The following is a 1,083,745-nucleotide window of genomic DNA, read 5'->3' on the forward strand; positions in this document are numbered from 1 at the left end:
AGGTCAGGAGTTCAAGACCAGCCTGGCCAATATGGTGAAACTCCGACACTACTAAAAATACACTAATTAGCCGGGCATGGTGCAGGTGCCTGTAATCCCAGCTACTCAGGAGGTTGAGGCAGGAGAATTACTTGAATCCGGGAGGCGGAGATCGCAGTGAGCCGAGATCACACCACTGCACTCCAGCCTGGGCAAAACAGAACTAGACTCTGTCAAAAAAAAAAAAAAAAAAAAGCAGCTCAGGTCCTAGGATGGGGCTCTTAGTGTTTGCAAAATGGAAGGAAAAGCCAGTGAGGCTGGTGCAAGGAGAGGGAGCAGGAGAGACAGAAAAGGACACCAGGAAGGGAGGCAGGGACCATGATTACAATCAGGTTTGAATTCTTTCATCACCCCAAGAAGCAACTATACCCATTCAAAATTACTCCCCATTTTCCTCCACACCCCCAAGCTTTAGGCAACCAGAGTTATTTTATTCTATATGCTAAGGACTGGGGGTTTTAAGCCAGGGAGTAAAATGACCCAGCCTATATTTTTAAAAGATTGCCTCAGGCCAGGTGCGGTGGCTCACGCCCGTAATCTTAGCACTTTGAGAGGCCAAGGCGGGCAGATCACGAGGTCAGGAGTTCGAGACCAGCCTGGCCAACATGGTGAAACCCCATCTCTACCAAAAAAAAATACAAAAACCAGCCGGGTGTGGTGGCGGGCGCCTGTAGTTCCAGCTACTCAGGAGGCTGAGGCAGGAGAATCGCTTGAACCTGGGAGGTGGAGGTTGCAGTGAGCCGAGATCGCGCCACTGCACTCCAGCTTGGGTGACAGAGTGAGACTCCAGCTCAAAAATAAATAAGTAAAAATAAAAAAGGTTACCCCAGCTGCTATGGGAGAATAGATCAGAGAGAGGCAAGGTGAAAGACTGGAGCAGAGACTCAGGGAAGAGGTGATGTGACCTGGCTTGGGGGGAAACACTGAGGAAGAAGAGAAGAGCCTGGATTTGAGATGCACTTTGGAGCAAGATGCAGTGATTCTTAGTGAGAGTCTATGTGGAGCGTGAGGGACAAGGTGAGCTTAAAGGTGACTCGGGTTTCTGTCTTGAACTGGGTGCTGCCATTTATTGAAGTGGGGAAGCCAAGAGGAGAAGCATATGGAAAGACATGTGGATAAAGAATTCAGATTTGGCCAGCCTAGGCAACATAGTGAGACCTCATCTCAAAAAAAAAAAAAAATTTGCCAGGCATGGTGGCCCACGCCTGTGGTCCCAGCTACTTGGGAGTCTGAGGTGGGAGGGTCACTTGAGCCCAGGAGGTTGAGGCTGCAGTGAGCTGTTATAGCACCACTGTACCCCAGCTTGGGTGACAGAGTGAGACCCTGTCTCAAAAACAACAACAACAACAACAAAGAAAATCCAAATGCCCATCAGTGATAGACTGGATAAAGAAAATGTGGTACATATACACCATGGAATACTAGGCAGCCATAAAAAGAATGAGATCATGTGTTTTGCAGGGACATGGGTGAAGCTAGAAGCCATTATTCTCCACAAACTAATGCAGGAACAGAAAACCAAACACTGCATGCTCTCACTTGTAAGTGGGAGCTGAATGCTGGGATCACATGGACACGGGGAGGGGAACAACACACACTAAGGCCTGTCAGAGGGTGGGGTGGGGGAGGGAGAGTATTAGGAAGGATGACTAATGCATTCTGGGCTTAATATCTAGGTGATGGGTTGATAGGTGCAGTAAACCACTATGGCACACGTTTACCTATGTAACAAACCTGCACATCCTGCACAGGTACCCCAGAACTAAAAACAATAAAGGGTTCATGTGAGGCTTCCCTGGCCCTGAGGGATGGAGGCCTGGATGCCCACACCAAGGGAGTCTCCTCTCACCACCACACTCTATTGCTTCCTGGCTTGTCCTTTAGCGTTTTTTTGTTGTTGTTGTTTTGTTGTTGTTTTGTTTTTAATTTGAGACAGGGTCTCGCTCTATCGCCCAGGCTGGAGTGCAGTGATGCGATCTCGGCACACTGCAGTCTCCACCTCCCAGGTTCAAGTGATTCTCATGTCTCAGCCTCCCAGGTAGATGGGATTATAGGCGTGCACCACCACGCCCAGCTAATTTTTGTATTTTTAGTGGAGACAGGGTTTCACCACGTTGGCCAGGTTGGTCTCGAACTCCTGACCTCAGATGATCCGCCTGCCTCGGCCTCCCAAAGTGCTGACATTATAGGCTCGAGCCACCATGCCCGGCCTGTCCTTTAGCTTTTTTACATGTCTAACTTCCATTCTTCCTGCTATTCTTGGAAATGCATCTCTCTAGTTTGGAGAGGGAATTTTGGAGAGAGAATTCTGTCATTCTCAGTTCCCTTTAACTGTCTAAGTTCCTGAAATTCTACCACAAAATTCATACTATACTCGTATTCATTGAGTACCCACTATGGGTCAGATACTATGCTAGAAGCGTTGGCTACATTATTTCGTTAAATCTTGCTGACCACTCTTTCCACAGTATTAATAATACAATAATAATAACAGTAGTAATAAAACAATAATAGTGACCACTTAATGAAAACTCACTTGAACTAAGTGCTTTACATTAATTGTCATTTTAAAATCTCATTGGGAAATAACCTACCCAGGGTCAAATAGCCAGTTAGGAATGGGATGAGAAACCTGGACTTCTCTCCAGTACACCAGACTCTCTTGGGGGATGAGGACTTTGGCTGCATGGGTGGAGGAAGGGCAGAGGCATTGTGATGCCTTTCTCTTCCTTCTCATTTATTCTTTCAAATGGAGCACAGAGGCAGCAATATCTTTCCAGACTTCCTTGGGTGCAGAGGGCAGGCACCCCTGATGACAACTCCAGGGCCTGCCCTTTGCTGGGGAAATGTGACCATTTCTTGGGGAGGGCACAGCTCTCACAAGACTTACCAGACCCTTAGAGCAGTTGCCTGGTGTCATAGGAGGTAGGTTCCCATCTGTGTAGTGCAGGATCCTGCTCTGTGATACAAAAGGCTGATTCTTGTATTCATCCTCTGAGGATGGCTTTGGTGTTTGTGCAGGTGCATTTACCCTTCTGTATATGTGTGTGTGCATTTGTGTAATAATTGGTGTGCAAAGGACCAGGTGATTTGCACACATGCATGCAAGTCAGAACAGCCTGGATTCTGTGCATTTCTCTCAGGATATGTGTGTGTGAAGGGATGATTATCTGGTTGTCTGGGGCCTCAGAAAGGCAGGTAACTTGTAAATTTCCTCAAGCATGTGCTGGTGGGTGGAGTTCCCACAGGATGGAAAAAGGGGCTGGCCCCAGAGTTGAGTTCTGAGCTCAGCTCTCCACCTCTTCCTGCCCGTCTCCAGCTCGCTGCCTCCCCCTACTTTTCCCCAAGCTGGGCAGAATGCCCTCAGCCTGTGCCGGCTGGCACACATGCCACATGGTGCCTGGCGCGCGTCTGGGCAAGGATGACGCCCCCAGGACCGGCTGGGATACCAAGCCACCCGCTGCCTCCCCCACCTCCAGAACGGAGCGTCCCCATCCCATCCCCTTTCCCAGCCAGGGACTCGGGGAGCAGGCAGGGACACAGCACAGACAGATACAAACACACAGATGCACCCAGAGACGCCCACAGGCGTGTGCCCCAGAGGGACACAGACACAGGCGTTCACACAGGCTCGGGTACACACACGCACGCTCACACCCCCCCAGAGAAATTTATGAGTGGTCACCACTTGCACGGATCCAGACAGAACCTGACCCGCCTAGGACATTTAGGCAAATCCACCTGGTGTCTCTGTCCGTGGTGCTGAAACAAGAATGTTTGAACGTCCTCCCTATGGAAGCACTAACAGGAAGTAGAAGGGAGAAAAAGACCTGGGAATGGGTGGTGGACAAAAAAGAAGCAATGGAGGAGAAAGAAGAGAGGGGAGAGAGAAATCTGGTGGTAAGGGAGATAGAATGTAAAGGATTCCAGGAGGACCAAGGACTGTCTGAACCCTGGGACTAGGAGAGGAAGAAGAGGATGGAAGATGATCTCAGCCCCATCCCTGTCCCCTGAATGTGTGGCTCCTGTGGCCTCCAGTTACTCCTTCCATATGCCACCTTGCCCTAGATGACCTGAAAATAGTAGGGAAAGGAGATGGACCTGGGAAAGCCCTATAGTGGACCTGCAGATAGCTCCCTACCTGATTACTTATCTCAATTTGTGTTGGGCAAGTGGACAACACTGTTGATCTGGATTTGTTCTGGGGATTGCAGGGATTTAGTGACTGCTTAATGCTTATCCATCAGATTGGATTATGGGTTCCTTTTGCTGTCTCCTGAGGAAAAAACAACAACAACAACAACAACAAAAAAAAAAAAAAAAAAAAAAAAAAAAACTTCCCTTCAGAGAGATTGCATCCCTAATAGGGATGGCTCTCCCATCAGCAGCCCCTTAGTTGTGGAATTTATGTAACATGAGGAATGCCCACTCTTCTGGTGGGGAGACATCTTCAAGGACTGAAGGGGTTATCATATAACTAGGTGGAAGGGGATAAGGGAAGACGGGAGAGAGAAAAAAGAGAAAAGAGAAGGAGAAAGAATGTGTGTGATGGATGAGAGGATGAAAGAAGGAAGGAAAGAGGGAGGAAGAGGGTGGAGATGCAGATGGCAAGAGTAAGGCAGGGCTTGAGTGAACCAGACAGACTCCTGTGTCCAGGGAAGGGGCAGGGAAAGTGTGCCAGTTGGAGCAAATTGCTCCCCTCAAGTGTCCCAGGGGCCCAGATAAGACTGGAATTCCAGCCTAGTCCTGCAGCTGTTCACAGTGGCATTCTTCACCCAGAGCTTTGGGCAAAAAGACCCTGTGGGCCAGGACTACCGATGTGAGGAGCAGCTGCTCTGGCGAGGAAGGTGAGGTCAGATGCAGTCAAGTGCATGTGTGGTTTCCTCATGGGTGGGGTGAGGACAGTGGGTGTCTCCTGGGGTGTTTCCACCTATTCATATGTAAGCAGTGGCAGGAGGCAGATGCCACATGCTTGGGTAGGCCCTGGAGAGTGGGTACTGGGTTAATTGAGGATGAGGAGCAGGCAGAGGAAAAGGAAGAAGAGAGCAGAGGGAGAGGAGTAAGTAGGAAGAAAAGGATATTGGATCGTCTTCTAGAAAGTTCTGGACCTTCTGTTATTCTCTTTTCTTCCTACAATTTGAGAAAAAGGCCTAGGCTCAGCTGGGTATGGTGGCTCATGCCTGTAATCCTAGCACTTTGGGAGGCTGAGGCGGGTGGATCACTTGACTCTAGGAGTTTGAGACCAGCCTGGGCAACATGGCGAGACTCCATTTCTACAAAAATATAAAAAACTATCTGGGTGTGGTGGTGCATGCCTATAGTCCCAGCTACTCGCGAGGCTGAGGTGGGATGATTGCTTGAGCCTGGGAGGTGGAGGTTGCAGTGAGCCAAGATCTCACCACTGCACTCCAGCCTGGGTGACAGAACAAGATCCTGTCTCAAAGAAAAAGAAAGAAAAAGAGGAAGAAGGCCTAGGCTGCCAGCTGGGCACATCTACCTCAGTGTCTTTGTCTGTGGTATAAGTATAATGACAGTCCCAAGCTCATAGGGTTGTTGAGAGGATTATCAACTCATGTATAACGCTGAGTCAATTACTAACATATCACAAGCTCCAAGTGTATGTTACCTTCCATATTGTTGTTGTTGTTACATCTTGGTTTTGCACTGGATCATTGGGGATTTCTTTTTTTTTTTTTTTCTTTTTTTGAAACAGAGTTTTGCTCTTGTTGCCCAGGCTGGAGTGCAATGGCATGATGTTGGCTCACCACAACTTCTGCCTCCCAGGTTCAAGCAATTCTCCTGCCTCAGCCTCCCAAGTAGCTGGGATTACAGGCATGCACCACCACACTCGGCTAATTTTGTATTTTTAGTAGAGATGGGGTTTCTCCATGTTGGTCAGGCTGGTCTCGAACCCCTGACCTCAGTTGATCTGCTCACCTCGGCCTCCCAAAGTGCTGGGATTACAGGCATGAGCCACCGCACCCGGCCCAGTTCAGGAATTCTTCACGCATAACTAGACCTTCTTGCTATGCCCTTAGGTTCAACACTTTTAGGTCTTCCTTTGCACACATGGAGGACTGTGATTTCTTAGATCTTCAAATTTACTCCTGAAGAGAGGCAGCCAAGAGGTTTTCTGGAATGCAAAGCGAATACCCCATGATAAGAAAAGTCTAGGGTACAGGTCACTGAGTTTTCCCACCAGAGGCTGTCACGGAGGTTTTCCTGGATTCCTGAAGAAATTGGACCCTGGACCTACATCAGTGCCTCCCTATCCAGCCTGGAGCCTCAGCCATCTGCCCCATGCAGTGCTCCTGTCCGGGCCCCACCCAAGCCTGTGTGGGTTTGGGTCATTTCTTCCAGACTCCTCTTCCAATCCCAATTCCTTCTCTTCATTCACTTTCTTCAACTCACCCTCTGCTCCTTTCTTGTCCCTTTTCTTATTCTCAGGAATCTAGTTGGAAGGAAAGGAATTCCCTCACTACTTAGAGTGGGATTCCCCCACCCTGCATGGGCAGAATGGATGGTCTCCTGCTGGAGGTCAAAGAAGCATGTGGAGACTGGCCTAGGAGGGGCGAGGGGTGGCAGGGCAGTCCCCATGTCCCCCTATTCTCCCCAGCTCCTGTCTCATCACTGTCACCATTCAATCATAGCAGATGGGCTGCAGCTGTGAGCGCCAGCCCGGCACACAGGCTGGTCCGTGCCACTTGGGAGAGAAGGAAGAGAAAGGGAGGGAGGGAAGGAGGAGGGATGAAGGGAGGAGGGAGAGAGGAAAGGGAAGAAGAGGAGGAGGAGGAAAGGAAAGAGAGTGGAGGAGGAGAGAGATGGCTTGGAAAGAAAGGAGACTTAGTGCCTTTTATGCCTCTCTCTTCCCAGCAGAAGAGCAGAGGCCAGGGCTGGGCTCACAAGCTGGGCAGTGCCAGGCAAGATGGGCATATGCCCTTGATTACTACCAGGACCGCAGGCCAAGCCTCCACAGCCTCCACGGCCTCATAAATCAGTTTTTAAGTAGCAACCACATGGACATTTCCCAGCCGAGAGGCCTGGCCTCTGTTGGTGCAGCTAGGGCAGCCCTGGTGGAGGGGCAGGTGCCAGGCCAGGGCACCAAAGAGAGAGGGGTGGTCATTGAGGTTTGGCGGGAAGTGAGGCTGGAGCTTCTTCAAGTAAAACCTGGGGCAGGGGCTCCTGCCAATAGAGACTAGGTAAGAAAGTGGCAAGTGGCTGGCAGTGGGTCCAGGACTCCCTGCTGGGTCCCCCAGACCCTGTGCTGGATTTCCCCGGTGAAGCTGCTTACAGAGGAGGGGGAGCGTGTTGCTACTGGAACTCCTTCCCTCCAGCTCCCACCCCTCTATAAGAACAAAGAGTCAGGGTGAGTGTGAGGGCAATGTGTGCGCCTATGCACTTGGGTATCCGAATGTGCGCACCAGGCCTTGAGGGGCAGGAAGGTGTTTCCTGATACCCAGCCCAGGCCTGGCACAGACAGGGCACCCAATAAAGTTGCTTGAATGAATAAGTGATGGAGTGGGAAAGGGGCCAGTTATGCAGACTTGCGTGCGTTCACAGGAATTGGAGATTTCTATCCGAGTGTGTCCTGACTGGAGTCTGTGTGTATGTGTGTATGTGGGGGTGTCTGTGGGTGCTCTGGTATGTGGGAGGGGGTGGGGAAGCAGGAGGTGAGGGAGCTGGCGAAGGGGATCTATTTCAGCCAACGTCCCTCCACATCCTCCCTTTCAGGACGTCTTCCCTACACAGCCCTCCCCAGAGCCACGATTCTCCCCTTCTAAGAATCCATCAGTGGGGCGGCAGCTCCCGCGCCCCCACCCCCTGCCCCTGCTGGATCCCGCGGTTGACGCCCTCCTCTCCTCCTCCCCGCACTGGCCGCGTAGGTGGCCTCGGGTGCGGAGGTCCCGGCCTGGCGCAATCAGTTGCAGAGCGGATGGGGCGGGGGCGCCCAGCCTTCTTGCGCGCGGTGTCTCCTCCCTGGGTGAACAGATGTCTCGGAATTTTAGATGTGCTCTCCGCCCCTCCTCGCAATAACTCCCCCCACCACCCCCGCAGCTGGCACCGGCTGTGGCGTGGCGCCCTCCTCCTCCCCCAACTCCCAATAGCAAAACCGGGTGATGGATCCGGGAGCACGGCTGGAGGCTTGGGCCAGGAGGCCCGGGAGGCCCGCGGCGTGGCAGTGGCGGCTCCCAGCGCGGAGGGAACCATTGGGCGCTGTTCGGACCTCTTCCCTTGTGTCCTTCCTTCCCTTCTCCCGCATCCACTCACTCCCATCTCTCCACTGTCTATGTCCTTCTCGACCTCTGCCCCACCCTACAGCCCATCCCAGCCACCGCGTCTACGAAGATCCTCTACACGGACCCTCACACTTCACGACAGAAACTCCTCCTGGCAACTTTGGAGGAATTCTTTCCTCTAGAGACCCCTTTTCCTGCATTCCTGAGCCGCCCCCCATCACCATCAACTGGCTGCCTGCCCTCAGTAGAAACCCCGAGTTAATCCGGAAAACGTGGGGGGAGGACGGGAGGGGAGTAGGGATTGAGATTAGGGAGGTGGAGAAGACCGGGTTGGCCCTGGCTGAGAGACACCCAAATTTTCTAATCACTGCTAATTAATGAATAATCCAATTCCACGGACCCCCAACTCAGGGAAGGGGGCGGGACCCACAGCGGGCAGGAGGGGGCCTTGGCAGGGCTTCGCAGTCGGGGTGGTGCCAGGAGCCCTCCCCCCCACCCGCCAGCATTCCGAGGTAACAGGCATTTGTTACCCAGCTCGTGCCAGGAGCGATTGGCAGGTTCGAGCAGCACAGTCATTCCGCACACAGATGTCCCTGCGTTCACTCTTCTGATATGAATTCTGTCAGCTCCGAATCCGAGAGAGACAAGCAGACAGCTACACAGACAGAGTCACAGACAGACACAGACACAGATAGAGCAATTGTCTGGAAGACGCAGAACTCTACAGATATTTTTCTTCCCTGAAAACATATTTTAAAAAAGAAAGAAAAATAAGAAAAGCTCCCATTAATTTGGGGGGACAGTCCCCGTGCCCCCGATGAATGCCCCCCTTCCTCTCCTCCTTGTGTTACCTGCCCAGACATTTCAGCGGCCCCAAGGGCCCCACAACATCATCACGGAGCTTCAAAGTTAAGTGGTGGCAGAGAGAAACTCTAAAGTCCGCGAGATCTGTCCCCTCACGCAGGACCCTTTTGTAGTTCTAGAAATCCAGTATCCCTGAGAGTTCTAGAACACCACCAAGGTGCAAGTTCCAGCATTCTAGAACCTCTGAAATTCAAAATTCCAGAACTCCCATGAATTGCAAATCGTGCTGAGTGCCCAGTTCTTATATTGCCCTCTTCGTGGGTGCGCGGGAAGTGGATGCTGTCCGGTGCCCCGAGCGGTTCGCACTGCATGCCTGGTCCTCACCGGCTGCCTCCAGAACCTTGGCCACCAGCCAAAAGTGCAGCCTGCCCTTTGATTTAGGAACACAGAAAGGTCAAGTCTCCCTGGCTACTGTCCCTTTCTGACGTTGCCTTCCAGAGCGGACCCCATTCCTGCTCCTGTCCCACCCTGGCCCTCCACGCCTGACCTGGCTGTCCTGCCTCTGCCCCTGCCAGCGGCTGTGGGAGTGAGCTGGTTGGTCACTGGGCATCTGTGAGCTGGCTGGGCATGAACAGCCCTGGGGTTTGGTTCTCCCTGGTCATCCCTACTTAGTGGACGAAGAAAAAGGGGGCAAAGAAACTGGTCACGACAGAGGAGGGGGCACAGAGGGGTTTGGGCTGTGGTTTGTGGGGTTGTGTTTTTTAATCTTTCCTACTTTCTTTTTTTAAAAGAAAAAGCCCCCATCCTGTGTCATCATTTTTATGGGATCTGCAATTCTGGCAAAAATCTGTCTTTAATTTAGCTGTCCATATAAAAATCCTCACTGTATAATAATGAACAGATGCCATGGAATTTAAGCTGGAGCCTCGGCTCCTCCCCGCCTTCCCCCCGCGCCTGGCACCGGGCACCGGGCACCGGCTGAGTGGCACAGACTGGCACCAACGCGCGAGGGTGGGCAGGGGGCGACCTGGGCTCAGCGCCAGGGCTCTGGGGTGGTGAAGGGGCGTCCGGGCGCTGGGGTTGGCCAGGAGGGAGCTTTTCCGTGGTGGTACCAGGGAGAAGTGTCTGCGGGATTTTTCTGTCTTTTTCTACAAGATTATCAGTAGTTAAGGATTTTGGTTTGGTTTTGCTTTGGCTCTTTGTGGTTCTTCCGATATATTTTTTAAAGCACCGCCCTCCATTCCATATAAACCCAAATGTTTTTGATATTTTAATTGAGTTGTTTTTAACCCTCCCCCTGCGCCGCGCCCCAGCCTCGGCCTGGGAGCCCGGCCGAGCGCGAGTTCGCTGCAAGCGGGATCCGCTCTGAGCCCGGCCGGCCGGCAGCCTCCGCGGTATTCCCGGCGCGGGCCCCTCCAGGGGCTCCCCTGCGGCTCCTGGGGGCAGGGGTACCCTGCTGCCCTCCAAGACTGAGGCTGGATGTGGCATCTGATTGGGAAGTGGGAGAGATGAAGGGAAGAGAGAAAGCCCCAGTGCCCTCACTCCCATTCTCGGGCTGTTCCCAAGGGAGAAGGAAAAAACTATGTGAGTCCGTTGTGCCCTCCTGCCTCCGCCTGCGGTCAAGAAAGGGGGCACCGGCTCAGGCTTGAGGGGTTGGTTCTGAGCCCCCCACCCCCACCCCTCGCTTTTAATGCGACTCTGGCGAGAACAGATGTCCCAAACCGGGCGAACTGCCCAGACCCCGCCCAGCTGTGCCCTTGGTGAAGACTTGGCTAAGAGTAGGAACTGGCATGCAGGTCCCCAAAGGGGTTCGGGGGTTCCCGCGACCCCTGTGGGACCTGACCTAGCAGCCTTGGCCTCCTGGCCAGCTCAGCCTCAGGCGGGAGGCGGAAGAGACCCGGAAAGACCCGTTCCTAATTCAATTAATTCCGAAAAGAGGAATGAGACGCAGACAGATACTGACAGAAGCTGGGAGAGAGGTTTAAATACCCGAACACCAGACACACACTCTGGTATGGAACTCCGCAGCCCCTGTCAGCGCGGGGAGACCTCGCTGCGCTCCCGCGCTGGAGAGGGCAGGAGAGTTGGCTGCGCTAGAGCCATACCCTGGCTCACATCTGGGCAGCGTCTCCACCCAACGCTGTGCCCCAGCTCCCTGGGCATGGCCGGCGCCTAGAGGTTCCCTCTTCTCCTCCCCTCGGAGCGCCCCAGCTTCCCTTCCCTGCCCTAGGGAACTAAGGTGACTCCGCTCCTCGCATCTCCCTCCTGAAATCCGTTGCCCTCCTTCCTGTGAACCCAGCCCCGGTCTTGGCCTTCTTCTCACGTCCACACTCCCAGGGCTGGCGCCCCTGTCCCAGTGCTTTAGGTTGGAGAAAGTTTCCAGAGCAGAACAGCCCTCCCAAGGCAGCTGCGCCCTTTCTTACCACTTCTCACCCAGGGAAACTTTGTCGAGAATTTTTAAAGCTGCAGGACAGAAAGGCAGAAGCTGCTTCAGGATTCAGAACCGGGGCAGGGTTTTAAGGTTTCTCACAGTTCAGGTGTCATTTCTGCTCTGGCCCCGTGGCCAGCGCCTGGGTATCCCAGCCCTGAAGGATGGAAAAATGACAGTGTCTTGGGCTGTGAGTTGGGGAGCCTGTTCTGACAGCAGAGGCCCATCTGCCCCTCCCACTTTTCGCAAAAAGCAGCATCCTCCTTTGAGCACACTGGAGCAGGTCAGATGCAGTCCCTCCGCGCTGCCCCTCTGTTGTCATGGAGGGGTTGGGAGGGTAGGTCAGGCTAAAGCTGCTCAGTCCTGGCGTCTGCCTTCTCTTTCTCCTCAGGTGCCTTAAGGACTAAACTGCAGAATCTAGAACCATACCTTAGTCTCAATCCCCCCTCAAATCAATGGCTCTCCTCAGAGCAGATGAATTCCTGTCAATGATTCTGGGGAAGAGGAGGAAGCAAAGGTTGCCAAGAGAGAACGAAATCTCTGACCTCTGCCCAGAAATTCTTGTATCCACCAGCTTGTGGACTTTCCCATGAAAGGGAAAAAGAGAAGCAGGCACAGCCCCGTGGAGCTTCCAGAGTATCAGGGTTTTCCTGCCACTGATCCTCCTGGGGGTCGGTGTCCCGCAGTGATTTATCGGGCTGTCTCCCCGAGTCACAAAATCAGGGCTGGGGGTTCACTGGGGGTCCATAGCTCACTGTCCGAGTCATGGCTGGAACGCAGCTCAACAATGAAGGGACAGGAATGGAGCTCAACAGTGAAGGGACAGGGAGTAACTGCTTTCCTTCCCTTTCCCGCCAGATGGGCAAATGGCCTGGACTCGGAGATACCTCTTTTTCTCTGTCATCTTCCAAATGCTGGACTTGGAATGGGGTCTGGAAAATCAAGAGGAAGATGTCCTCCTGATTGAACTTGGATCCAGCCGTCGGGTTCAGCGGCCCAGGGGTTGAGCTGAGCCGGCTGGTGGACGCTTGGAGAGCCTGCCGCTGAGGCTAGGGCAAGAAGGGCGTCCTCTCTGTGCCTTCTCCCCAGGCCAGGCACAGCGCTGGCCCCTTTCCTCCTCCCTCCCCTGCTTCTGTTCTTGGAGCATCTCTGGGTGTGTGTGCGCAGGCGGGAGAGCAAGCAAGAGAAAGAGACCTGCGAGGGGACGTTTGGGGCCGCTTGTCCGCGCACATCTTCTTCTCCTGCTCATCACACCATCTCGCCAGGGAAGTTGAGCACTGGGGAGGAGGGTGATGAGAGGCTAGAGCCAGCCAGAGTGCAGGGAATGTGGGGGGAAGGGTCAGAAATCGGGAAAGGGGCGACTGGTGTGGATGCCGGGATTCACCAGAAGCTGAGTCACTCGGGGGGATTTCTGTCCCAAAAGGGACCTGTGCACCCCCACCCAATGTGATCACAGCTCACAGAGGCCCAAAAGTCATCAGCATCTTTCTAAAAGGGCTGGAATCTGGCTTCAAAAACAGAATTGAGCCACGTAGGGTAGCTGAAGAACAATGCATAGAAAGAAGTCTGTGGTCTGGCCAGGAGAGCCACATGGAGGGGTCCTTTGCTTCAGGCCCCAAGCCACCTGGATCCCGCCCAGCTCTGGACTTCTGAGCGGGTTCTAGGAAACTGACTGAGTAGGGGAGAAGCCCAATTAACCTTGTTCTCAGGGCAGGATAAGAATCAGGCCTCGGGATAAGTGCCAAGTTCCTTTTCTCTGCAATTGCCCCTGCCAGGCCTTGCTCCACGCCATGAGTGCAGATCAGACTTTTGCAGGTTAGGATCTGGGGTATGTGCCTTGCTCTACACTCCCTGCAATAAGTGAGGGGGAAGGAAGATGGGCCAACTCCTTTCTTCCATGAATAGGAGTGATTCAGAGGTTTCTAAGATGCTGAAGACAGGGACACATCCGGGGGATGAAGGCCCTAGTCTGTGATCTCACTCTAGAGAGGCGATGCCGGGAGAATTCCAGAGAAGGCAGTGAAATTTTGAAAGAATGCTGGTAAATGTTCTGAAAACTGCTGGAGAATTCCAGTGCAGCATTGGAAAGGGCCTCCTGCTCCATGTTCCCCTGGGTCAGGCAAATGGACCTCCCTCTGCAGCCAGAAGAAAAGACACTAGACGAGGGTCAGCATGCCACAGTGGACAGCTCCTGGCCTTGGCGCCTCTGCCGACAGCTGTCCTGACCACCGGGAGGGTATTCTTTCTACTGGGGGACAGAAGAGGTTTGAGGACAGACATTTAGGGGATGCAATGAGCTCAAGTTCAGAGTATAATTTGATCCACCCTTCAATATATAGGACTTCCTTCTTCAACAATCTTTCCCTTTCCTGCTTGTCAGGGAGATATTATTTTGGGTTCTTGGACCCAATCTTTAAAAGCCTTTGCATGCCTGACCTTAATCCTCAACCCCAACACTACAAACCCCACTTCAGCCCTAAAATGAGTCACAGTGTTTGGAGAAATCATTTAAATGAGCAGCATCAGAAACAGCCTCTTTGGGGGACTCCTAAATGTGTTCAGGCTTTAGGATGGGAGTCTTTGGGGCTCAGAACCCTCTTCAAATATTCTAGGGCTACAGCATGCACTGAGGGCTGAGCAGGGGGAGTAGGAGGGACTCTATCAGGGAAGTCAGTTAAGAGCTGCCCCTGCCTCTCAGGTTCAGAGAAAAAAGAATTGTGAGGCCACATTGTCTGAGCAGGAGATGCTCACCCAGTGCCCTTCCTCCCTTCTAAGCCCTTAGGGTTCCCTCTGTTCAGAACTGTACCAGACAGGAAGAAATCAGCCCAGATTTGGACTGGGTGGGCGCCTGCTGCCCTGTCCCAGGGAGTACATGGTTAGGCTCCTCTCTACTGGGTGGGCGCCCAGACTCAGCCACCTCACAGACCTCTAGGGGTGTTCCTCCAACCTTGTCCACACCCCTAAACATGTCAACATTCCTGAGACCAAAATGGCCGATTCCCCTGAGTCCACCGAAATACAATTTTAAGATGAAAAAGGGGCCTCCCTCATTAATATTTCATCTTCATGACCTTATAATGTTTTGTTTTGTTTTGTTTTGTTTTGTTTAAAAATACCCCTGTCTGATTCAAATGGTTGTCTCTTTGTCTCTGCCCACTTGCTTTTTGCAACAGTGGGCAGAGAGTTGTAAAATGACTGGCTGTTCCCAACTTGATCATTTTTCAGTGATGAAAAGGTATTTTGTTTTCAAGGGAGGTGCCTGTGCATGTTCAGGAATGAAGAAGTGTAAGGATATCAGTGCTTTAGTGCTGGGAAGGTGCGAGCCTGGGTTGGGTCTGGGAGGGGTAGCTAGTATAGCCCAGTGGGTGTATGGGGGGTGGTTAGGGAGAGAATACTACCCAAGAATGTCCAGGGTCCCTCTGTTTGGCCTCTGCACAGTCACTTGACACTCTGCCTTCATCACCCCAGCCCCAGCTCAAACCTTCTCTCCCCCCTCAATGAAATGAGGCCACCGTGAGAAACCGGTCCGGCTTTGCATCTCATTTACATAAATATTTATTAATCGTCATTAAACTGAACAGAAACACGCAATGCACTTCGGGTGTCCGACGGGAGTTTCATCTTCGCTACAAGAGGAAGGTAAAATTGCGTGTGTGTGGGTGAGTGTGTGGGTGTGTCGCCTGTGGGATTGCATTTTTGCATCGTGTATTTGGATGCCTGATCCCCTGCCTCCGGTGGGCAGAGGGTCTCCTTTTGCCCCTTTTTGGGGGAACCTCCAGTAGGAGCCCTCAGACCTCTCCCCGCCCACCCACCAGCTAAAGCCAAGAGGACTCCTTGGACCAAAAAATACTCTCTCCAGACACCGGAAATCGCCAGGTGGCACCCACCGAGGCACAGTCCGGGCAGGGGTGGGGCTGCCCCCAGGTCTCCATCCCCACCCCTCACCCCAGGAGGGGACAGAATGGCCGCGGGGAGGAGGAGCCGGCGAGCTCACCTCCTTCTGCCCCCCGGACGCCGGCGCCGGGCCTGCTTGTGCGTGCGGTGTGGTGTGCGTGTGTCTTTCATGCAAACCCTCCCTCCCCAAACCGACCCCCCAACAGTTTGCCATTCCATACAAATTTGGAAACAGGTTTTTAAAAAACAGCATGACGCACAACGGGGACGGGGCGGGGGAGGGCAGTGGCACTGGGGCCCCAAATCTCCGAGTCACTGATTGTAAGAACCTGGGGAGGGGGAGGGGGCGGCGCGGGCCCCCACTTCACCAAAGTGCACAGATCCGCGCTCGGGCGGGGCGGCCCGCAGGCCGGGCGGGGCATCCCGGGGCCGGGCCGGGCCGCGAGGCTCAGTGGAGCCTCCTTGCATAGATATTTGTGTCTTTGATTATTGGTAGTAGTGGTTTTTTTTTGTTTGTTTTTTTGTTTTTTGTTTTTTTTGCCTTTTATTGCTTCTAAAAGTCCTTACTGCGTTTTCTCTCCGATCCGGACTCTGCGTTCGGCTTCCGTCGCCTCTTAGCTTTTTTTTTTTTTTTTTTTTTTTTTTTTTTTTTTTTTTTTGTATGTTTGTTTGTTTAAAAAAAGGAAAAGGGAAAAACGGATTCTAGTTACAAATTGTCTTGGCCTCTCTCTTTCCTCTCAATCCACTTCCCCTCCCGCCAAAATTAAAATCGCAAAACGCGGAGACTGGAGGTTGGGGGTGAGGGCGTTCCAGGCCCGGGCTCCGGCGCCCTAACTTCTACCCTCTTCAAGAAAGAGGGAGCGCCTGGCTCCTTTTTGCCTCGGCAGCTGGGTGTCTGTTTTTAAAATAATAATGAGAGGGGGAAACGCGTTCCATTGCTCAGCTGCCCCCTTACCAACGCCTTGGGCCTGCAGGGAGGAGGGGGAGGAGGAAACCTCAGCGAAGATATTGGGAATGGGGGAGGGGTGCCTCCAGGGAGCCCCCGGAGAGAGGTCCCTGGAGAAGCACTCCTTGGGAGAGAGGAGGAGGGAACCCCTTGGGGAGAGAGAAGGCGAGTCCCCTGGGGGAAGCGAGGCCCCTGGGACAGGCCACCCACAGGTAACAGGACTGCGCTGCCCCAGGAGAGCGGCAGGACCGGTGGCCCGCTCCCCGCGCCCGGCGCCGGGGTAGGATGGGGGTGTCCCTGCGCTCTGGGGGCTGGGGACAGGGGGGCGGGCAAAGGCAAAAGAAAAAGAAGGGAGCCGGCGCGAAGTCTCAGTTATGAAAAAACGCATTGAGCTCCTCGTACATGGGGCCCCGGTCGTGGTGAAGGTGCATATCGTAAGACAAGAGATTCTCCGAGTGGACGCCCCCGCGCACAGCCGACGAGCCGAAGACTAGCCCGTGGCCCGTGGGCCGCGAACCGGGCAGCGCCGAGTAGTGCATAGAGTAGTGGTAGCTTTTCTCGTGGTCGGGCGAGGAGTCCTGCTTGAGTGAGAAGTTGCCATTGAGACAGAGCGGGGGGCTGAGCGGGCCCTCGTACTCGGAGCTGTTGTAGTCCGGGCTCGCGCCGCCACCGCCTGCCGCCGCATACAGCGTCTCGTAGGCGGCGCAGTAGCCGTGGGTCCGCAGGGCGTGCGCCGCGCCGCCGCCCAGGCCGCCGGCCGCCTGGCACTGTGCGCCCGCCAGGCGCGAGCACGGGTACGGGTAGGGGTGCATGGCGAACGGGCCGCCCGAGCCGTGGAAGCGGCCGGCACCGTCGGCGCCTTGCTCCGTGAGGAAGTTGCGAGAGTTGAGCTGCAGACAGCCGGCCACCAGATTGGTGGTGGGCTGCGACAGACCCTTGCACAGAGTCTGCACGTAGGACACTAGGTCTGGCCGCTTGCCGGAGCGCAGGATCTCCGAGAGCGCCCAGATATAGTTCTTGGCTAGGCGCAGCGTCTCGATCTTGGACAGCTTCTGCGTCTTGGAGTAGCAGGGCACCACCTTGCGCAGGTTGTCCAGGGCTGCGTTCAGGTCGTGCATGCGGTTGCGCTCCCGCGCGTTCGCCTTCTGCCGCCGAAGCTTGGAGCGCTCCAAGCGCGCCTTGGTCATCTTGCGCTTCTTGGGCCCGCGCTTCTTGGGCCGCTCGCCCTCCGCCTCGTCCAGTCCTTCTTCCTCCTCCTCTTCCTCCTCCTCCTCTCCCCCCAGCTCGCCTTCCTCCTTGACCTCGGCCAACGTGGCCTCCGTCCCCTCTTCTCCACGGAGAGGGACTGGCTTGGCCGCCCGGGCTGGCCCCGGAGCCCCTGGCCCGGGCGCAGGCGGTGGCGGTGGCGGCGCGTCGCCCTTGTCGCTCCTCGGCTCGTCGTCTTCGCCGTCGCCCCAGCTGGCGAACTTGGGCACGTCCGAGAGAAGGCCGGGCTCGCTGAACAGGCGGGTCAGCATGGTGCCTGAGGGCGCCCCGCGGGCGGGAAGGGGAGACAGACAGCACAAAGTGAGGGGCGCGCTGGGGTACCGACGCCCCCCCACAACCCTCCTCCACCCCCGAGTCTCGTGCGGGCTCCTGCCTAGGCTACCCTGGATGCCCACCTCCGCCGCCTGCCCCGCCCAGAGCCGGCCCAGCCCTACCCGGCTGCCGGCCTGGGATCTCGGCCCAGGCCCTCTCCCCGGCGCTGGGCCCCGGCTCCGCCCCTCGCTTGAATGGGGGGCTGCTCCCCGCGCCTGCTTCTTCTCAGGGTCAGGGCAGGGACCGGGTGGGGGTTTTAGGGACCAGATATCTTTGCCAGGGGAGGCGGCGCGCTCGCCCTGAAAGCCCGTTCTCTCCTGGCGGTGGAGAGAGGCTGGTCGGCCGCCGGTGGGGACAGCTGCCCCGCTCCGCGCTCTCGCGGCCCGGGCCCCCCGGCCCAGCTCCCTCACCCCTCCCGTGGCTCTCACCCCCACGCTCCCTAATCCAATTTGCAACTTGGCTGCGCGCCGCCCCTTGCTCGGCCCCCACCCCCGCACCCCCAATTCCAGAGGCGGGAGGATCGTCTCCTCTAGCCGATGCGTCCCCAGCTCCCGGAGCCGGCTCTGGGCGGCGAGGACTGAAGCAGCGGGGCGTGGGGAGGAGACTGAGAGAAGCGAGCCCAGTCCGTCCCCTCTGCGGTCAGGGACCCCCTTCCCCCTTCAAGCTGACTCCCTCCCACAAGGCTCTTCAGATCTCGTTGTATTTTGGGATTGATGGGGGAAAAATCCAAATTTGTTTGTTTGCTTCCCTTTTTTCGGTGGTGGGGAAAGGTGGCAGGCTTTTTGGGACAACCATGGAGGGGTCCTCCGTCTCGGCCTCTTCGCATATCCCCCTCCGTGATCCTGCCTTCCCCCCCCACCGAGCCCATCGCAGGCAGAGACACCTCCTCTGCAGCCCCCTGGGCTGCAGCCCCTAAGGGAGAGAGAACCTGGGGCCCCTCCGATGCCCACCCAATGAGGGGGGCATCATCCCAGGAAGGAGGTATTTGAGGACCCTCCTGTCGGCCGAAGCTGCCGCCCCTCCTCCCAACCGGCGGGTCAGATCTCGCTCCCTTTCGGACAACTTACCTCGGAGAGGAGTCAAGGGGAGAGGGGAGGGGAGGGGGGGAGGGGGCAAGAGAGAGAGGGGGGAGAAGAGGGATCTTCTCGCTTATTTCATTGTTCCCCCATCTTCAGGGAGCGGGGGCAGCGGCTCCTCAAGGCGGCGGGCGCCGGCGTCTTCAGAGCGCCATGCGAACCGCGGAGCGAGTGTGGCATCTCTACCAGGCGGGGTACCAGCCTCTATGCCAGGCCATATGGGCTTGGCACGTCACGGGCAGCAGCTATCACATGAGAGACGGTGATTGGCATGCGTCTGCACTGGGGGAGAGCCGGCTCCCCCGGGACCCGCCGCCATCTGTCACTCTCTACTCCAAAAAAAAAAAAAAAAATTAAATAAATAAAGGAAATAAATAAATATTTCTGCCGCCCTCCCCTCCCCGCCCAACGCAGGGAAAGCAGGGATTGAGAGGAAGGTGGGAGGAGTTGCCCCCTGTATATAGAGACCCCCTCACGGGAACAATGGGGTGGCAAGGCTGGACACTGGGGGCTCGTGGTGGCCAATTCTATGCTCCCTCAGGGTCCCGCTCTGTCCATTTCCTCCCCTGCAGGCCCCCAAGGTGGGTCAGGGACCAGACCCCGGGTTGGGGAGAAAGGACCTCTGTGCTTGCCCCCACTCCCCAGGAGGGTCCCCTTGGCCACAAAGGGACAGCTGAGACCCCCTCCCAGGATGGCTGTAAGGGGCGTCCCTGGCCCGAGCCCCATAGGTAGATGTTGGCACCATGCCATCCCTCATCCCTGTCTGCCCCTCCCCCACCCACCCTCACGCACACACAACATATGTGGCTAAACGAAATTCAAACCAAGGGAAAGACAGAGAAAGGGAAAGATGTGCCTGGATGTCTGTGCCTCTGCATGGGCGTGTGTGTGTCTGTGGGGACATGTGTGTATCTGTGGAGTCAGCCGATGGGAGATCTTTCCTTGGTTGTTGGGGGCGTATCCATGTTAGGGTGGAGTGGGGAGGGGCCGCGAGATGAGCCTGTGCACCACCCATCTGGGGGTGGAGGGGAGGGTCTAAGTCTGGATTCCTAACCTAGAAACCTCTCACTCTCCTCCTCCCACTGCCAGACAGGTGACCAGTCCACCAGCGGCTTTCTCTCCTGGTCTTCAGACTTGGTTATTTGAGGGAGGAGGAGCAGGCAGTGCTGAGAACTGCCTAAGTTCCTGGATGAGACTCAAGCATTCTCCTCCCCTTCTGAAAAATCTGAAAATACTGAAGCCAACCCCAGTAATCCCAAGAGTGGCCAAGGGGAGGTAGGTCAGACAGCTGTCTTGATAAGGGAGGTAGGAAGTTGCTGTTTTATCTTGTGGCTCACCTTTCAACACTCTCATTGGGCCAGACACAGATACAAATGGCACAGGTTGAAGAGGTGGCTTTGGACACACACACACACACTCATGCACACACACATACACACACACACGGATGCATACACATGCACACATATACCTGTTCCTCACCCTGTGGTGTAGAAAAATAGATAACATACCCCTACTCAGATAGACACATGTATGTGAGCAGGTAATCACAGCCTGGTGTAGACAGACCCTTGCCCACACCCCATTTGGAGCATTTGTATGTTTTAGACCCACATTTCTGCCCCTCCAGACACTCTAGCTGACATATATACACAACTTCAATTATACTTTCAGCACACACATTTTGATGTCTACCATGTGCCAAGCACTGTGGTGGTACAAAAATGAGCACGGGGAGGCCTTTACCCTCAATCTGGGTGGGCAGGGCTCTCTCCCTCTAGGAGGCTCCCCAGGGACCTTGGGCTGGTAAGACACTGATCTGATGTTGGGTAGGTTGGATTAAGTTCTAAATAGAGACACACATCAGGAGGCCTTGGAGATAGGGGTGCTGGTGCTGCCTGGGACTCTTGAGTCACTTGGCTGGGAGTTGAAAGTAGCCTGAGAATGTACCTCTCCAACTCCTCATCTTACAGAGGCCCATGGAGGGAAACTGACCTGCCTAGGAACACACAGGGGAAACACAGAACTGGGCCTAGAATTCAGGCACTTGACCCACAGACCAGTACTCCACTTATAAGCCCACAATCTGCCTCAGTGGTCTCTAAAAATAAGCCTACCATGCTTCCCTTCATTCACGAATCCTGGGTCTGCAAGGCGAATCCCATCTCTGGCAGATAGTCGTGGTGGGGAGATTCTGGGCATGGCAGAGAAAGAGGCCAAAGGATGGGCTTCAGGTAGGGCAGAGACTCAGGAGTGCTGGCCAGCCTCCACCAAGTTTGGGCACAGCCTCCAAGGCTTTGCAATCCTTTTACTGAAGCAGGGTCCTCAATCCTGACTAGTAGCCTTTTTCCTGGAGTCTCCTGGCTCTGTGATATTTCAATTACATGCCCATGCTCTGGGCTTCTGATTCCTGGCCAACCCCATTACCAACTTAAAAAAATGTTGGTCCCAGCCAGGCATGGTGGCTCACGCCTGTAATCCCAGCACTTTGGGAGGCCGAGGCGGGTGGATCACGAGGTCAGGAGATTGAGATCATCTTGGCTAACACGGTGAAAACCCATCTCTACTAAAAATACAAAAAATTAGCAGGGCATGGTGGCGGGCGCCTGTAGTCCCAGCTACTCGGGAGGCTGAGGCAGGAGAATGGCGTGAACACGGGAGGCGGAGCTTGCAGTGAGCCGAGATCGCACCACTGCACTCCAGCCTGGGCGACAGAGTGAGACTCCGTCTCAAAAAAAAAAAAAAATGAGAGGCCCAGCATGGTAGCTCACACCTGTAATACCAGCAGTTTGGGAGGCTGAGGCCAGCAGATCCCTTCAGCTCACAAGTTCGAGACCAGCCTGGGCAGCATTGTGAAACCCTGCCTCTGCCTAAAAAACAAAAATTAGCCAGGCATGGCGGCGCATGCCTGTAGTTCCAGCTACTCGGGAGGCTGAGGTGAGAGGATCGCTTGAGACCGGGAGGCAGAGGTTGCAGAGAGCTGTGATCACGCCACTGCACTCCAGCCTGGGTGATAGAGCCAGACCTTGTCTCAAAAAAAAAAAAAAAGTGCTGAATGCTTTGAGCAAGTTATATAACATCTCTTGGTCTTGATTTCCTCATCTGTAAGATGGGATAAATTATGCTACACCTTCATAGGGTTGTTGTTAATACTAAATGGGATAATCCATTCCATGAATGAGCCTCCAATAAATGCCAACTCTTAATTAAAACACCTTGGGAACTGTAAAATGCTTTACAATATTAATTTTTTTTGCTCATACCCCTCCCCACACACATTCAGAATGCTTGGTCTATATAGAAATTGAATTTTTGTTGAATTGATGGGCGAGTGAATGGATGAATAAGTGAATAAATGCTTCCTTAGGGGAGAAAGTTTTCTCTCCCTGCCTTCTCCCTTGGACCCTGAGGGCTGGGTTAAACGCTTCAGGGGTCTCACAGGCAGGAGGCAAAAACTTGTTCAAGATAGGGGAGCCCTTGGTTGGGGGGTTCCTGCCACCCTTCCGGCCACCTGTCAGGAATGACCTCAACTCTCTGGGTCTGAGAAGCTCCCCTCAGTCACCCAGAGAAGGAGGTCTGAGGTTGGGGGTGTGCACCTGGGGACTTCATCCCTTTCGCTCTGTCTCCTGCCCCTGTCTTTTCTTCCTTCAGAAAAATGGAACAAGTTTTTCTCACTCGACACATTTCAACTTTTTTTTAGAAGATACAATAAAAACCAGGGGAAAATTGGAACAGAGGGAGGTGTGGGATGGGCCTGCTTCAGACATGGGCTTGAAAGAGGCACAACACGTGTGTTCACATACACACAAGCAAGCATGAACACGCAGGGACATACGCGCGCCTCTCTGTGCACCAGAGATGCAGAGATGCAGTGACGGAGAGACAGAAAGAGCCAGAAATGGAAGGAAGGAGACGGAAGGAGAAGGACACCCAGAGATGCCATCTGTTCCTCCCCCTGGCATTGGGGGAAGGGAGTTGGTGAGGGGCCTGGTCCCCTCCAGGTCTCTGAGAGAAAAAAGGGAGTGATGGGCACCTCAGCCAGGCCTGGAAGGCCCCCATTGCTGCTGCCCACTCCTCTTGGAAGGAGCTAGGAGCTGGGGGGCCTGAGGTTCCCATGGAGACATAGCCCCATCCCAAGGGAGGCCACAGTCTGGGCACCTAAAATGGCTGCCTCAGAGGGGTGGCAGCCATTTTGTACAGGCTCAGGTCCTGGGGGCAGGGGTGAGGGGGGCAGAGTGTGTGTGGAGGGGAGGTGGGAGGTCATACCTGAGCAGTCTGGGGGACTCTTGCTCAGGGGACAGGAAGAGTGTTCTAGAAACTGCTCTTGTTATACCCCCGCTCCACCAAAATACATACATAAATCTTTAACTGCTCCACTCCATTCTGACACCCAGAAAGACAGCTAGCCAGTCACCACCCCCTCAATAAGATTGGTGGGGGCAAATGTGCTGAAGGAGACTTCATTTCCCACCAAAGCTCCAGGCAGGGAGAGGGGCGGCAGGTGGATCAAACCCAGGTGTCCAGCCCCTGGCCTCAGCCACACATCTATCCACCTCCTGGGGCCTCTCTGGGCTGAGTGGGGCCAGCAGGTGAGAACCCAGCGAGCTTGGGAGCACGGGGAGGGAAGGGGCCACCTGTCTTCTCACCCCCCTCCTCAGATTTGAGGGGAAGGGCAGGAATTTGGAGATCCTTGAGGGACCTGTGTTCCTGCCATTAGCCGTGCTATGGGGGGAGGAGGAAAGGGAGGGGGCAGGCTGGCACTGCCCAGCAGTGTTCCAGCAGTTCAGGATGCTCGAAGATTCCTCCTAAAGCATCGGAGCACCTGCCACCTCCCTCCCCAGCCCCTGCCTCACATCAAGTCCAAAGGATGCTGGGGGAGGGGGACCTGCAGCTTCTTCCTGGCTCTGGGGTGGGCACCTGCCCCACTGCCCCCTCCTCCCCGCCCGCCGCAGTATGCCGGGGAGCGGCGGGCACGCCAGATGGCGTGGCTGAGAATGCGGCGACGTTGCCGGGAGGTGAGGGCTGGCACGGGTGATATGCGGCTGCGTGCCTTGTGGTGCCATGGGGGAGGGGAGGGCAGGGCCAGTGAGGTGTAGCCCCCTCCTCCGTGCTGACCTCCTGTCCTGACCTCCACTCACCGCCAGGATTCTCTTCAACTTCCTCCGCCTGCTCCCTGGGCTCCCACTGTGGGCCTAGACCCCACCCAAAGATGGGTGGGACCAGCCTGATGCTGAGAGACCGAGGTCAGACCTCTGTTGCATCCTTGTCCCCCTGTCCCACCCCCAATCAGGGACAAAGGATGGATAGAGGAGACCCACCAGTCCTGCACCAAAGCCAGCCCCCTCCGAATTGTTTCCTTGCTCTAAAGGTGGCGTGACCTTTGCTCCCGTAACCTTTGACTTCTGGCCTCTGAACCCTGTTTTTCTGAGAAGAGCTCTTTCCCTGATGGGCACTGGTCTCTGAGTTTCCCTTTGGTCAAATGCATTCTCATTCCTCACTAAGATGCTTCCTGGACACCTCCTCCTGGGAGCCTTCCCTGACCTCCCCAGGCAGGGGAGCTTACCACCCTTTGTTAGAAGGACCCATTTACCCATCTGTCTCCTTGCCTGGACCCTGGTGACGACTTGTTCTGTATCTCTTTAGTCTCAAGCTTCGTGCTGGGCAACATAGTGAGACTCCTGTCTCTTAAAAAAAAAAAAAAGCCCAAGAAAGAGTCCGCACCCTTTATGCCAGGCAGTCCTTCCCAGGTCCATGCCTGGGGCTGATTCAACCTGCCTGGTGCCACGCACATAGCTCTCACTGAGTTGGTGCTTAATAAATGCTTGTTGCATTAATGCCCAGCTGGGCCAGAAACTTTGGGTCCTGGAACCTTTCTCCTGAGACTCTCCTAAAGCAGAAAGGCTGAGGGTCCCGGTCAAGCCCAGAGTCCTCAGCCCCTTCCCTTGCCTTTTGCACAAATTGCAGTCTGAGGAGGTGGACTTGGGATGGGGGTCACAGATTCCCCCCAAAGTAGGGCGAGGAGGCTGAGCCTGGGACTGCCAGACTCTTGCTCCCTGGTACCAGGCCATGATCCTGAGGCCACAGGGCCTGCCCTGCTGTGGACCCCCTGCTTGGTCACCACACCTTCACCTTTCAGCAGGCTCAGAACCCCCTCCTTCTTACCCCACGACATTCTTGCCCTGCATGGGGCACTCTGAGGAGAGATGAGGTCCAGGGACACAGCTGCGTCCTGCTCCCGCTGCTGCATCTCTGCTGATGCTGCTCCCCAGTATCTCAGAACCCTTCAGCCTTATGGGCCTGGCCCAGGCCCTCCTCCTCCGGGAAGTTGGCCCTGACTTCTGTTTTTTTTTTTGAGACGGAGTTTCACTCTTGTTGCCCAGGCTGGAGTGCAATGGCGCGATCTTGGCTCACCGCAACCTCCGCCTCCTGGGTTCAAGCGATTCTCCTGCCTCAGCCTCCCGAGTAGCTGGAATTACAGGCCTGCACCACCAAGCCCGGCTAATTTTGTGTATTTTTAGTGGAGATGGTGTTTCTCCATGTTGGTCAGGCTGATCTCGAACTCCCACCCTCAGGAGATCCGCCCGCCTCGGCCTCCCAAAGTGCTGGGATTACAGGCGTGAGCCACTGCGCCCAGCTGGCCCTGACTTCTTAAGGGCCCTTGCTCCTCTGGCTTACCTCACGGGACCAAGGCTACCCACCCTGCACATCCTATCCAAAATGCAAATACCATGCAAACATGGTATTTGCCTACTCTGGTGCCTTCCATGGCTCCCAGTGTCCCTAAGATGAGGCCATGCTCTTTAGGGACACCCCTGATTTGGCTGCTGCTTTTATCTGTGCCCTCAGCAGCTCCAACTATTTCTGGATTTACAAGCCTCATGCCTAGTAATCTTTGTTCAGGCTGTTCTGTCTTCCTGAGGTGTCCAGTCCAGCTTCCTCACCCCTTAAGCCTAAGCATCACCTCCTCCAGGAAGCCGCTCTGGGCAGCACATTTCACGAAGGCAGGAACTGGACCCAGAGCCTGGCACACAGAATATCCTCAATATATAGCTGTGGCACCAAGATCTGTCCTGCTCCTGTTGGGAGGGTGGTGGTGTCAGTTCTTCTGCCCCCAAAATGGAAGGCTGCAAGCCAGCACAGGACCTCTACCCACAGGAAGTCCCTCCTCAAAATCTTCCCTCTTTTCTCTTCAGCTTCCCCACCAATATCAGCACTGACATGGAATGTCAGTTTTCCCCTCTGTAAAATGGGCGTGCTAATAAGCTTCAAATGAGCTAACAGCTCTCTCCAGAGGTGGCTGATTTTGCCTCAGGCAAAATCAGTGTTATTTTTTTCCTTTTTTCTTATTGATTTATTTGTTTGTTTGTTTATTTTTGAGACAGGGTCTCACTCTGTCACCCAGGCTGGAATGCAGTGGCACAGTCTCAGCTCACTGCAGCCTCCACCTCCTGGGCTCAAGCAATCCTCCCACCTCAGCCTCCTGAGTAGCTGGGACTGTAGGCGCACACCACCACGCCTGGCTGCCTTTTGTATTTTTGGTAGAGATGGGGTTTCCCCATGTTGGCCAGGCTGGTCTCGAACTCCTGACCTCAAGAGATCTGCCCACCTCGGCCTCCCAAAGTGTTGGGATTACAGGCGTGAGCCCTGCACCTGGCCCAATGTTATTTTTTTAATTTTGTTCCTGCAGCTCTCTTCATCACCATATCTTTGTTCTGCTTCTCTTGTGAGTTTTCCATGGAGAAGTTGATATGTCTTGTTCCAGCCCCTCCCAAACCCACTCCCAGAGTCCATACAGGAAGGCAGAGGAACAGGGAGCTCAAGGTGGCAACTGTACCAGAGTTAGCAGCGTTGTGACCTTGGTCAGATCATGTAACCCCCTGCTTCCTCATCTGTAAAATGGGACTAGCACCACGGTTCACCTGGTCACCTGCAGTTCAGCACTGATGGGAGGAACAAAAGGACGGCAGGTTATGAAGTGCGCACTTGGGTGGCCAAGTGCTGGCGGATGGGGGTTGGGGAACTCCTCCCTGATGCTGCAGCGCAGGGCAGTGGGGACAGCACAGGACCAGGCTGCATCCTGGGCCCTCTTTCCTTAGGGCGGGCTCTGTTGTGACCTTCCCTGTGACCTGGGCATTTCCCAGTTTCTGCCCCTGGAAATCAGAGCCAGGGATCTGGGCTGGGGAATTTTAGGGGCTTGGTGCTGGACTATTCCCTGAAACGTCCCTTGAGCGCATGGGTGCAGGGGACATATGGGCCTGACAGTAGGCACGGATGACCCACACCATAGTGGTGATGCTAGTGCTCAGGAGGACAGCCCCAAAAGGTCACTGGGGCAGAATGTATGGTGTGTGCAGGACACTGTGGTCAGGGCAGGAGGTCACAATTTAACCAGAGATCTCTTGAGTCAGCCCCAGGAGTGGACCTGGGAAGGACTGCCTGGCATGAAGGGTGGAGATTCTTTCTTTCTTTCTTTCTTTCTTTTTTTTGAGACGGAGTCTTGCTCTGTCGCCCAGGCTGGAGTGCAGTGGCGCCATCCCAGCTCACTGCAACCTCTGCCTCCCGGCTCAAGCAATTCTCCAGCCTCAGCCTCCAGAGTAGCTAGAACTACAGGCGCACGCCACCACGCCCAGCTAATTTTTGTATTTTAGTAGAGATGGGGTTTCACCATTTGGCTAGGCAGGTCTCAAACTCCTGACCTCAAGCGATCCACCCACTTTGGCCTCCCAAAGTGCTGGGATTACAGGTGTGAGCCACCATGCCCAGCCGTTTTTTGTTTTTTTTAGAGACAAGAGTCTTGCTATGTTGCCCAGACTGGACTCAAATACCTGGCTTCAAGCAATCCTCCCACCTGAGCCTCCCAAGTAGCTGGGACTACAGGCCCACACCACTGTGCCCTGCCTGACTTTTTAATTGGGGTCCACAGGGAGGGAAGGGAATAGTCTAGAGAGGTAGGGTCTCATGGGCTCACTCCCCATTTTACAGATGAAGAAGCCACAGAGAGGGGAAGCAACCTGCCTTGTGTCACACAATAAGTGAGTGGCAGAGCTGGGACTGGAAACCAGGACTCTGTTGCCACTTTGGGGTCCTCTCATTCCCAGAGCCTCAGCACTCTGTGTGATAACATACTTATTAATGTAATAATGACAATGGTGAGTGCTATCTGTGCCAGGCACTGGCCTTCACAGGAATCATTTTATTCTTGACAAGACATCTGTGGGAGGGATTCCTAGTACCACCACTTAAAGACCAGGATGCTGAAGCACAGAGAGGTTGCCGTCAAGGCTGATGTGTCAAGGTCACATAGCTAGAAAGTGGCAGAGCTGGGATTTGAACCAAGTTTGACTTGACTCCAGGGCTCATGCTCTTACTATTATAAAGTGTGTCCCTTTCTCTGAAACCGCTGTGGTCTCCACACCGTAGGACCAGCAGACCCCGCAATGGAGAGGGAAAGGAGGGTGCCCTGGGAAGGACTTGTGCCCAGGGTTTGCCCTCTGGCAACTGGCCTCTGGCCAGGTCCCCAAGTCACAGGAGCCATGATGCCCTGGCCTGGATCTATCAAGTTCTGCTCATGGGTGGGTAGGTGGGTGGAGGCTGCTTCTAAACACAGAGAGGGAGCAGTCACATTAACCATGGAGTTTTTCCACCCTGTATATACCACTTTCCTCAGCTTCTTCAGAAGACTCCCTCCTAGCCCTTGCAGACTCAGTGAGGTGCTGCCTCCACCAGGAAGTCCTCCCTGATGTCCCCTGATGGCGCTCCAGCCTCTGGCCCTTGGCACCGCGTTGAACATTTGGGGATGGACAGACCAGCTTCAGGAGCCCCAGCTTCACCACTTGCTCACCAGCTACCTGCAGCCCCCGCCCCCGTCTGCCCTCCTGTCTGTAAAATGGGAATAAGAAGCCCTGCCTCACAAAATCTTTGCAAGGAGGAGCAGCGGCGTCCTAGGAGCAAGCACCTGGCGCCCGGTGAGCCCCCGCCACTCGCTCCTTCTCCTCCTTGTCCTTCTCCTGGCTTGCTCCCGGTTCTCTCCTCGCCACCCCCGCCCCGCGCCTGGCACGGCGCCCGGCGCGCCCCAGCCGCCCAATCCCGGCTCGCAGCCCTGACTTCCTGCCCGCCGGGCTCCCTCGGCACGTGCCCCGCGCCCCATGGGACCGCGCGCCCTCCCGGGGCGGCCTCCCCGCGGCCTCCCGCTTGGGGGAGCCGGGCTTGGGGGAGCGGGTCGCCCCGGCTCGGAGGTGGGGTCGGCGGGGGCCGGGCGGGCCGGCCGCGGCGGCGGGAAGGGGACGCTGCCCCTTTAAGGTGCCACCGCCGCGTGGCAGGGAAACAGCTTGTGCCAGCCCCATTCCGCCCGGCTCCGTTCGCTACAAGAAACACAATGCATAACAATCAGGCGCGCGCTTGGAGCCATGCCACGCGGCGGGGGCGGGGCGGGGCCGCGCGCCGGGCGGGGCGGGGGCTCCGGGGTCTCGGCCCCCGACCTGCGTCCTGGGCCCGCAGGGGAGTCCTGCCCCATGCTCCCGGGCGGGGCCGCCCTGTGCCCCAGCGAGGTGCCCCGGTGCCCCCCGCCTCGCCCGCGCTTGCCCCTCCCTCCCCGCCATCTCGCTCCCTACAAAGTTCATTCCCACTAACTCTTTTCCAGGCCACTTCCCCCTCACATCTGACAATCGGGGCCCCTCATTCTCCCAGTAATCACTCCACTGCACTAATTGCACATGCAAATATGCAAATGCGTATTAATTAATTACTATACTAATTAGTTCTGTGGTATTTGCGAGTAATAAATCATTGGATGGGAGCGAGGAAGCTGGAGACCTGGCCCATTTTCATTCTGCATAAAATTTTAATGGTCTCTCTGGCTGATCCGGGACGGCAGCGCGCGGAGAGGCTCTTAAAGGGCCAGTGGCGGCGGGAAGGGGCAGCGGTGGGGATCGCCGTTGACCCCGGCGGGGACTGGCACCCTAGAAGGAGTTGGAGATGCGGCCTCACATTCTGCAGGGGCCGTCTCCGGCGTGCGGTGGCTTCTGCCTCCCCCTCTGGGGCTCAGTGTCCTCCTTAGTGGCTTCTAAGGAGAGAACCTGGGCGGGGACCAGGAGCTGAACTAGGATTCTTTAAGAAAGGAAAGAGGTCTAGGAGATGTGAGAGGCCAATGCCAAGGCTTTGGGGCCCCAGGTAGCCTGGGAGACAGGAATGAAGACTCCATCTCCTGGATGGCTGAGTAAACTGAGGCACAGGACAGGCAAATCTTAGCTCCCACCCCTCTTCTCCCAAGGGGAAGGAAGCTAGAAGGATGTTCTGGTTGGCCCCAGCCTTTTCTTATATCTGGTGGGCGCCACAAGGTTGGGGGTGCCTCCAGCTTTCCCCTTCCACACGATCAAACCGCTGCCCCGCCCCCATGGGCACCAGCTGGCACCCTGGCAGAGTAGTCCTGGGCTTGAGTGGGCCCTGGGGACCCTGCTTTATTTCCAGGAGGTAGTCAGGACCCGGGCACAGGGAGGGGGCTGGCTGCTTTGCAGGGCCATTGACTGGGGGAGGCAGACAGAACCAGTTGTGCTCATGCCAGGGCGTAGGAGGATGCCAGAGGTGGGCACCTTAAGGAGGTGGGGACTGTGGGCCTGTCCTGAGCCGGTATTCCCCGTGCCAGGGTCTCTAGTCTGGTTCTGCTCAGCCTCCAACCTTCTGCCATCAACAAGCCCCTGGATAAGGCACAGCCTAAGGAGGGTCAGTGCTCTAGTGGGGGCCGATGATAATGACAGCAACTAACAAGACTATTAACTCGGCAAACATTTATTTAGCTGGAGAACTGTTCAGCAAGCTCTAGGTGCCTCACGACCCCCCAGTGACACAAGTTCTGTTACAGTCTCCGTTTTAAGGATGGAGAAACAGGGGCACACGAAGGTTAAGCAACCTGCTCAAGGTCACCCAGCTGTGAGTAGTGGAGTGGAGTTTGAACCCAGACAGTCCAGCTGTGTGTGGGTTCTTTCCAGCACACCACCTCTCCCCACCACCATTTCTGCAGCTCCTGCTCTGAACCACATCCTTTGCTAAGAACTTCATGGGCAGTATCCCATCCAAACCTTGCAACAACCCAGAAGGTAGGTTCTGGAATTATCTCCATGTGGAACACAAGGCTCAGAGAGGTTGACTAAGCTGCTCTGGAACACACAGGGAAGATGTAGCAAGGCCAGGCTCACACCTGGCTTGTGTGAGGGCAGAGTCCAACAGAGTCCTCCAGGCCCTCTGATCCCTCCCCATCTCTGCCCCTGCTGGGATCTCTGCCTCCTGGAAGAGCAAGAGGGCGTTGTGGTAGCCCCTGATGACTAGAGAAATGGAAGGGCTTTCAGTTAGATGGTAGAGAGAACTTGCTTCTTGAAAGGTGGGAGCTCCAGGGGCTGGGGTGGGATGGAGCCTTTTCTTCCTTTCCCAGACAGGCCAAGGAAGGGCCTTGGCTGTGTAGTGGGAGATGGGTGGGGATGGGGGTGGAGGGGTGGGGGAGAACAGAAGGGCCCAGAATGATAAAGCCTTGTGAGGACCACAGAACTCAGGAATCCTGGCTGGGTTTTAAAAATTTTGTCCCTGATAGGCCGGACGCGGTGGCTCCCACCTGTAATCCCAGCATTTTGGGAGGCCAAGGCGGGCAGATCACTTGAGGTCAGGAGTTCGAGACCAGCCTGGCCAACATGGTGAAACCCTGTGTCTACTAAAAATACAAAAATTAGCCGGGTGTGGTGGCGGGCATCTGTAATCTCAGCTACTTGGAAGGCTGAGTCAGGAGAATTGCTTGAACCTGGGAGGCGGAGGTTGCGGTGAGCCAAGATCACTGCCACTGCACTCCAGCTTGGGCGACAAGAGCAAGACTCCATCTCAAAAAAAAAGAAAAAAAAATTTGTCCCTGCATTCCTACCTGCCCCCCACCCATTGCCCCTGGAAATGTCTTGGGCACCCCCACCTCAAGAATTGCTATTTGGGTTTCCTATTTGGGTTTTCCAGGAGCTTCGGTCTCCAGCAGGGGGATGAGAAGATAATACTAAGCAACACTTTGTAATAAATCACTTGTTTTTTTAAACTGTGTGCTTATGAGCATCAACTTGCTTAGTTTTCATAATTCTATTGTTATCCCCGTTTTATAAATGGAGACACCGAGGAAGGAAAGACAGGTTAAATGATGTGGCCAAGGTCACACAGCTACTAAGTGGTAGAACTGGGACTTGAGCTTCTGAGCTGGGGTGCTTCACCACCCTGCACACGCTGAGCCAGATTGACCCCCTTGCCCAGCAGTCAGGGATCATGGTGGCAGGTGGCCTTTCACCCTGGGTCCCTTTGGAACTTGCAGATGCAAGGAGAAAGAACAGGCCTCAAGCCCGCAGTTCACATGGCCCCTCCCCATGTGAATTTTCATGGTGCTGTTTATATGCTAGCAGAAGCTGGGCAAAGTGAGTATTCAGGTGGCCCTGATCCCTCCACACTGGAGCCTCAGGACGGGTGGGCACTGGGAGCTCCAGAACAGGATGCTATCCCAGCATCTCTTGCCCCCTGCCAGCCCACCCTTGAGAGCACAGCAGGGTCAGGGAGTCAGTCTATTAGCATCTGTCAGGGGGACCACCCTGAGACAGAACACTGGGATTCCCATGATCTCAGGGTCCCCTTACCTCCTGGTGGCTCAGGGGGACTTCCCCAGGGAATCTGGACACCCTCATTTCCCCAAAACTAGAGAAACCTTTGACACCCACCTTCTGGACCTGAAAGTCGGGTGGGATATGGGGGTTGTGGGACTTAGGGAGGGATGGCCCTTGGGCTGCAGCCCATTAGGAAAGAAAACCCATCCCTGTCTCAGCACTCCACTGAAGACCAGAGAATCGGGGTTCATCAGGGTCCACACCCCTGCCCCCACCCACCTGCCCTGCAAGATGCCCAGTTTCTGGGTGAATGGGAGCAAGTTGGAGAGGTTGGGGGAAGAAGGCAGGAAGGGCAGGCTGGCGGCTCTGAGCTTCTCCATGCAGCCCCCGGGGCCGGGTGCCTGGGCAGGAGGACGGGGCAGAGCAGCTGCTGGCGATTTATTAAGCAGTCACGGAAAAATTGGTTTATAAATTAACAGCTGTTTTAACTTTAGGGCCTCTTCTTCAGGGAATGGAAGCAGCCGACTGGACCGGGATTGGAGTGTGTGTAAGGCTGGTGGAGGGAGTGGGAGGCGGGGGGCTCCGGCAGCTGGCATTCTTCGGGGGCAGCCTCAGCTGGCACCTCGGGGGGCACCAGGCAGTGGCCAGAGCAGGGGGTCTCCAGGTGCCGGGGACTGAGGCTACCCCTGCTGTGGGCTGCAGCTTGCTCTCTTCTCAACTTCCCAGCTCCCACCTGGGGGCGCCAGAGGGCACATATACTGCTGTACTCGTTTGTGCCACCAGAGGGCAGCCTCCGCACATCGATCTCTACTGCTTCCGAGAACTGTCCAAACCGGCGGGACTGAGAGAGAGAAACCTGGTCCAGGGCAGAGAAAGAGAGGAGCCCACTGCAGTGCGTGCAAGCGATCTTCCACGCGTCCATCCTGAATGTGTTAAAAGCAGCAGTTAAAGAGGGAGGGCTCTGGAGTTGGACTGTTTGCGTTTGAACCCAGACTCTGGGCAAAAGCTGCTGAACCTCTCTGAATCTAATAGCCTCATCTGTGAATTGGAAGGATACTAGCGAGGATTAAATGAGAGTGCATAGGAAGGGCCTAGCCCCGGTGCCCAGCACAGAGGCTCCATATGTGTCACCGTTGTCAATTTCTGACTCATGTATTCATCTATTCATTCACTTCTCAAACCATCCTCTCGGCGTCATGCAGTGCCTGCTGTATTCTGGGTACTGTGGCAGGTCGGTGATGATGTAAACAGAGATGGCGGCCAGGGACGGTGGCTCAAGCCTGTAATCCCAGGCCTTTGGGAGGCTGAGGCGGAAGGATCACTTGAGCCCAGGAGTTCGAGACCAGCCTGGGCAACAAAGTGAGACCCTGTCTCTACAAAAAACAATAATAAAAAAAACATTAGTCAGGTGTGGTGGTGCACATCTGTAGTTCCAGCTACACAGAAGGCTGAGGCAGGAGGATCGTTTGAGCCTAGGAGGTCGAGGCTGCAGTGAGCCGTGATGGCGCCACTGCACTCCAGCCTGGGCAACAGAGCAAGATCCTGTCTCCAAAAAAAAAAAAAAAAAAAAAAAAAGGTGAGAAAGACACGTATCAAAATAGTGTGCTAAGAGTTACGATACACCCAATGAGGGGAGAAGGGAGATTGACTTGGATGGGGCAAAAACGAACGTTCTGGGGTGACAGAAACATTATATATCTGTATTGTGGTGGTCAAATGCTATATAAATTTCCAAAAACTCATTGAAATGTATATTTAACACTTTATTGTAGGCAAACTGTAACTCAACAAAGCTGATTTGAAAAAAAGCACCTAAGCACCCAATGTGAATTTACTGAATGGGCAAAGGGATGGACGATGGGTGAATGAATGAATGAGTGCATGTGTAAATGAGTGTCTCAGATGGTTGTCCACCTGTCTTGGTGCCACCACTGCTCCTACTGAGGGTGTCCTTGCCCTCTCCTCTCGGGTACACGGGTTTCCCCAGAGAGGTGGGTCTTGGAATTCCTCTTCCTCCCGCGTCCCCCCTTCTCCCTTCCCCCAAGGGCAGGGAAAGACACCCCAGTGCTCCCAGCCAGCACTCCCCGGCTCCTCTAAGGGTGTTTCCTGGGACTTCCGGGGCCTCCCTTCCAGCTGCCACATGCCAACCCAGCCGGCTCCGGCTCAGCTCTGTGGTGCCAAGGTCACGGGTGTGATGCCCAACTCCAGACCCACAGTGCCTGCAGCAGCCACCCAAACCCTGGCCGACTCCGCCACCTGCCGGCTCTTTCTGGAAGCGCATCCCGAGAGCTCTAAGCGGGAACCTCGGTCAAGGGCTATCAGGAACCCTGCCCTGGCGGGGGCTTTATTTTTCTTCCTATTGAATAGTCACAGCCACCATGTGAGGTGGGCTCTGAAGCATAAGGAAACTGAGGCACAGAGAGTAGCTAAGAAATGTGTCCAATTTCACACAGTAAATTACAGATCTGAAATTCTACCCAGGGCTGGGACTTCCCAGTTGATGTTCTGTCCAGGTAAACACATCTTGCTTGGGAGGAGGGAGGGACAGATCCCAGTGTCCCTTCTCCCCCCATCCGGGGAAGAGGGCAAAGGCCTCACACCACCCTCCCAGATTTTCCCTCCAAAGGTGAATGCAGGGCCTCCTGCACGCCAGGCCCCGCGGCAGGCATCCAGCAATGGCGTGAAGATACATGATGGGAAAGAAACGCCTCAAAATAGTGTGCTCAGACCTATGGTACATTAATAGACACCCTACCGTCAACTTTTTCTGTCAGTCCAAGCAGAGAGACCCACAGTTCAATCAGAGTTACGTCAAATGAGGTCTTGAATTTGTTCCTTGGACCCAACCGCCTGTGCTTCTAACCCAAGAATAATAACCAAGGAGTGGCATATTATTTTTACATCTTATTTGCATATGATTAATTCTAAGTCAAAGTGAATGCAGGGCACCCTGGCCCCTTGCTTCTCAGTGCCCTCCCACCCCCACCCTGTGCCTGGTCCTAGCCATCTCCCCCAGCCCCTGCCGGACTCCACTGTCCCCAGCAGCCCCTCCCCACTCCTTGCCCCTGCCCACCCCTCCTCCAGCTCTCAGGAGTCCCATTCCCTTCCTCCTCTGTCGCCCACACAGCCCCCACCACCTGGCCGCCCACCTGAAAAACTTTTCCCCAAGTTCTTGAGAAGTCGCGTAGGATCCAGGAGAGAAAAATCAAAGTAATAAAACCTCATTTAATTCCTAACGGAGGGCAGAGCTGCGAGCTGCAATTATCTTAATGCTGAGCTATTTTTACTCTCTCTCCATCTCTGTCTTCTGCCTTTCTCTGTTGTGAGGTTCGCTGTCTCTCTCTCTGCCTCCCTTTGTCTCTCCATCTCTCAACCATGTTTTCTGTCTCTCTTTGCTTTCTCCTCTCTCCCCCCAATCTCTCTCTCACGTCCTGTCTCTGTGCAGTCTCTTCCTCCTCCTTCATGTCTGTCCCTCTGTCAGCCAGTCTTCCCCACCCTTCTTGGCCCCAGGATTTAGATGCCAGCCTGGCCACAGGCTGGGGGAGATGGGCAAAAACCCTCCCTCCGCTCCCAAAGACCTCATCTTCCAGGCCTAGCTGAGAGGGAGGCTTCTCTGCCCTCATCTCCCTTCTCAGCTGCCCCAGCCTGGGATCCGGGGAATGTTTCCTGATCTGGGGTCTCCCAGAGCTCCAATAAGTTCAGCAGAGCCTCCGTAAATAAGCCCTCCTGCTCAAATGGGGCTCAGCTGCCATGTTCCCTGAGGCCTTTTCAGCTCCTATGGGCTCTGAGGTGCAACTGGTGCTGATGCCTCCCTGTCTCCACCCTCTCATCACCCTCCCAGCTATCCTCTGTCCCCTTCATCCCCACGATCCTTCCCCACACTGCCAGCACTGGAAGCCACAAGCCCCTTCCCCACCTCTGCCCACCCAGTGGCTGTCCGGGCCACTGCCTGGGCCATGCCCTTCCCATACCCCTTCTTCCTTTCAGGACCTCCTTATTTACCCTCCGAAGGCACTGCCAAACAGGTCTTTGCCACTCCCCACCACACCCCATCTTCGACAGAGGTTCTGGGCCAAGCCTAGGGGCTGCCAGAGATGCCTACACCCCTGGGCCAACAACTTATCATCCAGCTGTTTCCCAACAAGTATATAAGTCAACAAACATACAGGGACTTGAGCCAGGCCTGGGGTGGGCTGATGTGGAGCTGGATGGCCAGGACATCCCACTCCTATGAGCAACACTCTGGACCTCCTGCCACCCTTTCCCTCACCCCCAGAGTGGGCCCTGACCCCAATTCCAGAAGATTCCTCTGGCCTTTCACTCCACCCAGGACCCAGATGCTGGGGCTGGGAGTGGAAAAGCTGCAGGAGGATTGGGGGTTTCAGGCCTGAGAGTGACCAGGAGAGAGGACGCCAACACAAACAGAGCCCCAGGAAAACATGCATGTACACGTCTACACACACCCTCTCAGTGCTAGACAGAAGCATTCAGACCCTCTGCACAGCTCCAAGGAGGGAAACAGCAGCTCCTGCAAAGGCACCCAAGGCCCGGACAAATAGACCAAATAGACAGGGACATTCCACCCACAGGGCCAGCTCCTCCCGCTCCCGCTCCAGAGACACACACAAATACCTCTGGAGAGAGAGAGGCTCACACCTGTCTCCCCCAACCCTGCTTCTGAATGCACCAAATTCATGCACGTGATGGCACGTGTACAGGCAGCCCCCAAACCCACCCCAACTCTGGGCCGGCCCTGTCCTCCCCACCCCATTAGATCCGGAGAGGAAAGACAGGAGCCACGTGAATCTACAGTACATCATGGCAGGGCACATTCCCCTTCTCCCTCACAGGAGCGCTCACACATCCACAACCTCATACCCCAGCAACTGCACAGCGGAGCTGTGGATACAGTCCCCCACCCCCTGCAAGCTGGCACACGCCTGCCCATCACCTTGACAGCCTCTGACATCCTCCCCCACACCCACACCCTCCCCCGCACACACGCAGTCCTCCCACACCCTGCCACTCACACCTGCATCTTTGACACTCTGACACACTTACACAGACACACTCACACCACACCGGACCCCCCAAAACACACTCCCTGGCTATGGGCACCACAGGGCCCCGGCACACCCCTGCACACTCTCCCTGCCACGATGACTGACACGTGTCCTCCCACACACAACTCGGTCACACTCGCTCCCTTTCCAGGACACCCCCATTCACAGCGTGACAGGCTGGTACTCTCCCCACGACCTCGCAGGCCTCTCTGAAACTCCCAGTACCAGGACCACGAAGGGGTTAAAGCCAGAGTCCTGCCTCCCCGCTGCCCCTCTCCCCCTCCCTCCCCCTTTATCCTCTCTGCTGGACTCCATCAATAATGCAGCTTCAAGTTCTGGGGAGACCGCAGGGGGCCCCCCAGCTGGCTCCCCAGGCCTTGGCTCTAACTCCCACCCTCCTCCCAGCCCCAGGAGAACACGATTCTCCATGCTCATTGGCCAGTTTCCCCTAAACCCTCCCTCCGAGCACCCGGGCGCCAGTCCCAGGCGGAGGGGACGGGCTGGGGACCCCAAAGCTGGGACCGGAGGGTGAGCCCGGCAGAGGCAGAGACACACGCGGAGAGGAGGAGAGGCTGAGGGAGGGAGGTGGAGAAGGACGGGAGAGGCAGAGAGAGGAGACACGCAGAGACACTCAGGAGGGGAGAGACACCGAGACGCAGAGACACTCAGGAGGGGAGAGACACCGAGACGCAGAGACACCCAGGCCGGGGAGCGCGAGGGAGCGAGGCACAGACCTGGCTCAGCGAGCGCGGGGGGCGAGCCCCGAGTCCCGAGAGCCTGGGGGCGCGCCCAGCCCGGGCGCCGACCCTCCTCCCGCTCCCGCGCCCTCCCCTCGGCGGGCACGGTATTTTTATCCGTGCGCGAACAGCCCTCCTCCTCCTCTCGCCGCACAGCCCGCCGCCTGCGCGGGGGAGCCCAGCACAGACCGCCGCCGGGACCCCGAGTCGCGCACCCCAGCCCCACCGCCCACCCCGCGCGCCATGGACCCCAAGGACCGCAAGAAGATCCAGTTCTCGGTGCCCGCGCCCCCTAGCCAGCTCGACCCCCGCCAGGTGGAGATGGTAAGGGGCCCGTGCCCCACCCCGGCAGCGTACCCGACACACCCCGCGGGGCTTCTTCGCCCTCCCAAGGCGCTGCCCCGGCCGGACTGGCCTGGGGGTGGGGGCGCAAGGAGAGCCGGGCTCTGCCTCGGTCAGGACGGGGCGCGGGGCCGCGTGTGAAGTTAGCTGGAGACTCGTGCAACTTTTCCCCGCGGCTTTGGTCCTGATCCCGGGGCAAGAGAGTTCCTGGCAGTGAGGCTGGGGGTGCGGGGGTGGGGGGACAGGCCGATTCCAGACCGCCCAGGAGTGGGGTGGGGGCGTCCTTTGGTCCCAGCACAGTCCCCAAAGGGTAGTCAGTCTCCTAGGCTACCACCGGGACCGCTCCGCCTGGCTCTGTCCCAGAGCTGGTCAGATGTGAGCAGCGGTGGACACTGACCTTGTCACCCAGGGCAGGAGTATGAGGCTGCCACCGGGTGAATCCACTACCCTGCCCCTCTCTAATCCCGCGTGTGTGCCTGGGCTGGGGTCTCCAGAACCTGGCTCTGGCCTCCTGCTGTCAGGCCCCAGAGCCCCAACCCCAAGGAGGGAGAGGTGGGGAGTCATCACAAAGCCAGACCTCTTCCCACAGACTACTGAGTCCTCCTGAGGGCCTTCTTGGGGGTTGAGGGGCTTCCAAAGGCTGGCGGGTGCTGTGACAGAGAGCTCCACTTCCCATCCCTAGTGGAGCAGGGGTCACTTGTTGCTGAGCTGAGATGCAGCTGGCTCCCCACTGAGCAGTGATGAGGGGGCCAAGTCATTATGGGGGGAGATAGAGGGCAGGGGGTACAGTCCTGGGCCTAAGCAGCTTTGGGTCATGAGGGTGTCATGGGGAGCTTGGCTGGGGAGGTGGCAGTTTCAGCTTAACTCACCTGGTTCTCTTTGTGCATTTCCCTGGAGCTCAACAGGGACCTAATTAACTGACAGTTGGTCTGATTGCCAAGCTGAGGGGCGGGGCGGGGAGGGGGGCGGTCAGTTGCTGCTTGGCTCACGTAGCAAGGAGGGCAACTTTTCATTTCTCACAAGGACTGGGTGAAGAGTTCTGCAGCCTTACAGAGACTGGAAAAGAAGCCCAAACCAAGGCCCCCAGAGAGGTCCCCCAGGCCCCTTTGGGTCCCTGAGCCTCAGCTGGAGGTGGGGGGTGCCTGCAGTGCGCTGGCTCAGTCTCCTTCTGAAAAGCTGGATCCAGCTTGTTTGAAGCCCTTGAGCTGATCTTAGGTGGGCAGGGCCACATGGGTGCCATGGCCCGTGGGGCATCTTCCCCAGAGGGCCCAGCCGTGGCAGCTGGAGCTGTAGCCAGCTTTGGCTTCCGAGGTCTGATGTTTTCAGAAACTGGAGAGAGGAAGGGCCTTGGTGGGAGAAGATAGGAAGGGAGATGTCTGTTCTGGAGTAGCCATGGAGTGGGACAGGCATGGGCTGGGAGTCAGTGACTGGGGTTTTTCTCGTCCTTTGGACTTGTTGTGCTGTGTGGCCTTAAGCACATTGCCAAATCTCTCTGAGCCCTGCTTTTTCACCTCTGTAAAATGAGGGGGTTAGGTGAGCTACAGAGTTCCTTTTGGCTCTGACAGACTTTGATTCAAAGGTTCCCTGGGGACTCCAAAGCACTGTTTGTTCCCTGCTGCCTGGGGGTGGGGGAGGGCTGCAGGTGTCCATCCAGTCACCCCTCCCTCCATCTCCTTAGATCCGGCGCAGGAGACCAACGCCTGCCATGCTGTTCCGGCTCTCAGAGCACTCCTCACCAGGTAGGCCCCTCCCTGCCCACTTAGCCCTGGCCCCACCCTAGCTCTGATGCCTTCCTAGGGGCCCTGCCAAAGTCCCATGAACAGGAGTCAAAGCTGGAGACTGGGGAGTGGATAAGGTCTGGGAACCCAACTCTATTGGCTTTATTTATTGACATGACACCTCCCAGCCGCAGGAGGGAGAGGGCACACTTTCCCTGTCCCCAGAGATTGAGACCCTGGGGAAAATAACTCGGATTCTTTCTCTCTCTCCCTCTTCTCTTTTCCTCCTCGCTTGGTTCTGGTTCGGTTGGCTTTGGTGGCCTTCCTCAGAGGAGGAAGCCTCCCCCCACCAGGTGAGTTTCCTGGGGCAGCTGGAAGGAGGGATGCCTGGGCCCCTTGGGGTGGGGTGGACGGGTGCCTGCAGTGACAACCAACCAGTATGGGGTGCCACCCAAGAGGACACATTAGCATATCAATGGGCAGTCCTCTGAGAGTGCCTCATGCCAGGGTGCCACCAGCAGATCCTCCTCTGCTCAGACTCAGGGTGGAACCTCCTGGACCTAGAGTCCTGCCCTGAACCAGGCCATGGCTTATGGGGGGCCCCCCCTAAAGCCACAGGGTGGGGAGGCTCAGCCTAGGTGCAGGACCCATTAGCAGTGGCTAAATCAGTCTGCTTGGGTGGCCATGGGTGGGATGGAATGGAGGGATGGTGAAGGCAAGGGCCTCTGCTGAGCCCCTTTAACCTGGCACTTCCCCTGGCAGAGAGCCTCAGGAGAGGGGCACCATCTCAAGTCGAAGAGACCCAACCCCTGTGCCTACACACCACCTTCGCTGAAAGGTACTATACCCCCACCGACCTTCCTGGCTGTCCGCCTGATCCCTGGAACTGGGCAGACGCTAGGGGAGCTTTTGTCAGTGGGGAGGGATTGTTTCGCCACACATAGCCCGCTGTCAGCGTGGCGCAACAACCCAACGTAAAGACCAATTTTTTCTCAGTCTGGCCTTGCAAAACACAGGAGTCCCGAGGCTGCAATGGGCAGCTATGGGCCTTAACATCGGGTTGTGGGCTTGAAAGAAAAGAGATGGCTGGCCTAAGACAACCAGCAGGCATCCGCGTGGAAGGGACTCCACCTGCAGCTCCTCTTCACCAGCCTGTGGTGGACCACCTCCCACCCCTGCTCATCCAGGGCGCCTTCTCCTGTGGGCTTCACCCCTGGCCTCCCCTCCCATTTGCATCCCATTTGCACAGATCTGCACACTGGTCTCCTCTTTCCTGCTTCCCTTTCTCCATGGAAAAGCAAGCCATTCCTTTTGCACACTTACTCAACACCTAGTATATGCCAGGCCAAGTTGGTGGGCATTGGGCAGAATAAGATGAGTCAGATTTGGTCCCTGCCCCCTTGGGGCTCTTTGCCTCAAAGGGTCAGGGAGGGGCCAAGTAAGGTGGCTCACACCTGAAATCCCAGCACTTTGGGAGGCCAAGGCGGGAGGACTGCTTGAGCCTAGGAGTTCGAGACCAGCTTGGGCAATACAGTGAGACCCCCATCTCTATGAAAAATTTACAAAGTGAGCTAAGCGGGCCGGGCGCAGTGACTCACGCCTGTAATCCCAGCACTTTGGGAGGCCGAGGCGGGCAGATCACCTGAGGTCAGGAGTTTGAGACCAGCCTGACCAACATGGAGAAATCCTGTCTCTATTAAAAATACAAAATTAGCCAGGCGTGGTAGCGCATGCCTGTCATCTCAGCTACTCAGGAGGCTGAGGCAGGAGAATCACTTGAACCCGGGAGGCAGAGGTTGTGGTGAGCTGAGATCGCACCATTGCACTCCAGTCTGGGCAAAAAGAGCAAAACTCTGTCTCAAGAAAAAAAAAAAAGTGAGCTAAGCATAGAGGTGCACACCTATAGTCCCAGATACTTGGGAGGCTAAGGCACAAGGATTGCTTGAGCCCAGAAGTTTGAGGCTGCAGTGAGCTATGATCGCACCACTGTGCTCCAGTCTGGGCTACAGAGTGAGAGCCTGTCTCGGGAAAAAATAAAAAAAGAAAAGGGTCAAGGAAGGTACACAAAGATGTTTAAGCTTGGATTTGAAGGATCATAGGAATTTAACAGGCAGGCAAGGGCATCCCAGGTCCAAGAAGAGGGAAGAAGGTGTGCAAAGAGAAAGAGATGCGAGTCAGAGGGGGACTTCTGGGCCAACCTGGAGGAGGCTTCGTTTCTAGTCAGGGAGCTGGGGAGATATACCTGAAGGACATAGGAGGGCCTCTTCCTGACTAAGCCCTGTTGCCTACCAACCCCCCACCTCAACTCCTGCCTGGGGCTCTTCCTGCCCGGCCAGCCCCCTCCGCTCCTGCGGAGGTTGGGAGGGAGAGCTACCGGAAGAGTATGCTGGGAAGTGGTTCGGGGGAGGGTTTAATAAGTTCCCAGCACCAGCCAAGGTCAACAGGTATACCTGTCAGCCCACTTGCCAGGGTTGGGAACAGAGAGGAGAGGCTGGGAAGGGAGGAGAGAAGGGAAGGGGTTATTTTGCTTTCCCCAGGACAGGAAAATGAAGGGTCAGAGCTGCAGCAAGTGGGCAGTGTGGCTCAGCACCTGGAAGGACCTCCCCACCTAGAGGGGTGTGTGGAAGGGCCCCAAAGCAGGCATGAGGGACAGAGTGTCATCTTCTCAGGAGAGAATTTAAGAAATCCCTCTCCCTCCCACCTTGGGCTGGGTAGGGAGAGGCTGGGTGGATGTGAGGGGAAGACCTGGCTCTTGACTGCAAGCATGGGCGAACAGGCCAGGATGAAGATGTTAGGGCCAGGGTGCTACCATGCACCGTGCAGTGGTCAAAATTGTGCACCCCCTCAACTGCCCCTTTAGGCCACATCTTAGGAGAGTCCAGGTGAGTAGAGGCAGGGAAGAGGAAAGGGATCAGGAGAGGGGTGGCCAGTCTGGGGCAAGGCTGGGGACCTTCCAACTGAAGAAGGAAGACTTGTGGTGGGGGGAGTTTGGGGCCCCACAGAGTGGGGCAGAGAAGGAGACAGCCTGGAAGGAGTGATGGGGAGACCCCAGAGAGCCCAGGAGGCATGAGGGAGGTGGGGGAAGCGAGGGAGGCTCACGGGGCACCAGCGCAAGCACCGCACACACCTTCTGTTGTCACTGTGGCTCACGAAGTGAACTCTCCTCCCCCGCTGGGGGAGAAGGAAGCTGCCTGGGCTGCCACCTGCTCTCCTGCCTTACCTCCCCCCACAGCCCTCATGGATCCTTCTCTACCAGGAGGGCACTGTTTTGTAGGCTTCAGTCCTTTTGTGGGCAAGGGAAGGTGCCCGGCAGGGTTGGGGCTTGTCAGGGAAGAATCGAGGGCCCTAGAGAGAGGGGCACAGCACTAAGTCTTAGCTTGAGGGGTTGTGCTCCAAGGCTGGAGCTCTCACACTTGGCTCAAGATGAAGCTCTGCCGCGTCCCCAAGGTCAGGGTAGGGTGATTTATTGTGCTTTTATTGCCTGGATAGCTTGCCCAGAGCCAGCAGGAGGTACTGGGCTGGGAGCTGGGGGCTGGGTGGGGCAGCGGGCACATACAAAGCACCCTCTGTGCCTGTCCCCGAGTTGGCAGGAGCATAGCACCCTGCTCACTGTGCCGGAGGTTTCCAGCCTGGCCCTACCCCTCTGGGCCTTCTGAGGGGAGGGGCCACTGGCAGACCAAGAAGGAACTGCAGCAACTCCCCATTCCCCACCCCCAGCCCCTCCTCAGCATCTTGTCTGTGGCCTGTGAACTTTGTGTCGCATATGTTCTAAGATCCTGCCAGCTCCTGCAGCCTCTCCTCAGTGGCCCCTCAACCTCTGCCATCCCCCAGAACCCCTGGCCTTGGCCCCTTTCTCTAACCCCTTGCTCCTTTCCATCTTTTGGAAACTTGTCTCCAGCTGCCCACACTGTTCCCTTCCCAGCCCTATCTGAGCAGGTCTTTGGAGGCTGGGGGGGTTGCTTTCTAGGTCACCGCAGAGGGAGCTGGGAACCTGGGGATGTGGGTCAAGATTGTGGGGGCCGCATCTGAGCATGCCGCATCCCCCGGCACAGACTGCACTGGCTGCAGACTATTATGTCCTCAGCCTCGGAATTGTTCTGTCCCTTGGAGCCCGGGGCAGGAGTATGTGGATTGGCATCTATGACTGGGCAGTGCCAGGGAGTGGGGACTATGCATCGCATGGGAGGTAGGATCAGGGTAAGCAGTGAGCCCTCAGCAGGCTGGGCACCCCCAAGAAATGGAAAGTGGCAAATCCCCAGGCCCTGGTTCCTACGCCCTGTGCCTTCTGCCTGGGCTTGAAGCTGGGAGACACTGTCTCCCGTACTGGGTACTTGGAAAATCAAGCTCTCCAGCCAGGGAATGTTAAGCTGCTGCTGTGCCCGCCTGGTCTTGCCCAGCCTAGTGCCCTATGGTGTGGGGGAGCTGCCTGGGGGCTAGCATCTTAGGACAGCTTAAGAGCCAAACATGATCAAATCTACCCCTGGCTGCCTCTGCCCTGGTCTGACACCCATCAGGCTGACCTGTCAACTTTGGCCTTTGAACTTGGGCCCCTGAGGGGGTATTCTCTGCCCCAGGCCTACGGGAAGGAGGCTGGGGGCTAGGCCACAGGCTATCTCCAGATCCATGGGCTGTGTCTAGCTGACCCTTGCTTTCCTCGGTCTCCTCTGTGCCAGCTGTGCAGCGCATTGCTGAGTCTCACCTGCAGTCTATCAGCAATTTGAATGAGAACCAGGCCTCAGAGGAGGAGGATGAGCTGGGGGAGCTTCGGGAGCTGGGTTATCCAAGAGAGGAAGATGAGGAGGAAGAGGAGGATGATGAAGAAGAGGAAGAAGAAGAGGACAGCCAGGCTGAAGTCCTGAAGGTCATCAGGCAGTCTGGTAAGCTGAGGGGCCTGTGACATGTGGATTAGCTGTGGGTCCTCCTTGAGTATACGAGGACGTCCCCTTCTAGTTCAGTGTCTCATACACGCAAACTGTAGTGACACCACAGGGGCCTCCCTGTCTTCTCGCTCCATGGGGTGCCCCGAACTCAGCCCTACCTGAGACATGGGTTTCCTCCATCCTTGGCTCAGTCCCTCTCCCAATCAGGTTTTCCCTAATAATTCCTCTCTTCCCTGAGAATTAAGGCCAAGGCCGTTTGGGGTTTGAGGCTAGAGCCAAAAGAGGACTTCCCACCTATGGCAGTAAGGGGGCGTGAGGACATTCAGGGATGGAGGACCAGGAGAGTCCAACACCCCTGTCACCTGCATTTCACCTACATTTTTGAACCTAGGATGTGGTCTCTGCTGGGGTGCAGAGGGCTGCCTCATTTACTTGCCCTCTCCAGGACTGTTGTCTGTTTCTCCTCTTTTTCCTTCCTAGGATGGAGTGGGAGGGTGCCCTCTAGTGTTTAGATGTAGAATTTAAAATTCAAGAACCAGCCCGGCCCATTAACCTTTTTAGTCTCATTATTTATGGGAATACTGAAGAGTCAACCACCCCTACTAGAAGCTGTCAGCTCTTCCACACAAACAAAAGGCCTTGGGCCTCCTGCCTGCATATCTGGCAGTGAAGAGATTGGCCATGGGGGCAAAAGCTGTTGCTGGGCTTCAGTCCCTTTGTGGGCAAGAGACAGCTGGAAGACCTGAATCAGTCCTCACTGAGACCCCTCCAAAACAGTGGAAGAGGGGTGAGAGGAGACTGTTCCCTCAGGAAAAGCAGCAGGTGGCTGGGTGCGGTGGCTCATGCCTGTAATTCCAGCACTTTGGGATGCCAAGGCTAGCGGATCACTTGAGGTCTGGAGTTCAAGACCAGTCCAGCCAACATGGTGAAACCCCATCTGTAATAAAAATACAAAAATTAGCCAGGCACAGTGGCACACACCTGTAATCCCAGCTGCTTGGGAGGCTGAGGCAGAAGAATCCCCTGAACCTGGGAGGTGGAAGTTGCAGTGAGCTGAGATCGCACCACTGCACTCCAGCCTGGGCAACAGAGTGAGACTCCATCTCAAAAACAAAAACAAAAAACCAAAACAAAACAACAAAAAAAAACAAACAAACAAAAAATGCAGAAGGGCACCGGGTCAAATGATAGTCCTATGATGGAGCAATATAAACCACCACGACTCCTAGTGGCTCCTGGGTGCTGGCGCTGGGCTGGGCAGGGTATTCACTATTACATCTTGTTTAAGGTAATCTACACAATTTCCCCCTTTCTATTTCCTTCAGAAAGGTACTAACTGACTTACGTAAGCCATATGGCTAGTTGCTGGGAGAGCTGTTCTAGCCCAGTTCTCTCTCCATGCTTCCATGATGCCCCTGGAAAGCTTAACCTCAGCCATCAGACACTTAGCTCACACTCCAGGACAGCCGGATGGATACGCAGAGCCTGTGTTCTTATCTCTTCTTTCCCATCCCCAGCTGGGCAAAAGACAACCTGTGGCCAGGGTCTGGAAGGGCCCTGGGAGCGCCCACCCCCTCTGGATGAGTCCGAGAGAGATGGAGGCTCTGAGGACCAAGTGGAAGACCCAGCACTAAGTGGTAAGGCTTGGGAGTGTGAAATGGGGAGGAGGGGCTGGGATCTTGGTGGGTGGGGCCAGGCCCTGAGTCCCTCTCTGCTTGCCTTTCAGAGCCTGGGGAGGAACCTCAGCGCCCTTCCCCCTCTGAGCCTGGCACATAGGCACCCAGCCTGCATCTCCCAGGAGGAAGTGGAGGGGACATCGCTGTTCCCCAGAAACCCACTCTATCCTCACCCTGTTTTGTGCTCTTCCCCTCGCCTGCTAGGGCTGCGGCTTCTGACTTCTAGAAGACTAAGGCTGGTCTGTGTTTGCTTGTTTGCCCACCTTTGGCTGATACCCAGAGAACCTGGGCACTTGCTGCCTGATGCCCACCCCTGCCAGTCATTCCTCCATTCACCCAGCGGGAGGTGGGATGTGAGACAGCCCACATTGGAAAATCCAGAAAACCGGGAACAGGGATTTGCCCTTCACAATTCTACTCCCCAGATCCTCTCCCCTGGACACAGGAGACCCACAGGGCAGGACCCTAAGATCTGGGGAAAGGAGGTCCTGAGAACCTTGAGGTACCCTTAGATCCTTTTCTACCCACTTTCCTATGGAGGATTCCAAGTCACCACTTCTCTCACCGGCTTCTACCAGGGTCCAGGACTAAGGCGTTTTTCTCCATAGCCTCAACATTTTGGGAATCTTCCCTTAATCACCCTTGCTCCTCCTGGGTGCCTGGAAGATGGACTGGCAGAGACCTCTTTGTTGCGTTTTGTGCTTTGATGCCAGGAATGCCGCCTAGTTTATGTCCCCGGTGGGGCACACAGCGGGGGGCGCCAGGTTTTCCTTGTCCCCCAGCTGCTCTGCCCCTTTCCCCTTCTTCCCTGACTCCAGGCCTGAACCCCTCCCGTGCTGTAATAAATCTTTGTAAATAACTGCTGAGACTCCTCTTTCAGGGGAAGCAGGAGGAAAAGGGAGGTAATGGGGCGTCCTGATAGGGAAGGCCGGTGGTCAACCAAGGGTTAGGGTTTTGACCCTACTGTCCAATCCTCTAGTCTAGGAGTCTTTCTGGCAGACAGCAGGCTCGGGGCACTCAGAGGAAGAACTACAGAAGTTCTAGCTGCTGCTTGGGATGGCTGAAGGAGGCAGGTGGGGTGGGGAAGTCCTTCTCGAATAACTGGATTCCTCCAAAGATTTCCCCATCCCCACAGGACTCCCCTCGGGAAATTCCCCTTTTTCCCTCAGTGCCAGGCCTGTGTGGCCTAATAACGACGGCCCTGGTCTTCTTCCCACTCCCCTACCCTTAGGTAGGCCCTTAGACTCCGGCCTTTGAGTCCGCTTCTGCGCAGGGCCGGGGCTGGAGGCGGGGCGAAGGGGCGGGGCCGCAGGCGAACGCAAGTCCCGCTTCGCTCTCGGGGGCGGACTCAGCGGCGGAAGTGGCGCTGCCGGAAGATCTTCTTCCGCTCTGAGGCGCTACTGAGGCCGCGGAGCCGGACTGCGGTTGGGGCGGGAAGAGCCGGGGCCGTGGCTGACATGGAGCAGGTGGGTCCCGGAGCGGTCGCTGGGAGCGGGTGGCGTGCGAGGGCCGTCTTCCGCCGGTCGAACCCGCTTCGCCGCCCGCTGTCCGTGCTGGGTTCCGTCCGACCCTTCCCACACCCGCTGCGTCTCAGGTTCCGCCCCCTTCCTCTGTCTGGCCTCGCGCCGCCCCGCGCGGGTTGGGGTCTCCAGCAATGACTCTTGGCGACCCCGCCTATCCTGGGGAGCCCGGGGAGGACGTTCGGGATCTCCTTCCAAAGCCTCCGTCTTAACTGAGGGGAGAGGAGAGGGTGAGGTGTCTGGGTGTTATGAGCAGGGGCAGGTATGGGGAGGGGTCGGAATCTGGGGTGAGAGGAAAACATCTACGCATTCCGGTAGCTCTGCGTCTCAGTGTCATCCCGTGTCTCCCCAACTTCCTTTCGAAACGGCCGTGAATAACTTCCTAATTGGTATTAAAAGGGCCCTTTGAAGTCTTGAGTTCTTAGAGGTGCATAGTACCATTGACACTCATTTCTAATGACACGTTCCCTCACCCCGCATTTTTGGGTTAGTCAATGTCTCCTGGTTTTCTTCGTACCGCTCTGACAGTCGGTCAAAGTCCCGCTTCACGTTTTCCTCTGTCGCCCAACCCCTCGCTCTGTACACTGAATCTCAGTGGTCTTATTTTCCCCCACGGCTTCAGCTTTACACCAACTAAATACCCAGATCCACATCTTCAGCGCAGCCCTTCCCTGGAGCTCCACGCTTGCCCATCCAGCGGCCATTGGGACAGCTCTGCTTCACATGGAGCTCACTGGGTCCAAACTTGAACTGGTCTTTTCCTTGCAGATTAATTCTTCCTCTACCCCAACCCAGCCGGAAGTCTGGTAATTTCCTTACACTTTCTCCTCTCTTTCAAGTCCCACATCTTAAAAGTGACCTAGTACTGCCAACTTCCTGAACATCCTTCAAACCTGGGCCAGCTCCATCTCTTCTGTTACCACGCTGTTGATGTATTGTCAATTCCCAACAGTCCAGCCCTGGCAGCTTGCAACCCAGTCTCCAAACTGTAACTCTTGTGATCCTTTTAGAACACAAGTCTTACGGTGCCAGTTCCTTGCTGATAACCTTTTTCTGGCTTTCTATTGCCTATGTGCTGAACCCCTAGCACAATTTACACAGCTCTCTGTGATCTGACCTAGCAGTCTCCTGTGTGCACCCTAAGGTCCAATAATACGGCACTGCAGCATGCGCCATGCCTACCCTTGCTGTTCGTATCTTCATGACTTTGCACACACCAGCCCCCGCTGCTTGGAAACCTCCTCCTTCTCTTGTCTGCTGGGCTACCTTCTACATGTTTTTCAGCGCAGGCAGCGCTGCCTCCGCCTAACCCCCAAGGTTAATTGCCCTTCTGTGTCCTGTAGCACCCTGTCCATAATAGCATAGTAGCTGAGAATACAGACTCCTGGATCAGACTGCCTGGGTTCTGACCTGTTTGGTAACCTTGATGAAGTCAGTGCCTCAATTTCCTCACTTGTAAAATGGAGGTAGGAATGTCTCTACTTCATAGAGTTGTGAGGATTGAATGGAATATTGTATGTTTAGGTCTTAAACCAGTGCTAGGCACAAGAATGCTCAATAAATTAAAGTGAGTTGCCTGGGTGCAGTGGCTCATGCATTAATCCTAGTACTTTGGGAGGCAAGGCAGGATGATCGCTTGAGGCCAGGGGTTTGCAACTAGCTTGGGCAACATAGTGAGACCCCATCGCTACAAAAATTTAAAAAACTAGCTGAGCATGGTGGTACGTGTGGGAGGATCCTTTGAGCCCAGGAATTTGAAGTTACAACGAGATATGGTTGTGCCACTGCACTCTAGTGTGAGGGACAGAGTGAGATCCTGTTTCTAAAATAAATAAATAAAAAGTTATTACTATTATGTAAGGACAACATAGTTCACCAGTTATGATTTTTAATTTCATAAGTTGCCTGAGGATGGTTGAAGTGGCTTACTAGTCATTGGATAGAGCCTGGCTCTTTGCCAATAAATAAAATGCTGGAGTGGAGGACACTGGGGGCAGGGTCTGGATTTATTGAGTGAAGATTCAAGAGTGAAAAAGGCTCAGACCTGGTCTGCTCAGGAAAACCAGTCTGGAAGTGTGTGTGTGTTACATGGCAAGCATTAAATCTAGAGAAATGTATAGATCTGGGAACTAGAGGGAGAAAAAGACCAGGGGCGGCTTCTGAGGAGCTGACAGTTAATGGGGCCTATAAAGCGATGGGAGGATTTTATCAGAGGGAGGCAGAGGCTGGAGTGGGCTCAGAGATCAGAAAGCTGGGTCCTCTGAACAGAGCTCCAGTAGATGGTGGCTGGGTGGGGGAACAGGGGAGACGGAGCTGAGGAAGACAGAGGCAGCGTCCTTTGCTGACGCTGGCAATTCCTTTCCTGTATTGGCCATGAGGAAGCATCCCTTGACTTGGGAGCCAGCAGGGACCATGCCTGGGGGCAACTATGCTCCGGAGGCCTAGTACCTGGTGTTTGGGACCAGGCCCCCTGGGTAGGGCCATTGTGCATGCCTTTGGGCTGGGCCTTCTTTGGAGCTCTTTTGCCTCCCTGTAATGCCCACCCTCCTTGCCTCCAGCTGATAGATGCTGACTCTTCAAGGCCAGGGTCAGATGGCCCCTCCTCCCTGTGGCTTTTCTGACTTCACTCATTCCAGCCTGGGTCAGATGATCCCTTCTCTGGGAGCCCACGGTCCTTTGTTCATTCCTCCCTGAAAGCGCTGATCACAGCATGGTATTATTTATCTGCCAGTCTTCCTCACCAGACCCAGAGTCCCTGATGGACCAGAACAGGGTCCTGTGGCCCCAGGACTTGCACTGTGTCCAGCATACTGTAGGCCCTTGGAACCCGCATGTTGCATTAAGTTGAGCTCTCACACAGCTAGACTTGTTAAGGGAGAGCGGTGCGGGGGAGATAAAAAATCCGGCACATCTGGCAGCTTGTGCCTGTTCCACTGAATGCGAGAGCCTGTTGGCTCCACTTTACAGATGAGGAAGCTGAGGTTCAGGGGAGGTAAGGTCAAGATCACTCAGCAGGGATTTAAAGAGCTGTCTCCTGACTCCAGGTCTGCATGTCTCCCAGAAACTGCCTTGGGGTCCCAGCCTCCAAGGGGGCAGGTGCCACATCAGTGGGACAAAAGAAAAGTGTCCCTTTTTCTGGCTGAGGAGAGGCTAATCCTGGCTTTGTCCAGGCAGGGTTGGTGCCTGGAGGATCCTGTGCTGAAACCGGCTCCCTTCCATCCCCCCAACCCCCCCACCCCTTGTCCCTTGCCCTATGGGGGCCTTTTCTTGAGAGGGCTGAGATCTCTCCTGGAAGATGACTAGCCGTTTCCAGACTAACCTTGGGAACTTGACCTCACTGGTTTACATAGCAGCACGAAGAGGGCAGGTGGGGCCTGATTCACTGGCCCTGAGTGGGTCAGGGGTCATGGAATCACAGAACTGGGGGCATCCCTGATGATTCACAGGGCCTGGCACAAGGGGGAAGGGAGGGCAAGTAGATCTCAGTGTGTTAGGGTCTTCCTGTACACTGCACCCGCAGAGCCTCCCCGGCTGGGGGGAGAAGTGTGTGGTGGTGAGTCTTGTTTCTATTTGGCTTAACTCTTCCCCTTCCGCTTCCTCAGAAGGAAAGGAGAAACAGAGCCAGGCTTTGGCTTTGGGTCTTATTTGTCACTGTAGCTGTGTCCTCCTCTCCCTACACTCCCACTTCTCCAGGGGATTTCCCAAACCCTCTGTGGAGGGCTATAGTAGGGCCAGTCAGCCAACCATCCCGAGGCTGATGGCATGGGCCAGTAACCCTGAATGTGCCATCCTAGCCAGGCGCAGTGGTGCACACCTGTAGGCTCAACTACTTGGGAACCTACTCCCAAGTTTTTGACTCCAGGATTGATGTCCAACCCCAAACCCACACCCTTTCTCCTGTTCCAGGGTGGACATTACGGATCCACAGACTAGCTAACTTACTAGACATGTACCGTGGCCAGGCACTGTGGCTGTGACTTGGACCTCAAGGGCTTAGGACAGATGGCCTTGAAACATCTAGCTGTGATAAGGGAAATGCTGACCCAGAGTTACTTGGGAGGCTGAGGCAGGATTGCTTGAGCCCAGGAGTTTGAGACCACAGTGTCCTATGATCGCGCCTGTGAACAGCCACTGCACTCCAGTCTGGCAACATAGTGAGACCTGTCTCTTAAAAAAAAAAAAAGTGTCATTCTGGGTCAGCCCCCTGAAGCCAGGGTCTACCCTTCCATTCTGCAGTACTGCTGGGACTCTCAGTTTGGGCAAAGTGCTATGCTGGACCTGCCTGGCCAGGGTCCTGCCTCTAACACTGTCCCCATGGGTAATAGTAGTAATAGCTGCTATTAATTAAGCACAGACACTGTGCATGTGTTGTTTCTAATCCCTTCAAGCTCTGTGAAGTAGGTACTATATTCTCCCCATTTTACAGAAAAGGAGACTGAAGTTCAGAGAAACCCAGTGATTTGGTCAAGGGCACACAATCTAATAAGGAATGGCCTTAGGTTTTTGCCTCCAGGACTGGTGTCCAACCCCAAACCCACACCCTTTTCCCTGTTCCAGGGTGGACATTATGGATCCACAGGCTAACTTACTAGACATGTATCATGGCCAGGCACTGTGACTGTGACTTGGACCTCAAGGGCTTGGGACAGATGGCCTCGAGACATCTAGCTGTGATAAGGGAAGTGCTGACCCAGAGTTCTGAAAGGTCAGGGGAGTCTGGAGGGTGAGGAGAAGCTCTGCCCCGGAGGTGACATTTGAACTAGTCTCTGAAGCGCCAGAGTTCTCCCCAAAGGAAGGAGGTCATTCAAGAATGAGGAAACAGGGCGCCCAGGCGATGGGCTGTGGTGTGTCCTGGGAGCAGCCAATGATCAGCAGAGTAGAGGCAGCGAGTGTTGACCCCCATAGCAAAAAATGAGTGCTGGGGTCTGGAGTCCTCCCTCCTCCTTAACCCTCCTCTGTTATCAAAGACTCAAGGTTAACTCACCTTACGTCTTCTCCCTACAAGTCAGGCTCAGGGAGGGGAGCAGATACCCTGCTTGAGGACCCCCAGGAAACCAGTTCCTCTTTCCTTCTTGTGGAGGGAGTGCCTGGGCTCTGGGCAGGGAAGACCCCCACAGAGGGTGGAGTCCAGCTCCAGGAGAGGCAGCCTGGGCAGGGAGGGGCTGCTCTCCCGGCTGGGCGTGAGTGTCCATGTGCACTTGTGCATGTGCTGCTGTAGGGAAGGGTGTAAATGGCCGTTCAGTGCATTTCCTGGAAACCCACTCTGAGCCTGGTACAGTTCTGGCACTGGGCATGCAGCAGGGAGCAAAGCACAGGAAGTCCTTACTTTCATGGAGTTCGCATGCCAGTGGGAGACGATGGGCAGTAAACACAGACCAGTGAATGTATCATATGTCAGGGGTGACAAGTGCTGTGAAGAAAAATACAGCAGGGTAAGGGATGGAGGGTGGGGGCTAAATAGAGGTTCAGGAATGGTCTCTACAAAGGGACATTTGCATAGGGACCTCATTGGAATGAGAGAGCAAGTCATGCAAAGACCTGGGGAGGAGCTCCCGACAGAGCAGCAGGTGCAAGGGCCCTGGGGTAGGAGCATGCTTGATGTGTCCGTGGACAGCGAGGGACCAGTGTGGCTGGAGTAGAGGGCTCAAGGGGAAGAGGAAAGGGGAAGAGGAGGACTTGTAGGCTAGGGTGGGGACTTACGCCTTTATTCTGGGGAAGCCATTGGAGGTTGGGGCACTGGGGAGATGTGATCTGGCTTTTAACAGGATCCCTGTGGCTGCTGTGTTGAGAACAGGCTGAAGGGGTGAAGACAAGAAAGAGTGGCAGGTAGAGGTGATAGCCTGGACAGGGTGACATAGTGGTAGGTGAGCAGTGGGCAGATACTGGCCAGATTTTGCAGGAAGAGACAACAGGATTTGCTCATGGTTTGGATGTGGAAGGGAGGTGTGACCAGATGAATGCTAAGCCCAAAGAGGGCCTCTTGACACACTGTCCCCCAGCTAGCAAGGACTCTTGCAGGCAGCAGCATTTGTACTTAGAAGGTCCCAGCCTGTCATGGGGGAAGGTCATGTTCCTCTGGGGTCGGCTCCGCTCTGCCTCTTCCTGGCTAGGGGACTGTGGGCAGCTCTCCTTCCCATGAGTCATCACTACAGCTTCTGGGAAGGGGTGTGATGCATTAAGGAGATGGTGTCTGCATGGTGCCACCGCAGGCCATGGCCAGCTGGATCTGTGTCTTCTGCACCAGCCCATCTGGATGCAGTGCAACCTGTCTGGTCTGCTATCCTGCGTTCCCCTAACTGGCACCCTCCTGGGCCAGCCAGCAGCAGGACATAGACCAAGGCCAACCTCCTCCACACCCAGGGCCTCTGCCTTCTACCCTCTGTGGAGTCTCCATTAACTTGGCATTGACAGGGCTGCTTGACTCAAAACAACCCCAGCCCTGCCCTGAAGCCATCTCGCCAGTCAGTCAGAGCTCAAGACTCTCTCTTTCTCTGGAGAAGAGCAGGAAAGTAATCCCAGCTAACCCTCATGCAGCCACCACTCTGTGTCAGAATCTCTTCTAGGCCATTGCATTGAATAAGTCATTTAATCCATATAAACCTGCAAGGAGTAGGTGATATTGTTAACCCCATTTTATAGGCGAGGAAACTGAGGCATGGTGAGGTTAAGTGACCAGCAAGGTGGAAATCTGAGGTTTGACCCATCTCCTGGTGTGGAGTCCAGTTCTCTCAGCTTCACTGATCCTTCCTGATTTGTGCTGAGTTAGGGACCCCTTGGGAAGCCCCCATGGGCAGGGGGTGCTGGTGCTAGCATTTCCTGTGGATTATGGGAGGGGGATGTGTGGAGGACCTGTGTCTACTGTTCCTCTAGCCTCTGGGGGATTTGGAGAACCCACTCTGCCCAGAGATGTAAGTCATCTTTGGATATAGATGAGACTTGTTCCCCCTCCCCCTGAATCCCAGGGCACAGCTCTATGGAATAAGCTCTAGCTGGAACTTGTAAAGTTTGGCCCAGCCCTCCCTGGGAGGCTAGGAGGTGGGGAAGAGCCAGGAGACTCGAAGTGGTGGTGGTAGTTAATGTCTATGTGGTTAGACGTTAACCAGTTACTCTGTGGTGCCAGGCACTGTCCTAGGCACGCTATAGTTATCATTGTCTCCTTTGGTGCCCCCAGACAGCCCAGGGTCAAGACAGGTAGCCTCAGTTTACAGATGCAGCAGTGGAGGCTTGCACAATGAGTAGGTGGCTTTGTTCAAATCACAGACCTAGGCCAGGTATAAAAGCCTAAGTGTGGTGTAATTCCAGCACTTTGGGAGGCCAAGGCGGGGAGATTGCTTGAGTCCAGGAGTTTGACACCAGCCTGGGCAACATAGTGAGACCCTGTCTCTACAAAAAAAAAAAAAAAAGAAGAAGAAAAGAAAAGAAAAATTAGCCTGGCATGGTGGCATCTGCCTGTAGTCCCAGCTACTCAGGAGGCTGAGGCAGGAAGATCACTTGAGCCAGGGAATGTTTGAGGCTGCAATGAGCTGTAATCACACCACTGCACTCCAGCATGGGCGACAGAGTCTCAAAAAAAAAAAAAAAAATCGCAGACTTGCCTTGGCTAGGAAACGCCTACTGAGAGCTGCCGTCGGTCAGCTGGGCTTTGGAGCCGCCTCCCTGAAGAAAGGTGTCTGGAGCTTCTGGCCTGGGGTATGACGAAGGGCTAGCAAGGAACCCTGTCTGTGGCTCTGCAGCCTGAGATTTGTGGAAATTGAAAATTGGAGGTGGGTGAGTGGGAGGCGGCTTAGCCATCCTGCTGTCCTCCTCTTCTGTCTGCGGGAAGGGGCAGCCGATGCTGTTCCCTGGGTGGGAGCTTGCAATTGCAGAGGGGCCGGTCTCAAGAGGAAGGAGTAGAGATCAGCCCCTGCACTCCCCTAAGAGCCTCTGCCAGGAGCCAGGACAGTCCTCTACTTCCTGCCCCTCCCCCAACCTGGAATTCACCTCTGCCTGCAGCTGGATAACCTGGCCTTTCTATAGATGAAGGAACCAGGCTAGAGGGTTAGGGAGCTTGCTCTGAGCCACACAGCAGGTGAATTGTAGAGTTCAGATTTGAACCCACGCCTTTTGGGGTGATTTTTATTACATGTCACTATAGTGTATTTAACCTCCCTCGCTCACAATTTCCCTCTTACTTGAAAGGTTTTTGTTTTGTTTTGTTTTTTTGAGACAGAGTCTCACTGTGTCACCCGGGCGGGGGTGCAATGGTGTGATCTCGGCTCACTGCAACCTCCGCTTCCCGGGTTCAAATGATTCTCCTGCCTCATACTCCCAAGTAGCTGCGATTACAGGCACACGCCACCATGCCTGGCTAATTTTTTTGTATGTTTAGTAGAGACGAGGTTTCAGCATGTTGGCCAGGCTGGCCTCAAACTCCTGACCTCAAGGGATCCTCCCACCTCAGCCTCCCAAAGGGCTGAGCCACTGCTCCTAGCCCCATCTTACCCGAAAAGTCTTGCCAGCTACTTAATCTATCTCAACCACCACTGACCAAGCGGTTACCATACTCCCTCCTGACACCTACCTCAACACCCATCCCTGTGACATAGGGATTCTTGCCTTTTTTTTTTTTTTTTTTTTTTTTTTTTGAGATGGAGTCTCACTCTGTCACCCAGACTGGAATGCAGTGGCGGGATCTTGGCTCACTGCAACCTTCGCCCCTCAGGTTCAATCAATCCTCCCACCTCAGCCTCCCAAGTAGTTGGGACTACAGGTGCACACCACCACACCCGGCTATTTTTTGTAATTTTAGTAGAGACAGGGTTTTGCCATGTTGGCCAGGCTGGTCTCAAACTCCTGACCTCAGGTGATCACCTGCCTCAGCCTCCCAAAGTGCTGAGATTATAGGTGTGAGCCACCGTGTCTGGCTTCTTGCCTTTTCTTGTCATGGTAAAATATACATAACATAAAACTTACCATTTTAACCTTTTGTTTGTTGTTTTTTGTTTTGAGACAGGGTTTCTCTCTGTCACCCAGGCTTGAGTGCAGTGGCACAGTCTCAGCCCACTGCAACCTCCACCTCCCCGGCTCAAGTGATCCTTCCTCCTCAGGCTCCTGAGTAGCTGGGACTGCAGGTGTGTGTTACCACGCCTGGCAAATTTTTGTATTTTTTGTAGAGACGGGGCTTTGTTGTGTTGCCCAGACTGTTCTTGAACTCCTGAGCTCAAGCAGTCCTTCCTCCTTGGCCTCCCAAAGTGCTGGGATTACAGGCCTGAGCTACCACACCCAGCCTATTGTTGCCTGTTTTAATGCAGCTGAGGAAACTGAGTCTCAGAAGGGTTATGCTTTGCCCCAGAGCACACAGCTAGGAAGGGGACAGTCTGAGATTTGAACCATGACCTTAGAGTCCATTCCTTTTTCCATGATACCAGCCACCTCCTGTTTGTCCTGAGTCCAGGACACCACCCAAAACCCTATTACAAGTGGGGCTGGTACTATTGTATCCTAGGGTGAGGAAGAGAAGGCCTGGAAAGCGGTGTGGGGGCGTGTGCCCACCCCTTCCCTTTGCCTCATGAATAATCCGCTGTTCCCTGGCACCTGACTTCCCCCCTCCCCACCCGCTTCCCCCTCTAACCCAGGATGGTAAAACCTCCACTTTTGCCCGGCGTGGTGGCTCACGCCTATAATCCCAGCACTTTGGGAGGCCGAGGTGGGCGGATCACAAGGTCAAGAGATCGAGACCATCCTGGCCAACATGGTGAAACCCCATCTCTACTAAAAATACATAAATAGGCAGGCGTGGTGGCGGGCACCTGTAGTCCCCTCTACTTGGGAGGCTGAGGCAGGAGAATCGCTTGCACCTGGGAGGCGGAGGTTGCAGTGAGCCGAGATCGTGCCACTGCACTCCAGCCTGGTGACAGAGCGAGACTCTGTCTCAAAAAAGTTAAAAAAAAAAAAACCCTCCACTTTCCCCCCTACCTCCCACTCTCACTCCCTCCCCAAGCAGTTCAGCTTCTGCAGACACTCGACTGTCAAGTCTGCAGCCATCCCAGGCAGACTCTTTCACACCACACGTGCTGTTCCCCTCCTGACACTTCTGAAGGTGCTTGGGAGAGGCCAGTCACAGCAACCAGTGGGCTCTTTTGGCAGTGGGTGGGGTGCTGCTCCCAGGGGGCTGGGCTGTCTCTGAATTGTCCATTCCTGCCTCCCCCTCATCAGGAGGGTGGGTGTGGTGGGTGGAGGCCTGCGCTAGCTGTGATGCCTCCAGGGCTAGGCAGCCTACAGTCAGCCAGAGAATGAGCACTTTGGGGACTGCACAGGGCAGTTCCACGCCACGGTGGGTTTTCATCACTTAGACTGGCAGGTGGTCTGATGGAGCTCAAAGGCCTTTCAAAGTCATCTGAGTGAGCCCCATTTTCAAACCCTAGCCAACGAGGCCTCACTCAGGGTGATGCTGGAGTTTGAGGAAAGGCTGACAGGTGGGATTCAGTAGCTGCTTTTACCCATAGCAGTCTGGTTTTTATCTGTTTTATATATTGAGGTTCCAAGTAAGGTATTACTCTTTTAAATGTTTCTCTTGCTTTGCAAAGGAGGTGGTTTGTAGCTGGGTGTGGTGGCTCATGCCTGTAATCCCAGTACTTTGGGAGGCTGAAGTGGGAGGATCGCTTAAGCCCAGGAGTTCAAGACCAGCCTGGGCAACATAGACCTTGTCTCTACAAAAAATTTAAAAATTAGCTGAGCATGGCCGGCCGCGGTGGCTCACACCTGTAATCCCAGCACTTTGGGAGGCTGAGGCGGGCGGATCACGAGATCAGGAGATTGAGACCATCCTAGCTAATACGGTGAAACCCCATCTCCACTAAAAATACAAAAAATTAGCCAGGCGTGGTGGTGGGCGCCTGTAGTCCCAGCTACTCGGGAGGCTGAGGCAGGAGAGAATCGCTTGAACCCAGGAGGCGGAGCTTGCAGTGAGCCTAGATCGCGCCACTGCACTCCAGCCTGGGCGACAGAGTGAGACTCCGTCTCAAAAAATTAATAAAAAATAAAAAAATAAAAATTAGCTGAGCATAATGGCATGTGCCTGTGGTCCCAGTTACTCGGGAGGCTGAGGCAGGAGGATCACTTGAGCCCAGGAGGTCAAAGCTACAGTGAGCCATGTTCACGCCTCTGGACTCCAGCCTGGATGACAGAGTGAGATCCTCTCTTTAAAAAAAGGCAGAGGGAGATGATTGAAAAAAACCACTGACTTTCCCCCAGATAAACAGAGGCTTGGTGAGAAGGACTTGCCCAGAGTTAGGCGGAATTACTGGTTGCCCGGAGACTGGGGTACAGGTTCCTTAACTCTGGGCCAGTGCTCTGCCTACTGTACAGGCTGTCATTTGGACTTTGAGCTGCTTTCGGTGGGAGGGTGATATCAAACCCCCTTTCTTTGACTCTTGGCCAACTGTCCCCGCCCCTGCCTTCGAGCCCCCATGCTTGGCTCCCACACTCCCTGGCATATTTCAACTCTCCCGGGCTCCCGCAACACCTCTGCTCTAGCCCCATCTGCGTCTCTCGCTTCGACAGGGACGTCTGGGCATGTGAGTGTCAGTGTGGTTGCCACTCCAAGTGCGTCTCACACCCAAGCTGCTGCCATCCAAGTCCTGTCCCCAAGGAGAGAGAAAGTCAGAGGGAAAGACAGACAGACACAGAAGTAGACTGGAGTAGGCGAGCGACAGCACCTGGAAGTGAGGCAAGGACCAAGGAGGGAGGGAGGGAGGAGAGAGGCAGATAGAGAAGAGAGAGAGAAATGTGGAGAAAGTGGGAGAGACTGATGGGAGTGGAGAGAAAGACTCATAAATGGGAGATAGATTGAGAGGAAGACCCAGATGGGGAAAAATAAAGACAGACATGGATGACGATATGTTCTGTGGGCTGTGGGGAAACAGGCATTCTTGTACATTGCTAGTGGGAGTGCAAACTGCAAAGGGAACTTGGCAATACCTCACAAAACCACATATGCAATTTGACCCAGCAATACCACTTCTAGGAATCTGTCTTGAAGATGTATTTCCAACAACGGGAATATATATATGCGCTCAAGGTTATTCACTGCAGCATTTCTGGAATTACAAATCTAAGTGCTCATTCATGGGAGACTGAATAAACTATGGTTTGTCTATAAAATGGAGTACCAAGCATCTCTATCAAAGAACGAGAAAGACAATGTAAAACTGACATGGAGTGCTCACCAGGATATACTATTTAGTGAAAAAATAACAAGCAAGAGCCCATCTGTAGTAAGCTACTGTCCATGTAAGAAAGAAAGGATATAAGAAATATAAGGCTGAGCGTGGTAGCTCACGCCTGTAATCCCAGCACTTTGGGAGGCCAAGGCAGGCAGATCACCTGAGGTTGGGAATTCAAGACCAGCCTGGCCAATATGGTGAAACCTCATCTCTACTAAAAATACAAAGTTAGCTGGACATGGTGGCACGTGCCTGTAATCCAGGCTACTTGGGAGGCTGAGGCAGGAGAATCGCTTGAACCTGGGAGGTGGAGGTTGCAGTGAGCTGGGATCGCGCCACTGCACTCCAGCCTGGGCCACAGAGTGAGACTCCGTCTCAAAAAAAAAAAAAAAAAAAAGATATACAAAGAAAGCATATTCCTTTATACAAAAGAAATATAAAAAGGATAAAGCAGACACTAAAGCTGTAAGTTACTGCTCACACGTGTAATCCCAGCACTTTGGGAGACCAAGAAGGGAGGATTGCTTGAGCCCAGGACTTCAAGAACACCCCATCTCTTAAAAAAAAAGATAGGTTACTGTTAGGGGTTGAATCGTGTCCCCCGCAAAAAGGATACGTTGAAGTCCTAACCACCTTTACCTCAGAATGTGATCTTATTTGGAACTGGGGTCATTGCAGATGTGATCAGTCAAGGTGAGGTCATCTTGGAGGAGGGTGGGCCCATTATGACTGGTGTCCGTATCAGGAGATGGCAGTGTGAAGACGGACACATGGGAAGAGCACCATGTGACAGCGAAGACCGGTCGGCGTTTGTGGCTACAAGCTGAGTCACGCCAGATTGCTCGCACACCGTCAGGAGCCAGGAAGAGGCAAGGAAGGGGTCAGAGGGAGCACGGCCCTCCCAATACCTTTCTCAGACTTCCAGCCTCCTGAACTGTGAGATGATAAATGTCCATGATTTCAAACAAACAAACCCAAAATGGCAGACATGGGAGAGGGAGAGGGAGACAGCTAAAAAGATAATTACAAAGGAAATAGGCCAGGTGCAGTGACTCACGCCTGTAATCCCAACACTGGGGGAAGCCAAAACAGGAGGATCCTTGAGCCAGGGAGTTTGAGACCAGCTTGGGTAACATAGTGAGACCCTCGTCTCTAAAAAAAATAAAATAAAATGAATTAGCCTGGTGTGGTGGCGGGCGCCTGTGGTCTCAGCTACTTGGGAGGCTGAGGCAGGAGGATCGCTTGAGCTTAGAAGTTGAAGGCTGCAGTGAGCCATGATCGTGCCACTGCACTCCAGCCTGGTTGACAGAGCAAGACCCTGCCTCTAAAAAAACAAACAAAACCCCACACAGATGGAAAGTTACTTTGTGAAACAGATACAAAAGATGAGGAGAGATGGAGAGAGTGAGGAAGGGAGACAGGTCTGGCTGCAAACAAAAGGGCTGTCAGAGGCAGGGAAATGTCACCTGCCCTGGAGCTGCGGCCTGTCACCATGAGGGATGCACTGAGCATGCAGTCTGGCACAGATCTGGCTGATAGATGTTGGGGATCCCATTGCCAGCGGCCTGTCACATCCCCTCCCCATCGCCTGTTTCCAGAGCTGAGCCCAGCTTTTCCGTAGCACTGTGGAGATGAACCTGTCATGGGGCTCAGAGTGTGGTGTTGGGAGTAGCCTTGGCCTGGTGCCTCTGCCTCACCTGCCCTCCGACTCTGCTGCAAACAGTCAGTTCCTGTTTGTGGGGGCTTGCACAGGGGCAGAGGGATGGACGAGCTGGCTTGCTCAGAACCTCCTGCCAGCCACAAACTGAGCTGCGCTTGTTTTGGACGTGGTAGACTGAGGGGCCCAGGAAGGTAGTCCACATAGTGAAAGTGTGGCAGGACACCTCAGGAGGGGAGAGTGGTTAGATCTTGCCTCCCAAGATCAGGGACAAACATCTAGAGCTTCCCTTCCTCTAGACCCCAAACTACTCCCTGGTGCTGGGATGTGGGGAGACTCAGGGAGCCTCTTGGTCAAGTCCCAGAAGCTCAGGCCCCCACCAAGCTGGTGAGTTTTTGCCTCCCCGCTTCAGCTCCTCTGACTTTCTTTTTTTTTTGAGACGGAGTCTCGCTCTGTCACCCAGGCTGGAGTGCAGTGGTGTGATCTCGGCTCACTGCAAGCTTCACCTCCTGGGTTCACGCCATTCTTCTGCCTCAGCCTCTCGAATAGCTGGGACTACAGGCACCGGTCACCACGCCTGGCTAATTTTTTATTTTGTATTTTTAGTAGAGACGGGTTTCACTGTGTTAGCCAGAATGGTCTCGATCTCCTGACCTTGTGATCCACCCACCTCCCGCCTCCCAGAGTGCTGGGATTACAGGTGTGAGCCACCGCGCCCGGCTTCCTCTCTGACTTTCAGTGGGACCTTTCCTTCTCACCCAAGGGACGGGGCCTCTTAGAGCCCAGCACATGGGTGGGGCAGAGACTGTAGGCCTGGGGGCTACATGGCAGGGAGGGAGTGCCAGAGTTCCTTTTGTCTTTAGGGTTCCTGAGAGCCCGATGCTGGCACAGGATGGTAAGGGATTGGGTAAATCCATTCACCTCTCTGGGCCTTGGTTGTCGTATCTGTAAAAGAAGAGGAACCGTCCCTGCCCTGAGTGGACGTGAACGTGGGTGTGGATCTGTGGGCATGGGGTGGGGGGCGGTAGAGCACTGGGCTGGCCTCCAGAGTGGCTGCTTCCTACTCTCTTTAGGGTTTGCCCTGTTCCTGTCTGTTATGTAGCATGGAGCTGAGGGCCAGGAGACCTACTGAGCATTCATTTATTCAACAATCAATTACAAAGCACCTATTGCATGCCAGGCATTGTGCTGGGCACCAGGGAGACAGCAGTGACCATGTCAGATAAAGCCCGTGAGGCCATGGAGTTTACAGTCTAGTGAGAGAAGGGTAAACAGTGAAATAAAACAATAAAGATCGTTTCAGATAGTGACCCACTTCACTGAAGAAAGGAAGGCAGCTTACTATCATGTTATGCTGTGATTTGGAGCAGGAGGGTGGGAGGCTTTCTGAGGAGAGGACTTTTGAGCTGCCTGTTGAAGGGTCTGTGGGAGAACATTCCAGGCATGGGGAGAGCCAGATCGAAGGTCCCAAGGCAGGACAGGGCAGCTGTATTGAGGGATGTAAAAAAGGCCAGAGTGGCGGTGGCAGCAAGACAGAGAGAAGGGCTGGGCAGAGGCCACCTGCAGGCCTGGACTGAGAGGGCCTGGTGAGGAGACTGTTAGCCTGAGAAGGGTGGGAAACCGTGGGAGGGCATTGCAACGCATTCTCTAGGCCGGCTATGTGAAGAGCAGGAGGGTGAGAGAGGCAGCCTGGAGGCCCACCCGTGAGAAGCAGATTGCCATGGTCCAGGCAGAGATGGTGGTGGTTGGACCTAGGCAGGGCAAGGGGTGGTGGAGCTGAGAGGGACCAAGATGCCTGCTCTCCATAGCTCCAAGCACACAGACACTGCTCTAGGAAGGCCCTCCCAGTTGCCATGGATTAGGGGGTGGGAGGGGAAGACTGGCTGCTGGGAGGGAATGTGGCTTTGTGCTTGGAAAACAAAGAACAGAGCTTGGGGCCCTCTTCTCCTGGGGGTGGTGGCAGGCCCAGAGGCTGTTGACAGGACCAGAGGCTGGAGCTCAGGGCTAGGCCTGGTAGGAGCAGGCTACAGCCCCAGGGATCCAGGAGGGGGTAGGTGCCCATGCAGAGGGACCCCAGAGCCCTCCAGGGGTGAACCCTGTGGCTGCTGGGCTTGGGGCAGGGAGCACCAGGAAGGAGGACAGATAATTAGCGGAATGCTCAACCCTGCAGCCTGGGAGCCAGGCTGGTGGAGGACATTTGGGCAACAGTGCCCTGGGCCCTGGGCTTGGGACCCAGTGTAGAGACAAATGCGTTTGGGAGCCAGTGGTGGCCCTGGTGGCTGTGTGGGAGGGACAGGAGGAGTTTGACAGGACTCTGCCTCTGCCTCGCCCCCAGCCCTGCTGCTGAGGCCGCGCCCTCCCCGCCCTGAGGTGGGGGCCCACCAGGATGAGCAAGCTGCCCAGGGAGCTGACCCGAGACTTGGAGCGCAGCCTGCCTGCCGTGGCCTCCCTGGGCTCCTCACTGTCCCACAGCCAGAGCCTCTCCTCGCACCTCCTTCCGCCGCCTGAGAAGCGAAGGGCCATCTCTGATGTCCGCCGCACCTTCTGTCTCTTCGTCACCTTCGACCTGCTCTTCATCTCCCTGCTCTGGATCATCGAACTGAATGTGAGTGGGGGCGAGGTGGGGGCACAGGCCATGTTGCAGGCCACCCGGGCCTCAGTTTGTCCATCTGCCACATGGGAGGGCTGCCTCTCCCCTGGGGTTGGTTAGCTGGGTAAAATGAAGACTGGGAGGAACAACAGGGGTTCTCATATTCTGAATGAAGGAATGTGGAGGGGTTCGGAGGGGTTGTGTCATTTGGCCAAGGTCCCTCTGCACCCAAGTGTGTGAAGGCAACGGCCTTGAACCTACCCTCCAGCTGAGTTCATGCTCTTGGCCTCTGCCCCATACTGCCCCCTAGTGGAGGCTCCCGAGAGAGGAGGAGGGGGAGACCCAGCTCTGGCAGAGCTGTTGAAACCTTTGTCTTCTTTCTGCCTGCCACTGCCCTCTGGCTCCAGTTGGTTCATTCATTCGTTTGTTCGATCATTCATTCATTCATTCATTCATTCATTCAGCAAACATTTTTTGAGTCTCTGCTGTGTCCCAACCACTGTGCTAAAACCAGACGCTAGCCAGGTGTGGTGGTGCACACCTGTTGTCCCAGCCGTTTGGGAGTCTGAGGTGGGAGGATTGCTTGAGTCTAGAAGTCTGAGGCTGCAGTGACCCATGATTGCACCACTGCATTCCAGCCTGAGTGACAGAGTGAGACCCTGACTCAAATAAATAAGTAAATAAAAGCAGAGGGCACAGTGGGAAGCAAAACAGGAAAAACTCCCAGTTCCCAGTGGCTCTAATGAGATGCTGCCGGGCAGCCTGGAGACCAGAGCTGCCCCACCCCCACCCCACGCAGTGCTTGGCCCACCCTCAGGAACACAGTCTAGTTGGCAGTGGCCTGATCTGGTCTCCAGGCAGGGCCAAGCCCACATAAGCAGGAGCCCTGGAAGCAGGGCACCCCAGGCTCAGTTCTGTCCCAGCTCCTCCTCGGCTTTGGCCCGATGACCTCAGCAAGGGACTCAGCCCCTTGAGTCCTCCCCTCGTTTTCCTTCTGCAGCATGGGCTCCCCATCAGACTTCCGGATGGCAAGGGCCCTTCCTCCAGGTCTCATGCTTATGTGACAAGAAAACAATGTCTTGTTAATAGAGGTGATGAGCTCAGAGAAGGGGCCAGCTCCGGGCAAAGAGATTAAGTTTGATTCTGGGCATGTTGAGCTGGAGGGAGAGACAGGGCTCTGAGGGTGACTGTCGATTGTGCACCAGAGATGAGCTGGCACCTTCAGTGAGCTGGAGCCATGGCCATGGATGGCCCTAGGGGCCATCTTACCCATGAAAAAGCTGTGGCCCAGCAGGCTCAGGACCTTCTGCAGAGCTTCTAAGGTCTTAGGCAGACTTCCTTTTCAAGGTCCCATCCAACATCAAAGCAAACACTAAAACTTACCTGCATCCTTCATTGAATACTTGTTTCCTTACCCAAAAAGAGCTGAAAAGATTTTGATAATTTTACTTTCGTTTTGTTTTGTTTTGAGACAGGGTCTTGCTCTATTGGCCAGGCTAGAGTGCAGTGATGTGATCATAGCTCACTGTAGCCTCCAACTCCTAGATTCAAGGGTTCCTCCCACCTCAGCCTCCCCAGTAGCTGGGACCACAGGTGCATGACCACATTTGGCTATTTTTTTTTTTTTTGGTAGAGATGGAGTCTCACTATGTTGCCCAGGCTGGTCTCAAACTCCTGGGCTCAAGTGATCCTCCCATCTCGGCCTCTCACAGTGCTGGGATTAGAGGCATGAGCCACTGTGCCTGGCCTCTGTAATTGTGCTTTTGAAGTTATTTGGCTGTGTTGGCTGCGATTGCTCTGCAGTCCTCATGCGTACCTGGGAATTCTTGCAAAGTGAGAAGATCTAACTTACTAATTGTTTTCAGATGTCATGAAACATTTCAGAATCCTGCACTGAACAATTAGTAGAGTCCACATGATGTTTCCCTTGGCAGACATTTAATTAAAATTGTATTGATTTTCAGTCTTGTAGTTTTACTTTTGTATTTGGGAGCATATATTTTTAGTTCGCTGACAGACTGTGTCTGTGTTGCCCAGTGGTTACAAGGACTCAGTAGGGTCGTGCTGAGCAGGGGGTTTGGAGCCAGAGAGTGGCAAAGCAGGGGCTGAGACTTGGCTCTCCCGAGTCCTGATCGGTCAGCACCGGTGGGTGCCCAGGCTGGAAAGAGGAAGGAGGACAGAGCTCTGAGGCCTAGTGACTGAGGGTGGAAGGGGCTGCAGAGCCCAGGGCAGAGTCTGAGGAGCAAGAGGAGTGCTGGGTGGTGTGGGTTGGGTGGGATGGGGTGGGTGGGTGGCAGGCCTGGGGGCCTCACCGGCAGCCAGAGGAGAGGTGGCATCAGATTTCATGGAGCTGGGGTGGGCTTGAGGAAGAGGCACATGGTGGGGCTGTGTGCTCAGTGGGGGAGCATCTGTATCTTTAACAAGCCCCCCCAGATTTGGCTGCCCTGCTGGAGAGCGGAAGCCCCAGTCTAGGCGGTTGTGAGGGGTCTTCCTCTCCAGGGCTCCTGGGCTCCATCGCCCAGAGTCCCTGTGTCCTCCCTTCTCCAGGGTGGCTGGTGCCCCACCTGAAGGAGCCTAGGCCCGTCACCCCCGTCATTCCAAGGAGTCAGGTCGCAGTCTGGCCTGGTGTCCATCCAGTTCCCTCAAACCTCTGGACATTGGAGTCAGGGCCAAGGCCTCAGGGGTCCTGGTGAAAATGTCTGGTGGGCTGGGGTAGGGACAGGGGCAAGGACACATCCACTCCGTCTCCACTTCACCCTCTCAAGCAGCGTGATGGATTTTGCCCATTAAGCATAAACCTAATCAATTGATTTGCCACCTGAGGCTCCGTCTGACACCACTGCCCACCCCCACCCCCCATCAGCCCAGATGGATTATGGCTGGGAAGATGGAGCACCGCAGTGCTGGGAGGGAGATGGGATTCTGTCAGAGGTGGGCTTTCGGCGCCCTTCTGCTGGCCCTGTATAGGGCGCATTGCCTCCCCTGCACAGCCCCGAAGCCTCCAAGCCTGCCCCTTCCTGGGCAGGGTGCTGGAAGCTAGCCCTGCCCATCGGGGCGGCCTGGATCCTTAGAGGACTGGTATTGGTGCCTGAGGTCTCTGGCCGTGGGCTGAGATCCCTTGGTGCTTCCAGGGCCCCCTGGGTGGTGGCTTAGCATCAACAGCCTCCCCTCCAGGTTCCTCCATCCCCTACCTCTTGCCCCTTCCGGGAGGTGAGGGGCAGCCCCAGGCCCTTGCTTCTACCTGCAGAGCTCTTCCTGTCTCCCTCTCACAGACCAACACAGGCATCCGTAAGAACTTGGAGCAGGAGATCATCCAGTACAACTTTAAAACTTCCTTCTTCGACATCTTTGTGAGTGGCCTTGGCTGATCCTGGGGACCCCGGAGGCAGAGAGGGAGCAGGGAAATGACTTCTGCTGGGTTCTCTTTTGGCAGCATATATCCAGTCTGATCAGAGACTCGGCTCCCATCCTTCGGGAGCCATCAGTCATTAAAACCTTTGCTCCACAAGGCTGGGCGCAGTGGCTCACGCCTGTAATCCTAGCACCTTGGGAGGCTGAGGTGGGTGGATCACTTGAGGTTAGGAGTTCGAAACCAGCTTGGCCATCATGGTGAAACCCCGCCTCTACTAAAAATACAAAAAATTAGCTGAGCATGGTGGTTCGCACCCATAATCCCAGCTACTTGGGAGGCTGAGGCAGGAGAATCACTTGAACCTGGGAGGCGGAGGTTGCAGTGAGCTGAGACCGTGCCACCGCACTCCAGCCTGGGCGACAGAGCGAGACTCTGTCTCAAAAAAAAAAAAAAACCTTTCCTCCACAAAGCCCCCTTCAGAGAGCCCCAGGTGGGAGAGGGAAGATAAGACCCCTGTGCAAGGTTACATCCAAATTGTCCCAGAGACATGCTGACTCAGTCGTTGTCCCCTGAGGTGTGCATGCCCATAGGAAGGGAACGTGGGGGCAGGACCAGAGGGGAGGTCAGCCTGCAGCAGGGTGGGGGGCAGTAGCTTCCTGTGACTGCCTTGCTCCCGTCCCCCACCAGGTCCTGGCCTTCTTCCGCTTCTCTGGACTGCTCCTAGGCTATGCCGTGCTGCGGCTCCGGCACTGGTGGGTGATTGCGGTAAGATGCCACTTTCCTGGCAGCTTCTGGGCCCTGGCAGGGCTGGTGGAAGGGATGGGATGGAGGAGGACTCACTTCCCAGCCTCTGCCTTCCCCTTCCTCCCTCCCTCCCCTGGGCAGGTCACGACGCTGGTGTCCAGTGCATTCCTCATTGTCAAGGTCATCCTCTCTGAGGTCAGTGGCTCAGGGTCTGGCCAGTCTGGTGGGCATCAGACCTGAGTGGTATGCTTCTAGAGAGGAGCATTTCTCTAATTTGGGGTGTCTGTCCCTGTTGTCCGGGTTAGGGGGAGAGGGAATCCTGTCCTTTGGTATCTATAAGGAATCATCCTTCACCCGCTTCCCTGACTTAGCCCCTTGCAGCTCTAGGAATCAGAAGGTTCTTTCTCCAGCCTAACCCCAGTTTATCCTGCTGCAGACTTGAGAGGGTTCCCAAGCAGCTGCTACCAGGAATGGGGTGTATGCCAGTTTGGCTGGCTAGAGTTGGTAGCCACAGAAGGGGGCTCTGGGTTTGGGGTGACCCCTGCCATGGAGCTCAGCCCCCTCCCTTCACAGCTGCTCAGCAAAGGGGCATTTGGCTACCTGCTCCCCATCGTCTCTTTTGTCCTCGCCTGGTTGGAGACCTGGTTCCTTGACTTCAAAGTCCTACCCCAGGAAGCTGAAGAGGAGCGATGTGAGTGCTTGCGGGTAGGGGGGTGCAGCGAGGGTTACCCACAGCCCCAAGAGAGGGGAGTTGCGGGCATGAGAGTCAGTCTGAAGCATCTCGCCACCTCTGAGCAGCCTCCAGTAGCCTGAGGGGGAGCTTGGGTGGGGGTACCCCAGGCTGCTAGGGTGTAACTGTCCTCGGTCCGGGACCGAGTCTGCTCCTCCAGGGTATCTTGCCGCCCAGGTTGCTGTTGCCCGTGGACCCCTGCTGTTCTCCGGTGCTCTGTCCGAGGGACAGTTCTATTCACCCCCAGAATCCTTTGCAGGTGAGGGCTGGTGTGTGGGGGAACTGCTTTCAGGGAGGGGCCTTGTGAGGAATGGGGTAGGCTGGGTCTGTTCTTTCTATTCCTTCTATCAGGCTCCCTGGGGAAAGCCAGCAACCCTCTCCCACACACTTTTATCCCCCACATCCTTGCACTCACATACCCGAACCCCACTACCTCCCCACACTCTCTCCCCACCCCTTGCCATTGTCATCTGTGCCTGTTTTCTGCAGGGTCTGACAATGAATCAGATGAAGAAGTTGCTGGGAAGAAAAGTTTCTCTGCTCAGGTATTTGCCTGCCTACCCCTAACCCCTGCCCTTGGAATGGGTGCCTGGAGGAGGGCGGGTGCAGGGGTCAGCCGGGGTGGGCAGGGGTTTCCCAGTAGAGGCTGAACCTCGGGCAATGCCCATCCGAGTGTCTCCCCCACCACCAGTCCGGCCCCCCTGGTCTGCCTCATGCCTGGGCACACAGGTGGAGCAGCCACAAGCCTGCAGGGCCCAGGGAGACCAGCCCAGATCCCACATGTGGCTGGGCCAGGCCCCTCTGGGAAGCATGTGGTATGTCTAGAGAGAGAACAGGCCACGAACATGGTGGACTGCAGGCCCCAGGCTGACCCCTCCCTGCCTCCTGCTTCCGTCCAGGAGCGGGAGTACATCCGCCAGGGGAAGGAGGCCACGGCAGTGGTGGACCAGATCTTGGCCCAGGAAGAGAACTGGAAGTTTGAGAAGAATAATGTAAGAAGCCCTCTCCCACCTGACCTTCCCATGCGTGTTAGGAGTTTCTGTTCTCTTTTCTGAGGCCTGAGGAAGAAACCCAAAGATTACATGGGTTGGAGCCATATTCCTGCCCCAAGAGAGGGAGCTGGGCCCTCGGGTCGGCAGGAGGCTGGGCTGGATTGGACGTTTCCCCCGTGCCCCTTGGCCCCCCTTCCCCGCACCCCCCATGTTTACTTCCCTGCTGTTCTGCCCCCTTGGCTCCAGGCTTTGAAGGGGAAGCCAGGCTTCTGCTCTGCATCCGTTGTTTCGTTTCATGATCAAAACAACATTATCTACAAAGATCGTAGAGAGCTTGGAAAACAGAGAGCAACATGCCCCAGTCCCTCTCTCTGGCCAGTTCTTGTGGCAGCCCCATTGGCCTGGAGACATGGTTTTTTGTGGTTGCAGCTGCAGCTGTCCCCCCGTCTTTTAACTCGACATCAAAAGCCTCTCTCCTGCCAGTGCCATAGGTTTGTTAGAGCTACTGTTTTGTAACAGCTGCTCAGGTGTCCCCAAACTCCTGGAGTTTTCCACCCTGAGCTGTTAAAAACCTGCCCTGCCTGTCACCCATTTCTGTGCCACCAGCCCACCCCCTGCCTCCACTCTCCTCCCTGCCACCTTCTGTCCCTGCCATAGGAATATGGGGACACCGTGTACACCATTGAAGTTCCCTTTCACGGCAAGACGTTTATCCTGAAGGTGAGTGAGGGGAGCGGGTGTCCTGGAGCCCCAGACAGCACAGGAGGCTCCAGGAAGGTGCCGAGGGGCCCTCTGGTGGGTGCCCCCCACCAAGAGGGAAGGGTTGGTCTGCCCGAGCCCATCTGGCACCACCCAGCCCTCTGCCGCCCTGTCCCAGACCTTCCTGCCCTGTCCTGCGGAGCTCGTGTACCAGGAGGTGATCCTGCAGCCCGAGAGGATGGTGCTGTGGAACAAGACAGTGACTGCCTGCCAGGTGAGCCCAGTCTGGCTGCCTCTTAAGGCACAGATGGGGGCACAGCCACGCCTCAGTGGGATCACTGAAGCACTCAGCGCCTCAGCTGCCCCATCTGTACAGTGGGTGTGATGGTAACAGTGCCTGCTCGGGAGGGTCGGGAGGAGGGCAGGAGGAGTGCTCATCAGGCGCTGCCCAGGGCCTGCCTGTGGCAATAGCAGTTAGTAAAGGGGCCTGGGGTGTTCCCATCCCTGGGGTTTTCCTGGGGCGACCTGTTCCAAAAGTCTCCGTTGACGGCCCTCAGATCCTGCAGCGAGTGGAAGACAACACCCTCATCTCCTATGACGTGTCTGCAGGGGCTGCGGGCGGCGTGGTCTCCCCAAGGTGAGTCCATGCCGGGCCCCCTCCTTTCAGCCAGGTCTTCTGCACTTTGGCCTTGGGTCATTGTCCCCTGAACTAACCCTCCCTCCCGCAGGGACTTCGTGAATGTCCGGCGCATTGAGCGGCGCAGGGACCGATACTTGTCATCAGGGATCGCCACCTCACACAGTGCCAAGCCCCCGACGCACAAATATGTCCGGTGAGCCTCACTTTGCCTGGGGTCACCCCTGCCAGCCCCTCCCCTGGGAGCATTGAGCAGTGCAGGGTACAGCATGTACAGCTGGGCACTTCCCCTGCTGAGGCTGCGTTCCTGTTCCCTGTCCCGCTGGGCTCTGCTCCTCCTGGCTACTAATCCTGCTAATCTTGCTGCTCTGTCTGTGGAGATGGGGGGTGGTGGACAGCTGGAACCAAGCCACCAAGGCTGGACGGGATGTGCGGCGGTGGCTGGCTGGGGTAGACCATGGATGGGGACCCGTGCAGGGAAGGGGCCTGAGAGCCATGTGCTCACTCTGGGCTGATTGACCTGAGCAGGAGGCTCTATGCTCTGGGTTTCATCTTCCTGCCTAAGGAGACTCGGGTCCCCTTTCGTCCTCCTCACCCTGTCCTCACTCCGTCATCTTTCTCTGGAGTGGCTCAGGAGTTCCCCCAAAGATAAAGGGATTATGGCCTTCCCGCATCTGTGCCTGGGCTTCTGGAGTCTTCCCTTTTGTCCAGTCAGGCTGTGGTGCTGCGGGTGGCCCCCTCCCATAGACCCCACTCTTCCCCATCCCCTCCTGGGTTCCAGCAGGAGCACTGTTCTTTGAATAGGATGCCAGGCTCTGCTTTGGGCACTGGACAGACTTGCTGGGTGCAGGGAAGCTCACTTCCTCTCTGGATGCCAACTTCCTTATCTGCAGAATGGGCTTAGGTGTGCTCAGTGGAGCTGAGGGAGAATGAAATGGTGATGGGATGTGAACCGTGCCTCCCAGGCTTAGCCTTCTCCTGAGCAGGTGTCCCCTCCTGAAGGGGAAGGGGTAAGAAGCGCCAGCCCAGCCTACTCTGCCATAGCAGGGCTGACCTAGAATCTCTGGACAGAGTGTATGAGGGCTGGGAAGGTGGTGAGCTCTCTGTCCCTGGGGGTGTGCAAGCACCAACAGGCCGTTGTAGGAGGATTCAAGCATCACAGAGTGGGTGGGGGTGGAGGGCCGATTCTGCAGCCCATGGGACACCTGTGCTAAGCCTTGTTCAGATAGGGTAGCTCTGCCTTTCTGCTTCCAGCCCAGTCCCAGCTGGGCCAAGAATGGAGTGTGAGTGGTAGGGGCTGCGGGGGGGTGTCAGGGCCTCACTCTGTTCCAAAGTCCCCCCAATGATGCCTCTTTCCATAGGGGAGAGAATGGCCCTGGGGGCTTCATCGTGCTCAAGTCGGCCAGTAACCCCCGTGTTTGCACCTTTGTCTGGATTCTTAATACAGATCTCAAGGTGGGGTGCTGGGGGGCTGCCAGGTGGGTTCTGTGGAGTGGAGGGGACCCTGCTGCTGACTTGGTTGCTGCATGACTTTGGGGGCTCTCTGCCATGCCTGGGCCTCCCCTTTGTCAGCCACCTTTCTTACTTGAAAATTTGGGTCAGGGTCCAGATGGTCTCTTAGCCCTGGGTTGCTGTAGGGCATGTGCCCCCCCTTCTTACCTCTGAGTCCTGAGGCCCTGAGGAAGGGTGGCTGGTGGCCAGCCCGGCCCCACCCTGGTCTGTTTGTGTTGCTGGTGCCAAGAGCCAGGCCCAGCATGTTCTTCCTGCCAGGGGTGAGTGGGAGAGGGCGACCCAGGCTGGATTCCAGAGCTGCACCTGCATTCTGGCCCAGAGCCCCCCTGCTGGTGCCAGCTGCAAGGGGAGACCCTGCTGAGGGCAGGCCATCAAGTGTGACTTCTGCCTGCCTTCCCCCAGGGCCGCCTGCCCCGGTACCTCATCCACCAGAGCCTCGCGGCCACCATGTTTGAATTTGCCTTTCACCTGCGACAGCGCATCAGCGAGCTGGGGGCCCGGGCGTGACTGTGCCCCCTCCCACCCTGCGGGCCAGGGTCCTGTCGCCACCACTTCCAGAGCCAGAAAGGGTGCCAGTTGGGCTCGCACTGCCCACATGGGACCTGGCCCCAGGCTGTCACCCTCCACCGAGCCACGCAGTGCCTGGAGTTGACTGACTGAGCAGGCTGTGGGGTGGAGCACTGGACTCCGGGGCCCCACTGGCTGGAGGAAGTGGGGTCTGGCCTGTTGATGTTTACATGGCGCCCTGCCTCCTGGAGGACCAGATTGCTCTGCCCCACCTTGCCAGGGCAGGGTCTGGGCTGGGCACCTGACTTGGCTGGGGAGGACCAGGGCCCTGGGCAGGGCAGGGCAGCCTGTCACCCGTGTGAAGATGAAGGGGCTCTTCATCTGCCTGCGCTCTCGTCGGTTTTTTTAGGATTATTGAAAGAGTCTGGGACCCTTGTTGGGGAGTGGGTGGCAGGTGGGGGTGGGCTGCTGGCCATGAATCTCTGCCTCTCCCAGGCTGTCCCCCTCCTCCCAGGGCCTCCTGGGGGACCTTTGTATTAAGCCAATTAAAAACATGAATTTAAAAAAAAAAAAAAATTCCAGCCCCTCCCACTGCCTTGCCTCTTGAGGGAAGAGAAAGGCAGGCAGCAGCTTGGATGAAGAGGGAAGACCCCTCACACAGCCTCTCCTGGGCTCACAGGAGGGCGGAGCCCGGGGAGCCAGTTCCTGAAACATGCCCCCCATTCCCCCCCCGCCCACCCCCCACTCCCCGCTTTCCTGACCAGTTCAACTGAGCAGATGACTGGTCAGAAAAAAATGCCCCGCCCCCTGCCAGGCTTCAGCGGGGCAAGTTTAAAGTCTCTAGTCCAGGAATGGAGGTGGGGGTATGGGCACCTGGCAGTGCCCACAGCAAGCCTTGACTGTGTGGCCTGGAGATGGGGCCTGAGCTTCAGGGTCACTGAGGCACCTCTGGGATCCAGGCCACCTGGAGCCCCGGACCTCCCAGACTCCACTCACCCATTCCCTCTCCCCGCACGGCACTCACACCAGGGGCGGCCTGGAGCCCGGATCGCAGGGCGGGGCCAGGCCACTGCCTGCCTTCCTCCTCCCTCCCGGCTGGCCTGCCCCCTTGCCTGCCTGCATGCAGGCTTCCAGCAGAGCCAGCTTCTTCAGAGCCAGGTGGATCCTGTTTCGGTCCTGCCTAGGTGTGTGACCCTGGGCGAATCTACCTCTCTCAGCTTCTGCTTCCCACTTTATGAAAATGGGACTGATGTCACAGGGTTGTTATGAGATTAAAAGATATGAAGAACCGGGGACAGTGCTCAGTAATCAATAGTCTGCAGTTCTGCACCCACGTGCTCCTGGGTACTCTGCCGTCCCCACAGGGTCCTCAGCTCAGCCCCTGTCACTGCCTCTCCTGCCACCCTTTGTCCACTCGGCAGTGTTCTCACTCCTCATCCCCCCACACCCACCACCTGTCTGCCAGCCTCTTGCACCATGAGTTGCTACTCCTGGGGTGCTGGACTGTCCCCACAGCCATCTGTCTCCCCTGCTCCCCATGAAGAAGAGCCAGTCCCCTCCCAGGTAGCACATCAGAGCGGGCAGGCTCCAGAGCTCTTCTGGTCCTCTTGCAGTGGCCAGAAAGTGGGGAAAGGGGCCCAGAGAGGGGCAGGGACTGACCCATGGTCACACAGCCTATTTATGGCTGATCTGGAGCCAGGCCTTCTGACTATCACCCATCAGAGCCCCTGGATTCCCATTTCACCCAACACAGGTGTTGGGGTAGAACTGGGGGCCCTCCACCCCTACTAGCCTGACTGTCTCCTGAGACCTGTCTCCTAAGACCACTTACCTGACCACTGGCCATGGGGAAGGAAAACACCTGGCCAAGGCTCATGCCCCAGGTTCCCAGGCATGAAGTTGACTGTCTCCGCCCCTGCTGGTGTGGTGAGGGTGACTGGGGACTAGGCACTAGGCCTTTGGTGCAGGCGCCTGAGGACGTGGTTGCACTCTCCCTTCTGGGGATATGCCCTTGAGCCCAGGCAGAGGAGAGCACAGCCAGGGCAGGACCTGGCAGCCCTGGTACAGAGCCCAGAGGGGGCATCAGTTCCTGCTGGTCCTGCTCTGTTTACAGACAAGCTGCTGTCCTCCCTGCAAAGGGGAGTGGGTGGGGCAGAGGGCAAGTGCCAGGGGGGCACAAGGCTGGGCATGTGGCTGGCATGAGACGGTGTCTGAGTAATGTCAGGCACCTGGAGGCATTGACCCCAGGACCTTGGACCCCAGACCTCTGACCGGGGGGCAGCCAGCGTCCAGGTACCCCAACCCCTGCCCTGGGTCCGGCGTCCCCCCATTAGTGAGTCTTGGCTCTACTTATAGCATCTGACACCAGAGGGGCCGAAAATAGCCCCTGGAGAAGGGGGAGGAGGGGGCTATTTAAAGGGCCTGGGAGGGGAGAGAGAATGAGGAGTGATCATGGCTACCTCAGAGCTGAGCTGCGAGGTGTCGGAGGAGAACTGTGAGCGCCGGGAGGCCTTCTGGGCAGAATGGAAGGATCTGACACTGTCCACACGGCCCGAGGAGGGGTGAGTGTGGGTCTGCTAGAGCCCTGCCTCTGCTCCCCCAGAGCACCCTCACTGAGCCATGAGGCCAGAGCATGAAGCCCTGGAGAAATTTCTGGGGGTGGGGGCAGGAAGAATGCCCCATGGGGAGAGCAAAGGGGAACCACCCTTCCTGCCCCCAGGTCCCAGCAGCCCAGGGGAGCCCCCCACCCAGCCTGTGCCCAGAGAGCAACAGCTCCCAGGAGCTCACTGCCCCTCCCCTCTCCCCAGCTGCTCCCTGCATGAGGAGGACACCCAGAGACATGAGACCTACCACCAGCAGGGGCAGTGCCAGGTGCTGGTGCAGCGCTCGCCCTGGCTGATGATGCGGATGGGCATCCTCGGCCGTGGGCTGCAGGAGTACCAGCTGCCCTACCAGCGGGTACTGCCGCTGCCCATCTTCACCCCTGCCAAGATGGGCGCCACCAAGGAGGAGCGTGAGGACACCCCCATCCAGCTTCAGGAGCTGCTGGCGCTGGAGACAGCCCTGGGTGGCCAGTGTGTGGACCGCCAGGAGGTGGCTGAGATCACAAAGCAGCTGCCCCCTGTGGTGCCTGTCAGCAAGCCCGGTGCACTTCGTCGCTCCCTGTCCCGCTCCATGTCCCAGGAAGCACAGAGAGGCTGAGAGGGACTGTGACTTGGGCTCCGCTGTGCCCGCCCTGGGCTGGGCCCTTCCTGGCTAGGACTGTGGAGGGGAGCTGCTGGCCATGGCTGCTTTGTAGTTTGCCCAGAGTTGGGGGCTAGGGGAGGGGGGAGCCAGAGGCCAGGATGCCTGAGCCCCCTGAGTTCCCAAAGGGAGGGTGGCAGAGACAGTGGGCACTAAGGGTGGAGAGTTGGGGGCCAGCACAGCTGAGGACCCTCAGCCCCAGGAGAAGGGACAAAAGGTACTGGTGAGGGCAAGAGGTGCCTGGGAGGAGTGGCCCTGATCCAGGAAAATGTGAGGGGAATCTGGAACGCTCTAGGCAGAAGAAGCTGGGAGGGAGGGGGAGGTGAAAAGGGCAGAGGCAAGGATGGTGGGGCCCCCAGCACCCTCTGTTAGTGCCGCAATAAATGCTCAATCATGTGCCAGAGTTGCATCTCTTTCCTTGTGGTTGGGGGGGCTGGCCCATGGGTGTCCCCTCAATGCCCACTTCTGGGACCAGGCTCCGCATCTGAGCTAAATATGGCAGAGCTAATGGGTACACCCCATACTTGGGGTGGGGGTGGGGGCAGGACAGAGCTGTAAACAGGGTGCTGTCTCCAGTCTCCTTCCCGTACCCTGACCGCTGCCCAGTCCTGGCTTCTGTGTCCAGCCCCCTGGCACTGGGTGGTAACCAGCAAGCCAGCTGGCATCCGCATCCAGGGTTTGTTTCAATGATGTCTCGTGGAGAATATGGAGGGGCTGGTGCCAGGACTGTCCTTGGCTTTGCCTCGGGGTGTGAACGGGGTCAGTGACCTCTAAAACTAACCTGCCTCTCAGTTCTGAATCCAGACAGAATCAATCCTCAGCTGTGTCTCGCTCCACACCCCCTGCCCTGGAAGCCAGGGAAGGTTGGAGGTGCTAGGGGGTCAGGCTCCCCTCTGTGACCCCTGCAGCTGTTGTGGTGACTCATGTCCCAACCTAGCTGCCTCTCCCAAGGAGACTTTCCCCTGGGGACAAGGGGGAGGGAATGGCATGGAGGAGGCCCACATCAAGCGGGGCCAGGAACCCACGGTGGCAGGAGCTGGGCTGGTGACCTACCCAGGGCAGAAGGGCCCGGGACTCATCCAGAGGGGAAGGAAGGGGTCTTCAGGAAGACCACGGAGATGCCACAGGCAGAATTGGCTTCCCATCTGGGAGATAGGTGGGGAGACCCTGGCATTTTGACAGCCAGAACCTGGGGTGCTGAGCAGAATCTTCATGCCTGGCCTGGCCGCTCCTTCGGAGGGAAGCTGGAGGGTGGGCTGCGAGAGGAGTGGGGTCAGAGCCCCTACATCCGCAGGACCCCAAATCGGCTGGGCCCCAAGGCCCGGACTGCGCTCCCCGGTGGCCCCGGCGGCCCTCCGCGAATGCGTCCTGCCCCTCCCCTGCCCAAGCCCTCTGCCCTCACCCGGGTCCGGCGCCGCCCCCGAAGTGGCGGGAACAACCCGAACCCGAACCTTCTGTCCTCGGGAGCCCCCAGATAAGCGGCTGGGAACCCGCGGGGCCCGCAGGGGAGGCCCGGCTGTTCCGCCCGCTAAGTGCATTAGCACAGCTCACCTCCCCTATCGCGCCTGCCATCGGACGGGCAGTGCCGCGCCCTGCTCTGGGGCCCCCGGAGCGACCACAGCGGAGGCCGGAACGGACTGTCCTTTCTGGGGCGGGGTGGGGAGGGGGTGTCGCTGGAGGGCCCGGTGGCATAGCAACGGACGAGAGAGGCCTGGAGGAGGGGCGGGGAGGGGGAGTTGTGTGGCAGTTCTAAGGGAAGGGTGGGTGCTGGGACGGGTGTCCGGGAGGGAGGGGAGCCTGGCGGGGTCTGGGGCCTCGTCGCGGAGGGCGCTGCGAGGGGGAAACTGGGGAAAGGGCCTAATTCCCCAGTCTCCACCTCGAATCAGGAAAGAGAAGGGGCGGGCTGCTGGGCAAAAGAGGTGAATGGCTGCGGGGGGCTGGAGAAGAGAGATGGGAGGGGCCGGCCGGCGGGGGTGAGGGGGTCTAAAGATTGTGGGGGTGAGGAACTGAGGGTGGGGGGCGCCCAGAGGCGGGACTCGGGGCGGGGCAGGCGAGGCGGAGGGCGAGGGCTGCGGGAGCAAGTACGGAGCCGGGGGTGTGGGGGACGATTGCCGCTGCAGCCGCCGCCCCACTCACCTCCGGTGTGTCTGCAGCCCGGACACTAAGGGAGATGGATGAATGGGTGGGGAGGATGCGGCGCACATGGCCCCGGGCGGCTCGGCGGTCAGCTGCCGCCCCCACAGCGGACCGGTCGGGGCGGGGGTCGGGCGGTAGAAAAAAGGGCCGCGAGGCGAGCGGGGCACTGGGCGGACCGCGGCGGCAGCATGAGCGGCGCAGACCGTAGCCCCAATGCGGGCGCAGCCCCTGACTCGGCCCCGGGCCAGGCGGCGGTGGCTTCGGCCTACCAGCGCTTCGAGCCGCGCGCCTACCTCCGCAACAACTACGCGCCCCCTCGCGGGGACCTGTGCAACCCGAACGGCGTCGGGCCGTGGAAGCTGCGCTGCTTGGCGCAGACCTTCGCCACCGGTGAGCGGGGGAAACTGAGGCACGAGGGACAAGAGGTCGTCGGGGAGTGAAAGCAGGCGCAGGGAAATAAAAAGAAGGAAAGGGAGACAGACCAGGCGCCTAACAGATGGGGACCAAGAAACAAGAGATAGCTGAGAGGTGCAAACAGAAGAGAAAAAAGAGCAACATCCCTTAGGAGAGGGGCAGAGGAGAGAGAGGTGGAGAGAGGGGGCGGAGAGTGCTCAGAATTGAGAGCTAAGGTGGGGGATGCAGGACAGACTGAGGTGGAGATGCATAGGAGGAAATGGAGGCAGATGTGGGACAGGGGTGAGAAACTGCCAGGATTTCCTCGCTGAGCCTGGCTGGTAGGTATAGTTGTTTTCTTTCTTTTTCTTTATTTTATTTTCATTTATTTACTTATTTTTATTTTTTATTTGTTTTGAGACGGAGTTTCGCTCTTGTTGCCCAGGCTGGAGTACAATGGCGCCATCTCGGCTCACTGCAACCTCCGCCTCCCCGGTTCAAGCGATTCTCTTGCCTCAGCTTCCCTAGTAGCTGGGATTACAGGCATGCGCCCCCATGCCTGGCTAATTTATTTGTATTTTTAGTAGAGACGGGACTTCTCCATGTTGGTCAGGCTGGTCTCGAACTCCCAACCTTAGGATCCACCCACCCCGGCCTCCCAAAGTGCTGGGATTACAGGTGTGAGCCACTGCGCCCGGCCAGTAGGTATAGTCTTCTAGATGTGAAACCTGAGTCTCAGAGCGGTGAAGTTCCCTTCCGAAGGGCAGCCCATGTTGGAGCTGGGTTCAGTCTAACTCTGGGGCCAATGCTTTTTCCAGATGGAGACACATTTGCAGAGGAGAAGGAAGAACTAGAGAGAGGCAGGGAGATGCAGGGGAGGGAAGGGTAAGGAGGCAGGGGCTGCCTGGGCTGGCTGGCACCAGGACCCTCTTCCTCTGCCCTGCCCAGGTGAAGTGTCCGGACGCACCCTCATCGACATTGGTTCAGGCCCCACCGTGTACCAGCTGCTCAGTGCCTGCAGCCACTTTGAGGACATCACCATGACAGATTTCCTGGAGGTCAACCGCCAGGAGCTGGGGCGCTGGCTGCAGGAGGAGCCGGGGGCCTTCAACTGGAGCATGTACAGCCAACATGCCTGCCTCATTGAGGGCAAGGGGTAAGGACTGGGGGGTGAGGGTTGGGGAGGAGGCTTCCCATAGAGTGGCTGGTTGGGGCAACAGAGGCCTGAGCGTAGAACAGCCTTGAGCCCTGCCTTGTGCCTCCTGCACAGGGAATGCTGGCAGGATAAGGAGCGCCAGCTGCGAGCCAGGGTGAAACGGGTCCTGCCCATCGACGTGCACCAGCCCCAGCCCCTGGGTGCTGGGAGCCCAGCTCCCCTGCCTGCTGACGCCCTGGTCTCTGCCTTCTGCTTGGAGGCTGTGAGCCCAGATCTTGCCAGCTTTCAGCGGGCCCTGGACCACATCACCACGCTGCTGAGGCCTGGGGGGCACCTCCTCCTCATCGGGGCCCTGGAGGAGTCGTGGTACCTGGCTGGGGAGGCCAGGCTGACGGTGGTGCCAGTGTCTGAGGAGGAGGTGAGGGAGGCCCTGGTGCGTAGTGGCTACAAGGTCCGGGACCTCCGCACCTATATCATGCCTGCCCACCTTCAGACAGGCGTAGATGATGTCAAGGGCGTCTTCTTCGCCTGGGCTCAGAAGGTTGGGCTGTGAGGGCTGTACCTGGTGCCCTGTGGCCCCCACCCACCTGGATTCCCTGTTCTTTGAAGTGGCACCTAATAAAGAAATAATACCCTGCCGCTGCGGTCAGTGCTGTGTGTGGCTCTCCTGGGAAGCAGCAAGGGCCCAGAGATCTGAGTGTCCGGGTAGGGGAGACATTCACCCTAGGCTTTTTTTCCAGAAGCTTCCTTGAGGCTAGCATTCTGTACCACTCATTCTTCCCAAACTAAGGAAGGCCAAGGTCAGGGGAGCTCACCGGGCACCTGCAGTGCACCAGGCACTTGTGATATGCCATTGTGTCCATCGCATCATTCATTCCTGCATTCAGCAGCAGGTCCTGCTAGTCTGTTTCCAGGTGAAGCTCAGAGAGGTGAAGTCACAAACAGTGCAGACTGCTTCAGACCAGAACGAGGGAGAGTGGGGATCATGAGGAGATGGAAGTAGAATCTGCAAGGTGGTGGGGAGGTGGGGGTGTTATGATTGAAGCACAATGGCCGAGGGAAGTGAAAGGGAAAGAACTGGCTCCAGCTCCCTCTCACAACTGGACTTGAGTTCTGCCCAGCTCTGCCTCTGGGGCCTGCCATTCCCCATGCCACGTGCCCAGGCAGAGACCTCACCTCTGTTTACTGCCTCCAGCCAGCTCTGGGACCTGCCCCTGCCGCCACAACTGTCTTCTCCTGCCCTCCAGCCCACCCTATTCACACAAATGAGCTGAACAAGGGCAGGTGAGGCTTGGAATTGATTTATTAAGCACATCCCTTGCCACCCTCCCACCTTAAAAGTTTTCAGTATCAAAAGAAGCTAGCGCAGGCCACCCGAGTCCCTGAGGTTGGAGTCCTAGCATAGCTCCCCTCCCTCAAAGAGGGACAAGGGGTCAGGGGCAGAGCAAAAATCCAGTCTGCTTCAACCACGGAGACTGCCTTTGGGATGGAAAGTTTCTGGAGCTCCCTCCATTCTATTCCTGTGGGGCAGGAACATGCCAGGGCTGCTGGTAAATGGCAGGGGTCACCTTTACCAGGGCGCAGGCATAGTGTGGCCCCTGCCTGCCCTGGGGCCACCCTGGAACAGTAAGACCCTCTGGGAAGGGAAGAAACCAGACCCAGCCATAAGCTTTCTCCCCTTCTCCCTCAAATCGCCCCTTCCTCCTCCCCAAAATCAGGCTATGGCAAAGGGGCTGGCAGCAGGGGAATGGAGGTTTTGGAGGGGAAGGCCAGCCATGCGAAGGCAAGGAGAAAAGGAGGATGGAGAGAGCCCCAGCCATCCCCATTTTCCTTCCTCTGCCTCCGAGGGGCTGCTTCTGGAGGGCACTGTTGTGTGGGGACCCTGTGAGGTTTGCAGGAGGCGGGCAAAGGGGCACCAGACAGGGAACATGCACACAGGCAGCCTGGCCATGGAGAGCTCCTGGCTGTCCGCCCAGGTGGCGCCTTGGGCAGAGCTGGCGCTCCACAAGTGATTATTGATGGTGACAGGATTCCCTCATCCTGCTCCAACCTCTCAACTGTGGACACATTCACCGGCAGTCACTCATCTCACATGCCCACCAGCACGCGCACACACGTTCCCCTAACCCACGCTAACACACCCACCCCCTGCACACACACACTTTGAAGCCACACCTCTTCCCCGACAACACCCGTCTCCACACTGCGCACCTAGGCCTGAGCTCACACACACCCAGGCCCATGCTCACGGCCCTGTCACCTATGCACTCAGCCTGGCCCACACTCCCGACACACGGTGGCAGGCTCTCAACCAGACAGCAGCACAGGATCCTTGCCCTGGGCTTGCTGGAGCCCTGGCCCTGAAAGGGAGTATGGTGAGGCCTCCTGGGAACCTGGCTAGGGCAATGGTCAGGGTGAAACTCCTTCCCAATCCCAGCAGCTTGGTCCCTCAAGATCCCATGGGGAGAATCGCCGTGAACCTTGGCTGGCCAAAGAACAAGCATCCAGCACCACCTAGTGGTGTCCTGGAGGAGGGTGGGGGGTGGTAACAGAAGGGGACCCCCTGTATCCCTAAGGCCTGTGGTCCCTGGTCTCCCAGGTAGACAGAGGGCTTCAGGACCCAGCCAGGCAGCTGGGGATGTGGGGAGGAGGCTGATGGGGAGGAAACAGGCAGCTGTCCTCCCGGTAGAGCTAAGAGCACACTCAGTTCCACCCCAGTTCAGCTCCAGGAGGTAGAGGGGCTGCCCACTCTCGAGTCCCAGATGCTGGGAGGCCTTCCCTAGAACAGACTCCAAGGCTGGTGAGGGCCAACAGGGGGTGGGCTGGCCACATGATTCTGGGCCCACATCCTTCATGTCCAAGTTCAAGAAGTTGAAAAGAGAAAATCATCTCAAGGGTTGAGGGGAGAAGGGAGGCCAGCAGGGCGGGGGCAGGATCCCCACTGGGGCAGACTCGCTCCAAGGTCTTCAGTCCAGCTTGAACTTGTCCTCTGATTCCTTCAGCAGGTACAGGCTGTCATCTTCCAGAAAGCTGTGGGCCAAAGGAGTAGCCCATTGAGGCACACAGCTCTGACAGCTCGCATGGAGACAAGGGTGGGGTGCATGCAGGCAAGGTGGGAGGGGGCGGATGGGCACACAGAGCCCCCAATCTCCCCTAAGGAGTGGGCAAGGAAGGGTCCAAAGAAGGTGAGCACCAGGCAGGGGGCAGCACCCACCTGAAAAAGAGGACGTGGACAGGGATGGTGCTGATGTGCCAGATGGCATGGGCATCCAGGACCCAGAAGAGCGGTGGGAAGTCAAGCAGCTCGAGCAGGGACAGCCCCTGCAGCAGCAAGACCACCACCACGCACTTGCGCACGTGAGGCAGCCGCCGCTGGTTCCACAGGCACCAGGCCAGCCACCACACCACGTTGACCAGGCCTGGGTGCCAGTGGGGGCAGGAGAGACTCATTCCTTCGGCTCCTTCTCCCCAAGGCCACCCCCAACTCCATGCTCTCTGACCCCAGGATCATCCTCGGACTCTCCTCCCAGCCTCCTCTCTCTCCCACCTCAAATTCTTCTCCATTCCTCTACCCCAAGAGTCTCTCTAGAACCTCCTTCTCCAGGAATGGCACCAACCTCCCACTCGCACCCCAAGCTAGCACTTCTGCAGATGGCCCAAGCCCCCCAGGGCCTCACCAATAGCCACGTTGGCCACCAGGTTGTAGCCATAGTCGAAGCGGATGAGGCTCAGGTAGGAGACGTGCACGGTCAGCATGAGCAGCAGGAGAGCCCGGAAGGCACTGACCACAGCTGGGTGCTGCAGCCCCACGGTCCTGCCCCACCGTCCAGGGTTGCTCAGAGGGCAGGTGGCCCATCCCCAGAGCAGCATTCCCTGAAGCATCTCCTCCCCCCAACATTGGTGCATGGCCCCTGAAGTCACTACCCCTCTCCCCACCAAACAGGCCACAGCTGGGCAGCAAGTGCTACAGCTCCTTGTCAGGAGCCAGGGCCCCCAGTCCTACCCCAGAGTCCTCACCCAGGACAGCTGATGTGTTGGGGGTTGGGGGGCGTAGGTGTTGGGAGACTAGTGAAGAAGGCCCCCAGGGGAAGGCTGGGTGACCCCTTTCTGCCCCCAGGGTTCGATTTTGCCCCTGCAGCCACCCAGGCAGGCTCACCTGACGCAGCACAGGTAGATTGAGTGTAGGATGACAGTGGAGGCACAGAAGTAGTCCATTTTCTGAGGACAGGGAAGGGTGGTGAGGGACCAGCATGAGGCTTCACGGAGAGGACCCGCGGGGATGGGGGCATGGAGGAGTGGCAGAGAGGGGCCGGGGTCCTGGGCCTGCCTATCACTGTTTCACTCTGACTGAGTCTTGTGTTCACATCACCATACAAGTTTTTAAAAATGTGCCCAGGAACAAGGCTTTAGGGACGCTGGTGGAGGGTTCCTGCTGAGGCTCCAGGACATGACCACGCTGCACAGAATTCAGAGCACAGTGTGGAGTCTGACAGCCATGGGGTCACGTCCTGTGGCAACCCTTCACTGGCTGGGTGCCCCTAAGCATGTGGTCCCCCTGTCGAAGGCTCAGCTGCCTCATCAGGCAAGAAGAGCGAATACTCATCCCCACCTGATGAGGCTCACTGAGGATCAAGGGCACCAACAGGTTTAGGATGCCCACCCCATACTCCTCCCAGTGCTCCTCAGAGGGAGTTGGCATGACCCTCTAGAGCCCCTCTGCCCACTTCTGGGCTCCTCTGGGACCACCCTGTGCAGGAGGGGGAGCTGGAGGAATGCTCACCTCTGTGAGGTCAGTGTCCCTGGTGTGGAAAACTGTGGACCAGAACCATGCATTGAGGGACACCTAAGGAGGGAGGGGCTGGTGAGCATGCTGCCCCCCACCCTGACCTCAAGGCAGGGACCCCCATTTGCTCACATCCATTTCACCTTTGGGAAGGGGCTCTGCAGGACAAGAAATGTGCTTTTCCTGCCCCTGGAGCCCTCTGAACAAACCTATGTCCCTCTACCCCCACCCAGCCAGGGTCCCTGGGGTGGACTTCCTGCCACCCCAAACCCCCAAGGCCACGGGGGGCTGCAGCCTCCACAGGTTCCGGCCTGGCCTGGGAACCAGTTCCGGTATAGCCAAGCTCCCTAGTTACTCAATTGCTAAGACAACAGCCCCCAGGGGCCTTGCCTCCTCCTCCAACCGGCAGGTGTTGACAGCACCACCCCACCCGGGCCCAGGGGAGCCAGTGACCTCAGCCTCTGGGGGCGGGAATGAGGTGGGTGGGGTGGAGGGGCTCGAGCCAGCTTGGGGTGTGTTCCAAGCAGCAGGGGAGGGAGATCAAGCAGATCCCACTGGGGCACAGGCTCCCAGGAGGAGGGTGAACCAAGCCCAGCTTCCTCCTGGCTGGGCCTGCCCAACCCGCCAGACCAGTGGCTGCTCCCGAGCCTGGGAGGAGTAGAGGGCAGGACTGGAGGGGCTGTGGTGGGCCAGGGCCCAGGGGAATGTTTGAGGCCTTCTTCCTGGAAATTAGCTGCGTGGAGAGAGCACAAAAGTTATCTAGCGAATGAGCCTAAGAGCTTGTGGGCGTTGGTGCTGGCACTTTCTTCAGGGACTGCTGTGTCCACAGCAAAGGCCCAAACTGCTGAAAGCAGGGTGGGCTGAAGGGAAGGGCTGGGAAATCGTGACAACCAAAGGAACAGCAGGCCAGGCCGGGAATGGCCTGGAGGTGGGGAGGGATGCGCTAGGGTGGGACAGGCCTGGCGGAGATGAGGAAAGGCCAGGAACTGCTCAGTTGGCTCCAATGTACCAGGAAAACTGGCCAGGCAGGGGACAGAGGGAGGGGGCAAGAAGCTACACTCTGTCTGGCACTGTAGCAGGCAGGTCAGACAGTAAGATGCATTCCAAATGCAGGTCTGGGGAGCTCAGGAGAGAATGGGAGGAGAAGGGGTACAGGCGGGGCAGAACTGCTGCACAGCCAGTCAGGTTCTCGGGGTGCCAAGCTCTGGAAGGCGCAAGGCTGCCTAGTGCCCCTGTCTGGCCTGGGCTCTGGGCTGAGCCTTGCTGCTTCTGCTCCTCTTGACCTGGTCAAAGGGCCCTGCCCTTCTCAGCCCAAGCTTCCCCCGGGACAAATCATGGCTCAAGTGAAACTTCAGTTCCTTTCCAGCCTGGCGTTAGGTGGTGTGGTCTAGGGCAGGCTGCTTCCTCCTTTGAGGATGGCCACTCTGTCCCTTCCACCAGACTCAAGGCTCTGCCCTGCTGCAGCCCCCTCCCCAGAGACAGGCATGGAGGCTGCACAACAGGACTGAACCTGGTGGCTTCTCAGACACTGCTCCCACAGTCTGAAAAGCTTAGAGTCAGCATGGGGAGAGGAGCAGGCTTGGGCTGGAGACGGGACCCAGGCAATCACATGGACCAGTTCTCCCTGGCAGGCCAGGAACAGGGACATCCTTAGGGAGGAGAGTGGCCCTGGAGCCAATGTGGGAAGGAGAAGAGGAAGGCGGCAGGGACTGGCAGCCAGCCAGGCCTCCTTGTCACCCACAGCAGGAAGGGGGAGGTGAGAAGAGGACTGCAGGACTGAGCTAAGTGGCTCAGAACACCGAAAGCAGGGGGTGTGTGTGCGGGCAAACATATGCGTAGGGCCACAGGATGGGTGGGGCTGCTGGGTCCCCTCTCCAACCGCCTCCCTGGGTGCCTTCCACTCACAGAGACCCACCTGAAGCCTGGCCTCTGCACCCCTGAAAAGCCCCTCCCCCCTGGGGAGCATCCCACTCTGGGGGTGCTCCTCTTCTCACCCTTTCCTCAGATTTGGGAGGTAGTGGTATCATTAAGAATGCAAGCCCTACAGCCAGACTGCCAGGGTTCAGTTCCTGGCTCTGCATTTCCTGTGTGTCCTTGGGCAAGTTATTTAGCCTTGCTGTGCCTCAGTTTTCTCATCTGCAAAATGGGAATAATCATAGTTGATAAGGGTTTAATGAGCAATACAAATACAGCGTACAGCACAGAGCCCAGGACAGGCTGAAACATGAGTGTTCTCTCCACTTGCCTGACCAGCACAGAACCCCGTCAGCTTCCCATAGAACTGAGGCCTAAGAGGATGTCTGCCTCCCACTCTCCCTGCAGGCCAAGGATGTTTAGGCAGATAAGGGGTGGTCTCCTAGCTGCCTAGGCCCACCTCCACAGCTCCAGGCTGGGGGAAGAGTGTCCAGTCTTCACAATGAGACAGAGTCTGCATTCAAGTCCTGCCTCAGCCCCTACGCAGCTGTGTGACCTTGGACACATAACCCAGTATGTGTGAGCCTCCACTGCCTCACCTACAAAACAGGTTCATAATGATGCTCACTGCACAGGAGGCCATGAGGACGAGGTCTGCGGAATGCCTGGCACCAAGGAACTCCTCTGAATGGCTGCTGGTTTTGCTGCCTGGTCCATAGTAGGTGCCCATCAATGTCAGTTTCCTTCATCAGGTCCAGTAGACTGACTCTCACCACGCCCGTTCACCTGCCCCTCAACTTCCCTTTCCGCAAGGGTCACAAAGTTTGAGGTCAAACTATGGGGCCTCAGGGTCTCTCCATTCCAGAACGGAGACACCTCAGCTATAGGAAGAGCCCCTCCTCCTTCCTCTGGAGCCATGTTCCCATCAATGTGAACCGAACAGATCCATTTCTCCTCACTCAGAGTTTGTCATCAAGAGCAAGCAAAGGGGAAAGATGGGCTCTGGAAGGAAGGAGAGTTCCAAGATGCCAAGGCACGGCTACTCTCGGACTCCTTGCCACGCTCAAGTGAAGGGGGGCAGGGAGGGGAACTGGCCAGGAGGGCGACAGGCTGCCCAGCAGGCACCCAGAGCTTTGCGTAAACACTGAGGAGAGGGGGTGGCCAGGGGCAGGGTGCCAGTGGGGGTGGAATAGGAGACTGGGTGGAGGGAGAGCAAGAGGCTGTTTCAGTCTGTTGGAAATAAGAAAATCGAGACAAAAATATCACAGCCGTGAAACTGGTTGGATGCCAAGTGAGCCAGATCTGTCAGGAATTCGACCCGGCGCTAAGCCCCAGTGCTCGGGGCTGTCATTGACACCATGGCGGTGGGGACAAGTGGGGCTTAAAATAGCTCAGTGTCTCAGAAGTGGGGGAGGCAGAATGTTAAATATGATGCCTGCTGCCATCCTGGGCTCCTCTGGAGGCCACAGTGTCTCACCCCCTGCCTCAGGCAGGGCAGGCCAGCCCCAGCTCACTCCTGAGAGAAGGGAGACAGAGGTGGATGCGGATGGGAGAAGGAGGGCTTTTTCCAAGATCCCAGAGGATCCCTTGATTTCCTGCCATTGCCTGTTCCACTAGCTCTTGTCTGACCATGGGAAGTCCTTCCTGAAGTCTAACCATCATTCTACTACAGCTGCAACCTACCTCTTCTTGTAGTTTGCTTAACAGAGGAAGAGAAGAATCAGTCCCCACCTACACAAACCACTCTACAGAGATGGTTTGGGCTTCCCACCACTTCACCCTCCTCTCTACACCTGAGGACCTTTCCTGACTGGATGAAGGCCTGGGGAATTGGTTTGGCCTTCTGGCTTTGGCACACAGCAGGGGCCCCTACTCCGTGAAGTCAAAGAGACATGGTATGCGGAGCTTTGGTAGGCTCCCCACCCGCCGCCTGGCTGCTCCCCAGCCCAAGCCCAGGCCTAAATGGCAAGGCAAGGGCTGCCTTCTTGTGCCAGCGTTATCATGAGTCCTGCTGGAGGGCGGGGTCTCCTCATTTCCCAGAGGCAAAGCTGAGGTACCCTTCCCCCAAGACTTAGCCCGGAGCGGGTGAGGGACCTTGCCTTCCTATCCTCACCCCAACAGAAATCAGGAGCCTCAGTGCCCCAGAAGGCCCAGGTCAAAGTCCACTGCCGCACCCTCCATACAGCTCAGGATCCCTCCCTCCTGCAGAAACTCACAGGGCAACTGGGAAGCCCAAGAGCAACTGGGAAAGCCAAACTAGGCCATCCACAGGAGTGTGGGTTCTGAGGCTTTGTTTCTTGAAGGCCTAGTGAGAGCATGAGGGGGTCCCATGTCCCAGAACCCCACATCCCATAAGACACACAGGGCCCAACTATCTGCCTTCTACCACCCCAACATCTAACATCTCCTGCTTTTTCTGTTTTTGTTTTTGTTTTTTTTGAGATGGAGTCTCGCCCAGTCACCCAGGCTGGAGTGCAGTGGCGCCACCTTGGCTCACTGCAACCTCTGCCTCCCAGGTTCAAGCAATTCAGCCTCCCGAGTAGCTGGGATTACAGGCACCCATCACCACGCCTGACTAATTTTTGTATTCTTAGTAGAGACGGGGTTTCACCATGTTGGCCAGCCTGGTCTTAACTCCTGACCTCAGATGATCCACCTGCCTCAGCCTCCCAAAGTGCTGGGATTACAGACGTGAGCCACCATGCCCGGCCATCTGCTGCTTTTTCTCTAGGGTCCTTAGTCACACTGGACTGCAGGCTACCCTGGGGAAGTGTGACCCCCCTCTCCAAGAAGGAAGCTGAGTTGCAGATACCATTGAGGTGAAAAATCCAAGAATCAGGGATGACAAGACCAGATCTGTGAAGTGACCCCTGGCCTCTGGCACATGTTATAAAGACAAGGGGTGGGACCCTCCGATCTAAGAAGGCTCTAAGCTTCTTCAGAGTTCAGGCAGGGCTGTCCCATGCTCTCTAGTAGAGGTGGGGACAAGTGGGTGGTACACGCTGTGGGCCCAGACAAGCAGTGTCCGTGGAAGAACCCCAAAGGAAAGCAGACAGGTGTAACGTCCTCAGCTTCCCTGCCCTTCCTGCTTTCTTAGCCAGGACTAAATTTGCTTCGCTCCAAGAGGCCTACACAGGAAGTGGTGGCTTTATCTCACCCAGCCTGTGACAGTGTGTGCCGATGCCAGGCCCTGCCTACATCAGAGCCCCTAGCCCTCAGCCTGGCACTCAGGGGCCTCTCTGCTCCATCTACTCTTCTACTCCTATTCACACAGCTACAATGGGGCCAAGGTTTCCTGGAATGCTGGAATTCAATCCCCTGTCCCCACACATGTATGTGTCTAAGCCTTGCCCCACACATGTATGTGTCTAAGTCCCAGATTAAACCTCTCCTCCTCCCCGGGCTTCCCTGGCCTGGCAGACTTCCCCAGTTAGAGGACGCGGTCTCCCCACCTCACGACTCCCAGGGCTCTCTACCGGAGCACCCCTTGACTCTGCCTGCCGTCTGCTGCCCAGGCTGCCCAGAACTGCACCTCCCACTATGCTTAGCTCCCTGGGGCAGGGGATTCAGCCTCCACAAGTGCTAAACCCTGTCTCCACCCCCAGCAAATGCTCAATGGACACTCATCACAGGACACGGAGTGGCCTAGAAGAAGAGCTAAGTTCTCAGGCCCTGGAGCCAGACAGCCCTGGACACCAACCCTGTCTTTATTCCTTGCTAACTTGTTAGCTGTGCATTTTGGGCAAGTTTTTTTCCCCTCTGAATCTAACTCAGAGCTCATAAGGGTACTATGAGGATGAAATAAGGAAATGTATGTAAAGTGCTTCAGACAAGCCTGTCACATGGCTCCTGTTCCTTAATTTATCACAACTGTTATTAATAGTTGTTGAATAGGAAGTATTAAGGAGGGTCCATATTTCCCAGAGGTTTAACAGCCTCCTTCCCTGACCTCCTTCCCACGCCCACCTCCCAAGTCTAAGGCTCGGCCTGGACTTCGCAGCACGCCCCATCTATCAGCTTTTCTAAGGCCCTAGAGACCTCTGTGTCTCCAGATTCCGGGGTCTCCTTCAGTTCTCACGTGTACAATTCAGGACAGCAGAAGCCTCTCTCCTTCCTGTGCTCATCCCGGGAAGCACAATCCAAGCACACTATCTCCCAGTTCTCCACCTGCCCCTCCGGCTACTCCTTCTGTCTCTGTGTCTGGCTCATCTTCCTTTAGCCAGCCATTACATTTTGGGGTTCCCCAGGGCTTTGCCCTAGATCCCTTCTCTTTTCACTAGGCTCTCCTGGGGTGATCTCATCCACACCCACAGCTTCTATCACTGTCTTTTTTTTTTTTAAAGACAGGTCACCCTTTGTCACCCGGGCTAGAGCAACAAGAGTACAGTGACAGGATCACAGCTCACTGCAGCCTCGACCTCCTGGGCTCAAGTGATCCTCCCACCTCAGCCTCCTACTAGCTGGGACTACGGGCATGTGCCACCAGGCCTGGCTTATTTTTTTTGTATTTTTGGTAGAGACGGGGTTTCACCATGTTGCCCAGGGTGGTCTGGAACTTGTGAGCTCAAGCAATCCGCCCACTTCAGCCTTCCAAAGTGCTGGAACCGCAGGTGTGAGCCACTGCGCCCGGCCTCCATCACTGTCTTATAAGCAGAAACACAAGGGGTCATCCCTTACTGCTCTTTCCTCATCTAATCCACTCTTGAAGTTTATCAGCATAGCCAAGATGTTGAAAGTGTGGACTCTGGAGCCAGATGCCTGAATTCAAACCCTGGCTCGGTGATCTGTGGCTGGACTTAACCTTTTCAGTCCTTGGTTTCCTCATCTATAAACTGGGGATGAGAATAATAATACCTATAAGCTGCGTTAAACAAAAATTACGGGAGGCCATTGTTCTGGATTGAGCCCCCGCACTAGACCCAAGAGACCAGACAAAAATGAAGTCACTCATGCTAAATGCCACATAATCAAACTGAAACTTTTTTTTTTTCTGAGACGGAGTTTCACTGTTGTTGCCCAGGCGGGAGTGCAATGGCGTGATCTCAGCTCACCGCAACCTCCGCCTTCCGGGTTCAAGTGATTTTCCTGCCTCAGCCTCCCAAGTATCTGGTACTAAAGGCATGCAACACTATGCCCAGCTAATTTTGTATTTTTAGTAGAGACAGGGTTTCTTCATGTTGGTCAGGCTGGTCTTGAACTCCTGACCTCAGGTGATCCACCCGCCTTGGCCTCCCAAAGTGCTGGGATTACACGCCTGAGCCACCGCACTTGATCTTCAAACTGAAACTTTAAGGTAACTGATAGGTCCCAAAACAGACCACTTTTTCCTGAAAACAGGAGAGTCCAGTCTACCCAAGTAAGGAAGTCTCCTCTGCTTTAACCCTTATAAAAAAAAACCTGATGTGGGCCGGGCGCAGTGGCTCATGCCTGTAATCTCAGCACTTTGGGAGGCCGAGGCAGGCGGATCACGAGATCAGGAGATCGAGACTATCCTGGCTAACATGGTGAAACCCCATCTCTACTAAAAATACACACACAAAAAATTAGCCAGGTGTGGTGGTGGGCGCCTGTAGTCCCAGCTACTTGGGAGGCTGAGGCAGGAGAATGGCGTGAACCCGGAAGGCAGAGCTTGCAGTGGGCCAAGATGGCGCCACTGCACTCCAGCCTGGGTGACAGAGTGAGACTCTGTCTCAAAAAAAAAAAAAAAAAAAAAAAAAAAAAAAAAAAATCTGATGTTAACCAATCAGGTTTCTTTCTATTGTTCTGTTTCCTGGTTCCCACCTTACAAAACCCACTGTTCTGCTATTGCCCAATGGAAACTTGCATTCTATTTTGTAGAACGGAGGCTGCACCAATTCATGAATCACAAATTAAAGCCAATTGGCTCTATAAGTAAGTTTGCTGTAATTTGTCTTTTGCCACTTGTTATGGATGAACAAGCTTAATACTTATAAAATGCTTAGAGTGATGCCTGGCATACAGTATGAGCTATGTATGTATTTGTTAAGGAAATAAATTTTTAAAAAGCTTTAATGTTACCTCCAAAACACAGCTCAAGTGTACTTCTCTTCAATGCCCAAGACCCATGCCACCTCTCTAGTCTAGCTACTGGGCCCTGTGCTAAAACTACCAACTGGTCTACTGCATCCACTCCCGCCCCCTTCAATCTGTTCTCTACACAGTAGCCAGAATGAGCTTTCCAAAGGGCAAATCTATTCATGAAACAACTTTTCTCCTCAACCCTCATTTAAAATCCCTCCGTAGGCCGAGCACGGTGGCTGATGCCTGTAATCCCAGCACTTTGGGAGGGTGAGGTGGGCGGATCACGAGGTCAGGAGTTCAAGACCAGCCTGGCCAACATAGTGAAACCCCATCTCTACTAAAAATACAAAAATTAGCCAGGCATGGTGGCACATGCCTGTAGTCCCAGCTGCTCAGGAGGCTGAGGCAGGAGAATCGCTTGAACTGGGAGGCAGAGGTTGCAGCGAGCCAAGATAGCGCCACTGCACTCCAGCTGGGGCAACAGAGTGAGACTTTGTCTCAAATAAAATAAAATAAAATAAAATAAAATCCCTCCGTACTTCCTGATGCTTTGAGAGTCAAGATCTCCAATGTGAGGCTCTCCATGGCTGGCCCCATCCACCACCCATCAGTCCGCCCAGCTCACACCCACTCTCTGATTTCCTGCATGTCAGGCTGCCTGGAATGACCCTCCCTCTCTCCCACCTGGGCACTTTCTGAGACTTCTCTTTAGAAGCCTTCCCTTACTCTTCTCAAATTTACCTAGTTAACATTCATGCATCCTTCCCACCTTACCTTTAATGCCCCTTCCCCAGGGAAGCCTTCCCTGATGGCCCCATGCTGGTCTTGGTCTGCCTTTACACACACCCCTGAAGCACCTCTCCCCGACTGCACTTTTTCATAGTTGTACTCTTACATTCAATTGTATGATTAGCACCAGAGGGCAGACTTCTGGATCTCCAGCAAAGTGCCTGGCATATAGTAGGTGCTCAACACCTGAGTGAATGGCTTCTGTGAGAGCAGGAAGGTGAGTGAATGGAAATTTTTTCCTTAAGGCTTACAGGGGCAGCTCCGACCTAGAGACATCCGTTGCAACCTTTCATTCTCACACCCTTCCCAAGGCCGTCACGGTCCATATCTGCACCCCAGTCTGTGCTTATCACACAATACCAGGCCCTGAATACAGCTCTTTAGACCAGCCGTACTGTGAAGCTGACAGCCCTTTCTGCACCTGCAGATGTAACCATACCTGGGCTTCTCCAGGGATGGTCTAAGCCTAGGCTGAGCTCGCCAGGTGCAGTGACTCACAACTGTAATCCCTGCACTTTGGGAGGCCGAGGTGGGTGGATCACCTGAGGTTGGGAGTTCGAGACCAGCCTGACCAACATGGAGAAACCCCGTCTCTACTAAAAATACAAAATTAGCCAGGTGTGGTGGCACGCGCCTATCATCCCAGCTACTTGGGAGGCTGAGGCAGGAGAATTGCTTGAACCCAGGAGGTGGAGGTTGCAGTGAGCCAAGATTGCGCCATTTGCACTCCAGCCTGGGTGACACAGTGAGACTCTGTCTCAAAAAAAAAAAAAAAAAAAAAAAAAAAAAGACTAGGCTGAGCTCTACACAGAGACTATGGCTGTGACTCCCCACCAGGCCTGGGCTGGAATTGAGATTGCTCCAAGTCCTCCAGAAGGGCCCTTGGAAAGACCTGTGGTCCCAGCATCCTCTTTAGCCCCCCATCTCCCCTCTGTGTTTGTAAACTGTCCTACTGGGTCTTTTAGTGGCTTCCTTCTTCAGGACAAGAAAAATGCCCTTCTTTCCTCTCTCCTTCCCAAACAGCCTGACCTAGGGCTCTGCTGGAAAGGTAAGGCCCGATTCAGCACCCTCCCTGTTTTCTCCCCAGGCTTTACCACCCTGCAGCTGCAACTTTAGCCCTGGGAAACAGAGGGGAAGCTGGTAAGTAGAAGCCCTGTTGGGTGTTAATAGGGATGTAGAGCTCCACCTTCCTAGATAAGAGGAGACAGCAGGAGTCCTGCTAGGTTACCTACCCAGGCGAAGGCCACACAGGTGTGGTACATGGGGGAGGAGGCTGGCACGAAGGTGCGGTAGCGGCAGAGCATCACCAGGCTGGCCAGGCCATTGAGAAACGAGGCCACGGCCGATGCCGGCTCTTGAAAGAACAGGAACCGGGAGAAGGGCCACTGAAAAAGGAGCAGATGAAGGAGGTTTGAAGGGCAGGCAACCCTCAACTGGCCCAGTCCACCTATTCTTGACATGCTGAAGCAACAGGTCCTCAGCTGAGTCCTCAGCTCTGGAGTTTGGCCAAAGCCTCAGGTTCAGTACCTCTTCAGACTAATGAGCCACCCTCCAGTGCCTAGTTAAGAGTTATACCCCCATCCTGGCCAGCAGGCACAGCACTGTAAGCCCTGATCTCTGGGAAGACCAGATGGGTCAGGGTAGATGACTCAGTATGGCCTGGTGGAAACAGCACAGAGTTGCCATCCAGAAGACACAGGTCCCAACCCCTCCTCTACCACTGACCACGGTCCTTTGAGCCTCAGCTTACTCTGTGAAAAACTGGGGTGAATACTTCCTGCCAACCTCAACAGGCCAGAATGAGATAATACTGGATTGAAACGTACCAGCAGGCCAGGCGCGGTGGCTCACGCCTGTAATCCCAGCACTTTGGGAAGCTGAGGCGAGAGGGTCACAAGGTCAGGAGATTGAGACCATCCTGGCTAACATGGTGAAACCCCATCTCTACTTAAAAAAAAAAAAAAAAAAATACAAAAAATTAGCTGGGTGTGGTGGCACACACCTGTAGTCCCAGCTACTTGGGAGGCTCAGGCATGAGAATTGCTTGAACCTGGGAGGTAGAGGTTGCAGTGAGCCAAGATCATGCCACTGCACTCCAGCCTGGGCGACAGAGGGAGACTCCATCTCAAAAAAAAAAACAAAAAACAAAAAACAAAAGAAAGAAAGGTACCAGCAAACTGTGCCTCGCTAGACAAGCTGAAGCATATTACTGTGAATCCAGACCCCTACTGGAGAAGCAACAGGAAACAAGCCACAGTAGGTAAGGGAATTTGTCCCTGCAGTAAGGTGGGCATCTCAACCACTCTAAGAGGCCCAGCACCACTCTCTGGGGAGACTCCAAAGCCTTCCAGATATTGCTACTCCAAATCCAGAGGCAGGACACATGGGTCCTATCCAATTCTATGGAAACCAGCAGATTTTGGGGAGAACAGGTAGCTGCCCCAAACACACACGCATTACCCCATGCCTCAGACTGCTTGGACAGTGTGGTCCAACCAGGGGGTATATTACTCCTACCACGCTACTACCATATGCCTACCCTGACCCTCCAACTCACCTTGCCATGGAACTGAGGCACTTTGTGACCTTCCTGGAGGTAGAGCCCAACGGTGACCCACATACACTCATACTTACAGTCGTCCCGACAGGTCCAGCCTGAAACAGACAAATGTGGCCTGGTGAACTCCCCAGCACAGAGAGGAAAGAGAGAGCATGAATGGGGTCCAAGCGCAAATGTAGGCCAAGAGGGCCTGTAAGTTGGAGAGAACCAGGAGAAATCTCAAAATTCTAGCTTCCCCTTTGAATGAATGAGAGATGATGAGATGTACACATAGGGGAAGGTGTATGTACGTATGTATGCATATTTTAGTGAGCAATTAGAGATATTCGTCTTTTTTTTGTTTGTTTTTTTGAGACAGTTTTGTTTTTGTTGCCCAGGCTGGAGTGCAATGGTGCGATCTCGGTTCACTGCAACCTCCGCCTCCTGGGTTCAAGCGATTCTCCTGCCTCAGGCTCCCGAGTAGCTGGGATTACAGGCATGCACCACCACACCCAACTAATTTTGTATTTTTAGTAGAGATGGGGTTTCTCCATGTTGGTCAGGGTGGTCTTGAACTCCCAACCTCAGGTTATCTGCCTGCCTCTGCCACCTAAAGTGCGGGGATTGCAGGCACGAGCCACCGCACCCGGCATTTTTTTTTTTTTTTTTTTTTTGAGACAGGGTCTCGCTCTTTCATCCAGGCTGGAGTGCAGTGGGGAGAGCATGGCTCACCACAGCCTTGACCTCCTGGGCTCAAACGATCCTCCCACCTCAGCCTCCCAAGTAGCGAGACCACAATGTCTGGCTAATTCTTTTATTTTTTGTAGAGAAGGCATCTTGTCATGTTGCCTAGGCTAGTCTTGAACTCCAGGGCTCAGATGATCTTTCTACCTTGGCAGACATTTCCTCTCCTTTTGCTCAAGTCCATCAAGATGTTGGCATCTGATGAACTCATCTATGGAAACCTGGGTTTATATTTGTCCTTCCTGAATATAGGATTTGCTCTTACTCTCCTGGAAGGAGTTCTTGCTATCTTACTCCCTTCCTATGAAAATGAAGCCCAAATTCTTCAACCTGACTTTTGAGGCTCCAAATTGCCTTTCCAACCGTATTGGTCACTACTCCTGTTCATGTACCCTGCTCCCTGAGTAAATAAAGCTCCTGGATGTGCCCACATCTGCCCAGGGCATCCATTCTCTCTGTTCCCTCTGTCTGGAATGCAAAGTGGTATAATAGTAAAGAGGACAAGCTTGTGGTCAAACAGGCCAGAACTGGAAACTCCACTTTACTACATACTGGCTGTGTGACCTTGGGCAGGGCATTTAATCTCTCTAATCCCCATCTGTAAAACTGGGATTAGAGAAACTATCTCAAAGGGTGTGATAAAAATTACTTGACATATTGTGACACCTGTCACACAGTGAGTGCTCAATACGTTGGTTCTTTGCCCACTATGGTCCAAATCGAATGTACCAGTCCAAAGTCCCTCCTTCAAACAAAACGTTCCAAGATGATCCCTGCCCCCACGTCTTCAAAGCCGGAACTGACACCTTCCTATCCCAAATGCTTCCTAATCAAAGAGTCTTTCAGGGGCTCAAATCATTCTCTGCCTTGCACTTGAAAAGGCTCATGTCCCCGTGGGGACTGTGAGTCCCAATGGGCGGGACCCTGGTCTGATTTCTGTGCCATTCCTAGACATTGTGGCCCGAATGTATTTAATAAATACCCTTTTGACTGAACAAATAAGTAAATGAAAGCTTCTGGGAAAGTAAGAGAGGCTGGTAAGGCTCTCATCACCTTAGGGGCTTCACTCACATTCATAAGAGACCTCGTGGGGAAACTAAGGTTCAGGGATTGCAGAGGCGTATTGGGGGCGCAGGGGGCGGGAGCAAGACAAATGGGCGGGGCTTACCGTGGGGGTGGGGCTTACCTGCTAGACTCATGTAGATTGGCTGGCGGGAGCGGAAGTGATTCAGAGCGCCCCCAGAGCAGTTCTGCTCTTCGCACTGCAGTACGCAGTCGCGGTACACCGGCTCACGGTCGCCCTGGGAGCCGCTCGCCAGCGCCGCTGCCCCAGCTAGCAGGACCAACCGCGCCGCCAGGCCGGCCATCCTTTCTCCCTGGCTCGCCGCCGGGGGAGGAGCTTAGGAGTATGAAGCTTCCACTTCCGGAGTAACCGGAAGTTCCTGTGTTCTTTATTCTACTCTCCGCTGAAGTCCACACAGTTTAAATTAAAGTTCCCGGATTTTTGTGGGCGCCTGCCCCGCCCCTCGTCCCCCTGCTGTGTCCATATATCGAGGCGATAGGGTTAAGGGAAGGCGGACGCCTGATGGGTTAATGAGCAAACTGAAGTGTTTTCCATGATCTTTTTTGAGGTAGGGCTGTTTACTGTCACCACCCCTGTCGGATTTTACTTCCTAAACGTACCTGTAACTATCCACTTCTCTCCATCTCTTCTGGCACCACCCTGGTTAAAGACACCATCATGTGTCGCCAAGACAGCCGCAGTAGCTTCTTAATGGCTCTCCCTGCCTCTACTTTTGCCTCTTCCAACCTGCGCTCCATTTTGAAAAATTAAAATTTGCCCATATCACTTTTTTTTTCTTAAAATTATTTACTGGCTCCCAATTACCTTGGGTAAAATACAGTCTCCACAAACCCTGCCTGATTTGGCCCCTGTCCACTGGTCTCCCTCACTCCCTTGCTCCAGACCCGCTTCAGAGGGCTATGTCCCTCAAGCTTCCTGACTGCCTGGCCTGGTCTGAATCACTCACTCTTCTTTTTTCTTCTAGTCGCAATTGAAGTACCACCTCCCGAGGGTGATTGCTTCCCCATGCGGGGTAGAACCTTTGCTGTCCTGTTCACCACTCTACCTCCAGCACAGAATTTGGCTTATGGTAGGCGCTAACTGCGTTTGTTTGTTCTTCTGTTTAATGAATGAACAGCATACATCAACATAAGAACTTGACAAATCCAGGGCTGTAAAATCATCAGTATGGTTCTGCACTGAGATCGGAGAGAAGTAATATTTCTAGGAAAATTAGGAACCCTGGGAACAGGACGCTTGCTTTAGTATCCTCTCCCTGCTCACCTCCCCTGCACTCCCATCAGCACCGACCCACACCCAATCTCATAGAAGCCTTGTAGCTAAGGATCACCCTTTCTCCTCCCCCACTCTCCTCACCCCTTGTCAACTTTTCTTTTTCGTCCTGGGGGTTGGAATGAGTAAGAAGTAGCCTGGGATTCCATTCACTCACTTAACAAACATTTCTGAGTCCTTAGCTCTAGCACCTTGCTAAGCAAGGCAAAATCTCCAGGAGGCACCATTCACATTGCATTTTCTGTGAATGGTGCTCTGGGGAGCAGCATTCACATTGCCTTTTCTGTGAATGGCAAATTCTTCCAGTTAAATATAACATGAATAGTGTCCCCTGGAGTTGACCACCCAACTGATACTGACTGAGAAGCTGAAATGAACAAAACAACCCCTTAGCCCTCCAGGAGCTGACCGGAAATCCAGTGCTAATACTACTTTGCATCTTACAGATTAGTTCTTTTACAATACTGTTTTTTTTTCTTTTTTCATTTCATTTTGTCCTTTCTGTGACTCTGGGATGAGTCTTTTTATGAGGATCCTCATATAAAGATGGACATTTAGGATTAAAGAGGATGAAATCCTGACAAAATAGGGAGTCTCCCCTTTAGAAAATTCCTAAGTAAGGCTGGGGGTGGTGGCTCACGCCTGTAATCCCAGCACTTTGGGAGGCCGAGGCGGACGGATCACCTGAGGTTAGGAGTTTGAGACCAGCCTGACCAACATGGAGAAACCCCATCTCTACTAAAAATACAAAATTAGTTGGGTGTGGTGGTGCATGCCTGTAATCCCAGCTACTCAGGAGGCTGAGGCAGGAGAATCGCTTGAACCCAGGGAGGCAGAGGTTGTGGTGAGCCAAGATTGCGCCATCGCACTCCAGCCTGGGCAACAAGAGCGAAACTCAAAAAAAAAAAAAAAAAGAAAAAGAAAATTCCAATTTTGAAGGCCTCATCCTATATTATGTCAAACATACTGAAATGCAGTAACGCCCCACATTAAATAAGATTTATAAATAACTATACATATATATAATTCAATCTAATTGCTGTTAATAGTTGACATATTGCTACATTTATATACATTTAGTTAAAAAAAATTTTTTTTCCCAGACAGCCTCTCACTCTTTCACCTAGACTGAAGTGCAGTGGCATGATCACGACTCACTGCAACCTCAACCTCCCAGACTCAAGTGATCCTTCCATCTCAGCCTCCTGAGTAGCTGGGACTGCAGCATGCGCCACTATGCCCTGCTAATTTTTTTAATTTTTTGTAGAGACACGGTCTTGCTATGTTGCCTAGACTGGTCTCCAATTCCTGGGCTCGAGTGATCCTCCCGCCTCAACCTCCCAAAGTGCTGGGATTACGGGCGTGAGCCATGCCACACGGCCATAAAATATTAATTTTCGCAGCTTTCTTATATTTTAGAACTAACAATGGAAATTTGTTCGGGTCTAAAGTATTTCAGAGGTCCTTGAAAACCCATGCCTACATACCTGATGGAAAAAGCAATCCTAGGTTAATGGTGGAAGTGGGAGTAGAGACTTCTGTTCTGTTGACTTCTTGGAAGATGGGGTACTGTCTCTCTGGGACAGCTCTTGAGAATTTCCCTGCCAGCACAGCCCCAGATAACAATCTCTAGATGGCGATTACCTGGCCTCTCTTCCCAACTTTCTAGCCTGGAGCCCCTAGTTCTCCCCTGAGCCTCCTTAGCTTGTCCTTCTTCCTAACTTGTATTTGGCTTCAGATGTGATCCACAGTCTGAAAAGTCACTAATTCATTCCTTCAACTCAGGCTTATTGAGTCCTCCTGTGTATCAGCCATTGTACTCATGGGGGAAAAAAAAGACAAAGCATATGTTAATAGTAGAGTGTGCTGGACAGGCACAGTGGCTCATGCCTGTAATCCCAGCACTTTGGGAGGGCGAGGCAGGTGGATCATCTGAGGTCAGGAGTTCGAGACCAGCCTGACCTAACATGGAGAAACTCCTGAGATCGTGCCATTGCACTCCAGCCTGGGCAACAAGAGCAAAACTCCGTTTCAAAAAAAAAAAAAAAAGTATAGTGTGCTAAAGGCTCAACGGCAAGCTGACCATGTTCTTAGATCAAAATTGGTAGAGAGTCTACAATGTGGGTTCCTTATTCATCAAATGTTTATTAAGTTTACCATGTGCAAGTCTCTGGGAACAGAGTGATGAACAAGGCACTGTACTTTTCATGGTCAGAGGAGGGAAACAGGCCATAAACAAGTGTCAAACAAAAGACTGAAGCCAGGTGCGGTGGCTCACATCTGTAATCCCAGCACTGTGGGAGGCCAAGGCAGGCGGATCATGAGATCAGGAGATCGAGACCATCCTAGCCAACATGGTGAAACCCCATCTCTACTAAAAATACAAAAAAATTAGCTGGGCATGGTGGCACGTGCCTGTAATCCCAGCTACTCCGGAAGCTGAGGCAGGAGAATTGCTTGAACCAGGGAGTTGGAGGTTGCAGTGAGCCTGGATTATGCCACTGCACTCCAGCCTGGTGACAGAGCGAGACTCCATCTACATTAAAAAAAAAAATATATATATATATATATACACACACACACACACACACACACACATACCCTCTAACCCAGGAATTTCACTCCTAGGTATACCTACATAAGCTCCAGTATACCTAAACAAGTGCAAATTTGTTTAAGTACAGTTATTTGTGGTAGCATTAGTCATTGTTTTCAATAGCAAGAAGAAAAAGGAAACAACTAAATGTCCATCAATAGGGAATGAATTATATTAATGGAGGGAGAGCCATACAATGGAAGGCTGAACAGAAATTAATAGGAATGGGGCAGATTTGTAATGTACTAGCATGGTAAAACCTTCATGATAGATATAGATATAGATATAGATATAGATATAGATATATATACATATACATATACATATACATATACATATATATATATATATATATATATCTCTTGTGTCTCAGCCTCCCGAGTAGCTGGGATTACAGGTGTGTGCCACCACATCCGGCTAATTTTTGTATTTTTTAGTAGAGACAGGGCTTCACCATGTTGGTAAGGCTGTCTTGAACTCCCGACCTCAGGTGATCCACCTGTCTCAGCCTCCCAAAGTGCTGGGATTATAGGCATGAGCCATCACACCTGGCCAAATATTTTTGATAAGTATCAAGTGCACAGTGCAGAACAAAATATGTGTGTGTGTATGCATGTGTATGTACACCTATACACTTATATACAGTACCCCATGTGAAGAAAAATAAGGGTACGTGTTATGCGCGTAGTATTATGGTTGTTATTTTTGAGAATATATCTAGAAAGATAAAAAAGAAAGTGGAAATAGTTCTTGCCTCTGGTGGGAAGTGGGACTATGTGCCTGATCAATAGGGAAGTAAGGAACACTTTTTTTTTTTTTTTTTAAACGGAGTTTTTGCTCTTGTTACCCAGGTTGGAGTGCAATGGCGCGATCTTAGCTCACTGCAACCTCTGCCTCCCAGGTTCAAGCGATTCTGCTGCCTCAGCCTCCTGAGTAGCTGGGATTATAGGCATGCGCCTCCACGCCTGGCTAATTTTGTATTTTTAGTAAAGATGGGGTTTCTCCATGTTGGTCAGGCTGGTCTTGAACTCCCCACCTCAGGTGATCCGTCCGCCTCAGCCTCCCAAAGTGCTAGGATTACAGGCGTGAGCCACCGTGCCTGGCCAGGAACGCTTTTTATTTTTGTACCTTTAAAAGTGTGTACCGTCTGTGTATATAATCAGTTAAAAACAAAGAAAAGCTGAGTGTGGTGGCTCATGCCTGTAATCCCAGCCCTTAAGGAGGCCGAGGCCGGCGGCAGATCACCTGAGGTCAGGAGTTCAAGACCGGCCTGACCAAAACGGTGAAAACTCATCTCTACAAAAACATAAAAATTAGCCAGGCATGATGGCAAGTGCCTGTAATCCCAGCTGGTTGGGAGGCTGAGGTGGGAGACTTGCTTGAACCTAGGAGGCAGAGATTGCAGTGAGCCAAGACTGTACCACTGCACTCCAGCCTGGGCAACAGAGCAAGTCTCTGTCTCAAAACAAAAACAAAAACACAAAGAAAAAATGTAAAACAATTTCATGCAGTAGCAAGCATCGAGTTAAATACAGTTGACCCTTGAACAACACAGGTTTGAATTGCACGGGTCCATTTATACTCACATTTCTTCCACCTCTGCCACCCCCAAAATAGCAAGACCAACCCCATCTCTTTTCCTTTCTCTTCCCCCTCCTCAGCCTACTCAATGTGAAGATGATGAGGATGAAAACCTTTGTGATGATCCACTTCCACTTAATGAATGGTAAATATGTTTTTTCTTACTTATGATTTTCTTAGTAGCATTTTCTTTTCTCTAGCTTCCTTTATTGTAAAAATACAGTATATAACACATATCACATACAAAATGTGTGTAAATGGACTGTTTGCTATTGATAAGTATTCTGGTAAACAGTAGACTATTAGTTTTTTTTGTTTTGTGACAAGGTCTCCCTCTGTCGCCCAGCCTGGAATGCCGTGGTGTGATCATGGCTCACTGCAGCCAAAAACTTCTGGGCTAAAGCAATCCTCTACTAAAAATACAAAAATTAGCCAGGCATGGTGGTGCGCTTCTGTAATCCCAGCTACTCAGGAGGCTGAGGCAGGAGAATTGCTTGAACCCGGGAGGCAGAGGTTGCAGTGAGCTGAGATTGCACCGTTGCATTCCAGCCTGGACAACAGAGCGAGACTCCATCTCGAAAATAAAATAATAATAATAATAATAATAATAATAATAATAATAATAGGGCTGGGTGTGGTGGCTCATGCCTGTAATCCCAGCACTTTGGGAGGCCAAGGTGGACAGATCACCTGAGGTCAGGAGTCTCAATTAAAAAATAAATAGGCCGGGCACAGTGGCTCATGCCCATAATCCCAGCACTTTGGGAGGCCGAGGTGGGCAGATCACCTGAGGTCAGGAGTTTGAGACCAGCCTGGCCAACACGGAGAAACGCTGCCTCTATCAAAAATACAAAAATTAGCTGGATGTGGTGGTGCATGCTATAATCCCAGTAATACCAGCTACTCGGAAGGCTGAGGCAGGAGAATCACTCGAATCCGGGACACGGAGGTTGCAGTGAGCCGACATCATGCCACTGCGCTCCAGCCTGGGTGACAGTGAGACTCTGTCTCAGAAAAAAAAAAAAAAAAAAAAAAAAAAAAAAAAAATATATATATATATATATATATATATATATATATATATATATGTGTGTATATATATATATATACACATATATATGTGTATATATATATACACACACACATATATATGTGTATATATAAAATAAAATAAATAATAATAAAACATTTACTTTGGCTGCTGTTGCTGCGGGGAGAATTGCAGGGTGTCAAAAGTAGCACTGGTGGAGGGGTAGTGATCAAAGTCTGGTGCTTTAGCCCAAAGGAGAAATGATAGAGACTCAGACTAGCTGGTGATGGAGGTAGAATAAGCATAAATGTATCAAAAAGAGGAGTTGATAGATCTTAAAGAATGATTGGATTTGAAGGGCAAAGGAAGAGAAGAATCAACCAGGTGGGTTCAGTGAATGAAACCATCAGAAACGAATTGTCCCCTGAAATCAAGACTTTGTGATTGCCATAGTTGTATGCTTCTCAAAGGTTCCTCGTCTCCTCTTCCTTGGACCAAAAGTCAGAGGCAAGAATGCCCTCATTCATACCCCAGTGGTCTATACCTCCAGCAGCAAGTCGAGTGAGCAAGTGATGTCCTGAAAGGCCCAGTGGATCAGTGGAATGAAGCGGGCAGGAAGACTTAGTGCTCCTGAAACAAGGAATCCAGAATCCAGGAGAAGGATGGCTCAGTGGGGCTTTCAAGGGACAAGTATGGGGGTTGAAGGGGTCACTGTCCCTATACCAAATCCGAAAATATTGTGACCAGGAACCATTCTGTCCAACTCTTCTATTTCAGGTGGCAAAGCAAAGCTATATTCAAGACCACATGCAAAGCTACTCCCTGAGCAAAGAGTCACAGATAAAACGGGGGCACCAGTAGAATGGCCAGGACAAACGCAGTGCAGCACAGAGACTCAGACCCTGGCAGCCATGCCTGCGCAGGCAGTGATGAGAGTGACATGTACTGTTGTGGACATGCACAAAAGTGAGGTGAGTCGCAGGACAGAAGAGTGCTTTTTGTTTCAGCAGAGCAGCCTGGGGAGAGATAAAAGCTACTCCTGGGGCCTGGGCCTGCATTCCTGAGATGTGGGTAAGAGGGGCCCAGGGTCAGAGTGTCTGGCAAGCTTGGCTCTGCCCCTTTGCTGTCCTGGAGACTAGGGCTAATCCTGGGCTCAGGGAGTGGCCTCCCCATGGTTAGGATACAAGTGCTCATCAAGGGCCACCCCTAGGAAGGACCAATTTTCCTATCAGAAGCTTCTAAGTTATCCTCCTTTGGCCCAAAGGGACACCTCAAGCCTACTCTGAGGAACTCTTTCCAATGAACTAATTCCTACAGTCACTTCCCCAGCAACCTGTGCCTCAGCCTCAAGGCACTGTGGGGTAGGCCTCAGTTTGTGGCCTGGACATCGGACTGTGGACCAGACGACTCCTCCCGATTTCTGTTTGTTTTCAGTCCTCTGACCCCAAGCTGGCTGGTGAAGTAGGTAGAGGGAGGAGACTTTGGTGCATGCATACACACACACACACACACACACACACACACACACACACACACACACACACACACGTCTCCTGTGCCCCCCAGTCTCCATGGCTGGTCAATGATTGACTGGCATTTCACAGGCCGCTGGTTGCAGCCCCAGCCTGTTGACTTAGAGGTCACCCTCGGAAGCTAGAGCCCTGTCCTGCCTCTTCAGTGTCAGTGGTCACTCCACTGCCCACAGGCTGGGGTCTTGGGCAAAACACACGCATCTGCCCTGATCTGAGTTTGCTGCCCTCTGTCCCGCAGTCAGCCCCACTCTGTTCCCACTCCCTCTCCCCAGCCCCCTAGCTAGACCCCTCTCACCAGCACCCCTTTCCCTTCCCTGAGGGTCCCCCTCGCTGTCTTTGTCCCTCAGACATCCTCTTTCCTGGGCTCTCCTGCCAGGCCCTGCTGGAGGGACAGTTAAGGAGGAAATCGAATCAGCAGCGCCCACCCCTGCCCCCCTTCCTCTCCTCTTGTCAGACACCAGACGAGGTTTTTTCCTCTGGCTTCCCAGCTCTGAATGGGCTCATTCTTTTTCAGAGGCTCGGCCCCTCTCGAGCCTCCTCCCCAGGGCGTGAGTTCTGACCCCAGCTCCTCCCCCCATCCCCACTCCAGCCCCCTCTCCAGCTTGCTCCACCCTCTCTACCGCCCACCGGGACTGGGCATTGTCTGCCAGTCCGGGTTTCTTCCTGGGATTTGGGATGCAGAGAGGATGGGTTTGCTTGGGCGGGGGGGTGGAGAGTGAAGGGGGGAAGCAGGATCTTTGTAGAGGGAGGGACCTACAGTTACCTGGACTTCTTTCCTCTGTCTCCCCTCTTGGTACCCTTGACTGGGGCTCTTGAGGGTAATGGGTGAAGCCAAATCTGCCATGGCTCAGTTCCCAGCTCAGCTCTGTGACCTTGGGAAAGTTCCTTTAGCTCGTGGAATCTCAAGGCTCAAGGTTCCTCTTCTGCAAAATGGGGAATGATAACACCTGCCTCCTCTGGAGTCTTGGGGACTCAGTGTTCTGAGGAACGTGGCTGTAGGTCAGAGTGGCACAGAGTAGGGTCCAATGAAGCATGGCGTCCACAGTAGCTTTCCTGACTGGACTAACCTTTCCGGACACAACAGCAGGGCAGGGGTGGGGCCTGGGGAGAAAGGACACCTCTAACCCTGATCCTAACATCCCGATGGCCTCTAAGGCTGCCTGCACACTCATCCAGGTGCAAGCCCTCCAAGGTGTGGTGTGATGAACCAGTGACTCCTGGAGCCAGGTCAGCGCATCCTCTTCCCGCAGGGCTGTAAGCTGCAGGACTGAGAGGCAGGTTGACCAGGTCCTGGGCTGGATGATGGGGTGAGAGTAAGGGGTCAGTTTTGATACATGCCCAACTTTTCTCTCTAGCCCTAAGACATCCTGGGCAAATTGCTTACCTCAGTTCCCCTGATCCTCACCCTAACCCTAACACCAGCTCAAGAGAAAATAGGGATATTGATGGCCATCCAGAAGGGCTGCTGTGTTCCATACACAGCAATATTTCTCGAATGTTTGTGACAGCGGTCCAAGGAATAAGTTAATTTTACATTATCACTCTGGATACCTGTACAAAACTCCACCTTATCCTTACTATATGAATGTGCTAGGGTTGTTTTTTTGTTTTGTTTTTTTTTTTTTTTTTTGAGACAGAGTTTCGCTCTTGTTGCCCAGGCTGGAGTACAATGGCGCGATCTTGGCTCACCGCAACCTCCGCTTCCCAGGTTCAAGCGATTCACCTGCCTCAGCCTTCCCGAGTAGCTGGGATTACAGGCATGCGCCACCATGCCCGGCTAATTTTGTGTTTTTAGTAGAGACAGGGTTTCTCCATGTTGGTCAGGCTGGTACCAAACTCCCGACCTCAGGTGATCCACCTGCCTTGGCCTCCCAAAGTGCTGCAATTACAGGCATGAGCCACCGCACCCAGCCGTGCTAGGGTCTTTTTCTGTTCAATTCCTTTCTCTCTCTTGCTCTCTTTCTTTCTTTCAATGGAGTCTTACTCTGTCACCCAGGCTGGAGTGCAGTGGCAAGATCTCAGCTCACTGCAACCTCTGCCCTCTGAGTTCAAGCAATTCTCCTGCCTCAGCCTCCCGAGTAGCTGGGATTACAGGTGCCTGCCACCACACCTAGTTAATTTTTGTACTTTTAGTAGAGATGGGGTTTTGTCATGTTGGCCAGGCTGGTCTCGAACTCCTGACCTCGTGATCTGCCTGTCTTGGCCTCCCAAAGTGCTGGGATTACAGGCATGAGCCGCCATACTCGGCCAACTTTGTATTACTTTCTTAAAGAGAGTTTCCCAAATTATATAAGCTTCAGGCCCCACAAAACCTAGATCTGCCCCAGTATAACTAAATCTGGGACCATTTATTGAGCAATTATTATGTGCCAAGTATTGCGCTGAGTGCTTCCAGAGCATTATCTCCTTTAACCCCAGCATAGTATGTCAGATGCTGTTTTACAGATGAGCCAACTGAGACCAGAGATGCTCAGTCACTTGCCCAAGGTGACATGACTGATATGGAATAGAGTCAAGATTTTTTTTTTTTTTTTTGACACGGAGTCTCACTCTGTCTCCCAGGCTGGAGTGCAGAGGCGCAATCTCAGCTCACTGCAAGCTCTGCCTCCCAGGTTCACGCCATTCTCCTGCCTCAGCCTCCTGAGTAGCTGGGACTACAGGCACCCGCCACCACACCTGGCTAATTTTTTGTATTTTTAGCAGAGACAGGGTTTCACCGTGTTAGCCAGGATGGTCTCGATCTCCTGACCTCGTGATCTGCCTGCCTCGGCCTCCCAAAGTGCTGGAATTACAGGTGTGAGCCACCGCGACTGGCCAGATTCAAGATTTGAACCCAGGTCCTCTTGGTCCCAGAGGCCCCTGTTTCTCAACTCCCTAGGATGGCATAGCAACCTGTCCCACAAGAGGTGCCTGCTTTAAGTGTGCTCAGCACATGGAAGCAAGTTTAGAAATGCAAGTGTATACCTGTAAAGAGGTGTGGGAGATGGGGGGGAGGGAAGAGAGAAAGAGATGCTGGTGTCCTTCATTCTCCAGTCCCTGATAGGTGCCTTTGATCCCTTCTTGACCAGTATAGCTGCATTCTTGGCTGGGGCATTCCAACTAGAACTGCCAAATTTAGCACATAAAAATAAGGAGGCCCAGTTAAATTTGAATTTCAGATAAACAATGAATAATTTGTTAGTATAAATATGTCCCATGCAATATCTTGTTGAAATTAAAAAAAAAAAAAAAAGTCTTCCTTCCATCCCCACCCCTACCACTAGGCCTAAGGAATAGGGTCAGGGGCTCCAAATAGAATGTGGTTGAGAAGTGGAATTAAGCAGGCTAATAGAAGGCAAGGGGCAAAGAAGAAACCTTGAATGCATTGGGTGCTGGGTGCCTCCTTAAATAAGCAAGAAGGGTGCATTTTGAAGAATTGAGATAGAAGTCTTTTTGGGCTGGGTGCAGTTGCTCGTGGTTGTAATTCCAGCACTTTGGGAGGCTGAGGCGGGAGGATCACCTGAGGTTGGGAGTTCAAGACCAGCCTCACCAACGTGGAGAAACCCTGTCTTTACTAAAAATACAAAAAATTAGCTGGTCATGGTGGCACATGCCTGTAATCCCAGCTGCTCGGGAGGCTGAGGCAGGAGAATCACTTGAACCAGGGAGGCAGAGGTTGTGGTGAGCAGAGATCGCGCCATTGCTCTCCAGCCTGGGCAACAAGAGCAAAAGTTCGTTTAAAAAAAAAAAAAAGTCCTTTCGATGTGACTGTCTCCTCCCAAATTTGTAGACCCTCTTAAGATCATGCTTTTCAGATACTTCAAAGATTCCAGAAGATATGCCCCGGGGGTCCTGGAAGCCACAAGGTAAACACAACACATCCCCCTCCTTGACTATCAATTTTACTAGAGGATGTGGTGGGAAAACCATTATTTGATATTAAAACAAATAGGCTTGGGATGGAGTAGGATGCAAGCTCCCCAGGAAAGTTTAAGATAAAACCTGAGACTTAAAAGGGTGTTAAGAGTGGCAGCCTAGGGAATTTATCCCGGACTCCGGGGGAGGGGGCAGAGTCACCAGCCTCTGCATTTAGGGATTCTCCGAGGAAAAGTGTGAGAACGGCTGCAGGCAACCCAGGCGTCCCGGCGCTAGGAGGGACGCACCCAGGCCTGCGCGAAGAGAGGGAGAAAGTGAAGCTGGGAGTTGCCACTCCCAGACTTGTTGGAATGCAGTTGGAGGGGGCGAGCTGGGAGCGCGCTTGCTCCCAATCACAGGAGAAGGAGGAGGTGGAGGAGGAGGGCTGCTTGAGGAAGTATAAGAATGAAGTTGTGAAGCTGAGATTCCCCTCCATTGGGACCGGAGAAACCAGGGGAGCCCCCCGGGCAGCCGCGCGCCCCTTCCCACGGGGCCCTTTACTGCGCCGCGCGCCCGGCCCCCACCCCTCGCAGCACCCCGCGCCCCGCGCCCTCCCAGCCGGGTCCAGCCGGAGCCATGGGGCCGGAGCCGCAGTGAGCACCATGGAGCTGGCGGCCTTGTGCCGCTGGGGGCTCCTCCTCGCCCTCTTGCCCCCCGGAGCCGCGAGCACCCAAGGTGGGTCTGGTGTGGGGAGGGGACGGAGCAGCGGCGGGACCCTGCCCTGTGGATGCCCCGCCGAGGTCCCGCGGCCGGCGGGGCCAGAGGGGCCCGGACGAGCTCTCCTATCCCGAAGTTGTGGACAGTCGAGACGCTCAGGGCAGCCGGGCCCTGGGGCCCTCGGGCGGGAGGGGGCAGTTACACGGCAGCGGCTCGAGATGGCCCATCCAAGAGACTGGCGCTTTCCAGGCTCCGAGGGGCTCCGGGAACTTGTCAAAGAAGTTCTCTGAAATTGTTCAGAAAGTTTTCCCGCAAAGGGTGTATTGCGTAGAGCGCGCGCGCGCGTTTCCCCCCTTCTTGAGCCCCCTCAAGCTTTCTCAAAGCCTTTCCAGTTGGCAGCCTCCGCCTCCGGACTGGCCTGGGCTGGATTCCTTGGGGGGGTCCTCTGCCCTGCCCCTCCTCCAGCCCCTCCCCGCTCCCCTTCAGACGATTTTGGTTTGGTTGCTCCTGCTTCTGGCGGGGTCGGGTGTGTGTGTGTGTGGTGGAGTGGAGGGTGGCATAGCAACCTGTCCCAACCAGAGCCGGGGAGGAAAGGGTGGCCCGGAGGGTGGCCTCTTGCTGGGGTCTGGGTTGGGGGCGGGGGAGACGTTTGCTTTGAACAGATTCTTGGGGCCAGCTTAGGGACTGTGCTCTGTGACTTTTGGAGCGCGTGGACCATGGAGGGGTGGGGGTGGGTTTCTTGGGGTGTAAAGTGGGAGAGTTCCCAGAGAAGGAAGCTAAGAAATAAGGCCAGATGGGAGCCTAGGGAGGGCTGCGTTGTTCTGCTGCCTTTTCCTTGGTGCTGTGCGTGGGGAAGGGTGAGTGGGGGCAGTGTGTATCCTGACCCATCTGTCCACCTGTGTGCATTAATCATAAAAGCTAACATATAGCCTGGGCCAGGTATACTCTGCCAGGAACTGTTTGTGGTGTTTTGCATGCATTCTCCTTTAATCCTAGAACACCCCTATAGTGGAAGTTCTGCCAGCATTCTGGACTGAGTAGCAGTCCAGAGGTTGAGTAGCAGCTAGTAAGTGGTGGGGTCAAGATGGGACCCCAGGCAGTGCGACCCCCAACCATGCATTCGAAATCGCTATATGGATGAGTGCACCTGGAGCAATGAGGGACACTGCTCCCTGAGTCACTGGGCTGCAGGGGAGACAAAATGAAAGTGTTCTGGGAGTCGTGGGTGGTCTCCATAGGTCAGAGGGTCTGGGGAGGGAGTGGGTGTCATCGTGGCTGTGTGTTGCCCGAGGGGCCCTCTGTGAGTGAGTGCATGGCCGTGTTATCTCTGCAGGTCTACGCCAGGGTGTTCCTCAGTTGTGTGGTCTTTGTATTTGTGTGTCTGGGCTTTGTGTTGCCAAACAGCAGTCTCTCTGCTGACTTGGGGACACAGGCTGAACTCTGTCCTCTGCAGGAACTCCCTTAAGGTGCTGGGCCAGATCTGCCATAAACAGAGGGAGGTAGCCTTCTATGGCCACGCCTTCTTGCTGAGGAAGAAGGTTCCTCTCTTCCAGGGAGTACATCCTTGCCCTCCCTGTTTCCCAGACAAGCATCTTCACCTCTCATCTTCTGATGAGAAGGGTGAGGCCATACTGAGCTGTCAGGCTGAGCTGCTGCCCTTCCTCACCTTGGGCTGGGAGTTGATCAGGGAATGGCAGTTGCTGCAGAGCTGGATTTGAGGGCTGGGTTCTCTGGATGGGGCCTCCTCATGTCCTCACCCCTCAACCTGCACTATTGATTGTGTTGTGCAGGAGTTAGTTAAAAAGTCATTGCACAGCCTGGGCAACAAGGCAAAACTCTGTACAAAAAATACAAAAATTAGTTGGATGTGATTACACGTGCCTGTAGTCCCAGCTACTCCGGAGGCTGAGGCAGGAGGATCACCTGAGCCCAGGAAGTTGAGGCTTGCAGTGAGCTGTGATTGCAAATGCTCTCCAGCCTGGGTGACAGTGTGAGACTCCGTTTCAGAAAAAAAGTATACCACCCAGCTGCCTCCAGCACCCAGATTTTACCCAAGGGGTGAGGTCTGGGGCAGGAATGTGGGGGAAGGGGAGGCCTAGGGGGAGCCCCAGAGGGGTCAGGATTTTTCTGAAATCCTTTCTTAGAGGTATGGGTTTTACAAATTGCAGCAAATACATCCTTTTAATCTTGCAGAACTCCTTCATATTTTAATTCCAGTATGATTCTTCCAACAGCCTCCTCTCTTTACTATACTTGGGGAAAGTACTCATTTTATTTGTCAAGAAAAAAACAATTGAAAAGATAGGGATCAAATGTAAAAAGAAAAAATACGTGGCATTCCAAAGTCAAACACAAAGCATGTTTAATTTTCTCGTGGTTTGGGATTACCCATATTCCTGCTGTATGAACCTGTCTTGTCTTAACTTTTAAGAAATGTACGGTGTACTTCCTATATGCTAGGTTTTTATCCATGCTTTCATTTAATCTCTGTGACAGTCCTGTGAAGTAGGTGCACAGATGAGAAAATGGAAGTTCAGAGAAATGAAGCAACTTATCCAAGGCTCCCAGCTACCCAGTAATGTCCAGGGAATTTTTGGACTCTGAAGAGGAGGCATTAAGAGGTGGTTAGAGTCTTATTCCAGCCAACAATAATGGGTTGAACAAAGCCTTAGGGGCAGGCAGGTGGCCAGATGGGAGGAGAAGCGCTCCTCTTGTTCAGGCGAATGACCTTTCCATCCACTTCTCTAGGCTGTAGAAAGTGGAGCTGAGCTGGGGGCCCTGAGGTTCCCTCTTGACTTCAGAGTCCTCTCCCTTCCTGTCCAGCCAATGCCTGTCTTCCTTTTGGGCCCTACCAGCATGACAGGGGGCTGCGGGCAGGAGGGGACAGAGGCCACGTTGACACACAGGGCTGTGGGTGAGAGAGACAGCTGAAGTGTCAGCGTGAGGGGCCAGTGTGGGGCTGCGGCTGGGAGGGCTGGGGTGGGGCCCAGGGTAGTTGTGCCTGTCCTTGGGTGATGGAATGATCTGGAAAGAGATTCCTTCCCTGCCCTCCACCTGTGAGAAGCCCCTCTAGAGTGACATCTCCATCTTATGTTTGGCCACCCATCCTCCCCCTGGGAAGAGAGCCGAGGTGGGGTAAGGGATGTGTACTCTTTCAAGGAGTGGGAGAATTATTCTAGCGAATGTTTGTGTTGTCCCAGTTCTGTTTACAAAGCCTCGTCATGTTTACAGATGGCTGCGCAATTCATTACCTCATTTAACTCTCATGTACCTCCTCTGAGGGAGTAAGAGCTGTTACAGCCAAGTTTAGGTCAGTAAATATTCACCAAGTTGCAGGTACTGCAGGGCATAGAGATGAATCCGATTTAGCTTCTGCCCTGGAGGTCTGGGAACTTGCTCAAGATCACTCAGTGAGCAGCTGAGCTAGGGTTCTCAACTAAAGACCCTGGGCCCAGGCCCTGGTCTGATGTCAGGCCTGATACACCAGGTGTTTGTGGTCGGGGAATCCCAGTGTCACTTGAATGGGCTGTGACATTATGGGTCTGGGAGAGCTGAGCTTTGGGGACACAGGTCATTTTACTGTAGTATTCATGGAAACCAAGGGAAGTATTGGCTTTTCTGCTGTGAGCAAGAGGAGCAGCTGGGGCTGCAAGCTGGTGGGGAGGAGAGAACCCACCTGAGAGAAACCTCAGGACTGGGGTCAAGTCCTGACCACCAGAGTCCAGAGAGACATGAAGGACTGTGACCAGCTCTGAGCAGAGAGATGGATTCCATGACCTCAACTGGTCCCTTTTGTTCGGAGACTCGTGACTGGACTTCATTCATCCACTCATTCATTCATTCACTCAGCAGACACTTATCTAGCGCTCCCTGTGGCTGGTCCTGCCTCATACTGTCTTTGCTCTGGAGAATTGGAGGTTGGGGTTCCTGAGGGGCAGGGTCCTGGAGACAAGGACACTCCTGGGTAGAATTAGGACCTACCCCCCAGGAAATCAACGGGGACCAGGTGCCGTGGCTCACACCTGTAATCCCAGCACTTTGGGAGGCCGAGACGGGCGGATCACAAGGTCAGCAGTTCAGGACCAGCCTGGCCAACATGGTGAAACCCGCCTCAACTAAAAATACAAAAATTAGCCAGGTGTGGTGTCAGGCACCCGTAATCCCAGCTACTGAGGAGGCTGAGGCAGGAGAATTGCTTGAACCCGGGAGGCAGAGGTTGCAGTGAGCCGAGATTGCGCCACTGCACTCCAGCCTGGCGACAGGGCGAGACTCCATCTCAAAAAAAGAAAACCAATGGGACAGGGCAGATATGGGGACAATGGTAAGGAGATGGGAGAGTGGGAGGGAGGTGTCAGGAAGACCTTCTTGACTTCATGTAGGCTGGTGGGGGTGTTAGCCAGCAAGCCTCCAGTTCCCTGGGAACCGTTCTCAGGGTACCAATTTTACCACCTGTCTGCAAACACTTTAAGATTCTTAATCAGACTCAAATTGGCCACAAATCAGGTAAACAAACTCACTAGTGGGGTGGGGCTACCACCCGTTCTGACCCTCCAGCCCAACCCAGCCCAGCCACCCTGCCCTCCGTAGAGCCTGTGGTGTTTATCGGTGGCATTGGGAGAATTAGTGTGTATTTATGTTGGCGTGGGGTGTGGGGTGGATTTGTGTGTGTGCAGTTAGGCCTAGTGGAAGGAATGTGGGATCTGAAGGCAGGCCAGCCTGAGTTCCAGTCCTGCCTGTTGCTCACAAGCTTTATGAGGCGAGAGCTAACCCCTGCCAGCCTCAGTTGTCTTCTTTGCAAGATGGAGGTTGCAGCCCCAGTCTCTGGAGCATGTTATGCAGATCCACCGAGAGTGCCTGCCAGGCACACAGTAGGTGCTCAGCTCAGTTACTGTGGCGGCCCCCACTCCCCATTGTTGTTGTTTTCCTATTGCCTGGCGGCCACAGCTGGTATCCCTTGAAAAGGGCTACAGGGGGTGGAGTCGGACCCTGCCCCAGCCCTGTGGAGACCCTGGGCTTGGGCCAGGGCCTGGGGTCTGGGCCTGCAGACAGCTGTGTCTATAAAGCAGCTGAAGGGCTGAGGCCGGGGGAGGTCCTGGCAGCAGGGCGTTATTTTGGGCCTGGCCTGCCACCCCCAGCTCCTGTTTCTCTTGGGAGTCTGTTGGGGGAGGAAGTGTGGGGAAGAGGAGGGGGTGCAAGTGGGTGAGGCATGGAGTGGGGAGGCCTCCCTCAGGGACATGGACCCTTGAGTTCTATTTCTGTTCCTCCCTCCTGTTCCTCCCTCTTTGTCCTTATCTGCCTAGAGAGGTGGGAATAGAGGCCATTCTGAGTATCACTAGGAGACCACCAGTTTGTGGCCACTGGCCACTGGCCCAGGCAGGGAACCTGGGGGCTTGCCCTACCAGCCTCTCCCAGCAATCTGAAGGCAGGGGGTACCTCGTATTACCCCCTAGGATTTGACCTTAGGCTCCAACTTGCTGGGAGAGCAGTGCCTCTGGTGTCAGACCCCAAGCCAGCCCTTGTGCTGTCCCTGAATCTGCATGTAGCCTGTGGGAGGCGGAGCAGTGACCGGCAGGAATTCTGGGCAGCTCAGGCACCTGTGGGCCTGAGGGTGCCCTCTGCCCCCACCCTTCCGATCTCCTGGGCAAGACACGCCAGGTGATTCATCTCACCAGAGCAGAAAAACAAGTTCAACTGGGCACTTTAATCTCCCCTCACTGGCAGGCCTGGTGTGAGCTGCTACCCCGGCGCCCCTCACCAGGGGTGCTTTACCTCCTCTAGTATTCCTGACCTTAGTGGGCATTTCTGGTCTCAGGGATACCAGGCTGGGGTCCAAGTGGGCCAGGTGTGGCAGTTCAGCCCTATGCCCCATGGCTGATGGCTCGCGCTGGGCAGGTATGCAGGGCTGACGTAGTGCCTTTGTGGCAGCAGTTTCGTGGCACACATTCTGCCAGCTGGTTCTGGAGTCTTGCCCTGAGGAGGTGGCCAGGGTGAGGGTGCCAGCGCAGGAACCTTTGGCGCATGCTTCACCCTGGCCTGGGATCTGCAGCCTGGGTCCAGATGCCCACAACTGGAATCTGACGCTCCTTTTCTCTTCATGGGGGACTCCCAGAGGTCTCTGCAATGACCAGAGCCCCGGTTGTCCCATGCCTCAGCTGCAACTCCAGCTGACCCTCCTTCCCCACTCTCTGGGTGGCATTACGGGGGTGTGGATCCCTTGCCAAGAGGTTGGCATGTGGGTGTGCTGGAATGGCATAGGGAGAATGCACCGAGTTTGTTTGCTTGGGAGAGGGGCAGGGGGTATCCAGAAGATTCATGATTCGTCATCGCCTCTCTTGGGGGATTTTTACCCCTTTGCCCTGAGTTGTGCCTTTGGGACAAAGGAAGCCTTTCTTTGCCAGCCAACACCCTGTACTGGCGGGCGAGCTCCCCAGGGCTGGCACGCTGGGGCAGCCTCTGAATGCACAGGGTGGGCCTAGTCAGAAGAAGCCTTTCCCCTGAAATCCCTCTACTTCCCAAGCACGCAAGCTTTCTCCTGCTGTTAAACCTGCAGTGTGCAAGGGACATGGGCGGAGGGGTCCTTCAGTCAGGCTTCTCCCTGTCTGAGGTGGCATGACTTGGAGTGAGTTTGGATGGGGTGGCCAGGTCTGAGAAGGTCCCCCGCCAGTGTCCTCTGACCCATCTGCTCTCTCCTGCCAGTGTGCACCGGCACAGACATGAAGCTGCGGCTCCCTGCCAGTCCCGAGACCCACCTGGACATGCTCCGCCACCTCTACCAGGGCTGCCAGGTGGTGCAGGGAAACCTGGAACTCACCTACCTGCCCACCAATGCCAGCCTGTCCTTCCTGCAGGTGAGGCCCGTGGGCAACCCAGCCAGGCCCTGCCTCCAGCTGGGCTGAGCCCTCTGTTTACAGGTGGGTGGCAGAAGAAGGTGCCCTGCCCTTCTGTTTCCTCTCTTGTTGTGGTTTCTCAACCAGGAAGTCCTTTCTAACATCTAACCCCCATTCATTTTACTGCAGAATCAGTTGACTCTCTCTATAACGTGGCTGGCCGAGGTCATGTCTGGATGGGATGCGTCTGTGTTTCCGCTAAATCTTGTGCTCTCTTGCCAGCATGATCATGTCCCCTGTCCACCTGCTCCAGCCACTATCCCTCTCCCACTTACAGCAGAAGAAAGGGCTGGTGAGAAAGGTGGATTACAGGCCCACTTCTGCCACTGACGAGCCCTATGAATGTGGCCTACACCCCCTTAGCTTCACTGGGTCTCAGTTTCCCTATCTGTATATTGGGAGCAGTTGTGAAGCTCAGAAGAGAAATGTCTGTGAAAAGGTTATGAACAGGAGGGAGAGTGGAAACCAACCTGCTGGATCGTGTCCACAGACCCTGGAATGGGGCCACATGCTTGGTTTGTCAAATTGCAGACGCCGGCCGGGTGCGATGGCTCATGCCTGTAATCCCAGCACTTTGGGAGGCCGAGGCGGACAGATCACTTGAGGTCGGGAGTTCGAGACCAGCCTGACCAACATGGAGAAACCCCGTCTCTACTGAAAATACAAAATTAGCCAGGCATGGTGGCACATGCCTATAATCCCAGCTACTTGGGAAGGCTGAGGCAGGAGAATCACTTGAACCTGGGAGACGGAGGTTGTGGTGAGCCTAGATCGTGCCATTGTACTCCAGCCTGGGCAACAAGAGTGAAACTCCGTCTCAAAAAAAAAAAATTTGCAGACGCCATCCCATCCAGGCCTTTGCTTTCACTGATGAAGAAACTGAGATACAGAGAGGGCAGGGCACCTGTTCGGAGTTTATGAAATGCCCCCCCACCATTATCTTTCTTGATCATATAAGAATCTGGTGAGGCAAGGTAGGGCGTGATCTTTATCTCTATTTTATCGTTTTATTTAAGCGGGAACAGGACTGCTCAGTGGCTGGGGGCCTTGCCCAAGATCTCCAAGTACTGGGGAACCCCAGGGAGGCCCTGGGGGGTGGCAGTGTTCCTATTTCAGCCCCACTCTGCTTCCCCCTCCCAGGATATCCAGGAGGTGCAGGGCTACGTGCTCATCGCTCACAACCAAGTGAGGCAGGTCCCACTGCAGAGGCTGCGGATTGTGCGAGGCACCCAGCTCTTTGAGGACAACTATGCCCTGGCCGTGCTAGACAATGGAGACCCGCTGAACAATACCACCCCTGTCACAGGGGCCTCCCCAGGAGGCCTGCGGGAGCTGCAGCTTCGAAGCCTCACAGGTGGCCTTCACCGTCATTGAAACCTTCTCTTGGTTATTCAGAGCTGACCAGGGCCACTGCTAACCAGGGGGAGGCTTTGTGTGCATTAGAAATGGTGTCCCTTCTGGGCAGACGCAGGCAGAGCCCGGGAAGACGCCCTCAGAAGATTGGAAAAAGATTCCCCTTCTTCCTGGGAAGTTGTAGCTTGCGTCAGCACATATAATTCAATCGTGAGAATGCAGGCTGGGTTTTTGCCCCCACTTGGCTGAGTGAAGTGTACAGTGAACAACCTATGTAACTATTTGCTGGCCCTGGAGCCGACTCTGCCCCAGAGTCTGGGTGCCAGGTGCTTTGCCCGCATGGCCCATTTCAGTCACGCTGCAGTCCTGTCAGGAAAAAATCAGTGTTATTCTCATTCTACATATGAGAAAACTGAGGCTTGCAGATATAAGGGCCAAAAGTTACACAGCTAGTGAGTGATGGGGCTGAGTTTCAGACTCCACAGTCTCTTAACCACCAAGCAGCATGCCCAGAGTAGAGGTGAGAAGGAAGGAGAGAGCTGCGGTCCACATGAGCATCTGGACCTAGCATGGACAACTCACTCCTCCCTGGCTCTCGCTTTGTTCTTGTTGCGGGTGTGGTGGTGGTGGGACTCAAAGACGGTAAAGATAGCTTTCTCTCCTCCCTGGGGAATCTGGGGGTTGTTTAAAAGGCCTGCTCCTCTTTTAGAAGGCAGGAGGGCCCCAAGGGAAGCAGAAGGTGACAGAAGGGGAAAGGGTCCTCTGATCATTGCTCACCCCACAGAGATCTTGAAAGGAGGGGTCTTGATCCAGCGGAACCCCCAGCTCTGCTACCAGGACACGATTTTGTGGAAGGACATCTTCCACAAGAACAACCAGCTGGCTCTCACACTGATAGACACCAACCGCTCTCGGGCCTGTAAGCCATGCCCCTCCCTGCTGCCTCTTCTCTCAGACAGCCTGACCCCAGCCGCAAACTCCCAACTTACAACCCAGTGCCTGCCCGCCACTGCCCCAGCCGCCTACACCACCCATTTCCTCCCTCTCTGTCCCTCCTGCCATCTCCCTGTGCCTCTTCATCTCTGGGGTTCTCTGTCTTGTCTCCCTCTGCTTATAGGTTGTGCCTCTGGTTTGGGGGCCTCTCAGCCTGTCTGGGTCCCTCCCTTGCTGTGCAGTTGGCCTCGTGGCCTCTGCTGCTGTTTGTGCCTCTCTCTGTTACTAACCCGTCCTCTCGCTGTTAGACATCTCTCTCACTGCCTGTCTCTGGTTCTGTCCTCAGGCCACCCCTGTTCTCCGATGTGTAAGGGCTCCCGCTGCTGGGGAGAGAGTTCTGAGGATTGTCAGAGCCGTGAGTCTCAGGGAGGCCTGGAGTCAGGGAAGGGGAGGGCTGGGGCCGGGTGGAATGCAGGTGTCATACAGGTGACATGGGAGGGGTGGGATAACAGGCTTGGGATGTCTCCCCTGGGCCAGGTAGTCTCCCTAGAAGGTGATGCTGATGAGGGTCTGGTGCCCAGGGCGCCACTCAGCCCTCATCCTGCCCTTTGCCCAACAGTGACGCGCACTGTCTGTGCCGGTGGCTGTGCCCGCTGCAAGGGGCCACTGCCCACTGACTGCTGCCATGAGCAGTGTGCTGCCGGCTGCACGGGCCCCAAGCACTCTGACTGCCTGGTATGTGCCTCTGCTTTGTGCCCAATGTGCTCTACCCCCCAGGATGCAAGGGGTGGGCACCCTGCCTGGTACTGCCCTATTGCCCCTGGCACACCAGGGCAAAACAGCACAGTGAAAGCCAGCCACCTGTCCCCCCAGGCCTGCCTCCACTTCAACCACAGTGGCATCTGTGAGCTGCACTGCCCAGCCCTGGTCACCTACAACACAGACACGTTTGAGTCCATGCCCAATCCCGAGGGCCGGTATACATTCGGCGCCAGCTGTGTGACTGCCTGTCCCTGTGAGTGCCAGGGAGAAACACAGTTTTCTCATTTTGGTGGGGAGGTTTGTTTCTGTAAATGGGAGCATATGGGGAGCACTGTCTGCATCTTGCTTTGAGAGCTGGTCATGACAGTTCCTGCCGAGCTGCCTTGTTCTTTCAACAGCTGTGGAGCAGGTGGCAGTAAGGAGAGGCAGCTAAGAGCCCAGACTTGGGAGCCAGACTGCCTGGGTTTGAAACCCAGCTCTATCAATTAGTAGGCACGTGACCCTCTTGCTGTGCCTCAGTTTCCTCATCAGTAAAATGGGGGCAAGAATAGTCCCAACTGCATAAGATGGTTATAACATTTGAAAGAGTTAATATTTGTAAAGCTCTTAGAACGGTGCCTGGTATGTACTAAGTGCTCCTAAATGTTAGCTTTTATTCTATAGCCTGGTGAGGTCAGTTTTACCTTTCGTTTTGTTTTTGAGACCGAATTTAGTTAGCTCTATCGCAGTGGCGCGATCTCGGCTCACTGCAACCTCCGCCTCCCAGGTTCGTGCTATTCTCGTGTCTCAGCCTCCTGAGTAGCTGGGATTACAGGCGCCCACCACCATGCCTCGCTAAATTTTGTATTTTTAGTAGAGACAGGGTTTCACCACGTTGGCCAGACTGGTCTCGAACTCCTGACTTCAGGCGATCCACCTGCCTCGGCCTCTGAAAGTGCTGGGATTACAGGCGTGAGCCACTGCACCCGGACTTTTTTTTTTTTGGCAGAGTCTCGCTCCATTGCCCAGGCTGGAGTGCAGTGGTGCAATTTTGGCTCACTGCAACCTCTGCCTTCCGCATTCAAGCAATTCTTGTGCCTCAGACTCTTGAGTAGGTGGAACTACAGGCATGCACCACCATGGCTGGGTAATTTTTGTATTTTTAGTAGAGACGGAGTTTCACTATGTTGGCCAAGCTGGTCTCGAACTCCTGACCTCAAGTGATCCACCCGCCTTGGTCTCCCAAAGTGCTGGGATTACAGGCATGAGCCATCGTGCCTGGCCTAGCTCAGTTTTATTTAACAGATCACCTATTTACTGATGGGCGTTTATGGACTGGGCTCAGACCTGGGGAACCTCTTTCCTCCTCTCACAGGAACAGGAGTGGGCCTTCAGATCCTGGCTGACTGTGTTAGGGAGAGGACAAAATGTAGAGCCAGACCATTTGGGTTCAAATCCTCGCTCCTCCACTCACTAGCACAATGACCTTGAATAATTTACAGAACTCTCTGCTTTGGTCTCCCTTTTTGCAAAATGGGAATCTCACAGTGCTGATCCCGTCTGGTTGTTGTGAGGGGTAAATGGATGTCAGGTGCTGATGCGTGGTAGGGCATTTAAGTATTGGTTGATATTATTCTTCTTGTGCCTGGGCACGGTAATGCTGCTCATGGTGGTGCACGAAGGGCCAGGGTATGTGGCTACATGTTCCTGATCTCCTTAGACAACTACCTTTCTACGGACGTGGGATCCTGCACCCTCGTCTGCCCCCTGCACAACCAAGAGGTGACAGCAGAGGATGGAACACAGCGGTGTGAGAAGTGCAGCAAGCCCTGTGCCCGAGGTACCCACTCACTGCCCCCGAGGCCAGCTGCAGTTCCTGTCCCTCTGCGCATGCAGCCTGGCCCAGCCCACCCTGTCCTATCCTTCCTCAGACCCTCTTGGGACCTAGTCTCTGCCTTCTACTCTCTACCCCTGGCCCCCCTCAGCCCTACAAGTGTCCCTATATCCCCTGTCAGTGTGGGGAGGGGCCCGGACCCTGATGCTCATGTGGCTGTTGACCTGTCCCGGTATGAAGGCTGAGACGGCCCCTTCCCCACCCACCCCCACCTCCTCAGTGTGCTATGGTCTGGGCATGGAGCACTTGCGAGAGGTGAGGGCAGTTACCAGTGCCAATATCCAGGAGTTTGCTGGCTGCAAGAAGATCTTTGGGAGCCTGGCATTTCTGCCGGAGAGCTTTGATGGGTAAGAGTGGGCACGATGACCTGAGACAGTGTCAGGGCAGACAGAGTCCTGAGGATCCAGATGTGGCAGCATCTCTTGGGGATGGCAGGAGACAGAAGTGGGGGGATCAAGAATGCAAAGAAAGCAGATGGGAGACCAGAGGAGCAGGGCCTTTGGTGGGTGGGGGTGATTATTTTTGTAAATGACATGCTATCCGTGAACAAGGACTTGTATGGAGGTCAGACCATCTAGATAAAGTAAAATTCCCTTTGAGTTCATAGCAGCTTTATTCAAAATATCCCCAAATTGGAAATAACTCAAATGTGCATCACTAGGTGAAGGAATAAACAAGTGGCAGTGTATCCATTTGGTGAAGTTCTACTTAGCAACCAAAGGAAATGAACTACCGATACAACATAAATGAATCTCAGAAACATTACATTGAGCAAAAGAAGCCAGAGACAAGATTCCATACTGTCTGATCCCCTTTATGTGAGGCTCTGAACCGAAAAAACCACTCTGTGGTGGGAGAGATCAGAACGGTGGTTGCCCCAGGGTGGGGGGCTTCAAAAGGGAGGCACACAAGGACATTTCTGGGGTAATAGAAATGCTCTGTATAGTGATTGGGGTAGTGGATACATGAGCGAATCCATTTGTCAAAACTCATCAAACTGTGTGATAAGAGTCTGTGCATTTTATTTATTTCATTTTATTTTTTGAGATAGAGTCTCACTCTGTCAGCAGGCTGGAGTGCAGTGGTACGATCTTGGCTCACTGCAACCTCTGCCTCCTGGATTCAAGCAATTCTCCTGCCTCAGTCTCCTGAGTAGCTGGGACTACAGGTGTGTGCCACCATGCCCAGCTAATTTTTGTATTTTTAATAGAGATGGGGTTTCACCATGTTGGCAAGGATGGTCTCGATCTCTTGACGTCGTGATCCGCCCACCTCAGCCTCCCAAAGTGCTGGGATTACAGGCATGAGCCACCACACCCGGTGCATTTTATTGTATATAAGTTATACTTCAATAAGAAATGAATTGGGGCCAGGCACGGTGGCTCACGCCTGTAATCCCAGCACTTTGGGAGGCCGAGGCAGGCAGATCACTTGAGGTCAGGAGTTCAAGACCAGCCTGGCCAACATGGTGAAACCCCATCTCTACTAAAAAATATAAAAAATTAGCCAGGCTTCCTGGCATGCGCCTATCATCCCAGCTACTTGGGAGGCTGAGGCAGGAGAATTGCATGAACTCGGGAGGTGGAGGTTGTAGTGAGCTGAGATTTCGCTATTGCACTCCAGCCTGGGCGACAGAGTGAGACCCTGTCTCAAAAAGAAAAAAAAAAAAAAGGGTCAGGCGCCGTGGTGCACACCTGTAATCCCAGCACTTTGGGAGGCTGAAGCAGGAAGATTGCTTGAGCCCAGGAATTCAAGAACAGCGTGGGCAACATAGTGAGATCCCATCTCTACAAAAAAACACAAAAAATTAGCCGGGCATGGTGGTACGCACCTGTAGTCTCAGCTACTAGGGAGACTGAGGTGGGAGAATCACCTGAGCCTGGGAGGTGGAGGTTGCAGTGGGTTGAAATCATGTCACTGTACTCCAGCCTGGGTGACAGAATGAGACCCTGTCTCAAAAAAAAAAAAAAAAAAAAAATTCCCTTTCACACTTCCTTTACCTCCACTCCCCTTTCCAGAGGGGGCCATGGTTAACAGTGTGTGTGTTCACCTAGACCGTTTATGCATCTGTAGACACACACACAGTGAAGTGTGGTTTTCGTCGTTTTGGTGGGGAGGTTGGTTTCTGTAAATGGGAACATATAGGGAGCACTGTCTGCACCTTGCTTTGAGAGCCGGTCATGACAGTTCCCATTGAACTGCCTTGTTCTTTCAATAGCTGCAGAGCAGGTGGCGGCAAGGAGAGGCAGCTAAGAGCCCAGACTTGGGAGCCAGACTGCCTGGGTTTGAAACCCGGCTCTACCACTTACTAGGCATGTGACCCTTGTGCTGTGCCTCAGTTTCTTCATCTGTAAAGTGGGGGCAAGAACAGTCCCAACTTCATAAGATGGTTATACCACCATGCCTGGCCAGATGATTATAAAGTTTGAATGAGTTAATATTTGTAAAGCTCTTAGAACAGTGCCTGGCAGATACTAGGTGCTCCTAAATGTTGGTTTTTATTATGTGGCTGGGTGGCTCGGGGTTTTATTTAACAGCTCCCCTATTTACTAATAGACATTTAGATCATGTTCCATTTTCACTCTTACAAACAGTTCCACTTTGTGTGTGGCTCTGGGAACATGGGCCAGTGTCTCCCTAGGCCACATTCCTAGAAATAAGATTTCTTTTCTTTTTTTTTTTTTTTTGAGACAGAGTCTCGCTTTATCGCCAGGCTGGTGTGCAGTAGTGTGATCTCGGCTCACTGCAACCTCTGCCTCCCGGGTTCAAGTGATTCTCCTGCCTCAGCCTCTCGAGTAACTGGGACTATAGGCGCGCGGCACCACACCCAGCTAATTTTTGTATTTGTAGTAGAGATGGGGTTTCACCATGTTGGCCAGGATGGTCTCCATCTCTTGACTTCGTGATCCGCCCGCCTCGGCCTCCCAAAGTGCTGGGATTACAGGCGTGAGCCACTGAGCCCAGGCAGAAATAAGATTTCTAGATCAAAGGATATAAATACTGTTTTGATAGATGTTGCCGAACTAAGGCCTGGGCTTTGAAGCCCAGGATGGGAACAGCTGGGCTCGATGGGCAAAGGGTTTGAGTGAAGGCATTCATGGTGGGGAGTGGCTGGCATGGCCAGTGCTGGGAGTGATGTCCACCCTGTTCCTGGCCCTGCTGACTCCTCTCCTGACCCCTCCAGGGACCCAGCCTCCAACACTGCCCCGCTCCAGCCAGAGCAGCTCCAAGTGTTTGAGACTCTGGAAGAGATCACAGGTGGGCTCTGTCTCTGCATCCTGTTCTGCAGGGGCTGGGAGTCCTTGTCCTGTCCCCACTCCTTTAATCTCACCCTCTGCCTGCAGGTTACCTATACATCTCAGCATGGCCGGACAGCCTGCCTGACCTCAGCGTCTTCCAGAACCTGCAAGTAATCCGGGGACGAATTCTGCACAAGTGAGCACTGAGAAAGAGGGGGCCTGATGGGGAGGAGTCCCAGGGAGGAGTCCCTGTGGGAAGCTTTGGGCCTGAGGGAGTACTCCTGTAGCAGTAACCTTTCCATGAAAGTCTGCAGAGTGTGCTGGGGATGGAGGAAGATGAGAATAGCCTTTGCTGACCGGGAAGGGGTCCGTGGTAAGGTGCCCACCTTTCTCCCATAGTGGCGCCTACTCGCTGACCCTGCAAGGGCTGGGCATCAGCTGGCTGGGGCTGCGCTCACTGAGGGAACTGGGCAGTGGACTGGCCCTCATCCACCATAACACCCACCTCTGCTTCGTGCACACGGTGCCCTGGGACCAGCTCTTTCGGAACCCGCACCAAGCTCTGCTCCACACTGCCAACCGGCCAGAGGACGAGTGTGGTAAGACAGGGAGCCCAGTGTGCGCACTCCCCATCTGCCAGCACACAGCAGTGCCCAGGGGGCCCTGGCAGCAGCGTTCTTGGACTTGTGCAGACTGCCCGTCTCTGTGCACCCTTCTTGACTCAGCACAGCTCTGGCTGGCTTGGCCTCTTGGCATGGCTTCTCTAGCTGGGTCCTACCTGCCTTGGCATCCTTCCCTCCCCCTCTGTTTCTGAAATCTCAGAACTCTTCCTCTCCCTACATCGGCCCCACCTGTCCCCACCCCTCCAGCCCACAGCCATGCCCACAGCCAGTTCCCTGGTTCACTTGGACCTGGGGCCTCCCCTAAAAGTCCCCTGCGGTCCCTTCCTCCTCACTGCAGTGGGCGAGGGCCTGGCCTGCCACCAGCTGTGCGCCCGAGGGCACTGCTGGGGTCCAGGGCCCACCCAGTGTGTCAACTGCAGCCAGTTCCTTCGGGGCCAGGAGTGCGTGGAGGAATGCCGAGTACTGCAGGGGTATGAGGGGCGGAGGAGAGGGTGGCTGGAGGGGTGCATGGGGCTCCTCTCAGACCCCCTCACCACTGTCCCTTCTCTCAGGCTCCCCAGGGAGTATGTGAATGCCAGGCACTGTTTGCCGTGCCACCCTGAGTGTCAGCCCCAGAATGGCTCAGTGACCTGTTTTGGACCGGTGAGCTGCTGGCGGGCTCAGAGCTGGGTGGAGGGGGGCAGCGAGGGGGATTGCCAGGGACTTGGCAGGATGGCGAGATGCAGTAGGGTGTGCTATCTGGTAAAATATCCCTGGAGAGGGCTCAGCGCTCAGACCTGAACAGCAACAGAGTGGCAGAAAAGGGGCCTGGGGGACACTGGGGCCCTTCAGACTATGAAAAGGTTCTAAGGAGGTCTGTGTTGGTGGCTGTGACTGTGGCTGTGCTAGGGTGGTGAGCCCTGTGGGCTCAGGCGTCAGACTACCTGGATTCAGACCCAGCTCCTGCTTCCAACCTTGGTTTTTTATTCCTAAAATGGGTATTGTAATAATACCTACCTTGCTGGGGTGTGGCAAGAATGAAATTAAACAGGGCTTGGCACAGTGAAGCACGGGAAAGGCTTTCTACAGAGCAGTGACTGTTGTTACTCGCTGTTACACCTTAGGTAATGCGTTTTCCTCTCTGGGTGCCTCCCATTTTCTGGCTCAAGTCCCTGCCCAGGATCAAGCTTGGAGGAGGGCCCCGAGGGAGGGGCCACAGAGACTGGGTGAAGAGCAAGGGTGTTTGTCCCAGGAGCATGGCGAAAATTGCTGCTGGGTGGCCTTGGGAAGCACAAAGGGGACCCAACTAAGGGCCTGATCCTACTGCCCTGGGGGTGTCAGTGCCAGCCCCCCACAAATCTTTTCTGCCCCCCCCAGGAGGCTGACCAGTGTGTGGCCTGTGCCCACTATAAGGACCCTCCCTTCTGCGTGGCCCGCTGCCCCAGCGGTGTGAAACCTGACCTCTCCTACATGCCCATCTGGAAGTTTCCAGATGAGGAGGGCGCATGCCAGCCTTGCCCCATCAACTGCACCCACTCGTGAGTCCAACGGTCTTTTCTGCAGAAAGGAGGACTTTCCTTTCAGGGGTCTTTCTGGGGCTCTTACTATAAAAGGGGACCAACTCTCCCTTTGTCATATCTTGTTTCTGATGACAAAAATAACACATTGTTAAAATTGTAAAATTAAAACATGAAATATAAATTAATGCCCTAGCAGTTCTATCCCCACTGTTAATAATTTGAAATATTTTTCCTCTAGTTATTTTTGTCTGTGCACATTCTAATATGTATATATAAGTTAACATATATTAATATTATTCTCCAGTTATTTTTATCTGTGCACATTTTAACACACACACACACACACACACACACACACATATGTATTTTTAGACGGAGTTTCACTCTGTCGCCCAGGCTGGAGTGCAGTAGTACAATCTTGGCTCACTGCAGCCTCCACCTCCTGGGTTTAAGCAATTCTCCTGCTTCCGCCTCCTGAGTAGCTGGGATTACGGGAACGTGCTACCTTGCCTGGCTAATTTTTGTATTTTTAGTACATAGGATTTCACCATGTTGGCCAGGCTGGTCTCGAACCCCTGACCTCAGGTGATCTGCCAGCCTCGGTCCCCCAAAGTGTTGGGATTACAGCGGTGAGCCACCATGCCCAGTCATATATTTCTTTTTAACAAATAGAATCATAGATCATACATATTGTTTGCAAATTGCTTTTTCTCACTTTCCAGAACCTTGAAATGTTTTTCCATGTTCTAACATGGTGATCTACCTTATTCTTTTAATTTTTCTTATTTAGTTGTCTTTACACATGAAACACATGAATACATCCTTGTGATAAACATTTTCAGTAACATAAAAGTATAAATGTTACAAAGCCAACGTGCCCTTTCACTCAACTCCCTGTCCACCCAGTCTCTCCTGTCTGCTGGGAGAACCACCGCATTGACTTGTGTGTTCACCCTTCCAGGCTCTTTTCTGCACACTTATATAGACATACTACATTTATATTAGGTCGAGTCAAATAAGATTGCTGTTTGTGTAAACCAAAAAGTGTCAAGAGCCTGGGCGCAGTGACTCACACCTGTAATCCCAGCACTTTGGGAGGCTGAGGCAGGCAGATCACTTGAGATCAGGAGTTCGAGACCAATCTGGCCAACATAGCGAGACCCCGTCTCTACTAAAAATACAAAAACTAGCCAGGTGTGGTGATGCTGTTCTGCACTTTGCTTTCCCCCCGACTTGAGGTATCCTTTCTTGTGAGTACAGACGGATCTACCACCTTTATTTTTTTTTTAATTACTCAACCTGTAACATGGATGTAATTTCACTTTGTTTTTGAGGGATATTGAGCTTGTTTCCCTGTTTTTGCAGTTTATTGCAATTGAGCTCCACACACAAGTGAGCCCTCTTTTGTATGCCCCCTAGTGGGAATACAGTGCTGGCAATGTTTATCACAAGGATATATTCATGCATTTCAATTTAAAGACAACTAAATGAGAAAAATTAAAAGAATATGGATCCAGGCTGGGCATGGTGGCTCACGCCTGTAATCCCAGCACTTTGGGAGGCCGAGGCAGGCAGATCACCTGAGGTCAGGAGTTCAAGACCAGCCTGGCCAACATGGCAAAACCCCGTCTCTACTAAAAATACAAAAATTAGCCAGGCGTGGTGGTGGGCGCCTGTAATCCCAGCTATTTGAGAGGTTGAGACAGGAGAATTGCTTGAACCTGGGCAGCGGAGGTTGCAGTGAGACGAGATTGCACCAGTGCACTCCAACCTGGGCAACACAGTGCAACTCCTTCTCAAGAAAAAAAAGAAAAAAAAAAAGAATATGGGTCCAGATCCATATGGATCCTAGATCCAGATCACGGTGTTAGAACATGGAAAAACATTGCAAGATTCTGCTAAGTGAAAAAAGCATTTGCAAACAGTATGTACAGTCTATATTCAGAGGAGGAACTGCTGGGTCATAGATGATATTTCATAGGTATTGCCAAACCGTTCTCTGGAGAAGTGGTATGGGTTTACCCTGGGATTCTTCTATGGAGGGAATAGTTGAGCTCCCGGGCTTGCTCTTCTGGGTGCCCCTCCCCGCTTCCTATCCACCACAAGGAGCTGCAGGGGAGCGGGGCATGCCGGTTCCTTGGCTGGAGAAGGAGTCTCCTTGTGAGGTGGTAGAAGGAGCACTGACGGCCTTGAGCCCAGTTTCTGCCTTTGTCAAATGGGGATAATGACCCAGCCACACCCCTCCCAGGGTTGTTGTGAGGCTGGAAAGGTGGTTCCCAAGAGGGTGGTTCCCAGAATTGTTGATGAGACTGTTTCTCCTGCAGCTGTGTGGACCTGGATGACAAGGGCTGCCCCGCCGAGCAGAGAGCCAGGTTGGCCTGGACCCCAGGATGTACCCTTCATTGCCCTTCACTCCCCCACTGGATGCTGGGTGGTCACTGCTGTAGGGAGGGGACCCCCTGACATATGTCCCTTCCCACCCACTCTTCCACTGTGGAACCTCCTGTCATTTTCCACTTCACCAAGTGACAGAGGACCTGCTCAGATGCTGAGGGGAGGGGACTGCAAGGAAAGATGGCTAGGAAACCCAGTCCCTCCACACCCTAGAGTAACTTGATGCCTTGTGAGGGACACAGGCAAAGTTCAATTCCTTGGAAGTCAAGGGAGACTGAGAAGAGTACAGCTGCAGCACTGAGGGAGTGATGAATTCTTAACTGGGGATGGTGGGAGGCTTCGAGTGGGAGGTGGCATTTGAGCTAGGCTTTGAGAGAGGAGCAGGTATTGCACTTGCATTTAGGTAGAAAGCATTGGGGTGCAAGGTGACACTGGAGGGGGAGGCATCAGGAAATCCAGGATGTCTTCAAAGTTCTGGTGTCGGGGGCTGTTGAGTAAGCACAGGAATAAGGGGGTCAAGTTAGAGTCAGGGTGGGGTCTGACCTGGATGCCATAGGACCTGATCCCCAAGCCACAGGGTGGGACTTGACTGGGCAGTGGGGACCTTTGGAAAGGACTTTGGGGAGAAAAACAGACTGGAGTCTGTCTTAGGCGATCATCGGTCCGTGAAATGAGCATGTGTTACAGGCTTGGTATGTACCAGACCCTGTGCTAAGCAAGGGGGTATGGAGAGGAGAGGGTGACAAGAATATTGGATCAACACCCGGGAGCTCCATCTATCCCAGGATGCACTATCTTTTTTTTATTTTTTTGAGACGGAGTCTCACTCTGCCTGCAGGCTGGAGTGCAGTGGCTCCATCTCGGTTCACTGCAACCTCTGCCTCCTGGGTTCAAGCGCTTCTTGTGCCTCAGCCTCCCAAGTAGCTGGGATTACAGGCACATGCCACCACACCCAGCTAATTTTTGTATTTTTAGTAGAGACGGGGTTTCACCATGTTGGCCAGGATGGTCTCGATCTCTTGACCTCAAGATCCGCCCACCTTGGCCTCCCAAAGTGCTGGGATTACAGACATGAGCCACCGTGCCCAGCCAGATACGCTATCTTTTTATTGAGTGATTGAGACAGGGTCTTGCTCTCTTGTCCAGTCTTGAATGTGGTGGTGTAATCACAGGCTCACTGCAGCCTTGACCTCCTGGGCTCAAGTTACCCTTCTGCAGTAGCTGGGACTATAGGAGCGTGCCACCACGCCTGGGTAATTTAAAAAATTTTTTTTGTATAGACAGGGTCTCACTATGTTGCCCGAGCTGGTCTCAAACTCGTGGGCTCAAGTGATCCTCCAGTTTTGGCCTCCCAAAATGTTGGGATCACAGGAGTGAGCCACCACTCCTGGCGATGAGCCAAGTCTTTTTTTTTTTTTTTTTTTTTTGATATGGAGTCTTGCTCTGTTGCCCAGGCTGGAGTGCAATGACACGATCTTGGCTCACTGCAACCTCTGCCTCCCAGGTTCAAGCAGTTCAAGCAATCCTCCTGTCTCAGCCCCCCAGTAGCTGGGATTACAGGCATGCGCTACCACGTCCGGCTAATTTTTGTATTTTTAGTAGAGATGAGGTTTTGCCATGTTGGCCAGGCTGGTCTTGAACTGCTGACCTCAGGTGATCCACCTGCCTCGGCCTCCCAAAGTGCTGGGATTACAGGTGTGAGCCATCGTGCCTGGCGGAGCCGAGTCTTAAAAGATGACCCTGTGGAGAAATGGTGGTCCAGGCTGAAGGGACAGCCTATGCAAACACTGGGAGGTGTGGAAAATCATGACCTGTGGGTGGAAATTTTGGCTAGAACATCAAAATCATCAGGTGTACATTCCTGTACCCATGCAGCAGTCAGAATCTCTGGGGGTGGGGCCCCAAAATTGTATGCATACAGACTGTGTGCTGATTTGTGATATTACTTAGGATTTTTTGACTTTACAATGGTGGAAAAGCAATAATATACATTCAGTATAAACCGTACTTTGAATACCCATACAGCCATTCTGTTTTTCACTTTTATTTTTATTTATTTATTTATTTATTATTTATTTTGAGATGTCATTTTGCTGTTGTTACCCAGGCTGGAGTGCAATGGCGCAGTCTTGGCTCACCGCAACCTCCACCTCTCAGGTTCAAACGATTCTCCTGCTTCAGCCTCCAGAGTGGCTGGGATTACAGGCAGGCACCACCACACCCGGCTAATTTTGTATTTTTAGTAGAGACGGGGTTTCTCCATGTTAGTCAGGCTGGTCTCGAACTCGAGAGCTCAGGTGATCTGCCCATCTCAGCCTCAAGCCACCATGCCCAGCCCTACTTTCAGTATTCAATAAATTACATAGCCAGGCACCGTGGCTCACACCTGTAATCCCAGCACTTTAGGAGGCCAAGGTGGGAGGATCCTTTGAGGCCAGAAGCTCGAGACCAGCCTGGGCAACATAGTGAGACCCCATTTCTACAAAAAATAAAAAAACTAGCTGAGTGTGGTGGCGTGTGTCTGTAGTCCCAGCTACTTGGGCAGCTGAGGTGGAAAGACTGCTTGAGCCCAGAGGTCAGGGCTGCAGTGGGCCATGATCTCACCACTGCACTCAGCCTGGGCAACACAGCAAGGCCCTGTCTCAAAAATAAATAAATAAATAACACAAACTTATTTAACAGTTTACTATAAAATAGGCTTTGTGTCAGATGATTCTGCCCAACTGTAAGCTGCTGGCAGTGTAAATGTTCTGAGCACGTGTAAGCCAGGCTAGGTGTCTTAAATGCATTTTCAGTTTCAACTTAGAATTGGTTTATCAGGACGTAGCCCCTTGGTGTTGAGGGGCATGTGTATTAACAGTCTCCTTAGTGACTTTTTTTTTTTTGAGATGGAGTCTTGCACTGGCCGTAGTGCAGTGGCACAATCTCAGCTCACTGCAACCTCTTGTCTCCCGGGTTCAAGCGATTCTCCTGCCTCAGTCTCCCAAGTAGCTGGGATTACAGGCACCCACACCACGCCCAGCTAATTTTTGTGTGTGTGTATTTTTAGTAGAGACGGGGGTTTCACTATGTTGGCCAGGCTGGTCTCGAACTCCTGACCTTGTGATCTGCCCACCTCAGACTCTCAAAGTGCTAGGATTCCAGGCATGAGCCACCGCGCCCAGAGTCCTTAGTGATTTTTACACCATGAATTGTTGAAGCCCTAAGCCAGAGCCAAGGGCAAGAGTATAGAGAATCTGGAGATGCGGAGAGGGTTCTGATTGCCTACAAGGAGTTTGGACTTTATTGTGGAGGCAGCGGGGAGCCAAGGCAGGTTTTAGAGTAGGAGAGGGTCCAAGCCTGTGGGTCACCCTTCCGACTTCCCTTTCCGAATGCCAAACACCTTCATGTCCCCCGTGGGCCCCCTTTGTCCCTCCCACCCCAAACTAGCCCTCAATCCCTGACCCTGGCTTCCGCCCCCAGCCCTCTGACGTCCATCATCTCTGCGGTGGTTGGCATTCTGCTGGTCGTGGTCTTGGGGGTGGTCTTTGGGATCCTCATCAAGCGACGGCAGCAGAAGATCCGGAAGTACACGATGCGGAGACTGCTGCAGGAAACGGAGGTGAGGCGGGGTGAAGTCCTCCCAGCCCGCGTGGGGTCTGCACCGGCCCCCGGCACTGACCCACCACCCCCTCACCCCAGCTGGTGGAGCCGCTGACACCTAGCGGAGCGATGCCCAACCAGGCGCAGATGCGGATCCTGAAAGAGACGGAGCTGAGGAAGGTGAAGGTGCTTGGATCTGGCGCTTTTGGCACAGTCTACAAGGTCAGGGCCAGGTCCTGGGGTGGGCGGCCCCAGAGGATGGGGGCGGTGCCTGGAGGGGTGTGGTCGGCAGTTCTGATGGGAGGGGCAAGAGCTGGAGGCAGTGTTTGGGGGAGGGCAGTTACAGCGGAGAAGGGAGCGGGGCCAAGCCCTAGGGTGGTGAAGGATGTTTGGAGGACAAGTAATGATCTCCTGGAAGGCAGGTAGGATCCAGCCCACGCTCTTCTCACTCATATCCTCCTCTTTCTGCCCAGGGCATCTGGATCCCTGATGGGGAGAATGTGAAAATTCCAGTGGCCATCAAAGTGTTGAGGGAAAACACATCCCCCAAAGCCAACAAAGAAATCTTAGACGTAAGCCCCTCCACCCTCTCCTGCTAGGAGGACAGGAAGGACCCCATGGCTGCAGGTCTGGGCTCTGGTCTCTCTTCATTGGGGTTTGGGGAGATATGACTCCCGCAAACCTAGACTATTTTTTTGGAGACGGAGTCTTGCTCTGTCACCCAGGCTGGAGTGCAGTGGCGTTATCTCGGCTCACTGCAACCTCCACCTCCTGGACTCAAGCGATTTTCATGCCTCAGGCTCCTGAGTAGCTGGGATTACAAGCGCCCGCTAATTTTTTTTTTTTTTTTGAGACAGAGTCTCGCTCTGTCACCCAGGCTAGAGTGAAATGGTGCGGTCTCAGCTCAGCCTCCCAGGTTAAAGCGATTCTTCTCCCTCAGTCTCCTGAGTAGCTGGGATTACAGGCGCGAGCCACCACGCCCGGCTAATTTTTGTATTTTTAGTAGAGATGGGATTTCACCATGTTGGCCAGGTTGGTGTCAAACTCCTGACCTCATGATCCGCCCGCCTCGGCCTCCCAAAGTGCTGGGATTACAGGTGTGAGCCACCGTGCCCGGCCTAATCTTTGTATTTTTAGTAGAGACAGGGTTTCACCATGTTGTCCAGGCTGGTACTTTGAGCCTTCACAGGCTGTGGGCCATGGCTGTGGTTTGTGATGGTTGGGAGGCTGTGTGGTGTTTGGGGGTGTGTGGTCTCCCATACCCTCTCAGCGTACCCTTGTCCCCAGGAAGCATACGTGATGGCTGGTGTGGGCTCCCCATATGTCTCCCGCCTTCTGGGCATCTGCCTGACATCCACGGTGCAGCTGGTGACACAGCTTATGCCCTATGGCTGCCTCTTAGACCATGTCCGGGAAAACCGCGGACGCCTGGGCTCCCAGGACCTGCTGAACTGGTGTATGCAGATTGCCAAGGTATGCACCTGGGCTCTTTGCAGGTCTCTCCGGAGCAAACCCCTATGTCCACAAGGGGCTAGGATGGGGACTCTTGCTGGGCATGTGGCCAGGCCCAGGCCCTCCCAGAAGGTCTACATGGGTGCTTCCCATTCCAGGGGATGAGCTACCTGGAGGATGTGCGGCTCGTACACAGGGACTTGGCCGCTCGGAACGTGCTGGTCAAGAGTCCCAACCATGTCAAAATTACAGACTTCGGGCTGGCTCGGCTGCTGGACATTGACGAGACAGAGTACCATGCAGATGGGGGCAAGGTTAGGTGAAGGACCAAGGAGCAGAGGAGGCTGGGTGGAGTGGTGTCTAGCCCATGGGAGAACTCTGAGTGGCCACCTCCCCACAACACACAGTTGGAGGACTTCCTCTTCTGCCCTCCCAGGTGCCCATCAAGTGGATGGCGCTGGAGTCCATTCTCCGCCGGCGGTTCACCCACCAGAGTGATGTGTGGAGTTATGGTGTGTGATGGGGGGTGTTGGGAGGGGTGGGTGAGGAGCCATGGCTGGAGGGAGGATGAGAGCTGGGATGGGGAGAATTACGGGGCCACCTCAGCATGTGAAGGGAGGGAAGGGGCTGCCTGTGCCCCACCTTGCAGGGTCTGTGCACTTCCCAGGATTAGGGAAAGACCGGGTAGGGTCTGTCTCCTGGCATCACATCTCCCCCTGCTACCTGCCATGATGCTAGACTCCTGAGCAGAACCTCTGGCTCAGTACACTAAAGCTCCCTCTGGCCCTCCCACTCCTGACCCTGTCTCTGCCTTAGGTGTGACTGTGTGGGAGCTGATGACTTTTGGGGCCAAACCTTACGATGGGATCCCAGCCCGGGAGATCCCTGACCTGCTGGAAAAGGGGGAGCGGCTGCCCCAGCCCCCCATCTGCACCATTGATGTCTACATGATCATGGTCAAATGTGCGTGGCTGAGCTGTGCTGGCTGCCTGGAGGAGGGTGGGAGGTCCTGGGTGGAGGAGCCCACAAGGGGCATGAAAGGGGACCAGGATGTATGTAGACCCAGGAGCCCTAGTATGTTAGGAGCCTCAAAACCTTCTTGTATCCCTTTTACAGTCAAAGTCCAAAGCCACTCTTGAGGAACACTCTTGTACAAAATTAAGCTGGGCACAGTGGCTCATGCCTGTAATCCCAGTACTTTTGGAGGCTGAGGTGGGAGGATCCCTTGAAGCCAGGAGTTCAAGACCAGCCTGGGCAACATAGTGAGATCCTATCTCTACAAAAAATAAAAAAATTATCTGGGTGTGGTGGTGTGTGCCAGTAGTCCCAGCTACTCAGGAGAGGCTGAGGCAGGAAGATCACTTGAGCCTAGTTTAAGGTTGCAGTAAGCTATGATTGCACCACTGAAATCCAGCCTGGGTGACAGAGCGAAACCTCATCTCAAAAAAATAAAAAAGCAAACAAAAAGAAAAAAAAAATTAAAAGGGAAACTAGAAGAGATGCCAAAGGTTCTGGCTGAAGACCCCAGAGTCTGGTGCTACTTCTCTACCACCTGAGGGCTTTGGGCTGTCCCTTGGGACTGTCTAGACCAGACTGGAGGGGGAGTGGGAGGGGAGAGGCAGCAAGCACACAGGGCCTGGGACTAGCATGCTGACCTCCCTCCTGCCCCAGGTTGGATGATTGACTCTGAATGTCGGCCAAGATTCCGGGAGTTGGTGTCTGAATTCTCCCGCATGGCCAGGGACCCCCAGCGCTTTGTGGTCATCCAGGTACTGGGCCTCTGTGCCCCATCCCTGCCTGTGGCTAAGAGCACCCTCCTGCAGAGGGTGGGAAGGAGAGATGAGTCCAGTATGCCAGGCCCCTCACGGAAGGCTGCATGCTGGGCTGGGGAGGGGCCACCATCCTGCCTCTCCTTCCTCCACAGAATGAGGACTTGGGCCCAGCCAGTCCCTTGGACAGCACCTTCTACCGCTCACTGCTGGAGGACGATGACATGGGGGACCTGGTGGATGCTGAGGAGTATCTGGTACCCCAGCAGGGCTTCTTCTGTCCAGACCCTGCCCCGGGCGCTGGGGGCATGGTCCACCACAGGCACCGCAGCTCATCTACCAGGGTCAGTGCCCTCGGTCACACTGTGTGGCTGTCTGCTTACCTCCCCCAACCCCGGTGGACTAGGGTCCCTTTCTCTGATGTTCCCTCAACTGTCACCTCTCAAGGAAACCCCATTATCCCTACAAAAAATTCTTACTGCCTTCCAACCCCTGTGACCCCATTCTCTCCACGGTGACTGTGTCATACCCCAAAGGTGACCTCTGTTTTTCTCCTGTGACCCTGTCACCTTCCATGGAGTCCCCATCCCAGATCCGTGAGTGACCCCCATCATGACTTTCTTTCTTGTCCCCAGAGTGGCGGTGGGGACCTGACACTAGGGCTGGAGCCCTCTGAAGAGGAGGCCCCCAGGTCTCCACTGGCACCCTCCGAAGGGGCTGGCTCCGATGTATTTGATGGTGACCTGGGAATGGGGGCAGCCAAGGGGCTGCAAAGCCTCCCCACACATGACCCCAGCCCTCTACAGCGGTACAGTGAGGACCCCACAGTACCCCTGCCCTCTGAGACTGATGGCTACGTTGCCCCCCTGACCTGCAGCCCCCAGCCTGGTATGGAGTCCAGTCTAAGCAGAGAGACTGATGGGCAGGGGAGGTGGGACCTTCAGCCCAGGGTCCACTGTGGGGGCAGAGGGAGTGGCAGAGACACCGGGGTTCCTTCCCCTAATGGGTCACCTTCTCTTGACCTTTCAGAATATGTGAACCAGCCAGATGTTCGGCCCCAGCCCCCTTCGCCCCGAGAGGGCCCTCTGCCTGCTGCCCGACCTGCTGGTGCCACTCTGGAAAGGCCCAAGACTCTCTCCCCAGGGAAGAATGGGGTCGTCAAAGACGTTTTTGCCTTTGGGGGTGCCGTGGAGAACCCCGAGTACTTGACACCCCAGGGAGGAGCTGCCCCTCAGCCCCACCCTCCTCCTGCCTTCAGCCCAGCCTTCGACAACCTCTATTACTGGGACCAGGACCCACCAGAGCGGGGGGCTCCACCCAGCACCTTCAAAGGGACACCTACGGCAGAGAACCCAGAGTACCTGGGTCTGGACGTGCCAGTGTGAACCAGAAGGCCAAGTCCGCAGAAGCCCTGATGTGTCCTCAGGGAGCAGGGAAGGCCTGACTTCTGCTGGCATCAAGAGGTGGGAGGGCCCTCCGACCACTTCCAGGGGAACCTGCCATGCCAGGAACCTGTCCTAAGGAACCTTCCTTCCTGCTTGAGTTCCCAGATGGCTGGAAGGGGTCCAGCCTCGTTGGAAGAGGAACAGCACTGGGGAGTCTTTGTGGATTCTGAGGCCCTGCCCAATGAGACTCTAGGGTCCAGTGGATGCCACAGCCCAGCTTGGCCCTTTCCTTCCAGATCCTGGGTACTGAAAGCCTTAGGGAAGCTGGCCTGAGAGGGGAAGCGGCCCTAAGGGAGTGTCTAAGAACAAAAGCGACCCATTCAGAGACTGTCCCTGAAACCTAGTACTGCCCCCCATGAGGAAGGAACAGCAATGGTGTCAGTATCCAGGCTTTGTACAGAGTGCTTTTCTGTTTAGTTTTTACTTTTTTTGTTTTGTTTTTTTAAAGATGAAATAAAGACCCAGGGGGAGAATGGGTGTTGTATGGGGAGGCAAGTGTGGGGGGTCCTTCTCCACACCCACTTTGTCCATTTGCAAATATATTTTGGAAAACAGCTAGGCACCGGCCTATGTCTGGGGGTGGCTCTGTGCCATCCCTTCCTGCTCACCTTACACTCAATTCCTCTTTTCCTGGAGGGAGTGGCTGGGAATCTTCAGAAAGCTTGGATGAGGAGCCAGACATCCAGTTCTCCAGCTTCAGGGTTGGGGGAGATCGGGAAGCTGGATTCAGATCTGAGAGCCCTTTGACGACCAGATCATTCTTATTTAGAACGAACTAATTCCTAAGGCCACTCACCAGAATGGGGTTATTTCCTCCTTGTGAGTGAGGAGAGTGGTGGGTAGGGTGGGGGAAAGACGAGGCAGGGTCTACTGTGGGACTCATTTTCCTTGCCTTGGCTATGCCAGAGGAGCTCACTGACCTAAGGAGTAGCTGTCCAGAAAGCCCACCCAGCCAGCACAGCCACCCTGGCGGTGCAAAGGCTGGGCTGACCGGACTTCTGTGCCCCCCACATTCCCAGACTGGACGTATAAAAACACACACTAGTTAGCATTAGTGTTTGTAGCGCCACTTTACTGCCAATAGCTGACATTGCCCTGGGTTAGGGGAGAATAAATAAAATCTGTGGCATCAGACAGGTATTACCGAGGCGAAGAGTGGACTGGGCTTTCGTGGGCACTTACCCTGGGAAGGGGGTATGAGGTGGCTGGAGAAGTGTTCATGGAGAGTGTCTCTCTCCTGCCCCCAAGGCCACGGAATCTTCTATTCCTTCTTTGTACCCAAAGGGCAAAGTGGAGGCCAGGGTCTCTTTGCTAAGGAGCTAAGTAGGGGAAAGAGGCAGGGGGAGCTCCCAGCAGGACCAAAGGGAGACCAAGGTTTGGACCCCAGAACAGAGCAGGAACCCAGAGTCCTGTGCAGTCACAGGATGACGCAGGGAGGACGGCTGTTGGTGATCTTTTCTAGGGTTTCTCCATTACTGGCTCTTCGGATGGCCTCAATGAGCTAGAGGAGTGGAATGACAGGATGATGCACTGTTGGGGTAGGGTGACCAAGAGGTCCTCCCAACGCTGTAAATACTCACATCTTTCTCATAGGGAAAGCCCCCATTCTCCAGCTTGGAGAACACCAGCTGTCCATTTATCTCTATCTCAAAGGCACCTGGTAAGAAATCAACAGATAAATGGTACACTGAGAACATAGGCAGAAGTCAGGAGTTCCTCCAAAGGGGTCCCCCGCCTTCAAGTCCCCCATCAATCCCACTGGAGACCCATTTGTAGCTCCTTAAGCAATTCCCCAACCCTGGGTCAACTCCAGGGAACCTGAGGGAGGCCTCGCCTGTGTGCCCCTCGCAACACTCAATAAAGGACTCCCTCCCCTCCAACCCTACACGATTGCAGTCTAATAGGTTTTTCCCCACAGGCCTCTGTGACACCCCCTGACCTATGGAAGGGAACTCATGTTGGCCGGACATTTTACCATGTGCCAGGCACTGCGGGCACTTTACATAAAGCAGCCAATGTCAGAACTAGAAAGCGGGAGAGCTGGGATTCAGAGCACAGACTGACCCAGCAGGTGTTCTGCGAGCCTCACCTGTGCCCCCGAGGCGCGACTCGATCTCGATGCCCGGATACTGCTCCTTCACAGCACTGGCCAGCTCCAGGTAGGTCGCCTCGAAGCCGCAGGGTTCACTGGGGAGTCAAGAGATGGGGCTGGGCTGGGGATTCGGGGGTGGGGCCTCCCGTGGACCCACCTCCGTCCGGCCCGCGGGACCAGGGTGCGGGTCCTCCAGCCGGGGCCGCTCACCAGTACTCCACCACGATGCGGACCCCACTGCCCGGCTCGACCTCCTCGGGAGGGGGCGCTACGGACGTCTGCCCCGGCTCCCCGCTCATCGCGGCCGGCTCCGCTCGGGCCCCTGCTTCCGGGTGTGACGCGAACCGCGGGCACGTGACGGGGCGGGGCCTCTGGAGCGGGGAGGGGCCGAGGGTGGCGTTCGGGCGCCCCCTGCGGGTCTCCGCCACTGCTACGTTTTGACCTCGTAGGGCAGCTCCGGAGCTCGCTCCCCGGGCAGGGGCTGGGTCCGGTCCAGACCCTCCTTCCCTGGCCCGGTCTCCCGGAGTGCCGGGCTTCCCCACTCCCCACTCCCGGTGTCCGCTGGACTTCATGGCTTCATTTACTCTAATGGACTATCTTAGACTGCAAAGCGCTTTTCAGTTTACAAAAGAAAGAGAAAGTGGTGGGGCAAGCATCCTGGGGATGGGGGTGGGTGTGGCTGATGCATGAAATAGTTGACATTTTCTCGCTAACATGCCGATGGCATTTTTTTTTTTTTTTTTTTTGAGACGGAGTTTCGCTCTTGTTGCCCAGGCTGGAGTGCAATGGCGCGATCTCGGTTCACTGCAACCTCTGCCTCCCGGGTTCAAGCGATTCTTCTGCCTCAGCTTCCCGAGTAGCTGGGACTACAGGCGCGTGCCACCGCACCCGGTTAATTTTGTATTCTTAGTAGAGACAGGGTTTCATCATGTTGGTCAGGCTGGTCTCGAACTCTTGACCTCAGGTGATCCACCAGCCTCGGCCTCCTAAAGTGCTGGAATTACAGACATGAGCCACCGCGCCTGGCCCAGTTTTTTGTTTGTTTGTTTGTTTGTTTTAGTAGAGACAGGGTTTCACCATGTTCGCCAGACTGGTCTCGAACTCCTGACCTCAAATGATCTGCCTGCCTTGGCCTCCCAAAGTGCTGGGATTACAGGCGTGAGCCACCACGCCCGGTGCTGATGGCATTTGGAACCACCCTGTAGTTACATACACAAGTGTTTCTGATCCCAAAGCTCTAAACTGCTTTTTCCAGTCTTTTGCAGCTGCTTCTTGCCTGCACTGGAAAACAGTAGATGCTCTTCAGGCTCTGTGCCCCCAACAGTTTCTGCGCATCCCTTCTCATCCAGCCTCTCACTGGGGGGCTGGCGTCATTATTCCCATTTTGCAGCTCTGGAAATGGAGTCTGCACAAGTCCTCGCTGCCTTTTCCCTGCCTACAGTACCACTATGGTATCCTAACACGCCACCCACTCTAGTGTCCCTTTAGGCTATTTATTTATTTATTTATTTATTTTGAGATGGAGTCTCACTCTGTCACCCAAGCTTGAGTGCAGTGGCGCGATCTTGGCTCACTGCAACCTCCACCTCCTGGGTTCAGGCGATTCTCCTGCCTCAGTCTCCCTAGTAGCTGAGATCATAGGTGCCAGCCACCACGCCCAGCTAACTTTTGTATTACTATTATTATTATTTTTTTGAGACAGAGTCTTGCTCTGTTGGCCAGGCTGGAGTGCAATGGTGCGATCTCGGCTTACTGCAACCTCTGCCTTCCGGCCTCAAGTGAGTCTCCTGTCTCAGCCTCCTGAGCAGCTGGGATTACAGGTGCCCACCACCAAGCCAGCTAATTTTTCTATTTTTAGTACAGATGGGGTTTCACCATGTTGGCCAGGCTGGTCTCGAACTCCTGAAGTTGTGATCTGCCCATCTTGGCCTCCCAAAGTGCTGGGATTACAGGTGTGAACCACTGCACCCGGGCTCATTTTTTTTTTTTTTAAACCAGGCAGGTCGTAGTGGCTCACACCTGTAATCCCAGCGTTTTGGGAGGCCAAGGTGGGCGGATCACTTGACGCCAGGAGTTCAAGACCAGCCTGGCCAACTCGACAAAACCCTGTCTCTACTAAAAATACAAAAATTAGCTGGGTGTGGTGGCGCACCAGCTACTCCAGAGGCTGAGGCAGGAGAATCGCTTGAACCTGGGAGGTGGAGGTTGCAGTGAGCTGAGATCTCACCACTGCACTCCAGCCTGGGTGACAGAGTGAGACTGTGTTCCAAAAAAAAAAGAAAAGAAAAGAAAAGAAAGAAAATGCAGTGATTTGTACTGTTGCCTAACCATCACTACAATCCAGTTACAGAATGTTTCCGTCAACCTGATAAGTCCTTCCCACCTGTTTCTGGTCAATCCAGCTCCCAATTCCAGTCCTGTGCAACCACTGATCTGCTTTCTGTCTCTAACTTTGCCTTTTCTGGATGTTTCATATAAACAGAATAATACACTATGTGGCCTTTTGCTTCTGGTTCTTTCATTCAATATGTTTTTTGAAATGCGTTCATCCTGTAGCGTCTAGAGTAGTTTGTTCCTTTTCATTGCTGAGTCGTATTCCACTGTGTGGTTATGCCACATTTTTTTCTTAATTCACCAGCTGATGGATATTTAGGGTTCCAGTTTTTTTTGTCTTTTTTGAATAATGCTGCTACAAATGTTTAGGTGTCTTTGTATAGGTGTGTGTTTTCATTTCTCTTGGGTAGATTCCTAAGGGTAGAACTGCTGGGTCCTGTGTTTAATTTATGATTATCTTTTTTTTTTTTGAGACAGGGTCTCGCTCTGTTGCCCACGCTGGAATGCAGCAGTGCAAACATGGCTCACTGCAGCCTCGACCTGCTAAACTCAAGCTATCCTCTTGCCTCAGCCTCCTGAATAGCTGGGACGACAGACACGCACCACCATGCCCAGCTAATTTTTTTTTGTATTTTTTGTAGAGACAAGGTTTTGCCATTTTGCCCAGGCTAGCATTTAACATTTTAAGAAATGGCCAGACTGTTTTTCAAAGTTTTCCCACCAGCAATATATGAGGATTTGTCTCTCCATATCCTCACCAATACTTGTTTTCTGTCTCTTTGATTATAACCATCCTAGTGGACATGACATGGTATGTAACTGTGGTTTTAATTCTCATTTATCTAATGACTATGTCGTGTATCTTTTCATGTAGTTATTAGCCATTCATATACATATTATTTGAAGAAACATCTATTCAAGTCTTTTGCCCATTTTTATTTGTCTCTTTATTATTGATTTGTAAAAGTTCTTTATATATTTTGGATACCAACCAAAATATATACAACCATATATACAACCATATATAGTTGTATATGATTTGCAACTATTTTCTCCCAGTCTTCGGCTAGTTTTTTTTCTTTTTTCTTTCTTTCTTTCTTTTTTTGAGACAGGGGTCTCACTGTGTCACCCAGGCTGGAGTGCAGTGGCACAATCTTGGCTCACTTCAACCTCCACTTCCTGGGTTCAAGAGATTCTTGTGCCTCAGCCTCCCAAGCAGCTGAAATTACAGGCGTGCACCACCATAGCCCAGATAATTTTTTGTGTTTTTAGTAGCAATGGCCAGGCTGTTTTCGCTATGTTGGCAAGGCTGGTCTGGAACTCTGGCCTCAAGTGATCTGGCTACCTCAGCCTCCCAAAGTGCTGGGATCACAGGCATGAGCCACTTCATCTGGCTTCATTTTTTCTTTCTTTTCTTTGAGACAGTGTCTTTCTCTGTCACCCAGACTGGAGCGCAGTAGCACAATCACAGCTCACTGCAGCCCCAACTTCTCAGGCTCAAGTGATTGTCACACCTCAGCCCCACCAAGTAGCTAGGACTATAGGCCCGCACCACCATGCCTGGATAGATTTTATATCTTTTGTAGAGATGAGGTCTTGCCAGGTTGCCTAGGCTGGTCTCAAACTCCTGGGCTCAAGCGATTCACCTGCCTCAGCCTCCCAAAATGCTGGGATTACAGGTATGAGCCACCATGCCTGACCCCTTCTTTTTTTTTTTTTTTTTTTTTTTTTTTTTCGTATGGAGTTTTGCTCTTCTTGCCCAGGCTGGAGTGCAATGGCACCATCTTGGCTCACTGCAACTTCCGCCTCCTGGGTTTAAGCGATTCTCCTGCCTCAGACTCCCGAGTAGCTGGGATTACAGGCATGCACCACCATGTCTGGCTAATTTTGTATTTTTTTTTTTTTTTTTTTTTTTTTTTTAGTAGAGATGGGGTTTCTCCATGTTGGCCAGGCTGGTCTTGAACTCCCGACCTCAGGTGACCCATCCGCCTCGGCCTCCCAAAGTGCTGGGATTACAGGTGTGAGCCACTGCGCGCGGCCTCCTGGCCTCTTATTAATGGTGGCTTTTGAAGTGCAAAAATTTTAAATTTTGACAAAGTCTAACATCAATTTTTTTCTCTTGTCAGTTGTCTTTTTGCTGTTATATTCAAGTTCTCTGCCTAACCCAAGGTCATGAAGACTATCTCCCATGGTTTCTTCTAGAAGTTTTATGGTTTTAGCTCTTACATTCAGGTATCTGATCTATTTCAAGTTTTTTTTTTCTTATGCATCCTGTGAGCAAAAGATCTAAATTCACCTTTTGGCATGTGGCTATCCAATTGATCACAGCAGCATTTATTGAATGCCTATCCTTTCCTCCATGAAATTGTCTTGGCACCTTGTAAAATCAATTGACCAGAAATGTAAGGGTTTCTACTTGGACTCTGGATTCTGTTCCATTGACCTATAAACGCATTCTTATTTATTATTATTATTATTTTCCCCCGAGACGGAGTCTTGCTCTGTCACCCTGGCTGGAGTGCAGTGGCACGATCTCAGCTCACTGCAACCCCCGCCTCCTGGGTTCAAGCAATTCTCCTGCCTCAGCCTCCTGTGTAGCTGGAATTATAGGTGCACACCACCATGCCCAGCTAATTTTTGCATTTTTAGCAGAGGCGGGGTTTCACCATGTTGGCCAGGCTGGTCTCGAACTCCTGACCTCATGATCCACCTGCCTCGGCCTCTCAAAGTGTTGGGATTACAGGTGTTAGCCACCGTACCTGGCCTTATAGTTGTTGTTGTTTTTAAATTCAGATACAACTTATACACAGTAAAATTCATCCTCTTGAGTGTACCTTTCTTTTTTTTTTCTTTTCTTGAGATGGAGTCTCGCTCTTGTCTCCCAGGCTGGAGTGCAATGGCTCGAACTCAGCACACTGAAACCTCCGTCTCGTGGGTTCAAGAGATTCTCCTGCTTCAGCCTCCTGAGTAGCTGAGATTACAGGCGTACGCCACCACGCCCGGCTAATTTTTGTATTTTTAGTAGAGACGGGGTTTTGCCATGTTGGTCAGGCTGGTCTTGAACTCCTGACCTCGTGATCCACCTGCCTCAGCCTCCCAAAGTCCTGGAATTACAGGGGTGAACCACGCACCCAGCCTTGAGTGTGCCTTTCTATGAGTCCTAAGAAACACACACATTTGTGCATCCAACCCCAAAACCAAGATACAGTATGGTCCCATCACCTCTCACAAGTCCCTGTGCCCCCTACTGTGGACCCCTCTCCCTCCTCCCCAACCCCAGACCTGGTTTTTGTTCACACAGTTCCACCCGCTCCAGAAAGCCATATAAGTTGATTCCTACAGCACTCCGCCCTCTGACTGTGGCTTTGTTTCCATCCCATCCTTCAATATCCAGGATGATCTTTCCAAAATGTAAATGTGCCCTCTCCTCTGTGCTTCTACTTAAGTCTAAATACAACTTGCAGGGTCTGGTCTTTGACCGCTACTCCTGCCCATCTGGACAAACAGGATGGATGGCTCTCAAACCTGGTTTGCAGAACAGCCACCTGAGGGCTTGTCAATACCACACCTTCCTGGGTCTTAGCCCTAGAGACTGAGATTCAGTTGCTGGAGAGGAGCCCAAGAATCTATTTTCCACACAAGGTTAGGGAGGTCTAGAGGCCACATTTGCAGAAGCACAGCTTCCTCTCTCCACACCTTCCACACCTGTCCAGGTTCACCCACGTGGCCTCTGCTTCCTCCCTTCTCCTCCAACCCCACTCTCTGTCTCCGCATGCTGCATCTCCTCCTGCCCAGAGCTCTGGCATTGATTTCCTCACTGGGGAAAGTGGCCTCCTTCCCCAATTCCCATCCACCGATTCCAACCCCCTTCCCATGTCAGCCAGCTTCTCCTCTGCTCAGCTGTCACCTCCACTGAGAAGTCTTTCCTGACTCCCTATGTGAGTCATTTTCCCAGCATAGTTGTCTCCTGTCATTTCTTATTTGTGTGATTCTTTGGTTAACATCAATCTTCCTGATTGGCTGTGTGAGGATGGGCGGGGTCTGTTTTTGTTGTTTACGCCTGTATCCCCAGCACAAAACATGGGGCTGGCATATGGTAGGTACTAAACAGATAGTTGAATAAATGAATGAGTGAATTGTCTACTCTGCCTTTGCACAAGCTGCTCCATCACCAAAGAGACCTTGCCTCCTCCCCCACTTCTTTGCTGGGCCCACTCATACCGGTTTTCCTAGGAAAACTCTGGAGAAAATTGAGGCAGGAGCCACTCATTCGTGCCCCTTCCAGGGTGGACCTCTTATCACCCTAAGGATTGTTTGTTTTCCTGTCACCCACATCAAGCTGGGTGGTGGCCGCAGCCTTTGATCTCCACCTCCTAACCCCTCTCCCAAGTACCCTGTGTTTGCCCAGCACTGAATGAGACAGCTAAAGTGATCCCTGAGAGAACTAAAGTGTTCCCTCAGGCCGGGCGTGGTGGCTTATGCCTGTAATCCTAACACTTTGGGAGGCCGAGGTGGGCAGATCACCTGAGGTCAGGAGTTCAAGACCAACTTGGTTAACATGGAGAAACCCCATCTTTACTAAAAATACAAAAATTAGCTGGGTGTGGTGGCAGGCGCCTGTAATCCCAGCTACTCCGGAGGCTGAGGTAGGAGAATTGCTTGAACCTGGGAGGCAGAGTTTGCAGTGCGCCAAGATGGCACCACTACACTCCAGCCTGGGTGACAGAGCGGGACTCTGGCTCAAAAAAAAATAAAATAAAGTGATCCCTCTAAGAGGAATCCCCAGGGGCCCAGGCCAGAGCTTTCTCCAGGTCACCATGGCTCCTCCCACTGTGCCACCCTGCCTAACCCCCTCGATTTTAAAGGAGAAGCCAAGACTCTGGACTTTGCTCAGAAGGTGGGGGGCGGGGGAGGGAGGGCTTACCCTGGGTACCTCTGAGGGGCCAGGGCGCAGCCACCACGGTAAGGGTGACTGCAGATCGAGGGGCAGGCCATGTTGCTGGACACCACCCTGGCTGGCGTCCCTCTCGGCAGGGTGCTCTTTGCCCCATGGGGTGGGATCCAGAGCTGCAGACAGGCCCCCAGGCTTGGCCAATGAACAGACCAGGTTCGGGGAGGGTGTTGGAAAAGAGTGGATGGGGTGGTTCCCCTTACCTTGCAGCCCCCAGGCCCTCCCCCCTCCCTCCCAGGTGGTCGGGACTCTTGATCTTCGCTCGTGGTACTGTCTGTTCGGCTGTCTTCCCCGCCTCTCCCCAGGCACCTGCATCCTCCCTTGGCACCTGCTGCCAGGCTAGGAAGGGCAAAAACAATCCCAGTTGGCGTAGTCAGGGAGTCTCCGCCCTCCTCCCAGGTTTCCTCCTCCCAGGCGCCTCCCCTGGACCCGCCCCCATCTGCCCAAGATAATTTTAGTTTCCTTGGGCCTGGAATCTGGACACACAGGGCTCCCCCCCGCCTCTGACTTCTCTGTCCGAAGTCGGGACACCCTCCTACCACCTGTAGAGAAGCGGGAGTGGATCTGAAATAAAATCCAGGAATCTGGGGGTTCCTAGACGGAGCCAGACTTCGGAACGGGTGTCCTGCTACTCCTGCTGGGGCTCCTCCAGGTAAGGGGACCGAGATCGGTCTCAGACGACAGCCTGCCAGGCAACCCCCAGCCGCACCAGGGCCCCAGGCTGTGCCAGTCTCCGGCTGAACTGGCCGGCGGCCCAGGTGGGAGGATTGGAGCCACCTGGCTCTCCCCCTCCCCCGCTCGGTGATGTCAGGCCAGGGGCGGGGGCTGGAGGGGGACAGGTAGTTAAGGGCCTGGCGTCTCCCTCCCTGAAGACGTGGTCCCAGCCGGGTGTCCTGACGCTCGGGGTTCAGGTAAGAACCCAAGCGGGCATTTATCCTTTGGGGGCAGGCACGGCCGGTCTGGAGGCCGGTAGGGAAAGGCTGGGTCTCCTGATGGGTTGCTTGGCCTCCCACTTTTCTCTTTTCTGTCCATTTCCCACCCTGCCCCCTCCTCCCCACCCGCCCTCTTTTCGTCCCCATCCTGGTTTCCAGCGCTCCTTGTTCCCTCCCTGTACACCTCCCTGCAGGCAGCAGCTGAGAATGGGAAGGAAGACCTGATTCTCTCCTCCGACTTGGCTTTCCCGCTGAAACTAGCCCCTCCCCGCACACCCGGGGAGAGCCGCCCTCACTCTCTGGCTCGCCCAGTTTACCCCAGTTTGGGTTTCCCCAAGTCTCTAAGACAGACGTCTCTGCGGGCTGCGGGGAGATGTGGGGAGGGCCCCCTCCACTTTGGAGGGCAGTGAAGGAGAGGGATCCTCTAAATTGTCGAGGCTTCATCTCTCCAGATTGTATGCCCTTCTCAGCAACACCGCCTCCGGCCCTCCGATGGGAAAGTGGAGGCCGGGTGAGACGGGGTCCCTCCTGGCTTCAGCATGAAATGGGCAGGAAGGCTGGAGGGGTGTATGAGGGGCTCTGCAGTGCGGTGGGGCCTGGGGAGAGTGGGGTGGGGGATAGCAGATGGTTTCTTCTGCTTGATGAGGCTAGGGAGAGACCCAGGTTCCCGGTCTGGGTCTCCCTGGCAGATTGAGGACAGAGAATGAATGCATCTGCCGGCAAGGTGGAACGCCCCCCACCCCGCCCCCCAACTAGCCGCACCGCCCCCCAGGAATGCCCTCTTTTGGTCCGCCGGTCTTGGACTCTGCTCTCCCCTCTCCTGATATCCTACTGTATGCTTGGTGGGGGGACCTCATGGAGGCGGGCAGCCTGTAATGATTAACTGCAGAGACACTCCAGCATTCTTCCCGAATTAAACTTTAAAAGAGCTGCCCCGCCTTCTCCCATTGGGTATTTTTCCTGAGTGAGAGTGGGCGGGGCCTCAGAGTCCTGGGTCCTCCCTTATACTAGGAGTCATCCAGGGGTTTCTCACCTTCTCACCTGGGCCCTGCACCCTAAAAAATTATAAGCCTCTCCCGTGGGGGCGGGGCGTGGAGTACTGGGCGGACGGGGGCTCTCCCGCCACATCCAGGCCCCTGGCCCAGGCCTCAGTCCCGCAAGCCCTTCCCCCTGCTCTGGGAAGCAGAGTTGTTTTCTGTTGGCCCTGAACACCGGGCCCCGCCACCTGCCCTTAGGGCCAGCCAGGTGGGGCGTGATTCAGGAAGTAAACAAGGAGGTTGGGAGGACGGGAACGCGGGTGGGGCTGGAACCACTGGGGGAGGAGGCAGCTGGGAAGCCACGGACGGAGTTACCTCGTTGAGGGGACAAACTGATTTTGGGGGTCGGTGTTTCCAACCGAAGCTTTACCGGGGCCTCAGTTTGAAAACTCCAGATCTCTAAGCTGCCAGGCCCACAGCCAGGACCCCTTCCTCCTCCCTGCTCACCCCATTGGTCTTGACGATTCCACCCGCCTCCAGCCTTAGAAGCTTAAGGGCACGGCTGGGGGGCTCTGAAGGCAAACCCCAGCCTTGGACTGGCCCTCTCTGATCTCTGAGGCCAGGCTCTAATGTGATTTGAATCTACTTCTAACCCCTTCCAAGCACTGCCCTCCCGAATTCTCTGCTCCTCTCCCCACCCCACTGTTGGTCTGTGATTTCGAGGCAGGCGTGGCCCCCTGCAGCCTGGAATGAAGTCACTGGGGCTGTTTGGAGACCGGGGCTGTTTGGAGGTTAGACTGGGGTGGGAGTGGGGGATTGTGTTCTGGTATTGAGGTGCTGGTGTCTCTTGCTAGCGGGTGATGGGTGTGTCGTGCCCCTCCTGGCAGGACCCTGAGCCCCCTCCCTGGCCTTTCATCCTGTCTGTCTTCTTGAGTGTTTTCCCTTTCCACTCCTGCTCCTGTGGTACCCCTCTGGCCGGGACACCCAGGAGAATGTGTCAGGAGGAACTTCATCCACACAGGGCAGGGGCTCTGAGCGATGCTTTGGGTGGGGAGGGGCACCGCCGGGATGCTGGCTTCTCTCCAAATGGGCCTCTGAATCCAGGCCGGGCATTGCCTCTCTCCTTCCCAGGCGAGGGACTCCCTGGCGAGGAGGTGGTTTGGGACTGGGGGTGAGAGCAGATCGTAGGTCCCACCTGGCCTGGAGCTAGGCCGAGGGTGGGGAGGAGGAGGTGATGTCAGGAGCCTCAGGCCCACATCCTCCTCCCCCATCCTGTTCCCAGCCCCGTGCCTCCCCCATTCCGCTCTGGCTAGCAGTGGGTTGGGGAGTTGGGGGAAGGGTGGAGGCAGGGCTGTTTTTGTTTCTCCTAAGCCAGGAAGTTGTGTGGATGAGTCAAGGTTGAATGGAGAGCCCTAGGCAGTGTTGTCCCGCCCGCCCTGACTCACCTGTCCCCCAAATCCCCTGATGCCCTCACTGAAGGGTCAGGTGCCTGCTCCCTCCTGAGGGGTCAATCCCAGGTGCCCCAGGTGGCCTCATAGTACTGGCCCAGTGTTTGGAGAACAGGCTGGGGGCTGGGATTGCAGGTTCTCCCAGGTCTCAGCCCGGCCAAAGGGGTCTGCTGGGTTCCTGCGGAGAAGGTGCCAGCCCCACCTCCACCTCTAGTGCTCGTCTTTGCCTGCTGTCCTGTCTTTACTTGTCTTGAGTGTCTGTGCAGCCCCTATAAGTGATAAGACATGGGTGAGATTGGCCTTGCCTGGGGGTACCAGGTGCCCTCAGACAAATGGGTGGATAGGACAGGTGCACAGTAATGGATGATGCGGCCCCCGCACAGTGCTGAGAGAGAGTCATTCAGTCTGAATGTGGAAGGCCAGGAAGGCTTCTCAGAGGAGGTGGCTCTAGCACTGGGGCTTCAGGAAAGAGTTGGGCAGGAGGATGGCCTGGGGAGGGTACGCAAGGTTTGGGGGCTGCTGGGGCCAGGACCCCTACCCCAGGCCCTGCTCTCCCCCTTGCACTGCAGCGGAGCCCGCTCTCCTGCCTTTCTGACTCCCATCCTTCCCCACCTCCTTCTCCCCTCTGCATCACTCATCACTTGGGCAGGCCAAACCTCGCCAAGTATGAACAGGCTCTGGCAACTGGGTCTGGCAACAAAGTGCTGGAAAAACCCGGGGCACAGCCCAGCGCAGTGAGTGCCCCACACGTGGAGGCAAAGGAGTGGGCCTTTGCCCTGACCCTGAGGGCTGAGCCTGAGAGTCTGTGGGTTGTGAAATCTGTTGTGACCACCAGGCTTGTGGTGGGTGGACCCTCAGCTCTTCCTGTGAGCAACTTTGTGCTAAAGAAAGAGCACTGGAGCCGGGCGTGGTGGCTTACGCCTGTAATCCCAGCACTTTGGGAGGCCAAGGCGGGCGGATCAGGAGTTCAAGACCAGCCTGGCCAACATGGTGAAACCCTGTCTCTACTAAAAATACAAAAATTAGACGGGCGTGGTGGTGGGCACCTGTAATCCCAGTTACTCGGGAGGTTAAGGCACGAGAATTACTTGAACCCAGGAGGTGGAGGTTGCAGTGAGTGGAGATGACGCCGCTGCAAAAAAAAAAAAAAAAAAGGAGAAAAAAAACAGAAAGAGCACTGGACTTGGAGTCTAAACACAGGTTCTACTCCCGACTCACCTGTGACTGAGGGCAAGAATGCTTTCTTCTCAGAGACTCGGTGTCCCCTTTTGTAAAATGAGGCTCATTCTGTCCTTCCCCAAGGGCTTCAGGGAAACTCCAGTTAGAGCAGTGAGGTGCTAGGTAAACTCTGAGGGGCACCCTAACCGCCGTGTGAGGTCAGGAGGTCTGAATTCTCTCATCCCCTCTCCCCAGGACAAGGGCACACAACTGGTTCCGTTAAGCCCCTCTCTTGCTCAGACGCCATGGAGCTGGATCTGTCTCCACCTCATCTTAGCAGCTCTCCGGAAGACCTTTGCCCAGCCCCTGGGACCCCTCCTGGGACTCCCCGGCCCCCTGATACCCCTCTGCCTGAGGAGGTAAAGAGGTCCCAGCCTCTCCTCATCCCAACCACCGGCAGGTACGATGGGGCGTGGGGCTTGGGGGAGGTCAGTGCTGGATAATACACAGAGGCTTGCAGGCCACTGCTCCCTTCCCCACACCTCTCTCCCTTTTTCTTCTTGCCACAGGAAACTTCGAGAGGAGGAGAGGCGTGCCACCTCCCTCCCCTCTATCCCCAACCCCTTCCCTGAGCTCTGCAGTCCTCCCTCACAGAGCCCAATTCTCGGGGGCCCCTCCAGTGCAAGGGGGCTGCTCCCCCGCGATGCCAGCCGCCCCCATGTGAGTTGTCCCTCAGAAGGGAAGGGAGGGATGCACGGGTTCTGGGTCTGTGGGAGATACACAGCCGCTTCCATGGAGGCAGGGGATCTTGGTTAGGAGTCCCTGAGGGTCTAGCAGGTGCGGAAAGGGAATGAATCACCCTTTGCCTCCCCTCAAGTCGTGTGCAATTCCTGGGGCGCAGGTAGTAAAGGTGTACAGTGAGGATGGGGCCTGCAGGTCTGTGGAGGTGGCAGCAGGTGCCACAGCTCGCCACGTGTGTGAAATGCTGGTGCAGCGAGCTCACGCCTTGAGCGACGAGACCTGGGGGCTGGTGGAGTGCCACCCCCACCTAGCACTGGGTAAGTCAGGTGCATGGAACTATCCGGGCTGGGAGATGATGCCTTGCATCTTGGGCTAGGCATGTGGCTCATCCAGGAGATCTGGTTGATCTCCAATAACCCCTGCTTTTTGCCCTTGTCCCCAGAGCGGGGTTTGGAGGACCACGAGTCCGTGGTGGAAGTGCAGGCTGCCTGGCCCGTGGGCGGAGATAGCCGCTTCGTCTTCCGGAAAAACTTCGCCAAGTACGAACTGTTCAAGAGCTCCCCAGTGAGTGCATGAGGGCTGTCTGGGCGCTGGGATGCCCTGATCCTCAACCTGGATGCTGGAGCCCTGATCCCTGACACTTGTCTACCCACAGCACTCCCTGTTCCCAGAAAAAATGGTCTCCAGCTGTCTCGATGCACACACTGGTATATCCCATGAAGACCTCATCCAGGTGGGGGGACCCCCCATTTCACTGCAGATTCACGACTCCCCAGCATTGGCCAGTGCTTCTCCACCCTTAAGTCCTGTGCCTCCCCTCTATGTTGTAGAAAGAGCCAAATCACAGTCCTGTGTGACTGGGGACAGTCACTTTCCCTGCCTGAGCATCAGTTTCTTCTATTAAATGGGGGCGAGAAATGCATGTGGAGCATTTCCTTGTAAAAACCTGAGGGTGGGCTGGGCACGGTGGCTCATGCCTATAATCCCAGCACTTTGGGAGGCTGAGGCGGGAGGATTACTTAAGCCTAGAAGTTTGAGAGTTTGAGACCAGCCTGGGCAACATAATGAGACCTCGTCTCTCCAAAAAAAAAAAAAAAAAAAAAAAAAAGGCCAGGAATGGTGGCATGAGCCTGTAGTCCCAGGTGCTTGGGAGGCTGAGGTGGGAGGATCACTTGAGCTCGGGAGGTCGAGGTTGCAGTGAGCTGTGATCGTGCCACCGCACTAGCATGAGACCCTGTCTCAAAAAGAAAAAGAAAAAGAGAAACATCCTGGTGGTAGAGGGGAAGGGAGGAGGTCAGACCTGTCACTCTCCTCTGCTCTCCTCTGGCTCAGAACTTCCTGAATGCTGGCAGCTTTCCTGAGATCCAGGGCTTTCTGCAGCTGCGGGGTTCAGGACGGAAGCTTTGGAAACGCTTTTTCTGCTTCTTGCGCCGATCTGGCCTCTATTACTCCACCAAGGGCACCTCTAAGGTAAGGTCTTGAGGGTACCAGCCCCAGCCCCTCCAGTCCCTGGTCCTTTTAGAAGTTGCCCCTTCTCTGCTGGAACCTCTGAGCCCTTCTCCCCCTGGGCCCCCCAGGCCAGCCACCTCCAGTTTACCATCTCTCCCTACATCCTTGCCTAGCTCACCTGCCCAGGGAGGTAGCAGGAGAAAAGATGATCTTAGTTTAAGTCCTGGCTCTACTTCTATTTGCTGTGTGACCCTGGGTATTCCCCTGCCCCTCTCTGGTCCTGAAATCTCCCCACCTGGCTTGTGGGGGGAGGTAATAGTGGGCGGGATCTACCTGTACCAAGTCCTGCTCACTCATGCTGCTTAGGATCCGAGGCACCTGCAGTACGTGGCAGATGTGAACGAGTCCAACGTGTACGTGGTGACGCAGGGCCGCAAGCTCTACGGGATGCCCACTGACTTCGGTTTCTGTGTCAAGGTGAAGACCTGGCCAGGCCTGGCCCCTGGCCTGGGGAAGCAGGAACTGCTCAGGCCCCTGGATCCTGCCCGGGGCTTCTGAGCCCCAATTCAGACACCTAGACTCCTCTCCCTGCACCCTGGCCTGCTGGAAACTCCTGGATTCAGCTCTGCTATGTGGAGCAGGGGCAGACATGTGGTCCTAAAGGCAGATATGGGACCAGTCAATTTCCTCTCTCTGCAGCCCAACAAGCTTCGAAATGGCCACAAGGGGCTTCGGATCTTCTGCAGTGAAGATGAGCAGAGCCGCACCTGCTGGCTGGCTGCCTTCCGCCTCTTCAAGGTGAGACCCTGGGAGTGGCATGGGGGGCTGGCCTGGCCAGAGGGATCCCCAGCTCTGCCCTCAGGAAGTCTCAGGAATGAGGAGGGCATCACAGCCTTGCTCTCTGATAACCCCCAGTCCAAGCCTGAAGTTATAGGAAGTGCCCATCGAAGGCAGAAACACAGCCCTGGTCTGGGCAAGTCCTGGTCTGAGGGGGGCGTCACAGCCACGCCCCCAGGACCTCTCGACCTCAAGCTCTCTTTCTCTCCCCACCCCCAGTACGGGGTGCAGCTGTACAAGAATTACCAGCAGGCACAGTCTCGCCATCTGCATCCATCTTGTTTGGGCTCCCCACCCTTGGTGAGTGTGCCCAAGGGGATGGGAGGGTGGGTATGCAGGCCCTGTCTTACGGGTACCTGGGCCCTGTTCTGACCTCTCTCCTCTCCTTCCATCTCCAGAGAAGTGCCTCAGATAATACCCTGGTGGCCATGGACTTCTCTGGCCATGCTGGGCGTGTCATTGAGAACCCCCGGGAGGCTCTGAGTGTGGCCCTGGAGGAGGCCCAGGCCTGGAGGGTGAGGCCTGCTGTGTGTGTGTGTGTTTGTGCTGGGGACCCACTCTCTGGGTGGGATCCCTGAAATAGGAGGGAGGAAGAGAGGGCGGGGGGAGGCCCCTGGCTGGGAAGAAGTGCTCTACCTTCCTGAGGTGCTGGGTAATGCCCCCAAGCACGCCCCGACTCTCCCGTATCTCCCACTGCTCCACAGAAGAAGACAAACCACCGCCTCAGCCTGCCCATGCCAGCCTCCGGCACGAGCCTCAGTGCAGGTGGGTGACGGCCCCGAGTCCTGGGGCGGGGGCTGCCTCAACTTCTCTTTGTATTCCCAGTGGGGAGTAGATGGTATAGGGGTCCCCTCCCCAAAGTGACCGCCCATGTCCTTCCCCACCACAGCCATCCACCGCACCCAACTCTGGTTCCACGGGCGCATTTCCCGTGAGGAGAGCCAGCGGCTTATTGGACAGCAGGGCTTGGTAGACGGGTAAGGGGCAGGGCCGGGCAACAGACCCAGGGATAAGAGAGACTGGGGTCCAGGTGGCAGCCATGGTCCTTGGGTAGTAATGCTGCCCCATCTCCTGTCTTCTGGCAGCCTGTTCCTGGTCCGGGAGAGTCAGCGGAACCCCCAGGGCTTTGTCCTCTCTTTGTGCCACCTGCAGAAAGTGAAGCATTATCTCATCCTGCCGGTGAGCTTCCCTGCGTCCCCGGAGTCCTGCAATGAGACACAGGACTCCCAGCAACCTGTCCTCCTCACCAGGCCCCTCCAGAGGCTCCCTGGCCCCCAGTGCGTCTCCCTTTTCCCTGCACAAGAAGTGGGAGGCTGAGTGCGGTGGCTCACACCTGTAATCCCAGCACTTAGGACGGCCAAGGTGGGAGAATGGCTTGAGCCCAGGAGTTCGAGACCAGCCTGGGCAACACAGGGAGACCCCATCTCTACAAATAATTTAAAAATGAGCCAGGCATGGTGGTGCACACCTGTAGTCCAGCTACTCAGGAGGCTGAGGTGGGAGCATTGCTTGAGCCCAGAGGGTCAAGGCTGCAGTGAGCCATGGTGGCACCACCACACTCCAGCCTGGATGACACAGTGAGAAAACTGTCTCAAAAAAAAAAAAAGAAAGAAAAAGAAAAAGAAAAAAGAAAAGAATAAAAGGAAATGGTGGGGCCCTGGCCCAGGAGGGAGCTTCCCAAGCCTCGGGCCCCTCCCTGAACTTCCACCCCCTTTACTGTACCCCAGAGCGAGGAGGAGGGCCGCCTGTACTTCAGCATGGATGATGGCCAGACCCGCTTCACTGACCTGCTGCAGCTCGTGGAGTTCCACCAGCTGAACCGCGGCATCCTGCCGTGCTTGCTGCGCCATTGCTGCACGCGGGTGGCCCTCTGACCAGGCCGTGGACTGGCTCATGCCTCAGCCCGCCTTCAGGCTGCCCGCCGCCCCTCCACCCATCCAGTGGACTCTGGGGCGCGGCCACAGGGGACGGGATGAGGAGCGGGAGGGTTCCGCCACTCCAGTTTTCTCCTCTGCTTCTTTGCCTCCCTCAGATAGAAAACAGCCCCCACTCCAGTCCACTCCTGACCCCTCTCCTCAAGGGAAGGCCTTGGGTGGCCCCCTCTCCTTCTCCTAGCTCTGGAGGTGCTGCTCTAGGGCAGGGAATTATGGGAGAAGTGGGGGCAGCCCAGGCGGTTTCACGCCCCACACTTTGTACAGACCGAGAGGCCAGTTGATCTGCTCTGTTTTATACTAGTGACAATAAAGATTATTTTTTGATACACCTATGAGTTCTGTCTGGCAAGGCCTGGCTGGCTGAATCAAGAAGGGAACCAGAGCTGGACGTGGTGGCTCATGCCTGTAATCCCAGCACTTTGGGAGGCCAAGGTAGGAGAATTGCTTGAGTCCAGGAGTTTGAGACCAGCCTGGGCAACATGGCAAGACCCTGTCCCTACAAAAAATAAAAAAATGAGCCGGGCATGGTGGTGTGCACCTGTAGTCCCAGCTTCTCAGGAGGCTGAGGTGGGAGGATCCCTTGTTCCTTGAGCCTGGGATGTCAAGGTTGCAGTGAACTGAGATTGTGCCGCTGCACTCAGCCTGAGTGACAGAGTGAGACCCTGTCTGGAAAAAAAAAGAGGGGAGACCTGGAGAGGTGGGCACCTGTGGAGGCCTTGGTGGAAGTGTCAAATGGATCGAGGCCATGTCTCAGCCTGCCTGGATGTTCCTCAAGGGCAGGAGTGGTTATCTGAGAGTCTCCAGTGCCCACCATGCAGCTTGACACATAGTAGGCGCCCAGTCATTGCTAATTAAGTAAGTGAATAGACAAGAGACCATCATCCCAGAGAGATTTTCTGACAGTCTAAGTCTAGAGAGGTAATTAACAGGGCCTGGGAGTTGGAGATGAGTCCGACAGCATGCTTGTCCTCCGCTAGTCCTGGACTAGCTGACGGATAGTTGGCCCCAGCATGCACACAGTTATGCATCCAGCCCCACCACCAAGACACAGAATGGCCTCATCACCCCCAACAAGTCCCTGTGCCCCCTACTATCAGCCATGCTCCCTCCTACCCAAACTGAAACCTCCTTTCTGTCCTAGTTCTGCCCCTTCCAGAAAGCCATATAAATGGAGCCTGCTAGCATTCAGCCCTCTGCATCTGGCTTCCATCTCCAACACATCCTTCAGCACCCAGAGTGATCTTTTCTCAAATATAAATTCACCACTCCCGGCAGGGCACTGTGGCTCACACCTGTAATCCCAGCACTTTGGGAGGCCGAGGCGGGCGGATCACGAGGTCAGGAGTTTGAGACCAGCCTGGCCAACATGGCAAAACCCCATCTCTACTAAAAATACAAAAATTAGCTGGGCATGGTGGCGGGCACCTGTAATCCCAGCTACTAGGGAGGCTGAGGCAGGAGAATAGCTTGAACCGGGGAGGCAGAGGTTGCAGTGAGCCAAGATCATGCCATTGCACTCCAGCCTGGGCAACAAGAGCAAGACTCAGTCTTAAAAAAAAAGACAGATGTCTGGCCTCTGCCCACTGCTCATGCCAGTCTATGTTTTTGTCTTAGAGGTTTTTTTGTTTTGTTTTTTGAGATGGAGTCTCACTCTGTTGCGCAAGCTGGAATGCAGTGGCACGATCTCAGCTCACTACAACCTCCTTCTCCTGGGTTCAAGCGATTCTCTTGCCTCATCCTCCCAAGTAACTGGGATTACAGGCGCTTGCCACCACGCCTGGCTAATTTTTTGTATTTGTGGTAGAGACGGGGTTTCACCATGTTGGCCAGCCTGGCCTTGAACTCCTGACCTCAAGTGATCCACTCACCTTGGCCTCCCAAAGTGCTGGGATTACACACCCAAGCCACTGCGCCTGGCCTTGTCTAAGAGTTTTTTAGTTTGAGCTCTTACCTGATGGGAGCTCTTTAATAAATATGTCAGATCGACTGCATCTGAACTTGCTGCTTAACTCAGGAGACAGACCCTCCTGCAGACCTGTGAACCCCAACTAGTCATTGTTTTTGTCAAAACACCAAACCTGAATCTGATTCCTTGGATTCAACAACTAGTTTACGGGAAATACAAGGGAAACAATGACAAAAATCCAGATTGGGAAATTCTACAGAACAGATAACCCAGTTTCTTCTTCAACAGCAACAAAATTACCAGAAAAGATGGGCAATCTCTAGATTTCAAGAAATTTAGACATATATCAACCAAATGATGTGTTGACCTTTGATTCAAATGCAAACTAACTGTAAAAAGCATTTATGAGCAATTGGGGGAAATTTGAATTCTGATCAGATATTCGATGATATTAAGGGATTATGGCTAACTTTCTAAGGTGTAATAATGGTATTGCAGTTACGGTTTTTTCTAAATCTTTATCTTTAAGAAATTCATTATGAAGTATTTAAAGGTGAAATCACATGATGTCTCAGCTTTGTTTTTATTCCTTTTCTTTTTTTTTTTTCCAACTTTTATTTTAGATTCAGGGAGTACATGTGCAGGTTTATTACCTGGGTATATTGAGTAATGCTGAAGCTTTGTTTTTAAAATAACCCAGAGGTGGCCAGGCACAGTGGGTCATGCCTGTAATCCCAGTACTTTGGGAGCTGAGGTGGGAGGAGTTTGAGACCAGCCTGGGCAACATAGTGAGGCCCTCTCTACAAAAATAAAAAATAAAAAATTAGCCAGGTGTGGTGACATGCATCTGTGGTCCCAGCTACCTGGGAGGCTGGGGTGAAAGGATCGTTTGAGCCCAGGAAGTCAAGGCTGGTGTGAGCCATGATTGCATCTCTGCACTCCAGCCTGGGCCACAGAACATGACCTTGTCTCAAAAAATAAAAAGAAAAAAATGAAATCCAGAGGTTAAAGGAGAGGGTGTGGGCATAGTCATGGTGTGGCCATGAGTTGACACTGGCTGTTGATATTGGTTGAAGCTTGGTGACAGGTACTGGCTATGTGGGGATTTGTTAAATTATCCTCTCCACCTTTGTATATGCTTGGATATTCTATTATATATTGATATATTTTAATGGAGAGCCCCTTCTCAAATCTTTGGGACTGACTGGGCAGGAGGTGGTGAGACGCTGTTTTGTAGGTGAGGAAACTGACGGCCCAGTGGGCAGCCTGGCCCCAGATCACAGTGGGAGAGCCAAGATTCCAACCCAGGTCTGAGGACCAGGTCTGGGCATGTTCTGCTTCCCCTGTCTGGCTGACGTCCAGGTGGCATTCCTCAGCCACAGTGACAGCAATAGTGGCCTACTGGGGTCCTCCCTTAGAGAGCCCCTCCCTTCCCTGCAGCCTTGGTCTCTGGCCTGGAGGGTTGTCCTGAGGTGACCTTGAGACTGTGCAGCCTCTGCAATCAGCCCCTGGGCTGGGTCTGGCAGCCCTGGCAGCCACTCCCGACCAAGGCACCCCCATCCTTGGCTAACTCCAGGCTGGGAAGCTGGGACCAGGTCCAGCAGACAGAGGTGGGCAGAGAGGTCTCATGCACACCCCAGCCTGGGACCTCCTGGGAATCTGCTGGAAGAACTTACTGCAGCCCAAGGGCAGGAAGGGTGGCAGATTTTGCTTCTTTTTAGCAGGACTGGAGGCAGGACCCAGTGCAACCTGCTGCCTGCCACCTGCCACGGTTCCCAGAGCCATCCCCACCACAGGCTGTGGCTCGAGCACCGAACAGGGCAGTGTCAGCTGTGTGGCTGGCCATGGGTGCCCAGGGCCACCTCCGAGGTGTGGGTGCCAGAGTTCCAGGCTGGAGTGAGAGTAAAGGGGTCAAGATGAGTCACCTCTTCAGCATGTCCAGGGGTTCAGACTGTAAAAAAAGAGGACCCAGTGTCCCTTCACAGCCTGAGGCACTGGGCAGAGACAAAGCCTCTCTGTCAATCAGCTAATTGGAGACTGTGAGACAGATGTCCTTCCCACTTTACAAATGGGAAACTGAGGCTCAGGGAAAGACAGGGACTCACCTGCGACAGGGGTCGCAGAGGGAGTTCGGGACAGAGGCCAGACTCAGCCCACTGGACAGGTGGTGAAATGCAGCCCTGCCCTGCTCTAGCCTTTGTTCTCTGCCCCCTCCCTTCTCAGTGCTGGCCACAGTGAGGGACCTAGGCTGCCGAGAGCCCTTAGAGGGGGCAGCATTTGGCCCTGATCTGGCCACCTGAGACCAGCAGCAGCCCATTCTTGGTGAGTGTCTGAGATTTCTGGCTTTTTGGAGACGTAGCTGCTAAGAGTTTGGGGGCACAGGGACCCTCTCAGGGCCAGCTCACAGTGGAACCCCTGGGTAAGATCCCCCAGCTCTGAGGATGTGGGAAGGATGCTGCTCTACCTCAGAGACTGCAGCATGACCTACAGTGGTCAGACAGCAGAAAGGACTGCCAAGGACGGCTGCAGTGCTAGATCGGGGAGGCTTGTGGTTCTGAGAAAATCTGGGCTGGTGGGAGGGGAAGCAGGGGCTTCTCTGGGGGAGAGGGTGGGGGCTGGGACCTCAGATACTGTCTTTTCAAAATTGATTTATTGGGTTTCATTCTAAAATTATACGTACTTATTAAAAACATTTCAGAAAAAAACTTGAGGGCAAAGGGGAAATTCCTCATCATCTTTCCATGCAGAGGAGGACCCAGTACTGAGAGAGGGTGACAGGGCCCACATCTGGGGAGCTGACGCGAAGTGCTGCCTGCCATGCATCACACGTTCCAGCTTCCCGGGACCAGCGTGGCCGGTGGGAGCCGGGTGCCAGGGCACATTGCTATCCTTGGCAGCACCATGGGCCTTTAGGGTAGGGGTTCTGTGGAGGGTGTGGCTACAATGTTGGCCTCCCTGCCTGCTCAAGTGTGGAGGGGAGGGAGGACTGCTGCCAACGCTCTGGACTCTGGGATGGGGGTGGGCATGATTCCAGGGGAGCCCACCTCCCTGGGCGGGGCATCCAGACAAAGCCCTGGCCAGTTCTGCAACATCCAAGTTCACGGGTGGTGGACAGGCCCAAGGGTTCAACATCAGGTCAGGGACCCTGCCTGGCTCCTTCCTTGGGCCCCAGTGCCAGGCACCCTGATGAGGGATGAAGAGAGGAAGGACAGGACACAGACAGGGGAGCCCAAAGCCACTTGGAAGGATTCTTTCTTCCAAACTATCCACATAAGCAGTTTTCTAACTCCTTCCCAGAGCCCAAGGGTTCTGGCAGGGGCTTGAGGGGCAGGTTGGGGTGGTGATGGGGGATGCATTGCCTTTCTATCTGGAACTTGAGCCTTATGGTATATTCAGGAAAAAGGCTTGAACCAGTGAAGTACTGATCTGGTCCAACAGATAGAAAGAGGGCCCAGAGAGGTCAGGGCTTGGTCCAACTCGCACAGTGGTGGGGCGTCTGCAGACTGCTTTCCTGTCCTGTGCTGTTGGCAGAACCTCAGCTTTGGGACTTGAGGGGGAGTATGCAGTGGCAATTAGGACAAACGACTCTGAGCTCTCAGTTGAGTTGGGGGAGGAGAGAAAAGAAGGAGTTAGATCCTGGGGGAGTTGGATGTTGCAGACTGGACTCCAGAGCCTGGGGGTGTGGGCGATCCTGGGGTGTGGGGAGGGCGGGCTGAGGCTGCTCCACAAGCGTTCTCGAAGTTCACCATACAAGAAGGGGCGGTGTGGGGAAATGGGGATGAGGCCTGAAATTCAATCCCATGTGGGTTGAGTTATGATGTCATCTGACACCCTCTCACACGGCTGCATCTACCCCAAGGAAGGGGCAAGTTTTTCTTTGATGGGCACCTGGGGGGGCTGTTTAGCTGGAGTTTTTTTTGTTTCGCTTTTTTTGTTTTTGTGTTTTTTTTGAGACAAGTTTCGCTCTGTGGCCCAGGCTGGAGTGCAATGGTGTGATCTCGGTTTACCGCAACCTCCACCTCCTGGGTTCAAGCAATTCTCCTGCCTCAGCCTCCCAAGTAGCTGGGATTACAGACATGCACCACCACGCCCAGCAATTTTGTATTTTTAGTAGAGATGGGGTTTATCCACGTTGGTGAAGCTCGTCTCGAACTCCCGACTTCATGTGATCCGCCCGCCTCAGCCTCCCAAAGTGCTGGGATTACAGGTGTGAGCCACCGCGCCGGGCCTGGAGCTGCATTTTTGTTGTAAGCACTTTGTTCTTACTTGGATTAGGTTTATTTTAGGGTGGTTTGGGGCAGACTGAGGGAGATTGGAAGGCAGAAACCACCCCCTCAGGACAACCACGTGGATCTCCTTAGGGTCTGGGTAGTGGAACTGGGCCCTGTGACCTTGGAGTTGGAGGGGAAGCTGTAAGCAGGGATGGAACGGGCCACCCGCACCCTCACACAGCTGTGACCAACAGGCACGGTCATCCGCATTCACCTGCCCAACTCCCATGCCCTGAGTCCTGTCCTCCAGGGCATTCCTACTGGCACTACCCCAATTTCCCAAAAGATTCCAGGGATCTCTCTCTCGCTCTCTCTTTTTTTTTTTTTACAGTCTCACTCTGTTGCCCAGGCTGGAGTGCAGTGGCTGATCTCAGCTCACTGCAACCTCCACCCCCTGGGTTCAAGCGATTTTCCTGCCTCAGCCTCTTGAGTAGTTTGGGATTACAGGCGTGCGCCACCACGCCCAGCTAATTTTTGTATTTTTAGTAGACGGGGTTTTGCCATGTTGGCCAGACTGATCTCAAACTCCTGACCTCAAGTGATCCTCCCGCTTTGGCCTCCCAAGGGAGGGTTCCTTCCTCCCAGGCTGAGGCACCCTGCCCCACACATCTACTGGAGGAACTTAGTGTTGGGGCCAGGGGGTGGCTGGGTAAGGCTGGATCCCACACTTGTCAGGCCAGGTTGGGGTAGGGGAGGATACACGGGGGACCCGTCTCTCAGCCGTTCTGGGCCGGTGCCTGAGGCGATCTGCCCCGCCGCCCGCCCTTCCGCCACCACCCAAGTCGCATGCGCGCGCCGGGGCCGACGGGCGCCAGGCTCCACCGAGCCACCCTCCGTCGTGGCGGCCCCTCGTGCCTCTGCGGAGGGAAGGCCGCCGGCTTCGCCAGGGGGCGCGCGTCGGGGTCGCGGCTCTTTGAACTCGGCCCCACGAGGGGACGCGCCATCGGTTTCGTGGCTTGCGTGGCGCCGCAGCAACGAGCCGGTCGCCCCGGGGCGTTGCTTAGTCCGGGCCTCGCTGCGAGTCTGTGGGCGAGGCGGGAGGTGCTTCCTTGGCCAGGCGGGTGGAGGAAGGTGTGGGCGCCGCATCCCAGCGTCGCGGAGCCTCCAGGCGCGGGCAGGCGAGACTGGCGTGCAGCGCGACGGCCTAGTCCCGGCGTCCCACCGTCCCCCACTCCCGCAGGCGCCGAGCCGATTCAGCCGCGCGGCTGCAGTGACACCCAGCGGCCGTCGCGGGAAGTGCGGTCGCCGCGGCCAGGCCTCCGGGGCTCCTGTCTCTCGAGGTTCCCACCCCGGTTACGCGCGGGCACCCCGGAGGAGAGCGGCCGCGCGCTGCAGATGCCCGCGGGGGCACTTCCCCTGCCCCTCCCCCGTTTCCTCCCCGCAGGCGCCCGAGCGCCGGGAGATCCTGCGCAGCGGCAGTGCCCGGAAGGGCGGGGCGGGGTGCAGCAGCGGCGCTGGGCTGTGACCCGGGCAGTTTCACTTCTGGATCCTGCTCGGGCTGTGATAGGACAGCGCGGGGGCAGCGGGGGAACACGCGGGCACGCCGAGATCCGGCGCTCGGGACCCCGATGAGGGGAGGCCTTTCACTCCTGGGGTGTCACGCGACCCACGCTTTCCTCCATGTCCACTCCCACCCCCCATGGGTTCCACTTTGCTGTCCCCCGAGCTGCCGCTCCTCCCCAGCAGACACCGTCTCCGCCGGGGCTGCCGACCCCCGGAGAGGCCCCGAGCGGCGTGGGCGGCGGGAGGAGGGAGCTGTGAAGCCGCAGGCAGGGGGTTAGGCTGCGGGCTGCTGAGACGCCGAGCTGTTTCTCAGAAGTGCAGCTGCCCCTCCCCTCACACCCCCCTCACTCCCACCGCGCGCCGCACCCCTGCCCCCTCTCCGCCGGCCTCCCTTTCCTCTCCCAGGCACCCTAGCCGGGAATCTGGGGTCTGGGTCCACGCAGAATTAAGAGGAGAACCTGAGAAAGGGCGGGGGCCGGGGGTTCAGACCCAGCCTCAGCGCGCGTTATTCCGAGCCTCCTATAATTCCACAGGTGAGGGGATCCTGTCCCCTACCCCTGGGGTCCAGGATTGGAATTTGATAGAACAGTTAGGAAAATGACATCTTGAGAGAGTCAGGGCCCGGCCACTATTACTCTAGCTCCAGCGTCCAGTGAGGAGAGGAGAGAGAGGGAAGACCTGGAGCCCGGCTGGTGCAGTGAGGTTGAGGCCTGTCTTAGGAGTACCAGCTGGAAGGCCCTTCAGAGATCCCTGACTCTGGGGAAAATCAACGCCCAGAAGGGGAAGTCAAGTGTCTGGGCTCATCCCGAGAGGGAGAGGGCTGGGATTGGAACCAGGACTCCAAATAGTTGCGGGAGTCTGCGACTGTCTTTTGCTTGGGACTTCAGAGCTTTGCTGGATTCACTGACTCAGCCTGCTTTCCCTCAACACACACAAACACACACACACGAGACACGTGCACGCGCGCACACACACAGATACACAGACACACACAGACAGACATGCAAGGAGAGAGACAGGCACACATGGAGACAGACACGCACACGCAAAGAGACACACAGCTCCCCAGGAGTCTAGCGGGGCAGCTGAGGTCTGTGAGTGAGACATTCTCAGTGAGACACTGAGAATGCAATTCCAGTGGGGGTGGGATGGGGATTGGGCGGTGGAAGGACAAGCCCGGGGGAGGAGGTGGCATCGCCCCCCTAGTTCCCATCCACCACCACCCCCAGTGCTGTGGTTTATTTGCCTAGGCAGCTCTTCTGGGCCAGGGGGCCAGGGTACTGGGGTGGAGAGGCGAGGTGATGGGAAAGGCTGTTCTGGGGCTTCCTGCCCCCTCACTCCTGGGGAAGGGGGGTAGCTGCCATCACCCGCAGGCCTTTCCACTGCAGCCCTTTCCTTGGGTATGTGTGTTATTCTGGGGGAAGATCTGTTATTTGCGGAGAAGGGAGGCAGCTGCCTACTTCACAGGTCAAGACAGAGTTAAAAACAAAACCACAGCAAATTCAACACCCCGTGTCCTTCAGGGACTTTCCATGACACCTTCCTTCCCCCCTCTCCCCTAAGCCAGGGAGCACCTCCCCAGAGGGCCTCCCCACCCCAGGTGCAGTGGCTTTTGGCTTTTATGCAAACAACTGTCTGATCCCGGAATGCTCCACAGCCCGAACTGTGGCCTGGGCCGAATGTGCCCCTCCACCATCCCTTGGGCCAGTGTTTCTGGTCTTCCTGGAGTTGTGACCTCCACTCTTCCTCAGACCCTGGATTCTGAGGGACAGGAGATGAGGGCAGGAAGCTAGGTCCTTTCCCCCTGCCTGCCCTCGGGTGGCAGTTGCCTGCAGGTGGAGGGTTTGGGCACAGCAACCTAAGTGAATGGTCCGGGGTTTTGAGTGATGGGGGAGGGGAAGAAGGAGGGTGCAGGTGTGGGGTGGCCTCCACTGCCAGGCCCACCACCCTCTAGGGCATTGAATTAGCTCCCAAGATCAGGAAGGAAAACTCTTCTCAGGCTGGGAGTCCATTCAACCCCAACGCCAGTGTGGACCTCCGGTCCTGCTCACTGGCAAAGGGGGTCAGGATCTCCCTGTCTCCCTCTCTTCTGCCTGAGCTGCTTCTGCTTTGGGGAGGGATTTGGGGATGGGGAAGGCCATATAATCTTCTCTCCAGGGCTGAAAACCAGCTACTGAGGGGCCGTTTTTGAATGTATTCAGTGCTAAAATGCAAAGGCAGGGTGCCATGCCATTCCTTTCTCCTCCTCAGCTTGAGCAAGACTGGGAAACCTGTAGGAGACCCTCAGCCAGTTTGAACATTTTGGAGTGCTGATGGGAGGGAGATGATGCTGATCATGGAGCCAGAGGACGCTGGTGCCAGCCTAGCCCCACATTTGTTAGTCTTAAAACTTCAGACAATCTTTCTCATGCCTCTTCCACAGAAGACGGAAAATGGAGGGTGCTTTAGATGAGGCTGAGCAGAAGGCCAGACTCTCTCTCTACTTTCTCTAACGTTTTCTAAGAGAGAACACAATGATGATGGAAAGAAAGCAGCCTCATCCCTATGCCATTCTCCTAGGACTTTTCCCCCTAACACCTTCGGTTTGGGTCTCCAGGTATCTAAAAACTGTATTTAAATATGGTCGAGTTTAAGGACTGCAACTCAAGTTTCCCAATGTGGATGTCTGTGAGCCCCCACACATGAAAAAGTCAGAACTTGACTGTATTTTAAGAAGAATCTCTGTTGAGGGAGGAAGGCAGAGCAGTGACTTGGAATAGGGGTGCACCATGCTGAATGTGCTGATCATGCTAAGTCCAGGTCCTCAACCTCCTCCAGTTTCCTTAGTGAACTAAGGACCAGTGGAACCAGGAACCCTATCTTGTGGGTTACAGGGGCCAGCAGCAGGATCACAGTGGTAGGCTCAGCAAGGCGTCAGGTGAGAACCTTTATTTCAGTGATAATTCATTTTTCTTGATAACTGGACTTTAAGAAATAGAGGGGCAAAATTAAGAAAGTATTCCTTGGGGCGGGATGAAACCCTTCTACATCCTGACACCAGCAGACACAAATCATAAGTGATAAGGATGCACAAGGACTAATTTCAAACATACCAGGATTTTTTTATTTTTCAGTGTAAAAATCAAACATGATAAACCTAGAAAACTATCAGCAGGGCTATTTCTTACAGGGTTCCAGCAAGGGTTAGCATTGTTACATTTCAGAAGCTGACTTTCTTTAAACCATCTTTACAGAGGAGTAAACTTCACAGTTCCACACATGGCTGGGCTCCAGGTAGAACTCCATAGGAGTGACGAGGGAAAGTCACCACTGGGCAGGGAGGGCATTTCTGAGAAATGCAGATGAGAGGAGAGGCTGTGAGCACAGGCTGTGTCAAAACCCAGGGCAAGGGCTCCCTCCCGCCTTCCCTCCCAGTGGGAAGGCCACCCTGAGCCCCAAACCACATTCTGTTCCTTCCTCGTCATTCTGCAGACAATGGTCATCCACAGACCACACGTGTGGTGGCTTTGGCAACCAGAAATTTAAAATAAGCTATGGTTTTTCCAGTAGCCAAAATGATCCTGCACCAAAGCTCATAGACTGAGAACCTGAGCATGCAAAACCACAGTCTGGGTGAAGGGATGTCTGCTTTGTAAATGACCTGCTAATTCTTTGCAACCCACAGTAATTTGGTTTCTGTGAACCCACAGAAGCAGGCCCACCAAAAAGGGCCTTGTCTGCTAGCCTGGAGTATACATGAGTCACTGGCGGTGGGATCAGTCATTTTTTAGGCTGCCCCATTTTCCTAACATGTTAAAATGTGTGTTCTCAGTCTTTTCAAGAGAGGAAGAAGCAAAGCGGCACTTACAGAGTGTGAGATAGACACAGATCTGTGGCGAGGGATTGGGGAAGGTGGGTGGCATCTTGGGACTCTCTCCAGGCTTTCTGGAGTGGGGTCAGTGGAGAGATGAACAGTGAGAAACATTTGAAATAACTCAAGTTTTGGAGCAGCGGGGGGTGGGGTACTAATGGCTGAGGACTCACAGACAGTGAGGGAGCAAAGCGCTTTGACTTCCCTGGGTGCGACACCATGAAGTGTCTATAGCACGTGGTTAGCTCACGCTGGTTCCAAGGGTCAGCAGATCCTCTGCCCTTGTGCATTAAAACAACATGAAGGAAACTGTTAGAGATCAGTTACCTCCATAATTCATTTGTAAAGGAATTGCTATTATGATCTAGTATGATCTTGGGATATTTTTCATGTCTTTAAATTTAGGACACGGTACATTTTCCACTGAAAATTTACAATCATCCAACATAATGCACACCACCCCTCAAAGGTAACATTAGCTCATATACAAAATCATGGAAAACCTCACAACATCCTTGGAAGGTAGATATTGTTATATCCTTACAAAAATTTAATACACCCATTAACATTCCTATTTCAAATAGCTCAATCGATATCAACACATAAGACAGCCCACAATTGTGATACAGTATTAAGAAGAAACTCAGGCCAGCCGCGGTGCCTCACGCCTGTAACCCCAACACTTTGGGAGGCTGAGGTGGGCAGATTACTTGAGCCCAGGAGTTCAGGACCAGCCTGGGCAACATGGTGAGACCCTGTCTCTACAAAAAGTACAAAAATTAGCTGGGTGTGGTGACCCACGCCTGTAGTCTCAGCTAGTTGGGAGGCTAAGACGGGAGGATGGCTCGTTGCTTGAGCCCAGGAGGTTGAGGCGGCAAGTAAGCCTTGATTGTGCCACTGCACTCAGCCTGGGGAAACAGAGCGAGACTTTGTCTCAAAAAGAAAAAAAAAAAGAGGAAACTTGTATCCAATTTATTCAAACTGCAAAACCCTGTGTATCTTCATAACAATGGTGGGGCAAAGACTATCTACAGCTGGGGCAAGGGAGAGGCACAGTCTTGTGTTACTTTACAAGCTCTCAGAAGTTTAAAGCCCACAATTGTCCTTCAGGCTCTTCTGAGTCCATGGTCCTAAAGGGTCAGGAGTCCTGAACCCTGGCTTATTCTCAGAACCATTCAGTCGTGCTGCCTTGGAGAACAGAGTCCTTTTCCTGAGGTGGCCCAGGTCCAGCTGCTGGTTTCAGATCAAAATTGACCTCCTTCATCGGCACTTATATCTCAAATCATTCTCCTTGTCTGAACTCTGGATATAGAGGTTTTTTGAACTATACTTTCTGTGTGAACACAAAAATAGCTTCCCATTCTCTAAAAGATGAGGTATCACTATATATCGGGTTTTTTTCTTCTGTTCCTGGTGCTAACTTTTAGGACAAAGTTTCACCACTCCCTTTTCTCTTCTTGAGCTCACAAGTCCCGATGCTGACTCTTTGAGTCCTCAGATAGCCAGGCTCTTTCACATCTTGAGTGTCCCAGAGTTTCCAAATCTCTGCTAGAGTCCAACATACCTCTTCTCAGTGGGGTACTCTTTAAAGTGAGGACTTAAACATTTCCATTGTGGTCTTATCACCTGGGATTATATGTAACAGTACTATTTTTTTCCTTAAAACATTCTTTTTTTTTTTTTTTTTGAGATGGAGTCTCACTCTGTTGTCCAGGCTGGATTGCAATGGCGCGATCTCGGCTCACTGCAACCTCCACCTCCCAGGTTCAAGCAATTCTCCTGCGTCAGCCTCCCGAGTAGCTGGGATTACAGGTGTGCACCACCACACCCAGCTAATTTTTGTATTTTTTTTTTCGAGATGGAGTCTCACTCTGTCACCCAGGCTGGAGTGCAATGGCACGATCTCGGCTCACCACAACCTCCTCCTCCTGGGTTCAAGCGATTCTCCTGCCTCAGCCTCCTAAGTAGCTGGGATTACAGGCATGTGCCACCACGCCTGGCTAATTTTGTATTTTTAGTAGAGACAGGGTTTCTCCATGTTGGTCAGGCTGGTCTCGAACTCCCAAACTCAGGTGATCCGCCCGCCTTGGCCTCCCAAAGTGCTGGGATTACAGGCGTGAGCCACCGCACCTGACCCTCCTTAAAACATTCTAAACCTCACATTCAGTAGGGCTTGGGGAGGTGGGGGTGGTACAGGAAATAGGAGAATAATAGTGATACAGATGCTACCTGGAAAAACTTTGTTCTGTCTGTTCCTCACGAAACAAAGCCGAAAAGAAAAACTTTATGTGGATGTGAGATTTGATAGTAACACAGTGTTTCACCTGAGCAAAATTTTGTGTTTTTAAACATTTCTGTTTGCCAAAGAAATCTGAGGTTGTGGCTGGGCGCAGTGGCTCTTGCCTGTAGTTCCAGCACTTTGGGAGGCTGAGGTGGGCAGATTGCTTGAGCCCAGGATTTTGAGACTAGCCTGGGCAGTATGGCGAAACGCCATCTCTGCAGAAAAATACAAAAAAAATTAGCTGTGCATGGTGGTGTGCCTATAGTCCCAGCTACTTGGGAGGCTGAGGTAGGAGGATTGTTTGAGCCTAGGAGATCAAAATCTGAGGTCATTTTATATCTGGCCGATTTTGAGTATGGGCCTAACAAAATGTTAAGCACTGCATTTAAAAGGTGAGAAATTTTGTCACTGACAAAGTCAGAAGCTGTGTCAGGAACAGCTCACAGTGGGTCATAAAGCATAAGATTAGCTGGCTTATCTGTGCCAAGGCGAATGTCTTTTTGGGAGAATAACTTGAGGAAACTAAAGACTGATGAGTTCATTTTCTCTCTTTTTTTTTTCTGGTGGTAGTGGTGGGGGCTCACGGGAGAGACACTTCTATTTAGTTTTCTTTCCGTAGGAAGTACCGATGCAACACTTCAGGTAGTGACAGAAAACATTTGGAGAGCTGGGCATTGTTTGTGCATGCCTGTAATCCCAGCTACTTGGGAGGCTGAGGCAGGATTGCTTGAGCACAGGAGTTTGAGTCTGGCCTAGGCAACATAGTGAGACCCTGGTCCTCTAAAATATACATACATATATATACATATACAAAAAAAATAAAAATAAATTAAAAAATTAAAAAACACCTGGAGCACTGGTTCTGTTTCTTTTCCACCCTCAGCCCAGTTCTGTCACCTTGGCTGCAAGGAAACTTTGCCTGGGTTTTTTTGTTTGTTTGTTTGTTTTTGTTTTAGACAGAGTTTCGCTCTTGTTGCCGAGGCTGGAGTGCAGTGGTGCCATCTCGGCTCACCGCAACCTCCGCCTCCCGGGTTCAAGCGATTCTCCTGCCTCAGCCTCCTGAGTAGCTGGGATTACAGGCATGTGCCATCACGCCCGGCTAATTTTGTATTTTTAGTAGAGATGGGGGTTTCTCCATGTTGGTCAGGCAGGTCTCGAACTCCCAACCTCAGGTGATCTGCCTGCCCCAGCCTCCCAAAGTGCTGGCATTACAGGCGTGAGCTATCGCGCCCGGCCCTTTGCATGGGTTTGGTTGTTCCTCAGACCGTGGCCTCCTGGGTGTATGGTGGAAAGCCCGCCTGATAAGAGGCTGGTGGGAAATGAAGGAGAGGGGCCTACAAGGCTCTTGTTCAGAGGGAGTCTGCATGAGAAAGTACAGGTACTATCTGAAGCTGCTCCAGGGCTTCAGTGCCCAGCAGTGGCAGATGCAAGTCCTGACTCTGCCCTTCTGCTAAGATTCTCCTTCACCCTCACCTCCCCAGCCCTGGCAAGGGGTTTGTTAATTAGTACAGCATAAGGGGTATGTACAGAAGGCAGCGTTTATCTGTGTGATGGTAACCACTGCATATCTGGTTCAACTTCAAGACTTAAGGATGCAGAGTTTCCACACATAAATTTTTTCTGGAATTGATGGGCCCCAATCTAGGCTCAGAATGCCACAAAGAAAGTGCCTTTGTGAGTGGTCACCTTACTCAGAAAACTAACCTCAGAAGAATAGAAATCATGCAGCAAATTCATTAGTCACAGGAAAAAGGAGGATCATATCTATAAAAAGAGTCCCCAGGCTGGTGGAATGGGCCTTGGTTTCACAATCTTGAGATGCAAAAGGTGGTCTCAGGCTGGGTGCGGTAGCTCATGCCTGTAATCCCAGCACTGTGGGAGGCCAAGGCGGGCAGATCACCTGAGGTCAGGAGTTTGAGACTGGCCTGGCCAACATGGTGAAACCTTGTCTCTACTAAAAATACAAAAATTAGCCGGGCTTGGTGGTGAGCACCTGTAATCCCAGCTACTTGGGAGGCTGAGGCAGGAGAATTGCTTGAACCCGGGAGGCGGAGGTTGCCGTGAGCCGAGATCGCGCCACTGCACTCCAGCCTGGGCAACAGAGCGAGAGACTGTCTCAAAACAAAAGAAAACAAAAAAAGTTGGTCTCCTCTGCAAAGACTTGAACACTAATCTGGTGGAAAGGCTTCCTTTCCCTCGTTTTCTCTTCTACTAATCCCTGCTTCCAAATTCTCTTTCTCTTGTCCCTTGAAGAACCAACAGGATGTGCGATATTTCAAGAACGTAATGAGCAACTCCTCTTTCACAAAGGGAATAAGCAATCTGGCATAGCTTGGAGTCTAGTATTACGGAAATACAGTGATATACTGAAGACTACACACCAAAATACATCCATTCCTTTAGCTGAAGTCTCAAACATGTTGGGACTGTTGCCATGGAATTTCATAAAACCTTTTTTCCTGAGACAGACGCCATGCCACAAAGAAGGATAAGCCATTTGTGCAGTCTGAGGTGGAACATTTTAATTACTGGCAGCACATAGACGAGTTGAGTTGGAGCCGAATGCATAAGCCCCTTAGAAATAAAACACTAATCTACCAGGAATTTGGGATTCTTGGCTCTGGTAGAAATGTTACAAATTAAGCTGACTCTTAATTTGTAAATAGGCTCCATGAAGTTGTCCCTGGAAGCAGAATTTATTTTCCCTAACATAATTTCTTAAAAAGTAAAAAAAAAAAGAAGGCTTTGGCAAACAGCTGCATGTGCCAATTTGTGTGTATGCTTTGTGGCAAGATCAAAATACCTTTCTGTTTTTTGTTCCTCTCCACCACCTTCTTCACATTCACAACTCAGTGGTTAAAGGAAAAACTTAACACACCATTTTCATACCAAAGGAATGTGAAACATGTATTCATATAAATACTCTTCTGCTTAATATCCATACATTAGGAGGTTTAAAAAATACCTTGTGGTTACTGCATAATCACATATGAATTAAAGCTAGAAGGGACCTAAGAGAACATTGAAATCTAATTCCTATTTTATGGATGAGGAAACTGAGTTTTTTTTGTTTTTGTTTGTTTGTTTTTGTTTTGTTTTGTTTGAGACAGGGTCTCACTCTGTCGCCCAGACTGGAGTGCAGTAGTGTGATCTCCACTCACCGCAACCTCAACCTCCCAGGCTTAAGCGATTTTTCTGCCTCAGCCTCCGGAGTAGCTGGGATTACAGGCATGTGCCACTACTGCCCAGCTAATTTTTGTATTTTTAGTAGAGACAGGGTTTCACCATGTGGGTCAGGCTGGTCTCGAACTCCTGACCTCAAATGATGCGCCTGCCTCGGCTTCCCAAAGTGTTGGGATTACAGGTGTGAGCCACCGAGCCTGGCCGGAAACTGAGTTTTAAGAGTTAAATAAGGCTGGGTGTGGTGGCTCACACCTGTAATCCCAGCACTTTAGGAGGCTGAGGCGGGCTGATTGCTTGAGCCCAGGAGTTCAAGACCAGCATGGGCAACATAGTGAGACCCCTATCTCTACAAAAAGAACAAAATGTAGCCAGACATGGTGGTGTGCACTTGTTGTCCCAGTACTCAAGAGGCTGAGGTGGGAGGATCACCTGAGCCTGGGGAGGTCGAGGCTGCACTGAGCCATGATTGCACCACTGCACTCCAGCCTGGGCAACAGAGTGAGATCCTGTCTCAAAAAAAAAAAAAAAAAAAAAGTTAAACGATTTCTCAAAGTCACATAGCTAATTAGCCAGCATTTTGTGACCTCCTATTCCAGTGCTAATTTTACCATGATAACAGCACTCCTCCTGATAGTATGTACATATTATGAGTGACAAGGATGACTTATACATCTGCAGAACCGTGATCAGACTTTCAGGAATTTTCATGGAATACAGCAGTTCCATTTAAATGGGAAAAAAAGGGCCGAAGCCTGCCTGATCAAGGAGAACCTCTCAATAGAGGTGTCCCTCCTCACCCCATTCCGGAGCTCAACTCCGATCTAAACACACATGCCATCTATCTCCAATTCCTCTCCTGTGGGGAGGGGGAGGCTGAGCCATACTTTTTGGACTTTTTTTGTGGAAAATATCATTGGCAAATTTGCTTTGGGTCTGTATCACCAATTCTCCATGAACTCTTTCAAGAAGTTTTAGGTAGCTGTTTTTTGTTTGTTTGTTTTCTGTTGGTGCTGCCAAACAATTTCCCCCTTTATACCCTTGCTCTGCCAACCTTGACCAAAGGAAAGCGATGTCATCATCCACAGTGGATAAATTTCTGGAGTTTCGATGATGGTCTATATTTAAAACCATGAGTTCTTCTGGCATAGATTTTCTTCTATAGACAACTGGTTTAGCCCAAAGCAGCTCAGCTTTTCACTGGAGATGGGAAGGTAAAGGACAGAAGCAGAAGTGCCATCAGATGACATTTTTTAAAAATGTTGTGATAGGAAATGGATCTGATGCTTGGAGAATGGGGTCTTCAGTTACTCGTAACAGATACTTATTTTATGGCTGTTCTTTTACTTACTCTTAGACTGTCATTTAGATTAGGGAGATTAGATCTTAACCCTTCAGCCTGTGAAGGGCAGAAGGGTGAGGCTTCCCAGCAAGGTCAGCTGGTCAGCTCTTCCTCTTTGTGGATTTGCATGTATGACTGAAAGGCTTTTCCACGTGTGGTTGATATATCTCAGAAAGAATGTTTCATATAGCACATCTCCGGGACCACTCATTCCACTGCTGTAGAAGATAATGACCAAATACCTTTTTGGCTTTTAAATTCCATAAAATTCAAGTCCCTGATGGGAAAACAAAGGTTTCACAAAAGTAATAATATGCTAGACCTGCGAATAATTTCTGAAGGAAGACAGTGTTTCCCTGGCTACCCCTGTGAACACAGCTAAAAATGGTATGAAAAGAAGTTTGGAACTGAGTATGTTTTGAGAGCAATCTGTTAGGCGAGGTCATTGGTTTTTAGAAACGATGCTGAATACATAGGAGCAATCCCTGAGACCAGATATTCACTTCAGCAGGGCTCTGTGTTCTCCTCTGGCTATGTGAGACGAGAACTCATACCGATCATGGCTTCGATATCCACACATGTTACACTCGAAAGGGTCACGGAAGCCGTGGCAGCCCATGTGAATCGTGAACATCACATAGTCCAGGAAGAGGACGCGGCAGTGGTCACACCGATACACATCCATCACCTCCCCTTCCTTGTTGATCACTTTGACGGAGTCTCTTGGGCAGATGGGCGGGGGCTTGAGGAGTTCGTAAGAGCGGGGAACCTCCTTCAGAAGTGGCATCCCATTGCGGGCCCGAGACAGGACCATGTGATTTTGCTGATAGATGTGATTCTGGCGTTCTTCATGGTTGCTGTCAGTGTCCGTGGAGTCGTGGCCACTATTGTTGGGAGAGAGGCCTCTCTCAGAAGGCACGCTCTTCTCTGGAAGGTGGATGCTTTTCTTTTCCAGCTCTTGAGGGGCACCGTTTGACATCTCAGCCCGGGTGAGGGCTATGGGATACATGCTGCTGATAACTGGAACCATCTCCGAGGTGGGAGCAGGCGGTGTCTGGACCAAGGGGCGCAGGGCTTCGGCGCCAAGATAGCTGATGGCGTTATTGATGGCTTGGTCCATCATGCGGGTCTGTATGAGCTCACTCTCTTTCTCATACATGTAACTTGAATTATAGTTGACATCAAAGCAGTGGCGCTTCTCACCTGGAACAAGTGACAGAAAGGGTTACAAAGGGAACACTGCCAAGGCAGAGAGTTTGTAAATATTTTCTAGAGACCTCAAAAAGGGAGGAGAGTTAAGTTGCCTGCTGCTCAAGAAGACCAAGCCTGGCAGAATGGTTTCCCATGGTGCTGTCTCAGGGGACACTGGTCGGCAGCAACGTGTTTGGATGGTTAAAATAAAGCCAGCAGGCAGAAGAGAGGGGCAGAGATGTGGTTCAGTTGAGGCCACATGGTAAGGTATGCCCACTGTGCATGTTAGAGGAGAGCCCTCAAGAAAGGAGGGAAAGAAGCAGGACACTAGGATGGGGCTAGAGGGACAAGGGAGCCACCAGCCCACAGGAGCCTGGGACTTCTGCTATAGTTCATGATCTCTTAAGACACAGTCGGCTCCCAACTCTTATTTTGCTTTTGCTTGTTATTTTCTGCTTGCAATATTAGGTAGCCAGGGGGACAGAAGTGCTGCAAAGAGTGGGGACACTCGGTGCCTCACCTCGGCAGCTTTTTAAATAGCTACAGAGATAGAGAAAATAGCCCCCCAGACTCCAACTGGCTACTCCCCAAACTCACCCGTCCTGGCTGACTGAGACTGAAGTGAAAGAGCTTCAAATGTAGAAAGTTTGAGAAAAGTTTTCTTGAGAAGAGATCATGGTCTTTGTCCCTTTCCTAACGTGTGTTTCTCTTCCTTTGCTTGGCAAGTGTATCTCTGATACACATGTGATCATTAGGGCCTATCTCACACTTAACTGAAAAAATATACTTGTGGTCACCCTCTCCTACTTCTCATGTCAAACTGCTGAGAAGTTTTGAAAACAGAGTTTAGCCACCTTCAGAGTGTGTGGGTGTTGTGTGTTAGAAAACAGAGGCTCTCTGGTCACAGGGAAGGCAGGGATGGGGACTGCAGTGAGGGCAGATGTGCTCAGTGGTGAGTGGTGGGGAGAGGGGAGAGAAAGCGAGGAAGTGGAGCCGAGTGCTGGAGGTGAGGCTGAGGTCACTGTTGAGCCTCTCCATTCTGTCAGCTTGGATCCTGGAGGGATTTGCTAAACCATATCCTTCTATAATGTTTCCTAGTCATGTTGAGATTCCAAAATTTGTCACTGCCCTACAGTAAAGGGTTCAGCAATGAAAATAAAGAAGAAGAAGAAAAAATGCCATGAGAAAACAAAAGGATTGGAAGAACCAGTTCCTGTTCTTGAGGTGTCTCCAACCTAGTGGATGAGAAATAAGACCTATATATATATAGAACTCGAGAAAAAGTATAAGTTAAAAGTTGGCCGGGCGCGGTGGCTCAGGCCTGTAATCCTAGCACTTTGGGAGGCTGAGGAGGGAGGATCACTTGAGCCCAGGAGTTCGAGACCAGCCCGGGCAACATGGAGGAACCTTGTCTCTACAAAAAAATACAAAAATTAGCCAGGCATCTGTAGTCCCAGCTACTCAGGAGGCTGAGGTGGGAGGATCACCTGAGCCTGGGAGGCAGAGATTGTAGTGAGCTGAGATGGCACCACTGCACTCCAGCCTGGGTGGCAGAGTAAGACCTTGTCTCAAAAAAAAAAGTTGTAAAAGGACTGCTTTGCTCTATGGAGGTCTTTGCTTTTATTCTAAATGCCCACATTTGAGGCATTTAGGCAGGGAAGTAACGTGTTCTTTAAAAAGAATAATAAGGTAACATACAGGCATCGGTGAGACAATTTGGTATAAATTGTATATTTAGGCATTAAGGGAATGCAGAAACTTCAGAAGTACTTGGGGAAGGGAAAGCATTCTTGGAAAATCTAAATTTTGAGAAGGGTCTTGAACTGGAAGAATTTAGATTTTCAGAGAAGCGGGAGAGGACATCCTAGTTGAGGGGGAGTGCAGGAATGAAGGCAGAGAGGTGGGACTACACGGGACGTGTGCAGAAAGCGAGTCTGGCTGAAACGCGATCAAGAAGTATGAAATACAGTATTTCTCAGGCTTCACTCTTCCTTCACATTCTGCAATATCCACACACCAGGGCAGTGTGGTGGTTGAGAGAATAAACTCTGGTGTCAGATGGGCTGGGTTTGATGCTGGCTCCATTGGTCACCAGTTTTGTGACCTTGGGCAAGTCACTTAACCTATGTTCCGTGTCCTCATGTAAAGTGAAGATAATTGTATGTACCTCACAGGGTCACTGGAAAGCACTTAGAACAGGGCCTGCCACATGGAAAACACTTGGTAAATGCTTGGGTTTTTTTCCTCTGTTTGATTTGGTTCACATTTTCTTTCTTTTTTTCTTTTTCTAAAATAAATGTGGTTTTTAAGGAAACTTTATATCACTAACATAAACGGAAAACCAGAATCACTTTCCACAAGTAGAAGGTAACTATGAAAAATAAAGACAATGAAACAGAGCATTTCATTAAATTTTGATCGGATACTACTGTGAGTACTTGGAGACTAAGATCCCTTCCCCCTTTGTTAAAAACAGAGATTACCAAGTGTGAGATTAGTGTTAAAGACAACTGGCATCAAATTAAGTCTAAATTTTTCTCCTTAGTATGATCCAGGAGACTGAAAGAGAACTGGAAAGAAAATAATTATCCTGCTGTGTGGACCCAGGTTTTTAAATGCTCCATGTGCTTGCTGGCAATTTGCATCCTACATTTGGGGAAACACTGAAAAAAGATAATGCATGGTAGGACCGAATGGTGGGCATTCCGAATGGCCCACTGTAGGGTGTGAATCCGAACCAAGAGCCAAGGCTACCTGCCCTTGAGAAAGACAGGTTTGTGGTTAACGTAACAGCAATGTGTAAGGCAGACCAGAACAGTGAGAAATTGGAGCCAGAAGAACCAGCTAAAAGATCTATTCCCATGAGATGAATTTGTCTTTGCATCCCCACAAGCAGCTGACCTTAAGGCCAACCTGATAGTTTCCAGAGAAATACCTGAGAGAGAAAAAAAATATGCAAACGAAAATACCCTGTCTTGGAAACTCAATGAGAAGCAACAGCAGAGTAGACCTTGGCCAAAGTAATCAATGTTTTTTATTTTCAGTTTCCAGATTGGATATATCTTTGGTCAAGGCCATCTGGAAGACTGAGAACATGAGAGCCAGCTAAGGTCACAGACATTCATTCCCTAGAATGTGACACAGAAATGATGAACTTCGGTTTCTTGGCCTTTTTAAGGTTATTGGTTATTTTCCACTGTGGCCACCTCTATTCATCTCCCTAAATACCAGGGGTCCTTGAGAAACTTTTTCTCTTTTCACCCAACAGAGAGGCTCCAGAAGGTTTCTGGGTGGGGTAGGCACATCACAAACTCTGATTTTATCCTTTCTCCTAAGAGTTTGCTTTACTTAACAAGGCCTACAATTTCACAATCTATACCACCTGCAGCATATGTCAGAAAACAGCTGAGTGCTAAAATTGTAAAAGGCAAAACATTAAGAGGAAGATAAACCCCTGGATGAGTGGAAATATGTGACTGAATTCTGTAGTTAACACAGACCATTGTTCATTGTTAAGGAGATGGGGCAGCCTCAGATGTTCACGTGCATGCAACTTGCAATCATCAGATCCCCTCGTCTCTGAGTTACGGTAACTTGAGCAGTGCAGATGATTATCAGTCACCTGTAGACACGATGACTCAATGTGTATGAAACCCAGAAAGGGTAAACTACAGTAATTGAAAAGCCAACAGCTCACGTTTCTTTAGTAACACACTCATAAAAAAGGTTAGTCAAACCACAAAAGTGTAACTGCTTCCAAACCTGCACGGAGCATCTGGTCCAGCTTCTAGTCAAAATCACACCACGCCTTTGAATGATTCATGATACCAGCTTCAGGCTGAATTAGAGGTCTTCTTCCAACAAAAATACACACGGCAACAGCAAGTCCTAAGTTTAGAAACTAAGGCTGCCTGGTTGGGCCATTCCCTACCTGTGGTTCTTTTTAAAGGTGTCAATGTCTTATATCTTGGCTTTGTTAACTCTAAACTAAGAAACCACCTGACCTGAACTGATGCAATGTGGTGAGGACATATGGTTGTTGGCTTCTAAGTGCCAACTTGGAAGTACAGAATCACAGGCTAGAGCTAAAAGGGCCCTTAACTGAGCAAGTGGATTCAGAACTCTGTCTGCAGGGTTGAGGGGGAAGACCCACCACCCTAATATGTTTACTTCTGGTCTTTATATTTCACAGTACCTTGCACTGTGCCTTATATACAATAATCCCAATAATGATAAGTACTATTTATTGAGCCCCTGCTGTATCCACCGTGCCATCCTAGATACTTTGCATACTGTCTCATTTTACCAGCCCATTAGGGGTTGATACTTTTTTTTTTTTTTTGAGACAGAGTCTTGCTCTGTCACCCAGGATGGAGTGCAATGGTACGATCTCGACTCACTGCAACCTCCGTCTCCTGGGTTCAAGTGATTCTCTTGCCTCAGCCTCCCAAGTGTCTGGGACTACAGGCACGTGCCACTATGCCTGGCTAATTTTTGTATGATACCTTTTAAGGTATGAATTATCATCTCTTAGATGAAGAACCTAAAGCACAAACAGTTTGATTCACTTTCCAAGATTGCCCAGTTGGTGAACAGAGAACCAGGATGTAATCCAAGAGCCCACATATCCCAGTATATGTTTGAGTGTTAACTGATGTTTCCTGGCTGCTACCTTGCCCATGGCTGCACAGCCCCACCACCAGCAGTGACTTCAGGTTTTCTGCTGTGATGGTTCCCATAGCAGAGGGAAAGGGGGCTTAGTGGCAGCAACTGCTTTTTCCACATGGACCAGCACATGCACTCAAGAAGTATATGCTGTGCAGAGTTGTTATGATATCTATAAAGTGCTTAGCAGTGCCAGGCATGTGTAAGCACTCTATTCCCATTATTTGCTTAGCACCATGGTTAGGTGATTTGAGGAATACAACAAAATTGCAATCCACTAGAGGAGATGCAGCATGTACATCATTTCATGACAAATCAGTATCCTTAATGCTACATGGTAGAACAAAACATAGAGTAGCCAAGAGAGTGGAAAGAGAAAACTGAATTACTTCTCAAATATGCCACACTTAATATGGGGCAAAGATTCATCTATTCTTTAAAGTCTCCTTGAAATCAGAGGTGGTGGTAGTGACGGTGGTGGAGACAGTCATATCTATAATAAGAAGCAGACTAGTAAACTCGCCTGGAGTGCAGAGGGAGGATGGAGCAGAGAGAGAACACAGGGGTGTGGGAATGTGGACAATGTGTGCTTCTTTTTATTTTTTATTTTTGAGACAAGGTCTCACTCTGTTGCTCAGGTGGGATTGCAGTGGCGTGATCACAGCTCACTGCAGCCTCAACCTCCTGGGCTCAAGTGATACTCCCACCTCAGCCCCCTAAGTAGCTGGGACCACAGGCCCATGCCACCACACCTGGCTAGGTTTTTGATTTTTTTTTTTTTTTCAGAGACAGAGTTTCACTATGTTGCTTGGGCCGGTCTCAAATTCCTGAGCTCAAGTGATCCTCCCACCTTGGTCTCCTAAAGTGCTGGGATTACAGGCATGAGGCACTGTGCCTGGCCTACAATGTGTATTTTAAGGGCAGATGTGAGGGAGGCCATTCAGACAAGAGTGAGATATTACACAGAAGAGGGAGGAGGAGTTCATTGTGGCTGAAGTAAAGGACTGGTTGGCTGAAATGATAAAATTAGAAGAGGTAAGTTGAAGACAGATTGTGGAGGGCTCAGAAGGCCTGACTGAATGGTTTAGATTTGATTCCACTGGGAGCCATTGAAAGGTTTTTTTGAAGAGGGGGGCAAAATGATCGAACCTTTAGAAAAATAACAGAAATCCAATATTTAGAGTCACCATGATGGGGTAAGGTGAAATATTCAGGTCTTAAGTCTTAAAGTTCTTCAAGTCACTTAAATGTGTTTGCTGCTGCGTCATATAATTTCCCACAAGTGTTATCCCTCACTCTTACTATCAGCACACATCCAAAAGCAAATGAACAAAAAAGGCAGGAAAATAGAATATCCAACCATCATCATGGCTCTGATCTCAACCTAAGTGAAACTAACACTTCTTGCAGGAGGTGGAAAACAGAGGGGAGCCAGAGAACAAGAAGAAACAGGAAGGAGGAAAGAACAGAGAGAGCTGTGGGGGTGGCACTGGGGAAAGCTGAGCTGGAGACCACATTTGGTTGCTGCAGAAGTCTTTGTCCTCTGTGAGACACTGGGAAGTGCTGTGTGGATGTCATCTGTTCTCATGGAGTCACCAGGGAAGACTGTTCTTTTCTAAAGAGAATCACCCTTGAGGGAGAACAATTGCCCTTCTTCAAGGGTTTTTTTCCTCCTATCAATTTTCTTTTTTGTTTTTGAAACAGAGTCTTGCTCTGTTGCCCAAGCTGGTGCGATCTCGGCTTACTGCAACTTCTGCTTCCTGGGTTCAAGTGATTCTTGTGCCTCAGCCTCCCAAATAGTTGGGATTACAGGCACCCACCACCACACCTGGCTAATTTTTGTATTTTTAGTAGAGATAGGGTTTCACCATATTGGCCCGGCTGGTCTTGAACTCCTGACCTCAAGTGATCCACCTGCTTAGGACTCCCAAAGTGGGGAATTACAGGTGTGAGCCACTGCACCTGGCCTCTCCCACCAACTTTCAATGACCAGACTCCTTGCTGTCCAAAGCCCCGCGCATGACATGCACTGCTCTTGGTCACCTCCTGGGGAAGGAAGGGCCTGGACTGCAGTGCCTTATAGGCCGAGGTCTGGCGCTGCTCTGTCACCTGCCAGCTGTGTCACTCCACCTCTCTGATCCTCCTTCCTTCCATGGTAAAAGAGCCTCACTGGTGGTTCCTAATAGCCCAAAAATACTATGACATTGTAATGCTTACAGGATTATGGACATCAGGCCTTTGGGAAGGGGTTGGAAAAATACTTTTTTTTCTCTTAGAAACAGGTATTAAAACTGCTTCCTGTTGCTGTTAACCAAAGCAGGCAATTTCTCATTAGTTACTTCACAGGGAGATCCGATGGTTTGTTGAAGTGTCAAAACCTCATTAACATGTTTACCACAGGTGAGTGAGATCTTTTTTTCATGTTCTTTTCGTTATGAAAACTTCCTTTAATAAAGTAATACATAAAACTTTTAAAATAAGGAGATGCTATGGTAACCACTTTGGTCTGAATAACATCTGTTTTTTTGGGAAAGAATAAAAATCAGGAGAAATATGCAGAAATGTAGTCATTTTTCTTCTGCATCCAAGAGAGAAATCCATTTTGAGCCAAGTATTTGAGGATGGCCTAGTTTGAAGTGTAGTCAAACAAGTTTATAACAGGAGAACAAGATTCAGAGAAAGGAAATCCCCTAAAGGACAGTATGTGCAAAGGAAGGTCTTCTTGTCCTTTGAAAAGAACAACTTAAACAGAATTATTCTGACAATGTAAAGATGGTGATTCCTGATGGACGTGTGTCCATTTTTTTTTTTCCCATTTGAAACAAAGACATACAAAATTTCTTGGAGAATTAGAAAAAAAAATATTTTTCTCCAACTTGAGAGCATGTTTGTGTCTCAAAATACATTTAGACTTGATCCAATCTGTCCCTCTTCCCCAGTTCATCTCTAATGGATGCAAAATGCTCCCTACTGGTAATTATCGCCAGCCCGCCTGAGATAGCAGCGGGCTGACCTGATGGTCTATTTTCACCTTTACCCTCACAGTTCAAGAGGTCAGGGAAGTCAAGGCTGGTCTGAGTGCTGTGCAACTGTCAGCAAGGATTAAAGGGAATGACTCACTCTTCCTTCACACCTTACCCATTGCCATTACCCTGGCAGCTGAATCTTCAAAAAACAGTGCCTTGGAGAGGAAATATAGGAGAAAGGAGAGAAGAGGAGAAGAGAAGGGAGGAGAGGAGGGAAGAGGAGGGGAGGGAACAAGAGGACAAGAGAGGAGAGGTGAGGTGAGGCGAGGCAAGGCGAGGGGAGATGGAGAGAAAACAGTAGCCCCATGTTTTACATCACTTCATCTCATACACTGCACAGTGTCACAAATAATGTTCCTTTCTCCCTCCGTTGACATTACTATTTTCTATCACAAAGGTTGATTCAATTAAATAATTTAAGGGGTTTCTTTTATTTTTAATTTTTAAAAACCTTTCAAACAAAAGTTTAGGATATAAGTTAATGCAAGAAGATTAGAACAGTGCCCAAAACAAGAATACCATATATATGACAGGAACTCTTAACCTTCTGTATGATGAATGAATGGACAAAAAAGTGAGTGAACAAGTAGTACTGCCCTAAGTAAAACACATGAATGTCGGGCTAATGCGACTGTGTTTTAGATTCTCAGATTTATACCATCTTCCTAAAACAAAAAAGACTCTAAAAACCTAGGATATGGTTTATAGCATAAACACCACATCTGTATAGCCTTGAGAAAAAGGCTATCTGAAGTTACGCACATGGGCTTTCTAAACACACAGTGGTATCAATAATTGCTGCCTTTTATTTCTTTTCTAATTAATCTCACAGACTTGTACATGGGAGGAGACTTCCTGGTCACTTCATCACCTATTCAGTCTCCTCATTTCACAGATGAGTAAAGAGAGGCCCAGAAAGGTTCTGTGATTGGTCTAAACACACAGTTAAGAAATGACAGAGCTAGGATCAGAACCTGGGTCTTTTAGCTTCTAATCCAGTACTCTTCTTATTGCACTACAACACAACTTACGAAAAAAAAAAAAAATTCCCCCAGTTATTCTGGGCCCTGAAGCCCTGAAGTTGCTACCTCAATCAAGAGCTAACTCTACTAGGTTTCTGATTCCAGCACAGAGAGAATGTGATGGTTCAGAAGATGAGAGAAATCAACACCTACAAGATCAGCATCTCTCACAAGTCTGGAAGTAGTGAAGTGAAAATCCTCTGGTTGCAATTGTAGCAAACAAACGAAATAGATCCCCGAGGCAACAGGCAAAATGGCATGAATTTGCACATATGAAACATGCTATATTTTTGAACCCATGAAATACCAAAGCAACTTTTATTATATTAAGTAGGGCTTTAGTTCAACTATAGGTTTAGGGCAACCGAAAATACTAGGGACTGTCTCTCAAATTTTAGTTGTCTTACACCAAAATGCATTGACCACAACTGGATTGAAATTAAGTCACAGCTGGGCGCAGTGGCTCACGCCTGTAATCCCAGCACTTTGGGAGGCCAAGGCGGGTGGATCACCTGAGGTCGGGAGTTCAAGACCAGCCTGACCAACATGGAGAAACCCTGTCTCTACTAAAAATACAAAATTAGCCAGGCATGGTGGTGCATGCCTGTAATCCCAGCTACTCAGGAGGCTGAGGCAGGAAAATCGCTTGAACCCAGGAGGCAGAGGTTGCGGTGAGCCGAGATCGCGCCATTGCACCCCAGCCTGGGCGACAAGAGTGAAACTCTGTCTCAAAAAAAAAAAAAAAAGAAAGAAAGAAAGAAATGAAGTCGCTTTACATTTTTTTCTTGCCCAGCTCTCCCTATGATGTCCCTCCTCTTGTCGGCTTCAGCCATTTCTAGAGTCAAAGCTTTCTCCAGACCAGCCTGGGCAACATGAGGAGACTCTATCTCTACAAAAAGTTTAAAAATTAGCTGAGCCTGGTGGTGCGTGCCCATAGTTCCAGCTACTTGGGAGGCTGGGGTAGGAGGATTTCTTGAGCCCAGGTGTTTGAGGCTGTGATTGCACCACAGCACGCCAGCCTAGGCAGTACAGTGAGACCCCGTCTCAAAACAAACCAACAAACAAAACCCATAACTTTCTCCAAACTAAAATACACTCAGAATAATAAGGCAAGCTTTCTTTTGTACTCCAGTCAGAACCTCTTCACATAAGTAAAGCCCAAAAGATATATGGGAATATTTGTAGACAATGTCTTAAACTCACCATTTGTTTACTGTGCCTAAACTCTAAATGGAAGTCACTACATGCTCCCCTGACATGTCTCACCAAGGGGAGGGAGGACAGCAAGGAGGAGGGGATCTCCCTAAACTGAAATATACCAACTTTTCTCTGACACAATTTGTTCTTAAAGTGACTAAAAGTGCACAAAAACCTTTCAGCTAGTCAAAATAAAATAAGTAGGCAGAAATACCAAATTAGGTAATTTTGAAATATATGGGTTCTTTCAATATACCTCTATAATTCACATAGACTGTTTGCTTGTCAAAACATTATCTATACCAGAATCAAATTTAGTCAGATTTAAAAACCAGGCAGGCAACTTATTATCTGTAAGAGCTATTGAGAAGAATAAATACAAAAGGACTGAAATAAAAAATCAACAGCGGCAAGCAGCTTTGGAAAAAGAGGCTGAGACAGGTTTCTAAAATATTACTGATGTTGAGGGAGGTCTATTTTCATGTGATAACTATTTTTGTTCAATATCACCAACTTTCAATTTATAGCAAAACTGATACATTCAATTTCAGCTGTCTACTTCACAAATACAAATCTATTTCAAATATCATGGTCACATTTATGTAAACATCTGGGAGAGTTCAGCAAAATGTCTCTGCCATTTGGAAGTCCTAACACTTCAATGAACATAATTATTTCATACCCATCTCATTCTGCTGTATTTTTTGACAATGTGAAAACCAATGGCATAAAAATGAACTCCAGTAAGACAAATGATTAAATCAAACCTTGTTATTTAAATCTATGTTTGCCCAACCACTTTCCCTTAAAGCCAATTCTCAAATTCAAGAAAATATGGCAATATGTTTTAGAGCATGAAAAAAGTTTGAGCATGCTAACGAACCAACTTGTAAAATATAATTACAAAAGATTACAAAAATGCTATCTTGAACATCTTACTGGTATAAATTGCATAAACTCTCTCATGCAACATATGTCATTCAGAGTAAAGAGGAAGGAACAGGATTTTAAACATCACATCCATTTAGGAAATTGGATATCAACTACTCCCATCTCCTGTCATGATGATGCTTTAGTTAATATCTTTTATTCTATTTTCCAGAGCTATCAGAATGAACCATGAAGAATAAAAGTACACAATGAAAAACTAATTATTTTAACAGAGGTTAAGCTAGGAAAGGCCTTGTGTAGCAAGCATCCTATGTTATTTCATTCAAACTATCTGCTAACAACAGCAGGAAAAAGGTTTGTATTCTTACCAATGAATTTCTGAGGCATTGAGCTTTTTCGTTTTGCCACATTGCTTGCTAATCTGTCCAGTACGAGAGCTCTTTCACTTCCCATCTCTGCTTTGATGTGTCTTGCCTCCGCACTTGCTAGTTTGGAAAAATGTAAAAAGAAGAGAGAAAAGAACACATTGGTACATGGGGAGAAAAGGAAATAAACTGGAAGGAGAAGTGTCCGAAGTTGGATGCACACTCTATTGTTGTTACCTGTTATAACTGCTCAGATTCTTGCCTGGGGTACCTGCTGTGGTCAGTGAAGCCGACACCAGGGCACATTCAAATCTTGCAGTCTTATGCCGAGATGGGAAAGCTCGACCCATCCCCAACCAGTACCTTCATTAGCAAGAGGAAGTATTAAATAAACAGCCTGGACGTGGTTGGTTGCAAAAAGATAGATAGATGGAGATCTAACCCCCGATCAGCCTTCTTTCTGATTCTGAGTAACTGCGTGTGACACCTGCAGACTGATATAATTCTTAACAACTTTGAAAAAAAAGCATGGTGCCCCAGATTTACTGCTCTGTTTATGTTAACAGCACTTTTGAAAATAGGTACACTCACACAGATAGCAAGACATCTACTCAGTGATTTGTGTATTGAAATTCTGAGTGGTTTCTTTCTTTTTCTTTTTCTTTTTTTTTTTCAGCACGCTCCTCTCAGTTCCTATCTTTCATATTCTGTTTCTCTGTGCTCTGTATTATCTGTTTCATATGCTCTTCACATTTCAAAATAGTCTCAATTAAAATTTCCCTAAGCAACACTTCTGCCTTGAAATTAAAGAACAATTTGTATAATGCATCTGTATTGAATTTCTAATAAAAATGTGAATAAAAACTGCCTATGGGCTGGGTGCGGTGGCTCATGCCTGTAATCCCAGCACTTTGGGAGGTGGAGGTGGGCAGATCACCTGAGGTCGGAGTTCGAGACCAGCCTGACCAACTTGGAGAAACCCTGTCTCTACTAAAAATACAAAATTAGCCTGGTGTGATGGTGCATGCCTGTAATCCCAGCTACTCGGGAGGCTGAGGCAGGAGAATCACTTGAACCTGGGAGGCAGAGGTTGCAGTGAGCCGAGATGGCGCCATTGCACTCCTGCCTGGGCAACAAGGGCAAAATTCCGTCTCAAAAAACAAAGAAACAAACAAAACACAAAAAAACCTGCCTATGAATGTGGGCCCATCCACAAATAGACCTGTGAGTGGTGTAGGCCTGTGGTTCTCAGACCTGGCTGCACATTAGACTCACCTGAATAGCAGGTAAGAAATACCTATGCCCAGGCCCCCCTTCAGATCAATTAAATCAGGATTTCTGGTATAGGGGCCTAGGCAAGAATATTTTCAAAGCTCCCCAGATGATTTTAAAATGCAGCCAGAATTGAGAACTACTAGAAGAGTATATAAATAGTGGCAATATCTAATCAACTAAAATAGTAAACTGTAATGAATATAATTTACCTCAATTCAGCAGGCAGTGCCCAAATTTATGTCTAAAGTTCAAAGAAGGCCAGGCACGGTGGCTCACGTCTATAATCCCAGCACTTTGCAAGGCCGAGGCGGGCAGATCACCTGAGGTCGGGAGTTCAAGACCAGCCTGACCAACATGGAGAAACCCCATCTCTACTAAAAATATAAATAATTAGCTGGGTGTGGTGGCGAATGCCTGTAATCTTAGCTCTCGGGAGGCTGAGGCCGGAGAATCGCTTGAACCCAGGAGGCAGAGGTTGTGGTGAGCCGAGATTGAGCCATTGCACTCCAGCCTGGGCAATAAGAGCAAAACTCCATCTCCAAAAAATAAATAAATTAATTAAATAAATTTCAAAGAGATACCAGCTTCTCTAAATACAAGGCTTGACATTTTAACACATGATGCTAGCCTGAACCAGGGATCAGCAAACTTTTGTCTGTAAAGGGCCAGACAGTAAATTTTAAAAATTTGCCAGACACATATAGTCTCTATGTTATATTCTTTGTTTTTTGTTTTTTTTTTTTCTGTTCCACGGCCTTTTAAAAACGTAAAAATCCCTGTACACAAACAGGCCACTGGCTGCACTTGCCTAGAGCGCCACAGTTTGCCCTCACCTGCCCTGGGCAAACATATTGTGATGCTGTAAACATTTTTCTCTGTTTTCTCATAAACACTTCGGGAGATCCAAACTAAAATGAACTATCCATACATTTCTATTATGTCTAAGGAAGAATAAATTGAAATTAGTTTAAGGGATTAGAGTAAAAAGCAAGTAGTGGCTGGCACAGTGGCTCACCCCTGTAATCCCAGTGCTTTGGGAGACTGAGGCAGGAAGATTGCTTGAGGCCAGGAGTTGAGACCAACCTGGGCAATATAGCAAGATCCTGTTCCTACAAAAAGTAATTTTAAAAAATTAGCTGGGCATGTTGGCATGCGCCTGTAGTCCTAGCTACTTGGGAGACTGAGGTGGGAGGGTTCCTTGAGCCCAGGGGTTTGAGGTTACGGTGAACTATTAAGGTAACTGCAAAGACCACAATTACTTTTGCACCAACCTATTAGTGCCAGTGCACTCCAGCCTGCGTGACAGAGTGAGACTCTGTCTAAAAAAAAAAAAAAAAGCCCCAAAGTATTAAATATTTCTAATTTTATTAGTGGCCTTAAAAAACTGTATGTTAGTCATTACACAATACATTATAAAGCTCAGTTTTCATTATTTAGTTAATTTATTTACTTATTTTTGAAACAGGGTCTCAACTCTGTTACCCAGGGTGGAGTGCAGTGGCATGATCACAGCTCACTGCAGGCTCAACCTCCTGGGCTCAAGTAATCCTTCTACCTCAGGTTCCAAAGTTGCTGGGACTACAGTCTAAAGCCACCATGCCTGGCTAATTAAAAAAAAAAATTATTAGTCTCAATATATTGCTCAGTCTGGTCTCCAACTCTTGGCCTCAGGCAGTCCTCCCACTTCAGCCTCCCAAAGTGTTGGGATTACAGGCATGAGCCACTGCACTCAGCCAAAGCTCAGCTTTTTTTTTTTTCCTGGAATAACATAAAATCTGGCTCTGCCAGGTGTGGTGGCACTAGCCCATAGTCCCAGCTACTCAGGAGGCTGAGGTGAGAGGATGGCTTGAGCCTAGGAGTTCAAGTTCAGCTTGGGCAACACAGTGAGATCCCATCTCTTAAAAAGAAAAAGAAATCCAGCTCCAAAAATGAAAAAGAAGAGGATGATAATAATGTGATAATAATGACAATATTTACTAGACAGTGAGTTTCTTGTCAAAAATAATTCTAGGCTCTAAAGGAATAAATCATAGCCTTCAGTGAAGCTATTAACAACTATTTGTGTAAATGAAAACAGTAAGGGTCAGAATAGGGGGCCTGAGTGGCTTTTGGGCTAGTGCAAAAGTACTCGACTGACTCTGGCTGACCAGCAGTTGTAAATAACGGGCACTTCAGCCACAAGACACTGCTATTGAGTGAAGAGGGTCAAATTCTGTCCAGCACAGGGATAGGTTTAAATGACCAAACAGGAAATTATTTATATATATTATTTCCTTTCACACAAAACCACCACCAGATGTGGCACTACCCAAAGCCCCAAGAGCAGAGAGATGAAAGACAAAGCTTGGAATTTGCAGTAAGTTCCTGGGGCTGTTAGGAGACTTTTTTCTTAGAATCAGGGGAGAGGTAGCTAAGTTTGCACTTTGACTAGGAACATTCATCCTGGTTCCAGCAATTTTGAGAAGATTAAATCCAAGTAAGCCTCCCCTCAACCCTGTAGTTATCAACAAAAAGATTTATAGGGAAAAAAAGAATGAAAAACAGTATTCTGGGAATGTTTACCTTTTATGCCCATTTTACCATTGTTCTTATTAGTCTATTGTGGTCCCTCCTCTCACTGCCAAATCATTACCCAGGAATTACCCCAAGCACGGTGCTACCCATCTAGTTTTCCCATTTGTTTCTCAGCAGTCGCTGTCTACATTTTACTGAAGTCAATGTCAATTAAAACAAGCAGCTTTCTGAGGACACGTAATCAACATCCTCTACATTTGGGAGGATGCTGAAGTGTGGACACATTGACCTAAATAACTGTAATTAGGGCAGGTCACTAAATGGCAAACTTTTGAGATAACATCACCTTTTATTCCTCGTTACCCACCAAACTGGTCTTTAGAGTCATTTCCAGATAAACATTATTCTGTAAATCAGTGACCAAATGCCTGACATTTAAAAACATAAAATTCTGCAGTGTTCATGGATGGACATATTTTGAGGCATGGGTGGAGACTTTCCCATTTCCACAACTCCGATTAGATTGAAAGAAATCCTCTGAAACGAATCTAGAGGACTCCTGTTCACCCACACCCTCTTTCTGGGTCATTCACTCAAAATATTAACTACAAGAGCTCCACTCTCATTGTACATGTGAACACACTCCTACTGATTCAGTTGATCTTCACTGAATTAACCTTGTTTTCTAGTTGATAAGTTAGGCAAAGGCTAGTTTTCAATTGAAGATGGCACTCATTTTCTTTCCTAAACTGCTAGTCTTTTGCCTCACACTTGTTGGATAGCTGATGCACAATACCATGAAATGAGTGCCCTTTGAAACACAAAGAGCCAGGTTCCATGGTTTGCGCCTGTAATCCAGCACTTTGGGAGGCTGAGGTGGGAGGATTGCTTGAGCCCAGGGAGCTATGATCTTGCCACTGTACTCCAGTGTGAGGAACACAGTGAGCCCTGTCTCTAAACAACAACAACAACAACAACACACACACACACACACATATCACACATACACAAAGAAATGCTTTGTAACTGGACAAGCTCTTTGGGATTACTGAGTGGTTTAGGCAGTGCACTGAAAAGAAAAAAAAGAGGACTATTGGCTTTTGGTCCTTTTCTCCAACTTTAGGACCCAACTGTCTATTTATACGAACAGTCTAGACTTGTTATCTTGCCACTTCATATCTCAGAAATGTAAGTGGAGGGAAACCAGTTTGGCAAGATAGTAAGGGAACAAGATAATGGGTTTAAATGACGAAATAGGAAATCCGTTCCTGGGTGGTGTTTGGCGGTGTAATGCTGCAAGTGGTGGGTGTGGGGAATATGGGATGGTGGCAAGGAACAATTTGCACATTCAGCTCATGAGTGAGAACAGAATGAGTAGAACTGTCATTGTGGATCAATTTCCCTTCACATTGCTTGCCTACTAAATAGTAGACATACTAATTTTCATTAGAAAAGTTATTTTAAAGACGTGCTGAAAAAATAATAAAATGTAGTACAAAGTCACATTTACAGATTAGGTTACTACTACCTTTATTCCCTGTATAAGTCTTAATATTTGGTTTTAGTTAACTATTTCCATGATACAATTTCTACCTCAAAGTCATTGGAGGTTTAACTATGTAATTGTGTTGTGCTTTTGTTTTTGTTCAAAATCCTTCATTAGATCTTGAAGTGTTAAGTGGAGCTTAAATAAGAGGTATTGCTTCCTGTCTCTTCTATGGTGTAGTCAGTCAGTAACTAATGGAGAGTGGAACAAAGTGGTGTTATTATGCAATAGAAATTGTCTAACAAGAGATTGGTATCAAAGACAGAGGCAGGTTCTAACAAAAAAGTTTCATAAAACTGTTGCCTTTTTGAACAAGTAAAATGAATACTACCTGTGAGATAGCATTTTTTATTTTTTGAGATGGAGTCTCGCTCTGTTGCCTAGGCTGGAGTGCAGTGGCATGATCTTGGCTCACCACAACCTCTGCCTCCCGGGTTCAAGCAATTCTCCTGCCTCAGCCTCCTGAGTAGCTGGGACTATCAGTGCATGCTATCGTGCCTGGCTAATTTTTGTATTTTTAGTAGAGATGGGGTTTCACTATGTTGGCCAGGCTGTTCTGGAACTCCTGACCTCGCGATCCGCCCACCTCAGCATCCTAAAGTGCTGGGATTACAGGCGTGAGCCACCGCGCCCGGCCAGTATTGATTTTTAAAAAGAATAGGTTGGGGCCAAGTGTGGTGGCTTACGCCCATAATCACAATAATTTGGGAGGCCAAGGTGGGCAGATTACCTGAGATCAGGAGTTTGAGATGCCTGGCCAACATGGTGAAACCCCGTCTCTACTAAAAACACAAAAATTAGCTGGGCATGGTGGCAGGCACCTGTAATCCCAGCTACTCAGTAGGCTGAGGCAGGAGAATTGCTTGAACCCAGAAGGCGGAGGTTGCGGTGAGCTGAGATCGTGCCACTGCACTCCAGCCTGGGTGACAGAGTGAGACTCTGTCTCAAAACAAAAAACAAAAAACAAAACAAAAAAAAATAGGTTGGGAAAACAAACTTAAAAATTTTTAAACATTTTCTTTGGTCTGCTAAGTTGGTAAAAATGTAAGTTTATTCTGAAGCCCTCATGCTTGTATTAGCTTGAAGAACTATTGAAGATGAAAAGTTTGGAGTCTTAGATTCATAAATAGATGTGATTATTCAATTATTTAAAAATATTATTATTGCTAGAACTCATTGTTACATAAAATATTTCCTGCTCCAAGTATTCATAATCTGTGTGAATGAGGCTAAATGAATCTCTATACCGGCTGTTAGTCTCTTTCTGAAATAAGAATCAAGCTAATGGGAAAATGCAGTCCATGTTCTTCTGTATTTTTCCTTCTTTTCATATATACTCCATTAAGACAGAATTGGAATATTCTGATGGTGTCACTTGTGATGCCTGATGTAGAAACTTGGACTAAAGTAGCAATATCACTAGTGTCTTTTTTTTTTTTTGAGATGGAGTCTTGCTCTGTTGCCAGGCTAGAGTACAGCGGCATGATCTCAGCTCACTGCAACCTCCACCTCCTGGATTCAAGCAATTCTCCTGCCTCAGCCTCCTGAGTAGCTGGGACTACAGGTGAGCACCACCACACCTAGCTAATTTTTGTATTTTTAGTAGAGACGGGGTTTCAACATGTTGGCCAAGATGGTCTCCATCTCTTGACCTTGTGATCCGCCCGCCTCGGCCTCCCAAAGTGTCAGGATTACAGGCGCGACCCACCGCGCCCGGCCAGGATTGTAAATCCTTAAAGTGTAGGGGCTTAACCTTAACTCATCTTTACAAACAGCTTTGATACAGAGCCTGGCACATAGAGAACTCAACAAATGCTATCTGGATAAAAGAAATGATTAGCAAGGCCAGAAGTCCTGTTGCCCAATACCTGCATTTTTTTGCAGGCTGGTCTTCACTCCAAGGCCTTTTTATCCATCTGCTTGCTTCTAGAAAGTCCTGCTTCCCCTTGCAGGCAGGTTTGTCCACAGGCTTGGCTCTCACACTACGCTGCACTTCAACTTACAATAAGCACTTGAAGAATGAGTGCTGCAGGCACAACAGCAATGGAGCATCATCTCTTTACAAGTGACGGATGAGGCATAAGATGTACTATACTGCTCAGGCTCAGAATAGAACCCCATGTCCACAATGGACTCCCAATTCTAAGAAGGAAACAGAAATGGAAACCACACATGGAAGGGTGCAAAATAGTTAAAGGATTGGCTTATGTTGGGTTAAATATTCTGTAAATTTTGGCCTCAGGAAAAATTATAGGAACTATTTGAAATATAAAAGAGTAATGTGTGAACTGAGATGCAGTAACTTGATTAAGCTGTGAATTTACACATTTATAACCTGAAACCACCATTACAACATATTTGTTTGAAAAAAAAATCAAAACTTGCTGACTTAGTTAACCCTTTATCTTTTTTTGCTGAGACTTAAAGTATGGTGCACGCATCCACCAAACCACCCTATGAAATGCAAATTAACTCAACCTCTGTATTTCAGCATTTCCTGAATCACCTAATATCACTGAGAATAGCTAAAATATTACTTTTGATACTTTTCCTTATTTGAAATTCCTAAAAAAGGTTGTGAGAATGGGAAGTAAGGTGGTGACCTTACTTCAAAATCAATAATTTTGAACTTACTGTTTATAGAGTGTAGTTTTCTGATTTTTCCCCCTCCTTCCAGGAGAATCAGGACACACATATATGTATATACATGTGTGTCTATTAGTATGTGTGTTACTATATTTCTTTTGCAAACCAGATAATATATAACCTTTAAGAAATATAGCTAATCAAGCCAAAAAGTGGAAAAGGTGTAAAAGACTCAAATGTCCATTAGCTGATGAATGGATAAATGGAAAGTGCCATATCCAAACAATGGAATATTATTCAGCCACAAAAAGGAATGAAGTCCTGATAAATGCTTCAGCATACATAAATGCCTCAGAAACATTATGCTAAGTAAAAGGAGCCGACACAAAAGGCCACATATTGTATGATTCCATTTATGTGAAATGTCCAGAACAGGCAAATCCATAGAGACAGAAAGTAGATTGGTGGCTGCCAGGAGCTAGAGGAAGGGGGAATAGGGAGTGACTGCTAATGAGCACAGCACTGCTTTTGCGGATGGTGATAATGTTCTGAAATAAGATAGTGGTGATGGTTGTACAACTTTGTGAATATACTAAAATTATTGAAATGTGCACTTTAAAAAGGTAAATTTTATAGCATGTGAGTTATATCTCAAGTTTTTGAAAATTAAAAAATATGACTAATCACAAAAACAACTAAAGTTCTGGTGAATTTTAAGTAGGTCACTGAATTTTGGGCGAGTCTCAGTCTTGTCACCTCTAAAATGAAGAAGTAGGGTCAGATGCTCTCTTTCATTCTAGCTTTAAATATTAGTGATTCTACTTGGAATATGATAGATTTCATAGCTTGGGAATCTCTTACAGTGAGAGCTTTGCCTATTGTCTGAAATACAGAACTGCAAGTAGAGATGCCTACATTCCGTCCTTGAGCGAGTACTGCCTGACTGCCATGAAGCATGCCACTTAAGATGTCAAAATCTTTCCTAGCAAGCAGACTCAGATAAAAGCAAAACAAAGAGAAGATGTCAAAACCCAAATATTAGGTTTTTCTTTTTATTTTATTATTATTGTTTTAGAGATGGTGTCTTGCTTTGTTGCCCAGGTTGGGCTTGAGCTCCTGGGCTCAAGCAATCCTCTTGCCTCAGCCTCCTCAGCAGCTAGGACTACAGGTGTGTACCACTGTGTATGACCTGTTTGTTTTTTATAAGGGGGTAAACATTTCTTTTTATTTGGATAAGCTTTATCCAAATAAGTTGGATTTCCTTTATCAAATTAGAAATCCAACTCCTTGATAAAACCAAAGATGCCATTAGGATAAAAAGCAGAAGCACTGCAAGCCATCAGAATTCAGTTGGCCAGCTCCTAACATCATGCAATAGGTTTTATCTAAAATAAAAGTTTCCTCTCACTCAAAATGAGGGCAGTTTAGGTAGTCATTTCTACTCCATTTTTCCTGAGTTTCACATTATTTCTGTCATCTTTTTGTAACTTTTCTGTTTTAGCCTATTCAAACTACTCAACTGCAACAATTGCTGTCAAACACTAAATCCCATGAGGGTTTGTACCTATTCTAAATAAGCAATTGGTTCAAGTTACCAAATAAAAATGTCAGACAACCCAAGCTGCAGAACCAGGCTGACAGCCAACTCAATGGGACAAAGGACAGCTGAAGAGATGTGACACAAAAAAGTTTCAGGCTGTTCCAACAAAGAATTAAAAGGAAATAAAACCACAATTGAGATATAGAAGAACATCTAGTGTTTCAACCAATTGCCAGTAGGCATCTAATTCAAATCACTGAATAAAACAAGGAATCCCCAAAGCCAAATAGAAGCATCACAATAAATCATATGAGTAGACAAGGATATAAATTGGGCCCTGTGCAAAGAAAATCCTTGTAGTTTTAATTGCCTCTTCCCTAGCCACTCCCCAACCTCCTCTACCCTCAATTTTTGCCATTTTTTGTAAACGACAACTCCACTCTTCATCAATCTGTTAGGAAATCTTGTTGACTCTACCTTTAAATATACAGAGAATTAGAATACTTCTCACCACCTCTACCACTAACAAGACATAATTTTCTCTTGCTTGAATTATTGCAATGGCCTCCTAACTGGACCCCCAATTTCCAACCTTGCCCCAAATACAATCTCTTCTCAAAAGCAAGTAGAGTGATTCTTTCAAATGAGAAGACCAATGATGTCACCTCTTTGTACAAAACCCTCTAAAGATTTTTAATTTCACTCAGAGTAAAAGCCAAAGCCTTTACAATGGCCTGCAAGGCCTGAGAAGATCTGGTTTCCCATTTCCTCTCTGGCTTCAGGTCCCATTACTCACTGTGTTCCAGACACACAGAACTACGTACACTTCTTCAAATTTGTGCCCCAGGGCCTTTGCTCTTGCTGTTCCCTAGTTATCTGCAGGGCTTACTCACCCTGTTAAGAAGTCTGTTAAAATGTTACCTCGTTGAAGCCTTCCCTGATTCTCACCCTCACTCCTCAGCAACTGCTTCATTTTTCTCAATAGCACTTACCACCCGCTAACCTTCCAACTTACAGTTTGCTCATTTACTTTCTTTATAATCTGTCTGCCCCCAGTAAAATATAAACTCCACGAGTCTTTTTACTTACTATTGTATCTCACCACCTAGGACAGCAGATGCTCACTAAACGTGTGTTGCGTGAACTCACCAGTGTCCCCTGGGTCAGTGCTCTGAAGAAATGTACGGCAGCGCTCCTTGTGCTCCTCAAGGGAACTTCTCTGCTTGTAACTCCTTCCACAAAACTCACATTTGTAGGGTTTCTCCACTAGAAGGAGAACATAAGGGGCACTCAGTGACCCTCAGGGGTTCCACACAGGTCAGGTATTGGGGCTCTGTGACAACTGTTCACTAGAAATGAGACTGCTGAGTGAAGCCAGAGTATTTGGATACTTTTGAATCTATATTTTAAATTTGGTAAGCTTAAATAAGGTTATGGTCTATGATTAATTATTACGTCAGAGTATTCTTCAAAAGGATCGCCTCCTATCACAAATGGAAGAATTTGGATTTAGTGATTACCATTTCGCATACTGTTTTGGCTCCAGGTCAAATTTTGTTTTCTTTGGGAAAAAGAAAATAGGGCCCTTTTATTCTTCAAGGAGGTTAATGTGGTATAAGCAATGAAATAGGAAAGGATTCTTTATTTTGGACATCCATCTGGCTGTAAGTAAAGATTGCTGTAGTTTGTGGGAGTTAGCCATTCGGCTAGAAACTGATGGCCTTTTCAGAACATTGACATATTTGGGTAAATTTAGCTCATCCTTGCCACGTGGCTATAGCAAAGTCTAGGCTAAAACAATAAAAACTGAGCTAATTAACTACGGATTTTTTTGTTTTTTTGTTTTTGAGACAGGGTCTCACTCTATCACCCAGGCTTGGGTGCAGTGGTGAAATCACAGCTCGCTACAGCCCCAATTTCATAGGCTCAGGTGAAGTCTGGGCCTCCCAAAGGCCACCTTGGCCTCCCAAAGTGAGAGGCTTACAGGTGTGAGCCATTGCACCCGGCCAGGATATTTTTGAATAATAGAAATAAAAATAGGCCGGGCGCAGTGGCTGACACCTGTAATCCCAGCACTTTGGGAGGCCGAAGTGGGAGGATCACCTGAGGTCAGGAGTTCGAGACCAGCCTGCCTAACATGGCAAAACCCCATCTCTACTAAAAATACAAAAATTAGCCAGGCACAGTGGCTCACGCCTGTAATCTCAGCACTTTCGGAGGCCGAGGCAGGCGGATCACGAGGTGAGGAGTTCGAGACCAGCCTGGCCAATGTGGTGAAACCCCATCTCTACTAAAAATACAAAAATTAGCCAGGCGTGATGGCGTGACCCTTTAGTCCCAGCTACTCAGGAGGCTGAGGCAGAAGAATCGCTTGAACCTGGGAGGTGGAGGTTGCAGTGGGCTGAGATTGCACCACTGCATCCCAGCCTGGGCGGCAGAGTGAGACTCCATCTCAAACAAACAAACAAAATTAGCCGGGCGTCGTGGTAGGCATCTATAATCCCAGCTACTAGGGAGGCTGAGGCAGGAGAATCGCTTGAACCTGGGAGGTAGAGGTTGCAGTGAGCTGAGATGGCGCCGCTGTACTCCAGCCTGGGTGACAGAGTGAGACACCATCTCAAACAAACAAACAAACAAACAAAATTAGCTGGGCGTTGTGGTAGGCATCTATAATCCCAGCTACTAGGGAGGCTGAGGCAGGAGAATCGCTTGAACCTGGGAGGCGGAGGTTGCAGTGAGCCAAGATCACGCCACTGCAACAGCCTAGGCAACAGAGCAAGACTCCGTCTCAAAAAAAAAAAAAAAAAGAGAGAAATAAAAATGAATTGTAAAAATGACTTCGTCTAAATGTCTAAGATGAAGGAAAGGTTTCACCCATACAATTCATGCAAACTTTATTCTGCCAACTCCCCAAATGCTTTATTGCTTGAAATATGTAAGTAATAACTTCAACTATCTGTGCAAGGCTGGTCTTTCTGATTGTTGATAGAATATACTCAATGAATTTGTCAGTTTTAGGGGCTAAAATTTTTATTTTCTAACTCTTGCTCTGTTTAAAACAGAGGCTTTGGGATTTAAAGCACTAAAAGATCCTTATGGAATCCTAAATTAAAACAAATGCAGGTTTGCTAGGGCTAAAAATGTTACGTTTCTGCATAAATTGGGTTCTCTGGAATCTGTCTTTAAAAAGCCTACTATTGTTTCTTACTTGAAAAAGGCAACAGTAGAGAACTATTCTAATTTTTTTCGAACCAAACTCATCCTTAATTCACTACTTTGAAAAATGAGCTGTAAAAGAGAGAAACCCTTCAATTGCCAATTATGATCTCTCATGGTGGGTTTTGTTGGGGCTGACTTGTTTAATCCTAGTGGCTGAATTATAACAAGTTTTGAGTTTGGGGCTAGGTTTTAATCAAAGCAGTAGATGTGAACTGACATAAAAACAAGCCTTTTTTTCCAATTAAAATTTTGCCAGATAACATCAAGAACATGAGGTCCCAAATTTGAAAATAAACTCAGTCTTATTTTTCTAGGACGGAAATTCTAAATCTTGAAAAAAAAGTATTATCTTGGTCAAAATAAGGAGTAAAAACATCACGACAGCACATAACTTTTACAAATCTTTACCGTTGTTCAATCTTTTAGAGATTTAAAATAAGTAGGCTGGCTGGGCATGGTGGCTCCTGCCTGTAATCCCAGCACTTTGGGAGGTCAAAGTGGGAGGAATGCCTGAGCTCAGAAGTTTGAGACCAGCCTGAGCAACATAGTGAGACCTCATGTTTATTTAAAAAAAAAAAAAAAAGTGGGCCAATCAAGAGGAAAGTTGGATTTAATAAATTTATCCCAAATGGCCAAAAAGTAGCCCCCAAACAATGATTTATATCCAGATCACAGTTTTTCATAATTTACAAACTGTACATCATTTGCTTGTCTCGTCTTTTGAATGGAAAGAGTGTGTGTGTTGGGAAAATAATCTTCTAATAAAGTTTACCAGAAGAAAATACTGATGGCTATAATTTTCTCACAAAAATTAAAAGGACATTTTTTATAGGGTGGGCTCTTCCTATCTGACTGTGTTGTTCTCCATGGGTGCAAGGATGGTGAGGAGATGATCATCTCCACTGAGGCAGACGGAGAGCAATTAGTGCCTTAATGGTCGTGTAATTAGCCCTAGAGGTCTCTGCTGTTGTAACCCTTCAGAACAAGAATGACAGATTGAAACCTTCCTACTTAACTCTTTCTAGTTTCCACACTGGGCTCTGAGGAATGCACTTCCTAGACAAGGAATGCTCATTTCTCTCACTTACCAGAATGTGTCCTAAGATGCCCCGTGAGCGCATCTCTTCTTTGGCATGCATAGTTGCAGAGGTGACACTTAAAAGGTTTTTCCCCTGTGTGCAGTTTAATGTGGCGGAGGAGGTTACCTTTCTGAGTAAAAGATGCCCCACACTGATTACACTGGAATGGGCGTTCACCTTTAAAAAGGACAAAAAAGGAGATTTCTGGTCACAGGCAAGTGGAGAAACATATGCACAGATTAGATGCCTAGGGGAAAAGCTCATCTTTTAGACAATTACTGTTCACATTGGGATCAGTTGGGAGCTGCATTTCAAGGCAAGCCTAAGACTTACTTATGAAATCTCCTCTGTAGAAGAGAAAAAGCACCCACTAGCAAGGCTATTTTAGGTATCATATTGAATCAGAGCAAAGAAACAAGAGCAGCTCTAGAAGTGCTTTCTAGATCTAAGTTTTTATATTACTATATTACTTGGTACTCCCTTTTTTTTTTTTTTTTTTTTTTAGACAGGGTCTTCTTGCTCTGTTGCTCAGGCTGGAGTGCAATGGTCCCATCATGGCTCACTGAAACCTTGACCTCCTGGGTTCAAGTGAGCCTGTCACCTCAGCCTTCAGAATAGCTGGGACTACCAGTGTTTGCCATTATGCCTGGCTAATTTTTTAGTATTCCTTTTGAATATAATCTCCTTTGAAAAAAGAGCCAGAAACTAAAGTCCTTACAAGGTGTTGAGGGCTAGAAATTCTCCTTTTTAAAGTCTTCATATGAGATATGGGATGGAATCGACTGGCTCAAGTGCGATGGTTGTGTTTGTATGCATTTCTATAGACTACCTGTTTATTGTCTGAAGATACATTATTTTAAGCTGGAAATAAAAACTATGTCCTTTCATTTACCAAATTTGAACCCAATACAATAAGAAGATCTGCTCTTATTAAAAATGTTATGCAAAAATATACAAAAGATGGCTAAGAAGCAAATCACACAATTCAACTCCTACTTAGAAACTGAAGAAAAAGTATTTGGCTGACCTAGAACACTGTGCTCTCTACAGTCTTTTTTTATTCATAGCATTTGCAATATGTTTGCCAAATGCATGGTGAGGCAGGAATAAAAAGCACTGAGTGAACAGCAATGCAGAGAGAGAGATACATCAGCATTATAGCAAAAATCAATGAAAGTAACCAAAAGTTCCAAATTCCACCACTTCATTTCTCACGTGGCTGCATTAGGAGAGTTTTCAGAAGAATGAAAAAAGCAGACTATTTACCAGTATGGCTTCGCTTATGAACCATTAAGACATTGAAGCTGATGCAGGATAATCCACACACATCGCAGTTCATCTTTCCACTGGTTGGCCTGCTACTATCGAATGAGACAACATGTCTCTCCAACTTAATGTTTTCATATTCATTATATTCTCTTGAATAGCTGTAAGGGATTTCAGGCTCTTCTGCATTTCCCATGGGTTCTGACTTTAAAACATTCTCATCTCTTTCACTGTATTCATCTTTCACTTTCATTGAATCATCTGCAGGGAAGAAAATGCAAGAAATGAACAACGACTATACTTGAAGCTATCAAAGCAGCTCAAACAGCAGAGACCCACAACTGACAATTAAATACCAATCGAAGCTAACAAAACACTGTACATCTACAAAACAAGAAAGCACCATTAGCGTGACCGCACGTTATTTAAATTCAGAACCACAGTCAGAGGAAAACACACATACTTACACACATAAAAATAGACGATAGTGTTTTAGGCTATCCAGAAAATTACAGATAATAGATTTTAGCTAAGTTTGCTCAAAGTGGCCATGAAACAAACATTGAGCAACTCTTCTCCAGTACTAGGGGAGAGGAAGGGTTCTCAGATCTAGTACTGTTTTTGGTGGCTGCAGTTAAAAAGGCAAGGTGATGTACTCTTAGGTTTCAAGGAGAAAATATTGTTTGAATCCTTCAGATGCATCCAGTGTAAGCCATTAAGATTAAGAGTTGACTAGTTAACATAGTTTTTCTAATTTTAAGCCATGCATTGCCTCTTCCCCTTCCACGTATATGAATTGCTAAAACACATCTTATCTCTGTCTCTCTTGGAGCTGATAAAGGCACAACATTGACTGTAGAGGAAGTTGTCAGTACTAATGAAAAAGTGTTGAGAAAGACAAAAGGAAAAGTAATTCTTTCATATAACCTAAGGAGTCACTTTCATCGACACAGGTAAGTGGGGCTCAATCTAAATAAGGGGAAGGACCATTAGGTCCCAAGTTAGGGAGAACTAAACTCAAGGACTCAAGGATTGTGTAATAGGACTGGATAGGAGAGGAGGGACTGGCTCAAGTGAGTTGGCTGACCAAGTACTATCTTAAGAACTGCAATGTAAATGAATGAAATTTAAAAGAAGAGCTGTAATACTCTTCATGAAGAGCATAAGAACATATGAAGAACGTGGGAAAAATATGAAGAACATAAGAAACAAAGAAGGCAAATTTATGTACTTGCACTGACACTAGTAAAACCTAAAAATTTGCCTGATGTAAGAATAATAAACATTTGTAAGGGATTTTGCATATATAAAATATGCTATATAAATGCTTACTTTTTCAACCATTGGTCCTTAGAAATCAAAAGTTGTACCTCCCCATGAGGAATCACAAATCAATGGAGTGTAGGGCTGGAAGGGAATTTAAAGGTCATCTAATCCAACCCTCTTGTTTCTCAGATGAGGAAATCTGGGAGCAGAGATGTTTTTGGTCATTTGTCGAAGGTTACACATCCAGTTACTGGCAGAGGTGTGATTAGAATGCAAAACTTAAGCTTGAACTATCAATTACTTGGATTTGACCTCATGCACTAGACATATAAGGCCTAAGTGGGTTCTTACCAACTGTATTACACACCCTCCCATCAATGGTGTAAATGTTAAAACCCAAAACAGTCTGAAAAAAGATATTTTAAAAAACTACATCCCTTCCAAAAAACATCAGTAAGTGTTGCTCCTCTTGCTGCATAGGAGGAAGTACAACTGCAGCTGTGCCTGGCTTGCTACCTTCAACCCAAGTTTCAATTTTCACTTCTATCAAGGTTACCTTTCATCTATATTAACTGTGTTTGCTTAATAGAGCAAGACAGGGCCTAACCACCATCAGAGGAGCCAGGGCTGCCACACAGTTCCACTGCTTCCTACCACAGTTCATGGTTCACAACTTTTCACTCTTTGACTAGCAAAGATGTAGGGCTGTAGGATAAGTCCAACATGTTTCAAATTTGCCCACCCTATGGATCTGGATTATATAAGAAATGATATCTGTTTCCTACTTGGAAAGAGGTTTACTTCTTTCTCTGGATAGGTCTTCCCTGCTTTCAAGTGGAATTTGTTTGCTTAAGTGTTTATTTTTTATTTTTTTAAGAGAAGGATGCACCTGAGGCTTGTACTTGCCTCCCTTCCTCCATCACTCCAGCTGTGGGTAATATCCCACCAAAGCTTGAGTGCTCTTCAGTTTGCATGTAGGCGTTTAAAAGAACCTCAACGGAAAATTTCAGCTACTTAAAACCAAAAACAGCAGATAGAAAAGGCCAGCAGAAAAGGATCCTTTCCATTTTGGTTAGAAAATGTGAACATGACCAGACTCAGGCCACTCCATGGTCACTGAACTTTAAAATGTAGTAAGATCAATGTGTTGAGTCTTTCTGAAAACAGAGGACATAAGAGAGCTGCTCCTTTCCCTCAGGATTTTGGCTTTAGTTGGCCTGACCTGGAATTCAATACGACACCATCCTGGCTCAAGAGCAGATCTTAGCTTTAGTCCTTTAGGAGTCAGCTATAGAGCAAGGAAGACAGTATTTGAGACCCAGGGACATAAGGACACAGGGACAGGGCATTAGAGAAGTCCTTTGGGCTTACATAGTTGCTGGTTTGCCTTTGGAGTCTTACCAGTTTTAGATGAATGACCTGGATGACCTCTCTGCATGGTTACTGGGGATTAGCAACTTATTTTTATTTTATTCTATTTTATTTTTTGAGACATAGTCTTGCTCTGTTGCCCAGCCTGGAGTGTAGTGGCACGATCAGCTCACTGCCACCTCTGCTTCCCAGGTTCAAGTGATTCTCCTGCCTCAGCCTCCCGAGTAGCTGGGATTACAGGCATGCACCACAATGCCTGGCTGATTTTTGTGTTTTTAGTAAAGACGGGGTTTCGCCATGTTGGCCAGGCTGGTCTCGAACTCCTGACCTCAAGTGATCCACCCTCCTTGGCCTCCCAAAGTGCTGGGATTACAGGCCTGAGCCACCGTGTCCAACCAGATTCTAATTTATTCTAATATTCAACTCTGTTACCTTCTCAAGGTAAGCCATAATAAATTGCTGGCTGGGCATAGTGGCTCATGCCTGTAATCTCAGCACTTTGGGAGGCCAAGGCAGGTGGATCACTTGAGGTCAGGAGTTTGAGACCAGCCTGGTCAACATAGCAAAACCCCGTCTCCACTAAAAATATAGAAAATTAGCTGGGCATGGTGGCTCCCAGCTACTGGGGAGGCTGAGGCAGGATAATCGCTTCAACCTGGGAGGTGGAGGTTGCAGTGACCCGAGATCGTACCACTGCACTCCAGCCTGGGCGACAGAGCGAGACGCCATCTCAAAAAAGATAAAATAAAATAAAATAAATTAGAATTTAAGGTATGAATGAGATTCCTGAGAGATATTAGGCTTAGTACTCAGCCTCCAAACACAGTCCACCAAAACCAGGAAAGGCATTAGCCTGCTCTAATGAAGAGATTCATCCCATTCCCTGGAAGACTTATTGAAGCAGAGAAAAGGGGTGTTCTACTTAGAAAAATTCTATTAGAAAATACTAATGAACATGTCTAAAATCAAACTTGTCATCTTTGAACCCAAACTTGCTTCTAATTTATGACTTATTTATGTTGACAAATGGCATCACCCTTCTTCCAGTCTCCAAGCCATCAAACTGTGGAACCTTTTCTCTTTCAATTTCTACATCAAGTCAGTCTCCAAGATCTATCAACTCTATGTCTTCAGGCTCTCTAGGTGCCAACTCCTCTTTTCCTTTCCTTTTGCAATTTGGTTTCACCTTTCATCACATCATACCTAAATTCATCCTCTCTCAACATTCCTTTCTTTTTTTTTTTTTTTTGAGTCAGAGTCTCACTCTGTTGCCCAGGCTGGAGAGCAGTGGTGTGATCTCGGCTCACTGCAACCTCTGCCTCCCTGGTTCAAGCGATTCTCCTGCCTCAGCCTCCTGAGTAGCTGGGATTACAGGTGCCCACCACCACACCTGGCTATTTTTTTAATTTTTTTTTTTTAGTAGAGACGGGGTTTCACCATCTTGGCCAGGCTGGTCTTGAACTCCTGACCTCGTGATCCACCCACCTCGGCCTCCCAAACTGCTGGGATTACAGGAGTGAGCCACTGCGCTCGGCCTCAACATTCCTTTCTAGACAGATTTAAGACACAGGTGGTCCAGGAGCGGTGGCTCACACCTGTAATTCCAGCACTTTGGGAGGCCGAGGCGGGTGGATCATGAGGTCAGGAGATCGAGACCATCCTGACTAACATGGTGAAACCCCATCTCTACTAAAAATACAAAAAAATTAGCCAGGCGTGGTGGTGTGCGCCTATAGTCCCAGCTACTCAAGAGGCTGAGGCAGGAGAATCGCTTGAACCTGGGAAGTGGAGGTTGCAGTGAGCTGAGATCCCACCACTGCACTCCAGCTTGGGTGACAAAGTGAGACTCCGTCTCAAGAAAAAAAAAAAAAGACATAGGTAAGCTATGCTTACTGCCTCTACAGCCTCAAAAAGGACTCAGAATTCTCTGTAATATGGCTTCCGCCTCCACAATTCACTTAATCTGCTCCCTTGAATATCACCAACCATAATCTCCTGATTCCTAGATTCAGAGCCTTTTTGTATGCCACTCTCTCCAACTTCTTTGTAATCCTCAACACTACTGACCACTCACCATTCCTTGTTCTTCTGCACTCCTATGTCTTTTCTTTCTTTCTTTTTTTTTTTTTTTGAGACAGAGTCTCACTCTGTTGCCCAGGCTAGAGTACAGTGGTGCGATCTCGGCTCACTGCAACCTCTGCTTCCCAGGTCCAAGCGATTCTCCTGCCTCAGCCTCCCGAGTAGCTGGGACTATAGGCACGTGCCACCACACCTGGCTAATTTCTGTATTTTTAGTAGAGACAGGGTTTTACCATGTTGGCCAGGCTGGTCTCGAACTCCTGACTTCAGGTGATCCACCTGTCTTGGCCTCCCAAAGTGTTGGGATTACAGGCATGAGCCACCGTGCCCGGCCCCTGCACTCCTATTTCTTCAATGAAAATGTACCTTCTTTCCTTGCCTTTCTGATTGCTTCCTTCTTGCCCCTTTTCTTCCCTCTGCATCCTAAATACTGTCCTTAACCTTCTTTTTTCTTCCCTCTACACCCCTCTTGTATGGCAATTTCATTCATTCTTAAGGCTTCGACTAACATCTTATATGATTAATTTCCATATATATAACTCCAGGTGTAACCTCTCTCCCTTTCTTTAGTCCTCTATTTCTGAAGGCTTCCTAGGTATCTTCCCAGTTACTCAGGCTAGAATCCTTAGAGTCATCTTTCCTTTCTCCTGATTGGGCCCCACATTCAATCATTCAGTGGTTCTATCTGTGTATCCAATCTCTAATCTGTTTCTCCACTCCTGTATTTTGCATGCCCATTACCTAATTCTCAGACCCTATGACTTTCCCACGATCTACTTATTGCTGTAGCCCCCGCACTGTTCTCTTTGGCTCCCTTCTTTCTCCTTTCCAGCCCGTCTTGTTTGTTGCTACAAGATTGCTCTTCCTAAATTCTACCTCTGGTCATGTCATAGCCCTGTCAAAATTCTTCAATATTTTCCACTGCCAACAAAATAAAGTCCAAACTCAGAAACAAATAATTTAAAAGGCCTTTCGGGATCTGGCCCCAACCTATCTTTGGCATATTAATTTTGACTAGTTAGATCTTTAACTAAAGAGCTTCTAAGTAGTCTTATTTCTACTGCCTAAAAGATCTTTCCCCAATATGGCCACAGGTCCAAGTCCTACACATCCTACGTATTTTTTTTTTTTTTTTGAGACGGAGTCTTTCTCTGTCTCTCAGGCTGGAGTGCAGTGGTGCGATCTCTGCTCACTGCAACTTCTGCCTCCCGGGTTCATGCCATTCTCTTGGCTCAGCCTCCTGAGTAGCTGGGACTACAGGCGCCCACCACCATACCCAGCTAATTTTTTGTATTTTTAGTAGAGACAGGGTTTCACTGTGTTAGCCAGGATGGTCTCAATCTCCTGACCTCGTGATCCGCCGGCCTCGGCCTCCCAAAGTGCTGGGATTACAGGCATGAGCCACTGCGCCTGGCCACTGTCCTACACATTTTTAAAGGTCAAACTAATATGCTGTCTCCTGGCTACTATGCCTTCTCTGATCAACCCAGCTGGAAAATAGCCTGCTCCTTCTTCCTGGGTTACTTATGAACTCACCTCCCCTAGTCTCCCCAATAAATATGTAAACTAGCTGAGGGCAGAAGCTATACAGATTGTGTGTGTGTGTGCGTGTGTGTGTGTGTGTGTGTGTGTTTAACTCAGTATTCCCTATGACACTGCTTAACCTGTATCTGTAAGACCAGAGGTTATGTGGTTTTAAAATAGAAAATTTGGGGCTCCTACCATAGATCTACTAATCTGGGGGTGGAGACTGGAAATGTTCATTTAAAACCATGCTCTCCAGATAAACCTTATGCACAATGGAGTTTGAGAGCCACTGCCTCGAGTTAGATGCAGTGCCCTACATAAAGTAGACATCCCATAAATTCCTGGTGTATGAATATATCATTGCATTAGCCTCCTAACTGGCCCACGGTACATGTGACCTCTGTTATACTGCATCCTATTGCCAGAATAATCATGCTGTAGCAAAGAAACTCTTATTTAAAACTTTCAATGATTTCATTTGCTTATAGAATAAAGTCCAAACTCCTTAATGAGGTATTCAAGCACCTGTCCAGAACTTGCCCCAGGACTACTTAATCATCTCATTTCTCAGTCTTCTTGAATCACCTTTCTCTCTATACTAGAACTTTACTATGCAAAGTGAGGTCCTTGGATAAGCAGTTCTGCAACCGCCTGGGAGCTTGTTAGAAATACAGGTGCTCAGGCCTCAACCTAGACCTACTGGACCAGAATTTGCATTTTAACAAGATCCTCAAGGATTCTTATGCACATTAAAGTCTGAGAAGCACAGCAGCAACATGACTAATCACAGTTCTTCAAGCCTCTTCTCCAGCCTTTCCCACACCTAAAATATCCTTCTACCATTTCAATAGTGTATTCAAACTTCCACATGCAGTTTAAATGCCACTTCTTCCATGAAGTCTTCCTTGATACCCTTAACTAGAAAAAAAATTATGTTTCTTTGTTCTCATACATCCGTCTTATTCTGCTTTATATTTAGTATGATATAATTACATTGCTACAGATCCGCTTTTATGTAGTTGATGTGTTCATAAAATGTTTCATGCAAAACCAATAACACTGTCCCGCTGATTAACATTCTACATTCAGAAATGTTTATTTTGCCCTGATTTCAGTTGTCAGTGACTGGCAACACCCGTTCATTTAATAAAGGCAGAAAATCTTAAAGACCTGGCAACAAATACTTGAATATATTTGGGGAACTGCCTGATAGTATCCTGAAGTCTTTTGTAAAGTGAATAAACCTTTTATAGTATGAATAATCTCATGTTTTGGTTTTGTAAATTCTAATCTTCTTATAATATATATCAGGTTTCTTAGACATACATCTTAAGTTGACACTTAGAAGACTATCAAGAAGCCTCATAGACACTGGTGAAAGTTTATTTCTTAAGTCAGGTGGTGGGTGTATGGATGTTTTCTTATTATTCTTTAATCTATACATGTAATTATACTTGCCTTTTTGTACATATGATCTATTTTATAATAAAAAAAGTTAAAGGCTTCCTGAATACCTTTTTTATAACTGAACTTGTGGAGAAAAGAATATACCAAACCACAAATTGCTGATAAAGGTAATTGCTATACATTCCCAGAGGCAGGGAAAAGATGTCTAAATTGAATCTAACCCATAGGAAATTAGATTAAACTAAACTTTCTAAAGGAGCTACTCTAGGGTACAATTGCTCCCATCTTTGTCTATGTTTTCAGGCCTCTTAGGAAGATGACACACACGAACACACACACACACCCCAGAGAGAATTTTGTAGGCTGAAGAGAACAAAGGTTTGGCTCACTGGGGCTGATGCACATGGTTTCATTTCCTGGGGTGATGGTTATCACATGAAAGGCTTGTACTCCAGAGCAGACATTTTTGGTTTCACCTGAGACACTGCAAAAACAATGGGTCCTGGAAAGGATCCAACATCTAAATCCTTCAGGGGCAATAGCAGTCTCAGCCAACTGTGCCTCAGTTTGTTTTTACAGGCACATAAAATGCTCAGTTGGAGAGAAGAACCTATCAAAGATGGCAAACAGAATAGACAACTTGGGTATCTTGGAGAGCATGTTGATACTAGGAATTTCCCAGTGGAAAAAAGAGATTCTGAATTTCCACCTTAAACTATGAGATCTCAGAATCCAACTCTACGAAGGACAAAGTTGGAAGTAATATCCTCAGGTCTGCCGGAGATATTGTGAGAAGGGACAAAACAAGATAGAGGCTGTTAGGGAAGGCACAAAAGGGTGATGTTATTTAAGTGTTTTACAAGGATCGGGGGTCATAACCATGAAATCTTCAGCAAATGCAAAAGTCAACTGGATAACAAAGAAGCTTAATCATCTTAATGTGGCATTTTAATGATGCCACTGATTTGCTATGCCAATTCAGAGATAATGAGGCCCTAATGCTACAGATGTTCAGCCAGGCTAAAAGAAAGGGGGTGGGGGGGGGCTTTTCTAGCACGCCATTTTCTAACTATCCAATTAAACAAATTGTGAAAGCATCTAAATAGTTTACCAGGTTTTGACAGCTGTTAATAGGATTTAGAAGCTTGAAGCACTAAAGAGCAAAATGGGAAATATATGTATTGTAGGTATTCAGTCTACAAAGTTTGTTACTGTCGCCCAATCTAGCACAAACAGATGAACTAGAACAGTTTTCCTTATAAAATTAATGTCTATACTTCTCTCCCACAATGACCTCTTTGTATTAGGAAGAAGAACACTGAAACGATGGGTCATTTTCATTTTCTAATTTACATTTTTGCATGTAAAGTAATGAGAGAGAGAAACCGATGATATTTTTAGAACTAAAGAGTAAGGAAAGTTTTAATATTTGCTAACCAGTAAAATTATAAAGCTTCAATGCAAACTAAACTTTTGGTCATTGATTTATAAAATCTATTATGTTTTCTTTTTTTCTCTTTTAAAATTTAAAATAATGGACGTCTGTTAATTTTGAAAATGCCTATTTTTAAATTAGGAAAAAACTGGAAAAGGTAAATCAGGCTAACAAGAGATGAAATACTGGCAGGGCGCAGTGGTTCACGCCTGTAATCCCAGCACTTTGGGAGGCTGAGGCAGGCGGATCACGAGATCAGGAGATCAAGACCATCAAGACATGGTGAAACCCTGTCTCTACTAAAAATATAAAAAATTAGCCGGGCATGGTGACGGGCACCTGTAGTCCCAGCTACTCGGGAGGCTGAGGCAGGAGAATGCTGTGAACCCGGGAGGCGGAGCTTGCAGTGAGCCAAGATCGCACCACTGCACTCCAGCCTGGGTGACAGAGTGAGACTCCATCTCAAAAAAAAAAAAAAAAAAAAAAAAAGAGAGATGAAATACTGATATCTCAATACAGGTTTGGATAAAATTCTATAGATTTAAGTTCTCATTGAAATACATTTTTGGCCAGGTGCAATAGCTTACATCTGTAACTCCAGCACTTCAGGAGGCAGAGGTGGGAGGATCGCTTGGGCCCAGAAGTTTGAGACCAGCCTAGGCAACAAAGTAAGACCCTGTCTCTACAAAAAATCAAAAAATTAGCCGGATGTGGTAGTGTGTGCCTGTTGTCCCAGCTACATAGGAGGCTAAGGCAGGAGATTCCCTTGAACTCAGGAGGTCAAGGCTGCAGTGAGCTGTGTTCATGCCATTGCACTCTAGCCTGGGAGACAGAGCGAGACCCTGTCTCAAAAAAAAAAAAAAGAAAAAAAATTAAAGTCATGAGAAAATAGCCAGGTATGGTAGAATACCTGGGAATAGCTGGGAATACAGCATGCCTGTAGTCCCAACTACTCAAGAGGCTGAGAAGGGAGGATCACCTGAGCCTGGAGAGGTCCAGGCTGCAGTGAGCTGTGATCATGCCACTGTACTCCAGCCAGCCTGGGCAACAGAATGAGACCTGTCTCAAAAAAAAAAAAAAAAAAGAATCTAAACTGGCCATCAGTAAATCACATCACTTCAAACACAAGAGCATTAGCATGTAAAAAGTTTCATTTGCAAAGGAACTACCCTCAATTTTACTAATAACATTAATTTTTGCCTTATCTGACTATCAAATAGCTCATTCATGGGCATAATAATAAAAATAATTTTGCTTAATAATTTCAGTGCAATTCTTTGCTTCCCCATTAGAAGAAGAGGAGATTTACTACTTTTACAACAGAAATACACTATACATCAGCAGTAGGTAAGGTTCCAGCTGCTCAGCTGGGCTAAGCTCTTCAAATGTCATGGGGCCAGGTATAATTCTTTATCTAGAATTGTGAGGACTGAAGGCCATGATGTATGAAAGGTCTTTCTAAACTATAAAGAGTCTACAAGTATATTGTTTCATTTCTGCCCATTATAACAATTACTTTTTCTATTGATTATTTTCATCTATGTATTAAACTCTTTTGTATTTATATTTTTGAGAAATAACTGCTACCCATCAAAAAACAATGGATGAAATACATTTAAAGAGGCTGAAGTTTTAGATGTTGCCTAAACAAGCATAGACTAAAGTAGTTACCTGGTAGAAACTTCATTTGTAAATCCGAAAGAAAAAAAACTTCCTTTTTCATTCAAAATTCCCTTGCATAGAATATTCACTCTATCTTTTTTTTTTTTTTTTGAGACAGAGTTTCGCTCTTGTTGCCCAGGCTGGAGTGCAATGGCGCGATCTCGGCTCACAGCAACCTCCACCTCCCGGGTTCAAGCCATTCTCCTGCCTCAGCCTCCGGAGTAGCTGGGATTACAGGCATGTACCACCATGCCCTGCTAATTTTGCATTTTTAGTAGAGGCAGGGTTTCTCCATGTTGGTCAGGCTGGTCTCGAACTCTGGACCTCAGATGATCCGCCCACCTCGGCCTCCCAAAGTGCTAGGATTACAGGCGTGAGCCACCGCGCCCAGCCACTCTATCTTTTTTAAAAACAGGAATGAAAAAGTTTAAAGCATGTTAAAATACAATTCTTAGTAAAATTCAAAAACTGTCATCCAAATACAATTGGCTAAAAAACATTCTGACTGTCACAATACCAAACTCAGGGTCACAGGTAAAGGAAGGAATGAAAAAGTCTTCTATATCCAGAGCATAAGTAGTTCTTGGTGTATATAGCATGTTTTGTGTTATATCACAATTAGTGTATTTATCTCCCATATAGACTAGGAGTATTTTCAAGGTGGGGACCAGGTTTAAATAATATTTGTGTCCCCAGAACCTAACAAGGGCCTCGTTACTTTAGAAATTGAATGAATGGGCCGGGTGTGGTGGCTCATGCCTGTAATCCCAACACTCCAGCACTTTGGGAGGCCAAGGCGGGCAGATTATTTGAGGCCAGCAGTTCGAGACCAGCCTGGCTGACATGGTGAATCCCTGTCTCTACTAAAAATACAAAACATTAGCTGGGCATAGTGGCACGCGCCTGTAATCCCAGCTACTCAGGAGGCTGAGGCAAGAGAATCGCTTGAACCCAGGAGGCAGAGGTTGCAGTGAGCCAAGATAGCTCCACTGCACTCCAGCCTGGGTGAGAGCGAGACTCTGTCTCAAAAAAAAAAAAAAAAGAAATTGAATGAATGAATGAATGAACTTCTTGGGCAGCCTGAACCAATTTAGTGATGATAACTAGGCCAGGCAGAGAAGAAGTAGTAGATCACAATAGACCCCTAACTTGTCTACAAGATTCTGATGCTGTCATGCAGTATGTAGTTTCTCTTAATGCATCAGAATAAGGTCCATGGCCCACAGTGATAGCCAGTCATCTAGTTGACTTCTTTGCCCATTGTGGTCTGGCTTCTGCCCTTCCTGCTCCACCATTTTGCAATAGGATGCCACTGGCCAGTCCCTGCTTTTTAAATCTCTTTCCTTGGCTTATTCTTTGCTGGTCCTACTCCTACCTCACTTATTTACTTATATCCTCTGTTTATTCCTCTTTCTCTATCTCCTAGATGTGAATTATTTCCTAGGGCCTATTTCTTGAAACTTTTGCCTTTTCACTTTACATACTCTGTCTCCTGATCCAAGTTTTTATTGCTGTTGACTCTCAAATTTTTATTTCCGGTAGACCTGGAAAGCCATAGACATATACTTCCTGACATGTACAATCACTTCCTGAATTTCCAACACTTATCTCACACTCAACAAGTTGCAAACAAGCTCCTTATCTCTCCCATTTCTTCTCCGCTTTTCCTATAATATTCCCCGTTGTCCTCTCTACATAGTGGCTGTTTGATGTCAACGTCTGTATATTATGCTGCTTCTATCAACATTTAGCACTGATACAGAGCTCAGTGACTACTTACCAAACAAACAAGGAAGTAAGGAAGGAAAGAAGATAAGAAGGAGGAAAGGAAAGCGTGAACAACTATACTATTATTTGCTTCAAGTACAAAATTAGGGTTGACAGTGTTTTTAAAAATTGTACAGATTGCAATTTTGCCTAAAGCTAGCATATTAGCCGAAGACAGAGGGAAAAAATAAATTGTTATTTCTAACTCAAGGTATAACAATCAGACCCAAAGCGTATAAAGGATTCTTGGATGAGAAGGAAATGAGTATAAGGATTAAGAATTAGAAGACTCTTGTTCTTTTTAGCATTACATTAAAATACAAAATAAAAATTAACATTTACCATCTGTAACATATTATTTAGACTTTTACCCATCTCTGGTTCTTCCCTTCCTTCTTCCCTGGTTCTCAAATAATGGAATTAGAGCACTGAGAAATAATAGAAGAAACTCAGCACTGACTTCTCCTGGGTGAATGTACAACATTAAAAGCACACAAGGGAATGAGCTATCTTGTCACTGGAACATGTTCATCCCTGGGGATAAAGTGTAACAACTGCTTAACAGCTGCCCAGTAACATACTTCAAGGCTGCAAGCAAAGATGCATCCTAGCTCTACTGGAAACTGCAGAGGGAATATTGTCTGGCAGAATAAAACTAGAATAGAATCTGGCCAACAAACTGCAATCTATGTCCTTTCTATTTCAAACAGCAGCTTCTAATGATCACAGAGAGGTTTCTACTAACAATATTCAAGTAATATTGGATGGGTATTGGTAATTACAGGGAAGGAACAATATGGTATTTAACTTATTTTTTTCCACTGAAAATAGAGTTGAATGACTTCTTTTTTTTTAAGTTTCTGATAAAAGAGCATGGGCTTTGGAGTAAGACAGAACCCAGGTTCAAGTTGTACTAACTAGCTGTGTGACCTCAGCAAGTAATTTGACTTCCGTGAATTTTCTCATTTGTGTTGCAGTAATGATAATATCTATACCTAATAGGGCTGTTACAGTAATGAAATTAAGCAAAATAATGTATATATAGGCGTAGCATAGTAGCTGGCACATAATATGTTCATGACCTTGAGACAGGCAAAGATTTCTTAGATACAGCACTGAAAACATGATTCATAAATGAAAATATCCTGCAACTCAGTAAGACAAATAATCCAATTTTAAAATGCACGAAAGTAGTCTTTAGCTTTTCTAAGGTAATAAATAAAATTTTTAAAACGCACAAAAGATGTGAATTAACATTTCACCAGGAAATTATATGAATGGACAACAGACCAATGAAAAGATGCTCATCATCCTCAGTCATTAGAGAAGTGTGAATTAAAACCATAATGAGATTCCACTTCACACCTGCTAGAATGGCTACTATAAAAAAGACACAATAAAGAGCGCTGGCAAGGATGTGAAGAAAATGGAACCCTCATCCGTTGCTGGTGGGAGTGTAAAATGATACAGTCATTTTGGAAAACAGTTTGGCAGTATGGTGGGCAGCCTTCTAAAACGGCTCCTAGCATTCACACCCTTGTGTAATATTCCCCTCCAGTGTGGGCTGGACCTAGGTGATTGCTTCTAATGAAAAAAACATGGAAAAGTGATGGAAGGTGTCTCTTCTGTGTTTAGGTTATAAAAGACTGTGACTTCCATCTCTCTCTCTCTTTCTCTCTGTGGTGTTTCTTGCAAGCTTCTCAGATGAAGTAAGCTGGAGAGCAAGGAGCTGAAGGCAGTGTCTGGCCAACCTCCAGTGAAGAAACGAGGCCTTCAGTCTAACAGCCTTCAGGAACTGAATCCTGACAACAACCACATGAGTGAGCTTGGAAACTGATCCTTCCCTAGTCAAGTCTTTAGATGAGACCACAGTTCAGGTCAGTATCTTGTTAGCAGCCTTGGGAGAGACTGAAGCAGAGGACCCAGATATGCTGTGCCTGTATTCCTGAGATAATATGTTTTAAGTTGCTAGGGTTTGGGGTCATTTGTCACACAGCAATCAATAACTAATATAGGGGTAGTTTCTTATAAAATTAAACATAAATTTACCATACAAGCCAACAATTCTAGGTATCTGCTCAAAAGCAGTGATAACCTATGTCCACATAAAGACTTGTACATAAATGTTCATAGAAGCTAAAAAATGCAAACAATTGAATGTCCACCAAACAGTGAATTGATAATCAAAATGTACTATATAAATACAATGATATTCTTTTTTTTTTTTTTTTTGACAGAGTCTCACTGTCACCCAGGCTGGAGTGCAGCGGCATGATCATGGCTCACTAGGCAGCCTCGACCTCCTAGGCTCAAGCAATCCTCCCACCTCAGTCTCCTGAGTAGCTGGGACTATTTAAATTTTTTTTTTTTTTTTTTTTTTTTTGTAGAGACGGGGCCTCTATATGTTTCCAGCTACTCGGGCGGCTGAGGTGGGAGGATCACTTGAGCCCAGGAGTTTGAGACCAGCCTAGGCAACACAGTGAGATCCCATCTCAAAAATTTTAAGAAAAAAGAAATAAAAGAAACAAACTACTGATACATGCAGCAACATAGATGAACTTCAAAAACATTATGCTAAGTAAAAGAAGCCAGAAACAAAATATTACATATGGTATTATTCCATTTATATGAAATACCCAGAAACAGTAAATCTTTAGAGACAGAAATAATTAGTGGTTGCCTGAGGCTGCAGGCAAGAATGGGGATCAACTACAAACAAGTACAAAGGGTTTTTTAGGGTGATGGAAATGTTCTAAAACATGGTGGTAGTTGTACAGCTCTGTAAATTTACTAGAAAAGTCATTGAATTGAACATTTAAAGTATGTAAATTATAACCACATTAAAGCTGTTTTAAAAAGAAATCTATACAGATAAACAAAACAAAATAAAATTGATAGCTCTGATACTGACTCTGATACTGACTCTGTCTCAAAATGGGAATGTTTAGCTACCCATTCACCAATGATTACAAGAAGCATCATGGTAAGTATAGTTTCTGAGCTATGATTACTTCCATATGACAAATGCTCAGAAGACTATTTTTAACTCCTTTTGTTCCTGTACAACTGATTTCATTCCCTTTCAACAAAATTAACAAGAATTAGCTTGTTGAAAAACACAAGGGCACCCGCTACTTGACAGTAGGAAAGGAAGGTTAAAAAATCAAGTATAAAAGAGTTGGCCTGATTGGACATTTCCCATACTTAGTTATTTTATTATCGATTTCAGACAAATACCTAACTACTGATTTTTGCTCTTTCTAAATTGGGCTAAAATTCATAAGGATCCAGATACATAAGGATATATTACTTCTTTGTTATATTTTGTGCTTTTATGGACCATACTGTCTCACTTTCTGTTCTGTTAATAATTTAGTGTGTTTTACTAGGCTGTGGTTATTAATTAGTTAATGAGCACTATCTCTGGACTGCAAAGCAGCAGTGATATAAATGCACCTGGGGAAGTTCACTGAGGGTTCATTCAGGAATGTGAGTTCTCTCGTAAGACAAAATAAGAAAATAAAGAATTATCTTTTCTTTACAGTCTGAGAGAGAGAGAGAACTAGTACAACCTGAAGGACTAGAACCGGAAAATCAAGCTGATGGTAAGTAAGGAATAGGTCATATAAAAATGCAAGAGAGAGTTCTGGGCTCCAAGTAATGAAAAGAGTAATAATGGACCATTAAGTAGTGTTTGTTCAAATGTCGGTGGATGGGAGGTATGACCACAGCCTAGGCTGACTTAACAGAAGTTAACAAAGAGCCTTTCCTATTTTCTCAAGGGCTGCTATGAAATTACTTAAGGAGTAAGAAAGGATAACAAAGGCCCTGGCTGAGATTTTTGCTTCTGTAGACGCAGGTGCAGAAAAGGCTGGTTCTAACACATCTTGTCAATGTCTTTAATGCCACCAGACTGATGAATATAGTGAAATATCTATCGTGATCCCATTTTTACTTATTCAGTTGACATAATTAGCAAATCTATTAAGGGTAAGGTCACAAATTATTTTTAGTTATTAAACCATAGGTCTCCATATGTTACTGTTTAGACAGTATCACCCAGTGCAGAATGTAGTTTTCAAGACTGTCATTCCTGCAACCTCAAATCTAGATCCAAATGCAGTCAGTTAAAGCAGATTTCAACCAGGCAGCTAAACGAGAAAACATCTGGACCTACCAGTCAAAATGAGAAAGGTCACATGTTAAACCCAGATAATCTTGTTTATTGGTGTTTGAAGGTTATACACCAAGGGCTGGATTACCAGGGTGCTCCTTTAGGCCTGGCTCTGACATCTTCATTCACCTGCTGTGTGTGTGACGCTTTAAAATCCAAAGCTTTGAAAGTACTGTGTTATTAGTCACTTCCAAATGTAATTTTCCTAATTCTAAGCCTGAATACTATGTCAACCTATTGCTAGACTGCTGATTAGATCCTGGAAGAAACCGCAAGACACAACTGTCAGGGGCAGATGATGTCTATTCTTTTAAAAACTGTTTTCCACATTTCCATTCAGCATTTTTCTATGGATGAAGCACCTGTAATTTTCTCCATCAAAATTAAGAAAAGAAAAGGCCTCTGAATAAGCAAGGAATAAAATTAAAAGATTGACATAGATTTCAGGATGATGATGAAGAAAGGGAGATTGAATCTTTCATTATTTTTCATAATTAGTATTATTTTATATACAAACAACTGAACCAAAATTGTTTATGTTGGAAGCAATTCCACATGCCAGTGCATATGAAACTATTATGAAAACAGCAAAGTCAAGTTTCTTAAGACTTTACATGCTTTGGTCAGATCTTTTTAATCTTTTTTAGGTTGTGAACATCTTTGAGAACTGTACTCTTTGCCCAGAAAAAGGTACACATGCCCATAAACACGAAATTTCACATACTATTGATTGATTTCTCAAACCCTGAGATCTCAGGTTGAGAATCTCTGCCTCAGGCCTTTAAATAGGCTCAGGCTTAAAGACACCTCTGTGTTATATTTTGTAAACTTCATATAATAGTGGTTGGCATTTTTCAAATTTTTTGCTCAAGCATCCTCAAAAGAATTTTGAAAAATTATATATCTCTCTTATACATAGTGGACATTAAGTACATACTAAGTTGACATCTATAATTTTTCATCATGAGTTTAACTATTTTTAAACAAAAGAATACAGTTTGTGTATTGTAAATAATGATAGTTTAAACCATTACCACACCCTTTCAAATGTATCTACTTAGGAATATATACATATTTGTGATTTAATTTACTCCATCATGAATTTAAAAATACATAAGTAAGCTTTTCAAGAAAGTCAGGAAATTTCTCTTTGAACTTCTATTTCCATTTCACTACCCCCATGGAATTTTCTCCTAATGTAGTACTCTTGTATGCTTGAGTCATCTATTGTTCATCCCATTATATGTATCTGCAGCAAAAAAAAAAAAAAAAACCCAATAAAATATAGTTACTTTTGTTAACATGAAGTGCTATGTGTCAAAATGTGTTTTCTTCTGGATTGAATTAGCATTACAATTATTAACATACAATTGAGTAAAACAATATAGGTATATTATAATTTGATCAATAATTACCAAATACAAAAAGTAAAATTTATTGGGACTGTATCTCCTAATGAGAAGGATAGAGAGGAAATAAGTTATGAAAATTTGATAAAAGAAATTATCTAATTGATCCTTTGTTTGGCATCTTGGAAGTACTTACACCTTAGAGGTGGGTGAGAAATGTTCTTTTCTTTTATAAAGTGGAGAAGGAAGGCTGGGCATGGTGGCTTATGCCTGTAATCTCAGCAATTTGGGAGACCAAGGCGAGAAGATCACTTGAGTCTAGGAGTTCAAGACCAGCCTGGGCAACACAGTGAGACCCCTCTACAAAAAGTTAAAAAATTAGCAGGGCATGGTGGTGGGTGCCTGTAGACCTAGTTACTCAGGAGGTTGAGGTGGAAGTATTGCTTGAGCCCACGAGGTCAAGGCTACAGTGAACTGTGATTACACCACTGCACTCCAGCCTGGACAGCAGAGCAAGACCCTGTCTGAAAGAAAGAAAGAAAGAGAGGGAGAGAAAGAAAAAGAGGGAGAAAGGGAGGAAATAAAAAAAGAGAAAGAGAAAGAGAGAAGGAAAGAAAGAAAGAAAGAAAGAAAGGGAAAGAAAGACAGAAAGGGAAAGAAAGAAGGAAGGAAGGAAGGAAGAAAGGACGGAAGGAAGAAAGGAAGGAAGAAAAGGAAGGAAGGAAAGGAAGGAAGGAAGAAAGAAAGAAAGGAAGAAAGAAAAGAAAAAGCAAGCAAGCTCAATGGCAGCAGTCTTCTAGGCAGATCAGTTTTAGGAAGAAGGGCAGAGAATATACTGAAGTTGCGGACCTGGAAATTGATTCTCTTAAAATTATCCCATGCAATCCTTGGAAAGTTTTCCCAGCATTTCAAGAACACTACTAAAATAAAAGACCCCAATGCCAAAATGTACTCACATGCTGTTCTTCACTTTAGTTAATGAACCAATAATTATTTAGTGAGCACTTGTGAACACTGCAGGGGATAAATGGATGAATGGATGGTTGGATGGAAAGGCAGAAAGAAAAATGGATAAACACTGAGCATTTACTATATTCCCAGAACTTTGGCACAAAAGAACACAACTATAAAAGACTGTTCTTGCCATGTCTTTGGGACACAATCAAGTACAATAACACCCTGCCACAATACAATGTGTACAAATTTGGATGTAAAAGGATTGCTGATTGCCTCCAGTTGTCTACCCTTGCCCACTTCTCAGACAAGAGCAAGCTAAAGTTCTTATGGGAATGGATAGGAAGTAATTGCTTCAAGATCATTTGGGTCTTTTAAGGTTTACAATTGTGTCCAGTTTAAACTTCACTGTCATTGCTTTGTGCTTTTTGTAACAGTATATTAAAAACAAAACAAAACACAAAACCACCTACTATATTTCATTTACTTGCAATAATATGACCCCCATATTTTACAAGATAAAATTTCGGGATCCCATCTACTATGTTGTGGAGAGAGCTCATGTACTCTTCTTGTCTCCGACACTATTCTCTTTCATGCAAACTACAACACAAAAACAAAAACAAAACAGAACACCCAAAACCCAAAATCCCTTTGGGCTGACAAATTACAAAAAATTTGATAGTTCTGATGAGCCAGGACAGGATTTTGTTCAGTCTTCAGTCCAGTGGTGTTCTGGTAATTGCTTAACAACCAGCTCAGGATCGGGGAAGGGCTTATTTGTGGCATTTGCTGATTTCAGTGGTATAAATACTCCACCATGGCCAATTTCAAGCTACCATCATGGAGTCAGCCAGCATACAAAATTGTTGAAAATTTAACAAGCAGCTATGAGCTGATTCTGGCACACCACTGGGACTCCTCATTTATCCCTCAGCAGGGTACCTTCCTCTAGCTATCAAATGGCACCAAGGTACACAATGGCTCGGGTCACCGTGCCTGGTGCCAAAGTTTATTTGAGAAGCAGAACTCACTTGGCAAGAAAAGCTGCTATGAAAGTTAGCAGGCACATAAGGGTGTTTCATGCGTTCTCTTAATCCAGCTGGAAGGAGGCACCAACACTACTGCTTAACAGACAAAGAATGCAAAAAGAGGCAGGGCGAAGTGGCTCACGCCTGTAATCCCAGAACTTTGGGAGGCCGAGGTGGGCAAATCACGAGGTCAGGAGATCAAGACCATCTTGGCTAACACGGTGAAACCCCGTGTCTACTAAAAATACAAAAATAAAATTAGCCGGGTGTGGTGGCGGGCGCCTGTAGTCCCAGCTACTTTAGAGGCTGAGGTGGAAGAATGGCGTGAACCCGGGAGGTGGAGCTTGCAGGGAGCCCAGTTCGCACCACTGCACTCCAGCCTGGGCGACAGGGCAAGACTCCATCTCAAAAAATAAATAAATAAATAAATAAATAAATAAATAAAAAGAATGCAAAAAGAAGGGAGAAAACTCTCCAGAGGATCCACTAAGGACAGTGGGCAGCCCCATTTTTCTGTTAACCATTGCAACTGTCTGTGGCTCTTTGGCAGATGTCAAATATCTTCCTACACATTCCTTTTAGTTTGCTGTGCTACGCAGCTTAGTTATGAAAAAAAAAAAAAAGAAGAAAAGAAAATCCAGAGATGTTTTCTGTTAAAAAGTTTCAAGGGCCAGGCACAGTGGCTCACACCTGTAATCCCAGCACTTTGGGAAGCCAAGGCAGGAGGATTGATTGAGTCCAAAAGTTTGAGACTAGCCTGGGCAACATAGCGAGACCCCGTATCTACAGAAAAAAAAAAATTAGCCATGCATGGTGGCATGCAACTGTAGTCACAGCTACTCTGGAGTCTCGGGTGGGAGGATCACTTGAGCCTGGGAGGTTGGGGCTGCAGTGAGCCGAGATCGTGCCACTGCACTCCAGCCTGGGTGACAGCGTGATTAAAAAAAAAAAAAGATTCAGGGAGAGATGTCTTGGTTTTATCATCAACAGAACTTACCCGTTTGACACAGTACAAGCTGTAAAGCTCTGCCCATGGTAAGCACTTACAGAAATCCCCTGTGAGTGAACTTCTGCAGCACAGCACTGCTGATTTTGTAAGATAACCCCTGCATCCCATGAGTGACAGGTCTTGATCTGGGCTTGAGAGATGTAATATTTTGATAAAAAACGGCACTTCCTTTTGAAGCATATATTTGCGTGTACTAAGCAGTACCGCGGGAGCCTCAGCGAGTGCCTAAGCGAGGCTGACGCGGTCTCTCCCAGCTCGCTCCAGCCACCCTTCTTCACACATCTAAATGTGGCGGTAATTAGCATCCATAAACCACACATGTGGCTTAATTTTTTTTCCCCTTTCAGAAGCATCAAAGTAGTTTGTACTTCTTCTAAGCACCAAAGAGTTGTACACCTCAAAAGGGACCGAGACTATGCCATGGGAAGCTACTGAAGATGGGAGTTATTTCTCCTAAGGGGAAGAAGAATTATTTTTTTCAGCAAGCTTTCTAATTAAAGTTCTTATCTTTGATCTAAGCATCTACACTGCACAAGATGTCACAATGGAGAAAATATAAGGCCTTTCAAAAGTGATCAAATTCAACTTTTCTCTTGGAATCAGGCAAGACCCATAGCTTGTACAGAATGGAAGTAATTAAATACATACACCGATTGATCACCACTGCACAATTAATTAAAAAAGAAATCTATTTCATGATGGGTATTGGGTCTATTTGATATTTAGTTACAGAGCCAGGAGATGAAGGGTGTACTGTGTTGAATAGTGTCCCTCCTAAATTCATGTCCTCCTGGAACCTCAGAATGTGACTTTATTTGGAAATATCGTCATAGTAGATGTAATTAGTTAAGATGAGGTCACACTGGATTAGGGTAGGCCCTAAATCCAATGACTAGTCTCCCTAGAGGAGGACAGAAACAGGAGATGCCCACAGAGATGAAGCCCACGTGACAATGGAGGCAGAGATTAGAGTTATGCTGCCATGACCAAGGAACACCAGGCATTGCTGGAAGTCACCAGAAGCCAGAAAGAGGCAAAAAAGAACTCTTCCCTAGGCCCTTCCCATGGTCCTGCTGACATCTTAATTTTGAACTTCTACCCTCCAGAATAGTAAAAAATTTCTGTTGCTTTGTGACAAACTGGTGTTTTGTCACCCAGTTTGTGGTAATTTATTATGGAAGCCCTGGAAAACTAAGACAGAGGGTAAATGTGCAACTCAGGCAGGGTAAACAGCTAGTGTTGATGGGTATCGAGGTATCGTGTGTACTTTTTACCCCTACAGCAGCTCCAGAACAAATGGCTTGTGTAAATAGAGATAGTGGATGATGGGGGCTGCTGAAAAATAGGGGGCCAGTAGAGTGTTAAATACAGGGGGTCAGTAGCCCAACTTTTATTCCTCAGCTATTCAAAGAGGAAAAAATACTATCGGCAAATGCATCATACCCTCATAACATATACATGCTCATGACAGAACCTTTCCTTCTATTTTCTAAGTGGGAAATGGCAAAGACGGGAATCCAATTTCAGAGGAAGAAGGACTGAAACAAAAAGTCGCAAGAGTTCTATTTCAGTCGTTCAGGCCTTAAGGCCATGTCTTTTCCACTAATTTAAGCACCTAATTACATTCTCTCTGAAATTGTTTGTGCATGACAATTGCCTTGCTGGGATGACATTCCACCATCTCGAGTCTTATCTCTACCTAGTTAATATCCCTCAGTACACTAGCATGAAACACATCTTCCCTCTAGCCTTGATACTCAGAGGTTTTTATTTTTTAGTTGCTCTGTGATCATAGGCCAAGATATAAGCAACAATAATATTCTTTCTCATGATATTTTATAAAATTGTTTTAACTCTTGCTTTTGACATCACAGTATCTTGCTGACATTTTAGATCCAAGTAGAAGGTCCCAAATCTTTTGTATTCAGTAAAGTGGCTGTGATATTCCCAGCACTCATTGGATGCTAAACAAAAATAAAGACTTGGGGATCTCTGGGTTATTTCCTATGGCTCAAGATCAGTCTGAAGATAGTTACAGTTGGTCACTAAGAGGAAGAGAAATAATAATTGTTCATAAGAGTGAATGAGCAGGCTAGAAAAAGAACTCTGAATTTCTTCATTTCTTCTGCTTTCCAAACTGGTTGGATTATATCACTTCATAGGTAAGTATTCTTAGAAAGATGTAAATATAGGTTAGGGCTTCTTTTTTCAAAAAGTTTATGATATAATGGGGTGAAACCTTGTCATGCACAAACAATTTCGAACAGAATATAATTACGTGTTTAAATAAGTACTAACTAAACATACTCTTAAAAATTCAGCTCTGAGACCACACTGTGGAAGGTGGGATAGTATAAAAAGGCCTCCTGGAGGAAATAAACTTGAGTTGATGTAAATATTTGCCAGTGCTTGTTAGATTTAAATTTTCAGGAATAAAGGAGAAAACCAACTAAATGGTAACACAACATTTAGTCTACATATGGTTTTATTTATGTCTAATTAATTTATGTAAATAGAGCTATATCAACTATACATGCATGTGATAAAAAGCTGTTAGTGATATATATTTTTCTGATTTTTAAAATAATAGTATTAGAATCCTCACTGATGCCCTTTTGAAATGGTTACACAAACACTGTTCCTTTCAAGTGCCAAATCTTTTCTTAACTCATCATACAATAAATGTATACACTAGGTTAGGAGTAAGGGAATTATGGCCTGCAGGTCAAATCCAACCCACTGCCTATTTTTGTAAATAAAGTTTTATTGGTACAAAGCCACTCACATTCATTTATGTATCTTCTACAGTTGTCTTACCTTGCAATGGCAGAGTTGAGAAGATGCAACAGAGATTGTATAGCCCACAAAGCCTAAGATATTTACTATCTGGTCCTTTACAGAAAAAGTTTGCCAATACCTGCACTAGGCTCCTGGGAATATACTGTAAAAAATTACCACAATGTCTGTGGGATCACAAGCAAGCGTATTTATGTTCAAAGTTAATACTTTTGTTTGTTTTGTTTTTGTTTTTTTGAGACAGAGTCTCACTCCGTCGCCCAGGCTTGAGCACGATCTCAGCTCATTGCTGGAACCTCTGCCTCCCAGGCTCAGAAGATTCTCCCACCTCAGCCTCCCGAGTAGCTGGGATTACAGGCATGCGCCACCACGCCCAGCTAATTTTTGTATTTTTAGTAGAGACGGGGTTTCACCATGTTGGCCAGGCTGGCCTTGAACTCCTAACCTCAGGCGATCTGCCTGCCTGGGCCTCCCAAAGTGCTGGGATTACAGGCCTGAGCCACCATGCCTGGCCAATATTAATAGTTTTTTAAAGTTTTTTCCAAGTATTTTTGTTTTGTTTTCCAAACTTACTCTAGTTGGGTAAAGCCTTTTCCCCTAGAAATTAGTCTGTCTTTCCGCAAGAGAAAAAATAAAGTGAGTGTTTCCATCAGGGTGTGAAATTTTCTACAAAACAATTTTCTAAGAACTGGAAGCTTATAAAGATGCACACGATATTTCATTTTTTAACATATACATTAAACATGATTGCAATTATTCTGAATTTTAAACACTCCAGACAAGTCTTTGGTTCCTAAAATCTTTCAAATGACATTAAAAAATAAATGCTGCCATTAAACTTAAACAGAATAGAATTCTCTAACATTTTAAAATAATTATTACATTGTAGCTAAATTCCCCTAATTACCTTTAAAAGTATAATTCTAATTCTAGTCTTCTTTTTTTATAGATGGAGTCTTGCTATATTGCCCAGGCTGGAGTGCACTGGCTATTCATAGGTGTAATCATGATGCACAACAGCTTCAAACGCCTGGGCTCAAGTGATCCTCCTGCCTCAGCCTCTTGAGTAGCTGGGACTACAGTCTTGTGTCACAGTACCGGGCCTAACTCTAGTCTTAAATGTTTTCCTGTGCTGCATATGGCAGTGGTACCTTATTATGCAGTAGGTATAACTTCTATCGGGCAATGCTGTTTTTACATTCTATTACTTTTATAATTTAGCATGTATAATTTATACATACTGATCATATTATATATTTTATAAAAGCAGGGTCCTGGTAACCACCTTTTCCAAACATATATGACCCAGATTAAGTGCCAGTGTTAATAGTACAGTAGAGTAGTCCCCCCTTATTCACAGAGGATACTTTCCAAGACCTCCAGCGGATGTCTGAAATTGCAGATGGTACCAAACCCTATATACAGTCACATGCTCCTTAATGATGGGATGCATTCTAAGCAGTGGATCATCAGGTGATTTCATCATTATGCAAACATTATAGAGCACACTGTATTTATACAAACCTAGACAGTATGGCCTACTACAAACCTCGGGTATATGGTACAGCCTATTGCTCTTAGACTGTACAGCATGTTATGGGTACAGCATGTTACTGTACTGAATACTGTAGGCAACTGTAACACAATGGTAAGTATTTGTATATCTAAACTTAGAAAAGATACAGTAAAAATAGGTCTTAACTTATGAGACCACCACTGTTTTTGCAGTTCATCATTGACCCAAACATTATGTGGTATATGACTGAATACTACGTTTTTTCCTATACATACATACCTATGATAAAGTTTTAATTTATAAATCTGGCATAGTAAGAAATTAGTAACAATAACAATAAAATAGAACAATTACAACACTATACTATAATAAAAGGTACATAATTGTTGACTCTCTCTCAAAATATTTTATTGTACTGAACTCACCTATTTTGGGATCATGGTTGACCATGGAACTGAAACTGCAGAAAGTGAAACCGCAGAGAAGGGGGACTACTATAATCTGTTTGCAGATTAATCACAAAATAATGGAATGATCTTTCAACGTTAAAATTAGCCTACTCAGGCCAGGAGTGGTGTAATCCTAGCACTTCGGGAGGCTGAGGTGGGCAGATCACTTGAGGTCAGGAGTTTGAGACCAGTCTGGCCATCTAGTAGAGATGGTAAAACCCCGTCTCTCCTAAAAATATAAAAATTAGCCAGGCATGATGGCACATGCCTGTAGTCCCAGCTACTCAGGAGGCTGAGGCACGAGAATCACTTGAAATTAGGAGGCGGAGTTTGCAGTGAGCTGAGCTCGCACCACCGCACTCCAGCCTGGGCAACAGAGCAACAACAAAAACAAAACAACAACAAAATTAGCGTATTCATTTCTTTCTGAATGAAGCTTAAAGTAAATAACTGTTTCTTTTCTCTTTCCCAAATTATTTAGAGTGATTGATCATATCTTCTCTATCAAGAACTGCATGACACTCCTAGACCCCTAGCAACTGAGAAAAATAATTTATTTACACAAACATCCTATTAACCCATTGACATGTAGTTGGAGGTAAGGCGATACTATTGTATGGGTTCCTAACAAGGTGCTTCACCACTTGGGTTTTTACAATATTTATTTTAAATTCCTATTGTTGAATGGAAATTATTGGTTTCTTGTTTATGTTTGAGTATTTAATCTGTTTTTTTTACCACAAACTATCTGAAAATATAAAACTCATAGGCTACCCCTGAACCCAAAGTAAATTTATAACATAAATTATAAATTCCCAAACCAACAGTGGCATAGGGATCACTATTTCAACTACAAATTTAATGGTATTACCTACCAGAACTCAGAAACTGTAACTCAGAAAAAAAACAAGCCACAGGCACAGCTATCATTTGCCTCATTCTGAGTGAGACTCCATGGATGTCACCTTCAAGAAGTTGCACGAAGCTGATACAACATCATATGCCTTTCCTCAGCACAAATGACCACATCCTGTGCCAGGCAGCATTTTTCTGTCTCTGTGGTTAAAAACTGGTACAAATTAATGTATAGCTCAGTACAGCTGGAATGTTAGTTGAAGCTGTGATTTGAATCTCAGAAGTTTTAGACAAATAACTCAATTTCTTGGTCTCTTAAGAAATTTAAGACAAAAGAAAAAGACTCTGAGAAATGATTTTCTTTTCTTGAAAAGGAGTCTCACTCTATTGTCCAGGCTGGAGTGCAGTGGTGCAATCTTGGCTCACTGCAACCTCTGCCTCCTGGGCTCAAGTGATCCTCCCACCTCAGCCTCCCAAGTAGCTGGGACTACAGGCACACACAAAGCTAATTAAAAAAAAATTTTTTTTTTGTAGAGATGGGGTTTTACCATGTTGCCCAGGCTGGTCTCGAACTCCTGACCTCCAGAAAAATCCGCCCACCTTGGCCTCTCAAAGTATTGGGATTACAGGCGTGAGCCAAGCCACTGCACCCAGCCTATTTTCTTTTCTTCCTTTAAGAAACTCATGTATACACACATATAACTGACCTAGGGCTTTCATTTAGTCACTTACTCAACAAATATTTATTGCACACCTACCACAGTAGGGCCAGGTACTGTTCTAGGTACTGTAAATATCTAGCAAGGAAAAAAATAGCCCAAGAAGGCTGGAAGGAGAGTAGACACTAAACAAAACTCCAAAGTTATCTGTGTTCAGTGTCATGCGATGAATTAAAACAGGGCTGTGTTAAAATAGTGACTGAATTGTCAGGAAAAGCTTTTCTGAAGAAATGACATTTAAGATGAGATCTGAGTAACAGAGTAACATTCATAAAGCAAAAGTGATTAGATTTATCAACATAAATATCACTATAAAATGTGAGCAATATTAATGTGAATATAATGCTCAAAACTCACAAAAAAGCCTGGAAGTAAGTACTCTGTAATGCTATTAGAGACTATCTTTGGGTGGTAGGATAGAGGTGGGGTTTTCTTTTTTCTTTCTATTTCAATGAACTTTCCAAACTGTGGTATAATACAAAAACATATTTGGTCTTTGTTCCTGCTCCCAGGATCAAGCACAGAACTTCTAAGCCCTTGGAATTTCCTAAGTGATAGGAGTATTGTTTTGCTTTGTTTTGTTTTGTTTTGTTTTTCTCACTAGATCCTCCTGCCTCAGCTTCTAAGTAGCAGGGGCAGGAGTGTCTTTTGTATTCATAACGAGCCCCTTTCAATAGCACCTTAGATTATGCTAACGAGGTAGCTGAGGCTGGGGCCACTAGACAGCCTCAGGATGGAGCTGTTCACCAGAAGGACCTGGTAATTAGAGCGTTGGACCTTTCAGCCCCACCCAGTGACCTCAGGGAAGAAGAGAGAGGAAAGGGAGCTGGAGATTGAGTCCTATAAACGTTCTTGAACAACAAGATTCAGAGAGCTTCAGGAGCTGGGGGTGTGGCATGCCCAGAGAAAGTATGGAAGCTCCACGTCACCCCTTCCTTGCTCTATGCCTCCCTTCCATTTGGCTGTTCCTGAGTTGTATCTTTTATAATAAACTGGTAATGATAAGTAAAGAAACTTTTTGAGCTCTGTGGGTCATTCCAGAAAATTACTAAACCTGAGGAAGGATGTGGGAACACTCAAATTTGCCCAAGTTGGAAGAAGTGTGGGTCACCTGAGGGCCTGGTACTTGAGACTGGTGTCTGAAGTAGGGGCGGTCTGTGGGACTGAGCCCTTAACCTGTGTGGTCTGTACTAATTCTCAGAGTTAGTATCAGAATTGAATTGAATTGTTGGACACCCAACAACGGAATGGCCTAGAGATTTGGTTGTGGATGGAAAACACCCCAGAATTGGAGTGGGATTTGCTAGATCAGCCCAGGCTCACAGAAACATATGGTTTGGAAGGATAAAATAAAAGGGTAGGGGATGAGGAAATTTTGATTCCTGAGTGGCCATATAGTCACCTAAGGAGCAGCAAAGGGGCTGTGATCAGTTACTAAAGGTAAAAGTTACCAGTGAAATTTAAAGATGAACCCAACTCCTGGGGAGCTGGTTCACTGAATGCTTAAGGAAATGCAAACTAATAAGAAAAAAGTGAAATACACAATCCAATGGTTATTGTTATCTGCAACAGCTAAAATGAAAGTTAAAAAGAGTGTTGGGTTGGACCTTGATGCTGAACCACGCTCAGATTCTGGTGGGCCTGAACTTCGGATGCTAGACCCAAAGCTGCCTCTAATGGAAAAAATATGTGGGAAAAACAGAAAATACCTCTAAGATCTCTGGTCACCAAAAAGAGAGTCCAGGTAGGGGAGGGCAAAACCAAGAAACTACTGAAACCAGGGGGTATAGTGTGAAAGAGTTACTTTATTTTGTAGATCAGTACCATCAGCTTCCTAAAGAATTTTGACTAAAATGAATTGTAAGAATAAATAATTTAGGGGCAGTATCTTGGCTTTTAAATGCTTCAGAGTGGAAGAGCATGTTTGGGTTTATATAGGATCCACAGCTCACTATGGAACAATCACAGATGGCTACACATGATCCAGACACAGAGCAGGTCATTCCTAAGGGAACAGCTGACCTGGTGGACCAGATAAGAGCCATTATAAGGTCTATTTACCCTGAGAAAGGGAACTATCTGACTTCCCCTTTCAATGCCAACTGGAATACCCCAGATGAAGCAGCTGATATGCTTCATATGCAAGCCATGTGGAACTGGCTTTGTGATAATCAAGATTCACACATTGAATATGCCCATTACCCAGGTGATATGGTTTGGCTGTGTCCCCACCCAAATCTCATCTTGAATTGTAAGCCCCATAATCCCATGTCATAGGAGGGACCCAGTGGGAGGTAAATGAATCATGGAGGTGGTTTCCCCCATGCTGTTCTCGTGACAGTGAGTGAGTTCTCACAAGATCTGATGGTTTAATGAGTATCCGATATTTCCCCTCTGGCACTCACTCTCTCTTCTGCCACCCTGTGAAGAGGTACTTTCTGCCATGATTGTAAGTTTCCTGAGGCCTCCCCAGCCATGCAGAACTGTGAGTCAATTAAACTTCTTTTCTTCTTTATAAATTACCCAGTCTTGGGTATTTCTTTCTTTTTTTTTTTTTTTTTTGAGATGGAGTCTTGCTCTGTTGCCCAGCCTGGAGTGCAGTGGCGCGATCTTGGCTCACTGCAAGCTCCGCCTCCTGGATTCACACCATTCTCCTGCCTCAGCCTCCTGAGTAGCTGGAACTACAGGTGCCCACCACCACGCCCAGCTAATTTTTTGTATTTTTAGTAGAGACAGGGTTTCACCATGTTAGCCAAGATGGTCTCGATCTCCTGACCTCATGATCTGCCTGCCTCAGCCTCCCAAAGTGCTGGGATTATAGGCATGAGCCACCGTGCCCAGCTGGGTATTTCTTCATAGCAGTGTGAGAGTGGACTAATTCAGTATATTGGCACCACAGAGAGTGGGGTGCTGCTATAAAGATACCCAAAAATGTGGAAGCAACTTTGGAACTGGGTAAAAGACAGAGGTTGGAACAGTTTGGAGGGCTCAGAAGAAGACAGAAAAATGTGGGAAAGTTTGGAACTTCCTAGAGACTTGGAGGGTTCAGAAGACAGGAAGATGTGGGAAAGCTTGGAACTTCCTAGAGACTTGTTGAATGGTTTCGACCAAAATGCTGACAGTGATATGGACAATGAAGTCCAGGCTGAGGTGGTCTCAGATGGAGATGAGGAACTGCTTGGGAACTGGAGCAAAGGTAACTTTTGCTATGCTTCAGCAAAGAGACTGGCAGTATTTTGCCCCTGCCCTAGAGATCTATGGAACTTTGAACTTGAGAGAGATGATTTAAGGTATCTGGTGGAAGAAATTTCTAAGCAGCAAAGCGTTCAAGAGGAAGCAGGGCATAAAAGTTTGGAAAATTTGCAGCCTGACAATGTGATAGAAAAGAAAAACCCATTTTGAGGAGAAATTCAAACCAGCTGCATAAATTTGCATAAGTAATGAGGTGCCTAATGTTAATTACAAAGACAATGGGGAAAATGGCTCCAAGGCATATCAGAGACCTTCACAGCGGCCCCTCCCATCACAGGCCCAAAGGTCTAGGAGGCAAAAATGGTTTCCTGGGCTGGGTCCAGGGTCACCCTGTTCTGTGCAGGCTCAGGACATGGTGCTCTGTGTCCCAGCTGCTCCAGCTGCATCTAAAAGGGGCAAAGGTACAGCTCAGGCTGTTGCTTCAGAGAGTACAAGCCCCAAGCCTTGGCAGCTTCCATGTGATGTTGAGCCTATGGGTGCATAGAAGTCAAGAATTGAGGTTTGGGAACCTCTGCTTAGATTTCAGAGGATGTATGAAAACATCGGATGTCCAGACAGAAGTTCGCTACAGGGGTGGAGCCCTCATGGAGAACCTCTGCTAGGGCAGTGCAGAAGGGATATGTAGGGTAAAACCCCCCATGCAGAGTCCCCACTGGAACACCGTGTAGTGGAGCTGTTAGAAGAGGGCCACCATCCTCCAGACCCCAGAAGGGTAGATCCATTGACAGCTTGTGTCGTGCACCTGGAAAAGCTGCAAGACACTCAACGCCAGCCCGTGAAAGCAGCTGGGAAGGGGACTGTACCCTGCAAAGCCACAGGGGCGGAGCTGCCCAAAGCCATGGGAGCCCACCTCTTGCATCAGCGTGACGTGGATGTGAGACATGGAGTCAAAGGAGATCATTTTGGAACTTTAAGGTTTAATGACTGCCCTATTGGATTCCGGACTTGCATGGGGCTTGTAGTCCCTTTGTTTTGGCCAATATCTCCCATTTGGAATGGGTATATTTACCCAGTGCCTGTACCTCCATTGTATCTGGGAAGTAACTAACTTGCTTTTGATTTTACAGACTTATAGGCAGAAGGGGCTTGCCTTGTCTCAGATGAGACTTTGGACTTGGACTTTTGGGTTGATGTTGGAATGAGTTAAGACTTTGGGGGACTGTTAGGGAGGCATGATTGTGTTTTGAAATATGAGGACATGCGATTTGAATGGGGGCCAGGGCAGAATGATATGGTTTAGCTGCGTCCCTACCCAAATCTCATCTTGAATTGTAACCCCCATTATCCCCACGTGTTGTGAGAAGGACCCGGTGGGATTGAATAATGGGGTAATTGAATTATGGAGGTGGTTTCCCCCATGTTGGTCTTGTGATAGTGAGTGAGTTCTCATAAGATCTGATGGCTTTTTTTTTTTTTTCCTTTTGAGACGGAGTCTCGCTTTGTCACCCAGGCTGGAGTGCAGTGGCGTGATCTTGGCTCACTGCAAGCTCTGCCTCCCAGGTTCACGCAATTCTCCTGCCTCAGCCTCCCAAGTAGCTGGGACTACAGGTGCCCACCACCACACCTGGCTAATTTTTTGTATTTTCAGTAGAGACAGGTTTTCACCATGTTAGCCAGGATGATCTCGATCTCCTGACCTCGTGATCCTCCCGCCTCGGCCTCCCAAAGAGCTGGGATTACGGGTGTGAGCCACCGCACCTGGCCAAGATCTGATGGTTTCATAAGTGTCTGGCATTTCCCTGCTGGCACTCGTTCTCTCCTGCCACCCTGTGAAAAGCTGCCTTCTGCCATGATTGTAAGTTTTCTGAGGCTTCCCCATCCATTTGGAAGTGTGAGTCAATTAAACCTCTTTTCTTTATAAATTGCCCAATCTTGGGTATTTCTTCATAGCAGCATGAGAACAGACTAATACACCAGGTCATGGTAAATGCCACGGTTAAGTGGTGTCTTAAGAATGTACATGTCAGATATGATATGGTAAAGTCAGTGTGGACACAAAGAAAATTAGAACAAGGCCCAGAAAGAAGTTTATCACATTCACAGGTCCCAGAGAGGTGGTTATTATGTGCTATGCAAGATCACAGGAGAAAGCACCAGTGTTGGTCAGGAGGCAGAAAAGAGGAATGAGGAAAAACCTTAGGTCAGAGCCTTAATTGGGGTTTCTGTGGAAAAGGCAAGGCAGGGCTGGGTAAACAGTTTAGGATTGGCTAGTTTTAATAATTCTGGTGGGCTCTAAAGCATAGAGATGGTCTCTGGTTGACTGGTATCTGGCCCTGGGATGACTTAGGGTAGGTGAAATATAGGCTTGGTGTGTGAGAATTGGGTAATGGCTTATGGCAAAAACCTGTGAGTACTTTCCAGCAATGACAACAATTGGATTTTGGACCAGAGAATTTCCATTTGAGGGGAAATTATTAGCCTGCTATTGAATATTAATTGAAATTGCTCTTATGATTGAAGGACAAAAAAATAATTTTAAAACCTAAAATATCAACGAAGTCTTGGGTGATGTCAGAGAAGTGTTCTAATGGGGAGAGCATTGCCCAGAAGAGTTCTATAATAACATAGAAATAGTTTATAGAGAATCATGGTACCTTAGGAATGAAAGGATGATATACTCAGGGGCAGGGATCCTCTTTTCCCCTACAATTGACTTTGGAACTATGTGAGGAGCTGCTGGATTCTATCATCACTTAGACAGTGCCCTATAAAGTAGTCTTTGACCAACAAAGAGATGCTTGATTTGTGGACGGTAGTTTTTTTGTTTGTTGAGACAGGGTCTCATTCTATCATCCAGCCTAGAGAGCAGTGACACGATCAGGGTTCACTACAGCCTCAACCTCCCAGGCTCAAACGATCCTACCACCTCAGTCCCCCAAGTAGCTGGGACCACAGGCATATGCCACCATGCCTAGCTAATTTTTAAATGTTTTGTAGAGACGAGGTCTCACTATATTGCCCAGGTTGGTCTTGAACTCCTGAGCTCAAGCAATCCTCCTGCCTTGGCCTCCCAAAGTGTTAGGATTACAGGCATAAGCCACCATGCCTGGCTGTGGATGGTAGTTTTAAGGTAAATGGACAACATCCTGTTTGGAACACCACAACTGTAATTAAAGAAGGTAAAAACAAATCAGCTTGGTGAGCTGAATAATCTGCTGTTTTCCTAGAAGTGATGGAAGAACTGAACAGTGATACATGCCCATATGTTTCAGTTTCTGATTCATGGGCAATGGCCAACAGCCTGGCCATGTGGTAAGGCAAGAGTGCAATGGAAACTTGGCATATTAAAGGGACTCTCATATGGGACAAAGCCCTGTGGAAATCACTATGGGAATTTGAGGGGTGCATTAAAGTAGGACATGTCAATGCTCGGTAAAAGACCCCCCTTCCAGATTTGGAAGCTGATCAGAACCAATTAGTAGGTATCACAGTGTGCGTGTTTGAGGTGAGCACGTGGGTCCATAAAATGAGTAGACAGGATGGGGGATGCTACAGCCACTGCAGAAGATGGGCTGAATTTGGACATATTTCCCTTGGACCTCCTGAGGCACAAAATAGCAACAAACTATTATGTCTGCCAATAAGAGAGACAGTTACTATAGGTGACTATGGGGAAGATTCCCCAGGGGGAAGACCCCACACATAGTTGGCAAGTGGATTGCATTGAAGAGCCAATGCTGGTAGTCCCAAGGGCTACAAATCATTTTTGTTTTTGTTCTTTTTTTGAGATGGAGTCTTACTGTGTCACCCAGGCTGGAGTGCAGTGGTGCAATCTTGGCTCACTGCAACTTCTGCCTCCCGAGTCCAAGCAATTCTCCTGCCTCAGCCTCCCCAGTAGCTGGGATTACACGTGAGTACCGCCACACCTGGCTAATTTTTGTATTTTTAGTAGAGATGGGGTTTAACCAGTTGGTCAGGCTGGTCTCGAACTCCCAACCTCAAATGATCTACCTGCCTCAGCCTCTCAAAGTGCTGGGATTACAGGTGTGAGTCACCACGGCCGGCCTGTTGTTGTTCTTTTGAGACAGGATCTCACTGTGTTGCCCAGGCTGGAGTGCAGTAGCAGGATCACAGCTCACTGCAGCCTCAACCTCCCAGGCTCAAGTGATCCTCCAGCCTTAGCCTCCTGAGTAGCTGGGACTACAGGCACACACCACCACACCTGGCTAATTTATTTGTATTATTATAATTTTTTTTTATAGAGATGAGGCCTCACCATGTTGCCCAGGCTGGGCCCAAATTCCTGGGCTCAAGAGATCCTCCTGCTTCAGCCTCTCAAAGTGCTGGGATTACAGGTGTGAGCCACTGCACCCAACCTATAAATTGTTTTTGACGGGGATAAACACAGACTCTGGAAGGGGCTTTGCTTACCTGGTTGTATACACAAATGGTCAGTACCACGAAAGAACCAGAACAGAAGATATTGCACCAATTTGAATGGCTGAGCCACATTTCTTTAGACTAAGGAGCACTCTACTTACAGCCCATAATGTCAAACAATGGGCAAAGAGCTATCCTCCTCAGAGTAGTAGTTTGATAGATATCTAAAATAGGGTAAGGTATAGGTGTGAAGGGTTGGTTTATGCATTTGCACAAGTGTGAGGTCACATTGAAATGAGCTAAGGGAGTGTTCCCACTAGGTAGATTCCTCTGTTTTTCTGGTGGATTAGGGAAGAGGAGGTGGGGGAGGATGCTGATATGACTATACAATTCTTGCCAAAGAGGAGGATATTGGTGTGATGACTATTCTTTTTTTCCTTCCCTACATTGTCACATCAGCTTTCTCTTTCCTACCAGATGCAGTGGTTGCAATACCAGCACTGTAATTACAAGTGCCAGAAACAGAGATGATTTCTAAAGCAAGAAAGTGTAACCGTAGCTTTAAACCTTTATGTCAGAACTCCTAAGGGCCTGATGAGGCAGGCTGTGCCTTTACCCCATCTGGCAAAATTGGGGTTAACATTGAATGCAGATGTATTGCCTAGTGGTAGAAATAGCCCACTAGTTCCGTACCTGTGTAACCCTATCCTGTATGTATGGGAGTTGACTGAGGGAGAGGTGCTTGCTAGACTAGTATTGCTGCCTACGATCTAGACCAGTGCAGTGGTCAAACCTAATATTCCTCCCAAAGGTGGGAAAGTTTGGGCATAAACAGTAAGAAGGAGGAAGAGTAGCTGAGAGTAAAGGAATGAATAAATGAGTTATGTAACAAGTCCTGTGAGTCATCCTAGCAAATTATTAAACATGTGGAGGGGAGTCCCCGATTTTGTAGCTAAGTCAGACAAAAGTGCAGGTAACCTGGGGACCTGGTACTTGAGACTGTTGTCTAAAGTAGGGAGAGTACTGTGCAGTACTGTGAGACTGAGCCTGTAACCTGTGCGGTCTACGCAAACATCAGGAATTACAATCAGAATTGAATTGAAGTGGGCTGGGTATGGTGGTTCATGCCTGTAATCCCAGGACTTTGGAAGGCTGAGTTTGGCAATCACTTGAGGTCAGGAGTTCCTGGCCAGCCTGGCCAACATGGTAAAACTCCGTCTCTATTAAAAAAAATACAAAAATTAGCCGGGCATGGTGGTGGGCGCCTGTAATCTCGGCTATTTGGGAGACTGAGGCAGGAGAATCACTAAAACATGGGAGGCGGAGGTTGCAGTGAGCCGAGATTGCGCCACTGCACTCTGGCCTGGGCGACAAAGTGAAACTCCGTCTCAAAAAAAAATAATAATAATAATTGAATTGAATTGTTGGACACCAAGTCATTGTCGGAAAACCAGAAAATTGGTTTGTTGGTGTCAGAAAACACCCCAGACAAACTTTCTACAATAAACATGTATTACTTTTATAATGGAAAATAGTCAAACATCATGTTTTAAGTGAAGTTAATATAATTGGAACACTGGATAAGCACCTTAAATTCTCAAAATTTGCTGATAACCTACAACTATGAAATGCAAATATTTGTGAAATTAACAAAACAGAATCACTCCTAACTAAACCTACAATTGCAAGTTTTCCTTGGAGAGCTGATTTCTTCTCTACACTAAGCCTAAGCAATATCTACAGGCATCAGTGTTTAGTCTGCACACTACGGCTCACCTCCTATGTCTTCATCTTCATTGGCTGGGCCTTCTCCACTGTCCACATTTTCCATTTCATGAGATTTGGTTAAACTGTAGTCATTCAAAACCGCTGCACTTTCTAAAAGATAAAAGGAATTTTAAGTATGTGGTTCAACGTTAAAGGATTTTTATAAATATATATTAAGTAGACCCCCATTTAACTTTCAGCTTCACACAATCCTTTAGTGACAGATAGTACCCCTTCACACATACCCAAAAGGGATGTATACATGAAAACTCTTGAGGTTTAGAAATAAGCCCAGGGTTCGCAGTGGCTCACGCCTGTAATCCCAGCACTTTGGGAGGCCGAGATGGGCAGATCACCTGAGGTCAGGAGTTCGAGACCAGCCTGGCCAACATGGTGAAACCCCATCTCTACTAAAAATACAAAAATTAGTTGGGCATGGCGGTGCATGCCTGTAATCCCAGCTACTCGGGAGGCTGAGGCAGGAGAATCACTTGAACTCGGGAGGTGGAGGTTGCAGTGAGCCAAGATAGCACCACTGCACTCCAGCCTGGGTGACAGAGTGAGACTTCGTCTCAAACAAAAAAAAAAGAGAAAAGAAATATGCCCAGGGTTCATGTACCCTCTGAATACACACAACTTTCTTGAATATTTCTTTCATCTGAGTTAAAGGGCACTCATGTTCCTTCTGGAGAAAAACTATCTCTCCATTGGTATATCTCACGATATTCAGTAGGATGCCATTGCTATTTATGACAAAGTAGTGACCAGAAATACTAAGCGTGCAAACACTGGCATAACCTAATTTGGGAAAGATGCTTTCCTAGGAGGAAGATCTGTAAGCTTTCTGTATGCCAAATTCTGTTTTTCCCTTCTGTTCACATTATAAATGTGATTCTGTGGAAAACATATTGGACCCCAAGTTTCTTTATTTGTTTGAACATTTACTGAATGTTGACAAGGCTACAGATATGAATAAGTCATTATGTCTTCAAGGAGCTCATACTTTGAGATATAGATAAGAGAAGCCCACAACTCTAACACATGGTAGGCTCAGACAAAGGATTAAATAAAGGAAATACAAAGTGTTATTAAAGTTCATAAGTGAAAGGGAGCAGACATAATAAAGACATGCTTAAACAAACAGCAAACTTGTTACAAAATAAGTTTAAGAGAAATGTATAATAAATATTGATAATACTAGAAGAAAAAGGAACAATGCAACTGGAATTATTTTCACATATAGGCATAGTAGCTTAACAAAAAGATGATAGCAGAAGAAATGAACTGAAAAGTTACCCTCTTTTTATCTAACTCCTTCCCAATCTTCAATAAAATATTTGCTGAGTTCCCATTAATATAAAAAATAGTCAAAGACACTGAATCCTGTGGCACTGAGGCTGGGCTGAAGTAGGGAGGTAACTAGAAGCTCTGCAGTGGCACTCCTTTCAGCTGAGCCATGACCAAACACACGCGGGAGCGAAAGAGAAACACGTTTCACAAAACCCATCACTAAGAGCCCCTGAAAATGTGGTCACCATGGACTCAGTGTTTGATTTATGAATATCTGAAGTTTCTAATTTCTGCATATTATGATGTATACTCTGTGAACTCTAAGATACCATTCTAAACAATGGTTCACTTTTCTCAAGCCTGAAATGACTAAAATATAGTGGACACCTAAACAATTAATATGAGATTTAGGTTCAGTTAAAAGATGTGATTGGCCGGGTGCGGTGGCTCATGCCTGTAATCCCAGCACTTTGGGAGGCCGAGGCGGGCGGATCACCTGAGGTTGGGAGTTCGAGACCAGCCTGACCAACGTGGTGAAACCCCGCCTCTACTAAAAATACACCAGGCATGGTGGTGCATGCCTGTAATCTCAGCTACTCAGGAGGCTGAGGCAGGAGAATGGCTTGAACCCGGGAGGCTAAGGTTGTGGTGAGCCGAGATCACACCATCGTACTTCAGCCTGGGCAACAAGAGCGAAATTCCGTCTCAAAAAAAAAAGAAAGAAAGAAAGATGTGATTACAAGTTACAGTAACACAAAAAGGCATTTCAGTGATAAATTAAATTTTGTAATATAATGTAAGCTTTGATTCACACAGTGAGTTAATCAATGGAGGACACAGAAGTTATTTTCAGGAAATAAATTATTGTAAATGTTTATAATTTATTCTAGAGCAGGGATCAGTAAACTATGGCCTGAGGTACAAGTCTGACCATAGCCTGCTTCTGTGTGGGCCCAAGAGGTAGGAATGGTTTTTACATTTTTTAAGGGTTGTAAGAAATACAAAAAATAATACGTGACAGAGACCATATGTGGCCTGCAAAGTCTAAATATTTACTATCTGGCCCTTTACAAAAAAGTTTGCAGACCACTGTTCTACAGTAAAAATCGCAAGTCATTCAAATACAAGCTACTATATTATTCAACAAAAACTGTCTTCAGAGCAATGAGCTGAAAAATCAAAAACAAACAAACAAACAAACAAACAGTGATCAACATTAGGTAGTGTATGTTTGGCCCTAAGATGCTAAAGAACTTACATGATCTAAATGGATGAGTTATTTTTTCATCAGCAACAGACAACCATATTTAAAAAAAAACACACACACATTTCCATAGCATTTTTACTGCAACCAGAATAAGCACATTCCTCTCTCTTTGGTATTTTTTTTAGTAAAGGTATATTTCCAGAGAGGAAAGACCTGATGTTACCTGCGGGCACAGACTGCTCCTGAGTGCTTTTCAGTTCCGCATTTGTTTGTATATCTGAAAAGAAAGAGGTTATAAATATTAGCTACTTAGGGTACATTTCTACAGGTTTGAGCATTCCAAATTTAATAAGGGATACCATTTCGGAAAACTTAACAGCAGAATTCCTCTTTCAGAGCAAGATTACTCTTTCTCTATATTCTCCCTAAAAGCCTTTCAAGGAGCATGAAAAAAAAATATTGATGCAGCAATGTTACTCTAAGAACTTTCTGCCAGAGATCTACTTACACCAAGAACAATATGCAAAAAGTGGGTTCCATTAGAAATAATTTCATATATTCTTTATTCTTCCCCAATATTTTATTATGAACACATAGAAAAAAAGAGTTCAAAGTGGTATATATATATATATGTACATATATATGTACATATATATAATGAAATACTATTCAGCAATTAAAAAGAATAAAATCATGTCATTTGCAGCAATATGGATGGAGCTGGAAGTCACTATGTTAAGTGAAATAAGTCAGGCACAGAAAGACAAATATCACATGTTCTCATTCATATATGACAGTAAACACGTTGATCTCATGGAGGTGGAAAGTAGAATGATAGACAGGGTGTGTGGGTGGGAATGGGGGATGAAGAGAGATTAGTTAATGGGTAAAACATATAGTTACATAGAAGGCATAAGCTCTAATGTTTGACAGCAGAGTAGGGTGACTATAGTTAACAACGACGTATTATATATTTCAAAATAGCTAGAAGAGAGGACTTGAATTGTTTCCAACACATAGAAATGATAAATACTCAAGGTGATAAACATTCCAAATTCCCTGACTTGATTATTATATATTCTATGCATGTAACAAAATATCACATGTGCCCCATAAATATGTAAAATATTATGTATCAATAAAAAATTTTAAAAAAAGAACTGCACAGTTGAACATCCATTACTCACCCTCTGGATTCTACAATTAACATTTTGCTATTTTTGCTTTCTCACATATGTTTCCACCCATTCATCTCTCAATCCATTCATCGATCCAGCTTTTTCAACGCATTGCAAAATAAGTTGCAGATATCAGTATACCTCAGTCCTAACATTTCAGCATGATTATTATTAACTAAAATTCAATATCTGTTTACAAGATTTTAAAAAGTAAATTTTACATACAGTGATATGCATGGATCTTAAGTGTACCATTCAATGAGTTTTTAAAAATGCATATCCTCATGTAATGCAAACCCCTATCAAGATACAGAACATTACCATCATCCCAGAAAAGCTCCCTCACATCTCTTCCTAGTCAATTCCCACCCACATACTCCAGAGACAACTACTGTTTTGACTTTTTCCACCATAGATTAGTTTAGCCTATTTTAGAACTTCATAAAAACAGAATCACACAGACATATGGTATAAATTATTTTGCCCGAGGCTTCTTTCACTCAACATAATGTTTTGAGATACATCCATTCTGTGGTGTTTATCAGTAGTTCATTCTTTTTTATTGCTAAGTAGTATTCCATATGAATATCCCAGTTTGTTTATCCATTCTCCTATTGATGGACACCTAGACTGTTTCCAGTTTGGGCTATTTATAAGTCAAACTACTATGATATTCCTTTTTAAAATAATAAACTTTTAAATTTTAGAGTAGTTTTAAATTTATGGAAAAATTGCAAAGATAGCACAGAGAGTTCCCATATACCCCACACCCAATTTCCCCTATTATTAACATCTTATATTAGTATGGTACATCAGTTATAATTAATGAATATATATTCATACATTATTACTATCTAAGTATTCAGATTTCCTTAGTTTTCATCTAATGTCCTTTTTCTGTTGCAGGATCCCTTCCAGGATCCCACATTACATTTAGTCATCTTGTCTCCTTAGGCTCCTCTTGGTTGGGACAGTTTCTCAGACTTTCCTTGTTTTGATGATCTTGACAGTTTTGAGTACTGGTCAGGTATTTTGTAGAATGTCCCTCAACTGGGATGTGTTTGTTTTTCTCATGATTAGACTGGAGCATGATCATCCTTGCACAAGTATTTCTGTGGTCATATGCTTTCATGTCTCTTGAGTCAATACCTAGGTGTGGAATTACTGGGTTATAGGGTAGGAGGCATATATCTAGTTTCAACACAGTGAAACTAGAACTTGTTCAAAAGTGCTTCTTCCCTCTACTTTGGGCTTAACTTACTCTGCTTCTGCCCTCTTAAGGTGAAATTTTAGTGACTGACTTTATTCCTTTCTTCTTTTCTAATTGTAAACATTTAAAGCTATAAGTTTTCCTGTAAGCATTGCTTTAGCTGCATCTCATAAATGCTGATGTTTTGATTATAATTCAGTTCTAATTTCCCTCGAGTCTTCTGTGATCCACTGGTTATTTATAAGTGTTTAATTTCCAGATATTTGGGGGAATTCGGGAATTCTTTAGCTAACTTGTTATTGAAGTCAAATTCCATTGCACTACAGTCAGAGAACACAGTCTGTGTGACTGTAGTCCTTTTAAAAGTATTAAGACTGGTGTTCTTGGTGAATGTGCCATGTGTAGTTGAGACATATGTATGTTCTGGTTTTTGTTGGTTTTCTTTGTTTGTTTTGTTTTGCTTTGCAGATCTGGCTGAGGCTTTATTTTGGAGGAAAAAAAAATGATGTAATTGTTTTGTAGCTGGAGGCATGGGCAAGGGGGGTATCCCAGGCAGTAAACTCCCCATGGGTGGGCTGAGGGTTAGGGCTGAGCCTCAGGTGGGTCTCCTGTTCCCTATACTCCCCTGCACAGTGGCCTCCTCCACAGGCTCTGGAGAAGCCATGGGAGGGGGTAGGCTGGGAGGGGCTGCTATGGCCTTTCACCTGGGCAGGACATCAGAGGACTGGGACACCAGCTTCCCATCGTGGTCTTGATCTTCTTCACAACCACAGCCCTAGAGAAGCAGGCACAGCCAAAGGAGCTGGAGCCCCCGCCAGAGCCAAAGCTGGATCCCAAGCCATAGCTGAGGCCAGGGCTTGTAAGGCCCCTGTAGGCTGAGCTCAGCCCACCTGAGTAGCCCCTGGTGGTCTTCATATGGATACTCATGCTCTGCATCCCAGACTTCAGCTGGCTCTCCTTGCCCTCCAGCAACTTCCTGTAGGTGGCGATCTCAATGTCCAGGGCCAGCTTGATGGTCATCAGCTCCTGGTACTTGAGCAGCTGACGCGCCACGTCCTGCTTGGCCCACTGTAGGGCGGCCTCCAGCTTGGACCCCCTGGCATTGGCATCCTTAATGGACCGCTCCCCACACATACACAATGGCGGCCTCCAGGGAAGCCCTCTGGCCTTTGAGGCCCTCTGTCTCAGACTGGAGCCGGCTGATGTTCCAGTTTATCTTGGAGATCTCCGTCTTTGTACAACGCAGGTCATCCTGTGCTTCCCAGGCAGGGTCTGCAGCTCCTCATACTTGATCTGGTGCATGCTGTCAGCCTTGGCCTGGCTGCGGTTGGCGATCTTCTCATACTGGGCCTCGACCTCAGCAATGATGCCGTCCGTGTCCAGGGAGCAGCTGTTATGCGTGGACAGCCCCACAGATGTGTCCAAGATCTGGGACTGGAGCTCCCAGATCTCCTCTTCATACAGCTGCCTGAGGAAGCTGATCTTGTAAGCTTGCCATCCAGGTAAGACTCCATCCAGCTCCACCCTATTCATGTATGCCTCATCCACATCCTTCTTGATGAGGACAATTTTATTCTCCATCTCTGTATGCTTACTGATCTCATCCTCGTACTTGTTCTTGAAGTCCTCCACCAGCCCCTGCATGTTGCCAAGATCTGCCTCCAGTTTCAGCTTCTCCTGGCCTAGAGTGTCCAGCTGCCACGGAGGTTTGTTGATGTAGCTCTTGGACATGTTGTCCATGCTGCTCCAAGCTGTCTTCTGCTGCCGCAGGAGGCTCTACTTGGTCTCCAGCATCTTGTTCTGCTGCTTCAGGAACCGCGATGAAGGGGGCAAACTTGTTGAGGGTCTTAATCTGCTCCTTCTCCTGAGTGCACACGGCCTGGATGTTGGGGTCCACCTCCAGCTTAAGGGGGCTCAGCAGGCTCTGGTTGACCATGATGGCTGTGATGCCTCCTATAACCACCAGCTCGGCCATAGCCTCCACCCAGACCCATGCTGGCACCCAGGACACCCTGGACACTGCTGCTGCTGCCCACTTGGGAGAAGCTCGAGGAACTGACGCAGGCACCAGGCCTACTCATGTTGGAGTGGCTGCTGAAGGTCCGGGGCCAGAGGTGGACACCCTGTAGAACTTCTGGGTCACCCTGATGGACATGGTGGAGGCGGGAGTGGAGGCAGGTGGGCAGAAACAGGGGGAGATTCAATAAGTAGTGGAGAAACTGCTTCTAGGTATTCTGCAGTTCTCAAGTGTACTGTTTAATAAATGTTAATTAAATCAAGGTAGTTGACAATGTCATTCAGATCTATGGATATACTAATTTTTGACTAGTTGTTTAGTTGCTGAAAAAGGAGTATTAAAATCTCCAAATATGACTGTTGATTTGTCTATTTCTCTCTGTTCTAGGGACTATAAAATATATCTTTAATTTTCCAGGCTTCTTAGAGTTAAAATTATACACTTCACATAAAATGTAAAAAGCTTGCAACCATTTAGGCCCATTTCCTACCCTCCAACCTTTATACTATAGTTGTCATATGTATCACATCTGCATATACTTTAAACCTTACCATACAATGCTAATTCTTGCTTTGAATAGTCATATTGTATTTTAAAGATTAAAATGAAAAAATAGTACTTTCTAATTACCCACATATTTAACATTTCTGGTGCCTTTTTTTTCTTTTTTTGAGATAGGGTCTCACTGTGTTGCCAGGCTGGAGTGCAGTGGCACAATCATGGTTCACTGCAGCCTCGACCTCCTGGGCTCAAGCAATCCTCCCACCTCAGCCTCCCAAGTAACTAGGACTACAGAAGCACCACCATGCCTGGCTAATTTAAAAAAAATTCTTTTGTAGGGACGGGGGTCTCACTGTGTTGCCCAGGTTGGTCTCAAACTCCTGGGCTCAAATGATCCTCCCACCTCAGCCTCCCAAAGTGTTAGGATTACAGGTGTGAGCCACTGTGCCTGGCCTGGTGCTTTTCATTTTTTCATAAAGATTTGAGTTCTGATCTGGTATCACGTCCCTACAGTCTAAAGAACTTTAGCATTTTTAATAGTGCAATTATCTGAGGGACTTTTCTTGTTTTCAATTATTTGCAAATGTCTTTACTTTGTCTTCAATCTTATAGGATATTTTTACTAGATATAGAATTCTGAGTTTACAGGGTTTTTTTCTTAAAACTTTTTTTTTTTTTTTAGAGACAGGGTCTTGCTTTGTTGCCAAGGCTGATCTCAAACTCCTGGCCTCAAGCCATCCTCTCACCTCAGCCTCCCAAAATGGGATTAGAGGATAAACCACCACACCTGGCCCAGTTTTTTTTTCCTTCCAGCTCTTTTAAGATGGCATTCCACTGTCTTCTGTCTTCTATTGTTTCTTTTTCTTTTTTTTTTTTGAGACGGAGTCTCACTGTGTTGCCCAGGCTGAAGTGCAGTGGTGCAATCTTGGCTCACTGCAAGCTCTGCCTCCCAGGTTCATGCCATTCTCCTGCCTCAGCCTCCCGAGTAGCTGGGACTACAGGCGCCCACCACCATGCCTGGCTAATTTTTGTATTTTTTTTTTAGTAGAGACGGGGTTTCACCTTGTTAGCCAGGATGGTCTCGGTCTTCTGACCTCATAAACTGCCTGCCTCAGCCTCCCAAAGTGCTGGGATTACAGGCGTGAGCCACCACGCCTGGCCTGTCTTCTATTGTTTCTGATGAGAAGTCAGTGATATCTTGTGTTGTTGTTTTCCTATAGGTAATGTGTTCCTTTTCTCTAAGTGCTTTCAAGATTTTTCTCTTTACTTTTGGCTTTCAGCAGTTTGACCATAATATTCCTAGCTGTAATTTTATTTGCATATATCCCACTTGGGTTCATGGAACTTCTTAAATCTGTACAGTTACGTTTTTCACCAAACTTAAGAAATTTTCAGCCATTATTTCTTCAAATATTTTTTCTGTTCCATTCTCCTCCCCTTTTCCTTCTATAAGTTCAATTATATGTGTGTTAGATCTTTTCATATTTTCCCACAGTTCCCTGAGACATTGTTGTTTTATCTCCCCACAATGCTTTTTTCTCTGATATTCAGAAGGAATAATTTCTATTTTCATATCTTCAAGTTCATTTACTCTTTCTTCTGTCATCTTAATTTGCTGTTAAGCCTATCTAATGAGTTTTCTTTTTCAGATATTGTAATTTTTAGTTCTAGAATTTCCATTTAGTTCATTTTAATTTCTCTGCTGAGGTTTTCTATTTGTTTATTAAAAGCATATTTTCCTTTATATCCTTTTCATTTTTCTCTAAATGCTTTCAAATATTTTTTCTGTTCCATTCTCCCACGCTTTTCCTTCTATAACTTCAATTACAGAAGTGTAATTACTATAGTTTATACAAGTTCTTGTCTGCCAGTTCCATTATGTATGCCATCTTGAGGTCAGTTACCATTGATTTCCTTTTCTCTTGAGTATGGGTCATATTTTCCTGCTTCTTCATATGACCACATAATTTTGGATTGTATGCTGGACCTTGTGAATGATATATTACATAAATTGTGAATTCTATATGTTCCTCTGAAGCATGTAGGAATCTTTGTTTTACTTTTTTTTTAAGAGATAGGATTTTGCTCTGTGGCCCAGGCTTGAGTGCAGTGGCATGATCATAGCTCACTGTAACCTTAAACTCCTGGGCTCAAGCAGTCCTCCTGCCTGAGTCTACTGAGTACCTAGGACTACAGGTGTGTGCCACCACATCTGGCTCTTAAAGTTTTTTGTAGTGACAGAGTCTCACTATGTTGCCCAGGCTTGTCTTGAACTCCTGGCCTCAAGGAATCCTCTTGCCTTAGCTTCCCAAAGAGCTGGGATTATAGGCATGAGCCACCATGCCCAGTCCTTTTTGTTTTAATTTTTCTTCTTTTTTTTTTTCGTATTTTTTGAAATGAAAGGTCTCATATATTTATTACTGAATGCAGTCAACCAACACGTTCATAAGAGATTCAGAGAGAAAAAATATATTCCCAATAAAACATGTTCAACTCTCCAGACAGTGGTGACATTTTCAGCTTGATATGGTAACATGATTGTGACCTTGAGACAGCATAAATATGTGTGCCATCTCATGTGCAATTCCTTACAGACTCAGCTTGGTTCTTTTCCAATGTCTCCTTTTGGAGTTGTACCTGATTTTATTACCAGTTTTCATCTAAATCCACTGCGGAATGGGAAGATTTTCCTTTTGTTTCTTGGCCAGGAATCACTTAATCCTGAAAGTCTTGTGAGAAGACATGGTGAGAAGTGGAGGCAAGCACACACCACGATGGCGGAGAAAGGAAGAGAGGACTGTTTCTTTATTTTTATTTTTTTTAGACAGGGTCTGACTCTGTTGCCCAGGCTGGAGTGCAGTGGTATGATTTGAGCCCTCTTCATCCCAGGCTCAAGCAATCCTCCCACTTCTGCCTCCTGAGTAGCCGGGACTATAGGTGCAATCACAGCTCACTGCAACCTTGACCTCCCTGGGCTCAGGTGATCCTCCCACCTTAGCCTCTCGAGTAGCTGGGACTACAGGTAGGTGTCACCATGTCCAGCTAATTTTTCTATTTTCTGTAGAGTGGGGGTCTCGCCATGTTGCCCAGGCTGGTCTCAAACTCCTGGCCTTAAGGTAATCTTCCCGCCTTGGCCTCCCAAAGTGCTAGGGTTACAGACTTGAGCCACAATGCCTGACCAGACTTTTTACTTTTTAAACCTTGCAACTAACTTGCCTTGGCTTAAACTCAAACTCCGTCTCACCTGTTGTGGGCAGCAGCTGGGGTGACCAAATGTCCCAATATGCCTGGATTGAGGGGTTTCCTAGAACACAGAACTTTCAGAGTCCCAAAGAAACTGGGATGAGTTAGTCACCTTTGCAGAAGTATAAATCTGTTTAGTTATTTTAGCCTCAGTTGGGCTATTTAGAGTGTAACTCTACACATTAGTGGATCAGCCAGAGAATTTATATCCAAAAAAGCCCTCTCTGGCTTTCTCCACTGCAGAATGTCTCCCTTCACTTCCCAGTTGCTGTGGTTGTTATGGTTTGTCAAAACTGTGGATTTTCTATCCACTCTGAGGCTGAAATGGGGCCTGCCCTTGTATAAAAGGCCATAAAACAGGCTGCTTTTGGTCATTTTTCCAGTGCTTTCAGGTGATAATTTTTTTAATATTTTGTCCAGAATCTATCATTCTTATCCGTGGAAAGGTTGGTTCAATAGGAGGTACTATTCCATTACAGAAATTAAAACTCTCCTTTGTTCTTTATTTTGACTGTGATCATTTACTCAAAACTATTTAGAAAAGTACTGATTTAAAATGGTCTATAATCAGGTCATATTCCAATTTTTAGTTTAAAAAATACAGTCACTATAGTCATATTGTATTCTAATTTAAAACTTTTAATATGTTAGCCATTAGAGGTTAGCAACAAAGCATAAAGGCAGGGGAAATACACATAGTTTAAAAATACGCAAAGGAGCAGCTTGGCATGGGATGTCAAAATCCAAGCTGGATGAGAAAAATGTCCATGCAATGAATAGGGGTAGCCCAGGGTGGGCTGCTGGAGACCAGCCAGCATGAAGAGTGTGTCCATGCAGGGTAGGCAGTGTGAATGAGGTAAGGAGGGTTTCAGGCCAGGTGTGGTGGCTCATGCCTGTAGTCCCAACATTTTGGGAGGCCAAGGTGGGCAGGTTGCTTGAGCCCAGGAGTTCAAGACCAGCCTGGGCAACATGGCGAAACCCCATCTCTACGAAAAATACAAAAATTAGCCAGGCATGTTGGCATGAGCCTGTAGTCCCAGTCACTCGGGAGGCTGAGGTGGGAGGATCACTTGAGCCCTGGAAGTCGAGGCTGCAGTGAGATGAGACAGTGCCACTGCAGTCCAGCCTGGGCAACAGAGAGATTCTGTCTGGAACAAAAAAAAAAAGGCAAGTTTCCACATGGAGGGACAGACAGCATGAAAAGTCAGAGCTCAAACAGTATAAGAGGACATGCAGGGAGGAGGACTGCCTGGCCTGGACTGCTGGAGCCTGAGAGGGAATGAAGAGGGGAATGAAGAGGGAATGAAGTGGCTGGCAGCCCCCACTAGAGGCTAAATGGAATGAGGAGAACTTCAATGCCAGGAGTAGTCCAGTGCAAAGTACCAAAACTCGAGTGGGGTGAAGAGGGCATCTACATTTTAGGGGCAGTCCTGCATGGGGCTGTCAGAGCTCAAGCAGTTGAGAAGAATGTCCACACAGAGTGGAGGCCACAGTACGGGATTATCAAAACCAAATGAGTCAAGCAGAGCAACTGTGCTGAGTAGGAGATGCCAAGTGCCAATGGGAGACTGGTTGTATTACATAGTGGAGGAATGGTCAAATAAGTAAATATAATAAGGATAATGAGAGCCAGGTTTTTCTGTGAGAGAAGGGAGTTACAAATATGGAAGCCTGTGGTCCTGTATTGGAAGTGGATGTACTGGCATGAACTCATGGCTTCTACTATATATAAAAAGATAGGCCAGGCGAGGTGACTCATGCCTGTAATCCCAGCACTTTGGGAGGCCAAGGCAGGAGGATTGCTTGATACCAGGAGTTCAAGACTAGCCTGGGCAACATAGTGAGACCCTGTCTCTACAAAAAAATATTAAAATTAGAAGGGTGTGGTGAAGTGTGCCTGTAGTCCTAGCTACTCAGGAGGCTGAAGCAGGAGAATCACTTGAACTCACAAGTTCAAGGCTACAGTGAGCTATGAAGGTGCCACTGCACTCCAGCCTGGATGACAACAAAGCAAAAAAAAAAAAAAAAAAAAAAAACCAGATAAAATATAGATGTAAATGTGTGTATATGGGTATACATAAATACAGTCCCTTTCCCCGTTCACTGAGAGCACCTAGGAACAGTGAAACTACAATAGCGTCTAGATATTAACTTCTAAATATTATTCTCCATTTAAAGGAATGAGGCTCCCTGAAGAAATGGTTTACTCCAAGATGGGCATAGTGGCTCACTCCTATAATCCCAACACTTTGGGAGGCTGAGGCAGGTGGATCATTTGAGGCCCGCCTCAGCCTCAAGTGTTTGAGACAAGACTGGCCAACATGGCGAAACCCCATCTCTACCAGAAATACAAAAATTAGCCAGGCATGGTGGCGCATGCCTGTAGTACTAGCTACTGGGGTGGCTAAGGCATGAGAATTGAAAGTATAAGTCGGGAACATTTTGCTGTGCCAGAAAGCAAGGAAGTGCTCACAGAATGAAGTGGATATCTTAAAAGTATAGAGCAGTCATCCTGAAGGGGTTTCCATTGGCCAAATCTGGGACAAGGGAGCATAAAATAATAATAGTATTAGACTATAACTCATTGGGAAAAAAACAGAAATTCATGAGTACATTCTGAGTACATTATTCATGAGTACATTATTCATGTACAAATTCATGAGTATATTATTAACATTCTGATGTTAATAAATGAATAAATTAAAAGTGTGGTGACAGATGGGATATTTATATAGTTTCAAAGTGCTTCTCTCCAAAAATACTTATTAATTACAAGGTTGAAAGAAAAGAGCACCTATATAATGGAAAAGCCTGTTCGATATCACTGTAACTGAGCAAAGTTACATGTGGTCATCATCAGTAATGGGACAAACAAAAATTATGTGCCTTCTGATAGTGAGTAGAACACAGCATCACTTCTGTGATATTCCTGCCAAATATGCAAAACACAAATCAAACCATAAAGAAACAACCAAACTCGAATTTGCAGGGATAGTTTACAAAGCAGCTGGCTTATAATCCTCAAAAGTTTCAAGGTCATGAAAGACTGAAGAACTGTTCCAGACTGAAGGAGAGGAAAGAGACATGACAACGAAAAGCAATGTGTGATCCTGAACCGAAATATCTTGTGGTAAAGAACATCACAGAAGCAACTGGAGAAACTTGAATGGGGTCTGAGGATTGAATGGTAGTAATGTTGATTTCCTGGTTTTGATGATTTTATTGTGAAGGCAGGGCACATACTCTAAAGCATAGGACAGGGATAGAGCACCGTGTCAGCAACTTACTTTAAAAACTTGCAGAAAAAAAGTTTTTTTGTGCTGTATTGCAACTTTTCTGTAAGTTCGATAGTGTTTTTTAAAAACGCTAACTATGAAACTTTCAACTGCATGCTGAAAAGATTCTTAACGGAGGGAAAAAAAAAAAGAAAGAACGAAAACTAGCTCAAAGCTTTCACATGAGCAACCTTCATGTGGGAACATCTTTTAGTCACTACACAGAAAGATGGCTTTTGATTTGGTGAACTAAAGGCAAAAGGTCTTGGTCCCCTGAATATTTTAAACCCTCTGACATTTAAATAGCTCTCAATATTTTTAAAGTGTCCTTTGTGTACTGTAAATAGCACCAGAAGTAACTGAGTGTAGTTTCGAAGAGAAAAATGAGATTCTGACTACCTTAGCATTCATAACAGGAAAATCGCTTGAACACGGGGGGCAGAGGTTACAGTGAGCCGAGATGGCACCACTGCACTCCAGCCTGGGCGACAGAGTGAGACTCCGTCTTTTAAAAAAAAAAAAAAAAAGAGATAGGAAAACCATCTGTGATCAGGTCACATGAATGTTCTTATTAGCTACTAAATTAAAACACAACAACAAGATAGATTGAAGTGTATTTCCCCCCTAAACTTCAAGGTATTTATAAGAACATGAAGCCCATTCAAAGACAGGAGTGGACAGATGGTGAAGGAACTCCCAAATGAAGACCAGAAACTTGTTAAATATTTCTAAATGCAGCAAAAACATCTTAGTTTTTAATTAATCATTTTGTAACTTCTTTACACTTCAGTCCCCCCTAACAAATCCACAAAAAGTTTCCATTTGATGGGGTCTACTGTGGTCTTTTTAATGTGTAGGCAGTCAACATAGCTTTGAAATATTTTCCAAAAGAATGCTCTACAAAGTTAAGTAGGAAGAGTCCCTATATTGCTTTTGATAGAAATATAGTTTCCTGTACTGATGTTTATACATATCTGGGGCAAATGATGGAAGAATCTTGGAGTGGGTTAATTTTGTTGAAATATAAATCTCATCAATTGTCTACATTTCTCCTGTTATTTGAACAGGGAAAGCATGCTCCTGCCTCAAGGCCTTTGCATTTACCCTTCCCCCTGACTATAATGCTTTCCTCTTAGAAGCCACTTGGCTCAATTTCTCTTTTCATTCAAGTATCTGCTTAAAAGTCACCTATTCAAACAAGGTTTACCTAATTACCCTACATAAAATGTCATCTTCCATTGTCATTTTCTTTCCTCTTACCTGCTTTATTTTTCTTTATAAAATTTTTTCATTATCACCATCATTCATTTTTTTGGGGGGGACAGAGTCTTGTTTTTTTATTTTTTATTTTTTTGCTCTTGTTGCCCAGGCTGGAGTGCAATGGTGCGATCTCGGTTCACGGCAACCTCCGCCTGCCCAGTTCAAGCGATTCTCCTGCCTTAGCCTCCCAAGTAGCTGGGATTACAGGCATGCGACACCATGCTCAACTAATTTTGTATTTTTAGTAGAGATGGGGTTTCTCCATGTTGGTCAGGCTGGTCTCGAACTCCTGACCTCAGGTAATCCGCCTGCCTCAGGCTCCCAGATCACCATCACTCATTTTTTTAAATCTGTCTTTTCCCACAAGAATGTAAGCTCCATGAGAACAGTGATGTTGTCTGTTTTGTATTGCTGTATCTTCAGCCCCTACACTAGTGTCTGCTCATGATGGACACTGAATAAATACTTGTTGAATGAACAAGTGAAGTTTTATATCTCTATTGTTGATCCCTATGAACGCACTAGATGGTTTTGCAAACTATGGCTCACTGCCTGTTATTGTACTGCCTGTGAACTAAGAATGGTTTTTACATCTTTAAATGGTTTTTAAAAATCAGAAGAATACACTTGAACATTTTACAAAATTCAAATTGCAGTGTTCATCAATAAAGTTTTATTGGAGGCCAGGCACGGTGGCTCATGCCTGTAATCCCAGCACTTCGGAAGGCTGAGGCAGGTGGATCACTTAGTCAGGAGGTCGAGACCAGCCTGGTCAACATGGCAAAACCCCGTCTTTATAAAAAAATACAAAAAAAAATTAGCCAGGCTTGGTAGCAGGTGCCTATAATCCAGCTACTCAGGAGGGGGAGGCAGGAGAATCACTTGAACCTGGGAGGCAGAGGTTTCAATGAGCTGAGATTGCCCCGTTGCACTCCAGCCTGGGCAACAGGCCAAGGCTCTGTCTCCAAAAAAGAAAAAAAAAAAAAAAGGTTTTATTGGAACACAGCTAAACCCATTCATTTGTATATTGTCTATGGCTGCTTTTGTACTCCATCAGCCAACTAAGTAGTTGTGACAGAGACCATATGACCTGCAAAGCCTAAAACATTCACTATCTGGTCCTTTACAGAAAAAGCTTATGGAGCCCTGTTCTAGGTCTATTACTAATACTTCTATGTTTACTTTCAAAACCCTGCAATTGGAATTTCAAGAGAAAGTTGCGGTTTTCACTGACGCAGTAATCAAAGAAATAAAACATTTAGACAGCACCTTTCATACAAAGCACTTTACAAATGTCACTGATTGAAAAATTAATGCGACTTTTCAGAGGGTAAAAATATCGACCACAGGATATCCAAATATCCAGATAAAATATTTTTAAATGAACATACATGTATGTATACAAATATATACTTAGCATCATGTTTTCATCAGGATTTTTGGGTATCATTAGATAAAACCATTTTCTTATTTCATTTAAAAGCCAGAGTTGTAATCTAGCAGAAAACTCTAGTTAATACCTATTTCATTTGTCTTTTTGCTCTTTCCACAACTAAATAACCAATCTCCTGATATGTTTTAAGGTTTAATTAAAACATAAGTGTTTTCCATTAACACCTTATCTCTTAAATAACACATCTTCTAAAGGACACAACTAGTCTACTACTGAGATACTGACATATATATTAGACTGTAAAAGTTAAAGCTTATTTCTTTTGCAGTGTTCCACAGCACTCTCCCATTCATAGCTACTCATAGCCATTCTAGCAATCTCAAATTGTTTTCTACCAGTATAGAAAACAAGACTTCATCACATGCTTACTAAGAGATGATAATTTCAAATTCGTTTTTGGCTTTTTAGATTCTCTTTTCATTGACGATGACACTATATAAATTTTCTCACCGGTTAGTTTTTTTAAGATACCAAGGTTTTTTTTTTTTTTTTTTTCAGAGTTTCTAACATTTCATGTGCTGTAAAACGAAAGGGGGCAGATTATAAATAAAATTTAAACTTGGAAATGGCAGGAGTCTAGTTAATTGAGATTTCATGGAAGTTCACATATGAATGCTTTACCTATTAGTTCAAGTATAAATTAGCTATGAAGAAAATCAAATATTTACATTAGCAACAAAAATGTACAATCATGTTTTTAATTCTAATGGTTATAAACTTGCCTTTATTTCTAATACTGTACTATTAAATAATTACCATTGAATTAAGAATATTAGCTAACAAAATTTTCCTCTTAATTTCAGAGATCATATTTCTACTCCATGGTCTGTTTTCCCAGTAGGAAGTATAAGCACTAAAGGAAAGCAAAATGTCAAATCTCAGAAAGAATCCTGTATTGAGTTTGCCAGCTGTCAGGCACCAGAGGTGCCTGGCAGCTGCCAGAAAGCTATCTCTGAATGTTGATATTCCATTCCTTCTTTATAATAGTAAATGGAGTCCTTTATACCCATACCTCTTTTTTAAAAAGAAAAAGTTTATCTTATCTAAAATGTTCACTTTTACTTTATAATTAAAAGTTTTAGAAATTGAGGCACTGATTATAAGAATGTTTTCAGAATTGCAACATTAACACCTGGGACTGTAAATGTGGCAGAGAAGCGTTCGCTGTCATTTCTGCAAAATCCTTTACCAGTTCTCCGTATCACCATCATATATAATCATTCCTCAAATTCCATCAGTACAAGAACAGTTCTGTAGGATGAAAAATGATCCCTATAACCGATGAAATTAGCATATTAGAATCGAAATTATTATCATAACTAGCTTACCTCTCCTTCCTCTGCCATCTGATGTTTGAATGTCCTCTAATATCCCCCTACTTGGGTTATACAGCCTCTGCTTGAACACTTCGAATAATACAGAAGTTATTCCTTTCCATTTCAGAAAAACTCTAGTAGTTAAAAGCATTCTTTCTTAAATGTAGCTGAACTCAAATTTACTGAAATGTCTATTTCAGGTCCTAGTTCAGCTTTCTGGGAACATACAGGATAAGTTATAGCTCAGATGTTACCACCCAGTTTCCTGACCATGGTGAGAGCTGTCTTCTGAACCCGTTTTTGTTTGCCTGTGGCTCTCCAAAAACGTGGCATCAAGCACTCAGCCTAATAGTGCAATGAGATTTCTTTTTTTCTCATAACAATTCTGGAAGATAAATAGGGGCAATGGCATTTATTATTTTCCCCATTTTACAGACAAAATCCAAGATACAAATAATGACAAAAAACATAAAGGCCAGTAATCGCCCAAGGGCACAAAGTCAGTGACACATTAAGAAGAGAAGCAGGATTTGTCTCTTGAGTTTTACTGTTGCTTCAGAGAATTTAAATCGTGTTTTAAATGCCTTCCTATACAGATTACAGATTTTAGAAGGCCAGAACTAGAAGAAATTTTAGATCCAATTAATTTCAAACACCCTAACTGACTGTGCATTATTGCTGATTGAGGGGAAAGGAAGATAACAAAAACAAAGACATGCATTAAAGTGAGAGTAATCCCTCCAATCATGAAATACTTCCTTCCCTATTTCCTTGGGCTAAGGTAAATGTTAAGAAACATCAAGACTGCTTGCTTAAAAACACCAGATCAAATACAACCAAGTTACTGTTCCAGTTCTTCCTACCCTCCCCCTTTAAAAAAAAATAAAGCATTCCATTTTTTCTCCTAGATTAAGTGTTTAATGAGGAAACTGTAGACCGTGGGGCACAGGTGAACTGCTGACAACTGTTGTTAAAACAACAAAGTCAGTGTCTAGTGTTATTTTCCTTCAAAGGTCAGTTACCCTTAAGTTGTAGACAAAAACATACATTCCAATTTTACCTTGTATATCACATGCTACCAAATGAACATGCAGAGAGAAAAGGAAAAATGGGCATTTCATGTCATTGCTACTTTAAAAAGATGTTTCTGGTAAAATGATTGAATCTAACATATTGAAATGAAGACTTGTTTTATAACTGTAAAATGCCTAGTTTTATAACTGTAAAATAGCTGGAGCCAAAAATAGAATCATTAATTTGAAGTGGGTAACAGAGCTAAATATGAAAGTTGAAACAATCAAACTTCTAGAGGAAAACAGAATATTCTCATGACCCTGGAGTAGGTAAAGATTTATTTTTCTTTTTTTCTTAGAGACAGGGTCTCACTCTGTTGCACAGGCTGGAATGCAGTGACATGACGTAGCTCACTGCAGCCCGGAACTCCTGGGCTTAAGCAATCTGCCCACCTCAGCTTCCTGAGTAGCTGAGACTACAGGTGTGCATCACTACACTCAGCTAATTTTTAAAAAAATGTTTGGAGAGATGGGGTCTCATTATGTTGCCCAGGCTGGTTTTAAACTCTTGGCCTTGAATGATCCTCCCGCTTTACCCTCCCAAAGTGGTAGGATTACAGGTGGGAGCCAACGTGCCTGGCAAAGAATTCTTTAGCAAGATATAAGCAGCACTTAGTCACAAAAAAGAAGCTGATAAATTAATCTTCATTAAAATTAAGAATTCTATTCATCAAATAGATTAAGAAAAATAAACAAGTTACAGACTGGGATAAAGTATTTGTATTACACATCTGACAAAGTACACATTACTGGCTGGGTGCAGTGGCTCAAGCCTGTAATCCCAGCACTTTGGGAGGCCAAGGCAGACAAACCACCTGAGGTCAGGAGTTTGAGACCAGCCTGGCCAACATGCTAAAACCCTGTCTCTACTAAAACAATACAAAAATTAGCCAGGTGTGATAGCACCTGGAAAAAAAAAAAAAAAGCCCACAAAATCAGTATGAAAAAAGACAACCCAATTAAAAAAAAAAAATCCAGCCAGGCGTGGTGGCTCATGCCTGTAATCCCAGCACTTTGGGAGGCCAAGGCAGGCGGATCACCTGAGGTCAGGAGTTTGAGACCAGCCTGGCCAACATGGTGAAACTCCACCTCTACTAAAAACACAAAAATTAGCCAGGTGGGGCGGTAGTCACCTGTAATCCCAGCTACTCAGGAGGCTGAGGCAGGAGAATCGCTGGGAGGTGGAGGTTGCAGTAAGCCGAGATTGCACCACTGAACTTCAACCTGGGCAACAGAGCGAGACTCCGTCTCAGGAAAAAAAACAAAACAAACAAACAAAAAAACGTGAATGACCAGAAAACCTTAGACGCTTCAGGAAAGAGGATCCAAAATGGCCGATAAACATAAGAAAAGACACTCAATGTAATTACTCATCAGGAAAATGCAAATTAAATTAAAACCACAATGAAATACCACTCACTACACACCCAAAAGAATGGTAAAAATTAAAAAGACTGATAATAGCAAGTGTTAACAAAAAGATGTGGAACAAGTATAACTCTCAGACATTGCTAGTGGGAGGGTAAACTGATCCAACCACTTTGGAAACTCTTTGGCAATATGTATCAAACCTAAACATACACCTATATTAGAACCCAGAAATGGTATTCCTGGGGGTGTGTGTGTGTGTGTGTATATATATAATATATAGTATATTATATATGTATATATACTATATGCATATATACTATATAGCATATTATATATGTATATATACTATATGTATATATACTATATAGCATATTATATATGTATATATACTATATGTATATATACTATATAGCATATTATGTATGTATATATACTATATAACATATTATGTATGTATATATAATATATAGTATATACAATATATAGCATATTATGTATGTATATATAATATATAGTATATACAATATATAGCATATTATACATGTACATATAATATATAGCATATTATACATGTACATATAATATATAGCATATTATATATGTATATATAATATATAGCATATTGTATGTATATATAATATATAGCATATTGTATGTATATATAATATATAGTATAAATATATAGCATATTATACATGTACATATAATATATAGCATATTATACATGTACATATAATATATAGCATATTATACATATTATACATGTACATATTATAGCATATTATACATGTACATATAGTATATAGCATATTATACATGTACATATAATATATAGCCTATTATATATGTATATATAATATATAGCATAAATAACATATAGTATATATACTATATATGTATATGTATATATACACATATTATATATACATTATATATAATACATTATATATATACATATATAATAGGCTATATAGTATATATACTATATATTATATATAATATATAGTATATATACATATCTAATATGCTATATAGTATATATACATATATAATATGCTATATAGTATATATAATATATAATATGCTCTATAGTATATATACATATATAATATACTCTATAGTATATATTATATACGTATATTATATATACATATATTATATATACGTGTATATATTATATACACGTATATTATATACGTGTATATATTATATATGTGTATATTATATACATGTATATATTATATACACGTATGTTATATACACGTATATATTATATATACTATGTGTATATATATATATAGAGAGAGAGGGAGGGTCTTGCTCTGCAACTCAGGCTGGAGTGCAGTAGTGTGATCATGGCTCATTGCAGACTTGACCTCCCAGTATTGGGACTACAGGAGCACATGACTAGGCCTGGCTGATTTTTGTACTTTTTCTTGTAGAGATGGGGTTTCACCATGTTGCTCAGGGTGGTCTTGAACTCCTGGGCTCAAGTGATCTGCCCGCCTCGGTCTCCCAAAGTGCTGGAATTACAGGCGTGAGCCAGCGTGCCTGGCCACCTAGGTATATATTCAAGAGACATGAATACATATAGGCCCACCAAAAGACATGCAAAAGAATGTCTGTAATACAGCCAAACACTGGAAACAATCAATTGTCCATCAACATCAGAAGGTATAAATTGTGGTATATCCATACTATTCGATCATAAAACAGAGTGAACTACTAATAAATATAACAACTTGGATGGATCTCAAAAATCTATTGAGGAAAAGAAGCTAGACCCCAGAAAAGCATATATTGTAAAATTAATTTATATGAAATTCAACAACAGGGAAACTATCTATGAGGATACAAGTCTGAATAGTGATTAATTTGGGGCAAAGGGGGAAATTAACAATAAATGGACAGAAGGAAACCTTCTAAGGTGATGCAAGTGTTCCATATATTGATCTGGAAGGTTGTATAAAGGTGAAAAATAATCAAGCTATATACAAAAGATATGTGCACTTTAATTATATGTTATTCCTTAATTTAAAGAAAATCCATTGAATACTCACACATCTCCAAATATCTAAATCCTAAACCTAAGAAATGCAATTATAACAGTATCTTCTTGCTTTTGAAAAAAACTTTGAATCTCAAGAGTTTCTCATGATTTTGCTACAGAATTTTTATAAGTTGCATCTACACCAACCACTCACTGAATGGGCTCCATATATAGCTTAAAACTCACGTGGTACAGAAATTTATTTACATGTCATGCATAAACTAAATATGAAGATATTTTCAGTGATCACTAATTTCCCAAACTTCCCTGCAAATTGGGATTTCAAAATGTTTCAATATTGGCATTTTTCTCTCAATAAACTTACACTACAGATAGTGTAAATGTCACTCATCTTTGAAAAACAAAACAAACACAAAACCTCTCTTAATCCACATTTCCCTCCAGCAACATCCCACTGATTTCTCTTCTTCACCCTCATAGCTAAACTTCTGGAAAAACTGGTCTGTAATCAACGTTTCTACTTCTTCTACTCCCATTCCCACTCTACCCACTTCGATTTGGTTTCCATCCCCACCACTCCACAGAAACCACTTTTGTCAAGGTCACTAGCAAGTGTTATGTTGCCAAAACCAACCACACTCTTTGTCCTTATCTTGCTTGATTTCTCAGCCACATTCAACATAGCTGACCACCCACTCCTTCATGAAATACTCCCCTTTCTTGAATTCCGTTACACCACACTCTGCTGGTTTTCTTCCTGTCTCACTGACTGCTCTTTCTCTTTTGCTGGCTTCTCCTCTACCTGACCAAATGAGGTATGTCTCCAGGCACTATCCTGAGAGCCCTTCTCTCAATATATTCTCTGTTTAGGTGATCCCATTCATTCCCTTGGCTTTAAATATCACTGGCTGGGCGCAGTGGCTCACACCCATAGTCTCCAGCACTTTGGGAGGCCGGGGCGGACAGATCAAGAGGTCAGGAGTTCGAGACCAGCCTGACCAACAAGGTGAAACCCTGTTCTCTACGAAAAATACAAAAACTAGCCAGGCATGGTGGTGCGTGCCTATAATCTCAGCTACTCAGGAGGCTGAGGGAGGAGAATCGCTTGAACCCCAGAGGCAGAGGTTGCAGTGAGCCAAGATCACACCACTGCACTCCAGCCTGGGTGACAGAGTGAGACTACATCTCAAAAAAAACAAAATATCATCCATGTGCTGAAGAAAACAGCCAAAGCCACATTCCTATCACTAGCCAGACCTCTTCTTTAGAGGAGAGGTCCCTGACCCTGCCTCCTTCCATTACTCTCCAAATTAGCATTCTTTTTATTTCCTTCATAGCACTTAGCATAAATTTAATTATTTCAATTGTTATTACTTGTTCTTTGGTCTGTCTTCCTTACCTTACCAAATTCCATAAGGGCCAAAGCTTTGTCTGCCTTTTTTACCACTGTATTGCCAGTATTTTGCATATGTGACACAAAAAAGGTATTCAATAAATAGTTTTAGAACGAAGAATGAAGATTTCTGACTTTTGAATTATATTGTATAATAAATGTATTACAAGATTCATCAAAATTAAACTTTATAAAACTGTCGTTCTTCAACTATCTTTTAAAATCTTTTAAACAATAAAAAACATACGTTAAGTACATATGTGAAGATGACCCACCACTGATGCAATGTATGCTATCAGAGTGATGATAGGTTTTGCTGATACTGTTTAAACTGTAGGCAATGCTTGTCAAAATTTTTTTTATTTTAAAAAAATAACAGGCCAGGAGCGGTGGTTCACACCTGTAATTCCAGCACTTTGGGAGGCCAAGGCAGGTGGATCACCTGAGGTCAGGAGTTCAAGACTAGCCTGACCATCATGGAGAAACTCTGTCTCTACTAAAAATACAAAATTAGCCAGGCGTGGTGGCACATGCCTGTAACCCCAGCTACTCGGGAGGCTGAGGTAGGAGAATCGCTTGGACCTGAGAGGTGAAGGTTGTAGTGAGCCAAGATCGCACCATTCCACTCCAGCCTGGCAACAAGAGCGAAACTCCGTCTAAAAAAAAAAAAAAGGAAGAACACGGTGGCTCACGCCTGTAATCCCAGCACTTTGGGAGGCCGAGGAAGGTGGATCACGAGGTCTGGAGTTGGAGACCAGCCTGACCAATATGGTGAAACCTGTCTCTACTAAAAATACAAAATTAGCTGGGCGTGGTGGCACATGCCTGTAATCCCAGCTACTCAGGAGGCTGAGGCAGGAGAATCACTTGAACCTGGGAGGCGGAGGTTGCAGTGAGCCGAGATCACGCCACTGCATTCCGGCCTGGGTGACAGAGCAAGACTCCGTCTCAAACAAAAAAACAAAGTCCCAATTGTAATATAAAGGTGAAATAAATGACAGTAAATAATATTCTATATTTCAAAATGTAAATGCACCAGCACAATTATTCCAGAAGACAGAATAAGGTAGATAGACGTATTTGTAGAATCACCATGAATGCAACAGCTAAATGCAGAAGGATGCATGCTGCATCAATTTAAAAAAAAAAACAAGCAAGGAAATAAAATTTAAAAAACAAGGAAATAAAGCCATGGATCAAATGAAAAACAGTAATAATAATGGTAAAAGTGGCTAAGCTCTAAACTAAACAAAAAAAATCATCCTCTCTCAATGTAGGTGGTAATTCCAATCCTAGATAAATTTGAGTGTACTAAAACCATGCAAAAATGCTTCATGTTTGAACATAAAATGGAGTTACAGTCTAGAAGTCATTAGACAGCAAAAAATGTCACTACGTTTCAGAAAAGGAAGGTATTCCTCTTAGAATGAGGGATGGCTTCCTAAAGGAGATGGCATTTAGGATAGACCATAATGGATGAGTGAGGATTTCAGTTGGCATGATTGTGGTGCTATTAACAGTGTTGGGAAGTCAGGAGAAGTTGGTTTGGATTGGAGAGAAAATTAGTTCATTTTTGGACTTGTTGAGTTGGAAGAACAGCATTAGAAAAATGGGGAGTGAGGGAAAGCAATGCCTGAACAGGGAACACTAAGCAGCAGTCCAGAGTCACATTACAGGACAGAAGATACCACTGGAAAGGTACTGAAGCTGTGTTGTGGAGTATCTTAAATGTCCAACCAAAAAATATTTAAAATGGTGTCTGAGTAGGAGAATAACTTTATGTTTTAGGAAGATCATTCTGGCAGCAATCCTCAAAACAGATTAAAAGAGGCAAGTCTAGATACAGGGTTACTAGTAGGAAAAACATGTAACGGTCTAAATCAGTCATTTTCAAAATGTGTTTTATGGAATCCAGGGTTGCAGAGGGCTGCCACAGGGCTGATCTATGGCAAGAGGAAGATAGGCTTAGCAGTGGTCTCTTGCTCCTTCTCCAATCTCTCATTTGGAACATTACACTTGCATCTGATCCCACATAAGATTTTGGTATAAACGGTGTCCTGTTGCAAAAAAAACAAGTTTTTGTCTTGTTTTTGTGTCTAATCCTAACTCTTGTTGAAATGTGAGACTAACAGTGAAATACCTCAAGGTCATCGTGTAATCATCAAGTCTCATTGTGTAGAGTAGTAGTTATAAAATCTATAAGCACTACATGAATTCCTAATATCAACTTGTTCAGTCATTATTTGTCCTATTATATAGATTGGATCTCCCTCCCCAAATTGGATTACGTGTAAAAATGTTCTAGTTGTTTAGGTCTGGGGCAACTAAGTCCATACTAGGTCATTGATGTTTGCAATGGATATCTATAGAGTCCTTTGAGAATCTCCAAATTCCTTTTATTGAGATGTGCATACTATGCTATTGGCTTGGCACACTTAGAAGCTGTTACTTGTTTGTGCATTCTGGTCTCCTAGCCCTACTAATTCAAATCTGAAAAATTAGTCGGGCAGTATTGGCACATGCCTGTAATCCCAGCTACTCAGGAGGCTGAGGCAGGAGTGCTTCACCTTATTATTTCAGAACAGTTTTTAATTAAACTACTCCCAGAAACTTGAGAAAGGATGATAAGTAATCTTTGCTTCAAAGTTGAATCACAAAAATATTTAACATTCATTTTATTTCATTCTGAACATAAAAATCAAACAAGAAATGCCCCAACTTTATTATAAGTATTTAAGATTTATAATATACGATGATGATGTAACATGTATTATAATATACAATGTATATTGTATATGTACAATATAACATGTATATTGTATATGTACAATATAACATGTATATTGTATATGTACAATATAACATGTATATTGTATATGTACAATATAACATGTATATTGTATATGTACAATATAACATGTATATTGTATATGTACAATATAACATGTATATAATAACTCTTTTAAATGCTTGTAAGGTTACATGTTACATGTCTTTGTTAGTGAGTAGTTGATTACTATACTGTGACAGAAGCATGTCCCAAGCAGCTGAGCCTTAGCCTTTACAGGCACTTAATAAAGTACAGGGAATAAGACAGTTAGTAATATTCTTTTTTATTTATTTATTTTTTTGAGACGGAGTCTGGCTCTGTCACCCAGGTTGGAGTGCAGTGGTGCAATCTCCACTCACTGCAACCTCGGCCTCGCAGGTTCAAGCAATTCTCCTGCCTTGCTGGTGGTGGCACGTGCCACCACACCCAGCTAATTTTCATATTTTTAGTAGAGATAAGGTTTCACCATGTTGGCCAGCTGGTCACAAACTGTTAATAATATTCTTACTTAAATAACTTTTACAGCGTGGTGGCTCATGCCTGTAATCCCAACACTTTGGGATGCCAAGGCGGGCGGATCATCTGAGATCAGGAGTTCGAGATCAGCCTGGCCAACATGGTGAAATACTGTCTCTACTAAAAATACAAAAATTAGCCGGGCGTGGTAGCGGGAGCCTGTAATCCCAGCTGCTCGGGAGGCTGAGGCAGGAGAATTGCTTGAACCTGGGAGGCAGAGGTTGCAATGAGCCAAGATTGCACCACTGCACTCCAGCCTGGGCAACAAGAGCGAGACTCCATCTCAAAATAATAATAATAATAATAATAATTTTACATGAGAAAATATGCACAGGAGAAAAAAGACCAGCAGCACCATGATTTTACTCATCATGTTTATAAAATTTTAATATTTGGAAAAAAAAGCCTCATTTTGAGGTCAGAGGATAAATTTATACACTGATCATCTTCAATACTTTAAAGTCTGGAATTTTATGTGAAATTCAAATGAAATTTAAATCAAGTTAGCCCGTGAAGCACCTTTGTGGAACTGCCTACACTGTATGTAAGCATATAAATCAACTATTAGTGATTTTTAGCAGTCTAGGTCAAGGGATTTCTTAACTAAGAGATAGAGGTAGATGACAGCAAAAATGACTAGTTGTTATATATTATAAAAATTAGTTACTTCCAGTTTTCATACTGGACAATATTTTCCATCAGTTATGATGTAATTCCATATCCATAAAAATGTTATAGGTTTGTGAGAGTGATCTTTTTCTCATATCCACAAACTCCTAGAGGAAATTGTTCTGATGTGCCAAATATTCTGGTAAATTAATAGTCTCTCTAATATACATTACTTCTTAAATGAACTGATGTTGCTGTGATAGAGTATTCAAATTAAGTGATGTTCAACAATTTTAAGAATCAAAACATCTATTGTGAAGAAAAGGTTTATAGTGGAAACTGCAGTGCTTCACTGAAATAAAAAATGTACCAAAATTATTAAATAAAGCCAAAAGTTAGAAGGCATTGTATTTTGTGGGGGGCATGGATTAGAAAAATGGCCGTATTCACGCATTGGATTTAGCCAATACTTCAATCTCTTCTACCAAACCTTTAACAGTACCTTTAACAAATTAGCCAGCAAAATTTACCAATTTCAATGTCTCTATTTTCCTTCCCCCCTTTACTATAAAAGCTGGGCAAGAAAAGAGTCAAATGATCAAACACACAGGCAACTCATTCATTAATTTATTAAACAAATATGACTACAGGCCTACTATGTGCTGGGGACTGGGTTGGGTACTAGTTACCACCGATTATAAAAAGATCCCCAGCTACGCATGGTGGCACATGCCTCTAGTCCCAGCTACTCAAGAGGATGAGGTGGGAGGATCGCTTGAGCCCAGGAGTTTGAGACCAGCCTGCAATGTAGAGAGACCTCATCTCAAAAATTAAAAAAAAAAAAAAAGAGAGAGAGAGAGATCCCTAAACTTTGGAAAATAACAGTCTAGAAGGGGCTATAGGTGTATTAATCAACAAAATAAACAAGAAACTTAGTTGCATAATCCTTAGATAATTCAGAGTAGAAAAATAATAGTTTTGTTCTGTTTCATGAGTGACAGTATTGAAATGTTTTCCATTTCTTATTTTAAAAGTTTCCTTCATTGGCTGGGCATTGGTGGCTCACATCTGTAATCCTAGCACTTTGGGAGGCCAAGGCAGGAGAATCTTTTGTGCTCACGAGTTCAAGACCAGCCTGGGTAACATAGCAAGACTATGTCTCTATTAAAAAAAAGGAAAGAAAGAAAAGTTTCCTTTGTAAACCCACAATAACCTAATCTGCCAAAAATTTCATCTCTAAGAACACTACTAAGTACAATTTGTGACATATTGCCAATTCCACTGTTATAAAAAATCACTCAGTAAGCTGATTTTAAGTACTGACAATAAGTAAAGAGTAATGCACTTTGTTTCATATCCATTACCAAGTACCTAGTTTTTTGTTTGTTTGTTTGTTTTGAGATGGGGTCTCACACTGTCACCCAGGCTGGAGTGCAGTGGCGCGATCTTGGCTCACTGCAACCTCCACCTCCCAGGTTCAACCAGTTCTCCTGTCTCAGCCTCCCGAGTAGCTGGGACTACAGGCGCCTGTAACCATCAAGTACCCAGTTTTTAAATATCTCCTGGATTGGACACATATCTAACATAATATTTTCATATGGTATTGGTATTTAATATAATACGGTAATTCCATATTATTTTCATTTACTGTATACCACTTTGGACTTACATTTTTTGTTGTTGTTGTTGAGATGGGTTCTCACTCTGTTGCCCAAGCTGGAGTGCAGTGGCGTCATTACAGCCCACTGAAGCCTCAAACTCCCAGGTCAAGCCATCCTCCCACCTCAGCCTCCCAAGTAGCTGGGACAAGTGCACACCACCACACCAGGCCAATTTACTTTTATTTTATTATTATTTTTTATGAAACAGGGCCTCACCATGTTGCCCAGGCTGGTCTCAAATTCCTGGCCTCAAGAAATCCTCCCACCTTGGCCTCCCAAAGTGCTGGGATTACAGGTGTGAGCCACTGTGCCCAGCCCTTAAATTTTTTAAGTAACTTTTTAATTAAAAAAAAAACTTTTAATTTTGGATGCAAAAACCAGATTTCAATTAGACTGAAAAAATAACCTCATTCAGAATCACTAGGGATAAAAGTATTTTGATGAGTTATATAGTAATATTAATTAATAAAGTTATACACAGATTACTTTTCAAACAATCTATATATATTATAAATAAATTATAATTATTGTTTCATTATTGCATCTTTTTTTTAGTGATCCAAAAGGCCTTGGTGTCATCCTTATGATTTTTTTTTTTTTTGAGACAGGGTCTTGCTCTGTTGCCCAGGCTGTGGCATGCTCATGTCAGTGCAGTGGCATGCTCATGGCTCACGGTAGCCTCGACCTCCCAGGCTCAAGCCATCTTCCTACCTCAGCCTTCCAAGTAGCTGTTACTACAGGCATGTGCTACCACACCTGGCTAATTTTTGTAGTTTTTGTAGAGTCAGGGTTTTACCATGTTGCCCAGGCTGGTCTTGAAGTCCCAGGCTCAAGCAATCTGCCCGCCTCAGCCTCCCAAAGTGCTAGGATTACAGGCGTGAGCCACCACTCCTGGCCTCATCCTTATAATTTCTAATTATCATAAATATACCAGTTAATATGGAGCTAAATTTAATAAAGGCTAAATAGCAGAGTACATTCTATGGCCTTGTGATGTGTAGGGTCTCTTTTCAAAATAATTAATGAATCCTTAGGACAAAAGACATTTATTGAGCACCTACTATAGGCAAGTTTCTGTGTTAATCACTCAGTTCTTCTCATACATGGTCTGGAACTATAGCTTGACATATGAGCCAATTATCATTGGACATCTATCTAGGCCAGGTGCAGTGGCTCACTCCTGTAATCCCAGCACTTGGGAAGGTTGAGGCGGAAGGATCACTTGTGGCCAAGAATTCAAGACCAACCTGACCAACATAGTGAGACCCCCATTTCTACAAAAAATGAAAGATAATAAATCAGCAGGTCATGGCGGTTTGTACAATAAATTACCAGGTTATGGTGGTGGATGCCTGTAGTCCTAGCTACTCAGAAGGTTGAGGCAGGAGGATCGTCTGAGCCTAGGAGTTTGTGGTAGCCTGGGCAACAGAGCAAGGACTATCTCTTTAAAAATAATAATAAAAAAAAAAAACTGGATGTCTGATAAAAGATCTACCAATAATCAATAATCTTTTAGTCCTAAATAAGTGTAAGTATATACATTTATATATGAATGAAAAGTTTATAACAATGTATTTTTAAAGTATCACTTGAAAGCGTATGCTATTTTTATGGCATCATCTATATCTTACTGACTGAGAAAACAAATTTCTGCTCATATTCAATGGATATTTTAATGGACTAATTGCGATCCTGAAATCTGCTTATGTAAATTTAACAGTTAAAATTTGGCTTTACACAAAAAAGAATGAAATCATATCCTTTGCAACAACATGGATGCAGCTGGAGGCCATTATTCTTAGTGAATTAACACAGAAACAGAAAACCAAATACCGCATGTTCTCACTTATGACGGGGAGCTAAACACTGGGTACACATGGACTGTTATGAATTAATGTGACCCCCAAATTAGACACTGATGACCCCAAAATGGGGAAGGGTGGGAGGAGGGCAAGGGTTGAAAAACTACCTATAGGACACTATGCTCATTATTTGGGTGACAGGATCAATAGAAGCCCAATCCTCAGCATCACATAATATACTTATGTAAGAAACCTGCACATGTACCCCCTAAATCTAATTTTGTTAAAATTGGCTTTAAGTGACAGTCTAGCAAAAAATATCCAATAACATTTTTGTTTTCCAAGCTTTCTTTTTCAATTATACAGTTTAAGTGCTTAAAAAATTACTGAGCTTTATCAAAGAATTACTAGCCCCAATCTCCTACTTTAAAAATTTATTTAAATAAAATGCATCACAATAAACATAATAAAAAGTACTTTTTCAGCACTATTTTAATTGAATGCAACAAATTCTGAGGGCCTTCTATGAACCAGAAACTGTCCTTCGCATTCAGTGTACAAAAACAAGACACAGTCTCTGTTCTCCAGAAGCTTAAAGACCAGAGGGGGAATAAACACCTACATCAATAAATAATTTCAACACAATGTGGTAGAAGTATACACAGAAAGGAGAGGCCCTTAGCTGAGGTGAAGGAACATGAGAGACTGGGTAGGGGTGATCACCAGAAGGCACTAGGAGGAGGTCATCAGAAGAAGGTCATCAGAGAGCCTTCATGGCGATGATGCCTGAGCAGAGTCTTGAAAGATGAGTAGGCATAAGCAAGTAGAGAATGGGTGAACATAATAGCAAAGACATGGAAGCATGAAATAGCATACTGGATTAAAGGAAGTACAAACAGGAATTTTGAAAAATTATGTTCTACCAGGACGCCACGGCCTTTCTGTGGCTTTTGTTTCTTAAAACCTTCGCATTTCATCCTCCATACGCTCACAATGGAGGGCAAACAGATTCCATCATCTACAGGCTTTATCTCTGTTAATCTCAGCCATCCAGAACATGGAAAGGGACCTGAAACAAAACCCTACTACCACAAAATCTATGTGGTAAGAAATATAAGCTGACATCAAGAAGGAGACAAAAATTGTACAATATCCTAGGTATGTTTGGTGTAGGGGCATTCAGCTCAAAACCCCTGTGAGAATATATTATGGAATAATATATGATCTGATGGTGAGAACAGTAACTCAGAGTTGCCGAGATAAACTTATCTCTTATGTACCTTGCTTATAAAGCAGGGAGCTGTGTAATAAATATACTTAGAAAAATCTTTACTCAATATTGTTAAAAATAAAAATGTTTTACATTAAATAAGAAGTCTGCCATTACCTGTGAAATTCATGTTTGTGAACCACCTCATTTCCCGACCATAACAGACAGAAGAGATGTTATAGTACAAATAATAAAATTTAGTGATTCATAAACAGTCTTTGGGTAGAAAATATTTAAGGTCACAGATTGTGAGAAAATTAAAAAGTTATAGCTTCTGATTTTAGTATATTCATTAAATCTTCATTTCTACAAGATTTCTATTTCAAAAGCTTATTCATCTGACATCTTCATACATAGAAAGTCTCAATAAATTAATTAAAAGATAAATGAATTTGTTAAATGACTTTATATGCTGAAGGAATGATATACAGTATTGCATTGTACAATAAACTGTTATGAATCAATGTGACCCCCAAATTGGGCAGAAAATAAAGGTATTCCATGAAGTATTCTACTTTCTTACATTGCCAAGAGAGGTATACACTATAGACCAAATCTCTAATCTAGACTGAGATCAAAACCACAAGATGATATAAAAATTTTTTAAATATCAAAAACATGGGCCAGATTAGTCTATTTTGGGTAGCTATAATGAACCAGATATTTTACCACATCAAATACTCTATACGCAAGGACCTGACATTAAAATAGCCAAATTCATATAATTAACCTCTTTTTAAAATTTAAATGTTAAAGTTTTTTCATTAAGCATAATCTATACTATCTATCTCCATGGACCTATAGATTTAATCTAATCATGTAAACACAACTTTAAAAAGTTATTGATCTACATTCTCTTTCCATTTATAGTCTACACACTCTAAATTAAATTCTACACAAGTTTTCATTCTTTTCTTCTTAAGGGAGTCTTCAGGCTTATTAAACATCTGTGTTAGTACACCAATAACCTAAGATATGCTATTTAGTTTCTTTATTGCACATTAAATAAATGAATTTGGAAGTATTAACATTTATAGAGAAATACTCCAGTTTCTATGGATTTACATGATTCTGTACATTATCCTTGATACGTGGTATGGTTACGGCTAGGAAAAATAGTGTTGGAGTACTGATTTATAATTTCATAAAAACAAATTAATCATTTGTAATAATTAAAGCATATGAGCTTTTCAAAAATTATTTTTCCCATAGTATACAACAGCCCAACTTTTTTTCCTTGTTATTGGCCAATAAAACCTTTGTTAAAAATTACACTTCAATAAACCATTATTTAAATGTTAAAAATGCAAAATTTTTAAAGTTTTCAAGCCCTAATTAAAAAAATTAAAAGCATAAAGTTTTTGATATTTTAACAACTTTATATACTCTAGAAATAAAGCTGCCAAAGATCAGTTCATTGTTAATTAGAGATTCTTCCATTATTATGAAGAAAATACCCACGATCTTCATATTTATCAAAGTAACATTTTAGTTAGGTGTCAATATCTCATTTTTAATAGAATGAAATTCTGAATTTCTTAATCCCACCATCCCCCCCCGAGTTGAGATGCATTTGCCATTTTCAAGGTTTTAGAAACACTTGTTGAAAAGACCATTGAAGAGTTTACAGTAGCAGTGTGAAATTTTAGGTATCCCAAGGAAGTACAGAATGAAAAATGTTTGAGAAGCAAGGATAGTGTTACGACTTTCAAAATTAATTCATATGAAACTCCTAATGTGAACCTGATTTTTTGCGCTGGGTAAAGAAGACTCATTAGAAGATCGAGTTCCAAGGGAACTGCAAATGCCAACCGCTTTAAAATGTACCTTTCCCATATGACACCATTTACCCTTGGAAGAAAACAAGTTACTCAGATTAGTCTAATTCCAATAAACACTGAGGCCATGAAGGAAAAAATATCCAAAAGGGTTGATTATTCCACCCCAGATTTGCAGCCATTTCAGGGACACCCCTTAAGTGCTCTTCCTCTGCAGATGTAGGGTAGACCCCCCATGTCTGACAACTCTTTAGAAATAAAATTGCGAAGAAGTTATCACTTTCCAAAGGGCGGGGGAAGGACAAGTGAGAGACGTTAAGAGAACCGACGCGCTTTGTCCTCTGAAATACCTCATATTTACTTTTGACAAAAGAAGTAAATAGAAGCAAAACTGAGATTCAGAAGAAACTCTTTCTACTGCTTGCACAGGTTAAGTTTCTCAAAGACCCCGGAGAAAAGAAGCGGGCTGGAGGCTCACCTTCCATGTCGCTGCCGGGCCGGGCTGGAGCTGCCGCTGTGGCTACTCGGCCTCTCCACGTGCTCCTGCCGTCGCCTGGACTCAGCGCGCAGCTGGCGGGAGATTCCCGGCGCGGGGAGTCCCCGGGATCCGGCAGCCGCGTCGGCGCAGACTGAAAAGGGCAGGAGCCGGCGACCTGCCGGTGCGCGGGGTTACAGCGGCGCTGGCTGGCGGCGGCTTTAAAGGACGCTGGCCGCGGAGTGCCGCGGGTTCCGCGCCTCCAGCCCCCTTTCGAATGTCAAACCCAAGGAACCCCGACAGGATGGAAATGTCGCATCACTAAATTGTCTCAAAATGTCTATTTTAGAAGGATAATGGATGAGAAAAGTGACATCACACGGAGGGTCGGGGGTCAGCCTTGCTTTCTTGGCAAGCTGAAGTTCAAAGACGTTTATCTTAAATTGAGGAAGATCTGGAACTTTTTGTCTAGATTCAGTGATAACAGCCGTGGAAAGTATCAATGAGAACCCCCTTCTTTCAAAGTATTTTTTTTTCCTTCCTCACTTTTTCATTTCACATGGTAAAAGTTTTTGGTCCAAGTTTTCAGACAGTTGGAAAGGATTTTGGCACTTCTATCAATTCAACTTTTTAATTTTTGGAAGCATTTATCTCACTTTTGTTTTCCCTCTGGGAACTGCTTGATTTATTTGCCACCACTCACGCAATACTACCCACTCTATATAAATAGAGGGAGTGTTTTATAGAGTGTGTTTATTTTCTCCCAGCCTGCCTTCTTCTAAATACACACCTTACAAAAATACATATATGATGTACCAGAAAATTAAGCAAAGAAAGTAGAGCTAAGGGTGGAAGGTGGGGGCAGTAAGATTGTAAAATTAACTTAAAGATGTTAGTATACAGATATGTATCAGTCAACATCTTCTCCCAACACCCTCCCTACTGTCCAGAGGTAAAGCACACATTTGACTGCAGAGAGAGGAAAGGGGAAGTGACCACAAAACTGTTTTTCAAAGCAGAACTTTTCTTCACATTGAGGTCTAAGGGACATTGTTCAGGTGAGCCCTTCTAAAGATATCCAGCGTGTGGGACAATATACGAATGAGTCTCAAAAGGCCACTGTCACCGCTATTAGAAAATTATATTAGTGCATACAAATATATTTGAGACTTAAGGCTGAGGGTTTGTGCATCAGCTGTCCATATCAGAAGAAACCCACACTTACAAGTTAAAGTATACATGCTGTAATTTTATGAATTGTAGCTTTAAACAATAGTATGTCGTTGGTATAGGCAGTCTATGTGATGTGTGTATATATATTCAAGTGGGTGAAAAACTACACTGGCTTTAAGCACCACAGTAGCATCTCTATAACTGTATGAGTTGGGAGTTCTGCAGGATGTCAATTTTGGAGAAATACTCTAAACACTAGGTCTAATTTTAGTACTGAAAGGGGAAATTTGTTGTTTGTTAGTTTCTAAAAGCAAAAATAGCACATCAAAAGTAGCAGAAGAGGAACTGTAAAATTTCACAGGGATGGTATGAGGATGAAAAGTTATTTGGTTATGAAAAAGTTGTAGGCCAGGCGCAGTGGCTCACGCCTGTAATCCCAGCACTTTGGGAGGCCAAGGCAGGTGGATCACGAGGTCAGGAGTTCGAGACCAGCCTGGCCAACATGGCAAAATACTGTCTCTACTAAAAATACAAAAATTAGCTGGGCGTGGTGGCGCATGCCTCTAATCCTAGCTACTCAGGAGGCTGAGGCAGGAGAATCGCTTGAACCCAGCAGGCAGAGGTTGCAGTGAGCCGAGATCTTGCCACTGAACTCCAGCCTGGGCAACAGAGTGAGACTTCGTCTCAAAAAAAAAAAAAAAAAGTTGTAAGGAAACTTTATGATTTTCCATTACAATGTTCTTCTGTATATTTGACAGTGGAACGTGTTAGTACTCTGTAAATAGTTCAATACTGAGTATTTCGGACTCCCGAGAGTGATACCTAAGGGGATTAAAAGTGAATTGGTAAAATAACTTATGTAGCTACTCCACCTTCAAGGAGATGCAGCATAAATCCCCACTCTTTAAGTGTGGGTGCACAAAGTGACTTCCTTCCGAAGAGTATAGTATGAAAGCAGGGGAATAAGTTGACAGTGGAGAAACCTGACAAACAGTACCTCAGCCAGCAGACCAAGGTTAACATCAAGTGATAAGGCATGTTGATAGTATGTCCCCTTGATATGATGTGATGAGAATGTCATTTTATCTCTGTAATCTTCCTCCTAAGAATCCATAATTCTAGTCTAATATGGAGAAAGACACCAAATTCCAGTAGAGAGGCATTCTACAAAATACCTCACCAATTAAAGCCAGGTCAAGACCTTCAAACACAAGAAAAGTCTGACACAGCCAAGGGGAATCTAAGGAGATACGATGACTATAGGTAATGTGGGATCCCGCATGAGATCCTGGAGCAAAAAAACAAACGAGGTAGGGAGGACATTGAGTAAAAAACTAAGGAAATCTGAATAAAGTTTGGACTTCAGTTAATAGTAATATATCAATATCCGTTCATTAATTGTAAGAAATGTACCATACCAATGTAAGATGTCAATAATAGGGAAAATCGGGAGGGAGTATGTAAAAACTCTCTGTACTGTTTTTGCAAATTTTCTGCAAATCTAAAACTCTTCTAAAATAAAAAGTTTATATAAAAAGAGTGGATGGGTACTTTTGACAACTATTACTCATTTGGTTAAGTCTCCTCTCATAGGATTTAGTTTATCACACAGGATTTACAACTATCAATTACTTACAGTAACCAAAAAGTCAATAAAACACACTGTGGATATATAATGTACTTTGACTAAAACTGGAATGAAGAACTTGTAGGGAATCAAAGATAATGCCTAAATCTGTCTTCATTATCATCACCTTAAGAAGAGAACAGTTGAGACCAGACCATGTATCCAGACATGGTAACTGAAAATGGGTGGATCTGACTCACTGAGTCACATTTCATGGCTTATGCTATATAGGTAAAATTAACAGTGACTAAAAATGAAATTACTGACAAAGTTTGCTCCTGGACCATATGAGAGAGTCCAAGTACTGACTCGGCTCAAAGGAAATAAAACCGAAAACTCTTGATCTCACCCAAAATAACCATTCTGCACCCTGTCTGAACCTTGGGCTCTCTCTACTAACCAGCCTACTCAAAACCACTACTGAGAGTGGTGTCCCGCTGCTAAGAAACAGACAACACACAGGGCCTTTCGGGCCACCAAACTAGTAGCCAAGAAGGAACCATCAAAGACGCGGGCATGATCCCCTTTGGAGCTCCCCGATCTTGACTAGTCATCCATCCCTACAGAAAAGGCCAATCGGGCTCCATCCCTACAGAAAAGGCCAATGGGCCTTACAATTGGGCCCATTTTTAAAGCAAGGTCACTTCATCAACCTAGATACGTTTGCACTGGGGGAGGTCTCTCACATCGCCTCATACTTGAAGTGAAAATGAAGATTCAACGTTCCTCTAGAGTGGGAAGGCCCGGAAGCGCCTTCTTGGCTCAGTAGTGGCTCTTCTGGGTCTTGGTCTTGCTGGTAAAGAATGCAATTAGGTAAAAATCGCGTGTCAGTTTGAAAGAGATTCGACACCCAGTTTCAGCGTTCATGAGAAGAGAGGCGTAGGAAATCCCCACGCGGGCCTTTCTGCTTCACGTGAGGAGGAAATTGTCACAAGTCTCTGCCTTCCTCAGGTCCCCTTCCTAGGGGATTCCTCATCGCATCCCCTAGCCGCCCTACCCCACCACGGTCCTTGGGACCTCGCGGTGTTCTCTCCTTGATCCCTTCGGCCCCTAGACTGGGGAATCCCCGGAACGCGACACCGTGGCTTCTTTTCCTTTATTCTCTTCCTGCCTTCCGCTCCGCTCAGAGAGCAAGGGGCCAGGAGCGCGGGAAAATGGCGCCGGACGCGAGGCGCGAAAAGTTCGCATGCCTGCTGCCGCGTGGGCGCCAGAGGATCTGGCGATCGCCTGCAGCGCCGTCGCCCCGCCCCCGCGCGCGAGAATCGAAGCACGCACGCGTTCTCCTGCGCGTCCGCTCCCGCCGTTGCGACGGACGGGTAGGGGAGGCGACCCCGGCGTTCTGCTCCGCACTGTGGAGGAGGTGGGGAGGTGTTGGGCCAGGGCTGAGGTAGGAGGGAGTCTGTCCCTCGACGCCTCCTGCGACGCCAGCCCCTGAGCGATGATGCGAACGTGCGTCCTACTCTCCGCGGTGCTCTGGTGCCTCACAGGAGGTGGGGCTCCCTCCACCCGGTCCCCAGGCCTCTCCCTCTGCCCGAGCTTCCCGGTCCTGCCTCCTTCGCCTCGCCCTGCCCTGCCCGACTCTGAACCCTGCTCCTCTTCTAACTAAAAGTCAGTGTTTTATTTCCTCCGCAGTCCAATGCCCGCGTTTTACCTTATTCAATAAGAAGGGCTTCATTTATGGCAAGACAGGACAGCCAGGTAATAAGGGCCTCTGCACACGCGGGCCCATTGGAGGGGCCGGAACTGCGAAGCTCTTCCCGGAAGAGCTTCCTGGAGAGAAGGGGAACGAGCCAGCGTTTATTGAGCATCTATTATACTAAGCATCTGCTTGGCAGTTCACGACGGTCGCATTTTTTCATCCTTACAGCGATCCCTATTGTGTCGCCTTGCTTTAAAGCCTTACAGCTCACAAAGGGCTGGGATTTATTCCAGATCTCTCTCTCAGATGCCATCTCACTTCCAGGTGTCTCTGCTGCTTTGCAACGCGGGAAACCCACGCAAAGGAGTGATTTCCAAGGCCTTCTGTTTGGAATATCTTTAATCCTCCCCTTATTAACTGGAAAAACTCCCACGCATCCTTCAGGGCTCAGCTCAAATGTCCTTTATCTCTGCAGTGAAACTTTCCCAAGGAAAATTAGTTACACAGCTAATTTTAGATAAATTGAGCCAGTTGATAGAATTTGTCATGTTTAGACTCCTTCTGTGTTTGAGTTCTCTCCCCGACCCCCAACCAAATTGTAGGACGTTGTCTTTATGAGCCTGGCATTCAGTAGGCTTTAAAATTAATATCTTTCTGGGTTGCAGTGATTCCAAGCATACCATCGTTCTGTCCACCAAACCAGAAACAAGAAGTAATCACACATCTTCCTAATATGCCCAGATAGGCTTAATTATTGTTCCCAATGGAGAAAATTTACAGTTAAACATCAGGTTTCCCTTAGGGTGATCATGATCATCTATCTTTCTTTCTTTCTTTCCTTCCTTCCTTCTTTTTTTTTTTTTTTTTTTTTGACAGTCTCACTCTGTCACCCAGGCTGGAGTGCAATGGCACAATCTTGGCTCACTGGAACCTCCGCCTCCTGGGTTCAAGAGATTCTCCTGCCTCAGCCTCCCTAGTGGCTGGGATTACAGGCGTGCGCCACCACGCCTGGCTAATTTCTGTATTTTTAGTAGAGACAGGGTTTCACCATGTTGGCCAGGCTGGTCTCGAACTTCTGACCTCAGGTGATCCGCACGTCTTAGCCTCCCAAAGTGCTGGGATTACAGGCATGAGCCACAGCACCAGCCAATCTTTTTTTTTTTTTTTTTTTTTTAAAGACAGCATCTCGCTCCATTGCCCAGGCTGGAGTGCAGTGGTGTGATCTCGGGTCGCTGCAACCTCCGCCTCCTGGATTCAAGCAATTCTTCTGCCTCAGCCTCCCAAGTGGCTGGGATTACAGGGGCCCACCACCATGCCTGGCAAATTTTTTTGTATTTTTAGTAGAGATGGGGTTTCACCACGTTGGTCAGGCTGGTATTGAACTCCTGAGCTAGGTGACCCACCCACCTTGGCCTCCCAAAGTGCTGGGATTACAGGCATGAGCCACCGCTCCCAGCTGATCATCTTTAGAATAGTTATGCTGAAGTCTTTTTCTGAACTTTCTTTGAGAGGGAGTCTTGCTCTGTTGCCCAGGTGGGAGTGCAGTGGTGCACTCTCGGCTCACTGCAGCCTCTGCCTCCCGGGTTCAAGCAAGTCTCCTCCCTCAGCCTCCCGGGTAGCTGGGATTATAGGCCCACATTACCACGCCAAGCTAAGTTTTGTATTTTTAGTAGAGAGGGGGTTTTGCCGTTTTCTTCAGGCTGGTCTCAAACTCCTGGACTCAAGCGATCCGCTCCCTCGGCCTTCCAAAATGCTGGGATTACAGGCGTGAGCCACCGTGCCCAGGCCTTTTCTGAACTTTTAATTGCTTCCACCAACCCTCCAAAAAATTATGATTTGAGTGAGTTCTGAATCTGTACATTAAAATGAACTTTAAATATATCATGTGTATTTTTATAAACAAAAGTGTAATATGGAAAAATATCATGACTCGTGACTAACAGTGTAGAGTTTTAAAAAACTTACTATGAGAAGCAAAAAGGACTTCAGACGAGCGTTCTAAATGTTATATATTGATTTTTAAAATAGTGAAATCCAACAAGAACTAATTCGTGTCTTCAGCACAAAATGGTAGGAGTATATTTCTTAATTTAATTTTGCTATATAATGTAGTTATACATTATTTTATTTCATCACAGACAAAATATATGTAGAGTTACATCAAAATAGTCCAGTCCTTATCTGTATGGATTTTAAGCTTTCTAAAAAAGAAATAGTGGACCCCACCTACTTATGGATTGGGCCTAATGAAAAGACGTTAACAGGTAAATTTGATTTTAATATGTACTTTTTTAATGATGTGAACATATTTTTAGAAAATCACTGTTACTTATTGGAAAGAACAAATTGAAATTTAATTTTAATGGCAGTTTCTCTTGCTCCCTACTTAGAAAAATCATGTTATATTTTGGCCACTTCCTTATTTTCTCCTTATGCAAAAACTGAAGCAGTAATTTTTGTGCCCTGCTTCTCAGAGCTGTATTAATTCAAAGGTCTTTATAAAACCTAAAATTTATCATTGTAGTACCAGTAATAGGAGATGAAATAACTAATATATAATTTTTCATCATGTTAGAGTGCCTTGGAACATAAGTATTATTAATTAGTTTCTTGTCTGAAGAAATTGTATAGTAGTACAGAGCAGTGCAATCTCTTTTTCTGAATTACTGGGATGAACCAATTGAAACTAGATGCCAAGAAACAAAGAAAACCAAAATATATTTCAAAAGTGTACTTATCTCATGTAGTCTTCCACAGAGTAATATGACAGAATTAAGATTTTGTGGGATCCTTAAAGTTGAGATAGTTCATTAATTTTTAAAATTTTTGTATCTATTTGTAACTCCAAGTGTACTAAATAATGCTTGATATGTTATATGTTAAATAAGTAATTTACTATTCTGTTTAGGAAATAATAGAATAAATATAACTGAAACTGGACAGCTGATGGTGAAAGATTTTTTGGAGCCTTTGTCTGGACTTTACACATGTACTCTTTCTTATAAGACTGTTAAAGCAGAAACTCAAGAAGAAAAAACAGTCAAAAAGAGATATGACTTTATGGTCTTTGGTAAGAATTTAGGCACATTTTAACTTATACATTTAGTTTGGATCGTAATTAAGTGTATGGTTTCTTCATTTAATGAAAATGAGTCTGTAATAGGTGACTGTCACCAATTATGACTTACAAAATATTTTGGGATGTATTTGACTAAGCAAACTCTTAAGTTGACATCAAGATAGTTTATCCTAAATAATCTTCTTTCAGCTCCCTACTTGCCTCTATCTAGATATGTAAGCGCATCTACTTTATCACAATTTAGCAGGTAATTTAAAAACTGATCTTTAATTCTATAAAAGCAAGTTAATGATCCTTTCACTGGGTTGTGCTGACAGCAATGACAATTTCTGTGAATTAAGGCCCTCCCCAAAAAGTCTTTCTTTTTCTTGATACTGTTATCTGTATAGCCAACCCACAGAAGCCATTTCTCTTGTTGTACCAAGTAGATAATGTATCAGATGAAAATAACATTTTTCATTAAAGTTAATAGTTTTATGTATTTTTGTGAGGACTAACTGATAAAACGTTATGTTTCTATGCTGACTGCAAGATTGATGGGATTTAGTATTACATAGTATTTGAAAATTGTTTGGTAGAGGAAATTAATGCTAGGTACGATTGTTTTCACTCTCATCTTTCTTTTTTTTTTAAAGCCTATCGGGAACCTGATTATTCATATCAGATGGCTGTACGTTTTACCACAAGGTCTTGTATAGGGAGATACAATGATGTATTCTTTAGAGTGCTGAAGAAAATCTTGGATAGTCTAATTTCTGATTTGTCATGCCATGTCATAGAGCCATCATATAAATGCCATTCTGTTGAAATTCCAGAACATGGCCTCATACATGAGCTATTTATAGCATTTCAAGGTAAAATTTTTAAAATTTCTTTAATTTTGAATTTAGTCCTGAACCATAATAGATTACAAAATTACCATATTAATATAAGATATTTTAAAAGTAATAGGTCTTACATGTTTGTTAAGCACTAAAGTATGTAGTTGACCTTAGCCTGTTTATGGTTTTAAAACTTAACACACTAATTAATTACTTTCAAATATGACATATTGTTGCTTCTTAAAAATCAATATTTTATTAATACAGCCTTTATGCAGCTAATATTTCACTTATAACTTCTTACAGAATTTTAAATTGTATTTTTGAAAACTTAGTAAAAGTGAATAATCAAACCAAATTTATTTCTATTCATTTTAAAGCCTTGTAGTTACTTACATTAGCCCCCAGATGCAGTGAAACCATCAAGTATAAATTATTCAAATTGTGCACCTTGTTTTATTACTAGGATTAGATAGCTGGACTAAACATGTGCCTGCATGCACATGGAATTCAGCACTTGGACCTTTATTGAAATGTTTGGAACTTTTCAGAATCCCTTTGTGAGTCTATCATTTTTTTTCTCTTCAGTTAATCCTTTTGCGCCGGGGTGGAAAGGTGCTTGCAATGGATCTGTTGACTGTGAAGATACCACTAATCATAATATCCTCCAGGTGAGAATTTCATGGTAAGGAAGAAGTATTTGTCTTTTTCTTTTTTTAGAGACAGGGTGTCACCCAGGCTGGAGTGCAGTGGTGCGACCATAGCTCACTGCAGCCTCAAACTCCTGGGCTCAAGTGATCTTCCTCCCTCAGCCAAGGAGGAAGTATTTGAAAATCAATAAAGCTATTTAAAACATTTTTGTAAATACTTCGTTATATTGAAACGTTTCTTTAAAAACCTATTTCTCCATCTTGTGAATATTTATCAATAATAAAATCATTTCTAAGGAGGAAAAATTATTTTTTAAAAAACGAATATAAAGTATTAATAATATTGATTTTTTAAGTATTATTGATTTTTGGTTTCAGTTTTTTAAACTGAGATTATGAGATTCTTAGTTATTTCAAGATGTGATTTTTTTTTCTTTCTCAAAAGAGAGCTGGAGTATCAAGATGTGTTATTTTGGAGTAGCACATCTGTAATATTAGATAGTTCCCAAGGTTAGTATTATGTATTTTATCTATGACAGAAGGATAGATCCCTGGTCTTTGTTCCCCAAATGATGATTAAATAGTGGCTTAAAGAACAACTTCACAAACATGTCACCCTACGTTAAGCCAATGGTGCTTCCAAAATTATATCTATATTGGTCATACTAGTTGCTCTCCCCTCTACCATCCTCAGAGGCAAAGGACATAGTCTTAAAAATCCCTTCACTCTCTGGTCTAGTTCCTGAGCTCATGTCCTTAATTGTTATTGTGCATGGCTTATGAGAAGCACTTAGTTAAAATTAGTTATTATTAAATTCTGTGCTCAAAAACCCAAAATTTACATCATCGGTTTATAATGCTGATTAAAGAAAAGTCTTTTTTTTTTTTTTTTTTTTTGAGACGGAGTCTTGCTCTGTTGCCCAGGCTGGAGTGCAGTGGTGGCCATCTCAGCTCACTGCAACCTCCACCTCCCAGGTTCAAGCAATTCTCCTGCCTCAGCCTCCCAAGTAACTGGGACTAAAGGTGCACACCACCACACCCACACCCGGCTAATTTTTTGTGTTTTTATCAGAGACGGGGTTTCACCATGTTGGCTAGGTTGGTCTCAAACTCCTGACCTCAAGTCATCTGCACATATCTGCCTCCCAAAGTGCTGGGATCACAGGTGTGAGCCACCACGCCCAGCCAAGAAAAGTCTTGCTTTCCATTTTGCTTGGCTCTTTTTCTTTGATGATCATGGAAATTAGATATAATGAACGCCCAATTATCTACATATGGGATAGACATTGCAAATAATTCAAAACAAGTTTTTTAATCTTATTTTTTCTTTTCATTTTATTTTGTTTTGTTTTTGAGATGGAGTCTCATTCTGTCACCCAGGCTGCTGTGCAATCTCAGCTCACTGCAACCTCTGCCTCTGGATTCAAGTGATTCTTGTGCCTCAGCTTCCCGAGTAGCTGGGATTACAGGTGCCTGCCACTACCCCTGGCTAAGTTTTGTATTTTTTATTAGAGACGAGGTTTCACCATGTTGGCCAGGCTAGTCTCGAACTCGTGGCCTCAAGTGATCCGCCCACCTCTGCCTCCCAAAGTGCTGGGATCACAGGCGTGAGCCACCACGCCCAGCCTAATCTTAATTTTAATTTTTATTTATTTATTTTTTCTGAGACGGGGTCTCGCTCTGTCGCCAGGCTGGAGTGCAGTGGCACGATCTCGGCTCACTGCAACCTCCGCCTCCGAGGTTCAAGCAATTCTCCTGCCTCAGCCTCCTGAGTAGCTGAGACTACAGGCACATGCCACCACACCTAGCTAATTTTTGTATTTTTAATAGAGATGGAGTTTTACCATGTTGGCCAGGATGGTCTCGAACTCTTGACCTCGCGATCTGCCCGCCTTGGCCTCCCAAAGTGCTGGGTTTACAGGCATGAGCCACCGCTCCCAGCCAATTTTTCTTAACCATTGCACATATTAATTGACAACAGTTGATAAGGTCAAAGCTAACTAATTTTGGTGTTAACACACACCTTTTCAGGAATTTATCTACGTTAAGTATGGCATGCTTACAGTACATTATTGCCTGTGATACTGGAGGATAAATTTGGTTCATGGTTTAGTAATTGTACCTTTCTCTGGTATTTTTCAACCTTAGGCAAGAGATCGAATAGAAGACTTTTTTCGGAGCCAAGCATATATTTTCTACCATAACTTTAATAAAACTCTACCAGCAATGCATTTTGTGGACCACAGTTTGCAAGTAGTACGTCTGGATAGCTGTCGACCAGGCTTTGGAAAAAATGAACGTCTACACAGTAATTGCGCTAGCTGTTGTGGTAACTATAAAATATAAATATCTAAACATTTAGGTTATAGAGTCAGAAGAATATATAAGTAATTCACTTGGCATAACTGAATAGAATCTTTACAGTGATTCTCTTACCAAAAAATATATATATATTTAGCTAAAAGGAAGTAAAAATTCAAAGCCCCAATTTTTTTTTTTTTTGTTTTTTTTGAGATAGAGTCTCACTCTTTCACCCATGCTGGAGTGCAGTGGCGTCATCTGAGCTCACCACAACCTTCGTCTCCAGGGTTCAAGTGATTCTTCTGCCTCAGCCTCCCCAGTAGCTACCACAGCTGGCTAATTTTTGTAAAAAGTAGAGACAGAGTTTCACCATGTTGGCCAGGCTGGTCTCGACTGAACTCCTGACCTCAAAGGATCCGTCTGCCTTGGCTTCCGAAAGTGCTGGGATTATAGGTGTGGGCTACCATGCTTGGCCCCTTTTTTTTTTTTTTTTTTTTTTTTTTTTTTTGAGATGGAGTCTGGCTCTGTTACCCAGGCTGCAGTGCAGTGTGCAGTGTGGCGCAGTCTCAGCTTATGGCAACTCTGCCTCCCAAGCTCAAACCATCCTTCAACCTCAGCCTCCTGAGTAGCCAGGATTACAGGTGTGCAATCTGTAATTTTTGTATTTTTACTGACTAATTTTTGTATTTTTAGTAGAGACAGAGTTTCGCCCTGTTGCCCAGACTGGTCTTGGAATTCCTGGGCTCAAGCAATCTGCCCGCCTTGGCCTCCCAAAGTGCTGGGATTACAGGCATGAGCCACTGCGCCCAGCCAAAGCCCAAATTTCTAAATATAGTTATTTTAATGTATATTAACTCTTCCTGATGTACTCTCTTGTATTATAAACATTTCTATAATGTTCTGTCTTAAGCTACTGTACAATGAAGGAAAACAGAATGGTCCTACCTGGAAAGCAGAGAACTAGGAAATAGGAACTAGAAAACTAGAAATAGGAACTCATAAATGGGGCACTGCAGAAGATACTGTAAAATGCTGATAGTAAAAGAAAAAATAGGATTCTCACTTTCTCCTATCTTTAAGATCATCAAATTATAAAGTTTGAAACTCACATAATCTTCCACAACTTAAATGGGCTGAACATTACCTGGTATAATATAGGTACTGAAATGGTATGATATTAAAGGCAGATTTATATTGTTGGTATAGAATACCTCCAAGTAGTAGAGGCATAAAATATCTCTAAATTATAATTACTCCCTGTGTTTTCCTCTGCAGTGGTTTGTAGTCCTGCGACTTTTAGTCCTGATGTTAATGTAACTTGTCAGACCTGCGTTTCCGTCCTTACCTATGGAGCTAAATCTTGCCCACAAACTTCAAACAAAAATCAGCAATATGAAGATTAGAGGTGAAAGCATTGTTACTTACTTGTGGAAGTCGGGGACATAAGATGATTTTCACATCCCAGAGCATCATAGATAGTTCCATTAAGTAAAATCAGTAAGACCAAACCACTGGAAAACATGCATTTTGGAAACTTTAAAATAAATGGTTAACATGGCATTTCTAAGAAGGCATTTAATCCAGTATCTCTAGTGTACAAAGGAAACTTGAAGTTTTAATGGATTATTTTTAATGAAATGTTTTATTGTTTACAAACGGTATGTTGCTGTGTACCTAAGAGTATAGTAAGGTCAAGAAGAGTATCAAAGTATAATAAAATAAAAATTGTATACTCTCCATATATTTATTTGTTTGGAATCACTCTTGTGTGATATAAAGGCGTGTATATTATCTTTGTATTAGAACCAAAAAAGTTATTTATTTTGGTCCCTATGATTTTATTTTTTAAGATAAATTAATATACTGTATTTTTTAAAGTATAGGTTTAGGTTTACAGAATAATAGAGCAGATAATATATAGAGTTCCATACACCCACTGCACCCCATACCCTCATTCCTCCTTACACAATTTCTCCTATTATTAAGATGGTGCATTAGTGTGGCACATTTGTTACAAATGATGAACCAATATTAATTTATTATTAATTATAGCCCATAGTTCACATTAAGATTCATTGTGTTGTAAGGTTATGTGGGTTTTGACAAATTCATAATGGCATGTGTGCACCATTGCAGTCTCATACAGAATAGTTTCACCACCCTCAAAATCCTGTGCTTCACTTATTTATCCCTCCCGCCGTGCCCTGGCAACCACTGATCTTTTTACTGTCTCTACAGTTTTGCCTTTTCCAAAATGTCATGTAGTTGGTTGGAGTTATGCAGTATGTAGACTTTTTAGACTGGCTTCTTTCACTTAGCAATATGCATTTAAGGTTCCTCCATGTCTTTTTGTGACTTGATAGCTCATTTTTTATTGCTGAATAATGTTCATTGTATGGATATAGCATAGTATGTTTATCCATTCGCCCATTAAAGGAAATCTTGATTGCTTCCAGTTTTCAGTGATTAAAAATAAAGCCGCTATAAACATTTGTGTGCAGGTTTTTGTATGAACATAAGTTTTCAACCCAATTGTGTAAATAACCTAGGAATATGACTGCCGGAGTGTGACTATGTGTAGTTTTATGAGAAACTGCCATACTGTCTCCCAAAGTGGCTTACCGTTTTGCATTCACCAGAAATGAAAAAGTATTCCTGTTATCCTTATCTTTCCCAGCATTTGGTATTGTTAGTTTTTTTTTATTTTGACCATTCTAATAGGTGTATGGTGGTATTTTATTGTTTTAATTTGCAATTCCCTAATGGCATCTGATGTTGAACATCTTTTCATATGGTTATTTGCCATCTGTGTATCTTTTTGGTGAGGTGTCTGTTCATATCCTTTGCCCATTATTTAATTGGGTTCTTAATTCTCTTATTGTTGAATTCTAAGAGTTCTTTGCATATATATATATATAGTTGTTGTTGTTGTTGTTCTTGTTGTTGTTGTTGTTGTTTTTGAAACAGAGTCTTGCTCCATCGCCCAGGCTGGACTTCGTATATTTTGGATACAAATTTTTTTTTAGTTAATCTTCCGATTTATTTTCTTAGTAATTTTAAAAGACATTAAGTTCATTAACACAATAAATTAAAGACTATATTAATAGATTGCAACATATATGCGTGTAATATATATGATAATAAAATTACAAAAGACAAGAAAGAAAGTGAAGCAATGTTGAAGGCAAGGTTCTGTATTTTCCTAGAACTAAGTTTTACGTATTATTCTGAAGTAGACTGTGATAGGATAATACGCATATTGCAATCACTGGCACTACCACTTAGAAAACAACTGAAATAATACAACTCAAAAACAGAAAAACTGAAAATCTACACTGGAAAACATTATTTAACAAAAAAGCCAGTTAAAGATAAAATAAAGAACAACAACAACAACAAAAAGACAGAAGAAATACAGAAAACAATTAGCAAAATGGTAAATTTAAGTACAACCATGTCAACAATTGTATTAAATGTTATAGTTCTAATGCAATCAAAAGGCAGAAATTGTCAGACAGACTGAGTAAAAAGAAAAATTCAACCATCACTACCTGCAAAAGAAATGCATCAGATTCAAAGACACTAATAGTCCCAAAGTAAAAATAAAAAATATAGACACTATATAAGCAGTAACCATAATATAGGTCAAATGAATATATCTATATCAGGCAAAATAGATGTTAAAGCAAGTACTACTCAGCATGAAAGGGGTATTTCATAATGAACACAGGTTAAATACATCAAGAAGAAATAATGTATCTGCACCTAACAGAGCTTCAAAATATTCAAGTCAAAATGTAAAGAATTAAAAAAAGGAAAATAGATAACTTGATAACAATAATTGAATATTTCAATAATGTACTCTCAATAATTGATAGAACAGCTGGTACAAAAACCAAAAGGATGTAGAAGACATAGACAACATTATCAACCAGCTTGAGCTGACTGACATCTGACAAGGTGACATCTTTTTTTTTCTTTTTTTCCAAATTTTTAATTAAATACAAGTTTGCAAAGATTTTTTCACATTCTTTGTGAAAATTTGCGAAAAAAATTCTTTCGCTTTATTCCTTCAGCTTTTCATTCCTTCAACAATGCCTTTCACAGAGAAGAAGTTTTTAATTTTAATAAAATCCAACTTGATAATTTTTCTTTCATGGCATGCCTTTGTTGTCATATCTGAAAACTCATTGCCAAACCTAAGGTAACTAGATATTCCTGTTATCTTCTAGAAGTTATATAGTTTTATGTTTTATATGTAAGTCTAAGATCCATTTGGAGTTAATTTTTATGAAAAGTATAAATTGTATGTCTAGATTCATTTTTTTGCATATTGATATCCAATTGTTCCAGCACCATTTGTTGAACAGACTGTTCTTTCTCCATTGAATAACATTTGCTCCTTTGCTCCTTTGTCAAAGATTAGTTGACTACATTTGTAAGGGTCTATGTGTGGGCTCTTTATTCTGCTCCATTATCATTTTGTCTATTATTTTGTCAATACCACACTGTCTTGATTACTGTATAGTAAGTCTCACATTTGAGTAGCGTCAGTCCTCTGACTTTGCTCTTTAGTTTGGTGTTATTCTGAGTCTTTTGCTGCTCCATGTAAACCTTAGAATCATTTTGTTGATAACCACAAAATAACTTGCTTGGAGCTTGTTTAGGATTACAGTGAATCTATACGTCAAGTTGGGGAGAATTAACATGATAACAATACTAGGTCTTCCCATCTATGAATGGAATATCTCTCCATTTGTTTAGATATTCTTTGATTTATTGGAGTTTTGTGGTTTTCCTCATATACATCCTGTACATTTATTATTATATTTATGCCTTAATATTTAATTTTTTCATGCTAATATAAATGATACTGTGCTTTTAATTTCAAAGTCCAAATGTTCATTGCTGTTATATAGAAAGGCAATAGACTTTTGTATATTAACCTTATATCCTGTGACTTTACTATAATTACTTAGTTCCAGGAATTTTTTGCCTATTCTTTGGGATTTTCTACATTGACAATCATATCATCTGTGAACAAAGACAGTTTTATTTCTTCTTTTCCAATCTGTATACCTTTTATTTTCCTTCTTATCTTATCGCATCAGCTAGGACTTTGAGTATAATGTCGAATAAGAGTGGTGAGAGGGGATATCCTTGCCTCATGCCCAGTCTAAAAGAAAGGGAAAACATCTAGTTTCTCACCATTAAGTGTGATGTTAGTTATAGACTTTTTGTAGACTTTCTTTGTTAAGTTAAAAAATCCCCTCTATTCCTAGTTTGCTGAGAATTTTTATCACAAATGGGTAGTAGATTTTGTCAAATGCATTTTCTGCATTTATTGATATGGTCATATGATTTTTCTTTAGCCTGTTAATGTTATGGATTACATTAATTAATTTTTAAATGTTGGACCAGCATTGCATATTTGGAATAAATCCTTCTCGGCTATGTGAATAAATATTTTTATACATTGTTGGATTTAATTTGCTAATATTCTGTTAGGGATTTTTGCATTTATGTTCATGAGATATATTAGTCTGGAGTTTTACTTTTTGTAATATCTTTATCTGGTTTTAGTATTAGAGTAATGCTGGCCTCATAGGATATGAGTTAGGAAGTATTCCCTTTGCTTCAGTTTTTATGGAAGAGATTATAGAGAATACGTATCATTTATTTCTTAAATGTTTGGTGGAATTCACCAGTAAAGCTGTCTGGGCCTCTAACAAATACTAGAATGTACTTAAAAATCATAGTGAAGGGGCTGGAATAGTGTAGCAGGCAGAATAAGGGCCTCTCAAGGATGTCCACATCTTCATCCACAAAACCTGTGAATATGTTAAATTACATGTAAAGGTGAATTAAATAAAGTTACGCAGAATTAAGGTGGCTAAACATTAAAATAGGGAGATTATATTTGATTATCTTGGTGGGTACAATGTAAACACAAGGGTCTTTATGAAACAGGAAGAAGGAAACAAATGAGAAAGAGAAAGAGGTGGGGATGGCAGAAGCAGAGTCAGAGAGATGTTATGTTGTTGGCTTTGAACACAGAGGAAGACAGCCATGAGCCAAGGAGTGCAGGTGGCCTCTAGAAGCTGGAAAAGGCAAGGAAATGGTTTCTGTAGAACCTCCAAACAGGAACAAAGTCCTGCAAACACCTTGTGTTTAGCCCAGTGCGACTCATATTGTATTTCTGGCCTACACAATTGTAAGATGGCAAATTTTTGTGATTTTGTTTTGTTTTGTTTTTTAGAGACAGGGTCTCACTATATTGCCCAGGCTGATCTTGAACTCCTGGGGAATTTGTGTTGTTTTAAGCCACTAAAAACCAAAACAACAACAACAACAACAACAAAACTATCTGGGCCTGATGCTTTCTGTCTTGGAAGGTTATTAATTATTGATTCAATTTCTGGCTGGACATGGTGGTGCACACCTGTAATCCCAGTACTTTGGGAGGCCGAGGCTGGCAGATCACTTGAGCTCAGTTGTTGGAGACCAGCCTGGCCAACACGGTGAAACCCCGTCTCTACTAAAAATACAAAAATTAGCCATGCGTGGTGGAGGGCACCTGTAATCCCAGCCACTCAGGAGGCTGAGGCACGAGAATTGCTTGAACCCAGGAGGCAGAGGTTGCAGTGAGCCGAGATCACGCCACTGCACTCCAGCCTGGGCAACAGAGCAAGACTCTGTCTCAAAAAAAATAAATAAAAATAAAAAATTAAAAAAAAAATTCAATTTCTTTAATAGATCTAGACCTATTCAGAGTATCTGTTTCTTCTTGTATACATTTTGGTAGGTTTTGTCCTTTAAGTAATTTGTTCATTTCATCTCAATTATCAAATTATAGAATTATTTATAATATTCCTTTATTATCTTTTTAATGTCATTAATGACATTAATGTTTAGTAGTGATAATCCCTCTTTTATTTCTGATATTAGTAATTTGTGTCTTCCCCTTTTTTTTCTTGGTTAGCCTGGCCAGAGTTTTATCAATTTTACTGATGTTTTCTAAGAACCAGCTTTTGGTTTCCTTGATTTTCTCTGTTGATTCCCTGCTTTCAATTTAATTGATTGTTGCTCTAATTCTTATTAGTTCTTTTTTTCTGCCTGCTTTAGGTTTATGTTGCTCTTCTTCCTGTAGTTTCCAGAAACTTGTACCTCTAATCTAAGGCACATGCTTAGATTATTGATTTTATATTTTTCCTATTTTCTGATATGTGCATTCAATGCTATCAATTTCCCTCTAAACATTTGCTGAATCCTACAAGTTTTTATAAGTTGTATTTTCATTTTTGTTTAGTTTAAAATATTTTAAAATTTCTTTTGAGATTTCTTTGACCCATGTGTTATTTAGATGCCTATTGTTTAATCTCCAAATATCTTTTAATTTTCCAGCTATCTTTCCATTATTGATTTTTAGTCTAATTCCATTGTGGTCTTCAGGCTTACTGTGTATGGATTTTTTTTTTTTTTTTTTTTTGAGACGGAGTCTCACTCTGTCGCCCACAGGGAGTGCAGTGGTGCAATCTCAGCTCACTGCAACCTCTGCCTCCCGGGTTCAAGCGAGTCTCCTGCCTCAGCCTCCCAAGTAGCTAGGACTACAGGCGCCCGCCATCATGCCTGGCTAATATTTTTATGTATTTTTAGTAGAGACAGGGTTTCACCATACTGGCCAGGCTGGTCTTGAACTCCTGACCTTGCAATCCGCCCGCCTCGGCCTCCCAAAATGCTGGGATTACAGGCATGAGCCACCAGGCCCGGCTTGCTTTTATTGTTTTAAATGTGATCAGTACTCGGGAGGCTGAGGTAGGAGGATCGCTTAAGGCCAGGAGTTTGAGACCAGCCTGGGCAACATAAGCATCTCTTAAAAATTTTTTGCTCAGGTACTCTGTTAACAATGTCCAGAATGTTGTTTATCTTGGTGAATGTTTCATGTGAGCTTTAGGAGAATATGTATTCTGCTATTGGTGGATGGAGATTCTGTAAATGTCAATTAGATCCAGTTGATTGATGATGCCATAATTCAACTATATCTTTACCGATTTTCTGCCTGCTGCATTTGTCCGTCACTGATAGAAGAGTGTTGATGTTTCCAAGGATAATAATGGGTTTGTCTATTTCTCTTTGCAGTTCTGTTAGTTTTTAACCCACCTATTTTGATGCTCTGTTGTTAGGCACCTATAAACGACTGTTATGTCTTCCTGGAGAATTGACCCCTTTATCATTATGTAATACCATTCTTCATCCCTGATAATTTTCCTTGTTCAGAAATCTACTTTGTCCAAAATTAATATAGCTACTCGAGCTTTCCTTTGATCAGTGTTAGCATGGTATACTTTTTTTTCTTCCTTTAACCTAATGATAACCAGTTGCTGATAGGTAGCTATTCTGAAATGAGGACTTTCTGTCAAGATAGTGATGTTTTATTTTCACTGTGAGCTGGCTTTGTTTCCTGCATAACTATAACAGATTGCTAATTAACATTGATAAATATATCTCATTACTTTTTCCAATCACCATACAGGTTGAGTATCCCTTATTCAAAATACTTGGGGCCAAGCATGGTGGCTAACATCTGTAGTCCCAGCACTTCAGGAGGCTGAAGCAGGAGGATCACTTGAGGCCAGGAGTTTGAGACCTGCCTGAGCAACATAGTGAGACCCCGTCTCTACAAAAAAAAAAAAATTAAATAGCTAGGTATGGTGGCATGTACCTGTAGTCTCAGCTACTCACAGGCTGAGCTATGATTATGCCACTTCACTTCATCCTCAGTGACAGAGCAAGACCCTCTTTAAAAAAAAAAGACAAAAAACCTTGGGGCCAGCAGTGTTTCAGATTTCAGATTTTGGAATATTTGCATTATATCTACTGGTTGAGCATCCCTAATGCAAAAATCAAAAATGCATCCCTAATCCGAAATCAAAAGTGCTCCAATGAGTATTTCCTTTGAACATCATGTTGACACTTAGAAAAGTTTCAAATCTTAGATTTTCAAATTAGGGATACTCAAACTGTATCTTTCCAAAATAAAGCAGTTCTAATTCCACCGCATATTGGGGGCTAAATTTTACCAGTACTGCTTATGTATCCTGCCGTGGTTTTCTAAGTGTGTTATATATTTACAGTTTTGTCTCTTGAAATAGACAATTTTACTCTGGCATAGAGCTATTTATTACTTCTAATGACATGTTGATGCTACTTTTAGGCATTTTATTTTAATTTTATTGCAATAGGTTTAGGGGTACAAGTGGTTTTGGTTTCATGGTTGAATTGTATAGTGGTGAAGTCTGAAATTTTAGGGCACCCCTCACCCAAGTAGTGTACATTGTACCCAATATGTAGTTTTTTATCCCTCATCCCCCTTCCACTTTCCCCTCTTCTGAGTCTCCAATACTCATACGCATTATACCACTCTGTATGCCTTTGCATACTCATTATTTAGCTCATACTTATGAGAACATATGGTATTTTGTTTTGTTTTGTTTTGTTTTTTTTGTTTCGAGACAGGGTCTTGCTCTGTTACCCAGGCCAGAGTGCAGTGGTACGATCTCGGCTCACTGCAGCCTTCACCTCCTGGGCTCAAGCAATCGTCTTACCTCAGCCTCCTGAGTAGCTGAGACCACAGGCATGCACCATCACACCCAGCTAATTTTTTTTTTCTTTGGTAGAGCCAGGTTTTGCCATGTTGCCCAGGCTGGTCTCGAACTTCTGAGCTCTAGTGATCCACCTACATTGGGCTCCCAGATTTCTGGGATTACAGGTGTGAGCCACCACACTCAGCCAGTATTTGGGTTTTTTTTTTTTTTTTTGGTTTTGGTTTTTTAAGACAGAGTCTCACTTGCCCAGGCTGGAGTGCAGTAGTGCAATATCGGCTCACTGCAACCTCTGCCTCTCTGGTTCAAGTGATTCTCGTGCCTCAGCCTCCCAAGTAGCTGGGATTACAGGCATGCGCCACCATGCCCAGTTAATTTTTGTAGTTTTAGTAGAGACAGTGTTCTGCCATGTTGGCCAGGCTGGTCTCAAACTCCTGACCTCAAGTGATCTGCCTGCCTTCGCCTCCCAAAGTGCTGGGATTACAACCATGATCCACTGTGTCCAGCCTGGTTTTTTACTTCTGAGTTACTTCACTTAGAATAGTGACCTCCAATTCCATCCAAGTTACTGCAAAATACATTATTTTGTTCTTTCCTATAGCTGAGTAGTATTCTATGGTGTATACATGCCACATTTTATTTATCTACTTGTCAGTTGAGGGGCACTTAGGTTGGTTCCATATCTTTGCAACTGTGAATTGTGCTGCAATAAACATATGCATGCTGGCTGGATGCAGTGGCTCACCCTGTAATCCCAGCACTTTGGGAGACCAAGGCTGGTGGATTGCTTGAGCTCAGGAGTTCAAGACCAGCCTGGGCAATGTGGCAAACCCCCGTCTCTACCAAAAATACAAAAAATTATCCAGGCTTGGTGGCTTACACCTGTAGTCCCAGCTCCTTCTAGGGGGCTGAGGTGGGAGGATCACTTGAGTCTGGGAGGCAGAGGCTGAAGTGAGCCATGATCATGCCACTGCACTCCAGTCTGGATGACAGAGTGAGACCCCATCTCCAAACAAACAAACAAACAACATATGCGTGCAGGTGTCTTTTTCATATAATGACTTCTTTTCCTTTGGGTAGATACCCAGTAGTGGGATTGCTGGATTGAATGGTTGGTCTACTTTTAGTTCTTTGAGAAATCTGCTATTGTTTTCCATAGAGGTTGTACTAATTTACATTCCCACCAGCGGTGTATAAGTGTTCCCTTTTCAACACATCCACACTGACATCTATTGTCTTTTGACTTTCTAATAATGACCATTCTGGCTGGGGTAAGGTGTTATCTCATTGTGGTTTTAATTTGCATTTCCCTGATGATTAGTGACGTTGAGCATTTTTTCATATGTTTGTGGCTCTTCAAAGGGTCACACGAGTCTGGACACAATGGCTCATGCCTGTAATCAGAGCACTTTGGGAGGCCAAGGCGGGCAGATCACCTGAGATCAGGAGTTTGAGACTAGCCTGGCCAACGTGGTGAAACCCTGTCTCTACTAAAAATACAAAAACTAGCTGGGCTTGGTGGCGCACACCTGTAATCCCAGCTACTTGGGAGGCTGAGGCAAGAGAGTCACTTGAACTCGGCAGGTGGAGGTTGCAGTGAGCCAAGATTGTGCCACTGCACTCCAGCCTGGTCAACAGGGAGACTCTGTCACACACACAAAAAAAGGATCACACGTTACACAAGCAGATACACAGTTTATCTGTGGTATTAAAATTTCATGGGAAGGCAATTGTGGGGGGAAGTCTTAAAAAAAAAGCTTCCTAAAGGAGGGGAAAAGAGGCTGGCAACCCCTGGCATAAAAGATTAAACCCAAAATTGGCATCCAAAGCCTTCTACGGTCTGGTTTCCATTGACCTTTCCACCTTGATTCCTATCATTCTACACTGGGGGACAGATTGGACTAAATCTCTTAAGTTCTCTTCCAGCTCTAAGAATGTAAAGGTCTTTTCAGTTTGAACCCTTTTCTGTAACAAGACTCATCTTGCTTTCTCCTAGACAGACTACACTTATTCCTCATATGTAGAATGCCCTTCCATCTTTGTTTCCACGTTATTCACAACACTTCTACCCACACTGATCAGTTTCTTCCATAAATGTATTGTCTGCTACTGCTAATTTTAGCATGGAACCACATTTTTGTTACAATTTACTTTTTTTCTTTTTTCTTTTTCTTTTTCTTTTTTTTTTTTTTTTTGAGACAGGATCTTGCTGCCTTGCCCAGGCTGGAGTGCAGTGGTGTGATCACAGCCCACTGCAGCCTTGACCTCCTGGGCTCAAGCAATCCACCTGCCTCAGCTTCTGGAGTAGCTGGGACTATAGGCATGTGCCACTACACCTGGCTGATTAAAAAAATTTTTTTTGTAGAGATGAGGCCTCACTATGTTGCCCAGACTGGTCATTTAACATTTTTAAGCCTCTTTCATTATTTGTAAAATGAAAGGATTATATTAAATCCATAATATCTCTTCCAGCACTGAATCTAGGTTTAATGTCTTTTCTATCTTCTGTATCCTTTCCCCACCATCCCCTACTAGAATAAACTCCTGTGAGCAGGAACTTCCTCATACTAACCTTTGAATGCCCCCCACATTTCTATGCATTATAGCTGTAATAAGTAATTGAACTGATTAAATTGAATCTGCATTCAGAGGTAAACTTGTGGTTATATCCTACTTGCTACTTATTTTGAATCTTGAGAATATTTGCAGCCAGGCATGGTGGCTCATGCTTGTACTCCCAGCACTTTTGGAGGCTGAGGCAGGCAGATTGTTTGAACCCAGGAGTTCAGAACCAGCCTGGGCAACATGATGAAACCCTGTCTCTACAAAAAAATTCAAAAATTAGCTGGGTGTGATAGCACACACCTGTAGTCCCAGCTACTTGGGAGGCTAAGGTAGGAGGATCGCTTGAGCCCAGGAGGCAGAGGTTGCGATGAGCCAAGCCAAGATCACACCACTGCACTCCAGCCTGGGCGACAGAGTGAGACCCTGTCTCAAAAAAAAAAAAAAAAAAGCCAGACATGGTGCCTCACGCTTGTAATCTTAGCACTTTGGGAGGCCAAGGTGGGCGGATCACATGAGGCCAGGAGTTTGAGACTAGCCTGGCCAACATGGCGAAGCCCCATCTCTACTAAAAAAAAAAAAAAAAAAAAAAAAAAATTAGCTAGATGTGGTGGCACACACCTGTAATCCCAGCTACTTGGGAGGCTAAGTCATGAGAATTGCTTGAACCTGGGAGGCTGAGGTTGCAGTGAACTGACATCCTCGCACCGCTGCACTCCAGCCTGGGTGACAAAATGAAACTCTGTCTCAAAAAAGAGAGAGAGAGAGAGATAATATTTGCCCCTTGATACATTGATTCACACTTTTTCCATCCCCTAACCCCGATCCATAGTAAACTATTTAAATATTATAACACAGTAGAATTAAAAGCTTGTGTTGAATTAATATTTTGCAAATGTTAACCCATTAACAACAAAATTAAATGAATGTAATATTCTTTATCTCATTAGCAGAGACACAAAGCCCTAAAATGGCAACAAAGTTATTATATCTTCTGACTTATTCAATGGAAACAGAAGTTGTAACAGCATTCCTACAATTTGCTGCTGAAAAAAATCCCACCCTTTCCCTTTTTTTTTTTTTTTTTTGAGATGGAGTCTCCCTCTGTTGCCCAGGCTGAAGTGCAGTGGCACAATCTCGGCTCACTGCAACCTCCACCTCCCGGGTTCAAGCGATTCTCCTGTCTCAGCCTCCCGAGTAGCTGGGATTACAGGCGCACGCCGCCATGCCTGGCTAATTTTTTGTATTTTAGTAGAGTTGGGGTTTCACCGTGTTGCCCAGGCTGGTCTCAAACTCCTGAGCTCAGGCAATCCACCCACGTTGGCCTCCCAAATTGCTGGGATTACAGGCATGAGCCACCGCACCTGGCCTCCCTCTTTTTCATCTTGATTCTGTATGTGTACATTTGTAGTACTTAGAAGTCACATTTCACAGGATTGTACCTACCAAAAGAGTCAGTATTGAGAATTTTGTATTTTGTACTTCTGCAAGAGTATTTTCCAACACTAGTGTATTATTAATAAACTAATGAACATTTGGTTTTCATTTGCTTGTTTCAACAACCATTTTGGCATGTATGTGGTGTTAATAGCTTAATGCTTTGAACTGCAGGTGCCATATCTTCATGTATTGTAAATGTTTCTGTCTGAAGCAGTTAGAAAAACTAATGGATCTACTTAGTTCAGATTTAGTAAAATTTTCTGGTCGTATGTGAAAGCATTAGTTTATTGAAGTATAAGAAAATCACTGATTACAAACTTTCAAGAGCACAAACATTTAGCCTCTATGGACATATTAGCTAGCCTATCAGAGGTATTATTGGGGAATAAAAGGCTAACAGTTTATGTACCTTTCTAATCAATGATTAATAAAATCTCTTGTAAGAGCCTGTGTGTTGTCACCGGACATTTTTATCTTACCTTAGGCTTTCTTATCAGCTGCAAAGCAGACTATCCTGAAATTCTTACCAAGATATGTGTTCTTAGGTTACCTGTGTATTAACCTGCTCAGAATATCCAGAAGAGAAGATGTCCAAATGTAATCTAGGCTGACCTTTTTCTGCCAAATTGTTTCAGTTGCAGATTATGGACTCTTGCCTTTCATTTTCATTATATTCTTACAGTTTTTTGTTTACTTCACATCTTTAAAAACAAAACATTACAGGTTCATTTAAAGCCTCTTTATACTTTTCTTCTACCACTATTCTCTTATCCCCCCCAAGAATTAATCACCACTCTGAAATTGGTAGGTATCCCTCCCATGTAAGTTTTTTGTTGTTGTTGGGTGGGGGTTGTCTTTGTTTTTGTTTTTGTTTTTTCTGAGACTGAGTTTTGCTCTTGTTGCCCAGGTTGGAGTGCAGTGGTATGATTTCAGTTCACTGCAGCCTCCGCCTCCCAAGTTCAAGCGATTCTCCTGCCTCAGCCTCCTGAGTAGCTGGGATTACAGGGGGCGCACCACCATGCCCAGCCAATTTTTGTATTGCCCAGGCTGGTCTCGAACTCCTGACCTCAGGTGATCTGCCACCTCGGCCTCTCAAAGTGCTGGGGATTATAGACATGAGCCACCACGCCCGGCCTTAAGTTTTGTAATCATTTAATTTTTACATCAAAGGTGTAATGCGTATGCTTTGCAACTTTCTTTACCCATATTTTAAAAAATTCTGTTAACACATGAAGATTTGATTCCATTCCTCCTCTATTCCACTACATTAATATGGCAATATGTATTATTTTCCATCTATTAACTGTATGTGCATCAGTCAGGGTCCAATCTCGAGACAGAAAATACACAGTAATTTGATTAGAGGAAGTTTAATATGAGGAATTATTAAATGTAACAAGGGATTGGAATAATAAGGAATTGCCTAGTAAGATGTAAGGAGAACTCTAAAGAATAGAGGAATAACAGATATACATATATTTTTAAGGCAATACCACTAGGACTGAGAGTGTCTAAGAAAATCCACCATCCCCTAGGGCTGAGGTCCAGCTTGTTAAAATGAGCATAACCATGGGTCACCAGATGGAAGAAAAGTCATTGTCGTGCTAAAAATACACTCTCTAGAACTTGTCAGAGACCCACCCTCTGCGGTGCCAGGAAAAGCTGTACATAGGGAAGTTTCTCACTAGAGACACTCTGCTATAAAACCACAGAAGGAGGCCAGGCGTGGTGGCTCATGCCTGTAATCCTAGCACTTTGGGAGGCCAAAGTGGGCAGATCACTTGAGGTCAGGAGTTCGAGACCAGCCTGGCCAACATAGTGAAACCCTGTCTCTACTAAAAATACAAAAATTAGCTGGGTGTGGTGGTGGGTGCCTGTAATCCCAGCTACTTGGGAGGCTGAGGCAGGAGAATCGCTTGAACCCAGGAGACAGAGATGGCAGTGAGCCAGATTGTGCCTCTGCACTCCAGGGCAACAGTGACACATCATCTCTAAATAAATAAATAAATCCACAGAAGGAGGAGGAGTTGTCAGTGGTGCTGCTAGCCACCAGGCACTGCAGGGTATGGACAATGGAGAAGTTGAACATGCTACCAGAGCCTGCCAAAGCAAGAACTCAGAACCTACAGTGTCTCTCCAGCACCCCTTTCTGACAGTTCATTGTTGTGCCAGCTGGCAAAGGAAAAATATTATCAGAGCCCAGATTCATTTTCATAGAGCAGGCAAAAAGGATGAATTTGGAGCTGAGAGACAATAAGTTGCTAACTGTCACAGTCTAACCTTTTGGCTATTTGACGTCCACATGCACCTTTCTATACACATTTGAACTCTTGTTCATGGACAAAACAATTTTTATTTTTTGAGACAAGGTCTCTGTTGCTCCCGCTAAAGTGCGGTGGCACAATCATAGCTTACTGCAGGCTTTGAACTCCTGGGCTCAAGCGATCCTCCTGCCTCAGCCTCACAAGTATCTGGGACTACAGGCACGTGCCACCACACCCAGTTAATTTTTAAAATTTTTTTGTGGAGACAAGTTCTCTCTCTAGAACTCAGGCTGATCTCAAACTCCTGGGCTCAAGTGATCCTCCCGCCTCAGCCTCTGAAAGTGCTGGGATTACAGGCGTGAGCCACCTCACCTGGCCACAATTTTATATTCTAAGAAGATACATCTATCCATCTTAAAAGTACTTGCTGTTTCCCCAAAATGTAAAGATATGTAGTCCCAACAGTCATTGTTTCTATTGCTATTTTAAATACTTCTCAAATTCAGTCACAGTTCCACTGAATATTCTTACCTAAAGACTAAACTGTAAAATTATCTACCAACAATCTGTATATTAAAAACTGGAAAGGAGAGAGAAGAAGGATAGCATATTAAAATAAAGGTATTGGCTGGGCACAGTGGCTCACACCTGTAATCCCAGCACTTCAGGAGGCTAAGGCGGGTGGATCACCTGAGGTCAGGAGTTAGAGACCAGCCTGGCCAACATGGTGAAATCCCGTCTCTACTAATAATACAAAAATTAGCCAGGTGTGGTGGCACACACCTGTAATCCCAGCTACTCAGGAGGCTGAGGCAGAAGAATCGCTTGAGCCCAGGAGGCAGAGGTTGCAGTGTGCTGAGATTGTGCCACTGTGCTCCAGCCTGGGCGACAGAGCAAGACTTTGTCTCAAAATAAATAAATAAATAAATAAAGGTGTGAATACAAGAAGCAAAGAGAAAATATGCAAAGCTACTTTGTTTCTGTGATTGGTCATTAAGGTTGTAGTTTATACCTATGGCTTCCTTCTGCGGGAAGCCAATTCCGTGTTATTCTTGCCCTCAGTCAGAACTTCAGTTGCTGTGGGTTCTTTATGTGGTGGAATGACTGAAATTTTATTGCCAAAGTGTCTGAATCTTTATTGTTCTTACCCCTTCTCCTCCCCACACCTGTTTTTTGGTTGCTACGTAGTTTTCCATCAACCTTTACTATTGAAGATGGAAGAACTAGAGGTACCTCAGAGAATCTGGGTTCCAGACATAGTCCTCCTTTCTACCCTTGTGTAGCAACTCAGTTTCCCATTGGTCATCAGGATCATTCTCTCCAGCCAGATTAACTCTCCTTTCTCACCTCATCCCCTTTTTTCCCTGCTTAGTTCAACAACATATGGAGCCCAAAATGTCCAGGTGACAGTCTCATCTTCCAAACCAGGGAAGAACCATTGTGGTGTCTCCTTGTGGAAGCATCCCCCTCTTGGGAACAAAGATCTCCAAACCATCAAAGCTCAAAGTTACCAGGATAGAGAGCGAACATTCTTCTAGTGGGTTATTGGGTGGAATAGTGAGAGGAGCCACTCCTACACCCACTCTTTGATTCCTGGACTATCCTGGCTATGAGGGAGACAGCACTAGATAGTGGCCTCTGATTCAAAACCTAAACTGCATCCTGTAAAGCAGAACCCATTTCTTTCAGGGTGTTGTCTCCCAGTTGACACTGTAACAGATTTTAGTGAGCCATTTCACCTTTCCGTTAAGCTAATTGCTTCTAGGTGATGGGGAGTGGAGTAAGACCAGCGAATTCTACGGCCATGAGCCCACTGCTTCACTTCCTTTGCAGTGAAGTGAGTTCCCTGATCAGACACAATGCAGTGTGGAATGCCATGATGGTCGATAAGGCATTCTGTGAGTTCACAGGTGGCAGCGCTGGCTGAAGCATTATGAGCAGGGAAGGCAAACCCACATCCAGAATATGTGTCTATTCCAGTGAGGATGAATCTCTGTTGTTTGGATAGTTTTATTCTGTCGGCATAAAAAAAACTGGGCACACAGGTTAATGACTAGGTTACCCTGAAATAGGCTAATGCATTATTCTTTTCCATAATAGCACATCTCATTTTGAAACAGTAGAACTTCATAAAAGTGAGAAAGAGAGTATGAACATTTTAGTGGTAGGATTCTAAAGTGATTATGTCCCCCTAAGAAGGAAATGTTTCCCTCTTGAAGGTAGAACTACCACCCCAACCATCCTAAAGAGACAGATGCCTGGCCGGACACAGTGGCTCACGCCTGTAATCCCAGCACTTTGGGAGGCTGAGGCAGGTGGATCATCTGAGGTCAGGAGTTTAAGACCAGCCTGGCTAACATGGTGAAACCCTGTTTCTACTAAAAATACAAAAAAAAATTAGCTGGGCCTGGTGGCAGGCACCTGTAATCCCAGCTACTCAGGAGGCTTAGGCAAGAGAATCACTTGAACCCGGGAGGTGGAGATTGCAGTGAGCTGAGATCACTCATTGCACTCAGCTTGGGCAACAAGAGCGAAACTCCGTCTCAAAAAAAAAAAAAAAAAAAAAGAGAGACATGCCTATGGAGTTCAAAAAGAAACGCTGCATGTACTCCCACGTTATAATGAACACGTGTACATATAGAACTACACGCCAGGAACTGCACAGAGTGTTTCCGATGTATTCAGTAGTTCTCATATTCATCATAGGAGGCAGATACTCTTATTATTCACATTTGATACACATCAAAACGGAGGCATAATAGGGAAGTAATTTGCCCAAAAAGTCACATAGCTGGTATGTGGCAGACTTGACATTGAATATTCCAGTATCTACGCTCTCTTCATTACCAACTATTCTGTCTTTCATAGTAAGTTTTATCTTAAACACCAGTAATTATTTCTAACATTTCACATGAGCTCCTCAAACAAAGCAGTTTAATGGGAAGTGGCTGTTAGGCAAATAAGATACAACCAAATACAAAATTTAACCACCCCTTGAGGGAAAACTTACAGTGTAGGTCAAAGGGTAAACTACTGATGGTGTTGCATTCCGAAAGATTGCCACCTGCTCCTGTCTGATGCTATTCTTTTTTCTTTTCTTTTTTTTTTTTTTAGATGGAGTCTCGCTCTGTCATCCAGGCTGGAGTGCAGTGGCACAATCTTGGCTCACTGCAACCTCCGCCTCCCGAGTTCAAGTGATTCTCCTGCCTCAGCCTCCTGAGTAGCTGGGATTACAGGTGCCTGCCACCACATGGCTAATTTTTGTATTTTTAATAGACATGGAGTTTCACCATGTTGGCCAGGCTGGTCTCAAACTCCTGACCTTAGGTGATCTGCCCACCTTGGGCTCCCAAAGTGCTGGGATTACAGGCAGGAGCCGCCGCGCCTGGCCTCTGTCTGATGTTATTCTGCTTTGACTTTTCTTCCCCTCTCCTTAGAAAATCCCACAGAATGTAGGCACTGCTGTTGAGTTTGTGAAATTCTCTTTTTCCTAAGCCAGGAAGCTGTTTTCTCCTTCTATCTTTTGTTTTTCATCCTCCAGTTTCCTTTTACTCTTTAAATTGCTGCTTTATTTGCACCTGAGCTGTGTTCCCCTTTGGCAAGCTTTCCTTACCCCACAACCCATGCATCTGATAAATGTGTCTCAAGGTCCTTCCTGCCTTCTTCCTCCTTTTGTTTCATAAGCTTCTTCAGTCCCTCAGAAAGAAGAGCACAGATAAACTGACAGATTAGTGTGATTACCTTTAGCTCTGTGAGTGGAAAGCTTGACAGTCAAAACAAAAACCTGATCTCAAGAAAAAATATTTGTAACGTTATAAATAGGGAAAAACGTTTATATCACTGCCAGGTTTGTGCAGATGTCAGTGGCCTAGAGTGGAAATTCTGGGTCTCACTGTAGCAAGCTGCTTATTTCACCAGTCATCCGTTACTCAGAATTGAACATTAATTAGTCAAAAAAAGAACTTTTATGTTTCTCCCTAAGTCAGAGAATTGTAGCTGCCAGGAGGTAATATAGCTTTAGACAGCTATGGCACAATAAGGAGTTTTGCAGGTCTGAAGGCCCCTGCAGTTGTAGAAACATGGTTGGTGTAAAAGTAAAGTTCCAGGCTGGGCGTGGTGGCTCATGCCTATAATCCCAGAACTTTGGGAGGCTGAGGTGGATGGACCATTTGTTGTTAGGAGTTCGAGACCAGCCTGGCCAACAAGGTGAAACCCCACCTCTACTAAAAATAAAATAAAATAAATTTTAAAAATAATAATAAATAAATAAAATAGCCAGGCGTGGTGGCAGGAGCTTGTAATTCCAGCTACTCAGAAGGCTGAGGCAGGAGAATCGCTTGCACCCAGGAACCCAGGAGGCGAAGGTTGCGGTGAGCCGAGATTGCGCTACTGCACTCCAGCCTGGGTGACAGAGCAAGACTCCATCTCAAAAAAATAAAATAAAATAATAAAAAAGAAAGTACAGTTCCAGAGTGATCTCATGTTACAAAGACTGCTTGCAATGGGCTCAGCTATGAGGTGGAGTTTGATAAACAGATGCTATGCTATCACTTTGGATCATCCCAGGGTAACAACACATTGATATCTGGTATCAGAATCTAGAATCAAATAAAGAGCAATGAAGCTGTTTAGAAAATAAGGAAACAGGAAGCAAAAATAAAAAAAAATTTTAAAGTAGCTTTTTTTTTTTTTTTTTTTTTTTTTGAGATGGAGTCTCGCTTTGTCACCAGGCTGGATGGAGTGCAGTGATGCGATCTCGGCTCACTGCAACCTCCTGCCTCAGCCTCCCGAGTAGCTGGGATTACAGGCAGTAGCCACCACACCCAGCTATTTTTTTTTGTATTTTTAGTAGAGACGGATTTTCACCATGTTAGCCAGGATGGTCTCAATCTCCTGACCTCCTGATCCGCCCACCTCGGCTTCCCAAACTGCTGGGATTACAGGCGTGAGCCACCGCGGCCAGCCAAAAGTAGCTTTGTAACACCAATCATTCAGGTTTTGCATGCAGTGCAGACAGCAGAGGAAGCACACTTCAGTCCAAATGAGCTTGAAGTCCTTTTTCTGCAGATGTAGTTCGCACAGCTTTGACTGAACAGCTCCAATTTAGATTCCTGGACCCTACCTCATTTCTGAGGTTTCCTGGAGTGTGGCTCACTTAGAAGGAAGTCAACCAAATTTCAAATGGAGAGGAAAGACTAAATTGAATCTGGAGATATGTGCATGTGCCTCCCTTTTCTTTCCTTATGGCCCAGCTTTGTTTGAGCCTACTATCAAATGTTTTTGTTTCGTTTTGTTTTCTTGTTTTGTTTTTGAGATACAGTCTCGCTCTGTCACCAGGCTGGAGTGCTGTGGTGCGATCTCAGATCACTGCAACCTCCAACTCCCTAGTTCAAGCGATTCTCCTGCCTCAGCCTCCCTAACAGCTGGGATTACAGGCGCGCACCACCACACCCAGTTAATTTTTGTATTTGTAGTAGAGACAGGGTTTCACCATGTTGGCCAGGCTGGCCTTGATCTCCTGACCTCAAGATCTGCCTGCCTCGGCCTCCCAAAGTGCTGGGATTACAGGCATGAGCCACCGCGCCCGGCCCCAATGGTTTCTAAAGCATCTCCCAAAGCATGTCTACCCTGAGTGACAGAAAGCAAGTGAGGAAGACATCTGCAACACACAATGGAAGGCGAAGGCCTCTGGCTTTCTGATTCTGGTCCTGGCTCCATCATTTTCTTTTTATTTTTTTTCTTTTTGAGACAAGGTCTCACTCTGTCACTCAGGCAGAGTACAGTGGCATGATCTCGGCTCACTGCAGCCTCTGCCCCCCTGGTTCAAGCTATTCTCCTGCCTTAGCCTCCTGCCTCCAAGAAGCTGGGACTACAGGCGTATGCCACCATGCCTGGCTAAGTCTTGTATTTTTAGTATTTTTAGTAGAGATGGGGTTTCATCATTTTGCCCAGGCTGGTCTTGAACTCCTGGCCTGAAGTAATCCACCTGCCTGAGCTTCCCAAAGTGCTGGGATTACAGACGTGAGCCACCATGCCTGGCCCTGGCTCTTATCATTTTCTAGTACAGTACATCTTTAGCAAAGACCATTTTCTCATCCCTTTTGTCAGTACAGCACAATACTGTACTGTTTCATTAGATGCCACTGTAACCTAGACGGCAGCTTAGGACTCTGTCCCTTGGAGATATGGGTGGTAGACTTGAGAAAAGATTTCAGAAAGCAGAGGGAGGAGGGGTTTACACTGCCACAACACACAAAAAAACTTCAAATAGAACAGTAAGCATTACCATTCTCTTGTTTTTTCACCTTTTATATTGTGAAGTACATCATGGATACAGAAAAGTGTATTTAATATAAAACCGTAGCTTAATGAATAATTACCAAATAAACTCCTGAGCTACCCGCCACCCAGGTGAAGAAATAAAATATTGTTAGCATTCTTGAAACCCACCCCTTTCAGATGCTCAACCCCTTTCAGATATGATTCTCCTAATCATATCACTTTTCCACCAAAAAGGATGATTTCATAATAGTTATTTCCTTACCTTTCTTGGAATTTTACCGCCAAAGTGTAGATCCCTAAACAATATAGTTACTGTTTTTGAATGTTGTGTGGAGATAATAATATTGAATATATTCTTTTGTACTTTCTTTCCAAAGATTAATCTCCTATGGTTTTAATTCATTTATATCAATTGCTGTATAGTATTCCATTGTATGAATATACCTTAGTTTGTTTATCCATATTCAACTGTTGGTGAATATTCAAGTTGTTTCCAGTTTTTGGCTGTTAATGACATTCTACTAAAGAACTTTCTTAAGAGTGTATCCCACTGATCGACATGTGCATATGTTTCTCTAGGGTCTGTACCTCAACGTTGAATTTCTGGAACACAGGGTAGGCAAATCTTTGATTTGTAATGCCAAACTGTTATTCAAAGTGGCTGTACTAGTTTACCTTCCTAGCAGTAGTGTATGAAAGTTCCCATTTGTCCAGGTGCTCACCAACACTTGATATTGTCAGACTTTTAGCTTTTACGGTGAGGGAATAATGTTATTTCATAGTGGTTTTAATTTGTATTTCCCTGATTAGTAATGGAGTCAAGCATCAGTTTATACATTTGTTAGCCATTTGGTTTTTCCTTTATGGAAAGTGCCGTTCAAATATTTTGTCTGTTTTTCTAATGGGTCATCTTTTTGTTATTGATTTGTATTAGTTCCTTATACATTCTGGATACTAGCCCTTTGTAAGTTGCATGTATTTTAAATATCTTCTCCCACTCCGTGGGCTTTTTACCCTCTTTATCATATATCTTGTGAACAGAAGTTTTTAATGTTAATATAATTATCATTTTACCTTTCACATTTAGATCTATAACCCATCTGGAATTTAATTTTTATGTATACTGTGTGATAGGGATCCTTTTTTTTTTTTTTTTCTGAGACGGAGTCTCAACCTGTTGCCCAGGCTGGAGTGCAATGGCGTGATCTCAGCTCACTGCAACCTTCACCTCCCAGGTTCAAGCGATTCTCCTGCCTCAGCCTCCTGAATAGCCGGGATTACATGCGCCTGCCACCACACCCAGCTAATTTTTGTATTTTTAGTAGAGATGGGGTTTCACCACGTTGGCCAGGCTGGTCTCAAACTCCTGACCTCAGGTGATCTGCCCACCTCGGCCTCCCAAAGTGCTGGAATTACATGCATGAGCCACCACACCTGGCTCATTTTTTTTTTTTTTTCTTTTTAGAGACAGGGTTTCACTCTGTCACCCAGAATGGAGTGCAGTAGCAGTCATAGCTCACTGTAACCTCAAACTTCTGGCTCAAATTAACCTCCTACTTCAGCCTCCCAAAATGCTGGAATTACAGGTGTGAGCCACCATGCCCAGCCAAATTTCATTTTTTATCTACATGCTTATCCAGTTGTCTTGGCACCGTTTATTGAAAAGTCTAGCCTTTCTTAACTAATCTTCAGTGACACTTTTCTCATATATCAAATGTCCATTTTTACATGGGGATCCATTTCTGAGATCTCTATTTCATTGTTTTTCTGTCTATCCCTGTTCAGTGCCACACTGAAATAATATAGCTTTCAAAATCAGTCTTGGATCTGGTAGAACAAGTCTTTCCACCTTGTTCTTCTTCAAGAGCCTCATAGCTGTTTTTGCCCTTTGCATTTTAGAATCAGCTTTTTAAATTACACACCTACATAAACACACACACACAAACACACACACTCACTCATTCACTCAACTGTTAGGATTTTTATTGGGATTGTACTGAATCCATAAATCAATCTGAGAAGAATTAACATTTTTACAATATTGTGTCTCCTAATCCTTCAATGTAGTATCTCTTCTTTTGTTTAAGTCTTTTCTAAGGTCTCTCAGTAAGATTTTTTTTTTTTTTGAACAGAGTCTCGATCTGTCACCAGGCTGGAGTGCAATGGCGCGATCTCGGCTCACCACAACCTCTGCCTCTCGGGTTCAAGCGATTCTCCTGCCTCAGCCTCCCAAGTAGCTGAGATTACAGGTGTGCGCCACCACGCCCAGCTAATTCTGTATTTTTAGTAGAGATGGGGTTTCTCCATGTTGGTCAGGCTGGACTTGAACTCCCAGCCTCAGGTGATCCGCCCACCTCAGCCTCCCAAAGTGTTGGGATTGCAGGTGTGAGCCACCACACCTGGCTTCAGTAAGATTTTATAACAATGTATTTCAGCTCTTTCGGACCTTCAGTTCAACATTTTCCTAAATATTTCATATTTTTGGTGCCATTATCATTGTATTTTTCAAATTTCATTTTGTACTTGTTAGTGGTATATATAGGATTACAACTGGTCCATATATTGATTTTACAAAATTGTTAAATTATTAATTTCATAATTTATCTGTAAATCTTCTGGATTTTCAATGTACACATTAGATCATCTGTAAGTAATGCAATATTTTATAATTCTTACATATTTTGTTGCTTTTTCTTGTTTAACTGCATTTGCTAGATCTTCTGTACAATGTCAAATAGACAGTGATAGTGAATATCCTTGTCTTATTACTGATTTCAGAGAGAAAGCTTACAACATTTTACCATAAATATGATATTTACTATAAATATTTTGTATATACTCTTATCAGATTAAAGAAGTTTCCTCCTGTTCCTAGTTTTCTTTTCTTTTTTTTCTTTTTTTTTTTTTGAGACGGAGTCTGGCTCTGTCCCCCAGGCTGGAGTGCAATGGCGTGATCTTGGTTCATTGCAACCTACACCTCCCGGGTTCAAACGACTCTCCCACCTCAGCCTCCCAAGTAGCTGGGGTTACAGGAACCCACTACCAAGCCTGGCTAATTTTTGTATTTTTGTAGAGATGGGGTTTCACCATGTTGGCCAGGCTGGTCTTGAACCCCTGACGTCAAGTGATGCGCCCACCTCGGCCTCCCAAAGTGCTGGGATTACAGGTGTAAGCCACCACACCTGGCCCTGTTCCTAGTTTTCTTGGAATTTTAATCATGAATGGACATTGAATTTTATCAGATGCATTTTTGTCTTTATTGAAATGATCCCATCATTTTTCTTCTTAAATTGCTAGTGTGGTAAATTACATTAATTTTTCAATGTTAAGCCAGCCTTGAAATCCCAGATAAATCCAGTTTATATTATTATTTTTCTACGGTGATTTGGTTTGCTGATTTGTTTTTCTGTTTTTTCATCTAAGCTCACGAATGAGACTGGCCTGCATTTTCCTTTCTCTTATTGTTCTTGTTAAGTTTTGCTAGTGTTGTGGATGAATTGGAAAGTGTCTCTGAAAAAGTTTGTGTGAAATTAGAGTTACTTATTCTTAAATGCTTAATTGTATAACTGAAGAAACCATCTGGGCTTGGAATTTTCTTTGTGGGAATATTTTGTTTGTTTGTTTTTGAGAAAGAGTCTCACTCTGTCACCCAGGCTGGAGTGCAGTGTCGTGATCTCGGCTCACTGCAACCTCTGTCTCCCAGATTCAAGCAATTTTCATGCCTCAGCCTCCTAAGTAGCTGGGATTACAGGCATGCGCCATCATGCCCAGCTAATTTTTGTATTTTTAGTAGACACGGGCTTCACCATGTTGCCCAGATTGGTCTCGAATTCTTGACCTCAAGTGATCCACCCACCTCAGTCTCCCAAAGTGCTAGGATTACAGGTGTGAGCCACCGTGCTTGGCCAATATTTTGTTCTTGATAGAGTATCCTTTGTTCTTAGAGGATTATTCATGTTTTCTGGTTTTTCTTGTTGTTGTTGTTGTTGTTGTTTTTTGAGACAGAGTCTCGCTCTGTCGCTCAGGGTGGAGTGCAGTGGCACAATCTCTGCTCACTGCAAGCTCTGCTTCCCTGGTTCACACCATTCTCCTGCCTCAGCCTCCTGAGTAGCTGGGACTACAGGTGCCTGCCACCATGCCCGGCTAATTTTTTGTATTTTTAGTAGAGATGGGGTTTCACCGTGTCAGCCAGGATGGACTCGATCTCCTGACCTCGTGATCTGCCCACCTTGGCCTCCCGAAGTGCTGGGATTACAGGCGTGAGCCACCGCGCCAGGCCCATGTTTTCTATTTTTTTCTGGGACAACTTTGGGAAATTGTATTTTTTTAGGATAACACCCATTTCACCTAAAATTTCAAATTTATTGGCATAAAGTCGTTTCTAATATCCTCCTGTCTTTTAAATGCCTGTAACATCTTTAGAACTGTTCCCTTTTCACTCTTAAAACTGATGATATTTGCTCCCTCTCTCTTTTTATCACTCTTGTCAAGCTGGGCACGGTGGCTCACACCTATAATCCCAGCACTTTGGGAGGCTGAGGTGGGTGGATTACCTGAAGTCAGGAGTTCAAGATCAGCCTGGCCAACATGGCAAAACTCTTGTCTTTACTAAAAAATACAAAAATTAAACAGGTGTGGTGGTGTGCACCTGTAGTCCCAGCTACTCAAGAGGCTGAGGCAAGAGAATTGTTTGAATCCAGGCAGTGAAGGTTGCAGTGCGCCAAGATTGCACCACTGCACTCCAGCCTGGGAGACAGAGTGAGACTCCATCTCAAAAACAAAAACAAATAAATAAATTAAATTAAATATCACTCTTGTCAGAGATCTGTGAGTCATTTTAAAGGTCCAATGTCTGTCTTTATTGATCCTCTTAATGTTTTTGTTTCTTATTTTGTCAATTTGTGTGCTTTTTCTCCTCTTTTTCCTGGATTTATTTTGCTGGGCTTTTTTGGAGGGGAAGGGAGCGGCTTGTTGTTGGGTTTGTTTTGGAGTTTTCTTTGTTAGCTTTTTGACATGAATACTTAGCTTTTTGATTTTTTTAGCTTTTTTTCTTTTCTAAAACAAACAAGGTGAAACATATATTTTCTCTAAAAACAAAAGACTTTAGCTTAATTCCACAAGTTTGATATGTATATTTTTATTATCACTAAGTAGAAAAAAAAATCTTATAACTTCCATTAGGATTTCTCCCTTGACTTTTGAGTTACTTGACAGTATGTGCCTTAGGCCGGCATAGTGGCTCACTCCTATAATTCCAACACTTCAGGAGGCTGAGGAGGGAGGACCACTTGAGCCTAAGAGTTCAACACCAGCCCTGGCAACATAGTGAGGCCCTGGCAACATAGTGAGACCCCATCTCTACAAAAAATAAAAATAAAAAATTAGATGGGGCATGGTGGTGCGTACCTGTGGTCCCAGCTACTCAGGGGGCTGAAATGGGAGGATCACTTGAGCCCAGGAGGTAGAGGCTGCAGTGAGCCATGATTGCACCACTGCACTCTAGCCTGGGCAACAGAGCAATACCACATCTCTCAAAAGGAAAACATATGTGCCTTAGCCAGCCAAGCACAGTGACTCACACCTGTAATCCCAACACTTTGGGAGGCCAAGGCAGAAGGATCGCTTGAACCCAGAAATTCAAGACCAGCCTGGGCAATACAGGGAGACGCCATCTCTACAAAAAAAATTTTTTAAATTAGCCAGGCATGATGGTGCACACCTGTAGTCCCAGCTACTCAAGAGGCTGAGGTGGGAGGATCGCTTGAGCCTGGGAAGTGGAGGCTGTAGTGAGCTGTGATTGCTCCACTGCACTCCAACCTGGGTGACAGAGCATGACTCTGTCTCAAATATATATATTTGTGGAAGATTACTTCCTCCAGAGATAATTTGTGTTTGGTTCTGACAGGCATCTGGGGGTACATTCAGTCCAAGACCCCCAAAAACCAAGTTCACAATTTCAGATTCTCTGGAATTCTCAAGAGGATACAAATGCAGGCTAAGTTCTGAGAAAAGACTGGGCTGTGGTTTTCTCAGAATTTTTTTTCCTTTCCTTTCGCTAACCTCTTCCTCACTCAGTACCAAGAGAGTCTTCCCTGCAGTCCCCTGGGGGTGGAGTAAGAACAGTAAGTTTACTGCTGATTCACCCTAACACTTACAGTGTAGCCTTTGAGATTAGTCTAATATGGTAGGGCAGGTTTCCTTGTACTAGACTCCCAAACTTGGATAGGCCCTTGGCCTTGGCTTCTGGAGCCATCAGTCCAGGAGGCTAGCCAAACCCAAACTTAGTTTGCCTGGATTTGCAAATATCAATCCCCCTTACCTGAGGCAAAATTACTTTAATGTTCTGATATTTCACTTACCTCTCTGGGTCTCTAGAAAGAAAGGGTAGGTCACAGAGTAACTTCACCTGCTAATTTATATTTGGGAAATGTTTGAATGTTTTATAACAAGCATACATTTCTTTAACTTTTAATTACAGTTTCTTTAAAAATATCAAATAGAACTAAAAAGCTGGCCAGGCGCGGTGGCTCACCGCTGTAATCCCAGTACTTTGGGAGGCCGAGGGGGGTGGATCACTGGAGCTCAGGAGTTCGAGACCAGCCTGGCCAACAAGGGTTAAACCCCATCTCTACTAAAAATACAAAAATTAGCTGGGCATCATTGTGGGCACCTGTAATCCCAGGTATTCTGGAGACTGAGGCAGGAGAATCGCTTGAACCCAGGAGGCAGAGGTTGCAGTGAGCCGAGATCACGCCATTGCACTCCAGCCTAGGCAACAAGCTGTCTCAAAAATAAATAAATAAATAAATAAATAAGTAAATAAATAAATAAATAAATAAAAGCCTGATGATAAAAACAGCAATCTCCTGTCTACCCCTCAGTCCCACACCTGCCAGCCTGCACTCCTTTCATTGCTTTCTAGCTTCCAAAGATGTGTTAAAGTTTCTTATCTGCTGCTGCATTCTTTCTATCCTTGTAGGTTTATACAAAGTTTTTCTATTGCTTTACTGTCATTTAGTGAGGCTTCAAAAGACAAAATTAACATGCACAACCTGCCACTTTTAATCAGAAGTCCATGTATGAAATCCAGGCTGGTTTTGGATGTTAACATGGAGCGAATGGGATACATCAAAGAATGGTTGGCTGCTTGTTTTAAAGAGGTCCCACTGGTGACAGGATGGTAGTGGCGATGGCAGTGAGGACAGACTGGTAAAGGGAAAACCCAGAGGCTTGTGGGGAGAAAGGGCTTTTGTAGTTAGGAAGAGACAGAGGTAGGCCCCTCAGCCAGCTCCAGCAGGATAGAGACAACAACATACAGCGCACAGAGAATTCGTGCCTCAGGGTCATAGTCCATGTCAGGAGGACTGCTGGCCAGCTCATCCCAGTTCTGCTCCATGACAGATTTCACCTGGAAGGAAACCCCCCAGATTGTAACAGCTAGGAACAACGATATACCAGAAATGGCAAATATTTGGCCACACTCCTTGCTGCTGAGCTGATAGGCAGACGTAATAATCCATCATGGCACTCTTTCCTGCAGAGCCCGGAGAGCTTCATACTCTCTCAACATAGTGGCAGGCTCTGCTAGTCAGTCTGCATGGGAACTCAAGATCATACCAGCTGCTGTCCTGGGACTAACCAATTTGCAGCCCTCTCTTGCCCACAGATAAAAAACAGAGCCTAAAGAACCCACCACAAATTGTTCTGGCAACTCTCTGTCCAGGGAATTGTCACAAACCAGCTGCATGGATGTGAGCCGGCAGAAAACTATGGAATAAGAAGGGGCTGTACCCTGGGACTTCTGGGTCCCTTGAGAATATGGGCATTCCCTTCCACTATGACCATGGCCCTCAGCCCAGGCTGTCTCACCTGGTCCTTCAACAGAGGAAGGGTCCCCTTCTCCAGGGCCTCAGCCACAAACTGCTGCTCTTCAGACAGCTCTGGGGGCAAAGAAAGAGTGGTAAAAAGGAGAGATATATGGTGGGACAGGGCCTCAGTGGCTGATCACACCCAGAACATGTATCATCAAAAGGTTCCAGAGAGCCCCTGGGAGTGCTAGATGAGACTTACTCCAAACAGGCCTCTGCTGTGACTCCTGCTTCCCTCTTGGCCTGCAGGAGTCACAGACGAGGAACCAGCCCCTCAATGCCTGGCCTGAGGAAGACATGAAGGAGTGCCCCCCATAAACTGTGAAGAGCAACATGCAGCCCCTCCTCCCAAGATGTGACTCCCCACAGGCCTCTCTGCTCACACTTCCTCCACCCCAGCCTACAGCGAGACCCTTCCTCACCTAGCAGGGCATCCAGGAAGTCCAGAATGGCTTTTGCACGCGCTTCTACCAAGACCCCAGCAGCATTAAAAAGGCTGCTTAGGAGAGGCTTGTCTGGGTCCTCCATGTGTAGCTCCCCGGAAATCAGGACCTCAGATACCTAGGGCCAGGAAGTGTGGGAGATGAGCAGCAGTCTCACCATAGCAGATTATCCTCACTGTGCCAACTGCCATCCCCTCTGGCTCCTATCTCTCTCTGCCCCAAGGCTTTCTTAGGGTCCCTTACTCTTTGCTCTAGATCCTGCCGAATATCCTCCTTGCCGAGGCACTTAGCGAGGGAGTTTAGCACATCTTTTCTCTTCTCCTCTGTCAGGTCCTTGAGGACACTCTCCATGTCCTCCAACTTCTCCTTCATGTTTCTGGAATCCTCCGAACCCAAAGACTTTCCTGTAGAGGCAGCAATTGAGAACCTGGGCCACCCAGCCCAAAAGGTTTTATTTCTAAGGCTCTGTTATTTGTCTGACTGTCTTCTGGAGACCACCTCTTTGTATCTTCCCTTCTTCCAGTCTTTCCGTGTTAAAATTAAGCATCCTTCTTCCAAGATACCTACCATCATTGCCTCCCACTGACCCCACTTCCATCTTCCATCTCCCCAGCTCACCCCCAGTCTAGTCCCAACCCCAAATTCTTCTCCACTTCCTGGAAAAAAACAAAAACTTGGTTATTTGGCCCTTGCCATTCAAAGTGCAGTCCTCAGGCCACACTAGAAGTAATTAGGATTTGGAGAAAGTTAAAGCAGTGGTTCTCAACCTTGACTACATGAGAATCACCTGAGGAGTTATTACAAATCCTGATGTCCAGGCCACACCCCCACAATTAAGTCAGAGTTTCTGGAGACGGGACTCAGTCGTCACTAGTTTTAAAGTTTCCTGGTGTGATTTTGGGGTATAACCAATGAGAACCACTGTGTTTAGAGGAGACAGATGCAGCCTCCAGACTAAAGTTGAAACCTGCTAGGCAGTGCCTCCCGACTTCCTACCCACTCAGCTGACCCCACCTGAGCAGCAGTCTTGAGCCACATGGACTCAGGGTGGGTTGGTGCAGCCACCCTGAACACACTTGGCTATCACCCTTACCTAAACAGGATGAAGCACCATCCTTCTCTGCAGAGAGAGGAAGAGTTATTTCAGAATCTTCAGATCACCTCCAGTCCCCTGCAGACTTCTCTTCCCAGTGATGGAAGTTTTTACTCTTGCAATCTGAGCCCTCACTGCTGGTGCCAGGGAGCCTGCATCCTCACCAGCGTGTGTCAATGGGAAAGCACTGTATTTGCAGACCCTTCCCACATCCTCAAAAACAGGCAGTCATAGGACTGTGCCTAGATGATTGAGGAAGAAGCCAAGGCCCAGAAAGGGGGCAGCATACACTCAGTCGCTCCGCAAATTTGGGTCAGACTTCTCTATCCCTTTCCAAGCTCTCTTAGGCAGTACAACCCTGCTGGGATCAAGGGGAAAACCTAGAAATTCCAGAGGAAGCCACATAATTCAGAATCACAGGGACCTTCTAGTCTCACTCCTTTAGTTTAAAGTCAGGAAAGGCTGGGCATGGTGGCTCACGCCTGTAATCCCAGCACTTTGGGAGGCTGCAGTGGGTGGATCACCTGAGTTCAGGAGTTTGAGAGCAGCCTGCCAACATATAGTGAAACCCTGTCTCTACTAAAAATACAAAAAAAAGAAAAACAAAAAAAACCAAACTTAACTTGGCGTGGTGGAGGGCACCTGTATTCCCAGCTACTTGGGAGGCTGAGGCAGGAGAATCGCTTGAACCCAGGAGGTAGAGGTTGCAGTGAGCTGAGATCACACCACTGCACTCCAGCCTGGGCGACAGAGCAAGACTCTGTCTCAAAAAAATTAAATTAAATTAAATTAAAATAAAGTCAGGAAAACTGTGACTTGGGAGGCTGTAGAGCTAGTGAGTGGCAGGGTGGGACTAGACCCTGAGACTGCCTGACTCCAGTCCAGGACCCTTTTCACAGCCAGTGCTGTCCTGCTGGAACTGGCCAAGTCATTTAATTGTGCTTCCTAGGCCAACAAGACTTCAGGGAGGGCTGTAAGCTCAGGATCCAGCTGACTGCCAGCACGAAGTTGTCCTAGGAGCAGCCTGGAAACCCTAGTCCGATGTGCAATCCAGACTCTTCAACAGGCTAATTTTTCCCCTGCGCTTGCCATGGTTCCCACCTGTGGGTGCGTCTTACCACATCCTCGGACCTAACCACTCTGTAATTCCATTTTTAAAAATAGTGTCTTTGCCCATTCTGAAATGACGAACGGGAAGCCCAGCAGCTCACTCACCTTCTGGAAAGGATTTTGTTTTGCCCCTGAAATGAATATCTAAACCAGCACCAAAAAGGGAGGAAAAAACAAGTTATTGGAGAGACCAGTTATCACTCTGTAAGTTCCCTTTCTCCAGTCCCTCTCAATCCCTATACCAGCCTCCAATCAAAAAAAAAAAAAAAAAAAGACAACTGTTTTTTGTTTTTGTTTTTGTTTTTTGTTTTTTGTTTTTTGTTTTTGAGATGGAGTTTTGCTCTTGTTGCCTAGGCTGGAGTGCAATGGTGAGATCTCGGCTCACTGCAACCTCCACTTCCCAGGTTCAAGCAATTCTCCTGCCTCAGCCTCCCAAGTAGCTGGGATTACAGGCGCATACCACCACACCCAGCTAATATTTATATTTTTAGTAGAGACAGGGTTTCACCATGTTGGCTAGGCTGGTCTCGAACTCCTGATCTCAGGTGATCCGCCCACCTTGGCCTCCCAAAGTGCTGGGATTACAGGCGTGAGCCACCACGTCCAGCCAAAAAAGACAATTATTCTATTTGGAGACTGGGAGAGGAGTTAATGACTCTTATGTCATGTTCAGGCAAATCCTGGGTCAGCGGGTCCAGGTCCCCAGGTCAGAGCATGGAGCCTCAGTCCTTCCTAGTGCTGAACCCACCCTTTTCCCTGGACCCCTCCCCAACCTCCAAGCTCACCAGCCACCCACCCTAGGCTGACAGAGCCTGGTTGAATCCCACCCCCCACCTCACTGGTGTGTTTAGGGCCCCCCATCCTGTTCTCCATCTGCCTTTGCTTACTCATCGTCTCCTTGTTGGGGAAGACAAGCTGCTTTACTCGATAGCTCAGGACCCGATTTGGGGGGATGGTCACTTCCCTTTGGCCCTAGAAAAAGGAGCTCACATTGACGGATCCCCAGGTGTTTCTACATCATTATCTTGCCTGATCTCCCAAACAATCCTGTGAGGCAGTCATTTGTATCCCCATTTTATAGACGAGAAAACTGAGGCTCTCAGAGGTCAGCAGGTGAGACAGTCTCACAGCTAAAAACAGTGGCAGAGCTGAAATTTGAACCCACGTCTGATGCCAAAACTCATCTTGTTGCCACTGTTCATTCAACAAATGTTTACTGAGGAGCTGCTTTGTTCTAGGCACCATGGCTCCTGTCCTCCTACCTCCTAGAAAGGAGACAGACAATAAACAAGCAAAAATACACCTGTGTAATGATGAACCATGGGAAATGTACAAAGAAAATGAAGGCTGGGTGCGTGGCTCACACCTGTAATCCCAGCACTTTGGGAGGCCGAGGTGGGTGGATTGCTTGAGCCCAGGAGTTTGAGACCAGCCTGGACAACATGCAAGACCTCATCTCTATTTAAAAAAGAAAGAAAGAAAATGCAAATGAAAAGAGGGCACCGCTAGAGAGTAACAAGGGAAGGACTGGGCAATGCCACCCACCCTTTCTTGGGGCAAGGTGGCCAAGAGCAGCAGGGCTGCTCGGAGAGGAGTGAAGGAAGAGTCTAAGGCTGGCATCGCCTTGACCTGCGGGGTGTGGGCCAACACTGGCCTCCACAGTCCCTGCCTCCCAGGATCCTAACCTTGTGTTTATAGCTGAGATGGCCCTGAGAGATCTGGCTCCAAAATTTATATTGCCGGTCGCTTTTCAGGGTTTCCTCCTTTACCGTCTCCAGAGTTTCTGTCACCAGATACAGGTTTTCTCTCGTATTAATTGATCGGAATGAAAAGGGTAGTTCCCTCTTCAGCTTCCTGGAGAGAGTGGAGAGAGATGAGAGTTAAGGATCTCAGGGCCTTACCTCCCACTGACTCTTTTCCCTCTCTGTGAGCCAGCTCCTATTGAAGATTAATCGCTTCTGAGACTGGAAAACCAAGGAACACAGCACCCCATCGCAGTTCACTTTACCCACCTCGGGGTGGAGGTAGGGGTGGGGTACAAAGTAGGGTGAGAGGCCAGGTACGGTGGCTATCGCCTGTAATCCCAGCATTTTGGGAGGCTGAGGTGAGTGGATCACCAGGCACACATCTGTAATCCCAGCTACTCAGGAGGCTGAGACAGGAGAATCACTTGAACCCGGGAGGCGGAGGTTGCAGTGAGCCAAGACTGCACCATTGCACTCCAGCCTGGGCAACAGAGCAAGACTCCACCTCAAAACAAATAAATAAAAACAAAGTGGGGCAAGAATTCACCAGCATTTATGGAAGATTACAATGTGCCAGCTGTGAGCCACGCTTTTCCACTTAACCTTCACAATCCTATGATGGTAGGCAGAATTACGTCCACTTTCCATGTAAAGATACTGAGGCTTAGTGACAGGTTGTGAGTGGTCCAAGGTCACACAGCTAGTAAGTGTAGAGCTGGGATTCAAACCCTGGTCAGTGTAAGTCCAAAGAGAGTGCCCTTCCCGTGACACTGAGATAGGCATCTGTGAAGCCCAAGACACCCTCTTCTCTGACAAGGGGCTCCAGCTCCTTGCGCTGGTCCCTGGAGCCAGCTGCATCATCTGCCCTTAGGCTCATGAAGCATCAGATTCCATTCCCGCTGGGGGAAACTCATGTTGAGACCTAAAACAGTCTGATGGAGTTTCTATTTGCAATCAAAAGGCCCTCAAGACATGGGTCCCTGCCTCCGATGACTTTCCCCTACCTATCCAGTGCCCCACCCCACATACAGATACCAATACCCTCACCTGACAAACAAGCATTCTATAATAGAAAACACCGAGCTCTCTTAGAACAATTCTGAAGGCCTCTCCCCAGCAATACTGTGGTAGGGAGGGGTAATTCAAAGGACCAGTAAAATTTTATTGTAAGCCTTTGTTTTTAATTTATTAATAAAAAAGGGTGGCATGGGCATGGTGGCTCACACCTGTAATCCCAGCACTTTGGGAGGCCAAGGCAGGTGGATCACCTGAGGTCAGGAGTTCGAGACCAGATCTCTCTCCAAAAAACCCTGGCCAATAGGGTGAATGAAACCCTGTCTCTACCAAAAATACAAAAATTAGCTAGGCGTGGTGGCGGGCACCTGTAGTCCCAGCTCCTCGGGAGGTTGAGGCAGAAGAATCTCTTGAATCCAGGAGGCAGAGGTTGCAGTGAGCCAAGAATGTACCATTGCACTCCAGCCTGGGCAACAAAAGTGAAACTCCATCTCAAAAAAAAAAAAAGGAAAAGGAAAAGAAAAAAGGTACCCGCTCCACTCAAGGAGAGCAAGGCCAGGAAAACTGTGGGTCACCTTCCCCTGAGCTACTCCTCAATCTCCAACAATCCCAGCTGAAGAAAACAACAACAGAACTATTGCTGAGGGGATGGCTAGTGATGTCCTCTTGAATTGGAAGCACCTGCCCACCAGCTACCAGAACCTCTGTGGCACTGGATCGGTGCCACCCTGCTGGGGTGGGGTGGCTGTACTCCATGCAGGAAACATCCTCCAAGGGGTTCTTTGCTTTCCTCGTGCTTCACTTCAGCTCTCTTTCACTCAGTACCTACTGTGTGCTTGGGGTCAATACAGAGAGGTTAGTAAAGTCAGTCCCTTGTCACAAGTTGCTTCCAGTCCAGTGGGAAAGACGAACATGGAAGCCACTGGCTTGCCCACAAGGCAGAGGGAAACAAGCACAAAATACTGATGTGGGCAGCTCAGTGCAGGAGAGCAGAGGAGAGCAAAGGAGAGTGCCTCTTAAACCACCAGGTTTGGAGGTGGAGGTTGCAGTGAGCCGAGATCATGCCATTGCACTCTAGCCTGGCCGACAGAGCGAGACTCCGTCTCAAAAAAAAACAAAACAAAAACCAAACAAAAAAAAAACAACCAGGTTTGTCCAAGTCAGAGGAATTAACCATCCTGGGGGACAGCAGGGATATGAGTGAATTGGGGGCATCAGAAGGCTTCCTGGAGACTGCTCCTGGGTGAATGAGAAGGCTTCTGGAGGCAGAGAAGAGGAAGGCGTGCTTGCGTAAAGGGGAGGGCTGAGGGAATCCTGGAAGTAGAGAGCGAGAGGCTGCCCTAGAGAGCCAGTCCCCCACAAAGCTCATGAAAAGCAGGGAAAAGAAAAATAAAAATAAATAAATTTTAAAAAGAGCCGGTCTGCCACCCTTGAATCCCTTGGTGCCCAAGATGGGCTTCTTCCCCTCCTTCCCTGCTGCCCAACTCCAACCTCACCTGTTTTCAAGGGTAGCCAGATACTGCTGGGATATCCGGTTCTCCGATATCTTGATTTTCTGATGGTGGAAGCCCTGGAAACTGCCTGAAATTGTTATTTCTTTGGGTAATCTCACTATCAACTCTCCCGTTGAGTCTACATTATCCAGAATTTGAAACTCAGCCTTTTGACCTGGAAAGAGAATGATAAAGGTCACTCTGGAGCAGACCCCCAAAAGATCTCTCTCCAAAACACCCTCCCTGGGGCAGCCCCATCCTGGGTTCCGTGCCACCATCCCCCTCCCTTCTGAGGGAGCGCCACAGCTGTGGCTGTCCAGGAAATGCTGTTCTCACCAGAAGCACAGTTACCTTGGGGTCACAGGATCCCAGATTTGAGCCCACTCCTCCACCTTCTTACCACATGACCTTGGGTAAGTCACTTAACCTCTTTGAATCTGTTTCTTCATCTATAGTAGGAGAATATTACTAATGTCTACTTCCTATATTTAGGGAAATTAGGGCTGGGCACAGTGGCTCACGCCTGTAATCCCAGAACTTTGGGAGGCTGTGGCAGGCAGATCACTTGAGGTCAGGAGTTCGAGACCAGCCTGGCCAATATGGTGAAACCCCGTCTCTACTAAAAAATACAAAAAGTAGCCAGGCCTGGTGGTGTGTGCCTGTAATCACAGCTACTTGAGAGGCTGAGGCATGAGAATCGCTTGAACCCAGGAGGCGGAGGTTGCAGTGAGCTGAGATCACACCACTGCACTCCAGCCTGGAGGAGAGTGACACTCTGCCTCTCTGCCTCAAAACAAAACAAAACAAAACAAGAAAAAGAAAAGGAAAGGAAAAGAAAAGAAATGAAGAAATTAAATATAATGATGTAGTTAAGCACTTAACCAAGTGCCTGGCATACATTCTAACTGCTTAATAATTGTAAGCCAGTCTTGTAGGCTGAAACAAGACAAAGAAAAGTAAAGCTAAAGAAGTAGGAGCCCCAGCCAATTGGGAAATAAAAATTAAGCAGTTCTGGGTGGGCACGGTGGGGTGGCTCACGCCTGTAATCCCAGCACTTTGGGAGGCTGAGGTGGGTAGATCACTTGAGGTCAGGAGTTGGAGACCAACCTGGCCAACATGGTGAAACCCCATCTCTACCAAATTAGTCGGGGGTGGTGGCACATGCCTGTAATTCCAGCTACTTGGGAGGCCGAGGCAGGAGAATCGCTTGAACCTGGGAGGCAGAAGCAAAGACTGCAGTGAGCCAAGATCAAGCCACTGCACTCCAGCCTGGGCGACAGCGAGACTCCATCTCCAATAAAAGCAGTTCTGTCGCTGTTGTTTGTATGAACCACACAAGTATGAAGTGAGGCAACCCTGGAAAGTCACAAACACGCATGGACTCGGCCCTGATTGATCAGGCACTAATAAGGGCCTTGGTTCTGAGTCAGTTGCCACCCCAGGTTCGTGGAGGATGTGTGGGCATGCCGAAGGGGCTGCGTGCCTTTGTCTCCAACCTCCCAGATGGGAACCTACAGGGGAGGGAGAGCTCCCACTGCTAGGTTTTGGAGGCAGGGCTGGATTTCCAAAGACAAATCCATTTTGGAACTGGTGGAAATGTGACAGAATTAGAAACAGTGACTGAAATCACTATTTGTGTGTACATGAGACACTAATGTCTTAGGGACCATTTGCTTCTTGAGCAGTGTAAAAGAAAAGAAAAATATCAGAGAGAAAAAGAAAAATAAAAACTATGTGCACAAAGAGTACTATATGAAGAAGAGGAAAAAGAGTAACTTCTGGTAGAGAAACCTGACAAACATTACCTCAGCCAAGTGATCAAGGTCAACATCAACAGTGATAGGTCATGTTGACAGTACGTACCCCTGATGTGATGTAATAGGAATGGTCCTTTACCTCTGTGGTCTTCCTCCCCGAGACCCAGAACCCAGTCTAACCATGAGAAAAAACATCAGCCAAATTCCAACAGAGGGACGTTCTACAGTATCCCTGACCAGTACTGCTCAAAACTGCTAAGATTATCCCAAACAGGTAAAGTCTGAGAAACTGTCACAGCCAAGAGGAGCCTAAGGAGACATGACAACGAAATGTAATGTAGGATCCTGGATGGGATTCTGGAATAGAAAAAGGACACTAGGTCAAAACTAAGATAACATGGGCTGGGTGCAGCGGCTCACACCTGTAATCCCAGCACTTTGGGAGGCCAAGGCGGGCGGATCACCTGAGGTCAGGAGTTCAAGACCAGCCTGGCCAACATGGTGAAACCTTGTCTCTACTAAAAATACAAAAAATTTGCCAGGTGTGGTGGCAGGCACCTATAATCCCAGCTACTCGGGAGGCTGAGGCAGGAGAACCACTTGAACCTAGAGGTGAAGGTTGCAGTGAGCCGAGATCGCGCCACTGCTCTCCAGCCTGGGCAATAGAGCGACACTCCATCTCAAAAAAAAAAAAAAAAAAGTTAATGTGAATAAAGTATGGACTTTAATAACAAACACAAAATCCTATGCACACTTTTTTTTTTGTTTTTTTTTGAGACGGAGTCTTGCTTTGTCGCCAGGCTGGAGTGCAGTGGTATAATCATGGCTCACTGTGCAACCTCCACCTCCCAGGTTCAAGCAATTCTCCTGCCTCAGCCTCCCGAGTAGCTGGGATTACAGGCATGCGACACCACGCCCAGCTAATTTTTGTATTTTTAGTAAAGACAGGGTTTTGCCATGTTGGCCAGGCTGGTCTCGAACTCCTGGCCTCAAGTGATCCGCCCGCCTCAGCCTCCCAAAGTGCTGGGATTACAGGCATGCGCCATCATGCCCAGCTAATTTTTGTATTTTTAGTAGAGACAGGGTTTCGCCATGTTGGCCAGGCCAGACTTGAACTCCTGACCTCAAGTGATCCACCCGCCTCAGTCTCCCAAAGTGCTGGGATTACAGGCGCGAGCCACTGTGCCCAGCCCTATGCACACTTTAACTGCACCATCAGCATTATACAGTTACAAAATAACCCATTTAAATAGGGAGCAGACCAAGCTAAAAATCAATTCAAATTACCAATTCCCATCATTGTAAGGATTTTCTTTTTAAGTTTGGTTTCACCTCTGCCTCCGAATTTTGTATGCACACAGATGAGCTTTTCCTTAAAGGAAGTTGACTGACTTAGTCAATTTTTTTTTCCCAGACTTAAACTTTGCCCTGTCCCTGGGGAGTAATATTATTGTGGCAAAACATCCTAGTTCTGGGTTAAAGTATTTTTCCATTTTCAGTGAATTGATCATTTGGCAAACTGATTTTTTTTTTTTTTTTTGAGAGCTGACTTTTAGCAAATTGGCTCTTAGCAATTTACTTTTCAGAGAATTGACTCAGTCTTTGAAAGATGCGAATCTGAAATTTCTCCAAAAGCCCCTTGCTTGCTTAACGAAACTCTGCTTGTGGAAAGGTCCACCACCTCCAAGTAATCTGGGTACTGCTCTTGGTCACTTAAAGCAGTTCCTGGCACACTGTAATACTCTAAAGCTGCTCAGGGCTGTTAGAGCTCTTTTCCGTCTCTTGGCATGAGACCTCATAAAAAGAAATGGACTGTATCAGAGAGGTCTGAGCTATGAGCGCCTTGCTATTGTTCATATTATGAAATATTTTTTCACATTATGAAATATAATGAACTCCTCACCATATTCCACTTTGGGCTCCAAGTGAGAGTTCAACACTTAACCCTGGGGCTTCTGAAACCCAAGTACCCCAGGAATAACTGAGATCAGAGGCAGGGGGTTGGAATAATTGACTCTTCCATAAATTCCCTCAATACCTTAGGGATTTCTGCTCATCAGAAACTTCCCCTTCAGTCTTGATAGCCAAGGAACATGAAAGGATAATAAGAATCACCACCGACCTGGGAGATAACTTTTATTGGGTGCTCCTTTTGTGGCAGGCACTGTGATAAATGATTCACGTAATTTGTTCTCATTTGATTTTTTTTTTTTTTTTTTTTGAGACAGAGGCTTGCTTTGTCTCCCAGGCTGGAGTGCAGTGGCGTGATCTCAGCTCACGGCAACCTGCACCTCCCGGGTTCAAGCAATTCTCTTGCCTCAGCCTCCTGAGTAGCCAGGACTACAGGCGCATGCCACCACGCCTGGCTAATTTTTTGTATTTTTTTTTTTTAAGCAGAGACGGGGTTTCACTGTGTTAGCCAGGATGGTCTCGATCTCCTGACCTCGTGATCCGCCCACCTCGGCCTCCCAAAGTGCTGGGATTACAGGAGTGAGCCACCGCACCCATCCCTCACTTGATTCTTACAACAGTCCTCTAGAGTTGACACAGGAGGAAACTGAAACTTAGAGCAATAAAACAACTTGTCCAAAGGTTACGCAGCTGATAAGAGGCAGAGCCAGGCTTTGAAACCAGGTGCTTCCAGCCCTAAAGCCTGCATCCTTTCTTAACCAGTAAGCAAACTGCCCTCATTTACTTATTCATTTAAATGATAAACACATGAGAAGAGCTCGCTAAATTAAAAGCAGATTATTTTACAAGGGAAAAAATGGAAAAGGAAGACCATTTAGGAACGGTTTCCAGTGGAAATAAATCTCCACTTCTCCCACTCTCCTCCCACCATGCAGCTCTTCCGTGCATTTCTTAAATTAAGGTGTGTGGATGTGTACAAATCCCACAGTTTCGTTGTTGATTGGTTGATAACAATGGGGAATTGAGAAGGAGATGGAGTACAAACGGTCAAGGCCTCCTGGCTGGCCACCTGTCATCTACCTTATACTGACCTTGGAGCCCAGAATCCAGTTCATCTAACCACTTGTCCCCATCTGTGTCCAGAATGTCCATCAGGGTGAGGCCTGTTGTGTAGTGCCGGCATCCAAAGAAAGTTCTCTTCTCCCCCACCAGATGGAAGCAGCGGAATCTATCAGCATCAACAAGGCTTCTAACGGCAATCATATCCCCTCCAGCATCCATCTCCTTAACTACAATTCTTGTGATTTCCTCAAATACGCTGAACATTGCGCCTGGACCAACTCAGAAACAGAAGCCAATTTCAGTTTTTGGGAGGAGGGTATTGGTTCAAGTATTTAAATCTTCCACATTTGGCAGCCTGAGGTGTCAGGCCTCTGAACCCAAGCTAAGCCATCATATTCCCTGTGACCTGCATGTATACATCCAGATGGCCTGAAGCAACTGAAGATCCACAAAAGAAATGAAAATAGCCTTAACTGATGACATTCCACCATTGTGATTTGTTCCTGCCCCACCCTGATACAATATAGTCTCCCCGCCGCCGCCCTTAAGAAGGTACTTTGTAATATTCTCCCCTGCCCTTAAGAAGGTACTTTGTAATATTTCTCCACCCTTGAGAATGTACTTTGTAAGCCTATCCCAAACATATAAGAACTAATGATAATGCCACCACCCTTTGCTGACCCCTTTTTTGGACTCAGCTTGCCTGCACCCAGCCTTGTTGCTCATATAAAGCCCGTTTCGTGGACTCTCTTCACATGGACGCACGTGACATGAGGTCAAGGAAGAGCCAAAGGTTCCAGGACAATCAGTACCTGGAATGATTTGCCTGCCTTACTTCTAGAACGTGAGGCAGCCATGACTCAGTAAAGAGGGCTAAACATCACAGATCCCAGATTCTCCTCTGCCCCTCATGGTACCCATCTGGAGGAAAAAAGTAGCAGCTATTGCCCCAAATAGAGAAAGTGAGACCCATTTTCTACATCTCCCACAGCAGAGTTGCCCCCTTGTTCCAAGGGGCCCAAGGGATGGAAAGGCAGGCCCACCATGCCCCAGCCAGACTAGCCCCAACGTTGATGAACAGAGGAACCAGGGAGGAATGACGGGCACGGTTGCCAGACTTCACATTACTAACCTCAACTGGTCGTTTCTTCCCTTGGCTCTGATTCTTGGGCTCCCTGCCTTGCTGTATTCTGCAAGGCAATTGGATGGGTGCCTCCCTACCAACAATTTCCCAATGAGGTGGTGGTAAATTGGCCTCAGAAGAAACAAAAGCTTCCTGGGATCCACTTCCCCATCCTACCTTTGGCCACCTTCCCCTATATCCCTTCTGCCCAGCACAGGCACTTATCCACTCACTGCTTCCTCCTCTGTCTCTGGCCCCATCATGGTGGTTGACTCTCAGTTCACTACCAACCTGGGAATTCTAGGTGTCTGGAAAGACAGTACCCGGGAACCACAGGCCCATCTCAAGTGGTACCCACCTCCTCTCTGACCTCAGCTGTTCACCAGAAATGGAAGTTGTGAGAATCCCCACAGATCTCTGCACAGTTCCTGGCCTCTGAATCTCAGGAAGCTAAAATAATGAAACTGAAAGTTGTCCAGGTGTGGAACTTCCTGGACGGGTGGGTAGGGCTGGGTGCCCCACCTCCCAAGCCTTTAGATAAGCCACCTTATAACTGAGCTGGAGGCAGATTAAGGCCAGAACCCCCCTTTTTTTTTTTTTTTTGAGACGGAGTCTTGCTCTATCGCCGAGGCTGGAGTGCAATGGCGCAATCTCGGCTCACTGCAAGCTCCGCCTCCCAAGTTCACGCCATTCTCCTGCCTCAGCCTCCCGAGTAGCTGGGACTACAGGTGCCTGCCACCACGCCCAGCTAATTTTTTTGTGTGTGTTTTTTAGTAGAGACGGGGTTTCACCGTGTTAGCCAGGATGGTCTCAATCTCCTGACCTTGTGACCCACCCACCTCGGCCTCTCAAAGTGCTGGGATTACAGGTGTGAGCCACCATGCCCGGCCAGAACCCCTTCTTCTTCTTGTACCTAAGGAGTGGGTAGGAGATCCTGGTATGTATTCTAGGTGAGTGTGGGCCAGACAATGGTGCACACCGTGGCGCCCTGGGCCATGCAATCCAGTGTGTTTGGAATAGAGAAATGGAATATGAGTAGGTATCAAGTGCCAGCAGGCAATGGCTGTGTCTGTGCCAGGGACATGAGGACCATAACCCAGCAGAACCAGCTGCCCAAATGCCATGCGACGGTCAACACTGAAGACCCAGGACAACAGCAGCTAACACCTGGAGGCAACAGGGTGGGCCTGTAAGGAGCACTCAGCCTCCCTCCCCATCTCGTGCTCCCGTGTACACTCTCAAGGAGATGCTGGTCTTCCTTATCTGGATGCCATCTGGCTTCTCCACCTACCTCCTTCTCCAGGGAGAGGCCTCTGACCTCACCCATGTCCTCTCTCAGAGATAACCACCCCGGTGAGCCCAGCCTGTCTTCCAGCCTCTGCATGCCTCAGTTCTGAAAGAACATTTGAAGGGATGACAGGCCAGGCGTGGTGGTTCATGCCTGTAATCCCAACACTTTCAGAGGCCGAAGCAGGCAGATCACTTGAGGCCAGGAGTTCAAGACCAGCCTGGCCAACATGGCGAAACCCCGTCTCTACCAAAAAAAAAAAAAAAAAAAAAATTAGCCAGATGTTTTGGCACACACCTGTAATCCCAGCTACTCAGGAGGCTGAGGCATGAGAATTGCTTGAACCTGGGAGGCGGAGGTTGCAGTGAGCCAAGATGGTGCCACTGCACTCCAGCCTGGGCAACAGAGCAAGACTCAGTCTCAAAAAAATAAATAAATAAATAAATAAATAGACGACAGTGGTGGTAGTAACAATTACAATTATAATAATATGGCTACCATATATTGAGTATTTACTATATGCCAGGCACTGTGCTAATGCTCACAACAGCCCTAAGAGGCATTATCTTTACACAACAGTGGAATAAACTGAAGCTCAGAGAAGTTGACACAGCAACATGGCTAATAAGTGGCAAAGCTGGGATTTGAACCCAGATCGTTGTTGATGTTCTCCAGCACCTCACCCTGACTATACTCTTGCAGGCTGGTGAAAGCAACCAGGGCACCCCTACTCCCAGGAGTGAAAGCAGTGGCTATATTTCTCTTTCCAATACTGTGTGGGCTCTACTCGGACAGGGGTGGTGGCTGGACTTGGGCAAATATCCCACACTCCCTGACACTCACTCCAAGGGTGCTGTGATGGTGGACCGGGGCTAGAGACCCCAGGCTGCTGGGGACAGCTCCTCCCTTCTACCTGGGACTTTGTGCCTCTCCTGGGAATAGCAGCTGATACTCCCCAGAACACGCTGGAAGGTCAGTGCCCTCGTGAGATAAGGATTCCTTGCTATAGGACTCCTCTCTCTCCTAGCCATGTTGGCCTCAGAAAGTCCCCAGAACCTCTTCCCCTGCCACTCAGGCTTATGGTGGGAGGAGGAAGTATGAAAAGTCCCCTCCACTGAAAGGCCAGAAGGAAACGCAGCGCTCCCAAGGGAGAGGTGACTGGGGAAAGGCCTTGGGGAGAGAAGTGAGAAACTGGAGAAGGGCTGGGGATTCACTGGGAAGGACTGAGCACCACTTGGGACCCTGGCTCCACGTGTAAACCATTGCTGGAGTGTCCCCCTCCTTGGCCATGGCACAGGTCACCCCAGCCTCTGGGGCCAAGGCGCAAGACCTGTCGGAGAACAGCCAGGCAAAAGCACAGAGAATTTTGCTCTCTGACTACCGCTGCCGCCGCCAGTTCCCTCACAGCCCCCTTGGGGGATTTCCCTGCTGAAGCCAGCAGAAAGCCCAGCAGTCCCAGCGCCCCTCCTGCCACCGTCAGAGCTGCACTGATGCCCCACCAGCACCTCAGCGGGAGCCGCTGCCCACACCCCTGCCCCCTCCCCTCAGCCTTCCAGGAAGCGAAGGCCAGACACAGGGAAACAGAAACATGTTGCCCTTTTATTTGCGTTTCTCAGAATACTGTACAAAGGGAGTAAAAATCCTATTCACACTTTGCTTAGAAAGATTTTAAGGTGAAAGTTCCCTATGATACACGGGGTGGGAGATGCAGGGTCAGGAGGGAGAAAACAGGCCCAGTGACCTCTCCCGTTCCCTTGGACCCCTGGAAGAGGACACAGGGACCCACACCTTTTCAAAATTAACACTGCCCCTAGTCCAACTGGGGAGGGGAGAAGGCTCCAGCCCAGGCTCAGGCTCCCGGCCTCACTTTCTTCTCTGCAGGCTGAGACAGTGCCTACAGGCCACGTCTTGCCCCTTCCTCTGTGCTGCTTGAGCAGGGATCCTACAGGACTCTCACCACAGACCCCACATGGGGTGGCCTCACAACGCCACATGTGGCTGCCACATGAGAGGCCCTGCCCAGTGCCAGTCTGTATGAGGAAGTTAAGGGGTGAGGGCCTGCAGAGGACCACAGCACCCATCGTTTCTGTCACAGCTTCCCCATACCCCCGCAGGAGTCAGGGCCAAGTTGGACCTGTGCTTACAATGACTCACGGGCCTTTTCCCCACCTGTCTACCCAACAGCCAACCCAGGAGTTAAACCCACAGCAGCCTCCCTCCCCTATTACTATCACATTCTGTGGGTAAATTAACCCTCCAAGCCTGCTTCCCTCCCTGCCCACATCCCAAAGGAGATTGGGTCTAGCTTCTGTCCCTACCCCTCCCTCCCTTACACCAGTCCTCTGCTGCTATGTGGCCCCATTCTTCTAAGTCTCGACTCACTAGCTCTCCTACAGCTCCCCAACCTCCACCAGGCCAGGATGGCAGCAGCCCTGGCCCCCTCACCTCTGGAACCAAGCCATCTACACTCTACCCCATCTTTCCCCAACCTGACCCTCCCCACTCCCAACCAGGACCCACGGTGGGTTGCAGAGAAGCTGCCAAAAGCCTGGGACTTGGATTAGACAGCTCCCTACCCAGAAAGGCAAAGACCCATCCCACACTTGCTTCCATACACAAAAGCACACACTGCGTGGCATCGAAAAAACCTAGGAATCACAGTGAAACAATCCAGAAGCCGTACCGCCCTCTGCTCCCTATGCAGGGGTTAAAGTGCTTTGGCTGCCTGAGGGCAAACAAGTGAGCAGGGGTTTTTCCCCTGGCCTCCTGTCGCAACTGCGTGGTCCATGTTCAGCCCAGGAGCCCAGCCCATTCCATGACCAACTCCATGGAGTCTCTATTCAAAAAGCAAAAGGAAAAGATCAAAAAATTCAGAAAAGGTCAGAGCCCAGGGGGCCTACCCCAACCCCACTACAAGCTACTCCAAGTTGGCTACTGGGGGAAGCGAGGGGGGAAATTAGGCCAGAGGCTCAACCCCCATCTCTGGCAGTGTCCAGAGGCTTCTTCTTTCTGTCTTCAGTGTTGCAGCACATGCCTTTTACCCTACCCCTCCCCTGCCACCCTGGGCAGGGGAAGGGGCTGCACTCTCAGTACTTATTGATTCCAAAAATCCGGACTCCGTGGAGCTGGGGCAGCTTGGGGATAAGCACGCTCATCAGGGACACGGTGTTGAGCACAAAATGGATCTGGTCGTACTTAGTGTAGAAGCTGGTGAGGAAGTACCTGGGAGGGGAAGGGTGGGGAGAGATATAAAAGACTGTTGGGAGGACCCCTTCCTCCCTCACTTCCTGGGAGGGGAAAGGCAGAATCCCAACAGCTAAGGAGTTACAGAAGAGGTTCCCAGACCAGCGTAAGAAGCAAGAGCTCTCAGGCTAAAGGGGCCCCTCCTGGCCCAGTACCGCCCCCACCTCCCAGCTTCACCCCAAGCCTGTAGGCCTATCTCACTAGCAGGAAGGAAGCTCCAATGGAGGAAAGATGGGGCCAGGGAGGCCCAAAGCCTGAGTCCAGTGTAAGACCCAGGAATATTCCAACTTCCTCTGTTCATCCCTACACCAGGAGCCACGGCAGGGTTAATAAGCATGGCTGGGCCCTGGGGTCCTCCAGGCCTTGCCCTGCCTGCTGGTGTCTTCCTGTAGCCCAGGCACTCACAGCACGATGGGTGTGATGGTCAAGAACTTCCGAGAGGCCGTGAACTGGACCCCATAATCCATCTGCTCCCAGTGGGTTAGCAGCCTCGCCTTGCCCTGGTCCGGGGTCTCAAAGGGTGTCCCCTTCACCGTGTGCAGGAAGATATACATGCCCTGGAGGAAGAAGTCTTTGTTAGAGGATACAAAAGGGAAAGGCCCCCCTGCCCAGCTCCTCCACCCAGTCACAGACACAAGTAACTCCCAGTGATCTGGAGCCTCCCTCTGCTGGGCAGGGGGATATGGGCTGGAGGTCAGGATGGAGCAGCTGGGAGTATGGCAGGAGAAGAACAAGGGGACTCCCTGGGGGACGGGCTAGGCCTGGCATGAGAATGCACGGTGGAAGTTGGCCACAAGATAGGCACCGAGATGCTGCCCCCCTCCAGGCCACTCATAGCCCCCTGTGCCTGTTGGGAGGAGGCAAGCGATGGGACTAAGCCCTGCTTACCCGACAAAGAGTGCAAGGTAGCAAGTGGTGAGGGAGCAGAGAAGGGCAAAAGTGGAAGACGGTTCGAGAAGCTAACTTGAGAAAGGGGCATTTCTGTATCAGCCTAGGCACCAGGACTCTCGGGTCCTGGGAACTCTCTGGAGCCCTTTGTTCAGCTCTCAGGAGCACATCTTCCAGGCCAACAGCCACCCCACCCTAGAGATGTGGAAAAATCTGCAGATTTGATTCCTGTCATGGTACACAGGGCAGGAACCCAGAAGGGGGAGCAAGGCAGAGAGGTAAGGGCTAGGCCTGGGCTCTGGAGGCAGATGTCGTCAGTACATCACCCTGACACCTGGGCCAGGCCCGACAGGCTCCTCCTATCCCTCAGCCCTGCCAAAGGGCAGCCCACAGGGCAGGGGCAGGGGCAGGGGCAGGCAGCAGACAGGCTCTCACCATGTTGTGAATGAGGTTGGTGAGGGTCCAGACGACAGGGACACTCACAAACGGGATGCTCAGCAGCACGATGTGGAGGAGACCGATGGCCAGCACGTAGGAGAGCCAGATGCCACGGCTGTTCATCACCCGCGTGTTGGGGTTCACCTCGCTGTGCGCTGTGCCCACATTCATCCTGCTGCCCCTCTCTGCTGTTCTGCAAACAAGCAGCACAGGTCAGACAGGTCACACTGCTTTCCCTGCCCCCTCTCACCCTCGGATCCCGCTGGGAGGCAGGCCCTTGTTTCCCTGAGAACTCCAGGCAGTTCCACTCTTTTGATTCTGAAGCATGGAAAGTGGAGAAAGTCCATGTGGACTTAGCTCTACTCATTTCCTGCTGCTGGGCTGGGATAAACAACAGGCTGCCCCATGCATCATCCCATTGGGACAGGGCCCTGGCAGGGCATCGGAGGACAGGTCATCAAGAGGCACGCAGCCCCAGGGCAGAGAAGTCAAGGCCCATCCCCCAGCCTCACCCCCTATGGCACTCCCATGAGGACCCTCTGCCGACAAAGCCCCAGGGAGAGAATTCTCACTCAGCACAACCCCTGCTGGACTGTGTCTCACTGAAGGCCTAATGTGGGACATCTGCTCTTAAGCTCTTCCCATCAGGAGGGAAAGGAAGTGAGGCCTGTGGGTACAGGCAGCAGTGGATGAACTATTTTGAGGTCACTGCATCCACTCACCTCCTCTGATTTTTTCAATTCTGGATCTCCCCAAACCCCAACTTAGGAGGACTGATCAGGTAGAAAGAGGGAAGTGGGGAGGGAGGAAGGGAGGAAGAAAGGAGAAAACAACAGACTAGGGACAACCTTTGCCCAGACCTAGAAGGCACCCCTCCTGGGTGACACAAAACAACCCATCCGGATGTTTTCTCCATTTGGCAGCCACTCAGGCCAACCCTTGTGATGCTACCCACTCCACTGCCAAACCACCAGGGCCCTTTTCCCCACAAGAGAGGCGAGGATAGAGAACGTGGCCAACACCTGTAACTCCCATAGAGAGCTGGAATCCACCTCAACATATGTCTCCTAAGGGCACAGACTCGAACCTGTGGCCTCCCTCCTGCCCCCGTTCTTCTCTGTCCTGCCCATCCTCACCTCAGTCTCCCCTCTCAGCACCTGTTTCCAGGTGTATATTAGCACCATGCCTTCCCCTGCCCAGCACCAACGGTAGGAGTCCTGCAGCAGGAGGAACCAGGAGGTGGCCGCAACCCACAGTGAGCAGAGGGAAGTAGAGAAGGAAGGGGTGGAATGATCTGCCCCTTATCCAGAGTTTGGCTGTCCCCAGATCCCTGAGGGCCCTGTGACCAGGAGAAAGTGGAGACAGATGGCACCTGTGTACTGGCTCACCTCCCTATCTGAGATAGGGTCCTGCTTGCTAAAGACCGTAAGGTCATCACCATGGTAACAGCCCCATCTTTCCTGGGAATGCAGAAAAGAGTCCCAGATGGAGATATTCTAGAAGTACCCAGAAGGCCACCTCCCTCACGCCCCTGCAGCAACCCCGTCAGACCCAGATGCTATCTATCTCTGACTAGGATCCTAGCCAAACCTGCACAGGAGACTGAGTCCTCAGGGGCCAGTTATTTACTTCCAGGATAACAGGAGCAAGTTTCCTCTTCTCAGACAGCTCCAAGCTTAGAGACCTCAGAGAAAATGTGACCCACAACACGCCATCCCAACAAGCAAACACCCGTGCGCCAGCCTGGGGCGCATTCTGATTGAAGAGATGCTCCTGGGACCCATCAGCGCAGCCCACTAGGCTGGATAATTGAGCCTAACAGAAATTCAAGTATCTAGAAAGCCAGAGCTGGCTCAGATTGTTTATCTTCCCAGGGCCTTGGGGCTTCAGTTACTCTAGCAGCCCCTGGGACAGCTGCTACGCAAAAGCCTCCACCTGAGAGGGGAGGGCGGCATGTGGCTGACAAGTGAGGGCTCTGAAGGACTTAACTCTGACTAAGGAGAGGGAAAGAGCTTCCCAAGTCTGACCTGAAACTGCCACCCCATCACCTCTCTGTAACCCGCACCTACAGGGGTGCTGGTATAGAAAGTCCACTAACCCTTCCTAGTATTTGTCCAGGAGTGCCAAAAGCCTTGGGGAATCCCAGATCACAGGACCCCATACGCCTTTCTGGCTTTCACAGGGCAGCCAACAAAACTTGATGAGCCTAGGAAAAGCCTAGACCTAGGTCCTAGCCAACACCCTCAGAAGCTTCTTCCTGAAGCCTAAACACTAGGTGCCCTGAGAGCAGGAAACCACCAGAGACCCCTGAAAAAGAAGAGATCAATAAACTAACAAAAAGACTGGCAATGAGGAAACACTCTTGAGACTTTCGTGTGACTATGGATACATATCACTTCCATTAGTAAAACAACCAACTGGCCCCTACCCTAGATGGGGAGAAACAGAGAGAAGAGGCTGGCAGAGGTCGACTAGGTCTACAGGAGTTGAGCCGAAAACTTCTGCTGCCATAGCTGGCAGGTGGCTGCTTAGTGCTGGGCCCTGATGTGGTTTCATAACCTGCCTCAAACCAGAGCCTGCAGCAACTCTGTTGTGTTAACCACTTTTTTGCTGGTAGCTCTTTCCCCCTCCTTCCCGCCCCACCCTCTTGGCTCCACATACAAATATCCGGGCCCAGCCAGTATGCCAGACACTCAAGCCAAGGCTGAGCACCACCAGGGCAGCCACCAGGTGAGCCCTTCCCATTCCCTCCCCCAGGAAAGAGCAGCCCTCACAACAGCAAACCTCCTGTCTTCTGGAAGAGGAGCACAAAACATCCAGGCCTGGATGGGGACCCCAACGGGGAGTCCGGGGCAGCACGTCACAATGCCATGTCCATTCCGCCCACCCCCCAAGCTGCAGGACCACAGCTGATAACCTCTCAACTTTGGCCCAGCCACCCCGACTGGGGGAGGGCGGTAGGAGCGGAAAGCGAGTGCCCAGGCGAACCCGCACTAAGCACAGGAGAGGAGGAGCGAAGAGGCGGAGTCCTCACTGTTGTTGGGGTTTTCTGAGTGAGACCTCGGGTGCGGGGCCGGGGGGAGGGGTCCCGCTCTGTTCCCCAGCCTGGGTCTTCGCACTCGGAACCCGGTCCGGTCCGGGACCCCACAGCCATCTCCACGCGTTCACCCAGCCCTGGAGGCAGCCAAACGTTTATCCCCGAAGCCGAGCCGCTCCCCGCCTCCCACCCCTAGCCGAGGCGCTCCTCCCGACGTTCCACCCCCGGCCTCCCGCTCGCACTTTATTCCTTGGCCACCTCCCCAGCCGATGCACCCCCTCGGCTGATGCACTCCCTCCACCCCCCACTCCCTCTGCCCCCGTCTCTCCAGCCCGGGGCGCCTCCCCAGCAGCCCCCACCTTCTCTCCCGCCCCTCCCGTAGCCCTGGGGCCTCTTGGTTCCTTCCGGGCTCACCGTGTGGGGCCGAAGATCAACGGCCCGGGAACGGTTCCCGGGAGCGGGGGCCGCTGCTGCTCCAGCAGCTGTAACAACCCGCGGCTGCAGCCTCCCCGCTGGCAGCTCCGGCCGAATCAGCGCTCCGCGCCGGTCCCCGTACGTCACCGCCCCGCGCCGGCACGCCCGACGCCTTCTGGGAGTTGTAGTTTCTTCCGCTGGCTCCGGGCCGGCCCTCCCGACGCCTCCTGGGAGTTGTAGTTTTTCCTGGGCTCCGTTCCCGGCCTCTTCGGGGACGCACGGTTGGAAGTTGTACCGTGACGTGATGGTCAGATCGGATGATAGAATTTTGGTGCGTAACAATTCCAACTTTTGCTTCTGTGCCCTTCAAGTGTATTTTATCCGTGCCCCAGTTTTGCAGATGAGGAGACTCGGACTTGTAAGTAACTTTCTGTAGGTCTTTGCTGGGTCCTAGACTGGATCGAAACCCAAATATTCTGACCCCAACTGCAGGATTTTTCCACTGCACCTGGCTGCCTCCGCCCTGGCCCCAGATTGGCTCCTCCAGAAACAGACTAGCCCGGCCCTTTGCCCTGCTGGGCCCTCCTGGGAGAGCGCTTTTCACAACATTGGCTGGGATGAGGGTCTGGAGGGCCCGGAACGGAGCCTGCCTTCTCCTTCTCAGTCACGCTTGGCCCAGGCTGCCCCGGACCGGGCCACATCCTTGGCCGCCCCGCACCTGACGTGAGAAGAGGCTACGTATCATAGATTCCTCCATCAGTAGTAAGGAGCCTGAGTTTCTGTCTCAGGTCAGCTTGTGTGGCTTTGAATGAGAGGCTCTGGTCTGCAGTTTTCACATCTGCATCGTCTAAAGGCAAGGGCACAGACTTTACTGCCTGGTAGACATGGGGTAGGCCCTCCTTTATTGGCAGTGTGACCCTGGGCAAATTACTTGTCTTAATCTCCAATTCCACACCTGTGAAACCCCACCTCCAAGGTTGTGGGAACCCAAAAGAATGTATGTAAAGCACCTGTTGCATTGTAGGAATCTACTTAATATTACTGTAGGAGGTTGAACTAAATGGCTCTTGAGGTCTCCTCGGTTACTCCCATTCTCCATGTCACCAAGAGGTCTTGTCTGGGTAGTTTCAACTCCTTACCCAGCTTCTTTCTAAGTCCACTCTATGCAGGGCAGGGCTGGAATAGCAAGGTCAGATGATGTCATGGCATGCCAACCTGACTCTGAATGGCAGTTCATGGCACCCTGAACTGAAAGTGAGGGAACAGGAAGGAAAAGGCTAGCCCAGGGAAACTGCGGAGCACTTTACTCGGACTACACCTACCTTTCCTTCCCCAGGGGGCTGCCAGGAAACAGTTGTCACACAGCTGGAGTGGGACCCCCAGAGGCACTTAGTGGTCACCAGGCAGGTGGGTATTTGAACCACCCAGAGCAGAACAGGCAGCTTCTTCAATATTTCCAGGGCCAATGGCCCCAAAAGGGCTCATTCCAAGATCGAAATAATCATCTGAGTCTGAAATAGCTCTGCCTATGTCCTGTGGAAGTTTCTCCTGGTTTGTGGAGGTGCCTTTCCTTATAGTCATCTTTCTGCAGACATAAGCAAACCCAGTGTTGTTCTTTTCACAGAAACCTCCCCAGCATTAAGGCAAGAAAGGTGTCTCTGTTTTTTCCGAAGTGTGCCTGCTTGACTCCTTTGATTTTTCTCTGGGATTCTTCATCCTCCATCAAGTTGATCGATCCCTCTGGATCTTGGTCAGTTTCCTGACATCTCTATGAAGTTCAGTGACCCAGACTGAGTCCACGTCTCAAATAAGGTTCTGACTAATGCAGAGTCTAACAGAAAGATTACTGAACATGTCATGCACTATTAATAACTCCTGTTATCGAGGATTTTTTTTTCACAATAGGAATGAACAGAGTTCTGACTCACTCTAGGTTTGTGGTAAATTGCAGATCACTTTCTGCTTTATTTAGCGGGAGTCCCTGTTGTCATCTTTCTCCTTCTCTCTTGGCCCTCATAATTATCATATCTTCCCCAAACGTTCTTCAGCTGTGAATAGCCCTAAGCACTATTCAGAGTGAGTGACAGCTCTCTTATTTCGTGCTGGGGGACATACAAACCCTTGGACAAACACTTGTCACTGTGTGCCAAGAAGCTGAAAAATTCTTCTTGCCTCAGAGCCATAATTACACTTTTGGTAGCATATTCTAAGGAAGTCATCCCATGTACAGGAAAAGCTGCAATGTGTCAGGATGTTCATTCCAGCAATATTTATAGTAGTGAAAAACTGAAAGCAACCAAATGCCCAAGAAAAAAATTACAGTATATCCACTGGATGGAATAGTATGAAGCCATTTAGGACAGATTGTGAAAACCCTGTGGCAGTATGGGGAATGTTTGCTAAGTTATATGAAAAGATGAGGACACAAAATAGCATAACATACATTCCCCAGGGATATAGTCAGCAAAGTCTAGAATGAAGAAAATTAGGACAAACACCCAATTCCCTTAACAAATAAAACTGGGGCCAGGTATGGTGACTCACGCCTGTAATCCCAGCACTTTGAGAGGCCAAGGCTTGTGTCCAGGAGTTCGAGACCAACCTGGACAACATGGTAAAACCCCGTGGTCTACAAAAAATACAAAAATTAGTTGGGCATGGTGGTGTGTCTATAGTCCCAGCTACTCAGGAGGCTGAGGTGGGAGGATCAATTGAGCCCGGGAGGTCAAGGCTGCAGTGAGCTGTGATCGTGCCAGTGCATTCCAGTCTGGGCAGCAGAGTGAGATCCTGTCTCAAAAAAAAAAAAAAAAAAAAAGGAAAAAAAAGAGGGGGAGAGACTTACAGATTAAAATAAATTAAATGATATATCAACTAAAAGTCTTATTTGGATCCTGATTCAAGCAAACTGACTTTAAAAAAAAAAAAAAAAAAAAAAAAAAAAAGGCCGGGCATGGTCACGCATGCCTGTAACCCCAGTACTTTGGGAGGCCAAGGTAGGCGGATCACCTGAGGTCAGGAGTTTGACACCAGCCTGGCCAACGTGGTGAAACTCCGTCTCTACTAAAACTACAAAAACTAGCTGGGTGTGGTGATGGGCGCCTGTAATCCCAGCTACTCAGGAGGCTGAAGCAAGAGAATTGCTTGAACCCAGGAGGCAGAGGTTGTAGTGAGCCAAGATTGCACCATTGGCACTCCAGCCTGGGTGACTGAGCAAGGCTCTGTCTCAAAAAAAAAAAAAAAAAAAAAAAGATTTTATTAAGTTATCAGGCAAATTTGAATACTGACAAGGTATTCAACGATATTAAGGAATTCTAAATGTTTAGGCGTGATATGGAATTGTGGTAAGGTTGTTTTTTTAATTTAAAAAGTCCTCCATGGCTGGGCGTGGTAGCTCATGCCTGTAATCCCAGCACTTTGGGAGGCTCAGGCAGACAGATCACCTGAGGTCAGGAGTTCGAGACCAGCCTGGCCAACATGGTGAAACCCCGCCTCTACTAAAAATACAAAAATTAGCCAGGCGTGGTGACAGGCGCCTATAATCCCAGCTACTTGAGAGGCTGAGGCAGGAGAATCGCTTGAACCCAGGAGGTGGAGGATGCAGTGAGCCGAGATCGTGCCATTGCACTCCAGCCTGGGAGACAAGAGTGAAACTTCATCTCAAAAAAAAAAAAAGTCTTCCTTGGCTGGGTGCGTTGGATCACACCTGTAATCCCAGCACTTTGGGAGGTGAGGCAGGCAGATCACAAGGTCAGGAGTTTGAGACCAGCCTGGCCAGCATGGTGAAATCCCGTCTCTACTAAAAATAGAAAAAAATTAGCCAGGCATGGTGGCACGTGCCTGTAATCCCAGCTACTCGGGAGGCTGAGGCAGGAGAATTACTTGAAACTGGGAGGCAGAGGTTGCAGTGAGCCGAGATCATACCACTGTACTCCACCCCGGGTGACAGAGAGAGACTTCGTCTCAAAAAAAAAAAAAAAAAAAAAGTCCTCCTTTCAGACATACATACATACTAAAATATCTGTGGATGAAATGATACAGTGATTGCATTTGCTTCGAAATAATCTGGACTGGGAACCATAGGGAAATAATAAGATGAGCCATGAGGTGATAATTATGGAAGCTGTGTGATGAGGACATGAAGTTCCTTATATTATTTTCTATACTTTTTTTTTTTTTTTTTTTTTGAGACAGAGTCTCACTCTGTCACCCAGGCTGGAGCACAGTGGTGCAGTTTCGGCTCACTGCAACCTCCGCCTCCCTAGTTCAAGAGATTTTCCTGCCTCAGCCTCCCGAGTGGGCTGGGATTACAGGTGCACGCCACCACATCCAGGTAATTTTTGTATTTTTAGTTGAGACAGGGTTTCACCATGTTGGCCAGGCTGGTTTTGAACTCCTGACTTCAAGTGATCTGCCCACCTTGGCCTCCCAAAGTGCTGGGATTACAGGCATGAGCCACCACGCCTGGGCTATTTTCTCTACTTTTTTAATGTTTAAAACTGTTCATAATAAAAAGTCTAAACCTGCATATACGTTAATGATTAAGATAAGCCAAAATAGAGCAGCACTGGTAACATCCTCTGGCACCAGACTGCCAGGGTTCAACTCGCAGCTCCTCTAGTTACCAGCTGTGTAACCTTAAGCAAGTTACTGAACCTCTCTGTGCTTCAGTTACCTCGTTGCTAAAAGAATTGGCAAGTGACACTGGTGTTCGGAAAAAATAAAGTAAATGAAGATGGCGATGATCATGATAATACCCTCCTCATGTTGTGGATATTAAATGGGTCAGTAAATGTGAAATGAAACACTCAAAACAATTCCTGGCACATAATTAAGTGCTCAGTATGTGTTGCCTTTTATTAATTCATTCCACATTTGAATGATATTTGAGCATCTACTTTACTAGGTTATGGAAATTCAACAAAATAAAAACAGACCTTGGGCCGGGCACTGTGGCTCAAGCCTGTAATCCCAGCACTTTGGGAAGCTGAGGCGGGAGGATTGCTTGAGGCCAGGAGTTCAAGACCAGCCTGGCAACGTAATGAGACCCCCCCCCCACCCAACCACCATCTCTATAAAAAACAAAAATAAATTAGCCGGGCATGGTGGCATGTTCCCGTAGTCCCAGCTACTCAGGAGGCTAAGGCGGGAGGATCGCTTGAGCCCAAGGAATTCGAGGCTGCAGTGAGTTATGATCTCGCTAGGAATTCGAGGCTGCAGTGAGTTATGATCTCGCTATTTCACTCCAGCCTGGGCAATAAAGCAAGCCCTGTCTCTTAAAACAACAACAACCGGGCATGGTGGCTAGCGCCTGTAATCCCAGCACTTTGGGAGGCCGAGGCAGGTGGATCATCTGAGGTCAGGAGTTCGAGACCAGCCTGGCCAACATGGTGAAACCCCGTCTCTACTAAAAATGCAAAAATTAGCCAGGCATGGTGGCGCGCCCCTGTAATCCCAGTTACTAGGAAGACTGAGGTGGGAGAATTGCTTGAACCCGGGAGGCGGAGGCTGCAGAGAGCAGAGATGGCGCCATTTTACTCCAGCCTGGGCAACAAGAGTGGAACTTTGTCTCAAAAAATAAAGAAAGGAAGGAAGGAAGGAAGAAAGACAACAACAAAAAAACCTTGAATCAGGATGAAGGGATTTAGGGTGATCTTTTTCATTCTCTAGTTTCAAACTTCACGTAATGTGGTATTACTTTTAAATTTTTTATTAAAATTGTTTAAAAACAAAATGAGTCTGCCACAGGCTCTTTCTGCCCTCTGGGAGTTCCTTAGGCTGCTGAGGTAGACACATTCCCCAGCCTCAGTGTGCTTTCATCTGGTGATCTGGGAGTGGTGATCGGGCCTCTGCTTGTGAGACATACACCGTCTTGTGGGCTGAGATAGGTTGATAAACAAGGAACATGTTCCTGGGATGCTGCTGGCCGTGTTCAGAAGCTGGGAGAAGGGATGTCAAGAAACAGTGCCTCGAGCTGGGTGCGATGGCTCACGCCTGTAATCCCAGCACTTTGGGAGGCCGAGGCGGGCAGATCACGAGGTCAGGAGATCGAGACCATCCTGGCTAACACAGTGAAACCCCATCTCCACTAAAAATACAAAAATTAGCCGGGCGTGGTGGCGGGCGCCTGTAATCCCAGCTACTCAGGAGGCTGAGGCAGGAGAATGGCGTGAACCCGGGAGGCGGAGCTTGCAGTGAGCCGAGATGGCGCCACAGCACTCCAGCCTGGGCGACAGAGCAAGACTCCGTCTCAAAAAAAAAGAAAAGAAAAAAGAAACAGAGCCCCTTCCCCTGGGGGAAAGAATACCACCTCTCCACTCCTACTCCTCCCCTCCTCCCCCACCTGCTTCCTGAAGGGAGGGTGGTGAGGTCCTGTCCAGAGCAAGTGCAAGGAAGGAAAGAACTGCTTATTTCATTGACAGTTGTGTTTTTATTTTTGTTTGGGTGGGGGATACCCCAGGCATGTGGTGGGAAGAAGGAGGGGGAGGGGAAGGCAGATGTTAAGCAGACAAAGGAGCAGCGAATGACCCTCCTGAGAACTACTGAGCCAGTCAGAAGCCAGGAGTGGGTGCGGGACTGGCAGCATCGCCAGCGGGCACTCTGTTCTGCCTCCCTCGCCCAGTCCTGTAGTTGGCTATTTTGGGCTGTGGAGAGAAAGGGCTGAACTGGTCAGGGCCACTGGGTCCCCATCCCCCAGCCTGTGCCTGGGAACAAGAACCTCCCTGGGGAACCAAGTGCAGGGAGGTACCTTAGGAACCCTTCAACCTGCATATTCTTTGATATGGACAATTGACACTCTCCCATGAACAAAAGCAGTTAGAAAACTGAAAATATTTCAGATCAAAAGGGCAATGGATATAAAAACAGTAAGTTCAAGACAAGACCCCCTAGCTCCCTACCAACTGAGTTCCTACTCCTAGCCTCACCTGTCTAGAAATCTGGGTGGCCACCGTTCCCAGATCACCTTCTTCTGCCTAAGGCCAGCTCCTCCCTCAGTAACAATCACAGCAAACATTATTGTTTGCTATGTTCCAGGCACTGGGCAAAGGGCTTTATTTGTCTGTTACAGAACCACCTCCCCCTGGGCTGCTAGACTTGCTCCCTGTCTCACATTTGCATTTCCCGAACAGAGTGAATTCTCAATAAATGTTAACTGAACTATGTAACGGAACTGTTACCAGAAAGGGGTCCCGATCCAGACACCAAGAGAGGGTTCTTGGATCTCACGCAAGAAAGAATTCAGGGTGAGTCCACAGTGCAAAGTAAAAGCAAGTTTATTAAGTAAAGGAATAAAATAATGGCTACTCAACAGACAGAGCAGCCCCGAGGGCTGCTGGTTGCCCATTTTTATGGTTATTTCTTGATGATGTGCTAAACACGGGGTGGGTTATTCGTGCTCCCCTTTTTAGACCATTTAAGGTAACTTCCTGACGTTGCCATGATATTTGTAAACTGTCATGGCGCGGCTGAAAGTGTAGCAGTGAGGACCACCAGCGGTCACTCTCATTGCCATTTTGGTTTTGATGGGTTTTGGCCAGCTCCTTTACTGCAACCTGGTTTATCAGCAAGGTCTTTATGACCTGTATTTTATGCCGACCTCCTATCTCATCCTGTGACTTAGAATGCCTTAACTGTAGGGTTCAGCCTCATTTTACCCAGCTTCTATTTAAGACGGAGTTGCTCTGGTTCACACGCCTCTGACAGAACTGCACGTCCCAGACCACAGCCACACAGCTCTCCCTTGTTCTTGCCTCAGCCTCGTACCCTTTTCCATCTGATGGACTCCTATACACCCCTCAAGGCCTACCTCACCTGTCACCTTCTCGGTGCAGCCTTCCCCAGTGTCCAAGCAGAGTCCACTGCTTCATCCTCCAGGCTGCTGTGACCCTGGCGGATCCCTCAACCCAAGCCTTCCCTTAGGTGATCGGAGGGCTATATTTGTGCACACACCAGTCTTCCCTCATTGGCTGGGGGACATTTAGTTCTCAGCCAGGCGCGGTGGCTCTACACAAAAATACAAAAGTTAGCTGGGTGTGGTGGTGTGCGCCTGTAGTCCCAGCTACTTGGGAGGGTGAGGTGGGAAGACGGCTTGAACCCAGGAGGTTGAGGCTGCAAGTGAGCTGTGATCATGCCACTGTGGTCCAGCCTGGATGACAGAACGAGACCTGTCTCAAACAAAAGAAAAAAACAACTCTGAATCCCCAATGCCTAAGAGGCCCTGGTACACAGTACATGCTCAGATATGTGTTAAGTAAATGAGACAGTATCTCCAAGCATGGCAGCATGAAGTGTATGTATACACCCCTTGCTCTTTTCTACAGGGAACAACAATAGCAGAGGCCTTTGTTGCCCTCTCCGCGAAACTGCCCAGTAACCTGGCATTAGACGGGTCCCTGGCTGACCTGATAAAGAAGGTAGCCCTTCCTTATCTATCTTCTCTATCTATCTATCTACCTACCTATCTATCTATCTTTTTCCTTTCAGTTATCCCCCCATCCAGGCTGGACCTGGAGGTCTCCAACATCAGGGAGGGAAGGGGATGGAGGCCTGCTGAACTTCTTTCCCCTGTGGTCACATATTGGGGATATAGAGTTACCACCCTTGGAGGGAGGAGCTGTGACTCAGACTGCCGAGGGTGGGAGGCTAAGAGGCTCACTTTCCTGAGCCCTGAACTTGGGAGCCAGGGCCCTGCCATGCCTCAGTCTCTTCCCTGCCTGCCATTCTAGACACGTGGAGCATCAGGCTAGAAGGGATCTCAGAGACTGTGAGGGTCCAGAAAACAGAAAGGATGTGCCCCGTGGCATAAACATCTGCTGGTCTTGGGCCTAGCCCGAGAATTTTCCCAGGCACTTCACAGGCCAAGACAGAGCGTGAGACTCCCCGGTGATGGCTTTTCCAGACCCATGCCATGTGTCCCTCAGGTCTTTATCATCTCACACCTAGACCTTTGCCATAACTGGTTTTCCTGCCACCAATACATCCCCGACACAACCAACAGAGTGATCCAGACATCAAATCTAATTTTAAAACCTTTCAATCCGACCAGATGCGGTGGCTCACGCTTGTAATCCCAACACTTTGGGAAGTCGAGGAGGGTGGATCACTTGAACCCAGGAGTTTGAAACCAGCCTGCTCAATATGACCAAACCTCATCTCTACACAAAAATACAAAAAAAAAAAAAAAAAATATCTGGGCATGGTGGCATGCACCTCTGGTTGTAATCCCTTGGGAGGCTGAGGTGGAAGGATCTCCTGAGCCTGGGGAGGTTGAAGTTACCGTGAGCTGTGATGCCACCACTGCACTCCAGGCTGGGAGACAGAGTGGGACCCCGTCTCGAAAAAAATAAAAATAAAAATTTGGCCTGGCACAGCGGCTCACACCTGTAATCCCAGCGCTTTGGGAGGCTGAGGTTGGAGGATCACTTGCGGTCAGGAGTTCAAGACTAGCCTGGACAACATGGTAAAACCCCGTCTCTATTAAAAAAATAATAACATTAATAAAAAAAATTGGCTGGGCATGGTGGTGCACGCCTGTAATCCCAGCTACTCAGGAGGCTGAGGTAGGAGAATTGCTTGAACCCAGGAGGCAGAGATTGCAGTGAGCCGAGATCAAGCCACTGCACTCCAGCCTGGGTGACAGAGTGAGACTCTGTCTAAAAAAAATAAATAAATAGGCCGGGCGCAGTGGCTCACGCCTGTAATCCCAGCACCTTGGGAGGCCAAGGCAGGCAGATAACCTGAGGTCAGAAGTTCAAGCCCAGCTTGGTCAACATGGTGAAACCCCGTATCTACTGAAAATACAAAAATTATCCGGGTGTGGTGACGGGTGCCTGTAATCCCAGCTACTCCGGAGGCTGAGGCAGGAGAATCGCCTGAACCTGGGAGGCAGAGGTTTCAGTGAGCTGAGATCATGCCATTGCACTCCAGCCTGGGCAACAAGAGTGAAACTCCGTCTCAAAAAAATAAATAAATAAAATAATAAAAACTAAATAAAACCTTTTTAATCCATAAGCCACGGAATCAAGTCCCAATGCATCCATGGCGTGCAAGCCACAAGGATCTGCTCCCTTTTTACTTCTTTACCCCTGGCCTTTGCCACCACCCCCTCCATCCACGCAGTGATCTGGAAGCCAAGCCATTTCATGCTCCCTTGCTCTTGCACATTCTGCTTCTCCACCTGATTAACCCAGCCTTGAAAGCCCAGATCAAATGTCACTCCTTGGTGAAGCCTTCCTTGATTATACCCTGGAAAAGCTAGTGTACAGTTAAGGATGCTCTCAGCAGAAATCAACAGAAAACCCAAATAATGATTCTTACCCTAGGTTGCCATTAGAATCACCTGAGGAGCTTTTGAAAATTCCCATCACCTGGCCAGGCACGGTGGCTCACTCCTGTGATCCCAGCACTTTGGGAGGCTGAGGCAAGTGGATCACCTGAGGTCAAGAGTTCGAGACTGGCCTGGCCAACATGGAGAAAACCCGTCTCTACTAAAAATACAAAAATTAGCTGGGCATAGTGGCGTGTGCCTGTAATCCCAGCTTCTTGGGAGGCTGAGGCAGGAGAATCTCTTGAACCCAGGAGGCAGAGGCTACTGTGAGCCGAGATGGTGCCACTGCACTCCAGCCTGGGCGACAGAGTGAGACTCTGTCTCAACAAGAAAAAAAAATCTCCATTACCAGACACATGCCACATGGGTGTACCCAGGCATCAGCAGTTTTCAAAACTGCCTATATACCAGTGTGCAGCCAAGTTGAGAAGCACTGAAGTTAGGGGGTTTTCTTTCTCACGTATTGAGTCTAGAGGTGGCAGTTGCTGGTGTTGGTTGAGTAGCTCAGCGATTTCCAGGCCAACATCTCAGTAATACTCAACCCTCCCTTTATGCTTTGTTGTCTCATGGCCACGAGATGGCCTGAGTTGACCCTTTCATGTTCAAAGTAGGGGCCAGGCACGGTGGCTCACGCATGTAATCCCCAGCACTTTTTGCAGGGGGCCAAGGCAGGAGCCTTAGGAGTTTGAGACCAGCCTAGGCAACAAAGTGAGACCCTCATCTCTACAAAAAAAAAAAAAAAAATTGGCTGGTTGTGGTGGCACATGTCTGTGGTCCCAGCTACATAGAAGGCTGAGGCAGGAAGATTGCTTGAGTTTGGTAGGGGGTCAAGGCTGCAGTGAGCTGTGTTTGCATTCCAGCCCGGGCAACACAGTGAGACCCTCTCTCAAAAAAAAAGGCTGGTGCACTGGCTCACACCTGTAATCCCAGCACTTTCAGAGGCCAAGGAAGGTGGATCACCTGAGGTCAGGCGTTCAAGACCAGCCTGGCCAACATGGCGAAACCTCATCTCTGCTAAAAATACAAAAATTACCTGGGTGTGGTGATGCAGGCCTGTAATCCCAGCTACTCAGGAGGCTGAGGCAGGAGAATCACTTGAATCTGGGAAGTGAAGGTTGTAGTGAAGCGAGATCATGCAATTGCACTCCAGCCTGGGTGCACTCAGAGAGAGACTCCAGACTCTGCACTCCAGAGAGAGACTCCATCTCAAAGAAAAAAAAAAAAAAAAAGGTAGGGAGAGGAGCAGAGCCCAGCCCTATCCTCTCTTACCAGCAAATCAAAGACTGTCCCACAAACCTATTCTGCGGACTTCTGCTTAGATGTCATTGACCAGAATTGGGCCACCCTCAGCTGCAAAGGAGATTGAAGAAGTAGGCAACAGGATTTCTGATGGGCTGAGATCAATCAGGTTGAATCATCAAGGACTGAGTGCATTGCCACTCCCAAAGCCATGTGTGTTAATCTGGTAGTAGGAGGGAAGGGATGATTCTGCCATGTTATTAATACTTATTCTCTCTCTGTGCTTCACAGCTCCCTGTACAAACATCAATTAATGCAGGCAGCACATCAAAGCATTGTGGAGACATGTCTGTGCCTCCCTCCAGACCATCAATTCTCAACTCAGGCTGCTCGTTAGACATACCTGAGGAGCTTTCGAAAGAAACCAGTGCCTAGACCCCATGCACAGAGATTTTAATGTAATTGGTCCAGATGAAGCCCCAGCATAACTAATCTGTAAAAGCTCCCCAAGTGATTTGAATGTGCAGGGTGTTTTGAGAACCCTGCCATAGACCCAGCACCTTAAGAACCCTGTCTATGTCCCCTTCAACTAGCACATAAGGCTCACAGGAAATCCTCACTGAATGAATAAACAAATAAATGGATGGCAGAGAATTTCTGCTCCAATTCTGCAGCCCCTAGTGGGCAGTGTGCACTGTCCTAAGTGTGGTTCCTCCTTCCCCCCAGATCTCCCTCCTTCACCGAGTTTGCACTCAGACTCCCTTAATTAACCACATCTGCAGCTCCAGCTGGGCTCCTGCTTCTCCCACAGCTGCTGTGCTGGACACCCTAGTTCCACTCTTTTCCTGGAAGCTGCCCTAGTCTTAGAAGGAAATAACCCTCCATCAACAGCCAGGCTCAATTCTTGTGCCTCAGTTAAAGCCCCTGCCCAGTGTGAGAGAGGAACAGGGGGAAAGGGAGGATTGCTCAGCTTTCTGTCCCACATTCAGCTACAGTCCCGAAATGGACACCAAGTAGCCAGCAGCAGAGTGTCCGGCCCTCAGAGAAAAGGTTTGCTTGTTGCTTCTCCTGCCTAAGTGTAGAAAGTTATCTGATTCCTTAGACAAATGTGAGTCTGCAAAATTCCCCTGTTGACATCACAGGAATAAGTCTGTGGTGAGTACATCCTCAGAGATGATATCATCTGGCATCCTACCATCTGGTCTGGTCCCCATCATGCTTCTGAAACTGCTTGTTCAAAGGTAACCTACAGGGCCAGCCTCACAGGCATGCGGCTGACGAGGTCCCACAAGACCTCATGCCCTGTGCTCACAAGAGCTCTGCACTTGGTTTTACACTCTGCTGCTGTCGTCATCTTAAAATTCTTTTTTATTTTTATTTTTTAGAGACAGAGTCGCACTCTGTCACCCAGGCTAGAGTGCAGTGGTGCAATCACAGCTCACTGCAGCCTCCACTTCCCAGGCTCAAGCCATCCTCCTACCTCAGCCTCCCGAGTAGCTAGGACTAAAGTATGCACCACCATGGTCTGCTAATTTATTTTTCTTTTTGTAGAAAGTGCATTTGGACAATTTTTTTTTTTTTTCTGGAGAGACGAGGTTTCACTATGTTGCACAGGCCAGTCTCAAACTCATGAGGCTCCTTGGTCCTTGGCCTCCGAAAGTGCTGAGATTATAGGCATGAGCCACTGCACCCAGCCTTGAAATTCTTTTTTTTGAGACAGGGTCTTAATGCGTCACCTAGGCTGGAGTCAAGTGGCACGACCCAGGCTCGGTGAAACCTCTGCTTCCTGGGTTCAAGTGATTCTCGTGCCTCAGCCTCCCAAATAGCTGGGATTACAGGTGTGTGCCACCTCAGCCCAGTTAATTTTTTGTATTTTTAGTAGAGATGGTGTTTCGCCACATTGGCCAGGCTGGTCTCAAATTCCTGGCCTCAAGTGATCCACCCACCTCGGCCTCCCGAAGAGCTAGGATTACAGGCGTGAGCCACCATACCTGGCAAGGCCTTGAAATTCTTAAGTTTTCACCTGGGTGTGGTGGCTCACATCTGTAATCCCAGCACTTTGGGAGGCCGAAGTGGGTGGATCACTAGAGGTCGGGAGTTCAAGACCAGCCTGGCCAATATGGTGAAACCCTGTCTCTACTAAAAATACAAAAATTAGCCGGGTTTGGTCGGCAGGCACCTGTAGTCTCAGCTACTCGGGAGACTAAGGCAGGAGAGTCGTTTTAACCTGGGAGGCAGAGGTTGCAGTGAGCCAAGGTTGTGGCACTGCACTCCAGCCTGGGCCACAGAGTGAGACTTTATCTAAAAAAAAAAAAAAAAAAAAAGGAAGAAATTCTTAACAGGTTTTTGAAACAAGGGACCCCCCCACACACACCCCATTTTTATTTTGCACTCAGCTCTACAATTCCGTGTCCAGTCCTGGTCACCCATAGTCTTCCAAAATCCAGCAAGAAAAATCCTTCTCAGAAAGGTCTCCAATGCGTATGACCTCATCTTCCTTCGTGTAAGTATATCCACCCCTAGTCTCTGTGACACCCCACTCTCCTGTTCTCTTCCACCTCTCTGACCTGGCAGGAGGGCTTCCAGGTTCCGTACAATACAATACCGTGGGTACCATCAGGCTCAACGTGCAAGGATGTAGGGTATTGGTATGTGTGGCAGAGAGGCACAGAGGTAAGAGCTGCTAGCAGGCAATGGAAAGTGGTTGGACAAGGAGTTAGAAAACTGGGCTCTGGTCTTTGGCCACTGACTCATTGTGTAACTCTGGTCACATTCTGGGCCTCAGTTTACCGGTCTGCAAACTAAGGAGGGATCAACTGGCTGGTCCCTTCCTTTGAGCTCTATCAATCATTGAGGCTCTGAATCCCAGCACCGAACTGGAGATAGTGTGGGTAGGATGGTGCCATAGGAGGCACCATGTGGTTGGACTTGAGGGTCAAGGGAGTTGCAGGGGATAAGCCACCATGGGCTAAGGAATGAGATGGGTCATCCACATGGATCACATCTATGACCCTTTGTCACCTCTGCCCCTGCACAGCATACGAGAGGAGGTGAAGGGGAAAAGCCTGGCGTGGGTAATGAAATCATGGAGGAAGACCATGATGTGTTCTGGAAGTCAGTAATCCTAACAACTAGCCTTTGCACAGCACTTCACAAAGTACCTTCACATCCACTCAACCCTGGCGGGTCCTCCCAACCCTGCAGCAGTGTCAGGTGACATGCCCAGGTCACACACTAATCTCATCTTCTGCCTTGAAATCCTTCCTTCCCACTACCCAGTGAACATTAGGAGAGGGTGGTATCACGGAGTGGCGTGGCCTGCAAATGATGCCTGGGATAGGGACACCCTGGGGGAACAAGTCATCCAAGCCATCTTTGGTGCCCAGGCCTGAGGGAGAGTTCAAAGTGCCAACCTGAGAGTCCAGGGCTCTAGCAAACTGAGAGAACCTGAGTCAGTTCTCATCCAGATCATAAAATCAGCAGGAAAACTCAGAGATGACCACATCAGGCTTCAGGTGCCTTAAAGAACTCCTTCCAACTCCTAGAGAAGCAATCAATCTACCACGCAGAGAACAAACTGAAATTGAACCACAGCACCCCTGGCAGGCAGGAGGTCTGGGCACTGCGAGGAGCCAGGAAATGAGGAACCCTGGACAGACATGTTTTCCAAGGAAAGACTAGGGGAAGTTTGCTCACCGTGGAAGAAGGGGCCACCGAGCATGGAAGAATGTGCCATGGCGTGAAAGAATGGCAGAAGGGAGTAGGGAGAGGAATGGAGTTGGGGGAATACAGGTTGCTGGAGACACTGGATGTGAGATGGGGCCCACCCAGTTCTGCCCGCCAGGCCTGCCAAGCAGGGATCCTTCTGCCCAGCCAGGTTCTGGGTAAGGAAGAGGAGTTCTGGGAAGCAGTTTCAGCCTTGGGGAGTGAGGGAAGATGGCAGCATCAAGGCCTTGGGAGGGGAGCCTGGTGCAGGGAATGGAATTGGGTCCTGGTCTCCCCACAACAGAGTTCATCAGGGTCCAGGATCTGCCCTCTCTTGGCATTGCCTGGCCACACCATGGCTCAGGTATCCGACACCTGGGCCCAGAGTCACATGCCAGGAAACCCAACACTCTTGGGTCCCAGCCCCCAACTTCCAGCAGCTACGAGCAAACAGGGCTTCTGGAGGAGGAAGCGGGTCTCCAGAGCCCAGCAGCAGGGAGCCTACGTCCAGGGACAGGGCATCTGCACTGGAGAAGGCTCTGCCACCAACAGGGGTGAGAGGAATGGAGGAGGACGGGGAGGAGGAGGGAGGAAGTACAGAGCAGAGAGGACAGAGCTGGGGCAGGCAGAGGGGTGGATGCTCCCGGAAAAGGGGTAGATGGGCATAGAAGGTGGGGCCAGAGGTCTATTTTACCTAGTCACCTGGCCTAGCTGGATGCCCTGACACCCTGTCGCTCATCCGTCCCCTTGTCTCCATCACGCGAGTGCCAACCAGACCCTCTGGTGCCTACCTAGCCCACTTGGCAGCCACCCAGGTAGGTAGGGGAAGAAGACTTTATTCCAATGAGAGAAATCAACACATGGACAGAGGCAGAAACTTAGAAACCCCCAGACCCAGAATGACCAACAAGGCCTCACAGATTAACCTTCTAGAATCAACAGACCCTAAAAGAGTTTCAAGTGCAAGAGACCCTTTACCCAAAAGACCCTATTGAGGAGACTTAAATCAAGAGAGACCCCAATAAGGAAGTGAAAAAGTCACCCAGGCTTGAGAGAAGCCCCCAGAGAAGAGGCCCCAGCCCAAAAAGACTCCCCAGAGGGACCTCGGGAGGAGAAAGCTGGCAGTGGGGCATGCGATTCTCTTGACTCACTCCTCCTTTATGTGGCCTTTCCTTCCCCAGATCCTACTGCACTCCAGGACTATGCCAATTTATGGCCATGCTCCCAACAGCAGGTCACCTCCTGCCCCTCCTGCTGGTGATAGGCACAGGGGGTACTGTGCCCAGCCCCCAGGTGCCTCCCCGGGGCTGTTATGTGGCAAAGGAAGCAGGTGAACGGACGTTCCGCTGCAGCCAGGCAGGCCTCAGTGCTGTGCCCTCCGGCATCCCCAATGACACCCGCAAGCTCTACCTGGATGCCAACCAGCTGGCATCGGTGCCTGCTGGTGCCTTCCAGCACCTGCCTGTCCTGGAGGAGTTGGATCTGTCCCATAATGCCCTTGCCCACCTCTCAGGGGCGGCTTTCCAGGGCCTGGAGGGCACATTGCGCCACCTCGACCTCTCTGCCAACCAGCTGGCCTCAGTGCCCGTGGAGGCCTTTGTGGGGCTACAGATCCAAGTGAACCTATCCGCAAACCCATGGCACTGTGACTGCGCCCTCCAGGAAGTGCTCCGGCAGGTGAGGCTGGTGCCGGGCACTGGGACAGGCATCGTGTGTGGCTCAGGAGCCCGACCGGACCTCGTGGGGCAGGAGTTCCTGCTGCTGGCAGGGGAGGAAGAGCTGTGTGGGTCGGGGTGGGGTGGGGCCCGGAGGAGCACCGATGTGGCCCTGCTGGTCACCATGGGGGGCTGGCTGACACTCATGGTGGCTTATCTGGTGCATTATGTGTGGCAGAACCGAGATGAGACCAGGCGCTCCCTCAAGCGGGCCCCAGTGCTGCCCGTGCGTTCCGAGGACTCCTCCATCCTCAGCACAGTGGTCTGATGACCCAGGATGCTCCTCCAGCCACACCCCACACTCCTGCCCCTATGCCCTCTCCTTTGCTCTGACCCCCTCTGCCTCCTGTGCAGCTTCACCCCTGCCCCCAAGCCCATCCCACCCCTCCCTCCTTTATTCCCCCTAAATACCTGTGCTGGTTCTCTCTCTCTCTCTCTGTGTCGTCTTAACCAACACCATCTTTGGTGCCTGGAGTTTTTTGGTGCCTACTCTGTGCCTGGATTGTGCTAGACTCAGAAAACCCATAACAGAGAATGACAGCAGGTGGGGTGGGAGCAAGGGAGGAGGGGCTGTGGGGGGGCAGGTTGAGGAGGGAGCCTGCACCTGGCCCAGGGCGATTTCAAAGGCTTCGCTGTAGGATGTTTGAACTGATTCTTTTTTTTTTGAGATGGAGTCTCACTGTGTCAGCAGACTGGAGTGCAGTGGCAGGATCTCCGCTCACTGCAACCTCTGCCTCCCAGGTTCAAGTGATTCTCCTGCCTCAGCCTCCTGAGTAGCTGGGACTACAGGCGCGCGCCACCACGCCCAGCTAATTTTTGTATTTTTTAGTAGAGTTGGGGTTTCACCATGTTGGCCAGGATGGTCTTGATCTCTTGACCTCGTGATCTGCCCGCCTTGGCCTCCCAAAGTGCTAGGATTACAGGCGTGAGCGCGCCAGGCCCGAACTGACTCAGGTGGGTGGATCACCCAAGGCAGCACGCAACGTGAACCCCTTGGGCGATTACAGGCCCACACAGCCCGTCCACCACCAGCTTCTTCCTGCCCTACAGAGCTGAGGCCTGGAGTGGCAGAGAAAGCCAAGGGTACCCTGAGGGAGCCCCCAGCTGAGGGGGAGTGAAGCCCCACCCTTTCCTGAATTGGGCTCACAAACAGAGGCTTCGAGAGCGCAACTCTAAGACTGAGGTCTCCTACAGAGTGAGGGGCATCAAAGCGAGAGGCAACCCGGGGAGCTTATTCCAAAGGGAGGGACTGCCTCCCCCATTGGACTAAAGGGAGTTCAAACTGCTAGAAATGATTTTGCCTTAGGTCTCTGAGAATCTGCCATCATCAACCTCTCTTACCTCCAAGGAACCCATCTCTACTAAAAATACAAAAAATCAGCCGGGCGTGGTGGCAGGCACCTGTAATCCCAGCTACTCATGAGGCTGAGGCAGGAGAATCACTTGATCCCAGGAGGTTGAGGTTGCAGTGAGCTGAGATCACACCACTGCACTCCAGCCTGGGCCACAGATCGAGACCTTCTCTAAAAAAAAAAAAAAAAAGAACAGGGAGAGCTTTGGACAGAAAAGCAAGAGCAGAGAAGGCCCCTAGATGAAAGGTGTGGACAAGGCAAGGAAGATGTGCAACAACTCAGAATGTCTGGGCAGCAGCAAGACTCACCCTGGGGCTGGAAGAGAGGGTGCAAAGAGGGGCAAGGGGAAGGTGGGTGGAACCAAGCTGGAGGCGAGGTCAAAAGCCAGGCTGTGGCCAGATTTAAAAGGACACTGTGGGCTCCTCCTGTCTTCTCCCTCCGCCTCTACTGAGAGCCTCCCCTGGCTTCTTGCTTCTCTTGTCCCCAGGCTCCTCTTCCTCCTGTGCCCTCTACTGAGGATCCCCTCCTCCGACTCAAGGTCCCTAACCAGAGACTCCCTATTTCTCTCCGTCCTCTCCTTTATACACTGATTAGTTTCCTGAGCTCCTTCTTCTGGGGGGAAGGTGGTCTCCTCTATGACTGAGCTGGGGATGGGTGACTGCAGAGCTGGGGGAAGTAAGGAGACCCTGGACAACTCAATAAAGTCACTTTTATCAATGCTCCGATCTCGTATTGCTCATTTTCCTGGGCACCTGTGGCCTGTTGGTGAAGAGAACGGGTGCTGAGCTTGTCTTCAGCCCCTCCACCACCCCTTTGGTCGGGGGTGCTCCTGCTGGGCTGGAGGCCAGCTTCCCATCTCCCCTTCTGCTCCCCAGCCCCTGCCACCAGAGTCCATCTGCTGGACTGGCCAGGACTGTGCCGACACACTCAGAGCGGCTCCTGCATGGAACGACTGCCCCAGAATCCCGGACTGCTCCCTCTGCATCCTGACCCCGGGCTTGTGCTTGTCCACTGGGCAGGCAGGAGGGGGTGACGTAACTGGCTTCACTCCCATCCTCACCTCTGCCATGGACCAGGGATCACAGGACCCTGGGTTTTGAGAAACCACGGAAGCCTGGTGAGGCAGCTGGACAGCCTCGGTGATGTTGCCCGCATCTGCCCTTCTGCCTGGGACAGAGGGAGAGAAAAGGCACGCTCTTCTGGGAGACACACTGTGTCAGTCCCAAACTCTCCCACCAGGAAATGCTGGAACCTGGCTCAGGAACCAAGACAGCCCAGCCTACAGCTAACCCAGGCCTGAGGCAAGAGTTCCCGCGGCCTGGGCCCAGGTCCCAACTTGTCACCACATGCAGCATCAGGGAGCCAGTGGGCTGTGATGAGAGGAGAGGGAGAGGCCTAAAACTGCCTTTGCAAAATGATGACTGAGACAGTGAAAGAGATTTAACTTAACTGATTCCATCTTGCTTTTAACCTCCAAGCTGTCCCCGCTCATTCCTAGGCATAGGCTGAACTAACTTTGGGAAAAACTTAGTTTATAGTTTAAACAAAGACAGTAACAGCCCTTTCCCAAAGCAGACCTCCTTCTTGCCTGGGGACTAGATTGCCTTTGTAGAACTAACATTAGCCACAAGATCAGAAATTATGGTTTAGGAGTCGTGCCGCTGGAGGCTCCCTAAACTGCTCCGAAGATCAGGGCTTGAGATATTTTGCAGACCCTGCACTTGATGGATCAGCTGGCCCCACCCAGATCAATAAACTGGCTCCTCTGATCTTGTGGCCCCCACCCAGGAACTGACTGAGCACAAGAAGACAGCTTTGACTCCCTGTGATTTCATCTCTGACCAATCAGCACACCTGGTTCACTGGCTTCCCCGCAACCCACCAAGTTATCCTTAAAAACTCTGCCCCCGACGTGCTCATAGAGACTGATTTGAGTAATAATAAAGCTCTGGTCTCCACACAGCCGGCTCTGCATGAATTACTCTTTCTCTATTGCAATTCCCCCGTCTTGATAAATCGGCTCTGTCTAGGCAGCACGCAACCTGAACCCCTTGGACGATTACAGGCCCACACAGCCCTTCCGCCACCAGCTTCTTCCTGCCCTACAGAGCTGAGGCCTGGAGTGGCAGAGAAAGCCAAGGGTACCCTGAGGGAGCACCCAGCTGAGGGGGAGTGAAGCTCCACCCCTTCCTGAATTGGGCTCACAAACAGAGGCTTCGAGAGCACAACCCTAAGACTGAGGTCTCCTACAGAGTGAGGGGCATCAAAGCCAGAGGAACCCGGGGAGCTTATTCCAAAGGGAGGGACTGCCTCCCCCATTGGACTAAAGGGAGTTCGAACTGCTAGAAATGGTTTCGCCTTAGCTCTCTGAGAATCTGCCATCATCAACCTCTCTTACCTCCAAGGAACAGTCACCCCAAACCAGGAAGGCAAAGGGAAAGCAGAACAAGGCCCCCAAGCTGCCAAATGGATGCCACCACAAGCCCACCCCTTCATTCGACAAGAATCTGTTGGTCGGGCGCGGTGGCTCCAGCCAGTAATCCCAGCACTTTGGGAGACCAAGGTGGGCCCTGAGCTCAGGAGTTCGAGACCAGCCTGGCCAAGATGGTGAAACCCCGTCTCTACTAAAAATACAAAAATTAGCCGGGTGTGGTGGTGCGGGCCTGTAATCCTAGCTACTCAAGAGGCTGAGGCAGGAGGATCGCTTGAACCCAGGAGGCAGAGGTTGCAGTGAGCCAAGACCGTGCCACTACACTCCAGCCTGGGTGACAGAATGAGACTCTGTCTCAAAACAAACAAACAAACACCATCCGTTGAGTTCCTGTGCATGGCAGGCGCTGCAACTACAAAGATCAGGAAGTTGTGCCTGACCCTGGGGACCTGACAGGCTAGTGTATCAGTGATGACAGTCCAGGAAGACAGGGCTGTGCACAGGGGCCCTGTGAACCCATAAGGAGCATCTCAATCAAACACCGACAAAGGGTCATGTACTTTGCTCACAGGAACCCTCGCTCAGAACTCATTTATTCTTAGTTTACAAGAGTTCTAATAATTTCAGAACTGTGGCTTCCTGCTTATATCAAGTTAGAAACAGTATTTCTGAAGTAGCAAAAATTATATTACAGAGGGTCAGAATAACAGCAGTGAGAAAGTACACCCTAACGACGGGGAGGGACATGATTAAAAGTCTAAGAACTCAAAAGGCATTGTCACAGGGCATTTTAGTGTCTCTTAAATGGCCCTGTGTGGAAAACTGACTCCCCCTGCCTCACAGGGGCCTATGGGCATTGGCAAAATGCATGAGATCAGTACATTGACTTCGGGTTACCTGCAGAAAAGTTCAAATCTTGGAGTGTCCATTCTCAGAAGCAGGGAGCTGGTGATGCACTTGAGAAAGAATTTCCATCAAGGACTGAAGTAAATAAGGCAGAATGACTATTGGAAAATGCTACTTCAACCTCAACTACTTCCTTGTTCCTTCTTCCCACTGGTCGAAGATCTGCCCCTGGGGCCATGCAAAACAAACCAGCCTAAAAGCCTAGTCTTTTTTTTTCTTTTTTCTTTTTTTTTTTATTTAGAGACAGGGTCTCACTCTTTCTCCCAGGCTGGAGTGCAGTGGCGTGATCACAGCTTTTATGTCCCACTACCACCACACACGCATATGTGAGCACACACACACGTATCTGCCTCGGGCCCCTGTAATGCAGTTGATCTTCCCCAATCATAATATATATTTCAGCCGGGCACAGTGGCTCACGCCTGTAATCCCAGCACTTCGGGAGGCCGAGGCTGGTGGATCACCTGAGGTTGGGAGTTCAAGACCAGCCTGGCCAACCTGGCAAAAACCCGTCTCCACTAAAAATACAAAAATTAGCTGGGCATGGTGGCGGGCGCCTGTAATCCCAGCTACTCAGGAGGCTGAGGCAGAAGAATCACTTGAACCCGGGAGGCAGAGGTTGCAGTGAGCTGAGATCACGCCGTTGCACTCCAGCCTGAGTGACAGAGTGAGAATCCGTCTCAAAAAAAAAATATATATATATATATGTTTCTACACTTATGACAACTGCCATCTTCCTCTTTTAGAACACCAAACAAAACTTAAGCCCCCACACTAATACTAATGTCTAAGGTCAGCCCTCACTTCTCATTCACTTTTGGGGCCAAGGCAATTTATCAGGGAATGTTTCCAGCAGAGGGTGTATGGGAACGAGCACAGGGCACATCTGTCCTGTAGAACTAAGAAAAGACTCAAGATCACCAAGACTGCAGTCACAGGGGTCCTGGTGAATGCCTCTGTCACTGTCGAAGGCAAATGTCAAAACTCCCTGGACATCCAAAACCTCAGCCATCATCGTGAATGATCTGGAAAACCTGAGGAAGAGGCGAGCTTGCAGGGTGGGGTGAGGAGGCAGGTTGAGGATTCCAGGCCAGATGCTAGAGGCTGGTACAGAGGAATAGCACCCACCCAGAATAGCACGGACTGCTCAAGTTGGCAGGGATCTCTATTTTACAAAAGGGCCCAAAGAGAGGCAGCGAGTTATCCAAGGTCACATAGGGAGGGAAGGAAAGAACCAGGACTAGAATCCACAGGGCCCTGTCCCTCTGGGACATACACATACTCCCCTTCCAGGGGAATGAAATAAGGGAGAGATAGGGAGAGACAACCATGAGCCCAGGGTGCAGCTGAAATGGGCAGAGGGTCTACCCACTCGCAACCTCTGACAGCCTCTGAGTCTAGCCCCACCCCTTCCACAAAGCTGAAGTAGGCAGAGCAGTCCTTCCTCCAGAAGCTTCCGGAGGATGGGGAGAATCTATACGTGGTGACCAAGACCATGGAGATGCTGAAGAAGGGGGGTAAGGCCAGAGGGGCAGTTCCATCCCCGACCTCACTGCTGTGGGGCTCAAGGTTGGGAATCTCTGAGATGCCTTCTCTGCCCCATCCCTTCCATGCACACTTGCCCCTCTCCTTCCCCCACGCAGCCCCTACTCTCCTCTGCATTCTATGCCATTTCCCTTCACACTTTTATCTTTTCTAAGGACTTTTTCATCTATCATCTCACAGGAATCCCCTGAGGAAGGCAAAATTGCTATTGCAATCACCATTTCGTACAGTTTAGGAAACTGGACTTTGGAAAAGTCCAGGGACTGACCCAAGGTCAATCTGTGAGCAAAGCCCAGGTTTTGAGATTCCCAGCTGGCTCTTTCGCCAGGCAGCTCCACTGCAGCCAGGGTTCTCCCACCATCTGCCAGGGTTCCCTTCTTTCATTCTCTCCCATCTCCTCCCCTCCCCTCCCCTCCCTGCCCTGTGGACAGCTGCATTTCCCAGGGCTCTCTGTTTCCACACGGGAGCATCATCATGGCCTTTCTCCCCAAGCAGTGGGTCACTGGGGAGGAGAGCTGGAGTCACAGAGTACAGTGTGAGGGAGGGAAGGGGAGGGGAGGCGGCCTCCCAAGGGACGGTTCCTACTCTGAGCCAAGCCCTCAGAGCTGAGCTGAAGTCTGGAAGTTTGGAGTCTTCCATTTCTGTTTGGGCTCTGCCCCCCAAACCAGCTGGCGACTCCACCCCCTCCTGGGTCCCTCCCAATCCCTATTCCACATCCCCTGCTGTGTGGCTCCCTAATGCCTGCACCTACGTGTCCCCTCCTGGAGGCAACACTATATATATTGGGTGCAGGGGCGGGTGGGGGTGGGAAGGGACAGAGAAGTCAGAGACAGCCAGTGCCCAGTGCCCCATTTCTTCTTTTTTTTGAGACAGAGTCTCGCCCTTGTTGCCCAGACTGGAGTGCAATGGTGCGATCTTGGCTCACTGCAATCTCCGCCTCCTGGGTTCAAGCAATTCTCCTGCCTCAGCCTCCTGAGTAGCTGGGACTACAGGCGCACACCACCACACCTAGCTAATTTTGTGTTTTTAGTAGAGATGGGAGAGAATCCACGGGGCCCTGTCCCTCTGGGACACACACACACTCCCCTTCCAGTGGAATGAAATAGGAGAGATAGGGAGAGACAGTTTCACCATGTTGGCCAGGCTGGTCTCAAACTCCTGTTCTCATGTGATCCACCTGCCTCAGCCTCCCAAAGTGTTGGGATTACAGGCGTGAGCCACCACACCTGGCCACAGTGCCCCATTTCTGACCTTCACAGACATCCCCCATCCAAGAACAAGAAGCTGAAAATGCCCTCAGAAGGTCAGAGAAGCAGAGGGCTCTTCTCCCCATCCCCAACCCAAAGGTGGACAAAACCTTAGAAGGTGAGAGGGACACAGAGACCCCTTTCCTAAGCAAAGGAAAGAAATCTGTCAAGTCAGCAGCTGAAGCCCAGAGCCCCTTCGCAAGGGAAAGACTTTGGGGTGATGGTGGGTGGGATGCAGAGGGGTCCCCTGGACATTGGCGGGACGTAGTGCTGACTGTGATGGCAGCCACGGGTTTCTTGGGCCTTTTCGGTGCATCCTCCCCGCAAGCCTCCACCACGCTGTTCCAGGTAGGCTGAGGTTAGGCCCACTCAGGGCGGCACCTTGGCGCAGGACACCTCTTCCGTTTGGGCTTTCCGTCCTCGTGATTTCGCTCTCCATCTGACAGTCATCCATGGTGACAGGGTGTGTCCCTTTCCCCTAAACAGGATCCTCAATGCCCATCGGAAAACGTTGTAAGGCGTTGAGCCCCCAACGCCCCCTCACCACAAGACCCTGCTGTGACCATCTTTTCCTGGTGAGGAGAGTCTGCACGGGGGAGCAGGGCGCCATACCCCAGAAAGAAACCTCTGTGCCTGGGAGTGAGGGACTCGCTGAGTAAAGTGAGGTCGAAGAGGGTGGAGAGGGGTAGGGTCCCAGTCACCACTGTCCTGAACCCACAGTTCAGTCCGGGCCCAAGATGGCCCCACAGGAGCACAGGGGGTTTCGGGCGCTGCAGGTGGAGGTGAAGGACCAGCTGCGGTGCGGAAAGGCCTGACCCGGGCGGCAGATCGCCTGCGGAGAGAATGACCGGCTGGGGTGGAGGCGGGGCTGGGGTGGTGTGGGCGTGGCTGGGGAGGCGTGGCTGGTGTGGTAGGCTTAAGCAGTGAGGGCGGGACTGGGGCAGAGGCGGGGTTTGGGCGCTGAGGGCGGGGCTGGGGCTTTGAGGAGGTGGCTGGGGCTGGGGCGAGGCTGGTGCGGAGGCGGGGTTGGGGCGGTGAGGGCGGGGCTGGGGCAGAGGCGGGGCTGGCGGAGTGAAGGCGGGGCTGGGGTGGTGAGGGCGGGGCTGGTGCGGAGGCGGTGCGGGGGAGGTGTGGGTGGGGCTGGGGCCGAGACGGAGTTTGGGCAGTAAGGGCGGGGCTGGTGCGGAGGCTGGGCTGGTGCGGTGAGGGCGGGGCTGGGTGGAGGCGGGGCTGGGGTAGAGGCGGGGCTGGGGCGGGGTGGGCGGAATTGCGGGCTGCGGGGCAGAGATGGTGATGGCGTCCGGGGGGCGGGGCTGGGTGGACGGCCGGACTACAAGGGACGAGAGGCTGGGCTTAAGGTAGCAGGGGGCAGAGCGGATTGCCCAGGGGCGGGGCGGGATCGGGGACAAGGCTCAAGTGCTGAGGACCAGACATGCGCCGGAAGCCCAAGCCCGGCTAGCGAGTAGGAGGGTGGATGGTGGGGGATGATAGGCTAGGCTTAAGATGGCTGAGGGCGGGGATACAAGGTGGTAGGGCCAGAGATGGGCTGGATGGGGCGTGATCGGCCTCCTCCTGGGAGATCTCAGCCCACCTGAGTAGGCTTCTTCCGGCCGCAAGAGAGACTGGGGCCTGGCCCTGATGGAATGGCCATTCTGAGCGTGAAGACCTGCGTCCCCCTCCCTTCAGGAAGCTCCCTGTCTCTCAAATTTCAGGGGGATCATCACTTCCCATCTCTCTGCCAGGTTGATCGAGTTCTGGATCTACAGGAGCCAGTTCTGAGAGGGAGGACTGGGGGTAGGAACGGGGTCTTTGAATGGCTGCGGGACTGCAGGAGACTTCCAGCAACCTCAGCTCCATGTTGGAGGAACATTCTGTACCTGCTGGGTGCTCTGTGTGGTGAGGGTCAGGGATGAGGGTGAGGGCCATCCCTGATGTACCAGGCCTACTAGGTTAGGCCCAATGGTACCAAGCAAGACCTACCACAAAAGTTAAGGGTCCCAGTGCAAAATGAAAATGCAGGACTCCTTGCTACAAAAGTTATTAAGAATTATATTTGGCCAGACGTGGTGGCTCACGCCTGTAATCCCAGCACTTTGGGAGGCCAAGGTGGGGGCCAATCACCTGAGGTCAGGGGTTCGAGACCAGCCTGGCCAACATGGTGAAACCCCCGTCTCTACTAAAGATACAAATTTAGCCAGGTGTTGTGGCACATGCCTATAATCCCAGCTACTTGGGAGGCTGAGGCAGGAGAATCGCTCGAACATGGGAGGCGGAGTTTGCAGTGAGCTGAGACCTCGCCATTGCACTCCAGCCTGGGCAACAAGAGCAAAACTCAAAAAAAAAAAAAATTATATTCAAGACAGTAGCAGCAGAGCATTAAACGAAGCATGGGGCTGTGTGCAACTGCACAGGTTGCATGCCCATGAAGCCAGCCCTGATACCAAGCTACAAGCAGAGTGGGCAGGGTGCAGACCCTATTGTCCCTTCCTCCAAGGAAAAGGCAAGAGGGGCAAGCCCACCTACCATCCCTACGCCAGCTCATTTTTCCCAAAAGGGGAAAAGGGAACATACCATTCCAGGAATCTCCTCTCATCCTCTCCTGGAGGAGAAAAAATGAATCTGCCGCCCACTTCCCCTCCACGGACACACATGGGAGCTAACCCCAGTTCCCAGAGCCACTTTTTTTTTTTTTTTTTTTTTTTGGAGACGGAGTCTCTCTCTGTTGCCCAGGCTGGAGTACAGCAGTGGGATCTCAGCTCACTGCAACCTCTGCCTCCCAGGTTCAAGCAATTCTCCTGCCTCAGCCTCCCGAGTAGCTGGGATTACAGGCATGTACCACCACACCCAGCTAATTTGTGTATTTTTAGTAGATGGGATTTCCCCATCACGGCCAGGTTGGTCTCAAACTCCTGACCTCAAGTGATCCGCTCCCCTCAGCTTCCCAAAGTGCTGGGATTACAGGTGTGAACCACCACACCCGGCCCCCAGAGCCACTTTACAATGCCCTGCCCACAGAAGGAGGGAGAGCATGCCGTGTCCCTCATGCCCTTTCCTCTCCTTTACCCTCTGCAGAGCTGAGTGAGGTGCAACAGCAGCTGCTGGCCATGTCCAGGGAGAAGGGGATCCTTTCCCAATAGGTGGAGCTGGAGAGGGACCTGGGGGATGACAACGAGGAGAAAATTGAGTTTGAGCTCATCCAGCTCCACCCCCACACTTGTGGATGGGCAGTCTGAGGCCCAGAGAGCACACAAGACTTTAGGGCCACACAGCAGGCTCTTAGCAGAACTCTCTACAGAACTTAGGTCTCCGGATTCTTAATCCTTGCCCATCTCTGCTTCACTCTAGCATTAACAGACAGAGGGGGGATCAAGGATGGGGACTGTAATAAAATAGCTTGTTGAATAGCAAGAGAGGCTGGGTGCGGTGGCTCACACCTACAATCCCAGAACTTTGGGAGGCCGAGGCAGGAGGATTGCTTGAGGCCAAGAGTTCCACACCAGCTTGGGCAACATAGCCAGACCCCATCTCTATTTAATATAGGAAATAATAAAAAATAAAAAGTAAAAGAATGGCAGTGTGATGCCACCTTGAAGCAAAACTGCCATGGTGACTGGTATTGGATTCCTGATTCTGGCAGCAAAGTCCTTAAACAATGCCTGTAGCATAGATAACCCCTGTATTAGTCCATTCTCACACTGCTGTGAAGAAATACCTGAGACTGGGTAATTTATAAGGGAAAGACATTTAATTGACTCACAGTTCCACATTGCTGGGGAGGCCTCAGGAAACTTAAAATTATGGCGGAAAGGAAAAGAGAAGAAGACACCTTCACAGAGCAGCAGGACAGAGTGAATGCAAGCAGGGGAAATGCCAGATACTTATAAAACCATCAGATCTCATGAGACTCACTCATGATCATGAAAACAGCATAGGGGTAACCACCCCCATCACTCAATTACCTCCACCCGGTCCCACCCCCAACACATGGGGATTATGGTGATTATAATTCAAGATAAGATTTTGGGTGGGGGACACAGCGAAACCATACCAACCCGTCATAAAGCAACAATGCCTGTAACACAGATAATCCCTCATATAGATGTGTATCTAACCTCCCCAGTGGCCATGACTTTTGCAAGACAGTCTGAGCCATGACTGGCTGCACCTGTTTCACTCTAAAGGCTTGTTATAGAAAAGATATTTTCTGGACAGCAGGTGTGGGGAACCACTTTTGTTCATAAGTCCCTATTAAATGTTTCTTTCTAAGAAGCTGGATTTGTCAGCCTCTTTCTTTCTTTCTTTCTTTTCTTTCCTTTCTTTCCTTTCTTTCTTTCTTTCTTTCTTCTTTCTTTTTCTGAGACGAAGTCTCGCTGTTGTCCCCCAGGCTGGAGTACAATGGCGTGATCTCGGCTCACTGCAACTCCGCCTCCTGGGTTCAAGCGATTCTCCTACCTCAGCCTCCCAAATAGCTGGGATTACAGGCGTCTGCCACCACGCCCAGCTAATTTTTGTATTTTTAGTAGAGATGGGAGTTCACTATGCTGGCCAGGCTGGTCTCAAACTCCTGACCTCAAATAATCCGCCCGCCTCGGCCTCCCAAAGTGCTGGAATTACAGGCGTGAGCTACCACGTCTGGCCTGTCAGTCTCCTTCTTTGGCCTTTCGATTCCCTTGGCCTTTGGGGGTAGGTTTGCAGATATCTGCTCACTGCAGAACAGCGACAGGGGCTGAAATTTAAATTTTTACTGAAAATTAAAATTTAAAATTTTACTGCAGGCCAGGCATGGTGGCTCACACCTGTAATCCCAGCACTTAGGGAGGCCAAGGCAGACAGATCACCTGAGGTCAGGAGTTCGAGACCCATCTGGCCAACCTGGTGAAACCCCATCTCTACTAAAAATACAAAAATTAGCTGGGCATGGTGGTATGTTCCTGTACATACAGCTACTTGTGGGGCTGAGTCAGGAGACTTGCTTGAACCTGGGAGGCAGAGGCTGCAGTGAGCCGAGATCGTGCCACTGCACTCCAGCCTGGGCGATAGAGGAAGACTCTGTCTCAAAAATAGACAGACAGACAGACAGACAGACAGACAGATAATAAAATACAATTTTACTGCAGACCACTTCTGAAGTTGGTGGCTCCCTAAATGCAAAGCATCCTGTGATGCTTTTTCTCCACTGTGCAGATGGAAACCATCCTGGACTAGAATTTCTTTCAGGGAGAGATGGAGCCCTTCTGTCTTTACTTTGAGCTGCTCAGGGGGTTCTGAGGTGAGGAGCTGAAAGTGGTCAGGCCCTGATGGGACTCTGTGGCCTTGACATATAAGGAGACCAAGGAGACAGATCCTCCTTACACCTGGGAGCCAAATGCCTTGACACTGCTCTGTGTCCTGTAAGCCAGCCTCTCCATCTTTCGGGTGCTGGCCAACAACACTTGGCTCTCCAGATATTTTATTCATCAGGGATCCCCAGCCCTGCCCGCCCATGGCTAGGGAAGGCAGGATGGGGCTTGAGGACAAGCCTAGGGGAGCTGGTGAAAATACAGAATAGTGGCCGGGCGCGGTGGCTCATGCCTATAATCCCAGCACTTTGGAAGGCCGAGGTGGGTGGATCACCTGAGGTCAGGAGTTCGAGACCAGCCTGGCCAACATGGTGAAACCCCATCTATACTGAAAATGCAACAATTATTCGGGTGTGGTGTCGCGCATCTGCAATCCCAGCTACTCGGGAGGCTGAGGCAGGAGAATCGCTTGAACCCGGGGGGCGGAGTTTGCAGTGAGCCAAGATTGGCACTCCAGCCTGAACAACAAGAGCGAAACTCAATCTCAAAAAAAAAAGAAAGAAAAAGAAAAAAAAATACAGAAAAGCTCCAACACATGCTCCCGTGCATCAGCAGGGGCTCAGGAAGAGGTGGGTTGCTGGGAGGATCACCTGACAGAAGAGAGTTCTCTGGGTTTGGGCTGGAGGCTGGCAGTGGCCTCCTTGCCCAGACAGGGCTGATGGGTAGGGGGATTGGCAGTGGAGGGGTGGGGGCAGTGAGGGCTGACACCTTGAAGCTGGATGCTGAGTTTGACACACTTAGAGCTGAACACTGATGTCTGTTCAGCCAGAGTCTGGGGAGGTCTTGGACTCCAAAGCTGATTTGGGAATTTGGGAAGAAACATTAAAGCTTTTTAGAGAATAAGGAAAGAGTATGGGAGCTTTACTCTGTTCAGAAAGGAGAATTTATGGAAGTATAGCTCACAATCTATGATCTGCACCCCCAAACATCCAACCTCCCATATGAGAGATAAAACACAGCATCCCTAGGAAGCATTATTCCTGCGCCTCCACCAGGCAGTCATGCCCCAGCCCAGCCTGTCTTCATCCCTAACCATTACCATTCCACCTCCTTTTGTTCAGGGCAGGTCTGGGAATATGTTCATGTGAGGGATCACTTCTTGCAAATGCTCCAGTTATCCTGCACCCTTCAAGTAGGCTCCAAATCCTACAACATTCTCCTTGCCCTCCCAACTCGCAGGGTGCCAGCTTCTTCCCATTCTGGCCAGAGTTTGTGACTTCCATGAACGCCCATAATCTACTTTTCTCTGTTTTCTCTGACCCCATGCTGAGGGGGAAATCAACAATAATAAAAAGGAGGCCAGGCACAGTGGATCACACCTGTAATCCCAGCAATTTGGGAGGCCAAGGTGGGTGTATCACTTGAGGCCAGGAGTTCGAGACCAGCCTGGCCAATGTGGTGAAACTTTGCCTCTACTAAAAACACAAAAAATAGCCCGGTGTGGTGGTGCGCACCTGTAGTCCCAGGTACTCGGGAGGCTGAGGCAGGAGAATCACTTGAACCTGGGAGGCGGAGGTTGCAGTGAACCGAGATTGTGCCACTGCACTCCAGCCAGCAATAGTGTGAGGCTCGGTCTCAAAAAACAACAACAAAAACAATAACAAAAGGGAAAATGAGTAAGGAAATAATGCCCTGTCCCAATGACTGTGTCTGTCTGCAGTGCACTCTATGGGTCAGAGAGACAGCAATGGTCCCACGGGGCAGGTGCCTGGGGCTTCCTCTCCTAAATCAATTCTCTCTCCTGATCCCTGTCTCCTAACAACCCTACATAGTCACAAGCTTGGTCTCTAAATCAGAGGTGATCATTGTCCATCACTACCTTAATTGACCACCAGAGGGAGGTAGAGAGCAAAGTTTACCGCCTGCCTGAGCAGCACTCACCGCATGACCAGGTCCTGCTTCCTTATTGTCTCTTTTAATTGACCTGAAGCGTCCTTACAAGGCAGTCTAACTTAAATATCCGCCAGTACAATTTAAATTCTGCCCCAGGCCGGGCGCAGTGGCTCACGCCTGTAACCCCAGCACTTTGGGAGACCGAGGCAGGAGGACTGCTTGAGCCTAGGAGTTCAAGATCAGCCTGAGCAACATAGGGAGACTCCCTTCTCTACAAAAAATTAAAAAGTGAGCCAGGCATGGCCGGGCGCAGTGGCTCAAGCCTGTAATCCTAGCACTTTGGGAGGCCGAGGCGGGCAGATCACGAGGTCAGGAGATCGAGACCATCCTGGCTAACATGGTGAAACCCCGTCTTTACTAAAAATACAAAAAATTAGCCAAGCGTGGTGGTGCGTGCCTGTAATCCCAGCTATTTTGGAGGCTGAGGTAGGAGAATCGCTTGAACCCGGGAGGCGGAGGTTGCAGTGAGCCAATATTGTGCCATTGCACTCCAGCCTGGGCGATAAGAGCAAGACTCCATCTCAAAAAAAAAAAAAAAAAAGCCAGGTGTGGTGACACATGCCTATAGTTCCAGGTACTGGGAGCAGGGAGCGGGCACTGAGATGAGAGAATCCCTTTAGCCCAGGAAGTCAAGGCTGCAGTGAGCCATGACTGCACCACTGCACTCCAGCCTGGGCAACAGAGTGAGAACCTGTCTCAAAAAAAAAAAAAAACAGAAAGAAAGAAAGAAAAGAAAAAGACGCAGCTGGGCACGGTAGCTCACGCTTGTAATCCCAGCACCTTCAGAGGCCGAGGTGGGTGGATCACCTGAGGTCAGGAGTTCGAGACCAGCCTGGCGAACAGGGTTGAAACCCCGTCTTTACTAAAAATACAAAAATTAGTTGGGAGCGGTGGCATGTGCTTGTAACCCAGCTACTCGGGAGGCTGAGGTAGGAGAATTGCTTGAACCCAGGAGGCGGAGGTTGCAGTGAGCCGAGATTACACCACTGCCCTCCAGCCTGGGAGACAGAGTGAGGCTCCATCTCAAAAAAAAAAAAAAGAAAAGAAAGAAAAAGAGGCAGGGCACCCTGGATGGGAGGAAGGAGCACCACCAAGACAAGCCTAAATGTGGATATTTTCATTCCAAAAGCACAAGAACTTCAACCTGGCTGACCCCACAAGCCCATATATCTCCTCCCTGCCTTGAACTCACCAAGCCCCCTGCTTGGAATACCAGTAGGCAGTCTGAGGGAATGGGACAATGTGGTGCAGGCAGGGTCGGGACGACACCAGGAGTGTGAGGACAGGCCCGGCAGAGTGCTCTGAGATCAGACTGAAGGCGGGAGAAATGAGAGAAGCAAGACTTCCCGGTCAGAGGAGAGAAAGCTGACTAGATGGGCTTTGCAGGTCCTTGGGGAGAGCAGAGCCACGTGTGGCTTTTAGATGCCACTGTTCTCCAGATCTTTGCAGAATCCACTAAACTAGGAACCTTGGCCTGCAGCCAGTGGGAGAAGGGTAGTCACTGGGAAGAAACTCCCAAAAGTCTGACCGAGGCAATGCTAGGCTGGTGAGAGGGTGGGAGTGGGACTATCTTCCCTGGAGCTGATTAAGGCATAAGGAGACTGCACAGCCTCAGGACTATATGCTGAAATGCAGGCATCACGTCAGTGTAGTGGCTGAGAGATACAAGGAGGAAGAGGTGGAAATCCAGGAAAACAGACAGAGATGAAAGGACTATAACACACACAGCAGGTTTCTATGTAAATATGTGCTTGTGATAGGGACCAGATGACTAACGACAACCTTTTTTTTCTTTTTCTTTTTTTTTTTTTTGAATCGGAGTCTTGCTCTGTCGCCCAGCCTGGCATGCAGTGGCACGATCTCGGCTCACTGCAACCTCCACCTCCCGGGTTCAAGTGATTCTCCTGCCTCAGCCTCCCAAGTAGCTGGGATTACAGGCACCTGCCACCACGCCCAGCTAATTTTTGCAGTTTTGGTAGAGATGGTGTTTCCCTCATGTTGGCCAGGCTGGTCTCGAACTCCTGACCTCAGGTGATCCACCCACTTCTGCCTCCCAAAGTGCTGGAATTACAGCCGTGAACCACCGCACCCAGCCTAACGACAACCTTCCCACACACTCAAGCCCCCACCTCTGCCTCTCCTAAGGAGAAGGGACATTTGATTGCTGGAATGGCTGGAGCTGTGGAAGGAGGATGAAGTATTGGGTGGCTGCAGTGAGCCATGATCAAGCCACTGCGCTCCAGCCTGGGTGACAGAGCGAGGCCCCGTCTCAAAAAGGTGTAGGGTGGATGGGAAAGTATGTAAAGAAAAAGAGAGTGAGCAGGGACCAGAGAGGCAGAGGCAAGGCTTGGCTTTGTTCTGTTTCAAGACATAGAGAAGAGATATTTGGGAGCATCTGTCATATTGAATGAGACTTTGGGGACACAAGTGGAGTAATGACTATTTTAGGGAGTTTTCCTAAGTGTGGAATGGTCTAGTCTCATTCACCATCAGCCCCTCAAGGAAACGTTCAGTAAAGATGGAATTGGCCGGGCGCAGTGGCTCATCCTGTAATCCCAGCACTTTGGGAGGCCGAGGCGGGCGGATCATGAGGTCAGGAGATCAAGACCCTCCTGGCCAACATGGCGAAACCCCGTCTCTAATAAAAATACAAAACTAGCCAGGCATGGTGGTGCATGCCTGTAATCCCAGCTACTCGGGAGGCTGAGGCAGAGAACTGTTTGAACCCGGGAGGTGGAAGTTGCAGTGAGCTGAGATTGCACCGCTGCACTCCAGCCTGGAGGACAGAGCGAGACTCCTTCTCAAAAAAAAAAAAGATGGAATTTACTCTTCACAGCATTCAGGGTTGCGTTTCTTTTTCCATGAGTGGTACTAAGAAGAGCCTCAAGGTGGGAGCAGGAAGGCTCTGCTGTGTCAGGTTATACCTGCACATATGCATGGCCACATGGCCCAACACTGTAAGGGCCTTGCTTGTAAGTCCCTTATTCTGTCCTCTAGCAATGTGACCATGTAGGCAACATTTGAAATTCCTTTAAAATTCCTTCTAGGCAGAGATTTAAGCTAAGAGGAGGACCTGAGTGACCTCTGGTGCAACATCTGAAAGCCCACGACAAGCCTCCTGGGCTTTTCCATGAATATCGCCGTGCCCCTGCCTACGGATATGCTGATGTGTGTATACAATATTCTGTGAGAAGCAGAGACGCTGAACACTAAACAACACAAACCCATTTGGTCTAACTCCATCTCTGCCTACTCAGACATCTGCTTCTAGCGGTATCAGAGTTATGTCTATGTAGCTAAAACAAATGGAGTAAGGCAGCAATACACACAGGCTGACAAGCCCAGGATGGAGGGCGGCACTGCAGATGCTCTGCTCTCTACTGGAATGTGTGGACATACAGGAATCCCTATCCCAGGACACCCGCAGACCCCCACCATGAATCCGAGATGCTCCCCAATGACGGTGATGATGACAGAACAGAGATGCCATCCCTGGTCACACACACACACACACACACACACACACTCCCACTGCCTCCCTCTGCACCCCTCCCAAAGGCACCTGCCTTCCTCTCCTCTCAATCCACAAGCCAACCTCCAGCTGCCACCTCTCTATCAGCCTTGGCTACCCCCACCCACGCTGGCACCTGCCTGGCAGCTCCCTATCCACCCCCTCAGCCCTCAGGAGGCCAGGGCACACGTGGAACAGGTTGATGTTGTTCTCCAGGAAGTGGAGTGGGAGGGGGGTGGGGTCACTAGGGCAGGCGGGGTCCCCGGAAGCCTCTGTCCCTGCATAAAGCAGCCTGTCCTGGCAAGGGATGGTCATCCTCTCAACCTACAGACCCAGTGAGCCCTAGGCCCTCACCCCAGACCCAGCTGCTGGATAGGACCCAGCCCCGCTCCCAGGTAAGAACTTGATGACAGCAGGGAAGGCAGGGGTGCTCTGAGGACACAGGAAGATGGGTGGACCAAGAAGGGAATGGAACTCCCCTAGAGTCCAGTGGGATAAGTATCCCGATAGGCCTTGGGGAGGGAAGGGAGAGGCAGGCCTGTGGACATCTCTCTGGTGAAGAGGAGGCTGCTGTTGCCCAAGCCCTTCCCAGGTGCACCCAGGTAGCACCAGGAGGTTGTCCTGCCCCATCCTGGCCCTCCCAGGAATGAGGGTGAAAAAAAAAAAGCACCTTGAAGCTGGCAGAACAGCCCCACGCATCTGTGCCGTGCTTCCTGCCCCCCCTGCTGCTGTGAAGTGCCTGTGGTGGATGTGGGATGCTTCCAAGCCAGCTGGTGTGGCCTCTTCCACCCACGGGGATAACTGGGGTGTGCCGATCGGCCACCCAGCCAGAGCACCTGGACTCAAACTTCAAAGACAGAGACTTAAGATGTTGACCCTCAGGTCAGGTGCGGTGGCTCACACCTGTAATCCCAGCACTTTGGGAGGGTGAGATGGGCGGATCACCTGAGGTCAGGAGTTCAAGACCAGCCTGGCCAACATGGTGAAACACCGTCTCTACTAAAAACACAAAAATTAGCTGGGCATGGTGGCAGGCGCCTGTAATCCCAGCTACCTGGGAGACTGAGGCAGGAGAATCACTTGAACCCAGGAGATGGAGGTTGCAGTGAGCCGAGATCATGCCATTGCACTCCAGCCTGGGCAACAAGAATGAAACTCCATCTCAAAAAGAAAAAAAAAATGTTGCCTCTCAGGTTCCCATGGGCCCCACATTCTCCAGGGCCCTCTCATCCTAGCGCACATCTCTCAGGGCCACATTCATTGGTTCTTTCCACACACATTTGCCAAGCTCGAACTCTGTGCCAGGTGTGGTACTTGCTGCTGCAGAGGTGACTAAGACCCATTTCCTGCCCTCTGGGAAGTCACAGACGAGTTGCTGATAGGGTCAGGTGAACAGATCATAACAAAGGAAGGTGCATCAGAAGAGCGCTTTGGAAACACAGATACAGTCACCAGCTGCCTGGAGGACTGAGGGAAGAGGTTCCAGGAGGTGACCTGAATTGAGCATTAGCGGAGGACTAGGGAGTCTTCAGATCCGGAAGCGGGTATTGTAAGCAGAGGGGGCAAAGGTGAAGAGCATCAAAATGCCTGGATCCTGGCTGGGCACAGAGGCTCACACCTGTAATCACAGTACTTTGGGAGGTCAAGGAGGGCGGATCATTTGAGGTCAGGAGTTCGAGACCAGCCTGACCAACATGGTGAAACCCTGTCTCCATTAAAAATACAAAAATTAGCCAGGCGTGGTGGCACACACCTGCAGTCCCAGCTACTCGGGAGGCTGAGGCAGGAGAATCGCTTGAATCTGAGAGGTGGAGACTGCAGGGAGCCGAGATGGCACCACTGCACTCCACCCTGGGCAACAGAGTAAGACTCCATCTCAAAAAGAAAAAAAAAAGTCTGGATCCAGGCATCCCCCAGGGGCTGTGAGAGGGGAGTGGGTGTACTCATACCTGTGGCACGCATGAGGGAAGGACAGGGTGCAGGGAAGTGTAACCCACACATGGAAAGGGCAACTGGGGCAGGTGAACAGCTTGGCCACCCAGGCTCTTGTTGCCAGCAGCATCTCCTTCCCTCCCCTGGTGTCCTCCGACTCTGGCTATTGCTAGTCTCTGGTGTGAGAGAAAGCTTTACTTCCATTGCTAAATAAATGCTCTAGACCAGGCGCAGTGGCTCACACCTGTAATCCCAGCACTTCGGGAGGCTGAGGTGGGAGGATCACTTGAGCCAGGAGTTTGAGACCAGCCTGGGAAACATAGTGAGACTCTGTCTCTACAAAAAAAATTTAAAAATTAGCCAAGTGCATGACTGCAGTCCCAGCTACTCAGGAGGCTGAAGTGGGAGGATCAATTAAGCCTTGGCGGTCAAGGCTGCAGTGAGCTGTGATCACGCCACTGCACTCCAACCTGGGCAACAGAGTAAGACCCTGTCTCGGAAGAAAAGAGAAGAAAGCAAAGCAAGGAAAGGCGAGGTGGAGGGAAGGAAGGAAGGGAAGGAAGGAAGGAAGGGAGAGGGGGAAGAAAGAAAGAGGAAAGAAAGAAAGAAGGAAGGAAGGAAGAAAGGGAGGGAGGGAGAGAAAGAAAGAAGGAAGGAAGGAAGGAAAGAAAGAAAGAAAGAGAAATAAATAAAGAAAGAAAGAAAGAAAGAAAAAGAAAAGAAAGAAAAGAAGTGCTCCAGCTGGGCTCCGTGGCAGTGAAGAAAATGAGCGTGGAGTGAGAAAAATGCCCTTGACAAAGAAAAGGGAGGTGTGGCTTTGCTGGCCATCTGTGGGACTTTGGGGCAACTCTTTCAACTCTCCAGCCCTAGGTTCCTCATCATAAAATGCAGACTCCCTTGATTCTTTCCAGCTGTGACATGAGACAATCCAGGCATCTCTAAGAGCTCCTCCTGCCTCAGAGCCGGGTAAACTCTCTCTGCAGGGGCCCAGCCTATATCCCGGGCTCCTTGGCAGCCTTGGCAGCCACCTTGACACTCTCCTGTCTCCCCACCTCCACAGAGACAATGACCATGTTTGAAAATGTCACCCGGGCCCTGGCCAGACAGCTAAACCCTCGAGGGGACCTGACACCACTTGACAGCCTCATCGACTTCAAGCGCTTCCATCCCTTCTGCCTGGTGCTGAGGAAGAGGAAGAGCACGCTCTTCTGGGGGGCCCGGTACGTCCGCACCGACTACACGCTGCTGGATGTGCTTGAGCCCGGCAGCTCACCTTCAGGTCAGCCTCAAGCGGGGCTGGGAACTGAGGGATACTGAGGGACAGGGGCTGGGCACCTGGCCTGCAAGGAGGACCTCAAAGCTCCCTCTGGCCAGAGGTGATTAGATGTCATCTAGCCCAAAGTCATCATCAGGAGCTGAGGAGGCTGGTGGTCGGGGGGATACCTCTCAGCTCAGCCTCTTTTATTTATTTACTTGTTTGTTTTTGTAGAGATGGGTTCTTGCTTTGTTGCCCAGGCTGGTTTCAAACTCCTGGGCTCAAGCAATCCTTCCACCTTGGCCTCCCAAAATGCTGGGATTACAGGCATGAGTTACTGCACCCAGCCAGCCCAGCCCCTTTTGTCTTTTCCCTCCTGCAGACCCAACAGACACTGGGAATTTTGGCTTTAAGAATATGCTGGACACCCGAGTGGAGGGAGATGTGGATGTACCAAAGACGGTGAAGGTGAAGGGAACGGCAGGGCTCTCGCAGAACAGCACTCTGGAGGTCCAGACACTCAGTGTGGCTCCCAAGGCCCTGGAGACCGTGCAGGAGAGGTGAGAGTGGGCGGGACTGAGGGTCTCCCGGGATGTGGGTGGGGCAGTGCATGGAAATGGTGCTTGGGGCCTTGAGCTGAAAGGTAGGACCCTTGCACTGACCTTTGCCAATGTGGTCATGACAGGGGAGCTCTTGGAGGCAACCCTTCTGGCCCATGGCTGCATCCAGGCCATTTCCTAGTCACACCTCCCGCTGCTGCCACCGTCTCCAGGACCACCTCCCCACTGTCACGCATGCACAGGGAAGATGATGTCCACACTAGCTTGCTGTGTGATCTTGGAAAAGTCACTTCTCTTGGGACCTCAGTTTTCTTTTCTGCAAAATGACAGGATTGAATGATCATCTCTAAGGCTCCTTCTAACTCTAAGACTATGCAATACACTAGAAAAAGGAGGGATGTGTCTTAACTGCCCCCAGCTGAGACCTGAGCACTGTGTTCTGCTCCCATAAATGAAGCCTCCTGCCTGACCCCAATACACACTAAGCACGCCCTCGGGAATGCTGCCCCACAGCACAAAGGGTGTGGCAGGTGCCACATTGATGCTGGGCACCACCGGATGTTTGGCTTGACACGGGAACTGACTTTTAAGTAGTTAAGTAGTGGTTGAAAGAAGGAGGTAAGGACTGTGAAGGCCAGAAGGAAAGGCTGGGGTAGTCATCCAGCAAGCATGTATATAGTAAAGCACTCTACTACGGGCTGGGGTGCGCCTAGAACATCTTTGTCCAAGAACCTTGCAGTCTAGGAAGGTGAAAATTTTAAAAACCTGTGCAACAGTAATTATAATCAAAGCCAAGAAGTGCTAAGTGCTGTAGGGATGGTTTGACTGAGTCTTGTGGCAGGTCAAAGGGACTTCTGGCTGGGGAAATAAGGGAAGATCTCACAGACATGGCAGCCTCTGTTTTGGGCCTTGAAAGATGAGCAGAAATTGGGCATGCAGGGCTGGGAGAAGGGTATTATGAAGGCACACAGGTGAGCAATCTCAAAACCACCAAGGGCCAGGAACAGCCAGCATAGCAGGGGCGGAAGAGGTGCGAGTAGAACGAGCAGGAAATGCAGGTGAACCCAAACCATGGAAGAGGCAAGTGGCAGCTCCAGGAGACTGAATTGTAGGCACCAGGAAGATCCTGAAAATGTTCTGATGTGTCCCATGACTAATCCAGCCAGATGGAGGAAGTGTGTCAGATAGGGGAAGAGGAACAGGGGTTTGAAGCAGTCAGACAAGGCAAGACACTTTTCTTCTTTTTTTGTTTGAAACAGTTTTTCGCTCTTGTTGCCCAGGCTGGAGTGCAGTGGTGCAATCTTGGCTCACCGCAACCTCCGCCTCCCAGGTTCAAGCAATTCTCCTGCCTCAGCCTCACGAGTAGCTGGGTTTACAGGTGCCCGCCACTACGCCCGGATAATTTTTTATTTATTTATTTTATTTATTTATTTATTTTGAGATGGAGTCTCGCTCTGTCGCCCAGGCTGGAGTGCAGTGGCACGATCTCAGCTCACTGCAAACTCCGCCTCCTGGGTTCAAGCAATTATCCAGCCTCAGCCTCTCAAGTAGCTGGGACTACAGGTGTCTGTCACCACACCCAGCTAATTTTTTATATTTTTAGTAGAGACGGAGTTTCACCATATTGGCTAGGCTGATCTCGAACTCCTGACTTTGTGATCTGTCCGCCTCGGCCTCCCAAAGTTCTGGGATTACAGGGAAGTAATCCCAGTTAAGTAGTGGTTGAAAGAAGGAGGTAAGGTGGCTCGTGAGCCACCACACCCGGCTAATTTTTGTATTATTAGTAGAGATGGGGTTTCACCATGTTAGTCAGGCTGGTCTTGTACTCCTGACCTGAGGTGATCCGCCTGCCTCAGCCCCCAAAAGTGCTGGGATTACAGGCGTGAGCCACTGAGCCCGGTCTTTTTTTTTTTTTTTTTTTTTTTTTTGAGACGGAGTCTCTCTCTGTTGCACAGGCTGGAGTGCAGTGACACGATACCAGGTCACTGCAACCTCCGCTTCCCAGGTTCAAGCAGTCCTCCTGCCTCAGCCTCCTGAGTAGCTGGGATTGCAGGCGCACGCCACTACATCCAGCTAATTTTTGTATTTTTGGAAGAGATGGGGTTTTACCATGTTGGCCAGGCTGGTCTCGAACTCCTGACCTCAGGTGATCCGCCTACCTCGGCCTCCCAAAGTGCTGGGATTACAGGCGTGAGCCACCACCCCCAGCCAAGACACTGTTCTTCTATCCCATGAGCAACGAAAACTGAGGACCCGAGCTGGGGAAGGGCAAGAGGAGTGAAGAGGGAGGAATGGATGCAATGCCCATTGCCAACGGTGATAGAATGGCCTGGGCTTGGTAGCTGATTGCAGGATGAGGGAAAGGGTTTTGTCAAAGGTGACTGCGAGATTTTACCCAGGTTGTGACATTATAGGACATTAAAGCTACCATTACAGGTGACAAACAGGAAGACACAGGTTAGAGGTAGATTTGGAGATTGTGAGTTCCTTTTGGATGTTTTGAGTTTCTGGTTCTGCTGAGACATCAGCTGAGCATGTTGAACAGGTGATTGGAAATAAGGGCCTGGAGCTCAGGAAAGAGGTCAAAGTGAAGATACACACAAGGTAATCAGCACTATAAAGATTAAAACTGTAGGAGCCAGGGGAGGAGTCTCACTCCCGTAAGCCCAGCACTTTGGGAAGCCAAGGCAGGATTGCTTGAGCCCAGGAGTTCAAACCAGCCTGGGCAAGAGAGTGAAACCCCCATCTCCACAAAAAACGCAATATTAGCCGGGCATGGTGGTGCGCCTAGAGTCCCAGCTACTCAGGAGGTTGAGGCAAGGGGATCACTTAAGCCCAAGAGCTCAAGTCTGCAGTGAGTTATGATCGAGCCACTGCACTTCAGCCTGGGCAACAGAGTGGGACCTTAAAAAAAAAAAAAAAGAAAAAACTATAGGAGTGAGTTGGGTGTGGGGAGCTTTTAGAGGGAGTTGAGAAAACAGGACTGAGAACAGAATCTTACAGAACATAAAATTTTAGAGAACCAAAGAAACTGGAAAATGAGGTGCAGACAGAATGGATAAGATTTAGGAACTAGAAGTACTGGAGTTGAGCCAGGGTGGTACACTGTGACTGGAAGCCAAGAGAAGCCAGCGTTGCACGGAGGGTTTCCACAGCAGGATCGAGTATTGCACAGAGTTAGGCGAGGTCATTGAGACTGACAGGTAAGAGATCATTGTAATTTCAGCTGAGTAGTGGAAATACAAGGCAAATTATAAAGAATTTAGGTGGACCGGGCATGGTGGCTCACATCTGTAATCCCAGCTATTCAGGAGGCTGAGGGAGAAGAATCGCTTGAACCCGGGAGGCAGAGGTTGTAGTGAGCCAAGATCGTGCCACTGCACTCCAGCCTGGGTGACAGAGTGAGTGAGACTCCGTCTCAAAAAAAAAAAGAATTTTTTTGATATATTTGCCAATGAAATGAAGGAAAAAATAGGGTAGTAATTTGAGGGAGTGGCATGATCAAAGCAAACAAATTTGTTAGGATTAGGGAGTTTATATATGGAAGCAGACAGAAGGAGCAAGTGGAGAGGAGGAACTGGTGTTAACAGCAAGAGAGAGCATAAGATGTGGAGAGAAAGGATCCCAGAGAGATGAATGGGGAGGAAAGAGGGGGGGAGCATCTACCCCCGGGATCCCAGAGAGATGAATGGGGAGGAAAGAGGGGGGGAGCATCTACCCCCGAACTGGAGGAAAAGGGGGTAAGAAGCACCCAAGAGGCCCTGTTCCTGGCCAGGTGCTGGCCCAATTACCGAGTTTATCTCTGAGCAACCCAGGAGGTCAGCATCATTATACTCATTTCATAGATGAGGCAATTAAGACTCAGAGAAGCTGCCCTGCCAGTAAGCATGAGATCTGGGTTTCAACCTCAGCCCTAGTCCAGAGTCCTCACTCCTTCCCTGCCACCACAATGTCTAGTTCCTGGGAATGACAGAAGGAAAGAGGAGGGTGTGGTACAGGCAGGAAGGAGCTCTGAACGGTTCCCTTATGTTTCTCCTGCAACAGGAAGCTGGCAGCAGACCACCCATTCCTGAAGGAGATGCAAGATCAAGGGGAGAACCTGTATGTGGTGATGGAGGTGGTGGAGACGGTGCAGGAGGTCACACTGGAGCGAGCCGGCAAGGCAGAGGCCTGCTTCTCCCTCCCCTTCTTCGCCCCATTGGGGCTACAGGTTTGATTCAAACACACACACACACACACACACACACTCTCACACTCACACTCACACATACACATTTACATTCAGCCCCTCCTTGGAGGCTTCATTAGCTTTGCCTGATCAGCGCCCACCGAGGATGCTGAAAAGGGCCACTCCTTCCCCCGGCTCTTAAAGATCCAAACCCCAGACATATGCCCCCTCCCTGGTCAGTGGCACCCAGTGAGGGCAGATCCCTGCGCCAGATGCCACAGGGAACTACTGGGGAAGGGGAAAGTCACATTCCTGGGTTTTCCCTCGTGGTGCTCCCATTCCAAAGAGGAGACATCTTTACTCTCGGAAAGTCATCAGGTTCATAGAGGAGACACAGAGGCTAAAGCCCAGAGAACACAGGCTTGGAAAAGCCAATGGAAATAAGGAATGGTCTCCATACCTCTATCTATTGCATCTAAATATTCAAGGGATGATTTGGGATTTGGAGCCAGGAGTAGGGGTTAGTCATGGAAGGCGTCCTGAAAGAGGTAAGCATGGGACAGATGGTGAAGAGGAAGAAGGAGCCAGGGCTTGGATGGAAGCTCTAGGGTGATGTACAGGCAGGAGATGGAGCAGGTCTGCCCAGTTCCCTTCATGCATCTGAACCAGGAACTAGAACTGACCTGACTAGACTCTACTGACCTGAACCAGGTCACTAGAGGGAAAATCAGCAGAAATGAGCACAAGGACTTTGAAGTCCTTCCTCAGAGTCCAGACCAGGGACACCACTGAAGGCTTCCAGCTTCTTATCTCCCTGAAGGCTCTCAGCCCTGACCCTGCACCTCCCCCAACTCACGCTCCCAATATCTCATACTTAAGATGTCCAGAGATTCACAAATTCTCATTGTCTAATTCTAGGGATCCATAAATCACAAGGAGGCTGTAACCATCCCCAAGGGCTGCGTCCTGGCCTTTCGAGTGAGACAGCTGATGGTCAAAGGCAAAGATGAGTGGGGTGAGCAGAGACCCGCATGTTCTCCCCACAAGATGAGAATTACCTGCACCAGTACTGAGGCACCCTGGTCCCCTCTTGCGGAAATGTCAGAGAATGAGTAGGGGGGTGTATTGTACTGTGATCCGACTGCAGCCATGGAGCCTGCTCTGGAGAGAAGGGTGAAGAGGCTCCTGGATTCTGAGCATCTTCTGGGTGCTGGGCACTGTGGTTATTGGGGGAGGGGGTACAAATATGAACATGCACTGCCTCTGCTCTCAAGAAGTCTGTGGCCAAAGGAGGAAACAGACAGAGACTGGAATGGATGATAGAAAGTAGTGTTCTCATAGTAGAGAATTTATCAAGGAAGAAAAGATTGCTTCCAGCAATGGAGGTTGAAGCTGGGAATTAAATGAAGCATTTGGGGTGCAAGGTCCTAGCCCTTAGCAGAGCCCTTTGGCTTGAGACTGAAGAAGGGAATGTGGGGCAGCTGCTAAGTGTCCTCCCACCCTCCCTCCCTTGCCCTTCACAGATATTCCACATATCTGCAATGATAACATGCAAACCTTCCCTCCTGGAGGTAAGTGAAATTGCTTACGGGCTTCCCACATCTTCCGCCCTACCCCTGACATTATCTGCCAAAATCCTCCACCCTCTCCTAGCTTATACTATAATCCCCCAAGGAGCCTCTGCTTTTGTTTCCCAAGTCCCTAAGAATACCTAGCCTCAACTTTAGAAAGACAGATAGAGGCATATAAATACTGTCCCAGAGAGATATAGAAACTGACAGACAGAGACCGGAAGGCACAGTCAGAAGCAGAAGTAAGACTTGGAGACTGAGTGTGTTCCCGAATCATGGGGGTGGATGAGCTAGCATAATCTCCCTGTGTTTTTATAATGATCACTGATGAAACTGCCTTGAAGACTGTTTTAGATGAAAAGGCAAAAATGGGTTTTGTGCTGACAGATGTGCATTTTTTCTGTCTTCAGAAAAGTCAGGAGAGGAGAAGGTCATCCGTAAGTGTTTCCTTTCATTCCACTGAAACTTTCTTGACTCCAAATTTTAAAACTCCAGTCTTTTTCTTTCCTTCTGACAGGACTGACAGGGAAATAGCAGAGCGAATCTCAGCAAATAATTGTCCCCGAAACATGGCAGAAATTCCAATAGCTTGGGAAAAAGCAGTGGAAAGGGGGGAGTCTTTGCCCAGGTGGTCTGACGCCTGAGACCTTTGTCCTCAACAGCCTTACTAGCAGCCAGGCACAGTGATTCACACCTATAATCCCAGCACTTTGGGAGGCTGAGGCAGGAGGATCCCTTGAGCTCAGGAGTTCAAGACCAGCCTGGGCAACATAGTGAGACAATGTCTCTATTTAAAAAAAAAAATTTTTTTTTGGATGGAGTTTCACTCTTGTTGCCCAGGCTGGAGTGTAGTGGCGCAATCTCAGTCCACTGCAACCTCCACCTCCCCGGTTCAAGTGATTCTCCTGCCTCAGCCTCCGGAGTAGCTGGGATTACAGGCACCCGCCACCATGCCCTGCTAATTTTTTGTATTTTTAGTAGAGATGGGGTTTCACCATGTTGGTCAGGCAGGTCTTGAACTCCTGACCTCAGGTGATCCACCCACCTCAGCCTCCCAAAGTATTGGGATTACAGGCGTGAGCCACGGCGCCTGGCCTTTTTTTTTTTTCTTGAGACAGAGTCTCATTCTGTTGCCCAGACTGGAGTGCAAAGGTGAGATCTCCACTCACTGCAAACTCTGCCTCCCAGGTTCAAGCAATTCTTGTGCCTCAGCCTCCTGAGTAGCTAGGATAACAGGCGCGGGCCACCACACTCGGCGAATTTTTAGTATAGATGGGGTTTCACCATGTTGGCCAGGCTGGTCTCAAACTCCTGACCTCAGGTGATCCTCCCACCTTGGCCTCCCAAAGTGCTGGGATCACAGGTGTGAGCCACTGAGCCTGGCCTAGAAAAAAAAAAAAAAAATTAAGAGTCTTAGTAGCTATAACCTGCTACACACACATCTGCAACTCGGCCGCCCAGCAACTGGGGCCAGAGCCACTGAGTCACAGTAATGCCAGGAACAAGGTAGCTGGGCTCTCCCAGGAGACAGGCAGGATGTATTTCCTCATCTTCCTTAGTGTCTCAACCCCTGGGTATGGCTGCCATTCTGAAGGATTGCATTCTTATCTTTTTTTTTTCCTTTTTTTCTCAGTTATCCAGGCATCTGATGTTGGTAAGGAACTTTGTGAGTTTCTCCCAAGACTTTGGCATGGAGGTAGCATTAGGGGCAGAGAGAGGAGAAGGCGAAGTCATTCTTTGTCAGCTAACTCATGGGAAGGGAAAACAGACTTTCTTTCTCCACTTTTTGCTGGAGTCTCAAAGAAAAGTCAAGTGTGTACTGATATGGGATAAGGCCTGGGATCTCAGGAAGATTAACTGTTGGGTTAGATGATACATGCATCCTGGCCCACCTTCTCGCCCCAACCCTCAGGTTAGGGTTGGTGGATAGTTCTGTCACCGCATTCCTTGGTAAAGAAAAATGGGGCCAGGCTCAAACTGGGGGGTAGAGCATGGGTACCTAAAGGGGGCTGAGTGTAGGAGCCCTGCAGGGGGAATGCTGACTGGAGAGGAAGGTGCCCGATGGAGGGCTGTGTGTCCCATTATTGTCCCCATAGGGGACGTACACGAAGGCTTCAGGACACTAAAAGAAGAAGTTCAGAGAGAGACCCAACAAGTGGAGAAGCTGAGCCGAGTAGGGCAAAGCTCCCTGCTCAGCTCCCTCAGCAAACTTCTAGGGAAGAAAAAGGAGCTACAAGACCTTGAGCTCGCAGTGAGGACCTAGTGGAAGTGGGGAAGGGTGGGAGAAGGCATGTTTTGGTGAAGATTTGGTGGGGGCGGGTATTGCAGCAGGTAGGGAGATCTGACGGGGGCAGGAGGTGGGTGGCCAGGGGAGTCCACCTTAGATACCTTCCCCAAGGCTGGCCACGTGCCCCAAGGCTGCCAGGCCACTGCTCCTCCCTTTGTCCCCTGGAAAAGGGCAAACAGTGGGTTCCCCCAAGGCACATGCTCCCTCTGATGGCCAGAAGGGACTTCTGCTGGAGGGGCTGGAACCTTCTCTTTCCAGAGTCCAAAACTCAGGAAACAAGGAACCCAGGAGTCCAGTACTCTTCAGGACATGAGGCCTCGAAAAAGAAATCAGGAAATGGAGAGAGTTTCCGCATGTCAAGGGGTTATTATGTGCTGGGCCCTGGGTTGGGCCCTTTCCTATGTTATCTTCAATAGTCGCCCACCTTCCCCCACAGCTTGAAGGGGCTCTAGACAAGGGACATGAAGTGACCCTGGAGGCACTCCCAAAAGATGTCCTGCTATCAAAGGAGGCCGTGGGCGCCATCCTCTATTTCGTTGGAGCCCTAACAGGTAAGTGGGGAATAAGGTCTTCATTTATAGACCTTTTCAGTAATAGGAATGAATCACTTGAATCAATTCCCAAATGGATGAATAAATGAATGAATGACAAATTATACCACAGTTAAGTAGTTTATATCTACATTTTTATAAATTGGTTTCATGGCTGGCTGCAGTGGCTCATGCCTGTAATCCCAGCACTTTGGGAGGCCAAGGTGGATGGATCACCCGTGATCAAGAGTTCGAGATCAGCCTGGCCAACATGGTGAAACCCCGCCTCTTCCAAAAATAGAAAAATTAGCCGGGCGTGGTGGCAGGTGCCTGTAATCCCAGCTACTCTGAAGGCTAAGGCAGGAGAATCGCTTGAACCCAGGAGGGGGAGGGTGCAGTGAGCCGAGATCACTCCATTGCACTCCAGCCTGGGCAACAGAGCGAGACTCCATCAAAAAAAAAAAAAATTGGTTTCATTCCTAAGGATTTGCTTGGTCACATTGGGTAGTCTGAGAAGACAGCCTAGTCTTGCTAATAGAGGTTGAATAACCCTAGTTTTATCAGCAACATATTTAAAATTTCTGCATATAGCTAAGCTCATCACTTCTATCCTGATACCTGTTAGCTTTAACTTCAGGGAGTAACATTTTCTTATCTTGCCCCTAAGAGCTCTTCTTCCCTCCACATTTTCTAGTTTTCCACTTAGAAAAACTCTGTGGTCCTTCAGGTGTAAGCCAAAACGTTTGTTCCCTTAGGAAGCCTGCCCTCCGACTCCAAGACCAAAGTGGACCCCTCAGCTATGGCTCCCTTAACACCTGCGTTGTAATTACATCCAATGAATGAAGGCTGAAATTCTGGAAGTGCGCTATTTGGAGGCTGTAGTCCCCTCTGCACCAGCAACACACATCTTTCTCTGCTTTTTTTCTCCAGAGCTAAGTGAAGCCCAACAGAAGCTGCTGGTGAAATCCATGGAGAAAAAGATCCTACCCGTGCAGCTAAAGCTGGTGAGGGAAAAACAGCAGATGCTGGGGAGAGTCTGGGAGTAGCTGCAGCCAGTGGAGATGCAGATTTCGCCTAAGGATGGAGCCATTCTGGAGGATCCCTGTCTTATCCCAGGGGCTTATGCCCACTCCTCCTTTCTCTCTCTATTTCTCATTTTTTGTTATTTCACAAGAGGTAGAAGACTGAATTTCTGGGCAATAATCTGGGTTTATTAGCCTGATCTTGGGAGAAGAGACAGAAACTGTGGCTTTGCTTATTCCTAGCCAAATATTGTAAGCAAATTTTTTTTTTTTTTTTTTTGAGATAGAGTTTCACTCTTTTTGCCCAGGCTGGAGTGCAATGGTGCGATCTTGGCTCACCACAACCTCCGCCTCCCGGGTTCAAGCGATTCTCCTGCCTCAGCCTCCCGAGTAGCTGGGATTACAGGCGCCCACCACCACACCCTGCTAATTTTGTATTTTTAGTAGAGACAGGGTTTCACCATGTTGGCCAGGCTGGTCTCAAACTCCTGACCTCAGGTGATCTGCCCACCTCAGCCTCCCAAAGTGCTGGGATTACAGGTGTGAGCCACCTCGCCTGGCCTGTGAGCAAATTTTTTACTGTGTCTGAGTCTGTCTCAATTTATTCCTCTGTAAAATGGGGCTAAAAATCAATGTGCTGCCCACTGTATAGGGCTGTTCAAAGACCCAGATGGGGTTGTAATGTAAGGTAAAGTAAGGAATTCTAATAAGGGGAATGTAACCTTCTTGTGATTTTTGTGAGTTAGGAGAGGAGAGAGGTTTCCAGTTCTTTCTTTTCATGCTGTTTTGATTCCCTCCAGGTGGAGAGCACGATGGAACAGAACTTCCTGCTGGATAAAGAGGGTGTTTTCCCCCTGCAACCTGAGCTGCTCTCCTCCCTTGGGGACGAGGAGCTGACCCTCACGGAGGCTCTAGTCGGGCTGAGTGGCCTGGAAGTGCAGAGATCGGGCCCCCAATATATGTGGGACCCAGACACCCTCCCTCGCCTCTGTGCTCTTTATGCAGGCCTCTCTCTCCTTCAGCAGCTTACCAAGGCCTCCTAATTTGCCTTTTACGTCTGCTTCATGACTCCCTAATGCCTTCCCAACCTCGTGGTGCTGTGTCCTTACCACCTAAGGGCATTTCAGAGCCATCAGCTGAAGACATCTGAAATCTCAGCTGGTCACCCATGATAACCAACTTCCACCTGCCCAACCATATATCACCCCCTACCCCTCCAGCTCCGCAACCCACTAAGCCCATCTGCTGATGCTTAAATTTTCTTTACTTTTCTTTTCTTTTTTTTTTTTTTTTTGAGATGGAGGCTCACTCTGTCACCCAGGCTGGAGTGCAGTGGCTTGATCTTGGCTCACTGCAACCTCCGCCTCCCAGGTTCAAGCAATTCTCCTGCCTCAGCCTCTCGAGCAGCTGGAATTACAGGCACGTGCCACGACACCCAGCTAATTTTTGTATTTTTAGTAGAGACGGGGTTTCACCATGTTGCCCAGGTTGGTCTCGAACTCCTGGCCTCAAGTGATCTGCCCGCCTCGGCCTCCCAAAGTGCTGGGATTACAGGCGTGAGCCACCGTGCCCGGCCTGTGCTTAAATATTCTAGGAGTAGAAGCACTCAGACTTTTAAAACTATGAGCCGTTTCAGCAAAACTGAGAAAAAAAGAAGATTAATTAATTTCCTATCCTAATCCCTCCTACTTATACTTCCCCAAAAAACAAGCTTTACTGGAATTAATGGAAAATATTATGTCAATCTTAGGAATGATATGTCTTTTGGTGTTTTTCTTTAAAGAATTTATCATACAGAAATTCTTAATTTGTGCCAGAAAAAGAAATTGTTATCATACTGCATATAAATCATATGTACATGAATATGATGCTGTACTGTCCTCAGGCAAACTGGAAAATGCTCAGAGGGTATAGAATGTGGAATCCAGATTTTTTTTTCTGTTCAATTAGTTTTCTTTAATGGAATCTAGAGTCTCAAGTGAGAAGATATCAAAGCAGTTTGTCTTCAAAGAAGAGCATTTGGGAGTCCCCTAGCTCTGGGTTGAGGGAAAGACCGAGAGATATATAGTAGAAGCCCGAAACAAAAATAAGACAGATTTCAAATTTATTGAACAGAAAATGCAGATGGGCCTTTAAAAAAAAGGGGGACCCAAGAATAAGACTAACCCAAAACTTTAAAAACTAAATTGTGATATTATTTCACCTTTCTCTGTTCTGCCCTGAAATTTAGGGTTCTTGTAGGAGGAAGTAGTGTGGGTAGGCTTGGCATATTACTACTAATATGGATATTACAATCTCATCAAACCGCTGGGTTTATATCATCCTCCTCTGCCTAAAAGCTGGGTTTGAACATCTTTCACCAACCTCTTTTAAAGCAGTATCAGGACCGGACACCGTAGCTCACGCCTGTAATCCCAGCACTTTGGGAGGCTAATGTGGGCAGATCGCTTGAATCCAGGAGTTCAAGACCAGCCTGGGCAACAGGGCGAAACCCTATCTCTACAAAATATACCAAAAATTAGCCAGGCATGGTGGCATGTGTCTGTGGTCCCAGCTACTCGGGAGGCTGAGGTTAGAGGATCACTTGAGCCTGGGAGGCTGAGGCTGCAGTTAGCCAAGATAGCACCACTGCACTCCAGCTTGGGTGATGGAGCGAGATCCTGTCTCAAAAAATAAAAATAATTTTTAAAAAAGTAGTTCTATGAGTGCAGTACATGTCTGTAATCCCAGCACTTTGCAAGGCCGAGGCAGGAGGATCACCTGAGGTCAGGAGTTCAAGACCAGCCTAATCAACATAGTGAAGCCCTGTCTCTACTAAAAATTAAAAAAAAAAAAATTAAAAATTAGCTGGACATGGTGGCTCGCACCTGTAGTCCCAGCTACTCAGGAGAAGGAGGCAGGAGAATCGCTTGAACCCCAGAGGGGGAGGTTGCAGTGAGCCAAGATCACGACACTGTACTCCCTAGCCTGGCCAACAGAACGAGATTCCGTTTAAAAAAAAAAAAAAGTTTTATGAGTGGAAGAATTTCTCTAAGGATTTTGGTCCGTGGAGTCAGACTCTCCCCCAGTGTCTTAGTCACCCCCTGCCCAGCCTGGTTCCCTCATCCACCAAGAATTCATGACCAACTGCCAGAAGCTTTGTGTTATGCCGCCAGCCTCCCTGATCCTGAGCACCTTCCAAAGCCTCACTCTATTGCTCATGGATATACTGGGTTGTTATCTGCTGACTTGGTTGTTTTCTCCTTGTGATGTAAACTTAATAGAGAGATGAGCTAACACCCTAACTATCTAGAAGAGTAACTCCTTTGATTGTTAAGGATGAACATAACTCATCTGTTTTCTTCCTTACCATTCTCGCCCACCTTCAGTTGCAGATATGGTGTTATGAAGAGGTTCTAATGAGTTTATTCCAATGATGATTCAAAAGTCCTGTTATCCACCCCCCAGCCCTGGAGGGTGAGAGGACAGTTGAGGAGGAACTGGTCAAGGCATGTTCCCTAAAACTAGAGCACATATCTTTCCAGTTAGCGAGTGGCTGTTTAACGCAAGGAACATCCTGCAATCCTATGAAAGAGGATGCAAAAGATATGCAGGATACCCTTTATATATGCAAAGGAGGAGGTCAAAACATATTTCCTGCCTTCTAGGTCCTTACAACAGGGCTAGATTGTCTTGTAGGGTCCGTGAAAGGTCTAAAACTCAGGACTTCCACTTATGGGAGAGAGAAAAGTTTCAAGGTAGGGAGAGAGTTTTTGTTGTGTGTTCTAAGAAATTGGGAGCTATATCCTTCACCTTGTTTCACCTTCCCTGCAGAACCAGTGGGGCAGTCCTTTGAAAAATAAGTGGGTAGGGTTTCTTGTCCAATTTGCTTCCCCTTAGGTACACCACTAAGTAAACCATCATTCTCTCCTTAGGCACACCATTATTCTGTTCCCCATTTCACAATGTCTGTCTGGATGTATAAAAGCCCTCTCAATGGGCTCCCTAAAGCGTCTGCCAGTAGGGGCTCCCACCCTCTTTCCTCAACACTCCCAATCCACCGCAGCCCAGAGCACAGTGTCTGCTTATCTAACCATCTGACTCCCCCGTATACTACATTCTTGAGCTGTTTTTCACCCCCCTATTTGCTAACCGTGGGCCGTACATAGGGTGGACCCCTATATTTTGTTAAACTGGAGTGATTCTACGCAAATGCACGCTCCTACCTATCGGCACTCCCAGCCTGCAGAAATTGTATGCCTTATGTTCAGCACTAAACTCAAATCTAACCAAGGAAGTCCGGATCCCATAGGGTTCTTCCTACTCTCCAGTTCGGTTTATTTTAAGGCCAACAGCCCTAGCTTCACGTCCCTCCTTCACAGCCTTCTTTCCTTCCCTCCTGCCGGATGCGCCCGGCAGCCGTTGAGCACAAGCCCAGCGGATCTGGAAGGAGACCCCGCCGCGACCGGGGAAAATTGAGCGAACTTGGGCGCAAAACCCGCCCGGCAACTCGTGACGTCATCTCGTCCCGCGCTCGGATAGGCTGTACCCACTCCACGCTGGTTGAGGCGCTCTTAAAGTCCTTTGTAACCCAGATTGGAGCCTGAGGGGACCTCTCGTGGACGCCCACAGAAATGCACTCGAGAGGAACATAAAAGCATCACACTTAAGCGCTCGAAAGAAAGCCCCACGAACCCATAAAGGCTCCTCCCCGCTCCTTCCTCGAAGCTCCTCCTTCATCCTGCACCTCGGCTGTGGATTTATTTCCCCTTTGTTGACTCGGCCATCGGCCTGCCGGGCCTGGCGTTTCCCAGAAGGCCCAGCGCCGGGAAGGGGTTTGCAGCTGCTCCGTCATCGTGCGGCCCGACGCTATCTCGCGCTCGTGTGCAGGCCCGGCTCGGCTCCTGGTCCCCGGTGCGAGGGTTAACGCGAGGCCCCGGCCTCGGTCCCCGGACTAGGCCGTGACCCCGGGTGCCATGAAGCAGGAGGGCTCGGCGCGGCGCCGCGGCGCGGACAAGGCGAAACCGCCGCCCGGCGGAGGAGAACAAGAACCCCCACCGCCGCCGGCCCCCCAGGATGTGGAGATGAAAGAGGAGGCAGCGACGGGTGGCGGGTCGACGGGGGAGGCAGACGGCAAGACGGCGGCGGCAGCGGCTGAGCACTCCCAGCGAGAGCTGGACACAGTCACCTTGGAGGGTACGGCAGCCCAGGCCGGGAACGTGCCGCGATCGCGGGTGACAGCGACCCCTGTGATTTGGCTTCTTGCTGGGAAGCCACAGCAGCCTCCACCACCCTCAGTTCTTTGGGATCACCCCCAGATACCTGCTCCCACTGCCCCGACACTCCCGACTCCAGGCCCAATGACTGAACCTTCTCTCCAGGCTGGGAACCACTCCCCTCCCATCCCCTCCATCCCCATATCTGGGGTTGCATCTATATCTAGGTCCCAGTGGGCCTGGGGACTCCCTCTTTTAAGTCCTCCCCTCTGACCTATTCCGTTTATATCCCACCCGACTGATTTTAGCGCCTCCAATATATGACTGATTGTTCCCGCTGGAAACCAGTGTTTGTGTCTGTGTGTAAACAGGGCCAGGATGACCTAGAATATTGACTCCTGAGTTTTAAAACTGTACAGCAGATTTTTGTTGTCCTAGCTGCCTTTAGCACACTCCCCCGAATGAACCATTTCGACCTAGTATCTTGTTTCCTACTTCTCTAACTGAAGTGTCCCAACAGTCCCCTTGCTGTCTCCTCCCTTCAGGTCCTTACTGCCCCTCTGTTTCTAAAGGGTTTAAGTACATACACACTTAAAACTTTTCGGGTGTCATCTTTGTTTGGTTTTGTAATACTCAACCTTTGGCCTAAACTCCTATATACCGGTGTCTCCTATTTCTTTTCTCCGAGGTTCCTGTTTCGAGTGTCTGTAGTCCTCTTGTTCCTCCAAGTTCATGTTTTACTTTTCCCACTTACAGCGTCCTGTTTCCATTTGAAGTGGGCAAAGTGAGAGCTTCCCACTGTGATCCTGGTGCCATTTTCCTGGTTCTGGATCAAGTGGGACCAGACTACTTACTAGGTTTTCTTTTCACTAAAATGCGTGAGAAACTAGCTCAAAAACATTGAGATAAGCAAAGTTATCCTCCTAGGTGGTGCTTTTGAGGATGTGATGGTGTTGACTACATCAGCTCTTACTGTAAAGTTGAGCAACAGGATCGATATTTAATAGAGATCCTTTTACCTAAAGTAGTGGCAGCAATGTCAAAGGTGCCACTCAGCATTGCCTACTGGGTGTGTTTATTACAGGCACTTCATTTTCTTCTTGTAAAGTAATTCATATTCATTGCAGAAATTGTGGAATGTATGAGAAGTTAAAAGCAGGGGATAAAAAACATGGTTAACATTTTTTCTTGTGAATTTTTGAGCTGTTCTCCTATAATTGAGAGCAAGTTATGTATACAGTTTGTATCAAGGCATAACTAAATATAAATTTTGAATTTTATGTGTTTTCATTAACATTCGTAAACATAATCAGCATTCAATTTATTCCAGAAACATTTATTGAATACCCAATATAATGGTTAAGAGTACAAGTTCTGGAATTAGTTCCCTCATCTGTATAAATACAAGTAATAGTACAGTACTTTATTGGGTTGTTGTGAACATTAAAATGCTTAAAACTGTGCCTAGCACATAAATATCAGCTGTTATTATTTATATCATTAGTGTGGCCCAGATACCCTGTGCTAATCGGTGAATATACAGAAGTGCCTAAGAAACTACTCATTGATTGCATTCCCTTATTGCTTTGCATTTAAACTGTTTCTAGTTTCTTGCTATCATAAATAGCTTTGAAGCAATCATCTTTGTGCCCAACTTAAAAAATCTACTTTTCTAATTATTTCTTCAGTACAGATTCCCACCAAAACCTATATGCCTGAGTTTAAAAGGCTGAACATTTTAAAGGTTTTTGATAGTTATTGTCCAGAAAAACTGTGCTGATTTACATTATACCAGGAGAAATGTAGTTTTCACTGTACTCTATAATTTTTTTTTTTTTTTGAGACGGAGTCTCGCTCTGTTGCCCAGGCTGGAGTGCAATGGCGCGATCTCGGCTCACTGCAACCTCTGCCTCCCAAGTTCAAGCGATTCTCCTGCCTCAGCTTCCCGAGTAGCTGGGATTACGGTCACCCACCACCACGCCCGGCTAATTTTTTTATTTTTAGTAGAGACTGGGTTTCACCATGTTGGCCAGGCTGGTCTCCAACTGCTACCCTTAATGATCCGCCCTCCTCAGCCTCCCAAAGTACTGGGATTACAGGCGTGAGCCACTGTGCCCCACCTATAATTTTTTTAATGTTACAAATTTGGTAGTTTAAAAATGTTTCCATTTGCAATTACTCAAATACTAATGGAATATAATTTTTGTCTGTTAGCTATTTTTCCTCTTTGTATGTTAGTTCGTCTCCATTTTTGTTTTGAAATTGTGGCAATATAATCATTATACCATTATATCTCTTAACCATTTATACAAGCTCTTTATAGAATAAAAATATGAATCTTTGATCACATTTGTTGAAAATATTTTTCTTTTGTATACACAGTTATCTAAAAGGGTTTTTTTAAATGAAGTCAAGCCCATTAATCTTTTGTGCGTATGTGATTTCTCCCATTGTTCACATTTAGAAAGTCTTTTCCATTAAGATCTGATAAATCTGGACTCCAGGTTTCTGTAGTTAATTGGTTTTTCTTTTCTTCCTCTGTCATCCTCTACCCCATCCTGCACCCCCACTGTATGTTTTTCTTGCCACTTGGTTATGTCTTAAAATCAGTGTGTGGAATCTGTAAATATTATGGACCCCATTAGGGCAGAAAAGGTGAGTGGTCGCATTTTGCCCCTCTGTGAGAGGCTCCTTAGAACTCCTTGCCTGGCCGGCACGGTGGCTCACGCCTATAATCCCAGCACTTTGGGAGGCCAAGGCGGGCAGATCACGAGGTCAGGAGATCGAGACCATCCTGGCTAACACGGTGAAACCCCGTCTCTACTAAAAATACAAAAAATTTAGCCAGGCGTGGTGGCGGGTGCCTGTAGTCCCAGCTACTCGGGAGGCTGAGGCAGGAGAATGGTGTGAACCCAGCAGGCAGAGCTTGCAGTGAGCCGAGATCACACCACTGCACTCCGGCCTGGGCGACAGAGTGAGACTCCGTCTCAAAAAAAAAAAAAAAAAAAAAAAGAACTCCTTGCCTGGAGTGGTGGGGGACTAGGAGTGAAAGTGACATCATTTTCTTCTCTGCTCTTCTTCAGACATCAAGGAGCACGTGAAACAGCTAGAGAAAGCGGTTTCAGGCAAGGAGCCGAGATTCGTGCTGCGGGCCCTGCGGATGCTGCCTTCCACATCACGCCGCCTCAACCACTATGTTCTGTATAAGGCTGTGCAGGGCTTCTTCACTTCAAATAATGCCACTCGAGACTTTTTGCTCCCCTTCCTGGAAGAGGTGAGTGAGTCAGGCCAACTTAAAGGGTGCAGGCCTGGCCTCAGATCCCCAGGAACAGCATTGTTTTCCATCCTAAAGTCCCATCTTATTACCTGTGGTAGCATGAGGAGAGAAGCCAAAGCAGTCCATTTGAATACTCATCTGCACAGTGACAAGGGAACCGTCCACTGCCCTGTAGTGTCATTCTTCAAAGTCAGGGGATCAGGACCCTCCCAGCCAAACTCATTTCCCACTACCCTGCAACCTGTACCCCCTACTCCAGTTGAGGTTGCGTTGGGTGACCTCTCTGTTGTTCTAGGAGAGAGAAGGTGCTGCTGCCTCTTTCTTCTGAAGCTTCACCATGGAGGAGGTAGAGAACAGTGGTTAGGAGGAGCACAGCTGTCAGGGCCAGGCACAGTGGCTCACACCTGTCTTCCCAGCACTTTGGGAGGCTGAGGCGGGCACAGTGGCTAACATCGTCATCCCAGCACTTTGGGAGGCTGAGGCGAGCAGATCGTTTGAGTCCAGCCTGGATTCAAACAATCTGCCCGCCCAGGAGTTTGAGACCAGCCTGGGCGACATGGTGAGACCCTGTCTCTGCAAAAAGTACAAAAATTAGCCAGGCATGGTGGCACCTGCCTGTAGTCCCAGCTACTCGGGAGGCTGAGGCAGGAGGATCACTTGAATGCAGGAGGTGGAGATTGCAGTGAACCAAGATTGCACCACTGCACTCTAGCCTAGGTGACAGGGTGACCCCCCTACCTCAAAACAAAACAAAAAAAACCCCACAGATTTTAGAGGTAGAGTTGAATTTGAATCCAAACCCTGACAGTTAGTACCTGTGGGACTTGGGCGAGTGACTTCATTTTGCTGTGCCTCGTTTTCTTCATTTGTTAAACGTGATGAACGGATTGGGAAGCGGGCAGTATAAAGCTCCTAGAGCAGTGCCTGGTACGTAGTGAATGCAGACGAAGTCAGTTTGGTGGTGGTGGTGGCGCCTCCGTGCCAGGAGAGACCTCTCCTTATCCTCTGTAGCTGTAAACTCTCCCTCATGATTCATGGCATGGGCCAGGTCTCAGCCTTCTCCAATTCCACTGACCTTCCAGCACCTGCATTTCCTTAAAATCCTGTATACTCAGTCAGCTCCGTGGATGGGGAAACTCAGAACATCCCTGGAGGCAGGGCAGTGAAGAGTTTCTTGTCTGGGAAAGGGGAAAAGCGTACTGTTCCCCCAACTCCACCTTGAATATTTTCTGACCTTCACATCGCTAAACTCACGAAACGTGATTATTTTGGGGGTGACTGTAACACATTATTTTTTCCAGTGTCAGTGACAACATAGGAAAATATGTTTTGTTTATATGTTGACTTTCCCTAAATTTTCTTTGTTCCCACAAGAAACCATTTTTTGGTCTCATTATTCTGATTTCATCTCTAGAATTATTTCGTTCAGCCCTGTCCAGTAGTATTTGCAGTGGATCCAGGTGTGGTGGTTTAATGTCTCCACTTAGGTTGTAGCCTCTTTGAAGGTTCCTTACATCGTCCTTTGTCTCCATTATGTTGTGTAAAGAAATTTTTTGTTCTCCTGTAACACTTTATTGTGTTTATTAATATTATATTGCCAGCCTCCTTGACTTGTTTTGTTTTTTTGAGATGGGGTCTTGCTCTGTCACCCAGGCTGAAGCACGGTGGCACACTTATGGCCCAGTGCAGGCTCAGACTCCTGGTATCAAGCAGTCCTCCTGCCTCAGCCTCCTGAGTAGCTGGGAATACAGGTGCATGCCACCATGCCTGGCTAGTTCTTTTTTATTTTTTGAGAGATGGGGTCTCACTGTGTTGCCCAGACTGGTCTCAAATTCCTGGCCTCAAGCATTCTCCTGCCTCAGCCTTCCAGGTAGCTGGCACTACCGGCGTGAGCCACCACACCCAGCTCCTCCTTGATTTCTTTGGGAAAGACTGTAATCTTTATTTTTTTATCCCTAGCACCTAACAAAATCTTGGCACATGGTAGACACTCAATAAATATGTTGAAATACATAGTGGATGCTCAATAAATTCTTGGTTACTTGATCAGACTGAGCTTTTCCATGGTAACTTCTGTCCTCTCCTAGCCCATGGACACAGAGGCTGATTTACAGTTCCGTCCCCGCACGGGAAAAGCTGCGTCGACACCCCTCCTGCCTGAAGTGGAAGCCTATCTCCAACTCCTCGTGGTCATCTTCATGATGAACAGCAAGCGCTACAAAGAGGTATCCAGGATGCAGTGAGAGCGATTCATAAGCCCCAAGTGATGCAAGGGGTTTGGCGGGGAGATGGTCCCTGGTGAAGAAATGGAAATAATCATTGATTCTTAAGAACTGTCCCCCACACTCTTTCCCCATAGAGGTATGCGTTTGATCCCACATCCCAGGAGAACCCACTCTTGCTCTGGGCACTGTGGGACAGGGCTTGCAGTGGTCATGCTGTACCGGTCTGTGGGGGATACCAGCGTAGTACATTCTTGGGGAAAAGTAGGGGCATTTGGAGACAGAAAGACCTGGGTTCCAATCCCAGCCATACCCTAGGCAAATTAATTTCTCCCAGCTATATGTAAGATGGGGATAATAGTGCCTACCTTACAAGATGGTTAGCGTTACATAAAATAATTTGTTTAGAAATACTTAGCGCAATGATCTGCATATAGTAAGCTTTCGTGATATTTTCATAAATGGTAGCTGTTATTATGGACTAATAGCTCCATTTGCAAACTGCACTTCTACCACTCCCCCAGCTAGGGCCAGCTTCTTTGTTCATCATAGCCACTGTCACAGGAGCACACTCAGGAAGTAAGTCGCACTCCTTAATTCCCTGGTTTGTTTCCTTTCCTTACCACACTATTTTTGGTTGTTGTTTGGTTGGGGGTTTTTTTGAGATTGGGTCTTGCTTTGTTGCCCATGCTGGAGGGCAGTGGTGTGATCACAGTTCACTTGACCTCCCCGGCTTAAGTGATCCTTCCACCTCAGCTTCTTGGGTAGCTGGGACTACAGGCATGTGCCACCACGCCCAGCTAATCTTTGCATTTTTTTTGTAGAGACAGGATTTCACCTTCTTGCCAAGCTGGTCTCCAACCCCTGGGCTCAAGTGATTTCCTGGGCTCAGCCTCCCAAAGTGTTAGGGTTACAGGCATGAGCCACTGCGCCTGGCCCACTGTTTTGTTTTTACTGGAGATGGGGTCTTGCTATGTTAACCAAGCTGGTCTTGAACTCCTGGGCTCAGGTAGTCCTCCCGCCTCAGCCTCTCATGTAGCTGGGATTACAGGCACGTGCCACTGTACTTGGCTGTTTGTTTTTGAGATATAATTCACCCCTTTAAAGTGTACTACAGGCCAGGTATGGTGGCTCACGCCTGTAATCCCAGCACCTTGGGAGGCCAAGGCAGGCAGATCATGAGGTCAGACAATCAAGACCATCCTGGCCAACATGGTGAAACCCTGTCTTTACTAAAAATACAAAAAATTAGCCGGGCGTGGTGGTGTGTGCCTGTAGACCCAGCTACTCAGAAGGCTGAGGCAGGGGAATTGCTTGAACCAGGGAGGCGGAGGTTGTGGTGAGCCGGGATTGTGCCACTGCACTCCAGCCTGGTGACAGAGCGAGACTCCGTCAAACAAATAAATAAAGTATACTACAATTGAGTGGGTTTTAGTATATTCCCAAAGTTGTATATCCACCCCTAATTCCAGAACATTTTCATCACCCCACAAAGAAACACCATACGTATTAGTAGTCACTTTTCATTTTCCCCTTACCCAGCCCCTGGCCGCTACTAATCTGCCCTGTCTCTATTGAGGATTTACTTACTCTGGACATTTCATGTAAATGGAATTACACACCGTGTGCCCTTGGTTTCTGGCTTTTTTCACTTAGCATCATGTTTTCAAGGTTGACCCATGTTGTAGTGTGTGTCAGTACTTCCTTCCTTTTTAAGGCTGAGTAATATTCCCTCGTGTGGATGTGCCACATTTTGTTTATCTGTTCATCAGCTGACGGGCACCTGGGTTGTTTCTACTCTTTGGTTATGAATAATGCTTCTGTGAACATTCGTGTACATGCTTTTATGTGAGCCTAAGTTTCCAGTTCTCTTGGCTTGCATACCTAGGATAGGAATTGCTGGCTCAAATGACAACTCCATGTTTATCCTTTTGAGGAACTGCCACTTGATTCTCTTTTGGCTTCCTCCCCAGGCACAGAAGATCTCTGATGATCTGATGCAGAAGATCAGTACTCAGAACCGCCGGGCCCTAGACCTTGTAGCCGCAAAGTGTTACTATTATCACGCCCGGGTCTATGAGTTCCTGGACAAGCTGGATGTGGTGCGCAGGTACAGGCAGCCAAGCATCTCACTTGGGGTCCGTGGGGTCAGAGACTTGGTCAGTCACAAGCACACAGCTGTGGATCTGCAGAGGGCGAAGAACCTGTAGATGTAAGCAGGGAAGAGGGGCAGTGGTTCCCATGCCCTGCGCCACGTGAGGGGTGTGGGAGAGAGACTGGTGCTAGATGAAGAAGTGGGTCACTGCTGGGCTGTAAAGAACTGTCCCCAGGTTCTTCCCTTCACCCCACATCAAGGTAGGACTGAGGGTGGGTTAGGGGTGGAGGGACAGGCTAGAAAACATTTTACTTCTTTGCTCAAAACCTGCAGTGGCTTCCCGTCTCAAGGAAAGACAAAGTCCTTACAATACCTCATAAGGCCTGACGTGATCTGCTCCATTTTGACCTCCCAGACTTCACCTCCTCCTGCTCCTCAGCCCCACTGGCCTGCCTTTCCTCTGGTGTGCCCGGCACACTCTTCTTCAGAGCCTTTGCACTGGCTGCCCCTCTGTCCAGAACACTCTTCTCTCCGCCTCCTTCAAGCCTTCCCTTAACTGATCCCTTCTCAGTGAGTCCTGCCTTGGCCAAGCTATTGAAAAGTTCAACTCATCTTTCTCACGTCCTGCATTCCCCATTGCAGTTCCCCTGGCCTCACAGGCCTCCCATCTTCTGTCACACTGCAGGCTGTGCTTCTTTCTCATGACCATTGCCTCCCCCACTGCACTGCATTCCCTAAGGGCAGGGTTTTGTCCCTTTGTCGCACCCAGAATAGTGCTGTACACCTTAGGCACTCGATAGTTAACAGTATTCAGCAAATAACCAGAAAAGCAATTTGTATAACTTTTTTAAGGAATTGAGAAAGAGCGAAGAGTTAAAGGCAGTTCAGAGAGTTGTGATTTGAAGGCTTTGACATCTTTCTTTCCTTCTTGAAGCTTCTTGCATGCTCGGCTCCGGACAGCTACGCTTCGGCATGACGCAGACGGGCAGGCCACCCTGTTGAACCTCCTGCTGCGGAATTACCTACACTACAGCTTGTACGACCAGGCTGAGAAGCTGGTGTCCAAGTCTGTGTTCCCAGAGCAGGCCAACAACAATGAGTGGGCCAGGTACCTCTACTACACAGGTGAGCAGAGGGGCCCAACCCATAAATCAGAAGGTGTCTCAGGCCTGCCTGGTGCAAATTTTCCAAGGGGTGGTGCATAAGAGGCCCATTTGGCACCCTGGCTTGTCGGTGGGGAGTTGGATGACCCTACTCTGTTGACCAACTCTCCTCTCCTCCACTCCCAGGGCGAATCAAAGCCATCCAGCTGGAGTACTCAGAGGCCCGGAGAACGATGACCAACGCCCTTCGCAAGGCCCCTCAGCACACAGCTGTCGGCTTCAAACAGACGGTGAGCCACAACTACCATCATCCCTTTGCCTCTTTTTTTTTTTTTTTTTTAAATGGTGTCTTGCTATGTTACCTGGGCTGGTCTTGAACTCCTGGGTTCAAGAAGTCCTCCCACCTCAGCTTCCCAAAGTGCTGGGATCACAGGTATGAGCCACCATGCCTGGCCCCTTTGCCTGTTACTCATTCCCTACCACTTCAGTTCTCTTCTCTATGCTAGGGGCTAGGAAAGGCATCCTTAACCTTCCTATCCAGAAGGACTTCAACTTTTATTATTATTTTTTGTGTGTGTGGAGACAGGCATATCACTGTTGCTCAGGTGAGAACTCCTGGGCTCAAGCAATCCTTCGGCCTCTGCCTCCCTAAGTGCTGAGATTGCAGGTGCGAGCTGCCATGTCTGCAAAAGGTTGCTTCACATCTATTTGTGGGTGTCAATGAAGCAGACACTACCTGCACCTCTGGCAGTGGATATTCAGAGTGTTTCTGGCAGATAGGTTTAGAATATTCCTGATTCCCCAGCGCTCCTGACAGTCATTCCAGGCTTGGACCTAGATTGTGTTGATACAAACCCCAGGTTTTTATCTAGTCCTTCATGTTCACATTTGGAAACTGTATTGTCTGTGGCCAAGGAACCCAGAAAATCTCTGCAAGGCTGAGTGGCTCAAGTAAACATAAAACTTGGCCACTTAAGAGCTGTCAGTCAGCAAGTATTTAAGCATCAACCTTGGTATTAGGCACTGTAAGGGATAGGAAGGGAGGATAATAAGTGATCTTTCTTTCTTTTCTTTCGTTTTTTGTTTTCTGAGACAGAGTCTCCCTCTGTCACTCAGGCTGGAGTGCAATGGCACGATCTTTTCTCACTGCAACCTCTGCCTCCCGAGTTCAAGTGATTCTCCTGCCTCAGCTTCCTCAGTAGCTGGGCAGGCGCCTGCCACCACATCCAACTAATTTTTTTGTTTGTTTTTTTGGTTCTTTTTTTTGAAACGGAGTCTTGCTCTGTCTCCCAGGCTGGAGACAGAGGTGCCATCTTGGCTCACTGCAACCCCTGTCTTTGGGGTTCAAGGGATTCTCCTGCCTCAGCCTCCCGAGTAACTGGGATTACAGGCGCCTGCCACCACGCCCAGCTAATTTTTTGTATTTTTAGTAGAGATGGGGTTTCACCATGTTGGCCAGGCTGGTCTCGAACTCCTGACCTCAAGTGATCCACCCACCTCAGCCTCCCAAAGTCCTGGGATTACAGGCGTGAGCCACCGCTCCAGGCCAGGTATTTCTTATTATTAGAGTATTTCAAAGAGATAAAGAATGTTGTGTCAGAAAGCTTGAGGGTGTATGTGAAGTCACAGAGCCCAGTAGCCAGGATGTAGACCCAGTCTTCCCAAATTCAAACCTCTGCTCCTACCTTCACACAACATCCACCTCCATGGTGTCTTGACAGGGAACGGGAGACGTGTGTTGATTAGGTCAATGTAGTAGGAGATTCATTTTATTTCTGTTCAGAAGTTCAGAGAAAGTCAGATTTGTTTTTGATCAAATAATGAAAGAGAAAGGGTCTTAAAGAAAAAGTTGGCTAGGTACAGGGCTCACACCTGTAATCCTAGCACTTTGGGAGGCTGTGGCAAGAGGATTGCTTGAGACCAACCTGAGCAACATATGGAGACACCGCCTCTGCAAAAATTAAAAACCTAGCTGGGCGTGATGGCATGCACCTGTAGTCCCAGCTACTTGGGAGGCTGAGGTGCAAGGATCACTTGGGCCCAGGAAGTCGAGGCTGCAGTGAGCCATGATCGTGCCACTGCACTGCAGCCTGGGCGACAGAGCAAGACTCTGTCTCAAAAAAAAACAAACATTAAAATTGAACTGGTCTTTGAAAGATGGGTAGGATTTTCACAAGGAGTAAAGGCTTTTCAGACACACAGGGTGCGTGAGCAAAATGTTAGATTGCTTACAATATGAGAGACACTAAAGTTTCTTTTGAAAATCACTAAAAATACTAGTAATTAACATATATAAAATGTGTCATGTACCATGAGAGAGGCTTTCAGGCATTTAAATCTCAGTGGCAGGAAGGCGTAGAGAGCTGGAAGAGAGGTCTCGGGCTGTTGGTGAGGGAGCGCAGGGAGAGAGAGGGCGGGAGTGAAGGCATGTTTGGGAGAAGGCCTGCAACCAGCCCTCTGCCCTCTGCCCTCACACACCTTTGCCGTACCCCTGTCACCACCCAGCTTACAGAATCACCTGGGGCTCTGATGAAGCTGTAGATTCCGATTCAGAGAGTCTGTGTTCCTAACAGGCCTTGGGTGATGCCAGTGCTGCTGGTGGCACAGAGCGCTCTGAGGAGGGCGGTGCTGGCTCATCCTGTTCAAAGCGGAGGTCAGCTAGCATTCATTCCTGCAGCCACCTTGTCTCTTGTAAACTTGAATGTCTCTCTCCGCCCATTTTCACCCTCCCTGTCTTTACTTAACACCAGCTTCACTACCTGTGTTTTCCATCACACTCCTTCCTCTCTCTTCTAGCCTTGGCCCATCACCTGTTTGCTTCAGTCTCCGGGAAGAAAACCCCCAGCCCTGCTGCTTCCTCTCTCAGGCGGCCGTTCCTGTCTCCCCTGGCTCCCTCCCCAACAGTGCACTGGCCAGCCCCTTCCCTCCAGTGTTCTCTCTGCTCCTTCTCACCACCTGGGCCTCAGCAGAGCACTCTGAGAGCTTCTCTGTCGATAGTAAAACCCTCATTCTCTCCTTGAGTGACCTTGTTTGCTTTCCCAGCTTCAGCGCTCGCCTGCATGATGCTCTTCAGCCTGTACATTACTAACTCCGTTACTCTGCTGGCACTGCCACCGCAAGGTCCCACAGACTTGGCGGCTTAAACAACCGAAATTGATTTCATCACAATTCTGGAGGCTCTAAGTCCAACAGCAAAGTGTGACACGATTGGTTTCTTCTGAGGGCCTCTCTCGTCTGCTTGTCGATGGCCGTCTCCTGGTGTTTTCACATGGTCTTCCCTCTGTGCGTGTCTGTGTCCTGCTTTTGTCTTAGAAGGACAATAGTCATGTAGGATTAGGGTCCACCCATATGACCTCACTTTACCATAATTACCTCTTTAAAGGCCCTGTGTCCAAATAGAGTCCCATTCTGAGGTACTGGGGTTTAGGTCTCTAACATGAACTTGAGGGGGATGCAGTTTAGCCCATAACACTAACTCTGACCCCTCTCACGAGCATCAGGCCTGCAGATCCAGCTCCCCCTCCCACTCCCCATGTCTCTCTCTACAGCGTGTCCCAAAGAGATCCCTCCTGGCCCCCTTACCATTCCTTCCTCCTGCTTTCCCGATCCAGATCAGGGCCTTGGGATCATCTCTGACTCTCCCCCATCCTCCTTCCCATCACTTGGTCGTCTGTTGAATTGTCTGCACATCTTCTGTGTTTGCCTGTTCCTTCATATTGCCAGTGCCATGGTTTGAGCCACTAACATTCCCAGACACTTCTGCCTGGTCATCTTCCTCTCCAGCAGCCCAGCTTACATTCACTTGCCTTACTAAGCAGAGCTCCAGCTCTGTCCTTCCCTTGCCTGGGAAGCTTCCATTGCTCCCCACTGCTGTAGGGTATCATAACGGTCTTGTGAGGTAGACAGGCTAGGTATTGTTATTGTTATTTGGTAGTTTTAGAGATGAGGAACTAAGGACCCAGTTGCTCAGTGTTTCCTAGCTAGTGAATAGAGACTAGACACCAAGTGTTCTACGTGCAGACTTTATACTGCTCAGCCTGGCACACAAAATGGCAATGGCATAGTCCCCAGACTGCGGTCCCAACTGTCTCTTTCCTAACAGCTCCCCAGGCACCCACACTTTTCTGCCTCTTTTTCAATCTGTACCCTTGACCCTCCTCCTTTTTCTGCTTTGTCAGACTCCTTAAGGCACTTCATAAATTAACCATTTCCAGGGATTTCCCCTCACACATGAGTTATTCCAGTGGACAGGGCAGCCTCATGGGTGCCTGTGGAGGGTGAAGGGTCTGCCTGGCCGTAGGTGTGATCACACACTCCCGTTGTAACCCCTGTCTCCTGTGACACTTGCTGCCCCACGATTTAGCTGCTTTGTGTTCCGTGCCTCCTGTTTGCTGGTGAACTCCTGAGTTGGGGGGCGTCATTCCCTCCACTGTAGTTCTTCCGCGATGCTGACTCCACCCACGGTCAGCACCACTCGGAAATACTTCACAGTCCTGTAGAGGAAGACAGGTCCAGGTTTCCAGTTACCCTTCTATGTCTGGATACTCTGCTCATTCACTGAAGCCAGGCCCCTTCCTGCACTTATGCCTCTACCCAGATAATGAGTTCTACCCACTGATGACCTCCTCTCCTCTAGTAACAGTCCGCCTCCCTAATGAGCATCTCTGGCTGACACACGTTCCGTTCTCCAGGCCTGTGAGCCCTGGTCCCTCGCTGTTGCTGAGCCACAGCACCCGCCCTTCTGGCCTCACTTTAGAGCACTGTCATTTCAGAGCAGACTACGCGCGGGGTGGCCAGGTGAAATGCAGCTGACGGCTCTGCGACCAAATGTGACCAAAGGGCCACATTCCCAGCACCCGGCTCCAAAGGCAGAGCTTGGATTCTATGCCCAGCACAGGTTTTCAGGGCTTCCTCCTCTCTCTGGGCCTAAACAGTGATCCCTTTCCCTGTTTCCCACTACATCTGGCAGAATTTAGGCCACATTTCATTTTCTTCTTCCGCCCATGGGGCTCCCTGCCCACTGTGTTCCCCTGTCACTCTGTCCAGGTGCACAAGCTTCTCATCGTGGTGGAGCTGTTGCTGGGGGAGATCCCTGACCGGCTGCAGTTCCGCCAGCCCTCCCTCAAGCGCTCACTCATGCCCTATTTCCTTCTGACTCAAGGTAAGGCTGGCTTCCCCACCCCAGAGCCCACTAGGCCCCCTTCAGTGGGGCCTCTTACATGCCTGTGCCTATTTGCATCATCCAATCTACTCCTGTTCTGCCTGCAGCTGTCAGGACAGGAAACCTAGCCAAGTTCAACCAGGTCCTGGATCAGTTTGGGGAGAAGTTTCAAGCAGATGGGACCTACACCCTAATTATCCGGCTGCGGCACAACGTGATTAAGACAGGTGTGGATCAGGATCTGAGGGGCTGTTGGAGGAGCAGAAGCCAGGCCAGGGCAAACCTAGTGGGTATCCTTGGGCAAGTGAAGGGTCTGTGTCCACTCTGCCCACCCCATCGCTCCTTCCTCTCCCAGGTGTACGCATGATCAGCCTCTCCTATTCCCGAATCTCCTTGGCTGACATCGCCCAGAAGCTGCAGTTGGATAGCCCCGAAGATGCAGAGTTCATTGTTGCCAAGGTGGGGCTGGTTCAGGAACCACAGTGACCAGGTTGTCACTTTCCTGCCAATCTCAGGAGGCAGGAGTGGGAGGAGTTTGGCCAAGGAGGGGAATAGGTAAAGCAATGGCATAGTCATTTCAGGGCGTGCCCGTCATTTGCAGTGAAGCCAAGAAGTTGCCAGAGAGAGCATGGATGTGCATGTGAGTGTGTGAGTGTAGGTGTGTGCACATGTTGAGTTTATGATAGTGCCTGTGAGTGTGAGAATATAAGGAGGGCAGAGGAATGGGATGGAACAAGATGTTCTCTGACTTAGAAGATGGGCGTGCTGGGCCAGGCGCAGTGGCTCATGCCTGTAATCCCAGCACTTTGGGAGGCTGACATGGGCAGATCACCTGAGGTCAGGAGTTTGAGACAAGCCTGGCCAACTTGGCGAAACCCCATCTCTACTGAAAATACAAAAATTAGCCAGGCCTGGTGGCAGGTTCCTGTAATCCCAGCTACTTGGGAGGCTGAGGCAGGAGAATCGCTTGAACCCGGGAGGTAAAGGTTGCAGTGAGCTGAGATCGCACCACCGCACTCTCCTGCCTGGGTGACAGAGCGAGACTCCATCTCAAAAAAAAAAAAAAAGAAGAAGCTGGGTGTGCTGGTGAACTTTCCTCTTTGGGGGCCTGCAGGCCATCCGGGATGGTGTCATTGAGGCCAGCATCAACCACGAGAAGGGCTATGTCCAATCCAAGGAGATGATTGACATCTATTCCACCCGAGAGCCCCAGCTAGCCTTCCACCAGCGCATCTCCTTCTGCCTAGATATCCACAACATGTCTGTCAAGGTGAGAAGCCCGTGGCTGCAGAGTCACGCCTGGCAGCAGCACACCCCTCCCTCCACACTCATGGATTCCTCAGAGAAGACTGGCTTAATTTGTGGCCCACGTCCCAGCCAATCTCTGTAAAATCACTGAGCTGCAGCACAGGGGGCCCAGAATGGGGAGGGGACTTGGCCATAGTTCCATAGCCAGTTGCCCTCTCCTATTGCGTTTAAGGGATGATGTGGTCACCAGGGAGGACCAGGCAGGGATTCAGAGGGCGGGGTTCTACATTTGGTTCCAAATTTGAGGCATTTAACTTCTCAAAGCTCTGTTTCTCCATCTCTGAAGCTGATAGGGAGGTGTTACCTGTCTTGCTTGCTTCACAGGGTTGGTAAGATTAAAAGAAGTCCCTGTATTGAGGCACTTAGCGAAGTCTAAATTGTAAAAAAGATGGCGCTGGTATCTAGCTCCACAAAAGGGTGAGCCCTTATCCTCAGTTAAGCACTGAGTTTGGCGCTGTTACTATTTGCTTGCCATGTTTTTTTCTGGTCTCCTCCGAGGAAACTAGGATATTGCTGCCTTGCTTAAAATCTGGCTAAGCCCTACTCCACGTGACATGCAAGGCCCTTTGTGACCTGGTCCCTTAGGTCAAGCCTCCCCTCCCACTCCTGCCCCACCACCCAGCAGCCAGCCCACTGGGTGCAGGCCAGGCCCCTCCCACATGGAATCCTCCACCGGGAAGGCCTCTCCCCGTTGCCACATCCACTGTGTTCCTCCTTTTCCTCCTCCCTGCCCAGTCAAGAGAGTTGGTCGTTTATTCCTCTTTTTTCAGCATTTCCCACAGGGCACTGTAATAATTCCTTTGATGCCTAGCCCCCCACTAGACTAACTGGAGAGGGGCCCGCCGCTTCCTGCCTGGTGTCTAGCTCACAGAGGGGACGCAGGGAGTGCAGGTTGCGTGAGTGCCTCACCTGCTTCCTTCCCTCGCTCATCTCCTCTCTTTGCTGTGCCCCAGGCCATGAGGTTTCCTCCCAAATCGTACAACAAGGACTTGGAGTCTGCAGAGGTAAGCTCTCTGCTTTCTGGGTGAGACCGAAAGGTCAAACTTCCACACAGAAGGGGAGTCGGGCGAGTGTCTGGAAGGGCTGAGCTGCTCTGAAGCTTTGGCCTCACTTGCCTCTCTCCCCAGGAACGGCGTGAGCGAGAACAGCAGGACTTGGAGTTTGCCAAGGAGATGGCAGAAGATGATGATGACAGCTTCCCTTGAGCTGGGGGGCTGGGGAGGGGTAGGGGGAATGGGGACAGGCTCTTTCCCCCTTGGGGGTCCCCTGCCCAGGGCACTGTCCCCATTTTCCCACACACAGCTCATATGCTGCATTCGTGCAGGGGGTGGGGGTGCTGGGAGCCAGCCACCCTGACCTCCCCCAGGGCTCCTCCCCAGCCGGTGACTTACTGTACAGCAGGCAGGAGGGTGGGCAGGCAACCTCCCCGGGCAGGGTCCTGGCCAGCAGTGTGGGAGCAGGAGGGGAAGGATAGTTCTGTGTACTCCTTTAGGGAGTGGGGGACTAGAACTGGGATGTCTTGGCTTGTATGTTTTTTGAAGCTTCGATTATGATTTTTAAACAATAAAAAGTTCTCCACAGTGCTTTGTGCATCAGTTACTATACTTCACTGCAGTATTGGCAGGCTCAGATTTTGGGTTTTTTGGCCTTAGAGTACTAGCCCCAGGTGTGTAATCTGAGGGCGATGGGTCTGCAGATGGGGAGGTGCCCAGGGGAGGATGAAGGGACCCTGACCTGGGGTCGGGGGCCTAGGTTTACTCTCTTTTCGTACTTGTGTGGCTTTGGTAAGGTCTTGTTAGGAAAGGTGTACCATGTGTCCATCACCAGCTGCAGACCTTCATCTCCCAATACACCTCATGGTGCTTCACGGTTATTGCAGTTTTTACAAATTGAAGGTTTGGCCAGGCATGGTGGCTCATGCCTGTAATCCCAACACTTTGGGAGGCTAAGGTGGGCGGATCACTAAAGGTCAGGAGTTTGAGACCAGCCTGGCCAACATGGCAAAACCCCGTCTCTACTAAAAATAAAAAAATCAGCTGGGCATGGAGGCAGGCGCCTGTAATCCCAGCTACTTGGGAGGCTGAAGCAGGAGAATTGCTTGAACCCGGGAGGTGGAGCATGCAGTGAGCCAAGATCTCGCCACTGCACTCCAGCCTGGGCAACAGAGTGAGACTGTGTCTCAAAAGAAAAAGAAAAGGACAAATTGAAGGTTTCTGGCAACACTGCATCAAGCAAATCTGTCGGTGCCATTTTCCCAACAGCATGTGCTCACTTAGCGTCTCTGGGTCACATTTTGGTAAATCCTCTCGATATCTCAAACTTTTTCATTATATCTGTTATGGTGATGTGTGATCGGTGATCTTTGATGTTACTATTGTCATTGTTGGGGCACCACAAATTGCACCCATATAGGATGGTGAACTTAGCCGGGCACGGTGGCTCGCGCTTGTAATCCCAGCACTTTGGCAGGCCGAGGCAGGTGGATCACCTGAGGTCAGGAGTTCAGGACCAGCTTGGACAACATGGGGAAACCCCGTCTCTACTAAAAATACAAAAAACAGCCGGGTGTGGTGGCAGGCGCCTGTAATCCCAGCTACTTGGGAGACTGAGGCAGGAGAATTGCTTGAACCCAGGAGGCGGAGGTTCCAGTGAGCCAAGATCGTGCCATTGCACTCCAGCCTGGGTGACACAGTGAGACATTGTCAAAAAAAAAAAAAAGATGGTGAACTTAATAAATGTCGAGTGTGTTCTCACTGCTCACACTGCTCACTCCATTCCCTGTCTCTCTCCCTCTTCTTGAGTCTCTCCATGCCCTGAGACACAAAATAATATTGAAATTAGGCCTGTTAGTAACCCTACAATGGCCTCTTAAGTGTTCCAGTGAGAGAAAGAGTCATTGGCCAGGCCTGGTGACTCACGCCTGTTATCCCAGCACTTTGGGAGGCCAAGGCTGGTGGACCCCTTGAGCTCAGGAGTTGGAGATCAGCCTGGGCAACACAATGAAACCTTATCGCTACAAAAAATATAAAAATTAGCTGGGCATGTGGCACGCACCTGTAGTCCCAGCTACTAGGAAGCCTGAGGTGGAAGGAGCCCTTGAGCCTGGGAGGTGAAGGCAGAGGCTGCAGTGACCTGAGATCCTGCCACTGCACTCCCACCTGGGCGACAGTGAGACCCTGTCTCAAAACAAGAAAACAGAAAAAGGGAGAAAGAATCACACATCTCTCACTTTCAATCAAAAGGTCAAAATGATTATGCTTAGTGAGGAAGGCATGTTGAAAGCTGAGAGAGGCCAAAAGTCAGGTCTCCTGCACCAAACAGGTAGCCAAGTTGTGAAGGGGGAGTTCTTTAAGGAAATTAAAAGTGCTGCTCCAGGTTGGGCACGGTGGCTCACAACTGTAATCCCAGCACTTTGGGAGGCTGAGGCGGGCAGATCACAAGGTCAGGAGTTCGAGACCAGCCTGGCCAGCATGGTGAAACCCCGTCTCTACTACAAATACAAAAACTAGCCAGGCATGGCAGTGGGCGCCTGTAATCCCAGCTACTCGGGAGGCTGAGATAGGAGAATCCTTGAAACCGGAAGGCAGAGGTTGCAGTGAGCCGAGATCACACCACTGCACTTCAGCCTGGGTAACAAAAGCGAAACTCTGTCTCAAAAAAAATGTTTTAAAAAGAGTTCGAGACCAGCCTGGCCAACATGGCAAGACCCCATCTCTACTAAAAATACAAAAAATTAGCTGGGCGTGGTGGTGCATGCCTGTACTCCGAACTACTTAGGACGCTGAGGCAGGAGAATCGCTTGAAGTGGGGAGGCGGAGGTTACCATGAGTCAAGATCGCACCACTGCACTCCAACCTGGGTGACAGAGCGAAATTCTGTCTCAAAACAATAAAAAATAAAAATGATAAATTAAATTAAAAGTGCTGCTCTAGTGGACACACAAATGATATGAAAGCAGAATAGCATTATTGCTGATACGGAGAAAGTTTGAGTCTGGAAAGAAGATCAAATCAGCCACAACATTCCTTTAAGCCAAAGCCTAGTCCGGAGAAAGGCCCTCACTCTCTTCAATCCTTTGAAGGCAGAGAGAGGTGAGAAAGTTGCAGAAGAAAAGTCAGAAGCTAACAGAGGTTGTTTTGTGAGGTTGAAAGAAAGAAGCCGTCTCTGTAACATAAAAGTGCAAAGTGAAGCAGCAAGTGCTGATGGAGAAGCTGCAGTAAGTTATCCATCAGATCTAGCTGATCTCACTGACGAAGGTGGCTACACTCAAAAACAGACTTTCAATGTAGACAAACAGCCTTCTATTGGAAGAAGATGCCACCTGGGACTTTCATAGCTACAGAAGAGAAGTCAATCCCTGGCTTCAAAGCTTCGAAGGACAGGCTGACTCTCGTTAGGGCTAATGCAGCTGGCGACTTTAAGTTGAAGCCAATGCTCATTTACCATTCCGAAAATCCCAGGGCTCTTAAGAATGATGCTAAATCTATTCTGCCTGTGCTCTGTGGATGGAACAACAAAGCCTGGATGACAGCCCATCTGTTCCCAGCATGGTTTACCGAACATTTTAAGCCACTGTTGAGACCAACTCCTTCGTCGGCTCTGTCGGCCAGGCTGGAGTGCCGTGGCATGATCTCAGCTCACTGCAACCTCTGCTTCTAGGTTCAAGCGATTCTCCTGCCTCAGCCTCCTGAGTAGCTGGGATTACAGGCATGAGCCACCGCACTCAGCCAAAAAAAATATTTTTTAAAGTTATTACTGCTGATTGACGATGCACCTGATTACCCAAGGGCTCTGATGGAGGGATACCAGGGAAATAATATTGTTTTCATTCCTGCTAACACATCCATTCTGCAGCCCATGGATGAAGAAGTAATTTCAACTTTCAAGTCTTTTTTAAGAAATACATTTTGTAAGGCTAGAGCTGCCATAGTGATTCCGCTGATGGATCTGGGTAAACTGAAAACTTAGAAAGCATTCATCATTCTAGATGCCATTAAGAATATTCATGATTAGGGCCGGACGTGGTGGCTCATGCCTATAATCCCAGCACTTTGGGAGGCTGAGGCAGGTGGATAAACTGAGGTCAGGAGTTTGAGACCAAGCTGGCCAACATGGTGAAACTCCATCTCCACTAAAAATAAATAAATAAATAAATAAATAAATAAATAAATAAATAAATACAAAACTTAGTCAGGTATGGTGGCACGCACCTGTAGTCCCAGCTACTCGGGAGGCTGAGACATGAGAATCGCTTGAATCCGGGAGGCAGAGGTTGCAGTGAGCCGAGATCGTGCCAATGCACTTCAGCCTGGGTGACAGAGTGAGACTCTCTCAAAAAACAAAAAAAGAATATTCATGATTAGGCCGGGAGTGGTGGCTGACACCTATAATTCCAGCACTTTGGGAGGCTGAGGCAAGAAGATCGCTTGAGCCCAGGAGGCCAAGAGCAGCCTGAATAACAAAGTGAGAACCCATCTGTATTAAAAAAATTTAAAAATTAGGCCGAGTGCAGCGGCTCACACCTGTAACTCCAGCACTTTGGGAGGATGAAGCGGGTGGATCACTTGAGGACAGGAGTTCGAGACCAGCCTGACCAACATGGTGAAACCACATCTCTACTAAAAATACAAAATTAGCCGGGCATGGTGGCGCTTTCCTGTAACCCCAGCTATTTGGGAGGCTGAGGCAGGAGAATCGCTTGAACCCGGGAGGCGGAGGTTGCAGTGAGCCGAGATCATGCCATTGCACTCCAGCCTGGGTGACAAAAGCAAGGCTCCATCTCAAAAAATTAACATTAGCAGGAGTTTGAAAGAAGTTGATTACAACCTTCATGGGTGACTTTGAGGGGCTGAAGACACACTTCAGTGGAGGAAAAAACTGCAGATGTAGAAATAGCAAAAGAACTAGAATTAGAAGTGGACCCTGAGGCCAGGCCCACTGGCTCACACCTGCAATCCCAGCAATTTGGGAGGCCAGGGCAGGAGGATAACTTGAGCTCAGAAGTTCCAAACCAACCTGGGTAACATAGCAAGACCTCGTCTCTACAAAAAAAAAAAAAAAAAAAAAAAAAGTGGAGCCTGAAGATGGGACTGAATTGCTGCCATCTCATGATAACATTTGAACAGATGAGTTGCTTCTATGGATGAGCAAGGAAAGTGGTTTCTTGAGATGGAATCTACTCCCGGTGAAGAGGCTGTGAACATTGCTGAAATGGCAACAAAGATTTAGGATATTACATATACTTAGTTGATAAAGCAGCAGCAGTTTGAGAGGATTGACTCCATTTCTTTCTTTCTTTTTTTTTTTTTTTGAGATGGAGTCTTGCTCTGTCGCCCAGGCTGGAGTGCAGTGCAGTGGCATGATCTTGGCTCACTGCAACCTCCACCTCCTGGGTCCAAGAGGTTCTCCCACCTCAGCCTCCCCAGTAGCTGGGACTACAGGTGCACGCCACCACGCCCAGTTAATTTTTTTCTATTTTTGGAAGAGATGGGGTTTCACCATGTTGGCCAGGCTGGTCTCGAACTCCTGACCTCAGGTGATCCACCCGCCTCAGCCTCCCAAAGTGCTGTGATTACAGGCGTGAGCCACCGCTCCAGGCCAGCATTGACTTCAATTTTGAAAGAAGTTCTACTGTGGGTAGAACGATGTCAAACAGCATCATATGCTATAGAGAAACCTTTCTAGAAATGGAGAGTCGGCCGGGCATGGTGGCTCACACCTGTAATGCCAGCACTTTGGGAGGCCGAGGCGGGCAGATCACCTGAGGTCAGGAGTTCGAGACCAACCTGGCCAACATGGTGAAATCTCGTCCCTACTAAAAATACAAAAATGAGACGGGCATGGTGGTGGGAGCCTGTAATCCCAGCTTCTTGGGAGGCTGAGGCAGGAAAATTGCTTGAATCTGGGAGGCGGAGCTTGCAGTGAGCCGGGATCGTGCCACTGCACTCCAGCCTGGGCAACAGAGGGAGACCCCATCTCAAAACAAAACAAAACAAACAAAAACACAAAAATGAAAAAAGAAAAGTCAATTGATGCAGAAAATTTCATTATTTTCTTATTTTAAGAAATTGTTTTCACCTGAAGGCACTAGGAAAAATAAAAACAAAAATAAGGAAAAAAAAAAGAAATTGCTACAGTCACCCCAAACTTCACCAGCCACCACCCTGATCAGTGAGTGGTCATCAACATGAGGCAAGACCCTTCACTAGCAAAAAGATTAGGACTTGCTGAAGGCACAGATGATTGTTAGCATTTTTAGCAATAAAGGTTTTTTGTTTTGTTTTGTTTTGTTTTTTGAGGCAGAGTCTTGCTCTGTCACCTAGGCTGGAGTGCAATGGTGCATTCTTGGCTCACTGCAACCTCTGCCTCCGGATTCAAGCGATTCTCCTGCCTCAGCCTCCTGAGTAGCTGGGACTATAGGCGCCAGCTACCACACCCGGCTAATTTTTGTACTTTTAGTAGAGACGGGGTTTAACTATGTTGTCCAGGCTGGTCTCGAACTCCTGACCTCAGGTGATCCACCCGTCTCGGCCTCCCAAAGTGCTGGGATTACAGGCACGAGCCACTGCGCCCGGCCAATTATTTTTAAATTAAAGTATGTACATATATATGTTTTTAAATATAATGCTATTGCACACTTAATAGACTACGGTATAGTGTAAACCTAACTTTTTTTTTTTGAGACAGGGTCTCACTCTGTCATCCAGGCTGAAATCAGTGGCACTATCACAGCTCACTGTAGCCTTGACCTCTTCGGGCTCAGGTAGATGATCCTCTCACCTCAGCCTCCCAAGTAACTGGGACTATAGGTGAGTGCCACCACACCCAGCTAATTTTTTATTTTTTTGTAGAGATGGGGTCTTGCAATGTTGCCCAGGCTGGACTTGAACTTCTGGGCTCAAGTGATCCGTCCGCCTCGGCCTCCCTAAGTGCTGGGATTACAGGCATGAGCCACCGTGCCCGGACCATATTGTGTAAACATAACTTTTCTATGCAGTGGGAAACCAGCACCTCTGTGACACCCTTTATCGTGGTGGTCTGGAACCGAACCTGCAATATCTCCGAGGTCTGCCTGTATTCATAATTTCCATTAAATACAGGTTTTGGCCTGGCCTTGCTCTGGCTCCTGATCATACTCCAGCCCTGGTCACAATATTTGGCATCACTACCTTCCTTTAATCTTCAGCTGCCTTTCGGTAAAATGAAACTCCTAAAGTTGACTTTGCAAAACAACACTTCTCCTGTGTTTCCCAAACCCGCCCTTCAATCTCTGTGGCAGATGTTTTGATCCTAGCGTCCGGATTCTTCATCTATTTTTAGGGCTCCAATCCTTGCCCCATTTTAACCTTTGATTTTGCAAACCAATCCCAAAACCTTCTCATAGATCTTTGATTCCCTTCCAGGAAGGGTGTGGTGGGAGGACTACGGTTAAGCACCTCCTCCGTGTCCTTTTAGGATGTGAGGACAGGTTCAGGTGGGTTAAATGAGTCCTGCAGTTGAACCCAGGCTGACCTGATACCAAGTTCAATGCGCCTTCTCTCAGGCTGTGCTGCCTTCTTCCGGCCTCAGCTTGGATGTATTAGTCAGGGTCCTCTAGAGGGACAGAACTAATACAATAGTTGTATATATAAAGGGGAGTTTAAGGAGTATTGACTCACGCAACAGGCCGTCTGCAAGCTGAGGAGCAAGGAAGCCAGTCCGCATCCCAAAACCTCAAAAGTAGGGAAGGTAACAGTGCAGCCTTCAGTCTGTGGTCAAAGGTCCAAACGTCCCAAAGCTGAAGAACTTAGAGTCCAGCGTTCAAGGGCAGGAAGCATCCAGCACGGGAGAAAGATGGAGGCCAGAAGACTCAGCCAGTCTGGTCTTTCCATGCTCTTCTGCCTGCTTTTTATTCTGCCTGCTCTGGCAGCTGATTAGATTGTGCTCACCCCAATTGAGGTCTACCTTTCCCAGTCCTCTGACTCAAATATTAATCTCCTTTGGCAACACCCTCACAGACACACCCAGGATCAATACTTTGTATCCTTCAATCCAATCAAGTTGACACTCAATATTAACCATCACTCTGGGGTTCTGTTATCCAGTCAGTCTTCATTTGTCTTTGGGTCTCCATGTAGCAGTCCTTCTGGCCCTTGACAGCTTTCCATGACTTCAAAAGCCAACTTTTCTTGAGTGTGTGATCCGAAGACATACATATGGCAGGCACAGCTGCCTGAAGCCCTTTCCAGCCTGTTCAATGTTTGTAGCTGTAATGAGCATTCTTCCTGAGGAGCCCAGCCTCACAAGAGGTTATAAATCTTCAGCCTTGGTTGTAAGTGACCGGAGAGAGTTTATCACCCTCTTCCAGAGAGCTGAGGTCATTCGCCATGATTCCCTGGTTCTTGCCCACATAAGGTCTATGGGCCATTTTTCCGTCTGCTCACTGTCTAGAGGCTTCTTCATCCACTGTCTGGATGAACCTTGTTGGCGTGGCTTCTAATTTCCTGAAGAAACTCAGTGTCACTTTTTTTTTTTTTTTTAAAGACAGAGTCTCATTCTGTCGCTCAGGCTGGAGTGCAGTGGCACAATCTTGGCTCACTACAACCTCCGCCTCCCAGGTTCAAGCAATTATCCTGCCTCAGCTTCCCAAGTAGCTGGGATTACAGGCACACGCCACCATGCCTGGCTAATTTTTTTGTATTTTTAGAAGAGATGGCGTTTCGCCATGTTGGCCAGGCTGGTCTTGAACTTCTGACCTCAGGTGATCCACCTGCCTCGGTCTCACAAAGTACTGGGATTACAGGCATGAGCCACCGCGCCCAGCCAAGTGTCACTTTCATGCTTAGAAAGTTCACTGTATTATTTTACCTTCCAGCTTTGTTTGTTTGTTTGTTTGTTTTGGGACGGAATCTCACTCTGTCACCCAGGCTGGAGTGCAGTGTTGCGATTTCGGCTCACCGCAACCTCTGCTGCCAGGGTTCAAGCGATCCTCCTGCCTCAGCCTTTCCAGTAGCTGGGATTACAGGCATACACCACCACACCCAGCTGATTTTTGTATTTTAGTAGAGATGGGGTTTCACCATGTGGGCCAGGTTGGTCTCGAACTCCTGACCTCAAGTGATCCGCCCGCCTTGGCCTCCCAAAGTGCTGGGATTACAAACATGAGCCACCCTGCCCGGCTACCTTCCAGTTTTGTTTTGTTTTTTAATTTGAAAACTACATAGAAGTACAAAGAATAACATAACAAATATGTACCCATATATTCTCCACCCAAGTTTAATCATGTTAACATTTCATTAGTCTGTGAAGTTTTTTAATCAAAAAAGAAATAAATTGGACACCATGGTTCATGCCTATAATCTCAGCCCTTTGAGAGGCCAATGCAGGAGGATCGCTTGAGCCTAGAAGTTTGAGACCAGCCTGGGCAACACAGTAAGATCCCATCTCTACAAAATAAATAAATAAATAAAACATTATGGCTAAGCTGGAAGTCCATCTTGTTCCCCTGGCAAAGCCAGCCACTTTAATGAATTCAGCTGGCAGGCTTCTAGTTTGTTTTTATACTTCTACTACATAATAGTATTGAGCTGCCAGGTGCAATGGCTCACGCCTGTAATCCCAGCACTTTGGAAGGCTGAGGCGGGAAGATTGCTCGAGCCCAGGAGTTTGAGACCAGCCTGGGCAACATGGCAAACCCCCTCTCTATAAAAAACACAAAAAAGGCCAGGAGCAGTGGCTCACGCCTGTAATCCCATCACTTTGGGAGGCCGAGGCGGGTGGATCACAAGGTCAGGAGATCGAGACCATCCTGGCTAACATGGTGAAACCCCATCTCTACTAAAAATATTAAAAATTAGCTGGGCGTGGTGGCAGGCGCCTATAGTCCCAGCTACTCAGGAAGCTGAGGCAGGAGAATGGCGTGAACCTGGAAAGCGGAGCTTGCAGTGAGCCGAGATCACGCCACTGCATTCCAGCCTGGGCAACAGAGTGAGACTCCTACTCAAAAAAAAAGGGCCTGGTGCAGTGGGTCATGCCTGTAATCTCAGCTCTTTGGGAGGCCGAGGTGGGCAGATCACATGGTCAGGAGATCGAGACCATCCTTGACCAACATGGTGAAACCCCGTCTCTACTAAAAATACAAAAATTAGCTGTGCCTGGTGGCGCGTGCCTGCCTGTATACTAGCTACTCGGGAGGCTGAGACAGGAGAATTGCTTGAACCCAAGAGTCAGAGGTTGCAGTGAGCAAAGATCTTGCCATAGCACTCCAGCCTGGCGACAGAGAGAGACTCCATCTCAAAAAAAAAAAAAATTAGGCAGGCACAGTGGTGCGCACCTGCAGTCCCAGCTACTTAGGGAGGCTAAGGTGGAAGGATCCCTTGAGCCCTGGGGGGCAGAGGTTTCAGTGAGCCAAGATTGCTCCACTGCACTCCAGCCTAAGTGACAGAGTGGGACCCTGTCTCAAAAAAAAACAAGAATAATATTGAGCTTTTATTCATTTTATTATTGAATTAGTCTGTTCTCACACTGCTATAAAGATACCTGAGACAGGGTAATTTATAAAGAAAAGAGGCTTCACTGGCTCATGGTTCTGCGGGCTGTACAGGCTTCTTGCTTCTCAGGAGGCCTCAGGAAACTTATAATCATAAGAGGAAGGGGTGGAAGACGAAGGGGAAGTAATCACGTTTCCATGGTGGGAGCAGGAGAAAGACAAAAGGCAAAAGGGAAGGTGCAACACACTTACCTCCCACCAGGCCCCACCTCCAACACTCAGAATCACAATTCAACATGAGATTTGGGTGGGCAGACAGAGCCAAACCATATCAATTTTATTTATTTATTTATTTATTTATTTTTCGAGGACAGGGTCTCACTCTGTCATCCAGGCTGGACTGCAGTGGGGTGATTACAGCTCACTGCAGCCTCAACCTCCCTGGCCCAAGCGATCCTCCCACCTCAGCCTCCCAGGTAGCTAGAACTACAGGCTTGCACAACCATGCCCGGCAAATTTTTTGATTTTTTTTGTAGAGATGGGGCCTCCTTATGTCGCCCAGGCTTATCTTAAACTCCTGGACTCACAAGCAATCCTCCTATCTCAGGCTCCCTACGTGCTGGGATTACAGGCATGAACCACCATGCCCGGCCAGTATTGAGTCTTAAAATTCTTGTAACTGGTATATTACAGGAATGTAATTTGCTCTGTTTTCGCTCAATATTGTTTTTAGACCTAATCACATTGATGCCCATGCCAAGCACTGTTCTGGGCACTGAGAATACAAATTCTCAGAGTCTTCACTCTGGACAGCTTTCCTCTCAGAGTCTTTCCTCTCAGAGTCTTCACTCTGGACAGGTTGGGAGGCATACATAGTATGAAGGGACCAGTATCTATCTAGCTATTCCCATGTTGATGGGCATTGCAAATGCATTTCCATTGGTTTACTATAACAGTGTTCCAAAGAACATCTCTGGCCAGGTGCAGTGGCTCACGGCTGTAATCCTAACACTTTTTAGGAGGCCAAGGCAGGAGGATCACTTGAGGACAGTAGTTCAAGACCAGCCTGGGCAGCATAGGGAGACTGTCTCTACGAAAAATCAAAAAATTATGGCCGGGCATGGTGGCTCACGTCTGTAATCCCTGAACTTTGGGACATCAAGGCAAGTGGATCACTTGAGGTCAGGAGTTCGAGACTAGCCTGGCCAACATGGTGAAACCCTATCTCTACTAAAAATACAAAAATTAGCCAGGCATGGTGGCAGGCACCTGTAATCCCGGCTACTCAGGAGGCTGAGGCAGGAGAATCACTTGAACCCAGGAGGCGGAGGTTGCAGTGAGCTGAGATCACACCACTGCACTCCAGCCTGGGTGACAGAGCAAGACTCTATCTCAAAAAAAAAAAAAAAATCAAAAAATTAGCCAGGCATGGTAGTGCACACCTTTAGTCTCAGCTACTCAGGAGGCTGAGGTGGGAGGATCACTTGAACCTGGGCAGTCAAGGCTGCAGTGAGCCAAGATCATGCCACTGCACTCCAGCCTGGGCAACAGAGAGAGACCCTGTCTCTAAAAAAATAATAATAATAAAGAAAAAAACAGCTCTGTTTATGTCTCCTGGTACATACATACTATGTATATAGTTTGCAAACTCAAAGATCCAGATAGTCAATTTTTTAGGCTTGTGGGCCGTATGGTCTCTGTCACAATCACTCTGCCCTGTCTTTCTAGCACAAAAGCAGCTATAAACAATACATACATGAATTTTTTATAGACATCGAGATTTGAATTTCATATGATTTTTACATTTTATAAAATAATCTTTTTAAAAATTTTCCCCTAACCATTTAAAAGTGTAAAAGCCGGCCAGGCGCCGCCATGGCTCACGCCTGTAATTCCAGCACTTTGGGAGGCTGAGGTGGGCAGATCACTTGAGATCAACAGTTCGAGACCAGCCTGGCCAACATAGCAAAACCCCATTTCTACTAAAAATAAAAAAATTAGCTGGGCATAGTGGTGCACACCTGTGATCCCAGCTACTTGGGAGGCTGAGGCAGGAGAATCGCTTGAACCTGGGAAGCGGAGGTTGCAGTGAGCCAACATCATGCCACTGCACTCCAGCCTGGGTGACAGAGTGAGACTTCGTCTCAACGAAAAAAAAAAAGTGTAAAAGCCATTCCTAATTCAGTGTACATCAGTGTACATACTCAGGTCTGCGTACTCCTGCTCTGAGGCATACCTGAGAAGTAGAGTTGCTTGGTCACAGGACATACACATTTCCACATTAACTAGACACTACCAAGTTGCCATCCAAGGAGGTTTTTTTTTTACAATCTACACTCCCCCCAGCAACAAATGAGAGTTACTCCAGATCCTTTACAAAGATGCTCTAAGCCCAGTACCAGATGAAAACAGGAAGTGGGAGGGGAAGCTGCCAGCCCCTTCTAACCATGAAGAAATACCTGGTAGAGCCTTCTGGATGCTGGAAGGATGAATAACGGGGGTCTCTGGAGCCTGCCCCCTGTCAGATCACTGTGACTTCTGAGCCTCCAGTCCAGCTCAGCCCCATGTGTCATGGCCAGTGATAATGAGCCCTCACTCTCTGTTTGGTCTTTATTCTCCCCCATGTGGGGCTGAAGTCTGGATTGAGCCGTTATTCAAGATGTACAGCTTTCTTGACAGGAAAGTAGTGTCACAGAAACAGCAGGGGCTTGGCAAGATGATCTAACTGCAAATCCTACCTGGCTCAGCCACCAGCTAGTTCTGTGATCTTGAACAAGTTTTTTCACTTCTCTGAGGCCATCCCTTGGCTACAACACACCAGTTGGTTGACAGGATGAAATGACGAAAGTGCCTTACACCTGTAATCCCAGCACTTTGGGAGGCCAAGGCGGGTGGATGGCTTGAGCCTGAGAGGTGACAGCATGCCGGCAGTCCTCACAGCCCTCGTTCGCTCTCGGCGCCTCCTCTGCCTGGGCTCCCACTTCGGTGGCACTTGAGGAGCCCTTCAGCCCACCGCTGCACTGTGGGAGCCCCTTTCTGGGCTGGCCAAGGCCAGAGCCGGCTCCCTCAGCTTGCAGGGAGGTGTGGAGGGAGAGGCTCAAGCAGGAACCGGGGCTGCGCGCGGCGCTTGCGGGCCAGCTGGAGTTCCGGGTGGGCGTGGGCTTGGCGGGCCCCGCACTCGGAGCAGCGGGCCAGCCCTGCCAGGCCCCGGGCAATGAGAGGCTTAGCACCCGGGCCAGCGGCTGCGGAGGGTGTACTGGGTGCCCCAGCAGTGCCAGCCCGCCGGCGCTGTGCTCGCTCGATTTCTCACTGGGCCTTAGCAGCCTTCCCGCGGGGCAGGGCTCGGGACCTGCAGCCCGCCATGCCTGAGCCTCCCCTCCATGGGCTCCTGTGCGGCCCGAGCCTCCCCGACGAGCACCACCCCCTGCTCCACAGCGCCCAGTCCCATCGACCACGCAAGGGCTGAGAAGTGCGGGCGCACGGCACCGGGACTGGCAGGCAGCTACCCCTGCAGCCCTGGTGCGGAATCCACTGGGTGAAGCCAGCTGGGCTCCTGAGTCTGGTGGAGACTTGGAGAACCTTTATGTCTAGCTCAGGGATCGTAAATACACCAATCAGCACCCTGTGTCTAGCTCAGGTTCTGTGAATGCACCAATCCACACTCTGTATCTAGCTACTCTGATGGGGCCTTGGAGAACCTTTATGTCTAGCTCAGGGATTGTAAATACACCAATCGGCACTCTGTATCTAGCTCAAGGTTTGTAAACACACCAATCAGCACCCTGTGTCTAGCTCAGGGTATGTGAATGCACCAATCGACAGTCTGTATCTGGCTACTTTCATGGGCATCCGTGTGAAGAGACCACCAAACAGGCTTTGTGTGAGCAATAAAGCTTTTATCACCTGGGTGCAGGTGGGCTGAGTCCGAAAAGAGAGTCAGCGAAGGGAGATAAGGGTGGGGCCGTTTTATAGGATTTGGGTAGGTAAAGGAAAATTACAGTCAAAGGGGGTTTGTTCTCTGGCGGGCAGGAGTGGGGGGTCGCAAGGTGCTCAGTGGGGGTGCTTTTTGAGCCAGGATGAGCCAGGAAAAGGACTTTCACAAGGTAATGTCATCAATTAAGGCAAGGACCCGCCATTTACACCTCTTTTGTGGTGGAATGTCATCAGTTAAGTTGGGGCAGGGCATATTCACTTCTTTTGTGATTCTTCAGTTACTTCAGGCCATCTGGGCGTATATGTGCAAGTTACAGGGGATGCGATGGCTTGGCTTGGGCTCAGAGGCTTGACAGCTACTCTGGTGGGGCCTTGGAGAATGTTTGTGTCGACACTCTGTATCTAGTTAATCTAGTGGGGACGTGGAGAACCTTTGTGTCTAGCTCAGGGATTGTAAACGCACCAATCAGCGCCCTGTCAAAACAGACCACTCGGCTCTACCAATCAGCAGGATGTGGGTGGGGCCAGATAAGAGAATAAAAGCAGGCTGCCCGAGCCAGCAGTGGCAACGGGCACAGGTCCCCATCCACAATATGGCAGCTTTGTTCTTTTGCTGTTTGCGATAAATCTTGCTACTGCTCGCTTTTTGGGTCCACACTGCTTTTATGAGCTGTAACACTCACCACGAAGGTCTGCAGCTTCACTCCTGAAGCCACTAAGACCACGAGCCCACCGGGAGGAATGAACAACTCCGGCCGCGCTGCCTTAAGAGCTATAACACTCACCGCGAAGGTCTGCAGCTTCACTCCTCAGCCAGCGAGACCACGAACCCACCAGAAGGAAGAAACTGCGAACACATCTGAACATCAGAAGGAACAAACTCCAGATGCACCACCTTAAGAGCTGTAACACTCACTGCGAGGGTCCGCGGCTTCCTTCTTGAAGTCAGTGAGACCAAGCACTCACCAGTTTCGGACACAAGCCCAGGAGTTTGAGATCAGCCTGGGCAACATGATGAAATGCCCTCTCTGCAAAAAAAAAAAAATTACAAAAATTGGCGGAGCATGGTGGTCCGTGCCTGTGGTCCCAGCTACGCGGGAGGCTAAAGTGGGAGGATCGCTTGAGCCTGGGAGGTGAAGACTGCAGTGAGCTGTGATTGTACCACAGCCCTCTAGGCTGGGGGACAGACTGAGACCCTGTTTCCCCTCCGCAAAAAAATTGACAAAAGTGTAATAAGAGGTGCCTGATATGGCTAGGCGCAGTGGCTCATGCCTGTAATCCCAGCACTTTGGGAAGCCGAGGCGGGCGGGTCACCTAAGGTCAGGAGTGTGAGACCAGCCTGGCCAACATGGAGAAAGCCCATCTCTTCTAAAAATACAAAATTAGCCGGCTGTGGGGGCAGTGGTGGAGCATGCCTGTAATCCCAGCTACTCAGGAGGCTGAGGCAGGAGAATCACTTGAACCCAGGAGGCGGCGGTTGCAGTGAGCCGAGATCGTGCCATTGCACTCCACCCACTCCAGCCTGGGCAACAAGAGCCAAACTCTGTCTTAAAAAAAAAAAAAAAAAGTGCCTGACATATAAGAGGTGTGCAATGCAATAGTTGCCAGGCAACATGTTTAAGAATGTGGAGCTCCTGCCTTCCATGGTCCTGTTAAAAACCCACCCTCAAGGCCAGGTGCAGTGGCTCATGCCTATAATCCCAGCACTTTGGGAGGCCGAGGCGGGTGGATCACCTGAGGTCAGGAGTTCGAGACCAGCCTGACCACCAACATGGTGAAATCCCACCTCTACTAAAAATACAAAATTAGATGAGCATGGTGGTGCATGCCTGTAATCCCACCTACTTGGGAGGCTGAGGCAGGAAAATCACTAGAACCAGGGAGGCGGAGGTTGTAGTGAGCCGAGATCGTGCCATTGCACTCCAGCCTGAGCAATGAGCGAAACTCCATCTCAAAAAAACAACAACAAAAACCCACCCTCTACTCCCAGGGAGCTGGGTACAGAGCTGGGCCACATCAGTGCAAGGTGCTGAGCCACAGAGCTAAGGCGGAGCTGCAGGACCGCGGACCAGATAACAGTGTGTGAGATCAGTGTGTGAGATCAGACGTCCCTGCCATTGGTGACCACCAGGGGGCCCCCAAGCACCAGAGATGGCCCCATCCAGTCACCACATCCACTTCTCATCCAGAGATGTCTGTTTCTTGGCACGCTGGGGTAAATTAGGACAGAAGGTGACAGTCTTGGGTGTGGTCAGTCAGACTGCCCCAGGCAGGCCTTGTGGCCTGTAGAAAACGTTCAGGCCTAGGCCGGGCACGGTGGCTCACGCCTGTAATCCCAGCACTTTGGGAGGCCGAGGCGGGTGGATCACGAGGTCAGGAGATCGTGACCATCCTGGCTAACACGGTGAAACCCCGTCTCTACTAAAAATACAAAAAATTGGCCGGGCATGGTGGCGGGCACCTGTAGTTCCAGCTACTCGGGAGGCTGAGGCAGGAGAATGGCGTGAACCCGAGAGGCAGAGTTTGCAGTGAGCCGAGATCGCGCCACTGCACTCCAGCCTGGGCGACAGAGCAAGACTCCATCTGGAAAAGAAAAAGAAAACGTTCAGGTCTGAGCCAGAGGCCCAGGCTGTAATTCTGTCACTTACCATGACCTTGGGCAAGGCACTTCCTTCCCTGGCCCAGTTCACGGGGTTGGAATCGACTCCAAGGTCCCTTCCAGCATTAACGCTGCATGGTTCTAAGATGAGAAGATGGGGCAGTTTCCCCTCTCTCACCCCAGCCCGTGTCCACTTCAAGGTGAATGACCAGGGAAGTCACGTGTCCCAATCCCGCAGTTCCAAAGCCCTTGGGGACCCTACTGTCAGGGTCGTGCACGAGGAGGTGAAGGTCAGGTGAGCCAATCGCCTCGAAGGGTCTTGCCTCATTCGGGACAGACATCCGGTTTCCTCTGGCTCTACCGGGATTCTAGGGGCTTTAGCCGAATGAGTCATGGGGGGCGGGGGGGTTTCTGGGGGAGTTCCCAGCTAATCAACTTGGGACAGGACAGCCTGGAACTTTCGATGGTGCCTATCCAAGTGTGGGGTGGGCACAGCAGCCAAGACCCAATGTCCTTATCTCAGGTAGGGGCTCAGGAGGTCTCCCAGACAGGCAGCCTCCGGAGAGTTTGGGGGTAGGAATGGGAGCAACCAGCTTCTTTTTTTCTCTCTTAGAATTTGGGGGCTTGGGGGACAGGCTTGAGAATCCCAAAGGAGAGGGGCAAAGGACACTGCCCCCGCAAGTCTGCCAGAGCAGAGAGGGAGACCCCGACTCAGCTGCCACTTCCCCACAGGCTGCTGCCGCTTCCAGGCGTCTATCAGCGGCTCAGCCTTTGTTCAGCTGTTCTGTTCAAACACTCTGGGGCCATTCAGGCCTGGGTGGGGCAGCGGGAGGAAGGGAGTTTGAGGGGGGCAAGGCGACGTCAAAGGAGGATCAGAGATTCCACAATTTCACAAAACTTTCGCAAACAGCTTTTTGTTCCAACCCCCCTGCATTGTCTTGGACACCAAATTTGCATAAATCCTGGGAAGTTATTACTAAGCCTTAGTCGTGGCCCCAGGTAATTTCCTCCCAGGCCTCCATGGGGTTATGTATAAAGGCCCCCCTAGAGCTGGGCCCCAAAACAGCCCGGAGCCTGCAGCCCAGCCCCACCCAGACCCATGGCTGGACCTGCCACCCAGAGCCCCATGAAGCTGATGGGTGAGTGTCTTGGCCCAGGATGGGAGAGCCGCCTGCCCTGGCATGGGAGGGAGGCTGGTGTGACAGAGGGGCTGGGGATCCCCGTTCTGGGAATGGGGATTAAAGGCACCCAGTGTCCCCGAGAGGGCCTCAGGTGGTAGGGAACAGCATGTCTCCTGAGCCCGCTCTGTCCCCAGCCCTGCAGCTGCTGCTGTGGCACAGTGCACTCTGGACAGTGCAGGAAGCCACCCCCCTGGGCCCTGCCAGCTCCCTGCCCCAGAGCTTCCTGCTCAAGTGCTTAGAGCAAGTGAGGAAGATCCAGGGCGATGGCGCAGCGCTCCAGGAGAAGCTGGTGAGTGAGGTGGGTGAGAGGGCTGTGGAGGGAAGCCCGGTGGGGAGAGCTAAGGGGGATGGAACTGCAGGGCCAACATCCTCTGGAAGGGACGTGGGAGAATATTAGGAGCAGTGGAGCTGGGGAAGGCTGGGAAGGGACTTGGGGAGGAGGACCTTGGTGGGGACAGTGCTCGGGAGGGCTGGCTGGGATGGGAGTGGAGGCATTACATTCAGGAGAAAGGGCAAGGGCCCCTGTGAGATCAGAGAGTGGGGGTGCAGGGCAGAGAGGAACTGAACAGCCTGGCAGGACATGGAGGGAGGGGAAAGACCAGAGAGTCGGGGAGGACCCGGGAAGGAGCGGCGACCCGGCCATGGCGAGTCTCACTCAGCATCCTTCCATCCCCAGTGTGCCACCTACAAGCTGTGCCACCCCGAGGAGCTGGTGCTGCTCGGACACTCTCTGGGCATCCCCTGGGCTCCCCTGAGCAGCTGCCCCAGCCAGGCCCTGCAGCTGGTGAGTGTCAGGAAAGGATAAGGCTAATGAGGAGGGGGAAGGAGAGGAGGAACACCCATGGGCTCCCCCATGTCTCCAGGTTCCAAGCTGGGGGCCTGACGTATCTCAGGCAGCACCCCCTAACTCTTCCGCTCTGTCTCACAGGCAGGCTGCTTGAGCCAACTCCATAGCGGCCTTTTCCTCTACCAGGGGCTCCTGCAGGCCCTGGAAGGGATCTCCCCCGAGTTGGGTCCCACCTTGGACACACTGCAGCTGGACGTCGCCGACTTTGCCACCACCATCTGGCAGCAGGTGAGCCTTGTTGGGCAGGGTGGCCAAGGTCGTGCTGGCATTCTGGGCACCACAGCCAGGCCTGTGTATGGGCCCTGTCCATGCTGTCACCCCCAGCATTTCCTCATTTGTAATAACGCCCACTCAGAAGGGCCCAACCACTGATCACAGCTTTCCCCCACAGATGGAAGAACTGGGAATGGCCCCTGCCCTGCAGCCCACCCAGGGTGCCATGCCGGCCTTCGCCTCTGCTTTCCAGCGCCGGGCAGGAGGGGTCCTGGTTGCCTCCCATCTGCAGAGCTTCCTGGAGGTGTCGTACCGCGTTCTACGCCACCTTGCCCAGCCCTGAGCCAAGCCCTCCCCATCCCATGTATTTATCTCTATTTAATATTTATGTCTATTTAAGCCTCATATTTAAAGACAGGGAAGAGCAGAACGGAGCCCCAGGCCTCTGTGTCCTTCCCTGCATTTCTGAGTTTCATTCTCCTGCCTGTAGCAGTGAGAAAAAGCTCCTGTCCTCCCATCCCCTGGACTGGGAGGTAGATAGGTAAATACCAAGTATTTATTACTATGACTGCTCCCCAGCCCTGGCTCTGCAATGGGCACTGGGATGAGCCGCTGTGAGCCCCTGGTCCTGAGGGTCCCCACCTGGGACCCTTGAGAGTATCAGGTCTCCCACGTGGGAGACAAGAAATCCCTGTTTAATATTTAAACAGCAGTGTTCCCCATCTGGGTCCTTGCACCCCTCACTCTGGCCTCAGCCGACTGCACAGCGGCCCCTGCATCCCCTTGGCTGTGAGGCCCCTGGACAAGCAGAGGTGGCCAGAGCTGGGAGGCATGGCCCTGGGGTCCCACGAATTTGCTGGGGAATCTCGTTTTTCTTCTTAAGACTTTTGGGACATGGTTTGACTCCCGAACATCACCGACGCGTCTCCTGTTTTTCTGGGTGGCCTCGGGACACCTGCCCTGCCCCCACGAGGGTCAGGACTGTGACTCTTTTTAGGGCCAGGCAGGTGCCTGGACATTTGCCTTGCTGGACGGGGACTGGGGATGTGGGAGGGAGCAGACAGGAGGAATCATGTCAGGCCTGTGTGTGAAAGGAAGCTCCACTGTCACCCTCCACCTCTTCACCCCCCACTCACCAGTGTCCCCTCCACTGTCACATTGTAACTGAACTTCAGGATAATAAAGTGTTTGCCTCCAGTCACGTCCTTCCTCCTTCTTGAGTCCAGCTGGTGCCTGGCCAGGGGCTGGGGAGGTGGCTGAAGGGTGGGAGAGGCCAGAGGGAGGTCGGGGAGGAGGTCTGGGGAGGAGGTCCAGGGAGGAGGAGGAAAGTTCTCAAGTTCGTCTGACATTCATTCCGTTAGCACATATTTATCTGAGCACCTACTCTGTGCAGACGCTGGGCTAAGTGCTGGGGACACAGCAGGGAACAAGGCAGACATGGAATCTGCACTCGAGCAGCCAAAGCCTGGCAGGGAAGACAGAGGCACAGGGACCATGGGAACCCGGAAAGGAGAGGGCATGGGGTCTGGGTGGGCTTAACAGGCCAGACACAGCCAGACAAGATGAAGCCAGGGAGTGCTGAGCATCTGCACCAGGCTTGTCATTTACCATCTTCCATAAACTTGAGCCCATCCATCAAGTTGCCCACAAAGTGGAAGCCAAGTTCAAGGTGACCACTGGGGTCAGAGCTTCTCTCCTCAGACTCGGTCTCTGCACTCGCCCCAGCTGGTCACTTCCTGCTTGTGGCAGCCTTGGGCTGAAGAGCGCTAAGCTCACAGCCCAGGAGGGTGGGGAGCTGTGGCAAGCAGGGGGGGCAGCGACCGCACCACAGGTGTGAGGCCTGCCTGCAGCCAAAGACTCCTGTGTGGCTTTGGGGTACCCCCACCAGTCCCCAGTCCACTATCTGCCCAAACCTTCTCCTCCTCAGCTCCTCAGTCCCTCCCACCTCCCCTGCCCGTGGCTCCTCGGAAAGCAGGGTCAGAAGTTCCCACTGCCAGCTCGGAGTCATCCATCTAGGGGCTCAGAGATGTGTGAGGCAGGCAAGGAAGGGTTAAAGAAAGGTCCGGCCCCTCATCCCCCCGCCTCCCATCCCCCAGTCCTTTTTTGGAGGCAACAGATCAAATCCCAGGCTAGTCAGAGTGTGGGTGGTGTTGGACCAGGTTCGGGAGACAGCAGAGCAGGCCACCCTGCCCCAGCACTGTGGGGCCCTGAGCCAAAGCCTCTCCCCTTTCAGGGTACAGCTGGCTTTGGGGGAGGGGGCAGCAGGCCAGCCAACTTGGCTCCAAGGAAGGGAAGCTGCTTTCCCCTGGCCCTTCCCCAGCTGAGCAAGCCCACATAGGACCCTGAGCCCTGCCGCCTCTGCTCCTCTTCCTCCTCCTCCTCACCACAGGAGTGAGCCGTTCCCTGGCCACAGCACAGGAGTCCAGGGAGAGGACACTATGCCCTGCCCCGGGTGGCACCAATACCAACAGCACACACAGTCACAAAGGGAGCCACGAGGAGCTTTATTTATACATGAACGAAGGTAGATTTCCCTCACATATTACAAAATACACACAAACACACACACACACACACACACACACACATACACACTTTGCATCTAGAAAGTTCCTCAGAGGTAAGACTACTCCTGGGCTGGGGCGGGCGCACACAGGGGTGACCACTGGGCTTGTGGTCCAGGCTGCTCACTCTCCTCAGGTGCCAGCAGATGGAGAGGAAATTTTGAAAGAAGAAACCGGGAGACATCCTGGAGGTCAGGAGTCAGGAGCGGGGAACTGGAAGCCGCTAGAGGCTCTTGCACCATGTGGAGCGGATGTGAGGCACGATGCCTCATCTTTCCTCACTGCTTCCCTTGGAGGCGCCTGGGGCTGCGCCAGTCCCCAGCCCCCACTGCGGCCATGCCAAGCCCCTCAGAGTGCAGCAATGGCTTTAGCAGCCACCTGGCGGCCCAGGGGCAGGCTGAGGTCCGTGATGGCCAGAACCACCTTGGGGCTGGACATGGCTGACACCTTCACCAGTTCCGACACCTGCCACGGACAGACAGATGCTGCTTGCGGGACGGCTGGTGGTGGGTGTGCTGTCCCAGGGGGAAGGAGGCCCCTCCCTGCTCTAAGGGCTGCCCCGAGGCCCCAGCACCAGCAGGAGAGCCGGGAAGGTGGTACTCACGGTGGTGAAGGGCATGAACTGCAGGACGCTGCCACGGCCACCCTGCTCCAGGCAGTCCACACACTCCTCCATGAACCACTGCACGAACTGGGTGTGGGGGCCAGCGGTGCGAGACCCCAGGATGGAGGAGATGAGCAGGAACAGGTTGGCTGTAGAGAGTGGGGGGAGAGTGACAGGAGGGAGTTCCATGAGAGTGGGTGAGGTCACACTCTGGGAGAAGGTGGGACTGAAAAGGGAAAAGAAACACATGCTGAGCATGTCCCCAAAATGGGGTGTCAGAGAGAGAAAATATAAAAGGCAATTGGGGAGGGGAGGAGGGGGAACTAGACAGGAGCCTGGGGGCCAGGACAGCCAACAATGAGGGGCATGGAGAGGGAAGGGAGGGGCACCGCAAGGCCCCTTCCAGCTGACAAGGTCTCCCAGCCTCCATGAGAAGAGAGACTCGTCCAGCTTAGCCCCAGGTTCGGCAGCAGGGGTGGGGAACTCACCCAGGACTCGGTTCAGAGGGTCCCGCATGTTGACCGTGTGGAGCTGAGAGGCTGAGAGGGAGCTGCTCATGGATCGGTCTGCTGTGGGACGGAGCAGATGGAGCGCTGGGAAACAGCCTGCCGAGTGCAAAAGTGGTGCTCCCCGGGGATGCCCCAACCCGACCTTCACCCATCGGAGGTAACTGGTACATGGAGAGCCCAGAGAAGACCCTGAGATCAAGAGCACAAAGGGAGGCCAGGTACAGTGGCTCACACCTGTAATCCCAGCATTTTGGGAGGCCGAGGCAGGAGGATCGCTTGAGTCCAGGAGTTTGAGACCAGCCTTGGCAACTAGCGAGACCTCATCTCTACAAAAAATACAAAAATTAGCTGGGTGTGGTGCCAACGCCTGTAGTCCCAGCTCCTCGGGAGGCTGAGGCAGACTGCTTGAGCCTAGGAGAACAAGGCTGCAGTGAGCCGAGATGGTGCCACTGCACTCCAGCCTGAGCAACAGAGCAAAACCGTGTCTCAGAAAAACAGGCTGGGCGTGGTGGCTCACGCCTGTAATCCCAGCACTTTGGGAGGCCAAGGCGGGTGGATCATCTGAGTTCAGGAGTTCGAGACCAGCCTGACCAATATGGTGAAACCCCGTCTCTACTAAAAATACAAAAATTAGCCAGGCGTTGTGGCAGGCGCCTGTAGTCCCAGAGACTCAGGAGGCTGAGACAGGAAAATTGCTTAAACCCAGGAGGCGGAGGTTGCAGTAAGCTGAGATCGTGCGACTGCACTCCAGCCTGGGCAACAGAGGGAGACTCCAACTCAAACAAACAAACAAACAAACAAACAAAAAACAAAACAAAAAAAGGGCACAGAGGGACCTCAGATACAGAGATCCCAATGGAATGAGAGAGAAAAACTAACATGTGGTGAGCACACAGGGCCAGGGGCCGATCTTGGTACTTCCTAAGCTGCTTACTCCTCACAACACCCCATTTACAGATGAGGAGACCCAGACGGGGGCTGGCTCAGTCGCTAGCTAAAGGTCACAGCACTTGTAGCTGGCAAACCTAGCATCTTTCTTCTGATCAAGTGTATAGTTGGTCCCCTAGTTCCTAAAAGGCTTCAGAGAAAAGTTCAGGCTCAGGAGAAATCTCTGGAAACAGGAAAAATGCCACAGAAGGAACCCTTGGCAGTAAGCCTGGCAGGGAGGAGGGGACAGTGAAAAGGATGACCTCCAGGGAAGTGGTTGGTGGGGGGTGTGCTCTTTAGGCAGGAAGGTGGGGAGTAGCCCCATGCCCCAGCCCGGGCCTCTCCGGGCATGTTTTGGGGGAAGGAAGGAAGGAAGGTCAGAGCTGGTGAGTCAATGGCACAGGCTGTGCCTGAGGCAGTGAACTCACTCACTTGGGTAGCTTGTCATCCCCTCAACCCTGGGGTAAGGGAGGGGCAGGAGGGCTGTGGGGGAACAACTGTGGGCTGGGCTGGACCTGGGCAGAGGAGCTTCAACCCTCAGGGAGTGAGAACAGCAACCTCTTCTCCAGGGGCAGGACACAGAGCACCCCCTTGGGGGCTAGAACAGCAGGTCCCTGCCACACCCTCTCTGACCAGCTGCAAAGATGCCTGCAGCTGGGGCAGCGGCAGAGTGGCAGCATCGGGGAGTGAATTCCCAGGAAAAGGAGCGGCGCGCGGCCAGCCCACACACTCACTGGGGCTCGAAAGGATGTTGGCATCGTCCTCATTAGAGCTCAGCAGTCGCATCAACTTCGAAGGCTGCACATCGTCCAGGGGGAAGAGGCTGATATAATCCTAGAGGGAGTGAAAGTCACTGTTATACACCCCTAAACCCCCCAGTTTCCAGCTGTCAGGGAAAAGAGCTTGAGCTCCGATTTGAGCGAGGTCAGCATGGCTAGCAGGGCCTCAGCCCCTCTCTGCTCAACCCCTCCCACAATCTGACAGGCCCCTTGTGCCCATGGGCAAGCTGGGGCCACACAAATCACCCATGCAGATTCCTGACCAATCATGCCCAGGCACAGCTGCCCCAAGGGCAGGGGCCACAACTGCTTCCCTTTGCCTGGGGAATCCTTAGGAAATGCTGTAACAAACCGGTGAACAAGTGAAGCCGGCGAGGGCAGCTGGGGGGCCTACCTCAATGTCTTCGCGGTGTCTCTTCTTCTGGCGGGTGGACGCCTGTCCCTTGTGGGAGGAGTAGGAACTGAGGGCACACCACACGGCCAGCCTGGCAAAGGGTTCCAGAAAAAGGGGGACAGTGAGAGGTGCCCCAGGAGCTTTCTGTGTCTGACTGGGCTCCCCAAAGCCCAGTCTCCCAGGGTGGCACCAGGCGAGGGGTGCTTGACCCTGGGTGGCCGGAGCAGGGCAAGCTCTGAAGAGAATCTTACTTGGCAAGAGCAGTGCCCGGGGGGTCCATGAGGCTGTGCCACTTGGAGGAGTCAGTGAGCAGGCCAGGTAGGATGTGGCCCAGCAGGACCAGGGTCACTTGCTGCATGTCCAGGCAGAAGATGGAGTAGAGCAGCTCCACTGCCCGCAGCGTGTGCTCCTTCCGCGTCTCCTTCAGCAGCTCCTAGTGCGCAGGAAAGGGGGCAGTTCAGGAGCCAGGGGCCCGGGATCTGGGGCTCCTACACCCTGCCACCCCAGCATGGCTGTCCAGTAAGGCCCGCAGAGGGGGCCCCAGATGTTGCTCCGCCCCTCAGGCTGAATCCCAGTCTCTGGCCAGAGCTCCCCAAGGAGGCAACTCTGAGGCGAGGCATTCCGGGGAGGCCACCTGGCTCACGGCAGCCTCTCAGGGAAGCCTGGCAGACCAGGCCAGGTGTGGGGAGCCAGGGGACAGGACCCATGTCGGCCCACAGCCACTCCAGCCCAAGTACCTTAATCAGGTTGTTGCAGAACCAGTAGACGCCGCCCATGTGCAGCAGGGTGTCAAAGATGTGGATGGAGCGGCTGTCCACCCAGCCCTTCTCCAGCACCTTGGCAAAAATGTCCGTCAGCACCTCTTTGATGGGCCGCTTGGGGGGCAGCAGGTTCCAGTAGGGCATTGTGTCCACCCCGGTGGAGGGAAACTTGATCTGCGTGGCTGTCTGCTGCAGCACGTCGGCACACATGCGCTCCAGGATCGAGTTCATGATCACCACCCTGGGGGAGGGCCGAGAGAACCTGAGGCTCAGGTGCCACTGTAGGGTGGGGAGGGAGAGGAGGGAACACCCATGCCAGACTTTCCCTTGGACTTAGGTTACGGAAATCTCCCTGAGGCATTAACCCAGTTTTGCGCTGGGGGACGGTATACCCCGGGGTGACCTGGCCCCTGCTCTGCTCCTGGCAGGTCTCTCACCTGCAGGACACAAAGCCTATAAATAGGGACTGGGGAGGGACTTTCCTCCCCCTGGCCATTCCAGCCAGATATTCACATTTTCTTTTATTCTCCAACTTCCCCCATCCCCCAGGCCTGGGCCCTGCCAACCTGCCACATAAATAAACACAATCACTTCCCCCTAGGCTGAGTGCTTGGGGGTCCCCGCCCAGCCCTGGCCTCCTCCCAAAGTAAACTGTTCCTTCCAGGAGAGGCCCAAGGGCTGCCCCACAGGACTCTTCCCGGCCCCTGGTAGCTGGGCAGATAGAAGTGTATATCCAGGAATTTTCTCATGGAAAGAGGCTTCGGAAGTGAATACAGACCCGGGCCGAGTGCTGACTGTTCCTGGAATGCAGGGTGGCTCTGGGAAAGTTGCTATGACCTTTAGAGCCACTTTTCCCACCTGCACAATGGAGCCACAGACTTCTCACTACCCCTTACCCAGATAGGATTTAGGGTGCTTAGAATGGGTTACACCAGAGCAAAAGCTCCCTACTTGGTAGGGCGGGGGGGAAGGTGGTGGAGAAATGAGAGAAGAAAGGAAAAAAGGAGGAGGCAAGGGGAAAACGAGATGTGCTTTTCCAGACCGTCCAAACCTCATTCAGCTCAATGCTTCCCCTTCTCCCTATTAAGACATCCTCAGGCCCGGTGCGGTGGCTCATGCCTATAATCCCAGCACTTCAGGAGGCTGAGGCGGGAAGATCACCTGAAATCAGGAGTTCGAGACCAGCCTGGCCAACATGGTGAAACCCCATCTCTACCAAAAATACAAAAATTAGCCGGGTGTGGTGGCACATGCCTGTAATCCCGGCTACTCGGGAGGCTGAGGCAGGAGAATCTCTTGAACCCAGGAGGCGGAGATTGCAGTGAGCCTAGATAGTGCCACAGCACTCCAGCCTGGGTGACAGAGCGAAACGCCGTCTCAAAAATAAGTACATAAATAAATAAATAAAGACATCCTCAACGTTGCCATAAAGACATGGCAACACCCAAAACGTATTAGCTGGTAAACACCCATGTTCACAGCAGCACTATTCACTATAGCCCAAAGGTGGAAGCAACTGAAGTGTCCACTGACAGAGGAGGGATCAAGATGTGGTATAGCCACACAATAGAGGTTTCTTTTGTTTTTGTTTTGTTTTTTGAGACAGAGTCTCACTCTTTCACCCAGGCTGGAGTGCAGTGGCGTGATCTCGGCTCACTGCAACCTCCGCTTCCTGGGTTCAAGCAATTCTCCTGTCTCAGCCTCCCAAGTAGCTGGGATTGCAGGCGCCTGCCACCACTCCCTGCTCATTTTTATATTTTTAGTAAGGCCAAGGTTTCACCATGTTGGTCAGGCTGGCCTTAAACTCCTGACCTCAAGTGAGCCACTCACCTCAGCCTCCCAAAGTGCTAGGATTGCAGGCGTGAGCCACCACGCCCGGCCCACAACAGAGTATTATTCAGCCTTAAAAAGGAAGGAATTCCTGTCACGTGCTACTACATGGATGAGCTTTGAGGACACCATGCTGAGTGAAGTCAGTGAGTCACGAAAAGGCAAGGACTGTATGATTCCAGTTAAATGAGGCATCTAAAAAGTAGTCAAATTCAGCAGGGCACGGTGGGTCACGCCTGTAATCCCAGCACTTTGGGAGACCACGGTGAGAGGATCACTCAAGGCCAGGAGTTCAAGACCTGGCAATATAGTGAGACCCTGTCTCTACAAAGACTAGAAAAATTAGCCGGCTGTGGGCCTGCAGTCCCAGCTACTCGGGAGGCTGAGGCGAGAGGATCACTTGAGCCCAGGAATTTGAGGTTGCAGTGAGACTCACTCTGATCTGGGCAAGGGTAAGACCTTGTCTCAACAACAACAACAACAAAAAGTATAAAGTAGTCAAATTCCTAGACACACAAAGTAAAATGGTAGTTACCAGGAGCTGGAGGGAGGGGAAAATAGGAAGCTGTTGTTCAGTGGGTATGGAGTTTCAGAGATGCAAGAAAGTTCTGGAGACCTGTTACACAACAGTGTGAATATACTTAACACTACTGAACAGTACACTTAAACATGGCTAAGATGGCAAATCTTATGTGTTTTTTACAATTAAAAAAAGCAAACAACTTATTGGTTGGGTGAATGAACTCAACGTAACTGGTCACCAGGGAAGTCCTCCAAGCCCCTGAAGAGCCAGGGCAGGAAACTGTCCTAAGAGGTAACTGAGGGTGGGGCATGGCCTGTAAAATCTACAGACAGGTTCCTAGCTCCTAGACAGTCACACAGCTTTGTTCTTTTGGGAGCTAGTTGTCTAGAACTTGAGTCTCTGCGGGCAGACCCTGTTTAGGGTCTGCATTTCTGACAACACAGCAGGTGCTGGCATATAAACGCTTCTGCCACAGAGACACAGTACATGTTTGCTGAGTCAGATGAGTGAATGCATGAATAGGAAAGTGAGTGAGTGATCAAGTAGCGTGTTTGCGAAGGTCAGAAAAGAGAGGGGTGCTTGTTATTGGATGTGCTGACTTCTCACAACACACTTGAAGGGTCTGAGAAGGGAAGGCAGGTTACCGACCTCTCATTGTAGAACTGCAGGGTGTTCTCACTAAACAGTGGCCCTGCCAGCTGGCGGATCATCTGCAGCGACTTCTCACGCTCATCCAGCCCCAGCATCCGGACGTGGGCCACAAGCCAAGCCACAGCACACACCGCCAGACTGCATACCTTCCCTTTGATGTTATCAGTGATTTTCTAGGGGAGACGGAAAGGTGATGGGCTACCATCTATCTCCCTTTCTTGAGCCAACATCACCTTCTCAGCCTCTGCGGGCAGCTAAGTGCAGCGGGTGGAGTCCCGGGCCACATTCCACACCTCTCTCCACAAGTTTGATCTTCCCAGAGCTACCTGGGCCAGAGGGAGTAGCTAAGACAACGATTACACAAAATATCAATATCAAAACATGAGCTCCTGGATTAAAGGTCTTCTTGCCCTTACGAAATATAACAAGTCATCACTGGCTGGCTCTGTGTCTCAGGGGAGCAAACGCTGCTGGGAAGGCGGGGCTACCTGGATGGACTCGAAGGCCAGGACCCCATTCTCCCAGGCATTGAGGATTTCCAAGATGGCGGCTGAGATGCTGAGACAGGCCTCATGCCACTTCATCTGCCTGCGGGTGTGCAGAGAAGTCAGCACAGGGGAGCAAGGAACGGGCTCAGGGAGCGGGTCTTGACCCTGCCCCCACCGCCACCCTTGGAGTGGGCGCCCGGGCCACTGACACTAGCTTCATCTCCGAGGAGTTGTTGAGCAGGGCCACCAGGGACTCCACTTTGGTGGAGTCGGGGCGGAAGCAGGGGTGGTCAGGGTTCAGGATCTTGCCCTCCTCAGGCATGCAGGTCTGCATCCAGGTCTCGAAGAAGGGCACCTCAGCTCCTGTGCGCGACTCGGACAGAATCACCTGGGAAAGGGGAAGGGGGGCACCAGCCGAGTGGGGAGGGCGCGGCGCCTGCCAGCGCTGGACCTGGGGCTGCACTGTTTCCCGCCAGGCTGCTGCTCCAGCCCAGCCCAAAGACTGGGGACGAACTGGTCTAAGGGAGCCAGACGGGGGCAATGCTGCCACCTAGTGGTCAATGTGAACATAGGGCTGAAGGTGCCTCTACGGACTCCAGCCCGGGTGGGCACCTGGTTTCTGAGGCCCACAGAACTAACTGGCTGAGAGGCTGCGGGGGCGCAGGCAGTGAGGTGGGGAGAGTTCCGGGTTACCTCCTTCCCTTGAGCCCCCGTCCCGGTCGCTCCCCTCTCTCACCTCTGAACCATAGGTCTGGGCCACATGGCACAGCATGAGGAAGGAGATGTCAAACAGCAGGGCCCGGACGGAGGCCGGTTTGGCTGTGGAAGGACGGGAAGGCTGAGCTCCCAGACGAGGGCAGGGGGGAGCCCGTGTCTGGGTTGACAGGGATCGGGATTTGCCTCTAGGAAGGTCAGGGACCAAGTGGCTCCTTCAAAGCTCTGAGGCTCAGAATCCTTTTCTTGAGTCTCAACTGGAACATCATCCCTTCCTTGAGACCAAAGACCCCCAGCACCCTCTCCTGGCATACCTAACCAAGTCGTAAAGGGATGAGGGGGGGAAGGAGACACAGGGATGGTCTGGGAAGAATCCTTTTCCAGCATTATCCACTTTCAAGCTCTGTGGAAGCTTCCATTGGTCATGGCTCTGAGGAGGGAGCACAGCCTCCCCCTGTTGAGCTGGGGAGCCCTCCTCCCTCCCACACTCTCCCGCCACACCCCTCCTCAGGGCCCACTGGGCCTGCGGATGCACAGGGCTGACTTACTGCTTTCTTCGCTGCCATAGGTTGTGAATTCATTCAAACTGAAAGGAATGGAGACAGGCTGCATTGACCAGGGCATGAGCTGAGCAGTAGCTGGGCGCTGGGGCTACACATGTTCAGAGAGCGATAGCTAGAGTCTGAGTTACTGGTTAAACTTAAAATGAGACACATTGCTATAGAAAAAAGGTTTTTGTGGTTTTTGTTTTTTGTTTTTTTTTTGTTTTTTTTGAGAAAGAGTCTCGCTCTGTCACCCAGGCTGGAGTGCAGTGGCACAATCTCAGCTCACTGCAACCTCCGCCTCTGTTCAAGCAATTCTTCTGCCTCAGTCTCCCAAGTAGCTGGGATTACAGGTGCCCGCCACCACACCCGGCTAATTTTTTGTATTTTTAGTAGAGACAGGGTTTCACCAAGTTGGCCAGGCCGGTCTTGAACTCCTGACCTCAGGTGATCCGCCCACCTTGGCCTCCCTAAGTGCTAGGATTACAGGCGTGAGCCACCGCACCCGGCCAGAAGGATTTTTATTGTTAGAAGATTTCCAAGGCCTAGAGAATGGCTCACTGAATGGAACCATGTTCTATATATGTCAAATTCCAGGGCAATCAAAAAAGGCAACAGAATTTGAGAGCCCCTTATTAATAACTGGGCATACTTGGAATTCCTCCATGCCCAATGTTCAACACCTCAACCCTTACCCTCATCTCTTTACCAAACATGTCCACTCCATCCTCAGCTGAAGAGAAAGGAACACTTAGGTCGTGAGAACAGGCCCTTCCTCCAAGATCTCCAGCCAGGATGCTCTGCCTAGGCCCGTGGGTCTCTGGATGAGACCCAGACCCAGGCACCTGACTCCTACCCTGCTACCTCCTCCCAACGCGCAGCCTCCCTGCACGCCCTGGGGTCAGGGGCTTGGCCTTCCTCACTTGATGAATTTCCGGGCGAAGGATTTCAGCTTTCCAGTGGCGGCGGCGGCAGCCAGCAGCAAGTCCAGACTCTTCCCGGACAGCATGTGGCCCAGGACTCCCAGCAGTCCCTCCGGTGACTTAGAGTGGTCTGCATCCATCGTCTGGGGACAGGACAGGAAATCAAGTCCTGAAGAACACTGAAGACCCCCCACCCAAGATACAGCCTAGCCACATTTTCTCTCTTCACAACCTGGAATGTAATCTACATCTTTCTGACTTCAATCTGGAAAATCATTCCTAAAACCCACCCCTGCTCTCCGATCCATCCCTCTCATCTACACTGGCATGCAGGTGGTAAGGTTGGAGTGGGCAAGGTCACGGCTAGGATCTTCTCTGTCCTTTCCTTTTTTAGACAGAGTCTCGCTCTATCGCTGAGGCTGGAGTGCAGTGGTGCGATCTTGGCTCACTGCAACCTCTGCCCCCCAGGGTTCAGCGATTCTCCTGCCTCAGCCTCCCAAGTAACTGGGATTACAGGCATGCACCACCACACCCAGTGAATTTTGTGTTTTTAGTAGAGACTGGGTTTCACCACGCTGGCCAAGCTGGTCTCAAACTCCTGACCTCAAGGGATCTTCCCACCTCAGCCTCCCAAAATGCTGGGATTACAGGCGTGAGCCACCGCACCCACGTCTCTGTTGTTTCCATGTGAGATGGCCTAAGTGAAAGCGCCTACTGCAGTGCCTGGTGTACAAATGAAGCTCCCACGGGTTAGCATTCAGTGGTAGCTGCCCTTGCCTCCCCTTTCACTACCTCCAAAGCAACTATGTATAAAAGCTAAAGGAGACAGAGGTCTGTGGCCTCTGTTTATTTATCTGCAAGCAGATGGAGCACTGGAAAGAAGAAAGAGAAGACTGTGGTGGCCAGGGAAGGGCACACTCACCTTGAGGATGTTTGTGACAGTGGGCTCCGCCCGGAGGATCAGCTGGATGTTGGGCTGGATGTTGGCATTCTCTCCCGATTTCTGCTGGGGTGCGTGCTCTCGGTCCGCTTTGCTGTGGACATCACCAGTTGGCCAAGGAAGGGAAGAGGAATGAAGAGAAATTCTTGACACGTTCCCTCGTTCAAGCCCGGAAGGAAATGCGCAGAGGAGGTGGGAAGCATGTAAGAACCTCCGAGGTTGGGGTGAAGTTTATGGAAGCATAGTCAATGTTGCAATCACTGATTTAGCATTAGTCTTTTTTTTTGAGACAGGTCTCACTCTGTTGCCCAGGCTGGAGTACAGTGGCACGATCTCGGCTCACTGCAGCCTCTGCCTCCAGAGTAGCTGGGCGCTCACCACCACGCCTGGCTACTTTTTTGTATTTTTAGTAGAGACGGGGTTTCACCATGTTCTACTGGTCTCAAACTCCTGACCTCAGGTGATCCACCCACCTTGGCTTCCCAAAGTCCTGGGATTACAGGTGAGCCAGCACACCTGGCAATTTATCATTAGTCTTTTTTTTTTTTGAGACAGAGTCTCGCTCTGTCACCCAGGCTGGAATGCAGTGGCGCGATCTCAGCTCAGTACAACCTCTGCTTTCCGGGTTCAAGTGATTCTCCTGCCTCAGCCTCCTGAGTAGCTGGAATTACAGGTGCATACCATCGCGCCTGATTAATTTTTGTATTTTTAGTAGAGATGGGGTTTCACCACGTTGGCCAGGCTGGTCTCAAACTCCTGACCTCGTGATCCACCCGCCTTGGCCTCCCAAATGCTGGGATTACAGGTGTGAGCCACCGCAGCCGGCCTATCATTAGTCTTAAATGCTCTGAAAGCACATTTAAGATTAAAGGAAGATTCAGGATTTTTATTTATTTATTTATTTTTTTTTTGAGACAAGGTCTCACTCTATCGCCCAGGCTGGGGTGCAGTGGCATGATTTCGCCTCACCACAATCTCCGCCTCCTGGGTTCAAGCAATTCTCGTGCCTCAGCCTCCAGAGTAGCTGAGATTACAGGCACACACCACCACGCCCAGCTGATTTTTGTATTTTTAGTAGACATGGGGTTTTGCCATGTTGGGCAGGCTGGTCTTGAACTCCTGGCCTCCAAGTAATCCACCCGCCTCCAGCCTAGGATTTTTACTTTTATCACAAAGATGGGTATGAGTTAAAGAGCAGTGACTAAGAGTGTAAAACTCTGGTCTGAAGACATCTGTGCTTTCTTTTCCTTCCTGTTCCCTGTACCCCCAGGCACGGTCCCAGTCACTTGCAGCCCAAACTTTCGACAGGAGGTTGAAAGGCACGCAGCAGCCCCACCGTAACAAGAGAGAGGTCAAGGGGCTCTTGGGGTAGCACAGGTGCGTTCACACTTACCGCTTAGCCATAAGGTTGTTGACGCTGGCCTCAGACAGAAGCCCCTGCTTGCCACATTCTTGGAGCAGGAAGTTTGTACAGTCACAGCTGTGAGGGAGAAAGATGCTGAGGGAACTGGGCACCTGGATAGGATGGTGAGGGGTGGGAGTGGCAGGTCCCTGAGCAGCATCCTCCCTCTTTCAGGATGAGGAAAATCTGGAGTGCCTGAGGGACGGTAGAGGGGCTCTGGGGACTTGGCAACTGTGGGCTCCTATTTCCTGCCCCTGCCAAGGGGAGTGAACAAGGAGACAGAGTCCCCTGAGGCTTCTCTGGCACAGAGATCAGGGGAAGAGCCCAGAACGCCTTCCAGTAGGGCGGGGGTGACCAGGGGAGCTCATACTTGCAGCGCTGGTCAGCTTTGTCCAACAAGGGGGTGAGCTTCAGCAGGAACTCAAAAGCACAGTTGACATCCTCAGTGAAGTCCTAGAAAGAGGCAGAAGTGTCCATCTGGTTTCCAGGGCCACCAGGCCCTGATCATCTCAGGCAACCTTGTCTGCTGGAGGCATCGGCCTGAGTTGCCTGGCTGCTTTCTGCCTGGAGCCTGGGTGTATGTTGTGGGTGCACGCAGACGCTGAAGCACACACACTGGCTGAAGCACACGTACACGCTGAAGCACACACACGCTGAAACACACACACTGAAGCACGCACACACTGAAGCACACGCACATGCTGAAGCACACGCACATGCTGAAGCATGCACATTGTGAAGCACGTGCACGCTGAGGTGTACACTCACATCCGGCTCTCTTCCAGGCATGAGAACACTGCCCAGCTGGGGCCTGAAGGACCCTCCCCTTTGCCCTTATTTCTGCTCCCATGCCTCCATCTCAATCCCCAACTCACCTTGTCTCCATGAGAGTACTTCTTCAACTTCACCAAAACCTGTGGAATCTAGGGGGTGAGGCAGGGGGAAAAACAGGAAGATCCATTTCTTTTCTCTTTCATCTACCCCTGAAGGCATCCCCCCGAACCCCTGCTCCAGGAAGAGAGACAGGAACACTCCTACCCTGGGAGTGAGAGCACACTTAGTGCTAAATGAGAAAGCCAATAGGTGCCCAGGCCCCTGATGCCCCCAGGCCTAGGCACAGGACACAAGCACCCTGCACCTCCGCTAGCTCAACAGAAAAAGATGCCATAAGCAAAAGTGGATCCCCAGCTTCAAGGAGGACTGGGGCCCCTTTCCCTGGCTCCCTTTACTGCCCTGCACCTATCTGTCTGATGACCAAGCTAAACTGCACCTCTGTGGTAAGAAACAACGGAGTCTGCCAAATGGGCTAAATATAGCCCTGGCACTTTCAGAGAAAATGATCAATGGGAACTTGCACTGGAATACCTGGCAGGCTGGGCCCAGTGCCCGCAGGGAGGAACACAGGGCAAAGGTCCAGGGTGCCACTGGTCTTGCTAAGAACCATTCCTAGACTGGCTCTGCCCCTCCCACGTCCCCAGTACCTTGAGGAAAGTGAAAGCTGTCCACTTGAGCTCCTCCGTACCCTCGGGAGACTCAATGAGCCCCACGAAGCAAGCTTTCCAGATCTCCAGGACAAAAAGTGGGGTGGGGATATGCTGTGGGAAGAGCCAAGGATGAGGCCTAAGAGGGTGCCCATACCCCGTCACCCTTCTGTGGACTCTGAGGATTTGGCTGGGTCAGAGACTGCATGGCAGAGTCACTGCTCAGCTATGTGCTGAGAACCAGGGGAGTAAGGTCCAATGACAGAAGTGTGCACGACTGGCACCCACTTTCCATCATGGAGCAGGAGAAACCCCACTTCTCCCAGGGAGAACCAGAAGAATCCTCCCTCCTGCCCCCAACAGGCTGGCCTGCCTTGGAGAAGGGAGAGCCACTCGGCCCCTCCCACCTGCATGCGCTTCACCATCGTCAGCTGCTCCACCAGGGACTGCGTCTCGCCTGTCAGGTTCATGGTGCCCTCGAGCAGGATCACGGCGTGGACAGTGGGGAAGCCGGTCTTGTGCATCTGCTCCGCATGCACAGACAGCATCGTGGGGATGCTGAGGGGTCACAAACACAGGGGACGGTGTTTGGGGGGCCAAAGGTGAAGGCGGAGAGGATGGCACGGGTGCCACATCTTCCTACCCCAGGGCGTGTCCTCCCTCTCCCTTCTCCACCATCCCCCAGGGAGCCGGTACCTCCTAATGAGGGTGCCACACTGCTCGGCCTGACTCCGGAGCTGCGGGTTGCTGAGATTGGCCAGGATCTCTCCAAGTTTCAAGAGAGAATGCTCGATGGCAGTCCAAGAAGCTGGCAGAGGGAAGGAAGTACAGAAACATGATGGGAAACAGGAGAGAAGGAGCACCTGGCCCTGAACTCCTCGATTTTGGCACTCCCTCCGGCACACGAAACCACACAGGAAGGCTTCCCCTGAGGACAACAGGGAGGGAGGGGCCTGAGGGCAGCATGCACTGTTTCCAGAAGGGGGGTGGGCACCTAGAGCTGGAAACCCCAGAGACCATTCCCAAAAGCCTGATTTCCAGGGGACACAGCCAGCTGACTTCAGAAGGTATGGCATCACACAGGCTCAGGAGAGAGAGGCAGAGGGAGGCCAGAATCCAGTGGCTGGAACAGGGAGGGCGGCCACAAATCACTCGAGGAGTGAGCGGATCCCAAAGTCCAGTCTTGCAGAGGCTGTCACTCTCCTCTGGGGGAACTGGGTCCCTAAATGGCTTTCTCATTCTCAACCACTCCCTCATCTAGGCATTGCGTTTGCTGCCCTCCCCTGCTGAAGGCCTCTTACACACTCTCTCTCAAACTCCCACCATGCTCTAAGCTTCTGTTCAAGCCCCAGTTCCTTTAGCAACTCACCCGACTGGTCTAACTCACTGTTCTCTCCTTAATGCCCACACTCATGGTCTAAGCCATATTGGTTAGCACTGAACTATAAGTTACTTATCCTAGTTACAATTCCAGAGGGTCAAATGATGAATAATGGCACCAACTAGCCCATTAACCTCCATGGAGCATAAAAGGGGGAAAAAAAGACAAGACCTGAGATCCATTAAAATTCAGTATTCATCCGATTTTCAGCCAATAAACATTTATCAAGGGCCCAAGGTAGGGAAGAGGCTGTCAACACAGTCCATTTTTATATAAAGATTGTCTTTTTGGACTTTTCACAGGCAGTAAAACATACTTGGGGAAGAAATAAATATACTAGTCCTAAAACAAGCTCTCCAACCAGGTCCTGAAGCCTCGAGAGTAGCCCATTCTAGCATTCTTGTTCCTGGAGAACAAGAGACCTGTAGGTGGTCCCAAGCCACTTGGGCTTCAAGGAGCAAGACTATGGCCTTAGGACCCCATTGCTGGAAATACTGGCATCTTCCCTCCCGCCAGGTGATCTGTCTGTTCTCAGGCTCTGGAAAGTACCCAAACTTAACATCTGAACTTGAGTCAAGAGGCATATGGTACAACAGGCCCAACAGCAGACAGGCACTGTGTTAAAAGGGGCATTTTAGGTAACATTCAAATACAAGAGTCATCTGCTTCCAAGCGATGAGTAACATGGAGACAAACACAATAATGGACACTGTGCTTGTCTTGTCCTCTAGTTTTTTCCTCGTCTGTGATGTACTAGTCTTGCTACCCACTAGCAGCTATGCTTGATGAGGGCAGGGACCCTGCCACATGCTCCTTTGGTAGCCCCCCACCCCCCACCCCCAGCACCTAGCACAGTGCTGGGTATACAACAATGCTCAGTAAATACCTGTTGGTTGATTGGCTCGGGTGCCACCCTGCCCAAGTCCCTGGGATGTGTGCAATGCTTATGGGGAGAAAAAAAAGGAAGTGGGATGGTTTCAGATCCTCCTGGAAAGAGGTGGGATGGCATCCTGCCTCTCCCTTCTCAATTAAAGGACCGGCTATGGGAGCAGCGGCAGGTGGGGCTCAGGGGAATCAAGGGACATACAGGCCTCCTCTAGTTTGGCGATGTGCAGCAGGGCCCGGTTCTTGGTGCTGCTGAGGGTTTTCTCCAGGCGCTGAAGGCACATGGCAAGCTGCTTCTCCCCAGCGGCTGGAGTGCCGGCCTCCAGCCCCTCCCGCAGCCGCTCTGCAGAGGCTGCCGTGCAGCGCAGCAGCCAGTGGAGGGCGCTAAGAAGGGCTCGGCACAGTCCGATGCATTCCTCTGCTTTGCCGTGACAGCTACAGGGAAGGATGCAAAATCAGACTCTGTTCTTCCAATGGCTGAAATCCGACCCACATCAATGTTCCCCAGAGTCCCTGGCACTCCCCTACTAGGGACTAGGGCTGAGAAGCTAGCAAAGTCCTGGGGAAGATGCTTAGCCCCTTTGGCTCCTACTGGACAAGATTTCAAATGAGCTACTCCAGACAGAGAGGAGGCACTCTGTCCTAAGGGAGTAAGAAAAGGAGGGCACAGGTAAGTGTAGATGGGCAGGTGGGGAGAAAAAACGTTGGAACCCGGAGTTGGTCTCGGTCTGTGTGCTAGGAGCTGCACCTCTGCACAAAGACAAGGCTGGAACATTGTATTGTGAGCCCCCTTACCCCTGCCCTTACCTCAGACGGTCACAAAACATGTCCATGATGTCCAGCAATGCCTGGACACACAGGTCCCGAGAAAAGTCATCAAACTGTGGAAAGGACAGTGGAGATGCTACGGAATGCCTCCATCCACCCCCAGGTCTCACATGAGGCAGACGGTGCATTCAGGACTCCTGCTCCTCTCTCCTCCAACCCTGGGTTCCAGACTCAGCATCCTCAACACTGGACATTGGCTCCCAAGCACCAGCCCCTACTTGCCAGGATCCCCCTCCCATGGAAGTCCAGCAATGCCAGCCAGAGGCATCATGTGCTGCCTATCCAGCCTCACGGGTCACAGCATCAGGGCCGTCAAGGAGGCGGGGCCTTGTCTGTCATCCCCAATCTAGCTCCTGAGTGTCTATGGTCATACCTTACTGATGGCTGTGAGGACAGAAGAGTAGGACACCATCTGGAGAGAAGGAAGAAAGATAATCTTTAGACAACTAGTCTCCCACAGTTGAGAGGAACAAACACTGATGCTTCAAGTTGCTGCAGCTCTCCTGAACCTCAACCCCTTCCACAGGCCCTCTTCAACCCAAGCAAGGAGAGGCAGTGTCACTGTGCACTGCCCTGTTCCTGCCTCTGTCAGACTTACTGCAAATGGTATCAGCATAAGCCCATCAAGAAGATGATTCTGGGGATGCTCAAAGGCTCCATGTTTCAGGCCGAGCATGGTGGCTCATGCCTGTAATCCCAAAACTTTGGGAGGCCGAGGCGGGCGGATCACGAGGTGAGGAGTTTGAGACCATCCCGCCCAACATGGTGAAACCCCGTCTCTACTAAAAATTAAAAATTAGCTGGGTGTGGTGGTGCGTGCCTATAATCCCAGCTACTCAGGAGGCTGAGGTAGGAGAATCGCTTGAATCAGGGAGTTGGAGGTTGCAGTGAGCCGAGATTGTGCCACTGCAGTCCAGACTGGGAGCAGAGCGAGACTCTGTCTCAAAAAAAAAAAAAAAAAAAAGCGCCTGCTACTCACTGTCCTCAATAAGCATGGGTTAACTGACGGCTAGTGGGCAGAAGCATGGGCAAGAGTGAAGCCATGTCACTGTATTCCTACAGCTTCCGGCAAGAACAGAGGTTTTAATGGGTAAGAACTAGAGACAAACAAACATTTCCTGCACTGAGCAGGTAGTACCTGCACCTTGAAACAGGGAGTGGCTGGGCGTGGTGGCTCACGTTTGTAATCCCAGTACTTTGGGAGGCTGAGGCAGGATTACCTGAGGTCAGGAGTTCAAGACTAGCCTGGCCAACATGGTGAAACCCTGTCTCTACTAAAAATACAAAAATTAGCTGGGCCTGGTGGCCTATGCCTGTAATCTCAGCTACTTGGGAGGCTGAGGCAGGAGAGCTGCTTGAGCCTGGGAGACGGATGTTGCAGTGAGACGAAATCTTGCCACCGCACTCTAACCTGGGTGACAGAGTGAGACTCTGTCAAAAGAAAAGAAAGGGAGGGAGAGAGAGAGAAAGAGGGAAGGAAGGAAGGAAGGAAGGAAAGAAGGAAAGAAGGAAAGAGTAAGTTTTACTGTACAAACTCTTATTTGTTCTCCAGAACTTACTCCCTAGGACCCATCCAGGACACCTTCCCTGATCAACCCCAACCTCCCCCACAAAGCTGAAACCCTTCCTCTGTGCTCCAAGTAATCACCTAAGGCTCATCATTACACGGCGGGTGCCTGCAGTCCCCACTAAATTAGAAGCTCCTTGAGGACAAGGATGCTTTTACTCAGTGACCACCACAAACTTGATGTTTGTAGAATGAATAAATAAAAACACCTTTAGCTCAGCATGTCTCAAAGTAGCTTCCAAAGCTGCCCTACCCAATACACAAGTCACTAGCCCCATATGGTTATTTAAATTTAAATTAATTAAAGTTAAATAAAATTTGGCCAGGTGTGGTGGCTCACGCCTGTAATCCCAGCACTTTGGGAGGCCAAGGCGGGAGGATCATGAGGTCAAGAGATCAAGACCATCCTGGCTGACACGGTGAAACCCCGTCTCTACTAATAATACAAAAAATTAGCCGGGCATGGTGGCGGGTGCCTATAGTCCCAGCTACTAGGGAGGCTGAGGCAGGAGAATGGCGTGAACCCGGGAGGCAGAGCTTGCAGTGAGCCGAGATTGCGCCACTGCACTCCAGTGTGGGCGACAGAGCTAGACTCTGTCTCAAAAAAAAAAAAAAAGAAATGTCACACACATACCCTGAGCTTGTGTGTGACATAAATTTGAGAAACACTGGATTAAACATATAACGAGAACTTTACCACAGAACTTCTCGGAACCATGATATACTCGTATACAATGAGAATCTCTAAGAAGACTGACGATAAAACAAAGCAATATCCTTTAAACTTACTTGACCAAGGAATTTCATGTACCCAGTATTTCCAAAATACATTTTGGGAAATTCTACCTGAACAGTAAGTTCCCAGAGGACAGAGATGGTATTGAATTTATATCTGTTTCTCTAGCATCCAGCCCAAGAACTGATACACAATAGGTCCTCAGGAAGTTTTTATTGCTTTGAACAGATGAATTCTACTAACTAGTTGCCTTCTGGAAAAATCTTACCTTAAAATAAATTTCTGTTAGTAAAACCTATTCATCACCATCATAAGACTGGATATCTAGTTCAGCTGTCTCTGCTGGAGGAGTGGAAGCCTCCAAAGATTTAAGAAGAAAGCTGTCGGCCGGGTGCAGTCGCTCACGCCTGTAATCCCAGAACTTTGGGAGGCCAAGGAGGGTGGATCACGGGGTCAAGAGATCAAGACCATCCTGGCCAACATGGTGAAACCCCGTCTCTGCTAAAAATACAAAAACTAGCCGGGCGTGGTGGCGCATGCCTGTAATCCCAGCTACTCAGGAGGCTGAGGCAGGAGAATCGCTTGAACCCAGGAGGCAGTGGTTGCAGAGAGCCAAGATCGCACCACTGCACTCCAGCCTGATGACAGAGCAAGACTCCATCTCAAAAAAAAAAAAAAAAAGGAGAGGAAGAAAGCCGTCTGCTCAATCACCTGGGTTTGGCAAACTTTCCATCCATGTGCAATTTCCCTCTCACCAAAATACACTGCTCTGTTCAGCCATCTTTCACTAGTACTCCTGGGTGAACAGGAGCAAAACACAGAGGGCTTAAATACCATCAGTGTTCAGAACCACCATACTGTGAGGCCAGGGCTAGTGTCTGATATCCATCAGAAAGCTGGGAGCCTGCCTGGGCAGGATGACCATAACGTTCCGGCGAGCGTTTTGTTTATTTATAACTGATGTCCCCATAGCGAGTGCTTGGCAAAGAAGTGAACCTTGCTGGATACCAACCTGCAGGGGGAGCTGGATGTCCCCACTGAACACTGACCCTCAAATGCCGGGAGAGAAACCCCCAATTATGCATGTTCCGAGGGATGCCATTCGTCAAAATGAATTTATGGTCTTCAAATTCTGAATTCTGTTCAGCAGATTTCTGCTAACTGTATCAATAAAGCACGGCTACTTCAGAGACCCAAAAATGCTTTCTACATGACGAACTGTTTTACACAGCAGGATCTGGCCTATTCAAGTCTTAATCATTCTATCACAGTAGAAGCTCTAAACCACCACAGGCCCCCAGGGCAGGAGACCCTCTGTGTGGCCACCATGCTTGTGGCTAGCCCCACCTGACCCTGCAGCTGCTCTCAAATCCTCTCTGCTCTTCTGAATATTCAACACCCCAACTACTCCTAAGTGCCCTCTACTCGCATAACATTGGGCCAAAGAGCCTCTTGACTCTGAAGGAAGAATAAATTACTAATTTTGCACAGCACTTGAGAGGGCACAAAGGTCTTTCATATCTATTTACTTCTGTTACTTCAGCCTCTTTCTCTTTCTTCCCTTTCCCATCAGTGTTTATACATCTCAAGACTCTTCTATTGGTCTGTTTGTTGTTTGAGACAGGGTCTCGCTCTGTCACCCAGGCTGGAGTGCAGTGGTGCTCCCGGATTCAAGCAATCCTCCCACCTCAGCCTCCTAAGTAGCTGGGACTACAGGTGCACACCACCATGCTTAATTTTTTTTTTTTTTTTTTTTGAGATGGAGTCTTGCTCTCTCGCCCAGGCTGGAGTGCAGCGGCGAGATCTCAGCTCACTGCAAGCTCTGCCTCCCGAGTTCACACCATTCTCCTGCCTCAGCCTCCCGAGTAGCTGGGACTACAGGCACCCACCACCACGCCCGGCTAATTTTTTGTATTCTTAGTAGAAGCGGGGTTTCACCATGTTAGCCAGGATGGTCACGATCTCCTGACCTCGTGATCTGCCCACCTCGGCCTCCCAAAGTGCTGGGATTACAGGTGTGAGCCACCATGCCAGGCTAATTTTCTTTTTTTGAGACAGAGTCTCACTCTGTTGCCCAGGCTGGAGTGCAGTGGCACAATCTCGGCTCACTGCAACCTCTGCCTCCTGGGTTCAAGCGATTCTTCTGCCTCAGCCTCCCGAGTAGCTGGGACTACAGGCACGCGCCACCATGCCCGGCTAATTTTGGTATTTTTAGTAGAGATGGAGTTTCACTCTGTTGGCCAGGCTGGTCTCGAACTCCTGACCTCATGATCCACCTGCCTCGGCCTCCCAAAGTGCTGGGATTACAAGCGTGAGCCACTGTGCCCAGCTGCCTGACTTTCGTATTTTTTGCAGAGATGGGGTTTTGCCGTGTTGTCAAGGGTGGTCTCAAATTCCTGGTCAAGTGAGTTGCCCACCCACACTGGCCTCCCAAATTCCTGGGATTACAGGTATGAGCCTGGCCTAGATTCTTCTATTTTTAAAAGAGTTTCCTATAGACCCCACACTTCCATTTAACCACCACCCCATCTCTGCTACTCTTCACACATATAAAAGTTTTTTTTTTTAATTTTATTTTCTTTTTTTTTTTTGAGACAGATTCTCACTCTGTTGCCCAGGCTGGAGTGCAGTAGCGCGATCTCGGCTCACTGCAACCTCCACCTCCCAGGTTCAAGCAATTCTCCTGCCTCAGCCACCTGAGTAGCTGGGATTACAGGCATGCACCACCACATCCAGCTTATTTTTGTATTAGTAGAGACAGAGTTTCGCCATGTTGGCCAGGCTGGTCTTGAACTCCTGACCTCATGATCCACTCCCTTGGCCTCCCAAAGTGCTGGGATTACAGGTGTGAGCCACTGAACCCGGCCTTTTTAATTTTACTTTTTTAGTAGAGATAGGGTCTATGTTGTCTAGGCTGGGCTCAAACTCCTGGCCTCAAGTGATCCTCCTACCTCGGCCTCAAAAAGTGCTGGGATTACAGGTGTGAGCCACCACGCCCGGACAACATAAGAGTCTTCTACACTCCCTGGCTCTACCTGCACACCTTCCATTGACTATTCAACGCACTCCAATCACTTCTGTCCTGACCACTCTATGAATCTTCTCATTAAGGTCATTGACAAACTCTTCATGTTAAACCTAATGGATCCTTCTCTGTTCTGATCTTACCTGACTTCCCAGCAGCATCTGACCCCTTGAAACATTCCCTCACCCCTCAATCCTCTCTTGGCTTTTCTTGATAACACTCTCACTTTTCTTCCCTACTCTCTGGCCCCTTCTCTTCAGACTCCTATGAGGAATTATCCTCCTAAGTGTGTTCCTTAAATGAGATTGGTTCCTCAGGAAGTTGGGTTTAGTCACTTCTTTGCTCACTCTCCCTGCTGTCTCTGCACAATCTCATCCATGCCCATAGCTTTGATTACCATCAGTAGCTGGTGACTTCTAAACCAAAAGCTCCAGTCTAGAACTCTCCTTTTGAGTACCAGACACGTATGTTCAACTGCCTACCGAGTATCCTCTTTTTGATACCCCACAGTCTTCTTAAATTTAAAAGGCCAAGATCAAACATGTATCCTCACCCACATCCCAACCCTACTCTGCTCTTCCACTGTCTCATGATCCATCAGCTATCTAATGTCCAAACCAGAAACCTAAGCGTTATCCTTGACCCCTTCTCCTCTCTCACTCTGCTCGTCCCATTAATCAAATTGTTTCAATGCCACTTCCTAAACTGTTCTTAAATTCATCATTTTTTTCTGCTGCCACTTCCCAATTTTGTGCTAGTATCATTTCTCGCCTGAATTACAGCAAGAGCCTAAATCAGGGGTTGGAAAACTACAGTCTGCAAGTCCAATTTGGCTCATCACTATTTTTCTTAATCAAATTTTATTAGAACACAGCTATACCCATTTGTTTACAGATGGGCTATACCTATTTTTGAGCTGTAATGACAGAATAGTGATGAGAGAGACCATTCAGTCTGCAAAGCTGAAAATACTTACTATCTGGGTCCTTTAAAGACAAAATATGCCAGACTCAATGATATCCCCATCTTCTGTCTTACCTCCCTCCAACTCGTTCTTCAAACTATAACCAGAGTGATCTTTTTAAAATTAATCCACAAATGTCCCTAATTAATCTACAAAGTCAAGGAAATCTGGATTAAAATATAATAGGATTTTTATGGTAACTTAACGAATTGATTCTAAAATTTGTCTGGAAATGAAATGTCTGAAAACAGCCAAAAAAATTTTGAAAAATAAAGAAACTAAGTGAAGATTTGTCCACCAAGGTATCAAAACATACTATAAAGCTCTAATAAAGTTCTGGTGCAACAAAAGAGAAAGAGGCCGGGCGCAGTGGCTCACGCCTGTAATCCCAGCACTTTCGGAGGCTGAGACAGATGGATTATGAGGTCGGGAGTTCAAGACCAGCCTGGCCAAGATGGTGAAACCCCATCTCTACTAAAAATACAAAAATTAGCTGTGCGTGGTGGTGGGCATCTATAATCCCAGCTACTTGGGAGGCTGAGGCAGAGAATTGCTTGATGCTTGAACCCAGGAGGAGGAGGTTGCACTGAGCCGAGATCGCACCACTGCACTCCAGCCTGGAAGACAGAGTGATACTCCGTCTCAAAAAAAACAGAGAAAGATACCAATGAAATATACTAGGGTGTCAAAAAATGGACCCTTGTGTACAAGAGAATTTAAAATTTAAGATATGACAAAGAATGGCCTATTCAATAAAGACAGTTGAGCCATTATCCATCTATTTGAACAAATAATAAATGTGGATCCCATCCTCATACCACAATAAATTCTAAATGGATCAAACAAAGTAAATACAAAAAATAAAAGTCCAGTGTTGGCAGAAATTAGAGAATATATTTTTCATTTTATTACGTATGTATGTATTTATTTATTTTGAGATAGGATCTCACTCTGTCACACAGGCTAAAGTGCAGTGATGTGATCTCAGCTCACCGCAAGTGCGCCTCCGCGGTTCAAAGGATTCTGCTGCCTCAGCCTCCCGAGTAGCTGGGATTACAGATGTGCGCCACCATCAGCTAATTTTTACATTTTTAGTAGAGACAGGGTTTCACCATGTTGGCCAGACTAGTCTTGAACTCCTAACCTAAGGTGATCCACCCACCTCGGCCTCCCAAAGTGCTGGGAGCCACCACACCCGGCCTGTTGTTAATAATGAGATTTTCCCTTCAGATTTCCCCTTCCCAGATCCCGTTGTCTCAGACTGATGGGATTTTCTCCACAGCCTCTTGACTGGCTCACCAATTGTTGTGCTGGACCCCTATTCACTAGGGATGGCACCAGGTTCAAGAGGCTGAAGGGACCTGGAGACAGCAGATGACACATAGGGTTTTGCTAGGCGGAACTTATATGCAGGGACAGTCCAGGGGTGGTGGGCTGGACAGGAGAACCGCCTGTAATTTTTTTTCTTAGTATGCAGAAATTTTTTATGTTTTTGTTGTCAGTTTTATCCTTTTTTTCCCTTACTGGACTTTTGTCTTCCTTAAGGATTTTTCTGCTTCAAAGATTTAAATAAGCCAGGCGCGGTGGCTCACGTCTGTAATCCCAGCACTTTGGGAGGCCGAGGCGGGCGGATCACGAGGTCAGGAGATCGAGACCATCCTGGCTAACACTTTCGTGAAACCCCATCTCTACTAAAAATACAAAAAATTAGCCAGGCGCAGTGGCGGGCGCCTGTAATCCCAGCTACTCAGGAGGCTGAGGCAGGAGAATGGCATGAACCCGGGAGGTGGAGCTTGCAGTGAACCGAGATACTGCCACTGCAGTCCGGCCTGGGCAGAAGAGCGAGACTCCATCTCAAAAAAAAAAAAAACAAAGATTTAAATATTAGGTTCGAGACCCGCCTGGCCAACATGGAGAAACCCTGTCTCTACTAAAAATACAAAGATTAGCCGGGCGTGGTGGCACCCGCCCATAGTCCCAGCTACTTGGAGGCTGAGGCAGGAGAATGGCTGGAACCGGGGAAGCTAAGGTTGCAATAAGCCGAGATCACACAGCTGCACTCCAGTCTGGATGAAGGAGTGAGACTCTGTCTCACAAAAAAAAAAAAAAAAGCCGTAACAAAAAAAAAAAATAGAAAAATAGGCAAATTATATATTTATTTGTGTATTTATGAATACATAAATTATGTATTCATAAATACATAGGCCGGGCGCAGTGGCTTACGCCTGTAATCCCAGCACTTTGGGAGTCCAAGGCGGGTGGACCACATGAGGTCAGGAGCTTGAGAACAGCCTCGCTAACATGGAGAATCCCCGTATCTACTAAAAATACAAAAATTAGCTGGGCATGGTGGCGCATGCCTGTAATCCCAGCTACTCGGGAGGCTGAGGCAGGAGAATTGCTTGAACCCGGGAGGCAGAGGTTGCAGTGAGCCAAGATTATGCCACTACACTCCAGCCTGGGCGACAGAGGGAGACTCCATCTCAAAAAAAAAAGAAAGAAAAGAAAATGCACATTATAATATGATATAATTATTTGCCTCTGGAAAAAGTTTTAAAAGATTCTGGCCAGGCGCGGTGGCTCACGCCTATAATCTCAGCACTTTGGGAGGCCGAGGTGGGCGGATCACGAGGTCAGGAGATCGAGACCATCCTGGCTAACAAGATGAAACGCATCTCTACTAAAAATACAAAAATTAGCCAGGCGTGGTCGTGGGCACCTGTAGTCCCAGCTACTTGGGAGGCTGAGGCAGGAGAATGGCGTGAATCCAGGAGGTGCAGCTTGCAGTGAGCCAAGATTGCACCACTGCACTCCAGCCTGGGCGACACAGCGAGACTCCATCTCAAAAAAAAAAAAAAAAATTATATCCAGCGTTGGCAAAGGTATGGGGAAATACTGTCAGACATTACGGATGGGGTATAACCTAATCCAATCATTTTCAGGGGGAAATTTGCAGGATCTACTATAATTTAGTATGTGTATATTCTTCAAATCAGATATTCCATTGTGAGGTATCCACCCTAGAGAAATACTTCCAGATATGCAGACAGGTAGGTATAAGGATATTCAGTGAAACATTGATTATAACAGTAAAAAATTACAAACAACCTAAATTAAAGTACATATGGGCTGGGCCAGGCACAGTGGCTCACGCCTGTGATCCCAGCACTTTGGGAGGCCGAGGCGGGCAGATCACTTGAGGTCAGGAGTTTGAGACCAGCCTGGCCAACATGATGAAACCCTGTCTCTACTAAAAATAAAAAAATGGGCCAGGTGTGGTGGTACATGCCTGTAATCCCAGCTACTTGGGAGGCTGAGGCAGGAGAATCACTTGAACCCAGCGGCGGGGACAGGAGGAGGTTGCAGTGAGCCAAGATCGTGCCACTGCTCTCCAGCCTGGGCGACAGAGCAAGACTTCATCTCAAAAAAAAAAAAAAAAGTACATATGGAATATTATGTAGCAGTGGTTTAGGGGTGAGCTCCATGGCTCACGCCTATAATCCCAACACTCTGGGAGGCCAAGGTGGGTAGATTGAGCTCAAGAGTTCAAGATGAGCCTGAGCAACATGGCGAAACCGTGTCTCTACACAAAATGCAAAAATTGGCCGGGTGTTTTGGTGCGCACCTGTAGTCCAAGCTACAGGTGCAGGAGGATGGCTTGAGCCAAGGAGGTCAAAGCTGCAGTGAGCCACTATTGTGCCACTGCACTCCAGCCTGGGCAACAAAGCAAGGATCCTGACTCTACACATTTTGTTTTTTTTGAGACAGAGTCTCGCTCTGTCAACCAGGCTGGAGTACAGTGGTTCGATCTTGGCTCACTCCAACCTCCGCCTCCTGGGTTCAAGTGATTCTCCTGCCTCAGCCTCCCGAGTAGCTGGGACTACACGTGCATGCCACCACACCCAGGTAATTTTTTGTATTTTTAGTAGAGATGGGGTTTCACCATGTTGGCCAGGATGGTCTCGGTCTCCTGACCTCATGATCCACCCGCCTCGGCCTCCCAAAGTGCTGGGATTACAGGCGTGAGCCATCACGCCCAGCCTCTAAAAAAAATTTTTTTTTTTTTTTTTGAGACGGAGTCTCACTGTTGCCCAGGCTGGAGCGCAGTGGCGCGATCTCTGCTCACTGCAAGCTCCGCCTCCCGGGTTCACGCCATTCTCCTGCCTCAGCCTCCCGAGTAGCTGGGACTATAGGCACCCGCCACCACGCCCGGCTAATTTTTTGTATTTTCAGTAGAGACGGGGTTTCACCATGTTAGCCAGGATGGTCTCGATCTCCTGACCTCGTGATCCGCCCGCCTCGGCCTCCCAAAGTTCCTGGGATTACAGGCATGATCCACTGCGCCCAGCCTAAAAAAATTTTTAATAAAAAAAAATATATATGTGTCAACTGAGAAATACTATTCAGCAGTTAAAAAATAAGAAGAAAAGGCCGGGCGCGGTGGCTCACGCCTGTAATCCCAGCACTTTGGGAGGCCGAGGCGGGCGGATCATGAGGTCAGGAGATCGAGACCATCCCGGCTAAAACGGTGAAACCCCGTCTCTACTAAAAAATACAAAAAATTAGCCGGGCGTAGTGGCGGGCGCCTGTAGTCCCAGCTACTTGGGAGGCTGAGGCAGGAGAATGGCGTGAACCCGGGAGGCGGAGCTTGCAGTGAGCCGAGATCCCGCCACTGCACTCCAGCCTGGGCGACAGAGCGAGACTCCGTCTCAAAAAAAAACAAGAAGAAGAAGAATGAGGCCAGGCATGGGTGGATCACACCTGTAATCACAGCACTTTGGGAGGCCAAGGCAGGAGGATCGCTTGAGCCCAGGAGTTTGATACCAGCCTGGGCAACAAAGGGAGACCCCGTCCCTACAAAAATGTAAAAATTATCAGCCTGGGCAACATAGGAAGATCCCATCTTTACAAAAAAATTTAAAAATTAGCCAGGCATGGTGGTGCATGACTGTAGTCCCAACTCCTTGGGAACCTGAGGTAGGAGGATTACTTGAGCCCAGAAGGATGAGGCTACAGGAAGCTGTGATCCTGCCATTGCACACTCCAGCCTGGGTAACAGAGCAAGACCCTGTTTCAAATTTAAAAAAATAAATAAAAAGAATGTACTATTAACATATACAACATAAATAATAAATCTCAAAAACATTTATGTTAAACAAAAGACAGTATACGAACTATATCCCATCTGACTACATTACTAAGAAATCCAAATAAAGGCAATTGTGGGAGAGGGGAGTGGACTAGAAAGCGGTAAAAGGGAACTTTCTGAGAGAACAGAAATGCTCTGTATCTTATTTTGGATGCTGGTGACATGGGTACATACAATTGCTAAAACTCACTAAATAGGCCAGGCGTGGTGGCTCATGCCTGTAATCCCAGCACTTTGGGAGGCTAAGGCAGGTGGATCACGAGGTCAGGAGTTCGAGACCAGCCTGACCAACATGGTGAAACCCCGTCTCTACTAAAAATACAAAAAAACTGGCCAGGCGTGGTGGAGGACACCTGTAATCCCAGCTACTCCGGAGGCTGAGGCAGGAGAATAGCTTGGACCTGGGAGGCGGAGGTTGCAGTGAGCTGAGATTGCCCTACTGCACTCCAGCCCAGGCAACAGAGCGAGACTCCATCTCATAAAAAAAAACAAAAAAACAAAAAACAAAAAACAACAACAAAAAAAAAACCCTGACTGAATTGATCTTAAGATGTTTGTATGTTCTGAGACGAAGTTTTGCTCGTTGCCCAGGCTGGAGCACAATGGCGCAATCTCGGTTCACTGCAACCTCCGCCTCCCAGGTTCAAGCAATTCTCCTGCTTCAGCCTCCTGAGTAGCTGGGATTACAGACGCCCACCACCATGCCCGGCTAATTTTTGTATATTTAGTAGAGACGGGGTTTCACCATGTTGGTCAGGCTGGTCTTGAACTTCTGACCTCAGGTGATACACTCGCCTCGGCCTCCCAAAGTGCTGGGATTACAGGATTGAGCCACTGCGCCCAGCGCAAGATCTTTGTATGTTATGCTATGTTAATTAAAATATGTATATTTTTACGGAAGTCTTGTCATGTGACGCCTCCACTTAAAACCCTTTAAATGATTATTTGTCACCCTAAAATAAAGTCCAAATTCCTTAGCATCACTCAAAAGTCTGTTACAATCTTATCATTCTCTCTCCCTAAACCACTCTCCTCCTTAAAGTGCCAGCCTAGCAGTTCTAAAGGTACGGTTCAGGAACTCCCCAGGGTCCCCAAGACCTTTCAGGGGGTCTAGGAAGTCAAAATTATTTTTAAAATACTACTAAGATACTGTTTACCTTTTTGCTCTTTTTCTCTCACAATTGTACAGTGGATTGTCCTGGAAGCTCCATAACATGTGAGAATATGATATTATTAAATGCATCAACAACTGTAATATCTATATAACTTAGTCATGGATATTGTCCAAATTACCAATTCATGATGTGACAAAAATCATGCATAGATAAAAGATCTATTCAAGGTGCAACAAAGAGACCAGTTAATTTTATTTCATTTTATTTTTTATTGAGACAGAGTCTTGCTCTGTCACCCAGGGTGGAGTTCAGTGGCATGATGTTGGCTCACTGCAGGCTCCACTTCCCGGGTTCAAGCGATTCTCCTGCCTCAGCCTCCTGAGTAGCTGGGATTACAGGTGCGCACCACCACACCCGGCTAATTTTTTGTATTTTTAGTAGAGACAGAATTTCACCATGTTGACCAAGCTGGTCTTGAATTCCTGACCTCAGATGATCCACCCACCTCAGCCTCCCAAAGTGCTGGGATTACAGGCAGGAGCCACCATGCCTGGCCAATAATATATATGTTTTAATATTTGAAGAAATTTATTCTGAGTCAAATATGAGTAACCATGGCCCTTCAGGAGGTCCTGAAAACATGTACCCAAGGTGGTCGGGTGCAGCTTGGTTTTATACATTTTAGGGAGGCATGAGATCAAATACAATCAAATATATTTAAGAAAAGTCTCAAAATTTTGAAGACTGTAAAGGGGTCCAGGGACTGAGCACAGTGGCTCATACTCATAATCCCAGCCTTTAGGAGGACAAGGAAGAAGGATTACTTGAGGCCAGGAGTTCAAGACCAGACTGGGCAACATAGTGAGACCCCGTTTCCACAAAAAATACAAAAAAAGAAAAAGGAGAAAAAAGAAAAGAAAAAGGGGTCCTGAGAGCAAACTCCTTTTCTCTAGCCATACCAAATTATTTTCAGTTCCTGAACAACATTATGTGATTTTTGCCTCCCACCGTGTACATATGCTTTTCTCTGCTTTGCACACACACTCTCCTCAATGTGCCGGCTAACTCATACTCAACATTCAGGTCTTGGTTTAAACATCACTTCCTCCACAAAGCCTTCCTTGATTGTTCACACTGGACTGGGTGCCTTTCCCATGTATTCCCATAGCAAGGACAGTCCCAACTTAACAATGGTTCACCTTACAATTTTTTGACTTTATTTTTTAATTTTATTTATTTTACTTTTTGAGATGGAGTCTCGCTCTGTCACCAGACTGGAGTGCAGTGGCACAATCTTGGCTTACTGCAACCTCTGACTCCCTGGTTCAAGCGATTCTCCTGCCTCAGCCTCCCAAGTAGCTGGGATTACAGGCACTCGCCACCATGCCCAGCTAATTTTTGTATTTTTAGTAGAGACGGGGTTTCACCATGTTGTCCAGGAGGGTCTCGATCGCCTGACCTCGTGATCCGCCCACCTCGGCCTTGCAAAGTGCTGGGATTAAGGCGTGAGCCACCACACCCCACCTTAATTTTTCGACTTTATGATGGTGTAAAAGAGATACACATTCAGGCTGGGCGTGGTGGCTCAAGCCTGTAATCCCAGCACTTTGGGAGGCCGAGGCAGATGGATCACTTGAGGTCAGGAGTTAGAGACCAGCCTGGCCAACATGGTGAAACCCTGTCTCTACTAAAAATACAAAAATTAGCGGGGCATGGTGGTGCACGCCTGTAATCCCAGCTACTCGGGAGGCTGAGGCAGAAGAATTGCTTGAGCCCAAGGAGATGGAGGTTGCAGTGAGCCGAGATCGCACCACTGCACTCCAGCCTGGGGGACAAGAGTGAAACTCCGTCTCAAAAAAAAAAAAAAAAAAAGAGAGATACGCATTCAGGTCAGGCACGGTGGCTCATTGGAGGCCGAGGTGAGCGGATCACCTGAGGTCAGGAGTTCGAGACCAGCCTGGCCAACACAGTAAAACCCCGTCTCTACTAAAACTACAAAAATTAGCTGGGTGTGGTGGTGCATGCTTGTGGTCCCAGCTACTCGGGAGACAGGCAGAAGAATCACTTGAGCCCAGGAGGTGGAGGTCACAGTAAGCAGAGATCACGCCACTGCACTCCACCCTGGGTGACAGAGTAAGACCTTGTCTCAAAAAAAAATATGAGATACACATTCAGTAGAAATTGTACTTCAAGTGCTCATACATGTAAGCCATTATCCTCAGTGAAATAACTGAGGAATAGAAAGTCAAGGAGGTTGCAGTGAGCTGAGATCAGCCATTGCACTCCAGCCTGGGCGACAGAGCAATACTCCGTCTCAGTAAATAAAAAAAAAGTCAAATACCACATATTCTCACTGATAAGTGGGAGCTACACAACGTGTGCACATATAGAGTGAACTAACAGACACTGGAGAATATAAAAGGTGGGAAGGTGGGAGTGGGGTGAGGGTTGAAAAATTACGTATTGGGTACAGTGTTCACTACTAGGGTAATGGGTATACTAAAAGCCCAGATTTCACCACGATGCAATGTATGCACATAAGAAATCTGCACTTCTGGCTGGGCGTGGTGGCTCACGCCTATAATCCCAGCACTTTGGGAGGCCAAGGCAGGCGAATTACCTGAGGTCGGGAGTTTGAGACCAGCATGACTAACGTGGAGAAACCCAGTCTCTACTAAAAATACAAAATTAGCCGGGTGTAATGGCATTTGCCTGTACTCCCAGCTACTTGGGAGGCTAAGGCAGGAGAATCGCTTGAACCTGGGAGGCAGAGGTTGCGGTGAGCCAAGATCGCGCCATTGCACTCCAGCCTGGGCAACAAGAGCTAGACTCTGTCTCAAAAAAAAAAAAAAAAAAAAAAAATTTTGCCAGGATTGGTGGTGGGCGCCTGTAATCCCAGCTACTTGGGAGGCTGAGGCAGGACAATTGCTTGAACCCGAAAGGCAGAGGTTGCAGTGAGCCAAGATTGTGCCACTGTACTCCACCCTGGGTGACAGAGTAAGACTCCTTCTCAAAAAATAAAAATAAGGCTGGGCGGCCGGGCACAGTGGCTCACGCCTGTAAACCCAGCACTTTGGGAGGCCGAGGCGGAAGGATCACGAGGTCAAGAGATCAAGACCATACTGGCCAACATGGTGAAACCCCATCTCTACTAAAAATACAAAAATTAGCTGGGCATAGTGGCACACGCCTGTAGTCCCAGCTACTCAGGAGGCTGAGGCACGAGAATCACTTAAACCTGGGAGGCAGAGGTTGCAGTAAGCCAAGATCACGCCACTGCACTCTAGCCTAGTGACAGAGCGAAACTCTGCCTCAATCAATCAATCAATCAATAAAAAATAAGGCTGGGCGTGGTGGCTCATGCCTGCAATCCCAGCACTTTGGGAGGCCGAGGTGGGTGGATCACCTGAAGTCAGGAGTTCGAGACCAGCCTGGCCAAAATGGTAAAACCTCATCTCTACTAAAAATACAAAAATTAGCCGGGTGTGGTGGCAGACGCCTGTAATCCTAGCTACTCAGGAGGCTGAGGCAGGAGAATCACTTGAACCCAGGAGGCAGAGGTTGCAGTGAGCCGAGATCAAGCCATTGCACTGCAGCCTGGGCAACAGGAGCGAAATCCCATCTCAATAAATAAACAAACAAACAGGCTTTGTGTTAGATGATTTTTCCCAACTGTAAGCTAGTGTGTTCTGAGCACATTTACGGTAGGTAGATGGCCAGGCACGGTGGCTCACACCTGTAATCCTAGCACTTTGGGAGGCCAAGGCGGGCGGATCACAAGGTCAGGAGTTCAAGACCAGCCTGGCCAATATAGTGAAACCCTGTCTCTACTAAAAATACAAAAATTAGCCAGGCGTGATGGCAGGCACCTGTAGTCCCAGCTACTCGGGAGGCTGAGGTAGGAGAATCGCTTGAACCCGGGAAACGGAGGTTGCAGTGAGCCGAGGTCACGCCACTGCACTCCAGCCTGGGCGATAGAGCAAGACTCTGACTCAAAAAAAGGTAGGTAGATGACCTTTGGCAAGTTATGTGTATTAAGTACATTTTCAACTTATGAGTGGTATATCAGCACATCACCCCATTGTAAGTTGAGGAGCATCTGTACTCTATCCTAACCTTTATCATAAACCCATCTAGTGACTGCTTATTTACATGTCTATATTACCCACTAAATTTTCTGTGTACTGACATCGGGTTTTGTTCACAGCTATATTCCCCAGGGGCTAAGCACTGTCTGGCACATAAAAGCATTCATGAGTATTTGTTGATAGAATAGGTGAATGTAATCCTCTTTTTTTCTTTTGCTTGTTGTTGTTTTTAATAGACGGAGTGTTGTTCTGTTGCCCAGGCTGGAGTGCAGTGGCACAATCAGTGCTCACTGTAGCCTCAAACTCCTGGGCTCAAGCAAGCCTCCTACCTCCACCTTCTGAGTAGGTGGGGCCACAGGCCTGTGCTACCTGCTACCACTCCCAGCAGAATAAGTGAATGTAATATTCATCACAACAAATGAAGTATTATTTTTATGAGAACACTGAAACTCACTGAAATGATCTGTTCAAACAGATCAATCTAGAATCTTACTCTTTCATCTAGAAAGAGTAAGCTGACAATTGTACAACTGCACCCCAAATTGTGTTTGTTTGTTTCTTTCCTGAGACAGGGTCTCACTCTGTTGCTCTGGCTGGAGGGCAGTGGCAGGATCATGGCTCATTGCAGTCTCGACCTCCCAGGGCTCAGGTGATCCTCCCACCTCAGCCTTCCAAGTAGCTGGGACTACAGGGGCACCACCACGCAGGGGTAACTCTTTGTATTTTTGGGTAGAGACTGGGTTTTGCCATGTTACGCAGGCTGGTCTTGAACTCCTGGGCTCAAGCAATCCGCCTGCCTCAGCCTCCCACAATGCTGGGATTACAGCCATGAACCACCGGGGCCCAAATGCACTCCAAGTTTTTTACCCCCAGAACTCTCACTTCTTGGTGGGGGTTTGCGGGAAGCTTACCTGGGAACTAATGGCATACTTCAGGTAGGACAAGATGAGAGGATTGGGGGATGGTCCAATCATGGCCTGCTCTAGTAACGCATCTGCAAGAGGAATAGCAAAACACAACTGAGTGATTACAACTTCTCTGGGTTTATCCCTCCCATCTTTCTTTCCCAGTTCACTTGAGACCTGCCAGGTTGAGAATATCCCAGGTGGCTCCTTTAGGAAAGAATTTCTTCATGTTGATTGCCCATTGGTAGTCACTCCAGCGCTCCTTCCAGGCTTGCAAAATGGCTTGCTTCAGGTTGACCACCTTCATTATTTCACTCTGAGCAGGTGGCAGCGGTGGCGGCCAGCTTTGAGGTGAAAGAAATGGAGCTAAAGAAAAGGACATGAGGTTCTAAGGAGAACCGGGGAAGGCAGAATTAAATAGAAAGGAGAAGATGCGGGAAGATTTAAGCGAGACAGAGGAATTTGAAAGAAAAAGAGCTAAAGGGATAAAGTAAGATCCTGTCAGACTCTCTCCTCCTGAACCGCCCTTCCTTAAACTGGGGCACTAAGAAAGTATCGGCCGAGCGCAGTGGCTCGCACCTGTAATCCCAGCACTTCGGGAGGCAGAGGCGGGCGAATCACCGGAGGTCAGGAGTTCGAGACTAGCCTGACCAACATGGAGAAACCTCGTCTCCACTAAAAATACAAAATTAGCCGGGCTTGGTGGTGCATGCCTGTAATCCCAGCTACTCGGGAGGCTGAGGCAGTAGAATCGCTTGAACCCGGGAGGCGGAGGTTGTTGGGGTGAGCCGAGATCGCACCATTGCACTCCAGCCTGGGCAACAAGAGCAAAACTCCGTCTCTCAAATAAATGAATAAAGAAGTATCAAAGGGACTAATAGATTAAACAGGGCATCAAGGAGTTAAGGCAGTCCTGGTTGCCTAATTACGCCCTTAGCTCTAAAAGCGTCCCTTGGCCACCACCATTCCAAGTCCAGATTTGCTCCCTCATTTCCTCCACCTTCTCCAGCCCTGTAACTATACCTCCCAATTTCCTTTTCATCCACCACCTCCCCAAATTTAAGCCTACCGCACAATCCAGTTCTAGGTGGTAGGCATCGCCATTTTGGCACTTGTCAAGAAGCTCACTTTCTATTGGCTGGGAGTAACAAACGCCAACCAATAGAAATGCAGCAAGGAACGCCCCGCTGTCTTCTGGGAATGGTAGTTCCTTGGACTGAAACCGTATTTGTCTGCGCCGGCGAGGAAACTAAGGGACTCGTCTAGTCGGCCCGCATTGTTCTTCTCCTTTAAGGGAGGACATCCAGGAGCTGAGGCACTACAGAGACTCAGGGACTCGAGGGAGCTCGAAAGGCCGCTCACAACCCGGCGTCGCCCACGACGTCACTGTCGACCGGGCTTCTCCATCATATTCCGACACCCTTTCATTCGTTAGCCCCTAGTTAGTAGGTGCGGCAAGGGTGTGGCGTGGGGGCAAGGGTGTGGCGTTCAGCAATAAGGTCTTTCTCCTTTCCTGGGCTCTTTCTGTTCTCCTAAGCCCCTGGAGCTACCAGAGCTATTCTCATTTCCACAACTATATTCTAAAAGCGACACCGAGGTGCCTTAGTTGCACACATATCACCGTCCCCGAATCTTACAGTCCTATCAGAATCTCCAGGCCCTCCATACAGCTTGGATACAAGGGAAAGTAAAGAGGAAACTAAGGTGAAGGTGATCAAAATCAAAGGAATTCTGAGAAACTGTCACAACTAAGAGGGCTAAGGAGACCTGATGACTAAATGTAATGTGGTTTTCTGAATGCGATCATGGAAGAGAAAAAGAATACTGGGTAAAAACTAAGGAAATCTAAATAAAGGGTGGACTTTAATTAATAATAATGTATCAATATTAGTTCATTAGTTGTTACAAATGCATAATACTAATGCTAAGATGTTAATAAAAAGAGAAATTGGGTGCAGAATATGTGGGGACCCTCTATTACCTTCCATTTTTTTCCTGTAAATTAAAAACTTGTTTTTTTAAGTTTCTTGTTGTTGTTGTTGTTGTTGTTGTTTAAATCTTGCTTATCCCAAAGATCCATATATAAATTATGCCCAGGGCTTTGGCCATAGCCTTTCCTTCCCCCAGTGAGAAACCCGAAAGCAAATGTTACCCACCTCTGGAGGCTCCAATGTCTGAGCCTTCTTATGCATAGCCCTCATCCCTCCCCATGCTATGGACTGGTCATCCCTAACATTTACAACCAGGAATAAGAGTAAATTACTCGGGAGGCTGAGAAAGGAGGATCACTTGAGCTCGGGAGTTCAAATCCAGCCTGGGCAACATAATGAGACTCTCAGCTCTACCAAAATACATAAATAAATAAACATGGAGGCCTTTAGCCAGGGCCCAATATCCTAGTTCACAAGTTCAAGCTCAATCTGTATTCCTCAACAAAGATTCTTTTTTTTTTTTTTTTTGAGATGGAGGCTTGCTCTGTTGCCCAGGCTGGAGTGCAATGGCGCAGTCTCAGCTCACTGCAACCTCTGCCTCCCAGGTTTAAGCAATTCTCCTGCCTCAGCCTCCCAAGTAGCTGGGATTACAGGCGTGTGCCACCACATCCGACTAATTTTTGTATTTTTAGTAGAGACAGGGTTTCGCCATGTCGGCCAGGGTGGTCTCAAAATCCTGACCTCAGCCACCCACCTTGGCCTCCCAGAGTGCTAGGACTGTAGGCATGAGCCACCGTGCCTAGCCTCCAACAACCATTCTTTGCTCACCCTTTGAGTGGCAAAATCAGTCCTCGGGAGGATAAATCTGGGAGAGCAGCCCACTTAAGGCTCTGGAAGCAAAACTGTGGCCATTTGGGCAGAGAATTACAGCGCCCTGGGTGTCTGGAGAATGGTCTAAACAGGGAGTCAAGAACTTCTGTTCCAAAGGGGAGAGTGTGGCTGAAGGAGGGTCAGATCATGTCCTCCTGCGGTTGGTACTGCCTATGGCCTTTCTTCCTCCCCATACATTCAATCCACACCCCTCTCTTAGGCTCCCTTTGTGCCTGCCCAAGTGACACCATTGGGGAATAGTGTGTATACAAAACAGCTGCCAAATATATGTTGCCAAAGCTTCTAAAGCAGGAAGGAGGGAAATACGGATTCCTCACCTCACCTTCCAGATGACCCCCGGCCACTCCACTCATACTTGAGACTGCCACAAACCCTGCTTCTCCTCAGTCTCTCACATATCTGACTTCCCCTGTTCTCCCAGGCCCCTCACTCTACCTTTGCCTGCTCCCCTGCTGTCATTCTGTGCCTGTAGCCACAGCCTAAGGCCCTCCACCTGGAGCCATTCCTGGATCATCCTGGAGCCCCTGTCGCATACCTCAGAGCCCAAACTGCCTCTCTTGGAGAGAAGCTGTCAACTGTGTGTCCGGTCCACACAGGACTGGGGACTATTTGGGCCCTGAGGATGGTGATATTTTGAGCTCAAACCATTCCCTCTGGCAGGGAGCCTGGCAGATTTCTAGGGAGGTGCCTCCTCCCCACTTCGCAGTGACAGGGAGGCGGCTTTTGTAGTCAGGCCATCTGCCTTCTCTGTCTCCCCACCTCCCACCAGCAGCCCTTTCTCTAGGCTTGGCAAGGTTTCCCCAAAGGCTGGACTCCTATGTACAAAGGCTCCCTTAGCTCTGGGCAAGGACCATTTTTAGTTTATCCACTTTGACCTCCCTGCCTCTCTAGTCTGTAAACATCAGAGGCAGCCTTTCCTATATCACCTCTTCCTTCCACACCACAATATCTTCCTAGGGACCCCCTTGGGCTCTCTGGCTCACTGCAAGCACAGGACCGGGACCCCATGATAATCCTCCAAAGGGTGAAGAGAGATGCTAACATTTCCTTTGGGTGTACAAAAAAACAGCCCCCCAACCGGGCGCGGTGGCTCACACCTCTAATCCCTGCACTTTGGGAAGCCAAGGCAGGCAGATCACCTGGGGTTAGGAGTTCGAGACCAGCCTGACCAACATGGAGAAACCCCATCTCTACTAAAAAACAAAATTAGCCGGGCATGGTGGCGCATGCCTGTAATCCCAGCTGCTCGGGAGATGGAGGTAGGAGAATTGCTTGAACCCAGGAGGCGAAGGTTGCGGTAAGCTGAGATTGCACCATTGCACTCCAGCCTGGGCAACAAGAGCGAAACTTCGTCTCAAAAAAAAAAAAAAAAGCCCTCCAGCCCATCTCAAAGCCCCGTCCTACTTACCCCACTTTCTTTTGCTGTTCATTTCCTCTCAACAGGGACAGGGGCCGAACTCCCATCTCTGCCCTCCTAGTCCTGAGCCCCAACCTCTTTCTTCATCTTGTTGCCTACCTTGGCTAGAGAGAGAAGAGGGGAAGGTGGAAGTCAACCAGTCAGAGTGATATGGCAACCCTGGAGAAGTGTCAGAAAAGCAGCTAGGCCAGAGTGGGGTAAGAGGTGGCAAGGAACAGGGTTCTGGGTACCCAAAGGGAAGGGAACATTCCTTATCTATCTAGGCTAGAAAACAGTATAAAGAAAAGTGGCAAGAGTCCAGACCCAAAAACCCAGAAACACTGAAATCGTTGGTAAAGCATACAAGGCACAGAGGGTGTCAGCTTCCCTTCTCTCCATAGGGAAACTGAGTCATTCCTTTTCCCTAAGTGGAACATTTTCCTCTGGAAGCTTGCCTGGGTCCCCCCACTATGGGCAGCAGGTGGATGGGAAAAGAAAGACAGTCACTCCCAAACACTTATACACAGCTGGCTCCAAACCAGTCTCCTCCTCATACCAGTCACCAAATCAAAATCCCTGCTTTCTGTCTATCTGGGGGAGGGAATGATGGGAAAGAGGTCTGCAAGGTGGCTGCACCTCAGGGACTCAGGGACTACCCCTGGATCCCCCACAGTTGCCTGTCTCTGTCTTCCCACTGCCCCAGGAGAGTGAAAGGCAGAATTTGAATCAACTCTTGGAATAGCTTCCCCTCTAACACCCTGGAGGATGCCTTCCCTCTCCATACTCCCAGCACAAAGAGAAGTGCTGTGATCCTGAGGCCGACAGTGGCTGGGAAGGGAGGGCAGCCTGCCATTTCCTTTGTATGGCCCCTCCCTCCAGGCCCTGAGAGCTGCTCTGCTTTATACTTTTGGCTTCCATATCATACTACCCTATCCCCTCCTTTAACTGGAGTGGGAGAACTGCGGAAAGGTAAGCCCCAAACTCTGATGGTAAAGGAGACTTCCCTGCTCCCCCTCCTCTCCTCTCTCCTGCTGGCAAAGATAGGATGAGAAGACTCTAAGGGAAAGTGAAACCAGAAGCTGGGAGCATTTGGGGAATCTAATACTTGGCACATATTAAATGCTTAAAAAAAAAAAGTGTCAGGCTGGGTGCGGTGGCTCACGCCTGTAATTCCAGCACTTTGGGAGGCCGAGGCAGGCGGATCATGAGGTCAGGAGATCGAGACCATCCTGGTTAACACAGTGAAAGCCCGTCTCTACTAAAAATACAAAAATTAGCCAGGCATTGTGGTGGGTGCCTGTAGTCCCCGCTACTCGGGAGGCTTAGGCAGGAGAATGGTGTTAACCCGGGAGGCAAGCTTTCAGTGAGCCAAGATCACACCACTGCACTCCAGCCTGGGTGACAGAGCAAGACTCCATCAGGAAAAAACAAACAAACAAAAAAAAAAAACAGTGTCAGATTAATGAATAAAATTAGGAGAAACCCTGAAAGACAGCCTGGAAAAGGTGTCAGCTTCCTTTTCCATTTCTCACCTCAGCTACCAAAAGCAAGACTCAGCCAGGCCTGGTCCCTTCCCTGGCTCCCTCTTTTGTGACCCATAGCAATAGCGCCTGATGGGACAAAGGGGAGAATTAAGTGGCCACTTTCTCTTACCAGGTAATTGCTAATTTGCCAGTCTCTCATCTCCTGCATCAGCCTCCCAAGTAGCCAGAACTGAAGGTCTGCACCACAACACCCAGATAATTTGTGGGTTTTTGTTTTTGGTTTTTTTTTTTTTTGAGATGGAGGTCTCACTATGTTGCCCAGGATGGTCTTGAACTCATGACCTGAAGAGATCCTCCCACCTCAGCCTCCCAAAATACTGGTGATGTCAGTCAGCCACCTTGCCCAGCCTGCTCTCCAACTTTCTTTCCTCCATTTGCACCACTCTTTCTGATTGGGAAACCCCTAGGAGGGAGAAACATCTGAGCTTTGAGTTCTCTTGGCTGGTAGTACCTCAGTTTCCTCTGCTGTCTTTCCAGAGCACCCCCAATAAGTTCAGCTCTGTCTGCAGAGTCTAGAGGTATATGCTGGACATGTCATCACTTGCTGACCTAGGGTCCAAGAGGTCAAGATGAGATAGAGGAAGGGATTTACTGAGGCCCAGGCCACAGAGCTTGTTCCATGGTGGCTGGTAGAGGGGCCTATCTCCTGTTTCCCCAAACTGCTAGAGATGTGTAAGGCTTTTGAGCAGGGGTAGAGGATGCTGTGTGGAGTTTTAGCTGCCAGACTTTGAAAAAAACCTCTTCAGAAAGATATCTGGATACCTTGGTTCCTAGGGGTCGTATCCTCAAGAAATCTTAGGGTGCTTCCTAGCAACAGTCTGGAAGGAAGGGAGGGAGAGATGGAGGGAGAGAGGGAGGGGCCTAGGCATGGCTGTTCTGATGGGAGCCCAGAGAACAGGCTGTTCCTGCTACCTCCTTAGCAACGGAAATCTCAGCTGGAGGGGCCATCAGACATATCCTCTTGGAGGGTCTATCCAGCCTTATTCATGCCACCCCTACCCTCCTCATAGATTCGGGGAATGCTCTGAAGCAGAGGTGGGGAATGGGAGGGGACAGCCCTGGTGGTGGTGGGGGGTTTCATGACAAGGACGGAAAAGGAGCTGAGGATGAACTCAATCTGAGAAGAGCTAGCAGCTTCAAGAAATGGGTGGGCAGGGTGAGTGGGGTGGGAGGACAGATGAGGCAACACAGGGACAGTGGCTATACGCCCAGACACGGGCTGGATCCTGGCACCTGGGGAGAGGCCTGCTTTGAAAGCAGTGTGCCCTTCACTTTGCCCTGCCCAGACCTGTCACCAGTCCATACTGGGAGCCCAAGAAAAAGAGAGAGGTAAAAAGAAGATGGGGGTGGCCGGGGACGGTGGTTCATGCCTGTAATCCCAGCACTTTGGGAGGCCAAGGCAGGAGGAGCACTTGAGGCCAGGAGTTCAAGACTAGCCTGGCCAACATGGTGAAACCCCTTCTCTACCAAAAAAACAAAACAAAACAAAGCAAAAAAACAAAAATTAGCTGGGCATGCTAGCACATGCCTACAATCCCCGCTACTTGGGAGGCTAGGACATGAAAATCCCTTGAACCCAGGAGACGGAGGTTGCAGTGAGCCAAGATTGTGCCACTGCACTCCAGCCTGGGCAAAAGAGCAAGACCCTGTCTCAAATAATAATAATAATAATAAATTTTAAGAAGGAGAAGATGGGACTGGTAAACCCTTGTCTTTGAGTGCTCCACTCTGCCCCTCAGGAAAAAAAAAAAGTGGAACAGGAGGCACTTCATTTTCTATGGCTCTGGGTTTAGGATTTCAGAAAGTCGTCACCACCCAACATTATAGGGCCTTGCATCAAAGAGAGATATGGTGGGGAAAGCCAGAATGGAAGAGAGACAAAACCGTAGCACCTTCCTCCTCCCCCTCTGGACACCATCACTCCTGCCCTGATCCAGATTACCGCTGGCCCTCCCCACTGCCTCCTAGTTCTGCCTTTGTGATGCAGAGTATAAATGTATCTCATGCATTGGGATTCCCTCCCAGCTCCTTGAGCAGCCCAATCCCAAGGGACTAGTTCCATACAGGGTAGAGTACAGACCCTGAGCACTACATACTGCAGCCTTGCTCCCCAGGGTTCCGGCCAAACCTGATCACCGAGGAGGTGGCATCGACTGGCAGACAGCCACCCTCAGTGCACCTCATTCCACTCACTGCACTGACTCTGCACACTGCAGCCTCCTGCCCCACACTGCAGCTGTTGCTTGTCTCCTGTGAGCCCAGACTGAACACAGGTTCGCTTACTGCATGGAGGCTCCGTACGCTGCAGCCTCAATTCCCCATTACAGCTGCCACTGCACACCACAGGCTCCCTTCACCCATGGCATGCCCTCAACACCACCACTGCACTCTGCACGCCATAGGTTTCATCCCAGCTGCTCTTCTCATCTCCATGGTTCCAGGGACCCCAAGAGAGGTACCCTCCCCTCCGCCAAGCATTACGAACTCCAGTACCCCCTGTGAAAGAAGTGGTTCCAACAGCACTGAGGATGCAGGTGGCTGAGACTAAGACATGAGCAAGGGCAGCCCAACTTGGGTAAGCTGTGGCTCAGAATCCCACACTCGCCAAGTGACTCTGCCCAGTATAAACTGGGCGATTAGCCGAGCAGCTCCCCCTAACACACACACACTTACACACACACACACTCACACACACACCCCTCCCCAAGAGCAGACTATGTAGCCAGGGCCCCACCCTGAGAGCCGTGGGAAGGCTGTGGCCCCCGCTGGTAAAACTGGGCTAATGACAGCAGGGGAACCGGCGGGGCCAGGGGGGTGCTGGGGTAATTAGGGCTCGGCCTGGCGCTAGGAGATCCTGAGATGAAAGGTGCTCTGGCGTCACTGGGTTGGTTTTATGTCCATGAATGCAGGTGTGTGGTGTGTGTATGTGTGTGCTGGGGGTGGGGCTGGCATGGTGGAGACCTCTCCTTTGGGTTGGGTTAGGGGGTCCATTTGTATGCAGCCCACCGTCTTCCTTAGATTGACTCTGGTACCATTTGGATTTTTGTGGGAGCAAACATGGGGGGAAATACCACCACCCGGGAGCTAGGAATTGAGGGGGTATGGCAGATCTTGTCCCCTCCCCGAGCTCAGGAGAGGGAGCAGATTGTTGGGGGAAATGGCTGGTGACAGAGAATAGAAAGAGCCTATATGGAGAAGGGTGACGTTGGAAAAGGGAGGCAGTGGATCGGTATTGATGTTAGAAATGAGAGGGGAGGGAGGTAACAGGGAATGAACCCCCACAAGGATGAAAAACGTAAGATGATTGAAGTTAAAAGGACATCAGGGGTCACCTGCCCAGCCCTCGCAGCTGAAGCTTGAGGAAGCTCTGCCCCCGACAGCAGTGGCGATTTGTCAAGGTCACACAGTGAGTTACCGGCGGAGAAGGGACCCGAACTCCCAAACAAACTACACCTGCAAGCGTTTGGTGTTTAGACTTTCTCCCCGATGTATAAGGTGCAGGCTGCTCGTCGATACTTCCTCCTCCACCCTCACGGTGCACACCCGAAAACCCCCCAATTCTCCCGGCAAGCAAAGGCTATTTTTTAATGACATCTTTTCCAAAATATGTCACCAAGTACCCACTCCTGCGGGAGCCGCCCGGGCTGGGGAGGGCGAGTCCGAGCGGGGCGGGGCAGAGGCGGCCGAGGGGCGGCCGGACCTCTGGCGGGGGTCCCGGGGCGCGGCAGGGGGCGGGGGGCGGGGGCGGGCGGCGGCGAGGCGGCCTGCAGGGAGCAGCCGCGAGCCGGCCGGGCGCGCCGAGCCCGAGCCCCAGCCGGAGCGGGGCGGGGGAGGGAGGAGCCAGAGCGGCCGCCGCCTCTGCCGGAGGAGCCGCGGGGCCGCCACACTCGCCCCCCGCCCCCCCCGCGCTCACTCGCACTCACACCCGGGCGCAGGAGGCGGGCGGCCCGGGCCCCACCGGCCCCCCATGGACGCCCCCAGCACGGGGCGCTGAGACCCCCGCGTCGCTGCCCAGCCCGGTCCGGCGCGCCACGCCGAGGTAAGGAGGAGGGAGCGAGGGGGCATTAATATGCAAATGCCTTGCGATTGATTATGCAAAGCCGCGGGGCTCCGTGGCCAGCTCCCAGGCGGGCTAGGGGCGCCCAGGGGGTGCCTGCTGCCAGCCTCAGCCTTTCCTGGCGCCCCAGTGACCCTGTCACGAGCCCGGGAGCTTGCAACTGACGCCCTGGGGAAGGGAGGTGTTGCTAGGAGGTCGCTGGGCCCCGGGGTTCGCAGGCGGAGATGGCGTCCGAGCCTCCCCCTGGAGGGCCCGCCCGGCCTCTGTCCGGCCAGTCTGCTGCGCATTCCCGGGCCGGGCCCCGTTGCCGGCCGCCGGAGCTCCCCCGCCCGCCGCGCCGCGGTTTGTTTACGGTGCGCCGGAGGCCTGCCCCCCCAGCCCCCACCCCTAGCCTCTGAGGCCCGAGTGGCCTTTGCAAAGCTGCCTCCAGCTGCGGAGGGCAGTATGAGTGCGGTGGCGCGGGTGGGCTTGCACGGGTCCGGGGAGAGGGAAGTTCCCCCGCCTCACCCGCCTCCCGGTTGAGCATGGCTGTCTGGTTGCAACACTGCTAATTGCAAAAACGCGGTTGTTGGGGGGGAATGTGTGTGTGGAAGGGGTGTACTTGGTGGTGCCTAGATGATTAGGAGAGTTGCTGGCTGGGGAGGAGAGGGAGAAATGGACCTGTGTGTGTGTACCCCACCTTGTTTCCCTCCCCTTGCAACGTGTCTCTGGTGCCCCTTCTCCATCTGGGGCCCTCCCTTGTCCAGCGTGAAAGAAAGGCCTGGGGGGATGACAGGGGCAATTGAAAGAACCACCGTTCCAGGGGTGGGGGTGGGGGACACAGAAGGAAAGCCAGTGAGGTGGGAGCCTGCCCCTCAGTGCTGGCTTTGGCTCCAGGAGGGGGAGGGGATGAAGGGGGCTGTTGTCCAAAATGAGGGGGGAAGCAAAAGTGACACGCAGACACAGAGATATGTCCACACAGACAGCCACATGCACATCCAGGGACACCCAGGCAGACTCAAGGACAGGAGCTACTGGACACACCCACATGGGGACAAGGGAAGAGACAGGCTGCTGCTGCACCGTGGAGCTCTGAGGGGTGGGATATACCCATGGGAGACCAAGAGCATGGGGACCGATCCATGCACATACCCACGCACAGGGTCACACGTAGATGCTGTCACACACTGGGGCAAGGAGGAGTTGCTGTCACCCACACATAAAAAGTCACTGTCACATGCATGCATGCACACAGAGCAATTGCACACAGCAGCACAATTACAAAAGACCCTGTCACTCACAGGCACACACGTGCTCGCATGAGCCCAGTCACACAGACATCATTGCTTGCCGTGACAGTCGCTGTCACTCAGTCAGATGCAAACACAGTTACACACCAACACATGTATACACAACTTAGCAACAAGTATTTTCCTGGACTCTTTACTGTGGAGCTCTGAGGTTCTGTAGGCAACAAAACCCTTGCTCCCAAGAATATTAAATTTGGCTGTATGAAAAAGTGTTCCTGCGTAATGGTGTAAAGCATGCATTCCCAATGACATGTTCTTGGTCTCTATCGCTTGAGATACCACCCTACTAGACAGTGAGCTCTTGGAGACCTGGGAGAATCACTTAAAGAGCTCTGGATCCCACGCAGAGCCTAGCACAAGGGCTGCTCTGTAAATACTTGTTAGTTGATTGACTGTGGAACCTGCAGACACAGGTGCACTCATTTGCACATGGTCCCCTGAACTCAGGTGCAGAATGAGTTCACAAGGCCCAGGTCCCCACAGTTGCAGGTCCACACCAACAGTCGTGTCCACACAACCCCAGATACACACAACTGCAGCCTGTGCAGCCGAGCACACACTTAGATGCACACAATCACAAATTTTTCCCCTTCAGCTTCCTCCTCCCCTTTTTCCTCTAGGCTCAGCCACTGTGCGGGAATGGGCTGTTTTTTTTTTCTTTCTTTCTTTTAGAGGGACAGAGAAACAAGAGCAAAGACAGTGGGTTCAGGGGGGTTCCAGAGGGCCGAGTCATGGGCTCAAAGCAGTGTCCAGTGACTTCTAGAAGCTAGGATTCTCTTGACTGTTGGGGAAGGGGAGAGCTGCTCTCCTCCCTACCCTAAAAGCTCAGGGGTGTCTAACTGCCCCTGCTCTGAGTCATTTGCCTGGGTCTTTCCTGGGAACAGTCAGTCACTTCCAGCTGAGTTCCTGCGCCCCACCTTGAGTCTGGCCCTTTTTCCCACCTGTACCCTCCTGTCCAAACTTGGAAGCTTTCCTTAAGAGGCCATCGGCTGGCGAGTGTCTGTGTGAGTGATATGTACTTTTGACTTGGAATTTCTCTCTAACTCTGTCTCTCTGTTGCTCTGTCTTGCAGTGTCTGATTCTCCCTCTCTCTCTCCTTGTTTCTCTGCCAGTCTGTAACTCTCTCTCACCCTGTTGCTACCCCCGATCTACCCCTGTCCTTGTCTCAGAGCTGGGGACTGGCAGCAATGTTCTTCATACTTTTCCAGTTGTTAATACCCAAGCTCCGCCCCTCTGCCCCCCCTGCGCAGCCTCTGGGGTCAGCTTGAGGTTGGGGTGGGGGGCGGGGGGCTCAGCTGGCTGCTCAGGACTTCCTGCACTTCCTTAGTGCCGCAGCTGTGGCCAGCAAGTTTTAGGGGCTGGGAATGGGGGAAGGGGGGGGGGGTCAGCCACTGCCCATGCTGACCCCTCGGGCCTGCATGTCTGGAGACACCAGTTCTGTGGGCACCCTCAGGGTGCAGGCTGCAGCCAGCTAGCAGCTCTTAAACAAGCCATGAAGAGGCTCCCCCCACACTGGCCCAAGCTGGAAAAGAACCGCCCCCATGGGCAGTGGCGGGAGCTGGCAGGACCCTGCTGAGTTGGGTCCACTGCAGGGCTCACAATGGCCTTTCTCCACACCCCTGGCAGCTGAGGCCCACCTCAGAGATGCCCAACAGCTGTGTCCTTTTTGCCCAGCCTCAGGGCCTGGTTCTGAGGGCACAGCTGCCTAGACTAAGTATGTACTAAGCGAGGCCCTCCCACCCGTGAGTGCAGGTTCCAGCCTAGAAGGGGTACCTCTTCTGGAGAGGGAATTTGAGGAGGGGGAACTCAGGCAGGAGACATCGAGCCCGGGGGCACCAAGCACTTCTCGCTATGCTCCCCTCTAGCCTTGGACTATTTGGAGGTGGAGGCACTTGGCAGAGAACCCACAGGGCAGCTACAGAGGGGAAAGACTGAGGCTTGGTCTCAGGGAACACATAGCTGGATGAAAGAACAAGGCATTGGGCCGGGCACAGTGGCTCACACCCGTAATCCTAGCACACTGGGAGGCGGAGGCAGGCAGATCACCTGAGGTCAGGAGTTCAAGACCAGTCTGACCAAGATGGTGAAACCCCATCTCTACTAAAAATACAAAACTTAGCTGGGTGTGGTGGCGGGGTCCTGTAATCCCAGCTACTCAGGAGGCTGAGGCAGGAGAATCGCTTGAACCCAGGAGGTGGAGGTTGCAGTGAGCTGAGATTGTACCACTGCACTACAGACTGGGTGACAGAGCGAGACTCCGTCTCAAAAAAAAAAAAAAAAAAAAAGAAAAACAAAAAAGAACAAGGCATTATCTATCAAGCAGGTGATATACCATCACAGCTAAGAACAGAGATGATGGTGATGATCATGACGGCCATGATTGACCTGGACTGCCTAGGTCTGAATCCCAGCTCTGTCACTTGCTGGATGTGTGACTTTGAGCAAGCGATTTAACTTCCCCGTTGCCTCATCTGTAAATTGGGGATGATCATATCTACCTCATTTAGCTTTTTTGAGGAAAAATGTTTTTAAAAGTGCCTAGTTCATAACAAACTGTATATGTGAGCGGTTGTGATGGGTGAAGGAAGCTGTGGGCCTGGGGTCTCCCAGATTTCTTAGAGAAGCTTCGTGGAGAATTGGGTCTCCTAGACATCAGTGAGACTGGGGCCTGGGGCAGTGGGTCTCCAATTTCCAGCCTTCTCACCGTCATGTAATCTTTTCCTCCCAGACAAATTTTTGCAGCCTGGAATGAGTGTATGGGAAAGAGCCCAAGGCAGGCCCCTCTGCCCCACCCTCCTTTGACCCTCGCCCTTCAGCTTACAAGGAGCCCTTGGCCCCTCAGCCTGGGACACACCCCACCAGCTAGGGGCACCTGCATAAATCTTTGGGCATCACTGCATCTCTGTTCAGGGTCTGAGCTCTGGGGGTGGGAGAGAGAGAACAAGGAAAGCCGTCCCCTCTCTTATGTGTGGGCTCAAAGAGGAGGCAGTGCCCTTCCTCCCTCCTGGGAGCCCAGCATTGGTCAACCAGGACCCAGCTCTGGCTGATAGGCACCAGATTCCCCTGCCCTCCATGGAGTGGTACTTAGTGTGAAAGGTGGTGGCAGAGAGAAACTGAAGCACTGAGTAATGACCAGTGTGGTGGGCACAGCACTTTGAGATCCAGCATCTGTCCTGGGTTGCCTCTTTGCCTTTGTGAGTCTGGTGATCAGGATCCCCTCTCCAAACCCCTTTTATTTAGCCCTGCCCCTCAAGGTGAAGGAAGGACAATGGGAGGATACCCTGTAGGGGTGACGGGAAGCCTTTGGAGTGGGAACCAATCTCAACTCTAGTTCTCGGCTGGGCACAGTGGCTCATGCCTGTAATCTCAATATTTTGGGAGGCCAAGGCGGGAGGATCACTTGAGGCCAGTAGTTCATGATCAGCCTGGTCAACATAGTGAGACCCCATCTCTAAAAACAACTTTAAAAAGTTAGCCAGGTGTGGTGGCGCATGCCTGTGTTACCAGCTACTTGGGAGGCTGAGGCCGGAGGATCGCTTAAGCCTGGAAGGTCGAGGCTGCGGTGAGCTGTGATTGTGCCACTGCACTCTAGCCTGAACAACAGAGTGAGACCCCCCACACACACATCCTCTCAAAACAGACAGAAAACAAAACAAAAAACCCAACTCTAGTTCTCATGGCTGCAAAGGTGTCTAGGGGACTTTGGAGAACTGTTGTGTCTCTTGGGGAGGGAGGCAAGCATGACCGTGGTGGGAAGATCACTGGCTGGGAGTTGGGAGGCCTGGCTGTTGACATTCACTAGTCGTATGACTTTGGGCCTGGGTTTTCATTATCTAGAGACAATGGTTCCTGTCTCACTCAGGTTGAGGGCAAATAACACAAGGTGGGATGACCCCTGTGTTCAATCCATGTTGCATCCTGGCATGGTGAGCAATGCCTGTGGATTCTCCTTTTTTCCCAGGGCCTGGCACATGCCAGGGTGGGGCATACACATGCTGCCTGGAACCAGAGACAGTTCTCAGTCTCTCACTGAAGTATCTGGGGCTGGTGTGTGGTGGGGGCACATGTGGTTCCACCTTGGTGTCACTTGGCAGGCCAAAGCTGGGGTCATAGGGACCTCCCTCCGGTATGCCATTGCGTGAGGTGGTCCAGAGGGAGGGTCAGAAGTTTGCTGGGTAGACAAGGGAAGCAAGATGGGTGTTACTGGTGCCCAGGAAATACTATCCTTGCTTCGCTGTTTTGGGGGTGGGCATTAAAGGTTGATACCAAAGCCTCAGCCATGCCCCTCAGCAGTGGCCAAGAGCAGAATGATTGGACCAAGCCCCTGGCCCACCTCCTCCTCCTCCTCTTTTCCTCTTCTAAAGAAGAGATCGGCTCTTGGCTCCCAGAGCCCCAGCTGCCTGTTTCTTTTTCTCTTTTACCAGGCATGGGGGTGGGGAAACAGGGGAACCGAGGCTTTGGTGTCTTTCGGCATTTTTGTACACATCAGTGAGTGGGTGTGTTGTGCACGCATCCATGTGAGAGTGTTTTTGTGCATGTGTGGGCTGGGGAGGGCTCTGAATATCTCCTGGAACGGTACCCAGAGCCCTGTGGCTCTGCGCATGCGGGGTGAGTGTGTGTGTCTGCACGTGTCCGTGTGTGTGCCGGAGACTCAGCTGCATTCACGCGCGCGCTCTCTCCCTCCCTCTCTCCCTCCCTCTCTCTCTCCCTCCCTCCCTTCCTCTTCCCTCTCCCTCTCTCTCTCCCCCTCCCCCTCTCTGTCTCTCCCTCCTTCTCTCCCTCCCTCTCTCTCTCTCACACACACACTCTCAATCTTTCTCTCTTCCCTCCCCCTTCCTCCCTCCTTCCTATTCCCTCCCTCCTCCCTTTCTGTCCCTGTCTCTCTGTCTCTGTCTCTGTCTCTCTCTCTCTGCCTCTGCCAGTTCTGCTTGGTTAGGGGCTAGCTCCAGCCTCTGGGGTGCCTGGGAGAACATCCCTCCCTTTCTTTCCCCCTCCACCATTCCCTCCCCTCCTAGGCCATGCTCTTCAGGGCTTGCAGGCAACTTCTTCTACTGCCTTAGATGAGGGAGTGAGGAGGGAGGACCCCAAGCCTTGTGCCCATGGTGCCATCTGCAGCAAGTGCCTTGGCCCCGTGACATTCATGCCTCCAGCATTCAGCTGCCCCAGCTCCCAGCTCCAATTACCCGCTGGCTGCTGGGGGAGGGTGGGGAGAATGTGCCGTGCCCAGCTTGGGGGTGCTCCTGCTTCTGCTTTCTTGGCTACTTGGATCTCCTGCCTCCATTCCTGAGGGGAATTGGGCAGGGGGGGCGTGAAGTTCTGTGGGCTGATAAGGAGGGGCTGAGTTCTCCAGCATGGGTGTGGGCATGACCACCCACCAGTGGTCATGGGGGATGGATGTGACCTGGGAGGAGACCTCCAGACCTGGGCACCCACCTTGATGCCTGGCTGGAGCTGGCCCGGGCAGGAGGAGGGAGAGGAGAGCAGCAGGTGGGTGAGGCTATGGGGGAGCCGAGTGGGAAGCAGTCTTTGATGTTAATACTGGGCATCTGGCCCAAGTCAAGGCTGCTGTTTATGTCTTTCTGTCTCTGACCTGCAGGGGGGGTTTCCTGTTATATTCTTTTGGGGCGGGGTGGGGAGGATCCTTTGTTTAAGTAACCAATCTCCCCCTTATGAGGATCCCCACCCCATCTCCCATTCTCTAGCCTCTAAGGTCCCACAGTGGCTAGGTGATGAGTCACTGCCCCCCAGCTCCAGAACCTGTCTCCTGGGGGCCCAGTGAGAGCTCACCAAGGGGTGCCGCCTCCCCTCCTCCCGTCTCCCCCATGCCTGCCAGGCTGGGGCCCTGAGTCTGTGTGTACTCCTCTGCCACATCACACCTGCCAAATAGTACCTTCCTTCCCGCCTTCACTCCTCCTCTCCTTCCTGGCACTAGGATAACAGAGAGTTGGGTGGGGCAGCCCTGCTCAATCCATACCTGAGAATAGAACAGGGGGTATGGGAAAGGACAGGGAGTCCCGGTCCTAGAGAGGCCTCTGCCCCTCAGCATGGGGGCACATGTCGCTGCTGCAGCACTGCCACCACCACAGACTCCCAGGGGCCCTTGGTGTGGGTGGCTGCCTGTGGTGCCCGTGTTGGCATGGGGGGCAGTGCTGCCCATAGACGCCTGTGCCCATGCATGCCCATTTATGTGTCTGGGCCACGGTGGCCGCCCCGGCCCCTCAGCATCGCCCTTCCTGGCTCCCATGGTGGGAGGCTGGGTGATCAGGAGTGGGTGGTGGGGGAGGGATCTCCCCCCACCCTAGCAGCAGGCAGAGGGGAAGGGGAGAGGGAGGTGTGAACCTACCCACAGAACTATTAATAGCCCACATGCCAGGCCACCAAGAACCAGCTGTCACCGTGGAAACCATTCCTACGCCCCCCTCCCCCCAGCCTGCATGGGGTGGGACTTAGACAGGGTACGAAGCCCCCCACCCATCTTTCTTTGTTACCTTTCTCTCTTTGTCTCCCCTCCTTCATGTGTCTCTCCTCCCTTTATCTGTCCTCCTTTCTACCTCACCCCTTCTCCCCATCCCCCATCTCTGGCTCCCCTTTCTTCCTCTCCCTCTACTGCCTTGTCACCCCTAGCTCTACCCCAGCCCTGTCCCATTTCTTTGTTCTTCCCCCTCCTCCCTTCTTCCCTCTTTCCCCCACCAGCCTTTTTACCCCTCCTCCCATCTTTCCACCCTTTTCTCAGCCGCCCCGCATGTACGTGTCCCTGTGGCTGGCAAGGAGGGCTGGGCTTTCTTCAGAGCACTAAGGACAAAGTTCAGGGGCCCCAGAAAGGTGGGGCCAAAGCCCAGAGCAGATACGCAGGAGGGTTAATGCGGGTAGTATTGGGGGTTAGATCCTGGGGACAGAAACTCCCCTCTGGCAGCCCCAGGAGTCCTTTGGGGGTGTCCTCAGATATACAGGACTGCAGAGTGGGACGGCTCGGCAGTGGGAACCTGGCGGGGCGCCCGTGGATGCCGCATTGGCCCCGTGTCCCTGTCCCCCCATGGCAGAAGTACTTAAGCTTAATGAAATGCTTCCCCCTCCACGGGCACTTTGCCTACACTGCCTCCCAGCAGCTCTTATCTCACAAGGAGGGAGTGGGTGGCCAGGCCAGCCGACAGGTGGGTCTTGCTGTCCTGCTGTCCAGCCTGGGCACAGAACCCCATAGCTCCGCCCCCTCGGCCTCCTTGGGGCAGGGCCTCCCTCGCCTCTGCAGAGGAGGTACCAGGAAGGAGTTTGGGGAGTTAAGCTGGACTCTGGAGGAGGGGTGAGAGGCTGCCCTTCAGGGTGGGTACCCCTGCCCCATGCCCCTTACCCGCTGACCTTTTTCTGTCCGTGGCTAACACAGGCTCATGTGGTATGTGTCTCCCCACATGCTGGGCCCTCTGCCTCGCCTCTGTATCACCCCAAAGGCCCAAGTGTGTCCCTGGAGAGATGCCAAGGAGTCCCCAGGGGTTCCAGCCTCTTTCTGGGTACCCAGTGAGGGTGCCCTAGGCAGCAAGGGCAGCACCTTGCTCCTCTGCCCACTACCAGGGGCTGACTGTAGCTGGGCTGCACTGCCCAGCACCAGGGCACCATTCAGTTCAAAAGAGGGGTGGGGCAGAGAGCGAGTCTGCCCCTCCCCCCAGTGGGCACGTGCAGGCCCTTGGCAGTACCCAGACACATTTGGAGTTAAGGCTGGGCAGGAGAGAGGGATGGGGAAATAAACATGGTGGCTTAGGTTGGCACTGCTCCAGGTCTGCAATGTAGCAACTGGTAAGTGGCAGGGGCCTGGGGGAGGGGACCCTCAGGAGCCCTGGCCTGGGGCAGGAGCTGCCCATGCCATGTGGCTGCCACTGGTGTTCCCCGCCTGGCCCGGCCCACAGCAGCCAGTGCTCATTCCTGCACACACTGGTCCTCCTCGGCTGCCCCCAGGACCTGCTCCCCGGGGCTGCCCCTCTCTCAGCATGCCCACTCCTGTGCTTGCCTCCTCCCCTCCCTGGGGGCGCTTGGGCCTCCGGCTGGCGAGTGGATTTTTCCAGCTTCTGTAAACAAGTGGTGGCAGTGTGCCAGGCGGGCAGGAGACAGGCGGGGGCAGCACCACAGCCAGGGTGTGCCAAGCACCGAGGCACAGCCTGGGGGGCAGACGGAGACACCCAGACCCGGAGAGAGAGACATTCAGACACAGACAGACAGACAGACATGCAGGCAGCCTCGCTGGACGTGGAGTCAGAAGATCGTCCTCTATTGTCCAGCCCAACCCCCGTAGCGGCCCTCGCCCCCTGCCCCTCACTGTCTGGCTGAGAGCATTAGGCCCCAGTGCCCAGCCCCTGGGCTTCCCCACCCACTCCTTCTCCTCCCCAACCTCCACCCCTTAGGGCTGGCTACGCCATTATAAATTTATAACAGGAATTTCTCCACAAGCCAAGAAAAACTTGACCTACTTTCTTGATGGCTCCCTGGGCTAAGGCTCCCTGCTCATGCCCCCCCACCCCAGTCTCCTGTCCAGCCCCCAGTGCCCAGTCCTGGTCTGGGGTGGGTATCAGAGGTAGAACGGGCCACTTTTCTGTGCAATGCCCATGCTCTCCACACTACCAGCTTGCCTGGGTGCAGAGGCCCCGTTCTGCTGCTGGCCCTGCCCAATCCCCTGACTTATCTCCCTCTCTCTTCCCACCCTGGCTGCTTATCAGCTCCTGGGGGTGGGGCCAGGGGGCCTAGGGGTGAGGTCTCCTATGCAGCAGCCACGTGACAGAGGTTGAGGTCGTATGTTGGGGAGCTGTACCCTTTGTCCCCCTCCTACCCGCCACACCTGCCTGTGTGCACACAGACAGTAAGCCACAGGTCTGCAGCCCAGGGTCAGAGGTGCAATGCCGTAGGAATGGTGGGCCCGGCTTGGCACTGCCCTGGACTCCAGGTAGCAGAACAAGGCTAGCATTAGGGCCAGGCTGTGAGGCTTATCCCACAGCCACCTGCTTACTAGTTGTGTGAACTTGAGTGAATGACCAAGCTTTCTGAGACTCAGTTTCCTCATCTGTGAAGTTCTCGTGCCCTCTTTGGAGGGTACAGATTCTCTCTCCAGTTAATATGTGTTAGTTTCCTTTCCTTTCCCCCTTGCCATCCTGGTCGATAGCAGCTCAGCTAAACCAACTGAGAAGTCTGGTCCTCTGCCTGGGAAGTGGGATTCGAGACCTTGCGTGGGAAGCTCTGGAGTCCCTGAGGGGCCAGAGTTGGGGATCATAACTTGGCTGGCAGCATGGGAGGTCAGTTCCCTACAGCTTTCAACATCTCTCTCTATTAAGGCACAAAGATGGGCATTCATGCTCACTGCGTGCCGCTCTATGTCCCATCCTTCCTTCACAGATACCCTCCCTGCCTATGCTGAAAACTGCTTGTCTCTGGTCCCCTCTTGCCCCTATAATACAGATGAGTTTCAGGAAAGCTTTTCTAGAGGGGTGGTAACAATAGCTAGTGTTTAATAGTTGCTCATTAAGGGCCAGGCATTTGTCTGAATATGAAGACTGAGACATATTACTTAGTACATGAATGATCTCATTCTCTCCCTCCATTCCTTCCCATGTCTGGGGCTTAGGAGGTGGATCTCCAATCTCGCCTGCTGTACCTGTTATCTAAGGGATCATCCTGGTCCCCTCTCTATGCCTGCCCTTCCTGCCCCCTGCTGTCTTGTTATGGGATCCCAAAGCCCCAAATGTTGCCACCAAAGGGATCCTACCCACCTTCCTACCGTGACACCTTCTTACCCCTGCCTCTCTCTTCTCTCCACAGGGATCTCTGGACAGGACAAGACTCCGAAGCTACTCCCCCAGCACACAGCCCGGGACCCACAAACCCAGCTTGCCCCCAGCCCTCCCACCTGCCACTCCCTGGCCCCTCCCACCGCCCGCCCCCCTTGGGGCGCAGGGCATGGTGTGAAAGGCCAAGTGCTGAGGCGGGTATCATGGGTGCTGTGCCCTAGGGCCTGGGTGGCAGGGGGTGGGTGGCCTGTGGGTGTGCCGGGGGGGCCAGTGTGCCCACCCCAGTCTCTTGGCGTGCTGGAGGGCATCCTGGATGGAATTGAAGTGAATGGAACAGAAGCCAAGCAAGGTGGAGTGTGGGTCAGACCCAGAGGAGAACAGGTAATGGGTTCAGCAACTAGGTCATGCCAACTCCTAAGCAGCAGGCATGGGCACCTGGCTGAGCTCTCCTTTAGGCACCGCCTTTAAGCACCTCTGTGGGATGGACGTGAGGCCAGCAAGCCTTCTGCCTACCTTTGTCTGGCAGATGAAGTCATGTTCAGATGTGACAGGCACTTGGATTGAGAGATGCTCATTTTGAAGCGGGGAGCGATACAGAGCAATTACAGGGAGCACATAAGGGGCTCTTCCCTAGACATTGCTGGGCAGTCTCAGATGCCCCCAACGTCCCTTCCACCATTGCTGCCCTTACCTTGAGCATGTGGGATCCAAACAGCCTTGCCATTTTCTTCCTCTCCCTACCAGCCCATTTACTATCTGACCACAAGTGTGTTGTCCACAAGCTGCGGTTCACGTAATACATTTCAGGGCACATGCACCAGTAACTATTGGTCATAGCCCAAGCTTATATTCGGAATCTATTGGGAGCCCCACAAGCTCTTCCTTGTTCATGGTCAAGGGCGGGCACTGCGATGGGGCTCCTCCCAGAAAGTGCACGCCAACCATGATGGTTTTGCTTCCACATGGGTGAGGTGTCAGCCCTGCACATACACCAAGGGATGGTTACCTGTGATCTGCATTGCCCTTGAGGAGCCCAGAGGGTCTCTGTCTTTTCTATCAGCTCCAAGTGGCACAGAGCTTTGTCCCAGTTGGCACGGTGCCCTGGGAGCTGGGTACAGCCTGTGCCTATGGCCAGGGAGAGGGTGGGGGTGGGGGTGCTCCGGGGAGCAGTGTGGCTGACTGTTGCCTAGGAGATCAGATCCCGAGCCAGGAAGCCAGAGGCCTGGCCAGGCAAAGCCCTAAGGCCCACAACTGGGTCCCTGGAGGGTAGAGGAAGTAGATGGAACTCACAGCTGGGCAGGGCATGGGGTAGCTCCCCTCCCCCAAAGCCTCACCCCAGGAAGGACTCTGAGGACGATCTGGCCTGTCGCTGTGTGGCTGTCACTTGCAGCCCCTGTGTCTCCCAGCTTAGGCTTCTGTGGGTCTGGAAGAGTCTGTGCTTAATGTTTGGAGAAAGGCAGGAATGCCAGTTCCCAGTCTCCTAAGACTGCAACCCCTCCCCCATCACCTTCCCCTCCCCCATGTCTATGCGCCACCTTGTGGCTATCTCTAGGACTACACTCAGAGGCTGTGAGTCTGGTGGTAACTGCTGAAGCCGCTAGCTCAACTGGGGCCTAGGTGGGCTGAGTTCCCCTGCACCCAACCCTCTGGGAGGCGTGAGGGAGACCTGACCTTTCAGCCTCATAGGAAGTAGACCGGAGTAATCCCCACGGGGCGTGGAGCATAGGGTTGTCTGTGACTGTGACCCTGGCCAAGGTCACTGTGTCAGTGTGTTGGGAGCTGCATCCGGCTCCAGGAGGAAGGGGCCTGCAACATGCCACACGCAGGGTGGGTGCGGGAGGTTATACAATCCTTGCATGCATGTAGAGGGCTTATGTAACCTGTGTGCACCGAGGTTATGCAACATGTATGTGGAGAGCCTGGCAACATATATGTGCAGTGGCTGAGGGTTGCTAATAATACGCTGCACAGAGGGGCTCAGTCCCGGCTCTGACTCTAGCTCATGGTGTCACCAGGCACAAGCAGGGTCTCAGTTTGCTGCTCTGTTAAATGGAGGCTGTGCAGAGGGTGTAGTGTTTTCTATTGCTGTGGGTTATTTAGCATGTGTGTATGACCTGGAGCTCAAGCAACACGTGCACACTGGAGGGATGAGGGTGGTTTTATGAGGTGCCTGTGCAGAGTGTTGTGTAACACATGGGCATATCCTAGAGGTTGTATAGCACATTTAAGAATGCCCTGAAAATTTCACAGGTATGTTGGCCCTGGTGCATACTCACCATCCATGGGTTTATAGTGAAGGTTGCATGGTTATTCATCTGTGCCGGTGTTATGTTGCATATGTATGTGTGTGTTCTAAAGGCTACATAGCTTTAAGCATATCCTGAGAATTCTTCCAGCGTATTCGTCATGTACTGAAAGATGAGGATGTCCTGCAGATTATGGGTGCTTCAGGTCTTCTGGCGGGTGAATGTGTGTGTGTTGGGGCTCTAGAATATGCTTGTGCCACAGCCAAGCCCCTTATCTCTCTCCCCTGCAACTTCCAGATAACTGGACCCTTTTAAGCATTGTCAGCTGACCCTGGGGGGTGGGAGGTAGAATGAGGACACAAAATGGAAAGAATCAGGCCTTGGGGGATTGCATAAGCCTCTCGGATGAGAAAGGGGCTACTCGAAGACTGCTCTGTGATTCTGCCCACTTTGCCTCCATCCAGTGCCAGGTCACCAGATGGAAAGCGAAAAAGAAAGAACGGCCAATGTTCCCTGAAAACCAGCATGTCAGGTGAGGCTGGCTGTGCGTGCCCCTTCTCCACGTCCCCAACCCCACCAAACCCAGCCAGGGCTCCTCTGGACCTGGATGTGGAACAGTAATTCATGTGTTCCCTGGGGGGAGCCTCCTAGAGGGCTTGGGATGGACTTGTCTGGGGGTGAGAAAGGTAATGTGGGATGTGCCCAGCTTTTGAGGGTGGATTAGGTCAGGACGGCCTCTTCCCTCTTCCCCTAATACCCTCATCTGAGGCCCTACCAGAATCAGGGCCTGAGCTGAAGGACTGAGGGGCTGTATTATCCCCAGTGAGCAGCTGACGTTTATTTTTCCCTCTCCACCATCCTCTGCCTTGTAGATAGATCAAGAAGAAAGCCCTGAATGGGCAGTCAGAAGAACTGAGATTCTTCATACTCTTAGGGCAGAGATGGACAGGTTCACCTCGTGTCTCTCTAGGATTCTACCAGGGAGGCTGGGCTAGGAGAGGGGTCAGAAACAAAAAGTTGAGGGATGGGGAAAAGTGTGAGAGCCTCTCTGCTGGGACTCCAAGCCATGCCTGCCTTCCTCCATCCTTTCCTTCCTCCCAGGGTATATCCCTAGTTACCTGGACAAAGACGAGCAGTGTGTCGTGTGTGGGGACAAGGCAACTGGTTATCACTACCGCTGTATCACTTGTGAGGGCTGCAAGGTATGGAAGCTACCTCCTGCCCCTCCCCTGCCACCTGAGCCCCCATATTACTCCCTATGTCACCTAAAGCCCGCCTGTTAGGTCATCACTTTTTTTTTTTTTCTTTGAGACGGAGTCTCACTCTTGTCCCCCAGGCTGGAGTGCAGTGGCGCGATCATGGCTCACTGCAACCTCCGCCTTCAGGTTCAAGTGATTCCCCTACCTCGGCCTCCTGAGTAGCTGGGATTACAGGTATGCACCTCCACACCCAGCTAGTTTTTTTGTATTTTTAGTAGAGACGGGGTTTCACTATGTGGCCAGGCTGGTCTCGAACTCCTGACCTCAGGTGACCACCCGTCTCAGCCTCCTGAAGTGCTGGGATTACAGGCATACCTGCCTGGTTACTTTCTCTTCTCTTCTCTTATTCATTCATTTACTCATTCATAACTCCTCCTCTGCCACTCACAGGAAAATTGCCTAACTTCTTCGAGCCTTAGTTTCAGTTTCTTCATCTATAAAATGAGGATAATCATTCTCTCTACCTTATAGCATTGTTGGGAGAATTAAATATGTTGGGAGATAGTTCACTTGAAGTGTTTAAAACAGTGCCATTGGGTGCTGTGGCTCATGCCTAAAATCCCAGCCCTTTGGGAGGGAGGCCAAGGCGGGAGCATCCCTTGATCCCAGGAGTTTGAGACCAGCCTAGCTAACACAGTGAGACACTGTCTCTACAAAATTAAAGAAATTAGCTGGGTGTGGTGCCACATGCCTGTGGTCCCAGCTACTCAGGAGGCTGAGGTGGGAGACTGCTTGAACCCAGAAGGTCAGGGCTGCATTGAACGGTGGTGGCGCCACTGCACTCCGGCCTGGGTGACAGAGCAAGATTCTGTCTCAAAGTAAAATAATAAAATAAAATAAAAAATAGTGCCATGTGCATAAGAAGCATTTGATAAATGCCAGCCATCACCCATTCATTCAGTGTATTCTTAGGTGTGAGAGTGTAGTACGTACCTCGCCTTCAAGCTGCTCACAGCCTGTCAGAGAGAGAGACACAACTTGAAACAAACATCAGTGTTATTCAAAATGTGGTTCATGGACCACCTGTCCTACTAGTTAAAATGCAGATTCCCAGCCTTCATCTTTTTTTTTTTTTTTTTTTTTTGAGATGGCATCTCGCTCTGTTGCCCAGGTTGGAGTGCAATGGTGTGATCTCGGCTCACTGCAACCTTCGCCTCCCGGGTTCAAGCGATTCTCCTGCTTCAGCCTCCTGAGTGGCTGGGACTACAGGCACCTGCCACCACGCCCAGCTAACTTTTATATTTTTAATAGAGACAGGGTTTCACCATGTTGACCAGGATGGTCTTGATCTCTTGACCTCGTGATCCGCCCGCCTTGGCCTCCCAAAGTGCTGGGGTTACAGGTGTGAGCCACTGCGCCCAGCCTGCCCAGGCTTCATCTTAACCCTGCTCACTCAGAGCCCTTTTGTGGAGCCCAGGAATCTTCCTTTTAACAGAATCCCGGAGTGTTTCCCATGCACCTGAAAGAGCGAGAGCCAGTACTGGGGGGGTAGTGGGAGCTGGGAGCACAGAGGAGAAGAGGACAGCAGGTTCTTCCAGGCAGAGGGGATGACAAGGTCATAGATTTTGGGAGGCCTAATTGTTTTGTTTTGTTTTTTTTGAGATGGAGTCTCGCTCTGTTGCCCAGCCTGGAGTGCAGTGGTGCAATCTTGGCTCACTGCAACCTCCACCTCTCGGGTTCAAGCAATTCTCCCTGCTTCAGCATTGGTAGCTGGGATTACAGACACCTGCCACCAAGCCTGGCTAATTTTTGTATTTTTAGTAGAGATAGGGTTTCACCATGTTAGCCAGGCTGGTCTCGAACTCCTGACCTCAGGTGATCTGCCTGCCTCTGCATCCCAAAGTGCTTAAGAGGCCTAATTAGATTTCACTTTGATCATTTCAGCCTGGATAGCCTTTCCAGGATCACCTCCTAAAAATGCAAGGCCTTCCAAGAAACAGAATTATTTAAATCCCAGCACTTTGGGAGTCCAAGGCAGGCAGATCACCTGAGGTTACCACACCCGGTGGCACTGTTTTAAACACTTCAAGTGAATTGTCTCATTTAATTCTCCCAACAGTGCTATAAGGTAGATAAAATGATTATCCCCATTTTATAGATGAAGAAACTGAGACTCAGAGAAGTTAGGCAATTTTCTTGTGAGTGACAGAGGAGGGATTATGAATGAGCAAATGAACGAATGAGTAAGGTCAGGAATTTGAGACCATCCTGGCCAACATGGTAAAAGCCTGTCTCTACTAAAAATACCAAAATTGGCCAGGTGTAGTGATGTACGCCTGTAATCCCACCTACTTGGGAGGCTGAGGCAGGAGAATCTCTTGAACTTGGGAGATGGAGGTTACAGTGAGAGTGGAGATTAAGTCAGTGTACTCCAGCCTGGGTGACAGAGCGACAGAGTGATACTCTGTCTCAAAATAAAAAAAAAAAGAAACAGAATGATTTATATGTTAAAGGCCAGGTATAGTAGCTCACGCCTGTAATCCAAACACTTTAGGAGGCCAAGGTGGGAGGATTGCTTGAGCCCAGGAGTTTAAGAACAGCCTGGGCAACATAGTGAGACCCTGTCCATACAAAAAAATTTTTAAAGTAGCCAGGCATGGTGGTGCACACACACCTGTGGTCCCAGCTACTCAGGCAGCTGAGGTAGGACGATCACTTGAGGCTGGGAGGTCGAAGCTGCTGTGAGCTGTGATTAAGCCATTGCACTCCAGCCTGGGCGACAGAACAAGACCCTGTCTTAAAAACAAAAAACAAACAAAAAAAAAAAACGGAAAAAAAGTTTAAGGCTTGAAGTTTCTCTCTCTTTCTTGATGTCAACCAAACCAAGACCATGAGGGATTTAGAGTTCCCTAGCAGAAGCAATACAATCCTTCTGGAAGCAATACAAACAGTGTAGCATAGAGAAAGGATCTTTTACTCTCACGGACATCTGAGTCCCAGGGAAGCACCCTGAAAAGACAGAGATGCCTTGGCCCCACCCTTGGATAGTTTTATTTTGTAGTTCTGGAGTGAGGCCCAGGAATCTGTATCTTTGGTAGGTGCCTTTGGTGACTTTTTTTTTTTTTTTTTTTTTTCAAGACGGAGTCTCACTCTGTCACCCAGGCTGGAGTGCAGTGGCGCGATCTTGGCTCACTGCAACCTCTGCCTCCCAGGTTCAAGCACTTGTCCTGCCTCAGCCTCCTGAGTAGCTGGGATTACAGGTGCCTGCCACCTCACCTGGCTAATTTTTTGTATTTTTAGTAGAGACAAGGTTTCACGATGTTGGCCACGTTGGTCTTGAACTCCTGACCTCGTGATCCACCCACCTCAGCCTCCCAAAGAGCTGGGATTACAGGCGTGAGCCACCGCACTCGGCTGCCTTTGGTGATTTTAATGCCCCTGGAATCTGAGAGCTCAGACGTTGGTGTCCCATACCTGAGGCCCAGTTCTGACTCTGCTGCCCACCGGCCACATGACTTTGGGCAAATTGCTTCATCTCACCAAGCTTCAGTTTCCTTGTCTGCAAAGTGGAGGCAGTAACAGTTCCTACCTCATAGGGTTGTCTGGAGGGTTCACTGTGATGTTCCATGAAAGACAAGGCTTATCTTTTGGGTTTTTGTTTTTGTTTGTAATGGGGTCTCTGTCACCCAGGTTGGAGTGCAGTGGTGCGATCATAGCTCACTGCAGCCTTGACCTCCTGGTCTCAAGCAATCCTAAGCAATCCTCCCACCTCAGCCTCCAGAGTAGCTGGGATTATAGGTGCACGCCACAACCCCTGGCCAATTTGTGTATTTTTAGTAGAGATGGGGTTTTGCTATGTTGGACAGGCTGGTCTTGATCTTGAACTCCTGGCCTCAAGTGATCTGCCTGCCTCAGCCTCCCAGAGTGCTGGGATTACAGGTGTGAGTCATTGCACCTGGCCAGCAAGGCTTATGTTTACTAAGTGACTGACACATTGTAAACATGAAAAAATACTAATTCTTCATATTATTGCAATCATCTTGAGTTTTGAGGTGTTTCCTTTAAAATAAAGGCGAGGCTGGGTGCGGTGGCTCACGCCTGTAATCCCAGCACTTTGGGAGGCCGAGGTGGGCAGATCACCTGAGGTCAGGAGTTCGAGACCAGCCTGGCCAACATGGTGAAACCCCATCTCTATAAAAATACAAAAATTAGCCGGGCGTAATGGTGGGCACCTGTAGTCCCAGCTACTCGGGAGGCTGAGGCAGGAGAATTGCTTGTACCTGGGAGGTGGAGGTTGCAGTAAGCTGAGATCACACCACTGCACTCCAGCCTGGGTGACAGAGTGAAACTTCATCTCAAAAAGAAAAAAAAAATTAAATTAAAAAAATAAAATAAAGGTGAATCCCAATGTAGAGAATTGAAATTTTTCTCTTCCCCTACTAGAGTTCATACTCAGTCCCTTTCCTTGACTTTTTTGGTTCCCCTGTTTTATGAATTCCACCTGCATGGACAACAGGCAACATATATGAGAATGGTTTTTGGGTCAGTGTTGTTTTTAAAGTCATTTAGCAAAATGGAAAATGAGGTTTTACTTGGATTTCCTTTTTTTTTTTTTTTTTTTTTTTTGAGACAGAGTTTTGCTCTTGTTGCCCAGACTAGAGTGCAATGGCACAATCTTGGCTCACCGCAACCTCTGCTTCCTGGGTTCAAGCAATTCTTCTGCCTCAGCCTCCCAAGTAGCTGGGATTACAGGCATGTGCCACCATTCCCGGCTAATTTTTTCTTTTTTTTTTCTTTTTTGAGATGAAGTCTCACTCTTGTCACCCAGGCTGGAGTGCAATGCGAGCTCCACCTCCTGGGTTCAAGCGATTCTCCTGCCTCAGCCTCCCGAGTAGCTGGGATTACAGGGGCAGGCCCAGCTAATTTTTATATTTTTAGTAGAGATGGGGTTTCACCATGTTGGCCAGGCTGGTCTTGAACTCCTGACTTCAGGCAGTCTGCCCGCCTGGGCCTCCCAAAGTGCTGGGATTACAGGCATGAGCCACCGCGCCCGGCCAAGGGGTGGACCCCGCCGTGGTTCCACCGCGGCTCAAACCTAGGACCTTCTGCATGTAAAGCAGATGTGATAACTGCTACACTATAGAATCGCATGCTTTTTTTTTTTTTTTTTTTTTTTTTTGAGATGGAGTCTCATTCTGTCACCCAGGCTGGAATGCAGTGGCGCGATCTTGGCTCACTGCAACCTCTGTGTCCTGGGTTCAAGCAATTCTCTGCCTCAGCCTCCTGAGTAGCTGGGATTACAGGCGCCCACCACCACGCCCGGGTAATTTTTTTTTTTTTTATACGGAGTCTTGCTCTGTCACCCAGCCTGGAGTGCAGTGGCGCGATCTTGGCTCGTGGCAAGCTCCACCTCCTGGGTTCACGCCATTCTCCTGCCTCAGCCTCCCGAGTAGCTGGGACTACAGCGCCCACCACCATGCCCGGCTATTTTTTTTGTATTTTTAGTAGAGACAGGGTTTCACCGTGTTAGCCAGGATGGTCTCGATCTCCTGACCTTGTGATCCGCCTGCCTCAGCCTCCCAAAGTGCTGGGATTACAGGCATAAGCCACCGCGCCCGGCCTACGCCCAATTTTTATACTTTTAGTAGAGACAGGGTTTCACCATGTTGGCCAGGGTGATCTTGAACTCCTGACCTCATGATTCATCCGCCTTGGCCTCCCAAAGTTCTGGGATTATAGGCATGAGCCACTGCACCCAACCTCATGCCCGGCTAATTTTCTATTTTTAGTAGAGACAGGGTTTCTTCATGTTGGTCAGGCTGGTCTCGAACTCCCGACCTCAGTTGATCTGCCCACCTCGGCCTCCCAAAGTGTTGGGATTACATGCGTGCGCCACCGCGCCCGGCGACTTGGATTTCCAAAGCTGCTATTCCTTAAGGCCTCACATTATCCCAGGTTCAAAGCTGCCTGCTCTAGACATCATTCCTGCCTCTGCCACAAACACTACCCAGACACCCCCAACCCCTCAGCAGCCTGGGGGCTGAGGGCATATATTTCTCAGGTCCTTGAGCCTAGTAATCTTGGGCTCATGGTGTCAGGAGGATGCCAGGTCCCCTCACTGATCTTGCCTTCCTTGCTCTCCACCCCTGACCCCTAGTAAACTGCATGGTTGGTTCAGGAAGGGGAAGCCATGTCATGATCACAGCCTGCTCCATCTCCCCCACCCCAGGGCTTCTTTCGCCGCACAATCCAGAAGAACCTCCATCCCACCTATTCCTGCAAATATGACAGCTGCTGTGTCATTGACAAGATCACCCGCAATCAGTGCCAGCTGTGCCGCTTCAAGAAGTGCATCGCCGTGGGCATGGCCATGGACTGTAAGGGGCCCAGGTGGAGGGAATAGAGCCAGGTGGCCTGGGGTGGGGATGAGTTCTGGGAGGGCAGCTTCCTTCCAGGGTACCCTCAGAGCCCACAGGGCAGAGTGGCAATCCAGTCTAGGTCAGAATGTTCAGTGTCTTGGTCCTTGCTGTCCTCCTTCCTGCGCAAAAGGAAACAGGATCCCTGTGTGGGCCCCAATGCCTACCTGCCTTACAACACTCGAGGGCCTTAGAGAGGGAGTCGTTTGGTAGAAAGAGCTCCTGGGCACCCACTCTAGCACACTGTTCTTGACTCCCAGCGAAGGCACCCCACTTCTAGATGAGACAGGGCATCTTCCATTGGCTGGGGATTGGGTGGCAGGATATTCGAGTAACCACCGTCACCATAATCCGTTAGACCAGAACATGATATTCATCTGGATCAGCCCAAACTGTTGTTGACATGGTCCCGGGGATTAATCATGATCCGGGTTGTGCTGCCCAACTGCTAGGTGATTTGGGAAGTCATTTAGCCTCCATGGCCCTCGGTTTCTCCAACCTGTACTCTAGGAAGAGTAGTTTCCGGGAGCATTATGGAAAGGGGATGGAGGGTGCCATGCGTTAGACCTTGTGCCTCTCTGTTCACAGTGGTTCTAGATGACTCGAAGCGGGTGGCCAAGCGTAAGCTGATTGAGCAGAACCGGGAGCGGCGGCGGAAGGAGGAGATGATCCGATCACTGCAGCAGCGACCAGAGCCCACTCCTGAAGAGTGGGATCTGATCCACATTGCCACAGAGGCCCATCGCAGCACCAATGCCCAGGGCAGCCATTGGAAACAGAGGCGGAAATTCCTGGTAAGGAGAAAGGGGGCATGGGGAGAGCAGTAGCCAGGTGGCAGGGAGAAGAGAGTGAGCTCGGAGTCTTGCCTCCTCCAGGAAGTCTTCTTAGTGTAATCCAACCCAAAATACATACTCTTCACACTTTTGCTGTCCAGATTTTATACACTTGTGTTTGTGTCCTTGCTGTCTGGACTGTCTACTCCATCCAACTGGGAGCTCAATGAGGACAGGGCCTTGCCTTCCTCATCGAATTTCCAGGGAGCGGGAGCGACCTTTCTTCTTTTTCCTGCCCTTAGTGACTGGGAGGAGAGGGTAAGGATACAGTTATGTCACAGTATTTTTGAGCACCTGCTGGGTGCCAGGCATTATGTTAGGCCCTGGTCAAGCTAGTTGCTAAGTAAATGATGAGTTTGGGACCAGGTGCAGTGGCTCATGCCTGTAATCCCAGCAATTTGTGAGACCAAGGTGGGAGGATCGCTTGAGCCCAGGAGTTTGAGACCAGTCTGGGTAACATACAGAGATCCCACCTCTATGAATAATTTTTTTTTTTTTTGATACGGAGTCTCACTCTCACCCAGGCTAGAGTGCAGTGGCACGATCTCGGCTCACCGCAACCTCCGCCTCCTGGGTTCAAGCGATTCTCCCGCCTCCGTCTCCCGAGTAGTTGGGATTACAGGCACTGGCCACCATGCCTGGCTAATTTTTGTGTTTTTAGTAGAGACAGGGTTTCACCATGTTGACCAGGCTGGTCTCGAACTCCTGACCTCAAGTGATCCACCCGCCTCGGCCTCCCAAAGTGCTGTGATTACAAGATGTGAGCCACCATGCCCACCCTCTATGAATAATTTTTTTTTTTTTTTGAGTTGGAGTTTCGCTCTTGTTGTCCAGGCTGGAGTGCAGTGGCACAGTCTTGGCTCACCGCAACCTCTACCTCCCGGCTTCAAGCGATTCTCCTGCCTCAGCTTCCCAAATAGCTGGGATTACAGGCGTGCGCCACCACGCCCGGCTAATTTTGTATTTTTAGTAGAGACGGTGTTTCTCCATGTTGGTCAGGCTTGTCTGAACTCGCAACCTCAGGTGATCTGCCTGCCTTGGCCTCCCAAAGTGCTGGGATTACAGGTGTGAGCTACTGCTCCCGGCCTCTCTACGAATAATTTTAAAATTAGCTGGGCATGGGGGTGTGTGCCTGTGGTCCCAGCTACTCGGGAGGCTGAGGCAGGAGGATCCCCTAAGCCTGGGAGGTCGAGGCTGCAGTAAGCCATGATTACACCGCTGCACTCCAGCCCAGGCAACAGAGCAAGACCCTCTCTCAAAAAATATGATCAGTTTGGGAGGAGATGGACAGTTGGCTATACGTGGTGAAGGAAGGCAGAAAACCAGCACCTGGTTCATGGTGGAGCATGCCGGGGGGTGGCACAGTGCACACTGTTAAGGGCACGGGCTCTGATTCCAAGCAGATGTGTAACAGTCACGAGTCAGACTGCCCAAGTTCAAACCCTGGTCCTACCACTTGCTGGTCATATGACTTTAACCTTATTATTTAGCTGCCCCATGCCTCAGTTTCCACATCTGTGAAATGGTGATTATTATAATTATTCCTTTTAGGATTATGGTCAGGATGAAATAAGACATGTAAAACATGTAGCCTGATGCCTGATCATATATTAAGTATTCAGTCATTATAGCTGCTACTACTGTTACTACCGTTGTTATTATTAGCTGACTTGGAGCTCTGGTTCTGGTCTATTCTCTGCTCAAGATGAAGGAAAAGCTTTGGGCCTGGGACTCAGGCACGGGCGGCCCCTCTTCCCCAAGCTGCCTTGGAGCTCCCCCTGGTGGGCAGGGAGCCTCAGTGAGAGGCTGAAAGGGGTCTGCGGCCCCAGCTGACCCCCGTCTTTCTCTCTAGCCCGATGACATTGGCCAGTCACCCATTGTCTCCATGCCGGACGGAGACAAGGTGGACCTGGAAGCCTTCAGCGAGTTTACCAAGATCATCACCCCGGCCATCACCCGTGTGGTGGACTTTGCCAAAAAACTGCCCATGTTCTCCGAGGTGAGTGGCAGAAGTGGGGAGAGATGTGATGCTGTGCTGGAGGGAAACCTGCTCCCCCGGTCACCCAGTACAGGCTCATCTGAGGTTCTCTGGACAAGGAGCAATTCCTGTAGGTCAACATACACAGATAACATACACAGACACACACACACACATGCATACACATACACCCAGCACACAGGCACACATGCAGACACATACACGGACACACACACACACCTAGCATACAGATACGTACACAGACACACATACACACACACATACACCCAGCACACAGACACACACACACCTAGTACACAAACACACACACAGATACATAGAAACACACACAGACATATACACCCAGCACACAGACACACACACACACACAGACACACACCCAGCACACAGGCACACACACACACACACCTAGCACACAGCCACACAGATACATAGACACACACACACAGATACAGACACACACACACACACAGACATATACACCTAGCACACAGACACACAGATACATAGACACACACCTAGCACACAGACACACACACACAGACACACCCAGCACACAGGCACACACACACACACACACCTAGCAGACACACACATAGATACATACAGACACACACACAAACACACAGGCACACACACACAGCATACAGACACACGCCAAGGTCTGGCTGCTCTAAGAAATCAGCCGGCTCCAAGTGCTCCCCTCCACAGCCCCTCATCCTTCAAGTCTATGCGGCCACCCAACTCCAGGCAGCCTGAAAGTTCTCATTTTCCAGAGCACTAGTGCTGGAGACAGGCTGCCCTACTAGCCATGTGACCTGGGGTAAGTTACCTCCATCCCCTGTGCCTCAGTGTTCCCATCTGGAGTGGGCTGGGGATAATGATGGGTGCTAACTCACAGGCATAATTTTTTTTTCTTTTTTGAGACAGATTTTCGTTCTGTCACCCAGGCTGGAGTGCAGTGACGCGATCTGGGCTCACTGCAACCTCCGCCTCCTGAGTTCAAGCAATTCTCCTGCCTTAGCCTCCTGAGTAGCTGGGACTACAGGCATGTGCCACCACGCCCAACTAATTTTGTATTTTTAGTAGAGATGGGTTTCACCATGTATGTTGGCCAGGCTGGTCTCGAACTCCTGACCTCAAGTGATCCACCCGCCTTGGCCTCCCATAGTGCTGGCATTATAGTCGTGAGCCACTGCGCCGGGCCTCACAGGCATAACTGTGAGGCTTAAATGGAATAGGGCATGCACATGGCCCAATACAAGGTCAGCCGTTCAGAGTCCATGGGGGCCTTGCGGGCCTCACGGCTCCCGTAGGACACTCTAGGGGAGACTCAAGGACGCGGGGAGGGGTATGCTGAGTGCTCCTGTGGCCCTGCCGCTCCACAGCTGCCTTGCGAAGACCAGATCATCCTCCTGAAGGGGTGCTGCATGGAGATCATGTCCCTGCGGGCGGCTGTCCGCTACGACCCTGAGAGCGACACCCTGACGCTGAGTGGGGAGATGGCTGTCAAGCGGGAGCAGCTCAAGAATGGCGGCCTGGGCGTAGTCTCCGACGCCATCTTTGAACTGGGCAAGTCACTCTCTGCCTTTAACCTGGATGACACGGAAGTGGCTCTGCTGCAGGCTGTGCTGCTAATGTCAACAGGTACCTGCTGATTAGTCGGGAGGGCTCAGAAGCTTCCAGGGGTCCCAGAGATTGGCTGGACCCTGGGCCTGTTGCTCAACTCCCTCCTGAATCTTCTTCTGGGCTACCTCTCTGTCACCTGGGCCATCCCCTATCCCCTGTTCCTTGCTCTGTCACACACTTCTCACTCGTTCCCCAGGCCCATCCCTTGCCTCCCCATCCCTGCTCTGTGCCTTTTCCTGTCTTTGTCTCCTTCCTTCTCGCTGCCCTGTCCCTCTGTCACTCACATTCCCCTTTGTTCCCCACTCCCCACTTTGTTCTCAGCCACCTTCCATCCCCTCATCCCTCCTCTGTCTCCCAGTCCCATCTCTTACCCCTCAGTCCCCTCCCTAACCCCATCTGCACCCCGCCTCTCTGACCACCAACCTCAGTCCTCCCCACTCCAAGGCTCCTCTCTCTCCCCCAGCCCCCGGCCTGTCCCTCTGTCCTCCTTGCATTGCCCCCTCCCCCCAGTACCCCCCTGCCCCTCTCCACTTCCCAGCTGCCTCCCTCTCCCTGTGCTTCTCCTGTCCACGTCTCTCAGGGGGAGCTTCTCCCCTCCCCTCCCCCAGCCTCTCTGCCTCTATCTCCCCTCTAGTCCTTTCTTCCCACGTCCCCACACCTCACCCTCCCCATCTCCAGGCCTTCGGCCAGCCCCTCGCCCCTCACGCCCCTCTTCCCTCACAGACCGCTCGGGCCTGCTGTGTGTGGACAAGATCGAGAAGAGTCAGGAGGCGTACCTGCTGGCGTTCGAGCACTACGTCAACCACCGCAAACACAACATTCCGCACTTCTGGCCCAAGCTGCTGATGAAGGTGACTGACCTCCGCATGATCGGGGCCTGCCACGCCAGCCGCTTCCTCCACATGAAAGTCGAGTGCCCCACCGAACTCTTCCCCCCACTCTTCCTCGAGGTCTTTGAGGATCAGGAAGTCTAAAGCCTCAGGCGGCCAGAGGGTGTGCGGAGCTGGTGGGGAGGAGCCTGGAGAGAAGGGGCAGAGCTGGGGGCTGAGGGAGACCCCCCCACACCCCTTCTCTCCTTCCTCTCGTCCTTGGATAGATTCAGCTCCCACACACACACCCGCACTGCCCAGGTCCCTCCTCAGACCTCCAGCCCTGGGACAGGGCAAACAACTGAACTTGCTATGGAAAGGACAGTGTGGGAGGCTGGGGGAGCTGTGTCCTGCAGTTCCCAGGACCCCATCCTCTCAGAAGGTAGGGGAAGGGCGGGAGGATTGAGAAGGGACAAGCCACCTTGACCGTAGGGGAAGGAGGAATGTGGGCTGGGGGAAGATGCCCTCAACTCACCCCCTACACACACATGAGAGAGAGCCCCCACCCAGTTCCTTGGCCTAGGTCTCCCCTCCAGGCTGAGGGCCTCTCTACTTCCCCAGATGCCTGGGTGCAAAGAACGGCTTGGCTTGGCTCCTCCTCTGGAGGTTAAAATTTATAGTCATTCTAACTGCACTTTGGAAACCAAGCAAGGGGAGAAGACAAATGAAGAAAAACTAGACAGAGAGAAAAATACAAAAAAGAGAGAGCGAGCGATAGAGAGAGATGATATTAAGTTATTAACTGAGGCTGACCAGAGGGGAGGACCCCCCCTTTACCACCCCATGCACTTTGCGAGCTGCCCCTTCTTCCCCCACATCAGAGAGAAATGCCCCCACACCAGAGCCCCAAGGGTAGGGCTGCCGATCAGAGCTGTGAGTTAACACAACAGGGTCCTGGCCACCCCCCTTGCCATACCCCGCCCTCTGTGCCCCTTTGGCACCCCCCAACCCTAGTATGTCCTCTGCTTTCTGCCACTCGTGCCCGCTGAGTTCCATCTACCTCTCATGCTGGATGCCAGCTGGCCCCTCACCAGCCTGCCCTGCTGCCCACACAGCTCCCCTTTAAGTGCCCAGCCCTAGGGGCCTCTCCCCATCCACCTCCTCCTTCCACACCTTGGCACCCACCCAGGAAAAAACTGTGGCTCCAACTCCTACCCTCCTTATATCCTGCAGTATTAGCTAGAAACCGGATGCTGCTGCATTGGTTGGGTCGGGGGTAGGAGGGCTGTGCGTGAGCGTCTCCCAGAACCCTCCACCCCTTTAGCACTCTGTTTCCCTGTTTCCCATCTGTCTTCTGGGCTCTCTCTAACCTCTGCCCTCCTCCCCAGCTCCTACTCACTGCACTAACTCTGGGCGGGCAGGTACCAGAATGGGGGTGTTTAGATAAGTGACACTTAGTTGGGGCCCCAGGGGAGGGGTGGTCGGTGCTCCTTTTTCTTTAAAGCTCTTTTGGCCAGCTGCCCCTCTGCCCCGGGACCCCTTCCCCTCTTCTTTTCTCTAATTCAGGGACTTTGGCTTGAGCCCCTCTCGCCCTCCTGGTGAGGGTGCTCTGTTGGTCTGCACTTGGGTGAGCTGTCCTCCTCCCCCTCCCTGTGGCTGCCGCCCACTCCTCAGGGGAGAGAGGGAGAGAGGAGGTGGTCCTCCCATGGGAGCAGGAGGTGGGGTGGGACAGAGCAGACCAGAGGGTGCTGGGCTCAGGGCTGCATGTCGGCAGGGATGGATGGGTGGACACAGATGCCCCCGGAAGCCATGGGGATTGGGGCAGGGGGTGGGGGGAGGGGTGCCAGGGCTTCCTGCGCTTTGCACTATTGGGGCAAAAATGTCTTAAGCAGTGGGGAACCTGCCACCCCACCCTGACCCTCAGCCTGCCACAGCCCCCTACACACACACACACACACACACACACACACACACACACACGGACATGCACACACGGACATGGGAAGGCAATGCTATGCTGCCCGTCAGGGCACTGTCCTTCCCCAATCGTTCAGGTGTTCCAACAGGGGTGGAGGGCCTGGAGGAGCACCCGCTGTCACCTGTGCATGTGCCTGTCCCACCCTGCTGGGGCCTCGGGCTGCCCGCGCTGTCTTTGTCTCTATCCTCTCTCTCTCTCCTGGAGTACTGAATCCTGTATTACTCCAGTCCCATGGGTAGGCCCTCTTGTACCTTCCTACCACGCCTGGGGGCCCAGTGGAATTCCTGACCTGTCTGCTGTCTTCCCCATCCCTCCATCCCCACCCCAACCCCTCCATCCCCATTCTCAGCCATGGACACGGCAGAGAAAAGGCCTTGAAGAGCCTTAGCCTCTTATAGGCACTTGGGACTCCCCCACCCTCCCCAATCATATGAGCTGTGATCCCATCCTCCCCGGACCCCTCCCTTCCCCCTCGGTGATGTGGGGTGTATGTGTGCGTTCCTCTGCGTGAATGTGTGAGTGAGTACACATGGTAGGGGAGGAGCCAGGGCGACTCAGGAGTGCCACGCACCTGCTCTAGAGCGGCAGCTGTCCCAGTCCCTGCTGTGGAAGTGGGGGACAGGGCCCTCTCCTGGGGGCCATTGGTGCTAATGAGGGGGATGGCCTTGATGTGGGTGCTCAGCATGCCTCCCCCAGTATTGGCCCGGGGCACTAGGGCAGGCAGGGTGGAGCAGCAGGTGCAGTATCGGTGGGAGGACGGGTTGCTGGGAATAGGACGAGGGGGCCAGGCCAGGACAAGGGGTTGCCAGAGCCATGACCACTACCCCGCCCCCACCACCCGCCTCTCCATCTCAGTATTGCCCCTCCCATCACTCATAACACACATACCTCATCCAGCCTCCTCCCTGCTCAGACTTGGGGAGGGTGGGGGAGGAGCCCCTACCCCTTCTCCTGGTGGCGGGTCTGCAGGGCTGGGAGAGGGCAGGGCGTTGTGAGAGAGAGACCGTCCATAAGGAGGACAGTAACTCCTGCCCTGGGAACTCCTGGGCGGGGGGGAGGGGGACACTGCCCAGAGGCGCTACTGAATGTATGAGAAGCTGGTGCTGGGCTGGGGGGAGGGGGGTTGTGGCCAGAAACAGGGAAGGAGGTAGGTCTCTTCCCCAGGGAGGGGTGGGACCGGCAGGGGTGACTTGAGGGGCTCCTACTCCTGCCCCACGTTGACAATCAGTATGTCTGTTATGTGCGATTTTTCACCCCGTTGTGTTTTGGGTCAGGATTTTAAAGAAAGATATTTTTATGGTAATTGTTGCTCGTCTATTTTACTATATATTTATGTAATAAATATATGATGAAAATAACCCCCTTGGGCACCCCCCTTAGACTTGTGTGCTGTTTCCCTATATCCTCCCATCTGCTGGCAGAGTACCCACCCCACAAACTGACCAGATGGAGAGGTGGCCCCCCCCAGCCTTGGCAGTATTTCCACCCCACCCCCCAAACGAGCACACACCACAGAAGCCAGCTCAGCTGTGAACTATTGGATTTGAGACAGGAACAGAACAAATCAGAGGGCCAGGGGAGGGTTGTGGGGGAGACAGAGTGGTTTAAATAGGGGAGGAGGGGAAGTTCGGTGATGGGGGAGGGAGGCAGGTATTTACAAGAAGGCTCAGGGGGCCAGAGGCTCATCTTGGAATATTTTATAACAATATAAATAAGATTCTGGTTTGCTTTTCCTTTTCGTCTCGTAAAGGAGAGAGAAGTGCAGAGTTCGATTCTGTACAAGGGGGCAGCGGCAGAAGGCCGGCCGGGCGGGTCACTGGGCGTCCACCCGGAAGGACAGCAGCTTCTCGGAATGCATGTTGTTCAGGGTCCGCAGGTCCGGCAGCTTGAGCAGCAGCTTGGTGAAGCGGGAAGTCTCCAAGGGCCGGTTCTTCAGCACCAGAGCCCGAAGAGCCCGCAGCAGCGTCTCCTGGAGCTGCTCCACCGAAGCGGAATTCTCCATGCCCGAGCGGTCTGTGGGGAAGACGACAGCAGTGAGGCGGACTCCCCGAGCTCCTCTGAGGAGGAACCGGAGGTCTGCGAGGACCTGGCAGGCAATGCAGCCTCTCCCTGAAGCCCCCCAGAAGGCCGATGGGGAAGGAGAAGGAGTGCCATACCTTCTCCCAGGCCTCTGCCCCAAGAGCAGGAGGTGCCTGAAAGCTGGGAGCGTGGGCTCAGCAGGGCTGGTCACCTCCCATCCCGTAAGACCACCTTCCCTTCCTCAGCAGGCCAAACATGGCCAGACTCCCTTGCTTTTTGCTGTGTAGTTCCCTCTGCCTGGGATGCCCTTCCCCCTTTCTCTGCCTGGCAACATCTTACTTGTCCTTTGAGGCCCCAACTCAAGTGTCACCTCCTTCCCCAGCTCCCCCAGGCAGAAATAGTTGTCTGTGCTTCCTTGGTTCATGCTTCTACTGTGACACTTATCTCACTGTTTTATAATTAGTCGGGCATGAGTCTGTTTCCCAAGCTAGACTGTGTCTGAATCATGTCTGTATCCCCAGTGCCCGGTGCAGGGCCTGGCATAGAGTAGGTACTCCATAAAAGGTGTGTTGAATTGAACTGCGTCTGCCTCCTCCCCCGGGTCAGGCGAGAGCCTGACCTACCTGCAGAGACAAGCACCACCGCGGTGAAGAGGCCCAGCTCCTCCTCGGTAAGCGCCAGGGAGTTGAGCTTCTCGCTGAAGTCGAACATGGCACTGAGCAGGTCTCCCATGCCCATGGCACCAAGCTCCTGCAGGCTGTAGGTGGTGCGGCTTAGGAACATCACTGTCTGGTCCTTCACGTTGAACAACGAAGCAAAGCGCACCATCAGCACCTAGGAGGGAAGGGGAACAGTCATCCTGGGTGTGGTGGGAGGAGCACTGACCAAATCGCCCCTGTAGTTTGCCAGAGGGTTTAGCGGTGCTGCCTTCGATTTCTCAGTAGAGTGGGGGTTGTTTCTGAATGGCCAATGAGGGAGCCCAGGTGGAAGGATGGCTTTGGGATCCAATAAGCCTGAATCTGAGTGTCAGCTTTGTCACTACCTGTGACCTTGGGCAAGGCATTCACCAAAGTTAATCTGCTCTTGTCTAGAATGGGGGCAGCAGTGCACCCAAGGCATTATTTCAGTGTAATGGGTTGTGATTAAATTCCAGCTGAGATGACAGAAGTCCCAGCCATCAAGAGGAAGCAGCAGGAGCCGCTCAGCCCCTTTCACCAATCAGGCTATAAGGACAAAGATACTGGGTTCCAAAACCTTTCAGAGGTCCTGCCCACCCCAGACAGCAGGGCTTTCTGTTGGATCCTTCCCAAGGTCAAAAGCAGGAAGCGTCTGGGTGCAATGGCTCACGCCTGTAATCCCAATACTTTGGGAGTCCAAGGCGGGCAGATCACCTGGGGTCAGGAGTTTGAGACCAGCCTGGCCAACATGGCGAAACCCTGTCTCTAATAAAAATATAAAAATTAGCCAAGCGTGGTGGCGGGAACCTGTAATCCCAGCTACTTGGAAGGCTGAGGTAGGAGAATTGCTTGAACCCAGGAGGTGGAGGTTGCAGTGAGTGGAGATCGCACCATTGCACTCCAGCCTGGGCGACAAGCGAAACTCTGTCTCAAAAAAAACAAAAACCAGAAGCATAAACGGTCACTCACCTCAAAGGTGCCAGCCTTAAGCAGGGTGACTTGGTCATGCTGAGAAAGGTCACGGAAGCCCGGGATGTGTTTGGCAAACTCTACCACCTCCCGCACAGCGGGCGTGAAGCTCATGGAGAAATCCTCCCAGATCTCCTGCACCGTTCGCCCACTGCGTCCATGCGGGTACATGTTCATAGGACATGCCTGGGGGAGGAAAAGATTGAAGGAGGGGAGTGTCAGCCAGGCTGGGTCAGATGGACGCCCCGAGCAGAGCTGGACCCCAGATTCTGCCTGGGCTAGGGGCTGTGGCCCTGAAGGATGGGTCTTTCAGATAAAGTAGCAATTAGGTGCCAGGTGGAGATTAGGGATTCCCAGGCAGAGTCCAGACTGCAAGGCAAGACATTTTCTCCTGGGAAGATGCTATCCCCACACTCAGCCTCCAGGAACCCCCAGCTGCCCTACACTAAGTCCATTCTGCCAGGCCCCCCCAATCTTCTTAACGCACTCGCCCGCCCCCATGCCCTTACCAGCAGAACATTCTTTGAGTTGCCCTGCCGGGGACTGTTGGCAGGTGCCTTGCCTTCTGGGGCTGCATACACGTGGGTGGGGCATAGACGGTGCCCGTTGCTGTTGGACTGGTGGCAGCTGTGGTGTGCAGGGCCAGGAGGCCAGGTGGGAGGGTAGGAGGAGGGAGCCTGGCGCAGACCATTTAGGGCCTCGTTATGACGCTGGGCAGCCAAGGTGTTGTTGTCATTGGGGGCAGGTGGGCAGCCCTGATTTTCCCAGCGATGTGGGGTGGTGGCTGGAGGGCTACCTGATGCATGGTTGGCATTGAAGTTGCCAGGTGAGCTGCCCAGCTTGTCATGGGCGTAGGTGAAGATCTCTCGATGGGCCCGGGCCACCTGGGATATCACATCCTCCACTGTGGGCTCAGGGCTTGGGGATCTGGGAGGCGTCAGCTGTTGTGGAAACTGGGAGAAGCCCACCAGGGGTGAGGGGACCGGAGCAGGGGGTGGCGAGGGGCCCATGGGGCCTGGGGTGGGGTGCTGGGTGGGTGAAGTCTCCAGCGGGCACTGGCTGCTCAACTGGTTGTTGGCCAGGTTCATGGCACTCTGCATCTCAGCAAGCATCCGCTGCTTCTCTCGTTTGGGGATGCGCCCAAAACGCACAGCTGCAACAGGATGAGAACAGCATCAGGAAGTTCTCAACCATGCTCACGTGCTTCTCTTCCTTCCTTCCTCCTGAAAGGGCAAGGCCCTGAAGGCTTGGGGTTTCACATCAAAACTAAAACCAGCAAGTCCCCACCCATCAAGGGGGTTTCCCTAGGAGGGATTGCTGGTAGGAGGTGACCCGAGGGACCAATGGGATAGAAGTATATGTTGACCCAAGCAAATGAAGGATGGACATCCCCTGGCACATGTGATTCACAGTATGATGTGTCTCCATTTGTGACTTTTTTAAAGGGAAGGATTAATTCAGAAACTTTGGGCGGAAGAAGGGGGGAGGATGTGGGGATGCTGCCTCACCGTCTCGAGACATGCCCACAGAGAGACACTTCTTGAAGCGACATTGCTGGCAGCGGTTGCGATTGATGCGGACGATGGAGCAATTCTCATTCTTCAGACACCTTTTGTACTGGATGTTCTGCTGGATGCTCCGACGGAAAAAGCCCTGGAGGGCAGGGGTGGTTAGTGACCACCTCCATCATGGCTGGGCCTCTGTGTCCAGGGGGAGGGGGCCACCTGCCCCTGCCCTTACCCCCAGTCCGCCTCACCTTGCAGCCCTCGCAGGCGTGCACACCGTAGTGGAAGCCCGAGGCAACGTCCCCACACACTTTACACAGTAACACCATGCCATTCAGCTCTGTGGAAGAGACGGGCAGCAGGTGAGCAGGAGAGGCCAGGCTGAGTGGCCACAGGTGTGGAGGCTTTCTGGGCCGGAGATCCAGGGAGGGAAAAGCTAAGGAGGAACTCCAGTGTTGAGGGGCACTGGAGTGACAAAACTGGGCTGAAGAGGGGCTGGTGCCACTCTAGGAGAAATCCCTGAAGCCAGAATAGGTCCTGGCAAGACTGGTGTCACGTAAAAACCCATTCCCAATCTGGCCCTGGCCTGCTTCCCTTCCCCCGAATCAGCTGGAAAGGTACTCACTGGTGATGTTGCTGGTGCTCTTGCTGGGGGACACTCGGCTGCTGTCCTCCATGGCCACTTGTAGACTCCCAGGGGGGCTCCCATTATAGAAGGAGGAGGAGGATGACGACGAGGAAGATGAGGAAGAAGGGGAGCCGTCATCACTCAGGCTGGGTGGAATGCTCCCAAAGGAGCGAGCCGGGTCTTGGGTGAGGGAGCCAGTGGGGGATGGTGGGAAGTAGGTGGGACAGCCTTGGGTCAGGGACTGGAAGCTGCCATTGGAGTTGTCACTATAGAGGGATTCAGGGCTGGTGCGGCTTGGGGAGGAGCCACTGGAGCCAATGTAGGTGATGACGCCACCTGGAGAGAGAACAAAAGGAAAGGGGGTGTCAGCCGCCATGTCTCCGGACCTAGGGTGCCACTGTGCTCATCCCCACCTGTCTGCCCAAAACATTGCTGGCCACTCAGTTCACCATGTGGAGCCCCTAATCTTGGAGTTAATAAGCAATTCCCCAACACACAGTAGACATGGCATGGCCAAGCAACACCTACGACCCTTTGCAGGCCACCTTCAGCTTCTGCTTTCAGTATGAGGCATGACCCCTGTGGCATCTCGCATATGTGCCCCCCTTCCTTAGTTGCCTTCCTTGGGAATATCGACTGCAGCTAATGACTTAGTTGTCAGTTGAAGATCTGGGGATGGGATGGGCAGCTGAGCACCATTCAAAGTGCCCAGTCCTCCAAAAACAAAAACCCAGCTGCTGATTTTAACACTAAGACCATTCCAGGAATGAGACCATGGACCATGGAGAGATAGGTAGCCAACAGTAAAGAGAATGGAGGGTTTACAAAAGTAAGACAGTCACATTCCCCCCAGTTGGGGACATATATTCTCTGAAGGAAATGAAGGGAAGGAATCTGCCCAGCCTGGTTCCCCTGGCCTCTTAAGAGAGTGAGCCACAGTGGAGTCTATCCCTGTGTCCAAAAAGGACTTCGAGGTGCGAGTTGCAGGAGGTGGAAGTACAAACTGTCCAGCCTGGGGCTCTAAAATTCCCCCTTCAGATCTCAGCCTGGTAACAATGACCTTGGCTCTCTGGCCATTCAGGGACTTTGACCCTCTGGTTACATTGCCAATGAGGTGGCTGTGCTCCCGTGGTATTAGCAGGAGAAAAAGGTGACCTGCCTGCCACACCTCCGGCAAGCACCTAGATTGGTCTGCCATGGGCGGGGTGGGAGAAGGGAGGATCCCAGGACACATGTGACCTAACACATGCCATGCCACTGTGTCTGCAGAGGCACATGTCTTGCTCACCCACTGACACACACTGAACTGGGCAGGGCGGCCCTAAAATAGCTCAAGGTTGGTCAGGGTGAACCCAGCTCCTTGGAAAATAGTTGCACAACAGATCAGCTCCCCCGGTTTCAGGGCTGAGGTGGGGGATGGAATCATTAGTTGGCAGTAAATGAAGTTGACCTAGTTCACCCATCCCCCAAAAAGGAGTGAGACCTTCATGCAGAGGCTTCCAACGTGGAAGTGAGGAGCATACTCAAGAGTCTAGGTCTAGGTCTAGACCCATCACTACCAACTTATTTTGTGACCTAGAGGACATCAACTCCCCTCTTTGGGTCTCAGTTTTCCTTTCTGTGAGAAAAAAAGGACAGTATCATTTCAGCTATGATTGTGGGGTGCAGTTGCTTTGGGGAGCCCTTAGTAGGCAAACTGCAGCTTGTCTGGTGGAGATGGGGGTAAGACAATGCTCGCAGAACTAAGGAGAGAGAAGCTTGGGGAACAGGAATTTGTAATGTGGGGAAGCTGAGTCTAAATGCAGTACGGTGAAGTAGGTGCAAATAAGAGTGAAGTGGAAAGGAGTGAGAAGGGTGGTTAGGGGTGAGGTCTCTTTAGGGAGTGTAAAACAGAAGGCCATGAAAGGTCAGGAATGGCTCCATGTTACTTTGTTTTGGTGATGGGGGAGGGGGCCGGGCAGGCGGACCGGAAAAGGAGGCAGGCGGGGGCGGTGAGTCAGCCCAGCTTCACCCAGATCTCGGCGGGGCGGGGCAGGGCGGGAGCTGGGCCCTCAGCCGGCCTCACGTCCCTGCTCCACGTGTGCCTCTCGCACGTGGCTCCCCAACGAGGAACCCCGGAACTCGAGGCCCCGCCCTCCTCGCTTCCCGTCAATCGAGAGCAGTCGCCCCGCCTCCTACCCGCCCTTCCCCGGCCACCAGGTCGTGGGCTGGACCCCGAACGATAGCAGGGCCAGGACAACCTAGGGGAGGAGAGAAGGGAACACGCGTTGCCGGGGCGACCGGGGGGGCGGAGCTCATTATGTAACGAGGCCGGGAGGCAACGACCAATGGGGTGGCAGCCACGGCTTCTGCTGAATGAAAACAAACGCAGCACGTGGGCCCGGCTCTAGAGCCATGTGAGCCCTCCCGGCGGCCGGAGCCCTGTAGGTGCCCTCCCTCGGGCCGGGCACCACGCTCTGGACTCCTCAAGTGTCGCTCCCTCCTGTCACTGAGGATTCCCCAGTGAGATCCGAACGATTCTCCCAGCCCCTCCTTCCCTGAACCCCATCGCGCCACTCTTCTCAGATTCCCTCGCGCCTGCAGGAACTAGAGGAGGGGGAAGACAAGAGGGGAGGGGGTCCGTTTTCTGAGGCCAGGCATACTACAGCTGCAGGTAGTGGACAGATGGGGCCGTTTCGGGGCACTGTTCCAAAGCTCCCAGTCCCCCTAAATTCTTCGCTTCACCACCCGTACCTCCTCTCCATTTCCTCCTGCCCAGGGATTCGAGGCTCAAGGGAGCTTTGGGACTCTGAGGGGTGGTGATGGGGCGTTTCTGAGAGCATTTCCAGCCCGAACAAGCCGCTCTGGAAATCCCACACTAAAGCACCGCAGCACGTTAGCAAATCTCCGGGCCGAGGGACACCCCAGTCCCTTACAAAGTTCCTCTTTTTATAAGGCGTAGATGGAGGTGGGGAGACAGTGACAGGGAAAAGATGATAGTAAAGAAATCTCAGTACCTGTGTTGTTGTTGGAGTCCAGGGTCGTCATGTCTTCACCAGCTGAGAGCGGTCATTCAAACTGGACCTTGACTCAAACTAGAGGTTGCGATCGCCGCTGTTGCCCCCTGGGCACTGGCTAAGGGCGGGGAGTGGACCCCGCGACTCACGATCAGGATCCGAAGCACCCTGCAGCAAGGTCTTGGGGTGGCCGGACTGCAGCCCTGCAGAAGGGTTGGACGTTGAGGCAACGGAGTTCTGCTTTGCATGGGAAGAGCAGAGAGAGTGTGTAGGGGGAATCAGCCTGCAGTAGTTCTGGCTAGAAGGTAGCAAGGAGGGTCGGGTCTCTGCAGTGTACGGGGTGCCTCTGCCTGCCGGCTCCGCAGCGCTGCGGGGTGGCGAATCTGGAGCTCCCGGTGCAAAAGTCCCAGAGGAAGAGAGGTTGCAACCAGGAAGTAAGTAGGTGATGGGGAGAAACGGGGCACCGAGTCGCAAAGAGGCGAGACGTGTGCCCTGCTACGTTCCCTCGGCAGTAATATTTCACTCTGCCAATCTCAGCCGCCTTTTGCCCGAGCCTTTCCCTGGGACAGAGGGCTCTGCGCAGGCGCCAGCAGCCCAGGGTTCCCGGGCCGCACGCGGCACTGGAGCAGGTACCATGTGATCCCAGGGAGCGCCTCGTGCCCCAGTGACACACTTTTCCAACAGCCGGCACGTTGAGCTCTTGCGCGCCTGCGCAACGACAAGACTGTCGGGATTTGTAGTCCACCGACAAAGTGGGCGGACTGCGTGCCTTTCCCCTTTCTGCCTGGCAAAGCGCTTGCCGGGACCTGGGAGGAGCTGAGAGTGGGGTGGGGTGGGGTGCGCTGAAGAGTCAGGGTGGCGTGTTTAGAAAGCCTGTATGGCAGGGGCATGTGAATTTCTGGGGAGGGACTGGCAAGCTTGTTTGCTGTCTGGGAGATCAAAGCTAAGAGGCCCTTTCTGCAAACCTTGCAAACGTGAGGGCTTCACGTGATTGCAGGACTGACCTCGTCCTGAGGTTACTGGTGACCGGGAGAGAGAGAAGCCGGGGAGGGAGATTTCCCTGGAGTCAGGAGCTTAGGCTGCCCTCTGCTTCAGGGCAAAGTCCAGAGAAGGAAAGGAAATGTGACCCCCTTTCCCTTCTACTCGCCTTAGGGAGAACACCTCCAGGGGAAGGAGTTCCCACAGAGGTAGGGATGTCTGTAGGGACTCCCTGTTTGCTTGTATGACACCATTCCACCCACTCCAGTTGACTTTGGGGTGAGTCATTTCCCTTTGTCTGGGAAATAAAAAGGACAACAGAGGGGAACTAATAGTGAAAGTGCTTTGAGGTCCTAAAGTAATGGGGAAGAGGTGAGGCAGGGGGTGGGGGCAGAGTGACACCCCTGCCCCTCGGTGCTGGAGGATAAAATATGAATTCCACAGAAGATTACTACTCAGAGGGGAACATGTAGATCATCTTAAGCCTCCCTCTTTTTACTAGTGGGGAACAGGAAGCTTAGGAGAAGTGACCGACCCAAGGTCAGACGTCCATTGCTAGTTTCATCTGCCCACCCCGAATGGGAAGGTGGGTAGATGTACAAGTGAAATACTGAACAGGGGTTAGAAACAGCCAGCATTGCCGGGTGCTTTGGCTCATGCCTGTAATCCCAGCACTTTGTGAGGCTGAGGTGGGTTGATCACCTGAGGTCAGGAGTTTGAGACCAGCCTGACCAACACGGTGAAACCACGTCTCTACTAAAAATACAAAAATTAGCCGGATGTGGTGGTGGGTGCCTGTAATCCCAGCTAGTCAGGAGGCTGAGGCAGGAGAATCGCTAGAACCCGGGAGGTGGAGGTTGCAGTGAGCCGAGATCGCCATTGCACTCCGGCCTGGGGGATAGAGTGAGACTCTGTCTCCAAAACAAACAAACAAAAAACAGCCAGTATTTCGCTTCAGAGCAGCAACTGTCCCATGAGTAATAACAGATCTCAAGTAGAGGAGATCTATCATGTTAGAGGGCTTGGGTCATGGAGGGGATGGAAGCTTCTTAGGCAGCGAAGGGAGAGGGAGCCTGAGCCACCTGCTGCTCCCGCTAATTCCTCCCCAGTCCCAGTGCTTCTAGAGAGGGTTTTCTTCACATAGGAAGCCCTTCTCCACAGGCAGCTCCTGGGATGGTATTGATGGATGCCTGGGAAACATGAAAGCCACCGAAAAGGTAGAGAAAAAGAATATGGGAGTCCGGGGGTGGTGGCTGACACCTGTAATCCCAGCATTTTGGGAGGCTGAAGTGGGCAGATCACCTGAGGTCAGGAGTTCGAGACCAGCCTGGCCAACATGGTGAAACCCCATCTCTACTAAAAATACAAAAATTAGCTGGGCGTGGTGGCGCACGCCTGTAGTCCCAGCCACTCGGGAGGCTGAGGCAGGAGAATTGCTTGAACCCAGGAGATGGAGATTGCAGTGAGCCGAGATCATGCCACTGCACAACAGCCTGGGCAACAGGGTGAGAGTCCATCTCAAAGAAAAAAAAAAAAGGCCAAGTGTGGTGGTGGCTCACACCTGTAATCCCAGCACTTGGGGAGGCCGAGGCAGGTGGATCACCCGAGGTCAGGAGTTTGAGACCAGCCTGGCCAACATGGAGAAACCTCGTCTCTACTAAAAATACAAAAATTAGCTGGGCGTGGTGGCGCACGCCTGTAGTCCCAGCTACTCTACTCGGGAGGCTGAGGCAGGAGAATTGCTTGAACCCGGGAGGCAGAGGTTGCAGTGACCTGAGATCGCGCCAGTGCACTCCAGCATGGGCAACAAGACCGAAACTCCATCTCAAAAAAAGAAAAAAAAAAAAAGAATAATAATATGAGCACAGGAGTAAACTGGGTAGTGAGGACAGTGAGGTTGACTGCAGGAGCTTGACCACTCACCCTCTGACTCCTTGTAGAAGATGAGCTTCCTGGAATGGGCTAGGCTTTAGCTTTGTTCTCCTGCTCCCAAGAAAAGTGGGAGAGAGAGGGCAGTGGGCTCTTCTCTGGCCCTTTGGCCCAGAGTTGGGAAGCTGCAGCAGAGTGTGGGAGCAACTGGGAGGGGCTAAAACAAACAAGGAAAGAGGCTTTTCAGGAAAACTTGGTTCTCAGCCTCCACCCCCTCTCCCTCCACCCTCTGGGCTCTGGAGGGAAAGCTAGGAGGTGAATTGCCCTGTCCTGCCCTTGCCTGCTCTCTGTGACCTTGACTCCAAGTCAGAGCCAGGGCCAGAGCCCAGGTGTCTGTCAGGGCTGGACTCAAAATCAGGACCCCTGGCGTGCATCTAGCTCCCCACAGCACAGCACCACCACTAGCACCCTCCCTTTACTTGGCCGGGGTCCTCCCCAAGGCCCACAGCTCTGTTTGCTGCTGTGGAGGTCCTACCCACCCCCTGTATACTTGCTGGATGTTTGTTCTTCTAGGAGTGGGAGCTGGGGTGGGTCAAGACTCCTCGCCTGCTGCAATCAGTGAGAAGGAGGAGGGAGCAGAGGTAGAGAGAGCTGAAATTCAGTCAGCCTGACTCTCCTCTTGGCAAAACCTGGGTGGTTCTGCAGTCTGTGTGTGGTGTGAAGGCAGAGGCTGGGAGGGAGGGGGCAAAGGAGAGGGGTTACCCCCTTGCTCCTTCCTTCCTTCCTTTCCATTTCTTATAGGGCCCTTCCTTTTCTCCCTCACAAGTAATTCGGGTGTCTTTCTTCTACAGCTGGTGAGAGGAGTACAGAATGAAAAGGCAGGGTTCTCTCTTGGCCCCAGAAGCTTCTAGTCAGTCTGTGTACCCTGCTCCTTTCTCTGTCAGCAGCTGCTGGGAGAAGGGCAGAAACTCTGAGACCCAAAGCCACCAAAGGGAGGGGGGAAAGGCTGGGTTGTCTGGCTCTGGGTGATTCGGAGTAGAATCTTGGTTTCTCTTTGACCTCAACCTTGGCTGTAAGACCTTAAGACAACAGGTGTATCTCAACACAACCTTCCTCACCTATCCCTCCAGCTGGACATTGCTGTTCACTTCTTTTTTTTTTTGAGACAGAGTCCCACTCTATCGCCCAGGCTGGAGTGCAGTGGCTCACTGCAACCTCCACCTTCCGGGTTTAAGCCATTCTCCTGTCTCAGCGTCCCAAGTTGCTGGGACTGCAGGAGCACGCCACAATGCCTGGCTAATTTTTTTTATATTTTTAGTAGAGATGGGGTTTCACCATATTAGTCAGGCTGGTCTTGAACTCCTGACCTAAGGTGATCCACCCACCTCAGCCTCCCAAAGTGCTGGGATAGCAGGCGTGAGCCACCATGCCCGGCCTGCTGTTCACTTCTACACACACACACACACACCCCATTTCTCCCATAGCCCAGTTCAACTCAAGAAAGCACTTAACTCTTCATAAATAGTACTCAGATTGGATCCAGGTAGAAAAGATGCATATTCACAACCTGGTACAGCAAGGCACTGCCCTGGTTCTGCATACACTTCCACTTGGATTCCCAAGTCTGGGATTCTGGGGACGAACCTTCCCATTAGGGGCAGTGTTGGATCCTGCCTGTGTGTTTCCAAATATGTCTTTAATTTTCCTTGATTTATTTGGACTGCAGAGGACAGCAGACACAGAGGAGAAGAAGGAAAGGTATTGAGAACACTAAGCTCTGGTCAGTTATGTATGTGTGCACGTGTGTGTGTGTGTGTGTGTGATTCTATGACTATGAGTGAGACTGCATGTTTGTGTGTGAGTGTGAATGCTGTGTGTGTGGGTGTGCATGTTTGATCTGAGATCTGTTCTCCCTGTCAGTAGGTTGTTCTGGGTAACAGGGCAACACCCTGTGCAAATTCTGGGTGGCCTAAATCTTGGGCCAACTGCTTGACTGACTGACTGACTGACTGACTGACTGACTGAGGGTGGGTCCTTGCTGGAAACAGGTCAGGCTTCTGTAGATGCCTTCCCATCCCCCTCCTTTCTCACCAAGAAACCATTGCCCAGAGTAGAAACCTGTCTGCCCAGGTGATGCAAACCTGGTATAGAAATGCTGGGGATGCCCCTGAATCAGGGAACCAGCCATGTGCCTGGGAGAGACTCACTCCCTGCCCTCCTAAATCCTTTTCTTTGTCTCTAAAAGGCCAGCTATCTTTCCCAACCCCACCCAAAGCCTGGATGTTTTGGGGAGAACTTTAAGAACATGCCACAGGAAGGACAGAGTCTGAGCTAACTTGTTTCTCAGTGTGGTGGGGGGAGGGGGATGGAGAAAGCAAGGGCGAGGCATGAGCCAGGGCTGGGTTCCATGGATGTGTTTTGCCTCAGATTCTATCTTTACCTCACTACTGCTTTTTCCAAGGAAAGGAAACCATAAATATGTATTAAGTACCAACCGTATGCCAGGCACTGTGCAAAGTGTTTTGTACACATTATCTCATTTAATATTCACAACAACCCTATGCTGTAGGTCTCATTCTTATTTTAGAGATGGGGAAACTGAGACTTAGAGAACTTTATTAACTTGCCCAGGGTGCCAGAGGGTCTAGGTGATTAGTCTTGAAGCTGTAATTTGCATAGCACTTAAGACTGAGAAGATGTCCATCAAAGAATGATAGCGCGGATGGAGATTATTGGAGGGGCTAAATCTCCCCTCTAGCTATCTCTTGAACTACCACTGTCAGCGTCACAATGAAAATGGCAATGCTGGGGATTCAACCCCAGGCGTGAAGATGAAACTCTTTCTGCTAGCAAGACTGCCCCTCCTAGAGAGATTACTGCCACCCTAGGGGAACGTCTGAGCAGCAAACTCATCCTGGTGTTTCCCAAGCAATGGTGATGCTTGGAAGTGGGATATATCACCAAGAACAGAAGCCTGAAGCACCCCTTGTCCCTGTCCCAGGGAGTACCTCAGCTTTCCAAAATCTCTCTTTTAACCCCAGGCACATTTCCTCTTCCCCTAAACTCTTCCCACTCCCCGTCCTACATTTCCCTCATCTGGTTCTAAAAGTAGAAGGGGCAGGAACAGGGTGCACAAACCACAGACTGCTATAGAGGTGACTAACAGAAACAGGCGTCTGAACTCTCTTCTCTACCCAAACCCTCTGAATTTGGGGTCTGCTGCTGGTGGTGAGGAGAGTGGGGCAAGTAGGTCAGGGCCCTCTGAAGTCCCATGGTGCTTCATTCCAGGAGCTGTATTAAGAAGATTGGTTGAGGGAGCGTGTGGAAGGCCACCAAGGACCAACAAAAGTTGTGTCCAAAGCCTTAAGGAAACAGCATCCCACTTCCCCATTTACCTGCTTGAGCAACGTGCACCTCTAAAACCAGCCCTTCCGAAAGCCACTGTCCTGGGCCAATGCTTCTTCAGCAGATGCTTTGAAGAACCTGAAGAAGGGTCCCCTCTCTCAGAACCTAGGATCTCACCCACATCACAGGATCCTGGAGGAGGCATGGATTGTCCTTGGCAGTGGAGACTAAGCCCCAGATGACCCTTTTTCTGGCATCCAGTACATGCTCTGCTAAGGCCTCCTGTCCAATCTTTGCCATGCTGCTGGAGCCACAGTGGTATCATCTTCCAGGCCCCTGCACCTGCCCATTGGCTGCCCTTGAGCCTCTGTAGAACTCAGATGCAGGGAGAATGTGGGGGAGGTGGAGGAAAGGGAGAGGGGGTGCTCTGCATCTGCTTCCATCTCTACCCTTTATCCCAAGCTCCATCTCAAACCCTCTCCTTATCCAGTGTCTCTCCATCCTTTGGGCCTCTGCAGATCACCATTAGCTGCCTGGGGAGGCCAGAGGCTCATGACAGTCCTCGTGAGCAGAATGGACCTCGGAGGAGCGGTGGCCTGGGCAGGCATTAGGGGCCTTGTGTAGCTTCTGGGAGGCTTACATAAACACTGGCTGGGATGGGGAGGAAAGGGGGGTTGCAATGGCTGCCCAGGGAAAAAAGCAACCCCCGCCCGGCCGGCTCAGCCTGAGTGGAAAGAAGGAACAAGGCTTACTTTCCCTCCTCTCACTCCTCTCCCCTGGTCTGCAGCTGTTAGTCGGGCTGGAAAGACTGCGGTATCTTGGGGGAGGGGGGGCAGGAGAAGGAGAGAGAGAGGATGCGACTTCACAAATTTGGGATCCCTCCTCCTCTTCTAAATTGGGGGGAGGGCGAGTGGGGAAGAAGCAGTTTGCCAAAGAGATTTTCAATGCCGCAGGAAGGAGCTTTGGCTCATTAGAATGCGCAGTTTGCACCCTGGAAAAAAAAAATCTGTGCTGGTTGCAAAAATGCAGACGTGTGTAGGGGCCCAGCGGAGATTAAAAAAAAAAAAAAAAAGCGCTAGCTCTGCAATGCAGGATCTGCGAAGTTTTGGTGCGATGAGGAAATGTGGGTCGTGCTCATTTCATTTGCTTGTTCCTGCTAACCTACTGTCCCCCTGACTCTAGCATAGTCTCATAGCCCAGCAAGAGGCACCGCAGCTTAGAAATGGGGTCACGAGTAGGGGGCAGAAGCAGAGAGCCAGAAGTGGGGGTCTGTGGTTAGAGTGCCCAGAGAAGGACCAATGGAGGTTAGAGGGCCAGGCAGATGGAAGGGGGCACTTCAATGAGGGATGGAGGCTGAATTTGCCTTTTGCACACGCATTTGTTCTGCAGCTACACAGGGGTTATTGGGAAAGCCCTTCTAGGTTTCCTCCAGCCCTCGGCTCTTCCCCATCTCCAAGTAGCAGAGGGACTTTCCCCTTCCGGTCCACTAACCTCACAGACCACTGTTGCAGAACCTTTGCTTCATGTCCCCAAACACACAAATCCCTGAACTGTCCTTGTTCTAACCCTGGAGGGGGCACTTGCTGCGTGTGTGTGTCATCCTCCTTCCTAGAAAGAGGGGACAGGGTAGCCTGATTTGGGGAGCCCAGGCTACAGGGAAGCCAAGTCTTGGCTCTGGGCAGACATCAACACATCACCATGAGGGCTGGGGTGGGCTGTTCTGTGTTCTTGGCTTGGGAAGGTCCTTTGTTCTTTTGAGGCTTAGGGTTCTGGGTTGTGAAAACACCAAGGGGCTGCCTGGGAGGAAAATATGCTTGGGGAGACCATGTTTCTTTTCTGGGTGTTTGCTCCCCTGGTGGCTCAGGAGAGACAAAAGGAGACAGAAGCAGGATAAAGCGCAAGGAGACAAGAAGGGAGCCCCGCGCGCTTTCCCTCCTTCCTCATCTTGCCTCCTGTTTCTCTGGCCCACGGAGGAAGGGGCCCAGTGTGTTTGTGCCGGCTCGAGGCTCACGCGGGCTGCCGGGGTCACATGGCCCGGGCATGTGCAGCCTGCTCCATTTCTACCACAACAACTCGCTCATAAACAGCCCGGCTGCTGCGGCGGTGGCGGTGGAGACATGTGCAAGCGAGGGGGTGGGGCACGTGGCCCTGCCCGAGCCAAGGGAAGGCGCTCGCTCAGCACTGCCTCCACCCCTCCCCAGCACTGGCGCTGCCTCGTCACAGGAAATTCCTAGTGCTCCTGTTGCTGCTGCAAAACATGTTTTGGGGAAGTGACTTTCAATAAGGATGGAATCAATGGACTATTTAAAAAGAGACAGAATGGATAATCAGTTAGAGACCGACTTACGCCTGCCCTTACCCTCTCTTAAGATCTCTGTACTGGTTAGGGTGGTACCAGTTCCTTCCTCCTATATAAAATTGGAACCATGTAATCCCAGCACTTTGGGAGGCCAACGTGGGCGGATCATTTGAGGTCAGGAGTTCGAGACCAGCCTGGCCAACATGGTGAAACCCCATCTCTACAAAAAATAAAAAAAAATTAGCCAGGCATGGTAGTGGGCGCCTGTAATCCCAGCTACCTGGGAGGCTGAGGCATGAGAATCGCTTGAACCCGGGAGGCGGAGGTTGTAGTGAGCCGAGATCATGCAACTGCACTCCAGCCTGGGCAACAGAGCGAGGCCCTGTCTCAAAAAAAAAAAAAAAATGGAACCAATCAAGTCCTCATGGTAAACAGTGGGGGGAGGGGCTGGGGTTCTCTAAGACAGTGGTTCTCAAGATAAGCATAGGGATCTGGGGTCACCTGGGAACATGTTAGAAATGCAAATTCCCAGGCCCCATCCCAGGTGGATTGAATCAGAAGCTCTGGGAGCAAAACCCAGCAATCTGAGTTTTAACAAGGCCCTTGGGATTCTGGGAAGCCTGAGACCCACTGCTTTAGGTCTTCGGTCCCTAACAATCAGTCCTCTAGGAGAATCTAGCCCAAGATCTGGGGACATGTCAGCTGGGCGTGGTGGCTCATCCCTGTAATCCCAGCACTTTGGGAGGCTGAGGCAGGCGGATCACTTGAGGCCACGCATTGGACACCAGCCTGGTCAACATGGTGAAACCCCGTCTCTACAAAAAAATACAAAAATTAGCCGGGTGTGGTGTGTGCCTGTAATCCCAGCTGCTCAGGAGGCTGAGGCAGGAGAATTCCTTGAACTGGGAGGTGGAGGTTACCATGAGCCAAGATCACACACTGCACTCCAGCCTGGGCGACAGAGTGAGACCCTGTCTCAAAAAAAAAAAAAAAAAAAAAGATCTGGGGGCATGTCTACCTTCCCCCTTTGTGCTGCTTCATCTCAAAGTCCAGCCACAGGGCGTAATCAGATTTAGTTTGACTCAGAGTAAAAAGCATTTATTGAGTGCCTCCTGTGTGCAGATTCTGGAAATGCGGGCAAATGGCACAACAGTAGTAGGCTAATGAGTAGCTGAGATCTCAAAGAGGAGTGGAAGGTACTGGGTGAGGGGAGAGTGAAAGAAAGAAAAGGTTAGAATTTTATTTGTTTATCCTTTCTCCATCTTACCTACTTTTCTTCCTGTCCCGAGGCTCCTATTAGAACAAATGATTGTGGCTTAAATTGTTTTGAGGCTGGAGGTAGAAATTAAGCCCTTATCTATTTTTGCTGGCCATGGGGACCCCAAGTTAGTTAACAGCCATAGGCTCTTGACTTCCCATGAGTAACTAAAAGAAGATGAGGACCATGCACACAGGCACACACAAACACTCCCTGCGATCTCAGATGCTAGGGTAGGGAGACCAAGAGAAGGAATGAAGTCCCAGAAGGTTGGAAGTTCCCTGGGTAAAATGAGTTTAGCAGATAACAAGCAGGAAAAGTCTTTCAATAGGGGAGGGCGGGGTCATCCCTGGCCTACTCCACCTTCCTGAGACCCAGAAACTGTGGCCAGAGGAAACAAAGGGTCCCTAAGGCAAATCACAAAAGCTCCTGAGAATGAAACCTGAGCCTGGAAAGAGAGTAGAGAATGAGGGATGGACACCAGATCCAAAGGGTTCCCTTACACAGGCAAATGGGGGTTAGGGGGTTGGGAGGGATGTGAGCCATGCCCAGCCCCTCTCCTTGGGCCTTCTCTCCATCACAGGCAGTTCTCAGGAGCAGAACTCCTGTTACTGTCTCAGTCTGAGCAGCTGACTCCTGGCCTCTCCCTGCTTCATTTTTTGAGGAATAAGCTTTTCTCTGATTCTCACAGAGCCCTTTCTTTTGCTTCTCTGCAAGGCTTTCTCTCTGTGCCTGAAAGGCTCTGGGCTCAAGGAGCAGACAGCCCTGCAGGCTCAACTGCAGTGACCTACATTGGCTCTCCCCTAGGCCCTGGGTGCGGGGGCTGAGATTTCAAGATAGGAACCTGGGAATCTGGCACAGGTCTACAGATGATGACATCAGGCAGACAGGCTGCAAAAGTGGCATTGAGGGACTGGACCCTGAGGCAGGGGATGCCATAGGACTATGTTCTCACTTTGTCATTTGAGGGCTTTTTATGGACAAGAGATCAGAAGAGATCAAATGCAAAAACACCTGAGCAGTGACCCCTTGGAGAGGAGCCAGTGGTCCCTGACAGGCCCAGTCTCTATTAATGAGATTTGGGAGTGGTTTCTGCCTGCTCCCTGTTCTTGCTGAACCTACACTGGTCTGCTGCAGGGGACTGGAAAGATGATGTGGAAGAATGAGTTCGGATTTCAGCTGATTTATTTCAGGGAAACGAAGGCTGGGTAAAAGTCAGATATGCAGAAATCCACGTACTCCCAGGCTTAACTATAATATAGAGACCCTGTATTTCTTTAGACTCAATGGTTCTGAGAAGGATCCAGAAGGAGCCCTCAAGATTAATTACCATTTACAAAGTCCTTACCTCAGGACCCTGGCAACTGAATCCCTCCTTCCAGCTACCAGCCTTCTGGAACAGAGAAGGCAGCTTCTGAAATAGGTGCTTTCCCTCTCTCCCACTATAAGCCACAGTGTTTAGGATGACCACTGCTTCCAGATTGTGTGATTTGCCCTGGCAAGGAAATCCTATTGTGGGGGGAGGAAATGAGGCAGTCGTGACACAAAGTGATGGATGAGCCTTTTGCTTAGCAGAGAGAGAGAGAAAGCCGGCAGGCTGTGCAGAACTGAGTGGCTCTTGGGTCCAAAGGGCTTCCCCTTGGCCAAGTCCCACCCCAAAGCCCAGGAAGTCCACAGCTTGGCGCCCAGTCAAGGCAAAAACATTCCTCAGGACTCTGACAGGCTGGGGGATGGTTCCCACCACGAGGATGGGGGAGGGGAAGGAAACACGCGGGGGAGGAAATGACCACAAAGAAGGGGGTGAGGGTAAGAGGTGGGGAGTGAGTTCTCAGTGCCCTGAGTCCCTTTTAGAGAGAAAGGTTGAGGCTGGACTCATTGGCTTGTGAAGGACTTGCAGCTTCAGAGCACATGACTTCTGGGTCACCCTTCTGCTCAGGGTCATCCCTGATGACCCAAGGTGTCCTCTGGAGGCTTGTTAACTCAATCTCCCTCCTTACGCAGGGGCTGTGGTTGAGCTTGGGAGCCCCTGAGTGGCTAAAAGCTGGAATTGCAGTTGTGCTGGGGGAGGAGCCCATCGGGTCTCCCTCTGCCTCTCCACCTCCGCCCCTCCCTTTCCCTCTCCCTAAGCCCAGGACTCTGGAAATAGCACCTGGTAATGGGAGCGCTGACAGATGCTGAGTTATAGGAGAGCAAATGTCCTGGCTAGAGTCCTCAACATTCTAGTTTGATCGCTTTTGGGCTGTTTCCCTTGAAAACACGTGCCCCAGCAAGGATTGAAAAACTACCTATTGGTACTATGCTCACTACCTGGGTGACAGGTTCAGTCATACCCCAAACTTCACCATTACACAATATACCCTTGTAACAAACCTGCATATGTACCCCCTGAATCTAAAATAAAAGTTGAAATACACACACGGAAAAATAGGTGCCCCAGGACTACTTCCATTGTCTTCCATAAATTACTGTTTAACATGCCCCTGGGTAGTGTGCTTCCTGGCTACTGAGATCCCCCTCCTAGGGCTCCCCGGCTTGTAGCTTCTGGACCATTCACTGTCCATGACCCCTATGACCTTGGAGGGAGAAATGGCCCCACAATAATTCTGATTTTAAATTTACCCCTCCCTACCTGCACTACTTAGTCCTAGTTTTCCTCCTCTGAGCCTTGCCCACAACTCCTTCCCCAAGTCAGCCTCCAACCTTGAATGTTCCCTCACCCCCAGTTCCCTACCCAATCCCCCAATCCCACATCTCCTGTAGGGGATAGGAGTGAGGTGAAAAATGGACAAAGCTTAGAAATTTTTCCAAGGAAACTAGTTCCCTCTGCATGGCTTCCTTTGACCTATTTTCTAACTTTCCCTGGTTAGCCCCCTTGTTCCATGTACCAAGGCTTCCCACTGGACTAATTTTTGCTGCCCCGCCCTACTCCTCCTTCCTCCAACATGATCTCCTGGGGCTCTTCCCATCCAGGGAAAATGTTCCCCAGTGCTGAGAGAGGGAGAGATTCCATTTTGGAAACTATGTCAGCTTGAGGAGTCCGAGCTCTTAAAGAGACAACTAGAGTGTTGCTGGGGAAGCGGGTAGTGGTAGTGAGCAAAAAGCAGCTCACCCACCCAGAGGAGGCCCTGTTCCCATCACCCAGCCCATAATTAGGGCATTCTTGGCTCTTGTCTGGAATGGGAGGATCTGAGTGCTCTGCCAACATCATGAAGAACTCAACGGGAAATGGAGTTGGAGTAGAGGTAACCAACTTTGCAGCTGGAAATTAAAATTTTATTCAACTCCACCCCCAAGTAATTTTATTTGATGACATCCTTCTCTTGCATTTGTCTCATCGTTTGATTGTGTAATCCTTAGCCAGGGAGCTATGTAGATATGAAATCATTTTAAACAGAGGCAGCTGCATTCCCCTATTGTACCTGAGCCCTCATCAGCTTTCCTCCTCTCAAGCTGCTGCCCCACATTCACCCTGAAGGGGGCACTTTTGTTCAGTCGTTAGCTGGTGCCAGCTGAAAGCGAGCTCCAGGAAGGAAACATAACAATTGGTCACATGTTGGGGTGAGGGTTCTCGCAGGGGCTGCTGGGACAGGGAAGGGAGGTCCACGTGGAGTGGGCGGAACGCGCTGAAAGTTTTGGCGGGGCTAGCAGAGGGAGAAAAATACCCAAATTTGAGTTGTGATTTTTAATAGGGGGAAAAAAAAAAGGCAAGGAGGGTGTGTCCTACCCTCTGAGAGGCCCCCGCAGAGGGGAGCAGGAGAGCAGCACACTAGCATCCTGCTCGCGGAAGCCTGGAACGCAGGACATGGTTTCTGCCAGAAAGAGCTGAGCCAGGCCAGGCTGCGGAGCTGGAAGCCTCTGTGGCTCCACGCTGGCTTCCCATCCCCCATCCTCCCGGAGAAGGCAAAGGTGGCCTCTCCAACTGTGGTGTCCTTTCAGTGTCACAGGACTGGGGTAATACCAGTCACACAACTCCAGTCTCTATTTACCTTTCCGAGAGCTTCAGGAAACCACCCAGATGAATCCTCTTTCCCTGGGGAGTGGCCAAAACAAGTCTCCTCTTTTTTCTACCTACTTCTGCCCCACTGTTAGCTGGAAAACGTAGCTTTATACAGTCATAAAGCTGCAAGGGACCTTAAAGATGATTTATTTCCATTTTATTTTTTGGTCTGGGAAAACCAAGCCCAGTCAAGTGAAAAGTCTTGCTGCATCCTCTTTCCACGACATAGGCATTCCCTTCAAAGAATGTAGGTCATAGAAATGGAATTCTGCCATTCTATAAGCCTTAGAGGGGTGGTGAAAGTATTGGCTTTTAACTCTTTCCATACTCTTAGCCAGAAGGCAAAAAGAATGGTCATTATCTCATTAGGGACAGAATTGCTTAGGGAGGCCCGACACTGTGGCTCAATCCGGACACGGTGACTATAATCCCAGCATTTTGGGAGGCTGAGGTGGGCGGATCACCTGAGGTCAGGAGTTCGAGACCAGCCCGGCCAACATGGTGAAACCCCCGTCTCTACTAAAAATACAAAAATTAGCCGGGCATGGTGGCAGGCGCCTGGAATCCCAGCTACTCGGGAGGCTGAGGCAGAAAAGAATTGCTTGAACCCAGGAGGTGGAGGTTGCAGTGAGCCGAGATTGCACCACTGCACTGTCCAACCTGGGTGACAGAGCAAGGCTTCGTCTCAAAAAAAAGAAAAAAAAAAAAGACTTAAGGACTTGATTTATGGTCCTAAACACAGTTTTCCTAGGCTCCCTCACAGCTGGCAACTCCACTTTGCCCCTCTGGGCCTTTGAGAGCTCCCTTCTTTACATTTCTTAGTTCAGGGATCACCACAGCTTAAAACTTAATGGTTTGGAAACAAGAATTCCTTTCCCTTCTTAGAAGACCTTCTCTTCTCAGGTTTCAGTTTTCTGGTGGTTTAGCCAGGTCATCCTGTGTATTGAGATCAAGATCAGACCTCCAATCCAAAAATTCCAGCTTTGGCTTTGGTGGGGAAAAGCATGTTTACTTAGTCTGGAGCAGTGAAATCCTAGACTTTGGATTTCAGAGCTGTAAAGTTTCCAGAAAAAAAAAATGTTGAGACCAGGCACAGTGGCTCATGCTTGTAGTCCCAGCACTTTGAGAGGCCAAGGCGGATGGGTCACTTGAGCCCAGGAGTTTGAGACCAGCCTGGGCAACATGGTGAGGCCCCATGTCATGTAAAAATTAGCCAGGCATGGTGGTGCATACCTGTAGTACCGGTGACTCAGGAGGCTGAGGTAGGAGTATCACTTGAGCCTGGGAGTTCGAGGTATGATAATGTCTGTGAACAGCTACTGGACTCCAGCCTGGGCAACACAGCCAGACCCCGTTTAAAAAAAAAAGTCAACCAACCCCAGTTGTAGAGTCCCAAGCAGTGGTTCTCAAACTTGAAGTACATCAGAATCACCTGGAGGGCTTGTTAAAACACCACGTGCTGCATCTCACCCCACAGTTTCTTATTCATTAGGTCTAAGGTGGGAAGCCAAGAATTTGCATATCTAACAAGTTTCCAGGTGATACTGAAGGTGCTGGCCTGGAACCACAATTGGGCTAGAGAGGAAGAAAACATATAATTTATTCATGGAATTGCCAGCTGGTTAGTCTTAGAAATTTGACGGTAAAGCCCTCCTTCTCCCTCACCCCACTTTCTATTGATCAACAAATGCTGCCAATTAGTAATAATGTGATAACTACATTATCAAGCATTACTAGGTGCCACATGCTATGATAAACATTTTACATGGATTATCTCATTTAATCCTCACAATAACCCTGTGAAGTAAGGTATTAGTATAGTCATTTTACAGATAAGCAACCTGAGGTAGAGGTTAAATAACACACAGCCACTAAACGGGAGAACTGTGATTGCTATTTGCAGTTTCACACCAGAAACTTTGCTCTTAACAGCTGAGTCTCCTCCTGTCATTCCCTCTATATCCCCATACTACTAGTATCTTAACCACTCATCATCTCACACCTGCACTAACAGCCTTCAAGTTGGCCTCCGGCTTTTGGTGCAGAGACGCAAATATTGAAGTTAGCTTTCAGATACACAAATCTAATCATTCTATACTTTGGTGGAAATCCTCTGATGTTTCACCAAGGCTGATAAATTATACATTCCTTAACTGGGCCTTCAGACCTTCATAATCTGGTCTCAATCTGTTTTATCCCCTACATGCCCCACTATCCAGAACTACACTCCAATGAACTTCTCCCATTTTCTACAGTTACATCCTATTTTTTTTTTGAAACGGAGTTGCGCTCTTCTCACCCAGACTAGAGTGCAGTGGTGAGATCTCGGCTCACTGCAACCTCCGCCTTCTGGGTTTGAGTGATTCTCCTGTCTTGCCTTAGCCTCCCTATTAGGAGGGACTACAGGCACATGCCACCACGCCCAGCTAATTTTTTTTTTTGAGACAGAGTCTGTCTCCCAGGCTGGAGTGCAGTGGCGCGATCTCGGCTCACTGCAAGCTCTGCCTCCCAGGTTCATGCCATTCTGCCTCAGCCTCCCAAGTAGCTGGGACTACAGGCGTCTGCCAGTACGCCCAGCTATTTTTTTTAATTTTTAGTAGAGACGGGGTTTCACCGTCTTAGCCAGGATGGTCTTGATCTCCTGACCTCGTGATCTGCCCGCCTCGGCCTCCCAAAGTGCTGGGATTACAGGTGTGAGCCACTGTGCCCAGCTGCAATGTTCTTACCTCTGCCTGAAATGTCCTTTGATCTCAACCTTCAAGGCCCACCTCAGTTGTCACTTCCTCCTTAATTCCTTCCAGATGGTATGTTCAAATTTGTTCCTAGACAAATTTACTCTTCTCTAGGTTTCACTATTTTATTAGAGACAGAGTCTTGCTCTATCAACCAGGCTGGAGTTCAGCAGTGTGATCATAGCTCACTATAACCTCAGCCTCTCGGGCTCAAACAATCCTCCCGCCTTAGCCTCCCAAGTAGCTAGGACTACAGGCATGCACCACAATGCTCGGCTAATTTTTTTTTTTTTTTTTGAGACAGAGCCTCACTCTGCTACCCAGGCTGGAGTGCAGTGACTTGATCTTGGCTCACTGCAACCTCTGCCTCCCAGGTTCAAGCGATTCTCCTGTCTCAGCATCCTGTGTAGCCGAGATTACAGGTGTGCGCCACCACATCTGGCTAATTTTTGTTTGTTTGTTTGTTTGAGATGGGAGTCTTGCTGTGTCGCCCAGGCTGGAGTGCGATGGCACGATCTCGACTCACTGCAACCTCCGCCTCTCAGGTTCAAGCGATTCTCCTGCCTCAGCCTCCCGAGTAGCTGGGATTACAGGCATCCACCACCATGCCCAGCTAATTTTTGCATTTTTAGTAGAGACGGGGTTTCATCACGTTGGCCAGGCTGGTCTCAAACTCCTGACCTCAGGTGATCCGCCTGCCTCGGCCTCCTAAAGTGCTGGGATTACAGGCATGAGCCACCGCACCCGACCAAACGTTATGACCACAAAGGGACTCAAACCCTCAATCTTCTGATCTGAAGTCAGACACCTTATCCATTAAGGCCACACGGTCTCCTACTCTAATTTTTGGATTTTTAGTAGAGACTGGGGGTTTCACCATGTTGGCCAGGCTGGTCTCAAACTCCTCACCTCAAGCGATCTGCCTGCCTCGGCCTCCCAAAGTGCTAGGATTACAGGTGTGAGCCACCAGACCCAGCCATAATTTTTAAATTTTTTGTAGAGACAGGGTCTCACTATGTTGCCCAGGCTTGTCCCAAACGCCTGGCTTCAGGTGATCCTCATGCCTTGGCCTCCCAAAGTGTTGAGATTACAGGCGTGAGCCACCACACCCGGCCCTATTTTTTAATAGAACTGCCACCCTCAGTCAAGCTAAAGGTCAAAGGTAGGTAGATGCTTTCTCTTAATATATCTAAACAGCTCATTTAATCATTTAACCAATATTTATTAAATGCCTACTTTGTGGCAGGTATGGTTCTAGGTGCTGAGGATATGGCAGTAACAAAACATGAAGCAGCCCAGTGCTGTGGCTCACACTTTTAATCCCAGCACTTTGGGAGGCTGAGGCAGGTGGATCTCTCGAGGTCAAGAGTTTGATACCAGCCTGGTCAACATGGCGAAACCCTGTCTCTACTAAAAACACAAAAATTAGCCAGGCGTGGTGGTGCACGCCTGTAATCCCAGCTACTTGGGCAGCCGAGGCAGAACAGTCACTTGAACCTGGGAGGCAGAGGTTGCGGTGAGCCGAGATTACACCACTGCACTCCAGCCTGGGTAAGAGTGAGACTCCGTCTTAAAAAACAAACAAACCCCCCAAAACTATGAAGTTTACATTGTAGTGGGGGAGGATAAGGTAATAAGGTAAATTAGAGGTAATACATGCTAAGGAGAAAAATCAAGCAAAAAAAGGGAAGAGGCGGTTTGGAGAAGGCTGTGAGTATACATAGCGGGGGCCAAAGGTCTCAGCTGACATACAGTAAAGAGCTGAAGGAGGTGAGGGAGGAAGTCATGTGGACATCTGAAGGAAGAGGGATCTAGGTAGAGGGAACAGCAACTGCAAGGGCCTGAAGGGGCCAACAGAAAGGAGTGAATAACAGTAGAAACTAAAGTCAGAGAGCAGTACCAGGGAGCCAGATCCTACAAGCCTTAATGATTTTACTTTTACTCCAAGTGAGATGGGAAGCCATGAGAGGGTTCTGAGTAGAGAAAGATCATGATCTTACTCCCATCTTACCAGGACCACTGTGGCTGCTGAGTAGACTTAAGTGATGGAAGGCAAAGGTTGAAACTGAGAGACCAATTACAGTTACTGCAATTAAAACAAGTGAGATAGGATTGTGTGGCAGAGGCCAGGGTGGAAGTTGTGGAGGTGTTGAGAAACTGTGGGATTTTGGACATACATATACATATATATATATATATATATATATATATATATATATGTATTTTTTTTTTTTTTTGAGATGGAGTCTCCCTCTGTCACTCAGGCTGGAGTGCAGTGGTGGGATCTCGGCTGACTGCAAGCTCTGCCTCCCGGGTTCACCCCATTCTCCTGCCTCAGCCTCCCGAGTAGCTGGGACTACAGGCCCCTGCCACCAGGCTCGGCTAAATTTTTTTTTTTTTTTGAGACGGACTCTCACTCTGTCGCCAGGCTGGAGTGCAGTGGCGCGATCTCGGCTCACTGCAAGCTCTGCCTCCTGGGTTCACGCCATTCTCCTGCCTCAGCCTCCCGAGTAGCTGGGACTACAAGCGCCCGCCACCATGCTTGGCTAATTTTTTGTATTTTTAGTAGAGACGGGGTTTCGCCATGTTAGCCAGGATGGTCTCGATCTCCTGACCTTGTGATCCGCCCACCTCGGCCTCCCAGAGTGCTGGGGTAACAGGCACGAGCCACGACGTCCAGCCTTGGACATACATTTTGAAAGGCAATGGGGTGACAAAGAGAGGAAGACTGGGCTGGGCGCGGTGGCTTACGCCTGTAATCCCAGCTTTGGGTGGCTGAGGTGAGCGGATCATGAGGTCAGGAGTTTGAGACCAGCCTGACCAACATGGTGAAACCCCGTCTCTACTAAAAATACAAAAATTAGCTGGGCATGGTGGTGCATGCCTGTAATCCCAGCTACTCTGGAGGCTGAGGCAGGAGAATCGCTTGAACCCGGGAGGTGGAGAGGTTGCAGTGGGCTGAGATTGTGCCACTGCACTCCAGCCTGGGCAACAGAGCAAGACTCCGTCTCAAAAAAAAAAAAAAAAAAGAGTAAGACTGTAGAAGTGGTATTTGGGTGTTTGGGTGGGAGGAATTCGGGAGCTTGATTTTTAGATGTAAGTTTGAAATACCTAGGCCGGGCGCGGTGGTTCACACCTGTAATCCCAGCACTCTGGGAGGCCGAGGCGGGCAGATCACGAGGTCAGGAGATGAGACCATCCTGACTAACACAGTGAAACCACGTCTCTACTAAAAAATACAAAAAATTAGCCAGGCGTAGTGGCAGGCGCCTGTAGTCCCAGCTACTGGGGAGGCTGAGGCAGAATGGCGTGAACCCGGGAGGAGCTCGCAGTGAGCCGAGATCGTGCCACTGCACTCCAGCACTCCAGCCTGGGCAACAGAGCAAGACTCCACCTCAAAAAAAAGAAATACCTATTAGACATCCAACTGGGTATGTATACTAGACAGTTGGATATATGATTCTGGAGTTAGGGGATGAGTCCAGAAAGAAATATAAATTACGGAGCTGTCAGCGTAGAGATGGTGCAGAAAGTCTTGACGCTGAAGGCTGGGCACAGTGGCTCACTCCTATAATCCCAGCACTTTGGGACGCCCAGGTGGGAGGATCGCTTGAGCGAGTTCAATACCAGCCTGGGCAACAAAGGCTGGTATTACAAAGGCCCGTCTCTACAAAAAAATAAAAAGTTAGCCAGGTGTGGCAGCCCAAGCCTGTTGTCCCAGCTACTTAGGAGACTGAGGTGGGAGGATCACTTGAGCCCTGGAGGTTGAGGCTGCAGTGAACCATAATTGTGCCACTGTACTCTAGCCTTGGGGACACAGCAAGACCCCAGTGCCACAAACACACAAGCCTTGACATGGAAAGAGATCACCACATTCTATGTGCCCTCTCATCCCTGCTCACTCCATTACTTGGTGTCCCTAAGCTCAATACTTCCCTTGCTGATCTGAGGCCATACAGTCTGGTGAAAGAGGGCCGGACTCTTGGCTTCTTAACACATTCACATACGTTTGTTTAAAATTTCCAGTGTTTCATGCTTTCAGCCCACAAAGCACAGACACAGTTTTAATGAGAGGTTTTCACATCAGGCCAGAGAATGTCAGTCTTCTCCATCTCCATAGAGATTTTAAAAAGCACACCTCAGACAAAAAAGAAAAACAAGCAATTAAGACTATTTCAGGGCTGGGCACGGTGGCTCACACCTGTAATCCCACCACTTTGGGAGGCCGAGGCGGGCGGATCACCTGAAGTCGGGAGTTCCAGACCAGCCTGACCAAGGAGAAATCCTGTCTCTACTAAAAATACAAAATTAGCTGGGCGTGGTGGCGCGTGACTGTAATCCCAGCTACTCGGGAGGCTGAGGCAGGAGAATCGCTTGAACCCCGGAGGCGGAGGTTGCAGTGAGCTGAATTTCACCATTGCACTCCAGCCTGGGCGACAGAGTGAGAATCCGTCTCAAAAAAAAAAAACGTTTTTTTCACAAGGAATTCTGAGGACTTGTTGGCTCAATTGCTTGGACATAAAGACACACATACATGAAGCTGGAGAGATAGGAAGAAGCGCTCAACACAGAACACCCTAAGTATCCCTACTCCCTTTCAAGGACTAAATCCCTTCAGAGATTTCCTTTGCTTCAGTCCTTCAGGAGCCTCCCGAAGATGCTAGGAGTCGTTTAAGAAGGCTGGAAGATGGCCGTTGGGAAGGAACTGTTGGTAGCTGGCAATACTTCATCCCAAGGAGGCGGTGGCAATAGCTCCCTGGGCAGCAGACATCATGGATTTTCCTCCCTCTGGGAACCAGAGGTCCCTCCGTTTCTGGTTTGAATCCCTTAGAGACAAAGAACTTCATTCTCTCCCATACCCGCGTGGGACTGCTGGGGAGGAGAGGGGGTGGAGGGGTTAGACTTCTACCCCCATGAAACACCCGCGGGCTCAAAGAGGAGCCTGGATCCTGACTGGTCCAGGAGGCGTGCGGGGCCGCGGGGCCCCTCCGGCTTGGGCCAGGCGCGTTGCCAAGATGCCCGGGGAAGGGGCCGCCCGGCGCAGGCCGGGGACGTGGAGCGCTCGGGGCGCTCCCACGTAGGCCACACATTGGCCGCCTGTATCCTCCTTCTTTCCTCTCAACTCCATTCTCTCGCGCTTTTTTCCCGGGGAGCCTCCGCTTTCCCCTTCTTCCCGCGGCCGCCCTCGCCCTTCTTCCCCCTCCAGACCCTCCCCCGGCTCGCCCCTCCCTCGGCAGCCCACCTTCACCCCGCTCCTCCGCGCGCTCCTCGGTCCTCGCCCCTCAGCCCCGGCCTCCCCTCGCCGGCCCCCGGCCCCCGCGGTCCCCTCCCTGCCCCCCTCGAGGCGGCGGCGGCCCCTTTCACAATAGCGCGGCCCGCCTCCCTCCTCTCGGCTCCCGGTGCACTCCCGCCCGCTCCCCTCCCCGCGCATGCGTCCTCCGGTTGGCGGCGGCTGCGGCGGTGGCGGCTACGAGCGGCTCCGTTTTTTTAAAGGGAAACGCTGAGGCGCCGGGGGTGACTGTGGGGGAGGGGGACCCCGAGCCGCGGAGACCCCCGGGAGAGGCGACAGACCCCCTCTCCCGGAGTAGGAGGGCTTTGGGCGGACCCAGCCCTCCACCCCCTCCTGAGGAGGAGGGGGGGGAAATGGAGGCTCGGGGCGGTTGAGGCGAGCTCCGGGGCGGGGGGCCGGGGCGGGGAAGGGGGGGTGCGGGGTGGGGAGACGAGGCGGGCCCGGCCGGGCCAGGGGGGGCCGAAGCGAGCTCCGGGGATGAGCTCGGGGGCGGCTGGGTGCGAGCTCCTGCCTCTGAGGCGAAGGCGGCGGCGGCGGCAGCAGAGGCGGCGGCGAGGCCCCCATGGGCCGGCGGCGGGCCTCAGCCGCGGCCTCCACGTCTCCGCACGCCGGCGGGATGGCGCCCGGGCCCCGGAGGAGCCGCGCTAGCGGAGGCCTGCTGCCGCGCTGCTGAGGCGAGCCCGCCAAACTCCCCTCCCCCCCCTCAGTCCTCGACCCCCCGCACCTCGCCCCTTCCCCACCCCCTCCTCCGCCTCGGTGCCCGGCGCTGCTCCGGACCACTATGACCATGAGATCCGCGGTGTTCAAGGCGGCCGCGGCCCCTGCCGGCGGCAATCCTGAGCAGCGACTGGACTACGAGCGGGCTGCGGCGCTGGGCGGGCCCGAGGACGAGCCTGGGGCGGCCGAAGCCCACTTCCTCCCCCGGCACCGTAAGCTCAAGGAGCCGGGGCCCCCGCTGGCCTCCTCCCAGGGCGGGAGCCCCGCGCCTTCCCCGGCCGGCTGCGGCGGCAAGGGCCGGGGCTTGTTACTCCCGGCCGGGGCGGCCCCCGGGCAGCAGGAAGAGAGCTGGGGCGGTTCGGTGCCCTTGCCCTGTCCGCCCCCGGCCACCAAGCAAGCCGGCATTGGGGGGGAGCCTGCCGCAGCCGGAGCCGGCTGCAGCCCCCGGCCCAAGTATCAGGCGGTGCTGCCCATTCAGACGGGCTCTCTCGTGGCGGCGGCCAAAGAGCCTACGCCCTGGGCTGGGGACAAGGGTGGGGCGGCCTCCCCCGCTGCCACCGCCTCGGACCCGGCGGGACCCCCACCACTACCTCTGCCCGGGCCGCCACCCCTCGCGCCCACCGCCACCGCCGGGACCCTGGCGGCCAGCGAGGGCAGATGGAAGAGTATGAGGAAGAGCCCTCTCGGGGGTGGTGGCGGCTCGGGAGCCTCCAGTCAGGCCGCCTGCCTCAAACAGATCCTTCTGCTGCAATTGGACCTCATCGAACAGCAGCAGCAGCAGCTGCAGGCCAAGGAAAAGGAGATCGAGGAGCTGAAGTCAGAGAGAGACACGGTACGGGAGGGGTTAATCTGCATTCGGGCCGAGGAGCGAGTTGTGCGCATGCTCGGGGGAAGGGGGCTGTAGGAGGTTAAGGCACCCCCGGGTTAGGGGTAAAGGAGGTTGGCCACCGGCAAAGGAGTATCTTAGGCGCTGGGTCTCTGGGAGCCAGGCTCACAGACACGTTGGGTTGGAGGGAAGGGTTAAAGGGCAACCTCTCAGGGGGAGGGGGAGGGGTTTCAGGTGCCAAAGGGTTAATTTAAAATGACAGCCCCAGACGTGTGGGAAAGACGTTTAGTGGAAAAAGACGTGATCTGTGAGGGGTTAAAAATGAAAGGGTGGGGTGTAGGTGTTGTGTCCTTATGGAAGGGTTAAATTAAAGAGCTATTGCGTTAGAAATGCACGGTGGAGGAGAGGGCTGTAGCAAGCAGCTGTTGCTTTCACCACTGCTGCAGCATCTTTAGATAGGAGGGCAGTAGGCCTTTTAGTGGGCACAGGGGTAGAGGTGATTTACGTGGAATCCTATTTTAGTTTTCTTAAATGATATTAAGAGAATCACTGCCTTTGATTTCAGACAGCTTTTAATAGGAACCTGAGTTCTAATACATGACCCACTGACCAGGTCCCTTTTATAAGCATGGTGTTTGAAACTGGAAGATTTTAGGGCATCAGGGGAAAGTAAGCTTATTAAATGTATTAAATAGACCTCCCCATCCTTATTTTAGAATCTTAGGGAGTAGGAAAGTCGTTTATTATTTCTTTACTTCTGAGGAGCTTGGACGACACAGGCTTGTTTTTACTGCAGCAGTAGTTAAGGGCATCTCTGCGTTAAAACATATTCCTTCAGATATGAGGGAAGCTGGGGTGGGGGGTATTACTGTGCTAGCATACCTTACAGCTGCCTAAAAATAAACATGGTTTCTACAATTGTTGTGTTCAGGCTGCAGCAGTCTCTCTCTCCCTCTCTCCCTCCCTCTTCCTCCCTCCCTGTCTCTTTCCCTTTCTCTCTCTCTCTCTCTCCCTCCCTCCCCGCCGTCCTCATCTCTCCCTCTCTCCTCTTTCTCTCTGGCGTCGTGTGCGCTAAGAGCTGAGCAAGGGAGCAAGCGGCTATTCATTTTGTTTGCTTTCCAAATGAATCTCATCGGGTGGCTGTTTTATTGGAGAATGCATTCTGCAAGGTGGATTGGGAGCTGGGGCAGGTCTCATTAAAATATCTCATGGTGTTGATTTGTGGAAGTTACTCAACATGGAGGTGGCACTGCTCAGACTGTACTGCAGTCTAGGGGTGTGATGGTACCGTAATTACAACACATCATATCCTTGTATGGGGGGAGTGGGAAGAGAAGGACCAGTGAAGGAGAAAAAAATCAAGGAAATGTCACCCACAAATGGTGGTTAAGGGCTGTGAATCAAAACATATACAAGGAGATGAAATGAGAGTATGGCTGATAGGGGGGTTCTCTGCTGATTGTGGAGGTTTCTGCTCAGTTCCTGAGGTAATGGCCCCTTTGCAGGCTTTCCTAGTCAGGAAAAGTGGGGTGAGTTAAGGATAGAGTGTCAGTCTGAACTTGGTACTCACTGCTTCTGTTGTGTATTGCAATCTTAATATTGCTTAAGCTTGTTTCACTTATTCCAGTTGTTGTTTGGCCTTGTCTGAAATCTATGCAATGAATGTAATGAAGGCAGCGTTAAACATCACTGTCTAACCCAGATAAAATTCTTGTAATAGAGTATAAGTAGCACAACACCTTTTCTCAAAACTAAACTAACACAAAGTTTTCAATACTAATAGAGTTCCATTTTCTGTTTAGTTTTTTAGTCCTTCCTTTTAACTAAAACTAAAGGAACTTTGATTTTAATAAATATTTAGATGAATAGGTATAATTTTTTGTGTTACCTCAAATTCAAAGGAATGTGTTTATGTCATGATTGTTGGAATTATGGGTACTGATTTCTATTTTCCAAATGAAATGTTCATTGTTTTAAAAGTACCCCCTCCCACACATACCCCTTTCAAATAACACTGCCATTCCTGGTGGCACTGTATGAGCTCTTAATTCCTTCTCAATGTACTGTTTGCACTTTGCTGTTGTGTATAGAGCTTTGGAGTAGAAGTAGAGAGGATAGAATTTGGACAATCTCAGGGCCTCTTAAAAGATCATGTAGGCTGGGCGCGGTGGCTCACGCCTGTAATCCCAGCACTTTGGGAGGCCTACGCAGGTGGACCACGAGGTCAAGAGATAGAGACCATCCTGGCCAACATGGTGAAACCCTGTCTCTACTAAAAATACAAAAATTACCCGGTGTGGTGGCGGGCGCCTGAAATACCAGCTACTCGGGAGGCTGAGGCAGGGAGGCGGAGGTTGCAGTGAGCCATTGCAATCCAGCCTGGGCAACAAGAGCAAAACTCCGTCTCAAAACAAAAACAAAAACAAACAAACAAAACATGTATACAATTAATTCTGGAAACTCCCGAACCAACTTGGAGCCACACAGGTAGCAGTAGCAGAGACCATGCCATTAAAAGGCATGTTACGGCCCTTCCCAGTGGAGAGGATCTCCCTACAGAAGAATGAACTACAAATTACCCCATGCCTCTTCCCATCTAGGTTAGCCCTTAAAATTTAACAGTATACCTTCTCTTCTCTATTTTGTTTAAGGAAAACTGTTCAGATTAATGTCTGCCTATTTAAAAAGTTGAGTTGATGTGGTCCATAGAAAGAGGCAGAAGACTATACTGATTCCTAAATGGGGCTAAGTATCTGTGTGTTTAATTTTTTATGTGTTAAGTCTGCATTTTGCTACTCTCTCTTTTAGCTCCTTGCTCGGATTGAACGTATGGAAAGGCGGATGCAGCTGGTAAAGAAGGATAACGAGAAAGAAAGGCACAAGCTGTTTCAGGGCTATGAAACTGAAGAGAGAGAGGAAACAGAGCTATCTGAGAAAATTAAACTGGAGTGCCAGCCGGAGCTTTCCGAGACATCCCAGACTCTGCCTCCCAAGCCCTTCTCATGTGGGCGGAGTGGAAAGGGACATAAAAGGTGTGCTGATAACTTTGTTTGATGAGGACCCTTGTTACCAGTGATTGAGAGTAGGAGATTGGGATTTATGAATTGGTTTTATAGCAATCATAACTTGCTTTAGAAGTCTTCTATGCGGAGGGCCGGGTGTGGTGGCTCACACCTGTAATCCCAGCACTTTGGGAGGCCAAGGCGGGTGGATCATGAGGTCAAGAGATAGAGACCATCCTGGCCAACATTTTGAAACCCCGTCTCTACTAAAAATATAAAAAATTAGCCGGGCGTGATGGCGGGCGCCTGTAGTCCCAGCTACTCGGGAGGCTGAGGCAGGAGAATCACTTGAACCCGGGAGGCGGAGGTTGCAGTGAGCCGGGATTGCTCCACTGCACTCCAGCCTGGCAACAGAGCGAGACTCCGTCAAAAAAAAAAAAAAAAGAAGTCTTCTATGCTGAGAAACTATCTTGAAACATTCTTATGCAGACTGTAAAAGTCTGTTTAGGAGTATTTTGGTCACAGTAATAATTATTGAATGCAGCTTACATCATAAAGAGAATGGGCAATAAGTATGACAGCTGAGTTTCTTAAAACTATAGCAGTTCACTTCAAGTTAGGAAGTGTTAAATTCCTTCATTGTGTCGTGCATTGGTAGACATAGAAAAGTAAAATACAGGCCAGGCGTGGTGGCTCATGCCTGTAATCCCTTTGAGAGGGCAAGGTGGGGAAGGAGTATGGAACGTATGGAAAGTGGGGAAGGAGGGATCGCTTGCGCCCAGGAGTTTGAGACCAGCCTGGGCAACATAGTGAGACCTCATTTTTACAAAAAATCCAAAAATTAGCCGGGCCTGGAGGTATGCACCTGTAGTCCCAGCTACTCAGGAGGTTGAGGCTACAGTGAGCTGTTACTGCACCACTGCACTCCAGCCTGGGTGACGGAGTGATACCCTGTCTCAATTGAAAAAAAAAAAAAAAAAGGTAAAAATGGAACTGTCCTTGGACTCAAAGAAATTAGCCCAACTGTAAGGATAGGCATACATTTTGAAAACTCAGAATTCAAATGCAGTAAAATACGTAGATGTACAACACCTGATATAAACTAAGGCTTTTTGTTTGTTTGAGATAGGGTCTCTCTCTGTCACCCAGGCTGGGGTGCAAGTGTCGCCAACATGGCTCACTTCATCTTCCACCTCTTGGACTCAAGTGATCCTCCTACTTCAGCCTCCCATGTAGCTAGGACCATAGGCACTCACCATGCTTGGCTAACTTTTTTTAGTTTTTGTAGAGACAGGCTCTCACTTTGTTTCCCAGGCTGATCTCAAACTCCTGGGCTCAAGTGATCCTCCCGAAGTGCTGGGATTACAGACATTAAACTAAGTTTTGTAAGATTCAGGGATATTAAAAGTTATTCTGGGTTAGAATTGTGAAACTTTAAGTAGAAATCAGTCTTGAAAAAGAAGTATAGCCGGGTGCGGTGGCTCACGCCTGTAATCCCAGCACTTTGGGAGGCCGAGGCGGGTGGATCACGAGGTCAGGAGATCGAGACCATCCTGGCTAACACGGTGAAACCCTGTCTCTACTAAAAATAGAAAAATTAGCCGGGTGTGGTGCATACACCTGTAGTCCCAGCTACTTGGGAGGCTGAGGCAGGAGAATTGCTTGAACCCAGGAGGTGGAGGTTGCAGTAAGCAGAGATCGCACCACTGCACTCCACTCTGGGTGACAGAGTGAGACTCCAAAAAAGTATTAAAATTTAGGTTGGTAAAGAGGAAGGGAGATGACTTTCTTGGGATGTGGTGGGGGAAGAAGGGAAGAAGAAAGAGGCTAGAGAATGCCAGCAGACAGTAAGAAAAAGGAAATAAAGGTTACAATTAATGTGGTACAGGGTTGGGGGAAAAGGAAAGAGACTGATCTCTGGATTACAAGAAGTAGGTGCACCTAATGTGGGTTGTAGTGGTACATAATGTTGGCTAAAGGACCTTGAATATTCTTTTTTTTTTTTTTTTTTTTTCTGAGACAGAGTCTCACTCTGTCGCCCAGGCTGGAGTGCAGTGGCGTGATCTCAGCTCACTGCAACCTCTGCCTCCCAGGGTCAAGCGATTCTCCTGCCTCAGCCTCTCAAGTAGCTAGGATTACAGGCATGTGCCACCACGCCTGACTAATTTTTGTATTTTTTTTTTTTAGTAGAGACGGGGTTTCACCATATTGACCAGGCTGGTCTCGAACTCCTGACCTCAAGTGATCCGCCTGCATTGGCCTTCCAAAGTGCTGGGATTACAGGCGTGAGCCACTGCGCCTGGTGGACCTTGAATATTCTTAAGCATGGAAATTCCTTGTTCAACATTTACTGGCCAGGTGCAGTGGCTCATGCCGGTAATCCCAGCACTTTGGGAGGCCTAGGTGGGTGGATCACCTGAGGTCAGGTATTTGAGACCAGTCTGACCAATATGGTGAAACCCTGCCTTTATTAAAAATACAAAAAAAATTAACCAGGCATGGTGGTGTATGCCTGTAATCCCAGCTACTCAGGAGGCTGAGATAGGAGAATTGCTTGAACCCGGGAGGCAGAGATTGCAGTGAGCCGAGATCATGCCACTGCACTCCAGCTTGGGTGACAGAGCAAGACTCTGTCTCAAAAACAAAACAAAACAAAACAAAAAATTTACTATGGGCCTATTTTATATACTGCTAAGCCTGGGCTGTTCCTGCTCATGACTGCTAAATGAGCACCAGACATTTAGGTACCTGAATACTTGTCATTTTGGGGCAAAAGAACCAGCTTATTCTTTTGCTCCAGAATGTGTTCAAATTAGATTTTATTCAAGTGTCAATAAATTTTATAATGTTTTCTTCCCTATCTAATAGGAAATCCCCATTTGGAAGTACAGAAAGAAAGACTCCTGTTAAAAAGCTGGCTCCTGAATTTTCAAAAGTCAAAACAAAAACTCCTAAGCACTCTCCTATTAAAGAGGAACCCTGTGGTTCCTTATCTGAAACTGTTTGTAAACGTGAATTGAGGAGCCAAGAAACCCCAGAAAAGCCCCGGTCTTCAGTGGACACCCCACCAAGACTCTCCACTCCCCAAAAGGGACCCAGCACCCATCCCAAGGAGAAAGCCTTCTCAAGTGAGATAGAAGATTTGCCGTACCTTTCCACCACAGAAATGTATTTGTGTCGTTGGCACCAGCCTCCCCCATCACCGTTACCATTACGGGAATCCTCTCCAAAGAAGGAGGAGACTGTAGCAAGTAAGGCATAGAGAACACTTGCTCTTATACCCTAGTGGTGGCGGTCAAGCTAACAAGTGTGAAAATGCCTTTGGCATTTTTAAAAAAGTGCAATCAATAAAGCAGAGTTCTGTCAAGAATGAGTAAGTTAACAGCCAGAGACAGACACTGTGCAGGCATTGCAAATAGATGGAATTACAGCAAAATGTGCTCAATGTATTTGCCTGCTTACAACACTGGGAGATGTGTTTGCCAGTAAGTTGCTCATCACAAGAGCACCAGACTTGGGGGTGTAATCTCCGGCAACTTGCATGCCCTCTGAAAGAAGGGTTTTCTGTGCTGTGAAATGCATAGAACTATACTTTGCCATGCACGACTGTTCCTGCAATTGATATTGTGTGAAATCTGGGAGGGTGGTCTTTGGGTGTTCTCAGGGGCCAATGGTAATTTTTGGGTTGGGGAGCCAGCTTGGGGTGGGGAATTTTCACCTGGGCCTCCGCTCTTTAACTATATAAACATTTATCTGTATATCTATGTCCCTGTCTGGGGGGCAGGAGGAATCTGCCAAAGACCAACAGTCTTACTTTATCTTACTATACTTCACAAAGGTTCTAAAATGTGAAGAGTTTACTTGGATTGCAGTAGCCCATTGGTTGTTCATATATTTAAATAAAATGGTCTACAAACTATTTTTCAAACAATAAGGACTATCTTGGGATATCTGAGCTGCTTGGGGAGGGTGTGGGGTGTGGGACCTTGGTCTTCATTCCCTTTTTTTTTTCTTTATGGCTTCCACACAGAGATGCTCCCCTATCTTCTACATCAACCAGTAACTGGAATGTGCCTTCAATCATGTAATATTAGTCTATGTCAGTCACTGCGGTTACTCTGGGGTAATGGTTGGGGAGGCCTTCTAGGATAGAGCCGCAGTCCCAAGTTTCTACCACTGTGTCTTGCCTAGCAGGATGGGGATAGAAATCCATTCCAGTGAGACAAGAGCGTTCTCCAGGCTTTGTTTGGCTGTTCTGGTGACAAAATTAAGTGGGAAAGCTAGATTAGTCGTCTTAATGATCTAACCTCTATTAGGCCTCACACTTGAGTACATGAGATAGATCAGGATCCTGATCTAGGTTCAGATTTTTGTTGGTTCAGTCAGTTGAACAGGTTCTTCCTTAATGGTTAACCTCTTTTGCTGCCATGGCAATGCTGCGTAACAACTTAAGAGAAACGTGAAGCAACTTCCCATCCGGGATTGGGTAATGGCTTGGTCCAGAGCTGTTCTGTGTGACTGGCTATTTTTGAAAATCCTTTCTTCCCTAGTACAGACAATTTCAAACACCTCTGAGATTGTGGGCATAGTGAAACAAAGGAGTCTAATTGGGGAGATCCCAGCCCCTTGAGGAGCCTGAGTTGTGAATAAACATGTGAATCCTTATTCTTGATGCCCCTATCTCAAGAGGAAGGCTCAATGGCTTGTTCTAGGGGAGCCAAAGTCTTTGTGCATGTTGTTCAGGCTGGACCAGCAAGGTAGTTTGTTTGGAGGGAGGAGGGAGCTGTTTAAGAAGACTACATATGTAAGTTTTGAGAACACTGATCTTTTATTTGAAAAATAGGGTCAACTTTTACTCACCTGCCATGTTCTGAGTTTAAGGTTTGATATCCTTGGCCATCAACTGTTGCAGGGAAACCACCCTAAATAATGAAGAAAAGAAGTCGTCTCAGTGTAAAAAAAAAAAGTGGTGGGCTTATTTTCTTTTCTTTTGTCTGTTGTTCCCTCTTCCCCTCCCCCAGAGAGAAATTCTCAAAAGAACAACTCAAAAAACAAAATGGCTTCCTAGTGAGAACTTCAGTGATGATCCTTTCCTCCATTTGGGGTATGGGCTTTTTTTCTTTTTACACTGAGATTATTCTTCTTTCCTGCATTATTTAGGGTGTCTGATGCCATCAAGTGTTGCAGGAGAAACTTCAGTCTTGGCTGGTGAGTAGAATAGGAATTGTGCTGGCTGGGCCTGGGGTGGGGGTTGGTGGGATGGTGGATGGTTGGGAGCTGCATTCCCCATCCACTGGATGTGGGAGACTGAGATTTCTTGGTGTATGATTGATTACACTACTATAGACTTCAAAATGACAACAAATTTCAGTTGTTTTTCAGGAACTGCTATAGCATCATTATATGAATTGTCAGGTATTGGTTTAGGGTTTTTGTGATCCTGAGTTTGGCAGACTGCAATGGCATTTTAGGTTCTTTTATACCATAGCAAGGACACTGAATATGGCTTCAGGGAGGCCATAGAATGGATTCCTATCACTTGGTAACTTTGTCTCTTCTGGGGAGAGACCTCTTATCCTAGTGAATAGTTGTGCAACTTTGGATTTAAGGGTGGTTCCACCCCTCCTCCCTTTCTTTTTCTCTCTCTTTTTTTTCAGTTCCTTCTTGGAGGGACCACTCAGTAGAGCCTCTAAGGGACCCAAATCCTTCAGACCTTTTGGAGGTAGGTAACCAAGAGCACTCAATTGAAGAGAGTAAGAGATTAAATAGAATGTGAGGGTATAACTGGAAAATGTCATAGTACTATGGATGAATTAAATAATTTTAAGGCCAGACAGAAACTTGAGAAATTATCTAGTCCAGCTCCTTCATTTTATAGATTAAAAAACAGGTCTAGAGTAGTTAAGTGATTTATTAAAAAATAAATAGCTAGGTAATGTTCAAAACAAAGGTAGATTTTATGCTAAGTAGAAAAGTTAGGGCTGGGTGTGGTGGCTTACGCCTATAATCCCAGCACTTTGGGAGGCTGAGACAGGTGGATCACCTGAGGTCAGGAGTCAGAGATCAGCCTGGCCAATGTGGTGAAACCCCATCTCCACTAAAAATACAAAAATTAGCCGGGCGTGGTGGCGCACACCTGTAATCCCAGCTACTCGGGAGGCTGAGACAGGGAGAATTGCTTGAACCCAGGAGGCAGAGGTTGCAGTGAGCCAAGATCGCACCACTGCACTCCAGCCTGGGTGACGGAGTGACTCCATCACACACACACAAAAAAAAGCATGTACCCCTCAACCATAAAATTACATATTCCAAGCTCATTTGACTCTTAAAGTTTTGATTATTTTAAAGTCAGACTCTTACAAAGTATGGAGGCAGGGAGGGTTTATGACAGTCTGGGGGTTTTAGTTTGATGTGATGTTTACCTTGGAAAGATATGGAAATGATTTTGAAATTTGGAGATTCTAAAAGGATGTGGATGGGGAAAGGAGTATGTGTTTTGTTGATTCTGTTACCAGGAGGTTCCCATACTGTCCATGGAACCCACAGACTCAGGTAGAACCGGAAGGTGAAAGATTTTACGTTCCTGGAAGCTGGAAATTAGTTAGTATATGTGTGTAACTAATATATGGTGATAAATAGCTTATCAGCTGCTTTTCTTTACACAGAACCTGGATGACAGTGTGTTTTCGAAGCGGCATGCAAAACTGGAGCTGGATGAGAAGAGAAGGAAAAGGTGAGGCCAGAGATGTCCATCCTGGAAACAACTGAGCCCTAGGACCTAGGACAGAGTATCAGGGAACCTGACCTCCCTTTTTCATGCTGTGGAGAATCTTGGAGTGCTTAACACTCTTACATTACTGGCTTCCCAGTTGGTTGAATATCTTAGTTGGAAATGGTAGTTGTTGCGGTAAACATGTTTGGCCTCTTTTTGTGTATGACCTTCCTCAATTCTACTTTCTGTGGAACACCAACACATGATCTAAACGGTAGACCTAAACAGCTCTCCCTTAACAAGGCAGTCATTTCTCTTTACCCTGTCTAGAGGAGTCAGCAAGGGTCTTCCTAGCATCTGGATTGTGTGAGTTGCTTTTATAGAGCAGGTTTTGGGTAAACAGTAATGTTGGGTTTCTTTGTTTTGTTTGGTTTGTTTTTCCCAGATGGGATATTCAGAGGATCAGGGAACAAAGAATTTTACAGCGACTGCAGCTCAGAATGTATAAAAAGAAAGGAATTCAGGAATCTGAGCCTGAGGTTACCTCATTTTTCCCTGAGCCAGATGATGGTAAGTTGTGTCCATCTAAAAGAGTAGGTTTTTGAAAGAAGGAGGAGGGTGCAAGGCTCCAGGGTACAACTTGCTCTGAATGAATGAAGTGTATTTTGGAGCAGATATAGCTTCTAGACATTTCCCATCTGTATTACTAATACGCTCCCGTTTGACTTTCTCCCATAGTTGAAAGTTTGATGATTACCCCCTTCTTGCCTGTTGTAGCATTTGGACGACCATTACCAAAATTAACTCCACAGTAAGTATACATTTTTTTTCTCCCCTTCCAGGTAACCTGCACATCCTTTTCAGACTTCATGGAAGCCTAGATATGAGGTGGAACCAGGTGGCTTAGGGATAGCCATGGGTCTTTGACAGAAATGAGGCTACCTGGGCAACTAGCTTTTGTAATAAGATTCCCAAGCCAATAATTAGGAGTATTGCTTTTTGAGTTAGAAATAGATGATTCCATCACTTTAATGGTACACAGTTGCTCTGGCTTTGAGGCAGGAAAGACACTCCAAACTAGTCAGGGATAGGAGTGGTAAGGGACATAGTGACTTTTTTGTAGTTGCTATCATGTCCACACTGAATCCCTTCTAGTCTTGCAAGTTGATTTCCTCATCCTTTTTTGCCAGGAATTTTGAGCTACCCTGGTTGGATGAGCGTAGCCGATGCAGATTGGAGATCCAGAAGAAGCAAACACCTCACCGGACGTGTAGGAAATAGCTGTGCTGGCAAGAACCCTGTCTTCAGATAGTTGTAGCATGCCATTCCCGAGAGTGGCAGAGACCTGTATATGTGACCTTTGTCCTCACATATGTTATCACTCGCTGATAATACCCTTTCATACTTCCTTGACTTTGTTTTCATTACTCTGATTTCACAAAAACTCTTTCATTCGGCTAATTGTGAGTTATGGAGGGTGATTGGGATTTCTTTTCCCTTTTTTGGGAAATGGGCTCTCAAGCTAAAGCTATAGGATGGCAGATTCAGAAGTTTCAGGGGTCTGTTTCTATACATTTGCCTATGTTAAAGGGGTAAAAGGGCTCTCTTCATTAGACATGTGGAAGATGAAGCAGCCCCTTCCTTTAGAGCTGTGCCTGCATGGCACTCTTCTCACCCTGGTACACCCTCCTTATAGTGGGTATAGTGATTTTTAACCCTAAAATAAAACAAACAACCTCACCATGAGCTTTAGGACCAGAAGAGGAATGACAAGTGAAGCGATGAAGCAAGCCATCTTCACAGAGTAGAAAAGACATCGGAGAGTTGGTAGATAACTGTCTGAAAAGATAGTTGTTCATTTGAAACTATTCTGTGATACAGTCATGTGGGAAGGGATGTTTGGCTGTGATTATTTTTTCAGTTAATGGATAACAATTTCTTTACTGCTCAAAAACCAAAATCTTTGGAAAAGAAAGTGGGGATGGTTAGTTTCAGAACAAGTTACAGCTGTAAACAAAAGCACTTAGTATTTGGGATGGCATGCCAAAACCTGTATAAATGTCCTTGTATCACATCACTTCTCAAGTATTCCTTCATTGGGCTTCATCCTTTTAGCAGAACTCTTGGTGGTGGGATAGAGACTTAGGGAGGGTAGGGGGAGAGTGTGGAAATAGGTGCTTCCTTTGGCTGGCAAATGTCTACATCTTGAAACAAACAGATGTACCTAATGAGCTTCTCCATTCACTTTGTAAAAATAATTTGTATGTGTACCATCTTGGTCCTCTCCCCTCCCGTTTTGTTAAAATATCAGGATAGCACTCCCAGGCCACTTTGGTCTCAGTGTAAGATCCCTATTAACTATCTGAAAGGAAAATAGAGCCAAGACCTCTGGTCTCAAATATATAGGAATTGCCTTTCTTTAGTCTTCAGGACTATTGTGTGAAAACAAGTAGGGGTCTAATCTCCTAGAAGGTAGGGGCTTTTATCCTTAAAGAGAATATGTCCCCAGATTATTAGCACTTTTAGAGGAGAAGCCAAGGTATGTAGGGTGTGTGGCTGGCCCATCAGTGGAGCACGAAGAGAGAATGGGATACCATTGTGGGAAGAGAAGAAAAGTTCCTCAGGGGCCTCCCACTGCTAAAGTTTTTTGTGAGATGTTGATCTGTGCTTCCTGGATTTGACTTTTAAAGGAATTATTCTGGCAGCACATGTAGTATTCTTGGATGATCTTGCTGCTCTTATTTCTCCTTTTGTGTGTGTGTGTGTGTGTGTGTGGCTATGGGTTTTCATTTGTAACTCCATCTGCTTAGGAGAGTGGGCTCTCTATAAGGGAACCTGCTGTAAACTTCATTGCAGCAAGGATGTAGAGAGAAATAGGACTTAATTCCACTAGGGGCTCTCATCTCACACCTTAAGGAGGAGATTTCTAGAAAAACTGGGCCAGATTTTCTTTGTTCTCCATCATTTTAATGTGGCAGGCTGTTCAGTTTTCTTACTCTTACCTATGTGATATTTCTTCGTAACGTGTCCAAAAAGAAAAAAGACCCAATCAGTGTCTCTTGACTTTGTTCTTTGATCCCTCAGTTTCTTCTTGATTTCAGCATGTGTCGGGTTCCTAATTTTGGGTATGAGTTAGCAAATTTAACCATTGTGTTTGTGCCCTACCCAGGGGACTCCCCAGTTTCTGACTTGAAGTAGACTGAGAAGAATCCACGAGGTGCTATCTGGCCAGATTTAAGTAGATTCTATTTCCTTGGTTCTCCCTCTCCCTGAGGACCTCTTATTTTATTGTCCCCTCTTCTAGGTTAATTCTCCTTTGATTTGACTTTGTTGAGAAGGAGGTTGGACAGTAGATTAGCAAAGTTCCAAGTGCAAAATTACAGTGTGTTAGAGTGTGGGGGGAAAATTAGTCTTATTTTTCCCTACATGGGATACAACACTGTGAATTCAATCTTCAACTGAAGGCCCTGCAGTTCTCCTAAAACATAGTTGTTTGTTTTTCTTTAACAAAGTTTAAGCTAGTGTTAATAAATTAAAAAAAATTGCTTGTCTGTCTACTTCAGCTTTGTTTTATGCCCATTTCATATTGTTGTCTGTGTTGTAATTCATAACTTTTGATACCATTTCTGATGTGTAAAATTGGTTGTCTTGTAAATATCTTATAAAGAGTTCAATTGTAAATAAACTATTGTGGCTGTTAATTTTTGAACTTCTGCTTCAATTTATTATATTTATTGGCAAACAAACAATTCTGCTTGTATATTTGAAACATTGGAAAAAGAAATCCATTTTCTCAATAAAAAAGAATAACACATTATTTTCCCCTTTATAATAAGGTACTCACTTCCATTTGTGTATAAGTATAATGTATGTTTCATCCCTCTTTGTCCAGTGTACTTCCTTAAGTATAATCAGCAACTTGGCTGGGCGCAGTGGCTCACACCTGTGATCCCAGCACTTTGGTGGCTGAGGTGGGCAGATCACTTGTGGTCAGAGGTTCAAGACCAGCCTGGCCAACACAGTAAAACATGGTAAAACCCCATCTACTAAAAATACAAAAATTATCCAGATGTGGTGGCATGCACCTGTTATCCCAGTTACTTGGGAGGCTGAGGCAGGAAAATCTCTTGAACCTGGGAAGTGGAAGTTGTGGTAAGCCAAGATCAAGCTGCTGCACTTCAGCCTGGGTGACAGCGAGACTCCATCCCACCCACCCCCAACAAAAAAAAAGGGTCGGGCGTGTTGGCTCACATTTGTAATCCCAGCCACTTTGGGAGACTGAGGTGGGTAGATCACCTGAGGTCAGAAGTTCGAAACCAGCTTGGCCAACACGGTGAAACCCTGTCTCTACTAAAAATAAAATAAATTAGCCAGGCTTGGTGACAGGCACCTGTAATCCCAGCTACTCGGGAGGCTGAGGCAGGAGAATTGCTTGAACCCAGGAGGCAGAGGTTGCAGTGAGCCGAGATCATGCCATTGCACTCCAGCCTGGGTGATAGAGGGAGACTCCAACTCCAAAAAAAAAAAAGTATAATTAGCAATTTTAGAAACGAGATTATAGGATACTTCGTAAGTTAACAAAATCTTATAGCTGGAAAGACATTAGAGGTCATCTAGTGTGACCCCGATATGTGATTTACCCTTGATAACACTCCAGACAAGCAAATTCCAGGCTGTGCTTCAACACTTTTTCTACATACATTTTTCCCCCTAAGTGTTTGAAAATTCTTGCTTGTTGACAAAAAATCTAACTTCTTGTAACTTAAACTCACTGGTTTTTGCTTTGCCTTCTAGGATGATGAAAAAAAGACCAATCCCTCCTTTCTTCATAGTCCCTAGTTAAAGATTGCTGTGGGCTCCAGGCCCGGCGCGGTGGCTCAGGCCTGTAATCCCAGCACTTTGGGAGGCCAAGGCGGGTGGATCACGAGGTCAGGAGTTCAAGAGCAGCCTGACCAACATGGTGAAACCCCGTCTCTACTAAAAATACAAAAATTAGCTGGGCGTGGTGGTGCGCGCCTGTAATCCCAGCTACACAGGAGGCTGAGGCAGGAGAATCGCTTGAACCTGAAAGGCGGAGGTTGCAGTGAGCCCAGATCGCACCACTCCACTCCAGCCTGGGCGACAGAGCGAGACTCCGTCCCCCTCAAAAAAAAAAAAAAAAACTGGACCCAGACTAAACAACTGAAGGACAAAGTGGCAGACTATCACTTTCCTTATTTAGACACTAAACTTGGCAGCCTTATTTGCACCAATTTAGTCTGTGATCGATAAGATCCTCCAGGTTCTTTTTCTTTAACACTTATTAAATCATATTATCCTCCATTTTGAACTCAGGCAGTTGGCTTTTGGAGCTGGACTTATAAGTTGTCACGTTTGGCCACTTGTCTAATTAGCTGAGATTGTTTGAATTTTCTTTTTTTCTTTTTTTTGAAACAGAATCTCTTTGTCTCCCAGGCTGGAGTGCAGTGGCGCGATCTCGGCTCACTGCAAGCTCCGCCTACCGGGTTCACGCCATTCTGCCTCAGCCTCCCGAATAGCTGGGACTACAGGCGCCTGCCACCACGCCCGTCTATTTTTTTTTATTTTTAGTAGAGACGGGGTTTCACCGTGTTAGCCAGGATGGTCTTGATCTCCTGACCTCGTGATCTGCCCGCCTCGGCCTCCCAAAGTGCTAGGATTACAGGCGTGAGCCACCGCGCCCGGCCTTGAATTTTCCTTTCATCTCTGAAGGCATTCATAATTACTTCCAGTTTCATGTTATCTATAAATTTGATAAACATCAGGATCCTTAACCATGTCATTTATAAAAATTTTACTCAGGAAAGGCCGGGCGCGGTGGCTCACGCCTGTAATCCCAGCACTTTGGGAGGCCAAGAACGGCGGATCACGAGGTCAGGAGATCGAGACCATCCTGGCTAACACGGTGAAACCTCATCTCTACTAAAAACATAAAAAGTTAGTCGGGCCTGGCGGCAGACACCTGTAGTCCCAGCTACTCGGGAGGCTGAGGCAGGAGAATGGCGTGAACCCGGGAGACGGAGCTTTCAGTGGGCCGAGATCACCCCACTGCACCCCAGCCTGGGCGACAGACAGAGTGAGACTCCCTCTCAAAAAAAAAAAAAATATTTTACTCAGGGAAGAATTCTATGCCATGGTGGCCTTTGTTTGATAACATACATTATTAACGTGCACTCCTGTAGGTGCACTAAAAACTTAGCTCATGCACTTTGTATATCCTTATAATGGTCCAAAGAAAACACACTGATTCTTTTCAATGGTGGCCAATGCCTTGCCAAAATGAAATAATTTCCATAAACCTTAAGAAGGAAATAATGTCAGGATTTTGAATCAACATCTGTTTCTACTGACCATTTATTTTTAAATAGGTTCTAAAATCCTGACAAGGGCAGTAGCTCATGCCTGTAGTCCCAGCACTTTGGGAGGCTGAGACGAAAGGATCGCTTGATCCCAGCCAGGAGACAAGCCTGGGCAAGAGCGAGACCCCATCTCTACAAAAAACAGAAAAATTAGCCGGGTGTGGTAGTGTGTGCCCGTTGTCCCAACTACTAAGGAAGCTAAGGCAAGGAGGTCACCTGTGCCTGGGAGGTCAAGGCTGCAGTGAGCCGCGCTACTGCACTCCAGCCTGGGCAACAGAGTGAGACCCTGCCTCGAAAAAGCCAAAACAAAACCGGTAATACTGGCATCATACCAGCCTGCACTTTGGGACAGGTGATGGCTGGGGTGGGAAGAAACGTGAAGAGGAAATGAGAACACAGAGAAAACGCTGCAACAAGAAGTCCTCTGGCTTCACTGCAGACAACTGGTTTCTCCTTCGCCCGTTATCTTAAACAAGGCTGGTGCAGCAAATCTGACGCAGCACTACAGCTTTTAAGATTTACCTTGATTCGTGATTTTACCAAGCAAAGGAATGCAGTAAATTGACCTGCTTCAAACGTAGGTAGAAGTGAGAAATGGAAACAGAAAACCATGAAACAGCCCTAGTGTTGCAGTGAAGCTGTGACAGGTTGACTCCTTCCACTCGGGAAGCCCAAGATGGCCGGGCCAGGAACCCGGGAGGCTGCTGAAGTCTCAATTCCCCTCGCCCTAGGCCTGCCCAAGGGAAGTCAGGAGCCGCGCCACGCCCCCTTACATCACCGATAGACGTAATCCGGGTCGGCCGCAAACGTGCCGCAGGCCTAGGCCCCGCCCAGTGCCCCGCCCCTCCCCCAACACACACACACACACACACACACACACACACCCCAACACACACACACACACCCCAACACACACACACACACACACACACACACACACACACACACACACACACACACACACAGCGGGATGGCCGAGCGCCGCACGCGTAGCACGCCGGGACTAGCTATCCAGCCTCCCAGCAGCCTCTGCGACGGGCGCGGTGCGTAAGTACCTCGCCGGTGGTGGCCGTTCTCCGTAAGATGGCGGACCGGCGGCGGCAGCGCGCTTCGCAAGACACCGAGGACGAGGAATCTGGTGCTTCGGGCTCCGACAGCGGCGGCTCCCCGTTGCGGGGAGGCGGGAGCTGCAGCGGTAGCGCCGGAGGCGGCGGCAGCGGCTCTCTGCCTTCACAGCGCGGAGGCCGAACCGGGGCCCTTCATCTGCGGCGGGTGGAGAGCGGGGGCGCCAAGAGTGCTGAGGAGTCGGAGTGTGTGAGTGCGCGCAGGCGGGGCGGGGTGGGGACCGGGCGGCGAGCCGGCCGGGGGCGGGGTGTAGGTGATGCTAGGTAGTCTGTGAGTTGATAGTAGATACTGGGACTTTTTTTTGTTTTTGAGAGAAAAGGGGAGTTATCCCAATGCGAGTTTGCATCCGGAGTTCCAAGGGAAGAAGAAGGATTGGGGGTTTCTGGGAGGATGGTAGAGCCGCTGGAGATGGAAAGCGGATGTTTTATTCAGAAGTCGGGGCTGGAGGGAAGGAGACCAGACCTGCCTTGGCTACTACTTGATAAAGATTTACCTATCTCTGTCTCCCTCTCCAACCATTTTGTGCTGAATCTTCAGCTTTTCACCCACATTTCTTTATTGGGCTCCCCACCTCTGGAAATCACAGAACTAACCCATGTCTTCTGCTTTCTTTCAGGAGAGTGAAGATGGCATTGAAGGTGATGGTGAGTAGCATCTTTTACCCCATTAGGACAAGAGTTTTTTTTAACATAAACTCAGGTCATCTATTTCCAACATCGACATTCTCACACACTGTCACGGATTTAGGGCCACAGAGTGCCTTTTTGTAACATAGTGGTTAAGAGCATAGGCTTTAGCAGTATAGTCTTCAGCAAGTTACCCTCTGAGCCTGTTTCTCCTTTTGTAAGTGGGGACTATAATTTTATCCACGTTGTAGGTTGATGTCAGAATTAAATGAGACTCTTAGTCTGACCTGTAATAAGCAGCCAAAAAATGTTTCTGGGTTTCTTTTTTTCCACATATTTCTGTTTTATTTCAGCTGTTCTCTCGGATTATGAAAGTGCAGAAGACTCGGAAGTGAGTATGACAGGTTTTTTCCTATGGTATAGATCAGAAATGCTTTTTAAAAACGTGTACACACCTTCGTTGCAAACGTACCATGACCTCCGTGTTTATCCTCTTGTGTATTCTTCATTTATGCTTCTGAAAAAGTGTTACAGAAGGTCTTGTTCACTTTAGACCTAGGGAAAACTTGGGGCACGCCGTCTCAAGCCACAGGTGTTATACTGTTAGTTGGCTTCTCTTCCTGTCTGAAGAATATGAGGTTCTAAATAAGAGAGTGAGGATATCTTGAAGTCCTCTGAAAGATGTTTGACAGTTTGTTTTATGCAGTGTAGGTTGAGAAGCCAGCCAATTGGTTATTTTTTTCCAAATCTATCTGAAGACTTTGAAAGGGTAGGATTCGGAATGTTTTGTGCCAAGAGCATCCATCATTTTATAGGTGGGGATTTTTCTGTTTTTAGGAGAAAGTTTCCTGTCTTTTGGATAAACTACTAGAGATGCCATCAGAGTAAGTGTTTGTTTCCTGGGTTGTTGAGTGGACTCCTGAGTTCTGGTAATGGGATTATATATAGGGGGAATTGGATGGTGGATCAAAGATTTTGTCTATACATTTTTAGAACTGTTACTACATTTTAGAATCTGTTAAGCCCTTGAGGATGGAATAGTGAACACTATAACAAAATTCCTATCTTTAGAGATCTTACAACTCAATAAGGAAGTCAGACAAACATTCAAGCAATTGTACCACTTGCTGATAGGGGATAGCACTGGGATAGGGCTAAGTAGGGTGTTACAGCTGGGTACTGAATCCATCTTAGGCAGTCGGGAAAGATTAAACAGTTGGCTGGGTAAGATGTGTTCTAGGCAGAGAGAACAACAGTCAAGAAAGCCCACAGGGGCCGGGAGCAGTGGCTCACGCCTGTAATCCCAGCACTTTGGAAGGCTGAGGCAGACGGATCACTTGAGGCCAGGAGTTTGAGACCAACGTGGCCAAAATGGTGAAACTCCATCTCTGGCCCGGCGCGGTGGCTCACGCCTATAATCCCAGCACTTTGTGAGGCCCAGGCGGGCGGATCACGAGGTCAGGAGATCGAAACCGTCCTGGCTAACATGGTGAAACCCCGTCCCTACTAAAAATACAAAAAAAAATAATAATAAATTAGCTGGGCGTGGTGGCGGGCGCCTGTAGTCCCAGCTACTCGGGAGGCTGAGGCAGGAAAATGGTGTGAATCCGGGAGGCGGAGCTTGCAGTGAGCTGAGATTGTGCCACTGCACTCCAGCCTGGGTGACAGAGCAAGACTCCGTCTCAAAAAAAAAAACCCATCTCTACTAAAAAATACAAAAATTAGCTTGGTGTGGTGATGCATGCCTGTAATCGCAGCTACTTGGGAGGCTGAGACACGAAAATCGTTTGATCCCAGGAGATGGAGGTGGCAGTGAGCTGAAATCATGCCACTGCACTGCTACCTGGGTGACAGAGTGAGACTCTGTCTCAAAAAAAAAAAAATAAATAAATAAAAGAAAGGCTGTAGGGGTACAAAAAGAATAGTAATTAGAATGAATAAGATCTAAACCCAGCGCGATGGCTCACACCTGTAATCCCAGCACTGTGGGAGGCCAAGGTGGGCCAGTCACTTGAGGCTAGGAGGTCAAGACCAGCCTGGCCAACATGGCAAAACTCCATCTCTACTAAAAATACAAAAATTAGCAGCTCATGGTCCCGCATGCCTGTAATTCCAGCTACTCAAGTGGCTGAGGCAGGAGAATCCCTTGAGCCTGGGAGGTGGAGGTGGCAGTGAGCCATAATCACACCACTGTACTCCAGCCTGGGCAACAGAGCAAGACTCTTGTCTCAGAAAATTTAAAAAATAAAAATGACTAAGATCTAGAATTTCATATTTGCAACATGGTGACTACAGTCAACCAGTAACTTATTGTACATTTAAAAATAACTATTGGCTGGGCACAGTGGCTCATGCCTGTAATCCCAGCACTTCGGGAGGCTGAGGTGGGTGGATAACAAGGTCAAGAGATTGAGACCATCCTGGCCAACATGGTGAAATCTCGTCTCTACTAAAAATACAAAAATTAGCTGGGCGTGCTTGCACGCCCCTGTAGTCCCAGCTACTCAGGAGGCTGAGGCAGGAGAATCGCTTGAATCCGGGAGGCAGAGGTTGCAGTGAGCCGAAATCAAGCCACTGCACTCCAGCCTGGTGACAGGGCAAGACTCCATCTCAAAAAAAAAGTATATATATATATTAATAAAAGAACGTAATTGAATTGTTTGTAACAAAGGATAAATGCTTGAGGCGATCCATACCCCATTTACCCTTACATGATTATTACACATTGTATATCTATATAAAAATATCTCATGGGCCGGGCTTGGTGGCTCACACCTGTAATCCCAGCACTTTGGGAGGCCGAGGCGGGTGAATCACCTGCGGTCAGGAGTTCGAGACTAGCCTGGCCAACATGGCGAAACCCATTTTCAGTCTCTACTGAAAATAAGAAAAATTAAGTAGGCGTGGTGGCAGGTGCCTGTAATCCCAGCGACTCAGGAGGCTGAGGCAGGAGAATCACTTGAACCCAGGAGGTGGAGGTTGCAGTGAGCCAAGATTGTGCCATTGCACTTCATCCTGGGCAACAAGAGGGAAACTCTGTCTCAAAAAACAAAAACAAAAACAAAACTCATGTACTACATAAATATATACCTACTGTGTACTCAACAAAAATTAAAAACTTTCTTTTTCTTTTTTTTTTTTTGCTTGAGATGGAGTCTTGCTCTGTAACCCAGGCAAGAGTGCAGTGGCATGATCTTAGCTCGCTGCAACCTCCACCTCCCGGGTTCAAGCGATTCTCCTGTCTCAGCTTCCCAAGTAGCTGGGATTACAGGTGCACACCACCACACCCAGCTAATTTTTGTATTTGTAGTAGAGACGGGGTTTTACCATGTTGGCCAGGCTGGTCATGAACTCGTGAACTCAGGTGATCCGTCCGCCTCAGCTTCCCAAAGTACCGGGATTACAGGTGGATTACGGGTGTGAGCCACTGTGCCCAGCCCTCTTTTTTTTTTTTTTTTTTTTTTAAAAAAGAGGCAGGGTCTCACTCTGTTGCCCAGTCACCCAGGCTGGAGTGCAGTTGTGGGGTCACAGCTCACTGCAACCTCAAACTGCTGGGTTCAACCAGTCCTCCTGCCTTGACCTCCTGAAGTGCTGAGATTACAAGCATGAGCCACCATACCCAGCCAAAAAAAAAAAAAAATTAAGTTTTTTTTTTTTTTATTGAGATGGAGTATTGCTCTGTTACCCAGGCTGGAGTGCAATGGCTCGATCTCAGCTCACTGCAACCTCTGCCTCCTGGGTTCAAGCGATTCTCCTGCCTCAGCCTCCCGAGTAGCTGGGATTATAGGCGCATGCCACCACGCCCGCCTAATTTTTGTGTTTTTAGTAGAGATGGGGTTTCACCATGTTGGTCAAGCTGGTCTCGAACTCCTGACCTCAGGTGACCCACCCACCTCGGCCTCCCAAGGTGCTGGGATTACAGGCATGAGCCACCGTGCCCCCCATTTTTTTTGTTTTGTTTTGTTTTGTTTTTTAAGACGGAGTCTCATTCCGTTGCCAGGCTGGAGTGCGGTGGTGCAATCTCGGCTCACTGCAGCCTCCGCCCCGCCTGGTTCAAGTGATTTCTCCTGCCTCAGCCTCCCGAGTAGCTGGGACTACAGGTGTGCACCACCACGCTCAGCTAATTTTTGTATTTTTAGTAGAGACGGGGTTCCACCATGTTGGCCAGGATGGTCTCCATCTCTTGACGTCGTGATCCACCCACCTCGGCCTCCCAAAGTGCTGGGATTACAGGCGTGAGCTACTGCGCCTGGCCCAAAATTTTTTTAAAAAGAGAAAAAGCCCAGATAGAGAAGATAGAGAGCGTTTGGGAACTTGGGAGTAATTAGGTGTGACTGGAGCATTGTTGGGACAGGATAGGTATTAGAAATAAAGACAAATTGGTGAGCAGGGGCCACTAATTGGTGAGGTGGGAGGATTGCTTGAGCCTGGGAAGTGAAGGTTGCAGTGAATCAAGATTGTATCACTGTACTCCAGCCTGGGCAACAGAGCAAGACCCTGTGTCAAAAAAAAAAAGTGATGCGATTGGATTTATTTATTCATTTTTTAAAAATTTTTATTTACTGTTTTTTGTTTGTTTGTTTTTTTAATTTTTAGTAGAGATGGGGTTTCACCATGTTGGCAAGGCTGGTCTCGAACTCCTGACCTCAAGTGATCTGCCGGTCTTGGTTTTTCAAAGTGCTGGGATTACAAGCATGAGCCACTATGCTTTGTCTGATTTAAATTTTAAAGATGTGTTTTTCAGATCCAGAGAACACTTGCATCAGAAAATCCAATTAGCCATTCTCTACTGAAACAGACTCTTGGGAGGGGCATTGGAGACTCAGACATTTATGTATTAAAGAATATCCCAGGTTGATGCTATGTACTGTAAAATTTGAGGATTCTTTTATAGCAGTTATTTTGTCCACAGTGAAGAGAAACAAGATCAGAGACAGAAAAGCTAGTTAAGAAAGCTATTGTAGGAATCTAGTTAAGTAGTGAGTGTGGCATGGAATAGAGTGGTGATAGTGAAAATAGAAGTGGACAGAATTCAGAGTTAGAAGTGGTTTTGGGATGGGGAATATTTGCTGCAGTACAGATGCTTTTTGATTTATGGTGTAGTTACATCCCATCCTGGTAAACCCATCATAAGTTCAGAAGTTCAAGATAACTTCTTGGCTAACTTGGAGCAGCAACTCTCTGTTGCTATCCAGCATCTCGAGAAGTACGATTTCTTTTTTTTTTTTTTTTTCTTTTTTTAAGACAGAGTCTCACTCTGTCTCACTCTGTCTGCAGTGGCGTGATCTCAGCTCACTGCAACCTCTGCCTCCCGGGTTCAAGCGATTCTCGTGCCTCAGCCTCCCAAGTAGCTGGGATTACAGGCGCACGCCACCATGCCTGGCTGATTTTTTTTGTATTTTTAGTAGAGACGGGGTTTCATCATGTTGGACAGGCTGGTCTTGAACTCTTGACCTGGTGATCCGCCTGCCTCGGCCTCCCAAAGTGCTGGGATTACAGGCATGAGCCACAGTGCCTGGCCTCTTTTTTATTTTTTTAAAAATATTTTTAATAGAGATGAGGTCACTCTGTGTTGCCCAGGCTGATCTTGAACTGGACTCAAGGGATCCTCCCACCTTGGCCTCCCAAAGTGCTGGGATTACATGTGTGGTGAGCCACTGCACCCAGCTGAGAAGTACAGTTTCTACTGAATGTTTATGGCTTTCATACCACCATAAAGTCAAAATTATAAGTTGAACCATCATACATCAGGGACCGTCTGTAGTCACTAGAGAATGGAAACGTTGGAGAAACTGACAGGCAATATGGAGTGTTCATTGAGTTTTGGGGATTGTGAATTTATAGCAGCTTACCATTCTATATGTAAGGGAGTTTGGATGTTTTCCTAATGGCTAGGAAAGAAGTACCACTGAAGGCTTAAATGTGGGGGATGAATTGTGGGTGAGGCACAAAGGAAGACTAGAGGCAGAAGAGCTGTTTAGAGGTTGTTAGGATAGTCCAAGGAGCATGACGATGGTGCCCCTAAAGAAGGTTCATACTTGTTGGAATGGCAAGATGTGGGACAGATTAGAGAGAGATTCTAGTGTACTAACAACCCCTTCATTGATTGAATGTGGAACCTAAATTAAGGAGTCAAAGGAGGCCAGGTACCTTGGCTCATGCCTGTAATCACAGCATTTTGGGAGGCTGAGGCAGGTGGATTGCTTGAGCCCAGGAGCCTGAGACCCACCTGGGCAACATGGAAAAATCCTGTCTCTACAAAAGAAAAGTAGAAAAAAAAATTATCCGGTCTTGGTGGCGCAGGCCTGTGGTCCCAGCTACTGAGGAGGTTCAGGCAGGAGGATCATCTAAGCCCAGGGAGGTCAAAGCAGTAGAGCTGTGATCACTCCACAGCACTCCAGCCTGGACAACAAAGTGAGACCCTGACTCAGAAAAAGAAAAAGGAGTCAAAGGAATGTGCAGGTTGATGAATGGTGTTGAATGGTGTTAACTGTTAAGGAAGGGACCCCAGGAGAAGAGTTCTGGAAGGACAGTTGTGGGTTAGGTTTTGGATGTTTTGAGATCGAGAAGGTGTGGGACTTTTAGGTGGTGATACCTGGTAAATAGTTTTTGATTCCTAATTGCTCATACCTTTCTGAGTTCTCATTTCATTTTTGAGTTTTTCCAATTCTGATTGATGTTCTTTCATGCCTTATATAATTTTCTTAATGTCTTTTTAGCTTATTTTGAAATAGAAGTTGCAATTTTGATATGATATGCGGATGTCTTTCTGGCATGCTTTCATTGTCTGTAGGAATGCTATTATTTTTTCTTATTATAACTTTATGGGATTTAACTTCTGTATTTTCTGTTCATTTTTATGTAAAATTAGTTTTCCTGGTCTTTTCGAAGGAAGCATGATTTAGAATAGCTTTTTCTAACTTCACAGAGCTGCTTCTGTTGTTTTTCTGTGGTGGTGAGAAATATGGTGGCTTGCTTTCTGAGATTTGTTGCTTTTGTTCCCTTTCCCAGCTTGTTCTGGACCATCCCTGTCCTACTGAATTTGGTCCTGCTCTCAACAGTTTCTCTTCTAGGAACTCCCTTCTAGGGACAGTGTAGGGCCCTGTCCCCAGAAGGAAGCCCTGGCAGCCAGGTCAGCTTCATCCCTTCAGACCTTTTTTTTTTTTAAGACAGAGTCTCACTCTGTCGCCCAGACTGGAGTGCAGTGGCGCAATCTCAGCTAACTGCAATCTCCGTCTCCTGGGTTCAAGCGATTCTCCTGCCTTAGCCTCCTGAGTAGCTGGGACCTCGTGTGTCACCGTGCCCAGCTAATTTTTGTATTTTTAGTAGAGATGAGGTTTCACCATGTTTTCCAGGCTGGTCTCGAACTCCTGACTCAGATGATCCACCCACCTTGGCCTCCCAAAGTGATGGGATTACAGGCATGAGCCACCGTGTGTGGCCCCCTTGCTAGTTGTAAGTGCTGTTCTCAGTTTTGACTGTTGTGCTTTCCCTTGACTGCCTGTTGATTATTTCAGTGTTCTCCTGTTCTCAGGTCCATTTGCTTTCTCTCTGCTTTCTCCTGCGTGGACACCAGTACTATACAGGTCCTACAGCTGTTGGTGCTTTGTTATGCACTTACATTTTGGGTCTTGGGGGATACCTGGTAACTTAACTTTGTTGCAGTGTTGTCTGAAGGTTTTGGTTTCTTTTTTATTTTTTGAGACAGAGTCTTGCTGTCGCCCAGGCTGGAGTGCAGTGGCTTTGCCTTCCAGATTCAAGCTATTCTTGTGCCTCAGCCTCCTGCGTAGCTGGGATTACAGGTGCGTGCCACCATGCCTGGCTAATTTTTGCATTTTTAGTAGAGACGCGGTTTTACCATGTTGGCCAGGCTGGTCTCGAACTCCTGGTCTCAGGTGATCCACCCACCTCGGCTTCCCAAAGTGTTGGGATTATGGACGTGAGCCACTGTGTCTGGCCAGGGTTTTGGTTTGGGTCTCGGTTTTGCTGTCCAGAGCTCTCATTCCATGTGGAGATTTGAAGAGAGATAAAACTGTGCCACTGCCATTTTCTGAGAGTCTTCCAAGAATTCTTTTTTTTTTTTTTTTGGCAAATGGGTCTCCTTATTTTGCCCAAGCTGAGCTTGAACTTGAACTTACAATCCTCATCAGCCTCTTGAATAGCTGAGACAATAGGTTCATGCCACTGTGCCTGGCCAAAAAAACTTGTTAAAGAAATTTGACTGAGGGAAGGCTGAAGAGATGGTAGTTGGAGAGGTAGCTTTGAGATCAAGAGGTGATTTGGATGTTTTTTAAAAAGTTAGGAGAGTATCAAATAAGGTCAAAGATTGAAAAAAAGAAAAGAAAGGGGGAAAAAAGAGAGGGAATAGATAATGATATTGAGTACTGGTATTTTTGACTGAGTATATGAGAAAAAGTAGGAACCAGACAAGATTAACATCTTCCATTGTAATTACAGAGAAGTGGGAAGGAAAGGTATGTGCAAAGGAAGATTAGAAAGGAGGGAAAAGCTGGGTGCGGTGGCTCACGCCTGTAATCCCGGCACTTTGGGAGGCCGAGGCGGGCAGATCACGAGGTCAGGAGATCGAGACCATCCTGGCTAACATGGTGAAACCCCGTCTCTACTAAAAATACAAAAAATTAGCCGGGCATGGTGGCGGGCACTTGAGCCTGGGCGACAGAGCGAGACTCCGTCTCAAAAAAAAGGGAAAAAAAAGAGGGAATAGATAATAATATTAAGTACTGGTATTCTTGACTAAGTACATGAGAAGATGTAGGAACCAGATGAGAAGTATCTTCCATTGTAATTACAAAGAAGTGGGAAGGAAAGGAAGTTAGCGTTCCTTTCTGTGTTTTGTTTTTGTGAAATAGAAGGATAGAGCAGGACAGGCACGGTGGCTCACACCTGTAATCCAAGCACTTTGGGAGGCCAAGGCAGGAGGATTGCTTGAGCCCAGGAATTTGAGACCAATCTGGGCAACAAAGTGAGACCCTCTCTCTACAAAAAATCAACCTGGCGCAGTGATGTGTGCTTATGTCCCAGCTACTTGGGAGCTTGGAGTGGGAGGATCCCTTGAGCCCAGGAGGTCGAGGCCACAGCAAGCTATGATTGCACCACTGCACTCCACCCTGGGTAACAGTGTGAGACTCTCGAAAAAAACAAAAGAATGACATCTGCTTCAAAAAGTAAGAGTGTGTGCGTGTGTGTGTGTGTGTGTGTGTGTGTGTGTAACCCCCTTTGGCAATGGAGTAGTCTGTTGTAGGCCTGGAGAAAGCAGACATTTGAATTGATCCAGTTCCAGGCATATGGGAGTGGCAAGAGAAATGGGATGTTACTAGTAGTGATTGAAATGAATGAGCTATGGAGTCTAGAGAGAGAAGAAAGTGAATGTGAGAAAGGACTGATAGGCAGAAGTTAGAAGCATCAAGGGAATGGATGCATTGAAAAATTAGAGACGAGACAGTAAGGAAACAACTAGGAATAAGAGGCATTTTTTTAAAAAACTGCTTTATTGTGGCAAGGCGCCGAGGCTCATGCCTTTATCCCAGCACTTTGGGAGGCTAAGGCAGGCAGATCACGAGGTCAGGAGATCGAGATCATCCTGGCTAACACGGTGAAACCCCGTCTCTACTAAAAATACAAAAAACTTAGCCAGATGTGGTGGCGGGCACCTGTAGTCCCAGCCACTCGGGAGGCTGAGGCAGGAGAATGGTGTGAACCCGGGAGGTGGAGCTTGCAGTGAGCCGAGATCACGCCACTGCACTCCAGCCTGGGCGACAGAGTGAGACTCCCTCTCAAAAAAGAAAAAAAGAAAAAAAACTGCTTTATTGAGATACAATTCACAGAACGTACAGTTCATTTATTTATAAAGTGCATAATTTAGCCAGGTGCGTGCCTGTACTCAGCTACTCAGGAGGCTGAGGCAGGAGGAATGGTCGGCCCAGGAGTTCGAGACCAGCCTGGGCAACATAGTGAGACCTCATCTCTTTTTATTTGTTTGTGTGTTTGTTTTTGAGACAGAGTCTTGCTCTGTCACCCAGTCTGGAGTGCAGTGGCACAATCTTGGTTCACTGCAACTTGACCCTCTGGGGTTCAAGTGATTCTCGTTCGTCAGCCTCCCGGATAGCTGAGGTTACAGGTATGTGCCATATGCCTGCCTAATTTTTAGTATTTTTAGTAGAGATGGAATTTTGTCATTTTGGCCAGGCTGGTCTCAAACTCCCAGTCTCAAGTGATCTACCCACCTCAGCTTCCCAAAGTGCTGGGATTACAGGCGTAAGTCACCACGCCTGGCCCGTAAGACCTTATCTCTATAAAAAATAAAAAATTTAGCCAGGCGTGGTGGCGTGCACCTGTAGTCCCAGCTACTTGGCAAGCTGAGGCAGGAGAATTGTTTGAGCCCAGGAGGTCAAGGCTGCAGGGAGCTGTGATCATACCACTGCACTCCAGCTTGAGTAACAGAGTGAGACCTTCATCTCAAAAAAAAAAAAAAAAAAAAGGAAGGAAGAAACCCAGTTCTCCCATCCTTCCCGTAGCCTCAAGCAACCGCAAATCTACTTTCTGTCTCTGTTGATTTTCCTATTCTGGCCTTTCATATGAATGGAATTATGTAATATGTAGATTTATGTGTCTGGCCTCTTTCAGTATAATGTTTTCATCTGACTTGTAGCATGTATCAGTACTTCATTCCTTCTTTCTGCCTCCCCACCCCAGCTTTATTGAGGTATAACTCACAAATAAAAATTGTATACATTTAACACATACAGTGTGGCATCTTGATATATGTGTACATTGTGGAGTACCACAGTTAAGCTAATTAACGTATCTATCACCTCACCTAGTTAACCTTTTTGTATGTGTGTGATGAGAACACCGAAGAGCTACTCTCAGCACATTTCAAGTTTACAATATGTTATTTATTTTTATTTTACATGGTTTAAAAAGAGACAGAACCTTTGTCACCCAAGCTGGAGTTCAGTGATGCAGTTATAGCTCACTGCAACCTCAAACTCCTGGGCTTAAGCAATCCTCCCACCTCAGCCTCCTCAATAGCTGGGACTACAGGCGTGCACTACCATGCCCAGCTAATTTATTTATTTGTTTTTATTTTTATTTTTTTTTTGAGACGGAGTTTCACTCTTGTTGCCCAGGCTGGAGTGCAGTGGCATGATCTCAGCTCACTGCAGCCTCTGCCTCCTGGGTTCAAGCGGTTCTCCTGCCTAAGCCTCCCAAGTAGCTGAGATTACAGTCATGCGCCACCAAGCCCAGCTAGTTTTGTATTTTTAGTAGAGGTGGAGTTTCTCCATGTTGGTCAGGCTGGTCTCGAGCTCCCGACCTCAGGTGATCCACCCACTCAGCCTCTCAAAGTGCTGGGATTACAGGCGTGAGCCACCATGCCCAGCCGCCCAGCTAATTTTTAAACAAATTTTTTGTAGAGGCAAAGAATCGCTGTATTGCCCAGGCTGGTCTTGAACTCAGCTTCAAGCAATCCTCCAGCCTCAGCTTCCCAAAGTATTAGGATTACAGGCATGAGCCACCATGCCTGACCAAGTATACAGTACGCTATTATTATTATTATTTTAGACAGTCTTGCTCTGTAGCCCAGGCTGGAGTGCAGTGTTACAATCTCGGCTCACTGCAGTCTCTGCCTCCCAGGTTCAAGCAATTCTTCTGCCTCAGCCTCCTGAGTAGTTGGGATTACAAGCGCCCACCACCACGCCCGGCTAATTTTTTTATTTTTAGTAGAGACAGGGTTTCACCATGTTGCCCAGGCTGGTCTCGAACTCCTGACCTCATGATCTGCCCACCTCGGCCTCCCAAAGTGCTGGGATTACAGGTGTGAGCCACCACGCCCAACCAGTAAGTTATTATTAACTATGGTTACCATGCTGTACATTAGGTCTCCAGAACTTATAACTGAAGTTTTATATCCTTTTACCACGATCTCATTTTCGCTACCCTTAAGCCCTAGAAACCCCCTTCCTACTCTCTGTTTCTATGAGTTTGACTTGAGATCATGTGGTGGTTATCTTTCTGTGTCTAGCTTATTTTACTTAGCATAGTTCCGTCTAGGTTCATCCATTTGTTGTCACAAATGTCAAAATTTTTTTTTTAGGGCAGAATTAGATTCCATTGTTCGTGTGTTCCACATTTTCTTTATCCATTCACCCAACAACAGACACGAGTTATTTCCATAGCTTATTTCCATCTTTTGGTTATTATGAATAATTCTGCTACAAACATTAGTGTACATGTTTTTATGGGGACATATGTTTTCACTTCTTTTTGACTATGTACCTAGGAATGGAATTGCTGAGTCATGTGGTAACTCTGTAATCATTTGAGGAACTAGAACCGCCATACTGTTTCCAAGGTGCTGCACCATTTTACGTGACTAGCAGCAGTGTATGAGGGTTCCAGTTTCTCTATATCCTTAACAGCACTTGTTGTGTTATTTACCCAGGTGCATGCCTGTACTCTCAGCTACTCAGGAGGCTGTGGCAGTAGGATTTCTTGGGCCCAGGAGTTCGAGACCAGCTTGGGCAACATAGACCTGTCTAAAACTTTTTTTTTTTGGCGGGGCACGGTGGCTCACGCCTATAATCCCAGCACTTTGGGAGGCCGAGTCAGACGGATCACTTGAGATCAGGAGTTCCAGACCAGCCTTGCTAACATGGCGAAACCTCGTCTCTGCTAAAAATGCAAAAATTAGCCAGCCACTGTGGCACGCGCCTGTAATCCCAGCTATTCAGGTGGCTGAGGCATAAGAATCACTTGAACCCGGGAGGTAGAGGTTGCAGTGAGCCGATTTGATTCTAGATGTCCTATTAGGTATGAGATGTTTTCTCATTCTGATTTGCATTTCCCTGATGACTAATGATGCTGAGCGTTTTTTTTTTTTTTTTTTTTTGGTGCTTATTGGCCATTTGTGTATCTTCCTTGAAGAAATGACTATTCAGATACCTAGGCAATTTTTTAAAAATTAATTTTTAATTATTGTTTTTATTTTTTTTAGAGACAAGGTCTTGCTGTATTATCCAGAGTGGTCTCAAACTCCTGGGCTCAAGCAAGCAGTCTTCCCACCTCAGCCTCCTCAGTAGTTGAGACTATAGGCATCAGCCACCACACTTGATCTTTGCCCAAAGTAGCTGGGATTACAGGTGTGCGCTGCCATGCCCGGCTAATTTTTGTATTTTTAGTAGAGACGAGGTTTTGCCATGTTGGCCAGGCTGGTCTTGAACTCCTGACCTCAGGTGATCTGCCCACCTCAGCCTCCCAAAGTGCTGGGATTACAGGTGTGAGCCACTGCGCTTGGCCATTTTTTTTTTTTTAATTGAGATGTAAGAGTTCTCTATATATTCTGTATTCTAGATGTAAGTCCCTTATCAGATATGATTTGCAAATATGTGTTCCCTTTCTGTGGATTGTTCACTTTCTTTATAGTGTTCTTTCAAGGACAAAGGTTTTAGTTTTGATGAAGCCTGGTTTATGTTTTTCCTTTTGTTGCAGATGCTTTTGGTGTTAGGTATCTAAGAGTCATTTGCCAAACTGAGAGTCATGAGTATTTACTCCTGTGTTTTCTTCTAAGAGTTTTATAGTTTCAACTCTTAAATTTAGGTCTTTGATTCATTTTGAGTTAGTTTTTATATGTGGGGTAAAGTAAGGGTCTAACTTCATTCTTTTTGTTTTTTGAGATGGAGTCTCGCTCTTTCACCCAGGCTGGAGTGCAGTGGCGCTATCTAGGTTCACTGCAAGCTCTGCCTCCCGGGTTCATGCCATTCTCCTGCCTCAGCCTCCCGAGTAGCTGGGACTACAGGCACCCGCCACCACGCCCAGCTGATTTTTTGTATTTTTAGTAGAGATGGGGTTTCACCGTGTTAGCCAGGATGATCTCGATCTCCTGACCTCGTGATCTACCCATCTTGGCCTCCCAAAATGCTGGGATTACAGGCATGAGCCACTGCGCCTGGCCAACTTCATTCTTTTGCACGTGACGATTTTGGTCCATGACTCGGGTGTTTATACGTAAGGTTTTATTTTGTTTTGTTTTGTTTTTTTGAGATGGAGTCTCATTCTGTCACCCAGCCTGGAGTGCAGTGTCGCTATCTTGGCTCACTGCAACCTCTGTCTCCTGGGTTCAGGCGATTCTCCTGCCTCAGCCTCCCGGGTGGCTAGGATTACAGGCATGAGCCACCACGCTCAGCTAATTATATTTAAGGTTTTAAAAGTGGAGCAGTTTTACTTATAATAAAGCATAGCAGTTCTAGGTAAGACTGGTTTGGAGTGCAGCCATGGAAATGGATGGCTGAAGTGCAGGTGAAGACTGACCTCAGTGCTAAAGTCTTCCTGTCAACGACAGGCCCGTGGCCTCGGAGGAGCCGGGGTTTATTAAAATGAGGCTAGAGGAGTTAGATCTGAAAGAGACATTGAGAATAAGGATACCAACTCCATCTCTTAGTCTGAAATATGTGGGAAGTAGAAGAATGAGCTAAAACTTCTGTATTAGAATTTTTCAAAGGAACAGTTCCTTCAGGGTGGAGCTAGTAAGAATTGGAAAGAGTACACTGAAATGGTGGGTGATGTAGGGGAGTTTGTCTCTTCTGGAAAAAGGTTTTGATGACATCCCTTTGCCAAAGCAGTGTGACCGTGTGGTAGCACCTTGGCTTCAGTTAGACTAAGCTTTGACTAATTTGGAGCCTCCTCAGTACTATGCTATTTGTATCTGTTCTGCCCTGGAAACAAAATTAGTTTTTCACTTAAAATAAAGTTGCCTTATTTGACATCCTACCACAGATCAGAGGGTGGAGCATAAAACAAGCTTTCCTTATTAATCATGTGATAATACTATTTAAAGGTATTTGAATTAAATCAGTACGTGTGTGTAGGGAGATGGAGAATTAAAGTCACATACACCAAGTTATTGTAATTTCTGCTTGAAAATCTTCAGGGAACATAGGATCAAGGAAAGAACTGAATGATTGCCACCTACCCATCCTAGTCTTGAGGAGGAAAAACTTCATGTAATTAAGGGAAATGGGAAGAATCAATGGTGCTCAGTTGTTAAAAAGCTATAGGTAAAGGCTTGATTCTGATAGTGTGGGTATAGTCAAACAGTCTCCCTCTATTCTGTTACCTTTCTGAGAGTCCTAACCCAAAACACTCAAGGCCAAAATAGTTAACCTTTGAACGGCCAGGCGCGGTGGCTCATGCCTATAATCCCAGCATTTTGGGAGGCCGAGACAGGCGGATCATGAGGTCAGGAGATCGAGACCATCCTGGCTAACACGATGAAACCCCGTCTCTACTGAAAATACAAAAAATAATTAGCCGGGCATGGTGGCGGGCGCCTGTAGTCCCACCTACTTGGGAGGCTGAGGCAGGAGAATGGCATGAACCCGGGAGGCGGAGCTTGCAGTGAGCCGAGATCCAGCCACTGCACTCCAGCTGGGGCGACAGAGTGAGACTCCGTTTCAATAAAAAAAAATTAAAAAAATAAAATAGTTGACCTTTGGACAACATGGGAGTTAAGAGTGCCTATCCTGTCTGGGTACAGTCACTCATGCTTCTAATCTGAGCACTTTAGTGGGCCAAGGCAGGAGGATCACTTGAGTCCAAGAGTTTGAGACTAGCCTGGACAAGAAAGCAAGACCCTGTCTCTACAAAAAAAAGGACAAAAATTAGCTGGGCATGATGGCACGTGCCTGCAGTCCCAGCTACTCAGGAGGCTGAGGCAGGAGGATCACTCGAGCCCGGGAGTTTGAGGCTGCAGCAAGCCATGATCACACCACTACACTCTACCCTGAGTGATACAGTGAGACCCCATCTGTTAAAAAAATAAAAGGGGGTTGGCCGGGCGCGGTGGCTCACGCCTGTAATCCCAGCACTTTGGGAGGCCGAGGCGGGTGGATCACGAGGTCAGGAGATCGAGACCATCCTGGCTAACATGGTGAAACCCCGTCTCTACTAAAAATACAAAAAATTAGCCAGGTTTGGTGGCGGGTGCGTGTAGTCCCAGCTACTCGGGAGGCTGAGGCAGGAGAATGGCGTGAACCTGGGAGGCAGAGTTTGCAGTGAGCTGAGATTGCACCACTACATTCCAGCCTGGACAACAGCGAGACTCCGTCTCAAATAAATAAATAAATAAATAAATAAATTAATTAATTAATTAATTAAAAGGGGCTGGGCGTGGTGCCTCATGCCTGTAATCCCAGCACCTCAGGAGGCCGAGGTGGGCGGCTTGCCTGAGCTCAGGACTTTGAGACCAGCCTGGGCAACATGGTGAAACCTTATCTCTACTAAAAGTACGAAAATAGCTGGGAGTGGTGGCATACGCCTGTAGTCCCTGCTACTCAGGAGGCTGAGGCATAAGAATTGCTTGAACCCAGGAGGTGGAGGTTGCAGTGAGCTGAGATCGCGCCATTGCACTCCAGCCTGGGCGACAGAGCAAGACTCTGTCTCCAAAATAAATAAATAATAAATAAAATATAAAGGACACCTATCCCTGTTGCAGTAAGAATTCCAAGTATAACTTTTGACTCACCCAAAACTTAACTACTAAGTCAACTGGAAGCCATACCAATAACATAAACAGTCAGTGAATATGTATTTTATATTTTATGTGTATTATGTACTGTACTCTTACAATGAAGCTAGAGAAAAGAAAATGTTATTAAGAAATCATTCACTATTAAGGAAACATACTATTCAGTGGAAGTGGATCATCATAAAGGTCTTCATCATCTTTGCATTGAGTAGACTTCAGAAGAGGAGGGGTTGATCTTGCTGCCTTGGGTGACAGAGGCAGTGGAAGGAGAGGCAGGCATACTTGCTGCAACTTCTATTGAAAAAAAATTTGCGTAGAAGTGGACCTGAGTAGTTCAAACCCCTTGTTCCAGCGTCAACTATACCCAGATGCTGAGCAGGGAAAAATGAGGAAGAGGGATTAATTGGCTTGTCTGGGCCAATCAGGCTGACTCAGCTCTATTTGAAGAGATGGCAGAAACTTAGAGTTTGAGAGTTTCTCAATCAGGAATTCAGGAATCTCATGTTGAGCCTCTTTGACCAGATTATTGGGGCCAGCCTGGGTCTTGAGTGACAGGGCAGTCTGGTTCAGTTCAAGTATCAGACCCAGTAGGTGAGTGAGAGACCAGTGTACATACATCTACCAGGTTTCAGATGTAACCCACCAATGAAGACTAGACCACCTTTCCTTGAACCCATTTCTCTGTGTTCTCGTAGGCCTCCCTAGCCATAGCTCTGCCTCCTTAGGTCCAAATCTGGGGAGGACAAGGAGAGGAGAGTAACCCTATTCTAAAGCCAGTTCCCTTATCATGAGCCTTAGCTGCTGCCTTTTCCTACCTAGAACTAGCCACACGTCCATTTCCTGGCCCTTTCTAATGGCCTAATGATCCTTTGTGTGTAGACCCAGCACTTTCTGTGTCATGAACAGTGTTACCCAATCTTGATGTGGTAAAAGAGGGAAGAAGATAGTAAAAAGAGAGAGAGAGCACTTGGACTAATTTTTTTCATTTCTGAAATGTGATGGTTGTACAAGTTGTCCTTTAAGGTTTTTTAGGTCAAATTTTTGTAATTATGTGATTCTGGATATGTTCTGGCTGCAGGAATTTTCTGCTGCAGAAAACCAGTACTCATAGGCATTAAAAAAAGCTACCATTTTCCAGCTTGAGGATAAGTGCATTGGGAAATCATGGAGTCATTATCAAGAGTTTGCACATCTGGTTGGGCGCAGTGGCTCATGCCTGTAATCCTAGCACTTTGGGAGGCTGAGGCAGGAGGTTCGCTTGAGCTCAGAAGTTTCAGACCAGCCTGGGTAATGTGGTGAAACTCTGTCTCTACAAAAAATACAAAAATTAGTTGGGCATAGTGGTGTACATCTGTAGTCCCAGCTACTTGTGGGGGCTGAGGTGGGAGGATTACTTGAGCCCAGGAAGTCAAGGCTATAGTCAGTTGAGATCACACCACTGCACTCCAGCCTGGGCGACAGAGTGAGACCCTGTCTCAAAAAAGAGTTGCATGTCTACTCATTCAGTTCTCATTATCTATAGACTAAAATATACATCTCCCCCCTTATGTACTACTATTTTTGAATATATGTAAATTAATAAAATGTAAACTTAAAGTGTTATTGAATGTATAACAGTTTGTTGTTTTTTGTTTGTTTTTGAGACAGTCTCTGTTGTCCAGGTTGGAGTGCAGTGGTGCGATCTCGGTTCACTGCAACCTCTGCCTCCCAGGTTAAAGTGATTCTCCCGCCTCAGCCTCCTGAGTAGCTGGGACTACAGGCACGCACGCATCAGTTCATTGTGTGTTTTTTTTTTTTTTTTTTTGAGACAGGATCTCTCTCTGTTGCTAAGACTGGAGCGCAGTGGCACAATTATGGCTCACTGCAACCTCTACCTCCTGGGCTGAAATGATCTCACACCTCAGCCTCCCAAGTTGCTGGGACTATAGGCGCACACCACCATTCCTGGCGAATTTTTTTTTTTTTTTTTTTTTTTTTGACAGGGTCTCACTCTTTTGCCCAGACTAGTATCAGTGGTGCAATCTTGGCTCACTGCAACCTCCACCTCCTGGGTTTAAGCAATTCTCTTGCCTCAGCCTCCCAAATAGCTGGGATTACAAATTCATGCCACCATGTCTGGCTGATTTTTGTATTTTTAGTAGAGACAGGGTTTCACCATGTTGGCCAGGCTGGTCTCAAACTCCGGACCTCAAGTGATCCACCTACCTCGGCCTCCCAGAGTGTTGGGATTACAGGCGTGAACCACTACATCCAGCCTAGCAGTTGTTTGTCATTGTATGTTTTCTCAGTGAATATCTCATGGGGATCCATGAAAATTTTTAGATCCTAAAAAGGGGTCCGCATAATCAAAAAGGTTGGGAATTTCTGCTCTAAGCCATTTTGAGATGGGAGAGTTCACAACTTACGTCAAAGTATAGTTATTAGGCACTGCATGTTTAAGAGACAATTCATGGGCCAGGTACAGTGTTCATGCCTGTAATCCCAGCCCTTTGGGAGGCCAAGGGAGGAGGATTGCTTGAGCTCAGCAGTTTGAGAACTGCCTAGGCAACATAGCGAGACCTCGTCTCTACTAAAAATAAAAAAAAATCAGCCAGGTGTGGTGGCATGTGCCTGTAGTCGCAGCTACTTGGGAGGCTGAGGTGGGAGGATCACTTGAGCCCAGGAGATTGAGATTGCAGTAAGCCATGATTGTGCCACTGCACTCCTGGGCAACAGAGCAAGACCCTGTCTCAAAACAGAAAAAAAAAAAAAGATAATTCATGGAGAGAGAGATTATCAAGGAAGATTAAGCTCCTCTTATATGTTAGGTATCGTATAGTAAGTCTCCCTTCCATTCTTATCCTCTGGGCCCATTAGAGGCTGCCGCTGTTTTTTTGTTTTTTTGTTTTGCTTTTTCGAGATGGAGTTTTGCTTTTGTCACCCAGGCTGGAGTGCAGTGGCACAAACTTGGCTCACTGCAACCTCCGCCTCCCGGCTAATTTTTGTATTTTTAGTAGAGACAGAGTTTCACCATGTTGGCCAGGCTGGTCTCGAACTCCTGACCTCAAGTGATACGCCTGCCTCGGCCTCCCAAAGTGCTGGGATTACAGGTGTAAGCCACTGCGCCCAGCCTGCCACTTTTAATAATTCTTGCATATGTTCCAGGAATACCTATGTGGATATATATGTATGTATGTGTGTATTTTTTTTAATGTGATATTTTTAAAATAGTGTCTTTTTTTTATTATTACTATTTTTTGCGACAGAGCCTTGCTCTGTCGCCCAGGCTGAAGTGCAGTGGCGCAGTCTCTGCTCACTGCAAGCTCTGCCTCCCTGGTTCAAACGATTTTCCTGCCTCAGCCTCCCGAGCAGCTGGGATTACAGGTGCCTACCACCAAGTGCGGCTAATTCTTATATTTCTAGTAGAGATGGGGTTTTGCCATGCTGGCCAGGTTGGTCTCACACTCCTGACCGCAGGTGATCTGCCTGCATTGGCCTCCCAAAATGTGATTACAGGCGTGAGCCACTGTGCCAGGCCAAAATAGGATCTTTATTTTCTAGAAATATGGGTAAGAATATTGATTTGTTTGCTTTTCAGTTCTATGTTGTACTAAAAATTTATTGATAAATGTATTCCTAAAGAGTAGAAAATTGAAATGCAGCCAGGCACGGTGGCTCACGCCTATAAACCCAGCACTTTGGGCGGCCAAGGCAGGCAGATCACGAAATCAGGAGTTCAAGACCAGCCTGGCCAACATGGTGAAACCTGGTCTCTACTAAACATACAAAAATTAGCCAGGCGCGGTAGTGGGCGCCTATAATCCCAGCTATTTAGGAGGCTGAGGCAGGAGAATTGCTTGACCCCTGGAGGCAGAGGTTACAGTGAGCTGAGATTGTGCCACTGTATTCCAGCCTGGGTGACAGAGACTTTGTTTTGGGGTTGGGGGCAGGGGTGGGAATTAAAATGCACCGTTCAGATCTTATATGCATCGCTGACAGGGAAACTTTTTTCAGGGTGAAGAAGGTGAATACAGTGAAGAGGAAAACTCCAAAGTGGAGCTGAAATCAGAAGCTAATGATGCTGTTAATTCTTCAACAAAAGAAGAGAAGGGAGAAGAAAAGCCTGACACCAAAAGCACTGTGACTGGAGAGAGGCAAAGTGGGGACGGACAGGTTAGTACATTCCACAGTCCTCCATTTTAGAGGCTGGAATAGAGATTCTTGAGGCTTGGAAGAGTAAGGATCCCTTTATCTGTCCTCTAGGAGAGCACAGAGCCTGTGGAGAACAAAGTGGGTAAAAAGGGCCCTAAGCATTTGGATGATGATGAAGATCGGAAGAATCCAGCATACATACCTCGGAAAGGGCTCTTCTTTGAGCATGATCTTCGAGGGCAAACTCAGGAGGAGGAAGTCAGGTAAAAGCCACTTGCTGCTGCTGCTGTCTAACATGTATTTTACACATGTAGGCCAGGTACTTCGATTTGCCTGTATTTCATTTATTACAGCATTTTAAGATAAGTATTATGATTATCCTTATCGTACAAATGAGGAAAGTAGGCTTAGAATATTTGGTAACTCTTGGTGAGGCAGCTAAGATACAGACCTAGGACAGTTTGTTTCCAGAACTCATCTTCTCTTAATTATTATACTTTTGCTTTTCTTAGTCTGAGGTGTAAGGCGTCTGAGAAGTGAAATACTTGCATAGGTTGCCTTTTAGGAGAAAGGAGATGTTTCAAAGGTACTGAATGGCATGAAATGAAGTCTTTTTCTCATTTCTGTGTCTGTTATATTTGAGCCCAGCAGGCCCTGAGGTTCTGTGATTCACGCTTGCTTTGGGGAGGCCTGTTTTTTATAATCTCTTTGGGATGATGAGGAGACTACGTAAAGTTCCTATTGTCCCCCTGCCTCCCTGACCCATTTTGTTCAAGAACATCTCTACTTGGAGAATTCTGCTGACCCAAGACACTTTTCCTTCATTTTATCCAGACCCAAGGGGCGTCAGCGAAAGCTATGGAAGGATGAGGGTCGCTGGGAGCATGACAAGTTCCGGGAAGATGAGCAGGCCCCAAAGTCCCGACAGGAGCTCATTGCTCTTTATGGTTATGACATTCGCTCAGCTCATAATCCTGATGACATCAAACCTCGAAGAATCCGGAAACCCCGGTGAGGACATTTTAGAACATAAGACCAGGCTGGGTATGGTGGCTTACGGTGGCTTACACCTGGAATCCCGGCACTTTGGGAGGCTGAGGCAGGAGGATTGCTTGAGGCCAGGAGTTCAAGACCAGCCTGGGGAACATAGTGAGACCCTGTCTCCAAAAAAAAAAAGAAAAAAAGGAAAAAAAAAATAGAGTGTAGACTCTTGATATCTTTTAGAAAGAATTCTCTTTGCTTTTCTTTTTATTTATTTATTTAAGACAGAGTCTCGCTGTGTTGCCTAGGCTGGAGTGCAATGGCATGTTCTCGGCTCACTGCAACCTCCACCTCTTGGGTTGAAGTGATTCTCCTGCTTCAGCCTCCTGAGTAGCCAGGATTACAGGCGCGTACTATCGCGATCGGCTAATTTTTGTATTTTTAGTAGAAATGAGGTTTCGCTATGTTGGCCAGGCTGGTCTTGAACTCCTGGCCTCAAGTGATCTGCCCGTCTCGATCTCCCAAAGTGCTGGGATTACAGGCCTGAGCCACCGCGCGTAGCCTCCTTTTGTTAATTTCCTAACAGTTTCTTCATTCCATTTTTTGTAGATATGGGAGTCCTCCACAAAGAGATCCAAACTGGAACGGTGAGCGGCTAAACAAGTCTCATCGCCACCAGGGTCTTGGGGGCACCCTACCACCAAGGACATTTATTAACAGGAATGCTGCAGGTACCGGCCGTATGTCTGCACCCAGGAATTATTCTCGATCTGGGGGCTTCAAGGAAGGTCGTGCTGGTTTTAGGCCTGTGGAAGCTGGTGGGCAGCATGGTGGCCGGTCTGGTGAGACTGTTAAGCATGAGATTAGTTACCGGTCACGGCGCCTAGAGCAGACTTCTGTGAGGGATCCATCTCCAGAAGCAGATGCTCCAGTGCTTGGCAGTCCTGAGAAGGAAGAGGCAGCCTCAGAGCCACCAGCTGCTGCTCCTGATGCTGCACCACCACCCCCTGATAGGCCCATTGAGAAGAAATCCTATTCCCGGGCAAGAAGAACTCGAACCAAAGTTGGAGATGCAGTCAAGCTTGCAGAGGAGGTGCCCCCTCCTCCTGAAGGACTGATTCCAGCACCTCCAGTCCCAGAAACCACCCCAACTCCACCTACTAAGACTGGGACCTGGGAAGCTCCGGTGGATTCTAGTACAAGTGGACTTGAGCAAGATGTGGCACAACTAAATATAGCAGAACAGAATTGGAGTCCGGGGCAGCCTTCTTTCCTGCAACCACGGGAACTTCGAGGTAGGTATCATAGGATTGGTGGCTAGCTTTTTCCCCTTTGCATCATCAGGTTTAGGGGCATGGGACTTCTGTCTCAGGAAGGTGGTGTCTGACAAATGTCTACTTCTTTTTTTTTGAGACAGAGTCTCACTCTTTTGCCCAGGCTGGAGTGCAGTGGCGCGATTTTGGCTCACTGCAACCTTCGCCTCCCAGGTTCAAGTGATTCTCCTGCCTCAGCCTCCTGAGTAGCTGGGGTTACAGGCGCACACCACCACGCCCAGCTAATTTTTTTTTTTGTATTTTTATTTATTTATTTGTTTTGAGATGGAGTCTTGCTCTGTTGCCTAAGCTAGATGCAGTGGCACGATCTCGGCTCACTGTAATGTCCACCTCCGGGTTCAAGTGATTCTCCTGCCTCAGCCTCCCGAGTAGCTGGGAGTATAGGCGTGCACTACCACGCTGGGCTAATTTTTGTATTTTTAGTAGAGACCGGGTTTCACCATGTTGGCCAGGATGGTCTTGATCTCTTGACCTTGTGATCCTCCCACCTTGGCTTCCCAAAGTGCCGGGATTACAGGTGTGAGCCACAGCCACCGTGCCTGGCCTTTTTTTTTTTTTTTTTTTTTTTGTGACAGAGACTTGCTCTGTTGCCCAGGCTGGAGTGCAGTGGCACGATCTTGGCTCACTACAACCTCTGCGTCCAGGGCTCAAACAATTCTCCTGCCTCAGCCTCCTGAGTAGCTGGGATTACAGGCTCTCACCACCACACCTGGCTAATTTTTTTTTTTTTTTTTTGAGACAGAGTCTCACTGTTGCCCAGGCTGGAGTGCAGTGGTGTGATCTCGGCTCACTGCAAGCTCTGCCTCCTGGGTTCACGCCATTCTCCTGCCTCAGCCTCCTGAATAGCTGGGACTACAGGCGCCCACCACCGCGACTGGCTAGTTTTTTTTTTTGTATTTTTAGTAGAGACGGTTTCACCGTGTTAGCCAGGATGGTCTCGATCTCCTGACCTCGTGATCCGCCCACCTTGGCCTCCCAGAGTGCTGGGATTACAGGCATGAGCCACCGTGCCTGGCCCACACCTAATTTTTGTATTTTTCATAGAGATGGGGTTTCATTATGTTGGCCAGGCTGGTCTCGAACTCCTGACCTTAAGTGATCGACCCATCTTGGCCTCCCAGAGTGCTGGGATTACAGGCGTGAGCCACTGTGCCAGCCCCAGCTAATTTTTAAAAAATTTTTTGTAGTGATGGGTCTTGCTATATTGCCCAGGCTAATCTTGAACTCCTGGGCTCAAGAGATCCTCCTAAAGCGCTGGGATTACAGATGGAAGACACTGCACCTGCCCGGTCATCATTGAGCCTCCTGAGTACAGGATCATTTTCCACAAAAAGTAGAAGAAGACAACGTTATTATTTGAACTAATGGTTAAATATTTGAAGGCAGAAATTTATTCAGTTGAATTTTGATCAAGATCTTCTCTAATATATTTGAAAGGCAAGCCTCCCTTATTTCCTTAATCTTCTAGAGACAGATTGCCCAATAGAACTTTGTGTAATGATTGTACTTTTGTGTTTTTGTTGTTGTTGTGTTTACATAGATATAGTTTTTTTTTTTGTTTTTTTTTTTTTTTAGATGGGTCCCACTTTGTCACCCAGGCTAGAGTCTGGAGTGCAGTAGCGTGACCTTGGCTCACTGCAACCTCCGCCTCCAGGGCTCAAGCAATCCTCCCATCTCAGCCTCCTCAGTAGCTAAGATCATAAGCACACATCATTACACCTGGCTGATTTTTTTTATTTTTTGAAAAGACGGGGGGTCTCACTGTGTTTTCCAGGCTGGTCTTGAACTCCTGGGCTCAAGCAGTCTTACCTCTGCCACCCAGAGTGCTGGGCTTATAAGCATGAGCCACTGCATCCAGCCGGAATTGAACTTTTAATTAATTGAAACTTAAGTGTCCACATTTGGTTAGTGGATATCATATTGGGCAGCATAGTTTTAGAGAGTAAGACCTACCTATTACCCATTTTGCCTATTGTGGTTTGTTTTTCTCCAGCCAGATAGATCAAAGGATCTTCCCTTAGTCTGAAATCTAACTTAAATATTGGAACTCCTCAATTGGAGTTGCAGCACCCTTCTTACTATTGGAGGACAATCTCTAGAACATTCCTTTTTGTCTTGAGTCATTTTAGCCAGAGGAGAATCTCCTTTCAAACTTCCAACCCAGACCCCTGTGAATGGATATAATCAAGTAGATTTACAAAGCATCCCTCCCTTGTCCAGCTGTTGCTCAGAAACTCTTGGGCTGAGATTTTTCAATATGTTGGATAATGTAATGTGCTAATTATAATCTCTCAGGGATTCTATGCAGGGAACAATTTGATAGGAAAAAATTTGAATTTGATTTTCTTCACTGAAGTCATTTTATTTTTCATTTTCAAGGGCTTTATTGCTATATTAAGATGGCAGACAGTGGGGACAAATTTCTAAATGCTGGTGTTGACAGAAAGCAGAGATAGTTTATAGAGAATTTTATTAGTTAAAAGAAAAAAGGCATTCCTTATGTTGACACTTAAACCTGTCTCTTGATAGTATCTTTGAGTCCCACTCACGTATGTCTGATCTGCAGAAGTGACTTTTTTGGTGTATTACAGGTATGCCCAACCATATACACATGGGAGCAGGACCTCCACCTCAGTTTAACCGGATGGAAGAAATGGTACAGAAGGGGAAAGGGGTAGATGGGGGAGGGAGCTGCCTGTTACACAGCTTGTTCATTGTTTAAACCAAGATAAGGTCTTTTTTTTTTTTCTTTTCTTTCTTTCTTTTTTTTTGAGACAGAGTCTCGCTCTGTTGCCCAGGCTAGAGTGCAGTGACGGGATCACGGCTCACTGCAAGCTCTGCCTCCTGGGTCCCAGTTCAAGCAATTCTGCCTCAGCCTCCCGAGTAGCTGGCATTACAGGCACGTGCCATCATGCCCAGCTAATTTTTGTATTTTTAGTAAAGACAGGGTTTCACCATGTTGGCCAGGCTGGTCCTGACTCCTGACCTCATGATCCACCCACCCTGGCCTCCCAAAGTATTGGGATTACAGGCATGAGCCACCACGCCCGGCCAAGATAAAGTCAGTTTTTCCATTGATTATGCATGTTTCTTTTAATTTGGATCTCCTAAATGTAAGGTAGAAGGTTTAGGTTCAAATCTTGATATCTTTTCATTATTTTTCAGCTCACTTTGCAAATATCCATTAAATACCTGCCATGTACCAAGTGTTTTTCAACACCTAAAGGAAGGTAGGACTTGATATGAGAGCCCTCTAGAATTCTTATTGTTTAGGCCTCTTTCTTTGTCTCAGGGTGTCCAGGGTGGTCGAGCCAAACGCTATTCATCCCAGCGGCAAAGACCTGTGCCAGAGCCCCCCGCCCCTCCAGTGCATATCAGTATCATGGAGGGACATTACTATGATCCACGTGAGTTTTTTCTTACTGTTGGGGTACTTTTCTTGGCAGGGTGAAGTGAAGTAAGATACCAGGCTCCTGGCTCCTGAATTTCTCTTCTGACCTCTTATAGTGGTTATCAAACATTGTCTGGTTGCTGTTTTCTTCGCATGGAATATTGAGAACATCTTTTAAAGGGCTTGGGGAACAAGGAGACTTGTCCATGTGAAGAGTAAGGGTTTATGAGAGTCCCAATGTGATATCTTACAGTGCAGTTCCAGGGACCAATCTATACCCATGGTGACAGCCCTGCCCCGCTGCCTCCACAGGGCATGCTTGTGCAGCCAGGAATGAACCTTCCCCACCCAGGTAAGCTTTGTGTCTCTGCTTATATGCTTCCAGTACCTGAGGATATATGTTGGGAGTGCCACAAAACCCATCCTCCTGAGCTTTGTGCTGCTAGCCTGGGAGTCTGGCCATCCTGGCTGCTTGGGCAACAAGTTCCTCTTGTGTCCATCCTGAGGACTTCCATTCTGAGCCTGATTATACTGAGCAGTCCAGCCGGGCCATCCTGTGAAAATGATGTTACTTTATTTTTCAGTTTTTTTCTTCTCCTTATCCAGGTTTACATCCCCACCAGACACCAGCTCCTCTGCCCAATCCAGGCCTCTATCCCCCACCAGTGTCCATGTCTCCAGGACAGCCACCACCTCAGCAGTTGCTTGCTCCTACTTACTTTTCTGCTCCAGGCGTCATGAACTTTGGTAATCCCAGTTACCCTTATGCTCCAGGGGCACTGCCTCCCCCACCACCGCCTCATCTGTATCCTAATACACAGGTGAGATGGCTAATGATCATGTTTTTCTAGATACACATTCTTTAATTCAGACAGGAATGTGGTATGGGGAGAATGCTAAAGGAATTTGAGAGAACATTTTCAGTGCCACTGATTTGTATGTGACACCAAGACGCCTCTTAGTGGTCAGGAGCTGGAAATGCAGCTTATGTAATGCCCATCATCTTTATTCTTTTCAGTTTTTTTCTCCGTTGCCCAGGCTTGGAGTGCAGTGGCGTGATCTCGGTTCACTGTAACCTCCACCTCTTGGGTTCAAGCGATTCTTCTGCCTCAGCCTCCCGAGTAGCTGGGATTACAGTGCCTGCCACCATGCCCGGCTAGTTTTTGTATTTCTAGTAGAGATGGCGTTTCACCATGTTGGCCAAGCTGGTCTCAAACTCCTGACCTCAACCGATCCACCTGCCTCGGCCTCCGAAAGTGCTGGGATTACAGGCATAAGCCACCGCACCCAGCGTTCAGTTTCTTTAATGGTGTTTCTTTCCTGTGTTGTGGTACATCATAGGTGGCAATACCTGGTTTTTACTCTATTGCATAAAGAAGCTGTATTCTACTCCTTATCACCCCTACCTCTGTCCTGCTTAACTTCCACCACGTTGACATAATCAAGTATCTGTAGTGTCGCTACTGAACTCAGCCTTTTCCATTTGTCAGCTGATGGTAGGAATTAGAGAAAGCTGGGCAGTACTTTGAAGAAATAAAAACCAGAGCATAATAATGAAGAATTAAGGCAAAAATGAATAGTCACTTTATTTTGAAGGGTGGGCAGATTAGATATTTTTAAAATTATAAATTCCCCAATTCTCTTATGGCTGAATAATATTTCCTGTTCATCATAGGTTGGATGAATTCATTCCTAACTTTTTCTTCTCCTGGCTTGTGGGGTCCCAGGCCCCATCACAGGTATATGGAGGAGTGACCTACTATAACCCCGCCCAGCAGCAGGTGCAGCCAAAGCCCTCCCCACCCCGGAGGACTCCCCAGCCAGTCACCATCAAGCCCCCTCCACCTGAGGTATGAGAGTTCCTTCCTATACTTAATGCACATGCTCCGTCAGTGGGCTTTCCTTCTCCCCAGAGGATTTCCCTCATTTTCTGGGTGTGTTTCTCTGGAAAACAGTCTTTTTGTTATGACCTGATAACAAATTCCAACTTTGTTATTTCAGGTTGTAAGCAGGGGTTCCAGTTAATACAAGTTTCTGAATATTTTAAATCTTAACATCATATAAAAGTAAGTGCACAACTTACTGTGAATATTGTTAAAACTAATGCTCACACTTGCTTAATAAACAAAAATCACTTAATTAATGCTTTTTTTTTTTTTTTTTTTTTTTTTTTTTTTGAGACGGCGTCTCAGTCTGTTATCCAGGCTGGAGTGCAGTGGTGCAATCTCGGCTCACTGCAACCTCCATCTCCTGAGTTCAAGCGATTCTCTTGCCTCAGCCTCCTAAGTAGCTAGGATTACAGGCACGCACCACCACACCTGGCTAATTTTTGTATTTTTAGTGGGAATGGGGTTTCACCATATTGGCCAGGCTGGTCTTGAACTCCTGACCTCAGGTGATCCACCTGCCTTGGCCTCCCAAAGTGTTGGGATTACAGGTGTGAGCCACCCCACCCAGCCTCTGATTAATGCTTTAAGTTATAATAATCATGGGATATCTCAGGAGGCTTAAAGGAGTCCTGAAATTTGCCAGTTTGTTTGTTTGGCAAGTGTATTGGGCAGGGTTGAAGTAGAAACGATTGTTAACATGACAGTTTTCAATTGGGAAGCTACAAGGAAAAAATACAGGAAGGCAGTCAAGGAAAAGGGAAATCTAAATTTGAGATGTTATAGCAGAAAAAACCAGTTCTAAAGATCATAGAGGAGAAGGACTGGGGGTTTTGTTGCTTTTGTTTAAGGACATTACTTAAAACACATTATTTAGAAGTGTGGCTTTTTGAAAACAGCTTGTGAATGCCCAGAAGGCCCACTAACACTTTGGTGGTTCTTCCCTTTTTCCAACCCCTGTCAGAGCAGCAGAGGTGAGAACTCAGAAGAGAAATACAGCTGGCTATCTACTACCAGAAGGGCTTCAAAGATATAGGGTGTGGCTCCTACCAGCAAACAGCTGAAAGAGGAGGACCCCTGCCTTCCTCTGAGGACAGGCTCTAGAGAGAGGGAGAAACAAGTGGACCTCGTCCCATCTTCACTCTTCACTTGAGTTGGCTGTGTTCGGGGGAGCAGAGAGAGCCAGACAGCCCCAAGCTTCTGAGTCTAGATACAGAAGCCCATGTCTTCTGCTGTTCTTCACTTCTGGGAAATTGAAGTGTCTTCTGTTCCCAAGGAAGCTCCTTCCTGTTTGTTTTGTTTTCTAAGATGTTCATTTTTAAAGCCTGGCTTCTTATCCTTAATATTATTTTAATTTTTTCTCTTTGTTTCTGTTTCTTGCTCTCTCTCCCTGCCTTTAAATGAAACAAGTCTAGTCTTCTGGTTTTCTAGCCCCTCTGGATTCCCTTTTGACTCTTCCGTGCATCCCAGATAATGGAGAATGTATCAGCCAGCCTTCCCCACCAAGTCTAAAAAGACCTGGCCTTTCACTTTTAGTTGGCATTTGTTATCCTCTTGTATACTTGTATTCCCTTAACTCTAACCCTGTGGAAGCATGGCTGTCTGCACAGAGGGTCCCATTGTGCAGAAAAGCTCAGAGTAGGTGGGTAGGAGCCCTTCTCTTTGACTTAGGTTTTTAGGAGTCTGAGCATCCATCAATACCTGTACTATGATGGGCTTCTGTTCTCTGCTGAGGGCCAATACCCTACTGTGGGGAGAGATGGCACACCAGATGCTTTTGTGAGAAAGGGATGGTGGAGTGAGAGCCTTTGCCTTTAGGGGTGTGTATTCACATAGTCCTCAGGGCTCAGTCTTTTGAGGTAAGTGGAATTAGAGGGCCTTGCTTCTCTTCTTTCCATTCTTCTTGCTACACCCCTTTTCCAGTTGCTGTGGACCAATGCATCTCTTTAAAGGCAAATATTATCCAGCAAGCAGTCTACCCTGTCCTTTGCAATTGCTCTTCTCCACGTCTTTCCTGCTACAAGTGTTTTAGATGTTACTACCTTATTTTCCCCGAATTCTATTTTTGTCCTTGCAGACAGAATATAAAAACTCCTGGGCTTAAGGCCTAAGGAAGCCAGTCACCTTCTGGGCAAGGGCTCCTATCTTTCCTCCCTATCCATGGCACTAAACCACTTCTCTGCTGCCTCTGTGGAAGAGATTCCTATTACTGCAGTACATACGTCTGCCAGGGGTAACCTGGCCACTGTCCCTGTCCTTCTACAGAACCTGAGGGCAAAGATGGTGGCTGTGTCTCTCCCCGGTAATGTCACTGTTTTTATTCCTTCCATCTAGCAGCTGGCCTAATCACTCTGAGTCACAGGTGTGGGATGGAGAGTGGGGAGAGGCACTTAATCTGTAACCCCCAAGGAGGAAATAACTAAGAGATTCTTCTAGGGGTAGCTGGTGGTTGTGCCTTTTGTAGGCTGTTCCCTTTGCCTTAAACCTGAAGATGTCTCCTCAAGCCTGTGGGCAGCATGCCCAGATTCCCAGACCTTAAGACACTGTGAGAGTTGTCTCTGTTGGTCCACTGTGTTTAGTTGCAAGGATTTTTCCATGTGTGGTGGTGTTTTTTGTTACTGTTTTAAAGGGTGCCCATTTGTGATCAGCATTGTGACTTGGAGATAATAAAATTTAGACTATAAACTTGGCTCCCTTGCCAGTGTTTTGCATGAGTCTTGATTTGGGAGGGAGGGAAGAGGACTCCCTAATTCCCCCACAGGGTCACGGTCACAACTCAGGTCAGCCCAAGTTGTGAAACAGAAGCCCAGAGAGATGAGGAGCCCCTATGAGGCCATAAATGTGTCTGCACTCCCCATCAGTTATCTTTTTTAACCACATAGATCACCAGGATGTCATGCCATCCCTTAGATTGGAAGTGTCAGGGACAGAAAAGTAGTGAGATGCTGGTTATTCACATGAGCATCTAGTATCCTTTATGGCTTCCTTTGTGTTTGGCAAGTAAGTTTCCCAAGGTAATATGCCATCAGATGTCAATATAACTATACCAAGTCCTGGGTTGGGGGGAAGTACAGGTAGCTAGCTTTCTTGAAAAGTGAAGATGCTGCTGGCCACCGTGGCTCACGCCTGTAATCCCAGCACTTAGGGAGGCCGAGGTGGGCAGATCTCGATCAGGGAGATCGAGACCATCCTGGCTAAACAGGGTGAAACACTGCCTCTACTAAAAATACAAAAATAGCTGGGAGTGGTGGCGGGTGCCTGTAGTCCCAGCTACTTGGGAGGCTGAGGCAGGAGAATGATGGGAACCCGGGAGGTGGAGCTTGCAGTGAGCCGAGATTGCGCCACTGCATTCCAGCCTGGGCGACAGAGTGAGACTCCGTCTCAAAAAAAAAAAAAAAAAAAAGGAAAAGTAAAGATGCTGACACTAAAGTATTCAGGACCACACAGTCTTAGAGAGACTATCAGCTCAGGTAAGGGGAAGGGAATTTGTGTGTGTGTGTGTGTGTGTGTGTGTGTGTATTTTTAGTAGAAATTTTTGTATTTTTTGTACAACAAATTTTGTATTTTTAGTAGCAATGGGGTTTCACCATGTTGGCCAGGCTGGTCTTGAACTCCTGACCTTAGGTGACCCACCTGCCTTGGCCTCCCAAGGCCAAGTCTGAGTCTGTGTTCTTAATGTCCTTGCCAGTGGCTCTCCACCCTACCAGATCCAAAGTCACTTTTTTTTTTTTTTCTGAGACGGTCTTGCCCGTCACCCAGGCTGGAATGCAGTAGCACAATCATAGGTTGCTGTAACTTGGAACTCCAAGGTTCAAGCAATCTTGCCACAGCTTCCCAAATAGCTGTGACTACAGGCCCACACCACCATGCCCAGCTAATTTTTGTGGTTTGTTTTTAGTAGAGACGAGGTCTCAGTGTGTTACCCAGGCTAGTCTGGAACGCCTTGGTTCAAATGATCCTCCTGTCTTAGCCTCCTAGAGTGCTGGGATTACATGTGCAAGCCACTACACCCAGCCCCAATGTTCCTTTCTTATAACAAATATTTTGCAACACTAATATCCCAAAGTGAAATGGACAGATAACATAACCTGCCTGGACACATGATTTCAAAAAACAAATCAACTGTGGGTCATAATTCAGTTTACCTAGTCCACTTGGCCTTTGATGCTTAGAGGGCAGTTCCTACCTTTGAAGTGACTTTTTCCTCTAGGTCCTGGGTGGGATGGAAGTTTACTACAGAAGCTATCTCTGGTATGGGAGAGCAACTTTCATATGGAGCTGGCAGCATTTGTTGGGTTTCACAAATCCATACACGGGAGGCATAGATATCATAGTACATCTTTTTTTTTTTTTTTTTTTTTTTTTTGGTCTTGCTCTATTGCCCAGGCTGGAGTGCAATGGCACAATCGTGGCTCACTGCAGCTTTGACCACCTGGGCTCAATCAATCCACCCACCTCAGCCTCTCAAGTAGCTGAAACCACAAGCATGCACCACCACACCTAGCTAATTTATTTTTGTAGAGATAGGGTCATTGAATTCCTGGGCTCAAGTGATCCCGCTGTCTGGGCTTCCCAAAGTGCTGGGATTACAGGCTTGAGCTGCTGTGCCCAACTATTGTACATCTTATAAAGACAGATGGGACTTCCCCCATATCTTGGTGCTGGTGCCACAGCCAGAGGACTGTGACTTTTCTGAGCCCCGTCCCTAATTCCTTTTTTTTTTTTAGACTGAGTCTCACTCTGTCGCCCAGGCTGGAGTGCAGTGGCACGATCTCGGCTCACCACAACCTCCACCTCCCGGGTTTAAGCGATTCTCCTGCCTCAGCCTCCCAAGTAGCTGGGGTTTACAGGCGCCCGCCACCATGCCCCACTACTTTTTTTCTGTATTTTTAGTAGAGATGGGGTTTCACCATGTTGGCCAGGCTGGTCTCAAATTCCTGGCCTCAGGTGATTGGCTCAGCTTGGCCTCCCAAAGTTCTGGGATTACAGGCGTGAGCCACCACGCTGGGCCCCTAATTCCTCTTTAAATCATGTCAGTTTGCTTCTCTTCCCCACAATGTGATGGGTGACTGTAGGCCTGATCTCCTGGGGTTATGAAAAAATGCCATCCAGCCTTGGGGGTGGGTTACTGGCAGGAGGTTTGAGTGTTGGATGCTTCCCCTTTACCCTTGCCTCTTGCTTCCCTAGTCCTTCAGTTAGACCCTATTGCTCTCTCTGTTGCCCTGGTAACCAGCTCTGCAAGAAGAAACTCAAGCTCAGCAAAGCCCCCAGGTTCTCTCTATCCTCCCAGCCTGCCTCTGGGTGGGCAGAAAGAAGAGGGTGTGTAAGCAGCAGACAGATAGCCTGAGGTGGCCCTGCCCAGTCCCCTTGTAGAAGCCCATGGGCTCAAAAAAAGCTCAAAGCTTTTTCGCCCCCATCTCATAGTTGTTATTCATACCACCCTGCCTTCCTCTTTATTTCTTCCATAAGCGGGTGCAAATGCTCTGCCAGCTCTCTTCCCCTTCAGGGTCAGCGCACAGACCTGCTACCTTGTAGGCAACTCGGAGCACCAAAGACTTGGAATTCCAAAGTCAGCTCCCAGCATCTGCAGCCCACTTGGGTTGACTGTCCGTCTAGGGCAGTGATTTTCAATCCTGGCCATTTGTGTCATGTGAGGAGCTTTTTAAAAAATACCATAAGCCTTCGCCCTGGTTCAGAAATCTGATTTAATTGGTCTGAGATATGGCCTAGGCATCAGTTTTTTTTTTGTTTGTTTGTTTTTTTTTTTTTTGAGACAGTCTTGCTCTTGTTGCCCAGGCTGGAGTGCAGTGGCATGATCTCGGCTCACTGCAGCCTCCACCTCCCGGGTTCAAGCGATTCTCCTGCCTCAGCCTCCTGAGTAGCTGAGATTACAGGCACCAGCCACCATGCCCAGCAAATGTTTGTATTTTTAGTAGAGACAGGGTTTCACTATGTTGGCCAGACTGGTCTCGAACTTCTGACCTCATGTTGCACCCTTCTCGGCCTCCCAAAGTACCGGGATTATAGGCGTGAGCTGTTGCACTTGGCCAGTATTTTTTTTTTTTTTTTAATATGGAGTCTCTCACCCAGGCTGGAGTGCAGTGGCATGATAACAGCTCACTGCAACCTTCACCTCCCAGGTTCAAGCAATCCTTCTACCTCAGCCTCCAAAGTAGCTTGGATTACAGGTGTGTGCCACCATGCCCGGCTAATTTTTTTTGTATTTTTAGAAGTGGGGTTTCACCATGTTGGTCAGGCTGGTCTTGAACTCATGACCTCAAGTGATCTGCCCGCCTTGGCTTCCCAAAGTGTTGAGATTACAGGCGTGAGCCACCAAGCCCAGCCAGCATCAGTATTTCTGAGAAGCTTCCCTGTGATTCCAGTGTGTAGTCAGGGTGAAAACCACTGCCACTCCAGGAGGACCATGACTTGATGCTGGCTCTCCTCACTGATTCAAAATGTTGAACTTAGTCTCTGCCTGACATCCTTGAGCATTTGGGGGAGTACTGGGGTCCTGTGTCCCAAGCTTCTAGCTTCCAGAAGTCTCTCAGTCTGTTTTATTTTCAACCCCCTACACCCTTCACACTCCCCAATTCGCCCTTCCTAACCAACAATTCCCAAATCCTGCCCAGAGAGAAGGTTACCAAGGCAACCGGCTTAATCTGGTAACTGTGGCATGTGCTGGGAGAGAAGCCCTTCCCTCTTCCTATTCAGTTCATAAAATGCTACCTGGGGAGCTCCAACCCATTCCAGCCACTTTCCCCTTTCAAGCCAGGGGATATTGGAGTGTCCAATAAGGGGAGCACAGGAAGCTGATACTCAGACCTCTAATACAGCTTCTTAGCCAAAATTGTGCGCTGTCTTCTTTTTACTGTTTCCAAATCCACAAACAGATGGGTGTGCAAAGCTTTATTTCTGTGAACACATGCTCTAGCACACATGGGAACAGATATGCACATACATTGATACGTATGTCATACACACCCTGTTCAGTTTTACTACCACTCCCAGCCATTAGCATTCCTGTCTCTGCCTGGTTGGTGCTCGGTAAACAGGGGTGGGGCATTGTCCAGAGAGCCTCAACCCATCGAGAACCTGCTGCCACTCCCACACCTTGTAAGTCTAACCTGGATGTTCTCACACTTAGCATGGCTTTACGATGCACCCCCCTCCTCCCCCACACTCCTTCTGGGGCAGCATATCCTTAAGGACAGAATGCTCCTGGTGTGGGCATCAGGAGTAAGGATTACTTGGAGTGCTAATTGGCACCACTTTTCCCACTCCATGGCCATGTACACTTGGGCTCTGTGCTTGATGATAGTCGGCAGTTCTGGGGCTTGTCACCTGTCTCCATGGCCCTGCTTCCTTCTGCTGCCAGCTGGGCTCAGGTGCCCTTGTGCTCCTGGTCTCCTCCCCACTGCCTATTATCCCCTCCTCACCCCAGCTAGACCTGCCACAACCTGCTGCTCCCTGCCTGGCTCCTACCTGCCTGCCAGTACCTGCCCACAGACCAGGCCCACACCACCTATTGTGCCCTACCAGAGAGGACAGATGGGCACCGCCTCCAGTGGCAATGCTAATTCACCCAAGAGGCCTTCCCAGCTCTTCTCACAGAAGGAAGATAAACTCCACATATTTCTGTGAGTATGAGAAAGGTGCACACTCTTGGGTTCAGCAATCTGTAGGCCTGACTTGGGTACACAGGTAGGTGAGTGAAGGTGTCCAGGCCACAGACCTGTCCTGACTCTTTGAAATGATGCTGAGACCCGGTTATCCCTTGAGCCAGGAATCCTTCCCCATTGGTAAATCTCTGACTTACCTTTGCCCTTAATTTCTTCTGCTTAGAACCCAAGTCCCTTACTGTTTCCCTCGCGGTCAACCCCAGCGCGCGAGTTCAAGCCTCGTGCGGCGCGGGGGCGAGCCGAGGAAGGGTAGGGGCGGGGACTGGGCGGGGACTGGAGGAGGGGGCGCGGTCTCGGTTCTGCCACCTTCCCCCTCTTCACGGCCAGGAGCGCAGCCGCCGCCGCCGCCGCCGCCGCGTCCTCTCAGCCTTGCGCTCCGCCCGCTGCCTCTGCCGCCGCAGCGCAGAGCCGGGCGCACCGGCCCCGCAGCCTGCCCACTCTTCGGGCCGCGTGCCGGCTGCAGCCGGCATGGGGGGTTGCTGAGAGCGAGCACTCCTTTCCTCTGGCACCTCCCCCGGCTACTGGCCACTGGACTCTGGCCAGCGAGGCTCGGCCCCTCTGGCCCCCAGTCTGGCGCCTGGCACGGCCCTCTACTCTGCTCCTCCAGCTCTGAGCATCGTGTCTTCGCCGCCCCCCCCGCCCGCGCCTGGGATACCTGGGTCCCCCGGCGACCCCTAGGAGAGGGGCGGGGGGGGGCATGAAGCCGCTGGAGAAATTTCTGAAGAAGCAGACGTCGCAGCTGGCGGGCCGAACGGTGGCGGGAGGTCCCGGCGGGGGTCTGGGGAGCTGCGGTGGGCCTGGAGGGGGTGGGGGACCCGGCGGGGGCGGCGGTCCAGCCGGGGGACAGCGGTCGTTGCAGCGGCGTCAGAGCGTGTCTCGCCTGCTGCTCCCCGCTTTCCTCCGGGAGCCCCCCGCCGAGCCGGGGCTGGAGCCGCCCCCTGAGGAGGAAGGAGGAGAGCCGGCGGGGGTCGCGGAGGAGCCGGGCAGCGGGGGGCCCTGCTGGCTGCAGCTGGAGGAGGTGCCGGGGCCCGGGCCTCTCGGGGGAGGGGGGCCCCTGCGCTCCCCTTCCTCCTACTCATCTGACGAGCTGTCCCCAGGCGAGCCCTTGACTTCGCCGCCCTGGGCCCCTCTGGGCGCCCCCGAGCGGCCCGAGCATCTTCTGAACCGGGTTCTGGAGCGGCTTGCTGGAGGGGCTACCAGGGACAGCGCCGCCTCAGGTAAGGAGCCGGTGGGCTCGAACACCCAGAGCAGGGGCTGGCCCCGGCTCCTCTTCCTTGCCCTTGGAGCGTAGGGGTGGCGCCGTGCCGGGGCTTGGTTATAGGGTTGAGTGGTCCGCGGAAGCCGGCTAGGGGCCTAGCGGAGGTACAGACCCTCCCGCGGAAGAGGAGAGCAGTACTCACCTTCCTCCCTACAGCAGCCTCACCCTCGTCTGGAGAAGCAGCTGAGCCTCTTACTCTCCTTCAGCCACCCTTCCTTTCCCCTGGGCATTGGAGCCACTGACTCCCATGGGTCCCTGATGTTGAATACCTCCTCCTGTGGCCCCAAATTAGGGCCTGACACATTAAAATGGGAGCTGCCCAGCGCAGCCATGCCACCCGCCAGAGGTGCTTTAGCCCTGAAAACCCTGGGGTCCCTGACTGTTCAGAGGCCTACACAGCGCAGGCTGACCCACCCAGGGAGGCAGTGCCAGACAGGCACAGGCCCCAAGCTGCCTTTTAGGCATCAGCAAAGGGATGCGTTGTCCTTAGCAGTTTGGTGGGGGGGATAGTATTCTCCTTGGGCTGGACTCAGAAGGTGTCTGGGAGGGGAGAGGTGGCTGGGCCGGCATCATGGCCCTGCAGCATCCAGGGTGTCCAAGCGCCTCCAGCTTCCACCCTTCGGTGGCAGGCCTCAGCACCCGGCTTTTTTTTTTTTTTCTTTTGGAGATGTAGTCTCACTGTCACCCAGGCTGGAGTGCAGTGGCGCCATCTCAGCTCACTGCAACCTCCACCGCCCAGGTTCAAGCGATTCTCCTGCCTCAGCCTCCTGAGTAGCTGGGACTACAGGCATGTGGCACCACGCCTGGCTAATTTTTGTATTTTTAGTAGAGACAGGGGTTTCACCGTGTTAGCCAGGATGGTCTCGAACTCCTGACCTCGTGATCCACCTGCCTTGGCCTCCCAAAGTGCTGGGATTACAGGCGTGAGCCACTGGCCTGGCTAATTTTTGTAGTTTTAGTAGAGACGGGGTTTCGGGGTTTCACCAACTTGGTCAGGCTGGTCTTGAACTCCTGACCTCGTTATCTACCTCCCCCCACCCCCACCCCACGGCCTCCCAAAGTGCTGGGATTACAGGCGTGAGCCACCGGACCTGGCACACGGCCTCTTTAAAATATAATCACCACACCCTGAGAAGCTTATTCCCTAAATGATGATACTATTTCACCACTCCCTTTCAGCACCCCTACTAAGGGGCCTTTGAGGAAACCAAGGCCCCAAATCTGGTTAGTTCTGAGGTAGAAGACCGAGGGTTCTTTAGGTCTAGCTCTAGGCATTACTCTAAGCCCAGGAGGGTCTGAGGTTTGGGAGCCCCGGCTGAGGCCCTAATGGTGAGGGCTTTCACACTTGCTCTCAGCCCTCGGCAGGGAACCCCAACCTAGATGTGTGGAGGGGGGCTCCACTCTCCTAGATCCTTCTCAAGACCTGGGTCCTCTCCTTTGGAGCAGGCTGTAGTTGCCCTGGGGAGCTGACACCTTTTGGATTTAATTAGAAAAATATCAGACACACACAGCTCTCCTAACCATAACTTCCCGCCTACACCACACACCCTGTGTCTCTATGACACATTCCCTAGGGAGGCTGTACATTGGCCCAGAGCCTGCTTTGGAAAAGACAGATGCCCAACTGTGGCCCCCATATCAGCATCTCCCCAACTCTGCCCCATCTTACTCTTCCTTTGCTCCAGCTTAGGAATCCTGTGAGATAAAGTCTATGAAGGATGTCAGGCCTCTCGTTTCCTCACCCTCATCCCTGAAGCTGGGGGTCAGAGCTGGAGGCTCTCTGACTCATTGTAAGAACACAGCAGGGTAGCTGGGCAGGGAGGAAAAGGGAGAAGCTGTCTTTCCCCTTTTACAGGGGCCTGGTGCCACACGCTCCGCTCATTCTCCCCTGGGGTAAGACTCCTGAAATGTCACCCATGTTATCTGGCAGCCTGGATCCCCAGAGTAACTAGTTTGGGAAATTCCAAACCAGTCCCAGGTGAATGAGAATCAGCTTAACCTGCCACTCTGATGTTCTCCAATAAAACCAATGTTCTCAAGTCATCCTGGTCTCCTCCCAGGGTGTGTGGGAGGAGAGAACTTACAGAAGTTACTCTGAACCTACCAAAGCCTCTCCAACGTCCAAGCAGCCCCCTCTGACCGCTAGGTTTTACCCTAACACTCTGCTTGCCTCAGGCATATTGAGAAAAGGACAAAGACTCAGGATTCTGGGTTCTTATTCCAGCTCCAGGCAAGTCCCTCCCAGCTCTGGGCCTCAGTTTCACATTTGCGAAATGAAATCCTTGAAGTCAATTACTTTGTGTTGGTTTTCCTCCTCCGCCTGCATGGCTAGAACTGACCACAGGAGATAGTGAACCAAGGGGAGTCAGAAGCCTTGGTTTTGTCCTGGGACAGTGCCTGGGGACCTGGCCCTAACCAGTCCTGGTGAGGACACCTGGCTCCCTCCCTGCACCTTGTCTGTCTGTGTGTGCCAGGTGGCCCTGCCCCACCCCAGGGCTGGCTGCAAGTCAGGGCGACCTTGTACCCGGCTGACTGGCTGAGCCAGGCCCAGACGGGGGTGTGGAGGGGAAAGGGGTGGTGAGAGGAGCCGCTCCCCTTCACCATTCCATCATTAACCCTTCTGTCTCTGGGCCCCTAAAGGACACAGGATTTCTATTTAAAGGTTCTGGGATCAAAGTGATGGCAGTCTCTCCATCTCCCTTTTAATCAGGCTGGTTCCCACCTGCCTAGTTAGAACTCAAAGCTGTTAGGTGGGAAATGGGGAGGGGAAGAGGGATACACACACATGCACACACACAGTCCCCACTGATGCTAACCTCTGTGTTTGGAAATACTCTTTGTCTGGAGACACTTCTGTGGGCTACTTCTTTTTTCAGGCAGAACTCAACCTTGGTGTGTTATCTGACCAACTTCCCACATACGCTGAAGAGAAGTGCACATGGCCATCAAAGGCACGCGCCCCCCCCTTCCCTTCAGCTGCCTTGGCAGCTGCCGAACCCACCCTCGCAGTGGCTGCCCAGAACCTTTACACATGTATGTGTGCGCGTGTGCAGAGCATGACAAGGCAGGTGGCTGGGGCTCCAGCCTGGCTAAAGAGAACTTGCCCTTAGGGGCAAGAGAGGGAGGCACTGCATTTCCAGTTTCGTTCTGGAAGTGCCCACCTGACATCTGTGGTGCCCACTGATCTTTACAGATATCCTGCTGGATGACATTGTCCTTACCCATTCTCTCTTCCTCCCGACGGAGAAATTTCTGCAGGAGCTACACCAGTAATATCCTTTTGTGGAGTTTGGAAAAGGAGAGGTCAGAAGGGAGCCACTCCCTCCGTCCCACATGCAATCTCAGAGCCTAAACTCTCCCCTAGGAAACATACCTGGGGCCGAGTGCAGTGGCTCACACCTGTAATCCCAGCACTTTGGGAGGCTGAGGCAGGCGGATCACCTGAGGTCAGGAGATCAAGACCAGCCAGGCTAACATAGTGAAACACCATCTCTACTAAAAATAGAAAAAATTAGCCAGGCATGGTGCCACGCACCTGTAATCTCAGCTACTTGGGAGGCTGAGGCAGGAGAATCACTTGAACCCGGGAGGCAAAGGTTGCAGTGAGCCGAGATCGCGTCACTACACTCCAGCCTGAGTGACAGAGTGAGACTCCATCTCAAAAAAAAAAGAAAAGAAAACATACCTGGGTTTCAGTCCCAGCTTTTCTACTCATCAGCTGTGTGACTTGTACAGATTACCTAACCTCATGGGGACTCAGTTTCCTTTTCTGTAAAATGGAGGTAAATAGCACCTGCCCTGCCTATCTATTAGCTGCTATGAAGATCAGTCTGATAGCAGATGTGGGAGTGCTTTGGAGGCTGCAGAGCCCTGTACAAATGAAAGGTGTTATTTATTTATTTATTTTGAGATGGAGTCTTGCTCTGTCACCCAGGCTGGAGTACAGTGGTGCGACCTTGGCTCACTGCAGCCTCTGCCTCCTGGGTTCAAGCGATTCTCCTGCCTCAGCCTCCCCCATAGCTGGGGACTACAGGCGCACACCACCACACCTGGCTACTTTTTGTATTTTTTGGTGGAGACGGAGTTTCACCATGTTGCCCAGGCTGGTCTCGAACTCCTGACCTCAAGTGATTCGCCTGCCTTGGCCTCCCAGAGTGCTGGGATTAAAGGCGTGAGCCACTGCGCCCAGCCAAGGTGTTATTATTCTACTAAGGGCACCTCTATCCCCACTGAATTATTGCTCTAAAACATCTGGTTGCCCAGTGAGTTATGATGGGGTCTGATGTAAACATCAGGCCATGGTTGTGCTTCAGTAGGGTCCGCTAGAGAGGAGCCACTGGATGGGCTATTCATAGGGTCTCATGTAAGCATGGGCCTCTCACAGAGTTATTTTAGGACCTAATTGTAAATGTCAGACCACTGAGTAGAATGTTACAGGCTCCCAGCCAGGCACGGTGGCATATGACTTTAATCACAGCACTTTGGGAGGCTGGGGCGGGTGGATCACTTGAGGGCAGGAGTTCGAGATCAGCCTGGCCAACAAGGTGAAACTCCGTCTCTACTAAAACACAAAAAATTAGCCGGGTTTGGTGGCAGGCACCTGTAATCTCAGCTACTCAGGAACCTGAGGCAGGAGAATCGCTTGAACCCAGGAGGCAGAGGTTGCAGTGAGCTGAGATCATGCCATTGCACTCCAGCCTGGGCAACAGAGTGAGACTCCCTCTCAAATAAATAAATAAATAAATAAATAAAAGTAACAAGCTGTCTTAGAAACATCAGGCCTTCCAGTGAGGTATAGTCAGGTTTGTGGTAAACACCATTGGCATTTATTAGGCGCACTGTGAGCTCCAGGCCCTGGGCTGGTCAGAGGTTGGATGGGTCTGGGCAGGGTATCCTCAAGTGAAAATCTAACCTGTCTAACCTGCAGGAGCTGGATGTGGTCAAGTGGTCATCGCTACCTACTCTAAGCAAAAGCCTGGGCTGGGGCATGAGGAGGTCTTGGCTTCAGGACCACCGAAACTCCTTTCTCTCTGGCCCCAAATCTAGAGAATACTTGGGGGCAATTTAGCCTCCCATCTTTCTTTTCTTTTCTTTTCTTTTTTTTTTTTTTTTTTGAGATGGAGTTTTGCTCTTATTGCCCAGGCTGGAGTGCAATGGCCTGACCTCGGCTCACTGCAACCTCCGCCTCCCGGGTTCAAGTGATTATCTTGCCTCAGCCTCCCGAGTAGCTGGGATTACAGGTGTACGCCACCACTCCCAGCTAATTTTTTGTATTTTTAGTAGAGATGAGGTTTCACCATGTTGACCAGGATGGTCTCAAATTCCTGACCTTAAGTGATCCACCTGCCTCAGCCTTGCAAAGGGCTGGGATTACAGGTGTGAGCCACCGCGCCTGGCCTTTTTTTTTTTTGCCTTTTTTTTTTTTTTTTTTTTTTTTTTGAGACAGAGTCATTCTCTGTCGCCCAGGCTGGAGTGCAATGGTGCGACTTTGGCTCACTGCAACCTCTGCCTCCCAGGTTCAAACGATTCTTGTGCCTCAGCCTCCAGAGTAGCTGGGATTACAGGTGCACACCACCATGCCCGTCTAATTTTTGTATTTTTAGTAGAGTCTTCGTTTCACCATGTTGGCCAGACTGGTCTCGAACTCCTGACCTCAGGTGATCCGCCCGCCTCAGCTTCCCAAACTGCTGGGATTATAGGCGTGAGCCACTGCGCCCAGCCTAGCCTCCCATCTTTCTTCTCAATTCCTCAGGTCTGCTTGCGTAGGGATTTTTCTTAACTTAAGGGTCAGCTTTGTTCGGGCAGGAGGCATGGAGGGCCCTGAAGGGCTGGGCCGGAAGCAAGCCTGTCTAGCCATGCTTCTCCATTTCTTGGACACCTACCAGGGGCTGCTTCAAGAGGAAGAGGGGGCCGGCCACATCATCAAGGTGGGCCTGGGGGAAGAGAAGGTGGGTAAACAGGCTATTAGCTCTGGAAGGGGGCCCCTGTGAAGGAGCCATACTTCTCATTCTGGGTACCTGGAAGGAAGAGATGCCAGGGGGCCTTAGCTTATATGGCTCTCCTGTGCTTAAAGGTATGGAGACCTTGCCCGGCCCCTGCAGAGAGTAGCCCTTGGAATGAGACCCCTTCCTTCACCTTCTTTGTCCTCCTCTCTCCAGGATCTATACCTGCTAATTATGAAGGACGAGTCCCTTTACCAGGGCCTCCGAGAGGACACTCTGAGGCTGCACCAGCTGGTGGAGACGGTGGAACTAAAGTGAGGGGGAGTGGGGCAGGGGCGGGAACAGGAAAGTGGTCCCCTGCGTTCCTCTACTACAGGGGCTGCCTCTGGCCTATTGGCTGCAATATGGATTTGCTTGTTTGTTTGTTTGTTTTGAGACAGAGTCTCACTTTGTCGCCTAGGCTGGAGAGCAGTGGTGCGATCTCGGCTCACAGCAACCTCCACCTCTTGGGTTGAAGTGATTCTCATGCCTCAGCCTCCTGAGTAGCTGGGATTACAGGGGTGCACCATGCCCAGCTAATTTTTGTACTTTTAGTAGAGATGGGTTTCACCATGTTGGCCAGGCTGTTCTTGAACTCCTGGCCTCAAGTGATCTGCCTGCCTCAGCCTCCCAAAGTGCTGGGATTACAGGTGTGAGCCACTGTGTCTGGCTTCCAATATGGTTTTATTTCAGCTCCTTTCTCTCACTGAAGGGTGGCACAAAGCACTGTCTCCAGTCACTTTTTTGTCCATTCTCCCATTCATTTGTCTGATAATCCAGTGGTGTACTGGTAAATATTTAACAACCAGTGCTGCAGGAGAAAGAGCCCTGATTTGTAGCTTTTGCTGATTCCTACAGTGTAAACTCTGTCACCATGGCTGATTTCAAGCTACCAATGTGACAACACTGAAAGAGGAGTTGGGAAGAGACATGCAGCACAGGCTGTTATGTAGTATCTCCACCATACAGTAGATGTAGTAAAAGGTAGTAAAATGGCTGGGCAAGGTGGCTTATGCCTGTAATCCCAGCACTTTGGGAGGTCAAGATGGGTGGAGCACTTAAGGTCAGGAGTTCAAGACCAGCCTGGCTAACATTGTGAAACCCTGTCTCCACTACAAAAAAAAAAAAAAAAAAAAAGGCTGTGTGCCAAGGCAGGCAGATCATGAGGTCAGGAGTTTGAGAGCAGCCCGGCCAATATGGTGAAACCCTGTCTCTACTAAAAATACAAAAATTAGCTGGGCGTGGTAGGGCGCTCCTGTAGTCCCAGCTACTTGGGAGGGTGAGGCAGAAGAATTGCTTGAATCCAGGAGGTGGAGGTTGCAGTGAGCTGAGATCATGCCACTGCACTCCAGCCTGGGCGACAGAGTGAGATTCTGTCTCAAAAAAAAAAAAAAAAAAAAGAAAAGAAAAATTAGCTGGGGGTGGTGGTACGTGCCTGTAGTCCCAGCTACTCAGGAGGCTGAGGCAGGAGAATTGCTTGAACCCAGGAGATGGAGGTTGCAGTGAGCTGAAATCACCTTACTGCACTACAGCCTGGGTGACAGAGCGAGACTCCGTCTCTAAAGAAAAAAAAAAAGGCCGGGTGCGGTGGCTCACGCCTGTAATCCCAGCACTTTGGGAGGCTGAGGCAGGCAGATCATGAGAGGCAGATCATGAGATCAGGAGTTCGAGACCAGCCTGACCAACATGGTGAAACCCCATCTCTACTAAAAATACAAAAATTAGCCAGGCATGGTGGCACATGCCTGTAATCCCAGCTACTCAAGAGGCTGAGGCAGGAGAATGTCTTGAATCCAGGAGGCAGAGGTTGTAGTGAGCCAAGATTGCATCACTGCATTCCAGCCTGGGTGACAGAGTGGACTCCGTCTCAAAAAAAAAAAAAAGGCCGGGCGCGGTGGCTCACGCCTGTAATCCCAGCACTTTGGGAGGCCGAGGCGGGTGGATCATGAGGTCAGGAGATCGAGACCATCCTGGCTAACAAGGTGAAACCCCGTCTCTACTAAAAATACAAAAAATTAGCCGGGCGCGGTGGCGGGCGCCTGCAGTCCCAGCTACTCGGGAGGCTGAGGCAGGAGAATGGCGTGAACCCGGGAAGCGGAGTTTGCAGTGAGCCGAGATTGCGCCACTGCAGTCCGCAGTCCGGCCTGGGCGACAGAGCGAGACTCCGTCTCAAAAAAAAAAAAAAAAAAAAAAAAAAAAAAAAAAAGAGGTGGGCTGGGTGTGGTGGCTCATGCCTGTAATCCCAGCACTTTGGGAGGCCGAGGCAGGCAGAATGAGGTCAAGAGATCGAGACCATCCTGGCCAACACGGTGAAACCCTGTCTGTACTAAAAATACAAAAATTAGCCGGGCGTGGTGGTACACACCTGTAATCCCAGCTACACGGGAGGCTGAGGCAGGAGAATTGCTTGAATCCAGGAGGTGGAGGTTACAGTGAGCCGAGATTGCAGCACTGCACGCCAGCCTGACAACAGAGCAAGACTCTGTCTCAAAAAAAAAAAAAAAAAAGTAGTGAAAACAGGAAGGAAACTGTTTTTTTGGTAACAACTTATTTGATTATAAATTTTATGTATTATTTATTAATTTGTATTATTATTTTTTAATAGAGACGGTTTCATTATGTTGTCCAGGCTGGGCTCCAGCAATCCTCCCACCTTGGCCTCCCAGAGTGTTGGGATTCTAGGTGTAAGCCACCACACCTGGCCTGACTATAAGTTTATAAAACATATATATTTATATATGGAGATATATTTGTTTATTTATATTTTAATGGCTCTTTAAAAAACAGTTGGTAAAATTCCCCAGAACTTAACAGTATGCTCTTGTGAGCCAGTGTGAACCAGCTTCAGGACACCACTGTATCCATCCATCCATGAATCCATTCTGCCCTTTTAGTTTCTCTCTTCTCTTGTCCCCACCACCACAACCCTTAGGGAGGCCTCAGCTTGTGGTCTAGCATCCTTCTCTGCCTTCTCTGTGCTGACACTAGAGAGATCTTTCATGCTCCTGTTCCAAAGGCATCCCTGCTCCCCATGCTTCCAAGAGAAAGTGAAACATCCCAGCATTCAATACCCTTCCCTTTCTGCCTTCTGCTGATCCTTCCCATCTCATCTCCTACATCCCCTCCATCCATGACACCTCAACTCCTGCGCTCTCGAACTTCCCATGGTCGGTTATATTGTCCACCCCAGAATGCCCTCCTCCCACCATGTTTTCTTTTTTTTTTGAGACAGAGCCTGGCTCTGTCGCCCAGGCTGGAGTGCAGTGGTGTGATCTCGGCTCACTGCAAGCTCTACCTCCCAGGTTCACACCATTCTCCTGCCTCAGCCTTCTGAGTAGCTGGGACTACAGGCGCCTGCCACCACGCCCGGCTAATTTTTTATATTTTTTTTAGTAGAGACGGGGTTTCATCGTGTTAGCCAGGATGGTCTAGATCTCCTGACCTCGTGATCCGCCCGCCTTGGCCTCCCAAAGTGCTGAGATTACAGGCGTGAGCCACCGCGCCTGGCCTTTTTTTTTTTTTTTTTTTTTTGAGATGGAGTCTTGCTCTGTTGCCAGGCTGGAGTGCATGGCGTGATCTCAACTCACTGCAACCTCCCCCTCCCGGGTTCAAGCGATTCTCCTGCCTCAGCCTCCCAAGTAGCTGGGATTACAGGTGCACGCCACTACGCCTGGCTAATTTTTGTGTTTTTAGTAGAGACGGGGTTTCACCATGTTGGCCAGGCTGGTCTTGAACTCCTGGCCTCAAGTGATCTGCCCACCTCAGCTTCCCAAAGTGCTGGGATTACAGGTGTGAGCCACTGCACCTGGCCTCCACCTCCTTCTCTTCCTGCTTTCCTCCAAGGCCCAGGTCAAATGCCATCTTCTCAATGAAAACTTCCCAGATCTTCCTTTTAGGAATAGCTTTCTTCTTCCCCCACACCAGCATAACTCTCCTGGTACCTTTGTTATATTATCAACACCTCCTGCCTGGTATTAGAAGTAGCTGTATGCCTGTCTATCTCCTTCCTAGACTGTGAAGTTCTTTTCAGCAAAATTCAGCAAACAGCTGCTGACCTACTACCTACCATGTGTCAAGCAGTGTGTTAGGCCCTGGTGGATGAAAAGATACTCAGTAAGAACCAAATCCCAGTCCTCAAGAGCTCTCAATCTCATAGAAGAGATAAGAGGTGAACATAAACATTATCCCAATGTTCTATAGTAGTTGAGAGAAGAAAGTGACCTTCCTGGTGGGTGGGGTGGATCAGAGAAGAATTCATGGAAGAGGTGGCATTTGATTAGGGTTACTTGGATAATTATCCCATACTGCTCATTGTCCTCTCTTCTGACCCCCTTAACCACCTGAAATTGCTGCTGGTGCATCCTTGACCCAATTCTGATATTCTTGCTTGATGTTGCCTGCTTGGTGTTGGTTGTCCATATGCCTGGCAGGGCGTGCTGATGCCCAGCTGTGTCCATGCCAGGATTCCAGAGGAGAACCAGCCACCCAGCAAGCAGGTGAAGCCACTCTTCCGCCACTTCCGCCGGATAGACTCCTGTCTGCAGACCCGGGTGGCCTTCCGGGGCTCTGATGAGAGTGAGTGTGGGCATTAGGAGGGGCAGGGTGTCCTGAGTGGCTCAGGGGGACATATCTCTGGGTCTTGAGCACCCTCAGTGGCATCTCCCTGGGTGGTAGAACCAGCCCCTTTCACAGGACCTTCTTCAGAGGCCAGCCTCTGGTGGGGAATAGAGGCACCCTGGAGGAGACTGTGCCAGCTGCTGCCACTCTGCCCTCTGTTGAAAGCCATTTTCCTGTTTCCGTCCAGTCTTCTGCCGTGTATACATGCCTGACCACTCTTATGTGACCATACGCAGCCGCCTTTCAGCATCTGTGCAGGACATTCTGGGCTCTGTGACGGAGAAACTTCAATATTCAGAGGAGCCCGCGGGGCGTGAGGATTCCCTCATCCTGGTAGCTGTGTCCTCCTCTGGAGGTGAGGGTCAGGAAGAACTGGGCTGATGCTCCGAGAGGAGAAACTCACAAGCTCAGGGCTCTGGGGGAGGGGTAGAGACTGAATTCTAGGCCCTTGCTACTCAAAGTATGGTCCCGGGACAAGCCTCATGTGCATCGCCTGGGAACTTGTTAGGATGCAGCATCTTGCTGGGTGCAGTGGTGCAAACCTGCAGTCCCAGCTACTCAGGAGGCTGAGGCAGGAGGATTGCTTGAGCCCAGGAATCCAAGGTAGTACATTATGATTGCACCTGTGAATAGGCACTGCGCCCTATCCTGGGCAACATAACAAGACTCTGTCTCTAAAAGAGATGCAGCATCTGCGACCCCACCCCGACCTGCTGGTCTTGTTCAAATCAGCATTTGGACAGGACCCCCCAGGGGACTCCTATGCCTACTAAAGTTTGGGAGGCACTAGCTGGGCATGGTGGTGTGCACCTGTAATCCCAGCTACTTGGGAGGCTGAGGCAGGAGAATCACTTGAACCGCGGAGGCGGAGGTTGCAGTGCCGAGATCAAGACACTGTGCTCCAGTCTGGGCAACAAGAGCGAAACTCCGTCTCAAAAAAAAAAAAAAAGTTTGGGAGGCACTGGTCTAGGACTCAGGTTCTGATCTGAGTGCTGCCCCTCACTCACCTATGGATTGTATTCTGATCCTTTAACCTCCCTGTGTATGTAAGGATGCCACATTTCACAGGCTAAAGACACAGGATGAGTGGGAAGGCAGAAAGCCAGCAATGTCACTGAAGCTTTGTTTTCCTCTACAGTAGGAAAAAATTTCAGCCTTCCCAGTGTCACAAGGACAACAGAGTAAGAGAAAAGCTGTGAAAGAAAGGGAGTAGAAAAAAAGTTATAAATGCAAAAGAAATAATCATTTGACAAATTCCAGATAAATATGGCATAAACTAGTGATAAGATGAGTTCCATTAGTCTAGAATGTGTCAGTGTGGGGTGAGGAGTTTTTGGATAGGACAGTGTCAGTGTGGGATGTGTGAGGGTGCAGGCGGCAGGGGCCGAGGATGAGCAGCTCTTTCTCCTGCAGAGAAGGTCCTTCTCCAGCCCACTGAGGACTGTGTTTTCACCGCACTGGGCATCAACAGCCACCTGTTTGCCTGTACTCGGGACAGCTATGAGGCTCTGGTAAGAACTTCCCAAGGCCTTGACTGGAATGGAGGGCTGAGGAGGGCTGTGAGCAATCCCTCACCCTGCCACCAGGAGCCCAGCCCCTATGCCCCTGCCTGCCACCAGGTGCCCCTCCCCGAGGAGATCCAGGTCTCCCCTGGAGACACAGAGATCCACCGAGTGGAGCCTGAGGACGTTGCCAACCACCTAACTGCCTTCCACTGGGAGCTGTTCCGATGTGTGCATGAGGTGGGGACCGAGGCTGGTGCTATGCTGGGGGGCTGGAGGGAGAAATGTGCCATTGGGAGACGGTGTTCGCAGCACAACGTCCTGGTTCCAAGGCTCACTTGCAGCAAGCCCTTGGGCAACGCATGGCCGTAACCTTTGTTCCCCCATCTGAAAAAAATCGCAAAGAGAGAGACCCCAGAGCACAGTGGCTCAGGGCCCAAGTGCTGTTTACACAGAACCTGACCCAGGATTTCTATTTTTAAAATATTCACTATTAAAGAAATAAAATAAGGCAGAGACAATAATGCCTAGCAGATGGTTGTCTTGAGGATGTCAGCCGTGAGCGAATGCCTGGCACCTAGTAAGTGCTCAGTAGCTGGTGAAATATTATTAATGCTGGTTGTTTTCTTTTTCCGCATCTTTGCCGCCTCCTGTCCTTTCTATTTTTCTATTTTCCACCCCTTCCGCCCCCGCCCTCCTGCCTTTCGCTCCTCATCGCCTTGCACTGCCATCTTCCCACCCACTCCCCTCACCCCCTGGCGCCCTGGCCGCCCCTCCGCTGCCGTGGGTGCAGCTGGAGTTCGTGGACTACGTGTTCCACGGGGAGCGCGGCCGCCGGGAGACGGCCAACTTGGAGCTGCTGCTGCAGCGCTGCAGCGAGGTCACGCACTGGGTGGCCACCGAAGTGCTGCTCTGCGAGGCCCCGGGCAAGCGCGCGCAGCTGCTCAAGAAGTTCATCAAGATCGCGGCCCTGTGAGTGCGGCCGTCGGCGGGATGGGGGGCCGGAGGCCGGAGGCCCGCGCCGCCGCCCGCCCCTGACCCCGCCTCCCACCCCCGCAGCTGCAAGCAGAACCAGGACCTGCTGTCTTTCTACGCCGTGGTCATGGGGCTGGACAACGCCGCTGTCAGCCGCCTTCGACTCACCTGGGAGGTGATGAGACCCCTCCCGTTCCTACCTGGGAATCTGGGCATCCCGGGCTCCCCGAAGTGCGTCCTCCCGGGACGGCCGCCGGCCTGGAGGGAGTCTTTGCGCCAGTTGGAGGGAGGCGCCCTCTTCTGGCATACGCAACCCCAGGGCGCACAGCTTGGCTAATGGACCCTGTCTTTGTGCAAATTAGTGAAAAGCCCGGATCCCGCCTGAGTCACGGCAGGCAGCCCTTGGCCAGGTCAGGTCGCAGACTTGGCTGTGGGAGTTGGGCTGATTTTCATCCACACTCAGTGGGGGCATCTTTATACAAAGCACCTGCATAAGACAGACCTGGCCTTCCCCAGAATAATGAATTCCTCTGGGCTGTTTCAAGCCTCTAGACTTAGCCAAGGCCTGACTTCATTTCCCCACCCACCAGCTTCCCAGCCCCCTACAAGCCATGCAGGCCCTTTTGCCCTCCAACAGGGAGAATTAATCCGAGGCTCCCATGTAACCCAAGGAGCTCCACTCTGATATCCCTTCTCCTTCCTTCAAACTCTGCAGAAGCTGCCAGGGAAATTCAAGAACTTGTTTCGCAAATTTGAGAACCTGACGGTGAGTGGGTTTGGCTCTTTCTTCTGCTCTTGGACTGAGAGCCCAGAAACCCTCTGTTCCCATAAACCCCCTTCCTCAAGCTTTCCTTTCAAGGTGTTTAGTGTATGGGACCCCCCACCCTCCTTACCATGCTGGAGGGTGAGGTTGGAAGGATTGCGCCCCTGTTTTTCTTGAAGGAAAGGGGGAGTAGTCAGGTCCCTCCCCACCACACCATTAGAAAGCCCCCAGCACCCCTATCTGATCAGGAATGTATACAAGGCAGGGGGTGAGGGAGGAAGCTGAGGACATCTTTGGGATGCATTGGCCAGTCTGTCCCTTGATCTCTCTCCTGTGGAATACTAGGACCCCTGCAGGAACCACAAAAGCTACCGAGAAGTGATCTCCAAAATGAAGCCCCCTGTGATTCCCTTCGTGCCTCTGATCCTCAAAGGTGAGAGAGTTACTCCCAAGCTGTGCCGCTTCCACCCATGCTTCCCTTCTCCTATGCCCTGCTTCTGACTTCCAGCTCCCTCTCGACTCAGCCCTGAGTACCCACCTGGAGAGGAGCCCCCCACCACAGACGGAGTGGGTTCTGGGGAAGAGCGGGGTCCTCGGGTGCAGTGGCCCCTTTCGAACTCCTCTCTTATCCTTTCCTCACATTGGATTCTCTCCACATCCCCTAGACCTGACTTTCCTGCACGAAGGGAGTAAGACCCTTGTAGATGGTTTGGTGAACATCGAGAAGCTGGTGAGTGAGTGGCACTGCAAACCCCTAGTCCCACAAGTGGGGGGCTTGCATCCTCTCCCTCTCTCATCACCTCCCAAAAATAGCAGCCTTCCTCCAAGTGCCCAGCTTGCCTAACAGACTCTTGACTGTCTCCCTGGTGGCATCACTGTGGCAACCCACCCACAGGTGGCAGAGCTGACAGGCAGCTTGGGGGCAACTTCACCTCCCCCTCACATGGCACTCTGTTACACCCACTCCTTTGGTCCTTCAGAGACCCTCCAGAATTGGAGACTGGAGGGAGTAAAGCAGAGTGGGAGAATGGCGGAGGGGGAGCATAAGAGGGGGAGCCTCTTTCTGTGCCCCTTTCAAGGCTCATTCCTTGTCATCTCCCAGCATTCAGTGGCCGAAAAAGTGAGGACAATCCGCAAATACCGGAGCCGGCCCCTTTGTGAGTACCCAGGGTACTGAGAGCAGTACAGATAGAGCTTTGACTGAACGGGAGGGTTCAGGGGAGAACTCCCTGTCCAGATGTGTATTTCCATACACTTGCTGGTTCCCCATTCTCTCCTTGCCTCTGCAGAGGCCTTCCTGCCCAACATCTGTCTCAGTCCACAGCCTGATCTTCTGCCCGGTGTGTGTGTAGAGGAAGAAGGGAAGCTGGGAACCTGACTGCCTCTCCCTCTTTACCCACTAGGCCTGGACATGGAGGCATCCCCCAATCACCTGCAGACCAAGGCCTATGTGCGCCAGTTTCAGGTCATCGACAACCAGAACCTCCTCTTCGAGCTCTCCTACAAGCTGGAGGCAAACAGTCAGTGAGAGTGGAGGCTCCAGTCAGACCCGCCAGATCCTTGGGCACCTGGCACTCAAGCACTTTGCACGATGTCTCAACCAACATCTGACATCTTTCCCGTGGAGCAACTTCCTGCTCCACGGGAAAGAGGTCGATGGATTTACCCCTGGACCCATAAGTCTGTTCATCCTGCTGAAGTCCCCTCCCCATTGCTCCTTCAAGCCAAAACTACACTTTGCTGGTTCCTGTCCCCTCTGAGAAAGGGGATAGAAAGCTCCTTCCTCTATGTCCTCCCATCGAGATCTGTTCTGGGGATGGAGCTTCCAACTTCCTCTTGCAGCAGGAAAGAATGCTGCTCACCCTTCTGTCTTGCAGAGTGGGATTGTGGGAGGGATTGGCAGCCTTCTTCTCCACCACCTGTCCAGCTTCTTCCTGGTCAGGGCTGGGACCCCCAGGAATATTATGTTGCCGTGTGTGTGTGTGTGTGTGTGTGTGTGTGTGTGTGTGTGTGTGTGTGTGTGTGTGTGTCTTCTTTTAGGGAGCAGGAGTGCATCTGGTAATTGAGGGTGGATGTTGTGTGTGCTGGGGAGGGGTCCTTCTGTTTGGTGCTACCCTTGTCTACTCTGCCCCTGGATGGTGCGGGGTGCTTTCTCCACCCCCACACTCCCTGCTCAGCTCCTCGTGCTGCCCTGCATGCCCAGGCTTGTGAGCCAAGCTGCTTTTTGGGGCAGGGAGTAGCAGCAGGTGGGAGGGGTTACCCATCAGCCCTTGCAAGTCCCCCACTCAGGCCTCTGGAAGGTCCAGGGATGGGCTCTGATGAGAGGGTAAAAGATGCTCAGGGAAACACAGGCCTCAGCTGCCTAGAGGACCCTCCCCCTGCCTTGCAGTGGGCTCGGGTAGAGCAGTATCAGGAGCTAGGGTTGTCTGCTGCCCACACTCCTGCTTTTTGGGATATCTAACTGCTAAGGAGGGAGTTGACATCCCCCTTCTGGCTCATGTGTCTGACACCAACAACATGGTCTCTGTCCCTCTCTCTTTGACTCTCCCTTTGTCCTCCCCATAGAGCTGGGGTGGGGTGGATCCCTATACCTGGGGCAGGCAGCCCCAAAGTGGGGGAGGGGGATGGCAGAGACTGTAAAGGCGCCACTGGACTCTGGCAAGGCCTTTATTACCTTTACTCCCCTCCCTCTCCCATCACCAGCCTCAAGGCCTGAGGGGTGCAGGGGCTCCTGGCAGCTACTGGGTGAGGTTTCCTGGCACAGACTCACCCTTCTTTCTGGCACCACCTCTTTCCCTTTTGAAGAGACAGCAACAGCCGTAGCAAAAGCAGCTGCTGCTCCTGCTATGAGGGTGTATATATTTTTTACCCAAAGCTCTGGAATTGTACATTTATTTTTTAAAACTCAAAGAGGGAAAGAGCCTTGTATCATATGTGAACATTGTATCATAGGTAATGTTGTACAGACCCTTTTATACAGTGATCTGTCTTGTTCCTGCAGCAAAAATCCTCTATGGACATAGGAGGTGCTGTGTCCCATGCCCTCTTGCCCTGACAGTGTCCCATGGGCCCCCTTCTGCTCCCTGCCCCCTCCCTGCTACTGCTGATGCACTCTCCTCTCCCTGCAGCCCCTGGCTTCCCAGCCTTCCTCCTGACCCCTTCCAACAGCCTTGGAACTCCAGCTGCCACCACCCTCTGGGTCGGACACTGGGACCCACTGGCCCAGTCTTGGCTGCTGCTTACCCCTAGCCTTGATGCCTGCCCAGGGACCCCCAGCCCCCTCCCGTTGCCCTGCAGCTTTAACAGAGTGAACCATGTGTATTGTACAGGCGCGGTTGTCATTGCAGAAACCGCTGGGTGGAGAAGAAGCCGATAAAGTCTATGAATCAACCTGCCTGTTGTTCTCCATTCTGTTTTCTTTGAGGCTGTGGAAGTGCTGAGGGAGGGGAGAGGGGATGGCCGCCCAGTGCTGTCAGGAGCAGGGCTGTTCTGGAGTGACTTTGAAAATGTGGGTGGCGGGGTACAGTGGCTCATGCTTGTAATCCCAGCACTTTGGGAGGCCGAGGCGGGCAGATCACCTGAGGGCGGGAGTTCGAGACCAGCCTGGCCAACATGGTGAAACCCTGTCTCTACTAAAAATACAAAAATTAGCCAGGTGTGGTGGTGCATGCCTGTAATCCCAGCTACTTGGGAGGCTGAGTCAGGAGAGTAGCTTGAACTCAGGAGGCGGAGGTTGCAAGGCGCAGTGGCTCTCCAGCCTGGGCAACAGAGCAAGACTCTGCCAAAAAAGAAAATGTGGATGAGAGGAAAAGATGCCAACCTCACAAGACATGTCACATAATGCCTGGAACTCAGAAGAGGGGATGGGATGTTTTCGTTCATACATGTTCCAGGTGGCATAAATATGAGATCACATTTAATTCTAATGCTAAGGTAGAAGATTGAGGCACAGCAGTCCCAGAATAATTACTAGTGAGGGCACTGGTCCCCTAACCCAGGTCTGTCCCCTGAAGACAGCATGTACTGTTCACACAACCAATATTTACCAGTTCTACTAAGTTTTGTTTTGTTTTGTTTTTTTTGAGACGGAGTCTTGCTCTGTTGCCCAGGCTGGAGTGCAGTGGCGTGATGTCTGCTCACTGCAAGCTCTGCCTCCCAGGTTCATGCCATTCTCCTGCCTCAGCCTCCCAAGTAGCTGGGACTACAGGTGCCCACCACCATGCCGGGCTAATTTTTTTTTTAATATTTTTAGTAGAGATGAGGTTTCACTGTGTTAGCCAGGATGGTCTGGATCTCCTGACCTCGTGATCTGCCCACCTCGGCCTCCCAAAGTGCTGGGATTACAGGCTTGAGCCACTGCGCCTGGCCCAATCCTACTAAGATTATAGGGTGCAGAGAGCCTAGCGTTAGGCTTAAATGATAGCCTGAGTTCCAGGAGACATCATACACTCAAATAGCTATACCTGGGCCCTTGATAATCCCCATTCACATCTGTTTCTGCCTCAGTCTTCTGCATCTCAGAAAAATGATCCTCTCATCCACCCAGGTTTTCTCTCTCTGTTGCCCAAGCTGGAGTGCAGTGGCGTAATCTTGGCTCACTGCAACCTCTGCCTCCCAGGTTCAAGTGATCCTCCTGCCTCAGCCTCCTGAGTAGCTGGGATTATAGGCAGAGGCCACCACACCCGGCTAATTTTTGTATTTTTAGTAGAGATGGGGTTTCACCATGTTGGTCAGGTTGGTCTCAAACTCCTGACCTCAAGTGATCCACCCACCTCAGTCTTCCAAAGTGCTGGGATTACAGCTGTGAGCCACTGCCCAGCCACCTACCCAAGTTTTCAAGGCAAAAATACAGGACTCACCATTGGTGCCTCTTTCTCCCACCCTTCATTCATCTCAGCCAGTCCCATCGGCTACAATTCCAGAGCATTTTCTGAGTGATCCACTTCTGTATGACTCCCCTATGACCATACTAGTCCAAACCACCTTCATAGCTTCCCTGCATGACTACTGCAGCCTCCTACCTGGTCTGTCAGCTTCCTCTCTTTGATCCACCCCTACCTGCCACCAGTTTGATTTCCACATGGCAGCCAGGGTGTTCTTTCAGAAACACCAATCACGCTGGGCATGGTGGCTCAAGCCCATAATCCTAGCACTTCGGGAGGCTGAGGCAGGAGGATCGCTTGAGCCCAGGAGTTCAAGACCAGCTTGGGCAACATAGTGAGACCCTGTCTCTACAAAAAATAAAAAATTAACGAGGCTGCAGTGAGCTGCGATAGCACCACTGTACTATAGCCTGAGCAACAGAGTGAGACCCTGTTTAAAAAAAAAAAAAAAAAGAAAGGAGAGCAAGGGAAGGAGGGAGGGAGGGACAGAGGGAGGGAGAGAGGGAGGGAGGAAGGAAAGAAGGAAGGAAGGAAGGAAGGAAAAAAACCCAGTGTCTTTCAACACATGAATGGACAAATGCATTGGGGCATATTCTTATGGTGGAATACTATATAGCAAGAAAAAAGAACAAATTATTAATACCCACGTGAATGAATCTCACAGACTTAATGTTGAATAAAGGAAGCCAGACACAGGCTGGGTATGTTGGCTCACACCTCTAATCCCAGCACTTTGGGGGCCTGAAGTAGGAGTGAGAGGTGAAGCTGGCTGGGCTTCTGGGTCAGGTGGGGACTTGGAGAAGTTTTCTGTCTAGCTAAAGGATTGTAAATGCACCAATCAGTGCTCTGTGTCTAGCTAATCAGGTAGGGGACTTGGAGAACTTTTCTGTCTAGCTAAAGGATTGTAAAAGCACCAATCAGCGCTGTGTGTCTAGCTAAAGGTTTGTAAATGCACCAATCAGTGCTCTGTGTCTAGCTAAAGGTTTGTAAATGCAGCAATCAGTGCTCTGTGTCTAGCTAAAGGTTTGTAAATGCACCAATCAGCACTCTGTAAAAACGAACCAATCAGCACTCTGTAAAACGGACTAATCAGCATTCTGTAAAATGGACCAATCAGCGCTCTGTAAAATGGACCAATCAGCAGGATGTGGGTGGGGCCAGGCCACCCGAGCCAGTAGCGGCAACCCACTGGGGTCCCCTTCCACGCTGTGGGAGCTTTGTTCTTTTGCTCTTTGCAATAAATCTTGCTGCTGCTCACTCTTTTGGTCCGCACTATATGAGCTGTAGCACTTACCACAAAGGTCTGCAGCTTCACTCTTGAAGCCAGCGAGACTACGAACCCACTGGGAGGAACAAACAACTCCAGAAGCGCCACCTTTAAGAGCTGTAACACTCACTGCTGAAGGTCTGTGGCTTCATTCCTGAAGTCAGGGAGAGGACGAACCCACCAGAAGGAAGAAACTGGACACATCTGAACACCTGAAGGAACAAACTCCGGACACACCATCTTTAAGAGCTAACACTCACCGTGAGGGTCTGTGGCATCATTCTTGAAGCTTCATTCTTGAAGTCAGCAAGACTAAGAACCCACTGGAAGGAACCAGTTCTGGACACAGGAGGATCTCTTAAGCCCAGGAGTTCAAGACCAGCCTGGCCAACATAGTGAGACCCCTATCTCTACAAAAAATAAAAAATGTAGCTGGGCATGGTGTGTCGCGCCTGTAATCCCAGCACTTTGGGAGGTTGAGGCAGGAGAATCCCTTGAGTCCAGGAGTTTGAGACCAGCTCAGGCAACATAGGGAGACCTTGTCTCTACAAAAAAATAAAAAAATAGGCCAGGTGCGGTGGCTCATGCCTGTAATCCCAGCATTTGGGAGGCCGAGGTGGGTGGATCACCTGAGGTCGGAAGTTTGAGACCAGCTGACCAGCATGGAGAAACTGTCTCCACTAAAAATACAAAATTAGCTGGGCGTGGTGGCACATGCCTGTAATCCCAGCTACTCGGGAGGCTGAGGCAGGAGAATCGCTTGAACCTGGGAGGCAGAGGTTGTGGTGAGCTGAGAGCGTGCCATTGCACTCCAGCCTGGGTAACAAGAGCAAAACTCCATCTCAAAAAAAAAAAAAAGGCTGGGCAGGGTGGCTCACGCCTGTAATCCCAACACTTTGGGAGGCTGAGACCTATGGATCACGAGGTCAGGAGTGCAAGACCAGCCTGGCCAAGATGGTGAAACACCATGTCTACTAAAAAATACAAAAGTGAGCTGGGCATGGTGGCAGGCACCTATGTAATCCCAGCTACTCAGAAGGCTGAGGCAGATAATTGCTTGAACCCGGGAGGCAGAGGTTGCAGTGAGCCGAGATCGTGCTACTGCACTCCAGCCTGGGCGACAGAGTGAGACTCCGTCTCAAAAAAAAAAAAAAAAAAAGCCATATATGGTGGTGCATTCCTGTAGTCTCAGCTACTTGGTAAGCTGGGGTGGGAGGATTGCTTGAGCCTGGGAGCTCAAGGCTGCAGTGAGCAGAGATCATGCCACTGTATTCCAGCATGGGCGAAAGAGGGAGACCGTGTCTCAAAAAAAGAAAAAAAAAAAGCCAAGCATAGTGGTGCATGTGTGTAGTCCCAGCTACTCAGGAGGCTGAGGTGGAAGGATTGTTTAAGCCCAGGAGTTCAAGGCTGCAGAGAGCTATGATTGCACCACTGTACTCCAGCCTGGGTGACAGAGTGAGACTCTTTCTCTTAAAAAAAAAAAAGAAAAAGAAAAAAAGGCCGGGCACGGTGGCTCACGCCTGTAATCCCAGCACTTTGGGAGGCCGAGGCGGGTGGATCACGAGGTTAGGAGAGTGAGACCATCTTGGCCAACATGGTGAAATCCTGTTTCTACTAAAATACAAAAAAATTAGCTGGGTGTGGTGGCGTGCGCCTGTAATCCCAGCTACTTGGGAGGCTGAGGCAGGGGAATCGCTTGAACCCGGGAGGGAGAGTTTGGAGTGAGCTGAGATTGCGCCACTGCACTCCAGCCCGGCGACAGCGACAGAACAAGACTCAGTCTAAAGAAAAAAAAGGCTGGGCGCGGTGGCTCACGCCTGTAATCCCAGCACTTTGGGAGGCGGAGGCGGGCGGATCACGAGGTCAGGAGATCGAGACCATCCTGGCTACCAGGGTGAAACCCCGTCTCTACTAAAAATACAAAAAAGTAGCCCGGCGTGGTGGTGGGCGCCTGTAGTCCCAGCTACTCCGGAGGCTGAGGCAGGAGAATGGCGTGAAACCGGGAGGGGGACCTTGCAGTGAGCCGAGATGGTGCCACTGCACTCCAGCCTGGACGACAGAGCGAGACTCCATCTCAAAAAAAAAAAAAAATTTAGGCCGGGCACGGTGGCTCACACCTGTAATCCCAGCACTTTGGGAGGCCAACGCGAGTGGATCACCTGAGATTGGGAGTTCAAGGCCAGCCTGACCAAGACGGAGAAACCCTGTCTCTACTAAAAACACAAAATTAACTGGGTATGGTGGCGCATGCCTGTAATCCCAGCTACTAGGGAGGCTGAGGCAGGAGAATCGCTTGAACCTGGGAGGCGGAGGTTGTGGTGAGCTGGGATGGCACCACTGCACTCCAGCCTGGGCAACAGAGCCAGACTCCATCTCAAAAAAAAAAAAAAAAAGTTCAAGAGCAGGCTAAATTAATCTACGGGGATAGAAGTAAAAATAGGCTGGGCACGGTGGCTCATGCCTGTAATCCCAGCACTTTGGGAGGCTGAGGCGGGCGAATCACGAGGACAGGAAATCGAGACCATCCTGGCTAACACGGTGAAACCCCGTCTCTACTAAAAACACAAAAAAAATTAGCCGGGTCTGGTGGCGGGCGCCTGTAGTCCCAGCAACTCGGGAGGCTGAAGCAGGAGAATGACGTGAACCCGGGAGGTGGAGCTTGCAGTGAGCCGAGATCATGCCACTGCACTCCAGCCTGGGCGACAGAACAAGACTCCGTCTCAAAAAAAAAAAAAAAAAAAGAAGTAAAAATAGTGCCTACTCAATAGGGTAGGGGAAAGTATTGACCGTGAAGGGGCATGAAGAAGCCCTGTGGGGCGATAGAAATGTTCCATATCGGCCAGGCGCGGTGGCTCTCGCCTGTAATCCCAGAACTCTGGGAGGTCGAGGTGCGGGAGGCTGAGGCAGGAGAATCACTTGAACCCGGGAGGTGGAGGTTGCAGTGAGCTGAGGTTGCACTGAGCTGAGATCGGGCCACTGCACTCCAGCCTGGGCAACAGAGTGAGGAATAAATAAATAAATAAATAAAAGAAATGTTCCATATCGTGACCTGGGGGTGGGTATACAAGTGTGTCTATCTGGCTTGTTGAGTTGGTCATGTAAAATTTGTTAAGTGTTACCGTAGCTACATTACACCATAAAGCAATTCAGATTCTGACAGTCCACTGTTTTTAATAACAGATTTAAAATAAAAAATTCTCCCTTCCTGGCCAGGCATGGTGGCTCACACCTATAATCCCAGGACTTTGGGAGGCTGAGGCAGGCAGATCACTTGAGGTCAGGAGTTCAAGACCAGCCTAGCCAACATGGTGAAAGCCTGCCTCTACTAAAAATACAAAAATTAGTTGGGTGTGGTGGCGGTCACCTGTAGTCCCAGATACTCGGGAGGCTGAGGCAGGAGAATCAGTTGAACCCAGGAGGCGGAGGTTGCAGTGAGCCGAGATCCCAACACTGCACTCCAGCCTGGGTGACAGAGCGAGACTCTGTCTCAAAAAATAAATAAATAAGGTGTCTTCATGAGGTGTGCTGCGTGCAGTGAAGAATTTAGGCAGTGCCCTTTGAATCCACTAGGTGTCACCACCAAGATTGTTTTCTCAACCTGCCTGGGGATGAGGGAGGAGGCTACATAACCCAGAGGAGGATAGTGCCTTTCTTGGGGTAATCTTGAATCCTTCTGAGAGGGTCTATCCCCAGATATAAGTCATATTTGACCGGAAGAACTTGTTTCTTCAGTCTCTCCCTATGAGCTCTTTCATCTTTAGCGTTTAAACCCTTTTAAGTCTCCATTTTTAAAAACACTTTCCTTCTGTAGTCCTAGTGGGAGGATCGCTTAAGCCTAGAAGTTTGAGGCTGCAGTGAGCTATGATCACACCACTGCACGCCAGCCTGGGAAACAGACCAAGAACATGTCTCAAAAATAAATAGGCCGTGTGCAGTGGCTCACGCCTGTAATCCCAGCACTTTGGGAGGCTGAGGCAGGAGGATTGCTTGAGCTCAGGAGTTTGAGACCAGCCTGGGCAACATAGTGAGACCCTTACCTCTACTAAAAAAAAAAAAAAAAAAGCCAGGTGTAGTGGCATATGCCTGTAATCCCAGCTACTCGGAAGGCTGAGGCATGAGAATTGCTTGAACCCAGGAGGTGGAGGTTGCAGTGTGTGGAGATTGAGCCATTGCACTCCAGCCTAGGTGACAAAGTGAGACTGTCTAAAAAAAAAAAAAAAGAATCCTAATATTTGGGGAAAAAAAGAAAAAACATTATGTTTAAATGTGTTGTGTAATATTTCAATCATACAAAAAGTTTAAAGACTAATATAATGAGCACTTGAGTCTCCACCTCCCAGCTTAGGAAATGAAAACTTGGCCGGGTGCCGTGGCTCACTTCTGTAATCCCAGCACTTTGGGAGGCCGAGGTGGGCAGATCATGAGGTCAGGAGATCGAGACCATCCTGGCTAATACAGTGAAACCCCGTCTCTACTAAAAACACAAAAAAATTAGCCAGGTGTGTAGTCCCAGCTACTCGGGAGGCTGAGGCAGGAGAATCACTTGAACCTGGGAGGCGGAGGTTGCAGCGAGCTAAGCTCGTGCTACTGTACTCCAGCCTGGGCAACAGAGAGAGACTCCGTCTGAAAAAAAAAAAAAGAAAAGAAAAAAAGAAAAAGAAATGAAACCCTACCCTCCAGCTGAACCTGGTACCTGTCCCCAGTTGCATCCTCTTTCTTTCTTTCCAGAGACAACCACCCTCATAAGTATGGTATTGTGACACAAAGTAGCAAACCTAAGTAGCCACTTTTGTTAATTCTGCTTGCCAGCAGAATTTCACCAATTCCCTTGGCAGCAGAATTTCACAAAGCCCCTGAGTCAGTGTGAGCACAGTCCCCAGCCCAGAAGAATGCCCTGAAAATGATAAGCAGGATAGGGCACAGCTTCCTGTGTCTCTTGCCAAAGTCACTGCAATTTCCGAAAAGATAAGTTCAGTGATCCTGGCCTTTGCTTCTTCCTGTACGTAAAACAATGTGACGAATTAATGATTATGCCTCTGTAATCTATAACCAGATGTATCTTCGCACCCATACTTTGATGAGATTTTGCTCTAATGTAACTTCTCAGCATATATTTAATATAACTTCTGAGCACATACAGAACCGCCACCACCTGTGTATTCACTACTCCGGAGCAGTCTAACTGAATCTCTCTGAAAGTCTCCTCCCAGGTTGGGCGCAATGGCTCATGCCTGTAATCCCAACACTTTGAAGGCTGAAGCAGGTGGATCACCTGAGATCAGGAGTTTGAGACCAGCCTGGCCAACATGGTGAAACGTCATCTCTATTAAAAATACAAAAAAAAAAAAAATGGCCGGGCGTGGTGGCTCACGCCTGTAATCCCAGCACTTTGGGAGGCCTGAGGCGGGCGGATCACAAGGTCAAGAGATTGAGACCATCTTGGCCAACATGGTGAAACTCCATCTCTACTAAAAATAGAAAAATTAGCAGGGCGTGGTGGCGCATGCCTGTAATCCCAGCTACTCGGGAGGCTGAGGCAGGAGAATCACTTGAAGCAGGGAGTCGGAGGTTGCAGTGAGCTGAGATCGTGCCACTGCACTCCAGCCTGGCAGCAGAACGAGACTCCGTCTCAAAAAGAAAAAAAAAATAGCTGGGCGTGGTGATGGGAGCCTGTAATCCCAGCTACTTGGGAGGCTGAGGCAGGAGAATCGCTTTAACCTGGGAGGCGGAGGTTGCAGTGAGCCAAGGTCATGCCATTGCACTCCAGCCTGGGCAACAAGAGCGAGACTCTGTCTCAAAAAAAAAAGAAAGAAAGAAAGAAAGTCTCCTCCCAGATTGCAATCCTCAGTGAAACTCTGCATAAAACTTATTCTTTAAATGCTTGGTTTTTCTCTCTCTCTCTCTCTCTGTCTCTTTCCTTCTTCTTCTTCTTTTTTTTTTTTTGGGGGGGGTTCAGGATGTTACTCTGTCACCCAGGCTAGAGTGCAGTGGTGCAATCACAGCTCACTGCAACCTTGACCTCCTGGACTCAAGTGATCCTCCCACCTCAGCCTCACGAGTAGCTGGGACCACAGGCATGCACCACCATACTCGGCTAGTTTTTTTATTGTTTGTAGAGACAGAATTTTGCTACGTTGCCCAGGCTGGTCTCAAACTCCTGGGCTCAAGGGATCTTCCCATCTCAGAGTCTCAAAGTGCTGGGGTTACAGGTGTGAGCCACTGTTCCCAGCCAAAAGCTTGATTTTTCTTTCATCAACAGTATAACATTCCTGTAAACTTGTACTACATTTGTATACATCTCCAAACAGTGTGTTGCAATTTTGAGGATAACAGTTTTATTGAGATGTAGTTCACATACTATGTAATTAACCTAAAATGTACAAATCAATGGTTTTTAGTATATTCACCAAGCTGTGTAACCATCACCACAGTTAATTTTGTTTTTTTTGTTTTTTCCGAGACAGAGCCTCGCTCTGTTGCTCAGGCTGGAGTGAAATGGCACGGTCTCGGCTCACTGCAACCTCCACCTCCCAGGTTCAAGCAATTCTCCTGCCTCAGCCTCCCGAGTAGCTGGGATTACAGGCGGCCGCCACCATGCCTGGCTAATTTTTGTATTTTTAGTAGAGATGGGGGTTTCACCATGTTGGCCAGGCTGGTCTCGAACTGCTGACCTCGTGATCCACCTGCCTTGGCCTCCCAAAGTGCTGGGATTACAGGCGTGAGCCACCGCACCTGGCTAATTTTAGATCATTTTCATTACCCCCCAAAAGAAACCCCCTGTACAAGACTGTTCATAGCAACATTATTTGTAGTAGCCCAAAGTAGATAAACTAAAATGTGGTATATTCATAAGATGGAATACTATTCCATCATAAAAAAGAATGTATTTGTCCATTCTCACACTCCTATAAAGAACTACCTGAGGCCAGGTGCGGTGGCTCACACCTGTAATCCCAGCACTTTGGGAGGCCGAGGCAGGTGGATCACCTGAGGTCAGGAGTTCAAGACCAGCCTGACCAACATGGTGAAACCCCGTCTCTACTAAAAATACAAAAAAATTAGCTGGGCGTGGTGGCAGGTGCCTCTAATCCCAGCTACTTGGGAGGCTGAGGGAGGAGAATCGTTTCAACCCAGGAGGCAGAGGTTGCAGTGAGCCAGATTGTGACACTGCACACCAGCCTGGGCAACAAGAGCAAAACTCCATCACACACATACACACACACACAAAAACTACCTGAGACTGGGTAATTTATAAAGAAAAGAGGTTTAGTGGCTGGGTGCGGTGGCTCACGCCTGTAATCCCAACACTTTGGGAGGCCAAGGTGGGCAGATCACGAGGTCAGGAGATTGAGACCATCCTGGCTAACATGGTGAAACCCCGTCTCTACTAAAAATACAAAAAAATTAGCTGGGCATGGTGGTGGGCGCCTGTAGTACTAGCTACTCGGGAGGCTGAGGCAGGAGAATGGTATGAACCCGGGAGGTGGAGCTTGCAGTGAGCCAAGATTGCGCCACTGCACTCCAGCTTGGGCAACAGAGCCAGGCTCCGTCTCAAAAAAAAAAAAAAAAAAAAAAGAAAGAAAGAAAGAAAGAAAAGAGGTTTAGGCCAGGCACGGTGGTTCATTCCTGTAATCGCTACACTTTGGGATGCCAAGGCTAGCAGATCACGAGGTCAGGCAATCAAGACCATCCTGGCCAACATGATGAAACCCAGTCTCTACTAAAAATACAAAAAATTAGCTGGGTGTGGTGGCACGCACCTGTAGTCCCACCTACTCAGGAGGCTGAGGCAGGAGAATCACTTGAACCCAGGAGGCGAGGGTTGCAGTGAGCCGAGATCATGCCATTGCACTGCAGCCTGGACAACAGAGCGAGACTCCATCTAAAAAAAAATAAGAGGTTTAATTGACTCACAGTTCCACAGGACGTACATGAGGCACGGCTGGGGAGGCCTCAGGAAACTTACAATTATGGCAGAAAGGGAAAGGGGAAGCAAGTAATCTTCACATGAGCAGGAAAGAGAGAGCAGAAGGGGAGGTGACACACACTTTTATTTATTTATTTATTTATTTATTTTGAGACTCACTCTGTCGCCCAGGCTGGAGTACAGTGACATGATCTCAGCTCACTGCAATCTCTGCCTTCCGGGTTCAAGCGATTCTCCTGCCTCAGCCTCCTGAGTAGCTGGGATTACAGGCATGCATCACCATGCCTGGCTAATTTTTGTATTTTTGGTAGAGAAAAGATTTCACCATGTTGGCCAGGTTGGTCTTGAACCCCTGACCTCAGGTGATCCACCCGCGTTGGCCTCCCAAATGCTGGGATTACAGGCGTGAGCCATGTGCCTGGCCAGTGCCACACACTTTTAAACAACCAGATCTCATGAGAACTCATTCATTATCACGGAATCAGCAAGGGGGAAATCTGCTCCCATGATCCAGTCACCTCCTGCCAGGTCCCTCCTAACATTGGAAATTACAATTTGACATGAGATTTGGGTGGGGACACAAAGTCAAACCATAGCAAGGAATGAAGTACTGATATATACTACAACATGGATGAACCTTGAAAAAACTGTGCTAAAAAACCAGACACAAAAGGCCTCATATTGTATGATTCCATTTATATGAAATGTCCAGCATAGACAAATCCATAGAGACAGAAAGTAGATAGTTTCTGGTTGCCATGGGCTGGGGTGAGAGCAGAATGGGGAGAGGCTACTAATGGGTATGGAGTTTCTTTTTGGGTGATGAAAATGTTTTGGAATTAGATAGTGGTGATGGCTGTACAACATTGTAAATATACTATATACTCACTTGGATGCTTTAAAGTGGTTACAATGGTGAGTTTTATGTTATGTGAATTTTATTTGCTTGGCTTCTAGACTCATCACACCAGTCTCTGCCTCCATCATTACAAGGCATTCTCCTCTGTGTGTCTCTCTGTGTCCTCTCTTCTTCTTTCTTTCTTTTTTTTTTGAGATGGAGTCTCACTCTTGTCACCCAGGCTGGAGTGCAGTGGCATGATCTTGGCTCACTGCCACCTCCGCTTCCCAGGTTCAAGTGATTATACTGCCTCAGCCTCCTGAATAGCTGGGATTACAGAGGCCCGCCACGACGCCCGGCTAATTTTTTGTATTTTTAGTAGAGATGGGGTTTCACTGTGGTCTCGATCTCCTGACCTCGTGATCCGCCCGCCTCGGCCTCCCAAACTGCTGGGACTACAGGCGTGAGCCACTGCGCCCAGCCTCTCTTTTCTTTTCTTTCTTTTTTTTTTTTTTTTGAGACAGAGTCTTCCTGTGTCACCCAGGCTGGAGTGCGGTGTCACGATCTCAGCTCACTGCAGCCTCTGCCTCTGCATCCTGGACTCAAGTGATCCTCCCACCTCAACTTACTGAGTAGCTGGGACCACAGGCGCGCACCACCAAGCACAGCTAATTTTTCTGGATTTTTAGTAGAGACGGGGTTTTTATCGTGTTGCCCAGGCTCGTCTCAAACTCTTGGCCTCAAGCTATCTGCCTGCCTCGGTCGGCCACACAAAGTGCTGGAATTACAGGTGTGAGCCACCACGCTTGGCCAATTGAATGTTTTTAGATTTTATATAAATATTATCATACTGGATGTGGTGTTCAGCAACTCCCCATCCACAACACTCTGCCTGTGAGGCTCATCCAGGTCAGCATATATTACTGGTTTGTTTGGTTTTGCTGTTCTGTGTTTCTCTTTGATTCTCAACCCAGTGCATCTGGCTTTCTCTGTCATCACTCACATAATCTGCCTGGGTCAAGAGCACCGATGACTCCCATGTTACCAAATCCAAGAACACTTATTTTCCTATTGCTGGCATTTGATATTTCTGACCATTCTTCCTTCTGGAACACTTATCGCTGCTTCCAGGATGCTACGTTCTCAGGATTTCCCTGTCTTCTCTTTCTCAGTCTTCCTCACTGGCCTCTCCCTCAGCCTGGTCCTTGTATGTGGAGTGCCCCAGCTCCCTCTTGAGCCCTTTTTTTTTCCTTCCATAATCCTGGGCTTAGATTTCATCGTCATATTTGTGTTTGGGAATCTACTGCTGCATAACAAACAGTTCCAAATTTAGTAGCTTAAAAATGACAACTTTGTTTTATTTTATTTTACTTTTTATTTTTTTTTGAGACAGAGTCTTGCTCTGTCGCCCAGGCTGGAGTGCGGTGGCATGATCTTGGCTCACTGCAACCTCCGCCTCCTGGGTTCAAGTGATTCTTGTGCCTCAGTCTCCCAAATAGTTGGGATTACAGGCATGAGCCACCACGCCCAGCTAATTTTTGTATTTTTAGTAGAGACAGGGTTTCACTATGTTGCCCAGGCTGGTTTTGAACTCCTGACCTCAGGTGATCTACCTGCCTCAGCGTCCCAAAGTGCTAGGATTACAGGTGTGAGCCACTGCACCCAGCCTAAAAACAGCAACCATTTTATAACTTCTCATGATCTTCCGGGCTGATGGGAGCTTAGCTGGATAGTTCTTCTGGTCTCACTTGAGGTCTCTCTTGCTGCAGTCAGAAGGCCACTGGAGGGCCAGGTGCAGTGGCTTACGCCTGTAATCCCAGCACTTTGGGAGGCCGAGGCGGGCGGATCACCTGAGGTCAGGAGTTTGAGACCAGCCTGGCCAGTGTGGCAAAACCCCATCTCTACTAAGCATACAAAAATTAGTCGGGCATGGTGGCTGGTGCCTGTAATCCCAGCTTCTCAGGAGGCTGAGGCAGAAGAATCGCTTGAACTCGGGAGGCGGAGATGGCAGTGGGCCGAGATCGTGCCACTGCACTCCAGCCTGACAAAGCGAGACTCAGTCTCAAAAAAAAAAAAAAAAAAAAAAAAAAAAGCCACTGGAGCTAGCTAGGATGCTAGCTCACATGTCCTGAGCCCTGGTGGGAACAAAGGGACCACAAGGATGGCTGGACTTTTCTCTCCATGTCCAGGCTTCTCCCTCCAGGTGGTCTCTGCAGCAGAGTACCTGATTTCTCACATGGGAGATGACTCCCAAAAGCAAAAAAGTAGAAGCTGTCAAGTCTTTTTACAATTTAGTCCTGAACCTGGTACAGCTTCAATTCTGCTGCATTCCACTGGTTAAGAGCAGTCACAGGCCAGCCCCACATTCAATAAATACCAGGACTCCTGGTTCACTGGGAGCCATCTTTGGAAATTAGCTACCACAGTTTATGAGTCCCAAATTCCTAGGATTACTCTCCTCAGTTTCAGACCCAAATATCCAGTGATCTAAGGAATCTCTCTTCTTGGTCATTCCACTGTGCTATTCGGGCTCCTCCAGTGCCCCAGCCCCTCCTCTTGCTCTGCAACTGTTTCCAGCTAAGTGTTAACATCACCTCCAAGCAGGAGTTCAAGTCAGAAATTTAGCAATCATATTTGGGTCCTCCCACTCTTTGGTCCCGCATTCCTTTTCTTAAATATCTCTAGACTTACCCCTCTCCATCTCTGCTGCTGATACTCTAATCACAAACATGGCTAAGATTGGTGAGTGGTTTCCATGTGTGTAAACACTTGGGATGCATTCCATTTGGGCTTATCTGCTCATTTTGCAGATGAGGAACCTGAGACTGGTAGAGGTTGGATAATTTGCCCAAAGTCTCACCTTATTCAAGAGTGGGGAGAACTAAGAGGCCTTAGGTTCTGCAGACAGACAGGCAGCCCTGACTTCAGAGGCTTTGTGCCAAGCCAGTGTCCAGCAGCCACTCAGTGTAGACAACTGTCATCTCCCAGTTGGCCTTTCCTAGCAGTCTCCCAACTGGTGTTCCGGCCTCCAACCTGGCCCCATCTAATCCATCCTCCTTGCTGCAGTCAGAGGTATCTTTCTAGAATACCAAGAGCATCTTGGTCTTCTCTGCTTAAGCCTTTCAATGGTTTCCCTTGAGATAAAATCTAACTTTTCTCAATACATAATTAAGTCCTTCATAAATTGGCCCCTGTCAGCTTGACAGTATAGCGTGAGGCAGTAGCTCTTCATGGGAGCATTTTGGAAATGTCGTTGTCCATCTATCACAATGGTAAGAACGTGCTATTGGCATTTGATGGTCAGTGGTCAGGGATACTGGAGTGCTATAATACAAGGGACACCCAACCAAGAATTATCCTTGGTTTCCACAAAACTCTTTTTTTTTTTTTCCAGAGTCTTGCTCTGTCACCCCAGCTTGAGTGCAGTGACACAATTTTGGCTCACTGCAAGCTCTGCCTCACAGGTTCAAGCTATTCTCCTGCCTCGGCCTCCCAAGTAGCTGGACTTATAGGTGCTCGCCACCACGTCTGGCTAATTTTTTTTTTTTAATATATATATAGTTTCTGAGACAGAGGCTCGCTCTTGTTGTCCAGGCTGGAGTGCAGTGGCACAATCTTGGCTCACCCCAACCTCTGCCTCCTGGGTTCAAGCCATTCTTATGCCTCAGCCTCCAGAGTAGCTGTGATTACAGGCACCTGCCATCATGCCCGGTTAATTTTTGTATTTTTAGTAGAGATGGGGTTTTACCACATTGGCCAGGCTGGTCTGGAACTCCTGGTCACGAGTGAGCCACCCACCTCAGCCTCCCAAAGTGCTGGGATTACAGGCGTGAGTGGGTCCCATCTTTACGGTGGGGGAATCTCCTATTAAATTCCCCTTTGAAGACTGAGCACGGTGGCTCATGCCTGTAATCCCAACACTTTGGGAGGCTGAGGCGGGAAGATCATGAAGTGAAGAGATTGAGACAATCCTGGCCAACATGGTGAAACCCCGTCTCTACTAAAAATACAAAAAATTAGCTGGGCGTGCTGGCACGCGCCTGTAGTCCCAGCAACTTGGGAGGCTGAGGCAGGAGAATTGCTTGAACCCAGGAGGCAGAGCTTGCAGTGAGCCGAGACTGCACCTCTGTACTCCAGCCTGGTGATAGAGCAAGACTCCATCTCAAAAAAAAAAAAAAAATTCCCCTCTGGAGAGGTTTTGGGGTGTTTCCCCTTCCCATGAGACAATAACAAAAGTTCAAGTTCACCAGGTTAGTCAAGTGCCCTCAGAGTAAAAGCTTGTTTCAGTGTTCCACTGACCTCTCTCTGCATCCCCTGCCTTATTTTATTTTGCCCTGAAAATTCCTTACTTTTTCAGCAGCTCATCAAAGCATTTAAAATTTAAAAAAATTTAGGCTGGGTGTGGTGGCTCATGCCTGTAATCCCAGCTACTCGGGAGGCTGAGGCAGGAGAATCGCTTGAACCCAGGAGGCAGAGGTTGTGGTGAGCCAAGATCACGCCATTACATTCCAGCTTGGGCAACACAATGAGACTCCATTTCAAAAAAAAAAAAAAATTAGGCCAGGCGCGGTGGCTCATGCTTGTAATCCCAGCACTTTGGGAGGCCAAGGTGGCAGATCATGAAGTCAGGAGATTGAGACCATCCTAGCTAACATGGTGAAACCCTATCTCTACTAAAAATACAAAAAATTAGCCAGGCGTGGTGGCGCATACCTGTAATCCCAGCTACTCGGGAGGCTAAGGCAAGAGAATCGCTTGAACCCAGGAGGCGGAGGTTGCAGTGAGCTGAGATTCTGCCACTGCACTCTAGCCTGGGCGAGAGCGTGAAATTCCGTCTAAAAAAAAATTTAAAAAAATAATAATTTTTATCTGAGATTTTTAGTTGTTTTTTGGGGAGACAGAGTCTTCCAGGTACTTGGCCTGGCAGACAAAGGAAGGCATAAACATGAAATATTTTTGCACGTATTTAATATGACCTGTTTTTTTCCAAGAATGCAACTACTATGTAAATTGTTTTGTATTGTTCAGAACTTTATCAAAAGTTGTTTACCATTTTGGAAAATCACAACCCTAATGGCAATGCTGTTCTATACAACACCCTTAGGTCAGTCTGCATTTATCTCTACCACACTCTTAGTGATTCTAGGTATGGGTGCAAGTATCTGACTACTTTATCTTCTAGTGTAATGGTGCCTGGGTATTTGCATATTGAAACGCCATCCTTCTATTTGTCTTTTTTTTTTTTTTGAGACGGAGTTTCACTCTCATTGCCCAGGCTGGAGTGCAATGGCATGCTCTTAGCTCACTGCAACCTCTGCTTCCCGGGTTCAAGCAATTCTCCTGCCTCAGCCTCCTGAGTAGCTGCGATTAAAGGTGCCCACCATCATGCCTGGCTAATTCTTTATATTTTTAGTAGAGATGAGATTTCCCCATGTTGGCCAGGCTGGTCTTGAACTCCTAACCTCAGGTAATCCACCCGCCTTGGCCTACCAAAGTGCTGGGATTGCAAGTGTGAGCCACCGTGCCCGGCCTATTTGTCTTTTTTATAATCAAGACATCATATTGATTTGTTTTTTGAAATCATGTGTCCAGGCAGGTTATATTATCTGTTCATTTCACTTTGGGATATTAGTGTTGCAAAATATTTGTTATAAGAAAGGAACATTGGGACTGGGTGTAGTGGCTTACACATGTAATCCCAGCACTCTAGGAGGCTAAGGCAGGAGGATCACTGGAACCTAGGCGTTCCAGATCAGCCTGGGTAACACAGTGAGACCTTGTCTCTACTAAAAACAAAAAAAAAATTAGCTGGGCATGGTGGTGTGGGCCTGTAGTCACAGCTATTTGGAAAGCTGTGGCAGGATTGCTTGAACCTTGGAGTTCCAAGTTACAGCCACCTATGATTGTGCTACTGCATTCCAGCCTGGGTGACGGAGCAAGACCCTGTGACATTGGATATGGTAGGGTGGAAAGTCACCAGCCAGGACATTAAGAACGCAGACTCAGCCAGGCATGGTGACTCATGCCTGTAATCCCAGCCCTTTGGGAGGCTGAGGCAGGCAGATCACGAGGTCAGGAGTTCGAGACCAGCCTGGCTAACAGTGAAACCCTGTCTCTAAGAAAAATGCAAAAATTAGCCAGGTGTGGTGGCATGCGCCTGTAGTCCCAGCTACTCGGGAGGCTGAGGCAGGAGAATCGCTTGAACCTGGGAGGTGAAGGTTGAAGTGAGCCGAGGTCGCACCATTGCACTCAAGCCTGGGTGACAGAATGAGACTCCATCTAAAAAAAAAACACACAAAGGCCGGGCGCGGTGGCTCATGCCTGTAATCCCAGCACTTTGGGAGGCCGAGGTGGGTGGATCATGAGGTCAGGAGATCGAGACCATCCTGGCTAACACAGTGAAACCCTGTCTCTACTAAAAATACAAAAAATTAGCCGGGCGTGGTGGTGGGTGCCTGTTGTCCCAGCTACTCAGGAGGCTGAGGCAGGAGAATGGCGTGAACCCGGGAGGTGGAGCTTGCAGTGAGCCGAGATCGTGCCACTGCACTCCAGCCTGGGCGACAGAGTGAGACTCCGTCTCAAAAAAACAAAAAACAAAAAACAAAAAAAAACCACACACACAGGCTCAGCGGGGTGCGGTGGCTCACGCCTGTAATCCCAGCACTTTGGGAGTCCGAGGAGGGTGGATCACAAGGTCAGGAGTTCCAGACCAGCCTGGCCAACATAGTGAAACCCCTTCTCTACTAAAAAATACAAAAATTAGCCAGGTGTGGTGGAGCACGCCTGTAATTCCAGGTACTCAGGAGGCTGATGCAGGAGAATTGCTTGAACCCAGGAGGTGGAGTTTGCAGTGAGCTGAAATCATGCCACTGCTCTCCAGCCTGGGCGACAGGGCAAGATGTGTCTCGAAAAAAAAAAAAGGGGTTGGGCGCAGTAGCACATTCCTCTAATTCCAGCACTTTGGGAGGCCAAGGCTGGCGGATCACCTGAGGTCAGGAGTTCAAGACCAGCCTGACCAACATGGATAAACCCCGTCTCTACTAAAAATACAAAATTAGCTGGGCATGGTGGCACATGCCTGTAATCCCAGCTACTAGGGAGGCTGAGGCAGCAGAATAGTTTGAACCCAGGAGGTGGAGGTTGCGGTGAGCCGAGATCTCGCCATTGCACTCTAGCCTGGGCAACAAGAGTGAAACTCTGTCTCAAAAAAAAAAAAAAAAAATGCCGGGCGCAGTGGCTCACGCCTGTAATCCCAGCACTTTGGGAGGCCGAGGCGGGCGGATCACGAGGTCAGGAGATTGAGACCATCCTGGCTAACATGGTGAAACCCCGTCTCTACCAAAAATACAAAAAAAAAAAATTAGCCAGGTGTGGTGGTGGGCTCCTGTAGTCCCAGCTACTCAGGAGGCTGAGGCAGGAGAATGGTGTGAGCCTGGGAGGTGGAACTTGCAGTGAGCCGAGATCTCGCCACTGCACTCCAGCCTGGGCGAGAGAGCGAGACTCCATCTCAAAACAAACAAACAAACAAACAAAAAAACAAAGGGCCAGGTGTGGTGGCTTACACCTGTAATCCCAGCACTTTGGGAGGCCAAGGCAGGTGGATCACTTGAGGTCAGGAATTCAAGACCAGCCTGGCAAATATGATGAAACCTCATTTCTACTAAAAATACAAAAACTAGCCGGGCGTGCTGGCATGTGCCTGCAATCCCAGCTACTCGGGAGGCTGAAGCAGAAGAATTGCTTGAACCCGGGAGGCAGAGGTTGCAGTGAGCCGAGATCGCGCCATTGCACTTCAGCCTGGGCAACACAGCAAGACTGTCTGAAACAAACAAACAAAAAACACAGACTCTGGAGATACTTTTACTTTCGCTACTTATAGATATGTGACTTTGAGCAAGATGATTAACCTTGCTGTGTCTGTTTCTTCATCTGTAAAATGGGCTTAAAAATATCTGCCTCAGAAAGTTATTGAGAGGATTAAATGAGCTATGTGAGGTTTTGACAGTGCCTGGCACATGGTAAGTGTTACTAAATGTCAAACTTATGATGACTTCTGTAACCTAATTTCTTGCCTCCCCCAGAAGTTCTAACTCTATATCAATATATTTTCTGAACCAGGTGAGGTGGCTCACACCTGTAATCCCAGCACTTTGGGAGGCCGAAGTAGGAGGATCACTTGAGGCCAGGAGTTCCACACCACCTGGGCAACAAAGGGAGATGCTGTGTCTGTGAAAAGAAAAAAATTGGCCGGGCACCGTGGCTCACGCCTGTAATTCTAGCACTTTGGGAGGCCTAGGCAGGTGGATCACGAGGTCAGGAGATCGAGACCATCCTGGCTAACACGGTGAAACCTCATCTCTACTGAAAATACAAAAAATTAGCTGGGCGTGGTGGCGGGCGCTTGTAGTCCCAGCTACTTGGGAGGCTGAGGCAGGAGAATGGCATGAACCCTGGAGGCGGAGCTTGCAGTGAGCCGAGATTGCACCACTGCACTCCAGCCTGGGGGACAGAGCGAGATTCCTTCTCAAAAAAAAAAGAAAGAAAGAAAAAGAAAAAAAATGTAAAAATTAGCTGCATGTGGTCACCAGTGCCTGCAGTCCCAAATAGGAGGCTGAGGCAGAAGGACCACTTGAGCCCAGAAGTTCAAGACTACAGGCCAGGTGTGGTGGCTCACGCCCATAATCCCAGCACTTTGGGAGACCAAGGTGGATGGATTATCTGAGATCAGGAGTTTGAGACCAGCCTGGCCAACTTGGTGAAACCCCATCTCTACTAAAAACACAAAAATTAGGGCCAGGCGCAGTGGCTCACAACTCTAATCCCAGCACTTTGGAAGGCCAAGGCAGGTGGATCACCTGAGGTCTGGAGTTTGAGACCAACCTTGCCTACATGGTGAAACCCCATCTCTACTAAAAATACAAAAAATTAGCCGGGCGTGTTGGCAGGCGCCTGTAATCCCAGCTACTCGGGAGGCTGAGGCAGGAGAATCGCTTGAACCCGGGAGGCGAGCTGAGATTGCGCCATTGCACTCCAGCCTGGGCAACAAGAGAGAAACTCTGTCTCAAAAAAAAAAAAATACAAAAATTAGACAGGCATGGTGGCTGGTGCCTGTAGTCCCAGCTACTCGGGAGGCTGAGGCAGGAGAATCGCTTGAAGCCAGGAGATGGAGGTTGCATTGAGCTGAGATCACACCACTGCACTCCAGCCTGAGCAATAGAGTGAGACTCATTTTCAAAAAATAGAAAAAATAAAAAGACTGCAGGCCAGGCGCAGTGGCTCATACCTGTAATCCCAGCACTTCAGGAGGCCGAGGCGGGCGGATCATGAGGTCAGGAGATCGAGCCCATCCTGGGTAACATGGTGAAACCTCGTCTTTACTAAAACTACAAAAAAAAAAAAAAAATTAGCCAGGCATGGTGGCAGGTGCCTGTAGTCCCAGCTACTCGGGAGGCTGAGGCAGGAGAATGGTGTGAACCCAGGAGGCGGAGCTTGCAGTGAGCCGAGATTGCGCCACTGCACTCTAGCCTGTGCGTCAGAGCGAGACTCTGTCTCCAAAAAAAAAAAAAAAAAAGACTGCAGTGAGCCATTACTGTGCCACTGCACTGCAGCATGTCTTTAAAAGACCCTGTCTCTTAAAAAAAAAAAAAAGTGCGTTCAGTTATTGGAATGTGCCATGATTCTTCTTGCTTTGCCCAAACTCTCCCTACAATGCTTTTCCTTCACTTCTTCCCTGGTCAATTCCTACCTGTCCCTCAAGTCTCACTTAGAATATGGGTATGGCCTCACTTAGTTACTTTCTTTTTTCTTCCTTTAGACAGGGTTTCACTCTATTGCTCGGGCTGGAGTGCAGTGGCCAATCATGGCTCAGCCCAGCCTTGATCTCCTGGGCTTAAGTGATCCTCCCATATCAGCCTCCCAAGTAGCTGGAACCACAGGCTCACACCACCGTGTCCAGCTAATTTTTTTTTTTTTTTTTGAGACAGAGTCTCACTCTCGTTGCCCAGGCTAGAGTGCAATGGAGTGATCTCAGCTCACCGCTACCTCCGCCTCCTGGGTTCAAGCGATTCTCCTGCCTCAGCATCCCAAGTAGCTGGGATTACAGGCATGTGCCAACACACCTGGCTAATTTTGTATTTGTAGTAGAGACGGGGTTTCACCATGTTGGTCAGGTTGGTCTCGAACTCCCCACCTCAGGTGATCTGCCCGCCTTGGCCTCCCAAAGTGCTGGGATTACGGGCGTGAGCCACCGTGCCCGGTTATATCCGGGTAATTTTTGTAGTAACAAGATTTCACCATGTTTCCCAGGCTGGTCTTGAACTTCTGGGCTCAAGCGATCCCCCCTGTCAGCCTCCCAAAGTGCTGGGATTACAGGCATGAGCCACTGCACTTGGGCCATTTACCTTTTTCATGAAGCCTATATCACTATTTCCCCAAGTCTGGGTGAGATGTCCCTATATTCATCCCAGCGGCTGCCCTTATCACAGAGTGTGTGATAGAGCATGGGGCTTTACATTAGCTACAGTGGGCAGTGAATGCCCTCTGAGGACGAAGCATTTGCAGTAAGGCTTGAAAAATGAGGAAGAGGCGGAGGATAGCCAGTACACAGTCCCTGAGGTGGGAACTGCTGAATGGGGTACATTGCAGTGATAGAAATCAGGTCCTCATAATGTAGAGTGAGTGAGGAGGGGACAGGCAGGGGATGAGGTTGAAGAGTTGGGAGGCTCTGGTAAGGTGTTTGGACCCACCATCTCCCTGGCTCCATCGCCCCACGTATGGCCATGCAGGATGTAGACAGCTGAAAATCTTTACCTCGTGTCCTTGATCCCTATGCCTGCTGTGTTCCCTGCCTTCTCTGATTAATAATAAAATTCCATTCATCCTTCAAGGCCCAGCTCCAAACCATTTAGGAAACCTCCTTCCATTCTTTAGCAGGAATTAATTGCTCCCTTGTCTGACGTCCCACAGCACTAATCACACGCTGACTTGTATCTCAGCTAGCTGTTTATGCCAGTCTGCCCACCAACGTAGTGAGTTCCCTGAGGGCAGAGGCTCTGTCTTAGTCACCTCTGTAGCCATCTCCTGGTGTTTAGCAGGTACTCAATGTGACATTTACTTGACTAGTGGGTGGTGCCTAGTACTACTCATGGCAGAATAGAAGGAAAACAAAAATAATAACAACTTATGCTCTATCACGTTTTCCCATTCATTAACTGATTTCAGCTTTGCAACAACTCTATGAGACAGACGGGACAGGCACTATTAGACCCATTTTACAGATAGGGTAGCTAAGGCCCAATGGCACACAGCTTGTAAGTAATGGGGACTAAGTCCCAATCTTGCCCCCTTACTTCGGATTCTGTGCTGGGAATGGAATTAAACCAAGAGTATTTTGAAGCTATAATGGAAAGCGCTTTTCTGGGTGGACTAGGGAGAGATACTTAGTCAGCTGTCAGGGTTTAACAGCAGCTCCATCAAAGAGGGCACAGGATTTCTCTCTCTGGCCCAAGCAGCTGGAGGGGTCCACAGCACCATCCTATAGCCCTGGAAGCTGGAGGAAACCCCAGCCCGAGAAAGAAGAGACGGTGTTCGAGTCAGGTGGGTAAGATGACGTAAATGATGACTTGTGAGCAGTGGCCTGCCTCTGTTGCCATGACAACCGGAGCTTGACTACTTGGCCTTTGCAAGGTTGGCCGAGGCGGGTTCTTCGTTAACTCGAGATTAAGGAAGGATATTTAGGGGGGAGGGTGTGTGTGTGTGCGGCGGATTAAAGACGAAAGGAGTATATTCAACAATGACTGTTTAGCTCAGTGGTTCTCCACCTTGGCAACACGTTAGAATCACCTGCAACAATTTCCTGATGCCTAGGCTGCACCCCAGAATTAAATTATAATTTCCAGGGGTGGGAACCAGGCATCATAGTATTTAAATCTTGCCAGGTGATTCCAATTGCAGCTAAAGTTGCAAACCCAGCTTTTAGCTGGTAAGCGGAATTCCTGTGACCTTCCTAAGATGGCGTCCACTCAACCGCTTCCGCCTTTACGTGGGCCGGCAGGGGGCGGGCTTCCCAGGGGCGCATGCGTCTCGCATCTCTCCGCTCCCTGCTCTCTCCTCCTTTTTCCCCCGCCTCCATTTTGTTCGCGGACGCTGGGGACGGTGGGAGCAGATCCATTTCCGGGTTGGCAAAAGGGGCGGTGGCGGCGGCGGCGGCGGCGGCGGCGGCGGCGACGGCGAGAAAGAGCTTGCCGGGGGGCGAGCAGGACAGGACGAAGCCGGAGTGTAGGCGGCAGAGGATTCGCTCCCAGAGCAGCTGCGGCCAGGTCGGAAAGAGGCCGGGGCGGCTGGGTCAGTCGCTGAAATGACCTGCGGACCTGAGTGGGAGGGAAAGTCGCGGGGAGGGGGGCTCGGGGCGGGGCTTGAGAAGAGAGGGGGGCATTAGAGGAGGGGCCGGAGGGGGAGAGGGGTCTTGCGGGTGGGGCCTGAGGGGCGGGGGGCCGGGGGACTGTATCGGAAGAACCTGGAGGAGAGAGGGCGTGGGGAATCTGGGGAGGAGTGGTCGAATATTGGTATGGGGCGAGCGGGGACTGGAAAAATGGGGAGGAACGTTTTTGAGAGACAGGCAATAAGGGCTCCTGAAGGGTTGGGTGAGTTAAGGCGGCAACTCTGTGAGGAACGAGGTAATCGTGCGCAAAAAGGGAGACGGGAACGGAGGACCTGTTGGGAACGGCTAATTAGCAGGATGCTGTGGGTGAGGAGTCCAGTGTGACATTTTGGGGATTGAGTTAGGTGAAAGCTAGTGTTTGGGAAGATGGCTCGGGAAACTGCTTACACTAGAGGGAATCTTGAGAGCGTTCTTTGAAAAGGAATCAGAATTTAGTTAAAGGTTGGATTGAGAATGTTAAGATGCGCATTGGAACGTCTGGAGTTGAGGGTTCATGTTGAAGTGGTGTGAAGTGAGGGAAGATGGAATTTTTTTTTTTTTGTTTTAAAGGTGGGGTCTGGCTATGTTGCTCAGACTAGTCTTGAACTCCTGGGCTCAAGCGATCTTCCCACCTTGGACTCCCAGAGTGCTGGGATTACAGGTGTGAGCCACTGCACCCGGCCAAGATGGAAATGTTAAAGTGTTCAGCATGGCAGTGTGTATGGTCGAGTTTTTTATCAGGAAGGAAAGTTCTTAAAAATAGCATTGAGGCAAGGAACTGATATGTGATGGAATTCTTTTTTCTTTTTTTTTCTTTTAAGAGACGTGGTCTCACTCTGTCGCCCGGGCTGGAGTGCAGTGGCATGATCATGGCTCCTTAAAGCCTCGACCTCCCGGGCTGAAGTGGTCCTTCCACCTAAGCCCCGCCAATAGCTGGGACCACAGGTGTGACCACTACTCCCGCCTAACGTGTGTGTGTGTATATATATATATATATATATATATATATATATATATATATATATGTATATATATATATTTTTTTGTTGTTGTTGTTGGAGACAGAGTCTTGCCCTGTTGTCCAGGCTAGTCTGGAATTCCTGGGCTCAAGTGATCCTCCTGTCTCGGCCTCCGCAAGTGCTGGGATTACAGGGATGAGCCACTGTGCCTGGCCCAGAATTCGTTTTTTTTTTTTTTTTGAGATGGAGTCTCGCTCAGTGGCCTAGGCTGGAGTGTAGCGGTGCGATCTCGGCTCACTGCAAGCTCCGCCTCCCGGGTTCACGCCCATTCTTCTGCCTCAGCCTCCCGAGTAGCTGGGACTATAGGTGCCCACCACCACACCTGGCTAATTTTTTTTTGAATTTTTAGTAGAGACGGGGTTTCACTGTGTTAGCCAGGATGGATGGTCTGGATCTCCTGACCTCGTGATCCGCCCGCCTCTGCCTCCCAGAGTTCTGGGATTAGAGGCGTGAGCCCCTGCGCCTGTCCAGAATTCATATTTTTTAAAGGACTTGAATAATCTGTTATTGCTTTGGGCTCTCCCAGGGTCCCCGTCCTTTTTCATGCTGTTATTTTTGCCTTACGGTTTTGGTTTTTGACTGTCTTACTGAATGTTTTTGGCTATTCTGTTCTCCTTTTACAAATCAGAAGAGAACCACAGGGAATAAGGACAGTTTTAGCCTACCTATGGATTTAGTAAATAACTTCAAGGCAAATTATTAAGCTCTCATTTTTTTCCCCTTTGAAATATAGGTTTTCTCTGTCCCTGCCTCTAAAAGTTTGTCTTAACACATGGGATCTTTAAAGTGGTTGCATAGAAGTGATCTCTGAAAATGAGATTGAGATATTGATATTTAAAAGACATACAATGGTGCACCTGCCTGTAATCCCAGCTACTTGGGAGGCTGAGGCAGGAGGATTGCTTGAGTCTAAGAGTTCGAGACCATTCTGGGCAACGTAGCAATACCCCATCTCTCTCTCTGTCTCTTTTTTTGTTTGTTTGTTTAAGACGGAGTCTCGCTCTTTCACCCAGGCTGGAGTGCAGTGGCGTGATCTCGGCTCACTGCAACCTCTGCCTGCCGGATTCAAGCGCTTCTCCTGCCTCAGTCCCCCAAGTAACTGGTACTATAGGCATGCACCACCACGCCCAGCTAATTTTTTGTATTTTAGTAGAGATGGGGTTTCACCATGTTGGTCAGGCTGGTCTCGAACTCCTGACTTCAGGTGATCCACCCACCTCGGCCTCCCAAAGTGTTGAGATTACAGGCATGAGCTACCACACCTGGCCGCATGTTTAGTTTTTTAACTCTTATTAATGTCAACTTTTAAAAGTAAAAATTTCATATTGTGTTACATTGGTTGCCATCAAGATGAAGATAGGGAAGTTAAGAGTTGGGGAAGGTGGAGATGAATGAAGTCAATTGATGAAGACTAGTAGAATGTAGTGTTGGTTTTTTTATTTGTTTATTTATTTATTTTGAGACAGAGTCTTGCTGTATTGCCCAGGCTGGAGTGCAATGGCACAATCTTGGCTCACTGCAACCTCTGTCTCCTGGGTTCAAGCAATTCTCCTGGCTCAGCCTCCCAAGTAGCTGGGATTACAGGCGCGTGCTGCCACGCCCAGCTAATTTTTGTATTTTTAGTAGAGACAGGGTTTCACCGTATTGGCCAGGCTGGTCTCGAACTCCTGACCTCGTGATCTGCCCACCTTGGCCTCCCAAAGTGCTGGGATTACAGGTGTGAGCCACCGCGCCTGGCCGACCTGTCTCTTAAAGGAAAACAAGGCTGGGCGCGCTGGCTCATGCCTATAATCCCAACGCTTTGGGAGGCCAAGGTGGTGGATCACCTGAGATTGCAGTGAGCTGAGATCGCGCCATTGCACTCCAGCCTGGGCAACAAGAGCGAAACTCCACCTCAACAACAACAACAACAACAACAAAAGGAAACATGTTTTTCTGTTTCTTCCTCTTAGCCTTGCTCATGTGTGTGTGTGTTTGTGTGTGTGTGTGTGTGTCTGCGTGCCAGCCAGGGAAGAACTGGTTTTGATTTGATGCATATTCAGTTTTTTTTTTTTTTTTTTTTTTTTTTTTTTTTTGAGACAGAGTTTCGCTCCTGCTGCCCAGGCTGGAGTGGAATGGCGCAGTCTTGGCTCACTGCAACCTCCGCCTGCCGGATTCAAGCGCTTCTCCTGCCTCAGTCCCCCAAGTAACTGGTACTATAGGCATGCACCACCACGCCCAGCTAATTTTTTGTATTTTAGTAGAGATGGGGTTTCACCATGTTGGTCAGGCTGGTCTCGAACTCCTGACTTCAGGTGATCCACCCACCTCGGCCTCCCAAAGTGTTGAGATTACAGGCATGAGCTACCACACCTGGCCGCATGTTTAGTTTTTTAACTCTTATTAATGTCAACTTTTAAAAGTAAAAATTTCATATTGTGTTACATTGGTTGCCATCAAGATGAAGATAGGGAAGTTAAGAGTTGGGGAAGGTGGAGATGAATGAAGTCAATTGATGAAGACTAGTAGAATGTAGTGTTTGTTTTTTTATTTGTTTATTTATTTATTTTGAGACAGAGTCTTGCTGTATTGCCCAGGCTGGAGTGCAATGGCACAATCTTGGCTCACTGCAACCTCTGTCTCCTGGGTTCAAGCAATTCTCCTGGCTCAGCCTCCCAAGTAGCTGGGATTACAGGCATGTGCCACCTGGCTAATTTTTGTATTTTTAGTAGAGACAGGGTTTTGCCATGTTGGCCAGGCTGGTCATTTACTAATTCCACCTCACACTTGATACTAGAGTAGTGTTTACCCTAGCTGGTACTGATAAGTTATGTGATAGCACCAAGGTGAAATGCAGGAGAGGTGTGAACATTGGAGTTTTCAGGTTTTACTGATGGCTTTTACGAAGGGAAGAGATTCTAGACTCACTAGGTGTTTTTAGGAAAAAAAAAAGGCAAGAGGCAAGAGACAGAAGTCTTGTTCTGTTGAAGAGAAAATTTTTTTTTGGGTTTTTTTTTTTTTTTTTTGAGACGGAGTCTCGCTCAGTTGCCCAGGCTGGAGTGCAATGGCATGATCTCTGCTCACTGCAACCTCCACCTCCCAGGTTCAAGCGATTCTCCTGCCTCAGCCTCCTGAGTAGCTGGGTGCCATCACGCCTGGCTAATTTTTGTATTTTTGTAGAGACGAGGTTTCACTGTGTTGGTCAGGCTGGTCTCGAACTTCTGACCTTGTGATCTGCCAGTCTCGGCCTCCCAAAGTGCTGGGATTACAGGCGTGAGCCACCGCGCCCGGCCCGAGAAAATTATTAAATGTTCTTTCTTTACTTGTGTTCTCTGATTGGGAGAGTAACCTGGTATATGTTAGTCTGTTTTCCTGCTCTGAAATAACTGTGAAATTCATGGGCTCTTGGTTCAGGCAGCTTCAGCAAACATAGTCTTCTTACAACCCCAGGAAGAGTTGCAGGCTACAAAATATATGTACTTATTTGGGAGTAAAAACCTGCTTAATATTATGCTATTGCAACCTACAGTGTACCTTTTTGGTTTGTTTTTTAAGGGGATTTTGAGATAACATATGGAGGCTCGGTGCTCCTGGGCGGACTTTTGGTACAGCCTGCTTATTTTTTTTTTCTTTTCTTTTCTTTTTTTTTTTTTTTTTTGAGACGGAGTCTCACTTTGTCCCCCAGGCTGGAGTGCAGTGGCGCAATCTCGGCTCACTGCAAGCTCCGCCTCCCAGGTTCACGCCATTCTCCTGCCTCAGCCTCCTGAGGAGCTGGACTACAGGCGCCTGCCACCACGCCCGGCTGATTTTTTGTATTTTTTTTTTTTTTTTTTTTGTAGTAGAGACGGGGTTTCAACTTGTTAGCGAGGATGTCTTGATCTCCTGACCTTGTGATCCACCCGCCTCGGCCTCCCAAAGTGCTGAAATTACGGGCGTGAGCCACCGCGCCCGGCCCAGCCTGCTTCTTTAACATAATGATTTTCCATTTTTCCTATCCTGTCACAGTTTTCCGTTGCTCTGCTTGAGCCAGTCCTATGTAGAAAGTGGCAAATTACACATTTTTTCTCCCCTTTTAGTCTCTGGTGGACATCTTGTCTGTGTCACAGTTTGATACTACCAAATTGAAAGGATTCTTCACTGCTTCAGATGGGGAGGGTGACAGAAGCTGAGCTGTTTCCTGGGTCAGATAATGGCCTCTGTCAAAGCAAAGAATAGTTGTAGAGACACAAACTGGGCCCTTGAAGCTGTGACTAACATTTTGGCAACATGCATCCCTTTGCCAAATAACTTCTTTTCTTCTTGAGTGTGATTGTTGATCTCCTTCTCAAAGTAGGCTCTTGTTGCTACTATTCTTCACACAACTCCCAAGCAAAAGTTGGCAGAGTTCCGGTTGACTGACTGTGTCTTGAGGGATATGCCCCGGATTAGAGTGGATGGGGCGTTCCATGTCAAAATGAGGTTCATTGGCAGATCCTGAGAGCTGCTTTGCAAAGAAATAGAGGCAGTACTCTTTACTGAATGTTCTTGCGGTCCTTTATCTTTCTTCTAAATTCAAGTCTGTTTCTTATTCATCTAGTGATTAAATGCAGAATCATTGCCTTTGCCTAGCTTCGTGGGCATTGTGGAAGAGAAGACAGTATTTCCAACTTTTTTTTTTTTTTTCTTTTCTCACAAGCCATTGAGCCTGAGGAACTACAGGCTAAATTTATGAGCATTTCTTGATATCTACAGAGGGCTACTAAAAAAAAAATGCTGAATAGACCTTTATGGGGAACAACAATGTTAATAGGAAAAAAAGGTGATATGTTTGCTAATGTCTATGTCAGTCTTAACTCTCTTTAAGATTTTGGCTCATTTTGGCTTAAGAGCCTGCAGAAGTATGTAAGTTATCAAATAGGGGAGCCAGGAATTGGTTTCTTCCTTGCCATTTAAGCTTGGCAAAGTTAGAGCAATTTGGAATGGCTATCCAACAATGTGTTCTACTTAGTAAATACTCTCTTGTTTTTCAGGGGATAGTTAGCTAAAGGTAGGGTTATCTCCAATATGTTTTGGGATGGATCGTGAAGATCATTCCCTTTTTATTTTGAGACAGGATCTCTCTCTCTTGCCCAGGCTGGAGTGTGGCGGCGTGATCTGTAGCCTCGACCTCCCCAGGCTCAGGCTCAGGTGTTCTTCCCACTTCAGCCTCCTGTGTAGCTGGGACTACAGGCGCACGCCACTATGCCTCACTAATTTTTATTTTTTGTAGAGATGGGGTTTCGCCATGTTGCCCAGCCTGGTCTTGAACTTTTGCCGGCCTCCCAAAGTGCTGGGATTATAGGTGTGAGCCACCAGGCTCAGCCATTATAATTGATTTTCAAAAAAAATTTAGTTTCTTAAGCTTCATGGATTCAAATTGAGTGCCATTTGGATTTTGAGGCCCCTCAGTGGAAATAATTTGTTTTTAGCAAGTAATTATGATATTTCTAAAGTGCAAATTCACTGACCTACTTTCTGTGCTTCTGGAAATGCTGAATCGAATAATCTTTTTTTTTCCTCCCAATAATCCCTCTGACTGTGAAAACATTCTCCATATGTATTCAGATTGGGATAGTTGGTAAAAAAAAAAAAAAAAAAATTTTTTTTTTTTTGAGATGGAGTCTCGTTCTGTCGGCCAGTCTGGAGTGCAGTGGTGCGATCCCAGCTCACTGCAACCTCCACCTCCCGGGTTCATGCGATTATCCTGCCTCAGCCTCCCGAGTAGCTGGGATTACAGGCGCACACCACCACACCCGGCTAATTTAATTTTTTTTTTTTTGTATTTTTAGTAGAGACGGGATTTCACTATGTTGGCCAGACTGGTCTCGAACTCCTGACCTCGCGATCCGCCCACCTTGGCCTCCCAAAGTGCTGGGATTACAGGCATGAGCCACTGTGCCCGGCCTTTGGAATTTTCTTCTAAGGTAGTACACTAGTATGAGATGCGATGTCTGAGATTTGTGGATAAGTGGACTTTTCCTTCTTCCATTCCTGCCCTCCCAGTGCTCACCTAGTAGGGAGGATGTTTATTATCTAAGATCCAGATGTGAGACATTTAAACTGCTTCTTTCCTTGTCTTAGAAATAAGAACAGAACTGTTTTTAGCAAATTTTATTTTTTTAATTTTTTAAATTTATTATTATTATTTTTGAGACTGAGTCTTGCTCTGTTGCCCAGGCTGGAGTGCAATGGCACAATCTCGGCTCACTGCAGCCTCTGCCTCCTGAGTTCAAGCGATTCTGCTGCCTTAGCCTCCTGAGTAGCTGAGATTACAGGTGCACGCCACCATGCCCAACTAATTTTTGTATTTTTTAGTAGAGGTGGGGTTTCACCTTGTTGCCCAGGCTGGTCTTGAACTCCTGACCTAGTGATCTTTCCGCCTCAGCCTCCCAAAGTGCTGGGATTACAGGCGTGAGCCACCACGCCCAGCCTATTTATTTATTTTTTTTTGAGACAGAGTTTCACTGTGTCAGCCAGGCTGGAGTGGAGTGGCAAGATCTGGGCTCACTGCAAGCTCTGCCTCCCAGGCTCAAGCAATCTCCTGCCTCACCGTGTCAAGTAGCTGAGATTACAGGTGTGTGCCACCACGTCCAGCTAATTTTTGTATTTTTAGTAGAGACGGGGTTTCACCATGTTGGCCAGGCTGGTCTCAAACTCCTGACCTCGTGATCTGCCTGCCTCGGCCTTCCAAAGTGCTGGGATTACAGGTGTGAGTCACTGCTCCTGGCCACAAATGTTATATTTTAAATAAATAATACAAAATTTAAAAGATAAAAAAGTATATAAGCAGGATGGTGGCCATGGAAGTCAGAATCCACTAAGGAGTATGTATCAACTCACCTGCCAAGAAAAAGAAAGTATATAGTGAATACCCTTGGAAACATCTATGTTTGTCTTCCTATCAATCCAGTTCATCTTCCCAGAGGCAACTCGTATTATTATTTTCTTTAGATCTGTTCCAGGCTGGTTGCGGTGGCTCACACCTGTAATCCCAGCACTTTGGGAGGCTGAGGCGGGCGGATCACCTGAGGTCAGAAGTTGGAGACCAGCCTGGCCAACATGGTGAAACCCTGTCTCTATTAAGAATATAAAAATTAGCGGGGCATGGTGGTGTGTGCCTGTAGTCCCAGTTACTCGGGAGGCTGAGGCACAAGAATCACTTGAACCTGGGAGGCGGAATGGTGAGCTAAAATTGTGCCACTGCACTCCAGCCTGGGTGACAGAGCAAGACTTTGTCTCAAAACAAAACAAAAAACAAAAAAAGTTTGTTCCAGAGATACCAGGTACATATAAAGCAAATATGTATATTTCTTGTTTTTTTTTTTGTTGTTGTTGTTTTAATAAATGTAGCACACTGTTAATACTATCTGTATCTTTTGCTTGTTTTTATACCTCTTTTTGTTTTTTTTTTTTTTTTTTTTTTTGAGACGGAGTCTCGCTCTGTCGCCCAGGCTGGAGTGCAGTGGCGGGATCTCGGCTCACTGCAAGCTCCGCCTCCCGGGTTCACGCCATTCTCCTGCCTCAGCCTCCCAAGTAGCTGGGACTACAGGCGCCCGCCACTACGCCCGGCTAATTTTTTGTATTTTTAGTAGAGACGGGGTTTCACCGTTTTAGCCGGGATGGTCTCGATCTCCTGACCTCGTGATCCGCCCGCCTCGGCCTCCCAAAGTGCTGGGATTACAGGCGTGAGCCACCGCGCCCGGCCATTTTTATACCTCTTTTGACTGTTACTCCCTATCAGCAATAAAGATACTTGGCACCTACCTTACACTGATAGACATACACAGTTTCCAGTCTTTTGCTATTACAAACTATGCTGCAGTGAAGAAGCATATATATTTGGCTCTTTGCATATATGACTGTGTCTGTAGGGTAAATTCTTAGAACTAGAATTGCTGAAGCTGATTTTTTTTGATGTTCGTTATTCATTTATTCAACAAGAATTTTTGAGTTCCTACTGTGTGCCAAGTACTGTGGTAGGGGATGCAGGGGATGCAGATAGGGCAGTGAACAAATTTTCTTGGTCTTTTTTTTTTTGAGACAGAGTCTCTCTCTGTCACCCAGGCGGGAATTTAGTGGTGCAAACATGGTTCATTGTAGCCTCAACCTTCTGGGCTCAAGCAGTCCTCCCACCTCAGCCTCCTGTGTAGCTGGGACCACAGGTGTGTGCACAATTTTTAAAATTTTTTGTAGACGTGAGGTCTCACTTTGTTGCCTAGGCTGGTCTTGAACTCGGGCTTAAGCAGTCCTCCTATCTCGAAGTGCCATAATTACAGGCATGAGCCACCACACCTGGCCCTGACTTGGTCTTCCACTTACGGTGGAAGACTTTTTTTTTTTAGACAAGGTTTCATTCCCATCTTGGCTCACTGCGACCTCCACCTCCTGGGCTCAAGTGATTCTCTTGCCTTAGCCTCCTAAATAGCTGGGACTGCAGATGCATGCCACCATGGCTAATTTTTGTAGTTTTTGTAGAGGTGGGGCTTTGCCAAGTTGCCCAGGCTGGTCTTTTTTTTTTTTTAGATGAGTTTTGTTCTTGTTGCCCAGGCTGGAGTGCAATGGCATGATCTCAACTCACCGCAACCTCTGCCTCCCGGGTTCAAGCGATTCTCCTGCCTCAGCTTCCCGAGTAGCTAGGATTACAGGCATGCATCACCACGCCCGGCTAATTTTGTATTTTTAGTAGAGACGGGGTTTCTCCTTATTAGGCTGGTCTCGAACTCCTGACCTCAGGTGATCCGCCCACCTCGGCGTCCCAAAGTGCTGGGATAACAGGTGTGAGCCGCCGCACCTGGCCAAAGACATTTATTCATTTATTTATTTATTTGTTTTAGACAGAGTCTAGCTCTATTAGCCAGGCTGGAGTGCAGTGGCATGATCTTGGCTCACCGCAACCTCTGCCTCCCAGGTTCAAGCCATTCTGCTGTAGCCTCCCAAGTAGCTGGGACTACAGGTGCACCACCATGTCTGGCTAATTTTTTCTGTATTTTTAGTAGAGATGGGGTTTCACCATGTTGGCCAGGCTGGCCTCAAAACTCCTAACCTCAAGTGATCTTCCTGCCTCGGCCTCCTAAAGTGCTGGGATTGTAGGTGTGAGCCACCGTGCCTGGCCCAAAGACATTTATTAAACAAATAATTATTACTGTTGCTGTAAATGCTGTGGAGACAGCTAATGGTTAGCCCATCCCAGGTTGATTGAGAGGAAGGGCAGTCAGAGAAGGTCTCTGAGGAATTGACTTTTAAGGGTGAAACCTAAGAATGAAGGGAGGACAAAAGACTGACCTAGGTAGAGGAGATGGCACAGGTGAATGTCCTGAGGAGGGAAAGAATGTTTGTATTTTGAGGAATTGAAAGAGGTTCCAGTGTGGCTGGAGCTTAGGGAGTGAAAAACAGACAGGTAGGAGGCAAGGCTTCAGAATGTGAGCTGTCCTAAAAAATGGGTAAATAGGCTGGCATGGTGGCTCATGCCTGTAATACCAACACTTTGGGAGACCAAGGTGGGAGGATCACTTGAGCCTAGAAGTTCACAACCAATCTGGGCAACATAGGGAGACCCCCCAGTCTCTATATAATTAAAATATTAGCTGGGCATGGTGATGAGCACCCGTGGTTCTAGCCGCTCAGGAGGCTGAGGGAGGAGGATCACTTGAGCCCCAGGAGAGGGAGGTTGCAGTGAGCTGTTGCAGCACCACTGCACTCCAACCTCGGAGACAGAGTGAGACCCTGTTTCAAAAAACAACAACTAAAAGAGTAATAGGATAGTGAATTTTGAGGTCAGCTTCTAAAATAGGGCTTTTTTTTTTCCTGTCAGTTCTTTTACTAGTGTTGATGATGAGACCATCAGTGTCATAAAGAAGTCTGATGCTTGTGCAGTGAAACAGTTTTTATAAGAACTTTCCTGGATGAAACCTATTCTTTTAGTCTTGATTTCTCATAGGTCCTGCAAATCAAACTTGGTTGGCTGGATTAGCTCTTAAAATTTTAGGATCTTAGAAATTGTTTTGGAGATTAGGCTTATTGGGGAACAATTTTTAGATTATGGGGGATGATGGGATTGTTAGTTTACCAGACTTGCTATTTAGGAAACAGAAAACCTATTTACTTTTAGTGGGAGGAGCAGGGAGGAGTGTTTAAAAAAAGAAAAAACTTATTTACTGTTAGGGAATGTTGACTGTTTTAAAAATAATCTTCATGGTGCTAGGGAGAGAACAGATGTTCTTTTATTTTGAACCGATGAATATACTGTCATACCCATCATCTAGGCCATATGTCTTAGCATGACACGTAAGTCTTGTTGGACACGCAAGGTAGCCCAAGGGCCATTATAATTCTGAATATATGAAAGTGTTTTTATCTGCAAGTGTATTGACTTTTGTTCAGAAATCACAGTACTTAAAACCCAGATGGTCCTGTTTGATTTAGTACTTCTGTTTAATTGGATCAGCTTGCCCTGTTTTTATAACTTAAAGTAGACTCTTGACTTAGCAGCCCATCACTAGTGATCAAGGGACGGAAATGTGCAAATTTTCTAGCATTTCAGCAAGGAGCATCTGTGTTTCTGATGGCTTAAGGGTATTAGAATGTAAGAGAAGAGACTCCTTGACAATGAAAGTCACAGATTTGTTATTAGATTATCTGTGGTGAGTTGGGACTTAATATATTATCTTTGAAATGAGGCATGACACTTGTCTCCATGTGAAGTCTGGATCAGCATTTTATGGAGCATCTGTTTAAGTTTTCTTTCAGGCCTTTTCTTAGTGGGGACTGTCATCACTGGATTTTCCTTCTATCTGACTGTTCTCTGTGCTTTTCTACCTTTTTTTTTTTTTTTTTTTGAGACGGAGTCTTGCTCTGTGTCCCAGCTGGAGTGCAGTGGCACGATCTCAGCTCACTGCAACATCTGCCTCCCGGGTTCAAGCAGTTCTCTGCCTCAGCCTCTGAGTAGCTGGGATTACAGGTGCCCGCCACCACGCCCAGCTAATTTTTTGTATTTTTAGTAGAGACAGGGTTTCACCATCTTGGCCAGGCTGGTCTTGAACTCCTGACCTTGTGATCCACCCGCCTTGGCGCCTCAAAGTGCTGGGATTACAGGCGTGAGCCACCATGCCTGGCCGCTTTTCTACTTTTATATATGGAGCGTGCAGATGAAGCCTGGCTCTTGGAAGTTGGGAGCTAGTAATAATATGAGATATGGCTAGCTTAAAATCTGAGAAGAGCTGTTTTTTTTTGGTCATCAATGACTAGGTTTCAGCCTGCCTCGTAATTGTATTTTAAATCTAATTAACAGTTTCTTAGAATGTCTAAAGATTCTTTGATTTTTTCTTTCTTTTTTTTTTTTTTTTTAGCAGTTAGTGGCATTACATTGAAAACAAGACCTAAAAAGAGAGTTAAGGTAATTGATTTTACTTTTTTTTTTTTTTTGAGACAGGATCTGGCTTTGTCACCCAGGCTGGAGTGCAGTGGTGTGATGTCTGCTCACTGCAACCTCTGCCTCCTGGGCTCAAGCGATCTTCCCACCTCAGCGTCCTGAGTAGCTGGGATTGCAGGCACATGCCACCATGCCTGGCTAATTTTTTTTTTTTTTTTTTTTTTTTTTTTGAGACAGGGTCTCGCTCTGTTGCCCAGACCAGAGTACAGTGGCGTGATCTCAGCTCACTGCAGTCTGTGGCTCCCAGGTTCAAGCAATTCTCATGCTTCAGCCTCTGGAGTAGCTGGAATCACAGGTGCACGCCACCACACACAGCTAATTTTTGTAGTTTTAGTAGAGACAGGGTTTCACCATGTTGGCCAGGCTGGTCTTGAACTCCTGACCTCAAGCAGTCCACCCGCCTTGGCCTCCCAAAGTGCTGGGATTACAGGCATGAGTACCACCATGCCTGGCCTAATTTTTGTATTTTTGTAGATGCTTTTGCCATGTTTCCCAGGCTGGTCTCGAATTCCTGAGCTCAAGTGATCCACCTTGGCCTCCCAAAGTGATGGGATTACAGGTATGAGCCACCGTGCCCGGCCAGTAATTGATTTTAATATTAATTTCTCTTTTTTTTTTTTTGAGGTGGAGTTTCACTCGTTGCCCAGGCTGGAGTGCAATGGTGTGATCTCGGCTCACTGCAACCTCTGCCTCCTGGTTCAAGCGATTCTCCTGCCTCAGCCTCCTGAGTAGCTGGAATTACAGGCATGCGCCACCATGCCCGGCTAATTTTGCATTTTTAGTAGAGACAGGGTTTCACCATGTTGGTCAGGCTGGTCTTGAACTCCCGACCTCAGGTCGTCTGCCCGCCTCGGCCTCCCAAAGTGCTGGTATTACAGGCGTGAGCCACCATACCTGGCTCATTTCTCTATTTTTGTGCATACCTTTGCAATTAATTTTGGTTATGATTTCCTATGGTAGATTGGAAGTTGCTCTCATATTTGCCCTCTGTTAGAGTAAGCTGTGGGGTTGTTGATCACTGTGTGGTTACACCCAGGCTGTGGCAGAGATTCAGGTCACATTAGCCAGCCTGCTGCCATTTGAGTTGAGTCAAGATACTGATTCTAGAGTTGGGCTTAATTAAGTCTTTAAAATTTTTTGTTTTGTTTGGGATTTTCTATTCTCCTTAACTGCATTGGTACCAGATCCAACGTTGACCTTATATTTTGAAATTTTGGTCAGTTTGTTTATATGGTGATTTTGCTTATACAGTGTTAGGGTTTTTTGATTTTTGGTAATTGTTTTTTGTCAAAATAGTAAGAATACATAAAGAATCAGACAGTACTACAAGGCTTATAATTAGAAAAAAAACACTACTTTATTTCTGCTTGTTTGTTTTTAACCACTTTTGCAATTTTTTTTCCCTGATGTATATTATCCATATTTCTATATAGTATGTTTAGGCTGTTTATTCTTTCTTTTTTTTTTTGATAGATGAAGTCTTGCTGTGTTGTCCAGGATGGCATTGAACTCTTGGGCTCAAGCAGTCCTCCTGCCTTAGTGGGGAGTACAGGTGTGCACCGCTGCACCTGGCTATACAGTTCTTTCTTGAGTTTTCCATTCTTACATATTATCTGTTGAGGCTGAAGGTGATGGCACAAGCCTGTAATCCCAGCACTTTAGGAGGCCGAGGCCTGAGATTGGGAGTTTGAGACCAGCCTGGCCAACATGGTGAAACCCCGTCTCTACTAAAAATACAAAATTGGGCCGGGCACTGTGGCTCACACCTGTAATCTGAACACTTTGGGAAGCCGAGGCGGGCGGATCACCTGAGGTTGGGAGTTCGAGACCAGCCTGACCAACATGGAGAAACCATATCTCTACTAAAAATACAAATTTAGCCAGGCGTGGTGGTGCATGCCTGTAATCTCAGCTACTCGGGAGGATGAGGCAGGAGAATTGCCTGAATGTGGGAGACAGAGGTTGCGGTGAGCTGAGATTGTGCCATTGCACTCCAGCCTGGGCAACAAGAAGAAAACTCCATCTCAAAAAATAATAATAAAAAAAACAGGCCAGGCACAGTGGCTCACGCCTGTAATCCCAGCACTTTGGGAGGCTGAGGCAGGCAGATCACAAGGTAAGGAGATTGAGACCATCCTGGCCAACATGGTAAAACCCTGTCTCTACTAAAAATACAAAAATTAGCTGGGTGTGGTGGCAAGTGCCTGTAGTCCCAGCTACTCGGGAGGCGCACGCCTGTAGTCCTAGCTACTCGGGAGGCGCATGCCTGTAGTCCCAGCTACTCGGGAGGCTGAGGCAGAAGAATTGCTTGGGAGAACCTGGGAGGCGGAGGTTGCAGTGAGCTGAGATTGCGCCACTGCACTCAAGCCTGGTGACAGAGTGAGACTCTGTCTCAAAACAAACAAACAAACAAACAAAAAAAACAACCGGAAATTATCTAGGTATGGTGGCATGCACTTGTAGTTCCAGCTATTTGGGAGGCTGAGAGGTGGGAGGATCACTTGAGCTGGTAGGTCAAGGCTGCATGCAGTAAGCCATGATCACACCACTGCACTCCATCCTGGGTGAAAGAGCGAGACCCTTTCTTCAAAAAAAAAGGAAAACCATTTTTGTTATTTCAAAGAGGATATTTTAGATGCTTACAAGACCATTGGAAGGCTGGAAGAGCATAGATCAGGGAAACCTCGTTGCAGGAATTTCAAGAAATGGCTTCTGTTAATAATCTTAGCTGCCTTAAGCACCAAAACAGGCAGTTTGCAGAAAATTAGAAATGGCTGCAAACCACATGTCTGCCATCTGTCCGAGGCCACGCACGCTCTCGTTGCTACTGGAGAAGCAATAATGGCATCTACCCTTCTTCCATTGTGCAAATCTTCTTTTTTTCCTTTTTTTTTTTTGAGACGGAGTCTTGCCCTGTCACCCAGGCTGGAGTGCAGAGTGGCGCGATCTCAGCTCACTGCAAGCTCTGCCTCCTGGGTTCACGCCATTCTCCTGCCTCAGCCTCCCTAGTAGCTGGGACAACAGGCGTCCGCCACCACGCCCAGCTAATTTTTTGTATTTTTAGTAGAGGCGGGGTTTCACCGTGTTAGCCAGGATGGCCGCCCGCCTCGGCCTCCCAAAGTGCTGGGATTACAGGCTTGAGCCACCACGCCCAGCCCATTGTGCAAATCTTAAGTGTTGGTAGAATTTAAACCACAATGGCACTGATGGAGGATTCTGATAAATGTAGTTCCCAGGCCTCCAGATGAATCCAGAAGGAAGTAGAAGTGAAAGTTACAAAAGAAAAAAAATTTAGCGCCCAGTATAATGACTGTATCATTCGATTACCTTTACTTCCTTGTGTAGTTTTTCCCTAGACATAGTAATTGTCATTCTTTTCCTTCCTTCCCTTTTTTGTTTTCTGCTTGTTTTACGGAAAGTCACTGATTCATCCCTAAACTCTGACAGGTATAAACCTCTTCTCATCATTGAAGCACATTAGTGGAGCACCTCTTCCAGAGGCTTTATGAAAGGAGTCTTTGGAGAGTGAGACTTTTTTTTTTTTTTTTTTTTTGAGACGGAGTTTCGCTCTTGTTGCCCAGGCTGGAGTGCAATGGCACGATCTCAGCTCACCACAACCTCCGCCTCCCGGGTTCAAGCAATTCTCCTACCTCAGCCTCCCGAGTAGCTGGGATTACAGGCATGCATCACCATGCCCAGCTAATTTTGTATTTTTAGTAGAGAACGGGTTTCTTCCATGTTGGTCAGGCTGGTCTCGAATTCCCGACCTCAGGTGATCTGCCTGTCTTGGCCTCCCAAAGTGCTGGGATTACAGGCATGAGCCACCGCGCCTGGCCTCTGGAGAGTGGGACTTTTTTGAGGCCTTGCATATCTGAATTACCTCCTTTCTTCCTTCACACTTGGCAGTTTGACTGGATTAAAAAAATTTTTTTTTTTTTTGAGATGGAGTCTTGCTCTGTCACCCAGGCCCGAGTGCAGTGATGGGATCTCGGCTCACTGCAACCTCCGCCTCCCATATTCAAGCGATTCTCCTGCCTCAGCACCGCCCCGAGTTGCTGGGATTATAGGCATCTGCCACCACGCCTGGGCTAATTTTTTGTATTTTTGGTGACTAAAGGGTTTCATTCACCGTGTTGGCCATGCTGGTCTCGAACTCCTGACCTCGGGGTGATCCACCCGCCTCAGCCTCCCAAAGTGCTGGGATTACAGGCATGAGTCAACTGTGCCCAGCCTAGATATAAAATTTTCTACTGGAGATTATATTTCTTTGGAAATTATAAGCCCTTGCTTTGTGGTCTTCTAACCTTTTTTTTTCTTTTGAGACAGAGAATTGCTCTGTTGCCCAGGCTGGAGTGCAGTGGTGCAATCTTGGCTCACTGCAACCTCCACCTCCCGGTTCGAGCGATTCTTTTGCCTCAGCCTCCCGAGTAGCTGGAACTACAGGCGTGTGTAGAGATGGAGTTTTGCCATATCAGCCAGGCTGGTCTCGAACTCCTGGCCTCAACCGATCCTCCTGGCTTGGCCTCCCAAAGTGCTGGGATTACAGGCATGAGCTGCCTCACTCAGCCTCTTTTTTTTTTTTTTTTTTTAAGACGGAGTCTCACTCTGTCGCCCAGGCAGGAGTGCACTGGTGCGATCTCAGCTCACTGCAACCTCCACCTCCCTGGGTTCAAGCAATTCCCTGCCTCAGCCTCCTGAGTAGCTGAGATTACAGGCGCCCACCATCACGGCCGGCTAATTTTTGTGTTTTTAGTAGAGACGGGGTTTTACCATCTTGGCCAGGCTGGTCTTGAACTCCTGATCTCATGATCCACCCGCCTCGGCCTCCCAAGGTTTCTAACTTTTAATAGTGGCATTATGAAGTTTGATGCTATTTTGACTCTAGATTCTTTGTATGGGATCTGTGTTTTTTCTCTGGAAGACTTTAGGATCTTGCCTTTATCCCTGACATTCTGAAATGCAACCATGTTGTGCCTTGGTGTGGATATTTAAAAATTCATCATACTCAGCATTCAGTGGACCTTTTCAGTCTGGAAGCTTATTTCAATCTATCCTGGGAAATTTTCTTGTATTATTTCTTGTATTGATAATGTATTCTCACTTTGATAATTATTTATCTCCTCTCTCTTTCTGGAAACGCTGTTACTCAGATGGTGAAACTCCTAGGTTGGTACTCTAATTTTTTTTTCCTATTCAATTTTTCCTTTTTTTTTTTTTTTTTGAGACAGAGTCTCACTTTGTCATCCTGGCTGGCATGCAGTGGTGCTATCTCGGGTCACCGCAATCTCCGCCTCCTGGGTTCAAGGGATTCCCCTGCCTCAGCCTCCTAAGTAGCTAGGATTACAGGCGTGCGCCACAACGCCCGCCTGATTTTTGTATTTTTAGTAGAGACAGAGTCTTACCATGTTGGCCAGGCTGGTCTCAAACTCCTGACCTCAAATGATCCGCCTGTGTTGGCCTCCCAAAGTGCTTCGGATAACAGGTGTGAGCTACCACGCCCAACCCTAATTTTTTTTTCCTTCATTCAATTTTTGTGAGATTTCCTTAGCTGTTCTTCCGACTCTCTGTTGTCGCTTAATTCCTGTTATCAGTTTGTTTAATTTCCAAGGGCTTTTTGTTTTTTTTTTAGACAGAGTCTTACTCTGTCGCCCAGGCTGGAGTGCAGTGGCGTGATCTCGGCTCACTGCAACCTCGGCCTCCCGGGTTCGAATGATTTTCCTGCCTCAGCCTCATAAGTAGCTGGGATTACAGGCACACACCACCACGCCCAGCTAATTTTTATATTTTTAGTAAAGATGGGGTTTCACCCTGTTGGTCACGGTGGTCTCAAACTCCTAACCCTGTCTCTACTAAAATACCAAAAAAAAAAAAAAAAAAAATTAGCCAGGTGTGGTGACGTGCGCCTGTAATCCCAGCTACTCAGGAGGCTGAGGTAGGAGAATTGCTTGAACCCGGGAGGCGGAGGTTGCAGTGAGTCAAGATGGTGCCACTGCACTCCAGCCTGGCAACAGAGGGAGACTCCGTCTCAAAAGAAAAAAAAAAAGCTCTTGACCTTGTGATCCACCCGCCTTGGCCTCCCAACGTGCTGGGATTACAGACGTGAGCCACCACCCCTGTCTCCAAGGGCTCTTTTTATTATCTGAATTTTACATGTATTTTTGGACATTGTCAGGAATTCTGTTTTGTTACTTTGATTCTTATCTTTCGTGTTAGAGATTTTCTTCAGTTGTTTGATAATTCTTAGCTGCTTATTCAATTTTTATTATTTATTTGTTTATTTATTTGAGATGGAGTCTGGCTCTGTTGCCCAGGCTGGAGTACAATGGCACGATCTTGGCTCACTGCAACATCTGCCTCCCCAGTTCAAGCAATTCTCCTGTCTCAGCCTCCCAAATAGCTGGGATTACAGGCACCCGCCATCATGCCCGGCTAATTTTTGTAGTTTTGTAGAGACAGGGTTTTACCATGTTGGCCAGGCTGGTCTTGAACTCCTGACCTCAGGTGATCTGCCTGCCTCGGCCTCCTAAAGTGTTGGGATTACAGGTGTGAGCCACTGCACCTGCCCTTATTTATTTATTTATTATTATTTTTTTGAGACAGAATCTCACTCTGTCGTCCAGGCTGGAGTGCAGTGGCACAATCTCGGCTCACTGCAAACCTCCGCCTCCCGGGTTCAAGCGATTCTCCTGCCTCAGCCTCCCGAGTAGCTGGGATTATAGGCGCTTGCCATCAGTGTGGCTAATTTTTGTATTTTTAGTAGAGATGGGGTTTCACCACCTTGGTCAGGCTGGTCTGAAACTCCTGACCTCATGATCCGCCCGCCTTGGCCTCCCAAAGTGCTGGGATTACAGACGTGAGCCACCGTGCCCGGCCATTTATTTTTTAAGAGATGGGGTTTTGCTGTGGGGCTCAGGCTGGATTCAAACTCCTGGGCTTAAGTTATCCTCCTACCTCCAAGTAGCTGGGACTACAGGCTCATGCCACTGTGTCTGGCTTCTGTTTATTTTATTTTATTTATTTATTTATTTATTTATTTATTTATTTATTTATTTGAGACGGAGTCTCGCTCTGTCGCCCAGGCTGGAATGCAGTGGTGCGATCTCGGCTCACTGCAAGCTCCGCCTCCCAGGTTCACGCCATTCTCCTGCCTCAGCCTCCCAAGTAGCTGGGACCACAGGCGCCCGCCACCACGCCCGGCTAATTTTTTGTATTTTTAGTAGAGACGGGGTTTCACTGTGTTAGCCAGGATGGTCTCGATCTCCTGACCTCGTGATCCGCCCCCTTCAGCCTCCCAAAGTGCTGGGATTACAGGCGTGATCCACTGCGCCCAGCCTTGGCTTCTGTTTATTTTTAAGAATGTGACACTAAGAAGCTCATCAAGTGGTGGACCCTACTATAGGGTATTGGGATTACAGGCACCCTGGCAGGCTGGTAAAAGGACTCCTCCAGTCCCCTGCCTAGAGAGTATAAGCCAGTGGCAGGTGTTTGAGTGTAAGTCTGGCTGCCAATGTTTTTGGAGCCAAGTGAGAGAAAGGAGCTGGGGAGGTAGGAGAGGTCTCACCGTTGACTCATTAGGCTTTTCACTTGATACCCTTATTTCCGTCACTGCCCTTAGCTGTGACTAGTTCCTTTGGACTCTTTGGTTCAGCTTTTCTTTTTTTTTTTTTTTTTTTTTGAGACGGAGTCTCACTCTGTCATCTCTAGGCTGGAGTGCAGTGGCGCTATCTTGGCCCACTGCAACCTCTGCCACCCGGCTTCAAAGGATTCTCCTGCCTCAGCCTCCCAAGTAGCTGGGATTACAAGTGCCTGCCACCGTGCCCGGCTAATGTTTGTATTTTTAATAGAGGTGGGGTTTTACCATCTTGGCCAGGCTGGTCTTGAACTCCTGACCTCAGGTGTTCCACCCACCTTGGCCTCCCAAAGTGCTGGGATTACAGGCATGAGCCACCGAGCCTGGCCTGGTTTAACTTTTCTAATTTGCCTGGCAGCATGGGGAGGGATGGAGGAATCCATTTGTTATACAGACTTTTCTTTTTTTTTTTAAGATGGAGTCTTGCTCTGTTGCCCGGGCTGGAGTGCAGTGGTGCAATCTCAGCTCACTGCAACCTCCACCTCCCAGGTTCAAGCAATTCTGCTGCCTCAGCCTCCCAAGTCGCTGGCAACTACAGGCATGAGCCACCACAATCGGCTAATTTTTTTGTATGTTTAGTAGAGACGGGGTTTCACCAGGTTGACCAGGCTGGTCTCGAACCCTTGAGCTCAAGTAATCCACCTGCCTCGGCCTCCCAAACTTCTGGGATTACAGGTGTGAGCCACCGTGCCAGTCCCAGACTTTCAACCAGTCCTCCTGTTTAGCCCCTTCTACACTATCACCCCATCTTCCCGAGGTACCAGGTGCCTCTAATTTCTGAGACGTTTTGATTCAGAAGTTCATCTGTGGTGGGAATCTGCTTGCTTCTTCCCACTGCAGTGTTTTGTTTTTTTTTTTTACTTTTGTGAAGTTATTTATCACTAGTGCATTTGCTTTTTACCTTCCAAAACTTTGTTGACATCTCTCTCTCTGCTGTCTCCTTTCCCAGTTTTTTTGCTTGTTGTTTGGTTTATGTCTTTATAAAAAAAAATCCTGGCCAGGCACGGTATCTCACGCCTGTAATCCCGGCATTTTGGGAGGCTGAGGCAGGCAGATCACGAGGTCAGGAGATGGAGACCATCCTGGCTAACACAGTGAAACCCCGTCTCTACTAAAAATACAAAAAAATTAGCTGGGCGTGGTGGCAGGCGCCTGTAGTACCAGCTACTCGGGAGGCTGAGGCAGGAGAATGACATGAACCCGAGAGGTGGAGCTTGCAGTGAGCCGAGATAGCGCCACTGCACTCCAGCCTGGGCAACAGAATGAGACTCCGTCTCAAAAAAAAAAAAAAAAAATCCTTTTGCTGTAATTTTAATGGTGTTTTATGATGGAACATTGATTAATGCATGCAATATATTATGTTTAACATGTTATTCAACATATTCATCAGCTTTTCCTTGCCAATATCCATTCAGACACCACAGTGTCTTTACAGTTGATTACTAATACTCCTTTAGCATAGTGTTTTCTAGACTTCCCTAACACCAAGAATCACTTAAAGTGCTTGTTGGATATACAGATTACCAGATCATTCTCCTGGAAAACTTCTGATTTTAGTTGGTTTAGATTAGCGCCCAGGGATCTTTTTTTAAAGTGTGTTTGTTTTTAAACAAATGCCCTAAATATGTCTTATCTTCAGGCAAGTTTGGAAACCCTGCTTTAGAAGGATTCTTTTTAAACCATTAATGCCATCTTACATCTCCATGGCAAACTCCTTAGCCTTCCCCTAATACTGCTTTTGTATTCAGACTCTGTTTTAGCCTGTCTAGCTTTGGTCTGGATTTCTGAATTAGCATGTGTGTCTTTCCTCTGATTAACTCCCCTCTTTAGTATTAAATGTTGGCTGATGGTAATAACTTTGGGCTTGTGTGACTTCATTTTTTTTAGTCAGCGTCTCTAAACCCGCTCCTGGGATGTACAGGGGAGGAAATACTAGTTATGAACATTGAGCTGCTCTGCACCAATTTACTAAGTCCAGGAATCAGTGTTTTTGGTGAAATGGAAAATTGACTCAGGCTTTGAAAACAGATGTCCTAATCTGCCTTGGGTTTATGCAGCGTCATTTTTGGAGATGTTGAAGCACTGTGATTTGAAGTTTGTTTTTAACTTTACAATCAAAAGGACACAATTCTCCCTTTTGTATTATAGATTCCTACGCCTAGAAAAGAAAAAGGGTTGTATCTTTTGCTGCCAGTCTGTAAAGTATCTGGAAATGTGTTTGCAGCTGCTCCTTGGTTGTGAATTGCTTAGAGGTTAAGAGCCAAATAGTACTTGTCTTAGCAGTGTTGCAGAGGCTAACTGTGGTACCCTAGTTCTCAGTTCTTGGAAATCTTGTGGCTGTTATTAACTAAAATACAGCTGAGGAGGCCATGTTGGCTCTGACATAGAGTTGATTTGCATTCTAAGATGAGCAGCTCTATAGAAATAGCTGTAATACAATTTTACAACTTCCATTGAAACAGTTTTTTGGAAGGCTATGGCAGGAGGATTGTTTGAGGTCAGGAGTTTGAGACTGGCCTGAGCAACATAGTGAGATCCTGTCTTTGCAATCAAAATAAAACGATTAGCTGGATGTGGTAGTCCCAGCTACTCGGGAGGCTGAGGTGAGAAGATTGCTTGAGCCTGGGAGGTTAAGGCTGCAGTGAGCTGTGATTGTGCCACTTGCACTGCAATCTGGGTTGTAGGGTGAGACCCTTTCTCAAGGAAGAAAGAAAGAAAAACCAAGAAATTTTTTGTTGTTGTTGTTGTTGTTGGTTTGTTTTTTGAGACAGTCTCACTCTGTTACCCAGTGGCACAATCTCAGCTCGCTGCAACCTCCGCCTGCCGAGTTCAAGTGATTCTCCTGCCTCAGCCTCCCGAGTAGCTGGGATTACAGGCGCCCGCCGCCACGCCTGGCTAATTTTTTTGTATTTTTAGTACAGACGGGGTTTCACCATGTTGGCCAGGCCGGTCTCAAACTCCTGACCTTAGGTAATCCACCTGCCTCGGCCTTCCAGAGTGCTGGGATTACAGGCATGAGCCACTGTGCCTGGCCAAGAAACAGTTTTGATGAACAAAGTCACAAAAACAAAGCTACATCGAAAGTGTTATTGTCTCATTGATTATTGGTCACTGGCTGTGTTATAAGGCATGACTTTGAACTATTACTGATTTACTGCAGTTGACTATTTTCTGTACACGTCCGCCTATCTCCCAGTGCTGTACTTCAGTGCTTTCAGGATAATGAGATTTTTTCTTTGCCTTGAGGGGTTGGGCGTGAGGTCATTCCCTGACTTCTGTTTTGGATGATTTTCAGATATTTAATTTACATGGCTTTTGCATTAGTTATTCCTAGTCTGTCTTTTTAAATGAAGCTTTCTTTGCAGCTCTGGTTATTTAATTGAACACAGGAGTAGACTTCTCATTGATTTGTCATCATTTTAGATGAGAGGACTCAGCTCCTGGGCTGCCTTGTATCTGGGAATAACCCATAGTATCTAATATTTACCACATAAGGTAGTATATGAAGGTAGTCTTCCGAATTTACATTTTTAGGGCTTTAAAAAAATAATCTGGGGCTGGTCTGATGGTAGTGGGTTATCAGAGCTTATTAACATTAGTGTCACTGCAGTTGGTATACAAACCCCCCACTGCTAAATTTGACTGGCTTTAAAAAAAATCTGGGGGAAGAGGAAAGAGTCACATTAGTGGGGAAAGCTGCGTTTTGGGGATGCATTATGTTTTTGTTAAAAAAATATGTTTGAAAGAATTTCATCATTCAGTAGTTATATCTTCTTCCTCCTTCATTTTCTCTTTCAGAGAGGAGTAAAACATCCAGGTTTCATTTGTTGTAGAAGTCCTAGGATTTTTCAGGTTTTTTTTTTTAAGACAGAGTCTTGCTCTGTCGCCCAGGCTGGAGTGCAATGGTGCCATCTCGGCTCACTGCAACCTCTGCCTACCGGGTTCAAGCAATTCTCCTGCCTCAGCCTCCTGAGTAGCTGGGATTACAGGCATACGCCACCACACCCGGCTAATTTTGTATTTTTTTTTTTTAAGTAGAGATGGGGTTTCTCTGTATTGGCCAGGCTGGTCTAAAACTCCTGACCTCGGGTGATCCACCCACCTCCACCTCCCAAAGTGCTGGGATTACAGGAGTGAGCCACCACGCCCGGCCCGATTTTTCAGTTTTAATATTCATGATGGTTATGTGATTTTTTTTATTACTTGTTGGATCAGTCAGATTTGCTGCATAGTTGAATTTCTGTGATGAAAATTTCTGTAGTTGAAAAATTTTTTTCCCTTAAGTAACCTTGGAATTTTAATTAATTCCATCTCTACATGTGATAGAAATCTGTTTCACCAGAGGTTTGACTGAATTGAATTTCAAGAAGTGGTGGCACTTTCTCCATTGAGAGGAGAGGGCTGTGAGCTATAGAAAAAGCCTTTTTTTGGAGTGGTAGTGGTAAAATGTGTGTAACATGAATGTTATTCTAGTCTGTTTCCTTGTACTTTAGAGAAACCAGAAACACTTTAGTGGAAACCCTCTGTTATAGTCTGTCCTAGAACACATGGAGGCAAGTTTTTCATTCCTCTTGACATTATTCCCTGTGTGATTATAGGAACCTGTTTGGTTCCTGCCGTTGTTGGCTCCTGGAGTGGCATGTGACTACTCTTAGGCAGCTCCTGGCTCTTTTCTCATTTTGGGGTTCTTTGGCCTAGGGACTGGATGCCATTATGCCATTGTAGTAATGAGCTCCTACCTCCCATGCTGGATTGCTTTTCAGGAGCAAAGCTGAAGGACAGCTGAACAGGTGGGCAGATTACCAACAGGTGACTTTTAACCCTGGAAGGCCTTCAGTTAGTACTTAGTCTCTGGATGAGATTAAGCCAGGAGATCAAGTATAGTCTGTGGGATTAATGAGATAACCGATCGAACTTCTGGTTTGAGTGTGAAGCTGTCGGTTCATTTAGGTTTCTTTGGTTTTACAGTGTTGGTGTATTGGACAGAGAAGGGGACTACTTTTGGATTTGGAGGATGGCCTATATATAAAGCCTCAGATTTCATCTCTTCTCACTCTGTTCTAGCTATCCTGGTCTTTTTACTAGTTCTCTAACACACCAACTACATTCCCATGTTAGAATTTTTTCACTTGCTGTTATTTCTTTTCGGAATGCTCTTTCCCCAGATGTTTACATGGCATGCTCTGCTCATGGAGAGACTTCTTGGGAGAGCCAGATACTCTCCCCCAATGGCCCTTTCCCTGTGACTGTATTATTTTATCATTATTATTACTATTTTGTTGTTGTCGTGGTTAAATTCTCCTAGATCCTGAAGCCTGCAACCCTATCCAAAGGAAGACTCTAACCTGGGCAGCTGTAGTCCCAGCTACTGGGGAGGCTGAGGCTGGAGGATTGCTTAAGCCCAGACGTTCAAGACCAGCTTAGGCAACATAGTCTGGACAATCTATCTCTAAAAAATAAATAAGTAAAACAAAAGAACATTCCAGTCTATTCCTATACTCTACCTTTATGATTCTCTGTTTTTTTTACTCCTTTTATCAGTAACTGTTATACTGAGATTTTATTTCTTCCTTCTTACACTAGAATGTAAGCTCCAAGACAGTAGACGCTTGTCTTGCTCATCTTCTAGAACAGGGCTTAGCAACCTCAGCATTGTTGACAATGTAGACCAGATAATTCTTTTTTTTTTTTTTGAGATGGAGTCCCGTTCTGTCGCCCAGGCTGGAGCGCAGTGGCACGATCTCAGCTTACTGCAACCTCCACCTCCCGGGTTCAAGTGATTCTCCTGCCTCAGCCTCCTGAGTAGCTGGGATTACAGGCGCCCGCCACCATGCTTGGCTGACTTTTATATTTTTAGTAGAGACAGGGTTTCACCATGTTGGCCAGGTTGGTCTTGAACTCCTGACCTCAAGTGATCTACCCGCCTCGGCCTCCCAAAGTGTTGGGATTACAGGTGTGAGCCACTGCACCTGTCCTGACCAGATAATTCTTTGTTGTGGGCGGCTGTCTTATGCGTTGGAGGATGTTGAGCAGCATCCTTGTTTTCTATTCACTAGATGCCAGCAGCACTCCCTACCCTAGTTGTGACAAATATGTCAATGACATTGTCAATGACTCTGGGGAACAAAATCCCTCCTGGTTGAGAGCCATTGTTCTAGAAAAATACTTTGGCACTCAGTGGGTGCTTCAATATTTATTAAGTGGTTAAGTTGTGGATACTTAATTGGATGATGGATGCATGAGTGCATTCAGCATATTAAAATTTTTTGGAGCATTGAACAACACGTATAGCCTTGTGTTTCTTTCTTTCCTCTTTTCATAGATATCTCCATTCTTCTGTCTGTTTTCTGTTTCTGGCATGTTGATCCATTCCTTGCTGCATTTTCCTCCACCCAGACTTGCTTGCTCTTTTAGACAATGCTACTCTTTTTTTTTTTTTTTTCCTGAGTCTCACTGTTGCCCAGGCTGGAGTGCAGTGGCGTGATCTCGGCTCACTGCAACACCTTCCTCCCGGGTTCAAGCGATTCTCCTGCCTCAGCCTCCAGAGTAGCTGGGATTACAGGCGCGCACCACCACACCCAGCTAATTTTTGTGTTTTAGTAGAGATGGGGTTTCACCACGTTGGCCAGGCTGGTCTCGAACTCCAGACCTTAAGTGATCTGTCTGCCTCGGCCTCCCAAAGTGCTGGGATTACAGGCGTGAGCCACCGTGCCCTGCCTGTGCTGCTCATTTTTTTTTTTTTTTTTTTGAGACTGATTTTCATTCTTGTTGCCTAGGCTGGAGTGCAATGGCACAGTCTCGGCTCACTGCAACCTCCACCTCCTGGGTTCAACGATTCTCCTGCCTCAAGCCTCCCAAGTAGCCAGGATAACAGGCACCTGACACCACGCCCAACCAATTTTTGTATTTTTAGTAGAGATGGTTTCACTATGTTGGCCAGGTTGGTCTTGAACTCCTGACCTCAAATGATCCGCCTGCCTTAGCCTCCCAAAGTGCTGGGATTACAGGTGTGAGCCACTGCGCCTGGCTAGGCCTGTGCTACTCTTATATTTACTTTTGTTCAATTCAGCAAGTGACTGCTGAGCAGCTACGGTATGCTGTAGAATAATGAGAGAGAACCCTAGAAAGATATGGTACTGTCTGTGCTTAAGAACTCATTTGTTGGCCGGGCGTGGCGACTCATGCCTGTAATCCCAGACTTTGGGAGGCCGAGGTGGGCGGATCACGACATCAGTAGTTCGAGTCCAGTCTGGCCAACATAGTGAAACCCCGTCTCTACTAAAAATACAAGAAATTAGCCGGGTGTGGTGGTGTGCGCCTATAATCCCAGCTACTTGGAAGGCTGAGGCAGGAGAATTGCATGAACCTGGGAGGTGGAGGAGGTTGCAGTGAGCCGAGATCGTGCCATTGCACTCCAACCTGGGTGACAGTGCGATACTCCGTCTCAAAACAAACAAACAAAAACACAAAAACAACTCGCTTGTTAAAATGGACATAGGTGTATGAAATGTTCCTCGAAAATTTAATTCTTATTTCAGGGTTTTTTTTTTTTTTTTTTTTTTTTTTTTGAGACAGGATCTTGCTCTGTTGCCCAGGCTAGAGTGCAGTGGCACAATCTCAGCTCACTGCAACCTCCAGCTCCCGGGTTCAAGCGATTCTCCTGCTTCAGCCTCCCAAGGTAGCTAGGATTACAGGTGCGTGCCACCAAGCCTGGCTAATTTTTGTATTTTTAGTAGGGATGGGGTTTCACCATGTTGGCCAGGCTAGTCTCGAACTCCTGACCTCAAGTGATCCACCTGCCTCGGCCTCCCAAAGTGCTGGGATTACGGGCGTGAGCCAACGCGCCTGGCCTTTTTTTTTTTTACTTTTTTTGAGACAGAGTCTTACTCCTTCACCCAGGCTGGAGTGCAGTGGTGCAATCTCAGCTCACTGCAGCCTCCACCTCCTGGGTTCAAGTGATTCTCGTGCCTCAGCCTCCCGAGTAGCTGGAGTTACAGGCGTTTGCCACCATGCCTGGCTAATTTTTGTATTTTTAGTAGAGATGGGGTTTCACCAACTTGACCAGGCTGGTCTCAAACTCCTGACCTCAAGCAGTCCACCCCCCTTGGCCTCTCAAATGCTGGGATTATAGGCTGAGCCAGTGCACCCAGCCTCAGGATAATGTTTAAATTGATACTAATGGGCCACCATAGGGTTAAGTTAGTAATTGTTAAATACTTATCAGAATGGGTGAAATTGCTGTCGAATTTAGAATCCAGTTTTAACAAAACCTACCCATTCAATTTTTACTTATTTTCATTTGTTGCAATTGTCTTTGGTTTCTTGCTGTTAATTCTATTTTTGTCTGAAACCTGGTTGAAAAATATACAAAGTGGACTTGGTCATTTTGAACTTTTTGTTTGATGTGAATGTTCTTGGGGTTGGTTGTTGTATTGAAAGGTTGTGAAAAGCTGATACATCAGTTTTTTTTTTTAATAAAAATTTAAAAGTTATTTCTTTTTTTTTTTTTTTTTTTTTTTTTTTGAGACTCTCTGTTGCCCAGGCTGGAGTGCTGTTGCACAATCTTGGCTCACTGCAACTTCTGCCTCCCAGGTTCAAGTGATTCTCGCACTTCAGCCTCCCAAATAGCTGGGATTATAAGCACCCGCCACCGTGCCTGGCTAATTTTTTTTATAATTTTAGTAGAGATGGGGGTTCCACCATGTTGGCCAGGCTGGTCTCAAACTCCTGACTTCAAGAGATCCGTCCGCCTCGGCCTCCCAAAGTGCTGGGATTATAGGCGTCAGCCACTGTGCCTGGCCTAAAAAATATTTCTTATTAAATAGAGACAAGGTCTCACTTTGTTACCCAGGCTGGTCTCTAAGCACATTCGATCCTTCTGCCTCAGTCTCTCAAAGTGCTGGGATTGCAGGCTTGAGCCATAATGCCCTGCCTGACTCTCTTTCTACCAAACATTTATGTTTCATCTCTGATGCTGTTAGAGAGATTTCATTTGATTTGAACTATGGGATCAGAAGAATTCCATTAGGGAGGAGTGTCTGGAATCTTTTTCTTTTGAAGACACAACTGTCTTCTCCTTAGATTATCTGGGAGATAGAGTAGTCAAAGCTGTTGTGGTTTTTTCAGAGAGGATCCTGAAATTTGTTTTACCTATCTCTGTTTCTTTGTATTGAGAAATGGTTTATTAGGATATTAAGTAATTAAACATATATTGAAGAAATAAAGATGATTTTCTTTTTGATATCTCAGATTCCTATTCATATGACTGATTCTTGTAAGGAAGGACTGGGACCTTAAGATTTTGCTGAGTGAGGGAGGTGGCCTGTTTTTTTAAGGTCAGTTTTTTTCCCTTTTGGGATTTTGTTCAGTGCTTTGATACAAAAACTGTAATTTACTTTGTAGTCAAAACTGAGATCAAAGGAAAGTACTGTTACCTGAGGCATGAAAATAGAAGATAGCATTAAGATTTAGAATTTTTCTTGATTTTCGTGTCTTTTTAAAATAACTTGCAATTGAAACCTGAGTTTTAGAGCAGCAGAATGCCATTTGAATAAAGGCCCCAGATTGTAGTGGTAACTAGGATACCTCTTAGATAATTTTAAGTGTACGAGAAAAGCAAGAACTAAACTGGATTCTTCATTTATCACGTGTAAAGGGTAGTAGTTGGTGTCTTTGTACTAAGGAAGTCTCCTGTTTTTAAAATGTAGGAATATTTGGAGTGAAACATTAGGAAATTGAATAGAAAAATAGGCTTTGTCTTTTTAAAGATGGATAGAAGGAAGCAGTTTTTTTTTTTTTTGAGATGGCTCTTCGCTCTTGTTGCCCAGGCTAGAGTGCAATGGCGCAATCTTGGCTCACTGCAACCTCTGTCTGCCTCCTGGGTTCAAGCGGTTCTCCTGCCTCAGCCTCCCGAGTAGCTGGGATTACAGGCATGCACCACCATGCCCGGCTAATTTTGTATGTTTGGTAGAGACAGGGTTACTCCATGTTGGTCAGGCTGGTCTTGAACTCCTGACCTCAGGTGATCTGCCTGCCTCGGCCTCCCAAAGTGCTGGGATTACAGGTGTGAGCCACCGCACCCTGCCAGGAAGCAGTTTTTAAAAGTGCATTACTTGAGTTTTATCAAGACTTATTTCTGAATTCTGTGATGAATTTGACATCAGGAAGATTTTTTTTTTTTTTTGAGATGGAGTCTCGCACTGTCACCTGGGCTGGAGTGCGGTGACGTGACCTTGGCTAACTGCAACCTCCGCCTCCCGGGTTCAAGCAATTCTCCTGCCTCAGCCTCTGGAGTAGCTGGGACTACAGGCACCTGCCACCATGCCTGGCTAATTTTTTGTATTTTTACTAGAGACAGGGTTTCACCATGTTGCCCAGGCTGGTCTCGATCTCCTGACCTTGTGATCTGCCCGCCTCAGCCCCCCAGAGTGCTGGGATTACAGGCCTGAGCCACCCTGCTGGACCGGACATCAGGAAGATTTTAAATAATACTCTCTGGTGTTTATTTTTAAGATATTGACTCCTGAGGATGTGCAAAGCGAATTTTATCATGTTTTTTTTTTTTTTTTTTTTTTTTTTTTGAGACAAAGTCTCGCTCTGTCAACCCAAGCTGGCGTGCAGTGGCGCATTCTCGGCTCACTGCAAGCTCTGCCTCCCGGGTTCACGCCATTCTTCTGCCTCAGCCTTCTGAGTAGCTGGGACTACAGGTGCCCGCTGCCATGCCCGGCTAATTTTTTGTATTTTTGTATTTTTTTTTTTTTTTTAGTAGAGACAGGGTTTCACCGTGTTGGACAAGATGGTCTCTATCTCCTGACCTTGTGATCCGCCCACCTCGGCCTCCCAAAGTGCTGGGATTCCAGGCGTGAGCCACCACACCCGGCCTTTATCTTGGTTTTTAAGATGGAAGGGCTTAAGAAAGGAATGAGAATTACTGTGTTTCCGAACTTGAGGCAGCCTCAAGATGTTTCTGAAAGTCAAGGTCTCTGAAGAGCACAGATGGTGAGGTTTGTAGTTCTAATTTAATAGATCAGAAAGGAAATACTTAAAATTCTGTAGAGAACCTTCTTGTTCTTTTCTAAATTTAATCTCAGGTTTAACCTCAAGACCATTAGATTCTTAGCTGCACGTGGTGGTGCTCACTTGTAGTCCTATCTTCTCGGGAGGCTGAGGCAGAAGGATCACTGGAGCCCAGGAGTTTGAGGTTACAGTGAGCTATGATGGTGCCAGTACACGTTAGCTATTAGATTCTTTTTTTTTTTTTTTTTTTTTTTGAGTCTCGCTTTGTCACCTAGGCTGGAGTGCAGTGGCGCAATCTCGGCTCACTGCCAGCTCCGCCTCCTGGGTTCATGCTATTCTCCTGCCTCAGCCTCCCGAGTAGCTGGGACTACAGGCGCCCGCCACCACGCCCAGCTAATTTTTTATGTTTCTTAGTAGAGACGGGGTTTCACTGTGTTAGCCAGGATGGTCTCAATCTCCTGACCTTGTGATCCGCCCTCCTCGGCCTCCCAAAGTGCTGGGATTACAGGCGTGAGCCACTGCGTCCAGCCTATTAGATTCTTAGTATTGCAATAGACAGTGCTTCCAGAAGGCTCAAATTTGTCCTTTGATTAATCACAGTTGGTTAGTGAAATTTGTCTTTCTGTTGTCAAATGTTATGAATTGTTTTGGTTCATTTTTTTTTTTTTTTAACTCAAAGTAGTTCTCAAAGCAGACCCTCTGCATTGGATTAGCGATTATAAGTCTCAGTCCTAATTTGATGTAAACAAAAAGCTTCTTTTGGGAGTTTTTCAGGGAAAGGAAAGTTGTTTTAATTTGAATTCACCTAAATGGGGCTGTTCTTGGAAACATATAGAGAACTGTTTGTATTCTATAACTAAGAAATTTGGAATGAGTTAAATTTCATTTGGGGAAAAATAGAAAATTGCTAAACCACACTAATTTCCAGGGGAGTTTTTTGTTTGTTTTCTCCATAGTGATTAGTGAAAAGGAAGAAGTCAGGAGACCTGGATATGAGGCCTAACTCTGCACTTTATTCCTGAGTGATCTTGGGCAGTTGCCCTTTGATGAGTCAGTTTTTCTCATGTACATGTAGGCACTCCCACTCCTGGGACTTCAGTGTCCTCACCATAAAATGGGAAGGATAATACATCATTATGTAATAAATGTCATTGATAGGAGTGTGTCATGCATACAATCCCTGTGGAGCCAGAAGAAAGCTTGAGAGCCACTGTTGGTAGTCAACACTAAAGTCAGTCACTTGATATAGATGGTGTTTCTTTGATTTAACTTTTTTTATGTACTTAATTTTTTAAGGGGTCTTGCTGTGTTGCCTAGGCTGGATCCAAAAACAAAGGCTCAAGTGATCCTCCCTTCTTGGCCCCCTGAATAGCTGCAATTATAGGCAAGCGCCACTGATGAATCTGTTTTTCAATTAGAGTTTGAATTGAGTCTATTTTAGGAAGGCATCTTTAACTGTGTAATATATTGCTTAAAAAAAATTGCTATGCTAGAGAATTCCTGCTTTGCTTAAATAAGTGGAGCACACTGACAGGCATAAGGCTGTTCCTTTTAGGTCATTATTCACCTTGTAGCACGGAGATTGGATCACCTATGGACATGGAAAGAGTAAAGGACTTGTCTGAGTCTTTTTTGGGTCATTCTAGGAGATCCTTTCAATTATGGCAATGGCCAATGGCTGATAGAACTAGAAACCCAGGCCGGGCATGGTGGCTCACCCCTGTAATCCCAGCACTTTGGGTGGCCGAGGCGTGAGGATCATTTGAGGTCAGGAGTTTGAGACCAGCCTGGCTAACTTGGTGAAACCCCGTCTCTACTAAAAATACAGAAATTAGCTGGGTGTGGTGGCATGCGCCTGTAGTCCCAGCTGTTTGGGAGGTTGAGGCAGGAGAATCGCTTGAACCTGGGAGGAAGAGGTTGCAGCGAGCCGAGATGATGTTACTGTACTCCAGCCTAGGCAACAGAGACTCTGTCTCAAAAAAAAAAAAAACTAGAAACCTCCTCAAAAAGGCAGGACCTCTGGTGACTGGAATTAGTTGAAAATGTTTGTTTCTGAATCAACTGTTATTTTCCCTGGTTTGTTTGGTTTTTTTTTTTGAGATGGAGTTTCGCTCTTGTTGCCCAGGCTGGAGTACAATGGCGCGATCTCGGCTCACCACAACCTCCGCCTTCCAGGTTCAAGCGATTCTCCTGCCTCAGCCTCCCTAGTAGCTGGGATTGTAATCCCATGTGCCACCATGCCTGGCTAATTTTGTATTTTTAGTAGAGATGGGGTTTCTTCCATGTTGGTCAGGCTGGTCTCGAACTCCTGGCCTCAGGTGATCTGCCCGCCTCAGCCTCCCAGAGTGCTAAGATTACAGGCATTAGCCACCGCGCCTGGACTTTTTTTTTTTTTTTGAGATGGAGTCTCACTCTGTCACCCAGGCTGGAGTGCAGTGGTGTGATCTCGGCTTACTGCAAGCTCCGTCTCCCAGGTTCACGCCATTCTCCTGCCTCAGGCTCCCAAGTAGCTGGGACTACAGGTGTCTGCCACCACACCCAGCTAATTTTTTGTATTTTTAGTAGAGACAGGGTTTCACTGTGTTAGCCAGGATGGTCTCCATCTCCTGACCTCATGATCTGCCCGCCTTGGCCTCCCAAAGTGCTGGGATTACAGGCGTGAGCCACCGCGCCCGGCCTATTTTCCCCTTTGTTTCCTACTAGCTTTCTTTGCTAATGCTGTGGGCACTTTGGAATGGAATGGTCACAGTAAACCCAGGGGATGCAAAGAAAAGAAAGGTTTTGTTTGTTGGTTTTTCTACTTCTTGTGTTTTCTTTATTTTAAATTCCTTTCCCCCACCTGGTGATAGATGTTCTGCTTATGATTTACTGTTTCGATCAATTTTTAAAGCCTCGTATGTTAAACGCCTGGCAAAGAAAGACTGCCCTTGGTTTTGAAAGCAGAAATAAAAAGGTATTTCCCTTGGAGGGAATTTATCGGCTTATTTCTTGAAGTGAGTACAGACACCATTCCCCACAGGAACCACTTAGCCTGAGGACTGTCCATTTTTTTGTGGTTAGAGGAAATAGCTCTGTTGGGCAGCCAGCCTATAGTGGCATCACACTGGCAGGAGTTGGGATTTTGAAGACTTTTACTGTCTCATTTCTGATCAAATTCTACTCTCCTGCAGTGGTTTTTGGTTTTATAGAACTGTTGGAAAAATTTCCCTTTCCTTTCATCATTCCCAGAGCATTGAGAGAAGTATTAAATTACTGCATTATTGACAGAGAGGTTTTGGTCACCCATGTAAGGAGTTCAGAACCAGGCCTTCCCAGTGGGCTGCCATGCTGGTTTGATTTTTTTTTTTTTTTGAGACAGAGTCTCACTCTGTCATCCAGGTTGGAGTGCAGTGGTGCGTTCTGGGCTTACTGCAACCTCCGCCTCCCGGGTTCAAGCAACTCGGCTGCCTGAGCCTTCCAAGTAACTGGGATTACAGGTGTGCACAACCATGCCGGGCTAATTTTTGTATTTTTGGTAGAGATGGGATTTCACCATGTTGTCCAGACTGGTCTTGAACTCCTGGGCTCAAGCCGTCTTCCTTTCTCCATCTCCCAAAGTGTTGGGATTACAGGCATGAGCCACCATGCCTGGCCTCCTAATCTTATTAATAACCTTGCTTAGAAGCAGTTCTTCCATGGATTGATTGGTGAGGTTGGTTACCATCTTGAACCTTTCTTGTCATCTGTAAGTTGTACTCATGGTGGCCATGTTATTTTGGCTTCCATTTTTTGGGGGGAGGGGGTCAAAAAATGGGATTTCCTTAAAATGGCTTTGTGGGGGTAGTTATTGTTCTTGAGTTCTGGTTTTAGTCTGATCTGTAAAATGAGGATTACTTGCAGACTATAATAGAGGGGCAACTATATAGTTTTTGAGTTTTAAGTGTTTGGTGATCTGATAAATGGCTGTCAGATTCCAGGGATGTGACTATACCAGATGTTGGTAAACTGTGGCCCATAAGTCAGATCTGGTCTACAGCCTGTTTTTGTATGGCCCATAAACTAAGAATGATTTTTCCTTTTTTTTTTTGAGACAGAGTTTCGCTCTGTTGCCCAGGCTAGAGGGCAGTAGCACTTTCTTGGCTCACTGCACCTCCACCTCCCGGATTCAAGCAGTTCTCCTGTCTGAGCCTCCCGAGTAGCTGGGACTACAGGCACATGTCATCACGCCCAGCTAATTTTTGCATTTTCAGTAGACATGGGGTTTCACATATTGGTCAGGCTGGTCTCGAACTCCTGACCTCAGGTGATTCACCTGCCTTCCTCGGCCTCCCAAAGTGCTAGGATTACAGGCTTGAGCCACTGTGCCCGGCCTGATTTTTACATTTTTAAGAGGTTATAAAAATCAAGAAAATGAGAAGATAAGCCTCAGACTGGGAAAAAATACTTGCAGAAGACATATCTATTAAAGGACTGTTATCCAGAATATACAAAGAGCTCTTAAAACTCAACAATAAAAAAGCAAAAACAACCCAATTAAAAATATGGGCCAGCCAGGCATGGTGGCTCACACCTGTAATCCCAGCTGTGAGGCTGAAGTGAGATGATTGCTTGAGGCCAGGAGTTGGAGACAAGCCTGCACAATACAGGGAGCACCCATCTTTAAATTTTTTTTTTTTTGAGACAGAGTTTCTCTCTTGTTGCCCAGGCTGGAGTGCAGTGGTGCGACATCTGCTCACCCCAACAACCTCTGCCTCCCAGGTTCAAGCGATTCTCCTGCCTCAGCCTCCCGAGTAGCTGGGATTACAGGCATGTGCCACCATGCCCAGTTAATTTTGTGTTTTTAGTAGAGACAGGGTTTCTCCATGTTGGTCAGGCTGGCCTTGAACTCCCAATCTCAGGTGATCCACTCACTTTGGCCTCCCAAAGTGCTGGGATTACAGGTGTGAGCCACCGTGCCCGGCCTAAATTTTTTTTTTTTTTTTTTGAGACGGAATCTCGCTCTGTCATCCAGGCTGGAGTGCAGTGGCACCATCTCGGCTCACTGCAAGCTCCGCCTCCTGGTTTCACGCCATTCTCCTGCCTCAGCCTCCCGAGTAGCTGGGACTGCAGGCGCCCACCACCACACCGCTACTTTTTTGTATTTTTAGTAGAGACGGGGTTTCACCATGTTAGCCAGGATGGTCTCGATCTCCTGACTTCGTGATCCACCCGCCTCGGCCTCCCAAAGTGCTGGGATTACAGGCATGAGCCACCGCGCCTGGCCCAAAAATTGTTTTTAAATTAGCTGGGCGTAATGACATGCATGCTTGTAGTCCCAGCTACTTGAGAGGCTGAGGTGGGAGGATTGCTGGGGCTCAGGAGTTCTAGGCTGCAGTGAGCCATGATTGCACCACTGTGCTCCAGCCTGGGCAATGGAGAGAGTCCCAGGGTCTTTAAAAAAAAAAAAAAAAAAAAAAAGGACACAAGGCCTAAATAGACACCTTACCAGAGAAGATAAACAGATGACAAGTAAGCATATGAAAAGATGTTCAGCATCATAAGTCATTAGGAAATTGCAAATTAAAACAATTGATTTAAACAGATTTACCAAGCCCTGGACTGTATCACAGTGGAACTAAAAGATAAGGTGTTCAGTCTCTTTTGATTACCATGCCCAGTTCTCTCATTCTCCTGGGCACTTGTATCTAATGGTAAAGCTGTTCTTAATGAGTTTCTTTTTCATTTGCAGGTATATGAATGACCTAAAGGTACAAATAAAGACGGAGAGAGAACAGTGCCAACTGGGAGCAGGGCAAGAATGCCAATTCCTCCTCCCCCGCCACCCCCACCTGGTCCTCCTCCACCTCCCACATTTCATCAGGTAGGTAGTCCTTCCATTAGGCTATCTCAAAACCTTTGAGTAAATAGGTTGATGGTCCTCACATACTTTTTTTTTCTTTTAACTCCTTTTGGTTAAAATTTCTAGATTTTCCTACTAGTAGCATTCCTATTCTTTAATTCTGTTTTTAACATTCCAGATTGTTATTCCTAGTATTAAAGGATACTTAGGGCTTCCTTGTACAAGACATAGTGTATAATCAATGACATGTGGTATAGGAAGGTGGAGAATAAACAAGTCCATCTTTTTCAGCTGGTTCTGATTCCTGAGAGGTCCTCTTAGGATCATAATGGCATGTCTGGTTTCCTTGTCCTGGTTCACTCTAAATGGAGATTTGGACAGGTGGCGTTGGAGTTGGAGCTAGTGTTTTCCCCTAAAACTATTTGCTGTATAAAAGTTAGTATGTTGTTTCTTTGGCATTTTTGAGAAAAGTGGTGAGGATTCCTTTTTTTTTTTGAAACGGAATCTCACTCTGTCGCCCAGGCTGGAGTGCAGTGGCACGGTCTCGGCTCACTGCAACCTCTGCCTCCTGGGTTCAAGCGATTCTTCTGCCTCAGCCTCCCAAGTAGCTGGGATTACAGGCACGCGCCACCACGCCTGGCTAAGTTTTATATTTTTAGTAGAGATGGGGTTTCACCATGTTGGCCAGGCTGGTCTTGAACTCCTGACCTTGTGATCCTCCTGCCTTGGCCTCCCAAAGTGCCGGGATTACAGGTGTGAGCCACCGCGCCCGGCTTGAGGATTCTTAGTGGTTGTTTCTTGCTACCACTTCATCATCTCTTCTATTCAAAATCAGTTCATTTTAAAGCCAAGTCCATCAAGTTGAACACCTTATCAAGAAGGAAAGGAGTTTTTGGAATGTATTGGTTCGAAGACTGAAAGATTCAATAATAGGAAAAAAAGCAATGTGATTTTTGAACCAAGCAGGAAGCTACTTTAGCCATACCTAGATTGTGATACCTGGTGTCACATGAGAAGGAAGGAACCTGAGGCCAGGCGCGATGGCTCACGCCTGTAATCCCAACACTTTGGGAGGCTGAGGTGGGTGGATTGCTTGAGGCCAGGTGTGGTGACAAGCGCCTGTAATACCAGCCACTCAGGAGGCTGAAGCGGGAGAATTGCTTGAACCCAGGAAGCGGAGGTTGCAGTGAGCTGAGATCATGCCGCACTCCAGCCTGGGCGACAGAGCGAGGCTCCATCTCAAAAAAAAAAAAAAAAAAGGAAAGGAGGAAAGGAACCTGTATGCATTCTATTTTTGTAAAATTTGGAAGTAAAAGTGACTTCAGAGAAGAATAGGCCATGGGTGTGTGTATGTGTGCACGCATAGGTGTGTATGTGTGCTTATATGTGTATGTTAAGTGTTTAACAGTTGAGAAATTGTACCCCGAAGAGGAAAAGTGACTTGCCTATCTAATTTGTTTCTGAACTAGGACTAGAGTTCAGGTCTACCCACTTCTGTTTGTTTTCATAACCTGTAGTTTTTAGACATTTTGTTTTAGGAGTATGTATGAACTGCCTTTTAGATGAAGTTTTGTGTGGAAGCCCAATAAATGAAGGAGATAAAAGCAGAGCTTGGCCGGGCACGAGTGGCTCACGCCTGGAATCCCAGCACTTTGGGAGGCCGAGGCGGGCGGATCACCTGAGGTCGGGCGTTTGAGACCAGCCTGGCCAACATGGTGAAACCCCATCTCTACTATAAATACAAAAATTAGCTGGGTGTGGTAGTTGAGCGCCAGTAATCCCAGCTGCTTGGGAGGCCAAGGCAGGTGAATCGCTTGAACCCCAGAGGCAGAGATTGCACCCAGCACTTTGGGAGGCCGAGGCGGGCAGATCACGAGGTCAGGAGATTGAGACCATCCTGGCCAACATGGTGAAACCCCATCTCTATTAAAAATACAAAAATTAGCTGTGCATGGTGGCGCTTGCCTGTAATCCCAGCTACTCGAGAGGCTGAGGCAGGAGAATCGCTTGAACCAGGGAGTCAGGGTTGCAGTGAGCCGAGATCGCGCCACTGCACTCCAGCCTGGATGACAGAGCGAGACTCTGTCTCAAAAAAATAAAGCAGAGCTTGTATGGTGATGTTGGGGGTAGAAAGAGGAGGCAGTCAATGAAGGCTTTTAGGTAGGTGGTGATACTTGAGCTGAGTCTTAAGCCATGAGTAGAGTTTAGCCAGAAAGAGAGGAGGGAGGGAGGGCACTTGAAGTTGAGGAAGTAGAATGTGGAAAGATACTGATTTGGTATTAATTAATTAATTAATGAGACAGAGTCTCACTCTGTTACCCAGGCTGGAGTGCAGTGGTTGTGATCATAACTCACTGCAGCCTCTAATTCCTGGGCTCAAGTGATCCGCTTGCTTCAGCCTCCTAAGTAGAGGGGACTACATGTGCATGACACTGCATATAGCTAATATAAAAAAAAATTTTTTAGGCCGGGTGCAGTGGCTCACACCTGTAATCCCAGCACTTGAAACTCTGTCTCAAAAAAAAAAAAAAAAAAAAAAAGATAAGTTTTTTTTTTTTGTAAAGGCAGAGTCTCACTTTGTTGCCTAGACTAGTCTTGAACTCCTGGCTTCAAGTGATCCTTTTGCCTGGGCCTCCCAAAGTGCTGGGATTACAGGTGTGAGCCACTGTGCCGGCCGGCCTCGTGCTGATTTTTAGGAAAGCATATAGAGGTTTAGATTATTGCTTGAGGGGATGTGGTAGCAGATGCAGCTGGAGATGTAAGCTGAGGGTTTAGATTTTTCTTCTGGCGATCATGAGGAGTTCTTGAAATATTTCCCAGCTACTGGGGGCGCTGAGGCAGGAGAATGGTGGGAACCCAGGAGGTGGAGCTTGCAGTGAGCCGAGATCGCACCACTGTGCTCCAGCCTGGATGGTAGAATCTAAGACTCTGTCTTAAAAAAAAAAAAAAGCAAAAAGCAAAAAAAGCAATCAGAGGGTGGAAAAGGCCTGGGGCTTTGAGGCAATCAGAGCATTCACATCTTGGCTGTTTGTTTATTAATGATGTGACGTTAACTGTCCTAAACCTTTGTTTTCTCATCTTTGGAATGGGAATAATATAGTTTACTGTATAACTTTATTTAGAGGTTAAATTGAAGTAATAGGGAGACAGTAGGGTATGTTAGTTGAGATAGGATATGAGTTTTTAGTGTCACTGTTGGAGTTTGGACTCTTGTTTTATTGTTTACTAGTTGCATGACCTTAGATAGCTATTCAGCTTCTGGCCCACCCTTTCCAAATGGCGACAATGATAATAATACCTTTCTCATGGGAAGGTTTAGAGATTTAAATGAGCTAAGGCAAATATTGTGCTTACCACAGTGCCTAAGTCATAGTAGGGACTCACTAAATGTTTGCCTTGATGGTGATGATACGCATTAAATGTCTAACATACATAGTGTCTTAACATGCAGACTAGCACAAAGATAACTAAGTATTACTGCAGGCCTCCCATCAGAAGCTTCTGAATAAGAAGGAAATGGAGTTCCTTCACAGAAGATAGAACAGGAGGGGAAAAACTGAGAAGGATAATGCACATTGATATTGCTCTTTGGCATGTATATCTAATGAGGTTAGATAGACATCTCATGGAATCCAGTTTGCTTTAAGTCATTTATCCCAAGCTTGTGATAAAGGGAACTTTTTTTTTTTTTTTTTTTTTTTTTGCAGGCACATTCTCGCCCTGTTGCCCAGGCTGCAGTGCAGTGGTGTGATCTCGGCTCACTGCAACCTCCACCTCCTGGGTTCAAGCGATTCTCCTGTCTCAGCCTCCTGAGTAGCTGGGATACAGCATGTGCCACCATGCCTAGCTAAGTTTTTGTATTTTTAGTAGAGATGGGGTTTCACCATGTTGGCCAGGATGGTCTGGAACTCCTGACTTCAAGTGATCCACCTGCCTTGGCCTCCCAAAGTGTTGGGATTACAGGCGTGAGCCACCGCACCCGGCCGATAAAGGGAACTCTTTAGGGTGAACTTATATTTCTCTTATCCTCCAGGCAAACACAGAGCAGCCCAAGCTGAGTAGAGATGAGCAGCGGGGTCGAGGCGCCCTCTTACAGGACATTTGCAAAGGGACCAAGCTGAAGAAGGTGACCAACATTAATGATCGGAGTGCTCCCATCCTCGAGAGTGAGTCCGAGCTTCATTTCCTAGTGAACTGGCAGGATCCCAGGAGTGACTTGGAGACTTGGCTGGGTTCTTATTTTTATTGGGCCTTGAGTGGGAGAGTTTTGTCCTGGGATGTGCTTTGGCTCTCTTCTTATTCATTCTTCTGAACCTTAGAAGTTTCTTCTTGACTCTTGGAGAGCATCTCAGGATTAAGGTTACCATCTCACCGGGCATGGTGGCTCATGCCTGTAAGCCCAGCACTTTGGGAGGTCAAGGTGGAAAGATTGCATGAGCCTAGAAGTTCAAGGCTGCAGTGAGCTGTGATCATGTCACTGCGCCACTGCACTCCAGCCTGGGCAACAGAGCAAGACCCTGTCTCTCAAAAAGGTAAAAAAAAAAAAAAAAAAAAAGGCTGCCATCTCTTACTGTAACTAATGCTCATCAGGGTACATCCTTGACTGTCCTTTGAGGACACTGTCACATTCCTGGAAACCTCTTGACTGAAACCAAGGTTGATTTTATGATTGCTACAAGTGTCCATTCCTGTAGGCCTCTGGAGAGTGCTCACGTATTGGTCCCTGATTCTTTAGCCTTCTATCTGTCATCTGAGATGTGGAGAGAAGAGCCCAGATAACTATGTTGAACATTTCTTTTTTTTTTTTTAAAGACTGAGTTTTGCTCTTGTTGCCCAGGCTGGAGTGCAGTGGCACGGTTTCAGCTCACTTACTGCAACCTCCGCCTCCCAGGTTCAGGTGGTTCTTATGCCTCAGCCTGCCAAGTAGTTGGGATTATAGGCACGTGCCACCACGCCTGGCTAATTTTTTGTATTTTTAGTAGAGACGGGGTTTCACCATGTTGGCCAGGCTGGTCTTGACCTCCTGACCTCAGGTGATCCACCTGCTCAGCCTCTCAAAGTGCTGGGATTACAGGCATGAGCCACTGTGCCTGGCCCCCCAAACATTTATTTAACCCCCTTATCCCTTTGCCCTGAATAAAGGAAGATCGGCCACTTGTTGTTGTTGTTTTTTTTTTTTGGTTTTTTTTGTTTTTTTTTTTTGGAGACAGAATCTCACTCTGTCACCCAGGCTGGAGTGCAGTGGCGCGATCTTGGCTCACTGCAAGCTCCACCTTCTGGGTTCATGCCATTCTCCTGCCTCAGCCTCCCGAGTAGCTGGGACTACAGGCACCTGCCACCGCACCCGGCTAATTTTTTGTATTTTTAGTAGAGATGGGGTTTCACTGTGGTCTCCATCTCCTGACCTCATGATCCGCCCGCCTCCGCCTCCGCCTCCCAAAGTGCTGGGATTACAGGCGTGAGCCACCACGCCTGGCTTCACTCGTTCTTTCTCTTTCATCACAACAGAGTTTCATCCCTACACAAAGCTGTGGAGCAGAGAGGCCTAGCTTTCCTTTCTTTTCTTTTCTTTTCTCTTTTTTTTTTTTTTTTTGAAACAGGGTCTTGCTCTGTCTGTTGCTCAGGCTGGAGTGCAGTGGTACGATCACAGTTCACTGCAGCCTCGACCTCCCAGGCTCAATCGAGCCTCCCATCTCAGCCTCCCGAGTAGCTGGGACTATATAGGCATGCATCACCATGCCTGGGTAATTTTTGAAATTTTTTGTAGAGTCAGGTCCTACTATATTGCCTAGGCTGCTCTCGAACTCCTGAGCTTAAGTGATCCTCCCATCTTGGCCTCCCAAAATGCTGGGATTAGCAGCATGAGCCACTGTACCAGGCCTGCTTTTTTAAATAGAAGGGCAAAAACAAGACTGGTTTGTTTGCAAGCGATAGCCCAGATAGAGGAGTGGTTTCCCCTCATGATTTACTTGGTCACCAGCTGAGAGCATGTGAAATGAAAACCCTACTGGTATGCTTTCCAGAGCCGAAAGGAAGCAGTGGTGGCTATGGCTCTGGAGGAGCTGCCCTGCAGCCCAAGGGAGGTCTCTTCCAAGGAGGAGTGCTGAAGCTTCGACCTGTGGGAGCCAAGGATGGTTCAGGTATCTGATGAGTACTTTCCCAGGGTATTTCCCTGGTGTGTTAATTTCTGATGTCCCAAGTGGGCCATCTCAGGTTGAGGAGTATGGTAGAGGTGGGGGGAAGAAAGACTTGGGAGTAGGGGAGGAGTTATAGAATAGAATACAGCAAAAGCTGAGGGATTAAATGAAAGTGGATGCAACTTGGATAAAGAAAATGTGGCATATATACCCTAGAATACTATTCAGCCTTAGGCAAGAAGGAAACTTCTGTCATTTCTGATAATATGGATGAACTTGGAGGACATTATACTAAGTGAAATAAGCCAGGCACAAAAACACAAATACTGCATGATCTCATTTATATGTGGGATCTGAAACAGTTGAACTCACTCGTAGAAGTAGAGAGTGAAATGTTGGTTACTAGAGGCTGGGGGCAGTAGGCGTTGGGATTGGGAAAGGGGAGATGTTGGTCAAAGGGTACAAAGTTTCAGTTAGACAGGAGGGGTAAGTTTTAGTGATCTATTGCAGCAGTCCCCAGTTTTTTTGGCACCAGGGACTGGTTTCATGGAAGACAATTTTTCCATAGATGGTGGGCGGGGGATGGTTTCAGGATGAAACTGTTCCACCTTAGATCATCAGGCATTAGTTAGAGTCTCATAAGGGGCATGCAACCTAGATCCCTCACATGCACGGTTCACAATGGGGTTCGCCCTCCTATGAGAATCTAATGCTGCTGCTGGTCTGACAGTAGGCGTTGCTCAGGCAGTAATGCTTGCTCGCTCACCTTCTGTGTGCCCTGTTCCTAACAGGCCACTGACCTGTACAGGTGCATGGCCCCAGGGGTTGGCGACCCCTTATTATACTTAATGTATATTTCAAAATTGCTAAAAGAGTATATTTTATTTTATTTTATTTTATTTATTCGTCCCCCCCCCCCCCGCAAATGGAGTCTTGCTCTGTCGCCCAGGCTGGAGTGCAGTGGTGCCATCTTGGCTCACTGCAACTTCCGCCTCCTGGGTTCAAGCCATTCTCCTGCCTCAGCCTCCCAAGTAGCTGGGATTACAGGCACAGGCCACCACACCTGGCTAATTTTTGTAGTTTTAGTAGAGACGGGGTTTCACCATGTTGGCCAGGCTGGTCTCAAACTTCTGACCTCAAGTGATCTGTCCACCTTGGCCTCCCAAAGTGCTGGGATTACAGGCATGAGCCACTGCGCCTGTTGTAGAGTAGATTTTAAGTGTTTTCACCATTAAAAAAAATATGTGAGGTGATGGATATGTTAGTTTGATTTAATCATTCCACAACGTATACATATAACGAGACATTGTACCCCATAAATACATAAAATTATTACTTGTCAAAAATAAAGTAACATTTAAAATAAATAACAGTGTATCCTGAGCCTGAAACCGTATTAAAACCCAGAACTAGGCCGGACGTGGTGGCTCACGCCTGTAATCCCATCACTTTGGGAAGCCGAGGTGGGCAGATCACCTGAGGTTGGGATTTCGAGACCAGCCTGTCCAACGTGGTGAAACCCCATCTCTACTAAAAATACAAAAATCAGCCAGGTGTGGTGGCGCACACCTGTAATCCCAGCTACTCGGGAGGCTGAGGCAGGAGAATCACTTGAACCCAGAGGTTGCAGTGAGCTGAGATTGCACCATTGCACTCCAGCCTAGGCAACAACAGCGAAACTTCGTCTCAAAAAAAAAAAAAAAAAAAAAAAAAAAGAAAAACAAAAAACCCAGAATTATTCAATTCCTTTCCCTGCTGCCATGCAGGTTGCACTAAGGAGCCGAGTGAAGTAGGGATACTGACCAATATCTGTCCAGCTCTGTTGACCCTGTGTTGTCTATGTATTTGTAGAGAACCTAGCTGGTAAGCCAGCCCTGCAAATCCCCAGTTCTCGAGCTGCTGCCCCAAGGCCTCCAGTATCTGCCGCCAGCGGGCGTCCTCAGGATGATACAGACAGCAGCCGGGCCTCACTCCCAGAACTGCCCCGGATGCAGAGACCCTCTTTACCGGACCTCTCTCGGCCTAATACCACCAGCAGTACGGGCATGAAGCACAGCTCCTCTGCCCCTCCCCCACCACCCCCAGGGCGGCGTGCCAACGCACCCCCCACACCTCTGCCTATGCACAGCAGCAAAGCCCCCGCCTACAACAGAGAGAAACCCTTGCCACCGACGCCTGGACAAAGGCTTCACCCTGGTCGAGAGGGACCTCCTGCTCCACCCCCAGTCAAACCACCTCCTTCCCCTGTGAATATCAGAACAGGACCAAGTGGCCAGTCTCTGGCTCCTCCTCCTCCGCCTTACCGCCAGCCTCCTGGGGTCCCCAATGGACCCTCTAGCCCCACTAATGAGTCAGCCCCTGAGCTGCCACAGAGACACAATTCTTTGCATAGGAAGACACCAGGGCCTGTCAGAGGCCTAGCACCTCCTCCACCCACCTCGGCCTCCCCATCTTTACTGAGTAATAGGCCACCTCCCCCAGCCCGAGACCCTCCCAGTCGGGGAGCAGGTAAGTGCTTGGAAGCACCTTTTTCCCTATCATGCTGTGAGTTGATTTTATCTTTCCCCAGAGCACTCCTTGAAGACAGTAATTCGTTTATTCACTCAGTGGGTTTATTGAGTACCTTTTTATGTGTCAGGTCTGTTGGTAGGGAAATAGCAATAAATAGAAAAGACAAAAAAATTTGACAGTCAAACTAGTAAAATATATAAATACATAGTATGCAGTATGCTTTAGAGAATTACAAAGCAGAGGAGAGGAATAAGATATACTGGGGCGGAGGTCGGGATGATGATATCTTTAATTGGAGGAGTGGGGAGAGAGTCAGGACAGTCCTTACTGATACGGTGAAAATTTGACAAAGACCTTAAGAAAGTGACGAGTAAGCTTAGTAGTTATCTAGGAGAACAGCTGTTGCAGGCAGTGGGAACAACAAATGCAGAGGCCATAAGGCAGAAGTATTCTTGAAACATTTTGGGGACAGCAAGGGGGCCATTGTGGCAAGACTACAAAGAGTGAGGGGAGGGAAGAGTGGTAGGACTTGGAGGTTGGAAAGCTGGAGCTGCAGGGGAGAGCGCACTGCAGGATTTTGCAAAGACCTTGGATTTAACTGTGTGAGATGGGAAGCCACTGGAGGGTTTTAAACAGAGAAGTAGTATGATTTGATTCACCTTTTAAAAAGATCATTAACTCCTATGTTGAGAACAGACCGCAGGAGGACAAAGGTGACAAAAGGAGACCAGTTACTGGGCTGTTGCAGTAAACGGCCAGATGGTTAGGACTACTGTGAATTTGTGGGAAGATAGGTGTTCAGTTTGAGACAAGTTTGAGATGCCTGTTAGGTAATCAAGAAGAGACAATGAATTGGTAATTGGCTATCAGACTCCAAAGTTGAGGGGAGAGGTTTCGGCTAGAGAGATACATTTGAATGGTGTTGAAAACCACATGCTGGATGAAGTCACCTAAGGAGTGAATATAGATAAGAAGAGGCCTAGGAGGCTGAGGCAGGAGAATCGCTTGAACTCAGGAGGCAGAGGTTGCAGTGAGCCGAGATCACGCCACTGCACTCCAGCCTGGGCGACAGAGTGACAGTCCATCTCAAAAAAAAAAAAAAAAAAAATGAGGGCTGAGCCCTCGCCCTCCTACATTAGAGGCAAAAGAGATGAAGAATACCCAGCAGAGGAAACAGAAAAGCTTCTAGTGAGGATGGAAGGAGAAAAACCAAGAATGTGATGGAAAAACTCCAAGGTAGAGTAAGTGGTCAGCTGTGCCCAGTGCTGCAGATGGGTCAGGTAAGTTAAAGACCAAGAACTGGCATTGGTCTTAGTATCATGGGACCCTTTTGAGTAGTTTCAGTGGAGTGGTGGAGGGTGAAAGTGAAAGCTTAATTGGAGTGGGTTCAAGAATGCAGGAATAGGAGGAGAGAAATTGGAGATAGCAATATAGAAATCTCTTAAAGAGTTCGCTGTAAAGTCCAGGAGAGAGGGGTGAAGATAAGTGAAGTGATTGTTGGACGAAGATGTGGGGTTGAGAGTTGTTTTTTTCCCATCCCAAGATGGGAGACCTATTTGTATGCTGATGGAATGAGTAGCATGAAACTTAGGAGAGAGGGAAAAAATTGAATCAGAAGAGAGGGAACAGATTGCCTGAATAATGACCTGGAGGAGGCCAGAGAAAAGAGAATGTGATCGATAGATAAAAAGGGTTGGCCTTAGATAGGAACATAGTTCTTCCATAGTAACAAGAGGGGAGGCAGAGCATATAGGCTTAGAAGCAAGTGGGTAGGTGGGTGTAGTGGTAGAAGCATGTGGAAAGTTTATTCTAATTTGCTTCTGTTTTCTCAGTGAAATGGAAAGCAAGAGCATCAGCTGTGATTGAGGCGAGGGAAGGAGAAGGAGAGTTGAGGAGAGAGAAGAGGCATGAAATGGTCATCTGGAGCGTGGGAGTGTGGGTGGACTAGGGAAGTGTGCTCAGATAGGCAACCACGCGAAGGGCCCACTTGAGATTATGGGCCATACATTTCATGTGAGATTAATTAGTCTCATGTGTTCAGTTGTGATTTGCAGGTACAGAAAAAGAGTAGAGCTGTGTTTAACCAGCGTTAGCATGTTTTAGGCATGTGCGACTCTAAGGGAGAGTGGGGCAGGAAGGGAAGGGTGTATGTGAGGGAGTGATTGCAATAATGGAGCCTAAGCTGGGTGAGGAGGGAATTTAGGAACCCTGGAAAAAGAAGAGGTTGTGTAATCTCGTTATAATTAGCATAACTGAAATTTTAGAGTGAGGGAGACCGTGACAGCTCTCTGGGGCCTTATTGGACATGGGAATTTTGGCTCCCATATCGTTGTATCATTAGACTTTGAGACATACCCTCCACAAACAGCTTCTTGGCCTTTATTTATTTATTTGTTTGTTTGTGTTTTGAGACAGAGCCTTGCTCTTTCGCCCAGGCTGGAGTGCAGTGGTGCAATCTCTGCTCATTGCAACCTCTTCCTCCCAGGTTCAAGTGATTGTTGTGTCTCAGCCTCCTGACTAGCTGGAATTACAGGCATGTGCCACCATATCTGGCTAATTTTTGTATTTTTAGTAGAAACGGGTTTTCGCCGTGTTGGCCAGGCTGGTCTCAAACTCCTGACCTCAAGTGAGCCACTGCGCCCAGCCCTTAGCTTTTATTTTAAAGTCAGTTTCTACAGGTATAGAACATTGATTAAGGAGTTATGTCATGGAGTCTGGGCATGATGGCTCACGCCTTAATCCCAGCACTTTGGAAGGTTGAGGCCAGCAGATCATTTAAGCCCAGGAGTTCGAGACCAGCCTGGGCAACATGGCAAAACCCTGTCTCTACAAAAAATAATTTTAAAAAATTAGCCTGGCATGGCGGTGCATGCCTGTAGTCCCAGCTACTTGAGTGGCTGAGGTGGGAAGACCACTTGAGCCTGGGAGGTGGAGGCTGCAGTGAGCTGTATTAGTGCCACTGCACTTCAGCCTGGGCAACACAGCAAGACGTTGTCCCAAAAAAAGGGTAAAGGTTATATCATTAAGTAGCAAGGCATTAAAAGTCCATTAACCTGTGTGCAGCTTCTTTGTTCAGTACATACAGATTTGTACTCTAGCAGCTGGCCATCTAACATAGGGCAGCCAAACAGTGGCCTACTGCATTCCTGATCCCATATCTCCCTAGCTTTAGCCATAATGAGGTAGTGCTAAGGTGGCCCTTGATTCTATAAAGTTCAGGTTTGACTTTTTTTTTAACTTAGGGATTTTACAAAAGACTCTTTGTCTGAGCAAAGCTCATATCTTTCTGACCTCATCCAGGAATAGAAGAAGAGAAAAATGCAATTTCCGTGGGTTGAGCTGAGCACTTTTAAATGTCTGCAGGCTTTCTTGCTTCCCACTTTTCCATTCTTTCTCTGTGGTAGCTAGGACTACAGGAGTGTTGCCACCATGTCTGGCTCATTAAAATTTTTTTTTATTTTTATTTTTTAAGATGAGGTCTGTGTTGCCCAGGCTGGACTCAAACTCTTGGGCTCAAGCCATCCTCCCACCTTGGCCTCCCGAAGCCCTGGGATTACAGATGTGAGCAATTGTACCTGGCTAGAGCAGCAATTCTTAAGAGTGATAAACCAGAAAAAAATTGAGATATTTTAGTCAGAGATCATTTGAGTATTGCCTCGATTTGTTGTGTGACATTGGACAGATCACTGATTCTCTTTTCTCACCGATTCTCTTTTCTCACCTGTAAAATGTACATTTGAAAAGTACAGTGGGGGTCAGGGACACAGGCTCACACTTGTAATCCTAGTGCTTTGGGAGGCTGAGGCAGGAGGATCGCTTGAGACGGAGTTCAAGACCAGCCTGGGCAACATGGTGAAACCCCATTACTACAAAAAATAAAAAAACTAGGCCGGGTGCAGTGGCTCACGCCTGTAATCCTAGCAATTTGGGAGGCTGAGACAGGCAGATCACCTGAGGTCAGGAGTTCAAGACCAGCCTGGCCAACATGGTGAAACCCCATCTCTCTACTAAAATACAAAAATTAGCCAGGCATGATGGCGGGTGCCTGTAATCCCAGCTACTCGAGAGGCTGAGACGGGAGAATCGCTTGAACCCGGGAGATTGTGGTTGCAGTGAGCTAAGATTGCACCACTGCACTCCAGCATGGGTGACTGAGCGAGACTCTGTCTCAAAAAATAAATAAATAAATAAATAAAAATAAATTTAAGAAACCTAGCCAGGCGTGGTAGCGTGTGCCTGTGGTCCCAGCTACTTGGGAGGCTAGGATGGGAGGATCACTTGAGCCCAGGAGGCAGAGGCTGCAGAGAGCTGAGATCACGCCACTGCACTCCAGCCTAGGCAGCAGAGCAAGACCCTGCCTCAAAACCCGCCCCCCCAAAACCCAAAAACTAGCATTATTGGTTCATAGAGTTTGTTTCAAGAATTTTTTCTTTGCAGAGTAAAACACTGTCTTTTTTTTTTTTTTTTTTTTTTGAGATGGAGTCTTGCTCTGTCGCCCAGGCTGGAGTGCAGTGGCGCGATCTCGGCTCACTGCAAGCTCCACCTCCCAGGTTCACGCCATTCTCCTGCCTCAGCCTCCCGAGTAGCTGGGACTGCAGGCACCCGCTACCATACCCGACTAATTTTTTTGTATCTTTAGTAGAGATGGGGTTTCACCATGTTAGCCAGGATGGTCTCTATCTCCTGACCTTGTGATCCGCCTGCCTTGGCCTCCCAAAGTGCTGGGATTATAGGCATGAGCCACTGCACCCGCCAACACTGTCCATTTTTAAGGGAATTTGAGAAAAATAGAAACCATCATACTTTTCTCAAAATTAGGGTTAATCTTGGATTACAAAAGCCTGTCTCCCATCCCAGGACTTCTTTTGGAAATTGTTTTTTAGGGACTGGAGTTCTGGCTCTGTCACTTGAAACAGTCTTAAAACTGGATCTGGGGCCGGGTGCGGTGGCTCATGCCTGTAATCCCAGCACTTTGGGAGGCTGAGGCGGGCAGATCATGAGGTCAGGAGATTGAGACCATCCTGGCTAACACGGTGAAACCCTGTCTCTCTACTAAAAATACAAAAATGAGCCGGGCGTGGTGGCGGGTGCCTGTAGTCCCAGCTACTGGGGAGGCTGAGGCAGGAGAGTGGCATGAACCCGGGAGGCGGAGCTTGCAGTAAGCCGAGATCGTGCCACTGTACTCAAGCCTGGGGGACAGAGCGAGACTCCGTCTCAAAAAAAAAAAAAAAAAAGAAAAATAACTGGATCTGACAAAGAGCCCAGAAGCTTATTGGAGACAGCAGAACCTGGCTGGGATGAGGGAGGGAGCTGGAGAAGCCAAACAGATCACTCTTACCCTGCTCTATTTTGCCATTCCAGGTCGTCTCATCGCTGTCACCTGCCTGGTGTCTAGCTGGTGTCGGTGTCCTTGTGAACCTGGCTAACCCTGTTTACCTTGCTGCCCTGGCCTAGGAGTAGATACAAATTCTCAGGGCCTTGAGGAATCTGGGTTTTAGGGAATATTTTTGAGGGCTTAAAGAAGCTTCTATTCTTAAAGAGCTTTAGTTTGAGTAGATTTGGAATCAAAACAAGGCTCAGAGATCTGCTGGGAGTTACAAGATTTCTCTTTAATTATTGCATCTAGTGTCCCCTGTTTCTACTGAACAAAGCTTGGAAACAGTGAGGAAGAGTTGACATTCTGAGTGTGTCTTACGGGAAGCAAAAACATTTATTGGGCTTATTGTGCCAGATTGTGTGTGTGTGTGTGTGTATGTTATTCTATTACTGTGTTACATGCTTAACTATAGTCACTACAGCAATTCTGATAGTAATCAGGAGGAATAATAAGATACTCTTTTCTTTGAGACAGTCTTGCTGTGTCACCAGGCTGGAGTGCAGTGGCGCGATGTTGGCTTATTGCAGCCTCCATCTCCCAGGTTCAAGCTCCTCCCACCTCAGGCTCCAGAATATCTGGGATTGCAGGCGTGTGCCACCACGCTTGGCTAATTTTTGTACTTTTTTAAAATTTGAGGTGAGGTTTCATCATGTTGCCCAGGCTGATCTCGAACTCCTGGCATCAAGCAATCTGCCTGCCTCAGCCTCCCAGAGTGTTGGGATTACAGATGTGAGCCACTATGCCTAGCCAAGATACCGTTTTACTACTAAAAACAGTTTTGTCTGTTAAGCTGAGTAGTCTCTTCACATACTATTTAGGTCACAACTATTTATTGGGCCACGTGCTGTGGCACATGCCTATAATCCCAGCCCTTTGCTGAGGCGGGAGCATTGCTTGAGCCCAGGAGTTTGAAGCTGCACTGAGCTATGATTCCACCACTGCGCTTTAACCTGGGTGACAGAGTGAGACCCTGTCTCTTAAAAAAAAAAAAAAATTGAACATGGCCTAGATACCAAAAGATGCACTTCCAAGCCACTGGATTGTAAATCTGGTTGGGAAGATACTATGCAGAATACTGGGAGTTACGAAAAGCAGTGTGGGAGAGTAGAAAGAGCAGACATGTGCCTTGCCTATTTTTATTTGATCTGTGACCTTAAACAAATAACCTGAGTCCCAGTTTTCTCATTTGTGAAATGGGGATAATATTACATACTTCGCATGTGTGGCTATAAGACTTTTTAAAGATTTAATACACCGAAAATGCCTGGAACATAATAGATACCCAATAAATGGTAGCTGCTATTATTGTTAGTTAATACAGAGCATAGGAGTAAGACAAACACGTTAGAATCTATTATATTCCAGTCATATTGCCATTTCTTGACACATGCTTTTGACGTTACCTTCTACTTGGTGGCAAATTTTCATCTTTTAAGAGTGAATTTGATTTTTGGAATCACCAAAAAGCAGATTCAGACATAGGTATGAACATTTTCTTTTTTTTTTTTTTGAGGCAGAGTTTTGTTCTTGTTGCCCAGGCTGGAGTGCAATGGCACGATCTTGGATCACCGCAACCTCCGCCTCTTGGGTTCAAGCAATTCTCCTGCCTCAGCCTTCCGAGTAGCTGGGATTACAGGCATGCACCACCACATCTGGCTAATTTTTGTATTTTAATAGAGACTGGGTTTCTCCATGTTGATCAGGCTGGTCTCGAACTCCCGACCTCAGGTGATCCTCCCGCCTCGGCCTCCCAAAGTGCTGGGATTACAGGCGTGAGCCACCGTGCCTGGCATAGGTATGAATATTTTCATTGGTGATGGTGGTGGGGCGACCTCAGAAATGAAATGTGACCATCATATAATAGTGTTTACAGCTCTGACTGATAAACTTGCTTTGGAGGCAATTCCAAAAGAGGTGTTTGCAGTGTTTGAGCAATGAGACTGTTACTGGACATATGTAACTTCCCACAATGAATCTGCTGTATATATTTTGAAAATCGCTCATTGATATTAGAGTAAGTGACATAGCCTGTATATGCTGTGGGAGAGCAGAGGTGGAGGGACTCAGAAGAAAATGGATTGCTTTGGGAAAGCCTTGAGAAGATGGGACTTGGATTGAACCTTGAAGGGTAGGGAGGATTTGGTAGTAAGGGAAGGGGGGATATCAGAATATTGTGAGGGGAGTCACAAGAGCAAAGCATATAATTTGGTTTATTCAGCAAACATTGATTGAGCACCTGCTGTGTGCTGTACATTTGGCTGAACTTGGGAACCCAGAAGGAGGAACTGCTCTGACATCAAGGGGTACACAGTATACTGGGGAAAGAGCACACAGAATAAATAATTATAATAGTCTATTCAAGTGGTAGGTATGCACAAGCTGCAGTGGAAGTGCAGAGGAGGGCTCCTAACCTAGCCTAGCAATAAGAAGGGAAGAGGAGAAGCCAAGCTCAAGCTGATTGGTGTGGTAGGTTACTATGTAAGCAAAGGCTTTGAGACTTTATTTTTTTACTTATTTATGTATTTGAGATGGAGTCTCTCTCTGTTGCCCAGGCTGGAGTGCAGTGGCACAATCTGGGCTCACTGCAACCTCCACCTCCCAGGTTCAAGTGATTCTTGTGCCTCAGCCTCCTGAGGAGCTGGGACTACAGGCACACGCCACCACACCGGGCTAATTTTTTGTATTTTTAGTAGAGATGGAGTTTCATCATGTTGCCCAGGCTGGTCTCCAACTGCTGAGCTCAGGCAATCCTCCCGCCTCGGCCTCCCAAAGTGCTAGGATTATAGACGTGAGCCATCACACCCAGCCACAGTTTGAGACTTTATGATTTAGGCAGTGCAAAGCCTTTGAAAAAACTGGATCAAGTTTTTAGGGAGGTTGGTGAGTTGGTGTTATGCAAAATGAATTTGGAGGGGTAAGAGACAAAGCAAGGAGAACATTCGGAAGGCTTTTGCAGTAGAGAACAGGCTAAATATAAGGAAGACCTGAATTAGAATTGTGGAGGAAGGCATGGAAAAGCAGGAAAAAAATCAAGAACAGATAGGGTTCTGACTGACTGGTAGGAAATGTAAAAAGGCCATACATTTATTCTGAATGTTGGTATCTGGAAGAATGGTGATGCTGTTCAAGTAATAAGGACAAAGGGGAACCAGGCACTGTGAGCCTCTGTGGGGTGTGTTACTCTTTTAGCTCATGTGTTTCAAGTCATTCTACCCCTTGCCGTCTCCACATCCAAACCTAACTACTTTGGATTTTAATTGCAGCTCCTCCACCCCCACCACCTGTGATCCGAAATGGTGCCAGGGATGCTCCCCCTCCCCCACCACCATACCGAATGCATGGGTCAGAACCCCCGAGCCGAGGAAAGCCCCCACCTCCACCCTCAAGGACGCCAGCTGGGCCACCCCCTCCTCCTCCACCGCCCCTGAGGAATGGCCACAGAGATTCTATCACCACTGTCCGGTCTTTCTTGGGTGAGTAGCTAGCTATCTGTAGTCTCATGGTTCCTGCGGTGACTTCACCCACTCCAGTGCCATGGCTGCTAGATGGCCACCATAGAGTGGGAATGGCCACATGGGATCCTTTGTTCACAATAGTTCTCCTGCTGACTTCATCCTCAGAGGTATGGGCTGTGTTCATTGACTTCCTTATCTTGATATGAATTCTAAGCATGGATGCTTTGGAGTAGATTGAAGTAAAATCAGCAAGTGTTGTGCTAACTCTAAATCCACTCCAAAGATCACTTTTTGTAGCTAGCTTTTAGGTCAGAGACTCTGTATCTTCTTTAGGATTATTCAGACAGGACTTATGTATTCTCCTAGGAAGGAGTGTTCCTTTCTAGCTCTTCAAAAACAAAACACTTGATTGTTCTTGGAATTATTATTTTTTAATTATTTTTTATAGAGACTGGGTCTCTGTTGCCCAGGCCGCTGTCAAACTCCTGGTCTCAAGCAGTCCTCCAACCTTGGCCTCCCAAAGTGCTGGGATTACACATGTGAGCCATCACATCCAGCCTTTCCTTGGAATTCTTGAAAAAAAAAAAAAAAAAAAAAAAAAAAAAAAGAAAAGTCCCATGGCACATTGCCTGGAAAGAAAAAAGAAGAAAGAATGACAAAAAATATTAAAGAAAAAAGGATTGGGCGTGGTGGCTCATGCCTGTAATCCCAGCACTTTGGGAGGCCAAGGTGGGAGGATTGCTTTTAGCCCAGGAACTCAAGACCAGCCTGGGCAACATGGTGGAACTTCATCTCTCTAAAAAATACAAAAATTAGCTGGGTGTGGTGGCACACGCCTGTGTTTCCAGCTACTCAGGAGGATTGCCTAAGTCCAGGGAGGTTGAGGCTGCAGCAAACCATTGATCACATCACTGCACCCCAGCCTGGGCGACAGAGAGAGAATCTGTCTCAAAAAAAAAAAAAAAAAAAAAAAGTCGGCTGGGTGCAGTGGCTCACGCCTGTAATCGCAGTACTTTGGGAGGCCGAGGCAGGCGGATCACCTGAGGTCAGGAGTTTGAGACCAGCCTGGCTAACATAGTGAAACCCCATCTCTACTAAAAATATAAAAAATTAACTGGGCATGATGGCACGCAGCCATAATCCCAGCTACTCAGAAGGCTGAGGCAGGAGAATCTCTTGAACCCAGGAGGTGGAGGTTGCAGTGAGCCAAGATTGTGCCACTGCACTCCAGCCTGGGTGACAGAGCAAGACTCCGTCTCAAAAAAAAAAAAAAAAAAAAACAAAACCCAAAACATTACACACATTAATCCAAAGCCACTAACTAGCAGTGTTATTTTGAGGAAGTCACGTTACTTCTCTGGGCCTCACTTCCCTTATTTGTAAAATTAGGTTGACTAGATCAGAAGTGTATCAGATTAACTTTTCCAAGATTATAAATGTTGGGGGGGCTCTACCTAAGAGATTCTGATTCCTTGGTTCTGGGATGTAACCCTAAGTAAAGGTTGTCCATAGGCTATTGTTAGACCCGTCTGTTGAGGACCCTTGGAAGAAATCTCTGAAAGGTCCCTTGCAACCCTAACACTCTAGATTTTTTTTTTTTGAGATAGCGTCTTGCTTTGTCATCCAAGCTGGAGTGCAGTAGCGCAATCACGGCTCACCGCAGTCTCGACCTCCCAGGCTCAAGCAATCCTCCCATCCTTCAGCCTTCCAAGTAGCTGGGACCACAGGTGTGCACCACCATGCCTGGCTAATTTTGTATTTTTTTTGTAGAGATGAGGTTTTGCCATGTTGCCCAGACTGGTCTCAAACTCCTGGGCTCAAGCTACCCACCCACCTTGGCCTCCCAAAGTGCTGGGATTACAGGCATGAGCCACCATGCCCAGCTTCTAGATTCTTTAATGGTTGCTGTCCTTACCTACCCACTGTCCTCCATGTTCTAGTCTATTCCTATTAGGTATGCCAGGGTTTTTGCTTTAAAGATATATCCTTATTGTAGAAACCTTTGGGATGTGATCAAGCCGCACTTACAGAAAATTTGAGCTTTCTGATGGAGGGGCTGTAGAAAGTAGTAGTAGAAGCCATGAGATGGCTGTCCCAACTATGTAAGTGAAGGTAACATGGACTGAAAGGGAATCATCTGGTCAAATCTCTCACTAGTCATAGACAGATATTCCCATTTTAAATTAATTCCTACCAATTTCTGGATTTAGATCAGTTGTTTTCCCGTGGTGACAGTCTGTAAGATGTTATTAAAACCCAGAATTGGCTGGGCCTGGTGGCTTACGCCAGTAATCCCAGCGCTTTGGGAGGCCGAGGCAGGTGGATCACCTGAGGTCAGGAGTTCAAGACCAGCCTGGCCAACATGGTGAAACCCTATCTCTACTAAAAATACAAAAATTAGCCAGGTGTGGTGGTGCCTGCCTGTAATCTCAGGGACGCTGGGGCAGGAGAATCGCTTGAACTTGGGAGGTGGAGGTTGCAGTGAGCCAAGATCATGCCACCGCACCCCAGTCTGGGCAACAGAGTGAGACTCCGTCTCAAAAAAAAAAAAAAAAAAAAAAAGAATTATATTTCTTTCTGCTACCATGCAAACAACTGAGCTCCTTTCCTGTTCTGTGCCTGACTTGGTGGAAAGGTTTAAAGAATCAGCTCAGGCTAGGCGTGGTTCACACCTGTAATCCCAGCACTTTGGGAGGCCAGGTGGGGAGATTGCCTGAGCACAGGAGTTTGAGACTAGCCTGGCCAAGATGGTGAAACCCCGTCTCTACTAAAAATACAGAAAACTAGCCGGGTGAGGTGGTGGGCACCACTGCACTCCAGCCTGGGTGACAGAGCGAGACTGTCAAAAAATAAATAAATAAAGAATGGGCTCAAAGACGCACTACTTAGTACAGAGAGGTTTTGAATACATGCTCTGTGCATGCAAGGCACGTGGGGTGATGCTGCTGCTGTTCTCAGGGTGGTTGGTTTGGTGGGGCAGTAGGTCCTCACAGTACCTCAGAATGCCTGAGAGATTAGTAAGTGGGGAGGGTCGAAGCGATCAGAGGCCTGTGGGAGCACAAGCAAGGATGATAGGAATTAATGTTCTATTCTTTTCGCAGATGATTTTGAGTCAAAGTATTCCTTCCATCCAGTAGAAGACTTTCCTGCTCCAGAAGAATATAAACACTTTCAGAGGATATATCCCAGCAAAACAAACCGAGGTGAGAATAATAATAAGAAGGTTTTTCCATAATTGCATAGAATGTAGAATCTGTGCATTTTCTTAGGTTAAAATTTGCTTCTCGCTGGGCACAGTGGCTCATACCTATAATCCCAGCACTTTGGGAGGCCAAGGTGGGTGGATCACGAGGTCAGGAATTCGAGACCAGCCTGACCAACATAATGAAACCCTGTCTCTACTAAAAATACAAAATTAGGCTGGGCGCGGTGGCTTATGCCTATAATCCCAGCATTTTGGGAGGCTGAGGTGGGCGGATCATGAGGTCGGGAGATCAAGACCATCCTAGCTAACACGGTGAAACCCCGTCTCTACTAAAAATACAAAAGATTAGCTGGGCGTGGTGGCACACACCTGTAGTCCCAGCTACTCGGGAGGCTGAGGCAGGAGAACTGTTTAAACCCAGGAGGCGGAGGTTGCAGTGAGCCAAGATCACGCTACTGTACTCCAGCCTGGGTGACAGAGGGAGACTCCGTCTCAAAAAAAAAGAAAAAAAATTGCTTCTCATCATCTTCGTTGTCCTTTTTTTTTTTTTTTTTTTGAGATAGGGTCTCCCTATCGTCACCCAGGCTGGAGTGCAGTGGTGCCATCTCGGCTCACCCCAAACCTCTGCCTCCCAGGTTCAAGTGATTCTCCTGCTTAAGCCTCCCAAGTATCTAGGATTATAGGCGTGTGCCACCATGCCGGATTATTTTTGTAATTTTAGTAGAGACTGGGTTTTGCCTGGTTGGCCAGGCTGGTCTGAAACTCCTGACCTCAGGTGATCCGCCCGCCTCGGCCTCCCAAAGTGCTGGGATTACAGGCGTGAGCCACCTTGCCTGGCCACTCATCTTCATTTTCTTAGGCAAAACAATAATAACACGTAGTCCCCAGATTTTAAAGGTTAGCTTAAAGAGCCTGTCTCTCATTTTAGGAATGTGTGGGTTGTTCAGATTCTGGTGGGTGACCTGTATGTGTGTGGTCTTTATTTTGTTTTTTTTCAGCTGCCCGTGGAGCCCCACCTCTGCCACCCATTCTCAGGTGAAGCCTGGCTTGGTCCCGTTCCTCAGGAAAAGGATGGACCTTCTCTTCTTCTCAGATGGTCCCTTCCATTCCCCTGAAACCTGCATGAGAGCTCCTAACATGTTTCTCCAATGCAATCAAGCCCTAGACTCCAAATGTCCTCCCAGCTCACCTCCATCTATGCATCTCATCTCTGGATTTGGTGATCAGACTCTATATTGACAGTAGGATCTCAAACCCTGCATCCATCCTTCCTCCAGCAAGCCCTGCTAGCCACATGAGGAACAAGTTTCCGTGTCTTCTGCCTTCCTCTTGGGGAAAGGTGCCTTGTTGTGATGAATTAACTCACTGTTAGGGCAGGGTGGAGAATGGTACTCCTTCCTTCTCCTGTCCACTGTGGGGGAAGCTTGGCAGGTATATTATATTTCATCATTTAGGAGGCTGGCATGACCAGGACTTATGGGTGGGAGGGGAGCATTTTTAGTGAAGCAAGAAAGGAGTTTGCCAAGAAGTGATCTGTTTTAAAGGTCATATTTGGAGAAAGGGCAAGGAATTGGGTCTGCTTTATTTTTGGGGGTATTTTGTTTTTGTTCTCACCTGCTGCCCCCCCACCCCACCACCCCAGGGATAAATTGGATATAAACACTAAATACTAATCAGTTGAACTTAACATTTAATAAAAAGAAAGGGTGAAATAAACTGAAGACCATTTTAGAACTAGTCAGTTCTCTGCAGCAAAGGGAACAGGAGCCATTTGAACCCTCTGGGACCCCTCACCCCACTGCTTCAGGGTGCTAGGCTGAGGGATGTTTTTCCTCCCCCTTACCGCCCATGCCCTTGAAAGAAAAGTCACTTTTTGTGGAGGGCATCATTCATTCCTGATTCACAAACCCCAAAAACCTCTGGTGGGAGATAGGAAGATAGGGCGTGGGCCTGGGCCTTAACCTCAATCTTGTGTCTGCCTCAGTCTTTTCTGACTGGCCCTGAAGTTGTCAGTGGCTCTTTCTGTCCTTCAGCCCCTGGAAGGTGCTCCAGGATAACAAAGAAGGGCAGGTTGAAGCCCCTCATGGAAGGAGCTGGCTTTGTGGGGCTGCAAAGGACTTTTAAGTCCTGCCTGTACTGAAGTTCACAGCCCACCTGACTGAGCAGACTCTTCCTGTTCCTTTCTCTACCACCCTTGCCTTCCCAGGACTGCACGGTTTAACACAGCAGAGTACAGAAGGGTGAAGAAGTGAGCAGAGGCTTATGAAGATATTCAGATACTCTTCTATGCCAGGAAGCACAAAGACTTTGTTGAGATTTGCCTCAGTTCAGTAGATCTTCCTTGGCAGCCAGCCATAGGTTGTTTCTTTGTCTTCCGGGTCCTAAAGAGCACAGAGAAAATGGAGGTCCCCAGTCTAGGTAGGAAGCTGATTGGATGAGGACTTCTTTTTTTCCGACAGCAGGATGGGGCTCTTGGGCTCCACACACCAGATGCTTTGGTTTTCTACAACTGTTGCTATGTGTAGAGGGTGCTCAGAGCGTGGCATGAGAGCAAGGAGACCATGGCTACTCTTTGAAATGGATGGGGAAAATTAGCTTAAAAATTTAATCACGAGATTGCGCCACTGCACTCCAGCCTGGGCGACAGAGCCAGACTCCGTCTCAAAAAAAAAAAAAAAAAAAAAATTTAATCACACACATCACAGGCTTAAACTGTCTTAGAGACCTTTCCAGTTGATTGGATCACAGGCTAGGGATCTGTGCATGGTGCCAGGTGAAACCCAAGTCTCCCCAGTGCTAGGTGAGGGAGGGCTCAACGGGGGTAATGTGTATGGGGTCTGCTGTCCTTTGCCATCCCCTGGACCATATTAACTCTGGGACAGACCATGATTAGGTCTGTCACCAAACTTTTCCTAATCATTTTTTATGTATCATTCTTCTTTCTAATCTGTTAGCAGTTATCTCCCAGAAGTATCCCTAGCATCCTGAAGCAAACAGAACTGCCGGGCGCTGTGGCTTATGCCTGTAATCTCAGCAATTTGGGAGGCCGAGGCGGGCGGATCACCTGAGGTCAGAAGTTCGAGACCAGCCTGTCCAACATGGTGAAACCCCGTCTCCACTAAAAACACAAAAATTATCTGGGCGTGGTGGCATGTGCCTGTAGTCCCAGCTACTGGGGAGGCTGAGGCAGGAGAATCGCTTGAATCCAGGAGGTGGAGGTTGCAGTGAGTGGAGATGGCGCCACTGCGCTCCAGCCCGGGTGACAGAGTGAAACTCCATCTCAGAAAACAAACAAACCAAACAACTGAGAGAGGGCATGCTAGTGGAGGGAAAAGGAGAGAGTACAAGAGTTGATACTGCATCAGAGTTCCAGGGCAGATACTGACAAGTGACTGAACTTTGACTGTGAAGTCTTCCCATTTATTTTTGAAATGGGAGTCGATGCCTTTTGTACGTTATCAAAGTGTTTTTTTTTTTTTCCTCCTTTACTCAGACATAGAGCATCAAAATATCACGAGTAAAGCCAAACCCCAGCTTTTCACTGGGGCTGATATCTTCCTCCCCATGGCCCACTGCCCCCTCATATTCCCCAGCACTTGGACTGTGTCACATGGGTATTGATTGTATACTTGTTGTCTTGGCCTCATGCAAAAAGGCCTGGGTCTAGATCTAGTCAGATGAGTTTTTTTTAGAGCATGTTGATGATACAACACCTGTTTAAATGTCTGCCTTATATGTTATTTGGTCCCACTGTTAATAATAGATTTATTACTATGTATATTTACTATTGAAGATGGGAATGTGATCTGCATAGTTATCAGTCTATTTTGTATGTTGTAAAAAGCTTCTAATTTAGGTTTAAGGTGGGCTGGCTACAAGAGCACTAAAACTCCTCACCTTTTAAACTGCTCTTTTTATCTGCTTGTGGGAATGTCGTCTCTTTCGTGGAAGATTGGGTGGTCTCATGTTGAGGCTGTTGCCCAGTCCCATTAACTCCCTTGTCCCCCCACAGAAGGAAGAGACATTGCCCAGCTAAGCATCAGGAAGCTGTGTTAAAAGCCCTTCTATGGGTTTGGTTTTGTGATGTTTTTCCCTAATGGGAAAAACGTTATAGTTGTTTCTTACTGCCCTGTCTGGGAAGCAGGGCAAACCTCCAGGTTTTTAAATGAGCTAGATGCCCCTCTTCCTCTTCTCTGGTCACTGAACCTGGACCAAAGCACTTTGATATTCCAGGTGTGATTTTCTCTGTCATGGGGATTTGCTCCACTGCAGAGCCCCATCATTTTCACAGCGTAGGCCAACAGAGTGAGAACCTAGGGCTACCCTAGCTGATGGATGTGAGGCTGCTGTCTACAGGAGCTCATCCCAGCCCTGTTAACTGGCAGTGGCAAGGATACTCGTCATCGGCCATTGCACTGGGGAACTCCCTCACCCCATGGCTTCCCAACTTGAAACCCAGATTTACCTCCAGGGAGAGGTGAGAAAAAAATTGTAAATAGACTTGCTAAAGAGCAACTCAGGGTTGGGGTGTGTTTTAATTCTCCTGATCACTTGAAATAATCTGTAGGCTGAGTGCTTATGGGGGTGGGGGAGAAGGGTGACTCCAGGGTCCTTCCATTTTGTGAAGCTCTGGGGGTGGAGTGTGGGCATCTGAGGCCCTATGATGGCACTACATTGAGCTGTCTGCCCTTCCGGAAACCCAACCTGCAATCAACTGCAAATCAAATTCTTCACATTCCAGCTACAGTCTTTCTTTCCCCATTGAATCTCAGTCCCTGGCCATGTGGTCAAGGTGGCTTTCTGTTAAGCTACCCTAATTTCGGGAATGGGAGGGGAGAGAGGAGGGCCATTACAACTCTGCCTTCAAGACTCATCTCTTAAAAACAAAACGAAACAAAACTACAACCACCATCAAAACCACACGCAAAAAAAAAAAAAAAAAAAAAAAGGATAACTTTAACCGAAGGAAGGGTTTGGTTCCATTCAACTCCACATTCATTGTGCCTTTACTTGCATTAGATTTCTGTGCTTTCTTCCTTTCCCTCTTTGAAGCAATTAAAATCTTCCTTGATAACTGCTGTTTCTTTCTACTCTTGTTTCTGGCAATTTAGTGGGTTCCTTCTCTAGTGGTCTTAAATCTCATTCCACTGGTGGCAAGATGGGGCCTAGCCTTCTTTTCACATGTCTAATCTTTTCCTTTCTCATGGTGCCCTCCATGGAAGTCACAGTCAACACTGAATAAATGACTAGAATGACACGTGTGCGTGCGCACGCGTGTGCGTGTGTGTGTTCATCTGTCTGCATGTGGATCAATTTCTTTTAGAAAATAATTTATTGTATGATTTATTTTGGAGTTATATTCTGATTACAGTGCTCCCTCTCCCAAATAGCATTGATTTTTTCCCCCCTCTAAAATGTATAATCTGGTCTCAGGTTGGATTCTTTGGTACATTTCTCTCTTCTGGATGCCATGCAGCTTAATTAAAACCTTGCTTAAAAACAAAAAGTGAAAATTGTGTACTCTTGTCTGGAATACCGCCTCAGGTGGTGGCACAGAGAGGGGAGAAAACCTTTGCCTCATAATTTGGGTAAGTGTAGTGGTTTGATTCCAGGTCCCTTGAAAAAGTAGATCTACTGAATTGGGCAGACTCATCTATAGCTTTCTGAGGGTCTTCTCTCCTCCTCTCCAGCTGTATTTTGAAAATTACAGTTCTAGTTGGCTGGGCGCGATGGCTCATGTCTGTAATCCCAGCACTTTGGGAGGCCAAGGCGGGTGGATCATTTGAGGTCAGGAGTTCAAGACCAGCTTGGCCAACATGGTGAAACCCCGTCTCTACTGAAAATACAAAAATTAACCGGTGTCATGGCGCATGCCTGTAGTCCCAGCTACTCGGGAGGCCGAGGCAGGAAAATCACTTGAACCCAGGAGGCGGAGGTTGCACTGAGCTGAGATCATGCCACTGCACTAAAAAAAAAAAAAAAAAAAAAAAAAAAAAAAAAAAAAAATTCTAGAGTTCTAGTTACCCTTCCTGGGAGATTCTGATGGTCCTTATTTTATTATTATTATTATTTTTTTTTGAGACAGGATGTTGCTGTCATCCAGGCTGGAGTGCAGTGGTGTGATCATAGCTCACCGCAGCCTCCAACTCTCAAGCTCAAGTGATCCTCCCACCTCAGCCTCCCGTGTAGCTGGGACCACAGGTGTGTACCACTATGCCTGGCTAATTTTGAAAATTTTTTTGTAAAGACAGGGTCTCCCTATGTTGCCCAGACTGGTCTCAAATTCCTGGGCTTAAGTGATTGTCCCACCTCAGCTTCTCAAAGTGCTGGGATTACAGGCATGAGCCACCGCACCCAGCCAGTCCTTATTTTATATTTCCACCTAACTCCCCTTTGCCCACGATTTCAGGGAACCTAGGAGGCTTCCTGGCCTTGTGACCTTTTCCTTGAATCTCTTATAATTCTTTCTACCTGTGTTGCATGGCAGATTCTCAGATTGAGGCTAAAGAAAAGAAGGGTGGGGACAAAGCATACAGAATGTGTGTATCTGTTTTTATGTGGGTGTTGGCTGTTTTTCGTCACTGCTTTTTAAGCTGAATCTTAGCTGGTTTTCTTGAACTTTGACTTTAGGTGTAAAAATTCAACCAGACATTCTCTCCTTACTGTGGTCAGCTGACATCATAACCACTAAGGCTTAATGAGCTTAACTTGCACTTTCATCACTAGCAAAGGTCTTGAAGTTATTTCTCTTACTGATTCATAATGGGTGTGTGTATGAATCACTCTCACATAATTTAGATATAAAAACCTATGAGGATGAGGGAGGGAGGGGAAGAAAAAAAAGGACTCCTTTCATTTTCATCCGTACTTCCCAGATGGGCTGAATCTCCGATTATTTGACCCATCATTGTTATTAATATGGTTAATAAACTACCTATTTATTGATTGAATTGTTCCTCCTGACTTGAAATAGCCTGCAAATGGAGCTTGCCTAAATGACCTTCGACTTCCTAACCCTATAATTCATTCTGTCTTCTTGTGATGGTATTGCTAGTGTGTGTGTGTGTGTGTGTGTGTGTGTCTACACACACAGTCACACAAAAGGATGCCAGACAGGTTCTTCCAGTGTGATTTGATTCCTTCTCCATGATACTGTGTATGAGTTAGCAGGTGATAAGGACACTAGTTTTCCTTCCATTACTGAGGCAGAGCTGCTTGCCATGAATGTACCTCTTAAGTATTTCCCAACCCAATCTAACCATGAACTAAACGACCCACTGGAAGAAAGCTGCCTGTCTCCAACTTCCTAGTACTCTGCAAAGAGAGGTAAAGGAACTATGGAAAATGAATTAGAACTAGAAATATGTCAGCCTCAGGATTCTGACTGCCCCAGAGGACAACTGGGGAAATGCTTTGCCTCTGACATCACTGGAGCCCAGTCTGGATCATTTTCACACATAATTGAATTCATTCTCCATTCCTAGGCTTAGGGGTGTGAGACTTAAAAGACTGTATGCTCTCCAGCCACAAGTGTTTATGCAAAGGGTGGATGTCCACTTGGCAAGAATGTCCTTTCCATTCCTTCATTCAGCAAGCTCTTATTGTACACTTTACTCTGTACCAGGCATCTACAATATGAAGATGAAAAGTCTGTTTTTGCCGGGCGCGGTGGCTCACGCCTGTAATCCCAGCACTTTGGGAGGCTGAGGCAGGTGGATCACCTGAGGTCAGGAGTTTGAGACCAGTCTGTCCAATATGGTGAAACCCCGTCTACTAAAATTATGGGCGCCTGTAATCCCAGCTACTCAGGAGGCTGAGGCAGGAGAGTTGCTTGAACCCGGTTGGGTGGAGGTTGCAGTGAGCTGAGATTGTGCCACTGCACTCCAGCCTGGGCGACAGAGCGAGACTCCAAATAAAAAGTCTTTTTTTTTTTTTTCCAACTTGGAAATGGGTCTCCCTATGTTGTCCAGGCTGTCCTCAAACTGGGCTCAAGGGATCCTCCCACCTCAGCCTCCCGAGTAGCTGGAATTACAGATGCATGCCACTGTGCAAGGCTAAGACATGGTCTTTGACTCCAAGGAACTCATAGTTTAGTAGACTTCAGGATAGCTACCAGGAGAAACCTATGCAGGATATTAAAAGGCTTTATGGGAGTTAGCCAGGGAAGATGGATGGTTAGTGGCATTCCAGACAGAGGAAACAGCAAAAACAAAGGCACAGAAGCAAGAAACAATATGATGTGTACGCATCACGTTACTGGAGGATCATTATTAGTGCAAAGGAAAAGCTTCAAGTAGATAACCTTTCAGTCCTGACATTCTGTGATTATTTGCCTGCTTCCACAGTGGTCATTTACACCTGTAGGCTTTTCTTGGGCCACTGCTATGTTTCCTAGTGTCTTCTTTTCTTTTTTTTTTGAGGCGGAGTCTCGCTTTGTCGCCCAGGCCGGAGTGCAGTGGCGTGGCGTGATCTCCACTCACTGCAAGCTCCACCTCCCGGGTTCACACCATTCTCCCGCCGCAGCCTTCTGAGTGGCTGGGACTATAGGCACCCGCCACCACGCCTGGCTAATTTTTTTGTATTTTAGTAGAGACGGGGTTTCACCGTGTTAGCCAGGATGGTCTCGATTTCCTGACCTCGTGATCCACCCGCCTCAGCCTCCCAAAGTGCTGGGATTACAGGCGTGAGCCACCGCACCCAGCCATTTCCTGGTGTTTTCATAGGTTCCAATATGCATGCTAAGTACTCATAGCTTCCTAGGTTGTTTACCATAACCACCCCTTACAGCTGGCTGGGCACACATTACCATTTCAGGTTATTAAGGGCAATTCTTAGGTGCCCATGTTATAAAAATACGAACAGTGAAGGTTGCTTCCTGAGTTCTACTATCCTACTAAGACATCAGAAATACCATCTAGTCCTTTTAAAAGCTTCCACTGTGGCCAAGAGCGGTGGTTCATGCCTGTAATCCCAGCACTGTGGGAGGCTGAGGTGGGTGGATCATGAAGTCAGGAGTTTGAGACCAACCTGGCCAACATGGTGAAACCCCTCTACTAAAAATTCAAATATTAGCCAGGCGTGGTGACGCGTGCCTGTAGTCCCGGCTACTCAGGAGGCTGAGGCAGGAGAATGGCTTGAACCCAGGTGGTGGAGATTGCAGTGAGCCGAGATCATGGCACGGCACTCAAGCCTGGGTGATAAAATGAGACTTGTCTCAAAAATAAAAAAAAAAAAAGCTTCCATTGTGTGGTAACTTTCTCCATTCATGGCAGCCCATTCTCTTCACTTTTGTAGTTTTCAGCTGCTAAAAAGCCTTCACGAAATGTACTCCACCATCTCTTCCTGTTTAGAACCTGAATCTGTCTAATCATCCCCCTATGATAAAGTGGTCAAGAGTTTGATTTTCTGTCAGAGTTCAGAGTTCAAATTCTAGCTCTTCCACTTACTAGTTGTGTGACCTTGGGCAAGTTTACTCAACTCCCCTCTACTGTAGTTCCCTCATTTGTAAAGTGAAATAACACCAGGTTCATGGGGGTGCTTGTGAAGATTAATAAGGTGATGTAGGTAAAATACTGAGCACAGCCCCTGGCATACACTTAAGCACTCAATATTGGCTCTCTTCATGAACTAGGTACCAATTCACTGATGATCGTAATATTGTTGCTTCCCTCTTTCTAGGCTTTATGGCTCTATTTTGTTTGTTACTGAGGGGTAAAAGATAAATGTTTACCATCACCTAGAATTGGGTTCTGGCCTCTAAAGGAACCTGAGGCTTAGATGAATTATTGGCTTTGGAAGCTGGCCTTCAAATTACTGCGCTAATTTATATTTTTCATTAAAAACTCAGCTTGCCTCTTCTATATAGCTGTCTTCCCTGGCCCTGAAACCCTAGTGTTTCGCCATAAAAGATTTTAAAATTAAGGGGTCATAATTCCCTCCCCATGATGTGTGGATTAATGGTAAGAAGATGCACAGAACATAATATTCTTAGGTTGAACGAAATAAAAGTAAAGAGTTGGCTCTGTTTCTCACCTTTGAAGCACAAATCAAGAGATACTATGATGAAGCATAGTTTTTCTTTATATAGGTGTGTAGAACTTTACCATAAAAATCACTAGTTCAGCCATCAGGAGATCTGGATCCTAGGCTCTTCACTGTCACCAAGATGCTGTGACCTCTAACCTTGTATAGAAGTTTGCTTTGTACTTTGCGAGGTTGAGCATTAGAGAGGTAAGGAAAGTGCCTAGCATCATACCTGGCGCACAGAACCCAAAACGGTAGGTATCATGTAGCAGTTCTGAAAATCTAGCCCATCAGGATGATGCAAATGGGTACTTTAGGCAGTGAGAAGGGGAACCACATCTTGACACTTCCAGTCGAAGGAAGAGTGCGACTGCGCGGCAGCAAAGACTACGCCTCCCAGCGTGCTTTGCGGCGGGCCGGCCCGCTTTACCCAGAGTCGCCCTGCCGCAATCGCGCGTCTTTCCACCGAGGCCCCGGATGTAGATTCCCTCCCCCGTTCAGTGGTCGTGGCCTCACAGCGACTCTAAGACTTGGGGCTCTCTCATTGGCTGTAACTCTTCCACTGGATTGGTAGCAAAAAAAGAGGCGGTGCCCAAGGCGAAAGGCTCTGTGACTACAGCCAATCAGAATCGAGGCCGGGCTTTGGCGGGAGGTGGGAACGCTGTGGCCATTCGGATTTGGCGCGAGCGCGGCTGGAGTTTGCTGCTGCCGCTGTGCAGTTTGTTCAGGGGCTTGTGGTGGTGAGTCCGAGAGGCTGCGTGTGAGAGACGTGAGAAGGATCCTGCACTGAGGAGGTGGAAAGAAGAGGATTGCTCGAGGAGGCCTGGGGTCTGTGAGGCAGCGGAGCTGGGTGAAGGCTGCGGGTTCCGGCGAGGCCTGAGGTGAAGTGAAGGGAAAAGAGCTGAGCTCGCTGGAGGTCTGAGGTCGGGATCAGGGAAAGGGCAGGTGCCCTCGGGGTAGTTCTAGCAGTTATGCGTGGTGTGAAGGAGGTGAAAGTTGTAGGAAGGAAATATTCTGGGGTGCGTTGAGAGCTGCCTAGAATGAGGACTGAGTGCAGGGGCGGAAAGAACTGAGGGAAGACTGAGCTGCAGTGTGAGGGCTTGGGATAGAAGAGACTAAATGTGGCGGGTGCTGGGCTGAACTGGTGATAAAGACACCCCGCGTGCCTGGAGGGAGGAAACTAGAAGTTCTATATAAATCAATTCATGTAACTTTTTTTTTTTTTTGAGACGGAGTCTCGCTCTTGTCGCCCAGGCTGTAGTGCAGTGGTGCGATCTCGGCTCACTGCAACCTCTGCCTGCCGGGTTCAAGCCATTCTCCTGCCTCAGCCTCTTCATGTAGCTGGGACTACAGGCGCCCGCCACCACGTCCGGCTAATTTTTTTTTTTTTTTTGAGACGGAGTCTCGCTCGGTCTCCCAGGCTGGAGTGCAGTGGCGCGATCTCGGCTCACTGCAAGCTCCGCCTCCCGGGTTCATGCCATTCTCCTGCCTCAGCCTCCCGAGTAGCTGGGACTACAGGCGCCCACCACCACGCCCGGCTAATTTTTTGCATTTTTAGTAGAGACGGGGTTTCACCGTGTTAGCCAGGATGGTCTCGGCCCGTCTCGGCCTCCCAAAGTGTTGGGATTACAGGCGTGAGCCACCGCGTTTGGCCGTAATTTTTGTATTTTTAGTAGAGACGGGGTTTCTCCATGTTGGTCAGGCTGGTCTCGAACTCCTGACCTCAGGTGATCCGCCCGCCTCAGCCTCCCAAAGTGCTGGGATTACAGGCGTGGGCCACCGCGCCCGGCCCATTTCAGGTAACTTGTTATTGCATCGCTCAATTGGTTAAGAACTTGGGCTCTGGCACCAGATGCCCGGGGTTACATTCCTGTTTTTCTGTGACTTTGGGCCACTGTTTATCTCAGTTTTCTCATGTGTAAAATAAAGGCTAATAATAGTACCTACTCCTAAGATCGTTGTTAAACGAGTTGGTACCTAAAGTGTTTATAACAGCGCCCTTCCACGTAGTAGGTAGACAACAAATGTCAGCTGTTCTTGCATAGATTTGGATGTGAAGCAAAAGTGAATGCTAAAATAAGTGTGATAACATAATTAGGAAATAAGTGTTAATCATCAGTATAAATAAATTCCATGTTAGTTATTTTCTCTTCACTTTCACATATTGACTAGTTGTCCTCTTATTTTTTTTAATCTAGCTGTGCTGTCGTCATGCCTCAAACCCGATCCCAGGCACAGGCTACAATCAGTTTTCCAAAAAGGAAGCTGTCTCGGGCATTGAACAAAGCTAAAAACTCCAGTGATGCCAAACTAGAACCAACAAATGTCCAAACCGTAACCTGTTCTCCTCGTGTAAAAGCCCTGCCTCTCAGCCCCAGGAAACGTCTGGGTAAACCATCCATTATATCACTTTTTCACTAGCAGCTCGTGACCTTTCTTTTCTTGGTAAGATGTGTGTCCTTTGAAGGAGCTTTCTAAGTTCAGTTAAGACTTCTTTTTTTTTTTTTTTTTTTTTTTGAGACAGAGTCTCGCTCCATCTCCCAGGCTGGAGTGCAATAGTGCGATCTTGGCTCACTGCAACCTCCGCCTCCTGGGTTCAAGCGATTCTCCTGCCTCAGCCTCCCAAGTAGCTGGGATTACAGGCGCCCACCACCAAGCCTGGCTAATTTTTTTTTTTTTTTTTTTTGGATTTTTAGTTGAGACAGGGTTTTGCCATATTGGCCAATCTGGTCTCTGAACTCCTGACCTCAGGTGATCCAACTGCCTCGGCCTCCCAAAGTGCTGGGATTATAGGCATGAGCTACCGCTCCTGGCCTAAGACTACTCTTCATTTTAGTTATTTTCAGAATGGTTGCTAAGTGCTTACCGAACTCCAGAGTTAGACACTTACTGAGGTCACTCTGAACTACTTAATAAGTCTGATCTTCAATTCCTTAATACTGAACTTAGTTCTGTCAATGTTTTAAGTTACCTTGTAGTTACATGGTATTATGAAACTTACCTCAATATTTGTGAAATTAAAAGAAACAAAAACGTGACATGATGAATATTTTCCATCCTTTAGGACAGTGATTGGTAATTCTTTCTTGTTTTGGAACATTTATTTTTAAATGGGGGGTAATTTGGTTGTTTCTGGAGACATTTTTGGTTGTTACAGCTGGGGGTTGCTACTGGCATAGTGGGTAGAGGCCAGGGATGCTGCTAGACATTACAATGCACAGGACAGCTCCTTGACAATGAAGAATTATTTGGTCCAAGATGTCAGTGGTGCCAAGGTTGAGAAAACCTGTTTCAAAATAGCCTTACAATTTCATCCTACTAAAACCCATTTGGTTTCTACTAAATGCAGTAGTCCCCACTTATCCATGGGGGATACATTCCAAGACCCCCAGTGGACGCCTGCAATCGAGGACAGTACCAAACCCTACATATACTGTGTTTTTGATTTGATAACCAAGTCAGCTACTAAGTGACTAGTGGGTGGATAGCATATACAGTGTGGATATGCTGGCTGAAGGGATGATTCATGTCTTGGGTAGGATGGTGCGGGATTTCATCATGGCACTCCACAGCATGCAATTTAAAACTTGTCAATTGTTTATTTCTGGAATTTTCCATTTAGTATTTTCAGACTGAGGGTAACTAGAACGGTGGATGAAGGGACTACTGTAGTAAGATCAGTGGTGCCATCTGGTGACCAATATTTGCTGCTAAGTGAGAAGGCATTTTATTTTGGTGGTTCTGACTAAGGTAGAAATTCACCTCTTTCTGGAAGAGGCAGAGGTCTTGCACATCCTTTTACTATCCAATGCTATGAGTGACTACATTTTTATTTTATTGTGTTTCAGGCGATGACAACCTATGCAACACTCCCCATTTACCTCCTTGTTCTCCACCAAAGCAAGGCAAGAAAGAGAATGGTCCCCCTCACTCACATACACTTAAGGGACGAAGATTGGTATTTGACAATCAGCTGACAATTAAGTCTCCTAGCAAAAGAGAACTAGCCAAAGTTCACCAAAACAAAATACTTTCTTCAGTTAGAAAAAGTCAAGAGATCACAACAAATTCTGAGCAGAGATGTCCACTGAAGAAAGAATCTGCATGTGTGAGACTATTCAAGCAAGAAGGTTTGTTCTTACATGGCAACTGTTAGTGCAGCCATTGTAACCAAGGCTGATGACTCCAAATGAAACCACCCACTGGGTCTTCTCATTCACCTTCTGTTGTGTCTAATTGACCTTTTATGTCTGGCACAGGCACTTGCTACCAGCAAGCAAAGCTGGTCCTGAACACAGCTGTCCCAGATCGGCTGCCTGCCAGGGAAAGGGAGATGGATGTCATCAGGAATTTCTTGAGGGAACACATCTGTGGGAAAAAAGCTGGAAGCCTTTACCTTTCTGGTGCTCCTGGAACTGGAAAAACTGCCTGCTTAAGCCGGATTCTGCAAGACCTCAAGGTACATTGAGAGTCTGAATTATGATACTCTTGGTAAAATGATACTTGGGTGTTTTTGTTTGTTTGTTTGTTTTGTTTTGTTTTGTTTTGTTTTTTGAGACGGAGTCTCGCTCTGTCGCCTAGGCTGTAGTGCAGTGGCGCGATCTCGGCTCACTGCAAGCTCTGCCTCCCAGGTTCACGCCATTCTCCTGCCTCAGCCTCCCGAGTAGCTGGGACTACAGGCGCCCGCCACCATGCCCAGCTAATGTTTTTTGTATTTTTAGTAGAGACGGGGTGTCACTGTGTTAGCCAGGATGGTCTCGATCTCCTCACCTCATGGTCCGCCCTTGTTGGCCTCCCAAAGTGTTGGGATTACAGGTGTGAGCCACCGCACCTGGCCTGTTTTGTTTTTGAAACAGGGTCTCTGTTGTCCAGGCTGGAGTGCAGTGTTGTGATCTCAGCTCACTGCAGCCTTGACCTCTTGGGCTCAGGTGATCCTCCCACCTCGGCCTCCTGGATAGCTGGGAATACTGGCACTCACCACTACACCCAGCTAATTTTTTGTAGAGACAGGGTTTCACCATGTTGCCCAGACTTGTCCTGAACTCCTGAGCTCAAGTAATCTGCCTGCTTCAGCCTCCCAAAGTGCTGGGATTACAGGTGTAAGCCACTGTGCCTGGCTGGCACTTAGTTAAGAAAGAGGGCTAGGCACGGTGGCTCACACCTGTAATCCCAGCACTTTGGGAGGCTGAGGTGGGTGGATCACCTAAGGTCAGGAGTTTGAGACCACCCTGGTCAACATGGTGAAACCCTGTCTCTACTAATAATACAAAAAAAAATTAGCCGGGCATGGTGGCAGGTGCCTATAATCCCAGCTACTCGGGAGGCTGAGGCAGGAGGATCACTTGAACTCGGGAAGCAGAGGTTGCAGTGAGCTGAGATCGCGCTACTGTACTCCAGCCTGGGTGACAGAGTGAGACTCTGTCTCAAAAGAAAAAGAAGGCTGGGCATGGTGGCTCACGCCTATAATCCCAGCACTTTGGGAGGCCGAGGCGGGCGGATCATGAGGTTAGGAGATTGAGACCATCCTGACTAACACAGTGAAACCCCGTCTCTACTAAAAATACAAAAAAAATTAGCCAGGCGTGGTGGCGAGTGCCTGTAGTTCCAGCTACTCGGGAGGCTGAGGCAGGAGAATGGCGTGAACCCACAGGTGGAGCTTGCAGTGAGCCGAGATCGCGCCACTGCACTCCAGCATGGGCGACAGAGCAAGACTCCGTCTCAAAAAAAAAAAGAGTTAAGAAAGAGTAGGCCTGGTGCGGTGGCTCACACCTGTAATTCCAACACTTTGGGAGGCTGAGGCAGGTGGATCACCTGAGGTCAGGAGTTCAAGACCAGCCTGGCCAATGTGGCGAAACCCCATCTCTACTAAAAATATAAAAATTAGCTGGGTGTGGTGGTGCATCCTTGTAATCCCAGCTACTTGGGAGGCTGAGGCAGGAGAATCACTTCAACCCGGGAGGCAGAGGTTGCAATGAGTTGAGATTGTGGCATTGCATTTCAGCCTGGGCAACAGAGTGAGACTCCGTCTCAAAGAAAAAAAAAAGAAAGAAAGAAAAGAAAGAGTAGAAGTTTAGAAGATTGAGGGTTTCTTCAAAATAAAACATTTGTAATTTCATTGTTTAAATCTTTCCAAATGAAAGTAGAGCTTCCTTACGTGCTGTTAGCTCTTCAAAGACATTTTAGGCTCTATCAGATCTTTATTTTCTGAGGCCAAAATAACTCCCATATTTGCATTTTTTTTTCCAGAAGGAACTGAAAGGCTTTAAAACTATCATGCTGAATTGCATGTCCTTGAGGACTGCCCAGGCTGTATTCCCAGCTATTGCTCAGGAGATTTGTCAGGAAGAGGTATCCAGGCCAGCTGGGAAGGACATGATGAGGAAATTGGAAAAACATATGACTGCAGAGAAGGGCCCCATGATGTAAGTATTGTTCTGCTTCATGTTGCTCTGTGAAAATCTGCAAGGTCTGTTGCCCATAAAAAGTACATTTTGTATATTTTCTCTCTGAAGGATAGTTACATAAACTTAAAGGGAAAGAAGAGAAGGAAGATACACCTAATTTTAAATTGGATTACTTATAGATGATGTGGGGTATCCTTGTAGCAGTAACTAGAGATAGGTTAGATTATGATCTTTAAACTGGTCTCAGCTTTAGGAAAGTGACCTGAAGTCAGCCTATATCAAACATTAGAGGGTTAAGAAGGTGAATATGGATACTAACTGTTTCTCTTTTTATAGTGTGTTGGTATTGGACGAGATGGATCAACTGGACAGCAAAGGCCAGGATGTATTGTACACGCTATTTGAATGGCCATGGCTAAGCAATTCTCACTTGGTGCTGATTGGTTAGTGCTCAATTGTTAATGTTACATGGTGGTTCTAAAGTATTTTTTAAGAATATATATTCAGCTTATTTATCAGCTATTTTATCTTAAACCAGCTTTCTGCCGTGTCAAAATAAGAAAGTTAAATGACTATGTACATCTTACCTAATAGATACATCTTATCTATTGGGATGGGGTAGGAGACAAGTGGCAAGCAACAATTAGAATGCTAGATTCTATAACTGGAGATTTATTTAGCTTTCAGAAGATTTAGTTTTCCCTTTAGGATAATTTGACCAATGATCAATGTTGTTGATCTCCTCCTTAGGTATTGCTAATACCCTGGATCTCACAGATAGAATTCTACCTAGGCTTCAAGCTAGAGAAAAATGTAAGCCACAGCTGTTGAACTTCCCACCTTATACCAGAAATCAGATAGTCACTATTTTGCAAGATCGACTTAATCAGGTCAGTGCCAACTATTTTGCCAAATTATGTGTTCCTTGGATCACCTGTGCTAGGAAAATTTAACAATAGTTCTAAAATATTTTTGCCTTGATTGCTTTATTAATGGAGCAAGGAGTTCCTATGGACCATAGTGAGAACATTTTTATGTGAATTTCAGCTTCATTCATTTACTGGGTGTCTCAGTGTTGAAATAAAAGCAGGAGTTAGAGGAATCACCCAAGCGCTTTTTTTTTTTTTTTTAGATGAGTTTTGCTCTTATCGCCCAGGCTGGAGTGCAATGGCGTGATCTCGGCTCTCTACAGCCTCTGCCTCACGGGTTCAAGCGATTCTCCTGCCTCAGCCTCCCCAGTAGCTAGGACTACAGGCACCTGCCACCACGCCCAGCTAATTGTTGTATTTTTAGTAGAGCTGGGGTTTCACCGTCTTGGCCAGGCTGGTCTCGAACTCCTAACCTCAGGTGATATGCCTGTCTCGGCCTCTCAAAGTGCTGGGATTACAGGCATGAGCCATCGCACCCAGCCTCAAGTGCTTTCTTTAATGACCTTTAAAAAATAGGGCCTATGAAAAAACTTTTTCTGTTGAAAATGACTAAATAGATTTTTTATTTTTGCTAATTTCAGTTCTGATTGCTTTTTTCCATTTATGAACTTCTACTGCATCCGTACAAAAAGCTTAAATGTGTGAAAACTCTCAAACGTCTCCATTATTTATGAGAAGAAAAGGCATCTTTTTAACCCTAAAGAGTTGCCAATCAAGTTTAGGGTTAAATGTGAAAATATTTATGCTTGGGACCTAAATTACAGAGGGAGAATCTTATGGTTCAAACTGTCATCTTCTATGTCTTGTCTGAAGGTATCTAGAGATCAGGTTCTGGACAATGCTGCAGTTCAATTCTGTGCCCGCAAAGTCTCTGCTGTTTCAGGAGATGTTCGCAAAGCACTGGATGTTTGCAGGTGAGTTACGGCTCTGTTGCATTCTTTTATTAAAAAAAAAAAAAAAGAAATGCTGTTAATTGTCTCATGTAACTCAAGTGAATGTGGCTTAAGAGGCTCTGTTCTGCTACTTTTTTACGCTCAGAAAGGAGGACTTGTTTCTCAGTGGGGAGCTCTGGATTTCCACCGTGTTAATGTCTGAAACATTATCAGTCCATTACCTACAGAGGGAGAAACAAATGAGATGTTGCTGGCACTCCCTGTGGTGATTATAGATTGGTTAATTACATTTGTATTAAAAAAGACTCCAGTTTACTTTTCCATTAGCTGGTCTCAAGCAGGTTTATTTATGGACCTGAACCGTCTTTGCCTTTAGACTTGTTCCCCTTCCTTTCCTTTTGTGAGCACCCCTTCTTCCCTTCAGTTGGTGGTCCCCCACAGTTGTACTCCAGACCTCTTTCTCCCTTCCCATCCTCCTGCCCCTCCTGCTGGGGAAAGCCTCTGTGCCGACTGATGAAATTTCTTCCTTCCCAGTAGGGACACTGGGTCCATTAAAATGATACTTGCTGTGCTGGCCTGCTGGTCCAACCTCCCCCTATTGCTATGCAGAAGACCCAGGTCTGGCTTATGGCTTCCTGTGGGCAAGTACTTTGGAGAGAGCAGTGGGAGAGTAAGCTCTTCCTATTGCTAGATTGCATGATCCTGAATTTGAAAGTTTCCCCTAATCAGCAAACTACTTGGGTAAAGACTGCAACTATGAGCAATAGTCATGTAGGCTAGCGTGGTTTAGCCTACACATATCCTATGTATATATAACTGAAGATATCCCTTTTAGGTTTGGTGTGTATGGGTGATGCTGACTCCCTTTAGTCAGTCACCCACACTACATATCCTCTCTCCTACCCATGACATTTTCTCCTCATCCAAAATGTTATCATTGGCTTAATGTATGATGACCTACTTGGCATCCATTAGGAGGAAACCATTGAAGTTTCTCAAATCTGATGTCCATGAATTATTTCAAAGCAATTAAGTCCCCTTATCTGAGAAATAACCCAGTTTTGTTTGGGGGCTTTAAAATTATAAAACATCATAATTTTAAAGTTACACGTAGGATATGTGTAGGCTAAACCATGTTAGCCTACATGACCATTGTTCATAGTTGCAGTCTTTGAGCAATGGTCATTAATGTGCCGCTTTTGAGGCTGGTGGTTTGGTGTGTTTGGTTTGGCTCAGACTAAATTAATTTTAGAAATTTTTTTTATAGGAGAGCTATTGAAATTGTAGAGTCAGATGTCAAAAGCCAGACTATTCTCAAACCACTGTCTGAATGTAAGTAGTTTATCTCCTTCCTGTCTTCCTTTGTAACTAGAAGCTTAGCTTTTCTGAGGAAAGAGGTAGAAAGATGAAATGAACATAGTTAAATCCAAACTCACCCATTTTTATGTGTGTCTGTGTTTTTAGTCCGTTTCGTCTACTTTATTTCAATCTTGCCTGCCAGTACTATAGTTCGTGCATTACTGGAAATGAGTTCCCAGGGTATTGATTGCGTAAATGGCTGGGACAGAGTAAGTTTTTTTTCCAAGCTCTGGAAATGAAACTTGTAGACAATGAGGTTGGATCAGCTCTCTGGGTGCTTATGTTGCGTGCACTTTAGGTCTCAATATAGGTGAAAGCAAAGCCTGATAAATAAGGGAGAATTGGGTAAAAGAATTGTGAAGCCAGGTGCGGTGGTTCACACCTGTAATCCCAGCACTTTGGGAGGCCAAGGCGGGAGGATCGCTTGAGCCCAGGATTGTGAGACCAGCCTGGGCAATATAGTGAGACCTTGTTTCTACAAAAAATTTTAAAAATTTTGCAGCCATTAAAAATATGAGTTCATATCCTTTTTAGGGACATGGATTAAGCTGGAAACCATCATTCTCAGCAAAGTAACACAGGAACAGAAAACCAAACACCACATGTTCTCACTCATAAGTGGGAGTTGAACAATGAGAACACATGGACACAGGGAGGGGAACATCACACACCGGAGGCTGTTGGGGGTGGAGGCCAAAGGGAGGGAGAGCATGCAGGACTTAAAACCTAGATGACAGGTTGATGAGTGCAGCAAGCCACCATGGCACATGTATACCTATGTAACAAACCTGCATGTTCTGCACATGTATCCCAGAACTTAAAAAAAATTAGGCAAGCATGGTGTGTGCCTGTAGTCCTAGCTACTTGGCAGGCTGAGGCAGGAGAATCACTTGAGCTGGAGAGGCAGAAGTTGCAGTGAGCCGAGATGGTGCCACTGCACTGCCAGCCTGGGCAACAGAGCGAGACCCTGTCCCAAAAGAATAATAATAAGAAGAATTATAAGTTCAACTTGGGATATCTCAAGCTTTTAAACAAGTCTAGAGGGTAGAGGTAAAAAGATCATACTGCTACAGTAAGCTGCATGGTATCACAAATGACAAAATTAATATTCCATTCCCTCAGCCTTGTTTTGGTTGTGGCAAATGTAAAATGGCCATGAACTACGTATCTTACAGTATTTGATATCCAGTGTTAGTCTTTATAAACAGAATAGTAAGATTTGATTGTTTCTTTTTCACTCCTACACTGGCTGGGAGTTTAAGTAAAATTGTTTCTGGCATTATAGTTCTGCATGAAATTCTTTCTTTTTTTCATCAATTTGCTAAAATAAAATAATTAAAAATGTTTCAGAAGTAGCCAAAAATAGTGCTTAGGCTAATAGTAGGCAATATATACCAATGTATAGACTTAGATACTGGTTTCTTCCTCCTTTTCAACTTTTCAGATTATCCCCTTTTCCTCCTCCTTTTTCCCCATCAGTAACATTTAGGCTTGTCACTGGCCCCTGTGAGCACCACTAACACAAACATAATTCAAAAAGGTAAAGAGGTTGTAAGTTCTATCTTTTGACTTCTGGTTTGTGCGGGATTGGCTTTTTTCTTTCTTTTTTTTTTTTCTTTTTGTGTAAAACAAGGTCTTGCTTTGTCTCCCAGGCTGGAGTCCAGTGGTGCAATTATGGCTGGTGCGATCATGGCTCACTGCAGCTGCAACCTCCCAGGCCCAAGCAGTCCTCTCACCTCAGCCTCCCCAGCTCCAGCTACTGCTAATTTTAAAATTTTTGTAGAGTCAGTGGGTGGAGGAGTCTCCTTATGTTGCCCAGGCTGGTCTCAAACTCCTGGGATAAAGTGATTCTCCTGCCTCAGCCTCCCACAGCTTTGGAATTACAGGCATGAGCCACCATACCAGGTTGAGATTGGCTTTCAAGGGCTCCAGAAAGCTATAGGGAGAATGACTTTAACTAAATATAAGAAGAAAATTTATAATAACTAGAACTAACTGGGCTTCCTTGAAACATAGTGGGTTCTCCAGCATTGAAGATATTCAGACAAAAGCTGGATAGATGCCACTTGTTGAGATTGTTCTAGAGAGGACTCGGCCAGTGGATAGGGAGTAAAAATAGACTTCTAAATTCCTTTCAATTTTAAGATTCTTTTACTTGATCTGTGATCTCCGGTTTCTCCATTAGTCCTCTGCAGCATCCCTTTGTGGTAATGTAATATTATAGAAGTAAATTGTTGTGGGGCAACTGCAAGTGATTTCAGGAAGTAACTTCAGGTAAAGGTTGTTACAGAACACATTTCTTTGTCTTGGAATTCATGCATCTCCAAACGATAAGGCCATAGTCTTTTTTTTTTTTTTTTTTTTTTTTTTTTGAGACAGGGTCTCGCTCTGTCACCAGGCTGGAGTGCAGTGGCGTGATCTTGGCTCAATGCAACCTCCTCCTCCCAGGCTCAAGCCATCCTCCCACCCCAGCCTCCTGAGTAGCTGGGACCACAGGCACACACCACCACACCCGGCTGTTTTTTTTGTATTTTTAGTAGCGATGGGGGAAACCCATCGCCTTGTTGCACAGGCTGGTCATGAATTCCTGAGCTCAAGCCATTAGTTATTTTTCCTGATCCTCTCCCTCCACCCTCCTATAGGCCCCAGTGTGTGTTGTCCCCACTATGTGTCTATGTGTTCTCATCATTTAGCTCCCACTTAGAAGTGAGAACATGTGGTATTTGGTTTTCTGTTCCTACAGTAGTTTGCTAAGGATATAGTCTTATGAAGCTTATTGGCAGTTTCCCAACCCCTGGCTTTTATTAAGATGATGATATCTGGCCAGGCATGGTGGCTTACGCCCATAATCCCAGTGCTTTGGGAGGCCGAGGAGGGCAGATTGCTTTGAGCTAAGGAGTTCAAGACCAGCCTGGGCAACATGATGAAACCCCATCTCTACAAAAAATACCAAAAAGAAAAAAAAAAAAAAAAAGATGGTGCTATCTGCTAGCATATCCAATGACATTTTCTCAAGTGTTGCTCTACTGCTAATCAGCTTGGGCAAGTGAACCAAACCTCAAAGGTCATTTGGGGAAGCCATCTGAAGGGCTGACATGGCAGCGACTTCACTCTCCACATTTAGCCACTCATTTGATCCAAAATATTCGGTAATTTTCCAACTTTTTTTTCCCTTTCTTTTTTTTTTATATGGAGTTTCACTCTTGTCGTCCAGGCTGGAGTGCAGTGGCACAATCTTGGCTCACTGCACCTCTGCCTCCCGGGTTCAAGTGATTCTTCTGCCTCAACCTCCCAAGTAGCTGGGATTACAGGCGCCTGCCACCACATCCAGCTAATTTTTTGTATTTTTAGTAGAGATGGAGTTTCGCCGTGTTGGGCAGGCTGGTCTCCAACTCCTGACCTCAGGTGATCTGCCCGCCTTGATCTCCCAAAGTGCTGGGATTACAGGCGTGAGCCACTGCACCTGGCCTTTTTTTTCCTTTCTTAATTACCAAGCACAGTCACCATCTTTGCTTCAAGGTTCTGTTATTCTATACCTCTGAGATACTAGGAACTAGCCTGGCATGGTGGCACGTACCTGTAATCCTAGCTACACAGGAGGCTGAGGCAGGAGGATCACTTGAACCCAGGAAGCCAAGGCTGCAGTGAGCCATGATAGTGCCACTGTACTCCAGCCTGAGTGACAGAGATCCTGTCCCAAAAAAAAATACAGTAGTTCTCTGGTCCTTTCATGAGGTGGGTTTTGTTCCTCTGACATTAAATTACATTCCATAGGACAAAACAGCTCACTATTTGGCCCAGAGAAAGGGTAACCCTACTTTTCAAGTCATCCCACATTATTTTGACATCCTTAAGAGAATAGCATTATCTCTCATCCTTTGGCCTCTGGTTAGAGATTTAAAACCTCTGCTTTGCCACCATGTGACTATACTTGAATTTCCTTTAGCTCAAACTTAGTATCATCTGTCTCATCATACATACACACACACAGTATTTTAGAAATCGAATTAAGCTTGGCTTATTTACTTTATAGGTAAATCACCTTCTGAGCCTCTGATTCCCAAGAGGGTTGGTCTTATTCACATATCCCAAGTCATCTCAGAAGTTGATGGTAACAGGATGACCTTGAGCCAAGAAGGAGCACAAGATTCCTTCCCTCTTCAGCAGAAGATCTTGGTTTGCTCTTTGATGCTCTTGATCAGGCAGTTGAAAATCAAAGAGGTCACTCTGGGGAAGGTAAGTTGGGATGGAGCAGATGGAACGGAGGTAGAGATCAGAATCTGCTTTGCAGAGCAGGTATTTTCCAAAAGGCCTATGATACTTCAGCTGATAATAAATTTAAAATGGATTTTAACAGTAAGAATTAATACTGGTACTATATAAAAGGCACCTATTTCCCTTGGATTGTGGTTGAGAGTTTATCATTAATCCTTTCCCTATCCTCCCCTTCATTTCTGCATCTCTCTAGGAAATATATAAAGCCCCTTTCCTACATTACTGTATAGGTTTTCGGGAATATCTACAGAAGCCTGTTCAAAGATTTTATTGAAAAGAGGAAGAAATAGGGTATTCAGATAAGTTTTTGCAAACCCAGACTCAGGTTTCTTAAATGATTAAAGGCTATAAGCAATGTGACTTTTAAGCAGCGTTTGTTCTCCCTTGTTTCCTACCAGTTATATGAAGCCTACAGTAAAGTCTGTCGCAAACAGCAGGTGGCGGCTGTGGACCAGTCAGAGTGTTTGTCACTTTCAGGGCTCTTGGAAGCCAGGGGCATTTTAGGATTAAAGAGAAACAAGGAAACCCGTTTGACAAAGGTACAACTGCTTTTTTGTGACAGTGTTTTTAATTGTCCTATTTTGTAGAGTGATGCTAAAGTAAAGGTTTATTGTTAAACAAGATGACCACAGTTAGTTAAACAAGTCGTTTTTTGTTAGGTAAGGTTTAAGGTGTGTAAAGATGGGAGTGTGATATGAATATTTTTTCAAGCCATTGGAAAAAAAAGTGTTTAACTTGCTTGCCTTTTGTGAGAAAAAGTTTAATATGGTAGAAGTTTGTATACTGACAACTTTGCTTTTGTGAGTTCCCCAGTGTGAAAAATCCTTTTCTCTTCTTTCCAGGTGTTTTTCAAGATTGAAGAGAAAGAAATAGAACATGCTCTGAAAGATAAAGCTTTAATTGGAAATATCTTAGCTACTGGATTGCCTTAAATTCTTCTCTTACACCCCACCCGAAAGTATTCAGCTGGCATTTAGAGAGCTACAGTCTTCATTTTAGTGCTTTACACATTCGGGCCTGAAAACAAATATGACCTTTTTTACTTGAAGCCAATGAATTTTAATCTATAGATTCTTTAATATTAGCACAGAATAATATCTTTGGGTCTTACTATTTTTACCCATAAAAGTGACCAGGTAGACCCTTTTTAATTACATTCACTACTTCTACCACTTGTGTATCTCTAGCCAATGTGCTTGCAAGTGTACAGATCTGTGTAGAGGAATGTGTGTATATTTACCTCTTCGTTTGCTCAAACATGAGTGGGTATTTTTTTGTTTGTTTTTTTTGTTGTTGTTGTTTTTGAGGCGCGTCTCACCCTGTTGCCCAGGCTGGAGTGCAATGGCGCGTTCTCTGCTCACTACAGCACCCGCTTCCCAGGTTGAAGTGATTCTCTTGCCTCAGCCTCCCGAGTAGCTGGGATTACAGGTGCCCACCACCGCGCCCAGCTAATTTTTTAATTTTTAGTAGAGACAGGGTTTTACCATGTTGGCCAGGCTGGTCTTGAACTCCTGACCCTCAAGTGATCTGCCCACCTTGGCCTCCCTAAGTGCTGGGATTATAGGCGTGAGCCACCATGCTCAGCCATTAAGGTATTTTGTTAAGAACTTTAAGTTTAGGGTAAGAAGAATGAAAATGATCCAGAAAAATGCAAGCAAGTCCACATGGAGATTTGGAGGACACTGGTTAAAGAATTTATTTCTTTGTATAGTATACTATGTTCATGGTGCAGATACTACAACATTGTGGCATTTTAGACTCGTTGAGTTTCTTGGGCACTCCCAAGGGCGTTGGGGTCATAAGGAGACTATAACTCTACAGATTGTGAATATATTTATTTTCAAGTTGCATTCTTTGTCTTTTTAAGCAATCAGATTTCAAGAGAGCTCAAGCTTTCAGAAGTCAATGTGAAAATTCCTTCCTAGGCTGTCCCACAGTCTTTGCTGCCCTTAGATGAAGCCACTTGTTTCAAGATGACTACTTTGGGGTTGGGTTTTCATCTAAACACATTTTTCCAGTCTTATTAGATAAATTAGTCCATATGGTTGGTTAATCAAGAGCCTTCTGGGTTTGGTTTGGTGGCATTAAATGGCAATTTGTGACTGAGACACCAGAGGGCACCCTTATAACATTGACTACTTTGAAAGGGGATGCTTGAGGCTGAGGTAGTTTTGAGGGAAAGGGGGAAGTTCTAGTTTGATTTGTTTGGGAGATTGCTGTCCTTTCATAACTGAAGCAAATGCTTGAAATGTAAACCATGTGTGATACGAATGATCTGAGAGCCAGTGACCAAGTCTGCTTTTCCCTGAGCTCTCCTGCTGCCGCCTCTACCTTTCTGACATGGCCTTCCATTTGGAACTTGATATGTGTACAAGTGATCTGTTGGCCACTGTTTCATTCATCCTGACCACTGTATCCGTGTAATGTGATCTGAGCTACAACAGGTGGTATGGGATAGAGGCAAGGAAAGCAGAGAGAGCCCTCTGAAATGAACACTACCCACTGGTGTGTGTAGCACATGATAGTCTGTAGGCATGAGTCTGAATGTTGTTCTCACACTCCTTTACTAGAGTATTCGTTCCCTCTGAAGGTAGTTTGAACATGGAAACACAGTTCTATACCTAGAAGGTTGGAAAGTGTCTGGGACTATAAGGGTTAACATGCATAATTGCAAAGATTGTCCGAAGGCTGATGGAAAGCAGAGACTGAATGGGATTGAGAACAGATGCGAAGCTTGATTTAAATTACATTTTATTGGATGCTGCAGCCTTAAGAGACGTGACTGCTTTACAGTTTGTTTCCACACTGTGGGCAGCTGCTGTCTGTTCTGTGTCCACAGTAGGATCCTGCCCAATAAGGAGCAGCCTCCCCACCTCATTGTGTTTGAGGCTTGGCGCCTTCCTCTTAACTGTAGGGCTTGAGTCAGGAACATGGCTTGACTCGCAGTGGGGCTGCTATGTATCCTCCCTGGCTTCCAGCCAAAATCACATTGGTAGATTCAAAGGGGCCAAATTTCTTTCCCCTCTATCTTTCCCTTTCCCCTGGTTTTGGAAATAGAGTTTTCTGTCTACTGATTTGTTAGTTTCCTTTTCTTCTCCCCTCACTGTCAATTTCTAGGTCATTGCTGCTCTTAAGACTTTAGCAGTTGGAACAGGGTTGGTTCTGTCAATGATGCATGAAGCAGACTTAGTGTCCCTGCTTGGCTTCTGCTGCCCTTGTGGGAGCAAAAGCTGATATATGTTTGTCAGTAAAGTCTTAAGTGTAATTCAGACTGCTGAGGAAGAAAGCCCTTTCCTTGCTGGCTTTTCTCCCTGAAGCTGAGAGCTTCAGGAAGGTGGTAGGAGTTTTAGTGGGATGGGATGGGATGGGCTTGTGGTTAGCAGTTTTTGCCAGGATCATAGGCTGCTTCACTTAGAGTAGTGGCAAAGATGCTGACCTACATTCTTCCTTTTGAAGGTGATGGAGTGTGTGTCTATATCCTGGTTTATCTCTCTCCCCCACCCCAAGGAAGCTGATTAAGCTTCCATAGAGTGTTGGGTGTTGCCATGGAAAGAGCATAGACAAAATAAATTGTGTGTTTCAACCCCAGAGCTGCCACAGATGTTTCTGGCTCAATGGAGACTTGCCTGTGGCTAGCTAACTCTGCAAGAATGTGTGAGGTCCAGGCTGGGGGTGGTGGCTCACGCCTGTAATCCAGCACTTTGGGAGGCCGAGGCGGGCGGATCACCTGAGGTCAGGAGTTTGAGACCAGTCTGGCCAACATGGCGAAACCCTGTCTCTACTAAAATAAATTAGCCAGGCATTGTGGTGTGTTCCTGTAATTCCAGCTACTGGGAGGCTGAGGCAGGAGAATCGCTTCAACCTGGGAGGCAGAGGTTGCAGTGAGCCGAGATCGTGCCATTGCACTCCAGCTTGGGCAGCAGAATGAGACTGTCTCAAAAAGGAAAAAAAAAAATGCTGGGTGTGATGGCTCATGCCTGTAATCCCAGCACTTTGTGGGGCCAAGGCGGGCTGATCACTTAAGGGTCAGGAGTGCAAGACCAGTCTGGCCAACATGGCGAAACCCTGTCTCTACTAAAAGTACAAAAATTCACTGGGTGCCATGGTACACACCTATAATCACAGCTACTTGGGAGGCTGAGACAGGAGAATTGCTTGAGCCTGGGAGGTGGAGGTTGCAGTGAGATGAGATCATGCCACTGTACTCCAGCCTGGGTGACAGAGTGAGACTCTGTCTCAAAAAAAAAAAAAAAATGTGTGAGGTCTAAGCTACCCAGAGATCAAAAAGTTGGCAGAGCCTTATTCTCTCTGCGCCCCCTCTTTTGCATTGCTCCCTACCTTTACTAAGTGTCCCTTTGAATATACATCAAGCCAGGTGTGGTGGCTCATGCCTGTAATGCCAACACTTTGGGAGGAGGCAGCAGCGGGAGGATTACTTGAAGTCAGGAGCTTGAGACCAGCTTGGGCAATATAGTGAGACCCCCTTACCCTTCTCTACCAAAAAAATCTTAAAAATCAGCTGGGCATGGTGGCATGCACCTGTAGTCCTAGCTACTTGGGAAGCTGAGATGGGAGGATGCTTTGAGCCCAGGAGTTCAACTCGGCATGGGCTATGATCACACCACTGCATTACATCCTGGGTGACAGAGCGAGACCCTGTCTCTATAAAAGACAGAAAGCAGATACACCAATAAGAATGAGAAGTTGGGAATAAGATGTGATTTAGGTTTTATATATATATTATATACATATTATATATATTTTATATATATAATGTATATTATATATAATATACATATTATATATTATATACATATTATTTATATATATATATATATATATTTTTTTTTTAGATGGTGTCTTGCTCTGTCACCCAGGCTGGAGCAGTGGCGCGATCTCTGTTCACTGCAAGCTCCGCCTCCCGGGTTCACACCATTCTCCTGCCTCATCCTGAGTAGCTGGGATTACAGGCACCCGCCACCATGCCCGGCTAATTTTTTTGTATTTTTAGTAAAGATGGGGTTTCACTGTGTTAGCCAGGATGATCTCGATCTCTTGACCTCGTGATCCGCCCGCCTCGGCCTCCCAAAGTGCTGGGATTAGAGGCTTGAGCCACCATGCCTGGCCGGTTATATATTTTTTAAATATCTTGAGACGTGTTACCTTGACTGCTGAGGGAGGACAAAAGAGATCCAAGATTGAAATTTTATTTACATTTGTATCTGTGCCTAGCAATTAGTATAGTGCCTAATACCTGGTAGGTACTCAATAGTTGTTTAACAGATAAGTGAACCAAATAAGATACTGCCTTTCCCTCAGTGGTGAGAACAGTTCTAAGCTGAAGGTAAACGTTGGTGGTACTTTTGCACAGAGGTGGAGCAGGCCCCTGCATAAGAAGGGTGCTCTGTCTTACAAAATGTGTCTTGGCACAGTTTTGGAGCATTTATTAGCCTCACAGATGCATTCCAATCACTCCCTCTGATGTAGTGGCATTTTGCTTGAGGCAACTTCCATGTTGCTGGTGGGACGCTTTGGCTATGAGGGGAAGAGTCTTATCTACAGGCTGTGAAGAGGGCTGCCTGTCTGGATGTCACTCAGTGTGGCTAGATTGGCCAGAAGCTGGGTCTGTAGGCAAGGGTTTAGGGAGGAGCCCACCTTTGATGTCCCTCTTTTTAACTTGGGGCAAGTTGTGATCTCAGGTTCTTCCTGAAAAGATAAGGTACTTTCTAAGATACCTTCTCTTAAGCTACAAACAGTGCAGGTCTTCCTCTTAGAAGAGGTGTGTTCCGTAAGGGGAGAAGGTGTGCCCTCTGGCCTCCCCTTGATTTTCAACCCCAGCCCCAAGGCACTGGTAGTGGAAGTTAATTGGGTGCAAGGGGCTTGGGTAAAGGCTGAAGACTGGTGAAAGGAGAGAGCCAGCTTCGTTTTTTAAAAAGCTCTAATTGAGTTCTGAATCAGCCTCACTCCCTTTGATCCCTCCTCTGTTTCCCACACTGCCTGAAAGAGCTAGATCAGCACTTTATAACAAGGGTGCGCCTGCTCCCCGCACCGCCCCCCGCTCCTGACGCTCTCTGCTGCCGCCATCCACTGCTTGTCTCCTTCAGTTAAGATAATGAAGATGCTGAGAGATAAAATGTGTATTTAATAAGGGTGGGGGTAGGGAGGCGGAAAGGGGCAACCAGGGCCTTCCCTAGTTTGGGGCCTCGCCAAGACTTAAGCTGAAAGCAAAGCTAGAGTAAGACTTGGCCCCAGGGTGTGGGGGTTTCTGGGCCTCAATCCAGCTGACTTCACTGCCTGCTGTTTGCCCTAAATTCCCCCACCTCCACCCTCTCACCCCCACACTGCTTTCTTCTTGCTCCCAATGGGAAAAAGGACTCTTGCTTCAACTTTCTTTTCAGCTGGTAACTTGGCCTTTGGTGCGGTGCCCCCCACCCCAGTGTCAGCTGCAAGGTCGGGCTAGGGCAGCCCCCTCTAGCCTAGGCCTGTAGAAGCTGTGGGTTCACAGTGGGGGGTGAAAAAGCTGGAGTTAATGAAGACCAGCTGCTAGTCTGGGTTCTGCCTACAGCTAGCTGGAGGCCAGCCTTTGGTGGTGGTTGATGGGGGGGTGGGGTGACCTCCATCCATGGGCACAAGGATATCCTGTGGCAGCTAGGCTTGTGCTTCTCTCTGAGCTTAGTTTTATCCTTAGTTTATAAGAGAGTATCTGTTTCCTTCCCCTACTCCTCTCCTCCCCAAATAACACTCAGCTCTTATTGAACTTTATAACTGTAGTGGTGGCCCAGCTGAGATCTGAGGATCTCCAAACCCTTTTGTAAACACTCATTAACTGCCTGGGAAGAACGAAGAGCCCTGTTTAACAGCTGGGAGAGAACTGAGGCACATTAGGGTGAAAGGTTTGACCTAAACTCACCCCATGGACTCCACCCTGGGGCCTTCCATCCTTAGTCCAGCTCCTTTACTCAGTTCTTCCTGCAAGACAGAGGTGGAGGCATTGCTGGTGTCTTCTCCCCTTCTAGGGAGAGGCCATGCCCTCTCCCCTCAAGTCTGTCGCTGACTTCCTCTGGCCCTTCCCCTCATGACGTTTTCCCTGCTCTGCTGCTAGAGATATGTGCAACTCTCCTTGCAAAATGTTCTCAATCCACAACTTCAGAATTCTTATCCAGCTTTCTCTTGCCCATCTAGCCCACCAAACCTGAATTCTCCCTTTTGAGCTACTGAGAAGACTGGCTATACTAAACTGAATCAGTGACCTTGAAGTTGATCTGTTGTATTGAGGTCCCTCTGCCCCTATATTTATCCTAAATGGTATCTAGGAAAATATTCTCTCTTTAACTTGTTTATTCTGGTCATAAAGATTCGGGACATTACTGAGGGCTGGGTAGGGGCACTAGTTGACCTCTAGGTTCTACGTCCTGTTCTTCCACTGACAATTACCATTTCCAGTAATAGGTGTAACCCAAAGTTCTTTTTTGTTTTTTTCTCCTTCCCTAACCCCACCTGTTTATACTCTTGCCTATATATGTGTATTTGCAGACCCCACACATTCCCAGATACACATACATTGGTCCTACATGTTTCCCCTGTTTCCAGCTGCCATCTAAGTGAGCCTGCACTTTTTACATGCTGAAAATCTTTTTTCACCCTCTATGGCCTCCTAGGTCCTTGGGAATAATTGGGAGGGATGAAGGGACTCCTGCAGTCCATGAGGAAGAGGACAGAAGTGAGCGCCCAACCAAAATGAATGCTCCCTTTCCAAAATCTCTAGCTGAATGCCTTAGCAGGAGTGGCAGGGAAAGAGATCTTAACCCCACCTCCAGCACCAAAACCTAAATCCATCTGCTCAGGGCAGGCAGGAAGAAATGTCTATTTTCTCCTGTTTCAGGTCATCCTATCCTCGAGTTATCCATATGCTGTGTATTTGAGACAGGGAACTGTTCCTGTCCCCAGCCGATGACCAGACGCCCATCTTTCTTCCAGTGGGTTACTTCTCCCCCATCAGTCCTTCGCTCTGCGCCCGCTGACCCAGTCGGGGCTGGCTGGTGGAAGAGGGCGGGGAGAGCCTTCTAGTTGGCGAGTGGGCTTTAGGACCCAACGGGAACCCGTGCCTCTTGCAGCAGCCTAACCCAGAAGCAGGGGGGAATCCTGAATCGAGCTGAGAGGGCTTCCCCGGTTCTCCTGGGAACCCCATCGGCCCCCTGCCAGCACACACCTGAGCAGGTAGGACCATGCACACCCCTTCCCAATTCTTTGGCCGCCTTTGACCCCGGCCTCTGCTTCTGATCTAGCCATTTCCTTCTCGCCAGTTCTGGCTTTCCCCATCCCTCCTCTCCCGTCGCTCACTGTAGTCCTGGGAGGTGGGAGCCTGGGAACAGTGGGGTGTCTGAAAGCTCAGAGCCCTCTGCACCCTCCAGCACCCTTCCTGCATTTCTCCTGAGGCAGTTCCCGTTCTCTAGATAAGAGTGGGGAGTAGGGGGAAGGTCTGCCCAGGCCCCACGCCCTTGCACCCTCCTTTGCGGTATTGCCTAATACCCCTTCCCCCACCTCACCTAGACTGGAGAATTGGCAAGTGCTGAGGTAACAGAGAGAGGAGAGAGCCAGAGAGGGACCTGAGCTTTCCCAAGGGATTTCTTTCTTGCTTCCTCACCCAAAGAGCTCAGGACTTTGCCCCTACTCCCTACACACCTTGTAGGGGAACTAATGTCCCCTTCCAGGTTCATCTCACACTTGGGTGGCTAAAGGCTTTGCTAGAGGGTAGTGGAGGTTGTGAGCATTTTGGTGAGCTTTTCCTCTAGGAAAGTTCTTTCAGCTTAGAGCCCCCATCCATGTCAACATTTCAACACCTGCTGCAGAAGCCCCCCGACCCCACCTGTGTGTGTGTGTGTGTAGGGACAATGTGGTTGTAAGATCTAGAAGCTTTGGATAGAGGTGGCTGCATGCATTGAAGGGGAGGGATACCAGAGTGTGGCCCAGGCCAGAACAGGCTCAGTCCAGATGGCTAGGGAAGGGGGTGTGGACCAGATTGAGGAGGTCACCCAGCCTTGCCAGCTCCCTGAGCTTCTTGGCTTTCAGAATCTCAGGCTCCTGGTGTTTCTCTAGAGCTACAAGGTCCCCAAGCTTCTGCCCCGCTACAGGCTCTCTGGGAGAGGGCTAGATGGCACCTACTGTTTACAGTGGCTTATTTTTCTCTCCTGTGGTGGGCAGACAGGCCCTGCTCTCTGAAGATCTAGGGCGTGTCATTCTGGTTTGGTGGGTTTACAGGAAGGGTGTACACCTTGTCTGACTTACCATGTGTGAGTGTGTGTCTTGCTTCTGGGGGTAGTAGACTGGGGAGGGGGGTGATAGAAGAGACTGGTCACACTGAGGGAACTCCTCTAGCAATCAATGTATGATAGGAATGGGTGGCATGTCCCCATCTGGTAGCTCTGTCTAGGTGTGGGGTGTGCTCTGCATTCTTCCATGGCTCCCCGGGTCCCCTAAAGGTTGGTTTTAGAGGACAGGGTGGATAATGAATTGGCTTCAGACTTCGTTCTGGTCTTGATCCAACAAGGAAAGTAGAGATTCTGACTGTGAGCAGTGAACTAGGAATCAGAGGCCTGAACTGGAGACTTAGACTGGTTACTTAACTATATGTGTTTATATAGGTCTTCCCCTTTGCTAAGCCTTAGTTTCTCCATTTGTAAAAATGGCTATCAGTAGCAAGCAGGGACATTGCCACTAAAACCACAGAGACAATGTATCGTAAAGCTCACTGCAAACGGTAGTAATGGCTGGGGGAATCTAGGATGGAATCCTCTTCCTAAATCTAGGTCAATCTCTCCGCCTTTAGTTTTCTTCCCCCATCCTTTGCCCATCTGGGGGATGGAGGAACTAGGCAGGGCTATTGCCCCGGTTACTGCAGAATTCCCCTAATGCAGGTTGTAGCTGTTACCAGAGCACCTGTGGTCACAGAGTACAGATCTCTCCACCAGGCATTTCTTCCTCTGGGGCCCCATACTTGCTCCCCTGAGCCATGTCTCCACCTTCCTTCTGCCATCCCTGCTTGGCGTCCTTGTCTCTCTCTCCCCTGCCCAGTGGCCTCCTTGTCTGGCTCACTGGGCAGGAGCCCTAATCGGATTCGACAGCTGAGATATGTGTGGCGGCTAAGAGCAGGCAGGAGGGAAGCCAGTGGGAGGATGGTATGAGGACTGCCCCTGGCACTGCCCCGGCCTCCCAAGCACCACCTTGGGCCTGCTGATTTCTTACTTGGCTTGGCCCCAAGGAAGGGGTGCCAGAGGAAGCTCAGGAATGAACAGGCTGGGGTCTGGAGACTAGGAGAGGAGGAAACACACCAAGGTCCTCAGGACCTGGTTGATATTCGATGACCTTAATGTCAGTGTCACTGACTCTGACAAGGAGGAAAGGACAGCGATGAGCCAGGCTGACCCCCGCCACCCCATTCCCATAGCCCCACTTTCTTCTCTCTTCTTGTTCAGAAATGTTTCACTTTGCCTCATCTAGCCCCTTTGGCCAGTAGGTCACATCTGGGAGCTTCTGGGGGTGCCACATGTCTGCCTCAATCTGGGCTGTTTCCTCCCCTCCAAGATATTTCACTGTCTCTGGGCTGGGCGCCAGGACTCCTGGGTTTCCCTGCCTGTGGTGCAGGGCTCCCCTGCAGGGCTCCAGAGAGTCGCTTAGCTGGTTTCCTTCCTCCTTTGTGGGGAGGGCCTTCCCCTAGGGCTGGGAGGTGTCAGGAATCCCAGGTGGGACAGGGGTGGGGGCACAGTAGCCTCTGGCACTGTAGCACCCCAGCTTCTCCCTCCTAGCCTCTGACTCAGCTTGGGGGCAGCACATGCCCAGCCTGGCAGGCATGGCCTATTCTTGCCTCCAGGCTTCTCTCTTTACAGAAGCCTACATCTCCTGCTCTCATTTTTTAGTTTTTTTCCCCATGATATCTGCAGGTGGCTAGTGAAATCCCTGGTTTTGGGGAGCAAGGGACTAACATAATTGAGGCTGGGGCACTATTTTGTCTTCCCTCCAGTTGGGCCAGGATGAAGGAGACTGTCACAAACTTCCCCAAGCCAATTCCTTCTGCCCTCAAAAGACCAGTCAGTGGAGCCAGGCCCTGCCCTTTGGGTGCCCACAATGTGGTTGGCACTGATTTGTCAGAAATTGGGAAGGTTTCCCTCTAGACCGCTTGCCTCCTTTCTCCTCCTCCCGCAGGGTAGGGGCAGCTCTGTGATTGCAGGCACTTATGGGCAGGCCTCCCCCTAGGAAAGGGGTGTGGGATGCCCCCAGGATGGCCAAGTTGGCGCTAGCCCCAGGCTGGAGTGCTGGACATGATTCTGACCTGGGAGTTAGTGGGGGTAAGGCAGGGCATGGGCCTCCCTGCCCCCCTCATTTCCTGCTCTTTGGGCAGCTGTGGGCGAGAAAGGCTGCAGGGACTATTTTTAGTTGGTCAGTCCCCTGGCAGGAGGGACGTGCAGAAAAGCACGGGGCAGGCAGAGGGGCTGGCCAAGGTGAGGGTAAGCAGGCAGGCAGAGGAGTGAGGAAGGGCCAGAGGGGCAGAAGACAGCAAGGAGGCATGGGGAGCAGGGGCAGGACCTTACCCAGAGGGGCATGACCCAGGTAGATGGGCCGGGCTGGACTGGGTGGAAGAGTCCTGGCACCCTACAGGGTTTTCTTTATCCAGCTGGACTCAGAGCTGGAAGGGGTTTTAGAGGCTACCTAGGCAATCCCTTCCCCTTGCAGAGAAGGAAACTGAGGCCTAGAGAGAACACTCAATCAGTCATTGGCTGTGTTGAGACCTGAACCCAGGCCCTCCCTTTGCACCATTTTTCTGTTGTCATGGTTCCTCACCACAGCTCAGTGTGCTTCCCTTCCCTACTGCAGCAAGGAGGACCACGAGCCAGGCACACCTGGTCCATTTTCCCATCTGCTTTTTTGTGCAGGGTCTCTGAAAATCCCAGCTTGGTTTGTTTATAAGTCTCCATGTGGAAAGAGTCTGTGTCCAGGCTAGAAGGAGGTCAGAGTTGGGTTTGTTTGGGTGGCCTGTGGCCACTGGTGTGAATGGAGCTGCTGGACAGGCTCCAGCAGGCTCACAGGCTGGTGAGCTGTGGGGCTAGGAGACACCTTACAGAAGGGACGTCCAGACTCCCCAGAGCCCTTTGTGAGCCCTCCTCCTGCCCTGCCCAGGACCTGTGGGTCATGGTGGTTGTTTGCCCATCTCCCCAACAAAAGAAGGGAGCAGGGCTGAGGAGTGGGGAGATTACTACTGGCTTCTGATCGCTAGTCAGAAGGAGGCCCCCTCTGAGGCCTGGAGGCAGGGAAAGTTGGGGCAAGTTGGGGTGTGTATGGGGAGAAAACTCAATGGAGAATTGTGGTCCCTCAGAATTCAGTCTGCTTTCTGTCTTCTGCCTCAGGCTCTCCCCACAGGCCACCATGCTGCACAGCTGCAGGGGGAACCATTCCATAGACTATGATGTGAATGGCACCCCCTGGGGTTGTTCAAGGCCCTGCCTGTGTAGCCACACGTGGTGCATCTGTCTCCCACCTTCTTCCTTCAAATTAGTTCAGACCCACCTGGAAGGAGGTGTTCCAGACAGGCCTTAATCCAACACCCTCTCCCCTACCCTGCCTCATGCCACTCAACATCTCCTATTCCTCTGCTGCCCACCCCCAACGCACCAAGCAAGTCATGGTGCACCACCAATTGTGGTTCAGAAGCCCCTCCCCTTCTCTCTACGCAGTTTCTGTGTCTCTTGGGGGCTGATTTATCATACCCCCCATCAAGCCTACTGCAGTGTGTGAGAAATCAATAGTGCAAATGGATTGAGGCTGTTTAGCCTGTCAACTCTCCTTGGGCCCCACCAACTCTTCTGGGACTTGCGGAGTTGCTCAGTCCCCTTCTGGCTCAACATACACATATTTAGTGGTTGTAGCCAGAGCACTGAGCACAGGAATTATTCTTTCTGTTGGTCTCTGTCTCATTCTCTCTCATATACTAGGCTGGTCTTAACATGACAAATACTCTTGAACATTTATTTTCTAGCTTGGGTGGACGGGCTTAAAGGGCAGTAGGCTGCCAGCCAGAGGTAGGGAGGGAGGCAGGTGGGTGAGGGATATGGCGGGTGGAGGGGTGGGGTGGGGGTGGGGACGAGCTGGGGAAGGGATTGGGTGACAGCCCACCCCATCAGCTCTGGTAACTCAATCCCTGCACCCCACCCTCCCAATTTCCCTCCTGCTCAACAACTTCAGCAGCTGCTGGCAGAAGCAAGGCTGGCAGAAGTGTGTTTGAGTGCATGTGTATATGAGGGGAGAGGGTGAGAGGGGCTGTGGGGGCAGGGAGTGCTGCCAGGACATGTTAAAGGAGACTCACAGCCTGGGTACAACTTGGGTGGCAGGAGGAGGTGGGGCAGGTGGGAGAGTGGGTGGTGAGTGATGGGCAGGCTGCAGTGGGGGCAGGGCAGCACAGGGGTCTCACAAAACTTGTTGGCACTGGAGCGGGGCCTGGTGTGGTGGGGGTGGGCAGTGGTGAGGGGGCAGGGGCTGGCACAGACATTGCTGGCCCCAGAATGCTGAGGCCCATTCTTTGCCAGGGGGCGCATGTAACCATGGAGGGACAGTCTGCCCCTGTCTGCAATCCTTGGGCTGTGCCTGCTGGGCATCACAGTCTTGGTGGTGACTAAGTCACTTCTGTCCTGGGGCTGGCAAGGTGCCAGGCTCAGCTCTTCTCGGTAGGTGAGTCACTGCCCTGGCATCTCCCCCGGATGCAGCTGAGTCACCCAGCCATGCCTGCTAGGCAGGTGGGCACCAGGCTTGTGGTGGGGGTGGAGGGCTATGTGTGCAGCCCCCAGTGTCTTCTCTGATCTCTCTCTGGCATGTCCTGGCCCCACCCATAAACCTGCAGAGCCAGGCAAGGATGGCGCTTCTCCCTTGTGATCCACTAAGGGGTGAAGGAAAAGGTAGCAGGGCACAGAGTGGAGTCATACATGTTTGATTTGGAGTAAGTAGGGGAGGAAAGAGTTGAGGAGGGAACATTGATTGGGTTATATGTATATATATATATATATATATGCTTATATGTGTATATATATATATATATATATATATATATATATATATATACACACACACACACACACACACACGTATATATTTATTTATTTTAACAAAAAAGACACAGGGTCTTGCTATGTTGCCCAGACAGGTCTTGAACTCCTGGAGTCAAGCAACTCCTGGCGTCCCATCTTGGCCTCCCAAAGTGCTAGAATTAAAGGTGTGAGCCACCATACCTGGCCTGGGTTTGAATCCCAGCCCTGCCATTGACAAGCTGTATGACGTTGAGGAAGGCAATTTTCTTTTTGAGCCTCAGTTTTTTCATCTCTACAATGGCAACAGGAGCCTGCCCCTTCAGGACTGTGAGAATCAAATGGAGTGGGACTATTAAGGTACTTGTGGGAGGAGCTCCTTTTGGGATGAGCTAGGAGGCTTGGGAGGGGAAGAGGAGTCAGCTGGAGCTGGTTCCAACAAACTCCCGCACCATGGTCTTGGAGGGCCAATTGCTTCTCATCATCTCTTCGGAGTATCACTTAATGCTGTTCTTCAGGAGTTTCCACAGGCTGTGAGAAGACAGCCTTGTTGTACTAGAAGTGTGGGCCCTCCTAGGGTGTCTCAGAGCTATATTTTATCTCTTTTGACTACTGAGAACTGCCACTGGCCCTGGTACCTGTCCAGACTCTCTTCCTTCACTTCCTCTAGTTTGAAGAGGGATGGGGCTCAGACTCCTCCCCCAGCCTATCTCCTGTGTGCAGGGAAACAGTAGGCCCCAAGGAGTGTCCTTCTTAGAGTGAGGCGCCCCGAGCCTGTGGCTTTTCTCTCTCTGCTAGTTTCCTGCTGCTCCCTGGGTACCCTTCTCTCCTCCTGCATCAGAGTCCCTGGTGGGAGGGGGTGGTGGAAGCCCTGTTATGAGCCCAGCATAGCTGGAGTTCAACTGCTGCTGCAGATTGAAGACTCCTGGTCCCCCACCTGGGGACCTCTCCTGCCTTCTGCAGTCAAGCTTGGGTAGGGCTGGGCCTTGGACAGGTGGTACTGGTTTCCCTGGACAGGAAGGAAATGCCCCAAAGATGTGCATGCTTTGTGTTTGTACACACGGGTGCTGGTCTTGTTTGAGTGTCTGACCCCTGCGGGGGGTGGGTTTGTGTGTATGAATTTCTTCCCTCATCCACACATGGGGCTACTTCTGTGTCTGTGCAGAAGTGTGCCCCACCCTCTGCTTCATGCCCTTGTCTGTGCACAAATGTGTTTGGATGTACTTGTTCATGCGTGGATGTGCATACATGCGTCGGGGATGTACACATCCCTGCCCTGAATGTGCACGTGGAAATGCATTTGTACCAGGATGCCTGACCCTATGATGGCAGGTGTACCTGAAGGTCGTCCCACTTGGGAGGCAGTGTAGCTGTGTGCATGCATGCTTGCATTCTTGTGTCCATGAGCCTTCCCCTCCAGCCTCAAGGAAGGAAGACAGGTAGGATCTAGGTTGGGAGGTGTCCGTGGGCACTAGGGGCGGGCTGGCGCTGACTCCAGTCCTGGGCTGGTTCTCACCTGGGCAGAGCTCCCTGCTGTTGGCGGGGCTCAGGCTGGAAGGCCCTTGGGGGAGCGCGGCTGGGGGGTAAGGGGTTAAGCGGTGGCGTCCACATCTGGGAGCCATTGGCGCATTCCTGCCGGCTGAGCGCATGTTTGCGGATGAATCTGGACAGGACAGGGCGGGAGGGGCTGGGCGGGAGGTTCGCACCGGCGGACGGAAATCCAGACGGGAGCGGGAGACAGCTCCGGCCCAGCAGGCGGGAAGGGGCCTGGGGAAGCGCGGCCCAGCACTGCTGGGGCAGTTTCCCGTGCGCCGGCCCTCAGGGCAAAGGGTCCCGCCATCCTGGCTTGTCCTACCTTACCATGGCTCTTGGGCTAAAGCCAGGGACAATCAGATACTTCAATTCTAGACCCGGCTCTGCAACCGGTGCGACTGTGCACAAAACCCAGTGCCTGCTCTTGGACTCTCTTTCCTTGTTTGTAAAGCGGGGTCCGTCGGACCAGTGGGTTTGAGAGCTCTGCCACCGGGTCAGGCTGAGAGTCTCCTCACTGGGCTGGAGGCCTGGGAGTGCAGCACTTCCCCTTCCAGTGGGAAGTTCTGTGGGGGCACTTGTGGCCACTTCTCTGCCTGGGAACAGGGCGAGAGGGGAGTATTCTAAGCAATTCTGCTTCCCCCTAAGCCCGCCAGTGGACTGCTAGCGATGGGGACAGGATCCTCCCAAACAGAGCTGCAGGCTGGGAGGGGGGTCATGACTGTATTGGGGACTGGGGGTCTCTCAGATGGAGGGTGATTCAGATCCTGTCCAGCTGGAACATGAAAAAGAGCTTTCCTGGCTTCTCCAGACTTGTTCGGGAGAGAGAAGCTTGAGTGTGAGTCTTTGAGCACGGAGGGGTGCTCCTGGGCGCCCCTACTGGAAGATCCAAAAGTCTTGCCCTTTGAGGAGAAGAGTACTTTAAGGGGGCTGGGAGGGTTGGGTTGAGCCAGGGTTCCTAGGACCCACTGGAGCTGCAGAGGTGTTTGGGGAAAGAAGAGATATACTTGCGGGAGATCTACTCCTGGACTCTTTTTTTTTTTTTCTTTTTCTTGCAGCTGAGATAATTAAGATCCAGGGAAGGGAAGTGACTTGGTCAAGGTCACACAGCTCTCAGTTCCAGCTGGTCCCTAGAAGAGGATTATAATTATAGGATTCAGGGGCTTGACAGCTAGGGCAGGAGTCACCGCACTCACTTCCATATTACGCCGCCGCCTCACTTCTCAGATTTAGGTGTGGGTGTGTGTGTGGTTGGGGGGAAAGGAGTGTAGGATACCACACGCTGCGGTCTTCTCCACCGAGCGCTATTTTCATTCTTTCCGCAGAACCTCACCCCGTTCTTGCTCTGAATCTTCGGTTCTGGGTCTGAGGGAGGGATTCTCCCGGATTCCCACGGTCCAGTCTTCAACTAGGAGTGGCTCCTTTAAGACTCGCCCTTCCCGAGGTCTATTAAGGAGAGGCGGGGGCGGGCGTGAGCCTGTAGATCCGCCCCTGACTGGTGATTGGTCGGTGGGCGGGCAGGGGCGGGCCTGAGGGACAGGGCCTCCCCCTACCTCTGCTCCGTACCCTCCGCCCCTTCAGTCTGGGGCTCCGGGTAAAGTTTCAGCCTCCGCACGTGACTCGCTATGGCCGCTGCCATCGCCCCGCGCCCCTGAGCCGCGGCCCCCTGGACGGCTCCTCTCCCGGGACCCCGCACCCTGATGCCGAGCAGCACCAGGGCGCCGGGTTAGGGCAGACGCTGTGCTCGCTGGCACCCCGAACGGGTTGCTTCCCCCGCTGCGAGGTAATTCCTCCCCTGGGGATTTTGGGGAGCCCCTGGTTCCCGCAGGCGTCGGGGCCCCATGTCCTGCCCCAGATTGGTGCTGCGGGAGGGGACTGGGTACCGGGAGGCTTCCGACGGGAACCCGGGGTTTCCTGGGCTTCCCAACTCGCTGCCGCCGTGTCCAGGGTGGGGGAGCCCCGTCTGTGAGTCTGCCTGCGCCGTGTCTTCGCGCGCAGCCTTGAGGCGTCTGGGGCCGTCTGCTGCGCGTGTCCCCCGCGCTCGAGCTGTTGCAGAACCGCCGCTGGGAACTTCTGTTCTTTTTCTCTTTAATGATAAGCAAAACAAAAAGACTTGAATTCAAACCTGTTTGGGGAGAGATCGGATGCTCAACGGACTAGCCCCCTCTCTTTTTCCCTCCTGTTATCTGAGCTGCCCTGTGGTTTGGGGAGAATCAGCCAGGGGGCCCACTCCCACCAGAGGGAGCCGGCCGGGGGCCGGGCCGGTTCAGCTGGTGTCCCCCGTGGAGTGAGGGGAACCGTCAGAATTGGGTGCGGGAGCCAATGCAGTATGTGTGTAGGGGTGTTCCTGGGTCTTGTGCCACCATGGGGTGTGGGAACTTTTTGGGGTGAGGGGAAGACGGAATAGACTGACTTGTCGACTTTGCTCTGCTGAGGGTGTCTGGGACCTGGTGCCACCCACGAGGCTTGGAAGCTGCTGGCCAGATGTGTGTGTGAGCCTGTTGTGGGGTTGGGGGGACGGCTGGGAAATGAGCTTGGCTATGTCCCCTCATCTCCTCTCTGGGCACTGGCCTATTGTCAGGCTGCTCCTTGCGAAAGGAAAGACAGGCCTCCAGTGTGCTAGGGTGGGGATGGGGACCAACTAACCCGGAAACCAGACAGAAGAGCTCCCCAGCCTTGGAGATGTTTCTGCACCCTCCATCCTGTCTTGGATCAGATGCCCAGTGTGATGGCCTGGAAGGGTACCTCCTGCCCCCTCTGGCTCTGTCTTCTGTAACCAGGTTGCCTTCTGTCTGATGGCTGTGTGCACATATGTGTATGTAGATATTCTTGGAAAGGATTGTTTCTGAGAACACCCCCCGACCCCCCCACCCCCTGCTGCTTACCCCAAGGATCACTTCTGCCCCTGACACTCCCCCTCCTCAGTTTCCTGGCCAAGACATTCTGGGATGTCTCTTATACCCTTCTCTGGTTGCAGTCTTCATAGGGCAAGATTGTTTTGGGGGAAGTGGTTCTGTAAGGACCTTCCAGGTCTTGCTAGGAAATTGGACCTCAGGCCCCAAACTCTCCTACAGGGCTCCATGAAGAGGCTGTGCCGGGGAAGCCCCGGGTTGGAGTGGGGGTGGCTTGGAGCCTTGGGGCTTCCCCTGGAGGGGGCCGGGGGGGGCGGGTAGAGATGAGGCTGGGGGAAGGAACAAGAGAAAAAATATTTGGAGTTGGTTGTATGATGCTTCTTCCTGGAGGAATAAGAGGGGGTGGTTGTGGAGTCAGGGAGTTTGTGGCTGTGAAAAATGGTATGCTGGAGGGAGCTGGGACATCAGTACTGCCTGGGAGTCTGGACCATGTGGTGTCCTGAAAGAGAGGTCAGGAGGGTCAGACTGGAGTAGCCTCTTGGGAGCTGAGGATCTTGGATTTGCAAGGATTTTGAGGGTGTGATTGAGTGTATATGAGGTGTCACTGCAGGGGTTTCACCATCAGACTGGCGACGGTGGCACAGATGCAGTGGCAGTTCTGAGAAGATCCTGGGGTTGAAATGGCTTAATCCTGGCCACATCCTCCTTCCTATAGCCCCTAAATCTCTATCCCTTCAGTCTGACCCTAAATGCACCGGCTGCCACCCTGGGACACCTTTTTAGTCCCCTTCCTACTCCCAACCTTGAGGCAGCCTGGCAGGAAGCCAGCTGTGGGCAGCCCCATCCTGATCACCCATGTGCCTCCCCCGCTGGGCACAGTCACCCACACATGCCATGACGTGGTTCCTGCCACCCCATCTAAGTATGGGGGAGAGGACATTGTCTGAGTGGCCCCTCAGGTCTGTTTTGGGGACATTCACCCAGACCCCAGCTAATGCGCGCCCCTTCCCCTAAACCATTTAGTCTTGGAAGCTGACTCTGCCCTCTGGGACCTTTTCTTCCAGGCCACTCCTTGCTCAGACTCCAGTCTCAGGTGGGATGGTCCTCAGAACCGTGTGATGTGACGGTGGGGCCTGTCCCAAAATACAAACCCCAATGCCCAGTTTCCAGTCCTCTTGGAAGCATGGGCAGGACAGGACTTAGGCTAGGCTGGAGGGGTGGTTTCTTTTGACCTCTGTGGGGTCTATTAATATTTGGGAGCACTGCCTGGGATCTGGGGTGATAGGCATCTGGGGATGGTAATCCTGTCCCTGCGACAAATAAGCGGGGTAATCTCCGCTTGCTCAGTACCCACACCCATCTTGTGTCGGTAGTTTTGGGAGTGTGGGAAGCTGGCAGGGCCCCTGGCAAGATGACCAGTGTTGTCTTGACTTACTGGGTTTTGGGAAAGGAGTATGGCAACTGATACCCCGGCTCCCAGGGCTTTGGCTGAACATTCTCTCTGACGCCTGCTGTCTTTCCTCCCTCTACTCCCCTCTCCACCCTCTGGCTGCTGTCTGGAGCCCACACAGTTTGTGGGGGGATGCACGGTGGGGGGCAGGGCCTGGATCTCCGTGTGTGTCCAGGGAGTATTCTGGGAATTGGCAGGATTGGCTGAGGGTGTCTTGGTGTCCCCGCAGGGTGGGCGGCATGTGGGGACCTAGTGTGAGAATGTGTCAGCGTTGGTGTGTCTGTCCCCAGTCTGGCTCGGGTGTGGGTGTCTCGGGTGTGGGTGTCTCTTGCTTCGTCTGGATCTTGCCTCCCGCTCCAGTCCCGCCCTCCCCTCGCTCCCCCCTAGCTGGGACCGCCTGCTTGCTTTCCCTCTCTCCCCACAACTGGAGCCTCCCTTGCCTGTTCCTGGAATTTGGAGAGGAGGAGGAGGAGGAAGAGGCAGGCAGACAGACCTCCCACACTCTAGCCCGCCCACCTGGCATCATGGGGAAATGAAATAGGTGCTATGGAACTACATTTTCCCTGGCTTCCCTAGACCCTCCAGCACACATCATGAGGGCCAGGGGCCAGCTCTTATGGAAAGGCCATGGGCTGTCCATCCCTCTGGCCAGTGACACCTCCTTCTACTTAACATCCTGCCCCAAAGGGCCCCTGCTGGACCTCCAGGCACCACTGTCAGCCTGGGGAGCCGGTGGGGGGATTAGGCTGCTGCCAGGCTGGCCCGCACCTGTTGCCAACCCCAGCCCTATAACTGGAGCTTGCTAGGGAGGGGGCTGCAGAATGACAGGTGTAATTTCTGCAGCTAGGCAACTCCACCCCCCCAACTGGATATGCCTTTCCCTTCTGCCGGAACAAGGGAAGACTTCCCCTTCGCCACTCCAAGTGTCAACCTGATCTTATGGATGATGCCCCTGTCCTGCCTGATGACCCCCACCCCCATCCCTGGCTGCAGAGCTGGGCTGCCCTCCTTCAAGTTTTCAGAGCTGTGCTGCCCTGGCAGGGCTAGGGGTGTGGGGGTGTGTAGATGGGGGTGGTTCTCTGTTAATGTTTTAATTGCCTAAAAACTGGGAGCTCAGCTCTGGGCCAGTGGGGAGTCTGGGTCTGGCTGGCCGCCCGGTTTGGGCTAAATATAGTCTGGGACATCTGCAGAGAAGGGGAGGGGGGTGGAGGGAGGTTCCATTCCCCCACCTTCAGCCAAGGTGCCCTCGTCTGGGCGGGCACCTTGGAGCAGTGAGGGGGATTCCTCAAGCACAAAAGGCAGGGGAGAAGTGGCAGGGAAGAGGTGGCAGGGGAGAGGTGGCAGGGGCTAGGCACAGTTGGGACCTTGCTTGCCTGGAGGCCAGTAGATGCCGGAGATGAACCTGGAGGCTCAGGACAGGGCAAGAGTGGGGCACGCCGGGGCTGGGTCCTCTGGCTGTTCCCTCTCCCCACAGAGTTACTTGAGGTCAGGCAGTCTCCATGTGTCACTGTACCCCGCAGGCAGTGTCACCGTGACCCACTCGCTGTGTGTCTGTGTGTACACACCTACCTTGGAGTGGCTTTATCCCGGCCCTCCCCCCGGAGCCTCTGTCCCCTGGGTCCTACCGCAGGTCCTCAGCCCTCCTTCCCTCTGTCCCTCGCCCTACAGTGAAACCTTCAGCCCAGGAATCGAGACTTGAGAAGGGGAAGCTGCGGTGGGGAGTTCTCTGATCTCCAGTCACGGCAGGAAGTGGAAAAGAGGGGGGTTAAGGGGGGGACCCATGAGTGGCAGGCAGGGAGGGAGAGCCCTGTCAGTCCTGTGACCCACTGTGCAGATCAAGGAGGGGTTGGCCCCCTTCCTAGTGGTCCCCCTTCCCTCCAGCTCCAGGTAGGAGAAACCTGGGGGACAGCTGATTCCCCAGGGGGTGCAAACAATCTTCATCACCCCCCCAACACTAAGAAAAAAAATGTCTTCCTGTCACGTGGCTGTCACTTCCTGTCCCACTGTGGTTCCTGGGATGTTTGTTGTTGGTTGCCATGGTGATGTCTGCCGTGGGCACTACCCCTGGTTCTTGTGGGGAAGGAGCTACCCCTCCCCACCAGGCTGGGGGGGTACTTGGGGGACTTGACTAGGGGGTCCTTTCAGGCTGAGTGTGTGTGGTCTCTGATGCCCCAGATTCCCCAGGACCCCCCAGACTTCTGTCTGTGGGGAGGAGTCACTGCCACCTACTCAGACTGAGTGCTGGGGAGACTGTGACCGCATCTGGCTGTGCCTGACCGTGGCTGTGACTTTGTGAGTCTGACTGATTTTGCAGCCCTTGTCCCCTCTGGCCGGGGTTCCTCTCGCTCATAGAGATGCCCATTCAGGGAACCTCTGTGCTCCCTATCTGTCCTCATATACAGTTCTGGAGCCTGCTCCCATCCTGTGTTCTGATGGAAACCACCTTCCCCAGGGAGTTTCTGTGGCTTCCTGGACTCCAGGCTGGAGTGTCAAGGGGCTGTGGGGCAGGGTCCTAGGTTGCATGTGTTTGGGGCTGGGGAGGTGGGGGCTCTGCAGACTATGCCTTCCCCTGCACACACAGCCTGCACCCGCTTCTCCCTTGTCTGGCAGGCGCTCTTCTCTAAGGGGAAGGCCATGGGGATCTGTGACCTATTATCCCTATCCACCTGTGGGCTTCCCTGTTCAGCTGGGGATGGTGAGGGGAAGAGATTCCCCCTAGTTCTAGCCCCAACTGAGTAGGCGGGTGTGGAGTAGGAAGTTGCTTGGGGGGGGGTCAATGGGTCGGAGGGGGGGTATGGGGCAGGGCACAGTCTGACTCAGGCCTGGTCTGGGGTCAGAGCCAAAAGGATATCCTGAGGCAGGACTTGGTGGGGGGGTGTATTCCTGGATTCCCTGCAGCGTGGGTCCCCAGGGTGGGATGCTGAGAGGGGGCTGGTACCATCTAGTCCTGCTGGCAGTTTGCCCTGGGACTCAGAATATGGCATACGCAGGGTTGGGCTGAGCTGAGGGGAGGGGTGAGGGCTGCTGCAGCCTATCTCCCCACCCTGGCCCTGCCTGTATCTCTGTAAGCTGTCCCCCCATTGTGAGAGAGCTGTGCTTCCTGCTTGGTAGCATGGAGGGGAGGTAGTGGTGAGGGGGCAGCTGCCAAGGTGTGAGGGTGGGGAAAGCCCCGTGCCAGGCTGGATGTGAGGTCGGTGGTTTCCAAGCTAGGGGGTCCCCTTTTGTCTGTGCCCCTTTGGTCCCTCACCCAACAGAGCTGCCTGCGTATGGTCCACACATTTCTGTGGTCTGGCTGTGGCCTCAGTAGGCTCATCTCTTCCTCTTCCCATTTTTTTTTTCCTTCCCTGTGGGTTGGTCCCTCTTCTTGAGGCCTGAATTACCCCCTGCCCTTTCACCTACTCGTTGCTTGGAGTAGGGAGGCTTCAGTTCTGGTTCTACGTGGACCTCTCAGACACCCTGGGCTTCAGAGGTCCTGACCATGTCCCCCGGGGGATCTGGGGTATGGCCCCTGGGGATGGAGGAGTTGGGAGCACAGCCCTGACCAGCAGAGACCCCCACTTCCTCCTCCTAGAACCTGGACTGCCCCGAGCTTGGATTGTCCAGTCACCCTTTCTGCCTGGTATCCAGTCACTGGTGAGATTATGGCGTGTGGGGGTCCTGCAGCTCTGTGTAGCTGGGGAAAAACCCTGGGCTGAGTGGAGTACAAGCTGTGGAGACATTGGACCTATTCTTTTGGGACAAGGCACTGTGTCTTGAGGCAATGGGCAGTGGTAGCACCCGGAAGTGAGACACTAGGCTTCCTCCTTCCCCTAACTCCCAAGAGGACATGCTTATGGCCTGCACTGACTAGGGCAGATTTTCAAACCAGTCCTAGCTCTAGCAAGGCTGGCCTGGGGTTCTGTGGGGTTGGTGGGGAAGAGGCACCCTCCAGCTATCCCAGCCACCCTCAGGTGATCCTTCTCCAGCCCTCCTAGGGAAGCCTCTTTTAAAATGAGGCTGGGCTGGCCGGGCGTGGTGGCTCACGCCTGTAATCCCAGCACTTTGGGAGGCCGAGGCGGGCAGATCACCGTGTCAGGAGTTTGAGACCAGCCTGGTGAACATGGTGAAACCCCATCTCTACTAAAAATACAAAAATTAGCTGGGCGTGGTGGCAGGTGCCTGTAACCCCAGCTACTAGGGAGGATGAGGCAGGAGAATCGCTTGAACCCGGGAGGCGGAGGTTGCAGTGAGCCGAGATTGCGCCATTGCACTCCAGCATGTGTGACAGGGTGAGACTCCATCTCAAAAATAAATAAATAAATAAATAAATAAATAAATAAATAAATAAATAAAAAGAGGCTGGGCTAACCTGGCTTCCTGCAGCCCAGACCCTGGTGAACAGACAGGAAACAGAGGACCCGAGTGGCCGGATTGTAGGCTTGCCAGGGAGGAGAGGGGTGAGAGCCTTGGCCAGAGGGGACCCTTGAAAAAGCGGGGAGTAGTCATCACTGCTCCCCAACCCCTGTCTGCAGATATGAGGGGCGCTGGGGAGGGGAGAGGTTGTGGCTTTGTATGTATGGGAGTGTGTTTTCCTGGAAAGTTTCTAAATGGTTCTAGTTTTGAATCTACTCTGTTCTGCCCTGCTTGGCCAGCTCCTGGCGGGACAGGGGTCCAAAGGCGGCAGGGCTTTGTTTCTGCCAGGGCTAGAGTCCCTCCTGCCCAAGTTGAGCTTGAGCTCTGGGTGTCATTTGCATATGATTCACTAACTGTCTAGAATGCTTAGGAAACCCCCAGTCTCCCCTTCTTTTAAGCTCCCCAATACTTTTCCCCTTCTCTCAGCCCCTCTGAGACTGCCTGACCTCTATTTCTTGGGAACCGTTGTTTTGGGGGAGACTGGAGAACAGAGAGAATGAATGAGGAAGAGAGGTTGGGGCCAGTCCCGGCTGAGTTTGGGGTCCCCTGCTCTTCTGTCCTGAGTATAAGGGAGGAAATGGTCTATTTCTCTTCCCCTTCTCCCCTCCCTAAATCCAAAGGTTTCCCTTTTTTGGTTTGTGAAATGAAAGAAGGGAATTTGGGAATGGGTTGTGGTCAGGCCTCCACCCACACCCCGAATATCCCTTTCCCCACATCCCTCTCCTCCATCCGAGGGAAGCAGACCCTGGGAAATGGGTAATTCTCCCTCCTGGCCCCGTCAACAGATGTTGCCCTGGGTGGGGTGAGGCAAGGGAAAGCAGGCCGACTGCTGAGGGGCACCAAGGTGGTGGCAAGAGGCATGGGGATGGAGGGCTCCAGTTGCCCGGGCCTCCCCTGTGCCAAGCTCTGGTCTGGGTGCTTTCCAGGACTTCCTGTCTGAAATCGCACAGCTCGTTGTTGAGGTAGGCAGTTCACAGGCGAGTAAACAGATGCTTAGAGAGGTTAAGTGACTTGCGTAAGGTCACCCAGAGTGGCAGAGCTGAGATTTGACCCTTCCGACTTCTGGTTCTTTCTCCCATCTTCGTGGCTCAGAAAGCTCTCACCTTTTTCTCTAGGTGTGTGACTCTGGGGTGTAACGCGTGGGCAGCTAGGGATGCTGATGCTGGAGAAGGGATCCTGGCACCTTCTGAGGGTGAGAGCGGCCCCAGTGGGCAGGAGTGTGGGGCTGGTTGCAGGTGCTCTAGCCCCCTACCCCTTTTTCTGCTGTGCTTAGGCTAGGCTCCATATATTGGAGGTGTGGGCCTGTGGTTTTCTCTCTCTCAGGGGAGGGTGCCCGTGGGCAGTGGAGGTGGCTGGCATAGGGTGGAGGTTGGATGTGGGTAGTTTGTTTTCCCTCTCTTTGGTACTGGTTTCGATTCTCTGCCGAGGCCTTCTCCACCCCTGGGGTGTAGGGGGCTGGGGCCCAGGTGTCTCTCTGAGGGTCATAGCTTCTGATGGACCTTCTGAGGCAGAGTCTGTGCCCTTTTGGGCCCACCCTGGTCATCCCTACCCTTGCCCATCCCTGTTCTCTGGTCTTTCTGGCCCTTGGCCTATTTCTGTGACCTTTAGCCCTCCTGCGGCTCAAGGCCCTCCCCAGGGAGCTGAGTAAATTTGCACTGAAATTTGCAGGCAGAGCTGGGTTAGGCTTTTTGGAGGCTCTGATAGGGGTCTGGGGAGGCCTTCCAGCCTTGCCCTGTAGTGTGTGTGGGTGGTGGGCTGGGGGTGAGGTGGGGGTAGTGGGGATTGAAGTTTGATTCAATTTCAAACTCCACTGGGGCAGAGTTGAGGTGGCTGTGGTTTTCTCTTCTCTGGGAGCAAGGGTGGGTTCCAGAGGGTCCAGGCTGGACTGACTAAACTGGCCTCCCGACCCCCAAAGGCTGGGTCAGGATGCCTGAGATCTGGAGTGATGGCTTTCTGGGCCTCAGCGTGGGTTACAGAGGCCTCACTTTGGGTTAGCTGCCCCTTGGGCCTCACCTTGAGAGAGGCAGGCCTCTGTGGATGTGAATTCACCTGAGTGTTTGTGGACCTGGTGCATGGGCTGGGCCCACAGGGAGGACCTCAGAGCATCTTCTGGCAGAAGCAGCAGGTACAAGGGCCACCCTGGCTGTGTGAGGTTCGGAGAATGTACAGTTTGGGAGACTGTGGGGCTGTGGTTGTGTCTTTGGGGAGCTGTGTACTGGGGCCCATGCATGCAGTTTCTGAGCTGTGTTCATTGTGTGGTGGAGCCCAGGTGTGGAGAGATGGTATCTCCAGGTTCCTTCTCCTCACATGCATGCCTGCACACACACAGGCTGGGGCTGCAGGCGTGCTCTTGCCCACCCAGATGTTTTCTGTAGACCTGCATGCATGAGTTTGTATGTGTATTTGTGTGTGAGGGTCCAACTGTAGGAACTGATGAGGTTCTGCCAGCCTCTTCTTCCCTTGCATGGCTCCCCCAGCTCCAGTTCCCGTTGTGTGGGGCCCCACAGGAGTTGGGAGGGGGCCAGGGCGGCAACTGGTCCAGTGGGTGGGGCCCCTGTTCCTCTGACATCAGCCCTCTCAGCCTAGGAGGGAATTGGCAGGGGCCTGGGGTAGGAAGGGAGCTCTTTATTCAGGAGTGAGGAGAGAGGCCCTATGATTGTCATAATGAGTAACAGTAAAAATCGTGGTTATTAGCAAGGTCCAGATTTTACTCCTGGGGCAGCCTCCCCTCCCTAGCCCAGTACCTGTCCCCTCCCACCCTCTCTCCCTCAGTTCCACACAGGCTGGCTGGCTCAGCTGGGCCAGAATTCCTGGCCTCTTCCACAGTGGCCTTGGCAGGAACTCCCCCTTCCCAGGCCTGGTCTTCAACCAAATGCTGGCCATGTGCTTGTCCCCTGGACTCCAGATTTGAGGCTAGAGTCTGGAGTTCAGAGCTTGGAACCTAGTGTAGCCTGAGCTTGGGGTGGAGTGGCAAGGTATAGGGGGTGTTGGAAATGGACAGTCCTTATTTTGAGTCTCTGTGGCCCTGTTTCTTTTCTTTCTTTCCTCTTCTTTTTAAAACAGCTTTATTGAGATATAATTCACATACCATAAAATTTACCCATTAAAGTGTACAATTCAGTGGTTTTAGTATATTCAGAGTTGTGCAACTACCACCACAATCAATTTTAGAACACTTTCATCACCCCAGAAAGAGCCCCCATACCCAGCAACAGTCACTTCCCATATTCCTCAAATCCACGCCCCAGCTCCTGGTAACCACAAGTCTGCTTTCTGTCTCTATAAATGTGCCTATCCTGGATATTTCATATAAATGGAATCCTACAATACATGGTCTTTGTAACCGGTATAATGTTTTCAAGGAATATCCATATCATAGTATCAGTACTTCATTCTTTTTTTGGCAGAATAATGTTCCATTGTAGGGACATACAACATTTTATTTATTCGTCAGTTGATGGACTTTTGGGTTGATTCCACTTTTTGACTATTAGGAATAACGCTGCTGTGAATGTTCATGTATAAGTCTTTCTGTGGACTTACGTTGTCATATCTCTTGGGTAGATACCTAGGAGTAGAATTGCTGGGTCATATGCCATCGCTGTGTTTAACCTTTTGAGGAACTGCCAAACTGTTTTCCAAAACAGCTATTCTATTTTACATTCCCACCAGCAATATATGAGGATTCCAATTTCTCCACATCCTCGCCAGTACTTGTTATTATCTGTCTTTCTTATTAGAGCTAGCCTAGTGGGTATGAAGTGGTATCTCATTGTGCTTTTTTTTTTTTTGAGATGGAGTCTCACTCTGTTGCCCAGGCTGAAGTGCAGTGACACAATCTCGGCTCACTGCCTCCCAGGTTCAAGCAATTCTCGTGCATCAGCCTCCTGAGTAGCTGGGATTACAGGCATGTGCCACCACGCCTGGATAACTTTTGTATTTGTGTGTGTGTTTTTTTTTTTTTGGAGACGGAGTCTTGCTCTGTTACCCATGCTGGAGTGCAATGGTGTGATCTCAGCTCACTGCAACCTCCACCTCCCTGGTTCAAGCGATTCTCCTGCCTCAGCCTCCCAAGTAGCTGGGATTACAGGCACCTGCCACCATGCGCAGCTAATTTTTTAGTAGATTTTTGTATTTTTTAGTAGAGATGGGGTTTCGGCATGTTGGTCAGGCTGGTCTCAAACTCCTGACCTCAGGTGATCCACCTGCCTCAGCCTCCCAAAGTGCTGGGATTATAGGTGTGAGCCACCGCACCCAACTGACTTTCGTATTTTTAGTAGAGACAGGATTTTGCCATGTTGGCCAGGCTGGTCTTGAACTCCTGACTTAGGTGATCTACCTGCCTTAGCCTCCCAAAGTGGTGGGATTACAGGCGTGAGCCACCGCCCCCAGCCTCATTGTGCTTTTGATTGGCCATGTTTCTTTTTGTCTGTCTCTTTTCTTTTGTCTTTCATATATGTATTTTTCATATATAAATACATGCATATGTATTTATATATAACCTGTACCCAAAATGGATTTGAAACATCCTCTTGTCCTCGTATGGATATGTTCTTCGTGTTCTCTCTCTTTGCTCTTGTTGCTGCCTATCTGTCTCACTGTGTTATGGAATCTCTGGGTTCATCTCTGTCTCTGTCTCTACCCCATGGTATTATCTGTGCATATCCTCTGGTGCCAGCTGTTCAAACAGGGTGTGGATCTGTATTCACACTGGTGAAGGGGGCATCTGGCCTTTCATCTTCTGCCCACCTCCCACCCCAGTTCATGTGTTTTGCTTCTGCAGACAGAAGTATGTGGGTGAACCTTGAGATCAATCTCTCCTTCATTGCCTGGGGGTAGGAGGCTTCCTGGGCGGTCCTTGCCCTCCTACACATCGCCTACCCCTGGACCATCCATGCTGTTAAGCATTGGAGGTGATACCTAGGAGTCCTTGGTTCCCATTTTCCTATTAGTGTGTACGTAAATGGGCCTCCTCCCAGGGCCTGTGGGACAAACCCGTCTGGGGTGCTGGGGCTTGGATCTGGGGGGGAAGTGGTGTAAGAGGGGCCCCCTGGCTTAGGAGTCATTTTTCTGAGAAGTGCCAATGCTTTAGGGAAGCGGCTTTTCCTCCCCCTCCCTCTTCCCCCCCAGCACACGTTCTCTGCATCTTGACCTCAGGTAACCCTCACTGGGGGAAGGAGGGCCAGCTGCCCGTTTCTGCTGCAGTGATCCCTTGAGGTGGCACTGTGGACCCTTTCCCCTCAGGACTGTGGGTGAGAGGCCCTCCAAGGTTCTGGGCTCTGTCCCTGTCTCCCCAGCCTGGCTGTGCTATCTGCCACCCCCAGCAGTGTCTGGGCCCTGCTTCCAGGTCATCTCTGCCAGCCAGGCATGGTGCCAGCTGTCTGCTCAGCTGGGTGCCACGGGAAAATCTCCGGCAGCCCAGGTTGGGGAGCTCCACGGGGAATGCCTGTGTGCCTGTTCTTCAGTGCCCACTCACCTGTCTTTCTTTTTTCTGCAGCATCACAGGACATGGCCCCCTCAGCCACCTAGCTGGGGCCCATCTAGGAGTGGCATCTTTTTTGGTGCCCTGAAGGCCAGCTCTGGACCTTCCCAGGAAAAGTGCCAGCTCACAGAACTGCTTGACCAAAGGACCGGCTCTTGAGACATCCCCCAACCCACCTGGCCCCCAGCTAGGGTGGGGGCTCCAGGAGACTGAGATTAGCCTGCCCTCTTTGGACAGCAGCTCCAGGACAGGGCGGGTGGGCTGACCACCCAAACCCCATCTGGGCCCAGGCCCCATGCCCCGAGGAGGGGTGGTCTGAAGCCCACCAGAGCCCCCTGCCAGACTGTCTGCCTCCCTTCTGACTGTGGCCGCTTGGCATGGCCAGCAACAGCAGCTCCTGCCCGACACCTGGGGGCGGGCACCTCAATGGGTACCCGGTGCCTCCCTACGCCTTCTTCTTCCCCCCTATGCTGGGTGGACTCTCCCCGCCAGGCGCTCTGACCACTCTCCAGCACCAGCTTCCAGTTAGTGGATATAGCACACCATCCCCAGCCAGTAAGTCTGGGTGTGGGGGCTGGGGTGGGAAGGGACTGTGGAGGGTGGCAGGCCTCAGAGCTTGGGCTCTGGGCACGTCTGTTCTGCTGTGAGTGGAAGGCACGGTGAGCGACAAGGTCTTCTCCAGTTGGGGTGACCATCATTTGAGGTCTTAAAAATGAAAGCCCTATGGCCTATAGGCTGATCATGGTGGTTGTGTTTGAAGTTGGGGGTGGCAGAGGGGGAGATGAAACCATGCTGTTCTGGCCTGCAGTGGCCCTCGCACCCCTCTTCTGTGCTCTGCTGTTGGGGCCTTATAAATAGCTCCAAGGACTGGACACACAGGTTGGAGGTGGGTAAACAAACCTCTTGACATTTGATGGAAATGGCAGCTCTACCTAGAGTGAGAGCAGCACACCACCTACGCCCCACCCCCACTCAGTGCCTCTGAGGGAAAGGGCTTGAAGGAGCAGACCGAGGAAGGCTGGCTGGAACCCCACCTCTCCCCCTGCCAGCTCCACCCCCGGCCATGCTAGGATGTGCTTCCCTTTGTGGGGAGGATGAGAGGGAGGGGCCCACGGTCTAGCTGGGTGGATAGGGTGAGTGTCCCAGGAGGGGACACTTGGCCTGGACTCTGGCCTCGGACGCATGCATGGTCTTGGCAGGGCCTGTGTTTTCCTTGCCTCCACCCTCTGCCATGGAGGTCACTTGTTGGCTGGGCAGGGGTCTCAGTACCCTTCGCCGGCTGGCCGAGCCAGGTAGTGGGAGGTGGCGGCAGCTCTGGCCAGCTGGCAGAGTCCAGGGCTGGGGCCTGCCAGGCCGCTTACAGTAACTCTGGCCCCCAGGGCCCAGCTGGGCGCCAGGCCAGGGCTGGGGGGAGGAGGGAGCCGGGGCCTGGCCTGGGACGGGAGAGGGTGGAAGCAGCAGAATGGGCCATGGGCTGCTGGCTGGCCGGCTGGTCAGCTGCTGACCTGGGAAACGTGTCCCCACCTCTCCTGGCCAGCAGGGACTGCACACCTTGCCCTGTGCACCCACCACCCCTCTCACGGCTGCTGGCAAGCTGCCTGGCACCACTGCCCTATGTGCCTGGCTGGGCTGGGTCAGTGCCCCCTTCTCAGTGTGGGGGCAGCGCTCTCTCCCCGGAGCCAGGGAGTCTCTTTGTCCCTGGGGCAGGCCCTGGCTGGGCGCCTCACTGCCCGCACTGGCTGGGTGCCCACCACCACCACTGCTTCCTGGATCGCCTCCTCTGGCTTAGCTGTGGCCCCCTCCCTCCCAGGCTCCACCAGCCACCAGGAGCAGGGACTCTATGTCTGTGTTTCTTTGTGTTCCCCGCCCTTTATGCCCTGGGGCCAGGGGGCAGGCAGGTGCTGCCTCAGTTTCTCCTGCCACCCCTTATCAAACCTTCATCTTCTGTTTCTGCTGTCTCTTCTCTCCACCTCATATAGGAGTATGGGATGGATGGAGTCTGGGGACTCTGATTCTGGTCTGGTCCTATAGTCTGTGTTAGTGATGGGGAGAGGCCAGCCTCTGGGGTTTGGGGCTACTAGGGAATGCATTGGTGTATCTTTGTAGAATATTCACTGCATTTAAAGGGACTGTGATTTACATTCTGGACTTGGATCACTGGAACTAGAAGACTGTCTGCTTCCTGACAGGGTAGGGTTTTATTTTTATTTATTTATTTATTTTTTTGAGACAGAGTCTTGCTCTGTCACCGAGGCTGGAGTGCAGTGGTGCGATCTCGGCTCACTGCAACTTCCGCCTTCCGGAATCAAGCAACTCTTCCGCTTCGGCCTCCCATGTAGCTGGGACTACAGGCGTACGCCACCATGCCCGGCTACTTTTGGTATTTTTAGTAGAGACGGGATTTCTCCATATTGGCCAGGGTGGTCTTGAACTCCTGACCTCATGATCCGCCCGCCTTGGCCTCCCAAAGTGCTAGGATTATAGGCATGAGCCAACGCGCCTGGCCATTTTTATGTTTTAAGACAGGGTCTTCCTCTGTTGCCCAGGCTGGAGTGCAGTGGCACCATCTTGGCTTAATGCAGTCTCGGCCTCCCAGCGATTCTCATGCCTCATCCCGAGTAGCTGTGATTACAGGTGCGTGTCACCACACCTAGCTAATTTTTTTTGTATTTTTAGTAGAGATGGGGTTTTGCCATGTTGGCCAGGCCAGTCTTGGACTCCTGGCCTCAAGTCATCTGCCCGCCTCAGCCTCCCAAAGTGTTGGGATTACAGGCATGAGCCACTGTGCCTGGCTTTCTTTCTTTTTTTTTTTTCTCATAGGGTCTCACTCTGTCTCCCAGGCTGGAGTGCAGTGGCATGATCATAGCTCAGTGCAGGCTTGAACTCTTGGGCTCAAGGCGTTCTACTGCCTCAGCCTCTCGAGTAGCTGGGACTACAGGTGCGTGCCACCACACCAGGCTGATTTTTTGATTTTTCATAGAGACAAGGTCTCACCATGTTGCCCAGGCTGGTCTCAAACTCCTGAGCTCAAGCAGTCCTCCTATCTTGGCCTCCCAAAGTGCTGGAGATATGGGCATGTACCACTGCACCCAGCTCAGGGTAGGATTTTTGACGGGGGAGGAGTTAGGGACCTGCGACCTGGTGCCTGTGGACAACTTGTCCTAACCCAGGTGATGGCAACAGAGTTCCCAGACACTCTGTCCATCTGGAGCCTGGGCTCATTGGAGGGTTGGAGGTGGGGGCTGGGGCCTGGCCCCATCCTTGCCCATCCTGGCCAGAGGGAGCAAATGCTTTGCCTTCCCCTCCCCTCAATGTTGCAAGCTTCTTCCTCTTTCTTAGAGGTGGGTGGGGAAGGCTTCCCATCCTGGTAACCTTCTCCCCAAATGTGGGTGGGGTGCCCACATTTCAGGCAAGTGTAGCCTTCTTCGGCTTTCTCCACCCAGGTTAGGCAATGCCCCCTTCCTGCCCCCTCCCTCTGTGAGCCTTTTGGTTTCCCTGCCCCTCCCCTCTCCCTAGTAAACAACAACAACTTCTCTCCCTGCCCAGACCCTTAGCTTCTGAGCTTCTCACTGACCTTCCTCTTCTCTGGGACAAGGTGTGGCCATGGGTCTGAGGGAGCCTGGCATCTCCCTCCTTCTGCAGAGCCAGGGCTGCCTGGTGGACAGAGCTCCTGAGCTCTGAGTAGGAAAGCATGGCAGATAAAATTATCACATGCCTGGCCTCAGAGATGGAGGCAGTTTAGCCTTCCCTGCTTGCCTGGCCTTAGGGCTGGTGCTGAGGGTGAGGCAGTTCCCAGGAGAGGTGGCAATCCATGGTCCTCCATTCCTGCAGGAGCAGTGGTATGCCCCAGTCTGCCCATACCCTTTTTGTAGGAATTCTTGCTGATGAGGCTTCCTACTCCCATTCCCCATCCAACAAAGGTGTTGGGTCCCTCCTCCCCCTCATCCCTTTCCCCAGGTGGGGAGGAGGCAGCACATTAGGTGGCCTGGGTGCGCCCTTCAGAGACCTAGTAGCCTATGGGACCAACAGAAACCCTCTCCAGGTCACTGTGGGGAGGGCTGTGTATTTGTTCTGCTACAGCCAGGGTGGGAGCCCTAGAGATGGTCCGGCGATTCTCCCCGCCCCCTAAACTGGCCCCTGGGGCTTGGTCTCTGAAGACTGGTGTTTACTGTGGAGGTCTCAGATTCTGTGTGCACTACGGGTCAGGGCTGTGTGTGTTTTGGGGGTGGGGTCACGGTTGGGTGTGTGTTGGGAAGGGGATTAATGACTTGTGTGTATTGGGTGAGAGGGTTAGAGAGCTGAGTGTGTTTTGGGGGAATTAAATCCAGAGCTAAGGAGGGAGAGTCAGCCTGTCTGTGTGTTGGTGTTGGGGCTGGGAGGGGGAGTGACTTAGGGCACAGAGTGTTTAAAGAGGAGTGGTCTTTCGTTTGGGTTCTTAACCTTTCTTGGCTGGAGGGGAGAACTGATCTGCCTTTTTTTGTTCACCCTGGGAATTCCATGGGCAAAGGGGTCTGACTGGGGGCTGTGGAGTAGGCATTTAGTGCTGAGTTTAAAACTTGGACACTGGGCTGGGCGTGGTGACTCATGCCTGTAATCCCAGCACTTTGGCAGGCCAAGGCGGGCGGATGACCTGAGGTCAGGAGTTTGAGACCAGCCTGGCCAACATGGTGAAACCCCATCTCTACTAAAAATACAAAAATTAGGCAGGCGAGGTGGCACGTGTCTGTAATCCCAGCTACTCGGGAGGCTGAGGCTAGAGAATCGCTTGAACCCAGGAGGCAGAGGTTGCAGTAAACCGAGATCATGCCACTGCACTCCAGCCTGGGGGATAGAGCGAGCCTCTGTCTCCGAAAAAAAAAGATAATAAAATAAAACTTAAGACACTGGCTGCGTGCAGTGGCGCCTGCCTGTAATCCCAGCACTTTTGGAGGCTGAGGTAGGGACTTCAGCCCAGGAATTTGAGACAAGCCTGGACAACATAGTGAGACCCTGCCTCTACCAAAGAGAAGAAATTAGCCAGGTGTGGTAGCGTGTGCCTATAGTCTCAGCTACTCGGGAGGCTGAGGTGGGAGGATTGCATGAGCCTGAGAGGTTGAGGCTGCAGTGAGCTATGATCACGCCACTGCACTCCAGCCTGGTGGGTGACAGAGCAAGACCCTGTCTCAAAAACAACAACAACTTGGACATTTATGTCACATACAACTTGCTGATAACCTCTCTGAGCATGTTTCTTTTTTGTTGTTGTTTGTTTTGAGACGGAGTCCTGCTCTGTCGCCCAGGCTGGAGTACAGTGGTGCAATCTCTCAGCTCACTGAAACCCTCTGCCTCCAGGTTCAAGCGATTCTCTTGCCACAGCCTCCTGAGTAGCTGGGATTACAGGCGCCCGCCACTATGCTGGACTAATTTTTTTGTATTTTTAGTAGAGATGGGGTTCCTCCTTATTAGGCTGGTCTTGAACTCCTGACCTCAGGTGATCCGCCCACCTCGGCATCCCAAAGTGCTGGGATTACAGGTGTGAGCCACTGCACCTGGCCAAAGACATTTATTCATTTATTTATTTATTTGTTTTAGACAGAGTCTAGCTCTGTTAGCCAGGCTGGAGTGCAGTGGCACGATCTTGGCTCACCGCAACCTCTGCCTCCCAGGTTCAAGCCATTCTCCTGTAGCCTCCCAAGTAGCTGGGACTACAGATGCATGCCACCATGCCCGGCTAATTTTTTGTATTTTTAGTGGAGATGGAGTTTCACCATGTTAGCCAGGATGGTCTCGATCTCCTGACCTCCCAATCCGCCTGCCTCGGCCTCCCAAAGTGCTGGGATTACAGGCATGAGCCACCGCGCCCGGCTTGTTGTTATTTTTTTGTTTTGTTTTTGAGACGGAGTCTCATTCTGTCACCCGGGCTGGAGTGCAGTGGCTCGATCTCGGTTCACTGCAACCTTTGCCTCCCGGGCTCAAGCGATTCTCCTGCCTCAGCCTCCCAAGTAGCTGGGACTACAGGCGTGTGCCGCTACGCCCAGCTAATTTTTGTATTTTTAGTAGAGGTGGGGTTTCACCATGTTGGTTGGCCAGGATGGTCTCCATCTCTTGACCTTGTGATCCGCCCGCCTCGGCCTCCTAAAGTGCTGGGATTACAGGCATCAGCCACTGTGCCTGGCCGTGACCCAGACCCTTTGTAGGTGGGAGCTGGAGAGAATGGGATGCTAACATCTATAGAGCACCTACTGTGTGTCAGGGGCTTTGTCTGTGTTTTACAAATTTTAATCCCTGCAATCCTGGAAGAGGGACATTATCCCCACTTACACAGAGGACACAGTGCTGGGGGAGGTTAAAGTACTGCAGAATCATGACTGTAGGATTGTAAAGCTGGGCTGTTTTCCACCATCTACATAGGCAGCTTTGAGAGTGGATTGTGGGGCACACTCTTGGGTGTGGGAAGTGTGGGGGGTGGGGCTTAGTGCTGACTGAAACCCCCTTCCCCACTGTAGAGGCCCTTTCTCTGCCTTAGAACCTACCTTTCCCCGGTAGGGGGTGTAGGGAAGGCCCAAGCCATACCCCCTCCTCTCTGTTTTGGATCCTGAAGGCTGGAGAGAAAGAAAGATAAGGGGCCTGGGCCAGATCTCCATCCTGTCCTGGAAGCTGTGGATACAATCTGTTCACACCATCCCCACCCCCAAATCTGCCCGCTGTAGCCCACGGGAGTTTGCAGAACTCAGCGGGCACCCTCCCCCCGATCTCCAGACACTGAAGGAACAGAATGTAAAAGCCACAGTTCTTATTCTTAATTTGTTTCAATTTGTGGATGGAGGCAAAGAAGTTGCAAGCCATCAACAGAGGAGCCGGGGATGGGAGCCCCAAAAGGGTGGCTGCATGTTTGCTTCGTGTGCCTAGAGACTGGGGAATGCCCGAGGGTCTGGGTGAGCCCCAGCAGAAGGCAGAAAGGAGGAGGTTGTGTCCTTCCCTTCTTCCTATCCTCTGCCACTTCCTCGCTGTTGCAGTCTGTGCATACTGCCTCCTTCCCTGCTTCCCACTCTTTCCCTGGACAATAGGAGGGACAGCCCAGGCGGAGGGACAGCCCAGGCAGAGGGACAGCCCAGGTGGAGGGAGTGCTGCCTAGCAATGCCTTTCTTGGAGTCCGAAATGTAGAGTCAGACAAAAGAACATGACATGGAGTTTTTAATGAAAATGGGGTCCCTCACCTTTTATCTCCCAGCAAGGATAATGCACAGGTTCCCTCTGGACAAGATCCCAGCATAGACGCGGGGAGGGAACTCAGGGAAGGAAGCCCGTCTTCCTTTTAGGTGGGTCAGGGCCGAGGTATTGTGTCTACCCCATGCCAAGGGATGTGTTGCTTATGGGGCTGTACCAGTGCAGGCCTGCCTGCCCTTTGAGGGAGTAGTGTCTGTGGGAAGAGGAAGTGGTTTCCATCTCTAAGTCATTTTGGGGCAGTGCCTTCTTCCTCCTCCTCCTCTGTGGAGTTGGGGCACAGCGAGGGATTGGGCCTCCCAGGGTTGACTGGAGGCCACTCAACCTTTGGCTGTCAGAAATAGAGGTGCTCCCCTCCCCATTTTGACTTCTGGGTTGCTGGAAACCTCAACCAGCCCACAGACCAAGGGCCTTCCATGGGCAGGAGTCTTAAAGGACAGTTCTTCCTGTGTGGCCTTGGGCAGGTCACCCAAGCTCTCTCCAAATCTGTTTCCTCCTCCTTAAAGCAAGACTTCTGGCTGGGCACGGTGGCTCACACCTATAATCCCAGCTACTCGGGAGGCTGAGGCAGGAGAATCACTTGAACCCGGAGGTGGAGGTTGTAGTGAGCCGAGATCGCGCCATTGCACTCCAGCCCGGGTAACAGAGCAAGACTTGGACTCAAAAAAAAAAAAAAAAAAAAAGCGTGGGCACGGTGGCTCATGCCTGTAATCCCAGCACTTTGGGAGGCCGAGGTGGGAGGATTGCTTGAGCTCAGGAGTTCAAGACCAGCCTTGGCAAGATAGCGAAATAGCGAAACCCCATCTCTACAGAATATACCAAAATTAGCTGGGCATGCTGGTGCACACCTGTAATCCCAGCTACTTGGGAGGCTGAGGCATGAGAATTGCTTGAATCCGGGAGGTGGAGGCTGCAGTGGGCTGAGATCACACCACTGCACTCTAGCCTGGGTGACAGAACGAGACTCTGTCTCAAATAAATAAATAAAAATAAAAAAATAGAGCAAAACTTCTAATCTCTCCTTGGCTGGGCGAGTTGCCGTTAGGCCACGGTCGCCTGCTTCCTGCTGAGGCCCTTGGTGAGTTTCACGTACCCAGCAAGGCTGTGATAGTGAGGGGCAGGGTAGAGCTGGGTACTGTCTTGGGGGATGGTGCCACTCTATACTGGGAGCCAGTGTCCACCTGGCACTGGGCCTCATGATTTCCTGTTTGTTGTCCCCTCCAGATGGGGTTGGGGACAGGAGGGGGCCCTGCCTGGCACAAGTGGGGGCCAGTTTGGCCTGCACCTGCTGAGGGCTTACTAAACGCAAAGCCCTGAGAAGGAGCTGAGGGAGGGATAAGGCTGAGCAGGATGGGGCCCCAGGCCTGCAGACAGCTGCCGCTGGAGGCCCCCCAGCCCCAGCTGCGGGCCAGAGCCTTCCTTGTTTCCCACTTCTCCCACTGCCCCAGGACACTGTGTTCTGCTCTGACCTGCCCCATGACCTTGCTGTTGCCCAGAACGGGCCTCTTGCCCTAGCTTCTCCTCTCCAGCTCCGGAAATCCTATCTATCCTTCAAGGAACATCTTGAATGCCGCCTCTTCCCAGAAATCTTCACAGATGTTCCCCCTTGCTTGCCACACTCTGCCTCCCTACTTAGAATGCCTGTGGGTCCTTATTTATTTTTTAACAACACTCATCTCGCTACCCAGAAGTTGCTTCTCCCCTGTTCCTGCCATGAGCTGTAACCATTTGGGACATCTTTTCCTGACCACAAGGTCTTTGATGGCAGGGACAGAGTCTCAGGTCCCTTAGCGCCTTGCAGCTGTGAGCGCAGAGCCTTGCTCCATCATTTGAAAGATCCCGAAGGCATGGAAGCACTCTGTCCTCTTCGCCATTAGTCTCATCCACTGTCAAGATTTGCATACCTGCCCCCAGACCCCAGCATTCCATCTGTAGCCCTGACTGCACTTCAGGGCCCCACATCCACCTGTCCAGCAGCCCAGTGGACTTCTCTGCTTTGCAGTCTCAGGAACTTCACTGATGCGTAAGTCACACACAAGTCTCTTTGCTACCTCTTTTCCCATACCCCTTACCCCCACCCCCCCACGTTATTTGTACCTTTAAAATGTTTATTGAATCCACCTTCCTCTGTCCATCAGCACTTCCAGTTTCCTAGGCCAAGCCACCCTTGTCTGATGCCTGGACTGCTGCAGTAGCTTTTACCTGGTCTCTCTTGCCCTCCTATAATCCATTCTTCACACAACTACTGGAAAGATCTTTTTACACTGTAAATCTGATCTTTCCTTTGCTTGGAACCTTTCTATGGCTTTTCCTTGCATTTAGGATAAAATCCAAAAGCCTTACTGAGGCCTATAAGCCCCCCTGGTCTGGCCTGAGCCCACCTCTCTAGCCTGGTCTTGTGTACCTTTTCCTTTTGAATTTTGTGCCCCATGATTCTAGCCTTCTGCCAGTTCCTTCAATGAACTCATCAACTGCTGTAACCCCAGGGCCTTTGCACAGACTCGCCCTTTAACTGGAACTACACTCCTTTCTACTCTTTGCCTGATTAACTTACAAACTTTCTCTTATGGTAGGTCTGTTTTATTTGAGTTCTTCCCTAATTTAGTTAAACCTAAATTAGGTACCTATGTTAATTCTTCAGAGCATAATAGCATTTATCTCAGTTTGCAATTGTGTGTGCATACAGTGATTATTTGCTTAATGGCTGTTGCTCCCTAAGGTCTACAAGGGCAGGTTCCCCAGGGTGTCCACATAGAAGGTGCTCAGAAAAATACCTTGAATTGGCCTAGCTTGGTAAGAACATGGGCTTTGGCAGCAGGAAGTTCAAATACCTGCTCTACTCTTTATTATTAGTAATGTGATCTTGGACAACCCACATAGCCTTGCTGAGACCTGTTTTATTTGTAAAACATCTCTTGGAGTTGCTGTGAGGATAAAATGACAACATATATAAAGAGCCAGGCTTCTTCTAGAAGAATGTCCTTGGGTAGCATGTACATTTCCATCCTTCCTTTTAGAGAGTGGGGGTAATAGGATACCCCCTCCTCCAGGGGTATCCCCTCTTTCTAGGGACCTACCCAAGCTAGGCCTTTCTTCCAGTGAAACGTGCATCCCGAGGGCTTCTAGGATGAAGTAGTCCACTGGAAGGCACCAGCTCTTCCTTTTATCTCTCCAGAGCTGGACAGTGCACCAGGGGCCGGTACTGGTTCCCCAGCTAGGAGACACCTTGGGCGGGGCTTTGCTCGCCGGAAGCACGCAGAGCGTGGGGAGGAGGGCCCCCTCTGCCTGTGTTTGTGCCAACAGCACCCGCGCTGCCGCGTCGGGTTCCGGCGGCCGGAGTCACACATGATGTCACAGACAATGACACAAGCCGGTGTCTCATTCCGACACAGCGTCCGAGCTGCACAATGTCACACCCGGGTGCCAAACACTTGGCCCCGCGCGACCCGGCCCTACGCCTCCTGCCGCCGCTCTCCGCGTCTCCGGGGGAGGTGGCCCGGTTCGGCCGGGCAGGGGGCTGGCGGGCGAGCCCCGCGGGCGGGCTGGCGAGCGGGTGATGTCACGGGCAGCGGTGGGTGGGTCACTCGGAGGTGAGGCGCCGCCAGGCGAGTTCAGCGAGAGTTCAGCCGCATTGCATTAGGCAAATGAGGCCCGGCCTGGGTGGGGGTGTGTGTTAAGGGGAGGACACCGGGACCACCCCCCTCTTCCCCGCCCCACCACCTCCTCCACCACGGCTTCGCTCGGCCAGGGACTGACCAAACCTTGGGGGAGCCTGGGAGCCGGAACTGGTACAAGGGAGGACGCCCGCCCCTCTTCCGTCCTTGTCCCCTCGCAGCCCCCTCCTCTCCCTGTACTCGGCGTCCCTCTGTACTCTGTGTACTCCTCATCTGGAGCCTTTCCCCCTTCCTGCTTCTCTCCTCTCCTCCCCCTTCCCAGGCTGCCCCCACTTGCCTGTCCACATGCCGCCTCTCCCTCTCGGTTCCCTGCGTTTCTCCCGCTGCAGCCGGACGCGCCGGGAATGGGTTAAGCCAGGGGCGGTGCCTGGACGGGGCGGGGCGGTGGAAAGGGGGTGGTGCCCGGAGGGGAGGGGGCGCGCAGAGCTGGGGTGGGGGGGCCGTGGCGCGTACCACCAGAGACCGAGCGAGTCGCCAGCTGCCCCTGGCCTGGCGGGGGCGGAACCGCGCGGGATCCCCACCCCCACCCGGAATCCTCGCCACGGAGAATCCCTGGAGAAGCCCCGGATCCCCGGCTGGGAGGAGGAAGTGCTCGTTGACCCCCAGCCCCGCGCTGATCCCGCCCCCGGCCTGCGGACTTGGGGAGCCGCTGTACTCTGCCTCGGACGCCACGAGACTCTAGACGGGAGTCCCCTCGAGGTGAAGCCGCTGAGTTCCCGGGCCCCGCCAGGCTTCCCTGGGAGAGCCGACGGACCCCCCCTCCCAGCACACACAACTTCCCTGCTTTTCACCGGGACTGGCGGAGCGGCCGGCGGACTTAGACGCGGGGACTTCAGGGCAGGGGGCGCCCCCTGCCCGGGTCACCAGTCGGGGCGAGGGGACGTCTCCTCTCCCCCAGCTGCTCTGCTCGGATGGCGCCGCCGGCTGAGTGACGGGGGCGGCGCGCAGGACTTCCCAGCTCGGACCTCTTGCCTTCGAGGGGAAAGATGTACGAGAGTGTAGAAGTGGGGGGTCCCACCCCTAATCCCTTCCTAGTGGTGGATTTTTATAACCAGAACCGGGCCTGTTTGCTCCCAGAGAAGGGGCTCCCCGCCCCGGGTCCGTACTCCACCCCGCTCCGGACTCCGCTTTGGAATGGCTCAAACCACTGTACGTACCGGCCTCTCAGTCTGCTGTTGTAGGGGGTGGGAGTGGGCGGTAGGGCTTCCACTACTACTCGGGGGTGAGAGTCCCGGGGTGTAGTGGAGGTCCTGTCTCTACCTTTCACTTAACCCGTGTTGCCCTTGCTGGACAATTGAACCCTCCCGGCCGCACCCTCCCCCCAGTAACCCTAAGTGCAATTTGTGTTAGATTAGGGCTGAGGAACTTTGAGAGTTCCTTCTTTCAAGCAACATTCCTTCATCTCTTGTTTCACTTCTTCCAGGAGAAATGAAGCCCAAGCCCCTTGCCCCCAGTTTATATCTTCTTGCCTGGAATCCAACAGCTTCACAGCAGGCTGGAGGGTGGGGTAAAGGTCCTGTCTGTGTGGGTTTGTCTGCTCCCGGGGGAAGGCCCCCCCGCCAGATCCCACTTGCCAAAGCCCGAGGGAGAGCCCCTTCCTGTGCGACAGCTGCTGCCCCCAGCCCTTGCTCTTGCGTCATTAGAGTGGGTGTCAGGGGAGCACTCAGTGTCTTTGGTATTGACAGTGGGGTGTGGCAGAAAGGGGCAACTTCATCAGACACCCGTCTGCCATCCTAACCTTCCATCTTGGCAAGGGGCACTGGGTCCTTATGGGGTTGTTGTCCTGGCCCCAGACACTTGGCTGTCATCTTTGAGGCTTTCATCCCCAGGAGTGGAGGGGAGAAGCTGCTCTGGTGAGAAGAATCCCTCTCCCCCTAATCCTAATCCGGTTTGTTCTCTGGGGAATGAGTTTGTTTTTGTGGGTCTGGGGCTGCTCTGGAAATGAGGACTGCATCCCTTCCCAGCTCCGCCACCGAGTCCTTTTGTTACCCTGACTTCACTTGGGGATAGGGCCAGGTCCTGGGCTGTGCCTTCCTAAGAGGGGCACTGATGAGAATCCTAGCATCCTGGCAGCCTGGTCACTTTCTCTCCTTGTTGCCCCCTGCCTGGGTGCAGGCTCCTCTGGGAGGAAGGGCTCTGTGCACACTCAGGAGCTCGGAGCACCAGGGTGTACACCTGGGCATTTTCCTGCGCAGCTGTGAGGCAGTGTACACTGGGTGGGCGGGAGCAGGCGCAAGGGGGTTATTGTTAGATGGCTCAGGTTTCTTCCCCTCCTGGGCTTTGGGCTCTTTGCTGGAGGGGAAGCTCTTCCGTGGAGGATCTCCCACCTTCCTGGACCTGCTGCCTCCCTCCTGCCTGCCAGGGAGGAGGGGTGGAGTGGGTCTCGGGGGGGCCCTGGCAGATTGGAGAAGGTTGAAGGGCAAAGGACTTACCCCACCCCTCTTGCTGGGAGAAGAGAGACCTGAGATGGACAGACAGCCCACCTCTGCCCTCCCAGAGCCACTTCTATCCCAGCTTTTCCTATTGTCCTGCCCCCGACCATTTCCTCTAGGGCCGAATCTGCTGTGTGGCTGTAGACACAAGAGGGAAGGTATCACCCTTGACTTTGGAAGAAGAGAGAGTGAGAGGATGACTCTAGGACCCTTTTTCTCATTCTCCCAGTGCTGGAGCAAGACCCCCCTCCCCTAGGGGGATAGTTGGAGCAGGGCTGCCAGAGTCACCCCTTCCACTGCCTTGGCCACCTTCTCCAGAGGGCTGGAGAGAAGCTGGGATCTGAGACCTTGGTCTCCAGCCCCTGTCTCTTCTTAGCCCATGGGGACAGCTCAGCTCTTCCTGGCCCAGAACTGGAGAGGGAGGAGGATCACAGAGAGTAGGACAGGCAGTGTATTGGTGAGCCCTTCCCCTAAACCACTGGACATGGGGAAGTGGAGACCTGTCCCCACATCCATTCTGGGGTGGGGTAGTAGACCTAGAGGCCTGGGTTTCCAGTTCCCGTAGTCTGAGCGTGGGTGTGCATATATAAGTGAGTGAGGTGTCAGTGGACTCGGGTCCTGAGGCTGTGAGGTTGGGAGTGATGGGGGTCTGGGGGCTTGCCTTGAGGCACAGGAAGGACCCGGAGTCTGAGGGTGGCAACTAGACTCAGTCTAGAATATGTGGGGCCAATGCCACCACCTTGGAAGGGTCCCCTTGGGTGTGTGGAAGTCCGCTGGTGACTGGAGCTGCCTCCAGCCCCCTCTTGGGGAATTCTCCACTCTCCCCTTTACTGCCACTGAAGGTGGGAAGAGCAGGTTGGCTCTGGGAGGAGGTGGCCTGGGTTCTGCAGGGCCCTAGGGACATTGCCTCCCTCCCCAGAGCCCTCATTTCGGTGCATTAGAGGACAAGGGGGGTGCACAGGATGTGGCTCCCCATCTGTCTCCCACCAATCTCCGCCACTCACACCTCCGCCCGCTCCCAGACGTCCAAGAATGTGAAGCACGTGGATGCCCGTAGTTGGGGGAGGGGGAGACGCTTATCAGGCGGCCGCTGGGCTAGGGGCCTTCTTCCGCTGCCGCGGTACACCCAGAGCTACCCCCGCCTCTCCCCGGGAGGAGGAAGGACGGTACAGAGGGCCCTACGCCCCCTCCCCAACCATCCCCAGGGGCTGCGAGGGGAGCTGCGGAGGAGCGGGCGCCAGCTGGATTGGGAGGGGAGCCGCTGGCCGGGGGCCCGGCTGATTTCCTGCTGATCTCCTCCAGGAAACCGGCCCCTTGTGCGAGCCTGCGAACGGCTCGGGGGCGTGGGGAATCCGGAGTGGAGCGCTCTGCGCCGCCCGCCCTGCCAGGATGGGGAGCGAGGGAGGGGCACCCTGGCAGCGTCGGCGGGAGGGGACGCCTGGCTTCCTGGGTCAGTTCCAGTCCTCTGTTGGGCGCTGGAACTTTGAGCTGAGAAGGTGTGGTCCTTCTCTAGCCCGAGTCCTTCTGCAGGAAGAGGAGAGATTGGTGGGCTGGGCCTCTGGGGAGGGAGGTTAGCAGGGATGGGCCAGGCCCGGGCAGTCCCTCCCCCGTTGGTGTCCCTCCCCACTCCACCTGTGTGTGCAGGGAGTTATGGCCGTGTCCTAACTCTTGCAGAGGCTGTGAGGATTCCGGAGTTCCCCACACCTCCGGCCTTGGTCCTTGTACCTCACCTCCTTGGACTGCTGGCTGGAGGCCTGGGGAGGTGGGGCATCGAGCTCTGGGTTCAAAGGGCAGAGCAGGGAAACCTCAGAGCTGGGTTACCTGGGTGACAGGTGGGGATGTGCTGGAGGTAGGGGGCAGGCTATGTTACAGCCTCCAAGGCAGTCAAGCTGCCGTTGGGTGGGCTAAAAGGAGGCCTTGCCCAGCCTAAACTGTAGTCCTTGCCTCTGGTCATCTCTCCCATTCTGCCAAAAAATAATTTTAAAAAGCACATTCTCTCAGTTCCGTAAACACCCTCTGTTGGACTTTGCTTTAGCTCCATGTTTTTATGGCTTTTTGCCCTCTAGTCTGTCCCAGGCCTTAGAGCTGTTTACCTCTCATCCTGGTATCCCCCATGACTCCCCATACCCTAGCTCCCCTCGTGACATCCCGCTCTGTACCCCCAAAGCTCCCTCAGTCCTTTCTCCCTCTCCAGTCTGGTTCATTTTAGAAGTGGGGCCTTGGGAGAGGCGGGGCCCAGGGCAAACGGTGGATTAGGAGGGGTGGGGAGGTCAGTGCCTTCTTCCTCTGCTTGTCGGAATGCTGACCAAGATTCTAGGCCATGGTCCCCCCAACCCTCCACATACCCCCTTGCCCTTGATCTCCCCTCCCCCCACCAGTCTGGATTGTCTATTGTTACTGCTTTTACGTCTTGGAAAAAGTTAGCACAACAAAGGGCTGCTTTGTGGCTCACCCCCTCTGCCTCCTGGCCTCACCCAGGCCCCCCAACCCCGCCCCCCCAGCAGCTGTTCTCAGGCCTCTCAGCCTGTCTGATTTGCTTGTCTGGCCTGGGGAGAATGAGGTGGGAGAAAACCAGGCCAGGGCAGTTGGTGTTGGAGTGAAGAGCAGACGGCGGTGGGGAGGTCAGGAGAGAATCTGCTGGGCTGGGGATGGTGTGGGCATCAACTGTCCCATTGCTGCAGGCTGGTCTTGGGGCAGGGAAGGGGATGGGGGGCCATAGCAGTGCTGGTCAGCCAGGCTGGCCTGGGAAGTGGTGCCCAGGCACTACTAAGAGCCAGGAAAGCCCTGCCAAGGTTGTTGGCCTAGTTCCCTGTCATCAGCCGCCTAGCAGCCCCCACTGTGTCTGCAGGTAAGGGGGGAGGGTGGTAGCACATAGTCAGCCCCTGGTGTTCCCATGCTTCCTTCCTCTGTGCCCCAATTTTAGGGCCATGTGATTTGGGGCTATGTGACTCATGTCTGTAAGGTGCTTGGGCCAGGAGCTGTGGGCACCTTTAAATGCCAGCCAGTCTCATGTGCCGGAGTTTGGGGTAGGGCTAGGTAGGATTGTGGAATATGGGAGGAGGCAGGGATCTGTCTACCTAGGGAGGCATCCTCATCCATCCTTGGCCCTGGACAAGAGAACTTGAACGTTGGTAGGGGCCTCAGGACGATGCTGCGTGGCCCCTTGGGAATCTGGGATTGTCCTGGTCATAGTTCTTATCTTGCACCCAACACCCTTAGCTGCCCAGGCTTTGGACATGGATAGCCCCTACCCAACCCAGCCCTGTTCTGCCTACAGTGATGGGCATGGAGCCAGACACTGGGGAGGATTTGGCCAGTGAGGGCTGCCCCTGCTGTCTGGGTCACCCCTCCTGGCTGCCCTCTTGGAGCTGAATAACAGAAGGGGAGGGGTTAGTAACCCGGACATAGTATTGAGGCCAGACAGACAGAGCATTGATGGGAACAGACCCCCTTTGTCATGCCATCTCTCCCCAGATGGGGGGTACCCAGAATAATGGGCTTTTGGGGCCCTGGGGACTCTTCTCCCTGTATTCAGGGTATCTCCCCCTATCTCAGGGAGACACCTCCTACTGTGCCCAGCATTTGTGACTCTTCTTTGCACCCCCTGCCTTGGGTCCCTGGCCCTGGGATTGTTTGGGTGGAGGAGGGGCAGTGGCTGCTGGCAGAATGGGGTGGAGGGGGGAGCGGAAGCAGAGGGGGCGGGGGAGTGGCCGGCTTTGAATATCCTGTTGACCCCAGTTTCCTCTGCCCCCAGCTTATGTCCTCTTCCCTCCCTCCTCTTCAAGCGTTAACTCCTTCCTAACTCGGGGGGAGAACGGGGCCAGGCCGCCCAGGGGCAAGAGCTTTAGAATCAGGGTGACCCCCACCCCTACTCCCCAAGCACAGTCACGGCACACATACAAATGTGATGGTTTATCATTGTATCTTTGTGGTTTTGAAGGTGGGGGTCCTAGGAGTCCAGAGGAGTGATGGGGTGCTGGAGGCTTCATTGGCAGCCTCCTGCCCTGAGTCTGGCTGGGGAGTCCCAGTTTTCTTAAGACTTGAATCCTGCCAGCAGTGGTGAGGCTGGGAGAGGCTCTTAGGAGGGACGGTGAGGCAGGGTGGAGCTTGGTACTAAGGATGGCGACCTAGGTCTCTAACTGCCCCTCCCCTCTTCTCTCTCTAGCCATTGAGACCCAGAGCAGCAGTTCTGAAGAGATAGTGCCCAGCCCTCCCTCGCCACCCCCTCTACCCCGCATCTACAAGCCTTGCTTTGTCTGTCAGGACAAGTCCTCAGGCTACCACTATGGGGTCAGCGCCTGTGAGGGCTGCAAGGTGAGTTGAAGGGGTCATTGGGAAGGACAGCTTGATGAGGTCAATGGGATGTCCCCACTTCTGTGTCCTGGGAGTGTGCAGTTGGGGGGTGTCCCTGAAGTTGCTGCTCTTCTTTCTCTGTGGAAGTTGGCAGCAAGCAGGGACACCTACCACAGTTTCCCCACAGGTCCTCCCCCATAAATGTGCAGGGCTCCCTCAAACCAGAGGTCCCCTCCTGCCTCAGCTCCTTTCCCTGTCTCTATCCTCCAGCTGGCAGGGCGTACGCCTGCTCTGCCACCGCTGCCCAGGTTGCCATGGTGAGCTGGCTGCCGACTGGCTCTTGGCTGGGGACCCAGGAGGCCTCCCCCGGCGGCCCTGCCTGAACCTCACCATGGCAGCCTGGCAGGAGGCAGTTAGGAGCAGGCACCCTGCCTTAGCTTCCCCTTCAGGTGCCCGGGCTGTGGGCTCCCCAGTGTCTGGCTGGATTTCCCCATCCTCACGTTAGGTGCCAGGGTGCAGGTATACCTGGTCCTTAGCAGCCCTGCGCCCGGCTTCTCCTCCTTTCCCTGGGGCCTGAGCCTCTGTGTGCGTTTCTTCCTCCAGAGATTGGGGCTCAGAATCTTCACAGCTTTGGGCCTTGCAGCTCTGGGCTGCTCTTCAGCCTGGAGTAGCTATCCCCAGATGTGGGACGGAGGTCAAGGGCAAAGCACAAGGACTCAGGCTGTGTGTCTGCCTGTCCTGTCTGGTTGTTCCTGGTCTGTTCTTCCTCTGTCCGCCTGTCCCTCTGGTCAGCCTGTATGTGGAGCCCCTGGCCAGCCTGGGTCTGTGTCTGTGATGGGTCGGTGCACACCTGTCTTGGTGAACTCACATCTTTCTGCCTTGCTCCTGAGTGCATGTGTGTGTTCGCCTCCATTTCTCTGGCCAGCCCGTGTATCTGCCTCCTGGCCTCTTCGGGCTTGTCTTCTTTTCCTGTGTTCTGAGTTCAGGGGTGTGGGTTCCAGATCCCTGGCTGTTGCCCAGTTAGCCCCATGTCTTCCTATTTCTGACTCACCAGCAGCCCTGAGGTCTTTTCCCTGGAAGGGAGGAGTCAGGTGTGTGCTGTGGGTTGGGGGAAGACTCCTGCCCATCCTGCAGTGTTGAGGCAGGTACTGGGATTCTCCTGAGGAGGATCCTTTTAGGTGAATCATTCTCCCCAGCTTTTCTGGCCTGCTCAGGTAGGCGATGGGCAAACGCTTGGGGGCAGCAGCTGGCCTGGCCCTCCTCCCCTAGACTGAGACCGTAGCCAGGCACTGCTCCCACTGTGGGTGTGGACAACCTGACTCCCTCCCCTCCATACCCAGGGCTTCTTCCGCCGCAGCATCCAGAAGAACATGGTGTACACGTGTCACCGGGACAAGAACTGCATCATCAACAAGGTGACCCGGAACCGCTGCCAGTACTGCCGACTGCAGAAGTGCTTTGAAGTGGGCATGTCCAAGGAGTGTGAGTGCCATAGGGCAGGGGCCGAGTCCCGCCTCAGTTGGGGTCTCAGATGCTCCTAAAGACCAAGGGAGCAGGGCTCTGTGGATGTTTGTGCACATGCATGAACACGCATGCCGTGGTGTGCGGGCTCACGGTTGAGGATGGTTTGTGTGTAGCTGCAAGGACCTGTTTGCGAGTCTGGCTGGCTGTGTGTCCACGGGCAGGTCTGTGCTCCGGGACCGTGTATGTGTAACCATTCCTGTTTCTGCACGTCTGGCTGTGTGTGCTTGCGTATGTGTGTGTGTGTGCATGCTCCAGGATGGCTTTCTTCCAGGCCGTGCTTGGTTTTGGGGTGGGGCTCAGAGGCATAGGCAGTCCCTTCTGATTGTGAGTCTTAGGGGAGGGGCTTGAATTCTGAGGGGTGCTTGGCTGGACTTATGTGTGTATGGGGGGGTGGAAGGGCTGGCACAAGGATCCAAAAGCCATTGTCTAGTTAAGCCTGGGATTCAGAGTTGGAAGAAAGAATTGGGACTTCTCAGATCCCAGAGGAAACGGGGTTTCCACTTTGGGCTCAGCTGAGGCCTGATGGAGGGAGGGAGGGAAAGGCTGGACAGGGAGACCCTCTTGTGTTGAATCATGGGTGTTGCCATGGTGACCGGTGATTGATGATGTCAGAGATAAATGACGCTGACAGACGCCTCCTTGTCTGCGTGGCCGTTGCCATGGAGCCTGAGCCTTGGGGGATGGGATGGGGGAGGGGGCTGCAGGACCCCCTAGCCCTTTGTGGGGAGGGCAGTGGGGAGGGGGCACGGGTGAGATGGTTCTGACTGTTGCACGAAGAGCCCCAGACAGGAATGGAGGGGACTGGAGTGTCCTGCCACAGGAGGCTGGGGGTGCCTTGTCCTGAGCCCAGGAAGTGGCTCCTGCTGCAAGAGTGGGTGACAACTCAAGACCCACAAGCCTGGAACCCTTCGCTTAAGGGCTGTCACCTCCTCCTCTCTGTTTGTGCCACCTTCTGCTCTTTTCATGGCAGAAGGACCAGGGAGGGGACCCCTTCTCCCTCCCACCGCCAACTCCCCTTCTCCCTCCCACCGCCAACTCCCCCTCTCCCGGCTGCTCTGTGCCCCGGAGCTGAGCAGCTGCCATTTCAATAGAATTAAAGCTTCCGAATGATAAACGTCTTGTCACAGCTGCAATTTTCTCTTCCCAAATTATCCCCCCACTCTCCCTCTCCCTCTCCCTTCTCTCCCCTGCACTTTATTGAATTTGCAGAATCGACATGAGTGATCTCCAAATTATGCCAGCTACCCCCACCTCGCTACCCCCTCCCTGAGCCCCTCCCCCACCCTCCCTTCCTCCCGCGTCAGCAGCCACCACCACCAGCCCTGTGAGTGATTGTGTGTCTGGATAATCGGCTGGTAACGACCCCATCGCTTCTTTAAAGCCGAGTGGTGTGTGCGGCTCAGCGCCCCTGGTGATTTGTCAGCTCCCCAGCTAATGGGCCAAGAGATTCTCCCCGCCAGGTCCCCCACTCTCAGGCTGGGGAGCCCTACTCCCCACTTGCCCCAGGAGCTGCTCAGAGCCAGTCCCAAGGGACCCCCAGGGAGACTGCAGCTGGGAGGGCTGGGTGAGTGGAGGCGGGAGAAGGACCTTCCTGGGGAAAGAGGAGGCAGAGCACCTAGGAGGGCACCGTCGCCTGGAGTGTGAGCTGGAGTAGACGCGTGGGGGATAGCATGCGGCTGGCTATGGGGTGGGGTGGGGGGTGTGTGCAGGGCCACAGCTGTGCTCATGGGGCTTCTGGGGCAGAACTTGATGTGTGGGTTGGGTGGGCATGGAGGGCTGGAGTGCGTGGCAATGCCTTGCCTGCCCGTGAACGCGTGCTGTGTGCGCGTGCTTACAAGCCTGGGTGACCTCCTCAGCAGCTGGCAGCTCTCTGTCAGGCTGGGGGTGGACGAGGCCCTGAGCAGCCTGCAGCTGCCCTCTTAACCCCCTCTGCCCTCCACAGCTGTGAGAAACGACCGAAACAAGAAGAAGAAGGAGGTGCCCAAGCCCGAGTGCTCTGAGAGCTACACGCTGACGCCGGAGGTGGGGGAGCTCATTGAGAAGGTGCGCAAAGCGCACCAGGAAACCTTCCCTGCCCTCTGCCAGCTGGGCAAATACACTACGGTATGGCTTTCCCCCGGCCTGCAGGGTGGGATTTGCCCAGGGCCACAGGGCCAGGATGGGCCCCTCTCAGGCACCCCTTCTTGTGCCAGGCAAGATCTCTGCGTCCTTCCCTTCCCCTCTCTTCTCCCTCCTCCTGCTGCCTCTTCCCAAGGAGCTCCCAGGAAGTGAAGGCTGGGTAGAGGGCAGGCCTGTGGGGGCTGGAGCCAGGCTGAGAAGGGGTGCCATGGAGAAGAAGGCCCTCACTCTCCCTCCTCCCCCAGAACAACAGCTCAGAACAACGTGTCTCTCTGGACATTGACCTCTGGGACAAGTTCAGTGAACTCTCCACCAAGTGCATCATTAAGACTGTGGAGTTCGCCAAGCAGCTGCCCGGCTTCACCACCCTCACCATCGCCGACCAGATCACCCTCCTCAAGGCTGCCTGCCTGGACATCCTGGTGAGGGTCTGCACCCTGGCCCCCAGGCACTGCCCCTGTGTCCTGGGTAGATGTCCTTCCAGCCAGACAGCCACCCTCCTAAATGTCTGTCTGCAATCAACCTGTCCAAATGCCCACCGCCCAAATGTCTGCCCTTCCTCTCCCCATATGTCCACCTGTCCACTCGTCTCCCTGTCCACTCAGCCACCTAGCAGCCAGATGTGCAGGAGCTCACCTGTTCACCCATACACATATCCAGCCACCCAGCCATCCATCCATTTAGCCAGTAATAAAGATTCACGTAGGAGCCAGGTGCAGTGGCTCATACCTGTAATCCCAGCACTTTGGGAGGCCGAGCGAGGCAGGAGGATCACTTGAGGCTGGAAGTTCAAGACCACCCTGGGCAACATAGTGAGACCTTATTTCTGCAAAAAACTAAAAAGATTCACCTAGGATCCTCTGGCCAGTGTTCGAGCTGGGTGTCAGGAACCCAGCGGTGAATGCACCACCATCCCCTCTCTTGAAAACCTTCCATGTGAGGCAAGAGATAAGTCAACAGAGGTTGCAAAACTGTGATCAATGCTTCCTGGAGATTGGGGGAGGGCTTGTGACTGCTTGGGCCTGAAGGATGATGTCTCAGAGGAGGTGACATCTAGGGGTTTGTAGAGGGGGAGGTGAGAGGGTAGCCCTAACTCAGGAGCAGGAAGTGAAAGACTTGCTGCTGTGAGGCCATGCTGAGCTCAGGGGACTGCCGGGCACTCGGTGAGGTGAGCCCGAGGGTAGACTGGGCTGGAGGCTGGATGCAGGGGGTGGGGGCAGGAAGAGGTGGTGGGAACTGCCAAAGCCTAGGCTGGAGGGAGCACTCTCCTTCCTGCTGTCCCTGACAAGGGCTCGGTCCACCTGTTCCCTCTTGGTCACCTCCAGGGTGGGGAACCTGGGATTTGACGAGACTGTCATTTCTTTTTATGTTTTTCTTTTTTGAGATGGAGTTTCACTCTTGTCACCCAGGCTGGAGTGCAGTAGTATGATCTTGGCTCACTGCAGCCTGCAACTGCTGCCTCCCGGGTTCAAGCGATTCTCCTGCCTCAGCCTCCTGAGTAGCTGGGATTACAGGCACCCGCCACCACACCCGGCTAATTTTTGTATTTTTGTAGAGACGGGGTTTCACCATGTTGGCCAGGCCGGTCTCGAACTCCTGACCTCAGGTGATCCTCCCGCGTGAGCCGGCAGACTGTCATTTCTCCATGGGCACCTCTGAATGTTGAGGCGGGTGATGGGTGGGAGGTTTAGATTGTGCTGCCTGCAGGGGCTCCCATCCCCATGCCGTGGATGCAGGAGGTGCCGTCTGGGTTCCTGCAACCACATTCAAGCCAATACACATTTACTGAGCGCTTGTTGTGTACCTCATCCTGGGAGCTGTAGGCAGCAGCCCAGTGTTCCTTAGCTCCTAGAAATTCTAGGTCCCCTCTACATTCTTTGCATGTAGGCAGGATGACCTGGACCTGCACTATCCAGTACAGTAGCTGCTCACCACATGTGACTCTTTAAATTTAAATTAATTAAAATTAAACTCAATTCAGTTCCTCAGTTGCATTAGCCACATTTCAAGTACTCAGTAGACGCATGTGGCTGGTGGCTGAGGTATGGATGGTGCAGACGTAGAACCTTTCCATCATTGTAGAAAATTCTATCAGACAGCATTGCTCCGGCCACCTGCCAGGTGGTCCTCCGGGAGTGCTGGTGCGGAGTGCTGGTGCCGAGTGCTCAGAGTGGGTTCGGGTTCAGTCCCTGAACCCAAGCATCCTCTGCACCCAGATCCTGCGGATCTGCACGCGGTACACGCCCGAGCAGGACACCATGACCTTCTCGGACGGGCTGACCCTGAACCGGACCCAGATGCACAACGCTGGCTTCGGCCCCCTCACCGACCTGGTCTTTGCCTTCGCCAACCAGCTGCTGCCCCTGGAGATGGATGATGCGGAGACGGGGCTGCTCAGCGCCATCTGCCTCATCTGCGGAGGTGGGCAGGGGGCCTGGGTCTGGGGGCTGGGCTGGGACGGGGGTGCAGCCCTGGAGTCTCTTCCAGGGAGCTCTTTCAGGCCACCTCTGTTAGGTATCTCTAGAGGGCAGGGTCTGGTCTGCAACTACACAGCAAGGGGGCCATGTGGGGCCTGGACTCCTGTTCCCGATTTCTGGGCAACACCCCTTCTAGGGAGGTTAAGAGTGAGGGTTTGAGGGTCGGACCAACCAGGGTCACCTCCTGGCCGATGCATGACCCTGAGCAGGTTGCTGAACTTCTCTGGGCCTCCGTTTCTGTACAGTGGGGGCGGTAACGGTCTCTAGCTCATGAAGTTGATGGGAGGATTACGGTGGTAACAGATACTGTGCAGGTGCCCAGAGCGAGCTCCAGTGCTTGTTAGTTGCTATTTTATTGTTGTGATTTCTGCCATTTCATCTGGTTTCCAGAATAACAGGGGGGAGTGGGAGCCTGCCTGGGAACCCTCTCCCTGCTTGAGGATGGCACTGCCCATTTGGGGTCCCATCCCACTAACTGGGCTCAGGGAGGGTTTGGGGCACCCCCTCACCCTCAGCTCCCGTTGCTCCCTTTTAAGGGCCTCTGTACCCTGCGGCAGCAGAGACCCCATGCCCTGCCCTGTGTGGGGAGGCGCCTGCGAGCTGCCCTCCTCCATGGCCTGGGCAGGCACGCCCCCCGGTGGCCGAGGCTGGGGGTGCAGCTGTGTTCCCAGCTGCTCAGGGGGTGGTTCTGCTTCCTCAGACCGCCAGGACCTGGAGCAGCCGGACCGGGTGGACATGCTGCAGGAGCCGCTGCTGGAGGCGCTAAAGGTCTACGTGCGGAAGCGGAGGCCCAGCCGCCCCCACATGTTCCCCAAGATGCTAATGAAGATTACTGACCTGCGAAGCATCAGCGCCAAGGGTGAGGCTCACAGACCTGGAGGGGTACCGGCCCCCGACACCTGGCCCAGGCCCCCACATCCAAGCCAGCACCCCATGTCTTTGTGCCAGGACAATACGACACCTGTCCCCATCTGTGTCTAGGCTGAGGTCCCCTAGTGACTCCACTTTGCCGAGGTGGCCCGCCTGTGTCACCTTTGTGTGGTAGTTCAGATCGTGGCTCTGGAACCAGACACGTGGGTGTGTGTCCTTGTGTGGGTCACTCAACAGCTCCTAGCTACAGTTTCCCTTCCGAGGGCGGGGATAACATTCGTGTTTACAGAGGGGTCGGGATGATCCCTAGCACACAGCACAGGGGAAGGAAGGGCTTGGCGTCTAGCCCAGGCCGGCAGTCTGGCCCTGGAGCCGGAGTTCGGGACCACTTTGCCCCATTGCCACCAGCCTCTGGACCTGGGGGCTTAAGAGAGCTGGCTCGTGTCAAAGAACTGAATCCCAAGAAAGATGCTAATATCAGCAGTATTGATCTTCCCACCTCGAGCCAGGCTTGCTGGGGCTGGGGGTGGGAGGGCTGGCCCAGCGTGCTGACCTCTGCCCCCTCCTTTCCTGCAGGGGCTGAGCGGGTGATCACGCTGAAGATGGAGATCCCGGGCTCCATGCCGCCTCTCATCCAGGAAATGTTGGAGAACTCAGAGGGCCTGGACACTCTGAGCGGACAGCCGGGGGGTGGGGGGCGGGACGGGGGTGGCCTGGCCCCCCCGCCAGGCAGCTGTAGCCCCAGCCTCAGCCCCAGCTCCAACAGAAGCAGCCCGGCCACCCACTCCCCGTGACCGCCCACGCCACATGGACACAGCCCTCGCCCTCCGCCCCGGCTTTTCTCTGCCTTTCTACCGACCATGTGACCCCGCACCAGCCCTGCCCCCACCTGCCCTCCCGGGCAGTACTGGGGACCTTCCCTGGGGGACGGGGAGGGAGGAGGCAGCGACTCCTTGGACAGAGGCCTGGGCCCTCAGTGGACTGCCTGCTCCCACAGCCTGGGCTGACGTCAGAGGCCGAGGCCAGGAACTGAGTGAGGCCCCTGGTCCTGGGTCTCAGGATGGGTCCTGGGGGCCTCGTGTTCATCAAGACACCCCTCTGCCCAGCTCACCACATCTTCATCACCAGCAAACGCCAGGACTTGGCTCCCCCATCCTCAGAACTCACAAGCCATTGCTCCCCAGCTGGGGAACCTCAACCTCCCCCCTGCCTCGGTTGGTGACAGAGGGGGTGGGACAGGGGCGGGGGGTTCCCCCTGTACATACCCTGCCATACCAACCCCAGGTATTAATTCTCGCTGGTTTTGTTTTTATTTTAATTTTTTTGTTTTGATTTTTTTAATAAGAATTTTCATTTTAAGCACATTTATACTGAAGGAATTTGTGCTGTGTATTGGGGGGAGCTGGATCCAGAGCTGGAGGGGGTGGGTCCGGGGGAGGGAGTGGCTCGGAAGGGGCCCCCACTCTCCTTTCATGTCCCTGTGCCCCCCAGTTCTCCTCCTCAGCCTTTTCCTCCTCAGTTTTCTCTTTAAAACTGTGAAGTACTAACTTTCCAAGGCCTGCCTTCCCCTCCCTCCCACTGGAGAAGCCGCCAGCCCCTTTCTCCCTCTGCCTGACCACTGGGTGTGGACGGTGTGGGGCAGCCCTGAAAGGACAGGCTCCTGGCCTTGGCACTTGCCTGCACCCACCATGAGGCATGGAGCAGGGCAGAGCAAGGGCCCCGGGACAGAGTTTTCCCAGACCTGGCTCCTCGGCAGAGCTGCCTCCCGTCAGGGCCCACATCATCTAGGCTCCCCAGCCCCCACTGTGAAGGGGCTGGCCAGGGGCCCGAGCTGCCCCCACCCCCGGCCTCAGCCACCAGCACCCCCATAGGGCCCCCAGACACCACACACATGCGCGTGCGCACACACACAAACACACACACACTGGACAGTAGATGGGCCGACACACACTTGGCCCGAGTTCCTCCATTTCCCTGGCCTGCCCCCCACCCCCAACCTGTCCCACCCCCGTGCCCCCTCCTTACCCCGCAGGACGGGCCTACAGGGGGGTCTCCCCTCACCCCTGCACCCCCAGCTGGGGGAGCTGGCTCTGCCCCGACCTCCTTCACCAGGGGTTGGGGCCCCTTCCCCTGGAGCCCGTGGGTGCACCTGTTACTGTTGGGCTTTCCACTGAGATCTACTGGATAAAGAATAAAGTTCTATTTATTCTACACATGCCTCCAGCCTTGCTGCCTCCACCCCCTCCTCTTGGCGTCTGGTCTGGGGGCTTGGGATGGGTTTCGTCATGTGCTCTGGGCCTGTGATGGCCAGGAATGAGCACTGGGGCCAAGGGGCTGGCCAGGGCACCCTTCCAAGCTGCCTTCTGAGGCTTACCTTGTGCTGGGGTCTTTGGAGATGCTGAGAAGGAGAAAGTCCTGCCCCTTGGGAAGCCCTCAGTCTGGGGATCCACACTGCCCATGTCAAGGAGCCCCAGTCTGGGAGTGGGAGAGAAGAGGAGGAAAGCTGCCCCCACCTTCAGGGAACCCCCAGTCTGAGGGAGGAAGCCGGAGCCACCCCTAGACATTTCTGGTCCTTGGGAAGCCTTCACCATCACGGCAGGAATGACAGATGGCACAGGAGCTGGGGTCAGGGACTCATAGAAACCTAACAAGAGGCCTGGCGCAGTGGCTCATGCCTGTAATTCCAGCACTTTGGGAGGCTGAGGTGGGCGGATCACTTGAGGTCAGGAGTTCAAAACCAGCCTGGCCAACATGGTGAAACCCCGTCTCTACTAAAAATACAAAAAAGTTAGCTGGGCGTGGTGGCGGGCGCCTGTAATCCCAGCTATTAGGGAGGCTGAGGCAAGAGAATTGCTTGAACCTGGGAGCTGGAGCTTGCAGTGAGCCGAGATCGTGCCATTGCACTCCAGCCTGGGCGACAGAGCAGGACTCCGTCTCAAATAAGAAAGAAAGAAAGAAAAAGAAAGAAGGAAGGAAGGAAAGAAAGGAGAAAGGAAAGGGAAAGGACGAAAGAGAAAGAAAGGGAAGGAAAGAAAGGACAGAAAGGAAAGAAAGAAAGAAAGAAAAGAAAAAAGAAAGAAGAAAGAAAGGAAAGAAAGAAAGAAAAAGAAGAAAGAAACTTAACAAGAACACAGGATTGGGATGGAAGCTGTGGGGGCCTAGCCGGGAGGGAGTAAGGCAAAGGGTTCCTTCTGCTAGAGGCTGCCTGCCATTTCTACATTAACCACCAGGTGGCGGCAGCGCCTTGCTTGACTCACCGGCCGCCCTAGGCTGGAGGCAACCGCGGGGACCGAGGCGCTTTTCCTCCAGTAAATATTTTCTAACATCTTTACGAGTCTGAAATGAAATCTAACATACTGTACCTGTACACGTGATTTCACAGATCAATATGTTGTCACAACCGTATTATAAAGGATAAATTGAGGGGCAGTGCTATGTGTTTCAATAGATTAATGCTTGCCCCTCTTTTGAATGAATACATTTGGATTTAAAAGAAGGTTGGAAGCCATTCTGTACAAGAAGCCCAGGAACATTAAAGAGCATGGGTGGATGTTGGAATAAAAATCGGCATGTTTGATCTATAATAAAACAATGCAAAAAAAGCCCAAACAAAACCCTTAATGGTTTTTTCTTTATCTTTTCTTTTCTTTTATTTTTTGAGACAGAGTCTTGCTGTGTCACCCAGGCTGGAGGGCAGTGGCGCAATCTCGGCTCACTGCAAGCTCCGCCTCCCGGGTTCACGCCATTGCCATTCTCCTGCCTCAGCCTCCCCAGCAGCTGGGACTACTGGCACACGTCGCCACACCCGGCTAATTTTTGTATTTTTAGTAGAGACGGGGTTTCACTGTGTTGGCCAGGATGGTCTCGATCTCCTGACCTCATGATCCGCCCGCCTCGGCCTCCCAAAGTGCTGGGATTACAGGCGTGAGCCACCGTGCCTGGCCTCAAAACCCTTAATGTTTTACATGTAAAACAGGGTTTGGGCCCAGGGTTTTCACTTATGCCAATGTCCAGTTGGACATTCTAAAGTTGTGCCTGAGGCTGGGCGCAGTGGCGCAAGCCTGTAATCTCAGAACTTTGGGAGGCAGAGGCTGACGGATCACTTGAGTCCAGGAGTTCAAGACCAGCCTGGGCAACATGGTGAAACCCTGCCTCTACAAAAAAAAATACAAAAATTAGCCTAGCCTTGTAGTGTGCATCTGTGGTGTCAGCTACTTGGGGGGGGGGCTCAGGTGGGAGAGTTGCTGGATCCCTGGAGGTTGAGGCTGCAGTGAGCCGTGATAACACCACTGCACTCTAGTCTGGGCAACAGATGGAGACCCTGTCTCAAAGAATAAAAATAAAAACAAAAAAGTTGTGCCAAGCAGGTTTTTATTTCAAGAGGATATCTTGACGTCCATAGCCCTTGCCCACTAAATGCCAATGGGGTCCCCCATCATTGTGAAAACAAAGCAGTGGCCCCCACATTTACAAAATGCCCCTTGGGGTAGTGCCTTTGCTGTTTGGAACCTCTAGTCTTGGGGTTGTCCTCAGTGGTCCACAGTTCACTGCTGTCGAGCAGAGTTGCTCAGCTTCAGCACCAATGTGAAGATCTGAGCCAGGTTGTGGGGGCTGTCCTGTGCATTGCAGGATGCTAAGCAACATCTCCAACCTTCCGCCCATGAAACCCTAGTGGTGCTTCTCTCCCACCCCAGCTGTAACAACCAAATATGTCTCCAGACACTGCTAAACGCCCCCCTGGGGGGCAAAATCACCCCCATGTGAGATCCACTGCTGTGGAGTGTGGTCCTCCAGGGCTGATGTGCTTTGCACTGAGCCAGGGCCCATCCTCCGCAGAGAGACTGAGCCAGAGGAAGGTGACCGGGATGCCACCTGGGCAGAGCTGCAACAGGCTTGACAGGCCTACGGGAGTGCAGGGCAGAGGCACTGAATCACGCTTGGGGCAGGGCTCAGAAGCCTTCCTGGAAGAGGTGGCCTCTCTCAGCTAAATCTCTTTTTAATTTAGTTTTATTTATTTTGAGACGGAGTCTCCCGCTGTAGCCGAGGCTCATTGCTAAATCTCTAGAGGAAAGAATTGGCTAGGTGGGTGCAGATTTGGAAGACTTAGTATGAAAAAAAGAATGTAAACTATCTCCTTAATACTTTTTAATATCAATGAGGCATTAAGATGAAAATACTTTGGGTGTGCTAGGTTAAATAAAATACGTGACTAAAATTAATTTCATTTGTTTCCTTTTACTTTTTTAATGTGGCTAATGAAAAACTTGAAACTACATACATGGCTCATATGCTATTTCCATCGGATGATGCTGATCTTGAACATCTTCTGACACACAGTAGGTACCCTACAAATATTTGTTGAATGAATACATCTGGAAAACAGCGGCACAGCCCCATCTGGGTTTGTGTGGAGGGGTCTGGGTTGTGGACACAGAACTGTCATCAGAGAGATGGTGCCCACCATAGCATGGATAGTGTTCGGGCATGGCAGTGGTGTAGGCCTGGGGACACCTTCAGTTTCTCATCCAACACATATTTACTGAGCACATACTACGTGCCATGGAAGGGGAGAGAGCAATGCCATCCTGCAGGAGAAGTGCTTTCCCTACGGAAGCGAGGGGCATCCAGCTCTGTCTTGGGGTGGGGGCTACCAGGGGAGCCCTCTCCTTGAAGGTGTCTGTTTTCTTCCCAAGTGACAACAATAGGTGGGTGGGCATTAGCTAGGGGAGGAGAAGGCTGCAGGAAGCAGCGGCTACTCTGGGCAAAGGAACAGCACGTTCAAACGCTTGGCAGCAAGCAGGTCTGGTGCTTGTTAGAAGAGAAAATTCCCTATGGTTCTGAGCACACCTGGAAGCCGGTGCTGTGGAGTCGAAGGCCTGACAGGGGCAGGGCTTCAGAAGGAAGCTTTGTGAAGGCGCTTGACTCACCCTGAGGGCAGGGGTGCTGCCCTCAGTCCCGGGTTTAAGTGGGGGGCGCTATTCAGAAACACCTCCCACTGCTGTGTGGGGCACAGGAGAGCTGAGAAAGACGCCAGGAACTCAGAAGGACAGGGTGGGGTGATGGCGGGGAACGCACAGCCTGGTAGGCAGGATGCGGTGAGGCCCGCAAGGTGCAGTCCGATGACGGCCCCTGGATTTCTCGCTTAGGTCCTGGGTGATCTTATGGAGAGCAGCCCACTGGCTGGTGAAGGGGGAGGGCAGACGGGAGGGGAGACACAGGAGGGGGATGCGCTGCATAGGCAGCAGCTCTTCGAATGCCCGCAAGTAGGAAGAAGGGGGTGGTTGGAAGGGAAGGCAGGGCCGGGAGCGCGTGTGTTTTGGGAGCTTTCTCCTGAGGACAGAAGGGACTTTCCCGTTTATAGCCTGGGGGAGCAGTAGCGGCGGGGAGGATGAAGATGGAGGAGGGAGGCATAACACACGTCTGGGTTGCCCTCTGGCCCGCCGCCCACCCCCACCCCACCTCCATGAAAGCGCCCAGCCCCCGCCTCGCCACAAGGGGTACTGTGAGGATGTTGCTCATAGGCTCCCGAGGATTGAGGCCTGCCCGGGGAAAGGGAGCCTCTCCTCCTCTTCCCTCCCTGGGCGGGGTCTCTTGGGAGGGGGGGACAGACCTCCTGTGATGCCCTGGCAGGTGGGCTGGGTTAGGGTGGTAGGGAGGGAGCCATTGTGGCTGCAGCTGGCATCGGATCCTGGCCACCCCCGCAGTGCATATCAGAGATCACACACACACGCGTGCACACACAGAGGTCACGCCGGATGTACACATGCACACATAGCGCACAAGGATGTTTCTGTGTACAGGTGTGCACACGCAGCCCACACAGAATGGACATGTGCGTGTGTGCACAATGCACTCACACAAAGCTCACAGGGATGTGAGTACACAGCTCTCAAGGGGCATATGTTTCTGTGTGCATGTGCACACAGCTCACCCGGGAGGGTTACGTGTGTCTGTGTGCACAAGTGGGCCTCACGCAGGGTGTACACATGCGCGCACATGCACAGCGCTCACACAGGGTGTACAGGTGCGCGTGCACACAGCTCACAGTGCTTATGTGTCCGTGTATGCACACTCGCAGAGAGCCCACAGGGGGACCACTCTCTCTCTGAACACAGAGAGTGCCTGAGAATGCTGGCATCACAGTTGTTTTTGTCCCCAGTAAAACAACCACTCTCCACCTTCCGCTCTGTTCTCCCCCTCGGGTCCACTCTCTCTCAGGGTCCTGGTCTCCTTCCTTTCCACCTGGGTGGTGGCATCCAGGACCTGCCTGAGTTCATTCTCCGCCCCCAGCCCGGCCTGCCCCAGGTGCCGCCGGCAGCCACTGGGAGGCAGTACGAGGCAAGTGCGATGCCGCCCGCGGGCCGTCCCCACAACGCGTCTCCTGCCGGGGCAGGTCCCGCGACAGCTCTGGTGGAAGCAGCTTCCGGCTTCTGCGGTGCGGGCGGAGGTGGCGGGGTCCGGCCCTCGCCGTCCAGTCCGCGCGAGGCGGTGCCCGCCCCTAGATGGCCAGATCTCGGCGGCCGGTGGCCGGTGACGCCTTGCCGCGGCCGCTGCCGCACTCGCGGAGGCTGGCCGGCGCCGGGTGCGCATAGGCCGGCGGGGCGCACGGCTCGGGGCCGGGGCGCCGGGAGGGCAGGGCCGGTGGCGGAGGTGGCGGCGGCGGCGGCGGGAGCAGCTTCTGCGCCTCTTCGTGTGCACGGTTGCAGCGGTTGTCACGCTCCCCGGCGCGCGGGCGGCCCTTCCAGAGCAGGTGGCCCAGCTCGGCTACGCTGAGCAGCGCCGACAGCAGCCCCACCGCGAAATAGAAGAGCACGAAGACGGTCTTCTCGGTGGGCCGGCTCACGAAGCAGTCGACCGTGTGCGGGCAGGGCGGACCGGCGCACGCGAAGTGCGGGGCCACGCGGAAGCCGTAGAGCAGCGCCTGGCCGCCCAGGAAGGTCAGCTCGGCCAGCAGGCGCAGCGCCACGCTCAGCAGGTAGCAGCGGCGCGCGCGGCGGGCGCGCAGGGCGCACGGCGCGCACTGGGCCTCGGGCAGTCCGGGGGCGCACTGCGCCGCCGCCTCAGCGCCGCCCGCCTCCTTGCCTGCCCGGTGCATGGAGTAGACGACGAACAGCACCGGGGGCGCCGAGAGCAGCAGGATGTGGAAGAGCCAGAAGCGGTAGTGGGAGACCGGGAAGGCGCGGTCGTAGCAGGTCTGGCGACAGCCCGGCTGCAGCGTGTTGCACACGAACTCCTCTTGCTCGTCCTCGAACACGGCGCCGCCCACCGTGGCCAGCACCAGGATGCGGAAGATCAGCATGACCACCAGCCAGAGGCGGCCCACGAGCGGCGACTGCAGCTGCACGGCGTCCAGCAGCGAGCCCAGGAACGCCCACTCCCCCATGGCGCTGGGGACGCGGGGCGGGGAGTCAGGGGATGGGGCAAGTCAGGGACCCCTGCCCCTTCCAAGCCTATCGGGGTGGGGTCCGTTGGACCTTCTCTGACTTCAGGGTGAGTCGTGAGGTAGGAGAGGCCCGGGTTTAGCGATGAGACCAGTATGAAACGGAGGGCCACGGGAGGGCCCGAGGGGAGCAGGCGACGCTCAGCTATGGGTTACCTTCTCTTTGGGACCGATGGGTGCTGGGGAGGATCCCCCATTTGCATTTTAGCCGCACCCCCTGAGCCGTCTCCGTTCGACCCTGGGATCCTCCAGATCCCAGATTCTTAGGAAGGACCTTGGAGATCAGCTGGACCAGCCCCTGACTTGCCTGGTTTCGGAAGCGGAAACCCAGCGGTGCCCTTAGCTGTCAAGGATGCTGTGGGAAGAGTGGAGCCTCGAACCCGAGACGCTAGACCCAATTTGGTGCCCATGGGAGGAGTGGGAGTGGCAGAGGCAGCGAGACCACTCCTTTCTTGGCCCACCATTTCTCTCACCATTTTTACTGCAGTGAACTCCTCTCAGGGTGGGGGGCTGGTACAGAGGCAACTCCGCTTTCATAACTCTCACAGGGTCCTTTGTCGGAGGTGTCCCTGCCCTCCTACCCCAGCGTGGTGGGAGTGCGACGCCAGGCTTCTCCCTCCTCCCTGGCCTCCTGTGCCTCCAGCCTCCACATCTCCTGAGATCCTCCCCACCCCACACTTACACAGGTCCCCACACGCCCCTGGTGCCCCTAAACCGCCACCCAACCCCACTCACCCTGGGGCCGGGACTGGGGTGTCAGAGCTGAGCCAGGGACCTTGGGAGGTGGCTGGGACCGGCGCCTCCTGCTCCCTCTTTCATTTTCCCTTTCGGATTTGGCCAGGATGGAGGACAGGACAGGATGGCTGAGAGGGGCTAGCGCTCCCCCTTCTCTTAAAGGAACAGGGTGACCCTGCTGGCTGGCTCCGCCCTTGGGAACAGGCACGGACCACGCCCCTTGCTGGGCTCTGTGGCCCTCACTCTTTAGCTAAATTTCCATCTGGAAATGGGGGAGGGGGGTAACCAGAGCCACATCCTTTATCGAGGAAGCTGGGGGATTCCTAGAAGCCCTTCCCAGACAGACCCTCAGTCTGGAGCCTAGATCCACTACGCACTAACCATGCCCTGTGAAGATGGTCTTCGGGGACAGAGGGAGGTTTGGTGCTGGAGTTTAAGGGGCAGCAAACATCTAACAGCTTCTGGTTCCAGCTCTGCCACCGCTCACCTTGGACAAATCATTCGGCGGTACTGAGCCAGGCTTTCCTGCCTTGTCAACAAAGGCGGCCAGTCCAGCTGACCCCCAAGTTTCCTTCCAGCTTTACATCTTTTTTGGAACGGGGTCTCTCTACATAGCCCAGGTCGATCTTGAACTCCTGGCTTCAAGTGATCCTCACACCTTAGCCTCCTGAGTAGCTGGGATTCTCTACTTCTTAATATTGAATTCCCAACCATATTACAGAGAACCAAAAAAACCCTTGTGCCTGCAAAAAAAAAAAAAAAAAAAAAAATCCCATATGGAAAACCATTAAAATATCCCAAGTGCCTGGCTTTGATAGTTAAATAAAATCTTTGGTTTCCTTCCCACTTTTCTGTTATTTCCAGCTTTACTATAATGAACATGTTATTTATTTATTTATTTTTAATTTGTTTGTTTTGAGATGGAGTCTAGCTCTGTCGCCCAGGCTGGAGTGCAGTGGCATGATCTTGGCTGAATGCAACCTCCGCCTCCCGGGTTCAAGCGATTCTCCTGCCTCAGCCTCCCCAGTAGCTGGGATTACAGGTGTGCGCCACCACGCCCGGCTAATTTTTGTATTTTTAGTAGAGGTGGGGTTTCGCCATGTTGACCAGGCTGATCTCGAACTCTTGACCTCAAACAATCCGCCTATCTCAGCCTCCCAAAGTGCCGGGATTACAGGCGTGAGCTACCACACCCGGCCTAACATGTTATTTTATTATTTATTTATTTATTTATTTATTGAGACAGAGTTTTGCTCTTGTTGCCCAGGCTGGAGTGCAGTGGTGTGATCTCAGCTCACCGCAACCTCCTCCTCCCGGGTTCAAGCGATTCTCCTGCCTCAGCCTCCTGAATAGCTGGGATTACAGGCATGTGCCACCATGCCCAGCTAATTTTGTATTTTTAATAGAGACAGGATCTCTCCATGTTGGTCAGGCTGGTCTCGAAATCCTGACCTCAGGTGATCCACCTGCCTCGGCCTCCCAAAGTGCTGGGATTACAGGCTTGAGTCACCGCGCCCGGCCTCATGTTATTTTATAATGTGAAAAATAGGACTTTTTCCCCCCAGAAGGCTCTGAATTGAGAGTTCCCTCCTACTGCCCTGGGTGGCGGGGGAAGCTGTTTTATGGAGAAGGGAGTAAGGGTGACCGACGGTGATCTGAGTGGTCAGGGAGGGGACACTCCAGGCTGAGATGTTTGGTTGTCTGCTCTGCCTTCCTAGGGGTCCGCCTGAGTGCATAGCAAAACCCGCTTCACCTATGCACCTGCTGGGCCAGTCCCCGTGTGGAACCCCGTTAGCTCCATATGCCAATGAGCTCATTCGATTCTCTGTCAATGGTGGCATGAGGGCACTATTTACACCAGGGGAAACTGAGACTCAGAGGGTCTAAGCCACTTGCCTGCTGTCGCGCAGCCGGTAAATAGCAGATCCAGGCCTATGCGAGGCCCAACTAGTTCTTGAGCCCAAGCTCTTGAGCCTTTCATGGAACTGTCCTCCATCCAGCCTGGCTGGGCTTCCCAGGTGCTGTCCCAGGGCCTGACAGTCCCCAGGAGGGGTTGCCTCTATGCCAGCCTTGTGTGGGGCTGGTGGGTGCAGGCACTGGAGGGAGGTCATGCCTGCCCCTCTGAAGAAGGGCAGCAGGACTCACCTCCTTGGTCACAGTTCCTCTCCCTATCAGCCATGGGTGCCTGTGTGGTTTTCCATATGCTGACGCAGACCCCCAGGTCCACTTTCAGGAAGGGGAAGGCACGTACCCTTCACCCACCACTCCCTCCAGCTCAGGGGCCCAGCCCCCGCAGGAAAAACTCTAGGTAAACTCCTGCTTGTGTGTGTTGGGGAACCCTCCTGCCCTCGTGCAGGCTTCCCTTGGGAGTGGGCCTGGGTGGGGGACGCTGCCCTGGAGAAAGTCCAAGGGAAAAAGCACATGCTGGAGCCCCAGATTCTGAAAACAGGATGTGGGTTGGGGGCGCTGCTGGCCTCACCCTCCCGACCTCCCTCTGCCCCTGGCAAAGCTGCTACCGGCCCCCTGCCCCCAGCCACAGGGGCTCAGGGTCACATCTCATCTCCCTTGACTGTCCAGGAATGGTCCCCACCCCGTCCTGTCCCGTGGCTCCTGCTGGGTCAGGCCATTGGCGCCACCTGGAAAAAGCCCATCAGCCCTGCGGGAATGGAAAGCAGCTGAGGCGGTGGGCCAGGGTGGGGTGGGAAGTGGAGAGCCTACAGTCACCCTGTGCTGTCTGCAGCCTGTGATGCCACAGGGCCAGACCCAGAGACTCTACAATCTCAGGCCCGGTCCTCCTTCCCTGATAGCGCCATCCAGCCTGAGAGGAGGTGTTGCTGACGCTGCCTCCATCTGGCAGCCGGTGGCCCATTCTCGGCCATGCCTAAAGACTGGGGCCGGGGGCTGGGTGCAGTGGCTCACGCCTGTAATCCCAGCACTTTGGGAGGCCGAGGCAGGCGGATCACAAGGTCAGGAGATCGAGACCATCCTGGCTAACACGGTGAAACCCCGTCTCTACTAAAAAATACAAAAAATTAGCCAGGTGTCGTGGCGGGCGCCTGTAGTCCCAGCTACTTGGGAGGCTGAGGCAGGAGAATGGCGTGAACCTGGGAGGCGGAGCTTGCAGTGAGCCGAGATGGCACCACTGCACTCCAGCCTGGGCAACAGAGCAAGACTCCATCTCAAAAAAAAAAAAAAAAAATCTGGGGCTGGGCTGAGAGGCCAATCCTGCCTCGCTCCGGTCTCTGTTCCAGACACCTCTCCCTGGCCATCGGATTGTGGGGCCACTGCTCATGTAAGACACACATAGGTGCACGTATGTGTTTGTACCCAGTAACTATCAGCCATGGTCAACCCCACCATGTTCTTCAACATCGCCGCTGGCAGTGAGCCCTTGGGCTGTGTCGCCTTCGAGCTGTTTGCAGACAAGTTTCCAAAGACAGCAGAAAACTTTGGTGCTCTGAGCACTGGAGAGAAAGGGTTTGGTTATAAGAGTTCCTGCTTTCACAGAATTATTCCAGGGTATATGTGTCAGGGTGGTGGCTTCACACGCCATAATGGCACTGGTGGCAAGTCCATCTGCAGGGAGAAATCTGATGATGAGAACTTCTTCCTGAAGCATACAGTCCTGGCATCTTGTCCATGGCAAATGCTGGACCCAACACAAACCGTTCCCAGTTTTTTATCTGCATTGCCAAGACTGAGTGGTTGGATGGCAAGGGTGTGGTCTTTGGCAAGGTGAAAGAAGGCATGAATATTGCAGAGGCCAGGGAGCGCTTTGGGTCCAGGAATGGCAAGACCAGCAAGATCACCATTGCTGACTGTGGGCAACTCTAATGAGTTTGACTTGTGTTTTATCTTAACCACCAGCCCATTCCTTCTGTAGCTCAGGAGAGCACCCTCCACCCCATTTGCTCACAGTATCCTAGAATCTTTGTGCTCTCGATCAGTTCGCTTTGAGTTCCCTGTTTTCCTTGTTCCTTTCCATGCCTAGCTGGATTGCAGAATTAAGCTTATGATTATGAAATAAAAACTAACTAAATAAATAAAAATAAATTATTTGTAAGGCCTGGCATGGTGGCTCATGCCTGTAATCCCAGCACTTTGGGAGGCCGAGGCGGGTAGATCACCTGAGGTCAGGAGTTCGAGACCAGCCTGGCCAACATGGTGAAATCCCGTCTCTACTAAAAAATACAAAAATTAGCTGGGCATGGTGGCACATGCCCGTATTCCCAGCTAGTCAGGAGAATTGCTTGAACTCAGGAGGTGGAGGTTGCAGTGAGCCAAGATCGTGCCACTGCAGGCCAACCTGGGCAACAGAGGGAGACTCTATCTCAAAAAAAAAAAATTATTTGTAGAGATGAGGGTCTTGCCATGTTGCCCAGGCTGGCCTGGAACTCCTGGGCTCAATTGATCCGCCAGCCTTGGCCTCTCAAAGTGCTAGGATCACAAGTATGAGCCACCATAACTGGCCACTTATTTTTTATTGTTATTTATTTATTTATTCTATTTACTGACATCCTTGAGCCATCACACTGCTGTTTTGTCTCCTGTGCCCTGCTAACATTTTAAAAAGTCCTTACAGAAATGCTGTCTTTTCGTGAGGCTTTCCCCAGCTGCCCTAGCAGAAATTTACCCCTCTGTTTCCTGTCCCTTCTCAGCTTTATTTCCTTTGTATTGACTACTACATAACTATACACACACACACACACACACACACACACACACACACACACACACATAGAGAGAGACGGAGCCTCACTCTGTCACCCAAGCTGGAGTGCAATGGCACGATCTCAGTTCACTGCAACCTCCGCCTCCCAGGTTCAAGCAGTTCTGCCTCAGCCTCCCGAGTAGCTGGGATTACAGGCACCCACCACAACGCCCGGCTAATTTTTGTATTTTTAGTAGTGACGAGGTTTCACCATGTTGGCCAGGCTGGTCTGGAACTCCTGACCTGAAATAATCCACCCGCCTAGGCCTCACAAAGTGCTGGGATTATAGGGGTGAGCCACCGCACCTGGCCAATTTTATCTTTTTCTTATGTATCCTGCTTAGCGTCCATCTCTCCCAATAGCACAGGTGATCCACAGGGAAGGAATTTTTGGTGCTCTGCTTACTGTCCCATCCCCAGCACCTAGAATGGTTGGGGGCACACAGTGGATGCTCAGTAGATGTTTGTTGGGTGGATGAATGAATGAAGTGGGTGGAAGTTTCTGCCCTAAGGTGATAAGAACTCTGAGTGTCTCAGGTCTCAACTGCTGGCTCTGGTCTCCTCTAGGGCTGTGGGCATTTAAGTGGCCAATCCAGTCTCAGGTCAGCAATCAGAATTTCCCATCCTAGATAGAAACAAGAACTCAAAAATGGATTCATGGTAAACACCTGCCCCCAGCTCGGCTGGCCTTGGGTCCATGCCTGGGTGGGAGAGGGAAGGGGTGGAGGGCGGCAGAGTTGGCTCTTCTTGGTCCCTTCTAGTCCTTCTGCACCCTCCCCAACCTGGCTGCAGCTTCTGACCCTTCATATTCTTCCCAGCGCCCCGAAAACCTTCCAGACCAGATGACTTCTGCCACCCCAGGGTGGCCCCACCTCCTGGCTCTTGCCTTGGAGCTTGCCTTTGGCTCCCTATGGACCCCTGGGGCCCTGCATTTTCAACACCTGGGACGCGCCTTCGCATCTAGCCTTTGCTCCCTCCTTTGGCTCCATGATTATTTAAGATTAGGTTTGGGGCCGGGTGCGGTGGCTCACGCCTGTAATCCCAGCACTTTGGGAGGCTGAGGCGGGCGGATCACGAGGTCAGGAGGTTGAGACCATCCTGGCTAACACACGGTAAAACCCCGTCTCTACTAAAAATACAAAAAAATTAGCCAGGCGTGGTGGCGGGCACCTGTAGTCCCAGCTATTTGGGGGGCTGAGGCAGGAGAATGGCGTGAACCCGGGAGGCAGAGGTTGCAGTGAGCCAAGATCGCGCCACTGCACTCCAGCCTGGATGACAGAGCGAGACTCTGTCTTAAAAAAAAAAAAAAAAGATTAGGTTTGGATGGAACAACAATTCCAAACAGTGGCTTAAGCAAGAGAGAAGTTTGTTTCTCTCTCACATAAAAACTCTGCCCCAGCTGGGTGCGGTGGCTCATGCCTATAATCCTAGCACTTTGGGAGGCCTAGAGGGGCGGATCACCTGAGGTCAGGAGTTCAAGACCAGCCTGGCCAACACGGTGAAACCCCATCTCTACTAAAAAATACAAAAATTAGCCGGGCGTGGTGGTGCACGCCTGTAATCCCAGCTACTCAGGAGGCTAAAGCAGGAGAATCGCTTGAACCCTGGGGCGGAAGTTGCAGTGAGCTGCGACATTGCACTCTAGCCTGGGCAACAGAGCGAAACGCAGTCTTAAAAAAATAAAGGGCTGGGCGCGGTGGCTCACACCTGTAATCCTAGCACTTTGGGAGGCCGAGGTGGGCGGATCACCTGAGGTCAGGAGTTCGAGACCAACCTGGCCAACATAGTGAAACCAGGTCTTTACCAATAGCCGGGCGTGGTGGCACGGGCCTGTAATCCCAGCTACTCGGGAGGCTGAGGCAGGGGAATCGCTTGAACTCAGGAGGCGGAGGTTGCAGTGCACCCAGATTGGGACACTGCACTCCAGCCTGGGCGACAGAGAGAGACTCCATCTCAAAAGAAAAAAAAAAAAAGAAAAAAAAGCCTGCCCCATGGAGTCCTCAGGGGCGCGGGCACCTCGCTGCCCCCGCCACAGCCCCATGCTGTCTCCCTCTCGCTCTCTCTCTCTCTCTCTCCCCCTGTCTCAGAAAAGGGCCAGGAAGTGGCCACTTTACCGATTTGCTCACATGTCATTGGGTAGGATGAGCCCCACGACCACACCTATCCGCAAGGGATGCTGGGAAATGTAGTCTTTATTCTTGTGCCCAGGAGGGAGCAGGGAGACTCCCTCGCTGTCACAGATCTGCTTCTGGCATTGGTCCCCCACGCTGACATGGGTCGTTGGACTCACTGGGTTCCTCCCAAGTCTTTGCCCCCATTAGCTGCTCTGGAGGAAGAAGGAAGCCTCCACAGTCTTGTCTGTCACCTTGTCCCTAGGCCCTTCCAAACCACTGCACCTCTGGGCTTTCCTTCACACCCCTCTGCCAAGCCTCATCCCTTCTTTACCGTCCTTGGGCAGAAGGGTCATTTCCTCCGAGGGGAGCTCCTGCGTTTTCGCCCATTTTTAGGTTGCACATGTAGCAACCTTGCTCTGGAAAGACAATGAGTGTACCTGAAGGTGGCTGGGGCCTGCGGTAGCCTCTTCTTAGTGACCAAGGGGCTTGGGAATCCCTTTCTTCCTTTCCTTGAAAGCCCTTCTTTTTCCTGAGTGAACTGACAGGTGAGAGAAATTGCTTTGGGATTGGGGCTGGGGCAGGGGAAGGATTTGAGTCATCAAGAGGCATTTTTCAGAGTCCCTCCCCTGCACCCCCCCCACCACCCCTTTGCCATGCAGCTCTGAATGGCCTGTGTTTTTGTACATGTCAAGATGTGTAAGCAATCACTATCACTGCCTGTAGCCTGGGGTCCCGATCCTTTTTCCATCACCCCAGCCTCATGATCCTGGACTTGGTCTGGGATGGAGAGTACTCCGAGATCCCTGCCCTTCCAGAGTCTCTCAAGGGGGACTAAGCAGGTCAGTAGTGCAATCAGGTCAGCTCAAGATCAGTGGACCCACAGACCACTGAAGCTCCCTGCCTGAAAACAATTCTGGACCCAAAGGGCTGTGCTTGGCACAGGCCCTGGAAAGTTACTAGGGGCAGAAGACAAGGTCATCTATGGATGGAGCTTCCTTTCTTCCACCTAAAAACTGTCAAGCGCATCCATGTGAAGAGACCACCAACAGGGTTTGTGTGAGCAACAAGGCTGTTTATTCACTTGGGTGCAAGTGGGCTGAGTCCGAAAAGAGAGTCAATGAAGAGAGATGGGGAAGGGGTTGCTTTATAGGAGTTGGGTAGGTAATGGAAAATTACAGTAAAAGGTGGTTATCTATTGTTAGCAGAGGAGGGGGTCACAAGGTACATGGTGGGGAGATTATAAGACTCATTGTCCAGAAGAAGAATGTCACAAGGCCGATTGATCAGTTAAGGTAGGGCAGGGACAAGTCACAATGGTGGAATGTTGTAATGTTGGTTAATCAGTTAAGGCAGGAACTGGCTGTTTCACTTCTTTTGTGGTTTTTCAGCTGCCCCAGACTTCTTGGCTCCTGCAGGCCATCTGGACGTGTATGTGCAGGTCACAGGGGTTATAATGGCTGAGCTTCGGCTCAGAGGCCTGACAAAAACACATTTATGGGTATAATATCTTTTTACACTCATCATGATGTATTGGAGCTACCTTGAGCCCAATGAAGATATCGTCTGTAATGGTTAATACTGAGGGTCAACTTGATTGGATTGAAGGATACAATCCTGGGTGTGTCTGTAAGGGTGTTGCCAAAGGAGATTAACATTTGAGTCAGTGGGCTGGGAAAGGCAGACCCACCCTTAATCTGGGTGGGCACAATCTAATTAGCTGCCAGCACGGCTAGAATATAAGCAGGCAGAAAAATGTGAAAAGAGTGACTGGCCTAGCCTCCCAGCCTACATCTTTCTCCCATGCTGGATGCTTCCTGCCCCCCAACTCCAAATTCTTCAGTTTTGGAACTTGGACTGGCTCTCCTTGCTTCTCAGCCTGCAGATATGGCCTATTGTGAGAACTTGTGATCATGTGAGTAAATACTTAATAAACTTCCCTTTATATATATCTATTCCATTAGTTCTGTCCCTCTAGAGAACCGTGACTAATACATTGTCTTACCCAAGAGAACACAAATCTGACTCCTGAAAGTACCGAGCAAGTAAGAGGGAATGTACCATGATGCAACTGCTTTGAAAACCAGCTCCTCAGTTTCTTATGAAGTTAAACATACACTTAACATGTGACTCGACAATTCCACTCCTACGTATCTACCCAAGAGAAATGACAAGTTATGTCTAGAAAAGGATATGTACTCTAATGCTTATTACAGCTTTATTCATAATGAGCCCAAACTGGAAACAGCCCAGATGTCCATCAACAGGTGAATGGAGAAACAAGATGATACCATGGAAAAATATTCAGCAATAAAAAAAAAAGAAGGGCCGGGGCCCTTGGTCTTGATCTCCTGACCTCATGATCTGCCCGCCTCAGCCTCCCAAAGTGCTGGGATTACAGGCGTGAGCCACCGCGCCCGGCCAACATGGATGCATTTCTAAAACATGCTGAATGAAAGAAGCCAGACACAAAAGCATACGTACTGTGATTTCATGTATATGAAGTTCTAGAATAGGTGAATGTAATCTGTAATGCTGGAAATCAAATTAGGGTTTTTCTGGGGCTAGGGGTTGAAGAGGCACATAAGAACTTTTTGAGGTGATAGAAATGCTTTATATCTTGATTGTGATTGCGGTTGTTCAAGTGGATACATTTACCATTTACAGCCATACCACCCTGAACTTGGAAGCTAAGCAGGGTTGGGTCTGGTTAGCACTTGGAAGGGAGGAGTTCACCTTTATCAAAAAGTCATCAATCTTTACACTTGGAATGAATGCATTTTATGGCCGGGCGCGGTGGCTCATGCCTGTAACCCCAGCACTTTGGGAGGCTGAATTGGGCGAATCACCTGAGGTAAGGAGTTCAAGACCAGCCTGGCCAACATGGTGAAACCCCATCTCCATTAAAATACAAAAATTAGCCAGGTGTGGTGGCGGGTGCCTGTGGTCCGAGCTACTCGGGAGGCTGAAGCAGGAGAATTGCTTCAACCCAGGAGGCAGAGATTGCAGTGAGCTGAGATTGCATCACTTCACTCCAGCCTGGGTGACAGAGTGAGACTCCGTCTGAAAAAAAAAAAAGAATGGGTGCATTTTATGTATGTAAATTACAACTCACGGTTGATTAAAAAGAAAAAAGCAATGCATATCTGTGCTGAAAATCATTGAGGTGACAATGAAAACAGAGAGTAAGACTTTCTCTAAGTCATCATTACACATCTCTCTCTCACCTCTCCGGTGGACTTCTTTCCTTCTTCTCCCCCTCCTCCTCCTTTTTGTCCTCCTACACTCCACACTGGTCACCCTCTCCTCTTTTGTTGACTGTCTTTTCCCTATTCTTTATGAAATAGGGTAATCTGGCTTGCTCCTGATGATGCAGGACAGGCAAGCCCCAAAAGTGAGGCTTAGCCCAAGAGAGTTTTTGGCTTTGCCCAGGAAAGAATTTAAGGGTGAGCTGGTGGTGTTAGCAATTTTTATTGACGCATTGATGCACAGCAGCAGCAGAGGTGCTGCTCCATGCGGAGCGGGGCTACCCCATAGGCAATGTGCCCAGAGAAGCAGCTCAGAGGCAGGTCTGCAGTCACATGCATACCCACTTTTAGTTATATGCAAATTAAGGGGAGGTTTATGCAGAAATTTTTAGGAAAAGGATGGTAACTTCCCGGTGGTTAGGTTGTTGCCATGGAAAGGGGCGGTAACTCCCCTGGGTGTTGCCATGGCAATGGGAAACTGACAGGGCCCACTGGTGGGCACTGACGGAAAGCTGCTTCCACTCATCCCTGTTTTAGCTAGTCCTCAATTTTGTCCGGTGTCCCAGGCCTGCCCGCAGAGTCGAGTCCCGCCTCCTACCTCACTATCAGTTTGAATTTCTAATGTTTGAGTTACACATTTTCCCCCCCTTTTTGTGGAGAATAGGTTCTAGCTATATTGCCCAGGCAGGTCTGAACTCCTGGGCTCAAGATATCTGCCCGCCTCTGCCTCTCTAAGAACTGGGATTCCAGGCGTGAGCCACAGCGCCCCGTGAGTTTCTAATGTTTGAAAGGGATTTTGAGCTCAAAATCAGTATCCTTGGGTTTGAATTTATTTACAGTTGATCAAAACTTTAAATTTTAAAAAATCCAATTTTTTCCTTTTAAGCCTTCAGGTCCAATTTACACAGTTTGTTATTCTAGTTATACATTTAATAATTTGGGGCCGGGCACGGTGGCTTACACCTGTAATCCCAGTGAGAGGTGACAGTGTGCTGGCAGCCCTTGCTCGCTCTGGGTGCCTCCTCTGCCTGGGCTCCCACTTCGGTGGCACTTGAGGAGCCCTTCAGCCCACCGCTGCACTGTGGGAGCCCCTTTCTGGGCTGGCCAAGGTCGGAGCCGGCTCCCTCAGCTTGCAGGGAGGTGTGGAGGGAGAGGCGCAAGCAGGAACCGGGGCTGCACGCTCGGCCCTTGTGGGCCAGCTGGAGTTCCGGGTGGGCGTGGACTTGGCAGGCCTTGCACTCGCACTCAGAGCGGCCTGCCGGCCCTGCTGGCCCCGGGCAATGAGGGGCTTAGCATCCGGGCCAGCGGCTGCAGAGGGTGTGCTGGGTTCCCCAGCAGTGCCGGCCCACTGGCACTGTGCTCCATTTCTTGCTGGGCCTTAGCTGCCTCCCCACGGGGCAGGGCTCGGGACCTGCAGCCTGCCATGCCTGAGCCTCCCCTCCTGTGGGCTCCTGTGCGGCCCAAGCCTCCTCGACGAGCACTGCCTCCTGCTCCACGCACCCAGTCCCATCGACCACCCAAGGGCTGAGGAGTGCAGGCACACGGCACGGGACTGGCAGGCAGCTCCACCTGCAGCCCTGGTGCGGGATCCACTGGGTGAAGCCAGCTAGGCTCCTGAGTCTGGTGGGGACTTGGAGAACCTTTATGTCTAGGCTAGGGGATTGTAAATACACCAATTGGCACTCTGTATCTGGCTCAGGGTTTGTGAATGCACCAATCGACACTCTGTATCTAGCTACTCTGGTGGAGACTTGGAGAACCTTTATGTCTAGCTAAGGGATTGTAAATACACCAATCATCACTCTGTATCTAGCTCAAGGTTTGTAAACACACCAGTCAGCACCCTGTGTCTAGCTCAGGGTTTGTGAATGCACCAATTGACACTTTGTATCTAGCTACTCTGGTGGGGACTTGGAGAACCTTTGTGTGGACACTCTGTATCTAGCTAATCTAGTGGGGACATGGAGAACTTTTTTGTCTAGCTCAGGGATTGTAAACGCACCAATCAGCACCCTGTCAAAAACGGACCAATCAGCTCTCTGTAAAATGGACCAATCGGCTCTCTGTAAAATGGACCAATCGGCTCTCTGTAAAATGGACCAATCAGCAGGATATGGGTGGGGCCAGATAAGAGAATAAAAGCAGGCTGCTGGAGCCAACAGTGGCAACCCGCTGAGATCACCTTCCACATTGTGGAAGATTTGTTGTTGTACGGTTTTCAGGTTGTACAGATCTTACTGCTGTCTCTCTTTGGGTCCACATTGCCTTTATGAGCTGTAACACTCATCTGGAAGGTCTGCGTCTTCACTCTTGAAGCCAGTGAGGCCATGAACTCACCAGGAGGAATGAATAACTCCACACGCGCCCCCTTAAGAGCTGTAACACTCACCGCGAAGGTCCGCAGCTTCAGTCCTCAGCCAGCGAAACCACAAACCCACCAGAAGGAAGAAACTCCAAACACATCCAAACAGCAGAAGGCAGCAGAAGGAACGAACTCCGCACACACTGTTTTTAAGAACTGTGACACTCACCGCGAGGGTGCACAGCTTCATTCTTTAAGTCAGTGAGACCAAGAACCCACCAATTCCGCACCCACCAGCACTTTGGGAGGTCGAGGCCAGCGGATTGTCTGAGCTGAAGAGTTCGAGATCAATCTGGGTAATACGGTGAAACCCAATCTTTACTAAAATACAAAAAATTAGCGGGGAATGGCGGCCTGCGCCTGTAATCCCACTCCGGAGGCTGAGGCGGAAGAATTGTTTGAACCTGGGCGGTGGAGGTTGCAGTGAACTGAGATTGTGCCATTGCACTCCAACGTGGGCAACAGCAAGACTGTCTCTCAACAAAATAATAATAAGAATAATCACTTTCACGTATTATCTAATTTTTAATTACCTCACTTTTGAGAAGTCAAATTTGCCTAAGCATAAAACATCTAATTGATTACATTTCTAAACACTTCTAATGCCTGAGGGGGCAGACGTGCAACTCTAAAAAAACAATATCTTCCTATGCATTAAAACAACTTGTAAAGCAAATAAACCAAATTTACCAATGTGGTAATTCATGTGCTTTTTTTTTTTTTTTTTTTTTTTTTTTTTTTTTTTTTTTTGGGGTTGGAGTAGCCTTGCTCTGTCTCCCAGGCTGGAGTGCAGTGGCACGATCTCAGCTCACTGCAACCTCCACCACCCACGTTCAAGCGATTATCCTGCTTCATCCACCCCAGTAGCTGGGACTACAGGCTTGCGCCACCATGTCCGGATGTCCGGCTAATTTTTGTAGTTTCAGTAGAGACAGGATTTCACCGTATTGGTGAGGCTGGTCTCGAACTCCTGACCTCAAATGATCCTCCCACCTCGGCGTCCCAAACTGCTGGAATTACAGGCGTGAGCCACCGCACCCCGCCCTAATTCAGGTTCTTTTAAGTTTTACAAAAATGTTATAATGTTTACAAATTTAATCAAGTTCCTTAAGCCTTTCAATGTTAAATCATACCTAGAAAATTGTGCATTTAAATTGAAAAAAACAGCTGGGTTCCAAGATTTGAGGGAGAGTAAAAACCAAAACCAAAAGAAACAGCTGGGTGTAGGCGTGGTGGCAAGTGTCTGTAGTCCCAGCTACACAGGAGGCCTAGATGAGAGGATCATTTGAGCCCAGGTAGTAGAGGCTGCAGTGAGCCATAGCCGTGCCATTGCATTCCAGCCCGGGTGACAGAGCAAGACTCTTGTCTCTTAAAAAAAATTGAAATTACAAGGCAAATCTGAAAGATTCTCTAATGTGACAGGTTGAAAGAATGTTACGTTCTCTTAAACATTAGAGACATTTAAAATATGCAATACAGACACATTATCCTGATGACTTTTAACACTAAATTATAAATACTATGGGTTTGATTACCTTATCATTTCCATATTATTTCTTTACCCTCAGGGATGTAAAGTCATCTGTCCCACTCCGAACAGTTTGACCATGTCAGGTGGACAGAGGATTTCTACATTAAAAATAAATGAAGACTGAGATTTAGGGTTAGTGATTCAAGGCTGAGATTTGGGACCAGGTTGCTGCTTTTTTTTTTTTTTTGACAGAGTCTTGCTCTGTTGCCCAGGCTGGAGTGCAATGGTGTGATCTTGGTTCACTGCAACCTCCGCCTCTTGGGTTCAAGCGATTCTCCTGCCTCAGCCTCCTGAGTAACTGGGATTATAGGCGCGCGCCACCACGGGTGGCTAATTTTTTTTTTTATTAGAGATGGGGTTTCACCATATTGGCCAGGCTGGTCTTGGACTCCTGACCTCGTGATCCGCCCACCTCAGCCTCCTAAAGCACTGGGATTAGAGGCGTGAGCCACCGCACCAGGCCCAGGTTGCTTCTTTTCTTGTAGTTGAGCCTGTCTGTTTTATCAGCAGCAGTCCCCAAGTTCACCCCTTTCAGTGGGAATTTGTTTTATAACTCACTTTGTCTAATTGTTCGCTCATGATTAGGTTCAAGTTAAGTCTTTTTGGCAAGGATACTCCATGAGTGATGATGTACGCTTCCCATTGCATCACATCAGGAGCACATTATGGCATTTGGTCTCATTACTGGTGTGCCAAGTTTGATCACTTAGTTAATGTGGTGTCTGCCAGAGCGCTCCACCTTTTCACTTTGTAATTTATCAAAGATGGGTTTTTATGTTCTCATATTTAGTCTTTTCATAGACTCTTTTGTCTAACAGAGACAATTATAAAGCACATAATTTGAGTTTGCACTCCCTGGATTCTACAACCACACAGATGGTAAGGCAACCATTTTTCCATCCAGCTCAAACTCCTGTTTCATCCGGCAAGAAAAGATACATTACTGGTTTTCTTTCTTTCTTTTTCTTTCTTTCTTTTTTTTTTTTGAGATGGAGTCTCCCTCTGTTGCCTAGGCTCGAGTGCAGTGGCGCAATCTCAGCTCATTGCAACCTCCACCTCCCGGGTCCAAGCAATTCTTCTGCCTCAGCCTCCCAAGTAGCTGGGACTACAGGCATGTGCCACCACGCCCGGCTAATTTTTGTATTTTTAGTAGAGACGGGGTTTCACCATATTGGCCAGGCTGGTCTTGAGTTCCTGACCTCGTTATCCGCCCACCTCAGCCTCCCGAAGTGCTGGGATTACAGGTGTGAGCCACCGTGCCCGGCACATTGGTGGTTTTAGTATGTTTAGTAGAGACAGGGTTTCACCATCTTGGCCAGGCTGGTTTTGAACTTTTGACCTCAAGTGATCCGCCCCCCTTGGCCTTCCAAAGTGCTGGGATTACAGGCGTGAGCCACTGTGCCTGGCCAAAACTTCTTTTTCTTTATCTTTTTTTTGAGATGGAGTCTCGCTCTGCTGCCCAGGCTGGAGTGCAGTGGCGTAATCTCAGCTCACTGCAACTTCCGCCTCCCGGGTTCAATCGATTCTTCTGCCTCAGCCTCCCCAGTAGCTGGGATTATAGGTGTGCGCCACCATGCCCAGCTAACTTTTGTATTTTTCGTAGAGACGGGGTTTCACCATGTTGGTCAGGCTGGTCTGGAACTCCTGACTTCGTGATCCTCCCACCTCCGCCTTCCAAAGTGCTGGGATTATAGGCGTGAGCCACTGCTTCTGGCCAGAGTATCACTTAGCAGGAATATTGGCCATCATTTCCGAGTCTTTCTTTTTTTTTTCTTTCTTTGTTTTTGAGGAAGAGTCTCGCTCTATCGTCCAGGCTGGAGTGCAGTGGTACGATCTCACTCAGCTCACTGCAAGCTCCGCCTCCTGGCTTCACGCCATTCTCCTGCTTCAGCCTTCCGAGTAGCTGGGACTACAGGCGCCCGCCACCATGCCCGGCTAAGTTTTGTATTTTTAGTAGAGACGGGATTTCACCATGTTAGCCAGGATGGTCTTGATCTCCTGACCTCGTGATCTGTCTGCCTCTACCTCCCAAAGTGCTGGGATTATAGACTGAGCCACCACACCTGGCCAGCCTTCTTTCTTCACACTGTTATTTTTCAATTATTGAAGACATATCTACTGTGTCAGAAGGGAGTCTTATGCACTGTACAAGGTGTTACTACCAAAAGCTGCAACCCAAGTAAAGGACCTGCTAATCTGCCTCATGGCCACCGCTTCAGACCTTGGAAAGTGACACGAGGCTCAGCGTTATCACATAACTGCAGTGTGGACCAGCAACTGCTGAGCACAAGCAGTCTATTCACCCTCCTCAGTGTCATACCTTTCTGCTGTCTTCTGATTGAGTTCTCTGCCTACACTCTCCTCCAGGTGATAGTTGTAGCCTTTACAGCAAACCAGTGGACAAGAAGCATCAGGGTCTTTGGAAATTTTGCTGTGCATTGGACCAGTAAAAGTAATTCCAGATCTGAAGACAGCTTGACTTTGGCTTATTTTTACTGATTCCTATTTGTGTTTTTCAGAAAGAGCTACTTGATCACCAGCTCTAGAAGTATCAGGAGTTACAATTATCCAATCTTATGCAAATTGGCTGGTGGGCTGCAAAGCTTGTGTACTTTTTGCAGTGGGGGTTGTACAAACAGAAAAATAAAGAATACAAGGGTCGGGCCAGGCACGGTCTCTCATGCCTGTAATCCCAGCACTTTGGGAGGTCGAGGTGAGAGGATCACTTGAAACCAGGAGTTCGAGACCAGCATGGCCAGCTTGGTGAAACCCCGTCTGTACTAAAAATACAAAAATTAGCTGGGCATGGTGGCACACGCCTGTAGTCCCAGCTACTCGGGAGGCTGAGACAGGAGAATTGCTTGAACCTGGGAGGTGGAGGTTGCAGTGAGCTGAGATTGTGCCACTGCACTCCAGCCTGGGCGACAGAGTGAGACTGTCTCAAAACAAAAAACAAGGCTCTTCTGAAGACGCTTTAATGAAAATCATTATTTCTTAGTCACCCCAAGAGCATGAATTTGATGTGGTTGGGAACTCAAGCTAAATATTGTGAAGGTGTAACTCTGTGTTGACCTCTAGCCATGCAGCTCAGTTGTTTTGCAAACTGTCCTGATTTCCCACAGATGACTTGTCCTACTGAGGACACCTATCAGTAGGTCAGAGAGCAGCTTTGTGAGCCTTCCTGCTGGTACCCAGAAGTGAGTTTGTGCCCACTAATTTTTTAGCATTTTAATTCCTCGCAACAGAAGAGACTGGCAAAACTCAACAATTCTCTGTATTTATTTATGTATTTTTGAGACAAGGTCTTGCCCTATCACCCAGGCTGATGTGCAGTGGCACGATCATGGCTCATTGCAGCTTTGACCTCATGGGTTTAAGGGATTCTCCCACCTCAGCCTCCTGAGTAGCTGGGACCACAGGTGCAAGCCACCATGCCCTATTAACTTTTTTTTTTTTTTAAGACAGGGTTTTGCTGTCTGTCACCCAGGCTGGAGTACAGTGGTGCGATCTTGGCTCACTGCAACCTCCACCTCCTGGGTTCAAATGATTCTCCTGTCTCAGCTGACCGAGTAGCTGGTATTACAGGCATGTGCCACCACACCCAGCTAATTTTTGTATTTTTAGTGGAGATGGGGTTTAACCATGTTGGCCAGGCTGGTCTCGAACTCTTGACCTCAAGTGTTCCACCTGTCTTGGCCTCCCAAAATGTTGGGATTACAGGTGTGAACTACTGCACCCAGACAAGAAAACACATACTTATTTTTATAAACTATAGGAAAGCACAAAGAAAACAAAAATCATCGAAATCTCATTCTCCAGATAAAAGCAGCTGACATTTTGCTGCGACTTGCAAAATGCCTTTGGATTCAGATAACAGTGGTTCTGAAACTTTAGCGTGCATCAGAATTAACTGGAGGGCTTGTTAAAACAGTGCTTCTGAGTCAGAAGTTTTGGAGTGGAGCCGATAATTTGAATTTCTTTCTTTCTTTCTTTTTTTTTTTTTTTTGAGACAGTTTCCCTCTTGTTTCCCAGGCTGGAGTGCATTGGCACAATCTTGGCTCACTGCAACCTCCACCTCCTAGGTTCAAGCAATTCTTCTGCCTCAGCCTCTCGAGTAGCTGGGATTACAGATGCCCGCCACCATGCCCAGCTAATTTTTTGTATTTCTAGTAGAGACAGGGTTTCACTGTTGGCTACGCTGGTCTTGAACTCCTGACCTCAGGCAATCCACCCATGTCAGCCTCCTAAGGTGCTGGGATTACAGGCATGAGCCACCACATCCAGCTGATAATTTGAATTTCTAAGAAGCTCCCAGGTGTCCCTGACACTGTTGGTCCAGGTATCATACATTGAGAAGCACTGGATATGTGCACCTTGGCTGTTCCAAGTAGGGTCTGCAACCAGAGGCATTGACATCATTTTGGGAACTTGTAATGCAGAATCTCAGGCCCCAGCTCAGACCTACTGAATCATAATCTGTAATTTAATAAGATCCCTAAAAAATTTTTAAGCACCAGGCACGGTGGCTCACGCGTGTAATCCCAGCACTTTGGGAGGCCAAGCGGGTGGATCACGAGGTCAGGAGTTCAAGACCAGCCTGGCCAAGATGGTGAAACCCTGTCTCTACTAAAAATACAAAAATTAGCCGGGTGTGGCGGTGGGCACCTGTAATCCCAGCTACTCGGGAGGCTGAGGCAGAGAATTGCTTGAACCTGGGAGGCAGAGGTTGCAGTTAGCCGAGATCGTGCCACTGTATTCCAACCTAGGTGACAGAGTGAGACTCCATCTCAAAAAAAAAAAAAAAAAAAATTTTTTTAAGCACAGGTTTGAGAAGGATTGGTTTATATTTTAAGCCTCATAGTATATAACAGTTACTCCCCCCACCATATTGAGGTAGAATTTACACATAGTGCACCATTTTATAATGTATAATTTGATGAGTTTTGACAAAATGATACTAAATAGTTTTGTACCCTTTTGTCTCTCTACCCAACATAATGAGGACTTTCCTGTAGTATTAGATGTTTTGGAAAAACATGACTTCTAATGGCTGTACAATACATTGTAGGTAAGGATGTTCCAGTTTAACCAATTCTTCTTTTATTTATTTATTTATTTATTTTTGAGACAGAGTCTCTTGCTGTTGCCCAGTCTGGACTATAGTGGCGCAGTCTTGGCTCACTGCAACCTGCACTTCCTGGGTTCAAGCGAGTCTTGTGTCTCAGCCTCCCAAGTAGCTGAGACTACAGGTGTGCACCACCACACTCAGGTAATTTTTGTATTTTCAGTAGAGACAGGGTTTCGACATGTTGCCCAGGCTGGTCTCCTGAGCTCAGGCAATCTGCCTGCCTAGGCCTCCCAAAGTGCTGGGATTACAGGCGTGAGCCACTGTACCTGGCCCAGTTTAACCAATTCTTCTATTGTGAGACATCTATGTTGTTCCCAATTTCTCACCAGTGTAAATAATGCTTCAATGAATGCTTTTGGACTTAAATGTTTTCGTTTGGACTTTAACATATTTTTCCACAGCTAAATTACTGAGGAAAGGGTACGGGACAGGCAAGAACAGGTATCCATTACTCAAGAATGAAAAGTTAATGAATTAAATTTTTCTGTTTGGGTTTCAGGAAAAATGGCTAGAAATCATTAAAAAAAAAATCCATTGCAGCAGAAACAGTGGGATGCACTGTATCTTAAAAACAAAAAGGGCCAGGCTGGGCACAGTGGCTCACGCCTGTAATCCCAGCACTTTGGGAGGCTGAGATGGGTGGATCACCTGAGGTCAGGAACTCAAGACCAGCCCGGCCAAACTGGTAAAACTCTGCCTTTACTAAAAATACAAAAATTAGCTGGGTGTGGTGGCGTGCGCTTGTAATCCCAGGTACTCGGGAGGCTGAGGCAGGAGAATCGCTTGAACCTGGGAGGCGGAGGTTGCAGTGAGCCGAAGCTGTGCCATTCCACTCCAGCCTGGGCGACAGAACGAGACTCAATCTTAAAAAAAAAAAAAAAAGAAAAAAGCCGGGAGTGGTGGCAGGTGCCTGCAATCCTAGGTACTTGGGAGGCTGAGGCAGGAGAATTGCTTGAGCCCAGGAGGCGGAGGTTGCAGTGAGCTGAAATGGTGCCACTGCACTCCAGCCTGGGCAGCAGAGCAAGACTCTGTCTCATGGAAAAAATAAAATAAAAAAAAAAAGACTCAGTAAACTTACTGTTGAATCCTTTACCAATTAATGCAACTTTTGAGTCTTTTCTCAATAGCCATTCTTTTGTAATTCATAACTTATATGTATTTAAGGAATGTTTCATACACATAGGAAATAACCACATTCTATAAAGGGTCTAAATACATAAAACTATCACGTTTATTAGCAAATCTTTATATCCTTTAATGTGTCAGTAGCTTAAGAAATAATGAAGGCCGAAGGCCAGGCGCAGTGGCTCACGCCTGTAATCCCAGCACTTTGGGAGGCCGAGGCGGGTGGATCACGAGGTCAGGAGATCGAGACCATCATGGCTAACATGGTGAAACCCTGTCTCTACTAAAAATATAAAAAATTAGCCAGGCGTGGTGGCAGGCGGCTGTAGTCCCAGCTACTTGGGAGGCTGAGGCAGGAGAATCGCTTGAACCTGGGAGGCGGAGGTTGCAGTGAGCTGAGATTGTGCCACTGCACTCCAGCCTGGGCGGCAGAGTCAGATTCCATTTCAAAAAAAAAATAAATAAATAAAAGAAAAAAAAAAGAAATAATGAATAGGCCTGGCATGGTGGCTCACGCCTGTAATCGCAGCTCTTTGGGAGGTTGAGGCAGGTGGATCACTTGAGCCCAGGAGTTCCAGAACAGCCGGGGCAACATAGTGAGACCCTGCCTCTACAAAAAATACAAAAATTAGCCAGGTGTGGTGGTGTGTACCTGTGGTCCCAGCTATTTGGGAGGCTGAGGCAGGAGGATCGCTTGAGCCCAGGAGGCAGAGGTTGCAGTGGGCCGAGATTGAGCCACTGCACTCCAGCCTGGATGGTAGAGTGAAACCTTGTCTCAAAAAAAGAAAAAAAGAAAAAAAAGAGTCAAGGAAACATTATCCGCTTTCAGTTAGCAAGGTCTTTACTCATCAGGAAATGTAAAACTTCTACTTTCAAAAGAGAACTATTGGCCGGGCGCGGTGGCTCAGGCCTGTAATCCCAGCACTTTGGGACGCGGAGGCAGGCGGATTGCCTGAGCTCAGACCAGCCTGGGCAACATGGTGAAACCCCATCTCTACTAAAAATACAAAAAATTTAAGCTGGGCGTGGTGGCTCATGCCTGTAATCCCAGCACTTTGGGTGTCTGAAGTGGGACGATCACTTGAGGTCAGGAATTCGAGACCAGCCTGGACAACATGGTGAAACTCCATCTCTACTAAAAATACAAAAATTAACTGTAATTTTTGTATTCCCTGTGATCCCAGCCACTTGGGAGGCTGAGGCATGAGAATCACTTGAACCAGGCAGGCGGAGGTTATAGTGAGCCGAGATCGTGCCACTGCACTCCAGCCTGGGTGATAGAGCAAGACAAGACTTTATCCCCCAAAAAACAAAAAAACCCAGAAAATCCCACAAATAAAAACACAAAGAATTAGCCAGGCATGGCAGTAGGCGCCTGTAGTCCCAGCTACTTGGGAGGCTGAGGCATGAGAATTGCTTGACCTTGGGAGGCAGAAAGCAGAGAATTGCAGTGAGCTGAGATCGTACCACTGCACTCCAGCCTGGGTGCCAAAATGAGATTCTATCTCCAAAAAAAAAAAAAAGGAAAAATATTTGATTCTTTTACTTTCTAAAAAGAGTTTACATACTTTCCTCCCACTATTTATTTTGTAAACAACTGGCATATTTACCAGATGGGGATTTCATCTTTGATTTGTAATCTGCTTTTTTCCACTTGGCAATGTCGTGAACATCTATCTTTTCATGTCAATAAATGTCAATAAATAAACAGTATAGATGATCATTCATTTTTTTTTTTTTTTGAGACAGTCTTGCTCTGTTGCCCAGGCTGGAGTGCAGTGCCATCATGGCTCACTGCAGCCCCCTGGGCTCAAGCAATACTCCTGCCTCAGCCTTCCAAGTAGCTGGGACCACAGGCATGCACCACCATGTCCAGCTGATTTTTACCTTTTTTTTTGTAGAGATGGGGGTCTCACTACGTTGCCCAGGCTGGTCTCAAACTCCTGGGCTCAAGCAATCTTCCCACTTCAGCCTCCCAAAGTGCTGGGAATACATGTATGAACCACTGTGCCTGGTCTACCTGATCATTTTTTTTTTCTTGATGGAATTTCACTCATGTTACCCAGGATGGAGTGCAATAGCACGATCTTGGCTCACTGCAACCTCCACCTCCTGGGTTCAAGCGATTCTCCTGCCTCAGCCTCCTGAGTAGTTGGGATTACAGGTGCACGCCACCACACCTGGCTAATTTTTGTATTTTTAGTAGAGACGGGGTTTCACCATGTTGGTCAGGCTGGTCTCGAACTCCTGACCTCGTGGTCTGCTTGCCTTGGGCTCCCAAAGTGCTGGGATTACAGGCGTGAGCCACTGCGCCTGGCCTACATGATCATTCCTAATAGGCACCTGGTATTCCATATTTACCATTTTAACCTTTTGGACATTTAGGTTATTTTCCATTTTATTATTACAGCAACTTCAATAAGCATCTTTGCATGTGGCTTTGTTTTGATATAGTTGTACATTCACATAGTTTTAAGAAATGGATCAGGCCGGGCATGGTGGCTCACGCCTGTAATCCCAGCACTTTGGGAGGCTGAGGTGGGCGGATCACAAGGTCAGGAGTTTGAGACCAGCCGGGCCAACATGGTGAAACCCTGTCTCTACTAAAAATACAAAAATTAGCTGGGCGTGGTGGCATGCACCTATAATGCCAGCTACTCGGGAGGCTGAGGCAGGAGAATCGTTTGTACCCGGGAGGCAGAAGTTGCAATGAGTCAAGATGGCCCCAGTGCACTCCAGCCTGGGCGACAGAGCAAGACTCTGTCCCAGAAAAAAAAAAAAAGAAATGGATCAGAAACAAGGACTCTTTCTGAAAGGAAAAAAAAAAGAATGGAGATCCATCGTATACTTTGCCCATTTCCCAATTTTGCAAAATTATATAGTAACCAGAATACTTACATTGAAGCAACCCATTGATCTTACTCAGATTTACTTATACTCATATTTGTGTGTGTTTACATAGTTTTTTGCATGTCTGATTCTTCTGTCAAACGAAATTCCTTTTTTTTTTTTTTTTTGAGACAGGGACTTGCTCAGGCTGGAATGCAGTGGCACAATCTCTGGTCACTGTAACCTCTGCTTCCTGGGCTCAAGCAATCTTCCCTCCTTGGCCTCCCAAACTGCTGGGATTACAGGTGTGAGCCACCATGCCTGGCCCAGATTTCTTTGAAAGGGCTAATTCCTCCATATCTTTGTCAACACTACTTTTGGGTTTTGTTCAGTTTATCCCTCTGTAACTCAAGATTACTTTTTTTATAGTTACTTTTTAAATAGTTTTTGACATTTAAATATTTCATCTATTTGAACTTAATTTTGGTGTAAGGTGTGAAAGAGATTTATCTGATTTTTTTTCTAAATGGATTAGCCAGTTGCCTCAATATATCTTACTGATACCATCAAGTAGTTGACTAGGTTATCAAAATAGTTGTTAAAGGAAGGTATCATTAAAAAAAAAAGATACATGCATATTTACTGATCAAGTGTGGTGGAGATGAAGAACTTAGTCCTCATGTATAAAATCTCAATAAAGAGTCTTTGGCCTTAATTAGGTCTTAATGCCTATCTCTTGGACTTATCACCTTAGCCAGAGGCTGTAAGGTCTGTCACAATATGATTGGAATGCTTCTGAAAGGGAAGTGAAGACTATATTTTAGAATAAGGAAAAGGGTGTAGTGTGTGTTTTAAAAGAGGCATTCTATGGGTTGCAATGTTTAGAACATTTTATTAAAGTACAAAATTGTTGGAATTTAGCTAATAGAAAAACATAGTAAATATTTACAAAAACGTTGATAACATTACTCAAGTCACACACATATAACAATGTAGACAGGTCTTAACAAAGTTTACAAATTGAAATTATGGAGATTTCCCAAAATGAATCTAATAGCTCATTGCTGAGCATGGTTATCAATATAACATTTAAGATCTTGGATCAAATGTTGTCCCCGAGTCTTCTGCAATCCAGTCCTCTTAGAAATTGGTTTCTCTCTTTGGGAGATTCAGACTCAGAGGCAGCCAGAGGGGACAGGTCAAGAGCTGAAATAATCACATAACTACTCTAATTTTCTTCATTCTATTGACTGTGTCAAGTTATAGACACAGCCAAAGTGTTTTTCTTCGGCCTCTGATGATTTGAGAAGATGAAGAACATGAGCAATTTCTCATTGCTTAAAGAAAAACTTGGCACATAAGAGGCTGAGTGTAGTAGAGTATCTGTACTAGAACCATAAAGTTCTATCTGATGGTAAATTATGTATAAAACTAAGATAAAACAGATAATTATGCTCTATCTCATATCTACTGAAAGTAGAAAAGGAGGAAGAGTGACACTTTTAAATCAAACTGCTCTAGTTTTAGCTTAGTGGATGGTTAATAAACACACTGCTTTACGCTGAAGTGATCAGATAGCTATTTCTACAGTTCAGAAGAACTTAAAAATCAGGTTTTAAAGACAAAAGAAAGCAGACTCAAAACACAGACAAAGCAGAGAAGAAAACAATGCCCATGAGATGGTCACTATTTAGACAGTATTATAAAAAGCTAAAGAACACTTGGGCTTTACTTCACTTTGATGTCTTGTACTAAAAACACCTTCCCCAAACTAAATTCAGAGGGGAGGAAGTTAAGAGCTTCAGGTAACTTTAAAACCAGTCTTGGGCTTGGTAAGATAATTACTTAAAATAATCGCCTCACATTTTAAAACAGATCATCTTCATCTGACTCTTCCAGGTACTTTATAGGTTTCTTTGCCCGTACAGATTTTGCCCGAGGAGCCACAGCTGAGTCAAAGTCCATATGGAAGTCATCACTCTCCCCCTTGGATTTCTAAAAGAGAAAAGCCCAGGTAACTTGCACATTGTAAATCTGACAACATAATTGTAATGTAAAAAAATGTATCAAGACACTATATTCAAGGAGTTTTCTATTTTCTACCAAGTAATAAGAAGCAGATCTAAGGCCAACTCTTCCATTGCCCAAATAAGTGGCATATTTAACTTTGTTAAAACTAAATATGTACAGTAAAAGCTAACAGAATATGAGAGTTAATTTTCTTAAAGATATGCCAAATTTTTAAGAGCAATGGCTTAGTTACGTGTTTCAGAACATCTACAGCAAAAGGACTGACTAGGATCAACACTCACCTTGCTTGTGACTGCTTTCGAAACAATTTTCTCAAAATTAGAGTCAGAATCATCAGAAGTGGATGGCTTCCTTTTGCGGCGATTCTTGGTTTTGGCAGGATCAGGCTTTTGAGAGACACCAGAATTCAAAGCTGGATCCCTTTTAGTTCCTTTTGGGGCAGCCCTTTTTTTGGCACCGGTAGTGGAGGTGGAAGACTGACCTGCAATTCAATACAGGCATTTGTCACAGCTGCTCTTTTTTTGAGATGGGGTCTCACTCTATCGTCCAGGCTGGAGTGCAGTGGTGTTATCTCGGCTCACTGCAACCTCTGCCTCCTGGGTTCAAGCGATTCTCCTGCCTCAGCCTCCTGAGTAGCTGGGATTACAGGCGTGTGCCACCACACCCGGCTAATTTTTTGTATTTTTAGTAGAGATGGGATTCCACCATGTTGGTCAAGCTGGTCTCAAACTCCTGACCTCAGGTGATCCACTCGCCTCGGCCTCCCAAAGTGCTGGGATTACAGGCATGAGCAACCGCGCCTGACCTAGTCACAGCCACTCTTAGATGAATTGTTCTCATTGCGAACTTTCTTCAGCAATGTGATGACTGTATATTTAACATAGGAAAAGACAATCTAAGAGAGGTGAAAACAGAGAATCAAAGTATTCTTAAACATTCTATTTTTTTTTTTTTTTTTTTGAGACAGCATCTTGCTCTATCTCGCCCAGGCTGGAGTGCAGTGGCACGATCTCGGCTCACTGTAGCCTCTGCCTCCTGGGTTCAAGTGATTCTCCTGTTTCAGCCTCCCGAGTAGCTGACTACAGGCATGTGCCACCACACCTGGCTAATTTTGTGTTTTTAGTAGAGATGAGGTTTCACTATGTTGGCCAGGCTAGTCTCGAACTCCTGACCTCAGGTGATCCACCCACCTTGGCCTCCCAAAGTGCTGGGATTACAGGCATGAGCCACTGCACCCAGCCTTAAACTTAATTCAATTTCAAGAATACGTTTTACGTTAAACATTGCAATTGCTTATAAATCCTATCCTTGTCACAGAAATGAACTAGATGAAGCCTGGTACTGAGAGAAACTCACTGATTTTAAACATTTGGACTACCTTATTTTTGGAGACAGGGTCTTGCTCTCTCACTCAGGCTGGAGTGCAGTGGCTTGATCATATAGCTCACTGCAGCCTTGAACTCCTGGCCTCAAGCAATCCTCTTGTTTTAGCCTCCCAAAGTGCTGGGATTACAGGCATGAGCCACTCTGCCTGGCTTTTGTTTTGTTTTTTGACTAGTCAAGTGCAGTAGTGAGAAGGAGGGAAAAGAGTAGAACAAGGAGTTTGATCTGTAACTGAACAATCAATAGAGATAACTTACTGTTTTGGAACAGCCTTGACTACTAATTTTGATTATAAAGATCGAAAAGAAATTGCTTCCAATTGGAAAACATTTAATCTGTAATATCAATAGTAAGTTTTGGCAATAAAAAAATTGAAATAGACACGTGGAAACCAGTTAGGTAATTGCAACATTAACCCATCTCAAAGATTTAGGCTTACTTTTTGCTGCTGTCTTCTTCACTGTCACATTCTTTTTAGGAACTGGGTTTGTAATTTCAGTTTCATCTGGGAAATGTGTAGCAGGAGGGCTTGAAGACAGTGGTACACTGCCCTTAACATCATCAGCTTCAAGGTCTATTATTTCAAATGGAAAGGAAAATAGTACATTTAAGCAACACATGAAAATCCATTTTCTGCTTTGTCCCTGGTATGAATTCCTATTTAAACACCAAATATGTGACTTTTCTGGAATATTTAAAACATACTCTTAAAACTTTGTTCTAATTTCTGAATTTTTTATCAGCAAGAACAGTTTTTATTTTTTGTATCTCTAGCACCTAGCAAAGTACCTGGCAAGCACTATGATTACTTTTAGTATACTGAATGCAGTACCTATTTACATGTGAAACTAAACCCAGTGAACAGTATCAACATAATGTTAATAAGAACTCAAATTTATTTCCAAAGGAAGTACTTGGATAATGTAGCCAGGATTAGAACCCAGTTGGATCTGAGTGTCCCAGTAAGGCAGATGTCTCACTACTTTTACTTAAATACATACCTGACACGACACTTTTCTGTGGTTTCAGTTCTTTGTTACTAAGTCTAGAATTAAAAAAAAAAATCCTGACAACCAATTCTAAATGTGTCAAGCAAAAAACAATATATTAGAAACAATCATGACAAAACCCATATTAGATAAGATACTTGCTTTGGGGAAGTTTTGGTCTTAGGTGGACTAGCATCTGATGGGACAAAATCTTCATCATCAGTTTTTTCATCAAAATCTGAGAAATCTTCATCTGAATCCAAATCCATTGTGAATTTTGTTTTTGCTAGTAAAAAAACCATATACAAAAAAATCAAAGAGGGTAGTAGGAGAAACAATTCATAGGTTGACATAACATTTCATGAATATTTTAGTTTTTAAATCTCCTGAAAGATGCTTCAGTGTTTCAAAGCTTTAACATAATTTACTGCTCTATTAAGACACAGTAATTTCTGGGGCAAAGTACCCTGAAGTATATTGGCCATTCCACTCTTACAGTTTATCTATAATGTTCTTTAGTTTTCCTTACTTGCTGCTCTCCGTGGCTCTGTTTCTCGTGGAGGGACATCAAAATTACTTTCGTCACTGCTCCTATCTGATTCTGAATCAGACCAGGGATTTCTCTTCTTTCCTTTTTTGATTGGCTTAAATGCCAATGTAGTTTGTTTCTTTGTCTTTGTACCTAGAGGGGAGATAGAAATTAATCACCTTTATATATTAGACCCACTTTTCTCCATCTATCATCCATCCATCCTTCAAATTTATTAACTCCTGTGATAGTTCTGAGAATACAATCGTGAAAAGAGACAGATATGGTCTCTGTTTTTGTGGTGCATATAGCTTGGTCACTTAATCTCATAAATAAATGTGGCCGGGCACAGTGGCTCATGCCTGTAATCCCAGCACTTAGGGAGGCTGGGGCGGGAGGATTACTTGAGCCCAGGGGTTTGAGATCAGCTGGGGTAAGATATAAGACCCTGTCTTGGCTGGGTGCGGTGGCTCACACCTGTAATCTCAGCACTTTGGGAGGGTGAGGTAGGCGGATCGCTTGAGCTCAGGAGCTAAAGACCAGCCTGGTCAACATGGCAAAACCCCATCTCTACAAAAAATACAGAAATTAATGGGCATGGTGGAGTGCGCCTGTGGTTCCAGCCACTAGGGAGGCGGAGGCAGAGGCAGGAGGATTGTTTGAGCCTGGGAGGTCGAGGCTGCAGTGGGCTGTGATCATGCCACTGTACTCCAGCCTGGGAGACAGAGTGAAATCTTGTCTCAAAAAAAGAAAAAAAAAGAAAAAAGGACTGTCTCTACAAAATACAAAAAACTTTTAGAAATTAGCTAGTCATGGTGGCGAGTGCCTATAGTCCCAGCTACTTGGGAGGCTGAGATAGAAGGATTGCTTGAGCCAGGATTTCAAGACCAGCCTGGGCAAGAGTGAAACCCTGTCTCAAAAAAAGTAGATACTCAAGGACATATATAGCTCAATCAGTGGAACAGAATTGAGACTCCATACATAAACCTTAACATTTATAGTCAATTGATTTTTGACAAGGGTGAAGACAAACATTGTAGAAAGAAGTCTTTTTAACATATGATACTGAAATAATTGGATATCTACCTGCAAAGAATCAGGTTGGACACCTTCCTTACACCATATACAAAAACTAATTCAAAGTGGATCACAGACCTAAATGTAAGAGCTAAAACTATAAAATGCTTAGAAGAAAACACAGAGGTTTACCTTCACGGGCTTAGCAAAATGGGAGGCCGAGGTGGGCAGATCGCTTGAGGTCAGGAGTTTGAGACCATCCTGGCCAACATGGTGAAACCCTGTTTCTACTAAAAATACAAAAATTATTTGGGCATGGTGGTGCGTGCCTGTAATCCCAGCTCCTCGGGAGGCTGAGGCAGGAGAATTGCCTGAACCTAGCAGGCGGAGGTTGCAGTGAGCCGAGATCTCACTACTACTGCATACTGCATGCCAGCCTGGGCGACAGAGCGAAACTCTGCCTCAAAAAAAAAAAAAAAAAAAGAATGAAGTACTAATATATGGGCTGCCACATGGGTTACCCTTGAAAATGTGTTAAGTAAAGAAGTCAGCTCCAAAAGACCACATATTATATGATTTAATTTATAGGAAATGCCCCTAGATTTTTTAGTGGTCACCCAGTGGAGAGGAGTTGGTGGCAAATGGCAAATGATTGTTAATGAGTTCAGTTTTCTTGGGGGGCAATAAATTGTATTAAAACTGTTTGTCTATACTAAAACCACTGAATGGCATACTTTATTTTTATTTTTGAGTTGGAGTCTTGCTCTGTCACCCAGGCTGGAGTGCAATGGCACAGTCTTGGCTCTCTGCAACCTCTGCCTCCTGGGTTCAAGCGACACTCGTGCCTCAGCCTCTCGAGTAGCTGGGACTACAGGCACGCACCACCACACTCAACTAATTTTTGTATTTTTAGTAGAGATGGGGTTTCACCATGTTGGCCAGGGTGGTCTTGAACTCCTGACCTCAAGTGATCCGCCAGCCTCAGCCTCCCAAAGTGCTGGGATTACAGGCATAAGCCATGGCGCCCAGCCAAATGGTATACGTTAAATGGGCAAATTTGGCATGTGAATATCTCAATAAAGATGTTTCAAAAAAAGTAGACAGTAAAGGCATTATCAAATGATTAACAGAATTATTAATTCTATTTAGTTCATTGAGTGGACATTATTTATATCCGAAGCATGATGTTGAACTCTAGAGATACTACAAACATTACTAATATGTAGTCACTTTTCTTAAGAAACTTTGTATACTAGAACCTCGTAAGTGGCTAGAAAATGAAATCTAATAAACTGGGTATTTTCTTAGATCCCAATTAAGGAATTCAAATTAACAAACTACTTCATTACAAAATATTTTCTATAATGAATCAAATCCCAAGGACGATATTAAAGAGGTCCAGGCCAGGGGCAGTGGCTCACGCCTGTAATCCCAGCACTTTGGGAGGCCAAGGCGGGCAAATCACAAGGTCAGGAGTTTGAGACCAGCCTGACTAACATGGTGAAACCCCGTCTCTACTAAAAATACAAAAAGCAGCCAGGCGTGGTGGCATGCACCTATAATCCCAGCTACTCAGGAAGCTGAGGCAGGAGAATCGCTTGAACCCAGGAGGTGAAGATTGCAGTGAGCCGAGATTGTGCTATTGCACTCCAGCCTGGGCAACAAGAGTGAAACTGTCTCAAAAAAAAAAAAAAAAAAAAAAAGAGGTCCAAGTAGAATTGAGATACAGTCCTCTTTCACGTTTCTCAATTCAACAAAAAGGTTTTGAACATCTATGTGGAATGTACTAGGTAACAAACACAATTTAATCTTCACTTTATACCATTTTTCTAAAAATGTTGTAATACCTGGTTCTCTTTTCTGTTTCTTTTCTAATCTTTGTTTTAGGCCTTCTAGTTCCACACCATCTTCTTGAGGGCTTCCTTCAGTATTTTCATTCTAAAAGATAGCAAAGTTAGGGTTGGATATAGAATAAATTCTGAACTATGGGATTAGAGATTTTATACATTTTTGGCTGGGAGCGGTGGCTCACGCCTGTAATCCCAGCACTTTGGGAGGCCGTGGTGGGCAGATCTCTTGAGGTCAGGAGTTCGAGACCAGCCTGGCCAAGATGGTGAAACCCCATCTCTACTAAAAATACAAAAATTAGCTGGGTGTGGTGATGTGCCCCCAACTACTTGGGAGGCTGAGGCACGAGAATCGCTTGAATACGGGAGGCGGAGGTTGCTGTGAGCTGAGATCCTGCCATTGCACTCCAGCCTGGGTAACACAGCGAGACTCCATCTCAACAACAACAACAAAAAAATTTTATACATTTTTTTTTCAATTTTAAGTGGACATATGCATCAATATTTTATGCATAATATTTTTAAGAGTATTACCTCTTTTTTTTTTTTGAGATGGAGTTTTGCTCTGTTGGCCAGGCTGGAGTGCAGTGGTGTGACCTTGGCTCACTGCAACCTCTGCCTCCCGGGTTCAAGCGATTCTTCTGCCTCAGTCTCCCGAGTAGCTGGGATTACAGGCGCCTGCCACCATGCCCGCCTAATTTTTTTAATTTTTAGTAGAGACAGGGTTTCAACCATGTTGGGAGGCTGGTCTTGAACCACTGACCTCAAGTGATCCACCCACCTTGGCCCCCAAAGTGCTGGGATTATAGGTGTGAGCCACCACAAGAGTATTACCTTAATTTTCTTTTTATTTTTCTTTTCTGCCTCTGCTTTCATTTCTATGGTTATTCGTGGAATGACTCTTTGACCACGCGGAGAAGGCAAAACTTCAGCCATTTGTGTTTTTTTCCCCTTGGCCTTCCCCCCTTTCCCAGGAAGTCCGACTTGTTCATCTTGTTTTTCCTTGGCTTCAACAGCCTACAGAAGGGATATAAGAAAGCAAGTTTAAATGTTAACAAAAACATTACAATATCTAAACACCCAACAGTTAAACTGATTTCATTTTGTTACATCTTAAAAACTAGTGATAAATTGCTCCATAACCTAGTATACTATCAACAATAGTGAAGATGTAATTAAAACACACCTTGAAAAGGAAGGTGTGGAGACAGAAGGACTGGGTTTTATTCCTGATTCTACCACTTAACCTTTTTGAGGAAAACAAGGGAGAAACTAAAAATAAAACATGTATATACATATATATTTGTAAACTCACATACAAAATATGAAAGGAAGTGATGCACACTTATCCAACCAACTGATTACAATGAGCTAGGCATCTATACTGAAGTGCAGTAATACAAATTTGCATGTTAAATTTAAGAAATAAAGCTTTTGGTGGTTTTTTTTTTGTTTTTTTTTTTTTAAGAGACACGCAGGCTGAGTACAATGGTACATGATCATAGTTCACTGCAGCCTTGAACTCCTGGTCTCAAGTGATCCTCCCACCTTGGCCTCCGGAGTAGCTGAGACTATAGGCCCACACCACCATGCCTGGCTATTTAAAAAAAACATTTTGTAGAGATGAGGTCTTGCTACGTTACCCAAGCTGGTTTTGAACTCCTAATCTCAAGTGATCCTCCTGCCTCAGCCTCCCAAAGCACATTGGGATTACAGGTGTGAGCCACAGTGCTGGCCTTTTTTCTTATGTTAAAATAATGTTGAGAAACAAATGTTATTAGGAAGATTTAAGTAACAAATAACCTTCTGAAACCATCTGGATAGCCCTGCTTTCTCCTTTTTTTTTTTTTTTTTTTAGATGGAGTCTTGCTCTGTCACCCAGGCTGGAGTACAGTGGCGCAATCTCGGCTCACTGCAACTTCTGCCTTCTGGGTTCAAGCAATTTTCTTGCCTCAACCTCCTGAGTAGCTGGGATTACAGGCGGATGCCACCACACCCAACTAATTTTTGTATTTTTAGTAGAGACAGGGTTTCACCATGTTGTCCAGGCTGGTCTCGAACTCCTGACCTCAAGTGATCTGCCCACCTCAGCCTCCCAGAGTGCTGGGATTACAGGCATGAGCCACCATGCCCTGTGGCTTTGTCCTTTTAAGTTGACTTGGGGGACTGGGTTGGTGGTCTTCTTCCACATTTAGGCTCTTTTTATCTTCTCAGTCCTAATATGTTCTTCCCTTTATCAAAAATCAACTCCTGCTCTTTTCTTTTTTTGTCCAGAAATGTCTGAATGTCTGGGCAGTCTCCTGGTATCATTTACTGTATTCTAAATAGTATTTTTTTTTTTTTTTTTGAGACGGAGTTCCACTCTTGTTGCCCAGGCTGGAGTGCAATGGTGTGATCTTAGCTCACAGCAACATCTGCCTCCCGAGTTCAAGTGATTCTCCTGCCTCAGCCTCCCAAGTAGCTGGGATTACAGGCATGTGCCACTACGCCTGGCTAATTTTGCAATTTTAGTAGAGACAGGGTTTCTCCATGTTGGTCAGGCTGGTCTCGAACTCCCAACCTCAGGTGATCTGCCTGCTTCGGCCTCCCAAAGTGCTGGGATTGTAGGTGTGAGCCACCGCACCCGGCCTTGTATTCTAAGTAGTATTTAATAATCTGTCCCTTTTTTTTTTTTTTTTTTTTTGAGACGGAGTCTTGCTGTGTTGCCTAGGCTGGAGTGCAGTGGTGTGATCTCGGTTCACTGCAACCTCTGCCTCTCGGTTCAAGCAATTCTCCTGCCTCAGCCTCCTGAGTAACTGGTATGCACCATCATGCCTGGCTAATTTTTGTGTTTTTAGTAGAAATGGGGTTTTACCATGTTGGCCAGGCTGGTCTTGAACCCCTGACCTCAAGTGATCCACCCAACTCAGCCTTCCAAAATGCTGGGATTACCAGCGTGAGCCACTGCACCTGGCCAATAATCTGTTCTTTTATACGCTATTTGGAATTTATCCTTATGCCTCTTATTTTCTTTTTATTGCCAATTGTGAACTATCTTGACAAAGGTATACTGCTGGAATATATTATTTCATTAATAAAAATTCTAACATGGGCATTATAAACTACATACCTCCAATTCTTCAATAAATGTAGCCAAGTCTTCTTTCCACAAATCTGATGGACTCTTTCTTTTTAATGTGTCCAGCTCTTGTTCCTTCATAAGATAATTACAAAATTGAGTTAATATATGTATACAAGCAGCATTTTCATGCAACACACAATTTTACTTTTACCATTAGAATAGAACAAAACTAAGCAGCATGTACCATCCTACTATCAACTCACTTTTTCATTTCTTAGCCTGCAGAGTTCATCTTTCTTTTCCTTGGTTAAATACCAAAGGGGCATATCAAGAAGATAGTTGAAGGTTGGTCCAGAATCTGTTACGGAGTCACTCTTTTCAGTTTCCTTTTCGTTGTCACTCTCTTCATTTTCTTCTTCATCTGGAACCTAAAGGATTAATTAAAATCTAGCTTTATTAGAAAATGTGAAACATAAACATTGTACAATACATAGTCTTTAACAATATAGAAAAGTGCCACCCAAGATTACCTTTTGCTGGGCTTCTTTCCAGGCCTTCACAGGATCCGAATCATATCCCCTCTGAATCAGAACTTTAATTAATTCTTTCTTAGGCTTATTTTCTATTTTTAAAAAAGTAAACAGAGATAATGATTTTGAGTAATATTTTAGGAAGGGGATAAGGTTTTACACAAGTCAAAAGTTTAAAACTGGAAATTAAACTGTCTTCGTGCTTGCATAAATTTGTATATCCCGGTATACAGGCAAGTCTCCCTAAACCATTGACAAATGTAAATTACCACAAGGGGGCAGTCAAATCATATATGATCAAATCATTTTTTTTTGGAGACAGGGTCTCTCTCACTCTTGTGTCCAGGCTGGAGTGCAGTGGCACTACCTAGGCTCACTGCAGCCTTGACCTCCCCAGCTCAAGTGCTGAGATTACAGGCATGCGCCACCACACCCAGAGAGTAGAAGCCATTCGTAATCTTCCTGCCTTTTTTTTTTTTTACCATCAGATTTATTATCTCTTCTCTGTCTCTTTTATTTTCTGTTCCTGTAGACATGATTAGTGTATCTATTCTCTTGGTCAATCAGTTTATGCAAGGTCTTCTAGCTCTCTATTCTCCTCATGTCTAATTGTCAACTAAATCTTGATTTCTCAAGATGCTCAGTCAAGGAAACATCATCTCTTTCAAACTATAAATACCTAATCAGATATTTTAAAGAAATGCGTGTATAAGTGACCAGGTGAATTAAATGGATTTTGCCTCTTTCTCCACCATTACTCTCACCAAAAATGTTTAAAGAAAGTTTGGCGTAACTAGAGTTTTAGTAAGCAGTTATTATTCCCAAAACATACCAATGATTATTTTGCCATCTATTTTCTCTAAGATAAAGCGAGCCTGATTATTCAGTTTAGCAGATTCAGCACCAAGCATTCCTAGGAGCCATTCTTTTCTTAATCCATAATATTTAAGTCTGAGTTCAAAAAAGTCTCTTAGAATATCCAACACCGTGTCATATTTCTTTAAACAGCCTACGTGGTCAAAAAGCACCTGAAAAAGGAAAACAAGATTAGAGCCAAGAATAGACAAATTGGCTAAACTTTATAAAGGTAGACTAAGATATACTTTTAAAATTGATATTAATCTTTAATATAAATTGAAACGTGTACATCTCACAAAACAAATACATACCATAGAGTTGCATGTGAGACTAGTTTGGAGTTTGAAGACTTTGTGTAGTCCAACTCTCTCTGCCTCTGCCAGTTTTTCTTCAGTCATCTTCACAACAAATTTCACAGTGGTATCTGTATGGTATTCCCTATAGTCTGTTATGAGAGGAGGTGTCTTCTCGGTGCCATTCAACATGGGTTCTAGAACTTGTTCTTTGTATGTCTAAAGAAAGAAATAATCCTGAAGTTTCTAAAATATAGGCTTCTGAATAGTCAACAGCAATAGTACAAAAGGTATTTCTTTTGATCACAAACCTAAAAAAGAAATCCATAATTATTTACCTGGGTCCATGTTCTGACGGGAAGCTCTGAGATTTCAATGGTTGTAGAATTAAGAATAGCTACTTCACCACTAATCACATATTGATTTGGAGCCAGTTCTTCAATAGTACCCTTGAAGTTCTTGTAACTTGGAAGCTAAATTGGCATTTAAAAAAACAGTATGTTTTCTAAATGTGATACTAGACGGAAATCACAACAGCGTTTAACAATAAATCTAAAGTATGAAATTAAATTTTATGTTTGCATCATCTTTAATCATACAATCTATTCAACTGAAACCCAAGGAAAAGTTAAGGCTCTTAACACACACAGAATACTTACCATTGGCAAAGGTTCTTCTCCATCCATCAAACGCCTGATGTTATTTACAATTTCACGCACATCAAAGTTGGGGATTTTGCAGGACCACCCAGTACCGATTCCTTCAGCACCATTTATCAGCACCATGGGAATAATAGGAATGTACCATTCAGGCTCAACACGCTGGTTGTCATCATATAAAAACTTCAACGTGTGATCATCTTTTGGTGGAAATAACAATCGAGCCAAAGAGCTAAAGAAAAGAAACAAAGAATGTTATTTTACAAAAATACTGAATTTCACACTTAACTTTTATGGAAAGGACATGTATTATACATGAAAATTATCTTGGTTTTACTTGCTGACTAATATACATTTAACAATATTTATTGAGCACTTGCTATGTGTCACGCACATGGACATAAAGTCTCAATCCTCAAGGAGCTCACAGTCCAGTAGAAGTTTGCAATTAACACATATTTTGTTAGGTGGTGGGATAAACAAGAGAAGAAAAAGTGGGAAAGTGACTGAAGAGGTGCTAAGGAAAGTTAAGCCGTTTCTGATAGGAAAACATTTGAGCAGAGAAAAGACACTGAGGGCGCCAGGTGCAGTAACTCGCGCCTGTAATCCCAGCACTTTGGGAGGCTGAGGGAGGCAGATCACCTGAGGTCAGGAGTTCAAGACCAACCTGGCCAACATGGTGAAACCTCATCTCTACTAAAAATATAAAATTAGCTGAGCATGGTGGCGTGTACCTGTAATCCCAGCAACACGGGAGGCTGAGGCAGGAGAATCACTTGAACCCAGGAGGCAGAGGTTGCAATGAGCCGAAATTGCGCCACTGCACTCCAGCCTGGGCAAAAAGAGCAAAACTCCATCTCAAAAGAAAAAAAAACAACAAAAAACAAACTGAGGGACTGAACCATGTGGATATCTAGAGAAAGAGTGTTGCAGGCAAAGGAACCAGTAAGTAAAAGGCCCTGAAGAGGAAATGTGCTCGGTATATTTGAGTATAGGCCAAGGACAGTGTGGCTGGAGAGGAGATGGTATGAGAAGGAATCAAAAGACATGGAAGGTGGGGACACGGATCACATAATGTCTGGTTAGCTAAAATAGGTCTTTAGATTTTACTCTGAGCAGTTGAAGGTTCTGAATCAGAGTGACTTATTTTTTAAAAAATAATTGGCTGCTTTAAGAAAAGATGATATGTTACAATAGTTTAGATGAGATGGGGGTGGCTTAGTATTTTTCCAATGCAGATCCTATAGGATTGGCTGAGGAACTGGATGTTAAGTATCAAGCAAAGGAGTCAAGGGTGACAAGGTTTTTAGCCTGAGCAATTAGAAGGATGGCATGGCATTCCATTTACTGAGACAGGAAAACTAAGGATTTGGTTTTAGACTTATGTTTGAGATACTTAACTAGATATCCAAGTGGGAAATGTTAAGAGGGCAGTCAGACATAAAAGTTGGGAGTTCAGGGGAGAGACCAAGACTGGAGATTTAAAGGTATAGAACGGATGAATGGGAGATCATTTGGGAATTGAGTGTAGGCATTGGAAAGAGATCTGATGAAGGAGCCCTGGAATGGGCCAGTATTTAGAGGTTGGGAAGGTGAGAAGGACCCAGCAGAGAAAGCTAATAAGGTAGAAGAGAACCAGAAGAGTCTACAGTCATAGAGGCCAAATAAAGAGTTTCAAGAAGGATGGAGCAATTAGTAACTGTTTGAATGCCACTGAAAGGGTGACTGGGATGACAGCTGAAAATTGACCATTCATAATATACTTTCCATAGGCTTGTAAAGGAGTAAAATTTCAATTGTGATATTTAGGAAGAATCAAAGTCTCCTTTACTCAGTCCCAAGCTCTACATCAGGATTTCTCAACCTTAGCATAATTGACATGTTGCACTGGATAATTGTTATGGGGGGGCTTTCCTGTATAAGCCTCACCCCTGGCCTCTGCCACTAGATGCCAGTATCTTCTGATTAACTGAGTTTTTGTATTTTTGGTGAACTAAATCTCACATTGTTTCAAAACTGGAAATGGCAAGTCACTAGAAAGTGAAAGCATACCTACCTGAGCATTGTAAAGATGTATCGTGGACTAGCAGAATCCTTGCCACCATGTAGCCTGGTACCAAACTGACCAATGGGCTGCAAGAGGTTTAGATTATTGCTACCCACAAAATTCTGAGCCAAATTGATAATGGTCATCATTAGTGACATCTGTGGGGAAAAAAAGATTCATTAAGCTGAGGCTTTTACTAATACAAATACATTATGACTTAACCTCACTATAATCCTGTAACATTTTGTGAGGTCTAGTTGTTTAGTGACTTTCCTCAGATTAATAGATGGCAGAAATAGTACTTGAACCTACAACTTCTGGCTCCAAGTTTAGGGCTGCCGTCCAACAATTTCTATTAAATCCCACTCAACTTTGAAGGCATAGTTCTTCTCCTTATCCTCAGCAAAATGAAATATTTCCTCCTTTGTGTTACAATGCTGTGTTCATTTCTATTCTAGCATGTATCACTTTATTCTATAGCTGTGTGTGTATTGGCCCTCTGGCTAAATTGTTATTATATCTTGGGGATAAGGAACATATTTTTATTTATTTTTGTATACCTGGTACATGGTAGGCATTCAACAAATGTTCGTTGGGTGAAAATTTATTGTATCCCTACTATATTTTGATTGAAAGCAACAAGACAACCATTATATTTAAAATTCTAGAAACCTGTAGGCAATCTAGTTCTTTAAAACTGTTTTACATAATTAATGCAAAAAGTAATCACAAAACATTGGTGTAAAGTCAAACAATTCAGACACATATAAAAAGTGAAAGTTGCCCTTTCCAGTTCTCAGGGGTAACTAAAGTGAACAATTTGGAACATATCCTTGTAGACATTTTTAGTTATTGTTCTGTCTCTTTTTTTCCTCACCTGAGAATAGACCCTGGATATTCCTCAGTGTCAGTGCACACAGTTTTACTGAAGTTACAGCACTGATTCCATGCATACATGTGTCACAATTTATTATAACAATTTTCAAATCAGTGGAGGTCTAAATTTTGACATCACAAAGTTATAATAAACATACTAAGCATTTTTTAATGTAGACCTTTGCAGACTTATGAATATCCCTGCAGGAATATTACTTTCAGAAATCAAAGGGCAAGCAGTTTTATTCTTTCACAGGTTTTACCAACTTGTTCTTTACTATGAATATATGAGCTTATACTTTCACCAAATCTGTTTTGAGAATGACTCTGCAGGGATTTCTGATATAATGCTTTCTGGAAACATGGATTGTGTGTTTACCTCACCATGATGATAAGAAGACATTTCAGCCACTGATCCAGCTAATTGGGCAACCTTTACTTCTCGCTTGTCATTCCGTTTGAAGCAAGTAAACAAAACCTTTCTCTGACCTGGTTTCAAACCTTTAAAATGAAATAAGAGCAAACGTAAGTATCCTCAATTTAACCAATTTTGGAATTTGATTTCCATCTTACAATGAAAACAGACTAACAAATTGGAACTCACCATCCACCATAGAAGGGATAGATCTCTCGTTATCAGAATTTGAGAACAAGATAAGTTCCTTGTTGATGAAGTCATTATATGTCAGATATGTGGTAGTTTGTCCATACAAGTAATCCTGAAGGACCAAATAGTATTACATGAGTCTACCGGTCTAAACAATGCTCAACACAAAAATCAAACAGAAACCTTTCAGAACTAAGAATTATTTCTGTAATTCTTAAGTCTTTAAAAAATATTGAATAATACAGAAATATTTTATATGTTTTAAAGATAAAGCAAATTTAACTGCTGCACAACTCTATCATATCAAATTTTTTACTAAAATAACTATTCAGTAAGTTTAATTTGCTATAGTATCAATACCAAAAGGTCAGTCTAACAATCCATTTTGTGGCATATATTTAAAACTTTTACCTCAGGAAGCCCAAGTAACTTTCGTTGTCTTCTATCCTCCATGAAATTAGTTAACCATTCCTTTCGATCATCTATCTGTTTTTTGCTAAAGGCCTATAAATTAAAGGATGAAAAGATGTCACTGGTACTAATAGGCTAATAGGTTCCAAAATATCCTTCTACAAAGAACGAACAACAGAAAAACAAAAATACTGTTTTCCTTTTTTTTTTTTTTTGAGACGGGAGTTACTGTTCTCTTGCCCAGCCTGGAGTGCAATGGTGTCATCTTGGCTCACTGCAACCTCTGCGTCCTAGGTTCAAGCGATTCTCCTGCCTCAGCCTCCTGAGCCCCTGGGATTAAAGGCGCCCGCCACCACGCCCAGCTAATTTTTGTATTTTTTTTTTTTTGAAATGGAGTTTCACTCTTGTGGAATGTGATGGCACGATTTCGGCTCCCACAACCTCCACTTCCCAAGTTCAAGTGATTCTCCTGCCTCAGCCTCCCGTGTAGCTGGGATTACAGGCACGTGCCACCACACCCAGCTAATATTTTGTATTTTTAGTAGAGATGGGGTTTCACCATGTTGGTCAGGCTGGTCTTGAACTCCCGAGCTCAGGTGATCCACCCGCCTCGGCCTCCCAAAGTGCTATGATTACTGGTGTGAGCCACTGCGCCCGACCTTTTTTGTTTTTTTTTTTTTTTGAGACAGAGTCTCGCTCTGTCGCCCAGGCTGGAGTGCAGTGGCACCATCTCAGCTCACTGCAAGCTCCGCCTCCTGGGTTCACGCCATTCTCCTGCCTCAGCCTCCGGAGTAGCTGGGATTACAGGCGCGTGTCACCAAGCCCGGCTAATTTTTTATTTTTTATTTTTTTTTATTTTTAGTAGAGACGGGGTTTCACCGTGTTAGCCAGGATGGTCTCCATCTCATGACGTTGTGATCTGCCCGACTTAGCCTTCCAAAGTACTGGCATTACAGGCGTGAGCCACCACGCCTGGCCTTTTTCCTTTTTTTTTGAGATGGAGTCTCACTCTGTTGCCCAGGCTGGAGAGCAGTGGCCTGATCTCGGCTCACTGCAACCTCTGCCTCTCGGGTTCAAGCGATTCTCCTGCCTCAGCTTCCCAAGTAGCTGGGACTATAGCTGCGTGCCACCACGGCCGGCTAATTTTTTGTATTTTTAGCAGAGATGGGGTTTCACCTTGTTAGCCAGGATGGTCTTGATCTCCTGACCTTGTGATCTGCTCGCCTCTGCCTCCCAAAGTGCTGGGATTACAGGCGTGAGCCACTACGCTCGGCCAATTTTCGTATTTTTAGTAGAGAGGGGGTTTCACCATGTTGGACAGGTTGGTCTCCAACTCTTGATCTCAGGTGATCCACCTGCCTTGGCCTCCCAAAGTCCTAGAATTATAGGCATGAGCCACCAAGCCCAGCCAAAAATCAAAATTTTCTAAAATATCTGATTCCTTCTCTGGGATATGCTTACTGGAAACATTCTATTCTATAAAACATTCTTTTTTTTTTGATACGGAGTCTTATACAAAAATGTAAATGTTTCAACTGGCTAAAGTAGTGATTTCTAAAATTAGAATGTATATAAAATACAACTCAAACCTACCAGGCTGATAGCAGCATCATCTTCAGGACCAGAATATTTGAACTGGATACGATGTCTTTTCATATCTGCAAAGTATTCTTTAGCTTCCTTTGATGTGCTGGTGCCCAAACCTATAAAACCAAAAATACCAAGTTCCTTCATATAGTCTTGTACAGGGTGTATAATAAAATGAGAAGTTCTATATGGGTTTCATTACAAACCTTTGTAATATTTGACTTTCCATTTTTTATGATTTGGAGTAGAACTCTTCCACTCTTCAAATTCAGGAAGGCTGTAAAATGCCATTTCTTGCTTGTTTTTAGATACCTGTGATAAAAAACAATGACTGTGGCTTTGTACACTGTGGGGTCCCCTGTATACCACTACATGTGACGGGGCTTATATGTATATCCAGGTTTGAGGAGTAGGGTCTTAAAATATCCATGATGGTACTTAGAAATTAGCGTACCTTTACAATGGGAGTGATAAATTCCTCCAGAAAACGATGTCGCAGAAGAGAGGGCCAGTTGTGATGGATAAAATTAATCAGCAAGCCTTTGATGTGGGAACCATCTTGGTCCTAGAAAGATTTGAAAGCCAAAGTTCAAAAGAACTGTTAGGCTGGGCGTGGTAGCTAACATCTGTAATCCCAGAACTTTGGGAGGCCGAGGCAGGCGGATCGCCTGAGGTCAGGCGTTCGAGACCAGCCTGGCCAACATGGTGAAACCCTGTCTCCACTAAAAATACAAAAATTAGTTGGGTGTGGTGGCATCCGCCTGCAATCCCAGCTACTCGGGAGGCTGAGGCAGGAGAATCGCTTGAACCCATGAGGCGGAGGTTGCAGTGAGCCAAGATTGCACCATTGCACTCCAGCCTGGGCGACAAGGGCGAAACTCCATCTCAAACAAACAAAGAATTGTTTAGAAATAAAAAAATATTATGACTGACCTACTGGCAATTTGTCAAATTTTCTATGGGAATCAAAAAAGGTCTGTTCAAATCCAGACTCACTTAACCTGTATTTGCAACATACATATGATATAAGCATATCTGATTAGATGTTGATTAGAGATGATGAATAAAGCTCCTATTTAACTAATTTATTTTCATGGCAAAAAACAATGAAATTAAATTAAGACATGCTTAATTTAGTTGAACAATCTAAAAATTTAATAACAAATCTGACCTGATCTGTCATAATCATTATCTTCCCATAACGAAGCGTCTTCAATGAATCTTCATCTTCATAGTTTTTCTTGTACTGAAGACCCACAATCTTGATGATATTGTTAATCTCAGCATTTTCCATGATCTGAAATGGACATATACCAAAAAAAGCATCGTTTATAAATTTGAAAAGAACAAAGAAATTTAACAGTATATGTTGCTTGGATTTTCTTGAGCTCCAGTATTTTGAGCTATTAGCTTATAATTTACTACATCAGAAAGGTCTGTTAAAATAGGCTACAATGTACCTAATTTCTCAAAATAAGCACAAATTGTCTAAAATATATTTTAAAATGCCTAATGAGGGAATTAAATATAAGCATAAAGTCTTGTATTATAAATTAGATTTAGATTCTGAAGATCGTCTTATATTCTACCTGCTTATGAGAAGCTTCTCGAACATTGAGTATTTTTCCTCTAAGAGGGAAAACCCCATATTTGTCTCTCCCAACCACACCAAGGCCTGAAACAGCCAAAGTTTTGGCTGAATCTCCCTCAGTCAGGATAAGCGTACACTCAGTGGAGTTTCGGCCCCCTAAAATAAAAATATACATATTAATATTAGCACATTTAGTTCAACCTCAAATATACTAACTTGAACATGCTGTTTATAGCCTTGTGATAAAACACAATTTACTATATAATGAGCAAAATTATTTGTTAGGTAATAGATCATAATATAAACATTCTTGTTTTATACTCCAAAATAATCACCTCAATATTATTTATAACATGGAAATGACCTAAATCTTCCATAATAGGAAACGGGCCGATTTTTAACAAGTTATTCTGTTGAATATAGTTATTCTGTCAAGGGAAAAATAAATATCCGTGGTATGCCATTAATGAATAAAATAACAACTATAAGACTTAAAAGTTTGGAAACATTATTAAATATATACCTGCATCATTGGCATCATCGAGTTTGGGAATTCCCTTGATTCTATTATGTTTTACAGCTGAACACTTCTTGTTTAACTGGACTTGGGCCTTAAACTTCACCCAGTTTAGTATGCTTTCTACAATACCACAGCCAATGGCCTGAAAACGAGAAGATTCATATTAGGGATCATATTAGGGAAGAAGGGATCTATCAGAAATCTAGAATACAAATGAGCCTTAATACAAATAAAAATGATTCAAAAATTAAAAAGATGTAGAACAATAATTTCTGGATAGAGGGTGGCACATCTTCCCATGTCAGGTTATCACCACTGAGGGAGCTGCTCCTTTTGGTTCATTCGTTCAATAAATATTTACTATATAATTATATTGTGCTAGCACTGAGCTACTTGTTGGAGATATAGTGGTTAAAACAAATTAGACCAGGCACGGTGGCTCACGCCTATAATCCCAGCACTTTAGGAGGCCAAGGTGGGCAGAACACCTGAGGTCAGGAGTTTGAGACCGGCCTGGCCAACATGGCGAAACCCCGGCTCTACTAAAAATACAAAAATTAGCTGGCGTGGTGGTGGGCACCTGTAATTCCAGCTACTCGGGAGGCTGAGGCAGGAGAATCGCTTGAACCCAGGAGGTAGAGGTTGCAGCGAGCCAAGATCGCACCATTGCACTCCAGCCTGGGTGACAAAAGTGAAACTCCGTCTCAAAAAAAAAAAAAAAAAAAAAAAAAAGGGTAGCCAGGCATGGTGGTGGTGAAATGGCTGTAATCCTAGCTGCTTGGGAGGCTGAGGCAGGAGAATTGCTTTAACCTGGGAGGCGCGGGTTGCAGTGAACTGAGATCAAGCCACGGCACTCCAGCCTGGGAAACAGTGAGAAGCTGTCTCCAAAAAAAAAAATTAAAAATAAATAAATAAAATTAGACACAAATAAAACAAATTGAGACACTTGTCCTCATCAAGTTTAAGACACAACATAGAAGACAGACATAGCTGGGTGCAGTGGCTTACGCCTGTAATCACAGCACTTTAGGAGGCCGAGGATGGTGGATCAAGTGAGGCCAGGAGTTCAAGACCAGCCTGGCCAACATGGTAAAACCCCATCTCTATTAAAAATACAAAAATTAGCTGGATGTGATGGTGCATGTCTGTAATCCCCGCTACTCAGGAGGCTGGAGAATCCCAGCTACTCAGGAGGCAAGGAGAATCGCTTGAACCTGGGAGGCAGAGATTGCAATGAGCCAGGATTACGTCACTGCACTGTAGCCTGGGCAACACAGCAAGACTCTGTCTCAAAAAAAAAAAAAAAAAAGACTGGGCACAGTGGCTCATGGCTGTAATCCCAACACTTTGGAAGGCCGAGATGGGTGGATCATTTGAGGTCAGGAGTTTGAGACCAGCCTGACCAACATGGTGAAACCCTGTCTCTACTGAAAATACAACAACAAAAAAATTAGCCAGGCATGGTGATGCATGCCTGTAATCTCAGCTACTCGGGAGGCTGAGGCAAGAGAATCACTGAAACCTAGGAGGCGGAGGTTGCAGTGAGCCGAGATCGTGCCACTGCATTCCAGCCTGGGCGACAGAGCGAGACTCTGCCTAAAAAAAAAGACAGAAATAAAATAAGTTACAGTGTTATAAGTGTTATGGATAAGCAAAAAGTTTGCTAATAAGGTATGTTCAATATTATATTGGAACCAACTTAGGTGGGGGGAAGGGTAGAAAGTAAAGGCTTTCCTGAGGAAAGGACAAGACCTAAAGTAGCCAGGTGAAAAGGATGTATTTCATGCAGAGGGATTAGCATGTGAATAAACTCTGAGGAGGGGAAGAGCACTGTGCTTTTCAGTAATTTAAAAGCAACAGGACAATATACGAAAAACTGGCACTGAGATGAGTTGGAGAAGTAGGTGTAATTAGATTACAGCAGATCTTTCTTGTTGGCCAAATTATGGAATTTGGACTTTCCCTGAGTGGAAGTCATTGAAAGATTTCAAATGAGAGTGAAGATAAAAATGGGTGTTTTAACACAAAAGTCACTCAAAAGCATTCCAAGGAAAGGACTTAACCAGTATGAAGGTTAAGAACCTATTGTAGTAAACCAAAAAAGAGATAATGGTGAGAAGCTACTGCAGCATCCAAGAGATGATTCTTATTGACCGGATTAGAGAGGAGGGGAAATAAAGGAAGGCTCCCAGCTTTCTTGTTTATACAACCTAGAGGTTGGTTGGGGCTTTTTACTAAGATAGGAAGTTGTTTTTTTGTTGGAGAGTGGGGGGCTGCTTGTATGGGCAAATCAGTGAGTATGGAGGTAACAAATTCAATTTTGGATGTGTTGACTGAAAGCAAGTCTTAGGCATTTAAGTGAGGGTGTTTGTTAAACAGCTAGATTAATTCAAAAGTGATCTAAGCTTAATGGTAAAATGTAATTGGGAAATACTGAAATATAGACGGTCATTAAGTCTTTGGTAAATCAGTTAAAGTAAAGCCCTTTTTTACTTCCTTTTCAGATTGGGAAGACTTGGAGAAGCTCACTATGAGAAGAATCATTGTTTCTGCAGAGCTAAGAAGTGCAATGGAAAATAAAGTCAGGTGTTTCTATTTTTATTTTCCTCTAAGTACTCACAGCTTTGATAAATTTTTCACTCAATTGGCATGTTGATCCAAAGCTCTTGGGTTGTAAAGTCATGTTTTCTTTTGTCTGAGAGTCAAAGGTTGGGTTTTCAATTAAGGCATTTACAAAAATCCACATGTGATTTTTCACCTGCAATAGAAGTTGATATTAAGCCACTAAAAATGTACTCATGCTTTATTTATAGCCTTTCTCTTCTTCCTTGACTTTAGAAAAAGAAAACTGCCAAAAGCACATACCTGATGTGCTTTTACTGCAACACCACCCTTGTTCTTCTTCTTCACAACATCAACAAGTTTAGTCACAATCTGATCAGCTACATAATCAACATGTCTGCCACCCTAATAAGGAAAAATACCAAACTGTAAAACTCAGTATCCTCAAAATTATAATAATCAAACATTAAAAACTAATTTAACCTCCTTTATACTAAGCTAGCCCAATATTCAAGTCCACTTTATATATTAAAAACAATAAGAACACATATATGTAAAGATAAATCATGATTAATAATTTAAGAATAAAATTACCTTGGATGTAGCAATGCTGTTGACAAAGCTAATTTGCTGAAAGCCTTTTTCACTCATAGTTAAACACACTTCCCACCTGTGGTTTACTTGTTCATGTATTACTTTCAAGGAGTTACCAGTTTCATCCAACTTGTCCTTCAAATACATGTCCACATAACTACGAAATCCTTTTACCTGTACAGGAATTAAAGGTAACAGTATTAAGAAAGTTATTAAAAAATAGGTTCAATGATAGACTATGAGGACTTTCCAAAACCAATGCAATGATGTTCACTGATAGGCATAAGGGAATGGTCATTAAAGGACACAGGCCGAGGTGGGTGGATCACTTGAGCCCAGGAGTTCAAGACCACCCTGGGCAACATAGTGAGATCCCCACCTCTATTAAAAAGAAAAAAAAAAATTAGCTGGGCATGGTGGTGCTGCCTGCATTTCCAGCTACTCCAGAAGCTGAGGTGGGATGATCGCTTGAGCCTGGGAGGTCCAGGCTGTAGTGAGCCGTGATTGCATCACTGTACTCCAGCCTGGGTGACACAGCGAGGTTATCAAGAAAAGAAAGAAAAAGGAAAATAAAAAAAGGACATGAAATATTTATTTTAGGTGTTTCTTTGAGAAAGAAATTCCTTCGGTAAGTTTAAAATGAGCTGATTAAAAAATGTGGCATACCATTCTCTTTTCAAGAACATATGTGAGAAGTGGTAAGAAAATACATATGGTTGGGCCAGGTGCAGTGGCTCATGCCTGTAATCCCAGCACTTTGGGAGGCCAAGACGGGTGGATCATGAGGTCTGGTGTTCGAGACCAGCCTGGCCAACATAGTGAAACCTGTCTCTACTAAAAATACAAAAAATTAGCCAGGTGTGGTGGCAGGCACCTGTAATCCCAGCTACTTGGGAGGCTGAGGCAGGAGAATTGCGTGAACCTGGGAGGTGGAGGTTGCGGTGAGCCGAGATCGTGCCACTGCACTCCAGCCCGGGCAACAGTGTGAGACTCTGTCTCAAACAAACAAACAAACAAACAAACAAAAACATATGGGAGGGGAAAAAATTCAATTTTGCACTTGACAATGATTACAAAATCCCTTATTATCCTTAACATCCAGGAAAATACTCACTGGCAGTTTATTTCCATTAAGAAAGACTTTGACATCTTTGGTGGATCCAGCAATATCATATGCTCTTCTGACCATTAGTGCAACAATATCTTTGTCCAGGCTTTGCATTTTAAACTTAGACAAATCAGGCTGAAAGGTGATACATGTATAATCTTCTCCATTGAAGGGCTTGAGTTCCATCTCACCAGCTCTTCCCATATTATCCATCCATGTCTATGGAAGTAAAGAATAGGAAACATGAAAAATTCAAGTCATCTCACAAACTGGAAGTAAATAACATAAATTTATGAGTCCTAATAACCTAATATATATGCTTATAATTTTCCATACTTCAATAGCTTATAAATTATGTTAAATTAAACCAATCATTAATGCCATTATAAATGGCTATACTACTACCATTTATCATTAAGGTACAAGACACTTATTTACTTGCCTGTTTGAACATTTTCTTGTATTCTCTACTGGCTGTTTCCACAGTAAATTTGGTACTGAATATGTTACACAATTTGGCTCCATAGCCATTTCGACCACCTGGGCAAATAAATATGAAACACTATTTTATTGTTACTATCTCATTGACAGCTTTATTTCTTAATCACTGGCAGAGCTATTCAATTATAGAGATTTATTTCCATATCTTTAACCCTCATGCCACAGACAGTCATTTAAATATATATATTTTTAGCAACAAATATGTTATTTCCCCTCAATACTCTACCTGTCACTTTCTTTTCATCATCATCATAGTTACTAGAAGTTAGGAGCTGTCCAAATATGAGAGCTGGGACATACATCTTTTCAACTTTGTGTTCAACAACAGGAATACCTTTTCCATTATTCCATATACTAATTAAATTGTTTTCCCTAAGAAAAAAAGATTGAAAATTGTATTTTACAACACATTAAACGAATGCTTAACATTTAAAAATATTTAAATACTATTATTTCTAAAATATGTATATTCAGGCTGGGCGCGGTGGCCTGTGCCTGTAATCCCAGCACTTTGGGAGGCTGAGGAGGGCAGATCACTTGAGGCCAGGAGTTCTGGCCAACATGTTGAAACCGTCTCTACTAAAAATAAAAAAAATTAGCCAGGCATGGTAGCGCATGCCTGTGATTCCAGCTACTTGGGAGGCTGAAGCAGGAGAACTGCTCAAAGTGTTGGGGTTATAGATGTGAGCCACCATACCCAGCCCTCAATTTTTTTGGCACTTTTCATATATACCTTCTGAAATTCAGCAGGAACATTTCCCACCATGCTTAGTTCCTGACATTCCTGAAATAGGAGTCAAGAGGAAAAAAAAACCTTTTCCAACACCTGAATAGACACTGATAATGTTGAAAAAATACAAAATTTTAAAATGTTAGGATAAACAGAGGGAAATGATTTATGCCCAATGGAAAGAAAAGGACAATCTGGAAACATTATTATACACCACTCCCACTCCTTTTTTGAGACAGCATCTCGCTCTGTCACCCAGGCTGCAGTGTAATGGCAGGATCACAGCTTACTGCAGTCTTGACCTCCTGGGCTCAAGCAATCCTCCCACTTCAGCCTCCTGAATAGCTGGGACTACAGGTGTCCATCACCACACCTGGCTAATTTTTAAATTTTTTGTAGAGATGAGGGTCTCACTATATGGCCCAGGCTGGTCTCAAACTACTCCTGGGCTCAACTGATCCTCCCACCTTGGCCTCCCAAAGTGCTGGGATTACAGGAGTGAGTCATCATGCCTATTATACCCCTTTCAAGAGGATCATCTATACATCTCGTTCCCACTCAACAAAGTACATAAAAACAGGCTGGGCGCAGTGGCTCACGCCTGTAATCCCAGCAATCCCAGCACTTTGGGAGGCTAAGGCAGGCAGATCACTTGAGGTCAGGAGTTCGAGACCAGCCTGACCAACATGCAGAAACCCCATCTCTACTAAAAAAAATACAAAATTAGCCAGGTGTGGTGGTGTGCGCCTGTAATCCCAGCTACTCTGGAGGCTGAGGCAGGAGAATTGCTTGAACCCAGGAGGTGGATGTTGCGGTGAGCCGAGATCATGCCACTGCACTCCAGACTGGGCAATAAGAGCAAAACTCCATCAAAAAAAAAAAAAAAAAAAAGGAAAACCAATATCAATCATAAACTGCCTTGCTCTCAAATAAAATGCTGAAAACTTATTTCAGTTATTTTAAGTTAATTCTTGGATGGTACTATATTTTAGTTAATAACTCGATATACATTATGGTTCTTGTTCTACATAGTACTTATTATCTATAAAAAAAACTAATTAAAATTAGCTCAACTTTTTTTTTTTTTTTGAGACAGAGTCTTGCTGTGTCACCCAGGCTGGAGTGCAGTGGTGCAATCTCGGCTCACTGCAAGCTCCACCTCCCGGGTTCATGCCATTCTCCTGCCTCAGCCTCTCGAGTAGCTGGGACTACAGGCGCCCACCACTACACCCGGCTAATTTTTTGTATTTTTAGTGGAGACAGGGTTTCACCGTGTTAGCCAGGATGGTCTTGATCTCCTGACCTTGTGATCCGCCCGCATCGGCCTCCCAAAGTGCTGGGATCACAGGCATGAGCCACCGTGCCTGGCCCTAGCTCAACATTTTTTAAAGACTATGATATTGAGTCCTTAGGAAAATCCAGGTATACTTTGTCATAATCAATCAGACTAACAAAAAAGTGAAATAAGCACCCTGATCACCCACTAAGGGACACCCCGCATTTATAAGCAGAAATGTCAGATCAAATTATTCTCTACCACCACCTACTGGTTTACTGTTTGAATAGCATCATGAGAAAAAGTTAAAACTCCAGATGCCAGAATACTTAAAGCAATTACTGAAGGTGCTTGCTCAAATATTTAGGGATTAGGTGTCATAAGTCCTGTAATTTATTTTGAAATGATCCAGAGCAAATAGGCCGCGTGCCATGGCACACACCCATAATGCCAACACTGGAGGATTGCTTCAGGCCAGGAGTTCTAAGACCAGCCCAGGCAAAATAGCAAGACCCCTTCCTCTAAAAAAATTAACTAATTAAAAAAAAGATGGAGAAAATATGGAAAAACGTTGGCAACTGTTGGATCTAGGTGGTGGGTATCCATAGGTTTTTCATTTTAGCATTCTGCTTTTGTGTACTTTTCTCAACTTCTGTTTAGGAAAAGCCAACTTCACCAGTAATCAAAATACATGCAGCTAACAATAGCAACGAGCTACATAACAAAAACTAAGCAAAAGACGTACGGATCAATTGTGACTCTAATACAAGACATTTTTGGGTCCCTTTGTTTGTTGTCCGCAGCATTAACTGAAAGAAAATAAAATATACATTTGTAAGAAATTAGTGTTTTAAGAAACATTCTGTAACTCTAAGTAAGATATAGAAAAAAAAGTTCCCAAACAGCACAGGAGTGGCATTAACAAGGTGTTAATTTAGCAATTTTTGTCCATAGTACTGTTTCTACGAGAAGCTCAACCTCCTGGGCTCCAGGAAACCAGCTCACCTTTATCAACTGATTGAAATGACAGGAGCCCTGGCTACAGCAGGTTTGGTAGAAATGATACTTTTTGTTTTTACTTTTATCTTTTTTAAATTTTTATTTGGAATGATACTTCTTATGAAAGATTTGACCAGATCTTTATATTAAAGGATTTACTCACCTAGAATCTCATCAAAGATTTTGTACAAACCAGGAACAAAAGTGACTTCCCTATAGTTAATGCCAACATCTTCATCGTAAACCCACATTTGCTAGAAATAAGGCAAAGAAATACTGTTATTTTTATTCTATATTCATTGTTCTGTTATCATGATTACCATAAAGTGTTCATATTAAGTATTACCATATTTAGGCCAGTTCCAGTGACACTCAGTACATGAGAGATACAGAAAGGTCACACTCAGTACATGAAAGGTACAGAAAGAAGAGTATCCATTTCAACTACTAGGTTAACTGCCTTTGATGAGCTTGATTTTACCTGGGTCACTAATTCCACAGAACCAATGTAGGTGTCTGGGCGGAGCAAAATATGTTCCAATTGTGTTTTCTTTTGATAGATTCTTTCAACAGACAGTCTTTTCTTAGCATCTTCATTTTTCTTTATTTTGTTGACTTGCATATTTTCATTTACAGGCTAGCAATTAAAAAAAAAGAGAGAAAGAAGGGAATTTTTAATCATAAGTTTACCCTAAACTAGGAACAAAATGCCTACCATAGTGAGATGTCAACATGCATTGCAATCTGTTAGTAGGCAGTGGTGGAGTTGCCAGTTTTGTACAAATAGGACAATTTAAATTCGCTGCGGCCAGGTCCCCAGGTGTCAGGTTAAACAGACACATATTATCTCACCAAGTGGGTCTGTCTGGAAACCTCTTTTCTTGAGCAACATGGTAGATGTCATCAATAAAATACACCCACTTCTTTCAGTTCCTGCATACATTATTTACCGAGTGCCTATTATTATAAATTATTTACGGTGTCCCGAGCACACGACACCGTAAATAATTCTAGTTCGGCAGCAGCAGTTTGGGCGGCTATCCGTTCAATCCCTTGGCCACCTGAGCGTTGTGAACTCAGGAAGGGGGCGCTTTTGTAAGCTGGCCAGCTGCTCCAGAGAAACACTGTGCTAGGCTCTGCCCTTTCCAAGATCGGGGACATTCAAGACCGTTTTCAAGCAGCGGGCAGGAGGGGAAAGCATCTGTACGCGCGACTCAATAACGTCGCACCCGGGCCGCTGTAACATGGATCCACTACGGGACCAACGGACTCCTGCCCCTAGAAACAGGGCAACAACGCACGACACCCTGGAAGCCGGGTCATACTTCACTACTAGCACCAGAAGGGGCTTCCGCCTCTCCACGATCACCCCGGAACCGGGAATGGAGAATATGGGCTCCCAAGCCGGTCGCCGGCCTGACCGCAGCCCCAGAGCTTCACCCGTCACGGGCGGCCAGAGAGATGCCCGGGCCGCGCGGAGGCTCCACCGCCAGTCCCCCCCGCGAGCCGTACCTGCAATGGTGACACTTCCATGGTGACGGTCGTGAAGGGGCTCAAGAACCCTGAAAGCGACTAAACAGGCAGGACCCCACGAGACCACCCCCGACCAAGCCGCTTCTCCACAGACGCGCGTCGGTTAGGAGAGCTCCACTTGAACCTTCCTTTAGCCCGCCCGAAGCAGACCAGCCAATCCCTGACTCGCTCTCACCGTCTCCGTCCAGAAGAACCAATCGTAGCTTGCCTTTTATATCCACCTATGAACGGCTGAGTTGGCCGGGGTTTGTTTGAATAAACCAATCAGGTTAGGGAGGCGGGACTAGAGAGGCTTCAAAAGGCACCACTCGGCGTCATAGCGGAGAGATTGACAGGGAATCTGGCCAATGAGAAGGGCTCACTTGTTTTCTCGTGCGGAAAGCTTGGAAGAGATGGGCTTTGGAAGCGGGAAGGGGTGGCCTGAGGCAAAAGTGTGCAGGAGAAAAGCAAAGGATGTTTATTCTCCAGGAACTGCCAATCTATTTAAGATCCCTGAAATCTAAAAACTGTCCTCTGTTCTGACGTTGTTAGCGAGGGGAATGGGAGCCTTAGCTTCGTTTTCCTGAGGAAACTGAGTGCCGGCTTTCTGGACAGGCAGCCTGGCTGCTTGGTTGAAGCGAACAGATTCTGGCATCTGCCTCAACCCCGCCCCCTTTACCCTCGAATTCATTTTTCAAAGAAATAAAAGTAGGCTGTGTGCGGTGGCTGGAGTCTGTATTCGCAGCACATTGGGAGGCCGAGGCGGGAGGATCGCTGGAGCCTAGGAGTTGGAGACCAGCCTGGGCAACATAGCGAGACCCCGTCTCTACCCAAAAAGGAAAAAAAATAGCCAGGCGAGGCATCGCACACCTGTAACTCCAGCTCCGGAGGCTGAGGAGGGAGGATCGCTTGAGCCCCGGGGATCGGAGATCGAGGCGCCTTGAACCGTGATTGCTCCACTGCACTCCAGCCTGAGTGACAGAGCGAGGCCACCTCAAGAGATAAATACATAAATAAATAAATAATAAAAATAATTAAAATAAAAGTGCCACAGTTGTGGTTTGGGGGTTCCATATAGTGGAAGGATGTAGAAAGGCTTTGCAAAATGGAGGGCAGCATTCAGGTCCCCAGTAGAGCAGCGCTGGACTGCAACTGGTAAATCGAAAGGGATAACTTGTGGTGGTAGCCTCTTGAGCTGAGGGTGGGCTCAGCCGTCCGGGGCTGAAACCTTTTCCGCAGCCAGCTGGCCAGATACCCTCCGACTGGCTACTTTTGCTCACCTCCGTGAACCCTGCAGTCCAGAACAGCTGTTCCAATTTGACAAGGAAATGCCAAGACTGAAGCTTTTTTGTTTGCTTGTTTTTTTGTTGCTTTTTTTTTTTTTGAGATGGAATCTCACTCTGTCGCCCAGGCTGGAGTGCAATGGCGCGATCTAGGCTCACTGCAACCTTCACCTCGCGGGTTCAAGCGATTCTCCTGCCTCAGCCTCCCGTGTAGCTAGAATTACAGGCGCCTGCCACCACGCCTGGCTAATTTTTGTATTTTTTTAGTAGAGACAGGGTTTTGCCATGTTGACCAGGTTGGTTTCAAACTTCTGACCTCAAGTGATCTGCCCGCCTCAGCCTCTCAAAGTGCTGGGATTACAGGTGTGAGTCACTGTGCCCGGCGAAGACTGAAGTTTTAAAATTACTCTTACATATAAATGTTTGAGTGGATTAAACAAAGTTATTACCCTTACAAGAAGCCAGAAAAAAAAAAACTGCACAATTTGAGTGCCTACTAATTCCAGCTGAGCCACCTCTTTCCATTCATTGCTTCCTTCCTCTACCTGGGTTTCAGTCCCAACTCAGCAATTTGCCATTCGTGTCATTTCGATGGAGGAAGCCTCTCGGTGCTTCCGTTTCCTCTCCTAAAAAGAATAATTAACTATGATCTCAGAGTAGTGTGAGGGTTACATGAGAGAAGTGTAAGGTAAACAGTGGGCTGACAGTATTAGGTAGCAGGAATTTTCCTTAGGCTGGTGTGACAATTGTGGATGTAATTTTTTTTTTCTTCTTCTAAAAGAAACCAGAGGTCAACCATTGTTACATAACCACAGTGTGTCAAGGGAGGGCCAATGGGGAGCCGTATGATGTGGCAGGAAGCCAAGGATGGAAGTTGCCCATGGGCTAGGGGCACTCGGAAACCATAGGCATGGTGCTTCGGCATTGTTCTGCTCTCTTGACCTTTGGCTCCCTGGCCTCCAGCAGTCTCTGCGTGTTCCCAGCTCTGCTCTGCTCACCACATGTGTTAGAGAGCACAGGACCACCAGGGGCTCAGAGCAGTGGTAGGGAAGCTTGGCCAGTAGCCTCTGCTCAGCCAGAAGACTGACCAGGCCCTGGGATCCAGGGCCTGCATGCCACTCTCTGCAGGACACCCGAGGGCCCTGACAGAAACCAGCCATGCTGGCTTCTACCTCCTAGAACGCACTACCTCCAAGGTAGTGGGGATGGTGGGCATGCTTCCCCAAGGATGGCAGCTCAGTTTCTGCAGCTCCCGGCCTCTACCCTGTAGCTCATCCCAGCCTGCAGTGACCCACTGGGCAATGAGGCAACAGGAATTTAACAAGCAGCTCCAGCCCTATTTTTTAGGGGCCCAGCTTTAAATCTGTCCTGCAGTTTAGCTGGATCCTGTGTGTCTTTGTTCCAAAAACCCAGAAGAAGTACTGTGGAGTCAAAAGGACTTTGGGGACCGGGTGTGGTGGCTCACGCCTGTAATCCCAGCACTTTGGGAGGCTGAGGTGGGTGGATCACCTGAGTTCAGGGGTTTGAGACCAGCCTGGACAACTTGGTGAAACCCCATCTCTACAAAAATACAAAAAAAAAAATTAGCCATGCCTGATGGCGGGTGCCTGTAATCCCAGCTGCTCGGGAGGCTGAGGTGGGAGAATAGCTTGAATCCAGGAGGCGGAGGTTGCAGTGAGCCGAGATCGTGCCATTGCACTCCAGCCTGGGCGACAGAGCAAGACCCCGTCTCAAAAAAACAAACAACAACAACAACAAAAAACACAAAAGGACTTTGGGGCCACACACACCTAAGTTAGAATTCTTCCTGGGTCTCTTGGTTTCCCCATGCCATTATCCTTTATCAAAGACACAGAGGGCAAAATGAGATATGCAAGTGTCGGGGACAATCCTTTTCCAGCTCTGTAGCACAAGGTGGTCTTGCTCTGGCCCACCCCCCTTCTCTTCTGGGTACAAGCTATTTCTCTGCCAGTCCCTCCCTCTTCCCAGAGCCTATTGCAGGGGGTCCTGCAGGACTTGTGGGGACTATTGAAGAAAGAATAGTGGTGGGGGTCTGGGATGGGTGGGCCTGGAAGGCATTGCACACAAAGAGGGAACTGCAGGGCCGGGCACGGTGGCTCACGCCTGTAATCCCAGCACTTTGGGAGGCCGAGGCGGGTGGATCACGAGGTCAGGAGATCGAGACCACCCTGGCTAACAAGGTGAAACCCCGTCTCTACTAAAAATACAAAAAATTAGCCGGGCGCGGTGGCAGGCGCCTGTAGTCCCAGCTACTCGGGAGGCTGAGGCAGGAGAATGGCGTGAACCCGGGAAGCAGAGCTTGCAGTGAGCCGAGATTGCGCCACTGCAGTCCGCAGTCCGGCCTGGGCGACAGAGCGAGACTCCGTCTCAAAAAAAAAAAAAAAAAAAAAAAAAAGAGGGAACTGCAGGTGCCTGCCAGTCCTGGGAGGCAAGAAGGGGTTGGGGGTAGTTCCAGGGGGCTGTGGTGGGGGGAGGGGAAAGATACCATCCTCATTATCCACCCACCCTGCCCCCACTCTGCAGGGGCCCAAAGTAGCTACCTGGACATTACCCCCTCCCTCCCCCAACCTGTACTTGAATATGTGGTTGAGTACTTAAGGCAGATCCCTGACTAGGGTATTTGCTGGGTATATGACTTTGGGCAAGTCACTCAGTCTCCCTTACAAGTTCAGTTGTAGATCAAATTGACTTTTATTTGTGATTCATGAATTGGGGCAGCCCCCATTCTACAAAATAGAATGAAAGCTTCCATTGGGCAATAGCAGAATGGTGGGTTTTGTAAGGTGGGAACCAGGAAACAGCAATAGGAAAAAACCTGATTGGTTAACATCAGGTACTTCAGGTTACTTTTTTGTGGAGTTAAAGCAGAGGGGACTTCCTTATTAAACTGACTTAGGTAGATTGGACTCTCCTGTTTTCAGGAAAAAGTGGTCTGTTTTGGAATCTATCTGCTTCTTTAAAGTTTCAGTTGGATTACATGGCATTTAGCACGAATTACTCCATCTTGGTTTGGTCTAGTCTTTTGGGGCCTAGTGTAGGAGCTCAGTTGAAAACAATGGCCTCCATAATTTTTTTTTTTAGACGGAGTCTCACTCTATTGCCCAGGCTGGAGTGCAGGGGTGCGATCTCGGCTCACTGCAACCTCGGTCTCCCGAGCTCAAGCAATTCTCCTGCTTCAGCCTCTGCAGCAGCTGAGATTACTGGCGTGCACCACCACACCCAGCTAATTTTTGTAGAGGCGGGTTTCGCCATGTTGGCCAGGCTGGTCTTGAACTCCTGACCTCAAGTGATCTGCCTGCCTTGGCCTCCCAAAGCACTGAGATTACAGGAGTGAGCCCCCGCTCCCAGCCAACCTCCCATAATTTTTTTTTTTTTTTTTTGAGACGGAGTCTCGCTCTTTCGCCCAGGCTGGAGTGCAGTGGTGTGATCTTGGCTCACTGCAACCTCCACCTCCCAGGTTCAAGCAATTCTCCTGCCTCAGCCTGCTGAGTAGCTGGGATTACAGGTGTCCACCACCACGCCCAGCTAATTTTTGTATTTTTAGTAGAGATGGGGTTTCACCATGTTGGTCAGGCTATTCTCGAACCCCTGACCTCGTGATCCACCCGCCTCGGCCTCCCAAAGTGCTGGGATTATAGGCGTGAGCCACGGCGCCCGGCCTATAATTTTTAACAATCTAAAATGGGGATAATGGGAGTACCTCCTCCTGCTCTTCATAGGGTGAGCTATCCTCATTATCCACCCACCCTGCCCCACTCTGCAAAATTCTTACACCAAATTCTTAGTGCATTGTCTGGCAAGTAATAAGTGCTCAAGACATGTTAACAATGACTACCTCTGCTCCTTTCCAGGATCTTCCTTCCCTGCTAGTCCCACCAATTCCTTCTCCAAAACCAGCTCAAAATTCTCCTACCCAGGGAGCCTTCTCTGACAGTCTTTTTCATTGAACCTCCTCAAGTCTTTTGAGGTATATTTGCATATGCAGATAAGTTCCTTTTATAAGTATTCTTTGGTTGTTTTCTCCTGGGTTGTGTGCTTCCGTTCTTTCTGCTCTTTGGCAAGGGGAGGGAAGGTCCTGGAGGCATAGTGTCCCCTTCATGGATCTGGAAGGTCCCCTAGAAAGAGCAGCATTTCTTCTCTTTTGCAGGCTTTCCCAGCAGAAGGAGGCTGGACTGAAAGTGTGGCTCTGGATTTGGGGTTTGGAGCTGGCTAGGCTGGAGCCCACTGGGAATTCCTGGATGAGGCTGAGCCAGCGCCAGAGTACTCAGGTGGTTAGGGCTGGGCCAAGAAGCTCTGTTTACCTTGAGGTTGACAACTGGCGAGCCTGGTCAGTTTATTTATTTATTTATTTTTATTTGTTTATTTTTTTACCAGGGATACCAGCCTCTGGTTGGAGGAGGCCAAGAAAACCCAAAATGTCCCATACAGCCTAGCCTCTAGGTGGCCCCTGTCAAAGAAATGTGGACAAAGTTGGGAGGAGAGCAAGGGAGGTTACAGAGGGGAGCAGTTCAGGACCAGAGTTGAGTAATCCCTAAGTCTGCACAGAAGTTCCCTATCCATCAAAAATTTTAAAATGTACACACCTTGTAACTCAGCAGTTTAAATTCTAGGAATACTGAATTCAATCAATTCAATTCAGTTGTGGAATTGTGCAAAGATGTATGTACATATGTATAGGATTATTGCAATGTTGGTGGTTTTCTTTTTCTTTTCTTTTTCTTTTTCTTTTTTTTTGAGACGGATTCTTGCTGTGTCGCCCAGGCTGGAGTGCAGTGGTGCAATCTCGGCTCACTGCAACCTCCGCCTCCTGGGTTCAAGTGATTTTTCCTGGCTCAGCTTCCTGAGTAGCTGGGACTACAGGCACATGACACCACGCCCAGCTAATTTTTGTATTTTTAGAAGAGATGAGGTTTCACCATGTTGGCCAGGCTTGTCTCGAACTCCTGACCTCAAGTGATCCACCCGCCTCGGCCTCTCAAAGTGCTGGGATTACAGGTGTGAGCCACTGCACCCGGCCTATTTATTGCAATATTGTTTTTAATAGAAAATAACTGGCAGCAAGCTAATGGAATGAAATGATATGCAGCTATTAAAGAGATGGACATTGGTCTAAGTGTACTGATATGGAGGTATCTCTAAGATATACTGTTAAGTTTTTTAAAAAGTGAGGCAAATACTGTCTAGAGCATAATTCCATTTGAGTAAATAAAATTATATATATTATACATACATATATGTGTATACCCATATGTGTATATATTATATATACATATATGTGTATACACATATATGTGTATATATATGGATTGAGTATATATATATGTATATATATATGGATTGAGAATATCTGGAAGGAATTGTAAGGAGGTGGAGGGAAAGGAAGACTTCCTTTCTTCTTTCTTTTTGAGACACAGTTTCAGCTCTGTTGCCCAGGCTGGAGTGTAGTGGCACCATCATGACTCATTGCAGCCTCAAACTCCTGGGCTCAAGCGATTCTCCTGTCTCAGCCTCCCAAGTAGCTGGGACTACAGGCCTGTGCCAGCAAGCCTGGCTGATTAAAAAAAATGTTTTTTTTAGAGACGAGGTCTTGCTATGTTTCCCAGGCTGGTCTCCAACTCCTGGGCTCAAGTGGTCCTCCCAGTTCAGCCTCCCAAGGTGTTGGGATTACAGGCGTGAGCCACTGCACCCAGCCAAGAGTTGCTTTTTGTATTTTTCCTCCTATTTGAAAATTTAAAAGTAAGGTCACCCTTCTCACCCCTGTCACCTTCCCCCACCTCATTGAAGGCAGGCATACCTGTCTATACACGTTTGTGTAAGAATGTAATTTTTATAGATAAAGATAGATTATCAGTAGACTTGGGAACTCAGTGCTAAGAACTCTGCAGAAAAGTTAAATCTTTGGACCAAAGTAAGGGACACTGTGCTGTGGTGAGAAGTCCCAGACCAGCTCTGCTGTCCCTAGTTGCACGAGCTTGGGTAAATCCCCTTCTCTCTCTAGTTTTCAGTTTCCCCACCTGTAAACTGAAGTTGAGGTACCCCAGCTAGAGGATTGGGTTGCAAAATGCCTTCTTCACAGTCTCAGAGAGGTGATAGTGAGGCCGGGCATGGTGGCTCACGCCTGTAATCCCAGCACTTTGGGAGGCCGAGGCGGGCAGATCACCAGGTCAGGAGATGGAGACCATCCTGGCTAACACAGTGAAACCCTGTCTCTACTAAAAATACAAAAAAAAAAAAAAAAAAAAATTTGCCGGGCATGGTGGTGAGCACCTGTAGTCCCAGCTATGCGGGAGGCTGAGGCAGGAGAATGGTGCAAACCCGGGAGGCGGAGTTTGCAGTGAGCCGAGATCGCGCCATTGCACTCCAGCCTGGGTGACAGAGTGAGACTCCGTCTCAAAAAAAAAAAAAAAAAAAAAAAAAAAAGAGAGAGGTGATAGTGAAAGCACTTGGAGGAGGTGAGGCCCAGTTAACCAATCCAGAACAGTCCCACTTTCATCTTTTCATATTTTAGGTTCTGTGTAAAACTTCATTAAACACAGGGCTCCACTGCTTAGATTTTTAAAATTAATGGGTAAATTACTGTTAAGGGCTTTTCAAGTTCTGACACTGTAATTCCAAATATGACTTTTCATTTATTGAGTTGGTTTAAATCAGGGTATGCCTGCAGCTTTGTCTTCCTTTCCCCCCCACAGAGCCCAACCAGGGCTGCAGAGGAGCTCAAGCCCATCGGGGCTGAACCCTGGTGTATGGGGAGGCAGAGGAGGGCCACGGATCCTTTTCACTCTTTATGTGACATCCCTTCCCCCATCTCGTGGCCTAGTGGTATGGCTGGGGCTCTGCCAGCTCCCTAAGACATCCCCAATTGCCCCTCTCTGGCACCAGTGCCTGCCGATGGCAGCTGCTGGAACTGGAGCTTGGCCTTAGTTTTATGCCTGCTGGAGACTTGATCAGCAAGACCTGGGCAAACATAATGAGCCCCTTGCTGCTTCCTCACCCCTAAACTCTCCAGCTCCCTACATCCTTCCTCTGCAGCCCACAGAATGGAAGTGGTAAAGTAGCCCTCCCATCTGACAGCAGAGGCCAGGGCTGGGCCTCTCTGTTCTCTCAGCTTTTCACACCAGGAAAGGGAGGCAGAACTGGACTGAGTATCTTGATAGTCCTCAGGCTACTTGAATGATCGCCCTCAGTATGTTTTATTTGGTCACTGTGGAACATGGAAGGTCATCACCGAGGAACTTCTGCATTGGAATCCTCTACCTCGGAAGAGGAATAAAAAAGTACGTCTCTGGAGCGTCTTCCCTCCGACGTTATCCGGCAGTTGTCCCCCCCTGCTGCTATCTCCAAGGCAATCAGGGCCAGTTTATGTCTACAGGGTCCCCTTCACTGACGATCTGAGACACTAGGCAGGTTGGAAAGGGTGGAGTGGTGCTAGGAGCAAATTATTCACCTGAAGAAAATAGAAAGTTAGATCCTTCTGTTTAGGATTGAAGAAAATAATGGTGTTTCCCAAAGGCCTGGAGTTAAGTGCTGCTTATGTGGTTTTCTGTCTTCCTTCCTGATCATGAGAGAAGCTACAGGAGCAGGAAGATGGGAATCCTGACTGATACACACTCTATTTCCAACAATAGTTTTGCTGATTATAGTTTGTTGAATGCCAATTATAAGCACTGCACATAACTTTCTCCCTAATCTTTACAACAATCCTTTAAACTAAGGCAACTCAGGCTTGCAAGAGTTAGGCAGTGTCCCCAAGATTGTGAATTTCTACTGATCTTTCAAGACACAGATCCAATGTCACTTCCTTTAAAAAAAAATATTTATTTACTTATTTATGAGATGGGGTCTTCTTATGTTGCTCAAGATCACCTCAAACTCCTGGGCTCAAGGATCCTCCTGCCTCAGCCTGCAGAGTAAGCTGGGATTCTGTCACCCAACACACCCAGCTCAATATCACCTTCCTTTGAAGCTTGCTCTAACCAGCCTTGGTTTGTCTTTGTTTTCTTGGCTTCCTGTGCATTTCTCTCTATTACACAGCACTGTGTGTTTACCCACAGGTCTCCCACTTCAAACCACAAGCTCTTCTAAAGTCAGGGATTTACTTATTTCTTTGGTACCCTCACCTAGTACAATGCCCACCCACTGGAGGCCTTCTGTGAATGGTATTATTAGCACTATCATTGTCCACCTGGAGGCAGCACACCCAGCTACCAGACCCCTTGTGCAGGAAAGCCAGCTCTCTGGCCAGGTGGCTGGGCTGTCAAACCCCTAAGTGAAGGGAAATGTCCACACAAGCCTCTGCTTATGCCCCTATGGAAGCCAGGGATGACTGTACCAGCAGTTTGCTGCATCCTCTTTGGATTCAGTGGAAGGTACAGTACTCATTGCTGGCATCAGCTGGGCTGTCCTTGGGGACACTGGGGCTATGCAGGAACATCTCTACCTTGGACTCAAAGACCCAGTGCTACGGTTTGAATGTGTCCCTCAAAAAGCATGTGTGGAAAGTTAATCCCCAACACAACAGTGTTGGAAGGTGGGGCCTAACGGGAGGTTTGTAGGTCATGAACTCCGTGCTCATGAATGGATTAATGACAATTATAAAAGGACTTGAGGCTGAGGCTGCAAGTTTGATCTCTTGCTCTCTTGTCCTTTTGCCTTCTGCCATGGGATGACACAGCATGAAGGCCCTCACCAGATGCAGGCCCCTTGATCTTGGACTTCCCAGTCTTTAGAACTGTAAGAAATAAATCCATGCTTTAAATAAATTATCTAATCTCAGGTATTCTGTTATAGCAGCATGAAACAGACTAAGACACCCAGTGAGGAAGCTGCAGGAAAGAAAACCCAGAAGGGGAAAAAGGGGTCAGTTGCAAGGGTCTCAGAGAAAGCTTCTCTTGAGTAGGGCTGCATCTCATAGGTAAAAGGGGAGAGGAATTCTCCACTAGGGCTAATGAACCCTGCTCCTAGCTGGGAAGTGGATAAAATGTCAGCAGGGGTCTGATTGAGGAACCAGGTTATGTCTGTCCTCTAGAAGCGGAGGCAAAACAGTCACAGGGGACAGTCACAGAGTGTCTCTGTAGACACCTTCCTTCTTCTGTTACTGGGGGAACACCTGGAGGCAGAAGGTGCTAGGGGTAATGATGGTGGCATTAGAGGCAGTAGGGAGGAGGGAGAGCATCCACTTCTGCCAGAGAACTTTGAGAGAAGTGGAGCAGATGAAACAATGAGGGGAGTGGCAGGGTATTGCCAATGGCTTAAATTATGAGCAGATAGGTGAGAGAAGAGAGGGCAGGGGAGGCATCTGGAATTATTTATTCTGAGAAGAGAAAGACATTTTCTTCTTCTTTTATTTTTATTTTTTTGAGATGGAGTCGCTCTGTTGCCCAGGCTGGAGTGCAGTGGTGCGATCTCGGCTCACTGCAAGCTCTGCCTCCTGGGTTCACACCATTCTCCTGCCTCAGCCTCCCGAGTAGCTGGGACTACAGGCACCCGCCACCACACCTGGCTAATTTTTTGTATTTTTTAGTAGCGACGGGGTTTCACCGTGTTAGCCAGGATGGTCTTGATCTCCTGACCTCATGATCCACCCACCTCGGCCTCCCAGAGTGCTGGGATTACAGGCGTGAGCCACCGCGCCCGGCCGAGAAAGACATTTTCATAGGCTTCACTGACATATAGGAATTGACATGTGTGGCTGGGCACCGTGGCTCACGCCTGTAATCCCAGCACTTTGGGAGGCCGAGGCGGGTGGATCATGAGGTCAGGAGATGGAGACCATCCTGGCTAATGTGGTGAAACCCTGTCTCTACTAAAAATACAAAAAATTAGCCGGGCATGGTGGCGGGCGCCTGTAGTCCCAGCTACTTGGGAGGCTGAGGCAGAATGGCATGAACCCGGGAGGCAGAGCTTGCAGTGAGGTGAGATCGCACCACTGCACTCCAGCCTGGGTGACAGAGCAAGACCCCGTCTCAAAAAAAAAATTGACATGTGTAAGATCACAATTCCTGGTCTATTGGATGTTCTACTGTACACACTGCTTCCTCAAAGCCAAGGGAATTAATCCCTAATGGTAGGAGGTGATATTTGACAGGAATATTTGAGGATGTTGTTTTGAGGAGGAAGAGGAGTGTATTAGTCAGGGTTCTCTAGAGGGACAGAACTAATAGGATATTATATACATATATATATATATGAGTATATATATATGAGTTTATATATATATGAGTTTATATATATATATATGAGTTTATTAAGGAATATTAAACTCACATGATCACAAGGTCCCACAATAGTCCATCTGCAAGCTGAGGAGCAAGGAAGCCAGTTCGAATCCCAAAGGTGAAGAACTTGGAGTCTGATGTTCGAGTGCAGGAAACATCCAGCATGGGAGAAAGATGTAGGCTGGGAGGCTAAGCCAGTCTAGTATTTTCACATTCTTCTGCCTGCTTTTATCCTAGCTGTGCTGGCAGCTGATTAGATTGTGTCCAGCCAGATTAAGGGTGGGTCTGCCTTTCCCAGCCCACTGACTCAAACGTTAATCTCCTTTGGAAATACCCTCACAGACACACCCAGGATCAATACTTTGCACCTTTCAATCCAATCAAGTTGACACTCAGTACTAACCATCACAAGGAGGTAAAAGAGAAAGAGGAAAGGGCAGCCATAAAGAAAGGGAGCCTTGGCCTGAGGACACGGGCCTCTTCTGTTCTCTCAGGGAGACCCACCTGAGCATAGATCACCTTTCCAGGTGGACTAGAGGCTCCAGGAGGCCCCTCCAAGCCTCTCCCACTATGCAAGCCTTGCTCTCTCTTCTATCCTGTATTGGGAAGGGGGGTAGAATACAGGATAAGATGAGCTCTCCAGCCCCTGGGGAACCCCCCAGGGGGAGATCCTAGGGGAGTGAGGTACAGGGTTAGTGAGCCAATAGGCATGACTGAGCATCTATTAGGCGTCAGTTTCCGAACACACAGGGATGTGTAGGACACGGTGTCATCCATGTAAGCAGCATTTGTTGTAGGAAAAGATGCAGGGAAGGATGGGGGAGGGGATGCTAAAGAAAGAGAAGGAAGGAAGAGACTGAAGAAACAAGGGGAAGGGGAAGAAAGAAAGACGCAGTTGTCGATTCTCTCTCTCTCTTTTTTTTTTTTTTTGAGATGGAGTCTCGCTCTGTTGCCCAGGATGGAGTGCAGTGGCACGATCTTGGCTCACTGCAACCTTTGCCTCCCAGGTTCAAGCTATTCTCATGTCTCAGCCTCCCAAATACCTGGGACTGCAGGTACGTACCACCATGCCCAGACAGTTTTTTATATTTTTAGCAGAGATGGGGTTTCACCATGTTAGCCAGGATGAACTCGATCTCCTGACCTCGTGATCCTCCATCCTTGGCCTCCCAAAGCGGTGGGATTACAGGTGTGAGGCACTGCACCCGGCCATCAATGTCTCTTAACTCATACTCTAGTTGTGGCAATCGGATATCTAGAGAAAGGGTGGCTAAAAAGCTCAGTGATAAGTGAGCAGTCACCTAAGATAAGTTACAAGGGGGGTGTCAAGGGAGGTTTCAGGAGGGCTTGGGACAGAGGAGTGGGCTGGCAGGGTAGGTGGCTTCTTCTCACCTGTAGACCTGGCTGGCCTGGTTGTCCTTGAGGAGACCCTGGCCCAGAGGCTTCACTGGTTCTTGAGCTCCATGGATTCCCAGGAGCTTGTCTGGGCTGGGCAACCCTGAAAGGCCCAGTGTCCACAGGGTTCCTGGCAGCCCAGAAACTCCTGGGCATCTAGGGTGGTCCTGGGGCCCTTCATGGCCAGAGTAGACCTAAGGTCCTAGTGGTCATAGAGATCCTGGTCTGCCAGGAGGTCCAGAGGCCCAATTCCACCCTGCAACTGGAAGAAGAGGCTGGAGTCATGGATGTGAACCACAGAAGTAGGGGTGTGTATTCGAAGGTAGGGGTCTCTTACAGGGGCAGTCAGTGGGGCCAAGCCTGGGAACCCTGCTGGGAGTAGAGCGTGCACACGGGAAAGTGCCCACGGCCCTGAGATCACTTAGGGAAATCCAAGATGGTCCTGGGGGTGGGGCTACTGAGTTCCAGGTCCTATCCCAGCACTTGGGTGTAAATATAGAGATGGTCTCTATAGTTAGAGACAATATGGTTTCTTAGCTTGAGACTCCTGTCATCACCTTTACCCCAGACCCTTAATTCACAGGATCTTCAACCACAATTCTACCCAAATAATACCATCACCTGTCGTCCACCCACCCTACTCATTACCCACCCACCATCCATTCAGCCCCATCCACCATTCACTCTCCTCCCCACCCACTCACCATCCACCCATTTGTCTGCCTACCGTCAACTCACCACCCACTTCCTACCAACTGCATACCATCCACCCTCACCGCTGGTCTAGCTGCTCCTTCCAAAAGTAGTGCTAATCAGGAGCCACAGAGGGTGCTGGGAGGCTAGGGTCTCTGAGGAGGGTCTGGGGGTCCCCTGGGGAGTTCCTAAGGAGCAGGGAATCTTAGGATCCCTAAAGCTCCCTTTCACCAGGAAAGCCAGAGGCCCATTCTGTCCTGGGGTACTCCTCTGCCCCTGCTTTCCCTGCTGGAACAAATGGGACATGCAGTAGAGATGGAAGCAGGGAGGAGAGGGTTTTCTGTCTCACTCCAGCTCCTTAGTCTTCCTTTTGTTCACCCACCTCCCCTCCACTGCCATCCCAGAGGATCCCAAAGGCCCAGAGATTTCTCACCCAGGGTGGCACTTATCTGACATTCAGGGGGCCCAGCAGGGCAGGCACATCCAGAAGGTGAGTTGGGAGCAGGATGAGATAGGCTTGGAAGAGAGGTTAGAATCAGGCTGGCTTTTAGATTACTAAGTCCCACCTCCCCATTGTACAAATGGGAAAACTAAGGCCCAAAGAGAGGTGTAACCATAGATGACTGCAACGGGGCGGCAAGCTGACCTGGGGGATGGGGTGAGAAAGCCAGTGATGCCTCCTCATGTGGTGGGGAATAGGGTCACATGAACCTGTCACTTTCTCCCTAGCTCTGACATTCCACATAAGGTCCTTGGGAGGCAATAGGGTGGGGCCCAAGAAGAGAGGAGTAGGAGGGGGTGGAGTGCTGTGTGCCTCTACCCAGCATCCATCTGTTTCCCTGACCATCTCACCTTTTCAGGCTGTACACCTTCTCTCCCTCCCCTATCCCATGCCTGCTTACTTGTTTGCCTGTGTAGGAGCCAGGTACTGAGGAGTACAGGTCAGTGTGGCCTGAAAGAGCCTAATGAAACTCCCATTCATTAGTGGAAGTCAGGGTGGGGAGTGGGGGCAGGGGACCAGCATTCCAGGTAGCTGACCCCTGCCTCGGACTTTGGACTCAGAACCCAGGGGTCTGACTTGAGGAACAGCAGAAACCCATCCTCCAGTCCATTGCCCTCAGAGGGCTCTTGGGTGCTGCTGGGAGCAAGCCTGATGGATAGATGTGGGCTCTGAGACTTGGTCTAGCTTGACAGCTACTACCTCATTCTTTCCTCTGAAGAATGAACAAATGAATGAAGAGGGAGACTTTACCCCAGACCCTTAATTCACAGGACCTTCAACCACTCTTCTACCCAAATAATGCCATCACCTGTCATCCACCCACCACCTACTCATATCTGTTTTCTGATATCTGATTTCATATCTGTTTCTAAATCTCTCCCACCTCTGCAAGTTTTTCATTTCATCACATCTATTCACCTGTCTGTGCCTTTCCATCTCTCTGTCCTGTTCCCTCTTTCAGCCCCTCCCTCTCTTGGTTTTTCCCTTGCTAGTACTCCCTCCTCTTCTCTCTATCCTTTCACTCCAAATCATCATAGAATCTTAGCATCAGAAGAGACCCAAGAGGGTCATAATAAGGACACCATCAATTTGTAACCTGCTTTCTGGTATACAAGTCTGTCATTTTAATAGACAGCCTCATTTGATCCTCCTTAACAGCCTGCCAGAGTGAAGTAGGGAATAGCATCCCCAGTTTACAGATAAGGAAACTGAGGTTCACAGTGGTGAAGAGACAAGCCCACAGCTAATAAGGACAGAGCTGAGATCTGAACCCTTGGCTCGGACTGCAGGACCAGTGCAGACTGCCCCACAGTTTGTGCATCCCAAGCTGGGAGCAAAGCTCTTTTCCATTTCAGGCTGTCTGGCTTTCCCCTGGCTTGGGGCCCAGCTTCTGCTGCTCTTTAGATCATCATGACTGGGTGGGGGTAAGGAACAGCCCACACAGATCTCAAAGATTACTGGCTCCAAACATCAAGTCTCTGAAAATGGTGCAGACCAAGGGAGTGAATCCAGGCTTCAGGAGAGGAGACAGAGGCTCTGTGGATTAGGAGTTCCAGGTGTAATAGGCCTTGTTGCTGGGCCTACCCAGCCCTGTTCCTCTGCCGTCAAGTTCTCTCCAGCCATCAACCAGTCATCTTTACCTCTCTCAGGCCAAAGACAAAAGGAGACTGCAGTGAAAGAGGCCCCTGGCATGGAAAGCCTGCTGGGCTCTGTGGCTTCTCTCTGAGACCCTTTCTTCGCGTAGCTGAGGTTAGATCTGGGGCCCGGGATGCACCCTGACTGAGGGCACCAGAACTCTCAGGTTAGCGCTAGAGCTGGGCCAGCAGGGAAGACACAACCCCCTCTGGGCACACAGAATCTGACAACTGGAGTTGGAAAGACAAGGGCTTCTGTGGTAGCAGGGCCCACTGGGCAGGAGGAAAAGGTGCTGATTGGGTTTGGGGAAAAGTCTCCAAGGCTGTGCTGCCTCTGGAGGTGGGGAGCGGGAGGTGCAAGTTGGAGGCTGGGTGTGAATGCAACACAGGCTCTGTTGTCCCAAAAATGAGTTTGAATGACATTGAGTTGCATGTGACCTTAAGCCCATGTTTTTACTACCTGGAGCCCCATCTATAAAATGGGTTTATAGGGTTACCATGGTAATCAATGATCATAATAACAGGCATTGAGCCTTACTCCATGCCAGGCACTGTGTTTAGTGCTTTACACACATTGTCTCAGTAGGTTTCTGCACAGCCCTATCAGGCTGGGCTGGCATTATCTCTCTTACAACTGAGGGCATTTGAGGATAAGAGGGAGGATGCCACTTTGCCAAAGTCACAGAGCTAGTAAATGGCAAATCCAGGATTCAGTGCAGGCCTTTTGGCTCCAGGCTCTTAATCTCATTCACTTGGCTGGTCATGGCTAATAACTAACACTCATTGGGCGCTTAATGTTTGGCAGGCAGCATTCTCAGTGTTTTATGCAGATTCATTCATTTAGTCATCATAGCCACACTATAATGATGTTCATTTAATATGAAGGATGAGGACACTGAGGCACAGGCTAACTTATCCTGGTTTCTGCTGCCAGGAATCCAGCCCAGGCAGGCTGACTTGAGAGTCAGCACTCTTTAAAAAAATAAAAAGGAAAAGCCTTTTTTTTTTTTTTTCAGTAAAAATGGAAGTATAACATGCATACAGAAAAGTGCAGAAATGAGAAATGTCTAGCTCAATAAATGTTCACTTAGTGAGGTTGTAACTAAATAATATTACCTGTACCCCATAAGGCTACCTTCACTCCTCTCCCCACATGTAAACTTTATCCTGATTTCTAAAAATATAGATTAGTTGTCTTAGTCTGTTTTCTGCTGCTATAGCAGAATACCACACACTGGGTAATTTATAAACAATAAAAGTTTATTTGGCACATGGTTTTGGATGCTGCAAAGTCCAAGAGCATTGCACTGCACTGGGATCTGGCAAGGGTCCTCCCATGGTGGAAGGCAGAAGGGCAGAAGCAAGTGTGTGAGACACAGAAGGAGGCCAAACCTCATCCTTTTTTTTTTTTTTTTTGAGATGGAGTCTTGCTCTGTCACCCAGGCTGGAGTGCAGTGGCATGATCTCGGCTCACTGCAACCTCCATCTCTAGGATTCAAGTGATCCTCCCGCTTCAGCCTCCCGAATAGCTGGGACTACAGGTGTGTGCCACCATGCCTGCCTAATTTTTGTATTTTTAATAGAGACGGGGTTTTGCCATGTTGGCCAGGCTGGTCTCGAACTCCTGACCTCAGGTGATCCACCTGCCTCAGCCTCCCAAAGTGCTGGGATTACAGGCGTGAGCCACTGTGCCTGGCACCGTTTTTTTTTTTGTTTTTGTTTTTTTGAGACCGGGCCTTACTCTGTTGCCCAGGCTGGAGTGCAGTGGTGCAATCACAGCTCACTACAGCCTCCACCTCCTCAGGTTCAGGTGGTGATTCCCCCACCTCAGCCTCCTGAGTAGCTAGGACTACAGGTGCACGCCACCACACCCAGCTAATTTTTGTATTTTTCGTAGGGACTGGGTTTTGCCATGTTGCCCAGGATGGTCTCAAGCTCTTGAGCTCAAGTGATCCTCCTGTCTTGGCCTCCCAAAGTGCTGAGATTACGGTGTAAACTTCATCCTTTTATCAGGATCCCACTCCTATGATAACTAGCCCACTCCTGTGATAACAATGAATCCATTTATGAGAGTAGAGCCCCCACGACCTAATCATCTCTTAAAGGTCCCACTTCTTAATACTGTCACAACGGTGATTACATTTCGACATGAGTTTTGGAGAAGACATTCAAACCGTAGCATTAGTTTTGCCTGTTTTTGAGTTTATATAGAGTGATACAGCAGTAATCTTTTGCTAACATATGATTTGTCTATATCGATGGATGTATCAACAGCATATTCAAGTCGAGACTTAACCATTCTACTGTTGGTTCCATTTCTGGCTATTCTGAAGAGTGCTGCTGTGACACTCTTGAACATGTGTTTTGGAACACACACACACACACATTTCTGCTGGGTATATATCTAGGGGTGGAATTACTGGTTGCTTCTCAGTGGTTGTACAAATTTGTTTTCTTACAAGCATTATATGAGAATCCCCTTACTCCACATTCTGGTATTGTCAGTATTTTATTTTTTTACCCATCTGGTGGGTATGGAGTGGTTTCCCATTATGTTTTTCCATGTGTATGTATTAAATGAGGCATAACTGGAAGCAGGCACTCTTACCACCTACTCCGTACAGTTTCTCCTAACAATCCCATGCACTGCGTATTTCACAGATGAGGAAATGGAGGCACGCCGTTACTCCCTTTCCTCTCTTGCAGTCCCCTCACCTTTCCTGGAGGCCCTTCCCTACTTTTCCAAGTGGGATTGGGATGTCTGGTCACTACCAATCTTGAGAGGCCCCTCAGGCCAGGATGTTCTTTTGGGAAGGGAGAAGAGGAAGGTTGGGATGAAGTGGGCAGGGGTAAGGAGGAGAGAAAGGATGAGGCATAGACGCTGGCATGAAGGATCCTGGCTCTGGCTATGGAATGATGGGGCCAGAAGAGAGTCTGGGCATATGCAGAAGGCATGACTGGTGCTATCTGTAAGCTCCTACTGCTGGTGGGGAAAGGGGGAGGCATGCAGCTGGGGAGTAAGGGCCCTGTGCGCATGGGTGTTGGAGATCACTCTGAAGGTCCAGCAAACTCTGGGGGCTTACGAGTCTAAAGTCTTATGCCCCCTCTGTGGGGGCGTCTCTAAGCCTAAAGCCCTTTTGGAGGACTCCCTGGGTTCAGAGGTCCCTTGGTCTCTTTAGGATTTCCTAAGGGGAAGGTGGCACTTTTTTCCTCAGGGTTGGGGAAACAGGACTCAGGGCCTGGAGGCCCTCTAGGGAATGTGGACAGGGTGTCTGCTCTGATTCTGGGCCTCTGATCTGTCAGGCCACCTGCCCTCTGACTCAACAAGCATTAGGGGAAGCAGGGCAAACGACTTCCCAGCCCAACCTCTGGCTCTCTCTGCTCAAAGTGCCCTGTGTGTCGTCGTTTCTGCAAGTGTCCTCTGCAAGATTTTCCCAGGTTGCACTTTCTTCTTCTGCTCCTACCCCCATCTTTCTCGAGTTCTGAGCCCAAAGCTCACGGTCAAAGAAGGCTAAGATTGTAGCAGGCAATAAATGTATTTGGCACAAGTCTTGGCTCAATTACTTGCTAGCTGTATACTCTTGGGTTAGCCTCATCACTTCTCGGGGTGGTGACAGAACTCTCACAGGGCCCAACATCATTCACTTGGCTTGTCTCCTGCTTAAGCTTTGGACAATGAGAAAGCGCTCCTGTTGGTGCCAATTGGCCTGGAAGCGTTGCAGGCTCTGGAGTGTTGGAAGCCATGCCAGCATGGGGCCTTGGACCATGCAAAAGGAATCCGGAGGTCCTAGATTCCTAGATTGCCAGAGCTGGAAGGGCCTTCACAATTCAACAAGTTGCCTTCCCCCATTTTACAGATGGCCAAACTGAAGCTAAGGAACAGGAAGTGGTCACAAAGCTGGTGAGCAGCTAAGCAGGATGGCCTGGAGATATGAAACTGGATCCTGGCCAGCCCAACTGTGGATGGCTTTCCTCTCCCCTCCCCCTCTCTTGCCTGGGTGTTCACCTCTGGAACCATGTGTTCCCAGGGAAGGACCCAGGCTCCATAGTCTGGGACTGGGCTGGACCAGGCCTCCCTCTGCACTGTGTTGTCTCTATGGAGATCCTGGCTCTCTTGATCTGGTCTCTCCAAGTATGGGGCCCTGGTGGGCAGGAAGGCAGCTGTACTGATACACCATTGCTCAGCCCACATCTGCGGTGACTGTGGGGGTGCCCTGTCTGGGACCTGGATGTCAGCTGACATGGAGGGGAGCTAAGATCCTCTACTCAGTGTGGGCACAGTGGACATTCCAGGGCAATCAGGAAAGGGGCTGGGAGGCCAAAGTTATGAGGAGGCCTGGGGCCCAGTCCCCTACCAATGCCACCTCTGCCCTGATCTCCCCACCCAGCTTGTACTCTGTGTCAGACTCTTTTGCCCTTGTTGGCATTAGAGTGCTCTGACAGCTGTTTTGAAAGGCAGTAAAGCATAGGGGCTAATAGTACAGACTCTGGAGCCAGACTGCTTGGGTTCACATCCCTGTTCTTCCACTTACTTGCTGTGTGACTCTGAGTAAGTTACAAACCTCTCCATGCCTCTGTTTCCTTGTCTTAAAAACGGGATGGTGATAGTGCCTAGTTCACGAGGTTGCTGTGAAGTGCTCATGAGTGAAGCACTTAGATCCCTATCCTGCATGTAGTCTGTGACTACTGTGTTAACTTTTTTTTTTTTTTGAGACAGAGTTTCACTCCTGTAGCCCAGGCTGGAGTGCAATGGTGCCATCTTGGCTCACCGCAATCTCCCCCTCCCAGGTTCAAGTGATTCTCCTGCCTCAGCCTCCCCAGTAGCTGGGATTACAGGCACACGCCACCATGCCCGGCTAACTTTTTGTGTTTTTAGGAGAGACAGGGTTTCACCATGTTGGTCAGTCTGGTCTTGAATTCCTGACCTCAGGTGATCCACCTGCCTCGGCCTCCCAAAGTGCTGGGATTACAGGCGTGAGCCACCGCGTCCGTCCTGCTCTTTTTAGAAACAATTTTATTTTTTATTTTTAAGAGACCAGGTCTGTCTCTGTTACCCAGGCTGGAGTGCAGTGGCACTCATAGTTCACTGCAGCCTTGAACCCTTGGGCTCAAGGGACCCTCCTGCTTCAGCCTCCTGAATAGCTAGGACTATAGGCTCATGCTACCATAGCTGGCTAATTTTTTTTTTTTTTTTTTTTTTTGAGACAGGGTTTCACTCTGTTGCCCAAGCTGGAGTGCAGTGAGCTATCTTGGCTGACTGCAACCTCGACTTCCTGGGCTCAAGTGATTCTGCTACCTCAGCCTCCCAAGCAGCTAGGATCACAGGTGCATGCCACCATGCCTGACTAGTTTTTGTATTTTTTTTTTGCAGAGACAATGTTTTGCCAGGTTGCCCAGGCTGGTCTTGAACTCCTGCGCTCAAGCGATCCACCTGCCTTGGCCTCCCAAAGTGCTGGGATTACAGACGCGAGCCACCATGCCTGGCCCCATGCTCTTTATACAGCCTCTCCCAGACACGACACTTGCAGGCTGAAGGGGGACACTAAACCCAGTCTTCTGAGAGCCTCTAGTTCAGTGGGGGAGACACAGGTCTTGCCACCAGGGGGTCTCAGCCATGTGGAGAAGTTACAGTTCCCAGCAGGAGAGGGGTAGGAGGGAGCAAACACTTGGTGCTTACTATGTGCCAGGCAATTTGGATAGGTCTCTCTCTCTTTCTTGCTGCAAAGTCCCATTTTCCAGATAAGGCCTGAAGCTCAGAGAGCTCAAGTAACTTGTTTTAGGTTTCCTAGTGAGCCCAGTGACACGGCTGGGGTCAGAATCCAGGTCATTGTGACACTCACACTGTGCTGATTCTTGTAGCATGGAAGGCCATTGGCTCAAGGATCATCTCTCTCTTTTTATTTTTTATGGTGAAAAGATATACATATATTTAGAATTGGACAGCTGGACTCAGTTTAGACGATCCCAATTTTGTTGGCAACATCCAAAGCATCGTAATCAGGAGCCAGTCCAACATATGCCTTCTTCTCTCCATCAGGCTGAATCGGGGTGTTGACCTTGGCCACATCAATGTCATAGAGCTTCTTCACAGCCTGTTTGATCTAGTGCTTGTTGGCTTTAACATTCACAATGAACACAAGTGTGTTGTTGTCTTCTATCTTCTTCATGGCAGACTCAGTGGTCAGTGGAAACTTAGTGATAGCATAGTGGTCAAGCTTGTTTCTCCTGGGGGCGCTCTTCTGAGGATATTTGGGCTGCCTCCGGAGTCGCAGTGTCTTGGGCCGCCGGAAGGTGGGTGACCTGTGGATCTTCTTTCTTTTTGTGGCTGTGGACACCTTTCAACACTGCCTTCTTGAGTTCGGCTTTAAGAGGGGCAGGAGATTCTTTCTTTGCCTTCAGCACCGTCTTGTGAAAAAGGATCATCTCTAATGAAGACTTTCAGCCTGTATGCCCTGAATGTAAAACTGACCACCTGTGGCTCTGGATCCCCATTGTGCCCCATATGAACATCTCCCAGGGCACCTGCACACTTCTCAGATTTATTTTATTTACATACTATCGTCCCTCATTAGGCAGTGAGCTCCTTGAGGGCAGGGGGTGATCTTGGTCATCTCTGCATCCCTGGTATGTAGCATAAAGCCTGTGCATATTAGGCGTTCAGTAAATCTGTGTTACATGAATGGTAGGAGGTGCTTGGAAGGCCTCTTTCCTGTGCATCTTCCTGCCTCCTTGGAATTAACCCAATGATGAGGGGTGGAGGGACACCAGAGGATGGACTGAGGGGCTGGCGTTGAGGTGTGGGAATCTGTCTCATCTGGCAACCTTTGCAGATTCCCACACTCACCTGCACTCATGCTTCATCCCAGGCATGTTGCGTGGGTTTGTCCGGCCTCTCCTGCACTCCTGCCTCTGTGTCCTGGCACCTTTTCTCCTCTTGGGCTTGCTGAACAGGGCACATGTCTGGCATTGGGAGCAGAACTACTCTTCTCCATTCATTTTACTCTCACAAGAGCTTCAAGAGGTAGGATGGGTGGAGATGATCTACCTCCATGTTACAGCTAAGGTCAGTCAAACTCCAAGTTCACGCAAGTTGGTGGCAGAACAGGGTCCAGTGATGATCAAGGAAGGAGATGGGGTGGGGAACGTTTTCTTTTCTTTTTTTCTTTTTTTGAGACTGAATCCTGCTCTGTTGCCTAGGCTGGAGTGCAGTGGTGTGATCTCGGCTCACTACAACCTCCATCTCCTGGGTTCAAGCGATTCTCCTGCCTCAGCCTCCTGAGTAGCTGGGACTACAGGCACGTGCCACCACGCCTGACTAATTTTTTTTATTTTTAGTAGAGACGAGGTTTCCCCGTGTTAGCCACGATGGTCTCGATCTCCTGACCTCATGATCCACCCGCCTTGGCCTCCCTAAGTGCTGGAATTACAGCCGTGAGCCACCATGCCCGGCCTGGGGGCAGTTTTCTGAATCAGGCACAGGCTGGGCTTCCCCAGGGACTTGAGGAAGCTGGTTCTGTTTGCCCTTCTCCAAGGCATATGGGGCAGAAGGGTCCCCACTTCATCTATGAGATGGAATGGAGAGAACCCCAGAATCTTGGCCCCAGCCATCACTTTCCAGCCCTTCTGCAGTCTTGATGGTTGCCAGTAGGTGCCGTCAGTTTGCAACTTTTTGGTCTGTCCTGCAGGTCCGGCTGCCAGTCCCAATCTCCCTGCAATCATCTCTCAGTAAGTAGGAGGTAGCCCAATCCCCGTGAGGCTGAAAGACCCCTGTCCTGGGGGAAGAAGCAGGAAGAGGGTCTCTGAACTGCATTTCAGCTTGGCTGACCTGCAGCTTTCTAGGCCGAGACAAAAAAAAAAAAAAATCCACAGTGGGTTACTGATTATTCCTGGACAGGTACGCTTAACCTGAAACCAGCTCCAGTACAGCAGAAGCCTTTGTAGGGAAGAATGGGTGGGAATTAGCGGGGGCCTGAGAGGGAACCTAGGAGATGGATCTTTGCTCCAAATGCCACTCCAGGGCTCTTCTCAATTTGGGCAGGATTGGGCAAGGCTGGGGGAATAGGGATCAATAGGATTTTACAGAGGGTCAAGCCAGGCCCAACACTAGCCCAAGTAGCAACACTGGGTGAATTAAAAAAGCATCCCTTCCTTAAAATTCTTTTTTTTTTTTTTTTTTGAGACAGAGTCTTGCTCTGTCACCTGGACTGGAGTGCAGTGGTATGATCTTGGATCACTGTAACCTCCTCCTCCTGGGGTTCAAGCGATTCTTCTGCCTCAGCCTCCCAAGTAGCTGGGATTACAGGCATGCGCCACCACGCCCGGCTAATTTTTGTATTTTTAGTAGAGATGGGGTTTCACCGTGTTGGCCAGACTGGTCTCAAACTCCTGACCTCAGGTGATCTGCCCACCTTGGCCTCCCAAAGTGCTAGGATTACAGGCATGAGCCACTACGCCTGGCCTTCTTTTTTCTCTTTCTTTCTTTTTTTTTTTGAGATGGAGTCTCGCTCTGTCGCCCAGGTTGGAGTGCAGTGGCGCAATCTCAGCTCACTGCAAGCTCCACCTCCCGGGATCATGCCATTCTCCTGCCTCAGCCTCCCTAGTAGCTGGGACTACAGGCACCCGCCACCACGCCCGGCTAACTTTTTGTATTTTTAGTAGAGAGGGGGTTTCACCGTGCTAGCCAGGATGGTCTCGATTTCCTGACCTCGTGATCTGCCCGCCTCGGCCTCCCAAAGTGCTGGGATTACAGGCGTGAGCCACCGCGCCCGGCCTTCTTTCTTTCTTTCTTTTTTAGACAGAGTTTCCTTCTTTCACCTAGGCTGGTGTGCAGTGGTACAATTCTAGCTCACTGCAGCCTCCAACTCCTGGGCTCAAGTGATCCTCTTGCCTCAGGCTCCCGAGTACCTGGGACCACAGGTGAACGCCACCACACCTGGCTAATTTTAAAATTTTTTTGTAGAGACAAGGTCTCACTACGTTGCCCAGACTGGTCTTGAACTCCTGGGCTCAAGTGATCCTCCCGCCTCAGCCTCCAAAAGTGCTGACATTACAGGTGTGAGTCACTGCTGCAGGCCCCTCAAATCCTTCACTGCCATCTGGGAAATGATCACAACAGCTCTACAAATACACAATGATTACAAGGAATGGTGCCCCACTGGAGTTGTTCAACGCAAAACTTGCACATTGCAAGTGGCAATCTCCCAGGCCTGCCTCCCTCCACGAGTGGGTCTGAATGGGCCTGAGAGGCAAACATCCAAGAAGGAGGAAGAGGCTCGGCGGCACCTCCCTCCCCGGGAGTTCTGCTGATTCCATCTTGGGGAAGCAGGGTGGACCAGGGCCCAAATGCGCCCTGGGGAGATTGCGGGGGCGGGAGAGGTTGCAAGGGGCAAGTGGCAAGAGCCTGTTAACGTCTTAGGGCCTCCAGGCCTTTCTGTGCCCCTAGCTGTGCCTGTACGCTTTACCCCACCTCAGGAGGCTTGGTCTCCAGCGGTTGAGGCTGGAAGCACCGGGGTGCGGTGGAAAGGGCTCTGTCCAGGAAGACCGGATCCGCAGAGCCGGGAGTCCGGGCTAGGAAGTCCCTTTCTCGGTGGGAGACTGAGGCCGCCTTGGCGGGGCGGGACGAGACTCCTCCGAGGTCGGGAAAGGGGGCCCCGCAGCAGCCCCTTGGCTTCCCTTCTCCCTTGCCTCCCCTCCGGGGCTCCGGTTCAGAGGCACTCTGGGCGCCTGCTACAGCTTCCAAACTGCGCCGCTTCCTTCTTCGGCAGAAAAGGACTTTCAGATGCGGCGGCGGCGGCGGCGGCGACTCAGGACAGCGCCCCCTCCCCCTAACGGCCGCCTCTCCCTCTCCCCCTCGCCCGCCCCGGCTCCCCCACCTCTGGGAAGGCGCTGGGGGTGTGGCCAGGGACCGGTATAAAGTCCGGGGGAGCCGGTCCCGGGCAGCCGCTCAGCCCCCTGCCCCTCGCCGCCCGCCGCCTGCCTGGGCCGGGCCGAGGATGCGGCGCAGCGCCTCGGCGGCCAGGCTTGCTCCCCTCCGGCACGCCTGCTAACTTCCCCCGCTACGTCCCCGTTCGCCCGCCGGGCCGCCCCGTCTCCCCGCGCCCTCCGGGTCGGGTCCTCCAGGAGCGCCAGGCGCTGCCGCCGTGTGCCCTCCGCCGCTCGCCCGCGCGCCCGCGCTCCCCGCCTGCGCCCAGCGCCCCGCGCCCGCGCCCAGTCCTCGGGCGGTCATGCTGCCCCTCTGCCTCGTGGCCGCCCTGCTGCTGGCCGCCGGGCCCGGGCCGAGCCTGGGCGACGAAGCCATCCACTGCCCGCCCTGCTCCGAGGAGAAGCTGGCGCGCTGCCGCCCCCCCGTGGGCTGCGAGGAGCTGGTGCGAGAGCCGGGCTGCGGCTGTTGCGCCACTTGCGCCCTGGGCTTGGGGATGCCCTGCGGGGTGTACACCCCCCGTTGCGGCTCGGGCCTGCGCTGCTACCCGCCCCGAGGGGTGGAGAAGCCCCTGCACACACTGATGCACGGGCAAGGCGTGTGCATGGAGCTGGCGGAGATCGAGGCCATCCAGGAAAGCCTGCAGCCCTCTGGTAAGGTACCCCTGGCCTCCCAATTCCCTCCTGAGTGCGCTCCCTTCCCAGCGGCTTCTTCCCCATTCCAGCCGCCCTGGAAGGCCCTTAAAAATCCCCTATGAGTTGAAGAGAAGGCAGGTACGTGGCAGGGCCCGACTGGCATGGGACAGGCTCATCAAGGAAACTGCTACCGAGTCCCTAGCAGCCTGTTGCCACCACCAAGGGAGACTGTCCCATCGCTCCATCTCAAACCTCCAAGGGTTGTCTGTTTGATAAGGGGGTCCCAGTGGGAGGCCTGGCTGCTGGTGCAGGAGTGGCAGATTAAGGTCCAGTTAAGTCAGCTGTCTAGGGCCAGAGAACTGGAGGATGGTGGTGGGGTGTGTGTTGGGGAGGATGAGGGAGTGGGGAAAGCTTTCTGTTCCTGATCCAGGCCGAGGGTGAAATCCCAGTGGTCTGGGGAGCCAGGGCCTGAACTTTTTTTTTACATGGTCCAGTGGTGGAGTGGGACATACAAATTAGAGGGACTTTGGCGTTGAGGGGCATTAGACTTGCCCTTCCCCAAAGCCCAGAGCCAGGTCACCTTGTTGTTTGAGAGGCAGTGGGAAGACAGGGGTCCCTCTGCCAGGCCTGGACACCTCTGCCTGCCCTGGTATACAGGCCCCCTGTTCTTTTCTCCAGGCAGGTAGGATTTGAGGTGGTAGAAAAGTCTTGGCTCCTAGCCGAGAGCTGCAGGAGCCTCATGTGTGTGGGATAGGGAATAGAGAAGGGGCCAGGGCGCCAGGGGAGAGAAACAGAGAGAGAGAGAGAGAGAGAGAGAAACACACACACACACACACACACACACACACACACACACACACAGAGACAGAGAGAGAGAGAGAGAGAGAGAGAGAGAGAGAGAGAGAGAGAGAGAGAGAGACTCTGAGAAGGCCCTTGCCCTAACCTCATTCTTACACTTTCTTTTTTTGTTTCTCAGTTTCTCCTTAGACTCTCAGTCTCTTTTCCTTCTTTCTCTTGCTCTTTTGTTCTTCCTGATTTGTCTCTCAACCTCTAGTTTCACTAGTCATGCTCTCGAGTTCTGTTTTCCTCAGTGTCTTCTGCCCATCGTGCGTTTCTTTCTCCACCTTATTCTGTGTTTCTGTTTCAGTTGCTCTGCTTCTCTCCCTCTCTTTCTGTTGCTGTTTCTCTGTGTCTCTGTCACTGTTGGTCTTTCCCTGTTACTTTGGGAATCTCTCTGTCTGTCTTTCTGTATCTATGCCTCTGTTTCTCATTCCATCTCCGACCCTGTTTTGCTCTCCTGTGCCTCTGTCTGTCTCTGTCTCTTTTCCTGGTGCTTGAAGCTTCCATTGTTGCAGTCCGGATGCTGGGACTCCAGCCCCAAGCTTCCTGTCCTGGGACCCAAACCCTCCACTTCCTCAATCCTCTGCAGCTTGTCAGCCGAGGAGAGCAGGATGCAGGGAAAACAGGAAGGAGGTGGACTCCAGGGGTCTGGGCCTCGGGCCTCTCTGCCCTTCCTGCCCCTGGGTAGGGAGAGATGGGTCAGCAGAAAACATTCTAGGAGAAATGCCAGCCTGGCACCCAGCATATCTGGGAAGGGGGGTCCTGGGGGAGAAAGTCGCTAATCTTGGGGCAGAGATGCCAGTGGCAATGGTAGAGGAGGGGTACTGAGACTGGGAGGGAGCAAGGGCCGAGCCCTTGGGTTCGCGGGGTACAACAGAGTCACGTTCCCTTTGAATCTCCATCCTCCACCAGCCAGAGGGTATCTGGCACCAGATAAGGATGGCTGGTAGCCTCCTCCTCTCTCAGCACTTTGAATGCAAGACAGAAGAGCCCTCAAAGGGCTGGGTAGGAATACCTCATCCTCTGGTTGGGTAGGAATACTCCATCCTGTAGTGGAGGAAAATAAGATCCCCTAGGGGTTTGGGGAGGGCATGGCATGAGAATTTTGTGGTTGTCCTCTGGATATAATGCAAACTGGCCTCCAGGAATATCTAGGGGCTGGGTGTGGAGGTTCATGCTTGTAATCCCAGCACTTTGGGAGGATTGCTTGAGGCCAGGAGTTCGAGACCAGCCTGAGCAATATAGCCAGACCCCCGTCTCTACAAAAAAAAAAAAAAAAAAATAGGCAACTGCAGTGGCTCATGCCTGTAGTCCCAGGTATTTGGGAGTCTGAGATGAGAAGTTCAAGGTTACAATGAGCTATGATCACGTGATTGCACTCCAGCCTGGGCGACTCTATTTCGTAAAAAAAAAAAAAAAAAAAAGTAGGCCGGGTGCAGTGGCTCACACCTGTAATCTCAGTATTTTGGGAGGCTGAGGAGGGTGAATCACCTGAGGTCAGGAGTTTGAGACCAGCCTGGTCAACATGGTGAAACCTCGTCTCTACTAAAAATACAAAAATTAGCTGGGCATGGTGGTGCGTGCCTGTAGTCCCAGCTACTTGGGAGGCTGAGGCAGGAGAATCACTTGAACCCGGGAGGTGGAGGTTGCAGTGAACCAAGATTGTGCCACTGCGCTTTAGCCTGGGTGACAGAGCGAGACTCTGTCTAAAGAAAACAAAACAAATAAACAAAAAAAACAAAAAACGGTGTCTTGGAATGGGGTGGCTTTAGGTCCCCTTTGGATGACACAGCCAAGGTCTGTAATGCCCCTCCCCCTTTCCTCCTTGCCTTGTCCTCCAGCCTCCAGCCATGCAATGGATGCAGGTATCTGGAGAGAGACGAGGGAAGCCTGGAGGTACCTACTGAGCAAGCTATGCCCGTGCCCTCCCACACCTCCTAGTCATCATAGAAGTAATCCCTTGCTGTGACCTGGGCCACATGGCACCATGTAAAAGGCACTCTCTAGAGTTCTGCTGCAGCCCTGCAGGGTCTGTGGGTGAGATAAGACGACCAAGCCCCTACCCACCCATCTTTTTAGCCTTACACAGTCAGTAGGCCACTGTCTGCTTTAGGTCCCAAGGTTTGGGCCCACTGGCCCGCGAATAGCTTGGTCGAGGGTACCTGTCTATTTTTTCTGCCTTTTCCTTTTGGGGCTGAGTGTCAGCAGGTGGCTGGGGGAGGGTGGCCACTTGGCATGCCCCCTTCTTTGGCTGCTATGGTCCAGCTGCCTCCTGTTTGCCCCAGGGGCAGATCTCCCCTTTCCGTCTCCAGCCACCCCTGCCTGCCCTCCTGTCACAGCTTTCCATGTGCTGGCCAGGTTGTGGCTTAACACCACTGAGGCCACCAGAGATGAGGCGGGGCGTGTGCATCAAAAGTCCACACCTCTGCATCCTGGTACTGATCCTAGACTCATGGAATCTGGGGGAGTGGACAGCGGAAAGATCAGCGTTTGGACGGGGAGTTCCTAAGCTGGGCTCTCAGTCCCTTTGGGACAGGGTTAGGGAACAGGCAGGCTGGGTTAATTTTTAGTCAATGCAGCAAATTCTGCCCCCCTACTTCAGTACTGGGAATCCAGTTATGTCATGGGAACAAGGGCATTCCCAGAAATTCTGTGCCTTGTGGGGAGGGGGAGGGAGGAGCATGGCCGCTTCCCATTTTTAATTTAGTACTGGCAAAGCTAGCAGTATTGGTGCCTCGGGTATCAGGAGTCTTTCCACTTAAAGACAGAGTGCTGCAGAGCTAAGTCTCTCCTCCTCCCCTTCCACCCAGTCTACTTCATTTTCCTAATTTTTAAAGTGGGGAGGGCAACAGGACCTGCCTCACAGGGTTGGGGCGTCTGGCATCGGGTAAGAGCTCAATAAATTGAAGTGATGAGGAAGATGGTGATGAAGAAGCTGATGCTGGGACTTAGGGAAGCGGTAGGACGAGGGAGCAAATTTGGGGCAACATTCAGAGGAGTTGAGAGGGGTGGGGTGGCCTTTGGTGCATTTTGCTGCTGTCAACATGGGAAGAACAGGCCAAGTTGCCTTATCTGTTTTTTATTCTGAGGCTGGCAGCATGACACAGCTGTTGGGGGTGATACCCCTTGAGCCAGACCTCAGAGAAAGGGCCTGGTACCCAGCACCAGCGGTCTTGGCTTCTCCAGCTAGAGTCTAGGGGAAGAGGGAAAAGACCTTTCTAGCAGGACAGGTGGGTGACCCTCTGGATCACAGCTGAAACTTCTGGTCGGGATGGCTGGGCCCACTCAGTTCATAGCCTAGGTGTCTCTCGAGGGCCAGGGGCTGGCGTTGGGGAGAAATTGTGAGGGTAAAATCAGGCAACAGGAAAGAGGAAATCCTCTGGCTTTCGCCACAAACTTTGCAGCCGGTGGTGCCAAAGCCGTGTGGCCTCTTCTCTGGCGCCTTCCCTTCCTCTGCTGCTGGAGCAAAGACCGAGGTTTCCCCTATAGTCAGATGTCAACTGGCTTAGCTCCAAGCTGGGCGCTGTAGGAGGACCAAGCCTACTTGGAAGTCCCATCTCCCAAACAAGCTTTTTGGAGGTCAGACTTTTCAGGGGAATAGGTCTGACTCCACTCCTGCTCAGAGGGGAACCCACAGGCATTGGAATTTCTCCAGAGGGCACTACCAGGATGAGTAGCACCAGGTGGCTGGAACTCTTGTGTGAGCAGGGAAATAGCAAGTATTTAGCCAGTTTTGGAGATGAGAAGGTTAACGTTATCAAGAGACTCAATGCTATAACCCTTACCCCCACAAAAACCTGGTGCTTAGGGGTGGATCCTGGGGTGGCTCTTCAGTCTGCCAGTTAAGCAGGGTTGGGCAAGGAAAAGTTACAGATTACATGGAAAGTCAACAAACCACGGTGCAGAGAAGCTGTTGAAGTCAGCGTGCCCTGCCCTGGCTCTGTGTCTCTGACCAGGGCAGGGTCAGAGTGCCCAAGTGCATGTGGGTAAGGCACATGTGGATGAATGTGTGTCTGGACACGTGATTGTTTGTGTACACTTGCAGTTCTTGAGCCTGAGCCTGTCTGTGTGAGTAGGCAAATACGGATTTACCCTGTGTCCCCATGAGACTAAGGAGGGAGCTACTCTCCCTATCTGGTGGGTGCTACTCCGTGTAGACATGAACTGGGGATAAGTAGGATGGCTAGTGGGGAACCTAACAAGGGAGAAGCCAGGCAGTTTGCTGGCTTAGCTTTTCGTAGGTAACCCTCTGATGTGACATGGGGCCATACCAACCCAAGAGCATAAGCCATGCCTCTGGACTCACCCTGTGCCCCATGCAGCCCTAGGCTTCAGTGAGCATACCTAATCCTCCTTAATGGTAAACATCCCAAATATCCATTAATAATCCTCTGAGGGTTAGTTATTTGTGAACTTTGACTCGTAAAAGCTCAGCACTGTGGCTCACGCCTGTAATCCTAGCACTTTGGGAAGTCTAGGCAGGAGGATCACTTGAGGCCAGGAGTTTGAGACCAGCCTGGGAAACACAGTGACACCCTGTCTCTTAAAAAAAAAAGAAAAGGCCGGGCGCAATGGCTCATGCCTGTAATCCCAGCACTTTGAGAGGCCGAGGCAGGTGGATCACGAGGTCAGGAGATCGAGACCATCCTGGCTAACACGGTGAAACTTCATCTCTACTAAAAATACAAAAAAATTAGCTGGGCATGGTAGCGGGCGCCTGTAGTCCCAGCTACTTGGGAGGCTGAGGCAGGAGAATGGCGTGAACCTGGGAGGTGGAGCTTGCATTGAGCCGAGATCGCGCCACTGCATTCCAGCCTGGGCGACAGAGCGAGACTCCGTCTCAAAAAAAAAAAAAAGGAGAGAGAGAGAGAAAAAGAAACTCAGCATGGAAAGCATAGTTGTGGTCATGCTTCTATTCCATATCTCTTGAGATTTTTGAGGCTGCTACCACCCTAATTCTCCACACTTCCAGGGTGGGAGCTCACTACCTCCTGAAAACTCTTCCTCACTCCTTGAACTCCTGAAAAACCTTCCTCACTCCTTGAACCAAAGAATATTCTACCCATTTACTGAGAGGAATGAATCATTGTACAAAATAGTGCTTGCTTTTTTAAAATTTTGAGACAGGGTCTCACTTGTTGCACAGGCTAGAGTGCAGTGGTGTGATCACTGCTCACTGCAGCCTCGACCTCCTGGGTTCAGGTGATCCTCCCACCTCAGCCTCCCAAGTAGGTGGGACTACACCTGTGCATCACCACACCAGGCTAATTTTTTGTAGAGATAGGGTTTCACTATGTTTCCTAGGCTGGTCTTGAACTCCTGGGTTCAAGCGATCCACCTATTTCGGCCTTCCAAAGTGTTGGGATTACAGGCGTGAGCCACCCCAGCTGGCCCCTAGTACTTTCTTTTATGGTCATTAAAAGAAAGCAAACTCAGGAAAAACAAAGGCTTTCCAGGTTGGAAGGGTGCCCCCTGGTGTTAGTGTCCTGGGCTGTGGCAAACAAGTCCAGGTGATCTCCAGCCCTACTTAAGTAACAGGGTGGGGCCTTTGTCCACATCTCAGCTCAGCCTCTGTCCTTCTGACATTTGGTTCTAATTCTTTAATTCTTGAATTTTTTTTTTGTTTTTTTGTTTTTGTTTTTGTTTTAAGAGACAGGGTCTTGCTCTGTTACCCAGGCTGGAGTGCAGTGGCACAATCATAGCTCACTGTAGCCTTGATGTACTGGGGTCAAGCGATCCTCCTACCTCAGTCTTCTAAGTTAGGACCACAGGCAGGTCTGACTAATTTTTTTTTTTTTGGTAGAGACAGGGTCTTGCTATGTTGCCCAGGCTAGTCTTGAACTCCTGGCCTCAAGTGATCCTCCCACCTCGGCCTCTCAAAGCACTGGGATTACAGGCGTGAGCACCCAGCCTGGTTCTAATTCTTTGAGGTCTTCCATTTCCTTTTTCTCTCCACTCCCCAGTTCCAGCTTACACCCCTGAAACACGGTGACTCCATCCTCAAGCCTTATGGCTTTGTGCAAGGTGGGGGTGTGGAGGGAGGTGATCACTGGGGCAGCTTAGGTTTCTTTGGCTGGAGGAATTCCTTGGGAGGGTCTCAAAGGAAGGGCCTGGATCCCAGATCTTTCTCTGGTTCCTAACCGAGGGCTCAGGATCCATCTCCTTATGGTCCCCTTGGCACAGTCCTCGTCTTCTGAAGTTTATGTTTCTTCTTTTGCTGCCTACCTTGGCCAGGGGGTCTTGCTATAGTGTCTTCTCTTTGGTTGACTCTTAGGAACTTGATGTAGGACTGGAGTCCCCTCTGGACTGTCCTTCTTGGGATTTTAAATGTGCAGAAGGATGGATTATATCTGTCTACTCTATTTATTTCTTCCCTTTTATTCCTCTTTTCTAAGCCAGCTCTCCACCGTAACAAAATCTTCTTCCATCCTTGGTGAATTTTATTAATAACCTTTGGTGTGGAAGGTTATTGATAAAGACTTTCTGGTTAGATTCCTCCTTGCCTGGTTTGCCTTTATCCACATATTTCTCCCCACACCCCCCAAACCAGGAGAATGAAAAGAGAACCAACCCCCCCAGCTTTGGCTAGGCAGAAAAATACCATTTGACCCAGAGGCAGCTCTGGGATCGCTGCCACGCATGGAGGAACCTGCTAACTCCTCAGGAAAAAAAAAACCCTGACGCAAACCAGATGTAACCTCCTGTCCGGCTGCCAACATCTGGAATGCTGGCAGGGGCTTTGCACTCAGGCCGGCAGCGAGCTGCCAAGCCTGAGCATTTCAGAGGTGGCTCTGATCTGCAGAGAGGTCTTCCAACCTCTTTCTCCAGCTCAGCCCTGTATTCTGGTTTTGACTGCTTGGAGGGAGGAGCAGTGGTTACAGTTCTGGGACTCAAGCATGGGGTTTTTCTTTTTTAAAAAAATGTATTTTATTTTATTTTATTTTTTTAGAGACAGGGTCTTGCTCTGTCACCCAGGCTGGAGTGCAGTGGTGTGATCATAGCTCACTGTTAACCTCGAATTCCTGGGTTCAAGTGATGCTCCCGCCTCAGCCTCCTGAGTAGCTAGGACTACAGGCACATGCCACCATACCCGGTTAATTTTTAAATTTTTTGTGAAGATGGGGTCTTGCCATGTTGCCTAGGCTGGTCTCGAACTCCTGGCCTTAAGTAATCTTCCCTCCTCAGCCTCCCAAAGTGTTGGGATTACAGGCATGAGCCACAATGCCCCATTTGGATGGAGTTTTTCTTGAGCTCAGATAGAGCCTTCAGGAGATCCCACAGAGGGGTTGAAGGTCCAGCCTCATCACTCCCGTCTCCAGATCCCTGGTGCCCTGGTTCTGGGCAACCCCTATGGACTTTGGATGGAGTCTGAAGTCTAAGAATGGGAAACTTCGAGGTGGGGGACTGAAGGAATGTGTGAGGCTGTTCTTGTGGTCCTGGGGCCACACAGGTTGTGTTACACACACACTCACACACACACTCACTCTTCCTCATGCAGGCGGATACACTAACTCCCACTTCTCTCCCACTCAGCCAATGGGGAGAGCCTTTTGGGCTAGAGTTCTCATTGCTCATGGAAACTCTGATTCAGGCCATTTGGAAGAGGGCGAGCAGAGTCCACAGCCCTGGGGATCCCCTGGCTGGCTCAGCCAGACACCGAAAAAATCAGGAGAGGCAACAGGGAGAACGATCAGATGGAGAGGGGAATGGTGGGAGCTGAATGGAAAGGGGACAGGATCCAGCAGGGGGTCCCCCTGCCTGCCTCAGACCTCCCTGCAGGGCCCAGGGGACCCTCCTGCCATCTGGGCAGCTGCAGCTGGTGACTCATCTGAGCGCTGGCCTGAGTGGGGTGAGGGACAAGTCAAGGACTTCAAGAGGAATATTCTCCTGAGAGATCCAGGGGAGAGGGGAGGAGGTAGGGGGCTGCTCTTGTTTCTTCCCGCTCCCCAGGCCCCCTGCTCTTCTCCAGCGCCAAGCCGAAGAATCCCCAGGAAGGAGAACGTGGGTGGGAGGCTGGGTTGGTGTGACGCTCTGACCTCTTCCGGTGCTGACCTCTCCTTATCGCTACCTGAATACAGACAAGGACGAGGGTGACCACCCCAACAACAGCTTCAGCCCCTGTAGCGCCCATGACCGCAGGTGCCTGCAGAAGCACTTCGCCAAAATTCGAGACCGGAGCACCAGTGGGGGCAAGATGAAGGTCAATGGGGCGCCCCGGGAGGATGCCCGGCCTGTGGTAAGGACCTCCGATGCACAAATGTGCATGTGCATAGACACACACACACACATGCCCCCTGCCCCCCACATGCACGCACCCACACACACCATCACCACCAGATCTGGGGCGTGTTCATTCAGCACACATTCTAGGGTGACTACTGTGTGCAAGGTGCAACTAGTGTGAGTCATCAGGACCCAGAGAAAGCACTCATTCCCTTCCTTGGGATTCCTTTCCTGCCCATCAGTTATATACATCGGGGCAGCTTAAGTGATTATTAAATACTGAAAAACTTCTATACCAATTGGTAAAAAGCAGTTACCCAAAGCGCCCTGGGGTTTCTTGGCCTTTTTTGGATTCCCCACCCCAGACCTTCTCAGTAACCAAAGGGTAATGCTGGCCATAGCAGGGGGCCTGGGACCCTGCTCCAGGGTCTGGCTAATTTCCCTTCTGAAGGTCTTACAAGTTGTCAGTTGGAAGTTTTATCTGTCCCTTCTGCATAGAAATCACCCCCTCCCTGGCTTTCTGCATAGGTTCCCACAGCCCCTTTCCCCACAGTGTCCCCTCACTTCCCACCCCTCCTTTGAAGAAGCTCTTTGGCTCGAGACCCTTTCCTCCACGTCTCTACCCTCCCAGTGTGTCCTCCAGACCCAGGCCTCTCTCTTCACCTCACTGGGTCCTGCCCAGCCCCTGGGGCTCAGGCCTCCTTTCGGGGCCTTCAGTTCTCACTTAGCTCTGACCCCAGGCCTGGGCCTCCTGCCTCTCTTCCTTCTGCTGAGCAATTTTGTCTTCCCCTCCTCCAGCCCCAGGGCTCCTGCCAGAGCGAGCTGCACCGGGCGCTGGAGCGGCTGGCCGCTTCACAGAGCCGCACCCACGAGGACCTCTACATCATCCCCATCCCCAACTGCGACCGCAACGGCAACTTCCACCCCAAGCAGGTGGGTCTCTGTCTCCCGCTGGCTTGGCCCTGGACTCAGCTCTGGGGCATTTCCGGCCTCTCCGCAGGATGGTCCTGGATGGAGATCTCAGGAAGGGGAAACTCCTCAACCCCAACCCAACCCCTTGGAGCCTCCCTAAACCTACCTCAGCGTCAGAACCTCACTCATTTTGGAGATGAGGAGACTGTGATCCAGAGAGGAGTAAAAGCGCCGGGCTAGTCCAGAGTCATAGAACAAGTTAACAGCAGATCTTGCCTCCCTATCCAGGGCAATTTCCCTCACCCCTGGATTTCACCATCTGTGGTGCAGACCTAGCAACCCTGACAACCTCTGGCTCCCAACACTCTCTCATTCACTCTACTCTATTCGTATGAGTAATTCCTCCTGTCACTGAGTGAGGTTTCTTCTGGGAATGGAGGGCCAAAGTCATGAGGAGTCAGGGAGGAAACTCAGCCTACCCCTCCCTGCAAGGCGAGTAGCAAAACCACCTGGGGTACAGCAAGAGTGAAGGTAAAACCAGATTGGACGGTTGGAGACAGGCACTTTGGGTAGAAGCAGAGGAAGGAGTGGGGCAGGAGAGAAGACACAAAGGCAGCAACTTCCCTATTCCTTCCTGCCCTTGGAAGCTGGGGTCCTCTGACAAGCCTCCAGGAGGCTGGGATGGTCAGCAGGGTTGGCCTCTTCCAGTCTATCTCTGGCCCATCAGAATGGGTGGCCTGTCTGGGCAGGGCTCTGGTGTGCCTCCTGCTGGGTGTTGCCTGGGGAACCCTAGCCTGGAGCTCTTTGTCGACGTAGACAGACCCATTTCCCTGCTCCATGAGCTATAGACAAATCCACAATTTGAGCTGCCACTCTGCCAGCAGAAGTCTAGATAGAAGGACAAAGGTTGCCCTGAGTCTGTGCATCCCAGGATGGCATGAAAAGGGTATGAGTGAAGGGACAGAGAGGGCACCCCAAAACCAATGCCCAGCCTATTTCTAACCTTTATCCTAACACGAATTTTATCCTTGTCCCAATTTAAAAAACTTTTTCTCTTAATTTAAAAAAAACAATTAATAGCTTTATTTTTTAGAGTAGTTTTAGGTTTACAGAAAACTTGAGCAAGAGTACAGGGTTTCAATGTACTGTCATCCACCCCAGTTTCCTCATTATTAACATCTTACATTTGTTGCAATTGATGAACGAATATTAGTATATTATTATTAATTAGTGGTTTATATTAGGGTTCACTTTTTGTGTTGCAAAATTCTATGCATTTTCTTCTCCTGATTTTTTTTTTAAAGGCAGGATCTCAGTCTCCCAGGCTGGAGTGCAGTGATGCGATCACAGCTCCCTGCAACCTCCACATCCTGGGCTCATGTGATCCTCCTACCTCAGTCTCCTGAGTAGCTGGGACCACAGGCACACAACTATGTCAGGCTAATTTTTTTTTTTTTTGAGACAGAGTTTGTCTCTTGTTGCCGAGGCTGGAGTGCAATGGTGGGATCTCGGCTCACTGCAACCTCCATCTCCCGGGTTCAAGCGATTCTCCTGCCTTAGCTCCCGAGTAGCTGGGATTACAGTTGCCTGCCACCACACCCGGCTAATTTTTTGTATTTTTAGGAGAGATGGGGTTTTGCCATGTTGGCCAGGCTGGTCTCGAACTCCGGACCTAAGGTGATCCACCCACCTCGGCCTCCCAAAGTGCTGGGATTACAGGCTTGAGCCACTAGCTTCTTCCTCTGATTTTTATCCCATTGAAAGTTCTGACACTTGAACTTTATCCCCAGACCAGTTCTGATCCTTAAGCTATCCTTCACTCCAAGATTAATTCTCACACTGAAATATACATTTGCGCCCCCTGAACCTTCTACTATCTAATTTTGACCCAAAATTTAGCTTAACTTTAGTTATTCTGACCTTGACCTCTGTCTTTATCCCAATTGTGTTTTTACCTGGGCTTTAACCCTCACCCAACTCATCCAGCTCAACTTTTAGTCATATTTCCTCATTCAACTGCAACTCTTACCCTGGTCCTACCTTAATCCCAGCTTGGATCCACCTCATAACTATAATCCCATTCTTAAAGTCCCAACCCAATCAGAATATGTACCCAAAACATCTCCAACCTGAACCCAGCCTTTCAAATCCAGCTGTGCCTTTAAACCCGAGGGCTTTCTTAAGGTCCTGCCTTCCAGAACTCTCTGGACCTTTCCTTCTTGACCATGTTCTCCCTGCTCCAGTGAGCTCAGAAGACCCATGCTCAAAAAAGAGTCACCACCCTCAGAGGCCATCTTGAAGCAGCGACCGTCTGACTTGGGGGCTGGGCTGGGCTGGGATTGGGGTGGGTCACTTGGGGTCTCTTTTCCTGCGTCGGAACTGACCCCTCATGTCCTTCTCTTGGCAGTGTCACCCAGCTCTGGATGGGCAGCGTGGCAAGTGCTGGTGTGTGGACCGGAAGACGGGGGTGAAGCTTCCGGGGGGCCTGGAGCCAAAGGGGGAGCTGGACTGCCACCAGCTGGCTGACAGCTTTCGAGAGTGAGGCCTGCCAGCAGGCCAGGGACTCAGCGTCCCCTGCTACTCCTGTGCTCTGGAGGCTGCAGAGCTGACCCAGAGTGGAGTCTGAGTCTGAGTCCTGTCTCTGCCTGCGGCCCAGAAGTTTCCCTCAAATGCGCGTGTGCACGTGTGCGTGTGCGTGCGTGTGTGTGTGTTTGTGAGCATGGGTGTGCCCTTGGGGTAAGCCAGAGCCTGGGGTGTTCTCTTTGGTGTTACACAGCCCAAGAGGACTGAGACTGGCACTTAGCCCAAGAGGTCTGAGCCCTGGTGTGTTTCCAGATCGATCCTGGATTCACTCACTCACTCATTCCTTCACTCATCCAGCCACCTAAAAACATTTACTGACCATGTACTACGTGCCAGCTCTAGTTTTCAGCCTTGGGAGGTTTTATTCTGACTTCCTCTGATTTTGGCATGTGGAGACACTCCTATAAGGAGAGTTCAAGCCTGTGGGAGTAGAAAAATCTCATTCCCAGAGTCAGAGGAGAAGAGACATGTACCTTGACCATCGTCCTTCCTCTCAAGCTAGCCAGAGGGTGGGAGCCTAAGGAAGCGTGGGGTAGCAGATGGAGTAATGGTCACGAGGTCCAGACCCACTCCCAAAGCTCAGACTTGCCAGGCTCCCTTTCTCTTCTTCCCCAGGTCCTTCCTTTAGGTCTGGTTGTTGCACCATCTGCTTGGTTGGCTGGCAGCTGAGAGCCCTGCTGTGGGAGAGCGAAGGGGGTCAAAGGAAGACTTGAAGCACAGAGGGCTAGGGAGGTGGGGTACATTTCTCTGAGCAGTCAGGGTGGGAAGAAAGAATGCAAGAGTGGACTGAATGTGCCTAATGGAGAAGACCCACGTGCTAGGGGATGAGGGGCTTCCTGGGTCCTGTTCCCTACCCCATTTGTGGTCACAGCCATGAAGTCACCGGGATGAACCTATCCTTCCAGTGGCTCGCTCCCTGTAGCTCTGCCTCCCTCTCCATATCTCCTTCCCCTACACCTCCCTCCCCACACCTCCCTACTCCCCTGGGCATCTTCTGGCTTGACTGGATGGAAGGAGACTTAGGAACCTACCAGTTGGCCATGATGTCTTTTCTTCTTTTTCTTTTTTTTAACAAAACAGAACAAAACCAAAAAATGTCCAGATGATTGTGTTTGGTTGATTTATTCTCAGTTAGACACAGGGATGCACCAGGGGTGGAGAGACGGGGACAGATTTTGGGAGGTGAGTATTGTGTGGTCCCCAGACCTGTCTGTATGGTAAGGGACTGCAGAAGGACGGCCAATCCACCTTCCTCTTCCCTGCAACGGAAGTTTCCTAGGGAACTCCTTGGCTTCAAAGTCTGCGCTGTCTTTACTTAGACTCCTGGTGGGCAAACAATGGCTCCTGAAAGGGGGGCATGACCAAGGACAGCCCTGTGGGGGCAGAGCTGTCTCTGGGATCAGCTGGCATGTGGGGCTGGGGCATTTCCTAGGGCATCGGGCGGACTGGGCTTGCATCTGGATTTGATTTATTAATTTGTTGGGGAGGGGCAGGGACACTGCCCTGCATTTGAGGAAAGGGGGTAGATGCTTCAGCACATTCCACAGCTCTGACTGCCGAGATCTCTGACTCGGGCATTGTGCTGAGATTGGATTCTGAGGTTGGGAGGGGTTGACTTTGCTGTAGACTCAGTGCCAGCCACAGCTTCAGAGATTGTGCTCACATGGTATGCCTGGACTCTTGGCCATCCTCCAAATGCCCCTCCCCTCCCACACCTCTGTGCCTTGTGTGTGTGTGTGCACGCATGTGTGTGGCAGGGGGTGGAGGGTCCGGGAGCAGAAGCTGATCTCTCGGTGGGGGCCTTTTTCCAGGAGGTTGCAGGCAGTCTGGAGACGCTGCATTGAGCCTGCCGCCCGCTGCGCGGGCTCCCTCCTATCTAGCTGTGTCCTGGATTCTCAGCCCCCTCCCCAGCTCCAGAGGCGCTTCCAGGCTTCTGATTTCACTGGGCCCCAACTTTGTTGGCACCTGTCCCGTCTGCATCTTGAGGCTGGGTCTGCAGTTCTGTCTCTCTAGCTCTGCCCCAGCAGCAAAGTCCTGCAGCCATCTGGTCTCCCTGAGGCACCACGGCGGCTGCCAGCAGCAGGAGATAAAGAACAAAGTGGTGTTGAGGGTTGCTTCCTCAGCCCCAGCCACTCTTCACAGAGTCCCCTCCTTCTGGAGCCCAGGCCAAGGCCTGTGGGGATGGGAGGTGGTGCACGCTGAAGATTAAGTTTTAGGTTTCAAGTTTAGGGAAAGTATCTCTTTCCCTAAGGCATCTTTTTCAACCCCCTTGTCTCTAGTCCCCTTCCCGATGCTCTAGGCTTGCACCCTTGGCAGTGGTGGTAGGAGGTCCTTTTTCTTTCATGGGCCTCCCAAAAAAGCCAAATTGGCTTGGAAGTAGCTGTGTGCATGGCCTGGGTGTAACTTCGTGACATACGTGCATTTGTGGAGTATGTGTGTGTGCATGCATGTGAGTATGACGCAGTGACACCTGAAACGTGAGTGTATGGGCTTTTTGGGGGTGTGCATGCCTGTTTGATGTGTGAAGGGAAGGTGTGCCATTTGTGTGGTGTGTATATGTGGTGTGTGCATTTGTGTGGTGTGCATTTGTGTGGTGTGTATATGTGGCGTGTGCATTTGTGTGGTGTGTATATGTGGCGTGTGCATTTGTGTGGTGTGCATTTGTGTGGTGTGTATATGTGGCATGTGAACACGTGTGCGATGTGAGGAGAGAGGGAGTGAGACATTCACGGAGCACGCCTGTCTCTCCTGGCTGTGGATGACTGGACTCTCGCTCATTAGGTGATCCCACCTCAGGGTTTGTGGGGAGATGTCTGACACTAGAGAATGAACATGTGCTTTGGGGAGAGGACTTTCACATCCCACAGAAACACTGCCCTGTCCAGGCTTCATGCCCACAGGATCCTGGAGCCAGGTCCTAAGTACCAAAAAGCAAATAAAAGCAGCTTCTTGTTTGCAGCTAGGCCCTCCCACCCTTGAAACGGTGGGAATACCCAAATGGTCTCTCTAGTTGCCACAGGGGTGTCAGCACCTCTGGGAGATGTGGGAGGGAGGTACTGGTGGCACCACTAAACCTGGATGGACTTGAGAACTGAAGTCCTTGAGTGCTCTGTCCTGCCTCCTGGAGACATGTCATTCCCTCCCACTGACTTGGAGCAGGGGATGGGACATCCCGCCTGCCAACAACCCCTAGCTGATCTACATCAAGCATTTGGTTTCCATTTCCCAGCTCACTAATAGAGATCAAGCCCTGATGTTGGCTGGGGGTTGGGGGCTGGGTTTTCCACTGGCAAGAAGGTGGGGTGGGAGTAGGGAGGAAAAATGGAGACTTGAACTGATTCCAGCCTTGGATTCAGGTTGGGGAATCTCTGGAGAGCTGGCCAAGCCTCTGGGCCCTGCTTGCTCTTCAGGCCCTGAAGTTCCAGCCACTGCCATCTCCCACCTCTTTCCAGGAAAAGGCTGGTTGTCCTAACCCCGCTGTACCCTGAGCCACATTCTGCCACCAAGCTGCTCCAGGAATGTTACGAGGCATGCAGGATTTGGGATGCCTGCTCGGTCCTCTTTCCCAGTGTGGGGGGCTGTTATGTGGCTGTGTGGTAAATGGCCTGAAGTGTTACCTGACAGAGATTCCCCCTGTATTCCAGGCCTCTCTGACCTCGAAAGAGAAAGTCAAGGTGATGTGGTGGAATGGAGCTGGGAGGCAGGCTGGCCTCTGGGATGTTGGGTCAGGACCGTGGGGCAGACTTCTGGGCACACCCATGGAGGAGCAGACACTGCTGCAGCCAACCAAGGGTCTAATTAGATCCTCACTTCCAGAGTGACCTGTCCCCTCTTGTATCTGAAGCTCCAGGGTTGGGGAGGGTGGGGTCAGGGAGTGTAAGTGGAGGGAGTAGCTGCAGATAATTAGAAACATGCTCTACCGAGTGAGCAGGCGCCACCAGGACCACCCCACCCCTCACCCCCACCCCCCACCTCTTTTCCTTAGGTCCCCAGCCCCCTTCCCTTCTACCTGGACAATTCCAGCCAAACTGGGGGAGGCGCTGGTGGAGCCTGGGAGCAGCAACTCGGTGGGATTGGCTTCCTAGGCCCTTACACAGTCTCTAAAGTGCAAACAACATATTTTTGCCATGCTATAGTATTTAATTACACATAAAAACAGAGCCATTAAGCTGAAATTAAACCCTTGTTGGAGTCACTTAATTCAGGGCATGACAAATTGCTTTCAGTGGAGGCGGCAGTGCAGTCCCCCAGGGAAAGATGGAGATTAGTGGCTTCCATGGCTGGCTGGGTCCCCTCCTTCTCTTGGTCCCCTTGCCAGCTCTAAATTCTGAAATTGGGGTCAGAACCCTTTTTCTGAAGACCACCCAAGCCAAGGGGAAGCCTCTAGGTTTGTTCAGGAGGATAGGAATAGAGGGTTGGGGAATCACAGAATCACTGTCCAACCCAGTTTTAGACAACCCAGTATATTTATTGATGGGGAAGTCAAGGCCCAGACACCAAGGTTGTCCAGAGCCAGGATTAAAACTCTGGCACTAAGCCATAACTAGAGAGGCTGCTTTTTTTCCTCAGGCTTGTGTCCTTTGACCTTGGGCCTGAAGACAGAGGTTGAGGTTGGGGCCGCATGGATAAGGGGTGGGAACCAAGGCAGACCCTGGATGGGGAGGGCAGACTTCTCCAGAACTAGATTCCCACCTGGTCAAAGTCTGGAGACAGTGGGGAAGGGAAAATGACCCTGGGGTTTGGGCTGTCGAGGCGGCCATCACTTCTGGTGGGCGGCCTGGAGCCCAGACTCTGGCATCAGGCAGATCTGGCTGCTGACCAGCTGAGTGAGGTTGGGCAGGTAAGACCTTTTGCTCCCGTGAGCCTCCGTTTTCCCATCTGTCAAATGGGAGTAGTAATTCCTATCTAGAGTTGTGGAGACCATTATATGGGCATGATGCATGAACAGGCTTGGGGCTGAGCTCACTAAGTTCTGTTAGACTTCCTTCTCCGGACTTCAGTTTCCTCATTTATAACAAGATCCAGCTGGGATCTGATGGCTTTTGGAAGCTTCGCTTGCTCTTTTTATGCTGGCAGCCCTTCGTCCTCCCTCTAGCCCCTTTCTTTCCTTCCCTTTCCTTCTTTCTTCTGTGGGTTGAATGTCTAACTAGGGACAGAAGTCTGGGTCTGTGGTCAGACGATTGGGTAGGAAAGGGAGGTCTGCACCCCCTAAGGTTTCCCTGCCCCATGTGGCCCTCCTGTGGCTGTGTGTGAGGCCCATCTGGAGGGTGAAAGGAGACCAAATGGGACAGGGGCCGCGCTCGGGGAGGGGCTTGGGGGTCCTGCAGCAAGGGCGGGCTGCTCGTTGTCTGTGGCCTCCCTCCCCATGTGTCCTCTATGATCTGGGAACCTGTTCTCCTGATTGGAAACAGATGGGTCTGCTGCGGCTGGAGGCCTAAGCTTTCTACTCACTCCATGTCCTCCCCCAGGAGAGGAGGCGGGGGTAGACCAAGGGCAAGTGGTGGAGGTGTGTGTGGGGTCCCTCTTCGCAGGGGCTGCGGGGGAGAGCCCTTCTTCCCTTCTCCGTCTCTCTTGTGGCCTGGAAACCTTTCTATTAGCCTACAGAGGGTGGCTGGCTGTGGACAGCCTCTCACTGAGGCATGGGTGGGCAGTTTGCTACCTTACCTGATGCCATCCTCTAGGAGCAGTACCCGCTGCCCTCACCTCCCTACCCTGCCCCCCATTCTCAGAGCTCAGCTCAGCTGCAGATTGTCAAGTGGGGGCTGACCATGCCTGACCCCTGGTCTCCTGGAGTAGCCTTAAGGTCATTTCCTTCGCCTCGGCTTCCTTGGTTTTGGCAGACAGAGAGGTTCCTGCACTGGGGCTTGAGTGGAAGGGCTGGGGCTGGGCTGGGGCCCAGGGTTCCCATCATATCAGGCCTGGCAGCCACCTGGCTGCAAATGGCTCCCCAGCACAAATGTTTTGCAGCTGTCCCTCGGTCGGCTTGCCCTGGAGAGCCTTGAGACAGAGGTGGGGAGTCCAGGAGACAGAGGGCACAAGTAGAGAGCCAGGGTGGGTGGGGGACAAGCCCAGAGGGCCGCCCAGCAGACCCAGGCTGCTGGGAGAGTGACACTGATGAGGAATCTCCAGGTTCTTGAAACAGCCTCCGCAACTTGCAAGGGTTGGGATAGGGGCTTCCCGAGGCAGGATGACGGGGAGCAGGGGCTGCCTGGCAGGGCCAAAGCTCAGGGTCTCTGCTTCCCTCCTGGGTCCTGGTCTCTTGAGTAGAACCAGAAACTTCTAAGTTGGAGCAGTGGGGAGGGGAGCTCAGCCTCCACCCCACCCAGGGGAAATTAGACCAGACTTCCCAGGAAATAATTTCAATTTTCCAGCATCATGGAAGCCTAGTCGGACAATAGAGGATTTTTTCCCCCCAAAAAATTTTTAAAAAAGCACAAAAAAACTCCAATTGCCTTTGGCTGAGCTGTTTTCCAACTTCATTTCTCAGCCACAGTTCAAAACTTCTCATTCAAAGTGACATGTGACTGCTCTGTGACCCTGGTCCGCTCGGCCACCGGCCCTGTGAGGGGTCAGGCCAGGCCAGCACAGAACTCGAGCTCCCAGAATCTGTGACCACCCCCACTCCCAAAAGCCTTCCGAGGTCTGCTCTGGAGACAAGGCCCGCAGGACTGTCTCTGGGCAGCCCCAGCGCCTCACAATGAGGGAGGGGCTGCGGTGGAAACAAACCTGCCTCTGAAAGAGAGGAGAGTTTAGGGGCGGGTGATTCCTACAGCCCAGGCCCAGGCCCACAGGGGTTTATGTTACAATATAAACTGGGGCTTTAACAACTTTGAGACAGTTTCTTATTTTTAGGGTTGGGGCGGGGAGTGGAGGTTGTCTTAAGAATGCAAATGGGGCAGGGCACAGTGGCTCACGCCTGCAATCCCAGCACTTTGGGAGGCCGAGGTGGGTGGATCATGAAGTCAGGAGATCAAGACCATCCCGGCCAACATGGTGAAACCCCGTCTCTACTAAAAATACAAAAATTAGCTGGGTGTGGCTGTGCGTGCCTGTATTCCCAGCTACTCGGGAGGCTGAGGCAGGAGAATCGCTTGAACCTGGAAGGTGGAGGCTGCAGGGAGCCGACATTGTGCCACTGCACTCCAGCCTGGGTGACAGAGCGAGACTCCGTCCCCAAAAAAAAAAAAAAAAAAAAAGACTGCAAATGGGCCTTGTAAACCCCTCCACGGGGATGTTCTTAGGGCTCTAATGAGTGGGGAAGGCCCTGCAGGCCAGGGAAGGGCCAGCCTCCAGTTGTACTGTCTGCAGTCAGCAGCCCTGGGACACTGGCAGAGGACAGGAGGGTCGGTGCAATCCTAAGTGGCAGGTGGGCAGGGAGGGGGTAAAAGGGGGACGAGCAGAGGCTGCCAGGAGGCAGATCTCAAGGTTCTGGGGTGGGAGGTAGGAGAGGGGGCAGACCACACAGGAGGCTTTGGGGAGAGCAGGGCAGGGTCACGGCTGGAGAGGAGAGAGCAGGGTGTGTGTGTGCATGTGTGTGTGTGTGTGTGTGCGCATGTGTGCACATGTTCAGGGGAAGGGAAGAGATGGCTCTATCTTGTGGCTGAGAAAGGTCATCCCCAAGAAGAGCAGGGTTGGGACCAGCATGTTCCTCTCTGGCAGGTCCATAATGAAGATGGGAAACCGAGGCCTCGATGGGCCTGAACTGGCTTGTCGGAAGGTGTAAATGAACTGGTGGTGGAAGCAGATTAGAACTCAGGGCAGTATTCTTTCCCCCAGTGTCTCCTGGTGGGATAAAAAGGGGAACCTAAATAGGAAGGGGCACTTCGGGCACCAGAGAGGTGAAGCTAGGCCAGGGGCTTTCATTTGGGAGGAAGGAAGGAAGGGGGTGCAGTTTCTGGGCAGAAGAGCCATGATCCTACATGAGGGGGACGGAAGTGTGTGAGGTCCTGCTGGGGACCACACACTTATGTGGTGGCCTTATGTACCTGAGCTCAGGGGCAGATGAAGGCAGTGGAGAGGCATCTGGTTAGGACCCTGTGTAACACCCTCCAGAGGCCTCCTGTTGAATACCTTCCTTGGCCTGTAGAGCTCTCTCCGAGTTTCTCCAGCCCCTTTAGTGTGATGCTGCCAACCTCAGGGCCTTTGCACGTGCTGTTCCCTCTGCCGAATCACTCTCACCCCTGCTCTTCACAAGGCTGGCTCCCCTACCTCCAGCCTTCAGCCAAATGTCACCTCCCGTGAGAGTCCTTCCCTGACCATCCTAGGTAAAGAATCTCCCTCAACCTTACTTTTCTACCATCTTGTTTATTTCCTGCATAATGTTTTTCACAATTGTTTCTTGGGTTCCCCTGTTTTGCTAAAACACATGCTGGTCTTATTTAATTACACTTGAATCTCCAGAGCCGGGTGCACAGTAGGAGCTCAACGAATGCTTATTGAATGAATAAATGAATAAAAAAGGAAACAGGAAGCAGTCCTGGGTGGCTGCAGGGCTGAAGGCTTCTTATAAGGGGACCAGGGTCCTCTGCCCAGTCCTGCCTTTCTCTTCACTCTTCCTACCCTAGCCCCGTGGGGTCCCTGAGGACAGCCCAGGTGGCAGAAGCCTTCCTGGGACAGGAGAGCTCAGTGCAACAAGAAAGCTGGCACTTGAGGCCAAGCAAGGTGGCTCATGCCTGTAATCCCAGCACTTTGGGAGGCCGAGGTGAGCGAATCACCTGAGGTCGGGAGTTCGAGACCAGCCTGACCAACATGGAGAAACCCTGTCTCTACTAAAAATACAAAATTAGCTGGGCGTGGTGGCGTATGCCTGTAATCTCAGCTACTCAGGAGGCTGAGGCAGGAGAATTGCTTGAACCTGGGAGGTGGAGGTTGCGGTGAGCCGAGATCGCGCCATTGCACTCCAGCCTGGGCAACAAGAGCAAAACTCTGTCTCAAAGAAAAAAAAAAAAAAAAAGCTGGCACTTGGATAACTTTCTTTTTTTTGTTGTTGTTTTTGTTTTGAGACAGGGTTTTACTCTGTCGCCCAGGCTAGAGTGCAGTGGTGTGATTATGGCTCACTGCAGCCTCAACCTCTGGGATCAAGAGATCCTCCCACCTCTTGAATAGCTGGGACCACAGGTGTACACCACCACACCCAGCTAATTTCTGTATTTTTTTTGTAGAGACAGGGCTTCGACATGTTGCCCAGGCTGGTCTCAAACTCCTGGGCTCAAGCCATCCTCCTGCCTCGGCATCCCAAAGTTTTGGGATAACAGGCATGAGCCACCCCAGCCAGCTAGCCGTCTTTCTATCTATGCCTCTGTCTTTCTGTGGGTTCCTTTGCCTCTGGTCCTGGTTCTCTTATTTGGTTCTTATCTTTCCATTTTCTGTGTCTTGCTGTCCTGTGCTCCTGTCCCTTTTCTCCCTCTCCATCTCCCTCTCCCACTACCTCTTTTTTTGTTTGCTTGTTTGTTTGAGATGGAGTCTCACTCTGTCACCCAGGCTGGAGTACAGTGGCGTGATCTCAGCTCACTGCATCCTCCTCCTCCCTTGTTCAAGTGATTCTCCTGCCTCAGCCTCCTGAGTAGCTGAGATTACAGGCGCACGCCACCACACCTGGTTAATTTTTGTATTTTTAGTAGAGACTGAGTTTCACCATGTTGCCCAGGCTGGTCTCGATTTCCTGACCTCAGGTGATCCACCCACCTCAGCCTCCCGAAGAGCTGGGATTACAGGCATGAGCCACCACACCTGGCCTCCCCCTACCTCTTAAATCTGCCCCATCACTGGGTTTTCCTGCGTGCTGCTCCCCGACACTACTCCGTGGTCTGCCTGGAACCGAGGCATGCCCTCTCCTGCCACCACAAAAGACCCTCCGCAGTGCGAGATAGGCTCTGTCATAATGCCAAGGCTGCCTGGCTTTTGGGAGGGGAGGTGGATGGAGGAAGTGAGGGTGAGGCACCAGGGATCTCCCCACACACCTGCCCCCAAACACGTTGTCTGAGGGCTCAGGCGGCCCCCACCCTTCAGGCAGGGCAAAGTGGGTGGTTCTCTGTTCATCTTCCTCCTCTCCTCCACCATGCATTGGTTTCCATCTTGGCAACTTGGGAGAATGATTGGCTGCCCTGTCTGGGAGGATGGTCCTCATGAGGGTATCTCAGAGAGTCCTGCCTGGCTGATGGGAGGGGTGGGACGGGGCCCTGACTCAGAACTCAGGTTTTCATCCCTATCCTAAGCTGGATCCTCCTGGCCCTCCGCATTTCAGGAGAGGGTTCCATCATCATTCCTGTAGGCTGGAACCCTGGGAGTCCTTCTAGATAACCCCCTCCCCTACTTCTCACTCCTGTTCCATCTTGAAGTCCTGTGGATTTTAACTCGCAGTACCTCTCCACTCTATCCCTGCTGTCCTGCCTCCATCCAGGTCCTAGACGTAGCCTCCACCATTGCTTCCCTTGCTTATTCCACAGCCATTCTCAGCTTATTAATCGCCAGGTTTTTTTTTTTTTTGACAGAGTCTCGCTCTGTTGCCTAGGCTGGAGTGCAGTGGTGCAATTTGGCTCACTGCAACCTCCACTTCCTGGGTTCAGGCAATTCTCCTGCCTCAACCTCCCAAGTAGCTGGGATTACAGGCGTATGCCACCACACCCGGCTAATTTTTATATTTTTACTAGAGATGGGGTTTCACCATATTGGCCAGGCTGGTCTTGAACACCTGACCTCATGTGATCCACCCATCTTGGCCTCCCAAAGTGCTGAAATTACAGGCATGAGCCACCGCACCTGGCCCCCAATCAGTTCTTCCTACAATACCAGGAAATTGAGTCCTGTCAGCCTCTTGCTTCCCTGGCCTCTCAGGGAAGGGTCAAGACCAAAGCCCCCAACATGAGCTGGAGGTCCTGCTTGGCCTAGCCCCTGCTGACCTCACCAGGCCCCCTGCCCCTCACACCCCCTTGCTCTCTGGGGCCGCTAGCCAGACTGGCTGTATTGCATTCCCTTCCACCACAGGGTCTTTGCACATGCTGGTCCCTCTGCTTTCAATGCTCCCAATGCCCCCTCCTCCACACCCCCTGACAATGGATTTTTCTTCAGCTCTCATCTCAGCCATCATCACCTCCTCAGGGAAGCCCTCCCTGACTTCCCTGAGCAGGTCAATTCTCCTGAGTATTCATTTCAGAGCACCTTGAGCATCTTCTCAATGGAAGAATATTTAGTTAGGCATTCACAGTGCAGTTACTCTGTATCTTTGTCCCTCTTTTTCTTTTTCTTTCTTTATTTTTTATTTTATTTATTTATTTTTTGAGATGGAGTCTTGCTCTGTCACCCAGGCTGGAGTGCAGTGGTGCAATCTTGGCTCATTGCAAGCTCTGCCTCCCAGGTTCACGCCATTCTCCTGCCTCAGCCTCCTGAGTAGCTGGGACTACAGGCGCCTTCCACCATGCCCAGCTATTTTTTTGTATTTTCAGTAGAGACGGGGTTTCACCGTGTTAGCCAGGATGGTCTCGATCTCCTGACCTCGTGATACACCCGCCTTGGCCTCCCAAAGTGCTGGGATTACAGGTGTGAGCCACTGCGCCTGGCCTTCTTTTTATTTTTTTGAGAGGGAGCCTTGCTGTGTTGCCCAGGCTGGAGTGCAGTGGCGCAATCTTGGCTCACTGCAACCTCCACCTCCCGGGTTCAAGAGATTCTCCTGCCTCAGCCTCCTGAGTAGCTGGGATTACAGGCGCCCGCCACCACACCCGGCTAATTTTTGTATTTTTAGTAGAGGTGGGGTTTCACCATGTTGGTCAGGCTGGTTTTGAACTCCTGACCTCATGATCTGCCCGCTTCGGCCTCCCAAAGTGCTGGGATTACAGGCATGAGCCACCGCCGGCTATCCTTCATTTTTATAAGCTCCATGAGGTCAGGAACCTCATTCATCAGTGTAGTTCCAGGCTACATGTTTAGAAAATAAAAAACACAGGCCATCTAGTTCTGTGTGAATTTCAGATAAAGAACAAATAATTTTTTAGCATAAGTGTGTCCCAACCCCATCTCTAAGGGCTAAGCACAGTGCCAGATAAACAGGAGGCCTGAGGCAGATACTGAATGATTACTGAATAAATGTAGCAAGGGGCTTTCTGCCTGTCTCTTCAATGCCTACTGCCCATAGATGCTTTTCTCCTGTGCTCTGTACCCTTGGCACCTAGTAGCCCTATTTCTTCATTTTTTTTTTTTTTGAGATGGAGTCTCCGTCACTTTGTCACAAGCTGAAGCGCAGTGGTGTGACCTCAGCTCACTGCAACCTTCGCCTCCCGGGTTCGAGGGATTCTCCCGCCTCAGTCTCCCGAGTAGCTGGGATTACAGACATGTGCTACCATGTCTGGCTAATTTTTGTACTTTTTTGTGGAGATGGGGTTTCACCACGTTGGCCAGGCTGGTCTCGAACTCCTGACCTCAAATGATCCGCCTGCCTCGGCCTTCCAAAGAGCTGGGATTATAAGTGTGAGCCACTGGGCCTGACTTATTTCTCCATTTTGTAAGAGGGAATGTGTCTCTGTAGATTGCCTCGATTTGGGTCTCCTGTCTTCTGGCCCTGTTCTCTCTCTGGGTTTCCTTCTTTTCGGATGGCCCTCCTCCTGGTCTGTTTCTCCATGCCCTCTTTTATTTTTTTTTATTTTTTATTTTTTTCTGTTTCTCCATTTCTCTTTTTTTCCTGTCTTTTATTTTCTTGAAAAGGAGTTTCTCTCTGTTGTCCAGGCTGGAGGGCAGTGACGTGATCACTGCAATCTCTGCCTCCCTGATTCAACAATTCTCCTGCCTCAGCCTCCCGAGTAGCTAGGATTACAGGTGTGCACCACCACGCCAGGCTAATTTTTGTATTTTTGTAGAGATGGGGTTTCACCATGTTGGCCAGGCTGGTCTCGAATTTCTGACCTCAGGTGATCCATCCCCCTCAGCCTCCCAACGTGCTGGGATTACAGGTGTGAGCCACCGTGCCTGGCCCTGACTTTTTATTTTTGTCTCCCTCTCTCTTTGCTTGTCTTCCCTCCCTTCTCCCCATCCCATCTACTCACAAGTAGCTGGGGGTAGAGTGGTTTCCCGGGGGTCTCTGTCTTTCCCAGCCAGGATCCTTGGGTCTCATTATGGGGCGTCCACGAAGGAGACTTGCTCTGGCAGGAGTGGGTTTCAAGCACTGCAGGAGGAGGTAAATTTGCTTGGAGCATTTGGTTTGGATCCTTGGTCCTGATGGAAGATTCTGGGTGGGGGATTACAGGGGAGATGTGCTGGCTTCTAGGCAGAAAGAGAGAGGCATGACTTTTTCAATTTCCTGAGTAGCCTGGGGCTAGGGATCAGGGTGGGAGGGGGAACCTAACCCCCAATGGAAGAAGAGGCATTTGGCAGAGACACCAGGAGGGACAGACAACCCTGTCCTGGTGTGCCTGAAGGCAGGGTATTGGATTTGATGACCTTGGGCTCAATAAACTCCAAATGTCTGCTTTCATCTCCATCACCATCGTCATCATTATCATCAGCAGCCATGGGATCAGATTGCCTGGGTTCAGATCCCACTCTGCCACTTATGGTTGAACCTTGGGAAATTTACCTAATTTTTGAATCCACAGTTTCATGTCCATCAAATGAGGATAAATAATAGTACTTAGGTAGTGTTGTTGTCAAGATTAAATGAGCTAACATATGGCAAAGCTTCTAACAGATACTACAGACCTACCATGTGCCAGGCACTGTTCTAGACGCTGGGGATTCAGTGGTGAACTAGACGAGTCTCTTTCTTCATGGAGCCCTCATTCCCGTGGCCCAGCACTCAGCACACATTGAGTGCTCAGTGAGAGAGCTGCAGATATGCTGCCCTTCCCATAAGGAGCATTTATACAGCACCCCAGAGACTCTGAAGTGCATTCATGACTGGTGCATTTATAAGGCTTCCCACAAACTTCATTCTGTGAGGTGGGTATTACAGTTGAGGAAACTGAGGCTCAATGCCCAGAGAAGTGACTTGCCCCAAACTGTGCAGCTAACCAGTGGCAGAAGGGACCTGCCACCAGATCTGCCTGACACCCAGGTTTCCATTTCTTTTTTTTTTTTTCTTTTTTAAGACAGAGTCTCACTCTGTTGCCCAGGCTGGAGTAGAGTGGCATGATCTCGGCTTATTGCAGCCTCTGCCTTCTGGGTTCAAGCAATTCTCCTGCCTCAGCCTCCCGAATAGCTGAGGCATGCACCACCGCCCCTGGATAATTTTTGTATTTTTGGTAGAGATGGGGTTTTTCCTTGTTTCCCAGGCTGGTCTCGAACTCCTGACTTCAAGTGATCTGCCCGCCTCAGCCTCCCAAAGTGCTGGGATTACAGGCATGAGCCACCACACCTGGCTGGCTTCCAGTTCCTGATGCAGAAGAAGCAAGTGTGTGTGTGTGTGTGTGTGCGCGCGCACGCATGTGTGTGTGTGCATGCGTGTGTATGTGTGTGCATGCATAGATGGGAGCGGAGTGAACTAAGGATATGTCCTTGTCAGTGTTCACAGGGTGTCAAGTCTGAATTCTTGGAGGGGAGAACATTGCTTCCTGGGGCACACGTAGGCCCCTCCCCCAGCTCCTGGCCAACCCTGCCTGCCTGGCTCTGCGTAGTTCACTGGGAGTGCAGCGCATATTTGTTGAATGCGTGAATGAATGAGTGTGTGTTGCTTGCCCTCCTACCCCCTCCTCATTCTTCCTCTCTGGTTCCCTCCTTCCTGGCTTGTCTGCCTGACCCCCAGGCCTGCTCCAGCCAAGCTCTACTTGCCTTTCTTGGCTAGTCCAGATGGGGAGAGGAGAACACTGAAAAGCCTTCCAGGAAACACTTACAAAAGAAGCCCCTGGCTGGCCCTGGGAGCCTGGGAAATCGAGGGTCTCCTTTCCTGGGGCTGAGGGCTCCAGCCTGGCCAGGACTGCAGCTTGGTGGGGATGGGGAACATGACCGGGCAGGACTCTGCCTGGATGGGTGCTGTGGATTGAGCTGTGTCCCGTCAAACTCGCATGCTGAAGCTCTCACTCCCAATGTGACTATATTTGGAGATAAGGCTTTTCTGAGGTAATTAAGGTTCAGTGAGGCCACAAGGGTGAGATTCTAATCAGATAGGATGGTGGCTTTATTTTATTGTATTTTATTTATTTATGTTTTTGAGACGGAGTCTCTCTCTGTCGCCTAGGCTGGAGTGCATGATCCACCCGCCTCAGCCTCCCAAAGTGCTGGGATTACAGGCATGAGCCACCGTGCCCGGCAGGATGGTGGCTTTATAAGAAAGGGAAGAGAGGGAGAGGGATCTCTTTCTCCATGCACACACACTGAAGAAAGACCATGTGAGCACACAGGGAGAAGGCAGCCATCTGCAAACCAGGAAGAGAGTCCTTATCCAAACCTGGCCATCATGGCACCCTGATCCTGGACTTTCAGCCCCCAGAACTGTGAGAAAATAAATTTCTGTTGTGTAAGCTGCCCAGTCTATGGTATTTTGTTATGGCAGCCCGAGAAGATGAATAATACAAGGGGGAATGCAGGCCCCTGGTCCTGTTCTGTCTCACATAGTCCTCCCAAGCTCAGAGGGAACCAGGGACCCAGGCCTGGATCGAGCAGACTCCTGCACCAGCCTGTCTCAGGGTGAGAGCTCCTCTTCTTAGGCTCTCATCCCTTCCCTGGTCTGAACTCCAGGTTCTCATCCCAGCACCCTTCTCCCCAGCCTGGGCCTCAGATGCCATCTCCTGCCTCCACTGCCATATTTCTAAAGCAGAAATCTGGTCAATTACTCCTCAGCTGACATGTCTCCCTGATGCAGGGCAGGCGAGCCCCAAATTGGGGCTTAGCCTGGGAGGGTTCTTGGCTTCATTCAGGGAATAATTCAAGGGCAAGCGGTGATAGAAGAAAGCAGCTTTCTAGAGGTGGCAGTGTCACAGCCCTGTGACTGCTCCTGCAGAGCAGGGCTACCCCAGTGTGCTGAGAGCTGCAGCTCAGTAGCTTCCACACTCATATTTGCACCCACTTTTAAACACATGCAAATTAAGGGGCAGATTATGCAGAGATTTGTAGAAAAAGGGTGATAACTTCTGGGTCATTAGGTTGTTGCTGCCATGGAAAGGGGTGGTAATTTCTGGGTGTTGCCACGGCAATGGTAAACTGACATGTCACACTGGTGGGTGTGTCTTATGGAAAGCTCCTCCCACCCCATCCCTGTTTTAGCTAGTCCTCAGTTTGGACCTGTGTCCAAGCCCTGCCTCTGGAGTGCAGTCCCGCTTCCTATCTCATCCTCATTACCTATGGGATAAAGCCCAAGCAGGGTGCCATGTATGACCATGCACTGCATAGCCCACAAAATCATACACAGCAGGCCTGAGTCCCATCTCCTTCATTCAGCAAGTATTCAATCTCCAGACATTCTCAGCTGGCACCCAAGGGTCCTGAGGGTCCTGTTGCTGTCTTTTTCTTCTGCTTTCTCTCTCACCTACTCCCTTAGGTACCATGTACTTGAGCCACACCAAACTTGGTACATCTTTTCATACCTGTGTGCTTCACACACGAATGTCTCCATCTGCTTTCTGTGAATGCTGGGGCAATAGGATGGGCATGGACTTGAAATCCTGTTTCTCTGCCATTTACAGTTAGGTGAATGTGGGCAAGTTAACCCTCTGAGCCCCAGTTTTCTAATCTGTAAAATGGGATTAGGCTTATATAATGTGCCTCAGATTGTATGTAGCACATGAGAGCCCCTCCCCACTCCTAAAAGTTGGTTTCTAACTCTCTTTGCATGCCGAACTCCTATTCATCCTTGAAGACCCAACTCAAATGTTACCTTCTTGGTAACATTGCCCTCCTTCCCTTCAAGTGGGTAAAGTTTATCTTTCTCAGTTTCTACTCTTTCCACCAGCCCTGCATAGCACTTATAAACCTCTGTTGGAAACACTGTCATATTTTTCTGTTTTCCTGGTTCACATGAATAAAGCACACAGCCAGAAAACATTTGTTGCATGAATTAAGGCACTGGCCCCTGGGTTGAAAGCCTTTAACCCTACCCCTGCCCTGGGTCTAAGACCTTGCCCTGGGTCTAAGCCCTGGCACAAGAATGCAGGATCAGAGGCCAGAGATAAAACAGAGCAGTGAGCAGCCTCCGCCCTCGGTGGGGCACGGGCATGGGGCGGTGGCTGGTCAGATGGTCGGGGTAAGGGCACTTCAGCCTCCTGGAGAGGTCTCTGTAGCCTGAGAGCAGGCAGGGTTTAGAGGGTGTGGGAACCTGAGTTTTTGTTTGTTTGTTTGTTTTAGAGATAGCATGTTGCTCTGTCAACCAGGCTGGAGTGCAGTGGCACGATCACAGCTCACTGCAACTTCCGCCTCCCAGTTTCAAGGGATTCTCATGCCTCAGTCTCCCGAGTACCTGGGACTACAGGTGCGCTACCTTGCCCGGCTAATTTTTGTATTTTTTGTAGAGATGGGGTTTCACCATGTTGGCCAGGCGGGTCTCAAACTGGAACCTGAGTTTTGAGAAATGATTGGCAGTGCGAGAGTCTCCCCAGTTCCCTTCTGCTGCATGTCCAGCCACCTGGGACAACGGGGCGAGGAAATTCAACTGGAAAAGAGCAAGAAGGAGGAAAGGTTTCTCTGCAAAGGGGTGATCGAGTAGAGAAGGCATAATGAGGAGAGATGGTGAGAAAGGAGAGAGGGGAAGTGGGAGAAGAGAGGGAGGGAGGGTGGGTGGTATGAGTGTGTACGGAGATCAAGAAAGGGATGGAGAGGGATGAAAAGACTGGGGAGAGAGACACTGGAGCGAGGGCTGCGGCAGGGGTTAAGACCCAGGGCTATAAGGCCTGGAGCCTCCTGGAGAGAACACTCCTCTGGTGTCCTTGGGTGGATAAGATGGCTCCTCCCCTCCTGGTTCCTGGCTCAGTGGTTATCCTGCCTCCCCTCTGCTGTCCAGCCCTCCCACCCCTGCCGGGCTGGCTGCTTTGCCCTCAGCAGTCTTAAGTCAAGTTCTCCGCTAAACCTTCTTAGGGGAAACATGAGCTGTGGCAAATGCAGCAGAAATGATCGCCTTCCACGAACTCTGTTCCATGCTGGGCCAAGCGGGGCCACAGCAGGAGACTGAGAGGAGACTGAGAGGAGTCTCCATCTGGAACTGCACTGGGGCAGTGGAAAGGGAGGCAGAGGCTAACCAGCGGTGGTTCAAGGCCCCTGCCACTGGGTCACATAGCTCAGCCCAGAGAGAAGGAGGCGCTCTCCCATTCCCAAAACTTTTCAGGAGAACAGAAGTGCCATAGCCTCTCTTGCATCGCTTGCTGAGGCCTTCTCAGGGCATGCCAGCCTTGGCTCCCTAGTTGCAGCGAAGTCTGGAGCAGGTCTGGGAGGGAGGCATTCCTCTGGGACTGGCTTAGGGGAGGACTGCCACTGGAAGGAGCTGGGGGTAGAACTCCCCAGGCCCAGGGTGGGATCAAGAGGCCATGGTCCAGTTCTTTTTCTTTTCTTTTTTTTTTTTTGAGACAGGGTCTCACTCTGTCACTCAGGCTGGAGTACAGTGGCACAACCACAGCTCACTGCAGCCTTGACCCCCCAGGCTCAAGGGATCTTCTCACCGCAGCCTCCCAAGTAGCTGGGGCTACAGGTATGTGCCACCACGTCTGGCTAACTTTTTGTATTTTTTTTGTAGAGACAGGGTCTCCCTATGTTGCCCAGGCTGGTCTCGAACTCCTAGGTTCAATCCATCCTCCCGCTTTGGCCTCCCAAAGTGCTGGGATTACAGGTGCGAGCCACCACACCCGACCACAGTCCAGCTCTTCAGGGCGGAGCTGGCAGCTCTGGGGCCATCTGGGTTCGGGGACTCTTCCGGACTCCTCTTGAGGGGTTCATGTTTTGCCCGCCTCTCCTTGTCTCTCAGTGGGGGCTGAGTGAGACCTTGGAATCCGTCAGGGGCACCGTACACACTCACTTTGGGCCCCGGGAAATCACAATCCTTTTGTTTCCCTGGCAGAGTGGCAGGAAAGGGGCGATGAAGAAAGAAGAACAAGCGTGTTGGGCATGTGGGGGACACAGAGTGGTTTAAGCAATGGTTTACGAAGTGGAAGCCTGCTGAGCCTGTAGCGCCGTGGCCAGGGGTGCGGGAGGGAGTGTGGCACACCTGGTCTCCCCTAAGACACAGCCACGCCCTCCCAAGTCAGTCCCCCTTCTCTCTTCAGGTCTCCATTTCCAAGGGCACAGCCCTGACTGCCTCAGAACTTACTGTTTTGCAAAGACAAACATTTTATTTTTCATGATAGGAGCTGTAGCAGAGTATATGGGGGCCTCTGCCAGCCCCCAGGCTGGGACTGGGGCCTGTGACCTTGAGAACCTCATCTCACATTCTGCAGACTTTGGCGGCGGGGCAGTGCTCGACCACTGGCTGGGTGGGCTGGTCTCAGCCTCTCCTGCAGGCCCAGGGCTGAAATCATAACCGTCAGGCCCAGCCTTGGCCAAAGATAATGCAACTTTGGCAGGGCTGGCTGCTGGGAGGGGGCAGGCACTTGCTCCTCGTAGAGCAAGAGTGGGTTTCTTCCCTGACCCTCCCTTCCACCCCGGTAGGGTGGTTTCCTTAGGAACTCAGGCCTGCGGGAGAAATGGTTCCAGCTTCTGGAGGCTGGGTGGGGGTGGGGTGGGGGTGGGTGTGGGATAGAGCCCAGCTCCTCCAAGCCTCTTAGGGAAGCGGCCTCTTTGCATTCTTGACTCTCTGCTTCCCCCGTGTGGCTGTGAGGCTGGTTGAAGCCACATAGCAGTAGAGGGGCGTGTGTGTGTGTGTGTGTGTGTGTGTGTGTGTGTGTGTGTGTGTGTGTGTGTGTGTGTGTTGGAGCGTGGGTTGGGGGAGGGCTCAGCAAGACAGGAGCTGAGGCAGAATCACAGAGAGATGGCCCTTATCTCTGCCCCCGCCGCCTAATATGCAACATTAGGGCAGCTACGATACCAGCTTTGGAATACTCGCCTATCAAGGAATGGAAAGAAGCTGGGCTGGGTGGCTTGCGCCTGTAATCCCAGCACTTTGGGAGGCCGAAGCAGGTGGATTACCTGCGGTCAGGAGTTCAAGACCAGCCTGGCCAACATGGTGAAACCCTGTCTCTACTAAAAATACAAAATTAGCTGGGTGAGTTGCACATGCCTGTAATCCCAGCTACTTGGGAGCCTGAGGCAGGATAATTGCTTGAACCTGGGAGGTGGAGGTTGCAGTGAGCCTAGATCACACCACTGCAGTTCAGCCTGGGTGACAGTGAGACTCTGTCTCAAAAAAAAATAAAAATAAAAACCAAGTGGAAAGAAAAGATGGGGTGATACTCATCTGCAAGGGGGTGCAGGACAGCTGGGTCTCCTCTGACCATGGGGACAAGTTCCCCCTGCTGAGCTGCCCTAAATACCACACCCAGCTTGGCCTGCAGCATCCTGGCTGGGTGGACCCAAAAAGCCACCCAGAAAGTGGGAAAAGGAACAGAGGAACAGATATGGAAGGAAATAGAGTCTATCCATTCCTGTTTTGTAGTCAGTTCTTGACCATCACCAGCTGCAAGCCAGGAGCCCCGTGGGTCACCGCCAGGCACCTGCTGTCTGCCACGAAACAGGGGCTGCAGGTCTCTTGCTCAGACTGTTGTGTGGGCAGGGCCCAGGTCGATGGGGTCAGAGGGTCCTTGGAGGTTATTTTCATGCAGGGGTCTTCAGAGGTGTGCATGCTTCAGAATCATGGAGGAGCATGTTCAAATGCCCACCAGCATCTAAGAACAGCTGATCTTGTCTATTGGTCTTCTTCTATGATTGAGGAAACTGAGGCCCGGGGGGTCTGGATGATGGTGACTGCTGAAGGCCATAGCAGGTTCAAGGGTGTCAACTTGATGCCAATCCCCCTAGTCCCATAGATTGGTCTGTCAATATGGCCACAAGCCACACCCATTCAGGGGGTGGAGGGGGGCTCCTTAGCGAGCCCCTGGAGGTGTTGGTTAGGTGCACAGGCAGTCTCTCCCCTACATCCTTTCTGCGTCCTGCAGCAGAGCAGTCACCAGGCCGATGACCTGCGAGGCTGGCTGGACCATGTCATACTCCGCAAAGAGGTGGCATACGTTCTCCTGAGGCTCTGTCTGGCTCTTGGCCACAAACCCAAAGATCCTGGTGGGGGAGGGCAGTCTGAGTGAGGGGTGGGACCCAGGGAGGCATCAGGCTGGTGGGAATGGGGTGGTGGGGGGCCCTCAGCCTGCATCTCATTCCTCCCTGCCCCTCCCTTAGCCAATTGACTCCAGCACCTCCTTATGGTGGGGCTCCCTGGGGAAGGAGATGCCTCTCCCGTCAGACTGGGAGATTTCTGAGTTCAAGCTCTGGGTTTCCTTTGTTTTGAGTGAGGGCTCCTTGAGGACAGGACCTGTGCATTCCCCATTAGAGTGGAAGCTCCCTGAGGGCAAGGATGCATCTTGATCATCAGACTGGGACATTCCAATAGCTTGAGGCTCCCTGAAGTTAGAGCCTGTGCCTCTTGCAGAAGATTGAGGGCTCCCAGGCTCATGTCACCCCCAACAGCCCAGAGGCTCTGAGGGCAGTCAAAGTCTTTCCCATCAGATGGGAGCTCCCTGAGGACCAGGGCCTGTGCCCTCATCAACACTTTGGACTATTAAAGTCAGAATGGTGCCTCTTTCCTTCTGCAGTTCCCTCCCCATGTTGGGTTTGGGGCCCTGAGACAGGAAGGCCTTACCAGGAGGGTTTGCAGTACTTCTGCCACCTGTAGGAAAAGAACATGATACCGAGTAATGAGGCTTCGCTCCATGCCACAGGACCCTGGAGGAGCAGCAGGACTGGCCAGCTGCGTCCCCACCCCACCATGCCCCACCCTACCCTCATTCTGTCACCCTGACCCCTTGAGGTTCACAGGCTCCCTCTGGGATCCCAGGCCCAGAGTCGGCAGGACGCCTTGGTGGGCAGCGGGGCCCTGGACAGCCTTCTTAGTTTGGCCCAGCCTTGAACTTACTTCCGTTGCTCAGGGTCCATACCACAGAAGCGGAGGGTGGTGAGTGGGTAATGGCGCCGGAAAAACACCCTAGGAGGAGGCGGGGAGAGAAGGGAAGCGATGACAGCCTGTCCCAGTGTCATCCTGCCTCCAGCATCTCTCGTTCCCCCCAAGCTCAGGTGCCCTGTCCTCCAAGAAGTCTCTGGGTTAGACCTTGAAGACCGCTATGGCCTTTCCCACTGGGGGGCCCTGGCGCCCCGCTCCTGCCTCTCTCCTCTCATGGGGCTTGTCTGCCTCTGTCTTACACTCTGGGGTTTTCTATCACACCCCTACCACGCCATTTAATTTTTTTTGGCCACTAACTTTTTGAGGACACGAATTACATCTTGGTCATCTCTTGTTTCTCCCTGTGAAGTGCTCAGCCCTGGATCAGGCTCCTGTTAGACTGTGAGATCCGAGCCTGGGGAAGGAACGATCTCATTCCTCTCTGGGTCCCAGTGGTCAGCCAGTCTGGCCGAGGGAAGATGTTCCATCAATGGGTGCAGGCATAATCGGCACCCATGAATACTAGTTAACTCCATTTCCTTCCTTCCTTCCTTCCTTTTTTGAGATGGAGTTTCACTCTGTCACCCAGGTTGGAGTGCAATGGCGTGCTCTCAGCTCACTACAACCTCCGCCTCCTGGGTTCAAGCAATTCTCCTGCCTCAGCCTCCCAAGTAGCTGGGATTACAGGTGCGTGCCACCATGCCCGGCTAATTTTGTATTTTTAGTAGAGACGGGGTTTCATCATGTTGACCAGGCTGGTCTCGAACTCCTGACCTCAGGTGATCCGCCCGCCTCGGCCTCCCAAAGTGCTGGGATTACAGGCATGAGCCACCGTGCCCGGCCCCCGTTAACTCCATTTTCATCAGTCATGATGAACAGGGGCTTTGGCAGTGGAGTGAGGCCTGGAGGAGGCAGGGAAGCTGCCTGGAGTCACTCAGCACATCACTGGCCCCGCTGGGTCATCCAGAACCCTGAACTTGACCTTCATCCCTGATCTGCAGCTGTCTCAGCTATCCCCTCCAGCTCTACTCCGCCAGCCCCGGAGCCCCAGGGCAAGGGAAGGCCCTTACTTCCTCTGGACATCAGTCAGAGTGATGCCCTGCTCTGTGACTTTGAAGTGGACCACGGTGGGCGTGGGGAGGATGTCCCTCTCAAAGGTGGTGGAGATGGCTTTCTGCACGGCCAGGGCTCCAGTCAGGGTCTCCACGCTCACTGAGCTCAGGTACAGGGTGTGGCAGCCTGTGGGAGGCAGACACTGCGCTGGGGCCACTGACCCAGGGCCCAGGTTCTCCCTCTGCCCAGGGCCAGGGGAGGGGGTGAGTCTCCTGTTCAGGAATCCAGTGGAGCTCCTCTTAGAGCCGCCACCCAACAGAAAGTGGGTGTGTGGGTGATCACAGTTTGAGGCCAACCCCAGAGGGCTTTGGGATCTTCTGTGGCTTTGCATCGCCCTGGCCCCTGGCCCTCCAGCATGGGGCAGGGGAGGGGATGTTGCCCTGTGTGTAGAGGTGCCCAGGAAAACATCCTTCTGTCCACACTTAACGGCTGCTCTCCTCCCCACACCTCCATCTTCAAGGTCTTGGTTCATTGGCAACGGTAGGGACAGAAGACAAGAATGGGGAAGGAAATTGTTCGTGCTCAGGGCATAGAGCAGGAACAGTCACTGAGACAAGTGCTGATGTGTGCTGGCCTCTGGGAGTGTGGGTCAGGGACCTTTCCCCTGGTGAAGGCTCCAGGACTTAGACCTGACACCCCATAGAGGATCCCAGACCCAGAACCACCTCTAGGGCAGGTTTCTCAGACCTAGAGAGACCCTAGCACGTGTGCACATGCCCATGTGTGTGCAGGAGGGACTGTAAGTTCTGCCACTCCCCCCACCCCCCACCCTGCCCCACTTCCCTGCTGGCCTCTCATCTTCTGTTTTACAGGGGTGATGGGGAGCGGGTGTGGCACCTTGTTAAAGATGCAGAAACAAAGCTGAGATGGGAAACACGTGTGTGCCTGTGCGTGTGTGCGTGCATGCGTGCGTGTGTGCAGGGTTGGGAGGTGCCCTCTTGGGGCACAGCCAAGCTTGGCGCCTCCCTTCCTGTACCACTCACCCGCAGATTTCTTCTGGCAGGAGGCTGGGCTGTCTGTAGAGTCCGAGGCCCCATCTGCACCTCCCAGTTCTGAGCCAAGGCAAAGAAACAGGCCCCCCAAAGGGGCGGGGGTGGAGTGAATGGACCCCTCTCACAGGAACAGGCCTCATGAATCCCTTTGAAGATCTCCCACCTCCACCCCCATCTCCAGGAAGTGACTCAAACCAGGTGTGATTACCGTAATTAGGCAAACAGGCCACTTTGGGCTCCCTAAATGCTTAGTTTGCAACCCTTTTGATCTCTTCATCCCCTCCTCGCCCCCCCACCTCTTAGATGGCTGCCATGATCTTGTCCTCACAGGCCCCTGACCTCCTCACTTCTTTTGGACCCTGTCTCAACCCCTGACCTGTCTTTGCAGAAAGCGAGGAGGCTCTCACCATCGCTCCTCTGGGGCTCCCTTGCCTTGATGCCCTTCCAGAAACAGCCCTTCTCGAGCTTCTCCTGCACACCCCTGAGATGATCTATTTCATCTGAGCTGCCCCCCTACCTGGCTGTATGCTCTGGATAGGGCATGCTGATCTGGGTTCAAGGTCTGACTCTGTGGGCCTTTGGGCAAATTACGTAACATCTAGAACCCTCGTTTTCTTTTCCTTCCTTTCCTTCCTTCTTTCTCTCTTTCTCTCTTTCTTTCTTTCTTAGATGAAGTCTTGCTCTGTCGCTCTGTCACCCAGGCTAGAGTGCAGTGGTGCGATCTTAGCTCACTGCAACCTCTGCCTCCCCGGCTCAAGTGATTCTCCTGCCTCAGCCTCCTGAGTAGCTGGGATTACAGGCGCCCACCACCACGCCCAGCTAAATTTTTGTATTTTTAGTAGAGACGGGGTTTCACCATGTTGGCCAGGCTGGTTTCGAACTCCTGACCTCAAGTGATCTGCCCGCCTTGGCCTCCCGAAGTGCTGGGATTACAGGCGTGAGTCACCACGCCCAGCCCTTATTTTCTTATCTGTGAAATGGGGATGATAACAGCAAAGTCTACTTCACAAGCTTGTAGTGAAGCATGAATGGGTGAGTGAGTGCTCAACAAATGCTGGACCTGGAAAGAGAAAACCTCTCCAAACTATTTGATTTAGGCTCTTTCACCCTCTCAAAGCAGGCTGCTATTTATCCAACATCCATTCTATGCCAGGCATTGCGCTAAGAGCCTTGCCCGGGCTATCTCTTTCGGTCTGCACAGCAATCCTATAAGTAGGTATGATGAGGAAACTGAGGCTCAGAGAGGTCAACATTCTCAAATTTTCACAGCTAGGAGGTGGAGATGTTGAGCGACTCCAGTGCACACAGTTTTAACCGTGACACTAAAATAATCCACCAACAAGGTAGGAGTGAACCCCATTTCTAATGAGAACAAACAGGTCCCCCACCTTGGCATTGCCTCTTTGGGGCCCAGACCCACCTCTCTGTGGGATGGTGAGTTTGCAGGGCAGGGCCAGGGCCATGATGGAATGCTGGCACACGAAGGCAGAGAGGCTCCCTGAAAGGAAGCAAGCAGCCCTGCATGAGTAGAGCTTCCCCAACCCACCCCTCAGCTCACAACGGAGACTTCGCTGGCCCCCCATCCCGGGGGAGCCTGGAGGCTGGGGAGTCTCACCAAAGTAGGGCTCCTCATCTGCTCCTTTGAGATGCACTCCTTTGGCAGACGACTCGATGAGGAAGTGTCGGATGAGGTCATTGCTGTCCTCACCTGGACAGAGAAGAAAGAGTGCATTCGGATAGAATTCCACCTTGTGGCCGGGCGCGGTGGCTCACGCCTGTAATCCCAGCACTTTGGGAGGCCGAGGTGGGCAGATCACTTGAGGTCAGGAGTTCGAGATCAGCCTGACCCACATGGTAAAACCCTATCTCTACTAAAGACACACACACACACACACACACACACACACACAGTCACACACACAAAGCCGGGCGTGGTTCACATGCCTGTAGTCCCAGCTACCCGGGAGGCTGAGGCAGGAGAATTGCTTGAACCTGGGAGGCAGAGGTTGCAGTGAGCCGAGATTGTGCTACTGCACTCCAGCCTGGGTGACACAGTGAGACTCTGTCTCACCGGAAAAAAAAAAAATTCCACCTTGTCCATCCCCCTGCCTCTCCCTCCCACAGAGGAGGTGCCAACACATCTGCTCAATGGCTCCAGCCACACCCTCTTCAGGAAACCTTTCTCTTCTTCTTTTTTTGGGGGTGGGGTGGGGAAACCTTTCTGCTGGTCAAGAGTTATCAGGGATTTTTTTTTTTTTTTAGACAGAGTCTTGCTCTGTCTCTTAGACTGGAGTGCAGCGGCATGATCTCGGCTTACTGCAGCCTCAACCTCCTGGGCTTAAGGAATCCTCCCACCTCAGCTTCCTGAGTAGCTGGGACTACAGGCGTGCCCCACCATGTCGGGCTAATTCTTTTGTAGAGACAAGGTCTCACTATTTTGCTCAGGCTGGTCTCGAACTCCTGAGCTCAAGCAGTTCTCCTGCTTCGGCCTAGGGATTATTTTATTTTATTTTTTTTAGACAGGGTCTCATTCTTTGGTCTAGGAAGGAGTGCAGTGGTGTGATCATGGCTCACTGCAGCCTCAAAGACCTCCTGGGTTCAAGTGATTCTGCTGCCTCAGGCTCCCAAGTACCTGGGACTACAGGTGTGCTCCACCACACCTGGGTAATTTTTGTAGCGACAGGGTTTTGCCATATTGCTCAAGCTGGTCTCAGATTCCTGGGCTCAAGTGATCCTCCTGCCTCGGCCTCCCAAAGTGCTGGGATTACTGGCGTGAGCCACTGTGCCTGGCAAGGAAACTTCTTAATTATTTAGATAAATGTCGACTCTTTGGTCTGGTTTCTGTCTCCCCCTGCCCACCAGGTCATCTCTGCTGGAGCCACGCTGGCCCCGGGGGTGGGGAGGTGAACAATGACCTTCTGACTCCTTTCCACCAGTCCACAGTGTCCTCCTCAGTCTGGGCTCATTGCCTCTTGCAAGGCGTCCTTTATAAGTAACACCCTCCCCAGAGGTCACTTTCTTATTGTGACAGTGAGGCATACTGTCAAGAACACAAGGCTGGGTGTTTCATCCTCCCTTTATCACTTAATTGCTCTGGAGTCATTAAGTAACTCTGGGAGCCTCCGTTATCTCATCCGTTAAATAAGAAGGTGCAATCCTGGGGTTTGAGTGAGGCCTATGACCCAGGTACCTTGTACTGTAATCATCTGTTTTCATCTGTCTCCCTAGTGAGGTGGTGTCTGTGTCTGATTCCACTGTATCCCTGCTGCCTCACACAGTGCCTGGTGTGTGGTGATGCTCCATAGATGTTTGCTATCAAATAAGCATGGGAGACCACAGGAAAGCATATAAGCTATCACACACATGTGCGCTGAGCTAGTACACAAACCTGGTAAGCTATCACCTGTGAGATAAGCTAGCTGCGTGTGTAATCACACATTAGGTTCCCTGGAAATGAATCCAGTTTGACTCCAAGAAGAGCAGCCTAGAGGGGGCTAGGACCCTCCTCCTTCTCTCCCACCATCAGAAAAAAGCAGGGAAGTGGGGGTGGGGCTCGGGAAGGCAGAAGCACGCAGGCTTGCTGTGAAAGGCGTTTTTCAGGGTGCCTTGGGGCTGGAGGGCATCGGGGAGAACACTGGGGTGGACGCTTCTCCTAGGAGCTGTTATAAGACTGGCGCCATGTCACCCTGAAAGCTAGTGCCAGAGCCAGGACTGGAACCTACCACACCCCGCTGCCTCAGTGAGGCCTTGAGTGAGCACAGAGACAGACGCATACCTGGTCGACTCTGAGCAGACGCGGGAACCTCCTGCACCTTCAGGGCCAGGCCGAAGGAGCCTCGGTATGAAGAGCTGTCCCTTATGACAAAAGCCCCTGGCTCCTCCTTCCTCAGCAGCTCGATTGCTGGAACAATCCTTGAGTCAGAGATGGACACCGCCCCACCTGGACACCCTGTCCCCAGCCCCGTAGGGTCTTCACAGAGCAGATGTTACAGAGTCACCTTTTGTCCCCAGGAAGTCCTTTGTACTGTCAAATCTCCACCATTCTTGCTGTGGTTCCTACTTCCTCGGGAGGTCATGAGGTCAGCAGGACATCCCCCTCCCCCGCTTCCCAGGACCCACTATTTGCCATTCCTTAACTGTAACCCAGGGCCCTGCCTGATGCAAAGTGCAAGACCCAGACCCTATTCTGGGGTCACTCGTGCTTCCTTTTACCTTGCTCTCGGGTGATGTTTGGCTTAAACCAGTATTTAGATGTGTCCATCACGAACTTCATGGTGGGCTGCATGTCCCTGGCGGGACCTGGAGACAGACAGAGAAGGGGGACCCTGTAGGCTGGACAGACGGGAGCTGAGGGATGTTCACCAGAGAAGGCTGGAGACCCTTCCCTACTCTATTGCCCCAAGGTTTCATTCAACCACCATCCCAGACCCTAACCCCATTGTATCTCCAAACTGCCTACGATGAGGGAAAATCAAACAGAAGGATGCCAGGGTTTGGTGCATCTAGAACTCAGAAGTGCCCTTGTATCCTTGGTAATGAATAAGGAATGAATAGATACAACCTCAGTTTAAGGAGAAATGGTTTCTTAAATCTACTGTTGAGTCCCCTGGTGAGGACTGAAATAAGAGATAAACAAGGAATTCTCAAATGCATCATGTTTGATATTACATTCTCCTTCGTCTTCATAATCCTAAGAATTCCTTACGGGAATATTCAGCTTGGAAAAGAAAATGGCAGAAAACGTGAAGGAGAGGAAAATAGCAGATCTGGGCAGAAAAACATGCCCCTGGGAGGCGGGAGCCTGGATCTTGACTCTGATATGGGATAACTGAAGCTCAGAGGGGACCAAGTGGACTAAACAGCTTCTGAGGGTCTTTAATGTTCTAGTAGTCTATGGAATTAAAATGAATTTTGTTTTAGGAATATTTTGCAGAATTTGATAAGATCTGGGGGTATAGTTGGTGATATTATGGGACCAAAGCAGGATGGGAATATCACTAGGCTAAGTAAATGTGCGCTTTGGGATGCCAAAATGGCCATTTCCCTGGGTCCCTAAGGCAGAGAGCAGTAGCTGTCAACCTTGGCGGCTTGAAAAGGAGTGTTGTGACCACTTACTCTCAAGTAACTCATTCAAAAAAAGTACTAAAATCTGCAAATGATTTGTCCTAGGAAAGCGATCAGGGCAGATGCAAAGGCACGCCAGAAGTGTCATTTTCTCCTGCTTGCCTCCACATGGCTTCGTGAGTGGGAGTGAGCAGTGGGCTATAGTAAACATTCCACCCCCACCCCCTCTGGAGTCGCCTTGATGCCTGTGAGCGTCATGGCCAAGTGGGGGCTGAGAAGCCCCCCGATGGCCGAGGGAGGGGGAACAGGGGGTTGGCAGGGGACTCTGCTCATGGGAGAGGCATCCACAGGGTGCTAGAGCTTAGCTTCTGGGTTTACTGCTTGGGTTTGTTCTTCTTGGACGCCTGTGATCTCAGACTCCGGGAAGGAGGGTGTTTGCTGTTTTGTGGTTTTCGGCTGTCTGAACTGGAATGCATTGTCTCTATTACCCCATCCACCCCCTCTGTGTTCTCATCATCTGCGAACGTCAGAGTCAGAACTGACTCGCCCTCTTGCTCTCCTTGAGTTAGTCATCAAGCACATCCTGAGGGTCGCCTGGTTCTGTCCTCTCTCCTCCACTCCCACTGCCCTATCCCGGTTCAGGACCCTGCTATCCGTTGAGCTGCCAGGGTGATCCATTGAGCGAGCACCTCTGACCCCATCACTCTCCTGTGTGAGGAGGCTCTCTGATGGTACCCTATTGCTTAAAAGGCAAATTCCATTTTTTTTTTTTTTTTTAGCTTGGCATTTAAGGCCTTTCACAATCTGGTTTCAAATTACTCTCAATGACTTGAACCTGCACCCAACATTCCGGCATTTCCTGAACATGCCATGCGCTTCCACACCTTCATGACTGTGGACCCCCTGCTTTCTCTGCTGGGAATGCCTTTCCTCTCCTTCTCTGGCCACAAACTTCTGATCCATTTCCCAGATCCAGCTCGGATGTCGCTTCCTCTGTTCTCCAGACTGAAAGAATCATTCCTTCAGCTTTGGCCAATATGATTGAGAATATCTCTTTACCTCCGCGTTTATCCTACCCTACCGTGATGATTTGTTTTTGTCTCTTTCTAAACTGTTTCCCTCTGTGTGTCCTCACTACCTGGCATAGTGCCAGACACACAATAGTTGCTCAATAAATGTGTTGACTGGCTGTTGCAGAAACCCACTGGCACTTTGTCTATTCCCCAAATCTTACATTGCTTCAAATATTGGTTTACGACGTACCCTCTGGGCATGTGGTAAAGGGGGCATCTGACAGGGTCTGGCTGTTGCTCCTGGTGGCTGGACAGGGGTTGCTGGGAGAAGCAGCTCCAGGTTGAACGGAGTTCTGGTGTCCTGGGGTCCGCTGGGGTGGAGAAGACCCTGGTTCTGGGCAGCCGTTGATCAGCACAATGGGTATGTCCACCATGGAGTTGGTGATGGATGGGGGGCAGCTGCTGGCATGTTCTTTGGCCAGTGGTGGAGAGTGGGGTGTTCTGGGTTGGCCCATGGTTAGGGTGGGGTTTCTGGGAGCCTGGAAGTCACTGGGTCTTGTACACAGGGACACTGAGCCAAGGCTGTGGAGGCTGGAGGAAGAGTTGGCTGGACTTTCCAAGGATCTGGAAGATGACTGATGGCTGGAGTTGCTGGAGTGCAGGAGGGACTGGCTGCTGCAGCGGGAGAGAGTCAGACAGGGTGTTAGGGCAACAGGTGGCTCAGGGGCTAGAGTCAGGCTCCGGATCTGGTGATCTGGGTTCCCATGGCTTTAAAGGCCAAATAGAACACTGCATACCCCACCCCCTACAGCCCACAGCAAAGTGCATGCCCACCTAATCCTCAAGGGATGGTAAGGATACAGAAATGTCCTTGGATGGTAGGGTCTTTGGTCACTTAAAGTAGCCAATGAGCTGACCCCTGCAGGCTTTGGGCATAGGCTGGCCCACATTCCGTCTGCCTTCCCAGCCAGGCCGTTCTGACTGAGCTGTCGGATCAGGATCCCTTCAGGCCCCCATGACTCCCAGGAGCCCTGCAGATGGGCTGAACCTACGCTGGACCACACCGTGGCTGATGCAGAGGGAACTCCCCAGCTGCAGGAGAAGGCCAGCTTCACATCCAGCCAGACTTCTTCCTGAGCTCAGGGGCCTGTGCCAGTGGGCATGGCTGTGGAATCCCCAGCCTCTGTGCCAGGGACTGCCTTGGCCAGTGGCTTTGGAGGTGGAGTGGGAAGCAGAGTCCTGTGGTTCGGTCTTCCTGGGGCAGAATGGGTGCGCATGTGCCTGCAGTTCTGCTGTGAGGTCTATAGAGAACTGAGCTGGGATGATTGTGATTCCCAGGCAGGGCTGCCTCACTCCTTTGCTAGGTTTTGCCAGCAACAGAGGAAGGAACCTTTTTATTCCTAAATAGTTCATCTCAGGCCCCCCAATTCTATTTATAGCCCTGTGTTTTGGGGTTTAAAAAAACCTTCCTTGAGATGGGTTGTATGAGGGCTGGAAAGGATATAGATGAGCCTCATTAAGGCAACGGCTCTTTTACCAAAAGGTAGCTATAAGTCAAGACTTTTTATATTGAATTGTATTCTAAATGCTTGAGGACAGCTTGAGATCTGAAAGGCTGTAAAAGCAAACATTTGCTTCTGGTTTTGGTGCATGCCCAGATTTTGCTCAGACAGAGCAGGGTCCCTTTCAGTGATTTTAGGGGGTGCATGCGTGCGTGTGCCTGTGTGTGTGTGTGCAATGTTAGAAGCTACAGAACCTACCTTCCAAACATATAGCTGACATCAGACACTGGGCTGGCTGACAGCACAGAGATCCTGCTGCCCCGCTGTGGGGCCAGGCCTCCCAGCCGCTTCTCCAGTCTTGGAGAAGCCACCAGCGGGGAGCCCAAACCATGGGGGCTCGAGGCCTTGCTCCCCATGCAAGGGATTGAGATGCTGGGGGAATTTGGGGGTCGAGGGGAGAGACCCTCTGAGGGGGGCAGAGGGCGCTGGTGCCCCCTGCCCTGGTTCCCAGAGAAGATGAGGCTCTCACTGCTGCTTCGTGTCTCTCGGGGGACGTCTCTGGAAAGGAGGAGGCCACCACTGCGAAGGGAGCCGAAGGGCGGGGTGACAGAGGGGCTGGAGCAGTGCTGGGGGCCATCGTGGCACCTTGATCTGGCGGAGGTCACCTCGATGTACTTTATGTCTTTGGGGGAGAAAAGCAGAGCATTGGTGAAATGCAGGAGCCTGGACTCATAGAACAGAGAGGCTGGAAGTATCCTCAAGGTCATTCTGTCCCCCCTCTTTTATAGAGACGAGGACACTGAGGCCCAGAGAGGAGAGCCCAACTCCACCTTCAGGGCCCAGTTCCAGTCACCCTCCCTGTGACAACTTCCCTTGGGTGAGGAGATGCAGTAGGGGACCCAGGCCTTGGAATCAGACAGACCCAGGCTTCAGATCTGGCTCTGCCACTTATTTTCTGAGAGAGTTTGGCCAAAAGACTTCACCACCCAGGGCCTCAGTTTCCACACCTGTAAAGTGGGGCAACTGCATTCAGCCTTTTGGTGATACAAAAAGGATGAAGTGAAACTCATGTAGGCAGCACAGCACTGTTCCCGGCACAGACCAGGTGCTTAAAAACTGGGCAACTCTCTCCTTTGTCTGTGCCCTGTTCCTAGGTTGAAATGGCCACTTGATGGGTTGTACCAGTGACACTTTCTGATGCCTCTGCTACTCAGGATGTGTGAAAGTGGTTTCTCTGAGGCTGGGCGCGGTGGCTCACACCTGGAATCCCAGCACTTTGGGAGGCCTAGGCGGGTGGATCACCTGAGGTCAGGAGTTCAAGACCAGCCTGGCCAACATGGCAAACCCCATCTCTACCAAAAATACAAAAATTAGCCGGGCACCTGTAATCCCAGCTACTTGGGAGGCTGAGGTACAAGAATCGCTTGAACCCGGGAGGCAGAGGTTGCAGTGAGCCGAGATTGCGCCACTGCACTCCAGCCTGAGTGACAAGAGTGAAGCCCCATCTCCAAAAAAAAAAAAAAAAAGGAAGTGGTTTCTCTGTACCTGCAGTGAAAGCAGGGATTCTCAAGCTTGGTTACACACTAGACTCACCCCAGGCTGCGCCTTGTGCCAATTAGATTAAACTCTCCAGGGGGTGAACCCAGGCCTCAGTTTTGTTTGTTTTCCAGTTTTTCAGGTGAGTCCAGTAGACCATGAATGGCTCAGCAGGACCACATCACCTGGGCTCCACCCCTACAGAAACATAATCTGCATTTTAGCGAGGCCACCCAGGGCATGTGAATATGCAGTGGAGTCTGAGAACCCTGCTTTGGAGCAGGCACTCCCTGAGCACAGGGCTTGCTGCATTCTTGAGCTATGGATCTCCTGGGGATGGTAGCTGGTACACAGGGGTCACCCAACACACCCCAGGCTGCCGACGCGCTCCAGCGCTCTTTCCACTCCCTGGTCGGGGCATCCAGGACTCTTGGGATTCTGAGGCCTTGTTCCTCTCCCGAGGTCGGCCTTGCAGTGGGCTGCTCTGAGGTTCTCCCCAAGGTGAGGATGAACACCCTTCCTCCTGACCTGGGGGAAGGGAATTGTCCTTGGTGCTGTTCCAGCAAAGCTGGAGGAAGGTGGGGGTTAATGAGCCGCTCCTTTCTGAAGAGTGTGAGTCTTGCCTCTAGCTTCCTGGGATGGAGGCTGGGGAAATTGGGGAGAACGTGCACCCTCAGCTCCCACCTGCCTGGGGCCCTGGCACATGCACTGTTCCTCCCCATTATGACTGTGGAGCCCCAGCCTGCCCCAGCCCGCTCCTGGGTAGGGCCATCTGGCCCTGCTCACAGTTACTGCCTCTGTCTGAGCTTGCTTGGGCCACGGTGGGGGTGGGGAGTTACATCAGATGAGCAAGGGCTGGCAGCTGACTGGGACTTGCTGCTCAGCGGGTGGAGGAAGAGCCTAGCTTTGTAGCAAAACAAACCTGGGGTGAGTCCTGGCTTTGCTGCTTTTCAGCCAAGGGCATTGTGCAACTTTCCTAACCTCTCTGAGCCTCAGTTTCCTTATCTGCAAAGTGAGGATCTGAAACCAGTCTTCCAAGGTTGTGATGAGGATGAAATACAATAGCCGGGAGCCTGGCCCATGGTGAGGCTCGAGAGAGGAGCATTTCCTACCTGCCTGCTTTTTGGGGACAGTATTGGCCAAATGGAGCCCTTTTCTGGCTAAGGTGGGGATCTCTCTGCTTAGAAAGATGACTGCAAGAAGAGAGTGTTTGGGGCACTGCATTGTGGGCTCTGGAAGAAAAGAGATCTTGGAATGGGTTGGATTCTTCTGGAAGGCTGGAAAGCACAACTTCAATTTTTATAGGACTTTATAGTGTTTACACCCATAATCTCCTCTGAACCTTATAATAGCCCTTGAGCAGGGCAGGCATTATTTTTTACAGAGGAGGAAACTGAAGCTTGGAGAAGAGTGGGGATGGAGCTAACACTTAGTGTACAACGATGTTTCACAGAGACTGGTCTTTATTGAGTGCAATGTGCCAGGACCACTACGAACACATTGCTTGTATTAGCTCCTTTAACCCTCATGACAACTCTGTGGAAGTAGGGGATATTATTAATGCCCATATAACAGATGGGAAATCTGGAAGGCTCAGAAAGGTGAAGTGAGTTATCCAATGCTGCACAGCCAGGGAGTGTTGTTGAGCTCTGTTTAGGGACTGCTTCTTCCAGGATGAGGAGGGGCTCCTTGGGAACCTGCTCCAAGGCCTTGCCCTGTGAGAAGGTGCTTGGCTGCTTTGGGGAGGGTCTCTTGGCACAGTGAAGCTCTGGGCTCCCTACTCACTGGGCCATTGAAACATCCATCAGGGACCTTGCTGGGGTCACTGAGTAAGGAGAGCGGGAGGGGAGGGAGGAGCCCCGTGCTCACCTCAAGGTGGGTGTGGCTGGGGGGTGGGGTTGGGGCCTCTACCCATTGCAGGGGTGCAGTCGCTGTTTACTGGCCTGTGGGGCAAGTCTGAGCAGTGCTGGGTGGGTGCCGGCGCCAGCCCCAGGCAGGCGGGTGAGTGGAGGGAGGGCGTGTGGGTGAGGGGTGGAGAGATACTTATTAAATACCCTTCACTTGGGGCGGGTAAACAGCCTTGCCTGGCAGACATTGTTGGAAAATGAAAGTGGGGGGCCTGTTCCAAAGATGGGGTGCGGGGTGTTGGAGAGGATAAAGAAAGGGATATGGTGTTTGCTTCTAGGAACCACATTCTCTGTGGGATGGGGGCCCCCAGGGCAAGTTTAAAGGAAGGCAGGGGCAGGGAACCTGGGGAAGGTTTGTGAAGCACCCAGGAGGTCGCGCCTCAGAAGAGGAGCCTGCAGGCTGCCTCCAAACGGATGGATTCCGTGATGCCCCAGAGGGCAGAAGACTAGACTTTAGAAAGAGAGAAAGGACAGTGGCCTATGGAGCCCAGAGCCTGGGATTTGAGGCCTGACCTATCTCTCCCTGACTGTGTGACTGTGAGCCATCACGTACCCACCCCGAGCCTCAGTTTCCTCATCTGTAAAAGGAGGTTTCCACTATTTCCTTCAAAAGCCAGACACTGGGATCATGGATTACATGGAGTCTTTTTTTTTTTGAGACAGGGTCTCACTCTGTTGCCCAGGCTGGATTACAGTGGCGGGATCTTGGCTCACTGCAGACTCCACCTCCAAGGCTCAAGTGATTCTCCCACCTCAGCCTCCCAATAGTTGGGACTACAAGTTCATGCCATCACACCCAACTAATTTTTGTATTTTTAGTAGAGATGGGTTTTCGCCATGTTGGCCAGGCTGGTACATGGACTAGTTTTTTTTTTTTTTTTTTGTTTTAAGCCTGGGCTGGGTGATATGGCTCATGCCTGTAATCCCAGAACTTTGGGAGGCTGAGGAAGGAGGATTTCTTGAGGTAGCCTGGGCAACATGGTGAGACTCCATCTCTACAAAAAGTTTAAAAATTAGCCAGGTTGGCAGGGCATGGTGGCTCATACCTGTAATCCCAGCACTTTGGGAGGCCAAGGTGGGCGAATCACCGAGGTGGACGAGGTCAAGAGTTCAAGACCAGCCTGGCCAACATGGTGAAACCCCGTCTCTACTAAAAATACAAAAAAATTAGCTGGGCATAGTGGTGGGCACCTGTAATCCCTGCTACTCAGGAGTCTGAGCTATGAGAATCGCTTGAACCTGGGAGGCAAGACTCCATCACCCACCAAAGAAAAAAAAAATAAGAAATTAGCCGGGCGTGGTGACATGTGCCTGTAGTCCCAGCTACTGGGGATGCTGAGGTGGGAGGATTGCTTGAGCCCAGGCATTCAAGGCTGCAGTGAGCTATGATCACACCACTGCACTCCAGGCTGGGCAACACAACGAGACTCTGTCTCAAAAAAAATATGTATATATATTTAGGGGAAATGTCAATATAGAATTGCCAATGTTTAATTTTTAAATTCTGCCAAGTTAGGACAAAAAGGAAAAGTAAACATCTCCTAGCACGGTAATGTCAGAGTGTCTTTCCTTGAACAGCCCAAAAGTAGGAAGGATGAGATTGTAAAATGGCAGGGGATCCTCCACTCTGAATACATTTCGAGGTAAGAGAACTCACCACAACGCTCAGAGTTGTACACTGCTATAGGCCAGTGAGAGATTTGTCACCAGCAGTAGGGTCTGCGGGGAGGATTTTGGGTGCAGGTGTCTGCTGTTCTTAGTGATGGTGGAGAACTTCCCAGTGGGGAGCTGACCTGGCTGGGTTGTCTTAGGAGGTAGTGAGCTCCCAGGCATTGCAGGTGTCCAGGCAGACGTTAGAGGAAGAGATTTTTTTTCTCCATCAGAAGGGGCCAGGGCACAGAGAGGCAGCTTCCTCAGGACCCTCTGGCCACTGCCTGCCTTACATTCCCTGTTCCCCAGAGTTGGGTGGACACATGTTCACAATGGCATGTGGTGCCCAGGGCATCTGTGGATGTGGACCCATGCCATCAGCCCTAAGCTGATCATGAGCCCCTTCCGTGGAGGAAGGGCCTAGTTGTCACCAACCCCCACCCAACATTTGAGGACGTTCCACAGGGACTGGTTTTGCCCCAGCTGGCCTTGGACATGTGGAAATCCAGTCCTGGGGCATGAACGGTAAAACCCTGGGCTTGCTCCTGCCAACAGTAATTAGGCCCAAGATGCCTTTCCTGCAGTGACATGCCCATGACTGACTGGCCTGAAGAAACAGGAAGACCCTTGACGGACAGTTTCTTTAACAGGTCTGGCAGGCAATGCTTGGTGAGAGGGGACAGAGCAGGCAGGAGCCCAGGAGCCCAGGAACCCTGGGTGCCAGAGGGCCTGGGTGCTGGGCTGGCCTCCACCTCAGAGCCCAAACCTGGGGCTAGCCCAACGTGCAACCCCAATGTTTAATAAAAACAGCTACCATTTAGAATGGCATATGGTGTGCCAGGATTTGTGATAAGCAGCCAAAAAATGTAATTTCTTTCAATCCCCATAACACCCTTTGAGGTAAGAACTCTCATTATCTCCATTTCTCAGATGGGGAATCTGTGACACATAGCAGTGAAGCAAGCAGCTTGTGAAAGCTCTGCCTGACGCCAGCCATTAGGCTAGACTGGCTCCTTACTTAACCCCAGCAACCCCAGCTTTTCATTTGCAAAACAGAGATAAAATATTCGGCAGGGTGTGGTGACTCACACCTGTAATCCCAGCACTTTGGGAGGCCAAGGTGGGTGGATCACTTGAGCTCAGGAGTTCGAGACCAGCCTGGCCAACATGGTGAAACCCTATCTCTACTGAAAATACAAAAATTAGCTGGGCATGGTGGCAGGTGCCTGTAATCTCAGCTACTGGGGAGGCTGAGGCAGGAGAATTGCTTGAACCCGGGAGGTGGAGGTTGCAGTGAGCCGAGATCGTGCTGTTGCACTCCAGCCTGGGTGACAGTGAGACTCCATTGCAAAAAAAAAAAAAAAAAAAAAATTCAGCTCAGGGAGTGGATTGAGAGGATTGAAGATTCTACATAAAGTGCTCAGCACAGTGCCTGATATGTGTCCAGTAAGTGTAATATCTTATGGCTCCTATCTCTAATCCTAATCATGCACCCCTTCACCCTTGCTGGTAGTTTAAAGCCTTGGAGGCCTCAGTCTTCCAACCTGTCTGATGGCTGCTCCTTGATCCTCATCAAGAGCATACTTGAAACTCTTTGTTCAGGAAACTGAAGCCAGATGTAGGAATTTCCAGGTTCCTTTGGACTCGGTGGTGCCCTGGAATTGGCTTGTATCAGCTGGTTAAGAGCTGATTGTTAAATTTTCAGGATTTTGTCTAGCTAGTTACTAAACCCAGCCATTATGAATAATTACATTATGTACACTTACAATGAAATAACTTACATTAAAAACAAAGGTAATAAATACTTAAAATTCGTCACGTCCCAATTATTTTACGACAGTGTCTCCCCACCCTCCATACTATTATCTGTGCTCTCAGGGTTATTTACATCTATTGTGTTGGTGTGGTGGCAATGCTGTGTGACAGCCTGCTACTCCACATGTCTCCAGCTCCTCATTCAGTGACATCATGTTGGTAGTTTGAAATTGGCCACAGTGGGAGAATTCATACTGTGGAAATGGGCAGAAGCTTCAAATCAGCTCCCTCTGCCCCTGCTCCCCAACCAGAGAGCCAGGTAAACATTCACCAGCATACCACTGCTTGAACACTACCGGGTCCTTATCCTAAACAGATGCCCCAATCCTACCATTTCCAGCGTGGGCCTCTCCAGAAAGATACTCCCCTAAACAAGGACAGAGGTCCCAATAGCAATCCTACCAAAATTTCAGGGGGGCCCAGGTTAGGCTCTGAAGTGAGACACCCTAGGACAGTGGGGGTCAGGGATCCACATTTATTGAGCTCTTCTTTATGGGCACGGCACTGCACAAAACACTTTCCATAGGAGCTTATTTAAGTCCTCATAAAATCATAGAAAATCAGTATCTATCACTTTCCAAACTCAGGAACCAAATAGAATTGGCTAGTGAGGGAAGCTTGTATTTATCCCCTTTGTGTAGCACAGAAAACAGAGGGGTTAGTAACTTGGTTAGGTTTGCACAGCACCTCCCAACAGGACAGGGTCCCCTTCTCTGTACATAGGAAAATCCTTCTTCCTCATGAGGTCTGGCACCAAGCCCCCCTCCTGGTACTGTGCCCCAAATCCTTACCCAAGGCTTCAGATTCCTCCTTCTTTCTCATTGACATGGTGCTCTGGGCCAGCTCAGCCTGGGAGCCCCCAGTCCCTGGGGGAAGCAGCTGGAAGGTGGGGTCCAGTTCCAGGATCATCTGATTGAGGCTCTCCAGTGAGAAGTCAATGTAGGAGTCAAGGTCCTCTGGGGTCCCCAAGGCCTTCTCACCAGGGGACGGCAGGAAGCAGGTGGCTTTGGCCTCCACCTGTGGGGCTTGCTGGAGTCGGCCAGGGGGCCCCATGCAGGGCACGGGGGCCATCAGGGCCTGGGCTCCCCAGCCTTCCGTGGTGTAGTAAGAACACTGGGGTGGCAGGCTGGGGCTGGGTGCTGGGTGCAGGGTCCTCCTGGGCTCATCACAAGGCGCCAAGCTGACAGCATGGCCTCCTGCCAGCAGTGGGCTGGACATCACCTGGGACATGGTGGGGGTGGTGACCTCTGCAGTTTACCTCTGGTCTTCAACCAGCCTCACTGACATCCCAGAGATCTCACTTGCTAACCAGGAGCTCCCAGGATCTGAAAGAGTCCAAGAGTGGGAACGGAGTAATTTCTGTAGGTGAAGCCCCTGCCTCCCACCCTCCGTACAAAGGCTAAGTTATTCATTCATTTAAAAGCATGGATGCTGGAGCCAGACCACCTGAGTTTGCAGCCTGGCTCCACCACCTACTAGCTGTATAACCTTGGGCAAGTTAATTGACTTCTCTGTGCCTCAGTTCCCTCGTCTATAAAACAAGTTAATCATTGTAATGTGCTTAGAACAGTGCCTGGCACATAATAAGCATTATGTAAGTGATCATTAAATAAAATAACTTCAGTAGATGTTTATTGAACATCTACTACATCCCAGGTGTGTTTATTAAGTAAATACTACCTAACGTTTGCTGAGTAATTATTATCCACATAAGCTCTGGTATTTTTAGATAAAGGCTTTAAAAATCCTTATAACAACTGTATAAGGTAGGTATTATTATCCCATTTTACAGGGAGAGAACTGAGGCACAGAGAGGTAGGTAACTTGCCCAAGGGTCACACTGCCAACAAGTGTAGAGAAGGACTGGGCCCTCGGCTGCCTGATGTCTGAGCACCTGCACTTGGGCCGGTTGGTGAAACAGACAAGTAAGTGGGTGAACAACTGTAAGCAGTGTCACGAGAGAGGAGGGAAGGGACAGTGCACTTTTCTAGTTCAGTGGGGAGGTTAGGGAGGTCTTCCTGGAGGAAGGGACACGCAAAGGGAGATAAGAAGGAAAAGCAAGAGGTAGCTGCGCAAGTTGAGTAGGGATGAGGAGGCAGAGAGGAAGATTTAAGTTAGAGGGGATGAGCTGGGCGTGATGGCTCACACCTGTAATCCCAGCACTTTGGGAGTCTGAGGTGGGCTGATCCCTTGAGGTCAGGAGTTCGAGACCAGCCTGGTGAACATGGTGAAACCCCATCTCTACTAAAAATATAAAAATTAGCTGGCATGATGGCACGTGCCTGTAATTCCAGCTACTCAGGAGACTGGGGCAGGAGGATTGCTTGAAGCTGGGAGGCAGAGGTTGCAGTGAGCCGAGATCGAGCCAATGCACTGCAGCCTGGATGACAGAGCAAGACTCTGTCTCTAACTAAACAAATAAACAAATAAATAAACAAAGTAGAGGGGACCATTTGTGCAAAAGTCTGGCCAGCAGGGAAGCTCACAAGACCCTATTGAGCACCTGAGTAACAGAGCACCTGGGGTGGGTGGAGGAGATGGGGCGGGGGAGGCAGGCTGGCCAGATCCCGTAGGGCCTTGCAGGCTGGGCTCAGGACTGCCAGCTCAACCCTGAGGGCAACAGGGAGGCTCTGAAAAGTTTTGAGCTGGGGAGTGACATCATCAGATGATATTCATTTCCTTGGGGCTCATTTGGGAAAGAGATGTCTCAACCTCCTCATTTTCCTTACTGTGAAAAGTCCTTTCCATTGTCTAACCTTAATGCCACATGCTAGTTTCTTGTAGGTGGGGCTTGGTAAGGAGGTAAGAAGTTCTGGGACTGAGGCTGCCAAGAAAACTGTACAGAGCTGCAATGTGCTGGTTACACTCCCATTGCCTGCTCTGAGCTTTGCTGCTGGTCCCCAGCCCCCACCAACACCCCCCAACTCTCTTTCTTCTCGTTGCCAAAACGCCTCCTTTACGTCCTGTTTTGGAGTCAGACCTTAGCACTGGAAAAGGTATCTGAGACTAGCCTGGGAGAAGAGAAAGTGGACTCTGGGATCCGAAGGTTTAGATTTGACTTCTAGCTCAAATAGCTCCTTATGGTGTGACTCTGACCCTGAGTTTCCTCATCTGTGAGATGGTAATGAGAATTCCTGCACCCTCCCAGAGAGTGTTATGGAACCAGTGAGGTGCTCCTTGTGAAGGTAGTTAGGCAATTCTAAATAGTACTTAGAAATAAGGACTTATGGAGTATAACAGCCTCATAATAGTAGCTTCCATTTATTGAGCGCTGACCATGTGCCAAATAGTTTACATACGAATTACATTGGTAACTCAATCCTCTCACAGCTCTAGGAAGTACTGCACCCTATTGTCAGTCCTCTTGTTTTTTTTTCTTGAGACAAGGTGTCGCTCTGTTGCCCAGGCTAGAGTGCAGTGGCACAGTCATGGCTCACTGCAGCCTTGACCTCCTGGGGCTCAAGCGATTCTCCCAGCTCACCCTCCCGAGTAGCTGGGACTACAGGCTTGTGCCCTATACCCAGAGAATTTTTTGTAGAAAGAGGGTCTCACTTTGTTGCCCAGGCTGGTCTTGAACTCCTGGGCTCAAGTGCTCCTCCTTCCTCGGCCTCCCAAAGTGCTAGGATTACAGGTGTGAGCCGCTGTGCCTGGCCTTATTTATTTATTTTGAGTTGTCAGTCCATTTTACAGATGAAGATGCTGAGACTCGGAGAGGTCAAGAAACACGCTTCACATCCAGAAAGATGGTGGAGCTGGGATTCAAACCCAGGTGTGGGATTTTGGAATCTTAATTCCTTATGCTAAGGGAGGAGACCACCCCTCATATTGTCTTATGCCCAATTTCTGCCTCCAAAGAAAGAAAAAGTAAAAACTAAAAGGCAGAAATGAAATCCACAAGCAGACAGCCCAGCGCCACACCCTGGGCCTGGTAGTTAAAGATCGACCCCTGACCTAATCGGTTATGTTATCTATAGATTACAGACATTGTATAGAAATGCACTGTGAAAATCCCTTTCCTGTTTTGTTCCCACGTAATTACCGGTGCGTGCAGCCCCCAGTCACGTACCCCCTGCTTGCTCAATTGATCACGACCCTCTCACACGCACCCCCTTAGAGTTGTGAGCCCTTAAAAGGGACAGGAAATGCTCACTCGGGGAGCTCGGCTCTTGAGACAGGAGTCTTGCTGATGCCCCCGGCCGAATAAACCCCTTCCTTCTTTAACTTGGTGTCTGAGGAGTTTTGTCTGCGGCTCGTCCTGCTACAATGCCACATGGAATTCAAGTGCAGAGGGACACCTGGGATCTAGAGAGGGGGCATGATTGGCTGAAGGTCGCACAGGTTTCATGAGAAAAGCCAGGGCCCCTTCCCCTCTCCTGCCTCCCCCAACGCCCGTGGCTCCGGTAGGTCTGATGCCAGACTTTTCCTTGGCCAGGTCCTGCAGGGGGCGGGGCATCCCGGGCACGGGAAGCTTTCTATAAATGGAAGTGGAAGGGAGCCGGCCTCTGCGCTCCCGCCCTCCCGGGACAGCTGAGGACACAGAGCCGGAACCACGGCTTTTTCCACACAGGCTCCAAGTGGACTGGGTTTGTTGGGACAGGATCTGGGCGCTCCCTGCAGGGTTTTCTGGCTGTGTCCTGCAGAGGAGGCTGGGGCTGCTGACTTTGCAGAGCTCAAGGAGGGCTGGGTGTCCCCTCGCAACCAGGACCCAGTATACCTGCTTACTAATTTGGACACAGCTTTTGTGCCACGCTGGGCAAGCGTCCTTTCCTCTCTGGGCAGACCTCAGTTGTCCCATCTGTGTGATGGGGATGTGATAATAACAGACACTGAACACCTTGCATTTTCTCAACAGCTCTCTGAGGAGGGTGCTATTGCTGCAGGGCTGGAGAGGTTGAGGAATTTGCCCAAGGTCATACAACCCCAACTGTGAATTGGGGTTTAAACCCAGGTGGTCTTGCTCCACGGTCCCACACTTTTAGCCTCTGCTGCTGCTTCACATATTTAAGAACCCTGTCCACCGCTGCCCCTTCTGGGATTCTGGAACCAAGAGGGACAGACCTGGAGCTGAGCAAAGGGCAGGCAGCCCCTACGCTCCTCTTCAGCCTCCCCTCACTTTTAAGGCTCTGCGTCGCCCTTGGATGTACCAAGGCAGGGCTCCATCTTACTCCTGTATTCCTGAATGCTGCCCCCTTCGCGGCCCCGCACACTCCTCTAACTTGCTCTTTCTTGCTGTAAGTGGTGGGGAGAGTCCCTGGGCCCGGGGCTCTGTGTGGTTGGGAGGCACGGGGCGGGGGCAAGGAGGGCTCCAGCCACCTCTGCTCTATTTGTAGGTGCCCCCTACCCGCTCCCACTTCTGATTCTGACTCAGATCTCTTTCTTTGTTCCCAAGGACTCTGGGGAGTCCTGGTGCCTTGGCAAATCCCCTCTTCCGTGTCATTGCCAACCTCTTCTCCTGACTTACTCTCTCCCAATGAGCCCAGGTCAGTGAAGGGAGAGGGTGGGGCAAGGGTAAAGCCTGAGTCTCCCCCAAAGCACTTTGCCTCATTAGCCCAATCTCCACTGCACCCCCTATTTTTGAAAACTGGCTCCCGATCTTCCCATCCCTCCCACCCAGACCCGGTGACGCAGGACGTGGACCTCAGGCAGGGACCCATAGGACCAGTGAAGGCCAGCCGCCCCATCTCCCAGTCCTGTCTACCTCTGAAGTGCCCAGAGGGCTCCCAGAGCGCTGGGAGGCGAGAGGCCTGGGTTCTGTGTCCAGTCCCTTTCCATGACCTCAGGCAAGCCTCTTCTCTGTGGCCCTCAGCTCTCTCATCTATTTGCCGAGGGGCACAGGTTTAGTTCCCTTGAACTGCTGAACTCCGCGGTCTGTGATCCTGAGACCATCTCTGTCTCATCCACATCCTCCACCCCATTTCTCCCCACCTTCACTCTGAGCCCTGAGAAATGGAGAAGCTGAAGACAAAAGGTTAAATGAGGCTGGGCTCACGCCTGTAATTCCAGCACTTTGGGAGGCTAAGGTGGGAGGATCACCTGAGGTCAGGAGTTTGAGACCAGCCTGGCCAACATGGTGAAACCGCGTCTCTACTAAACATAAGAAAATTAGCCGGGCATGGTGGCAAACATCTGTAATCCCTGTTACTTGGGAGGCTGAGGCAGGAGAATCGCTTGAACCCTGGAGGCAGACGTTGGCAGTGAGCCGAGATCGCGCCACTGCACTCCAGCTTGGGTGACAGAGCAAGACTCCATCTCAAAAAAAAAAAAAAAAATGTTTAAATGAATCAGGGCCAGCAAAGGTGCTCCGTGTTCCTCTCTTCTTAAAGAATAAAGGCACCTACCTGGTGTCCACAGGTGGGCAGACTGTTGCCTTCACTACTGGCTCCTGGGACCAAGACGACTCAGAGTCCAGGTGAAGAGTCAGGAGAGGCGCCAGTTCACCTCCAGACCTGCCTTAAAAGCAGCTTGCCCGCCTTCTCTCCTCCCCTCCGGGCGGGCCCTGCACGTGGCCCTGACAGCAGTAGGCCCCACCCCTGCTGGATCCAGTGAGCTCAGGTGGGGCTGGCACAGGCAGCAGGAAGGGAAGCACTGGGTGGTGGGTTTTGGGTCTGGGTGTGTGTGAGGGGCTCCCAAGTTCCTGCTTGGGCTTCTCGTGGCACCACATGGCCAGGGAGTCCTTGCTTGGACAGGGCATAGCTAGAATCAAGGTGTGCAGTGGGCACTCCTCAGGTGCTGGCTGGGGCAGAGGCCATGGGTTGGCAGAGCTGGCAGAGAGTGAGGGCCTTGACAAAGCAGGATGCCAGTGGGCAGGAGACCCTCTGCAGTCCCCCTTTGTGCTGGGTCACACTGGGACAGGCACAGGGTAAGGGCCCACTGGAAGTAAGGCTAGGCACGAGCTTGTCTTTTCTTCTTTCTCTCCTTTTACAGTAATGACTCTAGCTTGGGATGGGGCCTCTAACTCAAGGAAAGGAGGCTGAAGTGTCTGGAGGGCTTTGAGAAGGGGCTTATAGCTGTTCCTTCACTCATGGGCTATCTCTGTCCCTCGTCTGGTCTGTGCCCCAGGGTGGAAGTTCCCTGAGGGGAGGACATTGGAGGGTGAGATCAGGAAGCCCAGAAGTCTGGTCTGGTAGCTCCTTCTCCATGGTTCCAACTCTCTCCCTGTTCTAGAGGGGCAGGGGTCCTAGAATGTTGTAAGGAGGTGTTCAGACATGGTGAGGGGAGGGTGCTGATGGCAGAGCCTGGTCTGGGAGCGGTCTGAAGTGAGGGAGCTGGCGAAGTCTCCAGCCCAGGGACTCATGGTGATCCCAGTAGGCTAATCTCAGGGGTGGGTTGCCCCATGCCCCCATTATGCCCAGTGGAAGGGCTTCTGGCCTTACAGTTTTTGATGCCCTGGGGTTTCACTGAGGCATGGTGAACTAGTGCATGGGAGGCCGGTGAGCAAAGCTATGGAAAGTTATATAAGGTGCCCCTTCCTGATGGTGACATAAAAGGTGTCCCTAGGTGTCCATGCAGCCTTGTTGGCACATGGCTTGATGAGCAATTATGTCTTTGGATGAAAAATGTGGTGCTCCTGCCCTGGAGTGGATGTCACTGCACATGGCGGCTTCCCCCATGAGGCTGTGGCTCATGATTGTGGGAGAGTGGGAGGGGCGACTCGTGAGTTTCTTGAGTGGAAGGGGCAGGTTACAGTAGGGCGAAGTGTTGGGCAGAGACTGTGGCAACTCCGGGGTAACCCTGGCCATCTCCCCTGGGGCTGGTATGGATAGCCTCTGCAGTGGTTCTTCAGGGCCAGGGGGTCCTCCAGCCTTACAGACCCATACCTGGGGGTTATGGTCTTTCTTGGCAGATTGGCTCTTTTGTTTCACACCCAGCTGCTTCCTTTAGCTTAAGATGGTCTCAGAACAGTGATTTCAGCCCCAGCTGCCTCACAAACCCTGCCCAACACCACATCACTGCCCTTTGCCGTGATCATCAAGGGATGGATGGAGTGGCATTTCTTTATACATCTATAGATATGACATTTTTTCTTTAGCCTATGGATGTGATAGATTACATTAATTTACTTTTGAATTTTGAACCCTCCTTGCATACCTGGGATGAACCCCCTGGTCATGGTATATAATTCTTTTTTTTTTTGTGATGGGGTCTTGCTATGTTGCCCAGGCTGGTCTCAACCTCCCGGACTCAAGTGATCTTCCCACTTCAGACTTTGGAGTAGCTGGGATTACAGACATGTACCACTATGCCTGGGTCTGTATAATTCTTCTAATACATTGTTGGGTTCAATTTGCTAACATTTTGTGGAGGATTTTTGCATCTATGTTCATGAGTGATATTGGTGTCTAGTTTTCTTTTGTATCTCTGGTTTCAGCAATGCTGGCCTCATAAAATGAGTTGGGAAGTGTTCCTTCTGCTTCTATCTTCTGAAAGAGGTTGTAGAGAAGTGGTCCTATTTCTTCCTCAAATGTTTGGTAGATTTCACCAGTAAAACTGTCTGGTCCTGGTGCTTTCTGTTTTGGAAGGTTATTAATTATTAATTCAATTCTTTGCTAGATATAAGCCTATTCACAGCATTTCTTTTCAACCTCAAAATACACTATTTCCCTAGTTGACGGGGGCACCTTGTCCTACATCTACTCTTCTGAAAGAAGGGATTCCAAGTAGATTAAAAAAAAAAAGTCCAGCCTATATTTTGATGTATTCTGCATGTCTCTCACTAAGGGAGAGGGAAAATCAATTAAAGAAACCAAGAAATGGCCGGGTGCAGTGGCTCACGCCTGTAATCCCAGCACTTTGGGAGGCCGAGGTGGGTGGATCACGAGGTCAGGAGATCGAGATCATCCTGGCTAACACAGTGAAACCCCGTCTCTATTAAAATACAAAAAATGAGCCGGGCGTGGTGGCGGGTGCCTGCAGTCCCAGCTACTCGGGAGGCTGAGGCAGGAGAATGGCGTGAACCCAGGAGGCAGAGCTTGCAGTGAGCCGAGATCGCACCGCTGCACTCCAGCCTGGGTGACAGAGCAAGACTCCATCTCAAAAAAAAAAGAAACTAAGAAATGTAATTTCTGACTGAGTTTTTTTCTTGTAGAGAACCCACATTACTCATTCATTCAAAATACATTTATTTGGCTGGGTGTGGTGGCTCACGCCTGTAATCCCAGCACTTTGGGAGGGCACACTGCCGAGGTGGGCAGATCGCCTGAGATCAGGAGTTTGAGACCAGCCTGGCCAACATGGTGAAATCCCGTCTCTACTAAAACCACAAAAACTAGCCAGGCATGGTGGTGGGCACCTGTAATCCCAGCTACTCGGGAGGCTGAGGCAGGAGAATCTCCTGAACCTGGGAGGTGGAGGTTGCAGTGAGCTGAGATTACGCCACTGTACTCCAGCCTGGGTGTCAGAGTGAGACTCCATCTAGAACAAACAAACAAACAAATAAACAAAAAACAACAATTTATTGAGTGCCCCTGCATTCAGATGTTAGGATATAGAGATGAATGGGACAAGGCTCCTGCCCGCAAGGAGCACACTGTTCATGGGGGAGTATGACTCATAGACAGAAAGGCCCCCAAATCTCAGCCTGGTGCAACCAAGAGGCCTACAAAAGGCTGGAGCTGAGCCATCTTCTGTCAGCGTTAGTCGTGTGTGGATACGGAGCGCCTGAAATGTGGCTAGTCTAAACAAAGATGTGCTGTGGGTGCAAAATACAATTCAGATTTTAAAGACTCAGTATGAAAAATTATATGAAATATCTCAATAGTAATTGAATAATTTTTTTTTTTTCTAGAAATGCAGTAACATTATGTTGCCCAGGCTGGTCTCAAACTCCTGGCTTCAAGCTATACTCCCACCTCGGCCTCCCAAAGGGCTGGGATTACAGGCGTGAGCCACCATGCTTGCTCAGTAATTTTTTATATTGATTGTGTGTGGAAATGATGCTGTTTTATAGATACTGGGTTAAATAAAAACATTATTAAAATTAATTTCCTCTGCTTCTTTTTACTTTTTAAGATGTGTTTTATTAGTTTCTCGAGACTATCGTAACAAATTACCACAAACCTGATGCTTTAAAACAACAAACATTTATTCTGTCACAGTCTGGAGCCTGAAATTGGACAGAGCCATGCTCCTTTCAGGGATTGAAAGGGAGAATCCATTCCTTGCCTCTTCAAATTTCTGGTGGCTGTCCTGGAATTCCTGGGCTTGTGGCCACATCACTCCAGTCTCAGTCTGTGTCTTCACATCTCCTTCTCCTCTTCTGTCTGTCTAATCTCCCTTTGCCTCCCTTTTATTTTCTTTATTTTGAGAGAGGGTCTTGCTTTGTTTCTCAGGCTGAAGTGCAGTGGTACCATCATGGCTCACTGCAGCCTTGAACTCCCAGGCTCAAGCAATCCTCTTGCTTCAGCCTCCTGAGTAGGTGGGACTATAGGCACATGCCACCACACCCAGCTAAGCTTTTAATTTTTTTGTAGAGATGGAAGTCTCACTATTTTGTCCAGGTTGGTCTCAAACTCTTGGCCTCAACTGATCCTCCCACCTCAGCCTCCCGAGTTGCTGTGATTACAGGCCTGAGTCGCCACGCCCAGCTGGACACTGGGTATATTTTTTAGCAGCTGTTTTCTAACATCCAGTGTTCAGCTTTGTGGGCATGAAGAGCTTGTTGCTGAAACAACTTCCTGAATCAGTTGTGATGATGGTTCTTGAAGTCCACAGACCCTGAGCGGCTTCTGATTCTTTTATTTTTTTCTGAGATGGAGTCTTACTCTGTTGCCCAGGCTGGAGTGCAGTGGTGCGATCTCAGCTCACACTGCAACCTCCACTTCCTGGGTTCAAGCGATTCTCCTCAAGCCTCCCGAATAGCTGGGACTACAGGTGTGCGCCACCATGCCCAGATTTTTTTTTTTTTATATTTTTAGTAGAGACGGGGTTTTGCCATGTTGCTAGGCTGGTCTGGAACTCCTGACCTCAAGTGATCCGTCTGCCTCGGCCTCCCATAGTGCTGGGATTACAAGTGTGGGCCACTGTGCCCAGCCACTCCTGATTCCTTACTCTCCTGATGGTACCAGAGGGCAAGACTCCCAGGTGGGTTGCTCGGCCCCTGTGTTCTGGGAGCTATTCCTGCAGTGCAGCTTGCTCCTCTAGCCCTCTTGATCATTTTCTAAGGACAGAATACTGCATGAAATTCCTCTCTGCTTACACTAGCTAGTGTGGCTTCTGTTTCTTGCAGGTGACTGATGAGAATGGGTGGGGCCAGGGTATAGACTGGCCTGAGCAGTGGGAATTTTCTGTGGTGGGCAGTGGAGATACACGGGGAGCCTTTAAGCAGGGCAAGGTCAGGGAGGGAATGACATGAGCATATGTGTGCCTTAGGGAGGTTCTGTTGCTTCAGGGAGGTGCTGAGCCCCCTGAGAAGGTAGCAGAGGTGCAGACTTCACTGCTTTCTGGGAGTCCCTCTTCTTTGGGGTTAAGACAGACCCAAAAGATTGGAGAGAGATGTTCTTTGCCTCAATGGGGCAGGTCATTGACTTTGAGTGTTTAGCCTCCTGAGCATTCTAGGCTTTATTTGCAACATGCAAATCTAAAATGAATAGCAGGGAGGACTTTACAGTACAGAGGATAGTGAGAATTTTGGTAACCAAAAACCAGGCTCAGGATCAAGAGAGAACAGAGCAGGTAAAAGCTCGGCACTGGCGCTCTGGGTGTCTGAATTCACACTTAGTCTCCATTGCCAATTTACTGTGATACTCCAGGAAAGAGAGTTACCCTTTTAGGGCCTCTGAAGTCCCTCTGAGAGGGAGGAAAGTTTTCCTCCTCCTGTTGTGTAGGAGGGGTGAGGGGCAGTGGCGAGAGAGGTCCTTCTTTTTCCAGGGGAGGAGATGATGTTCTTTCCAATGGGGCTGCTCTCAGGTCTTATGCTTTTGGACCTCTGACCCCCCTAGCTATAAAATGCACATGCCTGGCCGGGCGCAGTGTCTCACACCTGTAATTCCAATACTTGGGGAGGCTGAGGCAGGTGGATCTGAGCCTCAGGAGTTTGAGACCAGCCTGGGCAACATGGTGAAACCCTTGTATCTCCTTAAAAAAAAAATTAGCTGGGAACAGTGGTGCCTGTCTGTAGTCCCAGCTACTTGGGAGGCTGAGGTGGGAGGATCACCTGAGCCCAGGTAGGCTGAGGCTGCAGTGAGCCATGATGGTGCCACTGCATTCCAGCCTGGGTGACAGAGTGAGACCCTATTTCAAAATAATAATAATAATAATAATAATAATAATAACAACACATGCCTGAAGCTCTAGTCAATGGCTTGCCTCTGCAGGGCAGGTAAAGTCCAATTCAGGAACATCTTTATTATGAAGGCTTACATCCAGGTCAGGGTGACCCCATTCATTCTCCAACCCCAGAATGGAGGGCCCCTCAGGCACTGCCGCATCCTCAGACTCAAACTCTGTTGTTCACACATCCCATCGGTAAAAAATGTTGAGCAGGCAACCTAACAACTATTTGTTTATAAATTACAGATATATAGGCCAGGTGTGGTGGCTCACGCCTATAATCCCAGCACTTTGGGAAACTGAGGTGGGTGGATCACTTGAGGTTAGGAGTTCAAGACCAGTCTGGCCAATATGGTGAAACCCCATCTCTACTAAAAATATAAGAATTAGCTGGATGTGGTGGTGCACGCTTGTAATCCCAGCTACTTGGGAGACTGAGGTGGGAGGATCACTTGAACCCAGGAGGTGGAGGTTGCAGTGAGCCAAGATCATGCCACTGCACTCTAGCCTGGATGACACAGCGAGACTCCATCTCAAAAAAAAACCCAAAAACATTAGGTACGTGGAACTTTACAAATTATATACATGAGCTATATATACATAAATATATTAGTATTTACATTACAAAAATATATGTACATTATAAAATATGTTATGCTCATTATACGTATATGTGTAAACTATATTATATACATTCTAAAATTTTAAATAAAGATGAAGAAAAAATACATTGAATCTTTTTCAATGATATATTTAAAAGTAATTTTATGGCATCTCATTTAATTAAAACCCTTTTGTTCTCACAATGAGAGCAACGTGATTGAATATGCTTGTTTATTTTTGAAACTCCTGGTTTGTGAAATCTGAAAACACTTTGTGGAACAGTGATTTGAATGTCTCATTCTAAATTCAGTTTATTTCAATATTCAGTTTTAATGGTTGTCACAGCTGAAAAGAAGGCCTCACGAAGATACCTAGATCCAGACGGATGGGGTGCATTGTGGGCTCAGCTCATTAAATCATGACATTAATTTTCAATTTTCAATTTCATCCACCAATTATGCAAAGGTTTTGTTCAAAATTGGCTTGCAAATTTCCATCTTCTCTCATGTCAATCAGTTGTTCTTGCAAAGAAATTGGAATATGTTGCATTATAATACTTTCAGCAAATGGCTTTTAAACCCACTCAAACTCTTCATTTAGAAGATTTTTAAGCAAATTAAACATTTCTTTTTTAGTTCGTTGTTTGAAGGGCAGATATGAAGGATCTTGGGAACACATGAGGTTTTCAGCCACAAAATCATGTAACAATAGGAACACTTTCAAACCTTATTTTCAAATGCTCTGTCATATTCTTTTCCTTCCCCCACAGTTGCTTCCTTGATAACTTGGCTGCACTTCACCTTTATCCTGATGAAAAGAGATTTCATTTTTGGAAATCTCTACTGTAGCACTCAATAGGCAATACTTGTTCTTCCTTTGTGATATGGCAAATGAGGCGATCTTCTACTATTTTCTTGCTGTTTCTTTGCAGAAATCTTTTTAGGCCGTTTATCCTTTTTTTTTTTTTGAAGGAGGGCTAATTTAGTTTGAATCAGGCAGTATAAACTGGGATATGCAGACATCAATATGTCACAATACATTGAAAGTGAGCAACAGAGTGAGAGTATAGCCCTCAAGTTCTCTGCCTGATGGAGTGACTAATTCAGGGGACATAATTGGCCAACAAACAGACTGAGTGAGGGTGCCTAGGTCAATCTGTATGTTAAATATTAGTTGACCTGAATTTATTTATTTATTTATTTTTCTCTCTTTTCTTTTCTTTTTTTTTTTTTTTATTTTGAGACGGAGTCTCGCTCTGTCGCCCAGGCTGGAGTGCAGTGGCGTGATCTCGGCTCACTGCAAGCTCCGCCTCCCGTGTTCACGCCATTCTCCTGCCTCAGCCTCCTGAGTAGCTGGGACTACAGGTGCCCGCCACCACGCCTGGCTAATTTTTTGTATTTTTAATAGAGACGGGGTTTCACCGTGTTAGCCAGGATGGTCTCGATCTCCTGACCTCGTGATCCACCCACCTTGGCCTCCCAAAGTGTTGGGATCACAGGCATGAGCCACTGCACCCTCCCTCTTTCTTACTTTTAGATACAAATACATGTATATGAATTCTAAAATTTTCTTTCCACATTCCGCAGTACTTTTGGAGTATGTATGTGCAACCTCATTGGACTGACAGGTGAGCTGAGGCTTAGTGTGGGGGTTGCCTATGGGCTCCATTGCCAATGGGGTGATAATGCCAGACTGAAACTCAGGTCCTTGCCTTCCACGATCCTCCCTGGACCCTGACAGTGTGGATGTGGAGGTGATGCAGGGTAGCCTGTGCAAGCCCCACCCCTGCATAGGGTCCTGTGGTCCTAAGAATACCTGTCTCCCTGGACTCAGGGCCAGAACCTCAACATCTGCTCTGCTCTGTGCTCTCTGGGGAGCAGCACCGGGTGAGCCCAAGAACAGGTGTGGTTCTGATTAGAATGACCCTTTCTTTTCCCACTCCCTTCCTTCCTCACGTCAGAGCCAGGCCTCTCAGACCAAGTCTAGATCACCGTGACCAGGGGTAAGTTATGTGGGCCTCTCAGAACCAAGGAAGTTGTTCTTGGCTTTGGGACATAATTTGCTGATTTGTACACCTCAGTTAGATCTGAAAAGCAAATCAGCCATCTGTGCCCAGAAACAGATAGGCGGGGGGCTGGGCACTGCCGTCCTTGGGCTTGCCCTCCTGGACCTCTCGCTGTCCTTGGAGGAGGGGAAGTGCAGGGCTGCTCTTGGAGGCATCGGTACCTGTGCAGCAATGACCCAAGCTGCTGGACCGTCTGTCCAGACGCTGGCCAGGAGAAGGGCATCCCCGGCCAGCTCGTGTGCGATCCTGCATGGCCCTAGGCCCAAGGTGAGCTCATGGGATGAGTCAAGCCTCCTGCTGAGCCTGGCAGCTGAGTAAGAGGACATGCTGTGCTCTCACACCTCCCTGGCCCCACCGCGGCATGCCCACCTTTGTCTTCCCTTCTGGGGTTTGGCTTGTTGTCACTGACAACATGGGGCAGCCCTTTTGCACACGGCATCCCTGGAGCCACGTGTTAACTGTGAGTTAATAAATGGGTGTTGTTTTAAGCCACTAAATCTGTGGTCATTTTTTATATAGAAGTAGAAGATGAATACATACCATAAGTCTAAATATTCAAAAGTCATAAGTCAAGCTTACAAACTGTTAATAAAATATGTTCTATCCATCTACCTTGATTTTTTTTTAAAATAATGACTGTGAAGGCCAGGGTCAAAATCATAATTCTCTGACAACTAGGAGTTCTGTGCCAGGAGGTAGCTGCCTGGGGAGGGCTGGCCCCTGGATCCCAGTCCCTCGCTGGTGGTCTGGTCCTTTTACCTTCTCATTCCTGGCTTCATCCTGCACCAGAAGTTGGGGGACAGAAGAGCCTGGAGAAGCCAAATTCTAACCGCTCTCCTTCAAACAGCTATCCCTTGGGCCCAGGGTGTGACTTGCTTTGGGGAAATTAACCTGGAGAAGAGTTTCAGGGCTGTATGGGCAGGAATACCATGGTCCTCCATGGGCAATGCATGGTCTAGAAGGGAGGCTGTGGTTCTGGTGACATCCACTCGGACCCACAGATTCTTCATTCTATGGGGGTGACCAGAGCAGAATTCCTCTATAGCCGGGGACCCAGGCCAAGGGCCTTTCATTTTGTCCTTTTATTGTAGTAAAATATGTATGACATCAAATTCACCATTGTGAATTTAATACATTCACAATGTTGTGCAACCACCACCTCTATTTCGGTCCAGAACATTTTTATAGCCCCAAAAGGAAACTCTATACCTATTAAGCAGTCACTCCCATCTCCCTCTCCTCCAGGCCCTGGCAACCACTAATCTGTATTCTGTCTTTATGGCTTTACCTATTCTGGATAGTTGATATAAATGGAGTCACACACTATGCAGCCTTTTGTGTCTGGCTTTTTTCACTTAGTATAATGACTTCAGGTTCCTCCATGCTGGAGCTCATTTCAGCAGCTCATTCCTTTCTAAGGCAGAATAACATTCCATTGCACGGATAAACCGTATGTCCAGGGGCCTTTCCTGCCAGGATCAAAGATGGTATTGGGCTGGGGCTTGGGAGAGGTCAGCTGGTGACTTTACCTCTTTTTCTTTTTCTCCTCCATGCCTCTTGGGGTTTGTCACTTTAGAATATGCTGCTGAGGCTTGGGGACCCAGGGAGACAGCCTGTCTCACCATGTCCCCTAGTCTTTGCAACCTGATCCTGAATCCTGCCTGGCGGTGGCGACAACATCAGACAGAGCTGGAGCTGGTGTGACCCCATCCCAGGAGGATGCTCCTATTTCGGGGATCCCAGCTGTCTCTGGTCAGGGTGCCTCAGCAGAGTCTAGGAAAAGCCAAAGCCCATCTCTGGTGACAGCTCTGAGGTCCGACAGTGGGGAGAGGTGGTGGGTGGGGGGAAGGAGTTGGGCTTGCTCAACTGCCGTGCCTGTAGGGCGGAGGGAGTCCATCCTGGCACGGGGCACAGCAATCGGACCCAAGCCCAAAGAGATGCTTAGCTCTTCACTTGTGGAGCCTATTTTCCAGAGAAATTTAATTCCACATTGTTTTTTCTCTGCTCTGCAGACGCCTCGGAGTTCTGTGCCAGGAACCGAGCTGAGGAACTCAGCTGAGGAAACCACGGGAATCTCATTTGAAGAGGAATTTGGCCCCTGGAGCCCCCTCCCCACTCACTGGTGGGAGGGTGCCAAGACTTCAGTCGCCGCCGCCACACCAGCAAACCCCAAACCACAGGAATGCAATGGGGTCACCTGGGGACAGAGGGAGATGGATGGACAGCGAGTAGGCAGTGAGCCCTTGGGCCTGCATCGCATGGGGTCTGCTATTTTGTGACAAAAGCACTGGACTTGGTCCCCAGGCCTCGGTGTGGATTCAGGCCTCGGTGTGGATTCAGGCTTGCCACTCGGGTCATGGGGTCTTGGGTGGTCACGTCTGTGGCTAACCACGCTCACCTGGCCACTCTGGCCTTTGGACCAACTCGGGCAAGGAGCTGAGCTTGACGGGGAGGGAAGCCACGGATTGGGGTGGACGGAGGCGGTGAGTGAGAGTAGAGTGTTCTGGTCTCCAGGCTCTGCAGGCTGAGCAGGGGAGGCACCCAGCACTTGTTACCCAGGGAAAGGAAACTATGTCGATAATGATTTGTCAGCTATGGGTCAAGGACTGCTCCAGGCACTTTTTTTTTTTTGAGACGGAGTCTCGCTCTGTCACCCTGGCTGGAGTGCAGTGGCGCAATCTCGGCTCACTGCAAGCTCCGCCTCCCGGGTTTCACGCCATTCTCCTGCCTCAGCCTCCCGAGTAGCTGAGACTGCAGGTGCCCGCCACCATGCCCGGCTAATTTTTTAAATATTTTTAGTAGAGACAGGGTTTCACCGTGCTAGCCAGGATGGTCTCAATCTCCTGACCTCGTGATCCGCTCGCCTCGGCCTCCCAAAGTGCTGGGATTACAGGCGTGAGCCACCACGCCTGGCCCGCTCCAGGCACTTTATATAATACATTGCATTTCTCCTTACGGTGGTCCTCTGGTGTGGCTGGCATCATTCTCTTTTATAGACAAGGAAACCAAGAAAGGAGAAGGGGACTCCCCTAGAGTAACAGGTACCAGGGGAGGGGCTGGGCAGAGGGTGGTCATCCCCGAATGCTGAGTGCTCCACACCATGCCACTGGCCCCCGACTCAGTCCTCAGACTTGTTCCTTGGTGAGATCACAGTTGAAATAATAGTTTTCTTCCCCTTAACTCCTCCTAGTTAAGAAAGGAATCATAGTATTTTTGAGCTGGAATGGACTTGGGTACAAGTTACCATTTTACAAACGGGAAAATTGAGGCTCAGAGAGGAGAAGCAGCTTTTCCATTTGAATCTTCAAATGAGATTCCCGTGGTTTCCTCAGCGGAGTTTCTCAGCTTGGTTCCTGGCACAGAATTCCTAGGCGTCTGCAGAGCAGAGAACAAACAATGTGGAATTAAACTGCCCTGAAAAATAGGCTCCTCAAGTGAAGATCTAGAAGACCTTCCTGACTTTTATCACCCAGGAAGATAGCAGATCTAGCTCCAGATGCTCTCTGGCCATTTGGGCCACATGGGTAGAATCCAGGGTCCCTGAGGCCAAGGCTGTCTTTAGTGCCCAGTGGGACAGAATCTCCTTGCTCTGCCCAGGTTCCACACCTGTCTGTTGGTGTGACCCTGCATCCAACCTGAGAGGCCACTGATGGTTTGGTGCACCCTGTCCCCACTATTATAACCCTGCTGGGAGGGTTCAGGAGTGCCATGTTGGTAGATGAAGCACTGCTCTATTTTGTCCCTCACCTTAACAGGCACATGTCACCTGTACTTGGTGGCTCTATCCAGCAGAAGGAGAGAAGGTGGGAATGAGTGTCATCGTGGTTCAGACACTGTCCAGTGGGGTCACCTTAGCTTAGTCACTTCATATATGGAGGGATTCCTGGGAGCAGGCTCTGTGCTAAGGTGCTGGGGAAACAAAAATAAAATAATGTCCCTGTTCTCAAGGAGGAGCTCACAGTCTAGTGGAGAAGGCAGACCTGCAGTTTAACGATGGCTATTTCATGATGTCCTTGCTCTGCCGAGGAGGAGGTGAGCAGCACAGTGGGAGCACGGAGGGAATCAGGACCTCCGTGCTCCCACTTGCTAGAGGAGGCAGGGCTGAGATACAACGAGAAGGGTTATTTGCCAGGTGGACAAAAGCAGAGGTCATTGAGTTTAGAAAGTGGGTTCAGGTTGGGTGCAGTGGTGCACATCTGTAGTCCTAGCTACTTGGGAGGCTGAGGTAGGAGGATCCCTTGAGCCCAGGAATTTGAGGCTGCAATGAGCTATGATGGTGCCACTGCACTCAAGCCTGGGTGACAGAGTGAGATCCTGTCTGAATAAACAAACAAAAAGCAGCAGACTCAGCAAGTGCAAAGGAATGAACATGTGGCAGGGAAATGTGGAATAACTTGGAAGAGTTGGATAATACAAAGTGGCATGTTGGCAATGATGGTGCGGGGATGTTAGGCTGGCGAGGCATTGGGAAGCATGAAGGATTTCAAGCAGGGGATGGACACAACCAGATCTGTGTGTTGGAAAGTCTGCCTGGGCTGCCCCACAGAGGGCATGATGGGGGTGGGGAGGACACCTGGAAAGCTGATACCATGATCTGGGTGAGATAGGGTGGGGTAGGGGAGTCACCCTAAGGCTGGGCAGTGAGAGAAGTAACAGGATTGAGGGATTGTGCTTAGCTGGTTTGGGCTTGAGTGACTGGGTAATTGGGGGCACCATCCATCCCAGTAGGGAAACAGGAGGTATGTAGGTTTAATGGTGAGGATGGAGATGCATATGCATTAAGTTTGAGGACCTGATGATTTGAGGTGCTCATGGGACATCCAAAGTGAGATGTCTGAGGGAGAGCTGATATAAAGATTTGGAGGCCAAATAAAAGTTAGGGCTGTAGTTTGATATTTGGGGCTCATCATCCTACATCAAATACAGATGAGTTAAGGGGCCACAGAATGCTCTGGAAGCTGCACAGGATGACTTTGGTGCCCTGTGCATCCACCGTTGGCATTCGCTGTTCCCCTGCATGCTGAGGCTTCTGCCTGCATCCCTGCAGTTCTGCCAGAGGCCTTCTCTGCAGACAGAAGCAGGCTGTCTGTCCTGTGCATGGGACAGGTTAGGAGTGTTGTGGAGTTGATGACCCCAGGAGCAGCCTTCAGCCAGTGACAGATGCGAACTGGATGATGAAAACCATCTTTACTTCCTGTAGGTGTGTTCTGCCATCTCTCAGGGGCTTCCAGTGGGATTGCGTTTGAGTTCCCAGTTGCCCACAGGGGCTTGTCAGTCCTCCTCCATTGGCTTCCTCCCCCTTTCTGTGTCACTCTTCCATTTCCCTACAGTGCTTCCTGGGATCACCTGCCAAGTCAATGAATCTCATGCTCATCCTTGTCTCAGAGTCTGCTTCTGGGGAACCCGTTCTAAAACACTGGTTTCCTTCAGTAGGATGTGCGTCTGCATTGACTGCTTCCTGTCTTGATTGCTTCTTCATGTTTCCAGCATGTCTTGACTCTCAACTGGCCTGGAAGTGGCTTCAGGGTGTTTTCATCTCTGTGTCTCCAGCACCAGGATGCCAGGGGAAGGGATTCCTCAGCAAGCGGTTGTTGGATATATGAATGAATAAACCCACCAGTGGCTTCTCATTGCTTTTAGGATCGAGACCCAACTGTTCAATAAGCTTCACAAGGCTCCTTCCCACCTCTCCACCTCCACGTCCCGCCACCCTCCCCCACCCTCTGATGGTGCGTGTGGCACATGCCGGTCTCTGCCTGACTGCTCCTTCGCCAAGCCATCCTCTTGACACAGTACTAGTTCACACCTCCTCCCCCATCCTTCCCTTAGCACTCCTCCATTTCCCACTCCCCGCCCCCTTCTCAGAGAACTCAGGCATCCTCTCTGCAGCAAAGATGTCCCTGACCACCGTCCCCAGCCCAGACCAGTTGGGGCCCTACTGTTCTAACCTCCTGTAGCACTCTGTGTATTTCTTCATGCTCCCTATCATTGACTTCGGTTATGAATTTTTTTTTTTTTTTTTGAGACGGAGTTTCGCTCTTGTTGCCCAGGCTGGAATGCAGTGGCGCGATCTCGGCTCACTGCAACTTCCGCCTCCTGGGTTCAAGCGATTCTCCTACCTCAGCCTCCTGAGTAGCTGGGATTACCGGCATGCACCACCACGCCTGGCTAATTTTTTTTTGTATTTTTAGTAGAGATGGGGTTTCACCATGTTGGTCAGGCTTGCCTCGTACTACTGACCTCAGGTGATCCACCTGCCTCGGCCTCCCAAAGTGCTGGGATTACAGGTGTGAGCCACCATGCCCGGCCTTGGAATTATTTAAATAATGCTTAGAATGATGTTTCTCAAACTTTTCTGATTATGAACCACAGGAAGAAATACATTTTATGCCAGGACCCAGTTCACGTAATACATGTATAACTGAATGCTTATCCTCACTGCTTGGGCTACACTAATATTTTCTATCCCATTCTGTATTGCATTTAAAAAAATGCTGGCTGTGACTCACTAAATGGACTATAGGCTGGCAGTTGGGAAAAAGGTCTAGACAACAAGATAGATGCCTGCAAATTCAGGAGAGTAGGGACTTAATTCACTTGTACTCACTGCTGTCCCCCAGGGCACTGCACAGTGTCTGGCACCCAGAAAGGTGCTCAATCAATATTTGTTGAATGACCATATGATAGGAACAAATATGTATGAATGAGTGAATGAATTGCCTGCCCCACCCAGACAGGAAACTGTGGCTTCTATCAGATTTTGCTGTTACCGAAAAATACCAGCCCACTTCCTGTGGCTTTGATCTGCAGCCTTAATTCTAAACTGCCCTGCCTCAGCCAACAGCTATCTGCAGCTCATTTCCTGCTTTCTGGCCATCTTATCTCTGTCTTCAAGCATTCCTCAGCTTTCTCTTTCCAGGTAAGTATACCCAGAGCCCCAGTTCTTCCTCTTGCAACTTTGGCAGCACAGGGTGGGGCTGCCCTTTTGGGCCAAGTACTATCCCAGATCTCAGGCTCCTGGGGTGTGGGGCCTTTCTGGGTCAGGCGTGTCCTTCTGATTCCAGCCTCCTGGGGGGCAGGTGCTAGGGCTGGGCCTGGGCATCGGTCCACATCCTGTTGATGGTCTTTGGGACAGGATGGGGGATGAGGATGGAGGGTAGACATTGATGAAATAACCATGCAGATGTCTAATTATGGACTGTGAAAGAGGCTATGAAGGAAAAGTCAAGGTTGCCTTGAGAATGTGTAACAAGGGACATGCCTATAGGGGATCACGGAGAGCTGCCTCAATTAATCCAAGATCTGAATACAATAGAAGCTAGCCAGGCAAAAAGGGTAAAGGAGAGAGAAAGAACTTGCAGATGGAAGAGACTGCAGGTGCAAAGGTCCTGGGGTAGGAGTGAGTGATAGCGGTCCTGTTGAGGAGCTGAAGAAAACTCAGTGCAGCTGGTGGACAAAGACAGAAGGATTTACAACAAGGAGGCCAGAGAGGCACCTAGGGGCCAGCCCCAGTGCACCAGCTTAGAGGTTTTGGATTTACCTTGAAAACAGTGGGAAGCAACAGAACATTTGTAGAAGCGTGATGACATTGTGTTTGGTTTTTTTAATTTGTTTTTGTTTATCTATTTTTATTTTTATTTATGTATTTTTGAGACAGGGTCTCGCTCTGTCGCCCAGGCTGGAGTGCAGTGGTGCTATCTCAGCTCACTGCAATCTCCACCTCCCGGGTTCAAGAATTCTCCTGCCTCAGCCTCCTGAGTAGCTGGGACTACAGGCACATGCCACCATACCCAGCTAATTTTTTTGTATTTTTAGTAGAGACGGGGCTTCACCCTGTTAGCCAGGATCGTCTCAATCTCCTGACCTCGTGATCTGCCCATCTCGGCCTCCTAAAGTGCTGGGATTACAGCAGTGAGCCACAGTGCCCGGCCCTGTTTTGGTTTATTTTTGAGACAAGGTCTTCTCTGTCACCCATGCTGGAGTGCAGTGGCACGATCATAGCTCACTGTAGCCTTGACCTCCTGGGATCCAGCAATCCTCCCAAGACATTGTGTTTTGCAAGATCCTCTGGATGTGGTATGGCTAAAGGGTTGGGGAGCTGATCAAGTGCAGAGGGCAGGAGCCTAGGGTGGTGGTGGTGGAGATACAGGCACATGACTGGCTTTGAGAAGTACAGTACTTAGTAAGTACAGTCCAATATAGTCCAATACAGTAGAGTTGAATTTGTCCATTCAACAGTGTTAAACACCATGACTCTAAGGACCAGAGAGCCAGGCTGGGTTCTGCCTTTAGGCAGCTCTCAGTCTTCTGGGAGTGCAAGTTGGAGGCAGATTGGCCAGGCTGAAAATGCAAAGTGCTCAGGGATGTTCAAATAGCAAGCATGCCTCCTGGAGTGCATGCCCAGAGGAAGAAGGAGCACCTTCAGTGGGTGCTTTCCTGCAAATACTGTTTGAGTTCCAGGCAGAAGAGAAAACAGGGTGCTGGGAGAGGATTCATTAGGGTCTCCTTCCTGACTCCTCACCATCATTTATAGGACTTTTGGCTACAGGGATCTTCCCTGCATTTCACCGGGGCCTATAGTAGGGCTGAGAGTGTGAGAGGGAACAGGGGTCTCCCCAAGTGCCTGGGGCAGCGAGCCTTGTAGGTCAGGTGAGGGTGGCATCCAGACTGGGCTCTCACTCTCCTCTTCCTGCCTCTGACTCATTTTCCTTGGAAGTGCATTCCTCTGTAAACCTGATTACTCATGGAGTCTCCGCCCTCCACCTGCAGGCCTGCGCCCTTCCCTGAGGTGTCTCAGTGAGCAAGCCTGAGCCCCCACCCCTATCCCTGCATCCCCATCCCCAAGTAGGGCCTGGGTCTCCCCCTTGGAGTGGGAGCTCCCTGAGGGCAGGGCAGGTATGTTTCTTTGCTTGGCGATTAGGGCTCCTCCAAGGCCTTGAGGAGGGTTTCTCACCCACAGGCTTGTTGCCAACCACCCTCCCGCCACCCCTCTGCCCCTCAAAGGGCTCTGAGGGATCCTCCTGTTATATGGAGTGGCAGGTTGTGGGATGGGTTTGTGGGGCTCCTGCTGAGGACTGTCTAGAGGGCTTCACACCCTGGCTGTGGGGAGTATACATAGTCCCTGAGGGTGCTTCCCCATCAGAGCCCACTCTGTCCATTTCATCCAAAGAGCCCCAGGTCGTACTCTCTGCTGTGACTGGAAATGGGGCCGGGTTTAAGGGACTGCTGGGGGCTCATGGAGGTCAGCTTGTGCTCTCCAGCCTGGCTTTCCTGACTCCCGAGGGCACTGACAGCAGTGCTGTCTCCTGACAGCATCTGGCTCCCTCCTCTGCCCCATGCCTGGGCTCCTGGGTCTGCTTTATAGACCCGCAGCAGAACTGCACAGAGAGGGTAAGAGCTGCCTTCTAGTCAGCAGAAGTTCAGTTGGAAAGAGACTCTGCTGACCAGCACCAGGGCATCAGGGGCAGCCCCATGGTTGGTCCCCAGGGCTGGGAGCTCACAGTCACCTGCTCCAGTCCCTGCCTTCCTGCCAAGGGGAGGACCCTCTCCAATGTGAGCTGGGACCTGAAGCAGGAGCCTTTCCTTGCTCTGGTCTCACTACACTTTGGTGTCCACCCAGCCTCCTAAGATCACATCAAGGGGCTCTTGGGAGAATAGGACGCCTGCTCCCCCCACCTGCCCCCTGCATCCCAGCACTCTCAGACTTTGGATGGTGTAGCACGGAACTGTAGAGCTTTAAAGGAGGCAGCAGAGTTTAGGGGAAGAGAAAAACGGTTGATCTCTAACAGGCATTCTAAGTGGAGTCCTCGACAGCTGGGAGCAGCTCCACAGGCTTCAAGGTGTGGGTGAAGCAAAAAGACCAACTGAGACCCAGGGAAGCAGGAGGGGCTATGGGAAGATCGGAGGGCACTGGGGGCAGCCTGTGCCTTTGAGGGCCTCAGAAATATCCCATACACACTCCCTTCTGGAAGGACTGAGGAACAAGCTCTTGGGAGTCGCATCCAAACTGGTCAGAACCGGCCGGGTGTGATGGCTCACGCCTGTAATCCCAGCACTGTGGGAGGCCGAGGTGGGCAGATCACCTGAGGTCAGGAGTTCGAGACCAGCCTGGCCGACATGGCGAAAACCCGTCTCTACTAAAAATGCAAAAATTAGCCAGGTGTGGTGGCATGCACCTGTAATCCCAGCTACTTGGGAGGCTGAGGCAGGAGAATCACTTGAACCCAGGAGGCAGAGGTTGCAGTGAGCCGAGAGGGCACCACTGCACTCCAGCCTGGGCGACAGAGTGAGACTCCATATCAAAGAAAAAAACAAAAAAACAAAAAAACAAATTGGGCAGAACCACTGGGGTAAAATAGGCAACAAGCTCAGAAGGTTTACATATTTGGGGGGTGAGGGTCAGGGGAGGTGTCCCATGGAGGCGGTCTCAAAGGGAAGCCACGTGTTGAATACTTCCAGTACCAATAGCAGGGTGGGGGGATCCAGGAGTAGTGAAGCAGTGAATCCCCCAGCCCATTCCCACCCCTTACTCTGGAACCTCCTCCTAAAAGTACAGGAAAATCCTTATTTAATAACAATCAACAGAACAGGATTATGAACCGACACCATACAGAGGTATTTGTAAGAAAGAAGGTGGATGCCGGAATCCTTTCTTCAAACAGAAGCTTACCAGTAAGTGCAGACTAATACAACAGGTAGGTCAAGGCTAATCCAGTTGGAGGGGGTGCTGGTGGAGGTGGGCACTGAGGGAGGGGGTCAGCACCCTAGCCGTCCAGCCCTCTCCATCCTCCTGCACCCGCCACACCTGGGTTCTGTGCAGCCTGATGTGTCCCCACCCCCTCCTATGCAATGAAGGAGGGAGACGCAGAGATGGAGGGCGGCTTCCCCAAGACCACCCAGGGTACTGGTTTGTGGTGGAGCGGGAAGAGGTCACGACGCCTCCTGCCTAGCACTCCCTCTCTTACCCCAGCCTGTCTGTTGCCGCCTGCATCCCTCCATTCACACAGTGTCTTCTCCTGCCAGACACCAGCAGGACACAGCGGGCAGGACAGGTTCCTCTGGGTCTGCCCGAAGGACTCAAAGTCCAGGGACAAGAGTCGCTTGGTGGCCTCAGGAAGGAGAGAAGGAGGCACTGTTTCGGATGGGCCGGGGGAAGTGGAGGTGGGATGCAGGGCTGTGGAGTCCTCCTGGCAGCCTAGGCTGTGTGTGGGGCGTGGCGGGATGCCAGAGGGTCTGTGTTGAGGCCTAGCCCTGTCTCCTCTACAGTGGAGGAACTGCTTTGGGACTCAGTTTTGTTACTTGTAAAATGGGGCCACGCTCTGCCCTTCCAGCTTCATGTTGCTGAAGGGAGGCTCTAAGGAGACGGAAGCTTCCTGTTCCTGTAACAAGATGCCATGAGCGAATCATACTCTCAGCCTGGCCCCCAGGAGTCTCCTCCCTTCGGGCTTCTGGAGTTCCCTGCTCCACTCTGACCCCCAGGGAGAGTCCCCACGTATCCTCCCCGCTGTGGAGGGTGCCCTTGCAGTCCTCCCTGAGCTGCCCCAGGATGACTGGCTCCACAGGGAATGTCCTCCCACTCTGTAGGAAGTGGAGCATGGCTGAGAAGAACTCCCTGTGGTCAGGTCACCCCCATCCCCAGACGCACACAGACACAAACACATACATATCCTGAGGTATTGAAGAAGAATTCACCACACCCTGAAGATTGCTTTCCACAAAGCACTCTCTCCAAGCCCTGAGTCACCCAACTCCTTCACTCTGGACACCCTGCCAGGAACAAGGATATTTGTCCTTTCGGCAGACATGGGTTCAAGTCCCTGCTCCACTGCTAACTAATGGCATGGCCTGGGTCAAGCATTACTTGCTAATCTCAGTTTTTTCATAGGTAGAATAAGGATAATAGCATCAACCTTATATGTTGGTTGTGAGGATCAAGTGAGATAATGTGTGTGTGGCAGGAGGAAAGCCATCGGCGGGGGCGGGTGGGGGTCGAGTGTTCCATCCCAGTCTCTCCCTTCTCTCTGCTCATCAGAGAAAATCCTGACTTGGCCTATTTGAATTGTGTGTGTGTGTGTGTGTGTGTGTGTGTGTGTGTGTGTGTGTGTGTGTGCGCGCACGCCTCCCTTAACCCTCTATGAAAGGTGCTGATTTATTGGAATAGTCCTTAGGCATAGGCGATATAGAACTGGGAGGAGAGAGAGAGAGGGAAGAAGGATTAGCAGCAAGACTGAGGGAGGAGGGAGGTTTGAGCAGCTGTAATGGGTGAGGGAAGAGAGTGGGTGGGAGAAAGGAGATTTGAGAAGCATCGCTATGATCCATGAATCTTTGTAGTCAAGTTTAAGAAATTCAAGTAAACAGAGTTATTGTGAAATTATTATTTTTTGGTTGCTATTCTCTCTCTCCTCTCCCACTCTGTCTCTTTTTTTTTTTCTTTGAGATGGGATCTTGCTCTGTCGCCTAGGCTGGAGTGACGCAGTGGTGAGATCATAGCTCACTGCAGCCAATTTTTTTTTGTAGCAACAGGGTCTTGTTATATTGCCCAGGGTGGTCTCAAACTCCTGGCTTCAAGTGATCTTCCTGCCTTAGCCTCCCAAAGTGCTGGGATTACAGGCATGAGCTACTGCGCCCAGCCTGGTTGCCATCCTTGATGATAACGCAGCTTTGAGACTGGACCATTTGCATGACGGCCTTATAAGTGATACCCCTAAGTAACATGCTTAGCACACAGTAGGGACACAGTAGGCACAGTGACTGGTGCTGTATCCTCTCAATTTGGATGACACTTGTGTGCACATGTACTGTCTCCCATATTGGACTGGGTGTTTCCTGAGTGTGGGTTGGATCACATCAGCCTGGGAGCGACTTGAAGCCTGGGACTCTATTTTGTTTCCCTGCCCTCCCACCCCCCGCCATATTAGATGAGAAGCTCCTTGAGGACAGGGATTCTTCCTGTCCTGCTTTCTTCATTAGACCTGCAACTCCCAGTGTGGGTGATGCTCTTCCTCCTTTTGGCTCTGCTCGAGGACTGAGAACAGGATCCTGCTCACAGACTGTGTCTTAGACCCACCTGCCTTGGCCTCCCAGAGTGCTGGGATCACAGGCGTGAGCCACCGCACCTGGCCATGATAGCTTGGCTTTCATATCTCTGCCTGGCAGTGGGTTTGGGATCTTCATAATCCAGTTCAGCTTGCTGCAACTCAATTAGACTCCAATACTTATTGATTGCCCACTGTGTGCTAGCTATAGGACTGGGTGCAGGGGAAATATGAGGATTCCCTTTAAGGAATCCCTCTCCACCAGAGGGACAGGTGTGTGCAAAGCTCTCTTTGTTGCAGAGAGATTGGAACTACAGCAAAGGTATGAACAGGTGTCACGGGGACACAGAAGAAAGAGCAGTTACTCTTCCGGAAGGTTGGAGAAGATTTTGTGAAGGTGGGGATGTTTGATTTGAACCTTGAAGAACAAGCAGAGACCCAAGAAGTACAGAAGAGGGGAGGTGGAAATAGCATGAACGAGGTGGGGCATGGTGAGTAGTCTAGTATGGAGTGGGAAGGAGGAATAGCAATGAGCATTTATTGAGCACCTACTAATCACTGGATTCTGTGCTAGGTGCTCTGCATATATATTATCTCACTTAATCCTCACAGCAATCTGAGAAGGTAGGTACTGATGTGGGAACTAACATTTGGAGAGAACAGATGGTTGAACCAGGATTTGAATCAGGTTTGTTTGACTCCAAACTCCATGCTCTTTTTTTTTTAATCATGCCAGTGGTTTTCCCAGTATATTCTACAAAATTTTTAGGGTTCTGAGGAGGTGCTTTAGGGACACGTATAATTTTAGTTTCGTATTTAAAATATATTATAATCAACAGACACTGAAATGTGTTATGTAACAAAAAAAAGCTTTCCTTCCATCTCTGTGCATATTTTTGAGTTTCTTGTAAATGTGTCATTGATTAGAAGGACTGCACAGTCTGCTCAGGTCTGTCTATGTAAAAGCACACACCCATGCCCACCAGCCTTCATTACAAGGTCAGTGGGACTTCCAATCCAAGAGGGTTGACTAAATGCACATGGGCTTATCTTTACCTCTTCCAGAAATGTCTTTGTAATAAATAATAAACATATCAATGCTTCCAAAGGAGAATTTGAATTGGGAGGGGGCACCTGTGGACAAGAGAAATCCCAACAAATTTCTGGAGAAGTGGTTCGATGGGGAAGGATGACTGAGTAAGCAGGACAGAGGAAGCTGCTGTGTGGAATGCACATGGCTGGGTTTGCAGCCAAAGAGGGAGCTGACCCACCAGCAGAGGCACAGAGAAGCTCAGGACTTGGATGTGCTAGGTGCAATGGAGGGTGGGAAAGGGATATGTGGCTGAAAAGGGGGAGCTTAATTGGAAGTCTAAAAATGGAACAGTTAAATCCCTGACTCTTATATGCAAACTGTTCAGCCAGCAGATGTTTGCTTTGTCCCCCATTTTGCTCCTTCCCCTAATTTCTTCTTTAAAGAAATTAAATTGCCTGAGGAAGACTAGGATAGCTGGGTTTTAAGGTGGCATCTGAGAACAAAGCACATTGCAGGCTGACATTTAGAAATCTCAAGGCATAAAGATCAGTTTACGTGGAAACAAAGCCTGCCATTCATCTCCTCTTATCCATGTACACAGAGCTTCCAGGAAAGTTTTCTACTGCTTCATTCTTAAATATGAATGGACAACCATAAGCCAGAAGCTATTTGAGGAAGCCTGAAATATGAAATAGAGAGACTAAGATAAGCAAAGTGAAAATAAGACCTCTGAGGAAACAAAGACAATTCATACGTAGAATAGAACTTAAAAAAAGAATTCAAGAAGACACTGAATCTATAAAACATGAGTAGTGATATGAAAAGAGAAACAATTAGAGAACACAAAAGCCCCAGACATAGAAAAATGTAATTAAAATTCATTGGAAATGTTGAAAGTTAAGGTCAAGGTAATCTCTCAGAAAATAAAGCAAAAGGTTAAAGAAACAGAATTTTATTAGATAATATATGAGACATAAAAAATTAATACAGGAGGTCCATGTTTGATTTATAAAGATTTCAGAGAGAAGGGAGAAATCAAGGGAGAGAATTTTCAAATAAATGACTGAACAGAATTTTTTAGACAAAACACTCCAGTCTTCAGAATAACAGGATTCATCAGGCAAGCCCCCAGCAAAAAAAAAAAAACACACAAGATTTAGAAATTTCAGAATACTTGGGAAAATAAGAAGATGCTAAAAGTTTCCAGAGAGAAAAAAATCACCTATAAAGGAATGAAAATCGGAAAGTCACCAGACTTCTCACTAGCAGCATTGGATGACAAAAGACAATGATGCAATCTCTTCCAAGTTCTGAGAGAGAGATTTTCAACTTAGAATTCAATACCTAGCTAAACTGTCTACTGGTTAAGAGGGCAAATCAAAGACACTTTAAGATACATGAGGACTGAGGAAGTTTACTTCCTATAGACTCCTTGTGGTAATGCTCCTAGAAAAAAAGACAGCAATAGAGGATGTGCAGCAGTAAAACAAAGGAGAAACCAAGAATGAGAAAAGCATGGAATTTTTGTCAGCTTATAAGTTAGCTTGGTATGTAGTTTTAATTAATTTGTTTATTTAGTGTGTGTTTTCTGTTATTGGGTTTAGGTATCAGGGTTATGCTAGCTTTGTAAGATGAACTGAGTTTTCTACGTTTTTATTCTCTGAAAGTGTTTGCACAGGGAATAATCTCCTTCTTGAATGTTTGCAAAAACAATTGTCCACATCTTTTTTTAAAAAACACTTTTTGGACAATATTTTCTATTTTCTTTCACCATTTTGTGCCTTTTGTGGAGGTCATTCTGCTACCCAATATTCAGTCTTCTTCCTTTATTGAAAAGAATCCAATTTTGCCAAGTTCAAAGTTCAATTTCATGGACTCCCTTTCAGAGAGTGGGGCAAGTGACACAGTTTTGGCCCATGAGATGAAAACACACATTTACTGAATAGAGTTTCTGGAAAAGCTATCAGTTTCCTGATAAAAAGGGACAGACTTAGCTGTCCCTTTGTCCTCCCTGCCTTGTCTGGAATGTAGACAGGATGCCTAGACGTGGAGGAGCAATCTTAAAAGTGTGAAGACAAAAGCCACTTTCTAAGGATGGTGGAGCAGAAAGGCAGGAGTCCTGCTCCCTGGCACCATCATGGAGCATGCCCAGCCCAGATCTGCCCCCCTCTGAATTTCCTGTTGCATTAGAAAAATATGTCCCTTTTTAGTTTAAGTTACTGATCTCAATTTTCTGTTATTTGCAGCAAATTCACTTTCAATTGATACAATCTTTCACGTCAGAGCTGCTTCTTGTAACACAGAAGTTTTCAGATTCTATGAAAAGGTATTGAATGAATTGAAGGCTCTGTTAAGGGGGCAACTATCTCCCCTCCCCATTCTCCTATCAGCCCATAAAACAGGAACTGACAACCTCTTGGAAGAATTGGGAAGGAACTTTTCGATTTTCTCTGTACAATCTTCACTGGTTCCTCTCTGTGAGAGGAGGAGGGACCTCTTGGATTGGTGTCGTTGGGAAAAGGGTATCAAGTGTGCATGGCTCAGCCTGTTCCTGGCTCTCTCTCTGGGACTGACCTGACTGCAAGCAGCATGTTCTCTGTCTGCTCCTGCCTCCTCCAGGCAATGAGCACCAGGGCGGGTCCAGCCCTTGCTTGGGAGGACTTCAATAGTCCAGCTGCTCTGCCGCGAGTGGGTGAGTGAGTTCAAGTCAGAGGAGAAGACACAGAAAGCTCATTTGGGCCTTGGGTCTTAGCCACATCCTCCAGTCCATCTGGACTAGCAATAAAGCTGACATTTTAATCCCTACTTGTCTCCTGTGACTATTTCTCAATTGGATCAGACCTCGGAGAAGTGAGGGATGTGATTAACTAGCACCCGCAAACCCCAACATCTGTTGAATATTTAGCCCCAGCGGGAAAAGCCAAAGTTAGATGAAAACACTGGTTTAAAATTCTGATAATTATTAGACAATACTTCTCTATCCTTGTTTGTATGTCTTTTGATCTTACTATAAAATGTGTATCATGTGGGTTTAAAAAAATTTTTTTAAATTTTCTTTTTGAAGGTAAGAGCCTGGATTGAGAGTGATAAGGCTCTTCTGAGTCTTGGCTACCACTTACTCACTCTGTCCCTTGACTTCTCTGGGCTTCAATTTTACCAATTATATAAAATGAGGAGGTTAGACTAGATGATCCATGAGGGCCATCCCAAGCTTCGGTGTTCTTTCATTCATTTGACCCCTTTTTATTGAGTATGTGTTGAGTGTGTGCTGGCAGCTGGCTCTGTGATGTACAAAACAAACCTGGCCCCTGCCATTTGGGGTTTAGAGTCTCATAGAAAAGACAGACATCAAACACACCACAAATAAGTGGACAATTACAAATATTTCACTTGTTTAGCCATTAAATGTTCCTAAGTGGTCATTTGGATTGTGAAGATTCCTACTTCTTCTCAGTTATCCACACTCAGGGCAAACCTTGCAGGGTCCAGCAGTCACACACAGTGGTGCCACTACTGCAGCTGTGTCCCAGCCATCGCTCTCGGGAAGACAACAAAGAGGCTTCCAAAGGGCTGGCCTTTTGGATTAAAAAAAAAGTTAAGCATTTTTTAAAAAGTCACAAATGAGTAACATGCTTGTTATAAAAATTTAAGCAATAAAGAAAAAAAAATTGAAAGGAAAAAATCTTTCTCTTGTCCCCTCCAAGCCCACTTGGAAAAAGAAATAATGGGTAGATGTGTGTCCTTCCATTAAGCTGCATATTTAACTGCAGGCTCTAGGAGGGCAGGGATGGCGTCTGCCTTACCCACTGCTGTATCCCTGGTGGGTGCCCAGGAAATACTTGCTGATTGAACTAGTGCATAAGTAGTAATCACACATAAAGGCTCATAGATAGCTATTTTTTTAAAGATTGAAAAGGAAATCATGCCACATATGTTTTTTTTCTTGCACCTTCCTTGTTTTTTTTTTTTTTTCACTCAAAAATCTGTCATGGAATCCCTCCATGTATTGGTTCCTAATTTACCCATTCCTCTTGTGCTGGGTTGAATTGTATCGCCCTCAAAAGCTACACTGAAGTCCTAATCCCAGGTCAGGCACTGTGGCTCACACCTGTCATCCCCAGCACCCTGGGAGGCTGAGGCAGGTGGATGACCTGAGGTCAGGAGATCGAGAACAGCCTGGCCGACATGGTGAAACCCTGTCTCTACTAAAAATACAAAAATTAGTTGGGCATGGTGGTGGGTGCCTATAATCCTAGCTACTCAGGAGGCTAAGGCAGGAGAATCACTTGAACCAGTGAGCTGAGATCATGCCACTGCATTCCAGCCTGGGCGACAGAGTGAGATCCTGTTTCAAAAAAAAAAAAAAAGAAGTCATAGGTACCTAATCCCTGGTACCTATGAATGTTACCTTATTTGGAAATAGGGTATTTGCAGACATGATCAAGTTAAGATGAGGCCATGCTCGATTAGGGTGGGTCCTAATCCAATATAGCTGGTGCCTTTATAAAAAGAGACAGAGACTGCAGCCATAAAAAAGAATGGGTTTATGTCTTTTGCAGGGACATGGATGAAGCTGGAAGCCATCATTCTCAGCAAACTAACACAGGAACAGAAAACCAAACACCGCATGTTCTCACTCGTAAGTGGGAGTTGAACAATGAGAACACATGGACACAGGGAGGGGAACATCACACACCAGGGCTTGACAGGGGTTGAAGGGCAAGGGGATTGAGAGCATTAGGACAAATACCTAATGCATGTGGGGCTTCAAACCTACGTGACAGGTTCATAGATGCAGCAAACCACCATGGCACATATATACCTATGTAACAAACTTGCACGTTCTGCACATGTATCTTAAAGTAAAAAAAAAAAAAAACTTAAAGTAAAAAAAAAAAAAAGAGTGAGCGTGAGACAGAAACAGAGACACAGGGAGGATGTCACACAATGACAGAGGAAAGATTGGTGTGATGCAGCTGCAAGCCAAGAAGCGCTGAGGGCGGATAGTCGCCCGTCAGAATCTAGAAGAGGCAAGGAAGGAGTTTTCCCAGAGCCTTGGAGGGAACAGAACCCTGCCGACACCTTGATTTGGGACTTCTGGTCTCCAGATTGCAAGACAATCCATTTCTGTTGTTTTAAGCCACTCAGTTTGTGGCAGTTGATTACAGCAGCCCTAGGAAATGAATCCCTGCCTCTTCAGGTGTATTTAGGTTGCTTCCAGTGTTGAACTATCATAACAATGAAAACTGCTTCCATGGACTGTTTGGAGAGGGGAGCCCTAGGAGGTTTTTTTTTTTTTTGAGAAAGGGTCTCACTCTGTTGCCCAGGCTGGAATGCAGTGGCGTAATCTTGGCTCACTGCAACCTCTGCCTCCTGGGTTCGAGCAATTCTTGTGCCTTAGCCACCTAAGTAGCTGAGACTAACAGGCGTGTGCCACCATGCCCAGCTAATTTTTGTATGTTTAGTAAAGTTGGGGTTCTGCCATGTTGGCCAGGCTGGTCTTGAACTCCTGACCTCAAGTGATCTGCCTGCCTCAGCCTCCCAAAGTGCTGGGATTACAGGCGTGAGTCACTGTGTCCAGTCCCCCCTTTTTTTTTGAGATTGGGTCTCACTCTGTTGCCCAGGCTGGGGTGCAGTGGTGTGATCATGACTCACTGCAGCCTCAACCTCCCAAACTCAAGGGTTCCTCCTACCTCAGCCTTCTGAGTAACTGGGACTACAGGTGTGTACCACCATGCCTGGCTAACTTTTTTTTTTTTTTTGTAAAGACAGGGTTTTGCCATGTTGCCCAGGCTGGTTTCGAACTCCTAGCCTCAAGTGATCCTCCCACCTTGGCCTTCCAAAGTGCTGGGATTATAGGTGTGAGCCACTGTGCCTGGCCCTGAGTTTATTCTTGTCTCCAGGAAACCCTTGGAATAATCATAGACCCTAGCCTTGGGGCCTTAGCATCAACTCATAACCTTGGCAGGATTGCCAGCTAAAATATGGGACACCTGAGTCATATTTGGGACATACTTATGTTACAAAAGTATTTGTTTTTTATTTGAAATTCCAGTTTAACAGGGCTTCTGTGTTTTTCTTTGGTAAACCTGACAACCCTAAACCTCAATCTCCGCCATTGTAATCCTGAGCAGTTGGGCTGTGAGCAGCCTACACTATCCCAGAAAGAGCCTGAGGGTCATGGTTTTCTGCCTGGTGACTGTAGGAGCACTGGAAGATCTCCCCTCGTCCTGGATCTCTGACTGTCTTTTAGCATCCTGAGTGTTCTCAGTGGGACCTGGATGTCCTGTGGCACCTGCCTCCCCCAACAGTGCCCAGCTAAGCTTCTCTTCTGCCCATCTCAGCAGCAAAGTGCTCATTCGCTCCACCCCACCTTTGCCTTGGCAGTGCCTGTCCATCTCCCTCCAGCCTGCTCTCCCCCTACCTACTCACCCCTACTGGGCTTAGGCAAGACACATGTGGGCCTGGCCCGCAGGGGTCCACAGGGCAGAACTAACTCATCAGCTCTAGGTGTGCTGAGTGGAACTGGAGAGGGAAGGGTGCCATGTGAGCTTGTGAAGACGGTGGGCAGTGCCTCCCAAACTTGCCCTATTGTAAAAATTGCCTAAGGGCTGGTTGGAAATGCTATTCCTGGTTGGAATCAGAGATCTCCTGGGAGGGGAATCACAGTAGCTCAGGGACCTGGCCGAGACTGGAGGCTTGGGGGTGGCCCCCTGCAAGGAAGCGCTGTCCAAGCAGAGGTCTGAAGGCTCAGTAGGAGTCAGGCAGGTGAGGCTTTGGGGGGCAGGGTGGGGATCCAGGAGAGGAAAGAGCATAGCAAATGCCTTGATGGGAGAAGAAGAGCCTGGCCTGTCTGAGGCCAGAGAAGAGGCCACTGTGGTTAGCGTGTGGAGAGCGAACAGAAAGGCGAGTTGAGCTTGGAGAAAGCAGGCGGAGCCACATCTGGCCAGGCCTTGTTGGGCTGGTTAAGAATTCAGCCTAAAGCAATGGTAATGGCCTGGGGCAGGCACCAACTGAACCTTTTTCAAAGGCGAGTCCTGAGTTGCCTCCCTCCTCTGATGTTTGATCTCTGAAGGTGCCCATGTTGCCTCCATCCTGCCACCCACCCCACCCCCAATCTGGCAAAAAGCCACTCACTCACCCAGCAGGGACTTTCCACTAAGTCTGGTGGGGGCGGGGGACCAGGGGGACCAGGGGGCTGTTGCTTGAGAGAAATGGGTGTGGGCATTTACCAACGGATTTAGAAAGTTTCCATATTAGACAAGTAACTTGAGAAAATACTGTTTTTGTTATTGAGAAGATGCTATAAATGTTCAAGTATGTGGTAGGCATACCACGCGTCCTTGTGTAATCCCCTCCCCTGAGTGTAGGCTGGACCTGGTGACTTGCTCCTAATGAGTAAAATATGGTAAAAGTGGGGGAATGTCACTTTTGAGATTAGACTATACAAAACTGGGACTCCCCTCCTGCTCACACTCTTCGAGACTTCTTTCTTATGTGTTCTGATGAAGCAGCTGCCATGTTGGAGGCTGCCCCATGGAACGGCCAACGTGCTGAGGAACAGAGGGCACAGGCAGTGAAGGGCATCGGGGCCTTGAATCCAGTGGTCCACGAGGAACTGAATCCTGCCAGCAACCACTCGAGTAAGCTTGGTATTGGGTCCCCAATTGAGCCTTGAGATGACTCCAGCTCAGCTGACAGCTTGACTGCAGCCTGCAGAGGTGCTGAAGTGGAGGACTCAGCTAAGCTGCACCTGGATCTGTGACCCACAGAAACTGTGAGATGATAAAAGTTGTTGTTTCAAGACACTGAGCTTTAGGGTACTTTATTATGCATCAAGAGGCAACTAGTACAAAGTATAATTTGGAGGAGACCAGCCATACCTGTACCCTCCTTAAGTATACATTTGTATAAGTTGAAATCATGGTGGGTGCACTAATTTTGAAGTCTTAAAAAATCACTTATCATTATGGGGGAGATATCATTCATCAGGGTCCATGGTCTGTGTATGTATCAGAGTCTGGCCAGAAAACAGAAACCACACCAGGTATCTTAACAAAATTTAATATGATGAATTAGATGGCTTAATAACAAGTACAGTGTGAAAGGTGAAAATCATCAATAACCAATCATCAAAATCACTCTCAGAAAATGTCATACATCATCAGGACCTGTGGCCTTGGAAACTCAAAAGCCAAGAATTATTGAGCTTATTGTGTTTGTTGCATTTAAGCTTCTCTTCTGTTCCTTTGTGGTGTCAGAGGCTGAGTTTATTTTGAACATGAACAGAGAGACTTCTCTCTCCTTGACAAGCGTGATTTGTTGAATTAGCTAGTTAGGTGGGAGTGTAGTGGTGATACACTGTGTAGTAGAAGCATTCTCCATGTTTCCATTCCCCATCACAGTCACACAGCTGTGGATTTCCAGGCCTGATTGTCCATTGTGTTGATGTCCCAGTTTATTAAACCACTTCCTTATTGTGGTTCCCAGTTTTTGACCTTTAAAGAAAGACTTCAATGCACACATGTATGCAGATAACACTTGGCTTCGTTTGGATAATTTCCTTGGAATAATTTCCCAGGGAAAGAGATTACTGGGTCAAAGGGGGAGGAAGAGCTTCATGCCTTTTGCTGGTAATTGCTTTACTGCTTTCCAAAGGCACTATACCAACCCAGCATCGACAGTTTATAGTGGATGAGGGGTCAGCTTCAGGGCACCAAGTTATTCACTCTTAGGAAATCAGCTTCCAGGTCCTTCATCAACCACCCAAAAGGGCCTGTAGATGTGAGAAGTGGAGTCCAGCACAGAGAATCCCGGGCTGAGAAGTAGGATGTCTGAAAGTCCAGCCTCGAGGCAGCAGAGTGAGCAGTTAACAGTATGACCTATGGACAACAGATCCTGAGTTCGAATTCTGCCTTCACCACTAAGTGACCCTGGGCAAGTTACTTAATTTTTCTAAGTCATTAGTTTTTTCATCTATAAAGCAGGAATTATAGCAACACTAAGCCTTGAGGAGGTGAGAGGAAGATTAAACGAGTCATGACATGTGAAGTGCTTAGACCAGGGACTAGCACTTGGTAAATATGTAGAGTGAGTGGTATTACCATTTCTATTATTCAGACGGAGACTCCATCTCCATCAGCCCTGCTTCTGTAGTGGCTGACCACCTCCTCTTCTGGGTTTCCACGTGAGACCCCACCCTGGTTCTTCAGTTTTTCCTGGGATCTCGTCTCTCTGAGACCAAGAAGCAGTCTTAGCTTTGAGATATTGAGTTGGATGGTCCTTGAATGCCCCCTTGTGGACAGCTGGCTTTCTTTCACTCTTTCAGCTGAAGAGGAAAACTGGCTGTGTGTGTGTGTGTGTGTGTGTGTGTGTGTGTGTGTGTGTGTGTGTCTCGGGGTGGGGAAGAAGGTGGGGGAGGCCTCCATGTTTGCAGACAAAACAGGAAATAGCACGTCATGGCATCTTTCTTGCCGGCTAGGAAGGCATGGGTGTATGGGTCTCTGTACACTTACATAAACATGGAGGGGAGCTGCATGTGCTGGTGTGCAGGTGTGTATGTGGGCATACACTTGATACCACTCTCCTTGTTACTGGGGTCTCTCACTGGGTTCTACTGAGACGATGTGATTAATGTGATTTGAAAAATGAAAGCCCTGTGCACACACGAGGACATTGTTATGTAGAATAGCTTGTATAACCATTCGGTTGATCCTTTCACTGATTTGGACATTCAGTCCCACAGTTGTTTATTGAGTACTTACTATGTACCGGGTCTCCTGAGGTCTGGGGAGGCTACAGTGACCAAGACAGAATCTGTTTCCATCCTCTCACAATCCAGTGGGTGAGACAGACAGGTGAGTAAACCTGTGGCGTGCTAGTCCAGCACTTGGTAAATATTCAGTAAATATGAAGAGTGAGTGTTTTTACCATATTCCCAGAGGAGGGGCAGAGCGGCTGTGGAGGGGGAAGGAAGGCTGCCTGGAGGAGGTGACATCTGAGCTGAGCTATGAACTGTGAGTGATCTATCCTCTCCCTGGCTTTGGGGCAGAGGGCTTGGTACAAAAAGCATTAGTGGGGTTTTGGAAGTGCAGGCTGTAACCCCAACTCCCTGAGCAAGTCCTTTTTTTTGGGCCGGAGTTTCCTCCTGGACTAAGTCAGGGGATTTGGCCATGAAAGCCACAGTTTCCATCAACTTTGATGTTTTCTGACCTTTTATTCCCTCAGCCTGAGGAATTCCCATTTCTTCCACTGGTCTTTCATGCCCCATCCTCTTCCCTAAAGAAATGAAAACCAGACTGAGTGATAAAAAGCAGTGAGACATTGGTATACACATGTAGGACACACACACACACTCTCACACACACACACTTTCTCACACTCTCTCTCACACACACACACACACTCACACACACACACACACAGACACACACACTCCTCTATTCCCGCCCTACCCCTGCTCTGCTGGAAACCTCGAGCTGCCTCCCAGGTCAGAGTGGTCTGACAAGGGAGGGGTGGAGTGCAGAGGCAGAGTGGAGGTGAGAGCTCAGCAGACCCAGTTTCTTTTATGCTTGGCCACTCAGGCAGGTCACCTTGGGGAGGTTACTGAGCTTCCCAGAGCCTGCTTCCAGCTCAGCAAAGTACATACCCACCTGGCAGGGCTTCCGTGATGATTAGAGCTGCTATATGCGAAATGCGCCCCCCGGACTCTGTGTAGGACCTAGCAGGCTCTCGGAAAATGGGAGCTGAAAAGTAATGATATTACAAAATATCTAGTGTGGTGGCTCACACCTGTAATGCCAGTACTTTGGGCAGCTAAGGCGGGCAGATCACTTCAGGTCAGGAGTTCAAGACCAGCCTGGTCAACATGGTGAAACCCCATCTCTACTAAAAATACAAAAAAATTAGCCAGGCGTGGTGGCGGGGGCCTGTAATCCCAGCTATTTGGGAGGCTGAAGCAGGAGAATTGTTTGAATCCGGGAGGCTGAGGTTCGCAGTGAGTTGAGATCGTGCCACTGCACTCCGGCCTGGGCGACAGAATGAGACTTCGTCTAGAAAAAAAAAAAAAATCTAGTGTGGGTCAGACTCTTGTGTCTGCAGGAGGGAAAGGTGTGATCTTTCTTCCACTCTGATCTTCACAGTGAGAATGGTCTGGGGAGGATAGCAGACATGTGCCAAGCTCACTGTAGGTGGTGAGGCACTCTGGTTCCAGTTTAGAATGCAATTTATTACTTGGGTCACTTTGGCCGAGTTATTTAACCTTTCTAAGCCTCAGTTTTCTCATCTATAAAGCAGGTACTTTAAAATAGCTCCCTTGTGGAAGTACTGTGAGGATTAAGTGAGATAATAAATGTAAAAACACTTCATGTAGTTCCTGGTATATAGTAAGTGCTCCATAAATTGATAGCTACCTGTATTGGTCAGGATATGCTAACTGGTGTAACAAATAGACCCAAGAATGTGTGATGGCTTAGAGACAATGGAATCTTGTTTCTTGCCCCTCTAATGGTCTAAGAAAATACCAGGTTAGCAGTGAGGCTCAACTAGAGACCAGGTTTCTGACAGCTCTGCCGTTTTTTTTTTTATTTTGAGACGGAGTTTTGCTCTGTTGCCCAGGCTGGAGTGCCGTGGTGCAATCTCGGCTCATTGCAACCTCCACCTCCCGGGTTCAAATGGTTCTCCTGCCTCAGCCTCTCGAGTAGCTGAGACTACAGGTGTGTGCCTGGCTAATTAGCTCTGCCATCTTTAACAGGTATCTTCTGAAATCACTTTGGCCATCGGCTTCTAGCTAGTGGGTGGGGAAGAGAGAGTGGAGAAGGCACATCAGCTTCTTAACTGCTTTGGCCCAGAAGTGCCACTTCAGCTCACATTCCATGGGTGAGAACTAAGTCACATGGCCCCATCTTAATGCCACGGGGGCTGGGAAATACAGTCACTGACTGGGCAGTGTCAGATCTCAGTGTCAACTCCATATACTTCTCAATGTCAACCCCACGCACTAGGCAAGGGGAAGCAGGAGTCTTTGGTGACAGAAATGTCTATTCCCATGATTGTTGTTGCTATTTCCATCCAGGACAGAGTGATAAGCCCTGGATGGGGGGGTGAAAGCATAGTAGGAGTTTAAAAAGTGGGGTGATCGGGGATTGAGCTGATTGGGGATCCAGCAGTGCTGCCCAGGGAAGACAGCGTCCAGGGGGCTTGGAGAGAGGCAGGAGTTCCACAGGGTGGGATGGAGAGAGCAGGGAGGGAAGGTCACTGTGAGCTGAGGGAGTCACATGAACGGTCAAGAGGCAGGAAAATCCAGGCCAAGAGAGAGTCCAAGGCGGGAAGGGGTGGAGAGGTGTGCTGGCAGCCCACCCGGAAGGCCTGGAACGTCAAGATAAGGGTGTGGAGACGCGGAGTCACGCATGGTCTCTCTGCAGCATAGTCCAGGGGAGTGGGTGGTTGTGGGATAAGAGTGCCAGGTGGGGAGGAGGAGGTGAGGAGGGAGAAAGAGAAAGCAGTTAGGGGAGGAAAGTCTGGGGTTCACAGAGGAGAGGCTGGAAGGTGTAGGAGGAAAGGGGGCTTGCCTGACCCCATGCTCATCCTTCTCCCTGAGGCTCTCCAGCTCCTCTGGGGCCCCAGTTGTCACCTGGCAGCCTCCTTCCTGGAGGTCCACCCCCTTGGGCCCCATTGCTCCATCCACAGGCAGAGGCTTGATCTCCTCTTTCTGCTTTGTTCTCCTTCCAGGAAGGAAGTGGCTCCAGATGCCGTGGGTGGGACATTCCTTGGCTCTGCTCGCTGTTCCCAGATTTCTCATGATTCCCGGCGACAGAGCTGGCATCTCTAATCAGCCTCAGAGAGGGGCAGAGTCTTGCTCAAGAACACCTTGCACCTCAGGAAGCCAGAGGCTCTTTTTGAGCTGTCTCAGCCCTCTGAGTGCAAGACCCACCTCCAGAGAGATGCTTTGGCAAGGTGATTCCCCCCCAGGTCTGCTGGGCACCTACCGTGTACCCTGCACCGTGACGGGCACCAGGAGACAAGACGGCTTCTACACTCAGGAGCTTATCATAGATTGGGGGAATGAGATATTACTTAGAGAACTATAAACCCTGGGAAGTACCACAAAAGAGGCACAGACCTATGGGGAACCAAAGAAAGGAGGATTCATGTTAAAATATTACTGGGGGCGGGGCCTGGTGGCTCACACCTGTAATCCCAGCTCTTTGGGAGGCTGAGGCGGGCGGATCACCTGAGGCCAGGAGTTCGAGACCAGCCTGGCCAACATGGTGAAACCCTGTCTGTACTAAAAGTACAAGAATTAGCCGGACGTGGTGGCAGGTGCCTGTAATCCCAGCTACTCAGGAGGCTGAGGCAGGAGAATCGCTTGAATGGGAGGCGGAGGTGGCAGTGAGCTAAGATCGTGCCACTGCACTCCAGCCTGGGTGACAAGAGTGAGACTGCATCTCAAAAAAAAAAAAATTACTAGGAGGAAGTGACATTTGTGATGGTTCATGAAGAAGGCATAAGATCTGACAGGTGAAGATGGCTGGGAGGTTATTTCAGGGAGAAGGGAGAGCCCACGCAAAGGTGGAGGAAAGAAGTCGGGTGTGGGGGCTACGCCTGTAATCCCAGCACTTTTGGAGGCTCAGGCAGGCGGATCACCTGACGTCAGGAGTTCGAGACCAGCCTGACCAATGTGGTGAAACTCTGTCTTTATTAAATACAAAAATTTAGCTAGGCATGGTGGCATATGCCTGTTAATTCCAGTTACTTGGGAGGCTGAGGCAGGAGAATCGGGAGGCGGAGGTTGCAGTGAGCCGAGATTGCGCCACTGCACTCTAGCCTGGTCAATAAGAACGAAATTCCATCTCAAAAAAAAAAAAAAAGAATCAAATCAGGTTCACCTTTAAAGGGAAGTATCAGGCCAGAGTTGAGGGAGAGCCACAAGCCTGGGCTTGCCTCTCAGCTTCTGACTGTGGGTCCTGGGCACATTGGTAAACCGTTCTGGGCCTTGGTTTCCTCAACGTGACGTGGAATAGCAGCACCCACCGCTCATGGTAAATGGAATAGCTGCTCTGGCTTATTTATAGTTGTGTTTAACAAATAGTTTTTCACTTGGAGTGGGTGGGGGCAGGGGGAGAGGATCAGTGAATCGGTGCCACTGGTGGTTCAGCCTGGAGGGTGGCTGTGGCTGCCTGTCCCTTTTCATCTTGTGCCTGAAATGTTTGGGGGAAGAAGGTCAGTGGTGGCTGGAAGCACTACCGCCTTCTCAGGCCTAGCTGGCTCCATCCCCTGCCCTCATGCTCACCTGGAGGGACGGTTATGGGACTGAGGTCTGTGTCATTCTGGCCACTGTCATGTCATAAGCTGCTCCAATCAGGCTGGCAGGAGCTCTGCAGCACTAGAGGCTGTGGGCTCCTGGGAGTGGAATGTGAATGCCTGGGAGGCCGGCAGCCTTGGGCCCCATGCCCACACTGGCACAGCCACTCGGTCCAGAAGAGGGGCAGGAATCCAGGTCACCAGCCGCTGCGACACAGGCTGGCTTGCCGTCCCCTTTCCTTTGGTTAATCTTCCCTATGAGGAGAGACAGAGAGGAAGAGTCTACAGGATACAGCTCATTTTGCCAGTTTTTTCCCAAAGTCCATCAGGAGGGACGTGTCTGAGCTGCCCACTTCCTTCGGCCAGCCTTGGAATGAGAGCACATGACTCATGGCCTCACTTCTCTAGACCTGGAAGGTAGTGGGAGAATCAGACAGATCTTGGTTCTAATCCTGGCTCTGCCACTTATTAACTAGGTAACCTTGTGCACGTTATTAACCTCTTCCAGCCTCAGTTTCCTTGATTGTAAAATGGGAATAATAACACCAACTCACAGTGTTATGAGAACTGGATGAGCTAATGGTTAGAGTTAACATAGTGACCAACACATATTGGGAGCCCTTAAATATCAGTTTCCTCCCTCCCTTCCTTCCTTCCTTCCTTCCTTCCTTCCTTCCTTCCTTCCTTCCTTCCTTCCTTCCCTCCTTCCTTCCTTCCTTCCTTCCTTCCCTCCTTCCTTCCTTCCTTCCCTCCTTCCCTCCTTCTCTCCTTCCTTCCTTCTATCTGGGGAATATGATGGCTGCCTTGAGGGCAGAGATCTGAGTTGAGAGAGCTGTACGTACTTAGAGGTGGCCTCCTTCATCATAGAACCCCTCAGAATCCCAGGCCAGAAGACTGGAGAACAACAGGAAATAGGTGATCTCCAAGCTTCCCACGCTGGCTGTACCCAATAGCTGATGAGATTTATCTGAGGCACCACTATTGTTAAAAGGAATGTAGTGATCTGAGCCCCAGGTGCAGAACCCTAGCATAGCGATGGGAGCGATTACAGCACTCACCACCTCTGGGGAGAGTCTGCTCTGGCACCCCTTGCTTTAGGGCCCAGGTGAGGCTGAGACAAGCAAGTGTGGCTACGTAGGGTAGCATGGGAGAGGTGGAAATAGCTGGACTGGGCTTTTCCCCTCTGGAGGACCAGTATCTCCTATCAAAACTTAACAGTATGGATGCCCCAGCCACTCTCTGCCAGCCAATTGACAAACAGCCAGCAGCTAATTCACACTAAAATGTTAATAGCAATAAAGGAATCAATGGTATTCACACCCTGGGGGTGTTGATAGCTGTTAATGGCTGTCAGGTTCTACACATGGCCTTCTCAGCAGCACCACTCTCCTCTCTGAAGCGCCTGTGGCTCAGCTGGAGAGCTGACTGCTGCAGAGTATAGAGGCCCACGTTTTGGCTCTAGTCTGTGGCTGGGAATCTAACCCAGGGGACACAAGCCAAAGTACAGGAGGCAGGCAGAACTGGAGTACAGGGTCACCTTGGTGACCACCGTCAGCTCCTAGAGCGCAGGTGAGCCAGTTGGCCTTATAAGCTTAGGTCAGATAAGATGAGACCAAGCGTGTGGCCCACCACCGCCCCTTGCTTCAAGAAAGGCAAGGTCTGGAAGGTGGAGGAGAGGTGGCATCTGGGGCAGAGTAGAGCATGGAGGTCCTCCGTGCACAGAGGAGCAAAGCTGTTGCCCCCTGCTCTTCTTCAACGTGGGCAGCTAGGACCTAAGCTCAGCACCACATCAACCTCATCTGACACGTGGCTGGAGGAACAGGGCAGTGGTGGCTGTGGTGGGTTGGCCACAGCCTCTCTTGGGCATGGCTGACCAGCTCTTTGGGCATAATGTAGCTCTTAGGAGGCCTAGGCCCAGGCTGAGCCCAGCGTGGGGGAGTAGGGAGTCTCAAACCTATTGGGCTAAAAATCAGCTGAGGGCATTGTTAAGATGCAGGTTCAGATTCCTTAGGTCTGGGGCCTGAGGCTCTGGTTTTTCACAAGCTCCTGGGTGGTGCTGAGGCTGCGGGTTCAGGTCATACTCTGAGCAGTGAGTGTGGATGCCTGGGAGTGAGAGGCTGAGCAAAACACTTTCCTGGCTGTGACCTTCGTGTCCCTTCCGGCTGTGACACTTTGTACATCGCCAAGACCACAAGTTGAGTGGGTGGTTGGGGCGCGGAGCTCCTGCACTCAGTTGCCCCACTGGCGGAGGAAGGTGGCTGCCCTTTGATGTGATGAAAAATAAGAACAGTCGCCAACCATTGAGAACTTACTCTGAGGACACCTCATCACTTGTATGTGGCAGAACATGGCCCTGAGATGTTTTTGAGGCTTGGAGGACCCTGAGTTATGAGAAAGTTTAGGGAGGGGAAGCACTGGTTTATTTGGGAATTATTCCCATCCCAGGTCTCTCTGGCTCTTTTGAGGGTCAAGGGTCTTATCAATCCCTTTCTCAGTGCCCAGCACAATGCCAAGAGTTCAGGGAGAAAGCAGATACCCCACAGAGACCTAGACAGGCCAGAGGCACTGTCCCTGGGCAGGGGAGGCAGGTCAGGCCGGCGGTGCTCACCCAGGGAGGCTCCAGGAACTCAACTCGGGCCTCTGATCAACCGCAGATAAACACTGAACTTTCTACCTGAGGAAGCTCCCTGGCAGGGCTGGGTTCCTGTCAAGGAGACAGAGAAAGTTTCCATTGAGTGGGGGTGTGTGCATGCGTGCGTGTGTGTGTGTGTGCATGTGTGCGAGTGTACGCGTGTGAATGCATGAGTGTGTGCGTGCATGTCTGTGTGCATGCATGTATGTGTGTGCATGTGTGTGTGTGTCTGTGTTTGTGTGTGTGTGCATGCGAACATGCACCGAGGTGCCCTATTATCTTTTCCTCTCTGCAGAAAATCAGGTCAGTGGTTTGACTGTTGTTGTTAACCGCAAGGTGGAGTGGGGAGGTGGCCTGAGATGCTGAGGCTGGGCTAGAGTATGAGGGCCAGGGTATGGGGCCACCAGGCTACAGGGCCCCCAGGAAGCAGTGGCAATGGATGCCAGTCTGGGGAGAGGGTGCTGCCTGCCATGTCCTGTTTCCCTCCTAGCATTACTCTCCCTTTCTTTAGGGCCTTGGCTGCCTGTCCTGGTAGCCGCTGTTGAATAACCCAGGGACTGTGGCTGAAGAGAGGCAGTCACTCTGCCTTGTGGCTCGGGACACGGTGGAGGGGTGGGAGGTGCGGGCAGGGCCCCCCCATGGGTAGTAGTAACAACAGCCAGGCTCTGGCAGTCGCACTTTCACACCGGAGTCCTCACCTCGCCCACAGTGCCCTGGAAGCATGAGAGCAGGTGTTATTGTTGAGGGCACTGAGAAAGAGAGAGAGAGGGGCCAAAGAGCTAGTTCAAAGGCATCCCGGTTCTCACTCTGGCCTCAGACTCCCCTTCTGGGGTCCTTGAGGGCCCCTAGGCCACCCCGAGGGGTTGGAGGAACACTTTGTCCATTCCCCGTGGCAGATGGAAGGACTCCGGAGCATGTCAGCTGCAGCCTGGGCCTCTGTTGGGTCCTCGGCTCTGGGTCTCTCACAGGCGGCCATCAAGGTGTTGGCTGGGGCCTTGGTCATCTCAAGGCTGGAGCAGGAAAGGACCTGCCTCCCCAGGCCCTAAGCTTGAATGGTGCTGGGGACAGGGGGCAGCACTCTTCTGGCACGGCAGCCCCTCCTCCGTCCTCTTGGCATCTTGTCCTTAAAGTTCATCGTTGCCTCGTCCGCTAACCTCCTCCCCCTCCTTTCCGCCTCCATCTCCCCAAGTCCTTCTCGCCTCTGCTTTTGCTTCCACGGCTGTTTCCTCACGGAGGCTCAGACAATAGAGGCTAATGATCCAACTGCTGAGAGCACACCCTCCTCTAGCAGCCAGAAATCATCTGTTACCCATCGCCCGCCCTCCCTGGGGCCCAGGCTTCCAGACTGAGACCTTTTCCTTCCCTCCCACTTCTTACTGGAAATGAGCCCCCGTCCTTCCACTCCCCCCTAACCCCCCAGGCCTCCCTTAGGGAGGTTCAAGGACTCGTCTCTGACTCCACCTATCTACTGGGTACCCCTCTGCAGGGGGGAGGCAGGGGCTGGTGCCCACGAACTCTGGAGGCCCTTCTGGGAGCACAGTCTTGCCATGACCTCTCTAGGTCAGCTCAGCTCCCTGTGCTGGACACAGACCCGGAGAACAGCTCAGCACGAGGTTACCAGGCTGACGTTGCACAGACTGTGCTGGAAATTACAGAGTGCCTTGGAGGGAAAAACAAACTGGGGTTTCAGTTCCCATGGAAACGACATCTATTTGCAGAGGTGCTTGCGTCAGAGCCCGGGACCCTGTGCTTGGCAGGGATGGGGTGGATGTTAAAAGGCAGGGTCATCTGTTGACTGTCTGGGACTCTTCCAGGACAGTGTCTGAAATGGGGCCCTTACCTTTAGCCATGACAAACAGCTCTTTCCACAGAGGGGCCTGTCTGCCTGGGCATGTCTCTGCAATGCTGGGGTTTTTGGGTAGATTTTAAACTTATGAGTCAAGGGTGTGGGAAGACCCCACATTCGCCATTCATGAGCATTTATTCCACGAGCATGTTTTGACCTATGATGTGCCAGGCACTGGGCTAGGCCAGCCAATCAGGAGTTGGTCTGGACCTGCTAAGTTTGGGGCCTAAAGTCTCCCTTCCTGGGAGGAGCTTTGGTCAGACAGGGGCAAAGTGGGGACCTGCCAGGGACCACGTGACGTGGGAGCACACAGGCTCAGCAATGCCAGTCCCCTCACTCTGTAACCAAAGCAAATGCCTTCTGTCCTCGTGTGTCACAGGGGAGTAATTCCTCATCTCACGGGGAAAGATGACCCCTAAACTAGCCACTGAGGTCCCCACAGCAGAGGCGATTATTCCAGCTATTGTTATGGAAGAGTGTCTATTGTTACCCTCTCTATCACTTTACACTTTACGAAGAGCTGTACATCCACTACCTCGTTTAATGTAACACTCCAGGGAGGTTTTAACAACATCACACCTGTTTTCAAACGGGGAAACTGCATCGAGGGAGGAGAAGGCACTTGTCAAGGTCACACGGATGATAAACGGTGAGACCAGTATGGGAATCTGAATGCCGGACCCCCTGCTTTGCCCCCTCCTCCCTGTCCTGGGGCACCTGGTGACCAGACCTCCCACCCTGGCAGGCCTCCAACCAGCCCGGCTGTTTCCCACGCCTGGGGAATGGGAACCAGCTGTGTGCTAGTGCGGTGGGGCATGGATTGTTCTGGATCTGGTCTCATGGAGACTGCACATCAGAAAGACCACAACCCTCAACTCTGCTGCTCACCCAAGTCACTTCACTCTTCCTTGACTCAGTTTCCCTCTCAGTAAGTTGACAGAAAGCCTGTGAGGGGATCTGAGTGACTTATGTCCTATAAGAAATCTGAAGAAATAGGCCGGGCGCAGTGGCTCACGCCTGTAATCTCAGCACCTTGGGAGGCTGAGGTGGGCGGATCATGAGGTCAGGAGTTTGACAGCAGCCTGGGCAACATGGTGAAACCCTGTATCTACTAAAAATACAAAAATTAGCTGGATGTGGTGGTGCGTGCCTGTAGTCCCAGCTACTTGGGAGGCTGAGGCAAGAGAATCACTTGAATCCGGGAGGCAGAGGTTGCAGTGAGCCGAGATCGCGCCACTGCACTCCAGCCTGGGTGACGGGGTGAGACTCCGTCTCAAACAGACAAACAAAAAAGAAATCTGATGAAATAGTTTCTTGTTGGTGGCCACTTGGACGACCTTTCCTCTCTCCTGTGGGTGACTGTAATTGGAATGGGGCACACTGGCATGCCCCTTAGGGCCCATTCGTTTTTCCCGAATCACTCTTTAAGAATCTGGTATCACCTAACAGAATGATGGGGTTTTCAGGGAAGGGACAGAGGCTGGGACAATTTTAAATAGGGATGCCTGTAATCCCAGCACTTTGGGAGGCCGAGGTGAGCGGATCACTAGAGGTCAGGAGTTCGAGACCAGCCTGGCTAACACAGTGAAACCCCGTCTCTACTAAAAATACAAAAAATTAGCTGGGCATATTGGCGGGCGCCTGTAGTCCCAGCTACTCGGGCGCCTGAGGCAGGAGAATGGCGTGAACCCGGGTGGCGGAGCTTGCAGTGAGCCGAGATCGTGCCACTGCACTCCAGCCTGGGCGACTGAGCGAGACTCTGTCAAAAAAAAGAAAAAAAAAAAAGCAAAGATTAGCTGGGCGTGATGGCGCATGCCTGTAATCCCAGCTACTCGGGAGGCTGAGGCAGGAGAGTCACTTGAACCTGGGAGGCAGAGGTTGCAGTGAGCCAGTGCACTCCAGCCTTAGCGACAGAGCAAGACTCTGTCTCTAAATAAATAAATAAATAAATAAATAAATAAATAAATTAGGAAGGTTAGGGTTGGGGGTGGAGAATACAGGTTGGGGGTAAAGAATAGAGGAGGAGGCCAGGCGCGGTGGCTCACACCTGTAATCCCAGCACTTTGGGAGGCCGAGGCGGGCAGATCATGAGGTCAGGAGATCGAGACCATCCTGGCTAACGCGGTGAAACCCTGTCTCTACTTAAAATACAAAAAATTAGCCGGGCATGGTGGTGGGTGCCTGTAGTCCCAGCTACTCAGGAGGCTGAGCCAGGATAATGGCATGAACCCTGGAGGCGGAGGTTGTGGTGAGCCGAGATCGCGCCATTGCCCAGCCTGGGCAACAAGAGTGAAACTCCGTCTCAAAAAAAAAAAAAAAAAAAAAAAAAAGAATAGAGGAGGAAGAAAAATTTCCAGGCCTTGGAGTCCTGCTTGGTTTGGGTAGGGGGTGGGGCAGGATGGGGCTGCAGGATCCTGAAGGTCCCTGAAGTGATGGTGGCCATGAGGCCATGAATTACATCCACCTCTGTGCTTGTACCTGGCTGTGAGGTGTGAAGTGAGACCAGGAGAAGATGGGAAATAAACGCGTTCCAAATGTCTGCTGTAATGAGGGGGTCTGGAGTTCCTGTGCCAAGAATCAGATTGCAGGCCTGATCACGAGACGAGCTGTTGATTGCTGCAGGAATCCAGGAGGTGTTGTGTCTGTGTGTGCCTTGCCACCCTGCAATGTAGAATTGGCTATCCCATTCCACAAAGGAGGAAGCTGAGGCCCGGAGTTACACGGCGTGCCCAAGGCTGTGTAGCTAGTAAGAAGGGAGGTGGGCATCCTCTGACTGACTCTGAGGGCGGGACCGCCCTGTGCTTGCGGGGAGCACAGGGGCATTGTTCTTACTGCTTTGGGTCCAAGACCTTCTGAGCTCTTATGAGACCACTGCTGGGGCCAGCTCACCTGGGGACTCAGTTCCTGCCCCCACTCCCCACCCGTTCTTTCTTGCCCTCTCTCTCTCCCTCTCCACCTCCATCCCTGTCCCCTTTCCGTCCATGCGCCCACCTCCCTGGCTCTCCCTTTCTTCTGGTCCCAGCCGCTGAGTGGGGTGGGTGAGCCCAGGGCCGAAGAGAGAGGTGGGAGATGTTTGCAGGTGGAGGACATGAACCTGTTTTCTCTCCAAGCCCCTTCCCTTCACATTGTTCTGCTGCCCCCAATGTTAAGTCAATTGAATTGTGTCAGCAGGCTGCAGGGCATAGGCTGCATGTTGTAGCGTTGCTTGTGAGCGTCTGGACCCCTTCTGGGTATCAATGTGTGTGCTTTGGCGCGTGAACATGGGGGGCTATTGCTGTTTGTGTGGGTGTTGCATTTGTGGCATGCATGTGTTTGTGCATCTGTGTGTATGTGTGTAGCGGATGCACTCTTGTCTATATAGGTAGGATTTTTTTTTTTTTAATTTTACTTTAAGGTCCAGGATACATGTGCGGAATGTGCAGGTTTGTAACATAGGTATACATGTGTCATGGTGGTTTGCTGTACCTATCAACCTATCATCTAAGTTTTAAGTCCCTCGTGCATTAGGTATTTGTCCTAATGCTCTCCCTTCCCTTGCCCCCTACTACCCGCTGACAGGCCCCAGTGTGTGATGTTCCCCTCCCTGTGTCCATGTGTTCTCATTGTTCAACTCCCACTTATGAGTGAGAACATGTGGTGTTTGGTTTTCTGTTCCTGTGTTATTTTGCTGAGAATGATGGTTTCCAGCTTCATCCATGTCCTTGTAAAGGACACGATCTCATTCCTTTTTGTGGCTGCATAGTATTCCATGGTGTATATGTGCCACATTTTCTTTATCCAGTCTATCATTGATGGGCATTTGGGTTCGTTCCAAGTCTTTACTATTGTAAATAGTGCTGCAATAAATATACGTGTGGATATGTCTTTATAGTAGAATGACTTGTAATCCTTTGGGTATATACCCAGTAATGAGATTGCTGGGTTAAATGGTATTTCTGGTTCTAGATCCTTGAGGAATCACCACACTGTCTTCCACAATGGTTGAACTAATTTGCACTCCCATCAACAGTGTAAAAGTGTTAAAAGGTATGCTTAAGCAGGTAGTGAACGCTCTCATGAGTGCACACCCACAGGAGCAACTGCAGAACCTGTAGGGCCCATTGCAAAATGTAAATGCTGCGCCCCTTGTTTAAAAATAATTAAGAATTTCAAAGTGCAGGCAGCAAAGCATTATACCCAGCATGGGCCTTAGTGCAGGGCCTTAGTGCAGGGCCCAGAGTGACTGTGCAGGTCGCGGCCCATGAAGCTGGTCTTGTATGGGGGCAAGTTTTCTATTTGTATGTGTATATGTGTATGCTGATTGTGTGACTGCTGTGTTGGTGTGTGTGTGTGTGATGTGTGCGGTGGTGTTTCTTGTGTGAATATTGAGCATCTGTATGTGTGGGCTGTTTGTGAGGTGGGACAGCTCTTGTGAGTGTGAGTGTTCTTGGGCACGAAATCTGAACCCTTTCCTCACCACCCCAAGGACAGACTCCCTTAGCAGCTGCCTATGCCTGCCACCGATGCCTATCAAAGGAGAAGTGTGTTTTATTTTTGGCGCCCTTGCCGCCTATTCCCATGGTGCCCTGGGAGGCTTTTGTTTGACTGCCTTTGTTGGAAGGGTGACAAACACTTCCCTCCACCTGCTGCCATGGTGGCCCCACCAGAAACCACAGCTGGGGGTGGAGCAGCTTCCTCAGCCCCTCACACACTTGCCCTGCACCTCGTGCAAGCATCAACATGCCCAGAGCCCTACCCCGCTGAGCACTGGCCTCCCAGACTCTGCCCAGACAAGGCACCCATAGCAAGTCAGAGCTGGAGGCGATGGGTAGAAATGATTTGGTCCAGCAACCTCATTGTACAGCTGGGGAGCTGGAGGCCCAGAAAAGGGAGGTGACCTGCCCATATTGCCCAGTGACTAGTCTGTGGCAAAGCCATCTCAGCCCTCTCAGTCATCTGCAGGGCTAGCCCATGGAGGAAGCCTAGGTAAGAAGCAGGGCCTAGAGGGGAGAAGCAGGGACAAGGTACTGTGGAGCAGCAAAGACCTGGTTATTGCCCAGCTGTGGGGGTCACAGCCCCTGGCAGGTGGGGGCTGTGTCTTTGTTATTTGATTCTCCCTTCTCCCAGGTCAGAGCTCTGTGTCTGGCAGGGTTTGAAAGATGTTGGCTGGACACAGCACAGTGCCTGGCACTCAGTAGGGGCTCCAGAAATATTTGGTATTAAACAGCTGTTTAGTTGAACGGTGAAGTAGGGTGACTAAAGCAAGAAATTTGGAGGCAGCTAGAACTGGTTGAAATCACTTAGTAGCTGTGTGACATTGATAAAGTTACTTAACCTCTCTGAGCCTAAGTTTCCTCATTTATTAAATGAGACTCTAGTAGAGTTGTTGTGGGGATTAAATGAGATAAGATACTGATGCTTAATACAGTGTATAGTACGTAACAAAATCTTAATAAAGTTGCTAGCTGTGTCACCACAGGTAAGTTACATGAGCTCTCTAAACCTGTTTCCTTCTCTGTTGTCATAAGAATTCAATGAAAGGTTGTATAGCTAGCCTAGTCCTTGGTGCATCACGGGCACTTAGTAAATGTTAGCCTGTCTCCCGCCTAGGTTCATTACCCCTCCACCTCTTCAACGTCTCTTTCCTCTGCCCCCCAGCCTCTGTGATCGCTGCCATCCCTTCCATGGCATCTCATCTCTCATACCTTCTGTCTCCCAGCCTCTGACACTCCCAGCAACAAAAGCTCACAAGGTCTTTCGGTCCATGGTTTCCTCAGGGTTCGGCTCTGATGAGCATGGGTGGGAGGGGGGCAACTGAGAAGGAGGCTGAGGACAGGACAGGTGTAGTCCTTGGACGAAAATCCCAGTTCTGCTTTTGACAAAGGATTTAAGGATTCCGGCGTGTCTAGCCCTGTGTCTTGCCCTGGAGAACAAAGGCAGAGGGATGTCTTCCTGAACAGCCCAGGCACAAAGCTGCCACCATTCTTCCCATTCCCTTCCTCCTGATTTCCAAGTCCAGAGGTTGTCAATAGCACTCTCAGCAGCTGAGCTTCCCTGAAATCGGGGTGTGTGGAGGAGGGCAGGTGGCAGGTAAGAGATACTAGTGCAAGCAAGAGGGCGTGTCCAGAGAGTCAGTTGTAGGAGAAGTCTCTGGAGCTTCGGGGCAGGAGGCAGAGCTGGCTCCCACATAGGTGACCCCCTAGCACCGGCTTCACCATAGGCCTGGGCCAGGCCACAGAAAACACCCTCTGGGCCTGGGAAGCAGATTGAGCCATTCAGTCTTTACACGTGGTCAGGTTTCTGCTTCAGTCACTTGAGTGCAGTTTCATAAACCAAATGAGATCAATGAGCTTGTCCTTTCCAGGCCTCTTTTTAAACATTGGGAAATGGTTTGGGGGCATCTCATCTGCTGCATCTGCTGTGCTTCCCAATGTCAGATATTATTTACTTGGAGCAAATATAAACTATTCTGTCCTAAATAAACTCTGACACAGGAACAAGAGGACTTCAGGGCAAGAACCATCTCCTTACCTTCCCTCTTGCTAGTGGGCACGGATATGTGACCTGGAGACCTATTGCATCATGCAGGAACTGAGCCAGTCCAGAGCTGGCCAAGCCTGTGCGGAGATGTTTATTTACCCAGAGATGAGAACCTGGAGGCCACACTATGTGGTGGTTACTGTACCACGTAGGACAGCCCAGCTAGCGAAGTCCCTGGGGTTAGTGAACAACACACAAAAATAAGGTTATATCCATCCTCAAAGTGAATATGGGCAGGAGAGAATCTGACAGCGGCAGAGGAGTCTGAATTGGGTCATGCACAGACACAAAGAGAGGAGCCCGTGGGGAATACACATCCTGGCGTTTCTGATTTCGCACGAGATCAGCTGAGATTCGCTTAGTCTGGAGCAGCTCTCCACAGAAAAGGGCCTGGGGAGCTTTTTCTGCACACAGACTCCTGTCTGTGTCTCTGCCTGGGCCCAAGAGAAGTGAAGGAACAGAGGGGGTGGCTGCTGGAGGAGTTGGGACTTCTCAGACAGCTGCTCCCGTGGGTTGGAGTGCTAGGAGGGCTTGCTTTTCTGAAGCCTGATAGGGTTGCTCTTTTGAGTTGAGGGAGAGGCCCCCCCCCAACCTTTTTTATTCTCCTTGGAGTTTCTCTAGGGTCTCAGACCAGAGACACATGACCGATTCTAACCATCTTCTCTGCAAAGAAGGCCATGGGCCCACCTGTCTCTAAGACTAATAGAGCCCCCTTCTCCTCACCTGAGATTGGGAGACCTGGGGAGGCTCTATGTGTGTGTGTGTGTGTGTGTGTGTGTGTGTGTGTGTGTGTGTGCACATGCATGTGTGTGCATGCAGGATGGGACATCTAACTACCCACTGAAGATTTGCTTCAAGTCCCGCCCCCAGTGTATATTCCCTAAAACCCATTCCTGCCCCATCTTCCCCCTGCCTTTCCCCCATCTCCTTTGCCTTAATTCCCCCCACAATCCCTTTAGGTCTGTTTCTTTTCCTCCAACTGTTCACCCTCAACAAAGACATGTAACTGAGAACCATTCCCAGAGAAGACGGCCCATCTTCCTTTCTTAAAAAGATCAGTTGCCTGATTTCCTTTGGGACCGCTGCCATATTTCTTTTATATTTCATTCATTCTCCAGACTCAGTGATAAGGACAGGAACTATTTAAAGGGGAGAAGGGAGGTTCTCCTTAAGGACCTAATCAAAGGACAAGATGAACGGTGCCTGCCGGAGAGAACGAGACAGCGTGGGATGAGGGCGGGTGCCACGGTGGATGTGCAGGGATGTTCCCGTGAGCCCAGCAGGGTCTGGTGGGAAGAGCTCTGGTTAGGAGCCCAGGGAACTAGGTTAAAGTTCCAGCATTGCAAAGACCTCCCAAGAGACCTCAGGCTAGTTGCTTCCCTCTCAGAGCACGAGTTGACTCACCATGCAATGGATGGAAAGGCCAGATTCACTCATCTCTAAATTGCCTTCCAGCTTGAATTATAAATTCTGTGGGGATGGAAATGGGCTAAGGAATTGAATTTGGTTTCCTTGTGGTTAGCAACTTTTTTTTTTAAGTTACCGTTTCTTAAACATCTCCTAAAGATTACCAACAACACATATGTAAGTTTTTCTAAGCATTTTACATATATGGATTCGTTGCCTTCCACAACAATCCTAGGACATAGGTACCATTAGTATCCCCATTATACAGATTAAGAAACTGAGGTACAGGGAGGCTAAGTAACCAGCCCAGGCAGTGGAGCCGGGGTTCAAACCAGGCAGTCTGGCTGCAAAGTCCCTCTTCCTCACCACCACACTCAACATTCCAGGCACTGTGCTAACTGTTTACACAAATCCTCTCCATTTTGCAGTTGAGAAACCCAAGACTCAGACCAGTTGGGCAACAGCTGAAGGTCACATAGCTGGGAAGCAGTAGAGATGAGATTCAAAGTCGGCAGAGCTCCAGAGTCTCTGCTCTCCCCCACACCCTCCTGCAACCCTGCCAGACGCTCAGGCTTCCAAAGCAAGTTTAACCAATATCCCTGCATTGCCACGCCTCTTCAGGCAAGTCAGCTTCTCCCCGCTGGGCCTCAGTTTCACCATCTAGAAAATGACTGGGGGATTGGCCCAGCTGATCTTTGAGGTCCCTTGGAGCTCTGTGAGTCTGTGATGAGAAAGGTGTGGTGCTTCTAGCTGAAAGGGAAGACCTGTGGCCTGGGAATACCTTGGGCTTGGCTTGGGGTTGCAGCCAGCAAGGATGAGGGAGATGAGGGCCTGGGGATGAAATGAAAAGGAAATTTCAGGTGACTGGAGAAGGCTTATTGGCTGTGAACCTGGGAAGAGGGTTCAGATGTATGAAGCAGGTAAGAAAAGAAGAGAGAAGCCCTGGGTGGGCCTCCCAGGGGGCCTTTTCCTTCTTCCCAGGGGTCACCCCAAGCTCAAGATGGGCACATGAGAGCCTCGGGCAAGGGAGCAGGGATCAGGCCAGCACTGAACCGAGGTCAGAACTTCTGAGACACAGCAGTTCGAGGGAATTGACATTGCTGGGGGTTTTGTTTTCTCTGTAAATATTTGGAGATGTCCAGTTATTCTAGAAAAATGTATCTGCAGCTGAGGGGGCGCATTTGTGCGGCTGGCCTGGCTGCCTTTTGCATGACTGCTCTGTTACATTCTTCCCCTTCAGGAACCGAGGGTTGTTTTCCCATCTGTAACCTCATTAGGATGTCCACACCAGCGGGCTCCACACGCACATGCGCTCCGGCAGGTTCCCCTCGGGGACACACACGCACACTGGCATTGCCCCCTGGCCACACGCTCACGCACACAGTCGCAGCTGTGCCTTTTAATATTTAATGCCATTGCTGCAAACGCCGCTCCACGCTGACTGCATCCGTGCCAGGCTCATTCCTCTCAGGGCGCCAATTCCCGGCTTGGAGACCAGCTGACAAATCTTGTTAAAAACCTTCCAGCCCAGTGCATCTCTCGGAGGAGGGTAATGTCACGTGCTTGCGAGATGAGCGAATGGGTGTCATTACCAGGCAGCTCCATTTTCAACGAGGCTCTTTCCACTTGGGGAAATGGATGGAATCACCTATTGCGTGAGTGCCTCAGCCCTCCCTCTAGCTCCCCACGGCCCAGAGCTATTGCAGCTCTGGGTCCTTCAGACCCCTCTTGACGCATTGTAGGTTGGACTGACCTGCTCTCTGGCTTGCAGAAGTCACGGCTCTGGGTGGCACCAAGGCACGAAATGACACGGACACCTGGCCTGTGTGGGGGCCTTTGTCTGTCCCTCTCTCCCTGCTCCTCCACAGTCAGTATCCACACTATGGTTTGAATGTATGTATCTTTCCGACATTCATATGGTTGGAACATAAACCCCAAGGCAATGGTATGAGAAGTTGGGGGGGGCCTTTGGGAGTTGATTAGGTCATGAAGGCTCCACCCTTGTGAACGGGATTAATGCCCTTATAGCAATAAAAGAGCAGGAGGGAACTAGTTAGGCTCATTGTGATCTTCCACTCTTCTACCACATGAGGACACAGTGTTTGTCCCCTCCAGAGGGCATGGCAAGGCCCCATCTCGGAAGCAGAGAGAGTCCACACCAGACACTGAATCTGTTGGCGTCTTGATCTTGGACTTCCAATCCTCTAAAACTGTGAGAAATACATTTCTATGGTTTGTAAATTACTCCATCGGTGGCATTTTGTTGTACCAGCAGGAAGGGACTATGACATACACCACGGAGGCCACTGCTGCTACAGTGGCTAGCAGAGAGGATCATGGGTGGTTCCAGCTCTCATGCCAGCAAAGGGTCTCATCCCTGACCCCTAGTCCAGTATGCTGTGGTCTCCAAGCCCACAGAAAGGCCCTCCCTCCAAACCCCAGCTTTCAGAGTCTAAGGGGCTGACAAAAGGTTAAGGGCTCTAGTTCTGGTCTGAGCTGGGACAGGTGAGCAGGCTACTGTGCAAGAGCTGCTAAATGCAGAGTCCCCAGGTATCGAGGTTACCCGGAAAAGTTGGCCTTCCCAAAGCTGCAGTAGGATCAGCATGTCCGGTTCAGTGCTGACTGTGCAGGCTTGGGGCCTATCCCTTGAACTCTGGAAGGGTATTTGCAAGATGGACCTCCTGTCCTCATCTTCCTTCTACCTTTCAGCCTCTTGGTCCTGTGTCACCAGACGGGCTCAGAGCATTCCTGAGCAACTTTGTGGTTCTGAGCGTCTCTAAGAAACGAGGCCTGGGAGAGGGCAGGGAGGAGGGGAGAGGGGACGGTCAGGTGGGGTGTGGGGGATTGCAAAACAAAGACACGCTCATTTGCCATTTACCAAAGACTTTTTTTTTCTTTTTCTTTTAAAGCTGTTGTTTCCTCAAGGGAAAACTTTATCTGTGTGTGGGTAAAATGTTGCTCTCTTAACGAATCGAAAGCAGAACATGAGGAGAGGTTTTCAGTCCCTGTGACAAAGAACAAAGAACAAGCTCGTGGGCCTTGGGCGGCCACTGTCACCCTCCCCGCCCCTGACATTTCCCTTGTCCTCTCCTCCCATCCCAGTGGAGCCAAGAGCTGAGTGCATGTCATCCCCACTCTGGAGCCCAGAGTGTGGCTTTGATCACGCGGAGGCAGCTGGCCTGGCCTGCAGGAAACACCACACTCTCCCCTGTTGAGAGCCTGGGAGGGCGACGCGGCAAGTGAGGGGATGAGTGTGCTTTTAGGGCGGCGTGGCAGCTGCCATTCCCGCTGGCTTGGAGGACAGTGAAGAAAACGATGGAGGGAGGGGTTCAGAGAGTTTGTTTGACCAGCTGATGTCCGCTTTTCCTCACCAAGCCAAGAAGTCTCCCCACTATCTCTGGTCTTGGAGATAAGGCCTGGTTTTCGGAAGAGCTGGTCTGAGCATTTGAGTCTGTGGGAGGCCAGAAGGTTCATTCAGAGGACTCTTCAGGCCACTCCCACGCCCCTTGCACTCACCCTCCTTGGCCCCTTCACTCCAGCAGGTGGGAACAGTTTCTGGACTTTCACTTTCAGTTTTTGGTTTAGGGGACAATAGCCTCTGTTTCCCAGTGTTGTCTGTCTGGTGTTAGCTTATCAGCCCTGTCTTTTTTTGGCATTGGTTGAGGTAGCTGGGATTGGGGTGAAGCTATCTTCTGGAGCAGGGGCTTGCACTCTGAGGGGAGAGCTGCTTTTCCCTGAGCAGCTTTTGGCGGGGGGATGTCCTGAGTCATTGCATCTGCTCCCTATCCCCACCCCAGGGACCCTGGGAGAGGTCCCTCTAGTCCAGGCAGAAGAGTCGCCTATGGGGAGAAGGTGGTGGTGGTCTCGGCCTCCACACTCATGGAGGAGCGCCGGATGTGCCGACAGGAAGACCACTGCCGGAGCTGCTCCTGGCTGAGGCAGCCCAGGTCCTTGAAGAGCTTGAAGAGATCGTTGCGGAACTTGACGCCGATGAAGGCGTACAAGAAAGGGTTGACGCAGCAGCGGACGCAGGCCAGGCTGTAGGTGACGTCGTAGGCGATGTTGAGTTGCTTACTGAGCTCACAGGTGCTACTGGTGATGTTGAAGTTGGCCACCGTCTGGGCCAGGACCACCCCATTGTAGGGCAGCTGGAAGACTATGAAGACCACGACCACAGCGATGATCACCTTGATGGCCTTGTTGCGCTCAAAGTTGCGTGCCTGGAGCAGGGTGCGGATGATGACAAGGTAACAGAAGCTCATGGCCAGCAGGGGGACCAGAAAGCCGATCACCATCTGGGCCACCTGGATGGTGATAAAGGCCTCCACATGCTCTGTGATGAGAGAGCATCGCATCGCTTGCTCACTGCTGCTCCTCTGGAGGTCACTGTACAGGAGCTCTGGGATGGAGAGCACTGTGGCTAGTATCCAGATGCCCACACAGGACAGCTTGCTGATGAGAAGGACGCGGGCACGGTGGCGGTGAGCTGAGACAGCCTGGACGATGGCCACGTAGCGGTCAATGCTGATGCAAAGAAGTAGGAGCATGCCACTGAAGAAGCTCATCTTGTAGATGGCAAAGATGAGCTTGCAAAAGTGGACACCGAAGACCCAGGACTTGGCCGCGCTGTAGGCCCAGAAGGGAAGGGTCAGGAGGAAGAGGATGTCTGCCACCGCCAGGTTGAGCAGGTAGGTATCGGTCATGGTCTTGAGCCTCTTGAAATAGATATAGGTCAACACGACCAGCCCATTGCCCAGTAGGCCCACGAAACAAATGATGGAGTACATGATAGGGAGGAACCAGGCTTTAAAGTTCCGCACGTCCTTCTTGGAGCACAAAGACTCGAACAAAGTGTAGTCCACTGTGGTGTTGTCTCCGATGTAATCGTCCGTGACCTCATCTTGACACAGGCATACCTTCGGGGAAGGAAATGAGGGAAAACAGGCCAGTTTAGCTGGGTGGCTCCAACTCTGGCTGGGATTTAGCCTAGAGCAGTGGTTTCTTTCTTTTTTTTTTTTCTTGAGACATGGTCTCACTCTGTTGCCCAGGCTGGAGTGCAGTGGTGCAATCATGGCTCCCTGCAGCCTCGGCCTCTCCAGGCTCAGGTGATCCTTCCACTTCAGCCTCCTGAGTAGCTGGGACCACAGCCTTATGCCACCACACCCAGCGAATTTTTGTATTTTTAGTAGAGATGGGATTCTGCCATGTTGCCCAGGCGGGAGGAATAGTGGTTTCATCGTGAGGTCCGCATCATCAGTATCATAGCATCACCTGGGAACTTGTTAGGAATGCAAATTCTCAGGCCCCACCTGAGAATTCTGAACCAGAATCTCAAGTGATGGGTCTAGGAATCTGTGTTTTCCTAAAGTCTCCAGGTGATTCTTTGGTTTTAAATCAGTGCTTCTCAAATTTTAACTCCAATACGCATCACCTGATTAATCCTGTGAACATGTCTATCCTGAATCAGTAGGCTAAGGTGGGGCCTGAGATTCTACAGTTCTGCTAGTAAGTAGCAAGTGGCTGATTTTGCCAAGTCTGAGAGACTCTACATGTGCTGACAGGGGACTGGAAATCAGCTGGGCTCTGGGGCCAGATGAGCCTTGAGCTGGTTAAACTCTTTCTGTCTCTCTCTCTCTCTCTCAGAGCCTCAGTTTTCTCTTCTGTGAAATGGAGATGAATCCTATTTGCTTCCCATGGTTGCTGTGAGGTACCTAGCCCAGGCTCCAGCACCATTTCCTCTCCATGGAGCTTTAATTTTGCCCCCTGGAAGCTCCGTGAGAGAGGGAACATGTGTCTTTCTTCTTGACCCTCCTTTAGAACTTGGTGGAGTTTTCCAGGGGGCTTACAAAAGACCTCAGCTTTAGGGGGAAAATCCACCTGGGGGTCAAGGTTGAGGAGGGCCTGGAGTAAGAAGAGAGGAAGGCAAATGCTCCCATTTTGAGGCCATGAAGCCTTGGGTTTGGGGCAAACTGCTGTGATCATGGGTGGTGGGTGACCTGGAGAGACTCTAGATCCTGGGTCCCCTCTTAGCACCCAGCAGGAGCTCAGGCAACGTGAGCCCAAGTGCCATAAACTCCGTGAATGGATGATGGGCCATGGGGGTGGGGGCGAGGACTCCTCAGCAGCTGTGTCCCTGGAAGGAAGCGCAGCTCTCATCTCCCACTCTCCCTCTGTGCTCCCGCCCTCTCCCCCCACCTCTCTGCCTCTCTCTTCCTCGCATCTCTTCCGGCAGATCCCAATCAGCAGGACTCAGCTGCTGGAGCTTTTTTTAGCCGTCTGCAGGGTCGGGTGAAGGTTCAGCAGCCTGCTGTGATTTTATCAATGAAGGAGGGGGTCCATGCCTGCCCCTGCCTCTGCGCACAGCGATGGACGGGTTTGTGCAGGGCAGGGAGCTGGGCTGGAGGACCTGCCTCACGAGGCTCATGGTTCTATCACCAGGAACCAGATTCAGCAGCTCAGCGACGGTGGGTTTCTATCCATTTATGCTGGAGGGATTCACCGCATCTTGTCTCTATCTCTTTTTCACACCCAGGTTCTGGATTCATCACTGTCCTGCTTGGGAACATGGTGAGGACAAAATGATGTCCAGGAGCCTTTTCTTTGGCCATTGCTAGCCTGAGACGAAAAGTCAGTGGCAACCCCTCTTCCCTTTCCTGGGCATGGCTGCAGCCTGGGAGCCCTGAAGGAGGCTGCTGCCTTTGGCCCAGCCATGGTTACGGCCCAAGGCCTTAGACCCGGGGTCCCTGGACATGAGGGGGTCTCAGCCTTCCTGGAGGGCAGTACTCCCGGCCTCTATGAAGTGCACTCTGCATCATCCAGTCCTGCCTTCCCTTCTCCCCTTGAACCTTGTTCCTGTTTTATAATTCTCCCTCCCCTAGCCTCACTGCCTCTGCAGCCCACAGCCCCACCACATCCTGCCCTATCTGAGCACCCCCTCCCCAAGTGAAAGGGAAGAATGAGCCTCAGCTGTCCTCCTCCCCTTCCCACCCTTCCAGCCTCCACTGCCAGCAATACAGCCCCCCAGAGTCCTGGAGACAGGGGAGAGAGAGGAGGGAGTGGTGATGGGGAAGGGGGCCAGGCTATGGGCTGCAGCCCAGGCTCCGGGGGGCCTCTGGGATGGGGTTTTGGGAACAGTGCCCAGCTTGGGGCCTGCCTCTGGCCTGAGCTTCTGGAAAGCTGCCCCTCTGGCCTCCAGACCTGGGGATGAGCCGAATTCTGAAGCACTGCCTCTCTAGCTCTGGCCTCAGTTGGACTCCCCTACCCCTACTCTGAGCTCCCACCTCTAACAAATGGGAGAAAGTTGACTCTGCGAGTTACAGTTTCTTCTAACTTTGGCACTTGGTGAGGCACACTTTCTGTCTGTTTCTGGATGGAGAAACAGAACTTTGTAAAGTGAGGGTCTTTGTTCCTGCCGAGTTCAGGCCTGCTATAAAGTGTGTGCTCATCCACCCCTCTCCCCATCCCTAGGGCCCCATCCTCTCTTCCCTCCCCTGCCAGGGAGGCCGGATGGGTCTCTATTTCACCAAAGAAAACGGGGGCTGCGAGGGAAGCCTTTGGGTGAAGGTTGGAAAGAGACAACTTTGGGGCGATAGGATAGTAACAAGATCGCCAGATCCAGGGTGATTTTCTCAGCACACGTGCACAAAACCCAGTAACATTTTTTGCTTTTTGCAGCTCTTCTCTCTCTAAGAACTCAGAGTCCATATTTCTGTCTCCTGGGCAGGGAGATTGGAGGTGGGATAGGGAAGGTGGTAAGTTATTTTCCCCCATGTTTTAACCTAAATGGAGTAAAGGAAGTCCAGAGAACATCTGTGGCTCTCCAGGGTCACTCAGCAGATGGTGAGGGGGCAGCCATTAGCTTAATGAGTGGCAGGCGGGCTTATGTCTGGGTCTTGTATCTTCTAGCAAATGCCCAGCTCCTCCACTAAACCCCTGACTTGGGAGGCCGTGTGGAGAAGGGAACAGAGCTTTCCTTGGCAGAGAACCTCACCTGGAAAATGACAAGGAGAGCCACCACCAGCACGCTTTTCATTGGTTTCCCTGTAGGAGACAAGGCGAGAAAGTTATTGCTTGGCAGGGACAAGTCTTTGTTATTAAAGAAAGCAGTGGAGGGGGAGACGCTGTTGGGAACTTTCCTCCCAAGCTCCAGGCACTGTGTTTGCTGAAAGAGAACATCAGAACCAGATTGTGCCTTTGAACACCTGGCCTGCTGCCCGGCATCACTGTCCTCACCTCCTTCTTGTCCTCCTCCACTCCCAGGTCCTGGAAAGAAGCAGCATCAGAATGCAGGGCAGCCCCTCCCACCCCCTGTCTTGGCCCATCTGGGCTGCTTCTTGGAGCTGGGAAGTCTTCTCTAGCCCAGACCACCCCTCAAGACTGAGCTTGGTTGGTGGGTCTGAGTGCCCCCTCCCACTCCACCTGATGTGGGATGAGGCGGCAAAGCTATGAGGTCGTGGGGTAGGTGCACACGTTTCCAGCCCTGCTTTGGTGCTGGTAGCCACTGGCCCAGGAGCATTTTCCTGGCATCCAGGTGAGTGCGCAGCCACACGTGCATGAAGCCAAGCCTGAGTGTCTCCTGAGGGAGGTGGGCTGAGGAAGGAGGATGACCTCACAGGCTGGGTAGAGGGATGAGGTTCCTTACTGGTCCACAGCGATGGAGACTGCCTCAGGGCTCCACCAGCTCCACAACACCCCCTCACTGAAATGACATTCATTCAGCACTGACTGTTGGTCCACTGGGCGCACACCCTTGGCCTGCCTTTGGGACAGAGATCCCTTCCCTTTTATCTTGTGCAGGCCCAGAATTGAGGAGGTGCCCCACAATTGTGTGCTGATGAATATATGAATGATAAATACATGAATGATGAATAAATACATGAATGACAAGTAAACGAATGCCTGTCCTTTTTCCAAGGGAGAGGGCATCAAGATGGCCCGAGAGGACACAGAAGGGATGCTGTCCTGTTGCAGTGTGGGGGAAGGACGCTCTTTCCTGATGTCACGACTTCTTTATTTTTTTGCTTAACTGAAGTGCCTGCACACACTTTCTCTCCTTTAACTTGTTTTCTAACTTAGGCTTGGGGGGCAGGTGAAAGGGGGAACAGGGTCAGCTTTGGGAAGCGACGTGTTCTGGAAGTCAGGAGGCTTCCTGGGGTCTGAGCAGCTGATGGGGACCCCGGTGTAGCACAAGGCCCAGATGTGCTCAGTCTGGTTTTGTGGCTGAGCCTGGGGCCCAGCAGGAACTTATTTCTTCCTGAGGCTGAGCAGGGAGGACAGTTGACAGAGTAATTTGCCTAGATGTTTTAGCTTACCTACAAGTCAGGGCGGCAGTAGCCCTCTTCCCGTATCCTGACCCTCAGGTCCCAGCTAGGTAGGGCCTGGCCCACTGGAGAGTCAGTAACTGCGATGCCACAAGTGAAGGCAGGCCCTTGGCAGCTCCAAGCTCAATAGCGCCAGGAAATGCGTGGGAACCTGTTTAAGGCACCTTCTCCTGGAGGCTGGGGAAGCAGTGAGAGCCCAGCGCTTCCGTGTCCTTGGCCACAGCACCACCTGCTGGAAGCCTCCCTGCATGGCACCCAGGTTGCAGTTGGTTAATGTGTTCCCCGGAAATTGTGTAAAGCCAGGGATTCTGGGCTTGGGAGTTCCTCCGGGAAGGAGAGACTGCATCGGGCTACATAAATAAATAGGTATTTCTCCCGCCTTGAGCAAATAGTCCTGCACACTACTGCTAGACACATCTGCCTAAAGCTTAGCTCTGATGGCAGTCCCCACCTCACCTTCCTCCTAAATCCTCAGGGGCTCTAACCGGCCCTGAGGATGAAGCCCCTGATGCTTGGCCTGGCAGTCCAGTCCTCCGCTGTCCACTCAAAGAGGGCTTCCTAGCTGCATTTTCTATTCTGGGGACAGGCAGCCGCTGTCCCCTCGTTCCCAGCCTGCGCTCGGGCATTTGTAGTCCTGCTGCGATTGGACCCTGTTGCAACAGAGCTCCCCACCGCTCATTCCCCTTTTTCACTGAATTACCCCTTAGCTCCTGAGTTTAAGTCCACGTTTACGCCCAACCACACTCTTCACGGTTCAACGCTCCACCCGCCCTCCACTGACTCATCTAGAGGTCGAGTCTCGAGGTTTCTTTAAAACACGTAAGTGTCTTTCGGTTACTCTAGAGAAAGCCCGCTCTGACTGTCAGGGAGAAATGAGAAACCTCAAAGTTTTGATAAGTCACAACGGGTGAGATCTGAGGAGCAAGAACTGTGTTTCTGTTGAACTCTGTTGATAACCCCTTCTCCCGGACGCTGTCCCACTCCTGCTGTTCCCGTCAGGGGAGGGGAGTTGGGGGAGTGCTGGCGTGTGTGCCTGTGATTTCTCATTCCAGGTGTTTTGGAGGAGGTGGATGAGCAAGGGTCTTGTAGGTCCAAAACAGGTGGCTTTCAAGAAACATCACAGGGAAACTTAGGGGAACTCTTGTATGTGGCAAAAGGGAGCCTGGTCAGTGGCCTTGAGTCAGATCATCCCTGTCTGTTACAAAGTCATAAAGAAACTGGTCTTGGGCAGCAGCTTCAGTGAGACCAATGAAGTTGGGAATCTCTGGGGCTAAGGAGTGGTTGACCTAGATGTTGGGTGTTTTCTGAGTTCTTGAGTTTTCAGTAATGATCATCATGAAAATTCCCTAGAACTCCAACCGGAGCCCCCAACATGAGAGACTGCCCATCCAGGAAAGAAAATTATTGGCTGGCTGCCCCCATCTCCAAACCATGAACTTCCATCCCCACATTTTTCCAGGTCCTCCAGACTGCCCAGGAAATCACAGTTGCCCAATCAGCTCGCCCCAAGAGCGACCCCAAGCTTTTTCCTCTTTGAACTTCCTCACCTGCCAACACAACTTTTCTCTCTCTCTCTTTTTTTTTGGATAAGGGAGGCAGAGGAGAAGCAGGGAGGTGGTGAGAGGTCTAGAGATCTGGGGAATCCACTTTCAGACAGTAGGCAGGGATGGGTGAGAGCCTGGTAGACCTTGCATTTTCTATGTTATCAACTGCTGTATCCAATGAGATAATTCATATTCACTGAGCTCTCACTGCGTGCCACACTGTCTGCATGTATGGTCTCATTTCATCCTCTCAAAAGCCCCATGAGGTAGGCGCTACTATTATCCCCATTTACCAATGAGAAACTGAAACACAGCAAGTAACTTTCTCAGAGTCACACAATGGCCAGCAGGGGAGCAGGCTTTGAAACCCTCCAACTCCAGCAACCACACTCCTAACCATCCTTCTGTGCGGCCACTGGGTCTGTATGTGTCTCTCCCTCATAACATCTCATGAGCTACCCTGGTGATCCTCATCTTAGATTCCAGAAAATAGAGGCCCAGAGAGATTAAGCCAAATGCCTGGGGCCACACAGCTGCTAAGAGAGGGACCTGAGATTTGAACAGGATAGCAAGGTTTGGGCTCTGGCTACTGCATCAGGCTGTGTTTCTGATGAGCCTGCTGCATCTAGGACGCTCCACGGAGCATGAGGGGAATCTTTGCTCCCCATGCCCCACTGGCCACCAGTGCTTCCTGCTTCCATCCCCCAACATCCCGGCCCCCAAAAGAGCCGGCCCCACCTCTGTTCTGACACGGGCTTTGCTGCCTCTTTGCTGCCACAGAACTCCTTCCAAAACACAAATCTCATCCTTTAATTCACCTACTTGAAAAATAAAAATCTTTGATGGGTCCCCATTGTTTTCAGGATAAAGTTCAAATTCCTTAGGGATGCCGTACCACGTTTTAAGGATTGGGTCTCCTGTGCCTGCGTCCTTCCTCCTCATCTTCCTCCTTGGCATGGCCAGCTACTCCACCCTCCCCTCCGCTTGCTTCTTTCTTGTCTCTGTTACTGTTGTCTCAGCTGACCATCTACACGGCTGCAGCCTTAGTCCCCAGGACACTCTGCTTGTCAGCATGGAGTTTTTGAAATAATAGATTTGAATGCCTTTAGGTGGGGCATGCACCCTCTGGGTCACTCTACTCCCCTCCACTTCCTGCACCTTATGCCCATTCCCTCTATTACCTTGTCGGCCTCTGATGGCAATGGAGTTTGCCATTCCTGCCACATCCTGGGCCCATTGCAGCTCCTTGTTGGGCTTGACAACTCCTACACACCCTTGAAAACCCACCTTAAATACCTCTCTGACCCAGGTTCACTATTCCCTTCTTGTCTTGCCCTTGCCCTGGTCAATGCTGTATCTTATTCTGTTGCAGTGGCTTTGTGACATATGTGTCACTCTCCCCACCAGACTGGTCATCCCTGAATCCCTCAAACAATGAGAGTTGCCTGAATGTCCGAAGCAAAGAGGAGAGATTTTTTCCAACAGCGACCCCAGGCTGCAGCGTTCCTCTCCTCCCCAGCCAAGTTTCTGGCAGGCAAGAAACTGGCCCTGAATTAGCTTCAGCATCCCCCTTTGCCACCATTTATGTCCGAGCTGTGAGGCACACATCTCTCATGGGTTCATTTTTTCCTTGCTTTGCTTTTGAGAATTATGAAAGATCTTCGGTCTCATTGCTCGAAGGTGGGGAGGGTGCCTCAGAGCTGCTCATTCAAACCGTGAAAAAGGCCAGCTCAGCCCTGCTTGGGAGTTTTCATTTTGTGTAACAGAAACCCTCCCTCCTCACCCACCTCTTGCTCCTTGCTGGGCAGATGAAGAGCAGAACAACAGATCCTCCAAGGCCCACCCACCCCATCAACGGCCCAGAGAGCCCGTTTTGAGTAAAGCTTGTCAGCGGCTTCCCCTCCTACCAGTATTTCGGGTTTGACCGTTGGGGCTCTCTCAAGTTGAGTGAAGTGGCAAGAATATCCCTTCTTCCTGGACCAGAGATTACCCTCTCTCCCTGCATCAAAGCCTAGGAGTCTAGCACCCCTAAACCTAGTCTGGGGTAAGACACTCTGCACATCTTCCCAACCCCCTGTTCAGTCATGTAGATGGCTTGAAATCAATCAGCCAGGGTGGGAGAATTTACACCATGGAAATTGGCAAGCACTACAAATTCAGGACTTTCCCTCCACCCTGGAGTCAGCTACCAGTGCTCCACCCCGGGGAGCTGCTTTTCAAATGCCCAGTAGCACACCACTGGGCACTGCTTGGTTTCCTTCCTGGAGGCCAGTATGAAAGGCTGGAGCAGGGTCTTCTGTGGGTGACGTCTGTACTGTGGGATTGTGATGGGGGGTGGTGGAGGGGGTGCAGGGGAGTGGGATTTAAGGGTAGATTGGCTGGGAAATGAGGCATTTGGAAGAGATTTTCAAAAACTAAACTCTACGGAGTTCTTGATACGGTGTATTCATTCATTCCGCAGACATTTTCTCCTCACATCCTCAAAGCACCTGAACCTGCCTTTCAGGAGTTCACAGTCAGTGGGTGGGGTGACCACTTTAACCCTTTCACAGCTGTTTGCTGGGTCCAGATCCAGCGTTCAGGGCAGGCGGGAAAGTAAGAGATGAAATCAAGGAGGCTGTGGTGTGGCGAGGAGGGGTGTGAGGACAGCACCAGGGAACCTTCACTTTTTAAAGCCAACCCTTTGCGGCTTTGAGGCCGCCGTGGTGCATTGTTTGCTGGTGAGACAAGCCATCTAGGAACCTGGTCTTCTTAGCCTCAGCCTGGTCTGACTCCACAGCTGAGATTTATAAAGGGGGCGTCTGGAGCTGGATGAACCACTCAGAACACCCTCAGTGCTTCCCCTTGACCCCTTCTAGGTTAGACCTGAGAAAGGGCTTTCTAAAGAGTAGAGTTATCTGCCGGGGCAGAGTGCGTGAGGTTTGCTCAGGGGCAGGGGCTGTGCTGAAGGCCTGGCTATGATTTCTCCAAGCTGAGTGCCCCTTGCCATCCCATTCCATGTTGCCTGCCCGTTCCTTAACTTGCAAGAGGCAACAGCAAAGCCAGATCAAAGCAGGTGGGATGTGCAGCAGAGAGAAAGCAACCAGAGCTTGCATTTGCAATGCACCGCACCATTCTCACAACCCAGTCACGTTTCATTTGCATCTCCTCATGACCCCAAGTGGACAGGTATATGAATATTTGGCAGGGGAGAAAGGTGGGAATCAGAGAGTGGGTAAAAGGTCCTAAGCTCTCTAGGGAGAATTTCTCTGTTGAAACCTGTCCCCAGAGGTCCCAGAGGGCCTAACCTATCACCCTCATGATGAGAACAGGTTCTGCCAGACCACCAAGCCCAGCCCCGCCACTCTCTTATGTCCCTGCTGTTTTAGAAAGACATGATCTCGGCCCCTCCCTTGTCCCCACTGGCACCAAAGGCTGACCCCTTCTCCAGGTCTGAAAGGGCAGGTGCACCCCTCCTGGGACAGCAGGGGGCATTCTCTGGAAGTAGCTTCCAATGCCCACCAAATCAGAACTGATTTCTCCAGGAAGCACCCCTATGCGCTCCACCCGCATCCTCCACCCCCATTCCACAGGGTCAGTCTGGGTGTCCAAGACCCTGGTACTGTTCCTTCTCACATGAAGAGGCTCACTCACCCAGGTCCATGACGCTCTCTGGGCGGTAAAACCACACAGGAAGGCTGTGCCCGGCCTCGCACTACCCCTGTCTGGGGAGGAAGTGGTTCAAGCCCCTTTTAAGTTGTCGGAGAAGCCACCCTCTTCCCTGCCCCTCCCACCCTTGCTCCTCCCCCCAGCCCTCCCTGACTCATGCAGGGCCCCTTCAATGCCTTCAGAGATAAAGGGGCAGAAGAAAGGTGACAGAGGGTGACAGTCGCTGGTCATAGGATCCTGAATCATTAGGTCATTTACATTCAAAAAGCCCCCTGCGCTGCCTGGCAGAATCTAGATGAGGGGCCATTTACTGATTCAACAAATATTTATAGCATGAATATCACATGCCAGGCCATGGGTTAGATGTTGGGGAGTCAGAGATGTGTGAGAGAAGTGTCCCCATCCTTCCCTTGCTCTGCTCAGTGTCACAGTGGAATATAGTCCCAAATGGCTTTCCCTCTGGCTTCTGGGTAGTTTAGGCCAATGGGAGGCACTGACACATAATGACAGGTAAAAGGGAAGAGATATGCCACGATGTATCTTTTTTCTCCCCCCTTCCCCTCCCCTCCCCTCCCTCCCCTTTCCCTCTTCTCCCCTCCCTTCCTTTTCCTTTCTTAATGACAGCTTTATTGAGCTATAATCCACATCCCATAAAATTTACCTTTTTAAAGTATAGAATTCAATGGTTTTTGTATGTTCACAGAGTTATGCAACCATCACCACAATACATTTTAGAACATTTTTTCTCACTCCCTCTCAAGAACCCTGTAATCACTAGCAATGACTGCTCCCCTCCCCTCCTGTCATCGAAAGCCCCTGGCAACCACAAATCTACTTTCTGGCTCTATAGATTTTCCTATTCTGAACATTTCACATAAATAGAAGTATCAATATGTGACCTTCACATCTGGCTTCTTTCAGTTAGTGTTTTCAAGGTTACCTATGTGGTGGTATGGATCCATTCCCCATTCCTTTTTATGGCTGAATAACATTCCATTGTATGGATATGCCACATTTTGTTTGTCTGTCATCAGTTGGATGTTTGGGCTGTTTTCCCTTTTAGCTATTATGAATGATGCTGCTATAAATATTTATGTGCAAGTGTTTGTGTGGACATATGCTTTATTTCTCTTGGGTATATACCTAGAAGTGAAATTGTTGAGTCATATGGTAATTATATATTTAACATTTTGACGAACTATCAAACTGTTTTCCAAAGTGACTACACCATTTTGTTCCCATCAACAATGCGTGAGGGTTCCACATTGTCAACAAAACTTACTATTGTCCATTCTTTTGATTCTAGCCATCCTAGTGGCTGTAAAGTGGTATCTCATTGTGTTTTTTTTCTTTTTTCTTTTTTTTTTTTGGAGATGGAGTCTTACTCTGTTGCACAGGCTGGAGTGCAGTGGCACGATCTTGGCTTACTGCAGTCTCCACCTCCTGGGTTCAAGTGATTCTCCTGCCTCAGCCTCCCAAGTAGCTGGGACTACAGGCACGTGCCACCATGCCTGGCTAATTTTTGTATTTTTAGTAGAAACGGGGTTTCACCATGTTGGCCAAGCTGGTCTCAAACTCCTAACCTAAGGTGATCTGCCAGCCTCGGCCTCCCAAAGTGCTGGGATTGCAGGCATGAGCCACCATGCCCGGCCTCTTTGTAGTTTTGATATGCGTTTTCCTAATGACTACCTATGCTGAGCATCTTTTCATGCTCTTATTGACCATTTGTATTATTTTTTGAGAAATTTCTATTCAAATCCTTTGCCCATTTAAAAAATTGGGTTATTTATTTTTTATTATTGAGTTGTAAGACTTCTTTATATATTCTGGTTACAATCCCTTATCTGATACATATCTGTAAATATTTTCTCCCTTACTATGGATCATCTTTTCACTTTCTTGATAGCGTCCTTTGAAGCACAAAGGCTTTTTGTTTTTTAAAACCTGAATCTCTGGCAAAAGAAGCGCAAAGTTTTAAATGTGGAGGTTCAATTGATTTATTTTTCTTTTGTCAATTGTGTCTTTGGTGCCATATCTAAGAAACCATTGCATAATTCAAGTATACAAAGATTTATTCGTATATGTTCTTTTAAGACTTTTATAGTTTTAGCTGCAACATTTAGATCTGATCCATTTTGAGCTAATTGTTGCATATGGTGTGAGGTAGGGATCCAGCTTCATTTTTTATATGGATATCTAGTTTTCCCAGCATCATTTGTTGAAAAGACTATTTTTTCCACCATTGAACTGTCTTAGCACCTCTGTTGGAAATCAATTCATCATAAATGTAATGGTTTATTTCTAGACTATCAATTCTATTTTATCAATCTCTGTGTCTGTCCTATGACAGTACCACACTGTCTCGATTACTGTAGCTTTATAGCAAATTTTGAAATTGGGAGTTGTGACTGCTCCAACTTTATCTGTCTTTTTAAACATTGTTTGACTAATCTGCATCTCTCTCTTTTCCATATGAATTTTAGGTTATCAATTTCTGCAATGAAACCAGCTGGGATTCTAATAGGAATTTCATTGAATCTGTAAATCAATTTAGGGAGTATTGCCATTCTAACAAAGTCTTTTGGTCCATGAACATGGGATTTTTTTCATTTATTTAGGTCTTCCTTAATTTCTTTATACTTTTTAGGCTGCAAGTCTTTCACTTCTTTGTTAAATTTTTTCTTAAGTATTTTACTCTTTTTGATGTGCTTGTAAATGAAATTGTTTTCTTAATTTTATTTTCAAAGATGGCCAACTAGAAGCAGGTATGGGGCATGGCTCTCTCAGAGAGGAACAAAGGGGTGGGTACTTCAAAACCTTTATCTGAAACATCCAGATACTTGCATTGGGACTGATTAAGGAATCAGCTCGACCCACAGAGGATAGAGGAAAGCAGGGCAGGGCAATGGCCTACATAGGAGCAACACAGACCCAAAGGAAACCCCCTCCCCTCCCCCCACCAGGGAAGTGGTGAGTGAATGTGCAAACCTGGGGAATGATGCTTCTCCCACCGATCTTTGCAACCTTTGGATCGGGAGATCCCCTGTGAACCCACTCCACCAGGCCTTTGGGTCTTACACACAGAGCTGCATTGGATTATTGGCAGAGCAGCTGCTCAGGCATGCACAGACACCCAGGAGCTTTACATACTCAGGCTCCGGAACCCCAGCAAAGGTGACCGCCATTCAGGCAAGGCAGGAGGTCTGTACATACCCCTAGGAAGGAGGCTGAATCCAGGGAGCTGAGCAGCATTGGTCTGTGGGCCTCACTTCCACAGCACCTCACCAGATAAGACCAACTGGCTTGGAATTCCAGCCAGCCACGGGCAACAGTGTAGCACCTACCTGAGACAAGGTGGAGTTCTGGGGGTGGCTGGGGTGGGGGTGAGGGGCACCACCTTTGCTGTTTGGACGACTCAGCTGTTCCAGCCTGTAGACTTTGGAGAGTCCAAACCCACCAGGTGTGGAAAGGATCCCCCAGCACAGCACAGCTGCTCTGCCAAAACGTGGCCAGACTGTTTTTTTAAGCAGGACTCCTATCCATTCCTCCTCACTGGGTGGGTCTTCCCAAACAAGGCCTTCAGCCACCTCTGCCCATTTTCTACAGCCCATAAAATTTTGATCTCTCCCTGGGACAGGGTGCCTGGATGGTGGAGAGGGCTGCCACCTTTGCTGTTTGGGCATCCCAGCCATTCCAGCCTTTCAGCTTTGGGGAGCTCAAACCAACTGGGGGCTGAAAGGATCTCCCAACGTGGCACAGCTGCTTTACCAAAATATGGCCAGACTGCTTCTTTAAGAGGGTCCCTAATCCATTCCTTCTCACTGGGCAGGACCTCCCAACTGTGGCCTCCAGCCACTCCTGTCGATGTTCTCTGGCTGACAGAGATTTGAAGACTTCCTGGGACAGAGCTCCTCGGGGGAGGGGCAGGCTGCCATCTTTGCTGTTTTGGCGACTTAGCCACACCAGTCTCCAGGCTTTGGAGATCCCAAGCCAACTGGGGATGCAAGTGGTGCCCAGCATAGCATAGTTTCTCTTCGGAAGTGTGGTTAGATTGCTTCTTTCAGTGGCTCCCCAATCCTGTTCCTCCTGACTGGGTGAGACCTCCCAAATGGGGTCTCCGGCCATCTCCTACAGGTGTGTTTAGGCCAGCAATAGGTTCATACCTCCCTGGGATGGAGCTCCCAGGGGAAGGGGCAGGTTGCCATTTTTGCTGTTTCACAGCCTTCACTGGTGATACCTCCAGGTACTGGAAAATCCAAAGTGACTAGAGTCTGGAGGGGACCCTCAGCAAGCCACAGCAGCTTTATGGAAAAGTGGCCAGATTGTTAAAAGAAAAACAAAAGAAACCCCAAAACCCCATCCAAAGGTCAGCAACCTCAAAAATCAAAGGTAGATAAGCCCACAAAGATGAGAAAGAATCAGCATAAAAACACTAAAAACTCAAAAAGCCAAAGTGCCTTCTTCCTTCCAAATGACTGCAGCATCTCTCCAGCAAGGGTTTGGAACTGGGGTAAGGCTAAGATCACTGCAATGAAAGAAGTAGACTTCAGAATGTGGATAAAAATGAACGTCGCTGAGCTAAAGAAGCAAGTTGTAACCCAATGCAAGGAAGCTAAAAATCATGATAAAACAATGCAGGAGCTGACAGCCAAAATAGATATTATAGAGAAGAACATAACTGACCTGATCGAGCTGAAAAACACACTACAAGAACTTCACAATGCAATCAGAAGTATTCATAGAAGAATAGGCCAAGTTCTGCTTAGTCTTCCTCTGAAAGATTCTTCCTCTGAAAGAATCTCAGAGCTTGAAGACTGTCTTTATGAAATAATACGGGCAGATAAGAATAGAGAAAAAGAATGATAAGGAATGAATAAAACCTCCAAGAAATATGGGATTATGTAAAGAGACGGAATCTATGACTGATTGGGGTATCTGAAAGAGATGGGGAGAGTGGAAACAATTTGGAAAACATATTTCAGGATATTTTCCAGGAGAACTTCCCCAACCTAGCTAGACAAGCAAACATTCAAATTCAGGAAATGCAGAGAACCCCAGTGAGATACTCCATGAGAAGATCATTCCCAGGACACATGATCATCAGATTCTCCAAGGTAGAAATGAAAGAAAAAATGTTAAGGGCAGCCAGAGAGAAAGGCTAGGTCACCTACAAAGGGAAGCCCATCAGACTAACAGCAGACCTCTCAGTGGAAACCCTACAAGCCAGAGGAGATTGGGGGCCAATATTCAACATTCTTAAAGGAAAGAAATTCCAATACAGAATTTCATATCCAGCCAAACTAAGCTTCATAAGCGAAGGAGAAATAAGATCCTTTCAGGACAAGCAAATGTTGAGGGAATTCATTACCACCAGACCTGCCTTACAAGAACTCCTGAAGGAAGCACTAAATATGGAAAAGAAAAACTGTTATCAGCCACTACAAGAATACACTGAAGTACACAGACCAGTGACACTATGAAGCAACCGCATAAACAAGTCTGCAAAATAACCAGCTAGCATCATGATGACAGGATTGAATCCACACATAACAATACTAATCTTAAGTGTAAATGGGCTAAATGCCCCAATTAAAAGACACAGAGTGGCAAGCTGGATAAAAAACCAAGACCCATTGGTATGCTATCTGCAAGAGATCCATCTCACATGCAAAGACAGACATAGGCTCAAAAAGACCTTCAAATAGACTTAGACTCCCACACAATAATAGTGGGAGGTTTTAACACCCCATTAGACAGATCATTGAGAGAGAAAATTAACAAAGATATTCAGGACCTGAACTCAGCTCTGGAATATATGGACCTGATAGATCTCTATAGAACTCTCCATTCCCAAACAACAGAATATACATTCTTCTAATCACCACACGGCACTTACTCTAAAATTGATCACATAATCGGAAGTAAAATACTCCTCAGCAAATACAAAGGAACTGAAATCATAACAAACAGTCTCTTGGGCAACAACACAATCAAATTAGAACTCAAGACTAAGAAATTCACTCAAAACAACACAACTACATGGAAATTGAACAACCTGCTCCTGAAGGACTTTTGGGTAAATCATGAAATTAAGGGAGAAATCAAGCAGTTCTTTGAAACTAATGAGAACAAAGATACAACATACCAGAATCTCTGGGACACAGCTAAGGCAGTATTAAGGAGTAAATTTATAGCACTAAATGCCCACATCAAAAAGCTAGAAAGATCTCAAGTTAACAACCTAACATCACAACTAAAAGAACTAGAGAACCAAGGGCAAAGAAGTCCCAAAGCTAGCAGAAGACAAGAAATGACCAAAATCAGAGCTGAATCAAAGGAGATAGAGACATAAAAAAAAAACCATTCAAAATATCAATGAATCCAGGCTGGTTTTTCAAAAAAGTTAATAAAATAGATAGACTGTTAGTTAGACTAATAAAGAAGAAGAAGAGACAACTCAAATAAATACAATCAGAAATGATAAGGGAGATATTACCACTGACCTCACAGAAATACAAACAACCACCAGAGAATATCATAAACACCTCTATGTGCATAGAAAATCTAGAAGAAATGGATACATTTCTGGACACATACACCCTCCCAAGACCAAACCAAGAAGAAATTGAATCCCAGAACAGACTGAAAACGAGTTCTGAAACTGAGGCAGTAATAAACAGCCTACCAACCAAAAAAAGTCCAGGACCAGATGGATTCACAGCTGAATTCCACCAGATGTACAGAAAAGAGTACCATTCCTACGGAAACTACTCAAAAAAATTGAAAAGGAGAGACTCCTTCCTAACTCATTCTGTGAGGCCAGCATCATCCTGATACCAAAACCTGGCAGAAATATAACAAAAAAAGAAAACTTCAGGCCATTATCCTTGATGAACATTGAGCAAAAATCCTCAACAAAATACTGGCAAACCGAATCCAGCAGCACATCAAAAAGTTTATCCACCATGATCAAATTTGGCTTCATCATCCCCTGGGATGCAAGGTTGGTTCAACATATGCAAATCAATAAATGTGACTCATCACATAAACAGAACTAAAGACAAAAACCACATGATTATCTCCATAGATGCAGAAAAGGCCTTTGATAAAATTCAATACCCCTTCATGTTAAAAACTCTTAATAAAGTAGGTGTTGAAGGAATATACCTCAAAATAATAAGAGCCATATATGACAGACTCACAGACAATATTATACTGAATGGGCAAAAGCTGGAAGTAAGCCCCTTGAAAATCAGGACAAGACAAGGTTGCTCTCTCTCATCACTCCTATTCAACACAGTATTGGAAGTTCTGGCCAGGGCAGTCATATTCAGGGAAGAGAAAGGAATAAAGTGTACTCAAATAGGAAGAGAGGAAGTGAAACTATTCCTGTTTGCAGATGACATGATCCTATATCTAGAAAACCCCACTGTCTCAGCCGAAAAGTTTCTTCAGCTGATAAGCAAGTTCAGCAAATTCTCAGGATACAAAATCAGTGTGCAAAAATTGCTAGCATTCCTATACACCAAAAACAGGCAAGCAGAGAGCCAAAGCACGCATGAACTCCAATTCACAATTGCCACAAAAAGAATAAAATACCTAGGAATACAGCTAACAAGGGAAGTGAAGGACATCTACAAGGAGAACTACAAACCACTGCTCAAAGAAATTAGAAATAATGGAAACAAATGGAAAAACATTCCGTGTTCATGGATAGGAAGAATCAGTATTGTGGAAATGACAATACTGCCCAAAGCAATTTATAGATTCAATGCTATTCCCATTAAACTACCATTGACATTCTTCACAGAACTAGAAAAAACTATTTAAAAATTCACATGGAACCAAAAAAGAGCCCAAATAGCCAAGCCAACCCTAAGCAAAAAGAACAAAGCTGGAGGCCTCATGCTACCTGACTTCAACCTATACTGCATGGCTACAGTAACCAAAACAGCATGGTACTGATACAAAAACAGACAGACTTATGGAACAGAATAGAGAACCCAGAAATAAGACTGCACTCCTACAACTACGTGATCTTCAACAAACGTGACAAAAACAAGCAATAGCGAAAGGATTCCTTATTTAATAAATGGTGCTGGGATAACTGGCTAGCCATATGTAGAAAATTGGAACTGGACCCCTTCCTTACAGCATATACAAAAATCAACTCAAGATGGATTAAAGACTTAAATGTAAAACTAAAAACTATAAAAACCCTAGAAGAAAACCTAGGCAATACCATTCAGGACCAAGGCACGGGCCAAGATTTCATGACAAAGATGCCAAAAGCAGTTGTAACAAAAACAAAAATTGACAAATAAGTAAATTAAGGGATCTACTTAAACTAAAGAGCTTCTGTACAGCAAAAGAAACTATCAACAGAGTGAACAGACAACCTACGCAGTGGGAAAAAAAGTTTTGCAAACCATGCATCTGACGAAAGTCTAACATCCAGCATCTATAAAAACTTAAACAAATTTACAAGAAAAAAAAATTAAAAAGTGGGCCAAGGACATGAAAAGACACTTCACAAAAGAAGACATACATGTGACCCAGAATCATATTTTGAAAAGCTCAACACACTGATCATTAGAGAAATGCAAATCAAAACCATAGTGAGAGACCCTCTTATACCAGTCAGAATGGCTATTATCAAAAATTCAAAAAATAACAGATGCTGGTGATGTGGAGAAAAAGGAATGCTTTTACACTGTTGGTGGGAGTGTAAATTAGTTCAACCATTGTGGAAGATAGTATAGAATTCCTCAAAGACCTAGAGACAGAAATACCATTTGACCCAGCAATCCCATTCCTGGGTATATACCCAAAGGAATATAAATTGTTCTATTATAAAGACACATGCACGTGTATGTTTATTGCAGCACCATTCACAATAGTAAAGACATGGTATCAACCTAAATGCCCATCAATGATAGATTGGTTAAAGAAAATGTGCTACATATACATCATGGAATATTATGCAGCCATAAAAAGGAATGAGATAATGTCCTTTGGAGGGACATGGAGGGAGTTGGAGGCCTTTCCTGTGTCCACTGAGACAATTGAGTGTTTTTGCCCTTTATTCTATTAAATATGGTGTATTATATGAATTGATTTTTTTATATTAAACCAACCTTGAATTCCTGGAATAAATCACTTGGTCATGGTATACAATTTTTTTTGTAATGTTTCTGGATTTGGCATGTTAATATTTTGTTAAGAAATTGTGCATCTATCTTATATGTGTCTTATGAGAGATATTGGTCTGTACTTTTCTTGTGATATCTGTATGTGGTTTTGATATTAGGGTAAGTCTAGTTAAATGTTTATCAAACTTATCAATCTTTTTGATATAACAACTTTTGGGTTTGTTAATTTTTCTCTAGTTTTTCCAATTCCATATTTCATTTTTTTCCATTCTAATCTTTATTATTTCCTTCCTTCTGCTTGATTTGGGCTTGGTTCACTATTCTTTTTCTTAAAGTGAAAAGTTTTTTTTTAATTTGGTATCTTTCTTCTTTTAAAAAATACAGGCATTAATAGCTATTAATTTCTCTGTAAGCACTATTTTAGCTGCATCTCATAAGTTTTGGTATGCTGTGTTTTCATTTTCATTCATTTCAAAGTATTTTCTAATTTCCCTTGAGTTCCTTGATTCATTTCCACATACTTATGGATTCTTCAAATTTCCTTCTGTTACTGGTTGTGGTCAGAGAACAGACTTTGTCTGATCTCAATTCTTTTACATTTTTTGAGACTTGTTTTATGTCCTAACAGATGGCCTATCCTGGAGAATGTTCTATGTATATCTGAGAAGAATATGTATTCTGCTGTTGTTGGGTGGTGTTTTATAGATAGACGTTAGGTCTAGTTGGTTCATAGCATTGTTCAAATCTTCTGTTTTCTTGTTGATCAACTGCTTAGTTGTTGTATCTATTATTGAAAGGAGGATATTTAAGTTTCTATTATTGTTGAATTATGTGTTTCTCTTATTTCTTGCTTTATGTGTTTCTCTTATTTCTTTGACAATTCTGTCAATATTTGTTTCATATATTTTTAGGCTCTGTTATTTAGGTGCATATATATTTATAGTTGTTATGTCTTCCTGATGGATTGACTCTTTTTGAAAAATTTTCATCCTTTTTCTTAGAGACAGGGTCTTGTTCTGTCACACAGGCTGGAGTGCAGTGGCACAATCATACTTTACTGCAACCCCAAACGCCTGGCCTCATGCAGCCCTCCTACCTCAGCCTCCCGAGTAGCTGGGACTACAGGTGCATGACACCATGGTTGGCTAATTTATTTAAACAATTTTTTTTTTGTAGAGATGAGGTCTTGCTATGTTGTCCAGGCTGGTCTCAAACTCCTGGCTTCAAATGATCCTCCTGCCTCAGCTTCCAAAAATGCTGAGATTACAGGCATGAGCCACCACACCCAGCCTGGATTGACCCATTTATCATTATAAAATGTCCTTCTTTGTCTTTATAAACAAATTTTGTCTGAAAGTCTATTTTGTTTGATATTAGTCTAGCATTTTTGAATGACATATCTAATATACATACTACTACTTTTTGGGTGTTATATCTTTTTCCATTATTAGAATGTTTCTTTTCTCTATGCTTTCATTGGCATCCCAGCAGCAGCTACAAGTCTTTGATTCCAGAGTCCATCAGCCAGCCCCTACCACTGTGGTACCAGCACTTGATAAGTAACCCCCATCATGGTTCCAGCTCCTGCCCCAGTTTCTGGGTTTTGGTAACATAACCTTCTCCCTGTGTCCCTCCAGCTCTAGGGGTGGTGGCAACTTCCTGCGGTTATTAATCTCTGGGTGGCCTTGCCCTCCCTTGTTTGGCTTCAGCTCTTCCATCACCTGTATAACTGGTTCTCTATGTTAAATTTCTTCTGTTTGGAATACCTAGAGTGGCTCTTGTTTGCTTTGACTCTGATTGATACAAGGTGATTACTGTCCCCAAGGAGTTTAAGTTATAGAAGAAGTTAAGGTTAGATCATACCCCTGTTGTCAACGGTTATTATGGTCAAGAGCAAGTCTGACATGGCACTCGACTTCAAACAAGGGAAGGAAACCGAAGATTGCACGGGGCTGATAGCAAGACAGACAAGCAGGTAGAATAGCTTTCATTCTCTCTAAACTTATAAAAAACATTCCATTGGGGTGTAATGCATGAGCCTAGCTCTTTGGCAGCTGCCAGTGTAGTTTTGGGTAAGTTTCTTGCTCTCTCTAGGCTTCATTGTTCTCAAGTGTAAAGTGAGGTGATTAGACAGCCTAGAAGGACCTAAGCTTTGGCCTTCTGAGACTGAAGTCTGGGACCTTCCCCTGGCACCCAGCCCCTTGCTTAGCCATTCTCCATTATTCCCAATTGCCCAAATGAAGGCATGAGAAATTCTTGCCAAAATTTTGCTTCAGCCCAAAGGTTTTGGTTGCCCTTATCACCGGCTTTTGGAGCAGATTCACTTTTAGGGATATCAGCAATCTCTGGAACTAGGTGGAAGGACTCTAAGAGGTTATACATTGGCAGGTGTGTTGGTAAGAAAGGTCAGGGCAACTTCAGTTTGGAACTATTTCAGAAGCTTTCTGCTGGAGTCCTTTTCCATGTGCCAGATGCACCTTAAAAAATGAGTTTAGGCTGGTGGCTCACACCTTTAATCCTAGTACTTTGGGAGGCCCAGAAGGGAGGATCATTTGAGGCCAGGAGTTTGAGATCAACCTGGCCAGCAGAGTGAGACCCTGTCTCTACTAAAATATAAACAACTTAGCTGGGTGTGGTGGTGAGCACCTACAGTCCTAGTTACTTGGGAGGCTGAGGTGGGAGGATTGCTTGAACCCAGGAGTTTGAGGCTGCAGCAAGCTATGATTGTGCTACTACACTCCAGCCTGGGTGACAGAGTGAGACTCTGTCTAAAAGAATAAAAATAAAAATAAAAATGAGCTTAATGCCAGACCTGTCTGTATTTCAGTCCTGCCTCTCCTATAACTTCTAGGTGACCTTGGGCAAGTCACTTCTCTCTGGTTCTTGGATGCCCATCCGAAAAGCAATAGGATTAGACCCTACAAACTCTAGGCTTCTTTCTCAGGATAATCTTTTTTATCCATGAGAATTTTCTTGGTTCTTTAGCTAGCATAGACTCCCCACAGAAGGTCCCAGAGGAATAAGAGTTTATGAACAGACTAGAACTGGAGAGTTCGTGGCAGATGTGCCAGGTTGTCAGGGGGATAAAGGGCCGCTCCTTGGTTCTGATTTCCTCAGCAGCCTGTGCTTGATGCCAAGTGGTGTTGTCCAACCCAGACCTGATTCCTCCCTTGACTGTCCTCCGACCTTCCAATTCTAGCTGCATGGACATTGCACACTTGGTCTCAGGAGACTCCAGTTTCAGTTTCTTAGCTGGTTCTCTGAGTGAGGTGATGGGGAATCCCTAGCATTTCTTAGTACTGATTGTGAGCTTCCCCTCTGCATGTTAGCATGCAGTTCGTGACGATTCACTACAAATCTGCTCTTTATGGAGGGAGAGTATAGGGGGAGCCCAGTATCACTTTCCAAATCCTACCCATCCTTTGAGGCCCAGGCAGGCCCTACCTATACCACAGTTTGTCCTCTGAACTCTGAGAGCACTTAACTTCAGGGACACCCAAATTGACATTTACATCAAGGGCATGTGAATTATTTTCTATTTTAGAATAGAGTTTGTACTTCTTGAAAATAATATTGTACCATGTAGCTCTTTTTGGTAATCTTTGCATTGCCTTGAATAGTGCTGATTTTAAAACTAGATTTTAAAATATAATTTGGCATAGTTCAATAAGTCTGGGTTTCATGTGCTGTCTTCTCTATCCCAGGAGATTCTGTCTCATGTTATTGTTAAGAGCATGTGTGGCATGCCTAGCAAGAAACCTGAAGCCAGCTCCTTGAGATTGCTCCCTCTTTCACTCTGGAGATTCCTAAAAGTCAATGCAAGAATTCTAGAAAGGAGCCCCTGATGGATGCCAAGGGTGTCATTTGAATGGGCACCATTGTTGCTGGAGAGGATGTGGAGAAATAGGAACACTTTTACACTGTTGGTGGGACTGTAAACTAGTTCAACCATTGTGGAAGACAGTGTGGCGATTCCTCAAGGATCTAGAACTAGAAATACCATTTGACCCAGCAATCCCATTACTGGGTATATACCCAAAGGATTATAAATCATGCTGCTATAAAGACACATAAACACATATGTTTATTGCGGCACTATTCACAAGAGCAAAGACTTGGAACCAACCCAAATGTCCATCAATGACAGACTGGATTAAGAAAATGTGGCACATATACACCATGGAATACTATGCAGCCATAAAAAAAGATGAGTTCATGTCCTTTGTAGGGACATGGATGAAGCTGGAAACCATCATTCTGAGCAAACTATCGCAAGGACAGGAAACCAAACACCGCATATTCTCACGCATAGGTGGGAATTGAACAATGAGAACACTTGGACACAGGGTGGGGAATATCACACACCGGGGCCTGTAGTGGGGTTGGGGGAGGGGGAGGGATAGCATTAGGAGATATACGTAATGTAAATGATGAGTTAATGGGTGCAGCACAGCAACATGGCACGTATACATATGTAACAAACCTGCATGTTGTGCACATGTACCTTAGAACTTAAAGTATAAAAAAAAAAAAAAGAATGGGCACCATTGTGTCCAAGGTGTGCTGTGGATATAGTTTGTGTCATAAGTGAAGGAGAGCTCTCTGAGTTCATGTTCTCCAATTGGAGTGCCATGGACACTTCAAAGTATCTGTCCAAAGAACATGTTCATAAGAGATGCCAAAAAGCACTGTGCTTGTTTATATCCGGGGCATCTTTGGGCCACTTGGTCTTTAGTCTTCCAAAGACTGATTGCCTTATGGAAGTAGAGACTGTTCAACATGGAATACTTAATAAGCAGGTGCTTAATAAACATTTGATTGATTGATGAAGGGACTTTAAACTTTTCCAAAGATGCTACCGCTCCCTTTACCCCTGTCTGGAGAATGCCTTTCTTCCTTACTTTCAAATTTCCTTTGTTGGACACTGACTGCAGATCCTGGTATCGGCAGTAGCTTGAGTATCATGGCAGAGCAGAGAACATCTTGCTCCTAAGGAATGGACTCTAGGGTACCTGTTTTCACCTGCAGTGTTGTCATTTATTCATTCAACAAATATTTAGTGAACACTATGTGCCAGGCGTGGTGCTGGACTCTACAAATACAAAGATGAACACACATGGTCCCTGGCCTTGCCAAGTTTACATAAAGCACTGTGGGTGTATTACTGTGCTCCGGATGCTGTACCAAAATACCACAGGCTGAATGGCTTAAGGTCCAGCAGGGTTGGCTTCTGGTGAGGGCCCTCTTCCTGGTTTGCAGATGGCCACCTTCTCCTTCTTGCTATGCCCTCACATAGCCTTTCCTTGGTGCATGTGTGAGGGGAGAGGGAGGGTGTTCTCTGGGGTCTCTTCTTATAAGAACACATCTTATTGGATCAGAACCCCACCTTTATGCCCTCATTTAACACTAATTATATCCTTAGAGGTCCTATCTCCAACTGCAGCCATATTGGGGGTTAGGGCTTTAACATATGCATTTAGGGGGGACATAAACATTCAGTTCATAAAAATGAGGCACATGAACAAATGAAAAAGCAATTACCTGTAAGCAGTAAAAGCATAAAAACAAGCAGGAGGTAGTATACACTAAATTTAGGATGGGGAGGGAAGGGGATGCAAAGAGAGAGAGGTATGCAGGGGCTTAAACTGGTATTTGCTATATCTACTGGTAATGATTTGTCTTCATTCAAGACCTACAAAAGTCTTCATTGTATTATTCTTTACACCTTTAAGTATTAATTATTTCACAATATTTAAAAAATAATAGAAGACACTATTATTGTGCAATGTAGTAAGAGGTAACTAGGGGGGCATGCTCAACATGCTGTAGGAGCACATAGAAGGGGAATCAGGAAGGGTATAAAAAAGATGGCATCTACAGAGGAGTAGAAGGGGCCCAGGTGCAGGGGGAAGGCAGTGGTGAGTGGTCAGTAGAAGGACCAAGGCCAGGCTGGGAGTGGTGGTCCATGCCTGTAATCCCAGCATTCTGGGAGGCCAAGGTGGGAGGACTGCTTGAGCCCAGGAGTTTGAGTGTAGTCTGGGCAACATGGTGAAACCTCATCTCTCCAAAAAAATCCAAAAATTAGCCGGGTGTGGTGGCGTAGGCCTGTAGTGCCCTCTACTTGGAAGGCTGAGAGGCAGGAGGATTGCTTGAGCCTGGGAAGTCAAGACTGCAGTGAGCTGTGATCAAGCCACTGCACTCCAGCCTGGGCAACAGAGCAAGGCCCTGTCTCAAAAAAAAAAAAAAAAAAAAAAAAATTACCAAGGCCAGAAGTCTTGCCGGGCTGACCTCAGCAAGCTTACTTTCTCTGAGTTGCTTAATTTGGGAATTCAGAAGACAGGGTGAGCTATACTGTTTAACTTGGCTTTTGGGGTGATGTGGCCTGTGGGGCCAATGTCTGGCCTTTTTTGCCTGCTCAGTGGTGTGGCTGTGTTTGGCACGTGAATTATGTTTGACTTTGGCCATGTCTTTGAAGGCAATCTCTCTTTGCTGCTGTGGCATCTAGAACAGGTGGTGTTTACAGCGTTTCCCAGAATTGCCTGCTTCCTAGGACTTTACCTATCCATTTGTCCCTCTATTCATTCATCCAGCATCCATTCACTGAGCACCTACTCTGCCAGGTATTAGGCCAGGTGCTAGGGCTTGAAGGCCCATCAACCTAGTCCTGGGCCTTGAGGAGCTTGACAAGCAATGGAAAATAGCATGGGCATCCACATCTCCAAGCACATCCTTATACCTCATCTCATTTAGCCCTCGGGCTGCCCTGTGTGGCAGGTTTCCATTCTATGATTGAGGAAGCTGAGACTTGAAAGGAAAGTGACTTGATATTTGACTCTAAGCTAAGGGGCTTTTCCCACTATGCCAGGCTGCCTTTACTGATGTTGGGCATGGTCGGAAGAGCTCAGACCACGGCTGCCCCCTCTCTTCCTGGGAAAGACACCCTCAGACAGGTCTTTACATCCCATCCTGTTTTACGAAGGTTTCTGAGAATGAGCAGGGAGAAGGACCTACAAGTAACCTTTATAGTCATTCAGTCCAACCACCTCACTGATGACTTGGTTACCCAGAGGATAAAGAAAAGCTTAGCTTACCAGAAACTCCAGCCCCTGTTATTATGAAAAAGAACAGGACAAGTCTTGAGACCCCTAGAGGAGGCCTCTGATCTGGAGAGAATCGACAGAGGAGCCAGACCCAGAGTCCCCTGGAGGGAGCCAGGTCTGCAGAAGCTCAGAAACTCAGTCCTGCCTTTCTTGCATATGGAGTCCATGGTCATAGTAGCAGTGTCCTGGCTCTACCCAGAGTGTCCAATGGCTTCCTGTCCCTCTGGACTTGTCATTTAGTGGGCAAAGTCCAAGATCACACCTCTCACTCCTGCCCCCACCTCTTGCCCCTGTTTTATCTCACTTGGGAATAATCTGTTCCCATGTGAAGCCAACGAAAATGAGCCTCCACCAGTGTGGGGTAACCCAACAGGCAGATTTGGTATGGACACAGGGCCCCAGCCAGATGAAGACATCCCAAAGTTGAGAAGAGTTCAGTAATCAGAAAATCTAAAAAGATGCTCTTTTAATTTCAGCACACATGTACATTTTGTGTTGTCTGGTGAGTATTAGGAATTATATTTGGAGAGAGACTGCAATCTTTATAGGGTTCAGGGCCTTTTAAGGTCTTACTCGGACCTTGGACAACCAAGAGGGAAAGGGCCAACAGGTGTGAGGAAAATAAGTTGTGAGGCTGCAGGGAGGAAGAGGATGGCTCACCAGGATGAAGAAAAGGGAAGGAGAGGAGCTCTCAGTGGTGCAATTGGTTAGCGTGTGGCACTTACATGAAAAGGGAAGGAGGGCTTGGCACAGGCTAGCGGGAAGCCTCAGGTCACCCTGACACCTGTTGCCATGGCCCGGCGGCGGTTTCCTGACTTGTCAGGACGTGTGCACAGAGAGAACAATGGGTTTGCCTTGACAGGAAGATGCTTCCTGTTTTGCTGCATGGGTTCATTGTTGGGCATTAAGAGGGAGGGGTCTATGTGTCTGTGTTTTTCGTGTTGCCAAAAGCTCTCTGAGGGGAGAAGTGGGGGTGAGTGAGGACGGGGGTCTGAGGAAAGGTGAAAGGGAAAGGAAGGGAGCAGTTATTCTTCCAGAATTGCTCAGCCAAACCTCACGCCATTCTAGTTTCAGCCAACCAGAGAGGGTGGGGCTGGCCCTGCTGTCCTACTGTCCCCAAGAGCTCTAAGCCCAGAGCTTTTGTGCATGACTGAGGGCTGCCCAGAATCCCTCCTTTTGTTCCCCAGTGAGACCCGGTGGTGACCTTTATCTTGGCAAGGTGGCAAGGGCGACAGGAAACTTGGACTGAAATAACCTCTGTGGTGAAAGCAGGGGTGGGAAATGTTGAGGCTGGTCTCATGGCGAGTGATAAATTAGACATCCAAGATGCCCACTCCCCACCTCCAGCCTGCCCATTGCTGGGCCAACCCTGCACATTCACAACCGAAATTGTACATTTTTAAAATTTATTTTTTATTCTTTTTAAAAAATTTTCCATACGTTATTGGGGTACAGGTGATATTTGGTTACATGAGTAAGTTATTTAGTGGTGATTTGTGAGATCCTGGTGCACCCATCACCCGAGCAGTATACACTGCACCATATTTGTTGTCTTTTATCCCTTGCCCCTTCCTGCTCTTCTCCCCAAGTCCCCGAAGTCCATTGTATCATTCTTATGCCTTTGCGTCCTCATAGCTTAGCTCCCACATGTCAGTGAGAACATACAATGTTTGGTTTTCCATTCCTGAGTTACTTCACCTAGAATAATAGTCTCCAATCTCATCCAGGTCATTGCAAATGCTGTTAATTCATCTCTTTATGGCTGAGACTAATCAGATGGAATACTATTCCATTATACATATATATACTACAGTTTCTTTATCCACTCGTTGATTGATGGGCATTTGGATTGGTTCCATGATTTTGCAACTGTGAATTGTGCTGCTATAAACATGTGTGTGCAAGTATCTTTTTCGAATAATGACTTCTTTTCCTCTGGGTATACCCAGTAGTGGGATTGCTGGATCAAATGGTAGTTCTACTTTTAGTTCTTTAAGGAATCTCCACACTGTTTTCCTTAGTGGCGTACTAGTTTACATTCCTACCAGCAGTATAGAAGTGTTCCCTGATCACTGCATCTCTGTCAACATCTACTGTTTTTTGATTCTTTGATTATGGCCATTCTTGCAGGAGTAAGGTGGTATCGCATTGTGGTTTTGATTTGAATTTCCCTGATCATTAGTGATGTTGAGCATTTTTTCATGTTTGTTGGCCATTTGTATATCTTCTTTTGAGAATTGTCTATTCATGTCCTTAGCCCACTTTTTGATGGGATTGTTTGTTTTTTTCTTACTGATTTGAGTTTGTTGTAGATTCTGGATATTAGTCCTTTGTCAGATGTATAGATTGTGAAGATTTTCTCCCACTCTGTGGGTTACCTGTTTACTCTGCTGACTGTTCCTTTTGCCATGCAAAAGCTCTTTAGTTTAATTAGGTCCCAGCTATTTATCTTTGTTTTTATTGCAATTGCTTTTGGGGTTTTGGTCATGAAATCCTTGCCTAAGCCAATGTCTAAAATAGTTTTTCCAATGTTATCTTCTAGGACTTTTACAGTTTCAGGTCTTAGGTTTAAGTCCTTAATCCATCTTGAGTTGATTTTTGTATAAGGTGAGAGATGAGGATCCAATTTCATTCTCCTACATGTGGCTAGCCAATTATCCCAGCACCATTTGTTGAAAAGGGTGTCCTTTCCCCACTTTATGTTTTTGTTTGCTTTGTTGAAGACCAGTTGGCTGTAAGTATTTGGGTTTATTTCTGGGTTCTCTATTCTGTTCCATTGGTCTATGTGCCTATTTTTATACCAGTACCATGCTGTTTTGGTGACTATGGCCTTATAATATAGTTTGAAATCAGGTAGTGTGATGCCTCCAGATTTGTTCTTTTTGCTTAGCCTTGCTTTGGCTATGTGGGCTCTTTTTTGGTTCCATATGAATTTTAGAATTGTTTTTTCTAACTCTGTGAAGAATGGTGGCAGTATTTTGATGGGGATTACATTGAATTTGTAGATTGCTTTTGGCAGTGTGGTCATTTTCACAATATTGAGTCTACCTATCCATGAGCATGGCATGTGTTTCCATTTGTTTGTGTTGTCTGATTTCTTTCAGTAGTGTTTTGTAGTTTTCCTCGTAGAGGTCTTTTGACTCCTTTGTTAGGTTATTCCTAAGTATTTTATTTTTCTTGGAGCTATTGTAAAGCTATTTATTTTTCTTGGAGCTATTCTTGAGTTCTTGATTTGATCTCTGCTTGGTCATTGTTGGTGTATAGAAGAGCTACTAATTTGTGTATATTAATCTTATAATTGGAAACTTTGCTGAATTCTTTTATCAGTTCTGGAGGAGTCCTTAGGGTTTTCAAGGTAAACTATCATATCATCAGCAAACAGGGACAGTTTGACTTCCTCTTTGCTGATTTGGATGCCCTTTATTTCTTTCTCTTGTCTGATTGCTTTGGCTAGGACTTCCAGTACTATGTTGAAGAGGAGTGGTGACAGTGGGCGTCCTTATCTTGTTCCTGTTCTCAGAGGGAATGCTTTCAACTTTTCCCCATTCAGCATTATGTTGGCTGTGTGTTTGTCATAGATGGTTTTTATTACATTAAGGTATGTCCCTTGTGTGCTGATTTTGCTGAGGGTTTTAATCATAAAGCGATGCTGGATTTTGTCAAATGCTTTTTCTACATCTATTGAGATGATCATGTGATTTTTGTTTTAAATTCTGTTTATGTGGTGTACCACATTTATTGACTTGCATATGTTAAACCATCCCTGCATCCCTTGTATGAAACCCACTTGATCATGGTGGATTATCTTTTTGATAGGTTGTTGGATTCGGTTAGCTAATATTTTGTTAAGGATTTTAGCATCTGTGTTCATCAAGAATATTGGTCTTAGTTTTCTTTTGTGGTTGTGTCCTCTACTGGTTTTGGTATTAGGGTGAGGCTGGCTTCATAGAATGAATTAGAGAGGGTTCCTTCTTTCTCTATCTTGTGGAATAGTGTCAAGAGGATTGGTACCAATTCCTCTTTGAATGTCTGGTAGAATTCTGCTGTGAATCCATCTGGTCCTGGACTATTTTTTGTTGGTAATTTTTATTTATTTATTTATTTTTGAGACAGAGTCTCCCTATGTTGCCCAGGCTGGAGTGCAGTGGCATGATCTCAGCTCACTGCAAGCTCTGCCTCCTGGGTTCACGCCATTCTCCTGCCTCAGCCTCTCCGAGTAGCTGGGACTACAGGTGCCTGCCACCACGCCCAGCTAATTTTTTGTATTTTTAGTAGAGACAGGGTTTCACTGTGGTCTCGATCTCCTGACTTCATGATCTGCCCGCCTTGGCCTCCGAAAGTGCTGGGATTACAGGCATGAGCCATCACGCCTGGCCTTTGTCAGTAATTTTTAAAGTAACATTTCAATCTTGCTGCTTGTTATTGGTCTGTTCAGGGTGTCTAATTCTTCCTGATTTAAGCTAGGAAGGTTGTATTTTTCCAGGAATTTATCCATCTCTTCTAGATTTTCTAGTTTCTGTGCATAAAGGCATTTACAGTAGCCTTGAATGATCTTTTGTATTTCAGGGTGTCAGTTGTAATATCTCCTGTTTTGTTTCTCAGTGAGGTTATTTGGATTTTCTCTCTTCTTTTCTTGGTTAATCTTGCCATGGTCTATCAATTTTATTTATCTTTTCAAAGAACTAGGTTCTTGTTTCATTTATTTTTGTATTCTTTTGTTTCAATTTCATTTAGTTCTGGTCTGATCTTGGTTTTTTCCTTTCTTCTGCTGGGTTGGGGTTTGGTTTGTTCTTGTTTCTCTAGTTCCTTGAGGCATGACCTTAGATTGTCTGTTTGTGCTCTTTCAGACTTTTTGATGTAGGCGTTTGGGGCCATGAACTTTCCTCTTAGCACCGCCTTAGCCATATCCCAGAGGTTTTGATAGGTTGTATCATTATTGTCACTCAGTTCGAGGAATTTTTAAATTTCCATCTTGATTTCATTTTTCATGCAATGCTTATTCAGGAGCAGGTTATTTAATTTCCATGTATTTGCATAGTTTTGAAGGTTCCTTTTGGAGTTGACTTCCGGTTTTATTGCATTATGGTCTGAGACAGTGCTTGATACAATTTAAATTTTCTTAAATTTATTGAGGCTCATTTTATGACCTATCTTATGGTCTATCTTGGAGAAAGTTCCATGAGCTATTGAATAGAATGTGTGTTCTGTGGTTGTTGGATGAAGCATTCTGTATATATCTGTTAAGTCCATTTGTTCTAGGATATAGTTTAAATCCATTGTTTCTTTGTTGACTTTCTGTCTTGATGACTTGTCTAGTGCTGTCAGTGGAGTATTAAAGTCCCCCACTATTATTGTGTTGCTGTCTATCTCATTTCTTAGACTATTAGTAATTGTTTTATAAATTTGGGAGCTCCAGTGTTAGGTGCATATATGTTTAGAATGTGATATTTTCCTGTTGGACAAGGACTTTTACCATTATATAATATCCCTTTTTGTCTCTTTTAACTGCTGTTGCTTTAAAGTTTGTTTTGTCTGATATAAGAATAGCTACCCCTGAACACTTTTGGTGTCCATTTGTGGTCACCAGTGGTGAGAAATACCTTTTCCCACCACTTTAAGTTTATGTGAGTCCTTATGTGTTGGTGAGTCTCCTGAGGGCAGCAGATAGTTGGTTGGTGAGTTCTTATCCATTCTATGGTTCTGTATCTTTTAAGTGGAGCACTTAGGGTATTTGCATTCAATGTTAGTATTGAAATGTGAGGTACCATTGCATTCCTCATGCTCTTTGTTGCTTGCGTACTTTGTTTTCTGTTTATTTTTGCTTTTTAACTTGTATTTTTGTTTTATATGTCCTGTGTGATTTGTGCTTTAAAGAGATTCTGTTTTGATGTGTTTCCAGGATTTGTTTCAAGATGTAGAGCTTCTTTTAGCAGTTCTTGTAGTGGTGGCTTGGTAATGATGAATTCTCTTAGCATGTGTTTGTCTGACAACAACTGTATCTTTCCTTCATATATGATGCTGGGTTTTGCTGGATACAAAATTCTTGGCTGATAATTGTTTTGTTTGAGGAGGCTGAAGATAGAGTCCCAGTCCCTTCTAGCTTGTAGGATTTCTGCTGAGAAATCTGCTGTTAATCTGATAGGTTTGTTTTGTTTTGTTTTTTAATAGGTTACCTAGTGCTTCTGTCTCATAGCTCTTAAGATTCTTTCCTTTGTCTTCACTTTGGATAACCTGATGACAATGTGCCTAGGTGAAGATCTTTTTGTGATGAATTTCCCAGGTGTTCTTTGTGCTTCATGTATTTGTATGTCTAGGTCTCTAGAAGGCCAGGAAACTTTTCCTTGATTATTCCCCCAAAACATGTTTTCCAAGCTTTTAGAATTGCCTTCTTCCGCAGGAACACCGATTATTCTTAGGTTTGGTCATTTAACATAATCCCAAACTTCTTGGAGTCTTTATTCATATTTTCTTATTCTTTTTTTTTGTCTTTGTTGGATTGGGTTAATTTGAAGAACTCGTCTTCGAGCTCTGAATTTCTTTCTTCAACTTGTTCAATTCTATCGCTGAGACTTTCCAGAGCTTTTGCATTTCTAAAAGTATGTCCAAAGTTTCCTGAATTTTTGCTTGTTTTTTCTTTAAGGTGTCTATTTCCTCTAATATTTCTCCCTTCACTTCTTGTATCATTATTTGGATTTCCTTGCATTGGACTTCGCCTTTCTCTGGTCCCTTCCTGATTAGCTTAATGACTAACCTCCTGAATTCTTTTTCAGGCAAATCAGGGATTTCTTCTTGGCTTGGACCCATTGCTGGTGGACTAGTGTGATTTTTGGGGGGTGTCGATGAACCTTGTTTTGTCGCATTACTGGGGTTGGTTGTCTGGTTCCTTCTCATTTGGGTAGCCTCTATCAGAGGGAAGGTCTAGGGCTGTTGAAGGCTGTTGTTCAGATTTTTTTGTCCCACAGGGTGTTCCCTTGATGTAGTACTTTCCCCCTTTTCCTGTGGATGTGGCTTCCTGTAAGCCAAACTGCAGTGATTGTCTCTCTTCCGGGTCTAGCCACTCAGCAAGTCTACCTGGCTCTGGGCTGGTACTGGGGATTTCTGCACAGAGTCCTGTGATGTGAACTGTCTCTGGGTCTCTCAGCCGTGGATACCAGTACCTGTTCTGGTGGAGGTGGCAGGCTGTGCAATGGACTCCATGAGGGTTCTTAGCTTTGGTGGTTTAATGCTCTATTTTTGTGCTGGTTGGCCTCCTGCTAGGAGGTGGCACTTTCCAGAAAGCATCAACTGTAGTAGTGTGGAGAGGGACTGGCGGTAGGCGGGGCCCTATAACTTCCAAGATTATATGTCTTTTGTCTTCCATTAACTACCAGGGTGGACAGGGAAGAACCATTGGGTGGGGGAGAGGCTAGGCATGTCTGAGCTCAGACTCTCCTTGGGTGGGTCTTGCTGTGGCTGCTGTAGGGGATGAGGGTGACATTCCCAGGTCACTAGAGTTATGTACCTAGGAGGATTATGGCTGCCTCTGCTGAGTCATGCAGGTTGTCAGGGAAGTGGGGGAAAGCCAGCAGTCACAGGCCTCACCCAGGTCCCATGCAAACCCAAGTGCTCACTCCCACCGTGCCTCCCCCTACAGCACCGAGTCTGTTTCCAGGTGAAGGGCGAGATGGGCTTGAAAACTTGCCTGAGGCTTTTTACCTCCCAGAGTATTTGGGTTGTCTCCTGGGTCTTGCAGGAGCAGTCCGCTTCCTTCAGAGGGTTTGTGGGTCCTCTCAGGGTGGCTGGTTTGTTCTTGCAGTTGATCTGGAGCTAAAATTCACAATGCAAACCTCCACATGGCTGCTCTGTCCAGAGCTGCAATCTAGTCCTGCCTCCCATCCGCCATGATTCCCACTTGGATTGAAATTGTCCATTTTAAACATGATTAGAAAGCCCAGGTATCTTGATGCTCATTGATCCTGAGACCATCTGTTGCAGTGAAAACGTGTGTGGGGTTCCAGTCTTGGCTCTGCCAGCCAAATTTCCATGAGGCCCTTTTCTCCTGGTTCCTTATCTGGGGATTGAACCAGATGATCTTGTCTGTCCTCTCTGGTCTCACATTTGGGGATTCCATTGATCATCTCCTAGTGGGACTGTGGCCTCAGAGAAGCTTAGGTTATGCACATTTAGGAAATCCCAGTAGAGCTTTGGTCAGAAAGAAAAGATGGGTGAAAGGTGGAGTCCTGAAACCCTCCTGTTCCTCCCCATACAACTGTTTAAGGAGACCATATCTATTTCATCCTCCTCTTGTGCTTTTAATGGCATTCAAAGCCCTTCTCTATCTGGCCCAGTTGACATCACTGACCTCAATCTCTCTACTCCCCCACTGTAGCTACTTTGTGCTCCAGCCATTCCGAGTGACCTGTGGGTTCCCTAAAAGCATTGTGCACTTTCATTTTTCTGGGATTTTCCACATGCTCTTCTGTCAGGCTAAGGTGGCTCCAGCTCCTTCTCTCCCGTGTCACACTCTAACTCATTATTCAAGACCCAGCTCAAATACTCTCACCTCCTGAAGAATTCTTGAAGTCCCTGAACCCACAAATGCTGTTCACACTGCTAGGATAGCACCTCTTAGTCAAATTTGTATCATGGGCATGCATGCATTTTTCTCCCTCTATCAGCTTACCATTACGTGGCATCTTATTTATTTCTTACATATTTAACACAGTACCTGGCATATTCTTGGTGCTCAGCCAAAGAGTGCTAAGTTAAAATGAAGGATATTTCTGTTGATTTGACCCCAAACAGGCTACACTCAGAGTGCATAAAATAGTGGCCACTCTTTGAGTTGAGTTGGATCTGATAATTAATTGGTTTAGATCCAGTTAGAGGCCTTTTATGTCTGCCTGGGTTAGACAGAAACTGATAGTAAATGGAAATATTGCAAGGGGTGTAAATTTCAGCTTTTGGAAATTTGCAAGGATTTTTATATTCTACCTTCTTTATTTCTTTTTCCCTTGTGTGCTTAGGTAGGGAAAAATCATTGGCTAGGTTGATCAAGGGGATCCTCAAATTTCAGTATCAGTCTTAGCTTTCATGTAATGCTCATGAGGTCCTTGCTGTGGGGAAGTTCTCAGGCTGCGCAAGGCACCACAGCCCAGGATTCAGGGAGCTCCCAGAGTGATAGGCAGGCCACCAATGTCAACGCTCTTACATACTGTTTGAGGATTAACTGGAGCTAATACTTATTCAGCACCTACTGTATACCAGACCCTGAATCACCTCATTTAATCTCACAACAACCCTGCAAGTTAAGCAGCTGTGATGTCCATTCTACAGATAAGAAAATGGAGACTCAGAGAAGTTAAGAACTTCCCCAAAGGACGCTCATAGCTAGTTGCAGCAAACCAGGAATGGAACTCCCCCATCCATCCTCTTTCCCCCATACCACACTAGTTGATAAGCAGGAATGCAACTTCACAACCACTGAAAGCCCTGTTAAATTAAGCTTAGCCTAAATCTGCCTTCTTACATATTCTAAGTCCAGCCTAAAGGTTTCTCCATACATAGTGAACTACAACTTAACTGGATGTGTGAACAGACTGTAACCTACTCCTGTGCAAGTCACTGAGTTTTGGCCAACCAAGGTTGCCAACTGTACAGACTATGTTCAAATAAGGCAATGCTAAGATAAACAATCCTGCTGTTTCTATGCCTCACTTCCATTTTCTGTAGGTCACTTTCCATTTTCTGTCCATAAACCTTCTTCTACCCCATGGCCATGCTAGAGTCTCTCTGAGCCTACTCTGGCTCAAGAGGCTTCCTGATTTGCAAACCGTTCATTGCTCAAACTGTTAAATTTAATTTGTCTAAGGTTTTTCTTTCTTCTTCTTCTTTTTTTTTTAGATGGAGTTTCACTCTTGTTGCCCAGGCTGGAGTGCAATGGCACGACCTCAGCTCACTGCAGCCTCCGCCTCCCGGGTTCAAGTGATTCTCCTGCCTCAGCATCCCAAGTAGCTGGGATTACAGGCATATGCCACCATGCCTGGCTAATTTTTGTATTTTTAGTAGAGATGGGCTTTCACCATGTTGGCCAGGCTGGTCTCGAACTCCTGACCTCAGGTGATCCACCCGCCTCGGCCCCCCAAAGTGTTGGGATTACACTTTGAGCCACTGCGCCCGGCCAGTTTCTCTTTTAACAGATGCTGTCAGAAGTAGGATCCAAGGCCGGGCGCGGTGGCTCATGCCTGTAATCCCAGCACTTTGGGAGGCCGAAGTGGGTGGATCACTTGAGGTCAGGAGTTCGAGACCAGCTTGGCCGACATAGTGAAATCCCGTCTCTACTAAAAACACAAAAATTAGCCAGGCATGGTGGCATATGCCTGTAATCCCAGCTACTTGGGAGGTTGAGGCAGGATAATCACTTGAACCTGAGAGGCGGAGGTTGCAGTGAGCTGAGATCACGCCATTGCACTCCAGCCTGGGTGGGTAACAAGAGTGAAACCCCGTCTCAAAAAAAAAAAAAAAAGATTGAGTCTCCTCTCTTATCAAAGAGTAAAGGTTTTTGCTTTTAAAAATCTCTTATCACTTTGGCTAAATGAATGATTTTTTTTTATGGTGACCTGTGATCCTATTTTGGTCAATTGTCTGAATCTTTTGACATACTTGACAGGCTTCCTGAAAATCAAATTTCAACTTCAAAATTAAGTGGTTTGTTTTTTTTTGTTGTTTACCTGTACATTTGGAATGCTACAGAGGGCTCCTGCAGCATCCAAAAGAGAGATAAGTAAGATTACGTGATATATTAAATTACAGGAAGCACTGTCAAATAAGAAATAATGTTTAATCTTCTTCAAGTTGTATTTTTATAAATATTTTATTAATATATGTTCCAAAATTGTATGGGATTCCTAAAATTCTGATATGTCTGGATATATGCTATCAATTATAACTATGGTTATGTTACATAATTTTAGGCCACAAAAATAACCAAATGTCCTTGTCAATTGTATCTTTATGACCATTTTAAATCATTTCCACAGTTAATTCCTGCATTTAGATGCAGTTTCTGAAAACTCTTCACAAGCAAGCAAAATCCTAGAGTAATGTGTCTTCAAAGAGGTTCATACAATGATGGAAAGGACTCTGACAAGCACTCTTGAATACAGGTTTAGGATCCTATCATTTGGACTGGCTAAGAATTCCCAGAACTCTAATAAAAGGACTGACTGATTTATAAAACTGCTAACCCAAGTAGGGCAAGAATTAATTGACAACCAAAAAAATACTTTGACAGATTTTCATGCTAAAATCAGCTAGCACTAAAATTATTTAGATATATAATTTAAATGAACTCCCTGGTCCAAGTCAAATTACCCATGAAAACCATCTAATAAACAGTGCTATGCACCTAAATTGGAGAAACAAAATTGGTATTTAAGATGTAAGTCCAGTATAAGCATAGACTCATGGAGAACCTGGAAGGCTTCCTGGTCCTTCCTGAGTCCTTCAAGTTCCCATTATTAGAAGCTCTGAATTTCAAGACTTATCATAAAACAGATAAAATGATCCAAATTAAAAATATATATATATTGGTGTGGTGACTGTTATGAATTGCTAAAATAGTTTATGATCAATATTTGATTTGTCAAACCCATAATTCTTGGAAGACAATAAAAACTTCAGGTACATTTCTGTTATCTGATGGGCCATTTAAACACTTATAGGGGGATTTGGCTGGGCTCAGTGGCTCATGCTTGTAATCCCAGCACTTTGGGAGCCCAAGGAGGGCGATCACTCAAAGTCAAGATTTCGAGACCAGCCTGGCCAACATGGTGAAACCCAGTCTCTACTAAAAATACAAAAATTAGCCAGGCGTGTGATGTGTGCCTGTAAACCCAGCTACTCAGGAGGCTGAGGCAGGAGAATCACTTGAACTGGGAGGCAGAGGCTGCAGTGAGCCGAGATCATACCACTGCACTCCAGCCTGGGTGACAGAGCAAGACTCTGTCTAAACAAAACAAAACAACACAACATTTATAGAGGGATTTAATTCAATTGTCATTTTTGATACATGCTTTCTGGTTCTATAAAAGCTTTCCCATACAAGAGGGCTAATATTACAACAATAGCTAAAAGGTTATTAGGAAATGTGTTTTCCTCGTGGGACATTCCCAGAGAAATCTCCAGTGATAGAGATACTTGTTTCACTGGACAAGTTGTAATATAGTTAAATACGGTATTACATATATGACAGCATTAGGCAAAGCTAACTGAACTGACTTGATTGCTTTGGTCAAAGGTATTAGAGATTGATGACAATCAGACCCACTTCCAGTGGAAAACATAAGCTGATCCCTTATGAAATAGTCACTGAAATGCCTATGCACTAAATAATGGAAGCTCATATATCTTCTGCTACTAAACTCTGATACGACTAAATGCTGCAAGTCTTTAGTGCGTTGTGCCATGGTGTATTTTCACCGGTAAAGAAAGCGTTTCATGGTTCACTGACTAATCAAACCCTTCATGATCTAAAACCCAGAGACTGGGTCTTCTGAGAACAACATCAGAAAAAGATTGCCCTTGTTACCCACACTGCAGAAAACTTTGGGAACTTGAACCTTGTTCGTATCTCATAACTCAGAAGGGCACCTCCAGACTCTTAATTGTACAGCCACTGGAGACCTAAAGATAGAGATAACCAAGGAAGTTTCTCCCCAGAAACAGATGGCATCCCAGATATGAACAACTTTTTCCCAAGATCATGGATCAAGACTTCTCTGCTACCGTGAGACTTGTATCTCTCAGTTTTTCCTTGCTTTTGCCTTGATATGGTTTGGATCTGTGTCTCCACCCAAATCTCATGTCTAATTATAATCCCAAATTTGGAGGTGGGGCCTGGTGGGAGGTGATTGGATGGTGGGGGTGGTTTCTTAGGTTAACGTAAGAAACCCCTTGGTGGTGTCATTGCAAAAGTGAGTTCTCATGAGATCTGGTTTAAACAAAAGTGTGTGGCACCTCCCCACTCTCTCTCTCTTGCTCCTGCTCTGATGATGTAAGATGTGGCCTGCTGCCCCTTTGCCTTCTGCCATGATTGTAAATTTCCTGAGGCCTCCCCAGAAGCCCATCGGAGGCCAGCATTATGCTTTCTGTACAGCTTGCAGAACTGTGAGCCAGTTAAACCCCTTTTCTTTATAAATTACCCAGTCTCAGGTATTTCTTTATAGCGGTGCGAGAATGGACTAATACAGGCCTCTATGAAAAATAGAACTGAAAATAAGGTCTCTTTTGTACACTCATGGAGTATACTTTTATTAGTGGAGGATTTCGAAGCAAACCTTTTATATGGACACCCTTACGTCTTGACAGATGAAGGATAAAGGGCCAATGTGGATGAAAAATTTTATTGGTATCTTTGTTGCTTCATAATCACTCAGAAACAGAACACTGGTCCACTCCTCTTAACCTATGTCATAGGTTAAAACATTGCCAAGAGGCCTTCACTCTTCTAGATAGGCATCATTTATTAGATCTTTTTTTCTTGGTTTAGAGTAAATGAGGCAATGATTAAAAATTTATCCCTCATAATAGGCTAGATAACAGATTCTACTACAGAGACTCTGGTTACACAACAGATTTTAAATTCTCTTGCTAAAGTTGCACTAACTAATAGAATTGCTCTGGTTTACTTACTGGCTAAACAAAGTAGTGTCTGCAGTTGCTGACACATCTAATTACACACGGAGGAATACATAGGGTATTATAGAGACTCAGTTGTAGGGGATTAATGGACAGGCTGCTTGGTTGAAATGAGTAAACTCTTTATCGAGTTTATTGTTTGATCTATTTGATTTTAGTTGGTTTGGTTCATGCGGAACCTGGATACAGAGCATACTCCAAACTCCTGGTGTTATCCTTCTGATAGTCATAATTGTAATCTCCCTGGTGTGCTGTATTCTCTCAAAAGTTCTAAATGTTTGTACGTAGCCATCTCCAGAATGTCAGATGGTCTCTCCTAGATTGGAATGACAATAACTCAAAGAATTGTGTGGCCATAAGGACACCGTAACCTATGAACTATGTGCTGAGACTGAAAACCCAAAATGATGGTAAGCGAGAGTGGAGCTCATGGCCTAAGTTTTGGTCACACTCTCACCTAAGTGAGAACCTGACCAGAAGGGGGAAAATTTTAAACAAAATTATAGGAGGCAATTGTTTTGGACTGAGATTGTGCATTAGACCCCAGCAGACCAGACCAAACCAAAACAGAGTCACTCAAATGTGACATGATCGATCTGAAACTTTAAGAAAACAGACCAAAAGTTTTGCTTTTCTCTTAAAAACAGGAGACTGCAGTACAAAGAGGTCCCTGCTACTCTAATCCTTAAAAAAAAAATAACCTGAAGTCCTTGTTTCCACCTCACAAACCCACTGTTCTGCTATTTCCCAATGGGATTTAGGACCAAATAGGTACCTTTATCATGGTGACAGAGTGACATCAGTGCCTAAAGTTTTGGTCTATCTCTCAAAATTAAGAGGATGACCAAAAGGGGGGAATTATCAAATTAAGTTTAGCTTAAAGCTGCTTCCTTACATATTCTAAGTTCTGTCTAAAGGTTTCTCCTACACTGTAAACTGCAACCTAACTGGATGTGTAAACAGACTGTAACCTACTATTGTGCCACTCATTGAATTTCAGCCAGTCAAGGGCAGTCAACTGTTCAAAGCGTGTTTAAATAAGGCAAATGCCAACTATAACCAATCCAGCCGTTTCTGTACCTCACTTCCTTTTTCTGTCTGTAAATCTCCCACCAAGTGGCTGTGCTAGTGTCTCTCTGAGCCTACTGTGGCTCAGGCGAATACCTGACTCACACATTGGTTTTTGCTCCACTAAATTCTGTTAAATTTAATTTGCCTAAGGTTTTTCTTTTAAAAGCCCCAAAGTTAAATGCCTCTGTTGTCTGCACACCAGCAAAATAGAAGCCTCATGCAGCCCTCGTGTCAATACAGTACTCATTTGTGAATTAGCAGTTACCTGAGTGCTTCTGATTGGTGGAGGGTAGGTCACATGAATCAATTCCTACATGACTGCTTCTGATTGGTGGAGAGTAGGTCACATGAATCGGCACCTACATGACTGCTTCTGACTGCTGGAGGGTAGGTCACATGAATCAATGCCTACATGAGTGCTTCTGATTGGTGGAGGGTAGGTCACATGCCTGTGTCCTAACTGCAGGGGATACCGGGAGTTTGAGTTCTTGACTTCTATTTCGGGAGGCAGGACAATAATAAAGGAATTTCCTCCAGAAAGAAAAGCTGTCCGTAAGATGATGAGCCGCCATCATGAATGTGACAGGTGTCCATTACACTGACTCACCCTGAATGTCACACCATAGGAAGTGAAGTTAGATGTCCGAACACATTCCCCTTTTAAAATCCTGCTCCTTTCTTAAAATATGGTTTAGAGCAAAGAGTTTTTATTACATAGTTTTTTGAGGTATAATTTTACACGCAGTAAAAATTACCCATTCTAGCGTACAGGTCTAGAATTTTTTAAAAAATAAATTCATACAATTATGTACTACCACCAACAACATACGGTATATAATAGTTTCATCACACACCACTGTTCCCTCACGTGTCTTTGTAGCCAACCCCTTCCTCTACCCTCAGCTCCTCACAACCACTGAACTGGTTTCTGTCTGTAGTTTTTGGAACAAAGACTTTCTAAGCAAAGAACAAAAATGGAGCAGAAGAGAGTCTGTGTGTAAATACCAATGTATGCATGTTGGAATCTCCCCCTCCTTGGCTCCTGTCCTGGGGGTGAAGAAAGATAAAGATTATTGAAAACAAATTGAAATGATCAAAAGTATAATTTCTTTTCAATGTCAGATTTAGGGCTTAACTCAGGAAGATGGATGAGCTCACTATTGTGGCTCCGGCTCACTGCATGAATTCCTGTTTAGAGTGATAGGTAAATAGCACCTGAACAAATGCAGCCTGCCCTCAGATTCAGGTGGAGGAACCCACACCTTAGAGGTCTTTCTCTGGCCTTCCTCAGACGGTACCCTTGTCAGGTGAAGGACTGGTCCATGTCCCCCCTTCTATGTCACACTCCAGGTCTCAGGACCCAGTATTCCCGGCCCAAAGAGTCCTCAGCCACTTTCAGGCTTGCATGGGCCTCTTCCCAGGGAAAATCCTCCACAGGGTAGACTGCACAGCTTGGTATGCACCCCTAGACTCTGTTGATGACCACGTCCTGGCTGTTTATGGTGGCTGTAGATGACGCTTAGGTATCCAGGCTGGGGAGTAGAGAAGGGGAGCTGAGGGGAGAGTCTGAGAGTTCTCGAAGGAGTCTGAGAATTCTAAATTTAAACATGACCCTTTAGGTCGTTATGAAAATGTATAGTTTCATTATGAAATGGAACCTATTTTATAAGTCTGTTAGCTCTATTTATAATGTAACTATCTGGGCAGGTAGTGCGTAGGCCTCTGTTTGTACTCTTGCCTGGGCCCTGCAAATATTTGAGACAGGCCGAAATGAATCTAACTGTGCTTCCTCAGAGAGTTACCAAAGCTCTCTGCAGGCCAGGCTCCCTGGTGGCAGCCCTGAACCCCTTTCCTGAGGATGTGGGAGAGGAAAAGAGGGAGACATTTCTTGGATGTCTGCTATGTGCTGGAATCTGACCTGGGCTGTTTCCCTCACATCATCTCATTTGGGTCTCCCAGCTACTTGCCAGATAGGTATGTCATTGCCAATGTATAGATGAAGAAATGGAGGCCTAGCAGCATTTAAGAGCCTTAAGTGCCCAAGCTGGGATTCCAGCGCAGATCTGCGTGGCTTCAAGTCTGGCCGTCTTCCATGCTGCCATTAGAGTTCTGTCCACCTTGGCTCTCCTCCCCGACAGGATTCCCAGAGGGCCCGAAGTCAGTTACTTAAATGGGTTGAAATCAGACATGTACTATGCTTTGGGGAGAAACGAAACCAAACCATAAATTTCCCGAACCTTCTCTGGTTGGCCCTGTTTTTGTTCCAAAGCAGAAAAGGGCAAAGTACAGGAGGGGGCTGGGGCAGAGAGAGTGCAAACACATGGGTACAGAAGGCACGTGATAATTCGCTGTGGAAGCAAGAGAGCGGGTGGGTGCGGACGTGGGTGGGAGTGAGGGCTGAGACCAAGAAGTTTGGCTTTTGAGTCAGTCCTGGTTTTAAATCTAGGTCCCACCACTTACAAATTGTTCAACTTAGACCAAGTTGCTTAACTACATAGAATCTCGGTTTCACTATCTTCAAAAGATAATTGATAATAGGGTTTCTTCTAAGAGTCTTTGTAAGGAGGAAACGAAATCGCATCAGTAAGGCCCCAGCCCGCAGCAGGTTCTCGACAACATTCATTCCCTTCCACCCTCTCCTTCCTCCTATTGACAGAGTTGCTTCAGCCCATTTTGGCATTCTGTAGATTTCTACAGCTGAGAAATCCAAAAATAAACTTGAATTATGGTGGGTTTAGCACCGAGGCACTTCTGTGTAAATAGCAGAAGTGAAAAGAAAAAAAAGGCCATCTCATTTCTAGTATTTGAAACCAAGCACCCTCATCGTGTGGGCGACTCATAGTAGAGGGGGCAGGGGGAGCGAGGTTTGGCATTTTTTCTCTGCTGTTTTTGTTTTTGTTCTGTGATGATGTGGGGGACTCTCCAGGGACATCATGCGTCACAGAGCAGGGGAGAAAGGGGAGGTGAAGACAGAGCAAGTAGGGAAATTTGATCCGGTCTCTGACGTTGTAGGGCAGAATTGGGGAAAGAGGGAGTGTCGGTCAATGGGTGGAAAAGGTCCCGTGGCTGTCATGCCCTTCTTACCTCCTGCCCCGAGACACAGTTGGGCAAGTCCCTTAATTCATTTTTCAGTGAGTTTCCCAAGAAAGGCCGTCTTCCGGAACATGTGTTATTCCTGAAATACATGGCAGACTCGGTTGAAAGGGTGTGTGTTTGTGGGTCACAGAGACTCACAAAAAGAGAAGGCAAGGGGCTGGCCCGCTTGACGTGAGCCCACATGGATGGGAGTCACAGGTGATTATTATTATTATTAACAAAAGGCTTCCCTTACCTCCCCAAACCTAACTTTTCACTATTCATACCATCCATGTCTTATAGGCCCAGGGAGATGAAAAAGTGAGTTTACCCAAGGGAATTCACAAGGGCCTAAGTAGAAGAGCCAGGATTTGAACTGGCTGCCCCTTTCTCTCTATGGGGCTGGCATTGGCCATCCTAATAATGGGGGAAAAGTTGGGTTAACGACCAGCGGCCTGGGGAATTCAGGTCACCTTGATGTTTGCCCTATGGTCTTGAGTTTTGCAACTTAAAAAAACAAAAAACAAAAAACTATACACACACACACACACACACACACATTATCTATCTACCTCTATTTTTTTAAGACAAGGTCTTGCTTTGTCACCTAGGCTGGAGTGCAGTGGCACGAGCACAGCTCACTGCAGCCCTGACTTCCCATGTTCAATTGATCCTCCCACCTCAGCCTCCCAAGTAGCTGGGACTACCAGCACATGCCACCACACCTGGCTAATTTTTTTATTTTTTGTAGAGGCAGGGTTTCATTATATTGCCCAGGCTGGTAAATGGACATATTGACATTACAAGTCGATGTTGTTTTTATAGAAGGAGCAAATAATGCAAAAGGGACCAACTCATCAGTGAAAACATATCATACCATGCTTGGTGTTTGCCTTGGCTAGAAGTCTCTGGAGGTGAATTTATGGAGAATGCATTCAAGCTGCCTCCCATTCCCACTATATAGATAACGAGAGGAAGGGGTTTAAGCTGCAATAGGAGGCTGTTGGAGAGACTCAAGGAGAAGCTTCCTGACCGTAGACGGTTGATAAATATAGGAGCCACTGGAGGGTGGAAGCAATAACTTTCCAATCCCCCGAGCCTTCCAGCATTTTTTGGTGTTTGCCAAATATCATCACCTCCTACCTCTCACCAGCGCCTGGACTCAACCTTTCTAGAGCCAGCTCAAATGCCACCCCTTCAGACTTCCCAGCATTGCTGTGAGGAATCGTGGGCTTTTCTTTCCTGCTCCCAGTGTGACTTTGGTACCTTTATTTAGCATCTATATTGTCCTCCCTTGACTTAAAGCCAAGTTGTTAATTCTCCCCTTTCTTGAGTTCTTAGAGGGCAGGGATGCATTCCATTCATCTTTATCACCAACACCTAAGGTGACACCTGGCACATAGTCAGTGCTCGTTAAAGGTGTGCTGAACTTTGAAACGAAGGGTTGCCTGTTGGTGGTTGAAAACATTTTTTTTTCGAACCTTGTTAAGTTTGAAAAGTTCAATCCCCAGTGCCAACATGCATATAAATATAGGTGCTTTCATGCTCTGTTGATGGGAATGTGAACTGGTTCAACTTTTCTGGAGAGTCATTTGGTAAACATTTAGGAGAAGTCTTAGAATTTTCTATGCCTTTTGACTGAATTCTTTTTTTTTTCTTTTCTCCTAAGGAGTTAGTGAATGGCTTTTCATAAAGACATTGTATTTTTTCATAGCAATGTTTTTAAAAATTATAGCAAAAATGGGGCCAATATTAATATGAATTTGGATAAATAGTGGTTTATATGCAATAGAATGTCATGTAGCCATTACAATTGATGATATATTTGTTAATCAAATAAGTAAAGTGACAAAAACATTACAAAATAGGAAGCATAGTAGGATTTCAATTTTGAAGGAAAATAAGGCTCTATCCATGGAAAAATGCCTTGAAGGATATACGTCTAAGTGTTTCAACCCTTTTTCTCTAGGTGGTGGGATTTTAGGGGATTTTGACTTTCTTCTGTTCATTTCTCTGAGTTTTCTCAATTTTCTCCCATGTGTTACAACGAACATGCATTACATTTAGAACATAGAAAAACATTTTCCAGCATCTTGAGTTGATTCTCTAAGTAAATTCCTTGCTCCTTAAATTCTGAAAACTGTAGAGACCAGATCAACGTGTAGGATGTCAGAGGTGGAAAAGCTGTGGGAAGTCCTTTGGGCCAGAGTTTTGCAAAACTGGCTGTGCGTGAGAATCACACGTGGGGCTTTCAGAACTCTGGCTCTGCCCATACCCAGTGGCAATAAATCAAAGTCACCAGGGATGGCTGCAGGCGTCAGAGTGGTTTAAAGCTCCCAGGTGATTCTAATATGCAGCCTAGTTTGAGAACCCTGCTTTTGAGTTGTGCTGTCTAACAGTAGCCACTAGCCACACGTGGCTATTTAAATTATGCAACACTAAATAAAAAATTCAGTTCCTTAGTCAAAGTAGCCACTTTTTTCTTTCTTTTTTTTCTTTTTTTTTTCTTGAGACAGAGTGTCACTCTGTCACTCAGGCTGGAGTGCAATGGTGCGATCTTGGCTCACTGCAACCTCTGTCTCCCGGGTTCAAACAATTCTCCTGCCTCAGCCTCCCAAGTAGCTGGGACTACAGGCACCCGCCACCATGCTCGCAAAGTAGCCACATTTTAAGCACTCAGTAGTCACATGTGTGGTTAGTGGCACTATATTGGGCAGTGCAAGTTAAGATCTACCTCTCACATTTCAGGAGAGGGCTGGGCATGGTGGCTCATGCCTGCAGTCCCATCACTTTGGGAGGCTGAGGCAGGAGGGTTGCTTGAGCACAGGCATTTGAGACCAGCCTGAGCAACATGGTGAGACCCCTATCTCTACAAAAAAAAAAAAAAATTAGTCAGGCATGGTGGCACGCACCTGTAGTCCCAGCTACTTGGTAGGCTAGGGTGAGAGGATCGCTTGAGCTGGGGAGGTCAGGGCCGTAGTGAACCATGATCATGCCGCTTGCGCTTCAGCCTGGGCAACCAAGTGAGATTCTGTTTCAAAAAAATTTTTTTCTTTTTTTTTCAGGAAAGGCTTTTGCAGGTGGGTGCCCTCCTTCTAGCAGGCCTGAGGCTCAGGGAAGGGGCAGGCCTCTGTTCTTGCCTGTTTTAGGGCGGTGGAAAAGACCTCACTCGGCCGTCAGGAGAGTAATCTTGTGCCTAGAAAGTTCTTTCTGCTTTCTCGTGTCTACCCCATCCTCCTCCCTGAGCATGGTGAAGCTCAGTGCAGCATGTTTATTTTCAAAGGCTTGACAGGCCCAGGCCCTTCCTATCTGTTCAGCCTGGTCCAGGCCACCAGGCAAGCTGTTTACAAGGGATCCAAGTGCTCGGTGGAGAGCAGAACAGGCCGAGAGTGTTTTCCACGGCTGCCGAGAAAGATGAGCGAGTGGAGGCAGAATAACAAAAAGCCACTTCAAAAACACACCAGAAAAAGTCACAAAGCAGAGACAATCAGAGGTTTGAGACACACACACCCCCAAAACCCTGACAAGAGAGCGAAAACAAGTCATGAGGGAGCCTCTGATGGTTTCAAGACAGTCGCGGTTGCTGATTGAGAACAGGCCTGTCCCAGCAGTTCTCAGAGGAGTCGGGAGCTGCGGCTGTGGGGGGTCAGAAACTTCACCTGAGTTCTGAGAATTGTGGTGGGACAGTCCCTGAGGGCTCCGTCTCTCTGGGAAGATGGTGGGGGGCGGGTGAGAATGGCAGGCCCATGCTGGCTGGGTGAGAGTGTGAGGCTGTTCCAGCCTAGAGACTGGCCACCGGTCAGGAAGCAGAGTCCCACCTGGCCCCAGGCTTCTGGCACCTACTGCCTGAGAGCGTGAGGCCTCTATGGCCATAGTCCACCTGGGAATTCAAAGGCGTAAGGCCACCTGCATCTAGGAAGCTCCTTCTTTGGGATCTGAGCTGAGGACCCAACAGTGAAGAAGCCAAGCCAGAAGGGAAACGCTGGTGCTCCGCTCCACCTTGCCCCATTTTGCAGTGAAGTCCAGTGAAGAGAGCCCTGGGGGTGGAGCACTGGAGCTCAGGTCCCAGGCACTATCACTCCCTTGCTGTGTGACCTTGGGCAGGTCAGTTTACCCCTTTGGACTTTAGTTTCTTGACCTGCAAATTGGAGGGTTGGTCTAGATGAATGGCTTTCAACCCTGGCTGAATATTGGAATCACCTGGTGAGCTACAAAAATCAACATGATGCCAGTTGTTCTGGGATACACCCTGGGCATCAGCATTTTTAAAAGCTCTTCAGATGATCCCAGGCCAGGTGTGGTGGCTCACGCCTGTAATCCCAGCATTTTGGGAGGCTGAGGCGGGCGGATCATCTGAGGTCAGTTCGAGACCAGCCTGGCCAACATGGTGAAACCCTGTCTCTACTAAAAATACTAAAATTAGCCGGGTTTGGTGGCATATGCCTGTGCACGAGAATCACTTGAACCCAGGAAGCAGAGGTTGCAGTGAGCGGAGACCGTGCCACTGCACTCCAGCCTGGGTGACAGAGTGAGACCCCGTCTCAAAAAACAAAACAAAACAAAAAAAGAACCATTAGTCTGCCTAATGCTTATCAAAATTTAGAGTGCACAGGAGTCTTGTAAAAATTCGAGTGGAATTCAGAAAGTCTAGCATAGAGTCTGAGATTCCACATTTCCAACAAGCTCCCAGGCGATGTCCATGGACCACACCTTGAGTAGCAGCAAGTCTGTGTTGAATGTCCCCTTCCCTTGAACTTGCAAGTTGGATCCAAGCTCCAATCTACTCAGTCTGCTACTGTTCTTGTTTTGGTAGCTGGCTGTAGTTGCCTATTTCTGCCAATCTGCCAATAACATCATTGTTTCTAAGTTCTTTCTTTCCCCCCACCCTCTCTCACAAGAATTGTTTAAATCCTCACTCATCATTTGAATTCTAATGAGATGCTGTGGATTGAATCAAATAGGGATCTTCCCTTCAAGGGCAGTAAATAAGAGACAGAGCCAGGCTGTGATGTGAGTTCAAAATGGGGCAGAGGTCATTTTTAGCTGAGAGGATTGGAAGGGATCTACGTGGCTGATAATAACAGTGTACCACTGTCCAAGTGCTTTGTACTAGTTGTCTCATTTTATCCTCAAAACAACCCTACAGGTAAGCACTGGGAACGTTCCCCAGTTTACACACGAGGAAGCTAAAGCTTAAAGAGAAGCAGAGGTTTTTTGAAGGGGGCATAGCAAGCAAGGTGCAGCGCTGTAGCTTGAACTCAGGTGCCTGTGCTGACTTTTAGTCCACTTAGGGCATGGGTGGTATTTAAGCTGCATGCCTGACTAGACCCAACCAGACCCGATCAGACTCAGCCTTTTAGCACCAAGTCGTTTGGGCTAGGATGCGGTTTGTATGAGTTTAGTCTACCCCTCACTCACCTTCCATACCCCGACAGCCAGAAAAAGACAGGTGGTAACAGTTTCCACCTCTGGTTTCTGGGCCCAGACCTCCAGGCCTGTACACAGAGCCTGGGGCCTGGACTCACACTTTTCCCCAGTTGGCTGCCTGTCCCAGCATGGGTCTCTGCTGCCTACATCTTTGTCTGTTTGTATCATTTTATTTCCTTGGCGGGGAGCAGGCTGTGTGTCCAGGCTTTTGTAGGCTTGTCCCTTCTTAGGCACATAACCCCAAATAGTGCTTCATAGAAGGTTGCCCGAAACTACCATGATGACTGCAGATCCTAAACTCCTCAGATTCTGCTGGGTTCTTAGCTAAAATGGTATCCAACAGCCCAGCCCCATGGTTTTTCCAAGTTGACGAAACCCAGCTTGTCTCACCTTTTGATATCAGGGTTACAGGGTTGGGGTGGAGGTGAAGGGTGAGAAGGATCGGAGACCTCTGTGTTCCCCCACTAGAACTTGAGTTCCTAGAGACACGAACTTTGTCTTCTCATTTTTGAACTCCCAGTGAAGAATACAGTGCTGGGCAGAGAGATGTGTCACCGCCTTGTCAGACGAGTGCATGACAGAGACTTGGGTGCATTTTCTTTGTGCGTGGGGTGAATGGCAGTGTTGGTAGTGTGTTTGGCTTGGCTCTCACACAGGAGATTCACCTGCTATAGGTTTCAGCTTGTAGGCCCCGGAACCCTGTGGGTGCAGCTACTGGGAAATCTGTCTTTCACCACATCTTTTTGGGTTCTGTAGCTGCTCAGGAAGATGAGGTTTTCTTATATAGCCCCAGCCCCTGGAGATGCTGGGTGAGTTGTAGAATGCCAACTTCGAGAGCATTAAGAGAGACCCTGTAATGATTAGGCAGCCCTGGGATTGTAGAATGGGGAACCCATGGAAGGAGGAGACCCCCCCACTTTCTTACCTTTCAGAGAAGGGAATCATCTTATTGTAGCAGAAGTTTCTTAAAATTTTGCTTGGACATCTAACCTTGAAAACTGAGGTTAAGAAAGTGAAGGGCTTAGTCCATAGAAGGAATTTTCCTCTGCATGTAGTTTTTCTCCTATCACTACAAAAAAATATGAAGAAAAGAAACCAAATTCGTACCAAGGTGCTAAATGTGCCCTAGAATGTAAAGCAACTTTGCATTGGTCAACCGGACCCAGTCAGGGAAATATTTCCATTTATTCAACTTGTGTACCTAAGAGAGGTTTTTTTTTTCTTTTTTGAGACAGGGTCTCTCTCTGCTGGCCAGGCTGGAGTACAGTGTCACAGTCATGGGTCACTGCAGCCTCAATTTCCCAGGCTCAAGTGATCTTCCCATCTCAGCCTCCCTAGTAGCAGGGACTACAGGTGTGCACCAGCACACCTGGCTAATTTTTGTGTTTGTAGTAGAGATGGGGTTTCACCACATTGCCTAGGCTGGTCTCAAACTCCTGGGCCCAAGCAATCCATCTGCCTCGGCCTCTGAAAGTGCTAGTGTTACAGAAAAGGGGTCCTGATCCAGACCCCAAAAGAGGATTCTTGGATCTCACGCAAGAAAAAATTCAGGGCGAGTCCGCAGTGCAAAGCAAAAGCAAGTTTATTAAGAAAGTACAGTGGCGAAAGGACAGCTACTGCATAGACAGAGTAGGATGTTCCCAAAAGTTAGAGGAGGAACGCATCCACCCTAGGTACAATGCTTGTCTATATGAGGAGGTGTACTCTGCTATAAGGGTTTGTGATAAAGGATTAATTTTCTTAATTACTATATTTTGCAAGAGTCGATATTATTATCTTTAAAGTAAAACTAGGAATGCCTTTGTTCTCCAGATATCAGGACATCTGGACACTCCCAAGTCTGGGTCTGTTTTAGTAAACATTATTAGTTTGTTCCCTTAATCGTAAACATCTAGAGGCTAGGAATGCCTAACTTTCTGGGAATGCAGCCCAGCAAGTCTCAGCCTTATTTTCCTAGCCCTCACTCAAAATGGAGTTGCTCTGATTTGAACACCTCTGACACTAAGATTTTAGGCGTGAGCCACTGTTTCCCGCCTTAAGTGAGAAAATCTTGTTGAGCCAATTCTTTAAGACTCCCTCTTGTCTCTTTGAGTCTTACAAGAAATAAGCCAATGAGAGGTTTTCCCCGGCCTCTTAGGAACCTTTTCTAGGAGGAGAGTGTTCAAGAAGAGGAGCCAAAGCTAGGAGAGGCCCACAGAGCGCTGGCACTGAATTCAGAGGGGTGGTGCTCTCCTGGAGCCCGTGTGGCTAATCCATTTACACCATCTCCTCCGAGAACTTCATCCAGCCCAGGAGGGTGTGCTGTGGCCTTGCTGGGTCTTTTACCCTGGGGCCAAGGATGGCTTGGGGTGTAAGCTGGCGATCAGTGCTATTTCCACCCCCTTCTTCAAGACATAGGCTGCTTTAAAAAATTTTAATTGTCAGGGTTAGAGGTTTTGATGGTGTGGAACTGGGAGGTGGGCCTGGGAGAATGGAAATTGGATGTAAATGATTGAAGCTGGCCCACAGAAGTCATTCTGCAGTACATATTCAGTGACTCCATTTCCAGGTAGGGAAGTTGAAGCCACAAGATGGGCTGTGATTTGCCTAAAGTCTCCTAGCAAATAGTGGCAGAATTGGGACCAGAGCTTTTCCCTCGAAGCCCTGGATAGAACATTAAAGTAATGGCAGTGTAATTGATTCATGTCTGCTTAGGTCTTGAATCAATCATTATGCACCCACCTGCCCTCCCTAGGAGATGGCTCCTGAGAGGCAGAGACCTTCTCTTAATCCTCTCTGTGTCCCTGCACCTCCCAGTGCAGTGGCCAGTACATGCTGGGGGGTCCTGTGGGGTGTGGGGAGTTGGATTGGGTGGTTAAACCTGATTGGCGAGACTCTTTGCTGCAAAGAGCACTCGGAGCGGGGGGTTGGGGGAGGGCAGGCTGGCCCCACCGCATCCTCTCTACTCAGCTGTGTCAACTCTCACCTTGTTGTCAGAAGTCTTTCCAGACCAACTCAGCCTCTGAGTTTTGGAGCAATATCTGTTTATGCCCCACATTTAGCCCCCTCTATAAACTTATTTATGTGGGAAGAGGACGGCATGCATTGTGATTCAGTGTGGGCTGTGGATCTATCAGCCTGAGTTTCAGTCTCAGCTCTATCCTTTCTGAGCTGTGTGATCCAGGCAACCCCTCTGAGCCTCAATTTCCTTATCTGTGAAATATTCCTTTTCCACGGGCTGGTCATGAGGATGAATGGGGACAAGGCATGCAGCCATTCGGTGTGGCACCAGGACCTCAGCACATTCCCGCCCTTATCGTTGTGAAGTTTTCATCATTAAATGTGTTGTTCTGCACCTACTCTGAGGATGGTTACCTCACCCATGAGCAGGAGGAAATGATATGTAACGTTGGCAGATTGTTATGGCAACCAAATGAGAGAATATACATGAGAATGCTTTGTAAACTCCTAAGGCTTGGGTGTGAAGTATGACTGACCCCAAAAATCACACAATTGGTAAGAGGTGGCATTTTCCTGCAATGACCACACCCTCCCCCAAAACACATACACACATGTACACACTCACATATGCACACACATATACACATATATACATACATATATATACTTGCACAGGCACACACACCACCACCAGCATCAGCACCACGAAACATCTCCATAGTCTGACCCCGCCCACCCCCCACCCCAACCCCTGGCATCCCAGGGAAGTTGTCCTCTCATTTTTTCAACAGCCTCTAATGAGCCCTCCCAGACATCCAGACAAGCAGTGGTGGAATTAAAAAAGACAAATGAGACCCAGACCTCACTCTTAGGAAGCTTAGCAGGGGAGAAGGGTGAGCAAAGGTTACTCTAAACAAGGCCAAATGACACAAAAGCCATAGCCACAAAAGCCTGGGTGGAGGGGAAGTTTGGGAATGGGCGGTTTCGTGGCAGGCCTGGCATTGGAGCTGGTCTTTGAAAGATGGGTGGTATCTTAGTTTCCTAGGGTTGCTGTAAACAATACCACAGACTCAGTGGCTTAAACAACAGACATTTATTTTCTTATAGTTCTAGAGGCCAGAAGTCCAAGATCAAGGGGTTTCCAGCATTGTTTCTTCTGGTTTCTTCTGAGGACACTCTCTGTGGCTTGCAGATGGCCACCTTCTTGCTATGTCCTCATGTGGTGGTCTGTGTTGTCTGGGTCCTGATCTCCTCTTCCTTTTTTTTTTTTTTCCCCAAGATCGAGTCTTGTTCTATCATCCAGGCTGGAGTGCAATGGCGAGATCTTGGCTCACTGCAACCTCTGCCTCCTGGGTTCAAGCGATTCTCCTGCCTCAGCCTCCCTAGTAGCTGGGATTTCAGGCATGTGCCACCACGCCCCGCTAATTTTTTGTATTTTTAGTAGAGATGGGGTTTCACCCTGTTGGCCAGGCTGGTCTCAAACTCCTGACCTCAGGTGATCCACCCACCTTGGCCTCCCAAAGTGCTGGGATTACAGGCATGAGCCACCACACCCGGCCCCGATCTCCTCTTCCTATAAGGATGCCAGTCATATTGGATGAGAGCCCACCATTGACTTCATTAAGGTAAAATGAGGTCATATCCATGGGCCCCAATCCAATATGACTGGTGTTCTTTATCTCCAGGAAGGCCTTGTCTCCAAATACAGTCCCATTATGAGGTACTGGGGGTTAGGAATTCAATGTATGAATTTGAGTGGGGAGACACAATGAAGCCTGTAACAGATAGGATGTTTTCTTTTCACATTTGTTCCATTACAAAACTACTCACTGTGGCCAGGTGCAGTGGTTCATGCCTGTAATCCCAACATTTTGGGAGGCAGAGGCAGGAGGATTGCTTGAGCCCAGGAATTTGAGACCAGCTTGGGCAACATAGGAAGACCCAGTCTGTACAAAAATTAATACATAAATTAACCAGGCATAGTAGTGCATGCCTGTGGTCTCAGCTACTTGGGAGACTGATGTGGGAGGATTGCTTGAGCAACCCAGAAGGTTGAGGCTACAGTGAGCTGTAATCGTGCCACTGCACTCCAGACTGGACAACAGAGTGAGACCCTGTCTGTCTCAAAAAATAAAACATAAAAACACCCAAAAGTACTCATTGTAAAATGTTGTGAAATGTTGAAAAGCACAAGAGGGAAAATAAAAACCCTTTAGAGATGACCATATCTGTCCATGAAAAAAACAGTTTAAAATGGGTTTATACTTATAACACCTGTTGTTTGGTAAACTATTTTTATAGTATAAATATGTCATGAACTATTAAATTTTCTACCACAACATCACTTTTAATGCCTGCCTCATGGTCCATGATAAGGGTGTATTGAATGTGTTTAACCAGTGGAGAGTGGGGTTTTGATTAGCCAAGACTGGGATGGAGAAGTAGCAGCCTCATGGAAGGGAATGATGTGAGCTCCAAGGGCACAGTAGTTGGTTACACTTCAGCAAACTGCAACCAATGAGAACAGTTCTCAGAATCAGGTCGATTACACTTATAAGAAGATGTAATTTTTTGTGTGTGTTGGGGGTGGTCAGGGAAATAGACTGTGGACATGAGAGTGCTGCTGCTTCTGAGAAGTCCTGAAGGGTCCTGAGAATGAGCCAGCTCCATGATTTATGTCTGACTAATCAGTCTCAACTAGACCTGATGGGGGCAACTGAAAGTCAAAATTTGACTCTGCAGGGTGAGACTGAACTCGATGAACATAGTTTCATAGTTTTAATTGAGATGCTGCTTTTTAATGAGTGACTGTTAGTGATGAGTGATTATTGCTTTTCCCATCACTCACTTCCCTCACTCCCCTCTTTCCTTCCCCACCCTTTATCCCAGATGAGGAAAAATCATTGGTAAAACAAAACAAAGAGAAAGGGATTTAGTGATAAAGACTCACCTTGTTTCACACTGAAGACTGAAGGATCTAAAGGAGAAGTTCAGGTTGGACCAGGAGGGCTTCTAGGGGAGAGAAGAGGCAGAGAGAGCAGGGAGAGAGCACAAGTCCCCAGCTGGAGTGCAGTGGTGCAATCTCGGCTCACTGCAGCCTCGACCTCCTGGGCTCAAGCGATCCTCCCACCTCAGCCTCCCAAGTAGCTGGGAATATAGGCTCTCACCACCATGCCCAGCTAATCCTTTTTTTTTTTTTTTTTTTGTAGAGATAGGGTCTCACTATTTTGCCCAGGCTTATCTCAAACTCCTGGGCTCAAGTGATCTCCAGCCTTGGCCTCCTTAAATGCTGAGATTACAGGCATGAGCCACTGTGCCTGGCCCCACTGTGAATTTTGAATGATCCAATAGGTGATTCAATAGGGAAAAAATGCTTATTCCTGTTAATTTCAACAACTGAGCCTTTCAAGTTGTGTTTATATAGCCAGCATGGACTTAGGTTTCATTTGCCCTACTGTGCAAGTGGAAGAAGAGGAATGTGGCAGTGACTCCTGATTTCATAGAGAAAGCCCACAAAACAGTTTAGAAATACAGAGATGTCAGCTGCAATGCTCCTTCCAAGACAACCATTCCCAAGTGAGAAAACCAGTCAGAATTACAGCTCTCTTTGGGGGTTTCTTATTAGAGGACAAGGCAACTATTTCTAAAGCCTTAGGAGTCTTGGCTGGGTGTGGTGGCTCACACCTGTAATTCCAGCGCTTTGGGAGGCTGAGGCAGGAGGGTCACTTGAGGCCAGGAGTTTGAGGCCAGCCTGAGCAACATGGTGAGACCCCCATCTGTACAAAAAATTAAAAAGAAAATAGCCAGGCATGGTGGTGCGTGCCTGTAATACTGGGTACTCGGAAGGCTAAGGCAGGAGGATCGCTTGAGTCCAAGAGTTGGAGGCTGCAGTGAGCTATGATCGAGCCAGTGCACTCCAGCCTGGGCAACAGAGTGAAATCCTAACTCTAACTAACTAACTAGGAGAAACGAAAAATAAAGTCTTAGGAGCCTTGCGAGATCCCTTTTGTTGAACGAAATGAGTCCAGGGACAGATTTATTCAACCCAAGACTTACCAGGAACAGTGATGAATATTCACATGAGTCTGCTTGTTGCCCCGAAGAGCAAGATTTATGTTCTTGTGAAAGTTTTCAACCTAACACTTTATCATATCTGATTCTTTGAACTGGCTTTTTAATGTAGAGTGGCAGCTGTCTCTCCCCAGCTGGAGGGGAAGGAGGCCATCTTCTGCATCTCCTTCTGAGACACTTGTGTTAATGACGATGGCTTGCATTTGGGAGGCAATTTCATCAGTTGGCATTATAAGGAAAATAGCAGGCCTGCCAAGCTCAATTTACTGGCAGAAAAAGAAAAGGAGTGAAGAGGATATTACTTATTAACTATGAAATGCGGACCGTACAGCACAACACTATCTTTTGAATTCCCCATGATTGCAGAATCATAAGGCTTTCTTCTGGTGTGGGAGCATACTGACACCCCTCCCTTGTGCTGTGGTTGTGAAAAGGATTATGTAAAGATGATTGCTACTTTCAGGAGCCACCAGCCTCTCAACTTTATCGAGGATGCAGGAAAAGGTAATTCAGGAAGGATGCAATTCACTTCAAACCTTTAACAAATCCATGTCATGAAAACCTAATTCAGAGAAGGTCATTTGCTGGAAGGTATATTATTAAATAAAAAGAAACAAATTTTTTTAAAAAAAGATCATTTGCTATAATATTGTTTTGCAACCATTCACCACATGACAACTTAGACAGTTGTTCTCAGGCATTTTGTATCTTTTTTTTTTTTTTTTTTCAAATTAATGAGTCTTTATTGAGAGTGTGCTGGGTGCCTTTCTTTGTGGGAAAACCATATTGGCCAAGTCTCTAAAGCTGATGCACACCCCCTCATTCTGTGCAAGTGAGTCTCTCAGAGCCTTTCAGCACCCGCCTCCAGTGCCTAGTGAGGTAGTCATGCCACCCGGGAAAGTGGGCAATGCTGCCTAAGAACAGTGCCCACATTCCAGCAAACTGTCATCCCAGAGCCTTGCAACCTCCTCTCCAAACGCTTGCAAAAAAACAAGTGTGAGCGCTAACAGACTCCTTGCCGGAAACCAGGTAGCCAGAGAAGCTAGTGACGCACCTGAGGAGGAAACCAGGGATCAGGACACTTCAAAGACCCAGTGCTGGCAAGGTGCCCCGGGCGAGGGTGACTGTCAGGACATTTCTGCATCATCCAGTTATGAAAGCTGATTCTATTTAATTCAGTTTAATTAAAACAGGGGGGCCAGTTCCACCCAAAGGCAGAAGACGCTGTCAGCGGATGCAGAGTGAGATCTGAGGACCAGGAAGCAAAAGTAGCACCTCCCTCGAATCTGCCACTGATGACTGCCATCACCCCATTACTCCCTTCCAGTTACCCTTCGCGACTCACTCATCCCTTACCCCTCGGGAAGACACTGTCCAGGGCAGAGTCTCCCAGTCCAGGGCCCTCGGCTCTGGTGACCACATGCTCTGCACTAAAAATCAGCAACACATGATCAGGCAAATGTGAAGGTCCAAGGCACTAGGGGGCCAGCATATTTGAAATCGAGATGCCCAAAGGGCAATGAGACCAGGAATTCAGGTCCCTGTTCCCATTGCCTTTTGGGAAAGGCAGTAGTGTGGCTTAGTTGAACTGAGGACAGACAGGGACTTGCTGGGAAGGGGAAATCAAGGTGCAGGTTCTCTTGGAAGGAGGCAGGATCACAAGCGGGTCCTGGGGTGGAGAGGGGGAAGGTGTGAGTGGAAAGAGCAAGTGTGCGTGACACAACCGGCACAGTCGGCCTCTTTCTCCACTGGATGGGAACTCCCTAAGGCAGAGGGCTTTGTGTTTTGTACATTGTTGTGTCCCCAGCACCTAGAACAGAGCCTGATACATTGTAGGAGCTCAGTAAATATTTATTGGATGAGTTGTAATATTTATTGTAAATATTAGTAAATATTTATTGAGTTGAGTTGGTCTTTCCAGTGAAGTGGTTGCTTCTCTGTGAAGCTCTGTGGGAAACATAAATGGTGGGAGATAGGTTACCTGTCGTTAGGGCTGGCCATATGTGAGCCCTATAACCATTTGGTATTCATTCATTCATTCATTCATTCATTCATTCATGGAATATTTGCCCAGCTTCTATTCTGTAATATATTGTATTAGTCACTTGGGGCACAAATATGAAAGCCAACACATATTTCTTCAGGACAGGTGCAGTGGCTCACACCTGTAGTCCCAGCACTTTGGGAGGCTGAGGCAGGAGGATCCCTTGAGGTCAGGAGTTCAAGACTAGCCTGGGTGACATAGCGAGACCTTGTCTCTACAAAAAATTAAAAAATAAATCCAGACAGAGCAGTGTACCTGTAGTCTTAGCTACTTGGGAGGCTGAGGTGGGAGGATCGCTTGAGCCCAAGACTTGGAGGCTGCAGTGAGCTATGATTGTGCCACTGCACTCCAGCCTGGGTGACAGAGTGAGACCCTATTGTTAAAAAATTAATTAATTAATTAAAAATATTTCTTTAATACCCATCATGAGCCAGGCTCTGGGGGATACCATGGTGCCTCAGGCTGGAAACACCTTCTTTGGTAGAAGACACAGACTGTCTAAGCCACAGACGGGGGCGCGTCGGTCTCTCTCTGGAAGTGGAGATGCTGGGAAAGGCTTTGCAGAGGAAGGCACATTTGGGCTGCATCCTGACAGCAGGGCAGGCGTTCGTCAGGCTGGGGAGGTGTGGGGCAGCACCGGAGCAGAGTGTCAGTGTGTGTCATGGCTTGGTTTCCCTCAGAGGCCTGCTGGGGCCACCTTTTAGCTACACTCTTCACACCTCATTTTCCCACTTCCCAGACCCTCTGAACATGTCCTTCTCTCTTACTGGTTGCTCCCAGTTTTGCTCATCCCAGGGCCTTGCACCATGTGTAGCACAAAGATTCATTACGATCAATACCAGTTAGTCTAGGAACTGTTCTCAGAGCTCGGTGACATCCCTGGTGTGGGTGCAGCTGGGGACAGCAGCGGGACTTTGACTCCCATTTCCTCTCATGAGCTCCTTGGCCTGGCTCCCCCGGGAACTTGTTGTGAGAGGAGGATCACAACAAGGCTGGGCAGGATGAGGGCATCCCTGGGTTCTCTGTGCCATTGAAATACAACACGGCCCCTGCCGCAGGTGAGTGGATAGTGGGCCCATGTGGTTTAGCATAACCCAGAGCCAATGTCCTCAACAGGGCTGCCGATATGGTAGTGCTCACCCTTCACCTGGAGGCGGCTATGCTCCAGGGCACAATTTGACACACTTTAACAGGACAGCGTGTTGGTGCATTGGACTAGAGGGCCTTTAAGATCTCTTCCAACTGCACGCTTCATTCTGATCCAGTGATTCTTTCTGGCCTTGAGCTGGGAACATCAGAACCCAGTCCCGTGGTGGCTGCCAGAAGATACTGTTAAAATGCAACTAGAAGAATGTTGTTTTGGTTCTTTCACACATCAGCTGCTAATCTTTGTAGGATTTTCCCCTTCCCAGGGTTAAGAGAGAGAAGAGGAAGTGAAAACAGGAGGGGAGAATTTTCTTAAAGCACCTCTTGCCTTGTAGACAACAACCAAAAACCCCCTAGGGTTTGAACAGTGCTGTGTACTTTTTTTTTTTTTTGTAGCTTGTTCCCATCTACAGCCTGCCTCATTTGGTTCTCAGAGCTCCCCCAGGTGGGAGGCAGAATTCTGAACTGCCCCAATTCCACTCTTATTTGCAGACAGGGGGCATTCCTGGGGCTGGAGGGAAGGGCTGAGGACTGGCTCTTCTGGCAGAAGGAGGTATTTTACAGTCATTCTGGAGAGGCACTGGGGGTTTCTGAGTTTCTTCATGAAAGCTGGGCAGAGCCTTCTCTACACCTGGTGGAGAAAGGTCTGTGTGAACAGGGATTAAGCTGACTGTCCTCTGGGTGGAGCCCTTCGGCCATGGAAGGCGGAGGAGCTGGACTTCCGAGCACCGATTCAGCATCTGCTGATCTCTCCCAACCACCAGCCTCTCCTGGCTATTGGAGATCTCCGACTCCAAGGCCCAAGCCCTCCCAGTTGAGAGCTCCCAAGTGCAGTATCTACTGCCAAGACAGGGGTATCTTCCCCAGAGTCCAGTAGGCATGTTTCCAAATTTTCTTGTTGTTTAACAGATTTCATTGACAACTCAAAACATGCAGCTGGCTAGTGGGAAGCAGGGAGAATCTGGAGGCAAATGAGATGGAGCCCTCGTTCTCCAAGAGGTGGCTGTTCTCCTGATGCAGACAGACATGGACACAAACACAGTGTGAGGATGGAATGGAAGCGTGGTGGGGAGGGGAGGAGAGGGAGCGCTACACAGGACCAAGGCAGCCTCACCATTGCACGTTGGAGCCCTGATGCCCAGTCCCAGGGCATAGTCTCCCAATCCAGGGCCCCCTGCTCTGGTGACCTCATGCTCTGCACTAAAAATCAGCAACACACAACCGGGCAAGTGTGAAGGTCCAAGGCGCCAGGGGGCCAGTGTATTTGAAATAGAGATGGTCCCAGAAATTCAGGTCCCTGTTCCCATCGCCCTTTGGGAAAGGCGGTAGTGTGGCTCAGTTGAACTGAGAACAGAAAGGGGACTTGCTGGGAAGGGAGATTAGGTGGTCCTCTCCTGCCTCCTGGGAGTTTTGGCTGGGGATTGGGAAACTGGGACTGGAAGAGAAGCTGGGGATCAGGGATGTCAGGAGAGAAGGGGCAGTCTTCACTTTGTTTGGCAGAGATCAAGCGCAGGGCCATTTGGCATGCCAGCAGGGCTGAAAATGAGCCACTGTAGGACCTGGGTACACAGGGCCCCTCTCCCCCTCATGCACTCCGAGGCCCATTCTTATGCCTCTCAGACAAGTATGGTGAGTTGATCCTAGATTCAGTCTGGGTTGGGGATCAGAGCCCTGAGCCTCTCCCAGCCTGCACTGGCCAGCCCCTCCTGTCCTTCTGGCTAGTCTCTGCTCCTTCCCATCTCTGCCCTGGACTTTCCCCATAGAGCCTTCACTCCCTCATGCAATCCCCTTCTCTCCACTTCCGCTGCCCTCTCCCAACTGCTCAGAAGCTGTGCTTCCATGAGGCCTTCCCTTAGGAGTGCCTGTCTTCCCTTTCTGAGCTCCCCTGGTTCAGGGGGCCATGCATATGACAACTGCCAGAGGGTTTTGGTTCATTTCTTTGTTCTGTCTCCAAGGTTCTGACTCCTTGGGGCTGAACCCAGGTCTCCTTCACCTCTGAGTTTCCCCCATCACTTGGCTCTTCATTAAGCCATCAGTAAGTACTGCATGAGCAAAAGGACAAGATTTATCATTGGATCTCAGAGGATGGCCTCTGTCTACCATCTTATTTTCTGAAGAAGTGGCTGTTTGCTTTCCAGGAAGAGGCCGGGGAGAGAGCTGGAAGGAGGGTCCATAGCAGATTTCTCCCAGGAATCTGGAAGAGCTGAAGTCTCATGAGGATCAGGACTGTGGGCTCAGGGGGCACCTAGCCGGGCGCTTGGGAACGACAGACCAGTTTGCTGGTTTAGGCAGGAGAAAGGGGGTAGAAATCTTGTTAATTTCTGGCAGTGTAGAAATCTACCCAGTCTACCAGTTTGGGAGAGGGTTGGTTTTCAGGGTGAGGCCAGAAGAAATTCCACACAGATGTATTCCAGCTCCTTCTTTCTGGGGGTACAGAGTAGGGTGAGCTATAAAGAGTGAAGGGATGGGACCACCTCCAAGAGCAGCCACCTCTGACCCAAGAACCATGTTTCCAAATGGACAGAGTTGATTTAACAACGACTCAAATATCCTACAAGTTAATACCTACTTCTTTCTCCTCAATCAAGGCCCAGTCATCCCTGGGGAGAAGCCTTGAGTGCTGGGCTGGGCCCTGGGTGGGGAATTTAATGTGCTGTCATTTTACTGACATCTGTAGAGGTTTGAAACTGGACAAACAGGAAGTGTCCTGTCTTTAACACTTGCACAATCTCAAGCCTTTTGTGAAATATCAAGGAGTGGAGGTCGCAGGGGCCCGTGGTGTGAGGTGCTGTGAGGTAGCCCTGGACCTGTCTCTGATCCTGAGAGCTGGGCCCTCTGCAGCTGAGAACGTGCCCTGCAGCCGCTTTCCCTCCTTAGCCGTCGTGCACAACCTGTGCTGTGAGACGCTGCTGCTTGCCTGGCACTGCTGTTGAATCAGTCTCCATCTCCTCATTTTGATGGCAGCCTGGGTTTGTTATCCTTCAAAGATCGTCTCTTGGAAGGACACCAGCCTCTGATTACATTTCCGAGCCTGCCTGGAGGCAGCTAAGCTAATCCGACACGATTTGGGTGGATTCCCTTCTGGCCTCATGTTCTGACACAACCTCTGGCAGCAGTAGGGTGGGAAGATGGACAAAATAATTACGCCCTATGAGTTGAAAGGAGAATTAAAATTAATTCCCTCGTGCAACTTTTTTTTTTTTTTTTTTTTTGCGCCAGGTGTGGTGGCTCACGCCTGTAATCCCAGCACTTTCGGAGGCTGAGACGGGTGGATCACTTGAGGCCAGGAGTTCGAGACCAGCCTGGCCAACATGGCAAAACACTCTCTCTACTAAAAAATACAAAAATTAGCTGGGTATGGTGGGACATGCGTGTAATCCCAGTTACTAGGGAGAATGAGGCAGGAGAATTGCTTGAACCCGGGAGGTGGAGGTTCAGGGAGCCGAGATCACGCCACTGCACTCAAGCCTGGGCAACAGAGACTCTCAAAAAAAAAATTTCTTTATGAGTACCTAGTAGCAGATAATTCAGGGCTGTTCTCTATTCCTTTTGTAACAGGTCTAATTTATGGCAGTAATTTTTTTAAAAAACTATTTTTTTCAGTAGAATTTTGTACATATGACTTCTATAACATTTAGGACATTTATCCTTGCTTATTATAAAAATGATTTAATTGTAGTAAACCCGGTTTTGAAAAGAGAAGAATAAGAGATCGCCCATAATCTTAACACTGAACACACCGGATCCAGTTTGTTTTCCCAACCAGTCTTCATCTGATAGCGTGTTTAATTGCATGATCCTAATATACATTTACTTTTTGAAGAAACCTAGTTTGCACGGTCCCATGTGGCTACATAATCTTTCTCATCATCGTTAAGGCACAAAATACCTTTAGGATCATAATTTACTCAGCCAACTTCCTGCAGCTGAAAATTTAATTATTTCTTTTACCTTTCAAACCAATGTGTTTGCTTGTCTTTTCTGGACTCTGCCCTGGGGCCCCGGCAGAGAGGAGGTGGAGCCGTGGAACAGGGTTAGACCCAACTCATCTTCACGTCCTGCCCCTCAGCCCGGCCCTTGGCCCGACCCCTGCCAAATGGCTCCGGCTGTGTTCAGGTGCCTGCGGAAAGGCGCTCCTACCTGTCAGCAGTGTAAGGGCATTTCCAGGTCACATCTGTCAAGGACTTTCATTCATGGAGCACTTGCCCACTGGACACTTGCCACTTGTGTAGACACCTCCTCTAGCAGGGACCATGCCATACTGCATCTTTTATTACTGGTGCCAAGGAGGGTTCCTGGCATATAAAAAGTGCTCAGCAGTTGTTTGTTGAGTGAATGAAAGTTAAGAGTGATTGACAACTCACGAGGAATCCTGTAAGTCACCAGGCTCTTGCCCAGCTTGGGCTGCAGAATCGGACACTGTGCTGCTTCACAGGCCTTGGGGACTTTGACTAAGATACCTTCCCCATCCCCCAACTTCAACCATACATTTATGAAGGTTTAATAGCGCAGGGTCCCCACCAGACCCTCCAGCGTAGGTCTATTTTTTTTTTTTTGAGATGGAGTCTCACTCTGCCTCCCAGGCTGGAGTGCAGTGGCGTAATCTCGGCTCACTGCACCCTCTGCCGCCCAGGTTCAAGCAATTCTCCTGCCTCAGCCTCCCGAGTAGCTGAGATTACAGGCACCTGCCACCGCATCTGGCTGATTTTTGTAGTTTTAGTAGAGACGGGGTTTCACCATCTTGGTCAGGCTGGTCTTGAACTCCTGACCTCGTGATCCGCCCGCCTTGGCCTCCCAAAGTGCTGGGATTACAGGCGTGAACTACCGCGTCCGGCCCCCTTTTTTATTTATTAGGGTGATCAGCTTGTTTCCGTTTTCCCGGGACTTGCCTGGTTTTATCACTGAATGTCCTTCCTCAGTCCCAGGTAAGCGGGGACAGAGTTCTCCTAGTTCTCGGCATCCAGTGCTTAACAAGCTCCTGTAGAGGGCGCTGGAGGAAAAGCTCAGGAGGCAGGTGCCGGATGGATTGAGCAGTTGCTGTCCCAGGTGGAAGATATCATGTCACCCGGACACCATCGCCCGGAAAATATCACGTCACCTGGACACCATCAGACTCAGGAGCGGGTTAGAAAACAACCGATCTCCTTAACCCTCCCCCAGGAAACGCTTGTGTCAGGAAACTGATGCTTATTGGCCAAGAGGGAGTGACCGTGTCAGACAAGTCTCTGTTTCTTCATCCTGAGAAAGCAAATCATGTATAAATGAATTGTGGTTGTTTCAGGCTGTCAAACTCCAAATGTGTTCTGGCTGCAACTACCCTGACAGCAGGATGCTCCAGTTGCATTGACCTAGAACAATCTAGGACAGAGAAAAAAAAAATCGCTTTGATTTTGTTGGGGAGGACACATTTTTTAATTCTGTCTTTCCAGGTTCTTGGCAGGATCTCTGTAACAAAAGTCAGGCTAGAAAGAGAGAAGCATATATATTTATTTAATACACGTTTTATGTGATACAGGGGCTTTTGTAAGGAAATGAAGACCCAAAGAAATGTTTAAACCTGAGTGTTTTTATACGGGGTTTGATGAAGAGTGGAAAGTCATGGAAGAATATGATAGGACAGAGGGGATGAGCTGAGGGTGGGAAAGCGGGGGGAAGCTCAGCAAGGCCTGTTTGCCCAGTTTCTCTTCTTCGCAGATAAAAATGCGCTCTTCCCCTGAGTATAGGGAGGGCACCTGTCACCTGAGGTTCTTATGACCTGCTTCAAGGGAAGTTCAGAAATTGGTTCAGCTTAAAACATCCACTATTTTCAAGGTGCCATATTTTGGGCCTGAATCCCATCCATTTTTTTTCAAGTGTGTCTATCCTGACACACATTTTTTTTCAAGTGTGTCTAAAACTGTCCATTTTCCCCTGGTTTATGTAGACCTATCCAATTCCCTTGGGAAACTCAGTGGGAAACATGAAATTTACTTTCGAAGTGGGTGGTGATAATGAAAAATTAATCTTGCTACGATTCTGGTAAGAGACCAGACCCACACAGACCCTACTTTGGGCATTACCTGGCTGAAGCCAGCAGCAAGGCAGCGCACCCTTCTGACACGCACAGGTTGCCAGGGGCTCCACATGCATCAGCCCCCTGCTTTGGTGCATCACATATATTGCTGTTGATGTGTTCAACTCTGTTGCAAAGTGTTTGGAACAGATAACATCACAGTCGGATCATTTATCAATTCTTTCACTCGCCCACCTTTTGTTGTTGAACCACATACTTTGGGTAATAACTACAGTTTATTAGGTATGCTGTGAACACTGTTTTTAAGGAGTGCCTGGCTGAAAACACCCACAAAATGATTTAAAAACACAAAGCTAGGCCAGGCAGAGTGGCTTACGCCTGTAATCCAAGCACTTTGGGAGGCCGAGGAGGGCGGATCACTTGAGGCCAGGAGTTGGAGACCAGCCTGGCCATCATGGCAAAATCCCGTCTCTACCAAAAATACAAGAATTAGCTGTGCATGATGACGTGTGCTGTAGTCCCAGCTACTCGGGAGGCTGAGTTAGGAGAATTGCTTGAACCCAGGAGGCGGAGGTTGCAGTGAGCTGAGATCACTCCATTGCACTCCAGCCTGGGCAACAGAACGAAACTATCTCAAACAGAACAAAACAAAACAAACCCTCCGAAACCCACAGAGCTAGTATTTACAAGTTGGAATGTCATCATTGTGAATGTTTCCATCTGCACAAATATCTGGAAAACGACTATTAGGATACCAGCCTTTATTACTGCTCTATTAAGAGAAGCCATTTGCTCCTAAGCCCTTCGCTCTCTTAAAAAAATCATTTTAAGAACTGGAGTGGTTATGAGAAAAGCACCGGTGCTTTTAAAGATTTGCAGAAGGGGGAAAGGTCACTTGGCTGTCAGTTTGAGTTTTTATCTCATAGATGGGGTACCTATCACTCACAGAACTGGAGTCGGATAGACCTGAGTGGGAATCCTGTCTCCATCATAAATTAACTGTGTGATCTTGGACAAGTTATTTAACTTTTCTAAACCTCAGTTTCTCCATCTTTAAAACAGAGATGATATTCATAATATGTCATTAAAAAGTATAACATTAGAATGTGTCGCACACTGAAGAACGTCCAACTCTTGGCAAAGTTCAGTCCAACTAGGCTTGAACATGTTTTTAAAAATATCCTGAGGCTCTGCTCTCCCCGGAAGAAGCTGTAAAGAACAATTCCAGCCCTGGCACTGAGACAATTGGATCTTAGATGAGTCATTCACTTCTCTTTTTTGGGGCCTCAGTTTCCCCTTTGGTAAAATGAAGAGATTAAACCAAATCAGTGATTCTCCAAACTTTGCTAGTCTGCTAGGCTTCTCCTTAGTAGCCTCTAATTCAGTAGTCTTGGGTGGGGTTCAGACAGCTTCCCTAGGAGATTCTGTGCTCAATCTGAGAGCCACCCACCTAAGAACCACAACCACAGCCACCTAGACTCTGACTGACATTTGATGGCTTCAAGGAGGTATTTTAAAGCTATTGTCCCAGAATACGTGGTGTGTTTTTTGAGGAGGAGGAAGATCTATCCACGGCACACATCAGGAAGAGGTGGTTAAAGGTCAGAGAGTTATTCTGCAGAAAATCCATCTGATTTGGTACTTCCTGAAATTTTTGACACCCAACCAGGGATGTCTTTTAAAAGGTTCCCCACTGCTCACAGATTGACAGGAAACCACAACAGGGGTAAAATGCACGCATAACACAGCATACATCAGACATGAGGGTAGTTCTCTATATAGCACAGTATTTTTTATTATTGTAGGCTTACAAATGATTTAAGTCTGTGTGTTTGTGTGTGTGTGTGTACTTTTTCATTTTGGTGGTATGGAAAGCTTTGGAGGGAAGAAGGAAAGGATTCCACAAGGAATAGTTTTTCCATATACATCTCCCATTGCAAGAACACTGATCTCCGAGTGGATTCTTTTGTCTTGAGTCTTTTGAATTATTGATCCACAATGATGAAATCCCTAGCACAGATGTTCAATCTTGATGTCATTTAATATCTCGTACAACAGCCTGAGGCTAATTTTCCTCTCTCCAGGAAAAATGGTTTGTAAGAGTTGATTGATCAACTCAAGCCCAAGATCACAAATATAAACTTCATTGGTAAAGTGATCTACTCTAATATTATCTTCAGGGATTAGAAAATAAAAAGTATAAAAAGTGCATGAGCATACAGTAAGTGCTCAACAAATGTTGGCTTTTATTATTATTAGGTGATCATGGAATTAACTTTCACTAATTTGCCCTTGAGTTATAAGCCGCTGTTGACCCGGGGATAGTTTCTAAAAAGACAAATCTCCTGCAACTGCAGGTAGCAGAAGATAGACCTTCCCATTAGTGCTGTCTTCTCCTAAGCGTGTTATCCAGACCACCATGTGGGATCCTTGGGATGATTTTGGGTAGTACACAGACCATTTAAATAATGTTCTTTGAAAAAAAAAAACTTTATTTAAAAAATAGAGACAGGGTCTTGCTATGTTGCCCAGGCTGGTCTTGAACTTCTGAACACAAGCGATCCTCCTGCCTTGGCCTCCCAAAGTGCTGAGACTTGGCCTTAAATAATACTCTTTTAAATAGTACGTATTTAGGCCTAAAGAGAACTACTAAAATATTTGCGTTAAGGTTATTTTCTTTTTTGACAAAAGACAATGGTTTTAACATTTATGCTGATATACAGTTTCCCTTTAAAATAAATCATTCAAGTGGAAGAAGCTGATTCAAAGAAAGCTGCTAAGTAATAATAGCACAAGTTGTACCCAGAAATGGTAAAAATTGTGATGGTGGCATGCAAATGACCGAGTTTGAGAAGTACTAGATCAGTGAACTGAACCTGTGTGCTCCCCGTTGGGCTACATCTGAAAACATTCGTCAACACTCATTTCATGGAGCTTGAATCCGTAGTACAGTTACAAAACTTCTGTGCTGTACAGGACCTTGAGGTCATCGTGGGACCACCCCTGTATTTTAGGCAGATGGTTTCCATGATCTGGAGATGTTGTGTCTCAAGTGCAATACACTGGGGAGGAAACACGACTTTACCAGATTAGAGAAAACCATGTTTGAAAAGAGACAGTCCTTCTATCCCAGGAGAGACACATTGGAGGGGAGACGACAGGACAATGAGAATGTAAACTATCTACGTTCCAAATTTTTCTGTACATTAAAAAAATTAAAAATTCTAAAAAAGAAAACGGAAATTGTCTTCTGAAAGGATCTCAAGGAGCACATGTCTTGAAATACCTGAAGATCTTTTACTTGGAAGGTGATGACATGTACTCTAATTGACTTCAAGTTGTGTAAGAGGGAGGCTGAAATTATAGGAAGACAGATTTTTAGTTCAGTGAGAGGAAATACCTTTAGTGAACTAAAGAAGGAATGAGCTATCTTAAGACATGATGGGCTCCCCAAGACTAGAAGTATTTATTTAAACAGAACCATGACGACCTTAGGGGACCTGGGACCAAGTGCTAGACGGGTGTGGAGGTGGCTGACCGAGGGTCCTTGCTGCCCCTTAAAGTCAAGGAGTTTAAGGCAGCCTTTCCTTTCTTTCAAGTGGCTCCTCAAAGGGAGCCATTATCTGCAGCTACTGTCTCAGTTTTATGTAAAGAGTATTTATCATTTGGGAATTTCCCCTCCCCATATAATACTTTTGACTCCTGAATGCATGCAAAAGAGCTGTAAGAAACTTTCTGGTGCTAAATGAGAAAATGTGTGAACATAAATGAGCTAGTTTAACTAAAAGTTCACCAAAATGTATTTTAAACATCAGGCTCTTAAAAACTCAATAGTTTGAAATTTGCATTTTAATCAGCGTTTGGCTAACAATATGAGATAAACTATTAGAGAAGTGTAGGTCATTCTGGCAAATAGAAAGTTCCATCATTTCACACTTAGAAAGCTGCCACGAAGAGCTTATTCTTGGAGTATAAAATGCAGAATTTAGGTTAAGCCAGTCATTTTGTAGATGAAATTGTACACTGGCAATTTCTTATGGTTCAACCTAATAGTAAAACATTTATAAACAATTGTATCATTACAAATACATTTAGACATCGTTTTCTGCTAAACTCAGTATTTTCCTTTCCATCCTGATCAAAGAAACATTATTGCAGTAAGCCACATTATAATTCAGCACGATTTCTTCTAAAAAGGCTCCGAGTTCCTTTGAGCTTGTTATTGTACAGTGGATTTTTCATTTGCAAAGACGTTAAGCCCTCCAAATGTGCAAATCATGAAGTCAGTTGTTGTTCCAGCAAGGTTTGCCCAGCGGTAAAAAACAAGATAAAACTAATGCACTAGCTGAAACCAGGTGGGGAGACCATGTGTGGTAGTGCTTGGGGGTGGAGGGAAACTATTTCTGAAATGAGGACTTAAAGTATAATACCAGCTTCACTGCCTGTTCACGAGAAACCAAAGCTTCAATTTAACTGCAGGCAATAGGAGTTTCACACTGTCAGCACCAACTGTCTAAAATCCAAAACTAGTATCTAAATGTGTAGGATCAAAACCAAAAATCTGGAGGGATCTAGTTAAACTTCAATATGCATGACCCCAGATTCCCCTTTAAAATATAGTCCAAGTATTTTATCTTTTCCATAGGGCATTGACATTATTGTGTTAATGTGAAATAGCTATTTACCTCTCCAAACCTCGGCTTTATAGAATAGATAATTATCACATCCTGTAGGAGAGCCATTTGAAAAGACAGCCTTGTTTACAGACAGGAGAAGTTACAGAATTTAAAACTGTTAGAAAATTGGGGGACTATGGGGCTGGGCGCGGTGGCTCACGCCTGTAATCCCAGCACTTTGGGAGGCAGAGGAGGGTGGATCAGGAGGTCAAGAGTTCGAGACCAGGCTGGCAAACATGGCAAAATCCTGTCTCTACTAAAAATACAAAAATTAGCCGGGCGTGGTGGCGGGCGCCTGTAATCCCAGCTACTCAGGAGGCTGAGGCAGGAGAATTGCTGAAACCCAGGAGCTGGATGTTGCAGTGAGCCGAGATGGCGCCATTACACTCCAGCCTGGGCAACAGTCAGACTGTCTCAAAAAAAAAGGAAAATTGGGTGACTATCGAGGATTCCCCTCTCCCATTTGTTAAAAAAAATTAACAAAATTTAGGCCCTCAGACTTTATGCATTCATACTCAAAATAAATGCACTAAAAATCAAGGAGCAGTAAGGGCACCAAGAAAGAGCAGTTTGATCTATTTTATAATTAAAACAGGCTCGAGTTCAAGCTACTTGCCCAGCACCTTTTGGGACATGGGAAAAAAACAAAGACCTCTACCATATCCCACATTCTCTAAACTGAGAACCATCTCAAACATCAAGTCTACATATATCACTCTGACCAAGTGGATTTTTACATCAATCTTCCCCTGCTGAGGTTCAGAGCTGTCAAATCCCAACTGAGGCCGGGCACAGTGGCTCACGCCTGTAATCCCAGCACTTTGGGAGACTGAGGCAGGCGGATCACCTGAGGTCACGAGTTCAAGATCAGCCTGGCTAACATGGTGAAACCCCATCTCTACTAAAAAATACAAAAATTAACCGGGCATGGTGGCGAGAGCCTGTAATCCCAGCTGCTCTAGAGGCTGAGGCAGAGAGAATTGCTTGAACCTGGGAGGTGGAGGTTGCAGTGAGCTGAGATCGCCACCACTGCACTCCAACCTGGGCGACAGATTGAGACGTCTCCCATCTGACTTAATTCCCTCATCAACTGATTGCCAGTGTTGTATGGACAGGCTTGGTCTGGATAGACTTGTCTTCCCACTGCTATTTCCAGCCGGGCAAAAGAACCACTTCCATTCTCTTAGAGCTTTCGATACCACAGTAAATAACCTGGTATCTTGCTGGGGCAGTTTTCCACCCATATTAAACTACATCTGCCCCATTTTGACTACTAGAAAATGTATCAAAGAGGCTGTCCAATTTGTCTGAGATGAGATGGCTGAAGTTCTTAGCCAAATAATGGCCAAAGCTCAAAACAGATCTATTTGATACAAATTCGTTCTTTGACACACAAGGAAACAGATGTCAAGAGTTGTTTCCACCCAGTATCAAGCTTCCTCCCCTCCTCTCTCAGGAGGCTGAACACACATTCCTAGTCACTAATGTGCTATGAACTGAATAGCAGTGAATCCACTTAAATTAACTCATGCTGGTACAGAGTCCTCTCCATATAGGCACAGGACTTAACATTTATCATTTAGCCATTCTTTCAAAGATAATTCAAACGTTACAGATTTCTCCATATTCCTGTTAATGTAGAAACATATTCCCTTTACTTTTGGAATCAAAGACCAACTTCCATATGTGACAATGACTATAATGTAAGAAAACTGATTTTCACAAGTGTCTTGTACAAATAAGCTACTGCAGCAGTTTATAGAGATAGTTGGGTGAGACAAGGGCCCTGAGTACACAAATTTATAATGGCTGAGTGGTCATTCCACACTGTCACTGCATTACAGAAAAAAACTGGATGCTTGTCTTGCATACAAATATGTAGTGCATTAAAAACACTGAGACCTTTTTTTCATTTTTTTTTTTATTACATTTGGACCTTTAAGAAACATATACCATCAGATATACCACTATTCAGTAAAAATCTATTCTAGTTTTTGGGAAGCTTATGTGTCACAAACTATCTTGCTTCTAGTCTCCAAGACTTTACTAAGTTTATCAAAAAGGTGGGCTCTGGTCTATGGGATCCTGAGCCTTGAGGTTTGGATGTTCTGATTATTGTAAAACAATTTCAAGTGGATTAACTTAATTCCCAGCTGTTTTTCTTCTGGAATGGGCTAATCAGTTTGAATTATCTAGTCCATTACAAGAATATTAAATTCCTTGAGCTTTGTGATCTATTCTGTCTTTGGAAAACCTGGTAAAAAAGTAATTTTTTTTCTATACAATAAGGATGGATTTACCAGAACATACCCAGTATTAATCATAACAAAAAGCAGTATAGATAATGTATATGTGCTGTGTTCACTTTAATAACCACTTCATAAGTAACTACTCTAACTATGGGGACTATTTCTGGATCAGTAAGATCCAAGTGTAGTTAGTTACACACTACACTCAGCTTAACACAACTCTTGGTATCTGACATTGATTAAAAGTAAAAAAGGGTAAGTGAACAAATACATACTCATACATGATCACGTTTTTAAGAAGCTACCCTTTGCAGAAGTAAACAAGAGAGGAGACTTTCAGGAAGCTACTGATGGGGACTGGGAAGGTTTAAAGCTATGGCTTTGGTAAGCACCCCAGTGAGCTGTAGGAAGGCATTGTAAGAGTAGATTCTGCAGCATCAAAGGATAATTCTCTAAAAGAGGTGGGTGTTTTCTCAATTAATCTAAATTCTGAGGCTTTCAGCAGTTGAGGGCTAGAAACAAGATCCAAAGAAAAGAGCCATCTTCACAACACTTAAGAAAGGTGACTGACTGAGCCATTAGGCTCATGATGCTAAATGGTCCAAAAGCCTTTGGTGGTGTGATATGGACAAGAAAAAAAATTAATACACAAACCACGTAACACCATTAAAACCAAAAAACATTTTTTCATTAAAAAAAGTATTTAGAACACACAAAACAAGGCAACACTTATTCTTTTTTCTCATCTTCTGGTATGGGATCTGTTGGTGGCTCCTCCACTGTTGCACTGTTGCTCTCCGAGCCAGTGTTACTATCACTGGTTCCTTCCTCTGCCATACTGTCGACCCCCTCCTGCCCACTCTCCTTGTCCTCAGGAGTAGACGTGCCTTCTTCACCATTCTGTTGGCTCTCTGTTGTTTCTTCAAGGTGTGTCTCCTCTGTAATCACACATTTGTCACTGTCAGTTCCAAGATGAAATTTTACTCTAGTTATGCTGACAGTATACAGCTGTGCTGTCCAATATAGAAGCCACTAGCCACATGTGGTTATTAAACCCCTGAAATGAACCAGTGTGACTAAAGAACTTTTAAGAATGTTGGAACAATTTGGGTATGAAAATCTACTTTTTAGCTGTAAATGAATGAAATTTATTAAATAAATGCAGATCAAATACTTCCGATGAAAATTTAGCTTCTGAATTGAGATGTGTATAAAGACTGTTTAAAAAAAGGAAAGCTGATTTTAAAAATGTTCCTTCTGTGTTGAAATAATTTTATTTAGGATATGTTGAATTAAATAAAACATATTGTTAAAACACTTGTTTTGCTTAACTTTTAAAAATATGTCACTAGTAGAAAATATAAAATTTCACGTGACTTGCATTTTATTTCTGTTGGACAGTGAATGAGAGTTAGTCTGTAGTGCTATGGATTAAACGAGGAGAAAGCAGTTGTAGAAATAATATAAGGTTGGTCTTTTAGACACTTTGTTTAAAGTCATGCTGGGCTGTTTCCTGTAAGAAATTAAAAGCATGAGGTTTTAGCTCTAATAGTCTCAAACGATTTTCTTCAGGTTTTTTCCTTGAACTAGGACAGAATCTGAGTAAAGACCTGCAAACCTTAAGCATAAGACATGCCCCATTCATAGATGCCAAAACAGAGGCAAAGGACTGAGTGTTTGTCTAGTTGCAAAATTAGCAAAAATCAGTTATTTTAATTTTCAAGCTCGTTTTAACCACAAAAATGTGCTCATGCTCCAAATTCATTACAATAAAAAACACATTCATACAAAACAGAAAGAGACTCAGATACTGAAACTTAAAATATGACCATTTCAAATGTTAATCTGCTGGATTAAATTTTGCAGAAATACCTGGTAAAGATATCTATATTCCATTACATGTTTTCCAGATGGTTGTCATCTGAGTACCAAGTATGACTACTGTCCCTCCCACTTCTTGCAACGATGCTCCAGGAAGCCTTTGGTTTTGTTTTCCATAACTACTTTTAGCTTAGTCCTGTTTACACAGTGTACTAGGCAGTGTTAAAACAGTGCCATGAGGTAAGGTGATCTCAAAATTACAAGTGACGATCAATGTAATCAGTACTTTATGTAAGTTTTATTTATACAAGTTATTATTATTATTTTTTACCTTGAGGGATGCTTTTAATCAGGAAAATCAGTATACCTAGAAGTAAGGGTTTTTCTAGGACAGAGCTGGCAATTTTTTTCTGTAAAGAGCCAGATAGAAAATATTTTAGACTTCGCAGGCCAGGCAGTTGTTGTTGCAACTACTCAACTATACTGTTTTATCCCCAAAGCAGCCACAGACAGTATGTAAACAAACAAGTGTGGCTGTGTTCCAGTTTTATTTACAAAAACAAGTGGTGGGCAGGATTGGCTTACAGGTATTACTTTGCAGAATGCTGTCCTAGGACACCAAAGACAATTAATCTTAACGGTAATAACCACATCTTGATAAATAATGTAAGCATTTAAAGGTTAAAATACTGAATGTCAATATCATGTCAAATTTAGTACTGGGAATCACCCTCAGTGGCAGGTACCAGAATACTTGCACTTAGAAAGAAAAACCTAAATTAAAGACAGCCGTACAAAGTCTTGGCACTGCCTCTGCGTTTGTTGCTAGTGGGTTACCTGTCTCCATCGGAATGTTCTCGTCGTCTTTCTTCTCCTCGCCTTTGTTAGCTGCTTGTTCTTCCTCAGGAACGATGCTGCTCTGACTGCGCTCAGCTTGCTCTGCGGCCTCCTTCTCCCTTTCCTCCTGCCTTTTGCGGGCCTGTTCCTCTGCCTGTGCAATCTCAGCTGCAATTTTCTCCATATCCACTTCTACTTTCAGACCGCACAACTAATCAGAAAAAAACAGAACTCCGTAATGTTTTTTCCTTATAATTTTTGAGCCAGATATATTCTTTCAAAAGTTGGTTTTCTTGCCTATAAACTATATATATATATCTATACACCTGTATGTGTGTGTGTGTGTGCCAAAAAAATGTGGTTCTAGGTCTTCTCTGAAACTCTTGGGTCTACAAGAAAAAACAGCAGCTCTAGCAGTTGTATAATATAGGATATTCCAGAGCAGCTGGTGAGGCAAAATAGTGAAAGTTCTGGGGTATACATAAGGCTTCCGTTTTACATTTTGGGCTACCAACTAGATTTCCTTGTCTGAATGCAAAGTGCAAATTATAAATTACATTTAATGACGACATTTGATGAATAAATCACAATAAAATGAAAGTAATTAATGACTGTATGGGAGTTTAACATATCAGAGGGCTCTAGCATTTACAGGCCTAGAAGATATGTGTATACTCTATGATATTTCAAATTTATTGCAATTTTGCCAGAGAATGGGAACAATCTTATAAAAAAAGGATCCTACAGGTTTATAATAAAGTTAGCCCTGTTTCAAAGTGAACAACATTCAATAAAAACACTATTTTGGAAAAAAGAATGAGGAAAAATAAAGTAACAGGTATAGTGATAAAAGTATAGTTAACATATTAAACAGATACCCTTTTAAGTTCATTGTTAAATGAATCTGTGCTTTCCAGGAATTTCCTCTTCTTCTCCTGGTGTCGTTCCTCTATTTGAAGAAGTTCAGCTTCTAGTTTTCGCTGCAAGACAGGATCAGGCTTCATAATTGTGTCTCATTTTTTAATGGTCCATACTTTCAAACAGTGTACCAAATAATGTTTTGAACTTTAGATCATTTATCACATGAGTCTAGCTAAGATTTAAAAAATACAAAATGCAGCACAAAGAAATGATTATGATCAATAGGTAAATGTTAAAGAATACTGTTTCAGGCCTGAGCAATTCCTTGGGAAAAAATATTTAGCATAGCAGTAAAGATTGATAGGATGCCTCAAAATTCTTAAGTTCACACGTATTTCTTAACGAATATACTTTCCATTACAAGGTTCTATATTATAGTTTTTAATGACAAACTTATTAAACATCTGGGAAAGGTCCACTTCCTTAAACCTCTTCTCCAAATCAGGAACAGGTTAGATTGACATATTTAACAGGTAGATTTAGGCATGGTGTAGGAATCATATCACCTGGGATTTGTGGTATAGGCACATCTTATTGAAATGAATGTTTTATGACTTTACCTGATGAACCATTAAGGACTGGACCTGCCGTTTGAGGACCTGCATTCTAGCTGTTGTGACAACTGACCGAACGTCTGGCACCACACTCTCACTAAGAATTTCACTGATGAGGCGGTGGTTTCTCTGGAAACGGGCGGTGGCTGTATGCTTCATTGAAAAGCCATCATCATAATCTGGAGTGAACAAATTGTTCTGGAAATCAGGTCACCAGTAACCATAAAAAGGAGTGTAACAATGTTAACACTTAATTACCAACGAACTATGGCCCTCACTGGCCTAACAAGTGGACCTGCCCAGCGTCATGGGAGCACTGGGGCAGTTACTTGATAAAAACCATACAGAGGACGTAATGTGTTCATTGGCCAAGGTAGTAATTTATCTCACAGTCTTTAAGTGATAATGTTGTGTCTGAGAAGGATTTGGCTAAAACATAAACGAGATACAACATGTCTCTTCTGGCTTCGGAATCAATGTGAAGGCTGTATGTGATGGCAGTAATTGAAATTCTGCCCAATGTTTCACTCTCTTGGTAGTAACTTAAGGCATTTAACAACTAATGAACAACATATGAACTGGGCAGTGACTTTGTCACTTGTAGCACTTTAAAAATGAATGAAAATGCCCATTTGTAAAATTATGACAGCAGAGAATACATCACCTCTAACAATATTCAGTTTCCCAGGCCCTCAAGTAATTTTATAGAAGAAAAATAAATGTCTGATTCCAAATTTAATTTTTGTCAGTTTACACTTAGCCAGCTGTTGTCAGTGTGTAATGGTATGACCCAAGTTCATACAGTATGGGTCTGGTTTATATGCTTCTGTTTCGTTTTGAGACAGAATCTCCCTCTTGTTACCCAGGCTGGAGTACAGTGGCCCAGTCTCAGCTCACTGCAACCTCCACCTGCCAGGTTCAAGTGATTCTTGTGCCTCGGCCTCCCAAGTAGCAGGAATTACAGGCGCATGACACCACGCCCGGCCAATTTTTGTATTTTTAGTAGAGATGGGATTTCACCATGTTGGCTAGGGTGGTCTTGAACTCCTGACCCCATGTGATCTGCCCATCCTGGCCTCCCAAAGCGCTGGGATTACAGGTGTGAGCCACTGCACACACACTACAGGCTTATTTTTAATAGCTATCTAGTGTTTCCTTAATCTCAGTCTTTGCTCTATCACCTTCATAGTTTTTCATATATCTACTAACAGCCTGTACTATCGTTTACTTAATATTTTTCTTTAAACTAACTCACTTAAAAAAAAAAAGAGCTTTCTCTTTAGTAATACATATTAAAACAAACGCTCCTCTCTGAACCACTTAATCACCTCAGTGACCCACCAGACAGGGAGGAACCACACTTAAGAAAACCTTGTTACAGGGGAAACCCTGTTACAGAGGCCTATGTTGCGCTGCTATGTCAGTTTAGCACCTCCCTTATTGTCTGGCACTTAAGTAGTTCCTAAAATTCTCATTATTATAAATACTACAGCTAAAAACTGTTGTTTTTGTAAAAAGTTAAAAAAATTACTTTTGTTTCCTTTTGAGTAATTTCTTTAGGAAATAAACTTCTGAAATTAAAACTACTGGGTAAGATACAGTTTTTTTAAAACTCTGTAACCTTTCTACTTTTTAAGAGTTTTTCACCTTTAGGGTTATATATGGTACATCTGTGCTACATCTGTCTAAGTTATCTGTTTTTGTTGTTAGCTTTTGTTTTCTTCTTTCATTTATATGGCCCCAGTGTTGACCACAGATGGGGACATAAGGTCTAAGCAATTTGGGCTTGTTCTTCTTTGCATGTTAGTCGTCTGCTTCCTTTTTTGGGGGAATGGCTTCTCTGGTTATGATCTAATTGAACAGCTATTTATCCTATGATGAAGAGGCTCTCACTGAATAAAAGCCTTCATTGTCTTGTGTGGATAATTGCACATGCCCTCTTTTTTTTTTCTTTTTTTTGAGACTGGTTATTGCCCTGTCATCCAGGATGGAGGACAGTGGCATGATCATAGCTCACTGCAGCCTTGAACTCCTGGGCTCAACTGATCCTCCTACCTCAGCCTCAGCTGGAGTAGCTGGGACTACAGGCACAAGCCGCCATGCCCAGCTAATTTTTAAGTATCCTGTAGAGATAAGGTCTTGCTGTGTTGCCCAGGCTGGTCTCAAACTCTTGGCCACAAACGATCCTCCTGCTTCAGTTTCCCAAAGTATTGGGATTACAGGCGTGAGCCATGGCGCCTGGCAATGTCTATCTTTTGATAGTCCTCTGTTAAAGAAGTCAGTAGCTGTTGTACTTCATGCAGATGCCACCTTTCTGTTATGTACATTTGACATACATTTCCACCTCCCAAGTATTCCTCTTTCTAATCATTTTCGTACTGGTATGCTAAAGACATTCTCATATTGGCATCTTAATTGCTACCTGAATTTACTAGCAACTTTAAGACCCAATCTGAAAGTTAAAAACATCATAGGCCCAAGTTTCAGACTGTTTCTGAGTGAATCTCTTTAGTCCTTCTCAGTGTTCATGGTGTTAATGAAAGCTTTAGTTATTTTCTACTTACGTTGCTAGCCTTTGTTTCCTCTTGTACTGACCTCCATCCTCCCAATATCTGTAGACTGGATTGTCTTCTGATTTTTAGTTCTGTATGTTTCTCTTGCATTAATCACCCCATTTGAGTAATTAAAGTGTGAGGATGCTAGTGTGTCTTTAGCACTGCTGATTCTGCTTAACATTCAATACTGTTTCTATTCCATATTCTATTCTCTATAGTATTACATTCCACTGTCTGTATTTATGAGAACATTTGACAATATTCCAGTACATTATTTTTAAAAATGACTTCTGTTTTTCCCCACTTTTATCAACTTATTCTTGTCTTCAGGTACTATTATTGCTTCCTCCCTCATTGATATTGTCTTTAAAGTTCTTATAGCCTTCCTCTTTGTTACTGCTACTTTAAGATGGGATCTTAAATCATTTTCCTGATGTTCTTGTCGCTTGCAGCTAAAGCTTCTAACCTTTTGCACATCATAGCAGTATACAGAGAAACTATTAATGTTTATACAGCACACTAGATATGTGGTTGAGTGTGTTCACACTGCAGGTGGCTATCTCTGGGTCTCCTCGCAGCTTCAGACCCTGCCTGGCTGCACAAGACCAGAACAATCAGAACACCTGCTAACTACTCATACAGAATGGCAATTAGGAAGCTCTGCCATTCGTGTGCATGTATACAATTTGTATGGGTATACCCTCATGTACACCCATACAAATAGTAGCATGAGCTATATTTATACATTCTTATTGGATTTCTGAATTAAATGGAAAGGAAACTTCATGTTTCCACATACTCATTAGCTTCTCCCTTAAGAGCCTTTAATTCAGCGAATTTAGTGAACCAATAAGAAAACAAGATATAATTAGAATGCATTTAGCTTTTTAAAAGCAGATGAGGCAAAATCCTGATTGTGATTTAAAAACCTTTCGTGCATTTTGAGTACAAAGATTTTGATAAACAATCAATAATTTTTGCTATTTTCTGCACTGAAAAGGATATTTCTTTTTCTTGTGGGAAATTCACATACAAATCTTACTCAATATAACCAAAATACTAAGACGATACTTAAATTATACTTTCTTTTCCATTTAGGATAAGAAATAAAAACTTATACTTAAGAGATTTCTCATATCTTAACTCACAGAGAAAGCATAAACAAAACCCCACTTTTTTTCTTTTACCATCTGGATCTTCAGCAGGCTGAATGCTCATGTACGGTTCTCCTTTCTCCATGCGAGATTGTCTCTGTCGACTTTCTTCCTCTAAAGCAGCTTCTGCACGACTTTTTGCATTTATGTAAGCAAGGTACGCGGGGGAATTATGATAGGCCTTCATAGATTCATTGTACTCTATCTGAAATTCAAATGTTTTTTGGTTTTATAATTAACATTTTGCAGGTTATAATGCAGACCTATGTTATCTCACTTGAATATCAAAAGATATGATGTAAACAGGGTGTTGGGATAATTATCTCCTTTTTACAGGCAAGAAATCTGAGGCCTTGAGAAACTGACTTGACTCAGGTAGACAGAGCCTCAGTACTGCATCAGTGTTCTGACCAAATCTTATGTTACTTTTATAAATAGTAAGCCAATGTTTTATGTACTTTACACATTATCTATCCCACTGTGAGCCCCTACCCTACCTTTTCTGCTTCGTATTCGTTTAAATATTCTTGTTTTTCTTCATCAGTGAGATCTCGCCACATGCCACCAATAATCTTGCCAATCTCCCACAACTTTAGGTCAGGGTTGGAAGCCTTTACTTGGTCCCAGACCTTAAAAAGAAAACAGATGAAATGTTAATACTGATGTCTAAACGTATAGACCTTTAAAAATAGTTTTTAATGTGGAAACTTTTCAACATACAAAGCAGAGAAAACAGTATCAAATTTCTAGGTACTCATCAGCCTACTTCAAAAATTATCAAGAACTGGCCAATCTCAAGTTATCTTTGCCCTACTGGATTACTTTAAGATAGATCTCAGACATCACGTCACTCACTTATAAATACTTCAATTTGATAAGCAAGAATATCTCCAATCACTACAGACACTTAGGATGAGTTACTTCAATAACATAGTCTACGTCTCTAAAAGTTCATGTGAATTTAGAAGAAAAGTGCTTAATTTGCATAACACGGTACATCATATTATCAAATACAAATATAATAGTCAAGATCAAAAGGTTTAACATTTCTAGATAGTGGTTATAATGCTCTGCCTTTTAATAAAGATATTGGCTACTTTTTTTATTTTAAGAGTAATGTAGGCTCATCACCAAAAAAAAAAAAAAAAAAAGGAAAACTTGAGGAAAAGAAAATAAAAACTACCATAAGCTTACTGCTTAGAGATAATTATTGTCTTCTGTGTTTTCCCCCTTCAAACTAACATGTGGTTGCTATTATTTTTATAAAAATGAGATATTAATTCATGTAGTCTTGCAGTCCTCCTTCACTTAACATTTTCCTCACGTCATTAAATATTCTCCAAAAGAAATGACTTTAATGGCTATAGAACATTCTATCTTAAGGATTTTAACAGTTTATTTAATCACGCTCCTCTTGTTGGATTTTAGTTCTGGAATTTTGAAATCAGAACTAATTGCTTTAAAAACCGTATTTTTTTGGACCTTTCCTCTGAATATGCACAGAAAAGCTGGCTAAGCCGATCTAAAGTTGGATGTTAAGCAAAGAAGCAGCAAAGACAGTGTCCTCACTCCTTACCAGGTCCTAAGCACCTACCTTTCTGCTGTACCTCATGTAGGGCATCAGCGGCTTATCTGGTGGCTTTGGGGGTTTTGGAATCGTGATACCAGAGGATGCCTACGAAAGAGTTAAATACATTCATTATTCAACTGTAAGGAGTTCACTGGCAAACTGAAAAGAGAGTCCCTTAAAAAATTCTAATGCGCCTTTCTTCTATTCGTCCAAATATTTTCTTCACTGAAAATAGCTATCACTGCAAATTCAGAAATGTTCAAAAGAAAATGACTTTAAGCACATAATTTTTAAATGTTTTACTTAGCAGTTTATTGCCAATGCTTTGACAACCTGGCTGCAAGAACAAATAAAATATTACACAGTAACCCATACATTGAAAATATATGGTTATATATCAACCGTCTCAAGTTCAGGACATTACCTGGTACCCTCTTATTCTGCTCAATTACCATTACACATACAGTCAACACTTGATTATCTGCAGCAGGATCTGAACCCTTAACACTTACCATTCTCACACTGTCTACAGGGGCCTTAACCTATTAGCACTAGGAATGTACTCCCAACACCACCACAAAAACAACTTCCCAGGTTCAAAAACAAAAACAATTAGTGAAATAACAAACCACCTTACCTCCTTTGCCAGGCTAGAGATTTTATTTCTCTTAAGGTTCTGTCTGTTACCTAGTGGTTTTCTTGTAAAGGGGAATGAGAAGTGTGAATTAAAAGTCACACATTGTTTTGTCCTGAGTCCTAATCACAGTGTAAAAGCAAACAAGTTTATCAGGAACAGAGAAGTGGCAGATATCGGGCCTGATTACGTTATTTTTGAGGTCTTATATCAAGAAGCTCCATTCCATTAAAAATGTTCAGTTTTATGGGAAAGACAGAGGAAAAGGAAAGATGTGATGTACAGGAAAAGAGAGACAGAAGAAAAGGAGGCGGAGGGAAGACTGAAAAATATTTTTTAAAAAGGTAAAGCAAAAATAGGTGAAAGAAAAAATAAAAAAAGAAGGAAAGAGAAAGATAAAGTGATCAGTTTTTCCTGTGGCTTAAAGTCTAGGTGAGATTCCAGACAGCCTCTGGTAGACCACCCAGATAACACCCATCTAAAAGTATCTATTTCTGAACTTTTTAGTCTCCTGTTAATATACATGACTGCATTTGATTAAAGACCCAGAATAAGAAAAATCATTGCTATTTCAGACAATTTGCAAATTTTCAGGAGATCTCTGATATTGACTCTCCCTGCTAGGCTGGAGAAATGAAGTGTTGGCTTTATTTTAATTATCGAAAGACAGGATTGGCAAATCCTTATAGGAAAACTAAAGTAACATTTTGTTCGCTTCCCCTTCTGTTGTTGCTATGATAAAACCCCAGAGATACTCCTCCACTCTGGGCTGGGACCCCAATCATAACCTTATTTTTCATTTGAGGGCTCAGGGATTAGCATGTTTGTGTCCTTTTCCACTATGATCAAGAAATGTTTCCTCTTCCTACAAGGGTCTCTCTCCATCCCTATAACTCTACTTCTTCAAAGCATTTCGCCTTGGAAGCAGTATTTCCTCTCTTTCCATTCCTCCCATGCATTCTTGTCACACCTCATGCTAGTGCCCAGGTAGACAGACACTGTTTTTGGCCAGCAGTGGGTAAGAGAGTGAGATGGCCAGGGGCATGGAAACTGTCAAAAGTGGTAGGATGGGCAGCCAATACAGGGAAACCTGTATCAGGGTCTATAGTTCTTTCAAGGGGAAAGAGAATTCCTATAAGACTAACCTTATGGATTCAGAGGAACAGACACACACAAGTCTGCTTCTTCACACATAAAGTTACTAGAAAGTATTTCCAACTCATATCCAACACAAACCTTCAGAATTCCATGAAATGGATTACAAATAAAGTTGGAATTGTGCCCATAACTGAGGTGGTAAGACCACTGTCAAAATTTTTTGAAATTAAAGAGGTAAAGAATTCTAAAATGCCTATGCTTCCGAGCTTTAATATGAATTAAAACACTTTAAAAACACAGTAGTATTTGCTCTTTGATATTTTTCAAAGAATCACATTTTATATTAATGGAATTGCTATTTCCCCTCCTTTCTCCCAAAGAAAGGTACACAAATCATCTGTATATTGAGACCAGTCAACTTACAACAACAACAACAAAAACCCAAACTAAAAAAACACCCCAAAACAATAATAAAGTTAAATTCCAGATGGTTTTCAGGATAGTAAAGATTTATATCATTACACACCTCCAATTTATTTAACGTCTCAGACAGACATCTTTCTACAATGTCTTAAACATTTCTTTAAAAAAAGCTGAACATACTTTAGACCCTTTCTGGATAAGATTCAATTAGAAACAACCACTGTTTTGCTGTGCTGTAACCCTCTGTCAGATGTCAAAATCTGTTGTTGACTCTTTCAACGGCCTAGGGGCTATGCTTTTGGAGAATGTGTTTCCATTTTTGAACTGTTTCTTTCCTTGCTACTATCAGGAAACCCACCTCTAGCAGCAACTCTCTTTCCAATTTTCTGCTTTCAATTTCCAATGGGGAGGCGGGTAGAACTGTGCTTACAGAAGAGCAAGGTCCTAGGAAATCTCCTATGAATAAAGTTCATGGTTTTGTGAAATTTATCTTGGTTACTCAGTTTTTTGTTGTTGTTTCTTTTGCAATTCTCAGCTGTTTCTCTAGCAAGAACTTATTTAAGAGCTTTCTTCTGGGGCAGAATTTCTATTAATGTACAGAAATAGGCTGTTTTTAAAGACATTTTTGTCTCAATGTGTTTTCACACCTGTACTTAAGAGAATGTTAATCATCATCTGAATGAAGAACTGACTAGGAGTGAATTCCATCTTGTAGCTATCATAAGCACTCCAAAAGGTCTCGACATGCTATACAAAGTATTTACTGTCTGAGAACTACCCAAGTATACTGGAGTCATCAGGGAAACCCAATGTTCTCTACAGCCTACCACAAGCTACTGGACAGGGCTTCACAGATTCGTTCCTTGAAAACCACTAATGCAATCTGCGCACAACAATACCATACAGGAGCTTCCCCTCACCCCCAAAAGTAATGCATAACTAGGGTCATAGTAAAATCAAAATGCTTTTATTATGGTCAAAATCAGAGCCATTGAGTCCTAACAGCTTAAACTAGATATAGAAAGCAGGGCAAGTAGTGTAAAACCTCCACATTTTCTAGGCCCTTCTTCATATAGCAGTTTGATTATACTTCAATTTGGTGTTAAGAGGACAATAATACAAAGTAAATGTCCACAAAGGACCAAAACACCAAATTTTCCATGTCCAACAACTCTCTATAATTAATCTACTATGTAGCTAGTGTCCACGCCAAATGTTCAGTTCTTAACATTCGCCAAGAAGGAATGGGAAGAAACAGATGAGTGACTTCAGATAGGGAGTACACTTTCTCTTCCTAGTCTCCATCGAACAATCTCACTTTTTTAACTGAGAATCCCCCACAGCTACATCCAAGTTAAGAGCAAAATACTTACACAAAACCAAAAGACAAATTACTGTAATATTATAGTTATCATTTCTATTCCATTAACATAGATAATCAAGAGGTGACTGTATAGAGCTATTAAATGCAATCATTCTTGTTTACTGCCCGTGAAAAAATTGCTGCATTAACATTAAGATCCATGATTGATTCCGTTCATTGTTTAAACTGAAATGTTCTTTATCATTTGAAAACCTTGCCATCCATTACACTTGTGAAACAACATGTTTAGGCCAGGGAAAAACATGTATTGATGCACATAAAAATTGTATGCATTGTGAAATGCATACATACACACACTTTGTCAGAATTCTTTTTCAGATACCATGAAATATGCATGGCACATAAAACTTGATATGCTTATGAAGTACATATTATGCAGAAACAATGAAAAATTTAGACAAACAAAACCTATCAAGCTAAGCAATATGCTTATCAAGATAGACATTCATTTGATAGCTACAAGCTTTCAGTTCCAGCTTGACTACAGGGTGAGAGGGCTTTTTTGAAGTTACATTAATAGAAGGCACTTGTTATTTATGAATACAGCAAACAAAAACCAGGTATTAAAAACTTTACAGCCATTCTGGGTTGTATAAATTCTCACCAACACTACATTCCAATGTAGTATTTGACTTTTGGATTTTTTATCTTTAGTAAGTCATTTTTATAATTATTGGCATTTTTTGGTGCTTAAACTTTTTTGAATGAAATTTAAGATGATTCTAAACTAAAAGATTTGAAGTGTATCATCCAATTTTGATATCTTAGGCTGATCACTTAAATGAAACATGCTAAGTTTCAGAAATCCTATCTCTTATACTAAGGATTAGAAATGCACTTCTCGTTGTACATATCTAGTCTGATACTTCAAATTAATTTCATTCAACCTTCACTCTGCATTTCTTTGAGGTGACATTAAAACGTTTTTCTCTTTTTCACTGTAGAGAAATGAGTCTTAGTTAGAAGGTCAACTACTAAATCCAAAAGACAAATAACTATGGGTAGCGATTCAAACTGGTGTACCAGCCAAAAGCTTTCCAGCCCTGAAAAAGCCAGGTCTGAAAGACCAGCCTCTACTAGAAACTCAATCCTTGAGACTAATGCCAATCACCTTATAAAAATGAAAAATACTCTTTATGTCAAAAAGGATATTTTTACCTTAAGAAATTCTGTTTGTTTACATACAGTATAAGCATCAAGTGCTCAAGGCTTTAACCCTACCAACCACCAAACAGAATGGATTTTTCTTTTCTTCTATATACATTCCAGATCTCACTATTTATTTTTTCAGTGTGAGATGCTACAACGAATGTTGAAAATACTCAAAAAGCTAGGTTAAAAAATTTTTTTTAAATGGCTGTGCTTATGATTCAAAAAGACCTAATTCTGAAGGCATTTCTGGTCAATTCCAGTTGTTTGCCGGATGCTGTAATAGTTGATTCTCCTACCGTGACCCGGCTGTTGGTGCCCGGGTTCCCTCCCAGCCTGTAGTTGTTGTAGGCGAGATGACTGTATGGATTGTATCCCACAAACCCTGGTGTGCTGGGCATTTGCTGATGGAAACAAATGAGACAAAAACACGAATGAGAAATGAGCTCAAACGAGGAAAACACAGAAATGAAAAATGATCTGCATATGGCATGCAAAAGCAACCTGAATTTAAACAAGCAATGATGTGTTGTAATTGTTCTTTTTTTCCACTGAGGAAATTAAATATTTTTCTTTCATTGAGAAACCTGTCTGCAGTGTCTTTTGGTTGTTTTTCTCTTTCTTTTTTGCAGGGGCTGGGGGTGTTTGTGTGACTGTGAATGTGTGTTTTGTTTTTTGAGGTAAGCAACACACTGAAGTGTTTAAAACATTCAGGATTACTTTATGGTCAACAATAGGATAAAACAACTTAGCAATATATGAAGACTGAAATAGGAAGGCTTGAAGTGTGATCAACTAGAACTCTGAAAACACTACATGCAAAACAAAATACAATTTATTTGACATGTGGATGCCACCAATGTATTTATCTACTAAAAACAAAAAAAAGAAATGGATCTGATTTCAACGACAGTTTTAAATCATTTTATATAATGTGAGAAATGAGTAGAGACTCAAATCGGGAAGCCAGGATTTGTCAATTGAAAAGAACATATGTTGGATTTGATGGATGTCACATACATGATTTAAAACAAAGACTTGTAAGAAATGCATGGATTTCATTCTGGGGTACTATCTGATCTTTTTAACCCAGTCATTCTTTTATAGGATTTCTCTTCCATTTCTTCTTTGATCCATCTTCCACTGGTCAATCATGAAAACATTTCTGCATTTTGTCTCAATGTGAACTACTTTTCTAGTTTATAGACTTCTTTTTTCATCTAGTTTCCTGATAGCTCTCACCCTTTCAAAATACAACTGCTCATTTCAGCAACAGAACCCTTGGTTTTTGTGAATTATGTGTTGATGTAATCACAAATGGGCTCTTATATAGCAGTAGCCTTGGGGCTAATACAATGACACTCAATGTTCATGAGAACCAAGGCATAATGCATAGAAAGAATATAGTAGAGAGAGACCAAAATTAGGGTATTTTACCTTGTAAAATTCAATCAAAATATGTGACAATTTCATTTTTACATGCAATTAACAATATCGGTCCTTAATTGTATAATGTAAAATACACTTAACACATTCCAACTAAGCTGTAGCTGTTACAAAATAAACACAATTTCCTAAAACATGCCGCTGCACATATCCTTAGTACCCAAAAGAAAGACATTTAAGCAGATATTACATTTGATACTCTTTAGGAGAAAAGAGAACGGCTGATCAATTTCTAGTCTATACAGTTAGAAAAGACGCAAATAAAGCATATTTAAGTAGGCAAAACACAGTTGAAGTATCAAAGGCATGAAAGAAGTGTATATTACTTGCAGCGGTACATTTGGGTGGCAGAGGTGATAGTGGTGATAGTGTTGGTAGTGGTGGTGATGGTGGTGGTGGTGGTAGAAGTAATGGAAAGAAAAAAGGAAGAAGAATAATTCATTTAGTATCCATTCTGTTGGATGTTTTAATCCCTAGTCTTCTATATTTTGTGTGTTAATGTGAAACTATAATGACACAAAAATATAACTAAAGAAAGGCAAAAAAAATTCCTTTTTATGCATAATAAATTATAAGGGGACACTTGGTTTTTGAAATATTTTAATCTCAAAAAATCAAGTTTGTCAAGATGATGCATTGTCAGAGGCAGTATTTTTGTCAAAATGACACCTTCAAAGGTAGCATAAATAATAAGAATCACTGTTCAACATTATGAGGCAATAATGTTATAAAAATAAGGGAACTAAAAAAAAAAAAATGGAAAGCAAAACATTATAATTATACCATTTCCAAAGCTGAAGTACATGGTTAGCTCTTTGAGGTCAGAATCTCAATTGTTCAGCTCCACCTGTATAGCCACTAGCAGAATGCCATGGAGATGGTCATAACAAATGTTCTTCGATTTAAGAAAGAAAACAAAGCAAGCATAGGACTTTATAGTCTACTGGAATTAACTTTAGAGCCTGTATATGACATAAATTGAAATGAGAACATATGGTACGGTATCTCTTTTCTAAAGTATCTCACTAAAGAAAAACAAATTGTTGATAAATGTAACTAAAATATGTATCTGAGGGTTAGTAAATATGAGTAGTTTTTTAGCGGAGAAAACTAAGTTACACAAGGACCTAATTAGTAGTGAAAAGTAGACTAGCCTGAAATTTAGGTGGTGGGGGTATGGAAGGAAGGATTAATATTAAAGAACTAATTTTGTAGAATTTGGTCATGCTAACAGTGTTTTTTTAAAAACAAACAAAACCCCCCCTCCCAAAAAACCAACAAGGAAGCCATTTCAGCAAGACCTGAACAGTTACTGCTAAATCTGTTTTGTGGGTTGGAAAATTATTTTACATGCTGACCAAGCTGGGCCAGAGCTTCCTGGGTGAAAAAACACGTTCACAACTACTTAAAACATATATACTTCCAAACCAATAAAATATAATTTATGGAGTGGAATAAGATTCAATAGCAAGATCTGCCCCATAGATAATGAAATCTTTACTTGAACAGCTTGAAAATATTTACAATGAGTAGTTTCAGAAGCTTTATTGTTTAATATGAAAATTTTAGAGAGAGACAAGAAAGGAGAGAAAAACATAACCAGTTGAAGGTTAGGTTTAACAAAATAGCCAGAATGAGCATTCACTCAGTAACAACTTAAAGACTCTTAATAGTGAAGATTAATAAGAAAGAAATGGTAAAACTTTCACTTATTTCCCATTTACAAAGAAAAAACAAAACAAACTGAGCACAGGAGGTTGGAGTTTTACAGTACTGTTTCTTTAAATGTTGGGGTTGGTTCAAGGAAAGATGCAAATAATTATTTTATTTAGTAGGAAGTGCTTTTTTTTTTTTCTTTTAAGCTGAATTTCATCCTGTTGCTGTGATGATTGAGTGACTGTCACTGGAAGACATCTGGGTTTTTGTATCAAGGCCAGAGTTGGCTATTACATTAACAAGAAAATTAAAACTTACTGTTGCAGGAGCTGGGGTGGGAGGTGGGGCATAAGATGGTCTTTCTGTTTGAAAGAAAATAAATAACTTCTTGTAAACAACTGAGATATAATACTATGCAACAAAACTACCAATGGTCCTGTTTTGAAGAAAAAAAAATGAGAGTATTTTGGAATTCCCACTTGCTAGGGCATTAGTCTCTTATTAACATAGATTGATAAATATAAAAATTGAAACTTACTTGACATTTTGGAAGATTAAGTTCTCAGTTCCTTAAGAATGAATCTGAGACACTAAAATAAAAAAAAAAGGAAAAAAAAAAGAGAATCAAAACTCAGCAAGCATACGAGAATGTTTTCCTAATGAATAGGGTAATTTAATTGGTATTTCTGAGTAAAATTACTTCACCTTAATTCCTAGTAATTAAGCCTTTTGTGTATTTTAACTAGTTCTTATAGGTCATTTGGTTGATTAGAATTAAATGACTAAAATAAAGTACTGGGGATATTTAGAAATGTACTTTCAGGTTTTTTCTTGTGATACTAAGCTACCTCTTGTATGGAAAACATTTTGCTGACGCCATGTAAACATTTCATCAGACTGATACAAGGATGAGAATAGAAAGTGATGTATTATCAGGGTCCAACGCAACAAGGCCTACCAGATACTGACAGCTCCCTGATCAGCAACTGTATCATGCTTTTGGGATAACAATTTTTATTAAAATTAGGCAGCATTTTATTCCTGGAAGCAGTGCAAAAGGTAATTGGTATGACAATGAACTTCACATTCTCTTATAATGGTAAATAGCTTCATAAATGCTGGGAATAAATTTTGAGAGTCTACCTGAAAAACTTTTATTCATCATTCACAGCCCATTTCAAAATTTTTCTCCTCAAGGGAACTTTCTTGATACATTACCTGGGCAGAATTAACTGCTCCCCCATCTGTATTCCTATACAGTTTACACAGATCTATATTATTATAACTTTTTTTTAACTTATCAATATGGCTAGATTGTATGCTACTTGGAAAGAGGGACCATGTCAGGACCTAGCTCAATTCTTAGGAAATTTTTTCCTAGTATTACCAGCTCACAACATAACCAGGCACATGTGAGCTTGTTCTTTACATCAACATACATCACAAATAGTGAGGTACAAAAAGACAAAAATTCATCTTTGGAAAGAAGGCAAATAAACTTCTATGACTATTGGAGGTATTTGCAACCAAACATGTGGAATAGATCTGATTTTTCGCTTCTATTATTAATTTTAAGGAAATTCCCTGGAGCATAAGGAATGAGTCCTGGTGTGGAAAGAAACAGCTCATTTTCTCAATGGTCCAACCTGAGTCTTTCCCTCTTAAAGAACAGCCAGAAACCTTTGACTCTGGTGTAGATTTCCTTTCTGCTCACATTAAGGGAGCTGTCAACATCCAGCAGGCCTCGCTGCAGGGGACCCTGACAACTAACATAAGCTCCCTGTACGTTATACTTCATTGTTAATACTTTAAAATTATTGCTCTCTTTTGCTAGAATACAAAATTTAAGAGTGGGCTTGTACATTTGTCCACCGTTGGATCCATCTTTGGTGCCTGGCATAAAAATAAATACCCGATAAATATTTGTTCAAGAAATACTTTATACGGGGTACGCTTATGACACTATTTCGCTTAACACTCACAAGTACTTTATATGTACAGCTATCCCCATTTTACAGATGAAACAAGGGAGTCTCGGAAAGTTTAAACAACTTGTCTGAAGCCATATGCAGCCAGGAAGTGCCAAAGTTGGGTTTCAAACCCAGGCCAAACTATTTCAGAGCTCTGCTCGTCCTCAAGTCGCTGCCTGAACCAATGGGGGAACCTTCTGCCCGGGTGGGGGGTGAACCACGGACCTGCCTTGCCCACGGCTTCCTGAGGTCGCTCTCTTTGTCTTGGAGAATGTACTTTACTAGCAACTCCCCTAAAACGGGGTATTCACAGGTGCTTTGACCAATTTCGGGGGACTGGCCTTGCCTCCAAGGAGGGGGCCCCAGATGGGACTCCCTCCCAACCCTCGCTCTGCTAGGCCTCAAGGAGGCCTCAACCGGCTCCTGGCTCTGGCCCCACGGCCAAGGCTGAACCCCAGCAACCCCCGGGAACTCGGGGTCTAGCCAAGCGGGGACACCACGACTTGCACCCACCGACCCGGTCCGTCCCACTTGGAAACACTCACCCGCGGGCAGAAAAAGCGCCCGCAGCTCCGGCTTCGCTTCCCTTTGTCCCGCGCTCGCCCCGCCCCTCGCGTCCGGAGCTTCCGCACTCGCACTTTCCACACTCTTCTTAATTTTTTTTTTTTTCCGGGCCCCACCCGACCCTCTTTAGAAAAACTAACCTTCTAGTGAAGATGCGGTGATGCTTAGCACACTCAGGGATTTTTTTCAGGACCCATTGGATCCTCAAAACTCCCCGAATTTTGATACTTTCCCAGCCGGGCGCTGATTCGTCACGGCGAAGAGGGCCGAGGAGGCCCGACCTAACACAGAATAGGCCTGGGTTTAGCGGCTGTGAGGAGCCGGAGCCGCCGCAGCGACCGAGGAAGTGGCGGGAGGTGCCGAGCCTTGCGGAGGGGCGGTGGGGGCCGCGGTGGGAGACGGCGGATGGCGCTCAGCGCGAGGCCGCGGAACCACTGTGGCAGCAAGCAGTTCGGCCAGACTCCCGCTGAGCCCGCTCCTGGAGGGGCCCTCCCCGACTCCGGTCTTGCTTTCCTTTAGGCTGTGGGTCAGAGTCTACACTTCACTAAACCTGGGATGGAGGCGTGGAGGACTTGCTTCGCGGCGTTTGCGTCCTCGCAGGCGCCTCGCAGGGCTTCCTGCCCTCACGGCGGGGGAGTAGCTTTGGCGAAAATCAGCACGAGTTCTGCAGTTTTTCCAAGCGCTTTTAGGGTGTAATCGTCCCAGGTTTCTAAGCCAAGGCCCGGAGAGTTGACCCCCTCGCAACAGCTTGTGTGTCCTTGCAGCGCCGCGGGTGCCACCTGGTCTCCGCCTCAGCGCTGCCTCGGCTCCTTCGGTTCCCACCAGCGGGAACGACCGTCCCCACTTTCAGCTTAAACTCATCTGTCCTTCTGGATCCAGCTCAGAGGTCTCTTTGTGATGCCCTCCTGGAACTTCCCCCCTAGTAATCCTTCCTTTGTATTCCCGTGGCTCTTTGATAATAATGGTTGGAGTCCTGAACCCGACCCTTTGTATCGGACCGTGTTTGTCATCTCCAGTGCTTTATGAAGGCCTTGAAAGCAAGGTTCAGCCGTCTGTATTGGTCATCTTCCCATTGCCAGTGCCTACGAAGGGCTTGACCCATTCATTGTTAGACGCTCAGTAAGTGTGTATTGAGGCAGCCCTCTGTGCCACTCCAGGGCTCTTTCCACTAAATCATGAGTATGTTGGTTTACCAGATGGAATGAGTAGCCTCTTCTTTGGATACATAAACACCCGATGGATATTGTGGGTCACTGTGGAGGGAGAATGAACGTATGGGATCCCTGACCTGTGGTTACTGGAAAACAGTTGACATTTAGAGAGAGGCTGAATTCTTGGGCTTCCCGTAGCCCCCATCCTGAGTGTGCCAACAGGGACTAGAAGCATCTCTAGTCTGCAAAGCGAGGAACAAGTGATACTCTGTCCAATTTTTCCAATATTGTTATACTCATGAATAGAGATTAATGAAATTGAAGAGCATATTCAAGAGAAAGACTAAAGGAGAAGTCGTCTGCCCCGTGGACAGGCAGCTTGAGTGGTGCTTGAGAAAATGTACATGAAATTGCTTGTTAAAAAATATTCACGCCTGTAATCCCAGCTCTTTTGGGAGGCCGAGGCGGGCAGATTACTAGGTCAGGAGATCGAGACCATCCTGGCTAACACGGTGAAACCCCGTCCCTACTAAAAATACAAAAACAAAATTAGCCGGGCGTGGCGGCGGGCGCCTGTGGTCCCAGCTATTGGGGAGGCTGAGGCAGGAGAATGGCGTGAACCCGGGAGGCGGAGCTTGCAGTGAACGGAGATGGCGCCACTGCACTCCAGCCTGGGCGAGAGAGCGAGACTCTGTCTCAAAAAAAAAAAAATTATATATATATATATGTATATATCCATCAGAGACATGTAAAGGATTAAAGTACGATACACAAAGGCCTCAGAAGGGATTTCAGTACATTCTTTTTCTGGCTTCGTCCAGCAACTCCAGCCTGGTTTCTTCCCTGCCTTTGGGATTATGGTGGGAGGATTGGGCGAGTGCAGTGCTGGGGAGGCGCTGTGTGTTGTCTCTAGGCAGTCCTCTGAAGAAAAACTGCAGGTTTTGGATGTTAAGAATAAAGCACCCTATAGTAGGAAAGGGGTGGCCCAAAAACGGCAAAAAGGGAAAGGAGGGGACCTAAGTGGAGCAGTGACATTGTCTGATACACTTTCTCACTGGGTTTCTGCTCAGATGTCACCTTCTTAGTAGGTGTTTCCTGACCTTTTTAAAATTGCATCTCATTCCCCAACCCCCGGTGTCTGTTCATGGCCTGTGCTTTACTTTTTCTGTAGCACTTGTCGCTACCTAACATACTATACTTCTTATGAATTTATTTTGTTTTGTCTTTTTCTTCTTCTTTTCTTTTTTTTTTTGAGACGGAGTTTCGCTCTTATTGCCCAGGCTGGAGTGCAATGGCGCGATCTTGGCTCACTACGACCTCCGTCTCCCGAGTTCAAGTGATTCTCCTGCCTCAGCCTCCCAAGTAGCTGGGATTACGGCATGTGCCACCACACCCTGCTAATTTTGTATTTTTAGTAGAGACGAGGTTTCACCATGTTGGTCAGGCTGGTCTTGGACTCCTGACCTCAAGTGATCCACCGCCTCGGCCTCCCAAAGTGCTGGATTACAGGCATGAGCCACCGCACCCAGCCGTCTTTTTTTTCCCATCAGGGTGGAGATTTTGACATCTGGAACAGTACACAGCACATTTAGATGCTCAATACTTGTGGAGTAAATAAATGAATGACTCATTTTCTTCGCTTGGTTCTTTCTCTACCAAAGATTTGAAAAATTAAGAAACACCAGCCTGGCAACATAGGGAGACCCCATCTCTTAAAAAAAAAATTAGCCAGGTGCGGTGGTGCACATTTGTGGTCTCAGTTATTTGGGACGCTGAGGTGGGAGGATCGCTTGAGCCTGGGAGGTCAAGGCTGCAGTGAGCCATGATCATGCCACTGCACTCCACCCTGGGTGACAGAGGCCCTTTCTAAAAAAAAAAAAAAAGAAAAGAAAGAAGGATATAGGCAAGAGATAATAGAAAAATAATCTGTTCTCTAGTCCTGAAGAAACTAAAACTGAAGAGTGAATTATCCAGCAAGATGGACTTTACTTATTATGAGTTTTTTTCCCCCAAAGCAAACACCAGAACATATGCTCTTGCCTTTAGAAGGATATTTATGGTAACTACAGGACAGATGTTTGGAGTTGTGATTATTCCCAGAAAATTTGGGATACAGCATCAATATGACTATTTAAACTAAATATAACTATAAGGGTAGTTGGGAGCACTCACGTGGGACCAGTGGTTAACCCCAGAGATAATCTTAGGCCCAATTAAGACCTAACTTAGGCCTTAGTTTTCATTCTGGCAGCAAGATCCAGAAACGTGGCCTGCTTTCCCCTCTGACACTACTCATACTTTTTTGGGGTTCTTCTTTCCCCAAGACAGGGAAGCCAAAACTAAGTAAGCTAAGGTTCTAGTCCAGGTGTCTTTGAGTTCTTTCCATTGTTCTGTGGGAAGAAACGGGTGATGGAGACAGAGTTAGGGGTAGGACTGGGAAGAAAGGAGAAAAAAGGAGAAAATAAGACAGAATAAGGAAAAACCTGAAGTCCTTGGACACCCAGTAGTCCATGAATAGGCTCTAAGTGATCTATGAACCCTTTAAAATTATACTCAATTTTTATGGGCTTTTTTCCTGATAGGTTAATTCTTTCATGAGATTTTCAAAGAGGTGCGTGACTCAAGAAAGATTATGAACCAACCACTGAGCCATGGAGTTTGTAGTATGTTCTTTTGAAGCTTTTATAATGGATTTTTTTTTTCTTAAACAAGGGAAAGCGAGAGCAAAGCTTTACTTGACCCAAATAGCCTATGAAAGTCTGATTATAGACAACATGATGAAACAAACTAATTTTCTCAGCTGTTTCTGTGAGAGCAGAAGGAGTTATGGGTATTCTGTTTTCTGTAGCTGGAAATAGTTGTGAAATATTGAAGTTTAGCAGCTTTCCAGGACAGAGTGATCCACACTGTTTTACAGAATTTAAAAAGCACGGTTTGCTTTGAGAACCCTCTATGTTGCCCTCAAAATAACCTGGAGGATTTGGGACATGAGTGTTGCCCCATGGTGTGGAAAAGGATGAACGTTGAAAACAGGGTAGAGCTGGAGAATCTGGGTTGTGGGGTCTATTATCCACTGATAATATTGGGAGTCTAGGGCACAGTAGCCAAACGAGATTGTTGCAGGCCGTTATCTGGGCTGCCTCCTGTTTTTGTAATAAACCCTTATTTGGACACAAGCACCTTCATTTATTTACGTATTGTCTTTGGTTGCTTGTGGTTACAAGGGAAGGGTTGTGTAGTTGTTACAGGGATCCTATGGCCTGAAAAGCCTAAAATATTTGCTCTCTGGGCTTCGATGGAAAAGGTTGCCAAGCCTGGTCTAGAGTCTAAGCATGTGAGGGAAACTTGGAAAGCCTTGTACTGATTTTCACATATACCTTATTTTAGAGCCTTTATTTGTCATATGCCCACAAATATTGGCAATCTGTGTGTACATGCCGGCCATAACTTGTAAACATAGAACCAAATTCTGCCCTGTGGACAAACTTTCCTTTGATTTCATGTGTTGATAATTTGAGTAACGTGTATGCATATTGTTTAACTAAAATTTAATTTTGGCTCATGTATCATAATACATTTCCAATGGAAACTTTCAAATTAATGTAAGCATTTTTTGACTTCAGAGATTTTTTATTTTTGAGACAGGGTCTCACTCTGTTGCCTAAAGCTGGAGTGCAGTGGTGCAATCTAGGCTCACTGCAGTCTTGACCTCCTGGGTTCAGGCAATTCTCCCACCTCAGCTTCCTGAGTAGCTCAGACTACAGGTGCACACTACCACACTGGGTTAAGTTTTTGATTTTTTTTTTTTTTGGTAAAGACGAGGGCTCACTGTGTTGCCCAGGCTGGTCTCAAACTCCTGGGCTCAAGCGATCCTCCTGCCTCAGCCTCCCTAAGTGTTGAGATTACAGGTGTGAGCCACCATGCCCGGCCAACAGATTTTTAAAAAATTCTAAAAACGTAAGAAAACAAATTGAAGGACAAACTGAACTTTGCCAATACAAAGATCTCTAGCAAATGAATAAGAAATATGCTTATGTGCAGTATTAGTTGTATATTTCTGCATAACAAATTATCCCAAAATTTAGTGGCTCAAAATAATAATCACTTATTATCTTTAGAGAACTATTTTTTTTTTTTTTTGAGACACAGGGTCTCACTCTGTCACCCAGGCTGGAGTTCGGTGGCATGATCTTGGCTCACTGTATCTTCCACCTCCTGGGCTCAAACAATTCTTCCACTTCAGCATCCTGAATAGTTGGGACTACTGGTGTGTCACCATATTCGGTTAATTTAAAATTTTTTAATAGAGACGAGGCCTCACTGTATTGCCCAGGCTGGGCTTGAACTCCTGAGCTCTAGCAATCCTTCTGCCTAGGCCTCTCAAAGTGTTGGGATTATAGGTGTGAGCCACTGTGCCTGGCATAGAGAACATTTTTATACTTTAGACACTGTGCTTGGCATAGAGAACATTTTTTGTACTTTAAAAGCTATCATGACAGAACAGTTCAAATTGGGTGACTCACTGGGAAAGAATAACTGTTCTGGAAGCAATTGAAAAATTAAAAATAGTATCTTTACCTGTTGTGTTTTGAACTATTAATCATTGTCCGCTGTAATTTCCCCCACACATTCTTTAAAGACAATTTTCTTCCAAATAGTACTGTATATCTGAGCAGTGCTTTAACAAATATTTTTGCTTGTATATTATTTCAAACAACTGTAAGGTAGGTAGAGTAGGAATTATTATCCAGCTTTACCTTTTCCTTTGTTTTCAAGTGTAAAACTTGAGGCCTAGGAACTTAAAGTGGCCCCTCCTGGTTACATGGTTAGTGACAGAGCCAGGGTTAGGATCCTACAATTGTTAGTAACTGGAATTACTCTTTATTTTTGTATTTTTTTATGGAAGCATGCATTTGAAACATTTCAGAGAGATTAAAGAATATTAATTTCTACTCATGTGTAAAGCAAGGATAATATTATTCATTTTGTAGGATTGTTGTAAGGAAGGATTAGGGATTATTAGGGATAAACACAGTGCCTAGAGCTGAGTAAGTGCTTTGCAAATGGTGCTGCCATTATTAAACTTTTTCCAGAACTATGGGATTATGTGATTATTTTGATTTTTAAAAAACTAGAATAAAATATTGATATACCATTCTTAACTCTTTTGTAAAACAAGTTAAAAACCATTATCTATCTACTGTGATTGCAGTTTTCTTTATTCCCCAAATGAACTAACCATACTGGAGTAATTAGTTCTTTGTTTCACTTAACCATGCAGAGATATTTTTGAACTAAAAGGACTGCGTTCAAACTCACATACAATGCAGCTTTAGCATTCATATTTCAATTTTTTCAATTTTTAATTTTTATTTATTTTTACTTTTTAGAGAGATGGGGTCTTGCTATATTGCCCAGGCTGGCCTTGAACTCCTGGGCTCAAGCAGTCCTCCCACGTTGGCCTCCCAAAGTGCTGGGATTACAGGCATGAGCCACCGTGCCTGGCCATGTTTCATTTTTTTAATTGTAGTGGAATCATTACCTTGGTAAATTCATATCCCAATTTAAAATGCCCCAAAGCAAATAAAGCTTCATTATAAATTCAAATACTGTATTTTAAAATCTACATGTTATACACCCAATAGATGCATACTGGAATTGCTACAACAAGCAGTTACATTCATGACGACCAGTACTAAGTTTTTTTTAACACTGCAATAGATTATGCTAGATATATTGCTTTATTATGATCACTGTTGCTTAGTACAGTAACTTTAGTACAATAGCTTATATGATTGCATTTTTAAAGCTTTAATAAAGTTAGTAGCATTTAGCAATATCAAATGAAACATTTTTTATGTATAGGATGTATTTTAGGTCAGATGCTTATGCAAGAATAAGCACTTAACATGCTGTTATATCCTTGACAAAACAAAATCATCCCTTTTCACTAAATAGAATAAACCAGACTAAAAGGAATCTGAAGTAATTGAAAGAAAATTAAAAATTTTATATCCCTGTATTATGTTAAAGATTATTTAACATAATATTTTCCTGGTTAAAACATACATTTTTCTGGTTGAAATATATATATACATATATATAAATTATATATATGTATATATATAATAAGTATATATGGAGAGAGAGATAGAGGAGAAGAGAGAGGAGAGAGAGAGAGAAATATTTTAAAGGCTGTACTAAAATGCTAACGTAGCTATAGCCCTTAGATGATACTTTAGCTGGGAAAAAGTATGGTGAGTTGTACTCAGCTACTTTTTCTGCTTAGAAAAGAATTAAGAACTTATAAATTTCTAATGTCTTAAAACAGGTATTTATTAAGATCTTAAATATACCTGTATTAAACAAATTAGGTTATTTTAAAAACTTTGCAACAATACCTCACTTATTCACAAATATATTTTCTACCCATATTTATTACAATTTGAACGATTTAAAAACAAATCCTCTAAATACTCTTAGCTTAGATAACAATACCGTTATCTTAGTTCACATAAATGATTGCAAGAAATATTTATAATACTTCATATAGTATCTTATCTACGGCTTATAGCAAACAATCTAATCACATTTAGCTTTACAGTTGGAAAAACTGGGATGGTGGGTAACTGTTCTGATAACTATAGTAACTACCTTTTCAATTTGCTTTTCATGTTTTGTTTGCGCAGTTGGCCTTCTGATTTTTTTTCTTTTTTTGGTGGGGGATACAACCTTTAAAGTTCCTTGAGTAAAGTAAATCTTCCGGAAATCAGATACTTATTACAAAAAAAACCTTTTAGATATATGTAGATTAACTTAATTGTACTTATCTCAAATTAGCCCTGGGGTGTGTTCTATAGTTTGCTCAGAATTTCTCATGGAAAATAACTCATTTTTCTCAGTATACAAATGATTTATCTCAAAAAGAAGAATCCTCATTAGGTGAATAGTGAGTCCCCCTTTAAAAACTTGTTTATAATTGCTCTTTTTGAAAAATAGAACAAACATTGTAGGTTTAACCAGTCATGGAATAATGGTGAATAACTCAGTGTGACTCTTAACACAATCCTATTCAAACAATTCTTTTTTCCTTAGCGTATTCAGCCATTGAAAAAAATTACAAAGACTTTACTAAACCAGGTTAATGCTTACAGTCTCTGATGAAGTTTCAAGGGAAAAAGAAGACTATTGGGAGAATATAAAGAAAGAGACTGTACTGGATTTGTGATTTTATTTTTAAGCTACTCCCTCTCATTCATATATATATATATATGTCTATCTCCATAATTAGATTCAGAGAAATGTCCTTTATTGTTTTTTTCTTCTGAAGAGAACCACATATTGATCATAACATTTTCCATACATACGTAATAACTTACATTTTGGGACAGAGGGAGTTGGTATGGCCCACCTTGGTCCATCCTAACATTTTCCAATCAAGTCAAATACTATCTTTGGATTAATTAGCTGTTGATGGAGGTTTGATAGAGGGAATACTGCATGATCTTCTCATGATAAGCCTGACTTCTATATCTGGTAGATTATCCTGCTTAGTCTCTAAACACCCTTCATCAGTGGCTGCTAAATGAAGATCAAATCGAAGAGAAACAGACTTTTTCCTCAATCGAGGGTTATCTTTAAAGAAAGAACCTTCCCATTCTTTAATAACTTCATCCACTTTCTCTGTCCTGAAATGATAAAATAAACCTTTTAATAATGAAGAAGTATGGGTCTATTAAAAATATGTATTATATATTTCATATCTATGGAAAAATCAAGAAATTTGTATAATTTATAGTGTATAGAATTTATAATGTACATACTTTAAAAATCATATGAATAGAATTTCAAAGGAATTGTATGGAATTTCTCTTTAGGAATTCTCATGTTTGGGTTGTATTTTTGGAAAAAAACGGCAAAGTAAGGATTCAGTACTCTTCCATGAGTTTTTATGTATATATGTCAGATTAAAAATCACAGTATAGGCTGGGTGTGGTGGCTCATGCCTGTAATCCCAGCAATTTGGGAGGCTGAGGTGGGCAGATCATGAGGTCAGGAGAATGAGACAAGCCTGGCCAACATGGTAAAACCCCATCTCTACTAAAAATACAAAGAAAAACCCAGCTGAGTGTGGTGGCGCGCACCTGTAGTCCCAGCTACGTGGGAGGCTGAGGCAGAAGAATTGCTTGAACCCGGGAGGTGGAGGTTGCAGTGAGCCAAGATCGCGCCACTGCACTCCACCCTGGCGACAGAGCAAGACTCAATCTCAAAAAAAAAAAAAAAAATCACAGTATACTAAAACTATGTTTGGAAACATTTAAACAAAGAAGAGTAATTACTGGGATTACGCAAAGTTAATTTCTTTACATATATTTATTATTATTTCTTAGTCAAAGTTTCTTTACTTACTGAATAGTGCCATGAGCTTCAGTGCTCTCCTTAACGATACTCCCATTTAAGATTGCCTGTTTGGTTACTGTTTCTACATTTTCATTCTCATACTTTTGTGGGACTTTTGTAGTAAAAGATATTTCATTTATAATGGCTGTGAAAATATCATTTATGATATATTAAATTACAGTATTGAATTACTGTTCACAAATTATATTCAAACTTTTATTCAAATATTGCTTGTTTTTTTTCGACTTTAAAGTATTTAATTTCCTTATAAAGTAATCCCTGTAAATAGTACATCACTTTTCAAATGAGTTTATTTATGTCAGAAACTCACCTGATGGTAAAACAAAACCAACTCTACTTGTGGTAGGCTTTTTGTCTTTTTTCCCACCTTGGATACAACCATAATATCTGAAATCAGAAAGAATTTTATTTTAAGAGCAACACTGTATCAGCAAATAATTAAAACAAACAGGAGAATGGATAAATCGTATATTCACGCAATAGAAACACTATTTAACTGAAAAGAAATGAACTAAGGCTTCACCGTATCTTTATGGATTGATCCCCTAAGAATAATATTGAGTGAAAAAAGAAGTTTTATAGTTTTATAAAGTTTAGAATAATATGCAAAACAATTTCATACTTTGTAGGAATACATACATATTACCATAAATAAATGTATGGGACTAATAAGCATCAAATTCAGAAGCCAGGTCAGGTAGAGGGAGGAGCATGAGATTAGGGTATGTGGCTTAGGTGTCCAGGGAACTTCAACAACATTGGAAACATTTTACTCTTTTTTTTTTTTTTGGAACTATTTTTCTTCTTAAACTGGGGGAAGTGGGTACAGAGGTGGTCATTATATTTTTTTGAAATTTTCTTGTATATCTCAAGTGTAGCCTAATTTTTTTAAAGTTTTACTATGCAAATATTAAAGACTTTGATCAATATCTTGAATGATTAGGAATTAAATAAAATTCACAACCATTCATTTTATTTAACAATTATATAGTTACATGTATATAGGAACTGGAATGATTAGGAATTAAAATTTATAACCATTTAACTATATAGTTACATATATACATATACATATGTATATACATGATATGTATACACACACATTTACATAGAACTTACAATGTGCCAGGTATTGTTTTAAGCACTTTACAAACATTAACTCATTTAATCCTCACAGCAATCCTATGAGGTAGGTAGTAGTATTATTCCCATTTTACAGATGAGAAAACTGAGGCACACAGAGGTTAAGTAACTTGCCCAAGGTCACTCAGCTAGTAAGTGGTATATTTTTGATTCAGTTTATGTTTTTTCAAAGATTTAATAAATGTCAAGATTTATTATAGGCTAAAGTTGTTTCACCTAGTTTTCATCTAGTTTTATAGAGGACTTAGAATTTGGAAGCAAGCAAGAATAAAGATTTTTTCATGGAGAATTGGAGGTTATGTCATGCTCAAAGCAATATGACCTTATAAGTCATTACAGATTATGATGTATGAATTAACAAGAATTCCTCTTTTGATATCTTTTCCTATCAGGATATCTGGTAGTCTTTTAAATCATGACTCAAAATAATATTGCTTTCCGTGGTTGTAATATAATTACGTTAGAGTAATGATTACTGTTTTGAGGTTTGATGTGTGGTATAGGGTGAGCCCTTGATCAGGGGGATTGTGGTGATTGTGAATTTTCCAGGCTTTTGTTATGGGTGATCCTTAGAAGGCACAGACTAATCCTAGAAGAGATGAATGGCAAGGAAAGTGAGAAAGTTAGGAAAGGTCTCTCTCTCTCTCTCTCTTTTTTTTTTTTTTTTGAGGTGGAGTCTCACTCTGTCGCCTGGGCTGGAGTGCAGTGGCGCAGTCTCGGCTCACTGCAACCTGCCTCTCCTGGATTCAGGCGAGTCTCCTGTCTCAGCCTCCCGAGTAGCTGGGATTACAGGCATGCACCACCATGCCCGGCTAATTTTTGTATTATTATTATTGTTTTTTTCTTTTAGTAGAGACAGGGTTTCGCCATGTTGGCCAGGCGGATCTTGAACTCCTGACCTCAGGTGATCCGCCCACCTCAGCCTCCCGAAGTGCTGAGATTACAGGCGTGAGCCGCTGCACCCAGCTCAGGAAAGGTCTTTTTCATGATTAGCTCATTGTAATCCCAAACTCCTTAAGCAATCCTCCTACCTTAGCCTCCCAAGTAGCTGGGACTACAGGTGTGTGCCACCATGCTCAGCGAATTTTAAAATTTTTTGTACAGATGAGGTCTCACTATATTGCCCAAGCTGGTATTGAGCTCCTGAGCTGTAGTAATCCTCCTGCCTCAGCCTCCCAAAGTGCTGGGATTACAGCAGTGAGCCACTGCAGCTGGCCAAGACTACAAGATCATTTTTGTAGTAATCTAGAATTGTTTACATTTTGTTCTAGGTGACTTTGGCTGTTTGGTTCCTAATTTTGGAAGACTAGAAATGGTTCTTTCATATATTCTTTGCAGTGCATACCTTATTGTATGGGCTCAGTGAGTACACCATGATGATGATGGGGTTTTTGGATTTAATTTCTCTGACTACATCAACAATGGCATAAGTGGCTCTGTATTTCTGGCCCCTTGTCATTAACTAAATGGATTTAGGTACCTGATTTCTTCTTTTTCTAGGAGGTGGCGATAAGTTGCTATTTCTTGTTCCAGCCTCATCTTCGTGTTGAGAAGCATCTCGTGCTCTTGAAGCTGCTTTTCGATGCCGCGCCTTACTTCCTGTAGCTCTTTTTCTAGTCCTTCAATCACAGTCTCTAGGTCTTGCAGCTGCATCTGGTAATGCTGCTCGCTGGCATGTAGGGAGTTTTCAAGGCCCCTTTCCTGTTTTATATAGATTTTCATCAGTGAATCAGTAACACAGAATGTGTTTCTGAAATCTGATTTGCAATATCTTCATCTTTTTTTTTTTTTTGAGATGGAGTCTCACCCTGTTGCCCAGAGTGTAGTGCAATGCCATGATCTCGGTTCACTGGAAACTCCACCTCCTGGGCTCAATGATTCTCCTCCCTCAGCCTCCCAAGTAGCTGGGATTACAGTCGCGTGCCACCACGCCCGGCTAATTTTTTGTATCTTTAGTAGAGGCGGGGTTTCATCATGTTGGCCAGGCTGGTCTCAAACTCCTGACCCTGTGATCCGCCCGCCTTGGCCTCCCAAAGTGCTGGGATGACAGGCTTGAGCCACCGCGCCTGGCTGTCTTCATTCTATGTTCTATTTTTTTCTTTAAAAAGATTGCAATAATTTTATTATACCTATGCAAGAGGTGTGTTTCCTTACAGCTTTGTGTGACCCCTAATTATTAAAAAATTATATTTTATTTACATAACTAGAGATCTTACTCTATTTCAAAGACATCCTGTGATAATTCTTACTGAAAAAAAAATCCTCTGCAGTGTGATTAACTTATTATCACTCTGAATTATCTGATTTTTAAATTATTGAAAGTATACTTCAGAGGTAGGCTTTGTAAAAAAAAAAAAAAAAAAGAAAATATAGTACATTGAGTATCAAGGCCAGAGCAGACTGCTCATAAAAGGCATTTAGGAACATGCTTAAATACTTTTTGTTTGTTTGTTTGTTTGAGACAGTCTCGCTCTGTCGCTCATGCTGGAGTGCAGTGGCATGATCTCAGCTTACTGCAGCCTCTGCCTCCTGGGTTCAAGTGATTCTCGTGCCTCAGCCTCCAGAGTAGCTGGGATTACAGGCGTGTGCCACCATACCTGGCTAATTTTTTGTATTTTTAGGAGAGATGTTTTCGCCATGTTGCTCAGGCTGGCTTCAAACTCCTGGCCTCAAGCCTTGGCCTTCCAAAGTGCTAGGATTACAGGCGTGAGCAACTGTGCCTTGCTCCAAACATGCTTAAATATTTTTCTTTCTTTTTTTTTTTCCTTTTCTTTTCTGGAGACAGAGTCTCGCTCTGTCACCCAGGCTGGAGTGCAGTGGCATGATCTTGGCTTACTGCAACCTCTGCCTCCCAGGTTCAAGTAATTTTTGTGCCTCAGCCTCCTAAGTTGCTGGGACAACAGGCGCGTGCCACCATGCCTGGCTAATATTTTGTATTTAATAGAGATGGGGTTTCATCATGTTGCTCAGGCTGGTCTCAAACTCCTGAGCTCAGGCAATCAGCCCACCTCAGCCTCCCAAAGTGCTGGGATTACAGGGGTAAGCCACAGTGTCAGCCTAAATATTTTTTATTCGACGTCTCAATGGCATGGATAAAAGAATCTCCACTGTTAAGACTTTGGATAATAACGAATGCTCTATTCCCTATCTTCAGCAACTAGAAAATCCCAAGGTAATAAGAAAGGATTTCTTCATTTTTACAGGTCTGAACTAAACCTTGAGTGAGTTGGTAACAGCCACTGCCACAATGGAGGGAGGGGTGAGTAATTAAACTAGGATCAGGGATAGAATTCAGTGGCCTTGATTTCCAGTTTCTCATGGTAAATAAACAGACATTCATCTTTTCCTTCTCTTAATCAAATCACATCTGAGGACTCGATGGGTCGGTTACTTTTGGGATCATTCTCACCACAGCATGGAGAGATTCAATTTCCACTTGCAGGTGGTGCCACTGGCGTCGGGCCTCCTTGAGTTCTGCTTGAGCTGCCTTCAAAGCCTCTTCATCTTTGTCCATTTTTTTGCTTATGTCTTCTTCTAGCTAACAAGAAAGCCAACAGCAACAATAACAAACAAAAAACAAGGAGTGCTTCTGAAAATGAGATGTGTAAAAGCAATTATAGAAAAATTGTATAGGAATCAAAGCATTTTTCCTTAACTCATTAGATTATAATGTGTGTCCTAGTGCCTAGTTAACTAATTAAATATGTAAGTCCATTGCGTTCTTAGCCCGTTTTCTCCTATGTTAAATGATTTCAAGAAATCCCTTCCAACTATGACAATCTGTGAAATATGGAAAAATACATTTACATGAATGAAAACAGTTTGCAGGACCAAGATTCGTGATCTCTGATTTTTAACTTTTCATTATTTATGGATCACTAGGAGGAAGGATTGAAAATTAGCTATTTCCCCCCACATTTTCTTGTAGGCTGCTTTGCAGAAGCAGATAAACAGCCGTACCCCCAAAACTGATCAATTCTGGGACCAGGTATAGGGATAGGGCGTAAATACTGCTAGGAAATACATTACTAGTAATTTAGAGAATTAAGTTGTTATAGGCAATAAGGCTCACAAATAGACTTCCATATTAAGAAAATCTGTTGATTGACCTTTTTCAAGATGATCTTTTTAAAAGGCATATTAATTTTGGGTATCTGGGTAATAAAATGAATAAATAATAAAAATGACTTCTCTAAGGATTGTTTTCTAAATATTCTCCTATTAAAAAAGTAGAATATTTTATATTTAGCTTTAAATGTTTTTATGTTGATGTTGAAATGAAAAGAAAGTATCTGTTGACAGAATTTTTAACATTTGGCCCCAGGAACAGTGAGAACAATGTATAGAATTGATTGTAGCATTTTGAAGCAAAATTTATAACTTTTAATTTTCTTATAAAAATATATTTTAACATTTAAAAATTTAATTTTATCATACATTAGATTTTTTTAAAAAAACGTTGAAGTAAATGAAAGTTTATGAATAAAGTTTAGGGCAAGGTATTGGAGAACAAAATTCGTACATTTCTTTTGGTTTGTTGAAAATCTGTTCTTAGTGTTAACTTGGCAAAGTCAGGCAGCAAGCAACACCTACCAGAGCAACTACAGAAGGTAAAGTAAGGAATTTTGGAGAGAAGAAAACAGAAAAATGCTGGTATCTGCTGGTCTTGTGGCTTTCAAATATGGAACTGGCAGCTAAGCTTGTTCGGTAACTACAGTCCCAAGATGGCCCCTAAAGAAGTCTATCTCCCAAGATGAGTCCTAGGGTGATCCCCTTCTACATTGACTCTGGGCTGACCTGGGTCTTGCTTTAACCAGTAGAATGAGGCAGAAGGAATGCTGTGCCACTTCTAGACCTAAGTCTTAGGAAGCCTGATAGCTTCCACTTCTATGCTTTTGGGAGCCTTGGGCCAATATGCAAGAAGTCTGGATACCCTGCTGGAGAGATCCTGTAGAAAGGCCAGATGGAGAGAGACCCTGAGGCTACGTGAAGTGAGAGAGAAAGTCCCAGCAGAGCCAGCCTTTCGGCAATGCCCTGCCAAAGTGCCAGACACATAAGTGAGCCCAGTCATGCCCCAAGACGATTGAGGTCCCAGATGAGTTTTGGGGTGTTATACAACAATCTGTAACTAAAATAGCTTATTTAGAAATTTAAAAAAATAACTAATCAGGCTGTCTTGAATTTATTTCAGCTGACTTTCTGAGTTATTTGGAAGAAAATCCTCTAAAGTAGTTTCAAATTAAAAGACACTTTAAACAAAACTCACCGTAGTCTTGCTTTTTCATTTGAATTTACTCATTTTGGCCCTGTGACTTGTAAACTAAACTCATATTTCTACTACTGCAAAGTTAAGTGTTTTGTTTATGATTTTTAGAAGTTGTCATCTATTGATTTTTTTCTTCTGTTTGTAAAGGTGAATGAACTATCCCAATGCTTACCTGTACCAGTGACTTTGCTTAATCTAAGATGTTGATCATTCTTTATGAAGGCTGAAAATGTTATCTAGAGGTGAAATTTACAATGGAACTAAAAATGAGTGGCTAATGGAATAAAGGCCTGACATTTTTCTACCAATTTTTTTTTTTAAAATTTTGGGTGATATTCTTAAGTAAACTTTTTGCTGTATTTCAGGGTTTGGAAGATAACTTGAACCCATATATGATAGGTAAACTAAAAAATCCCCTAAATTTCTTAATCTTTGTTTCTAAAATATTTGTTTGTAAATTTGTTTAAAGACTTGAGACCTTAATTACTTGCTGAAGGTGATTGTTACTTTAAAACTAAGTCTATGAAATTAGGATTTAGTCCTTATCTAAGTAGGCTCTCTTTCTCTTTTTTAAATACTTAAATATTACAAGCTTTGTAATGGAAAGAAATGTTTCTCATCTTATAGTACAGAAGCAAAAATCTTAGTGGAGAATCGTTACCAATTTGGGGAATTTCAATGGTCATAATTTATATCATTGTTTCTGAATGCCATGTTCACACACTCAGATGATTTCTATTTATAACAATCTGGTATAAAATGGAACTCGTTAAAAAGATGATAGAAACCTTTTAGAAATATCTCTAGAAAGTGTACATGCTAATAAATCTTACTTAAAGATTTTTCATTTTAAAGATGTTATTTAAATTATCTCTGTAAATAACTCCAATAATATCTTTGAAGGGTATTTGGAATGGTTCCTTCCTGAAGATTGTAAGAGGTTAGAGTGCACCATTTTATGGTATGTTGACCCCATGTTAATGATAGGAACCTCACAATTTATATAAAAATCAAATGCATCAATCAACACTTACTTAATGGCAATTTAACAATATAATCACAGTATTTCCCCCTGTAGTCCCAGTCACACTGCAGTAGAAGCTAAATTCCTTCCCCAATAGATGCTGCATCGAAAAGGAAATACTGTACCTCAGAGAGGCCGGGACAGGAATTGGGTAGACATGGACTGTCTCCTTATTCTGGAAGGTGCCTGTCTGTATGAAATCATTACCTGGATCCTTGTTGAGAGCACCGTCTCTATCTGATTTCTGGTGAGGATCTTTTCATAGTTTGCCCTGATCTCATTGAGTAGCTGGGACAGTTCCATTCTTTTCCCATCCTCCACCTTGGCTAACTGAACCTTATCGATAGGATGAGTCGCTGCGGCAGTCTGCTCGGTCTGCGCGGAAGGCAGGGAGCCTCGCAGAGTTTTAAAGATGCAGAGCTCCTTTTTCGGAGGCCACGGAAATTCTCATCTTTCTAACTAATTATGCAAATACAGGGTAAACTCTTTGCTCCTATTGTTATTGGTATAGTAGAAATGTCAGATTCTTCATGAAGGAAAGGAAAATTTCAAAAACCTGTACTGGTTCCCTGTAAAAATTGAGCACTTTGAGGGGAGGGGGAGTTCATTTTTGTGAAAAGGAAATGGGGCATAACATAAGAAAATTGCCGGGCATGGTGGCTCATGCCTGTAATCCCAGCACTTTAGGAGGTTGAGGTGGGTGGATCACCTGAGGTCGGGAGTTCGAGATCAGCCTGGCCAACATGATGAAACCCTGTCTTTACTAAAAATACAAAAATTAGCTGGGCGTGGTGGTGGGTGCCTGTAATCCCAGCTACTCGGGAGGCTGAGGCAGGAGAATTGCTTGAACCCAGGAGGTGGAGGTTGCAGTGAGCCGAGATTGAGCCACTGCACTCCAGCCTGGGTGACAGAGTGAGACTCCATCTCCAAAAAAAAAAAAAAAAAAAAAAAAGAAAATTATATTTAGTTTTCTCAAAATGTTGCAGATAAGTGCTGGTAGACTATGAGAGTTGTGAGTTAACATTTCCAAAGTTTTAACAAGGATGAAGAAATAGACCTTTTGGTGTATTCACCAAAAGAACCCTTGAGTCCTTTGGAGGGTGTAGTCAGTGTACCATTCCATCCAATCGTTGCAATCACTTGAGCCCTTCGGAGGGTGTATTTGGCGTATCATTCCATCCAATCCTTGCAATCCCTGACATTTTCTAACCTGTAAAGATGAAAAGACTGAGGCCAGAGAGGTTGAGGCATCTTGCCCAAGGTTGCTCAGTGATGTATGACATCACTGGGACTGGCTCTTTGACAACTTGCTTGTGTTCCATGTATTACCCCTGCATATCTGCCTCTGCGTTCTCTCTCTCCCCTTCTAAATTCCTGGTTTAATCTTGCCAGCTGGTTGCTAGATGTGACAGAAATATGTCGTGAGAGTGGATCTATCATTATTGTTATTTGTGGAGTGGCTTTGGCTGAATTGTATCTGGAGCACAGTTCAGGAGATAATCAGACCTGGGTTCTAGCCCTTACAGGGCCTTTGCATGCATGTCCTGCTCTTTTAATTTCTGAATTAACTCACATCTGGCCAGGCCAGTCTATGCTGGGCATTCTCACAGCCCTCTCCAAACAAAGCTGTCCTACCCACAGCTCCTGGTGAGAGGAGAGGTTCCAGGTTATTTCTGACCCACCCCTCCCTACCTCCTGCACCTTCCCCATCAGTCACAACTTGATTATCTATAGATTGGTCAGAGACCTTTGGAGTAGGCTGAGACAGAAAGCTCTGACTAAAGAGAGTCATTAATGATTATCTAGGCCAAACTGATTCTCTTTCTTGGTAACTGGGACTGAGAAATATGAAGAGAATTAGGCTTGGGAGTGGAGGAGAGAGAAGAAAGCAATGAATTAAATTCCTAAATTAAATTCAGGGAGCAATGAATTAAATGCTTCCTGCTACTTTAGGTAGCTCCTGCTAATATCCGCCTGAAACACAGAGAGCTGAACTAGATTCCCTGGAGGGTCAGTCCTGGCAATCTGCATTTTAAATAGGTCTGCCAGCATTTCTTATGCACCCTAAATAAAGCAGCACTGTCCAGTGGAAATATAACACAAACCACAAATGCAAACCACAGATGTCCTTCCAAACTTTCTAGTAGCCATATCAAAAGATTGAAACAAAAAGAAGTGAAATTAATTTTACGACTATATTTTATTTAACTTGATATATCCAAAATGCAGCAACCCATATAAAATGTTAATGAGATCTTTTACATTATTCTTGATACTGTCTTTGAAATCCAAGTGTATTTTATACTTACATCGCATCTCAGCTTGGAACAGCCACATTTAAAGTGCTCAATAGCTGGGCACAGTGGCTCACCCCTGTAATCCCAGCACTTTGGGAGGCTGAGGCGGGAGGATGGCTTGAGCTCAGGAGTTCAAGACAAGCCTGGGCAACATAGAGAGACCCAGACTCTACAAAAAAAAAAAATTAAAAAATTAGCCAGGAGTAGTGGTGCAAGCCTGTAGTCCCACCTACTTGGGAGGCTGAGGTGGGAGGATCACTTGAGCCTGGGAAGATTGAGGCTGCAGTAAGCCAGATCACACCACTGCACTCCAGCCTGGGCAACAGAATGGGACCCTGTGTCAATAATTTGAGACATAATAATAAATATTTATTTATTGAGACAGACAGAGGGGATAGGATTTAGAAAGGTATTTTACAGGCATGTGAGTAATGCAGTAAACTATTTCTAGATCTCAAATTTTATTTTTCAAGGAAAAAATATTATTACTTTCCTTTACAAAAATACTACCCTTTATTTAAATAAAACAGTAACAATACCTCATTAAAGGCTATGGCATATATAAAATTGTGGGGTCCCTACAATTCTTGGTGCATGGACTGAGATTATGATGGAGATTGTCATAAATCCATTATAGTTATTAGAAAAGTAAATAATTTAAAAATGTTGACTTTATTAAAAGGAGAAAGCTTGTTATAACACATCTCACAAATGCCAAAATACTGTGTTTGGGGACCCTGGCTCCAGGGACATTCGTGTGTCTGTGTGTCTGCACACTGAAATCACTTCTGGAACTTTAAAAAATGGTGATGACTGTGTCCTCCTCCCAGAAAATCTGATTTAATTGGCTCAGGACGGGGCCTGGGCATCAGAATTTTTGAAAACTTCCCAGGAGTCTAATATGTAGCAAAGTTTGAGAGCCATTCTGATAAATGTAAGTTTTCTTCCACTCATTTATCCCTCTCTCTTCAGCCAGAGGAAACGAGTTGTTGGTACAATCATCTGAAGTTAAGATTCCTGCAGTTAAATATTGGCAAGTAGTTCATGCTGCAGCTATCACAACTCTGGGTGCATAGGCTCAGGCAGACCTTATTGCTTTATTTTTCTTTTTTCATGTTAATCTTTATTTTGAGTTCCTATTCTATGGAGGATGTGTGTTAAATCTCATCATCTCAGTCTCTCGCCTTTTCTCCAAAGCATTGCATCTAAGTTTTAGGGGAGCTTATATAGTTGTGACCTGGGGCGGGGAGCATATTGTCCTTAGTGTCATCTGTCCAAGCTGTGTTCACTGAGACAGTCATTATTCTTCCCATCTGTCCCATTATCGTTGGTTGGAGACATATAACTAAAAACAAAAATCTTCCCTCAACCCAGAAATCCTCTCCACAAAGGTAGTACGGAAAGAAAATACTTCTATTACTGAATAAGCACTAAACTAGAATGTGATGTGCATCACAGGTAATCTTCTAGGAAATTGCAAGATGGAAGGAAATCTCACCTGTTACATAGCCAAGCAGCAGATACAACCTATTACATACTTTTTGTTTTTTTTTTTGAGATGGAGTCTAGCTCTGTCGCCCAGGCTGGAGTGCAATGGCGCGATCTCAGCTCACTGCAACCTCTGGCTCCCAGGCTCAACCAAGTCTCCTGCCTCAGCCTCCCGAGTAGCTGGGATTACAGGCGCACACCACAATGCTCAGCTAATTTTTGTATTTTAGTAGAGACAGAGTTTCACCATGTTGGCCAGGCTGTCCTGACCTCAGGCAATCCACCCACCTTGGCCTCCCAACGTACTGGCATTACAGGCATGAACCACCGTGCCCGACCTACATACATATTTTCAAGATAAACAATAGTTAAGTTAGAGTAAGAGGACTTGACAGTACCATAGTTACACATCGTTCATCTTAACTTCACCTGGTAATTTGGGGTGATCATCTGTGTCAGCTACTTGGCTTTCTCCAGAGGAAAAACAAAACTTTTTATATCTTTATGACAGGTGGTAGTTTTGCAACTTTGAGTAAGGTACCCACAGAAGTTAGGCTCCTACCCTCCCACAGAAACTGGGATATAGGGGTGTCATCTCTTTTGATGTTTACATTTCAAAGAGATGGCTCCCAGGTACTTGAGAAATACATCCCTGGATCATAAAGCTAATGAAAGGCCTATCTAGGCTTCAAAAGGATTTACATAAATTTCAAAGAGAGGAAACAGTACATATAAGTTTTCAAAAGTTATAATTACAAATAAATGCTCCCTGATTTTAAATTATATTTGGAAGCTATAGCAATCAAAACAGCATGGTACTGGCATAAAAACAGAAACATAGACCAGTTAAACAGAGTATAGAGCCCAGAAATAAATCTAAACCTAATTTAATTAACTACATTTTGGCAAGGGCCTCAAGAGGACCCAATGGGGAAAAAATAGTCTCTTCAATAAATGGTACTGGGAAAACTGGATTTCCACATGCAAAAAAATGAAATTGGACCCTTATCTTACACCATATTAGAAAATCCACTCAAAATGGATAAAAGATCTAAATGTAAGACCTGAAGCCATTAAACTCCTAGAGGATAAGAGAGGGTAAAAGCTCCTTGACATTGGCCTTGGTAATGATGTTTTGGATATTACACCAAAAGCCCAGGCTACAAAAGCAAAAATAAATAAGTGGGACTACATCAAAATAAAAAGCTTCTGTACAGCAGAGGAAGCAATTAACACAATGAAAAGGCAATGTACAGGCTGGGAATAGATATTTGCAAACTGCATATCTAGTAAGGGGTTAATATCCAAAATTTATAAAGAACTCTTACAACTGAATAGCAGAAAAACAAATAAACCAGTTAAAAAATGAGCAAAGGATCTAAACAGATATTTCTCCAAAGAAGACATAAAAATGGGCAACAGATCCATGAAGAGGTGTTTAACATCACTAACCATCAGGGAAATGCAAATCAAAATTGCTATGAGATATCACCTTACACCTGTTAGGATTGGTGTTATCAAAAAGATGAGAGTGACAAATGTTGGCAAAGGTGTGGAGCAAAGAAACAGTACACTGTTGGTGGGAATGGAGATTGGTGCAGCCATTAGCAAAAAGTGCATGGAGGTTTCTAAAGAAGTCAAAAACAGAACTTCCAGGCCAGGTGCGCTGGCTCATGCCTGTAATCCCAGCACTTTGGGAGGCCGAGGCAGGTGGATCATTTGAGATCAGGAGTTCGAGACCAGCCGGGCCAAAGTGGTGAAACCCCGTCTCTACTAAAAATACAAAAATTAGCCGGGCGTGGTGGTGGGCACCTGTAGTCCCAGCTACTTGGGAGGCTGAGGCAGGAGAATCACTTGAACTCTGGAGGCCAGGGTTGCAGTGAGCCAAGATCACGCCACTGCACTCCAGCCTGGGCAACAGAGTGAGACTCCATCTCAAAAAAAAAAAAAAAAAAAAAAGAAAAGAAAAAGAACTTCCCTATGACCCAGCAATTCCCCTTCTGGGTATCCACCCAAAGGAGATGCAAACACCACCTTGTAAAGATATCTGCACTTTTATGTTCATTGTAGCATTATTCGCAATAGCCAAGATATGGAAACTACCTAAGTGTCAATGAATGAATGGATAAATAAACTGGTGAGTGTGTGTGTGTGTGTGTGTGTGTGTGTGTATATATATATATATATGCACAATAGACTATTATTCTACCCTAAAAAAGGAGATCTTGACATTTGTCACAACATAAATGGACCTGGAGGACACTATGTTAAGTGAAGTAAGAAAGACACAGAAAGATAAATATTACATGCACTCATTTATATGTGGAATCTAAGAAAAAAAAGTCAAATATGCAGAGAATAAAACAGTGGTTACCAGGAGTGGGGGTGGGATGGGTTAGGAAATGGGGAGATGGAAGTCAATGTATACAAAGGAGGAGATATGTAGGATGAACAAGTCTAGAGATCTAACCTATTAACCAGGACTAGAGCTAATAAAATTGTATGCTAACTGGGTTTTTTTTTTTTTAATGTAAGTAGACTTTAGCTGCTCTCATCACACACAATAAGGTAACTGTGAGATGATAGATATGTTAATTTGCTTCACCAGGGTAACCATTTTACTATGTATATGTATCCCATAACATTGTGTTGTAAACCTTAAATATACACAATACAATTTATTTTTTATAAAAGATGAAGTAAATGCTCAAAGAAAATTTAGGAAGAGAGAAAAATCTCTTCCCTTGTTTCCAACAGTGAGAATCAAGCCTCTTATTTTAAATTTGCTTCATCCTAGCAGTGTCCAGCTGCTCTCTCCCATATTTCTTTCCATGCTTAAGGGCGTAAGAGTCATTCTGATGCTTCTGTGTGCCTGTGGCATGGAAATATCAGGTGGACTGTGGCTCCATCTGCCCGGACACACTGTGCAGCCATAACCTATTTGGCTCTTGTCCCTTTCCTGAGGTTACAATCCAGGAAGTAAGGCACAGTTCTCCTAAATAGTTCCCCCAACTTACCTCCCGTTTTGCTGCTTTGTAGGGGCTCTGACTCAGAAGCAGGACCTGGGGCTCCCCTCTCAGGGACCCCGCTTTGCCCTTCCTCAGCAATCCTTTTTTTCTTCCCTCTCCTTTCAGTCCAAGGTAAGTTCTATTCTTGAGGGTGGGACGGAAAATCCTGCTTTTACTACTGGAACCTAAGCTCCAAGACCTGTCTGCTCACTGCTGGATCACCACTTTCTAGCTCTGTGCCTAGCACAGAGAAGGCAGGCAATAAACAAGCGCCAAATGAATAACGTTTCTTTAGGACATTTTGTGTGGGCCCTGAGTCCTCTTCATTCTAAGACTAGACTGAAGGAACACATTGCTTTTGTTTCATCCTCCCCTGAGACAATGAGCACAGATTAATTTATTTGCCTGAAGAAGGTAAAGGAAATGAATTACCAGAAGGATGGTAAGTGGCTCAAAAACACTATAGTCCCCAAATTTGTAGTGTTTACAAACACAAGCAAATCAGACAGGCACCCATCATTCATCTTGGTGAATTTTTATGGAGTGATTTCCTGGGAGTTTGGAATTAAACTCTGGGAGAAATAACATCTTTTCTAACCTGTTTGTCCTTAACAAATGTGGCACACTCAAGAATTTGAGTTTTGCTTTGAAGAGGAAAAAATATTAAAAAGGAAAATAATGGATTATTTTTATGTAATGCATTTGGGCACATACATTTCACCCTGTAAATCAATCTTGTACACAAGGATGTCAAACTCAAGCCATTTAATGTTTTTCCTGTCCTGCACATAAATGTTGTGATCTGTTTTTATTCTAAAAAGTATAAAAGATAGAATGATGGCAATGTAAGTTTATATTAAGTGTTTTTTTCCTTCCAGGAAGTTGTAAAT

The 1,083,745-nt window shown here is 48.6% G+C and overlaps 33 protein-coding genes, 13 long non-coding RNA genes, 5 other non-coding genes and 7 pseudogenes across 222 annotated transcripts in view, besides 227 other annotated features; 30 read left to right on the forward strand and 28 right to left on the reverse strand.

The window, feature by feature from the left end:
- Positions 1–5,997: 5,997 nt before the first annotated feature.
- LOC105371771 (uncharacterized) lies at positions 5,998–9,532 on the reverse strand. 2 transcript variants are annotated; one of them, XR_007065747.1, is made up of 3 exons: positions 9,128–9,532; positions 8,807–8,931; positions 5,998–6,172 (listed from the first exon to the last, which is right to left on the reverse strand). It is a non-coding gene; the product is annotated as an uncharacterized LOC105371771 (long non-coding RNA). The 2 variants fall into 2 exon arrangements; XR_934746.3 differs by having other exon boundaries at positions 8,807–9,016.
- Positions 11,282–11,576: a silencer, noted in NCBI's record as "tiled region #1854; K562 Repressive non-DNase unmatched - State 21:Repr". NCBI's record gives its function as "represses a minimal TATA promoter and a strong SV40 promoter by Sharpr-MPRA in K562 cells {active_cell/tissue: K562}" and the evidence as "EXISTENCE:reporter gene assay evidence [ECO:0000049][PMID:27701403]".
- NEUROD2 (neuronal differentiation 2) lies at positions 15,034–19,186 on the reverse strand. The gene is made up of 2 exons (NM_006160.4): positions 18,994–19,186; positions 15,034–17,870 (listed from the first exon to the last, which is right to left on the reverse strand). The coding sequence occupies exon 2, from the start codon at positions 17,863–17,865 to the stop codon at positions 16,717–16,719; it is 1,149 nt and encodes a 382-aa protein (NP_006151.3). The 5' UTR covers positions 17,866–17,870; positions 18,994–19,186; the 3' UTR covers positions 15,034–16,716.
- Positions 26,434–26,493: an enhancer, noted in NCBI's record as "active region_12097". NCBI's record gives its function as "activates an Ori minimal core promoter by ATAC-STARR-seq in GM12878 lymphoblastoid cells {active_cell/tissue: GM12878}" and the evidence as "EXISTENCE:reporter gene assay evidence [ECO:0000049][PMID:35858748]".
- Positions 26,564–26,633: an enhancer, noted in NCBI's record as "active region_12098". NCBI's record gives its function as "activates an Ori minimal core promoter by ATAC-STARR-seq in GM12878 lymphoblastoid cells {active_cell/tissue: GM12878}" and the evidence as "EXISTENCE:reporter gene assay evidence [ECO:0000049][PMID:35858748]".
- Positions 29,117–29,216: a silencer, noted in NCBI's record as "silent region_8458". NCBI's record gives its function as "represses an Ori minimal core promoter by ATAC-STARR-seq in GM12878 lymphoblastoid cells {active_cell/tissue: GM12878}" and the evidence as "EXISTENCE:reporter gene assay evidence [ECO:0000049][PMID:35858748]".
- Positions 29,297–29,436: a silencer, noted in NCBI's record as "silent region_8459". NCBI's record gives its function as "represses an Ori minimal core promoter by ATAC-STARR-seq in GM12878 lymphoblastoid cells {active_cell/tissue: GM12878}" and the evidence as "EXISTENCE:reporter gene assay evidence [ECO:0000049][PMID:35858748]".
- Positions 29,498–30,001: an enhancer, noted in NCBI's record as "VISTA enhancer hs627". NCBI's record gives its function as "enhancer in: midbrain (mesencephalon)[3/8]" and the evidence as "EXISTENCE:transgenic organism evidence [ECO:0001131][PMID:17130149]".
- Positions 29,498–30,169: a biological region, named in NCBI's record as "VISTA enhancer hs627".
- Positions 29,669–30,169: an enhancer, noted in NCBI's record as "H3K4me1 hESC enhancer chr17:37774656-37775156 (GRCh37/hg19 assembly coordinates)". NCBI's record gives its function as "activates a minimal SCP1, AML or CMV promoter by ChIP-STARR-seq in naive H9 embryonic stem cells {active_cell/tissue: H9 hESC(naive)}" and the evidence as "EXISTENCE:reporter gene assay evidence [ECO:0000049][PMID:30033119]".
- Positions 30,170–30,670: an enhancer, noted in NCBI's record as "H3K4me1 hESC enhancer chr17:37775157-37775657 (GRCh37/hg19 assembly coordinates)". NCBI's record gives its function as "activates a minimal SCP1, AML or CMV promoter by ChIP-STARR-seq in naive and primed H9 embryonic stem cells {active_cell/tissue: H9 hESC(naive and primed)}" and the evidence as "EXISTENCE:reporter gene assay evidence [ECO:0000049][PMID:30033119]".
- LOC124903997 (uncharacterized) lies at positions 33,108–34,426 on the forward strand. The gene is made up of 2 exons (XR_007065748.1): positions 33,108–33,162; positions 33,342–34,426. It is a non-coding gene; the product is annotated as an uncharacterized LOC124903997 (long non-coding RNA).
- Positions 33,658–33,947: an enhancer, noted in NCBI's record as "active region_12099". NCBI's record gives its function as "activates an Ori minimal core promoter by ATAC-STARR-seq in GM12878 lymphoblastoid cells {active_cell/tissue: GM12878}" and the evidence as "EXISTENCE:reporter gene assay evidence [ECO:0000049][PMID:35858748]".
- Positions 37,973–47,890, forward strand: PPP1R1B (protein phosphatase 1 regulatory inhibitor subunit 1B). 5 transcript variants are annotated; one of them, XM_017025216.3, is made up of 8 exons: positions 37,973–38,206; positions 38,572–38,739; positions 40,436–40,496; positions 40,806–40,828; positions 41,238–41,313; positions 45,149–45,352; positions 46,873–46,992; positions 47,082–47,890. In XM_017025216.3, the coding sequence occupies exons 2-8, from the start codon at positions 38,659–38,661 to the stop codon at positions 47,129–47,131; spliced, it is 615 nt and encodes a 204-aa protein (XP_016880705.1). In that variant the 5' UTR covers positions 37,973–38,206; positions 38,572–38,658; the 3' UTR covers positions 47,132–47,890. The 5 variants fall into 5 exon arrangements, with proteins under 5 accessions (XP_016880705.1, NP_115568.2, NP_852606.1 ...); NM_032192.4 differs by lacking the exon at positions 37,973–38,206 and having other exon boundaries at positions 38,218–38,739; NM_181505.4 differs by lacking the exons at positions 37,973–38,206; positions 38,572–38,739 and adding an exon at positions 39,769–39,972.
- Positions 42,628–43,547: an enhancer, noted in NCBI's record as "H3K4me1 hESC enhancer chr17:37787615-37788534 (GRCh37/hg19 assembly coordinates)". NCBI's record gives its function as "activates a minimal SCP1, AML or CMV promoter by ChIP-STARR-seq in primed H9 embryonic stem cells {active_cell/tissue: H9 hESC(primed)}" and the evidence as "EXISTENCE:reporter gene assay evidence [ECO:0000049][PMID:30033119]".
- Positions 43,548–44,467: an enhancer, noted in NCBI's record as "H3K4me1 hESC enhancer chr17:37788535-37789454 (GRCh37/hg19 assembly coordinates)". NCBI's record gives its function as "activates a minimal SCP1, AML or CMV promoter by ChIP-STARR-seq in naive H9 embryonic stem cells {active_cell/tissue: H9 hESC(naive)}" and the evidence as "EXISTENCE:reporter gene assay evidence [ECO:0000049][PMID:30033119]".
- LOC124903998 (uncharacterized) lies at positions 45,904–48,556 on the reverse strand. Its single transcript, XR_007065749.1, has 2 exons — positions 48,257–48,556; positions 45,904–46,292 (listed from the first exon to the last, which is right to left on the reverse strand). It is a non-coding gene; the product is annotated as an uncharacterized LOC124903998 (long non-coding RNA).
- Positions 46,555–47,178: an enhancer, noted in NCBI's record as "H3K4me1 hESC enhancer chr17:37791542-37792165 (GRCh37/hg19 assembly coordinates)". NCBI's record gives its function as "activates a minimal SCP1, AML or CMV promoter by ChIP-STARR-seq in primed H9 embryonic stem cells {active_cell/tissue: H9 hESC(primed)}" and the evidence as "EXISTENCE:reporter gene assay evidence [ECO:0000049][PMID:30033119]".
- Positions 48,352–48,421: a silencer, noted in NCBI's record as "silent region_8460". NCBI's record gives its function as "represses an Ori minimal core promoter by ATAC-STARR-seq in GM12878 lymphoblastoid cells {active_cell/tissue: GM12878}" and the evidence as "EXISTENCE:reporter gene assay evidence [ECO:0000049][PMID:35858748]".
- STARD3 (StAR related lipid transfer domain containing 3) lies at positions 48,410–75,467 on the forward strand. Of its 16 annotated transcripts, none has more exons than XM_047435162.1 (15): positions 48,410–48,781; positions 64,747–65,016; positions 68,274–68,351; positions 69,041–69,118; positions 69,239–69,292; positions 69,671–69,788; positions 69,988–70,086; positions 70,317–70,372; positions 70,727–70,819; positions 71,477–71,539; positions 71,697–71,792; positions 72,076–72,155; positions 72,247–72,351; positions 73,517–73,633; positions 74,070–75,467. In XM_047435162.1, exons 2-15 carry the CDS (start codon positions 64,798–64,800, stop codon positions 74,317–74,319), a joined length of 1,506 nt encoding a protein of 501 aa, XP_047291118.1. In that variant the 5' UTR covers positions 48,410–48,781; positions 64,747–64,797; the 3' UTR covers positions 74,320–75,467. The 16 variants fall into 16 exon arrangements, with proteins under 16 accessions (XP_047291118.1, XP_047291121.1, XP_047291115.1 ...); XM_047435165.1 differs by having other exon boundaries at positions 73,517–73,610; XM_047435159.1 differs by having other exon boundaries at positions 48,410–48,497.
- Positions 48,962–49,081: an enhancer, noted in NCBI's record as "active region_12100". NCBI's record gives its function as "activates an Ori minimal core promoter by ATAC-STARR-seq in GM12878 lymphoblastoid cells {active_cell/tissue: GM12878}" and the evidence as "EXISTENCE:reporter gene assay evidence [ECO:0000049][PMID:35858748]".
- Positions 65,268–65,829: an enhancer, noted in NCBI's record as "H3K27ac-H3K4me1 hESC enhancer chr17:37810255-37810816 (GRCh37/hg19 assembly coordinates)". NCBI's record gives its function as "activates a minimal SCP1, AML or CMV promoter by ChIP-STARR-seq in naive H9 embryonic stem cells {active_cell/tissue: H9 hESC(naive)}" and the evidence as "EXISTENCE:reporter gene assay evidence [ECO:0000049][PMID:30033119]".
- Positions 69,482–70,357: an enhancer, noted in NCBI's record as "H3K4me1 hESC enhancer chr17:37814469-37815344 (GRCh37/hg19 assembly coordinates)". NCBI's record gives its function as "activates a minimal SCP1, AML or CMV promoter by ChIP-STARR-seq in naive H9 embryonic stem cells {active_cell/tissue: H9 hESC(naive)}" and the evidence as "EXISTENCE:reporter gene assay evidence [ECO:0000049][PMID:30033119]".
- On the forward strand, positions 76,615–77,820 carry TCAP (titin-cap). Its single transcript, NM_003673.4, has 2 exons — positions 76,615–76,735; positions 76,982–77,820. Exons 1-2 carry the CDS (start codon positions 76,626–76,628, stop codon positions 77,373–77,375), a joined length of 504 nt encoding a protein of 167 aa, NP_003664.1. The 5' UTR covers positions 76,615–76,625; the 3' UTR covers positions 77,376–77,820.
- Positions 77,034–77,771: an enhancer, noted in NCBI's record as "H3K27ac-H3K4me1 hESC enhancer chr17:37822021-37822758 (GRCh37/hg19 assembly coordinates)". NCBI's record gives its function as "activates a minimal SCP1, AML or CMV promoter by ChIP-STARR-seq in naive and primed H9 embryonic stem cells {active_cell/tissue: H9 hESC(naive and primed)}" and the evidence as "EXISTENCE:reporter gene assay evidence [ECO:0000049][PMID:30033119]".
- Positions 77,772–78,509: an enhancer, noted in NCBI's record as "H3K4me1 hESC enhancer chr17:37822759-37823496 (GRCh37/hg19 assembly coordinates)". NCBI's record gives its function as "activates a minimal SCP1, AML or CMV promoter by ChIP-STARR-seq in naive H9 embryonic stem cells {active_cell/tissue: H9 hESC(naive)}" and the evidence as "EXISTENCE:reporter gene assay evidence [ECO:0000049][PMID:30033119]".
- On the forward strand, positions 79,285–81,741 carry PNMT (phenylethanolamine N-methyltransferase). Of its 3 annotated transcripts, none has more exons than NR_073461.2 (3): positions 79,285–79,336; positions 80,895–81,102; positions 81,217–81,741. NR_073461.2 is itself a non-coding variant. In NM_002686.4 (3 exons), the coding sequence occupies exons 1-3, from the start codon at positions 79,742–79,744 to the stop codon at positions 81,653–81,655; spliced, it is 849 nt and encodes a 282-aa protein (NP_002677.1). In that variant the 5' UTR covers positions 79,719–79,741; the 3' UTR covers positions 81,656–81,741. The 3 variants fall into 3 exon arrangements, 2 of the variants coding, with proteins under 2 accessions (NP_002677.1, XP_011523211.1); NM_002686.4 differs by lacking the exon at positions 79,285–79,336 and adding an exon at positions 79,719–79,943; XM_011524909.3 differs by lacking the exon at positions 79,285–79,336 and adding an exon at positions 79,882–80,287.
- Positions 79,553–79,802: a silencer, noted in NCBI's record as "silent region_8461". NCBI's record gives its function as "represses an Ori minimal core promoter by ATAC-STARR-seq in GM12878 lymphoblastoid cells {active_cell/tissue: GM12878}" and the evidence as "EXISTENCE:reporter gene assay evidence [ECO:0000049][PMID:35858748]".
- Positions 79,943–80,102: an enhancer, noted in NCBI's record as "active region_12101". NCBI's record gives its function as "activates an Ori minimal core promoter by ATAC-STARR-seq in GM12878 lymphoblastoid cells {active_cell/tissue: GM12878}" and the evidence as "EXISTENCE:reporter gene assay evidence [ECO:0000049][PMID:35858748]".
- Positions 82,388–99,323, reverse strand: PGAP3 (post-GPI attachment to proteins phospholipase 3). 9 transcript variants are annotated; one of them, NM_033419.5, is made up of 8 exons: positions 99,100–99,323; positions 97,188–97,285; positions 95,863–96,015; positions 85,883–85,945; positions 85,259–85,320; positions 84,780–84,916; positions 84,317–84,521; positions 82,388–84,132 (listed from the first exon to the last, which is right to left on the reverse strand). In NM_033419.5, exons 1-8 carry the CDS (start codon positions 99,278–99,280, stop codon positions 84,069–84,071), a joined length of 963 nt encoding a protein of 320 aa, NP_219487.3. In that variant the 5' UTR covers positions 99,281–99,323; the 3' UTR covers positions 82,388–84,068. The 9 variants fall into 9 exon arrangements, with proteins under 9 accessions (NP_219487.3, NP_001278655.1, NP_001278657.1 ...); NM_001291726.2 differs by lacking the exon at positions 95,863–96,015; NM_001291728.2 differs by lacking the exon at positions 85,883–85,945.
- Positions 85,960–86,507: an enhancer, noted in NCBI's record as "H3K4me1 hESC enhancer chr17:37830947-37831494 (GRCh37/hg19 assembly coordinates)". NCBI's record gives its function as "activates a minimal SCP1, AML or CMV promoter by ChIP-STARR-seq in naive H9 embryonic stem cells {active_cell/tissue: H9 hESC(naive)}" and the evidence as "EXISTENCE:reporter gene assay evidence [ECO:0000049][PMID:30033119]".
- Positions 85,960–89,543: a biological region, named in NCBI's record as "VISTA enhancer hs1769".
- Positions 86,137–89,543: an enhancer, noted in NCBI's record as "VISTA enhancer hs1769". NCBI's record gives its function as "enhancer in: heart[6/7]" and the evidence as "EXISTENCE:transgenic organism evidence [ECO:0001131][PMID:17130149]".
- Positions 86,508–87,053: an enhancer, noted in NCBI's record as "H3K4me1 hESC enhancer chr17:37831495-37832040 (GRCh37/hg19 assembly coordinates)". NCBI's record gives its function as "activates a minimal SCP1, AML or CMV promoter by ChIP-STARR-seq in naive and primed H9 embryonic stem cells {active_cell/tissue: H9 hESC(naive and primed)}" and the evidence as "EXISTENCE:reporter gene assay evidence [ECO:0000049][PMID:30033119]".
- Positions 87,054–87,599: an enhancer, noted in NCBI's record as "H3K4me1 hESC enhancer chr17:37832041-37832586 (GRCh37/hg19 assembly coordinates)". NCBI's record gives its function as "activates a minimal SCP1, AML or CMV promoter by ChIP-STARR-seq in primed H9 embryonic stem cells {active_cell/tissue: H9 hESC(primed)}" and the evidence as "EXISTENCE:reporter gene assay evidence [ECO:0000049][PMID:30033119]".
- Positions 87,758–87,817: a silencer, noted in NCBI's record as "silent region_8462". NCBI's record gives its function as "represses an Ori minimal core promoter by ATAC-STARR-seq in GM12878 lymphoblastoid cells {active_cell/tissue: GM12878}" and the evidence as "EXISTENCE:reporter gene assay evidence [ECO:0000049][PMID:35858748]".
- Positions 90,785–90,844: an enhancer, noted in NCBI's record as "active region_12102". NCBI's record gives its function as "activates an Ori minimal core promoter by ATAC-STARR-seq in GM12878 lymphoblastoid cells {active_cell/tissue: GM12878}" and the evidence as "EXISTENCE:reporter gene assay evidence [ECO:0000049][PMID:35858748]".
- Positions 90,785–91,295: a biological region, named in NCBI's record as "H3K4me1 hESC enhancer GRCh37_chr17:37835782-37836282".
- Positions 90,795–91,295: an enhancer, noted in NCBI's record as "H3K4me1 hESC enhancer chr17:37835782-37836282 (GRCh37/hg19 assembly coordinates)". NCBI's record gives its function as "activates a minimal SCP1, AML or CMV promoter by ChIP-STARR-seq in naive H9 embryonic stem cells {active_cell/tissue: H9 hESC(naive)}" and the evidence as "EXISTENCE:reporter gene assay evidence [ECO:0000049][PMID:30033119]".
- Positions 99,342–99,451: an enhancer, noted in NCBI's record as "active region_12103". NCBI's record gives its function as "activates an Ori minimal core promoter by ATAC-STARR-seq in GM12878 lymphoblastoid cells {active_cell/tissue: GM12878}" and the evidence as "EXISTENCE:reporter gene assay evidence [ECO:0000049][PMID:35858748]".
- Positions 99,360–139,924, forward strand: ERBB2 (erb-b2 receptor tyrosine kinase 2). Of its 32 annotated transcripts, XM_047435590.1 has the most exons (32): positions 99,360–99,544; positions 99,962–100,066; positions 104,527–104,591; positions 105,947–106,166; positions 106,254–106,447; positions 110,803–110,853; positions 118,256–118,407; positions 119,587–119,800; positions 120,584–120,718; positions 121,079–121,147; positions 121,352–121,467; positions 121,606–121,747; positions 123,194–123,313; positions 123,588–123,714; positions 126,552–126,625; positions 126,712–126,802; positions 127,006–127,205; positions 127,567–127,699; positions 127,781–127,871; positions 128,586–128,746; positions 131,053–131,100; positions 134,585–134,723; positions 134,804–134,926; positions 135,178–135,276; positions 135,992–136,177; positions 136,315–136,470; positions 136,593–136,668; positions 136,973–137,119; positions 137,828–137,925; positions 138,081–138,269; positions 138,561–138,813; positions 138,955–139,924. In XM_047435590.1, exons 6-32 carry the CDS (start codon positions 110,826–110,828, stop codon positions 139,308–139,310), a joined length of 3,723 nt encoding a protein of 1,240 aa, XP_047291546.1. In that variant the 5' UTR covers positions 99,360–99,544; positions 99,962–100,066; positions 104,527–104,591; positions 105,947–106,166; positions 106,254–106,447; positions 110,803–110,825; the 3' UTR covers positions 139,311–139,924. The 32 variants fall into 32 exon arrangements, 31 of the variants coding, with proteins under 31 accessions (XP_047291546.1, NP_001276865.1, NP_001369711.1 ...); NM_001289936.2 differs by lacking the exon at positions 105,947–106,166; NM_001382782.1 differs by lacking the exon at positions 110,803–110,853 and having other exon boundaries at positions 105,947–106,447.
- Positions 100,162–101,122: an enhancer, noted in NCBI's record as "OCT4-NANOG-H3K27ac hESC enhancer chr17:37845149-37846109 (GRCh37/hg19 assembly coordinates)". NCBI's record gives its function as "activates a minimal SCP1, AML or CMV promoter by ChIP-STARR-seq in naive and primed H9 embryonic stem cells {active_cell/tissue: H9 hESC(naive and primed)}" and the evidence as "EXISTENCE:reporter gene assay evidence [ECO:0000049][PMID:30033119]".
- Positions 100,402–100,696: a silencer, noted in NCBI's record as "tiled region #544; K562 Repressive non-DNase unmatched - State 1:Tss". NCBI's record gives its function as "represses a minimal TATA promoter and a strong SV40 promoter by Sharpr-MPRA in K562 cells {active_cell/tissue: K562}" and the evidence as "EXISTENCE:reporter gene assay evidence [ECO:0000049][PMID:27701403]".
- Positions 107,422–107,716: a silencer, noted in NCBI's record as "tiled region #353; K562 Repressive non-DNase unmatched - State 23:Low". NCBI's record gives its function as "represses a minimal TATA promoter and a strong SV40 promoter by Sharpr-MPRA in K562 cells {active_cell/tissue: K562}" and the evidence as "EXISTENCE:reporter gene assay evidence [ECO:0000049][PMID:27701403]".
- Positions 112,312–112,813: an enhancer, noted in NCBI's record as "H3K4me1 hESC enhancer chr17:37857299-37857800 (GRCh37/hg19 assembly coordinates)". NCBI's record gives its function as "activates a minimal SCP1, AML or CMV promoter by ChIP-STARR-seq in naive H9 embryonic stem cells {active_cell/tissue: H9 hESC(naive)}" and the evidence as "EXISTENCE:reporter gene assay evidence [ECO:0000049][PMID:30033119]".
- Positions 112,814–113,313: an enhancer, noted in NCBI's record as "H3K4me1 hESC enhancer chr17:37857801-37858300 (GRCh37/hg19 assembly coordinates)". NCBI's record gives its function as "activates a minimal SCP1, AML or CMV promoter by ChIP-STARR-seq in naive H9 embryonic stem cells {active_cell/tissue: H9 hESC(naive)}" and the evidence as "EXISTENCE:reporter gene assay evidence [ECO:0000049][PMID:30033119]".
- Positions 116,060–116,932: an enhancer, noted in NCBI's record as "H3K27ac-H3K4me1 hESC enhancer chr17:37861047-37861919 (GRCh37/hg19 assembly coordinates)". NCBI's record gives its function as "activates a minimal SCP1, AML or CMV promoter by ChIP-STARR-seq in naive H9 embryonic stem cells {active_cell/tissue: H9 hESC(naive)}" and the evidence as "EXISTENCE:reporter gene assay evidence [ECO:0000049][PMID:30033119]".
- Positions 137,569–138,541: an enhancer, noted in NCBI's record as "H3K4me1 hESC enhancer chr17:37882556-37883528 (GRCh37/hg19 assembly coordinates)". NCBI's record gives its function as "activates a minimal SCP1, AML or CMV promoter by ChIP-STARR-seq in naive and primed H9 embryonic stem cells {active_cell/tissue: H9 hESC(naive and primed)}" and the evidence as "EXISTENCE:reporter gene assay evidence [ECO:0000049][PMID:30033119]".
- MIR4728 (microRNA 4728) lies at positions 137,761–137,827 on the forward strand. Its single transcript, NR_039881.2, has one exon. It is a non-coding gene; the product is annotated as a microRNA 4728 (primary transcript).
- MIEN1 (migration and invasion enhancer 1) lies at positions 139,776–141,798 on the reverse strand. Of its 2 annotated transcripts, NM_032339.5 has the most exons (4): positions 141,673–141,798; positions 141,460–141,557; positions 140,951–141,027; positions 139,776–140,871 (listed from the first exon to the last, which is right to left on the reverse strand). In NM_032339.5, the coding sequence occupies exons 1-4, from the start codon at positions 141,759–141,761 to the stop codon at positions 140,788–140,790; spliced, it is 348 nt and encodes a 115-aa protein (NP_115715.3). In that variant the 5' UTR covers positions 141,762–141,798; the 3' UTR covers positions 139,776–140,787. The 2 variants fall into 2 exon arrangements, with proteins under 2 accessions (NP_115715.3, NP_001317135.1); NM_001330206.2 differs by having other exon boundaries at positions 139,776–141,027.
- Positions 141,480–142,039: a silencer, noted in NCBI's record as "silent region_8463". NCBI's record gives its function as "represses an Ori minimal core promoter by ATAC-STARR-seq in GM12878 lymphoblastoid cells {active_cell/tissue: GM12878}" and the evidence as "EXISTENCE:reporter gene assay evidence [ECO:0000049][PMID:35858748]".
- Positions 149,204–158,551, forward strand: GRB7 (growth factor receptor bound protein 7). 6 transcript variants are annotated; one of them, NM_005310.5, is made up of 15 exons: positions 149,204–149,399; positions 153,518–153,722; positions 153,832–153,982; positions 154,164–154,320; positions 154,446–154,567; positions 154,659–154,736; positions 155,336–155,473; positions 155,819–155,929; positions 156,152–156,250; positions 156,509–156,589; positions 156,688–156,804; positions 156,994–157,054; positions 157,179–157,266; positions 157,375–157,468; positions 158,017–158,551. In NM_005310.5, the coding sequence occupies exons 2-15, from the start codon at positions 153,568–153,570 to the stop codon at positions 158,161–158,163; spliced, it is 1,599 nt and encodes a 532-aa protein (NP_005301.2). In that variant the 5' UTR covers positions 149,204–149,399; positions 153,518–153,567; the 3' UTR covers positions 158,164–158,551. The 6 variants fall into 6 exon arrangements, with proteins under 6 accessions (NP_005301.2, NP_001317136.1, XP_047291813.1 ...); XM_047435857.1 differs by lacking the exon at positions 149,204–149,399 and adding an exon at positions 149,618–149,658 and having other exon boundaries at positions 156,368–156,589; NM_001030002.3 differs by lacking the exon at positions 149,204–149,399 and adding an exon at positions 149,618–149,658.
- Positions 151,464–152,061: an enhancer, noted in NCBI's record as "H3K27ac-H3K4me1 hESC enhancer chr17:37896451-37897048 (GRCh37/hg19 assembly coordinates)". NCBI's record gives its function as "activates a minimal SCP1, AML or CMV promoter by ChIP-STARR-seq in naive H9 embryonic stem cells {active_cell/tissue: H9 hESC(naive)}" and the evidence as "EXISTENCE:reporter gene assay evidence [ECO:0000049][PMID:30033119]".
- Positions 152,660–153,257: an enhancer, noted in NCBI's record as "H3K27ac-H3K4me1 hESC enhancer chr17:37897647-37898244 (GRCh37/hg19 assembly coordinates)". NCBI's record gives its function as "activates a minimal SCP1, AML or CMV promoter by ChIP-STARR-seq in primed H9 embryonic stem cells {active_cell/tissue: H9 hESC(primed)}" and the evidence as "EXISTENCE:reporter gene assay evidence [ECO:0000049][PMID:30033119]".
- Positions 165,187–165,326: a silencer, noted in NCBI's record as "silent region_8464". NCBI's record gives its function as "represses an Ori minimal core promoter by ATAC-STARR-seq in GM12878 lymphoblastoid cells {active_cell/tissue: GM12878}" and the evidence as "EXISTENCE:reporter gene assay evidence [ECO:0000049][PMID:35858748]".
- Positions 165,367–165,416: a silencer, noted in NCBI's record as "silent region_8465". NCBI's record gives its function as "represses an Ori minimal core promoter by ATAC-STARR-seq in GM12878 lymphoblastoid cells {active_cell/tissue: GM12878}" and the evidence as "EXISTENCE:reporter gene assay evidence [ECO:0000049][PMID:35858748]".
- Positions 165,557–166,286: a silencer, noted in NCBI's record as "silent region_8466". NCBI's record gives its function as "represses an Ori minimal core promoter by ATAC-STARR-seq in GM12878 lymphoblastoid cells {active_cell/tissue: GM12878}" and the evidence as "EXISTENCE:reporter gene assay evidence [ECO:0000049][PMID:35858748]".
- Positions 166,777–166,826: an enhancer, noted in NCBI's record as "active region_12104". NCBI's record gives its function as "activates an Ori minimal core promoter by ATAC-STARR-seq in GM12878 lymphoblastoid cells {active_cell/tissue: GM12878}" and the evidence as "EXISTENCE:reporter gene assay evidence [ECO:0000049][PMID:35858748]".
- Positions 167,237–167,546: an enhancer, noted in NCBI's record as "active region_12105". NCBI's record gives its function as "activates an Ori minimal core promoter by ATAC-STARR-seq in GM12878 lymphoblastoid cells {active_cell/tissue: GM12878}" and the evidence as "EXISTENCE:reporter gene assay evidence [ECO:0000049][PMID:35858748]".
- Positions 168,981–275,578, reverse strand: IKZF3 (IKAROS family zinc finger 3). Of its 17 annotated transcripts, NM_001284514.2 has the most exons (9): positions 275,386–275,578; positions 243,364–243,417; positions 240,653–240,754; positions 203,939–204,199; positions 202,682–202,849; positions 199,524–199,640; positions 189,151–189,276; positions 188,917–189,033; positions 168,984–177,759 (listed from the first exon to the last, which is right to left on the reverse strand). In NM_001284514.2, exons 8-9 carry the CDS (start codon positions 188,999–189,001, stop codon positions 177,056–177,058), a joined length of 789 nt encoding a protein of 262 aa, NP_001271443.1. In that variant the 5' UTR covers positions 189,002–189,033; positions 189,151–189,276; positions 199,524–199,640; positions 202,682–202,849; positions 203,939–204,199; positions 240,653–240,754; positions 243,364–243,417; positions 275,386–275,578; the 3' UTR covers positions 168,984–177,055. The 17 variants fall into 17 exon arrangements, with proteins under 17 accessions (XP_047291581.1, NP_001271445.1, NP_001271443.1 ...); NM_001284515.2 differs by lacking the exon at positions 202,682–202,849; NM_012481.5 differs by lacking the exon at positions 189,151–189,276.
- Positions 169,426–169,505: an enhancer, noted in NCBI's record as "active region_12106". NCBI's record gives its function as "activates an Ori minimal core promoter by ATAC-STARR-seq in GM12878 lymphoblastoid cells {active_cell/tissue: GM12878}" and the evidence as "EXISTENCE:reporter gene assay evidence [ECO:0000049][PMID:35858748]".
- Positions 178,289–178,358: an enhancer, noted in NCBI's record as "active region_12107". NCBI's record gives its function as "activates an Ori minimal core promoter by ATAC-STARR-seq in GM12878 lymphoblastoid cells {active_cell/tissue: GM12878}" and the evidence as "EXISTENCE:reporter gene assay evidence [ECO:0000049][PMID:35858748]".
- Positions 181,661–181,730: a silencer, noted in NCBI's record as "silent region_8467". NCBI's record gives its function as "represses an Ori minimal core promoter by ATAC-STARR-seq in GM12878 lymphoblastoid cells {active_cell/tissue: GM12878}" and the evidence as "EXISTENCE:reporter gene assay evidence [ECO:0000049][PMID:35858748]".
- Positions 183,928–183,987: an enhancer, noted in NCBI's record as "active region_12108". NCBI's record gives its function as "activates an Ori minimal core promoter by ATAC-STARR-seq in GM12878 lymphoblastoid cells {active_cell/tissue: GM12878}" and the evidence as "EXISTENCE:reporter gene assay evidence [ECO:0000049][PMID:35858748]".
- Positions 189,647–189,880: a silencer, noted in NCBI's record as "fragment chr17:37934634-37934867 (GRCh37/hg19 assembly coordinates)". NCBI's record gives its function as "represses an EF-1alpha promoter that drives an FKBP-Casp9 reporter gene in an ReSE screen in K562 erythroleukemia cells {active_cell/tissue: K562}" and the evidence as "EXISTENCE:reporter gene assay evidence [ECO:0000049][PMID:32094911]".
- Positions 195,892–196,122: a silencer, noted in NCBI's record as "fragment chr17:37940879-37941109 (GRCh37/hg19 assembly coordinates)". NCBI's record gives its function as "represses an EF-1alpha promoter that drives an FKBP-Casp9 reporter gene in an ReSE screen in K562 erythroleukemia cells {active_cell/tissue: K562}" and the evidence as "EXISTENCE:reporter gene assay evidence [ECO:0000049][PMID:32094911]".
- Positions 202,910–203,019: an enhancer, noted in NCBI's record as "active region_12109". NCBI's record gives its function as "activates an Ori minimal core promoter by ATAC-STARR-seq in GM12878 lymphoblastoid cells {active_cell/tissue: GM12878}" and the evidence as "EXISTENCE:reporter gene assay evidence [ECO:0000049][PMID:35858748]".
- Positions 204,117–204,246: an enhancer, noted in NCBI's record as "active region_12110". NCBI's record gives its function as "activates an Ori minimal core promoter by ATAC-STARR-seq in GM12878 lymphoblastoid cells {active_cell/tissue: GM12878}" and the evidence as "EXISTENCE:reporter gene assay evidence [ECO:0000049][PMID:35858748]".
- Positions 212,028–212,228: a silencer, noted in NCBI's record as "peak2840 fragment used in MPRA reporter construct". NCBI's record gives its function as "represses an SCP1 promoter by STARR-seq MPRAs in K562 erythroleukemia cells {active_cell/tissue: K562}" and the evidence as "EXISTENCE:reporter gene assay evidence [ECO:0000049][PMID:32103011]".
- Positions 235,008–235,208: a silencer, noted in NCBI's record as "peak2841 fragment used in MPRA reporter construct". NCBI's record gives its function as "represses an SCP1 promoter by STARR-seq MPRAs in K562 erythroleukemia cells {active_cell/tissue: K562}" and the evidence as "EXISTENCE:reporter gene assay evidence [ECO:0000049][PMID:32103011]".
- Positions 245,990–247,759, reverse strand: KRT8P34 (keratin 8 pseudogene 34; annotated as a pseudogene).
- Positions 246,662–247,161: an enhancer, noted in NCBI's record as "H3K4me1 hESC enhancer chr17:37991649-37992148 (GRCh37/hg19 assembly coordinates)". NCBI's record gives its function as "activates a minimal SCP1, AML or CMV promoter by ChIP-STARR-seq in primed H9 embryonic stem cells {active_cell/tissue: H9 hESC(primed)}" and the evidence as "EXISTENCE:reporter gene assay evidence [ECO:0000049][PMID:30033119]".
- Positions 250,438–250,839, reverse strand: RPL39P4 (ribosomal protein L39 pseudogene 4; annotated as a pseudogene).
- Positions 272,682–272,841: an enhancer, noted in NCBI's record as "active region_12111". NCBI's record gives its function as "activates an Ori minimal core promoter by ATAC-STARR-seq in GM12878 lymphoblastoid cells {active_cell/tissue: GM12878}" and the evidence as "EXISTENCE:reporter gene assay evidence [ECO:0000049][PMID:35858748]".
- Positions 275,200–275,319: an enhancer, noted in NCBI's record as "active region_12112". NCBI's record gives its function as "activates an Ori minimal core promoter by ATAC-STARR-seq in GM12878 lymphoblastoid cells {active_cell/tissue: GM12878}" and the evidence as "EXISTENCE:reporter gene assay evidence [ECO:0000049][PMID:35858748]".
- Positions 275,330–275,419: an enhancer, noted in NCBI's record as "active region_12113". NCBI's record gives its function as "activates an Ori minimal core promoter by ATAC-STARR-seq in GM12878 lymphoblastoid cells {active_cell/tissue: GM12878}" and the evidence as "EXISTENCE:reporter gene assay evidence [ECO:0000049][PMID:35858748]".
- Positions 276,147–276,216: an enhancer, noted in NCBI's record as "active region_12114". NCBI's record gives its function as "activates an Ori minimal core promoter by ATAC-STARR-seq in GM12878 lymphoblastoid cells {active_cell/tissue: GM12878}" and the evidence as "EXISTENCE:reporter gene assay evidence [ECO:0000049][PMID:35858748]".
- Positions 276,277–276,336: an enhancer, noted in NCBI's record as "active region_12115". NCBI's record gives its function as "activates an Ori minimal core promoter by ATAC-STARR-seq in GM12878 lymphoblastoid cells {active_cell/tissue: GM12878}" and the evidence as "EXISTENCE:reporter gene assay evidence [ECO:0000049][PMID:35858748]".
- Positions 278,288–278,507: an enhancer, noted in NCBI's record as "active region_12116". NCBI's record gives its function as "activates an Ori minimal core promoter by ATAC-STARR-seq in GM12878 lymphoblastoid cells {active_cell/tissue: GM12878}" and the evidence as "EXISTENCE:reporter gene assay evidence [ECO:0000049][PMID:35858748]".
- Positions 278,522–278,737: a silencer, noted in NCBI's record as "fragment chr17:38023509-38023724 (GRCh37/hg19 assembly coordinates)". NCBI's record gives its function as "represses an EF-1alpha promoter that drives an FKBP-Casp9 reporter gene in an ReSE screen in K562 erythroleukemia cells {active_cell/tissue: K562}" and the evidence as "EXISTENCE:reporter gene assay evidence [ECO:0000049][PMID:32094911]".
- Positions 278,748–278,827: an enhancer, noted in NCBI's record as "active region_12117". NCBI's record gives its function as "activates an Ori minimal core promoter by ATAC-STARR-seq in GM12878 lymphoblastoid cells {active_cell/tissue: GM12878}" and the evidence as "EXISTENCE:reporter gene assay evidence [ECO:0000049][PMID:35858748]".
- ZPBP2 (zona pellucida binding protein 2) lies at positions 279,468–289,162 on the forward strand. 3 transcript variants are annotated; one of them, NM_199321.3, is made up of 8 exons: positions 279,468–279,672; positions 279,815–279,880; positions 281,960–282,085; positions 282,730–282,891; positions 283,536–283,754; positions 284,310–284,392; positions 286,520–286,700; positions 287,948–289,162. In NM_199321.3, the coding sequence occupies exons 1-8, from the start codon at positions 279,621–279,623 to the stop codon at positions 288,073–288,075; spliced, it is 1,017 nt and encodes a 338-aa protein (NP_955353.1). In that variant the 5' UTR covers positions 279,468–279,620; the 3' UTR covers positions 288,076–289,162. The 3 variants fall into 3 exon arrangements, with proteins under 3 accessions (NP_955353.1, NP_942141.2, XP_047291274.1); NM_198844.3 differs by lacking the exon at positions 279,815–279,880; XM_047435318.1 differs by lacking the exon at positions 287,948–289,162 and having other exon boundaries at positions 284,310–284,406; positions 286,520–286,602.
- On the reverse strand, positions 315,861–329,901 carry GSDMB (gasdermin B). 15 transcript variants are annotated; one of them, NR_170970.1, is made up of 11 exons: positions 329,800–329,901; positions 328,348–328,587; positions 323,592–323,763; positions 321,022–321,190; positions 320,224–320,308; positions 319,442–319,467; positions 318,227–318,253; positions 317,377–317,537; positions 317,113–317,251; positions 316,692–316,762; positions 315,861–316,230 (listed from the first exon to the last, which is right to left on the reverse strand). NR_170970.1 is itself a non-coding variant. In NM_001165958.2 (11 exons), exons 2-11 carry the CDS (start codon positions 328,580–328,582, stop codon positions 316,078–316,080), a joined length of 1,251 nt encoding a protein of 416 aa, NP_001159430.1. In that variant the 5' UTR covers positions 328,583–328,596; positions 329,800–329,901; the 3' UTR covers positions 315,861–316,077. The 15 variants fall into 15 exon arrangements, 10 of the variants coding, with proteins under 10 accessions (NP_001159430.1, NP_001375351.1, NP_001159431.1 ...); NM_001165958.2 differs by having other exon boundaries at positions 319,442–319,480; positions 328,348–328,596; NR_170973.1 differs by having other exon boundaries at positions 328,348–329,901.
- Positions 327,460–327,949: an enhancer, noted in NCBI's record as "+496 to +989; PvuII/BstXI fragment". NCBI's record gives its function as "drives expression in gastric cancer cells" and the evidence as "EXISTENCE:reporter gene assay evidence [ECO:0000049][PMID:26016667]".
- Positions 327,460–330,331: a biological region, named in NCBI's record as "GSDMB 5' regulatory region". NCBI's record gives its function as "regulatory_interactions: GSDMB".
- Positions 328,501–329,130: a promoter, noted in NCBI's record as "630 bp LTR promoter". NCBI's record gives the evidence for it as "EXISTENCE:reporter gene assay evidence [ECO:0000049][PMID:16625320]".
- Positions 328,680–329,089: a mobile genetic element.
- Positions 328,681–329,089: a promoter, noted in NCBI's record as "42-451 LTR promoter". NCBI's record gives the evidence for it as "EXISTENCE:reporter gene assay evidence [ECO:0000049][PMID:18478180]".
- Positions 329,813–330,175: a promoter, noted in NCBI's record as "-351 to +12 cellular promoter". NCBI's record gives the evidence for it as "EXISTENCE:reporter gene assay evidence [ECO:0000049][PMID:20410667]".
- Positions 330,044–330,331: a mobile genetic element.
- Positions 330,154–330,167: a transcriptional cis regulatory region, noted in NCBI's record as "IKZF1 site". NCBI's record gives its function as "contributes to promoter activity" and the evidence as "EXISTENCE:site-directed mutagenesis evidence [ECO:0005528][PMID:20410667]".
- On the reverse strand, positions 332,307–338,867 carry ORMDL3 (ORMDL sphingolipid biosynthesis regulator 3). Of its 7 annotated transcripts, NM_001320801.2 has the most exons (6): positions 336,889–338,244; positions 336,435–336,637; positions 336,021–336,071; positions 335,296–335,491; positions 334,378–334,529; positions 332,309–333,951 (listed from the first exon to the last, which is right to left on the reverse strand). In NM_001320801.2, the coding sequence occupies exons 4-6, from the start codon at positions 335,467–335,469 to the stop codon at positions 333,816–333,818; spliced, it is 462 nt and encodes a 153-aa protein (NP_001307730.1). In that variant the 5' UTR covers positions 335,470–335,491; positions 336,021–336,071; positions 336,435–336,637; positions 336,889–338,244; the 3' UTR covers positions 332,309–333,815. The 7 variants fall into 7 exon arrangements, with proteins under 7 accessions (XP_047293049.1, XP_047293050.1, XP_047293051.1 ...); XM_047437093.1 differs by lacking the exons at positions 336,021–336,071; positions 336,435–336,637; positions 336,889–338,244 and adding an exon at positions 338,695–338,867 and having other exon boundaries at positions 332,307–333,951; positions 335,296–335,486; XM_047437094.1 differs by lacking the exons at positions 336,021–336,071; positions 336,435–336,637; positions 336,889–338,244 and adding an exon at positions 338,695–338,867 and having other exon boundaries at positions 332,307–333,951.
- Positions 334,597–335,383: an enhancer, noted in NCBI's record as "H3K4me1 hESC enhancer chr17:38079584-38080370 (GRCh37/hg19 assembly coordinates)". NCBI's record gives its function as "activates a minimal SCP1, AML or CMV promoter by ChIP-STARR-seq in naive H9 embryonic stem cells {active_cell/tissue: H9 hESC(naive)}" and the evidence as "EXISTENCE:reporter gene assay evidence [ECO:0000049][PMID:30033119]".
- Positions 335,384–336,169: an enhancer, noted in NCBI's record as "NANOG-H3K4me1 hESC enhancer chr17:38080371-38081156 (GRCh37/hg19 assembly coordinates)". NCBI's record gives its function as "activates a minimal SCP1, AML or CMV promoter by ChIP-STARR-seq in naive H9 embryonic stem cells {active_cell/tissue: H9 hESC(naive)}" and the evidence as "EXISTENCE:reporter gene assay evidence [ECO:0000049][PMID:30033119]".
- On the forward strand, positions 337,986–338,268 carry LOC124903999 (uncharacterized). Its single transcript, XR_007065750.1, has 2 exons — positions 337,986–338,028; positions 338,194–338,268. It is a non-coding gene; the product is annotated as an uncharacterized LOC124903999 (long non-coding RNA).
- Positions 338,121–338,731: an enhancer, noted in NCBI's record as "H3K27ac-H3K4me1 hESC enhancer chr17:38083108-38083718 (GRCh37/hg19 assembly coordinates)". NCBI's record gives its function as "activates a minimal SCP1, AML or CMV promoter by ChIP-STARR-seq in primed H9 embryonic stem cells {active_cell/tissue: H9 hESC(primed)}" and the evidence as "EXISTENCE:reporter gene assay evidence [ECO:0000049][PMID:30033119]".
- Positions 338,732–339,343: an enhancer, noted in NCBI's record as "H3K27ac-H3K4me1 hESC enhancer chr17:38083719-38084330 (GRCh37/hg19 assembly coordinates)". NCBI's record gives its function as "activates a minimal SCP1, AML or CMV promoter by ChIP-STARR-seq in primed H9 embryonic stem cells {active_cell/tissue: H9 hESC(primed)}" and the evidence as "EXISTENCE:reporter gene assay evidence [ECO:0000049][PMID:30033119]".
- On the forward strand, positions 338,998–356,265 carry LRRC3C (leucine rich repeat containing 3C). Of its 2 annotated transcripts, none has more exons than NM_001195545.2 (4): positions 338,998–339,080; positions 347,068–347,160; positions 352,709–352,815; positions 355,199–356,265. In NM_001195545.2, the coding sequence occupies exons 3-4, from the start codon at positions 352,790–352,792 to the stop codon at positions 355,998–356,000; spliced, it is 828 nt and encodes a 275-aa protein (NP_001182474.1). In that variant the 5' UTR covers positions 338,998–339,080; positions 347,068–347,160; positions 352,709–352,789; the 3' UTR covers positions 356,001–356,265. The 2 variants fall into 2 exon arrangements, with proteins under 2 accessions (NP_001182474.1, XP_016879492.1); XM_017024003.1 differs by lacking the exon at positions 338,998–339,080 and adding an exon at positions 345,950–345,990.
- Positions 349,593–349,712: an enhancer, noted in NCBI's record as "active region_12118". NCBI's record gives its function as "activates an Ori minimal core promoter by ATAC-STARR-seq in GM12878 lymphoblastoid cells {active_cell/tissue: GM12878}" and the evidence as "EXISTENCE:reporter gene assay evidence [ECO:0000049][PMID:35858748]".
- Positions 349,723–349,772: an enhancer, noted in NCBI's record as "active region_12119". NCBI's record gives its function as "activates an Ori minimal core promoter by ATAC-STARR-seq in GM12878 lymphoblastoid cells {active_cell/tissue: GM12878}" and the evidence as "EXISTENCE:reporter gene assay evidence [ECO:0000049][PMID:35858748]".
- Positions 364,043–364,562: a silencer, noted in NCBI's record as "silent region_8468". NCBI's record gives its function as "represses an Ori minimal core promoter by ATAC-STARR-seq in GM12878 lymphoblastoid cells {active_cell/tissue: GM12878}" and the evidence as "EXISTENCE:reporter gene assay evidence [ECO:0000049][PMID:35858748]".
- Positions 364,603–364,652: a silencer, noted in NCBI's record as "silent region_8469". NCBI's record gives its function as "represses an Ori minimal core promoter by ATAC-STARR-seq in GM12878 lymphoblastoid cells {active_cell/tissue: GM12878}" and the evidence as "EXISTENCE:reporter gene assay evidence [ECO:0000049][PMID:35858748]".
- On the forward strand, positions 374,270–389,034 carry GSDMA (gasdermin A). 4 transcript variants are annotated; one of them, NM_178171.5, is made up of 12 exons: positions 374,270–374,351; positions 376,949–377,167; positions 377,526–377,703; positions 381,748–381,913; positions 382,790–382,886; positions 383,395–383,442; positions 383,853–383,879; positions 385,076–385,096; positions 385,539–385,693; positions 386,166–386,280; positions 387,190–387,263; positions 388,082–389,034. In NM_178171.5, the coding sequence occupies exons 2-12, from the start codon at positions 376,954–376,956 to the stop codon at positions 388,322–388,324; spliced, it is 1,338 nt and encodes a 445-aa protein (NP_835465.2). In that variant the 5' UTR covers positions 374,270–374,351; positions 376,949–376,953; the 3' UTR covers positions 388,325–389,034. The 4 variants fall into 4 exon arrangements, with proteins under 4 accessions (NP_835465.2, XP_016879991.1, XP_006721895.1 ...); XM_006721832.4 differs by lacking the exon at positions 374,270–374,351 and adding an exon at positions 376,792–376,854; XM_017024502.3 differs by lacking the exon at positions 383,853–383,879.
- Positions 389,883–391,082: an enhancer, noted in NCBI's record as "P300/CBP strongly-dependent group 1 enhancer chr17:38134870-38136069 (GRCh37/hg19 assembly coordinates)". NCBI's record gives its function as "activates an origin of replication core promoter dependent on BRD2, BRD4, P300/CBP, MED14 and CDK7 cofactors, with strong dependence on P300/CBP, by STARR-seq in HCT116 cells {active_cell/tissue: HCT116}" and the evidence as "EXISTENCE:reporter gene assay evidence [ECO:0000049][PMID:35650434]".
- Positions 391,504–391,683: an enhancer, noted in NCBI's record as "active region_12120". NCBI's record gives its function as "activates an Ori minimal core promoter by ATAC-STARR-seq in GM12878 lymphoblastoid cells {active_cell/tissue: GM12878}" and the evidence as "EXISTENCE:reporter gene assay evidence [ECO:0000049][PMID:35858748]".
- Positions 391,904–392,183: an enhancer, noted in NCBI's record as "active region_12121". NCBI's record gives its function as "activates an Ori minimal core promoter by ATAC-STARR-seq in GM12878 lymphoblastoid cells {active_cell/tissue: GM12878}" and the evidence as "EXISTENCE:reporter gene assay evidence [ECO:0000049][PMID:35858748]".
- Positions 391,904–392,961: a biological region, named in NCBI's record as "NANOG-H3K27ac-H3K4me1 hESC enhancer GRCh37_chr17:38136971-38137948".
- Positions 391,984–392,961: an enhancer, noted in NCBI's record as "NANOG-H3K27ac-H3K4me1 hESC enhancer chr17:38136971-38137948 (GRCh37/hg19 assembly coordinates)". NCBI's record gives its function as "activates a minimal SCP1, AML or CMV promoter by ChIP-STARR-seq in naive and primed H9 embryonic stem cells {active_cell/tissue: H9 hESC(naive and primed)}" and the evidence as "EXISTENCE:reporter gene assay evidence [ECO:0000049][PMID:30033119]".
- PSMD3 (proteasome 26S subunit, non-ATPase 3) lies at positions 392,073–409,225 on the forward strand. Its single transcript, NM_002809.4, has 12 exons — positions 392,073–392,456; positions 395,560–395,750; positions 397,841–397,978; positions 399,949–400,085; positions 401,005–401,195; positions 401,360–401,463; positions 406,220–406,334; positions 406,442–406,561; positions 406,690–406,793; positions 407,449–407,604; positions 408,596–408,646; positions 408,770–409,225. The coding sequence occupies exons 1-12, from the start codon at positions 392,237–392,239 to the stop codon at positions 408,845–408,847; spliced, it is 1,605 nt and encodes a 534-aa protein (NP_002800.2). The 5' UTR covers positions 392,073–392,236; the 3' UTR covers positions 408,848–409,225.
- Positions 392,364–392,413: a silencer, noted in NCBI's record as "silent region_8470". NCBI's record gives its function as "represses an Ori minimal core promoter by ATAC-STARR-seq in GM12878 lymphoblastoid cells {active_cell/tissue: GM12878}" and the evidence as "EXISTENCE:reporter gene assay evidence [ECO:0000049][PMID:35858748]".
- LOC124904000 (uncharacterized) lies at positions 397,964–406,213 on the reverse strand. Its single transcript, XR_007065751.1, has 3 exons — positions 402,859–406,213; positions 399,860–400,161; positions 397,964–398,048 (listed from the first exon to the last, which is right to left on the reverse strand). It is a non-coding gene; the product is annotated as an uncharacterized LOC124904000 (long non-coding RNA).
- Positions 403,523–403,700: a silencer, noted in NCBI's record as "fragment chr17:38148510-38148687 (GRCh37/hg19 assembly coordinates)". NCBI's record gives its function as "represses an EF-1alpha promoter that drives an FKBP-Casp9 reporter gene in an ReSE screen in HepG2 liver carcinoma cells {active_cell/tissue: HepG2}" and the evidence as "EXISTENCE:reporter gene assay evidence [ECO:0000049][PMID:32094911]".
- Positions 409,226–421,412: 12,187 nt separating the features above from the next.
- Positions 421,413–425,907, reverse strand: PSMD3-AS1 (PSMD3 antisense RNA 1). The gene is made up of 3 exons (NR_198981.1): positions 425,820–425,907; positions 425,504–425,625; positions 421,413–424,070 (listed from the first exon to the last, which is right to left on the reverse strand). It is a non-coding gene; the product is annotated as a PSMD3 antisense RNA 1 (long non-coding RNA).
- Positions 422,572–423,511: an enhancer, noted in NCBI's record as "NANOG-H3K27ac-H3K4me1 hESC enhancer chr17:38167559-38168498 (GRCh37/hg19 assembly coordinates)". NCBI's record gives its function as "activates a minimal SCP1, AML or CMV promoter by ChIP-STARR-seq in naive H9 embryonic stem cells {active_cell/tissue: H9 hESC(naive)}" and the evidence as "EXISTENCE:reporter gene assay evidence [ECO:0000049][PMID:30033119]".
- Positions 426,616–427,115: an enhancer, noted in NCBI's record as "H3K4me1 hESC enhancer chr17:38171603-38172102 (GRCh37/hg19 assembly coordinates)". NCBI's record gives its function as "activates a minimal SCP1, AML or CMV promoter by ChIP-STARR-seq in naive H9 embryonic stem cells {active_cell/tissue: H9 hESC(naive)}" and the evidence as "EXISTENCE:reporter gene assay evidence [ECO:0000049][PMID:30033119]".
- On the forward strand, positions 426,706–429,079 carry CSF3 (colony stimulating factor 3). Of its 8 annotated transcripts, none has more exons than NM_000759.4 (5): positions 426,706–426,780; positions 426,957–427,120; positions 427,499–427,606; positions 427,751–427,897; positions 428,061–429,079. In NM_000759.4, the coding sequence occupies exons 1-5, from the start codon at positions 426,741–426,743 to the stop codon at positions 428,223–428,225; spliced, it is 624 nt and encodes a 207-aa protein (NP_000750.1). In that variant the 5' UTR covers positions 426,706–426,740; the 3' UTR covers positions 428,226–429,079. The 8 variants fall into 8 exon arrangements, 4 of the variants coding, with proteins under 4 accessions (NP_000750.1, NP_757373.1, NP_757374.2 ...); NM_172219.3 differs by having other exon boundaries at positions 426,957–427,111; NR_168491.1 differs by having other exon boundaries at positions 426,706–427,120.
- Positions 429,080–430,369: 1,290 nt separating this feature from the next.
- Positions 430,370–465,674, reverse strand: MED24 (mediator complex subunit 24). Of its 5 annotated transcripts, NM_001330211.2 has the most exons (27): positions 465,627–465,674; positions 464,735–464,901; positions 464,564–464,646; positions 447,382–447,420; positions 446,988–447,061; positions 446,383–446,615; positions 446,182–446,238; positions 444,611–444,722; positions 444,322–444,472; positions 443,915–444,028; positions 443,309–443,356; positions 442,804–442,886; positions 442,425–442,511; positions 441,014–441,125; positions 440,092–440,234; positions 439,175–439,212; positions 438,649–438,731; positions 438,122–438,300; positions 437,913–438,012; positions 437,422–437,597; positions 434,397–434,661; positions 433,911–434,092; positions 433,660–433,750; positions 433,221–433,320; positions 431,539–431,619; positions 431,051–431,199; positions 430,370–430,911 (listed from the first exon to the last, which is right to left on the reverse strand). In NM_001330211.2, exons 2-27 carry the CDS (start codon positions 464,862–464,864, stop codon positions 430,795–430,797), a joined length of 3,027 nt encoding a protein of 1,008 aa, NP_001317140.1. In that variant the 5' UTR covers positions 464,865–464,901; positions 465,627–465,674; the 3' UTR covers positions 430,370–430,794. The 5 variants fall into 5 exon arrangements, 4 of the variants coding, with proteins under 4 accessions (NP_001317140.1, NP_055630.2, NP_001254726.1 ...); NM_014815.4 differs by lacking the exon at positions 446,182–446,238; NR_052017.2 differs by lacking the exons at positions 446,182–446,238; positions 446,988–447,061.
- On the reverse strand, positions 437,598–437,675 carry MIR6884 (microRNA 6884). Its single transcript, NR_106944.1, has one exon. It is a non-coding gene; the product is annotated as a microRNA 6884 (primary transcript).
- Positions 437,913–438,823: an enhancer, noted in NCBI's record as "H3K4me1 hESC enhancer chr17:38182900-38183810 (GRCh37/hg19 assembly coordinates)". NCBI's record gives its function as "activates a minimal SCP1, AML or CMV promoter by ChIP-STARR-seq in naive H9 embryonic stem cells {active_cell/tissue: H9 hESC(naive)}" and the evidence as "EXISTENCE:reporter gene assay evidence [ECO:0000049][PMID:30033119]".
- On the reverse strand, positions 438,808–438,911 carry SNORD124 (small nucleolar RNA, C/D box 124). The gene has a single exon (NR_102369.1). It is a non-coding gene; the product is annotated as a small nucleolar RNA, C/D box 124 (small nucleolar RNA).
- Positions 446,868–447,735: an enhancer, noted in NCBI's record as "H3K27ac-H3K4me1 hESC enhancer chr17:38191855-38192722 (GRCh37/hg19 assembly coordinates)". NCBI's record gives its function as "activates a minimal SCP1, AML or CMV promoter by ChIP-STARR-seq in naive H9 embryonic stem cells {active_cell/tissue: H9 hESC(naive)}" and the evidence as "EXISTENCE:reporter gene assay evidence [ECO:0000049][PMID:30033119]".
- Positions 465,874–465,933: an enhancer, noted in NCBI's record as "active region_12122". NCBI's record gives its function as "activates an Ori minimal core promoter by ATAC-STARR-seq in GM12878 lymphoblastoid cells {active_cell/tissue: GM12878}" and the evidence as "EXISTENCE:reporter gene assay evidence [ECO:0000049][PMID:35858748]".
- Positions 471,842–472,429: an enhancer, noted in NCBI's record as "H3K4me1 hESC enhancer chr17:38216829-38217416 (GRCh37/hg19 assembly coordinates)". NCBI's record gives its function as "activates a minimal SCP1, AML or CMV promoter by ChIP-STARR-seq in primed H9 embryonic stem cells {active_cell/tissue: H9 hESC(primed)}" and the evidence as "EXISTENCE:reporter gene assay evidence [ECO:0000049][PMID:30033119]".
- Positions 472,430–473,017: an enhancer, noted in NCBI's record as "H3K4me1 hESC enhancer chr17:38217417-38218004 (GRCh37/hg19 assembly coordinates)". NCBI's record gives its function as "activates a minimal SCP1, AML or CMV promoter by ChIP-STARR-seq in primed H9 embryonic stem cells {active_cell/tissue: H9 hESC(primed)}" and the evidence as "EXISTENCE:reporter gene assay evidence [ECO:0000049][PMID:30033119]".
- Positions 473,018–473,603: an enhancer, noted in NCBI's record as "H3K4me1 hESC enhancer chr17:38218005-38218590 (GRCh37/hg19 assembly coordinates)". NCBI's record gives its function as "activates a minimal SCP1, AML or CMV promoter by ChIP-STARR-seq in naive H9 embryonic stem cells {active_cell/tissue: H9 hESC(naive)}" and the evidence as "EXISTENCE:reporter gene assay evidence [ECO:0000049][PMID:30033119]".
- THRA (thyroid hormone receptor alpha) lies at positions 473,459–505,133 on the forward strand. Of its 5 annotated transcripts, none has more exons than NM_001190919.2 (10): positions 473,459–473,717; positions 485,458–485,807; positions 488,137–488,204; positions 488,774–488,874; positions 495,101–495,248; positions 495,876–496,081; positions 497,973–498,119; positions 499,508–499,766; positions 500,472–500,599; positions 504,286–505,133. In NM_001190919.2, the coding sequence occupies exons 2-10, from the start codon at positions 485,755–485,757 to the stop codon at positions 504,646–504,648; spliced, it is 1,473 nt and encodes a 490-aa protein (NP_001177848.1). In that variant the 5' UTR covers positions 473,459–473,717; positions 485,458–485,754; the 3' UTR covers positions 504,649–505,133. The 5 variants fall into 5 exon arrangements, with proteins under 5 accessions (NP_001177848.1, NP_003241.2, NP_001177847.1 ...); NM_003250.6 differs by lacking the exon at positions 473,459–473,717 and adding an exon at positions 474,231–474,358; NM_001190918.2 differs by lacking the exon at positions 473,459–473,717 and adding an exon at positions 474,231–474,358 and having other exon boundaries at positions 504,403–505,133.
- Positions 474,054–474,233: a silencer, noted in NCBI's record as "silent region_8471". NCBI's record gives its function as "represses an Ori minimal core promoter by ATAC-STARR-seq in GM12878 lymphoblastoid cells {active_cell/tissue: GM12878}" and the evidence as "EXISTENCE:reporter gene assay evidence [ECO:0000049][PMID:35858748]".
- Positions 474,274–474,433: a silencer, noted in NCBI's record as "silent region_8472". NCBI's record gives its function as "represses an Ori minimal core promoter by ATAC-STARR-seq in GM12878 lymphoblastoid cells {active_cell/tissue: GM12878}" and the evidence as "EXISTENCE:reporter gene assay evidence [ECO:0000049][PMID:35858748]".
- Positions 474,634–474,733: a silencer, noted in NCBI's record as "silent region_8473". NCBI's record gives its function as "represses an Ori minimal core promoter by ATAC-STARR-seq in GM12878 lymphoblastoid cells {active_cell/tissue: GM12878}" and the evidence as "EXISTENCE:reporter gene assay evidence [ECO:0000049][PMID:35858748]".
- Positions 482,164–482,769: an enhancer, noted in NCBI's record as "H3K27ac-H3K4me1 hESC enhancer chr17:38227151-38227756 (GRCh37/hg19 assembly coordinates)". NCBI's record gives its function as "activates a minimal SCP1, AML or CMV promoter by ChIP-STARR-seq in naive H9 embryonic stem cells {active_cell/tissue: H9 hESC(naive)}" and the evidence as "EXISTENCE:reporter gene assay evidence [ECO:0000049][PMID:30033119]".
- Positions 486,050–486,905: an enhancer, noted in NCBI's record as "H3K27ac-H3K4me1 hESC enhancer chr17:38231037-38231892 (GRCh37/hg19 assembly coordinates)". NCBI's record gives its function as "activates a minimal SCP1, AML or CMV promoter by ChIP-STARR-seq in naive H9 embryonic stem cells {active_cell/tissue: H9 hESC(naive)}" and the evidence as "EXISTENCE:reporter gene assay evidence [ECO:0000049][PMID:30033119]".
- Positions 487,029–487,108: an enhancer, noted in NCBI's record as "active region_12123". NCBI's record gives its function as "activates an Ori minimal core promoter by ATAC-STARR-seq in GM12878 lymphoblastoid cells {active_cell/tissue: GM12878}" and the evidence as "EXISTENCE:reporter gene assay evidence [ECO:0000049][PMID:35858748]".
- Positions 501,856–502,481: an enhancer, noted in NCBI's record as "H3K4me1 hESC enhancer chr17:38246843-38247468 (GRCh37/hg19 assembly coordinates)". NCBI's record gives its function as "activates a minimal SCP1, AML or CMV promoter by ChIP-STARR-seq in primed H9 embryonic stem cells {active_cell/tissue: H9 hESC(primed)}" and the evidence as "EXISTENCE:reporter gene assay evidence [ECO:0000049][PMID:30033119]".
- Positions 502,482–503,108: an enhancer, noted in NCBI's record as "H3K4me1 hESC enhancer chr17:38247469-38248095 (GRCh37/hg19 assembly coordinates)". NCBI's record gives its function as "activates a minimal SCP1, AML or CMV promoter by ChIP-STARR-seq in primed H9 embryonic stem cells {active_cell/tissue: H9 hESC(primed)}" and the evidence as "EXISTENCE:reporter gene assay evidence [ECO:0000049][PMID:30033119]".
- On the reverse strand, positions 504,059–511,855 carry NR1D1 (nuclear receptor subfamily 1 group D member 1). Its single transcript, NM_021724.5, has 8 exons — positions 511,330–511,855; positions 508,331–508,669; positions 507,957–508,045; positions 507,709–507,853; positions 506,710–507,353; positions 506,201–506,386; positions 505,178–505,388; positions 504,059–504,548 (listed from the first exon to the last, which is right to left on the reverse strand). The coding sequence occupies exons 1-8, from the start codon at positions 511,358–511,360 to the stop codon at positions 504,349–504,351; spliced, it is 1,845 nt and encodes a 614-aa protein (NP_068370.1). The 5' UTR covers positions 511,361–511,855; the 3' UTR covers positions 504,059–504,348.
- Positions 507,191–507,380: an enhancer, noted in NCBI's record as "active region_12124". NCBI's record gives its function as "activates an Ori minimal core promoter by ATAC-STARR-seq in GM12878 lymphoblastoid cells {active_cell/tissue: GM12878}" and the evidence as "EXISTENCE:reporter gene assay evidence [ECO:0000049][PMID:35858748]".
- Positions 507,401–507,510: an enhancer, noted in NCBI's record as "active region_12125". NCBI's record gives its function as "activates an Ori minimal core promoter by ATAC-STARR-seq in GM12878 lymphoblastoid cells {active_cell/tissue: GM12878}" and the evidence as "EXISTENCE:reporter gene assay evidence [ECO:0000049][PMID:35858748]".
- Positions 507,521–507,660: an enhancer, noted in NCBI's record as "active region_12126". NCBI's record gives its function as "activates an Ori minimal core promoter by ATAC-STARR-seq in GM12878 lymphoblastoid cells {active_cell/tissue: GM12878}" and the evidence as "EXISTENCE:reporter gene assay evidence [ECO:0000049][PMID:35858748]".
- Positions 509,502–509,796: a silencer, noted in NCBI's record as "tiled region #6187; HepG2 Repressive non-DNase unmatched - State 1:Tss". NCBI's record gives its function as "represses a minimal TATA promoter and a strong SV40 promoter by Sharpr-MPRA in HepG2 cells {active_cell/tissue: HepG2}" and the evidence as "EXISTENCE:reporter gene assay evidence [ECO:0000049][PMID:27701403]".
- Positions 509,999–511,198: an enhancer, noted in NCBI's record as "BRD4-independent group 4 enhancer chr17:38254986-38256185 (GRCh37/hg19 assembly coordinates)". NCBI's record gives its function as "activates an origin of replication core promoter dependent on BRD2, P300/CBP, MED14 and CDK7 cofactors, and independent of BRD4, by STARR-seq in HCT116 cells {active_cell/tissue: HCT116}" and the evidence as "EXISTENCE:reporter gene assay evidence [ECO:0000049][PMID:35650434]".
- Positions 509,999–512,085: a biological region, named in NCBI's record as "BRD4-independent group 4 enhancer GRCh37_chr17:38254986-38256185".
- Positions 510,117–511,101: an enhancer, noted in NCBI's record as "H3K27ac-H3K4me1 hESC enhancer chr17:38255104-38256088 (GRCh37/hg19 assembly coordinates)". NCBI's record gives its function as "activates a minimal SCP1, AML or CMV promoter by ChIP-STARR-seq in primed H9 embryonic stem cells {active_cell/tissue: H9 hESC(primed)}" and the evidence as "EXISTENCE:reporter gene assay evidence [ECO:0000049][PMID:30033119]".
- Positions 510,320–510,669: a silencer, noted in NCBI's record as "silent region_8474". NCBI's record gives its function as "represses an Ori minimal core promoter by ATAC-STARR-seq in GM12878 lymphoblastoid cells {active_cell/tissue: GM12878}" and the evidence as "EXISTENCE:reporter gene assay evidence [ECO:0000049][PMID:35858748]".
- Positions 510,680–510,769: a silencer, noted in NCBI's record as "silent region_8475". NCBI's record gives its function as "represses an Ori minimal core promoter by ATAC-STARR-seq in GM12878 lymphoblastoid cells {active_cell/tissue: GM12878}" and the evidence as "EXISTENCE:reporter gene assay evidence [ECO:0000049][PMID:35858748]".
- Positions 511,102–512,085: an enhancer, noted in NCBI's record as "H3K27ac-H3K4me1 hESC enhancer chr17:38256089-38257072 (GRCh37/hg19 assembly coordinates)". NCBI's record gives its function as "activates a minimal SCP1, AML or CMV promoter by ChIP-STARR-seq in primed H9 embryonic stem cells {active_cell/tissue: H9 hESC(primed)}" and the evidence as "EXISTENCE:reporter gene assay evidence [ECO:0000049][PMID:30033119]".
- Positions 511,551–511,620: an enhancer, noted in NCBI's record as "active region_12127". NCBI's record gives its function as "activates an Ori minimal core promoter by ATAC-STARR-seq in GM12878 lymphoblastoid cells {active_cell/tissue: GM12878}" and the evidence as "EXISTENCE:reporter gene assay evidence [ECO:0000049][PMID:35858748]".
- Positions 512,101–512,220: an enhancer, noted in NCBI's record as "active region_12128". NCBI's record gives its function as "activates an Ori minimal core promoter by ATAC-STARR-seq in GM12878 lymphoblastoid cells {active_cell/tissue: GM12878}" and the evidence as "EXISTENCE:reporter gene assay evidence [ECO:0000049][PMID:35858748]".
- Positions 514,228–515,107: an enhancer, noted in NCBI's record as "H3K4me1 hESC enhancer chr17:38259215-38260094 (GRCh37/hg19 assembly coordinates)". NCBI's record gives its function as "activates a minimal SCP1, AML or CMV promoter by ChIP-STARR-seq in primed H9 embryonic stem cells {active_cell/tissue: H9 hESC(primed)}" and the evidence as "EXISTENCE:reporter gene assay evidence [ECO:0000049][PMID:30033119]".
- Positions 518,012–518,641: an enhancer, noted in NCBI's record as "H3K4me1 hESC enhancer chr17:38262999-38263628 (GRCh37/hg19 assembly coordinates)". NCBI's record gives its function as "activates a minimal SCP1, AML or CMV promoter by ChIP-STARR-seq in primed H9 embryonic stem cells {active_cell/tissue: H9 hESC(primed)}" and the evidence as "EXISTENCE:reporter gene assay evidence [ECO:0000049][PMID:30033119]".
- Positions 519,078–519,612: an enhancer, noted in NCBI's record as "H3K4me1 hESC enhancer chr17:38264065-38264599 (GRCh37/hg19 assembly coordinates)". NCBI's record gives its function as "activates a minimal SCP1, AML or CMV promoter by ChIP-STARR-seq in naive and primed H9 embryonic stem cells {active_cell/tissue: H9 hESC(naive and primed)}" and the evidence as "EXISTENCE:reporter gene assay evidence [ECO:0000049][PMID:30033119]".
- Positions 519,613–520,146: an enhancer, noted in NCBI's record as "H3K4me1 hESC enhancer chr17:38264600-38265133 (GRCh37/hg19 assembly coordinates)". NCBI's record gives its function as "activates a minimal SCP1, AML or CMV promoter by ChIP-STARR-seq in naive and primed H9 embryonic stem cells {active_cell/tissue: H9 hESC(naive and primed)}" and the evidence as "EXISTENCE:reporter gene assay evidence [ECO:0000049][PMID:30033119]".
- Positions 521,401–522,341: an enhancer, noted in NCBI's record as "H3K27ac-H3K4me1 hESC enhancer chr17:38266388-38267328 (GRCh37/hg19 assembly coordinates)". NCBI's record gives its function as "activates a minimal SCP1, AML or CMV promoter by ChIP-STARR-seq in primed H9 embryonic stem cells {active_cell/tissue: H9 hESC(primed)}" and the evidence as "EXISTENCE:reporter gene assay evidence [ECO:0000049][PMID:30033119]".
- Positions 524,798–525,017: an enhancer, noted in NCBI's record as "active region_12129". NCBI's record gives its function as "activates an Ori minimal core promoter by ATAC-STARR-seq in GM12878 lymphoblastoid cells {active_cell/tissue: GM12878}" and the evidence as "EXISTENCE:reporter gene assay evidence [ECO:0000049][PMID:35858748]".
- Positions 525,038–525,097: an enhancer, noted in NCBI's record as "active region_12130". NCBI's record gives its function as "activates an Ori minimal core promoter by ATAC-STARR-seq in GM12878 lymphoblastoid cells {active_cell/tissue: GM12878}" and the evidence as "EXISTENCE:reporter gene assay evidence [ECO:0000049][PMID:35858748]".
- Positions 525,128–525,915: an enhancer, noted in NCBI's record as "NANOG-H3K27ac-H3K4me1 hESC enhancer chr17:38270115-38270902 (GRCh37/hg19 assembly coordinates)". NCBI's record gives its function as "activates a minimal SCP1, AML or CMV promoter by ChIP-STARR-seq in naive H9 embryonic stem cells {active_cell/tissue: H9 hESC(naive)}" and the evidence as "EXISTENCE:reporter gene assay evidence [ECO:0000049][PMID:30033119]".
- Positions 525,916–526,701: an enhancer, noted in NCBI's record as "NANOG-H3K27ac-H3K4me1 hESC enhancer chr17:38270903-38271688 (GRCh37/hg19 assembly coordinates)". NCBI's record gives its function as "activates a minimal SCP1, AML or CMV promoter by ChIP-STARR-seq in naive H9 embryonic stem cells {active_cell/tissue: H9 hESC(naive)}" and the evidence as "EXISTENCE:reporter gene assay evidence [ECO:0000049][PMID:30033119]".
- LOC124904001 (uncharacterized) lies at positions 531,795–533,106 on the reverse strand. The gene is made up of 2 exons (XR_007065752.1): positions 533,050–533,106; positions 531,795–532,679 (listed from the first exon to the last, which is right to left on the reverse strand). It is a non-coding gene; the product is annotated as an uncharacterized LOC124904001 (long non-coding RNA).
- Positions 532,688–532,847: a silencer, noted in NCBI's record as "silent region_8476". NCBI's record gives its function as "represses an Ori minimal core promoter by ATAC-STARR-seq in GM12878 lymphoblastoid cells {active_cell/tissue: GM12878}" and the evidence as "EXISTENCE:reporter gene assay evidence [ECO:0000049][PMID:35858748]".
- Positions 533,078–533,277: a silencer, noted in NCBI's record as "silent region_8477". NCBI's record gives its function as "represses an Ori minimal core promoter by ATAC-STARR-seq in GM12878 lymphoblastoid cells {active_cell/tissue: GM12878}" and the evidence as "EXISTENCE:reporter gene assay evidence [ECO:0000049][PMID:35858748]".
- MSL1 (MSL complex subunit 1) lies at positions 533,237–548,183 on the forward strand. 4 transcript variants are annotated; one of them, NM_001012241.2, is made up of 10 exons: positions 533,237–534,026; positions 534,551–534,646; positions 537,449–537,672; positions 540,511–540,893; positions 542,803–542,850; positions 543,300–543,364; positions 544,308–544,375; positions 544,800–544,924; positions 545,093–545,165; positions 545,545–548,183. In NM_001012241.2, the coding sequence occupies exons 3-10, from the start codon at positions 537,470–537,472 to the stop codon at positions 545,633–545,635; spliced, it is 1,056 nt and encodes a 351-aa protein (NP_001012241.1). In that variant the 5' UTR covers positions 533,237–534,026; positions 534,551–534,646; positions 537,449–537,469; the 3' UTR covers positions 545,636–548,183. The 4 variants fall into 4 exon arrangements, with proteins under 4 accessions (NP_001012241.1, NP_001352848.1, NP_001352849.1 ...); NM_001365919.1 differs by having other exon boundaries at positions 533,237–534,646; NM_001365920.1 differs by lacking the exon at positions 542,803–542,850 and having other exon boundaries at positions 533,237–534,646.
- Positions 533,318–533,527: a silencer, noted in NCBI's record as "silent region_8478". NCBI's record gives its function as "represses an Ori minimal core promoter by ATAC-STARR-seq in GM12878 lymphoblastoid cells {active_cell/tissue: GM12878}" and the evidence as "EXISTENCE:reporter gene assay evidence [ECO:0000049][PMID:35858748]".
- Positions 533,588–533,727: a silencer, noted in NCBI's record as "silent region_8479". NCBI's record gives its function as "represses an Ori minimal core promoter by ATAC-STARR-seq in GM12878 lymphoblastoid cells {active_cell/tissue: GM12878}" and the evidence as "EXISTENCE:reporter gene assay evidence [ECO:0000049][PMID:35858748]".
- Positions 533,828–533,877: a silencer, noted in NCBI's record as "silent region_8480". NCBI's record gives its function as "represses an Ori minimal core promoter by ATAC-STARR-seq in GM12878 lymphoblastoid cells {active_cell/tissue: GM12878}" and the evidence as "EXISTENCE:reporter gene assay evidence [ECO:0000049][PMID:35858748]".
- Positions 533,928–534,377: a silencer, noted in NCBI's record as "silent region_8481". NCBI's record gives its function as "represses an Ori minimal core promoter by ATAC-STARR-seq in GM12878 lymphoblastoid cells {active_cell/tissue: GM12878}" and the evidence as "EXISTENCE:reporter gene assay evidence [ECO:0000049][PMID:35858748]".
- Positions 533,928–534,716: a biological region, named in NCBI's record as "H3K27ac hESC enhancer GRCh37_chr17:38279065-38279703".
- Positions 534,078–534,716: an enhancer, noted in NCBI's record as "H3K27ac hESC enhancer chr17:38279065-38279703 (GRCh37/hg19 assembly coordinates)". NCBI's record gives its function as "activates a minimal SCP1, AML or CMV promoter by ChIP-STARR-seq in primed H9 embryonic stem cells {active_cell/tissue: H9 hESC(primed)}" and the evidence as "EXISTENCE:reporter gene assay evidence [ECO:0000049][PMID:30033119]".
- Positions 551,414–552,354: an enhancer, noted in NCBI's record as "NANOG-H3K27ac-H3K4me1 hESC enhancer chr17:38296401-38297341 (GRCh37/hg19 assembly coordinates)". NCBI's record gives its function as "activates a minimal SCP1, AML or CMV promoter by ChIP-STARR-seq in primed H9 embryonic stem cells {active_cell/tissue: H9 hESC(primed)}" and the evidence as "EXISTENCE:reporter gene assay evidence [ECO:0000049][PMID:30033119]".
- On the forward strand, positions 551,803–583,437 carry CASC3 (CASC3 exon junction complex subunit). 4 transcript variants are annotated; one of them, XM_047435624.1, is made up of 15 exons: positions 551,803–552,045; positions 552,473–552,500; positions 552,836–552,873; positions 553,320–553,366; positions 573,019–573,177; positions 573,268–573,419; positions 573,991–574,167; positions 574,747–575,432; positions 578,063–578,127; positions 578,764–578,878; positions 579,116–579,214; positions 579,469–579,683; positions 580,590–580,712; positions 580,864–580,928; positions 581,713–583,437. In XM_047435624.1, the coding sequence occupies exons 8-14, from the start codon at positions 574,880–574,882 to the stop codon at positions 580,885–580,887; spliced, it is 1,194 nt and encodes a 397-aa protein (XP_047291580.1). In that variant the 5' UTR covers positions 551,803–552,045; positions 552,473–552,500; positions 552,836–552,873; positions 553,320–553,366; positions 573,019–573,177; positions 573,268–573,419; positions 573,991–574,167; positions 574,747–574,879; the 3' UTR covers positions 580,888–580,928; positions 581,713–583,437. The 4 variants fall into 4 exon arrangements, with proteins under 4 accessions (XP_047291580.1, NP_031385.2, XP_005257220.1 ...); NM_007359.5 differs by lacking the exon at positions 553,320–553,366; XM_005257163.3 differs by lacking the exon at positions 553,320–553,366 and having other exon boundaries at positions 581,718–583,437.
- Positions 551,820–552,119: an enhancer, noted in NCBI's record as "active region_12131". NCBI's record gives its function as "activates an Ori minimal core promoter by ATAC-STARR-seq in GM12878 lymphoblastoid cells {active_cell/tissue: GM12878}" and the evidence as "EXISTENCE:reporter gene assay evidence [ECO:0000049][PMID:35858748]".
- Positions 573,199–573,267, forward strand: MIR6866 (microRNA 6866). The gene has a single exon (NR_106926.1). It is a non-coding gene; the product is annotated as a microRNA 6866 (primary transcript).
- Positions 579,330–579,889: an enhancer, noted in NCBI's record as "NANOG-H3K27ac-H3K4me1 hESC enhancer chr17:38324317-38324876 (GRCh37/hg19 assembly coordinates)". NCBI's record gives its function as "activates a minimal SCP1, AML or CMV promoter by ChIP-STARR-seq in primed H9 embryonic stem cells {active_cell/tissue: H9 hESC(primed)}" and the evidence as "EXISTENCE:reporter gene assay evidence [ECO:0000049][PMID:30033119]".
- Positions 587,615–588,115: an enhancer, noted in NCBI's record as "H3K4me1 hESC enhancer chr17:38332602-38333102 (GRCh37/hg19 assembly coordinates)". NCBI's record gives its function as "activates a minimal SCP1, AML or CMV promoter by ChIP-STARR-seq in naive and primed H9 embryonic stem cells {active_cell/tissue: H9 hESC(naive and primed)}" and the evidence as "EXISTENCE:reporter gene assay evidence [ECO:0000049][PMID:30033119]".
- Positions 588,116–588,616: an enhancer, noted in NCBI's record as "H3K4me1 hESC enhancer chr17:38333103-38333603 (GRCh37/hg19 assembly coordinates)". NCBI's record gives its function as "activates a minimal SCP1, AML or CMV promoter by ChIP-STARR-seq in primed H9 embryonic stem cells {active_cell/tissue: H9 hESC(primed)}" and the evidence as "EXISTENCE:reporter gene assay evidence [ECO:0000049][PMID:30033119]".
- RAPGEFL1 (Rap guanine nucleotide exchange factor like 1) lies at positions 588,276–606,916 on the forward strand. 7 transcript variants are annotated; one of them, XM_047436203.1, is made up of 16 exons: positions 588,276–588,388; positions 588,758–589,647; positions 592,882–592,960; positions 595,480–595,615; positions 595,847–595,944; positions 600,132–600,244; positions 600,474–600,641; positions 601,700–601,797; positions 601,906–602,028; positions 602,582–602,760; positions 602,848–602,938; positions 603,479–603,529; positions 603,872–603,959; positions 604,192–604,256; positions 604,629–604,683; positions 604,930–606,916. In XM_047436203.1, the coding sequence occupies exons 2-16, from the start codon at positions 589,128–589,130 to the stop codon at positions 605,052–605,054; spliced, it is 1,989 nt and encodes a 662-aa protein (XP_047292159.1). In that variant the 5' UTR covers positions 588,276–588,388; positions 588,758–589,127; the 3' UTR covers positions 605,055–606,916. The 7 variants fall into 7 exon arrangements, with proteins under 7 accessions (XP_047292159.1, XP_047292161.1, XP_047292160.1 ...); XM_047436205.1 differs by lacking the exon at positions 588,758–589,647 and adding an exon at positions 592,565–592,721; XM_047436204.1 differs by lacking the exon at positions 588,758–589,647 and adding an exon at positions 592,565–592,639.
- Positions 588,648–588,777: a silencer, noted in NCBI's record as "silent region_8482". NCBI's record gives its function as "represses an Ori minimal core promoter by ATAC-STARR-seq in GM12878 lymphoblastoid cells {active_cell/tissue: GM12878}" and the evidence as "EXISTENCE:reporter gene assay evidence [ECO:0000049][PMID:35858748]".
- Positions 589,008–589,864: an enhancer, noted in NCBI's record as "H3K4me1 hESC enhancer chr17:38333995-38334850 (GRCh37/hg19 assembly coordinates)". NCBI's record gives its function as "activates a minimal SCP1, AML or CMV promoter by ChIP-STARR-seq in naive H9 embryonic stem cells {active_cell/tissue: H9 hESC(naive)}" and the evidence as "EXISTENCE:reporter gene assay evidence [ECO:0000049][PMID:30033119]".
- Positions 589,865–590,719: an enhancer, noted in NCBI's record as "H3K4me1 hESC enhancer chr17:38334851-38335705 (GRCh37/hg19 assembly coordinates)". NCBI's record gives its function as "activates a minimal SCP1, AML or CMV promoter by ChIP-STARR-seq in primed H9 embryonic stem cells {active_cell/tissue: H9 hESC(primed)}" and the evidence as "EXISTENCE:reporter gene assay evidence [ECO:0000049][PMID:30033119]".
- Positions 602,748–602,807: a silencer, noted in NCBI's record as "silent region_8483". NCBI's record gives its function as "represses an Ori minimal core promoter by ATAC-STARR-seq in GM12878 lymphoblastoid cells {active_cell/tissue: GM12878}" and the evidence as "EXISTENCE:reporter gene assay evidence [ECO:0000049][PMID:35858748]".
- Positions 602,928–603,007: an enhancer, noted in NCBI's record as "active region_12132". NCBI's record gives its function as "activates an Ori minimal core promoter by ATAC-STARR-seq in GM12878 lymphoblastoid cells {active_cell/tissue: GM12878}" and the evidence as "EXISTENCE:reporter gene assay evidence [ECO:0000049][PMID:35858748]".
- MIR6867 (microRNA 6867) lies at positions 604,863–604,929 on the forward strand. The gene has a single exon (NR_106927.1). It is a non-coding gene; the product is annotated as a microRNA 6867 (primary transcript).
- Positions 605,709–606,209: an enhancer, noted in NCBI's record as "H3K4me1 hESC enhancer chr17:38350695-38351195 (GRCh37/hg19 assembly coordinates)". NCBI's record gives its function as "activates a minimal SCP1, AML or CMV promoter by ChIP-STARR-seq in primed H9 embryonic stem cells {active_cell/tissue: H9 hESC(primed)}" and the evidence as "EXISTENCE:reporter gene assay evidence [ECO:0000049][PMID:30033119]".
- Positions 605,834–605,883: an enhancer, noted in NCBI's record as "active region_12133". NCBI's record gives its function as "activates an Ori minimal core promoter by ATAC-STARR-seq in GM12878 lymphoblastoid cells {active_cell/tissue: GM12878}" and the evidence as "EXISTENCE:reporter gene assay evidence [ECO:0000049][PMID:35858748]".
- Positions 624,223–624,517: an enhancer, noted in NCBI's record as "tiled region #10842; HepG2 Activating DNase matched - State 8:EnhW". NCBI's record gives its function as "activates a minimal TATA promoter and a strong SV40 promoter by Sharpr-MPRA in HepG2 cells {active_cell/tissue: HepG2}" and the evidence as "EXISTENCE:reporter gene assay evidence [ECO:0000049][PMID:27701403]".
- Positions 629,911–629,960: an enhancer, noted in NCBI's record as "active region_12134". NCBI's record gives its function as "activates an Ori minimal core promoter by ATAC-STARR-seq in GM12878 lymphoblastoid cells {active_cell/tissue: GM12878}" and the evidence as "EXISTENCE:reporter gene assay evidence [ECO:0000049][PMID:35858748]".
- Positions 630,401–630,510: an enhancer, noted in NCBI's record as "active region_12135". NCBI's record gives its function as "activates an Ori minimal core promoter by ATAC-STARR-seq in GM12878 lymphoblastoid cells {active_cell/tissue: GM12878}" and the evidence as "EXISTENCE:reporter gene assay evidence [ECO:0000049][PMID:35858748]".
- Positions 630,401–631,189: a biological region, named in NCBI's record as "H3K27ac hESC enhancer GRCh37_chr17:38375397-38376175".
- Positions 630,411–631,189: an enhancer, noted in NCBI's record as "H3K27ac hESC enhancer chr17:38375397-38376175 (GRCh37/hg19 assembly coordinates)". NCBI's record gives its function as "activates a minimal SCP1, AML or CMV promoter by ChIP-STARR-seq in naive H9 embryonic stem cells {active_cell/tissue: H9 hESC(naive)}" and the evidence as "EXISTENCE:reporter gene assay evidence [ECO:0000049][PMID:30033119]".
- Positions 630,570–695,402, forward strand: WIPF2 (WAS/WASL interacting protein family member 2). 9 transcript variants are annotated; one of them, XM_005257083.3, is made up of 8 exons: positions 630,570–630,783; positions 667,657–667,788; positions 671,801–671,933; positions 673,791–673,907; positions 675,756–676,412; positions 685,056–685,265; positions 688,349–688,450; positions 689,451–695,402. In XM_005257083.3, the coding sequence occupies exons 2-8, from the start codon at positions 667,726–667,728 to the stop codon at positions 689,489–689,491; spliced, it is 1,323 nt and encodes a 440-aa protein (XP_005257140.1). In that variant the 5' UTR covers positions 630,570–630,783; positions 667,657–667,725; the 3' UTR covers positions 689,492–695,402. The 9 variants fall into 9 exon arrangements, with proteins under 9 accessions (XP_005257140.1, NP_573571.1, XP_047291455.1 ...); NM_133264.5 differs by having other exon boundaries at positions 630,570–630,758; XM_005257084.3 differs by lacking the exon at positions 630,570–630,783 and adding an exon at positions 630,937–631,186.
- Positions 635,793–636,364: an enhancer, noted in NCBI's record as "H3K27ac-H3K4me1 hESC enhancer chr17:38380779-38381350 (GRCh37/hg19 assembly coordinates)". NCBI's record gives its function as "activates a minimal SCP1, AML or CMV promoter by ChIP-STARR-seq in primed H9 embryonic stem cells {active_cell/tissue: H9 hESC(primed)}" and the evidence as "EXISTENCE:reporter gene assay evidence [ECO:0000049][PMID:30033119]".
- RNY4P8 (RNY4 pseudogene 8) lies at positions 654,489–654,583 on the forward strand (annotated as a pseudogene).
- Positions 692,312–693,248: an enhancer, noted in NCBI's record as "OCT4-NANOG-H3K27ac hESC enhancer chr17:38437298-38438234 (GRCh37/hg19 assembly coordinates)". NCBI's record gives its function as "activates a minimal SCP1, AML or CMV promoter by ChIP-STARR-seq in primed H9 embryonic stem cells {active_cell/tissue: H9 hESC(primed)}" and the evidence as "EXISTENCE:reporter gene assay evidence [ECO:0000049][PMID:30033119]".
- Positions 693,249–694,183: an enhancer, noted in NCBI's record as "OCT4-NANOG-H3K27ac hESC enhancer chr17:38438235-38439169 (GRCh37/hg19 assembly coordinates)". NCBI's record gives its function as "activates a minimal SCP1, AML or CMV promoter by ChIP-STARR-seq in primed H9 embryonic stem cells {active_cell/tissue: H9 hESC(primed)}" and the evidence as "EXISTENCE:reporter gene assay evidence [ECO:0000049][PMID:30033119]".
- Positions 698,905–699,712: an enhancer, noted in NCBI's record as "H3K27ac-H3K4me1 hESC enhancer chr17:38443891-38444698 (GRCh37/hg19 assembly coordinates)". NCBI's record gives its function as "activates a minimal SCP1, AML or CMV promoter by ChIP-STARR-seq in primed H9 embryonic stem cells {active_cell/tissue: H9 hESC(primed)}" and the evidence as "EXISTENCE:reporter gene assay evidence [ECO:0000049][PMID:30033119]".
- Positions 698,905–699,760: a biological region, named in NCBI's record as "H3K27ac-H3K4me1 hESC enhancer GRCh37_chr17:38443891-38444698".
- On the forward strand, positions 699,145–715,923 carry CDC6 (cell division cycle 6). Of its 4 annotated transcripts, none has more exons than XM_011525542.2 (13): positions 699,145–699,398; positions 700,674–700,864; positions 702,324–702,605; positions 702,735–702,934; positions 704,722–704,897; positions 705,216–705,322; positions 705,630–705,769; positions 706,622–706,722; positions 706,847–706,966; positions 707,969–708,033; positions 712,094–712,296; positions 712,734–712,874; positions 713,178–715,923. In XM_011525542.2, exons 2-13 carry the CDS (start codon positions 700,687–700,689, stop codon positions 713,265–713,267), a joined length of 1,803 nt encoding a protein of 600 aa, XP_011523844.1. In that variant the 5' UTR covers positions 699,145–699,398; positions 700,674–700,686; the 3' UTR covers positions 713,268–715,923. The 4 variants fall into 4 exon arrangements, with proteins under 4 accessions (XP_011523844.1, XP_011523843.1, XP_047293163.1 ...); XM_011525541.3 differs by having other exon boundaries at positions 699,145–699,356; XM_047437207.1 differs by lacking the exon at positions 706,847–706,966.
- Positions 699,481–699,660: an enhancer, noted in NCBI's record as "active region_12136". NCBI's record gives its function as "activates an Ori minimal core promoter by ATAC-STARR-seq in GM12878 lymphoblastoid cells {active_cell/tissue: GM12878}" and the evidence as "EXISTENCE:reporter gene assay evidence [ECO:0000049][PMID:35858748]".
- Positions 699,691–699,760: an enhancer, noted in NCBI's record as "active region_12137". NCBI's record gives its function as "activates an Ori minimal core promoter by ATAC-STARR-seq in GM12878 lymphoblastoid cells {active_cell/tissue: GM12878}" and the evidence as "EXISTENCE:reporter gene assay evidence [ECO:0000049][PMID:35858748]".
- Positions 702,670–703,256: an enhancer, noted in NCBI's record as "H3K27ac-H3K4me1 hESC enhancer chr17:38447656-38448242 (GRCh37/hg19 assembly coordinates)". NCBI's record gives its function as "activates a minimal SCP1, AML or CMV promoter by ChIP-STARR-seq in primed H9 embryonic stem cells {active_cell/tissue: H9 hESC(primed)}" and the evidence as "EXISTENCE:reporter gene assay evidence [ECO:0000049][PMID:30033119]".
- Positions 707,159–707,674: an enhancer, noted in NCBI's record as "OCT4-NANOG hESC enhancer chr17:38452145-38452660 (GRCh37/hg19 assembly coordinates)". NCBI's record gives its function as "activates a minimal SCP1, AML or CMV promoter by ChIP-STARR-seq in primed H9 embryonic stem cells {active_cell/tissue: H9 hESC(primed)}" and the evidence as "EXISTENCE:reporter gene assay evidence [ECO:0000049][PMID:30033119]".
- Positions 719,873–720,758: an enhancer, noted in NCBI's record as "H3K4me1 hESC enhancer chr17:38464859-38465744 (GRCh37/hg19 assembly coordinates)". NCBI's record gives its function as "activates a minimal SCP1, AML or CMV promoter by ChIP-STARR-seq in primed H9 embryonic stem cells {active_cell/tissue: H9 hESC(primed)}" and the evidence as "EXISTENCE:reporter gene assay evidence [ECO:0000049][PMID:30033119]".
- Positions 720,138–720,307: an enhancer, noted in NCBI's record as "active region_12138". NCBI's record gives its function as "activates an Ori minimal core promoter by ATAC-STARR-seq in GM12878 lymphoblastoid cells {active_cell/tissue: GM12878}" and the evidence as "EXISTENCE:reporter gene assay evidence [ECO:0000049][PMID:35858748]".
- Positions 720,318–720,447: an enhancer, noted in NCBI's record as "active region_12139". NCBI's record gives its function as "activates an Ori minimal core promoter by ATAC-STARR-seq in GM12878 lymphoblastoid cells {active_cell/tissue: GM12878}" and the evidence as "EXISTENCE:reporter gene assay evidence [ECO:0000049][PMID:35858748]".
- On the forward strand, positions 720,446–768,909 carry RARA (retinoic acid receptor alpha). Of its 12 annotated transcripts, none has more exons than XM_011525095.2 (10): positions 720,446–720,552; positions 737,741–737,817; positions 742,123–742,662; positions 759,582–759,730; positions 761,050–761,191; positions 763,176–763,336; positions 763,597–763,773; positions 765,568–765,772; positions 766,529–766,687; positions 767,275–768,909. In XM_011525095.2, exons 3-10 carry the CDS (start codon positions 742,485–742,487, stop codon positions 767,490–767,492), a joined length of 1,389 nt encoding a protein of 462 aa, XP_011523397.1. In that variant the 5' UTR covers positions 720,446–720,552; positions 737,741–737,817; positions 742,123–742,484; the 3' UTR covers positions 767,493–768,909. The 12 variants fall into 12 exon arrangements, with proteins under 12 accessions (XP_011523397.1, NP_000955.1, NP_001138773.1 ...); XM_047436507.1 differs by lacking the exon at positions 720,446–720,552 and adding an exon at positions 731,729–734,525; NM_000964.4 differs by lacking the exon at positions 737,741–737,817.
- Positions 720,759–721,642: an enhancer, noted in NCBI's record as "H3K4me1 hESC enhancer chr17:38465745-38466628 (GRCh37/hg19 assembly coordinates)". NCBI's record gives its function as "activates a minimal SCP1, AML or CMV promoter by ChIP-STARR-seq in primed H9 embryonic stem cells {active_cell/tissue: H9 hESC(primed)}" and the evidence as "EXISTENCE:reporter gene assay evidence [ECO:0000049][PMID:30033119]".
- Positions 723,232–723,732: an enhancer, noted in NCBI's record as "H3K4me1 hESC enhancer chr17:38468218-38468718 (GRCh37/hg19 assembly coordinates)". NCBI's record gives its function as "activates a minimal SCP1, AML or CMV promoter by ChIP-STARR-seq in naive H9 embryonic stem cells {active_cell/tissue: H9 hESC(naive)}" and the evidence as "EXISTENCE:reporter gene assay evidence [ECO:0000049][PMID:30033119]".
- Positions 726,459–733,790, reverse strand: LOC105371934 (uncharacterized). 3 transcript variants are annotated; one of them, NR_189653.1, is made up of 4 exons: positions 733,598–733,790; positions 729,815–730,017; positions 729,265–729,377; positions 726,459–729,061 (listed from the first exon to the last, which is right to left on the reverse strand). It is a non-coding gene; the product is annotated as an uncharacterized LOC105371934 (long non-coding RNA). The 3 variants fall into 3 exon arrangements; NR_189652.1 differs by having other exon boundaries at positions 726,459–730,017; positions 733,607–733,790; NR_189654.1 differs by having other exon boundaries at positions 726,459–730,017.
- Positions 728,756–728,965: a silencer, noted in NCBI's record as "fragment chr17:38473742-38473951 (GRCh37/hg19 assembly coordinates)". NCBI's record gives its function as "represses an EF-1alpha promoter that drives an FKBP-Casp9 reporter gene in an ReSE screen in K562 erythroleukemia cells {active_cell/tissue: K562}" and the evidence as "EXISTENCE:reporter gene assay evidence [ECO:0000049][PMID:32094911]".
- Positions 729,331–729,440: a silencer, noted in NCBI's record as "silent region_8484". NCBI's record gives its function as "represses an Ori minimal core promoter by ATAC-STARR-seq in GM12878 lymphoblastoid cells {active_cell/tissue: GM12878}" and the evidence as "EXISTENCE:reporter gene assay evidence [ECO:0000049][PMID:35858748]".
- Positions 731,052–731,101: an enhancer, noted in NCBI's record as "active region_12140". NCBI's record gives its function as "activates an Ori minimal core promoter by ATAC-STARR-seq in GM12878 lymphoblastoid cells {active_cell/tissue: GM12878}" and the evidence as "EXISTENCE:reporter gene assay evidence [ECO:0000049][PMID:35858748]".
- Positions 731,572–731,621: an enhancer, noted in NCBI's record as "active region_12141". NCBI's record gives its function as "activates an Ori minimal core promoter by ATAC-STARR-seq in GM12878 lymphoblastoid cells {active_cell/tissue: GM12878}" and the evidence as "EXISTENCE:reporter gene assay evidence [ECO:0000049][PMID:35858748]".
- Positions 732,317–732,901: an enhancer, noted in NCBI's record as "H3K4me1 hESC enhancer chr17:38477303-38477887 (GRCh37/hg19 assembly coordinates)". NCBI's record gives its function as "activates a minimal SCP1, AML or CMV promoter by ChIP-STARR-seq in primed H9 embryonic stem cells {active_cell/tissue: H9 hESC(primed)}" and the evidence as "EXISTENCE:reporter gene assay evidence [ECO:0000049][PMID:30033119]".
- Positions 736,398–736,467: an enhancer, noted in NCBI's record as "active region_12142". NCBI's record gives its function as "activates an Ori minimal core promoter by ATAC-STARR-seq in GM12878 lymphoblastoid cells {active_cell/tissue: GM12878}" and the evidence as "EXISTENCE:reporter gene assay evidence [ECO:0000049][PMID:35858748]".
- Positions 737,504–737,563: an enhancer, noted in NCBI's record as "active region_12143". NCBI's record gives its function as "activates an Ori minimal core promoter by ATAC-STARR-seq in GM12878 lymphoblastoid cells {active_cell/tissue: GM12878}" and the evidence as "EXISTENCE:reporter gene assay evidence [ECO:0000049][PMID:35858748]".
- RARA-AS1 (RARA antisense RNA 1) lies at positions 752,133–754,402 on the reverse strand. Its single transcript, NR_110861.1, has 3 exons — positions 754,142–754,402; positions 753,262–753,956; positions 752,133–752,966 (listed from the first exon to the last, which is right to left on the reverse strand). It is a non-coding gene; the product is annotated as an RARA antisense RNA 1 (long non-coding RNA).
- Positions 752,680–753,258: an enhancer, noted in NCBI's record as "H3K27ac-H3K4me1 hESC enhancer chr17:38497666-38498244 (GRCh37/hg19 assembly coordinates)". NCBI's record gives its function as "activates a minimal SCP1, AML or CMV promoter by ChIP-STARR-seq in primed H9 embryonic stem cells {active_cell/tissue: H9 hESC(primed)}" and the evidence as "EXISTENCE:reporter gene assay evidence [ECO:0000049][PMID:30033119]".
- Positions 752,761–752,990: a silencer, noted in NCBI's record as "silent region_8485". NCBI's record gives its function as "represses an Ori minimal core promoter by ATAC-STARR-seq in GM12878 lymphoblastoid cells {active_cell/tissue: GM12878}" and the evidence as "EXISTENCE:reporter gene assay evidence [ECO:0000049][PMID:35858748]".
- Positions 753,294–753,844: an enhancer, noted in NCBI's record as "H3K4me1 hESC enhancer chr17:38498280-38498830 (GRCh37/hg19 assembly coordinates)". NCBI's record gives its function as "activates a minimal SCP1, AML or CMV promoter by ChIP-STARR-seq in naive H9 embryonic stem cells {active_cell/tissue: H9 hESC(naive)}" and the evidence as "EXISTENCE:reporter gene assay evidence [ECO:0000049][PMID:30033119]".
- Positions 753,331–753,380: an enhancer, noted in NCBI's record as "active region_12144". NCBI's record gives its function as "activates an Ori minimal core promoter by ATAC-STARR-seq in GM12878 lymphoblastoid cells {active_cell/tissue: GM12878}" and the evidence as "EXISTENCE:reporter gene assay evidence [ECO:0000049][PMID:35858748]".
- Positions 753,845–754,394: an enhancer, noted in NCBI's record as "H3K4me1 hESC enhancer chr17:38498831-38499380 (GRCh37/hg19 assembly coordinates)". NCBI's record gives its function as "activates a minimal SCP1, AML or CMV promoter by ChIP-STARR-seq in naive H9 embryonic stem cells {active_cell/tissue: H9 hESC(naive)}" and the evidence as "EXISTENCE:reporter gene assay evidence [ECO:0000049][PMID:30033119]".
- Positions 755,495–756,045: an enhancer, noted in NCBI's record as "H3K4me1 hESC enhancer chr17:38500481-38501031 (GRCh37/hg19 assembly coordinates)". NCBI's record gives its function as "activates a minimal SCP1, AML or CMV promoter by ChIP-STARR-seq in primed H9 embryonic stem cells {active_cell/tissue: H9 hESC(primed)}" and the evidence as "EXISTENCE:reporter gene assay evidence [ECO:0000049][PMID:30033119]".
- Positions 756,046–756,595: an enhancer, noted in NCBI's record as "H3K4me1 hESC enhancer chr17:38501032-38501581 (GRCh37/hg19 assembly coordinates)". NCBI's record gives its function as "activates a minimal SCP1, AML or CMV promoter by ChIP-STARR-seq in naive and primed H9 embryonic stem cells {active_cell/tissue: H9 hESC(naive and primed)}" and the evidence as "EXISTENCE:reporter gene assay evidence [ECO:0000049][PMID:30033119]".
- Positions 756,596–757,146: an enhancer, noted in NCBI's record as "H3K4me1 hESC enhancer chr17:38501582-38502132 (GRCh37/hg19 assembly coordinates)". NCBI's record gives its function as "activates a minimal SCP1, AML or CMV promoter by ChIP-STARR-seq in naive H9 embryonic stem cells {active_cell/tissue: H9 hESC(naive)}" and the evidence as "EXISTENCE:reporter gene assay evidence [ECO:0000049][PMID:30033119]".
- Positions 756,751–756,800: a silencer, noted in NCBI's record as "silent region_8486". NCBI's record gives its function as "represses an Ori minimal core promoter by ATAC-STARR-seq in GM12878 lymphoblastoid cells {active_cell/tissue: GM12878}" and the evidence as "EXISTENCE:reporter gene assay evidence [ECO:0000049][PMID:35858748]".
- Positions 764,035–764,546: an enhancer, noted in NCBI's record as "H3K4me1 hESC enhancer chr17:38509021-38509532 (GRCh37/hg19 assembly coordinates)". NCBI's record gives its function as "activates a minimal SCP1, AML or CMV promoter by ChIP-STARR-seq in naive H9 embryonic stem cells {active_cell/tissue: H9 hESC(naive)}" and the evidence as "EXISTENCE:reporter gene assay evidence [ECO:0000049][PMID:30033119]".
- Positions 766,359–766,428: a silencer, noted in NCBI's record as "silent region_8487". NCBI's record gives its function as "represses an Ori minimal core promoter by ATAC-STARR-seq in GM12878 lymphoblastoid cells {active_cell/tissue: GM12878}" and the evidence as "EXISTENCE:reporter gene assay evidence [ECO:0000049][PMID:35858748]".
- On the reverse strand, positions 771,918–776,003 carry GJD3 (gap junction protein delta 3). The gene has a single exon (NM_152219.4). The coding sequence runs from the start codon at positions 775,079–775,081 to the stop codon at positions 774,197–774,199; it is 885 nt and encodes a 294-aa protein (NP_689343.3). The 5' UTR covers positions 775,082–776,003; the 3' UTR covers positions 771,918–774,196.
- Positions 773,923–774,217: an enhancer, noted in NCBI's record as "tiled region #13940; HepG2 Activating DNase unmatched - State 4:PromP". NCBI's record gives its function as "activates a minimal TATA promoter and a strong SV40 promoter by Sharpr-MPRA in HepG2 cells {active_cell/tissue: HepG2}" and the evidence as "EXISTENCE:reporter gene assay evidence [ECO:0000049][PMID:27701403]".
- Positions 774,045–774,114: a silencer, noted in NCBI's record as "silent region_8488". NCBI's record gives its function as "represses an Ori minimal core promoter by ATAC-STARR-seq in GM12878 lymphoblastoid cells {active_cell/tissue: GM12878}" and the evidence as "EXISTENCE:reporter gene assay evidence [ECO:0000049][PMID:35858748]".
- On the forward strand, positions 774,111–776,701 carry GJD3-AS1 (GJD3 antisense RNA 1). The gene has a single exon (NR_186704.1). It is a non-coding gene; the product is annotated as a GJD3 antisense RNA 1 (long non-coding RNA).
- Positions 774,235–774,314: a silencer, noted in NCBI's record as "silent region_8489". NCBI's record gives its function as "represses an Ori minimal core promoter by ATAC-STARR-seq in GM12878 lymphoblastoid cells {active_cell/tissue: GM12878}" and the evidence as "EXISTENCE:reporter gene assay evidence [ECO:0000049][PMID:35858748]".
- Positions 774,345–774,454: a silencer, noted in NCBI's record as "silent region_8490". NCBI's record gives its function as "represses an Ori minimal core promoter by ATAC-STARR-seq in GM12878 lymphoblastoid cells {active_cell/tissue: GM12878}" and the evidence as "EXISTENCE:reporter gene assay evidence [ECO:0000049][PMID:35858748]".
- Positions 779,207–779,911, forward strand: PPIAP54 (peptidylprolyl isomerase A pseudogene 54; annotated as a pseudogene).
- RNA5SP441 (RNA, 5S ribosomal pseudogene 441) lies at positions 785,355–785,442 on the forward strand (annotated as a pseudogene).
- On the reverse strand, positions 791,932–793,104 carry LOC100421674 (kelch repeat and BTB domain containing 2 pseudogene; annotated as a pseudogene).
- On the reverse strand, positions 799,791–829,162 carry TOP2A (DNA topoisomerase II alpha). 3 transcript variants are annotated; one of them, NM_001067.4, is made up of 35 exons: positions 829,037–829,162; positions 828,006–828,161; positions 827,688–827,778; positions 827,271–827,334; positions 824,746–824,891; positions 824,461–824,558; positions 824,025–824,237; positions 822,911–823,084; positions 822,620–822,721; positions 822,375–822,512; positions 819,758–819,896; positions 819,233–819,390; positions 818,815–818,940; positions 818,098–818,208; positions 817,850–817,955; positions 817,650–817,759; positions 816,057–816,149; positions 815,643–815,757; positions 815,418–815,539; positions 814,172–814,320; positions 812,116–812,347; positions 811,795–811,929; positions 811,475–811,675; positions 811,138–811,333; positions 810,306–810,397; positions 810,039–810,203; positions 809,824–809,907; positions 807,549–807,731; positions 806,715–806,805; positions 803,851–804,003; positions 803,484–803,607; positions 803,334–803,377; positions 802,772–802,906; positions 801,231–801,430; positions 799,791–800,913 (listed from the first exon to the last, which is right to left on the reverse strand). In NM_001067.4, the coding sequence occupies exons 1-35, from the start codon at positions 829,055–829,057 to the stop codon at positions 800,785–800,787; spliced, it is 4,596 nt and encodes a 1,531-aa protein (NP_001058.2). In that variant the 5' UTR covers positions 829,058–829,162; the 3' UTR covers positions 799,791–800,784. The 3 variants fall into 3 exon arrangements, with proteins under 3 accessions (NP_001058.2, XP_005257689.1, XP_011523467.1); XM_005257632.2 differs by lacking the exon at positions 829,037–829,162 and adding an exon at positions 828,850–828,950; XM_011525165.3 differs by lacking the exons at positions 799,791–800,913; positions 801,231–801,430; positions 803,334–803,377.
- Positions 828,821–829,346: an enhancer, noted in NCBI's record as "NANOG-H3K27ac-H3K4me1 hESC enhancer chr17:38573807-38574332 (GRCh37/hg19 assembly coordinates)". NCBI's record gives its function as "activates a minimal SCP1, AML or CMV promoter by ChIP-STARR-seq in naive H9 embryonic stem cells {active_cell/tissue: H9 hESC(naive)}" and the evidence as "EXISTENCE:reporter gene assay evidence [ECO:0000049][PMID:30033119]".
- Positions 829,068–829,157: an enhancer, noted in NCBI's record as "active region_12145". NCBI's record gives its function as "activates an Ori minimal core promoter by ATAC-STARR-seq in GM12878 lymphoblastoid cells {active_cell/tissue: GM12878}" and the evidence as "EXISTENCE:reporter gene assay evidence [ECO:0000049][PMID:35858748]".
- Positions 830,826–831,368: an enhancer, noted in NCBI's record as "H3K27ac-H3K4me1 hESC enhancer chr17:38575812-38576354 (GRCh37/hg19 assembly coordinates)". NCBI's record gives its function as "activates a minimal SCP1, AML or CMV promoter by ChIP-STARR-seq in primed H9 embryonic stem cells {active_cell/tissue: H9 hESC(primed)}" and the evidence as "EXISTENCE:reporter gene assay evidence [ECO:0000049][PMID:30033119]".
- On the reverse strand, positions 850,684–851,208 carry RPL23AP75 (ribosomal protein L23a pseudogene 75; annotated as a pseudogene).
- Positions 852,517–852,566: an enhancer, noted in NCBI's record as "active region_12146". NCBI's record gives its function as "activates an Ori minimal core promoter by ATAC-STARR-seq in GM12878 lymphoblastoid cells {active_cell/tissue: GM12878}" and the evidence as "EXISTENCE:reporter gene assay evidence [ECO:0000049][PMID:35858748]".
- Positions 854,613–854,802: a silencer, noted in NCBI's record as "silent region_8491". NCBI's record gives its function as "represses an Ori minimal core promoter by ATAC-STARR-seq in GM12878 lymphoblastoid cells {active_cell/tissue: GM12878}" and the evidence as "EXISTENCE:reporter gene assay evidence [ECO:0000049][PMID:35858748]".
- On the forward strand, positions 854,716–868,991 carry IGFBP4 (insulin like growth factor binding protein 4). The gene is made up of 4 exons (NM_001552.3): positions 854,716–855,350; positions 864,251–864,408; positions 865,194–865,328; positions 867,715–868,991. Exons 1-4 carry the CDS (start codon positions 855,002–855,004, stop codon positions 867,847–867,849), a joined length of 777 nt encoding a protein of 258 aa, NP_001543.2. The 5' UTR covers positions 854,716–855,001; the 3' UTR covers positions 867,850–868,991.
- Positions 854,813–854,862: a silencer, noted in NCBI's record as "silent region_8492". NCBI's record gives its function as "represses an Ori minimal core promoter by ATAC-STARR-seq in GM12878 lymphoblastoid cells {active_cell/tissue: GM12878}" and the evidence as "EXISTENCE:reporter gene assay evidence [ECO:0000049][PMID:35858748]".
- Positions 854,873–854,922: a silencer, noted in NCBI's record as "silent region_8493". NCBI's record gives its function as "represses an Ori minimal core promoter by ATAC-STARR-seq in GM12878 lymphoblastoid cells {active_cell/tissue: GM12878}" and the evidence as "EXISTENCE:reporter gene assay evidence [ECO:0000049][PMID:35858748]".
- Positions 882,043–882,934: an enhancer, noted in NCBI's record as "H3K27ac-H3K4me1 hESC enhancer chr17:38627029-38627920 (GRCh37/hg19 assembly coordinates)". NCBI's record gives its function as "activates a minimal SCP1, AML or CMV promoter by ChIP-STARR-seq in primed H9 embryonic stem cells {active_cell/tissue: H9 hESC(primed)}" and the evidence as "EXISTENCE:reporter gene assay evidence [ECO:0000049][PMID:30033119]".
- Positions 882,935–883,824: an enhancer, noted in NCBI's record as "H3K27ac-H3K4me1 hESC enhancer chr17:38627921-38628810 (GRCh37/hg19 assembly coordinates)". NCBI's record gives its function as "activates a minimal SCP1, AML or CMV promoter by ChIP-STARR-seq in naive H9 embryonic stem cells {active_cell/tissue: H9 hESC(naive)}" and the evidence as "EXISTENCE:reporter gene assay evidence [ECO:0000049][PMID:30033119]".
- Positions 887,100–912,889, reverse strand: TNS4 (tensin 4). Of its 6 annotated transcripts, none has more exons than XM_005257744.2 (13): positions 912,800–912,889; positions 907,253–907,786; positions 899,812–900,235; positions 898,302–898,723; positions 896,187–896,273; positions 895,750–895,875; positions 893,590–893,682; positions 893,395–893,472; positions 891,966–892,034; positions 890,940–891,108; positions 889,846–889,914; positions 889,573–889,599; positions 887,100–888,995 (listed from the first exon to the last, which is right to left on the reverse strand). In XM_005257744.2, the coding sequence occupies exons 2-13, from the start codon at positions 907,689–907,691 to the stop codon at positions 888,854–888,856; spliced, it is 2,145 nt and encodes a 714-aa protein (XP_005257801.1). In that variant the 5' UTR covers positions 907,692–907,786; positions 912,800–912,889; the 3' UTR covers positions 887,100–888,853. The 6 variants fall into 6 exon arrangements, with proteins under 6 accessions (XP_005257801.1, NP_116254.4, XP_047292905.1 ...); NM_032865.6 differs by having other exon boundaries at positions 898,302–898,726; XM_047436949.1 differs by having other exon boundaries at positions 890,940–891,444; positions 898,302–898,726.
- Positions 891,383–892,582: an enhancer, noted in NCBI's record as "P300/CBP strongly-dependent group 1 enhancer chr17:38636369-38637568 (GRCh37/hg19 assembly coordinates)". NCBI's record gives its function as "activates an origin of replication core promoter dependent on BRD2, BRD4, P300/CBP, MED14 and CDK7 cofactors, with strong dependence on P300/CBP, by STARR-seq in HCT116 cells {active_cell/tissue: HCT116}" and the evidence as "EXISTENCE:reporter gene assay evidence [ECO:0000049][PMID:35650434]".
- Positions 892,565–892,750: a silencer, noted in NCBI's record as "fragment chr17:38637551-38637736 (GRCh37/hg19 assembly coordinates)". NCBI's record gives its function as "represses an EF-1alpha promoter that drives an FKBP-Casp9 reporter gene in an ReSE screen in K562 erythroleukemia cells {active_cell/tissue: K562}" and the evidence as "EXISTENCE:reporter gene assay evidence [ECO:0000049][PMID:32094911]".
- Positions 901,753–902,378: an enhancer, noted in NCBI's record as "H3K27ac-H3K4me1 hESC enhancer chr17:38646739-38647364 (GRCh37/hg19 assembly coordinates)". NCBI's record gives its function as "activates a minimal SCP1, AML or CMV promoter by ChIP-STARR-seq in primed H9 embryonic stem cells {active_cell/tissue: H9 hESC(primed)}" and the evidence as "EXISTENCE:reporter gene assay evidence [ECO:0000049][PMID:30033119]".
- Positions 904,743–905,244: an enhancer, noted in NCBI's record as "H3K4me1 hESC enhancer chr17:38649729-38650230 (GRCh37/hg19 assembly coordinates)". NCBI's record gives its function as "activates a minimal SCP1, AML or CMV promoter by ChIP-STARR-seq in primed H9 embryonic stem cells {active_cell/tissue: H9 hESC(primed)}" and the evidence as "EXISTENCE:reporter gene assay evidence [ECO:0000049][PMID:30033119]".
- Positions 905,245–905,744: an enhancer, noted in NCBI's record as "H3K4me1 hESC enhancer chr17:38650231-38650730 (GRCh37/hg19 assembly coordinates)". NCBI's record gives its function as "activates a minimal SCP1, AML or CMV promoter by ChIP-STARR-seq in naive and primed H9 embryonic stem cells {active_cell/tissue: H9 hESC(naive and primed)}" and the evidence as "EXISTENCE:reporter gene assay evidence [ECO:0000049][PMID:30033119]".
- Positions 910,431–911,302: an enhancer, noted in NCBI's record as "H3K27ac-H3K4me1 hESC enhancer chr17:38655417-38656288 (GRCh37/hg19 assembly coordinates)". NCBI's record gives its function as "activates a minimal SCP1, AML or CMV promoter by ChIP-STARR-seq in naive H9 embryonic stem cells {active_cell/tissue: H9 hESC(naive)}" and the evidence as "EXISTENCE:reporter gene assay evidence [ECO:0000049][PMID:30033119]".
- Positions 912,890–928,210: 15,321 nt separating the features above from the next.
- Positions 928,211–938,268, forward strand: LOC105371773 (uncharacterized). Its single transcript, NR_188623.1, has 4 exons — positions 928,211–928,315; positions 931,981–932,090; positions 934,731–934,921; positions 937,710–938,268. It is a non-coding gene; the product is annotated as an uncharacterized LOC105371773 (long non-coding RNA).
- Positions 935,863–936,157: a silencer, noted in NCBI's record as "tiled region #2600; K562 Repressive non-DNase unmatched - State 23:Low". NCBI's record gives its function as "represses a minimal TATA promoter and a strong SV40 promoter by Sharpr-MPRA in K562 cells {active_cell/tissue: K562}" and the evidence as "EXISTENCE:reporter gene assay evidence [ECO:0000049][PMID:27701403]".
- Positions 938,269–943,511: 5,243 nt separating the features above from the next.
- On the reverse strand, positions 943,512–945,740 carry LOC107985090 (uncharacterized). Its single transcript, XR_001752884.2, has 2 exons — positions 945,676–945,740; positions 943,512–944,345 (listed from the first exon to the last, which is right to left on the reverse strand). It is a non-coding gene; the product is annotated as an uncharacterized LOC107985090 (long non-coding RNA).
- Positions 947,356–948,230: a transcriptional cis regulatory region, noted in NCBI's record as "candidate enhancer chr17.2443 targeted for multiplex CRISPR interference". NCBI's record gives its function as "positively regulates IGFBP4 gene expression with high confidence in K562 cells {active_cell/tissue: K562}" and the evidence as "EXISTENCE:mutant phenotype evidence [ECO:0000015][PMID:30612741]".
- Positions 947,770–947,953: a silencer, noted in NCBI's record as "fragment chr17:38692756-38692939 (GRCh37/hg19 assembly coordinates)". NCBI's record gives its function as "represses an EF-1alpha promoter that drives an FKBP-Casp9 reporter gene in an ReSE screen in HepG2 liver carcinoma cells {active_cell/tissue: HepG2}" and the evidence as "EXISTENCE:reporter gene assay evidence [ECO:0000049][PMID:32094911]".
- Positions 953,814–953,943: an enhancer, noted in NCBI's record as "active region_12147". NCBI's record gives its function as "activates an Ori minimal core promoter by ATAC-STARR-seq in GM12878 lymphoblastoid cells {active_cell/tissue: GM12878}" and the evidence as "EXISTENCE:reporter gene assay evidence [ECO:0000049][PMID:35858748]".
- Positions 954,224–954,393: an enhancer, noted in NCBI's record as "active region_12148". NCBI's record gives its function as "activates an Ori minimal core promoter by ATAC-STARR-seq in GM12878 lymphoblastoid cells {active_cell/tissue: GM12878}" and the evidence as "EXISTENCE:reporter gene assay evidence [ECO:0000049][PMID:35858748]".
- Positions 958,617–958,666: a silencer, noted in NCBI's record as "silent region_8494". NCBI's record gives its function as "represses an Ori minimal core promoter by ATAC-STARR-seq in GM12878 lymphoblastoid cells {active_cell/tissue: GM12878}" and the evidence as "EXISTENCE:reporter gene assay evidence [ECO:0000049][PMID:35858748]".
- Positions 958,817–959,056: an enhancer, noted in NCBI's record as "active region_12149". NCBI's record gives its function as "activates an Ori minimal core promoter by ATAC-STARR-seq in GM12878 lymphoblastoid cells {active_cell/tissue: GM12878}" and the evidence as "EXISTENCE:reporter gene assay evidence [ECO:0000049][PMID:35858748]".
- Positions 964,870–964,929: an enhancer, noted in NCBI's record as "active region_12150". NCBI's record gives its function as "activates an Ori minimal core promoter by ATAC-STARR-seq in GM12878 lymphoblastoid cells {active_cell/tissue: GM12878}" and the evidence as "EXISTENCE:reporter gene assay evidence [ECO:0000049][PMID:35858748]".
- Positions 965,020–965,139: an enhancer, noted in NCBI's record as "active region_12151". NCBI's record gives its function as "activates an Ori minimal core promoter by ATAC-STARR-seq in GM12878 lymphoblastoid cells {active_cell/tissue: GM12878}" and the evidence as "EXISTENCE:reporter gene assay evidence [ECO:0000049][PMID:35858748]".
- On the reverse strand, positions 965,035–976,738 carry CCR7 (C-C motif chemokine receptor 7). 5 transcript variants are annotated; one of them, NM_001838.4, is made up of 3 exons: positions 976,666–976,738; positions 970,159–970,208; positions 965,035–967,084 (listed from the first exon to the last, which is right to left on the reverse strand). In NM_001838.4, exons 1-3 carry the CDS (start codon positions 976,673–976,675, stop codon positions 966,008–966,010), a joined length of 1,137 nt encoding a protein of 378 aa, NP_001829.1. In that variant the 5' UTR covers positions 976,676–976,738; the 3' UTR covers positions 965,035–966,007. The 5 variants fall into 5 exon arrangements, with proteins under 5 accessions (NP_001829.1, NP_001288646.1, NP_001288645.1 ...); NM_001301717.2 differs by lacking the exon at positions 976,666–976,738 and adding an exon at positions 972,189–972,279; NM_001301716.2 differs by lacking the exon at positions 976,666–976,738 and adding an exon at positions 971,945–972,279.
- Positions 971,296–971,813: an enhancer, noted in NCBI's record as "H3K4me1 hESC enhancer chr17:38716282-38716799 (GRCh37/hg19 assembly coordinates)". NCBI's record gives its function as "activates a minimal SCP1, AML or CMV promoter by ChIP-STARR-seq in primed H9 embryonic stem cells {active_cell/tissue: H9 hESC(primed)}" and the evidence as "EXISTENCE:reporter gene assay evidence [ECO:0000049][PMID:30033119]".
- Positions 971,897–972,006: an enhancer, noted in NCBI's record as "active region_12152". NCBI's record gives its function as "activates an Ori minimal core promoter by ATAC-STARR-seq in GM12878 lymphoblastoid cells {active_cell/tissue: GM12878}" and the evidence as "EXISTENCE:reporter gene assay evidence [ECO:0000049][PMID:35858748]".
- Positions 972,477–972,566: an enhancer, noted in NCBI's record as "active region_12153". NCBI's record gives its function as "activates an Ori minimal core promoter by ATAC-STARR-seq in GM12878 lymphoblastoid cells {active_cell/tissue: GM12878}" and the evidence as "EXISTENCE:reporter gene assay evidence [ECO:0000049][PMID:35858748]".
- Positions 972,587–972,666: an enhancer, noted in NCBI's record as "active region_12154". NCBI's record gives its function as "activates an Ori minimal core promoter by ATAC-STARR-seq in GM12878 lymphoblastoid cells {active_cell/tissue: GM12878}" and the evidence as "EXISTENCE:reporter gene assay evidence [ECO:0000049][PMID:35858748]".
- Positions 975,377–976,293: an enhancer, noted in NCBI's record as "H3K27ac-H3K4me1 hESC enhancer chr17:38720363-38721279 (GRCh37/hg19 assembly coordinates)". NCBI's record gives its function as "activates a minimal SCP1, AML or CMV promoter by ChIP-STARR-seq in primed H9 embryonic stem cells {active_cell/tissue: H9 hESC(primed)}" and the evidence as "EXISTENCE:reporter gene assay evidence [ECO:0000049][PMID:30033119]".
- Positions 993,490–993,629: an enhancer, noted in NCBI's record as "active region_12155". NCBI's record gives its function as "activates an Ori minimal core promoter by ATAC-STARR-seq in GM12878 lymphoblastoid cells {active_cell/tissue: GM12878}" and the evidence as "EXISTENCE:reporter gene assay evidence [ECO:0000049][PMID:35858748]".
- Positions 993,650–993,899: an enhancer, noted in NCBI's record as "active region_12156". NCBI's record gives its function as "activates an Ori minimal core promoter by ATAC-STARR-seq in GM12878 lymphoblastoid cells {active_cell/tissue: GM12878}" and the evidence as "EXISTENCE:reporter gene assay evidence [ECO:0000049][PMID:35858748]".
- Positions 993,658–993,803: a silencer, noted in NCBI's record as "fragment chr17:38738644-38738789 (GRCh37/hg19 assembly coordinates)". NCBI's record gives its function as "represses an EF-1alpha promoter that drives an FKBP-Casp9 reporter gene in an ReSE screen in phorbol 12-myristate 13-acetate-treated (for megakaryocytic differentiation) K562 erythroleukemia cells {active_cell/tissue: K562(+PMA)}" and the evidence as "EXISTENCE:reporter gene assay evidence [ECO:0000049][PMID:32094911]".
- Positions 999,888–1,001,087: an enhancer, noted in NCBI's record as "MED14-independent group 3 enhancer chr17:38744874-38746073 (GRCh37/hg19 assembly coordinates)". NCBI's record gives its function as "activates an origin of replication core promoter dependent on BRD2, BRD4, P300/CBP and CDK7 cofactors, and independent of MED14, by STARR-seq in HCT116 cells {active_cell/tissue: HCT116}" and the evidence as "EXISTENCE:reporter gene assay evidence [ECO:0000049][PMID:35650434]".
- Positions 1,009,227–1,009,436: an enhancer, noted in NCBI's record as "active region_12157". NCBI's record gives its function as "activates an Ori minimal core promoter by ATAC-STARR-seq in GM12878 lymphoblastoid cells {active_cell/tissue: GM12878}" and the evidence as "EXISTENCE:reporter gene assay evidence [ECO:0000049][PMID:35858748]".
- Positions 1,009,863–1,010,157: an enhancer, noted in NCBI's record as "tiled region #2180; HepG2 Activating DNase matched - State 4:PromP". NCBI's record gives its function as "activates a minimal TATA promoter and a strong SV40 promoter by Sharpr-MPRA in HepG2 cells {active_cell/tissue: HepG2}" and the evidence as "EXISTENCE:reporter gene assay evidence [ECO:0000049][PMID:27701403]".
- Positions 1,010,365–1,010,664: an enhancer, noted in NCBI's record as "active region_12158". NCBI's record gives its function as "activates an Ori minimal core promoter by ATAC-STARR-seq in GM12878 lymphoblastoid cells {active_cell/tissue: GM12878}" and the evidence as "EXISTENCE:reporter gene assay evidence [ECO:0000049][PMID:35858748]".
- Positions 1,014,003–1,014,262: an enhancer, noted in NCBI's record as "active region_12159". NCBI's record gives its function as "activates an Ori minimal core promoter by ATAC-STARR-seq in GM12878 lymphoblastoid cells {active_cell/tissue: GM12878}" and the evidence as "EXISTENCE:reporter gene assay evidence [ECO:0000049][PMID:35858748]".
- Positions 1,026,055–1,026,174: an enhancer, noted in NCBI's record as "active region_12160". NCBI's record gives its function as "activates an Ori minimal core promoter by ATAC-STARR-seq in GM12878 lymphoblastoid cells {active_cell/tissue: GM12878}" and the evidence as "EXISTENCE:reporter gene assay evidence [ECO:0000049][PMID:35858748]".
- Positions 1,026,455–1,027,044: an enhancer, noted in NCBI's record as "active region_12161". NCBI's record gives its function as "activates an Ori minimal core promoter by ATAC-STARR-seq in GM12878 lymphoblastoid cells {active_cell/tissue: GM12878}" and the evidence as "EXISTENCE:reporter gene assay evidence [ECO:0000049][PMID:35858748]".
- Positions 1,035,132–1,035,271: an enhancer, noted in NCBI's record as "active region_12162". NCBI's record gives its function as "activates an Ori minimal core promoter by ATAC-STARR-seq in GM12878 lymphoblastoid cells {active_cell/tissue: GM12878}" and the evidence as "EXISTENCE:reporter gene assay evidence [ECO:0000049][PMID:35858748]".
- Positions 1,036,228–1,059,084, reverse strand: SMARCE1 (SWI/SNF related BAF chromatin remodeling complex subunit E1). The gene is made up of 11 exons (NM_003079.5): positions 1,059,039–1,059,084; positions 1,057,062–1,057,113; positions 1,056,842–1,056,885; positions 1,053,721–1,053,825; positions 1,048,758–1,048,838; positions 1,047,661–1,047,792; positions 1,047,197–1,047,368; positions 1,043,461–1,043,633; positions 1,042,858–1,042,959; positions 1,041,980–1,042,190; positions 1,036,228–1,040,259 (listed from the first exon to the last, which is right to left on the reverse strand). Exons 2-11 carry the CDS (start codon positions 1,057,066–1,057,068, stop codon positions 1,040,051–1,040,053), a joined length of 1,236 nt encoding a protein of 411 aa, NP_003070.3. The 5' UTR covers positions 1,057,069–1,057,113; positions 1,059,039–1,059,084; the 3' UTR covers positions 1,036,228–1,040,050.
- Positions 1,059,323–1,059,617: a silencer, noted in NCBI's record as "tiled region #7873; K562 Repressive non-DNase unmatched - State 1:Tss". NCBI's record gives its function as "represses a minimal TATA promoter and a strong SV40 promoter by Sharpr-MPRA in K562 cells {active_cell/tissue: K562}" and the evidence as "EXISTENCE:reporter gene assay evidence [ECO:0000049][PMID:27701403]".
- Positions 1,065,931–1,076,443, reverse strand: KRT222 (keratin 222). The gene is made up of 6 exons (NM_152349.3): positions 1,076,270–1,076,443; positions 1,073,182–1,073,310; positions 1,071,253–1,071,473; positions 1,068,940–1,069,016; positions 1,068,618–1,068,753; positions 1,065,931–1,067,896 (listed from the first exon to the last, which is right to left on the reverse strand). The coding sequence occupies exons 1-6, from the start codon at positions 1,076,363–1,076,365 to the stop codon at positions 1,067,668–1,067,670; spliced, it is 888 nt and encodes a 295-aa protein (NP_689562.1). The 5' UTR covers positions 1,076,366–1,076,443; the 3' UTR covers positions 1,065,931–1,067,667.
- A 6,427-nt stretch (positions 1,076,444–1,082,870) lies between these two features.
- LOC105371775 (uncharacterized) overlaps positions 1,082,871–1,083,745 on the forward strand; it is a 26,236-nt gene continuing 25,361 nt past the window's right edge. Inside the window, exon 1 of the long non-coding RNA XR_934751.2 lies at positions 1,082,871–1,082,987. This is a non-coding gene — a long non-coding RNA (uncharacterized LOC105371775). The remainder of the gene's footprint in view (positions 1,082,988–1,083,745) is intronic.

Source organism: Homo sapiens, chromosome 17 (assembly GCF_000001405.40).
Source record: "Homo sapiens chromosome 17, GRCh38.p14 Primary Assembly".
In the NCBI taxonomy this organism is placed as follows: domain Eukaryota; kingdom Metazoa; phylum Chordata; class Mammalia; order Primates; family Hominidae; genus Homo; species Homo sapiens.

Excerpts from the sequence above, each read along its gene's own strand:
- NEUROD2 (NM_006160.4), bottom strand. The coding sequence starts at position 17,865 with ATGCTGACCCGCCTGTTCAGCGAGCCCGGCCTTCTCTCGGACGTGCCC.
- PPP1R1B (XM_017025216.3), top strand. The coding sequence starts at position 38,659 with ATGGACCCCAAGGACCGCAAGAAGATCCAGTTCTCGGTGCCCGCGCCC. Across the intron at positions 40,497-40,805 it reads CTCAGAGCACTCCTCACCAG|AGGAGGAAGCCTCCCCCCAC; the intron begins GTAGGCCCCTCC and ends GGCCTTCCTCAG. Across the intron at positions 46,993-47,081 it reads GGAAGACCCAGCACTAAGTG|AGCCTGGGGAGGAACCTCAG; the intron begins GTAAGGCTTGGG and ends CTTGCCTTTCAG.
- STARD3 (XM_047435162.1), top strand. The coding sequence starts at position 64,798 with ATGAGCAAGCTGCCCAGGGAGCTGACCCGAGACTTGGAGCGCAGCCTG. Across the intron at positions 69,789-69,987 it reads GGAAGCTGAAGAGGAGCGAT|GGTATCTTGCCGCCCAGGTT; the intron begins GTGAGTGCTTGC and ends CTGCTCCTCCAG. Across the intron at positions 71,793-72,075 it reads AGACAGTGACTGCCTGCCAG|ATCCTGCAGCGAGTGGAAGA; the intron begins GTGAGCCCAGTC and ends GACGGCCCTCAG.
- TCAP (NM_003673.4), top strand. The coding sequence starts at position 76,626 with ATGGCTACCTCAGAGCTGAGCTGCGAGGTGTCGGAGGAGAACTGTGAG. Across the intron at positions 76,736-76,981 it reads TCCACACGGCCCGAGGAGGG|CTGCTCCCTGCATGAGGAGG; the intron begins GTGAGTGTGGGT and ends CCCTCTCCCCAG.
- PNMT (NM_002686.4), top strand. The coding sequence starts at position 79,742 with ATGAGCGGCGCAGACCGTAGCCCCAATGCGGGCGCAGCCCCTGACTCG. Across the intron at positions 79,944-80,894 it reads GGCGCAGACCTTCGCCACCG|GTGAAGTGTCCGGACGCACC; the intron begins GTGAGCGGGGGA and ends TGCCCTGCCCAG. Across the intron at positions 81,103-81,216 it reads TGCCTCATTGAGGGCAAGGG|GGAATGCTGGCAGGATAAGG; the intron begins GTAAGGACTGGG and ends CCTCCTGCACAG.
- PGAP3 (NM_033419.5), bottom strand. The coding sequence starts at position 99,280 with ATGGCCGGCCTGGCGGCGCGGTTGGTCCTGCTAGCTGGGGCAGCGGCG. Across the intron at positions 85,321-85,882 it reads GGGACACTGACCTCACAGAG|AAAATGGACTACTTCTGTGC; the intron begins GTGAGCATTCCT and ends CCCTGTCCTCAG. Across the intron at positions 84,917-85,258 it reads ATCTACCTGTGCTGCGTCAG|GACCGTGGGGCTGCAGCACC; the intron begins GTGAGCCTGCCT and ends ACGGTGGGGCAG.
- ERBB2 (NM_001382784.1), top strand. The coding sequence starts at position 111,505 with ATGGAGCTGGCGGCCTTGTGCCGCTGGGGGCTCCTCCTCGCCCTCTTG. Across the intron at positions 120,719-121,078 it reads CACCAACCGCTCTCGGGCCT|GCCACCCCTGTTCTCCGATG; the intron begins GTAAGCCATGCC and ends TTCTGTCCTCAG. Across the intron at positions 121,468-121,605 it reads CCAAGCACTCTGACTGCCTG|GCCTGCCTCCACTTCAACCA; the intron begins GTATGTGCCTCT and ends CTGTCCCCCCAG.
- MIEN1 (NM_001330206.2), bottom strand. The coding sequence starts at position 141,761 with ATGAGCGGGGAGCCGGGGCAGACGTCCGTAGCGCCCCCTCCCGAGGAG. Across the intron at positions 141,558-141,672 it reads CGCATCGTGGTGGAGTACTG|TGAACCCTGCGGCTTCGAGG; the intron begins GTGAGCGGCCCC and ends TTGACTCCCCAG. Across the intron at positions 141,028-141,459 it reads GTCGCGCCTCGGGGGCACAG|GTGCCTTTGAGATAGAGATA; the intron begins GTGAGGCTCGCA and ends ATTTCTTACCAG.
- GRB7 (XM_047435857.1), top strand. The coding sequence starts at position 153,568 with ATGGAGCTGGATCTGTCTCCACCTCATCTTAGCAGCTCTCCGGAAGAC. Across the intron at positions 154,321-154,445 it reads CCACCCCCACCTAGCACTGG|AGCGGGGTTTGGAGGACCAC; the intron begins GTAAGTCAGGTG and ends CCTTGTCCCCAG. Across the intron at positions 157,469-158,016 it reads AGCATTATCTCATCCTGCCG|AGCGAGGAGGAGGGCCGCCT; the intron begins GTGAGCTTCCCT and ends ACTGTACCCCAG.
- IKZF3 (NM_012481.5), bottom strand. Across the intron at positions 204,200-240,652 it reads TGAAGATGAAGACATAGGAG|ATGATTCAATGAAAGTGAAA; the intron begins GTGAGCCGTAGT and ends TCTTCCCTGCAG. Across the intron at positions 177,760-188,916 it reads AATGCCTCAGAAATTCATTG|GTGAGAAGCGCCACTGCTTT; the intron begins GTAAGAATACAA and ends CACTTGTTCCAG.
- ZPBP2 (NM_199321.3), top strand. The coding sequence starts at position 279,621 with ATGATGCGAACGTGCGTCCTACTCTCCGCGGTGCTCTGGTGCCTCACA. Across the intron at positions 283,755-284,309 it reads GCTATTTATAGCATTTCAAG|TTAATCCTTTTGCGCCGGGG; the intron begins GTAAAATTTTTA and ends TTTTCTCTTCAG. Across the intron at positions 284,393-286,519 it reads CTAATCATAATATCCTCCAG|GCAAGAGATCGAATAGAAGA; the intron begins GTGAGAATTTCA and ends TTTCAACCTTAG.
- GSDMB (NM_001165958.2), bottom strand. The coding sequence starts at position 328,582 with ATGTTCAGCGTATTTGAGGAAATCACAAGAATTGTAGTTAAGGAGATG. Across the intron at positions 321,191-323,591 it reads CTGGCTACCCTTGAAAACAG|GAAGCTGAAGAGGGAACTAC; the intron begins GTGAGGTTGGAG and ends CACTCTCTCCAG. Across the intron at positions 318,254-319,441 it reads AACAAAATCCTTTCCAGAAG|AGAAGGATGGTGCTTCATCC; the intron begins GTGAGTGAGCTG and ends CTCTCTCTGCAG.
- ORMDL3 (XM_047437093.1), bottom strand. The coding sequence starts at position 335,469 with ATGAATGTGGGCACAGCGCACAGCGAGGTGAACCCCAACACGCGGGTG. Across the intron at positions 334,530-335,295 it reads CCAACCTCATTCACAACATG|GGCATGTATATCTTCCTGCA; the intron begins GTGAGAGCCTGT and ends TTCTTCCTCCAG. Across the intron at positions 333,952-334,377 it reads ACCATCACACCCATCGTGCT|GTACTTCCTCACCAGCTTCT; the intron begins GTGAGTGCCTGG and ends TTCCCCTCCCAG.
- LRRC3C (NM_001195545.2), top strand. The coding sequence starts at position 352,790 with ATGCGTATGACCTCATCTTCCTTCGT. Across the intron at positions 352,816-355,198 it reads ATGACCTCATCTTCCTTCGT|ATCCTACTGCACTCCAGGAC; the intron begins GTAAGTATATCC and ends TTCCTTCCCCAG.
- GSDMA (NM_178171.5), top strand. The coding sequence starts at position 376,954 with ATGACCATGTTTGAAAATGTCACCCGGGCCCTGGCCAGACAGCTAAAC. Across the intron at positions 377,704-381,747 it reads CTGGAGACCGTGCAGGAGAG|GAAGCTGGCAGCAGACCACC; the intron begins GTGAGAGTGGGC and ends CTCCTGCAACAG. Across the intron at positions 383,443-383,852 it reads GCAAACCTTCCCTCCTGGAG|AAAAGTCAGGAGAGGAGAAG; the intron begins GTAAGTGAAATT and ends TTCTGTCTTCAG.
- PSMD3 (NM_002809.4), top strand. The coding sequence starts at position 392,237 with ATGAAGCAGGAGGGCTCGGCGCGGCGCCGCGGCGCGGACAAGGCGAAA. Across the intron at positions 392,457-395,559 it reads GGACACAGTCACCTTGGAGG|ACATCAAGGAGCACGTGAAA; the intron begins GTACGGCAGCCC and ends GCTCTTCTTCAG. Across the intron at positions 397,979-399,948 it reads ACAGCAAGCGCTACAAAGAG|GCACAGAAGATCTCTGATGA; the intron begins GTATCCAGGATG and ends CTTCCTCCCCAG.
- CSF3 (NM_000759.4), top strand. The coding sequence starts at position 426,741 with ATGGCTGGACCTGCCACCCAGAGCCCCATGAAGCTGATGG. Across the intron at positions 427,121-427,498 it reads AGGAGAAGCTGGTGAGTGAG|TGTGCCACCTACAAGCTGTG; the intron begins GTGGGTGAGAGG and ends TTCCATCCCCAG. Across the intron at positions 427,607-427,750 it reads CCAGCCAGGCCCTGCAGCTG|GCAGGCTGCTTGAGCCAACT; the intron begins GTGAGTGTCAGG and ends TCTGTCTCACAG.
- MED24 (NM_001330211.2), bottom strand. The coding sequence starts at position 464,864 with ATGAAGGTGGTCAACCTGAAGCAAGCCATTTTGCAAGCCTGGAAGGAG. Across the intron at positions 441,126-442,424 it reads AACAACCTTATGGCTAAGCG|CAAAGCGGACCGAGAGCACG; the intron begins GTAAGTGTGAAC and ends TGATGTCCACAG. Across the intron at positions 438,013-438,121 it reads TCCTCGGAGATGAAGCTAGT|GCAGATGAAGTGGCATGAGG; the intron begins GTCAGTGGCCCG and ends GCACACCCGCAG.
- THRA (NM_001190919.2), top strand. The coding sequence starts at position 485,755 with ATGGAACAGAAGCCAAGCAAGGTGGAGTGTGGGTCAGACCCAGAGGAG. Across the intron at positions 496,082-497,972 it reads AACAGAGGCGGAAATTCCTG|CCCGATGACATTGGCCAGTC; the intron begins GTAAGGAGAAAG and ends CTTTCTCTCTAG. Across the intron at positions 500,600-504,285 it reads GGCCCAAGCTGCTGATGAAG|GAGAGAGAAGTGCAGAGTTC; the intron begins GTGACTGACCTC and ends CGTCTCGTAAAG.
- NR1D1 (NM_021724.5), bottom strand. The coding sequence starts at position 511,360 with ATGACGACCCTGGACTCCAACAACAACACAG. Across the intron at positions 507,854-507,956 it reads ACGCCTGCGAGGGCTGCAAG|GGCTTTTTCCGTCGGAGCAT; the intron begins GTGAGGCGGACT and ends CCTGCCCTCCAG. Across the intron at positions 506,387-506,709 it reads ACTCAAAGAATGTTCTGCTG|GCATGTCCTATGAACATGTA; the intron begins GTAAGGGCATGG and ends TTCCTCCCCCAG.
- MSL1 (NM_001365919.1), top strand. The coding sequence starts at position 533,879 with ATGACCATGAGATCCGCGGTGTTCAAGGCGGCCGCGGCCCCTGCCGGC. Across the intron at positions 542,851-543,299 it reads AGAAACTTCAGTCTTGGCTG|TTCCTTCTTGGAGGGACCAC; the intron begins GTGAGTAGAATA and ends CTTTTTTTTCAG. Across the intron at positions 545,166-545,544 it reads TTACCAAAATTAACTCCACA|GAATTTTGAGCTACCCTGGT; the intron begins GTAAGTATACAT and ends CTTTTTTGCCAG.
- CASC3 (NM_007359.5), top strand. The coding sequence starts at position 551,815 with ATGGCGGACCGGCGGCGGCAGCGCGCTTCGCAAGACACCGAGGACGAG. Across the intron at positions 552,874-573,018 it reads AAAGTGCAGAAGACTCGGAA|GGTGAAGAAGGTGAATACAG; the intron begins GTGAGTATGACA and ends AACTTTTTTCAG. Across the intron at positions 578,879-579,115 it reads GGGACATTACTATGATCCAC|TGCAGTTCCAGGGACCAATC; the intron begins GTGAGTTTTTTC and ends GATATCTTACAG.
- RAPGEFL1 (XM_047436203.1), top strand. The coding sequence starts at position 589,128 with ATGAAGCCGCTGGAGAAATTTCTGAAGAAGCAGACGTCGCAGCTGGCG. Across the intron at positions 602,761-602,847 it reads TTCATCAAGATCGCGGCCCT|CTGCAAGCAGAACCAGGACC; the intron begins GTGAGTGCGGCC and ends CCACCCCCGCAG. Across the intron at positions 604,684-604,929 it reads ATACCGGAGCCGGCCCCTTT|GCCTGGACATGGAGGCATCC; the intron begins GTGAGTACCCAG and ends TTTACCCACTAG.
- WIPF2 (XM_005257083.3), top strand. The coding sequence starts at position 667,726 with ATGCCAATTCCTCCTCCCCCGCCACCCCCACCTGGTCCTCCTCCACCT. Across the intron at positions 667,789-671,800 it reads CACCTCCCACATTTCATCAG|GCAAACACAGAGCAGCCCAA; the intron begins GTAGGTAGTCCT and ends CTTATCCTCCAG. Across the intron at positions 688,451-689,450 it reads TCCCAGCAAAACAAACCGAG|CTGCCCGTGGAGCCCCACCT; the intron begins GTGAGAATAATA and ends GTTTTTTTTCAG.
- CDC6 (XM_011525542.2), top strand. The coding sequence starts at position 700,687 with ATGCCTCAAACCCGATCCCAGGCACAGGCTACAATCAGTTTTCCAAAA. Across the intron at positions 700,865-702,323 it reads CAGCCCCAGGAAACGTCTGG|GCGATGACAACCTATGCAAC; the intron begins GTAAACCATCCA and ends ATTGTGTTTCAG. Across the intron at positions 706,967-707,968 it reads TGTTGCTGGCACTCCCTGTG|GAGAGCTATTGAAATTGTAG; the intron begins GTGATTATAGAT and ends TTTTTTTTATAG.
- RARA (XM_005257552.6), top strand. The coding sequence starts at position 752,656 with ATGATGTCACAGACAATGACACAAGCCGGTGTCTCATTCCGACACAGC. Across the intron at positions 761,192-763,175 it reads AGTGGGCATGTCCAAGGAGT|CTGTGAGAAACGACCGAAAC; the intron begins GTGAGTGCCATA and ends TGCCCTCCACAG. Across the intron at positions 763,774-765,567 it reads CTGCCTGCCTGGACATCCTG|ATCCTGCGGATCTGCACGCG; the intron begins GTGAGGGTCTGC and ends CTCTGCACCCAG.
- GJD3 (NM_152219.4), bottom strand. The coding sequence starts at position 775,081 with ATGGGGGAGTGGGCGTTCCTGGGCTCGCTGCTGGACGCCGTGCAGCTG.
- TOP2A (NM_001067.4), bottom strand. The coding sequence starts at position 829,057 with ATGGAAGTGTCACCATTGCAG. Across the intron at positions 810,398-811,137 it reads AGATGGCAAAATAATCATTG|AAAATAAGCCTAAGAAAGAA; the intron begins GTATGTTTTGGG and ends TTTTAAAAATAG. Across the intron at positions 806,806-807,548 it reads AAAATAAAAAGAAAATTAAG|AATGAAAATACTGAAGGAAG; the intron begins GTAATACTCTTG and ends GCTATCTTTTAG.
- IGFBP4 (NM_001552.3), top strand. The coding sequence starts at position 855,002 with ATGCTGCCCCTCTGCCTCGTGGCCGCCCTGCTGCTGGCCGCCGGGCCC. Across the intron at positions 855,351-864,250 it reads GGAAAGCCTGCAGCCCTCTG|ACAAGGACGAGGGTGACCAC; the intron begins GTAAGGTACCCC and ends ACCTGAATACAG. Across the intron at positions 865,329-867,714 it reads GCAACTTCCACCCCAAGCAG|TGTCACCCAGCTCTGGATGG; the intron begins GTGGGTCTCTGT and ends TTCTCTTGGCAG.
- TNS4 (XM_047436949.1), bottom strand. The coding sequence starts at position 907,691 with ATGTCCCAGGTGATGTCCAGCCCACTGCTGGCAGGAGGCCATGCTGTC. Across the intron at positions 893,683-895,749 it reads GTCTGCTCAGAGTCGACCAG|GTGAGGACAGCAATGACCTC; the intron begins GTATGCGTCTGT and ends TTCTCTGTCCAG. Across the intron at positions 888,996-889,572 it reads AAGTACTGCAAACCCTCCTG|GATCTTTGGGTTTGTGGCCA; the intron begins GTAAGGCCTTCC and ends CTCCCCCACCAG.
- CCR7 (NM_001838.4), bottom strand. Across the intron at positions 967,085-970,158 it reads CTCTCCTTGTCATTTTCCAG|GTATGCCTGTGTCAAGATGA; the intron begins GTGAGGTTCTCT and ends CCTTCCCCGAAG.
- SMARCE1 (NM_003079.5), bottom strand. Across the intron at positions 1,042,960-1,043,460 it reads AGTCCTTAATGGTTCATCAG|CGAAAACTAGAAGCTGAACT; the intron begins GTAAAGTCATAA and ends CCTGTCTTGCAG. Across the intron at positions 1,040,260-1,041,979 it reads GAACATTCCGATGGAGACAG|AGGAGACACACCTTGAAGAA; the intron begins GTAACCCACTAG and ends GTGTGATTACAG.
- KRT222 (NM_152349.3), bottom strand. The coding sequence starts at position 1,076,365 with ATGGAACTGTCCCAGCTACTCAATGAGATCAGGGCAAACTATGAAAAG. Across the intron at positions 1,073,311-1,076,269 it reads TGCTCTCAACAAGGATCCAG|CTAGAAGAAGACATAAGCAA; the intron begins GTAATGATTTCA and ends CTTTCTTGTTAG. Across the intron at positions 1,068,754-1,068,939 it reads TGGTTTTGTTTTACCATCAG|CCATTATAAATGAAATATCT; the intron begins GTGAGTTTCTGA and ends ATATTTTCACAG.